The sequence below is a fragment of the Lissotriton vulgaris genome, chromosome 5 (assembly GCF_964263255.1).
Source record: "Lissotriton vulgaris chromosome 5, aLisVul1.2, whole genome shotgun sequence".
NCBI classification, from domain to species: Eukaryota; Metazoa; Chordata; class Amphibia; order Caudata; family Salamandridae; genus Lissotriton; species Lissotriton vulgaris.
Genome location: NC_141693.1, coordinates 1,512,089,289 through 1,513,242,721, shown reverse-complemented (window position 1 = coordinate 1,513,242,721; position 1,153,433 = coordinate 1,512,089,289). Strand labels below are relative to the sequence as shown.

At 47.2% G+C, this 1,153,433-nt stretch overlaps 3 protein-coding genes and 1 pseudogene across 4 annotated transcripts; 3 read left to right on the top strand and 1 right to left on the bottom strand.

Annotated features, from left to right (window-relative positions):
* Positions 1-111,393: 111,393 nt before the first annotated feature.
* On the bottom strand, positions 111,394-186,685 carry SYPL2 (synaptophysin like 2). The gene is made up of 6 exons (XM_086923561.1): positions 186,445-186,685; positions 185,727-185,798; positions 139,168-139,292; positions 132,993-133,191; positions 120,279-120,470; positions 111,394-114,029 (listed from the first exon to the last, which is right to left on the bottom strand). Exons 1-6 carry the CDS (start codon positions 186,511-186,513, stop codon positions 113,898-113,900), a joined length of 789 nt encoding a protein of 262 aa, XP_086779687.1. The 5' UTR covers positions 186,514-186,685; the 3' UTR covers positions 111,394-113,897.
* A 135,780-nt stretch (positions 186,686-322,465) lies between these two features.
* On the top strand, positions 322,466-386,676 carry PSMA5 (proteasome 20S subunit alpha 5). Its single transcript, XM_086923560.1, has 9 exons — positions 322,466-322,697; positions 327,029-327,095; positions 354,896-355,022; positions 359,789-359,856; positions 366,340-366,447; positions 366,879-366,937; positions 367,252-367,354; positions 385,630-385,716; positions 386,366-386,676. Exons 1-9 carry the CDS (start codon positions 322,669-322,671, stop codon positions 386,441-386,443), a joined length of 726 nt encoding a protein of 241 aa, XP_086779686.1. The 5' UTR covers positions 322,466-322,668; the 3' UTR covers positions 386,444-386,676.
* Positions 378,095-379,433, top strand: LOC147712889 (uncharacterized; annotated as a pseudogene).
* Positions 386,677-509,339: 122,663 nt separating the features above from the next.
* On the top strand, positions 509,340-1,086,535 carry SORT1 (sortilin 1). Of its 2 annotated transcripts, none has more exons than XM_086923559.1 (20): positions 509,340-509,572; positions 630,667-630,726; positions 756,507-756,580; positions 756,878-756,980; positions 860,720-860,884; positions 861,076-861,149; positions 912,714-912,763; positions 915,356-915,486; positions 923,473-923,617; positions 924,094-924,249; positions 925,037-925,143; positions 926,085-926,187; positions 926,402-926,570; positions 952,690-952,880; positions 953,295-953,484; positions 994,001-994,117; positions 1,043,427-1,043,535; positions 1,044,491-1,044,597; positions 1,080,427-1,080,547; positions 1,081,069-1,086,535. In XM_086923559.1, exons 1-20 carry the CDS (start codon positions 509,345-509,347, stop codon positions 1,081,081-1,081,083), a joined length of 2,415 nt encoding a protein of 804 aa, XP_086779685.1. In that variant the 5' UTR covers positions 509,340-509,344; the 3' UTR covers positions 1,081,084-1,086,535. The 2 variants fall into 2 exon arrangements, with proteins under 2 accessions (XP_086779685.1, XP_086779684.1); XM_086923558.1 differs by having other exon boundaries at positions 1,043,427-1,043,556.
* The last annotated feature ends 66,898 nt before the right edge of the window (positions 1,086,536-1,153,433 follow it).

Sequence of the window (1,153,433 nt, the reverse complement as noted above, 5' to 3'; positions counted from 1 at the left end):
GAAAATGGCAGTGGCACCGGCACAATCAGGCACAAATGAATAATTTAGGCAAAGGCAGCTCAGCACAATTGAAAGATCGTGAAAGCGCACTTTCGCAATATAGCGCTACGATACAAATATAATGAGCAATCTGGCACTAATTATTGTGTGAGCAATGCGAGCTCTAGCAGAGAGCAATCTGGCAGTATAGCACTACGATACCACAAGCGGCAAGCAGAGCAGGGAGCAGCGTGAGGAGCAACCGCTTCTGAAGGGATCAGGACGGTCACGTGGCATGTATGTGGCATAGAAAAGATGTAACCAAGTATAGCATTCAATTTAGAGGTGACATATATGAAGCATAGTAAAGTTACTGCAGAATAGAAAATTACTTATAGAGATGGCATGTATGCTATTGCTAGAGGTAGTGCTAAGTACACCACTAATGTTAAATATAGTTTGTATGGACTAGGACACAAGTATTACTAAGTATACAATTACACTTAGAGATAACATGTATAGTATATAGCAGGGATGGTACAGTTAGAGCATTTGTATTAGAGATGGGATGTATGAGGCATTGCAGAGCTGGTGCTAAGGAGAGCATTACCTTTAGAGGCCACATGTATGTGGCATAGCAAATGTACTGCCGAATACAACAAGACCCTTAGAGATAGCATGTATGGGGCATAGTAGAGGTATTGGTCACAAAGCAATGTACAAAGTTCCCGGGGTGGAATAGTGGAAAACTAGAGTATGTTGAGTGAAGCGTGAAAAGAGAGGGAGAGAAAAGCCAGAGAAGGGGAATACCCTCTCTTTTCACGCTTCACTCGAAATACTCTAGTTTTCCACTATTCCACCCCGGGAACTTTGTACATTGCTTTTTGACCATTCTCTCGGACACGTACACTGGACCCCGTTAAAAATTGTCCTTTTATGGTTCCTTTGTTGTCATAATAGTAGAGGTATTACCAAGTACACTATTACCCTTAGAGATGGCATGCATGAAAAATAGCAGAGGTAGTGCCAATTAGACAATTACTGTTACATATGACATATATGGGATATAGCAGAGGAAGTGTTCACACCATTGTTCTTGTAAATAGCATGTATGGAGCATAGCAGAGATGGTGGCGAGTACACCATTACCCTTACAGGTGGCATGTACGGAACATAGCCCAGTGAATTGTTGAGTAGCCTGTGAGTGTGTACAAGTATGCCTCTGTGTATGTTTCTTTGTCAAAGCCTGTGTCTCTGTCTTTGTGTCTGATTGTTTGTACCTGCCCCTGTATATGTCAGTACATTTTGTAGCGACTATACGTCCTTTTTTAGACTAGAGCATATACTCAGAAGAACATGCAAACACAGACCTTATGTAGTCGACATTAGAACAAATCTAACGAAAAGTAACCTCTGAATGCTTATATCGCACTCACATAGGCCCTCACAGCAACATTCTTTTCACACTGCAGTAATAACAAATGCAAAACACATAGTATTTCTCATAAAAAGTGCTCCCACGTCTCAGTGAGTCGCAGCACGCCCCGACCTGTAGCTAGAACGGGAAGACCCCAATGATGAAGCATGCCATCAAATGAATACTTGGTGTGTGAGGGGCATCCCACAAACACGCTGTGTCTTTTTGAACATTGCATTTCTGTGCCGGCCTCTGGTGCATTTATATTTCAGAGTCTGTGTTAGTGCTTGTGTTCCTTGGTTTGTAGCTTAACATTGTATATGTGAGTACGTCAGGGGCTTCAGTATACCTTCCTGTTTGTGTGTGTGTCTTTGTACATACATTTGTGTCAGTGTCTGCATCACTGTGTGTTCATCTATTTGTTGCAGTATACAACACAGGGCAGTGAATAGTGCACTGATAGGAAGAAAATTATTTAAAACACTGAGCACAAACACAGCTGAAGGTAATGACTGCAGGCAGTGCCAAGTAGACAATTCCACTTACAAATAGCATGTATGAAGCATAACAGAGATGGTGGTGAGTAGACCATTACCCTTACACGTGGCATGTATGGAACATAGCCCAGTGAATTTTTGAGTAGCCTGTGAGTGTGTACAAGTCTGCCTCTGTGCATGTTTGTTTGTCAAAGCCTGTGTCTCTGTCTTTGTGTCTGGTTGTTTGTACCTACCCCTGTATATGTCAGTACGTTTTGTAGCGACTATAAGTCCTTCTTTAGGCTAGAGCATATACTCAGAAGATCATGCAAACAAGGACCTAATGTAGTCGACATTAGAACAAATCTAACAAAAAGTAACCTCTGAATGCTTATATCGCACTCACATAGACCCTCACAGCAACATTCTTTTCACACTGCAGCAATAACAAATGTGAAACACATAGTATTCCTCATAAAAAGTGCTCCCACGTCTCAGTGAGTCGCAGCACGCCCCATCCTGTAGCTAGAACGGGAAGACCCCAATGATGAAGCATGACATCAAATGAATATTTGGTGTGTGAGGGGTATCCAACAAACACGCTGTGTCTTTTTGAACATTGCATTTCTGTGCCGGCCTCTGGGTACATTTATATTTCAGAGTCTGTGTTAGTGCTTGTGTTCCTTGGTTTGTAGCTTAACATTGTATATGTAAGTACGATGGGGGCTTCAGTATACCTTCCTGTTTGTGTGTGTGTCTTTGTACATACATTTGTGTCAGTGTCTGCATCACTCTGTGTTCATCTATTTGTTGCAGTATACATCACAGGGCAGTGAATAGTGCACTGATAGGAAGAGGGTATTTAAAACACTGAGCACAAGCACAGCTGACGTTAATGACTGCAGGTAGTGCCAAGTAGACAATTCCACTTACAATTAGCATGTATGGAGCATAGCAGAGATGGTGGCGAGTAGACCATTACCTTACAGGTGAAATGTATGGAACATAGCCCAGTGAATTGTTGAGTAGCCTGTGAGTGTGTACAAGTCTGCATCTGTGTATGTTTGTTTGTCAAAGCCTGTGTCTCTGTCTTTGTGTCTGTGTTACTACTTCTAGCTTTGTGCTTCTCAGTATATGCATGTTTGCATACCTTCGTTTCACTATTTTACATTTTTTTTATCTTACTTTATCTATATATGCATCTTTGTATGTTCATGTCTGGATGTTCTTCTGTGTATGCACATCTCTATTGCATTGTTTCCTTCAATGCATCATTATCAATGCATCATTCTTCCTGCATGTCTGTCACTGCTTCTAGCTTTCTGATTCTGTCTATGCGTGTTTGCATTCCTTCGCTTCACTCTTCATTTCGACTTCTAATGTCTATTATACATGTATCACATTACTTAAAACATAATGCCGAGCAAATACAACCAGTAAATAGCATTCCTTTGCTGTTGCTTAAAGCACGCCTTTATTTAACTTTCAATTGTTCAGAAATGAAAGCGATAGCTATTGTAGAAAAAAAACGTAATTGGTAAACGCGTGCATTCTTCCTGCATGTATGTTACTGCTCCTACCTTTGTAGTTCTCTGTGCAGGCAGGCAACTAGAGCCAAATTTCGAGGGGGGGAGGGAATTTTTTCGGGGGGGGGGGGGGGGGGCTAATTCTAACAACCATGTTTGTTTGTCAAAGCCTGTGTCTCTGTCTTTGTGTCTGGTTGTTTGCACCTACCCCTGGATATGTCAGTACGTTTTGTAGCGACTATACGTCCTTCTTTAGACTAGAGCATATACTCAGAAGAACATGCAAACACAGACCTAATGTAGTCGATATTGGAACAAATCTAACGAAAACTAACCTCTGAATGCTTATATCGCACTCACATAGGCCCTCACAGAAACATTCTTTTCACACTGCAGTAATAACAAATGCATAACACATAGTATTTCTCATAAAAAGTGCTCCCACGTCTCAGTGAGTCACAGCACGCCCCGTCCTGTAGCTAGAACGGGAAGACCCCAATGATGAAGCATGACATCAAGTGAATACTTGGTGTGTGAGGGGTATCCTACAAACACGCAGTGTATTTTTGAACATTGCACTTCTATGCTGGCCTCTGTGTACATTTATATTTCAGAGACTGTGTTGGTGCGTGTGTTCCTTGGTTTGTAGCTGTACATTGTATATGTGAGTACGCCGGGTGCTTCAGTATACCTTCCTGTTTGTGTGTGTGTATTTGTACATACATTTGTGTCAGTGTCTGCATCACTGTGTGTTCATCTATTTGTTGCAGTATACATCACAGGGCAGTGAATCGTGCACTGATAGGAAGAGGGTATTTAAAATACTGAGCACAAACACAGCTGAAGGTAATGACTGCAGGTAGTGCCAAATTGACAATTTCACTTACAAATAGCATGTATGGAGCATAGCAGAGATGGTGGCGAGTAGACCATTACCATTACAGGTGGCATGTATGGAACATAGCCCAGTGAATTGTTGAGTAGCCTGTGAGTGTGTACAAGTCTGCCTCTGTGTATGTTTGTTTGTCAAAGCCTGAATCTCTGTCTTTGTTTTTGGTTGTTTGTACCTGCCCCTGTATATGTCAGTACATTTTGTAGCGACTATACGTCCTTCTTTAGACTAGAGCATATACTCAGAAGAAAATGCAAACACAGACCTAATGTAGTCGACATTAGAACAAATCTAACAAAAAGTAACCTCTGAATGCTTATATCGCACTCACATAGACCCTCACAGCAACATTCTTTTCACACTGCAGTAATAACAAATGCGAAACACATAGTATTTCCCATAAAAAGTGCTCCCACGTCTCAGTGAGTCGCAGCACGCCCCGTCCTGTAGCTAGATCGGGAAGACCCCAATGATGAAGCATGACATCAAATGAATACTTGGTGTGTGAGGGGTATCCTACAAACACGCGGTGTCTTTTTGAACATTGCACTTCTCTGCTGGCTTCTGGGTACATTTATATTTCAGAGTCTGTGTTAGTGCTTGTGTTCCTTGGTTTGGAGCTGAACATTGTATATGTGAGTACGCCGGGGGCTTCAGTATACCTTCCTGTTTGTGTGTGTGTATTTGTACATACATTTGTGTCAGTGTCTGCTTCACTGTGTGTTCATCTATTTGTTGCAGTATACATCACAGGGCAGTGAATTGTGCACTGATAGGAAGAGGGTATTTAAAATACTATGCACAAGCACAGCAGAAGGTTATGACTGCAGGTAGTGCCAAGTAGACAATTCCACTTACAAATAGCATGTATGGAGCATAGCAGAGATGGTGGCGAGTAGACCATTACCCTTACAGGTGGCATGTATGGAACATAGCCCAGTGAATTGTTGAGTAGCCTGTGAGTGTGTACAAGTCTGCCTCTGTGCATGTTGGTTTGTCAAAGCCTGTGTCTCTGTCTTTGTGTCTGGTTGTTTGTACCTACCCCTGTATATGTCAGTACGTTTTGTAGCGACTATACGTCCTTCTTTAGACTAGAGCATATACTCAGAAGATCATGCAAACACAGACCTAATGTAGTCGACATTAGAAGAAATCTAACGAAAAGTAACCTCTGAATGCTTATATCGCACTCACATAGGCCCTCACAGCAACATTCTTTTCACACTGCAGTAATAACAAATGTGAAACACATAGTATTCCTCATAAAAGTGCTCCCACGTCTCAGTGAGTCGCAGCACGCCCCGTCCTGTAGCTAGAACGGGAAGACCCCAATGATGAAGCATGACATCAAATGAATATTTGGTGTGTGAGGGGTATCCTACAAACACGCTGTGTCTTTTTGAACATTGCATTTCTATGCCGGCCTCTGGGTACATTTATATTTCAGAGTCTGTGTTAGTGCTTGTGTTCCTTGGTTTGTAGCTTAACATTGTATATGTAAGTACGCCGGGGACTTCAGTATACCTTCCTGTTTGTGTGTGTGTATTTGTGCATACATTTGTGTCAGTGTATGCATCACTGTGTGTTCATCTATTTGTTGCAGTATACATCACAGGGCAGTGAATAGTGCACTGATAGGAAGAGGGTATTTAAAATACTATGCACAAGCACAGCTGAAGGTAATGACTGCAGGTAGTGCCAAGTAGACAATTCCACTTACAAATAGCATGTATGGAGCATAGCAGAGATGGTGGCGAGTAGACCATTAACCTTACAGGTGGCATGTATGGAACATACCCCAGTGAATTGTTGAGTAGCCTGTGAGTGTGTACAAGTCTGCCTCTGTGTATGTTTGTTTGTCAAAGCCTGTGTCTCTGTCTTTGTGTCTGTGTTACTACTTCTAGCTTTGTGCTTCTCAGTATATGCATGTTTGCATACCTTCGTTTCACTATTTTACATTTTTTTTATCTTACTTTATCTATATATGCATCTTTGTATGTCCATGTCTGGATGTTCTTCTGTGTATGCACATCTCTATTGCTTTGTTTCTTTCAATGCATCAATATCAATGCATCATTCTTCCTGCATGTCTGTTACTGCTTCTAGCTTTCTGATTCTGTCTATGCGAGTTTGCATACCTTCGCTTCACTCTTCATTTCGACTTCTAATGTCTATTATACATGTATCACATTACTTAAAACATAATGCCGAGCAAATACAACCAGTAAATAGCATTCCTTTGCTGTCGCTTAAAGCACGCCTTTATTTAACTTTCAATTGTTCAGAAATGAAAGCGCTATTGTAGAAAACAAAAACGTAATTGGTAAACGCGTGCATTCTTCCTGCATGTATGTTACTGCTCCTACCTTTGTAGTTCTCTGTGCAGGCAGGCAACTAGAGCCAAATGTCGAAGGGGGGAGGGAATTTTTTCGGGGGGGGGGGGCTAATTCTAACAACCATGTTTGTTTGTTAAAGCCTGTGTCTCTGTCTTTGTGTCTGGTTGTTTGCACCTACCCGTGGATATGTCAGTACGTTTTGTAGCAACTATACGTCCTTCTTTAGACTAGAGCATATACTCAGAAGAACATGCAAACACAGACCTAATGTAGTCGATATTGGAACAAATCCAACGAAAAGTAACCTCTGAATGCTTATTTCGCACTCACATAGGCCCTCACAGAAACATTCTTTTCACACTGCAGTAATAACAAATGCGAAACACATAGTATTTCTCATAAAAAGTGCTCCCACGTCTCAGTGAATCACAGCACTCCCCCTCCTGTAGCTAGAACGGGAAGACCCCAATGATGAAGCATGACATCAAATGAATACTTGGTGTGTGAGGGGTATCCTACAAACATGCGGTGTCTTTTTGAACATTGCACTTCTGTGCTGGCTTCTGGGTACATTTATATTTCAGAGTCTGTATTGGTGCGTGTGTTCCTTGGTTTGGAGCTGAACATTGTATATGTGAGTACGCTGGGGGCTTCAGTATACCTTCCTGTTTGTGTGTGTGTATTTGTACATACATTTGTGTCAGTGTCTGCATCACTGTGTGTTCATCTATTTGTTGCAGTATACATCACAGGGCAGTGAATAGTCCACTGATAGGAAGAGGGTATTTAAAATACTATGCACAAGCACATCTGAAGGTAATGACTGCAGGGGATGTATGACGTTACATCGCAAACTTTTACAACGCACACCGTTACAACGCATTTTTTACAACGCAGATGCATTTACAACGAATGCCTTTACAACGCATGACATTACATAGCAGATGCTATTACAACGCATGCCATTACAACGTAAGTATAAGTAGGTATATTATTTTATTAAAAAATGTAATTAATTAAAATGTATTTAATTTATTAAATTAAATTATTTTTCAATAATTATTTTGTACATATATATAAATATATATATATATTGAACTATTATTAATAAAGAACTATTATTAATAAAGAATAAAATTATTAAAATTAATTATTTTAATTAATTTAAATTATTTATTTTAAAACTGAACCCTAAAAATACCCCAGTTCCCCCAAACCCTAAAAATACCCCTGTACCCCAAAACCCAAACCCAACCCTGAACCCTAAAAATACCCCTGTACCCCAAAACCCAAACCCAACCCTGAACCCTAAAAATACCCCTGCACCCCAAAACCCAAACCCAACCCTGAACCCTAAAAATACCCCTGTACCCCAAAACCCAAACCCAACCCTGAACCCTAAAAATACCCCTGTACCCCAAAACCCAAACCCAACCCTGAAACCTAAAAATACCCCTGTACCCCAAAACCCAAACCCAGCCCTGAAACCTAAAAATACCCCTGTACCCCAAAACCCAAACCCAACCCTGAACCCTAAAAATACCCCTGTACCCCAAAACCCAAACCCAACCCTGAACCCTAAAAATACCCCTGTACCCCAAAACCCAAACCCAACCCTGAAACCTAAAAATACCCCTGTACCCCATAACCCAAACTCAGCCCTGAACCCTAAAAATACCCCTGTATCCCAAAACCGAAACCCAACACTGAACCCTAAAAATACCCCTGCACCCCAAAACCCAAACCCAACCCTGAAACCTAAAAATACCCCTGTACCCCGAAACCCAAACCCAGCCCTGAAACCTAAAAATACCCATGTACCCCAAAACCCAAACCCAACCCTGAACCCTAAAAATACCCCTGTACCCCAAAACCCAAACTCAACCCTGAAACCTAAAAACACCCCTGTACCCCAAAACCCAAACCCAGCCCTGAAACCTAAAAATACCCCTGTACCCCAAAACCCAAACCCAACCCTGAACCCTAAAAATACCCCTGTACCCCAAAACCCAAACCCAACCCTGAACCCTAAAAATACCCCTGTACCCCAAAACCCAAACCCAACCCTGAACCCTAAAAATACCCCTGCACCCCAAAACCCAAACCCAACCCTGAACCCTAAAAATACCCCTGTACCCCAAAACCCAAACCCAACCCTGAACCCTAAAAATACCCCTGTACCCCAAAACCCAAACCCAACCCTGAAACCTAAAAATACCCCTGTACCCCAAAACCCAAACCCAGCCCTGAAACCTAAAAATACCCCTGTATCCCAAAACCCAAACCCAACCCTGAACCCTAAAAATACCCCTGTACCCCAAAACCCAAACCCAACCCTGAACCCTAAAAATACCCCTGTACCCCAAAACCCAAACCCAACCCTGAAACCTAAAAATACCCCTGTACCCCAAAACCCAAACCCAACCCTGAAACCTAAAAACACCCCCGCGCCGCACGGCCACCAGCTGCTGCGTGTGTTTCCCTCTGCCTGCCCTCTGCCTCGCCGCCGGCCTTGCTGACGCTGTGGTCGCTCCACTCTGGTTTTCCAGTTGTTTTGCCCTAAATTTGTGCTTGTCTGTTTTTGCCGTCTGTTCGCGTATTTAGCTGTTTTTCTTTGTTTTGCCCGTAATTTGTGCTTGTTTGTTTTGGCCGTCTGTTCGTGTACTTAGCTGTTTTTCTTTGTTTTGCCCGTAATTTGTGCCTGTTAATTTCATTGTATCCCCTGTGCCGTGTCCAGTTTCCTTCCTGATTGCCCGCCTACCTCGCCGCCCTCCGCTCTCGCTTCCCGCCACCGCCATTGGCCCCGCCCCTTTTCTCTTCTGTTCCCTCCCCGCTCCCGCCTCCCAGCTGCTCCGCCCACCCGCGCACTTCGCCTTAAATGGCGACCGTGCGAATGCGCAGCGGTCACGCGCAGCGGGCGCGCCGATTGTGCGCCGAAGGCGCGCCAAAGGTAAGCCCGTCTGCGCCCGTCCGCGACCGGATCGCGACCAGCGCCAGGACCCCTGGCCCCCGAAGACCCCGGCCGACCCGCCTGACGTACTCCGCCGCCACCCTCATCGCACTCAACACCGGCCGACTCCCAGAATGCCATCAAGCCACTCCACGGCGCACCCACGGACCCTTCAGCTGCCACGCCTGCAAGTTCACCTGCATCCGGACCTGCCTCGCACCATCACCCGCCAAGTCGAACGCCAGCAGCACCCACCTCAAGTGCATCCTGCTCAACACCCACTCCGTCCACAGACACGCCATCGAACTCTGGAACCTTCTGGATGCCACAGCCCCTGACGTCGCCTTCCTCACGGAGACCTGGATGAACGCCTCTTCAGCTCCCGACATCGCCATCGCTATCCCAGAGGGCTACAAGATCGTCCGGAGGGACCGCAACGCCAACCAGATGGGAGGAGGCATCGTCATCATCCACAGGAACACCATCCGTCTCACGACCAGCACCGACAACACCCTGAACACCGCCGAACACCTGCATTTCCAGATCCACACCAGCCCGAACACCACCCTCAGAGGCACCCTGATCTACCGACCCCCGGGACCACGCACACAATTCAGCGAGGACATCGCCGACTTCGTCAGCCCACATGCCCTCCCCTCCGCTGACTACATCCTCCTGGGGGACCTCAACTTCCACCTGGAGAACAACAACGACCGCAACACCATCACCCTGCTCGACAACCTCGCCAATCTTGGACTCAAGCAACTGGTGTCCACCCCCACCCACCTCGCCGGACACACACTGGACGCAGTCTTCTCCTCCAGCCCAGACATCGACTTCAGCCACGCCACAGAGCTTCAATGGACGGACCACAGCTGCGTCCACTTCACCTTCAAAAGAACGACGACCCACCGCCACCAGCAACAGGCCGCCCGCAGAAGCTGGAACAAGATCACAGCAGACCAGCTCGCCACCTCCCTGAGCCAGCACCCTCCTGCCAGCTCAGCGAACCCCAGCCAGGCCGCCGACAACCTCACGAAGTGGATCAGCAACTGCGCGGACGAGCTCGCCCCGCTGAGGACCCCGCCCAGCAGACCCGGCAGCAAGAAAGCCCCGTGGTTCACCGACGAACTCAAGAGCTCCAAGAAGAACTGCCGAGCCCTCGAGAAAGTCTGGAGAAGGGAACCTACACCGGACAACAGGACCTCCCTCAAGCTTGCCACCCGGAAGCACCACCAGCTGATCCGCGCCGCCAAGAAAACAGCATTCAAGGACCGGTTGGACAACAACGCACACAACTGCAAGGAGCTCTTCAACATCGTGAAAGAGCTCTCCAACCCCAGCGCAGGAAACAACGACATCACCCCATCGCAAGACCTCTGCAACTCCCTCGCTTCATACTTCCACAACAAGATCGCGGACATACACAACAGCTTCAACAACCAACCAACGCACACCATGACCGAACAACCACCCCCCACGACCACCCTCCACGCCTGGACCCCGATCAGCACCGAAGACACCATACGCACAATGAACTCCATCCACTCCGGATCACCGACCGACCCCTGCCCTCACCACGTCTTCAACAAGGCCGACGCTGTCATCGCACCCCACCTGCGGGACATCATCAACACCTCCTTCGACACCGCCACCTTCCCTGAGAGCTGGAAACACGCCGAACTCAGCGCTCTCCTCAAGAAACCAACAGCGGACCCCACCGAACTCAAGAACTACCGCCCCATCTCGCTCCTCCCGTTTCCAGCCAAAGTCATCGAGAAGACCGTCAACAAGCAGATGGCCGCCTTCCTCGAGACGAACGGATCCCTCGACCCCTCACAGTCAGGCTTCCGAGCCAATCACAGCACCGAGACCGCCCTCATCGCCGCCACCGATGACATCCGAGCCCTGATGGACAATGGAGAAACAGCGGCCCTCATCCTCCTAGACCTCTCCGCGGCATTCGACACTGTCTGCCACCGCACCCTAGTACAGCGCCTCAGCAACGTCGGAATCCAGGACAAGGCGCTGGAATGGATCATCTCCTTCCTCGACGGAAGAACACAGAGAGTCCGCCTACCACCGTACAAGTCAGAGGCCTCCGAAGTCATCTGCGGCGTCCCTCAAGGGTCATCTCTGAGCCCCACCCTCTTCAACGTCTACATGAGCCCCCTCGCGGCCATCGTACGCAAACACAACCTCAGCATAATCTCCTACGCCGACGACACCCAGCTGATCCTCTCCCTGACCAACGACCCCGCCTCCGCCAGAGCCAACCTGCACGAAGGGATGAAAGAGGTAGCCGAGTGGATGACGACCAGCCGCCTGAAACTGAACTCTGACAAGACGGAGGTCCTCATCCTGGGCTCTTCACCCTCCGCCTGGAACGACTCCTGGTGGCCTCCCGCCCTGGGCACCGCACCCAAACCGACAGACCATGCACGCAACCTGGGCTTCATCCTGCACTCCTCCCTCTCCATGACCAGGCAAGTCAACAACGTCTCCTCGGCGTGCTTCAACATCCTACGCATGCTACGAAAGATCTTCTGGTGGATCCCCTCCGAGACCAGGAAGACCGTCACCCAGGCCCTCGTCACCAGCCGACTGGACTACGGCAACGCCCTCTACGCCGGTACCACCGCCAAGCTCCAGAAGAGACTCCAGCGGATCCAGAACGCCTCAGCCAGACTCATCCTCGACATCCCACGAACCAGCCACATCACCGGACATCTGAGAGACCTCCACTGGCTCCCCGTCAACAAAAGAATCACCTTCCGCCTCCTCACCCACGCACACAAAGCCCTACACGACCAGGGCCCGAGCTACCTCAACAGCCGAATCAACTTCTACGCTCCCAATCGCCACCTCCGATCAGCCAACCACGCCCTCGCCGCCGTCCCCCGCATCCGAAGAGCGACTACGGGAGGAAGGTCCTTCTCCTACCTGGCCGCCAAGACCTGGAACTCCCTCCCGACCGACCTGCGCCTGACCCAAGACCACCTCTCCTTCAGGAAGAAGCTGAAGACCTGGCTGTTCGAGCAGTAGCGCCCCCCCCCCCAGCGCCTTGAGACCCTAAGGGTAGTTAGCGCGCTATATAAGTGTCACTGATTGATACCCCAAAACCCAAACCCAGCCCTGAAACCTAAAAATACCCCTGTACCCCAAAACCCAAACCCAACCCTGAACCCTAAAATTACCCCTGTACCCCAAAACCCAAACCCAACCCCGAACCCTAAAAATACCCCTGTACCCCAAAACCCAAACTATATATATAATATTACTTTAATTAATTTATTTTAATTATTTTTAATATTTTTGAAATTAAAAAAAAGGTTAAATAAAATGATATACTTACCAATACTTACGTTGTAAAGGCATGCGTTGTAATAGCATCTGCTATGTAATATCATGCGTTGTAAAGGCATGCGTTGTAAAGTATCCTGCGTTGTAATGGTGTGCGTTGTAACGGTGTGCGTTGTAATAGTTGCGTTGTAACGGTGGTTTCCCACTGCAGGTAGTGCCAAGTAGACAATTCCACTTACAAATAGCATGTATGGAGCATAGCAGAGATGGTGGCGAGTAGACCATTACCCTTACAGGTGGCATGTATGGAACATAGCCCAGTGAATTGTTGAGTAGCCTGTGAGTGTGTACAAGTCTGCCGCTGTGCATGTTTGTTTGTCAAAGCCTGTGTCTCTGTCTTTGTGTCTGGTTGTTTGTACCTACCCCTGTATATGTCAGTACGTTTTGTAGCGACTATACGTCCTTCTTTAGACTAGAGCATATACTCAGAAGATCATGCAAACACAGACCTAATGTAGTCGACATTAAAACAAATCTAACGAAAAGTAACCTCTGAATGCTTATATTGCACTCACATAGGCCCTCACAGCAACATTCTTTTCACACTGCAGCAATAACAAATGTGAAACACATAGTATTTCTCATAAAAAGTGCTCCCACGTCTCAGTGAGTCGCAGCACGCCCCATCCTGTAGCAAGAATGGGAAGACCCCAATGATGAAGCATGACATCAAATGAATATTTGGTGTGTGAGGGGTATCCAACAAACACGCTGTGTCTTTTTGAACATTGCATTTCTGTGCCGGCCTCTGGGTACATTTATATTTCAGAGTCTGTGTTAGTGCTTGTGTTCCTTGGTTTGTAGCTTAATATTGTATATGTAAGTACGCCGGGGACTTCAGTATACCTTCCTGTTTGTGTGTGTATCTTTTTACATACATTTGTGTCAGTGTCTGCATCACTGTGTGTTCATCTTTTTTTTGCTGTATACATCACAGGGCAGTGAATAGTGCACTGATAGGAAGAGGGTATTTAAAATACTATGCACAAGCACAGCTGAAGGTAATGACTGCAGGTAGTGCCAAGTAGACAATTCCACTTACAAATAGCATGTATGGAGCATAGCAGAGATGGTGGCGAGTAGACCATTAACCTTACAGGTGGCATGTATGGAACATACCCCAGTGAATTGTTGAGTAGCCTGTGAGTGTGTACAAGTCTGCCTCTGTGTATGTTTGTTTGTCAAAGCCTGTGTCTCTGTCTTTGTGTCTGTGTTACTACTTCTAGCTTTGTGCTTCTCAGTATATGCATGTTTGCATACCTTCGTTTCACTATTTTACATTTTTTTAATCTTACTTTATCTATATATGCATCTTTATATGTCCATGTCTGGATGTTCTTCTGTGTATGCACATCTCTATTGCTTTGTTTCTTTCAATGCATCATTATCAATGCATCATTCTTCCTGCATGTCTGGTACTGCTTCTAGCTTTCTGATTCTGTCTATGCGAGTTTGCATACCTTCGCTTCACTCTTCATTTCGACTTCTAATGTCTATTATATATGTATCACATTACTTAAAACATAATGCCGAGCAAATACAGCCTGTAAATAGCATTCCTTTGCTGTTGCTTAAAGCACGCCTTTATTTAACTTTCAATTGTCCAGAAATGAAAGCGATAGCTATTGTAGAAACAAAAAACGTAATTGGTAAACGTGTCCATTCTTCCTGCATGTATGTTACTGCTCCTACCTTTGTAGTTCTCTGTACAGGCAGGCAACTAGAGCCGAATTTCGAGGGGGGGAGGGAATTTTTTCGGGGGGGGGGCTAATTCTAACAACCATAGACAGAGTGCCTGTAAGAAGGAGTGAAAACATAACAAAAGACTGAATTACAAGTAAATGGTGTTTTAAAGATTTGTTAAGTACTTTTGTGCGGCTGCAAGTACATTAGCGCCAACCCACAAAGCTGTGTCAGCCCGGCCTGACACACAGGACGGGGAGAACTGAAGCCCCGTGAGCCCTATGGGTTTTGCACTCATGTCTCTGTGTATGCGTGTTTGCATACCTTAGATTCGCTCTTTATTTCGACTTCTAATGCCTATTATATATGTATCACATTACTTTAAAAAAACAATAAATAATGCAGAGCAAATACAACCTGTAAATAGCATTCTGTTGCTGTTGCTTAAAGCACGCCTTTATTTAACTTTCAATTGTTCAGAAATAAAAGCGATAGCTATTGTAGAAAAAAAAACGTAATTGGTAAACGCGGGCATTCTTTCTGCATGTATGTTACTGCTCCTACCTCTGTAGTTCTCTGTGCAGGCAGGCAACTAGAGCCAAATTTCGAGGGGGGAGGGAATTTTTTTTTTGGGGGGGGGGGGCTAATTCTAACAACCATAGACAGAGTGCCTGTAAGAAGAAGTGAAAACATAACAAAAGCCTAATTTACAAGTAAATGGTGTTTTAAAGATCTGTCACTCGTGTGCGACTGCAAGTACATTAGCGCCAACACACACAGCTGCCTACCCTGAAACACAGGACGGGGAGAACTGAAGCCCCGTGAGCCCAATGGGTTTTGCGCGCATGTCTCTGTGTATGTGTGTTTGCATACCTTAGATTCGCTCTTTATTTCGAATTCTAATGCCTATTATATATGTATCACATTACTTTAAAAAAACGATAAATAATGCAGAGCAAATACAACCTGTAAATAGCATTCCTTTGCTGTTACTTAAAGCACGCCGTTCAGAAAAAAAAGCCCGTAATTGGTAAACGCGCGCCACAACAAAGCGTGTCATTTCTATTAGCATGCCCGTAGCTGTGTTGCTCCTCCGACGGCCTATTGGTGTCTGTTACGAGCTTAATGCGCGTAATAGACATCAATAGGCCATGGGAGGAGCAATGCGCCCGCCAAAAGCCAATAGTGTGCAGTCTTTTATTATCGAAAGAACACTAAGGCCAATGAGGTACCATAAAAGTAAAAGCACACGCACGAGCGTGTGCGATTCCTAGGTGACTGCTGAAACCCCGTTTTTCAATTACTAAATGCCTCGCGCCGCGTGATGCACTGCTGCGCAGTGTAACGCTAGGCGCGAGACCTAAGAATGAGAAATGAAAACAATTCTCCTCGTTGTGCCTTGCTACACCAACTCTAGGATGCTGCAGCATTCACACACATCTCCAGATTTACGATTTCTCATAAATCTGGAGATGTGTTTTGTTCTATGAGTGTTGCGTGGGAACACCCACAACAACACTTATGGAACGCCCCTTCAACGCAATGTGCTGTGTATGAAGGGGTTGTATTTACAAGAAGTAAAGCCACGCAGGGTGGCTTTTCCTCTCCTTGTAAATATGAAGGAGTTTGTGGCTCCATCACTACGTTACAAAAAGTGACGTACTGGTGGTGCAGGGTGCTTGTAAATCTGCCCCATAAGTGCTCAGATATTGGCAGACTAATACAATAACAACATAGTGCTGGATGGGTGATTGAAGAATTGCATAGGAGTGACAGGAGGTGTCCTATGCTGCATGGGTACTACTTTAGTATTTAATGGAGTGGACCAACAGTATGTATCTGCTTGGAGATTTGTAGGGATTACGAACATTATATTGTATGTGTACTTGTGTTGGTGCCCATGTCATTTTATAAGAATACCACTAGTAACTGGAATGATGACAGTGTTGCAAACACTGTGAACACTTAATTTATAAGTACTTACGTATTGGTGGAGTGATAGGATAAGTGGCCACTCGTGGAAACAGCCCGACTGCCAAGGACTTACTGCGTGATCCAGCTCCCGTTTCTCGCTACAGGAGTAGCGCTTTGCATTTTCAGAAGCCCGCAGCGCGACTGAGAGGAGGGGGCCGCAGAGGAGGACGAGGCGCCGGCCCCAGGACTGCGAGGACCAGCATTCACCACCTTCAGCTGGTCCTCTTCCTGGGAGAGCCGCGCCCCCTTCCAGTGCCCCGCCCCCAGTGAAGCGCAATAACTTCTCGCGGCACCCGCTGCGCGGGTGCCACTCGTGGAAACAGCCCGACTGCCAAGGACTTACTGCGTGATCCAGCTCCCGTTTCTCGCTACAGGAGTAGCGCTTTGCATTTTCAGAAGCCCGCAGCGCGACTGAGAGGAGGGGGCCGCAGAGGAGGACGAGGCGCCGGCCCCAGGACTGCGAGGACCAGCATTCACCACCTTCAGCTGGTCCTCTTCCTGGGAGAGCCGCGCCCCCTTCCAGTGCCCCGCCCCCAGTGAAGCGCAATAACTTCTCGCGGCACCCGCTGCGCGGGTGCCACTCGTGGAAACAGCCCGACTGCCAAGGACTTACTGCGTGATCCAGCTCCCGTTTCTCGCTACAGGAGTAGCGCTTTGCATTTTCAGAAGCCCGCAGCGCGACTGAGAGGAGGGGGCCGCAGAGGAGGACGAGGCGCCGGCCCCAGGACTGCGAGGACCAGCATTCACCACCTTCAGCTGGTCCTCTTCCTGGGAGAGCCGCGCCCCCTTCCAGTGCCCCGCCCCCAGTGAAGCGCAATAACTTCTCGCGGCACCCGCTGCGCGGGTGCCACTCGTGGAAACAGCCCGACTGCCAAGGACTTACTGCGTGATCCAGCTCCCGTTTCTCGCTACAGGAGTAGCGCTTTGCATTTTCAGAAGCCCGCAGCGCGACTGAGAGGAGGGGGCCGCAGAGGAGGACGAGGCGCCGGCCCCAGGACTGCGAGGACCAGCATTCACCACCTTCAGCTGGTCCTCTTCCTGGGAGAGCCGCGCCCCCTTCCAGTGCCCCGCCCCCAGTGAAGCGCAATAACTTCTCGCGGCACCCGCTGCGCGGGTGCCACTCGTGGAAACAGCCCGACTGCCAAGGACTTACTGCGTGATCCAGCTCCCGTTTCTCGCTACAGGAGTAGCGCTTTGCATTTTCAGAAGCCCGCAGCGCGACTGAGAGGAGGGGGCCGCAGAGGAGGACGAGGCGCCGGCCCCAGGACTGCGAGGACCAGCATTCACCACCTTCAGCTGGTCCTCTTCCTGGGAGAGCCGCGCCCCCTTCCAGTGCCCCGCCCCCAGTGAAGCGCAATAACTTCTCGCGGCACCCGCTGCGCGGGACGCGCGCGGGACGCAGCCCGGGGCGAAGCCCGGGCCAAGGGCGGGCCCGTTGTTGCCCGTTAGTGCCCGATAGAGACCGGACCGGGCCCCATCTCCAACCTCTTTAACATCAACGAACTGGCAACAAACAAAAACATGCCGACAAAAACCAGAAGCACCTCCAAGCCCAAACCAAAGTCCAAGCATGCGCAGGAGGTAGCTCAGGTAACAGGCCCCATTGACCTATTTATATCCCGGGTACACGAAACAATAGATCAAAGCATAGCCCTGATGGAAAAAAGAGTTTCCATGGATCTCATGAGTGCAAAAGCCAAACGCTCATCACTCGGTGCCATAGCGAACGCTGCATCCCCAATTAACCCAACCCCCCAAAACAGCTCTCTCTTAGTTCTCCTCCCAGCCGCTGAACTTAATACCGTACCATCTGTTGTAGATCTGTCAGTTACGCACTCGGAGTCAGATCCCTCATTGTCAACAGATGACTTGGAAGCAACCCCAGATTTAGCTGGTTGCCACACGCAAGAAGGTACCCAAATTTCCAACACATTATCACAATATGGTGAGAAAGAAAAGGGAACTTCGGAAACCCGACCTCTAATCAGAGATGAAACACAAAGTGCACCAACGACTAATTTAACCTCTTCATGCTCCAACAGCGTATTGCACATTCCCGACTGTACCCTCCCGCACAAGCCAATATCTAGCAGCAGTAACGCAACCGAGCAATGTAAGACGTGCAGAATTACATCCCAAGTGCTAACTACTACAAAAGACTTACTCTATCAGTACCTTAAACCCATCCAGTTGAGCGTAAGAAACCTCGAGGCCCAACTAACAATAATATCAGCTATCCTTCTGGATACAAATACAAGGATAGATGTAAAGGGCCAGCGTAACACCACACACCCACCAAAAAAGCAAATCCAAAAACCTACTCAGAAAGCAGCTAATCCCACAAACACTACAGGAACAATACAAAAGAATCCCAATTCACTCTCCGTAATACCCAACCCCACAGAAAATACACCTCACCCGCAGCAGGACAAATCACTGCAGCAGAAGACAACACAAAAAACACAGCAGGCAAATAACAAAGGGAAGACCAATGCACAAACCCCTTGTCTAGCACAACCCTTAGACCATAGTAGGGTCCACCTGGAAAAACCAGAATCTCAGCTTACGAATTTCCCACCCCCCCAAAAAACACCTAAGAACGTAACGGAAACAGCCCAGAAAAAATACCCAGTAGTGAGACGCCCTGCCCACTTGCCCCCTGAGGCTACTCCTTATACAATAGTTCTAACAGGAGTACCCGAGCTCGCAGATGATATCTCAGAAACCGCGTGGTCGCTTAAAAACAAGGCCATGCAGTGGCTTAGCACAAATAGACCCCTTGAGTCACATCTATCAGGAGGAATTACGTCAGCACGTAGAGTAACCTGGATAGGTAAAACCAGGAAGACAACACGCGGTGACTGCATTATTGTAACTTGCAAAGATCCCGCAACGGTTGACTATATATGTGCCTGGCCACAACTAGAGAAAAAAGGGGGAATAGACACCCGTCACCTTTCCTTTTTTTACCCCCCTACGAAACATCAACACAATCCCCCACCATGGGAATGGCATCACCTCCCTAAAGGCCCACGGAATCAGGACCCATGGCGTCAAACACCATGGATCAGAAGGGATTTCCAGTCTGAACTTCTTGACAGGGGGGGGCCAAGAGAAAGGTATGTCGACAGTCAAACTCCATACTGGCAGGACAGATTTTACCCAATGTACGAGGGGTGGGAGGGGTGGCAGGGTTTTCCGACCCGAAACCGCTACGAGTGTCTCGACATGATCGATTGACCACCTACCACTAACCCTGAACAACCCATAGCTGTCTCCCCACACTTAGCTGATGCTTTACATTTGACAGCGCCTGATACACATCAGATAGCTCCCGTTACATACCAGGTAACTCCTTTCAAACAGCCGGAAGTATCAGAGATCCGATCGACAAAATGTAACAATCCATGTACCCTCCCGGCTCCAATAAATCTGGCAGCGCACACAGGACCACCCACAGTACAAATCTCAACCACTGTAACCTTGAATAACAGTAAAACAGCAGGGGTAACCCCAACAGTAAACAAGGCCTCGACCATAGGCATAGTCTTTTGGAACGTAGCTGGTCTGATGGGCAAAATAACATGCCCTCAATGGTTGGAAACTGCACAAAGCTACCAAATCTTGTGCTTACAAGAGACTTGGCTTCTATCCCCCCTCCATCTAGCGGGATACAAAACCTTTTTCACGCGAGCAACACCAAGCACAATGGGGAGACCAAAAGGCGGCCTCCTGATCTACATTTCCAACACCTTGGCAGTAAAGGTAAAAATCATGAAAGAAACACCAACCTTTCAGGTCATCCAGATCACGCCTCACAACACCGCAACAAAGAGTGTCTACATACTCATAAATTATTACAACAACGTAGGCACACAGGATTGCTGTACAAATTTGGACGAAATGGTAGCCCACATATCACCACTTCAAAACCCGAAACTGAGCAACACAATAAAATATATTTGGGGTGGTGACTTTAACCATTACATATGTCCAAATCACAAAAGCGGGATCTGTGGCCTACAATCCGAAACTGGCAATCCGATCCCCCACTTCGCTCATACCCAAAGTGGAAATAAGCTGAACGAAATAGTATTCACTCTGGACCTTGACTTTGTAAACGAGCTAGTGCAACCATCCCGGGAATTTCAACCCACCTTCCACGGGCGTGGTAGCACATCCACTATTGATTTTATTTTAGCCTCCATCACTAGTAAGAACTCGCTATGTAACTACAAAGTAGGGTCTTGCCCGATCAGCGATCACTACCCTCTAAGTGTGGAGATCATCATGGAGAAACCAGATCCTCCCCTAACGAAAATCAGTCCTCTTGATCAACAATCATTATCACTGAGGAAAAGAAACGGGTTCGCAATCAAATGGGCCAAAGTTGATCCTGAGGAGACCTCACAAAGAATATTTGAAAAAGCCCATCCCTGGCTAAGGGACTGTCTCGCTGCAGAGGCTTCGCCTGAATCAATCGTCACTTCCTTCCTTAACGTCCAAGGGATAATAAGAGACGAGCTAACCAAACAAAGGTCAAACAAACCAATATCCCAAACCGAAAGATGGTTTAATTCAGACTGCAGAAAGGCCCTGTCGCTGCTAAAAGAAGCCCTCCGCAAGGAGCCAAGAGACGCTCAACTAATCTCATCCCGGAGGAAAACATACAACGAAGCCAGGAAAAATCGCAGGTCCCAGATAAAGAGAGATCTTTGGTGCCAATTGCATGAGAGCGCACTAAAAAAAGACAGCATAACTTTTTGGCAGACCATCAGATCACCCTTCTTCGATAAAGAAAATGATCCGAACCCACTTGACGTAGCAGTAACTGAATACGAATGGGTTCGCCACTTTTCGAAAATTTTTGATCCATTACCTGCCACGTCCCAACAAGATCACGCGGCCGAAGCAGAGCCCCACCTTTGCCCTAACAATTTACCTATTAACCTACGCTTCACTGTAACCGAGGTTAGAAAAGCAATTGCAGCATCCAAAACTGGCAAGGCTCCCGGCCCAGACGGGGTACCCATGGACCTGTTCCTGCACAACAGCGACTATTGGTCGCTAATAATAACCCGGGTAATGTCCGCAGTCGTTGAGATCGGTCTCCTACCATCATGGTCATCGTCTACACTCTTGCCAATCTTTAAGAAAGGGGACCGAAACGACCCGGCATGCTACCGGCCGATCTCCCTTCTGGATGCCACGGGAAAAATCGCAGGACGACTACTCCTGGACCGATTACAATCCTGGGCTCAGGAAAACAATATCTTTACGGACCTGCAATATGGCTTCCAGAAGGGGCTCGGTACAGTGGAGCAAGCCCTCAATTTGACCCTCTTGACCGATAAATATGTCCATGCAAAAGATGGGATAATTCATCTGGTCTACATCGACCTGAGCGCAGCTTTTGACTGCGTTCAGCACGCAAAGTTGTGGGAAATTATGTCGAACCTTGGAGTAGATCCTCCGATACTGGCCTTTCTCAGGGGCCTATACACTAATGCAGAAGGCCGAGTGCGGTACGGCATTGGCGGCGACCTGTCACGTCCTTTTAAAATCACGCGAGGAGTAAGGCAAGGGTGCGTACTGGCACCCTTCCTATTCAACCTGTACACCAACGGGATTGAAAAAGCAATGCTGGCAGGAAGCCAGGACCTCCCGCAAATTGATCGGCGGCCAATACCCATTCTACTCTACGCCGACGACTCGGTCATCCTGGCCCGAACAGCCAATCAACTCCAAAGGCAATTGAATAAATACGTGACGTTCATGGACTCCTTAGGATTGAAAGTAAATACGAAGAAAACGTTTACAATGTCCATAGGCCCCAAGTCTGGAAAAACAAAAATTATACATATAAATAACACTAAGCTGGAAAAAACGTCAACCTACCTGTATCTGGGTATACTCGTGGACGACTCTATGACCTGGCGAAAAGCCATCGAAGCCAGAAGCCTAAACTTTCGCCGAGCAACATCAGCACTTTGTGCTTTCTCCAGGAAATTAGGAAAACCAGCTCCATCCGAGCTATTAACACTATACTATGCAAAATGCCACAGTGTGGCGAGCTATGGAGCAGGCATCTGGGGCCACGGAAACATCCAGCAAATACAGGCAACTGAGAACGCTTTTATTAAGTATGTCCTGGCACTCCCACAAAGTTCACCGATTTTAGCGTCACATCGAGAGCTAGGGATGGAATATGTGACAGACACCATACGTTGCCAGCCTCTCATCTTATGGCATCGCATTTGGTGTAATCCTGAAAGCCACGTCACACGCTCCATCATTACAGACTGCCTGAGCCTAGCACATTGGAGAAAAATCCCCTGGCTTAATTATGTCTTCAAATTTTTTAAAGACCTTAACTGTGAACATTATTTCCATGATCCACCTTCAATTGAAGACATATCCAAGAAACGGCTGAAAGACCTGTGTTTAGGACATTTGAGAGAACTTCTTAACCAGGCGGAGATAGTGAAAACGCAAAATGGTAAAATCTCCCAAATACAAACAGGGAGACTGATACAGCCTTACCTTACGTTCTTCTTATCGAACTATGAAAAGTTTTTACTGACAAGATTCAGGTTCGATCTTTTTTTCCGCCTGGTCACATTCCCAGAACAGAAAACATGGTCACGGACTTTGATCTGTTGCCCATGTGATGGGGCCTCCACGCAAAATACGGTCCATGTCATTTTATTCTGCAAATATTACAGCATGGCTAGGAAAAAATGGATTCTCCCCCTCTTACGCTCAAGCGGCCTCAGGAATACGTATCCAGCGCTTGCCTACCTTCAGTCGCCGTTAAACCCCCATGAAGCCAAAATGACAGCGACTTTCTTAAAAAAAGTTATAAAAACACGGCAGGACATTGTTTTATAAAATGTATCATCTGAATTCTAGCTTAAAACTGACTGTTTTTTAAAATTGTTGTACTTTTTATGATTATGTAAAATTTTAATAATCGAATAAAAGTTTATGAAAAAAAAAAAAAAAAAAAGATAGGATAAGTAGATACTGGTAGATAAGTGATTAAAGAAGTGTGTGGGACAGATTGGACAATTCATACACTGTATAAGTACTAACTGGGTATTTATTTCAGTGTTGCAAAAAAAGTGCATGCTGAATTTTTAAGTACTTAGGTATTGGTGGAGTGATAGGATACGTAGATACTGCTGGATGGGTGAATGGAAAAGTGCATATGACAGATAGAAGAATTCCTAGTCTGCATAGGTACTGGGTATTTAGAAGAACGTATCAATAGTATATAGCTGGTTAGAGGTCTGCATGATTGTAGAACTTCATAATTGTGCACTGTGGTGGCAATGACCTATGCACTTTGAGTGGAGTAGGTCTGAAAATGCTAATGAAGGGAAGCTTTGCAGAATTGATGTTACTTTTCCCCAAAACTGCCTTTGTCTACTCTAACATATGCCAAAGACAGAAATGGAACTGGTCCAATCAATTTTGTCCACAGATTGAGAAAGCTAGGAAACATGTCAATAAAGCTGTTTCTGCTTATCTCAGAGATTATAGTATGGGGTCCATATACAACAACAATCTGCGTTTTAATATGGATGGCATCTACAGGAGAGATGGTGTACATTTCACAGATGAGGGTTGCATAGTCTTTCTCAACAACTTAAGACTCTGCAGTGGCACTTACTCGTAGGTACCAAAATCTCCCAATAAACACAAGGACTCTTTTTAGAGCCACCCTAGATCCAAACATATAACCTAGAGTTATATTTTTAAAAATTTTGCGTCGCGTACTCAGCATGCTTTGGAGTCACGCACCCAGCACGTTCACACCAGGGGTGGGGGCGCACTGAGAGCTGCGGTGGGGTCGCAACTCCAAATTTGTTCGTTAAAAAAAACCTGCCTCCTACCACTCATTTCTATTCGCCCCGGGGACCCCATCCCCTGGGTCCTATGCAGTTAGACGTGGGAGGAGCCCCAATGCCCCCACGGTCCTGCCGGCTCCCCGCGACCTCCGGGAGCCGGCATTGCTTTTCCAGATGGGGGGCTGCTAACATACAGCTCCCCGTGTGGAAGAGCAATTCTGCTTTGAATTTTGGAAGAGAGAGCAGGTTTCCCTGCTCTCTCTTCCAAAATCCAAAGTAGCGTTTGTTACTGTAGGGAGGGAGACATGCTCCCGCCCTACCGTAGCAAACAACAGTGTCCCCCACTCCCTCGTCACTTTTGGCCCCGGGCACCCCATCCACCGGGGCCTGGCCACTTCGTTGGGGACCGGGGGGGGGTCCCCAATTCCCCCACGGTCCCGCTGGCTCCTCACCTCCTGCAGAAGCCAGCAGTGCTCTTCCACACGGAGAGCTGCTAAGATGCAGCTCTCCGTGTGGAAAAGCAATCTGCTTTGGTTTTTGGAAGAGAGAGCAGGTTTCCCTGCTCTCTCTTCCAAAAACCAAAGCACAGTTTGCTATGACAGGGCAGGAGACTCACAGCTCCCGCCCTGCCATAGCAAACAGCAGTGGGCACCCCGGGACACTGCAGGAGTCGGCCCTGGGGGATGGCGGTCCCTAGTGCCATCACAGGGCTCTAGGAGGGGGGCTGCACAGCCCCCTCCCAACATTGTTAAAGCACCGGGAAGGTGGTTGTCCCCGGGGCTAGGTGGTCTGTAACGGACCCCCAAATTTGAATTCTTAGTGCCCCGGGGAGGTGGCGGTCCTCAGGGCTATATATATATGGACGAAAAAACTCTGCAGCAGCTAGAAGGTGAGGCCACACAGGGGAGTCTATGGAGGTATCCTTTATTGCAAAACGAACCAGAGTCCAAGCGAATGCATTTCGGCTCCATTTGAGCCTTCCTCAGCGCGATGTGGTTCAGGCAGCATCAGGACAAATTGACCGGTGAGTATCCCTGGTCCCGACCTGCCAGGTGAATAAGTACTCCCCGCCCCCAACAGCTCAGAATGTCATTGGCCGCAGATAACACGTGGTAGGACGCCCAGTGCGTCTGGACTACCACTACCGAGATGCAGTGCGCTGGGCCAGCACTGCATCAATGATGACAAATATTCACGGGTTACTTCCACCTCCCTTAATGCCTTGCAGGAACCACCTCCACTCCCCTATACTGCACCAACCACGCATATATATATATATATATATATATATATATATATATATATATATATATATATATATATATATATATATATATATATATATATGATCAACAGACGTCCGCCAATCTCCCAGCCTCACACGGCGGCGGGCTCGAGTGAGGAGGCGACCCTCGTAATTTTTCACGAAAACGACTTTACCATCAAAGAAGTTGACTCGAGCCCAGATCCTTTTAGCGTGTAGTTTATTTTTCACACAGAATGTCAATCAACACCCGACGCGTTTCGGTGCAGCCGCACCTTGGTCATGGGTAACGGTGTTTACTCACATCACAGTTTTTAAAGTAAAATAACATGTAAACATAAACGTAGGACTACTCGTCCTCACACCAGTGTTTGTTATACCACTATATGGCGGCCATATTTAAATGTGTTTCTGGCCACAGGCGTAATATACATCGCGTATATACATAAAACTGTTTAAGGACAACTCAAAAAATCATAAGTGAAATGTTGTAACATTTGAATCAATCTGTTACATGTGGGTGCCCAAAAGCATTCCGGATTTTACCAAGTCTCTGGTTCCCAAATTTAGCCCTAGTGGGCAAATGTACCTTACTCAGATACATATCACGTGACAATTCCGCCCCAGTGGGCATATTAATTCCGTACGCTAGATTTAGCCCCAATGGGCATGTGTGCCTCATTAAATTCTCATTACAGTGTCCTTAAACTCAAAGAGTTTTTCAAATCAACAAATGTATAGTCCTGTGATTCCATCCAATCAAATCAGCAGCAACCAGTGGTTTTACATCCTCCCTGTGCGGCGACATATGTGTCTCCTACAAACATAAAAAATATAATCACTTTAAAGTATACACAAATAATTTAAACACCCAAGACAGCTTCAAATTCATGTTTTAAGGGATTCCATCACTAGAGTATTTTCAGTACGGTAAATGCATTAAATAGGCTCCTAAATTAGGTGGACAGCTAGCTCCTCATCCTTGTTGAACCCCAGAGGTTGCACAGTATCATATTTGATTATGAACCTTGATTCAAGCTGTCGTAATTGTCTTAGTCTGTCACCACCTCGTTCTGATAGTGAGACCCTGTCCAAAGCACAAAACTTGAATACACTTAGATTCTTTCCATGAAAGTCTTTAAAATGTTTAGCTATAGGATAATTTTTGTCCTCATTATTTATAGCCCTCATGTGTTCTAGTACACGTTTTTTACATGGATGTTTCGTACTTCCAATATATGTCAATGGACATGGACACTGAAGTGCATAGACACAGTAGTCAGATTTGCACGTCAAATGTTTTTGGATCCTGAAAGGTTTGTTATTTTTGGACAGAGTTATTTCCTTCCTATTAACACTGTTCTTACAGGCTTTGCCTGAGCGACAGGTAAAGAAACCTTCTACCCTCCTGGTATCTTCTTTATCCTTTACCATGTTGCTGCAGAGCACATCTTTCAAGGCCGGACATTTCCTGTAGGTGATCATAGGTTGATGCCCCACAGCATTTTTAAGTGTCTCGTCCAACTGGAGTACGTGCCAAAATTTTTTCAGACTTTTTCTGACCTGCCATGTTTGGTCAGAATATGTGGTGATAAATCTAAGTGGTCCCACTTCACAGACTTGGTAAAATCCGGAACGCTTTTGGGCACCCACGTGTAACAGATTGATTCAAATGTTACAACATTTCACTTATGATTTTTTGAGTTTTCCTTAAACAGTTTTATGTATATACACGATGTATATTACGCCTGTGGCCAGAAACACATTTAAATATGGCCGCCATATAGTGGTATAACAAACACTGGTGTGAGGACGAGTAGTCCTACGTTTATGTTTACATGTTATTTTACTTTAAAAACTGTGATGTGAGTAAACACCGTTACCCGTGACCAAGGTGCGGCTGCACCGAAACGCGTCGGGTGTTGATTGGCATTCTGTGTGAAAAATAAACTGCACGCTAAAAGGATCTGGGCTCGAGTCAACTTTTTTGATGGTAAAGTCGTTTTCGTGAAAAAAAAATATATATATATATATATATATATTCCACTCCACTGTCAAAAAAAAGACCGGACCAGCACTCAGGTTAAATCAAACGATCCTCTGGTTTATTTGCGCAAAGTAACAAGACGTGTTTCAGCCTTAGCCTTCGTCAGTGTCAGCTGGCGTCGGCGAGGCAGAATTAAATATTGACATTAGATACATAAACATGAATAAAGGACTCCTTGTCCCATTTTGATCGCCATCTTGGAGTGGCTAAACAAAAGTATATACACAACTTTCTTGTTTCGCAGAAAGCTGATTTCAAATTTCATTTCCTACATTTCATAATTACATGGAGGTAGTTTAAAACTACATTACGTTTTTGCATAATTATTAAACCCTGTATGGGTATAGTTGAAAAAACGATATACAACCGCTATAACTCACATCAACATTATACCTCCATTGTCAAATTCACAAATGTGTAGGTAGAAATACAATTAGCCACTCATTTTAGCCTTATTCAAACTAATCGTTGCATGATCCGCATTGAACATAATTACATTGATTCGTGATTAAGCCCTAGATGGGCAAACAGTGACTAATTCTCGCATGTATTGTTCCCTCCTCTGTCACTGTTGGAACAACTATCAATGTATGTAAAGTGTGGATCATATGCTTCCAATTAGATAAAGATCTCATAGTCACTGATAGTCCCCAAGGGACATCACTCATGACATCACTGATGACAATCATGACAAAATCATGTGGTCAGACACAAAAAGATACATATTACGTACCTCACATAATCTGTCAAGACACAGGACTTAAATGTTAGTCTAAAATGATCGTTGCGATGCAATAATATGTTGTTTTGTATTCAATGACCAAATAGTGCAAAATTACGGAGAAACTACAAGACCCATAATTCCTTGGGGGGGTGTGGTACACACAAACAGCCAAACAAACGTTGAAGTGTTGGTAATGCCCCCTTTGGGGGAGTGACTTTCTATGTAACTTTATTGATTTTATATAAGTTGTGACAATGCACTTTACAAACTGACCGTGAACAAGACAGCGGAGGCTGTCGAAACGCATTGGTAATCGCTTTGTTTTATACCCCAATGGATTGAAGAATAAATTAACGAGAACACTCTTTCATGTGGATTGCAATTAATTAACTGCGACTGCAAGTTTCCTCTAGCTGGAGGAATCATTGTTGTGAGGTGTAGCGGTTGGGCTCAACCGCAGGAGTAACGCGGCCACGGCTTGCAGCACCTATCGGGAGAGGAAAGGGAGCCCTATGGTTGGTTGGATATATATATATATATATATATATATATATATATATATATATATATATATATATATATATATATATATATATATATATATATATATATATATATATATATATATATATATATATATATATATATATACTCACTTACAAAACCATAGGTTTCAGGCCTTATATAGTTAGGAATCAGCATTTAAAAAACCATTGAAATTGCTCCTATATAGTTAGTTGTACTAACTATATTTTGCGCACCCGCAATCCACTGCTGATGATGTCACATATTACATCATTCATGACATGGTCAGTGACATCCCTAATGACATCACTGATGACCTCTCAAATGACATCACTGATGACATCACTGATGACATCTCATTTGACATCACTGATGACATCACTGATGACATCATCCAGTGACTGTGTGTTTCTGTAAAGTTTAAATATGTTTTACATATTGAAGAATGAGTGGATGTATAAGTGTCTGGATGAAGGATTTAGTAGGTGCGTGACTGACTATGAGTGAGTGATTAAATGTGTCTTACTAAATGCTTGGGTTAGTGGTTAAACTGTCTGAATGTGGGCATCAGTATGTCTGTTGTTGTGTAAGCTGCTGCATGTGTTGATCAGTAGCTATCTGAGTGGCTATATGGGTTTTGATTGGTTGCCCAAGTATTTGAATGAAAGACGGAGTGTGTGTGTGGGTGGCTGGGAGGTGTGTGACTCTGTGCATAGATGTGTGAGCAGTTGATTCACTAGGTGTATGAGTTCAAGAGTGCATGTGGAAACAGCTATATGGGCGGTTGACTGTGTGCATGGGTGTGTTGGTGAGTGAATGGATATCTCAGTACTACATATCCAAGTAAGTACATATGTAAAACACAGTGCATGTGAGAGTTGGCATATATAAATGACTATTCATGAGAGCCAGTGAATGTGCGACTGGCTGTATGGATCATTGTGTACTTGTATCAGTGATTGTATAAGAGAATAAGTATGTGTTAGTATATGTTTGAATAAGTAAGGTGTTGTGTGTATAACTGTATAGTTGAGGAAATGGAAGTGTGATTGATTCTTTGCATGACTGACTAGGTGTGTGAGTAACTCCATGGATGAGTGGCAGTGTGTGAGTGTCTGTATAGGTGTATGAGTGCATATGATAGTGTTGTATTGATGAGTGACTGTATGTATGAGTGATTCTATGGGTGAATGAGTGAATGTGTGTGTAGACCTAGGAATCAGTGAGTGCGTATGTAGTAACTGGTATTGGTGTGTCAATGGTTTCAAGAATGGTAGTCTGTATTTAACACTGGGTGTATCAAAGGTTATATTAGAGTGTGAGGAGGTGCATCGTATTATCACATGAATGATATCATCAGTGATGTGATCAGTGATGTCAAATGAGATGTCATCAGTGATGTCATCAGTGATGTCATTTGAGATGTCATCAGTCATGTCATCAGTCATGTCACTGACCATGTCATGAATGATGTAATATGAGACATCATCAGCGCTGGATTGCGGGTGCGCGAAATATAGTTAGTACAACTAACTATATAGGAGCAATTTCAATGGTTTTTTAAATGCTAATTTCTAACTATATAAGGCCTGAAACCTATGGTTTTTTAAGTGAATTTGCAAGGTTTTTTAAATGCTAATTCCTAACTATAATACTATATAAAGCCTGAAATCTATGGTTTTTTAAGTGAATTTGCAAGGTTTTTTAAATGCTAATTCCTAACCATATAAGGCCTGAAACCTATGGTTTTTCAGTGAATTTGCAACGTTTTTTAAATGCTAATTCCTAACTATATCAGGCGTGAAACCTATATTTTTTTTTCAATAAATTTCAAAGGTTTTGTAAATGCTAATTCTATTAGCGGATAGCGTTTATATATGTTATTATCCTTCTGGGACCACCTGAGCAGCCATCTTGTTTCTCAGGAGAAGTGAGGCACAAGAGAGCACAAAACAAGAGTGGAAAACACGAAAAGGGGGCAGGATAGAGACCCTCTGACCCCCTAGTCAGGGGGTCTCTAAAAGTTTTTTTAACCCCTTCCATGCTCATGACGAACCCCAGCCGTCATGCACTACGGTGCTCGTGTGCTGATGATGGCTGGGGTTCGTCACGGCCCGCCCCTGTTCGTGCTGTTTACAGCACACCAGGGGAATCGCGGCCGCATCGAAGGGGTTAAATCGCGGGATAGGCACACGGTACGTGTACCGTATGCGTACGGTGTGCGTACCCCTCGATTTTTTCGATTTTTTATTTTTTTTTGCCTTTGGGGTCCTTCTGGGACCCCCTGAGAAGGGCTAGAAGGTTGGGGGGTCTCTACCCTGCCCCCTTTTCGTGTTTTCCACTCTTGTTTTGGGCTCTCTTGTGCCTCAGTTCTCCTGAAAAAGAAGATGGTGGCCAACACTTCCTGGTTTGGACAGTTTGGAATGTTGACAGTCGACTACCAGCCAATCAGAAACTCGCTCGCGCACGTAAGGGTGCGCGCACGTACGCGTACGGTACGCGTACGGTGCGCGTACGGTGAGCGTATATAGATATATAATTTGCTCAAATTCAATTTTCTCAACAGCTACTGGAGGGATTTTCACCAAATATAGAAAAGGCACTACTGCATACCTGTCCCTACCATTTTGCCAAGTTTGGTGTAATTCCGTTCAGCCGTTCGGGCTGTAGCCGTGTCTAAAGGTCCCGTAGAAAATGCCATTTGAAAAATTTCAAATTCAATTTTCTCAAGAACTACTGGAGGCATTTTCACCAAACACAGCAAAGGCACATGTGCATACCAGGTCCTACCATTTTGCCAAGTTTGGTGTAATTCCATTCAGCCGTTCGGGCTGTAGCTTTGTCTAAAGGTCCTATGGAAATTAACATGGGGAAAACACGTTATGGGAACCCCCTTTCGGCCCCCGCTTGACGAATCCCCCCGAAACTTTCAGGGAAGGAGCGCAGCTTGCCAAAATTCTGGAAAATTACACGCAGATTCCTCAATCAGCGCCAAAGTTATTCCCAATAGAATGTTGAGCGCATATAGAAATATAATTGGCTCAAATTCAATTTTCTCAACAACTACTGGAGGGATTTTCACCAAATAAAAAAAAGGCACTGCTGCATACCAGTCCCTACCATTTTGCCAAATCTGGTGTAATTCCGTTCAGCCGTTCGAGCTGTAGCCTTGTCAGAATGTCCCTATGGAAATTAACATGGGGAAATCACATTTTGGGACCCCCCCTTTTTTCTCAGTCCCCGCTTGACGAATCCCTCCGAAACTTTCAGGGAAGGAGCGGAGCGCAGCGAGGCGAATTTAAGGAAAATTACAGGCAGATCCCTCCATCGGCGCCAAAGTTATTCCCAATAGAATGTTCGGAATTTCCTATGGTAACTAGGTCCAAACTATATATACCTACTGGCGACCACCAGTAGGTAATATATATATACATAGTGTGGTGTATTCATTGTTTATTGCCTTTCACTCAGTGCCTAAGAATTTACTAGCTTCAGCGACTTATTGCCCCTGTCTACAATATTAATAAAGCTCATTTTACCTCCAGAGGAGTATTTGAGTTTCTGTGGTGTGCGTAAATTCAGATTACGCAAGTGGGCGAGGCAATACATATGCACATACTAACGTTTTTGTTCCACCAATATTAATCACATTGCAGTTCTGTTCTTTGTCAACTACATCATGCTATCCTTTTCTTTTATTCAATGTCAATGTAATTGCCACCAGGGTTCGTCATGCATTTCCCTACTTCTTGCAGTGATCTAATCAGTTAGTTATGCGCACAATTGTTCATTTTTACAGCAAGTAATAAAGAACTGTAACCAAACTATGCAGGTGGTTGTACCTTTGTTCCCTTAAAGATGTACATTACCACTAGCTGGAGGAGTTCAAGGATGTACTAGTGTGAGAATCATATCATTGGTGCTCATCATCGGCACTTGATTAGGTCACTTGTGTTTGGGGGCTGCTCATGCTTTAAATGGACAGGTACTGTCTGGTACCGAGTACCTGCACTTCTTTAATTTGAAAGGGAGAGTAGCAGCACTTCTTTAATTTGAAAGGGAGAGTACCTGTACTTCTTTAATTTGAAAGGGAGAGTACCTGCACTTCTCAGCACTATTGTAATATATTTAATAGGAGAGTGCCAGCCCTTCTTGGAAGCACACCTGCACTAAATTGGGAGTACCTGCACTTCTATATGTCCAAATAAAACACTGGGGCTGCACAATCTTTATGTTATTACATCTCTTGTATTTGTTCCTATTGCAGTCCTCGTGAGTGTTTATCATCTTTCCGGGAATTGATAAGAAATGACGATAAGGTGTATTTTTTAAGCTCGCTATTTTCCTCAGTGCGAAGCATTCTACTCGGTTTCAGTCTCTTTCACTGTTTTGTTTCTCCTCCTTGCCAGTAGGGGGCGAGGCGAGAAGGTTGGAGCTCAGTCTCCATGTCTTAGCTACTGCCCTCCTTACTAGCAGGACTGTGAGATCCAGACATTTAGTGCAGGCTTTTCTGCCCATCGACCAGGCCCTTAACAACCCATTATTTCATGGTTATTGATCGGCCCCACATTAAGGGCCTCAAGCAGCCAGCGGTCAGAGAGGGCAAGGTACAGTGGGTTCTCTTTAGAGTCATATATGCTCTGTGTAGGAAATTAAATAGTATATATTTACACCCAGCATTTGTATAAACTTTGTGGGGGTATGCCTGCATTCGAGACCACTCTGATCCATTAAGTGCTCTGCCAAGATCCGCGTCTCACGTATCCTGTGACCTTGTCAGAGATTTTGTTGTCTTGCCCAGTTATGCCTTATAGAGCCAGCAGAGTAGTCTTCCCCAGACTCCCATTGTATAGAGAAGATGGAGCATTTCCTGTGTCTTGGGAGTGTGTTTAACCTCCCACTTCCTGTGTAATGTTAAATCCCTCCCAGATGGGCGACTGCCCCCCAGGAGCTTCCAGGCCTTTGCCAGATGCACCTTATCCTCTTTATTTACCCACCGAGACCACTTGGTGGTGCAAAAACTGCTGAGGTTTATTCACATATTAAGCATCATTTGAGCAAATCATTGATCAACACAAATTTCGTGCACAACTGATTTTGTTAACACAAGGTTTGTTTTAGTCCATTGCCATGACAGCACCCTCTGACAGCACCACGAGCGATAGTGCCACAGAGTGCCCCTTTAACTATGACCTGCACAAAGGCCCTCCTTGTGACTGGGCTATTTAATGCCGCCTGACAATCACAGTGCCCACTTTTCGCGGACTTGCCGTCATTCCCGCCTCCGGGTGCCCACCCTCGGGATGCGTTCAACGCGGGTGCCTCTCCGGTCCGGCTGCGCCTCCCCAGCCCGCTGCTTTTCTCAGTTATTACCCTTCAGAGTGCCTATTCTGGCACCAGTGATTCGACTGGAATCAGAGAGCACCTCAAACAAATCTTCCAATGTGTTGATCCCCACTGACTCTCATTGTGTAATTTCCTTAGATGTATAGTACCCATTGCTTTTGGGTAGACCCAGAGGGGCTTCCTTCTTTAGGGTGGAGGAGCGTTGGTCCACCTGCTGGGGACACAGCAGCTTCATGAAACTAAAATTAAATAAAATGGTAATGGTGATTACCATTCTAGTGCACTTCAAAAATGAGTAAGGGTAGGGCCATTCCAACAAATAGTTGCCTAAAGTGTATCTGTCAGATTGGCCGGCTGTACTTCCACGGCCAGTCCAACATGTGCACTTCAGACTAGAGCAATCTATTAGCTGTATAACAGTCTTGTGGACTGCAGAAACAGGCCTCCTAGCCTGAAAAGGAGCACTGCCTTAGGCTGCTGCAATCAATTCTGGAGCTGCTCTCATACATGAGAGCAGCTCCAGGATTGGTTTTGTTCATTTGCTCCAGCCATGGTGGTTTCTGGGAACAGTTGCGGTGGAACTGCCTTCACGTTGTTATGCAGTGACCAGCACCTATAACTGCGTGTACTGTTTAGTTTCTTGCCATTTCCCACCTCTCACTGTGGCAACCTTCCTTTCAAGAGCATTGCTTTTGTTGTGTTCCTGAGAGGAGAAGTAAGCCTCCCCGATGTCTGTAAGTTCTTTTGTTATCATCCCATATGGTTTGTAATGTGGTACGTGCTCCGAAGTGCACCCTCTCTTCATCTCACTTGCTCTTTGTGGTTGCAAATTATGGTTCTTTGTTTCTGAATACAAACAAACTGGCTATGCTGTTTAATGAAGCGGAGCGGGCACACAGCCAGGGGCTTTACGAAGGCCGGGTCCTGCTAGTGCTCAGCACTGGCAGTTTTTAAAAGCTGGTGCTGAGACGGGTCCCTATCGGGCTCTCCATTTTTGCTCTCACCCTACGCTAAGGGGAGTGGGGGAATCAACTCTGCAGCAGTTTTTTAGGTCTCGGACTGTAGGCTGCGCTTGCGCAGTCTCGCTCCAAGACTTAATGTCTCCTAGAGTGGGGCTTGAACCTGCCCCTCTTCTCCTGGCTGGCTTCCTAAACGGAGGCCAGCCATTGGAGGAGAGTGGCATCACTCCGTTCAAGCCCCATCTTTTTAGGATTTGGCGGCGTGTTTTTTGCAGTTTTCTTGCCGTGACGTCATCCGTCACTCAACAGCAAAAACCAGGCCCCCGAATGCGAAAATGTTGGTGTTTTTCTGATGCCATTTCTGTCCGACCGCCACCGCAGGAAGTCCAGTAGCTGCCGAGTCCTCCGGTGAGTGCTTGCTGTCCTGCCCCCCCACATTGTCCGTGCTTGCAGTCCTGCCCCCCCTCTTTGCTCGTGCTTGCTATCCTGCCCCTCCTTGTTGCTTGTGTTTTCTGTCTTGCCCCCTCGTTGCTTGTGCTTGCTGTCCTGCCCGCTCATTGCTCGTGCTTGCTCTCCTGCCCCCTCGTTGCTTGTGCTTGCTCCCCTGCCCTCTCGTCGCTTGTGCTTGCTCCCCTGCCCCCTCGTTGATTGTGCTTGTTGTCCTGCCCCCCCTCGTTGCTTGTGCTTGCTCTCCTGCCCCCCGTTGCTTGTGCTTGCTGCCCTGCCCCCCCTCATTGCTCGTGCTTGCTGTCCTGCCCCCCCTTGTTGCTTGTGCTTGCTGTCCTGCCCCCTCGTTGCTGGTGCTTGCTCTCCTGCCCCCCACTCGTTGCTTGTGCTTGCTGTCCAGCCTCCTCCTCGCTTGTGCTTGCTGTCCTGCCCCCCCTCGTTGCTTGTGCTTGCTGTCCTGCCCCCTCGTTGCTCATGCTTGCTGTCCTGCCCCCCCTTATTGCTCGTGCTTGCTGTCCTGCCCCTCCTCGTTACTTGTGCTTGCTGTCTTGCCCCCTCGTTGTTCGTGCTTGCTCTCCTGCCCCCTCGTTGCTTGTGCTTGCTTCCCTGCCCCCTCGTCGCTTGTGCTTGCTCCCCTGCCCCCTCGTTGCTTGTGCTTACTGTCCTGCCCCCTCGTTGCTTGTGCTTGCTCTCCTGCCCCCTCGTGGGTTGTGCTTGCTGTCCTGCCCCCCTCGTTGCTTGTGCTTGCTGTCCTGCTACCTCGTTGCTTGTGCTTGCTGTCCTGCCCCCCCTCGTTGCTTGTGCTTGCTGTCCTGCCCCCTTGTTGCTTGTGCTTGCTCTCCTGCGCCCCCTCGTTGCTTGTGCTTGCTGTCCTGCACCCCTTGTTGCTCGTGCTTGCTGTCCTGCCCCCTCGTTGCTCGTGCTTGCTCTCCTGCCCCCCCTTGTTGCTTGTGCATGCTCTCCTGCCCCCCCCTCGTTGCTTGTGCTTGCTGTCCTGCCCCCTCATTGCTTGTGCTTGCTGTCCTGCCCCCTTGTTGCTTGTGCTTGCTCCCCTGCCCCCTCGTCGCTTGTGCTTGCTGTCCTGCCCCCCCTCGTTGGTTGTGCATGCTCTCCTGCCCCCCCTCGTTGCTTGTGCTTGCTGTCCTGCCCCCTCATTGCTTGTGCTTGCTGTCCTGCCCCCTCATTGCTTGTGCTTGCTGTCCTGCCCCCTTGTTGCTTGTGCTTGCTCCCCTGCCCCCTCGTCGCTTGTGCTTGCTGTCCTGCCCCCCCTCGTTGGTTGTGCTTGCTGTCCTGCCCCCCTCGTTGGTTGTGCTTGCTGTACTGCCCACTCCTCATTGCTTGTGCTTGCTGTCCTGTCCTCTCATTGCTTGTGCTTGCTGTCCTGTCCCCTTGTTGCTTGTGCTTGCTCTCCTGCCCCCTCGTTGCTTATGCTTGCTGTCCTGCCCCCTCGTTGCTTGTGCTTACTGTCCTGCCCCCTCGTTCGTTGTGCTTGCTCTCCTGCCCTGCTATTGGCATTGTAAATGACAATGCCATTTATTTATGTTTAAAAAACAAAAACATAAATAAAAATAATGTCATGAGTAATGCCAATAGCTCTAACTTTAAGAATGCCGAGACCATTGCATTGTAAATGCTTGTTTTTATCCCTCTTAAAGCCCTGCACACAGACTTGGACCCGCCCTTATCTGCATAGTTTTTAAGTAGCACGTGCGCTTGGCCACTGGGCAGCGGGCTTGAAACGGAGCCTTAATGAGACGTCGGATCTATCACGCTTTACACAGTGGCGACTAGTGACATATGAAAATGGTAGCCATGAGACCTGCTGCTGCTTTAGCTTCACCTCTTTCATAAGTCACTAGCCACCACTGAGAGACCCCTCAATGGAATCGAAGCTCACGTTATTTGGTTTATGGATCGAGGTTTATGTAACTGCTCGTTGCCCCTTTCGCCAGCCTAGAGAGACAGGATCCGATTTAAGGGGCAGATTTATGATGCCCTTGCGCCTCTTTGCGCCGCAATTGCGTCACTTTATTTGACGCAACGGCGGCGCAAACAATGCGCCCTATTTACAGCGTGACGCATCTAGGAGATACGTCACGTTGTAAAGCCTTGCGCCATAAGGAGGCGTTCCTGCGCAGGGGGGGGGGGCGTTCCTGCGCAGGAACGCCTCCTGAAAGTGGCTGAGTGAAATCTGAGATTTCACTCAGTCACTTTCTGGCCAATGCTGCGTCAAAACCCTGCGCCTGCTTGAAGCAGGCGTAGGTCTTGACGCAGCATTGTGAAGATGGGGCACCCCCGAGCCTTGCTGGAGCTGCGTTGTGCTTTCGACGCAACTCCAGCAATGCGCCACATTTCCGGCACAGATGCGTCCCGCATCTATGCTGTTTTTGCACCATGGTGCGCCGCATTGTAAATGCGGCGCACCATGGGTAGCGTAGCTGTGGCGCACTGTGGCGCACATTAACTGGCGCATCCCTGGGGATGCGCCAGTTAACATAAATCTGCCCCTAAGGGTTTTGTTTTGTGGTATATGTAATTTAACACAGCTGTCAGAGTCTAACTTTTGAGATGACCATTTTTGAGATATTCTAATAACTCAATAATTGCGCACCCCGCTGTAACTCGGAGAAACATTATAGCACAATTAAAAAGCTGGGACCCAGCCATCCTGTGGCAGTTTCATTGCCACTCTCCGCCTGCCTGCTTCAATATTAATAGCTTAACAGAGTGTCCAAGCTGAACTGTGAAACGTTGATTTGATCAGGGCCGGCTTTACACTGGTGGAGCCCGGTGCGAAAATAATTGTCGGCGCCCCTATATCCAATGACCACCTCCTCGGATTCTCTCAGTACCATCTTCTCTCCAATTATAAATTGTTGCGAAACATATTGCCCCCCCCCCCCCCCGAGGTCAGCACCCCCTCCACAGGTCAGCGCCCAGTGCGGCGGCACCAGTCGCACTGCCCTAAAGCCGGCCCCGGATTTGATCACTATCACCGGAAGGTTTGCAAAATGATTAACGAGACAATGAAGCACTTTAACAAGACAATTTAGCTTCCGCAGTACATTCAATCTCTGACAATGGTAGTGTTCTCCAGAAGGCCACCAGGGGGCGCAGTTTAGCTACAGCTGCAATCCTTGTTTGTCTTTTTCGTTTTTGCAATTTTATATAACCCGAACTCGACCCGAGGATATTGCAGCGCGTTACACGAGCACCAGTTATATTTCACAAGGACACTTTTTTTTTTTTTTTGCAGGCACGCTTAGATTAAGTGTTTTTTTTTCAATAACAGTATGTTGAGCGTGTAGCACACACTGAGACTCGAACCCCCCCCCCCCCACCTTCAAAAACTGTGCAGCTGTGGCCGGTACGCCACATCCTCTCCGCCGGTTACTGCCCCGAATGACATACACTGAATGACATACACTGACTCCCAAATATCGGAATGTGCGTGGGTCCAATTTTAAGCATGCATATTCTTGGATCAGACTATTTTCATCCAATCTGTTTAGTAAGGAAGGGGCAGGATTTTGAAGAATTCATTCACTTTAATCCCCGCCTTTCTCATATGGACCACGATTATCAGTGGCACATTGACTCGTATTTATGATGAAAATCAACATGGTGTGTGCAGAGCTAGAAACTGAGGGGGTGGTGCCAGGCGCGCAACACCCATTGGACTCACAGGCTTCAGGCCCCCCCAAAACCCCCCCCCCCCCCCTCCCCGCCACCCCCCCCCCCCCCCCGTCGTGTGTGGCAGCCCGGGAAGAGACAGATCCCGGGCACACACACAGCCGCACCCGAACGTTTCACAGGTCTTTAGAAGACCATTTGAATGTTAATTAGGCCTTGCATTTGTTTCACCCCCTTCTAAGAGCCCCTGCAGGTCGACTCTGCCTACTGATTGAAGGTTCAGCCCCCCCCCCCCCCTGAAATGTTTTCTTAGCCCCCAGCCCCCGAAATTCGGCTCTAGTTGCGCCTCTGGGTGGTGCCACTTAAGGGTCATGCATTGTTGGCCTCCCATTCATAATTTAGCATTGCCAGTGTGAGTATAAGCGAGAATAAGGGGCAAACCTGACTCATCCCTCTACCACTGGGTAAGAGTCAGTGATGATCTGACCTGTTTTGATCCCGGCCGTGAGTACCATCTTATCATGCCCTGCCTAGGCCAGATCTTCCCGGAAGAAGGCGCTGCCTACTCGCTGTGCGTAAGGCCTTTTTTGATCTCCATGGCCAGCAGTGCAGAGTAAGCATGCATCGCCCCCTCTAGTACCTGCACCAATGTCCTGATGTTTAGTGTAGTGCTTTGGACTGAGAACCTGTTTTGATCAGACTTGATCGGGCAGCTGGAGCGACAGACGTCCTGCCAGCACTTAGCCCGATATTTTCATTATTAAGAATGGAAAGGTGCCTGTATGGTGTTATTTTGAACTGGTCTCATAAGCTTTTGGTAAAGAGGCAATGCGTGCCTCCTAACAATTGTTATGTTATGCCGATTTGTAGAGCGCCCTATCACCCAAGAGTGTGTCCTGGCGCTGAGTAGGTGTGCGAGTCTAGACTCTAGTGGGACTACTTGAAAAGCCAAGTCTACATCTTCTTGTGGATTTCAAGAAGTGGGGAGGAGGCTCATATGTGTAGCAGCAGGTCATTCCATACTTTAGGAGCAACTTAGGAGAAGGCTCAGCTGCCGGATCAGGCTTTCCGTATCCGTGGGATTTGTGCAAATAAAAGTCTGGACGAGCAGAATTGACTGGAAGGTTTGTGAAAGCAAATGCAATTGTTGAGGTATGCCAGGCCAGTGTTATGTAGTGCCTTGAAAGTGTGGGTGAGCAGTTTGAATTGTGCTCGTTTGTGAATGGAGAGCCAGTGGAGCTCCTTCAGGTGTGGTACGATGTGAGTGTGGTGAGAGAAGTTGAGTGTTTTTCTAGCCATCGAGTTCTGAACTGTCTGTAGCCTTCTAGTGAGTTTTTGTTGATCTCGGAATAGAGGGTACCAGTAATCCAACTGTTGGATTTAAGCAGTCTGTCTCAAATTCTGCATTGTATGGCTTATCTTGTAGTGATACTAATTGATCCCCAAATGTGTGGTGAAATTCATATGGGAGCCTGTCTGTACCAGTAGTGTACACCAATCACTGTATGTTAGGCACACATGCAGGTCCTAATCCTCATCGCTGACCACCACTGTTAGAAAATGGTAGTCTCTAGTTGGCAATGGTTTGCAATTTGTCCATGTAGGGACCCTTGCTTCTAGTCAGGATAAGGGAGTTACACTCTTAGACAACCTCTGCTCACCCCCTTGGTAGCTTGGCACAAGCAGACAGGCTTATCTCAGAGGCAGTGTCTCAAGTTTTTGTGCACACATACAGTAACACAGTGAAAACATTACCAATGGACACTACACCAGTTTAGAAAAATAGGAAATCTTTATCTAAACCAAATAAGACCAAAATGACAAAATTCCACAATACATATATTCAGATTTCACCAAAAATAGGTTTTTCCCACAAATAAACGTGTAACAAGAGAACTTATCCTGAAGCTATTACGATGTCTTGACAGATGAAAATCCCAAAGTACGTCGCCGATCGGGAGGTGCATGGTGTCGGGCCAGAGTCACAAGGACCCCAAAGAACAGTACCTTGGTAAGTGATGAAAACAAAGATGGTGCACAGCGTTGGGGAGGTAAGGCTTCGTCGGTGCTGAGCAGCATTGGTTCCTTATGACCACAAGGGAGGTGAGGCGTCGGTTTCTTACTGCGATGCAGGCGTCGGTTCCTTACTGTTGCCTGAGAGGTGACATTGCAGTGGTGCTTTACGACGGTGCGGGGTCGATGAATTCGGAAAGTCACCCATGGCAGTTCGCGGCTCCATGAGTATGAAGCACCAGCGTCGGTGAAGTCAGGGCTGCGGTGTAAGTCAGGGCGATGCGTTGTGAGCGTCACGAACGGTGCCTTTGGCTCCTGTGCAGGCAGCGGCCTCGGTGTTGGCGTCAGAGTCGGTACAGTGCAGCGTCGACAGGCATCGGGCTGCGATGAAAGTCAGGATGGTGCGTCATGCACTTCACAGTTGCAGGTTGTGGCATTGCTTGCCGGCGTCAGTATTGCTTTTTCTCTTTGTGGTAGCTGAAACAGCAGGTGCAGGAGAACAGAAGGCGTGAAGTCTTTGTGTCCCTGAGACTTCAGAACAGGCAGCAAGCTCTACACCAAGCCCTTGGAGATCTTCTTCAAGGAGGATACACACAGAGTTCCTCTCCTTGGCAGAAGCAGCCACGACAGGCCAACCCCAGACACCACACAGCAAGGGGGCAGTACTTCTCCTTCAGCTTTCCAAGATTTTCTCCTTGGCAGAGGTTCTTCTTGAGTCCATAATTAATCTAAAGTTATGGGTTCTGGGCCCCAATATTTATACTGCATTTCTCTTTGTTCTCTTGTGGCAGAAAGGCTCTGTGCTCAGGCCAAACCAGTTCTGTTCTCTCTGGTCCAGCTTCCTGGCAGGAGGATCGCAGCGCTCGCCGTCGCAAAGGTGGAGGTGCATCAGGCACGCAGGAGTTTTGTAGCGGCGGTGTAGGTAGCAATAGTGAATGATGCGTAGTCTACTATTTCGTAGGAGGTTCCTGTGGGAAGCACGGTGTGAGAGTTCCAACGTCCTACTTCAATCGAATTTAGTAAAAGCATGCTAAGGGGGTGGGCGTGGTGGTTCCAAAGAATTCCTCACTGGTGAGCAATGTGCTGTTGGTGTATAGCTGACCCCATGTTTGAATCCCAAGCTTGCGTAGGAGCTGGCAGCATCCACCCTCCTGCATGACTTAAAGGTCCAGGTGGCCAAGGATAGGCAGCAAGGGTGAATATAGTGTGGTGATGTGAAGGCTGCGGGCTAGGCCATGCCAGGCACCAGTAATGCAATCCACCCTGGAGGAAGCGAGTCGGCGTGGAATAGCAGGAGCGCTTAAGTATGCGGAGTAAGGGGTTGGAGACATGTAACCGTCCTCAACTGCTTAGCGAGGCATGTGTAGGGGGTCCATCCAGTATACTGCAAAATGGGCCTGGGTACAGATGAAATACAGTTCCAGATCAGGGAACTCAAAACTGCCCTCGCTAAAGGGCCGTGTGAGAGTGTCCTAGCGCAGTCAGGCTTGTTTTCCTACCCAGGTGAGGCGAATGAGTTGGGTCTTGAGGGCTTTTAAAAAGTGTCTACTGGGGGCATAGGAGATGTTGATGAAGAGGTAAAGCAGTTTGGGCAGGATTACAATTTTTATGAGTGAGGCTTTTCCGGCCAAGGAGATGGGCATAGTGATCCATCTGTTGGTTTTATCGGTAAGGAGATCCAAGGCGTGCCCATAATTCGCCATCATCAAGGCCCTACGGTTGAGTGTGATGACAATACCCAGGTACTTATTTGTGTCCTCACACCATGCAAGGGGATAGTCCACAGTGAATTGCGGAGTTTCAGCAGTTAGAGGAAAGCTACCATTTTGTGGCCACCACAAAACACCATCTTTCTTCGTGTATCGGATCCATGCCTCATTAAAGGCAATGGGGCCAACACCATGTTTAGAATAGAGCTCATAAGAGTTCCAACCGGAGGAATCGAACATGAGTCCTCGAGCCGGGAATCTCTAGTACAGCAAAAACAACAAAGCTTCCTAAATCCGCTCAGACCAGGCATTTTAACCGCATTGTTGCGGCGGCTTTTCCCGCTGTGTGCGGCAAATTTGAAAAAGCCTCGTTACATGACGAGCTCAGCTCGTCATCCGCACACGACCACCGTGGCTGATGTTGAGCTGAGCTCGTCATCCGCAGCGAAGAGGTTAAGCACACCGATCCGTTTACTAACTTCAAGGAGTGAAAGCAAAGAACACAGTACAAATGCACTCACCCCTTGGCTTCGGCTATTGCAACAGTCGAATAACAAAATTTCAAAAACAAAACAAAGAAGTGGGCGATACCCACGAATACCTAACTAAATGGTCTTCTCACGCCAACAGAGGTCCGTATAACGTCTTGCGATACCAGTCATCACCAGAGGGTCCAAGGCAGGGCGGTAGTCAGGGCAGCAGTCGTCAGCAGCCGTCGGAAAGGAGTAGCCGCACTGCAAAAGACCTTCGGTCCACTTCGACATACAGGGGTCGCTTGACGTGGTTCATGAATCCTCCGGAATTTTCTTGCGGGGCTTCTCACGACCCTCGGGCTGAACCGCTACAACTGAAACCGCCCCACTTGGGCGCCAGTTGGAGAACCGGGCCTTATGGGCCAGGCGGCGCAGGGCACGCCTTAAATCCCCGAGTTCACCTGCCTTGTAAAACAGAGACACAAGACACTCCGTTGAGCGTGGAAGCCAGGTTTATTAGCTGCAGCTAAGCACAGTTATCCCAGAAGTTACACACAAGGTGGGTTCTGAGGAGACTGCCACTTCAATCCGTGGCGCACAATCTTTTATAGGAACATATTTACAACGTTTTACTCCTTACACATACAAAACGAACCAATGAGAAAAGCTGGAAAACAAGCTATCAGGTGTCTCAAATACGCCCCTCTCTCAGACCCTGTGTGTTACCACTCCAAACAAATTAATCAGTGATGGTATCAACAATCCAATTTGCAGGTGGCAGGACGTATTTGTGTGCCTCAAAGGATAGTTGTGTAATAGGAGAATACAAGGAGAGAATAGCGAAGGCCAGTCGGATAAGATAGTATACGGAAAGAATAGGAGAAGGCAAATAGACGGTCGAGACAGGGATCAATCAAGCCAGACATGGATTAACAAACTCAGCCAGACCCTGACATCGGGTTTCGTAAACAAGGGCAATGGAGTTACTCTTTAACTCCAAGGACACGCGGCAGCTGGGAAAAGCAAAAACACACCGTCCGCCGTGCTGCCTGAGTGAGGGCAACACAAAATGGCGGCAAAACACAAATAGGCGGCTAGATACGGGACGAAGTCAGAAATCGAAGAACCTCAAGTGGCAAAGTGAGCAAGGGACTCACGTCTGAGCATACCCTGCCAACTTATGGCGAACAAATCGGTACAAAAGGGGGTGGTGATGGACGGAGCATCTGAACCAATCAAACACTCACACCCAGACAACAAATCTGGGTTTAATCCATCACAGTTATTTATCCCACTCTGCCACCCCTGAATCATAGGGCTACCTATCCCTAGAGTATCAATATGGGATCACTGACATAATATCGAATACAAAAATATAGAATTACCAAAATATCGATGAAAAAATATAGGCTGCAAGAATATCGGATTCCTATCTACAAACAGGTAAGTACAAAAATATCGAATCAAAAATAGTGTTGTAAAAAATATAGTTAGTCAGAATATCGATTTTTTAAAATGCCTTAAGAGTAATTTAAAATTAATTAAATAATACATATAATTAACTAAAACATACTTAAATAACCTTAAAATAATTAAATAATTAATTTAAGTTAAAAAACATACCATTTTATTTTTTAATACACACACATATATATATATACATATATATATATATATATATATATATATATATATATATCCAATCTTGCCAAACTCATCCGATACGAAGAAGGCGCTGACACCATGAATCTCAATCCAAACTCGATTTATTTACTCACTGTCTGCTTAGACGCGTTTCGGCGTTGCCGCCTTGTTCACTACATCTGCATTCAAAATGAGCTCATACATATATACTGTGGAGATATGGGCGTGTCTAACAATTAGCACACAGGTTTAGACCAGGTATTACCATGGTTACATGATGGTAAATCTGGGATGTTACACAGAGTCTTTTCTCCATCCTTATTACCGAGTATTCATTGCAGAAAAGTTTTTTACACAACAGAATTTAAAAATTCCTAAATCACCTAAACAAGTGTTCAAAGTAATAGTGATAACAGCCTTTTCATCAAATAGCATGTTACATTTCACAGCTGTTGAAAAGGCAAATTAAAAACATTTGCTGCCATTTCTGCGTTTAAATAATAAGTTAACACTTTTTGCCGCTTTTTTACCCTGAGTGCCTGCCATGGATGTGCCCTTTATTAAGGTCCTAACTTAGTAGACCCTCTGGTTTGCCTGTGCATCCCAGTCTCCCATGTGTCATGCTGGTGTGTGTACCATTACAGCGTGTGTGTGTGGGGGTGGGCTTGTTCCCCATTCTATGATCCCCGTTATTGCCGCTTTGGACCTGAGCATCTCCCCGGGTGAGTTCTGCTGCACGTTATAGCCATTAGCTTCTTTCCTAATGCTAAAATGTTGCCAAAAGCTGTCACCGCTGCGGCTCTGAGGGTAGCCTAAAAGTTAGCAGGATTGCAACAAAGTTTCGCGCTGAAACAGGTTCAGGAAATAATGCGTGTTGTATCTATTGGCTTCTTTCTTAACGCTACAATGTTGCATATATATGTTATATATATATATATATATATATATATATATATATATATATATATATATATATAAATATATATATACATATATATATATACATACATATATATAGGTATATATAGTTAGGATTTTTTCTCTATGGGACTTTTGAAAATTCTATGTCTAATAACTTTGGCGTTTGTGGACGGAATCGGCTGAAATTTTCAGGAAAATGGCACATTTTGTTTCTGAGCAGCCCCTGAAATTTGGGGGGGTTTCTTCAAGGCGGGGCCGAGAAAAAAGGGGGGTCCCAAAACGCGTTTTTCCCATTCATTTTTCCATAGGGCGTTTGGCCTCACTTTTAGCTCGAACGGCTGAATGGATTTGCACGAAACTTGGCAAAATTGTAGGGACTGTTAGCCCGATGTGCCTTTGCTGGGTCTCAATATATGTGCTCCAGTGGATTTTGAGAAATTAACGTTTAAAAAAACAGATATATCTGTGACAGCGTCCCGGGTAGCGCTCCGGTTCGCGTACTTTTCGCGTAACGGAGCTTTGCGAAGCGAAGCTGATTGGCTCTCCGGTGTCTGTCAACATTCTAAACAGTCCGAAGCGGCCGCCATCTTGTCTCTCGGTAGGATCGAGAGACAAGAGGAGGCCAAAACGAAGGGGCAAATGACCATAATGGGGCTTAGTAGATCCTTCCTGACCCCCTAGGTTTGATGTGGAGGCTTTAAAAGGGCCCCGCGGGGCAAAACAAAATAAATAAAATAAAATCGTTTTTTTTCGTGGGGTGCGCCCGGTACGCGCACCGGAAATCGGTCCGGGGAGCGTACTATAAGGAAACAAGAATGATTGACTTTCAAAATATTGTATGTTTATTGATTGCTCGTTTTGTTGTTTTTTTTTGTTTATTTTTTTTCACGTAGCAACATGTAGGTACCAATGCAGAGTCTATAAATAAATAAACACCGTCTCCTTTGTAGATATCTTGCAAGTTGTTTCTGAAGTTTTTGTGGTATATGGAATTCATAGCATAGTCTGTCTGGAAAGCCGAAACAATATGGAGGTAGGAGATGATAAAGAGATGTTAAATACACATTGGAGATATAGTGGAAGAAAGGAAGTAACTATGAGCAAACTTACTATGTAACACAAAAAAGTTGCACAGTATATTTAAAGTCTGACTTTACATTATAATCAATTTGGTACTAGTTTACAAAATACATATAAAAATGAATAATGTCTCAAACAATTTTTGAATTATTAAATAAAAATTTATTTTTCTGATTCTTTTTCAAAATTAAAAAGAAATTCTAATAATTGATTATCAGTTTTTTTCTCATTTTCAAGTAGGAAATCTACTGCTTCCACACATTGCAGAAGTTCAAAGTCCCGTGAATTATCATAGAATTCAGAGTCAATTTCTGTATCTGTTTTGCTTCCTGCAACAATTTCCAAGTTATTTTTCTGTTGTCCTTCCATTTTGTATGCTGTAAAATGAATTTTAAAAAAATATATCAGTACAGATAGGGCACTGTTGGGTTTAAGTACAGACAGGTAGTTTGGTTTTTTAAACAGTGATTTTTTTCGTTGGGCAGTGTATGGTATCAAACTGGAAGTAGAAATATGAAAAAAATTATGAAATAAACTCTAAGTCAATTCTTAATTATACAAGACAAGTCTAACTCCATCCATAACTAAAACAGAGAAGTCTATTTTATTCTATAAGTATTACAGAGTGATAAAATATAACTATCAGAAAATGTTTTCCTAATTAGCTTACAGTACAGAACATACTTCAGTTTTTAAAATAATATCTTACCTTTCAAATAGAACTTGAAGTTATCAGTTGAAATGTAGTTGATATGTACTTCAAGAAGTAATAGTCAAAATGGCTGTGTTTCTCTCTCTTTCTTTATATATATTCAGGTACATAACCAATCAAATGTCATGATATAATAGTAGAAATTGAAAGTAATATTTTAATTGGTTGTCAATTCCAACACTTCAAATGTGTTTTGTGAAGTAATTTACCTCAGGGAATTTAGCGATTTCTACATGCTAAATGGCTAAATGGAATTCCAACCAAATTTGTGAAAATGGTAGGGATTGGTATGTAGTATGAGCTAATGTTTAATTGGTGAAAGTGTCTCCAGTGGTTTTTCTGTAAATTACTTTCCCACCTTTTTTGAGCGAGTGCTTGTCAGTGCGTGTCCCGGTACGCGAACCTGCAGCGTTACGGGAGTCCTCCATTTTGTGTTTCGGTAGAATTGAGATACAAGATGGAGGGTAAATAATGTTCAGAATGGGTAGAAGGGGGTACTTTAGACGTATCCTGACCCCCTAGGTTTTCTGAGGGTGGCTGAGGAGGCTCATATATGTCGGAAAAAAATTTGAATTTTTCGCGCGGTTAGCTGCCGGTACGCGAACCGGGAAGCGAACATAAGTGAAAATTAGTGAAAAAAGGTACATTCGAAATTTCAAAAGAGTAAATAAAGTTAAGGTAGCTCTGAAAAGAGCTTTTGTGTTCTGTGTAAGTTCTAGGTACTTATAAGTAGGAACCAATACACATTCTTAAATTTTGTATGAAAACTCTGTTCCCCTCATCTGAGAACTGCACGCCATCTCCTCTGTAGATATCTTGCATGTAGTAACGCAAGTTATTGTTGTAGATGGAGCCCATTCCATGGTCTCTCATGTAAGCTGAAACAGACTTATTTACATGCTTCCTCGATTTCTCAATTTGTGGACAAAATTGATTGGACCACCTCCATTTTTGTCTTTGGCATATATTGGAATATACCAAGGCAGTTTGAGGAAAAAGTGTCATCAATTGCTCAAAGGTGTCTTTTAAGAGCATTTCCAGACCTACCCCAGTCAAAGTGCCCAAATCATTTCCTCCACAGTGCACTATTATGAGGTCAGGGTTTGGCAAATGTAAAAAGGTTTTCACCAATGGTATCAATTGGTGACATTTCAATCCTCTTCGGCCAATCCATTTGATTTCCACATTTTGTAAATCGAGGTTGTGTAAATTTCTGTTATCAGCATACCTGTGTGCCCAGTGGATGTAGCTATGTCCAAGAATCCAGACTGAAAACATGGCTAGAGGAGTTTTTGCTGCAGTCAGATGAAGTGTGGGAATGAAATGGCAGTTGAAATAGTGAAGTTTGTAATGAAAAAAACTGTGGAGTTTGAGTGCAAATGATTCATAAGTAGTGATTGGTGTATTTCCATTGCTGAAAACAGAAAGTTAGGGTGCATGGATGTGTTCTTTGAAAGATGTAATTTGAATGGTTAATTAAAAATGATGTTATGAAAGATTGCAGTGGATTAGCAGGTGTACTGAGAGTTCAGAGTTCATTTGAAACATTGTTGTGTGAACTTGTAAACATGAGAAGTCTGGCAGGCGGTAGTTGCTATGGAAAAAGGGCAGAAAGGGCAGAGGGGGGAAGGGTGTTGATTTGAAAATAGTGAGGGAAGAGTTTTGATTGGCTGACATGAGAGATATGTGTGATGAATATCAGCATTTCAGTGCCTTTGTTGGTTGCAGACTCCGGAGTGCATACCTTTTATTCTGCTAAAGAAAAATTTGTGTGTTTCTGAGACTGTTTTGAAATTCAAAAAGCATTTGTAAAGGTGAGTTATCGTTTCTATATTTTAGATAAAGACTAGTATGCTTTTTTGCGTAAATAAGAAAGCCAGCTGTGTATTTAAAATGATGTTTTGAGTCAAGTGTTTGCATTATGCTTTCAAAGACGATTTTGCATTCTTTTACCAATTGTAATTGCAGATAATGTAAAGTATTAGTACTGGCAAGGTGTGGTTGTACATAGGAGCTGTGCTGTGTTTTCAAATTATGATCCGAAAATCGTTTTTAAGGAAAAGGAATGCTTTAAAAAATTATGAGAATTTATTTACTTGTGATGTAACTCCTGGAATGCGTCGTTTTTGCGGAACAGATGCATGATGCATCTGTGTTGTTATTGCCCCATGCTGCTCTACAGTGTACATGTAAAAAATGATGCATAAGTGTTGCACGGGCATTGTAAATACTCTCCTATGTGTGCTTAGCCATTTCAAGTCACTTCCCCCTGGTTCAAGGGCCTTGTAAATACGTCCCATGTGTGTCTGGTCATTTGTAGTCACTTTCCCCGTGGTGCAAGGTCCTTGTAAATACGCCCCCATGTGTGCTTGAAAATTTTTGATTTTGATTGTTTGAGTTACATAGCTATGTTAAATGTTATTGAAAAAAAGGTGCAAGGACCTTAAAAAAACGTTTTCATGTGTATTAGAGCATTTTAAGTCAGTTCCCTATGAATGTAGGTATATAAATGTTTTACACAAAAGGTTTAAAAACGTTTTTTGAAATCAATTAGGTTTCTTGATATGTACTGCTAGTGTTTCATAGGTTGTTTGGGGCATATTTACAAGGCCTTTGAGTCCCTTTGATGTAATTTTTCCAATTTTAATTTAAGACATTTCCCCTGGAGCAAGGTCCTTGTAAATACGCTCCCATGTGTGCTTGGGTAATTTAAATATTGATAGGGTGTGCTTCTACATAGGACGAAAACTACATCTGCATAATGAGATAAGTAAGCTGAAGAAATACAGGTGATGTGATTGTTAAATGTGCAAAAATATTTTCACATTTTTCAATTATATCACTTGTGTTTCCTAACATTAAGAATCACATTGTGCAGATGATATTTAGTCATGTTCAGGGAGATAGAGGAGGTCTGGCCTTTGTTCAAGAGTGCAGTGGACATGATTCACTTCTTTGGTAGGCCTGTACATGTCTTATCACCTCTGTACTCTTCAACAAGTCTAAATTTCATCTGCAACCCTGAGTAGGCCTCACCTCAAACAAACTTCTAGATAGTCCACACCTTATCGTCATCCTGAATCAATCATTTAAAGTGTAAGGGGCAGATTTATGATGGTTGTGCGCCTATTTTGTGCTGCTGTTGCGTCACTTTTATAATGCAGTAGTGATTTACAAGATGCACCATGTTGCAAGATAGCAGCCGCGGGTCGTGGAGGGAGTTACGGTGGGGCAGGGAGGGGGAGGGGCAGGGTGGAGGGACCTAAACACTGGCATATGTATTATTGCAGGTAAGTACACAATTTAAAGTGCGTAAAGTTTCATGTGGGCTTTTTGTTGCAGGGTGGGCAGTCATTTGCATGAAAGCCCTGTAATACTATCACTATCACAGTAAAATTAAGAACATTTCACTAAATCATCTTTATAGCATTGCTGAATCAAATCCTTACTGTTATTGATTTACTGTTTGGTAATAGTGGTTAATTACATTTTTTATTATATTTTACCACAGATTCAACTGCAGATTATTTAGAAATTAGACAATGCCGTCTAAGGATAGAATCCGAAAGGCTACGAAACGTCAAAGACAGCAGATTACTAAATGCTTGCAGCAGTCCTCTACATTAAAATCACCTCAACGCACGAAGAAAACTCCGGGTAAGAGAACGAAATCATTTTTTAGAAACATTTGTAGAAACAAAAGTATAACTACAGAACAAGTTTTAGTCCAGAAAAAGAGAGCCAATTTAAATGGAAAGGAAAGGCCCGTCAAAAAAGTTTCTGCTAGAGCAGGAGATAACTCTGTGCATGGCAGTAGAAGGGAAAATATATTCAGGGACATTCGTAGACGAATGTTCCGCAACAGGGTAATTGTCAATTTGCTAAAACAATTTAAGAAAGGCCAGCAGAAAGTGGCATTTTATAAGAAAAAGAAAAATGTAGAGAAAATTATTGATCAGGCTTTCGAAATTAAGCGAAAGTTATTTATTTTGGTAATTAATAGAATTAGGAAACTAAACAAGGTAATTTATGTTTTCAAATCAAATAGTAGATGGAAGAGAGTAGTTAATCGAAGTAATTTTTGTGAAGTTTTCTCAGGAGAATGGATGCATAGTTCAAATAGTGAGGTATTTTTTAATGAGGAGAGTTATTTTCAGGACAATGATTTGGTGCATGCAGTTGACAGCAGTGGTCGAGCATATGAGGTAAAAGATGGTCGTCCGGTTGAAAAAGAAAAACTTGTGTCTGCAGATGCAGAAGAGGTGTTAAGTGATGAGGTTTTAGGGAGACGTCCTAAGGGACCAGTGTACACCTGGAAGTGTAGTTCTATTTGCAGTGTGCAACAGGATTCCATCAATTTGCTTTGTGATTTTATACGGACATTTAATAAGAAAAGATTAAAACAAAAAATAAAGTTGTTGCAAGAATTAGATCCTTGCAGAGTGAGACAAGTGACAGGTTTGCATGGTCATTCACTGGCTTGTCTTTCCAGGAGAGTATGCCAGAGTGCTCTTCATCATTTCAGGATGCTAGCAGTGCATCATAATAAAGTGAGGAAATTAGTTAGAATGTTGTATTATGCTAAAAGTCCAGCAATGATGCTTAAACAATTAAGCAGTGCTCTTTTGCATGGTTCTGAAGTAGATGTGAAGAATATTTGTCAAGAAATTGAGTTCTGTTACTTTGCTGGTAAAGAGAACAATGTTGAAATTGACCCACTAGAAGAAGGTAATGTGGAAGAGAGTGTACAGAATTTCAGTACAGATAAGTTTCACAAGGAAATTTCCACGTTTATGGTGAAATCAAGTGAGAGGCCTAATTTCACTTGTGTGTGTTGTCGACGGACTTATTATAAGAATCAGACTAAGTTAGTGGATTTATATGCAAAAAGTGATTTGGAAAACAATAGTGAATGGAAGGATTTTGCCACATACTTGATGATAGAAAATTGTTTTGATTTGGGAGCGGACCAACGTATGTGTACTTATTGTTATAACAAATTAAACCAAAACCAGATGCCTGCTAGAGCGGTTTATAATAATCTGGAATTGGTTGACATTCCTTCTGAATTGAAGGATTTAAATACTTATGAATCTATTTTGATTCAAAGTGTCCATTCCTTCCAGGCTATTGTACGAATGGAGCCAAAGACAGGGAAATTGCCTCCATCAGATTTACAGAGAGGATTAAAGGGAAGAGTTGTTTATTTGCCTTTAGATTTGAAGAAAAACATTAATACAATTGGAGTAGAGAAAGTGGAAGAGGAACCTCTGGTTATCATAGTTAATGGTGTTCCGACAAAGAGTAAGAAAATCTGGCAAGATTTAGTGGATGTTAGGAAAGTCAAAAAGGCAACATTGTATTTGATAAAAAATAATGAGTACTACAAGAATGTATGTGTTGCAGAAGAGGAAGTAAGTGAAGAAGAGGACAGCGATTTGTGTGCTGGACAAATTGAGAAAGTAGAAGCCTCTAAAAAGGAAGAAATATATGAACATTATAGTGTTCATCCTTTGCATTCCAAGGAAGTCATGGGGAATGCTATTGAGTTGTTTCAAATGAAACAAGCCAAAGGGAGTCCCATTAGTGTTTGGGAGGAAAGTTTGGAAGCTCGAAGTTTCCCACAGTTAATTCCCACAGGTCGAGGAGGACGATATGATGAGCGACCTGTTCAAATTCCTGCTTCAGAATCCCGGACTGTACGATTGTATGCAGAAGATCCTAGGTTTCGTCAATGCATTCCCTATTTATTTCATCTACTGTTTGAAAGTGATCTCTCTGGATTGTCTTATGCAGTGAACCACATCTTGAAAAGTGGTGTACAACTGCGAAATATCTCGGCAAGGGACTTTATGGATAAAGTCAATGTGCAAGACAGTATTTTGGATTCTCACCTGATTAATCTCATGGCTTGTCAGTGTGGTACTAATGAGTATTGGTACCGCCGTCATGGTGACTTAAAATGTATGCTGAGGAACTTAGGAACTCCCACATGGTTCCTCACTCTCAGCTGTGCTGAGTATGGCTGGGAAGACTTACTTGAATTTCTATGTGAGGCAAATGGAAACATTGAAAATATCGAATTCAAGACACCCGGAGAACTGTGCTCTTTGGATCCAGTGAATGTATGCAGGTACTTCAATCATAGATTTGAAGCTATGATGTCTTTCATCATGAACAAGAAAAATCCACCTCTTGGAGAGGTGTTGGATTTCTTCTGGAGAAAGGAGTATCAAGCAAGAGGAGCTCCTCATATACATATGCTGCTATGGATCAAAGATGCACCCAAATTTGGAACAGATCCGGATGACTTAGTGATGAGTTTTATAGAACAGTATGCTACATGTGCTGTTCCAAAGACAAACGAAGACAAAAGTCTAAGAGAACAAGTTTTACGGTTTCAAAGCCATCGTTGTGGAAAGTACTGTCGTCGTAAATTCAGAAACAAGGACAAGTACTACACCAAATGTCGTTTTGCATTTCCACGGTCGGTGATATCAAAAGGAAGAGTTAACAATTTGATGTCTTCGCTGCGACATAATGTGACGAGGAAATCACCCAAAAACACATACAATTTGAAAAGAAACGAAGAGTCCAAGTACATTAACAACTACAACCCAGTGATTTTGTCCATGTGGAATACTAACATGGATATACAGTTTGTGGCTGCCAACTGTATGGCTGTGGCTCGGTATGTGACGTCTTATATCACCAAAAAAGAAAAGACAGAACTGAAGGATATGTGGGAGGATATTTCCCATGAAAAGAGCCTCAGTAAGAAGTTGTACAGTTTCAGTCTGAAGATGTTGTCGCATCGAGAAATCGGAGCTTACGAATGTTCTGACCGGTTATCTTCAGCAAGTCTCTATGCCAAATCTAGGAGTATCATTTGGGCGAGTCTTGGTCTTGCTGCAACGCGTAATCGAGTTCTGAAACCTGTACGGGAAATTGAGTATTTGGCGGAGAAGGAGCCAAGCAGTACAGATATTTTGAAGACCAACATGTTGGATACATATTATCCAAATAGAAGCAGTCACCTGGAGAATGTTTGTCTGTATGATGTTCTACAAAATTACGTTTTCAAGAGGAATATCAAAGAAGATATTGATAAAGGAGTGTATGCTGTAATTGGAAGTGAGGGATGTCTGGTCAAGCAAAGAAAATGTCAATTGGTAAATCATCAAAAATTGAATTGCGAATCTCTAGAAAGAAAAGAGTTTTTCTATTTAGCTCTTTTGCAACTTTTCAAGCCTTGGCGTGCAGAAGAGGAACTGCTTGGAGATTTCCTCTGTTACGAAGACTCTTTCAATGCAGCCAAGGAGTCCATAGAATGTCCTGTTTTTCCAAAATATCTAGAAATCTTGAATGCAGAAATCGAGCAGGAAGCAACAATTGCAGCTGAGATTGCTAGAGACAGTTCTCAGGATAGTCAGAGTTCTGTTTCATTAAGTCAGGATCCACTAGGAGAACCAGTTATCGAAAATGAAGCTGCCACTGCCATGATTGAAGTGGAAAGAGCCATGGCACATGCTCAGGAGGATGCGGTTAACTTAGAAGATTTGGAAAGACAACTCAACGTTGAGCAGAGGAAAATATATGACGAAGTTACCAACCAAATTGAGCATGGATTAAGTCATGAGAAGAAAGAGTGCTCATGTACGTCGTTGAAGCCTGTCCGACTATACGTGAGTGGAGAAGCAGGAACTGGAAAAAGTTTCCTCATTAAAGCAATTTCATGTTATCTGCAGAAAAGGACTGAGTCATCGCTGTCTTGTGTTGTGACCGCTCCAACTGGACTGGCAGCTCATAACATTAAAGGGATTACTTTGCATCGGCTACTGATGCTGCCAGTGGAGCATGATAACAAATTACAATACCACAAGTTATCTGGGGATGCTTGTTGTGAAGTATCTAGAGTGTTGAAGAAGATGAAACTTCTTATCATTGACGAAGTAAGCATGGTTTCCAATGTCATGCTTGCCTTTGTGCATTTGAGAATGCAGGAAGTTCTTAAAACAGAGTATGATGTGTTATTCGGTGGCAAACACATCATTGTTTTTGGTGATCTTCTGCAGCTGACACCAGTGAAAGGACAACCAGTGTTTAAACTGCTTACACATGAAGATACCAAGAAGTGCCTAGGGAGCATTGGCAACGTTAACATATGGTTAAACTTCAATTATGCTGAGCTGCGTGAAAATATGCGTCAGGCGAAGGACGAAGATTACAAGAATATTCTACAAGATGTTAGAATCGGGAAAGTGACTGAGCGTGGGAAGGAAGCTTTACATGCACGATTACTGTCAAATTTATATCCAGAAGAAGACGTTTTCCCAGAGGATATTTTTCAGAAAATTACTGAGAAGAAATCTGGAATATGTTTGATGCCAACTCTTGCAGAATGTTCCATCTTCAACAACAAAATGTTGAATTTAGAAAAACAAGAGATTGTGAAACTGGAAGCTATTGACAGAATAGAGCATATGGGAGCAACAATTATTTTGTCTGAGAATTTGAAATCTAAATTGGATTCATTAGAGAATACTATATCTAAAACTGCGGGTTTTGAAAAGACTCTGAATGTGTGCTTAAAATGCCGTATCATTTTGAGAAGAAATTTACATGTTGAAAGAGGTCTGGTAAATGGATCAATGGGTAATGTTGTTGATTTTGAGAAATACAGAAGTAGAGATGGAATTGAATTTTTAAAAATTAAATTTGATGGCATTGAGGAAGTACAGCTAATTGGTCGTTGCACAGCTAGGTTTTTGCTTGTAAAAGACCTATATGTTCGCCGTAAACAGTTTCCTGTTTGCTTGGCATATGCGGTGACAATTCATAAATCGCAAGGTTTAAGTGTAGACACTGCTTTAGTGAATATTGGCAGTTCTGTGTTCAAAGAGGGTATGGCTTATGTAGCATTGTCACGAGTCAGAACTTTATCGGGATTGTACTTGATTGACTGTGATGTCACAAACATTTGTGCGGATCTAGATTGTGTTAAGGAATACAATAGGTTAAGAAGAGAGTAGGCGCCACATTTGCCTCAATATCCTTTGTTTGAGAAACGTGTGGTAGGCCGGAAACGAAGAAATATCAGTAATAGTAGGGAGGTTGAAGCAAAAAGACCAAAAGTGGATGAACCAAAAATTGTAAGCAGGAATAAAATGAATTCTGTTGAAAATGTTGTTGGTTTTGAATTTGAAAATAGTTCTGGTGTCAACTGCTATGCTAATGTAGTTGTTAATGTTCTCTTTTCACTAGAGACTTTAAATGTAAATGTAAATGTGTTGTATTTGTATAGCGCGAACAGTAACCCGTAAGCATCCCGGCGCTTGTACTCCTACCACAAGGGAACCCCTCCTGGCTTTTCCTTGTGGGGTGTCCACTACTGGGCATCCCATGGTGAAACCAGGCATCCCTTGTGTATCGGGGGCCGTTGTGGAGACTAAGCAAGCTATTGCCCAGAGTTGCAGCGTGGGGCCCATGCTTAGATTCGGCACTGAGGCGAGAATATCCGGTCAGAGGAATTTAAGCCCGATCCCGCCGAGGCGGGAATCGAACCCTGGTCCCTGGCCAGCGCTCTGCATCAAGGTCTGCCACTCTAACCATTGAGCCACACTTCTCCACTCTAACCATTGAGCCACACTTCTCCACTCCAAAAGAACAGATTGTGATCAATTCGGAACAAAGTTTGTGCTGTTTGTTGAATTCTGTGTTAGAGAAATGTAGCGCTGATAGAACAAGAGTAGAAAGTGTGTCTGAAATTCGTTATCTGTTAGACGAATGTTCAGGTCAAACACAATTCTCTGAAAATATTCAGCAGGATTGTCAGGAGTTTTTAATGTATATGCTTGAAGTATTGCAAGATGAAGGTGTAGATGTAGATTATCTGTTTGGCCTTTCTTATCAATGGCAGCATGATTGCGAGAACTGTAGGCTATCAAGTACTACTAGTGTAGACTCAGAAAGATTTATATATTTAACTTTGCCTGGCAGTAAATCAGTATCCTTCAATAAGCTAGTAAAGGCAGCCGATCAAAACATGGAGTGTAGCCAATGTAAGTCTGCAATGCTGTCCACGTTAATTTTACGAAGTTATGGCCAGTATGTCATTTTAATGTTCCAACGATGTAGGCCTGATGGAACTAAATTGACAACTTTAATTAATAATTTTGTGGCTTCGCAGTTGTCAATATCAGGAAGGACTTTTGTAACTACTGCAATTATATATCATGACGGTCCTTCAACTACTTCAGGACATTACACAGCTTATTTAAAATCTGGAAACGGCTGGTCATTCTGCAATGATTCTGTTTTAACTTTCAAAAAAAGTTGCCTTTTCACCTTCAAAATTCTTACCTGGTGTTCTTACAACCAAAATTTTAGGAAAGGAATCTTGGGATTTGTTCAGAGGAATTTCAAGAGGTTCTAATGGCTCCTACTCTAAATGGCCTTGTGGATAATTGTAGTACAGAGTGAAAACTTTTTGTGTTTATGAGCTAAGTCAAGCAGCAGATCAAAATAAGGAGTAGAGGAAATATAAGTCTGCAATGCTGTCCATATTATTTATGGAAACTTATGGGTGAAATGTCATTTTACAATTTCAACTATATAAACTGGATGAAAAAAAGTTGTTAAGTCTAATTAAAAATGTTTTGGCTACACAGTCATCGATTTCAGGAAGAATATTTGCAACTGCAGCTATTATATATTATGATGTTCCTTTGATAACATCAGGATATTACACAGCTTATTTGAAATATAAAAAAGGCTAGTCTTTCGGCAATGGTTATCATTTTAGTATGAAGCAATGTTGCCTTTTGACTTGTTTTCTGAAGTGAGAATTTAGGGTAGGTAACTGGATTATAATGATTCGAGGTGTGGATGTAATTTAGTATGCTGTTTTAAATTGCTTTGTATGTCTCATTTTTCTTAAATCGATGGAGTTTATCTTTCAGAAAGTGGCGGGCAGAAAATAGTAACAGCACAACAGAGTATAAGCTGTTCATAGGACATCCTTTGACGTCATAGAAAGTAAGTTACTTTTGAGGAGTTCTGATTTCTGATTAGTTATATTATATGGGTTTTTTAAACACAATCATTTTGATTGTGTTTTTTCTCCCCGCTGTTATATGATGAATACCTTCAACTCACTGTTTTCAGTGAAATTTGATATATTCTGATAACAGCAAAAATAAACCATTAAATATGTATAATTAATTTTGTACTTTGAATTGTGATTTATAATATGTATTCATCTTGTCTCATGCTCACTCTTTTTTTACTACCTTCTATTAATTAAAACATTTTTGTTCTTTCTTACACAGTTTAAAAGTATAAAAATGACAATTGACTACGTTAATGACAATTATAAGATAAGTGTTTAGTACTCTTTACGTTACATCTCTATCACATTTAACTTTTATTAGTTCCACTGCTTCATTTCTTTAACCCTTAGTTTCCTGCCTTTGCTACTTCCTTCATTTCTTTTTCTATTACTTATTTATATTACTCTTTTCACTCCTTTTCTCAGTCCCTCTTTCAACAGTAACTGTGTGTTACTCCCTCTATTTGTCTTTCTTTTCACATTACTCTCTGTTTACTTACTCGTCTTTTTTTAGTTCGCTTCCGGTTCGCGTACCGGCGCGCGAACCGGGAAGCGAATCAAAAGAAATAGAGGATGCTAGAGTGCTAAACATTCTAGCAATTTTTCTTAAAGGGAAGGTAGTTCTGAAAAGAACTTTTTTTTATTATTTTTGTTGTTTTATATTTTTTTTTGTTTTTTTGGAGGGAGGGGAAACAAAAATGATTCATTACAAAGGGCTCAACAGGAGCAACAAAAAAAAAGAAAATTTAGTTTCTGGGACGTTTTGAACATTGATGATGTTCATAAGCTCTATTGATTAGAGTAACACTCCTCTCTCCACATGAAATTAATTTGCCGCAAGTTAAACATGTCATTTTCATTTGTCCAAAGTTCTTCTGAAGATTTGGGACCGTTTCCCTTGCCTCTGATTCTGTCACTGCCACTTCATTGGTGGATGTACTGGCAGGTCGGGGGTTATCCACCAAATCTCGAATTTGGGCAGCACTGTAATTAATCGGGTGTCACCTCTCCATATGACGATGCATGGTATAATTACCATAACTATATTTTTTTTCGGTTCCTCTGGAGAGTACATCGTGGCAGATGAGGCAGGTAACGTACATGCCATTTACTTTTTTTTCATGTGGAGGAAATGAAAAAAATTGCCAAATAAAATTTTCTTTAATATGGGACCTCCTTGGCTGTTCTTTTAAAAAAAACCTTGTCCCTTGCTCCTGTTCCTCGTCTTCCTCTTCTTCCTCCTCTTGTTGGAGGATGACCTGTGGAGTTGGTCCTCTCTTCCTTGGAGGTGGTGGTGGTGGTGGTGGGAATCCACCAGTTGCAGCTACTACGGATGCCATGACTGAACAAGCAGAAACAGGTCTTTCTCTCATAAAAATGAAAGTCAGAGTGAGGAAAAAAGGTGGGACTTTCATCATTTGGGAAAAAAAATGTTCTAAACCAATGAAAAGTGTTTATTTTACGTCATATGATCAAGCGTTCCATCATTAGGAAACTAAAAGTAAAATGAACCAATGAAAAGTTTTATGAACTAGTCACATGACCTGTTATGCTTACGTTACGCGCTCCGCGCCGCGGATCGTTTCCGGGGCTCTGCGTTTCGCGCCTTGGTTCACGTTCCAGAGCGCTTCCGGATGTGCTAACGCGGCGCATCATAAGGCTCATTACGCAGTAACACGATACGTTGCGATTACACGACGCATCACGATGTGGCTTTCTAACGCGGTACTTGCACTAACGGAACGTTTACCGGTTCGCGTACCGGCAGCGAAACAATAAAAAATTATTTAAATTATAATATAAATTAAATTAAAAAAATATAATACAAAAATATATAAAATATATTTTTGAATTAGAATAAGAATACATTTTACAGCTTTTGATATTTGCTATTAAAAAACCATTGAAATTCACTGAAAAAACCATAGGTTATAGACCATATATAGTTAGGGATTAGCATTTACAAAACCTTGAAAATTCACTGAAAAAACCATAGGTTATAGACCATATATAGTTAGGGATTAGCATTTACAAAACCTTAATTTACTCGCACAAAACCATTGAAATTCGCATATATAGTTAGTTGCACTAACTATATATCGCGCACCCGCAATCCACTGCTGATGATGTCACATATTACATAATTCATGACATGGTCAGTGACATCACTGATGACATCCCTGATGACATCTCAAATGACATCACTGATGACATCACTGATGACATCTCAAATGACATCACTGATGACATCTCATTTGACATTAGTGATCACATCACTGATGACATCATTCATGTGATAATACGATGAACCTCTTCAGACTCTAATATAACCTTAGATACACTCAGTGTAAACAGACACTCACAGACTGTCACTCATCCATGGAGTTACTCACACACCTAGTCAGTCATGCAAAGAATCAATCACACCTCCATTTCCTCAACTATACAGTTATACACACCTTACTTATTCAAACATATACTAACACATATTTACTCTCTTATAGAATCCCTTATACAAGTTCACAATGATCCATACATCCACTCACACATTCACTGGCTCTTATGCACAGTTATTTATATATGTCAACTCTCACATGTACTGTGTTTTACATATGTACTTACTTTGACATGTAGCACTGAGATATCCATTCACTCACCAATACACTCATGCACACAGTCAACCGCCCATACAGCTGTTTCCACATGCACTTTTGAACCCATACATCTAGTGAATCAACTGCTCACACATCTATGCACAGAGTCATACACCTCCCAGCCACCCACACACACACTCAGTCTCCCATACAAATACTTGGGCAACCAATCAATAACCCATATAGTTACTCATATAGCTACTGATCAACACATGCAGCAGTTTACAGAACAACAGACATAATGATGCACAAATTAAGACAGTTTAGTCACTAACCCATGCACTCAGTGAGACACATTAAATCACTCACTCATACAGTCAGTCATGCACCTACTAAATCCTTCATCCAGAGACTTATACATCCACTCATTATTCAATATGTAAGACATATTTTAATTTTACAGAAACATACAGTCACTGGATGTTGTCATCAGTGATGTCATCAGTGATGTCACTGACCATGTCATGAATGATGTAATATGTGACATCATCAGCAGTGGATTGCGGGTGCGCAATATATAGTTAGTGCAATTAACTATATATGCGAATTTCAATGGTTTTGTGCGAGTAAATTAAGGTTTTGTAAATGCTAATCCCTAACTATATATGGTCTATAACCTATGGTTTTTTCAGTGAATATATATATATATATATATATATATATATATATATATATATATATATATATATATATATATATATATATTAATAAACAAATATACAATATTTCTACCGTAGGATAGCGGGAGGGTAGAATTTACTATTACCTCTCCAGTGAGTGCAACAGTAGGGAAAACGTTGGATAGCGTAGGGGTAAAAATTACTATTCCCACTCCAGAGAGTGCAACAGTAGGGAAAGCGTTGGATAGCGTAGGGAAACAAATTACTATTCCCACTCCAGAGAGTGCAACAGTAGGGAAAGCGTTGGATAGCGTAGTGGTAAAAATTACTATTCCCACTCCAGAGAGTGCAACAGTACGGAAAGCGTTGGATAGCCTAGGGGTAAAAATTACTATTCCCACTGTAGTAAGTTTAACAGTAGGTAAAGTAATGATTTAATATATGAATTAAAAAAATATTTATCAATACCAATAAAAAATTAATTCACATTAATTACCAATTTAATATTATGTAATAATTAATCAATTAGAAATACAAATACATATTAGTTATTAAAATTAATTACCTATTTATAATTAATGAACAGCTAATTAATTTTCAATAACAAAAACTAATAAATAATAAACATTAAAACCAATTAATAATTAACAGTAAATTAATTATCAATACACAAAAAAATATTTTTAATATGTAATTAATTACAATTAAATTACTTCCCACCCTATTCCCCTATAAACCCACAATCCGCTACAGAAAATTAATTAATACAATTATCGTAATTATCAATTAATGAATTAATACAAATGAATCACCAATGAATAAAAATGAATTACCAATTAACAATAATTAACAATAAATTAAAAATCAATACCAATAAATAAATAAAAATATTTAATTATTACAATTAAATTACTTCCCACCCTATTCCCCTATAAACCCACAACCCGCTACAGAAAATAAATTAATAAAATTAACATAATTCTCATTTAATCAAATAATAGAAATTAATTACCAATTCAAAATTAAATAACAATTAATTCAAAATTAATACCAATAAATGAATAAAAATAATTACAATTGAATTACTTCCCACCCTATTCCCCTATAGACCCACAACCCACAACAGAACTAAACGCAAAATTAAATTAAAAATAATTAGTAATTTCTAAATATTAATATTTCATTTAATATAATTAAATTAATTCCCACGCTATTCCCCTATAAACCCACAACCCGCTACGGAACATAAATTAATAAAATTAACATAATTCTCATTTAATCAATTAATAAAAATGAATTACCAATTAAAATGTAATTAACAATTCATTCAAAATGAATACCAATAAATAATTAATTACAATTAAATTACTTCCCACCCTATTCCCCTATAAACCCACAACCCGCTACAGAACTAAAACGCAAAATTAAATGAAAAATAATTAGTAATTTCTAAAAATTTATATTTAATTTAATGTAATTAAATTACTTCCCACCCTGTTCCCCTATAAACCCACAACCCGCTACAGAATTAAATTACGCAAAAATTAAATAACATAAAATTCATTACTTAAAATAAATTACAAGAATAATATACACTTTTCACACATATACTAACATACAAAACACTTCAAAAAATTCTATATTATTAAAAGTTTGAAATATTTTAATACCTATATTATATACTTCGATATTTTGACTTTCTATATTTGAAAAAAATCGATATTATATTACTTACCTTCAATCCGATATTTTTTACTACTATATTCTGTCCATTCGATATTTTGTCCATTCTATATTTTGACTTCGATATTATGGCTATTCTATATTTTGTATTCGATATTATGTATAGTTACCATCAATATGACTTGTAGTGGGTACCAAGCAGACACTGTTGGGACCTGACTGAGAGCACAGCATGGGTTGATGTATTCAAACTAATGATTGTTTGCTGGTGTTTCACACTGAATAAACTACTATTTCTGAATGAAACATTTAGAAATAGTAGTTTTTTAGAATATATCACTAATCTTGGCCTATATTTATCATTTTCTCATGGTAATTTTTTAAGGACCACAGTTACAAATACAAACCACGTGGATGTAGAGCACAAAGAACAGAGGCATAGGGGGTCATTAGGATGGCGGGCGGACTTTGCCCGCCTGCCATCCTCGTGGTAATAGGGACCGCCTGTCATAAGGGATGGGGTCCCGTGGGGGGTATTAGGATGTGCCCGCCACGGTGGCGGGCACATCCTGCATGTTAAGCATTGTGGCAGGCGGTGCTCTCAGCAACGCCCGCTACAATGCGTAAAAAGCACTTTTGCATTTGCATAATCAAAGCTGCAGGCACCGCGCGGTGCCTACCGCTTTGATTATGCAAATGCAGGGGGGTATCATAGGTACCCCACCGTGTGCACCAGCGGCGGACGGTCTTTCCGTCCGCCGAGATCCCCCGCCATACTAATATGGCGGGGGGGGAAATCAAGAGTGGGTGTCGGGTGGATTGCCCCCGCCAGGCTGGTGGTGGCTGGCAATCTGCCTGACATCATAATGGGCCCCCTAATGTCCTAGTGGTCTGATTACGTCATCAACTGGTTCCATGGGGATACCTGTTTGGGAAAAACCCACTTTGGATATGTGACACTTAGGGTATGAGGCCAGAAACCCGTCCTTCCCCCTATCATGACACCGTGGTAGTTAGGAGAAAAGGGGAGCAGGGGCAGAGGGGTGGTGGTAAAACTAAAATAACATTTTGAGCAAAGAGTAAAAACGAAAGGGGATCTGTATATACCGAAAAGTGATGTGGTCTACTTGGATAGGGCCGGCATATGACAAATCTGATATGGAGAAAGCATGGGTCCACCACATCGCAAATGAACAGGACAAAGGAGCGCAGCAAGCTGGGTAGTGGGAGAAGAGGAGGGAGAAGCGTGCAAAGTGTGTTAGAAACCCCCGCGCCTCCATGTTTCCCCCATTGGCCGAAGCAGCAACAGGTTTTAGGGATATGCAAAGTAAAGAAAGAGTCTGCCTAGGCTGTGGCCTGTCGGATAACCGTGTGTGCTTCTGGACGGTGAGCAGCCTTTACAACGCGGGCATTACCACGCGCTGCCATTACTACGCTGCTATTACAACGCAAGTTGTTACAACGACTTGCGCTGGAGGGCGCTGTTGTATAGGGAATAGTTTAATTTTCGATTCCAACACCTTCCCTACTGTAACGTGGGCTGGAGTTGGAATAGAAAATTAAACTATTCCACTATCCAGCGCTTACAGCGCAAGTCGTTGTAACGACTTGCGTTGTAAAAACAGCGTTGTAATGGCAAGCGTGGTAATAGTCCGCGTTGTACTGACATACAACCTTCTGGACCACTAAAGAATGTGTACGGGCACATGGTGGTGGGAAACCCCGGCGGTGAAGTTAGATCATGGTGTGCAGTTAAAAAACTCACAGACTGGTGTGTTTAGTAGTATACAATAATATCCGCGTCAGAGGAGTGAGTTGATGATGTAATCAGACCGCTAGGACATTAGGACTCTGTTCTTTGTGCTCTACATCCACGTGGTGCCATATTCAATATCCCACTGTTGATGCAGTACTCATTGTGGTACCAAATCAAATTCATGCTACCACAACAGGGGTAGTGCACGTCCTGAATGTATCTAATATATAGACAGAAGCTATGGAGGTAGAGTAAGCTATGACTAGCACCTCACATAAATGTATTTCACACAAATGTCACATGTCACCATCTAACTTGGTAATTATTTAACCCCCAGTTACTTTTTCCTTTTTTATTCTGATTGTTGTCTGTTATTTCCTATCAAATGTACTATGCTTTTTTTGGGTTCCTGCCTAAACCCAACACACTTACCTCATCTTTTCGCCCTCCCCCCCCTTCACTTCTCCTCTCACCCTCCGACCATGCCATCTGGCACCCCTGTTTTCTACTGTATCACCACCCACTGCCTCCTCCTTCTCAATATCCACTTCTGTGTCACCCTAGTCCAGTGTCATGCCAAAATCAATGTGTTTTTTTTCTATTTTATGTTTTACACATATATTTATGTATTTCATATTGAAATTTACAGCCCTGAAGAAGTTCATTGTATATGAACGAAACGTGTTGGCTGGCAATTCTCTGTATTTGGATTCTGATGAAAATAAAGGGTTTATTGAGACAACCTAATCAAGAATTTATGCTTTATTGAAACAACTATCTTCACTTAACAGGTGGTGCACCACTCCATATCTTGGGCTCAGTTTAATAAAAGTACTAGATGATCATGTATAAAATTATCAATGACTATTAAGGGAAAATGTGGTAGCTGTGCACATCAGCGTGATGCGCAGGGATAGTTAATAACTCAAACTTGCACATGGTAGTATAAAAACATTCATCAATACCTGTTTTTTTAAAGCTGTGCGAATTGGCGCGATTAAAAGATGTCACAACGAGTACTACCGCGCGTGTGGATTTTCTTATTGCCGTATGATAAACAATTTGTTCTCAATGCACAGTCGTGCGCATCGGCGTTGACGTGAACTTCTTTAGCGCAGTCATGAGCATCGACGATGCGTAAGGGAATCCAAAATGGCAACTGGCAGCACGATGACGTAAACACGCCACGCTAGATGATGATGTTGTTGTGCGATGAGGAAGTGTGTTGAAGATGGCAGGAGCGTCTTACCGGTGCGTCTCTCCTTGGCAACTGTAGGTGGCTCAAGCGCGTCTTGTCCTTCCTAGGCAACGAACAGCCAGACAATCCTCGATGGCACTTTCTAGTTTCCTTGACAACCAGGTAACCAGCAACACGGTGGTTAAGACGCTCTGCTCGCGTGAGTAATGATGTAGGTCTAGCAATGGGGGTCCGCTTGAAAGATGCAGAAGGGTAAAGGAAACTCCAAAGATGTTAAAAATAAGTTTCTTGGCAATAGAAATGTCTGTAAAGACGTAGAAACAACAGTGGTGGATAATAAAACGATCCTATCCACATACAGTAGGAAAAACGAAATTCCAAGGTCTTGCTCCAGCATTCAAATTCAAAGTTTACAATCCCAAAAATTAGTTGTGCCTCTCCTGTGCCCTTAGAAGTAGCAAGTATGCTGTAACTCGTCCTCGTCGCCAGTGTAGAATTTCCTTGAAAAAAGAGGCATAAATCCAATAGAAGGTTGGTGATGTTTATTGAGTAAGGCACAGTACTGCTCAATCAAAGTCCAGGAGCAGAATTAAGTGGGATTCCAATTCTGAGTGGAATAACAACTAACTGCATGGCAGGTGCCAGGGTTAAAAGTATACAGGGAAATTAAATGGAAAGAAACAATAAAGAAAAAAGCTATACAGGCAGTGTAACAATATGGATAGGCGCCTATCTATAGGTTCTCAGGCATGAGCCATTAACCCAAAGTTGACATGATATGTAAATATATATCAACTTGTAGAAATAAGGTTTAATTTTTAACCATTATTATTTCTTATTTAATTATTGGTTCCAGTTCACATTTGCACAGCTATGTTCTCAAACCAGTGTGTAATACTAGAATATTACTAGAATGCTTTCCCGTTCCTATTCCATGTTTTTCCTTGAGCGGGTCTTGTGTTCCACAGCAGTTACATTCTGTATCCTGCTTGGAAGAGACCGCGCTCGCCTATCTCCTGTCTTGATTAAAAGGACTTCAGCTTTACCTCTACGTTTGGACTCAGTCATTTACTACATTTTGGCGACGCTTCAAGTATCGAGCCCAGAGGGCATTTGCTCTTCAAGGTACTGTTTGAATTCTCTATTGTGCAGCATATCCTCAGCGATAAACACGCTAAGTGCATCCACAGCGATATACATGCTAAGTGTATATTCTCACGTGAAAAAGTTGTCTTCTGCATATTCTCAGCAGCGATATACACGCTAGGAGTATATCTTCATGTGTCTTCATTTACAAAGTGACTCACATGCTAGTGCTATGGTGTAGTGTTCTAGTCTAGGTTTTTAAAAAATATATATTTTTTAAGTCATTTCCATGCTTCATTTAGCCTGCTAGTCTTGCTGTTTTCTGGGGCATTTACGTCTGTCATCACTGACTTGAACCATGAATCCATCCCAGGTTTCTGTTGTATTGCCTCCAACATTCCTAGCACAGCCAGGCCAGCCTAGCGTTTCTTGGGAGGATGGGATTCTCATGTTTGAAATTATTTAGACGCTCTAGATGGTCAAGAATTTTCAGCCAATTTTTGGTTAATTGTTTTTCTGGGTTATGGCAGGATACAATGATACACGCATGACAGGTCCATGACTGCACGGCAGAAGTATTGATGTCTTTACACAACAACGACTAAGCAGATCTCAGTAGGTCCTTCAGGGCGCGCAATTCGCAGGGCAGCGTTCATTGTGACATGGCACGAGAGACCCAAGTGCCACCCCTGCGGATATTAACGTGGAACGTAAGAGGTTTGGGAGATAAAATTAAGAGGGGTCTGGTACTGTAGGCTTTAAAAATACATAGCCCAACAGTCATCCTTCTGCAGGAGACACATCTCACCGGGAGGGCATGCCAAGCACTAGACAGAAGAGGGTACAAGATGGCAGCACACGCTGAGTTTACTTCGAGGGGAACAGGTATCCTGATAAAAAAACCTTGTTGTTTATACTGCTGCAGACTAAGACTGATGACCAGGGACATTTCGCAGCAATCCAAGGCCGATGGGAAGGCAAACTTCTGAACATAGTGTCTGTATATGTGCATCCGGCACTCCAATCGGTGGCATTGCCTGCACTGGGAGAGTTTATCTTAACCCTACCAGAGGGGGACCTCATTATAGGGGGGAACTTCAACACAACCATAGACACGACAGTGGATAGGTTTCCGGCACGGCCACAAACGTCGGGACCCTCCCGGTTCCAGGGATTCATAGAGGCAATGGGAATGGTAGACGTCTGGCGACACAAGCACCCAGCAGCCAACCAGTATACATACCACTCCACGGTACATAATAGTTTATCACGAATAGACTACTTTCTGATGGTTGGATCGAGACTACAGATTGTAGACGACGTGGATATCAGACCTAGGGGCATCTCAGACCACTCCCCGGTGTTATTGACTCTCTCATGCAGGGAAAAATCTCGCAAGAGAATATATCCGATTTACCCTAATTATCTTAAAATCCCCAGTATTAGAAAAGAACTTAAAAAAACTACCAAGCATTTCTTTGAAGAAGATACTACATCTGTGGAATCACCATCAATACTTTGGGAAGCTTACAAAACGGTCCTCCGGGGGCAGGCCATAGCCTCCATCACGGGGCATAAACGATCACAGAAAAAAGAACTGGCAGAATTAGAGCTCACCTTGCAAACAGCGAACATAGCACACATGGCAGATCCCTCCTCAAGCATGGCACACGCCTTACAGTTACATCAACAGCACTATAGGGATCACCTGAAACACCGAACCATAGACTACATCACTACAACGAAGCACAAAGTTTATGACGTGGGAGATAAAGCAGGGAAAATGTTGGCATGGTTGGATAAAAAGGGGGGAGGGCCCAGGGGGACACCACAGTTATACTAAAAGGAAGGCACACTGCAGACACATCCTGAGGAGATAGTCCGCACACTGGTGGAATATTTCAAGGGAGTCTACACTCCAGACCAGGAAGTATCACAATCATAAACACTCGACTCGCTTAGTCACATAGAAACCCGTACCCTCTCACCCAAAGCGGTTACGGAACTAGAGGCAGACCTCACGCCCGACGAACTGCAGATGGCCATAGGAGCGATACAATCGGGGAAATCACTGGGCCCCAACGGGATCCCCAGAGAATGGTACAAGCTCATGTTCCATACGATAAGCGCACCGCTATTGGCAATGTATACCGACAGCTTAGAGACTGCTACACTCCCACTGGATCCACGTACAGCGACAATTGTGGCAATTCCTAAACCAGGCAAACCCCCAACAGACTGCGCTTTTTATCGCCCGATATCACTGCTAAATGCGGAAGCCAAAATCTTAGCAAAAGTCTTAGCAAATAGACTGATGTCCCACCTCCCTCAGTTGATCCACCCGGACCAATTGGGTTTCATGCCACACAGAAACACTGCTCTCAACCTCAGGCGTGTTCACGGGGTCCTGGCACGGGCTCTGACACTGTCAGAACCAACAGTAATAATGTCGCTGGATGCGAAAATGGCATTCGAAATGGTTGAATGGCAGTACCTCTTTGCAGTTCTGTGTCATATGGGCTTTGGCCCTAAGTTTCAAGCCTGGATACGACTCTTGTACTCGGAACCAGTGGCGCAGGTGATAGCTAACGGTCACACATCGCATACGATACAACTGGCAAGGGGGACACGCCAGGGCTGTCCGCTGTCGCCATTATTGTTTGTGATGGCGCTGGAACCACTGGCGACCTTAATTAGGGCGACCCTGTTGCTAAGAGGCATTAACTGGAGGGAAGGATGGGAAGATCGCATCTCACTCTACGCCGGTGACATGCTGCTATATCTTACGGACCCTGACCGTAGTATACCAGAGCTTCTTGAGATTTGCAACACACACTGGAAAACATCGGGATACACGTTAAACTGGTCCAAATCAGTTCTATACATTTTGAAAGGTCCAGACCTGTCACTTCCCACCGACTGTCCGATCGTAATAGCGAGAGACTCCTTTAAGTATTTAGGTGTACACATCACCAGAGATACGGCAGATTTCTTTGCAAAAAACCTGCCGCCCCCTTTAGAAAGGCTGAAACGTGATGTTAAACACTGGGCGTCCTTGCCCCTAACACTTCTGGGAAGGGCAGCACTATACAAAATGATGGCCCTACAGAGATTTCTCTATGCCCTTGACAACACACCCTACTCGGTACCGCCACGATATTTTAGGCAAGTCGCAGCACAGGTCTCGACCCTTCTGTGGGGCAACCTACCGGCACGTATAACACAAATTAAACTGAATAGGAGCAGGTATGACGGTGGGATTGCATTGCCAAACTTACAGTTATACTACTGGGTGGCGCAAGTCAAAACTATCAATCACTGGATTCACGCACCCCAAGATGATCCAGCATACAGGGCCGACAGTTTGCAATTGGGCACGAACAACATGCTGGCGGTGTTATTTAACAGAAGTCTGGCCGCAAAACTAATAGGGCCCACAAAACAAACAGTCACGCTGTGGTATGCAGCACAGGCGAAATTGGGGTGGAAAAGGACTATCACTAAACTCACCCTGCTCTGGGACACCAAAGGATTAGGACAGTTGAGAAATAGTAAGGGCTTTACACAATGGGACAATATCGGAATCTCCACGGTGGGAGACTTGTGGGATAAAGGGACAGTGATTCCCTTTGCTCAACTACAACAACAATATGAATTGGGACCGACTGAAACATACAGATATGTGCAAATTAGACATGCTTTGCTAACGGCACGCCCAGCTGACACTGACACCCCAGAGGCCTCGCCATTAGAGGACCGTCTACTCACAGATTTCATGCAACAACTGTGTAACGGGGACGGGTGGCCTCTGCCCCCTGTACCCCCGTGCGAGCCTGTAACTTGTGACCCCTCCCTCTTGTTTCTACAGCCCTCACCTACCCCTACGTGGAACAGGTACGAGGAGCGGTACAGCTGTACGAGGAGGACGCAGGTATCGGGCCCTTTAACTGGTCCGGCGGGGGAGTTGCAGAGGAGGAGTCCGGCGCCGCCTTAAATGACGTCGGAGAGAACGTACAGGTGTGTCTTTACACCGGAGGAGCGGTCAGTGAGTGGAGAGGTGCGGCGTGGAGCAAGAGTGACGGAGAGATCGGAACGTGGAAACAGAAGGAAGAAGAGACACGGGAACCATCGGCAACTGAAGAGGAGACGCGGGGAACATCGGTAACGGAGGAGGAGACGCGAGGACTGGGAGTCTAGGAGGAGGAGAGACGAGAGTGCACGGAGGCAGAGACCCGACGGAGCCCAGCGATAAAACAGAAGCCAGGAGGCCAACGATTCTACGGGTCGCCCAGCCGCTCCCCTGGAGGGGCATGGCTAAGCGAGGTGCGTGAACGTATAGCGACTGGGTTGGAAGGAAAGGGAAGGGTAAAAGCACCCCCTGAGCCCTTTTTAATTCATGGTTTCCACATCACTCACTTTCACTAGTACTCTAGAGCACTGGGTTTTCCTCACTTCCCCATCCCCGAAACTGTCAGCACTGAAAGCATCTATCCTGATACTTCCCTCTCTTGTCTTTTCCCCTCCAGCGGAGACGGGGTCACAACGGAGCCAGACGAAGGAACCAGGAGAAGGAGTTCGACGAGGAGAAGAGAGGAAGGAGTGTTGAGAAAGAGTCGCCTGGAGAGGAGCCAATCCCCACGGAGAGCAGTTCCCAGGAAAACCTGTACCGACCTACTTTTACACCAAATAAAACCTGGTAGTACTTTAACAAAAACACATCTCCTGCCTTTCCCTGCCCCGCAAGTTACAAATGTGCAACGTCCCTCACATACAGAAAGCTGCTTAACAACATGCCTGATCCAGTAGGGGATATGGATGATACGGATTGGTTGGCGGCCCTGGCATCCCCTAGGGAGGTGGACATATCTGCCAAGTTCCGACTGGTGCAAAAATATTACATTGTGTGTACTATACCAGAACCACCTTACACAAGATGCAACGGGCGCCACATCCCTTCTGCCTTAGGGGGTGCGGGGAGGAAGGCACGCTTTTTCATACACTGTGGGAATGTCCAGCTATAGTAGAATACTGGCGACAGATCCTGCGCACTATTTCACAGACACTGGAGATTTCCCTCTTGCCTGAACCACGAAAATGTATTCTGAATATATGGGATCCCACTGATCTCACTCGCCATGGTCAAACCTGGGGAACACTGGGCCTCATGACTGAAAAGAGAGACATAGCGCAGAGATGCGGTGCGCCAGATCCCCCCACGCTAGCGTTATGGTGTAGGAATATGGACCTGAATATGGTAACAGAACGTACAGTATATGCGACCAGGGGAAGCCCGCGTAAATGGAATAAAATCTGGGCACCTTGGAATACTTTCAGAGGGGATATATGCGAATTGCTGCCGGAGGACGACATTGATAGTTCAGATGACGAAGATGAAGGGATCTAGCGATACAGTGCATAAATGGACTTGAACAGTCAATCGAGAAGTGTAATGTATAACTGATGTCTTGAGAATTGTTTACCTGTCTAAGTTTTGTTGATCGAAAGTAACATTAATGTATCATTATTGTCATAACTGCCACTGGTTTCTTTCAATAAAAATATATATTTTTTTAAAACTATTGCTATCATGGCAGTAACCAGGGATCAGGGTGGAGGAAATAAATAATGTGCTGATCCCTCAAAAAAAAAGAAAAAAAAGAATTTTCAGCCAAAAGAAAGAAAGCTCTTCTCTTAAGCACTTTAGGTAAGGAAGGTCAACGTGTATTTCGCTTTCTTCTACAAGCGCTCCAAGCTAACGGCCAACCCAAGCCGGATGAATACAAAGAGGCTGTTTGCAGACTAGAGGTCAGGTATGCTAAAGAAGAAAACTTAGTTATGACCAGATACAAATTCTACACACAACACCAAAAATTAGGTGAGTCCATCGATGAATGTGTCTCAAGAGTAAGAGAAATGTCAATAAAGTGGAACTTTGGAGTGATGACAGATGAACTGATTAGGGATCAGCTCATCGTACAATGCAATAATAAAAAAATTCAGGAGCGTCTTTGTTCAGCAAAAGACCCCAACCTCAAGACTGCTATTGATTTAGCCGAAGTAGTTAAGCAATCCGAGGGTTGCATGAAGGAACTAGAGAAAAAAAAAACAATTCTGAGGTTAATCAAATTTCATCACTAGAACATAACGACCCATTCCATGAGGAGGATGAATCTAGTAATATTGCAGCTATCAGGAATAAGACTAAGTTTGTGAAGAAAGTCTATGTCTCCAAGTCCACTGGAGTCGGACAAAAACTATTCAATACTAGAATGTGTAACAGGTGTGGCAGTAATGCACACACTGCGGACTCAATATTTTGTTTTGCTTCCAAACAGTAATGTCTCAAATGCGGCCGAATTGGTCATTATGCCCGTGTATGTAGAAGTAAGTCTAATTCCAGTGTTGCAACTGATCATGTTGATGATTCTGAACTCGAGGGTAACAAAATTCCAGTGGTTGAGTCTGAATGTGTTCAAATTGATAATGACAAGAGGAGGAAAAGACCCAAAGCAATTTTCTCTGTAGATGGTCGTGACATTTCTGTCATGGTTGATACTGGGTCAAACTTTACTCTCATACCAAAAGATCTCTTTAGAGAGAAGTAGAGTGAAAATACACTCCTTCCAAAAGACGTCTCTCCTGGTGGGTATCAGGGTGAGTCAATTGACATGTTTGGGTATTTTGAGGCTCATATCTCCTTTTCCCACAGGCACATTCAAGGTAAGGTGTATGTTTCTGACCACGGTCCTGCCATTTTGGGGTGGGTACATCAATATGATTTACACAGGGCTAAAACAGAAACATAAAACGTTAAATGTCTAAATATGAATACACATATTCTGATACACATCACCGGCATTTGAACCGTGCATCGAGCATTCTGAGCGGAACGTCTAACTTTGTTGTTATATGCGAGTCTGAACAAAGAAGACTTTTATTTCCCGCAGACCTTCATATGAGTCTGAGACTCCTCCTCCTGTGGCTGAGACTGACGTGCATACGTGACAACGTGGACGACGAGGACGTGAACGCAAGCGATCGATTAGGTGGAAGGCACGGAAGACGGGTGCTCCGCATTCGATCGCATACGAACTTGAAAGTGCCGCTATTAGTGCCTGAAGCAAGAGGGGGCTGATTTGGGGGTTGTGAGAGAATCGGCTGGCATGCTCGGCACCGTGAGGTGAGAGAAGTAACATCCGCGAATGTTAACGCTAGCGCTCTCACTCAGCTGTGAGCTCCCCCTCCCCGCATTCTCTGGTGGGTCTGTGTTGCTTGGCGCACCTGGAGAGGAGAGATTAGGACCCCGGTGAACAGTAGCTGTATGCAGGGGGGCAGTGAGGTCTGACCCACTTTTGTCAAAGTTCTCTGAGACAAAGACGTTTCTTTTTTAAAAATATTTACTCCTGCTTCTAGAAACTTTCAGCCTGTGGCAAAACCAGTGGCAAGAAGAAATTAGAACCACGGTCACAGTCAGCACACAGGGGAGGTAAGTGGTTGTTGAACTTTTAAACTATTAAAATTCTTAAATTGCTCTTATTCATATTCCAGACCTGAGCTGGAGCATAGAAAGCCCAGGAAGAGCAAGAAGTAAGCGCGCATAAAAGGCTAAATTGAGTGTGGGCAGCGAATGGTAGGGTGTAAGGAGACAGAATAATCTGTTTGGAGCTTACACTGTACCGTCTACGAAGCAGACGTAATATATAAACAGCACAGCCTATTTAAGGAAGATCTTTTGGAATGGCACCAAGAAAGGCAAAGTAAAGGAAATTATGCAAAGATGCATCAAAAGATTGTGATGAGTTGGAAGTGGTGTCAGTTGAAGAAGGGCCTGAAGGGGTGCCCAAGAAAACTCCTGTGAAAATTGACAAAAGGGGAGTGAGGACAATTACAAAGAAACCCACCTCAGTTAATAAAACACAAGGTTGTGGGAAAGAATGTGGTTTAGTGTCCAAGTCAATAAAAGACTTTGTGGTGAAGCACTTTAAGAGGACACTTACACCGGGAAGAGGTCAAGTCCAAGTCCAAGAAAGTAAAAATGAGCTACAAAGTGCAGAGGAGGCTATTGAGACTGTCGATGCCTCCATGACACAGAGTGACACAAGCCAGATTGACCCTTCCCTGGAACCAAGACTTTCATCTTTACCTCATATTTTTTCCTCGTTGGGGGTTGAGGATGAATTTGCAGGCAATGGGTCTAAAGATGTGGGGGTCCGCATTGATTTGTCAAACTATGTTATAAGATCTACATTGGAAAAAAGTACGGAGCCTGTAGGAAATGGTACATTGGGCTTGGATATCTCGACATCATCCTCTGCTTCTATGTTGGACATCATGTTGATGCTGAAGAAAATGTTACAAGTGTTGCTAGAAGTATCTGTGTTAAATAACACCCTGCTAAATAACCACGAAATACAGTTTAAAAAAATGTTACAAGAACTGCAGGGGATAAGGGGGCAGATGCCTACAATTGTTAGACCAGTACAGGACCTCCTAATAGAAGGTTGTAGTGAAGGGAACACAGGGGCAACTGGGGCCACCGGGGAGGGAAGTGTTCAGCATGATTTGTACATCTCCAGATGGCCGATGTTGGTAAGGAGGGGGGAAATGTGTCTTGGCCAAACCGCCAGAACCTTGGTTATTCTTCTCAAAGACCATCTCTTATACATGGAAGAAAGAAGGAAAGAAGGCCCCAAAAAAAGGGAAGGGTAAGACAGGGGCGTAACAAAACTTGAGGGGGCCCCCCTGCAAAGCACAATGAGGGGGCCACCCCTCAGCGGCCCGGCCCACCACCTACCACTTTGCCCCACCGACAAAAATAAGCAGTCACCTAAAGCCATATAATCATCACTTATCTGTGCATACTTCCAACAGCAAATATAAATGGAATCCACTTTAATTGTATCTAGGGCTGCCTCAATGATGAAATCCATGGCTGATAATTGAAGGGAACAAAGACAGAAAAGTCACATTACAAATGAATACATACTTTTTTTATTTATAACCCTATTTAGTGCCAAGGCGAGGGCTTTCCAGGTTCTTTAAACAGATGTCTGGCATTTTTCTTTTGACAACCCTACTTTACATTCCTTTTCATGGAATGCATTTTCACACTACAACAGTAAATGTTAATTTCAAATGCAAGGAAAGGCAGAGTGGGGGCCCAGGGGTTACTGGAACCAGAAAAAAACTAAGCCTCTGTAACCAGTTTACAAAGGTATGTAAATATGCAAATGGTCTCTGGCCTTGAGGCAGTTGCCTTCAATAACCCTTGTAACTGGGCCTGGAAGCTCAGGTCACCTGCACCCACAGCATGCGGCACGCACCATTTAATTTATAAGGTAGGACTGTTATGAGGCAACTCACTGGTACAACCAATGCCAGCAAGAGAGTGTAGTGCTGCCTGTGTGTGCTACAGCGCTGATGGGGCCCTTGGAGGCTGGAAAACGGGGGCTGCTGGGGGCATGGCGGCCAAGGATTTAGATTGCCATGTGTGACATTTTCATATTTTCAGTGTAATTATGAGTGACTTCAATGATTATGAGTGACATTTTTCGCGAGCAAAATAAAGCAACAAAGTGTATGGAAAGAAATATTAGAAATGACACTTGAGCAATGAGAAGCTTTAAAGAGATCTTGAAACTGCTACAAAACACCTGGAATGGATTGTCCCTAATAGACTCTCCTCGAAAATGCCTCTATACACTTGCACAATCTCTACACATCCTAAATTTTACACCTGCTCCACTGCACCTGCTTGCACTACTACGGATAAATCACAATGCCTGACCATGTTTGACTGTATATACTTTACCATAAGGCTGATAATTAACCTGTTAACCGCAGCGGTAATTCTGCCGCGGTGCGGGTGTTTCCATGCGCGGGCGGGGCCGCGTCGGCCATTGGCCGACGGCAGCACTGGGGAGGTAGTGCTGCCTTCGGCCAATGGCCGACGGCAGCAAGGAAAGGGTTAAATCCAAACTCTTCCTTTTCAGAGGTAAATACCAAATTACACCTCTGCAAAGAGACATCACTCTAACCAGTGGATGTCCCTTTTGACCTGGCTACTTACCCACTGATGGGGAATGTTGGATGCTACACTCCATGTGCCTCAATGCTGTGCTTGCTGTGCTCTGCTGTGACTCTTTGGCCCTGCTGGCATCGCACAGGAAGGCAGGGTCCAAGCCTCTTTCTCTGGGCTGTGGGGTGGCACAGATGGTGCTGCAGTCAACGGTGAGCTGAGTCTGTTATACTAGCCAGATATTTTTTTTTAAGACAGGGGCAGTGCAGCGCTCATCCCCAGACACAAGCCTGTGCCCCCGCTGCCCTCCAAAAACAGGTGGAGGGCAGATGAGTTGTTAAACGTGGGCCTGCCCGAGTGGCAGAGATTTCTGCATGGGGGCCATGGCTGCTGATCCAGGGGGCCAGGAGTGCCAAATCACAGAATATCTGGCAGAGAACTTGATTATTCTCTTCTGCTATTCAGTCTCAGGTAGCTCCTGCATTGACATTTAGGGTCACCTTTCCCTTAATGGTTGTACGCCTAAGACTATTCAGAATCCTGGAATCAGCTGAACATTACAACATGGACAACTACGTGCCCTCTCTCTCTCACTCTCCTTGTCTGGAAAGAGTACCTCCTATCACTGTGCTGTTTATTCCAAGACTGAGTCAGTCACACACAACTCTACAATTGCCCATCAGTTCTGAGTATTTCACACAACATTTACAAAGCACATTGACTTTTACCTGCAGGACCTGCTGCAATTACAATACCGGGGTCACGTCATGTATCTGCAAAGTAATCTCCATTGGGATGAGGGGGTACTGCTTTACACCGGAGGGAGATTGGAAGCAGAGGCTGCAGGCGCTGCGCCCCCTCCCGAAGATCTCCTACCACTGACGTACTCCTCCTTCTTCTGGGCTCACCCGAGGCCTCCACAGTTTACTGTGCTTACATCAGGGAACCATATCCAAAAGACACTGTGGCTTTACTGTCGCATGCCTGCCTTTGGTTCAAGGCTGAGTGCGTGGGTACAGAATACTGGGTTTTCTTTGCGCTGGGATGGTTCTCCTTCCGTGAGTATCACATGGTAGCTAGTTAGCTCAGATATTTAATGTTTTATGTCCATCCCACACCGAAACACCACCTTTCAAGTTCTTTGTTGACAGGGTACACGACTCACCAATTTAGATCGAGCAATTTTTAGAGAAGCCTCCTCAATGTTATTGGAGTTTTAGACAATTCATAAATGAGCAGGTGTGAAAACAGCACAATCACTTCTATGTCAGAGATGACTGCCTTGTCACCTCCCCCAATGCGAACAGGTTTATAAAACTGGGACACACAACTCCTTTTAGAGACATTTCCTCGAATACATGGGTACAACATGCTCCTTCATGACTTTAATGCTCAGAAACCATGTCAAACCTCCACTGAAAAGCCAACTCAAAGGCTTACGGAATGAAGGTTAATTTCTTTCAGTATGATTTAAAGGTGGATCAGATAAGGACCCACCTAAATATGGTTCACCCAGGTACATCCTTGGGCGCACAAGACATGTTGTCTCAGAGCTCTGCTCTAGACACCAACACTGCTCGGAGCATACTTGGGGGCAAAGCTGCAGTGCCCTGGCACCAGACTACCACTGCTGCCTCAATGAGCCAAAATACTTGAAAGTAGCTGACTAATGGCCGCCACGGCATAGAGCACCAGTGCAGGCCTTTATTCGGTAGAAGAGGCTGCGACTGCGCACGCACGCACACACAGTGCAGCAGCTGAGTGAGCCAGGGCGCTCCATAGGCGCACTGTGACGGGAATTCACTGTTGAATAAACATACTTACATTGCGAGGTGAGCACTTACTTTTTGTTGGGCCTGGAGAGCGGTGACATCCCCAGGCAGCTCTGCCGCGGTCCAGAAGACGACTTGACTCGAGGAACACATTAATCTCCAGCCCCACCCTGTACACTACCCGAAGACTGCACGGAGCGCGGCCGTGCACCATTTAAATATGAAGAGCCTCAGAGGCCCGGGCGGGGCCCAGGCCTGCGCACCAAGAGGCAGCCGGGCGGTGGCGCGCATGTACACCATTTACTTTAAGGGGACGCTGGGCATGCACAACTGCGCACCATTTAATTCTAGAAGCCTTGAATAGGCTTGCTGGCTCTCGTGAGTGAGGGGGGCCCCTGGAGAGTGGGGCCCCGAGGGGGGCCCCTGGAGCGTGGAGGCCCCCCGCACCACGGGGGCTGTGTGGGCCTGTGTTACGCCCCTGGGGTAAGGAATTGCAGTCCAGAGTACACAATTATGAAAATGGAATGCTGCAAAATAATAAAAGGGCTGGTAGAGTAGATGCAGAAGTAGAAGGGAGAAGGGTATGGCAAAATTGCATCTGCAAACGAAGGATAAGTTTTGCCGCATAGGCTGAGAATCATGGAACATTAATGGGTTGGGAGGACAAACAAAGGTGGACAGCTTAAAGCATGCTGCAAAGTATGTCGATATTATTTGTTTACAGGAAACATGGCTATGCGGCAACACCCCAGCAGTTGAAGGGTTTGTTCAGATCTCTAAGCCAGCCAGGAAAATGAAAATGTTTGGACGCCTGGGATCATGACTCCTATCTCAACTAGGCTAGTGAAAGAGGTTAGGTCAATTAGCACATTATGTAAATGGTTGTTGGTCTGTAAGGTATTTGATTCTGGCAGCAAGGGGAAGGATGATTACCTGATTCTCATTAATGTATATATTCAATGGGGTTCACAAAAAGAATATGATTCAGAAATGGGGCACTTTCAAAAGAATATATCTGATTTAAATGAAGTGTACGGAAAAGACACAATGGTGATAATGGGTGATTTTAACCACAAACTAAACTATGAAAAAATAGGTCACTGGTTTGAGAAGATTTTGAGCTCTTATAATTAGGGTTAGCAAAATTCCCCACATGTCTATACAATAAACAGGATGAAGCCTTAGGCAAGTTTCTGGGTTCTATGGGATTAATATGCTTAAATGGCATGTTAGACCCAAACCACCCAGCTACACAGACTTTTAGGGTTGGCAATCAACAGCGTCCTATAGATTATATCTTTATTCCGGCCTGTAACTATGTAATAGTAAAAGAATTCTGAGTAATCAAACGCAGGGATAGTGATCATAATGCGTTGTATTGTGAATGCTTAAGGGGGCCTACAAACCACTGTGAGAGAGTGATCCCACAAGATGTGGAATATCCAAAGCGCCTGACTACAAAATTGACGGAAGAATATATTGAGAAATTCGTAAGCTTCCAACAAAATTTAAAGGAGGATAGGGTTGAAGGTCAGCAGGTAGTATGGTACGTGGATAAAATAGCTCAGCAGTGCAATTCCTTAGAGTGCATCTAAAAGATAATAAACAGGTTAAGGTAAAATCACCAAATAGCGACGGGTAAACAACCTAAGTGGTTTAACCTTGCCTGCCAGAATAAAAAAAAGGGCCATTCGAAAATAGAGTGACCTCAAAGGATATGCTATAACCACGGTAACTTAGAGATCCTGCTAAATTTGAAGAAAGAGTATAAATCCTTAGTAAGGAAGCAGAAAAGGACCTTAAAAGGAAAATGTTGGGAAAATCTATTGAGACAATAGAAACTAAAAATATAAAAAGGTTCTGGAGGTTGATACAGGATGCCGCAGGTAGGACCTCTGGAAATAGTCCCAATAGAACAGGAAGGTTTTAAGGAAGGACATTCTACTATTGACCATTGCTTTGCCTTGTGGGCTGTGGCGCGGAAGTCCATAGAGCTGCAGGGCAAGTTGTACTGTTGCTTTGTGGACTTTCGAGCAGCTTTTAATTTGGTAGATAGGGAGTGTCTGTGGGAGACCATGATAAATTATGAGATTCCTGACTATCTACTGTTGGTAATCCAGGAGCTGCACAGACAAAACTGGGCAAAGTAATCAAAGATACATCAGGCGGGCTAACACCTGAAATAGCAATAAATAACGGACTCAGGCAAGGATGTGTTTTGGCTCCGCTTCTTTTTTGCAATATTCCTTGCCGATCTGCCCCTTATTTTGGGGTCAGCTATAGGTGCAAGCCCAAAATTAAATGGAAGGTGTTAGACCCGTCTGCTTCTGAGAGTCCCCTCACCACTATGATTTCTTTTGTTCCCCTGTACCTCCTAAAATTTGTCGCTTTTCTTTGTCTACCAGGACCTTTTTGTGTGCTGTTTCAATGGGGCTAGATGTTCCTTGACGCCCAGTTGTTCACAAGGTTTTTGGCACCTATTCACAAGACACCTGGCGAAACCTGTGACATTATAGACTGGGATTGGCAACCTGTATGAATGACCTCAAAATGGTGGCCATCCATTTTCCTCATGAGAGTGACTCCCTGTGGAGCCTCCATGAACCCTGACCTTTCAAGGTTTTGGCGCCCTTTTACTTGGTGCGCATTCCTGACAGGAATTACTTTATTTCCCTCAGGTACACAAAATGGCTGCTCTAGAACCCCAGTATGGTGGCTGTTAGAGACCCAAATACCCCAGTAGTGCCATGTCATTGGCCTAACCCAAAGAAGGTTCTAGAACCTACTGGCACGAGCCAGCACCTCAGGGCACTGGCTATATAAGGTCCAGTCCCTGGCGGCCATTTTAGATGACCAAAAGACTAGATAGGATAATGATGTTCCAGATCTAGGTGAAGAAGGAGATTCCAGACTTGACACCAGATTGACACCTGCCCTGTTGACCCCCTGAGGCAGCTGGTAGCGCGGGCAGTAGAGCAAGCAAGAGTCACTGGCGTGGATCCTGACTAGCGTTCCAGTCAGCTGTGTGTGCGGTGACCTCGCGCCTACAGCGCCTGCCCAGCGAGTGCCTCGTCACCCCCAAGAGACTGTGGCCGATTTTTCGTGTGCCTCCCCGCCACCCCCCCCCGGTGGCGAATTACGACTGACTCGGGTCGCGAGGCGAGAGCAAGTTCGCCGCACCCACGAGCGTCTTCTGTGCCCCTTGTGTGACAAGCGCCTCCAGCGAGGAGCTCGGACGTCTCCGAGATCCACCGGCGTAGAGTGCTTCCTGCGCAGACTGAGGTGAGGTGGTGCGCCGGGGCGGGGAAAGGCCGGCCTTCGTTGGGCAGGACTACTGTCTCTGCCCCTCCCCAGTGGATCGGCGGCTGTAGCTGTGGGCGGAAACCATCCCTGTTTGAGGAAGTCGGAGGGAGGTCCGTGGAGCCCCTGAGAACCCGTCGCTGGCGAGAGAAGTGCTGAACCCGACTGAATCGCTTTTCGATTGCAGCCGATGTGAGGTGGGCCCGTTTCTTCAGGTGGGAAGCGCTGTTATAAAGGAACTGTGAACCGGCATTTATTTGACTGAGCGCGAAGATTGTGTGACCTCTTCGGCAGCCTCGTTCGGCAGTCTAAAGACTTGGAACTGGTGCCACCTGAGTGCTAGCGGGGACAGAAACCCCTAGGCGCGCTTAGACCCCCACCGGCAAACAGAGATCTCAACCCGGTGGCAGCCGAGTGTAAATGAAGTGTTCACTGTCTTTCCTTGCCTTTTAGATATACGCGCATAACCCCCGTGTGATTCTTAAAGAGTCCCAGCACTCCCTGTTAAGCCCAGAGAAGCCTGTGTACACTAATGGTGAAATCGTCATAAACTGTAAGAGTAAACTTTCCAACCTGAAAAGTATTTGCAAATGTAGTGTTCCTGAAGTATTTAATTGGTGGCAGCGATACCAGAATGAATCTGTAGATGTTCTTGAACTGAACCAGTATTTACTCTGCTATACAGACAGTAATATTTATGCTATTTATTGAAGATATTTATTCCCGATATTTATTCTATTTATTGACAATATTTATTCCTGATATTTAATCTATTTATTGATGAACTGTACTCCTAAGCTTATTTATTGAATCTATTCCAAAATCGAAACCCAGCAAATTGTGACCCAAAAGAAATGTAATTGTGCTTTCCTAATTGATCCCCATTCACAACAGAGAATTTTTACATAAAGGAATCGTATTTTTCTACAACAGTGGTGTGGTGTCCTTCTTTTTGGTGGTTGTTCAAGGAGATATTATTGGGTCGAAGCCGGCTTAACACGATAGCCTTCACTTGCCTTGACACTTGAACCAAGCTACCCCCTTTGTGCTGGGCTTGCCCATCGCAGGTCCAACATAGAATTGGTGCTCAGCGGGTGGGATTACGAGCCGTGCTTGTTTTGGACCCCATAATAATTCCGTGTGCGCCACAGGTACACACCCGGAGTTTTCTCCCAGCGGCCCTCCAATTCCATATTTTGTTTTTTCCAAATTCTCTTCTGGAGGTGAATGGAGGTGACCCTCAGAGTTCCTATCCTTGTAACCTACTTCGAGGTGGTTGTCCCCACTTTTCACTGACAAGATGGAATTCGATATGTCAGAGCTGGAGACCTATACCGTGGCGCAGCTCAAAGAGTTCTGTCAGGAAAGGGGAGTGTTCGTTAGGCAAGGGGCCAAAAGAGAGGAGCTCCGCATTAGTCTGCGAGCCTGGGTGGAGGCGCATCCGGAGGGTATGGTAGAGGAGGAGGAGTCAGACAGGGGTACTGTCGTTGAGAGAGCTGCGGAATGTCCCCTGGGGGTGGGTGATATGATAATCAGCCCCAAGGTAGCCTCACGGGAGGGCAGCGGTGCATCAACAGGAGGGTTGTCAGAGACCGAGTTAGCTGATAGAAGAGAGGAAAGACAATTGAGGTGGGAGTTAGCTAAGCTGGAGATGGAAGGGAAGAGGATGGAACACGAGTTCAAGCTACGAGAACTCGACCTCAGAGCCAATAACATCACTCCGGAGGGTGTCAAGTCTAAGGAATTTGCCAGGGAGCTCAGGCCTCACTTACCCAAGGACGTGGCTGCTAGCTATACTGTCAGAGATGACATAGCTAAGTGGCTGGCAGCCTATGAGGTCTCCTTAAGAGCCCATGGGATCCATGAGCAGCATTGGGGTGGTGGATTGTATCGCTACATGCCTCCAACAGGTAGGGATGCCCTATTGGCCCTAGACCGGGAGGATCAGGTAGACTACCCCGCCATGAAGGTGGCGCTCATTAGAAAGTTTGGGTTGACCCCCGAGAAATACCGGCAGAGGTTTAGGGGCAGCCATAAACTGAGCTCACAGAATTGGGTTGACTTCCTGGGTTATGCCAAGAAAGCCCTGGATGGGTGGGTCCAAGGTAGTGAGGTGGAAGACTATCGAGGGTTGTACAATCTCATACTCAAGGAACATCTCCTCGAGAAATGTCTTCCCGAGCTGAGGCAGCACCTGGTAGACAGCAAACTTACTTGCCCCCGTAAGCTTGCTGAGGAGGCGGACATTTGGGTAAGTACCCGAGTGTCCACGAAGGGGACGGGAGGAGATTCTCAGAAGTCCGGACAGGGCGCTCCCCAGAAGAAAGAGGGGGGAGATAATAAGAAACAGGAGTTCTCCAAAGGCCCTCACAATAACTTTAAGGGGAAAGGTTTCTTCTCCAACTCTAAGGCTAGCCCGCAAAAGAACCCTAATCCTGGCCAGAGTCAGCAGCCAAGGGTTGTCCATTGCTTTGAGTGCGGTGGTATTGGACATTATAAGGGAGACGAGAAATGCCCAAAGAGACCACCTCCTCCCACTGGAGGAAAGGCCCCGGGAGTTGCTAGTGTAGCGCTCGGGGAGGAGATGCCCTTAGTTAAGGGGAAGGAGTGGGCGGATGTCACCTTAGTGTCCCTGGGTGATCGGGAGATGGTTCCAAAGATCCAGGTGCCCCCAAATACTACCAAGTATGGGCAATGGGTCACCATCAATGGCCATAGAGGGGAAGCTCTGAGAGATACAGGAGCCAGTATGACTATAGTTAGGAGTCATCTGGTGTCTTCAGAGCAGGTGATTCCAGGCGTACTTCATCCAGCCGCGATGGCTGACGGCAGAATGAGCCACTATCCCGTGGCTGAGGTTCCCTTTGAGTGGGAAGGGGTTGCAGGTTCACTTCGAGTTGCCGTAAGCCCCGCCGTGCCAGTCGATTGTCTGCTGGGCAATGATATGGAGCACAATGCTTGGAAGGAGGTGGAATACCGGACTCATTCTGAGATGCTGGGTACACCTGATTGGGCCTGTGTGAGTACCAGGTCGGCGGCTGCTCGGGAGGAGAAGTCGCATGGGTTGGAGCCTGGAACAATGGCCCACCCAGCTGCCGATGAGGGAGCATCTCGAGGACAGGAAGAGCCTGCCTCGATGTCCGTGCCCCGTGAGACGGATAGGCCATTGGAGGAGATGGACCCGGAGTCCGCGGAGGAGGACATGGTTCCATTGGAGGATCTGCCTATCCCCGCTGAGTGGCGAGTGGAGGGAGGACCATCCAGGGAGGAACTGAGCAAGGGACAGAGGGAATGTCCCACCCTCGAGGGTCTGAGGCAACAGGCTGAAGCCCAGGCAGCAGGTAATGAGTCTGGGAACTATCGTGTTTTCTGGGAGGATGGACTCCTCTACAGTGAGCCCAGGGCGCCAGTGCACGGACTGTCACGGGCCCTGGTAGTCCCACAGTGTTACTGAGCCTTCCTATTAGAGTTGGCTCACGAGATTCCCTTGGCAGGACACCTGGGACAGGACAAGACCTTTGCACGGCTTGTCCCCCACTTTTATTGGCCTCGAATGAGGGTGGCGTCCGATACATACTGTCGGTCGTGTGTGTCATGCCAAGCCAGTGGGAAAACAGGGATGAAGCTGAAGGCTCCCCTGGAACCACTTCCCGTCGTTGGCACCCCCTTTGAAAGGGTGGGCATCGACATTGCTGGGCCCTTAGATCCGCTGACAACATCCGGTCACAGGTTCATCCTGGTACTGGTGGATCATGCCACAAGGTATCCGGAGGCAATACCTCTGAGAACCATTACTACAGCGGTAGTGGCGAAGGCCCTGATGGGGATCTTTACCCGAGTGGGATTCCCCAAGGAAGTTGTGTCTGACAGGGGGACCAACTTCATGTCAGCGTACATGCGGGCAATGTGGAAGGAGTGTGGGGTGACCTACAGGTTTACCACTCCTTATCACCCACAGGCCAATGGGCTGGTGGAAAGGTTCAACAAAACCTTAAAGGGTATGATCAGAAGTCTACCCGAAAGCCTGCGGAGGAAATGGGATGTCCTCCTACCCTGTTTGCTCTTTTCTTACAGGGAAGTGCCGCAGAAGGGAGTGGGCTTTAGCCCCTTTGAGCTTTTGTACGGGCACCCTGTACGTGGACCTCTCAGCCTGGTGAGGAACTCCTGGGAAAAGTCTCCTTGGAAAGTTCCCCAGGACGTGGTGAGCTACATGCTGGCCTTCCGGAGCCAAATGGCTAAGTTGTGGAAGCAAGCTTCTGACAACTTGGAAGCCAGCCAGTCTGTGATGAAAGCGTGGTATGACCACAATGCTCACCCAGTGGAGCTGGAGCCTGGTCAGAAGGTGTGGGTGATGGAGCCTGGAGAGCTGAGTGCCCTCCAGGACCGTTGGACTGTGGTAAATATTTGATTTACCATCCTAATTTCTATGCAGGTAAGTACTTAAACAAAAATAACTCAATCGGAAAGAAAGACGCAGAGTCCGTGGTGTTAGAGTTCTTAGGGGTTTTATTCCTTAAAAAGGAATGGTTCTAGAACCGGATATCGGATTCCTGACACCACTGGGGTGCAGGAAGGGATAGAGCATACTTTATTGACAAGACATAACTTTTATACTTAAACCATATAATGAATTCCAATATAGTAGGCGTAGCAGCTGAGAGAAACAAGATAAGAGCATACACGTGTTAGCCATACGTAATCAGAAGGCGTGAACTGGGCGTGAACATAGAGGTGTGTGCTAGAAAACGTCACATGCAAGCGTCACAAGTAGGTGGGTACATAGCAGAATCTTGCAATGTCAGCAGAAATCTGAGGTCTGGATGCGCGCGCAGCTGCATGACGTGTGATTGACGTGAAGCTGGAGGGTGCAGGGGACTTGACATTTACGCTAACGGAAAGAGACAGAAGTCTGGCATGTCAGATCAACTTGTTCCTATATCATATCTAATATCTGATGTTTGGGAACCATATTATCTAGAAGGAAAGGTCTCTTGGGCAGAGGCTATTCTATACTGACTGTGAGTGCATGTATAAGCGTCTACATGTCTGCATGAGATGCGAGGGGGCATGGGCCTACCATGGTAACAGAGGCTATGAATTACTTGCACGGAGACAGCGAGGCCGGGCCCTTTGCTCTGCAGCTGGAAGGATGTTTACTTGAACTAGTAGGCAGGAATGTATGTTTGAGGAGCAGAACAGATAATTCGAAGGTTGAATACAGTCTTGGCAGGCAGCAAGCTGAGCTAAGCGCCGTGGTCCGCGCAGGGAGTAAGGCAGAGGTCACGGTTACAGAGGCAGCCCAGGCTGAGGCGTTCAGAGTCAGAAGGCAGGAAAAGGCTCGATGGCAGAATTCAGAGGCCTACTTCGCCAGAGCTGAAAAACGTGTAAAGTACACTACATAAAGACGTTGGCACGGCATACTTAGGAACGGAATATTCAACCCATTCAGGGTGGATCTGAAAGAGGACATGTTAACGGTGGACGCAAATGTATTTGCGTCTTCATAGCTGACACAGGAGGGAAGTTACATGCACTTTAAGCTTGTACATGGAGACGGTGGGGTACACGTTAGGGAACATTTCTTGACCATAAAATTTATATTTCCTCATTCCCTCCTTGTTCCCTACGGACCCTTCATGATATATCAATCCTCATGAACCGATCAGTCTGTTCATGTAACATCATTTGCTCTTCTTTCTTCTTTTCGCGTTTTGAGTGGGAACTGGAATGTGGAATACATGATGTGGCGCACAGACCACAAATCGCTGGCCCACACTGTAGGCACAGGCAGCAACTGAATACTATAACAAGGGCAATGCCTAGGAAGGATAGGATCTTCCATCCCCAAGCGGTCAACGTTGTCCAGAACCAACCGGACCAAGTCCAGGTGCCTGGATTCTGATGTATTAGACTTGCAATTTTATGAAGACGTGTGATAGCTTTATATACTGTTGCCGCGTTTTCTGGAATGAAAACACAGCAACTTGACCCGATGACCTTACAAGCTCCGCCCCGATCTGCTAGGATGACGTCAATAACAAGACGATTTTGGAGAACAACAACCCGCATGGCAGATTGCTCCTCTGTTAAGTTGCGTAGAGCGGAGGTAGTTTCATTCACTACTGCTTCGAGTGTTCTAGTTAATTTTCGTATCAGTTTACTATTAAAAACGGTACCTAAGTAGGGGAAGAAACCTTTATTGAAATCTGTGTATTGCTCCCATGCCGTTTCAGTATAGTCGACAATCGGGAGATCTCTTCGGAGTCTATTGTTTACTAGATTTGTATTTCTGTTATAATCAGGAGGGGCTAGGAAAACAGGTGGCAGAAGGAATGCAATGTAACAGGTACCATCCCAATCTGGAGGTAAACGTATATATGCGGTATGGCCACAAACAAAGTAGGAATGACGAGTAGCTCTAAAGGAAGATTTGCCTTGATCACTGAATTCGACCACAGTAGTACATTTACTATGACCTAAGTGTACTGAACCCTTCTTTCTGACACATAAGTCACCTGTGACTGGTAATACTGACATAGCAGGGAGAACTGGTGCAGCTTCGGATTCAACAGTAAGAATCATAAGGTTAATTGTGTAATTACCTAATCCATATACTTCATTTTCTAGATCAGTTCCTATTCTAGTGGGAAGTCCCTTCTTGTCAGGATAACAGGCGTTAAGCAGAACTAAGTTCAGGTTTCCCCAAACCCAATTTCCTTCGAAAACAGCAATATCAGGATCTAAGGAATTAATTATTCTAAACCATGCTCCACATGAGCCATTGTGAGTGAACGGGTATGGAAAAAGGGGCAGAACTCCCTGGTATTTCTGATAGGGAGGGAGTCGGCCACATATCCAACAGTTTGTAGCATTATTAGTCTGATGGGAGTGATGTAACATACTAATGAATGAGTTGTTGCGCAGCGCAAGTCTGTAAGATAATTCATGAGGGGGTAATTCGCTAAAAGAATGCTCGGCAGTGATATTGTAAGCAGATTGTTCACGCTTGAAGATAGGGTAGTATATAGGCAGCAATATACTAGCAACAATAATCAAAAGACTTAGAAAAAACATAATCAATAATGTCACTATACAGTGACTACGAAGTGATTTACAATATGCATGTTTCTTGAATTCTCTCTCTCTCTATCTTGGTCTAGGGGATACATGTCAGAAACTAATTTAACCGATTCACCTAGGGGAGGACTTAAACAATTAAACTGTCTGACTTGCTAGACCGTAATTTCTTTTTGTACTCCTCTTGGGGAGTTTTCTCTCTCTTGGGAACTTTAAAGTCACTAACATCGCGGCAGTCCTTTGAGGGGGTGGACGAGTCAGTTTCTGGCAACAGTTCATTACATTTTTTAATATGACTCGTGTGGATCCACCCTTTCCGGCCTTCAACTTTAATTGCCGTCCTCGTGGTCAGAAGGACGATCTTCGGCTCTTTCCAGCGGGGTTCCAGCGGGCTTTTCCTGTCGAAGTTGCGAATCAACACAGTGTCCCCGGGACGGACATCGTGTGGCTTTACATCAGTGTTTTCGGGAAAGGCTGCGGCAACCTGTGAACGACATGATTGGAGTGCAGACATCAAGGAGGCAAGGTAATCTGTCAGCATATTACAATCAACATCGGTTATTTTCTTAGGCATGGGCGTCCCCCACATATTTGGTGGTCTGCCAAAGACCACTTCATACGGGGATAGCCCTGATCTTGAATGGGGGACCATTCTCATGTAGAACAGTGCAACTGGCAGGGCGACTATCCAGTCGACCCCTTTCTCTTTACATATTTTCGCTAGACGTGTTTTCAGTGTCTGGTTATGCCTTTCTACAAGGCCAGCTGCCTCGGGATGTCGGACACAATGGAATCTCCATTGATATCCCAGCAGAAGTGAAACCTGCTTCATGAGCTCGAATGAGAATGGCTGTCCGTTATCTGAGTACACGATACGAGGCAAGCCGTACCGTGGGAAGAATTCTCGAACCAGCTGCCTGGCAGTGGTCGGGGCAGTGTAATCTGGGACTGGATATGCTTCGGTCCAACGGGAAAGTGCGCAAACAACTACAAGGACATACTTGAATCCTCGACAACGGTCCATCTGGATATAATCCATCTGGAGGACTTCATAAGGGTGATCAGGAGGATGAAATCCACCTTGCTCTACAGGGACGCTTTTACCTGGATTGAACTGACAACAGATCATGCAAGTACGCACTTTCTGTTTTGCGGCTGCTCGTAAATGTTTGTTGTACCATAGGTTCTGTAAACTGTCTAACATAGCTTTTTCTCCTAGGTGTGCTGGACTATGTGCTGTATTTATTATGACTTGAACCATAGAGTCGGGGAGAAACCATGTAGATTTTCCCTTCGTCATCCATCCCTGATCTGTCTGAATCCCTCCTAGTTCAGTCCATTTCTTTATTTCGTCTGGAGTAGCATGTGTCTGAATATCGATTACATCTAGTGTGGGATTCCTAACTGTCATACAATGTGTTGGCACTATTGTCTTTGTCACATCAGTTATCTGGGTGTGAGTCAATGCTGTATGTTTTGCTGTTTGGTCTGCCAGGTCGTTACCCTGGGAAATGGAATCTGTAACTTTAGTATGTGCTTTACACTTCATGATGGATATGCCTGAAGGCAGATGTATTGCTTCTAACAGTGCTTGAATGAGGGGACCATGTTGGATCTTGGCACTGTGAGAGGTCAAGAAACCTCGTTCTTGCCATAACACTCCGAAGTCGTGTACGACTCCGAAAGCATAACGTGAATCTGTGTATATGTTAACATTTCTGTTCTTGGCTAGTATACAGGCTCGGGTCAGAGCGATGAGCTCTGCTGCTTGAGCGGACAGTGTATCAATACGATATGTTTCTTTAACTTCAGTTTCAGTGGTCACTGCATACGCAGCTACTAATTCTCCTGTATTTGTTCTCATACATGAACCATCCACGTAAAGTGTCAGGTCTGGATTTGTCAGTGGAACATCTGTTAAGTCTCGTCGGGGCTTTGTTACTGCATTAATGATCTCTATACAGTCATGCGGAGCTGGATTTGTCATAATCGAGGGTAACAATGTTGCAGGATTTAGAATGTTACAGCGTCTGATTTCTATGTGTGGCTGGAATAGCGTCAATTCATAACCCGTCAGTCGTGCTATTGTCAAGTGTTGAGTCTGGGTTCGGTTTAAAAGAACCTCTACAGAATGTGGAACTTGTACTGTTAATGGATGTCCTAATACAATTGAATCGCTCTGTCTGATTGCTAGGGCTGTCGCTGCCACTGACTTTAAGCACGCAGGGAGTGCCTGGGCTACTGAATCCAATGTACTTGAAAAATAAGCACAAGGCTTATGTGAACCTGCTTGATCTTGAGTGAGGACAGACAACGCTGTACCATCACGCTCTGTAACAAAAAGTGTAAAAGGTTTGCTGTAACATGGTGTCGCTAAAACTGGTGCTTGACATAAAGCTTTTTTTAATTGCTCAAAAGCCTGTGTATGTTCCTGAGTCCACGGAAGGACAGTCGAAGTCGCTGCCTCCTGTGTTGTCAGCTGGATGAGTGGTTTAGCTAGAAATGCATATTGAGGAATCCATTGTCTGCAGTACGAGGTGAGGCCTATAAAGGCCCGCACTTCCTTTTGTGTCTGGGGTTGTGGCATATTTACAATTAACTGGATGCGGTCAGGTGTGGGCTGTCTCCCCACTTTGGACAGCAAGTGACCCAAGTACACAACTTGCTGAACACAGAATTGTAGCTTCGAAGGAGACACTTTGTGTCCCTTGTCGGCCAGGAAATGTAGAACTGTCAGTGATGCTTGTTCACATTCGGGTTCACTTCGTGCGGTGATCAGCAGATCATCGACGTATTGTAGTAAGGCGGTATTAACTGGCATTTGGATACAATCAAGTTGTCTTTTCAGTGCTTGACTATAGATGCTGGGGCTTTCTGTGAATCCTTGAGGTGCGCGTGAAAATTTGAAACTTCGTCCATTTAAACTGAATCCGAAGAGGTATTGGCTCTCTGGATCAATGGGGACACTGAAGAAGGCGTTCTTGAGATCAATTACAGTAAAGAACGCTGCTTCTGAATCAATAGCAGTCAACAGGGATGAGATGTCGGGAACCACAGGATACTGTGGAACAATGCATTTATTCAGTTCTCGTAAATCAATCACCAGCCGATATACTGGCGGTGCATTGGGATCAGTACGTTTAAGAATCGGAATGATAGGGGAATTACAGATATTGGAGTCGGTTTCTACGACCACTCCTTGAGCAATGAGCTCTTCAACGATTTCCAGTAAAGCCACTACAGCATCGGGTGGTAACTTGTATTGTCTGATTCGTGGTAAAACAATTCCTGGTTTGAGTGTAACACGGTATGGTGTAATGTGCATGCAGCCTACATCGGTTGGGCCTTGTGCCCACAGGTGTTTCGGTACATTTTTCAATCTGACATCAAATTCTCGTAATACATAGTGACCCTTAAAGTCACGCAGGAAAAGTCTAACTCCTTCCGGAGAACAACATATCACAGCTCCTAGAGCCTTCAACGTTTTGATACCTAACAAGTTTTCTGGACATGATTTCGTGAGCAACAAGTCTGTAACGCGTGATAATGGACCTACAGCTAGGGGGACTGGTTTCGATACCTCATTTACAATAGGCTGTCCTGAAAAACCAAGGGAAACATTCTGTGAGCCTGAGAGGGGTGCCCCTGGGACTTCATTATGGCTGATTGTTGTGCGGCTTGCTCCCGTGTCAATTAAAAACTTTCTGTCTTTTCCCAATACTTGACTGTGTACATAAGGACCCTCTTGATCTACAGGAATCTCAATGAGAGGCAAGCCAACCTCCCTCTCTAGGCTATTTCATGTGTATCGCTGATAATCGGGATAATCAGATTGGGCATACTGGTTCATCTGTCGTGAAACTTGCTGTGTCGAGGCAATTGGCTGAGGCTGTGATACCGCTGCGGTCTGTGCTGTATGTGGTGGAGCATGCATAGGCTGTGTATTCTGTGAAGTCTGTTGCTGACCCTGGTCTTGTCTAGGCGGATGCGGTCTTTCTTTAGTTTTGCCTGTTGCTATATTGTGTTTCAGGACCGAACATTCATGTACGTAGTGACCCGGCTGCTTGCAATAGTTGCATGTCCCTTTAACGGGAGCTGCTGAATTACCTGTCTGGGTCGCACCCTTTCTCTGGCCGTCGGCGGGAACCGACTGGGCCACTAACATTTTCATTTTCGTGTCTTTCATACGTCTCTGTTCGTGATCCTGTTCTTCTCTAATTCTGTTCTGGTGGTATTGTAACATTTGTAACATCTGGGATGGCGTATTTGCTTGCCATGTACTTTCAACTTTATATACACGGTTCTTAACTGATGTCAGGGAATTCTCGACTAATTTTGTTACAAAAAGATGCGGGTACGACTCGCTACCTGGTTTAAGGCCACTATTAATAATGAAACATTTCTCGAATCTTGAATAGAAGTCACTGGTATCTTCATCGTGTTTCTGTTTACATGCTGAGATTGCGTCCCAGTCTTCCTTTTTAGTTGTCAATAATCTTGGCAAGACCTGTACTATTAGACCTGGTAAGGCTTTTGCTTTGTCCCCAAGGCCTACCCCTGGGGTACGACCTTTTTCCTCGTCTTCTATTTCAGTCCATATAATCTTTTTATCTCCCACCTCCCATTCTTTTTCTTTGAGTTTCTCGTAAATGCCAGTGGGCAGCAGTACTTTTAACAATTTCATAATATCTGTATACGTGTAATCTCCCATGAGTAACATGTCTTTAAGTTCTCTGTGAAAACCTGCAGGGTCTTTATCATGACAGGGTACTAGTTTCTTCATTTCTAACAATTCTAACTTTGTTAAAGGTGTGTACACAAACACACGTTCCAAGGTATTATTAGTACCCATAACTGGGTGTACTTCTCGTAAAGGATTCTGTCTGTCGAAATGCTGAAAGTGACACATTTTTCTTTCTGGTGGCTGAGCTGAAACATATTGTGGGCCTAAGAAAGTGTTATATCTGCGGCGTTGTTCTAGAATTATTTGAATTAATCTGGTACTTAGGCCTCTCCATCTATTCATAAGCAGGGCTTCTAATGTATCAGGTAAGGGACCTGGATCAGAATGTTGTTGTCTGTATAACGTGATGAGATGCTGAATCATGTATATACCAGCTAATTTCTGCTCGTCTGGGGAAAGGTTCAGAAATGTCTGTGCTACTGTATCATCATTATACGTGTTAGTATTGTCAGCCCATAGTACTGCTGACCGGGCTAGTTCTTGTTCATCCATAGAATTGAGTACATGGTACCCCATTTGTTCTCGAAGCATTTTATCGGTAACTTGAAACAGATGTTCAGGGGAACTTGGTTTTGATATGTCAGAGAGAAAAATTCTTTTGCTCTCCGGACGAATGCCTTTCCTAAGGTAACTTCCCTTACCTACATACGCTATCCTGTCTGTAGTCGTTTCTGGTTCTTCAGGTCCTTCCTCCTCTGAGGAATTGTCATTTTCTTTCTCCTGTTCTTTTCTGTGTATTTCTATTACTTCCTTTCTAATTTTCTTATACATGCTTGATATACAATTCATTTTATCATGCTTTCCGTCGGCTATATTTTGACCCCACTTGTTTAGTGCTTCCATCTCTACCTGGTCTACCCCAGGCCTGTCTCGGTCTCTTATTAAGCAATTTATGAAAAAACTTAATACATATGCTTGAGTGTCAACTTTCTGGTGTGCCAGGGCCTCCTTAATACTTTCGGGATTTTCCCCAGTCTGGACAAAATGATATATTCTATCTAGGTGATCAGCCATCCCTGGGAATAACACTAGGTAATCTGTAGCTTGTCGCAAGCGTAGTGATGCTATCAACATTCTATCATCTTTATCGGGTACTGGATCGTATCTGCAAATTGGAAGGGGTTCTTTGAGTATGTCGAGACGGGGTGATTGCGGTGTATGTTGCTTCAGTAGGTCCCTAAGATTGAATCTGTGTGTTGTTGGCGGGGTCTGGAGACCCCCTGTCGCACCTCCTGAGCCAGAGGCTTGAGCATTATTTCTCTGTGGAGTCTGTATGTGTACCTGAACTTGTCTCTTACTGGGATCAGACGCAATCGGATTCGGTATATTAATCTTAGGTGTGGGAAGTGGTGGAGGTGGAGGAACAGGCGGAGCAGACTGTCGAACGGGTGAGCTTTGTTGTGGTAATGGCTGGACATTGTCTTGGAGTAGGTCGCCACTTCCGTCACCGTCAGTAGGCGGTACGTGGGCACGTGCGTTGGTGTAAGCGGGTGCTACATCGTCTAGATAGGAAGTAAGAAATATATCTTTGGTGGTCCTGTGATTTACTTTAGTCGGAACCAATGGTGGCGGCAGATTTTTCGGTATTTCTGAAGTGGCTTCAGGCGAACCCTCGGCCACTAAGTACATGCCATTTACAAGATTATTTCGCATACGGTCTACTTGTTCTGCTTTTACTCGGATTCCTTCACTAACTAATTCGTTTTCTCGGACTCTATCCGACTCTTCTCTATGTCTGTCTTCTTTACGGAGTGCTTTTTCGGCACGTTTATGTGATTCTTTACGTCAAAATTCTATGGCGTCTTTCTGAGATTGTCTGGCTTTCTTTTTCCATAGCGCTTCTTCTACCTTCACGATGCACTCGGCATCCCATGTTCCTGTAACGGGCCATCTGTGTCTCTCGTCTAGATGCTTGGTATAATCGGCCCATAAATCTAGATACAGTATGGCATCTAAGCCATGCTTATGATACATAAAATTTCCAGGAGTGTCCCTAGGGGGGATAGGAATTTCTTCCTCTAACATCCCTTTCCTAGTTCCTAACTGTCTTAACTTATTGAAAAACGGCATCTTGTTACTTAGTACTGGATACTTGATACTGTTTTTTTTTTTTTATTCTGAACACAGCTAGTTATACAAAAAACACAGTAATGTACATCAAACAGTCACTCATACCACGACATTAATCACATGAAAAACATTTTTAACATATATGACTACCCTTGATACTAGATGTACTGCTAAACAGCACAGATACACTGTCGAGGACAGTGCAAGAACTTGTATGCTTGATATACTGCTAAACAGTACAGATACACTGTCTAAAACAGTGCAGACCGCGTTTGTGTACCCAAACACGTCTTTACCGGATACATAATAATGCACCCGTCTTGATACGTCCCAGCAATGGTACTCACCGGGAAGCACGGAACAGAAGGCCTCGGAAAACTCGACTGGACTGGACCGGACTGGACTCGACTCGACTCGACACGTGGATACTTCGGAAACTGGTGGGCCTCTTGACACCTCGGACCTTGCTTCTTTCGGCTAGGCTCTGGTCGGGATCCTCCGCACTCCTCACCGCCTCGTCTGGGTGCTGATCGCAGTCTCCGTCACCTCCGTGGGCCAGAGGGAGATACAGGAAATCCTGCGGGTACGCGTAATTGTCCGTCTTGACTTATGGCAGGGGGCAAAGGTTGCAACGCACCAACCGGCGCGTGAGGTGGGGGAGGGGTCCCTGTTCGGGCGCCAAAATAATGTGGTAAATATTTGATTTACCGTCCTAATTTCTATGCAGGTAAGTACTTAAACAAAAATAACTCAATCGGAAAGAAAGACGCAGAGTCCGTGGTGTTAGAGTTCTTAGGGGTTTTATTCCTTAAAAAGGAATGGTTCTAGAACCGGATATCGGATTCCTGACACCACTGGGGTGCAGGAAGGGATAGAGCATACTTTATTGACAAGACATAACTTTTATACTTAAACCATATAATGAATTCCAATATAGTAGGCGTAGCAGCTGAGAGAAACAAGATAAGAGCATACATGTGTTAGCAATACGTAATCAGAAGGCGTGAACTGGGCGTGAACATAGAGGTGTGTGCTAGAAAACGTCACATGTAAGCGTCACAAGTAGGTGGGTACATAGCAGAATCTTGCAATGTCAGCAGAAATCTGAGGTCTGGATGCGCGCGCAGCTGCATGACGTGTGATTGACGTGAAGCTGGAGGGTGCAGGGGACTTGACATTTACGCTAACGGAAAGAGACAGAAGTCTGGCATGTCAGATCAACTTGTTCCTATATCATATCTAATATCTGATGTTTGGGAACCATATTATCTAGAAGGAAAGGTCTCTTGGGCAGAGGCTATTCTATACTGACTGTGAGTGCATGTATAAGCGTCTACATGTCTGCATGAGATGCGAGGGGGCATGGGCCTACCATGGTAACAGAGGCTATGAATTACTTGCACGGAGACAGCGAGGCCGGGCCCTTTGCTCTGCAGCTGGAAGGATGTTTACTTGAACTAGTAGGCAGGAATGTATGTTTGAGGAGCAGAACAGATAATTCGAAGGTTGAATACAGTCTTGGCAGGCAGCAAGCTGAGCTAAGCGCCGTGGTCCGCGCAGGGAGTAAGGCAGAGGTCACGGTTACAGAGGCAGCCCAGGCTGAGGCGTTCAGAGTCAGAAGGCAGGAAAAGGCTCGATGGCAGAATTCAGAGGCCTACTTCGCCAGAGCTGAAAAACGTGTAAAGTACACTACATAAAGACGTTGGCACGGCATACTTAGGAACGGAATATTCAACCCATTCAGGGTGGATCTGAAAGAGGACATGTTAACGGTGGACGCAAATGTATTTGCGTCTTCATAGCTGGCACAGGAGGGAAGTTACATGCACTTTAAGCTTGTACATGGAGACGGTGGGGTACACGTTAGGGAACATTTCTTGACCATAAAATTTATATTTCCTCAGGACAGGCCCCTATGAGGTGTTGGAGAAGATGGGCAAGGCTACCTACTTGGTGGACGTGAAGACCCCTCGGCACCCACATCGGGTGTTACATGCCAACCGCCTCAAGCCCCACTACGAGAGGCCCGAAGTCATGTTGGTTATGGTGACTGATGGATCAGAGGAAGAGGACACAGAGCCTCTCCCTGACCTTTTTGCGTCTCAAGAAAAGCCATCCCTGACTCCTGAGCAGCAGGAGGAATGTCGCCAGGTCTTGGGGTCATTCGCTCCTCTGTTCTCCCTTGTCCCGGGTAAGACCCACCTCTGTACCCATGACGTGGACACAGGAGACAGCCCACCTGTGAAGTCCAAGTCTTACCGGCTGTCTGACAAGGTGAAGGCCAGCATTTGAAGTGAAGTAGCTAAGATGCTGGAGCTAGGGGTCATTGAACCTTCAAGTAGCCTTTGGTCTAGCCCGGTGGTTTTGGTGCCCACAGCAGCTCCACCTGGCGCCACACCAGAATTACGATTCTGTGTGGATTACCGAGGACTAAATTCGGTAACCAAAACAGATGCTCATCCGATCCCACGGGCGGATGAACTGATTGACCTGTTGGGAGCTGCCCAATATCTCAGTACCATTGACCTCACTGCAGGGTACTGGCAGATTCCCATGACTGATGGGGCCAAGGAAAGGTCAGCCTTCTCCACACCTGATGGACACTACCAGTTCTGTGTCATGCCCTTCGGGCTCAAGAACGCTCCTGCCACTTTTCAGCGGCTGGTGAACACGATCCTCACCGGGATGGAGTCCTTCTCTGCTGCCTACTTAGATGACATAGCTGTCTTCAGTAGCAGTTGGGAGGATCACTTGCAGCACTTGCAGGCCGTTCTCCAAATCCTGGAAAGGGCTGGCTTGACAATCAAGGCCAGCAAATGTCAGATTGGACAGGCGACCGTGCGAACGCGCAGCGGTCAAGCGCAGCAGGCGCGCCGATTGTGCGCCGAAGGCGCGCCAAAGGTAAGCCCATCTGCGCCCGTCCGCGCCTGGACCGCGCCCAGCGCCCGAACCCCTGGCCCCCACCGACGGAAGACGACCCGCCGGACCTACGACGCCGCAACACTCATCGCACTCAACACCGGCGGGATCCCTGAATGCTACAGAGCCACTCCGAAGCACACCCACGGACCCTTCAGCTGCCTCGCCTGCAAGTTCACCTGCATCCGGACCTGCCGCGCACCAGCACCCGCCAAGCCAAACACCAGCAGCAACCACCTCAAGTGCATCCTGCTCAACACCCGCTCCGTCCACAGACACGCCATCGAACTCTGGAACCTCCTCGACACTACAGCTCCTGACGTTGCCTTCCTCACGGAAACCTGGATGAACGAATCCTCAGTGCCCGACATCGCCATTGCCATCCCAGAGGGCTACAAGATCACCCGGAGGGACCGCACCGCCAACCAGATGGGAGGAGGTATCGCCATCATCCACAGGGACACCATCCACATCTCGACCAACACCGACGACACCCTGACAACCGCCGAACACCTGCACTTCCAGATCCACATCAACCCGAACACCACCCTCAGAGGCACCCTGATCTACCGACCCCCGGGACCACGCACACAATTCAGCGAGGACATCGCCGACTTCATCAGCCCGCATGCCCTCCCCTCCGCTGACTACATCCTCCTGGGAGACCTCAACTTCCACCTGGAGAACAACAACGACCGCAACACCACCACCCTGCTCGACAACCTCGGACTCAAGCAGCTGGTGTCCACCCCCACCCACCTCGCAGGACACACACTCGACGCCGTCTTCTCGTCCAGCAAACACATCTCCTTCGGCCACGCCACTGGACTCCACTGGACGGACCACAGCTGCGTCCACTTCACCTTCAGAAAAACGACGATCCACCACCACCAGCAACAGGTTGCTCGAAGAAGCTGGAACAAGATCACAGCCGACCAGCTCGCCGCTTCCATGAGCCAGCTCCCTCCCGCCAGCTCAGCGAACCCCAGCCAGGCCGCCGACAACCTCACGAAGTGGATCAGCAGCTGCGCGGACGAACTCGCCCCACTAAGGACCCCGCCCAGCAGACCCGGCAGCAAGAAGGCCCCTTGGTTCACCGACGAACTCAAGAGCTCCAAGAAGAACTGCCAAGCCCTCGAGAAAGCCTGGAGAAGGGAACCAACACCGGACCACATGACCACCCTCAAGCTTGCCACCCGGAAGCACCACCAACTGATCCGCGCCACCAAGAAAACTGCATTCAAGGACCGGCTGGACAACAACGCACACAACTGCAAGGAACTCTTCAACATCGTGAAAGAGCTCTCCAACCCCAACGCCGGAAACAACGACATCACCCCATCGCAAGACCTCTGCAACTCCCTCGCCTCCTACTTCCACAACAAGATCGCGGACATACACAACAGCTTCAGCACGCAACCGACCCCAGCCTCACGACCGAACCACAGCCCCCCACCACCACCATCCGCGCCTGAACTCCGATCAGCACCGAAGACACCGTCCGCACGATGAACTCCATCCACTCCGGATCTCCAACCGACCCCTGCCCTCACCACGTCTTCAACAAGGCCGACGCTATCATCGCACCCCACCTCCGGGACATCATCAACACCTCCTTCGACACCGCTACCTTCCCGGAGAGCTGGAAGCACGCAGAACTCAGTGCCCTGCTAAAGAAACCTACAGCGGACCCCACCGAACTCAAGAATTACCGCCCCATCTCGCTCCTCCCGTTCCCAGCCAAAGTCATCGAGAAGACCGTCAACAAACAGCTGGCCGCCTTCCTCGAGACGAATGGATCCCTCGACCCCTCACAGTCTGGCTTCCGAGCCAACCACAGCACCGAGACCGCCCTCATCGCTTCCACCGATGACATCCGAGCCCTGATGGACAACGGAGAAACAGCGGCCCTCATCCTCCTAGACCTCCCCGCGGCATTCAACACTGTCTGCCACCGCACCCTAGTACAGCGCCTCAGCAACGTCGGAATCCAGGAGAAGGCTCTGGAATGGATCATCTCCTTCCTCGCTGGAAGAACACAGAGAGTCCGCCTACCACCGTACAAGTCAGAGGCCACCGAAGTCACCTGCGGCGTCCCTCAAGGATCGTCGCTGAGCCTCACCCTCTTCAACGTCTACATGAGCCCCCTCACGGCCATCGCACGCCAACACAACCTCAACATCATCTCCTACGCTGACGACACCCAGCTGATCCTCTCCCTGACCAACGACCCCGCCGCCGCCAGAGCCAACCTTCACGAAGGGATGAAAGACGTAGCCGAGTGGATGACAACCAGCCGCCTGAAACAGAACTCAGACAAGACGGAAGTCCTCATCCTTGGTTCCTCGCCCTCCGCCTGGGACGACTCCTGGTGGCCCCCCGCCCTGGGCACCGCACCCAAACCGACAGACCACGCACGCAACCTGGGCTTCATCCTGGACTCCTCCCTCTCCATGACCAGACAAGTCAACGCCGTCTCCTCGTCATGCTTCAACATCCTGCGCATGCTACGGAAGATCTTCCGGTGGATCCCCACCGAGACCAGGAAGACGGTCACCCAGGCCCTCGTCACCAGCCGACTGCACTACGGCAACGCCCTCTACGCCGGAACCACCGCGAAGCTGCAGAAGAGACTCCAGCGGATCCAGAACGCCTCAGCCAGACTCATCCTCGACATCCCACGACACAGCCACATCTCCGGACATCTGAGAGACCTGCATTGGCTCCCCGTCAACAAGAGAATCACCTTCCGTCTCCTCACCCACGCACACAAAGCCCTACACGATCAAGGCCCGAGCTACCTCAACAACCGCGTCAACTTCTACGCTCCCAAACGCCAACTCCGATCAGCCAGTCACGCCCTCCCCGCCGTCCCCCGCATCCGAAGAACGACAACAGGAGGAAGGTCCTTCTCCTACCTGGCTGCCAAGACCTGGAACTCCCTCCCGACCGACCTGCGCCTGACCCAAGACCACCTCTCCTTCAGGAAGAAGCTCAAGACCTGGCTCTTCGAGCAGTAGCAGCACAACCCCCCCCCCAAGCGCCTTGAGACCCTCCGGGTAAGTAGTGCGCTCTATAAATATCTCTGATTGATTGATTGATTGGGTCGGTAGTGTACTTAGGTCACTTGGTGGGCAGGGGAAAGGTGCAGCCCCTTCAGGCGAAGATTGAGGCAATCATGGCCTGGAAACCCCCCAAGACCCAGACTGAGGTCCGAGCCTTCCTGGGCCTCACAGGCTACTACAGACGGTTTGTGAAGGGGTATGGCACTATCGTGGCACCCCTTACTGAACTCACGGCCAAGAAGCAACCCAGGAGAGTCATCTGGACGGAGGCTTGTCAGCGAGTCTTCGACACTCTGAAACAAGCATTGTGTAACGCTCCCATCTTGAAGGCTCCAGACTTCACAAAGGAATTCATTGTCCAGACAGATGCATCCGACATTGGCATTGGGGCGGTGTTATCGCAACTCAATGAGGAGGGTCTGGATCAACCCGTGGTCTTTCTGTCACGGAGACTGCTTCCCCGGGAACAGAGGTGGAGTACCGTTGAGCGGGAAGCCTTTGCGGTGGTCTGGGCACTGAAGAAGCTGCGACCATACTTGTTTGGTTCGCACTTCCTTGTTCAGACAGACCACCGACCCCTTCGCTGGCTCATGCAGATGAAGGGGGAAAACCCCAAACTGTTGAGGTGGTCTATCTCCCTACAGGGAATGGACTTTCGGGTGGAACACCGGCCCAGAGTTGACCACGCCAATGAAGACGGTCTCTCCAGGTATTTCCGCCTTAGTGTTGAGAACTCCCAAGGGGTTGGGTGGCTCTCCCCACTTTCAGCTGGGGGGGACGCGTGCTAGACCCGTCTGCTTCTGAGAGTCCCCTCACCACTATGATTTCTTTTGTTCCCCTGTACCTCCCAAAATGTGTCGCTTTTCTTTGTCTACCAGGACCTTTTTGTGTGCTGTTTCAATGGGGCTAGATGTTCCTTGACGCCCAGTTGTTCACAAGGTTTTTGGCACCTATTCACAAGACACCTGGCGAAACCTGTGACATTATAGACTGGGATTGGCAACCTGTATGAATGACCTCAAAATGGTGGCCATCCATTTTCCTCATGAGAGTGACTCCCTGTGGGGCCTCCATGAACCCTGACCTTTCAAGGTTTTGGCGCCCTTTTACTTGGTACGCATTCCTGACAGGAAGTACTTTATTTCCCTCAGGTACACAAAATGGCTGCTCTAGAACCCCAGTATGGTGGCTGTTAGAGACCCAAATACCCCAGTAGTGCCATGTCATTGGCCTAACCCAAAGAAGGTTCTAGAACCTACTGGCACGAGCCAGCACCTCAGGGCACTGGCTATATAAGGTCCAGTCCCTGGCGGCCATTTTAGATGACCAAAAGACTAGATAGGATAATGATGTTCCAGATCTAGGTGAAGAAGGAGATTCCAGACTTGACACCAGATTGGCACCTGCCCTGTTGACCCCCTGAGGCAGCTGGTAGCGCGGGCAGTAGAGCAAGCAAGAGTCACTGGCGTGGATCCTGACTGGCGTTCCAGTCAGCTGTGTGTGCGGTGACCTCGCGCCTACAGCGCCTGCCCAGCGAGTGCCTCGTCACCCCCAAGAGACTGTGGCCGATTTTTCGTGTGCCTCCCCGCCCCCCTCGGTGGCGAATTACGACTGACTCGGGTCGCGAGGCGAGAGCAAGTTCGCCGCGACCACGAGCGTCTTCTGTGCCCCTTGTGTGACAGGCGCCTCCAGCGAGGAGCTCGGACGTCTCCGAGCTCCACCAGCGTAGAGTGCTTCCTGCGCAGACTGAGGTGAGGTGGTGCGCCGGGGCGGGGAAAGGCCGGCCTTCGTTGGGCGGGACTACTGTCTCTGCCCCTCCCCAGTGGATCGGCGGCTGTAGCTGTGGGCGGGAACCATCCCTGTTTGAGGAAGTCGGAGGGAGGTCCGTGAAGCCCCTGAGAACCCGTCGCTGGCGAGAGAAGTGCTGAACCCGACTGAATCGCTTTTCGATTGCAGCCGATGTGAGGTGGGCCCGTTTCTTCAGGTGGGAAGCGCTGTTATAAAGGAACTGTGAACCGGCATTTATTTGACTGAGCGCGAAGATTGTGTGACCTCTTCGGCAGCCCCGTTCAGCAGTCTAAAGACTTGGAACTGGTGCCGCCTGAGTGCTAGCGGGGACAGAAACCCCTAGGCGCGCTTAGACCCCCACCGGCAAACAGAGACCTCAACCCGGTGGCAGCCGAGTGTAAATGAAGTGTTCACTGTTGGGGGAGTAAAGCCTTTTCCATTCTGGCACCCCAGATGTGGAATACACTTCCCCTTGAGATCAAGTCACTGCCTTCTCTTGACCTTTTTAGGAAATCATTGAAAACTTGGCTTTTCATTAAAGCATACCAGTAAGCTCTGTTTCTGATTGCTGACAGCTAGTTATTTGAGTTAGGCGCCTTGACGCCCATTGGGCATAGTTGCGCATTACAAATGCCATTTCATTAATTCATTCACTGTCTTTCCTTGCCTTTTAGATATACGCGCATAACCCCCGTGTGATTCTTAAAGAGTCCCAGCACTCCCTGTTAAGCCCAGAGAAGCCTGTGTACACTAATGGTGAAATCGTCATAAACTGTAAGAGTAAACTTTCCAACCTGAAATGTATTTGCAAATGTAGTGTAGTGTATTTAATTGGTGGCCGCGATACCAGAATGAATCTGTAGATGTTCTTGAACTGAACCAGTATTTACTCTGCTATACAGACAGTGATATTTATGCTATTTATTGAAGATATTTATTCCCGATATTTAATCTATTTATTGATGAACTGTACTCCTAAGCTTATTTATTGAATCTATTCCAAAATCGAAACCCAGCAGATTGTGACCCAAAAGAAATGTAATTGTGCTTTTCTAATTGATCCCCATTCACAACAGAGAATTTTTACATAAAGGAATCGTATTTTTCTACAACAGTGGTGTGGTGTCCTTCTTTTTGGTGGTTGTTCAAGGAGATATTATTGGTTCGAAGCCGGCTTAACACGATAGCCTTCACTTGCCTTGACACTTGAGCCAAGCTACCCCCTTTGTGCTGGGCTTGCCCATCGCAGGTCCAACAGAAGGCATCTGTCCTGTTTACTGTATGCCGATGACCTAGTAATTCTGAATCAAACCGAGGTGGGTCTACAAAGAAATCTGAATACATTCAGCGCATACTGCTCAGTAAAACGACTAACAGTAAACATGGAGAAAACTAAAATGTTGTGCTTCGGGTAAAGGAATACAATGTGTAGTTGGTATTTGGGCCAAACCAAACTTGTAAATGAATACAAATACCTTGGAATATGGTTCACACACTCTTTGAAGTGGGGTTTTCCATTTGGAGGCACAGAAAATAAAAGCACATATGCCAGTATGTGGGCTGAAAAGACTTAATCAAAGTAATGGCGATATGTCCCATAAGCCATTATTGACGGCCTATAAAGCAATGATTCCCCCACAACTCTAATATAGCTCAGAAATGTTTTGCATTGATGGTAAAAACTCCTGGGATAAAGAAGAAGTGAAATGTTTAAAATCTTTACTGGCCCTCCCTATCTCGGCAATGGTCCAGGATATTAGATTGGAGCTAGTCCTGACTGCATGGAATGTTCAGGTGCAATTAAGTCTACTCAGATTTTGGAATTGCTTGGGTCTTGAGGAAGTTACAAAGGTGTCGCAATGGTGCATGAAAGAAATTCAATCTAGTGAGCTAAAATGGGCTAAAGCCACAAGGAGTAAACTTCAAACCATTTGCGATCACCTGAATGTGAAAATAGATCCGAAGACATTGCAATTTAAAATAGCAAAGAGTTTACGTAAAATGCAGGAAAAAGAATTGTCTAGAGCATTAGATCGGGAGTATTTAAGTAAAAAAGACTCTGTAAAATGGATGCGCAATAGCTGGGAGAAAGACATAAGCTATCCTTACCTAGACACATTAGCAAACCGTTGGCTAAGAATGGAAGTGCTTAGGATAAGAATTGGTATTAACCCGGATGCGACAAATAGTGCTATAAAATCCGGACTAATGCAACCAGATGGTAAATGTATAAGTAAGATAGGGATGAAATGTAATATTTGACATATTTTATTGGATTGTAAAAAAAATGTAAAAATACGTAAATTAATCCTTCGTCCGATCTTTTTACAGTATGATGTAAGGGCGCGCTTACAAGCATGGGAGCTTCTTGCCGAAATGGAAAATTTAGATATTGCGATAGCCATTGGGAAATATATGCAGGGTGTATATAAGTTCCCTGCTGCATTAGAGGCTTAAAGGTAAGGTGGGTCACAATCTAAAATGAAATGTATCTGTTTTTTAAAAAAAAATACGCATGAAGTTTTAAGGATATCATGATTTTATGACTATGATATTTTATGTGTAGATGCTTTTAAATGTTAATGTATGAGCTGTTGTTTAAACACCTAATGCTCTAAATAAACTTATTTTTTAACTGAAACTGAACTGATTTACACATCATAGTAAACCCTAGGGCGCCCATGCAAGTCATGGTAGTTTAGGATGCGAGTTTGGACAGCATTCTCAAGAAGCTCATGCTGTATTCAGAGAGGAGCTTGGACAGCACAAGGGTCTTTCTCCTCGCATTCTACTTAAAGAGAATTCAGTGCCAGTTCAACATAAAGTCAGGCGTATCCCCATTGTCGTCAAAGGTGAGGTCAAAAATCTCATCAAAGAAATGCTTGATACTGGTGTTATTGAGCCTGTAAAGGCTTCTCCATGAATTTCTTCGGTTGTTATCACTGAGAAGGCAGATGGAAAAATTGAGGTTTGCGCTCCTTAAACCAATGTGTAGTCGCTGATACTTTTCCGCTCCCCAAATTCCACAGAAGTAGTCTCTACTCTCAAGGGTGCCAAGGTCTTTTCCAAACTTGATCTCAAAAGTGCATATCACCAGATCAGACTTCATAGTGACTCCAAACACCTCACTGCCTTCATCACGCCAGAGGGCACTTTTCAATTCACATGATTACCCTTTGGTTTGATATCGGCTGCCAGTGTCTCTGATATATTCAAGGGTTGTGGAAAATACTATATACTTTCAGGATGACATACTCATTTATGGTCAATCAGTTGAGGAACGCAACGCCATTCTTAGAGTTGTTCTAGATAAATTGAATAAGGCAGGTCTAACACTCCGCAAGGAGAAATGTAAGTTTTTGGTTGATCAAATTGACTATTTAGGCTACAATATTAGCTCTTCTCGAGTCCAACCAAATGAAAACTTGTGTAATGCCATAAGTTCAGCTCCTTCTTCAGTTGATAAAGACCAACTTTATTTATTCATGGGTCTTATAGAGTATTACTCTAAATTTGTAAAAAAGAATTCAGACAAAATGATCTGTTTGCGTTCACTTTTGGAAAAAGGAGTATGTTTTGTTTGGTCTTGTCAGCATCAAGAATGTTTAGACCACTTAAAAAAAGAATTTTGTGAGGCTAATGTTCTCTCCCCTTTTGATGTCATCGCAACTCCATTTTGACTGTAGATGCCAGCTCAACAGGTTTGGGAGCAACTTTATCTCAAATAGTTTCTGGTTGCGGGAAGACTGTAGCATTTTCCTCAAGGACTTTAACCTATGCGGAAAAACATTCTTCTGTCATCGAAAGGGAGGCACTTGCTGCAGCCTGGGCTGTTGAATATTTTAGAACTTATCTGTGGGGCACCAAATTTGTTCTTCAAACTGATTACAAACCTTTAATTAAAATGTCATCTCCTACTGGTACCGGGAAAGGTTCTGCAAGACTGGTCAAACTAGCGCAGCCAAACTTCAATGTTTCCAATATCAAGTGGAACGCATTCAAGGGTGGAGGAACATTCAGGCCGGTTGTCTCTCCAGACTGTCTGTTGATTGGCGTCCTGTGTCTAACCCTGTTGGTGCTCAGTTTAATGAAGACATTGCAGTGGCTACCATTGATGATGCAATTTTTGTTGGTGAGGGTGTGTTTGATGCAAATGATTGGAAGCGTGAGATGTTAAGTGATCACACCTTACAAGAGGTAATTACTTTGTTCAAATCCAACCCTGGGAGGTAGAGTTGTCTCTCTGTGTCTGTACGACAGTATTTCACATTTTTGGATGAGCTGTCCTTATGTAGTGACTACATTCTTGAAAAGTTCATTCCCCTGTTTGGCATTAGGTGGAAAAATGTTGACCTTAGCACATGAAGGACATCTGTTTCAAAGTCTTACTCAAAGACGTCTCAAAGATCATTTCTGGTGGCCTGGTCTAGATGCACAAGTTGTGGATTGGGTGGTGATTTGTCCTGTTTGCAAAGAAGGGGACAGAGACTTAAAGTGGTTTGTAAATCTGATGATGCTCATGTTACCAATCCTGTCTTCTCCTGGCACACTATTTGTTTAGATTTCATCTGTCTTATGGAGAATTACATGAGTCTGATAGGTTTGGTATTGTTGTGGTGGATCTTTTCTCTAAATGGCTTGTGGTTCATTTTTCCAATGACATCACCACTGAGACTACCATAAAAGTTTTTAAGCAAATTGTTCAGAGACGAGGGTATACCCTCTGTTCTCATTACAGATAATGACACACAGTTAGTCTCTAATAACATGCAAACTTTCTTAAAAATTGTAGAATCTCTCATCATCGCATTTCTCTCTAGAACCCCTAAGGAAATGGTTTGTGTGAGAGAGCCAACAAAGTTGTTAAAGGAATTATTCAAATGGCCTCAGCCAATGGGTGTATTGTACGGAAATTGGTTGATGATAAGCGGAAAATCTCCTTTTGAGTTGAAGAGGGGCAGGTCCCCAGGAACAAAATTGTTTCCTTCTTGGATGAAACAGTTAGTTTCTCTACATGATCTTAAATTTGTACCACCCAAACCCATTATCAAAGCCAGTCGCTTTAGCATTGGTGATCAGGTTAAGATTAGAACTGGCAGAATAGGGAGAGGTCTTTCTAAATTTAAAGGTTCTTTCACTGTTAAGAAAGTCCTAAATCACTGTGTTATTCGGAATCACGGTGAGTGTTGGAATTTTCGACGTGTGGCACTGTATCAAAAAGATAATGATCGGCTGGTGCAGAACAAACATGACTGTATTTCCAGTAACAGTGGTTATATGATGGCCCAGGACCCTTTAGGCTGTACTAAACCCAGGGTCTTAGGCTCTACTCTTGGTGGTGGTGATTCTCTCATTCCAGCGGCTTCCAACCAGTCTACTATGCCCAACTTGGAGAGCATTGCTTCCTCACATTTGAATAGATGTCTCAAACCACCTGTGAATCTTAAGGACTTTGTCTGTTAAATCATATTGTGTCTGTTAAATCATAGCGTGATGTTTTTATTTTATTTCCTTTTTTGTTTTTTGTATTTTTTTTGTGCATTTTATACTACTGTTGTATACATGGTTTCACTTTCATTGTTTGGAAAGGAAGAAGATGTGTAATACTAGAATATTACTAGAATGCTTTCATGTTCCTATTCCATGTTTCTCCTTGAGCGGGTCTTGTGTACCAAAGCAGTTACATTCTGTATCCTGCCTGGAAGAGTCCGCTCTCGCCTATCTCCTGTATTGATTAAAAGGACTTCAGCTTTACCTCTACGTTTGGACTCATTTACTACATAAATATATATCAAATTGTAGAAATAAGGTTTTATTTTTAACCATTAACATTTCTTATTTAATTATTGGTTCCAGTTCACATTTGCACAGCTATGTTCTCAAACCAGCAGCTATTTCAAGAGGGTATACAAAATCCAGTCATCTAATAGGTATATCATGGGCACAGTTTTCAGTGGGGGTGTCTTGTCTTTGAAACAGGAGCTCAATCGAGCCTATTGGTATGACAACAAATTTACATGGTACCGACCACCAGAGGACATATATGGATAAGATGAAAAGATGGTCACATTTTAGTACACAAGTTTGTGTGCTTCTAAACGCAGCAGTGTATGTTCCCTACACAAAATATTCTAGACATTGTGACGTTATAGAATGGTGCTCCTTTACATCCATGAAAGTACACATTAATTGCTTCTGAATACTATTTGCTAAATGTGTATTGATGCCTCTCTTAAGAAGCATCTCTGAAGCACCAGTATGCATTTTGTATCAATGGGCTATGTATTTAAATGCCGTGCAAGCAAGATGTAAAATTATACAGTCTGTGCCGCACAATATGCCCTTAATTGTACAGCATGTTGAGGGTTTTTTTTCTTTTACTTGCTGCATAATTCTGTCACCGCTGTCTCATACTTTTTAGATGCATTACCAGACATTTCCAGTGTATCAGTAGCTATTGAAGGAGTAAACAGGGGAGGGATAATCCATCGCACGCACTGTCCGTAGTGCTCAAAGTGGAACCTTTGGCCTAACATCTGGGTGTTCTGCATTGAATAAGACAGCCGCAAAAATAAAGCACAAACATGTTTCATTTTTTTTCATTTTATTAACATTTTATAATGTATATTTGTTGTTTGAAAACTAAAAATTGAATCAACATACGTGTTGTTGAGGATGACATTTGTTTGATCCCTTCAGCCCCTTTTTACACGGTCAGTACATGCCCCCATCGCCCAGCACCCTCACACACACACCAGCACCCTCACACACACCTTCCTCATACTTCGCTCCTCGATCCTGAGAAGTGAGAACCCCCAACAATGTGGTCACTCTGCACTATGGGACAAAGGGTAAAATATTATGTCCTGGCCAAAACACCTATAGGAGAGAGGTGCGGGATGTCTGATTTCAGATGGGAAAACATGCCTTAGTACTGGAAACAGCCATGAAGGATTTCTGTGCACACTGGCCACCTAATGGAGGGCATGCTGTAATGGAGGGAAGTCTACACTGCCTCTTTTAGTACATACCTCTATAGGAATATACACTGCCAGTGCATTAAAATACCCAGGAGGGTGAGAACAGTACACATTGCCCTCTTTATTACATGGCTGTGACTTGTATACAAACCTCACCTTGGTGTGGTTATGCCAGTGTGCACTGATTTTTCCCATGGACTCTCAGGGAACCCAGGAGGTGTTTGGAGTGATCAGATCCACTGCGGATTCAAGGCCATCCACACCTGTAAACTCACGGTTTGGACATCAGGTATTCTTTTAACATAAAGGCCTAATTTGTTGTTAGGTTCAATTTCCTTCATTCAACTCTGGATTTGGCTCTTCCTCCAGAAATGAGCAGATTTTCCATTACAGCCCAACTCTGAATCAAGCCTGTACAGCCATCGAGCTCAGTGTATGGTGTGGTGGAGTGCTGGAGTCTGCCTTTCCTTTGATTCCTCATAACCTGAGAGAGGAGTTGGGGGGCTGGAGGTTGAGGGAGCCGAGAAGGGATCAGGCTTCAGTGCCCACCTGTTCAGCACAAGGAACCCCAATCTGTCCTTGAAGAAGGTGACTCTGATCCTACCGATTATATACATCCCCCTGCCTAGGAGCTGCCATGCCATCCCTCTGTTCACTCATGACAAAGAGAGTGTGACTTGCTGTTATGGGACACACTTCATGAGCATGAGATGTCATACCATAGGACCAACCCCAGGAACCATTATGAAAGTCTATAGATATCCAAGATGAATAAAAACTGATTTTTTATATTAAACCATGTAAATCAGACTGATGGCAGTCCAGCAACTGGAAGCACTGACACAATCTGATAGCTGTTGGTTGTGTTTGTGTGTTCACTGTTATGGTACATGGGTGTGATGAGGGACTAGGTGGATTCCTTCTTAAAAATAATTCAAATATTTAAATCATAGCAAAAAGACATTTTGTTTTTTGAAAACACTTTGAGGCAAGCATTGCTCTCCTTAATAACAGTGCCCCCCCCCCCACATCTGGGACTGGGCTCCAAATAAGGGCTTGCACTGGCTCTAACAATAGGGAGTAACATGGGTTATGATTGATTATAAAAAAATACAAATTTTAATGAAGGCTAGCATATTTTTGTTGTGATGCACATTTAACAAAGGTCTTAAAATACCCTGTTACGATAATGTGACTAAGTTCCGCCTTCTTGTGTAGGTGAGGGGTCTTGATGCTGATATGAGGAAATCAACAAAAAAACATAATTGTTATTCACTATCTTAGTTTAGCGATGAAGATATGAGTGTATAGGCCAGATTCCAGGAGTAAATCAGGGCGGTGCAACCCTTATCTGGAGACCTGATTCTACAGGTAATTGCATCTTCTTCTTCTGTCCTGCCAGTCCATCTCTGTCCTCACGTTGTCACTCTTCGTATTACCTCCCGGGCCAGTCATACTGGGAGGACAGCATCGGAAATTCTGATCGCAGGGCTTTAGCCATGCTATTGAGATCTCCACCCTTAGACAGGTCCAACTGGACAGCTAGGTGAAGTTTTGGAAAGTCATCCCAATAAGGGTCAGGTGCTTTGGAACAGGGGTAAGTGCCCCGGGATGCTGACAGGAGCCACGGAAGAGGAACACGTATTTCAGTATGGGTGCTAACCCCAGGATAGAACAGTACCCCTGGTATAGCTCATCAACCCTAGTGTGGAGCAGGAGCCACGTGCAGGACAGCAGCCTCTGTATGGGCCAGGCAACATTAGCAATTGAAGCATCAAGGCAGAGAACAAAGGTGTGGAGAATGAAACACAAAGCAGTTTTAGTTGCAGTAAGCCCGGTATTTGAATGATCCATGATGAGGAAATGGGTGTGCCAGACATTTCCATCCCATGATACTCGAGCAGGTCATGATGGCAACAAGGCCTAGTGGTTTATCATATATGGACAATGGATATTAGACCAGGCCTTGGAACGCTCTAGTAGTCAGTCTTAGCGTGGCATACCACAATGCTGATGCTTCTCTCCTGGGATGTAATTGAGAGTGTAGTGGGAGCTCAGGGATGGGCAGGGAAAGGAGAAGGTGCAGTCCAGTCTAGGGTAACATACAATTCTCATTGCCTCTCCTCCTCTTCACCACGCTCCAACGCATTCTCAGCATTTGGGGGCTGCTTGTGCCAAGCAGTCTCTTTGTAGATGAACCATAGGTTTCCAGCCCAGAGTAGGAAATTCAGGAACCCAAATAACTGTAAAGAAAAACCAAAGAGTGACTCTAGACAGCAATCTACAGTAAACATATTTCTGAGCATAAGCAGTATTTATAGTAAGAGCCAGGAGTCAAAATTCTTAGGTGTGCTTTTATTTGTATTTGTCTTTGTTTGGCCAAGAAACTAGCGTCAGTTAAGAATTCATTCTAGGCTGTGGTTGTGTGGATGACAGTCAGGCTGAGAAAGAAAAAACAACCAAAAAAAAGCAGCGATGGCTATAGTCCATGACACTGGTTGGTAGTTATTTCAAAGTTCACAACTGTGGTGCTCGCACTCCTGAGATCCCACTACCTATGAACCTCATACAAATACATAGTTACATATAAGCTCATTCAATAGTTAATGAAAGGCACAACTCAATTAATAACATCCATGTAGATACTACTGTATTCACAGTCCAAAAGCTAGTCCTTTCACATAGTCCATTGATTCAAGTAGACTGATATATGGTGCGGAAAGGGAAGAGTGTCACATAAAAGGCATACTATATAACAGGTTAAAGACTACTACCAAAATGGAACTTAGGTATGCCCCTAACAAGATTTTTGCCTCAAGCCGATAAAGTCAACTATATTTAAACATCAGTCATTAATTGAATTTAACCAAAGTTTTATTCCTGCTTTTAAACATTTGACTAGAGCCAAGAGAAAACTTTTTTATGAAGGAATGTATGTTTGAATGGAGTGATGAATATCAGTGGGGGTTGATAATATATCAGGTAACCCTAAAATGCCTCAAAACTGCTAGTGCTCAGTGCCTGTTATGTGTTTTGTATCTTACGAAGGGCACCAATTGTTGATATTTATTTATGAAACAGACAGCCCTAAATATATTTTAAGACACATTGGCAGGCATTCTCCATCAGGGTGACAATAAAAGGATCCCTCTTCCACACCCTACAGAGGTCTGGCTTGGCCGCACCAATTATAACAAGGTGGTTGCCCAACTAACATGAGTACAATTTTGCATTGAATACGTTGCAGGCAAAGAGTATTACTTGGTGGGCTGTTTGTCCAGGGTGATGATGGTGCCAGATGAGGAAGATTTGAAATAAAAGCTTGAAAATGATAGGAAATGTATGGAGATAAAATATATCTGATAAGGTTTGTGGGCGGTGGCGAGAGAAGATGGCCGCTCATTAGCATTCCTCCTGAAGCACAGAGGAACCTTTTGCCTGGAGGAACGCTTATTTCGAGTATGCGGCTCAACCAGACATGCCAGATTGCGTTGGAAGCTCTTGGGGGCTGCGGGGTAAGTTTTTACACCCTTAAACAGTCTGTTTGTTGTTTTGAAGTTAGTTCCCCGCCGCTCCCATCACACTCCAGAGTATGGACGTTATTTTATAAGCTTTTGGCTCATTTTTCCCTAAGGATTCAACGCGTCTACATTCCGACCTGCCTTCATGGGTCCATAGGTGCATGTCACTCTCCTAAACTGGAGACATCTTCATTGAGTTTGTTTTTCCTCTAATATAACGTGCTCATTATTCAGTGGGCAGGCTTGGTCTGTCATGGAGATTTTATAAAGGCACATTGGTTGATATTTTTAATTATCTGCACATTCCTAGCCATTGCTGTGACTCTACATAAGATTTTTAAATTACATGTTTTTTATATAGTGGGCCATTTTATTACAACTGCACAACTTGGCTTTTACTTCTTTTTTGTTGTCTTCGTGGTTGTTAGAAAGGCTACATAAGCCAATTCAATTCAACTCTATCTAAATCACAGGCTTATATCACCTCTAACACTAATGGTCGCAAAGAGTCTGATGGTAACGTTAATAAAAGGGTAAAAAAGATCCTTATTCTCTGAATAAATCACCATTGCCTTTGACACTGGAGGTTATTATGGCTGAAATGAGAAATATGAGACCATTTATGGCAGATAGCAATGCAGCGCTTCAAAGACTTGAGGAAAAATGGTCTTGTCTTGACTCAAGCCTTACAGAGGTTGAACAGAGAGTTAGTGATGCTCACGATGTGGTAGCTTAAGGTGATATATTATCTAAAGAGGTGATTCAGTTAAAGAAGTTAATGAAGGACCTTGAAAACAGTAACAGGCGCAACAATCTACGCATATATGGCATACCAGGTTCTGAAGGCCCCGATATGATCAATTTTTTGAAGCTTCATATTCCTAAATTGTCGGCCTAAAAAAATCCGTTGACGTCAATATTCAGAGGGCACGTAGGATTGGTCCTTCACAAGCCTCGACCTCAAATAGACCACGAGGGATCATTGCTTTTTTACTTCACTACTCTGATCAAATGATGGTTCTTAAAGCAGCTAAACAAATGCTTTGGTATGGTCAAAAGATTTTCTTAAGTCAGGATGTCTCCAGGGCTACTGCTAATCATCAGAAGGAATTTCTGGATCTCAGAGCAATGCTTCGATCCATGAATGCTCGTTATGGCCTTAATCAGCCTTGTTTCTTCAAGATTACATACAAAGACAAGTCAACAACTTTTGAAAACCCTGTTGAGCTTAAGGAAATCATACACACTCATAATCCAAAGAAACTGGAAGGGTTTATTTTCCTAATCGTAGACTGTATTCTTCTGCTTTCACACTGAAACACATTTGGACTTCCTTTTCAGTGAATTTACATGAAATGTTGACCATTTGGGGTCAATTGGAGCAGGCTCAATTCATACCATTTTCCTCTAGGGATTTAGTTCACATTTCCCAACCCCCATAGGTTTTTTTCTCTCCTAAACAAACTCATTATATAGCCATTGTTAGACCTTTAATTACTTCTAATTCCCATTTTGAAATGATATCACAAACTCCTATTTGGAACAATAAGCACATAAATCTAAATAATAGAGTTCTCTCATGGAAAGAGTGGATTATTAAAGGAATTATAACCACTGGTCTTATACTTTGTTAGATTTTTCCTAAATTTAGCAAAAATATGGCAAATCCTGTTATCATGCCACCTATTATCGACACTTCAAGACTCCTCTACTTCTATTTCTTTCCCAACACTCTACTTCTGTTTTACATAAACACACCTTCCCTCGTTTACATTGAATTTCTCCTCACAAATGAACGCTTCTGGCATATATAAGATTTCGATTGGTTCTTCTGATTTAAGAACATAACTAAACATTGAGTTAATGTTGGAAATGGATCTCCATCAAGAGTTTTCTTTCCAAACTTGGAATTCCATGAGGGCTAAGATTCACACTTCTTCTCATTCAGCAAGCATAGCTCAAACACTATATTATTTCTATAATAGATTATTTTTAACCCCTATGAGCCTCCACAAATTCAAGCTCTCTAACAATGCTAAGTATTGGTCTTGTGCTTATGATAAAAGTGAATTCCTACATATGTTTGTTGAATGGCCTTTGGTGAAAAAGCTTTGGTTACTCATAAGGGATAAATTGAACAAACATTTGTCCACGAATATTTCTTTTGATATTTTGCATATTTTTTAAGGAGGTTCTTCTCCCTTATGGCATTCTCAAGGTATGTGTGGGAAGTTTATTGATTTGATAATTGCTATTGCTTTACAAATAATCGCAACAAATTGGAAAGATACAACCAAATTTACTTGTATTGGTTGGTGGAATCTGTTCTATCACCATCACAGACAGGAGCAAGCTCATGTATCACTGTTCCTTTAATGATTCAAAAAGATTTATTATAGTTGCCACTCACCTCTTTTTTATCCAGGCAATCTGCTAAATCCACATCTAATGTTATTAATTTCGATCTCCCATAAAGAGCGGAGTGTGTGTTAGGTTTTTATTGGTATTACTAAATTGCTGATAATGTTTGCTCTAATATTATATACAGTACTATAGGTTTTTTTTCTTCTCTTCCCCTCTTTTCCTTTCCCCCTTCTTCCCTTCTCCTTCTGCTCTTTTCTTTCTTCTTTTCTTAAAATTGTTAAAATGATATGGATTAGTAATGAGTTTCTATCTTTTAATTCAAGTTTTTGGTTCCCAGTTCACTAGATTTGCTTTACTTATTTTGGCTGTTTTTTATTTTTATTTTTCTTCTTATTTTATAGAAATGTGAAGTTGTTTCATACTACATTATTTAATATGTATGCTTGGATTAATTTGATTGTGTACTTTATTCTTCTGTAATTGCTTTTTGGATTGTCCTTAATAAAGCATTTCTAAACTTAAAAAATATATATATTTGATTGAAACCAGGCTATGTGTGTGTGGTATGTTGGTATGTTAACATGTAGTCAAGGACGAGACATGCAGGGGCTATTTGGGGATTAATGAATGGTGACAAAGTGGTGCAACCCCACTTTACAGAGGCCAGCGTTGCTTGATGTTGCCCATGAGGGGCACAGGGGTTTTAATATTACAAAAATGGTCTGAGAGGTTTGTGCTGGTGGGTATAGTGAGACTCAGGCTTCGAGGTTGAGGTGGAAGAGGGTATTTTATGTGGCAGGACTGAGAAAGTGAAAAGAACATTCGCTCAGTCTTTAGGCAAACTCAGATGTGAGCTGAATCATTGACATAATGGGTCCTATTCAGATCTGTGAGGGCTGACCTTATGACTTAAGTGGTCATTAATTTCGCTCTAGGTGCCCAGGCATTAAATAGGCTGGACAAGTGACCAAAGTGATTACAATTTTATAGTGGGTCATTAGGCAAGGGGAGTTCCTGCAGAGACTGTGATGTACAATGTGGTTTGAGTACCATCAATCAATTATTTGTAAAGCGCACTACATACCCGCAAGGGTCTCAAGGCGCTGGGGGGGGAGAGGGGGCGCTACTGATCGAACAGCCAGGTCTTGAGTATTTTCCTGAAGGTCAGCAGGTCTTGGGTCCGTTGTAGGCTCAGTGGGAGAGTGTTCCATGTCTTGGCGGCGAGGTGGTAGAAGGATCTCCCATCGGTGGTTGTTCTTCGGATGCGCGGGACAGTGGCGAGTGAGAGGTCGGCAGAGCGTAGCTGGCGGTTGGGGATGTAGAAGGAGAGCCGTCTGTTGAGGTAGGCTGGGCCAGTCTTGGGGAGTGCCTTGTGTGCGTGGGTGAGGAACTTGAAGGATATCCTCTTGTTGACGGGGACCCAGTGCAGCTTTCTCAGGTGGGGGGTGATGTGGCTGTGGTGTGGTACACCGAGGATCAGTCGTGCCCAGGCATTTTGGATGCTTTATAGTCGTTTGATGAGCTTGGGAAGGGCTCCTGCATTGAGGGTGTTTCCGTAGTCGAGTCTGCTGCTGACGAGGACCTGGGTGACTATCTTTCTTGTATCTGTCGGGATCCATCTGTACATTTTGCGAAGCATGCAGAGGGTGTTGAAGCAGGAGGAGGAGACGACGTTGTCTTGCTTGGTCATTGAGAGCGCTGAGTCGAGGATGATTCCCAGGTCGCGTACGTGGTGGGTGGGTGTCGGGGTGGCTCACAGTGCTGTCGACCACCAGAAGTCGTCCCAGGCTGAAGGGTTGGAGCCGAGGATGAGGACCTCCGTCTTGTCCGAGTTCAGCTTCAGACGGCTGGTCTTCATCCAGTCGGCGACGGCCTTCATTCCTTCATGGAGGTTGGTTTTGGCGGTGATGGGTTCCTTGGTGAGGGAGAGGATCAGCTGAGTGTCGTTGGCAGTGATTAGAGGTCTTCTGATTCCACTCTTATCCCAGTGCAATTAGACTCCGGTTGTTTCTTTGAGACCTTTGATGCCATTGCACTATGCCAAATTTCCCTGTCAGAGGCACCAGGTGTCTAGAAAATCCATATACCCAATTTTCTATTACAGTCTTTACATTGTAATTTTTAAGCACCTATTGAGCACGAGGGGGTAACCTGGCTCCTCAATGATGAGATGACGCGCCATCGCAGGAATGACTTTCTTTATTTGTAATACCCTCCACCTTCTACGCATGGCCTAACGAATGAGGAGCTTCCCTCCACGACCCCACACTGTTTTGCTTCATCCTCAACACCCCTCTTTCCGGCCCTGCTTTCCCTTTCCTGTCACTCTTGGAAGTTTCTGTTGAACGGCAGACTGCTGACCTGAATTGTGTTCGGCTCATTATGGCCAACACTACACCTATAAAAACCTGCAAACCACAGGATGATGCCCCAATTTGTCCACTGACTGAGGATTTTGTTCATTCCCAGGAAGATCTGCTGGATGGTCTACAATATCTATGTTGGGACCCCTTAGAGCGCCTTGCATGAATGCTCTCTCTCCTAAGGTATGTTTATCTTCCGCCTTTTCATTCACCCTCTGCCCTCCTCCAATGAGGGAGTTCTTACCACAGATATGTTCGCAAGGCCCATCGAGGGAACTGTGCCGGCAGTGCACAGGGCTCCCTTGATCTGGCACGGCTGCAGGGCACCAATGAGCGTGGCTGGACGTGTGGCTGTTTTCACATCCATCAAACCTTTGCCCCAGGCAGATGCTGCCACTAGCCACAGAAAGGCAAAACCACCTGTAATAAAAAAGTCCTGAAGAGAAAAAGACACAGAAAACACAATGATCATTATGCACAGTTTCACTGAGATGTCACAGACATTTTCCTACAGACTGGATTTGAAGACAGATTCATAAAATACAAAATGATCACTTAGATGATAAAGCCATCACTTAAAATTCTTGCCATTAAGCGGCGTTGAAATACACGTATGTTCCTGATTCACAGAACAGATGTGAATGACGACATGCCTAGCTTCATCAAAGCATGTTCATAATTTACCATGTGAGACTTCTCAAGTTTCCATCACACCCATAGGAAATTACACATCTTTTAATCTGCTTGCATACCAACACAGTACTCGGAAATATAGGTGTTTCACACCTGTTTCCCAGATATAGATATTAAGTGTGTGTATTTGAATGCATTGCACACTTCTGTAGTTTGTATGGTGGATAATAGGGGTCAATCCTGTATCCCTATCTTGGAAGCATTGAGGTAAAGGCAACTCCTTCCAGTAGCCAAGCTGTCTCACACGATAGCAACTCTAGGCTACTAAAGGATGACTCTGGTAGAGTATGGCTATAGCACCCAAAGGAAAAGCTCAGGACACAATAAGCCCCCATTAAATGCAGCCACAGTGGTTTGTATGGGTGATATTGCCACGGTTCAACTCTGTAAGCACCAAACTACATTTTGAAAGAAAGGCAATGGGAATGAATTTTGAACTTGAAGATGCTGGGGCAATAAGACAAATGTGTTCTATGTCAGCGTGCAAGCCCAGGACGGCTCCATACACTTGTTTTGCTGAAGCCCATACTAGGAAATACAGAATAGTGGTTGCTTCTTCTTGTTTCTGATCTGTATTACATGTACACTAATATGAAGCTTTTCAGAATGAATATATGCAATGTAGAAAATGCAGTTTCAGCAAAACTGGTGCATGGACCTTTTCTGAGACTGTGCGTGGGCGCTGAATATGTTTGTGACATCCCCCAATCTTTCTGCAAACAGGATTTGACTACTACAGACATGTTTTTCTGACCATCATGATGTAACACTAAACAGTGCAGCATTTGAATGGGTGGGGGGCTTGATTCTGGAGTCATCCCGACTTTATTGCCACAATCCTGATACCTGAGCTTTCAGAAAGCAGAGATCTTTCCCACGCTCAGTGAAGGAGAATGACATTATAGTGATGCCACTTATCCTGCTCAGAGTTCAACTGCAAACCTATGGAACATGAAGAGAACAGTAAGCCAAATCCAAAGTGGGCGAGCCAAGCTCCCAAAATGGGAGAAGTTCATCCTTGGGTTTCAGGGACAATGTGGATGGTTTAATATGGCATATGACATACAATGCAATATAATACAAAACAATACAATGGCATTTGTAGATTGCACAACTACTCCTGAGGACGTGTCCCGGTGCTAACAGCTGGTCTGCCCTAGAAAACAAATAGAAACTAAGCACCAAGCCCGAGTCTAGGCACTAAACAGGTGGGTCTTTAAGCCTTTTCTGAAGATTCTTCCTGAGGGAGCAAGTCATAAGCTGGATGGAAGCAAATTGCACAGTTTTCCAGTCAAAGAGGTGAAGGATCTCCAATCGCGCCTAGCCCAAAGGAGTCTTGGGATGTGTAGGAACCTCTGTGAGTTAGACCTGAGGGATCTAATCTGGTGATAGGTCCTAAGTCTGCATCTCAGGTTCAGTGGTCTCTTGTTCCCCTAAGGCTCTGTAGGCGAAGACTATAGCGTTGAATCTGATGTGACTGGCTACAGGGAGCCTGTGTAGCTGGCGGAGGCGGGCAGACACTGAGTGACGCATTGGGACCTTGAGAATAAGGGGCGAGGCAGCAATTTGGATTATCTGTAGCAGTTGCAGAAGGTAAACTGGCAATCCCAGATAAAGACTGTTGGAATAGTCCAATTTGGCTGTAACAAGGGCATGGACAATAATCTTACGGGAGGCACAGGCACCAAATGTAGCATCCTTTCCAAAAGACTTCAATTTGGCAAAGCAGCTGGCCAAGACACCTTGACTTGGGGTTCAAATGACAGATCAGAGTCAAATTTGATGCCCAAGTTTCTGACACAAGATGATGGGGAGAGGGTGGCTTGCCACCAGCCAAGGGGATCAGGGATCATACATGTGCCAAAAAAGAGAATTTCTGTTTTATCGGAATTAAGCTTTAGGCTGGTTTTGCCCATGCAGTCGCCCACAGCTTTGATTCAGCCCTTAACACCTTCAGCGCGGCGCAAATTTTCGTGCTGTGCTGAAGGTTCGAAAACCGGGCGTGGTCATGACGGAACGGTTCCGTCATCAGCACAGCCCAACCGACGATGACGACGGAACCGTTCCGTCATAAGCGTCGAAGGGGTTAAAGGACTTATGGGCATCAAGAGGTTCATCCTGAAAAGAGAGCAGGAGCTGTGTGTCATCAGCATATGATACTACATTCAAACCCCAGGATTCCACCAGCTTAGCCAGGCGTTCGAGATAGAAATTTAAAGTTTAGGGCCCCGTACTTGAGAGATTTGGAATCTGAAACAAAGGGAGCCAGAAACACTGCCTGAGATCTATCCTCCAGATACGAACTGAACATGGCCAGTGCATTCCCTTGAATCCCAGTCCTCCCTAGTCGAGTCAGAAGGATGGGCTGCAAGACTGTGTCAAAAGCTGATGGCAGGTCTAAAAGAACGATCATTGTTGATGCACTCCCATCAAGGTTGAGCTTGATAATTTCCTAATTCCAGTAAGGAGGTCCTAGTGCTGTATCATGGCCAAAATCCAGACTGCTCGTCGTGCAGAAGGGTGCTGGATTCCAAAACCAGGCAGATCTGTCTGTTGGCCACCTTTTCCAGCATCTTAACTGCCGCAGGAAGGAGGAAGATTGATCTGAAAATGCAGTCGTTTAGGGTTTGCATTAGGCTTTTTTAGCAGTGGAAGAAGGAGGGCCTGTATCCACATCTTCGGGACAGTAGTGGACTCTAAGGAGGCGTTCACTAATTTATTAAATATCAGATTGTCAATAGGCGAGAGACACTACAAGATTCATGGGGGGGGGGGGGGCAGCAGTCCTCTGGTGAGACGGATTTGCAGTTAGCCAAAACCATGGCCGAGTCTCCCAGTGAGATAGGCTCGAAATCCCTCTTTCTCCAGCTTGGTCTTTGCTCTCGCACAGTGTTTGCTTTCCTTTGTCTCTCCAAGACCATTTGTGTAAGTTCACATACTGTTTGTTACCTAGAAAGTGAAAACTTCAATTCAGCTGATGATTTAAGAAGTGGACTAGGCCTAGGATTGTGGCTGTTGATGACGGACGCGCTTAGGCCTGAAATGCGAAGAAAAAGAAGCACTGGCAAAGTTGATTCATCTGGCCTTGAAATGGGCAATGTTTTTGCAAGCAAATGAAACGGAAATGAAAAATAAAAACTAACAAAAATATAAATAAAAAGAAAGATTGGCCCAAAGACCCTGGCACTGAAGTGCACTACTTTTTAAGTGGACGTGTACATGTGATGCATATGTGATTAAGATAAATGCTGTCACTCGCAGTGCAAGAGGAGAACCAATAGCTAAGGTTGGCTGGCAAATTGCACAATGTTGAAGGCAGTGGAGGGCAGAAGCAAAATATGAGTGACAATTTAACAGAACAATGCAAACTCCATTAACTCATAGCCCCTATATGTATACATATGTGTATTCATTTGTATTCATAAATGTGATTACATGAGGTTGTTAAGACACTAAAGCTGCCTCTGGGCCAGAACCTAAAATTAATGAAGTTAGAGCCGGGTTGTATCACAGAATGATACAGATATCAGTGAACTGCAGCAGGACAAGAAGAATTTGGTTTTCCACTACCAAACGAAAAAAACAAACAATACTTTACATTTCATAAACTTTGCATGCAGAAATAGCTACAGCCTGCAAACCTGTTACCGAAGCTGCAAACTAGGGGTCAAACAAACTGCAAACCTATGGCCCCTATTTATTGAAAAATCATACAAGCACTCACATAATGCAACACGGCAACCTGCAAATGCAAGTGCAACTTTAGTAAATGTGGGCCAAAGTTTATTTATAAGTATTTTAGAACTGACATGTAAAATAGTCTGGGGAAACCTGTTAAATATAGAAATCATACTGTAACCTCTAATCAGGTACATTAGCGTAGAAGTAATTGCAATGCATCTCCACCGCCTGTGCTGGATCTCCTTATATGTAATATATATTTTAGTGGTAAATGTGAGTAGAACCTCAGCGAGTAACTGTAAAATGCAATATACTTACTCCTAAATGGGAGGGATTTAGGAAAGATTAAGAAGAGGTTTAGAGAAAAATAAGGAAGGAAGGTGTCTCGGGAGAGACACACACCAACCCACAAGAAAGCAAGCCCATTGCTGGTCACAAACTGTACTTCTAAAGTTACAAGCAGGGCCAGACTGGCCATAGCGGGCACAGGGCATTCCCCCGGTGCGCCGCACAGGTGGGGGCCGGTTTTGGGACCCTGGGGGCTGTTTTTGTTACAGGGCTGTTTTTGCAGCATAGCTGCAAAATCGGCCCTGAACCAAAATCGTCCGAAAACCGGCCCGACAAAGAGCTCGGCGGCACCTCCAACCCCCGCCCCACCATCCCCCCGAGTGAGGAAGGGGGGCCGGCCGAGCACTTTACCAGGGCCGGTTGTGGTTCCCAGTCCGGCCCTGGTTACAAGCGAGAAAAAGGTCCCCAAATAGCCATAAATGTACTCCAGCTCACCCTTGTAGTAAGGGCAGCACCACACATGGCCACTCACAAGTACTGCAACACAATCCCATGGAAAACAATGGCAGAAGGAACTTAAAATAAAAGCCCATAGGAAACAATGTTTATTAATACAATTATTTCAGATGTTTTGATATATGATATATTAAATATATATTTGTTTAATCTTAAACATTTTAATATAAGTAATAATTCATTATTACATTATTTTCAAATGTATTGATAAACCTTTTTCTATTTAAAATAACATTAACTTTTCAACTTTGGTTAAAAAAAAATCATTCTGTACATACATTTTTATAATTGTCAATATATATGAAATAATTAGTCAATTTCTTTTTGACATGTGGGATTTAAAAAATATATATTATATATATATTTTTTTAATATATTTACTAAATATATTTAGATACATTGATTATTTAGTAAATTCGTAGGTCAGTGCTTCTTAACCTGTGGTCCAGGGACCCCTGTGAGCCTGTAAAGCCCACTGCTTAGAAAACTAAATAATATTAATAGATTAATAGAGTTCATCTAAATAAAGAAGCAGAATGTACAAGTAAACATTTTTAAACGTTCTGTAAATATGAAGAAATTTGAAATTGGAGGCTAAAAATTTAATTAGCATCCTCAGATTGATTCATTGAAGCAGTCCAAGTGCATTATAACAGAACATAGTATGGGATGATGAGTGGCCTTATTGAATTTAGAAAAGCTCCAACCTTCATATGAAAATAGAAATGTTTTTTTTTATATTTGCTTGCAAATAAAATAAAATGTTTCATCATTTGCGTATTTGTTTGATGAATGCTTGTTTCTGTATGTTTTATGTATTGGTTTGCGGTTTCTCCTGTGCCCTAGGCACCCAGTAATGACTCACTGTGGGTCTCAGGATTCCAATAATGATACAGTGGGGGGTCCCCTGGTTTCAGTAATGATTAAATGCAAGTCCACAGAAGTCAAAAGGATAAGAATCACTGGTGTATGTTATTGAGTGTAATATTTTTTTCCATTAGTTCTAGATTTAAAATAAAAAGGTTAAATTATTTTATATCAAAATAATAGTATTTTTTTTATGTTGAATAAACCTTTTACATTTTACATGTTCTTTTCTACGGATATAGCTCTATCTGAAGGAGGAGGACTTCGGCTACACGTGAAAAGTTACCAGTAGTGACTTTTTATTCCTAAATCATGCTGTAGTGGACTTTCCCTCCAGAATTCAAGGGATTGTGACATTCAAGTGTACACTTTGGAGTAACTTCACTCACTGAAATGGTGAAGAGCAAAAAGTGTACTACAAGTGTAGTAGTAGATTTGCACGAGTATTTTTACACGTAGAAATGTACCTTTGTGAATAGGGCCCAGAATGTTTTCTCAAATTTGTTACTACTGTACTGGTCCAAAGGACTTGCATCTGCAGACTGCCAATGAAAATCAAGTTCAATTTCAGGGTATGAAGCAATGGAATTCACACCATGAATCACGTGGGGGACGCAAATAGAGTTTCTCTATTATACTCCTCAGCAAGTTGCTTTCTTTTTGGATATGAAAAGCAACCATTGACTATACACTGTGGGGATAGAATGATTACGTTCTACCTTTATAGTTGGTCCTCCACCTTAGAAATTAGGGTGGTTTCATTCAATTATTTAAATATTTACAAATGGACTATTTTGTCCATAACCCATTCTTTACAGGGTAAATATTAAGTTACCAAAAACTTATAAGTTCAGTAAGTAGATGTAATGTCCTCTGCACATAATTCTGCAAAACGTTTGACTGTACTCCTAATAAAAAACATGCAGGATGCAGGAGGTCTCGTCCCTGCAGGGGTTCCGCAAGTGGGACCTCATTGGAGTTTCAGTGCTCGAAGATGTCTGGGGTGAGATCACATCCGCTGTTTCGCTGACCTACAGCAACGTCATGCTCTTCCTCACTCCCAATTCTATTAGTACTGACAACTAAGACACGCCCTCTACCTGCATGTCTTGCCTCCTGTTTCCCTTCCAGATTCAGCTCATTGGAGGCTCAGGTGAAGATGGGGAACCTAGGCAGAGGGGGGAGTGCCCCGCATCTATCTATCCCTGGTGAATAATGGTCCGCTTTGCTAGACCGGCTCAGGGCCTGCTGAGAGGGTTGGCTGGGCCCCCTAGAAGAGGCAGACTGGAGGGATGCCCTCATTGTGCCCAAAACCTTGACCACGTCCTCCAAGCTGCGCCTGGTTCAATTATACTACCTCCATGCGGCATACCCCACCCCGGCACGTCTATTACGGGCCCGGTTGAGCCCTCTTCAGCATGCCCGCGATGTGCCTCAGCCCCTGCCGATTTTTATCACATGGTATGGTGTTGTCCGGTGCTGGCGCCGTTCTGGAGGGAGGTGGAGCTGGAGCTTATGCAGGCCTTGGGATGGGAGGTTCCACACGATCCAATGCGTATGCTGTTGGGGGTCTTTGACGGCCTGGATGGTTCTAGGATGGACAAGCACCTCTTGGGAACAGCTGTGGCGGTGGCCAAGAGGGACATAGCAGCGCATTGATCACAGGCTAAGCCACCTACAGTGCAGAGATGGAGGAGGGGAGGTGACTGGTGTGGGATCCAGGAGGAGGCCCTATTTGAGGCGAGAGGATGTCCGGACTTATTTAACAAAGTGTGGGGTAAATGGTTTAATATACTGCCACCATGATAATCTGTCTTCCTTTACTCTATGTCACACTGTAACCACCGTACAAACTGCTGTGTTAAACTCTGACGGACGACCCTACTTGTATCATCAATCACCCCTGTCATGTTCCCTTTGATGCCTATTTATCTGCAACCATTGATTTTTCTCTGTTCTTATAAAACCAATAAAGTTGATTATCAAAAAAAATATATATATATATACTTCATGAGAATGGGAAATATGATTAACTAGTGCTAATTGTGTCTAGTGTTACTTGAAGCTGAGCAAGGTGTTCTCTTTTGAGATAGGCTATACATTTACCGAACCGTGGACCACTATGTGCAGAGTGCACTTGATCGTATGGATATTAAGAACACTCATGTACAAAGGACCTTCAACTGTATTTACTTGGATGTATGACAGAAACATATACAATAGTAAAGCTTCTGATTTGAAATATCATATAAGTGTCTAAAGCAATTGTGACAAGTTCTGCATGAATCATGCTAATGTAAACAAAGGTACTCTGTTCTGGTCTGGCTTTCCAAAAAACATATCGCCTGGCTCATTTAAAATTCAGTTAATGTTATTGAGGAAGTATCATTAAATTGTTGTATTAGGTGAGCTATTCACATATAACTCATTTTTAAAGCCCTTGGATATATTTGATCTACGTGATGGTTTCACTGTACAGTTGATTAGACTATGACGTTTTCTGTTATGTTGTCACCTAAGTGCCTGAAATAAGATACAGCTGAAAGCAAGCCACACTAGATATTTATTTATTTATTTGTTGGTTTATATAGCGCTTGAATCCACTCCATCTGGAGTATCTCTGCGCTTTTGGAACCGGTAAGACAGCGGGCGTGGTATAGAGATGGAATTAGATTTCATTTTTAAACAGGATGGTTTTTAAAAGTTTTCGGAATGTAAGATGTTCTTGACATTGTCTTAGAGACAGAGGGAGTTTGTTCCACAGCTTGGGATCAGTAGTGGACAGGGCTCTACCTCCGTGTCTGGACTTTTTGACACGAGGGACCACGTGGAGGAGATCGTTACTTGATCTGAGGGATCGTGCTGGAACATAAGGAACAAATTTCCGCTCAAGATAAACCGGCCCCTGTCCATTCAAACACTTATGGATCAGGCAGCATATTTTAAATTTGGCTCTTTGTCGAATTGGGAGTCAATGCAGCTGTTCAAGGAGGGGCTTGGAGGCAGTTCTCGGGGGAGCATTCAGAACAAGGCGGGCTGCCGTGTTCTGAATGACTTGTAACTTAGCCAACACTCCTTCGTTTGCAGAGAGCAGCAAGCCATTACAATAATCGATCCGACTAAGGATCAGTGCTTGGACAAGTGTTTTACTAACAGAGTCGGGTAGAAGTGGGAAGACTTTGCGGATCAGACTGATGGTATGGAAGTATATCCCTGAGATGTAGCTTGTATGTTGTTTTAATGACAGGTCGTGATCAAACCGAATTCCCAGATTCTTCACGACCTGTTTAGGCTCAGGGACTGCTCCTAATTCTGATGGCCACCATTCCGGAGTCCATAATATTTTAGCCTCCCCAAACAACATGACCTCCGTTTTGCTGACATTACATTGGAGATAGTTGGTAGACATCCATTTTGCCACTTCCTTCATGCCTGAAGAAAAGGAGTTCCTAACCTCAGCGGAGTTTTAAAAGGAAAGAGGAGCTGTGTATCATCTGCGTATGATACGGGGATGAAGCCGTACCTACGCAATACTCCTGCCAGGGGTGCCACATAGATATTAAAAAGAGTGGGGCTCAAACATGAGCCCTGTGGCACCCCCTTAGAAATCTCTATTTCCGCTGAGCGATACACACCCATGGTGACTCTCTGGGTGCGATCAGATAGGAAACTCTTCAACCAGTCAAGGGCTTTGTTCTTAATGCCAGCGTTCGACAACCATTGAGTCAGGATGGTATGGGACACGGTGTCGAACGCTGCCGACAGATCTAATAGAACCAAGATGACTGAGAGGCCCTTGTCCTGGTACACGTGGAGGTCATCAGTAACAGACAGGAGGGTGGATTCTGTACTGTATTTGGGGCGGAATCCTGACTGGGAGTCATCTAGAGTATTGGCAAGTTCAATATGTCCGGATAGGTGGCGATTCACATGCTTTTCTATAAGTTTCCCCAAGAATGGTAATAGGGAAATAGGTCTTAAGTTGGTTAGGTCAGACCAAGGTGTGGCGGTGTTTTTCCTTATAGGTCTGACAAGGGCTCGCTTCCATTCCTTAGGGACAATGCCTGAAATAAGTGAAAGGTTCACCAGTTCAGTGATCGTTGGGCATAATTGTTATCCAATGCAGGCATTAACCTGGCAGGGATGGTGTCCTCTGGACTCCCACTTTTAATCTGCTTTATTAAAATAGATGTTTCTTGTAGTGAGATAGGGGGAAGGATGTCTAAGATAGACATTCAACATCACCATTCCCTCTCTTATGCTGATTGTGGTCACAGTTGACCCAGGCCAGGTGGAAATATGATAGTTTAAGATGTAACTGGGCTTCTAGACTATAGCACAAATGGTGTCTATTAGTATGAAACCTCAGTACTTCAGCCAGAAGGAGAGTCACAATCTAGAAACCAGAATAAGGTCTTGTGGATAAATGTCACAAATTAGCTATTTTAAAATTTGCACTGACAGTTGAAGATCGTGTCAAGGTGTACTTTCTGAGACTGACTGTAGTGTGGTGGGCTTCAGTATTAGCATCAGTCTTCACATTTACAAATACTTAAAGTCTGTGGAGAATTAAGAACATGCTTGATTGATAAAGACAAGCACCACAAAGGACAGTACATGCAACCATAATTCACAAAATGAGAATATGGTCAGGTGAATTAGCAATACTGTTTGCATGAGGGCCTTTCCTGCACAGGAGCTAAAGAGAGCATAAGCAGGAACTGTCTTTTTAGCTTAGCATTTTAGAAAATAAACACATTTAGCACATTTTGAATTTCTAGAAAGAAATATTCCGAGAGTTAGATCTTTAAGTTTGTCAAAATGTCTCATAGGATTTACTTAAGCAATCTCCAATATCCAGAAGATAGCCAATAGCTACAATCCCCTAATCAGATTGGTTAAAAACCAAGAAAATGCCCAAAGAATTTCAGTAAAGGTGCCAATGCGAAGCAAAATCCAGCTTATTTTCATTATTACACATAACCATGAAATTATGAATTTGTGGTAACATATATAAGGCAAGATCTTATACTCAATGGACAGTATCTTTTGTGTACAAAGTCTTTGCTGTGCTCTCATTTATTGGGACATAGTTAGTACACATATATTCACAGAACACAAAATATAGGACCACCCACTCATCAAAATCACTGCAGACTAGTGTGTCCTTACCCTATGTACCATCTGTTACTCAAAAACAGTATATTTCATTATTTCTTTCAAAGGAAGTGTCATGTTACATACATTTCCACCTTTGTTCAGTCCCCCTTACTCCTCCTTGGCCAACCCATTCCCAATGAATGCCTTGGATTTAGGCATTTTTCTAGAAAGCCTCCATGGGGCTCAGAACATCACCAAAGCCTAGAGCCGCAAGAACACACCCGCATGTAGTAAAAAGTAGTTTTGCTGATACCAATACACTTGGGAAATTGACCTGTAGTCTATGTGCGCTTGGGGTACACAACCTGTTGGATCCTCGACTGTTTCAAGATCGTAGAACACAATCCAGAGGTTGGTCACTATGTGCAGGGCACCCACCCCTCACCCCTGCTGTCAGTACCACTCTGTTGTTGTAAACAAATCCCACTTCAGTCATCGCATCTGATCTCGACACCTTCCTCAGCCTGCAAATATCTCTGCATCCGGTCTGTATCTCACAATTCTGTTGTCTACTCTTCCTGGTGCTCACTGCGCCCTCGCTAGGGCAGACACCATTTAGGAATGTTTTGCTGTGAGTCTCCTGTTAGTTCTAAGTCTGTTAATTATGCCGGATTTCCTGCTTGATTGTGGTCGTAGCCTCTGGTCTAAGAAATAAAATGCGTTATCCTGCACTCACTGTGTGATCTGTTATATATTTGGGGGATAAATCCATATAGGGAGAGTAAGGGAGGTTCCCCCTCAAGTTTATCCTCTAAAAACTGTACAGCACAAGTAAGCGACTTGAGGGTATCAGAGGCCAATTGGGTCATATTAAGTTTATTTGGCTTCTCCTTGTTGTGGGTTATCAAAACATTTTTCACACTGTTTTAGGAGCAATGCCAACCTTGCAGACTCGACCGAGGGAAACTAAACTAGCCCTGGGAGTTCTTATAAATCTAGGTTCAGGACAGTTCAGTCGGTCCTGTTTTTTTATATATGTAGGATGGGTGTAAAATATACCTAGAGGTATACACAAAGCATTATTTCCTTCGGCGAATACCTCTGGTATGTTTAAAAATACTTTAAAAAGTAACAAAGTGTGATCTTCTAGCGAAATACATTGAATCACTTGACCTAAGAAATATTTATTACCAACATGTTTCGACCTCTAAATAAGCCCAAGAAGGTCTAGGGTCTTTTTCAGGGTAAATGATGATCAGGCAATGGTGTACATTCAGACCATGCAAGTAGGTGGTAATACCCTACCAGTCCCTTTGTTCATTCATTCAATATCCCAGTCATATTAAAATATAGGCTCCATGGCTAGGTGTACGAGGCACCTCCTTCATTGTCACACATTCGTCAGAAGGTAGGCAAAGGGAAATTACCTAGCGGGACCCCCACCTACTGCCATATTACTTGTGTTGTATATATTTGAGCGATTACTACACACCCCCTTTGAGTGGGAGGACCAATCACACTGCCCCTCGAAGTGGGGTGATCTTTGAGAGTTTGGCTTATCCTTATTTCTTTCCTTAGAGATCAGCAGCTGGTAAACAATGAATTCGATCCGATCTTAAAGTTGGGGCTACTACACCTGGAATGTATGCTTTACACCAGAGTGCCTCTCTGCCTGGTGTATCCCCTCAGGCCAAGGCTACATTATCAAACCTCACACATTGCCTCCACCCCCACATGGCCTGCAAAACCAAACTGGGAGCTGAAACCTACCCTGAGCTGTCTCTCCCCCTCCGCTCCCACGTGCAGTACTCACCACCAGGGCAGCCTTCCTGTTCTCAGTGTAGAAGCCGTGGAAGCGCAGGTACAGCACCAGGGCGGCCATGCTGTAGAGAAACGCGAACACCCCCATGGTGACAAAGAACTCAGCCGAGGAGGAGAAGTCTCCCATGAGGTGCCCAATCCGCTTCTCGCCCGCCGCCTCGCAAGGCATGTCGTAGCGCTGCTGGTACAACCTGCACAGGATGGAGGGCCATCAGTCAGTGTGAGTGCTGGGGGAGGGGAGGTGTCATTGGAGACAGAAAAATGAATATAAAGGGGAGGGAGAAGAGATAGATGGAGGGAGAGATGGAGTAGGGAGCACAGATTAGGACAGAGGAAAAGGGGGGCAAAGGAGATAGATAGTCGGGTGATGGTGGGGGAGAAGAGTAGGGTGAGTGGTGAGGAGAGGGTCATCAAAGAGGAAATGGGAAATCCTATTGAAGAATAATAAGAAAAGAGATGGGAAATGTACGTTAAAAAGGACAGAGCCCCATGAGAGGAGACATGAAGGAGAAATGTATAGCCAAATAGACAAGTGAGGAGACAGACAATCGGGGCAGGAGACCAGTACAGGTGGGGGAGGCAGATGAGGCGGGAACAAGCATGCAGGGAGGCCAGTCAGAGAGATCTGCAGAGAGGAGGGCCATTGGAGACAGGTGAGCGGACAAGGGACCGCCAAGGTCAGAGGCACATGGAGAAGAAACAGGTAAAAGGAAGAAAGATGATAAAGAGAAGAGCATAGGAGACAAACAGGGGATAGACTGGTACGGGAGGGTATGAGTCATAATATAGAGACAGGTAAAAGGAAAGAGATGAGCCAATGGAAAAAGGCACAATAAAAGGCAGGCTAACAAGGGAAAGGCAAAGAGAAGAGACCGGGCAGGTGAGGAAAGAGCAGGAGAGAGGTAGGAGGAAAAGACAAGAGAGGGCAGGGACAGATAAGATGGGAGAGAGACCAGTCACGGATGCATGTACACATGAATATATCCAGGATTACACCTAGCGTGAGAGCAGCGGATTGCTGTTGAACCTGGTAACAGAGGATGCGAGGTCACATAAAGTACTGTGCTAATCATGGGGGAATCTTATCTGAGTTTAGCATGGGTGGCTGATGTTAAGTGAATTGTTCTGAACAAAGATGCAGCTTCGTCGCTATTCTCAAGTGAAGGAGCACCGCGGATCTGTGCCGGAATGTTAATCCGTAAACCAGACATGTAACTCGTGAAGGCTTCCCTTTGCGTCTTTTTATTGTTTTTTGCACTTTTTCACTTCCAGTTTGACGATGTCCTAATGCCTTGTGCTGTTCTGGTAAATAACAGTTTTCCTGCCAGTTATGGGAGTGCACACTCCTTACCTGATGGGGGCCTGGCCGGCCAAGAGATGGAGCCTGTCAGAAAGGATGGGGCCGCCGTGACGTGCAGGTCACGCAGGGTGCTCTCCAGGGTGCTGGACTGGACCCAAAGAGCGGGGCGTTGTTCGTGTGAGACAAGACCAGCACTCATGTGCTCCTTCTGAAGTCAGCTTCGCTGAGAAATATTTGACATTTGTAGAACCGAGAGCTGATGTGAGGTGTCTGTCTATATCTTAGCAATATGGGCCAAAAAGACGAGCTCTTTATTGTTTGATTTGGGTTTCAGGTAGGCAATAGCTGGTTGTTTGGCGATTCTTGGGGCGCTTGATGTTGTTAACTGCAGAACGTTTCAGGCGTCACTAGTTGTCGTCGTAACGATATTTAAAGCGGCCCCTCTGCAAGGCGCAAGGAGGGGTCCCCGCTCCGGATTTTATCAGGAGCTCTCAGACGAGAGTACTGTGCTTAGGGGGCCCGCTGCAGCTCGGGGCCCCCAGCACCGCGGGAGCCTGTGTTACGCCCCTGGTTGTCATCTGCATAACACTTAATGCTGATGTTGTGGTTGCTTATATAGAACAACAAGGGCACCCATTCGAGTCAGCACATGACCTCGGGGAACATATTATTTGAGCAACAGTGGTCCCATGCATAAAGAATATACAGGCACAAAATAAATATAGACACAATGGAAGCTATATTAAATACTGACTTGTCCAGCCGGACAGAGGTCCAATTTTTACTTTAAAAGAAAATTTCACACACAGATACCTTCAAACGTTCTACGAAGTAGAGCACAAGCCTTTACCCAAACGTTTACAGATTGACATAGTGAAGAAAGTAGTCAGAAGATAGAACAGAGTTTTTTAGGCAGAAGCTATAGATTTCTGTAAGTTACACAATAACAGAAATTCAGTTAAACACCATTACTAGCCCAACATAGAAGTTTACATATCTTCACAGTATATGGTGTTTTAGGAAGTCAACGGCGTTTCGATCCCGTTAAAGAATCAAAGGGATCATCATCAGGACAAAATAATGCCGAAATGGTACAAGCTATAATGGCCAACGGAATCGCACAGGTGTGCAGCGGATACCGGCCAGGTAAATAGTGGGTATCAAGGGGATCCGTGTGGGGGAGCCTTGCAACCACGGAGCAACCAAGGTATTCAGTTCCGTGTATTATTAATTATCGGAGAACAACCTCCCGAAGTGGGGAAGAATGGGTGGAGTGTGCCGGTGGATCGCTAAGTAGCGTTCGGTTTATCAAAGATCAGCCTCCCGAAATAGGGAGAATTAGGCACAGCGCGCCGGCGGATCGCTCGGTCGCGTAGGGGGAAGGGGAGCATTGTCGGTGGACTGCAGTTACTTCCCTGGCCGTATTTCAGGAGGCTGATCTTTGATAAACCGAACGCTACTTAGCGATCCACCGGCACACTCCACCCATTCTTCCCCACTTTGGGAGGTTGTTCTCCGATAATTAATAATACACGGAACTGAATACCTTGGTTGCTCCGTGGTTGCAAGGCTCCCCCACACGGATCCTCTTGATACCCACAATTAACCTGGCCGGTATCCGCTGCGCACCTGTGCGATACCGTTGGCTATTATAGCTTGTACCATTTAGGCATTATTTTGTCCTGATGATGATCCCTTTGATTCTTTAACGGGATCGAAACGCCGTTGACTTCCTAAAACACCATATACTGTGAAATATGTAAACTTCTATGTTGTGCTAGTAATGGTGTTTAACTGAATTTCTGTTATTGTGTAACTTACAGAAATCTATAGCTTCTGCCTAAAAAACTCTGTTCTATCTTCTGACTACTTTCTTCACCATGTCAATCTGTAAACGTTTGGGTACAGGCTTGTGCCCTACTTCGTAGAACGGTTGCAGGTATCTGTGTGTGAAATTTTCTTTTAAAGTAAAAATTAGACCTCTGTCCGGCTGGACAAGTCAGTATTTAATATAGCTTCCATTGTGTCTATATTTATTTTGTGCCTGTATATTCTTTATGCATGGGACCACTGTTGCTCAAATAAGATGCTGTGGTTGCAACAAAGATGCAGAGAACTTCCTCGGACAGGAGAGATGAGTGGTGAAAGGACAGGGGAGATGACTGGTGAAAGGACAGGGGAGGTGAGCGGTGAAAGGGCAGGGGAGGTGAATGGTGAAAGGGCAGAGGAGATGAGTGGTGAAAGGGGAGGTGAGTGGTGAAAGGACAGGGAAGGTGAGCGGTGAAAGGGCAGGGGAGGTGAGGTGAGTGGTAAAAGGGCAGGGGAGGTGAGTGGTGGTGACAAGGCAGGGGAGGTGAGTGGTGAAAGGACAGGGGAGATGAGCGGTGAAAGGGCAGGGGAGGTGAGTGGTGAAAGGGCAGGGGAGGTGAGTGGTGAACGTGCAGGGGAGGTGAGTGGTGAAAGGGGATGTGATTGGTGAAAGGGGAGGTGAGTGGTGAAAGGGCAGGGGAGATGAGTGGTGAAAGGACAGGGAAGGTGAGTGGTGAAATGACAGGGGAGGTGAGTGGTGAAAATTGCAGGGGAGGTGAGTGGTGAAAAGACAGGGGAGGTGAGTGGTGTAAGGGGAGGTGAGTGGTGAAAGGACAGGGTAGGTGAGTGGTGAAAGGACAGGGGAGGTGAGTGGTGAAAGGAAAGGGGAGGTGAGTAGTGAGTGGTGAAGGGACAGGGGAGGTGAGTGGTGAAAGGACAGGGGTGGTGAGTGATGAAAGGACAGGGGAGGTGAGTGGTGAAAGGGTAGGGGATGTGAGTGGTGAAAAGGGAGGTAAGAGGTGAAAGGACAGTGGAGGTGAGTGTTGAGAGGACAGGGGAGTGAGTGGTGAGAGGTGAAAGGACAAGGTGAATGGTGAGTGGTGAATGAACAGGGGAGGTGAGTGGTGAAGGGACAGGGGAGGTGAGTGGTGAAAGGACAGGGGTGGTGAGTTGTGAAAGGAGAGGGGAGGTGAGTGGTGAAAGGGCAGGGGATGTGAGTGGTGAAAGGGAAGGGAAGGTGAGTGGTGAAAGGACAGGGGAGGTGAGTGGTGAAAGGGCAGGGGAGGTGAGTGGTGAAAGGGCAGGGGAGGTGAGTGGTGGAAGGACAGGGGAGGTGAGTGTTGAGAGGACAGGGGAGGTGAGTGGTGAGTGGTGAAAGGACGGGGAGGTGAGTGGTGAAAGGACAGGTGAGGTGAGTGGTGAAAGGACAGGGGATGTGAGTGGTGAAAGGACAGGGGAGGTGAGTGGTGAAAGGACAAGGGAGGTGAGTTGTGAAAGGACAGGGGAGGTAAGTGGTGAACGGGCAGGGGAGGTGAGTGGTAAAAGGACGGGGTGAGTGGTGAAAGGACAGGGGAGGTGAGTGGTGAAAGGACAGGGGAGGTGAGTGGTGAGTGGTGAAAGAACAGGGGAGGTGAGTGGTGAGTGGTGAAAGGACAGGGGAGGTGAGTGGTGAAAGGGCAGGGGAGGTGAGTGGTGAAAGGGCAGGGGAGGTGAGTGGTGAAAGGACAGGGGAGGGGAGTGGTGAAAGGGCATGGGAGGTGAGTGGTGAAAGGGCAGGGGAGGTGAGTGGTGGAAGGACAGGGGAGGGGAGTGGTGGAAGGACAGGCGAGATGAGTGTTGAGAGGACAGGGGAGGTGAGAGGTGAGTGGTGAAAGGACGGGGTGGTGAGTGGTGAGTGGTGAAAGGATGGGGAGGGGAGTGGTGAAAGGGCAGGGGGGTGAGTGGTGAAAGGACAGGAGAGGTGAGTGGTGAAAGGACAAGCGAGGTGAGTGGTGAAAGGACAGGGGAGGTGAGTGGTAAAAGGACAGGGGAGGTGAGTGGTGAAAGGACAGGGGAGGTGAGTGGTGAAAGGGCAGGGGAGGTGAGTGGTGAAAGGATGACAGCACCGCTCTCACAGGTGGCTGCTGGGAACGGGCTGAGCCAGTCTGAATGACTCCGAGCACCTAGTGACTTGCAAGAAGAACCAAAGAACTACTGCAAGGGGAAATCCAGGCTCTTTGAGAGGATATTTGGCTTATAAGGATTTGATAATCAGTGGGGACATAGGCTGCTGACACATCAAGTAGCACAGGGAGGATGGAGGTCACCTTAGGCTGCGAAGTAGGAAGCATCATACACAACTTGAATGGTGGCCGTCTCTTTGAGACGTTGGGGTCTAAAGCTTACTTGATAGTCTTGTAGGTTCATGGCAATATTCACGTTTTCGAATGACAGCAACTTTTTGAGTTTTTTTGTTTTTTTGATGAATGGGAGGTGGATGATAGGAGAGTATTTGGCTCATTATCTTCCTTAAGAGATGGGGAATGTGTCCTGTTTTGAGAATGTCATGGAAGGTGTGTTGTGAGTGTGAGGTATTGATTGTGTTGGGTAGCTGAGAGAGGGGTTAGCTGCTGATTTATTTCAAGAGTGAAGATTGTACCTATTATTGAGATAGCCATCAAGGCAGTGGTGATGCAAGGGAGTAATTAATTAGGATAATCCCCAAAACAGACCAGTCTGCCTAGTGCTGAGTGTGGGTTCAGGCTGTAAATCCCCAGGGTGTTTAGAGCCAGATATCTGTCCCTGAAACTAATGCATTAGGGAAGAGATAGGCTTCAGGATATAAAGCCCCACCTTTAGAGGAGTGAAGGCATCTGGCTATCTGGATTGGAGAGTACAGACATCTTGCTGTGAAGCTCCCTGGTTAGGGCAGAGACAGGCTTTGGCAATGAAGGCCAAGGAGATTCAGGCCACAGGCTCTATATACCTCATGTGGAGAGACAGCCGCCTACATTGGAGGGTAGAGACAGCCACCTTCATTGGAGGGTAGAGACAGGCTCCTCCCTGACTGCAGTCTTACCTGAATGGATATCCAAATTGGACAGAAATAGGAATTGAGTCTTTAGCCTCTGCCGAACATTTCACGTTCACTGATGTTTCTCCACTGTACGACCCACAGCTTCCAAAGGCAAAGATGGCAAAGAGCTGGTGAAGAGGAAACAGGGATATCATGAGAGGAGTACCGTACACCTGTGCCATCCCACAAAAAATATATTATATCTGTCACATCTGGCATACATGAAATCAAATATAGTCACTGGATATCAAGAAAATGCGGCATACATCTGGTTCTCTGGACCTATTGCTTAAAAGTACATCAAAACACACTATGTATCCCAAGTAGCCCATGAGAAAACATTTTGCCAACTCGCACAATTCATATACCATACGTGAACAGACTACTCACTCCCGGCATATATCATGCGAGGTAATCAGCAGCTTCACACCCGGCATACACCATAAATCAGGGTGTCTAAATGAGGTCCAGGAATGTAGGGTCCATGCCACAGTTTAATGATATCCACATAGAACAGCTCTGCATACTGTAAATGGAAATGTTAAATGTTAAATCTAGTATTCTCACTTCAGTCTGGGCAACAGTAGGGAAAGAGCTGGACTTCAGAGGGGTTAAATGAACTATTCCCACTCCTGTCTCTTCAACAGTAGAGAAAGCATTGGACTTCAGAGGGGTTACATTTACTATTCCAACTGTAGTCTGTGCAATGTTAGAGAACACATTCGACTTCAGAAAGGTTAAATTTACTACTACAACTCCAGTCTGTGCAACAGTAGGGATAGGGATGGACTCTGGAGGGGTTTAATTTACTATCCATACTCCATTCTGTGCACTATTAAGGAAATCATTGGACTTCAGGGGGGTTAATTTACTATTCCCACTCCATTCGGTTCAACTGTAGGTAAAGCGTTGGACATCATAGGGGTTAAATTACTATTCTCACTTCAGTCTATTCAACAGTAGGGAAAGTGTTGGACTTCAGAGGAGTTAGGTTTACTATTCCCATTCTAGTCTGTGCAACAGTAGGGATAGCGTTGGACCTCAGAGGGGTTGAATCTACTATTCTCACTCCAGTCCGGGCAACAGTAGGGAAAGCGCTGGACTTCAGAGGGGTTAAATGAACTATTCCCACACCTGTCTGTTCAACAGTAGGGAAAGTGTTGGACTTCAGAGGGTTAAATTCACTAATCCCACTCCAGTCTGTGCAATAGTAGGGAAAGTGTTGGACTTCGGAGATATAAAGTTTACGATTCTAACTCCAGTCTGTGCAACAGTAGGGAAAGCGTTGGACTTCAGAGAGGTAAAATTGACTACTTCAACTTCAATCTGTGCGTTGGAATCTGGAGAGGTTGAATTGGCTATTCCCATCTCCAGTCTGTGCAACAGTAAGGAAAGTATATGACTGAGGAGGGGTTAAATTGTCTATTCCCACTCCAGACTGTTTACCTGTATGGAAAGTGTTGAACTTTGGAGATGTTATATTTACTATTCCAACTCCAGTCTGTGCAACAGTAGGGGAAGCATTGGAGTTTGAATAGATTGAACTTACTATTCCCACTCCAGTCTGTGGAATAGTAAGGAAAGCATGGACTTCGAAGAGCTAAAATGTACTATTCCAACTCCAGTCTGTGCAACAGTAGGGAAAGTGTTGGACTATGGAGGGGTTAAACATGCAATACCCAATTCAGTCTGTGAAACAGTAAGTTAAGCTTTGGAATCTGGATGGGTTAAATTTACTATTCCAACCTCCAGTCTGTGCAACATTAGAGAAAGCATTCAACTTCGGAGGAGTTAAATTTACTATTCCCACTCCAGACTGAGCAACAGTAGAGAAAGCATTGAACTTTGGAGGGGTTAAATTTACTATTCCACTACCAATCTGAACAACAGTAGGGAAAGGGTTGGAAGGGTTACATATATTATTTGAACCTTCAGTCTATGCAACAGCAGGGAATGCGTTGGACTTCAAATGGGTTAAATTTACTATTTCCGCTCCAGACTGTGCAACAGTAGGGAAAGCGGTGGACTTCAAATAGGTTGAACTTACTATTCCCACTCCAGTCTGTGCAATAGTAAGCAAAAGCATTAGACTTCGGAGAGCTAAAATGTTCTATTCCAACTCCAGTCTGTGCAATAGTAGTGAAAGGGTTTGGCTACACAGGTGTTAAATTGACTATTCTGATTCCAGCCTGTGCAACAGTAGGGAAAGTGTTGGACTTTGGAGGGGTTAAATATACTATTCCCACTCCAGACTGTTCAACTGTATGGAAAACGATGGACTTCGGAGGGGTTACATTTAGCATTCCAACCTCCAGTCTGTCCAACAGTAGGGAAAGAGATGGACTTTGGCAGGGTTAAATATAGTATTACCACTCCAGACTGTACACCAGTAGGGTAAGAGTTGGACCTCAAATGGGTTGAACTTACTTTTCCCACTCCAGTCAGTGCAATAGTAGGGAACGTGTTGGACTTTTGAGGGGTCAAAAATACCATACTAAATTCCGTCTGTGAAACAGTAAGTTACATTTTGGACTTCATAAGGGTTAACTTTACTATTCCAACCCTTAGTCTGTGCAACAGTAGGGAAAGCATTGGACTTTAGATGGGTTAAATTAACTATTCCAACTCCAGTCTGTGCAACAGTAGGTAAAGTGTTGTACTTTGGCGGGGTTAAATATTCTAAACCCAATTAAGTCTGTGAAGCAGTAAGTTAAGTATTGGAATCTTGAGGGGTAGAATTGGCTATTCCCACTCCAGTCAGTGCAACAGTAGGTAAAGTGTTAGACTTTGGACATGTGAAATTTACTATTCCAACCTCAAGTCTGTGCAACAGTAGGGAAAGACTTGGACTTTGGAGGGGGTTAAATGGACTATTCCCACTCCAGACTGTGCAACAGAAGGGAAAGGGTTGGACTTTGGAAAGGTCAAATGTATTATTCCAACTCCAGTCTATGCAACAGTAGGGCAGGAGGGAGACTTTGGAGGGGTTATATTTACTATTCCCACTCCAGACTGTGCCACAGAAGAGAAAGCTTTGGACTTTGAATGGGTTGAACTTACTATTCCCACTCTAGTCTGTGCAATAGTATGGAAAGGGTTAGACTACGGAGGGCTTACATTTACTATTCCCACTTCACTCTGTGCAACAGTACTGAAAGTGTTGGACTTTGGAGGAGTTAAATATACTATTTCCGTTTCAGTCTGTGTAACGACTCTGGAGGGGTTAAATTGCCTATTACCACTACAGTCTGTTCAAATCTATGGAAAGTGTTGGACTTTGGATAGGTAATATTTAGTATTCCACCAGTATAACACCAGTCTGTGCAACAGTAGGGTGGACTTTGGCAGGGTTAAATCTACTATTAGCACTCCAGACTAAGCAACAGTAGGGAAAGCTTTGGACTTAGGAGAGCTAAAATGTACTATTCCAACTCCAGCCTGCGCAACAGAAGTGAAAGGGTTGGACTTTGAAGGGTTAAATATACTATACCCATTTCAGTCTGTGAAACCATAAGTTAAGTGTTGGAATCTGGAGGGGTTAACTTGGCTATTCCCACTCCAGTCTGCGCAACAGTAGGGAAGGGCTTGGACTTTGGAGGGGCTAACTTAACTATTCCTACCTCAGACTGTACAACCGTAGGGAAAGAATTGGACTTTGATGAGTTTTTAAATTTACTCTTCCCATTTCAGTCTGTGCAACAGTAAGAAAAGCACTGGACTCTGGAGGGGTTAAATTGCCTATTCCAACTCCAGTCTGTGCAACAGTAATGATAGGGTTGGACTACGAAGGAGTTACATTTACTATTCGACCCTCCAGTCTGTGCAACAAAAGGGGAATGGGGTGGACTTTCAGCAGGGTAAAATCTACTATTCCCACTCCGGTCTGTGCAGCAGTAAGTAAAGTGTTGGACTTCAAAGGGGTTAATTTCACTATTACCAATCCAGTCTGTGGTACAGTAGGGAAAGCCTTGGACTTCAGAGGGGTAAAACTAACTATTCCAACTCCAGTCTGTGCAACAGTAGGGAAAGCACTGGACTACAGAGAGGTAAAATGTACTGTTTCCACTCCAGTCTGTGCAACAGTAGCAAAAGCTTTGGACTTCAGAGGGGTTAAATTCTTCTATTCCCATTCCGTCTGTTCAACAGTAGAAAAAGCTTTGGGCTTCAGAGAGGTCAAATGTACTATTCCAACCTCCAGTCTGTGCAATAGTAGGGAACAGGTTGGACTTCGGAGTGGTTAAATTTACTATTCCCAACCTAGTTTGTGCAACAGTAGGAAGAGTTGGACTTCGGCAGGGTTACATTTACTATTCCCATTTTAGTCTGTGCAACAGTAGGGAAAGTGTTGGACTTCAGAGAGATACAATTTACTATTCCAACTCAAGACTGTACAACAGTAGGGAGACAGTCATTCACTATAAACACATAACATATTTTAATAACCGGTTTCAAAGCTTTATTCGAGCAATATACTCATAAAAGCACAACATACATTTAAAAAATACATTTAAAAAATACAAGACATAAAATTAACCATCTTATACATTCAGTGATAAAAACCGTTATGCAAGCTTTGACAAGAGGGAAATAAAAACAGTTAAGAACACATTTATTCAAAGATCAATGTACATTAGGGGAGATAGCCCTCCGTCTGATGGACCATGCCCACCCCAGGTATTTTGCTGTTCCCAAGACAATTGGCAAATCAGTGGAAGTACAAATAATTCTTAGCGCCTCAACACCACTAGATATCCCTAAGTTCCTGCAAACGGGAACTAGCCATACTCTTCAAGGGGTTGCGTATGCCTCACAAAGGAATAAGAAGTGGCCTACGCTTTCCTTGGCTGCACCACACACTGGGCAGCACGAGTTGGTCGTACTCCTCCACCTGCCCGTCAAAGATCTCAGGGGGAGGGAACCAGCTCTTAGCTGGAACATTAACTTCCTGTCTCCTGGGACGGTGATACTGTCCCAGTATAGTTCTAATAATGGACACTGTTTAATTTCCAAGAAGCGCCCCCCCATCGTGTCAGATCTCGTTCTGCTCCAGAGTCTGCCATCAACCCTTTCCCAATATAAACTTTGGATGGTATTTTTACTAGGAAAAGCTTCCCCAGAGGGATTATCCCAAAGTTTGGAGAGGCCAAGTTCTCCTAGAGCAGCCCTGAGGTGTTTGAGCCATGTTATTTTATGGAAAATATCTGCTTTAATTATTGCAAGGAATCCATCGGCATAGTGCCGTATCTCTGGGGTGGTCCAAAGGTGTCGCCAATAGAGGATTGGACGTAATCTTACTCGGTCACTGACTGATCTTCTCCCCAGATCAAGGCCAAGCGGGATTAGTGGGGTACTCTGGGGAAGTCCTGTTATACCCCTGATAAACCTATTCTCTGATGTCTGCAAGGGAAGAACCTTCTCAAAGCCCCATAGTTCCGCCCCATACAGGGCAGACCCAATGACCTTGGCGTCATAAACTGCCAGGACTGCTTTGATAGGTTTGGATTTTGATTTTTTGTGTTCAATCCTTAATGCTCCCACGACCTGTTGGTGTTTCAGGACCGCCTTTTCTATATGATAGGACCACTTTAGATTGTTAGTGATCTGGACCCCGAGGTAAGTAAATACACTAACCACCTCTAACTCGCAGTAATTCAAGAGTATTTTTGGGCGAGCTCTACGCCTAGGCGAGAAAGTCATCAGCTTGGTCTTGCCCACATTCACTTCCAAGCCGTGTTCCCCGCAAAAGTGGTCAAAGATATGTAGGGCACGCTGCAGGCCACCCGGTGTTTTGGACAAGATCAATGTGTCGTCGGCGAACATCAGGATCGGGACCCTGATGCCCGCCAACGAGGGTGCATCAACACAGGCATCCAACATCCGAGCCACAATTCCATTAATAAGTAAGGAAAAGAGCAAGGGTGCCATTGCACATCCCTGGCGAACACCACGCTCGACGGGAAAGTCGGCGGAAGATTCGCCGTTCGTGCCCCATTGAACCCTGGCAAAATTAGCCTCGTGCAGCCTCATAAATAGGGTAAGTAACTCGGCTGGGAGACCAATTTCACTCAGGACTGCCCAAAGCTTTCCCCTTGGGACCAGGTCGAAGGCAGCCCGCAAGTCGACAAAGGCGACATACAGGCTGCCTTCGCCAAGCACCACCGTCCCCCATTGAAGTAAGGCAAACCGAAACACCTGGTCAACCGTACTTATGGCCCGCCTAAAACCGGCCTGGTAAGGAGACAATGCACTATTCTCTTCAACCCAATCCATTAGCTTATTTACCACCATTCTCCCTACCACTTTTTGAATGGTGGCAATCAAGCTTATTGGCCTATAATTAGCCGGGAGGGACCTATCCCCCTTTTTGTAAATGGGTATAATGATCGCCCCCTTCCATACTTCTGGGACTTCAGCTCCTTTTGCGATAGAATTTCCCAAGAGGGAAACATACTTGGCCCACCGACCCATATCATTTTTAAAGACGTCAGAAGGTATCCCGTCAAGACCCGGGGCCTTTCCCCCTTGGGCAGCACATATTGCAGTCTCAGTTTCTTTAAGAGAAAACAGATTTCCAGTTGCAAAAACCACTGGAATCATTTTCACAACCCCAACCTCCTTGGACTCTGCATATTGGGGTTTAAAGTATTCCACCCAAGCACCCTCAGCGACGTTGTTATCGGGCTTGTTCGGAGTACCACCTCTACCCCACTTTAATAATCTCCAAAACAACCTGGAGTCCTTGACCCCTGACGCTTCCTTTAACTCTGCCCAATACTCTTCATAACATGTTTTTTTGCTAGTATATACTAGCCTTGTAGTGCTTCCTAGCCTTACCAATAGCTTCCCTATCCCTATTCCTGATAGCGCTACCTAAGGCTAACCTGGCTTCCCAGCACTGGTGGTTAAACCACCTAGCTGGTTTAGGTGATTGTTTCATGTTTTTCTTACGTGCTCTCATGAAATGTGGTCTTATGTGGGAGAAGAGCTTATTATGTATATCGGTTATTTCCCTAGACCCTGGGTTAACGGAATTTTCAAACTCCATTGCAGCGATCGCAGCATCCAACTCGGAGCTTATAAAGTCCATTGAATCCGCATTCACCAAGACACTTGGCCAATTAAGTCTACGCATATCGTTTGTCATTATGGGCATTTGGTCTTCATTCAATTGCTGACTATCTGGCATGATTGACCACCAATTGTGGTCCACACAGAGGGGATTGTGGTCACTTTCCAATCTACCCTCTACTTTCATGTCCCATGCCCACTGCCATAGACTAAGGCTGCAAATGACATAGTCTATCCTACTACGGCTAAGACCATTGTCAAAGGTACAAGCCCCTTCACTGTCACCTTTCGTTCTCCCATTGAGAGCCCTCAACCCATATTCCAGGCAGATGGCATTCATTAACAAGATATATTTAGACCGTTTAACAGGAGCCAGGTTTAGGATCGGGACACCCCATTGTGTGTCCTCGTCCTGTCCCAGAGGATCATCTATACTATCTAGTGGCTCAAAGGTCCTGTTCAGGTCGCCCGCTACTATGATTTTATTCCCCAATGACTGTGATTCTAATGAGGTGAACAGGGCCTCTAGAGTGGGGGAGCTTCCTGAGTTGGTACCCCTAGCATAGATATTATAAATATCTATCACTCCTCCCTTTTCCGAAGCCAATCTTAGCATTTGGATGTCCCTACAGCCCAGATCGACCACTTTTACTTCTATTTGTAAGGTTTGTTTCACCCAAGCTGTGAGGCCACCCATTGGTCGACCCCTAGGACCTTTACTTGCCGGGATTGAGAAGTTTAGATATCCTGAAATAGGCAGACTTCAAAACCATTAACAAAGTCTACCCAATCCTGGGACATTAGTTTGCCGGCCAACCCGGCGATATTCCATGAGAAGAACTTCCCTATACTTGGGCCGTCCCTGTGTACTGGTCCTACAGGAGACCTCATTGGCAGATTTATAGGGGTTACATCAGCTCCAGCCCTGTGCCTTGTTAAGTCTGTATTATTATGCTCAACCCCCTGGTTGCTTTGGATACTTGAAATACTTGGATCCTCACCCCCAGATATTTGGTTACATTCATCCCGTGATTTCTCCAAAGTCACAAACCCCAAGCCAGTATATATTCCAGTAGGTTCCACATTTTGGTTCTTGTGAAGTTTAACAAAATTCCCACATGTGTTCCGGCTAGTCATAACCTTTGCGTTATTCATACAATTGTCAAGCATCTGTCAATACCCCCACCCCTGCTCCCTCACTGCTCCAAAACAATTAGTATTTATGCCACCATAATAGCTATTCCGTTGAAACGGTACAGTAAAGGGGACAGACCCTAAAAACAGGACATTGGTCAAGGATCTTGGGTAAGTTGTCATGACAGATTCCACACCCGCTGGTCTCGGGTAAAAGAAAGTAAGAGCTACGACACCAATTCCCTCACAAGTTGTATCCCCATCATGCTTCGTTATCAAACTAGCCACCCTAGGATCTTGAAAATTGACAACTATACAATCACCCCCCACTTTCTTAGAAGTACAACCCATCCATTCCGTCCTTCTTACTCCTACAATCAAACCATCTACTTCCCCGGGGAGTGGTCTGTTTACCCTTAACCAATGGATTACCTTGTTTTTTAGCATTTGGAAGGATTCCCTTTGCCCAACCAATAGTGGTGGTACATTTATAAGGACAGCCACGAAGGGAAAAGAGTCTGGGGTAAGATTCATGTAAGGTATCCTGCGCGGTGCCTTCGATGGGGGTGGTTTAGGTAGACTATTGGCAGGAACCACGGATCCAGAGGAAGAGGTGTCGTGAGGTGGTTGGGAACTGTTTGATGGAATATTTTTGTTCCCAGAGGTGTTTCTGCTACTGCTGGCTGCAGTACCATTACAGGGTATTGGGTTGTTAAATGAAACTTGAGGGGCGTTAGATGGGGGGGCAACAGTCCTAGAACAATCTTTTGTACCCGTAACAACTGTGACAGGAGGCTTGGCTACTTTGTTGATCTTACTATTTGGATTATTTTTTGGCTCCAAATTGGTCTTTTTATTTTTCCCTTTACCCTGGAGCCCACTTGGGGTGCCGTCCACAGGTGGGGGGGGGGGGGTACAACAGCCGACACACCTTTCTCCTGCCCACTAAGTTGGTGAGGAATACTACACTCCCCTGTCCTTATGTGGGACTTTATTAATGATTTAGTGGTGAAAAAATTGTCCACGGTTGCCTGCTCAAAGTGGTCTAACCTATCCGCTAGTTTTTTGACTCGTTCCTCGAGCGGAGTCAAAAGAGACCTCATTAGCTTCTCCATCTCGAGTAGCAGGGTAGGGGTGACATGTAAGGACTCAACCACTCCCATTTCTGGGAGATCATTGGTCTTGGAGCTGGGACTAGCTGGCACTTTACCCCCCTCGAGAGACAGGGGGAGAACTACAGGAGGAAGCTCTGGCAACCCCATAGATAGTACATCAGTGCTATTCGCGCCATAACTAACCACCTCAGGAGCTGCCCCCACCTCACATATCTTTTCCCCGTTGGGACCAACCTCAATAGGTTCCTGGGAAGAGCGAGAACATGCTACAACCTTCCTTATTTTTTGGGGGGGTTTAGACAAGTAGCACTTCTTTGGGGCGGGACATCTCTTCCTTTTGGAACATGACTTTGCTCTAACCACTTGGTTTAACACACTCCGTTGGGCCGAATTCGGCTGCCCTATTGATGGATCAGTGGGTAAGGGAGGTGTACTTCCAAGGGGAGAGCGAATGTCAGAGTCCACTTGCGAGTCGGTCAACAACTCAATCGTAGGGGGGAAGGCATAGGGAGTTTCAACTACCGCTGGCAGAGTTAAGGAAGACCGAGGGGGAATCAATGCCGGGAAAACCTGCGGTTGTCTTTTTTCCAAGGGTATTTTAAGGAGTTCAATAGACTGCCTACGCTCAGCGCTTCTCTCCGCCAGTGCAATCTCTTTGTCGATATCGTTGGCTACCCGAGAAAAATATTTATCCAAAGGGCCTGAGATTGCTGGCCCCACCTCGGCCTGAGATAGAACGCCGATGGTGGAGGTTGTTGGTGATGTCATATCCAGTAACCTAAGTGTTTCAAGAGAGTACTAAGTTCTACAAATGACAATACCTACAATCGTTTTGAACACCAGCTCACGAAGACAATAACTCAATGTCACAAATACAAGATGACAGAGAGAGGGCCCAGCCCGGCCTCCCTCGGCCCCTGACGGCCACAGACGGTCCCGCCCTTGTCCCGGGCTTCTCCCGGGATGCTCCCGCGCACTCCCACGCAGCGAGGATAACAACTCCTATTATAGGAGGGAGGTGTTCGGGGGGGCGGGTCAAACAGGGAGAGCGTCCAGGTGCAGGTGATGACAACGCAGGGACTCCTGGGAAATGGAGTCCCTGTCTCTCACCTGGCGCTCGCAGCCCTGCAGGTCCCAAAGGTCACTGGTCCAAAGTTACTAGCCCCAACAAACAAAGTCAAGCGCCGAGGCAGACGGGCGATGCGGGACCCGCGCAGCGGGTACCGCGAGGTTCCAGCGAGGTTTCCAGAGAAGAAGCAGTCAGGAGCAAAGCAGCAAACTGGTAGGCGTGAGGCGTCTCCCAACAAGGTAGCAGCAAGCACACACCTTTTACTCGGTGCTCAGGGGGCGGGTCAAACAGGGAGAGCGTCCAGGTGCAGGTGATGACAACGCAGGGACTCCTGGGAAATGGAGTTCCTGTCTCTCACCTGGCGCTCGCAGCCCTGCAGGTCCCAAAGGTCACTGGTCCAAAGTTACTAGCCCCAAAAAACAAAGTCAAGCGCCGAGGCAGACGGGCGATGCGGGACCCGCGCAGCGGGTACCGCGAGGTTCCATCGAGGTTTCCAGAGAAGAAGCAGTCAGGAGCAAAGCAGCAAACTGGTAGGCGTGAGGCGTCTCCCAACAAGGCAGCAGCAAGCACACACCTTTTACTCGGTGCTCGGGGGGGCGGGTCAAACAGGGAGAGCGTCCAGGTGCAGGTGATGACAACGCAGGGACTCCTGGGAAATGGAGTCCCTGTCTCTCACCTGACGCTCGCAGCCCTGCAGGTCCCAAAGGTCACTGGTCTAAAGTTCCTAGCCCCAACAAACAAAGTCAAGCGCCGAGGCAGACGGACGATGCGGGACCCGCGCAGCGGGTCCAGCGAGGTTCCAGCGAGGTTTCCAGAGAAGAAGCAGTCAGGTGCAAAGCAGCAAACTGGTAGGCGTGAGGCGTCTCCCAACAAGGCAGCAGCAAGCACACACCTTTTACTCGGTGCTCGGGGGGCGGGTCAAACAGGGAGAGCGTCCAGGTGCAGGTGATGACAATACAGGGAATCCTGGGAAATGGAGTCCCTGTCTCTCACCTGGCGCTCGCAGCCCTGCAGGTCCCAAAGGTCACTGGTCCAAGGTTACTAGCCCCAACAAACAAAGTCAAGCGCCTAGGCAGACGGGCGATGCGGGACTCGCGCAGCGGGTACCGCGAGGTTCCAGCGAGGTTTCCAGAGAAGAAGCAGTCAAAAGCAAAGCAGCAAACTGGTAGGCGTGAGGCGTCTCCCAACAAGGCAGCAGCAAGCACACACCTTTTACTCGGTGCTCGGGGGCGGGTCAAACAGGGAGAGCGTCCAGGTGCAGGTGATGACAACGCAGGGACTCCTGAGAAATGGAGTCCCTGTCTCTCACCTGGCGCTCGCAGCCCTGCAGGTCCCAAAGGTCACTGGTCCAAAGTTACTAGCCCCAACAAACAAAGTCAAGCGCCGAGGCAGACGGGCGATGCGGGACCAGCGCAGCGGGTACCGCAAGGTTCCAGCGAGGTTTCCAGAGAAGAAGCAGTCAGGAGCAAAGCAGCAAACTGGTAGGCGTGATAGTAACCACTTGACCAGAAATATACAACTCTTAATATAAATATTATATATATAAACTTAAAAACACAATTGAAACTCTTTACATGATTATTTTAAAAAAAAGTATTATTAATTTTGAATTAGAAAAAAAAATGTTATCAACGTATTATACAGTTACGTTTCACACACTATACTCCCACAGATCCAGCAGCCCACACTTAAAATATAGCTAAAGTAAAGAAGTATAACACAAGTATTGAATGATCAATTAAATGTTTAATAATACAAGAATTATTAACCTTTAATTAATTATAGCCTAAAAAACTTTGCACCCTATCCTGCTACAAATACAACAGACCATACTAAACATGTAAAGTAAAAAAGATATCATTATTTAATAAAATACATAACTAATAATAAATTAAATAATGAATAATACATTAATAATCCATTGTTAATTAATTATTACTCAATCAACTTCTCACAGTATATACCCCTACAAACTCAGCAACCAACACCTAAAAGAAAACTTAAAAAATATAATATTTACATAATTTACGTATTTCCCAATCAATTAAATAATTACTAATACATTTATTATCAAGTATCAATCAATTATTATTTAATTACCTTCCCACCCTATAACCTTACAAATTCAACAACCCACACTTAAAATATGACTTAAAAATATAATAATTACACAATTTACTTAATTAATTATTAATTAAAACTAAATTAAAAATGTGTTATTAGTTAATTATACTTTATGAACTTCCCATCATGTACCCCTACAAACCTCACAACCCACCATGACAGTATAAATTACTATTACCAAATAAAAAATTATCACTTCAAATTACAAACTATATTTAAAAAATTTGTCATCAATTATACAAACAACATTCAACATATAAAATTCATATATATATATATATATATATATATATATATATATATATATATATATATATATATATATATATACACGAAAACATATCAATTTTAAACCCTATATCATTGAAAATGATATGATGCTCTTGAAAAAGATATTACTTGCCGAAAAAAAACGATATTCTTGTCAAAGATATTTCTGCATCACAATATTTATGTCACGATATTAAAAACTCAATATTTGTGTATCTTGATATTTATAATTTGAAATTTTGTCCAAATACCCACAAAACTACGGGCAACATGAGAAGGCTCGAAAACTACTAAGAAACACCTGCCACACCACTACCAATGCAGAACAGGCCATCCCTCTGCTTTTGGGGGGGGTTTAGACAAGTAGCACTTCTTTGGGGCGGGACATCTCTTCCTTTTGGAACATGACTTTGCTCTAACCACTTGGTTTAACACACTCCGTTGGGCCGAATTCGGCTGCCCTATTGATGGATCAGTGGGTAAGGGAGGTGTACTTCCAAGGGGAGAGCGAATGTCAGAGTCCACTTGCGAGTCGGTCAACAACTCAATCGTAGGGGGGAAGGCATAGGGAGTTTCAACTACCGCTGGCAGAGTTAAGGAAGACCGAGGGGGAATCAATGCTGGGAAAACCTGCGGTTGTCTTTTTTCCAAGGGTATTTTAAGGAGTTCAATAGACTGCCTACGCTCAGCGCTTCTCTCCGCCAGTGCAATCTCTTTGTCGATATCGTTGGCTACCCGAGAAAAATATTTATCCAAAGGGCCTGAGATTGCTGGCCCCACCTCGGCCTGAGATAGAACGCCGATGGTGGAGGTTGTTGGTGATGTCATATCCAGTAACCTAAGTGTTTCAAGAGAGTACTAAGTTCTACAAATGACAATACCTACAATCGTTTTGAACACCAGCTCACGAAGACAATAACTCAATGTCACAAATACAAGATGACAGAGAGAGGGCCCAGCCCGGCCTCCCTCGGCCCCTGACGGCCACAGACGGTCCCGCCCTTGTCCCGGGCTTCTCCCGGGATGCTCCCGCGCACTCCCACGCAGCGAGGATAACAACTCCTATTATAGGAGGGAGGTGTTCGGGGGGGCGGGTCAAACAGGGAGAGCGTCCAGGTGCAGGTGATGACAACGCAGGGACTCCTGGGAAATGGAGTCCCTGTCTCTCACCTGGCGCTCGCAGCCCTGCAGGTCCCAAAGGTCACTGGTCCAAAGTTACTAGCCCCAACAAACAAAGTCAAGCGCCGAGGCAGACGGGCGATGCGGGACCCGCGCAGCGGGTACCGCGAGGTTCCAGCGAGGTTTCCAGAGAAGAAGCAGTCAGGTGCAAAGCAGCAAACTGGTAGGCGTGAGGCGTCTCCCAACAAGGCAGCAGCAAGCACACACCTTTTACTCGGTGCTCAGGGGGCGGGTCAAACAGGGAGAGCGTCCAGGTGCAGGTGATGACAACGCAGGGACTCCTGGGAAATGGAGTTCCTGTCTCTCACCTGGCGCTCGCAGCCCTGCAGGTCCCAAAGGTCACTGGTCCAAAGTTACTAGCCCCAAAAAACAAAGTCAAGCGCCGAGGCAGACGGGCGATGCGGGACCCGCGCAGCGGGTACCGCGAGGTTCCATCGAGGTTTCCAGAGAAGAAGCAGTCAGGAGCAAAGCAGCAAACTGGTAGGCGTGAGGCGTCTCCCAACAAGGCAGCAGCAAGCACACACCTTTTACTCGGTGCTCGGGGGGGCGGGTCAAACAGGGAGAGCGTCCAGGTGCAGGTGATGACAACGCAGGGACTCCTGGGAAATGGAGTCCCTGTCTCTCACCTGACGCTCGCAGCCCTGCAGGTCCCAAAGGTCACTGGTCTAAAGTTCCTAGCCCCAACAAACAAAGTCAAGCGCCGAGGCAGACGGGCGATGCGGGACCCGCGCAGCGGGTACCGCGAGGTTCCAGCGAGGTTTCCAGAGAAGAAGCAGTCAGGTGCAAAGCAGCAAACTGGTAGGCGTGAGGCGTCTCCCAACAAGGCAGCAGCAAGCACACACCTTTTACTCGGTGCTCGGGGGGCGGGTCAAACAGGGAGAGCGTCCAGGTGCAGGTGATGACAATACAGGGAATCCTGGGAAATGGAGTCCCTGTCTCTCACCTGGCGCTCGCAGCCCTGCAGGTCCCAAAGGTCACTGGTCCAAGGTTACTAGCCCCAACAAACAAAGTCAAGCGCCTAGGCAGACGGGCGATGCGGGACTTGCGCAGCGGGTACCGCGAGGTTCCAGCGAGGTTTCCAGAGAAGAAGCAGTCAAAAGCAAAGCAGCAAACTGGTAGGCGTGAGGCGTCTCCCAACAAGGCAGCAGCAAGCACACACCTTTTACTCGGTGCTCGGGGGCGGGTCAAACAGGGAGAGCGTCCAGGTGCAGGTGATGACAACGCAGGGACTCCTGAGAAATGGAGTCCCTGTCTCTCACCTGGCGCTCGCAGCCCTGCAGGTCCCAAAGGTCACTGGTCCAAAGTTACTAGCCCCAACAAACAAAGTCAAGCGCCGAGGCAGACGGGCGATGCGGGACCAGCGCAGCGGGTACCGCAAGGTTCCAGCGAGGTTTCCAGAGAAGAAGCAGTCAGGAGCAAAGCAGCAAACTGGTAGGCGTGATAATAACCACTTGACCAGAAATATACAACTCTTAATATAAATATTATATATATAAACTTAAAAACACAATTGAAACTCTTTACATGATTATTTTAAAAAAAAGTATTATTAATTTTGAATTAGAAAAAAAAATGTTATCAACGTATTATACAGTTACGTTTCACACACTATACTCCCACAGATCCAGCAGCCCACACTTAAAATATAGCTAAAGTAAAGAAGTATAACACAAGTATTGAATGATCAATTAAATGTTTAATAATACAAGAATTATTAACCTTTAATTAATTATAGCCTAAAAAACTTTGCACCCTATCCTGCTACAAATACAACAGACCATACTAAACATGTAAAGTAAAAAAGATATCATTATTTAATAAAATACATAACTAATAATAAATTAAATAATGAATAATACATTAATAATCCATTGTCAATTAATTATTACTCAATCAACTTCTCACAGTATATACCCCTACAAACTCAGCAACCAACACCTAAAAGAAAACTTAAAAAATATAATATTTACATAATTTACGTATTTCCCAATCAATTAAATAATTACTAATACATTTATTATCAAGTATCAATCAATTATTATTTAATTACCTTCCCACCCTATAACCTTACAAATTCAACAACCCACACTTAAAATATGACTTAAAAATATAATAATTACACAATTTACTTAATTAATTATTAATTAAAACTAAATTAAAAATGTGTTATTAGTTAATTATACTTTATGAACTTCCCATCATGTACCCCTACAAACCTCACAACCCACCATGACAGTATAAATTACTATTACCAAATAAAAAATTATCACTTCAAATTACAAACTATATTTAAAAAATTTGTCATCAATTATACAAACAACATTCAACATATAAAATTCATATATATATATATATATATATATATATATATATATATATATACACTAAAACATATCAATTTTAAACCCTATATCATTGAAAATGATATGATGCTCTTGAAAAAGATATTACTTGCCGAAAAAAAACGATATTCTTGTCAAAGATATTTCTGCATCACAATATTTATGTCACGATATTAAAAACTCAATATTTGTGTATCTTGATATTTATAATTTGAAATTTTGTCCAAATACCCACAAAACATGAGAAGGCTCGAAAACTACTAAGAAACACCTGCCACACCACTACCAATGCAGAACAGGCCATCCCTCTGCTACAATTACAAATGCACAACTGATACCATCAACGCAGTTCCTTCTCCCAGTGCATCCAATGCATGGAGAAAACCACTTCAAGGACTACGCCGATGCAGAGAAACTCCTGGAAGACTCGTATTTATATAAAGGAAGATCTGCCTAGCATGCATACTCATATGAAAACCCAGGCAAAGGAGAACACTTCGGGTCTACAGTGACCAACAATGCGTTTAATGATTCCAACTCAAAAAAGCAAATGTCAAGGACTTGTATATTTCACCATGCCGCACCTAACACCATAACACCAGAGATAAGCATGCCTCGTGCCATGGCTGGGAGGCCAGGCTACTGTATCGACTACAGTGCAGTCCCACTGGTCACTGCAGGGAATTCTCAGAGACACCTCTAAAATGTCACAACCACCGGTATGCAGGCTGTGTGGCAAGACATCAATGCACTCTGTTGCATCCTTGGGCATGGTGGATGTGCCCTTGCTTCATCTCACATGCTTTTGGGGTTGCAGCAAAGATTGATCCTTCACTCATGTTAAATGCTTAACTTACATGGGGGGAAATGAGAATGACTGAAACAGTTTTGGGCAGATGTGGTTCACGTGACTGCCGAGAAGGGTTAGGGCTAATCAGAGCAATGGGTAGGAATGTGAGTTAAGCATGTGGTGACATCAAGCTGCAGGAGAAATTCAATTTCCGTATTGATGATTTATACTAACAAAGGAACAGCGCCACTAACAGAAATGTTAGACAGCAGTTGTTTAACCAGTGATAGCCAGACGCCTTCCACTTCAACGGGAATTACTCATGACCTCTTGTATATCCTAAATTTAGATCACACCAAAATCAAAAATAAACTTCATAGCAACTGCCTATTTGGACATCATATCCTCAACACCAATCTCACCAAGGAACAAAAGGCCAGAGGAAAAAACAATTACTTGCTGAAGCCTTCAAAATATTACACCTGAAAACTTTGTAAACGTCTTTTTCATAAATGGTGTATTTACAGAAGATAAGAAAGAAAAAAATGAAAGGCATGCGACCAAATACATTGAACTTAGAAACCCACTCTAATTATTCTTCCAACCGTTCAAACAAATCACAGTAAAAACTAAAACAAATAAGGTATGCAGTCGCATCATTGTTGATAAGCCCCTATAAGCAAGTATATTATACATTTAATTTTATTAAAATCAAAAGGTCTTGGCTAACACCAGACTTAATAGGCCAATGAATGAAGAGGGCTGGCCGAAAATCCCTATAAGTATTCTATACATATCATTTTATTAAAATCAAGAATTCTTGACCAAAGCAAGATTAAAAAGATTTGGGAATAAGTCTCAGTTTATGCATTTTGGGTACAACACTCCCCCTCCCCTTCTGCCTTAGAAGACGGGTATTCTGAGCTTAGGTGATATCAAGCTTTGATGGGTGTTTAACCATTGTGAGGTGAGCGCCCCCCAGCGACCACCAGTTTAAAAGCCGGATAGGAAAACTGATTCAAGGGCACGGCTTTTACCCGCATCGCTGCTGCGGTTATTTTTGCGCTGTGCGGCTGTTTTTGATTAACCGCGTTACATGACGAGCTCAGCTCGTCATCCGCACACGTCACCCGTGGCTGATGACGAGCTGAGCTCGTCATCAGCATCGATGGGGTTACACAGAAGGGTATCTCAGCTACAATGTAATGCGCCAGTTCATAGACAGCCATCGAGCTGGTAAACCCGCAGTTATAGTGGGGTGTTCTTGAACTCTAGCTTTTAATCAATTATAATATGCAGTTGCTTGTCTCTTCTCCTCAGACTTTAAGTGATGTGGTGTTTACTTTGTATTAAAGAGGAGCTGTGCGTCACCGGCCTAGGTGCATGCCAGTATTTCAAATCAGTGGTCAAAGTGTGTGTGGGGAGGGAGTGGGGGAACTGTGGGCGGAGAATAAGACAGTGTGAATAACCCGTGGATTTAGTTAGTGGACGGAGTCAGAGGTGTGGCCAGAAAGAGCAAACCATTCTATTTTTTTGTATTTGGCACTTCACTACCCAATTACAACTTAGTACGTTATTTACTTCAACCAATGGATAGACGTGTTTATTTAAGGTTTAACATGAGTTATTGACATTAAAATGCATTCACATAGTGGAATATGTTTCCAATCACAGAATAGCCCAAATACTCTTAAAATGGAAACACAAGACATTTGTCTCCGAGACACGGATTTTTTGTCATCAGCACTTCTCCTCCCTTTTTCCACAAGAGCAGTTCAAATATGAATGGGAAAATATCCTAGTTTGCAAATGTTTCTATATAATTATGTCTCTGCAATATTTGCCACATAATGCACCATCTGCTGCGTAAGTTGACGGTTTTAACTAATAATTGTTTGTAGCTCAAACGGATCAAAAGTTTTAAAATAATGGGACTTGTGTTTCTGGGAAGTGGACAGCCCTTTTCAGAGGTTAACTGATCACCTTTCTCAGTGCTGCATTTGTATGTTACACTAGTACTAATAAGTCAAAATCTTTGCAGATACTGTTAGCATGTGTAAAAATGTAAAAATAATAATGTATCAGGAAATATACCGCATTATACTTCAGCCTTTTTTTTTGCTGCATAATTTAGTCAACACTGCAACATCATTTTGTCCTCCATTGGTGTATAATTCCAGTGCCCCAAAGCCAGCAGCACATGTTAAAAGTGTTTGTGCATGAAGCAGAGATACAGTGAGGTTTGTGAACTTAGTTTGGTGTGCGTGCAAATCCTGCAATGTCGATACCTGGTGAGCTACAGCTACTACTGTTGAAACAAGGTCAAGGGAGGTACCGATGGGTGATGCAAAATGGCCTCAAGTGTAGGGCCGTCTATAGTGCTGATGGAGCTCTGTGTGACAATGTTTGTTGGTGCCCCCCACTGACTCCCTCCACCACGGATTCCCAAACTCCCACCCTTTAACAGTGCCCCTCAAGTCTCCATAACCACACTCTCGCTTAGATGCATTTAATTAGATTTACAGCGCCACTGATACCAGTGTAGGGCGTCCGAGCACTTTACATCACACACATTACACAGAGACAATCAAAAATACATGTGTAAATCACTGTATAGGAAATGTTACATAAAACAAAGCACCATAAGGTGGAGGTGTCACATGACAACTAGACTAGTAGGCAGTATATCTTAATAGTGATTAGTCTGTAGAAAAACAAACTCTGATTTCAAACTCTGATTTTAAGACATAATACCATGGATGGGGGTCCTCTGCAATAACCAGAATTGATTTCTATCCAAATGAACCCTTTTTGCAACATTAGGATAACCAAAGACTGGGGGTGGGGGGGGGGGGAGTGTAACATAACGTTTCACTTTATACCCTGCAGTTTGCATACAACTCTTAGGTGTCAGTTAATAACTCACTGTTCTATGCTAGAATTTTGACTTATAAATTGCAGGTTACAAAAGGATCTCACTGACAAAAGCAGTAACCCTCTGACCTATTTACATAATGCACACTTTGTGATGTGCATGGTACATTTTCCTTGCAGCAGGCAACCTGTCCATGAGTCAAAACTTCCACTTGACAAAACTTAATCTCTCTATAGGAAGAACATTGATCACCTGAGTCATCATTACATTTTTATAGTTGCTGAAAATTGCTGGAGGCCAGGAAGGAGGCAACAAATGCTTTTAGAAACATAATATACTTGCAAATATGACACTCCCACCCGAAGTCAGCTCCCGGCACGATAACACAGGTCGCACCTCCCTACTCTAAGGTCCTGTGACCTCAGTGACAGAGTCACTGTTGATCTATGGTGTACTGCGTCATAGGCCTGGTCGCAAAACTGGAGGTGAACTTCAGCATGGATTGTGGTGGACAGGCCTTCAAGGTTAACCCACACTTGCCACCTCTAGGGTCCACCTGCTGGTGCTAAGACACCAGGGATTCTTGTGGGTCCTTCTAAGGTCCTTCTAAGGTCTAGACAGGAATGTGCTCCCTCAGGAGAGTGGTCTGGTTGCCTGCCATGAAGGCTGAACCTGGTCTCCCCATTCCAAATTCAACAGCTCTGACCATAGTGCCACATCGTCTCCCCCACTGGACATCATACTGCCCACTGGGAGAAACTTGCATTGCCTCCAACTACAACCCAATTGTGCCCCGCTATAAACACCTGGATGTGACTCAATTCAAATTACACACTAGACAAGAGTAATCTGCTGCCTAAAAAAAGAAAAGTACCAACATGCTTGAAAAAGCAAACACTCAAGGGAATGCAGGATTAATTTAAGTAGGCAGGAACAACATAGCAACCTTAACACTTTTAGACTTATTATTCAAAAAGCAATGAGTATTTGTGCCTGAAAAGTTAAGGACAGTATTACAGAAGGGACCCAATTCAATATCTATTGCTTATATCCTTACAACACGTAACCAGTATGGTTTTAAATGACCACATCCCTGAACACAGAGCCGCAGTACACAATTTATTTTGCAATCCACCCATCAAGCATGTATTGCACAGTACCTCCAGGAATGGTGAACTTCCCCATCCAGGGAAAACAATGATGTTAAAAAATAAAACGAGAAAACAAAATTAGCCTTCACTGGCAAACTCTGTAAAGTGGCACTAATGTGTTTGAGTGTGAATAAAATCAAGCAACCACTTCATCTAGCTTTATTTAGTTGTCACATTTTGATCCTTGTATCTCTCTCTGTCCCAAGGTTGCACTTTGGAATAGAAAAATGTCCGGTAAAGATTACATTTCCAGCAAAGGTGTTTTTCTTTTTTGGATCCATTTCACGGAGGAACAAATAAAGGAAAGGAAAGAGGGAGTAATAACTGTTTCTTGAAGTCACAGTTTTCAGTAAGTGAGGAGGAGTGAAACAGAAAGAAAGGGAGTAAGAGTAAGAAAGGGGGGGGGGGCAGCTGCCAGCGGCAGAGCAGGAGAAGTGAACACTGTCCTTGTCTTCTCTGGGCACGAAGGAAAAGACAGAGTGATTTTCCTTCTCTGCCCGTCCCCGAACGGCTGAATCTTAGACCTTTGCTATTTCTGCTGTCCTGGGATGCTTGTTTAAAATAAGAAAGTAGAGGAACGCAATCTATTACATTAAAGAAGTAGGGGCACACTGTGCCCTACCGACCCTGCCCACTTCGACCACTGTTCCAAATAAACGAACAAGCGACTCAGTAAGCCCGGATGAAAAATGTCACAGCAAAAATAGCATTTGCGCTGGCTATATCCCAGGTTTGCACTTGGTTTATATATTGCTGGAAAGATATGGCAAAAAAACGCGCGCGCACACACACACACATCATTTGTGGTGATTTTGCAAACATGATCCCCTCATTGCTTTGATTTGTCCCTATCAGTCACCACCATGCAGGGGCTTCTAATAGCTGTAAGAGTGGCCACGAGCGGGTAAACTGGGAGCAACTCTCATTTAGCTGGCAGCACAATCACCAGAGTTTTGTTTACCACGCCCGAGGCATCAGGGCCTGAAGGCAGGAGTTTAATAATAGTGTCGACAGATGCTGACCCTTAAAAACACATTGTGCAGAGCATTTAAATATGGCAATCCGTCCAAGCCCAACTGAGAATTGGATGGCGCAGTATTCCATTCTACACAATTTTAAGAGGTCCAGCATTCCTGCATCTGTATTTACTGAGTGTGGGAACAACAAGCCTGACAAATCCAGCAGGTAAATTCACTCTGGGAAAAGGCTGCTCCTTGATCCTGCCTTGCAGCAGCCCTATGCACACCTTTAGCATCTGCTCAAGCAGGTGGCAAATGTGTGTGCGAAATCCCACACAAAAGGAGGAAATACTACGAGAAATACCGCCTGGTAAACCCAAGGTCCGCTCAGTAATTCCCCGGTTCATGGAGTTTACCTCACAATTGCACTGGTGAGTTTTTACCACAGACTACTAGTAATTACTGTATGGCATCTGCACTCCGCTAGGCCCGTGCAACTGGTAATCGGGCCATGGTGGGCTACTTAAACTGCCTGGGGATAGATTAACAAGGATGAAAGGTCCAACTGTCACATCCCACCAAATACAGAGTATGGGTACTTCACAATGCTTTATCTTCAACAAATGACAGAGAATGCAAGATTCCATCATAATAATCTAACAGAGCGAGGCAGTGATAATATGTTGCATTGATATTTGTATGGTACTTTCCTAGCTCCTGAGAGGCCTAACACGCATATCTGGCAGAAACATTGCATTGTTTCATTTTTCTAATACTTAGAACCCCTTGATACTATCAGGTAATATTTAAACAGAAACAAAAAAAATATATATATATATATATTCTGCCATCAGGTGTTAGCAACAATTCTAATGAATGCCCCTGTCCTCCAAAGCCTGTCAGCTTTCATGATCTCAGATAACTGTTGCTGTAAGCAAAGAGCATTGTGGGTGCTGTAAGCTCTGTTATACTACAAAGTTCATTTTGTATTGTATTGTAATTGCATTTATTATAGCGCTTACTACCCCGGACACGGCGTCAAAATGTTTTTTCGGCGAGTAGCACGCTACTCCAGGACCCACAAAGGATTAGTGTTGAATTCGTATAATGAAACATGCAAGTACATTTTAAGTGGTGGATAGGTTAGTCAGTTAATTGGATTTGGAATGATAGCAGAAGGATAGAGGAGGACAAAGGTTTGTATTTATATAGCGCTTGTTGACGCACGCTATTCAGAAAGCCTACAAAGGATTAGTGGTGTATTAATATGGTGAAATATGAAGTAATTTCAGTGGTGGATATTAGTCAGTTACTTGGAGTGAGAAGGATAGCGGAGGGATAAAAGGGGAAGAAAGATTTGCATTCATATAGCACTTGTTACCCCTGATGGGTGTTGGAGCGCTTTTTCTGGCGAGTAGCATGCCACTCCGGAACCCATAAAGGGTTACTGTTGAAAATTAGTATAGTAAAAAAATATGAAGTAATTTGAGTAGTGGATATGTTATTCAGTTATTTGGGTAGTATATTAGTACAGTTGAATATGGAATTTGAGAAGTGAACATGTTAGTCTGTTAATTTTGATTGAAAAGGATAGTGGAGGGATAAAAGATTGAAGGATTTTTTTTTAGGTATTAGCAGTAAGAGGAGGCTTTGGATGAGTAAAAAGGAGTTTTGGAGGGGAGGACTCAGAGGGAAGAGTTTAGAAAGGTTTGTTTTAGGGGATCGGTGTAGTAAAAGTGTGTCAGATGATGCAAGGATGGGTAAAGCAGGAGAGACTCTAGAAAGGGTTATTTTGGCAATCATAGTAGTGATATGGGGTTTGGGATAAATGAGAGAGTGGATGTAGAGGATATATTGATAGATGTATAGGATGAGAGATGGGGTAGTGCATTGGAAGGAGTAGTAGAATAAGTTTGAGTCAGAAGGTTGGGCTAGAAGATATATTGAGCGAAGTATAGGCTGAGAAATAGGGTAGTGCATTGGAAATGCTAAATTAGAAGAAAGTGATAAATATATAGATCCATAATTACATTGAAAGTATATAGATACATAAAGGAGGTAAGTATATGTAGATTAAAGATATTGATGGAGGCACAGGATGAGAAATAGGGTAGTGCATTGGATATGCTTTTTCAGGAGAAAAGTAACAGACACACAGATCCAAGAACATGGAAGGTACATAGATGCACAATGGAAGTATGTACATGTAGACCAAAGATGATTTTTATTTATTTACTATTATTATTTTTTTCTCTCAACAACAGAATTATTTTACATGGTTATACAAAGTAATACACAAAGATAGGTACATATCTATGGTGAAAAAAATGGTTGTATGCAGAGGGATATGCTGTAATTTTCTGTTTGCGTATGGTGCTTATGTGGGGAAGAGCCAAATCTTGAGTAGTTTTCTGAAGATAAGGTGGTTGTCGGTGGACCTTATGTTGGAGGTAAAGAGTTCCATAGTTTGAGGCGAGATGCTCCTTTAGAGCGGAGGTTCTTTTGTTGAATGTGTTTGGTGATTTTATTCCTGATGAAGAGTGGTCCCATTCCATGTATTGCTTTGTGGGTGATACAAAGCAGCCTGAACGTGGATCTTCTGGCAACCGGTAACCAATGCAGGGCTTTCAAGGCAGGGGAGATGTGGTCTCGCAGTTTGATATGCAAGAGTAGTCTGGCAGCTGAGTTCTGAATCCGTTGTAGTCTTTTCATGGTCGTTAAAGGTGATCCGTAGTAGATGTTATTGGCATAATCGAGTTTGGACAGAACAAGGGAGATGGTAGCTTTGACCTTGTGTGGAAATCCCAAATGAGGGAAAATTTGTTGCAGGGTCTTTATAGTAGCAAAGCTTGATCTTGCTAGTTTATCCACTTGGGCATTCATCGACAGCTTGGAGTCCATGGTCATTCCGAGGTTTCGTACTTCATTCAATACTTTAGGCAGTGGTTGATTTGGGGTTGATTGGATGCACTCTTGAGGTTCATATCTGACTGAATCCCACAGCTTGCGCCTCCCCATAGTCGCGTCTGTCATTTCTGTGCACATTCTTAGCCTTGTATTCTTTGTGTTTGAACTGTATATAGACAAATCACAGTAGAGATAGCAGGCATTGCCTTGTGCAGCCACGTCGCCCCTCACAGTCCACTCTTAAACGCTTGTGCAAGTGCAGCTACATGCTTGTTTATGGCAGTTTCAGTCTCATCCAGGCTTCAAAACACTTCAACCATAGGTCAAGCTGCACTCAAACACTTTTGTCCATCAGTTGAAATTGAATGCTTTAAAAACCTATCTTTCACTCGTTCCCCCTACTAATTCATGCAGAGGAATAGCAACAAAGTTTATTAAGTACCTAAATCCGGTCCTGATGACAGCAAAAACTTCTGCTTCTAGGCCGCAGAACAAACATACATTGTTCCATCTATGGCACTCCACGGAGTATCATGGTATCCCTCAGCAAAAGCACTCTGGTGCTTCTATAACAATATGAAGCTCTTCATAAATTCAACCGCAAAACACTCAAACCATGCAGCACGACAAGGCCACGGCAGTGACAATACAGAGCTGATAACCCATGTCTACCTTCTATAAACATACAGACTTTGTATCTATCAGGGTAAAAAGGGAAGACATACATGCAAAACGTGAAGTAATCAGTGTGGTGAAAGCTGATTAGAATTGATAGGCTTCATTCTGAGGTGGAGAATACAGGATAAGTTCATTATGTTACCCATTCAATACCCCACACCAGGGGAGCTCAGCTTATGTGTGCACTAAGTAGCACCCAAATTCTACATAGGTGGGAACCATGGCTTAATCTCTAAATGTATTTACACCTCTATTATTAGGATATCCACACTGGTACATAGATTACAATATATTAGTTTCAATCTGGGGTCACCAAGCCCATTTTTCTACCTGCTGTAACTTCAGATCCCTTAATGGCCCAGGTGATGTATGTCTCAACGTTTTATTTGTGGGTGTTACATCGGCTTTTAGTTTCATCCTTATAATCTGTTTTTATCTCGCACTGTCACTAGTGGGCAGACGAAAGAGATTGTCAAACTCCTTTTGAAGAAGTCAGACTTGGACCACAAGGCAGCAGCTAACTTTAGGCTCATCTTTCTTTTGCCAGCAATCACTAAAAGTGGTGAGATGTTCTGGCGCACCATCTTTTTAAACATCTTGAAGAGCACTAGATGCTAGCAGGATAAAGGTCTGATTGAAGCACTGACACTGCACCTGTGGCTGTAATTAATGACGTCAGACAAGATTACATTGATGGCATTTTCACCTGCCTCATCATGTTGTTGCAGTTCCCTTGTGCTGCTACCTCTGTACGAGGATCTTGGAGAAAATCATTTTTATGCTGTGCCATTTGAAAGCTTTTAATGATAATGGTACCATCATTTCTAGACTGAGCTATGTCAATGCTTGCTACGTTGGCTTCCTGAATCAGCCGATTAAAAGCTTCTAGGCTTGCAGAATATGGCGGCTTGACTTGTCATGAATTTCAGGAAATTCCACAGGTTCTCTGAGGTTTGCCATAAGGTGCACAAAGGGGCTGTTTCTAGAATGATCCAATATACAATGTTCGGCTGTGCCCACAGAGCCTATTACATAACTGGCTCTATGTTGTTTATGAGTTTGCTTCCACGTCTAAGGGATCCCTTCATTTTGGCGTTTCCCTCCTACTGTCAGTCCCCTGATTTTTCAATCACTCGGTTGTGGTGGGAGGGTCAGGGACATATTTCCTCTCTTTTGTTGCTTCTTCTATTTAGAATGCACACTGTCTTGGCATGTGCAAAATAAAGGATCATTTTATGCTTAGAAAAGCTCTTCAAATTAATCTATTTAACTGAATATTTCCATATCTTTTCTGATGCTGTTAGTCAGTTCAGTGCCAAGATGCCTTATGGTGTTGGTTCCACTTTGTAAGTAACACCTCAACTCACATATTGCACTTACATTTTTTAAATATGTTTATTGGACTCCCACAGGCAGGGTCAGTGGCAATTTTAGAAGAAATCAAGCAGAAAAACGGGTTGTGGCTCTTGTCCTTTGTTGATGGATCATTGGCACCACAGGTGTATGATGCCTACCCATGCGCAGACTGAGAGATATCTCAGCTATGTGAAGCCTGAACATATAATGTATGCCTAACCAGGGGCATGCCTGTTCCACCTTAAGCAACCATCTCTATGATTAGTTTCTCAGTGCATTTTAAGGCAGATTAAGTATTTACTTAACATATGCCTTGTGTTTTCCTTCTCCAGAATGGTGTCAATACAGAGGCAGTACTCCTGCACTCCCCTTGTGTTGCATCGCTGTGTCCTATCTCTTCAAACTTGTGAAGTTTGGTAGCAAAATGCTCGTGAAACCTTAGTCTGGTGCCAAGCTAAGCCCGAGACCGTCAAAAGCAGCGTACATAAGCATGGGCGGAAAATCCGTTTCGCTCGCGGATTTTGCGGATTTTCGGTAAATTCGCAATCCGCGAGATCCGCGAATCTCCCGCAAAATCCGCAAATCCGCGAGCAGCGGATTTTATGGCTTGCTCGCACTGTTCGCGTGAGTTCGCGGCTTGCCAGTACAACTTCGCACCCCGCGAGTAAGTGCTAAATTGCAGAAATACGATCTTAGCAAAACTGAAACTACTTACCAGGTTCAAAAGTTCAGGCTCATCATTAGTAGCCATTTCCTGTAGTGCTTCCTGAGGGGCCCCTCCAGAGTTCAGTTGCCAGTTGCAACTATTATGTGACCCTGCTCTGAACCTCAGAATAGTTACACATATGCCACAAAGGTCCTGAATTACAGCTAAGGGAGACAAGCAGGAGCCAGGCTAGAAGTTAAAATCCATTAATCAGCCCCTAATTCATTATTGTCAGTTGGGGCAGGGCAGGTGTTGTAACTAATTTTGCAACAATGAAAGCACTTAGCAAGTGCAAAAGATCACTAATCAGGAAGCACTAAGGAAGCAGGTGCCAGCTAAAAAAAATATTCTGTGACACATTAATCAGCCCCAAATTAATTCAGGTCACTTGAGGCAGGGAAGGTGTGCTTTGCTTTGCCGAAAATAATGTACACTGGACAACCAGAGGGTGTGGTGATGAAACAGAGGGTGGCATGGGTGGGCCAGAGGGTGGCATGAGTAGTCAGAGAGTGGCAGTGGTGACAGAGAGTGGCAGTGATGAAGAAGAGTGTCCCAAACAGGCTGGACACGTAGAAACAACAAGTTCGCAAAACTTGCGACCCGACAGGTAAGTTCGCAAATTGCGAAATTGTAAAAACCCTCGCGAACTGGCAGAAACACGCGCGAACACAAAAAAAAAAAATCCGCAAATTCGCGGGAATTCGCGGATTTTGCGGATTGCGAGTTCGCAAATCCGCAAAATTCGCGAACGCGAGATTCGCAAAATTCGCCCATGCTTGCGTTAGGCATGGGCGGAAAATCCGTTCCGCTCGCGGATTTTGCGGATTTTCGGGAAATCCGCAATCCGCGAGATTTGCGAATTTCCTGCAAAATCCGCAAATCCGCGAGCAGCGGATTTTGCTCGCACTGCTCGCACTGTTCGCGTGAGTTCGCGCCCCGCGAATAAGTGCGAAATTGCAGAAATACGATCTAAGCAAAACTGAAAGTAACTACTTACCAGGTTCAAAAGTTCAGGCACATCATTAGTAGCCATTTCCTGTAGTGCTTCCTGAGGGGCCCCTCCAGAGTTCAGTTGCCAGTTGAAACTATTATGTGACCCTGCTCTGAACCTCAGAATAGTTACACATATGCCACAAAGGTCATGAATTACAGCTAAGGGAGACAAGCAGGAGCCAGGCTGGAAGTTAAAATCCATTAATCAGCCTCTAATTCATTATTGTCAGTTGGGGCAGGGCAGGTGTTGTAACTAATTTTGCAACAATGAAAGCACTTAGCAAGTGCAAAAGATCACTAATCAGGGCGCACTAAGGAAGCAGGTGCCAGCTAAAAAAATATTCTGTGACACATTAATCAGCCCCAAATTAATTCAGGTCACTTGAGGCAGGGAAGGTGTGCTTTGCTTTGCCGAAAATAATGTACACTGGACAACCAGAGGGTGTGGTGATGAAACAGAGGGTGGCATGGGTGGGCCAGAGGGTGGCATGAGTAGTCAGAGAGTGGCAGTGGTGACAGAGAGTGGCAGTGATGAAGAAGAGTGTCCCAAACAGGTTGGACACGTAGAAACAACAAGTTCGCAAAACTTGCGACCCGACAGGTAAGTTCGCAAATTGCGAAATTGTAAAAACCCTCGCGAACTGGCAGAAACACGGGCGAACACAAAAAAAAAAAAAAATCCGCAAATTCGCGGGAATTCGCGGATTTTGCGGATTGCGAGTTCGCAAATCCGCAAATTCGCGGATTGCCAATCCGCAAAATCCGCTCATGCTTAGCTTGCGTACATCCGATATTTTGTTTAATGGGTTACTAATATAAAAGCACTTCACAACGGACACACTACTTTGTGCTCTACCTGTTGCTGTGTTACAAAGACAAACTGTTAACCATGTTTCTGCCTGGTGTCTCTCTTGTGTCCTTTTAAATGTTGTCCCTTTTTCTACATGTGTCGCAATGTCTTGATGAACAGACTGAAAACAACCCTTGGGTCAGCAGTCAAAAGGAAGCATCTTTCTGAAGATTGAAGTGAAAATATTTCATGAGGTCATTGTCATTTCATAGAAGGAATGTTTAGAGAATTATCAAAAAGTGCCATCTTCTTAAAGTACATTTCCAAAAACTGGTTTGAAAGTGATTTGTATTAAAATGGGCAGATAATGAGTAAGTTGATACCGAAAAAGCATAATCTTTTTGAAAGATCTCTGTCAGTAGCATTTAAAGTTTGTCAAATCCACTAAAATATGTTTGGTAGAGTTGTATTGGATTTGACCAATATGCACGACTTAGCACTCCACTTTCTCGTATTAGCTGTCTGCCCCATTGTTTGAAGTGTTAGCCACTCTTATTTGGTTGACTGGTTAGCCTCCCCCAAGCCCCAAAGTTCAGATCTAGTTTGTGCCTCTGGCACTTGACTCAGTACCAATGAGGGTGCTGTAGTAAACTACTATGTGCGACTGTATCGAAAACCGTGACAGTAAGTAGGATGAACGCCTACCAGTCTTACGTCTGAAATCATCCACCCCCACTATCAGCAGTGAATGTCTGCTTTGGGGTGAGTGGTATCCAACATTTGATGACATCAGCACATTCCTGCAGTTCCGTGGGTACTGCTCGATGACTTTGGCAGGGAATGTAAGTCTGACACTGGCCCATAGTTTCCCCGATTGTTGTGGTCTAGTGAAGGCTTCTTAAGCAGCAGGGTCCGCCCCACCTGTTTGGATATTTTTGGAAGGATTGCAGTAGCGCAGGAACTATTTCAAGTCCTTCGGCCAGCGGTCGGCTCCCTGCCAGTTGCTTGAGCTAGGATATGGCCCAGGGTGGAACCTGATAGGTTACACAAGTCCCTGAACTGCTCTGGAATGAGTGGAGTAAGTTTCCTGGGGCGTGCATTGCCCTCTTCTGTCTTCGGCCAGTTCTGATTTCTCTCCGGCTAGGCTTGGAATAGATGCGTCCACGTTGTCTGGAGTTTCATCCAGGACCCGAGGTTTGCCACAAGCCCTTGGAAGTCTAAGAGATGAAACTGTTCTCGTTATTGGTACAGGATCCCGGATCATTCTACCTGCAGAGGTTAACCAAGGCCTCTTCTGTCTCCTCTCTAACGCAGCTCTCAAAAGCTTCTATCTTAAACGGATTAAATCAAATGTGATCAAGAATGCTGCATGTGGAGTGCAAAGAGGCTCCTGACGCTATAAAAGTGGTCTGGCAGCCCTTGCCTCCTGATTGATGGATTCCGGCCCCGAAGAACCCAGAATGTCACTGAATGTCTTACTTTATATTTCACTGGACACAAAGGCGGGATGCAGAAAGGCTTTCATTGACAGCAGCAGCAAAAGACTACATATTTAAGAGCTTAAACCGCACAGAAATAATGATTCGTTATTTGTCAAATTAATGTTTATTTTACATGGCAGCATTCTCAGGGCAACAATTATTTCAAGAATGCACTAAGAATGGAGATGAGTTGCCCATGTTTCCATCTCTCCTTTTTAGTGGGTTTTACAGCGCTATGTGAGTCCCGCATGTAATATGTATGCAATGAGGCTCTTCTTTTTTTTATTTATTTTTTATTTCAAGCTATTTTATTCATTTCTTTGCATTCAAAAGCATTAGCATTTCTGATACAAGGTTAGCCATTCGTGGTTTGTACAACAGTGTTTACAGTCACTTCGAAACATATGCTTGGCTAACCCGCCTGACGTGGCTTAGTGAGAACAAGAAAGAAGGTGATAGAAAAATGCAGGAGAGAAAGGGGTGAAAGAAGGACACAAGAAAGGCTCTGTATTTGTGAGACTTATAATCGCCTGACCAAGCCGCCACATCACTGGCTTGCTTGTGGCGAGATAGAGAGGCAAGTCAGTCCGGGGCTGGTGCTCTCACAAACAAAATTCTGGTTACTCCATAAAGGCCTTCTAGACCCCAGCACGCTTATTCTCACTAGGTCTCAGGGACAATGCACTATGCTGGAACTGTAGCAAGGAAAAAGGGGACCTAGCACACCTTATCTACCAATGCCCAACTCTCAAAACATACTGGGAGAAAATCTTTGGTTTTATAAATAGGGTACTGGGCTGTACACTAAAACAACTGCATTATCCTCCCTCGCCACCGCATTTATGACCGCAGATCACAGCACGATAAGGATCTACTAGACCTGCTGCTGACCGCAAAGATGAAAATGGTCATAACAAACTGGAAAGACACAAGTAAGACCTCATACAAAGGCTGGTTCAACTCGATTACGCACCTCAGAGGTGCGGACAACATTTCACTACTCAACTCACCCTGGAGACCAGGAACCAGAGGGATGTGGAAGTCATTCGACACATACCTAGACTTTTACGGGCCCCCATGAAACCAATTCTTCCCGGCGGCACACACCCCTGACCCCCGTTAAGTGCGGTAAAAAGAACGTAACTGAGCGCAATGATGCTCTTATGTGGGGCTGTTTCTTCATGAGGAGCGGTGCTTGCAGAACACACGCATTCTGATCAGAAAATGAAGCTGCCACTGACCTCCCAGCATCACAAAATAAATTGATAGATGGAGTATTGAAACTTTTCAAACACTCACCCCAATCACAAATCTGGGTTTAATCCATTGGTATTTTGCACGCCATGTCATCCCAGTTTGGACTCAGGCATATGCAGATCAGTCTTGACCCTGTTCCTCATGGGAACAGTCCAGCCTGAACTGACAAGCCAGGTCCTCCCTGGACCGGAAACAGGCATCCCGGGACCGATTTCAGGGTATCACCCCTCATCAGCCAGGGTTGCTTGAATCCAGTTGCGCAGTGAGATCCACTTCTGGGCATACCCATAGCCACTTAGGGCACACATAGTACTATCACAAAATAAAATGATGGATGGAGTGTTGAAACTTTTCCAACACTCAACCCAGTCATAGATCTGGGTTTAATCCATTTTTATTTTTCTCACCATGTCATCCCAGATTGGACCCAGTCATATCCAAATCAGTCTTGGACCTCCTCCCCATGGGAACAGTCCAGCCTGAGCTTCCAAGCCAGGACCCACCTGGACTGGAAACAAGCATCTTGGGTCTGATTTTCGGTGTCACCCATCAGCCATATTAGCTTGAATACAGTGGTGCAGCGAGCAAGGGGCCCACATCTGGGCATATCCATAGCCACTTAGGGTGGAAATAGCATCATCACAAACTAAACTAATGCATGGAGTGTTGATACTTTTCAAACACTCAACCCCAGCCATAGATCAGGGTTCAATCCATCATCTTTTTGCTCACCATGTCTTCCCAGTTTGGAACCAAACATTTGCAAATCAGTCTTGACCCTGTTCCCAATGGGACCAGTCCAGCCCGAGCTGCCAAGCCAGGTCCTCCCTGGACCATTAACAATCAATCAATCAATCAATCAATCATATCATTTGTAAAGCGCACTACTCACCCGTGAGGGTCTCAAGGCTCTGGGGTGAGGAATGGTGCTACTGCTTAAAAAGTCAAGTCTTGAGACGTTTTCTGAAGGTCAGCAGGTCTTGGGTCTGCCGAAGGTGGATGGGGACGGTGTTCCAGGAATTGGCAGCGAGGTGGGAGAACAATCTGCCGCCAGAGGTCACTCTTCGGAAGCGGGGGACTGTTCCGAGGGCGAGGGCGGTGGGTGGGGGTGTAGAAGCTGAGTCGTCTGTTGAGGTACATTGGTACGGTGTTGTGGAGTGCCTTGTGTGCGTGGGTGAAGAGCTTGAAGGTTATCCTCTTGTTAACCGGGAGCCAGTGCAGGTCTCTCAGGTGAGGTGTGATGTGGCTGCGGCGAGGGATGTTGAGGATCAGGCGTGCAGAGGCGTTCTGGATGCGTTGGAGCCGTCACAGAAGTTTGGCTGAGGCTTCTGCATAGGGGAAGTTTCCGTAGTCCAACCTGCTGCTGACGAGGTGACCGTTCTTCTCGTTTCAGTGGGGATCCACTTGTAGATCCTGCGGAGCATGCGGAGGGTGTTGAAGCAGGAGGAGGGGATGGTGTTGACCTGTTTAGTGATGGAGAGGATGGAGTCGAGGATGACCCCTAGGTTTTGTGCGTGGTCGGTGGGTGTTGGGGCGGTTCCCATTGCGGTCGGCCACCGGCAGTCGTCCCAGGCCGAAGGGGTGGATCTGAGGATGAGGACCTCCATCTTGTCCGAGTTCAGCTTCAGTCGGATGTTCCTCATTCATTCAGCGACGGCCTTCATTTCTTCGTGAAGCGACGGCCTTCATTCCTTTGTGAAGGTTGGTTTTGGCGGTGTGGGGGTCCTTGGTGAGGGAGAGGATCAGCTGGGTGTCATCAGCGTAGGAGATGATGTTGAGGTCGTGCCGACGGGCAACGTGGGCGAGCGGTGCCATGTAATGTTAAACAGAGTTGGGCTGAGAGATGAGCCCTGGAGTAAGCCGCAGATGATCTTGGTGGCTTTTGAGTGGAAGGGGGAAGGCGGACGCTCTGTGTTCTACCAGTGAGGAAGGAGGTGGTCCAGTCCAGGGCCTTCTCTTGGATACCAGCATTGTGGAGGCGTGTTCGTAGTGTGTGTTGGCAGACCGTGTCGAAGGCGGCTGACAGGTCCAGGAGGATGAAGGCCGCCGTTTCTCCATTGTCCAGCAGGGACTTGACGTCATCGGTGGCGGCGATGAGGGCAGTCTCTGTGCTGTGGTTGCTGCGGAACCCGGACTGGGAAGGGTCCAGGATGTTGTTCTCCTCGAGGTAGCGGGTCAGTTGTTTGTTGACGGTCTTCTCGATGACCTTTGCCGGGAACGGGAGCAGGGAGATGGGCCGGAAGTTCTTGAGGTCCTTGGGGTTCGCCTTGGGTTTCTTGAGTAAGGCGTTGATCTCGGCGTGCTTCCAGCTCTCCGGGAAGGTTGCAGTCTCGAAGGAGGTGTTGATGACTTTCCGGAGATGGCGTGCGATGGCTGTCCTGGCTTTGTTGAAGATGTGGTGTGGGCATAGGTCTGACGCAGATTAGTGTGGATGGTGTTCATGATCTTGATGGTGTCGTCGTTGTTGTTATTGGTCCAGGAGAGCAGGCGGTTGGTGCAAATGGTGGTCGTGGAGGCAGAGGTCTCAGTGGTTGTCGGGGCGGTCGTAGCGTTGAAGATGTTGTGGTTGTCTGTGATCTTGCGGTGGAAGAAGGTGACCAGCGAGTCGCACAGGTCTTGCGAGGGTGGGACGTAGTTGGTGTTGGATCTGGGGTTGGAGGGTTCCTTCACGATGTTGAAGAGCTCTTTGCTGTTGTGCGCGTTGTTGTCTAGGCTGTCTTTGAAGGAGGCCCTTTTGGCGGATCTGATGAGGTGATGGTGTCTGCGGGTGGCGTTCTTGTGGGCTGCGTGGCTGTCCGGTGTTCGTTCACGGAGCCAGATCTTCTCCAGCTTTCGGCAGGTTTGCTTGGAGGCCCTTAAGTTTTCAGTAAACCAGCTGGCTTTCTTGTTGGTGTGACTGTTGGAGAGTTTCTTGATCGGGGCGAGGGTGTTGGCCCAGTCGTTGATCCACTGTCTGAGGTTGCGGGCGACGGTGTCGGGGTCAGTGGGGTCAGCGGTGGGCTCTGGGTGAGGGTGGTGGTTAGCTGGTCTTCGGTGACTTTGCTCCAGCAGCGGCGAAGCATCTGTTGGGTGCGTTGGTGCGTTTCTTGAAGGTGAAGTGGATGCAGGGATGGTCGGTCCAGTGGAGTTCGGTGGTGTGGTTGAATGAAACATGGGGGCTTGCAGAGAAGATGGGGTCAAGCGTGTGACCGGCAGAGTAGGTGGGTGTTGTGACGAGTTGTCTGAGTCCGAGGTTGGCTAGGTTGTCGATCAGGGTGGTGGAGTTGGTGTCATTGTTGTTCTTGAGGTGGAAGTTCAGGTCCCCGAGGAGGATGTAGTCTGTGGAGATGAGGGCTTGTGTACTGAAGAAGTCGGCGATGGAGTCGCTAAACTGTGGTCGGGGTCCAGGGGGTCGGTAGATGAGGGTTCCTCTGAGGGTGGTGTTGGGGTCAGTGTGGATCTGGAAGTGCAGATGTTCAGCGGTGCTGAGGGTGTCATTGGTGTTGGTCGAGACTCTGAGAGTGCTCCTGTGGCGATTCCTCCTCCTGCTCCATTGGTGCGGTCCCTGCGGGTGATCTTGTAGCCTTCTGGTTAACAAGCATCCTGGGACTAGTTTTGTGGTATCAGACCTCATCAGCCAGGGAAACTTGAATCCAGTGGCGCAGAGAGCAAGGGACCCATGTCTGTGCATAACCATAGCCACTTAGGGTGCAAATAGCAACATAACAAATTAAAACGATGGATGAAGTGTTAAAACTTTTCAAACACTCACCACCAGTCACATATCTGGATTTAATCCATCGTTATTTTGCTCGCCACGTCATCCCAGTTTGGACCCAGCTAAATACAAATCAGCCCAATGGGAACAGTCCAGCCGAACTGCCAATCCAGGTCCTCCCTGGACCGGAAACATGCATCCTGGGACGGGTTTCGGCGTATCATCACTCATCAGCCAGGGTAGTTTGAATCCAGTGGCACAGCGAGCAAGGGACCAACAGCTGGGCATACCCTTAGCTATTTACGGTGCACATATCATCATCACACAATAAAATGATGGAGTGTTGAAACTTTTCAAACACTCAAAACCCTCACAGATCTGGGTTTAATCCATCGTTATTTTTAGCATTACATCCATAATTTTTTTGTGCAGCATTTTTTGCCCTAAGTGGGATGGGCATGTCCAGATGTGGGTCTCTTGTTTGCTGTCCCACTGGATTTAAGCTAGCCTGGCGGATGGGGGGGGGGGGGGAAAGGGGGGGCGGAGGGATACCACGAACAAGGTTTCCAGGGTGCTTGTTGCCGGTCCAGGCAGGACCTGACTTGGCAGTTGGTTGGGACTGTGCCCATGAGTAGCAGGGTCAATTCTGATTTGCATATGGCTGGGTCCAAGCTGAGGTGGCATGGTGAGCAAATGTACGATGGATTTAACCCGTATCTCTTGACTGGGGGTGAATGTTTGATTTGTTCAGCATTGCGTACATCATTTGTTTGTGTGGCACTGACCTCAAGCACACAGCTGTAGAGCCACGGCTGGCATCAGCAATATTATAAGGTACCTACTTTATAAGAAGTGTTACCAAATGCAATATTGTAAATGTTTCACACAACCCATTGTACTCTGCAAGTTACCCCGAAAGTGATGTTGCTATGTTTTCAAACAAGACAAAACCATTCATTGTTGGCAAATAAAATTTCAAATAGTGTCTGATAATGTGTAAAAATTTTCTCTTAAGAATTCTCTAAAGCAGTGCGAAGCATTTTTTCCAGTACCCCTGTGACTTAAGCTATCACAACAGATAGATAATACCGCCTTATAGTGTGCTGATTTTTGTCTTTAATCACGTAAAATGCTGACAATTCTTGCTGGATAATTCAGCTAAGCTGAATGCATGATGTGTCCCTGCTTCACTATATAATTCTAGTGGCCATGGCTATAACACACGACATTATTTTTAATGGTGAGCAAAGTTAAGTCACAGTAAGGCAGCACTACTTAAATGTGAACCATTAGCGCACCTAACGAGAACCTAGCACTATGATGCAATTTGTTACTACTGGGGATAAATGGGGAGCAGGACTGCCCCAGGTGCACGGAGCTCGTGCTGAGATTGGCAGAGGAGTCGCTAAACATAATATAGCAGGAGCATGGGGGCCATGGCCCCGGCGGGGAGATTGAGTGGGAGCCTGACCTAGACTGGTGCCAGAGGCAAGAACAAGTGGTGTATAGGGCGAGAGGTTGCCCCAAGAAATGGAAAAAAGTTTGGGGGACATGGAGCGAGTATAGAGGACACAGGCGACTAGATGTTAAGGGAGGAACTCCAGGATGTGAGGGATTGTGAGGGCGATGCATGTAGGTAGTACTTGATTGGCCATATAAGCACCACTCCTGTAAAATTGAGCACTACAGATTGGCCTTCTGAATAGTCAAAGCTCACAGTGTATGTATTGCAGATTAACCGTATTGTTATCACATAATGTGTGAAGCCCTTGTTTTTGTTTTCAATAAAAATTATTTTTTTTAAAAGAACCCAGCACTATTGGTTTTAAAGTCATCACCGAAATATATTCTACATAGATTACTGAAGCATGAAACACAATGATGGCTACTGACTGTCTCTTTGATTGGCTACATGCTAGTCTGTGGGAAGGATTTGTGATCGCTTGGTACTTGGGCCAACCCCTGCGAGACAACCACACTTTTAAAAATAACTTCTGCTGTTTCGCAAACGCCTAGGTAGTCAGTAGGCAGGTTGTGCTGCAAGCAAACCTAGCACAAGAGTCCTTTGAGGTCCAGTTGACATTCTCAAGGCAGTTCAGTGACTTTTGCTGCTCCATAAGGGCTTTTGAAAAAAAGGGTGCAGTACGGCCCAGAGCAACTTAAATAAACTTTGGGGTATATTTACAAGGGGATGGTGCCACCAGAATGTCATTTTTAGTGCTATGCCCTACTCCATATTTACAACGGAGTGCTAAGCCACTTTGAGTAAATATGGTCCCTATACACAAATCACTTTGCGCAAAAGAGGGCTGCAATGGGTGTTGCTATGGGCGTTCCACCACAACACCCATTGCCTTTTGACATTGCCCTAGATTTAACAAGATGTGTAATTCTGAGTCAGCGCCAAAAATGAGCGCCATGCAATAGAGGACGTGAGAATAGGGCAACAAAATGAACTTTTTTTATTTCTCCTTGTTTTTGCTTTTTCTATGCGTGCAGCATTCTGCAGCACACGAAGAAAAAGAAAAATGCCATTAATGATTGCTTACATGCAGGAAGGTGTCCAATGGACACAAAGTGCAAATCCCTACAAACTTGCCTCAGCCCAGTTTAATGAATTGTTACTGGGCTTTTATCCCAAAAACGTCAAAAGAAGAAAACACGCTGAGCGCCTTCCTCTTCTACCAGACGGTTGTGCGAGACTTGGCTCCATCTAGAGATATTTCGAAGTCCCTATCTGATAATCCAGAAGTAAGCACTGTGGCAACCCTGAACACCCAAGCCTTTCTCATAGCACCTGAAGATGACCCTGTAGGATAATACGGTCTTCAGTATAGCACAGATGGTAACTACCATGTTACTACTAAAGAAATCAACCTGCCTTTATATAAGATATGTATAATGCCCAAATCGGGTCAAGCAATATTAGACAACACTGGGCTGACAATAAGACATAATCATAATAATTCCAAGGATAACATAACTACAAAATATATATTTTTATTGTTTTTGTCAGTCTTATGATACATTAAATTTGTTATCAAAGTCCACAAAGTAAAAGACATAAATACTTAAATAATACATAATAAGTATATACACAAAGGTCCCACACAAAACATTCAATCAGACAAACACGTATTCAATGTGCATGGACGAATGCGGTTTGGGAGCGTTCCTCCCCGTTTGCTACCAGAGGACCCCCATTTACGTCACTGTTGGATACATATCCGAGGAGTTTGAGCCCTATTGGATTTTTTTACGAGCACACAATAGCGAATTGATCAATGACCTACCCACTTACTTGCTACCTCCTGAGTCTGATATCGTATGAGACGTCTGGAGCCTGCCCTCTATACATGCTTTTGGATTTCTCCCTGTTGAGCTGGTCTCAACAGTATATGTTTCTTTAAAAAAAACCTATTGGACGACTTGAACGAAGGTCTTGCGTGTGTGTCTCACACTCTCTATATATTTACCGCCCTGATGAAGGTGTAGCCCCCCTGGGCCTGACACCGAAACGCGCGTTGGCGCTGAACTACCTCGTGTATTTGGATCCAGGCTCTATCTAACATTGGGAGGATACTCGAGAGTCTATGATATGCACATCATCTGGCTACATAGGACTTTTAATTGTTTTAGCAATAGGTATGATTGTTAGAATGCTGTTGACTGAGAGTGATGAATGAATGTGTATGTAACTTTGGAACTTTGAATGAGTGTTTGTCTGATGTTTTGTGTGGGACCTTTACTTATTATGTATTATTTAAAGTATGTATGTCTTTTACTTTATGGATTTTGATTTAAAAAAATGTAATGAACCATAAGACTGACAAAAACAATAAAAATATAAATTTTGTAGTTATGTTATCCTTGGAATTATTATGATGATGCCTTATTGTCAGGCCAATGCAGTCTAATATTGTTTGACCCGATACATATTTTATATATAGGCAGGTTGATTTCATTAGTAGTAGTTTGGTTGTTTTCCCTTGTTTCACCTGCCTATTATTCACCGTCAGGGGTCCCCCGTCGTATTGGTAACTAACATGTTGACTATGTTTTGCGATAATATGTAAAACTGGAGTCATATCTTATCAATTGTTAGTGTTGTCATGTCTGGTTTTCACTATTTTGTAGCAATATAACTGCTACGTTATTCTATTTGTATTGCAAACATATTCCTGATCTTTGAGTCTAATAGCTGCTGTATTGTTTTACATTGTGATGTGCCACCACCCACCACTCCTCTGAGTAAGCCTTGACCGCTCGACAACAGCTGCCAGTACAAAGTCCTGCAAACCAGGAGTCCTGGCTAGCCATCGCGCGCGCCAGCATCCAAGGCCTTGGGACGGAAGAAAAGACAGCACCTAACACTGACACTGACCATCCCTTTCCATCTGCTCAAGGACCTGGCGAAAAGATCTGGCAGCGGGTGCACAGAGTTCTGCTTTTACTGCTTTCTCTGCTCCAGTCTCCTTCTGGAAGACCTCAAGAAGAAGAAATGAGTCTGAGATACTCTTCACCCATCCATTTACTCTCCCCACGGCTTCTGATTCCCTCAGATCTTGGTTTTATAAACTGCAAATGTGCATCCATTGTTGCTGGCTTCCACAATAGTTTCATTGAAAGGGGCAGCAAATCTGAGGTGTGGTATTGGTTGCATGAGTTCAGGTGAGTCCACGTAGGATGGAGGCTCGGCCTGTCCATGCGCATTGGACAGGAGTGGCCCCTTTGTCTTGTCTGGTGTGCAGTGTGTGCATCAGCCGTGTTTACCAGCTGCCTCGTGTTCATGAGGGTCAAGAAAAACACACTTCACCTTGCAGAGCACATCCACCTCTCACTGCAAAACAGGGTTTGTTTGAGGCAATACAGGAGCATACGTGTCTGCTTGAAATGGTTACATCTGACGTTCTAAATATATACATAGTATACATGTGCATCTATATATACACTTATAGATAAAAAAAAGATATACACAGAGCATACAAGGTCCGATTGAATCATTTTATGTGTGTGCGCAAATTCTTTCCAATTGACTTGCATTTGCAGGTGGCTTCACCCATGTTATCTGTGGCCTCGTATGTGCCTCCGTTCCCTCAAAAAATCACTTTGGAGACGCCACTGACAGTTGGTGGTTTATACGAATAGAAGTTAGAACGGCATGTTGGGAAAGACTCTTACAGGTGTGTTTGACATATTCTGGGCGGAAGGAAGGGCCCTTTACTGTGGCTGTGACTGAGGAGCCGCGTTCCCGCGTCAGGAGGTGTGCGCGAGGAGTTTGACTGCTAGCTGGGCGTGTGCCGAGAGAGCGCCCACGTTAGCCAGTCCCTGTCAGAGGGCTCGTAGCGGGGCAGCAGCTGCGGCGGAGCCATCTGCCCCGCGCGACCGCCCCCTGCCGCCTCAGCATTTCTATAATAAAAACAGGAGATGCCGCACGAGCACTTCCTGCCTGCGCCTTGGGCAGCAGTGTCCCATCCCAGCACCCACTTCATGCCTACCCCTAGCTTCTACCATACGTCCACCCACACCTTCCTCGGCTACAATCTCGGTGCACACCCTGGTCGTACTCTCCAGACTAGCCACATCCAAACCACTTCTGTACCCACAGCTCGCTGCCTACACACGTACCCAGCCTTCTTCTAGCACACCCACACAGGGCCACACCTCATCATCCCTGCAGCTTGGTTACGTCACAGCCGGCAACCCCACGACTGACATTTGGACACGCCCTACACACACCTAGCACCTAATATCGCACCTTCACCAGAGCTTATACAGCCCCCATCACCCCCACACACCTCATCTGAACCTACACTCACAGATACACACGCACCGCACGCCAAAACATACCCCAACACACCCCTTTCTCCCAGCACCTACACATCACTCGTATCCCCTCACACACTCAACATCTCTGTACCACAGTTCAATGACCCTCTGCAAAAGCTTTAGCGCACACCCCATAGCACAGCACCTGCCGAATAGGCATGTTATAATTACATGTATATCACACACATCGTCCGTATTGGTACCACACATTAGACATCTAAACACCCTAAGATCTGCCCAACCGCATCAACCCTTTACACTCCAGCACCCCTAAATCACACTATATACCACCCACCACACACAACCCCCGCTGTATCATACCCACGCACGCCGCACCTTAACACCACCACCCCTCCCAGCACACACGGACAAGCCCCAATGACTCCATGAGCCTTAGTCTGACCAGGGCCGGTCCTAGGATTTGTGGGGCCCCGGGCAGAATAGGAACATGCGAGGCCCCTATAATTTGCATAAGATTTAACATGACAGGAAGTGACCTCATAGGCAGGGGCGGCTGGTGACATTTGAAAGTGGTGAGGCGTAAACTAATTTGCATATTGCACCGCAGCGATCGAGTGCAGTGAGCGAGCCCGAACCACCTTGCATCCACCCATACATCCACCCACCCACCCTGCATACATCATTCATTCATGCATCCACCCATCCATCCATCATGCATCCGCCCATCATGCATGCATGCATCCATACATCATTCATGCATCCACCCATCCATCCACCCAACCATCCTGCATCCACACATCATTCATGCACCCACCCATCCATCCACGCATCCATCCACCCATCATGCATGCATCCATCCATCCATACATCATTCATGCATCCATCCATCCATCCATCCACCCAACTATCTTGCATCCATACATCATCCATCCATCATGCATCCACCCATCATGCATGCATCCATCCATACATCATTCATGCATTCACCCATCCATCCACCCACCCATCCTGCATCCATACATCATTCATTCATGCACCCACCCATCCATCCATCCACCCATCCATCCATCCATCATGCACCCACCCATCATGCATGCATCCACCCACCCATCATGCATGCATCCACTCATCCATCCACCCATCCATCCTGCACCCATACATCATTCACTCATGCATCCACCCATCCACCCACCCATCCATCCTGCATCCATCATTCATGCATCCATCCACCCATCATGCATGCATCCATTCATCCATTCATGCACCCATCCACCGAACAATCATTAATGCACCCACCCTGCATCCATCCATCATTCATGTATTTACACATTTCTGCAGCAGATGCTTTAACACACTGAACTATTGCAAGTCATTTGTGCAAGCTAAACACCGAAAAACACACTCTTACCTTGCTGCCGGTCCCGCACACGTCACAGGCTCACAGCGCCCCTGGCCAATCCTGGGGCCAGGGGCACAGGTACCCTCTCGCCCGCAGCACGCCCATTAGGGCTCCTGATGGGCATGCGCAACGCCGCCAAAACACAAGTGCGCATGCGTGGGCACGGGTAAAAATTCACCCTCCGTCCCCACGCATGCGTACTTGTGTTGCCGTCTGTGCATTATCATGTCAATGAATCAACATGACGCCCGCCCGGCGGTCTGACGTCATGTTGATTCATTGACATGATTGTCATGAGGGAGCTGCGGGCGGCGTTGGGCAGGGGGGCTATGCCCCCACGCCCCAATGGACGAACCGCGCCTGCTCATAGGGTCAGGAAATAGGCCCAGCACCAAAATAAAAGTGGCCCCCATTAGTGAATTAGTTAGCTAGAAAAGTGTCAAAATTAGGGCAGTTTTTAACTTGTAAAGACATGCTGTTTACGTTTTTTGTAAGGTAGGAGAGATTGCATAATTTGATTTTGCTGCAGGCAAAGTTTGTTTTAATATGATGAGAATCAACATTAAAAACATGTTCATCTGACCATAAAGCAGGCAAACAAACAGCCCAAAAAACAGGTCAAATACTAACCTGGCAGATTGGACCATTACACACTGCCTGATTGCCCTAATGTCCAACCCGGCCACTGTGTTATACAATTATTGTGCTGATACAGGATCATTGTTTTGTAGGTAAAGTAAAGGACATGAATATAGGGTCCGGTAGGGGCCTGCTTCAATGTCGATTTTAATTTACCACCAGGTAAAGACTCGAGAGACCTAGCACCCTGAAAGCCCTAGTCCAGCCAATTTTACATTCTGATTGTGCTACTCTTCCTGCACCTCTTGTCTGGCTGCTATCACACCTATCTGCTCCCCCGCCCCCTCTCACTTGATTCCGTATTTCGCACCCCTTTCATTTACTCTGTGCTCCCTTTCCCTAGTCCTGGATGAGCCGAGCTGTTTTCAGTGTGAGGCGCCGTCATTCTATCTTTCTTTTAGCGCCCTGCAGGTTATCCTGCTTCTTATTCAACCAGGGGCAGGGCGCACTTCACAGGTGAGGGCTCTTGAATGACCTGTCTACTCGCTGCTATCCTCATGTAGATGCAGCGATTAGGCCAAGGCAGGCAGATATTGATTAAATCCCTTGGGCCTCCTGGGCCCCCTGGGCCTCCAAACTCTGAAGCATTTGAAAGCGCGAGGCCCCCTGACTGCGAGGCCCTGGGCCGCTGCCCACGCTGCCCATGCCTAGCGCCGGCCCTGAGTCTGACCCTACCGCACTAAAGGCTCGCCCCAACACCTCTCTACTGCCCATGACGCCCAGCACCACCATACCTCACTGGCACGACGTCACCGGGACACCATCATACCCAAAGCCAATCAGAGCCCACGGCCTGTACATACCCACAGCGAGCCCTCGGCGCCCTTTCACGCCGATATTAGACCTAAAGCCAATCTCGTTCGCCCCGTCCCTGCCACGGAGGGGCTTATTTACAAGCCCCTTGCGCCGCCGGTGCGCCACTTTTTACATGGAAAAAAAAGTGGTGCACCGGCGGCGCAAGGGGCTTGTAAATAAGCTCCAGGGTGCGTAACCTGGACCATGAGTGAGGGTTCGAGGTGAGATTGAGAACGGACGGGGAGGAAGGATTGAGCAGTAAGTGAGCATGGGGGAGTGTGCGTCACACTGCCGAGGAGAGTGCTCTGAGGGAGAGACCCCAGTGATGCCGGCTCATGGCAAGTCCTCTAATCAGCCCATGAGTGCTCACTTTGAATGCGAGAGTGCCCCGAGCGGGGAGTGAGCGCTTGGACAGTGAGGGGTTGGAGCGGATCCGATGGTATGAGGGCTCTGAGAGGACAGAGTTGTGAACTGCCGCCAGAGTCAGTGGTTTGGGAAAGAGCGAGCGAGGCCTCAGTCAGCCAGTGTGTGTTCCACGCGCGCGCGGCGGTTGCAGCTCGAAGACAGGGCCGGAGGGAGCGGCCTCTGTAATCCGCTGCAAAGGTTAAACCCGACACTAAATTCCCGTTCTTGCAATGTTGAAACCCGATGAGTGTCCGATGGACAGCATGCCCGATCCCCACTCCCTCCACCCTTAACTTTTAGGACCTCGGGGATGCGAGACGGGTGTACAAGCTCACTCCACTGCCAACCTTATGAGCATGGCGGAGGCCACACCTGTGCAAGCTGAGGCCCTCACTCGGCCTCAGGGGGACCCTCGCCCGTGATATTAGTACCCTAGAATCCCGTGGCGCTGCCTGCCCTGCAACCCTCCCTGCTCGGGCGTCTTCTGCCAGCGCGGCATTTCTCTTTCAAAGTGTCACTCAGTGGAAGACAGAAATAGCTCAACTCATCCGTTCCAGCTCCTTATTGAGACCAATGATGTCTGCGCGGCTTCACTAAGGCCCAGGACTCCTCTGCCATCCTACTCAAGTCCAGAGCTTCGATGGCACCTTTGTGAGGCCCAGGGCTCCCATGGCACCGCCCTAAAGACTTCGGGCTTCTGCAGCATCGCTTCAAGGCCCACAGGCTCCTCTGCCCTCCTACTGAAGACCAGAGCTCATATGGCACCTTTCTGTGGCCCATGGCACTTTTGTGAGGCCCAGGGATTCTCCACCGCCTTACTGTGACCTACGGCGCCTCCGCCATCTTACTAAGGCCCAGGGCTCCTCTACCGCCTTACTGTGACCTATGGCGCCTCCGCCATCTTACTAATGCCCAGGGCTCCTCTGCCACCGCCCTAAAGCCCTCGGGATTCTACAGCATGTCACTCGGTCTTACGGGCTCCTCTGCCACCTTACGGATCCCCGGGGCTCCCACAACATCTCACTGAGCCCCACAACTCCTCCACCACCACCATACTAAGGTCCATGGGCTTCTCCACCACCTTACTAAGGCTGAGGCTCAGGCCTCTTGTGCCACGTCAATAAAGCCCATGGGGCTCCTACAGAACCAAGGCACGGGGCTTATCCACCACCTTACTGAGGCTCTATGCCCCATCTAGCCCCTAGAGCTCATCTCCCCACCAACCTCGAGCCCAAGAGCTCCTCTAGGGCCCCACTCAGACCCAAGGCTAATCTAGTTCTTTGTGGTGGCCAATGCTTCCTACGGCATCCTGGGGGCCCAAGGGCTCATCAGTACCCAATCAAGGCCCAAGATTTCTCCTAGGGGCTGGCTCAGGCAGGGGGGGCTCGCCTAGCGCTTTACTGGCACCCAAAGGGTAGTCCTGTACCATGCCAGCTCCAGTGGCCCCTCCGACACCTTTCCGAAGTCCGTGGCTGTTTCAGCACCTTGCAACCCAAGCAAGACCATGTAGCCCGGAGGGGAGGGGGGGAGGGGGGGGGGGGGGGGGGAGAGAGATGCTCCGATACCTCAAAGGAGTCCTCAGGTCTCACTCACCCATTCCAGCACCTTGATGAATCCCAGGGGCTCCTCCAGGCGGCGCCATCGCAGGTCCAGGATGGGGTTAGTCTAAGGAGGGAACAAAGACAGTCAGAGGCGAAGAAGGGTTGATCGAGAAGGGGGGGGGGGGGGGGGGGGAGGGAGGGGGGGCTAAAACACAGAGTCAAAGAGAAGGGTGCACGTGTAAAATGGGAAGGCGCTGTAAATAAATGGAAGCGCATTGAACCAAGGACGTGCATCGCTCTAGACCGAAAAAGGTGCGTAAATATGAAGGAAGGGAGCGTTATGGCGAGGGAGGGGAGAAGATATGCAGGGCAGCGAAACTGAATTTCAAATGTGGGAAGAGGGCACGAGGGGTGTGCATCGACAGAGAAGAGGGTGCAAACGAGGGATCAAGTAACGTGAAAAGAAAATGAGGAGCAGGGATCGAGGATGAGGGAACGAGCATGAAGGGGTCACGACCATGGGCCAAATATAAGGCGAGGGGGAGTTAGTGCTTCGCGTGTCGCCCTTCTGGACCCTAGCGACGGTTTTTAGAATGTTAAAGCCCAATGACTTCTAGGCGCTGGCTGGAGCGATGGAAGGGGTTGCTGGGCGAGGAGTTGGCGGGGAGGAAGATTTTGGATCAGAATGTCCAGAGAGAACGTGAGCAGTGCCCTCCCCTCCCCCACAAGGTGAGGGAGGGGGCAGTCCCGAGGGTGGTGTGCCCCCGTACCTTCTTGGCGTCTGCAGAGACGGTCTGCTTGGCGGAGGCGTGTGCCCTGCCACTGGTTCCGGAGGGCATGGTGGTGGTCTGTCTGTCCTTCGGTGCCCTCTCTGTCCCTTCGTCACCGGCTGTCCTGGCCCTCTTACCCGCTCTCTCCGAATCCTCGCCCGCTCTCTGGACCACCCGCCTGCCCTCTCTGCCACCCTGCCTGCTCTCTCTGCGGCACCCACCACCCAAAAAAGAACTTCTCGACACTGCTGTCAAACTAGAGATGTGACGAGTCACGTGAGCTTCCGTCCCATACAGGGACAGCGGGGTGGGGGCCGGGTCCGGTTTCACTCGGGGCGACACATGCTAGCCCTCCGTCACCCCTCCATGCATGAAATGCCAGTCTCACAGTGCCCTCTAGACCGCCCTAAAACAGGTGGCACAGCCTCCAGCGGCCCTGCTCTCTGGCCCGTGGTGCCGAGGCTTCGCGGCCCGGCTGCCTCGCATGTGTAACCATTCATTACCCAACGAAAAAGAAAGTTCTCATTTTATCGTCCTCAAAAGGATGAAAGGTTGGAGGATTTGACCCTTTGAATTGCAAGCTGTACACGAACGACACTTATACACAACAGATGCATTAAACAACTCGATTGTACAATCGTCTGTACAGATATAGAGTATTTGCTTGAGCTTTAAATTCTTACTACATAGTTTTTTTTGGGTGGGGTAGTTTATTATCAGGAAAAACATAGAGCTATCAATAAGTAAAATTTGTCATAATGAAACCAAACAAAATACGGATTTGTTTTTAAAAATTTTGGATAGTCGGTGTTTACAATTGCTCTTCCATGTTCCAAATGAGAACACTTTGGTTGCTTTCTCTCCTTGCATAAAAGAGGACTGAGGGTGAAAATACACGAAAAAGGGAAAGATTCCACAAAGGACTCAAAACGCTTGCCACAGGACATGCACTTACCTTCGGCCTATTGACCAAAAGTTGCCATCGAGTCTTCAAGATGGGAGGAAGCACTGTCCCCTGTGCAGCAAGTCCATGATTCGCCTAAATGAGCCGACATTTTTCACCTGGTGGTATCCGAGTGAAGCTTGGCCCCATGATTCTGTATCTGACGGGGCAAGACACGAGTGGATGGCCAGGAAGGTACATGGGGTGGGCAAAACCCGACAAAATGTCCTGAGAGATCTGCAGTGTTGGACCCAGCCAAGTCATGTTCTGTTTGAGCATGTCTAAGAGGTCCAAGTTATATACTTTTAGTAAAGTTGCTTCTAGTGCATACCACGTTTTCTCGGCAGCCAGCCCGCCCCTCTCAACTTGTTGCTACAGAAGGGTACTGGGCAAACCAAATAACCCCTCAAGCCAATAACTTCTTCTTGGCCTGGACTTCAGCAGGCAACACCAGCAAACTGACGTTTCCCAGGGCACGGACAGGAAGGTGTGTGCTGCCCAGTACTTCAGGCTAACAGTATTATGGCCCTTAAGGAAGTCTACTTGCCCTGGACAGTGGTAACTGCACTGTCCGGTGTGGAGAGGCTTCTGACCAGATAGTCAGTAGAGTCTCTGCGAAGGTCTAGGAGTTGCGGAGGGAATTACGGAACTGCAAGTGTGTGCTCTCGGTGTAACACAACTGACGTCTGCGAATCAGTCCGTTTGAAACCTCCAAAAAGTTTTTGTACATATGGCCCATTGTTGTTTGAAGTCATTACCATAAATACGGGTTCCAGCGCCACTAATGGTTATGTATCGAGTCCAGATAGTGCCTCACCAACAGCAAATCTCAATCTAGCCATTTTTAGGTCGAGCCTAGCGCAGCGCTATTGTGCTGCTCTAGGAGACGGCATCTTGGAATCACTCCAGACCTCCCAGAAACTTCTCAGTGTTAATCGGACTCCTCCCACACATTCCATTGGCCTTTGGGTGTGGCTTTCAATAATGAAAGCATGCAAATGGCCAAAGACAGGTGCATGTCCCGCCTTTCCTCTAAACGTTCACTCCCATCGCCTTTGGGTCTCGGAAGCGAGCAGCGGCGTGCAGGCTGGCAGATGGTCATGGATCAGGTTACTAATTTATAGCGCGGTCGCTTTCACTTTCGCATCCGCACTTGAGTTGTGTTTGTTTTTACTTTCTGCCACCACTCAACGCAAAGCAGGTGAGGAAAACTGTGTTTTAATCATACAGAGCTCCTTATAATTTGAGTTGCATGTGAGCACAGTAGGTTGTGCGGTGGTTCCTCCCATACTTCTTTTATATTTACTTAGGATTAACTTTTACAGTCACATGTTGTTAAAGCTCAGCCATGAGGCGTTCAACGCAGGCAACATGCGAGGCAAGGCGACACAGTGCATAGCTCTTATTCTCCAGCCTCTTAGGGTGTTTTCACATAATACCACTCAGTGCCACACAATTACACGCCACATTTATACTCTACTCAATGCAACATAAACACTCCAACATAATACCACTCAGTGCCACATAATTAAGCGCCACATCATTACACTCCACTCAATGCAACACAAAACACTCCACATGATGCCACTCAGTGCCTCATAATTACACTCTAATCAATGCAACATAAAAACGCTCCACATAATATCACTCAGTGACACAATATTACATGCCACATAATTACACTCTACTCAATGCAACTTAAATACACTCCACATAATACCACTCAGTGCCACATAATTATATGCCACATAATTACACTGCACTCAATGCAACATGCACTCCACAGAATACGAATCAGGGCATATAATTACACACCACATAATTACACTCTACTAAATGCAACATAAATACATTCCACATAATACCACTCTGTGCCACATAATTACACTCTATTCAATGCAACATAAATAGACTCCACATAATACCACTCAGTGCCACATAGTTATATGCTACATAATTACACTGAATTCAATGACACATACACTCCAAAAAATACCACTCAGTGCCACATAATTACACACCACATAATTATACACTCTACTGAATGCAACATACACTCCACATAATACCACTCAGTACCACATAATTATACTCTACTCAATGCAACATACACTCCACATAATACCACTGACTGCCACATAATAACATTCCATATAATTACACTACTCAATGCAATTTTAATACACTCCACATAATACCACTCAGTACCACATAACTACACACCACATACTTACACTATTCGATGCAACATAATACACTCCACATAATACCACTGTGCCACATAATTACACTCTACTCAATGCAATATAAATACACTCCACATAATACCACTCAGTGTGACATAGTTACACGCTACATAATTACACACTGTCATGCCTGTCGGGTTCATGGAAGCAAGACGTGGTTGGCAGAAAGGAGTACACAGGCTTTGGAGCATGCGTAGGAGCCGCGCATGCGCGGTAGTGTAGTGTTTTAGCCTTAAGCCCGCCCCAATCCCACAGGAAACGCTTCACGTTTAGCCAGTGTGTTATCCTTGTCGTTCCGGGTCACGGGTTGGCGTCCGAGGAGCTAGTGGTTCGCGTTTGCTGCATCTTTCCGTTAGGCTTTTGAGAGCCTGTTTCGAGAGTCCGTAAGTCTGTAGGAGCGGCTTGCTTCTATTCGATTTGTTTTGTTCTCAATTTCCGTGTGTACATGTATTATCGCTGTGGACATTAGCGGTGGTCCTAGTTATTGATTTGTCTCTTGACTGAGCTTGTTCAAGAGCTAATTGCCACGTGGTCGTGTGGTGTCTTTGAGTTCATTTTACCTAAGCTAGGTATTAGGTTAAGGATATATGTTAAGGCGTTTTCAAGTTGTAGAACTGGTGAGTGACACAACAAACAGAGATACAATAATTGTATTATAATTGCGCACCATTCATTATGTTATTTCATATTTAGATCACAGTTACATTGGATAGACCCTACCAAGTCAAACATTCAATGTCCCAGAACATTTCCTATGTTTACTGTTTTATAAGCTTTCTCCACATTTCAAAAGGTACAGATATATTACATCACCCTCCATACTTTGGGAACATCAAGGGAAGGGATAGTTTTCACTGATTGTTCTTGTGTTTTACTGCAGTACCATTACCAGAGGAGAAAACATCATCTGAGTGGAAGAGGAGTGTGGAGCGCCATTTTCTTTCCCTTTCTTACCCTTGTTTTGTTCCCCTGTGTTCCCCTTGGTTACTTGTCGGGTGTTAGTGCCTCTTCCTGGCGCCCGGGGAGTGACGAGGGGGAGACAGGGTGTTAAGCATCGTGGATCCAGGACACTTTCGAGACAAAAAGGTGCGTGCATTACAGAACGCAAAGCCTATATAGATTTGTCTCCCAAGTGTCATGGATCTCACGTTACAGGATGTAGCGAACATGGTGGGGAATCTCCAACGGGAAACCCAAGCCATTGCAGATCGACTATTATGGGGCGTCGATATGGGATTATGGTCACGTGGGCAAAATTCAAGTGGTTGAAAACAAGTTCCTCCGATCTCTGTTGGCGGTACCTCAGTCGTCGTCGACCTTGGCGGTACACTGTGAACTAGGAGTGGGTTACATCTCAGACTATCTTAAAGCAGCCCCACTGATTTGTTGGGTAAAGACATGGCTCAACAAGGACACTACTCTTAATGACCTTATCCTTAAAGACTGCCTGGCCCTCGACAAGGCATACAGCATCCCATGGATGGCATACGTTAGAGCGGCGTGTGTCAGGCTGGGACGTCCTGAATTGTTTACCACCCCAGAGGGAATTAAGAAAGAGGATCTGGGAAGGATTAAATACAATTTCCGGTTTATGGCAGAGGCAGACAGGGAGGAGGTGGAGCTTAAAAAATCAGGAGTAAGAAGTATTTATGCTTTACAGACCTCGTCTTACATTGAACCCTACCTTAAGATTGTCACTAAGCCGTACCATCGCTTCCTGTTGATAAGGTTCAGATTCAATCTAATTCACCTTGTACTGGGAGACCACCAACAATGGGGCAAACCAGCCGATTCCCCACCATGTTCTTGTGATAACTTCTCGACACAAGACACCCTTCACCAAATTATGTTTTGTGAAAATGTTTCTGAGGCACGAAACAAATTCTTGTTACCCATATTACGTGAAGCGGGGTTTCTACAGGTGAGGCCTGCACTGCTATATTTGCAATTATTGAACAGTGTGCGGGTCATCTTTAGTGTAGCAAGTTTTCTGGTGGCTGCACCAAGAGTAAAGAACAAAAGAACACTATACATGAATTGAACTCCTGCCCCACAATCATGGAATTGATGACACCATAAAAATTTTAATTGTATCTTAATAGTAGATTTTAGGCCATTTGGAGACATTTTGTATTAACTGTTTTTCCATGAATTTTGTAATATAAATAGTGTATATACATGAAGGTCTGTAAATATATGCTTGTTTATTTTAATTGTACATATATTTTTATCTACTTTGTATGTATGTATTGCTGCTTCTTTTATGATTTTAATTATTTGAAATAAAGAGTTTTGACTGACTGACTGACTGACTGGCAGATCGACTAGAGGCTTTGAGCCAACATAGAGGAGAAGGAGCCAGTGCAAGTAATCAACCCCCTGTAGTTCAAGTGGTTACCCCCCCCATACTATTCCTCCGGCACCCCCTGAGAGGTTCTATGGGGATCCCTCGAAATGTGCAGCATTTTTGACCCAGTGTCAATTGCATTTTCTTTGTAAAGCTTCATGTTTTCCCAACGACCAGGCAAAGGTGGCCTTTGTTCTATCATATTTAGGGGGGTCGGCAGCCAATTGGACTATACCCTTGATAGATAAAGATGATCCCTTATTATTGGACTATGAGGCATTTCGTAGAGAGTTACGTAAAATGTTTGATAAACATTCATTCACTCATGCAGCTGATACAGAGCTCTTGAATTTAAAACAGGGGTCGAAAGATCTTATCACCTACATATCCACATTTAACAGACTGGTGGTGGAGGCTGATTGGCCTGCTAATAAACGCAGTGCCCTCTTTTATAGAGGACTGCGCGATGAATTGAAGGATGCATTGGCTCACGTAGTGGATCCTCTTGATACATGCCCTGAATTAATAGACTTAGTGGTGAAACTAGACCATCGGTTAGGAGAAAGACGTAAGGACAGAGTTAGATATGAATACCCAAAACTAAATTATAAAGAAAAAAAAACAGAGCCTGAAGCCAAGACTGAAGATCCTGAACCTATGCAAATAGGCAGTATTAAAGGGCCTTTGACTGAGGCAGAAAAACAACGACGTAGAGAAAAAAAGTTGTGCCTTTACTGTGGTAAGGCGGGACATTTTCTAAGGGAATGTCCCGTAAAACCCAAACAGTTTCGGAAGTCGGAAAACTAGCTGACCCGAGGGTAACAGAGACCTTACCGCCGGGTCCTTTGATTCATATGGTCTCATCCTTAATGACTAATGAAGGACATTTCTTCATCACAGCTAGTTTATCCTGGTTATCTTAGTCTGTCACACAATCTGTTATGATAGATTCTGGGGCTTCGGGTAATTTTATGGATTATCGCTGGGCCATTGCTCAGAAAATCCCAAAGGTGCAGAAAAAAGTCACAGAGGAAGTGTATACTATCGATGGGAGTCCTTTGAAATCTAGGCCTATCACACATTCTAGTATCCTTCTGGACTTACACATAGAACCTACACACTGGGAGACTCTTGCTTTTGATATAATTGAATCCCCTCAATTTCCAGTAGTTTTGGGTCTTCCATGGTTACGCCTCCACAATCCCCATATAGATTGGAGAAATAACAGCATCACCTTTGAAGAGAAAGGCAGACAAGACATATCCACTGATAATTCCAACCTTCCTGTTCCCTCAGTTCAGGTTAACGCCCTGTCCATACAAAACATGGTTTCTTTGGCTTCACATACCCCCGTAGAACCAGATTCGGTGGATAAGCCTGATAAAATCCTACCCCCTGTGTATCAAGATTACCAGACAGTCTTTGATAAAGAACGAGCAACCTGCCTGTCATATGATTGCCGGATTGAGTTGCAGCCAGGTGCTCGTATACCGACCAGTAGAGTATACTCCCTTACCGAAAAGGAAAACATATACTTAAGGGAATACCTTGATACTATGCTACCCTCTAGGTCCCCCGCTTCCTCATCGTTGTTTTTTATCCCTAAAAGGGAGGGGGGATTGCGTTGCTGCATTGATTATAGATCCCTGAACAACATCACCATTAAAAATAAGTATCCCTTACCCCTCATCTCCGCACTACTCGACCAGATTAAGGATGCCAAATGGTTCACGAAATTAGATCTACGTGGGGCCTATCACTTGGTACGGGTTGCTGATGGAGATGAGTGGAAGACGGCATTCTGCACCAAGTTTGGGCTATATGAATATATGGTGATGCCCTTCGGGCTTTGTAATGCTTCTTCAGCATTCCAGTATTTCATAAACGAAGTGCTGAAGGAGTATCTTGACAAAAGCGTGATTGCATATATATCGATGGCAAGGCTTTCAACATTCTGAAGAAGTCATTTACACAAGCCCCTATTCTCAAACATCCTGATCCAGCTAGTCCGTATGTGGTGGAGGTGGACGCCTTCGCAGGTAGCTGTAGGGGGTATCCTTTCTCAGGCAGATAGGGACACTGGTGAATTACATCCAGTGGCATACTATTCTCACAAGTTGACTCCAGCTGAGGCAAACTGTGCAGTGGGGGAAAGGGAGCTCCTAGCTATCAAAAAGGTATTGGAGGAATGGAGACAATACATATTGGGCACAAACCATACAGTTACTGTTCTGACAGACCACCGTAATTTACAGTATTTAAAGTCGGCTAGAGCCTTGTCTATGCGACAATTGAGGTGGACACAATTCTTCAATGAATATGATTTCACTATACATTTCAGAGCAGGTAGACAAAATGGTAAGGCAGATGCTTTATCTCGCCTGGGATTTGAGTCATTCCCACATGATGATAAACCTCCTTGTATCGTTGCACCTCAAAAAATCATAGGAGCACTTACTGCTGAAGAGGAATTCATCCTACAAGTGAAAAATGCCCAACAAGACTCCTCTTCACAAGAAATACTACATCAACACCAATCCATAGTCAAGACAGACCTCCATTATGTGCAGGGACGGTTGTTCATCCCCACTGTACCCCTTTCAAAATCAGGTTATGGAATGGTGTCATGCACATGGGGTAGCAGGGCATCCGGGATACAAGAGGACATTAGAATTGATACGGAGATACTGTTGGTGGCCTCATATAGCTAAAGATGTACAACAGTATGTTAGAACATGTCATATATGTGCACAAGGAAAACCATCACACGAAGGATTAGTGGGGTTATTACTTCCACTTCCCACGCCTTTAGCTCCCTGGCAGTCTGTCTCAATGGACTTTATCGTAGAGTTACCCATGACACAGAGAGGTAATAACACTCTTCTTGTTGTAGTGGACATGTTCACCAAGTCGGCTCATTTCATCCCTTTAAAAGGTCTACCCACCTCTTCTGTTCTTGCCGGTGTCTTCATGCAAAACATAGTCAGACTCCATGGTTTGCCCTCTGTCCTGATCACGGATAGAGGTTCACAGTTTATATCCAAGTTCTGGAAACAATTATGTAACTCTTTGCAAATGGAAGTCCGTCTGTCATCTAGCCATCATCCCCAGACGGATGGACAAACAGAGCGGGTAAATCAAAGTCTAGAGCAGTTTTTGCGGTGCCAACGACTGCAGGACCAAAAGGAGTGGGATGAGCTGATTTGGTTGGCCGAACTGTCATACAATAACAGTCATCACTTTTCTACTTTATTTTCCCCTTTTTATGCTTCTTATGGTTTCCATCCTAAAGTTTTACCCTTTTCTCCTTTGAGACCTTGTGCCATTCCTGCTGTACAAGATGTAGTCTCCCACTTGCAAACAGTACATTCCACTATCCACGACAATTTGGACAAAGCTAAGATGGAGTAAAAGAAGGCGGCAGATACACATAGACATGCAGAGCCCAAATACCAACTAAATGATAAGGTTTGGCTGTCTACCAAGCATTTGGCCTTGAAAGGTGCATGTAAATTTAAACCCAAATATATTGGTCCTTTTTCTGTTATCCAAATCATCAATCCAGTAGCCATGAAATTGAAACTACCGCCCTCAATGAAAATACACCCTGTTTTTCACGTTTCCTTGTTGAAACCGGTACTGCCTGATACCCGCCTGCCAACAATTCCCCTTCCTCTGCCCTCAGTGGTAGATGCTAGTGACGAATACGAGGTGGGTGCTATTATTGACTCCAGACGAGTTCGTCGCCGCCTCCAGTATCTGATACACTGGAAGGGTTTTGGAGTTGAGGAAAGATCGTGGGAACCTGCCAGCCACATACACGCACCACGTTTATTGCGAGTGTTTCACAGGCGATACCCCCACAAACCCAAACCAGTGGGGGGCGTTGTGGGAGGGGTATTCTGTCGTGCCTGTCGGGTTCATGGAAGCAAGACGTGGTTGGCTATGGTTGGCAGAAAGGAGTACACGGGCTTTGGAGCATGCGTAGTAGCCGCGCAACGTGGTAGTGTAGTGTTTTAGCCTTAAGCCCGCCCCAATCCCACAGGAAACGCTTCGCGTTTAGCCAGTGTGTTACCCTTGTCGTTCCGGGTCACGGGTTGGCGTCCGAGGAGCTAGTGGTTCGCATTTGCTGCATCTTTCTGTTAGGCTATTGAGAGCCCGTTTCGAGAGTCTGTAAGTCTGTAGGAGCGGCTTGCTTCTATTCGATTTGTTTTGTTCTCGATTTCCGTGTGTACATGTATTTACGCTGTGGACATTAGCGGTGGTCCTAGTTATTGATGTGTCTCTTGACTGAGCTTGTTCAAGAGCTAATTGCCACGTGGTCGTGTGGTGTCTTTGAGTTCATTTTACCTAAGCTAGGTATTAGGTTAAGGATATTGTTTAAGGCGTTTTCAAGTTGTAGAACTGGTGAGTGACACAACAAACAGAGATACAATAATTGCGCACCATTCATTATGTTATTTCATATTTGGATCACAGTTACATTGGATAGACCCTACCAAGTCAAACATGCAATGTCCCAGAACATTTCCTATGTTTCCTGTTTTATAAGCTTTCTCCACATTTCAAAAGGTACAGATATATTACATCACCCTCCATACTTTGGGAACATCAAGGGAGGGGATAGTTTTCACTGATTGTTCTTGTGTTTTACTGAAGTACCATTACCAGAGGAGAAAACATCATCTGAGTGGAAGAGGAGTGTGGAGCGCCATTTTCTTTCCCTTTCTTACCCTTGTTTTGTTCCCCTGTGTTCCCCTTGGTTACTTGTCAGGTGTTAGTGCCTCTTCCTGGCGCCCGGGGGGTGACGAGGAGGAGACAGGGTGTTAAGCATCGTGGATCCAGGACACTTCTGAGACAAAAAGGTGCGTGCATTACACACACTACTCAATGCAACATAAATACACCCCACATACCACTCAGTACCACATAATTACATGGCAAATAATTACACTCTACTCAATGTAACATAAATACAGTCCATATAATACAACTCAGTGCCTCATAATTACATGCCAAATATTTACACTCTACTAAATGCAACATAAATACAATCAACATAATACCACTCAGTACCACATATTTACGTCACATAATTACACTCTATTCAATCTAACATAAACATACTCCACATAATACCACTGTGCCACATAATTACACACCACATAATTACACTCTACTCAATGCAATATAAATACACTCCACATAATACCACTCAGCGTGACATAGTTACACACCACATAATTACACTCTACTCAATGCAACATAAATACACCCCACATACCACTCAGTACCACATAACTACAAGCCACATAATCACATTCTACTCAATGGAACATAAATACACTCCACATAATACCACTCAGTGCCACATAATTACATGGCAAATAATTACACTCTACTCTTTTTTTTAAATATATTTTTATTAAAATTTTTATCAGCAGACAGAAAGAACACAGACAAGAAATAAATAAAACTGGGCATCATAATGGTGCATCATCCATTTTGGTATCAACAAACAGAAATGTTATACAATTAACTAAGAGAAATCACAAAAGAGAAAAAGAAACAACCATAAAATAGCTCCGGGCAATACAACAAGGTAAACTTATATCCAATTGACAATAGGTGCCCACAATTTCAAGCCCAACATTCTCTTCTCTTACCCTTGGATTTATAAACCGCCATCTCAAGATGGTATATAGACAATAAACAATAATTTAGATTGCCAATTAATAAACGTTGGTGGTTCAGGATCCAGCCACTGGGTCGTTATGCAAAGTCGGAAAATAGACATACAAATAAAAATAAAACCTGCCTCAGCCTCCTTCCCTGGTCTAGCCAAATTTCCTTGAGAGCCAAAAATCACAAGATCCACAGATAATTGCAAATGGATATCTAAGCTGTTATTCAAAAAATATTCCACATCCCTAATAAAATGACAAAGTTTGGGACAGAGAAAAAACATATGAGGCGCATCCGCTGCGTATAGTCCGCAGCGATTACGCTTATTGCCCCGGGTAGAGTTCCACTTTGGCAATTTTTCAGGAGTATAGCATAATTTAAACATAGGCATGAAATGTTGGCTCTTTAGGGGACCATTAAATAAAACATTAACATATAATTCAATCATTCTCTCCAGATTAATTGAGGGTAACCCCAATTTATTTTTCCACTTGGTTTCCCAAAATGAAAGATCATCTTCAATCTTCTCTATAAGCAGCTGATATAAAGGCCCCATTTTAGATCTACGATTGATTGCCTCCAAAAATTCACTCTTTTTACATGTGATCAGCTTTTGAGTTATTTTCCGTTAAAAAAAAAATTACGGACCTGATGATATTTAAAAAAATCTGAACGGGATATATTATATTCTGCCTGCAAAAAAACAAAGGAAACTAACTGGTTCCCCTGAAACAGGTCTCCTATCTTAGAAATTCCAGCTCGATACCAACCGACAATAACCTGATCTCTGAATATTTCTGGAAGCAGCAAGCAATTATTAAGAGGCGTGTAAAAATTTAAGTTAGAAGATATACCAATTCTCCTCTTAACCTTCCTCCAGATTTTATATGCACTCAAAATAATTTTAAACTTTGTCTTTTTGTAGTAACTGGGTTCAATTATACGAACTAGACATTGTCACACCTCTACACCAAGCACCATCTCATATATCGATGGGGCGGCAAAGTCTTCTGTAGGATCATCCTTTAAAAATAAAACACCCATATGTTGCAAAAAAGCTATCCAATAATATAGACGGAAGTTAGGAACACCCCATCCACCTCTTAATCTGGGTAGCATACACCATTTAAGAGCTCTCCTTGATCGTCGATAACTCCATAAAAACCTAAAGCTCATTCTTTTGATTCGGGAAAAAAATATAGTTGGAATAGATAAAGGGATGGTTCGAAATGTGTATACGAATTTTGGAAAAATAAGCATTTTTAGAAAGTTACAGCGCCCAAAAAGTGATAAATGTAAATTATTGATCCTTTATAATGTCTTATTAGCCGAGGCTATTATTGGGTATAAATTTAAGCGTACGATATCCTCAAGCTTAGCTGAGATTTTGATACCTAAATAGAATGCCCACAATTCAAAATTAATTTCACTAGGGCGCCCAGCTTCCGAGTGTAACAATTGGGTCTTATTGACATTTAATTTGTACCCAGAATATCTCCCAAATACCTCAGCTCCTTCAATGATCTTAGGTAAGGCTGTATGGATATCAGATGTAGTGATTGCGATATCATCCGCGTAAGCCAATACCTTAAACGCTCTGCTACGTATCTCGACTGGTTTAATTTCAGAATTAATTTCTAGGTGATTTATAAAGGGTTCAATATAAAGAGCGACTAGCAAGGGGGAACAAGGACGACCTTGTCTTGTCCCCCTTGCTATTGCGATGTTCCCTGAGAGCTTACCCGATATACGTAAAGCAGCCTTTGGTTGGGTATATAATGCCTGTATAGATGTAATAAATTCTTGCGGAAATCCCTTCCATGCTAGAACTGCCCACAGGAACCTCCAGGAGACCCTGTCAAATGCTTTTTCTGCATCTAACAGGGCCACAGCAACAGGAGAGTTGGTAGCCTGTGACCAGTCCAGTATGGAAACAATCCGTTTGATGTGATCTGTCGTACCTCTGTGTTTGATGAACCCATGTTGTCTACTGGACACCAAACTAGGCATAAGATCATTAAGCCTATTAGCGAGTAGCTTCGAGTAGACCTTGCTATCCGCATTGAGCAGCGAAATTGGTCTATATGACCCCATTTCAATATCTTTCTTCCCTTTAAAAAAAAAAATCACAATAATTGCGTCTGGCCAAGATTCCGGGCATTTACCTAAAAAGGCTTGTTGGCACACCTCTAATAGTTCGTTTTTAAACCTATTCCTAAAGGTTTGGTAAAACTCGAGTGGGATATTGTCAGGACCCATAGCTTTGCCGGGGACAACCCTAATATAGCTGCCTCAACTTCTTCCAATACTATAGGGGCAGCCAACAGTTGTTTTGGTACATCTGAAATTTCATGGGACTCTAGATCCTTCAAGATTCTCCTTCGTCATGTACAGGCGACTTTGCCACAGTGACATTGTTCATAGATTGATAAAAACTTCTAAAGGCTTCTAAAACGCCGTCCTTACTTTTCTTGCAGCACTCCATTTCGATCATTAACCTTAACGATATCATTAAAAACTGACTTCTGTCTTAATCTTTTAGTCAAAGTTCTACCTGTTCTCTCACTAAATTCATATGCGTCTTCCTTATGCTGAAGAAATTTCAACGCTATTTGATCAGCAATGTTTGCATGAGCTGCCGCCCTCTTAATATTCAAATCCCTCTGGTCGTTAGCTGGATCCAAGCCTTGTCTAATTGGTTCTGCTAATTTCCGCTCCGCTGATATAAATAAATCAAAATCTTTTTTGTGTTTGGTCCAAATCTTTTTCCGTTTAGAATTCGAAAAACAAAGGGTTTCTCCCCTGACAACGGACTTAAAAGTATCCCAAATGATTTGATTTGATGCTGTTCCTTTATTAAATTCGAAAAATTCCCGAATTACCTTGGTCATAAATTGTAGCTACTCCTCATCTAATAATAAATTTCTTTCAAAAGACCAAGCTTGATGACCTGTTTTTTGCTAAGAGTGTAAAATAAGATTCATTGTTAGGGATTGTGCTCAGAAACAATTTTAGGATGTATCTCAATATCAATCATACCTAACAATGATGAGGAAACGAAAAAATAATCTAACCGGACAAACTTGGTGTGAGGGGAAGAAAAAAATGTAAAGCCTGAATCGCCCTCATGTAAAAAATTCCAGACATCGTGAAGACCATGGTCCAAGCACAATCCGCGTAATGATGAAAAAACCTGCTTCTTTCTACCAAAATATGCAATATTCTTCCTTATGTCCATCTGGGCATCCATATGAATATTAAAATCGCCACACACCACCAACGGTTGGGGCCACTGTGCCAACTCTATATTCAGATAATTCATAAGTTGAGCATCGTCCAAATTTGGACCATATACGTTACAGAGAGTGAATCTACAGGAACTAACCTTGAATTCACTTATTGCCCAGCGGCCCCATTTATCTTCTGAACTTTTTATACAAACGTCCAGACCCCGTTTCATGAAAACAGCTACCCCTCGTTTAATCCCGGTTTGTTTGGAGCAAACCACCAGTTCTAACCCTAGGCTTTTCATACACCTTCTATTTGCCCATGAGATATGGGTTTCCTGTACACATAATATATCGATATGTAATAACTGCACAATTCTGGCTAGTATATGCCTTTTTTTGGGGTCATTAAGTCCACAAACATTCAAAGTACAAATCTTTAATTTCCTATCCATTTTTTCTATAAAACATTAGACCACGGAAAATCAATACAAAGAAACAAAAAATATAATTTTTTGAGGTTTTGAGAATCCGACCATTGTTTGACATCTTCTGAGCAAAAGGAACTATTTCTGACTGTGTCTTGACTGCTGCTGACTTTTCACACCCCCCACCGATACCCTACCCCCACTACCGTGACCCTTCCCCCCACCCCTCAACCATAGCTCTTCCCATCCTCCCCACCCAGCCCACCCGTCCCACCACATGAGGCCCAGGGTCTATCAGTCCCTGTAAAATATGGAATGCCGTGTCCCCCCCTCCGGGGCAGGAAAGAGAATACCATTATTACAGATATATTTAGAACACACAACACACAGACCCCCTAAATGGAGGAAAAAGAAAAAAAAAGCCGAGTAAAGCAGAGAGTGCCATATACATAGAGCACGATCAACCACAACTTTTACCCGCACACATTCCATCTAAAGTTAATACTTTCTATAAGGACCCCAAGAAATCTTTGGCTTCAATCTCTGAGAAAAAAAATCTAGTCTGACCCTTTATAGTGATTTTAAGTTTTGCAGGGTTCTGCAGAAAGACAGTGGCCCCTTTACTGTGAAAACCTGGTATGAGCTGACGGAGATGCCAGCGTTTAGAAACTGTTGCCCAACAAAAATCTGGCCTAACAAAAAAATTACAGCCTTTGGCCAACCCCCTTTTGTCTGGTCTTGCTAGAGAGTATAACGCTTCTCTTGCTAAAAAATTGTTGAAGCACACTAGAATTGCACGCGGTCGATCTTTCTCCACTTGTCGAGGCTTCCTAACCATAAACGGAAACCTATGGGCTCTCTGGATTTCCTTTGACCAGTCCCAAAGAGTCAGATCTGGGAAGGCTTCAGTAAAAAGTTCACATAGAAATTTCCGAACATCGGACCCCTCTTTCTTCTCCGGGATGCCTAAAATCCGTAAGTTGTTTCTGCGTGCTTGATTCTCCAGGTCGGAAAGTTTATTGGCAATATCGTCACGATGTACTTTAATAGTGTCCAACTCCAATTTATAAGTGACTACTTCATCCTCTAATGCCAAAATTCTGGCCTCGGCTTCTGTCACTCTAACAGCTGTATCGGAGCAGATTTTTATCACCCGACGTACTGCATTTTTCACTTTGCTACATGTTGCCTGAGTACAGGTGTTTTCAGCCTTTCTTTCCGCCCTATGATTCATAATAGTGTTATAAATCATGGATAAAGTGATCTCCTGGGGTGGATTCGAATCATTTAGGCTCCTACCAACTTCCACCCTTGCTGATTCGGAGAGGACAGTTTCTGGTGCAGGCACCCCCTTGATGCTCTCTGCAATTACCTCTTCTGACTTAGATTTATTGCGATAAGGCCCTCTCTTCTTCACTCTTTTAACCGTGGACGCGCTAGCATCTAATGACGCCGGATTTAAAGTTATTTTGTTCTCTGTGCTGCTCCCCTCACCGTAATCCAACCAATCTTTGCTTAAATTGGTGCTCTCGTCTGAAGATGGATCTGATAGTGAGTAAAAATTGTCTCCAACTTCCTGCAGTCCTATCAGATCCTGTGAGGAGACTCCCTCAGTTAATACCAATGAGTCTATTTCCGATACTAGATTATCCAGGCTTCCAGTCATTTCTTCCTTAGTGGTGTTCAAAAAAACTCCATCTCCCATACTGCCATTCTCAGCGTTCTCAGCACTTGCAAAGATCTGAGCTGCCCTTCCCTGCGCGTTTGCATTTTCAGTATTAATTATTACAGCGTCTCCTGTGATATCAGGATCAATAATTAGTTGAGGGGGAGAAGTTTTGCCACTAGATAAGTCCACTACAACTGCTTTAAATGAAACAGATTCAGTACTTAATTCGGAATCCTCCACGGGCTGCAATGCTGCATTTTTAGATATTTGTCTCTCAAATAGTGCTGGCAGGGTATTTACCTGTTTTGCTGAACCAACACCTGGCTTTATCCTCTCCAAAGATTCTACCCCCAGTTTTGCATTCAAGGTAGCAGCAGATTGTTTAGTACTCTCGCCTCCATTAGTAACGTTTTCAGAGCCGTCCATCACCGCAGGCTGCTCCTTCGTTTTGCCGCTGCGTGGAGTAACCTTCGGTGGCATTTTTTTTCGCGCTGCAGCGCGGGGCCCACGCCCGGGGAGCACACCAAGCTGGACTCCGAACCAAAATGCGGGGAGCCGCCACAATGGAGCTCTTTGTCGGAGGAGGAAAAAACCCGCAGTCATCCGGACGAAACTCACAGAGCTGAACAGAGCGAGAGTAAACCAGGGGCAGATGTGCGGAGAAACAGGAACGCCTCAGGACGAATGAAAACAAATAAACTCCGGGGCTCCGTTCTCCGTTCTCGTATCCGGAAAGTGCTGGCGGTTTCCCAATGCACAGGTAACGGGGCATATATCAAATTTCTTTAAGCTGCTCCCTCCTCGTAAGCCTTTGTGCCTTTTCGAGGGTTTGTCGGGTCAAACGGGTATGAAACTCTCTCTCCTACAGCCCAGAGCAGGGACTGAGCTGCTCACACAGCCCACGCAACGGCCGCCATCTTGCCTCTAGCAGTAAACTAAATTGCTACACTCTACTCAATGTAACATAAATACACTCAACATAATACCACTCAGTACCACATGTAAATGTAAATGTAAATGTATAGGCATTTATATAGCGCACTACTTACCCGGAGGGTCCCAAGGCGCTTCGACCGCTGCGAAACCCTTCCTGGCTTCCCTGAGAGATGGTCCCTTAATGGGTATCTCCAGGGTGAGACCAGGCATCCCCGGCGGTCTGGTGGGGCCGTTAGTGAAGATGAGGCAAGCTAATGCCCAGAGTTGCCGAGTGTGATCGCTGATCAGAGTGGGCACCGAGGCGAGAGAATTATCGAGTCCGCTGACCCTGGTCCAGAAACCTGCCGCGCCGGGAATCGAACCCTGGTCCCGGGCCGTCCTCTGCTCTCGGGTCTGCCGCCTCTAACCAGTGAGCCACACTACTTCGTAACATAACACGTAACATAATTACGTCACATAATTATACTCTATTCAATCCAACATAAATACACTTCACATAATACCACTGTGCCACATAATTACACGCCACATAATTGAACTCTACTCAATGCAACATAAATACACTCTCCATAAATGCACTCTATACCACATACCACCAATCAACATACATGCACTCCACACCATGACACAATTTCACTAAGCATAATTTCACTCAACACCACAGTTCCAGGCAACACAATTCAACTCCACACATTTCCAATACACACCACATAATTACACACCAAACAACATATTTCAACTCCACAATCCACAACGTACCTTCAATCCACACCATATCGTGGTACCACCTGAGCACCAAACATCACTCGCCACCACCATTTTGCATGAACGCACCACCTAAGCATCACCTAAGATCACACAGGCATCACATCACCCAGGCATCACATCAGTCTTCCCGTGGAATCTGGCATCTGTGGATTTTCCCCTAGTGTCCGTCCGCTGCTAGTGTTCTAATTAAATTACTGTTTTCCAAACTCCACTCCCCCATTATTTATGTCCTGATCCCCTATAACAAAAAAATCATAATAAACAAGCATGAGAACAGGCAGGAAAAAATTGCCAGCAGTGCAAGTCTAAAAAAACTCGAAGAGATTATTTGTTAAAAAAATCTTTTTTTAATCAGGTTGTTCAGTTGTATATAATGACCTCTTGGTTTGTATAAAGGTAACAAAAATGCTTAACACTTTTTATTATAACTTTCCATCATGATGCACAGCAGCCACAATGCTCTACAACATAGCCAAAAGTTCTGGCTAAATTCATAAGGTCCCAAAGGCGAGACCTATTGGCTATGCCAATGCTTGTTTTAGATGCATCCTGCAGAGCTTCTGTATCCATCCTGCCATATTTTGGATGCTAACCTAACACTAGCACCAGTAGTCCTCCTGCATTTACTTTGACTTTGGGACAGTTTGACCGCATAACTGATCTCCCTCTGACCTGTATTCTGTTCTTTGGACACAAGACCCATCGATGTCCTATTACAACTCACGTCCATAGAAAATAATAGAGGCAGGCACTTAATATGAGACAGCAAAACACACAAGATGATGGATGGAATGTTGCACAATGGCAAAACATTCACCCCCAGTCACAGATCTGGGTTTAATCCATAATTATTTTGCTCATAAAGCCACCCCAGTTCAGACATGGCCATATGCAAATCGGTCTTGACCCTGTGCCTCATGGGAACAGTCCAGCCCGAACTGCCAAGCCATGTCTTGACCCTGGACTAGAATCAAGCATCCTAGGACCGGTTTCTGGCTATCAGTCGTCTTCAGCCAGGATAGCTTGACTCCAGTGGCTTAGTGAGCACGGGACCCACGCACTGTGCCACTGGATTCAAGCAAGCCGGGCTGAAGACGGCTGGAATGCCAGAAACCGGTCCTGGGAAGCTTGTTTCCGGTCCAGGGAAGGCATGGCTTGGCAGTTCGGGCTGGACTGTTCCCATGAGGCAGAGGGTCAGACTGATTTGCATATAGCCATGTCTGAACTGGGGTGGCAGAGTGGGCTAAAGAACAGTGATGGCTTAAACCCAGATCTTTTGACTGGGTGTGAGTGTTTGATTGGTTAAGTCAGTTGGTGGTCATCAGACTGGTGGCCAGCAGAACTTGGTCAGACCCCTGTTCCTACGGATTCAGCTAAGAATTTGGGAATGATACTAGACACCAAACTCTCGTATGCGAAGCATATCGAAAAGGTTACTGGTAAATGTTATGCAGTTCTCAAAATCCTGCGTAAGGTCCTGGACCTAGTTCCGATAAATACAAGGAAATCCCTTGTCCATGCCCTAGTCACCCCACATCTTGACTATGGCAATGCCCTACTTATAGGGCTGAGCCAAAAAGGTCTGAAACAACTTCAAAGAGTCCAGAATATGGCTGCCCGCCTAGTTCTCAACCTCCCACGCAGAGCTTCAGGAAAGGATGCTTTATGCAAATTGCACTGGCTTCCTATAAAGGAGCGTATACTTTTCAAGGCCATGTGCATTTCCCATCGAATTGCACAAGGGAAAGGACCCCCTTATCTAAACAAGCTCCTCAGTATCCACCGCCCAAAACGTCACTTAAGATCATCGGGCAGTATGTTGTTTTCAGTTCCTCGCATTTTTAAAGCCAAAATGGGCGGCCGCTCTTTTTGTTATTTAGCAGCCTCCCATTGGAATAAATTACCCCTTGAATTGCGGATGGAACCCTCCGAGAGGAGATTCCGCTTGAAACTTAAGACGCATCTTTTCCCTAAAGACTAGCGGTCTGTGTCTGGTTAGAGATTCTATTGATCTGGTTGGTCTGATGGTTTAATGATGGGGTTCGATAGCGCGGGGACACACTGTTCAGTGTAACCAGGCGCTCAATAAATGGCTTTATTATTATTTTATTATTATTATTATTAAGATGCTCCGTCCATTACCAACCCCTTTTGTACCACTTTTGCCGCCATAAGTGTGGCAGGATATGCTCAGACGTGAGTCCCTTGCTCACTTTGCCACTGGATTCAAGCAAGCCGGGCTGAAGACAGCTGGAATGCCAGAAACCGGTCCTCAGAAGCTTGTTTCCGGTCCAGGGAAGGCATGGCTTGGCAGTTCGGGCTGGAATGTTCCCATGAGGCACAGGGTCCATCTGATTTGCATATAGCCATGTCTGAACTGGGGTGGCAGAGTGGGCTAAAGAACGGTGATGGCTTAAACCCAGATCTTTTGACTGGGTGCGAGTGTTTGATTGGTTCAGATGCTCCGTCCATTACCACCCCCTTTTGTACCACTTAATATGAGACCCCATAGGAAATAGTAATAACTAAATTAGTTCACCTTTCAAATAAAAAACATATGAAGTTGTTTTTAGAGTAAAAAATTTAGACTAGATAAAACATTTATATTTTGTATATTTTAAAAAAATTATCTTGTGTTCAGATAGTTCAAAATGAAAATGATTTTACATTCATACAAAACACATAACTATTAAGTACAGTTAAAACATATTTATTAAATATTAAAATTCGAACAAAGGTGTTTTTTTAATTTTGAATAAAATAATATTAATACATTAATATATATTAAAAAATGCACTATGTAAAAACCTTTGATTTGATGTGTTAATGTGCTGCAACATTTTATTCATTTAGTCTTAGGTTATTTATAATTACTTTCACATAAATTTACATTTTTATTTTATATAATTTTTTTAAAGAATAAACTTTTTTATTTTTTCCTATATTTTTCTGAACTTACACCTAAATGCAAGAGTAAATTTACATGTGACTAGTTCTATACGTTTAAATTAACCTTTGTGAATGGGGCCCTGAGACTCTGTGACTTGGACAAGTAGTCCCGGCACCCTGAAACCATCCCATTTAGCGTAAGTGGAACTGGCAGAAATCAGTCCCCTCTATAGGACGTTTTGATTCCTGGTATTGGGGCATGCTGCACACCACAAGACCCCCAGTCGAAGTGTTAAGTATGCAGATAAAGACCATCTGAGCATGCAAGAGCTTTGCAGTCAGTGGGCACCTATGTGTAGCACAGAGAAAGTTAAGCAAGCCGTGTGCTTTTTTACATGCACGTTTACATACATACATGCTTGTTTCCTGCGAGAATATCACAAAAGTTCCATAATCGCCTATAGATTTGTAAGTGTGCCTTTTCTCATGTGACTTCCAGTCCACTGTGAAGAGAAACTTCATAATGCATAACACCTATAAATTCAACAAACCCCTTTGCAACTGCAATCAGCAGCGTTTACTTGGCGAAAGTTTCCGAAGCAGGTGTTCTATTCTTTGCCTTCAGCATTCTACATTATGGGTCGCGGTAGAAGAAATTAAGGATCAGCAAGGAAAACTAGACAAGCATCAAAGAGAGAAGATACTGTTAAGAAGTGCAAGGTGAGGGAGTGTACTGCACACGATGCATGCACAGTGGTACAATTTGGACGATAGCGCACTGTAGAGTACAGCGGTCGAAGTGGGAAAAAAAGTAGGGGAACTGAGGAAATAGAAATTTTACGTGGCCAATGTGTCCCCTGTATGTACCCTATGTATGTTCATGCCACCCCTGCACTTCCCCTCTCATGCCTGTAATAATAATGCTTCTGCATTTCCGTCCAACGTTAGAATGTCAGTTACCAAGCCTTCCATGAAAGAAACGTTAATACTGCACTGAGGCCTATGTTGCCAATGTATTTGCATGGTGCACGTTTAAAAGTCGAGATGAACCCGTTTTGTGGCTCAGCTGAGCCAGGACCCGAATTCAGGCTCCAAGCCTCCAGACACTCTGAAAGCTGCAGTTTAGTTATGTATCCCTGACCTCTCGCATACTTCCTGCTCAGCCGAGAAGTGCCCAGCCTGGCCTGCCAAGACAGTATTTTGCTTACAGTTATCTGCTCTGCTCCACAGAAACACATTCCTGCTTAACTAAGAAGGTAAACATAATCCGCCTGCAGAAGATAGGGCCTAGCCTTTCTGTCTCCATTCAAGTGATTTACAGAACTCGCATCCATAAAAGGCCCATGGCCCCATGCAATGCGCGAAGAAATATGCACACACTGGCTCTTAGTGATGAGCAACCTTTGCTCGAGCGACCTTTACTTCAGACCATACATCCTCCAAACTCAAGATATCAGATAATACCAGACGTACAGGTCGTCCTGACACTCAAGGCTTCCCTACTAGAACGAAAGTCAGCTCCCCCCAGCTTCCCCCAGTTATACGTCAATTCCACGTCATGACCAAGTGGCGCACACAAGTAGGGTAAAGGTTCCAGCTGATCACGCAGACCCCCTCCATGTATCCACCCACCTGTGACATACCTATGACTCTTCAAGTGAACGCCCACGTGTACGCCTTCTTACACGCCCATGTACTCTTATCTCTCTCTTTCACTTGCTCCGCCTGGAGCGCTCCGCCTTCTCTATGCAATGTAATGTATGTTTAAAGTATATATAATGTACTCTGTGAAATAAAGTTCAGATGACGATCCTTCCTGAACCTTAGTGGTGATGGAACCCGATTCTCCCTTAACTCGAGTTACTGAAATAAAGCCCTTTTGAATCGGACACCACGGACTCTGCCTCTCATTATATGCATGACCTTTGTTTAAGTATAGAAATTCCGACAGGGTAATATTTTTATTCACCACATAATCTGGCGCCCGAACAGTCACAAGTCCCCTTCCTCACGCGCCGGTGATGTAGGTCCAGCCCCTGCCCCCTTCTACAGCCGTGACGGACTTCAAAGTGTACAGGACAGCGGGACTTCCTGCCTACTCCCTCAGGCCCAGGGAGGAGACGGACTGTGACCAGGCATCCACACGAGGCGGTGAGGATTACGGACCATCCCAACCAGAGCCCAAGCCACGAGAGAGCAAGGTCCGAGGTTTCCAGAGACCCACCTGTTCCGAGGCGCATGCGCAGTGGCAGCAGCGGCACCACAGTCACGCAGTATCGAGTTTCCGAGGCCTTCAAGTTCTGCTTCCCGGTGAGTACCGTTATTGGGAACGCATCTGTTTCGAGACGGGTTCATTTAATTGAGCTCGGTAAAGACGTGTCTGGTCACACAGGCACGGTAAAGACGTGTCCATTTCGGTGGGCGCGATAAAGACGTGTCTCTTTATGAGACCGGTATGGTTGTACTGTATTACAGTGCATAAAGTTAACGGTTTTCAGTTTATGTTTTTCCCATGTATCAGTCAAACTGTATCTGTTTTCAATGTTCTAGTGTTGTAGTGTGAATGGTTGTTTCAGTCAGTCTATTTTAGTGTATTGTGTTTTCATTACGTAAGTTCCAACATGCCACTGTTTTCAAAATTACGTCAGATAGGGACCAGGAAAGGGATACTCAAAGAGGCAGTTCCCGTCCCGCCCAGAGACACACCTGGTCATTTTATGTACCAGAAACACGGGCTAGATGCCATATTGTTTTTAGACTTATGGGTAGATTACACGAAGGATCTAGAAGAGAAGTACAGATGGCCTGCCTCAGGAACATGGGATGCTGAATGCATTATGAAAGTAGAGGAAGCGCTATGGAAAAAGAAAGTAAGACCGTCCCAGAAAGATGCCATTGAGTTATGGCGTAAAGAAGCGCATAGGAGAGCAGAAAAAGAATTCCACCAAGCAGAGAGAAGTAAACAAGCAGCTGAAAAAGCCAGAGAAAAAGAAATGCGGGAGGAGGGGGAACGGGTCAAAGCAGAACAAGCAGATAGAGAAAGAAATGCCCTCGTTGCAGGTATTTATCCCGTCCTTACAGAAGAACTACCTAAGGTGACCCCCCCTTCAGACAAAACCCGTAGACCGCATACGCCGCCACCAGTACCCTTTAGAGTACGTAGACAGAAGCCGACAGCCTCCAAAGCTTTTATTTCCTCCTATCTAGAAGAGCCCGTACCAGACTATGTAAATGCAGAATTCCCTCCGCCCCCAGCCCAGGATCAGCTTCTACAGCTTCAGCTCCCGCAGGCTTCTCTTCCGCAGGTTTCTCTTCCGCAGGCCGTGGTCGTGAAAGACAACGTAGGACAAGGGGCAGTGGGAGGAGGGCCACCGACGGCGCCTCGAACACCGCCAATGTCACGAACACCGCTAGGGCTAGGGCAACCACGAACACCACAAATGACATCAACACCATTTAAGTATGTAGGTGTAACGATCCCACGTTGTATATATGATCCAGTACCAGGAGAGGGTGCAATGCTTGTGTTTCCACTAAGATTAAGACATGCCGTTGAATATTTGATCACATTACCAGGCATGAAGGACCACCTAGATAAAATATACGATTTCATTAGAACTGGTAGGGGACCCGAGAGTATAGAAGATGCTATGGAACAAAGGAAGGTGGATGTTAAGAATATGATTTTACGTTTTTTGATTAACTGTCTGATCAGGGAACAAGATCAACCAGGCAGAGAGGTAAAGAAAGTTTTGACGGATTGGAGTGACAACATATCGGCCGGTCGGCATGATAGACAGGGACAGACAGAAAGTATGTACAAGAAAATACGGAAGACGATTATAGAAATACACAAGGAAGATTCTGACGGGCAGTATGAGTCATCAACGGAAGATGTTGATCCAGAAACCGAGGAAGTGGATAAAATGAATTACGTAGGCAAAGCGCGACAGTTTGACAGGCCCAAGTGTCTCGACTACCGCAAACAGGGACATTCTGTAAAAGAAAGATATTCCCTTGAAAATCTATTCCAAGCTACTGAAAAAGCACTGAAAAGACGGGTAGAGTGCGAGAGACCGCACACCCCAAACGAACAGGAATTAGTCCGGTCAGCCGTCCAATGGGTGTCTAATTCTAACATATATAACAGTGATGTAGTGGCGCAGACCTTTTTGAGCCTTCCGCCGAACGAACAGCGTTTGGCCGGTATTTACATGGTTCAACATCTGATCACGTTATATGAGAGTCAATATTCTGATCCCGGTCCCTTGTATAAATTACTGGACGATATACTCCTGGAAAGATGGACAGGCCTAGGTACTGAATTAATTAATGTCATTCTGGACCAACGACATAAGTACTTGACTTCTCTGACCACATGCATGATTCCCGCCCCACACCACGACAGAAAGAACTTACACATAGACAGACAGAACCCCCTACGAGAGGTTCATCCCGTTAGAAATACAGCGTGTGAGCTTCAACGAGTATATGTATACACACCCTTGACGAAACTAGAAATATTGGAAATAAAAAAGATGTTGCCCTGCCATGATAAAGACCCGGGGGGGGGGGGGTTTCACCGTGAATTAAAAGACATTCTCCGTATAGGGGATTACACGTACGCTGACATTATTAAATTATTGAAAGTACTGTTGCTGGTATTTACGAAAAGCTTAAAGAAAAAGACTGGGAGGTGGGAGAGAAAAAGTTAAGTTGGGCAGAATTGGAAGAAGAGGATAAAGGCCGACACCCTGGTGTTGGTCTTGGGGACAAAGCTAAAGCACTACCTGAACTCCTGATACAAGTTCTGCCAAGACTATTGATTACTAAAAAGGAAGATTGGGATGCTATTTCAGCCTGTAAACAGAAACAAGACGAGGACACAAGTGATTTTTATTCTAGATTTGAGAAATGTTTTTCTATTAATAGTGGTCTTAAGCCCAGTAGCGAGTCATATCCACATCTTTTCGTGAGCAAATTAGTAGAGAATTCCTTACCCCCGATCAAGAATAGAGTACTGAAGGTTGAGAGTACCTGGCAAGCAAATAGCCCTTCCCAAATGTTGCAAATGTTACAATATCACCAGAACAGAATTAGAGAGGAACAGGATCATGAAAAGAGACGCATGAAAGATACAAAAATGAAAGTGCTGGTTGCACAATCGGTACCAGCTAATGCGAATAAAAAGGGCACGACACCTGTTAAAGGGAACTGTAATTATTGCAAGCAACCAGGTCACTATGTGAATGAATGTGCTGTCCTGAAACACAATATAGCTACAGGCAAGACAAAAGAACGACCGCATCCTCCTAGACAGAATAGCACCCCACAGAACACGCAACAGGCAGTAACGAATTTTCCACCCCCACCACCATCTGATACACAACAGGCCACACAACAAATGTATCAGTACACTCCGTCGGATTATCCAGAATACCAACAGTTCTCATGAAACAGCCTAGAGAGGGAAGTTGTCTTGCCCCTTATTGAGGTTCCTGTAGATCAAGAGGGTCCCTATGTACATAGTCGTGTATTGGGAAAAGACAGAAAATTTCTGATTGACACAGGGGCGAGCAGAACTACCATCAGCCATGACGAGGTTCCAGGGGCACCACTCTCAGGCTCAAAGAATGTTTCCCTGGGATTTTCAGGAAAGCCTATTGTTAACGAAGTGTCGAAACCAGTTTCCTTAGGGGTCGGTCCATTGTCCCGTACCCAGACTTGCTACTTACTAGGTCATGTCCAGAAAATTTGCTTGGTATAAAGACATTGAAAGAACTAGGGGCAGTTATATGTTGTTCTCCGGAAGGAGTACGACTGTTCTTACGTGATTTTAAAGGACATTATGTGTTGAAGGATTTTGACCACAGACTCCAGAATGTACCACAGCATTTATGGGCACAAGGTCCGACTGATGTAGGTTACATGCACATTACCCCACACCGTGTCGCTCTCAAAACAGGAGTAGTACTGCCACGTATCCGACAATACAAGTTACCACCTGATGCCGTAGTAGCCTTACTGAAAATTGTTGACGAACTCATTGCACAAGGAGTTGTAGTGGAGACTGACTCGAATGTATGTAATTCACCTGTCATCCCTATTCTTAAAAGAACAGACCCTAATGCACCACCAGTCTACAGACTAGTGGTTGACCTTCGAGAACTGAACAAATGTATAGTCCCTCAATACCCAGTGGTCCCAGACATTTCTTCATTATTGACTGCAATTGATTCTGAGGCAACGTTCTTTACTGTAATTGACCTTAAGAATGCCTTCTTCAGTGTCCCAATTCATCCAGAGAGCCAATACCTCTTCGGATTCAGTTTAAATGGACGCAGCTTTAAATTTACGAGAGCTCCTCAAGGTTTTACAGAGAGTCCCAGCATTTACAGCCAAGCATTAAAGAGACAACTGGACAGTATTCACATGCCTGCCAACACTGCACTGCTCCAGTATGTAGACGATATCCTGATCACAGCACGATCAGAACCAGACTGCGAACATGCATCACTGACAGTTTTACACTTCTTGGCGGACAAGGGGCACAAAGTGTCCCCTTCAAAGTTGCAATTCTGTGCACAGCAAGTGGTGTACCTTGGACACTTGCTGTCCAAGAGGGGTAGGCAGCTGACACAAGAATGTATACAGTTAATTGCTAACCTTTCACAGCCCAAGACACAAAAGGAAGTAGGGGCCTTCATTGCCTCACTTCTTACTGCAGACAATGGATTCCCCAGTATGCCTATCTAGCCAAACCACTCATACAGTTGACAACACAGGAGGCAGCGTCTTCGACTGTCCTCCCTTGGACACAAGAACATACCCTTGCATTTGAAGAATTGAAAAAAGCCTTATGTCGAGCACCAGTTTTAGCGACTCCTTGTTACAGCAAACCTTTTACACTTTTTGTCACTGAACGAGACGGAACAGCATTATCTGTCCTCACACAAGATCAAGCAGGAAAACACAAGCCTTGTGCTTATTTTTCTAGTACATTGGATCCAGTGGCCCAGGCTTTGCCTGCGTGCCTGAAGTCAGTTGCAGCAACAGCTCTAGCTATAAGACAGAGTGATTCCATAGTGTTAGGACACCCCCTGACAGTACAGGTTCCACATGCAGTGGAAGTTCTCTTGAACAGGACACAGACGCAGCATCTGACTGTAGCGAGATTGACAGGATATGAACTGACGTTATTTCAGCCACACATAGAGATCAGACGATGCAATATTCTCAACCTGCTACACTTTTGCCCTCAAGCACAGTAGACACTGCACCACATGACTGTGTGGAAGTAATTAATACAGTGACGAAACCAAGACAAGACCTGACTGACATTGCACTGCCAGACCCTGACCTGACACTTTATGTAGATGGTTCATGCATGAGAACAAGCACAGGAGAGTTAGTGGCCGCATATGCTGTGACCACTGATACTGAAATCATAGAGACACAAAGAATAGACACACTGTCAGCACAAGCAGCAGAGCTCATCGCTCTGACACAAGCCTGCATAAGAGCCAAGAACTTGAAAGTGAACATATATACAGATTCACAGTATGCCTTCGGGGTTGTTCATGACTTCGGAGTGTTATGGAGGGAGAGAGGTTTCCTGACCTCTCATGGGGCCAAAATTCAGCATGGTCCCCCTATTCAGGCTCGGTTAGAAGCAATACATGTGCCTACAGCCATAGCCATCCTGAAATGCAAAGCACATACCAAAGTTACAGACATCATTTCCTAGGGTAACGACCTGGCAGACCGAACAGCTAAACTTACAGCCCAGACACCAACAGACACGACAAAGACAGAAGTACCATTACTGACAAACAGCATGACAGTCAGGGATCCTTCACAAGATGTACTTGACATACAGACACATGCCACTCCAGACGAAATAAAGAAATGAACTGAACAAGGAGGGGTCCAGACTGACCAGGGTTGGATGACTAAAGGCAAAGCTACATGGTTTCTCCCAGACTCTATGGTACAAGTCATCATAAACACAGCACATAGTCCAGCACACTTAGGAGAAAAGGCAATGCTAGACAGTTTACAGAATATCTGGTTTAACAAGCACCTGCGTGCAGCAGCGAAACAGAAAGTACGTACCTGTATGATTTGTTGCCAATTCAATCCAGGCAAAGGCATTCCAGTGGAACAAGGTGGATTTCATCCTCCTGACCATCCTTTTGAAGTCCTCCAGATGGATTATATCCAGATGGACAGATGTAGAGGTTACAAGTACGTCCTAGTAGTTGTATGTGCACTATCTAGATGGACAGAAGCGTACCCAGTTCCAGATTACACTGCTGTGACCACCGCCAGGCAATTGGTACGAGAGTTTTTCCCACGGTATGGATTGCCCCGTGTTGTGTACTCAAATAATGGTCAGCCATTCTCCTCTGAATTAATGAAACAAGTGTCCCTTCTGTTAGGATATCAATGGAAATTTCATTGTGTACGACACCCAGAAGCAGCTGGACTCGTCGAGCGTCATAACCAGACACTTAAGACGAAATTAGCGAAAGTCTGTGCAGACAAAGGCGTGGATTGGATGGTAGCCTTGCCGGTTGCCCTCTTTTACATGCGTATGGTAGCTCATTCCAGAACAGGCCTATCTCCTTACGAAGTGGTTTTTGGTAGACCACCGAATATGTGGGGTACGCCTATGCCAAAGAAAATAACTGATGTTGACAGTAATATGCTGACAGATTACCTGGCTTCCTTGATGTCTGCACTACTCTCTTGTCGTTCACAGGTCGCCGCCACTTTCCCCGACAACACCCAAGTCAAAGAGCATACCATCGTCCCTGGAGATCTAGTCCACATCCGGAACTTTGATCGATCGAGCCCTCTTGAGCCGCGCTGGAAAACACCGAAGTTAGTTCTGCTAACAACGAGGACTGCCGTAAAGGTCGAGGGACGCAAAGGTTGGATTCATGCCCAGCACTGCAAGAAATTCTTTGGAGATTCCGGAACTTTGCCCAAGCCTAAAGACTGTCCCGACAATACTGACTCAAAGCCCCCTTTGTTAGAAAAGACTCCGCAACAAGAGTATAGGTCTAAATTACGGTCTAGTAAGTCAGACAGCGTTTAATTGTCCACTAGTTGGTGAATCAGTTAGACAGGTTCCTTACATGTATAAGATCGTAGACCAGAATAGTAGAAAGAGAGAAATGAAAGAAAAGTACTGCAAGATATTACGCAGTAGATGTATAGTAACTCTGATTTTAATGTTCCTTCTGAGCATCACTATAGTATGTATCAGTTTGACACTACATGTTTTCTTTCCTCCTATTGCCTCACGTATACAGTCTTCCTTCAATGACACTGTAGAGCACACATTCAGTGATCTGCCACCCCATGAATTGTCATATCGACTAGCCCTGCGCAACAATACTTTTATTCGAATGTTGCACCATTCTCATCGGACCAGCAATGTAACAAATTGCTGGGTATGTGGCCGACTCCCACCTTATCAGAAAACGAAGGGAGTTCTGCCCCTTTTTCCTTTTCCGTTCTCCCACAATGGTTCGTGCGGAGCATGGTTTGCTTTAATGTCCTCATTAGACAGAAAGTCTGCAGATTCTCAGGGTGTCTGGATATGGGGAAACTTGAATACCGTTATGAACGAGGCATGTTTTCCAGATAAAGACGGTCTTCCACAAAGGAAAGGGACCGATCTAGAAAATGAAGTGAACGAACAAGGAAATGCTTCCCTTAACTTTATGATTCTGAATGTCCAGTCCGAGAAAAATACAGGTCCACCGTTCATATCAGTCCTACCAGTAAAAGGTGAATTGTGCGTTAGAAAGAAAGGATCAGTGCAGTAAGGATACAGTGATTGTAATACTGTAGTCGAGTTCAATGATAAAGGAAAGTCTACTTTCAAAGCTTCCCGCCATTCCTATTTCATTTGCGGTCAGACAGCCTATGTACGTCTGCCCTTAGACTGGGGTGGGACATGTTATATAGCGTTCCTGCTGCCACCCGTCTTTCTAGCCCCATCCCATTATCAACGAGATTCACGACTAGTACATGTTAGACACAGGAGGGAGACCGATTCCCCAGTTGTTGATCAGACTGAGACAGCTTGGGAGCAATATACAGATTTCATTAAAGGATACTTCTGGCTCATAGGTCCCGTCCAAAACAGTAAACTCATACGCAGGTTAACAAGAACTTTAGAAGCAGTAGTGAATGAGACTACTTCTGCCCTGGCGAACTTGACCGAGGAGCAGTCTGCCATGAGACTTGTTGTTCTTCAGAATCGCCTTCTTCTTGATGTCATCCTGGCAGATAGGGGCGGGGCTTGTAGAGTGATCGGCTCCAGTTGTTGCGTGTTTATTCCTAATAACGCGCCTTCCGTGTATGCAGCAATAACAAGACTCCACAAGAAACCTCAATAAGGGGCAAGCCAACTTCCCTCTCTAGGCTGTTTCATGAGAACTGTTGGTATTCTGGATAATCCGACGGAGTGTACTGATACATTTGTTGTGTGGCCTGTTGTGTAGCAGATGGTGGTGGGGGTGGAAAATTCGTTACTGCCTGTTGCGTGTTCTGTGGGGTGCTATTCTGTCTAGGAGGATGCGGTCGTTCTTTTGTCTTGCCTGTAGCTATATTGTGTTTCAGGACAGCACATTCATTCACATAGTGACCTGGTTGCTCGCAATAATTACAGTTCCCTTTAACAGGTGTCGTGCCCTTTTTATTCCCATTAGCTGGTACCGATTGTGCAACCAGCACTTTCATTTTCGTATCTTTCATGCGTCTCTTTTCATGATCCTGTTCCTCTCTAATTCTGTTCTGGTAATATTGTAACATTTGCAACATTTGGGAAGGGCTATTTGCTTGCCAGGTACTCTCAACCTCCAGAACTCTATTCTTGATCGGGGGTAAGGAATTCTCTACTAATTTGCTCACGAAAAGATGTGGATATGACTCGCTACTGGGCTTAAGACCACTATTAATAGAAAAACATTTCTCAAATCTAGAATAAAAATCACTTGTGTCCTCGTCTTGTTTCTGTTTACAGGCTGAAATAGCATCCCAATCTTCCTTTTTAGTAATCAATAGTCTTGGCAGAACTTGTATCAGGAGTTCAGGTAGTGCTTTAGCTTTGTCCCCAAGACCAACACCAGGGTGTCGGCCTTTATCCTCTTCTTCCAATTCTGCCCAACTTAACTTTTTCTCTCCCACCTCCCAGTCTTTTTCTTTAAGCTTTTCGTAAATACCAGCAGGCAACAGTACTTTCAATAATTTAATAATGTCAGCGTACGTGTAATCCCCTATACGGACAATGTCTTTTAATTCACGGTGAAACCCCCCCGGGTCTTTATCATGGCAGGGCAACATCTTTTTCATTTCCAATATTTCTAGTTTCGTCAAGGGTCTGTATACATATACTCGTTGAAGCTCACCCGCTGTATTTCTAACGGGATGAACCTCTCGTAGTGGGTTCTGTCTGTCTATGTGTAAGTTCTTTCTGTCGTGGTGTAGGGCGATACTGGTCAGAGAAGTCAAGTACTTATGTCGTTGGCCCAGAATGACATTAATTAATTCAGTACCTAGGCCTGTCCATCTTTCCAGGAGTATATCGTCGTGTGGGGTGTGCGGTCTCTCGCACTCTACCCGTCTTTTCAGTGCTTTTTCAGTAGCTTGGAATAGATTTTCAAGGCAATATCTTTCTTTTACAGAATGTCCCTGTTTGCGGTAGTCGAGACACTTGGGCCTGTCAAACTGTCGCGCTTTGCCTACGTAAATCATTTTATCCACTTCCTCGGTTTCTGGATCAACATCTTCCGTTGATGACTCATACTGCCCGTCAGAATCTTCCTTGTGTATTTCTATAATCGTCTTCCGTATTTTCTTGTACATACTTTCTGTCTGTCCCTGTCTATCATGCCGACCGGCCGATATGTTGTCACTCCAATCCGTCAAAACTTTCTTTACCTCTCTGCCTTGTTGATCTTGTTCCCTGATCAGACAGTTAATCAAAAAACGTAAAATCATATTCTTAACATCCACCTTCCTTTGTTCCATAGCATCTTCTATACTCTCGGGTCCCCTACCAGTTCTAATGAAATCGTATATTTTATCTAGGTGGTCCTTCATGCCTGGTAATGTGATCAAATAATCAACGGCATGTCTTAATCTTAGTGAAAACACAAGCATTGCACCCACTCCTGGTACTGGATCATATATACAACACCTACATACTTAAATGGTGTTGATGTCATTTGTGGTGTTCGTGGTTGCCCTAGCCCTAGCGGTGTTCGTGACATTGGCGGTGTTCGAGGCGTCGTCGGTGGCCCTCCTCCCACTGCCCCTTGTCCTACGTCGTCTTTCACGACCACGACCTGCGGAAGAGAAACCTGCGGAAGAGAAGCCTGCGGGAGCTGAAGCTGTAGAAGCTGATCCTGGGCTGGGGCGGAGGGAATTCTGCATTTACATAGTCTGGTACGGGCTCTTCTAGATAGGAGGAAATAAAAGCTTCGGAGGCTGTCGGCTTCGGTCTACGTACTCTAAAGGTTACTGGTGGTGGCATATGCGGTCTACGGGTTTTGTCTGAAGGGGGGGTCACCTTAGCTAGTTCTTCTGTAAGGACGGGATAAATACCTGCAACGAGGGCATTTCTTTCTCTATCTGCTTGTTCTGCTTTGACCCGTTCCCCCTCCTCCCGCAGTTCTTTTTCTCTGGCTTTTTCAGCTGCTTGTTTACTTCTCTCTGCTTGGTGGAATTCTTTCTCTGCTCTCCTATGCGCTTCTTTACGCCATAACTCAATGGCATCTTTCTGGGACGGTGTTACTTTCTTTTTCCATAGCGCTTCCTCTACTTTCATAATGCATTCAGCATCCCATGTTCCTGAGGCAGGCCATCTATACTTCTCTTCTAGATCCTTTGTGTAATCTACCCATAATCTAAAAACAATATGGCATCTAGTCCGTGTTTCTGGTACATAAAATGACCAGGTGTGTCTCTGGGCGGGACAGGAACTGCCTCTTCGAGTATCCCTTTCCTGGTCCCTATCTGACGTAATTTCGAAAACAGTGGCATGTTGGAACTTACGTAATGAAAACACAATACACTAAAATAGACTGACTGAAACAACCATTCACACTACAACACAAGAACATTGAAAACAGATACAGTTTGACTGATACATGGGAAAAACATAAACTGAAAACCGTTAACTTTATGCACTGTAATACAGTACAACCATACCGGTCTCATAAAGAGACACGTCTTTACCGCGCCCACCGAAATGGACACGTCTTTACCGTGCCTGTGTGACCAGACACGTCTTTACCGAGCTCAATTAAATGAACCCGTCTCGAAACAGATGCGTTCCCAATAACGGTACTCACCGGGAAGCAGAACTTGAAGGCCTCGGAAACTCGATACTGCGTGACTGTGGTGCCGCTGCTGCTACTGCGCATGCGCCTCGGAACAGGTGGGTCTCTGGAAACCTCGGACCTTGCTCTCTCGTGGCTTGGGCTCTGGTTGGGATGGTCCGCAATCCTCACCGCCTCGTGTGGATGCCTGGTCACAGTCCGTCTCCTCCGTGGGCCTGAGGGAGTAGGCAGGAAGTCCCGCTGTCGTGTACACTTTGAAGTCCGTCACGGCTGCAGAAGGGGGCAGGGGCTGGACCTACATCACCGGCGCGTGGGGAAGGGGACTTGTCCCTGTATTGGTATGTTTTGCTATTTCTAGCCACACCCCTGACTCCGCCCACTGATTCAATCTTTGGTTATTCCCGCCCCTTTATTCTCCACCTTGTGTGAAATAGCAAAACATACCAATTTTTAGTACGTTTAGCATTTCACTGACCAGTTACAGCTTATAACGTTATTTAATTAAAACAATGGATAAACATGTTTATTCGAGGTTTAATTCAGGAAAAAGCAAACACTCCTAGGGAATTCAGGTTTATGTAATGCGTGTGAAATATAAGCAGGAACAACATATTACCTTAATGCTTTTACTCTCATTGTTCAGAAATCCATGATTATTTTTTGACTCAAACATTGAGGTCATGAATACAGGGCTCCTCCTGTACACATGTGTTTAGCAGGGCTCAGAAGAGAAAGGGACTCTTCAGGAGAATCTAGACTCACGGAAACCCACAAAGCCAGCTAGCTGCTCAATCATAATATAGCAAAAAGAACAACTGGTGGACAGAATGCAGAACAATGTCATACATTCACCCCAGTACAGAGATCTGGGCCTAAATCCATTGCTTCTTTGCTCACCATGCCATTCCAGTTTGGACCCAGACATATGCAAATCAGTCTTGATCCTGCACCCAATGGGAACAGTCCAGCCCGAACTGCCAGGCCAGGTTCTTCCCGGACTGGAAACAAGCATCCTAGGACTGGTTTCAGGCTTTCAGCCCTCATCAGCGAGGATAGCTTGATTCCAGTGGCATGGAGAGCACGGGACTCATGTCTGAGCATACCTGTCCCACTCGGGGTAACAGATGCAAAAAGAACAATTGATGAACAGAATGCAGAACAATGTCATACATTCACCCCAGTACAGAGCTCTGGGCTTAAATCCATAGTTTTTTGCTCACCATGCCATTCCAGTTTGGACCCAGCCATATGCAAATCAGTCTTGATCCTACGCCCAATGTGAACAGTCCAGCCCGAACTGCCAGGCCATATGCATTCAAGTGTCCTTTCATTCGGGAAGTGAACACAAAGCAGCACCCACTGAACTATGCACATAACATTTTGCTCTTTGATATGCATGGTACATGTTCTTTGCAGCAGGCATATTACCCCTCTGCGCTACCTTAGATGAGTAAAACAGCCACTAGACAAAACATGCTCCCATCTCTCTCCGGAAATACACTCATCATCCACATCAAGACAATTAATTCAAGATAGGGTATTGCTACTTAATGGCAGTTTTATTTCATAGAAATTCAATGGTCATAACACAGTTTATTTTTTTATAAAAAAGAGAAGCATTAGAAAAATCAAGGACACACTATACTGCATACAATAGAATCTACAATCATCCTAAAACCTCAATCATATCACAGTCATAAACATTCGGCACATTCATACTTGATTATCAACACACATACCACATACTGACACTACAGTAAAAATGAAGTACAAGCTGGATCTGCACAAATTATACACTACATCAGTACAAAGTAATTGAAAAACGGTACAATCCAATAAATTCTCGAATTCTGCACCATTAAATACACTGAATTCAATGATAGGTAATGTACAAAAGAATACCAAAAATTGTATACGGGATCCAAGAGTAGTAATATCTCCTAGATTCTCAAGCAGACCAGTTGAGACATGGCCTACCCGTTTCAAATCCCCATCTATTCGTGAGGGATTCTTGTCAGGGCCTCAAGCACTGCAAATGTGGAGAGAGAAAAACAAAAGGAAAGGTTTCAAAAACGTGGAATATTATCAAGTGAAGAGAAGTTGGTTAAAAAAGGACACATCAAGAGTCTCACTCAGCGAGATACCATCCGTCAAGGGAGGGAGTACCATCAGGTTTTAACTCTAAGGAGAACAGTTCGGGGGAGAAACATCACGACGTAATTTTCTCGAGTTTAGGGTCCCTTACCGGGAAATCACTTTATTCATCATCTTGTAAACGCGCATGCTCCGTGGAGTAGTACCAGACTGTCAAACTACCTTCCGCACGATGCGGGCCCAGCATACTCTCCCCGGCCCGTTTTCGTGGACCAATCCGGTTAGTTCTTTGCTCAACGACCGCTCACTGTACTGAGTTCCCGGCATGTCTGCCGTGTTATATGGGAGCGATGCAGTCGACAAGTTAACGCGCCTGCGCGAGAAGCTAGTGCGATAGGAGACGCCGTTGATTCACGCCGGCCGGTAAGATTCCTTGCTGTTGAACACCCTGGTTGCAGCCTTGCCCTGTTCTCCCCCCACCCCCTTGTTAAGTCCCGTTTGTAGACTCTACACGAGTAAGATCATAAATAATTTCCCTCATCTCTGTTCTAGCAGCCGAGTGCGAACAGGAATGTACTGACGCTGCGTATCCCGGTACGTCGACCGAGACAGCGTTCTGTCCACCCTTCCAGCTCTAACCCCCTTTTCAAAGGTGAATCCATTTGAAATGGTAACTTGCATTCTGTCTCTTTGGAGCCCAAAAGCGAACGGCTTACTAATTGGGTATTTTTCTTCCTCTCTTCTCTATCTTCACAGTAATACAGCACTCTTACAGAACAGCAAACAGATTTCGAAGACTCTTGCCAATTACCCGATGCGGTTTCATCGGTTTCCAACTAGGTATTCCCCCGGTCTGTACCATCGAGCTAGCATGAACCTTGTCAATGTCTATGACGAATAGGCCTCCCACTAAGGGTCTTTCCATTTTTTATCCAACATGCAGGTTCTTCCTACGTTGACCAACGTTCACTCAGCGCTTTGACCTGATTTCATCTAGCCACCAACGTCCACTTTCCGTCTCATAGTGGTAAGAGCGTGCAGTGATTCCCCTTGCAAATCGCCCTGCGTCCACCCTGGTTGTCTTAGTCAACCTTCTCCATTCTTCTTTCGCAGGCGCGTTACTCTAGAGAAGCCTGCGTATACCTGACCCCCCTGTTGACCTATTCATCGTCAGCCGGATGGTAAGTACCTTGAAAAAGTGTAGTGGTAATCATGATGCGTTCTCCATCTTTAGTACTTGTTATCTAGGATACTCGTCCTGTTAGACAATCGATATTTAAGGTCACTAGCAAGTTTTTCTCCCCTGAACTGTTCTCCTTAGAGTTAAAACCTGATGGTACTCCCTCCCTTGACGGATGGTATCTCGCTGAGTGAGACTCTTGATGTGTCCTTTTTTAACCAACTTTTCTTCACTTGATAATATTCCACGTTTTTGAAACCTTTCCTTTTGTTTTTCTCTCTCCACATTTGCAGTGCTTGAGGCCCTGACGAGAATCCCTCACGAATAGATGGGGATTTGAAACGCGTAGGCCATGTCTCAACTGGTCTGCTTGAGAATCTAGGAGATATTACTACTCTTGGATCCCGTATACAATTTTTTGTATTCTTTTGTACATTACCTATCATTGAATTCAGTGTATTTAATGGTGCAGAATTCGAAAATGTATTGGATTGTACCGTTTTTCAATTACTTTGTACTGATGTAGTGTATAATTTGTGCAGATCCAGCTTGTACTTCATTTTTACTGTAGTGTCAGTATGTGGTATGTGTGTTGATAATCAAGTATGAATGTGCCGAATGTTTATGACTGTGATATGATTGAGGTTTTAGGATGATTGTAGATTCTATTGTATGCAGTATAGTGTGTCCTTGATTTTTCTAATGCTTCTCTTTTTTATGAAAAAATAAACTGTGTTATGACCATTGAATTTCTATGAAATAAAACTGCGATTAAGTAGCAATACCCTATCTTGAATTAATTGTCTTGATGTGGATGATGAGTGTATTTCCTGAAATTATGTTATCAGCATTGGCAATTTCTTTTGTTATTTGATATGTAGGCTCAGCCTTGCTGATCAGAGCGAACCCTATTTTGTTTCCCATCTCTCTCCAGCAGATACATTGATCACCAAAGTTATCTTGGCCCTTGTATTGGTTTTTTTTGTATTACTCATATACCAGAGATGGGCATTCTAGATGAGGAAATCCCCCTCTTCCCTCCTTTGCCATGATGTTCCGACCTCCACAATTCGAACAAAGCAGAGGAAAAGGTATGGAAACCCCTCTAGTTCAGCTGTTTGCAGGCTCCACTCCAACTCTCAATAACTATACGGCCCTTGGATTGAATTGGAGAACCGACACCAACAGTGCCCAGGTGAAATCATCGAAATACAACCTAAGTAGTCTCATCGATTCCGCCAGGCCACTAGGGCCGCCCAGATCTTACCCTGGCTAGAGCTGTCACAGGTCATATCAGATTCACTTATATATATAATATATTTCAGACAATCAGAAAATATGGGGGGCAAAGGGTTCTTCCAAGCCTTACATATTTCCCGCCTTACTAAGACCATCACATAGAAAATAAATTTGGTTGCCAATTCATTAGGCTGATATTCTGAAACTAAACCAAATAAGTGTCAAGATCGCGACATCCTCGAACTACGTATCCCGGCATGTCCTGGGCCGGAACTACAATTCCCGAGATCCTTAGCGGCGCGTTGCGTTCTCACGATGACAACATTTAAGGAGAATGGGGGCCGGGGATCGGTGCCGGGTATTCCGGTCCGTGAGCTTGTTCTGGATAGTAGACTCAGCTGTCCTGGTGTGGTAAGGGTGCTTGCACCAGCCCTTCAAGGCGGGTCGCTGTTTTTTTTGTTGTTTTCCTAGATACTTTGGATTTCCGCGATAACGGCTGTTATTGTGGTACTGGTTTTGAGACTTGGTTACAATTGGAATTGACTCGGTTGGCATTTTCGGCCAACGGTGTATTCTCTGCTTAGTGCTAGCAGCCTTTTGGGTAGTTCTAAGTAAAGTCATGGTTGCTATTTTCGTACGTTTGGGATTCCGTCTTGTACCCAGCTAAGAGGCATTAGTTGGGTGTTTGGAATCACCAAGAGTTCCAGGAGTGTTCTTTGTTTTATGGCTTTTGAACTATACATTCATCTATAAATTGGCAACGTGTAATATAACATTCTAAGGTGTTAACTGTGTATGTACCTCTTCTATTTAACAGGGGATCTGGAGGTGTAGGTTACACTCTTCCCCTGTGATGTTAAGTAGAGAGATACTTGGGTATGTTCCTATTCATGTAAGGCAGGACATGTAGATATTACATTGTATGATATGTCATGTAGTATATCACGTTTTCCTGTCTTTTGCATTACTATAGTTTCACCGTATCAACCCCTACGTTGCCTCTACACATCTACAAGGTTTAAATATTCCTTTACAGGTATATCTCCTTACAGTAGTACCCAGAGTATTGTTGTGACTAAAGCATAAAAAGCTAGTCTTATGTGTGTGCTCTGTTTATGTCTTTCAGATCTCCCTCCCTGCTGTCCCCTTCCTTTCCTTCCCTGATTTGTTCTATTATCCCCTCGCTTGATCCTGTCAATGCTCTGTGCCATTACGGCAATTCAGGCGTTGGCTCGATCTAGAGGTGGGCATACCAATCAACAAACCGATCCTGAGGACTATATCATAACAATAAGATTATTATAGGAGTGATAAGAAATTGTATTCCCAATACATCAGTTATAAAGTCTTCTATTCTGGACCAGAAATTTGTGAGTCTGGGGCAATCCACAAACATGTGAAAGTCGTCGGCGTCGAGAGCTTTACATCTTGGACAACAATGTTCTAAATTGGTGATCTTAACCAAATTTTGGGGGGAGATGTAGACTCGATGTAGAGTAAATAGGTGATTTCTTTTAAGGGGTGCCGCTATAACTACAGTATTTAACATCGTAAAAGAATCGGCCCACATGATTTTTAGGTTGCCCTCTCCAGCAACTGTTGTCCCTACCCACAGCTTTAGAAGTTCTTGTTCAGTAATTCCATCTGAGTCTAACATGGCCTCATACCAAAAAGATACCTCTTTCTTCCATTTCCCCTTTCTGTTTACTAGATCTAACTTGGATTCAAGAGTTTCAGGGGCCCATGATATAGTAGCCCACCAGGCCCTTGTATTGTTGACAGAAACCTGCTGAATATACAAATAACTTTACAGTGTTTTTAAAACTCCTGCACTTGTACAAAACCGGTCCCCCCAAACTAAACTGGCCCCCTAGCCTTCCAGTCACCCTGGGAAATGCCTGCTCCTGCCCTTTTACTGCTCTTGTCCAGTCAGTACTCCTGCTCATGCTCGATCAACACTCCTGCTTCGTCAATTCCCCTGCCCCCTCCCTTCTCCTGGCCCATCACTTCTCCTGGCCAGTCACTTCTCCTGGCTCGTCACTTCTCCTGGCCCATCACTGCTCCTGCTCTGTTCACCGCTCCTGCCCTGTTCACCACTCCTGCCCTGTTCACCACTCCTGCCCTGTTCACCACGTGCGTACCCGGAACCATTCCACAGGAGCACTCGTCCTGCCGGCTTTTCCCCGCATTACGTGGATTCCAATATTGAGGAGCCTCCACACTCCTCGTGATTTTTCAAGTGGACGCCTACACCATTTAAAGTAATCCATTGCAGAAGTCAACCCTCTGTACCAATACCTAATTTGAAGCATCTCCCCATTCCCATTGGACAAGAGTAACATTGGACCAATATCAACGACGATTGGAAATCATTGAACCTGGTCTCGAGCGGGGCCGGGTCGGAATTATCACCGGCACTGCGACCTGCGGTGTACTACCCATTAACTACAGCCCTGAGGAGTCGCGGAATTATTGTATTCCTTTGCGACGAAACACGTGTCGGCTGGCCATTCATAATCAATAAAAGATGAGCCGAAATAGTGGTTGTCCCCTTTTTTCAACGGTGGAAACTCGAACTTTCAAGTGCCCATTGAGAGCAGTGAACGAGGCAGGAGCAGTGAACAGGGCAGGAGCAGTGAATGGGGCAGGACCAGTGAATGGGGCAGGAAAAGTGACGGGACAGGAGAAGTGACGGGACAGGAAACTGACGGGACACAAAACTGACGGGACAGGAAAGTGACGGGACAGGAAAGGGACGGGACAGGAAAGGGACGGGACAGGAAAGTTACGGGACAGGAAAAGTGACGGGACAGGACAAGTGACGGGACAGGACAAGTGACGGGACAGGACAAGTGACAGGACAGGACAAGTGACGGGGCAGGACAAGTGACAGGACAGGACAAGTGACAGGATAGGAAAAGTGACTGGGAAGGAGAAGTGACGGGGAAGGACTGGGAAGGAGAAGTGACGGGGAAGGAGAAGTGTCAGGGAAGGAGAGGCAACAGGGCAGGAGAGGCGACCGTGCAGGAGAATTGACCGGGCAGGAGAAGTGACAGGCAGGTGACGTGACGGGCAGGTGACGTGACAGGGCAGGTGACGTGACAGGGCAGGTGGTCACGTGACAGGGCAGGAGAGGAGAGGTGACGGGGCAGGAGAGGTGACTGGGCAGGAGAGGTGATGGGGCAGTGTGAGAGTGTTAGGTAGGGGATTAGACTAATCTATTAGGGGAAGTTTGGTTGTGTAATGTAAAATGCTTTGATTTTTCTAATGCTTATTTTGCTTCATATAAAATTGTTGAGATTACCATAATTGTTGTCATTGACAGGATAGGAAAAGTGACTGGGAAGGAGAAGTGACGGGGAAGGACTGGGAAGGAGAAGTGACGGGGAAGGAGAAGTGTCAGGGAAGGAGAGGCAACAGGGCAGGTGACGTGACGGGCAGGTGACGTGACAGGGCAGGTGACGTGACAGGGCAGGTGGTCACGTGACAGGGCAGGAGAGGAGAGGTGACGGGGCAGGAGAGGTGACTGGGCAGGAGAGGTGATGGGGCAGTGTGAGAGTGTTAGGTAGGGGATTAGACTAATCTATTAGGGGAAGTTTGGTTGTGTAATGTAAAATGCTTTGATTTTTCTAATGCTTATTTTGCTTCATATAAAATTGTTGAGATTACCATAATTGTTGTCATTCTGATACAGTATATTTATGTGCTGGCAGTATGTAATAAATAACCTCCTATTGTAAAATACCAACAGCTGTGTTTACCACCTGTTTCCATGGGCCAGGGCAAGGGTCCTTGGAACTGAAAGATCGGGTTGTTGGATGCACAGTAGAATATCAGCCACATATAGGGAGATGCAGTCTTTCACACCGCCCTACCACTGTGTGCCCAAAAGCTGCACATCCATCCATGTTCACTCCACCAGAGGTTCTATTATTAAGGCAAAAATGAGGGGGAAGAGGGAATAACCCTCGCTGTATTGAACATGTCCTGGAGAGTACCATTTATGCGTACTCTCAGGGCCGGCTTTAGGGCAGTGCGACTGGTGTGGTCGCATTGCGCTCTGACCTGTGGAGGGTGCGCTGACCTCGGGAGCGGGTGCTATGTTAAGCAATAACTTATGATTGGAGAGATGAGGGGCCTTATGCCCAGTGGTAGTGAGAGAAACAGAGGAGGAGGTCATGGGGTGGGGGATGCCAAAAATGATTGTCGCAACAAGCACAACCAGCGCTAAAGCCGGCCCTGCATACTCTCGCCCATGGGGAGCAGCACAACAGCTTTAGACAGTCTCAAAAATAGGGACCAAAGTTTATTCATTAAAGTACTTATTGAAGGAAGGGCCATTACACAGAGTCGATGGCGTTTTCAATATCTCCGTTTTTAACCCCTTCGATGCTGGTGACAAAGCCAGCTCGTCATGGGCGTTACCTGCGCTGCGCGAATGACGAGCTGGCTTTGTCACGTTACCCGCGATTTTTAAATTTCAGCGCACAGCGGGAAAACCCGCTAGCGCACATGCGGTTAAGTCCTGTCTGCTCTGTCACACCATCTAATGGTCAGGCTTTCGCCACTAGTTTTCATCTCTATATTAGAAAGAAATTATGAGAGGTACCCCTTAACAGAGATCAAGGGAAGTAGGGTTAACTGATGTGGGATGTTGACTTAGTTCCTACATACCGATGTTCTGTGGTCCCAGGAAAAATTTAGTTTTTAAGCAGAATCCCTGCAACAATAAATAAATAAATAAATAAATAAAGATGATTTGGAACTCCTGCTGTGCCTGTTTGGCCATTCATACATACCATTCCACTGCAAATGTAGATATCTAAGAAAATATAGTTATCTCCAAACTGAAATTGGCAAGATCGTCTGGCCTCAGTTGTGTTCCCGTCAAATACTTATGAGCTAAAATTCCCAGAAGAGGAATGGGGGGCGTCAGTTAGAGGTCACAAGACTAACCTTAAAATACCGCCTGCTAGACAACTCTAAAGTGGATTGGACAGGACAAACGAGTATGAGGAGAAAACGGGAAACTGATTTGCTGGTTGGCTAATAAGGAAGTAGAATCCATGATCCTATCCAACATAAATGGCCTGGAGGTAACAGTAATAAATAATGCACAAGTGATCGAAGATGCCTTTGCAAGCTACTAAGAGGCATTGTAGAAAACACGCCAAATTGAATCAGTCAAAAGGTAACAGCCAATAGTAATAGTATTTGCACTATCCTTATTGGATAAAACTGAAGTAGACTCCTAGCTTCTGGAAGAAGAGTTGATGAAGTATATGCAGAGTATGCCTATGGTGAAAGCTCCTTGTTGTAATTACTTCCCCATTGAACATACTGAAAAGTATGACACATACTTAATTCTACCTATGCTATCAATGTTCGAGGAAGCTCTTAAAAAAAAGGTACTGCCCACGGACATATGCGGTGCCACAGTGGCCGGTACGCCCAAGAGCAATAAATCCCCAGCAGAATGTGCCACTTACTGGCCGATATCCTTGGTTAATATAGCGATGAGAGTTAAATTCATAAACTTTGTGTGCAAAAACAATTACAAAATTCACATATAGAGCAAAAGACCACAATTTATTGATCATACAATAATTAAAAAAGTGGACAATAAAAACCACTTAACATAAATTAAAACAATTTGAACCATAAAAAAACTTTATTATTATTGTTGCAGGGATTCTGCTTAAAAACTAAATTTTGCCTGGGACCACAGAACATCGGTATGTAGGAACTAAGTCAACATCCCACATCAGTGCATATAGGCCCAAATCGAGACTAGCTCATAGTGCCTTACTTGCTCTCCTAACGTTTCCAGAGAAACAAGTAAATTGGCACCCAATAGCACAACACTTTAGACACTCTCAGGGATTACGGTAGTTTTTTTCATTCTCTTCCTCATACATATCCACAATAAACAGAAAAGAGACACAAAGAAAGCTTTCAATATATTTTGAAACTATTGTGCTCTATCTTATCTGTGCTGCAATTAAAAGACATATATAGGTCAAAAATGTGATTATCATAAGCAACAGACTGTACACAATGAAAAGCTCTGTCATAATGAAGTACAGATCTGCCTAAGCCTAACCTCACTACAGAAACACAGTGTTATATAATATATCCCTGGGATCAGTGGGGGACCCATACCTGGCAGACATAGGTAGCTGTTCTACATCTCAGGAAGAGTAGCTCTTTTGCGTTGTTGGACCGTTGCTCTGTGAGAATGTGTCCTTTCTGTGTCCCAGCTTACATGATAAGAATTCCATGTTCAAAGCAGCAGCTGGGTTTCTTTATTATGTCTATGAGTTAGTGCCCAACCACAGAGAAAAAAACAGAGCACAGTGTTATTTGACCTTGTATGAAATGTTAGGTATGAATTCCAGCTTAAGAACTACATAACAAAACATGTGCGGCCTATTTGAAAAATAAGTGTGTGGCACAAAACAAGCGTGTTCTTTTGTAACATGTGCAAATCAAATGCTGGCTATTACGTGTACTTAGGGAGAAAACACAGTGGGCATCAAGGAAATACACAACACTATCTCTTTGGTCAGGACAGTGCCGCAACAACTAAGCAAATAATAAAAAAATAAGCAAACTCAAAACATTGCTAATAAGCATATAATATAAAAGAATCATAATTTAAAAGAAATCCCACTGTGAAATGTCAATTTGGAAAAGTTGTCAAAATTAAGGTGTATCGAAGGAATCCATGATGTCACTCGCAAATTCAAAGGTCAGCGAATGCAAGACTGATTCAGTCCCCACCAACTACGATTGGTTTAAAGCCCAGTTCATAAGTTCCAGAGAATAGACATGATCCTCGGTCTTAACAAATGCTGAGAAAGTTGTTGAGCAATGTGCATCCGTGTTATTTGATCCAGTATTTACTGATCCATGTGCTGATTGATGCACACATCTCCTCAGGTAGGAGTGGCTCTTAACTTGCATAATAAAGAAGCCATAGGGCTAAGGAACAACTTTGAAATGGATCCCTAATAGACTCATCAGCAGGTCAACGTCCACAGGAGCCGGCGTCTGCAAAGCAAATATCGAGAGCCCATTCGAAGGGGCACCGGAGGCAGTAAAATTGGGTTGCACGCAGGTAATCCAGACAGGTTGGAATGACAGTGGCCAATCAAGGTCCTGTTCCATGAGAAATAAGATTCTGAAGAATCGAGGCATGAGCTCACGACACAGTGGAGCAGTGGAAGCTCCAGTGGGTTTGTAAACAGAACATCCATTTCGGAATAATCAAAATGCCGCAAATGATGTATAGCAGCAGCTGGATTCTGCCTAACACACTGGAAAAAAAGGAATGAATAAAAGTCAGTATTACTCCAAAGATTGTTTGGAACAAACTGACTAAGCCAGATGTTGATTGTTACCCACAATCTTAAGAAAGTGTGCAAGACTGGCAATATTAGATGCATTAAAAATACGATGCACTAATTTGCCAAAGGTAATGGGAGGTTTGTGTTTAACAAGAACTGAATCTCACCGGATTTCCTTGCAGCTTGCAATTCAAAAGTTTCTCGAGTAGATGTGAGAGCTACTTCTTTTTAAAACAATAGTGCCTTGAGTCTGCTTAGCTTGTTAAAATCTGCCTTCAAAGTTGGAATGGAAGGCCATAATGGGCTATCCATAACCCCTTGTGTGTGCGGGGATACATTATTGAAGAGGGTGATGTGCTTGGAGACGGACAAAAGTGGGGGGATCCCAGCTCGCATTCTCAGCAGTCTTGCTCGCAAAGCAATAAATAACTTCCATTTGAAAGGACAGTGATTAGTGGGAGCATTGCGGAGGCTGGTATTCCTTTTATGTAGCAGGCCCAATTTGCTACTGAAGCATTACACAGCCGTGGACGACAGTGGGAGTAACTGCAGGGCGGTGAGGTGGGGAGGGGCAGGGTGGGGGGTAGTAATGTATGGATTACGGAGCTTCCCAGGTAAGTAAACATTTAAATAAATAAAACTAATTTCATTGAGTGCACTGCAACCCAAAGTGCGATGCAGTGCGTGCAATGAAATTCGTTTTATTTATTTAAATGTTTACTTACCGGTAAAACTCCGTAATCCATACATTACTAAACCCCCACCCTTCCACCTCTACCCCTCCCCACGTCACCGCCCTGCAGGTACTCCCACTGCCGGCTGTGGCTGGCATTACATGCGCCGTGAATAGTCACATGCTTGCAAATGACTGAATGTCTGACAGAAGAGTCACATTCTTCTCCAGTAAGGAAAACTTCCTTATTGGTACTTTCACAATGATAGGAAAATGGGAGCGATTATAATTCATGAATGAAGCTGCCTCCTAGGGGTTCATATCTACTGACTGGAAAATGTTTCATGCAAGCTGTGAACTGAAATGTTGACATCGGTAAAGATATTACACTGTTTATTAACCATACAGCTAACAGTGGTAAATGGGAGCTGTTCTAGCTTCTCTAAGTGCAACATTGTTTAGGTGGCGCATTTCTTAACCATGAGTTGTTGTATATGTGTCAGTACATGCCTCTCTTAATAGTTTGCAGTGTCTAGCTAAATTGCATGATAGATCTAAGCTGATATAATGTAATATTGACATGTCACTTTCCGTAATATCAATAGCGGATGATACAATGTTATTCTGATTGTAAATACAAGAATACAGTATATTAATACTATTATCAAAAACAGCAAGCACTTTATACAAATTATCTTGATCAATTTGTATTAAGCATGCTGTAGCTTCCATTAGTGATCATTTCCAAATTTCACTATACGTTGCATAAAAAATCTTATAACGGGGAGATTTAGGGCCCAATAAAAAGTTTGATAAATCCAAGTCTTCAGACAGGAAAGAAAGATGTTGTTTCACTGCAGACAGTGTTGAATGTTCCAACCACTGTTGACACAGCTTCACCACAAATAGGTGGTAACTATATCTGAATGTTGTGAGCGGGAATTTCGGGGGTTGAGTCTGCTTGCCTTGAACCCCGGTGTGGGATTCAAAAAATGATCACAGCAACCATTTTCTTCACTGGCCACAAACACCACCTGTGAGGATATGAAAATGTGGAAATTAATGTATCATTCTGCAACATACTATTGAGGTGTTCTTCAGTGTAATTTGTTGAATTTGCCAACTTTCACAGTGGGCAATTGATGGAATAATGGGGCCATTCATTTCTTTGATTTTAGCCAGCTCCAGACATGTGGTCGGCTGGACAGATTCATTCTGGAAGATCATTTGTGTTGGGATTAAACATGCTCGAAACAAAGTTTCTGTCACCTGAAGTTGCCAAGGTTTGGTACTCCAAGTCAATTTAATTTCAATTGTGTCCTTCCAATAGTCATAGCCTTTAACAGCAAGTTCAGTAACAATGTAGCTGTATACATTAGCTTAGTTTATGTAAGCATATTTCTTCGGTGGTGTAGGGACTAATTTGAAATAATATGATACTGGGTCTCATCTATCATACCCTCAAAAATACGTGAATTTTTCTTTATACCATAACGTGTATTTTGTAAAGTGTACCCTCACCCGAAGGGTATCTTGATTCTGAATAATAGATGTTGATTGGTACCCACTTAATGGTACTCATTTTTGTGTTTTAGAACTCCCTTGCGTGGTAGTCAGGCAATGTTCCCATTGTGTATAATTAAAAATGGTGCATTGGACAGTGGCTCGATGTAGAAAATAATGTTTGAAATGATGTTAACCGAACATTTCCACATAACTAGCAGAATTCATGTACAGGTCCTCAGACTCAAAAACAGTTTAATACTCCAGCTCTAAGATCATGGAGTTTACAGTTTCCACATCTCAATCATCTGAATGTAACCCAGGTTCCATTATGTCACCCATAGAAACCCGAAACATATATAGGATCAAATATATCAATATATCCCAAACAAGTCCATCAGTTACTGGAATGACAGTAATGTTCACAAGGGACATGTCTTTTGCTAACTTATGTGAAGAACAGTGGGGGACAACACCCCATCAACCAGTTCTGTAACAGAGCATTCTGGAAGATAGTGGCCGTTAATCAGTAAGAATAAAACAGTCTCAAATCCAATCCACAGAAGTAAAAAAGCCAAGGTAAGTGTAAAACAAGCGTATATCCAAAGTGGGACCAGATAAGTGTGTTTCAGCCATGAAATGAAAACACAGATCCTTAATGGAGGGGTGTCAAACGCAGAATAAGGGTCAGAGGAAAAATCATCTTGATCCACATAATACCCAGAAGCAGTTAGTTGAAAAACTGGTAGCTCTGGTACTGCAATAGGACTCAAAAAATCCAAAAGAGGTGGCTTCACTGATGTTGGATCTGCATAAACAACATCAGTTGCAGAAGACGCAGTAGCAGCCGCAGTACTCAATTCAGTCATTTTGAAGGTTGCGGATGCAGGGATTAATTGCAGTGCATTCTCAGCCCCCAGTTAGGGAGAAGCAGCTGCAGTGTTGCTCACCAGCTGCAGAGGGGTTTCCTGTATGGTAGCAAGAGGACTTAGGGAACTACTAAGGACTCCTCGTGGTCTACTGTTCAGAAACAGGAACATAATGTAATTTGAAATGATTAACGGAGAAAAAAAGGACTATCTTTAGAACAAGGAAGCGGAGGCAAGATAACCGTTCTTGTTCCTTGAATGCCAAGGACTGCCAACAGTGCTCAGTACGATAGGCGAAAATCCTTTTTCACCGCCACCTTAACACAAACAAGATCCCCAATCTTTGGAATCCAACCTGAAGGTTCTGGTTTCTCCTCAAGTCTTGCAGAGGAAGATGTCTTCAAATGTTCATTAGATTGGGTGTCACAGAATTTTTGTAGATCCTGTAAGCTAGCACAATGGACCGTCAAGGTCTGGAACATACATTTTGATACCAAAAGAGTACTTTGTAAGGGGTCGAGCCACTAAGACATCTTTTAGGGAGGTTATTAAGAGCTCTCAGAACTCCGTAAAGGTGATGGATCCAACTATGCCCAGCGCCTAACACTCTAACTGTTAAGGACTGCTTTAAATCATGGTTCATTTTGTTCTTGTTTCATACAGGGGTCCAATATAGGCTCAGGTAGCAACCAGACCTTTCACCTATATTTCCCCTACAATTAAACTACATAACAGTTCTTGGTACTGACCTTTTACCTAGTTACGCTAATGCCTAAATGACATGGAGTTTCCTCTGAAAACTAGCCTCATTCATTATGCATGAGGATTCTTGTAATCACAGCAGGACACAACAGGACACCATCTCCTGCATAATAACTATGTACAGGGATAATTACTTCCGTCATCCTAGTCCTACATGACACAGCAAGGTATATCCCCTGGGGTACCACATTGGGTATATAAACACCATATCTCTGCTGAGGCGGGAGAGGAGAACAGGACTTCCATGCTGACACACTGACCCGAGACGCTGAGGTTACTGCATGCAGACACTCCAGCTCACAGTGGTCTGACATCCCTTGCAGGGTGTCCATCTCGAGACCAAGATGGAGTGCCACAGTCTCTTACTTCAGGTAATAGGGTTGACTTTATCCTAACGGGATTCTTGGCTTTTACGCCCACATACATGCTCGGTATACTTAGATACAACTAGTCAGGGTTGCATCGTAGGAGTACCCTTTTTATTGTCATGTATTTTTATACTTGCTTATATTCATGGTTTTAGCACTATGCTAGAAATCTACCATCCTTTTACTCTGTTGGTGCTTACGATCAATTATATCTGTTTCTGTCTAATGGTTGTTTCAGCACACCTATTTTACAATCAGAATGACGCTGATTCAATAAATGCTTATTGAAAAAAGTCCCCAACGTTTATTCTGTGTTTCTCTCTGAGATAAAGTGAGCACGAGTGACTGACCGAAAAGTATTGAACTGTTTCCACGATCCCGAGGGATCAGGGTTGTCATGTTTGATAGTTGTCAAGAACTATTCTCGCCTTGGTAAGAGGGGTTTCTAATGGCACTGTGAGCTAGCTGGTATACAGGCTAACATACCCGGTGGGGGTGTCTGGAATCAGTCTGGACACCAATCCTATAGTGTATGTTGTCTAAACCCATAGGTCCTGTATAGGTTTATAGGAACTCCATGACATGGCGCCGCCAACGTTGGTTTGGTACTTATTTAACAGTCAAATCTGAGTAGTTCAGTCGTGCTTTTCTCAAAGACCCCTACTCACATTTTCCCAGGGATGTCTGGAGGGGGAAGGGAACTATCTGCCATAGCTGAGTAGGCACATCCTATGTATTGGCTGTAGGTTTATCAAGCTTGAAGGACAAACAGTTCCTGTTGTGCACAAAACATTTATCTCAGTTCCCTTGAAACGTTTTCAACAATGGCTGAAGAAGGAGGAGATGCCCCAGCATTACGTGTGGGTGCAGGTGTTGAAGAAGAACTAGAAGAGGAAATTAACATTTCAGAAAATGTTAGAACTGCCCTTACTTAAAAACTAGCACACTATGGAGTCTCAGCTAGGGGTGGGACATTCGCATTTGTGATTGAGGCACACACATCATATAAAACAGAGGTATTCTATTCATGGGTTACATTCCCACCAGTAGATGCACTATCAAAAACATTTTACATTCTTGCACTGAAGATGAAACACCAGATGAATACTGTCCATATGAGGACTTGGAAGTTCCACCCACCTACCAGGAGCACATAAACTGGTTTAAAGGCGCTCTCCCCCACACAAAAGACAAAGTAAGACCAGGTCCACTCGGAAGAGACAGAGCCACTTGGCCAATCTTTTTGACTTACACACCTTATTCAGACATTGACTCAATACCAGTGGCAGACTTACATCCACTTCAAAAATAATTAATAAAACTTTACAGAGACCTGACACAGCTCATGATGAGAACACTCACACTTCAGCCATCAAGAGCTACACAAACAGGATAAATTCAGGGATCTTCAACTAAAATAACACCACAAACGCTACACGCAGTTATGGGTAAAATGCCCACTAAACATGAGCAAATGCCATTCTAGATAGCTCAAAAAATAACACAGCTAGATGCAGTATTCCCACACACCAGCCCTCAAGAAAAAGACAGAATGTTAACAATCTGCCTGCCAATAGGGATAGCTCCCCAAATGGAGGATTGTACCACTTGGGGTACCGTTTTCGCTGCAATATATATACCAGAACTCATGGTATCCCGTCATTAGCAGTTATACCAGATGTAATAAGACAAATACAGAATGAGTAGGGAGCAGAACCTGATCTGAATTTAGGCATGACATTGTTAGGAAATTTTACCCAGGTATCAGCCATTGTTAAAGGGGATACAGCAGTAGTGGCAATACGCCAACGCCTGAGGGATTTCACTCCTTTACAACAGGAACATGAATTACCAAAAATTATGAAAGACACCTATGCTGAATTAGGTAGAGATAGTTTGGGAGCTAGAGCAATAAAACCTCAACTCATGGGTGGTACTGAAAAGGATAACATCAAGCAAGCACCTGATTCTTCCAAGAAGAAATGGGATAATAACAATAAAAAATGAAAGTATAGAGAAAATAGATCTCAATCCAGGGGTGGGTCTCCTCAATAGGAGCCCTCCGAAAGGAGGTACAACCTTAGAATAGAGATAATATTAAAAAACCTGACAGGTATACACATTCCTCTCGTTCCTTCCAGGGTTCACCAAGAAACTCCAAGAGGGAAAGACGGTCGGAACACAGACAAGAAGAGCATACAAAGTCCAGAGACACGCCACGCAATTCAAATTATACTTCCAAAAAAGAAGAGAAGCCAAAATCTAAACCTCAATTTAAAAAGAAGAAAGTAGCAGGTCTTAAATTTAGACATGCGTAGAATTCTTTTATTTTTTTCATTTTTTTATTTTATAGCCACAGACAAAGAAAGTAAATAAGCTTACAACAAGTTGCATGGACAGAAACATTTCTAAAAGAGTATTCCATTTTACCAATAGCAATCGTAAACAACAGAGTAAGGGAAAAAATGACAAGAGGGAAAAGTAAAGATAAAAGAAACAAAAACAAACCAAAATAAAAGAACCCAAAAGAAGAAAAGAAAAGGAAAAAAAAAAACAGCGAGAAGACCATACCGGAGAGCATATACAGATGAAAACGAGAGAAACACAATAGAGCAAGGGCATGGCCATATTGTGCTTTACAATAATTCATTAATTATACTCTTAATCCCATTAAAGCCAAGACCATGTCCTTTCAAATTTACGCCAGGATCGAGGACCTCTAGCTTTAGCTAGTGCCATCTCCATTTCATAAATGTCTCTTACCAAACCCCAAAATTCGTTGACACATGGACCCCTGCTCTGAATCCAGGATCGTGCAACACAAAGATGAGCACAGGGAGATACGATAGAAACAAAAGATTTGGTAAGACCGCCTAGATCTGAAAACATTCTGAGAGCAAACTCTTTCTCAATGATAACTTTATCGTACCCAGCCCAGACTGCGAGAGAGGTGCCAGCCCAAAATTCCTTCAACTGAGGACACAAAAAAACATGTGACCTAAGTCTGCAGCAAATTCCGAGCATTTCAGACAATATGATTTTGGGTTGTTTCCGCTGGTAGCCCATTTAGATATTCGTTCGGGGTATAATACAGCATAAATATTATTCTAGTTTGCTAGAGTTTCAAGTTAACTGAGGTTACTGCTGCATCTATTGTTTCCAAAGATTCGTTAATCTCCTCCTTAGTTATATTCTTATTGAAAATCCCAGTTAGCTTGGCCACTATATGTATCCCATCGTCACTAGCCACCCCGATTAGTTCCTTTAACCCCAGTTCTGACATGCATAGGCCTCGAACTAGGTAATCCCTGATTTGCAGGTACTTAAAAAAATATCAAATATCTGTGTGGTTGGAGGAATTCATCTCTAAGAGACTGAAAGGATTGAAACCCCTGCCCATCATAAAGATGGCCCAACCGGGTCACACCCTTACATTGCCATCCTTTGCTAACGTAGTCATGAAAAATACTCGGCAATAGATGATTCCCCCATAATACAGTATAGGAATGGCAGTCAGGGAATTCAAATGCCTTAGAAATGTTATGCCATATATTAGCTATGTCCCTAACTATCTTGAATCGGACTCTCTTAAAATAATTCGGGTCGGATGTTTTATATAGCAAAAACCCGGAGTCAGATCCAGAGGCTAGCTGGTATGAAAGCCAAGTGGGGCCGATTTCAAGTCCTTTGACTAGGCTCTGTATTCGCCCCGTGAATGCGACCCAAAAGTAGAACTTAAAGTCTGGGAGTTTAAAGCCTCCCTGCTTAAATGATAGCTTTATGTAACGTATAGCTCTCCTGGCGCCCCAATAGCCCCAAATGAAACTACCTACAGCGCCGCCCAGGCGCTTAAAAAAAGTTTGAGGAACCTTCAATGGAATAGTACGAAAAAAATATAAGAATTTTGGAAGAACGTTCATTTTGACGATATTACATCTCCCATATATACTTAATTGGAGCCGGTGCCAACAGCGTAGGTTAGCAACTACTTTCCTCAAAAGAGGTTCATAGTTCAAATATATAATGTCCCTAACTTGGCCACATAAGGTTATTCCCAAATATACTGCGCTTTTTGTAGTGCCTAAAGCTGCTGGGAGAGTATCAGGTTCGAAATTAAGTAATGTCTGTGTTTTATTCAAGTTGAGCTTATAACCAGAAAAGAAGCCGAATCATTGTGCCTCAGTGGTTATGGCAACCAGAGCATTTATCGTCTGACTTAAGAAAACCGCAATATCATCCGCGTATGCCGTTAATTTGAGAGCTATCCCATTTAAAGTAACTGGTTTAATATCAGCACTGGATAGTAGGTGTTTAATAAAGGGCTAGATGTAAATGGTGAACAGCAGCGGGGATAGCGGACAACCCTGCCGCATACCTCAATGTTTTGAGAAACAGGCGGATGACTGACCGTTGAGTGTGATTGCAGCAGTTGGGCTTCTGTACATTTTTTGTATAGCCGAGATAGACCTTTGACCGAGGCCCATGAAAGTCATTGTTGTCCATAAGGCTCCCCAGCTAACTCGGTCAAAGGCTTTCTCGGCATCTAACATCAGCATCCTCAGCTGCTGACCTAGCTGCCCCAAAATGTCAATAGCCGCGATGGCAATATTAATATGGTCCACCGTATCTCTTCCAGGGATAAAGCCATGTTGTTGGTCAGAAACCAATAGATGAATAATGGAAGCCAGTCGCATAGCAAGAATTTTAGAGAACAGTTTTGTGTCAGCATTTATCAATGCTATTGGCCGATAGGAACCCATTTCATCTATAGGCTTCCCCTTTTTCGGAAAGACCACAATATTCGTGCTATTTCAAGATGTGGGGACCTTGCCACCTTCCATAATAGAGTTACAGAGCTCTATAAATAAAGGGCCTAATGTACTTTTGAAGACTTTGTAAAATTCAAGCGGAATCTTATCCTCCCAACTGCCTTGCCAGCAGGGAGAACTGCAATTGTATCCTCAACTTCCTGACCCCGAATGTTGTTTTGGAGAGGCCCAAGACAGAGAGGATCCAAAACCGGCATGGCACACTCCTGAATATAAGCCGAAGCAGCTTGCTGATCGAAGCAACCAGAATCACCATAAAGGGCGGCGTAGAATAGCCTGAATTGCTCTAAAATATCTGTGGATCTTGTATAGGTCAAACCATCTACCCCTTTAATTGTTTTGACAAATGATTTAGCCTTCTGATACGCAATTTGGTTAGCCAATAGTCAACCCACTTTCTCGCCATATTCATACTGGTTGGTTCGCATTTTGTGGTAGCTATGAGCGACTTTGTCCCGTAACCTTCTCAAAATTTTGCCTTTAGCCTCGATAACCTGCTGATAAATCTCTTATTTGGCAGGATCTTTGGAGACAATGGCTCTTGTATGTAGATGCTCAAGATCTACACAGCGCTTTTGGTCTTGCTCCAAATTGGAAAAATCCTGTCGATTTTGTTTGATAACATATTGAAGCGTGGCGCCTCTAACGCATGCTTTCAGACAATCCCAGACTATTGCGATGGTCGCCGTACCCCTGTTATTTTCTATATACTCTTCTAATATACTTTTTAGAAAATCAAGATAATCTGAATTATTAAGGAGATGCCTCGGGAAAGTGAATTCCCTAGTTGGTTCCTGGGAATAAGACTGCAACTGGATAGTTAACATGACCGGGTTGTGATCCGATGTTATTTTGGGACATACCGTAACAAGCACAATCTCTAAGATAACCCTATCTGCGAATACCATGCCTATCCTTGAATACTGTTTATGCGGCATGGAATAAAAAGTAAAACCCTGTATATTTGGAATTAACCATCTCCACGAGTCCTCTAATTGAAGAAAGTGGAGAAGCTCTAGAACTGAGGTCCTGGTTCTGCACATTCTGGACCGTGTAGTAGTATTAGTGGTATCAATTTTCCTATCTAGAATGCAGTTAAAGTCTCCCATCACAATCTTTTCACTAGGCCACTCAAGGAGCTCAGAAGTTAACTGAGAGATGACATCCGGGCAATCGACATTTGGACCATATACCATGCAGATTGTGAACATACGCCCCCGAAATTATCATCTGTGAAATAGCCCACCTCCCCCTAGAGTCAGCCATAGATCGAAGGATAGCAGCCCCACATCTCTTAGATTTCAGAAGAGCCAACCCCGAATAGAGATAGTTTGTGATGTGCAGACAATGGCATCGTACCCTAACTGCTTTAACAATGCTCTGTCTTTATAAGCAATATGTCTTTCTGCCAGTCCCAGTATATGTGGCTTAAAAACACGCAGCTTTTCTGCAACTAGCCGTCGCTTATTAGCTTGGTTAGGTCAAGTCAAGTCATAAAATTTGTATAGCGCACTACATACCCAGAGGGTTTCAAGGCGCTTAGGAAGGGGAGGAGGATTATTTGTCAAATATCCACGTTTTAAGCTGCTTTCTGAACGCTAGGTGGTTCTGGGTGAGGCGAAGGTAAGCGGGGAGTGAGTTCCATGTTTTAGCAGCCAGGTAAGAAAAGGATCTGCCTCCCATGGTGGTCTTGTTGATGCGAGGTACAGTGGCGAAGGCTTGGCTGGAAGAACGTAGTTGGCGGGAGGGGGTGTAGAAGGACAGTCGAGAGTTGAGGCAATCTGGTCCGATGTCGTAGAGTGATTTGTGTGCGTGGGTAAGCAGTCGGAAAGTGATCCTCTTATTGACGGGTAGCCAGTGGAGGTCTTTAAGGTGACCGGAGATGTGTTCGTTGCGTGGGATGTCTAATATGAGCCTGGCTGAGGCGTTTTGGATTCGTTGGAGTTTCTTCTGGAGTTTAGCGGTGGTACCTGCGTAGAGGGTGTTTCCGTAGTCCAGTCGGCTCGTGACCAGAGCGTGGGTGACTGTTTTCCTTGTTTCGGAGGGGATCCAGCGAAATGTTTTTCTGAGCATGCGAAGAATGTTGAAGCAGGAAGAGGATACGGCGTTGACTTGTCTGTTCATTGAGAGAGAAGAATCCAGGATGACGCCAAGGTTCCGTGCGTGGTCTGTCGGGATGGGTGCTTTTCCGAGGGCTTCCGGTCACCAGGAGTCGTCCCAAGCAGAGGGGGATGTGCCTAGGATGAGGACTTCTGTTTTATCTGAGTTCAGTTTCAGACGGCTTTGTTTCATCCATTCGGCGACTTCTTTCATTCCTTCGTGTAGGTTAGTTTTGGCGGTGCTGGGGTCCTTGGTGAGAGAAAGGATCAGTTGAGTGTCATCCGCGTAAGAGATGATGTTGAGGTTGTGTTGGCGGGCGATGTCCGCGAGGGGGCTCATGTATACGTTGAAGAGGGTGGGGCTGAGTGATGATCCTTGAGGTACGCCGCAGATGACTTCAGAGGCCTCGGACTTGAATGGAGGAAGGCGGACTCTCTGGGTTCTTCCGGTGAGGAACGAGGTGATCCATTCAAGTGCTTTTCCTTGGATTCCGATGTTATTGAGGCGTTGTAGAAGGGTGCTGTGGCAGACTGTGTCGAATGCTGCAGAGAGGTCGAGGAGGATGAGGGCGACTGTGTCTCCATTGTCCAGTAGAGTTCGAATGTCGTCTGTTGCTGCGATGAGGGCGGTCTCAGTGCTGTGTTTTGCTCGTAAGCCAGATTGTGAGGGGTCGAGTGATTTGTTGGCTTTGAGGAAGGCGGCGTGCTGGTTGTTGACGGCTTTCTCGATGACTTTGGCCGGGAATGGAAGAAGCGAGATGGGGCGGTAATTTTTGAGTTCGGTGGGGTCCGCTGTTGGTTTTTTCAGAAGGGCGGTGAGTTCAGCGTGTTTTCAGTCTTCTGGGAAGGTAGCGGAGTTGAAGGAGCAGTTGATGACGTCTCGGAGGTGCGGTGCTATGGCGGAGTCTGCTTTGTTGAAGATGTGGTGAGGGCATGGGTCTGTGGGGGATCCAGAGTGGATGGAATTCATCAGGCGGATGGTTTCCTCAGTGGAGATTGGGTTCCAGGCGTTAAGGGTGTTTACGGGGGGAAGATGGTCAACAGATGGTGGGGTGGGTTGGTTTCCGGGTTGGTTGTCAAAGCTGTTGTGGATGTCTGCAATCTTGTTGTGGAAAAAAGAGGCTAGGGAGTCGCAGAGGGTTTGAGAGGGGGTGATGTCGTTGGAGTTAGCCGAGGGGTTGGAAAATTCCTTGACGATGTTGAAAAGTTCCTTGCTGTTGTGGGCGTTGTTGTCAAGTCGATCCTTGAATGCTGTTTTCTTGGCTTTTCGGATCAGTTGGTGGTGAGTGCGGGTGGCGCTTTTGAAGGCGTCCTTGGTGCTGGTGGATGGGTCTTTTTTCCAGGCTTTTTCAAGGGAGCGGCAGAGTTTCTTGGATTTCTTAAGATCATCGTTGAACCATGAGGCCTTTTTGCTGCCAAGTTTGCTTTGACGTTTTTTCAGTGGTGCTAAGGTGTCAGCGGTGTTGGATAACCATAGGGTGAGGTTGGCTGCGGCTTCGTTGGCGTTAGAAGAGAGGGCTGGGGAGTTTCAAAGGAGCGATGCGGAGATTTGGTCCGTGGTGATTTTCTTCCAGTTTCTTTGCAGGGTAGGTTGGGAGTGGATGATGGGTTTCGGCTTGTTGTAGGTGAAGTGAACGCAGCTGTGGTCGGTCCATAGGAGATCCGTAGTGTGGCTGAAGGAGATGTGATTGCTGGAGGTGAAGATGGGGTCGAGTGTGTGACCTGCGATGTGGGTGGGGGAAGTGACTAGTTGTTTAAGTCCAAGGTTGGCGAGGTTGTCCACGAGGGTGGCGGTTTTGTGGTCGTTTATCTTTTCAAGGTGAAAGTTGAGGTCTCCCAGAAGAATATAGTCTTTGGAGGGGAGCGCGTGTGGAGAGATGAAGTCCGTGATGTCTTCACTGAATTTTGCGCGGGGTCCTGGTGGTCTGTAGAGGAGAGTGCCTCTGAGAGTGGTTTTGGGGTCGATGTGGATCTGGAAGTGAAGGTGTTCGGAGTTGGCGAGGTTGGTGTCAGAGCTGGTTGAGATGCGGATAGATTTCTTATGTACGATAGCGATTCCTCCTCCTGTCTGGCTGGTACGGTCTTTGCGAGTGATCTTATAGTCTTCAGGGATGGCAATGGTGATGTCTGGTGCGGAGGAATCATTCATCCATGTTTCCGTAAGGAAGGCGACGTCTGGAGAGAAGGTGTCTAGTAGGTTCCATAGGTCAATGGCGTGTCTGTGCACCGAGCGGGTGTTGAGAAGGATGCATTGTAGGTGGTTGGGGTCGGGAATCTGTGGTGTAGTCGTAGCGGAGATGTTGTCGGTGCCGCTGAATTTGCAGGAGTAGCAGGAGAAAGGTCCATGGGTGTGTCCAGGAGCGGCTTGGACGCAGTTAGGGGCGCGACCGGGGTTAAGGGCTAGGAGGGTGGCGGCATTGTAGGTAACGCGGGGGGCTGGGCAGCGCGAGGGGCAGGGGGTCTGGCGCTGGGCGCGGTCCAGGCGCGGACGGGCGTAGACGGGCTTACCTTTGGCGCACCTTCGGCGCGGGTTGGGCGCGGTCGCTGCGCGTGGACGCTGCGCGCGGGAGTAACTGTCATATATGGATGGTGGAGGGGGAGGGGCGAGGGCGCTTCAGCTGGGAGGCGGGGCGGGCTAAGGAGGACGACAACAACAACAAAATGGAGGTGGAGGGGTCAGGGCGACAAGAGAGCTTGGGGGGAAACGCAAATACTGCAACAGGGTCGCGCTATTGAACAAAATGCAAATGAGCAAAAGCGGCGAGATGTAAATAAATTATACTACAGAGTCACGCTGGCAGTATCACACTGCAAATGGGCAGATCGGCAAATTCAGCAATCAAAATGGGCAAAGCGGCAGTTCCAGCACGCAGCGGTAATTAGAGCGCACAGCAGGCTGTAGTTATTAATTACAGTCCAGAACAGAGCAAAAGCGCTGCACAAACGATACCTCAGCAGCAGGGGAGCGACCACTCAGCTCGGAAGCACAGAGCGAGTCACGGCGCTTCCAGGTGTGGGAGCGCTGTTTGTTGTCTGTGGGAGGGCGCTTCAGCTGGGAGGCGGGGCGGGCTAAGGAGGACGACAACAACAACAAAATGGAGGTGGAGGGGTCAGGGCGGCAAGAGAGCTTGGGGGGGAAACGCAAATACTGCAACAGGGTCGCGCTATTGAACAAAATGCAAATGAGCAAAAGCGGCGAGATGTAAATAAATTATACTACAGAGTCACGCTGGCAGTATCACACTGCAAATGGGCAGATCGGCAAATTCAGCAATCAAAATGGGCAAAGCGGCAGTTCCAGCACGCAGCGGTAATTAGAGCGCACAGCAGGCTGTAGTTATTAATTACAGTCCAGAACAGAGCAAAAGCGCTGCACAAACGATACCTCAGCAGCAGGGGAGCGACCACTCAGCTCGGAAGCACAGAGCGAGTCACGGCGCTTCCAGGTGTGGGAGCGCTGTTTGTTGTCTGTGGGAGGGCGCTTCAGCTGGGAGGCGGGGCGGGCTAAGGAGGACGACAACAACAACAAAATGGAGGTGGAGGGGTCAGGGCGGCAAGAGAGCTTGGGGGGGAAACGCAAATACTGCAACAGGGTCGCGCTATTGAACAAAATGCAAATGAGCAAAAGCGGCGAGATGTAAATAAATTATACTACAGAGTCACGCTGGCAGTATCACACTGCAAATGGGCAGATCGGCAAATTCAGCAATCAAAATGGGCAAAGCGGCAGTTCCAGCACGCAGCGGTAATTAGAGCGCACAGCAGGCTGTAGTTATTAATTACAGTCCAGAACAGAGCAAAAGCGCTGCACAAACGATACCTCAGCAGCAGGGGAGCGACCACTCAGCTCGGAAGCACAGAGCGACTACGTTCCAGCTCATACATTTAAATTCAGACATCAGTTAATAGAAGTGAGCCTGATCCCGTCGTCCCCCAGCCAGTTGCACGTCCTTCCCTCCTATATTCTGCCCATGTAAAATCTGCTAGTCTGTGGCTTTTTAAATCCCCCCTCCGCGACCTCCCTTATCCCCCTCTCCCCAAACCCCAGACCCCTTCCTCCTTCCCCTCTCCCCCTCCCCCCATCCCAGTAACTACGAGAAGGAATCGCCCCCTTCTTGGCTGTCCCATGACAACAGCATACTGAGGACGCCCTCATGACACCCCCAACCGACACCCCCATGCCCACCTCACCCTCAGCAGCCCAGTACAACCACTAATCTATTCAGGAATCGTATTCTAGAAAGACAGTGACCACTTTTCAGAGTTGCTACCCATTATAAACATTGTAAGCATTATAGATCCAAGACATTATATCCGGAAAAAAAAGAAAAGAGGGATTGGAAGTTTTCAAAGAAAAAAAAAAGAGGTTAGAAATGAAGGATGGGTCCCCCAACTCTCTTCTCATAGTCAGTCCTTGCCGTTTCCTTGCCATCTTGAAAGAGCTTGTTTAGTATCTTGCTCATTGAAGAAGAAATGCTGGCGTCCATCTTTTACAATCTTCAGGCGAGCGGGCTCTTGTAAGAACACTTGTGATCAGATATTTTTGAAGGGATCCATCAGCTGTTGAAGCTTCCATCATTTATCCATGGTTGCCTTGCAGATATCAGACCGTACAAAGATGGACATTGTGTCTATCCTGATTGGAGATGACGGGCGCGCTTTAAAGTATATAGCTTGGCGTAACAGGAAATTACCAAAGCAGACCAGGATAGGTCTAGCAAAGTTAGGATGAGCATGATTTCCTTGAGTAATTGATAATGGTAGTCGATGTGCACGTTGTATTTGCATATCCATGTCCCAATCCTCAAGGTCCGGAAAGGCCTCCTGCATGATTTTGACAATGTAGGTCCGTGGATCACTGCCTTCCCTCCCCTCTGGAATGCCAAAGACCCGTAGGTTCTGACGCCTCTGTCTGTTTTCGAGGTCCTCGATCTTTGACTGCATTAGTGACATTTGAGAGTCCCATGTCTTAACCTGATTGGATGTATATGAGTTGGATTACGCGACTTTGGCAACCCGCTGCTGTAAGTCTGTCACTTCAGAGGATAGCGAGCTGACTTTTGACGTTACCTCTGCCAAGGCCAACTTGATCTCCTTGCTATCGTCACTCGCCTGGTTGAAATATGTCTGAGCCTCTGCTCTCTGGGTGCTTAAGGCTTGCATTATACTTGAAAGTGATGGTTCTTCTCCTGCCTGTACCTGTACCGGATTGGAGACAACAGGAGCAGTTGAGCCAGGACCAGGCGCCGTTGCCGGTATTGATGAGGCTATAGAGTTAATTGCTGGTGAGAAAATTGGGGGCAACGGAGGACCTCCACTGCCGGGAGGCACATGTTTTATTCCTTCGCCATTTGATTGACTATTACCGGCGCTGGCCTCCTCCAGTCTTTCCATAGGAGTAGTTGCTGTACTGCTAGCGTTGGAAAGCCTAGATATGATGTTTTTAACTTCTCCTCTTGAGGATACCCACTTAAGCAGTGGGCTGACCCCAGGACCTGGTTTAGAAGTATTGATTGAAGCCTCCTTCAAACGCCTCATTGTATCTATAACTTGCTGCTTTACACCGCCGCCACGGCCCCCCCTCAAGTCTTCCCACTTTTGCCACCCTTACATATCTTGGTGGTTTTAGGACTGTTGGTTTTCGTTTTTCTAACTGCGCCCCTATTGGAATTACTGTTGCTGTTATCTCCAAAGTCCTCCCAGCTTTGGGCTGCATTAAACCATTCTGTATCCGGAGCTGTCAAAGTATCACAATGCTCGATTGCCTCACCATCAGAGACAGTATCAGTATTGTCAGGTAAGTTGCTACCATTAACGGTCAGTTGCCCTGCTTGATCAGATTGCTCTGACTGTAGTTCACTGATGACTCCGGAACTGCTATGATTCTTCCTGCGTTTTTATTTGCTGTATCCCTTCTGTGAGCTTTCCTCCACAATTGTCTGATCGAAAGTCTCAACAGGGCCCTTACATTCCTGCACAGTTAAATCCTCTATTACAGTAGGACGAGCCATAGTAACTACGGAACTATCCATCATTTTGCTCTGGAAGCTGTCTTTCTCTGACACAGAACGACTGACCAGGCCGGATGCTAAGCTGGTTGAGTTGAGGACTTTACCAGTTCCCTGCAATGAAGTTAGATGATACATAGCGGCCGGCGCGGTACTAGCACTGTCCAGACAGGCCTCGCTGCTTCTAACATCTAAAATTGCAGCCTTCAGAACTTCGGGCATGACAACACCTGGAATGGAGTTTTCAGTCTCACATGACCAAAGCAGTTCGGTTGCTCTCCCGGATTGAAGAAATTTCAAAATTGGCTTACCTAGCTGTGCTCCTATCCCAAGCTCAGCCCTGGCGTGAAGAACCGGGTTTTAGAACCCAACGGCGCCAGGGATAACACCCGATGTCTTTGAGTTCCCCTGCCTCGGGAAACAGAGACACGGGACACTTCTTGATGACGTCAAAGACCAAATTTATTGGCTGCAACCAGGAACAGAGGTCTACGAAGCACAACACGGGCGGTTCGCTAGAGACTGCACAAATTCATAGAGCGGAGCTTCGTCTTTTATGTCAAAAATCACATTCCTGGCTAGCATAAATTACTTACAAACTGACCAATGGAGAAACGACATTTCAAACATATCGCATGACGACAATCCCACTTTCTGTTGTCCAGCCCACCAGAAATGACCAAGCAAAATTCAACATTCCTATTCGAACGGGCCGGACCAACCCATCATAAAGACCTCAACCCAAATCAATGATTAAGCCATAAAGGAAGGAACAGAAGCAGATGAGAAGCAAGATAGAAGGGTGTGTGCATGTACCATAAACTCAGAAATGTCCGGCTCTTTGATCTCTATCTGACCAGCTGCTTAACAAGGAACTGGCTCAGCGAGGTCAGCCTCGGGCAAGGGAGTCAGTTCGGCCAGGTCACACAAAAGTCAGCGAAGGTGTACGTGTCCCAAGGACTCGTTCCGCCATAGTCATCGGCCTATGTGAGGGCAACCACACAAAACGGCTGCCGCACACAAAATGGAACCCGAGGGTTCAAACGAAATCCCTGAATATGTAGTGTTCTCATTGATCGATTATGACGAAAACACTCGTACACACCGCACTCGTCATTTGCGGTCCGCTGATACCAAAATCGTCTATATCCGACGACCTTCATTGAACGGGTTCAGAATCTCCGAACCACAGACCCTCAGAGTTACAGAACCACAGACCCTCCTTTTGCCCTTACATAGGCAATAAACCCAAACCCATGTCAGTCTGAATCCAGGTCTATATTCATCAGATCATCAAGATGTTGCTGTAGCATCATCCTAATACTTAGCAACTCTCTCTGGACAGGTCTCCTCACACACGAAGTAGCACAGAAGCCACATATTGCAGGAGCACACTGTACACAGAGACAGAACAGGAAAAGGATAGCTAAGATCATCCCAACGACCATCAGAATCTTCCATCCCCACGTGGCTATCAATCCCCCAAACCATCCCATCAATGACCAATCTCCCTCGTCTATATGTACAGACTCGGAGATCTTATGTAGCTTGGAAATGGCCTGGAAGACTGTCGGAGCATTGTCTGGAATGAAAACACAGCAGCTCGATTGAATCAGTTTACACACTCCACCTCTATCTGCAAGTATGACGTCAAGAGCAACTCTATTCTGAAGCGTCATAAGTCGATCCGACTGGAGCTCAGCAGTCAAGTTACTAAGGGCACCGGCAGTTTCGACTATGGTGGACTCAACCACTCTCGTCAACTGGCGAATGTTCCTGCTGTTTGCCATTGGTCCCCAGAACGGCAGAAAACCCTTAAAGAAATTTCCCAATTCTTGCCCTGCGGTATCTTCCTTACTGAAGACACCTCTAGCAACTCTCGTCTTATGGTAATCTGCCGCAGCTGTAAAAGTGGGAGGCAACAGGAACGAAACAAAACATGTGCCCGAGAAGTCAGGGGGCAACCATGTATATGCTTTATCGTAACAGATGAAATAGGTACCCTTAGCTGCTAAAAACACTGGGGAAGTCTGAGACGCAAATACATAAGTCTCAGTGCAGACACTCTTCCCTAACTGAGCTCTTGGATTCTTGCCATTACCTTGCAGACAATAATGACCCTGATGGGGCACTATCCAAATCGGTGGAGAACTTTTCGCTCGCTGGTTAACACTCAGACTAACTCCATATCCAGTAACGTTCCAACCAATGTATGCTTGTGTCTCATCTCTCGGGATAGTCTCATAGGAACTAATTCCTCTAATCATGTCGACTATTCCCTTGACTAGAGCACTAGTCTTCGGACTATCTTTCACGGAACGTTGGGGATAGACACTATGAGCATAAATGAACATCGTTCTGTATGCCCAAATAGAACCATTGTAGCTGAAAGGCAAAAGCAGGTACGGAATACCTTTATCGTCGTATGGGGCATAAGGCCACAAACCCAACAGTTTGTCGTGTTCATTACTAGCTGGTGTTGGTGCAGAAGCTGAACAAAAGAATTGTTAGCAAATTCCAGTCTTCTAACGATTTCATGTTCGGGCAGAGGGTGAAAAGAATGAGAAGAAATAGTAGGAGGAGGTATAGGTTGCGTAGTGGGCATAAACGTCACTTTAAAAGAGAATGTCACATATCCAATTAAAAACATCATCAAACTAAGCAACATAAATAAACAGAATATTAGAAATCTTTTCCGGGTCATCAATTTACAGATTTTGTTTTTAAAGCTTATTCTTTCAACAGGTCTCTCCATCTCGAAAAACTCCATCCTCTCTAATTGCTGCTCGCGGTGGTAGGGTGTTCTATGCTAAGGAATGCTTCTGTCAGCCCAGGGCAACTCCCTTAGGCCAACCAGAACCGTCGACCTAGCGTCTTCGGCTTGCACTCCAAAGACTTCGGCAACCACGACGCTACAGCTGAACCCGGATGGCGGTTCGAAAAACAAAAATCAAAGTAGTTCCTCGGAGGAGAGTTAACCTGCAAAAATCATAAAAAGAAAACTTTATATTTGTATTTGTCTCGCGACTCTCGGTCGCAAATTATAACGCTCTTTGCCAGGCAATGTCTGTTCTCGGAATAAGAGCTCAGGTTCAACAGTGTTCAAACGGTTCAATGGAGGCACAGCTTCTTGGAGAAGATCATCACTTTCTTGCTCAGTGTTCGTCTCAATCAAACGGGCATCGCTGAAAGGCAGAAAACGAGGCACGGTCTCAGTCTCAGAATCAGAAAGTCCTTTCTGGACCCACCGGTCGTACGGCAGAGGTAAAGGGGCCCTCTTACAATGTACACCGTGGATCCAGTTCTTTTTACCGTGCACTAGTACTGCAGAACGGGTAGATAACAACACCAGGTAAGGTCCGGTCCAGCGGGGCTGCTCGTTCTTAGTTCGCTGAAAAATGTTCACAAGCACCCACGCGCCAGGTTCAATGGCGTGCCCTGGATCTTCAGAAGCCTGTGGTAACGAATCGTGAACCTGTTGATGCAAAACACGCAATTTAGCCGTCAATTCATACAGGTAGTCAAGCAACACAGGATGTTCTATTTCACTAAATTCTGTCGGCCTCGGGACTCCCCAAATGTTTGCCGGGCGACCAAACATGACTTTGTATGGACTCAAACCCATTCGTGAATGCACAGTCATTCTAGTGGACAAAAGGGCTAGAGGCAAGGCATCTGGCCATTGTAAACCAGAGCTCGCTTGAATTTTGGCTAACTTCAATTTTAGAGTGCCATTATAGCACTCAACTAGACCAGCTGATTGGGGGTGATTTGCAGCGTGGAACTTCTGCCGAATACCTAACCCATCACATACTCTCTTCATCACTTGACCCACAAATTCACTCCCATTGTCACTCCAGATCATTCTCGGCAAACCGTACCTAGGACAGAACTCTTTAATAAGGGCTTTCGCTGTGGACAAGGTAGTATTGTCATTCAAAGGGTAGGCTTCCACCCATCTAGAAAAAGAGCAAACAACCACTAACACATACTTTAGGTTGTTGCACCTCTCCATGTGGATGAAATCTAGCTGCAATGCCTCAAACGGATACGTTGGAGGAGCAAAATGACCAGCTGGAGTTGGAATTCCCTTACCAGGATTGTACATCAGACACACCATACAGTTCTTAACCAGATTCTCTGCACACTTAGGAATTCCAGCATTCTGCCAAACCGGAGCCAACAACTTGCAAATCCCTTTCACACTAATATGAGCCAAACCATGAGCCATTGTAACCACTGGCAGCACATACGCATCAGGTAACAACCATCTCTGATGATCTGACAAATCAATCCAACAACCATTCCAATCCAATTTACCCTTACTTTCTCTCCATTCATTCAACTCTTTCTCTGTAGCTTCAGCTTGGATGGATTTCACACTCTCAATCGTATCTTCACACATACTTACATCTGGAACCCATCTCGCCGGACCTGCAACATACATTCGACTCATCACATTTCTCGCAGTTTCTTTCATGACTTCATCTACAAACGCATTACCACGACCAACATCATCCATAACTTTCTTATGCGCACTGCATTTTACAATCGCAACTCGCAACGGCAAAGTAAGTGATTCAAGAAGTTCATTCACCAACTGACCATGCTGGATTTTAGTCCCATGCGAAGTCAGGAACCCACGCTCTCTCCACAAACGTCCAAAACTATGAGCCACACCGAATGCATACTGGCTGTCAGTATACACAGTCACTCGTTTACCTTCCGCCAACACACACGCTCTTGTTAATGCAATCACCTCTGCTGCTTGCGCTGAATTATGTGGGATACGTGCAGCTTCAACAATCGTATGCAAAGTCGTAACAGCATATGCCGCAGTCGTATCACCATTCGGAAGCTTGAAGCACGAACCATCAACCCATAAAGTACCATCACACTCTGGAAGAGGAGTATCCCTAAGGTCTATCCTCCCTTTCGTTTCTTCCTCAGTCCTAAGGAAACAATCATGTTGTTCAGTATCGTCCATCTCAGTTGAAATCGGCAACAACGTGGCTGGATTCAACGCGTTGCATCTCTTTATATGCACATGACTCGCTAACAAGGTCAATTCGTAACCCGACAACCGAGCACTAGTTAAGTGCTGTGTCTTGGTACGATTCAACAAGGTATCCACTGCATGTGGAACCATCACAACTAGTGTATTGTCGAATACCAAACCAACAGACTGTTGAATCGAAACAGCCGCTGCCGCTGTAGCTCTCAAACAACTCGTCAACGCTCTAGCTACCGGATCCAAGGTCGACGAAAAATACGCACATGGACGTTGCTTATCGCCGAACTGATGTGTCAAACTGACAATGCACATCCCTCTCTCTCGTGGACATACAATGTGAAAGGCTTGCTGTAGTCGGTGGTACCCAACACAGGAGCCGAACACAACGCATCACGAAATTCTGAAAAGCTCTTCTGACATTCGTCAGTCCAAGGAATAGGATTTGGGGTATCCTTAACAGTAAGAGCTATCAAAGGCTTCGCAAGCAACGAAAAATTAGGGATCCACTGTCTACAGTACGACGTAATACCTAAGAAAGCACGTACTTCTCTCTGTGTCGTAGGCACACTCATTTTCGCAATCGCTTGAATTCTTTCTGGGGTCAGTTTCCTTCCCTCCTTCGATAAGAGGTGACCTAAATAGGTAACTTCTTGTTGACAATATTGCAACTTCGAAAGAGAAACCTTATGATGGAAATCAGACAAATGGCGTAACAACGACTAAGTAGCCTCTCTACAAATCTCTTCATTGTCAGCAGCAACTAACAGATCGTCGACGTACTGGATAAGAGAAGCACCATCAGGTAAAACCAACAAATCAAGTTGCATCTTCAAAGCTTGGCTATAGATCGATGGACTCTCACAATAGCCTTGAGGAGCGCGCTTAAAGCGGAAACTTCGTCCTCCTAAAGAGAAGCCAAAGATATCTCTACTTTCCACGGCAATCGGGATGCTGAAGAAAGCATTCTTCAAGTCAATCACCGAAAACCACGTGGCTGTAGCCGGGATCAAAGTCAGTAAAGCGGTGATATCAGGTACAACAGGAAATTGCGGAACTACAATCTTATTCACCTCGCGAAGATCAATCACGAACCTATATACAGGAGGCTGTGAAGAATCCGTTCTCTTCAGAACCGGCAAAACCGGACTATTGCACACATTACCTCTCGTTTCCTCAATCACACCTTTCTCAATCAGATCATAAATGATTGCCAAAAGTGCTCTTTCACCATCACTGGAGATGCGATATTGCGGAATGCGTGGTAATCTAGCATTCGCTTTTAACGTCACAACATATGGCGGAATCTCTAGCAGACCCACATCGTTCGGACCAGTAGATCAAAGAGAATCAGGGAGAGAAGACAATTCAGATGGAAGCCGATCTTTAGATAAGTACTTCAGAGAGATCACACTCTTACCCAATGTAAGGTGTACTCCTGACGGAGAACAATATAGCGTCGCATACAATCTCTTTAACAAATCCAATCCCAACAAGTTCTCACCACAACCAGTCGTCAGAATGAGGGCTGCTTCAAAGTCAAAAGGTCCAACAGAAATAGACAACGGACTAGAAATCGGACTCGTAACCGGGGCGCCAGAAAAACCTACTGAAACATTCTTTAAGCCAGACAAAGGTGCGCCAGGGAGTTTAGAGTGCTTAATAGAACTCTTCGCAGCACCGGTATCCAACAGAAAAGGCTCTGACACACCTGATGTATCACTTCAACATACGGTCCACTCTGATCTACTGGAACTGAAACAACTCCCTCTCTTTGTCTATGGCTGTCCTAGCCATCAGTACCATCTACATCCTCACCTTCAGCATAGTAATCATCCGCATAGTACTGTGGCGTCCTACCAGACGCACCATTCTGCTGATCAAAGCTATTCATAGAATTCTGTGGAGTCAAAGTACGTGCATTCTGACCACGACCTCTACCTCTAGGAGCTTGCTGAACACCTCGACCTCTCACACCAGAAGCACCGTTCGTGCGCTGTAACAGAACCGGACAACTACGCTTGAAATGGCCCTCTTCTTTGCAATACGCACATTGGTTAGGGCCTACGGGAAAACGCTGTTGAGAAGACTCGAACCTTTGCGAGTTTCTCTGATATTGCTGAGGTTGCTGATAATTGCGCTGATTATTACGAGGCGCATAAGCTTGCTGTAGAAGAACTTTAGTCTTCAATTCCTTAGTCTTCCTATCCGCTTTCTCTATCTCATCTTTATTTCTTTTTCATAGTACTGGGCAGTAGCTAAAATCTGCGCTGACGTAGAAACAGCCCAAGCACTCTCAGAAGCCTTCAACTTAGTGCGCAATTCTGGAAGCAAATTATGCACAAATTTGTCAACGAACAACCGTTGACCACCTTCGGTACTCATATCCTGACCACTGTGGTCTACAAATGTCTCTTCGAACCTAGTGAAAAAATCGGACACAGTTTTGTCTTTCTTCTGCTTGCATGCAGACAACTTGTCCCAATTAACACGCAAAGCAGGCATTAAAGTCTCCATATAATCAATAATTCTACCAGGGAGTTCAGCAATTATATCTTCAGGCTTAGCGCCACCTACTTGTCTATCATATGCAGCTCTAAGATTATTCCAGGTATCACCTAATTCCTGTGCATGATCCATATGACGAATCTTACCCCAGATAGGCTGTGGAACAACATTCCCAAACAACATATCTATATCAGCCAGATTCATAATACATGAATCTGCGGTTTGAGATAGCTCCTTATAGTACCCTGCTGGATTTTTGCGCGGATTAGGCAAAGTCTGCTTAAGAGCTAAAACTTCAGCACGCTTCCATGGAACATGTACCCAAACACGCTGAAAGTGTGGCGGAATAGCTGGATTAGCAGTGGCATCACCAGGCCTCCAAACTGGAGGAACCTCACGCATCGGATATTGACGCGCCTTCCTCCTAACCGACGGATCAGGCTCAAACAGTCGCTGAGAAGGAGATACACTCCTAAACGACAACAACGTCGCAACTGCTTTCTCAATCTCGAGACCCTCAACGGTCCCTTTCGCAAACTCAGAACGTATACGGTACAAATCAGGCGAAGTCTGTCCTACCTCACCATCTTCCCATTGTTCACGAAGGAAAGAACACATCATATCAAAAACATATCTTTGTTTTGGTGCTTCCCATTGATGGAAAACATCCATAACACCCTCAAGATCATAGTGCGAAGGATACGTAACCCATTTACGCGCTAAGTGGTCTAACACTGTCCGTTCATTAGCATCAGGCAACTGACTACGCAATTGCTTACGCTCGACAACAGGAGACATACCCAATGAACCCAACAGAGGAGAAAAGAGACTAGCAACCGCATCAGTCATTCTCTGTCGAGCAGAAGGAGAAGTTGACAAAAGAACAGGAGACGGAACAGAATGAGAAGAAACCGAAGTCGGAACAGTAACAGAAGGAACAGACAAGACAGGCGTAGGAGTAGCAGACGAAGGAGGTAGAAAAGTCGGCGGCCCTTGAGAAGGCTGCACCAGAGGAATAGGAGCCAGTGGAAGAGGAGCTGGCTGTTGAGGAATCACAGGTGGCAAAACAACCGGAGGTTGTGCAACCACAACTTGTGGCGGTGCCGTAGCACTCTGCACATAAGGGGGTGACGAACTCAATAGATGCGACATTAAAGGATCTTTCACAAGATCTTTCTTCTCTTCTTGTGGTTGAGGTGGCAAAGCTGGGTAGCACTTGTCTACCGCTAGTTTACGCTGCTTAAGCATCTGTTTGTTCTCTTGTTCTTCTTCATTATCCCTAAACTGTATAGCAGCTTGCACCATTCACATACCTCGTTCTCTTTTATTTTTCTTCGCTAACTTAATTTCTTTCAGTTTGGCTTCCTTTCGCCATATGCGGAAAGAGTCAAACATTGCCGGCCGGGCTTTCTTCTTGAACAGTTTAACTTGGAGATTGTCTAAAATCTCTGTTTCAAAGCTATCACAACGGGGCCACTGTAGGACACCGTCTTTCCTAGTATATTTAACCCATATTTCATTATACGCGATGGGGCTCACTCCATGTTTTAAGTAGAGCTCATAGGTCGGAGTTCCAATCGGAGGAACCGGACACGAATCCTCCAATCGGGAATCCCTAGTACAACCAAAACCAAATATATTTCCAAGTCTGTTAAGACCAGGCATCTTCACTCTCTAGTCTAGCTTCAAACTTCAAGGGAAATCTCAAAACGATAGTCTCGTGAATACACGAGTCCCTCGGCTTTGGGGCCTGCAGGTACCAAATCAAAGCGATCCCGAAGGATACCCAAACAAAACTAAGGACTGGGAGACACTCCACTCATACTTAACTGAAATGTCGATGGCGTCACCAGAAGACCTGTCTATTGTCTCGCTCTACAAATCGTCTAATGGCTCCAAGACAGGGCGACAGTCAGGGCAGCAGTCCTTCGTAGCCGTCGGAACGCGGGGAACCTCGCAGCAAAAGAATTTCGGACCACGACGCCATACAGGGGTCGATGAAGTGGCAGGCCTTCCTCCAGAATTTCCACACAAAGCTCCTCACAATCTTCAGGCTTGGACCGGTACCGCTGAAGTCGCCCCACGTTGGGCGCCAACTGAATAACCGGGTTTTAGAACCCAGCGGCGCCAGGGATAACACCCGATGTCTTCGAGTTCCCCTGCCTGACACGGGACACTTCTTGATGACGTCAAAGACCACATTTATTGGCTACAACCAGGAACAGAGGTCTACGAAGCACAACACGGGTGGTTCGCTAGAGACTGCACAAATTCATAGAGCGGAGCATCGTCTTTTATGCCAAAAATCACATTCCTGGCTAGCATCAATTACTTACAAACTGACCAATGGAGAAACGACATTTCAAACATATCGCATGACGACAATCCCACTTTCCGTTGTCCAGCCCACCAGAAATGACCAAGCAAAATTCAACATTCCTGTTCGAACGGGCCGGACCAACCCATCATATAGACATCAACCCAAATCAATGATTAAAACATAAAGGAAGGAACAGAAGCAGATGAGAAGCAAGATAGAAGGGTGTGTGCATGTACCATAAACTCAGAAATGTCCGGCTCTTTGATCTCTATCTGACTAGCTGCTTAACAAGGAACTGGCTCAGCGAGGTCAGCCTCGGGCAAGGGAGTCAGTTCGGCCAGGTTACACAAAAGTCAGCGAAGGTGTACGTGTCCCAAGGACTCGTTCGGCCATAGTCATCGGCCTATGTGAGGGCAACCACACAAAATGGCTGCCGCACACAAAAAGGAACCCGAGGGTTCAAACGAAATCCCTGAATACATAGTGTTCTCATTGATCGATTATGACGAAAACACTCGTACACACCGCACTCGTCATTTGCGGTCCGCTGATACCAAAATCGTCTATATCCGACGACCTTCATTGAACGGGTTCAGAATCTCCGAACCACAGACCCTCAGAGTTACAGAACCACAGGCGCTAGGACTGACAGTATCACAGTGAGTCAAAACAGCGTCAGGGGAGGAACAACAGAGGCTCTGCTCGCTGTTTCCTTCTTGATTGTCATTCTTCTCTTTATCTTTCTCCTTGCTGGCAGTTTAACCAGCCCTTCTTGCATTTGAGCTGATGTTCTCATTGTGGCGACCTTTAGTTAAACGTGGTGGCGCCATGACACTGCGCGGTCCCCCCTCCATAGCTGTAGCAGGTTGGAAGACAACCCCTGAAGGCCGTGGAAGGCGTCGGGCCAATGAGTGCAGTGCGCACGATGGGGAGAGCCGGAAAACCTGAAGCGGAGCTGACCGCGAGAACCACAATACAGCTTGGAGCACAAACGCCAAGTTGGCGGTTGAGCTCCAAGCTGAGCCTGAGATGCCAATCACTGCTGGCAAGGCGAAGGGAGGCGGGCAGGTAGAACGGTACCAGCGGCACTGGTAGATACGGGGCTCCAACCAGCGGTACCGGCAAAGAAAAATAATTGAGATGCTGGGCGCCGGGTATTAGGAGGGGGCGTGCAGGAGGCTCGGTGGGAGATGCATGAGGAGCATCCTCAGACCGGCGGCACTACTCCGCCATCTTCCTTCCCCACTTCCCAGAATTCTGAGGACTCAACTTCTGAACAAGGAATGGGGTCTGATAATGCTAGACAGCACAGCAGAAGTAACAATAGCGCACCAGAACCTGATGGAATTTCTGGTGACAGCGGAGTTGAATGAGCACATCACGGTGGAAACACCTGATACGAGGGTAAGTGTTACGCATAGGCTACATGAACTAATGCTCCAAATGGAGGGGACAAAAGCAGAAAAGTTAAAGGTCTCTTTTGGGAGAACCCGACTTATGCTATGACATCCTTTTTACTGAAAAAGATTGGCCGCCTGAAATTGTTATGGATTGCCCAAAGAGAGAAACTTTATTTTACCTGCTTTTTCCGACCTCGTTCCAATATACTTAAAACACACATACCTGCAGGAGTGGGCGGTAGCCCTTCCTCCAGCACTTTATCGTAAACATGTTGGGTGGGATGCAGAGTCAACTCACCATATAATCCCAGTAAAAACTACTCAAATTCTACAGAGACAGTACCCAATAAAACAAGAAGCGAAAAAGCAGGTCAGTGAGATCTAAGATCAACTTGAATACCAGGGTGTATTAGAAACTTGCACCTCCTCAATGAATAATCCTTTATTTCCCATAATGAAACCTGATAATTCACATCGTCTAGTTTTAGACTACAGGCTTCTGAACCCATGCACTAAAACATTTGCAGTAAAGATTGCACAGAGTACCGCATTAATGAAGAACATTGTGTGGAAAAAATACCAAACAACACTAGTTATCTCAAATGGATTTTATGCCAAAATATAGCGCCCAAAGCATATATTTGACAGCATTTTCAGAGCTGGGTTCTCAGCGTCAATTTTGTCGACTCCTCCAAGGGTATAGGAATAGCCCTGGGTTGTTCTCCACTAGAGTAACAGAGTTACTTCAGAATTTGGATGAAAGGGCAATGTCCTATGTAGATGATATTTATCTGACGGATGATGATTTAAAGGATCACTTGTCCACGGTGAGCAACATAATTTTGAGATTCGCTTCTGAGGGCTACAAATTCAACTTTAATAATTCAAAAATAGCCCACCTCAATGTCCTATTTTTGGGATACGAGCTATCAAGTGAAGGAAAAAGCCTGGCAGCTAACTTTTTAGAAATGTGTGCGCTGCTCCAACCTCCTAAATCGCTGAAAAACTTACAATCCATATGAGAATTTTTTAATTTTGGCAGAACATACATTTTAGATTACGCAGAAAAAGTAAAACCTTTCTACGACTTAATCAGGCCTGATTTTTCAGTTAGGCTTTGGACAAGAGGAACACATAGATATCCTTTGTTCCCTACAAGCTGATGTTGTAGCTTCAAAACACTTGCAGACATGCAGAAACTTCAACAACCTGGTTATCCGTGTTATAGCGGGTCAATCTGGGTACACTAACCTAACCTTCAATGAAGGAGAAATGGTACCCATAGCATACAAATCACACTTGTACACAAACTCTGAAATGCGTTTTGCTTCTACAGCAAAAATAGTGACAGCAGTACAGACCGCTGAAGTGACAGAAAGAGCACTAGCTCAGGGGAAACGAATAATTGTCATAACTCCGGTACCAGCCTTAGTGGCTGCTACAAAGGCAAGTGTTCCAAATGCTAAAGCCTTACCTTCAAGATGGATACAATGGGCTAATTCTCTCACTGCAACGGATGTAGAATACAGATATGACCCTAGTCTAAAAACACAGGCATTTCTGCAATATGAACAAGAATATCCTCTACCAAATGAAATAATGCCTCTAGATCAGTATGAATATATAATTTAAACTGACAGATCTGCTCAGCCCGGAATAGGAAGTAAATAGCAATAGAGCGCTGCATGTGCAATTGTAAAGGGTTGTATGCAGGTTAGCAAGTTCCATCCCAGCAGTACGAAGACACAGTCTCTAGGAGACTATATGGCACAGATAGCAGAACAAAAAGCCCTATCACTGGCAGTAATAAATATGGTTCAAGAATTCCCCAAAATTTATGTGCGCCAGTGGTGGGACTGGTCGAGAGGCAGCAGGAGCTACGGAGGTCATATGAGGAAAAAAAATAAAATAAACGTTAATCTGTTTTACAGGATCTGAATTAATCTGGGCACTTCTAAGTAACATGCTTTTTTATTAATAATAAAAAAGGAAGTACGAACACAATCTTGCATGTTGGATTGAAGCCCTGGTATCAGACGCTTCCATGAGACCCAAAGCTCCCCCCACACATTACCCAGCCTTAATCAACATCTCACGCAGCCCGTGGGGAGACTAGACCTACATAGGATTTGTGCAGTCAGACTGCATCCTCTCCCCTTAAAACAACTGTATCCAACGGTGAAAGCAAGGCCGGTCATTGCGGAGTGTTGTCTCTGCAATTATAAACAAGAGTCTCTGGCTCATATTCTACTTTGCTGTCTTGCCTTGCGGCTAGTTCGCCGAATCCCCCTTAAGCCCATTCTACTCGAACTGGGCACGCGCACAGGAAACGAGGCAGTCCTACAGCTTTACACGTTGGACACTGTGAAGCATATGGCCAACTTTGCCAAATGTATCTACTACACCCACACAGCATTGATGGATAAGTCCCTACAGGCTGCCTGTGGCAAACACCCGAGCGGTCCTTAAAGCTTGGGGAAGCCTACTCAGTCTAGCCACCATCGAAGGACTGATTTGTTGTGCCTAAAAGACTGTTATTATTCTCGTTGTTTTAACTAAAGACAGCAAAGGAGGTTTTATGAACATGTTGTTCATATATATTCAATTTCTTTTTTTTAAATTGCTAAACAAACAGTTTTCCCTCTATTATATATATATATATATATATATATATATATATATATATATATATATATATATATATATATATATATATATATATATATATATATATATATATATATATATATATATATATATATATATAAAAGTGAATATTCATTTAATTTTGAAAATGTATAAATATTATGGAACTGAATTATGAAATATCAAATAATGATACAAACATTTCTAAAATATCTCAATATACGAGCTCTGTATAAGAAGATAGCAATATTTTCATGGATTTGTATAACACTACAAAATGGCTGCTATTTTCACTGAACCATTGATGTGGTGTAGTAGTCCTATGTTTATGTTCAAAGTTTTTGGTGATGTCTTTCACTTACTTTTTTGTTTATATACTTTATTGAAACAAACGAAATTGACCCGTGACAAAGGAGCTGGGCTCCGAAACGCATCGGGCAAGATGCCTGCTGTTGAAGGAAGCCACACGAGAAGGTATTTGATTTGCCACGTTTATTGAAGGAAGACAGCAGCGTGTTGAAATACCGCTAACAGCCAGATAGGTCCTGCCTGATGCGTTTCGTGCCTGTAGCACTTCCTCAAAGGCACTGGACTCTGAAGGAGACGAGTCAGGCAGGACCTATCTGGCTGTTAGCGGTATTTCAACACGCTGCTGCCTTCCTTCAATAAACGTGGCAAATCAAATACCTTCTCGCGTGGCTTCCTTCAACAGCAGGCATCTTGTTGTGGATTGGATTGCGGCTTGCCTGAGCCGCGAAGAGGAGCCCCGGGGCTGGTGACAGCCCTCCAGCTGAGACGCCAACCGACGCCTCCGCAAATGGGAGAAGACACCGGTTGTTGAAATAACTATGCTAGCAGCGTACACACAAATGCTGCTGCACACCCCACTTGGGAAAATGTTTTAAATGAGGACATTACAAGACTGCTCAAACGAGAAAGACTGGCAACCACAAGTACCATCAGGCCACGGGAGTGGCCGAGCCCCTTAGGGGCGGGACTTCAGTGATCAAAATGGTGCTCAAACGAGAAAGACTGGCAACCACAAGTACCATCAGGCCACGGGAGTGGCCGAGCTCCTTAGGGGCGGAACTTCAGTGATCAAAATGGTGCCGCAAATTGCCTTGCAATCTCCTTCAGAGTCCAGTGCCTTTGAGGAAGTGCTACAGGCACGAAACGCGTCAGGCAGGACCTATCTGGCGGTTAGCAGTATTTCAACACTGTGCTGTCTTCCTTCAATAAACGTGTCAAATCAAATACCTTCTCGTGTGGCTTCCTTCAACAGCAGGCATCTTGTTGTGGATATATATATATATATATATATCCACAACAAGATGCCTGCTGTTGAAGGAAGCCACACGAGAAGGTATTTGATTTGACACGTTTATTGAAGGAAGACAGCACAGTGTTGAAATGGCTTCCTTCAACAGCAGGCATCTTGTTGTGGATATATATATATATATATCCACAACAAGATGCCTGCTGTTGAAGGAAGCCACACGAGAAGGTATTTGATTTGACACGTTTATTGAAGGAAGACAGCACAGTGTTGAAATACTGCTAACCGCCAGATAGGTCCTGCCTGACGCGCTTCGTGCCTGTAGCACTTCCTCAAAGGCACTGGACTCTATATATATATATATATACCACACAAATAAATAATTCATTCATTCATTCATCCATCCATTCATACTAAGTAGCGTGCAAGTAAAACACACTGCAACTGGGGAAGTCCATTCAGTCACGGCAAGACCTCTCTGGATCCCTAAAATCGGGGATCTGGTCAGAGAAAAGATCGAGGACAAGAAAGAATTTGGGCCATCATACAGAAAGTCTGTACCTGTTCTGGCTGTCTAACAGTACTTCTTCCGCCTCTTGTAGACAAAAAATATAGGAGATTTGTCTCCATTGATCTGATCAAACCAGACTATGTGGCCAATACTAAATAGTAGGCCTCTTGGGCTCCTGCGTAGTCAACGCTCTCCTCTCGATACCATACAGGAAGGTCAAACAGAAAAACTCATAACATTTGAAGAGTCGCCAGTGCAAAGTAATGGAATTACCAACAATGATGTGGAACTCTTTCCTCTGGAAAGAGAACTTCAAACTACAAGTGAAAGACAAGTATCAATTCAGCTTACATCAATATGACTGTACAAGAGATGTCTGCCTGTTCAACAAAACTGCTGAGCTACCAAAGATAGATCGAATTGCATCAGGCTACTTCATTGGTTTTGATACCTTCTCTCTTGATCCCAGTGAACCCGAGACAATGCCAGCTCCAGTTTCCCGTAAGCAAAGAATTCATGATTTTTGCACTTTTCTGAAAAAGTCTTACATAGTATCACCTTGGCTCCAGCTCTGGCTCATAACTGGAATATTATATTTTCTGTTCTGTATTGGCCTAGTAACTGTTTTTTGCTTACTCATAAACAGAAAATATCTCCTTGGATGCTCTGCAGGATCAAATGTGAACTTGATCTTGAAACCTCATACATCATCTCACCGTGAAAAAAGAGACTTGTTTTCAATGAACATTACAGCTGTTCCAATTCCTGATGGTATAGTTTAGGACAAGGCTGATTATGATGTATTTGGCCGCACTGAACATTTGAAAATACCACATTTATTTAAAGTTTCTCTAAATGATATCATTACCTCCAGTACATGTTCTGATGATTGGGATTTTGAAACTGTAAATATTATGCTGTCTGATTTAGAAAAATCCGCTGCATTTTCAAGCACTGAACTGTTAGAAGACACATTAGACTATAACACTATGTACTGTTACCATCATTATGGTCATCACTTTTTACACAAATACAGTATCCCACAAAATGTTTTCACATACCACCAATGGGAACATTGCCCAACACCACCAAAAGGTAGTTCGAAAACGTTTGCACAGAAATGTTCGTATTTTTCAGGGTTTAACAGTTCTGACCCGACCTCATATTACTATAAGGCTGCACCTACAACTGCACACCAAACAGATTTATTCTGCATCCTTTATTTCCCAACTGTCAGAACAGGGTTTCGACTTATGGAAGGACACTATAGACACAAAATCAGTCTGGGGTTCTAAGGAATGGCAAGTTTAGGGAACGGAAGCACTTTTTAGAGCGTGCCTCATTCTGCAGCAAATATTATTTCTGAATGACATTGTGCAATAGACTTCTTGTCTTGGATTCGCCAAAAACAAGGGTTTGAACACCTCGTGTTCCCACACCTTCACACATCAATTTTACATCACGTGGAGGAGATACAATAGATGACATCATGCAGTACAATACTTCAGACCCCAATTGGAACTGATGGGTAGTTTTGCCCACAGACACAAACAGATCTCAAACAAGTTTCAAGGATGAGGCCGAAGGGTTTAGTATCCATAGGCCGGACCAAAGCTATGTACAAAGAGAACATCCGGGGGTGGTGATATCATACAGTATTGGGGAGTTGTACCTCAATTGGCTAACAGCCACGACACTGTCCCAGGTGAAACAGCACTTATCCTTACTCTCAGATGAGGTGGCTCTAAGGGATTTTTTATTAGGTCCCCGAAAGCCACGTCAGAAATGTTTCTATTACGCTGTCTATAATTAAATATGGGCGATCTCTCAACAAGAAGCTGTGGAGAGACTTTGTGAAATATATAGAATTAACCTAAAAAAGGCATTAGCTGTAGTTGCCAATGGTATGACTACATAAACACCCAGGTTTTATTCACTGGGCAACATTGTATCTACTATTGATATACTAGAACAGGACTTGTCTATACTACAACATGGACAATCTCAACTACGTTCTATTATGTTATTAAGCTGGACGCTGCAACCCTTGCGTGCTGGTTATGCGCTGTGGTGATTTATCAGCAGTACGTCCCTATTTTCTGCATACAATCTAACTGAAAAGCACATAATGATGGCACAAAGGCGATCAAAATATTACAATGCTGCGCATTGAAAAACTGGACCAGTTACCTTTTACTGTGGCAAAGTCACCATACACAGAATGGTTAATCCATGGGCATATAACATTACCGGTCACAACTTTCCAGTTTCAGTCCTGCCTAGAACAACAACAGACAGGCAGATATGAAGCGCTGGGTGGGGAATTCAACAAGGAATCTTGGGAATTACCATACAGATTTTGATGCAGGAATGGGGACATGGAAGTGTTACTAAGCGGTACTAATGTGAGAATTCTTTAAGTGGATCTCTCATATGCCAGAATATCATGCTTCATGGGGCCTGTAATGGTTCAGTTGCTAATTTATCCTGTCACTTGAAAGGGTCCCCAGCTGCTGTGATTAATCAGTGTGTTCAAGTTGCTTTCAAATGGGAGTTACTTGATGCTGAGTGATCAAGGCTGTTATGGGATGCTCCAGAGCTTCACATATCTTGTCTCTGCAAGCTCCAGGGTTATTTGCTGTATGCAAGTTTTGTTTCCACCGACCCATACAGTCAGGGAGGCGCCGTTATGACCTTCGTTGAATGTTTACTTTTTATGGTTGATACTCTGAGCCGAATGAAAGCCATACTTTTACAGCAAACCGTGCCCTTAACCTCCACCCAAGAAACTTATGATATCCAGGTTACAAGGTTCTCGGCTGAGATACAGGCACTTGTATGAAAAACTGCCCTTTCCATTTCACGGAAATGGTACAACGTATCTTTTTCCATGTCTGATACGACTGGTGTAGTAGAGCTATTTAAGACCATAGGTTCTGGACTGTTAAGCACCTTTCAGACTATCCTCTGAGTTATTCCCAACTTCATACAAACCGTATTCTGAAGCATTTTTGGAGAGCTTCCGCTGATCTTGTTCCTAATAGCAAGTATCCTGGTTGTCATTATCTTGCTAATCAATGGAATTCCCAGTCACCAAGGAGGTGGAAAAAACGCACTCTTGGAGCCCCATTATCGCAATCACATGATACTCCATCTGGGCACACCTCGCCTTCGGGAACTGAGCGAGTCTTGGTTCCAATCATTTCGACCAGTCTGGATTGACTGTAAGCTGCCTGTCCTTCGCTGCCTATTCTGAAGACAAGAATGCGTGTTGGATCTCTGTCTAACACTTCCATTGGTTGCACCATCGGACGTGGATGCTTTACTGGACCCGTTAAAGGCCCATGTACTGCTGTGTCCTCAGCGTGTTTCTATGTTGTTGTTGGCATTCTTAGAGCCACCAGGGGATGCTTCAGCTCCTGTTGGAACGGAGACCAGCTCCTCTACAGGCACACCAGTCGGGGAGACTAAACAGGAATCCCCAGCATCAGCTGTGGGCACTGCAGGAGATCATCTGTGCTCAATTGACCTATCTTTGAAGTGTTGCAGGGATCGTTGCCTGCATTGGCAAGCAACAGTGATGTTGCGTCTCCCCGCCAGGACACATAAACATTTGGCTCATTGTGTGCTGGGAAAAATGTGGCCTTTTTTCAAAACAACCTAAATTTGGAAATCTTAAACAATAGACTCTTTTTTAGTATTGCATGGCTTTCAGGCACTCATAGTTGTTCGAACCATATATACGAAACAAAATGTGGAGCGACTTCTTTAAGAGACTTCTAGACCTTATACTAGCATTTTAGCATTTTTTCCGCTTTTATGCTGATTAAACTATCTGCGTCGATTAGAAGGACACATAGTATTTTTCATATGTCATCCAGTCAGATGAGGAGTGGGTGTTATGTTTCATACAGGTGCCCAATATGGGCTCAGGTAGCAACCCGACCTTTCACCTATATTTTCCCTGCCATTACTATACATAACGGTTCTTGGTACTGACCTTTTACCTAGTTACAGTAATGCCTAAATGACATTGGGTTTTCTCTGAAAACTAGCCTCATTCATAATGCATGAGGATTCTCGGAATCCCAGCAGGACACTATCTCCTGCATAATAATTATGTATAAGGGTAATTCCTTCCGTCATCCTAGTCCATTATGACACAGCATGGTATATCCCCTGGGGGTACCACATTGGGTATATCAACACCATATCTCTGCTAAGGCGGGAGAAGAGAAAAGGGCTTCCATGCCGACACACTGATGCGAGATGCCGAGCTTCCTGCACGCAGACATTCCAGCTCGCAGTGGTCTGACATTGCTTACGGAGTGTCCATCTTGAGACCAAGATGGGGTCACACAGTCTCTCACTTCAGGTAATGGGGTTGACTTTATTCTAGAGGGATTCTTGGCTTTCACACCCGCATACATGCTAGGTATACTTAGGTACAACTAGTCAGGGTCGCATCGCAGGAGTATGCATTTTATTGTCATGTATTTTTATACTTGTCTGTTGTCATGGTTTTAGCGCTATGGTAGAAAGCTACCATCCTTTTACTCTGTCGGTGCTTACGATCAATTATATCTGTTTCTGTCTTATGATTATTTCAGCACTCCTATTTTACACTAGAATGATGCTGGTTCAATAAATGCTTATTGAAAAATGTCCTCACCATTTATTCAGTGTATTTCACTGAGACAAAGTGAGCATGAGTAACTGAGCAAAAAATAATGCACTGTTGCCACGACTTTGAGGGATCAGGGTTTTCATGTTTGATAGCTGCCAATAACTATTCTCTCCTGGCTAAGAAGGGTTTCTAGTGGCCTGTGAGCTAGCTGGTATACAGGCTAACCTACCTGGTGGGGTGTCTAGAATCAGTCTGGACACCAATCCTACAGTATATTTTGTCTAAACACGCAGGTGCTGTATAGGTTTATAGGACCCAAACGACAATTTTTTCCACAACAGAATTGCCCCCTGCCTATATGGAGAAGAATAATCTACCTGTATACCTAGGGATCCCATAGTATCCCAGTACGCTTTTGAAGCACGTGCCAGGCCCAGGTCAAAGTGGATTATACAGCATGCATATGTCCCAATGAAGACTTGCATGCCTTTAATAAAAGTGTGAGCATCATCCAAGCGCTGTGCTCAAATTCAGAGGAATCTGGGGGAAAAATCAACTGTAACTAAGATCAATTTAAATGGTGTATCCGAAATAAGAGGACCACAGTGGTCCAAATAAATGCAGCAGAAAGGTTTGTTAGAAATTGACAGTTGTGTCTGCGGTGGACAATCCAAGGTGGAAGCTTTAATTTGTTGATAAATGTCACAACAAAGGACATATTTCTTGTACTGTTGATATAACCCATGCCACCAATATGGTTTCGGTAGCTGCGAAATTGTGGCCGCCACACCTGCATGTGCAGAAGCAACACCTTTGTGCGCAGCTATCACTAAAGCTAGGTTGCAGTCTTGTTTGGGAATCAAGCGATCACCAACTCCTGGAATAGTTACAAAAGGAATATTTTATTCAGTCAAATGTAGGTATATTTAGGTGGGAATTATTTTGGCAAGGGATTACCATCTTTATTAGCATTAATGGTAGCTAAAATATCAGAGTCTATCTTCTTTTAGAAGGAGTAATTGCAGCAACGTTAGCAGTCACAACTGCAGATGTGGTTGCTTCATCAGCCAGAGAATTCCCTACAACATGTGGTCCCACATGTTGATGACTCAAAAGTAAGAGTCAACTCCCTGAGCACAACCTTGGAGAAACAAACAATGTTTCTATATCATGTAATCCAAATGTCGCCAAAAAATTGAACCAAAATTGTTGTTATTTATCTCATGTTTAATTCACATGAATTTCATCAATATCCATGAAGTTCCATAGTGTATGTGTATCCAAAATCAATATATGGTGATAGTATCCCAATGCATTTCGGACACATGGTCCTTCGTCAGGGGAATCCTAAACAAAATGGAAATGAGGCAATCTAAGTATAATTCACCGGGTAGCAAGTTTCAACAAATCAAATCATGTTCTAGCGGTTATGCATGTATTTTATCTATGGTACTGATTAGTGAATGTGGCGTAAGCCCAAAAACGTGTACTAAATGAAGTAAATCCCACTGTCCACACTCGTGCAAAACAGATGAAACAAGCCCAGCTTGCAGTGTATATAAGACGCTAAACCAAATGAGTTCGATGAAGAGAGAAAGATAAAGCGGTCACCGTGAACGGAAGATAGTCTCAGTGATAAAAAAACTACGCGTTATAGCCCAAGTTAAAAACGCAAATAATAAAGTGTAGGCATTTACGAGAAATTGAAAACGAGAAAGAAACGCGTCTAAAGCGGTCACCGTGAATGAAAGATAGTCTCCGTGATAAAGAAGTCTACGTGTGATAGCCCAAGTAGAAAACGTAAATAATCAAGTATAGGCACTTACAAGAAATTCGAAACGAGATTGCGCGTCTAGCCAGTGCGCCCTTCGCCATGTAGTGTGCAACAAGCGTTCAATGTGTGCGGAAGTGGATAAAAAGCAAACGGTGTGCATAAAAAGAGGACTGTGTATAGGCGGCCATGTTAGAGTGGTGAAACGGAAACCCGAGGACAAATGCAAAAAATAAATAAACTAACAGTTAGTTGGCAATACAAAAGGTGAAAAACGGAATGTAGAAGTGCATAAGATTGGAGATAAGGAGATTTATAGTAATTGCCTGATGGAGTAACAATGAACGGATACAACAGATCTATACAACAAATAGTTGACAATAAGAGGACCTAAAAAACGGAATAAAGAAGTGCATAGAATTGGAAGAGAAGAAGATTAAAGTGATTGCATGATGGTGTACCAATAGACAGATAAAGAAAATCTATACATCTCATAACGATATTTCAACAGAAATAGAAGGAGACTCCTATAGGTAACATTGAAATTCCATCCGATCATTAAGACCAGAAGGTTTCATTGATTGAAGGAATTTGATCCAATGGTTTTCACGCTGTAATAAAAAATTGTTATTGTCTCTGTCGTCACGCTTATTGACCACCTCCACTGCAGCGAACCTAAGCTGACTGATGTTGTGTCTGCTGTCCTTGAAATGTATAGCCAGGTTAGATTTCATATTGACAGTCCTTATATTGCTCTTATGTTCATTTATTCTCTGTTTCAATTTGCGTGTGGTTTTTCCAGTATAAATCAGCCCGCAGGGGCATTTTACAATATATACCACATTCTCAGTGTCACAAGTAGCATTCAGTTTCAATTTGATATCAGTTCCTTTCATAGGATGTTTAATCACCGGACCTTTGATCATGTTGTTACAATTTTGACAGTTAAGGCAAGGTTGGTTGCCTTTGTATTTGATCATCGATGTAGGTTTGGGTTTCTTTATGAGTTCCTTGAGGTTGTTGCCTCTTTTGTAGGCAAACAGTGGTTGCTCACTGAAAATACCGTTGAAATCCTGTTCTCGACAGATAATGGGCCAATGTTTCAAAATGGCAGTTTTGTATGCCCTTGACGACTCAGAATATTTAGATACGACCACCGGTCTATTTTTGTTGTCCTTGGGTTTAGTGATTAGGGCTTCCTGCCGTGTGATACTGTCACAACGTTCTTTTGCATGAACCAAGATGGGTCGTGGATATCCTCTCTTTGCAAAGCGTTCCAACATATTGGTGGCTTGTTCCTCATACTTGGTGGTGTCAGATGTGATACGTTTCACACGTAATAATTGCGAAAATGGCAGATGATTTTTCAATGGTTTTTGGTGAAAAGAACTGTAGTACAAAATGTTGTTTTTGTCGGTTGTTTTTCTGTAAAGATCAGTCTCTAGGTGATCTTGAGACCTTGTCACTCTCACATCCAGGAAGGTGATTGATTGTTGACTCATTTCAGATGTAAATTGAATGCGGTTGTTAATCAGGTTGAGATCAGTGACTGCTTTGTGTAAGGAATTATAGTCTCCTCGCCATAGGACGAAAATATCGTCTATGTAACGTAGGAATGTCATGGCATGTGTGATCCAAGGTGTCTGGTTCAGGATGTTGTTGTTCTCAAAGTATATCATGAATGCGTTAGCATAGACAGGTGCCGCACAATTGCCCATGGAAGTCCCGGACAACTGTGCATAGAATTGGTCATCCCAAGAAAAATAACTCTGGTAAAGGGTGAAATGCGTGAGTTGCATTAGGAAAATTTGCAGGTCTTGTGAAAGGTCAGAGTGTACCAAAATGTTCTCGATTGCTTCCATGCCCAAGTCATGAGGGATGCTTGTGTATAAAGATTTCACATCTATTGAACACAACCAGATAGTTTCATCTTCTCCAAACCTGATCCCGTTGAGAATCTGTAAAAAGTGGGTGGTGTCCTTTATGTACGTGCAAGATTGTTGAATTAGCGGCTGAAGATATCTGTCAATGAATTTGCCCGTGTTTTCATGGATGCTTCCACGTGTAGACACAATAGGTCTAAATGGGGGCTGGGTAACGCTCTTATGAACCTTAGGTAGCATATACATGCTAGGTGTGCTAGGGTTGATCGGTGTCAAGAATCTCCTGGTTTTGGGTTCAATAGTTCCGTTCTCTTCTGCCATGGTTAAAATATTCATCAACACTTCTTTGTAGCTGTTGGTAGGGTTGGAATGAATTAAATCATAGGTGTTCTTATCTGAAAGGTGTTCTCGAACCTGTTCTTTGTAAAATGTAGTGTCCATGAGGACCAGTGCGCCCCCTTTGTCAGCGGTTTGGTATGTGATATCCACCTTTTTGGCTAAGTTGTTAAGCAATGAGTATTCTTTTTTGGTTAAATTCAGGTGTTTCTTCTTCCTGGTATAGTTGATGTTGTTGATATCATTCTTTACTAAGCTTTCAAATATATCAAAGGATTTGTGACTTGTGGGTGCCATGTATGTACTTCTAGCCCGTAATCCCCTCAATTGGTCTTCCTGTTCCTTGTTTTGTGGAGGAGAGATGTTCTCAAAAAAGTGCCTTAAACGTAGGTTACGCATGAATTTAAACAAGCTAATTTCCAGCTCAAGCTCGTTGGTATGGCTAGTGGGAATAAATGACGTACCTTTTTGTAGTACATTGACTTCTTGTTTTGTTAGGGTATATGAGGATATGTTGATGATTAAGTTGTCTTCTTCTTTGGTTTGTCCACTCTCTGATTCACTGTTGTGCTTCTCAACTCCCTCTCTCTCTCGCTCTCTTTCTCTTTTTCTTTTTCCTTTGACCTGGCTCCTCCTGGGTCGTCTCTTTCTCCCGGGCCTTCCCCTAAAAAAGGAACCGCGGAGAGAGTGGAGGATTCTGTGCTGGTTGAAGGTTTTTGTAAGTTGACTCTTCTTTGATCAGTGCGTAATTCTTCCTCTGAAGATGACGTCTCAGTCGTGGTGTTGGTGCTGGTTCTTGGTGGTTTGTTCTGTCGCCTTCTGGCATATACCTCAGCCCAAGAGTACACTTCCCCCAGTTTATAATCTATAGTATCTCTTCGATACTTGCGTAATTTCCGTTCGTTTATCTCCCTAGTGTGTTTGTCCAATTGGACGGTGATGTCCTCCAGTATCTTGGACCAGTCTTCCTTGGGCAACATGTCACTTAATTCTTGCTTACATTGTTGAATGTCCTTGTTGAGTTCCTCCAAGGCTCTGGAGAGTTCATCAACTATTAATAAAATTAAATCTAACGAGCATTTGTTTAAGATGGCATACCATCTTTCAACAAATTTCGAGCTGTTCCTGCATAGAAGTGGTTTTAGCGGGACTCGGAGCCCCCTTGGGATACGTTGAGCTCGATGGTATCGTATTAAAGTACTGGCATGAAGCCTTTGGCTTATCTCCTTCTTAGAAAAATAAAGTAACTGTTTTAAACAACTTTCTTTGTTTCTGATGGATCCTTGCGGACTTGCGACCTCGGGAATTAGGGCATAGATTTTGTCTACGTCGTCTGTGTTGAAAGCAAAAGTGTCTGCTTTGAGATCAGTTAACGCTGTGATGTCATCATATGCCATTTTGAAAAATCGACAATCGAGTAAGTTGGGGTGCCGTGACCCTGGTCAGGATCAAGATAATGTTCAGGTGTGGGTCACGCACTCCTCAGTGAAATTAAGGTAAGCAGGTTGTGGTGTGCATCAGAGATATCACCCCCTGACAAAGAAGGTGTGGGAATCCAATTCGTGGTTAGTGACACCTAGCGTAGATGTCAACTCCCTGAGCACAACCTTGGAGAAACAAACAATGTTTCTATATCATGTAATCCAAATGTCGCCAAAAAATTGAACCAAAATTGTTGTTATTTATCTCATGTTTAATTCACATGAATTTCATCAATATCCATGAAGTTCCATAGTGTATGTGTATCCAAAATCAATATATGGTGATAGTATCCCAATGCATTTCGGACACATGGTCCTTCGTCAGGGGAATCCTAAACAAAATGGAAATGAGGCAATCTAAGTATAATTCACCGGGTAGCAAGTTTCAACAAATCAAATCATGTTCTAGCGGTTATGCATGTATTTTATCTATGGTAGTTTTTTTATCACTGAGACTATCTTCCGTTCACGGTGACCGCTTTATCTTTCTCTCTTCATCGAACTCATTTGGTTTAGCGTCTTATATACACTGCAAGCTGGGCTTGTTTCATCTGTTTTGCACGAGTGTGGACAGTGGGATTTACTTCATTTAGTACACGTTTTTGGGCTTACGCCACATTCACTAATCAGTACCATAGATAAAATACATGCATAACCGCTAGAACATGATTTGATTTGTTGAAACTTGCTACCCGGTGAATTATACTTAGATTGCCTCATTTCCATTTTGTTTAGGATTCCCCTGACGAAGGACCATGTGTCCGAAATGCATTGGGATACTATCACCATATATTGATTTTGGATACACATACACTATGGAACTTCATGGATATTGATGAAATTCATGTGAATTAAACATGAGATAAATAACAACAATTTTGGTTCAATTTTTTGGCGACATTTGGATTACATGATATAGAAACATTGTTTGTTTCTCCAAGGTTGTGCTCAGGGAGTTGACATCTACGCTAGGTGTCACTAACCACGAATTGGATTCCCACACCTTCTTTGTCAGGGGGTGATATCTCTGATGCACACCACAACCTGCTTACCTTAATTTCACTGAGGAGTGCGTGACCCACACCTGAACATTATCTTGATCCTGACCAGGGTCACGGCACCCCAACTTACTCGATTGTCGATTTTTCAAAATGGCATATGATGACATCACAGCGTTAACTGATCTCAAAGCAGACACTTTTGCTTTCAACACAGACGACGTAGACAAAATCTATGCCCTAATTCCCGAGGTCGCAAGTCCGCAAGGATCCATCAGAAACAAAGAAAGTTGTTTAAAACAGTTACTTTATTTTTCTAAGAAGGAGATAAGCCAAAGGCTTCATGCCAGTACTTTAATACGATACCATCGAGCTCAACGTATCCCAAGGGGGCTCCGAGTCCCGCTAAAACCACTTCTATGCAGGAACAGCTCGAAATTTGTTGAAAGATGGTATGCCATCTTAAACAAATGCTCGTTAGATTTAATTTTATTAATAGTTGATGAACTCTCCAGAGCCTTGGAGGAACTCAACAAGGACATTCAACAATGTAAGCAAGAATTAAGTGACATGTTGCCCAAGGAAGACTGGTCCAAGATACTGGAGGACATCACCGTCCAATTGGACAAACACACTAGGGAGATAAACGAACGGAAATTACGCAAGTATCGAAGAGATACTATAGATTATAAACTGGGGGAAGTGTACTCTTGGGCTGAGGTATATGCCAGAAGGCGACAGAACAAACCACCAAGAACCAGCACCAACACCACGACTGAGACGTCATCTTCAGAGGAAGAATTACGCACTGATCAAAGAAGAGTCAACTTACAAAAACCTTCAACCAGCACAGAATCCTCCACTCTCTCCGCGGTTCCTTTTTTAGGGGAAGGCCCGGGAGAAAGAGACGACCCAGGAGGAGCCAGGTCAAAGGAAAAAGAAAAAGAGAAAGAGAGCGAGAGAGAGAGGGAGTTGAGAAGCACAACAGTGAATCAGAGAGTGGACAAACCAAAGAAGAAGACAACTTAATCATCAACATATCCTCATATACCCTAACAAAACAAGAAGTCAATGTACTACAAAAAGGTACGTCATTTATTCCCACTAGCCATACCAACGAGCTTGAGCTGGAAATTAGCTTGTTTAAATTCATGCGTAACCTACGTTTAAGGCACTTTTTTGAGAACATCTCTCCTCCACAAAAAAAGGAACAGGAAGACCAATTGAGGGGATTACGGGCTAGAAGTACACACATGGCACCCACAAGTCACAAATCCTTTGATATATTTGAAAGCTTAGTAAAGAATGATATCAACAACATCAACTATACCAGGAAGAAGAAACACCTGAATTTAACCAAAAAAGAATACTCATTGCTTAACAACTTAGCCAAAAAGGTGGATATCACATACCAAACCGCTGACAAAGGGGGCGCACTGGTCCTCATGGACACTACATTTTACAAAGAACAGGTTCGAGAACACCTTTCAGATAAGAACACCTATGATTTAATTCATTCCAACCCTACCAACAGCTACAAAGAAGTGTTGATGAATATTTTAACCATGGCAGAAGAGAACGGAACTATTGAACCCAAAACCAGGAGATTCTTGACACCGATCAACCCTAGCACACCTAGCATGTATATGCTACCTAAGGTTCATAAGAGCGTTACCCAGCCCCCATTTAGACCTATTGTGTCTACACGTGGAAGCATCCATGAAAACACGGGCAAATTCATTGACAGATATCTTCAGCCGCTAATTCAACAATCTTGCACGTACATAAAGGACACCACCCACTTTTTACAGATTCTCAACGGGATCAGGTTTGGAGAAGATGAAACTATCTGGTTGTGTTCAATAGATGTGAAATCTTTATACACAAGCATCCCTCATGACTTGGGCATGGAAGCAATCGAGAACATTTTGGTACACTCTGACCTTTCACAAGACCTGCAAATTTTCCTAATGCAACTCACGCATTTCACCCTTTACCAGAGTTATTTTTCTTGGGATGACCAATTCTATGCACAGTTGTCCGGGACTTCCATGGGCAATTGTGCGGCACCTGTCTATGCTAACGCATTCATGATATACTTTGAGAACAACAACATCCTGAACCAGACACCTTGGATCACACATGCCATGACATTCCTGCGTTACATAGACGATATTTTCGTCCTATGGCGAGGAGACTATAATTCCTTACACAAAGCAGTCACTGATCTCAACCTGATTAACAACCGCATTCAATTTACATCTGAAATGAGTCAACAATCAATCACCTTCCTGGATGTGAGAGTGACAAGGTCTCAAGATCACCTAGAGACTGATCTTTACAGAAAAACAACCGACAAAAACAACATTTTGTACTACAGTTCTTTTCACCAAAAACCATTGAAGAATCATCTGCCATTTTCGCAATTATTACGTGTGAAACGTATCACATCTGACACCACCAAGTATGAGGAACAAGCCACCAATATGTTGGAACGCTTTGCAAAGAGAGGATATCCACGACCCATCTTGGTTCATGCAAAAGAACGTTGTGACAGTATCACACGGCAGGAAGCCCTAATCACTAAACCCAAGGACAACAAAAATAGACCGGTGGTCGTATCTAAATATTCTGAGTCGTCAAGGGCATACAAAACTGCCATTTTGAAACATTGGCCCATTATCTGTCGAGAACAGGATTTCAACGGTATTTTCAGTGAGCAACCACTGTTTGCCTACAAAAGAGGCAACAACCTCAAGGAACTCATAAAGAAACCCAAACCTACATCGATGATCAAATACAAAGGCAACCAACCTTGCCTTAACTGTCAAAATTGTAACAACATGATCAAAGGTCCGGTGATTAAACATCCTATGAAAGGAACTGATATCAAATTGAAACTGAATGCTACTTGTGACACTGAGAATGTGGTATATATTGTAAAATGCCCCTGCGGGCTGATTTATACTGGAAAAACCACACGCAAATTGAAACAGAGAATAAATGAACATAAGAGCAATATAAGGACTGTCAATATGAAATCTAACCTGGCTATACATTTCAAGGACAGCAGACACAACATCAGTCAGCTTAGGTTCGCTGCAGTGGAGGTGGTCAATAAGCGTGACGACAGAGACAATAACAATTTTTTATTACAGCGTGAAAACCATTGGATCAAATTCCTTCAATCAATGAAACCTTCTGGTCTTAATGATCGGATGGAATTTCAATGTTACCTATAGGAGTCTCCTTCTATTTCTGTTGAAATATCGTTATGAGATGTATAGATTTTCTTTATCTGTCTATTGGTACACCATCATGCAATCACTTTAATCTTCTTCTCTTCCAATTCTATGCACTTCTTTATTCCGTTTTTTAGGTCCTCTTATTGTCAACTATTTGTTGTATAGATCTGTTGTATCCGTTCATTGTTACTCCATCAGGCAATTACTATAAATCTCCTTATCTCCAATCTTATGCACTTCTACATTCCGTTTTTCACCTTTTGTATTGCCAACTAACTGTTAGTTTATTTATTTTTTGCATTTGTCCTCGGGTTTCCGTTTCACCACTCTAACATGGCCGCCTATACACAGTCCTCTTTTTATGCACACCGTTTGCTTTTTATCCACTTCCGCACACATTGAACGCTTGTTGCACACTACATGGCGAAGGGCGCACTGGCTAGACGCGCAATCTCGTTTCGAATTTCTTGTAAGTGCCTATACTTGATTATTTACGTTTTCTACTTGGGCTATCACACGTAGACTTCTTTATCACGGAGACTATCTTTCATTCACGGTGACCGCTTTAGACGCGTTTCTTTCTCGTTTTCAATTTCTCGTAAATGCCTACACTTTATTATTTGCGTTTTTAACTTGGGCTATAACGCGTAGTTTTTTTTATCACTGAGACTATCTTCCGTTCATGGTGACCGCTTTATCTTTCTCTCTTCATCGAACTCATTTGGTTTAGCGTCTTATATACACTGCAAGCTGGGCTTGTTTCATCTGTTTTGCACGAGTGTGGACAGTGGGATTTACTTCATTTAGTACACGTTTTTGGGCTTACGCCACATTCACTAATCAGTACCATAGATAAAATACATGCATAACCGCTAGAACATGATTTGATTTGTTGAAACTTGCTACCCGGTGAATTATACTTAGATTGCCTCATTTCCATTTTGTTTAGGATTCCCCTGACGAAGGACCATGTGTCCGAAATGCATTGGGATACTATCACCATATATTGATTTTGGATACACATACACTATGGAACTTCATGGATATTGATGAAATTCATGTGAATTAAACATGAGATAAATAACAACAATTTTGGTTCAATTTTTTGGCGACATTTGGATTACATGATATAGAAACATTGTTTGTTTCTCCAAGGTTGTGCTCAGGGAGTTGACATCTACGCTAGGTGTCACTAACCACAAATTGGATTCCCACACCTTCTTTGTCAGGGGGTGATATCTCTGATGCACACCACAACCTGCTTACCTTAATTTCACTGAGGAGTGCGTGACCCACACCTGAACATCAAAAGTAAGAGTAACATGAGCCAATGGCAACCTATCTTTGAGGTCTACTACCTTAACCCAAAGTATTATATACTTGATAGTGTTGCCTTTAGAATCTTTAAATACATTCTGTCACCAATAATGTAAAGTATCCTTAAAGGACGTACATAGTAATACCAATCACACACTATAAGTGTGGGGAATTTGGGATCCATATGTTTGAGTTGAAGAAGTAAATGTTTAAGTTCATCCAGCTGCGCAGTACAGTCACCCAGGGACTGTGTGCAAGTTATTTTGTGGCTGGAATGTCCCATCCAACATCACACCAACAATAGCGGCACATGCTAACAAAAAATGTTGTTTGGACCTATAGCAGGTTGGGCTGAACCATCAGTGTAAATAATATATTTATACTGATCCAGAAATAAGACAGAAGTCGGCTTGGGATAAACATGCTCATACTGCAAGAATTCTTGTGTCTATAAAAGCGGGTCACATATGAAGTCTACATCAACAGCTGATAAGGGTGTTGCCCATTGGATCCATCTAGGGTGGAGGGCTTTAACACTAGGAATGCTTGCCTTTCTGACAGCCTCTTAGGCTGGAATGAGAGATTGTGAGTGACCCCAATGATGTGTTTCCCTTGTGCAAATGGCCTTTCTTAAAGGACGGTCATCAGCACAGGAGTCAGTATTTTTTCAGTGGAAGCAAAACACATTTATTTTATTTCTTTCTTTATTTATTTAGGAGTTTTATATAGCGCTAGCTGGACCCGAGGGTATCAGAGCGCTTCACAGCATGTACAATTATGAGCATTATCGGCATATAAACAATACACAGCAAGTACAATTATGAGCATTATAGGCATATATACAATACAGATATTGCGGTAGAACAAAAGAGCTAACGTGCTAGGAGCGAGTAGGGTGTCTATCAATCAAGACGAGCCTCCAAGATTTTTCTGTGTTCAAGCAAGACGGGTGACCCCGGCGTTTTCTAGTTCTGTGACGACTTTCCCACACAAAAAGCGAAACTGCGGTAAGGTGTCGAACCGTTTCAGGTGTATCCTGTGCTCCTATCGTTTCGCTCAAGAGCGATCTAGGAAGAGGGCTTTGAGTAGATTCTTGAATTTAGGGAATGAAGGGGTCGTTCTGATGTGGGGGGGGGATGGAGTTCCAGATTTGTGGGGCATTTCCAGCGAAAGATTTAGTTGCGGTTTTATGCTTCCGAGTTTTCAGTGGGATGAGTAGTAGAGTGTTGGAACTCCTGAGGTTCCTGGACTGGCCGGCCCTTTTGAGTTTGGCGGGCAGGTATTCTGGTGGGCCTGTGTGTAGGGCTTTATGCGCGAGGCAGGCCGTTCTGAAGCTGGCTCACAATTCAATTGGGAGCCATTTAAGTTCCCCGAGTGCGGGAGAGATGTGCTCGAATTTCTTAGTTCCTGTGGCCATTCTTGCTGCAGCATTGAAGGTTGTTTTCAGGGGGCCTAGTTGTGATCTTGCTGTCACGGTCAGGGCTGCAATTCCATAGTCAATTCTGGAGAGCACCAGTGCTTGAGTGGCCTGTTGAAGGTCTTTCGGGGGAAGGAAGGGTTTTATTTTGTATAGTAGTTTCAGGTTGAGAAAAGCGCTTTTGGCGGATCATGTAATGTGTTTTTTCATGTCCAGTTTGGGGTCCAGGGTAATACCTAGAGATTTCACCGAGTCCGCCGGGGTGAGGGTACCATTGAGGGCGTCAATGGCTTTGAGCCATTCTTCAATTTGGGGGTTTTCATCTCTGTTGGAGATGAGGAGTACTTCTGTTTTCTCTTGATTGAGTTTTAGTTGGTTAGTTGTGAGCCAGTGTTGAACCTCTTTGAGCCTGACATTTAGTCTATGTATGTTGTGAATGGAGGTGGTTTCCAGATATAGCTGTGTCATCCACATAGAGGTGGAAGGGGATGTTAGAATTCCTGAGTAGTGTGCAAAGGGGTTCCATGTAGATATTGAAAAGTTGAGGGGAGAGTACTGACCCTTGTGGGACACTTCTATTGAAGGGGTGGGAGTCGGACTCAAAGTTTTTAATTTTTATTCTTTGCGAGCGCTTGAGGAGAAAGGAAGAGAACCAGTGGAGGACCGTCTTTTCAAGACCAGCTCTTTCTTGAAGGACTTTTAGGAGCAGAGTGTGATCAACTGTATCGAAAGCGGCCGATAAGTCTAGGAGGATGAGAAGCATTGGTCTGAGTCAAGTGACTTGTGTAGATCGTCTATTACATTGAGGATTGCGGTTTCGGTGCTGCAGCCCTTTCTGAATCCCAACTGATGGGGGTCTAGGAGCTTGATGTTATCCAGGTGTTGGGTCAGCTGCGGGAGTACACATCTTTCCAGGATTTTGGATAGAAGAGGGAAGTTCGATACAAGTCTAAAGTTGTTCATATCCTCAGTGTCTAGCCCTGTTTTTTTAGTAGTGGCGTGACTTGGCCCACTTCGAGGCAGTCTGGTACGATTCCAGAGTTCAGTGAGCTATTAATGATCTTGCACTATAGTGGGGCTAAGATGAGTTTCAGGTTTTAGCCAGGCTCAGGGGAAGTTGATCTAGGGCGTGGGATGAGGGTTTAGCATTGGAGATTAGATCGACTATCTCTGTTTCCTGTATGGGGGCCAGTGTTTTGCGGATTCATGTAGGCGCTATCCTTAGTTGCTGGTGCCTTGATCTCGGTGGGGGGGGAGAGATTTTGGCCAAGAGAGAGATCGATCTTGAAAATGTTGTCGTTGAAAAAGATGGCGAAGTTGTCGCATTGTTCTTTGGATGCCAATATTGAGGATGTCGTCGGTTTGGAAGTTTGGTTCCTAATGATATTAAAGAGTTCTTCGGGTCCTTTTTTTGCGGTGTCTAAAGCGGAGCAGAAGAAAGCTGTCTTTTTGTTCTTAACGTGCTTTTTTTAATTCCTGTGGGCTGCCTTGAGTTGATCACGATGGAGGGTGGAAGGATTGTTCCTCCAGATTCTTTCTAAGGCTCTAAAAGATCTTCTTTCTTCGGGGGCGTGGCTTGGGAGCCACCGATGGCGGACACGTGAGCCTGGAGCTCCGTGTTAGCCTCACCATTTCTCTGCTCGGAACCGGAGATCCAGCCTGAACCCTGGGGTCGGTGTGAGGGGCTGAACCTTGTGCACGCTGGGGGCTCGGTTTTCCCTCCCCGCTCCCCTTGGACGCTCGCTGATCGGAGTCTTTTGCTGATTGGGCGCACCAGCCGCGGCGGCCTACGGATGCGGCAGGAGTGAGACCGTAGCCTCATGGTGGTGCCCGTTGGTCGAGCGGGGGTGCGGCGGCTGCTCCTTGGCGGGCTGCTATGCGGTGCATTCCCAGCCAGACCAGAGGTGACGCTGAAGCAAGTGAATCGAGCTGTCGGGGTCTACTGCGTGGTGACGTTGGTGGCCAGGGAGGTGCGGAGGCTGCTCCTTGGCGGGCGGCCGTGCGTCCACTTCCCAACTGTAGCGGAGACTGCGCTGAGGCAAGAGAGTAGAGGCGCTGACTGAGCACCGCCGGATTGGGCTGTCGGGACCTGCTGCTTGGGGACATTGGCTGTCTGCTCGCGGAGAGGTAGGGAGGCAGCTTGAGGGAGCCCTGGTCAGGTGGCATTTGCAGCACCTAGTGGTCGGTGGTGTTTCCTTGGCTGAGCGGAGACGGTGCTGGCCCCAGCAGGAGTGAGTACTGGCTGTATGTTACCGGTTAGGGCTGGTGGAGCCTGCTATGTGGTGACATTGGTGGTCCTCCTGTGTGGCAGTCTGGGGAGTGGCTGCAGTGCCTGGCGGGCAGAGGAGTCCACAGCAGTTGTGGGCACTGGAGCTCACCCATCGCACTGCCTGGTGATCTGGCTGTCAGGTCCAGGGGGCAGAGGAGAGGAATCCAGGACATGCCGGTTCCCCTCTGGCGCTAAGGAGTGAAGGTGAGGAGCCTATGAGAGCGGCTTTGGGCACCATCCAAGGCGGTATATTGCTGGGTGAGTGCTGGTGTTGATTGGTGTTAGGGTACATCCGAGGAGTCTCGGCGGTGCCAGTGGAGGCATGTCGGACCCTGGAGTGGTGGGCGCGGCAATGCTGGCAGCCGCGTCAAGCCTCCCCAGGGAGAGGAGGACACGGTCGAGGGCAGTGGATTCTGGGCCTCTAGCATGGATAAACCCAGGGGGAAGCAGGCCGGACCCCAGCAGGGCTTGGAATCTCTTCCACCGGAGATTGTGGAGAGAGAGATGGGGGACAATCCTGTGGAGGACCCTGTCCAGCAGCAACTGGCCAAAATCCTGGAGGCCATTGCGGACACCAAGGCGAAGCTGCACCAAGACATTAGCACTGTGGCGGTGGGTCTGGGCCTGCTGCACTCGGAGCATGCCAAGCTGGCGGACAGGGTGAAGCAGTCGGAGGCAGACCTGGCGGTGTTGGACCCGGACACCACAAGCTATCGGCTCAGGTCAGCGAGTTAGCGGGTAAAGTTTCCACCCTGGAAAAGAGAGCCGAAGACGTGGAAGGGCGTAATCGGCACAGCAATGTGCGGGTGGTGGGCCTCCCGGAGGGCGTGGAGGGGCAGGATATGGTTACTTACCTGGAATCTTGGCTGAGAGATGTTGTGGCGCCTCAGGGCCTCTCTCCTTTTTACACCTTGGAGAGGGCCCACCGAATGCCTGCCCGCCCTCCCACACCCGGTCGCCCCCCCCCCGCGCGCAGTGGTGGCAAGGCTGCTTCATTTTCGAGATCGTGACTTGTTGTTAAGTAAAGCTCGCTCGATGGACCCTTTGCCCTAGAGAACAGTAAAGTCTCCCTCTTTCCTGATTACACGCAGGAAGTGCAGCATCGTCGGTCTTGTATTTGGAGGTTAAGAAGACACTGCGTGAGAAAGGCATCCAGTATTCCTTGCTGTTCCCAGCCCGGCTTAACATCATGTTGGACGGGAAAACATTCTTTTGTGAGGACCTGCAGCACTCCTGGGACTGGATTGAGTCCTACAAATCAGAAGGTGCCCCCAAGTCGAATACTGAGCGACAGTTGGCCAGACCGGCCCGCTCGGAGAAAAGACAGAGAGGCCGGAGGGCTCGGAGGGCGTCCAAGCGGCCGAGTCCGTCCCAGACGGAGATGGAGAGGGCGGATGCGTTAGCAGCTGTGGCACACATGCTGCGGGGCAGGGGTTCCTCTTCGGAGAAGGATCTGAGGCCAAGTATGGAGAAGAGGAAGTTGACGCTGACTCATCGCAGGCCACGAATGAAGGACTGCCTCAGGTGACCCCACAGACGGCGGATGGCATTGTGGACTAAAAGTTGATATGGGGGGCCCTTGGACTCGCTTTTCTTCTCCTACTCCCTCTCCCCTACCCTCTTTGTTACTATGCTCCTTTTCCTTGGGTACTCTGGGCTGCGCTGTTTAGGATGCTGGTTCCTGAGTTTCATGTTGTGAGGGGCTCCTGGGTACAGGCTCCAGGGGGAGGGCTGGGGCGGCCCTTCGGGGCTGCGTTGGTCGGAAAATGGATCTCTGGTACCCCCGCTTTCCTTCTCTGCACGCTGCGCCCCCTCTGCAGGTTTTAGGGCTGTTTGCCTTGGACCTTTCCGATTTGGTGTAGGATACCACCAGGTCTGTGGCTTTTGGCATTGGCACATACGTTTGGGCAGCTGGCCGTTGTCAGACTGCTCTTGGGATGGGGAGTTTCTTTGTTGGGATTGTTGCAGTATGCCAGGGATTCCGGGGTAGCTACGAGTGTGGTGCTGGGATGGGGGGACTCATGTACTGACCTCTCATGGCGGGACCTGATGGTCGCCTTGGAGAGTATAAACTTATGACGTGGAATATCAGGGGGATGGGATCGCCTTCTAAGCAATACAACATATTGAATTATATTAAACACCGAGGGGCACATGTGGTTCTGCTGCAAGAAACACACCTTACTGTTCCCCAGCGGTACACAGCGCCAAGAAACCCCAGGGTGAACGTGCGCTCTACAAATTCATACTAACATAACATAACATAACTGTGGCGGAGGTTGCTCGCTTGTGGCATAGGTGGAGGGGTCAGTTATATGCAACCGAATAGTTGGCGTTTTCACAGGGGGCCTTGGTGTGGGTCAGACCAGGGGTACCCTTCCAGCTCACCCGGAAGGTGATTGACAGGGAGGGAGGGTATGTTTTAATTAATGGTATTTTGAAGGGCAGAGAGGTCACCATAAGTAGTATTTATGCCCCGAATAGGGACCAGTTATCCTTTTTGAATCAGCTCTCCGGGGCCCTGGTGCGCTTTCCCCATGAGAATTTGATTTTAGGGGGCGACTTCAATTGTGTGTATGATGTGCAGCAGGATAGGTCTACACCTCCGTTGAGAGGTGCCGCAGCGGCCTCCATAGCTACGGGACTCCGTGGCTAGGCCTCTGGTTGGGAGATTCATGATGTCTGGCGCCTCCAGCATGCTGCCGGAAGGGAGTACTCTTATTACTCTCCTCTGTACGATCTACACACCCGTCTTGACATGTTCTTTTGCTCCCCCACTTTGTCACCCTTGCTGTCTGGAGCTGAATATCTTGGCAGGGCCCTTTCTGAGCACAGCCCTTTACGCCTGGCTTTTACTCCCTGAGAGACCCCCGATACCGCGGTGGAGGTTGTACACTTCTTTGTTGGAGGATGATGGGTTCCGTCAGGTGCCTTCTAGGGCCTGTCGGTGACTATTTTCAGGCTAATCAGGGCACTGCTAGTTCGCCGCTAGTGGAGTGGGAGGCGTTTAAGGTGGTGACTAGGGGACTCTGTATGGGTCAGACTGTGGGCACCTGTCGTTTGGTGACCCAAGAGCTGGAGGAGTTGGAATCACAGATTTTGGCCCTGGACAGGGAGCATGCTGGGGGGGTTGGCCTCCACGGGCAGCTAGCTGAAGTCAAGAGCCTGTATAGTGCCACTTGGGATAGGTTGTGGTTAGTGGATCTTAATGTGTATCGGGTCACCCAGCACGCAGAGGGAGGTAGGGCTGGGAGGCTCTTGGTTTGGTTAATTAACTCTGATAGTAGAGGTGTGCCAATCGAGGGCGTTACGGATCTTGGTGATCACACGCTCTCCTCCCCGAGGGTGATCGACAACGCATTTAGAGAGTATTATGAACGGCTTTATGACTCTCCAGGGCTTCCCCAGGAGGAAGTCTTGCGTTTGTATCTGACTGCCCAGCCCGTGGTGTGCCTGGATGGGGCCGCTAGTGACCCGTTGGGCCTCCCAATTGGTATAGGCGAGATTCGAGCAGCGGTCCAGGATATGGCCCGAGGTAAAACACCTGGGCCTGACGGCTTACCGGACGAATTTTATAGCACCTATGTTGACATACTGGCCCCGCAGTTTGAACGCGTTTATGCCTTTGCCTTCCAGGCTAAACAGTTACCACCCACGCTACGTGAGACGTGCGTTATCCCTTTGCCCAAGACAAAGACTGATTAAGCAACAGGGGGTGGTGATGGACAGAGTTTCTGAATTAAACAGAATACTCTCACCCAGTCAAGAGATCATGGCTTGATCCAACACCGTTTTTTAGCTCACTGCACCATCCCAGCTCAGAACCTGGCTATATGCAAATTAGTCTGTCCCTGGCCCAGTGCATCATGGGAACAGGGCAGACCAAACTACCAAGCCAATTCTTTCACTGGGAAGGAAACAAGCTTCCGGGGACCGGTTTCTGGCATTACAGCCTTCTTCGGCCCGGCTTGCTTGAATCCTGATGGTGCAATGAGCAAGGGACTCACGTCTGAGTATACCCTTCCACGCTTATGGTGGACAAAATAATTAAACAACAGGGGGTGGTGATGGACAGAGTTTCTGAATTAAACAGAATACACTCACCCAGTCAAGAGATGAGGGCTTGATCCAACACCGTTTTTTAGCTCACTGCACCATCCCAGCTCAGAACCTGGCTATATGCAAATTAGTCTGTCCCTGGCCCAGTGCATCATGGGAACAGGGCAGACCAAACTACCAAGCCAATTCTTTCACTGGGAAGGAAACAAGCTTCCGGGGACCGGTTTCTGGCATTACAGCCTTCTTCGGCCCGGCTTGCTTGAATCCTGATGGTGCAATGAGCAAGGGACTCACGTCTGAGTATACCCTTCCACGCTTATGGTGGACAAAATAATTAAACAACAGGGGGTGGTGATGGACAGAGTTTCTGAATTAAACAGAATACTCTCACCCAGTCAAGAGATCAGGGCTTGATCCAACACCGTTTTTTAGCTCACTGCACCATCCCAGCTCAGAACCTGGCTATATACAAATTAGTCTGTCCCTGGCCCAGTGCATCATGGGAACAGGGCAGACCAAACTACCAAGCCAATTCTTTCACTGGGAAGGAAACAAGCTTCCGGGGACCGGTTTCTGGCATTACAGCCTTCTTCGGCCCGGCTTGCTTGAATCCTGATGGTGCAATGAGCAAGGGACTCACGTCTGAGTATACCCTTCCACGCTTATGGTGGACAAAATAATTAAACAACAGGGGGTGGTGATGGACAGAGTTTCTGAATTAAACAGAATACTCTCACCCAGTCAAGAGATCAGCTCTTGATCCAACACCGTTTTTTAGCTCACTGCACCATCCCAGCTCAGAACCTGGCTATATGCAAATTAGTCTGTCCCTGGCCCAGTGCATCATGGGAACAGGGCAGACCAAACTACCAAGCCAATTCTTTCACTGGGAAGGAAACAAGCTTCCGGGGACCGGTTTCTGGCATTACAGCCTTCTTCGGCCCGGCTTGCTTGAATCCTGATGGTGCAATGAGCAAGGGACTCACGTCTGAGTATACCCTTCCACGCTTATGGTGGACAAAATAATTAAACAACAGGGGGTGGTGATGGACAGAGTTTCTGAATTAAACAGAATACTCTCACCCAGTCAAGAGATCAGGGCTTGATCCAACACCGTTTTTTAGCTCACTGCACCATCCCAGCTCAGAACCTGGCTATATGCAAATTAGTCTGTCCCTGGCCCAGTGCATCATGGGAACAGGGCAGACCAAACTACCAAGCCAATTCTTTCACTGGGAAGGAAACAAGCTTCCGGGGACCGGTTTCTGGCATTACAGCCTTCTTCGGCCCGGCTTGCTTGAATCCTGATGGTGCAATGAGCAAGGGACTCTCGTCTGAGTATACCCTTCCACGCTTATGGTGGACAAAATAATTAAACAACAGGGGGTGGTGATGGACAGAGTTTCTGAATTAAACAGAATACTCTCACCCAGTCAAGAGATCGGGGCTTGATCCAACACCGTTTTTTAGCTCACTGCACCATCCCAGCTCAGAACCTGGCTATATGCAAATTAGTCTGTCCCTGGCCCAGTGCATCATGGGAACAGGGCAGACCAAACTACCAAGCCAATTCTTTCACTGGGAAGGAAACAAGCTTCCGGGGACCGGGTTCTGGCATTACAGCCTTCTTCGGCCCGGCTTGCTTGAAAAAAGAAAGCCTCAAGGAAAACAGCCTTTAAAGTCCTTCAATTTAATATATTCCATCGAACATATCTTACCCCGCACAGGCTGAATGTGGTTTATAGTAGAGTGGATAGGTCTTGCGCTAGGTGTCTGTTGGAAAATGCGGCTTTTGACCACATGATTTGGTCCTCCCCGGGGCTCTCTGCTTATTGGGTTGGGATTTTGGAGATTGTTAATAGGGTGCTGTCCCGTACGTTGGTGTGTGCTCCAGAGGTTTGCCTGTTGGGCCTTTTCCCGAGACCTAAAGCCCGTAAGTTAGGACATAGGTTTGTTGATCTGGCCTTCCTTTTAGCTAAAAGACAGATAGCGCTTGGTTGGAGATCTGCGGATCCCACTCTGGTGACCTTATGGGAGGCGGATGTCTCATGTTGAGCTAGAGCAGAGGAGCGGGCCCTGATTGCGGAAGACAGGATTACGAAAAGATGTCGACTGTATGCGGAACCATGGGGAGATATCCTTAGAGCGTGGGAGGCCCGACATGTATTAGACCGCTCTGAGGGGACCAACTCGCCAGAGTCTATGGTCTAGGTTGTTCTAGGCACTTGTCCCTGGGGGTTCCCACTTCCCCCACCTCCCGCTTAGGATGGGGCGTTATGCCCCCGCCCGCTCCCCTCCCACCCCCGCTTGGCTCCATCCCTCCACTCCCCCCCCCTGTTTCTTTCTCCCTCCCCCATCTCTACCTGGAGACTCGTTACAGATCTTATCTTTCATATAGGAGCGCGTGGATCCCTGGCAGTTGTTAGGTGTTTTGTTTAGTTTTTGCAAGTTTCATTTTTGACAGTTTTATAGACATGAGTCGCTTTTCAATTTATTTTTCTATTATTTGCTCTGGAAGTACATTGGAGGGCGAGGTGATCCGTTTGGGTATCTTTTTTTTTTTCCTTTTTTAATCCGTAGACAGTCGTGGGTGGATTAGCCCATAGAAGATCCATATGGAGTCTAGGAGGAGAATTTCTCGCAATCTTTCTCACATTTTTTGCACTCATTTGCTTCTCCCACTCTCAGATCCCACAACCTTTCTTGCTTCTGGGGCTGCGAATTGCCAAATAATGTGGGGGTATTCCTATGTCAAAGCATGTTAAAATGTCTATTATGTAATGGATTTTCTTTATTTTTGCTTCTGCATAAAAAGTCAATAAAACAGATTTAAAAAAAAATAAGATGTCTTCTTTCTTCATTAATGTCGGTGGTGAACCCTGACCTGGAGGGGGTGATCCTGGATTTTTTTTGTTTCAAGGGGACAAGGTGGTCCAGGGTGAGCATCATATTGAAGTGGTAGAGAGAGGTGAGTTCGGTGGTTGAGAGGTGATCAGTCGTGCTAGGGAGGAGCGAGCTTAATCCTTCTTCTCGGTCGGCCCAAGGGACTTGAGCTGTGTTCCTGACCCATTTAGGGGGGCCTATTTGGGGGGTTGAGTTAGGAACGATTGGTTGATATGGAAAATAATGATGTGGTGGTCTGACCAGTCCACGGGAATGATATGGTCAATAGTGATTGTGTTGCTTTCAGAAATCAGCATTGTTTCTTTTTCATTAAAAGTAAATCCAATTGCACCCGGTAGAACCTGGATGACTAGGTTTGTGGTATTCACATTCGAATGTAGATGTTGGGTAGCACATAAATCAAAATGTATTTGGAGGTTGCAATTGTGTACACTTCTCAAAAAAATGAGGTGTAAGACTCTTGCCCTCATGTGTAAGTTAATATCCTAGGAAAAGGACACTCAGAAAAGCTATATTAGATTTCTTGAAGTAGAACGTATAGCCAAATTCAGCCGATCCCAATATTATGTGATCTATTCCAGTCATGTGTGGATTTAGTTCATCATCCATAAGGTAGATAACATCTACATAGGACAACGTGTCTGGGTCAATGTCATATAGAATTGACATGATGCAAGCTGCAAATAGTCCTGGGCTATTCTTATAGCCCATTGAGAGCCTTGCATGGCTTCTTTGAAAGCCAAGCTTTGGAAACGCAGTCAAAACTCTGATTTCAAGCTATATATTGTGGCTAAAGAAAGCATTCAAGATATCCAAGGTTGTTTTGTATTTTTTACGGACTACATTGTTTATAAGTGCCGTACTGTGTGCATTTTGTATTGCAAAAGTGTGTGTATGACTGTTTAAATGTCTACAGCCTAAGTGCCTGATTTAGAACTCGGCGGACAGGTTACTCCATCACACCTATGACGGATATCCTGTCTGCCGAAAGAGAAATCCTATTACATACCATAGGATTTATATGTCAGCAGACAGGATACCCATCATCGTTATGATGGAGTAATCTGTCCACCGAGTTCTAAATCAGGCCCTAAAATTATACTATACGAATGATCCAGTTGCAAACCAGGAAAAAGTGTATTTTTCAACTTAGAGGCACATGGTTCGATTACTCTCTGGGTCGTCAATTGAGAGAATATTTCTGGTCCTCTGGCAGGCTCTCCAAGTTGCCAGCTACACAAGCCTCCTGCTTGATACCTTCGTCTCATGGTACCCCTTGTATCATCCTCATTCACGCTCAAATTAATCTGCTGTTAAACCTATTTTTTCCCTAAAATGTTGCTTCTCTCCTCTTGCGTCTCACTTAACTTCATTCTTCTTCCCAAAACCACCTTGTGTTAATCTTTTGTTCTCCTTTTAACTGCCTTCTTTTTCCACAAACCACTTAGCGTTAATCCTCATTTCTCCTCGGTCTACCTTCGTCTCATGGTATCCTCGTATTGTCTCACAGTACCCCTCGTATCCTCCTCATTTACACTTAAATCAACCTGCTGTTAAACCTGTTTTTTCCTATAATGTTGCCTCTCTACTCTTGCATCCCACTTAACTGCTTTTTTCTTCCCAAAACTAGCCTGTGTTCCTCTTTTTGTTCTCCTCTTAACTGCCTGCTTTTCCCAAAACACTTTGCGTTAATCCCCTTTTCTTCTTTTAACTGCCTTCTTTTTCCCAAAACCACTTTGCATTAATACTCATTTCTCCTCGGTCTACCTTCGTCTCATGGTACCCTCGTATCGTCTCATAGTACCCCTTGTATCCTCCTCATGTACACTTAAATCAACCTGCTGTTAAACCAGTTTTTTTCCTATAATGTTGCCTCTCTCCTCTTGCATCCCACTTAACAGCTTTTTTCTTCCCAAAACTAGCCTGTGTTCATCTTTTTGTTCTCCTCTTAACTGCCTGCTTTTTCCCAAAACCGCTTTGAGTCAATCCCCTTTTCTACTCTTAACTGCCGTCTTTTTTAAAACCGCTTTGTTTTAATCCTCTTTTCTCCCCTTAACTGCCTTATTCCCAAAACCACCTTGTGTTAATCCTTTTTAGGTCGAGCCTAGAGAAGCGCATGCGCTGTCTAAAAGTGATAAGAGGAGAAACAAGCATTGGCATAGCCAATAGGTCAACCCTTTGGGACCTTCTAAATATTTACTTATAAGGTCCCAAAGGCGAGACCTATTGGCTACGCCAATGCTTGTTTCTCCTCTTAACTGCCTTTTTTTCCCAAAACAGCTTTGTGTTTACTCTCTTTTCTCCTCTTAAATGCCTCTTTTCCAAAAACCACCTTGTGTTAATCCTTTGTTTTTCGTGGAGCGTGGGTTCCCCTCTCCACACAGACCACTACCACCATCATAAGCACCATCCACTCAGGAGCATCCAGAGATACCTACCTCCCACCATATGTTGAACCTAGGGAACAACTCCATCAGCAAAGAACTCTCCACCATCCTCAACACTTCCATCATCTCAGCTGTCTTTCCAGCAGGTTGGAAGCATGCAGAGGTCAAACTGCTCCTAAAAAAGCCTCCTCAGACCCAGCAGTACTCAAAAACTACTGGCAAATCTTCCTGCTCCCCTTTCCAGAAAAAAGTCCTGGAGAAAGCAATTAATATCCAACTCACCAATCACCTGGAAACCAACAAACTCCTGGAGCCCTCCCAATCAAGATACAATTCAAATCACAGCATGAAAACAACTCTGATCGCAGCCACAGATGGCATCAGGTCTCTCCTAGACAAGGGAGAGACCGCAGCCCTGTTCCTCCTAAACCTATCCACTGCCTTCAACACTGTGTCCCATTACACCGTCCTACAGGGTCTCCACCAGATGGTAATCCAAGGCAGAGCCCTTAAATGGATTGCATCCTTTATCACTGGTAGAACCCAGAGAATCCGTCTCCCACCTTTCTCCTCTGGCCCAAAGGACATCATCTGCGGTGTCCACAAGGGTCATCTCTCGGCCCCTCTTTTTTCCACATGCATGACCCCACTGGCCACCCTTTTTTAGAGCCCATGAGATACACATTATATCCTATGTGGACAACACTCAACTCATCCAATACCTGTCCTCTGACCCCACCACAACCAAATCAAACTTTCACAGGTGCATGACCAGTGTTGCCAGCTGGATGCAGAACAACTGCCTTAAAACTCAACACCGACAAAACTGAGGTACTTATCTTCGGGAGCAATACCTCCTCTTGGAATGACGCCAGGTGGCCAAATCAACTGAACCCTCCACCCACACCCACAGAAGGTACCTAGGCATCATACTCGACAGAAAGCAAATAAACATTGTCTCGTCATCATGTTTCCTCATCTCACGCATGTTGAAGAAAATATTTAAAGGATCCTCACCAACACCAGACGCACCGTCATCAAGGCACTCATTACCAGCCGCCTGGACTATGGCAATGCTCTCTACATGGGGATCACTGCAAAACTTCTAAACAGACTCAAGACCATTGAGAATCCACCTCTAAGCACTATACTAGCTCCCCATCAACAAATGGTTCCAGTTCAAACTACATACCCACGCCTACAATGCCCTCCACAACAAGGGACCAGCCTACCTCAACCACAGAGTCAACTTCCACCAGCCCATCAGACAGCTGCGCTCCGCATCTGTCTCCCTAGCTAACTCATCATTCATCCACAGAAGCAAGAGCAGCGGCTGCGCTTTCTCCCACCTAGCCACCAAGTCCTGGAACATCCCCCCACTCCAGCTCCGAACAACTTTGACCCTGCAGGAGTTCGGGAAGGGCCTGAAGATAGGGTTGTGCAACGGATATCCATTAGCAGCAGCCCTCCCTTTCACCCCAGCACCTGGAAACCATCACAGGTGATGTGATAAGCAGCGCTCTATAAATCCTGATTGATTGATTGATTAATTGATTTAACAGGTGCTTTAGCAGCCCGTTTAATAGGGTATTGCCCAGGCTAGATCTTATAGATATTGCATGATAAGGAGAGTCCATATCCCAGCCGATATGATTGGGAAATAATGCAGGGGCTTTTGCAAGAGCCCATTCTGCCGCATGAGCTTGTTTAATTTGGTCAGAATCAGGGACCAGAGCAGAAAGAGAATTAAGTATTACATCCTCACCAGCTGTCTATTGTTTTATAGATTTCTAGTTTTGCTCTTGGTAGAGTTTGGTTGGCTGTAAAATTGTACAGTAAAGTTGTTAATATGTCATCCCAGGTTCTTATCCTCTCCTCACTTGTCTCAGAGGTTTCTAATTTATTTGTAAACTGGATGCCTTGGCCAGTCTTTCACTTCTCCTATGTATGCTACAAGCAATATGTCTGGTTATGTCTTGGCATTTCTGTTTTCATCTAGTTTGCCATTAGTCTTAAATGATTCTAGTGGCTATGAATTCCACATTGTGAGATGAGGGGTGTTAGAAAGGAAATCTTAGGGTCGGCCGAGCAAGGGTGAGAGGCCTCCTGGCGAGGTGCCTCTCCTAGGATCGTACAGACGAGCAATCACCCCCCTACAGATGGACACCACACAAAGATAGGTTCTTTAACGTTTTTATCAGTACTTTTAGGCAGGTTATCGTAACGATACAGGAATATCTGGATCTAGAGATCCTCTCAAACTTAGTCTCTGAGGGAAAGGGGTAGCGGGACAGTCTTGGTACCAGCCTGGTACAGGGATATCCTGCGCTCAGCTCTCAATACTCGAGCTGGGGGTTCTTCGGTAGGGGCCGCGGCAGCGCCAGCAGGACTCCAGAGATGGTTTCACGAAGGTGGGCCGTGGCAGCGCCAGCAGGGCTCCAGAGATGGTTTCACGAAGATGGGCCGCGGCAGCGCCAGCAGGACTCCAAGGATGGTTTCACGAAGATGGGCCGCGCCAGCAGGACTCCAAGGATGGGTTCACGAAGATGGGCCGCGGCAGCGCCAGCAGGACTCCAAGGATGGTTTCACGAAGATGGGTGGCGGCAGCGCCAGCAGGACTCCAAGGTGGTACAGGTTCCACGCGGATGAGTTCGTCTCGGTGTCTCTCGACTACAGGATACAACTGCCGACCTGCTCCGGAGCTGCCCCAGTTATAGGTCTGGCATCCTTTGATGTCCGGACCCTCGCACTTGGAGGCCGGAGGGTCCGGGATGTGCGGGTCCAGACACCCAGCAGGGGGGTGGAGCCAGCACCCAGGGAGGCTGGGGGCGATCGAAACCAGCCATTGGGGGACGGATGGGAGGACCATCGAAACTCCTTACTCCATTGATCCGTCAAGTGGTCTCTTTACCCCCTGGTTGGATTGTGGTGCCTCGATGTCGGGGCTTCGCTGGGTCTGCGGCTGGGGTGGGGCCGTGGCCACGAGGCCTGGTCGTGGAGGGTCCCAGATGGAGTCTGGGCCTGAGACAGGGTCCCTGGGTAGGATTCGGGCCAGTCGAGTGTGTTGAGGAGAGGTCGTCGAGTTCCAACGGGGGTGAGCTGTGGGCTGCCCGGAGGAGCGGCACTCGTGGCGGGTGGATGGTGCTGCTCTCGGCCGGGGAACAGAGGTCGAGGTAGTCCGGGATCCGCCATGCGGGAGGAGTGGGGCCACGCCACGAGGCCAGGTCCAACACACGTCCCCCCCAGCTGAAGGCAGGGAGAGTCACCCATCTTCTTGGGTATTCTCCTCGCCGAGGAGGAAATCTTAGGGTCGGCCAAGCAAGGGTGAGAGGCCTACTGGTGAGGTACCTCTCCTAGGATCGTACAGACGAGCAATCACCCCCCTACAGATGGACACCACACAAAGATAGGTTCTTCAATATTTTTATCAGTACTTTTAGGCAGGTTATCGTAACGATACAGGAATATCTGGATCTAGATATCCTCTCAAACTTAGTCTCTGAGGGAAAGGGGTAGCGGGACAGTCTTGGTACCAGCCTGGTACAGGGATATCCTGCGCTCAGCTCTCAATCCTCGAGCTGGGGGTTCTTCGGTAGGGGCCGCGGCAGCGCCAGCAGGACTCCAGAGATGGTTTCACGAAGGTGGGCCGCGGCAGCGCCAGCAGGGCTCCAGAGATGGTTTCACGAAGATGGGCCGCGCCAGCAGGGCTCCAAGGATGGTTTCACGAAGATGGGCCGCGGCAGCGCCAGCAGGACTCCAAGGATGGTTTCACGAAGATGGGCCGCGGCAGCGCCAGCAGGACTCCAAGGATGGTTTCACGAAGATGGGCCGCGGCAGAGCCAGCAGGACTCCAAGGATGGTTTCACGAAGATGGGCCGCGGCAGCGCCAGCAGGACTCCAAGGATGGTTTCACAAAGATGGGCCGCGGCAGCGCCAGCAGGACTACAAGGTGGTACAGGTTCCACGTGGATGAGTTCGTCTCGGTGTCTCTCGACTCCAGGATACAACTGCCGACCTGCTCTGGAGCTGCCCCAGTTATAGGTCTGGCGTCCTTTGATGTCCGGACCCTCGCACTTGGAGGCCAGAGGGTCCGGGATGTGCGGGTCCAGACACCCAGCAGGGGGGTGGAGCCAGCGCCCAGGGAGGCTGAAGGCGATCGAAACCAGCCGTTGGGGGACGGATGGGAGGACCATCGAAACTCCTTCCTCCATTGATCCGTCAAGTGGTCTCTTTACCCCCTGGTTGGATTGTGGTGCCTCGATGTCGGGGCTTCGCTGGGTCTGCGGCTGGGGTCGGGCCGAGGCCACGAGGCCTGGTCGTGGAGGGTCCAAGATGGAGTCTGGGCCTGAGATGGGGGCCCTGGGTAGGATTCAGGTCAGTCGAGTGTGTTGAGGAGAGGTCGTCGAGTTCCAACGGGGGTGAGCTGGGGGCTGCCCGGAGGAGCTGCACTCGTGGAGGGTGGATGGTGCTGCTCTCGGCCGGGGAACAGAGGTCGAGGTAGTCCGGGACCCGCCATGCGGGAGGAGTGGGGCCACGCCACGAGGCCAGGTCCAACAAGGGGTAATGGTCACTTTCTTTTCACTCTATAGTTTGAAAGGAAAAGGCTTGCTGTAAAAGTGAGGGTGTAACAAAAGTGTAATCTAATATATTCCCTTTTGTTTTCACAAAATGTGTGATGTGACTAGGATGGAACCTACTATTTAGATGTATTAATGGAATAAAAAATTATACTTTTTTTAACAAATTTTATTTGCCAAGGTTCACATATATTGCAGGGCTCTGCACTAAAGAGACGACTGCATAATCAAACCATACATAATGCACTTACTTTGACAATTTTTCCCATAGATACGATAAAGCATAAGAAATAAAATAACAGGTTACCCCAACACCCTCCCCCCCGTAGCACTGAGTCCCTACACTTCTGAGCATATCTTATAAGTATAGCAGAAGGACCTACCCCCTCGGCCCCCCCGCCCTGAACCTCCATTCTCCAAGCATGTGCATGTAAGTCAGCCTAAAGGATGTGCCTCCGTTGTTGACGGTGGATCTAACAACAGGCCCCGATAATCTGGCCATCGTTTCCAGATCTTGTAATGGTTGTGGGGGCACCCCCTAGCAACAAAAAATGGGTAGTTCCAGCCCCATACAGAAATCCATGCCATTCTTCCAAACGGTCACCAGAGGGGCCTGTGCCGCCTTCCATGCCCTGGCAATGTCCCTTTTTGCAAGAGGGAAGCCCAATTGCAGCAGGTGTTGTTTGTATATATTGCCCCCTATGCAGGGCCAACCGAGGTGTGCGGGGGAGCTCCCACCTCAAAACCTCCGAGAGGCAGAGCCGGTCTAGAGAAGGGCAGTGCCAGACTGTGTGGATAAATGTACCCTCCGCATGGCTGCATCTAAGACACATAGGGGAGGCTATCAGCCTCGCTCTCCACAGACACACTTGTGTAAAGTAAACACTATGTAAGTATTTGAACTGAATGAGGCAGAGTCGTACGGCTATGGCTGCCCCTCGTGGAGCAGCCAAGGCCTCAGTCCAGTCCTTCCCCTCCAGTGAACCCACGTCTCCCTCCCAATCCCCCTGGAGTTTCTGGAGCGAAGGAGAACAGTGTATAACCAGGGACTGATATATCCGGGAGATTTTATGGTCCATGAGGTCCCCCATAAACACTTTTGCTTCCAGGGGCTAAATTCTGGCAGGGACTCCAACCCCTCTAGGCTGGGAGATAAGGTGTGTCTAAACTGAAGGTATCAATAGAACTGGGACCGCGGCATGTGGAATTCTTTCTGAAGGTCTTGGAAGGATTTGAGCGTCAGCCCCCTCATTACATTCCCCAGGACTGAGATGCCGATATTATCCCAGCCCCGGAACCCTTGTGGGGCCGCCATCTGTGGTAGGCGCCCATTATTCCAGAGGGGAGTCTCCTGGGTCAGCGTTTTCCACCACCCCATCCGACGCAGCGCCGGTCTCCAGTTCTGGAACACCACCCGTGTAACCAGCGGAAGTGAGCCCTGCAATAATGCTGAATAAAGTAATGTATGTAGCGAGTGGTGGCCCATAAGTTGCCGCTCCACCGCGTAACCTGGGTCCGCCCTGTCACCATACCACCACTCGTTAAGGACCAGCAGATGCGAGACCTGATAATACAACAAGATATCCGAGAACGCCAGACCCCCACAGTAAGTGGAAAAAAAAAAGGTTCTCAGGGCTACCCTCACCCTTCCCCCCCGCCCATAAAAATTGCCCAAGTGCTACATTTACCTGTTGAAACCATCGGGCTGGGATCTGATTGGTGGTTCTGAAGTTGATAAAGGAGCCGGGGGAACGCCACCATCTTAAAGATGGCCGATCTGCCATAGATTGATAGGGGCATTCGAGTCCAGAACTTAATGTCGTTGCAGATTCGTTCCCACACCGGAACCAAATTACGCTCCCAGTAGCACATCCGGCAAGAACACGCCAAGGTATTTCTGGCCTCCCGCCGCTAGCTGGACAGAGGAGATCCACTCACCCGCACACATCTGATCCCCGAGAATCCATAACGTGGACTTGCGGGGATTCATGTAATAATCCAGAGGTCTCCCCGAAGATTTGCATAATACGTAATAACCGCAGCCCCGTTCTGTCTACATCGTCCGCATATAAAGCGATTCTATCCGAAAGTCCCTCCCCCCATTCAAATCCCTGAACCTATTCATCAAGGCGCACCCATGCAGCCAATGGCTCCATTGCCAGAGCAAATAAATAGGGGGACAGGGGGCATCCCTGCCGCGTGCCCCGCCTGATGGAAAAGGTGGATGAGGTCGCACCAGCCACCTGCACTGAAGCCGTCAAATCAGTATATAAGAGCATCATATAAGAAAGGAAGTGCGATCCAATGTTGAGTCATCGCAGCAATGTGAACAAATACACCCAGCTCAGGGAGTCAAATGCTCTGTCCATGTCCGCCAATACAACGTCCCCGGTTCCCCCAGGTGCCGGATAGCCACCAACGCCACATGAGCCCACTTGATATAATGTCTAGTCGCCCTCTGGGGCATAAAGTCGGCCTGGTCCAGAGTAGTGATGTGCAGCAGAAGGCGATTGGCTAGGGCCTTGGCCAGAATTTTGCCTCCACGTTCAGGAGGGAGATCGGGCAGTAGGAAGCATGTTGCTTCAGGGGCCTGCCCGGCTTTTGAAACACCGGATGCCTCCAGTCTAGGGGAAGCGAGCCCCGCTCGCGGCCTCCTCCACAACGGATCGATAGTGGGGGGCCAGTTGCACAAAATACTTTTAAAAAATGTACTAGGGAAACCATTGGGTGCCGGCGTCTTTCCAGGATTCAGTTCCCACAGGGCCGTACCCAGCTCTTCATCTGTCAGCGGTAGCTCCAACTGCTCCCTTTTCTTGTCTGAGACAGTTTTAGGAGGAAGATCAGTTATGAATGTATCAACTGTAGCGTCTGGTAAGCATTCTTTGGGGGCATATAAATCTGCATAATATGCGGAAAAGCTTTCGGCCAGGGCCTGTGGGTCAGTAAGTAGGTCACCCGTTGGGCCCAGGACGCCTGGCAGGCTCTGAGAATGGAACGTCCCCTGACAGAGTCGGCGTAGCATCTTTCTAGACTTGTCCCCCCACTGATAACACTCTGTTACGTGTTGCCAACCAGACTTGGCAGGTCTCATCCATCAATAGGGCGGCATACGACTGTTGAGCCACTAACAACTGCCTCTGAGCCTGGTCTCCTTTTGCTTCCCAACTCCTGCGCTCTAACACCTCTATGTCCGCCTCCCCCTGCAGCAGCTTATCCCTGTGCTCCCTATGCGCTGCCGTACACCAGGAAATGACCGCCCCCCTCAGTGTTGGTTTTAGTGCCTTCCACAAGGTCTCAGCACCAGGGACGGATCCCACATTAATCGTCAGATATTGATCTATGGCTTCACTAATGTGCTCCCCATAACTCTCATTTTGCAAATGCCACCCCGAAAGGCGCCATCTAAATGGCTGTTTCTGTCCTCCTATTCGGAGCGTTAGGGCTGCCGGGGAGTGATCCGACAGGTCCCGTGGGAGAATCTCCAGTACCACCCTGCCAACTGCCATCTGGGTAACAAAGCGATAATCGATCCAGGAATATGAGTCATGAACGGTGGAGAGGTAAGTGAATTCCAGATTATCCCCATGGAGACACCGCCATACATCCACCCAATCAAGCGCCGTCACCAGGAAAAGCAATTTCGTGGGACGACCAGCTCCTGGACCACCCCCAGTCCTCCATCGATCTCTGACTAGGTCCATAACATCATTCCAGTCCCCACTAACAACGGATACGTCATCTGGTACGTCCGCCCAAAGGGTCATGAGCCGCTTCACCAGGGCCCATTGCAATGGGGGGGGCATAGACACTACCCAACACAAGCAGATCCTCCCCAATCTTACCCTGAAAAAACAAATAACGCCCTTGATTGTCTGCCCATTGTCTGATATGTGTATTCAGGACTCTACGGTGTATCAGTATCGCCACCCCCCGGGATCCCCTCGTAAATCCCGCATGGAAGACATGTTGGAAACCATACCACTATAGACATTAGGCCTTTGTACCCATAAGGTGAGTTTTCTGTAGCATAAGAATATGGCCCAAATTTATTGGGATGGGTCTTGAGGGTCTCGTAGGGGCGTGTCTGGGGGTGTGTGTTTCGGAGGCAGGTATTTAACAATGGTCTCATTTTCTTATTGAATGCAAAAGCGCTCTAGTGTCCTTCGGCCAAGTTTCTTCATGTGTGCATGTCGTATTGGTGTTTTCTGCAGTCTTATATTGTGTGAACCTGGCCAGAGGGCATTAAAGCTTTTTATTTGAGAAGCAGAAGTTTAACTTGAAAACATGTTTTTTTTGTTTTTACGGCACAGGGAGATCATCCAGAATAGCAGGATGTTGAGCAGAACCTGGAATTTCTGCTCTCTGTGCCATAAAAAGAAAATAAAGTATGCTTTTGTGTACAACTTGCACTACTCATTTAAAGTCCTTTAATACCCTCCTGCCAAGTGTGCACTATATATATTGCTAAAAAGTACTAATTGCGCACTGTACACATGAGCTGAACTTGGCCAAAGGCGTTAGGCGCTCTGACAGTGTATGCCAGCGCAGCAGCCTTACACTCTAACTGACAACGCAAAAGTTCTGATGTGGGGAGCTCTGTCCATCAGGCCACATCTCCTAATTCATGTCATGCTGTTAAAGAGTATAAGGCAGCAGCAGCAACCTAGCGCTTGAATAAACTCACTGTTGACTGTCAGAGCGCATCACAGACACTCTCCCCCTGAAGGTATTCAGCAGCACCATTGCTGCATGAAATCCCATACTCCAGAGCCCGACCCCAGCTTACCTCTAGGAGTACTGGTACTCTCTTGACATAAGGAAAAGTTCTGGTACTCTAGGAGAGAGAAGAATGATAAAAGCTAGTACTCAGTACCGGTGAGTACCGGCCCATTTAAAGCACTGGATGCAGGACATCATATAGGACTCCAGTCACTATCAGATCCAACTTTGTTAGTCTAGTAATTTGGCAATTGATTTGCTCTTGTTACATTACTTGGAGTAAACGTTTGTCAATTTTGTCTGGTGGTATGTTCACAATGTATAGTTGACAGTACTGCATGACAGCCTATCGTGCCTCCCTAAAAAGGACAATCAGAAATTACAAATGGTACAAAACACTCTTAAACCTAAGGAAACAGGACCAAGTGACTTAAAAGATTGGGACTGCAATGTCTGTCTACCGAAGAACAAATCGAGCACAGACGCCTGTCCCTCGACTAAAAGGCACCAAACTGCAAGCCCCAAGATAAATGTCCAAACTCTTCTCGTACCTCAACCAATCTGCTTTGCATTCTACATTCCAATCAAGAGCAATGGTTGACTGGACTACAATGACATCTAGAAAAATATTGAACCATTCCAGAGTCTCTCTATTTTTTTCTTCCCTGTTTTATATTTGTAATGGTTTTCATTATGTAATTTGATTTTAATTGCATAATGCGATTGTATTTTTTGTTTGTGTTCCGAATTACAACTCCTGACATAAGTTATGTTATGTTATAGTTTATAAGCAAGCAAATACCTAATAAGTGTCCTGGTGCTGAGAAATAGTGGTAGATCTACCTAACGAAAGATAGAGGAGATATAACCAAAACAAAGAGGCAGCCTATCAAAGTAGTCAAGGGAACTAGTCTGTAGGCGGATTGTGCAGTAGTTAATGCCTGTAAGGCATATCCAATCCTAGTGACTGACCTAAATCTATTAAAAGAAGAAAAATGGAGAGAAGACATGGGTGCTGAGGGACCGTCACCCGTGACAAGCTATAAAGCCAGGTTCTAAGTGTGTTTCTAAAGTGCAGGTGTGATGCAACTTTCCGCAGTGTAATAAGAAGAGTATTCCACATTTTTGCAGCAGCCACAGCGGAGGCCCTACCACTGGAGCTAACTGGATGAAATCTAGGAACTGATAGAAGGGCGACATTCTGCTAAAGAAGGAGCTGACTTGGAACATGGATGTTGAATTTCTTTCTCAGGTTATAAGGGCTTCAGTGGTATACAGCTCAGTGTACAATGCAGAGGGACTTAAAGGGGATCACCTTTGCCACAGCGAGCCAGAGGAGCGAATTCAAGGCAAATGAAGATGAGGCAAACTTTCAAAGGCTAAAGAAGAATATTACCTAGTGTCACGCATCTAGGGGTAAACTGGAAATTATCAGATGATTTTGCCCACAACGACAAGGTCTGTAATGATCCACACATATAAGGTGAGATCAGCTGACAGCGTTTTCATTTAACCGCTCTGTGCCCCCATGTAAGCTCATTATTCTTCCACATTTGGGCACTGGTGTGTACTATGCTCCCTCCTATTTTTTTTAATAAATGTTATTATTGCAGGGCTGGCCAATTTACAAACATTTAGGTGCAACAGAAGGATCCCCATACAGGGAATCCCGAGACCAGATACCTTTGCAAGATAAACAGTAGTATATGAACATTTCACGAATAGCACAGGATATTAAATCAGGACAATGCTTCCTCAGAATGCCTCATGCGGGCTGCTGCTCACACTGGGTTGTGTGCTGTGACTAGCGTTGCCAGTGCCAGCCATGGGATAGGGCCATGACTCACAGCCTGTACCGCACCATGCACTGCAGGAGCTAAGGTGACCCAGTGTGGATTCTCACTGAGAAGTATTGTGAGAAAGTGGCTCTATATATACTGGACCAGAATAAGGTACAGTGTGTATAGAGTCCACAAACCCCAGAGGTATAACAGAGGTTAAAGCCAGGTGTGACCTTACTCTCCCAAGTGGTAGCTTGGTCGAGCAGTCAGGCAAAACCAGAGGACAGTGTAAAGCATTTGTTGTACACACTCAGCCCGCAAAGGGTTTCACACACTCAAAGACTGAACTCCAGGCCAATTGTTTTTATATCAAAGATATAGTTGTTTTATTTTTAGAACCAACGGGTATCACAATATACTGTTCTCAATATGAGAGTTCTCAGATGAGTACTTTGCAAAAAGGCAATAAACTTTGTAAACACAGTAGGTACAGGTGTTGCAGTAGGCAACACAATTCTACACACAATTTAGCATTGAGCTCAATGGGTTTTTCTATATAAACACAGTTGATTACTTTGTAGATTACTTTGGTAGTTTCAGGACTGCATCCTATATTCAGTCCTGGGGTCTAAGCTGAAAACAATTTAGTAAAAACGTTTTAGTTATTGCAGTGATTTTTCTACTTTAAGAGTTCACACTTAGAAACTTTTCAACAGAAATCTGGCAATGTTATCCAATGGGGGGAATTCAGGTTGCAGGTAAAGGACGATCTCGTTACTTTTGTAATCCAGTACTGGGCACCTAGGTCCAGCACTGGGGTCTCAACTTAAAACAGGTAAGTAATTACGTTTCAGTATTTGGTATGTTTTAAAGAATATTTCAAGTTTTCAAAAGTAGACACTTAGAAGAAATTTCACAGAAAAGCACACAATGGATTCCTCTGAAGAAAATTCAAGTTATTGGAAAACCCAACTAGGATTACTTTTGCGGTTTAATACTGGGCTACAAGATGCAGTGCTGGCTTCTCTCCTGATCACAGGTGAGTACTTCGGAATTTGGTTGATTTTATGTGAATATTTTAAGTTTTCAAAAGTAGACAGAAGATTTTTCGAGTCAAACCAGTCAATGGCAGGTAAGTGAGTTACCGGTTTCTAGGTGAGTACTCGGCTGGGGAAGTTAAGGTTCTGGGCATAGACTCAGGGGTCCCCCAGGCTCAGGTAGGTACAGTTGGTTCACCCTCAGTGGCACAGGGGCGGCCGGGTGCAGAGGTAGTTAGGCCCAATGTTATCCAATGAGGGGCAGGGGGCCTCCTGTTGGTGGCTGCTGGCTAGCAAGCCACGCGGCTGTGGGAGCTTGGCTCCTGGTCACTTGCTCAGGGAAAATGGGGAAGTAGGATAGGGCACAGGTTGTGCTGCCAGGGGCGCTCGGGAGGCTGGGTGCAGGGTGCCTTTGAGCCGTCGGGCGCTCAATGTTATTCAATGGGAAAGGTAGAAAGGGAACAAAGGCTGCAGACTCGGGACGGTGATTCTTCAGGTGCGACCACCACTTCGAGAGGTAAGTTGGGATCCTGGAGAAGAGGTAGGTACCCCAAAGGGAGGCACAGGGGGTCGCAGGGCGCAGGGTGCAGGGGTGTCTTTGGGTGTCAGGAAATCTTACCCTCGGCTGGTCGCGGTTGGAGGGTTCTGAAGTTGCAGGTGTCGTCTGGTTCATCGAGGAGCGTCTTTGGGCACTGGACTTCAGGTCCCAGTCGCCGGGGGGACGTCCTCGTGGTCTTGGATCACTCGGGCGCAGGCCGAGCTCGGCGGGTGCAGAGTGGGCCGGTCTTGAGCTTCCTGGCTGGCACCAGGGTTTGGTTGTTGAAGCAGAGCCTCTGCTTATGGGAGTCCCAGTCTTTAAGAGGGTCAGGGAAGTCAGGTCCTCCAGGTGTCCCAAGGTTGCTATCCGCAGGAGTTGCCGGGATTAGGCAGGAGCAGGTTCCAGGATCGACAGGCCGGTAGGGCTGGGGCCAAGTCAGTGGGTGTCGTCCTGTTGTGAGCAGCTGAACGGCGGGTCTTCTGTTTCTTGATCTTCTTTCTTCTTTACTTATCTGGATCTGAGGAAGGAAGGTTCAGGGTGCCCCTAAATACTAAATTTAGGGGAGATACAGGTAGGGAAAGGGCAGGGACCAATAGGTCCCTGTCCTGGGGTGGGTACACCCCCTAGCCTGCTCCTCTCCTGTGGGAGGGGGGCAGGAGCCTAGCTGTGATTGGGAAGAGCTCCCCATCTTCAAGATGGCCGGAGCCCAGGGTTGTGCTTCACCTCGCCTCTTCCACCTGAGGGGTGTGGATGGCACAGGCTGGCACACCTCCCAGCACCATATACTCTTAATGGCATCACTGCACTTACAGTGCCCAGGAATGGCCCTGGTTACTGTAGGGGCACAGGGCTCATGCACCTGCGCCCACACCTCTGGCATAGGGCACCGAGCTAGAGGGGTGACTGAAGTATGCCAGGGCAGTGGGTTCTGTGGGCATGACACACAGGGATGTGTGCCATGTCAACTCTTTATTTAGATCTGTACATAGACACTCAGCCTGCAAGGCAGTGTGTAGGTATCAGGGTACAGGGCCCCTGAGGGTTGCACAATAAGTGCTGCAGCCCTCAGGGGTCTTCTCTGGTCACCATGCCCTGGGTACCTAGGGTACCATTTACTAGGGGCTGACAGGTGGCCAGAGATGCCAATTGGGTTTTAGTTTCAACACAGTTTTAGGGAAGGAACACAGGCCCTGGGTACCTGGTTGGCAGGAGCCCAGGGCACACTCAGTCAAAGCACATCAGCAGTTCAGAAAAAAGTGGGGGCATACCAATGCAAGAAAGATGGCACTTTCTCACAAGTATCTGGCAGCGTAGATGAGTCTTCATATTCTGGCTCCCATACGGTAAGATTCTGAGTCAGACTGTGAAGTCTCTGCCCTTTCACATTGGGGTGTTTTTCCCTCAGGACTCACTCTACAAATGACAAATCTACAGAAGGCTACTCTCTTGGCTCAGTATGACACCCCTGTACACCCACCTCTCTCCCTGCCAGCCTATGTGTCCAAAAAAGGTAATTTCTGAATGGGCACACCTAGCAGAGAGAAAAGCTGGTAAAATCAGTTTAGCTGAGAAAGAGGTCCAGCTGTACAGTCCATATAGGACTTTGATAATAGTGTGGTATGAAGAACTCGGGCTACATCACTAAAGACACTTCAATTATCATAGTTTCAAAATATGAGTGATCAAAGATCTCAACCGTGTTATATTTAACAACTTTACCCAATCCTGATTAAGGGTTTTTAGATAGCATCACTTGAAGTTTTGGGTATTTAAAATCAAATTCCTACTTTGAAAAGTCAAACTGCTGTGTGGACTGGAAGTCAGAACTGGCAAGAGTTGGCACACATAATAAATGGCCACTTGCCAGATGAACATTCATTCAGAATACATTCTCAAGACGAAAGGGATCAACATGAAATTCACTGGCTATTGCTGGAACAACAGAAAAACCATTAGCTACTGCTGAGCACCAGACATGCAAATTTATTTTCCAAATTTCGAAAACCAAAATCAGTGTCGCCTAAGTAAAGCAAAATATAGAGGCCTTTTGGAACAGACACCATGCATGTTTTCCTAGGCAGGTAGTGATCCGGCCTGCGCCCTTTAAAGCATATGTTATTGCCTGGGGAGACCTGAACATTGCACACCCGATCTGTCAACTCTTAAGGTGCCTCCATCTGTCACACAATATCAGCTCCCTACACATGGTCACCCAGTGAGGAGCCAATATCACAAGGCAGGAGGGGAAACTACTGAAAACCACTGAACAGAAAGGGTTTCTAGTTGTTTTTGGAAAATCTGAACTATTGATGTCCAGTAAGAGGTGTGAAAACACCCCACGATATCAGTCTGCAGCCTCAGCAAGTATCTGTACTTTCTTTTGTTTGTTTTTGGAAGAGGAAATTGTGGAGCGAGAGGTTAAAAGTACCTCTTAGCAGGTAGATCTTGGCAAATGGCTGTCCCCCCCAAGATCATGCCCCCTCCTCACACAGTGATTCTTTTTTTTTTAGTTGGCAGTTCTGGTGCTCACTGATGGCAATTTGTTTTAATTGGATAACTCCTGCTGGTGTTAAGGCAAGTCCTCTACTGTGTGGCAGTGATTAAATCATGCAGGCGTAATCAGGGTACTGGTGTATCACTTGTGTCACTGACTACATTTGCAATAGTGCTAATGTGTAGTGTCTTGTGATTTAGCAATGAGGGAAACCTTTTGGCTCCTGATGGACTCCACAGAGCTGTGACGTAAGTGTTAGAACGGAATGCAATGAAGTCTCATTCAGAATGTTCAGTTCACAGTTACACGCAGACGAATAAAGACGTGTAATAGTAAGCTCGATGTGTCACATCATCTTTGGCATGCACCCAGCCGAGGGAAGACGCTACACTAGGCTTGCCACTAGGCCGGTTTTATACCAGCATGACCAGTATTTTAATGTACCTGATGCATGCCTGTCAACATTTTATAAAAGAGATTCTGAAAAATATATTTGGGAGAATGTATTTCCCCCCTTGACTTCTATTGGAGGAGAGGCAATTCCAAGCAGGAAACAGCCAAAATAATGCAATTTTGGCTTTAGTAATCAGGAATCTCCCGCCTGAATCTGGTTTATTGGTATGTATGCTGCTAGTGAAAAAAAGTACAAAAATCATGTTTGCTGCTAGTACAAAAAGTACAAAAATCACTCAAAGCTATTTAAACATGTATAAGAAAACTGTTTAAAATGTATATAAGGTTCTACTTAAAAATTATGTCTGGCCCTTTACAGAATCTTAAAAAGTGAACAAAAACCTAGGGCCCGATGTAGGTAAATCTACATTTACCACTTCATAAATACCGAATCATACCGAATCGGTATTTATGAAGTGGTAAATTAGAGGGGGGGAGATGTAGGTATTTCAGATTCGGTAAATACCGAATCTGTAAGATTCGGTATATACCGATTCTGTAAATACCGATTCGGTATCCCCCATTGCTTCCTATGGGCCTTGAAGCCCATAGGAATCAATGGGCACTACCGAATCGGTAATTACCGATTCGGTAATTACCGATTTGTGCAAGGGTGCAGGGGGTGTCACTTTGACACCCTCTAGCACCCCCAAAACAAGCATGTGAGCCATGTGGCACACAGACATGCCCTAAGGGCATGTCTGTCTGTCACATGGCATAGGTGTGCATGCACACATGTGCATGCACACCTGGATTCGGTATTTTAACACCCAATTGGATTGGGTGTTAAAATACCGAATCTGAAGGGCCCGTGGGACAGAAAGTAGTCCCACCTACATCCCAAATTTAAAAATCGGTAAAATTACCGATTCGGTATTTTTGCGATTCGGTAATTTTACCGAATCGGTAAAATACCGAATCGGACAAAAAAAGGTCCCCTACATCTCAGTAGGCCAAATACCGGTCGGAAATGGACGAAATCGGCCGTTTCCGACCGGTATTTGGTACCTACATCGGGCCCCTAGTATTTTTATTTGGGAAAGGTGGTAACCCTAAACAGAGGAATGTGTTGTAATTAACGTATATTCATGTCACGCGCTTCTGCCAGCGCGTGACAGTAACTGCCTAACGGAAGCGTTCTCCCTGTGGGGCTGTATTAAATAAAACGTGGAACCTTATCACTGCGTACCTTTATTACCACAAGTGACGACGAGGATAGAGTTATAAAGTATATCTTGGTTGTCATGGATCGTTTTTCAGAATGGCCTGTAATCGAAATTGTATCTTGCACCGACAGTTCTCCAGTCATTTCATTTCTTGACAAGATATTTCTGAGTGACGGTTTATCCAAATTCTTGCTCACTGACAACGGCCCTCAGTTTTCATCTGTAACATTTAAATCATTCTTAGAAAGAAATTATATTACCCACCTCACCACTTCACTCTATCATCCTGAAGGTAATGGCCTTGTTGAACGTTTCAACCGAGTCATTAAAGGACATATACAACTATCCTGGAATGCAAATCTATTCTATTCTATTCTATTCTGGGTTTGGTAAAGCGCAACAGCTACCCCAGCAATGGGGCGTCCCGGCGCTGAGAGACAAACACACACCCTACCAGACGGGGGAGAGGGGGATCTGAGAGATACTCTAGGGGGCAGGGAAAAGGAGGGTCTTGATTGCCTTACGGAAGACAGAGAGGCACTCTATGGAACGTATGTGGAGAGAAAGATCGTTCCATAGCTTGGGACCAAGAACCTTGAAGGAGCGGCCTCCAGTACGACAGAGCTTTATTCTGGGTACTTTCAGAAGAAGTTGGTTGGAGGAGCGTAGCTCACGGCTAGGGACATAGGGGCAGGTCAGGTTTCGTAGCAGAGGGGGGTTTCCCTGTTTGACAATTTTAAAGATCGTAATGAGAGCTTTAAATTTAACTCTGTTTTCCACGGGCAGCCAGTGGAGTTTGCGGATGGTGGCTCTGGCTGAGCATCTGCGGGGAAGGCCGACCAGCGTTCTAGCCGCCGCATTCTGGACTCGTTGGAACCTAGCCGTTTCTGCTTTGTTTGCGCCTAGGAGGAGGGCGTTCGCATAGTCCAGGCGTGATAAGATGGTTGCCTGGACAATCAGCTGGCGAACCTTTGAATCGAAAAAGCTGAGTATAGGCCTGAGATTTCTTAGAAGACCTATACAGGTGGCTGCCACCTTTTTGGTGTGTGTCTGGAAGCTGATATTGGCATCCATCCAAACTCCCAGATTTTTAACGCTGGTTTTAGGGAGTGGGGTGGTACCAAGGGATGACGGCCACCAGTGCTCCTTCCATTGACTGGTGTTTCTGCCAAGGAGGAGCACCTCGGTTTTCCCGGCGTTCAGTTGGAGATAATTGTCCGTCATCCATTGTGCCACTGCTGCCAAGCCCTCTCTGAACTTGGACGCCGCGCTGGAAGGGCTTTCAGTGAGGGTGACGACCAGCTGGGTGTCGTCGGCGTACAATACCAGCGTGAGCCCCCACTCTTTGGCCACTTCCGCAAGAGGCTGAACATATAGGTTGAAGAGGGAGGGGCTCAGCGCTGAACCCTGGGGGACTCCCTGTGCTATCGGATGAGGTTTTGAGAGAAAAGGGGGGGCTGATACCCTGAAGGATCTGTCCTTAAGAAAGGAGCGGAACCAGGTTAGAGCAAGGCCAGACACACCGGCCATCTCCAGACGCTTCAGAAGAATGTCATGTGATACCGTATCAAAGGCTGCGCTGAGATCTAGAAGAATCAGCGCAGCACTTTGACCGGAGTCTAGAATCGTCCGGAGATATTCGGTGGTGGCCAATAGGGCAGATTCAGTGCTGTGGCCCGGTCTGAAGCCATTTTGGGATGGGTCCAGAATTCCATTTAGGTCCACATGTTTGGAGAGAATGCCGTTGACGTGGGCTTCTGTTATTTTAGATATCCAGGGGAGAAGGGATATGGGTCGGAAGTTTTCTGGCTTCGAAGGGTCCAGGGTGGGTTTTTTGATTATGGGTGATACCCAAGCTTGCTTCCAGGCTATAGGTACAGTAGCAGATGTGAAAGAAAGATTGAGGATGTCGATCATGGGGGGTAGGAAGAAGTCAAGCGAGTCTAGGAAGTGAGAAGGGCTCATAGGGTCCGCAGGGGAGCCAGATTTCACTTTCTTGCAAAGTTTAATCAGGTCAGTAGCCGTGATGTCAGGGATTTGGGTAAGAGGGGTGATGGTGGAGGTTGGGTTCTTGGGTTCCCCAGAGTGAGGAGAGTTCTGCGGAAAAGTTCTGTAGATGTTCTGGACTTTCTCTACAAAGTATGCAGCCAGCTGCTCGCATTGTTCATTGGATGCAATTTTGGGAGAGGGTGACCTGGGATTTTGTAGTTCTTTGACAAGTTTGAAAATCATTTTAGATGGGTTCGGGTTGGAACTGATTTTTTCAGCATAGAAAACTGCGCGGGCAGTGCTGATGGCTTTGTGATATATTTTAAGCTTGGATAGGTAGTTAGCTTTATCCTGACCGTCAAAGTTTTTTCTCCATTGACGCTCGGCTCTTTTGCAGTCCTTGCGCATGGCTTTCAGGGTGTCATCATACCAGGGATTAGAAGGTGTAGCTCGTCCTTTGGTTAGTTTGGCTGGAATGAGAGTATCAAGTCCACCTGTGATCCAGGTAGTGAAGGAGGTATAGGTCGTGTCTATATCCTGATTGGCTTCCCAATGGAATCCTCCTAGGGTTTCATGAAAAATAGGGGTGGAGAGTTTGTGCCATGGTCTTTTAAGGTGACGGTTGGATTCAGTTTTATACTGCCGTCCTGGAGCTGGGACAGTTAGCTTGATGAGGTTGTGGTCCGTCCATCCCATAGGAGAGGGGACTTCTGTGACTGCCTCTTGGATGTTGGTGAAAACCGGGTCTAGAGTATGGCCGGCTAAGTGGGTGGGAGCGTGAATGAGAGAGTTAAGCTGCAAAGCCGAGAGATCGGTGAGGAGACTAGCAATAGTGTGATCATTAGTTAGGTCAAAATGCAGGTTGAGGTCGCCCAGAATAGTGAAGTTGGCGGATTTGGTAATGAGCGCAGTAGACGTCTCGAGGAGGGCGTCAATGAACCTAGAAGCAGGGCCAGGTGGGCGGTAGATATATAGACCCGATATTGTGAATTGAGGGCTAGTGCTAATTTTAAATTGGGCGCATTCACAGTCAGGGAGAGTTTCTTTAGTAAAAGAGCAGGTGAAGTGCTTCTTATAAATTACTGCGATGCCACCGCCTCGAGTTTCGCGGTTTAGGGTGGCCAAGTGATACTCATCTGGGAGCGTAAGGTTGGGGATGGTAGATGCGCCATCTCGTAACCATGTTTCGCAGAGGAAGAGGATGTCTGGGTTTTCATCCAATATGAGCGAGTTTACCTCTAGATGGTGTTTGGAGAGTGAACTGACATTGAGTTGAAGCATCGTCAGGGGTGGGGTGGTGGTTATGCCACGGTATCCCCGCACGCGGGTTGGATTGTCGGTAGAAAAATGGCAGAAGTTGCATTGGAGTTGCGAGTGGCCAAGGACACCTGTAGCATCAGGACATCTTTGACTAAGATTCATGGCAAGGAGTTCCTCACGGTCGTACCGTATGAGCATGTGGGGCACGGTTAGACCAGGGGGACTGGCGACTGGCGATGTCGAGGCGATGACGGGCGCAGACGGGCTTGCCTTAGGCGCTCCCGCTGCGCTCGTTCGCTGCGCTTCCGGTGACAGCACATGATGTAGGGGGTAGGGGGGGTGTGGCCTTCAGGGGGCGTGGCCTCAGTCCTCGCCGAGTTGGCGTTTTTGTCAGAGATTTGTTCAACTACGAGTCAGCGCTAGTTCCGCCACTCGCTGTGCTTTTTGGTCAAGGTGAGTGCCCTGGCGCTTTGCTAGCGCGTGGTGAGTTAAAAACAACAAGTTATTCAGGTGACACAAATAGGTTTTAACAGTTCTAAAAGCTCCCGGCTTCCGCCTCAGGAGTGCGCGATAGTCTGACTTAGGCGCTTGTGATCAGCGCTTTAAGTACTGCGACAGGGGGGCGTGGCCTCAGTCCTCGCCGAGTTGGCGTTTTTGTCAGAGATTTGTTCGACTACGAGTCAGCGCTAGTTCCGCTACTCGCTGTGCTTTTTGGTCAAGGTGAGTGCCCTGGCGCTTTGCTCAACTGGGAAAAAGAAACCTTCAAACTCTTATGGGTGTTTAGAATTTCCCCATGTGCCTGCACCAACTTGGCACCCTTTGTCCTGATGAGAAGCAGACAACCCTTGAGCAAAAGTTTAAGCTGGATGCCAGCCTCCAAACAAATCGAATGGTCACCTGAAAACATCAGGAACAGCATAGAAAAAGCACAGATGAGCTACAAAGATTGGTATGACTCCAGGCATGCTGTCAAACAACATTCCTTCAAGATTGGTGACCTTGTCAAAGTTCGCCTGGAAAGGAAAACTAGGAAGGGAGAAAGCAGATTCACCCTGCACATCAGCATATTATACAACAACGCTGCCAGACTTAGCGATGGGAAAGTTTGGCACTTGAACAGATTAGCGAAATGTCATTCCACTAGGAGTGAGCTCAACCATTATCAGTCCTTTAGAACCACCAGAGATGATTCAGGCTTGAGCCAATCCAACAGTACAGGTAAAGATCTGTGGGTGGATTATGGTGATAATGTTGACGCCCATAGTTACATGCCAAGTAGCAATAGAGGCTGTTCCACTAGTGAAGATGTACTAAATCACACTCCACCATTCACCACTGACTCCACAGAGTGTCGCTCAGCGGACCATTTTGAGGATATCAACTCGCGCGCCCCTGACCTTGATCGGAGTGGCGAGGGTGATTCACATTCTGACTCCGGTGTTGCATGTGACAGTCAGCACCTTAGGGGCAGGTTTGGTAGGACCAATAGAGATCCCCATTCAGACACTGAGGTCGCATCAGATCACCACTGTCCTATAGGAAGGTTTGGTAGGATTATCAACAGACCCAAACGTTTAGATGACTTTGTTTGTGAATAATTGTTAAACATACAAGAGAGGAAGATGTGTTGTAATTCTATGTCAGGACGGAGGCGAGGATTATGCAGTCCTTTCTTCTCTTTATTGTAATCAGCACTTTAAAGAAAAACCAATCAAAGCGTTTTTATCGAACCACAACTCCCATGAGCACATGGGATACAGTGTCCATAGTAACCAACAGCCAATCATGGATCCGTCCGCTGCATAACTAGCCATGACGTCCTAACCTCTTCCTCTTTCTTCTCTGCTCGTCAGATAAGTCAAACCTTTTATCTTTCTGACGTTGTGTATATTTGGTGATTTATTGCTGTGTTTTTCTTGTGCAATAGCGCTTGCTTGGCGGTGCGCTTTATCTCTTGTCAGACCTTTCAGCAGCTCGACGTGCAACCGGCGCTGCTTGCGCCGTCTCAGCCGTTTCCAGCGCGGACTCTGTGGTGAGCGGCTTCGCTTCCCCTCAGCTCCGTGGGGCGCAACCGCTTGGGTTAAGGCTGCGTTCGCGGTGCTTTTTCCCTCGGGTCGGTGCGCTGAGGCAGGAGTTTTCTCCTGACTCACCAACCCTCGCCCTGACACCGGTCCGGTGTATTAGCACGCCCAGCGTGCGCGGCGCCATCTAGTGGCGGTTGTCAGTCACCGCACCCTAATTTTGACAGCAGTACTGTCGGAGCACCAGCGAGGGGGCTACCTTCTGGAAAATTGTACAAGGTGTGTAGTGCTCTCACCCTCGCAAAATGCAGACTGTTGAACAGTCAAACCCCCTCATTGAGGAGGCGGAGGAAACTGGCTGCTCCCAACCCCTGCCACCAGCGGTTGGTCGCGCGCTTTCGTAGGCGCTGGACTCGGTACTGGCACCTTTGCGGGAGAGAGTGTATGCCCTCACCCAAAGCATCCCCGGGGTGTTCAGTGGCGCGGTACCTGCGAACCGCGGAACCAAAGGCGCGCAGGGTGGGGGGAAGAAGTCGGCGAAGCGTCACGCGGGGCACTTGGAGGAGTTCGATCGCTTGAGGGACTCCTTCCGCAAGAGTGCGCGAACGCTTAAAAATGTACCCTGTCGGGAGGGATTCTACCCCGGAGAAGATGGCGACGAGGTCGCCCCGGACTCTGACCAGGAGGATGGTTTCCCCTTGGAGGGAGAGGGTGTTACAGAGGATGATACCTCCTCGGACGATGAGGATGGGTACTCAGGGCGTCCTTGGCGCCCTGCGTCTTATTCTTCGGGATCGATGGAAGGTGGCAACAAAACCCCGGATATGTTTGATCCGACAAAGATCTACCATCCAAGATCGTCGGAATGGATCCCGGACCCCGAAGTAGCGGCGTATGTGGCTGGCAAGGTACGCCAACCTCTAGAAAAAGAAGTTCGAACCCGCATGCGGGGTGAGTGCCCTCGCCCTAAACTGGAGGGCAGAGTGGCGGCCACTCCAGATATCGACGAAAAGCTCTATGGGTTTTTTGCTAAATTTATGAAGGATCGATCCTGGCGCAACTGCCAGGATAAACTCCTGGACGCCGTGGGTCCCGTGACCCAGATTATCCAGTTGGTCGAGAGGGTCAAGGAGTCGGGGACGGCGATGTCCACAGAGGTCGTGGCAGGTTGGGCACAGAGAGCCCTATGCTTCCTGGGCAACGCGAACTGTGCGTTGGCAGCAGAGCGGAGGAGATCTCTCCTCATTAAGATCGATCCAAAACTTGTAGATCTAGCCACGTCGGAGGCGGGCCCTATTGCACAAGGCAAACTCTTTGGGGAACCTTTTATAAAGGAATTAAATAAGTTTGTCACGACTTTCTCTGCTTTAGACAGAGCTCAAACTTCCATCAAGAAAATTTTCCCAGGACGGGTTTTTGCAGGGGCCGGACGAGGACGGGGTCGCTCCTCCGGCCGCCAATCCCAGCAAGGCCCTAACAACAAAGCCCAGCAACGCCGTAACAACGGCTGGACCAACGGTCGCCAGGAGAACTTCTACCTGAGTCGAGGCGCCGGCAGAGGGCGCGGCAGAGGCTATCACGGTGGTGCCAATGCACCGGGAGGCCCATCCCGTGAGTGTTACCCTTTTTTCCCCACCCGTTCTGGGGGGGAGGCTTCGGGATAATCTCCACAACTGGTGCAAAATCTCCTCAGACCCTTGGGTTCTCCAGACGGTCAGGGGCTTCCGAATAGAATTCTATGGCACTCCCCACCAGAGGGTTCGCCCTCGTCCCTAGGTTTTTTCCACAGAGGACAGACTTCTTATCGAAAACGAGATTGCAGAACTTCTCAAAAAAGGTCCGATTCGCAGAACACACCTTCACCCTGCGGGTTCTTGAGCAACATATTTCTGGTCCAGAAGAAGGACAAGGGGTTTCGCCCGGTCATCAATTTACGGGAGTTCAACGAGTGGCTGGTTTACCGCCATTTCAAGATGGAGGGAATCCATCTATTACGCGACATTCTCCTACAGGGGTATTGGATGGTTCGTCTGGACTTGAAGGACGCGTACCTCACGGTACCGATCTTTCCCCCTCACATGCGCTTCCTGCAGTTCCTGTGGAACGAGGAAGTCTTCGAATTTCAAGCCCTCCCATTCGGCCTCTCGTCGGCCCCTTGGTGCTTTACCAAGCTCCTTCGGCCGGTGGTGGAGGCGTGCGGATGATCATATATCTCGACGACATCCTGATCATGGATCAGTCGCCGGAACGACTTCGGTCACACTTGACCATGACTATTGCCCTACTCCAGGATTTGGGGTTCGTAGTGAATGCTCAGAAGTCGGAACTTCTTCCGAGGAGACAGATTACCTTTCTGGGCTTCCTCATAGATTCCGACACGGCCTGCCTCAGCCTCCCGCAGCAAAAGGAGAACAAGATCCGCAAGGAACTCTCCCAGACTCTGCGGAAGGACAAGATCTCCCATTGGCACCTGGCTCGTATAGTGGGCCTTCTATCATCCTCGATTCAGGCGATTTTTCCGGGCCCGTTGCATTACAGGGCACTTCAGCGCCTGAAGGTGCAACACCTTCGGAAGGGACTTACTTATTCCGAACTCATCTCCCTCACAGACGAAACGAGGACGGAGTTGCGATGGTGGGTAGAGCACATGAGTGCGTGGAACGGGAGAGCGATCTTTGGATCCAGCCCGGACCTGATCATCGAATCGGATGCCAGCAGAGCGGGCTGGGGAGCCCGTTGCGGCAATGTCACCATGGGGGGCCGGTGGTCGAAGGACGAGCTACAGCTTCATATCGACTGCCTGGAGCTTCTAGCGGGCTCCTTCGCGGTGAAGTCTCTGACACAAAACCAGGTGTCATGCTGCATCCTGCTGCGCATGGACAACATGTCGGCGGTACAGTATATCAATCGCCTGGGCGGGCCTCGGTCCAAGGCGCTAGCGAACCTGGCGAAGGACTTCTGGCACTATTGCCTAGAGAAACGGATTTCAGTCTCGGCAGAATATCTCCCGGGCATGCAGAACTCGATCGCGGACTGGCATTCCAGAAATTTCCTGGATTTCAGCGATTGGAGGCTGCACCCTGCGGTCTTCCAAGCTTTGATGGAGACCTGGGGTCCGTTTTCCCTGGACCTGTTTGGCTCAACCGTCAACTTTCGAGGTTCGTGAGCTAGAGGCCGGACCCGGAGGCGATCGCGGTCGATGCTTTCTTACAGAACTGGTCGACAGAACAGGCGTATGCCTTTCCCCCTTTCCTCATGATCCCTCGAGTAGCGGCACAAGTTCGCCGACAACGAGCCTCGCTGGTCCTGGTGACCCCCTTTCTGGCGGGCTCAGGCCTGGTTTCCCTCACTGCTAGAGCTGTTGTGGGATTGTCCGATTCGTCTGCCCTTGTTCCCGTCGCTGCTTTCGGGGCCCCTGGGAGAGGGGCACCCACTGGTGCTTCAGGAAACATTAATCCTCATGGCGTGGAGGATTTCCGGGGACGTTGGCAGGACGGGCGCCTTTCGGCGGGCGCTGAGGAACTCATCAGCAGAGTCTGGGCCCCAGGTACCGTCAAGAGGTACCGATCGGCTTGGCAACGGTGGCGTCGTTGGTGTCTGGGAAGACACGCCGATCCCGTGGGGGCTGACGTTACCCGCATTCTGAATTTTCTGGCTGAACTAGCCCAATCGGGTTTGGCCTATCGGTCCATCAACTCTTTCAGGTCCGCCATTTCGGCGGGACATTCTCACATCGACGGCAAGTCGGCGGGGGAGCACCCTTGGGTTTGCAAGCTCATGAAGGGTGTCAGACTTTCCACTCCTCCAGAGCCCAGGTATCGCAATCTCTGGGATGTCAACATTCTCCTCAGGTTCCTTAGCTCCTGATGTGACAACCGATATTTGAATAGGAAAGAACTGTCAGCTAAACTGGCGATCTTGCTGTGTCTAGTCTCATGTAAGCGAGTTTCGGACGTGCGTGCATTGGATATCACGGCACGTGTATTCACTCCGGAGGGAGTGACCTTCACGGTGGCTAGACGTACAAAAACTAGCATCAGGTCAGTGTCATACCCAACGTTTCCGGATCACCCGAAGTTGTGTGTGGTGCGTTGCCTCAAGGCGTACGAGGATTTGACAGTGGATTGCCGCCCTCCTGGGGAACGGCAACTCCTCATAGAACTGCAGAAGCCTTTTAAGGCGGTTTCGGCTCAGTCTATTGCTCGGTGGGTTCGTTGGATCATGACCGAAGCGGGAATAGATGTGACCAGATTTGGAGCTCACTCTGTAAGGGGAGCCATGGCCTCTAAGGCCATTCAGGTGGGCGGTAGGCTAGAGGACATCATGGCGGCAGCAGACTGGTCCTCGGAGTCTACATTCAAAAAGTTTTACTTCAAGCCCATCTATGGCGTGGCAGAGCTTGTAGTGGATAAGCTTTGAAACTGCATAATCCTCGCCTCCGTCCTGACATAGAATGAAAAATTTCCTAGCTAACGTAACGGAAAGTTTCAATTCTATTAAGGACAAGGAGGCGAGGATTATCCCTCCCGAGACGGGCCGGTCTCATCCCACCCGTACACCTTCGTACTTCAGTAAGTATTCATTTTACGATTTGCTTCAATGCTATGCTAATGCAATGAATTGTGTTGGAACAGTATGTCGTTTGGATTCATGTTTGAAACCCGGTAATGTTCAAATTGTCAAACTTTATTGTTTCTGGTGCATGCCGTGTACTGCCTTTTGCCTTCATTCTTGTAAGTAGAACTGGATAACGGTCTTCTTGTTTGGTTTAGGGCAAGACCAGAAGGAATGAAGAGTTTTCCTGGGGTTCTGCCTCACAGAGAAGACGAGGAAGAGGATAGGACGTCATGGCTAGTTATGCAGCGGACGGATCCATGATTGGCTGTTAGTTACTATGGACACTGTATCCCATGTGCTCATGGGAGTTGTGGTTCGATAAAAACGTTTTGATTGGTTTTTCTTTAAAGTGCTGATTACAATAAAGAGAAGAAAGGACTGCATAATCCTCGCCTCCTTGTCCTTAATAGAATTGAAACTTTCCGTTACGTTAGCTAGGAAATTTTTCATTAACGTATATTCATGTCACGTGCTTCTGCCAGCGCGTGACAGAGACTGCCTTTACTCTCCTGCGCGAGAGCATCCTTAGTGTATCCCCCCTCCCATTGGCTCTCCCAACATTCCAATGCCTCCTCTCCTCTTCTCCTGTTCCCAACTGTCCTCATTCTTCTCCTGAGCCTAACGGAAGCGTACTCCCTGTGGGGCTGTATTAAATAAAACTTGGAACCTTATCACCGCGTACCTTTATTACCACAGAAACTACCAATTTTTAAGCCAAAAAATGCTCTTTTTTCTAGCTGTCACCCCCCCCCCCCCCCCCCCCCCCGAAACATCCTCTACTTCAATAGAAGTCAAGGGGGGGGGAACTTTCTAGCTATCTTGCTATATAAAGTTGTCATGTATGATAGCGTTACTTCAAGTTGTACACTTGAGACAGGCTGAATAAATTCAACGGGGCTTACTTACAAGTTGCTTGTCACAAGTACGCCACTTTTTCCCATTTTTAAAGTGGCGCACCGGGGGCGCAAAAGTCTCGTAAAGCCCCTATTTACGTCCAACAGACTTGCGTGCCACACTGCTGTCATTGCGCCTTTAAAATACTGTCGTTCGTTGTGAGATACAACAAACTATAATCCCCATGATACCTAGCGCTTTGTCTTCGACAATTGCACATCTTCATCGCCAACGTGGAGCCATCTTGGAAAATAAATTTTCTTTATGGAATCGTTCAGGTTGCGCGGTGAAGCCCCCTCCTCTAGATTTATTTTAAATTATAAAAAAAATATTCATTCACTACAAATATTATAATTCTATTTATATAATGCTTACTTTTCCCTGGCGTGGCGCAATTTTCGATAATTTTTGTGTTTTACATAACCACCAGCGCAACAGCCACCTTTTCTTCGTAATGCTTTTTGAAAACGTATCTATCTCTTAGGACCTTGTTATTTCTCCTTTGCGTGCTCTGTTCCACTAATTTCGCTCTTTTCAGGTAAATCGGTTCTTTTTAATATGGCGACAGTACTCGCATCATTCCTAGCAGCTCCTGGGCAGTTTGCCTCGTCATTCTTGTCTTTCTTTAGTTTCTACTGAGGTTGCTGGCAGGACCAATGGTTTGTAGCGACTGTGGGACTCTGCACAGGCGTACCGTGTATCTTGTGGTTGGCGCACGCGTGTTGTGTCTTAAACCGGCAAGCGGGCCTTTGCGTGGTGTGAGAGGTTTACCAGAGAGTGACTGGTGATATATGAGCAAATCCTGCTGCAGCACTTAACAAAGTCGTCCAAGAGCCTGCAATGTTTCTCACCCGCTCCGAATATGACAGGTAATAATCTGAAAGTGCAAAGAGTTGGGATGGGGCACTGCCTCGAGCGATTGGTGCCATTAAGTGATGGAACAGGCGCGAGGGGGCAGAAGGGTCTTGTGACTGGAGGCTCTCTGTTCTGTTGGGTCTTGGGGTTCACCTCTCATAAGTCTTTCGGTGGTGGACTGTTCAGAGGAGAAACACTTCCAAGTCTCCCTAAGGGGGATCTTATTAGTATGCACATGTTTTTCAATCTTTGTTACAACTCCGGAAGTGACATTTCGTAATGGTGTCCCCATAAATGACGTTTCTGAGGGGCACAGTTACATTTCTGCGGTACCAAACAAGCTCGAGAGCTTTAGAATATGAAAGCAAATCAATTTCACAACCTGCTGCGTGCGAAATCGGCCACTAAACCTTTCTTACTGGCGTTAGAACTGAATCTGATATTGAGTAAATACACACAGATTGCTGTTGCAGACACCCACCTACGACATCTCATTGGGTTTAGAGCTTGTTACCGGCAGTTTCTCAGTTCGGTGCAGGTGCTTATTTAACCCACTACTATTTTATTGCCACTTTTCTCACATTGTGCCTGATACAACATTCAGAGACTTTGAAGCATGGATGCAATGAAACCGCTCAAAGCTAAATACAGCTCTGACACCAGTCCCCCCTTACCATGTGCACCCCTACTACTGCCCGAGTTACCAACAAATACCCTGAAAATTTGGGTGCAATTTCAGAACCAAGCTCAACCTATAACATAGTTTAACTAGCATTGAGAACTAAGCAGCTTTAGAGGGACATAAGTAATTTAAAGACTTTTGGTGAATTACCCTTTTAGCACAGCTAGGTTACTGCATTGAGTTCCTGCCGCAAGAACCCATCGTTTCCTGCCCTTTCCTTTTAAACATCATTACGTTAATCTGTTATAGTCTAATGGGTGCGAGTGATTTAAACCAAGAGTACAAATACCATAATGGCCTACTATGGCAAATGAGCACCAGCAACTGGAATCATGCTCCTTTGCAATATGGAGGTATATGTGTGGAGCCGCACCTCAATATTTCTCCGAGCCCCAATGTGTTATGCACCACGGTCTTTTACTTAATGTAATACGGCTCGGTTGTTCTCATTGATCTAGTGGAAAGAGACTCCCCAACATTAAACCCATTAATTAGCAGAGTAAAACTTCAAATAAGAACTGGGATCACTCGGAAATTAACTGTAAGACTTTATTACAGAATATTTCGATATAAATGATACAGAGAAATGTATAGCTTAACAGGAGTGTTCAGCTAAAGAATACAGAATAAAAAAAAATACCAAAAATCTCTAATTAAGCAATTACGTCTCTTCACATTCTAAGTGTCACACTCCTAAGAGCACTGACAGCATTATAAGGCAGAAGGAGAAAGTCTCAAAATAATTGGACAATCTCAGGAGAAAAAAAGAGAAGTCGCCCGAACCATCAAAACTAGGTTTTTTTTATACATATTTTATGCATTAACAATTAGCAAAACTGCAGACTTATCATGACATGTTCATGTTTAGATGACATTGGCAAATCCAAAGCCACTTAGTTCTAACTAAAACTCTTAGCATTAACCCATTTCTTCATGTAAAAGTAAATCTTCTGTTTGCGTCCTGAGCAACTGCACTCTGGGGATGTACAACACAATATGAAACATTTGTCAAACAAAAGCTCATAGAATTATTGATCTTCTGCAAGACTACACCAGAATGTCCTACAGAAGTCCTTCAAAATGACACACTGGGTAAACAGTGAAAAATGTCAATCACAATGCACGTTTTCTAGTGGAAATCAGTATTTGCGTCATAGTGCCCTGTGCACTGCAGAAACTGGCTTGCAGCAGGTCTTTACATTGGCAGGCGGAAAGATGAGCTGAACATCAAAACCTTCATTCATTCTATTAAATTGGAGTCTAACAAGAAAATAAGCCATAACTATATCGCGTTATTAATAATCCTTCCAACCAACCTAATTTAGATCTTGGCAGATGGAATATTTCTTCACAAGTGTGACAGATATCCCGTCTGCCATATGATATCCATAGGATATAATGGGATCGTAATACGGCGTACAAGATATCTGTCACGTTTATGATGGAGTAGTCCCTTCCGCCAAAGTCTTAATCGGGCTCTAGGTCGTTTCAAGTGCAACATAATGAGATCTTCAGTTGTGACCAATGCACCCTTAAAATCCCCATTTCGCACTAGTAATTTGTCTCCCATATTTGCACATAAGATACATCGTTAACCTACGGTAGCCCTAGTCATTGTTCAAGGTTATCCTGAACAACACAGAAGAAAGTGAGTTATAAAACGGTTACTCAAAACATCATGAGGATGCGCAAAAAGCCATTCAACTTTCAAAATCATATTTAGCAGACCAGTAAGAGAAGATGAACTATTCATGGAAATGTGGTACCTCAGACCTTTAGTTCAGCTGGTGTGAGCCAATGTTACAACTCCCAAAATACATTTGATTGTGGCAAGCACAGCCTGCAATGTAAAATACTTTACTTTAAATTCTAGTGCTATAGACAGGGTGAGCCTTCCTCTGTTTGCTATATTGCCATTTAAAAATACTGAGGTGTGATGTAAAATAGAAGAGTTCCAGTCTACATTTCGTGCGTCCATTTTTTAATTAACTTTTGCAAATACAGACGCTGGCAGAATTTCGTGATGTTAAACAGTGCTACATATTTTACATAGTGCTTGTCACCCTCGTTTTGTAGCATTGTAAGGTAGGCTGTATAGATTACAAATAATAAAACAATAATACATAGTCTGTGCTATTGTGGAATGCTTCTTGGATCCCTCCCTCTTTGTTCTGTTAAGCATGCCCAGAATAAAATGTTCACTTACCCAGAGGAGGGTGCAACTCTCCTTTGACTGTTTTAATGGGGTGGCTACAAGGGAACTTTTTGATCTTGTTTCCCCCTCCCAACTCAGCACCTGTGCCTGTGTTTATGACCAGACCTTCCAGATAGAGGGTTGTAAGTATGCTGTAAGGGAAAGCAAACCATATGGCGGTCAGTGAGGGACTGAAATGGGTGATCAGTTTTGTGTGAAAGGACTTTAGTGTGCAGTGATTTGGTAGACAGAGTGCTTGGGTACTGGTGGCAATGCCATGAGAGTGATAGGCTTGGGCACATAATGCCTGAGGTTGCTGGCCCCTTGAGTGAGAGGCTTGGTTGTTAAACAATAGGCGAGACAGTGTTGTTCAGAATAAATGGGCTGTAATTAGCGATGAACTGTGATGGTGTTAAAGCTGGAAGAGTAGAGTTCCTCGGGGGGTTTGGAGGATGGAGCACACCTCCACCGATTGCTAGAAATATTTTCGGCTGATCCTGTTGCAGAATTAGTTAATGTTTGGCAGATTGTCCGAGAGTATTTTGGCATGTGTAGCACTTGCTCATTGAAATGGGCATGTTCTATGAATCTTCCATATGTCTTGTGAGTAGTGATCTAAGTTGGCATGGACTAAGCATGGACTAGTTTAAAAACACACACGCACATACCCACCACCACCACCACCACCATCTCCTCCTCTGTTTCTGTCCATCGCCGTGTGAACCGAAAAATCCCACCTGCAATTCACTCTCAGGAACTGCAAGGCAACTTACTCGATGTCCTCTTTTGAGATGAGGGTTAAGAAACCTCCTGAATGCTGAAGTTACTATTTGTTTTCCAGAACCTAAGATACTGTCCTTTCAATTGAAAAATGTACTTCGAAGCCCTAACAAGAAGTCGCGGTTTAATTCTTTATATACCTTGTTGCTACGTGTTTATTGCTTATAGCAGAGTATAATGGTGCTTTGTAAACTGTTAACCAATTTGAGAAGGCAACAAAATTATTCTTTGTCCAGTAAGGCTGTATTTATAAATGAGTTCTACATAGTCCTACTGAACCGCAAGATTCCCTTTCATATGTATTTACCTCTTGCAGAAGTTTCTTGGATACACTTCTTGGACCACGTGCATGTTTTTATCCTTCTCAAAGCTGTGTCCAGCAGTGATGTTGTACAAAGTATGTTTGACAGGGTATCTCTTTGGCTTTTCTGTAATGTTTTGGCACAAGACTGGTGTGGTCTTCAGTCCATCTTTAACTGTTTATTTCGTGTTTGTATGTGGTCTGTGTAGTTCTTTCCTCATGTGGAATCAAAGAGTGCGACTCAAAACTACCATAGTATCATAACCATAGTAACATGACCCCCCTCAAATGTATGGGTAATGTAAGCATTAAAAACATGAAAAGAATACATTAAATCTGATTGCCCCTCGTCCGAGCTCAGCCAAACAATCTGTGTGTTTCTTGACAGGGGTGTCAATACCTTCTCTCCCGAAGGGCGGTTGTTTCAGGTGGAATACGCCATCGAGGCAATAAAGGTATTTACGGATTCTTCTAAATACAATCTTGCTATTTTCTTTCTCTCTTTGTTGTTCTGACTTTTGCTGATTTGAACTGTGGTTTATTGTGGTTTTACTTACATAGCAATTATGAGATGTTTAAATCAAATGTGCAGTTGCTAATCAGCTGCTGAGCTCTTCACAAATCCTGTCGTTCTCCAGTTTGCTGAGATTGAGAACTAGGCATTGTAAATTTGCCGAGTCATTTGGCCACCACTTGCTGTTGATCCGAAATTGAAAGCACGTTCCTGCTCTGGTGTAAGGACTTGATGTGCTTCCTTCCTACTGTCTACGAAGCCCATCCCATCTTCGTGCTCGAGCCTGTCTAAAAGAACCAGATGTAACCTTTCAAAGTACACATCTTTGAAAGAGCCTCTTTTCTGGTTAATGAAAAGCTGACAAACTACCCGGTGTGGAGAAAACCCCTAACTTTTGGTGTAATTACACAGTGTAGCGTTTATGGATATCTGAGGGAGGCCGGAATATTCCTCATTTTTGTGCTCTACCTAGACTCCCGAAGTAGCCGAGGTTGCGCTGTTCAAAGCCTGGTTTCAGAACACTGCATAATCGGGGTAGGGGTTGACTTGGCAAACAGATATACATACATTTGTTGCGGTATACAGAGTTGACAAGGAAATAACATGCCTGCAGTATGTATGACAGGACGAATTACAAGGTCTACATGCCAAAAAGGCGTTCAGATGTCATAGTGAGTGGCATGACAGAGTGTACAATAAGGTTAATGATGGTGCCAACCGAAGAAATGCTGAGACGAGTAGGCATGTAAGGCAAGCAGGGAGCTGAGAAAAGGGGTAACGCTACACTGTCAGATACTCAGTAGGGGAGAAACATTGAAACTGTACCGACATGGTGATGGATACTTTGGGGTGAAGTATGTGTATGGGTTAATAGAAAACTGGACGGAAGATTCACATAAGAAAAGAGGAGCACAGGCTCTGCACAGGTAGCAGGTGCCTGCGTTTGTAAAGAAACAGTTTTTTTAAGTGGTTTTAAAAATGAAAAGGAGGGGCATTCGCCATATATAAAGACACCTTTCACATTTTAGGACTATTGGCAGAGAAGCATTTGAAAAATATGGTAGAAATATTGAGCAGTGTCTTGGTGGAAAACACTTCGAAGCAATTATTATCTGTTGTGGGCATATAAAGAATTGTAATTTTAGTGCACAATTCTTCCTCCATGTTAGTTCTTCCATACTAGTTTTCTTGGGTCTTAACTGACATCATGGTCTTAACTGACATCATGGAGTTAATAAGAATCTTATCAAACTGGGAGTAAATGAGAAAAAAGAGGAGGGGCAGGGAGCTAAATGAAGGTCCAGCGACTCGCGCTACAAAATAATGAATAGCTCAATAAGGAGAGTTGCTGTTCCTAGGGGAAGGTGTGTAAATTGTCAGGTTTTTTTGAGTCCGAGAGACTTGTACTTGGTGCCCTTGCACACTCCGAAGGATGTCATGCTTCATCATAGAGCAGTGCTCCTCGTTGGGCCGGCGCTGCAATGCCCTATGGGTCCCTTGAAGGGTCACTTTGGCGGAGATCTTTTGTTTTTCAAGACAAGGTGTGTGCCAGTCGGTATTGATTCTGTGGGAGAGAGGTGGCGAGTGGTAGGTTAAAAATTACTAGGGGGTATCCAAAGTGAGTAGATTTAATAAAGGGGACCCCTCTGTCAAAATTAAAAAAACAATAGGTTAAGTGCTGCTCAAGGGTAGTTAGGGCCCTTAGTAGCTGAAATCAAGTTGTGTTATTAAAGTGAAAAGCAGTAGGTCCACATGTTTCGTGCTTCACATGGTCTCGGGAGAAGATCCCTAGCGCATCTTCAGGACCAAAAGGTGTGGAAAAGGTGATAGTGAGTGGAGTGGCCTCATCAGTTGGGGTAGTGCCACTGAGAGGACCTAAAACGGTCCAATCTAAAGTGACAAGAAGGTAGGGGTACACAGAAAAGACAATTAAGAAGTAACACAATTGGTTGTGTAGACGGTGTATTAGGCTATACACACCATATGCGATCCCTAGGTAGTGGGCTGTAGTCAAGAGTGCGGACTTTGGATCCAGGGTTGAACCTTGATACAGAGTCAAAAGTAAGACAAAACACAGTTTAAAAAAAAAGGATGTATATATGGACAAAGCTATTTGAATGTACTTGTGATATTGTTTTGCATGCAGTGCATTATAAGTAGGGTGGATTTACCATATCTTCTGCAGGGTGCAGTACCATCTGTGACCAAAGGCGGTCCCCTGGTACTTCTTTTGGCCACATATGGCACTGCAGCATGGCTAGGTAAACCAGCATTTGCAATGCAATAGGTCTCGCATTTACAATAGTTTGTGCTATTGGCATTGTAAATATCAATGCCTTTTAATTATATATTTTAAAAATCTGCAAGCGGGGCATAAACACGCCCTTTGTGCATAATTGTGCAGTCATTGCTTACGAAAAGCAACGCTGACCATAACAAGCCTCTTGTACTGCCAGTCTTTCTTTTCGTAAGCACAGACTATAAGTGCATGTTTATGCACCGCTTGCAGCTTTTCCGAACACATAAATAAAAGGCATTGTCATTACAATGCCAATAGCTCAAATTCTCGCAAATGCAAGACCTATTGCATTGCAAATGCTTGTTTGGAACCCAGAAAGTGCTGGTCACTGTTTTCCAACAAATCATTGATTTTTAAATGAATACTGAGTTATAGCTCAGCTTCACAGGGGAGCAGTTACAGCACTACCCCACCATGTAAATACACATGCACACGTAATACTTGTTTAGATTTAAAGAAAGCGCTGGAGAGTTAACGTTGCACCTGCTACCATGTGTATGCAACATAGCTCCCATAGTTTCAGATTGCTACGTGTCACATTTTTATAATTTCAGTGTAACATTCAACGACTATAAGTGAACATTTCCTGTTTCTGCAAGCAAATACATGGCTGCACATAACATTTTTCAAATTGTTTCCAATGCTCCATTGCAAAGGCCAAATGACATGTTTGAGATAGAACCATAGCAACAGAAGAAGAAAATGTAGTATTAGCAGGCATTCTATTTCAATCTGTTTTTAGTAGAGTACAATATGAAATGGACAGTGTTAAAATGTGCCCAAAAGGTAAAGAAATTATAATTGAGCACGTCTTACACATCCATGCCATTACATTTGTGTTATCCTAATACATTTAAGCCCATGCTGCTGATATTAAATAAGCACAGTGCACAGCGTGACTAACCTGCCTGCTCCCATTTCACAAGTGCCTGGGGGTCTCCAAGCTGAGCGCTTCGGGCAAGGTTTTTTTTTACACATCTTCAGCTGCCACATTTCTTTGGGATGGAGAGTCTGAGGCAAGTCTCCTCTCCTAAGGATGCCTCGCTCTGATTGGCAGCAGTTTCAAAGGTTTGGAAACCCTCTGCATGTTGTTTTCTGGCAGTATTTTGGAAAATTAAAAACCATGCTGTCCGGTATCAATCATGCGCCCTGAAAACCCTTTTAGTGGCTGGAAGCATACAGAGAGTGCAGAACCAATGAGGCGCAGCGTGGACAACATGATACCAGCTGCACACGCTCTCTGCCTGATGTGGGCGCCGAAACAAGAAAAATATTGTTTTAATTGATTTGCCAATCACCCAACACATTTTATCCAGCCAGTTTCAACTGGCTGTCTCCTACGGCATATGGCAGTAGCTCATCTATCGCAATGATTCCTCTGATGCGCTCCACAGCATTTCAACTCCTAAGACTGAATGGCGGTGCAGGAGGTCAGGCTGGCCCTTTTAAGCCAGTGAATGGTCCCTGCACTGCGCTTAGACAAGACTCCAACTCCATTGCACACACACATGTCTGTGAGTGCTAGGGGGTGGGAATCAAAGGGAGTGCCATAGGTTTCTGCTCTTCCTGCTAACTGATGCCACAAAAACATCCTGCACGGCACCCGTAGTGCCTCCTGCAGAGAAGCACACACAGGCAGCTGTGCCGTGGCCCCACCATGTCCTATCGGGTGCTGGCACAGAGGAGGAGAGTAATACTACTGCTGCCTGCTAAACACGGGATCCAAGTGAAGCGGGCCCGCCTCTCTGTGTTGTCAGTTTCACGCTGAATGCACATGGCACCGAGAGTCCGACCTGACATCCTCACAATGCCGATACTATAAACAAAGTATCAGGCTCTGACAGTCTGCAACAGCGATTTCTACGGCAGCGCAGACTCTAGCCTCTGCCCGACATAGTGCTGCCCTCCCTGCCTGCCCTGACACTGATGGTGTCTCACAAGGAGTCTCTGACTGCGCTGCTGCAGTTTTTCGCGGCGCCATGGTTGTAACTTTGTTTTATTTCACATAGACTTGGTGCGCAGCCAGTCAAGGGGCTGGAAATGCGTAATCAGTAAAAGCTAAAAATATTGGTGCTTCCGAAACAGGAGTCGGACCGGCTCGAATTAGCACTGGGATCCCACAGCCTTAAGCTGCAATGAGATACATGGCGTCTGTATGCAGCGACGGGTGCCATGCAAAGTAGCTCCTGCCAAAGTTGTGGTGCGCTTGGGAAGGCTCAGTGCAGCTGAGGGACTCACACCAAACCAATAAAATAAGCAGCAACGGGTGGGAAAGAACGCGCGGGTAGAAAGCTACAATTTAAAAAAAGTAGTCCCAAAAGGAAAACAGAAGCACAAAGCAGACGAAAACTGTAGTTAAGCCGTGCTGCTTCCGTAATAAACGGAAGTGACCTATCAGATCTACCGCCAATAATAAGGCAGCTAACACAAGCAATGCCAGAGATTACTAATGACCAGCAGCAGGCAATAGGCGGATTTTCACCCCTGATATCGATTACTTGATGCCTCGGAGAGACAGCGCATACACGCTGGCTAGGCGAGACCTAAAAACATTGGCGTTTATAATGCAATAGAACTTGCATTTGTTAAAGTTATGTTGGCATTGAAAATAACAATGTTTTTTACTTTTTTTTTTTCAATACCATTAGCAATAGCTCTATGCTAATATAATAACTCTGCTACAAAAATAAAAACTTTATTTTCAATGCCAACCCCTCTATTTGAACAAATGCTGGACCTATTGCAGTGCAAATGCTTGTTTTGGTATACTACAGGCCATGCTTCTGTTGAAATCAGAAGACTTTTAATAATGTCTGTTCTTAATGTACATCCAGAGTAAACGCCGGACAAATATGACAGTTCAGTTAACTTGCATCTTGCTATCAAGTTGGCTGGAGGTAACTTGTCTGCTATTACAATGGCCAAATATCTGCTTTCCTGAGGGCTTAATAATGAGCTCATATAATGGGTTATTAGAATGTTGCATGAAAACTTTTCCCAGTATTCTTTAAAGTGGTCCTGGTAGTGAGTCCCCTCTTCACATGGTACAGCACATTGCCTCTAACCAAAATACAACACAGGATGCTCAGATGCACATTTGTGTTGGCTGTCAGAAGCATATAGTTTAAATTGTTTTACACCCGTCTTGACGGAATTGCATAAGTATGGATGAAATGGGTTTTATTTCCAAACCCTGATTTTATTTATTTCCCTTCAAAAATACTGTATTTAAACCATTTTAATTGTAAGCATTTTTATGCCTTCCTTAGTTTTGAACGTAGCCCTGCAACCTACTACTCTGTTTAACAGACCTGGTCCAGTGTTAACCAGCTAACTTGATCTAGCAACTTATGTTACTCTATAACTCAACTATGTGGCTGTTGAAAGTTCGTACAGCTGGCTAGGATAGGGATTGTATCAAAGTTTACTAAATATGTGACTGTGGTAAAGAAATTAGTTCTTCCCTACAGTGGTAGCTGCTTCTTGGCAGGGAATTTTCTTTGTGCGTGCCTAACCATAGTCCTTTAGGGCCCGGCTTCTCCCATTCGTGCTCTATTGCAGAATAGGAATCACTCCAGGAAACAGATTGCATGACATTGGCTTCCCACGGTGCCCCTGACAAATACCACTGTATGCTGAGAATTTTTAGGTCTCGACCTATCAATGCGCGCAAGCGCATTGAGCGGAGCGTGAATTCATGTCGGCAAAATCCTCTTCAAACCAAGGGCTTTCAGCCCCGCGGTTTTCTTGCAGTTCACGTGAATCACGTGAGCAAACATGCACACGCATTCACGGCCAGGGCTTCTCCTCCCCTAATTATTCATGGCTGGCCGCAGGCCGGCCGTACTTTCAGTTTCCCGCTTCTCCTCCCCTAATCATTCATTCCCGTGCGCTCTGCGGCTTCTCCTCCCCTATGCCCCCAGGCCGTGTTCCCTCCCCTGCTACCCCATCCTCACTCATCCCTCACACCCCCTCCTCCTTCAGGCCCCCACCATTTGCTTTTGCTTGTTTACGTCGAGTTTATTCGAACCTTTTGCTGTCCTTTAAGTCTTCCCTGCAGGAGGGGCAGCCCAGCCTCGAGGCTGCTCATCTACGGAGTAATCTATCTCTGCTTGTGACTTTTCTCTTTTATTTCTAAGTCATATTAGGTCTTGTCTCGCACCCTGCACTTTTTTATTTCCCTCTTTTCTTCTCTCTATAGCTCTTCTCTTACTTGCTTCTTTATTTCCTGACGATGGCCCAGTTTGTTCTTGTTTTCTAATGCCCTTCTTTTCGTGCAGCCTTTTTTTTCTTTTCTCGCTATTCTTTCCAGTGTTTTCGAGTCTTCTCCTCTACCATTTCCTCCCTTCTTTTTTCTGCAGTCCATCTGTGGCTCCTCTTAATCTCGTCCATCTCCCCTTTCTTTCCCTTGCCTTCAATCCCTTCATGCCCTCTCTCCTTTTCCCACCACTTTGCCTCCCCTCCCTTCTTCTTCTCTCCTCCCTTCTCGCCTCCTTTTACAGCCCTGCTGTTCAGCTTGCTTCCTTCCGTACCCATGCAGTTTCCTTCTTTTCCCATGGCTCACTGCAGCTTTTCATTCGCACTTTTCGGCATCAATTTCTCGGTTCACTCTATTTGCTATGTTTCTTTGTTCCACTGCCCCCACCTTCCTTCCAACACACTGTGGCCCTGTGTAGTTTGTCGCTGGCATTCTTTAGTGAAATGTAGTGCACATTGCCCCTATAATTTCATCTTGTGTGTATAGCGTCTTCCCTGCTCGTATTAAGTCGTTCATGTTCTTGCTTTTCCTCTGCAGCCTCTTCTCGTTTGTTTCTATATTATACTGAGGCACATCTCTTTACCAGGCACATGCACTTTTGTCACTTAGGGAGTATGCAGTACCGAGCACGGCGTTTCCATTGCGTATGTTTGCTTGTTTGTTGCTGGGTTATAACTGCGTGTTAAAGAGCCAGAAACACGGGTGAGTGCACATGAGATTTGTGTGCGTCAGTGTTGCCGGCGAATGTAGAAGTGGCCATTAAAAGTAGAGACAAAGGAGCATCGGTGTGTGAGGGCTTACCTGCAATGTGTGTGTCTGTGTAGATTGCTTCTAAATGTACAATGTATGCGAGCCTTTGTATGACTGCTACGTCTGTAAAATGTGTATTTCTTTGTATTCTATATGTGTGCTTGCATAGAGGAGCATGTTTTTTTGTGTACCCCACTGCACGTTGCTTGTGCACGAGTCTTTGTGTATGTAAACGCTCGTGCGTGTTTGCTTGTGCAATAAATGTGTACAATGATGTGTGTATCACGTTTTATGGAATGTATGTGCTGAGCGAATGTTGTGCTTGTGCCTTTGTGCATGCCTGTGTGTTCGTGTAGATTGTGTGCGCCTTTGTACTTGGTATATAGCTCCGTAGTAGTGCTACTATGTGTAAAGTATGACTGTTACTTTGAGCTGTGCGTTTGTGCATGTATACAAAAGCTTCTCGAACGCTTTTGCATGGTGTGAATTTCTTTTTATTTTTATATAGGAATGACTGTGTTTATAGATAAGTATGTGTGTTTGTATTCCGTGCTTGGCTACGAACTCTGTTGTTTTGTGTGCCCTTCAGCGTATGTATGTCTTTTTTGCGAGTACGCCTGTGTGCATTTGTGTAATGTATGTGCCTTTTGTGTGGTGTATGACTGCTCCCATTTTTTTGTATGTGTATGATATGTGTGCTTTCTATATACTAGCCATACATGTATGTGGCAAATACATAGTGAAGAATAGCTCTGTTTTATGTAGGGGTTAGAAGCCACACAGAAGACAACAATTCAAAATGTACTCCATGTTCATTCATGAAGACATCGCTCACAGATACCATCCCATCTCAAGAACATATCCGAAACAAGCACTGGCGTTGCCAATAGGTCTCGCAGTAGGAAAGTTGGAGCTATTACAGTTGCAAATAACAATGCCTTTTATTTGTATTTTTCATTTTAAAAACATAAAGGGCTTTGTCATTTACAAAACCAATAGCTCCAACTTTCCTACTGCGAGACCTATTGGCAACGCCAGTGCTTGTTTTGACTGATGCTATCTCTGACCGTATGGTTACACCACTAGTATCTGAAGAGGGTTGGAATCGTAGAGGGAAGCACGTGATGCAGCTCCTAGCCCAGCAGCACGAATGAATTTATTAGGTTAAAAAATAAATTGATATCTTCACCCCTTAGTTCTTATTCACAACAGATTGGGGCATATCTTGGAAACTGGAAAAGAAATGTAGACCTTTTTAAGGTCTGGCTTGACAGCACAGCGGTCCCTTACCGTATGCGATCAACCAAAAGCTTGCAGGAGTCCCGCAGAGGTGCTTTGGCTCTGCGCACATGTTGGTGGCTAGAAGTACATGTTTTGATTGGTCAGAAATTGTTTGTTTTCTACTATGAGCAAAAGTGATTTAGAACTTATATTGGCTTCCAAAGGGTTTTCTTGCTTGCATGTATATTGGTTGAAATATAATACTAAAACAAGCACAAAATAAACTATTTTAATCATATATATATATATCCTTTCCGATGCATTTGCGCTCTTGGCTAATATAAATAAAAGTCAGTGTTTCCAGCAGTGGGAAAAAGTTATCAAGGAGTTCGTGTTTCTCTTCATGGTGGATGCACTCACCGGAGCGGTAATTGGATATATATATATTATAGATGTTCGGTTATTAAAAACCATTGCATACCAAATAGCTAAAATATATTCTCATAGTGCTAGTCATATAAAACTTCAAGTTTTTCCAATGCTTCATGAGTTCAGAATACTAGATTTTGAGTTTTTACATAAAAGACAAAAGATAAGAGATCAAGCTATATAGCATAACCATTTGCCAAATGATTGTCCAGTTGCAGGCTTAAATTGACTGTCATCCTTACATGAGACTTTCTAAGAGAGCTCAGCTGGGGAAGCATTACGTTTCTTTGCTGCACAAGTCAAACATTTCACGAAACAAGCAATTAGGCTGCAGTCCGTGTAAAAAGGAAACTGCCCCAAAGAGGAAGAAAAACACCTGCCTAAGAATGATTGAGTGCTTAGCGTCTCTAGTAGGCTGACAATAAATGCTGGGCATGGGGAGCAGAGTCCAAGGTGTGTCAGACAATAAACTAAAGAACATAATTAGGAAAAATATATATTAAATTTATTGAGTATATCAAAATTACGACAATCATGAATTATTTTTTATATATGTTTTACATGTGTACATAAATTGTCAAGCAATACAAATGATATCAAAGGAATAATCTGTAGTATTCTTAAAGTCCCAATAGGAATACAAGAGGATAAAATTCCCCCAACATAATAGGTCACAGTAATAACAAGAAATCAAGCTAATTGCATCCTAACCTTCTAAACAATCACTCGTATCCAATTCCCATTCATACTATCTTGTCAACACATACACACAATAAAAGATTGCATAAATGTGAGGACAGATGCCAGAAAATCACAAATACAGTGGTTTGAAGCTGATTAATACATTACATTGAACAAGAAATTATCTGTAGTACAGTCATGAACTCTAGAACAATTTACAACTAATATTGTTTAGCAGTGCATTGTTGGCAGTTGATGGTACATAAGGTAACATATACTGTGTACGGTAGTTATTGGGGCTGTTCGTATGTGTATACCACTCTATGGTATCTGTCCAGCGCAGTGCCGACGCACGTTTCGGTGTGGGCTAAGGTCTAGCCGTCACCACCTTCTGGGCACAAACTAAAGACAATCCAACCAATCAGCTGTGCGGTACGGGGAAGGAGAGCAAAAACTATAAATGTATGAAGTTCGGTCCACAGCTCCATTAAGGCATAGTCCACACTCTTAAGCCATGTGTATGAAAAGGGTCCAGTAGCAAAGGACAGGTTCAAAAGTGGTCACAGCTCTAGTATCCAGAATCTCGTAATGCGGCAACGTGATGGAGAAATAGAGGGTCCAAAGGTATCAAGGTCCAAGAAGGTCCCTTATAAAAGAAGAGCATATCCTCCAGAGCGTGTCTGGGGCAGGACACCCCTTCCCTCTCTTCGCGTACAGCCGGATTTCAGAGTCGGAGAGGAAAGTCGTTTGCGAGAGATTAAGCTATTGGCAATGTAAATGACTATGCCATTTATTTCTCGGTTTTCAAAACCTTCCCATAAATAAAAAAAATTGTCATTTACAATGCCAATAGCTCTAACTTTTTCGAAGGTGAGACCTATTGCATTGTAAATGCTTGTTTGATGATGCTGCTCATTATCTCTTTAGGCCTTTGGGAAAGTATGAGGTTTGGTTACGAGTTCTTATGGCATAATATTTTAATTTTGTGACTTTTTGCTACTTTCTTCACGGATACACAGTTTATCAGGATGAACAAACTGTTGCTATGTTAACACTGATGACAACCCTCTGCTGCCTGCCCCCATACACAGCTGAAAACAAAGAAAGCGAGGTCTGTAATAGTGCCTACACACTATAGAGCCACAGGTAAACCCTCCAGGTAATGAGCATTGCAGAATTCTGCGCAGCTCTAGTATTGGCTGTTTGGTATCCCCCAACCAGGAGAGCATGGCTGTAACAGTGCTTACATAGGCCAGGGTAGGCACAGACTCCACATCTAATGAGCACTTCAGAATTCAGTGCAGTGCTCTCTGATTGGCTGAAGTGCCAAACAATTGTCAATACGTATTAGACACACAAGCACAGAGAGCCGCGCGCGCAAGCACAGAGAGCCGCGCGCGCGCGATCTGGTCGTCATAGGAAGAACAAAGTATAGGATCCTGCCGTTTCCAGCTCCTGCCGCTCTCGCCCGCTTAATGCCCTACGATCCTCCAGCGCCACCAGTGCGGTTCCATGGCCGGTGAGGAATCCTGTTTCTTATAGGGGCGCCACCAGCCCGGCGCCCCTCCTGCGCCCTCCTAACAGCAACACTCAGGCCCTCGCGTTCCGTCGCCGGTATCCAGACTCCCACCCCTTCAGCTCGGTTGTGTTTGTAAACAACGTATGCAGCCCTATGATTCGAGCCAGCACAGTAGACCTCCGCCGGTAACAAGAGCCTGAGACCCCTTCTCCAGGTGAGAGTGGCATGATGAAGTGCTAAGGGTGGGGGCGGGGGGCTCGAGCCCTGTGCTCTGCCCCCCCCACCCACACCCCCTTGCAGTCCCCCAGAAGCCATTAATTCACCTTTCGGCAGCAAACAGTCTTCCCTCTAAGCCTCGCGCAGACAAAGTGAAGAGGTGAGCCTGTGTAAACTCTGCACATTAAGTTATCGACACTTATCAGAGTAGACTTGTGTAAAGTGTATTTCGATATGTTTGAGTTCAGTGGCCTCAGGGGGCCCGAGGCGCTTGTGTTGCGCGTACCGGAGCCACGGGCGGGAGCCTAATAACACAGGGGAACCCTGAGCCCTGGGATTGAAGGCAGCGTGAATCGTGGGGAGACAGTGGAACTTGCAGCGGGGAGGGACGTCTGGCCCATGGTGGAATTGAAAACACAGGAGCTGCAGAGGTAACAGCAATGCCTTCCTGTTTGGTATTTTTACAAGTTGACATATGAAGATACAATTACAAAACAAAGATTGATAACCACTATTAATCGAGAGGTTTGGCCAAAGCTACGTAACCAAACACACTTCAACGGAAACCAAAGGTGGGGGGGGGGGTTGTGCGTAAAGCACATTTTCAAAAAAGAAGGCGTCTGGGAGCAGATTGTAAGTACAAGGTTCCCCCACCCCCTCCCCCACACACAAAAAAAGTGATGTAGAAGTGAAAATGAAGTAGGTGGACAGAATGGGGGAAAGAATAAAAGTTGTGGCGCAAACTAGGAGAAACGAGTAGGAACGGAGCAGTTGAGACTTAAAAAAATTAAAGGCAAACCCCAGAAAACTATAATCCAAATAGGGTTGTGCTTACGTGTAGGTCTTGTTAACCCCTTCGAGGCTATTGACGAGCTGGGCTCGTCATCGCGCTTACCTGTCCTGCGCGGATGACAAGGCCAGCTCGTCACGTAACGCGGTAATTTTGAATTTGCCGCGCACAGCGGGAAAAGCCGCCGCAGCGATGCGGTTAAAGGGCATTTTTTTCTTTCCCGAAAGTCGATGCCAACTAGTTCTCCTCTTTGGAAAGACAGTTCATATTTCACCCCTACCCTCGTCCCTCATGAAGTTGAAACCCCGGAATGAGTCCGCTGCAGTGACTTTAAGGCTAGCAGCCCACCCCTCCCCCAAAAAAACTATGCATATGAAGAAACTTAAGCCGATCAAAAATGGTGACTCTTAGAGACATCCTAGAAGCCACAGTATAGCATTCCAAAAAACTATCAAAAATCTGCTCAACTAGCAGTGCGACGGAGCAGAAGGGTCCAGCCATGTGCACAAGGTCATGAGCGCGCTGGGACCGGGGTTCCTGCCGGATGTGGCGCAGTGGACCACGCATGGTTCTCACGAGGTCCCCTTCACAATAAAGTGTGTCACCTGGTGCCCCGGAAGCGCTCCCTAGAGAATGCGGGGGTTAGGCCACATCTGGCGGGCAGCAGGAACCATGAGGGAAACCGCAGGCCTAGTACATTTGATATTCGTACAGAGGGGGGGTTCAAAGGGCCTCTATGTGTGAAGCAATGAGGAACAGCCCCGCCCCTCCCCCCCACCCAAAGTATCAGGCAAAAGAGTTTTTCTGTTTTTTCAAGAACGAGCTGAGCATCTTGTGACTCTATTTTAACGAGATGGCCACTTCCGGCGCAACACTTTGTATTCACTGCATTAAGGCCCCTAGCCACTGTGACCGGATACACGCAATGAGTCGGACAAATACCTTCACTGCTCGGTTCAGCCTCCTTCTCTTTCCGCCATTGCTGCTACAGCTCCCGTTGCCATGTTCCTGCCGTGAGCCCTCTGGTCTGGCAGCCCAATGGCATCCATGCCTGTGAAACCCCGTCCTGTCGTAGAACCCTTTATCCAATGACAGAGCGAGGCTTGAAACGCAGCCGAAATTATATACTGTGCGACTGCCACTCACAACAAGTCCAAGTCAAGTCATAAAATTTGTATAGCGCACTACATACCCAGAGGGTTTCAAGGCGCTTATGAAGGGGAGGAGGATTATTTGTCAAATATCCACGTTTTAAGCTGCTTTCTGAACGCTAGGTGATTCTGGGTGAGGCGAAGGTAAGCGGGGAGTGAGTTCCATGTTTTGGCAGCCAGGTAAGAAAAGGATCTGCCTCCCATGGTGGTCTTGTTGATGCGAGGTACAGTGGCGAAGGCTTGGCTGGAAGAGCGAAGTTGGCGGGAGGGGGTGTAGAAGGACAGTCGAGAGTTGAGGCAATCTGGTCCGATGTCGTAGAGTGATTTGTGTGCGTGGGTAAGCAGTCGGAAAGTGATCCTCTTATTGACGGGTAGCCAGTGGAGGTCTTTAAGGTGACCAGAGATGTGTTCGTTGCGTGGGATGTCTAATATGAGCCTGGCTGAGGCGTTTTGGATTCGTTGTAGTTTCTTCTGGAGTTTAGCGGTGGTGCCTGCGTAAAGGGTGTTTCCGTAGTCCAGTCGGCTCGTGACTAGAGCGTGGGTGACTGTTTTCCTTGTTTCGGAGGGGATCCAGCGAAATGTTTTTCTGAGCATGCGAAGGATGTTAAAGCAGGAAGAGGATACGGCGCTGACTTGTCTGTTCATTGAGAGTGAAGAATCCAGGATGACGCCAAGGTTCCGTGCGTGGTCTGTCGGGATGGGTGCTTTTCCGAGGGGTTCCGGCCACCAGGAGTCGTCCCATGCAGAGGGGGATGTACCTAAGATGAGGACTTCTGTTTTGTCTGAGTTCAGTTTCAGACGGCTTTGTTTCATCCATTCGGCGACTTCTTTCATTCCTTCGTGTAGGTTAGTTTTGGCGGTGCTGGGGTCCTTGGTGAGAGAAAGGATTAGTTGGGTGTCGTCCGCGTAAGAGATGATGTTGAGGTTGTGTTGGCGGGCGATGGCCGCGAGGGGGCTCATGTATACGTTGAAGAGGGTGGGACTGAGTGAGGATCCATGAGGTACGCCGCAGATGATTTCAGAGGCCTCGGACTTGAATGGTGGGAGGCGGACTCTGTGTTCTTCCGGTGAGGAACGAGGTGATCCATTCCAGTGCTTTTCCTTGGATTCCGATGTTTCTGAGGCGTTGTAAAAGGGTGCTGTGGCAGACTGTGTCGAAGGCTGCAGAGAGGTCGAGGAGGATGAGGGCGACTGTGTCTCCATTGTCCAGTAGAGTTCGAATGTCGTCTGTTGCTGCGATGAGGGCGGTCTCAGTGCTGTGTTTGGCTCGAAGCCAGATTGTGAGGGGTCAAGTGATTTGTTGGCTTCGAGGAAGGCGGCGAGCTGGTTGTTGACGGCTTTCTCGATGACTTTGGCCGGAAATGGAAGAAGCGAGATGGGGCGGTAGTTTTTGAGTTCGGTGGGGTCTGCTGTTGGTTTTTTCAGAAGGGCGGTGAGTTCAGCGTGTTTCCAGTCTTCTGGGAAGGTAGCGGAGTTGAAGGAGCAGTTGATGACGTCTCGGAGGTGCGGAGCTATGACGGAGTCTGCTTTGTTGAAGATGTGGTGGGGGCATGGGTCTGTGGGGGATCCAGAGTGGATGGAATTCATCAGGCGGATGGTGTCCTCCGTGGAGATTGGGTTCCAGGCGTTAAGGGTGTTTACTGGAGGAAGATGGTCAGCAGATGGTAGGGTGGGTTGGCTTCCGGGTTGGTTGTCAAAGCTGTTGTGGATGTCAGCAATCTTGTTGTGGAAAAAAGAGGCTAGGGAGTCGCAGAGGGTTTGAGAGGGGGTGATGTCGTTGGAGTTGGCCGAGGGGTTGGAAAATTCCTTGACGATGTTGAAAAGTTCCTTGCTGTTGTGGGCGTTGTTGTCAAGTCGATCCTTGAATGCTGTTTTCTTGGCTTTTCGGATCAGTTGGTGGTGAGTACGGGTGGCGCTTTTGAAGGCGTCCTTGTTGCTGGTGGATGGGTCTTTTTTCCAGGCCTTTTCAAGGGAGTGGCACAGTTTCTTGGACTTCTTGAGATCATCGTTGAACCATGAGGCCTTCTTGTTGCCAAGTTTGTGTTGACGTTTTTTCAGTGGTGCTAAGGTGTCGGCGGTGTTGGATAACCAAAGGGTGAGGTTGGAGGCGGCTTCGTTGGCGTTAGAGGAGAGGGCTGGGGAGGTTCGAAGGAGCGATGTGGAGATCTGATCCGTGGTGATTTTGTTCCAGTTTCTTTGTAGAGTTGGTTGAAGGTGGTTGATGGGTTTCGGCTTGTTGTAGGTGAAGTGAACGCAGCTGTGGTCAGTCCAGAGGAGATCCGTAGTGTGGCTGAAGGAGACATGGTTGCTGGAGGTGAAGTGGGGTCGAGTGTGTGACCTGCGATGTGGGTGGGGGAAGTGACCAGTTGTTTAAGTCCGAGGTTGGCGAGGTTGTCTAAGAGGGTGGCGGTGTTGTGGTCGTTGATCTTTTCAAGGTGGAAGTTGAGGTCTCCCAGAAGGATGTAGTCTTTGGAGGGGAGCGCGTGTGGGGTGATGAAGTCTGTGATGTCTTCACTGAATTTTGCGCGGGGTCCTGGTGGTCTGTAGATGAGGGTGCCTCTGAGAGTTGTCTTTGGGTTGATGTGGATCTGGAAGTGAAGGTGTTCGGAGTTAGCGAGGTTGGCGTCGGAGCTGGTAGAGATGCGGATGGATTTCTTATGGACGATAGCGATTCCTCCTCCTGTATGGTCGGAGCGGTCCTTGCGTGTGATCTTATAGTCATCAGGGATAGCGATGGCGATGTCAGGGGCGGAGGAAGCGTTCATCCATGTTTCCGTTAGGAAGGCGACGTCAGGAGAGATGGTGTCAAGTAGGTTCCAAAGGTCAATGGCGTGCCTGTGGACCGAGCGGGTGTTGAGAAGGATGCATTGTAGGTGGGTGGGGTGGGGAATCTGTGGTGTGGTCGTAGCGGAGATGTTGTCCGTGCCGCGAAAATTGCAGGAGAAGCAGGAGAACGGTCCATGGGTGCGTCCAGGAGCGGCTTGGACGCAGTTGGGGGCGCGACCGGGGTTAAGGGCTAGGAGGGTGGCGGCATCGTAGGTAACGCGGGGGGGCTGGGCAGCGCGAGGGGCAGGGGGGCTGGCGCTGGGCGCGGTCCAGGCGCGGACGGGCGTAGACGGGCTTACCTTTGGCGCACCTTCGGCGTGTCCTTAGCGCGTGGACGCTGCGCGTGGGACCATCTGACATTAATGGATAGTGGAGGGGGCGGAGCGTGGGAGGGGCAGCAGGGAGGCGGTAGTGTGGCTGAGGGGCGGGCCTGGGGAGGTCAACAACAACAAAATGGAGGGTCCGAGTGGTAGGCAGACAGGGGTAAGAATAGCAGAAATACAGCGAGTAAGCACAATCTGTCCTAAAGCGCTATGTAAATACAGCACAGTCTGACCAAAAGCGCTTTTACAAATACAGCACAGTCTGACCAAAAGCGCTTTTACAAATATAGCACAATCTGACCAAAAGCGCTTTACAAATATAGCATAATCTGACCAAAAGCGCTTTTACAAATATAGCACAATCTGACCAAAAGTGCTTTACAAATATAGCACAATCTGACCAAAAGCGCTTTACAAATGCGGCAATAATGATTCCAAAAGCGCTGAGAGAGCCAGGTAATCAGCAGAGGCGCCAAAATACAAATGCAGCAGCAGTTTAGTTTTCAGTGCGTTACAGCGATACCAGGGATCGTCGCAGCTGAAGCTGAACTAGTAATAGTTCTTGGTAATAGCAAACAAGTGCTCGCCAGGCAGCCGCGGCACCTGTGCTTTACTGAAACATTGAAAGTAAAGCGCGGGTGCCGCGATTATCGCCGAAATCGCACGCATCGACGTGCTGTTTTCACTTTTAGAGCCCGACTTACTGCTGGAGTGAAAGGTTCCTTACCTTCTTTATGGGGCCATCTGTTTGGACCCATAAAGAAGATGAGAAAGCTTTTACGCCAGCAGTAAGTCAAGGAAGCTAGTCCATGTGGGATGGCTTCAAAAGAGAGAAGAGTACGTCACTAACACCTCTTTTCCAATGGCTGGCCACAGTTAGCATAAACGGTGACGCCAGCCAATGGAAATGAGGGGCGGGTCTTAACCTTGCTAGTGAAACTTACTCCATATCATTAAATCTCGCCAGCGAGACTGCGCAGCCTACGCTAGCCGAGACCTAAAAACACTTATAACCATAATGTAGAACCTCCTATTGAGCCGATTCTCCTATCGAGCCAGAGGAACACTCAGGGAGTGAACATGTAGTCAGAAGGCCCCATTGCATAGAGGGAGCAGGTGTCCATACTGGGGCGTGGGTGTTCCGATAGTCATGGAGAGTACCACCTCTGTTTATAGTGGGTAAGTTTCCAGGCTGCAGGAAAACTCAGTAAGCACCTGAAGGGTGGCTTGGATCCTCTTTCTCAGCCTCAGACAATACTGCACTCTCTGGTGGTAAGGTATCATTATTGGGCCTGGGGTTGTATATGTCCCACGACCCATCACCTGCCCTTGCAACCTGGACTTTGTGTCAGAACAGGACAATTACTGGGTACTTCCACATCTTATTAAGAAAAATCTGCCATCTTTGCTTGGAAGTGAGGACAGCAAACCACTCCATTGTGCTGTAGCATACCTATCATATGGGGGGCGGTGTAAGCCCTGTGTGTCTGATAGTATGGAAACTGTGTTGCCTAGCATTTCTAGAACCTTTCCTGAGATACTGAGTAAACTGCCCCAATACTTGTCACAAATGGCAGTGGCCTACGTCTGCCTTCACAGTAGATTTGAAGTCTGGTCAATGGAGTAGAGCATGTCTGCAAGGCACTGTACAGCCATATGAAAAGTAGTCTACGTGTGTCCATACTAAAAAAGGGCTGCATATAGCCATGGGGTTGAAGCTCCGGTCTAGTGATCCCCAGAGTGGGCACATTTGTGCTAGAAAAGTCTTATGAGCTGAAAAGTAAGTTGGGGAAAGCCAGTGTTAGTAGAGAATCTAAGGGTATTAAAATCCCGTTCTTGAAAAGTGGTAAGGTGCGCCCACTCCTAGTGGGTCACTGTTCTGTTATCGCAACCTGGCACACTTGCCAGCAACAAGTTAATTGGTAAATTTGGTTGAGTCTTTTGTCTGCTGTAGTGCCTTCAAACGGCAGTATTGTGCTGCTCTTTGGAGGCAGGGCGTAGAGTTGTGTGTTCACTTCGGCTGGAAGATCCAACCAGTGATTGTGTGTGGCCTTGAACTGTTTGTCTCAATTCTGAGCTTTCTAGGTTCCTCTGAGCTAGCGAGCGCGAAAGCCATTGTGTCTGAGCTGCCAGATAATACAACTTGGAATCCGGGGCACCCCTGCTTTACCTGCTTCTCGATTGTGTTCAAGGCCCCCCTGAGGCAGCTGCCATTTCAGATCAAGCCTGATAACAAGCTGTTCACTTCTTTGACATGTTGCCTACGGAGAATAGTTGATAAATTAGGATAATAATAAAGGAGAGGCAGCACCAGTATGATTTTAAAAAGTTGTATCCGCCCAGCAACTGTAAGGGAAAGAGAGCACCAGAATGTCGCTTGAGAATGGAGAGACCTCATGGCCTGTCCAATATTGCCCTCCGTGACCTCTGCCATCTCCTGGTAGAACTGTATTCCCAGGTTTTTGAAAAGGATGCCTCCCATTTTAAGGGAGTATAACTAATGGATCATCCCACAACAGGGGGTTGGGGAATCTGTCTTGATGGGAGCCAGCTAATCTTCACTCAGTTCACCTTCAGCCCAGATAGGCTGGCAAGAACATCTGTGATGTTATTGTCTGGCTCCTTAAGATACAACAGATCATCCTCATAGAGGGAAACTCGTTCATGCCACCATTGAAATTCCCCAGTTCCAAAGATCTGTCGAGTGTACCACAAATGGCTCAATTGGTGGCAAGGCCAGGAGAATGGCTGGATAGACGCATCTGCCGGAGTTTCGGCTGCCCATACACAATCTTGTTTAAATCCTGACATTCCAAACGCCAGTACATTCCCTAAATCTGTGTCGCTGACTCCATACTCGAGCCGGGCAAGTTTTGAGCAGACTAGCAGAAGCCTACGATGAGTGGTTGTAAAGTTATGTGAGGTAGCTGGTCTGAAGTGTCACTGAAGCGTGGTGGACCGAGAAGACGAAGCAGAGACGCTCACCCGATTGAGGGCAAGTAGGTGGAGCCCCACTCCTTGGGCTATACGTGGCAGCTCCCACCCAGCGAGAAATATTCCCGATCCCATAACGGAGGTGGAGACTACCGGCAGCTGTGATCACACGCTCCAAGACGACCAGCTGTGCAAATATCGGCCCGCGCACAGGTGAGAGAAGCCGTGGGGCAGAGCAATCTGTGACACTGGAAGAGCTGCTCGGGTTGGAGTGTAGGAACATCCACACAGCCTCCCTGACTCCCCCGGGGCAATAGTGATTGACGCAGCGGCACTCTCATGAGAGAAGGTGGGCCTGAGACCCCGGCACACTGGCTTTTCCCGATAGTGACCGGCAGCAAAGGTGAGCGGCCTAGGGTAGGAAATCCAAATATGGCCGACTGGGGCGGTGTCCCACCCACCTGATCCTTCACAACAGCAGCAGGAATGACCACTGTGAGGCCAAGCCCCTTCATATGTAAAGCTGGGAAAAAAACAAACTGAAACACTAGCTCTCCACCAATGCGGACCACAAAGGGGTGAAGTGAAATAGAGACAAGAGGCCTGGTAGAGGCGAATGAGTGACCTGCTCCTGGGAGGGTATACAGCGTGAAGCCGCCATACAAGTGAAGGGAGAGGTGTGCTGGGAGATATTGGCGTTGCGAGAGACTGGGCTCGGGCCTCCACTTGTGCTAAAAGGAGAACCTACCTAAGAGGTACGAAGGGGGAAGCAGGACCGCTCTTCCCCCCCCCCCCCACCCCTCCTCCCCCCGCCCCCAGATAGTGCTCTGGGCCACCTGGAACTAGACAAATGCTCCAATAGATATAGGTCCCACCTGACCAAGCTATGAATCCGGGCCACCCAGCAACAGAGGGGGCCCCCATAGCGGAAGGATTACACTGCGCCCTGGGGAGCAAAGCATGAGCCTCCCCCCCCCCCCCCAGTAGGAGAACTAGATGGGGCTGCCATCCTAGAGATAGCGGAGGGTAGCCTCCGATCATCATCCAAAAAGCAAACGGCAAACAGGACTAGTCTCTGACTAGTCGGCATGCGCTACTAAAGCACTAGAGCTGTATGAGAACCCTAGATTATGGACAATAAATGAATGTTTAAAGAAGAGGAGGGTTTGTCATAAGTGTCATATAAGGCTACGCTTCCGGCATACATTCTGAAACACGCAATCCACATGTGAGGAGAGTGGTAAACCGGCATCGCTGCACATGAATAGAGGAATCGATGTGAGGAAGTCTTGGGAGGTGCTTATACAACAACACGAGAGACTCCATCAAAGATAGGAATTGCTCTTTAATTAAGTGACTCTCTAGCCACGACTACCATATTGAAGACCTACCACTTGCGTCCTTAATCACTGTGCAGAACATGGCACAAGAGTGACACAGCAGATACCGAACACGAGAACTAGTCACATGAAAGTACCCAAAAGCAGTAACCCTGCTACAGAATTCTCTCGTCCAAGACCTCAAGCACCTATTGACAGTTGACAGCAATCAAAGTCAGAAAGAAAAAGGGGGAGAAGAAGTGTCAGGAATTCGAGTGGGTCCCCCTACCGCCTGATAGTATACGATGGTGAGAGACCAAGAACCAAAAATGCAAAAGCAGGGTAGAATGGACAGATATACCAAATCAAAGCCCCAGGTAGCGCCGGACAATGCGGCCGTGCTCCAGGCTATTCATTTCTCCAGGGAAGCCATTGAGGGGAGCTGAAATACGATCTGAAGTGAACCTATTGTGCCAAGACATGCGCAACATCTCAGACAGAGTAACATAAACTCTTGATCTCAGACGTAGAAGACCCATCACACACACCCTTAAGGCTGATGTCTCCAGCTTGCAGGCAGCGATAAAACAGGTTACATGGTGGATGACGCTGAATATAGGGCCAGGAGAAATAACTTGTGGTTCATGGGGCTACCTGAGGGAGCAGAGGGCTCGGATCCAGGAGCCTTCCTTTGGACATGGCTTAAAGACTGAGCCCATAGAATGCCAGCCACGAGACCACCTCCTGGGGCTCCCCAGAGGCCTCTGATAGCTCCGTTTCTGAACTTCAAGGGTCTGTACCGGATCCTCAGTCATGGCGAACAGGTGAACTTAAGCACGCAAATGCAAAAATCATGATCTTCCCCTACTACTCGCGCGCCGTTCTGAGGCAGAGGCGCACTTTCGATGCAGTCAAGGTAAAGCTCAGGGCCTTGAAACTCCAGTACATGCTGCGCGTCCCAACCAAACTAAAGATCCTTTTTCAGGGTAAATCCAATTTTTTGCAAACCCCAGCAGAGGCGTGTGCCTGGATCGAAGAGCGCCCCCCTCTGAGAAGAGAGAGGAACCGGCTCGATGTCTGAAGGCACCCAGAGTAGAGTGATGCCTAAACAACAAAGGGGGGGAAAAGGTGTATTCCTGCAGGTCTCCGTAGAACCGCCTGGGGACACAGATACCGAAGACTCCCTCCACAGTCACGAGAGGTCTGAGATCAGACTCAGTGAGCTCAACAGAAGCCAAAACCAGTGAACTATGCCCCAGCCAATGGGTCAGTCCCAACTCTGAGCTCTATGATAAAGAATACCTTGCCTATACGGATAGTGATCATCAACTTTTGAGTAACAATTACTTGCCTAGAAAAATCGGACACGGAGAAGAGAAAGTCAGAGATGCTACACCAGCAACAAGATGGACGAGGAAGGACGAGACACGGGCATGGCTGCAGTTGAAACAGCAGTGACCTGCTAAGATGCTTCCCCCCCACCCCCGACACCAATACGTTCTGCTCAGTTGAGCAAAAGACTCTTGAGAAACGTATATCTTTTTTGTTTGTTTGTGTGATATGAGATCGATTGGGCAAGGGGTGGGACTACAGACCTCCCAAGCTATATCTATGCCAGATTGTCACGTTGACTGTTTGGGAGATGGGCGTGGGGTGTGGGAGGCAGGAGTGATATGAGGGTATCGGGAATAATACGTAGATTAGTTGATAGGGTTTTCTTTTTTTATTCCGTCAGCAGTAGGGGAACAAAAGTCATAGATGGGATTAAGGCAGAAGAGATAGGAGAGCCCCCCCAACGTGAAGAGAAGGAAAGATCAAGTAGATAATGGGTGAAGACTAATATACGACCTTGACGTGGAATGTTAATGGATTGGGGAGCAAGATCAAGGGAGGGCTAGTATCCAAGTACCTTAAGAGACTCCAGCCTGACATTGTCTTCCAACAGGAGACCCACTTGATGGGAACACATTGCACTTTTTTAGGTAGAGGTATGTAGACTACGCTCGCACATGTGGTTTTTCTTCCGGAGCAAGAGGAAGGGAGATCTTAATCAAGAAAACGTCTCCATTTCGTATTACCAAAACCTAGAATGATCCAAACTGAACTTTTGTTGCAGTTCAGGGTACATGGGGACGGAAAGAGCTGACTCTTGTTAGTATATATGCTCAACCGCGGCTGCAACCCAGACATTAGATGCCATAGCCAAAATCTTGCTAGATTCTGACTCCTCCACACATATAACGGGGGGATTTCAATGATGTTTGTGACCCGTATTTAGACTGCATACGCACTGGAACCCACATTCCTACACCCCTGGCTGAATTCGCAAACTCCTTGGGTCTAACATCTCTGGTGCCGACATCAGCCAACTAATCACACCAATTTATACTTCTCTGGAGTGCACAAAGTCTTCTCTAGACTAGACTATTTCTTTGCGCCGGCAGGGGAGGTTAGGAACATAGCGAAGGTGGAATAGCTGACTTGAGGAATTTCAGACCACTCACCGCTCTGGCTAACAATAGGAGGGAGGCGTAATAGGCAGAACATTGAATGGAGATTAAATACGTGGGAGCTAAGTGACACAAATTTGCGGGGGTTACCTACCTTTACTTCAGTGAAAACAAGGGCACGGTGCCCTCTGCAACAACCTTATGGGAGGCTCATAAACCAGTGCTACGGGGTCAAATACAGGATACGATGGCACGAAAGAGGCATGAAGAGACCCAACAAGTAGAGGCACTGGAAAAAATGTCCTGCAACTTTAGTTCGATGTAGACACGGCCCAGATGCGTCTGATAGCGCTTATGCATAGGGAACTTAATGCATTGACAGAAAGAGAGGTACAAACGCAAATTCAGGCCTTGCGTCATCGACTTTATAAATCTGGGGACCGGGCAGGAAAACTACTGCCCTGGCTGGGCAAGAAGGATAGGAAGGCAAGATGGGTGAATGTGATGCATGAGAACAAAGAGGTGCACTCTACTGTGAACACTATAGCTGGGGCATTTGCCCACTTCTGTAAGGGACTTTATGATGCTAGGCCATTAACAGATGAGACCCAGTTAGCCGCCTTCCTTGAGGATATAGAGACCCCCTCCCCGACCCAAGCTGATCAAAATGGTTTAGAGGAGGATATTACCCTGAAAGAAGTACTAGATGCAATTAGCAGACAAAAATCAGGTAAAGCCCCAAGTCCAACTGGACTACCCGCAGAATATTTTAAGCAAAATGCTAACTGCCTAGGTCCATATCTGCTGGAGATATACAATGCGGCACAGGAAGAGGGATCACTTCCTGCAGACCTCTGCAATGCTACAATAGTAGTAATTCACGAGCCGGGGAAACCGCTTGAGAGTTGTGGGTGATATTGCCCAATCTCGCTGCTAAATGTTGAAACCAAAATCTTGGCCTCTATTCTTGCGGCCTGGTTGGTAACAGTAATAGCAGCCCTTATCCACCATGACCAATCGAGCCTTATGCCTTAACGAGCTAATTATCTTAACCTCTGACGCCTAGCCAACTGGCTGGACACGTGAAAGATAGATCCACTCCTCACCTATTCCTCTCACTGGATGCGCAAAAGGCCTTTGACAGTTCACTAGCTTTTATACATCAAGTCTTGTTAAAATTCGGATTCGGCTAAAGCTTTATATCATGGGTGGACTTACTATAAACCAGCCCGAGAGCCAGAGTTTGAGTCAACAGGATGCTATCCGTGGATTTTCCAATAAAAAGAGGAACCAGACAGGGCTGCCCCTTGTCTCCCATGTTTGCTCTGGTGCTGGAGCCACTGGCTTGCCTGATCAGATCTCACCCTGGGATAAGTGGTTTCCAGTACAATGAAAAATGTGGAAGAGCAGAACGGATCGCGCTCTGTGCGGACGGCATCTTACTATAGATTACTAACCCTGATGACCCAATCTCATTAATTCTATATCTATTTAAGAAATTTGGCGATCACACAGGCTATACTATTAACTGGGACAAATCAAGCCCATACCCTATAGGAGTTACCATTGAGAGATATATATATATATATATATATACATACACACACACACATATACAATACCAGGACACATCCCGGTTGTTTGAGGGGTTTAAATACCTGGGACTGTTCATTTCCAAGGAAACCTTAAGCTGGTCATTGCGGAATTTCAAGAAGACGTTGCTAGATGGCGGCAACTTACCCTTACATTGTTACAACTATGTATAAGATGATTACTCTCCCAAAACTGCTCTATATCTTATAAAACACATACCATAAAATTCCAGGAACAATCTCTTTTTACAGTTAATGATGACCTTCGAACGTTGCTGTGGGATGGGGGTCACCCTGGTGTGGCGCTACATACACTACAATGTAGTCCGTACAATGGAGGGATAGCACTCCCGGAAATTATGTCCCATTATAGGGCAACGCATCTCATTGTAATCAACAAATGGGGGCACTCGGCGGGTGACCACCCAACATATGCCCTGAACACGCTCCAATTCCAGAATCAAACCCACCTTCACTATGAATATGAAGTGACGGGCACCAGAGGCCTGCTGTGCGCAACACAGAGTAATGAGGCATTGAAGGGGGCTGAAAGACATATGGGATGGGACAGGAGACTCACAAAGGCGACACCACTATGGGAAGGCAGGACACTACCCAAAATAGACGGGATTTCAGGAAGTGGGACATGGTGGGAATTTCCATGCTGGGCAAAATCATGCAAGGAGGCGATCTAATCCCCTTTTCGGCGCTACAAGCCGAATTTCAACTGATGCACACACAAAAATACAAATACCCTCAAGTCCAGCATGCCTGGAGAGCAGAGAAAGTAGACACAACCACAAACCCTGAGTATGCGCCATTGGAAGGCAGGCTGCTACAGGAGGAAATACCCTCCAAAGCAGTCTCCTGGACTTATAAAACTCTAATCAATAAGTTTATACGCTAAAATCCCTACAGTACAAATTGGAAAACATCACTGGTCCATTAGAGGACATTGATTGGGAGGGGGCCTTAATGCACCCGAGGGGAGGTTGCAATTATGTGCTGCAATATATATATATATATATATATATATATATATATATATTTTTTTTTGGTATTGCCACAATGATTGATCTTCATAGATACAAACTGCTACCATGTAACTTAGGGCTCATAGTGGCCAAAAGGGACATTGCCAGGAACTGAGGAGCGCGACATACGTCCACTCTAAAAAAGTTGAGAGCTGGTATGGACCTATATATGGGACCAGAAAAGACAACTTATGCCGCCAGAGGATGCCCCAAAAAGTTAGTGGATCTGGGACCCATGGTTGAGCTGTTATGGGTTAGAAATAGAAGAAAGGGTAACAAATACTATGCTACTGCCTACTCGAGATGGAAATACAATCACTGACTCACTGAACCGTGCCTGCAACTTCACAGGAAAGAACCATTGCAAAGGGCAGGAAGGGGAAATATGAGATTTGATTTATTGAATTTACTTTTGCACCCTTTTCTCCTAGAAAATGATACTGTAAATATGGATGTAAAATGGTTATGTACAATGATTTCCTTCTAATGTTATGAATGCAACTTTTATTGTGATTGATAATAATAAAAAAGACAAATGGCTCAATTGCCAGTGTGGACAGAAGGGGATAATGGGGCAGTGTTGCCTGATGCCGCTGCCTATATAATATTGCTCTGATATTTTTTTTATTTATTTGTTTTATATAGCAACAGCTAGACCCGGGGGTTTCAGAGCGCTTAATATACACAGGGGAACACAAGTTGCATATCCTGTATGATCTCTCGCTGTTTGGAAGGTATAAAGGACCTTAACCCATCTGTGGAAGGTGCTTCCTATACCATAACGGTCTAACACCTCATGGAGGCAACTGCAACTTAGCGGAATCGTAGTCCTTCTGCATGTCAACTGATAAAACAGTTCACATCCGGCCACTGCTGGGAAGCCTACTCCAATATTTTAAAAAGACGCCATATATTTTGTGACATGCTACAACCTGAAATTAAGCCACTTTGGTCAACGTTGATACGGCATGGCATATAAGGAAGCAGCCTGTTGGCAAATAGCTTTCCAAGGAATTTATAGTCCTCATTTAATTTGGAGAGGGAGCAGTATGCTGATAACTCATCAGGGGGTTTCCTGGGTTAAAACAATGTGGTCACCAGTGCCTCACAAGTTGTGGGGGGAAACTCACGAGTTCCAACGCTTCATTGTAAAGCTTCACCAGCTTGGGCACCAGATGGTCCACAAAGAAGGCATTACATTCAAGAAGGAGGCCATCTGCACTAGGGATTTTCCCCATACAGTGTTTAACTGATGATTCGCAGCCCACTAGTTACTGTTGTCCGTGAGCTCAAAATCGCACATGAACTCTTAAATAGGACATCATTTAAACCATTAATTGCATGAGTAAGTTCACTTTACTAAATGCACCAACACAATGCAGTTTGTACATTTACATGATTATGAAATTTAAATTTCTCTGTTTTCTTTGTTTCATCCACAGTGGATGAATGTTATTATTCTTTGATGGCCTCTATCATTTTATTGATTTCACCATTACTGCCACTTGGTCCTGTCACACCCTCTCAAACCATCTTTCATCCTTACAGACAAACTGCCAGAACGTGATAGTCCTCTTTACACACAACGTGTAATCTGCAACACCAGCTTACATACACTTGTATTGGCCCCCATCACCCTTCAGTGTCCCCAAAACTGTCACATAAACACACTAACGCTGAGGGAAGCGTGCATTTTCTGTAACTAAACTGTTCATGTGTGTGGCAGTGTGCACTAATGACATCTGTGCTTAATACTGTTGTTCACCATGTTGTACGTGTGCTGTTCTTTAATGGAGTGTCTGTACCTTTGCCCTCATCCTTGAAATGACAGAGTTCTAGTTTCCTCGATTCTGTCGAGACGCATTTGCCTCTGTTTATCCTCTCTTTAGATTGCCCTTCATGATGGGAGTGATGCTTACAGTTACCCTCACTGTCTCCCCTCCTTCTAGCTCGGTTCCACTGCTATCGGGATCCAGACCGCCGAGGGGGTATGTTTGGCTGTGGAGAAGAGGATCACGTCGCCACTCATGGAACCCGCCAGCATAGAAAAGATTGTGGAAATAGATTCTCACATTGGTAAGCATGCCATCTGCTCACCCCTAGAACCGCCTGTGTGGGAGTAGTATGCCACTTTACATCGAACTGGTGGTGTACTTTACTGCCTGCTGGCTTCTTTGCATGTGATAACATTCCTCATTATTTGCATTAATATACATGTGTTTGCAGAGCTGTGCACCTGCTGTACCTCCTCTTGCCCCGTTTTTCATGTGAGCAGATACTGACAGCCACTTCTGCACGACTGGAATTCACAATGTGAGGGCTGTACATGAGCATAGGTCGGGCACAGTGTGCTCCTGTCTGGCATCTGTATCCGGGTGTAGGCCAGTGCCCTGAGCGGGATCCAGAAGTGAGGCTGTTTCAAGCCGGACGCAGCTGGCAGCGGTAGCAGACTGTCCGGCTGAGTCCAGCCTCTGGGTCAGTAGAGTGCAGTGTTCAGGGATGATTTTCAGCTGTTGTGTGACAAGCAGTGCTTTGGGAAACAATCGGCTTTGCACACTGACCAGAGGCAGCTGCTGCATGAGGTGCAAAACAGACGTTGACCAGGAGGCATGTTACTCATTTTAAATCTGAGAGTGATACAACTGTGTAAGTAGAAGATTGTGCAGAGCCTGAGTTTTACCTTTAATCCTGCCCTAGTGTTGCAGACAGGCGATTCTGGGGATGGAGGGATTAGCAAAAAAAAAAAGAAAAAAATGACACCCTTTTATCGGTCTCAATAGTTGAGTTTGCATTAATACTTTCTCCTTCAGTGTCTACTTAACTTACTTTACTTGAATACATAGCTAGTACCTCCTTCTGTTGGAACCACAGTCAATAATACCACTGACACAATATAGGGCTCAGAATTGGTCTTAGAAAAGTATTCCTATGCTCAATACTTGGTAGCTTGGCTGCGAGCAGGCAGTCTTAACTTCAAAGACAGGTATGTAAAGCATTTAAAAACACCAATTCAGTAGATAATTAAGGCACAACACACAATGAAAATCCAAAACCAAATTATAAACATAGGAAATATTTGTATCTTTTCAATGACACCAAAATGAAACAAAATCCACTGTAGGGAACAAGAGATATGAATGTTTAAAGATGAGTCACGTACTAGTGCTTAGAAACAAACCGTGCCACTACTGGTCATTTCGTGGCTTCTGACCGGGACACATTCACATTTTGCATTTGTTCTGGAGATTCTCTCACCAGTCTTGTGCAGCCCCCTCCAGCAGGCTGGATCCTTTTAGAACTCCTTCCTGAAGTTCTTCTTGCGGGTCCAAAGTGTCCCACACACAATCCAAGGGTCTGAAATCTCCAAAAGCGTATTGAAAGTGTGAGACTTCACTTCACACAATTCACTTGGACAAAATCCTTACAAATCAACTGGTAGAACTGCAGGCTGGGGATTCTTTCTGGTGATGGTCCAGGTGAGCTCTTTTAACCTGTAGCTTGCAGGGAGTCCTCTCTTTAGTCCTTTTGAAGCAGGTTTGAGCCACAGGGCTGTATTTTCAGATGGTGCATAAGGTGCAATCTTCAGAGTGCAAGCCTAGTGAAAGCACATCAAACTCTTCAGCGTGGGCCCTTCTGATGCTCTTAGGTTTCAAAAGCAGATCTGAGAAGCACTGCCCCTCTCAGATACTTATTCAGTTCTTTGGAATCAAGCAGGAGGGCACTCCTGTCCAATGTGGTGCAGGGCAACGTCCCAGAGCATGACCACTTCCTCCAAAGTGTGGCAAAATGGTAACCCATAAACCACTATTCTTCTAAAATTCTTTGTCAGAATTTTCAGCGGGAGAAGAGCTGGCTAAATACACCACTAGGATGGCTAATCTCCATAGACTCCCCCCCCCCCCCTTGTATCTGCTCATTCCTTTCTTAAGCCTAGCATCTGCCTTGGGTCAAAAAGGAGAGTTGTAAAGGAAACTGATGACTTAGCTTTCTCTCCCTTCCCTTGTAGAGTAGTATTTACTGCCCCTCCCTGGCATTCCTATGCCCAGCAACCTCTCCTCCCCGTGAGGCTTCCTAACCCCAGGCAAAATGTATCCCCTCTTCAAAGCAGTCTGGCTCACCCACTTCTTATCTCTGACCAATCGGGCAGAGCAGTACAGGGTTGAATTTTGGCTTACAGACAACAAAGTCTTATAACTTCTTGTCTATACTTTTTAGAAGAAATTCAACAATACCATATTGTGGGATTTAATCATTCTTCTGAGTCCTTTTATCCTAGTTTTAGGGCTTTTCTTTCTCCAGTTTTTAACTAATAACCTCTTCCAATGTTAACCTATGGGCTAGGGATCTGCAATGGAACAATGCACTGGGCAATTTCTCCAATACCAGGGCATATAAAGCAGGTTTTATAAGGACCCTGCTTATACCTACAGGACCCACCACCCCTGAAACACCTGGGAAAGACTTTAGGGGTTCTGAATATATCAAAATATTGCAGATCCTCAGTTCAGAGCTCCTAGCACAAAAGTCGATTTTGGGAAGCACTTTACAACAATTTGGCGAGTGAAATGTGCAATTTCACTAACCCCAGGGCATATTAAAACCTTTTTATAAGGGTTCTCCTTATAAGTACCTGACCCCGCCCTCCCACCTCACCCCTTGAATACCTAAGGGAGACCCTGGGGGTACCTACCATGCCCAAACACAGCAACACAGGGCTGCTTTTAGACTGACCTCAGGCACCAGCAGTGCACACATGCAAGTGCAGAAAAGGCTACCGACCTCTGAAGTGCCCTGGCCTGTTCTGTACTAAGGACTTAAAGGTAGTTTCAATCCCCCTGCCCTATATGTACTAGGACCTTGTAGGGGAGGTCATGCCAATCAGATGTGCACCTGAACCCGTAGTGTACCTGAGTATATAGGGGGTTTCACTGTATTCTACGTGTGTCTTCAGCATAGCACTAGCTCTGGGCCTGGTTAGGAAGAGCCCATGGTCAGTCAGTCTGTTGTCTCCAGTACCAGTCAGCAAAAAGTTGAGGGGTGCCCGGGGCACAGAATGACTTTGCAACACTGTATCGAAGTAGTGGTCTGTTATCCATTTAACCCCTTCCCTGCTCGGCACATTCCCCTGCTGTGCTGGGGGGAGGGGAGGGGGGCGCGCAGCGCTCCCATGCTCATGACTAGCTCAGCTTGTCATGAGCTACAGTGCTCCTGTGCTCATGACGAGCTGAGTTCGTCACGGCCGCACCCGTTTATTCAGAACGCTCCGCACAGCAGGGGAATTAGCCCAGCGTGCGAGCGTTCTAAAGGCCATGACGAGCTCAGCTCGTCATGAGCACCAGAGCACTGTAGCTCATGACGAGCTGAGCTCGTCATGAGCATGCAAGGGGTTAAGATTAGCAGATGTCAGTACACAGAAGCTGGGCAGCCAATGGCTATATGAACAAATGGATTGGAAGCCAGGAGTCAAACAGACATGGCTTAACGTAGATGTCCAGAGACCTGCCGTCCTTAATTCAGAATGGCCAGGCTTTTGGTTCATTGGAAGTCATGCTGGACTAGTTGAAGAAAGTGTAGGCAGGATCTTTCGGGCTATGAGGTAAGCCTAGATAGGCTTTTCGGATGCTGGGAGTTAAAGGGAGTTCTCTTGTTTAAATTGGGGCCAAAGTTCCAGTGTAATATAACCAGAAGTGAGAAGGCTCAGAACTAGGACCTGACTCGTGGCTGGTCAGGTGGTGTGTAGAAGCAGAACAAACGTGGGAGAGTAGATATCACTGTGGCTAATAAAGGTATATAGTCCTGAAAACCAGAATGACTGACTTGAGCTACTCGGTGAAAAGTCAACCCACTTGATGGAGTGACAGAACTGAAGATTGGAGACTGCTCGTATGGTACTACCATGTCTACTTCTTTAATCCTGTCTGTTATGCTAGCTAAGTTCCTCTGCACCCCACAGGCAACAACACACCTTTGCAGTGCTCCAGCACACATAGTGGGCTGAATTGTGCAATATGAAACTACAAATCTCGCATGAAATAAATTGTCCTCTGTCACACTCTTTCCACTGCTGACATAGGATTCTTAAACGTTCTGCTCATGCTGCTTAAAATAGTTGCGTATAGTTGAATTAACTTTGGTGGTATCTGTGATGTCCCATTTAACAAACCCCCAGATACGCTGTTGTTGCCTTATTGTATTATTTATATCTGCATACATTGATGTCATTATGCCACAATGAAACCCCGTCTATCCCCACACTTTCATTGAGTTGTGATAATTCCTAAATTGCCCCTAATCAATTCTTGTCCCTCAATGAAGGACCACCAAATTGAAGTCTGTCTGAAATGTCCAGTCAATGTATATTCACAGCTTACATTGATATTTCTTTTAAATAAGACATAAGCTACTTAAACTTGAATATTTTAAAGTGTTAAGTCATTGTTAATTTGCCAAATGTGCATTTTTAATTGCATGACCTATTTTTCTTGCAAATGCGTTGCACGCTTTACTTGGTGCTGTGTCTGCTTCCTGTCTTCGCAAATTACCACAAAAATTGTAAGTTTGAATAAACCATAGGCCCTTAAATGTATAATGTGTTCGTATTACAAGTGTTCGATTAAATGTAAATTGTAATTGTTCCAAAGATGCCTTCTCCCTTGACTCGGATGTCGTTGAAGCTTTAGAAAATATGAATAATATACATAGTTATCGCTGCTGTTTCACTTTTCTCCCAAGTCCCCTGTGAAAAGGGTTTCAAATACCTTTTTTCCTCCAGGGCACAATGTAGGATTTTTTACCTCTTTGAACCGGCTGATAGCAAACACTAACTTGCCCTTCTCTTTCAGGCTGTGCCATGAGTGGATTAATAGCTGACGCAAAGACTTTAATAGACAAGGCAAGAGTGGAGACCCAGGTACATTTCCCATCTTTCAATGAAATTGGAGGCACATTGAATCAGCACCCTGACAAAGAATGCGGCCACACGCAGCGTTGTTAGAAATAAAATGCCTGTCTCTGAATAACTGATAGCGTAAGTCACATATGGGGTGTGTGTTTAAGAACAAAACAGTTCTACGTCCGGTATAATGGGGTAACCCAGTGTCCCTCAGAACCTGGGTGTGAAGTTAAGAGGTAATGTTGATTCTGTCTGGAACCAAATTGCTTCCTTACTTAATGAATACAAAGTCAGTCTCTCTCTTTCTCCCTCTCTTCCTCCCCCTCTCTCCCCCTCTCTCTCCCCCTCTCCCCCCCCTCTCCCCCCTCTCCCCCCTCTCTCCCCCCCCCTATCCCCCCTCTCTTCCCCCTCTCCCCCTCTCTCCCCCTCTCCCCCCCTCTCTCCCTCCCTCTCCCTCCCTCTTGCACTCTTTTGCACTCTCCCTCTCTCCCTCTCTCTCTCCCCCTCTCTCCCCCCCTCTCTCTCCCCCTCAATAAATGGAGGGGAGAAAACAAGGAACACATAAATCAAGGAGTATATTGAAAGAAGAAACCTTTTTTTTGTTTTACAGTGTATAGATGACACTGGAAGGCTGTTGCGGGAAAAATGAAGTGACAAAGTGCTGGTTCTGACAAGATTATATACAGTGATGTATTGCTCGTTAAAAGCACTGATTTAAATGACATCCATCCCTATGTACATAAATCTGCGGTAAGAGTAAATTACGTGTCACAGCGGGTCATCTTCAGGACTTTAGGAAGCGGATATTTTTAGTGAAGAACCAATTCGTGAAGGGGTTACATGGCTGCCCAAATCTGTTTGTCGTGGTTCCTATAGGCCAGGCTACGAAGGACTGGGCCCTTCACTAATGGGTGCTTCACTTAAAATTTTACTCTTACCTTGGACCACACCTAAACCTATCCTAATTAATTTAATTAATTCATAGGCTGTCCATATCAGCTTCCTAAAGTCCTGAAGAAGACCCGCTGTGAGGCATAATTTGTGCTTACAGGTATCAAAAAACAAGGGAACCCGTAAAGGTGGCGAAGGACCCCGGGTAATACTATTTATAAGTTAACAAAGGTCCTAGGCTTCAAAAATACTTTAAGAAAATGATAAGCACAGGCTTAGAATAAGGACTGTGTGTTTTTTCTCTTCAGTGTCCAGCCGGACATGAAAGTATTTATTTAGAAGATTTGATAAAGTCATACATTTTTTAAGGTGAAGCAGGTCACACATTAATAACTGGGCACAAGCCTGTACTGAGTCAAGGGAGAACAATACATAGACAAAGAAACAGTGAGAGGAGAAAATAACAGGCAAACAAATTGGAGAAAGAGGTGGCTTACAATACAATAAAAACTTAAGTAAGCTCTGACCCACAGTAACTGCAACACAAATTACAAATTGCAAACGGAGCAGTACTGTACAAAGAGTCGACGAACGTTTCGATCCCTATCTCCAAGGTTATGTTGGGATCATCTTCAGGACTACAATAAAGAGCTTTGCCTGATTGATTGCAATTATATAAACCTGTGGGGATAAACTGGAGGGGGATCAAAAAGAAGAAAGAGGATTTATCTTATAGATTATTTATATTGGTAACAGCTAGTCAGTTGCAGTTCTATACATTAGGGGTGCAACAAGTGCACATGCAATTGTGCAGAGAGCCTTTGTTTTTATTTCCAAAGGGCACGGGGGGCAATGTGCTCATATTTGGAGAAGGTGCAAAGTCATGCTGGCGCACGGACACGCAATTGATTATTCGATTTATAACAGGTCTTTTAAAGGTGCCAAGTGAGAGTGACTGGAGCCAGGGCAGTGGTAAAAACGCTGTTTGTGAGCAATTGATGGCATGGTGAGAACGTAAAGTGATGAACAGTAACTACTGTGGCCGAATTAAGAGAGTGACAGTGAGAGGCTGCAAACTGACCGTCGCACGTGGAGTGCGTTCACGTCTTAGATAGCGGTGCAGCAATGTCACTTCTGTGATTGATACAAAAAATATATTAGACACATTAGTGATTAAAAAACGCAGAGTGCGTGGCGAACGGAAAGAACATGATGGTGAAATTACCAAGGGTGCCTGTCTTTATTGCGTAGGCATCGTCGCGGTTGTGACTGGAACCGCAAGCCTGTTTCCTGGAGTGTCAGAGAACCTGCGTAAAATTACAGTGAATTACCCATGAGCTACGGCATATAACCGTGTGGAAAAACTGCGAGTTCAAACCGAGTTTTACCTTAATCAGTGAATACTGGATGTTTAGGCAACGCGCTAAGTAGCGTGAGCCTCTTCAAGACGAACCTAAAGAAGTGGAGGAAACATACGACGGTCCATGAGTCTTGTGGACTAATTGTGGACCTGTACAGCAACCGAGTGTGCAGGGTGAACTGGAGTGAGACTTACCGCAATGTGAACGTGTTGGGACAGAAGGATGGGTCCCGTCTGGTCAGCGTGATGGCTGGTTGAATGGAGCCGGTGGGGGAAGGTGCATAATAATCTCCTCGGCCGTAGTGAGCGAAAGAGAAGAAGGACTATTAGTATGTGATAGACTCCGCTAGAGCATGCACGCCATCTTGGAGTGGTGGACTTGGGGGAGAATAGTGCCTAAAACCGGACATGGAAGGATTTAGTTCTTCACTGCAGGCATTAAGGAAACAATTTGTACAAATTAAAAGACGACAAGTGTTGGCGATACCCTAAACTCAGAACACATTTTTTTTTAATAACATATTTTAAACCAATCTATAGCAGTGAAATGAACGTAATAGTGCGCTGGGCTCAACTGCACTAAATTGTTTACATTTTTGGCTCACGCAGGCAGGAAAGTTCATGGACACCCAGTAGGGAAGATTTATATTAAACTGGTCCAATCCTCGGTTCTGTTTAGGCCATCCTGGATGGAGTTGAATTGTATGATGGACTTCAATTCTTCTTTGTTTAGCAGCTGTCCCATATTGCCGCCTCTGGGTTGAAGCTTCAGCATTTTCAGAACAGTCCATTTGATGTCATTTTCTGAGTGTTTCAGTGCTGTAAAGTGCTCAACCAAAGGTGCATTGGGGTTCCCGCACTGGATACGACTTCGGTGTTGTCCAATGCGGATCTAAACTTTCTGGCTGGTTTGCCCGATATACACTTTTTGGCAGGTACATTGGATTAGATAAATGACATTGGAAGTATTACAGTTCGAAAAAGAACGGCATTGTACAGTAACATTATTAAAGGTGAAACTTTTTCCTTCTATAGTGCAGTCACAATTGTTACAACAGCCGCATTTCGCATGCCCGACAATGGGGGACAGACCCCATACAGTTTCAAGAGTAGTAGCAGGTAATGCACTAGGTAGAGCTGCCCTAACCAGGTGGTCTCTAAGGTTTTTATTCTTTTTGAAGGCAAAAACTGGTTTTTCAATAGTGATGACACCTGAATTTAGAATTGGTCAGTGTTTAAGAATCGATTTTCTCAATTGGTTGGAAATTGGTGAGAAAGTGGACACACATGCAATACGTTTTGAGTCAGTTTTTGGTTTCGGTGTGACTATATGCCAATCCTCTCATTTTTAGACAAACGCGCTGCGCCCGAGAAGTATGCGATTATTTGATCAGGATACATGGATACGCCGGATGAGGTCACGTACTCGTGTTTACTTATCCCCATTAATACATCGGTCACTTACTTGTGATTTGCTCAACAGCGCGTTCGTCTAAAAATTAGAGGATTGGCATATAGTCACAATTGCGTATGAGCACTTCTGGTCCAAATTGAATTATAAAAATTAACACGTTCTAAATATTCAGAGATCTTGAATAAACTAGATACTGGCAACTCTTTGGAATACAACCCTTAAGCCCTGACGAAGTCGATTGGCACGAAAAGTGCATGACGAAACACGTGTTGGCTGCGTCGTTTTGCAAAGATGAAGAATTGATTCTCTATTTTGGATTAACACCTTAGATGCAGCGCAAATAACCCTCCCCAGTGCTGCGCTGTCCATTGGAACTAGTGCTGAATGGACGTCCAATGGACGTGCACAGCACTGGGGAGGTAGTGCTGCCGTCGGCCAACGCCCCGACGCAGCACTTAAGAGGCTTATATAATTCGTAATAAATACAAGTTGAAGACTTCTGAGTTGGATCAATGTGATACGAATGAACTGGATGGACTATGCCTTGGATTGTACTCTAATTTGACTGTTGAAATATGAGATATTATTTTGTGATATTTTCCTGGGAGAGATAGATGTTGGTTTTGGCTGTATCTACTTCCGAATATCTTTACAATTTGAAACCTATTCTTACCACTATTGTTATCTACTGTTTAGTGCTCAGGGAGGATCGTACTTACATCAGTCACCTGATATCTGCTACAGATTCCAAAATTGTTTAGTGGATTTCATTGATGCTGTCTGGTTGTATGCTAAAAGTCTGATAACGTTTAAATAAACTTGAATTTAAAAAGTTTGTTTATTAATTATGGACGTTTGAACTTTTGTTTGTTGGTACACAAAGTGTTTGGGGCTACCTTGTGACAAGAAATTACCGTTCACTTGTAACTGGCTGTAAACAGGTTCCTAGGGTCTTGGGGTCTTGGAGATGTCCTTGTTGGGGCTAATGAGAACCCTTAGGACCGTGGTCTTCAAACTTTTTAAGGCCGACCACCCCTCTCTCTAGTGGAGAACACCCCCCCCACACACACACACGCTCCTCAGAATATTTCACAATTATTCTATCAAAAGTGTCCACAGTGTGTGGATGGGAGTTTTGACGAGTATTTGGAATCCCTTCACCTTTGACACTCCCAGCTAGGATATATAAATTACAAGATTTTAGTGATGGCCTATTACAGAGCATAATGCTTCTTTTGGCCAGAGCCTGGAGCACCCACTCCCCCCCCCCTCCCCCTCCCACCCACCCCCTGGGATTACCTGAGGCCCGCCCCCCAGATTGAAGACCCATGCCTTACGATAGCCATATCTTGAGATCTACCAGTCGTAGTTGGATGATTACTTTGTTACTACCTCCCAAATAACCCAATGCGCCTTTGGGTACAGGATTTGAAGCGTCATACAGTGCCATCAAAACTGCAAATTGTGTGAAATGGGTTTCTTTCCATGTAGAAATTGCTGTTAGGCTGTGCTCAAGAGTCCAATCTATGTGAATGTGCGTAGATTATAGTATAGTGTGTATTAAACCAAGGAGAAATGAATGTGTGTAGGGTATACCACTGATGTGTATTAAACCAAGGAGAAATGAATGTGTAGGGTATACCACTGGTGTGTATTAAACCAAGGAGAAATGAATGTGTAGGGTATACCACTGGTGTGTATTAAACCAAGGAGAAATGAATGTGTGTAGGGTATACTACTAGTGTGTATTAAACCAAGGAGAAATGAATGTGTGTAGGGTATACCACTAGTGTGTATTAAACCAAGGAGAAATGAATGTGTGTAGGGTATACCACTAGTGTGTATCAATAAGTAGAAATGAATGTGTGTAGGGTATACCACTAGTGTGTATTAAACCAAGGAGAAATGAATGTGTGTAGGGTATACCACTAGTGTGTATTAAACCAAGGAGAAATGAATGTGTGTAGGGTATACCACTGGTGTGTATTAAACCAAGGAGAAATGAATGTGTGTAGGGTATAGTACTAGTGTGTATTAAACCAAGGAGAAATGAATGTGTTTAGGGTATAGTACTAGTGTGTGTTAAACCAAGGAGAAATGAATGTGTGTAGGGTATACCACTGGTGTGTATTAAACCAAGGAGAAATGAATGTGTGTAGGGTATACCACTGGTGCGTATTAAACCAAGGAGAAATGAATGTGTGTAGGGTATACCACTGGTGTGTATTAAACCAAGGAGAAATGAATGTGTGTAGGGTATACCACTGGTGTGTATTAAATCAAGGAGAAATGAATGTGTGTAGGGTATAGTACTAGTGTGTATTAAACCAAGGAGAAATGAATGTGTGTAGGGTATACCACTGGTGTGTATTAAACCAAGGAGAAATGAATGTGTGTAGGGTATACTACTAGTGTGTATTAAACCAAGGAGAAATGAATGTGTGTAGGGTATACCACTGGTGTGTATTAAACCAAGGAGAAATGAATGTGTGTAGGGTATACCACTAGTGTGTATTAAACCAAGGAGAAATGAATGTGTGTAGGGTATACCACTAGTGTGTATTAAACCAAGGAGAAATGAATGTGTGTAGGGTATACCACTAGTGTGTATTTAAACCAAGGAGAAAGGCCTGGGGTTGTACAATTCACGTCAATAAAGTTCTGTGTGTGAGAGGTCAGTTTACCTCGGATTATGTGACATTGGTCTCCAGACAAATTAGAGTTTGAGGGTTTTATTGGGGTGGTCCATGGTAATGCATTCCCTCGTGTAAGAAAGTTGTGGCTAAAGACTTGTGGTTTGGGCTGGTTCATTTCTCGCTCTGTCCTTTCTCTCCAGAACCACTGGTTCACGTACAACGAGACGATGACTGTGGAGAGCGTGACTCAGGCCGTCTCCAATCTGGCCCTGCAGTTTGGGGAGGAAGATGCGGATCCCGGAGCCATGGTGAGTGCGCCTACATGGGTGCGGAGCAGGTACCCACCCTGCTCTTCCGCAGCACGCCTTATTCTTCCAGACTCGTGTTGTCTCATCTGCACAGCACATCCAGCGCCTTTCTGTTCCCAGACGCCCTCTACTTGCCGACTGTTCTCCCGAGAATCCTTGCTACTATAGGCCGTCTCTCAGGTGGGTCCAAGCCTGTGAAACACTGAATCATCCTCCGCGGTGCCGTGCATTCAAAAACACCTGACGAGGACTCTTCCGGCTTGTAACATTTTTTGCAACTCTTGACACGGGCTGCTTAGAATACACGTCCGTGCAAACTGCAAGGGTAGTCTTGTCGCCTCCACGGTGGGTGGGTGTTCTCTCCTCGGCCCCTTCTGCAGTTGCTCCCGGAGTCTCTGGTGATGTTCTAGCTGTGTCTTTTGTCTTTGCAGAGCCGTCCCTTCGGAGTGGCCCTACTGTTCGGAGGAACGGACGAGAAAGGGCCCCAGCTGTAAGTACAGACTTCTCCTGCGTGTATTAAGGAGGGACGATTAACTTAATTTTGGAAACTTCACCCATTCTCGGGGCTTGCGAGGGTAGAGATGGGGACCTCGGAGCTTTGTCGGGGTAATTTGGGAGGGGGGGGGGGGGGGCGGCGGCGGGGCGTCTGCGTGATGGGCTTTCCCCAGCGCTGAATTTGAGGCGGTAGGTTCCGGTGCCCAGATCCGACGCTCGGTTGGAGAGAAGAGTAGTAAGTGACCTCGTGCTGGCGGGGCCGGCGCAACCCCCTTTAGATTCTCACCTCCTGCCCCATTTTCGTTTCAGCTTCCACATGGACCCTTCTGGGACCTTCGTCCAGTGTGACGCGCGAGCCATCGGCTCTGCCTCCGAGGGTGCGCAGAGCTCCTTACAGGAGGTGTACCACAAGGTAAGGAGAGCAGTCCTATTCAGCTTCTGTGCCAGTGTCTTCCCCCCCCCCCCCCCCCCCCCCCCCGACTTCATGAATCCAGATGGAAAAGTGTAGAGCACGCATCCCTTTGCCTGGTTTTTCACATTGATTTTTATTAGGATAAATGAATGCAGAGTCGCCCTGGTTTACACAGTAACGTGCTTGCCCACAAGGTGGCACTGCTGAGCTGTGATCGATTTTATGGGATCTTTTACAGGCTCATAAAGCTCCCCCACCACCTTACTTTCCGAGCAGTGGCTATGTGAGGCTCCAGTCAGGGCGACTGAAATTGTGCAAATTTGCGTCCGCTGGGTTTTCCGCATAATTATGGATTTGCTACATATATTAAATCCTATACTGCTTTATTTGCAGGTTTTTACAAAAAATGTCTTTCTAGCTCAAACGGATCAACAGTTACTAAAAACACAGTGACACGTTACTGCGCAGTGTAAGGCACTTTGCAAAGGTTGACCGGTCCCCTTTCTGCTGCTTATTGCTGGATTTCGGTGTTAAACTGGTAGTACGAGTTGAAAGCATTGCCCAGAGGGGGTTTACCTTGGTAAAAACGACAACACAATAAAGTAATACTATGATAAAACGTGTCACTCCGCGTTATTTGCCCATTCTAGCCTCATCATTAAGTCACCCTTGCCACATAATTTCAGTGTCCCTGGCTACAGGGGAGCACTTTAGCTGGCACAGGACTTAATGAACTCAGGGTGCCACGCTCCCTTGAACACATTCTGAGTGGGAATATTTCACTTGCTCCAGGGAAGAACAGCTATTGAGCGCTAGTAAATTCATCAGTGAAGAAGGAAATTGACGTTAAGGTAAAGGCAAGTGTGAATTTGTAGGCATGTAGTAAGTTGTTCTCTTAAAACGTTAAAATCGCAGCATGTGAGGTTAAAACTGACCACTGTCTCGGAGGACAAGGTGTCTGGATTTTGAATCTCTTGCATAATAACCAAATATTTGCCATTTGAAGAGGCTCAGTTTGATATAGTTTAGTAAAAATCAATTGTAAGAGTGGCTGTGCCCGTGCACCATCTGTTTCAGAAGGTGCATAGGTGAACGCAGCCAGTATCCCATGGGTTACACTTTCTTAACCGAAGTGTTCATTGAAAATCATCACAATTGATGGATTTAAACGTTTGGTGTAATGTGGTAGTGCCAGTGAGATTCAAGTATTTCTGCTTAGGTGGGTCAGTACGCATTAAATTTTAACATGACGTGAAAGATGGTACCCACTGAACATATGGCTGTTTGTTTTTTTATATGCAATTTGTATGATGCCATAATCTAAGTAGCCTCTTAGTGACGATTGAGCAACATTAGTACTAGCCTAGCCTGGTTTCTGAATCTGCTTTTGTTTCTTCTCAGAATTCAGATTTGGCTGTATACGCATCGCCAGTGGGAGTTTGTTCCTGGGGCCGATGGTCTATTATTGATTGATTCTTTTTCGTGACTGCTGCAGGGGTTCTGTCTTCTCGCAGGCACTCTGTAATCCAGATGTGCATTACTATTGCGGAGTGGTTCATGCAACCCGTAAACTCCTCCTCCTTCCAGTAACCCTATCCTGCCTGTCAACCCGCCTCCCCTGCCCCAGTCCCCCGTGGTGGCGCGGGTCCCCGAGCCAAGCCTGAAAAGCTGCCTTCCTTGACAAGCATTCCCTGCTCATTGGGCTTGCATGCTTTCACTAATGGGTCCCCTTGTTCTAGAGTGTGGTTATGTGACAGTTGTCCTTGCAGTGCTCCCTGCATCTGCACTGCTTTGCTGAGATGATGCCACTAGGGTTGCCTGATCGCTCCATGTAGGCTGTACAGTGCAGGTCCACTTCTGGGTGAAATCTCAGAATTGTTGTCGAGTGGGTGCGTTCAGTTGGAATGAATGAATTGTAAGAGGGGGGAGGTCTCTGGGGGACAGAGGTAAGTACTCCTGGCCACCCCGGGACCCCTCTCCTCCAGGAACGTTACCGAGCTCTAGAGTCAGGCCTCCATGAGAGGAGGGTTACGCATTTATGGTCATGTACACAGACACCAGCACACTACAAAGAGACACCACACCAATAAGTTATAGCCAAACAAGTTCTTTATATATGACTCTGCATCAGGTTAGGGGGTATGTACACTTGGGTTAGGGGTTCGCTTCTTGAATGACCTGGGCGTCTGGCTTGGATAGGCGGGAGACTTTGAGGACAGCTCTGGATACTCAGTCTCTAGTCCTGTCGGTTTGGGAGGGCTGTGGGATTCAGCACTCCTGGTCCGGGTGTTGGGGGCCACGGATCCGGCGCACGGCTCTCAATCCTTGAGCCGCGGGATACGGAGGGCCGCAATGTCGAGGTATTGGGCACACAACTCGCAATCCTTGAGTCGCGTGATACCGATGGTGTTTAGAGCGGCAAGTTTGAGGACAACCCGCCTCTTCGAGCGCTGATGGGTCTTGGCATACTACAGGGTCGGTGGGGGCACGGCGCAGTTCGTAATTCTGAGGGCCTCTAGTTTCCCAGCACTTTCCAGTTCGGTACGCCCTCTTCCTGGTGCGCGGCGTACCTGTGAGTGCGGCGGATCTGCAGGGGCACCACAGTACAGTGCGTACTCTCCTCGTGGCGCAGCGTCCCTGCGGACGGTCTCCAAGCGCTCCGCCGTACGGTGTGAGAGAGAGGTGTGGCTCACTGGTTAGAGGCGGCAGACCCGGAGGCTGAGAACGGCCCGGGACCAGGGTTCGATTCCCGACGCGGCAGGGTCGCGGACCAGGGTCAGCGGACTGATAATTCTCGCCTCGGTGCCCACTTTGGGCAGTGATCACACTCGGTAACTCTGGGCATTAAGCTTGCCTCATCTCTACAACGGCCCCCCACAGACGCCGGGGATGCCTGGCTTCACCTTGGAGATACCCAGCAAGGGACCATCTCACAGGGAAAGCCAGGACGGGTTCCCCAGCGGTCATTCGCGCCAGGATACTCCGGTAGTAATTGAGCGCGCTACAAAACACCTTACATTTACATTTACATTTACTCCTCTGGCTTCACAGTACGATGCGTATGCTGTTGGCTGTACAGTACGATGCGTACTCTGCTGATTTTACAGTACGAGCGTACTCTGCTGGACGTACTCCGCTGACTTCACAGTACAAGGCGTACTTTGCTGGCTTTATAGTTCGGCGCGTACTTTGCTGGCTTTATAGTTCGACGCGTACTCTGCTGGCTTTATAGTACGGCGCGTACTCTGCTGGCTTTATAGTACGGCGCGTACTCTGCTGGCTTTATAGTACGGCGCGTACTCTGCTGGCTTGATAGTACGGCGCGTACTCTGCTGGCTTGATAGTACGGCGCGTACTCTGCTGGCTTGATAGTACGGCGCGTACTCTGCTGGCTTGATAGTACCGCGCCTACTCTGCTGGGCTTTCCAGTATGATTCGCAGAGACTCGAGCCGCGACCACGTCAGCTGTGCTCCAGGAGTCCGAGTCGGGCCGTAGTATCCTTTACTCCCGGGATGAGCCGCGACCAGGTCTGCAGTGCTCTGGGAGACTAAGACGGGACACTGATGTTGTTTCTTCCCTCCGGGCGAGCTGCGACCAGGTTGTCCAGTATTCAACTGCCTCTTCCCGCCAGATCTCCTCATTATATCCTCCCTTCTTCCTTTCAAGTCTTGACCCGGCCAGCTGGTGCCTTGTGGCCTCGGGCTGATTGCTGGCGCCCCTAGACGCTCGTCCTCTTTGAAGTTGGGAGGCGGGGCTTTTCGGCTGCCCGGCAGGGAGTGGGCCGCTCCTGGCAGGAGGTGCGAGTGAAACTCCCCCACCCCATTCTGCTGGGGGAAGGATAGTTACCCATCGCTGGACAGGGGGGTGATGGGAGGGGGCGCAGGTTTTTTGGAGGTTGTGGCGTTGGCGGGCCTGTGTTTCTATTGTGGGTCCCTGGTGCTAGGCTGCCTGCTACTGGGGGGAATTTGGGGGCGCCCTGCTGATGGTGCTACTATTCTTCTGGGATCCGGGGGGGTTCTGGAAGTAGGAAGGCCCACGCCAAGGAGGATGGGTCTAAAACACGTCCCCACCCAAGCTGAAAGGCAGGGAGAACTACTCATCCCCTTGGGAGTTCTCCCCACTGAGGCGGAAAAACCTGGATAGACCATTCTCATTGGCGTGGTCAGTACCCGGGCGGTGTTCGACGGTGAAGTCATCCCCTGGTGGTCAATGGACCACCGCAACAGCTTGGGATTCTCTCCCCTCATCTGCATGAGCCACTTGAGGGGCCGGTGGTCGGTTTGGACCCGGAAGTGAGTTCCGAACAGGTAGGGCCTCAGTTTCTTCAGGGCCCAAACCACTGCAAAGGCCCCCCGCTCGATGGTGCTCCATCTTCGCTCCCTGGGTAGTAATCTCCTACTAAGGAAGGCGACTGGTTGGTCTTGGCCCTCCCTATTTAGCTGGGATAGAACTGCCCCAATGCCATGTTCGGAGGTGTCGGTCTGGACAACAAACTCCCAAGAGTAGTCAGGGACCTGGAGTATTGGGGCGGTGCACATGGCTGTCTTCAAGGTGTCAAACTCCTTCTGACAGGTGGGGGTCCAGTGCACCTTCTTGGGCTGTCTCTTGGAGGTCAATTCTGTCAAGCCCCACTATGCTGCCATACCCCTTAATAAATCTCCGGTAGTAGCCGTTGAGGTAGAGGAAGGCCCTCACTCCGGTCTGGGTCGTAGGGGGTTCCCAGGCCATTATGGCGTCGATTTTGGGTTAGAGGGGCGCCACCTGGCCGCTCCCTACCTGGTGCCCGAGGTAGACCACTGACCCCTGCCCACTGACCCTTGCCCTATCTGGCTCTTACTGGCCTTGATGGTGAGTCCGGCCCGGCGTAGGGCCAGTAACACCTCCCAGAGGTGTTGCAAGTGTTCTCCCCAGTCGGTGCTGAACACTGCAATAACGTCCAGGTATGCAGCGCTGAATTCTTCCAGCCCTGCCAGTACCCGGTTGACCAGTCTCTGGAAAGTGGCCGGGGTGTTCTTCATCCCGAAGGGCATCACCCGGAATTGGTAGTGCCCATCGGGGGTGGAGAAGGCAGATCTCTCTTTTGCTTCTTCAGTGAGGGCCATTTGTCAGTATCCTGATGTCGGGTCGAAAGTACTGAGGTAATGGGCTGCCCCTAGACGGTCAATGAGTTCGTCTGCCCGGGGAATGGGGTGGGCATCCGTTCGTGTGACGGCATTGAGTCCACGGTAATCCACGTAGAACCTTAGTTCGGGCCTGGTCCCTGGAGCGGCCGCTTTCGGGACTAGGACCACTGGGCTGGCTCACGGACTGTCAGAGGACTCCACTACCCCCAGGGCAAGCATTTTGGAGATCTCCTCCTTAATGCAGGATCGGACTTGGTCTGGGACACAATAGGCTTTGTGCCGCACAGGGGTGCTGTCCCCTGTGTCCACGTCCTGGACACACCTATCGGTGACACGGGGACCAGGGAAAAGAGGACCGAGAACTGTCCCAATAGCTGGCGAAAGTCCAAGTGCTGTTCAGGGGTCAGGGAGGGGGAGGGGCTCACTCCCTCCACAGAGCCATCCTTTTCCTTAGCACACAGGAGATCGGGTAGGGGCTCGGTCTCCTCCTCCTCCGCCCCGTCATCGGTGGCTCGGAGCATGCTCACCTCAGACCGCTCGAAGTGGGGTTTGAGGCGGTTCACGTGGAAGACCCTCAAAGGGTTCCTCGGGGACTGTACATCCACCAGGTAGGTGACCTGGCTCTTGCGCTCCACCACTTTAATGGGACCGGTCCCTTTGTCCTGGAGGGCGCAAGTTCCCACCGGGGCCTTCACCCAGACCTGCTGACCAGGCTGAAACTCGACCACAGTGGCATTCTGGTCATACCAGCGTTTCATTTCCTCCTGGCTAGCCTCAAGGTTGGCCTCTGCGAGTTCCCTGAATTTCTGAGTCTGATTCCTTAGGGCCAGGATGTAGCGGAATACGTCCTGGGGAGGGTTTCGGGGGGGGCGTCTCCCAGCCCTCTTTGACTAGGTTTAGCGGTCCGCGGATGGGGTGACCATAGAGTAGTTCAAAGGGGCTGAAGGGACTTCTGGGGACTTCCCGGTACGCGAACAAGAGGCAGGGTAGGAGGATGTCCCACTTCAACCTCAGGGGCTCCTCCAGGCCCATGATCATTCCCTTGAGGGTCCGGTTGAATCTCTCAACCAGACCATTGCCTTGAGGGTGTACAGGGTGGTAAACTTGTACGTCACCCCGCACTCCTGCCACAGGGACTTCATGTATTTTGAAATGAAGCTGGTCCCCAGGGGAATCCCACCCGGGAGAATATTCCCATCAGGGCCCGCCCCACCACGGGGAATGTCACTGTTCGGAGGGGGATGGCCTCAGGATACCTGGTGGCATGGTCCACCAGGATGAGGATGAACCTGTGGCCCATGGTGGTCCGGGGGTCCAGAGGTCCCACAATATCGATTCCGACCCGCTCAAAGGGTGTACTGACCACCGGAAAGGACTGGAGAGGGGCCTTGTGCCTTCCCCAATCTTCCCACTGGCCTGGCAGGTTTGGCAGGACTGACAGTGGGTCGCTACGTTGTGGCACATCCTGGGCCAGTAGAAATGGGTGACCAGCCGGTGATAGGTCTGATCTTGTCCCAAGTGCCCGGCTAGAAGCACTTCGTGAGCCAGGCCCAGTAGGAAGTCTCTGAAACATAGGGGTACCACCAGCACCCGGGCTGACCCTAGCTCAGCAGACTTAGGCTCGCTGTAAAGGAGACCATTCTCCCAGTAGATCCAGTGGGACCCGGACTGGTCTCCGGCCGCCTGGGCGGTGGCCTGTTGCCGTACGCCCAAGAGAGTGGGGCAGGTGGTCTGTTCCTGGCAGAACTCTTCCCGGGAAGGTCCACCCTCCTGTCGCCATTGGTTCAACCCCTGGAGGTCCCCCAGCTCTGCGATCTGCTCGCCGGTAGGGCCCCAGGCATCTCCTTCCGGGTTGGTGTCCCCTAGGGGGGTCGGGACTGGAGGGGTCAGGTTGGCCGCCCTCCCCTTCTCCCCCCTCTCAGGCGGGGCTCTGGGCCCTTCCTTCTGGTCCCACTCCTTCTGGAGCACTCATCCGTGCAGCCATGGCCCAAGTGGTGGCGCACACCCACTCGGGTAGGCCCATCATCCTCAGATGGGTTTTTCGCTCCACCTGTGTCCGCGGACAGGTCTCCAGGTTGTTGCCCAGTAAACCATCGACTGGCATGGAGGTTCGGATCGCTACCTGCCGGATGCCAGATACTCCCTCCCATTCAAAGGGAATTTGCAGAGGCTCTCAGAGTTGTTGGCCGCAATGACGGGACAGAGGACGTGAGGGACAATCTGTTCTTTGGATACCAAGTGACAGCGAACAGACGTGACACTGGCACGGTGTCGCGGAGGGCCTCTACCCGGTGTCCGTTGACGGTCACCCACTGCGCGTACTTCGTAGTGTTGGGTGGTAGCGGGGTTTTGGGGACCATTCCTCCATCCCCTAGGGAAACCAGGGACATCGCTACGGGTTCCCACTCCTCGGGAGCTTCTAACTCCTCCTCGAGGGTGATTGCTGTCAGGTGACAGGCGGGGTCGCCAGAGATGGTGGAGCTTTTTGAAGAGGGGACACTGGGGGTCACTGGCATAGTGGCCTGGTTGTTGGCATTTGTAACAAGCTGTGGAGGTCCTTAGCCCCGGTCTGCGGGGGTGGGGCCCAGGCCCTGGTAGGGGGGAAGATGGTGATTCTGGCGGCTGTTTTCCTTGGGTGCTACGTTGGGGCCCTGGCGGGAACTCCCGCAGCATACCTTGGCCTCCCCCACCCCCCCCCCCCCCCAACCCCCCCTCGCTTTCGGGGGCCCTTCTCATTTTTAGCATAGTCACCCACTGGGCCCCTGGGGACCCGGGTGTTCTCCCAGCGGTCTGCCTCCACAGCAAGCTTTCTAGGGTTAGTAAGCTTGCTGTCAAGGAGGTGCTGACGCAGTTCTACGAAGCAATTTAAGGAAAGGTGCTCCCAGGCTATCAGTTCAAATATTTCTTCGAAAGTGGTGACCTTGCTGCCCTTGATCCAACCTTCTAAGGCTCTACTGTAAAAGTTGACGTATTCTACCCAGGTGGTACCCGGGAGCTTCTTGCAAACCCGGAACCGCTGCCGGTACATCTCTGGGGTGAGCCCGTACCTCTCTAACAGGGCCTCATTCATATGGCTGTAGGAATTCAGTACTGTGGACGGTAGCTCTAGCAAGGTATCCCTCCCTTCGCTTAGGAACCGCCCCCACAACCCGGCCCCCAATTCTTCTCAGGGACCCAGCGGGAGGTCATCGCGACCCCATAGGCTTTTAGTCCATTGTTGGATATCATCATTCCTATAATACTCCTTGACTATGTCTTTGGGGATGTGGACCTTGGTTTCTACCGAGAAAGCGGGGTTCCTCTGTTCCCCGGGGGCCGGCTTCCTCACTCCTAGCCTTGAGCTCAAGCTCCTTCAGGCTCTGTTCGTGCTCTAATTGTAGTTTCCTGCCCTCATGCTCTCGCTGCAACTTCTTTTCTTCCAACTCCCCTTGTAACCTCACTTCCTCTATAGCTAACTTCCGTTGTGCTAATTTGAACTCCCCTTCAATTTTGAGCTTAGCTTATGGGCTCTGCTTCTCTCTCGGTCTGCTAGCTCCCCGGGGGACAGTCTTCTATCTGACTGGTTACTGCGCGCAGGGGAGGCTGCTCTCTCTTTCTCAGGGACCCTGGTTTCGTCCTGCCACGCATTCCCAACACCGTTCTCTTCTACTGGGGGAAGCTCGGCTCTGGACTCTACCCAGGCCCTCAGGGCCTTCTGGAGATCTTCCTTGGTACTCAGGCCAGTGGTAGGGATTTGAGCGTCTTTACAGAACTGTTTCAGTTCTTTGTGGGTGTAGGTGGCTAATTGTTCTTCTTGAAAGATTGGGTTCCCATTGGGTGCGGTAAGACTCATGGTGGTCGGGGGGGGGGGTAACCCTCCTTCAACTAGTTAGGTAGATATTTGGGCAAGAAGGTTCAGTTCAGCAATCTCAGGGCTCTGTTGGGCTTCGCCCTTGCTATGTAGTGTGTCAGCTGCTCCCCTATACAATGGCCACAAATGCTGATTCGGATCCTTCCGTTGCTTCCAGTGTAAGAGTGGGGAGGTATCTGGGGGACAGAGGTAAGTACTCCTGGCCACCCCGGGACCCCTCCTCCAGGAACGTTACCCAGCTCTAGAGACAGGCCTCCATGAGAGGAGGGTTACACATTTATGGTCATGTACACAGAGACACCAGCACACTACAAAGGGAAAGCCAAACAAGTTCTTTATATATGACTCTGCATCAGATCAGGGGTATGTACACTTTGGTTAGGGGGTTCAGGCTCTCTTCTTGAATGACCTGGGCGTCTGCCTTGGATAGGCGGGAGACTTTGAGGACAACTCTGGATACTCAGTCTCTAGTCCTGTCGGTTTGGAGCGGCTGTGGGATTCAGCACTCCTGGTCCGGGTGTTGGGGGCCACGTATCCGGCGCACGGCTCTCAATCCTCGAGCCGCGGGATACGGAGGGCTGCAATGTTGAGGTATCAGGTGTACGACTTTCAATCCCTAAGTCGCGTGATACCGATGGGATTCAGAGCGGCAAGTTTGAGGACCACCCGCCTCTTCGAGCGCTGATGGGTCTTGGCGTACTACAGGGTCAGTGGGGGCACGGCGCAGATCGTAATTCTGAGGGCCCCTAGCTGTGCATATTCTGCAATCTGGTGGTTGGGTCCGGAATCGTAGTCTTTTTTTCTCTCTTTTTTTTTTTTTTTCGTAGCCCAGGTGGGCGTCTACGTCCCACCATTTGGTGTACCTTCAGTGACGTCGGCATGCTTCCGGCGGAAGCTCCCACCCTTGGGCGCCATCTTCAGATTCTTTTTTCCGCCATTGGTTCTGGATCGTCGCGTGAAGCTCCTGAAGTTTTGGAGGAGAAAAGGAGAAAAATACGCGAATTTCTTCAGGAAAAAACTCGAAGACCAGGAGAAGATTATCATAAGAGCCGGGACGACGAAGAAGGAGAGGAACCTCGAGATCTTCGACGTCCAACGGTGAATGCGCACACAGGGGGCCCCCTGAGCGCAGTAATGGACAACACACCATTTAAATTCTGCCGTAATTGCCACCACAAGTACTCGCAGAGAGACCAGCACCCGGTCTGCAACCTCTGTCTGCCTAGCGACCAAGGGAGCAAGGACTGCAATGCCTGCTCATTCTTCACGCCGAAGACGCTGAGGATTTGGGAAAAAACAGAGGATAGCTCACCACACGATGCTGGGCAAGGGCAAGGCCCCGTCTATGTACGACCTGGGCCTCTCCACCGACGACTAGGACAACATCGCCGAAGGTCCAGATGTCTCCACGGTCCCAGAGACCGATAAGAAATCGACAGATAAGGTAGGAGAGTCTACGACCCCGAAACTCTCGACAGGGCCTCGAAAACCTGAGGCTGACTCTCGAAAATCAGAGTCTAGAACCTCGAAGGGAGCACCGGCGTCAATCTTCGACAACCGAAGCTGCGGTCCCCGAAAAACAGCCCAGCGGATCCTTCGAGAAGGACTCCCAGGCGGCAAAGACCAGCGAAAAACCAAGGTCGTCGAAGCAAGCTCCCGAAAAGGGATCCTCGACTTCGAAGGAGAAGGAGCTGAGAGCCTCTCCGACGTCGACGGAGCCGTCGAAGAGGGCGGCCGAAACGCTCGACGCCGAGCAGGCCGCACAGATGGAGAGAAAGAAAAGAAGGCTCGAGGCCGAGATGGAAAACATCATCCAGAGAAAGAACGACTTCGAAGACAAAATGAAAAGCTTCAGGATCCCCCTCGAAGCCCACAACGGTCCTTAAAGAGATAGAAGAACACGAGGAGTTCGACGCCGAAGAGCCGCCGAAAACTCCGGAGCCCTCTGAGCAGGGAGAAGAGGAGGACCTCTGTTACACAGAGGGTGATTATGGGGACCCGCATTCGAGCTACGGCTCTGGATCCTCGACGACTCAGGGCCAGGATTGGCAGGACATCGAGGCCGAAAACCCGGAGGAGCCTGTGGAGACATACCCCTCGAGGCCTTCGCCGCCAGATGACATTGGGGCCTACTATGAGGTCGTCAAGAAGGCTGAAGCAGCTCATGGAGTCAAATTGGAGGAGGAGAAGGCTAAGGCAGAATTCCTGCTGGAAACCTTGCTCCCCGCTCCGACATAAAGCCACTTCCTGCCCATGCTAAAGAGTATTATGGCACAGGGCAAAGAGGCGTTCAGAGAACCAGCTACCTGCAGGTCAGTCATGCCAAGGACCGAGAAAAAGTACAAGTTCTCCTCCCAGGACCCCCCCCCTTACATCCAGGGGACAGTTTCAGCAGACTCCATTATAGCCGCAACGGCCAGAAGGGCCAACGTCCCAACAACATCTGGGCCACCACCTGACCAGGAAAGCAGGAGGATGGACCTAACTACCAGAAAAATGTAGAGAAACGCAGCAATGCACTGGAGGATGGCAAACTCCAACGCCCTTCTCAACAGGCACCAGTACCAGCATTGGGACGAGATGAACCAATTGCTCAAGCACCTCCCAGAGGAACACCAGCAGAGAGCTGCTCACCTCGTGGAAGAGGGGAAAAGCATTGCAAACTTGTGCCTGAAGACAGCCTTGGACGGGGCAGAAACATCCAGCAGGCTGATGGCTATAGGAATCACAGAGAGAAGAGCCTGGCTCAGTATCTCAGGCTTCAAGACGGAGGTTCAAAACAACATCCTGAACACCCCTTTCAATGGAGAAACACTGTTCGGAGCCCCAGTTGATGAGCAACTCGCCCAACTAAAGAAAGACAACGTGACTGCAAGGTCCATGGGGTCTCTGCAATTCAGGGGGATGAGAAGAGGCACTCCTACGCGGAGGCCGAACAGAAGGGGTGGAAACCAGCAAGGACAACCACACCAATCGTTCCACCAGGATCAACAGAGTGACAACCAAGGTCACCAGGGCCAGCAGAAGCAAAACGAACTACCAGAACAGAAGCTAGTCCTTTCGCGGGAGAGGAAACTGACGGGGCCAGAGAAGGAGAGGCGGTGAACAACCCCCCTCTAAGTAACTTCACACAGGAAAAGGTGCTCACCCACTCAAACCCTCCGAGGGAAGAGCACGGAAAAGCAAAGAGGAGAGGGCTACACGGACAAGACACAAAAGAACATGTAACACCAGTAGGAGGCAGGCTGAGATTTTTCCTCCGAGAGTGGAGGAAAATAACCACCGACAAGTGGATATTCAACATCATACAGTTCGGATACTGCATAGAGTTGGAAAGGAGGCCACCAAATAGAAAGCCAAAGAAAAGAGAGCACTCTGGAAGGGAGCTGCAATTGCTCCAAGAGGAAGCTTAAGAACTCCTCCTCAAAGAGGCCATCAAACCGGCCCCTTTCAAAGAACGGAAAAGGGGAGTGTACTTAAACTCCTGGTGCCAAAAGTGGACGAAAGCCTAAGACCCATCCTGGATCTACGGTTCCTAAACAAATATGTAAAGAAATTCAAGATGACGTCCCTACAAGAGGTCATCCCACAGATAAAGGTCGGGGACTTCTTGTCCACCATAGACCTCAAAGATGCGTACCTGCACATCCCCATGAGCAGGCAGCAGGGAGAAACGTCACTACCAGAAGGGGGCGAGCTCTGACTGTGAGGACAGTGAGCAAGATCTTGGGAATGATGGCGTCATGCATACACCTGGTCCCCAATGTACGCCTGCAGATGAGACCACTCCAAGAGTGGCTGCAACAGCAATGGCCACAAGCTACAGGAAGTTGGGAGGATCTAGTGGTCGTAACGCACAAAGTGCAGGAAGAAATAAAGTGGTGGACCAAAGAAAGGATAACAATAGGGAAGCCTCTAACGCTACTGGACCCAACAGTGATCATCACCACAGACGCATCCCAGAACGGATGGGGCGCACACATGAACAAGCTCAGAGTGAAGGGTCTATGGAGCCCAGGGGATGCGGTCGAACACATCAATTACCTGGAGCTGAAAACAGTGTTGCTTGCCCTCAAGGCCTTTCAGAAACAACTGTACAACCAGAAGGTGCTGATACAGACAGACAAAACCACAACGATGTTTTACATCAACAAGCAGGGGGAACACAATCATTCCCTCTGTCAAGCTTGGCACAGGAGATCTGGAGATTGACAATACCACTCAAAATAGACCTGCTAGCCATACACCTGCCAGGGAAGGACAATGTAGAAGCAGATTGGCTCAGCAGGCAAACTTCAGCATCCCACGAGTGGGAACTCAACATACAGGAAACAGAGAGACTATTCTGGAGGTGGGGCACTCCGACAATAGACCTGTTTGCAACACGCCAGAATGCAAAATGCCAGTACTTTGCATCCAGACAACCAGAGGCACTGTCCCAAGGGAATGCCCTATGGATAAGCTGGTCAAAAACATTTGCCTACGCTTTTCCCCCGATACCACTGATTCCCAGGGTTCTCAACAAATGAATGAAGAGCAACATGACGCTCATCCTGGTGGCACCACAATGGGCCAGGCAGACCTGGTTCTCGCAGATAATGGAGATGGCACAGGGTCCACCCCACAAATTCTCAAAAAGAAAAGACCTACTCTCCATGGACTAGGGAGAAGTTCTACACCCAGAGCCGGAGGGCCTCAGCCTATCAGCTTGGTTCCTGAGGACTTAGAGTTCGCACATCTGAAACTACCAGATAGCACTCTATGGGTGCTGCGAGAGGCAAGGAGGCCCAGCACACACAAGTGCTATGGGGAAAAATGGAAAAGATTCCCTCAATGGTGCTGCAAGAAAAAACTCCAGAGAAAGCTGACCAAGGAATCAACGGTGCTAAGATACCTCACACACCTATTAAGAGCCAGTAAGAGAGTTGACACAAACCAGAAAGAAATAAGAAAACTCAGAGAAAATGAAAGAAGTATGAGCGAGAAAATGGAATCGCTTGAAAACCAGGCGAGAAGGAATAACCTAAGGGTCCTTAACGTGCCGGAGAATATGGAGGGTACGGACATTAAAAAATGTATTCTCTCTTTTTGAAAAACATTTCTTATGGTCCAAGGAAGTCAATCTTACAGACGACATACAGAGGGTACACCGCGACCCTTTCAGGAAAAACAAAGACAGGAAGACACCGAGAAAAATCCTGATAAACTTTAAAACATATACACTGAAAGAAAGACTACTTAGTGAAGGTCTAAAACAGGGTACTTTGAAAGAGGACAACTGGTCCTTCAGGATTCGCTCAGACATATCCAAGACTACCCAAGACAGACAGTGGGAGTTAGGACAACATATGCAGGAACTAAAATCTCTTGGAGCCAATGTCCAGATGAAATTCCCTGCCGCATTAAGGATAATGTGGAAAAATAAGATGCACAACATCAGAGACCCCAGAGAGGTAGAAACCTTTATTGAGCAAATAAAAGATCAACTACGAACTGAAACAGAACCCCAAGCAAGATGAATATCACAAAATCTAGGCGAAGCAACGAGCTCGAATAGGGCGAAGAATACCGCCCCAAAAGAAGAAGGGAGGCTTCCTCAGGGTGGGAAACAATGAACCCCACAAAAAAAGCAAATATCTCATAAAAAGAATGCACGGGTGGGGAGCAAAATAGGGAAAAAAAATTGAAAAAATGTCCTCAGCGCTCACAGTAAAAGGAATTATTGGGACCCACAGAACACGAAAAAAACAAGATGCTCATAACAGGAATGGCGACAAAATATAAACAATTCAAGGTACTCTCTTGGAATGTTAATGGACTCAGGACACCTAGCAGAAGGAGAAGGATTCTTGAATATCTGAAGGAAGTAGACAGCGAGATAATTATCCTACAAGAGACGCACCTCCTAAGTACGGAATGGGAACAAATAATGAAGAATCTGAAATGGGTTGACACCTATGTTTGCACAAATCAAGAATGCAATATCAAAGGCATAATAATAATTCTTAAAAAAACACTTAAAGCCAAAATTGAGCACAAATCAGTTGATAACAAGGGAAGATGGGCTTTTATTAAGGTAAGAATATACGAAAATTCATACACCTTGGCAGGGTATTATGGCCCAAATATAGATAGCCCACCCCCCCTACAAAAACTGTACACAGAACTACTGTCAACAACTGCCCCAATAATATTAGGTGGAGATAACAATATTTTAATAGATCCGAGCCTAGACAGACATCCCCCAGGGAAACAGTCAAATCTCCCAAAAATGAGAGAATGGCTAGGTAATTATAAAAATGACCTGGGTTTGCTGGATATGTGGAGAGAGAAAGGAGACAAAAAATATCCCTACACTTTTAACAATAAAAAAACTTGGTCATAGATCACGAATTGACTACTTCTTAATAAATGGTACATTGCAAGACAAAGTCAAGAACATAGAACATTTACCAGAACATCTATCTGATCACTCGGCGGTACAACTAACCATGCAAATAACGAAAAATAATGTACAATCAAGATGGACGGTAGACCGCACAATATTACTAGATCCACAGGCAGCAGAAGAACTGGAGACAACAGCCAATTTTTTTAAGGATAACCAAATTGGTACATCAAAACAAAATATCTGGGACACATATACAGCGGTTATTAGAGGCAAGTTATTAAGTTTGGGTTCACACAGAGCCAGGACTGCAAAATTGGAAATTGGAGGTATGGAAAGTGATATTAAAGAACTTGATCTCAAGATAATGGTGGACGCTACTCCAGATGTAAAAGAATCGATAGAGAAACAAAGGCAAGAACTAAAGGAAAGACTGGTAAATCTCCTGGAAAATAAAGTAAAGACTAGATGGGAAGCCAGTAAGTTATCTAATCATGAATATTGAGAAAAATGTGGAAAACTGTTGGCCTGGAAGACGAAAAAAGAGCAAACTAGAAACAAAATAATCTGCATTCAACGAAATAATATAAACAAAACTGAGGACTCCATAATAATGCAGGAATTTGTGAAGTTTTTCTCTAATTTATATAAGGAGGATGTAAATCCCACAGAGGAACAGATCCAGAAGTACCTAGAACATATACCCCTTCCACAACTAACCGAAATGGAAAAAGAAGAGCTAAATAAAGATATCACAGTAGAAGAGGTTAGAACCATCATAAAAGGCCTAAAAAAAGGTAAAGCAGCTGGCCCGGACACCTTACCAAATGAGTTCTACCAGATTTTAAGAGACTCTCTGGCGTCACCATTAACAGAATTACTAAATCTAACATATAAAAAAAGAGATAAAATCCCAGATTCCTGGAACGACGCAACAATTAGCATTATTTTAAAGCCAGGAAAAAACCCAGCAATATGTGAGTCATACAGACCCATCTCACTGCTTAATTGTGATTCCAAAATTTATATGCAGGTCATGGCGAAAAGACTAGCAGTGATAATGACTAAACTGATAAATCCTGATCAAAAAGGGTTCATAAAGGGTAGGCAAATACAAGAAATCACACACGAACTTTTTGCCGCAATAGATATAGCCATCGCAGAAAAAGTACCACTAACCATAATCGCTTTCGACGCTGCCAAAGCGTTTGACAGAGTAAACTGCTCATTCCTTAACAAAGTCATCAATAAATATAATCTAGGAGAAAATTTCGGCAACATGGTGGCAGAGATATATACCAAACCAAGGGCTAAAGTATTAGTCAATGGGAACCTCACAAAGAACATTGACATACAAAGAGGGACAAGGCAAGGATGCCCACTGTCACCCCTGCTTTTAATTTATATATTGAAGCCCTTGCAGTCTCACTAAGAAATCATGCCACAATAACCCCATTTCAGCATCCGGATTGGTCGAAAAAAGTGGCACTGTATGCCGACGACTTGATGATTTTTACAAATGACTATAATAGCTCTTCGGTTGCAATAGAGTCCACAATAACCAAGTTCGGAAGAGTATCAGGATACCTTACAAATCAAGAAAAAACCGAGGCTATGAGCTGGAACACAACCGTCAACAATCCATATACAAAAGAAAAAATAAAATACTTAGGTATCACATTAGTGAAAGACAGAGAAAAAATACCACAGATAAATCTGAATAGAATCGCCATTGAAACCACAAAATTACTCAAAGTATGGGATGGGCTACCTCTTAGTTTCCTGGGGAGATCAAATATAGTTAAAATGTCTATTGTGCCTAAATTCACCTATCTATTTAATACAATTCCACTGGAATTCAAGAGAGATGCCTTGAAGAAGATACACGGAAAAATCACAAGTTTTATTTGGTCATCGAAAGGAGCAAGGATATCTTGGAAAAAACTAAGGAGAGGAAAACATGAAGGGGGAATAGCAAGTCCTGATCTTATTGAATACTGTAAGGCAGTACGGCGCGTACGCTGCTGGCTTGATAGTACGGCGCGTACTCTGCTGGCTTGATAGTACGGCGCGTACCCTGCTGCCTTGATAGAACGGCGCGTACTCTGCTGGGCTTTCCAGTACGATTTGCAGCCACTCGAGCCACGACCACGTCAGCTGGGCTCCAGGAGTCCGAGTCGGGCCGTATATTTCCTTTACTCCCGGGATGAGCCGCGGCATGGTCTGCAGGGCTCTGGGAGACTCGGACGGGACACCGAAGTCGTTTCTTCCCTCCGGGCGAGCCGTGACCAGGTCTGCAGGGCTCTCGTCGTCCAGTATTCAACTGCCTCTTCCCGCCAGATCTCCTCGTTATATCCCCTCTTCTTCCTTTCAAGTCTTGACCCGGCCAGCTGGTGCCTTGTGGCCTCGGGCTGATTGCTGGCGCCCCTGGCCATCTGGCGCTCGTCCTCTTTAAAGTTGGGAGGTGGGGCTTTTCGGCTGCCCGGCAGGGAGCAGGGCCGCTCTTGGCAGGAGGTGCGAGTGAAACTCCCCCGCCCCATTCTGCTGGGGGGAAGGATAGGTGAGGTAATGGGGGGGGGGGGGGCAGGTTTCTCGGAGGTTGTGGCTCTGGGGGGGATGGCGCTGGCGGGCCTGTGTTTCTATCGTGGGTCCCTGGTGCTAGGCTGTCTGCTACTTGGGGGAATTTGGGGGCGCCCTGCTGATGGTGCTACTATTCTTCTGGGATCCTGGGGGGGGGGGGGGGGGTTCTGGAAGTAGGAAGGCCCACGCCAAGGAGGACGGGTTTAACATGAATGAATAAATGAATGGTCAGATTTGTTAAGTGAACGCCCATGGCTAGCAGCCTGGTGCTCTGTGTCGAGCTCCTTGCAGGCGCTGTGCTCGGATATTGATTCATATACTGTTTTGTTGCAGTCCATGACGCTGAAGGAGGCAATCAAGTCTGCCCTGACGATCCTGAAGCAAGTGATGGAGGAGAAGCTGAACGCCATCAACATTGAGGTAGCTGTGCTTGGATGTATTAACACTGCACAGATGCAGCGTGCGCTGCCACCATGGAGGGGCGCTGCACCCTTCTGGCTGAGGATCCTGGAATTGGGGAAACCTTATGTTTTTAGGGTCAACTGCTGCTGGGGCCCTACTAGTCTCTTACCCTTCAGCAGCGCAGAAGGGTACGAGACTAGACATGACCCTTAGCGTGGGAGTGTTCTCTGAAGCATCACTTGATACTCGCGTGGCTTCACTCGGAGATCACTCTGTATCTGAGCACCTGGTAAGCAATGCTTCCATCACATGTAATATGCATCCCAGTACTGTGCTGGTTATCACGTGGTACAGCTTGTCCTGCACAGGCTGTGATGCAGGCCCCTGGCACGAAGGAGACTTCACATAGAGAGAGTGCCCCTGCTGCACTGCCAGGTGCGGCTCTGCATGCTCCCGCGACAAGGTGCTCTCTGTCTGCTGGGACGGGTGGGGATCCTCCCCGAGTCCGGTTATTTCTGGAGCGGTGGTTTATTTTAAGATGTGGGCGAGTGTCTGGCCCTGAGCGAGGCGAGATTCCCCTATGACAGCATCCGTCAGCGGAGCCGCCGCAGCTGTTCAGCTCCTACTCTGCCCTGCTTCCTAACCTGCCTTCTCTTTCTCTTTGCAGCTTGCAACAGTGGAGCCCGGCAAACTGTTCCACATGTACTCCAAGGAGGAGCTGGAGGAAGTCATCAAAGACATATGAGCCCCTGCAGCTCACCCTTCCCTCCACGGCCCAGTGAGCTCATTCCGCCGGGGGTGGGGGGGCAAGGGCTGTTTTTTTCTATTTTTTGTTTTTCTATCCGTGATTTTTAGTGTCTGGTGTATGAGCAGATGCACCACACTGAACACAATTGTTTGTTTGGAGTTTGTTCTTACAGATTCTGTACATAATTATAATTCTGGACTGGAAAAAAATTAAAATGAAACCTTTTGTTAGTCTTGTTTTTTCCTCATTCTATTGCGTGTTTGAAAATTAGATCTGATGTGTAGTTCTGTGTTCCTACCGTGCTCTTTATTTTTTTTATTGTTTTTTTTACCATCTCTCCTGCGGCAGCGCATGCACCTTTGCTTGCGAGAGATATTGTACAACAAGGAGCTTGAGGCCACCATTGCTTACCATTCATTGGCTTCACTGTCTCTTATTTTCTGCCACCGAATTGGGCAGCATGTGCTGGCTTCAGTTCCTCTTTCCTCAGGATCATGGAACAAGTACAGATTGCTTTATCTTGATTAGGGTCCTCCCTCTTCTGGTGCTGTGACTAAGGTACTGTTTATTTTTCCTTCCTGTCGTGTTGCTCATATTATGTAAATACGTGCCCTCTCCCTCTTATTCATCTTATACATTTGTGTTCTCCGCTTACTGTAAATATTCTATACACCGAGCATTTGTGTATTGCGGATTGGTGTCAGTACAACGCGGATTTTTACAACGCATTCCGTTACAACGGAATTTTTACAACGCAGGATCCATTACATCGGATGCCATTACAACGCATGGCATTACATAGCAGATGCTATTACAACGCATACCATTACATCGTAAGTATAGGTAAGTATACCTTTTTAAAAAAAATGTTAAGTTAATTTAATTAATTTAATTAAAATACATTTTGAAATAGCCATTAATTTAATAAAATAATATCTATTTAATAAATGTAATTTTAATAAAAAAAGGAAATAATTTAATTTAATTAAAATAATGAAATTAATTTAATGTACATATTTTTATAATTGAAAATAAATTAAATTAATTGAAATAATTTATTTAATTTAATTAATTTAATTTAAAAATGTAATTAATGTAATAAAATTAATTTAATTTATTAAATATATTTTAATTAATTTAAAAATGGTAAATATAATTTAATTATCCCAAAACACAAACCCTGCCCTAAAACCTAAAAACACCCCTGTACCCCAAAACCCAAACCCTGCCCTAAAACCTAAAAACACCCCTGTACCCCAAAACCCAAACCCTACCCTAAAACCTAAAAACACCCCTGTACCCCAAAACCCAAACCCTACCCTAAAACCTAAAAACACCCCTGTACCCCAAAACCCAAACCCTGCCCTAAAACCTAAACACACCCCTGTACCCCAAAACCCAAACCCTGCCCTAAAACCTAAACACACCCCTGTACCCCAAAACCCAAACCCTGCCCTAAAACCTAAAAACACCCCTGTACCCCAAAACCCAAACCCTGCCCTAAAACCTAAAAACACCCCTGTACCCCAAAACCCAAACCCTGCCCTAAAACCTAAAAACACCCCTGTACCCCAAAACCCAAACCCTGCCCTAAAACCTAAAAACACCCCTGTACCCCAAAACGCAAACCCTACCCTAAAACCTAAAAACACCCCTATACCCCAAAACCCAAACCTTACCCTAAAACCTAAAAACACCCCTGTACCCCAAAACCCAAACCCTGCCCTAAAAACACCCCTGTACCCCAAAACCCAAACCCTACCCTAAAACCTAAAAACACCCCTGAACCCCAAAACGCAAACCCTTCCCTAAAACTTAAAAACACCCATGTACCCCAAAATTACTTAAATTAATATATTTAATTTATAATATTTAAAAACATAAATAAATATTTTTATTTATAATTAATAATAATTAAATCAATTAAATAAAATAAAAAAAATATATATACTTACCAATACTTACGATGTAATGGTATGCGTTGTAATACCATCTGCTATGTAATACCATGCGTTGTAATGGCATCCGATGTAATGGATCCTGCGTTGTAATAGCTGCGTTGTAACAGCATTACGACGTAAAAGTTGCGTTGTAAGTGTTACATACCGTGTATTGCGTAGATGCTGTATGAGTATGGACTATGTACTGCAAGGGCATGTGTTCTGCACAGTCTGTGTATACATGTGTGTTCTCTGAACTCGAGGCACTGTGTGAGTCGCTCGAGCTGTACATAAACATGACTGTGAAGGATTCTGGCTGTTGCTTGAGTGAGGGTTCACTCCTCTCAACCAACGACAGCATTTCTAACCCCTCTTTACTCGCTTAGGGAATTCTTGACCCTTGCCAGTTTTATCGGATTAAACTGAGATGAGGAAGAAATTAAAATACATTGAGAGGAAAAGTGAGTGAGGGAGAGGCACTGCATTATTATGCGTTGCTAGGAATTCTTTTCTCAGAGCAATGTTGAGGTTATCAATTTAGATAATAAACCTTGTATCCAAAGCTGTTGTTTTTTCTCCATTACAGGAACTTTGAAATGTGGTTATTAACTGCATGGAGTGACTAGGAAGAATGCCTTTGCCTTCACTCTGATTACATGGTCATTGTGGGCAAAGCTTGACTGGAAATATTATTTGGAAAGAACTTGTGAATAAGAGGAAGGGGTAAATTAGAGCAACCTGAGACAAAAAATAATGTGAACACAATAGGATACATGAAGTGTGATTACAGGGAATCTGAAAAGTTACTGATGGAGGTAACCCTTCTCCAAGTGCTACACTTGAACGCTGCACAGAAATTCAAAGATAAACCCACTATTTCGGAAGAATTCACAGGAACCTAATCGCTTATAAGTTAAACAGTTGCAAAAGATTCAGTCAAAATGAAACTGGATTGAAGGAAAACTAGGAAAAGGGTTTCCTTAGAGTAAGACCTGGGGATTAAAGAGGATTAACTAGAGAAGCAATTTCTTTAGCTAGCTGTGGAAGCGGTGGACCAGGTGAATAACGAGAGAACATACAGTAAAGGAGATCAATTTATCATGGAAGGTAGGTCAGTTAGCACATTCCCAACCCTTTCACTTGAGGATAGAGCCCATGGGTGAGGTCCTACGTGCTGGATTCTGATCTGCTAGTATCCTGAAGTTTAAATTGCCGGTCCCACGACATGTCATACCCCTTGGCACTGGTTGCCTTTTGTGCCCTCAGACTGTGATGGGGCTGGTGTGATTCCACAGTGTTTCAGGTGTAGCTGTTTGTGAGGTCAACGGTAGTTCTCTACAGGGAGAGACAACAAGTTGCGAGAATGCTTAAGTGTTCTAGCTAAACTCATCTGGGTCCATCCAAATCCTCATTTGTTTTCTCTCTCTCCTTTGGAACTTATGTTCTGTCCCAAGCCACGTGATCCATCTATCCATTGTCCTACCCAAATGACCCATGTATTATAAATTCATATAAATCATTTGCAGGTTGGTTAAAAGAAAGTTGATTTATCTGAGATGAGATACTTGTATGCTTTTCTAGGAAATATTGACATTTATTAGACAGGTGTTTATTTACAACTAAGTAAGCCATCTCAATCTGCAGTATGACACGATTGGCAAGCAGTATAACTTGGCGAGTTAAGCACGTGCTGCTGACATTGCTTAGCGGAATGTAACAAGTTTGAATCTCGACATAGCCAAGTCAGACTTTCACCTTGTTAACACGCCTCCCCTAACCCTTACATATGATCTCACTCTGGATGTTCTTATTGTGACGTCATAATGAGGATCTGGTATGTTTAAATATTTTGGTTATAAACCACTTTGATTATTTTTTCAATTCAATGCAAACACTCTTCTCGTAGGATTTATAGTTTAAAGGATCCTGTTATTATGTTAAAAATGGCTCTATCATTTTGCCAACAGTGACATAGGCCAGTCAGTAATGGAGGAGATGGGAAGAATTTGTGGGTAGGTGTGAACTTTAAATTTCCCAACAATCATACTGGTATATCTTGTGTAAATACATTATTTAAGAAGCAGGGCATGAGGGAATCTTAAGGGGCACTACATATTGTTGGGTTGGTCATTAATTGAGGAGAGGGGAAGAATTTGTGGGTAGGTATGAACTTGAAATTTCCGAACAATCCCACTCGTAAATCTTGTGTAAATACATTATTTGAGAAGCAGGGCACGAGGGGAGCTTAAGGGGCACTATGTATTGTTGGAAGCACCTAAAATGCAATATTTTTTTAAGACTTGCAGACCTAACGAGAGATTGAGTGTTTTTTAAAATCTTATTTGTAGTTAAAATTCCCAGGTGAAATCTGACATACACCTCACCATAACCAACTGAAAACACTTGTACAAAACTATTTACTACAGAATAAATTATTTCGGGGACGTAACACCCTGTTACCTAATTGTATTTTTTTTATTAAAGGCTTTATATAGCGCTGGCTAGACCCGGAGGCATCGGAGCGCTTTACATGAGCATCAGATCATAGTTACAGGTTACATAGTTACAAAGGTTACACAGTTATAAGAGCATGGCAACAAAGTTACTTGTAAGGTCAAGATAAACAATAAGCACAAATACGTTAGGGGTAAAGCAGCCAAGGGGAAAGATTCAGGGGAGGGGGGAAGGAGCTGAGGAAGTAGACAGGTAATGAAGGCGCGAAAGAGGTAGACGAGTCAAAGCAACGTCCAAAGTCCAGTAAGCTGTGATCCCAGGGGAAGTGATATCACTTCCCTATCTCTTGCGGGAGGCTCCCTTTATGCAGTGGACTCTCAGAAGGGTCTCTGAGACTCCAAGGCCTACATACTGGATCCTTTCTCAAAAAGGGGCGAGGGAGTGCTTTGGCAAGGGGTGCCATACCATACCTCAGCTGTGAGTGGCTCCCTTGGTGCAGTGGATCTCTCGGCGGGTACGCTGAGACTCAAGAGTATAAATATTGGATCTTTCCCCAACAAGGGAAGAAGGAGTGCCTAGTCAAAGGGCACAAAGGACATGGGGCTAGGCAGACTAGCAGGCCAGGTGAGAGATTCAGGGGAGAGTGGATAGGAGCTAGGGAGGTAGACAAAGAGAGAAAGAGTACTAAATGGGAACAAATTTAATTAACGAGTTATTATATAGCGCTGGCTAGACCCGATGGAATCAGAGCACTTTACATGAGGGACAATAATGTTGCAATTTACATCAGTTAAATGTTACATAAGTATCAAGAAAAGCATTTAAAGAACAAAGGGGACAAGGTGAATGGAGCAAGGAAGGGTAAGGGGATCGGGTAAAGGGGTAGGAGGAAGATAGGACGTAAAGACGAGGAGAAAATCTGCCCGAGGTCCGGCTGGGTAGGTGACTGCAGGGAGGGGGAGTCCACAACCCATCTCCTCTTTAGCTATATGGTAGCTCCACCGGGCATCAGCCAAATCGCTAGGTCTCCACAGTCTAGGGTAAGTTCTGCGGGATCCAAGTCCTGATGTGTAGGCAGGTTAGGGGATAGGTTCACGGTCTGGTCAATGTCCAATTGTTGTCCCAGGGAAGTAAAACAACGTGTAGGGGACCACTATGAAAGCCATCTTTGGGTCAGGCAGGGGACTGTACTGTACACCAGTGGCCATCGTAAGGTCAGGCATCAGGCAGTAAAAGTCAGCTTTGCTTGCTGGCCCGTGTCAGAATCTGCTGCATCATTCACAATGCAGAGAAGCTCACAACCTCTGGTGGACCTCGGCACACCTGCAACCAGGACACTCAGACTACAGATTACGAATTGTGAATAAAGAAAATACAAGACAGACTTTATTTGTTTTTTCCCATTTAAAACAGTACAAGGTCTGTAGTACAATAGGCTGGGAAAGAAAGCATAACTAATACAATTCCCTAAAAATAAAAACACAGATTCTTTGATACAGTAAGTTTGCATCAGTTTGCATTGCGAGAGGCAGTTAGGAGGACTGAACCAGCAGTCCCTGGAAGGGGAGAAGGGTGGGTGGGAGTTGCAGACAACACATTCACTCAGAAATTGATGAACCCATGTCTAACCAGCATGGGTATCCCAAATCAAAAGGGGAAGTTAAGGGACAGCTTCCAGTTTCCTGGTTGGCTTGCAGCTACGACAATGTATGAGCCGCAACGGTCGTGGCTCCGGGTAAGCTTGAGGCAGAACTAAGTCCTCACAGTGTCATCCTCTCCCAGAAGGTATACCATGGCACTCCAGAGCTCCAAATCACAGTCTGTATTTTGATCTGATCAGAATTTTCCATAGTCCGCACTCTTCTGCCACTGCCCCTCCAGGAAATCAGTCCGCCGTATAGTCTGCATCAGAGGTGCCTGGCTAGCCCAGTGGATGGCAATATGTTGTCTGGCCAGTACCAGTCTGGCAAGCATATTCTGCATTTTTCTCCCTTTCTTAGGGAGAGGTAGTAGACCCAATAGGCAATGCTATCTTGTTAACTCCGCCTTCAATTCTGTCGTTCTGCCCACCTCCTGTTGTATCTGTGTCCAAAAGGGACCGGGCATTAAAGATGATGCAGCCCAACTTGAACTGGGCACGTTCCTGTATGGGGAGCCAGTGTAGGGACTTGAGGAGGGGCGTGACGTGGTGTGATTTGGACAAATTGAATACCAGGCGGGCTGCCTGGTTCTGGACCAGCTGGAGACGTCTCACGTAGTACGCGGGCATGCCTCAGTAGAGGGCATTGCCGTAATCCAGGCGGGAAGTAACCATCGCCAGGACTATAAGTTTGAGTGCGGAGGGGGAAAAAAACGGGATACTTTGCGAATGGTACGGAGGGAGAGAAAGGATGAGGACACAACAGAGCTGACTTGGGAATGAAGGGAAAGTTGGTCATTAAGTTTGAATCCAAGAGTTTTTACAGAAGGAGAATGAGTCTGGGGGGAACCTAAGGAGGGGGGCCAGAAGAGAGAAGACCAAGGACTGGAGCAACCACCTGTCAGCAGCAACTCCGTTTTGTCGGGGTTTAGCTTCAGGTGGTTGTGATTCATCCAGTCCTGGATGAAGGTCTTAACAGAGTGAAAATTGGAAATTGACTCGGAGGAAGAAGATAAGGAAAAGATAAGCTGGAGGTCATCCGCATAGTTATAGACTGAGACCTCCAGCTGTTGAAGGGCGAAGATGAGAGGTGCGATATACAAATTAAATAGCAGAGGGGAAAAGGAGGAACCCTGGGGAACCCCGCATTGAACCGTGTGGAAGTCCGCAGAAAAGTCACCCAATCGCACTGCTTGGGTGCGGTCCCGGCGGAAGGAGGACAGCCAGACCAAGGCCGAGCCCTCGATTCCCGCTGCTCTGACACGGGAAAGTAAGATGGTATGATCAACCGTGTCAAAAGCGGCGGAGAGATCGAGGAGGACCAAGGCCTGAGGATGGTTAGTGTCCATACCCTCTCTGAGATTATCAAGGACCGAAAATACTACAGACTCCGTGGAGTGTGCGCGGCGGAACCCAGCCTACCTAGGGGCTAAGACCCCGTTCTCCTCCACGAAGGTACTCAATGTTCTGGTTACATGGCGTTCCAGTACCTTCGCCAGAAAAGGGTAAGAGTGAGATGGGGCGATAGTTAATGGGAACCGAGGGGTCAGCGCCAGGTTTTTTCAGGATGGGTAAAATAACAGCCGATTTAAGAGGTGGAATGACAATGCCCTGTGAAAGTGAACTGTTAAGAAGGGTGAGGGGTGGCAAGACACAAGCAGAGTAAAGCTGTTTCAGGATGTGTGCTGGGCAAGGATCTAGGGGGGGAGCCAGACTTAACCAAAGGCAAAAGAGAGAGGAAGGAATCTTCTGTAAAAAGAGGGATGGAATTGTGGTGTGCTGCGACTGGGGGACACTGGGGGCTAACGAAGGAGGGGGGGATGTTAGCTTTGATAATGGCAATTTTATCAAGAAAGAAAGAATTGAGGGAGTCACAAAGGTGCTGGGAGGGGGAGGGTTTGAGTGTGGCCCTGTCGGAGTACGCGAGGTCGTGCACAATTGCGAAGATTTCTCTGGGCCGATTTTCAGCGGTTTGGATTTTGGAAGAGAAGTAGGACTTCTTAGTTGCCAAGATAAATTTTTTGTACAAGGCCAAAAGGGTAATGTACTGGTTTCTAAGGATCGGGCAGTAGTCTCGCCGCCAGGAGCGTTCCGCCCTGCGGAGGTTAAGTTTTTGAACCTTCAGTTCCTCGTTAAACCAATGATTTGCGTTGTTAGAGCGCCTGGATGATATCCGCCTTAAAGGGGCGACTAAGTCGCAACCTGCTCGCAACCATGCATTGATGGAGTCCGCTTGTCCAAGAGATGACAGCCTGTAGAGATCCGGGCTGGATGCGGAGAGAGTGGCAGACAGGGAAGCCACGTCCACACGGTTCCATGTACGCGCCCAGATGTTTTTGGCAAGAGAGGGCTTAAGGGCTGGACTGAGGGATAGGGAAAAAGAGATGAGGAAGTGATCAGACCAAGTGCAGGGGGAGATAGACAACTAAGTTACCGGGCAGTTGAGGGACCAGATCTGATCAAGGATGTGGCCCTGGCTATGGGTTGGGGCGTGAACAGCGGGGACAAAGTTAAGGGAGTGGAGAGACTCCGAGAACTCTTTAGATGTTGAACATTCTGCCGGGTCAGAGGGCCAAAAGTTGAAATCCCCTAGTACCACATCGGAAGAGTTATTTACTACTAGGGTGGCCACCAGGTCTTGGAAGCTCGAAAGAAAGAATTGAGAAGAAGTGGGAGGACGGTACATAAAGGCACAAGTGAACGGGGTACTAAGAGAAAGTGAACGGGCCACTAAGAAGTCTGATGAACCAATGGAAGAGAAAGCTAGAGGTTGAAAAATGATTTCTCTGCGGGCAATCATGGCGACACCACCACCCGGTTTGCCGGGAGGACGATCGGCTCGAAGAGCATAATAAGAAGCAGGAAGCATGGCTAATAAGGAGGGGAGGCAGCTGTCACAGAACCAGGTCTCTGTGAGAAATAAATGGTCGGGTTGATGTAGGTCCAGTAGAGTGAAGAGTTCATGGTGATGCTTGACTGCTGATCTGGTATGAAGGTAAAATGCAGATAGGGCGGTGGGGGGAGGGGGGAACGGGCTGGTGGAACAAAGCCGGGGCGAATAGCGGGTGATGAGAATGAGGAGGAGCGTGTGGGGGGGACAGACCCAGCCTGTTAATTTGTGCTGTTGCAGTATACTCCAAAGGCCACGGGCCTTGGAGACTGGCCAGCTGCGCGGATGAATATTGTATGGAATGGGCAGAATGGCCAGCCCCTAGCCGCGGTCGGACGCGGACGAGCTTTCCTTTGGCGCGCAAACGTTGCGCCTGCTGTGCTCGTCCGCTGCGCCTTCTTGCACCTGATCTCACTTCCACTTCTGATCAGTGAGTGAGGACTCAAAATCCCAAGATCTATGTAGAGAAGATATATCCATCTGTCATTTATTTGGGCAGCATATAGTTGGGAGATGACACCCCTGGCGGAGCTGGACAGACCTTTTTCTTCTTCTGTCTATGCCCAAGAACTGGAACAACATCCCCATAACACTGGAACTGCTCCAATGCAGTTCCAATTTAGAAAAGAGTTGGACTCCCCTCTAAAGAAAACTACATCTATACATTAACTATTGTCAACCCAGCCCCATGTTTTTAGGGCTCGGGCCTACGTCACACTGTGTAGCAGTGTGGGCGGAGCCCTAGAGTCCTGTAGTTAGCGTCTCCGAAAAGCTACCTAACAAATTCCTGGCTGCTCGTGATTTTTAGTCCTTTTTTTTGCCTGCTACATTTCAATTGGCCTTCTGGTGTGTGTCTTTTTGGAAGAGAGCACGCAATAGGCCATAGGCGGTAGAGTAACTCCGCCTATGGCATAGTGCGTGCGGTCACGCGCACCAGAAGGCCATATTTCTGCAATTATCGCGGCTGTCAGAGCCCGTGGTAATTGAAGACAGATGCTGGGCGCGAGTGCACCACTCTCGTTAAATGCCATGAAGCTCCTTCAAAGCTGTCTTAGATCACAGCAAAACTATTCCTAAACCACTTATTTCTCTTACTTCAGACAGCCCTAAAAACGGATTTAATTCAGGGAACGACTTTATTTAACCAGACCCTATGCGCTTTTTTTTCTCGTTTTGAGCTTGAAAATGTGCCCCCTTTCTCGCGTAAAGGCCAAGCGCACTAGAGAAGCGCCTGCACCCCCATCGCCCCCCTGCACCTCACTCCCCAGGTGTCAGAGCACTGCTGTTAAAGTCAACACCTCGTGGACTCTCACTGAATGTTGTGTAGTGCCTAAACTCTAAAAAAGGCCTAACAAGTTACGCATTATTCCTTTTCTCTTATTAGGCACTTACAAGTTTAATACATTTAATCTAATTTACCAGGTTTATAGGTTTAGTTTCAAGCACTTGTTTACTCATTGACCTTATGCTTGTCTTTGGCAATGTATTGCGCCACTGCTGTCTTTAGGCAAGGTTTGTGCTATAGAAATTATCTATTTATCTATCTATCAAAAGAACATGTTCCAGCAGGAACCAATCACCTAAACCAAAACAAATACACCACTTAACGAGCATCTCCGCCCCAAAATAATCAAGAAATGCCAAATAAGACACACAAATGATTATACTCAACAGTAGTACATTCTACCAACCTTAAAAAATGTAAGCCCATCATCTCTTTACCCTCCAAGCCAACCGTAATATCTAATATATAAATCGCATTGCCTCTCCTAGCAACAATCAACATTTCCAAAGATCTTCGATATGTGCTGCTAATCGTGCTGATAATCTGTCTTGGTGGTCGCTGATGCCACTCCAAAAGGAAAGACTCAAAAACTAGGAACCACGGGGCAGTTGTGCCTCTTCAAAGTAGGGTCTTGAGCACTCCTGGCCGGCGCCCTGCTACTTCAAGTTTTGTTACTTAGCCAAGGGCAGAACAGTGCAGTGCATAGTTATTTACACCTACAATATGTATTTGTGTCTACGCTAGCTGGATGTCTTGCAGATCTTTGACTGTGTGGCACGCATGTCCTCTGCTGTTCTTTTCTCCCACTGAACATTCCTACATCCAGCAAGACACAGATCCCGCATCCAACAGGTAGTATTCGACAGAGGACCACATGAATCTGACACACTGAAGATACATAGTGTAGGTGGTTCACAGAGCACCCAGAGACGTACTCTCCTGCAGCAACATTGCACAAAACATCAAACAGAACAAATATAATAGTGTGCCGCACACCCATCTGACACAGATCACATATGCCATGTTCCCATGTAGCTGCTTATTAAGGAGCACACCACAAAACACGTGAAGACAAACTGCACGTGACTGCGATACTGCACTTGTGACTGGTGCACCTGCAAACCCCAATAGGAAATCATATCCAGCAGAAAACAGACAACTGTTATGTCTGTTTCAGTACGTGTTTCTTGGTGTGGATTTGGTGGTGTCTTATGGTAAAGAACGTTCTTGCTTGGTGTGCTCTTAGGAATGCTATGTTAGAACGAGAGAGAAGTAATTAGTGTTTCCCTGAGAAGAAACAGCGCAGTGCTGTTGGGTGTATCCCGGTGAAAGAATCTTTCTTCCAGTGTTGGACTGGCCTTTTGTGACGATCTGTACCAGAAGAGCCATCTTGAAAGGGGCGATGTGTATGAATGTTTTTTGTTTTTTTTTGTCCTCTGGGCCGTGACAGAATAAAAAATAAATCTCCCACAGACTAGCGCTTTCCACCTGGACAGAGTACTTGACAGGCGAGTCCAACAATGCTCTTTTCATTCCAGCCTGGATTCTTGCCTCATTTGGATTCATTGAGAGCACTGAACACGCATATCTCAGATATTCTATAAAGTTGGGCATTCCTTCGCTCACACCGCACCACCCATAATAAACACACCTGATCACAACCTCCAAAGTAAAACTTTACATTCAAACCAGCTTGGATGTACCGTATAATTTGGCCTCCCGTTTCCACAACAGCCCTTCACGCTTCATAAAAACAAGCTGCTGCTCCATGACAACTCTAAACCAATCCAAACACGACACCCGACGCCGAGTAGGCATTGTGAACCGTGGCCCTATTCTGCCAGAGATGCGCTTCAAGCTGGGCAGTGCGAATACAAATCCTTCCAGCACTGACTGGCACAAACGGCCGGGCATATTCATATCAAAGCAGCACATTAACCACCCTGAATTATTAGTTGGACGATTTAAGCAACCAGAAAACAGACTGGTCTGGGACGGAAACTTTGATCCAGTGTATGAACAGGGACAGTGGTGCAGGGTCCTAATGGCAGACCGCGTGATTTTCAAAACTGTAAAAACAACGTTTATCTAGTCTGAAGAAGTCCATACGATTTAACATCAATTTAAATTCATACAGTAATCTATCACCTAATATGTTTCTCCACATTGTTATTAAACACATATAGTCCAATAACTCATAAAGCATTTTTTAGTGCTCACTGGGCAGCCTGCCAACTTCTCTGGCGGAAGATCACCGGTCACATTTTCCAGATCCCTTCCAGGTAGGGGTGGATGTCTGTCCCACTTGGCTGAAGGCACTAAAGCTTTGCGACGCTGGTGCCATGTTAAATGTGCCCGCTTGCATAAAATGAGTTTGTTATGATAAAAAAAAACACAAATGTTCATGGCCTTCTCACAGGGCTTTAAGTGGGCCGGGTCTCAAGGGGTCTGAGCACCGGCAGTTTTTTTCTGGGAGCCTCGAAACGGGTCTCTTTCGGGCTCTGTTTTGAGGCCTGACACAGGAAGCCCGTTTTTTTCCTGGACTGCAATGACCGCTGTTTGCTGTCACTGCAGTCCAGAAAAATGTGCCATGGCTCAAAGCCCGATAGAGACCCGTTTCGAGACAGCACCAGGCACAAGGATGTGCGATGCTCACACTGCTCACTTCTCAGTAGTAGAGAAGTTACAGCATGACGTCATGCCAGGGGAGCGTTGTGGAGGAAGGGAAATCCTTTAAGAGTCATTTTCTTTCTGGATTTCCCTTCTCTTTCTGAAACTCAGGAGCAGCAACATTGTGGTAGGGTCAATTGGAAGCTTTGTCAATATTACATACAAGTTATAGTTGCAGCTTATTTATCTTGAAATGAAATTTGATTTGTAGAGCGCATGGCTGCCCGAAAGCGTCCCAGCGCTTGCTTAGGGAACCCGTCCTGGTATTCCCCTGCGAGATAACCCATTACTGGGCATCCCCAAGGTGAAAGCCAGGCATCCCGCTGCGCTGCGAGGGGCCTGCCGTTGTGGAGATTAAGCAAGCTATTGCCCAGAGTTACAGAGTGGGACTCCATGATTGGAATAGGCACCGAGGCGAGAATTGTCAGGTCCGGGGAAATTTGAGCCCAAGACCCGCCGAGGCGGGGAATTGAACCCTGGTCGGGCCAGACACCTGCATCTGGGTCTGCCGCTGAGCCACACTTCTCCACTCTACACATCTTCTGCAAGTAATAACCATTGACAAAGCCAATATTACTTACTTATTGTAGGTATGATGTTACTTGTATCAAATATCTGGATGCAATGACGGAAACAGCAAATTACAAGTCGGGCGGCACACTATGCTAAGCACAGATTTTTTTGCGTAAGTAATTTAAAGCCACGCCCCTAATTACACTGGCCACGCCCTTTTAAGGGACCCCCCAGTTTTTTCATCCCACTTAAAGCCCTAGCCTTCTGGGTTTGTCTCCCTTCATCTTGAGGGTCATTTCGAGTCGTAAATGATGCTGGAACTTCTGCCGTAATTTGGGCAGAAGGTCTGAGATCCCTAGACCGACAGGCCACTGGTCGAAGTTTCTGTTGGCGGAGAATTTAGCGAATGTCCTGCAACAGCCAAACTCTCACGCCCAAAGGTTTTTATTTTTTTTCTGCGACTCCTTGCGTTCCACAGGCCTGTTTAGAGGTTCAGGCAAGATTTTTTGACCGTTACCTACTATGGCCCTGATTCAGAGTTTTTGCGAAAGTGGGGTCTTTTAACTGGCCTTTGTCCTGTTTTACCTGGCGAAGTACAACGTAGTGAGGTGGGAGATATGCAGCGTAATTACCGCAACGCATAATAGTCGGACTAGATAGGGGTCTTAAACCCATTTTATTCTTTCTTGATGAGGGTCAGTATGTGTTTTTCTCCAGCAGGTGGCGTTACTCCCCTCATTTATGGCAGATGGGTGTTTTTAGGTCTCGCCTGTCGATGCGCATGCGCATCGAGCAAGCGAGACTATGGGGGCTTATCCACTCTTTATCCACTGCAAGGAATCGTGGCGATTCCTTGCAGTGCCCGTGACTTTTAAGCTCAATGCGCATGCGCATTGAGCTTAAAAGCGCGTGCACGTCTGTCTTGTTTTACCCGCTCCGCCCCCTCCCCTTCCCGCCGTGTCGCATTTCTCCTCCCCTCTCCCCTCTCTTCCCTCCGTCTTGTTTGTTTATTTTACCCGCTCCGCCCCCTCCCCTTCCCGCCGTGTCGCATTTCTCCTCCCCCCCTCCCCTCTCTTTCCTCCGTCTTGTTTGTTTATTTTACCCGCTCCGCCCCCTCCCCTGCCCGCCGTGTCTCCGATCCTTTCGCTTGAGGAGAAAATAACGGTAATTTACAAGCCAGTGTAATGACGCCACACATATAAACCAACAATTTCGCAAGAAAACGTCCAGCTCAGACTCCTGCAATCATAGAATAGACAACTAAATAGCACGGATCACAGACTCATTGAGGAAGTGGCCAGACCATCCTCAACTTAGTCACCAAACTGCAAACCCTACTCTCCTCCTCCTACTCTCCTCCACCCTCCCCTTATCTGGCCTTCCCTCCGTCTGTTCCCTCCCCCGCTGCGCCCCCTCCCCTGCCCTACCCCCCAGCAATTTGGCCTTCCACTGCGGCGTCAGGAATGGCAGGCGTTGTTTCGTCTTCCTGTGCCACTCGTGCTGCTATACCGGCCCATCGTCTGTCTCCCTCCTCGCCCCGTCGCTGTATCGCTCGTTACCCACGCTGCGTGGGGAGAAGGGGCAGGAGTTGCTTTTCGGAAACTCCCAGATCTCGCTACTTTTCTGTGGTCTTCGTTTCCGCTTGGGTTGGGAACGTACCTTGCTGGCATACACCTCTTGGGGCATGGATTTCTTTCACCCATACTCTGGGAACGGCCTGCCAGTAGTACTGCTCACCCCCTTCAGCAGGCATTTTCCTCCACGGCACACGCAGAGGTGCTGGCGCCGCTCCCGTCAGCCGCGGGCGGCATGCTTTGACTTTTTGCTCTGACCCCTACTGCAGCAAATTCTTTCAGTTCACTGCTGTGCTTGAAAAAAACCTTATCATCACCGGAATGCACATAATAAAAGAGGGGCACCTTTTATTATAAGTGTGCACATAGACTTTTTTGTGCTAAGTGCAAATTGCAACTTTTCAATAAATATTTTACTCTGAGTGATAGAAGGGGCTCTGTTAGTAAAAAGCTGTTACGTACTTTAGGATGCAATTTAATCACTTGTTGAGTAACATTTTAAACCCCTCACCCTCCCTCACCCTCACCCACACTCACCCTCACTCACCTTCAACACCTCACCCTCACTCACCCTCACTCACCCTCAACGCCTCACCCTCACTCACCCTCAACACCTCACACTCACTCACCCTCACCCTCTCTCACCCTCTACCCTCACTCACCCTCAATACCTCACCCACCCTCACCCACCCTCACCCACCCTCACCCACCCTCACCCACCCTCACCCACCCTCACCCACCCTCACTCACCCTCACTCACCCTCACTCACCCTCACTCACCCTCACTCACCCTCACTCACCCTCACTCACCCTCACTCACCCTCCCTCACTCACCCTCACTCACCCTCACTCACCCTCACTCACCCTCACTCACCCTCACTCACCCTCACTCTCACTCACTCACCCTCACTCTCACTCACCCTCAACCCCTCACCCACCCTCACCCTCACCCTCACTCACCCTCAACCCCTCACCCTCACTCACCCTCACACAGTGCAATAGGTCTCGGAGCATTTGAGTTAGAGCTTTTAGAAATGTTTATGGCTTTTTTTTTTTAATTCTTTAGCATTGGCTACAGGAAACAAAAATGCTAAAGATTTACAAAAAAACCCATAAACAATTCTAAAAGCACTAACTCTAATGCTGCGAGACCTATTGCATTTCCAATGCTTGTTCATTTCTGTGTTTTTCATGAGCACAAGAAATGGCTCAAAGTCGTGTTGACCTAGGCTGCATTCAGAGTTAATAGGGGAAAACTTCTGTAGAAACATGCCTTGGCAAAGCCAATCGGCTGTGTTATTTTTTTATGTAATGGTCTTGTCAATGCTTTGATTCTGATGCTATGCCTCACTAATGCACACACAAAAAAAACAAAAAGCACACATTGGCATAATAGCTTGAATAACTGAAGAGAACAGCTATATATGCGGATGTGCACCTTCTGGAAAAGCAGAATGCGGTCTCTTACAGTGAAGTCCTCCAATGGCTGAAGTGGGCTGCTCATTGCCTGATGCGGCATGCAGGAAGAAATATGTGAATGATAAAATAACAGACCAATGGCTGAAGACCGCTAACTAAAATACCTCATACTTAAATTATATAAAGTTTTAGTAAAATCAAGATTTTGGGGTAACCCCAGACCTACATAAAAGCCTAATAACGTAACCACTGCATGTCTTCCTAATGTGCGCTCATGCACCATCATGTGTGTGCTTACCTTTGACATGCTGCTGGAGAATTTCTATTTTGAGTATTTACCTATCCAAGCTGGTGGCTACCATGTAGATCGATATAAATCATTTTAATCAGGCAGAAATGCTTTTTGCACTACAGAGCGTCCGGCAGCTGCAGGGCCCTCCAAAGAAAAGAACAACAAATATGGAGTACTGAAAGGGGTTCGAAAAGCAATGGGAGACCTGGGTGGGAGGGGGTTTGGAGAGGGAATCGGGGGGCGAGGTAGCAGTGGAGGTGCTGGGCCCGAGGGGAGGCCAAAAAAGAAAGAATAAAGAAAAGTCAAGGAGGGTGTAAGATAAGCAATGGATGAACTTAGAGGCAGGGGCGGATGAAGTTGCAACGGGTTCGGGAGGAGCTCACTAGGAAGACATACGAAAAAGAAGAAACATTAGTTTCTTCAATGTGAGCAGAGACAGAATACAACTCATACAGTCAAAAGGATGCTCCAGGGGAGAGGCAAACCGAAGAAGGCACGAGTGCCATTAAACAACAATCAAGAAAACGAGTGATAATAAAGCTACCCGGTGTTAAACAGAGGGTGGACTCTAAGCCCTCTGTTTATTTTTAGTGTGGCCCACAGCTGTTCTTTTGCAAACAGGCATCTAAAAGTTATCTGACAGGGGAAACCTATACATGCTGCTGATAATCAGTACAGGGTGGCACCTTCTCTGCTATCAGAGGTATTCGGGCCTTGGCTACAGGCTACTTCAGTGAAAAGGAAGTCTTCCTTCTAAGCTAATTTACATTTTACAGATAATCACAATGCATCACGAGCTGTTCATCTTTGGTCTTGTGTCTGAGAAGTAAGCAGGCGTGTAAATGTTTGGGTGAGCGTGCATAAACAAGTGAATTAGCGTTCATACTAAGTGCACTAGTTCGTGCCTAGGTAAGATTAAAGGCGAGTGTCTTTTTGACTGAGAGTGTTAACTAGATTTGAATATACAGAACTGTCTGTATGCGAGTATAAATGAGTGAGCAGCAGTTCGGCTTGAGCAGTGTGCATGTTAGATTGGCTCTGTGAAGCAGTACTCCAACACAGTGAGGCAAGTTAGACTGTGTCTCATGGTGTCACGGTGTCCCACCTTGGTCCATCGAAATCGTCTCGCTGTGCCACAGAATACGACCACTGTTCACTTCAGTCAAGGCTTCCTGTGCAAAATACATTACTGGTGCAGGTGAGAGATTTCCCAGTGGTACAGCTCATCACGCCAGTACTGTTGAGTATCTCCATGCACCACATGCATGCAGAGCAAGGGCGTAGGCCAGACGGACTTGCAAAGGGAGCTGCTCCATTCTTGCAAAGACAATTCCTTCTTGCAGGAGGCACTGTGCTAGTGGTGCAAGCGATGGCAGGTCTTGGTTGACCATCCCTTCTTGCAGGAGGCACTCTAGCAGTGCGGCAGGTGTAGGTGGACCATTCCTTCGTGCAGGAGGCACTGCGCTAGTGTTGCAATGGATGGCAGATCTAGGTAGACCATTGCTTTTTGCAGGAGGCACTGCGCTAGTGGTGCAAGAGATGGCAAGTCTAGGTAGACCATTCCTTCGTGCAGGAAGGACTGCGCTAGTGTTGCAATGGATGGCATGTCTAGGTAGACCATTCCTTCTTGCTGGAGGCACTCCTCTAGCAGTACAACAGGTGGCAGGTGTAGGTGGACCATTCCTTCGTGCAGGAAGGACTGCGCTGTGTTGCAATGGATGGCATGTCTAGGTAAACCATTCCTTGTTGCTGGAGGCACTCCTCTAGCAGTGCAACAGGTGGCAGGTGTAGGTGGGCCATTCCTTCTTGCAGGAGGCACTGCGCTAGTGGTGCAAGAGATTGCAAGTCTTGGTTGACCATCCCTTCTTGCAGGAGGCACTCCTCTAGCAGTGCAACTGGTGGCAGGTCTAGGTGGACCATTCCTCATGCATGAGGTACTGCGCTAGTGTTGCAATGGATGGCAGGTTTAGGTAGACCATTCCTTCGTGCAGGAAGGACTGCGCTAGTGTTGCAATGGATGGCAGGTTTAGGTAGACCATTCCTTCGTGCACGAAGGACTGCGCTAGTGTTGCAATGGATGGAAGGTCTAGGTAGACAGTTCCTTCATGCAGGAGGCACTCTAGTAGTGCAACAGATGGCAAGTCTAGGTGGACCATTCTTGCTTTCACAGGATACTGCGGAAGCCTTGCAATGTGTGGCAGATCTAGATTTACCATTTCTTCTTGCATGAGACTGCTCTAGCCTTGCAAGTGCTATCAGGTCTAGGTGAGCCATTCCTTCTGTGACAAGGCCCTGCTCTGGCCTTGTAATGTGTGAGTTAACAATGCGTGGGCGGTGTAGGTGAACAATGCGTGGGCGGTGTAGGTGAACAATGCGTGGGCGGTGTAGGTGAACAATGCGTGGGCGGTGTAGGTGAACAATGCATGGGTGGTGTAGGTGAACAATGCGTGGGTGGTGTAGGTGAACAATGCGTGGGTGCTGTAGATGAACAATGCGTGGGTGCTGTAGATGAACAATGCGTGGGTGGTGTAGGTGAACAGTGAGTGGGTGCTGTAGATGAACAATGCGTGGGTGCTGTAGATGAACAATGCGTGGGTGGTGTAGGTGAACAATGCGTGGGTGGTGTAGGTGAACAATGCGTGGGTGCTGTAGATGAACAATGCGTGGGTGCTGTAGATGAACAATGTGTGGGTGGTGTAGGTGAACAATGAGTGGGTGCTGTAGATGAACAATGCGTGGGTGGTGTAGGTGAACAGTGAGTGGGTGCTGTAGATTAACAATGCATGGGTGCTGTAGATGAACAATGCGTGGGAGGTGTAGGTGAACAATGCGTGGGTGGTGTAGGTGAACAATGCGTGGGTGGTGTAGGTGAACAATGCGTGGGTGGTGTAGGTGAACAATGCGTGGGTGGTGTAGATGAACAATGCGTGGTTCCTCTAGATGAACAATGTGTGGGTGGTGTAAGTGAACAATGCGTGGGTGGTGTAGGTGAACAATGCGTGGGCGGTGTAGGTGAACAATGCATGGGTGGTGTAGGTGAACAATGCGTGGGTGGTGTAGGTGAACAATGCGTGGGTGCTGTAGATGAACAATGCGTGGGTGCTGTAGATGAACAATGCGTGGGTGGTGTAGGTGAACAGTGAGTGGGTGCTGTAGATGAACAATGCGTGGGTGCTGTAGATGAACAATGCGTGGGTGGTGTAGGTGAACAATGCGTGGGTGGTGTAGGTGAACAATGCGTGGGTGCTGTAGATGAACAATGCGTGGGTGCTGTAGATGAACAATGTGTGGGTGGTGTAGGTGAACAATGAGTGGGTGCTGTAGATGAACAATGCGTGGGTGGTGTAGGTGAACAGTGAGTGGGTGCTGTAGATTAACAATGCATGGGTGCTGTAGATGAACAATGCGTGGGAGGTGTAGGTGAACAATGCGTGGGTGGTGTAGGTGAACAATGCGTGGGTGGTGTAGGTGAACAATGCGTGGGTGGTGTAGGTGAACAATGCGTGGGTGGTGTAGATGAACAATGCGTGGTTCCTCTAGATGAACAATGTGTGGGTGGTGTAAGTGAACAATGCGTGGGTGGTGTAGGTGAACAATGCGTGGGTGGTGTAGGTGAACAATGCATGGTTGGCTTGGGTGAACCATTCCTTCCTTCCAGAGATGTTGCTTAGCCTTGCAAGGACTATCAAGGCGAGGTGGAATATTCTTGCAGGGGGAGTTGCTCTAGCCTTGCAGTGGTTGGCAGATCTAGGAGTATGATTCATTCTTATGTGGATAACAGTTTTGTCTACCTAGAGTGCAGCTCCAGTGTCCATGCTTTCTTGCACGAGCGGCCATTCTAGCATATGCACAGTGGCAGGTCTTTCTGGGCAACAATCCAAGAGTTCCATACCCCCATGCATGTACCACTGTGGGGTTGTGGTTCGTGCTCTCTTCTCGTTGACTCTGGTGTCAAGAGGTGGAACTCCTACGCCTTGGTGTGAAAGAGGTGCGCAATGACACTGGAATCCACGGCAGGTGTGTATTCGGACTCCACCCACAGTGCTAGTCTCTTCATTTTGGGACGAGTTAAAATAAAGGCTAGCTTTGGTCAGCAAACCGGAGCAGAGGGTCTTATTTTCAAGAGCCCGCTTTGGGGAGGCATGGCGAGAGAGGAGACGCTAGTCAGAAAGATGCCAGCCAATACAGCTGTCTTTGTTCTACTTCAGCCGAGGGTGAAACAAGCACAGAGTGTGGGCGATGTCATGAGTAAGCAGTGCAGGCGGCTTCAGAAGATTCCTTCTTTGCATGAGGCTTCCTTTCCGCGTTAGCCGTTTATTTTTCTTACGAGCACGTCTCATTCTGGACCAGTTGAACCTGTTTTTCTGCTCTGTACACACCTTTCCCTGAAGGTTATTTTTGTCCACCTGCCAGTCCCGTGATCTCACAAAGAGACGTGCGCTGGCTTCGGTATTCTTATAGTGCAGAAAACACCTGTGTAATCCTCTAAATTCGCATGAATCTGCATAAAACAGGTGCAGACACAACATCCACCATATGCAAAAGCGTAGGAGCTCCTACTGCCATCAACTCTACAAGTGATCCAGCCACACTACGTAGGTGAGTTTCACTCGAGACACCAATGCACCCACAACAGGCCGCACCAGGCTGTGCTTGGACTCCAAGAGGAAAGAGGCCTCACAATGAATTCACAAACTGACCAAACCACCAGATGTTCAAGTTTGAGGTGTTCAGAATAAATAAGCAAGAGCCCCTTTGATAACAGCCTGAATGCTGTCTCGTTACAATATGGTGTCGGTTGTAGTTCTCGTGCAATCTATACCTGGGCTTCGTTTATTTTCCTTACATTTGCGATGCACAGACCCTGATACTCTCTGAAATTTGTTCCTTGAGTCCGCTGACATTGGTACCGGGCACTGGCGCGTCACTCTCATATAATGGCATTTAGTTCTGGAGCCCTTCGGAACCTGGCACTGGTTCGCATCCCCCACAGCCTTGGTAATACCTCCTAGGCCACAAGCATTGGTCCAAGAGGCGGCGTGCTTCTCTCTGGATTATAACGTCGGGAAACGAAAACCTGGTTATTTGAACCGGGAAAGAAAATCAAAACAGTGGGAGCAGGAAAAAAGAAATGGGAAGGGATAAGTGGATTGAAAGCAGTAAACGTTTGGGATAAACCAAGGGCAGGGTATAATATAAGAGGAAGATAACAGTACAACGAAAACCAGGGAAACAAGAGGAAAGAGGGGCTCCCCCATAATGAAAAAAGTCAATATAAACATACCAAATTAAAGAAAATTAACGTAATTAATAGAACGCATTACTAGCTTCATTGAAATGTTAAAGCGGCGTGCCTCCCTTCTAGAAAAATACAGCATCTACTTCTAATAATAACACAGTAGTTAACATCATATATAATAATAATAAACAATATAATAATAACATAGTCCTTTTTAAATTGGTAAAGTCCTCCATATGGGAAGTAAACCTCCCAGACAGAGTTTCGAGGTCAAGGCCCCTTCTTGTTCCAATGGAGCAGAGGGGTTGAGGTCCTAAAGCTTTCAAAGGGTGACTTCAACCAACCGCTGCGCACCCCCAACTTTGGCAGAGGTCTGTCTCGTTATGACAGAGCTGGACCGGAAGTGGCCATCCACCCCTTGCAAATGCCTCCAGGATCACTTGTAAATGAAGATGGCCTGGAAGCGCAACGCTGTTTCTTTTTCTCCTTTCATTGCCTTCTTCATTTACAGGAAGCAGTTAAAGTGCATAAACAAGAATGGCAACTGTGATCCTGAGCCCTGGGCCGATCGATCAAAGACCTCCTTAAAACAACAAAATATCTATAAGTATTTTGCTGTTTTTTCATCTTCATAATAAATAATGCACAAACCTTGAATGAAAAATAAATGTTAAACTAATTGGTGGGAAATGCACCCTTTTATATTATGAAACATCATTTGAATAATGTGATCACTGCAGATGTGTTTGTGAGACAAAGAGACTCTTCAAGATACTGATCCACACATACAAAGCCCTGTACAATAAAGGCCGAGCATGCACCAACCACCGCCTAAACTTCACCAACATCCAGACCACTTTGCTCCACCTCCCTTCACCTCGCTCACACCCCTCGCATACGTTGAAGCCGCAGCGGAGGTCGTTCCTTCTCCTACCTTACGGGCAAGTCCTGGAATGACCGCCCTCTGTACATTTAGTCCTCACCCTCGCTATTGGAATTCAGGAAAGGACTCATGATCTGGCTGTTCGACTGAGCCTCCGCAGCAAGATCCTCAGTAGCAGGATACACTCACAGGTGATTAGCTGTGCTTTACAAGTCATGATTGACTGATTGACAGAATTGAACCCTCGTTGGCCATTGTGGAAAAAAATACTTGTGAATGTATTGTGCTACAAAGGCACAGTTCGTAGCATTAAGCACTGTGAATTTGTAAGTCATTATTTTAAAATTGTATTACACACAGTATAAAACATGCTGCCACACTAGGATTGCATGTATATGAAAATCCTTTCAATGGACACATATTAGTAATATCTAACCAGACTGCACCTAGTGCAGATATTTTTGAAGTCCATTAAAGGGGCCTTTTCCAAACTCGGCATCCTTACAGTACCTCTCAAAAATCAGTAGATGGTTGGCATTATGCTTCAAGTGACTCCATAAATAAAAGCACTTTAGATCACTCTCACATAGAGGTAGCTCCAGATCCCTAGTAACAATTCAGGGATGATTGTTTTTAACAAAAAGAAGTAAGGGCATGGGTTTTGTCAAATTAAAAACACATGAGCACCCCGTTTACAGACAACTGGCCAAGTTCGACCTCTATTTACATGCAGATTTCCTTTCAGGTGAGTCGAGGGGGTGCGAGGGAGGAGGCCATAAGGGTCATTTTCCGAGTCCAGATTGTTTGGACAGATGGGGCCTCAGAGTTATGGCCCAGGAGAAAGCAGCGAATTCTATGGACTACGTGAAAGAGATGGCCCAAAGAATGTGGCACTACATGAGGTCTAATTTGTTTGTTTGCAAATGGACAGATTCAGCTTCCTCAGAGAGATGCCCAGAAGGTGATGTTAAGAAATGCCAGCTCATTTTTTTAATGGTCATCACTTCCATTAATGCAGTAGGTAAATTGGCACTAGGGCATGGGTGTGGGGGATAGGCGGACACTGCACCCTAAAATGGGGTGGGACCTGTTTTCCTTGTTAGCATTGCGGTCCAGATCACCCCTGCTGCACACAGAACAGGCACCAAGCGACAACGCGGAAATATGTGGGCATTTTCCTATTTTTTTCTACATAAACGGGCAGGCACTCTTCTTTGAGCCCCAGGCCCATGAATAATGGCCCAGTTGAGTTTGCAGATGAGTAGATATCATTAATTTTACAGGCGCAGTGGCAGTGGGGCACATGGGTTTGAAGGCCCACCTAAACCCCTATTATGGCTGTTGTGCCATCACTCCTTGCTTGTATTAGGGCTCAGTGCATCGTTGGTGTGGCAGATTTGCTTTGGGCTTTGGACCAATGGTCCAAGAGGGGGAAACATTGAAGCAAAGGAGACATTTTAGTTTAGGCCTCAGAGAGGCAACAGGATGGAGGGGCAGAGACTGCCCACTTCACAAGACAACAGTTCATGTTAATAAGTCATGTGCAGTGACACTGCGGCCCAGGAGTATAACGGGCCCACTGCATCATAATTATGATGGTCTTACTTTACTATTGATGCATGGAGGAGAGCATAATGGCTGAGGGCACCCTTGCTTCAAAGAGGCGGACAACATAGACACTATTTTTTCTGAAAAGGCAGTCTCTGTTTCAAGATTGGAGTGTCTGCCAGGATTGGAGGTGAAGAACTGGGTTTTTAGAACCCAGCGGCGCCAGGGACACGCCCAAGTCTTCGGGTTCTCCTGTCTTGGCAAACAAAGACACAGAATACTTCTAGGTGGCGTCAGAGATCAGATTTATTAGCTGCAGCTAGTAACAGTAATCCCAGCAATACAACACGGTGTACAACTCAAGAAACTGTTCAATTTTCGTAGAGCAAGACATCACCTTTTATCCCAATTTTGCTCATTATGAATGCACACCTACTGGGACAAATTCTAACGAATCAAATACATTTTCCCATGCTTCGTCATATCATAAAAAGGTCACTTTACATTATACCAACCCACAAGTTAATTATTAGGAATGTCCCAAATTCAATTTCCACGAGCCAGACAAACCCATAATTGAAAGCACTACCCATTGTAACGAAAAGACATAAAGAAAGAAGTAATTCAGATATTGAGTAGGATAAGATATGTGCAAGCGAACTAAAAGTTAACGATATCCTAAACAGTGATTGCCAATTTCAGACAACGATCAGCCAGGGAAATTGGCCTCGCAAAGGGTCAGTTTCAGGTGACCGGGTCAGCGTCTTTGCAGTCCACTCGCAAGTCAGAAAAGGCCTAGTTAATATGTACATGAACAACGAAGCCCATTCAACTTTGTTCGTTCGGTTACCTCCACGGCCTACGTGAGGTCAACACAAAATGGCGTCTTTGGACAACGTAAACAAAATGGAGTCAGGTTCAGAAATCATGGAACCTCAGAGGGAAAGAGGGAAGGGAGGCAAAGGGGATAGCTTGCGACTCAGGACTGCAGCTATAATTAGTGCAGAAGGCATAATTGCACAGGAGCCTAGGAGAATGAAGGGATACAAGACCCCAAATAATGGGAGTTTTTTTTCTTTTTGTCTATTTTTGTTATTTTTGGATTCGTTTTTTTGATAAATCTCCCCTTTAGAGTGAACTTTGAGCTACTGAAAAAATGCTTCTGAAATGATCTCAAAAGCTGTACCCCCTCTGCTCATCTCTGCCTCTCACACTCCCCCATGCCATTTAACAAAGTTTTTCAGGTGGGTCCAGCTTCAAAACATTTTGGGTAGGGGGCTCAGACTAAAAAAGTTTCAAGACCGCTCCTGTAGAGAGATGTGCACACTTAAGGAGGGGACAGCAGCTGTGAAGCGATTTTTACACAAGTTTGGTAACCACGTTACTCATGGTCACGAAAAAGCAGCAATCAGAACCATTAGTTGACAAGTTAGACTGTGTGACACATTAAGGTAACATCGTGCTGATCACAGGAAGGGCATCTTACCATAAAGGACTGCCTGTTATTCACAAAACACAGTAGGTTTACCCAGCTAATTGAAAGCGGGTGTGAAACTCCTGCTGGAAATGCGTCACAGGTGCAGAAAAAATACATATATTCTTAAACATAGGTCTGACAACACCTCTGTTTTAAATCTCATAATGTTGTCAGTTCTGCAGTTCTATGTACCTGGGTTGCTAGAATAAAGAGTTAATTCCAAGAACTTCGGGGAGGCTGATAGGGGCTCTCCACAGACCGTGGTGCTGCTGGACCTCTCCACAGCATTTGACACGATCGACCATAATATACTGGTCGACCGTGTCAAGGAAGCAGAAATTCAAGACTCAGCCCTTGAGTGGATCCGCTCGTTTTTAGGAAACCGATCTCAGGCGTTCCGCTTGCGGTATTCCACAGGGCTCTTCACATTCCTCCTCAAGGAAAGTTTGCACTGTTAAGTCCGCGGATGATTTCCAACTTGTGTTTTCCATTTGTAACTCCCCTGAATCCATGCATGAATTTCAGACTACGATGCTGTTCATCCGTGACTGGATGAACAGCAATCATCTAAAGTTAAATCCAGACAAGACGGAAGTGATTTTAACAGGAGGTCCATTGAACTTTTGGAGTCCCCTTTTTCTGGCCTAAGGAGCTGGGACAGTCCCCTACCCCCTCAGTCTCTGCTAAAACATTGGGGGTCATAACTAATAGTGACCTCACAATGAAGACTCAAATTAGCTCTGTGATCTCAACGTGTTTTTTCCAGAAAAATGAGTAGGTTCCTGTTAGAAGGTGGTTCTGACACTATGGGCCGCCTGGATTTTTCGCTTTTTGAGCACCTAATTGTTGAGCTTTTACTGTGGGGGAGCCTCATAATCTGGGCCTCACCCACAGAGAACTCATAATGAAGGAGACTGCATGGAGATTTTACTGGTGTACCCCTGGCTTGACTAGGCCGCTGTGCAGCAGCTGGAGTATGGGACACCGTGCCGGTTACATGCAGATACGGGTGTACATGCGTGTGCACACGTGTAGGGGCTGTGCAGGGGAGATTCCTAGCGTGCGCAGTCCAGGAGAAGCTACAGAGTGAATGGTGTGGCAGGACTTATGCAGAATTGGGTGGTGACATGGAATAGGCTTTATACCGTGGGAAGGAACATGCCAGGGAAAGTCTGTGTGTTTTACTCTGTTTTCACTTCATTATTCCCCTATGGGGATGTGGGGCCCATGGCTAAAATGAGTTCCACAAAGCCTACAGATTCCAGACACGCACTAATGCCCAGTGTAGCAGATGTGAAAATGAGTATTCTGCAGAGTCCAAAGTCATATTTGTACTGCTTTTGGGTAGGCCAGAAATGTAATATTTCTCTGAGTCCCTGGCTGGGGTCTGGCCCTGGCAGGTTAGATTAATGACTTTTCTTCCCAGAGCAAAGATCTTCCATTCAAGGAGAAAAGATAGGTGGAGCTACAAGCCAATCCATCAACTGCTGTCGCTGGGTGCCAGGCACCAAGCTTAACCACAGTGAGGGCAGTGAGGGGGGAAGGAGTTGGGGTTCAGAAGCCATGTGGCCAGAGACACTGGACGATGCCATTTTGAATAAACCCAGGGGCTGGACAAGAAGGAGGGAGCAGGGGCAGGGAAATGATGTGTCGCTGTTTGAAAGGACACACAGAGACTTCCTGCCAGCTCCCTACTCAACTTTTAAATAGTACTTGCACAGGAAGAGAAGCTCTCTCTGGGGTGTGATCTGCTGAGGCGAAAGGTGCTGGAGCCTGGCGCAATGGGCAGTTGGAAGGAGGACACCCCTGACTTCCCCCCAGGCCCCTAACAGCGCCAAAAAGAGAGCCCAGGACCGTTGCGCAGAAGGAGAGGCCTCTGCGCAGGGAGAAGAGAGGCGCAGGAGCCAGGGAAGACCACTCCCTGCAAAATGCACCCTCTTGAAGACCCGGAGGATGAAGCAGAGTGCTCCCAGTGGCCGGGGGTCGCCACCAGGAGCGAGAAGACGCGAAAATGGGGCAGATCGGACCCCCAGGGGCTGAGATATGGCCCCCGGAAGGTTGGCGACCTTTGACCCCTAAGAATCAATCAATCAATACATTTGTAGAGCGTGCTACTCACCCGTGAGGGTCTCAAGGCGCTGGGGGGAAGCGGGGGGGGGAGTGCCGCTACTGCTCGAAGAGCCAGGTCTTGAGGTGTTTCCTGAATGTGAGATGGTCCTGGGTCAGTTGTAGGTGGGCAGGGAGGCAGTTCCATGTCTTGGCCGCCAGGTAGGAGAATGATCTTCCTCCGGCGATGGTTCTGCGGATCCGTGGGACGTGGCGAGGGCGAGCCTGCCGGAGCGGAGTTTGCGTGTTGGAGTGTAGAACGTGAGGCAGTTGTTGAGGTATTCGGGAACTTTGTCGTGGAGCGCTTTGTGTGCGTGGGTGAGGAGCCTGAACCAACGACGAAGCGCGTGGGGCTCCGCCACTGGTCTTAGAGATGCCACAGGGGCAGGTCAGGTCCCGGGGGCTGCCCCAGGAGGAAGCAAAGCCGGGGAGCACCATCGCGCTTCCCGTGAATATGCCAGCAGGGGGCCAGGAGCCCACCCTGGCCCCCAGTGATATCAAGGAGGGGGGTAGGGGAGCGCCGTCGTGCCACCCCCATGAAAATTGCCCCCAGGGTGCACCAGGAGCCCACCCTGGCCCCTCGCCATTGTGGGATGCGGAGGAGCGCCGTTGCGCCCCCCGAAGATGTCCGGGGGCCTGGGACCCAATTCCCGGGCCCCGACGATGAGGAGAAGGCTGGGGGAGTGCCGCCGCACTCCCCCGAGGTCCCAGAAGTGCTCGGCCGGCTCCCGCGGCAGCACAGAAGAGTGCTAACTGCACGGGGAGCCGGGTGGGGGCAGCCTCCCTGGGCTGCCCTCCAACCCTGGTGACACGCAAGGGTCCCGGGTGGGACCGGGACCCTCAGAAGAACAAAGTCGGCGTTGTGTGCCCGGGTGGGACCAGGCCCCCCAACAACGGGCAGAGTGGGCTCCCCGAGCCGCATCCTCTCATCTGGGGGTCCAGGTGGGACCAGGCCCCCCACCGAGGCCCAAGACGCAGCCGGAGCCCACAGCACGGCTTTCCCCGAAGCAGCGGGAGAGCCGCTCATCATTTATGCGGACACGCCCATAATGCCTTGCAGGCCGGGATCGATCTACAAGGGCAACCCAGCATTTTCTTGGCTTGTGCTGGCCCCAGGAGAACGGAGTCACCACCCTACATGTATAAAGGTGCTGGGGTGCTGCTGGAGAAGCACAGTCTCCCCACAGCACGAAGAGCAAAGTCCCAGCCCAAGTGTCTTGGGAATTCAAAGGAATCAAGCCCTCCAGGGCTCAACTTGCAGTTAACACCTTCAGGGATGGAACTTTTGTTCTTCAGCTGAGGGTGTTTTGATTATGGCAGCAAGGAGCGAAGGGCTGAGTAGGGGATGTCTGCAGAAGGGCATCTCCTGGAGATGAAGAGGTGTAATTAATGGTTATTTAATTAAGAGGGACTGATGTTCAAGTGAAGTATTGGTGTAAGGTGATGTCATAAGCTAAGTGGCTAGACACTCTTGCTAGGGTGTCTGGCAGTATTTACAACTTAATCCTGTGATCATCTGTGATGCCTTTAGGGGCTGTAATTGCAATGCATTTTTAATGATATACAAATGTGCCTAGTACTGTCATTCTAAAGTGTGTGTAAACATGTATTCTTGCTGTTGCGCTTAGGTGAAGACCCCAGACTATTAACCCTTAAGATGTAGAGGTGCATACTGTATGGTCAGTAGGAGATGCTCAGTCAGGGTCATGCATCACCAAGGCAGGTGTAGCCTGTTTAATGCTTGTTGAGGTAATTGGGGGGTGTGTCGCCACTGAGATGGTGCCAGTGCGCAGGGCCCTCGCTCCAGGTTAAGACCAATTCACTGCATTGGGGGCAAGATGATGTGCATACCTGGGAGTGGTGGTACTAGACCCCCCCACCCCCCGCGGGAGGGGTGGAGATGTTATGCAATGTCACAAATAATTCCATCAGCTTATGTATATTTGTAAATTGATGTATAGTATTGAGTGGTGTGTGTGTTTAATAAATGTACTCTTACTTTTATAAAGCAAATTACAGGCTGGACAATCAATTATTGAGTGTTATTTTTGCGCACCTACAAATGGCGATTACTAGCGCACACCATCTCTCTTGAGTAAGCCTCAGACTGCTCTGCAACACTACCTTCTGAGAATCAGGCGCTACAATGGGATGTTTGGTTCCCAGTGAAGGACAAATGTAGTCATGTTATTTGTGCAGGCCTCACAGATGCTGCCTCGTTTTCCAACAGTTCCTTACCCAGGAAGCTAAAATACAGGCAGTCCTTGCTATGGTGATATCTCTTTTTTTGTGTTGACATTTTTTATTAGAAATTTTGAGACAATAGTACAAATGCCAAATTAAAGCAAAATAACATCTTTGATAAATAAAAAAATTATCAATGAGGAAAAGTATTACACAAAATATAATAAATACGAGGACGTAGCGATATCATATATTCCATAATCCTAAAGAGATTAATAATGAGAAAAATGCAAAATAAGTACATTATAGAAGAAGAATAAAGGAAAGGAAAAGAGAAGAAAAATTAAGAAAAGAAAGAATAAGGAAAATGAAGAGAAAAAAGATAAGGAATAAATAAGGAAGGATCCCAGAGCAAAACGAGTAGGTATGAAAAGAAATAAGGGAAAAAGAATGTAAAGCTGAACAATACGAGGAAGAGCACCTAAAAGAATAGAATTTGGAAGGTAGAACAATCAGAGGAGAAGGAGGAGTGGAAACAGGGTCACTATGCACAGTGGCTTCCAGAAAAGGGGACCACACCTGGAGAAAAATGGAAGCTTGATCCTGCAAATTATAAATTGTACGTTCATGTAGAGCTGTCTGCATCATCGCCACCAACCACTCCTCCTGCGAAGGAGGCAGAGGAGATTTCCAGTGCCGCAGTATACAGATTTTGGCCGTGGCCAAAGCCGTATGAAGAAGATGAGTTTGTGGTCTAGAAAACTTCGGAAGGCTACGAAAATCATGCAAAATAATATTTAGAGAAGTAAGGGGCAGATGAAGTGACATCGTATTGGCCAACGTCTTCCGTACAAAAAGCCAGAAGGGAGTTGTACGAGGACATTCACAGATAACATGCGTAATATCATAGCCAGAAGCTGAACACCTCCAACACAAAGTATGTGATAATAACTTAGCATGATGCAATTTAACTGGAGACCAATGCCATTCATGTAAAATTTTAAAAATGCAAAATTTAAGACAGGCTTCTCGAAGTCCCTTATGTAATCCTTCCAATAATTGATCCCATTGAGTATTGGAATATACAACTGATAAACAAGATTGCCATTTCAACTGGAGAGCTTGCGAGAGAGGCTGCGAAAACAGAGGATGTAAAAAAGTTTTATAAAGACCAGAAGTCACACCTTTAAGATTCCCCCATAACTGAAGGTAGGACAAAATAGGAGATACAGATATCAAGTCAGGCGGAGGGCCTAAAAGTTTTGTGAGAGCTTGTTGAAGTTGAGTGTATTTACAGGATTGTGTGGATGGTAAATGAAATTCTTCACAAAGTTGAGAAAAGTATTTAAAAGCGTTATTGTGAAACAATTGATCTATAGTCTGAATACCAGCTTCCTGCCATACAGGCCAAGACAGAGTGTGACCCCAACACGAACAGCAGAATTAAGCCATTAAGGAGCTTTGATATGGATAAGTGAATTAGATTTGAGTATACGATTACTTCTCTGCCAGGATTTATACATTGCGGATAAAATGGGGTTTTTGGGATCAGAAGAACTGACCCCTTTGCCATATAGAAGGGACAAACCAAGACCAGAAGCTAATAAGTGACGTTCAAGGGGGACCCATTGAGGTATGTCTTTAGATTTAGATAGAAAAAAAGCAAGTTGCGAAAGATGAAGAGCAAGTGAGTAATGCTCGATAGAAGGGAGACCCAAACCCCCTTGTAACTGATGAGATTTTAATTTTGCAAAGGTAAGACGTGGTTTAGCCGTGCCCCTAACAAAAAGTTTTATTTTTGAGTCAATGGATCTCAGAGTGGTTAAGGGGATGTGTAAGGGAAGGGTAGGGTGTTTAAATATCGATTACAAAAATATAGTTGACAAAAATATAGTTGTATAAATATCGTTTACAAAAATATCGACACCCTATACCTAAACAGGTAAGTACATAAATATCTACTCAAAAATATCGATGTAATAAATATAGATGTTAAAAATATCGACCTTTTAAATTAATTAAAATTACATTAAATAATTAATGAATATAAGTACTATTAACAAAATACATTACATTACTTTTATATTTTAACTATTTATAACAAATTAACTACACTTATTCACTATAAACTTAATAATTGTGTACATATACATATATTTAACACATAAAATTATATAACAACAATAATACATACATTTAATTAAAATATAAAAAATATTATTAGTTAAAACATTTGATAGCGAAGGGGTAAAAATTACTATTCCCACTCCAAAGGATGCAACAGTAGGGAAAGCGCTGGACAGCGTAGGGGTAAAAATTACTATTCCCACTCCAGAGGGTGCAACAGTAGGGAAAGCGTTGGATAGCGTAGGGGTAAAAATTACAATTCCCACTCCAAAGGGTGCAACAGTAGGGAAAGCTTTGGATAGCGTAGGGGTAAAAATTACTATTCCCACTCTAGAGGTTGCAACAGTAGGGAAAGCGCTGGATAGCGTAGGGGTAAAAATTACTATTCCCACTCCAGAGGGTGCAACAGTAGGGAAAGCGTTGGAAAGCATAGGGGTAAAAATTACTATTCCCACTCCAAAGGGTGCAACAGTGGGGAAAGCGTTGGATAGCGTAAGGGTAAAAATTACTTTTCACACTCCAGCGGGTGCAACAGTGGGGAAAACGTTGGATAGCGTAGGGGTAAAAATTACTATTCCCAATCTAGAGGGTGCAACAGTAGGGAAAGCGTTGGATAGCGTAGTGGTAAAAATTACTATTCCCACTCCAAAGGGTGCAACAGTAGGGAAAGCGCTGGATAGCGTAGGGGTAAAAATTACTATTCCCGCTCCAGAGGGTGCAACAGTAGGGAAAGCGTTGGATAGTGTAGGGGTAAAAATTACTATTCCCACTCCAAAGGGTGCAACAGTAGGGAAAGCGCTGGATAGCATAGGGGTAAAAATTACTATTCCCACTCCAGCGGGTGCAACAGTGGGGAAAATGTTGGATAGCGTAGGGGTAAAAATTACTATTCCCACTCCATAGGGTGCAACATTGGGGAAAGCGTTGGATAGCGTAAGGGTAAAAATTACTATTCACACTCCAGCGGGTGCAACAGTAGGGAAAGCGCTGGATAGCATAGGGGTAAAAATTACTATTCCCACTCCAGCGGGTGCAACAGTGGGGAAAACGTTGGATAGCGTAGGGGTAAAAATTACTATTCCCAATCTAGAGGGTGCAACAGTAGGGAAAGCGTTGGATAGCGTAGTGGTAAAAATTACTATTCCCACTCCAAAGGGTGCAACAGTAGGGAAAGCGCTGGATAGCGTAGGGGTAAAAATTACTATTCCCACTCCAGAGGGTGCAACAGTAGGGAAAGCGTTGGATAGTGTAGGGGTAAAAATTACTATTCCCACTCCAAAGGGTGCAACAGTAGGGAAAGCGCTGGATAGCATAGGGGTAAAAATTACTATTCCCACTCCAGCGGGTGCAACAGTGGGGAAAATGTTGGATAGCGTAGGGGTAAAAATTACTATTCCCACTCCATAGGGTGCAACATTGGGGAAAGCGTTGGATAGCGTAAGGGTAAAAATTACTATTCCCACTCCAAAGGGTGCAACAGTAGGGAAAGCGCTGGATAGCATAGGGGTAAAAATTACTATTCCCACTCCAGCGGGTGCAACAGTGGGGAAAACGTTGGATAGCGTAGGGGTAAAAATTACTATTCCCAATCTAGAGGGTGCAACAGTAGGGAAAGCGTTGGATAGCGTAGTGGTAAAAATTACTATTCCCACTCCAAAGGGTGCAACAGTAGGGAAAGCGCTGGATAGCGTAGGGGTAAAAATTACTATTCCCACTCCAGAGGGTGCAACAGTAGGGAAAGCGTTGGATAGTGTAGGGGTAAAAATTACTATTCCCACTCCAAAGGGTGCAACAGTAGGGAAAGCGCTGGATAGCATAGGGGTAAAAATTACTATTCCCACTCCAGAGGGTGCAACAGTAGGGAAAGCGTTGGATAGCGTAGGGGTAAAAATTACTATTCCCACTCCAAAGGGTGCAACAGTAGGGAAAGCGTTGGATAGTGTAGGGGTAAAAATTACGATTCCCACTCCAGCGGGTGCAACAGTGGGGAAAATGTTGGATAGCGTAGGGGTAAAAATTACTATTCCCACTCCAGAGGGTGCAACAGTAGGGAAAGCGTTGGATAGCGTAATGGTAAAAATTACTATTCCCACTCCAGTGAGTACAACAGTAGGGAAAGCGCAGGAACTCCAAAAAAATAATAAACCATCTGTCAAATTTAGTATTAAATTTAATGTAGATTATAAACTCATTTAAATATACATTCAAATATAATATTATTAACAAACACCTACACACCTAAACATAATTACTCAATTACATTTAATATTTACTAATTAATTATTGATTTGTATTGTATTTTCAAAATATTTACATAATTAACTATTTGACAGCATTCACACCATATACACTTATAAACACCACAACACAAACTAATTTTTTTTTACTCGTTTAAAAATAAAAATTATTTAATTATAATTAATTAATCATTAATTAATTAATTATTCAATTAAAATGTAATTACTTCACTACATTTTCAATTTAAAATTCCAGTACACACACCTAAAATTAATTAAACAATTAACATAATTAATTACCATAATTAATTATCAATTAACTAATTGAAATTACTTCACTAATAATTATTAAAATATTTATATTAAATTAACACATTAATTAATCAATTATTTTATTATATTTAAATTACTTCCCACCCTATTCCCCTATAAACCCACAACCCGCTACGGAATTTTTAACACTAAATTCAACATAAAATACATTATTAACTAATAAAATGCTAAAAAATATACTATTTTGACAAACAATACTCATTAAAAACACTAAATTACTTATAATTATTTAAAAAACTATATTTTTGTAAACTATGTTTTTGTAAACGATATTTATTACAACTATATTATTGTTATCGATATTACTTACCTGTCTGTCGATATTCTTGTCAAACTATATTTTTGACATAGATATTTCTTCTTGTAGATATTTCTGCGGCGATATTAAGGTAACTCCATATTTTTCCGTCGATATTCCCGCTCTACACCGGAGGGAAGCATACCTAGGACATAAAGAAATCGAGGAAGAGTAACCATCTTGACCGCCTGGACCCGCCCCCATAAGGATAGACCCAAAGCCTTCCATTTATCAAAGTCTCTTTGCATTTGCGCGATTAAAGGAGTCAAATTGTCCGTAACTATATCGTCCAACCCTCTATTAATTAAGATTCCTAAATACTTAAGCCGGAATGGTTGCCAATGGAAAGGGAAACCCGAAATCACAGCTTTTGTAGTACCAATGGACATGGGTAATGCTTCACTTTTATCCCAATTTATCTTGTAATCAGAAAAGGAAGAGAAATCATTAATAATGCAGAGGAGAGCAGGAAGAGAGTGAGGAAGATAGGTGAGTGTGAGGAGAATATAGTCCGCGTATAAATACATTTTAGAGTGACCAATTGGAAGGGGGACACCTACCACAGCAGTAGATTGTCGTATCGCAGCAGCTAAAGGTTCCATAGCAAGAAGGAAAAGAAGAGGGGAGAGTGGACAACCTTGACGGGTACCTCGTCTAATTGGAAATGGGGTAGATAGGAAACCGCCGCAATTGACCTGAGCCGATGGGTCGTTATCAAGCAGCCGCACTTTATCGATAAACTGATCGCCCAGCCCAAACCTTTGCATGACAGTAAAAAGGTATTCCCACTCCATGCGATTGAATGCTTTTTCAGCATCCAAAGAAAGAAGTACCGTATCATCAGTAAGATGTTTAGCTGACCATAAAGTATGAGATAAAGTGCGTAAATGGTTCCAAGATGACCTACCCGGAACAAAACCTACCTGCGAATTATGAATTAAAGAAGGTAAAACTTTACGAAGACGTGATGCAAAAATGCTAGCAAGTATCTTAACATCAGAATTTAAAAGAGATATGGGCCTATAACTACTGCATAACAGAGGATCCTTACCAGGTTTCGGTAAGACAGCTATAACGGCCTTTTTGGAAAGAGGACCGAGAGAAGACTCCTCCACCGCCTCCCCAAATGTTGCATGTAAAGTGTCAATCATACTCTGACCGGTCCATTAAAAAAATTCAGGAGCAAAAACCATCATCTCCTGGGGCTTTGTGATAGAGCAAGGCAGCTATAGCTGAAGAAATTTCATCTTTGGTAATAACACCATCCAGTAGGGCTCTACCGTCATCAGAGAGTTTTGGAAGATGGACTTCATCTAGAAATTTAGACATCGCAAGTGTGTCTATATGAGTACTTGGAGAGTAAAGAGATCTATAACTCGGGGTTAGTCTCCATACTCGACAATCTAGCTCCTCTAAAGCTCAAAAGAAGCCGAGCCACTCCATCTAGAACCTGGTTCACTGCGGACCTCAACGCAGAAAGAAGAAACTTGAGAGCCAAAGAAAGAAAGTGGAGAAACAACCCAACCGCCATTCTCCGCCTCCAACTAAAATCTGCCCGTAGGAAGTACAATAACCATATCAAAAACAAAAAATCCAGCTTCTTCCGCGAGGCATTGGTCAAATCCAAAAACAGACCCAAAGAGCTCTACAACATAATCAGACAACAAATATCCAAGCCCCGTCCCTCATCCCTGCAGACATCCAAAGAACTCTGTGATAACTTCGCCAAGTTCTTCAACAATAAGGTCTTAAAAATCGAACTATCTCTAGACATCAACAACCTGCACCTCCAGAAGAGCAACTCGGCCTTCCCATTGGCAATCCCATCCGACTCCTTTCCCTTCCCCTGGCTAAGCTTTCGCCCTGTCCAGGAAACTGAGATAATCTCGCTGATCTCGACCTCCAAACCATCAGCACACGTTTCAGATCCCATTCCCCCCTCTTTAATCAAAAAAATGAAGCTTACCTTAGCGCCCATCTGGGGAAGAATCATAAACAGCTCCTTACAAAGCGGAGTGGTCCCCGATTGTCTAAAAATGGGGCAAGTCACTCCTCTGCTGACAAAACCCGGTCTTGACTCAACCGACTTGAACAATTTCAGACCGATACCCAACCTCCCTTTGCTTTCGAAAACACTTGAACTCTGCGTACTCCTGCAACTGACGCAACATCTGGACTACATCAATCTCCTGGACCCCCTCCAATCCGGCTTCAGACAAGGCCGCAGCACAGAAACCGCGATGCTGAACATCATAGACGACATACATGGATCTCTTGACGCAGACAAGTGCTGCCTCCTCATACTCCTTGATCTCTCCGCAGCGTTCGACACGGTGGACCACAAGCTCCTCATCAAGACTCTTCAAGAAAGAGCCGGCCTTGGCGAGGTAGTTCTCAAGTGGTTTTCCTCCTTCTTACATAACCGTACACAAATAATAAAAATGAAGAACTTCACCTCCGAAACCCAGCAAGTCAACAAGGGTGTCCCGCAAGAATCAGTGCTCTCTCTACATGGAACCGCTCGCCAAGTTACTCAGGAACGCCAACATCCACTTCCACCTCTACGCGGATGACACGCAGATTTACCTGGAAACCTCTTCTCTTAAAGACATCCACAGACTTAACGATGTCCTAAATGAAGTTCAAGATTGGCTGACAAAGAATCACCTGAAACTCAACCCCGACAAGACAGAAACACTCCTCATCTCAAACAAAGAAGACAACCCTCAAATCACCGAGTGGCTAAAGTCGATCGATGCCCTCAAAGGTAACCTCACGCAAGCCGACTCCGTTAAATCCCTGGGCTTCACCCTAGACCCCAAACTAACCCTGACAAACCACATTAAGAATTCGGCGAAAAGCGCATTTCTCAACCTCAGACTTCTGAACAAAATCAAACCTTACATTCCTAACAAGGACCTCAAACTAGCCAAGCAATCTCTAGTTCTTTCAAGACTGGACTATGGGAACTCAATCCTAACAGGCATCCCCAAATCGCACCTGGCCCCACTAAAAACAACACTTCACGCGGCAGCGAGAATGATTACAGACTGCAAAAAATCTGACCACATCTCCACGGCACTCAAAGAACTCGAATGGCTCCCTGCGGAAATGCGGAGTACCTTCAGAACGGCCTGCCTCACCCACAAAACCCTCCACACCGGCAAACCGGAATACTTGGCAAACAAGCTCAAAAAAGCAGGCCAAGCCAGAAATTTGAGAAGCTCCAACTCCCTGCTGCTCATCCTACCAAAAACCAGAAAGAAGAGAACTGCGGACTGCTCTTTCTCAGGAAATGCCCCCAAAATATGGAACGCCATCCCCCCGCACATCAGAACTATACCGTCCTATGCAGAATTCAAGAGCCAACATAAATCCTTATGCCTTATCCGTTCCCTTGGTTGCGGGTAACTTGGATCAGCAAGCGTCCCCGGAATCCATGCGGTAACATTGAATCCTGTTACCAAGAAGTCCTGCTGTCCGAACTTTTCCTCATTCCAAAATTGTCGCTCGCTGATCGCTTTTATTGGGTTTGTGTCATGTTGTTCTCTTTTTCATTCCCTCTACTGTAAAGCACTCTGATACCCTCGGGTCTTGTTAGCGCTATAGAAAACTTATAAATAAATATAGAATGAAGCAAATTCCTCAACTATTTCCTGTGGTCGAGTAAGAACGTCGCCACCACTTGATTTAATTGCTGGGATTGCCATAGCGGCCTCCCTCTGTCTCAATTGCGCAGCTAATAACCGACCAGCCTTTTCCCCCTGTTCATAATGACGTCCTTTCATCTTTTGCAAGGCGTATTCGGCTTTAGAAGTAAAGAGACTATTAAGAGACATTCGCGCTTGCTCCAGTAATTTACGAGCCTGGAGAGTTGGATTTGAGATATATGATTGAGAAAGTCGGTGAATGTCGTCTTCCAAAGCAGTCTGTTTAGCTGCGTTTTCCTTATTGCGAAAAGCAGCGTCCCGCATGAGTTGACTCCTAATTGTCGCCTTGGCCGCTGCCCAAACCATTCTCTTAGAAGAGACTGAGGTATCATTAAGAGCAAGGTATTCTTGGAGATGCGATTGTAAAAGGAGTTTACCTGCTGGAGCTCTATACCTGGCTATATTCAAGCGCCATGGTTTACGACCTGGTTTAGAGAGACCCAAATCAAGAGATAAGAGAACAGGGGAATGATCAGATATGGCTGCTTCCAAGATCTGAGACTGTGTAACCAATTGGACAGCCTGTTGTGAAAGAAGAAAATAATCGAGACACGAGAATGTACAGTGCGTAGAGGAAAAAAACGTATATTCTTTGTCCTGAGGGTGGCTCAGCCTCCAATGATCAACAAGACCAGTATCCGAAAGAATATCCCGTAAAATGGCTCTATATGGAGCTTTAACGGTGTCAAAACAACTTGTTCTATCCAGAGCGGGATCTGGTGCCATATTCCAGTCTCCTCCAATGAGAAACTGGGAGGCATTGATTTCCGTGAAAAGGCGATTGAGACGGAGAAAGAACTGTTTTTTGGAGCCTAATGGAGCTTAAATAGAACCAAGACAAATAAAAGAGTTTCCAATTTTCAACTTGACAAACACATAACGACCTTCCGGGTCAGACCAAGTTTTGAGAATTGTAAAGGGAAGTGACTTTCGAAAAAGTATGGCTACCCCACACTTGCAAACAGGATTAGGATAGGTGGGATCACGCTTGGAGACACTACTATGAATCACTTTACTGACCCAATCTCTACTGAGTTTCCTGGATTCAATATCATCTAAGTGTGTTTCCTGCAATAAAGCAACATCCACATGTTTAGAACACAAGTATGTTAGGACTTTTTTACGCTTGATATAATGAGTGAGGCCATGAACATTCCAGGAAATCACTGATAGCGAATTAGGAGAAGACATGATAAGAGAAGTCAAGAGGTAGATAAACAGGGAAAGGGAGAGATTGGCAGAAGATAGAGAGGAAAAAAGTTACTCTGGGAAGCAAGAGACAAAGTGTGTCAAAGAAGAAGAAAACTAATAAAGTGAAAGAGTGGAAGAAGAAAAAACAAAAGAAGGACAGAGAAAAGGAAAAGAGAATACAGGAGTAGTTTAAGAAAGCAAAGTGAGTATCTAAGAAACGGCAAAGCAGATAGAAATAAAAGAAAAACAAGTGTGAAAAATGGAGAAAAAGGTAAGAAAAGAAAAGAGAACCTAGACTGTTATCTACGGGTCTCGGCGCACTAAAAGCAGCGCCAAGGGGTAACCGGACCCCCTCCGAGGAGAGAAGAAGAGGGATCTGGAGAGTAAAGGATAATATGGAATATACGAGACACAATAGAACAGGATAACATTATCAAAAAAATGTGCAAAAACATGAAATAGCAACATAAAACATAACCAATGAATAAAGAGAATGATTAAATGCGTGGTGAAATTACCATACAATAAACAATAACTTGAGAAGAAAAGGTAAAGAAAATTAAAGAATGCGAAGTAAATGAAGGAGCCCTCATATTCTGCAATAAAAGAAATGGATAAGGTATAGTTAATGAAACATAGAAAATAATAGATGGAAAGGAGCAGAGCCAATAATGCCAAATAGAGAAAAGAGAAAGACGTAGTAAAGAAAAGAATAAAAGTATATATAAGGAAACATGGGAGTATAAGTAGAGACAGTGTAGATTAAATGAGTAGAACAATATAATTAAAATACATTATGTCAAAAACAGAGTATCTGATAAAGCAAGTGAACAGTGTGAAGCTGGATCACAGTAACCACAACATGAAGGAGGACATGAACAAGAAGAGAGCCCCACATGTAATAGGTAATACACATGCAGCATATAATGAGGAAGGCCTAAAATGCATACACATTCCTAAAAAAACAATTAAGAAATACTAAATGTTTAAAAGCTCACAAGATAACAAGAAGATATAGAGCGCAAAGTAAAACAGAATGCCACAGTGCTCATAGTTTCTAATACTAGAAATCCACAGGCAACTAAAGTAAACAGTTAAAGCATCACAAATAACAGGAATTATCCTAATCTAGAAAATAGCAAAAATACAATAAAGCAGAAAAATCAGTCAGCATCTGAAGGCTGCTTGAGAGGAGACCTAGATTGGTCCCTTTGTGGCATGTTAGTAAGGGAGGAAACTGAATGCAGTGCTGAGGCCTTATCATCCTGAGAACGAGGTAGACGTGTAATATCTCTGCCACGTTGCCGAGGGTCATTAGAGAATTTCAAAGGAGTCGCTGTAAGACTTGCAGATGACGCCTTGGACTGAGAAGTCTGAGCACAGGAGGAAGATTGGGTGTCCATATCATCAGATGTGATGGTATCCAAAAATTGCGGAAGAAGAGCAGGATCATAGAAGTCTTTGGATTCTCCATTCCTGGTTATACAAAACCGTGCAGGTTCGAATAATCCATACTTAATGTCCATTTGGCGCAGCTGAGGCTGGAAAGAGAGGAACGCCTTCCGTCTTTCATTAGTCTCTTTGGAGAAGTCTGCCGCCATATGGATAGTATGACCTTGAAATAAGAAGGAGCCACATGAACGAGCCATTGACAAGATCTGTTGAGTGTGCTCATGGCGAAAAAAGCAAGCAATAATTGGTCTAGGTCAGACAGAAGCACCAGAACGTGGAGGGCCCAGTCTATGAGCACGTTGTATTTCAAGAGGAGGAGTAAACGAAATACCAGTCAGCACAGGAAGAGTCTCATATAGCTTCATGTCTTGCTTTTCAATGTTTTCCCGAAATCCAAAAAATCGAATATTGTCTCTACGACTACGGTCCTCCAAATCAATAATTTTACTATGTAAAAGTAAAAGATCTTGATCTGAGCCTTGGACAGTATCCAGTCGAGTTTCCATATCCAATATCTTAGAGTCAATAGCATCAATCCGTGAGTGGAAGGTAGTAAGTTTAGCATGAATGGACTTAGTCTCTTTAGCCAAAGATGTCATGGTAATGTCCAGCCCCTTCAATCTGCGATTAACACCAGATAGTTCTAGCAGGATACGTTGCATAGTATCTGACAAATACTTGTCACTCTGAGATGACGCAGATTGCAATGAGGGGGGTGATGCGGAGCCATTTCCCTTCACTGGTGGGTTAGAATTGTGTTTCACCACTTCAGTAAAAAGTGGCGGTTTGGGACCACGACCCACATTTCTATTATTGGACATTGTAGCGCACCGTTGTAGAGATGTTCTACAAAAACGAATTGATAAGGTATTGGAATGTGAAGCAATGATGAAACCAAGGGTACATCAAATTATCAAATGCAAAAAAGGATATGCAATAAAGTAGTGACCAACAAAGCGAAAATGCATCAAATTGAGGAGTCACTATAACATTACCACAAAATAGCAAGCAGTACAATATGAAACAGGTTCAATGCAATAGTAACATGCCTTATGCGCCAAAAATCCCCTGATGAGGAAAAGCAGGTGAATAAGGTGAGGCAATATATCAACAGGCCATTCATCCAATGCTGCGCAAAACAAGAAAAAAAAAAAATCACATGAGCTCATAACATATTGCGGCAATTGTGAATGGAAATTCAGCCCTTTACCTTTTCCCTCCCTGCCTCCTGCGTAACTGGCAAAGTGTAAGAATAGGAGAGCAGGCTGAAGTATTAAAGAGAAGAGGTAAGCCTGATAGAGTCAAGTAACTCTGACCCAAATGACATATATGTCACATAAAGCGGCTAAAGAAAGATGCCAAAGCCAGTTAGTTAAAGTCAAGGAGAAAAATGAATCAGTACTCCTGCAAGTGAATCTGCCAGTACCGTTAGTATTGTCTTTTCATGTGACAGTCATATCCTGCTTTGGCATGTAATAGCAAATATTATGAAATGATAAGTCAAGCAACTTTAGCCCTGCCAGTATCAATATTTCATGTGAGCATGCATACACAGTTGACTAAAAAGAAGTGCACTTCTTTGGAGTGAGAGTGTGCAAGTTTTTCAGCTTTTCCTCTCCTGTCCTTTATGGTGCCTTTTCCAATAAAAATGTATTGCTAGCAACTGTGAGGAAAATCATCTTTATAAAAGCCTGAGGGGGGCGCTGCTCACTGCTAATAGAGGCAATGGTATGCAGAAAGGCAGTCTGTCGCCGTGGTGAAGCGCGCTTCCACTTTCTAAAGAGGCGCGGCCTAAAATTTGAGGAGGCGCGGCCCTGTGGTAGCGAGGGCGCCGCCTTCGCTAAGGAGAGGCACGGCTTCAGAAGCGCGCGAATGTCGTAGTGCGCACCGTAGGAGTCGGCCGCCCCACCGTCTCTCTGCTACGTCGGGAGCAGAAGCCGCCAGCTGAAAAAGGAGACCACCGCAGCAACCCCCATGTTCTCCTGAGTCCTGCAGGCTCCAAAGAGACGACCCACTCGAGCAGGTAAGGCAAGGAAGCTCGTCAGGGGTCCGTCCCTCGGTGGAGCTCTCCTAGCAGGCGGCCATCTTCCTGCGTGGCCAGACCACGCCCCCTATGGTGATATCTCATATAGATTACGTCAAATCTCTATACTTTGCATTCCAGCTTATCTCACCCACCATCTTCAATTGGTACAGAATCAGGCAGCAAGACTGATTCTTCAGGAAAATAGGTGTGAACATGTTATTCCCCTTATGAGGAAGATGCAATAGCTCCCCATAATTCAGAGATGCGCCTTCAAGGTGGGATACATTATCTTTAAGTCCCTGAATGGTAGGAGTCCTAAATTTGTTGACAGTCTTATTGAAAGGTACCCTCCGACGTGCAATTTACGACCTGCCCATATGCATTTTCTGACTTCACCTTCCTTCAAACTGAAGCGTTTTGGTGGAACAAGGTTCGCCATACTAGGCCCCAGATATTGGAATTCCCTGCCTCTAGAAATCAGATCCTGCACAGACCTCATGAGTTTTACAAGGCTCCTAAAGACATGGTTATTTAGACAGGCATACAAGTAACATCCCAGGACTAAAGCACCCCTTAAAGTAGCGCCATGAAACAATCTGGTGTATGTGCGCTTTACAAACAATTTATAACATAACATAACATAATAAGAAAGGGTGAAATGGTCACTCTTCGATTTAGCAATGGTTTTTGAAAGCAGAAACAGCCTAGGTAGAGACCGGAACAGTTGGAAGAAACAAAATTGAAATTAGATGCGCCGAATTGTGATGTGGAAGAAAACTAATTATCACAGCTTTGACTTCCGGCAAACAACAAAGTAATTACAAAAATCAACAATCTAGAGGAACACATACAAATAATTAAAAAGCATTGAGGTGATCTTCCCCAGGAGAACACCGTCCTTCCCCCTCTTTATTATCGTTTGAAGTGTACCACCAAGAAATTTCAACATCTGGGAATCTTTCTGACACTGCAGAAGGAAGAATGTCCTAAGCACAACTCAACAAGCATTGGCATAGCCAATAGGTCTCGCCTTTGGGATCTTATAAGTGTTTAGCCATGCAGCAGTTGATGTTGTTGCACCAAAGATATTGTGCTGCATAAGTAAATACTTATAAGGTCCCAAAAGCGAGACCTATTGGCTATGCCAATGCTTGTTTCTGATTGCAACCAGTGGTCAAAGTGGGAGGGATCAGAGGGGCACAATGTGCCCAGAAATATTTTATTTAAGCAAAACAGTTCCCCTACTTTACAAGAAAAAAGACAACTGTCCCAGGACGGTTAATGCAGAGTTTAAATGCGGAGCTGAAGTGTAAGGCAGAGAGTCACCTGCGCTGTGAAACCGGGGGAGGGTAAAATAGCTAAACAAGCCTTCAGGCTTTCTTACTCAGGTTCCCAATTTGGCAGAAGGGGCAACACATTTTAACACATTCATACTGTCTGTGAAGAGGTTTCACCTATTAAAACCTGAATAAGGGTATTAGCAACTGAAAGGCGGCGAGTTAAACCTTACAGGAGTGTCTGCTGCGTCACCTCATTGACACCTGGATATGGGTATTAGCAACTAAAAGGCGTCGAGTTAAACCTTACAGGAGTGTCTGCCGCAGCACGGAAGTACGTTTGGTGCTTTTTAAAGTCTCTTGATCCGTTTAAGCTACAAACATTTGGCTTGGAATCTGCAAATTATGAAGCAGTTGGTGAATTATGTGGCAAATATGGTAAATCTATAAATGCGAATACATGACTGCCGAAGAATCACAAAATCAGTTGCCCTGCTTATATCAAGCAACATGGTGAGGTACTCAAACCAGAGATTTGCTGCTCAAAGGAGATTAATACATAGTACTTTAGAGGGGAAACGTTAACAGAACTACTCACGCCATTGGAACCACTCTCAGTAACACATCAACCAAACACATCAGGAGCAACGTGAGCTATTACGGGCACCATCACACTACCTAACACACTAACGCATAGGTCAACCAGAAATATGGAATGAATGAATAAAAGCGACTCTCTTCTAGTTTTGGATCATCGGTGTAACCTGAAAAAGTTTCCAAGATGCACGTTTACAATTTGTTATTTTAGAGCCCTAATTGGTGTGAAGACAGCAAGTCCTTCAATGCAAGAAGTAAAGAACAGCACCCCGCGTCCCATGTCCCCTGAGTGGTGTGCCATGTGCATGCGCTGAAGGGGGAAACCAGCAAAAGCGAAAGCGGGGCACCTTGTGTGTAACCTGACACACGAGGAATGCAGCTGGCGCGTCCCACTGCTCGCTCCCGCAAGGCAAAGGCTGTGGGAGAGACTATTTGTTAAAAAGGTGGGACAAGCGCCCGCGTTTAGCCATTGGCAGGCTACAAAAACAAAATGATAGAGGCAACAGCCAACAGAATGCGTGGGGAAAGTCTTAGCCACACTAAAATGTTTAGATTGATTACATGAAGTCTCCCATAGAGCAGCGCATACGTGCTGTGCTAGGCTCGACCTAAAAACAGGCATGTGGGAAGGGATGTTTAACTACCACAGTGTTTGGGTGTTAAAAAAAAAAAGCTGCCCCCAAAACTAGCTGTACGAATACGACTAGGACATACCAGTTAGTAGCTTGCTAGATCTAAATTGGTGAGCCGGGATATATGGCTGCAGCTTTTTTTTAGACAACATGGACCATTCCCATGCTAAGATTTGAAAACCAAACAAAAACGTTTTAAAAAGAGCACACTTTTTTATAGGCAGTCAATGAAAGAAGTGTAATAAAGGTTCAGAAGAAGACAGAGGAGGAAGGTTGCTGACCAGGAGGGCCGCCATTTCCTGCACAGCCTGGAGTCTGGAGAAAAGGCCTTTTATTAATTGCGACCAAGAGGGAGTTCCCATAGTACAGGCGACTCACTATCAACGCCTGAACCAGTGTTTTCCTGGTTTACAAAAGAACCCAATGAAAGGCTTTTCTGAACATGCACATCACACCAAAATATGTCCCTGAGATAGAATTGACATGCTCATTCATGGAAAGATTGTCATCGCAGACTAGTAGATAATAAGAGCAGGTAAAAATGTGCTTGATGCGGTCAGATGTTTTTAGTCCAAATCTGCAGCTAGCTATATGATTTCTAGCATTTTGGCAGAGAGGCCAAGAATAAGACCACTGAAAGAGTCACTGTGGCAGAGGACACCTGCTAGGGCCCAGGCTATCTGGTGCAGTAGCATCAAAACCACACATCATCCCAGAAAGAGGTGGCTGCGTACTGCTGGAGCCAGGTTGTTCATATGTGCAGGGTGAGTGTGCAGGTAAAGAGGGGCGCCCAGAGAGGAAGGCCAGGTGAACAGGAGGCCCCCAAGGTGATTAACATATAAGAATGGATTGATCACTCTGGATACAATGTGCACAGGCATTAAAGCACTACCAGTTGTTCTACATCCAATGCAGCATGAGTGGAGCAATCCCTTTTCTGTCGGTATTTCTAAATATGCAGCACAGTATCATGAGCATATGTTTGGCACCTGATGCTGCTGTTATTTTTGTTATTTTCTGTTGTCGTACGAAAACAGCGTTTTGTCATTGTTGGCATATGGAGGTACAACAACAGCAGTGTATCACAGGTGTAAATTAAATACAACATACAAATATTAAAACACACATTCCTCCTAATCAGAATCATTCCCTGGTGTCTCCGTATTGATTTCACACACATCTACCTCCAGAAACCATGTGATAACTTTATAAAGTGAGTCCTGGCATGCCTCGCTCATCCCACTCTTGCAGCGTGTCCTATTTACTGGTAGGAAACTGGCCCTCACATGAAGAGACACAGAGTCTGAACCATTCCCAAAAAAACAAGTGGAAGAGGACAAGTCCTGGGGGAGATCCATGGGAGTCAAAAATTTAGAAAAAAGGTGGGACAAGCAGGAACCAATATACAATTATAAGCAATGTTTTTTAAAGAACAATGACAAAAACCAGTCAGAAGCTGGAGGCGGGCTGTAAGCCCCCAGACTGAATACAGCATGTCGAGAGACAGTCCATGCGCTGCTTAGACTCGACCTAAAAAACTAAATATGGTCACAAATACTGAACAAATGAGTCAGACTTGTGCTTAAGTAGCAATCCTTATTCCAAATTACTCAAAGACATGCACAGCAGAGGCACTGAGCAGTCACTTAGCTACAAATGATGCTCCTACCACTGTGTGAATGCCATTATCTAAAAGTTGTCCCTATAGAAGCTAATGGGGCAGTTCATCTGACACATATATATTAAATATTTATCTGCTGCCATTGGTACCTGTACCTTGTATACACTGGTAAGATTCACTCATGTTCCCATTCTAGAGAGGGGTTCCTAGTCATGCAGACAGGGTGCCATGGGTCCTAATGGAAGCAACGAAAGTGGGTGCTCTCCTCTGTGTAAATAGTGTGAGGCAGCCATAATTGGTTTGCAGCCTGCCCCTTAAAGCACGATCCACTGGTGCCCCTGGACTGGCAGCTCTAATTATAGCTGTACCCCTGTGAAGTTATTCCAACTAAGCTTGCCCATCTTTCTGGTTGATATAGAATGAATATGAAGAAAATCAGGGCCAGCCAATGTGCATCCAGTGCCTAATTCGAAAAAAATATATCGAAGTGCAAGTGCCCAATGATTTTAAAGAGGCAGCCACTGGCACTGTCGAATGCCAGGATTGTCAAATACCAAGGCTGCATAGTCTTGAGTCAACCTTGTGTCGCTTTCTTGCACTACCCTGCACTTCTTGTCTGTTTATATCAATCACTCTGCGTTCTTTTTCTTCCCTGCTCCCATCCTCAGTCACTGTTTTCCTATCTTTCTCGCCCACCTTCTTTCCACATTTACTGTTTTTCTCTTGCTCAAAGTATGATGTTGAAAAATATGCCTCAGCAAGTCCTCAAAAGTGAGTACCGGTGCCCACCTACTAAAAACACCGGTACAAACTAAGCAGTGTGTATTTTTGGTGATTGTTGAAGAAATCTGTATTTTGACCCCCTTTTAAGCCAGTCCTTTTAGTAGACGTACATTTGAAAGTCCTTCTCATGGGCGAGAGGGGAATAGAAGGTCTGGGAGCCAATGAAGACAGCAATGCTGCCCTCGCTGTTGGCGCTGGATCTCCGAGACAACAGCAATACACACATTCTCTCTCAACCAACATTCGAGATGGAGATGCCGTTGCTATGCTCGCTGTGCGAAAGGACATGCCACGAGACAGTGCTTTTGGGGGGCTTGTTTCTGCTGGGCGTGTCTTGTCTAGTCCGTGTGCCCCTGGTGCGGGCTCTCTCACCTCTCAGAGACCACCTAGGGGTAGCTAATGACTCCCTTAGCCGGGGAGAGTTCCCTCGGATTTTGCACCCGCCAATCATTAGAGATAAAAAATTACTATTTTCCATTAATTATTCAGACGATTGTCATAGCTGACAGAATTATTGGTGGGGAGGAAGGTGGGCGGTGCAATAAACAGATAGACACAAACAGCCATGCAGTAGATATACAGCAAAACAACCAGTGAGAAAACATTCATCATGTGATTACTGAAGGGGCGTGTTCCCTAATTTGAATGAGGTGTCTTCTGGCATTTGGGGAATTTTCCATAGGTCCCCTGGGGTTATAGGTCGGTGCACGAGAAACTTCAGATGTGGAATATAGGTCTTCCTAGGGGAGACTTCATTACCCCAAAATATTCCTCTATTTAACGTGGAGAACTTTAACCAGACAAGAGTCTATTCCCAAAACAGTGCACCATAGAGAAACAGAAATCGAGGGATTGAGCAAATCAAAGGGACCCAACTAGAGCAGTGGGACTGGACAGGCTTTCGGTCTGTCCGTTCCCACCGCTGGCCACAGCTACCAAGCGAAACATTGTAGTTTTATATTCTGCTCATCGAGGGACAAATCCGCTACTGCTATGAGAACGGCACATCTGATCCGATACATATGTGTGTTATAATAACCCTGATGCCCAGGCCCCGCAGCTGCGCCACTGCTCTTTGGACAGATGCCCGGAAGCCAGGAAAGAATGAGCCTGACGGGGGCAAGCACTGCAGTCTAGCAGTGGTTCATCTTCCAGTGAACAAGTGACTCCTTGAGATGAAATATGGGGCTGCGAGGAGCTGTGGCAGCACGCGCGCAGCAGGACGTTACTGAGGGCAGGGTCAGAAGACGGCACTGGTGGGTGCACTCAGGGTAGGGAGGTGAGAAGAGGAGGTGAGCAAGGTTAGCGGGACCCAGGTGGGAGATGGGGAATGTAGGCTGGATCCAGGAGCCTGGGGATAACAAGCACTGCCACGCTGATTATAAACAGATGGCCCCTGCGTTTGAAGTCCTGTGAAGTACTCGGGTGCGGTTTTAAACAAGCACGGCCACGCTAATGAGAACAGATGGACCCTGTGTGCTGCTGCTCGCTCCCGCAAGGTGGATGCCAGCACAAGCACGAGTGAATGAATGAATGAATGAATTAATTAATTAATGAATAGAATCTTATATCGCGCAACTTAGCCCAAGGGCATCAAGGCACCACAGCAGGTCATCCAACAGATAGTCCACCAGCATCAGCTTTACTGATACGCTTCAGAAAAGAGCCACGTTTTAGGGCCTTGCGGAACAGAGCAAGCGAAGGTTGCCCTAAGAGCTCAGGGGGGAGAGAGTTCCACAATCTGAGTACAATAGAGGAAAACGCTCTACCTCCCCATTTCGCTCTTACAAACCTGGGGACCTTAAGAAAATTGCTTGAAAAGGGCAGACCAATTCCAAAAGGTAATCTCCTAGAGCAGCGCATGCGCGTTGCCTAGGCGAGACCTAAAAAGGGTCATAGGCGCTTACCGTGAGGAGATGAAGAGATGACTGGACCTACCCCTTACGTTGCTTGGGAGGGCCTTCATGTTAAAAATTATATCACTCCCCACATTACTCTATGTTCTCCAGCACATGTATTACCTGATCCCTCCAGACACATTCTCCATGTTGGAAGGTGATTTACAGACCCTGTTGTGGGAGGGTAAACATCCCAGAAAAGACCTATCGCCTCTTCAGCTTAACCAGAAGAACGAGGCCATTGTCCTGCCCGACATAACGGCACATTATTGGGCATCCCACCTTATCGCCAACAAAAAAGGTAAGTGTGCACCACATTCCACTTTGAAAAATGCACTTTTGTGCATTTTTCATAGAATGCACAAATTACCATCAACTTGAAGTTGATGGTAATTAGCATTTCCTAAATGCACAGTTTGCATTTAGGTAAGGCTTGATGCATCGCTTTTAGGTTTTCGCAAAACATTGTGATTACCTAATTTGCAAATGGAAAGCCTTTGATGCATCAGAAAAGGCCTTTTTGCCCTTGTGGTTCGTTCTGTTTGCGAGGGAAAATGCTTGATGCATGTGGCCCTCGGGGTGCTACAGCAGGCTGGCCTCCAATGTGGACTATACATTTGGATTGAGTGCAGTGTCTTGTTTTTCAATAGTCAGTGGTATATATCACATGTACAGTTCCTTCTTGATCATCATCATAATCCATTTCATCCACCTTGGGGGTGATGGCTCGACCACAAATTCTGTACTGGATTGTGTCGGAGACCCTAGGCATGACAATCAAAGGCTGCTGGGCAACAAACTGTAGCAAAGTGGCTGGGTTTTTCATAGGATGAATATTTCTTCTTTTGGGAAGTGAAAATACCTGAGAGTGGAAATTTGCCTCTACCGAGGCTACATCGTGAGTTTCTTTATGGCTTTTGGGTTTGCTTCTCTCAGCCACAGTTATGGACACCTGTTTGCCAATTGGTCAATTGTGAGCTGTACAGTGACTCCAGCAGAGAACGCCATAGAATTAATACAATTAAAGCGAGCACCCGAACTTGCCTGGTTCACGCAGGATAAGTCACCTTAATCTCTCTTATATTAGCTTTGCCTTGTATTAGCTGGGTGTGTATGTCTTCATTCTCACTGTGGAGCATGCACATGGTGGCAAGTTCTTTAAGTCAGGCATAGAAGTTATCGCCACCTTCTTCGGCTCCTGCTTTGTTTAAAGCAGTACGAATCTTTCATAGTTTGGATTTGGTAATGGAGTTTAATGTGTATTCAGTGCTGCAATGGTAATGAAGTAAACATATGACAGGCCGCCTTCAGGTAAAGTCCTGTATAATTTGACTATGTCCTCACATGCTAGAATAATCCATGGCCATATAACATTACCAGTCACAACTTTCCAGTTTCAGTATTTCCTAGAACAACAAAAGGCAGGCAGATATGAAGCGATGGGTAGGGAATTGATTAAGAAATCTTGGGAATTGCCATACACATTTCGATGCAGGAATGGGGACACAGAAGTGTTTCTTAGCCGTACCAACTGCGGGAGCGCTTCAAGCGGATCTCTCATATGCCAGGATATCATGCTTCACGGGGCCTGTAAAGGTTCAGTTGCAAACTTATCCTGTCTCTTGAAAGGTACCCCAGCTGCCGTGAATAATTCGGTATTCAGGTTGCTTTCCTATGGGAGTTACTTGATGCTGAATGATCAAGGTTGTTGTGGGATGCTCCTGGGCATCGCATATCTTGTTACTGTAAGCTCCAGGAATACTTGCTGTACGCAAGTATTGTTTCCACCGACCCACACAATCAGGGAGGTGCTGTTATGGCCTTCGTTGAATTTTTCCTTTATACGGTTTTATACTCTGAGCTGAATGAAAGCCAAGCTTTTACAGCAAACCGTGCCCTTAACCTTCACCCGAGAAACTTATGATCGCCAGGTTGCAAGGTTCTTGGCTGAGATACAGGCACTAGTATGAACAAACTGCCCTTTCCGTTTCACAGAAAGGGTACAACATATGTTTAGCATGCCTTATACGATGGGTATTGTCCACCTATATAAGACCTTAGTTTCGGGACTGTTAAGCACCTTTCAGACAATCCACGGATTTGTTCCCAACTTTATACACTCCGTATTAGGAAGCATTTTAGGAGGGTTTCAGCTGATCCTGTTTCTAATAGCAGGTATCCTGATTGTCATTTTTCTGCTACTCAATGAACGTCCAAGTCACCAAAAAGATGGAACGAATGCTCTTGGAGCACCGATATCATGATCGCATGGTAATCAATTTGGGCACACCTCGTCTTTGAGAACTGAGCGAGTTTTGGTTCTTGTCATTTAGACCAGTCTGGATCAACTGTATTCTGCCTGTCCTCCGATGCCTGTTCTGTGGACAACAATGCGTGTTGGACCTCTGTCTAACACTTCCAACATTTGCGCCACCGGACATTGATGCTTTACGGGACCCAATAATGGCCCATGTTCTGCAGTATCCTCAGGGTACTCCAATGTTGATGTCTGCATTCTTAGAGCCATCACAGGATGCTTCAGCTCCTGTCGGAAAGGATACCTGCTCCTCAACAAATACTCAGGCCTCGAATTACACTAGTACCTCCCCAGCAACGTCTATTGTGAATACAGAGGAACATCTGTCCTCCATTGACCTGATCTGCGAGGTGTTGCAGGGACTGTTGTCTGCAATTGCAGACAGCAGTGATGTTGCATCTCCCAGCCAGGACACATAAACATTTGGCTCATCGTGTGCTGGGAAAATTTGTCCTTTTTCAAAACAACCAAATTTGGAATTTTAAACAAAACACTTTGTCTAAACTTCATGGCTTTCAGTTGCTTTATGTTCAAATTATATCCATGAACATAATTTAATACAGGCTTCTATCGTCTGCTATACATGTTGTTTAACATTTCTTAGACATTTTTAAGTACTATTTTTATGGACTTATTTGCGTACAACATGCTGTACGTTAGAATTTCTAGTTTTTCGTCCAGTCGGATGAGGAGTGGGTGTTATGTTCCATATAGCTACCCCAATATAGGCTTAGGTGGTCACCTAACCTTTCACCTATATTCGCCCTACCATTACACTACATAATGGTTCTTAGTACTGACCTTTTACCTAGTTATGGTAATGTCCAAAGATGACATGGGGTTTTCTTCAAAAAGCTTAAGCCTCATCCATTATGCATGAGTATTCTTGGAATCACAGCTGGACAGCAGGCCTACCATCTCCTGCATAATAACTATGTACAAGGGTCATTCCTTCCGTCATCCTAGTCTGACATGACACAGCAAGGTATATCCCCAGGGGGTACCACTTTGGGTATATATACACCATATCTTGCTGAGATACCTAGAGGGATTCTTGGCTTCTACACCTACACACATGCTAGGTACAATTAGGTACATCTAGTTAGGGTCTCATCGTAGGAGTACACATATTACTGTCATGTATTTTATATACTTGTCTGTATTCATTATTTTAGCACGATGGTAGAAATCTACCATCTTTTTACTCTGTTAGTACTTATAATCATTTATATCAGTTACTGTCTAATGGCTGTTTCAGCACACCTATTTTACACTAGATTGACGCTGGTTCAATAAATACTTATTGAGTAACGTCCCCACCATTTATTCTGTGTATCTCTCTGAGACAAAGTGAGCAAGAGTGACTGAGCGAACAGTAGCACTGTTTCCTCGATTATGAGGGATCAGGGTTGTCATGTTTGATAGTTGCCAAGAACTATTCTCTCCTTGGTAAGAGAAGTTTCTAATGGTATTGGGAGCTAGCTGGTATACAGGCTAACATATTCAGTAGGTGTGTCTAGAATCAGTCTGACTCCAATCCTGCAGTGTATGTTGTCTAAACGCACAGATCCTATATAGATTTGTACGAACTACACAACAGGGCCTCCCACAGTAAATATAACAATTATTTGTTTAACCCCTTCGCTGCGGCGGCAATTCCGCCGCAGCGCTAGGGGGGGCGGGGGGGCGAGCGGCGCTCGCATGCTCGTGACGGAGCCGCTCCGTCACGAGCCGCGGTTGAGCTGTGCTCGTGACGGAGCGGTTCGTCATGGCCCCGCACGCTCAATAGAACGCGCCGCGCAAGCGCGAAATTAGAGTCGCGCAGGAGCGGCTCCGTCATGAGCATGGGAGGGGTTAAACTGGCAATGATTAACCCCTTGCATGCTGATGACGGCCCCCATCCGTCATGCACTACGGCGCTCGTGTGCTGATGACGGCTGGGGGCCGTCATAAACCCACCCCACTCGCGATTTTGCCGCACAGGCGCAGAATCGCGGCAGCATACAAGGGGTTAAATATGTATAGACTTTTTAAATTAAACATTGCTGGTAAATTCTGTTACCGTTTTTAAAATGCAATCAAAAACATAATTGCCAAACATACTATTCTGTCCAGGCTGGACTTACAAGCTTGTAAAAGTATGCAAAATGTGCTCATTAGAAATGGGGGTAAGGTGATTGAAAAATATTTGAGTTCCTTCCCTTTTGACACCTACTCCCAGACAGGAAATAAATGAAAAAAAGATGTTAGTGATGGCCCTTAACAGAGCGGCTTACTGCCGCTAATTTTTTTGCTGATAGAAAGAACAGTTATTAGCATAATGCTATTTTTGGCCAGAGCCTGAGGTCACCAGTTTGAAGACTGTACGCCTATTAACTCTATGCCACTGTACTCTACCCCACCCCACTCCACTCTATGCCATTCCACTTTATGCCACTCAATTCTATGCCACTCCACTCAATGCAACTCCAGTCTACGCCACTTTACTGTACTCCACTCTACTATAAGCCACTCCACTCTATGGCAATACACAGTATGCTATTACACTGTATATCACTCCATTCTACGTCACTCGACTCTACACTATTCCAATCTACCCAACTACATTCTACCCTATTTCACTGTCTGACACTCCATTCTACACCACTCTGCGGTATGCTACTATAGGCCACTCCACTCTACGTCATCATGCTACATGGCAGTAACAATCAACGTTATTCCACTTGACACCACTCCACTGTATGCTTGTCCACTATATGCCACTACAGTCTACCCCACTGCACTGTTCCCCATTCCACTCTACAACACTCTACTCTATGGTATTCCACTCTACAACACTCCACTCTAAACATCTACAGTGTATGCCACTCCAGTTTATGCTATTCCACTGTATACCACTACACTGTACCTCACTCCACTCTATGCCACTCTACTCCACTATACGCCACTGCACTCCATACTACTTCACTCCATACCACTCCACACTATCCCACTCCAGTGTACACCATTCCACTGTCTGCCACTCCAGTGTATGTCGCTCCATTCTACACCACTCTGGTGTACTCTGTTCCTCCATTTGCTACTCTAGTATGCACCACTCTACTCTACGCTATTCCAATGTATGTCACAACACTGTGCCTCACTCCACTGTACGCCAGTACACTTTACAAAATTCCACTGGGGGTGCCAGCAGGAACGGAGGGGGTGACAAATGGGGAGCATTTCGCATCCGCTTTGATGGTCTCAGTGGCACGCGGCTCACTGAGAACATCAAAGCGGCAGAGAGGAGGGGCTGGGGGAGAGAAAGGGAACAGTGAGGTGAGAGGATGGAGGGAGCAAGATATTGGGAGGAAGGATGCCGAGGGAGGTGGGGCTGACAGAGTGAAGCCAAAAGGAGTGAGGAGCAGATTGGGGGCCAAGACATACGCGAAAGTTTGGCGGTGTGGGTACACACGCATCTATGCATCTACCAGGGGTGTGCCTGGAAGTATGTATTCATGCGTCCACCTTGTATGAATGGATGGATGAGGGAGAAGGTTGAATATGAGATGTGTATAAACCTTCTTGAAAGTGCAACAAAAACGCTGGCACGTTGTAAAACATATCTACTCTATGCAACATTTGGATGTGCATGCCTTTGAAGTAGACCGTATCAGACTGTTTCATAACACTCTTCTTTGAAGGTACACCTTGAATCTGCTAATGCAATCTGTTCAGCAAAGATACCCTACCCTACTTCCAGCCTCCATACTGTTTAGCCAAAAATGTTGCTTTTCTGAGATTTTCTTTCTAGGACAGTTGAGGGCAACACACACAAAGTGGTCCAAATATTACCAAATAATTCAGAGTGCAGATTCAGAGTCAGAGTGCAGATTCAGAGTCGGAGTGCAGATTCAGAGTGCAGATTCAGAGTGCAGAGGCAGAGTGCAGAGGCAGATTCAGAGTGCAGATTCAGAGTGCAGATTCAGAGTCAGAGTGCAGATTCAGAGTCAGAGTGCCGATTCAGAGTGCAGATTCAGAGTGCAGATTCAGAGTGCAGATTCCATTCAGAGTGCAGATTCAGAGTGCAGATTCAGAGTGCAGATTCAGAGTCAGAGTGCAAATTCAGAGTGCAGATTCAGAGTCAGAGTGCAGATTCAGAGTGCAGATTCCATTCAGAGTGCAGATTCAGAGTGGATTCAGAGTGCAGATTCAGAGTGCAGATTCAGAGTGGAGATTCAGAGTGCAGAGTGGAGATTCAGAGTGCAGAGTGCAGAATGCAGATTCAGAGTGCAGATTCAGAGTGCAGAGTGGAGATTCAGAGTGCAGAGTGCAGAATGCAGATTCAGAGTGCAGATTCAGAGTGCAGAGTGCAGATTCAGAGTGCAGAGTGCAGATTCAGAGTGCAGATTCAGAGTGCAGATTCAGAGTGCAGAGTGCAGATTCAGAGTGCAGATTCAGAGTGCAGAGTGCAGATTCAGAGTGCAGGTGCAGATTCAGAGTGCAGAGTGCAGATTCAGAGTGCAGATTCAGAGTGCAGAGTGCAGATTCAGAGTGCAGATTCAGAGTGCAGATTGAATTCAGAGTGCAGATTCCATTCAGAGTGCAGATTCAGAGTGCAGATTCAGAGTGCAGATTCAGAGTGCAGAGTGCAGATTCAGAGTGCAGATTCCATTCAGAGTGCAGATTCAGAGTGCAGAGTGCAGAATGCAGATTCAGAATGCAGATTCAGAGTGCAGATTCAGAGTGCAGAGTGCAGATTCAGAGTGCAGATTCAGAGTGCAGATTCAGAGTGCAGAGTGCAGATTCAGAGTGCAGATTCAGAGTGCAGATTCAGAGTGCAGATGCAGAGTGCAGATTCAGAGTGCAGATTCAGAGTGCAGAGTGGAGATTCAGAGTGCAGAGTGCAGAATGCAGATTCAGAGTGCAGATTCAGAGTGCAGATTCAGTGTGCAGAGTGCAGATTCAGAGTGCAGATTCAGAGTGCAGAGTGCAGATTCAGAGTGCAGGTGCAGAGTGCAGATTCAGAGTGCAGATTCAGAGTGCAGAGTGCAGATTCAGAGTGCTGAGTGCAGATTCAGAGTGCAGATTCAGAGTGCAGAGTGCAGAATGCAGATTCTGAGTGCAGATTCAGAGTGCAGAGTGCAGAATGCAGATTCAGAGTGCAGAGTGCAGAATGCAGATTCAGAGTGCAGATTCAGAGTGCAGATTCAGAGTGCAGAGTGCAGAATGCAGATTCAGAGTGCAGAATGCAGATTCAGAGTGCAGAGTGCAGAATGCAAATTCAGAGTGCAGATTCAGAGTGCAGAGTGCAGAATGCAGATTCAGAGTGCAGATTCCATTCAGAGTGCAGATTCAGAGTGCAGATTCAGAGTGCAGATTCAGAGTGCAGATTCAAAGTGCAGAGTGTAGATTCCGAGTGCAGATTCCATTCAGAGTGCAGATTCGGAGTGCAGATTCAGAGTGCAGAGTGCAGAATGCAGATTCAGAGTGGAGATTCAGAGTGCAGAGTGCAGAATGCAGATTCAGAGTGCAGATTCAGAGTGCAGAGTGCAGATTCAGAGTGCAGATTCAGAGTTTCAGAGTGCAGATTCAGAGTGCAGAGTGCAGATTCAGAGTGCAGAGTGCAGATTCAGAGTGCAGAGTGCTGATTCAGAGTGCAGATTCAGAGTGCAGATTCAGAGTGCAGATTCAGAGTGCAGAGTGCAGATTCAGAGTCAGAGTCAGAGTGCAGATTCAGAGTGAAGAGTGCAGATTCAGAGTGCAGATTCAGAGTGCCGATTCAGAGTGCAGATTCAGAGTGCAGATTCAGAGTGCAGAGTGCAGATTCAGAGTGCAGATTCAGAGTGCAGAGTGCATATTCAGAGTGCAGATTCAGCGTGCAGAGTGCTGATTCAGAGTGCAGATTCAGAGTGCAGAGTGCAGATTCAGAGTGCAGATTCAGAGTCAGAGTGCAGATTCAGAGTGCAGAGTGCAGATTCAGAGTGAAGATTCAGAGTGCAGAGTGCAGATTCAGAGTGCAGATTCAGAGTGCAGATTCAGAGTGCAGAGTGCAGATTCAGAGTGCAGATTCAGAGTGCAGATTCCATTCAGAGTGCAGATTCAGAGTGCAGATTCAGAGTGCAGATTCAGAGTGCAGAATGCAGATTCAGAGTGCAGATTCAGAGTGCAGAGTGCAGAATGCAGATTCAGAGTGCAGAGTGCAGAATGCAGATTCAGAGTGCAGATTCAGAGTGCAGAGTGCAGAATGCAGATTCAGAGTGCAGATTCCATTCAGAGTGCAGATTCAGAGTGCAGATTCAGAGTGCAGATTCAGAGTGCAGATTCAAAGTGCAGAGTGCAGATTCCGAGTGCAGATTCCATTCAGAGTGCAGATTCAGATGGCAGATTCAGAGTGCAGAGTGCAGAATGCAGATTCAGAGTGCAGATTCAGAGTGCAGAGTGCAGATTCAGAGTGCAGATTCAGAGTGCAGATTCAGAGTGCAGATTCAGAGTGCAGAGTGCAGATTCAGAGTGATTGATTTGATTTGATTTTAGGTTTTCTACAGCGCGCAGCTACCCTGGGGCATCCCGGCGCTAAAAAGACCACGGTACTGAGGTAAGGAAGGGTCAGGAAGACAAGCTCAGGGGAAAAGTAGGGTTTTTAGGCGTTTCCTAAACCTGAGGTGGTTATGTTCTTGCCTCAGGGAGAGAGGAAGGGCATTCCAAAGTCTGGGAGCATTATAGGAGAACAGGCGACCGCCTGTTCTGGCCTTCCTAATTCTAGGGACATTGGCGAGGGAAAGAGAGTTGGATCTTAATTGTCGACTTGAATGCTGTTGAGTCACGAGTGTCCTAAGAATGGGAGGGCCTTCGTTGTGCATAATTCTATGAGTAATGCACAGGGTCTTGAAATTGACCCTCTCTTTTACTGGCAACCAGTGCAGGCTTCTGAGAGCTGGTTTGGCCGAATTCCTCGCTGAGGTTCCTGTGAGGATTCTAGCCGCCGCATTCTGTGCGCATTGAAGTCTATGGACAACCGAGGCTGGGGCCCCCAGATACAGGACATTTCCATAGTCCAATCTGGAGTTCACAAGCCCCTGCATCAGGAGTTTCCTGGACTGGAGCGGGAGTAGATGTAAAATCTTTCGAGCCATCTTTATCCGGCCGAAACAGGTTCCCGCCATTTTCCTCGCCTGAGTTTTGAAACTTAGATCCTGGTCAAGCCATATCCCTAAGCTCTTGACTTCGGATTTGGGAAGATTCAGAGTCAGAGTCAGAGTGCAGATTCAGAGTGAAGAGTGCAGATTCAGAGTGCAGATTCAGAGTGCAGAGTGCAGAATGCAGATTCAGAGGGCAGATTCAGAGTGCAGAGTGCATATTCAGAGTGCAGAGTGCAGATTCAGAGTGCAGAGTGCAGATTCAGAGTGCAGAGAGCAGATTCAGAGTGCAGAGTGCAGATTCAGAGTGCAGATTCAGAGTGCAGAGTGCAGATTCAGAGTGCAGATTCAGAGTGCAGAGTGCAGATTCAGAGTGCTGATTCCATTCAGAGTGCAGATTCAGAGTGCAGATTCAGAGTGCAGATTCAGAGTGCAGAATGCAGATTCAGAGTGCAGATTCAGAGTGCAGAGTGCAGAATGCAGATTCAGAGTGCAGAGTGCAGAATGCAGATTCAGAGTGCAGATTCAGAGGGCAGAGTGCAGAATGCAGATTCAGAGTGCAGATTCAGAGTGCAGAGTGCAGAATGCAGATTCAGAGTGCAGATTCAGAGTGCAGAGTGCAGATTCAGAGTGCAGATTCAGAGTGCAGAGTGCAGATTCAGAGTGCAGATTCAGAGTGCAGAGTGCAGATTCAAAGTGCAGAGTGCAGATTCAGAGTGCAGATTCAGAGTGCAGAGTGCAGATTCAGAGTGCAGATTCAGAGTGCAGATTCAGAGTGCAGAGTGCAGATTCAGAGTGCAGATTGAATTCAGAGTGCAGATTCCATTCAGAGTGCAGATTCAGAGTGCAGATTCAGAGTGCAGAGTGCAGATTCAGAGTGCAGATTCCATTCAGAGTGCAGATTCAGAGTGCAGATTTAGAGTGCAGAGTTCAGATTCAGATGGCAGATTCAGAGTGCAGATTCAGAGTGCAGATTCAGAGTGCAGAGTGCAGATTCAGAGTGCAGAGTGCAGATTCAGAGTGCAGTGTGCAGATTCAGAGTGCAGAGTGGAGATTCAGAGTGCAGAATGCAGATTCAGAGTTCAGAGTGCAGATTCAGAGTGCAGAGTGCAGATTCAGAGTACAGAGTGCAGATTCAGAGTGCAGATTCAGAGAGCAGAGTGCAGATTCAGAGTGCAGATTCAGAGTGCAGAGTGCAGATTCAGAGTGCAGATTCAGAGTGCAGATTCAGAGTGCAGATTCAGAGTGCAGATTCAGAGTGCAGAGTGCAGATTCAGCGTGCAGAGTGCAGATTCAGAGTGCAGATTCAGAGTGCAGAGTGCAGATTCAGCGTGCAGAGTGCAGATTCAGAGTGCAGAGTGCAGATTCAGAGTGCAGATTCAGAGTGCAGAGTGCAGATTCAGAGTGCAGATTCAGAGTGCAGAGTGCAGATTCAGAGTGCAGATTCAGAGTGCAGAGTGCAGATTCAGAGTGCAGAGTGCAGATTCAGAGTGCAGATTCAGAGTGCAGAGTGCAGATTCAGAGTGCAGATTCAGAGTGCAGATTCAGAGTGCAGAGTGCAGATTCAGAGTGCAGATTCAGAGTGCAGAGTGCAGATTCAGAGTGCAGATTCAGAGTGCAGAGTGCAGATTCAGAGTGCAGATTCAGAGTGCAGATTCAGAGTGCAGAGTGCAGATTCAGAGTGCAGAGTGCAGATTCAGCGTGCAGGGTGCAGATTCAGAGTGCAGAGTGCAGATTCAGAGTGCAGATTCAGAGTGCAGAGTCAGAGTGCAGATTCAGAGTGCAAAGTGCAGATTCAGAGTGCAGATTCAGAGTGCAGAGTGCAGATTCAGAGTGCAGATTCCATTCAGAGTGCAGATTCCATTCAGAGTGCAGATTCTGAGTGCAGAGTGCAGATTCAGAGTGCAGATTCAGAGTGCAGAATGCAGATTCAGAGTGCAGATTCAGAGTGCAGAGTGCAGAATGCAGATTCAGAGTGCAGAGTGCAGAATGCGGATTCAGAGTGCAGATTCAGAGTGCAGAGTGCAGAATGCAGATTCAGAATGCAGATTCAGAGTGCAGAGTGCAGAATGCAGATTCAGAGTGCAGATTCAGAGTGCAGAGTGCAGAATGCAGATTCAGAGTGCAGATTCAGAGTGCAGAGTGCAGAATGCAGATTCAGAGTGCAGATTCAGAGTGCAGAGTGCAGAATGCAGATTCAGAGTGCAGATTCCATTCAGAGTGCAGATTCAGAGTGCAGATTCAGAGTGCAGATTCAGAGTGCAGATTCAAAGTGTAGAGTGCAGATTCCGAGTGCAGATTCCATTCAGAGTGCAGATTCAGAGTGCAGATTCAGAGTGCAGAGTTCAGAATGCAGATTCAGAGTGGAGATTCAGAGTGCAGAGTGCAGAATGCAGATTCAGAGTGCAGATTCAGAGTGCAGAGTGCAGATTCAGAGTGCAGATTCAGAGTGCAGAGTGCAGAATGCAGATTCAGAGTGCAGATTCAGAGTGCAGAGTGCAGAATGCAGATTCAGAGTGCAGAGTGCAGAATGCAGATTCAGAGTGCAGATTCAGAGTGCAGATTCAGAGTGCAGAGTGCAGAATGCAGATTCAGAGTGCAGAATGCAGATTCAGAGTGCAGAGTGCAGAATGCAGATTCAGAGTGCAGATTCCATTCAGAGTGCAGATTCAGAGTGCAGATTCAGAGTGCAGATTCAAAGTGCAGAGTGCAGATTCCGAGTGCAGATTCCATTCAGAGTGCAGATTCGGAGTGCAGATTCAGAGTGCAGAGTGCAGAATGCAGATTCAGAGTGGAGATTCAGAGTGCAGAGTGCAGAATGCAGATTCAGAGTGCAGATTCAGAGTGCAGAGTGCAGATTCAGAGTGCAGATTCAGAGTGCAGATTCAGAGTTTCAGAGTGCAGATTCAGAGTGCAGAGTGTAGATTCAGAGTGCAGAGTGCAGATTCAGAGTGCAGAGTGCTGATTCAGAGTGCAGATTCAGAGTGCAGATTCAGAGTGCAGATTCAGAGTGCAGAGTGCAGATTCAGAGTCAGAGTCAGAGTGCAGATTCAGAGTGAAGAGTGCAGATTCAGAGTGCAGATTCAGAGTGCCGATTCAGAGTGCAGATTCAGAGTGCAGATTCAGAGTGCAGAGTGCAGATTCAGAGTGCAGATTCAGAGTGCAGAGTGCATATTCAGAGTGCAGATTCAGCGTGCAGAGTGCAGATTCAGAGTGCAGATTCAGAGTGCAGAGTGCAGATTCAGAGTGCAGATTCAGAGTCAGAGTGCAGATTCAGAGTGCAGAGTGCAGAGTGCAGATTCAGAGTGAAGATTCAGAGTGCAGAGTGCAGATTCAGAGTGCAGATTCAGAGTGCAGATTCAGAGTGCAGAGTGCAGATTCAGAGTGCAGATTCAGAGTGCAGATTCCATTCAGAGTGCAGATTCAGAGTGCAGATTCAGAGTGCAGATTCAGAGTGCAGATTCAGAGTGCAGAATGCAGATTCAGAGTGCAGATTCAGAGTGCAGAGTGCAGAATGCAGATTCAGAGTGCAGAGTGCAGAATGCAGATTCAGAGTGCAGATTCAGAGTGCAGAGTGCAGAATGCAGATTCAGAGTGCAGATTCCATTCAGAGTGCAGATTCAGAGTGCAGATTCAGAGTGCAGATTCAGAGTGCAGATTCAAAGTGCAGAGTGCAGATTCCGAGTGCAGATTCCATTCAGAGTGCAGATTCAGATGGCAGATTCAGAGTGCAGAGTGCAGAATGCAGATTCAGAGTGCAGATTCAGAGTGCAGAGTGCAGATTCAGAGTGCAGATTCAGAGTGCAGATTCAGAGTGCAGAGTTCAGAATGCAGATTTGTTAGACGGACCGGGAGGGTCGGCCGAGAATAAGGGGAGAGGTCTCCGGGGAGAGCCGTCTCCAGCTATCGTACAGACAAGCAACTTCCCCCCCACAGACGGACACCACACAAGGATAAGGTTCAACGATACTTTATAAGCGATTCTTCAGTTACGGTAAAATGATACAAGGAGGTCTGGACTCAGGGGTCCCCTCGATTCTGGTCTCTGGGTTGGGAAAAGGGTAGCGGGACAGTCTTGTTACCAATTGAATGGAGGAAATAGCTCTCAATCCTCGAGCTCGGCGTTCTAGATGATCGGGCCGCGGCGGAGCCAGCAGGTCCCGAGATGGTTGACGGTAGCGACGGTCCGCGGCGGAGCCAGCAGGTCCCGATGAAGATGGTAGTTACAAACGGTCCGCGGCCACGCCAGCAGGTCCCGACGACGATGAAGGTTTAGGAAGGTTGCGGCAGCGCCAGCAGGCAGGACGATAGTTCGCAAGGCAGGGCTACGGCAGCGCCAGTAGTCCGTCAAGGATGAGTTCTTCTCTGCGTCTCTCGACTCCAGGATACAACTGCCTTCCTGCTCTGGAGCTACCCCAGTTATAGGTCTGGCGCCCTTTGATGTCCGGACCCTCGCACTTGGAGGTCGGGAGGTCCGGGATGAGGGAGTCCAGACACCCAGCAGGGGGGTGGAGCCAGCGCCCGGGGAGGCTGGGGGCGATCGGCACCTGGCGGGGGAGAGCCATCGACACCTCTTTCTCCCATTGACCTGCCAAGTAGTCCGCTCACCTCCTGGGTGGATGGTGGTGCCGGGATGTCGGGGCCTGGCCAGGCCCAGTGTTAGGGTCGATCGGAGGCCACGCGACCTCGTGGTGCAGTGTCCAAGATGGCGCCCAGGCCGGGCGCGAGGGCCGGTAGGGGATCGGGCCCACGAGGTTGAGATGTTCAGAGGCAGGGGTCCCAGAGGGGACGGAAAACGTGGAGTGGTGGTGTGTAGCACTTGAGGAGCTGGGCTCGGGCCCGGTCGTGCAGGGGGGGGAGCGGCCCTTTCAGGTGGCCTGTCCAACATGCGTCCCCCCCAGCTGAAGGCGGGGAGAGTCACCCATCCTCTTGGGGACTCTCGTCGTCGAGGCGGAAAAAGCGTGACAGGCCATCCGCGTTGGCGTGGTCTTGCCCAGGTCGATGTTCCACAGTGAAGTCCATCCCCTGTAGGGAGATAGACCAACGTAGTAGTTTCGGGTTTTCCCCCCGCATCTGCATCAGCCATTGCAGGGGTCGATGATCGGTCTGTACCCGGAAGTGTGTGCCGAAAAGATAGGGCCGGAGCTTTTTGAGGGCCCATACTACGGCGAAGGCCTCCCTCTCGATGGTGCTCCAGCGTTGTTCTCGGGCCAGGAGTCGCCGGCTGATGAAAGGTACTGGCTGGTCAAGGCCTTCGGGATTCACTTGAGACAGGACCGCCCCAATGCCATGGTCGGAGGCATCCGTCTGGACGATGAATTCCCGACTGTAGTCGGGGGCCTGGAGCACAGGGGCGGAGCACATGGCGGCCTTCAGTTGCTCGAAGGCTGTTTGACAATCTGGGGTCCAGTTGACCTTCTTTGGTTGGTTTTTGGATGTGAGTTCCGTGAGGGGCCCCACTATGCTACCATAGTCTTTCACGAACCGCCGGTAATAGCCTGTGAGTCCCAAAAAGGCGCGTACCTCGGTCTGGGTGATGGGGGGCTGCCAAGACTGGATGGCGGCGATCTTGAGCTGCAGAGGGGCCACCAGACCACTTCCCACCTGGTGTCCGAGGTAGGTCACGGACCCCTGACCAATTTGGCATTTGCTGGCCTTGATCGTGAGGCCGGCTCGCTGAAGGGCTTGTAGCACCTCTCGGAGGTGGTGGAGGTGGTCAGACCAGTGGTGGCTGTATACAGCGATGTCGTCTAGGTAGGCGGCACTGAATCCTTCAAGTCCTGCCAGGACCTGATTGACTAGCCGCTGAAACGTTGCTGGGGCATTCTTCATGCCGAAGGGCATGACCTTGAAATGATAATGGCCATCAGGAGTGGAAAACGCAGATCGTTCTTGGGCCCGGGGTGTGAGGCCGATCTGCCAGTAGCCCGCCGTCAGGTCGAAGATACTGAGGTAGCGGGCAGCTCCCATGCGGTCGATTAGTTCGTCTGCCCGGGGGATGGGATGTGCGTCTGTTCTGGTGACCCCATTCAAGCCCCGGTAGTCGACGCAGAACCGGAGTTCCGGTGTGGTGCCGGGGGCGGCCGCTTTGGGGACCAGTACTACTGGGCTGGCCCAGGGGCTATCTGAGGGCTCAATGACCCCGAGCGTGAGCATTTTGGCCACCTCCTCTTGGATGCAGGCCCGTACCCGATCTGGTACGCGGTAGGCCCGGTGGCGGATAGGGGGACTGTCCCCCGTGTCCACGTCGTGTACGCACCAGGAGGTGACCCCTGGGGTGAGGGAGAACAGGCTGGCGAACTGCAGCAGGAGGCCTCGACATTCTTGGCGTTGTTCCAGGGTAAGGGCCTCCGAGAGTCGGACCCCGTCCACGGAGCCGTCTTTCTCCTGAGTCCGTAGGAGGTCAGGGAGGGGTTCGGAGTCCTCCTCGGCTCCATTGTCTGTGGCCATCAGGAGGCTGAGTTCTGAACGCACGAAGTGGGGCTTCAGTCTATTGGCATGGAGAACCCGGAGGGGGTTCCGTGAAGATTCCATGTCGATGAGATAGGTGACAGGGCCCTTGCGCTCGATCACCTTGAAGGGCCCCGCCCACTTATCTTGCAGGGCACATGGTTCGGTGGGGGACATTACCCATACTTGTTGGCCGGGTTCAAATTCGATGGAGGAGGCATTTTGGTCGTACCACCTTTTCATGTCCTCTTGACTGGCCTCCAAGTTTGCTTTTGCCATCTCCCTGAATCGTCGAGTCTGGTTGCGGAGGGTTAGGAGGTATTTGAAGACATCTGGGGGGTTCTTTAGAGGGGGCATTTCCCAGCCTTCCTTGACTAGGCTGAGCGGCCCTCGCACCGGGTGTCCATACAAGAGTTCAAACGGGCTGAAGCCGAGGGATTTCTGGGGGACTTCTCGGTAGGCGAAGAGAAGGCACGGTAGTAGCACATCCCACTGGCGACGGAGGGGCTCTTCCAACCCCCCAATCATCCCTTTGAGTGTGCGGTTGAACCGCTCAACGAGTCCGTTTCCTTGAGGGTGATAGGGGGTCGTGAATCGGTAGGTGACCCCACACTGTTGCCAGAGGGACTTCATGTATTTTGAAATAAAGTTTGTGCCCCGGTCACTGACGACTTCCCGGGGGAAGCCCACACGGGAGAAGATCCCCATCAGGGCCCGGCCGACTACCGGGGCTGTCACAGTTCGCAGGGGAACAGCCTCAGGGTAGCGGGTGGCGTGGTCCACCAGTACTAGGATGAACCGATGTCCTTGTGCTGTACGGGGGTCGAGGGGCCCCACAATGTCTATCCCCACCCTCTCGAACGGGGTGGTGACCACTGGAAATGGTTGCAGGGGGGCTTTCAGTTTGCGGCCGCTCTTCCCACTGGCTTGGCACGTGGGGCAAGATCGGCAATGCTGGAGTACGTCGTTCCTCATTTTCGGCCAGAAGAAGTGGGTCACCAGGCGGCTGTAGGTTTTATCCTGGCCCAGGTGGCCAGCCAGGGGGACATCGTGGGCCAGGTTCAGCAAGAAGTCTCTAAAACGGAGGGGCACTACTAGCACTCGACTGGCCCCTAACTCCGCAATTCTTTGTTCACTGTATAGCAGATCATTGTCCCAATAGACCCAATGTGTTCCGGAAGTATCCCCGGCGCTCTGAGCGAGGGCTTGTTGGCGGAGTCCCTCGAGGGAGGGACAGGTCTTCTGTTCTTGGCGAAACTGTTCTTGGGTGGGCCCCCCCTCTTGGTGCCACTGATCCAGGCCGGAAAGGTCCGGAGGTTGAGCGAGTCCCTCGGGGGCTTGTTCTGGGGGGACGGCACGGTCGGTGTCTTCTACGGGAGCGACCGGTGGAGGAGGTGCCTGCCATTCAGGTTCTTCGGGTTGGGGATTGGCACGGGCGGCCATGGACCGGGTGGTGACGCACGCCCAGTCCGGGATGCCCAACATCCCCAGGTGTTCCCTTCGTTCGACGGCGGCCCACGGAGAGCTTTCAAGGTCATTCCCCAGGAGGCAGTCTACGGGAGCGTCGTCTCGGACCGTCACCTTCAACATGCCGGAGACTCCTCCCCATTCGAAGGGGACGCAGGCCATCCGACACAGACTCTCCGAATTATCGGCTGAACGGACAGGGCAGAGAATGTTTGGTAGGATCTGTTCTGGGGTCACCAGGTGACAGCGGACGGCTGTTACACTGGCCCCGGTGTCACGTAGGGCTTCGGCCCGGCGTCCATTGATGCTCACCCATTGGCTGTACTTCCGGGTGTTAGCGGGTAGGGGGACCCGCGGGACTATGTCTTTCCCCCCTAAGCATGCTAGAGCCATGGCGGCTGGCTCCCATTCTTGGTGTTCTTGCTCATATTCTTCCTGCTCCTCGGAGATCTGTTCTTCCCCCAGGGCAGCAGCAGCCACCTGGCGGGGTCTCGGGCTCTGGTTCTGTGGGCAATTTGGGTCGTTTGCGTAGTGGCCGACTCGCTGGCATCGGTGACACGTGACATTGGCTCTATATCCCGGTCGGGCCGGGGTGCTGCCCCGGTTGGCCGGGGGGGTGGTGCTGGTAGTGGGGGCGGCCGGAGCGTTGTCTCTTCCTCGTCCTTGGCCCCCTCCTCCTCCTCGGGGACGGTGCTGACCGTGGTGGTTTCGGTTCTGTTCATAGGACCCATTTCGGCCCACTCTGGTGATTTCCCACCGGTCAGCCTCGGCTGCGAGCTGCCGTGGATCAGTCAATTTGCTGTCGAGGAGGTGCTGCCGGAGCTCGATGAAGCAATTGTTCGATAGATGCTCCCACACCATGAGATTGAAGAGTTGTTCGTAAGTTGTGACATTGCTCCCTTTGATCCAACCCTCGAAGGCTCGGCTGAAATAGTTCACGTAGTCCACCCAAGTTGTACCCGGGATGCGGGTGCAGTCTCGGAACCTCTGACGGTACATCTCGGGTGTGAGCCCATAGCGGGTGAGGAGGGCAGCTTTCATGTGGTCATAGGAGGTCATCAGATGGTCCGGGAGCTGTAGCAGGGCATCGCGGCCCTCATTGAGGAATCTCCCCAATAGACCGGCTCCCCAGTCGCTTCGATCGATCCGGTGGGCGGTCATAGCGATTTCGTAGGCCTTGAACCATTGCTGGATGTCGTCCTCTCGGAAGTATTCTCGAACGACATCCTTGGGGATGTGTACCTTCTTATCTGTTGCCCCTGGGGTGCGGGGTTGCTCGGGCACCCCTAATTCTTTGTTCTGTTTGCGTAAGTCTATCTCAGCTAATTTGCGCTCGTGTTCATATGCCAGTCTTTTTTCCTCGAGCTCCCTTTGTCTCTGTTTTTCTTCTCTTTCTTCTCGGAGCCGCAGATGTTCTAAGCTCAGTTTCTGTTCGGCCAACTTGAGTTCACCATCCATTTTGAGCCGGGCCATTTCCAGTTCATGTAGTCGTGTTCTTTCTCGTTCCTGGATCTCGTCTTGCGAGAGACCCGTTCTTCGCTCCTCGGGAGCCGTGGTGTCTTTTTCTACTGCTGCGACATTTTGGTCCGGGGGTCTGACGGCCCCGGTTTCTGCCCAGGACTCCAGGGCATGCTTGAAATCGTCTTTGGTACTTAGACCGGTGGTAGCGATACCTAGTTCGATGCAGAATTGTTTTAATTCCCGATGGCTGTATTCTTCCAATTTCTCCATTTGAAATTTCTCGGTGGATCCGCTTTCTTTGGTTGTCATCGTGATTTCGTCGTGGGGTGAGCTACTCTCTGTACGATTATGCGGTGATTCGGATCGCGCCGCTGGCCACCAATGTTAGACGGACCGGGAGGGTCGGCCGAGAATAAGGGGAGAGGTCTCCGGGGAGAGCCGTCTCCAGCGATCGTACAGACAAGCAACTTCCCCCCCACAGACGGACACCACACAAGGATAAGGTTCAACGATACTTTATAAGCGATTCTTCAGTTACGGTAAAATGATACAAGGAGGTCTGGACTCAGGGGTCCCCTCGATTCTGGTCTCTGGGTTGGGAAAAGGGTAGCGGGACAGTCTTGTTACCAATTGAATGGAGGAAATAGCTCTCAATCCTCGAGCTCGGCGTTCTAGATGATCGGGCCGCGGCGGAGCCAGCAGGTCCCGAGATGGTTGACGGTAGCGACGGTCCGCGGCGGAGCCAGCAGGTCCCGATGAAGATGGTAGTTACAAACGGTCCGCGGCCACGCCAGCAGGTCCCGACGACGATGAAGGTTTAGGAAGGTTGCGGCAGCGCCAGCAGGCAGGACGATAGTTCGCAAGGCAGGGCTACGGCAGCGCCAGTAGTCCGTCAAGGATGAGTTCTTCTCTGTGTCTCTCGACTCCAGGATACAACTGCCTTCCTGCTCTGGAGCTACCCCAGTTATAGGTCTGGCGCCCTTTGATGTCCGGACCCTCGCACTTGGAGGTCGGGAGGTCCGGGATGAGGGAGTCCAGACACCCAGCAGGGGGGTGGAGCCAGCGCCCGGGGAGGCTGGGGGCGATCGGCACCTGGCGGGGGAGAGCCATCGACACCTCTTTCTCCCATTGACCTGCCAAGTAGTCCGCTCACCTCCTGGGTGGATGGTGGTGCCGGGATGTCGGGGCCTGGCCAGGCCCAGGGTTAGGGTCGATCGGAGGCCACGCGACCTCGTGGTGCAGTGTCCAAGATGGCGCCCAGGCCGGGCGCGAGGGCCGGTAGGGGATCGGGCCCACGAGGTTGAGATGTTCAGAGGCAGGGGTCCCAGAGGGGACGGAAAACGTGGAGTGGTGGTGTGTAGCACTTGAGGAGCTGGGCTCGGGCCCGGTCGTGCAGGGGGGGGAGCGGCCCTTTCAGGTGGCCTGTCCAACAAGATTCAGAGTGGAGATTCAGAGTGCAGAGTGCAGAATGCAGATTCAGAGTGCAGATTCAGAGTGCAGAGTGCAGATTCAGAGTGCAGAGTGCAGATTCAGAGTGCAGATTCAGAGTTTCAGAGTGCAGATTCAGAGTGCAGAGGGCAGATTCAGAGTGCAGAGTGCAGATTCAGAGTGCAGAGTGCTGATTCAGAGTGCAGATTCAGAGTGAAGAGTGCCGATTCAGAGTACAGATTCAGAGTGCCGATTCAGAGTGCAGAGTGCAGATTCAGAGTGCAGATTCAGAGTGCAGAGTGCAGATTCAGAGTGCAGATTCAGAGTGCAGAGTGCAGATTCAGAGTGCAGATTCAGCGTGCAGAGTGCAGATTCAGAGTGCAGATTCAGAGTGCAGATTCAGAGTGCAGATTCAGAGTCAGAGTGCAGATTCAGAGTGCAGAGTGCAGATTCAGAGTGAAGATTCAGAGTGCAGAGTGCAGATTCAGAGTGCAGATTCAGAGTGCAGATTCAGAGTGCAGAGTGCAGATTCAGAGTGCAGATTCCATTCAGAGTGCAGATTCAGAGTGCAGATTCAGAGTGCAGAGTGCAGAATGCAGATTCAGAGTGCAGAGTGCAGAATGCAGATTCAGAGTGCAGATTCAGAGTGCAGAGTGCAGAATGCAGATTCAGAGTGCAGATTCAGAGTGCAGAGTGCAGAATGCAGATTCAGAGTGCAGAGTGCAGAATGCAGATTCAGAGTGCAGATTCCATTCAGAGTGCAGATTCAGAGTGCAGATTCAGAGTGCAGATTCAGAGTGCAGATTAAAAGTGCAGAGTGCAGATTCCGAGTGCAGATTCCATTCAGAGTGCAGATTCAGAGTGCAGATTCAGAGTGCAGAGTGCAGAATGCAGATTCAGAGTGCAGATTCAGAGTGCAGAGTGCAGATTCAGAGTGCAGATTCAGAGTGCAGATTCAGAGTGCAGAGTGCAGATTCAGAGTGCAGATTCAGAGTGCAGAGTGTAGATTCAGAGTGCAGATTCAGAGAGCAGAGTGCAGATTCAGAGTGCAGATTCAGAGTGCAGAGTGCAGATTCAGAGTGCAGATTCAGAGTGCAGAGTGCAGATTCAGAGTGCAGATTCAGAGTGCAGATTCAGAGTGCAGAGTGCAGATTCAGCGTGCAGAGTGCAGATTCAGAGTGCAGATTCAGAGTGCAGAGTGCAGAGTGCAGATTCAGAGTGCAGAGTGCAGATTCAGCGTGCAGAGTGCAGATTCAGAGTGCAGAGTGCAGATTCAGAGTGCAGATTCAGAGTGCAGAGTCAGAGTGCAGATTCAGAGTGCAAAGTGCAGATTCAGAGTGCAGATTCAGAGTGCAGAGTGCAGATTCAGAGTGCAGATTCAGAGTGCAGATTCAGAGTGCAGAGTGCAGATTCAGAGTGCAGATTCCATTCAGAGTGCAGATTCCATTCAGAGTGCAGATTCTGAGTGCAGAGTGCAGATTCAGAGTGCAGATTCAGAGTGCAGAATGCAGATTCAGAGTGCAGATTCAGAGTGCAGAGTGCAGAATGCAGATTCAGAGTGCAGAGTGCAGAATGCGGATTCAGAGTGCAGATTCAGAGTGCAGATTCAGAGTGCAGAATGCAGATTCAGAGTGCAGATTCAGAGTGCAGATTCAGAGTGCAGATTCAGAGTGCAGAGTGCAGATTCAGAGTGCAGATTCCATTCAGAGTGCAGATTCCATTCAGAGTGCAGATTCTGAGTGCAGAGTGCAGATTCAGAGTGCAGATTCAGAGTGCAGAATGCAGATTCAGAGTGCAGATTCAGAGTGCAGAGTGCAGAATGCAGATTCAGAGTGCAGAGTGCAGAATGCGGATTCAGAGTGCAGATTCAGAGTGCAGAGTGCAGAATGCAGATTCAGAATGCAGATTCAGAGTGCAGAGTGCAGAATGCAGATTCAGAGTGCAGAGTGCAGAATGCAGATTCAGAGTGCAGATTCAGAGTGCAGAGTGCAGAATGCAGATTCAGAGTGCAGATTCCATTCAGAGTGCAGATTCAGAGTGCAGATTCAGAGTGCAGATTCAGAGTGCAGATTCAAAGTGTAGAGTGCAGATACCGAGTGCAGATTCCATTCAGAGTGCAGATTCAGAGTGCAGATTCAGAGTGCAGAGTTCAGAATGCAGATTCAGAGTGGAGATTCAGAGTGCAGAGTGCAGAATGCAGATTCAGAGTGCAGATTCAGAGTGCAGAGTGCAGATTCAGAGTGCAGAGTGCAGATTCAGAGTGCAGATTCAGAGTTTCAGAGTGCAGATTCAGAGTGCAGAGGGCAGATTCAGAGTGCAGAGTGCAGATTCAGAGTGCAGAGTGCTGATTCAGAGTGCAGATTCAGAGTGAAGAGTGCCGATTCAGAGTGCAGATTCAGAGTGCCGATTCAGAGTGCAGAGTGCAGATTCAGAGTGCAGATTCAGAGTGCAGAGTGCAGATTCAGAGTGCAGAGTGCAGATTCAGAGTGCAGATTCAGCGTGCAGAGTGCAGATTCAGAGTGCAGATTCAGAGTGCAGAGTGCAGATTCAGAGTGCAGATTCAGAGTCAGAGTGCAGATTCAGAGTGCAGAGTGCAGATTCAGAGTGAAGATTCAGAGTGCAGAGTGCAGATTCAGAGTGCAGATTCCATTCAGAGTGCAGATTCAGAGTGCAGAGTGCAGATTCAGAGTGCAGATTCAGAGTGCAGATTCCATTCAGAGTGCAGATTCAGAGTGCAGATTCAGAGTGCAGATTCAGAGTGCAGAGTGCAGAATGCAGATTCAGAGTGCAGATTGCAGAATGCAGATTCAGAGTGCAGAGTGCAGAATGCAGATTCAGAGTGCAGATTCAGAGTGCAGAGTGCAGAATGCAGATTCAGAGTGCAGATTCAGAGTGCAGAGTGCAGAATGCAGATTCAGAGTGCAGAGTGCAGAATGCAGATTCAGAGTGCAGATTCAGAGTGCAGAGTGCAGAATGCAGATTCAGAGTGCAGATTCCATTCAGAGTGCAGATTCAGAATGCAGATTCAGAGTGCAGATTCAGAGTGCAGATTCAAAGTGCAGAGTGCAGATTCCGAGTGCAGATTCCATTCAGAGTGCAGATTCAGAGTGCAGATTCAGAGTGCAGAGTGCAGAATGCAGATTCAGAGTGCAGATTCAGAGTGCAGAGTGCAGATTCAGAGTGCAGATTCAGAGTGCAGAGTGCAGATTCAGAGTGCAGATTCAGAGTGCAGATTCAGAGTGCAGAGTGCAGATTCAGAGTGATTGATTTGATTTGATTTTAGGTTTTCTACAGCGCGCAGCTACCCTGGGGCATCCCGGCGCTAAAAAGACCACGGTACTGAGGTAAGGAAGGGTCAGGAAGACAAGCTCAGGGGAAAAGTAGGGTTTTTAGGCGTTTCCTAAACCTGAGGTGGTTATGTTCTTGCCTCAGGGAGAGAGGAAGGGCATTCCAAAGTCTGGGAGCATTATAGGAGAACAGGCGACCGCCTGTTCTGGCCTTCCTAATTCTAGGGACATTGGCGAGGGAAAGAGAGTTGGATCTTAATTGTCGACTTGAATGCTGTTGAGTCACGAGTGTCCTAAGAATGGGAGGGCCTTCGTTGTGCATAATTCTATGAGTAATGCACAGGGTCTTGAAATTGACCCTCTCTTTTACTGGCAACCAGTGCAGGCTTCTGAGAGCTGGTTTGGCCGAATTCCTCGCTGAGGTTCCTGTGAGGATTCTAGCCGCCGCATTCTGTGCGCATTGAAGTCTATGGACAACCGAGGCTGGGGCCCCCAGATACAGGACATTTCCATAGTCCAATCTGGAGTTCACAAGCCCCTGCATCAGGAGTTTCCTGGACTGGAGCGGGAGTAGATGTAAAATCTTTCGAGCCATCTTTATCAGGCCGAAACAGGTTCCCGCCGTTTTCCTCGCCTGAGTTTTGAAACTTAGATCCTGGTCAAGCCATATCCCTAAGCTCTTGACTTCGGATTTGGGAATAGGTGGCGTTCCCATGCATGGTGGCCAAGGGAGGGATGTGGGGATTTTGTTGCGGGTTCCCAAGAGGAGTATTTCAGATTTCTCCCCATTACGTTTTAACCTGGATTCGCACATCCATTGATGCACCTTCTCCAGGCAACTGCTCAGATTGGACAAGGCGTTGTCTGGTTGGTTAAGGGAGACGACGAGCTGAGTGTCGTCAGCATACATTATTGATTTAATGCCAAATGGCTTGACAACATCCTCAAGGGGAGCCATGTAAACATTAAAAAGTGTGGGGCTCAGGGAAGAACCCTGAGGCACACCACACTTAAGAGACTGAGCATTAGAGACGGAATATCCGTCCGCAACTTGAAAGGACCTGTCTTTGAGAAAGGATGAGATCCAGAGTGCAGAGTGCAGATTCAGAGTGCAGAGTGCAGATTCAGAGTGCAGATTCAGAGTGCAGATTCAGAGTGCAGAGTGGAGATTCAGAGTGCAGAGTGCAGAATGCAGATTCAGAGGGCAGATTCAGAGTGCAGAGTGCAGATTCAGAGTGCAGAGTGCATATTCAGAGTGCAGAGTGCAGATTCAGAGTGCAGATTCAGAGTGCAGAGTGCAGATTCAGAGTGCAGATTCAGAGTGCAGAGTGCAGATTCAGAGTGCAGATTCAGAGTCAGAGTGCAGATTCAGAGTGCAGAGTGCAGATTCAGAGTGCAGAGTGCAGATTCAGAGTGCAGATTCAGAGTGCAGAGTGCAGATTCAGAGTGCTGATTCCATTCAGAGTGCAGATTCAGAGTGCAGATTCAGAGTGCAGATTCAGAGTGCAGAGTGCAGAATGCAGATTCAGAGTGCAGAGTGCAGAATGCAGATTCAGAGTGCAGATTCAGAGTGCAAAGTGCAGAATGCCGATTCAAAGTGCAGATTCAGAGTGCAGAGTGCAGAATGCAGATTCAGAGTGCAGATTCAGAGTGCAGAGTGCAGATTCAGAGTGCAGATTCAGAGTGCAGAGTGCAGAGTGCAGAGTGCAGAGTGCAGAGTGCAGAGTGCAGATTCAGAGTGCAGATTCAGAGTGCAGAGTGCAGATTCAGAGTGCAGATTCAGAGTGCAGAGTGCAGATTCAGAGTGCAGATTCAGCGTGCAGAGTGCAGATTCAGAGTGCAGATTCAGAGTGCAGATTCAGAGTGCAGATTCAGAGTCAGAGTGCAGATTCAGAGTGCAGAGTGCAGATTCAGAGTGAAGATTCAGAGTGCAGAGTGCAGATTCAGAGTGCAGATTCAGAGTGCAGATTCAGAGTGCAGAGTGCAGATTCAGAGTGCAGATTCCATTCAGAGTGCAGATTCAGAGTGCAGATTCAGAGTGCAGATTCAGAGTGCAGAGTGCAGAATGCAGATTCAGAGTGCAGAGTGCAGAATGCAGATTCAGAGTGCAGATTCAGAGTGCAGAGTGCAGAATGCAGATTCAGAGTGCAGATTCAGAGTGCAGAGTGCAGAATGCAGATTCAGAGTGCAGAGTGCAGAATGCAGATTCAGAGTGCAGATTCCATTCAGAGTGCAGATTCAGAGTGCAGATTCAGAGTGCAGATTCAGAGTGCAGATTAAAAGTGCAGAGTGCAGATTCCGAGTGCAGATTCCATTCAGAGTGCAGATTCAGAGTGCAGATTCAGAGTGCAGAGTGCAGAATGCAGATTCAGAGTGCAGATTCAGAGTGCAGAGTGCAGATTCAGAGTGCAGATTCAGAGTGCAGATTCAGAGTGCAGAGTGCAGATTCAGAGTGCAGATTCAGAGTGCAGAGTGTAGATTCAGAGTGCAGATTCAGAGAGCAGAGTGCAGATTCAGAGTGCAGATTCAGAGTGCAGAGTGCAGATTCAGAGTGCAGATTCAGAGTGCAGAGTGCAGATTCAGAGTGCAGATTCAGAGTGCAGATTCAGCGTGCAGAGTGCAGATTCAGCGTGCAGAGTGCAGATTCAGAGTGCAGATTCAGAGTGCAGAGTGCAGAGTGCAGATTCAGAGTGCAGAGTGCAGATTCAGCGTGCAGAGTGCAGATTCAGAGTGCAGAGTGCAGATTCAGAGTGCAGATTCAGAGTGCAGAGTCAGAGTGCAGATTCAGAGTGCAAAGTGCAGATTCAGAGTGCAGATTCAGAGTGCAGAGTGCAGATTCAGAGTGCAGATTCAGAGTGCAGATTCAGAGTGCAGAGTGCAGATTCAGAGTGCAGATTCCATTCAGAGTGCAGATTCCATTCAGAGTGCAGATTCTGAGTGCAGAGTGCAGATTCAGAGTGCAGATTCAGAGTGCAGAATGCAGATTCAGAGTGCAGATTCAGAGTGCAGAGTGCAGAATGCAGATTCAGAGTGCAGAATGCGGATTCAGAGTGCAGATTCAGAGTGCAGAGTGCAGAATGCAGATTCAGAATGCAGATTCAGAGTGCAGAGTGCAGAATGCAGATTCAGAGTGCAGAGTGCAGAATGCAGATTCAGAGTGCAGATTCAGAGTGCAGAGTGCAGAATGCAGATTCAGAGTGCAGATTCCATTCAGAGTGCAGATTCAGAGTGCAGATTCAGAGTGCAGATTCAGAGTGCAGATTCAAAGTGTAGAGTGCAGATACCGAGTGCAGATTCCATTCAGAGTGCAGATTCAGAGTGCAGATTCAGAGTGCAGAGTTCAGAATGCAGATTCAGAGTGGAGATTCAGAGTGCAGAGTGCAGAATGCAGATTCAGAGTGCAGATTCAGAGTGCAGAGTGCAGATTCAGAGTGCAGAGTGCAGATTCAGAGTGCAGATTCAGAGTTTCAGAGTGCAGATTCAGAGTGCAGAGGGCAGATTCAGAGTGCAGAGTGCAGATTCAGAGTGCAGAGTGCTGATTCAGAGTGCAGATTCAGAGTGAAGAGTGCCGATTCAGAGTGCAGATTCAGAGTGCCGATTCAGAGTGCAGAGTGCAGATTCAGAGTGCAGATTCAGAGTGCAGAGTGCAGATTCAGAGTGCAGAGTGCAGATTCAGAGTGCAGATTCAGCGTGCAGAGTGCAGATTCAGAGTGCAGATTCAGAGTGCAGAGTGCAGATTCAGAGTGCAGATTCAGAGTCAGAGTGCAGATTCAGAGTGCAGAGTGCAGATTCAGAGTGAAGATTCAGAGTGCAGAGTGCAGATTCAGAGTGCAGATTCCATTCAGAGTGCAGATTCAGAGTGCAGAGTGCAGATTCAGAGTGCAGATTCAGAGTGCAGATTCCATTCAGAGTGCAGATTCAGAGTGCAGATTCAGAGTGCAGATTCAGAGTGCAGAGTGCAGAATGCAGATTCAGAGTGCAGATTGCAGAATGCAGATTCAGAGTGCAGAGTGCAGAATGCAGATTCAGAGTGCAGATTCAGAGTGCAGAGTGCAGAATGCAGATTCAGAGTGCAGATTCAGAGTGCAGAGTGCAGAATGCAGATTCAGAGTGCAGAGTGCAGAATGCAGATTCAGAGTGCAGATTCAGAGTGCAGAGTGCAGAATGCAGATTCAGAGTGCAGATTCCATTCAGAGTGCAGATTCAGAATGCAGATTCAGAGTGCAGATTCAGAGTGCAGATTCAAAGTGCAGAGTGCAGATTCCGAGTGCAGATTCCATTCAGAGTGCAGATTCAGAGTGCAGATTCAGAGTGCAGAGTGCAGAATGCAGATTCAGAGTGCAGATTCAGAGTGCAGAGTGCAGATTCAGAGTGCAGATTCAGAGTGCAGAGTGCAGATTCAGAGTGCAGATTCAGAGTGCAGATTCAGAGTGCAGAGTGCAGATTCAGAGTGATTGATTTGATTTGATTTTAGGTTTTCTACAGCGCGCAGCTACCCTGGGGCATCCCGGCGCTAAAAAGACCACGGTACTGAGGTAAGGAAGGGTCAGGAAGACAAGCTCAGGGGAAAAGTAGGGTTTTTAGGCGTTTCCTAAACCTGAGGTGGTTATGTTCTTGCCTCAGGGAGAGAGGAAGGGCATTCCAAAGTCTGGGAGCATTATAGGAGAACAGGCGACCGCCTGTTCTGGCCTTCCTAATTCTAGGGACATTGGCGAGGGAAAGAGAGTTGGATCTTAATTGTCGACTTGAATGCTGTTGAGTCACGAGTGTCCTAAGAATGGGAGGGCCTTCGTTGTGCATAATTCTATGAGTAATGCACAGGGTCTTGAAATTGACCCTCTCTTTTACTGGCAACCAGTGCAGGCTTCTGAGAGCTGGTTTGGCCGAATTCCTCGCTGAGGTTCCTGTGAGGATTCTAGCCGCCGCATTCTGTGCGCATTGAAGTCTATGGACAACCGAGGCTGGGGCCCCCAGATACAGGACATTTCCATAGTCCAATCTGGAGTTCACAAGCCCCTGCATCAGGAGTTTCCTGGACTGGAGCGGGAGTAGATGTAAAATCTTTCGAGCCATCTTTATCAGGCCGAAACAGGTTCCCGCCGTTTTCCTCGCCTGAGTTTTGAAACTTAGATCCTGGTCAAGCCATATCCCTAAGCTCTTGACTTCGGATTTGGGAATAGGTGGCGTTCCCATGCATGGTGGCCAAGGGAGGGATGTGGGGATTTTGTTGCGGGTTCCCAAGAGGAGTATTTCAGATTTCTCCCCATTACGTTTTAACCTGGATTCGCACATCCATTGATGCACCTTCTCCAGGCAACTGCTCAGATTGGACAAGGCGTTGTCTGGTTGGTTAAGGGAGACGACGAGCTGAGTGTCGTCAGCATACATTATTGATTTAATGCCAAATGGCTTGACAACATCCTCAAGGGGAGCCATGTAAACATTAAAAAGTGTGGGGCTCAGGGAAGAACCCTGAGGCACACCACACTTAAGAGACTGAGCATTAGAGACGGAATATCCGTCCGCAACTTGAAAGGACCTGTCTTTGAGAAAGGATGAGATCCAGAGTGCAGAGTGCAGATTCAGAGTGCAGAGTGCAGATTCAGAGTGCAGATTCAGAGTGCAGATTCAGAGTGCAGAGTGGAGATTCAGAGTGCAGAGTGCAGAATGCAGATTCAGAGGGCAGATTCAGAGTGCAGAGTGCAGATTCAGAGTGCAGAGTGCATATTCAGAGTGCAGAGTGCAGATTCAGAGTGCAGATTCAGAGTGCAGAGTGCAGATTCAGAGTGCAGATTCAGAGTGCAGAGTGCAGATTCAGAGTGCAGATTCAGAGTCAGAGTGCAGATTCAGAGTGCAGAGTGCAGATTCAGAGTGCAGAGTGCAGATTCAGAGTGCAGATTCAGAGTGCAGAGTGCAGATTCAGAGTGCTGATTCCATTCAGAGTGCAGATTCAGAGTGCAGATTCAGAGTGCAGATTCAGAGTGCAGAGTGCAGAATGCAGATTCAGAGTGCAGAGTGCAGAATGCAGATTCAGAGTGCAGATTCAGAGTGCAAAGTGCAGAATGCCGATTCAAAGTGCAGATTCAGAGTGCAGAGTGCAGAATGCAGATTCAGAGTGCAGATTCAGAGTGCAGAGTGCAGATTCAGAGTGCAGATTCAGAGTGCAGAGTGCAGAGTGCAGAGTGCAGAGTGCAGAGTGCAGAGTGCAGAGTGCAGATTCAGAGTGCAGATTCAGAGTGCAGAGTGCAGATTCAGAGTGCAGAGTGCAGATTCAGAGTGCAGATTCAGAGTGCAGATTCAGAGTGCAGATTCAGAGTGCAGATTCAGAGTGCAGATTCAGAGTGCAGATTCAGAGTGCAGAGTGCAGATTCAGAGTGCAGATTCAGAGTGCAGATTGAATTCAGAGTGCAGATTCCATTCAGAGTGCCGATTCAGAGTGCAGATTCAGAGTGCAGATTCAGAGTGCAGATTCAGAGTGCAGAGTGCAGATTCAGAGTGCAGATTCCATTCAGAGTGCAGATTCAGAGTGCAGATTCAGAGTGCAGAGTTCAGATTCAGATGGCAGATTCAGAGTGCAGATTCAGAGTGCAGAGTGCAGATTCAGAGTGCAGAGTGCAGATTCAGAGTGCAGTGTGCAGATTCAGAGTGCAGAGTGGAGATTCAGAGTGCAGAGTGCAGAATGCAGATTCAGAGTTCAGAGTGCAGATTCAGAGTGCAGAGTGCAGATTCAGAGTACAGAGTGCAGATTCAGAGTGCAGATTCAGAGTGCAGATTCAGAGTGCAGAGTGCAGATTCAGAGTGCAGATTCAGAGTGCAGATTCAGAGTGCAGAGTGCAGATTCAGAGTGCAGATTAAGAGTGCAGATTCAGAGTGCAGATTCAGAGTGCAGAGTGCAGATTCAGCGTGCAGAGTGCAGATTCAGAGTGCAGATTCAGAGTGCAGAGTGCAGATTCAGAGTGCAGAGTGCAGATTCAGCGTGCAGAGTGCAGATTCAGAGTGCAGAGTGCAGATTCAGAGTGCAGAGTCAGAGTGCAGATTCAGAGTGCAGAGTGCAGATTCAGAGTGCAGATGCAGAGTGCAGATTCAGAGTGCAGATTCAGAGTGCAGAGTGCAGATTCAGAGTGCAGATTCAGAGTGCAGATTCCATTCAGAGTGCAGATTCCATTCAGAGTGCAGATTCTGAGTGCAGAGTGCAGATTCAGAGTGCAGATTCAGAGTGCAGAATGCAGATTCAGAGTGCAGATTCAGAGTGCAGAGTGCAGAATGCAGATTCAGAGTGCAGAGTGCAGAATGCGGATTCAGAGTGCAGATTCAGAGTGCAGAGTGCAGAATGCAGATTCAGAATGCAGATTCAGAGTGCAGAATGCAGATTCAGAGTGCAGATTCAGAGTGCAGAGTGCAGAATGCAGATTCAGAGTGCAGATTCAGAGTGCAGAATTCAGATTCAGAGTGCAGATTCAGAGTGCAGAGTGCAGAATGCAGATTCAGAGTGCAGATTCAGAGTGCAGAGTGCAGAATGCAGATTCAGAGTGCAGAGTGCAGATTCAGAGTGCAGATTCCATTCAGAGTGCAGATTCAGAGTGCAGATTCAGAGTGCAGAGTTCAGATTCAGATGGCAGATTCAGAGTGCAGATTCAGAGTGCAGAGTGCAGATTCAGAGTGCAGAGTGCAGATTCAGAGTGCAGTGTGCAGATTCAGAGTGCAGAGTGGAGATTCAGAGTGCAGAGTGCAGAATGCAGATTCAGAGTTCAGAGTGCATATTCAGAGTGCAGAGTGCAGATTCAGAGTACAGAGTGCAGATTCAGAGTGCAGATTCAGAGTGCAGATTCAGAGTGCAGAGTGCAGATTCAGAGTGCAGAGTGCAGATTCAGAGTGCAGATTCAGAGTGCAGATTCAGAGTGCAGAGTGCAGATTCAGAGTGCAGATTCAGAGTGCAGATTCAGAGTGCAGATTCAGAGTGCAGAGTGCAGATTCAGCGTGCAGAGTGCAGATTCAGAGTGCAGATTCAGAGTGCAGAATGCAGATTCAGAGTGCAGAGTGCAGATTCAGCGTGCAGAGTGCAGATTCAGAGTGCAGAGTGCAGATTCAGAGTGCAGAGTCAGAGTGCAGATTCAGAGTGCAGAGTGCAGATTCAGAGTGCAGAGTGCAGATTCAGAGTGCAGATGCAGAGTGCAGATTCAGAGTGCAGATTCAGAGTGCAGAGTGCAGATTCAGAGTGCAGATTCAGAGTGCAGATTCCATTCAGAGTGCAGATTCCATTCAGAGTGCAGATTCTGAGTGCAGAGTGCAGATTCAGAGTGCAGATTCAGAGTGCAGAATGCAGATTCAGAGTGCAGATTCAGAGTGCAGAGTGCAGAATGCAGATTCAGAGTGCAGAGTGCAGAATGCGGATTCAGAGTGCAGATTCAGAGTGCAGAGTGCAGAATGCAGATTCAGAATGCAGATTCAGAGTGCAGAGTGCAGAATGCAGATTCAGAGTGCAGATTCAGAGTGCAGAGTGCAGAATGCAGATTCAGAGTGCAGATTCAGAGTGCAGAATTCAGATTCAGAGTGCAGATTCAGAGTGCAGAGTGCAGAATGCAGATTCAGAGTGCAGATTCAGAGTGCAGAGTGCAGAATGCAGATTCAGAGTGCAGATTGTGTGGGTGACTCTATGTGTGTGTGGGTGGCTTTGCGTGTGTGGCTCTGTGTGGGTGTAAAATGCAATAGGTCATGCATTTGCGAGCGATTAAGCTATTGGCATTGTAAATGACAAGGCCATTTATTTAACGATTACGCTATTGGCAATGTAAATGACAATGCCATTTATTTATGATTTTTTTTAAAAAACACCCCAAAAAAGTCATGAGCAATGCCAATAGCTCTACCTTTAATATTGCCGAGACCATTGCATTGTAAATGCTTGTTTACACTGTCACCCTGCCTCGGAGACACACATTTCTCAGTCAGTCCCTTCAACGCTCAGTTGGAAGATGCCAAAACCCATTTTTGAACTTTAGACACGCAAATATCCGGTTGTATATTATTAGATATGTTGAGTAGCCCATCGAGTCTGTTTGTGTTTTTCCTTTTGCTTTTCATGTTAAAAATGCGAGCTCGAGCAGCGGAAAACCCAGAAAAAACGTGAGCAGGCGGACTACTCGCTTCTAAAAAGCTTTCTGAACTTCCTAGTCAACTGCTATTAAACGCGTAAAGTGTATACATGTTGTATGTGGTCGTTTTTAGGGTGTGCAGGCAAAAATGGGGGTAAAATTGGGGTCTGCAGTGCTACACGGTGAGCTCTCCTAGATATCAAGTGTGTATGTTACTGTTTTAAACACATTTGTGGTCTGGCAATAATTGTCAGTATGGAACTAATTAAGTTCTATCAAGCCCTGTGTGTGGTGAGGAGGGCCCCTCAGTGTTTCACATGCTTTTACGGAGGTTTGGGGACCTTGTTGCTTCACTGCTGATTGGGCATCCTGCCTAGTTGCCTGTTGTGAATGGGTATAAACAATAAACGTCCGATTATGGTGCCGGTTGGACCTATCCCCCGTCAAGAACACAAAGAACCTACTGACATTTTCTACCTGAAATAGACCATCTAATTTGGAAAGACCACCCTGTGTCCTTCCTGATTTTATTTTCACCCAGTCACTAATCTCAAACTTATACTCCTTTCTCTCCATGCTCACATTTGTCCGCTTGCCTCCTACTCCATTTCAACCTTTCAGCCATGCAGGGACCAATTTAGTACCAGGTAAGCATCACACATCTATTGAAATGGGGGTCGCAGTGTGTAGGGCTTGCAGTGTGTGGGGGGGGGGTCGCAGTGTGTGAGGGGGCTCTGTGTGGGTGTGTGTGGGGGGGGCTTTGTGTGGCTTTGTGTGTGGGGGGCTCTGTGTGGGTGTGTGTGTGGGGGGCTCTGTGTGTGTGTGTGTGGGGGGCTCTGTGTGTGTGTGGGGGGGCTCTCTGTGGGTGTTTGTGTGTGTCATTTGCGAGAGATAAAGCTAGTTGCATTGTAAATGACAATGCCATTTATTTATGTTTTTAAAAAAAACACATAAATAAAAATAATGTCAAGAGCAATGCCAATAGCTCTAACTTTAACAAAGGCAAAACCATTGCATTGTAAATGCTTGTTATTTATGTGTTGGTTTTGAAAATAGTGAAATTAAAAGCTTTGTCATTTACAAAGCCAATACTTTTAAGTTTTGCAAATGTGAAACCTATAGCATTTGTAATGCAACATGTTTTGTACTTACGTGACTTAGATGTATTGATATTACAAATAACAATGGTTTTAATTTTTTTAAAGTAATTAATACTTAAATAAAAGTTATTGTAATTTATAATGGCAATAGCTTTAACTTTAGTAAATAACTTTTGTGAAGATTATGTTCAGTGTGTTTTATTGTGGCGAAAATCCAAGAACAGAAGTGAAATATTAACATCTTTTTGTGACATTTGTAATAAAGCTTGAAACATTGAGAGAACATATTTGAACCAGTTGTTGTTGAATACTTGCACAGATTGATGCTGTGGTGGTGCTGAGTAATGTTGTGGTGGCGACGAGTGATGCTGTGGCATTCAGTGATGCTGTGGTAGCGCATAGTGATGTTGTGGTGCCCCTGAGTGATGCTGTGGTGCCCCCTGAGTGATGCTGTGGTGGTGCAATAGACAGATAGACTGAGGGCGATAGATAGCTAGAGGGAGGGCAAAAGATAGATAGAGTGAGGGCGAAAGATAGATAGATAAATAGAGTGAGGACGATAGATAGATAGATAAATAGAGTGAGGGCGATAGATAGCTAGATAGATAAATAGAGTGACGGCGATAGATAGATAGATAGAGTGAGGGCAATAGATAGATAGATAGAAAGAGTGAGGCAGATAGATAGATAGATTGATAAATAGAGAGTGAGGGCGATAGATAGATAGAGTGAGGGCGATAGATAGAGTGAGGTCGACAGACAGATAGATAGAGTGAGGGCGGCAGATAGATAGATAAAGTGAGGGCGACAGATAAATAGAGTGAGGGCGTTAGATAGATAGAGTGAGGTCAGGGCAGAGAGTTAGAGAAGGAGGTGGGTGGAAGAAAGGAACAGATCAGCACAGCAGAAGAGAACAGGGAGTTAAAGAAGGAGGTGGGTGGAAGAGAGCAGCAGATCATCAGAGGTTAACAGGGAGTTAAAGAAGGAGGCGGGGTGGAAGAGAGCAACAGATCAGCACAGGAGAAGAGAAGAGAACAGGGAGTTAGAGAAGGAGGTGAGGTGGAAGAGAGCAGCAGATTAGCACAGCAGAAGAGCACAGGGAGTTAAAGAAGGAGGTGGGGTGGAAAAGAGCAGCAGAACAGCACGGGAGAAGAGAACAGCGAGGTAGAGACGGAGGTGGGGTGGAAGAGAACAGCAGATCAGCACGAGAGAAGAGAACGGGGAGTCACAGAAGGAGGTGGTGGAAAAGAACAGCAGATCACTACAGGAGAAGAGAACAGGGAGTTAGAGAAGAAGGCGGGGTGAAAGAGAACAGCAGATCAGCACCGGAGAAGAGAAAAGGGAGTTAGAGAAGGAGGAGGATGGAAGAGAGCAAAAAGATCATCACAGGAGAAGGCAACAAGGAGTTAGAGAATGAGGCGGGTGTGAGCTAAGAGCAGATCAGCACAGGAGAAGAGAACAGGGAGTTAGAGAAGGGGGCGGGTGTGTTGGACGTGGCCCATCTGGCAGGTCCGCCCCTGAAGTTTTTATGGTATATGTAACCTGGGGATGGTGATTCCCCCTCTGAGTGAGTGTGAGGAGAGAGCGACCTACCCTTCCATAGGAATACATGGGGAATGGATGAGTCCTCTGTAGTTCCCGGTGCGTAGGGTGTGCAGGGTCAAGTCTGGTATGTATGAACTCGTGAGATTGAATGCTGCGCAACGGTATATGAGGTATGAGTGTGTCTAGTGTAGAAGTCCCCCTTTTGGAAGTTGGCATATTTGTGGAATATGTGCCTGGCGTATGATTGGCCGGGGCTGGCTGGTGAGCCTGGCTCCCAGGATCTGGGAGGGTCTGCCCCGGTGGTGAATGGAGTGTTTAGCATACTGATGTGAGGGGAGGAGTGAGCCTGGGTCTGCTTGTGGATTGACTGTCTGGTTTGAGTGTCATGAATGAGGCTGGGTTTTCCCCAGACAATGCTGGCTCCACCCCCTGGGGTGCGGCTGATGTTCCTAGCCTGGCCAGTGTAAAGAATCCCCCCATAACCAGTTCCAGCTGGTTCTCCCCCTGCCTGCCCCCTCAGACCAAGAATGTGTGTATAAAAAGGGTGCTGTGACACTCTGGACTTGTTCTTGTTCTCAACTTGAATCTACCAGGAGCTGCTGCTGCTTGGGCTCAGGGTTGGCTTGCCTCCCTGGGCCCTGCCCGACTCCTGGACTCCTGATGGTTTTCCCCCTTCTAGGAGCGGCTACGCTCCACCTGAGGTCCTAGACTCCCCATGGACTTTGCTACCTTTATCTGGCCTTTGGGGAGCGCTTTTCTTCTGATCCCTAGCGCTGGGAGCGCAGCATCTATACCCTAGCGCTTGGGAGCGCTGGATTCATCGAGCCGGTGCCACCCGGCATTTGCCCTGCTCCACGGAGTTGCCAGACGCCCAGCGAGTGCCTACCTCGCCTACCCCCTTGCGTGGCATATTTACGAGGGAGCCTACTCCTCGCTACCTCCCCGAGTTCACCGCTGCAGCCCGGAGTCGGCTGTGGAGGCGCTGTGCCCGCCTCCCTATCCAGGGCCGCGCTGCCATTGGCGGCCCCGGAGAAAGCATTGCCACCCCGCCATTGGTCCTGGCCGCCGGGACTCCTTCCGCGTCATTGCGGGGCCGCGCAGGGATTGGCCCGACCTTGGAGGGCTTCCCCAGGCGCACCCGGCAGTCTATGGTTCTCCCGGAGGAGGGAGCGCCGCCATCGCCACGCCGAGGAGCTGAGGCCCCGTGGAGCCGCCGCCTCTAACAACTGGTGAGTGCGGGCGGGCTACGGGACGCTCCTCTGCCTTGGGGAGTGCTGTGGGTCCGCGAGGCTTCCCCCCCCTTGGTCCCAGAGTCCGGGAAGGACTCCCACGATGCTCTACCTTTGACCCTTCATTTTCCAGAGCCCGGCGAGGCTCTACCTTGGGCCCCCTCATCTCTCGAGCCTGCGAGGCTCCACCTTTGGCCCTTCATTTTCCAGAGCCCGGCGAGGCTCTACCTTGGGCCCCCTCATCTCTCGAGCCTGCGAGGCTCCACCTTTGGCCCTTCATTTTCCAGAGCCCGGCGAGGCTCTACCTTGGGCCCCCTCATCTCTCGAGCCTGCGAGGCTCCACCTTTGGCCCTTCATTTTCCCGAGCCCGGCGAGGCTCCACCTCTGGCCCCTTCGTTCCTCGAGCCCGAGAGGCTCCACCTCTGGCCCCTTCGTACCTCGAGCCTGCGAGGCTCCACCTCTGGCCCCTTCGTTCCTCGAGCCCGAGAGGCTCCACCATTGTCCCTTGTCCTGCCGAGCCTGCAAGGCTCCAACGTGATGCCCCCAGCATCCACAGCTGCCCAGCACTTCGTGGGCCGCTGCCACGTTTAGGTTTATCGGTGGGTACCTGCAGTCCCCCCCACCCCTGACATTGAGACTATGGGCGTCCCAGCCCCCGAAGGTCGGTTGGCCTGTTGAGAGGACTAGCTAAATGTCAATTGTGCTCCTTGAGATTTATTCTATGTGTCTTTCCTACAGGTACCCCTGCAGGCTTATGTACTTTTGTCCTTTCCCCCCTGAAATGCCAGATGTCCCCTGTATGTGATTCCTGGCAGTGGTCCCTGGGCCCTGCACTGTACCTTCTCCCCTGTAGCCCCTGCCCCTGCCCGTGCCCCTGGCACCTTGTACAATGTGTGTTTATCTGTGTCATACTTAATACAAAGACTATTCTCATATACTTGGTGTGGAGTTCCTTTTGTGGGAGGCCCGGGATGTTGTTGTTGTTGGTGGGTGCATGCGCAAATGCTTCACATGTCCTCCGAGATAGGCCTGGCTGCCCGCGCCGCGTTACCTAGAGGGCGAGCAGGGGTCGACTTTTCATAGGAGTGGCGGTCTCTGACTGGCTGTGGCGCAAGCCCTGGCCGGCCGGGGGTCCCATTTCCTACACTGGTGGCTAGCGGTGGGATCCGGACTTGTGTTTGCGCAGTACCACAATGATAACTGGCCTCCCTACAAAACTCTGTATTGTAAATGGTCGCAAAGAAAAGAGATTATTGTTTTAAGAGTTTACGTAAAATATCCGTCCTATGAAAGATGTGTTCTGGTTAGATGGCCCTAGCTAGGGAGGGTAGATCAACTCCCTAGTACAATGTGTTTTCTGGACTCACCGGAAGGGTGGGATCCAGTGGTGGCAGCATAATTATGTTCAATGTATATGGTCCCTGTCCCTTCCTTGGAATAATGGTACCTGTGCCACATAGGGTCAGGTCAGGTTGCTAAAAATGTCTGTGAAAAATGTTAAAGATTGTTAGAAATACCCGTCCGGTGGAAAGTTTTAAGGGTTACTTAAATATCTGTTCTGTAGAAAAAAAAATGTACATGTATACTGAGAGTGAGGTGTCCCTAGCTTGGGAGGGTAAATCATCTCCCTAGTGTAATATGGTTTTCTGGATTCACCAGAAGGGTGGGATCCAGTGGTGGTTGCAAAATTGTGTTCAAATATGTATGGTCCTTGTCCCTGCCCTAGAGTAATGGTACCTGTGCCCCGAGGGTCAGGTTGAGGAATCAGGGGCGGTGGAAAACTGTCCTACCAGTCTAGGGAACGGTATGTGCATGAATGTTGAGGTATGCTGAGTAATGGAGTATAAGTTCTCTGGGATGGGGAGCTTGCTGAATCAACGTTAATCTTGTCCTTCCTTATCCCGATGAATGTGTTGGAGGCATCATGTGTTCCGTGCACCGCTGAGTGTGTTTGATGCGTCAGGTGTCCCCCCCCCTTTTTGCCCTGCTAATTGTGTTTGATGCATCATGCGTTCCGTACCCCGCTGAATGTGGTTTAGGCGTCAGGTGTCGCCCTGGCTGAATTTATGTTAAGTTGTATCCCGGACAAGGAAGACCTGCTGGCTCGGCCGCGGCTTGCCTTGGGGAGAGCTGAACCTTGAGACCGGCTGGCGCTGCTGCAGCTCGTTTTTGTTAAAGTTATGGTAGTTGTATCCCGGACAAGGAAGACCTGCTGGCTCGGCCGCGGCTTGCCTTGGGGAGAGCTGAACCTTGAGACCGGCTGGCGCTGCTGCAGCTCGTTTTGTTAAAGTTATGGTAGTTGTATCCCGGACAAGGAAGACCTGCTGGCTCGGCCGCGGCTTGCCTTGGGGAGAGCTGAACCTTGAGACCGGCTAGTACTGCCGCGGCTCGTTTTGTTGAATTCATGTTAGTTGTATCCCGGACAAGGAAGACCTGCTGGCGCGGCCGCGGCTTGCCTTGGGGAGAGCTAAAACGCTTAGTTCCCAGGTGGAAGACCAGTGGAGGGAAGAAGTTCCAAGACTGTTAGGAAAGTGTGTTCTGAGGGTGTTTCTCCTGGGAGAACGCGGAACCTCAGAAGTAGAGGTAGGGTGGGGCATTCTTGCCCGTGACCTCTGGCAAGCCTGAGGGTGTGGACCCTAGGTGGAAGAAACAGTGGTAGTCGTGGCTACCCTGAGAAAGGGAGTGGAGAAGGGCTATTGTGGGCCCGGGGTTACCACCCCCCACTTCGGATTCGCAGGGACCAGTGGTATCTGGGTGGCCTAGGGCCTGGTCCTAGTCACGGACAACTAAGGCGTGCCAGGGGGGTAGCCTGGTTGGACCTATGTCTTTATTATTTTTTTTTATTTTTTTATTTTTCTTAATTCTTAGCCTGTGTGTGTCTATCAGCCCAGGTAGGCGTCGAACTGGAGGGTGGCTCGGTAGCGCGAGCCACGTCCATGTTCTATCGCCCTGCAGCAGGGAAGTCCATCACGGTAGTGATTGGCCTACCCTGCGTTTGGGCTGGGAGGGGCATGTGTTGGACGTGGCCCATCTGGCAGGTCCGCCCCTGAAGTTTTTATGGTATATGTAACCTGGGGATGGTGATTCCCCCTCTGAGTGAGTGTGAGGAGAGAGCGACCTACCCTTCCATAGGAATACATGGGGAATGGATGAGTCCTCTGTAGTTCCCGGTGCGTAGGGTGTGCAGGGTCAAGTCTGGTATGTATGAACTCGTGAGATTGAATGCTGCGCAACGGTATATGAGGTATGAGTGTGTCTAGTGTAGAAGTCCCCCTTTTGGAAGTTGGCATATTTGTGGAATATGTGCCTGGCGTATGATTGGCCGGGGCTGGCTGGTGAGCCTGGCTCCCAGGATCTGGGAGGGTCTGCCCCGGTGGTGAATGGAGTGTTTAGCATACTGATGTGAGGGGAGGAGTGAGCCTGGGTCTGCTTGTGGATTGACTGTCTGGTTTGAGTGTCATGAATGAGGCTGGGTTTTCCCCAGACAATGCTGGCTCCACCCCCTGGGGTGCGGCTGATGTTCCTAGCCTGGCCAGTGTAAAGAATCCCCCCATAACCAGTTCCAGCTGGTTCTCCCCCTGCCTGCCCCCTCAGACCAAGAATGTGTGTATAAAAAGGGTGCTGTGACACTCTGGACTTGTTCTTGTTCTCAACTTGAATCTACCAGGAGCTGCTGCTGCTTGGGCTCAGGGTTGGCTTGCCTCCCTGGGCCCTGCCCGACTCCTGGACTCCTGATGGTTTTCCCCCTTCTAGGAGCGGCTACGCTCCACCTGAGGTCCTAGACTCCCCATGGACTTTGCTACCTTCATCTGGCCTTTGGGGAGCGCTTTTCTTCTGATCCCTAGCGCTGGGAGCGCAGCATCTATACCCTAGCGCTTGGGAGCGCTGGATTCATCGAGCCGGTGCCACCCGGCATTTGCCCTGCTCCACGGAGTTGCCAGACGCCCAGCGAGTGCCTACCTCGCCTACCCCCTTGCGTGGCATATTTACGAGGGAGCCTACTCCTCGCTACCTCCCCGAGTTCACCGCTGCAGCCCGGAGTCGGCTGTGGAGGCGCTGTGCCCGCCTCCCTATCCAGGGCCGCGCTGCCATTGGCGGCCCCGGAGAAAGCATTGCCACCCCGCCATTGGTCCTGGCCGCCGGGACTCCTTCTGCGTCATTGCGGGGCCGCGCAGGGATTGGCCCGACCTTGGAGGGCTTCCCCAGGCGCACCCGGCAGTCTATGGTTCTCCCGGAGGAGGGAGCGCCGCCATCGCCACGCCGAGGAGCTGAGGCCCCGTGGAGCCGCCGCCTCTAACAACTGGTGAGTGCGGGCGGGCTACGGGACGCTCCTCTGCCTTGGGGAGTGCTGTGGGTCCGCGAGGCTTCCCCCCCCTTGGTCCCAGAGTCCGGGAAGGACTCCCACGATGCTCTACCTTTGACCCTTCATTTTCCAGAGCCCGGCGAGGCTCTACCTTGGGCCCCCTCATCTCTCGAGCCTGCGAGGCTCCACCTTTGGCCCTTCATTTTCCAGAGCCCGGCGAGGCTCTACCTTGGGCCCCCTCATCTCTCGAGCCTGCGAGGCTCCACCTTTGGCCCTTCATTTTCCAGAGCCCGGCGAGGCTCTACCTTGGGCCCCCTCATCTCTCGAGCCTGCGAGGCTCCACCTTTGGCCCTTCATTTTCCCTAGCCCGGCGAGGCTCCACCTCTGGCCCCTTCGTTCCTCGAGCCCGAGAGGCTCCACCTCTGGCCCCTTCGTACCTCGAGCCTGCGAGGCTCCACCTCTGGCCCCTTCGTTCCTCGAGCCCGAGAGGCTCCACCATTGTCCCTTGTCCTGCCGAGCCTGCAAGGCTCCAACGTGATGCCCCCAGCATCCACAGCTGCCCAGCACTTCGTGGGCCGCTGCCACGTTTAGGTTTATCGGTGGGTACCTGCAGTCCCCCCCACCCCTGACATTGAGACTATGGGCGTCCCAGCCCCCGAAGGTCGGTTGGCCTGTTGAGAGGACTAGCTAAATGTCAATTGTGCTCCTTGAGATTTATTCTATGTGTCTTTCCTACAGGTACCCCTGCAGGCTTATGTACTTTTGTCCTTTCCCCCCTGAAATGCCAGATGTCCCCTGTATGTGATTCCTGGCAGTGGTCCCTGGGCCCTGCACTGTACCTTCTCCCCTGTAGCCCCTGCCCGTGCCCCTGGCACCTTGTACAATGTGTGTTTATCTGTGTCATACTTAATACAAAGACTATTCTCATATACTTGGTGTGGAGTTCCTTTTGTGGGAGGCCCGGGATGTTGTTGTTGGTGGGTGCATGCGCAAATGCTTCACATGTCCTCCGAGATAGGCCTGGCTGCCCGCGCCGCGTTACCTAGAGGGCGAGCAGGGGTCGACTTTTCATAGGAGTGGCGGTCTCTGACTGGCTGTGGCGCAAGCCCTGGCCGGCCGGGGGTCCCATTTCCTACAGGGTGGAAGAGAGCATCAGATCAGCCCGGGAGAACAGAACAGGGAGATAAAGAAGGAGGCGGGTGGAAGAGAGTAGCAGATCAGCACAGGAGAAGAGAAGAGAACAGGGAGTTAAAGTAGGAGGTCGGTGGAAGAGAGCAGCAGATCAGCACAGGAGAAGAGAACAGGGAGTTAAAGAAGGAGGTGGGTGGAAGAGAACAGCAGATCAACACAGGAGAAAAGAACAGAGTTAAAGAAGGAGGCGTGGTGGAAGAGAGAATCGGATCAGCACAGGTGAAGAGAACATGAAGTTAAAGAAGGAGGTGGTGTGGAAGAGAGCAGCAGATCAGCACAGGAGAAGAGAACAGGGAGTTAAGGAAGGAAACGGGTGGAAGAGAACAGCATATTAGCACAGGAGAAGAGAACAGGGAGTTAGTGAAGGAGGTGGATGGAAGATAGCAGAAAGATCATCACAGGAGAAGAGAACAGGGAGTTAGAGAATGAGGAGGGAGGAAGAGAACAGTAGATCAGCACAGGAGAAGAGAAAAGGGAGTTAGAGAAGGAGGCGGGTGAAAGAGAACAGCAGATCAGCACAGGAGAAGAGAACAGGGAGTTAGAGAAGGAGGCGGATGGAAGATAGCAGAAAGATCATCACAGGAGAAGAGAACAGGGAGTTAGAGAATGAGGCGGGAGGAAGAGAACAGCACATCAGCATGGGAGGAGAGAACAGGGAGTTAGAGAAGGAGGCGGATGGAAGATAGCAGAAAGATCAGCACAGGAGAAGAGAACAGGGAGTTAGAGAATGAGGCTGGAGGAAATTGAACAGCAGATCAGCATGGGAGAAGAGAACAGGGAGTTAGAGAATGAGGTGGTGGAAGGGAACAGCAGATCAGCACAGGAGAAAAAAACAGAGTTAAAGAAGGAGGCGGGTAGAAGAGATCAGCACGGGTGAGGAGAACATGGAGTTAAAGAAGGAGGAGGGTGGAAGAGAGCAGCAGATCAGCACAGGAGACGAGAACAGGGAGTTAAGGAAGGAAGCGGGTGGAAGAGAACAACATATTAGCACAGGAGAAGAGAACAGGCAGTTAGAGAAGGAGGCGGGGTGGAACAGAGCAGCAGATTATCACAGGAGAAGAGACCAGGGAGTTAAAGAAGGAGGTGGGTGGAAGAGAGCAGCAGATTATCACAGGAGAAGAGACCAGGGAGTTAAGGAAGGAGGTGAGTGGAAGAGAGCAACAGATTATCACAGGAGAAGAGAACAGGGAGTTGAAGGAGGCGGCATGGAAGAGAGCAGCAGATCAGCATATGAGAAGAGAACAGGGAGTTAAAGAAGGAGGTGGGGTGGAATAGAGCAGCAGATCAGCACAGGAGAAGAGAACAGGGATTTAAAAAGGAGGCTGGGTGGAAGAGAACAGCAGATCGGCACTGGAGAAGAGAACAGGGAGTTAGAGAAAGAGGCGGGTGGAAGAGAACAGCAGATTAGCACAGGAGAAGAAAACAGGGAGTTAAAGAAGGAAGCGGGTGGAAGAGAGGAGCAGATCACCACCGCGGGAGGGTGGGACTGCTCGGAAATGGAACGCCCTTGATTCCTCTGCTTTTCTCTCCTTCCTTGCGGAGACTCAGCCCCCACCCAGTAACAATTCAGGCGTCAACACTCTGGACGCCAATATCGCCCATTGGCTGACTACCGCTAGCGATAAGTTCGCTCCCCTGTCCCGCTTCCCCCGGTCTTGCCACAGTAATTCTCACAAATGGTTCAACTCAACACTGAAGTCTCAACACCTTGAGTTGCGCCAATTGGAGCGCAGGTGGAGGCGCAATTATCTTAGTACAGACAGGGAGGCGTATGTGCTCGCACGCAGAGCATATAAAAAAGCCATCATTACAACTAAGGCTGCCTATTTCTCGGACAGAATATCTACAGCTCCCAACAAATCCAAAGAGATATTCAAGGTCCTCGGCGAACTAACATCTGACACCAGGACACTCCCGAATCTGCCCCCTTCCGCAGAGTCTTGTAATGCCTTGAACACCTTTTTCATCGACAAGATTTTGGCAATTAAAAACTCCATCCCTCACTCCTCTCCCTCAGCAATAGCCGCAGCCCCTCCCCCCAACACTGTCACTCTGACCTGTTTCCCCGCACTCGATCCCGATTCCCTAGCCAAGTTGCCCATTCGGGTGAAATCTGGCTCCCCCAAGGACTGCTGCCCCCCTTCTGTGTTCCGCGACATCTGTCATACTTTCCCGCACTGCATTCTATCCCTTCTCAACACTTCCCTCAACTCCGGCACAGTTCCTAGATCTTTCAAGGAGGCTGTACTGGTGCCCTTGCTAAAAAAAACTGGCGCGGACCCTGCGGTCCTCGCCAATTACCGGCCCATCTCTCTTCTGCCCTACCTCTCTAAAATCTTGGAGGCACATGTGACCACTTGCCTCTCGCATTTCATCGAGGAATCCAACTTCCTGGAAACGAACCAGGCCGGCTTCAGACCAGCCCATTCCACCGAGGCTGTGCTCCTTGCCGTGTTGGACAACCTCAGATGTAATGCCGACAGAGGCCGTCCCCAGGCATTGGTCCTGCTGGATTTGTCGGCGGCATTCGACACGGTGGACCACAACATCCTACTCCACCGTGTCGAGTCCGCCGGAGTCCGTGGGTCTGCTTTGTCCTGGGTCAAATCCTTCCTGGAGGGTAGATTCCAAGCAGTCAGTTTGGGCCCCTTCAGCGCTACCAGTGCACCTTCATCTTGCGGGGTCCCTCAGGGTTCTTCTCTTTCCCCCCTCCTTTTTAATTTGTACCTTCAGCCTCTTATCCATTCCCTAGGCAGCTGGGACGTCACCGTATTCAATTACGCGGACAATTTACAAATTATTTTTCCCCTCTTCTCCCCTGACGCCGTCACCAACTTCAAGGCGGTCATGATACACATCCAGCATTGGATGAACCAAAATCAACTAAAGCTCAACCCTGGGAAAACTGAGCTCCTCCTCCCTGGGAGAAGCGCTTCCCATTGGGGCCCACAATTTTGGCCATCTGAGCTTGGTCCATCTCCTCCCCCTGCTGGCTGCGTAAAGAGTCTCGGCGTCATTATTGACTCTGTGCTCACTCTTAAGGCCCAGGTGAGCGCCGTAACATCCTCCTGCATGTTCCAACTATACAGGATACGGAAAGCCGCCCACCTCCTGACCCCTGAAGTTCTGCTACAAGTCTTAATAGCACTGGTGATGTCCCGTCTGGACTTTTCTAACTCTTTGTATCTTGGCCTTTCTAAATCCCTGCTGTCTATGCTACAGATCATTCAAAACCAGGCTGCCAGACTGGCATTTAAAATCCCCAGATGGCAGTCAGCCACTACATCAGTTACATTGGCTACCAGTCAGCGAAAGAATAGCCTTTAAGGTCGGCTGCCTGGTCTTCAAAGCCTTGACTGGTCCCTCTCCTATTTTCCTGAAGTCCCTGGTTACCCCCTCCTGTCCCCCCCGAACTCTGAGGTCTACTCACCTCCAGCTTCTAGTCACTCCCCGGTTCAAACTTACCAAATAGGTGGTCGCAGTTTCTCTCACCTGGCCCCCAAATTATGGAACTCTTTCCCACTCTCACTTAAATCCTCACACTCTTTGGTATCATTCAGGAAGTCCCTAAAAACTCTGCTTTTTTCACATCCCCACTAAAATCCCTCATGTTTAGTCTCAGTGTCCTATCAGCGCCAGGAAACTCACGGTGACAGTGCGCTCAACAAATGACCATTAACATAACATAACATAACAGATCAGCACAGGAGAAGAGGAGAGAACAGGGAGTTGGAGAAGGAGGCAGAGTGGAAGAGAGCAGCATATCAGCACGGGAGAAGAGAAGAGAACAGGTAGTTAGAAAAGGAGGTGGGTGGAAGAGAGGAGCAGATCAGCACAGCAGAAGAGAATAGGGAGTTAACCGCATGCGCGCTAGCGGTTTTCCCGCTGAGCGCTGCGATTTCAAAAATCCCGCGTTACGTGACAAGGTCAACTCGTCACACGCACAGCGCAGGTAACGCCCATGACGAGTTGACCTTGTCACACGCATCGAAGGGGTTAAAGAAGGAGGTGGGGTGGAAGAGAGCAGCAGATCAGGAGAAGAGAACAGGGAGTTATAGAAGGAGGCGGGCGGAAGAGAGCAGCAGATCAGCAGAGGGAGAAAAGAAGAATACAGGGAGTTAGAGAAGGACGTGGGTGGAAGAGAGCAGCAGATCAGCACAGCAGAAGAGAACCGGGAGTTAAAGAAGGAGGTGGGGTGAAAGAGAGCAGCAGGTTAGCATAGGAGATGAGAAGGGAACAGGGAGTTAGAGAAGGAGGTGGGTGGAAGAAAGAAGCATAACAGCACAGCAGAAGAAAACATGGAGTTAAAGAAGGAGGCGGTGGAAGAGAGCAGCAGGTCAGCACAGGAGAAGAGAACAGGGGGTTAGAGAAAGAGGCGGGTGGAAGAGAACAGCAGATTAGCACAGGAGAAGAAAACAGGGAGTAAAAGAAGGAGGCGGGGTGGAAGAGAGCAGTAGATCAGCACAGGAGAAGAGAAGAGAACAGGGAGCTAGAGAAGGAGGTGGGTGGAAGAGAGGGAGGGTGATAGATAGAGGGAGGGCGATAGATAGACAGAGGGAGGGTGATAGATAGACAGAGGGAGGGCGATAGATAGAGGGAGGGCGATAGATAGAGGGAGGGCGATAGAGGGAGGGCGATAGATAGAGGGCGATAGATAGATAGCGGGAGGGCGATAGATAGAGTGAGGGAGGGCGATAGATAGATAGAGTGAGGGAGGGCGATAGATAGAGTGAGTGAGGGCGATAGATAGAGTGAGGGTGGGCGATAGATAGAGTGAGGGTGGGCGATAGAGTGAGTGAGGGTGGTAGAGTGGTAGAGTGAGGGCGGTAGAGTGGTAGAGTGAGGGCGGTAGAGTGAGGGTGAGGGTGTGAGGGCAGTAGAGTGGTAGAGTGTGATCGGTAGAGTGGTAGAGTGAGAGTGGTAGAGTGGTAGAGTGAGGGCGGTAGAGTGAGGGCGTGAGGGCAGTAGAGGGAGGGCGTGAGGGCGGTAGAGTGAGGGCGGTAGAGTGAGGGCGGTAGAGTGAGGGTGGTAGAGTGAGGGTGGTAGAGTGGTAGAGTGATGGCAGTAGAATGAGGGCGGTAGAGAGGTAGAGTGAGGGCGGTAGTGTGAGGGTGATAGAGTGAGGGCGGTAGAGTGGTAGAGTGAGGGCGTTAGAGTGAGGGCGTGAGGGTGGTAGAGTGAGGGTGGTAGAGTGAGTGCGGTAGAGTGAGGGTGTGAGGGCGGTAGAATGAGGGTGGTAGAGTGAGGGCTTGAGGGCGGTAGAGTGGTAGAGTGAGTGCGGTAGAGTGAAGGCGTGAGGGCGGTAGAGTGAGGGCGGTAGAGGGAGGGCGTTAGAGTGGTAGAATGAGGGCGTGAGGGCAGTAGAGTGAGGGTGTGAGGGCAGTAGAGGGGTAGAGTGAGGGCGGTAGAGTGAGGGCGTGAGGGCGGTAGAGTGGTAGATGAGGGCGGTAGAGTGAGAATGGTAGAGTGAGGGCGGTAGTTTTTGGGGGACGGCGGTGCGCAGGAGCAAGGGAGCCGAATGTCACAACCATTGGTGCTGACAATTAAGTGCTCGAAAACCACGGGCTCAAATTAAGCTCTGCACGTCTTCCTCATAAATACACACTAACTGTTTTCCTCTCAAATGGCTCACTAAGGTAAAAGCTTTCAGATGCCACCTGCAGATCACCAGCTTAAATTCTGACATGACCAACTCAAACTAACATTTTTCTGAGGTCGGTAAACCGAGTCCTATTTCGATATGATCAACACATTTTATTTACAACTGATAGGGACAGGTGGTGACAAAGTTGGAATATCACTAACTCTTTCACAGAAACCACACAGGTGTGCTGTAAAATGTAGTAAAGGGTGGGCTTTGTTATTAAAGAGCCAAAACCGAAGCTTTTTTCAAGTGTTTACCGCAACAGCGCTCGACTATTTTTGGAATGTACAAACCAGGACGCCCAATATAATACATTGGTTTTCACATAGTCAAAGTGGGGGAAGCAAGGTCTGAGGAAGGTAAAACCACAAGGGAGTACAACTACGAGTAAAACTTTGAAAGGAATCAATCAATCAATCAAGGACATTTATAGAGCGCACTACTTACCCGGAGGGTCTCAAGGCGCTTGGGGGGGGGGGGGGGTGCTGCTACTGCTCGAACAGCCAGGTCTTGAGCTTCTTCCTGAAGGAGAGGTGGTCTTGGGTCAGGCGCAGGTCGGCCGGCAGGGAGTTCCAGGTCTTGGCGGCCAGGTAGGAGAAGGACCTTCCTCCTGTGGTCGTTTCTTCGGATGCGGGACACGGCGGCGAGGGCGTGACTGGCTGTTCGGAGGTGGCGTTTGGGAGCGTAGAAGTTGATGCGGTTGTTGAGGTAGCTCGGGCCTTGATCGTGTAGGGCTTTGTGTGCGTGGGTGAGGAGACGGAAGGTGATTCTTTTGTTGACTGGGAGCCAATGCAGGTCTCTCAGATGTCCGGAGATGTGGCTGTGTCGTGGGATGTCGAGGATGAGTCTGGCTGAGGCGTTCTGGATCCGCTGGAGTCTTTTCTGAAGCTTGGCGGTGGTTCCGGCGTAGAGGGCGTTGGCCTAGTCCAGTCGGCTGGTGACGAGGGCCTGGGTGACCGTCTTCCTGGTCTCGGTGGGGATCCACGGAAGATCTTCCGTAGCATGCGCAGGATGTTGAAGCACGATGAGGAGACGGCGTTGACCTGTCTGGTCATGGAGAGGGAGGAGTCCAGGATGAAGCCCAGGTTGCGTGCGTGGTCTGTCGGTTTGGGTGCGGTGCCCAGGGCGGGGGGCCACCAGGAGTCGTCCCAGGCGGAGGGCGAGAAGCCCAGGATGAGGACTTCCGTCTTGTCCGAGTTCAGTTTCAGGCGGCTGGTCGTCATCCACTCGGCTACGTCTTTCATCCCTTCGTGAAGGTTGGCTCTGGCGGCGGCGGGGTCGTTGGTCAGGGAGAGGATCAGCTGGGTGTCGTCGGCGTAGGAGATGATGTTGAGGTTGTGTTGGCGTGCGATGGCCGCGAGGGGGCTCATGTAGACGTTGAAGAGGGTGGGGCTCAGCGAGGATCCTTGAGGGACGCCGCAGATGATTTCGGTGGCCTCTGACTTGTACGGTGGTAGGCGGACTCTCTGTATTCTTCCGTTGAGTAAGGAGATGATCCATTCCAGTGCCTTCTCCTGGATTCCGACGTTGCTGAGGCGCTGCACTAGGCTTTTTTCTGCTTATATAACCTCATGACCTCTGACCCGCAAGAAAATAGACTTTTTAAAACGTTTTATCATCACCACAGCTGGCTTTAGCATGCAGAATACTCCACGGCGTCACGCTCTTGCACTGCTATTTATAAGTTGAAAGGTAACCATTTTACCGGCCTCGGAATGTTGTAAAGCAAACTCAGTCCTGCTTGGGAGACAACCCGGGACATCGAGACTGCACAAGCACCTGAAACATATTGTTGTATTTTAATTGCATTTATATAGCGCTTACTATAGCGGACTGACGAGGCGCCAAAGCGCTTGCATGCATTAATAAACTAACCTATCTTGCACAATAGTGCTATATTAACCAGCACAATTAGTTTAAAATAAAAGCCCGGGTTCATTGTTGCACAAACTGTCATAGATCAGACTTGACTTGAAAGTCCTCTCGAATCTATACTTTAAAAAAAAACCTAAGCCTTCACCTCATCTAGGTGCCCTGCCCCTAACTACATCTCACCCCTGGCAGATGACCAGCTGCTGGAAGGTACGTCATGTGTTTAGTGCTATGTATGTGTGTAATGGGTGTGCAGCGGAACGCTTCCCGGCCTTTTTAGAAGACAGGAACTGCTTGCTTATTCTATATGCTAGTTTAGTGCACTTCATGGTTAAAAGTCCACCAAAAAATAACCAGACTGATTTCCAATCTAAAAGAACATTAATCTCCTAAATTTAAATGACAAAATCCAATGACTGTTCAAAAACTGTGGTGCAGCAGCTTTAGGGTATCCTGTAATCCAGAAGGGATAGGTGTTCGATATCAATATATTGTTGGGTCACACAAATCCATCCGTTCTCCTGTATATCCTGAACCCAGTTACAACTTGTCAAGGTCCACCAGTGACCTAGCCGTTAGAAAACAAATGGCATCGGTTGCAAAAGCAAGCATTCCACTGTCGTTATCAGGTGAATAGATTGATACGGCTGTTAAACAAAACAGCGAGCACTGGTAGTTACAAAGTTCCCCTTGGACAGGTGCTCTGAAAATAGTGAATCACGGCCCGTGTCTATCTGTAAAACCTAAATCTGCTAACCTCAAGAACGAAAAAGCATTGACAAAGTCAATAGATCCTGCCAATGTGAAAGTAATTAGCTTTACTTAGGTGTTTTGCCATGTTGTACGGGAGCGTGGTTGTGCAGCATGACAAAAGGTCAAGGTTTCGTTTCCTGGCCGCTCTGCTGGGCAGCTCTGTATAACGAGTTGTCTGTTTGCCCAGGTGAATACACGAGGAAGACATCTTGCTATAGTGACCTGTGTCAGTACCTACTTCACTGCTGCTAATGTTGAGGTCTACTACCCGTGTCCGTAACCTGTACCTATCAGAGGTTGTTCAAATAAAATGCACAACAGCTATTTTACGGAGCCTTGAGTGATGGTGGACTGGAAGAGGAGCAACCACACGCTCTGTGCTCACGTGCCAAGATGGGCATAACTGTACATCTATATGGGACAAACTGAGTTGCAAGCAGGGGCGGTGGGTGACATTTGAAAGTGGTCGGGCGCAAAGTGATTTGCAGACAGCACCGTAGCGAGTGAGCTCAGCGAGCGAGCCCGAACCCCAAAAGGGGGGTTTTGGGGGATTACACCCCCCCAAGAAAATTTTGAAAAAAAAGAAGAAAAATCGTGCATTTTCAAGCAACTTTGAGAAAGCAGGAAGGTTAATAAAGCAATTGTGAAAGTGCAGTTATTACATTAATAGATGGCATATCATAGGTAGCTGCTTATTCAGTATAACCACAGAGCTTCATACATTCACTACCCATGGATGTGGCCTGCAGAGTGTCACGTGAAGTCCAGCGTACCCTCGTTCAAATGGAGTCCAATCTGCCCAGCCAATGTCACTTGGTTCACAGCCTGCTTGATAAAGCATGCATCAGTCTTCTGATGCTCACTCTACTTGTTGGAATCTACATGAGATCGTGTTGAGTCCAGTCAGTGGCGAAGACCAGATCCCCATAGGGTTTTGACTCTTACACAGTGTTACCTCATATCCACGCCACAGAATGAGACTCATGCAAGGTGTCCCCTCATGGCCACTCCTTGGGATGTCAATCAATCAATCAAAGATTTATAAAGCATGGTTCATACACTGCCACCTCATGCCCACTTCAAAGGGTGAGACTCCTACACAGTCTCAAGAGCGACAATCTGAGGAGAGGACTTGGGGTGGTCCAGGGCAGGAGTAACATCCCATGGAGAGTTCACTGAGAGTCTCAGTGACCTCTCCATGGGATGTTACTCCTGCCCTGGACCACCCCATGTCCTCTCCTCAGATTGTCGCTCCTGCCCTGTACTAGCTCATGTCCACTCCTCACATTGTGCCTTCAACCCTGTGCTATCTCATATCCACTCCCCAAGATGGGTTTCCTGCACCGCAAGACCTCATGACCCATCCTATGTGAAACTATTTTTTTTTTGCAGTTTTATATAGAACGAACTCGACCCGATGGTACTGGAGCAAAAGAATAGAGAGCAGCTGAAGCGTCTGGCGCCATCTAGTAGCATAATTGTGTTGGTTGTGTCATCATTAATAAACAGACCAGACTTGCTCCAAAATTCATAAATTCATTTTGCAGTATGGGCGTTGGGCCCTGGAAAAGCATGGGGCCTTGGGAATAATGACCACCTGTACCCACCCCATGCCCCCTGTCCACCTTCCGATCACCCTGTCCTTTCATCTTTCTTCATAAAATATCAGAGTAGCATTGTACAGCCTTCATGGCTTGCCTCACATCTGTCTTCAATCTGCATTATTTATCTTTTTGGAGCAGTGGCACCGGACACAATACTCTAGATGTTCTCTCCATTAGCAGACAATGTTCTTACTTACGGATTCAACCTGCAGGTGCGACCTCCACAACCAGGGCTGGATACACAGCATACAAGACAGGACATAAAAACACTATCCAATTCTACAGTTACAGGACTGCATGACTAAACTATTAAACCTGTTGGCAACATACTTGGTTAATTTTATAGTGGCTGGTTAACAATTTGGGAGCACAGGGACTTGCTGCATATTAAATAGGCACAGCTTCCATCCACTTGGCCAATGGCTAGACTGATAAACAGGGAACTTGAGACCTCCATAAGGGGAGGATTTCTGCTCAAGGGCAACACCCATACAGCACTATCCTATATATTTAATGTTTATGCATCTTCCAGATTCCTCGACCCACAGCATTGTGGCGTCTCCATCAGTAGCTGGGAGGTTAATCTTGCAACCGACATCCTCCACAGGGAGCATTAAAAGACTAAATACTTCGAATATAAAAAAATAATTTTAAAACCATGTCAAATAATTACATGTGTACAAAATATTACTTATAAAAACAACAGCCTCACTGACATGAAAGTCAACATCTGTTTCAAGAATAACGACCTTGACCTCAGCTAAAATTGGTAGAGACTATTGCGACCTGCCGAGAAATTCCGGACTCTCGTATCTTACTTTAATTGCTCTATGCTTAAGAATCACATTTTCTTGAGAAAATTCACTGCCATAAAAATGCATGTTCAAGTACTATTTGTGAAGGACATCAAACATCACTGTGCGACACAGGAGATTTCAACGTAGCTTCTGTCCAGTGTAGCACCCCAATTACTATGAGCGCCATTAGCGCTTTCAAAAACTGGAGGTGATGCACATCTTCAAAGTATTAACACTGGAGTTAAAAAGCAATCCGGTGAAAGATGTCAGAATACATCTCAAAATCCAAGCTGACATTAAACAAAGTAACATTCTAGAATGCCTATAGCTAGTAGGTATTAGCGTTGCAAGCCTAGATAAAGAGATCTGATTTTCTTCTCCACACTGGACTGGCCACTTTAAGTGTGTGTAGTTCACCATTCTGAAACTCATGGTGTAAGGACACAGCCCACTGGATACGGAGCACTTCAACAGAAACCCAGATACATTTAACACACCTTTATAATATAATAATTCCAGATGACAAACTTTTTGTAACAGACTTAAAAATATAAACTGCCACAATATTGATGTTACATAAAAAACGACGTAACATTTCTTCGACTTTTATTTAATTCCCATTTCAGATAAACACACATCACAAAACTCATTAGGACATGGTTAACTTTTTTTCCTCTAATTCCAGCCTAGTCACACAATGCAGAACCCCAGTTCAATGCCATGTTTGCATCTTAACAGACAACACAATGAGACCAGCTCTCTATTACTTGCCTAGGGACTCTGGGATCAGCCATTCACAGATGCCAACGATTGTTTTCCTGTCCAGTAAACCTACCCCCAAACTATACATTAAACCTCAAAAGTAGTCAAAGATTGAGATCACAGTGAAAATTCTGAGTGTCCTGCTGATGATAGCCACCCAATAGCTGCCAATAGGCTATATGCCACATAATATGCCGTCATCAAGAGCAACATTTATAGCTATAGACACTTTGTAACTTGATACATGTAGTTTTGTTTTTCTTTTTTAGAAGTGTTGTCAGGTAGCACCCGCATTGGCAGTGATGTTGGCAGAACTGGGTGAAAGTGTTCCAAACTAGGAAGCCACTTAGCAGGTATGAAACCTTGCCTAATCCTTGAAATTCTAAATCCATCAACGTCAATTGGTGATACGTGTTAAGGGTTACTTTTAATCTGACCTGTTTATGTTCAGACTACATGTAAAGTAGTGCAATGAATCCCTTGCCTACAAATGGAATCAAGTAGCTTGCAGGCTCTGACAGTTTTACTCCAGAGCTCTGACGTTTTCTAGGTCCACGTGGGAATAGCTTACTCCAGCCACTGTTTTTCATTAAATCTGGGACTTTCAGTCATGTGTATGCCTTTATAAAGCCGGGACAACAAGCACCAGAATGCAAAGAAAAGCATGGACTGGATCAGCTACTCGGTCATACAAAAACGTTCCACATAATTGCTGAACAACTTTCTTTGCTATAACATTCAGGTCACTTGGAAAATGACACATTCTTATTTTTAAGTTTATCCCAAGCATAGATGAGGTACATGCTTATCCAGTGTCTGATGCCTCATTTGTAGTTCGTCCCATCAGACCACTTAGCACCCAGTTCATCAATTTCCCTTCAACTGAGCTTTTTAAGCTATTAGACAGGGACTCACTCAACCTTTGTATATACTTCACAATATATATTTAATTTATATAAATGTAAGTCAAACCAAATGCTGTGCGACTCAAGATGGGCAAGCCAGCGCTGAGCAAATGGAAAATCCTGCTTGTAGTAGGTAAATCATCATGTCTAGGCTGTAAGTTAATCGAATTAAACCTGCCAGCAGGTGACAGTGAATACCCAGAGGTAATGCCGTTGAAACCCGGCAGCAGGTGACGTAAAACACACAGAGCATAGAGACACGGCTGAGCAATACTTGGCAGCAGGTGACATTATAAAACACAAGGAAATCCGCGGCAGGATACCTGTCTGCAGCTGCTACTATAAAACACCCAAAGCTGAGAGTTAAAGCCAAAACCTCTGAAAAATACTTGGCTGCAGGTGACAGTTTAGAACAAACAGCTTTGAGGCACCAATGAAGAATACCCGGCGACATGTGACAGAGTAAAACACACAGAGCTCAGAAACACAGAGGAATACCTGCCAGCAGGCGAGACTATAAAACACCTCAGAGATACCACCGAAGAAAACATTGCAGCAGCCAGGTAGCAGTGTAAAACACACAGAGCTTGCAGACACTGCGGAAGCCTGTTTAGTACAGGTAACTGTGTAAAACACACTCAGAGAAGCAAGACACTCCCAAAGACTACTCTGCAGCAGGTAATAATGTAAAACGCACACAGATACACCGCTGAAGAATACCTGGCAGATTGTGAGACTGTAGAACAGCGGGAGCCCAGAGACACAGTCAAACGCTTGTGGCAGCACATGACAGTGTACAACACACAGGGAGCAGAGCCACTGCTGAAGACTATGTGGCACTGCAGCAGGTGACAGTGTAAAAACACACAGACCACAAAGACACCGCCGTCCGCCGAAGACTTCCTGGCCGCAGATGGCAGTGTAAAACACACAGGGCTCAGCCTCAGAGACACTGCTGAATACTACCTGGCATCATGCGAACGCATATAATGCACTAACTGTGGCTTTACCTGTACCGTGACGACGGTGAGGCGGGAGTCACACACACGGTCTGCTGCCTGCACACGAGGCGAGCTCCAGCTCCAGGCTACACATCACAGCGGCGGGCGTCCCGAAATCACACAGTGATTGGCCTGCACTGGACCAGCCAATCCTGGCGCTGCATGCAGTGCTAGGATTGGCTAGGGGGGCACATTTGATGCTCGCCCTGTCGCCCCTTGAAACCCGGGCTAGGCAGGCTAAGAAGTACCCCTGGGTCCCGCTGGGGAACTTTCAGTGCGCATGCTTGGGAAAGTTGGATCCCAACTTGCACTTGCGTACTACGGTCTGTCTGCTGCAGCCTGAGTATACAGTCACTCAAGCTGCAGCAGGCCACCCCCCCTGCACATTCTGAAATCGCCGGGTGTGTCCCGGCGGCTGACTCGTAATGTTGTAAACACTTCTGTTCTGTGAGTAATTTTATTGTAAGAGGATTGTGGCTGCGATGCGGGTCCATGTGGCTGGTGGGGCTACGCCCCTACCCCCAATGGACGCACCGCGGCTGGTTGCAAGTATATCTCCTATATGCGTGGTGCTGAAAGCGAGCACTATGGGCCTGTGACTTCCGTTTTCAATTCGGACTGATGAGCTTTGTAGTTGAGATGGAGCTTGGGGTCGACATTCTCTGCAGCAGTGACTTAGGCAGAGTCCAAGCTTGTTAAAGATATAAGAGTCATTTTTAACTGCTGGACAAGCCCTTCAAATGCCTCATACATGCCACTCACGGTTGAGCCTGTATAGCTTTGTTTGAAAAGCGATATGACCTGGCCAACACAGGCCGCGACATAGAGCTATTTTTTCTTTACATCTGGTGGGGGTCGGCTACATGAAAACAGGATGGAGGGTGGTAAGGCGCAACAGGACGGTAAAAAAAGTGCTGTGACATTTCCAGAAATGGCCATGTAATAGCGCTATTTTTTTTTCTTATGGCGGTGGATGGGATCAAAACAGACAACGGGTGGTGGGAGGGAAGAAGCCACACGACATTGGGAGGTGGATGGCCTCAATTCAAGACACTAGAGCCACTTCTTTTTCTGGATGATTACCTCTCTGTTTTTTAACTGTAGCAAAACAAGCTCTCAGCATTGCTGTAGCGAGGGGGGCGGGGGAGCGGCAGCGCATTCATTTGAAGTCTGATGCGGGGGCGGTGGAGCGGCAGCCTTTGAAGTCTGATGCGAGGCACAGACAAATGGTGGTGTGTCACGTGTCTGGCGTTGTGCACGCGCCTGTCTCACATGAACTGTGTCTAAACCGCCGTTTTTGTAACTTTTCCTTCCCCTTACTATAATATCGCCAGCAAAGCACAAGCGCATTGGCAGGCGAGACCTAATAAAAACCTTTTCAGTCCAGTAAATCCAGTTTCTAGGACTCGATTAAGTCTATGATTTCCAGGTTGTGTTTAGGTAGAGAGCGAGCAATGATGAGTGTGCAGCGCATGAGCTGGTCACTTTTATTTTTAGGATACTGCTGCTTTGCAACATAGGAAGTAAGAGGAGAGAGCTGCTGGCGAATGGCGGGGGATGAAAGATTATAGCCACAGTTAAAACAGATAGGATGTACAGTGAAGTGGCACAGCTGCTAGTGTTATGGCCTGGCCCTCTCCAAGGGAGGGCTACTTAAATCAGTTGAAAGCACACCTGCGTAGCTCCTCCTGAGCAAACACAAGCCTGAAATAATTAGCCCTCCCTTGGAGAAGGCGTGGCCATAACGAGAGCCGCTAACTCCGAGTAAAACCGATGGGCATTGGGCAACTGAAACAGGGCTTGAAACGAGGGTCCAGAAACCCCGACTGCTTTCACAGGCTCCCCTGTCAAAAGCAATATGCTGGTAAAGTAAACACAACAGAAATCAAAAGTGATAAAGGTAAAATCAAAAACTGTGTAAAACTGGGAGTATTACTACCACTAATATGGCGCCCAGCTAACCGGGATCCAGGCAACTCCCAACTGCAGAGGTGCTTACAAGGAAACAAAAGCGGGCTGGTGTTTGATCAGGAGTAGCTGCGTGGACTTGCTTTCAGCTGAATTAAGTAGCCTTCCTTTGGAGGAGGTGTGAGCTTAATGCGAGCAGCTAGCTCTGAGTAAAAGTGAAAAGGGGCTTAAAACCAGGGTCCAGCAACCCCTACTGCTTTCATAGGCTCCCCAGTGCAAAGCAGTATACTGGTAAAGTAAAAACAACAGAAATCAACAGTGATAGAGACATAATCAAAAACTGTGTAAAACCAGGAGGATTACTCCCACTAATATGGCGCCAGTTATCTGGCATCCAAGCAACTCTCAATGGCACAGGTGCCTACACGGAAACAAAACCGGGCTTGTGTTTGCTCAGGAGGAGCTGCGCGGGTGCGATTTCAGCTGAATTAAGAAGCCCTTCCTTGGAGGGATCATGGAAATTACACGAGTAGCTATGCCAGTCCACTGTACATCACTCCATTCTGTTCTATTCCACTGTATGCCACTCCACTGTATGCTATTACACTCTAACACACTTTACTGCATGCTGCTGCACTGTTTGCCAATCCACTCTACACTATTCCACTGTATGCAACTTCACTGTACAGCACTACACTCTAATCTATTTCACTTTATCCCACTCCACTGTACGCCACTGTAACATACAGTATTCCATTGCATGCCACTCCAATGTACGCCACTACACTGTTTGTCACTCTAGTTAACCCCACTGCACTTTACACTACTCTTCTCTATCCCAGTCTACTTTATACCACTGCATTCTACGCTAGTCCCTTCTACGCTAGTACGCTCTACTTCCACTGTATGCAGCTCCAATCTCGCCACTACACTTTACACTATTCCACTCTTCGCCACTCCACTCGATGCCACCCCACTGTACGCCACTCCACTCTATGTCACTTCACTCTATGACACTCCCCCCTACACTATAGTACTATATACCAATACATTGTACCTCTCTCTACTGTACACCCCTCCACTCTATGCCACTGCACTCTATGCTACACCACTATACACTATTACTTTCTACCACACTGCGCTCTACGCCACTCCACTCTTCGCAACTTTGCTGTATGCTATTCTTTTGTACGTTATTCCACTAAACAACACTCCAATCTTTGCCACTCCAATCTGCACCACTCCACCTTAATCTATGCCACTGTATGCTACTCCACTATACCAAATTCCATTCTCCTCCACACCACTCTACAACTCTATATTGTATAACAGAACACTTTACAACACTCTCCTCCACTCTATTGTACAACAAGCCACTTAATGACAATCCACTCAACGATAGAAACAACATTTTACTAGAAATAAAAAAAACATTGACATTTTATAGTAACAACACAAAAGTGAAACCTTTGTTATACTTAGGAAAATTGTATTTATTCTTTCTTTACAAACCAAACTTGAAATACACAAACAACAAACAGTGGAAATTCTTCAGTTGTAGTTATGCCTTACCTTTATAATTTATGCACCACCTTTCAATTAACATAACTTTATTTATTCTTGTGCTACAAACAAATGTTAAAGTACATAGGAATGTAAATTTGTAAATGTATACCTTTAATTTATAATTTATGCAACTCCTCCAAATTATTATAAGTCGTGCATCTCCACAGTACATTAACTATAACTCGCCACTCTACCATGCACTGTGTCCGCACAAAAAATGTGATTTGCAATGTTATAACTGTTCTTGTCAATACTATTATTTGACATGGTATAAGTGCCATAATATGAAATGATATAAGCAGCGCATGAAGAAAGCACAAGTTATAGTTAATGTAGCGTGGCTACTGAGTTGAATATACTGTGTATATTCCCCCTCCTTAAGCCGTTTATGGCCCCGGGGAGTCCATTCCTCTGGGCCGGCTCACTTCCTGAGTTCCCGGGAGCCACGCCTGGGAGAAGGCAGTTTCCCTGCCTGCAACAGCATGGATAGGGAAACTTGTGTGTGCTCCCACCTGCAGGTGCATTTTCAAATCTCCTGCCAAAAGGGAGAACACACAAAGTCTGCTCCCAGTGGGCGTGAGCTTTAAAAATGCTCCATTCAGCGTGGAGCAGACTTGTATTCTGTTTCCCTGCCCGCACTGATGCAGGCAGGGAAACAGAACAAGATATTGCTCCCGTCAGGAGGGAGCAGCATAAATAGCTGCTCTCTGCGGGCAGGAGTCATGCCAGCTCCTGCACCATCCGGGGAACCGGCTAGGACTGAAGCATCCCCTTGGGCTGCCCCCAACATGTTGTTTGTGGGTACTTTATTATTATTATTATTTAAACTTATATACCACAACAAATCTTCCCCCAGGGGGATCTCTCGGCACCTTGGCAGCACACTTCAGGTGAGCAATGGGACACCTACCTACATAAAAAGTGAGGCCTCTGTGGATGGGGTCCCTGAAACCATAATAGGCTCAGGGCAGGCTGCACGGCTCCCCTCCCCTTTAAAATAAACACTGAGCTGGGGATGGGATCCCCAGGACCTAATGAGGCATGAGGAGGTTGGCCATGCAGCCCCCTCCCCATTAAAATAAAAACAGCCTAATGGGATGTGGTCCCCAGGGCCTAATTAGACTCAAGGAGGGGGGCGCGCATAGCCGTCCTCCCCTTTGAAATATATACAGCCCTGGGGAATGGGGTCCCAATCGCCTCATAAGGCTCAGGGAAGGGGGCTCCTTTTATAATGTAATGTGGGCCCGGAGAAAGGGGTCCCGCTGCCTATTAAGGTTCGGGGAGGGGATCTATGCATCCTCCCTCCCCCTTTATCAAAAGGACAGCCTTGGGGGATGGGTTCCCCATGTCCAAAAAGGATTGGGGAAGTGGGGGGCCGCAAGGCCCCCTCCCCGTTTAAAAAATGTCCATCCCCAGGGTCGGGTCCCAGAGGTCTGAGAAGGCTCAGAGAGGGGAGGTGCGTGGCCCTCCCCCTTTTAAAAAATGAATGTCCCCAGGGGATAGGGTCCTCAGGGCCTAATAAGGATTGGGAAGGAAGACCCTTGTGTGCGTGGGGGTGTGGCTGCCCGGAATACCAAGCGCGGAGGCCGTATATAGTGGGCAATGTTTGATTTATTTCGATACTTCGGTTCACAACAGGGTGTTTATCGAGCGTCAATGTTCCACAAATTAAAGGTACAGCTCCTCGGGTGGAAGAAGGGTCCGGGTTCGGTAACGTTTTCAGCGGGCTCTCCGGGTCTTCAAGTCTTGGGGATGTCCTCGGAGGTACCGGGAGGGGAAACAAAGAAAAGAAAGGAGCCGTTAGTCCTGCCGGACTTCTCTCGTCGGATCCCTGTTACCAGCACCTGGGAGTGTGAGGGGTATGAAGACGAAAGTGAGGAGGGGACGGTAGGGTCGGGGAAGGTACAGACACAAGCGAGGTATCGAGAAGCAGAAGGGGTGTTGGGTGGTGGGACGTGAGGGTTCGAGGGTTTATTTACAAAGTGGAGGAGTGCTTCACAATATTTACACAGTGCTACGGGTGACGACGTGAGCCTAAAGGGGTTTAAACTATACAGAAGGAGTTATTTACACTGCACCTAACGTGCTATCAGGGTGGTTCCGTTTCACTCACCCGCTCCGCCGCAACTCTCCAGGTTGAGTTGCGGCCGCTCCCCAGCAACCTCCGGTGGACTCCACCAATCTTCGGACCAGTCTTCTTCCTCTTCGCTCGTCCTCTCCTTCGCCGCTCCGGTCGGGGTCTCCTGCCACAAGCTCAATCCGACGCTGGACTGTTTCCTGGTTCCGGTCTTTCTAGTGTCCGGATCACGTGAGGGGGAGGTACTTCCGGGGTCGGGAGGTAGTGCTTCCGTGTTTTCGCCGTTCCGGAATGGGTCCTGGAACAGAGGACAGAGGGTTGGACATTTGGTGGGTTGGGCTGTTACTATGGACGCTCTGGCTGGGATCTCTGTCGTACGCGAAGGACTGCAGTAACGTGGAGCAAGCCGGGTATGTGAGGACGCCGCATCACATCCCCTTCCCCTAGCTGTCTTTCTAGTACGGGTTTGGGCCATGGGATATCGGGAGAGGTAATCGGCATTGCCTTGTTCGGTCCCTTTACGGTGCAATGTCCGAAATCGGTATGGTTGTAGGGCTAAGAACCAACGGAGGACCCGATCATTATGTCCTTTATTACGGGCCATCCACTCCAAAGGGGCGTGGTCAGTATAGATGATAAACTCTCTTCCTTCGAGATAATATCTTAGGCTTTCCACCGCCCATTTAATGGCCAATGCTTCTTTCTCAACAACAGCATAACTGGTTTCACGTGGATACAGTTTACGGCTCAGGTACAATATGGGGTTCTCGTTCCCATGTTCGTCTTTCTGTGAAAGGACTGCCCCTAGACCCTGTTCTGAGGCGTCTGTCTGTAGGAGGAAGGTCCATGAATAATCCGGACTGACCAACACAGGTTTGGAGGTTAAGGCTGCTTTGAGTCGAGAGAAGGCTAACTGTAGAACGGGAGTGGGATTCTTTAGGAGGGTTTCTGTTTTGGCGGACTTCTTTAAGAGGTCAGTGAGGGGGGCTGCAGTCTGGGAAAAGTTGGGTATAAACCTACGGTAATAACCAAGTAGGCCTAGGAAAGCCCGGAGGTCCTTTCGTGACTGGGGGAATGGAATGGACTGAATGGCCTCAACCTTCTTGGCCTGTGGACGTATTACACCCTCACCTAAGAGGTAACCCAAGTACTTCACCGATTGGGCTGCTAGAGTGGTCTTTGCAGGATTGATGGTGAACCCAAAAGAGCCCAATGACACAACAACTTTACTGAGATGATCGAGGTGTTCTGCCCAGTTATTGCTATAGATAACTATATCGTCGAGGTAGGCCCCGGCATACCCTGAATGTGGTCTTAACACATGGTTCATCGCCCTTTGGAAGGTGGCTGGTGCTCTGTGTAACCCGAAAGGTAACACCGTGAATTGGAATAAGCCGTCTGGGGTGGAAAAGGCAGTTTTCTTTCGGTCCTGTGCTCTTAGTGGGATCTGCCAGTAGCCTTTGCAGAGGTCTAATGTGGATATGTATCGGGCTTTCCCTATACTTTCGACCATCTCATCGACCCGTGGAAGGGGATAGGTGTCGAAGGTTGATATTTTGTTTACCTCTCGGAAATCTATGCAAAACCTGACGGACCCGTCAGGTTTAGGCACTAGAACTATGGGGGAATTCCATTCACTGATGGAAGGTTCAATGATCCCCATACCCAGCATCTGTTCGGTTTCTTGTCTTATCACGTTCCTGCGGGCTTCAGGGACCCTGTAGGGTCGTAGCCGTACAATCTTTCTGGGTTCTGTGTGTATGCTATGTTCTGTGATAGTCGTGTGACCTGGTGAGGAGGAAAACACTCTCTGTAAGGGTTGTAATGCCTCTCAGAGACTCTGTCTCTGCTCTCTGGTCATCTCGGGGTCGAAACACGATTCAAATGAGAGAGAGGGTGGTATATCAGTGGTAGATAGGACGGGTCGGGGTCCTTCCCATTTTTTTAGAAGGTTGATATGGTACACCTGTGTGGTGCCCCGAGTAGGGTCGAGTTCCAACTCGTAGGTGACAGGAGTCACTTGGCGAAGGATCACATAGGGTCCTTGCCATTGCCCCAATAGTTTGTGGTCAGATGACGGCCTCATCAGTAGAACTAGATCCCCATTGCTAAAGGAGCGGGGCTTGGTACCCTTATCATATTGCCGTTTCTGGCTGGCTTGTGCGTTCTCCATATTCTGGCGGACAATATCGCGCAGCTGGGAGAGATGGGTTTTTAGGTTTTCGACATATTCTGGCAGGGGTCGGGTTCTGTCAGGTTCGGCCTCCCGCGGGGTGGTCGACCATACAGCAATTCATATGGAGAATATCCTGTGCTACTCTGAGTTTTGCAGCGTATGGCAAACAAGGCCAACGACAACATCTCCTCCCACCTCTTTGCCTCCAAGGCCAACATTTTCTTCAGAGTCAACTTAAGGGTAGCGTTGTATCGCTCTACCAGCCCGTCCGTCTGGGGGTGGTAGGCGGAAGTGCGAATCTGCTTTATCCCTAGGTTTGAACACACTTGTTTCATTAGGGATGAAATGAATGGGGTGCCTTGATCCGTAAGGATTTCCCTGGGAAACCCTACTCTCGAGAATATGGAGATGAGGGCTTTAGCTATGGTCTGTGTCGTAGGTTGGCGTAAGGGCACTGCCTCAGGGAAGCGGGTGGCGTAGTCCACCAAAACCAGGGCGTATCGGCAGCCACTGCGGGAAGGGAGTAGGGGGCCTATAATGTCCATTCCCACCCGGGTGAAGGGAATGTCAATGAGGGGTAGAGGGAGTAAGGGAGCCCTGGGAGGACGGTATCTGCTGTTCCTCTGACATACCGGGCACTCTCTACAGTATTGTCTGACTTGTTGATGTACTACCGGCCAATAAAACTTCTCCAGGATGGACAGACTGGTTTTTTCATCGCTGAAGTGACCCCCTAGGAGATGGCTGTGGGCAAGGAAGAGTACCTTCTCTCTAAAGGGTCCGGGGATCAATAACTGGGGCGGTTGGTTTGGGTTCCCTTTTCTATACAGTAGTCCGTTCTTTTTAAAAAAATAGGGACATACGTGAAGGGGGTCTTCCTGATCTAAGGCCCTTCCCCAGGCCTCTTGCAGGATAGGATCTTCTTGCTGTGACGCCCGGAATTCCCTATCCGTTTGCCAGGGATGGACATCAGGAACCACCGGGTAGGCGGTGGTGTGGTTTCGCTTCTCTTTTCTCTTCTGGTTACGGGATTTCCGGGTTCTGGTCGGATCTTCAGCAACCGGTTGTTCCCTAGAAAAGGGTGCTTCTTCCCACCATTGGTGCAGGGAGTCTGTAGTGTCTTGCACTAGTTTAGGAAGGCCAGCATAGTCACTCCCTAAGATCACTTGCTCGGGAAGGTTCGGTATCAGTCCCACAGTGAGTTCAGTTCCGGGATCAGCTGGGTGCCGTACTCGCACCTGGGTGGTTGGGTACTTTTTAGTGTCTCCGTGTACACACTGGATGGCGACCATGCCTGTGGGTGGTCTCGGTGGGGTCGGTAGGTCCTGGGGACGTAGAACACTCTGGCGACAGCCCGTGTCAGCCAAAGCCAGGAGGGGATGTCCGTCTACATATACGGGACAGCGGAACGGTGGGTGCCTCTTTCCGGGTGTTGCACACACATAGTTCTGTACCAGGCCTACCTCCATGGGCTCGTCTTTCTGTGGACATACACGCGCTATGTGTCCATAGCCGCCGCAGTTGTAACACTGTGGACCCGGATTGGGTGGTCTGTATAAGAGCGGCGGTGGCAGCAGGGGCGGCGGCTCTGCTTTCCGTGGAGGGGGGGGTCGGTGGAGTCGGACTGTATTTATATGTGCTCTGTGGGGATGTTCATCTCTGCCCCTGGGTGTTTCTTGGGCTCGACTGTATGCACTCGCGATCTCCACCGCGCTGTCGAGGGTGAGACGTGCGTGTTGTCGTACCCATCTTTGGGTGGCCGGATGTAGGGATGCCAGGAATTGTTCCAAATATACCTTAGCAAGGATATCGTCTTTGGTGGAGGTGTCCGGGCGTAACCAGCGATTAGCGAGATCTTTAATGCGGAAGGACAGGGCCCTGGGGGTTTCTTGTGGCCCTTCCTTGGCTTGGCGCAGCTTCACTCTATAGGTCTCATCATCTATGCCCAGTGTCTCGAGTATACACTTCTTGATGTCATCATAGGGTGTGTTGCCCTGTATATTGGCTTGCTGATACGCAGCTTGGAGGTCTCCGGTCAGTAGCGGTCCCAAATATTGCCCTCATCGGTCTGCTGGCCATGAGGCGGCCTGGGCTAGTCTTTCAAAGTTTGTAAAAAAGTAGTCCGGATCGTCCCCAGGAACATACTTTTGTAGGACCACTGATGGTAGGGAGGTTATGGGTCGTTGTTGCTGCTGGCCGAGGACGTCCGTTAATTTACCCATGGCCTGGTCGTGGGCATCCCCTTGCCCTTTGAGGACGTCATGCAGTTGCCCCCTGTCTTCCTCTGCGGTCTTCAAAAACCGCTCCATCAGCTTTCCCAACATCTCTTGGGACTCGGCCATTTTCTGTACGACGGCCTCCATGCTTCCGGATCCCACTTCTGACACCAACTGTGTGCGTGGGGGTGTGGTCCCCTGGTCAATTAGGGATTGGGGGGGGGGTTGCATGCCCCCTCCCCACAATATATATGCTTTGCCTCAGTGGATGGGGTCCCTGGTGCCAAAAGTCCACTGCACACGCCAAAGGCTGTGAGGGGTGTGGGGTTAGCATCCTGCTGGGGGTTTCGCCACAGGTACTTGCGGCAGGCCAAACCCTGTGGAAAACACCTGCTGTGCATGACCAAAGGCTGTGTGAAGCATGGGGTTGATTGCCTGCATGGAGTTGGAAGCAGGGGCGGTTGCAAGACAGGCCCTGCGACTAACTGCACATCGAGCATGACTCAAGACCATGTGTGGTGGTGTGGGTTTGGCTGCCTCTGGGCCTGTTGGTGTTTGAAAGAAAGCCTGGCTGCAAGAAAGGGCCAGAGGCCAGCCCAACACTGTGTGTATTGAAAGGCATGCCCCCCACCCCTTTCAAATGCATGAGGTCCCAGAGGATGGGGTCCCCAGGACCAAATACAGCTCAGGGAGGGGAGGTGCACGCCCCTCCCCTTAAATATAAACCAAGCCACAGTGTAAGGGGTCTCCTGGGGCTAAAATGGACAAGGGGAGTGGTGCCATACTCACTCCCATATAGTTTTTTTTAATGTTTTTGCTGTGATCTTGTGGGAGTCCCAAAAGGAGCTTGGATGATGTCTTAAGTGATGTCATTTAAGATGTCATCAGTGATGTCATAAATTATGTCATAGAACATGTCCTGATGGATGTAAATGTGAGGTCATAAGCAGTGCCTAGTGGAGGTTCAAGTTAGCTCTGCTACTATAACTGGTGAATTTCTGTGGTTTTTTTTTTTGTTCAAAACAATAATGTTGCCACTGCCACGATTTTTAAAGTAAACATTGCTTTAATTTAGCTTTCTCCAGGCTGAAATTGTCCCCACTTCTATACAAGTCAATGGGAAGATAAATTACCCACAATTTGTTTTAATCACCCTCCTGCTTTCCAAATGTTGGCATGTATACAATCTTTTAGCATGTACTGAAAACCTTCCTATTCTCGTCTCCCTACAACACTCTCGGACGTATCTTTCATGTTAATTTGTGATTCTTATGCAATCTCTAGTTCAAGGCGCTCTACCACCACTGGGTAATGTCCCCACGATATAGAACTAAGTAAATAAATAAAATACCTCAATAAATATGTAAATTAAATTAAGATAAAGAAAGATAAGTGCTTCTGGAGACTTAGTTGTTGGCTCCACTGGATCCTTGATCTGTGCCTTTTTGTTGTTTCTGGGAGCCATTGCATAGTATTAGGGCATCTCTGTTATGTTGTTCTTTTCACATGTTTCTTTAAGGCTCGTGCTATGTATCTTAGAATACATGATGTCAGGTTTGGAATGTGGTATTGCTGTATTCTGATGTTGGTGTCAGTTATGCTGGAGTGGTCCTTGGATTAGCTGCTTCCCTGGCACTCACCTGTATTGTTTTGCTTTATATCAAATAAAGCTATTCATTGTATCCTGCCTACATTCCTTCTTTACAATTGGCGACGATGGAAAACGGATTTGAACCCTAACAAGAAGACATTCACGTGTTTTTATTATTTATGGTAATTGAAGCCTTCTACCATAAAACGACGGGAAATCCTAAGAGCTTTGTTTATTTAAAAAAAATTGCGGTTAGAAATGCCGGTGCACCGTTTATGAAGGTAATTGTGGACTTACTTCATCATTTAAAAACTGGCCCGGTCGCTTGGTGTCCGTTGAAGTTTCCCTTCTGTGGCATTTTTCAAGTCGAGAGCGTGATTCTGCATGGGCTGCGCTTAGTGATAGCGCGAGAAGCAGAAGTTGGCTTACATCACCGGAGGATCCTGCAATTAAAGGAAAGAACCTTACTGTGCGAGGTCACGCAACGTGACCTTACGTGGAAGACATTTTGTGTTTACATTTCCACCGGAGCAATGCACTTGGGGAGAAGCTTCGTGAGGATTGAATGTGACCGGAGCAACCTGTTGAGGAGATATATTGCGGTGATTTAAAAGCATTATTTTATTTTTCTTCTTTCTTTACTTCCTATATCGTATTTGGGGATTTATCAACAGGAAGTGACTTTGTAAAAAAAAAATATATATCTTTAAGACTTTTGAGCTTATTATCTTTACAGGTGAGATAGTCGGGGAGGAGCATATATACATTTTAATATATATATATTTTCTACTTAAAGAGAGAAGTACTATGTTCTATTTTCGAAAAGGAGTTGTGGTGTTATGGACCAGGGTGACACCAGTGAAGCCAGTGAAAATACTAGTGTAGTAATGGCTCAACAAAACTTTACTATAAATGCTCCTGAACCTTTTTGGGCAACTGGTACCAAGCCAGTTATTAAGTGGATCGAGTGGAAAGAGTATTTTATTAACTATATTGAAGCAATTGATGAGAGTAAAAAGATGAAACCTGACCAAAAGAAAAGAATTTTGTTACATTCATTGGGCCCAATTGGTTTAAAAACGTATTCACGCATGAGCAAAGTTGAAGACTCAAATTTGGATGTTTTTGAGAACTGCGTTAAAGATATGGATAAATATTTTGCACCCAAAGTATGTATTGGTGTGACGAGACATAAGTTCTTTCAGAGGAAGCAAACAAAACAAGAGACTGTTGAAGACTGGGTGGACGACTTGAAAAAACTGGCTATAGACTGTAATTTCAGAGATTTACATGATGAATTAATAAGAGACCAACTGGTTATGCATAACAATAATTCTACTTTACAGGATAGATTGTGGGTAAACGGCGATGCGCCTTTGGCCGATGTTTTGACTATTATGAGGAAGGCAGAAATGTCTGGCAGATGTTCTTCTGTGGTAAAAGAAACAGAAGAAGATAAGAGTTCTAGTGCAGTTTGTAAAATACAATCTGCGAACAAACCACAGATTAAATTTCAACAAGGCCCACAAGGGAAGGGGTTGAATCCACCTTCTAGATATCAAAAATTTGATGTTAAAAGAGAAGAACGAAGATGCTATCGCTGTGATAGTAAGGAGCACTTGGCGTTCAGCAGGAATTGTCCTGCTTTGAGAAAGAAATGTTCAATTTGCGGATTATTAGGCCATTTTAGCAAAATGTGTCGTAGGAGAAGCAATGTTAAATATATTTGGGATGAGGAAGAAATTGAACAGGTTGAAGATGAAACTGAGTATGTGAAGAGTGTGAGGGGTAATTATGTAATTAATATATCGGAAGAGTTGTTAAAAGGAAAACCTTTATGTAATATTTCTTTAGGAGGAGTGATTGTAGAAGTGTATGCTGACTCTGGATCTCCCTACACTATAGTCAATGAGGATGTGTGGAAAAAGAGTTTTGTGGAAAAAATTGGAGGTCAATTGTGCGAACCTGATATTAATCCAGTTGGTTATACAGGCAAAAGAATCGAAATGCTGGGTTACAGATGGCTTACTTTCCTATTTAAGGGGAGAAACACAAGAGGAAAATTGTATGTATCTAAGATCGGACCGTCAGTATTGGGGTGGTTTGACCAAAAAAATTTGAACATCATCCTAGACCCCAATAGTGAGGAAAAAGTGTTGGTTATGGATGATCAAAGTAAATTGAGTGATGTTTTATGCAAAGAATTTCCAGGAGTGTTTGGTGAGGTGTTAGGAAAACTGCAGGGTTTTGAGCATAAAATCCAACTTAAGGCTGATGCGGTGCCTAAAGTTCACAAGGTGAGACCCATTCCGATGTTAATCAGGGATGAAGTTAAAAAAGTGTTACAGGGCTTGTTAACTAAAGGGATCATTGAAGAGGTGGAAGCGTCAGAGAGGATTAGTCCCATTGTAGTCGCACGCAAACCAAATGGCAAGATTCGGCTTTGCATTGATTTACGCCATCTTAATAATAACATAGTTGTGGAAAAATTTCCGTTGCCAAAGATTAATGAGATGGTTTCTTTGTTAAAGGGTGCCTCATGGTTCTCGACCATAGATCTTTCAGCAGCATACCACCAGGTAGAATTAGAACCTGAGTCGAGATGCCTTACGGCTTTCATCACGCCGTTCGGTTGCTATCAGTTCAAAAGTATGCCATTCGGGCTAGCGTCAGCTGCTGCTGTATTCCAGCTACTGATGTACAGATTGTTAGGGGACATGGAAATGATTTCATTCTTCCAGGACGATATTTTAATTGCTGCCAAAAACCAGGTGGAACATGATGTTAAGTTGAGGCAAGTTTTAAAAGTGTTGGAAAGTGCAGGACTAACGGTTGAGTTGTCCAAGTGTAAATTCAGCCAAAGGAACGTGTCTTACTTAGGTCACATCATAAGTGAAGAAGGGGTTAAGCCTAAGCCCGCACTGATTGTGAATATTGTGAATTCTGGGGTGCCTTGTACCAAAGAGGAAGTGAGAGCATTCCTTGGGATGGCGGAGTATTGTGCGAAATTTATAAGCAATTTTGCATCTAAAACGTTTAACATAAGGAACTTACTCAAAAAGAATGTGAAGTTTGACTGGACAAAGATTTGTCAAGATGAATTTGACAGAATCAAAGATGATTTACAACATGTCAATGCCCTAGCCAGTTTTGACCCTAATGCAGAGTGTTTGTTGACAACGGATGCTAGTGACAAGGGTCTGGGGGCTGTGTTATCGCAAGTGGATAAGCATGGGAAAGAAAAAATTATTTTATTCGCTTCAAGAGCGCTTTCACCTGCGGAAGTAAGGTACCCCATCATTGAGAGGGAGGCGCTGGCGTGTGCATGGGCGTTGGAACACTTCAGAGCTTTTGTGTGGGGCAAGCCTGTGATCATTCAGACGGATCATCGTCCTTTGGTGAAGATTTTGTCATCTGATGGAATTTCTGGAGCTTCAGCGAGGATGGCTAGATTGTCCATGCGCATGAGGGAGTATATATACAAGATGGTTTATTTACCTGGCAGGGTTAATCTTGTCGCGGACTGTTTGTCTAGGTTGCCTTCTCCACTTGAAGAGTGTGTAGATGACCCTTGGGGTTCTTTTAGTGTAGCCTTGGTGCATGATTCTGGAGCTCCTGCCATTAGTAATCAAGATTGGTTAGTAGAACAGGAGAAGAATGTGGTACTTAAGAAAGTTTTGGAGTATATCTGTAGTGGGTGGCCTAAGAAGTGTTTCATGGAAGATGGTTTAAAAGCCTTTTGGGAGGTGAGGATGGAGTTATCTCTTGAGAAAAATATACTTTTCAGGGGTGATAGAGTCATTCCCCCTGTCTCTTTGAGACAAAAGATTTTGGAGCTATGCCATGAAGGGCATTTCGGTATTGGAAGGAACAAAGTTGTGGTTAAGAATATGTTTTGGTGGCCAGGGGTTGATAGTGATACGGAGAAATTTGTCAGAAGTTGTAAGGTTTGTTGTTCGGCAGATAAGACTCTCAGAACTTTGAAACCTAGCATGAATGAAGGATTGATTCCTGATCTCCCTTGGGACACCATTGCTGTTGATATTAGTGGACCTTTGGGTGCAATGAGTGAGTTTGGTTTAGTTGCTATAGACTTATTTACGAAGTGGCCTATTGTGAGGTTTGCAGACTAGGCGGATACTTTTTCTGTTTTGAAATTCTTAGATAAGATTTTTATTATGGAGGGTCTGCCAAATCGTATTCTCACGGACAATGGTGTTCAGTTTCTGTCACATATGGCTAAGGATTACTTTCAAAGGTGTGGGGTAAAGCATAAAACTTCTTCTTTGTACAATCCTAATGGGAATGGCACAGTTGAAAGCTTTAATAGGGTGATCAAGGGGGTGATTCAGGCAGCTGTCAATAAAGGTTTGGATTAGAAAGTTCAGGTGCAGAAAGCTGTATGGTCTTACAGAACTACGTCACAGTCTGGTGTTGGTCTCTCCCCATTTGTCATGATGAGAGGAAGATTGCCAAGAAGTAAAGTTAACCCTGGTTGGTTGATGGAAGGGAAGGTAACTCAGAGGTCTCCTACCAAAGTCAAAAGGGACCTGGATATGCTCCATGCTAAGAGTAAAAGTTTTTACGATGTTCATCATGGCACTAAGGATGTACAGATTGCTGTGGGAGACTGGGTGCGTGTGAGAAAGCCTTGGAAAGTACCGAAGGGTGAAAGTTGTTTTTATCCACCTAAACAAGTGAAGGAAGTTTTGAGGAATGCTGTAAAGCTCAGTGATGGTAAAGTGTGGAACTTGAAAAGCGTTGCTATTAATCCGGTACAGGACAACGTGGTGTGTTCTGAGGAGAGTTGTGAACGGAATTGTTATGATTGGATTGAAGATCATTTTGAAAATAGTTGTTTGCAATCCCAGTTGGCGGAGGTAGAAAACAACAGTAATAATGTTATGGAGAGCTCTTCTGTTGTCAATTCACCTGTGTGTGAGAAGGGGGGAAGGGTTGCTGGTGGTGATGCCATTTCTGATTTGAATCTTAATAATGGCATTGGTGTTTCTGTTGCTGTGGGAAGAGAGCATGGTAAAAGAGCTTGTGTTCTACCTTCATGGCTTAAGGATTATGTTACTTAATGTATCCTTATGGTTGTTTCTTTTCGTTTTTTTTTCTTTTTGTTTTCCTTATTTATTCTTTGGTTAAGGGGGGGTGTGTTATGTTGTTCTTTTCACATGTTTCTTTAAGGCTCGTGCTATGTATCTTAGAATACATGATGTCAGGTTTGGAATGTGGTATTGCTGTATTCTGATGTTGGTGTCAGTTATGCTGGAGTGGTCCTTGGATTAGCTGCTTCCCTGGCACTCACCTGTATTGTTTTGCTTTATATCAAATAAAGCGATTCATTGTATCCTGCCTACGTTCCTTCTTTACAATCTCACAATGTGATTTCTACCGGGCACTTGTCCTGTTTAGGTGTCTAATCAATTTCCGGGTTGGACGGATGAGCAGGTGCTATGGGCAGGTATTTAATTTGAAGTCTATTTTGGATTGGTCTTTTGCGAGGACGTAATATGTAAAACCTAAAGTTTAATCCAATCAGTAAGGAGCATCTCTTAGAGATGGCCAATGAGAAGGCAGAGCGTCTGATATGACTCCTAATTCTAGTGATGCCATACGCCACGCCTCCCGTTCCACCACTGTGAGGAAGGGCGCATTAACCAATAGCACGAAAGAAACTGGATGAGTGACCGACGATTGCTCTAATCAACATACGCATTCTCACGGCGTGTTGCCAATGGTAGCAGCAGGGGGTGGGCGCGCTCTGTGTTGTGTCAGGGAAGCAGAGATGCGGTCGGCTGCGATAAGTCTGTTACCGGACCCCCAGAAACTATGTGTCTGGGGGGTATTTCTGCTTGTGCTGCAGTTAGGAGTCGCCACGGCTGAAGACACCGGTGATTTCTGCAATGAGGAATCGGATGTTCAGGAAGACGAGGTGGAAAAATTGAAGAACAACACCCACACGGTGAGGGTGTGAGGAAGGCTTCCAGGGGGTGGGGGGGTAGTGTGTTTGAGCAACTTAAGAACCATGACCGTGTTGCCAATTTGCGTCACGTTCCCCAGCTTCCCCCAGTGCTGCAAGCGGAGTTGCATTAAAACGTAACTGCACGTTTTAGGATGTAAAGTGATGCCCTCAGTCTGAACTGACTCAGGATGGTCACGTGTAAGCGGTCTAAATGACAGCCTAAAGGTTGGACTCGGGGCCCTCGTCCACTGGAGCAGGGACATCTTAAGAGTTTGGGGGGCCTAGGCCAAACCTATTTTGGGGGACCCTGTGGGGAACAGTTTTGAATTCATGTTTCCATTTCTGCTCTTTCATTTAGTCTTTGGCCAAATCACGAACGGGCACACTCGTCTAAATTCTACATTTGTTTACATCAAATATTCAGGGATAGTGTTGTATGCTTTCAATATTTTAACACTGCACCAGTTCACTAATATTGCTGCAAATAATCTCATTGACCCCCCTCCCATAGCTTATATGTGAGGTCCTGTTTTGATCTAAAAGAAAGTATTTTTGTATGGATGTTGCATGAAACACAAACAGAACATTTCTCTGCAAAATGTCTGTAATAGACTCTCACATTTCGCCCACAATACAACTAAATTAAAGGAAAAATGGTATATTAAAAATATGTTTAAGAATTATTCAAGGTCATCAGAGCAAGACTCTCTGCTGAACAGAGCTGGGTCTATCAGGGGCCCTCTGAAATGCTGTTGCCCTGGGCCAGAGCCCACTTTGCCAATGCCTTAAAACGTCGCTACCCTGGAGGGTGTTGCGCAGGTGGGCTACAGATTTAACAACAAACAACTGTAACCAGAAGTGAACATGGGGGTACATGGAAGAGGCGGAAAACCAATACTTAGCAGGGTAGAGTGTCAGTGGAGCTGTTTTGAGAGAGGCATGTCTTTTAGCAGTGTTGGACAGGCCTATAAGGAAGCCAAGCAGTGGTCTGACAGGTCAGCTTGTGGGCCTGTTTAATGACCTTCTTGGCAGGTTTTTACCGTTGTTATCTGATATTAAAACAAACCATGCCTGCAGCAACTCGAATCCATACTGCCTTATGTACCTCCCAAAACACTTGTACAACGTGTCTTTACAAGTTCAGATTTCCCCCTAATTTTCAAACGCGGGTGTTAGATGGGGACCGGGAGGGTCGGCCGAGGACAAGGGGAGAGGCCTCCGGTGAGGGCCGTCTCCAGCGATCGTACAGACAAGTAACTTCCCCCCCACAGATGGACACCACACAAGAATAAGGTGAACGTTCTTTATAAGCAATTCTTGAAGTACGGTGATACGATACAATGGAAGCAGGACACGATGATCCTCTTAATTCTAGTCTCTTGAAAGGGAAAGGGGTAGCGGGACAGTCTTGGTTACCAATCTGGTACTGCGATGCGATGATGGTAGCTCACAATCCTCGAGCTCGGCGTTCGAGAGGGACGGGCCGCGGCAGTGCCAGCAGGTCCCGAGGTGGTCGTAGATAGGAACGGGCCGCGGCAGCGCCAGCAGGTCCCGGCGAGGACTAAGGTTGCAAGAAGGCCGCGGCAGCGCCAGCAGGTCCAACGAGGATGAAGGTTGCAGAAGGCTGCGGCAGCGCCAGCAGGCAGGACGATAGTTCACAAGGCAGGGCTGCGGCAGCGCCAGCAGTCCGTCAAGGATGAGTTCTTCACGGTGTCTCTCGACTCCAAGATACAACTGCCTTCCTGCTCTGGAGCTGCCTCAGTTATAGGTCTGGCCCCCTTTGATGTCCGGACCCTCGCACTTGGAGGTCGGGAGGTCCGGGATGAGGGAATCCAGACACCCAGCAGGGGGGTGGAGCCAGCGCCCGGGGAGGCTGGGGTGATCGGCACCTGGCGGGGGAGAGCCATCGACACTTCTTCCTCCCATTGACCTGCCAAGTGGTCCGTTCACCTCCTGGGTGGATGGTGGTGCCGGGATGTCGGGGCCTGGCCAGGCCCAGGGTTGGGGTCGTGCTGAGGCCATGCGGCCTCGTGGTGCAGTGTCTAAGATGGCGGCTGGGCCGGGCAATGGTGCTGACGGTGGCCCGGGCCAGTGATCCAGAGATGTCCGGGAGCAGGAGTCCCGTAGGGGACGGTTTGCGGGTTGCTTCTGTGGGTAGCACCTGGAGAGCCGGTGTCCGGGCCCTGTCATGCGGGGAGGGAGCGAGCCCTTCATGTGGCCTGTCCAACAGCGGGCCACAATTTTTAGCCTTGCAATTCACTAAAGGGGTGCACAGGCTTATTTTCTGTCGTAATCCGACTCTTTAGGTCTGACTATGGGGCTTGATCCGATGCAACTATCTTTTTTATGTCTGGCTAGGCTCCGTAACTGTAATTCTCCAAACTCTCCAATAAATCTTCTGCGTATGCTGTCATTGGGAGACTTCACCATCTTCTTCCAGTGATTTGCATATGTCTTTCTGTTAATTTCCTCGCAGACCCCGAGTACAGATGCTGTAGAATTTACATCTGAACTGTGGAGACGAATTGGCCACAACTTTGAAAATATGTAAATTTCAGCGTTATTCTGCATTTACAGAATGACAAGTGCTTGTTTGTATGTCAGGCATGTAAATATTTACTGGCTTACATCGAATTTTAAGTAGTGCTCTATCCAAGGCTTCCAGTGACAATCAACCCTTGAGTTCTGGGACTTTAAACTTTTGTTCGTTTGAACATTAACGGTTAACTTGATTCCGATGTTTTAATCGAATAGGTACTGTCACGTACTAATTCTCTGCACCTCCTTAATGTTGAATGCAGTGTACCAACACTTCAATGGAAGGGTATTGTACTAGTGCTTCTTAGTAGCGAATAGTTTGTGGCAGTTAGCAGCCGCACTTTCGTTTCCCCCTTTCAAGAACTTTTAATTATATTTTTGCATCCGATCTCTTGTCTGTGTTAGTGACATATTATCTTTTAATAGTGGTGGGTGAGCCAATAAATTAACAAGGAGATCCAAGAACAAGCATCAGCTCTGACTGTAATAGACTGTGCACGAGCCGAACCTTGAAGATATTTGGTATGTAATTCATGCACCAAACATATTAGAATATTGCACAAGATGACCCTGCACACCCGACGACCGCACGAACGATGAGACGCCGGTATCCTATGTACGGCACTTACTTTTCTTTACTCTCATTGAAAATATTGGACCTTTGGCACATCTCGAACAAAGAATTATCTTTGAAAACACAAGTTTGAAGACCGATCTGAAGCTGTGCCATACAGATATATTTAAATTAAGCCCTGAAGAAGTCCGGTCACGGAGGAAACGCGTTGGCTATTGGCTTTTATCTTCAATTGTGAATAAAAGGATTGCTTAAAAAAGAAATCTGACTTTGGATATTCTTGGGAGAACAATTGGATCTTTTGTGAATATATGCATATTAAGCATTTATATTGTATTAACTAATTGTTGGGGTGTGCAGGGTCATCTTGTGCAATTTGATGTGTAAAACAAAAAGGATTTTTTTTGTTTTTCTAATTTTGAGATCTAGGGGATTGTATCCCAGACCATCTGCACCCACACATGTATACATTAGGAACTTGGTCACCGGTGCGGGCATAATAGCCTTAATCCCCTCTGCTGGCTTGAACCAAACATATTAGAATATGATAACATTTTATAATGAGGTGAATGTTGATTCTGTCGGGTACAGAATTGATTCTTGGTTTACAGAAAAATAGAAAACAATGCTCAGACCTTTCAGTAATAATCAATGAAACGTAAAGAGAAAACAGAACAAAAACCCCCCACAAAATTGAATAAATCTACAGTAGTATTGAGGGATAAATCTGTATACTCTTTTACATTTAGAAGGATGTCACAGTTCATGAACCTACAAATTGTTCAAACGACGCAAGTGATCAGGTGAAGAAAGTGCGAAAAAAGTGCTAAATGTGAACAGAATATATACAGTGTTGTATGAAACACGAGGTATTTTTTGCAGAGGGTATATCCTGGACTCTAGTATTTTAAGGTGCTCTCATGTGTGATAAGGAACAGAGTAAGATCACTAAAATAAATAATTTGCTTAGTATTGCAAATGTGCTCAAGCAGGAAAGCCAGGATTGGCCCCATATTCTGCAGTTTCACTGTGCAATTCAGCCACTTGATGGGTATCTCTTTCTGACATGAAATTTTAATACTTTGGAAAATAGACTAGTTCATGGTGACAGACTAAATACATGTTTCAATTTTGTCAGTTTATCGTAGAGTAAAGCTTTTCCATGGACTTAAGCATGTTCACAACAGACACAGACTATATTGCACCTTTTTCTCAGCAAAGGTAGATTTACTGGGATTCACAAGATGCCAAGCTGAGGCCGGATCTGAACCAGGTTCCCCATGTTGTATGATCAGCAGCTGCAGTCGTAGGACCACAACGTTTTGCTTATTTTTGGATTGCGGGTCCAAAAGGACTTCGAGCTGCGGCAGTCCGGCTTGAGCATTCATTGCCTAGGCCGATTCTATCCTTTCAATGATAGCCCACTCATATTTGCTTGTGGGGTGAATCTCATTGTCGTTCCTCCTATATAGTTTTTTTTTTCTCCAGTTTAGGTCCAAGTCAATGTCTCCTGTTGTTCTTTACATATCCACCCAGTAGGGCAATTGGTTAAGAACAGCCTACTATTTTTTCATATTCTAATGGAAAATGACTGCCATACAATGGAGACAACCAGGGCCTGTCATTCTTATAGACATGGCTGTTGATCAGCTCATTTCAGAGAGACTGACAGGTAGTGCTGAGAAAAGAAACTGCTGTCCGATATTAATGTGGGAAATCTGTTCTAATTGCCTGAGAGGAATGGACATGCTCTGATGTAATTGATTACAGAGCATTATAGTAAAAAATATTAATGTTAACTGATGTCTACGCCCATAACAAATGTCTTGTTCTAGTCTTGGCAATTGTTGAATTAGAAACCTGGTGATAGGCTGTACTTTAAATGTTGAGGCACTGTGCAGCTCATTCCTGCCATTCATAATTTTATCAATCATGTGAAGGAACATGGTGTCGAATATGTATGTAGGGCTTGAAGTTCTCTCCAAATTTATTATTCATAAGAAATGGAGACCGCAGGTCCGCTCTATTTCTTATGGAAAGAATCTAACTTCACTCCGACACAACACCTATACGAAGGCACTGGACGAATATTACACTCTGGGGAAAGTCCAACAATACCTAATGGAAGCATTAGGGTCCGAGGCCCGTAAGAAAATCCTTTTTACGAGGCTAACGGCCCTAAGAATTTGGTACTTCAATCTAGCATGGGCACGAACAGATGGAGCCGTTTCATGTTGCCTATGCAACTACCAACGGGAATCTTGGCTTCATTTACTGTGCTGTTGTCCAAAACTCATCAACGAACGACAGAGGCTGCTTTGTCCTATTTTTAGAGCCCTTGGCATTAGAACTTGCGAGCAGGCATCAGATTGGTGCTTCTCGGAAACAAAAACACACCACCTTGCAAGAGCGGCAACATTTATTTACCAGATTGGTCAAGCTCTAGACACTAGAGGATAAAAGACTCTCCATAAGCTCTCAAAATAAGAGTTGATAAACGCACCAACAAATGGTTTCCGCAAACACCAATGGGCAAGGAAGACCTCGCCTGCTACCTCAAGTGCTCTGTCAGGAACCCTGCTGCAATAAAATTAAGTACCAGGATAGAAAGCCGAAAGGTTCCTGCAATACAAGATTGGCTGTTGGAACTGGTTTTTTTAATCTCACAGGAGGCCTCAAGAGGGGGGTGGAAAGGGTGGGTGGGTAAGGGGGTTGGGGTTCTAATTTGAGCTTTTTACTGTAATGATTTTAACAAATCGAATGGTTAATAATAAATCAATCAATCAATTCTCTCCAAATTGTAACAAATATGAGCCAGCAAAAGAGTATGGTGTTTTTAGCAGTCATTCTGTATTCCACAGTTTCCCTTCCTGTTTGCACTGTGTAAATCCACAGTACATTTTTTAGGTTTTGTGGTCGATTTTATATTTCACTATCCAGAATTTATGATGGTTACATAACTAGAGAAGCACTTAAAGATAATGGCCCTGTTGCTCGCCAAGAGACTTTAAGTTTTCATGAAAGATTGAGATAAATTATAGCAAGCAAGCAATGCATGACTGGCAATATATCTTTTGGCTAATTGTGACGTCCGATGTTTCCTGTTGTCTGACCTACAGCTGCAAGTGTATTGGAATGTACATCGTGTATATTTGCTGCTATGAGAAATATGGTGCCTCTGAGTGATAACTCGAGTCTCACACACTCGTGCCATTCATCAGTGCTTTTCATGAGAGGAAGCTTGAACCACCCACGGGACTCTGAAACAAAATGAGCTGTGGGTAAAGTTAAGTGTTCACCATTAGTAGGTCCGATATCGTTATTTGTAACAATTTGTATTGTGAAGGAAACAATGACCCAGTAGCATGACCCAAGGTAATGGAGGGAAACCACATATGCCTTGTTGTAATAGAAGTGTGATTGCCTCAATCCAGCCTTCTGTCATCCCGTATCCCTCCTTGTGCCTCATGAAGAGCCGCATGCAAGGGTAGTCTGGACTCGGGGAGTAGGATGATGGTTCTGTTCTTATGATCACATTTTCGGCAGGAGTTAGGAATTGTGTGGTAACTGCGCTGAGATATTGTTGCAACGTCTCATAGAAAATGTTATTTTGAGCATTGGTTTGTAAGTTGGCACAGTAATTTTCTGTGCAGGAAAGCATGTGTCCTGGTTTGCACTGTTTTTCAGATGTAGCTTAATGAAGTCCCTAATGTGCTGTCTGTAGCCATGTTTATTTTTATCGTGAAATTGTATTTTTGGTGGATGATGCAGTACTCCTTTAATAAATTCCCACTCTGTGGGGGGATCAAGCAGCTGGAAGCAGGCAATAAAAATTATTTTGCAATGCTGTCGGAATGTGGACGGAAAGAGATGAGAAGGCTTTCTTCTTATGGCAGTTGTCGGGTTTAAGTCTAGTGGAAGTTAAGACCTGAAACTACCTGTTTGGGAATATATGAATGTTACAGGTTTGCAAGATCAGTAATTGAAGAGAGCCTTGAGGCATATACAATGCTGGCAGCCTCTGCTATATTGTACGCTGCATAGCTCCAGAGTTCTGAGCGCAATAAATGGAGCAAAAGTATTCCAGACAGCTTGAAATGATCCTCATTGAAGCGTGAATTATTTTCCAACACACAAACTTCATTTACAGACTACGTGTATCAAGACGTAAAGTACGTTCCATTAACTGACACCACCAACCACCAGCCCCACACAGATATACACAACACCCCGCTTTGAATCTACACAAAACACACAGCGGTTAAGCGTAACAATAGATACAGGAACATGAAGTAGACATTAGCGCAAGACCCCGTGTTATGCTCGTGCATTATAACAACAGTGTGACATTTGAAAATGAGTTTGATGTGCACCCACAAATTCCTACAGAGCTGAGTGACTCCAGTTCATGAAAAGCAGCTTAAAATAATTCGTTTGTTGGCTAGGACTCCGGCTCAACATGAATAGTTTTTAGATTTCGCCTACGCAGCACGTATGCGCTGCATAGGAGAAAGACCTTTAGCCATCGATGCGTTTTTTCAGCCAAAAAACGTGCACGCATTGCATTGCTTCTAAAGGCAACGCGTGCATGTCTGGCAATTCCCTTACGGGAGCGAGCTTTGACATCATATGTTTGTAATTAACTTGCAAACATATGGTTTCCCTGCTTGTTCCCGGAAGGGAAACAGGCGCAGGCCCCCTGCTGCCTCCTTCTTTAGTGCGACTCGCGTCCTGTCCCACAAACCAGTCCTTCTAGGTAATGGCAGCACATCTTTCACCACTCGCCCAAAGTGCATTCGGCCTCCAGAGAAATAAACATGGTCATCTCTTGCAGGGCATTCACAGGGAAAGTCTCCTTGCACAAAATTGGTCACTCTGCTTTTTCACCTCCCTTGCCACAAGGCCTATTGATTACTTCTTCAACAAAAGCAAGCCATTAATCAGGATTTTCTCCACATTTATGGCTGCAAAACACTCTGACACGAGTGAGCAGGTCCTTATCACGGGACGGCCCACATGAATAATACAGGGGGGTCAGCTGTGTCAAAGGCTGGAGGGCATTTTGGGTCAGCAGTTGCCAGCCAGAGTTACAGCGAGGGGCTCTGTGGGGTCTGTTTCTGGGCATGGGAGCCTGCAGAAGACTCACATCTCGCAGTCGTGAATTGTCACCGATGCCCGAAACTGCAGGCCGCAGTGCCTGGTCCTATGATTATGCACGCGGAAAGAGAGTCCACACACATCTTTATCCTGTTCCATCAGTAATGATGTGGGAGGCACAGGCCGGCGTCTTCAGTGCGGGTTTATTAGATTCCATTCGAGAGCCTGCACAGAAAGTGTTTTTGAGTTTTCACACGCAGTGCCTGGGAAAATACATGCAGAGTAGACCCCCTGCCTAACCCTCTGTTCCCGCATGCATGGAAGGGGTACAAGTGTTTGCATGCCTTCACAGATTGATTTTCAGGAGGCTTCAGCACACCGTCTGTCCATGCACCAAAAGGGAGCCATTTGTCTCAGCAGCGGAGTGTGGGTTTCTTATTGGTGATGCTGCAACGCAAACTAAAGTCCATGCAGTATTGCGCCCAGGACAGAGGAATAAATGAAGTACTGTGAGAAAAATGCTGAAACAGTTTGATGAATTTCTTGTTGACAAATGTGATTGGCAGCAGGGCTGAAGCGACCTTTCATCCTGCCAAAGATGAGGGAAAAAAGCTGAGCACCACTGTTAACAAGCATTGGCATAGCCAATAGGTCTCGCCTTTGGGACCTCATAAGTGTTTAGCCATGCAACAGTTGTTGTTGAACCAATGATATTGTGCTGCATAACTAAATACTTATAAGGTCCCAAACACGAGACCTATTGGCTATGCCAATGCTTGTTCTAAATAGCGCTGTTTGGGGTATGTAGCACGGAACAATTGTGAACTACTCTGTAACTTTTTGCTGTAAATTAGGTATTGACCCAATCAGTGTTTAGAGATGCCCACTTTTTAATTTGGTTGGAAGGGATTAAATGCCCTTTACAAGAAACTGGCCATTCCTTAGACTTCTTTTTTAGCTCTTCCTTAAGACTGCAAGTCGACTTTCTATTACTCTCGCTATGGTCTGACTAGTTTTATATCCCACTTAAAGTTATGGGAATAATTAACAACTTTAAAATTAGGTCTGCCAAGTGTAAGTCAAAAGTTGTCCTCAAACAGAAACGCCTTTACTGATTTAGCACATCAAATTTCTTTGATTTTCCTCTGGTAAAAGTAAAAAAAACAAATGACTAATCGTTCTTTGTTCTTAAAAACCTTAAAGAGCATCTAGACCACAGCTCTGATGCTGTTATTATGCAGAACATTCCGAGTGAGTCTAAATTCGACCAGTGTATTTGGCCAAACCTGCTTTGAAAAATAACGCTCTCCGTTTCATGGAAATCAGATGGAGGAAAAGCTATTAAGCCTCAGTAAAATTATTTACATGAACGTCAAATAAGGCAATAACGCAAAAACAACAATTGATGGACAGAATGCAGAACAAGGTCATACATTCACCCCAGTACAGAGATCTGGGCCTAAATCCATCGTTGCTTTGCACTCCACACCACCCCGGTTCAGACATGGCCATATGCAAATCAGCTTTGACCCTGTGCCTCATGGGAACAGTCCAGCCCGAACTGCCAAACCATGTCTTTCCTGGACTGGAATCAAGCATCCTAGGACCGGTTTCTGGCTATCAACCATCTTCAGCCAGGATAGCTTGACTCCAGTGGTGTGGATAATAAGGCAATAAACCATTACGATTAGAGTGACAGGAAAAAATATCTTTCTGTGAAGAAAAGTTAGCTGTAAAAAAACAAATACATTAATTTTCAGCAAATGGACAAGAGAACCTAACCAGTGAAACAGTGTACTGCAGGATCAGCAAGAACTGAGAGCTCAATTGCAGGGCAGAGAAACTCAACCACAAACTGCCTACCGTAAAGCCAACCACGTCTGAATTTATCATCATGGGCTGGGTGAGAGGAAGTACGTAGATTTGTTTACAGATTTAGTTTTCGGCTACAGGTGTAAGGTTATGTGTATGTGTAAAACGCCCTGTTACCTGAGAGGGTGTACTGGTGCTGAACAGGTGCCTGTTGGCATATGACTAAATCAGGAAAAGCAGAGTTTTATTGATCCATGATATGAACTAATCCTCACATTTAAGTGAGACGATATGTTGTTGCACTTTAAATAAAATAAACTGTTTTTATAACTCTTTGTAACCCCATTCTACTCACTTTTTTACGCTGTAAAATAACAGATGTAACTATTACCTAGTGTAATCTTACTCGTTTTTCCGAGCTCGGAAGGATGAAAAGCTGAGAATGTATTGGTGTTATTCGAACGTGCGTCCTTTAAATGGCTGAGGTCGGCCCTAACCATTTAACTCTAGGAGTCATCTGGCTCCTGTGTTGAACTGTTTGTTTTTATGTGTGATATACAGTGCCTGGTAGATACATATGTCTTGTATGCTTTATTGCCATTGAGGGATGTATGACTGACCAACAACAGCATTTACCACGAATGCCTTCACGACGACACTGGAACCACAACAGCATGTCTTTACAATAAAAGTCTTAACAACCACAAGTATGCCCTTTCCTCAAAAATATAAGTATTTTACAGGCAAGTAGGAACCTAAATATAAATATATATATATATATATATATATATATATATATATTTTCTCCAATCCTGACGATCACATTAGCAATCAGGCGCTGACTCCGTGGGGTCTTTTTCAGAAACAAGTATTTATTTTTCTTAGTGCTTTAGGATTGACGCGTTTCGACGGTCACAGCCGCCTTGCTCACAACACAGAGCAAACAATGAGTCATTGCTTTTAACATGTCAACATATATATCCAATATATATATCCAATTGCAATGGCGGTTGAGGCTGGAGCGCTCTCCGGCGGGTGCATGCATGGGACCAACCACAGGTCCAGTTAATCTTTTACAACAAAAAGGAAAATGCCACACTCAGGAACTGTAGTCATTAGTTTATTTGGCAAACTCCACGGCAAGATTAGTTGCCACACCGACGCGTTTCGGAAACACGCCCTTTCTCACGGTGGGCGGAACTACTTTTTTCTTTATTTAAAAAGGCTTTGCATCACCGCCCAGTTTTACAGGATTTCTGGGACTTGTAGTTCCTATATGTGTATGTAACACAGTGACACCTATTGTGACAATTACGCGTCTTCGTTACAATAATGCATTTATATAATACGTTACTTTGTATTGTTTTTTATACTAGTAATGCGATTGTATGCATAATTAATTGCAATCATGTTGTATTTTGATGGTATAGTACCTTATACAACCACAATCTTTGCTTATTGGTCACATGACATTGGATACAAAAATATAATCAAAAAATTATTATTATAATAGTATTTCCAATCATGAGGTATAGTACCTTATATTTCTTGTAATTTCCAACACTATGTGACCTACGTTTGTCCCGTATAGATTCTGTCCCCCATTGCTTTCTACATCAATGTTATAATTTGTCATCACATTCTTTTGTTCCCCAAAATCAAGAAATCAAATTTTAGATTCTCAATCAGTTCCAGTTTCTAAGTTCTTATTTACAGGTGTACAAAAAGTTCCTCATCGAGGTTCATGCCCCTCGGGATTTTGCTTTTGATCCGAATTATGTATTTTGATTCAAGTTGTCTCAATTTCAATTTACGATCGCCCAATCTCTCATTTTCACTGACAGTGTCAATCCCAAAAAAACACATTTTCTGCCAATATCCACCTTGGCATTCAAGCATGTGTTTGGCGGTGGCATACGTCATGTCCCTTTTTTTCACCGCACACGTGTTCTAATATTCTTTTTTTTTTTTTTTTTTTTTTTTTTTTTTTTTTTTTCAATGTGCAAATTGTGCTACCTATGTACATTTGGGCACAGTCACATTGTATCAACTACACAACTAATTGGGTGGTACAGGAAATTTTTGTATGTATTTCGATTAGCCGACCTTCTGGATCTCTGAATGATTTTTTTGTTCCTCCCGATTTTACATGCTTTACATCTTCCACACTTATTAAATCCACTTTTTTGATTTTCTAGCCAGTTGGAAGAGATTTGTGTCCTTGTTTCAAAGTAGCTTTTTACCAGCATATCTTTTAATGAGGGGACTTTTCTGAAAGTTAGATTTGGTTCCTTTCCTAGGATTTTTTTGAGATCGGGTTCTTGGTGTAATAGTGGCCAGTATTTTTGTACACATCCCCTAATCTTTTGTGCCTCTTTGCTGTAATTCAGAATAGGTCTCGGTATTTCATGAGTAAATGTTTTTGTTTCAGGTTGTTTCATTAAAATTTCAGATCTTATTTTTTTTCTTGATCTTCTCCATATTTCGGTGTAAATCTCTCTTTTTATAACCCCTTGATTTGAGTCTGGATGCACAGTTGATAATCTCAATGTTTGCCTCCTCTTCCTTGGAGCAATTCCTTTTCATCCTTGTGAATTCTCCAAACGGAATGTTTCTGATTACTGATTTCGGATGAAAACTTTCAGCATGTAGGATGCTATTGGTGGCCGTACTTTTTCTATACAGTGTAGTATGGATTTGATCATTCTCAACATATACTGTAATATCCAGATAGTCAATTTAACTTTTACTTGTATTGCAAGTAAACGACAATCCTCCTTGGTTGGGTTTAATTTTGAGAAATATTTCATGAAATCCTGTTTTGTACCATTCCATATTAGGAAGAGGCCGTCAATATATGTTGACCAGAGCATTATTTTTTCCAAATCTTCATTGTTTTCTGGTCCCCATGCAATCTCCTTCTCCCACCAACCCATAGTCAGGTTTGCATAGTGGGGGAGAAGGAGATGCCCATTGCACATCCACATAGTTGTTGATAGACATCGTGATTAGAAAGGAAAACATTATTATTGAGGCACGTACTTATCAACGTTAGTAGCATGGCCGAATGTTCCAATTGAGATAGGTTTCTTTGTTTCAAGAAATAGGCACAGGCATCCAGTCCCACTTTGTGTTCGATTGATGTATACAGAGATACAACATCCATTGTTACCAATAAATATGTTGGATTTCAGGTGATATTGGAAAGTATCCGTAAAAAATCGCCAGTATCTTGTACATATGAGGTTAGATTTTTTACTATTGGGGCTAAGTATTGGTCCACATAAAATGAGATGTTCTCATATATGGAATCACATGAGGACACTATTGGTCTGCCCGGTGGGTCAATCAGAGTCTTATGCACCTTGGGCAGGAAGTAAATTGTTGGCATGGTTGGATTTTCTTTCAATAAATATTTTAGTTCCTCAGTGTCCAATAATTTTTGTTCATGCCATTCATCCAACATATCTTTAATTTCTTTCTTCATTTTGTTGATTGGATTAGATGTTAGTTTCCTGTATTTCATCTCATCGTCTGGTTGGCGATGTGCCTCCTTGATGTAATCATTGGTGTTCTGAATGACGATATTACCGCCCTTGTCTGCGGGCTTTATTATTATCGCAGTATTCCTTGCCAATGATTGGATTGCTAGATTTTCTTTAATTGAGATGTTTTCAGATTTTGTATTTCGTTGTTTGTCAATTTTTTCAAGTTCCGTCATCACCGCTTCTGAAAATAAGTCTATTTTATTCCCAGGGGACAATTGTGGGCAGTACTTTGATTTTAATCATAGGCCACTTTTTTGGTGTATTTTTGTGTCCAAACCTAATTCCTGTAACATTGTGAATTCAGACACTTCATCATTTTCGTAGTCATTCGCTAGGTCATATAGGACTTTGAGATGCGGTATCAATTCTATTGTCAGTTCTTGTTCTGGTTCTGTTCCGTCCAATGAGATTATAGTTTCATCTCTGTTTATTGATGTTTGACATTCTGTATTATATTCGTTAGCATGTGATTTCGCCAGTTTGATTTTTCGAACGAATTTGTAGATGTCAATTTTAGTATTCGTGTAATTAAAATGTTTTTGACGGCAAAAGCTTAATCCTTTGTTTAAAACTTGACTTTCCATTTGTGTTAGAGTGTGGTTTGACAAGTTTATTATTAAACTTTCCTTTTTTATTGGTTTTTGTTTCTGTTCCTCAACGGATATTGTCTCCTTGTGGCAGCTGCAGTTGTTTTTGGTTCTTCTGCGGCTTCTGAAGACCTTGTAGTATTTTTTCCATATCGTCTGCCTCTTCCCCTCCCTTGACCTTGTGTTCTTGATATGTTCTGTCGAGGTTCACTAGGCACATTTCCTCTAAAAAAGATAGTGTGGTTTGATGTTTATATCCAGTTGCTGCGTCTCCTTCGCCACTCCCCAATTCACTTGGTGTCTTATGTGTCTTCTTGGCGAAATTGATCTTTAAGTCATCGAAGCGTTTGGCAAACGTTAGTATGCGCCCTTGTTTATAATCAGCTTCATCCCTTAGAAACTTTCTGTGTTTTCTTTGTTGTACTTCGTCCTCGTATTTTTCAAGGCGTTTCTCCCATTTCTTTTCGCAATTTGTCTGCTTCTTTTTTGTCTTTTGATGAATTCTTAGTTTCCAGGTCTTTTATTGCCTCATGGATTTCCTCTAAGTCTTTCTCAGCATACTTTATCAGAATGCGCATCATATTCTTGCTGCATTGCATGTTGTTTTCACCCCATTCCAGAAACATTTCAGTTTTTGTGTCTGGGTAGGTAGGCATTGTGAAGATACATAATCCGCGAGGAACTCTGTCTGTTTGCCAAATAAACTAATGACTACAGTTCCTGAGTGCGGCGTTTTCCTTTTTTTTAATAATGTATACACAAGGAGACAACGGAAATGAAAGTATGCAGCTAGAAATAAAAACTTTCTTTTAAAAGCATCACCCACCAGAGGGGAATAATTGACGAACTCTGCACCACAAGGACCAGCATGCTTTACAGGAAGGCTCAATAGGGGCCGCCCACCAGGGGGTTAAAAAAGTAAATTGGGAGCAATCATCTTGTTGGCTGGGAGTTTGGTGGATGCTGTGGCTTACCTTTTGAAAAAGGTCGGGAGACCGAAACGCATCAGGACTGCCAGAGCTGTAAATAAAGACACCATCAGCAATTCCGTTGTGAGTGCGGCTCGTTTCTTCCTGCGGGGAGAGTCTGAACATATATATGTGTTCATTTTATGAACTAGTGTATATGATATGCACCTCAACTTTATCAGGGTAAATGCCCATCTATGGGCTCGATCTCACTTAATGCTAATAATGAGGTCATTTAAAGATGGTGCGCCTTTTCATGGTTGTGGCGACAGTCCCTTGTCTATGTTCATGTCCGAAATAATGTTTGCGGCTTTAAAAACATGTTGACACTGTATTCAGTGTAACACACACTGACGAAGGCAGAACGCCGTAACGCGTCTGTGTGTGCCCCTTCCGCGATAATAAAACCAGCGTGATTGACAGTATTGCCTTCTGAGTGCTGTTTGTCTTCTTGTAACCACCAAGGGGAATTGGAGCGTCATGTGAAGCGGCGTCCACGAGCCGCCTACAGCACCCGTCTAAGAGTGAGCAGCCGTTTTCGTGGAGGAGCGTTTTTTTAAATTGGCAAGGCTGCGAACCGCCGTATCCAACAATGGGGGATTGCAACTGACCTGAGAGACGAAGTACGGAGGATGTCATACGGCCAGCGCCGAGGGCTTCCTGAGGAAGACGTCTCTGGGTGAGCAATTTCTGGATTTACTTATCCCCATTCCTGCATGTCAGTGACATTTCGGAATATTTCGGCAAGACGATAGGAAGGCAACAGTCAACACGCGACGAAACGCGGGGGGGCCACACGAGTCACACGAGTCCCAGATGCACATTGAGACGATGCGGGACATCTGACATTTCGGCATGTTTTCCGTTGCAGAACGGCAGGCGGCGGCTAAAGGCATGTTTAGGCGGCAAGAGAAAATGCCTGCAAAAACAACCACGCCGGCAGTAGAAACATCAAACAATCCACTTATGATCACCATGACGAAACTTGAAAGACTCCATGAAAGGGAGATTCGAAAATGGTGGGAAGCAACTAGTCTTACCAACTACATTGAGGAGGAGAGGGTACCACGAGGATTAAGGGTTCATACAGTCCCTTCATATGAAAATCCGGACCCCCAACTACTGACAGATTGGTTTGAGCATACCGCATCCTACTGTGAAGGGACTTTAAAGATACTTGTTAAGTATGCATGGAGTGACAGAGAAAGAGCACTGGCAGAAATCGCACTAATCAACACGGAATTAGACAGCGAAACAGAACTGAGCTTAACAACTACTATTGGGCAGATGAAAGATCAAATGAAAGCCCGGCTCGTTAAATATGAAGCCAAAATTCGACTTCGCAAGCAAGAAAAATATGAACGTGACGCGAATGATTATCAAACAGGACGCGTACTCACATATGCGAAGAAATATGACGCTCCTCACAAAGCCCTACAAAAAACAAGAGGTGGTGATGCTGGATCAACGAATGCAACTGGTGAAGTGACCTCAGAATCCGATGTTACCGAGAACGAATCCTCAATCGGATCCCGAGGAACGAAGTGGCAATAGAACATCAAAAGGAACTGAACTCAGAAGAAATAGGAGAACCCCTTTTCAGGAGGAATTTGAGGTAATAAAGAAATCCTGGCTCCGGGGGGGGGAAAAACAAACCACCGGACACAGTAACCTCGGGAACAGGAAAAGGAGAACAAGGAGGGCAGGTGGCGGCAAGAAGAGGCAGAGGCGGCGCAGGAGTATCCCGCTGGTCGAACCGCTACCGCACCAACAAGAAATAACACCATTCACCTATAATGTCCCTGAGGATCAGGCCAACCTTACAGTACTCAACGTAACAAAAAGAGAGCTTACGACTGATGAAGAACAAGTCCTAAGCCTCGGATTAACATTTTGTCCCAACAATGAGTTGGAATATACACAGACTAAGATCGATTTGTTCCGCTTTAAACGCAAACTAAAACTGCACAAATATTTTAAATTACGTCCACATTTACAGGACAAGGGGAATAAAGGATCTAGGACAACTGCAACAGATACCTTAAGTAGTAGGGATCTACATACTGTAGAAATCCTGGATAATCTAGAATTAGAACAGACACAGAATATTGAAGAACTAGATATGGCGCAGAGAGCAGAACTGCAAGGAGTGGAACAGGATAGAGAAGATAGTGGATTCAAACCAGTCTCCATCTTTGTTCCTCAGTCCCCTTGGGATGCAGTGGACGTATTCATTGAAGCAATGAACAACGATCTGACGAAATATCGTAAAGCGGACCACCACAAATTTGAATAGAACATTACAGAACCACAAAAGTATGCACTGAAAACCTTAATGGCAGACACGAACATTGTAGTGAAACCCTCGGACAAGGGGGGGAATGTGGTTTTAATGACCAGGGATTACTACAAACAAGAAGCTCTGAAGCAGCTCTCGGATGAGAAATTTTATAACAATGTACCAGTGAAATCTATCAACAGAGCATCAGAGAATACGATGAACTGATCAAAAAATGGTACGATCTTCAGATGCTCAGTAGAGACGAACATTTATTCCTGCGAACTAACTGTCCCATGACCCCAACATTCTACCATCTCCCTAAATTACATAAGCATCGTGACTGTCCTCCTGGCCGTCCAATTATTTCCTCTATTGGGAGTCTAACAGAAAATATGTCCCGATTCGTCGATAATACCCTGTTTCCTTTGGTGTCTAATTTCGAATCATATGTCAGGAAAACGAAGGACTTCTTGATGAAAATACAGGACTTGGAGCGGGAATCGGGGTACCTGTTGATGGTACTGGACATTACTAGTTTATATACTAGGATAGAACATCAACATGGTTTAGAAGCAGTTAAACACGCTTTAGAACAGCGTCAGCTACGTTTCGCCAGACATAACACCAGGATTCTCGAGTTCGTAAAATTTTGCCTGACCCATAATATCTTCCTATTCGAGGATCAATTGTACATACAGAGGTCAGGGACGGCGATGGGCACCTGCTTTGCCCCCAGCTACGCAAATTTATTCGTGGTCTGGTGGGAGGAGCAGGTGCCCAGGAGCTGTAAAGTTGGGGAACAAGAGGGGAAGGTAATATGCTGGCATTGTTACATCGATGACCTGTTCATCGTATGGAATGGTGGATGTGATACAGCATATGAGTACATAAACATGTTGAATAAAAACAATGTAAACCTTCTTTTCTCAGGTTGTCAGTCCGGTGGCAGCGGATTACCTGGATTTGAGAATATTTATAGAAGGACATCTCCATACCGCCCTATTTAGGAAAGAGACTGCTGGCACTTCTACACTCTTTGCCAGCAGCAGCCATCCCCCCCAACTGATCAATAGTATCCCCTACGGGGAGCTACTTAGGCTCCGCAGAAACTGTTCTAGAGAGTCTGACTTCGAGATGGCTGCCTCGGAGAGTGTATCCCGCTTTAAAATCAGGGGATACGGTGAAAAACTGCTGAGAGACTGAATAAAGTAAGGAAAATAGAAAGACGCACTCTCCTAATGACTAACCCTATACGGGGAAGACGTACGGAGAAAGAAACTAATGACAAAGGTAAATTCAGGTTAATCACTCTATACTCGTCAGGGGCTAAAGACCTAAGAGTGATGCTAAATAAAAACTGGCACATTCTACTGACCGATAACGTGCTTAAGGAAGACTTACCAACCCATCCACTTCTTACGTTTAGCAAAGCAAGATCAGTGGGCGATATGTTAGTGACTAGCCACTTTGAAAAATTGACCCAGAGAGTTAACACCTTAAGAGATCAAAAAGGCTTTTACCCCTGCGGCCGCTGTAAAGCGTGCGCAGGCAGTAAACGGGTCCTGTCGTACATAATAACAGATACAGGGAGAAAAATGACTATCAATAAGTTTATCACCTGTAGTCCGCAATATGCCGTCTATTGCTTACAGTGCCCATGTGGCCTTCGCTATATTGGGAGCACTATTAAGGAGCTCAAGCTGAGAATACTTGAGCACCTTAGAGCCATAGACAAGGCGGACCAGGCCTATCCAGTGGCCCGCCACTTTGCTGAGGCCCATAGACAGGATCGTAATAAACTCCAATATTTCGGTCTTGATACTGTGCCCCCCAATGTAAGAGGTGGTGACCGCTTAAGAAGATTGCGAAGGTTGGAATCGAGATACATTATAGACCTTTCAACGAAACATCCGAAAGGCCTCAACAGTGGGGAAGAGATGGCATTCCATCTGGGGAAATGAGACACATTAACCTCCGTACTGTATTGAGAACTTGAACCTGAACATTGTCAGACTATAATGCTGTTATGAGACCCAGTCTGAATTGTAATGTATCTCCTATGACTCAGTATTCCATAACACATATGATGGTTCCGTATATTGAATATCTGAATATTTGACCGTCGTCAGGTGAACTGGAATTTTAGACAGATCTATATGATTTGATCTGTTTTTTATGATGACGTTTTGAAATTATGAAATTATGTTTGCAGTAATGTAAGTCATTCTCTGTATTTGAGAAAAAAAGAAAAAAACTCTCTAGTGCAGAGGAGATAAGTTGAGACTATTTTAACTTTGCAACCTATGATGAAATAAATTGTTATGTAAGATTGTTTGGCGTTACCGCCTTAATTTGAGACATAGATTGAATCTAGTGTGACTAACTAGCTGTGCTCATGGTAATATGTAGTTTTCATGCCATATTCTACCCGCCGTTATACCAACTGCATTTAGCCGTATTCTAATTCTATTTTATTTATAAGTAACTTTTCAAATATATGAAACAAAATGTGAACTTGTATAACATGATGGACAGTACTGGCTTGTACGATAAGGGACATTAGCCGATCCACGGCTTGATCTTTGTTCATTTTATGAACTAGTGTATATCATATGCACCACGACTTTATCCGGGTAAATGCCCATCTATGGGCTCGATCTCACTTAATGCTAATAATGAGTTCAATATATGACATTGAGGTCATTTAAAGATGGCGCGCCCTTTCATGGTTGTGGCGACAGTCCCTTGTCTATGTTCATGTCCGAAATAATGTTTGCGGCTTTAAAAACATGTCGACACTGTATTCAGTGTAACACACACTGACGAAGGCAGCACGCCGAAACGCGTCTGTGTGTGCCCCTTCCGCGATAATAAAACCAGCGTGATTGACAGTATTGCCTTCCGAGTGCTGTTTGTCTTCTTGTAACCACCAAGGGGAATTGAAGCGTCATATATATATATATATATATATATAATATATATATTTTTTTTTTTACGGCGAAACGCGTTTGTCTTTCTTTGGGGTAGGGGGTCTGCCAATAAATCAAGAAAACATCTGCCAGCTTGGAGTGCCGTCTGCTTTCTTGGAACGAAGTGAGTGTGTGTGTGTGTGTGTGTGTGTGTGTGTGTGTGTGTATATATATATATATATATATATATATATATATATATATATATATATATAATCACGTTTTTGTTGTAAAGGCATGCATGGTAAAGGCATATGCATGGTACAAAATCAACAGGTAAATCTCACCCCAATTCCCACAATCCCTAAAAATTTCACGTTCTAGCTAAAAACCTATTCCCACCCTAAAAATACCCTTGCCACTCAAAAACCCTCCTTAAACACACCCAAAAACCCTAACTTCACCCTTTCCCATCCAAAAACCCATACCACCCTAATTACCCTTGCCACCCAAAAACCCATACCAATCCTAAAATTACCCTTGCCTCCCTAAAACCCATCCCCACACTAAACCCTAAAAATAACCTTATAAACCAAATCCAACGTTTAAAAAATATAAAAATAATAATAAACACGTGTGTATGTGTATATATGTGTGTGTGTGTATATGTATATATGTATATATGTATATGTATATGTATATATATATATATATATATATATATATATATATATATATATATATATATATCCTACTGGCGGTCGCCAGTAGGTATATATAGTTAGGACCTAGTTACCATAGGAAATTTCGAACATTCTATTGGGAATAACTTTGCCGCCGATTGAGGGATCTGCCTATAGTTTTCCTTAAATTTGCCTCGCTGCGCTCTGCTCCTTCCCTGAAAGTTTCGGGGGGATTCGTCAAGAGGGGGCCGAGAAAAAAGGGGGGGGTCCCAAAACGTGTTTTCCCCATGTTAATTTCCATAGGACATTCTGACAAGGCTACAGCTCGAACAGCTGAACGGAAGTATAGCAGATTTGGCAAAATGGTAGGGACTGGTATGCAGCAGTGACTTTTGTATGTTTGGTGTAAATCCCTCCAGTAGTTCTTGAGAAAATTGAATTTGAAATTTTTCAAATGGCAAAAGGACCCCCAAAGGCAAAAAAAAAAAATTTGAAAAAATCGAGGGGTACGCGTACGGTACTCCGCGATTTAAAAATATATATAATTTTTTTTGCACTTGGTGCTCCTTCTGGGGCCCCCTGAGAATACCGTGCCCCCTTTTCGCGTTTTCCACTCTTGTTTTGTGCTCTCTTGTGCCTCACTTCTCCTGAGAAACAAGATGGCTGCTCAGGTGGTCCCAGAAGGATAATAACCTATATAAACGTTATCCGCTAATAGAATTAGCATTTACAAAACCTTTGAAATTTATTGAAAAAAAATATAGGTTTCACGCCTGATCTAGTTAGGAATTAGCATTTAAAAAAACTTGCAAATTCACTGAAAAAAACATAGGTATCAGGCCTTATATAGTTAGGAATTAGCATTTAAAAAACCTTGCAAATTAACTTAAAAATCCATAGGTTTCAGGCCTTATATAGTTAGGAATTAGCATTTAAAAAACCATTGAAATTGCTCCTATATAGTTGTACTAACTATATTTCGCGCACCCGCAATCCACTGCTGATGATGTCACATATTACATCATTCATGACATGGTCAGTGACATCACTGATGACATCTCAGATGACATCACTGATGACATCACAGATGATATCATTCATGTGATAATACGATGCACCTCCTCACACTCGAATATAACCTTTGATACACCCAGTGTTAAATATAGACTACCATTCTTGAAACCATTGACACACCAATACCAGTTACTACATAAGCACTCACTCCTAGGTCTACACACACATTCACTCATTCACCCATAGAATGACTCATACATACAGTCACTCATCAATACAACACTATCATATGCACTCATACACCTATACAGACACTCACACACTGCCACTCATCCATGGAGTTACTCACACACCTAGTCAGTCATGCAAAGAATCAATCACACTTCCATTTCCTCAACTATACAGTTATACATACAACACCTTACTTATTCAAACATATACTAACACATACTTACTCTCATACAATCACTGGTACAAGTACACAATGATCCATATAGCCACTCGCACATTCACTGGCTCTTATGTATAGTCATTTATATATGCCAACTCTCACATGCACTGTGCTTTACATATGTACTTACTTGCACATGTAGCACTGAGATATCCATTCACTCATCAACACACCCATGCACACAGTCAACCGCCCATATAGCTGTTTCCACATGCACTCTTGAACTCATACACCTAGTGAATCAACAGCTCACACATCTATGCACAGTCACACACCTCCCAGCCACCCACACACACACAACACTCAGTCTCCCATTCAAATACTTGGGCAACCAATCAATAACCCATATAGCTACTCATATAGCTACTGATCAACACATGCAGCAGCTTACACAACAACAGACATACTGATGCACACATTCAGACCGTTTAGTCACTAACCCATGCATTTAGTAAGACACATTTAATCACTCACTCATACAGTCAGTCTCACACCTACTAAATCCTTCATCCAGACACTTATACATCCACTCATTCTTCAATATGTAAAACATATTTAAACTTTACAGAAACACAGTCACTGGATGATGTCATCAGTGATGTCATCAGTGATGTCACTGACCATGTCATGAATGATGTAATATGTGACATCAGCAGTGGATTGCGGGTGCGCGAAATATAGTTAGTACAACTAACTATATAGGAGCAATTTCAATGGTTTTTTAAATGCTAATTCCTAACTATATAAGGCCTGAAACCTATGGTTTTTTTAAGTGAATATATGTATATATTCCAACACAGACAGCTCGTATTGCTGAAAAAAGGAAAGCACACAAGTATCCTCTTAACCGATGTTTATTTGCAGATCCTTCACCCCCCGACAGACGCGTTTCGCCTTCCGGCTTCGTCCGTGTCGATTTTTTTGTGACCACAACCACCATTTCTACTTTCCAAACAGTATTAGACACAAAAGAAGGATTTTAGCAAGCAATTACGAATGCAGCAGCCATCTTATAACATGTAATTCATACACATTCAAATTGGAGAATACATGTTTTTGGTTGTTAAAACATATAAAGTTCTATGTGTCAATAACAAAAAAAATATATGTGTGTAACAAACAATATTGTGCAGAAGTCAAGGGGGGGAACGTGTCATTTTTGAGACAGTGTATCAAACTCATTAAGGTCTTTCATTATCGTTCATAATATAATATGTACAGTAAAAGATTATATTAAGAATGCACATGGCATGAGAAATTCATATATATGTACACATAATATTCATATTGTGTACTTGGTATAAAAATAAGTTCTATTTTAGTTGGATATCTTATTTGGTCTCAGTCTCTACAGGAGTTCCCTTCCCTGTTGTGCGGCCCTGTATGGGCAGTTTCAAACTTGGTGACATAAAGATCGCCGTATTGGAGGGTACAGTATTCTGGTTACATAACCTGACTGTATATACAATATTCTTTTTTGCAATTTATAATGCTGTCATGTACCCCTGAGACTTTAAGAGAGCACAGTTTTGCCAAGGTAATTACTTCTTAAGTACATGATCCCATGTCCTAAAGGTGTACCCACAGTTCTTCATCATTGTTTAACCCCCATGGGGCTCTCGTCTGAAGGTCTATAATATACTTGGATTCTAAGATCCTGAGGGCCTTCACTCTGTCCCCTCCCCTTGCTTTATGTTCCACCTGGTCTATGCAATAAAAGCTCAATAGCTCCCTGTTGCTCTGATGGAATTCTGCAAAGTGGCGAGCAACAGGGTAGGTCTTATTGTTATTGGCGATTGCATGCACGTGCTCTAAGACTCGTTTTTTCGCAGTGTGGATCGTGCTGCCTATGTATCGTTTCGTATATGGGCATTGTAGGCAATATATCGTATATTCAGAATTACAATTCAGAAGTTTCTTTATTTCTCTAGTGGGTTTGGTGACATCTTGTCTCCCTGGGTAATTTAGTACCTTTGTACTGCTTTTACAGGCTTTGCAGCGGAGACATGGGAAAAACCCCTTTGTGTTTCCTATTCTCTGGGGTTGTGGGAGCAATGGCTGCGGACCTCTTTAAAGAAAAGCCCTCTGGTTGGCTCGCTCCTGTGCAGGACCGGAAAGACATGCTGGAACTTGAAGTTGAACAGCAGAGTGACAAGTTGCCACAGCGTGTATTTTATCAGATCCTTTCCAAATCGACCCACTGGAGGGTAAATAAATTACTGCATGAATGCACTATTGATGGCACAACTCACCGAAGGGGGAACGCACACAAGGTTAACTTCAAGTTCCAGCATATCTTTCCCGTCCTGCACAGGAGCGAGCCAACCAGAGGGCAGGAAATTGTTAATTAAATGAGCTGACTTGGCGCCTGAAATTAGTGAACCAGCCCGTGACCAAGGTGCAGGAGCACTGAAACGCGTAGGGCTTTTCTTTAAAGAGGTTTAAAAAAGAAATGCCGGTTTGCTTAATAAAGAACTTTGTCATGAATGATGGGGTCCTGTTTAGTCACTGAGTCGCGTCTCCAAGCAAGGGATAAAACTTGAATACCTATCTCTATATCTCTATATCTCTATATCAATATTTATCTACAAAATACTTGTATTTACATGTACATTTTTTTTGCCACGAGTATGCCTTTACAATACAATCTCGTTGTAAAAACAACTGTGGTAAAGACTATTTCGTTGTAAAGGCATTTATGGTAAGACTCTCTGTTAAGGATGTTTCCTGCCATTGAATAGCAGCGAAGGACTCTTCCCGCAGTCAACACAATGGACTTATTTAGCCCTCATTTTTTTGTGCAGAAACAGCAAGCGTCTGTAAACAGACATGGTTTATTATGGTTCAGAATGTATGGCAAGTGATAAAGATCTTGTGAGTGAATAGATTTCATTCATGTATTCATTCCTGTATGCTGCATAGGTCCTATTAGTGGTATCTTCAGCACACACACACACACACACACACACACACTTAATGCTCCATGTAGCCAGGTTCATACCCAAGTAGAGCTCTTCTGGCTTGCAGGTGGTTGGTACGGTTACCAGTGTGAGCTGAAGCTTTGGAACTCCCCTGCCTCCCCCCGTCGAATACCTCCCCTAGCCATGTTTTGTGTTCCCGTACGTGAGGTTAACCGAGTGCTGGAGCCCTGTTACTGTGGAACCCTCTAAGAGCCCGAGGGCTTCTTTGCCCTAGCTCCCTTAACTGCACAGCACTATTACAACCAAACCTTTAAAGACCGTTTCCCTTAGTATGATACAAGAATGCTGTGCTATTTACTTTTTACGCTGCGCCTTGAACACTGTGCCTTGAACACTGTGTGAGCGAGCATTAAAGACAACTGCAATAGTTGTACATTGATATTTTGCAGGTTCGGTAGAATACAGGTATTTATAAGTGAATTGTTTAGGAGGAGGGTGACATTTGTGCTAATTAGCATTAGTAGAAACTATTATATACTAGATCTGTTGCCAGGTAAGTATTCTAAATCTAATCGAAATATGTCGTACAATAGCCAACATATAGCTAAAACAAGCCTGACCTATTGGCTTTGCCAGTGATTGTTGTCTGTATCACATAAATGAACACCAGTAATATTGTTGTGAATAACTAGAATTGAAAATGTTTCAATTCCTGAAATGCGAGACTGTGAATTAATAAAAATAACTACGGTCTGTGAAAGGCCATTTCCTTCTGCCTCAACTTCGGAGCTCTTAATATTGCCCCGTCATAAACTCAACTGGAGGGGACACTGTTCAAGGTATGCATTATACAAGAGTCAATTGTTGCATGAAGGAAGAAAACTGCAGAAACAGCACATTGAAAAAAGCCCATGCTTTCAGGGAATGCGAGGTGAAGTAAAACAAGTGAAATGTAAATAGGGATTGCATCGCTGACATATAGTACCTTAAGAGTTTCACCAGGCTTCGTTGATCAATAGATCAGTAATTTTGCCAGTTAACAACCTGAATGTAGAGTCCTACAGGAACATGTTTCAAAGTGTGGTTTTAATTATACCCGAATCCGAGACCCATCAGGACCCTGCCCACTTAAAAGCCCTGGCTTCTACTATAGATGAGCTAAGTAGTGTTCGTCACACAGTTTCCAGGTGTGCAGTGGGTGCATGGTGAATCGTGATTGGCTCTAGAGTTGCTCCTTGCCTACTAGCAAAGTATATAGAAAAACCTCACATGAGATGTGGGGCTTTTCAAGTTAAAAGCCGATAAAGGGAGAGGTGGACATAAGGCATTCTTGGCTAGGATCACAGAGCTCATCGAGTGCATGACATGGACCATTGCTCGAAGCATTCTATCCAACATAGTAAAATAGGTGATTGGGTATACTCTTCAGGAGGACCTCTAGCACATCAGATGCATGCAGTCCACCACTGATTAGCACTTTGATAACACACAGTCACTTGAAAATAACTAGCCAGTGAGTTGTCCTTCATCCAACAGATAACACTGGCCATACACTGGTTGCATTTTCTAGCGGCAAATTGCAAATAATTTGAGATGGAAACAATGATTTGTGTATCTTTCGCATAGGAAAACACCTGGAACCCAAATGATCTCTCCCGCTCTGCCAAAGGGGTCACCTAGAGAATAAAGAGGGTGGGGCTCGAGGAAGAGCACTGGAGGACCCCACAAGGAAGACTAAAGGCCCTTGCTCTGAAGCCTTCTGCAGCTGACAATCTTTGTTCTCCCAGACATGAAATAGTCGAGAAGCTGCAGAGCCTTGCCCGTAACTCCCACCTCCTGCAAACGCTGGACCATCCGCACCGGGGAGACTGTGTCCCAGATCATGGGGATGCTTATCCTCTTGTCTTAAACACACTAGCCTCATCAACCACGATCCAAGGAAACCCACTCAAAAGAGAACGTTTAAGGGAGCTCGCTCTCTTCTCTGAAAGCCTCAAGTCTTCTGCATTTTCCCTCTAGTTGCAGATACGGGTACTTATTATTCGTAAGGCTCAGCTTGTGTAGCTGGCACATAAAATAAATGTGCATGCAGTGACTCTGCATAGAACTAATTTCAAGTTACTGTTCCTTTAAATTCTGCCTTGTCTTCTACCGCCCTAGACCCACCCTCGACACCCGTGTGTTAAAGTTATGACACGGTTTTAAGAAAGGTGTCCGGTGCTGATGACAACCTTGATTTCCACACCTTCATTCTTTTAATGGAAGCCTCCAACTTCATGTTTGTAAATTTCACCCAGAGCCTTGAACAGACACTGTACAGTTGTACATCCCAGTAAAGAAAGAAAATGACTTTGGTTTTCACTTTAAAACGGTGTCATTTCCTTGTTGTACATGTAAAAGAGAAACAAATATTGCTAACCGCGGAATTTGAAGCACCAGGAAACTGGTCTCCAAGTAAACATGCACCCTTTATCTAGAAGAGGGAGAGCGGACGTGACTGGTACATTTGTTCCAGAGAACTTGTAGGTATTTCATAATGCACGGCGAATCGATCTGCCCTTAGATATAAACTGGGAACTTTTTTTTTGTTGTTGACAATTTTAGAGTACCTTTGAGAGAGTCTGCCTTAGCGGGTACCTGGTTTCATAACTGTGGCAACTCCACGGATCAACTAGAATGTTTGTAAAATAGGTATTTACACCACAACTAGAGTCCACAGTTTTGCATCTTCCATCTTCCATCCATGAGTGTTCTCTCTTTTACCTTATGCTGCAATTTGCCTCACCTTCCCCAATGTTCGAAGACATACTGTAACCATAGGCTGCCTCAACTTGTCTATCGTGTGTGATTTTCAAATGGGCATCTAGAGGATGCATTTTGCTTAAAGGAGTATCAGCTAGGTTACTATCTGCTTTAGGGAACTTTAATGTAAGTATGCCCCTCCAACTCCCTCCATGCTGAACTCAAACATTCCAGTAGTGATCCCAACTTGAACTATCTCCATAAGTCCAAATTCACCCCAAACTCAATTTTCCCCCATTTTAACTGCAAACATGCCAGGGGGCGACAAAACGAGTATCTGGATAATACAATATCATTATCAAATTGTTCACTTATCATGGCTATTCTCCATCCTCTTATTAGTCTGCTGGCACCAGTGTGGACTGGCAGGGCTGCCGAATGGCCATCCACCAACACCACTCACAGCTGCACATACTGATCCACAGTAGCATGATGATAGCTGCATTTATGGTATTTAACCATTGTGTCATCTGAAAGTCCCTTGAGGTCCTCAACTTCTGCTCCCAAAGAATGACCAGTACTATTTTACTGCCTCCCGCATTCCCATCTCGGGAGAGTTGTCACCCAACGAGGATGTCCTACATAATGTTGGGCACAACATGCTAGTTGTTATCACTGAGCCGATTGCTCACAACTTTTGTTAAAAAATGCGGCCACTAGCTGGTGGTCAGAGAATACATGCGCTTTCCCATCAAACTTGAACCACAATCTAGGGGGATTCATCAAGGCATAAGTGAAGCTATGTTTCCTATTAACCAACATGAATTTACATCTGGCATCCAGAACAGCTTGTGTGTGTCGTCTGGGTAGGTTATCCGAGAACCTTCGTACATGAGTTCACTCTGTTTGCATGAGAGGGCCAGGATCTTGTCACGGTCTCTATAATTTAAGAGTGCGGCCCCCAGGATGCGCTGTGCTCTTTTGACTATGAATATAGGCAGCAGGTTTTCTTGCTCAAAGATTATGAACAAGCTTTCCACAAAGTCATCCATTTTTGATATTGCAAATTTATTGTGCATTATACCCACACTACTTCTGTGAGATCGGGCTTCCTGGTCTGCACCTCTGTGGCTTTTTTCATCAGTTCTGCCAAATGTAGCTGTTTTTTAGTGACTTGGACTATTGTCTTCCTCCTCTGTTATGCAGATTTCTGTTTGAGTTATGCGTGAATCATGTCTCTCCAGCTTTGCATTCATGGCATCCAGTCTCTGCTTCAGTATATCAATTTGGTTGTCTGTTTGCCGTTCATTTGTAGTAGCTGTGTGCCCATCTCCGCCTTGGGGGAGGGGGTGGAGGCGGGGTCCTCCACATGCCCCTCCACCCCCTCTGTGGGTGCAGACTCAGTGCCCAGTGTGTGCACTCAGGCTGCTGCCATCTTGATTAGGCTTTTGGGGGCTCCCACCCCGATGACCTCACATACAAACTCCATAGTTGGCTCAATGTTTGGGTCGTATTGTATGCCTAGATTCCAGACATGATCCCCCTTCATAGTAAAGGATAGTAAAGTGTCACTGCCCTAGTGTCCTCAGTCAGTCGTACTATGACGGATTTGTCCTAGTTTATTGTAAGCCCAGATCACCTTCCAAATGTTATGATTTCTGTGAGAAAAGGGTTGAGTCATTGGAGTTCCTAACCAGTAGCATAATACCATTGGCATAAAGCAATATTAATGTCCTACACCTCCCAAACTTCCTTCCATGCCATTAAATTACCTCAAGACACTTACCAGAGGCTCCACCGCTACAGCTAACAAAATCTGCGACAGAAGGCAGCACTCTCATATACATCTTTGAATGGGTATTGTTTCAGAAAAATGTATTCACCCATCCCTTGGCTGTCGTTGATTATATAATTCCTGGACCCACTGCACCAGGTCTTACCCTAGCCCCATTCTTTGGAACATTATGTAGAGGGATGGCCAGGCAATGTCAGCACCGCCCACCTCCACTAAGATGAGTGAAGAGCACAAAGTCTCTCACTTAGTACCCTCTACCCACTCCAAGGTTGCTCTCTCTAAGTATTGATTAATATCTACAGTACTATGGGCCACTCCCGGTTCATAGAGCTTAGTATCTATTTTGTAAACTCCTGTACAATTTTCTGTGGCTTATAATTTGATGGTGCCATATTCAGACTCTGTGGAGGCCACAGTTGAATCAACCCAACGCGGTCTAAGAAGTTTTGCCAATGTGTGTTCCTGTCTATTCCCCCCCTCGCCATACATCCGCGCTACAGCGTGTTTTCAAATAAATTTTTATTTTCCTATCTGCCTCGTCTATATACTCTTGTAGTTGGAAGTGAAGGGCATGCAGCATTTCTGTGGTGTCCTGCTCATAATGTGAGGCCTCCAAGTTTTGGAGGATCTGTTTCTAAATTTGTTGGCGTGTACCGTATTGATTTATGTATACCGTAAACTTTTGCTATGCATTCCCCCACCCCCTGTATTACTGCTTTGAATACTTCCCACTGTGTCACATAAGAGTCTTCTGAACCTGTATTTGTCTCGAAATAGTGGACAATAACCTGCCTAATCTCTACTTGAAATGCACGGTCTGGTAGCATGTTAGAATGAAGGCATCACAATTTGTGTGTTTATCCAGTCTGGTGGAAGCGGTATCCGTGTTATGGGGGAATGGTCCGAGAAATATGTTGAATGGCGGCTGCCCCGCTGGCTTCGTCTCTCCGGCCCAGCCATTTCTTTATTTCTGAAACAAGCCTAAATAATAATTCTTCAAAAACTCATATCTCCGTCCCATCACTTTATACTCAAATGGCTTGAAACAATCAAAAATGTCTCCACCAGACATTAGCTTAACCATCAATATAGAAAACTGCGACAGTCTTGAAAACCATTCCTTTTATCGGTCCTCCATCTCTGGCTTTAAGTATTGTGATAGAATTGCTAGATATGATAGCATCATCTATTTATTGTATTTCCCTAACCAAAAGCTCTGCAAGAGTGGCTCAACAGTAAATACTCAAGGACACCGAGGGACTCGAATGCTCCGTAGGCCACCGTAGAGCACTTTCAAAGGACACTGGAGTGGTGGACTTCACGGATATAGGAAAATCCTTTCTTAGGCAGTGTATTTGGTGGATTTAATGTAACTAGACAATCGGACGCCATGCAGAAAGCTAGATGTTTTGTCCATAAAGTATGCTTTTTATGATTTGGTGTAAATCAGTTCAGCAGTTTTTGAGATATCTAACTTAAAAAATAAAGGTATCTGGGGTCATGAGTCCTTGCAGTGGACTCGCGGATACTACTAAAATTTGATTGGCTGCCAACACTTCAGCCATTAGGTACTGGCAGCTATCTTGCGACTCGCTTGAAGCAAGAAAAAAGTTAAAAATAAAGATATTTTGGGGGTAGGGTCTCTCAGGGACCCTGCCGGGGGTAAAAAGCCTTTTTTTAGTCATTTCATGCAGACTTTGCAGACTTGCGGATTTTGCCTCGGAACCTGCGCCAATGTTTAAAAAAAAAATTAAAGCCAGCATGGGCTTTCGCGTTTGCTTTAGAATAACCCCCGGGTGGCTCTGGTCCCGGGGCATATGGTAGATAGAGGAAGGGGCGCACGGGGCCCCGCTCCTAGGGCTTATCAAAGCCCCGGTGAACGCTACTTCCCCGGGGCATTTTTAATTATGAATGTGGGCGGCCCTTGGGACTGTCACCTCCCCGGGGCTAATTCCAGTTATGTGGGGTGGTGGGAGCATTGAGGACCTCCGCTGTCCAAGGGACCTCTAAATCTCTGGGGCTAATTTCAATAATATGGGGGGGGTCTTGCGGACACCTCCCCTGCCCCAGGAACTGACAACTCTGCGAGGTACATACTTTACTGAAAAAAAAGGGGGGCACAAATGGAATAATGAAGGGGGTCGATTGCAGGCCATGGGGACCTCCACCTCCCCGGGTCTTACTTAACAAAGGGAGGGGGGTCTGCGGCCCCCTCGTGGAGTCCTTCATGGCCTTGGGGACAGCCACCCCCTAGGGCCGGCTCTCGCCATGTCCCGGGGAGCCCACCCCAGTACATTACACCCCAGTACATTACAGGTTGCTATGGCATGCTCCCGCCATGCCATAGCACACTCCGCTCCACTTTCAACAAGCGATAGCAGAAACTGCTCTCGCTTGCTGAAAGCAGAGCATGCTGGTTTCCCGGCCTGCTGTCAAGTGAGTAGGAAAATAGACATTGCTTTTGGATCTAGAGATCTGCATATTCAGCAGCTCCCTGGGTCTCAAAGCCAAATCTGATTCAGCAGGAAGCAGGGAGCCGGCAAGGACCGCGGGGCCTTCATGCTCCCCCGGGGCCCCTACGAAGTGGCCAGGCCCGGGGCAATATGGGACCAGGGAGTGGGTCCCTGGGGCCGAAATCGTCCCCAGGAGGCGGGGAGCACGCATCACCTACCTTTAAAAAAAAAAAAACCCCCAAAAAAACCTGGTACCTCCAGTATGAACTACAGACTTGCGTTGCAGATAGGTATAAAAAGGGACATGGCTTGGACCACCTCTCTGCAATGCAGCTCTGTGGCGCTTACTGGAGGTAGCTGGTGGGGTCGTTGGCCCCCAGGGACCCTCAGGATTCAAGGGGACTTAATCCCCCAACTTAAAGTGCACCACGGGGCGCGCTTGCACACTTGTTACATCAGGCCTCACCCCCTCCCTTCACCACTGTGCAAATGGGCCCTCTAGTGCGTTGTAAGTTGGGGGATTAAGTCTCCTTGAATCCAGAGGGTCCCTGGGGTCCAACTAGCCCACCAGGTACTTCCAGTAAGCGCCACAGAGCTGCGTTGCAGAGGTGTAAAAAGGGGCGTGGCCTTGGACCACCTCTCTGCAAAGCAGCTCTGTGGCGCTTACTGGAGGTACATGGTGGGATAGTTGGCCCCCAGAGACCCTCAGGATTCAAGGGAACTTAATCCACCAACTTACAACGTGCTAGGGGGGGCGTTTTCACAGTGGTGCAGGGAGGGCGCGGGGCCTGATATAAGAAGTTAGCAATCCTGCTGTGTGGGACTTACTGGTAGTAGTTGGCCCCCAAAGTTGACGTTGGGGGCTAACTACTCCTCCTGTTACCTCCAGTAAATCCCACATAGTAGGATTGCTAAGAGGTGTTTCAGAGGACACGCTCACTTTTCTCCACCACTCTGGAAACGCGACTGGTATGTTATAGTTAGAAATTAGCATTTAAAAAAACCTTTGAAATTCACTGAATTAACCATAGGTTTCAGGGACGTTATAGTTAGTTGGACATTTTACTCGTACAAAACCAGAGGTTCTCTTCCAGGGGATCCTCATCAATAGTCATAAGCATTAAGAATATTCCCGCCCATGCGCGGGACCCCGGCAACACTATATTATATGTGCCCCATATATATATATATATATATATATATATATATATATATGTATATGTGACGCGGGGGACCCCGACGAGGGCCCCCCTGGTCTGCCTAGTAATGTGTCTACTTTCTCTTCACAGAACACCGAGGCCTGGAATACACCTGACATCGTCCGGAGACACCCTGCAGCCGTGAGCCTACAGGACTACACCTTTAAGGGGGCGGAGACGGATTGGCGCCACGCCCGTCCCGACGACGTAAAACCCATTCCGGAGTCCAGCCAGGTGTGCGAGACACCCGGAGGCGGAGTTGGAGGTTGGTGGAGCGAGTGGAGAGAGAGCGGAGTCGAGTGGACGGAGGAGGAGGAAGATCGAGAGCGGAGGTCGGAGGAAGATCAAGAGCGGAGGTCGGAGGAAGATCAAGAGCGGAGGTCGGAGGAAGATCAAGAGCGGAGGTCGGAGGAAGATCAAGAGCGGAGGTCGGAGGAAGATCAAGATCAGAGGTCGGAGGACAAGGAGAGCGGAGAGAAAGCAGGAAGGTGGAGCCGGACGGAGTCGGAGACGAGTCTGAGTTACGGGACGATTCCAAGGAGGAAGCCGGCGGCGGGACCAGTCTACAGACCTGAGGTGGAGTACCGCGAGAAGCCAGGGGGCTCTGCGGGACGCGCATCGCCCAGCCACACTAACACGGAAGTGTGGCTCACCCAGGTACGGTCCGACACCAGAGCGTGGGAAACGGGTAGCCGAGGGAAACCCGCATAAAGTAAAACCCCCCCTACACACCCTTGGGGTTTTCTCAAGGGTTCACGTCCCACAGTCAGATTTGGGTCTTGCACGTGTGATTCCCCTCACTCCCTTACCCGTGGAACGTTTGGCTCAGCACTAGTACTGAAGCGTACTTTGTTTTCTTTCTTTCCTTTCTGGGATACCGGAGCCCAAAGGCCAGCAGGACGGCAGGGAAAAGGCCTACAACGCCCAGAAGACCTTGGGACTGGCGAGGAATAGGAGGTCGGGCCAGAACGGAGGAGGCGGACTCACCCCTACCCTTTTACAGAGTGCCTATTCGTAAACGACGCCTGTATAAAGCAATAAAACCTGCACTACCCAGTACCCCAGTGTGTGCGAATCTTTTTGAGAACCCCGCAATACTGTCGCAACCCCGGTCCGAAGTCCCACAAGTGGTGGAGAATGCGGGCACTGTAACCGGGAGCAGCATCGAGGACACAACGATGGATGCGATCCTGCAAGCCCTCGTGAAGGGCCAAGAACAGCTGGCATGGGCAGTGGAGCAACAGCTAGCGGCAGCCCAATTAGACCGGGATACGTTCCGGAGTTCAGTAGTACAACAATTGGAAGGAATGAGAGTAACGGGAGACCCGGCCACGGTCACCGTACGTGAGACCAGGGCTAACCCCACGCCCGCAGGCATATCCCTGCAAAAATATGTCCCGGGGGAGGACCCAGACGCATTTCTGACTAATTTTGAAAGGGTGGCCCTTGCTTGTGGATGGACTGTGGACAAGTGGCCGTTTTTCCTGGCCCCGCTGTTGAGTGGAGAGGCCCAAGCAGCCTATCAGGTCGCGAACAACAACGGTACTACCCCGTATGCCCAAATCAAAACTGTGATTTTGGATCACCTAGGCTTAGATGCCGAAGCCTATAGGGTCAGGTTCCGTAAGGAGAGGGGACAAGCTGGTGACAACCCCAAGACCTTGTTCTTTCGTTTAAAAACCGCGGCCGACAAGTGGCTCACCCCATCCACAAGCACCAAGGAGCAAATCATGGACAGAATCTACCTTGAACAGTATTTAGAAGCCCTTCCATATGGGACACAGCGGTGGCTACGCCAGCACTCTAATTTGAACACGGCTCAAGCCATGGAGATGGCCACCACCTACGCCCGGGCCCAACCCCGTCTACATAATGCGGAACCAGAGAAGCCAAGCAAAGGACCGACAAGACCCGAGCGAAGACCAAGGGCATCGTCGGGACCCCTCCCTCCTCCACCCCGACCCCCGGCTGGCGATCATCCCCCTTTCCGGGGCCCACAGTGTTTCGATTGTGGCCAGTGGGGCCACATAGCCCGTCTGTGCCCCCTGAAAAGAGCGCATGAAGAACCAATGGACGTTAACTATCTGCCAAAGTCAGTGTTGTACTCGGCTGAGCTAGGAGGATCCTTTCATGTGAGTGTTTCTGTTAATGGGGTGATGGTTAGGGCCCTTCTTGATTCGGGCTGCAAGCAATCCGTCATACAAGGGATATATGTGACTCCAGAACAGTTAGTACCAGAGAACAGTGTGTACATCAAATGCGTACATGGGGACGTAAAGGAGTATCCAGTGGCTAACATTCCGCTAGGTCTAGAGGGGATGGAACAGATGGTAGTGAAAGTGGGGGTCATGGATGCCCTACCCGAACCGTTGATCTTGGGCACCGATAACCCGAACTTCCTGAACCTCTTCAAACGCCGGCTGGGCCGAGACAAGGAACAGGGAGAGTCTCTACCCAACTTGCTGTCCACGGGTCCCTGGGAAGGAGATAGATCTTTCCGGTTTGCCCAGGCCAATGACGAGACCCTCATCAATGCTTGGGAACAGGCCCATGCTAGCTTAACTAATCCTAGTCTCTCCTACCCCCACTTTCTGATAAAAGATGAACTTTTGTATAGAGTACCCTCTAAGGATGACCCGATGCAACTGCTGGTACCGGTCTGTTTCCGCGACCAAATAATGTACTATGCCCATACCCACCTACTGGCGGGACACATCGGGAGTGAAAAAACGACCCAGAATGTCCTCCGGAACTTCTACTGGCCGGGTATCTACAGCGACATAAAAAAACATTGTCAAACCTGTGACCTATGTCAACGGAAGAATGCCCAACGTCCGGTGGCGGTGCCCTTACAACCTCTGCCAGTCATTGGGACCCCATTCGAGAGAGTGGGGATGGATCTAATAGGCCCTTTGACAACCACAAAAAAAGGGTTTAGATATGCACTCGTTATCGTGGACTACGCCACTAGATTTCCTGAGGCATTTCCTCTAAAGTCCCCCACCTCCAGGAACATTGCCGACAAATTCCTCGAGTTGTTTTCTCGAGTTGGGTTCCCTAAAGAAATCCTCACGGACCAGGGGACCCCATTCATGTCCAAGGTTATGCAGGAGGTTTGCCAATTGTTGGGCTTACACCAGATCAAGACGTCCGTGTACCACCCACAAACGGATGGGCTGGTTGAACGTTACAACAGGACCTTGAAAACGGTCCTGAAGAAAATGGTCGAGGTAAACCACTCCGACTGGGACTCCCTGTTGCCCTTAGCCCTATATGTGATCAGGGGCCAGCGACAAAGCAGCTTGGGGTGTTCCTCTTTCGAGATGCTGTATGGGAGACAGCCGCGGAGCCTGCTGGATATGACAAAGGATATGTGGGAAAAGGAACAAGGCGGTGAAATAAGAAGTCTTCTCGAATACAGCTCGAATCTGAGGAACAAATTAGGAAAGATCAGGGAACTCGCGTTTACACACTTGGAGGACAGTCAGAAGCACCAACAGACCCATTATAACAAGGGGAAAAAGTGGAGGTCGCTAAAAGTAGGTGACTGGGCCCTGGTGTTGCTGCCATCAATGTCCAAAAAGTTTAGTAACGAGTGGCAGGGCCCCTATGAGGTCATTGAGACGATCGGTAAAACGACATATCGTCTCCGTCTCACCAGCAGAAAGACTCAGATTTTTCACATAAATCTCCTAAAAAAATGGCTGGGAACCCCACCCAGGGCGGCCCATCTGGTCCTGAATCCCGCCAAGCCCCTCAGCTCCACGATGGAGGACTTGGTTGTCAGCGAGGAATTGTTTGAGGCTGAGCAGAAGGGCCTCCGTCCGGTACTGAGGAAACACGCATCCATCTTCTCGGACCTTCCGGGAAAAACCTCTTTGGCTGAGCACCGAATTGAGACGCCGCCTGGTACCGTGGTCAAGCAACGACCGTATAGAATCCCTGAGGCTAAGCGGGAGGCCATAGCAAAAGAGGTGGCAGAAATGCTCAGGTTAGGGGTGATACGGCCTTCCCGGAGTGAGTGGTCGTCGCCCATAGTCATGGTGCCCAAACCAGACGGCAGCAGCCGTTTTTGCATGGACTTCCGGGCATTAAACGAAGTGTCGGCTTGTGATTCCTACCCCATACCCCGGATCGATGAGCTCATCGAGAAACTCGGGGAGGCAAAATATATCAGTACTCTGGACCTGACGAAGGGGTACTGGCAGGTGCCCCTGCGCGAAGAGGACAGGAAAAAGACGGCCTTTTCCACCTCGGAGGGGCTGTTCGAGTTTACGGTTTTGCCCTTCGGTCTACATGGGGCGCCCGCCACGTTCCAGAGACTCATGAACACGGTTCTAAGGGGGCATCATCAATATTGCTCCGCTTATCTTGATGACATCATCATCTTCAGTCCCTCTTGGGAGACACACTTGCAACATCTGGATACCGTGTTCAGTTTGCTCGAATCGGCAGGTCTACATGTCAATTCCAGGAAGTCCAGGATCGGGTACCATAAAGTGAAATATTTGGGGTACCTTCTAGGTCACGGACTCATTGAACCTCAGGTAGAAAAGGTTCGGGCTATCGCGGAAACCCCGTTTCCGAAGTCTCTTAAGGACATGCGTGCCTTTTTGGGTTTGGTTGGGTATTACCGGCGTTTTATTCCCTCCTTTTCTGAGGTCGCGGCGCCCCTGACCAATACCCTCAGGAAAACCAAGGCCCGCCTGGACTTCCACAACCCGTCGCCGGCCATGTGGACTGCCTTCCAGACCCTAAAAAAAGCCATCACCACCAGGCCGGTTCTTACTTCGCCCAACTTTAACAAGCCTTTTGTATTGCATACGGATGCCTCTGACTTTGGTATCGGGGCGGTGTTGTCCCAGGACTCTGGGGAGGGCGGTCTCCGCCCCATTCTCTACATCAGTCGGAAGCTGTTTCCGAGGGAGGTTAGGTACCCGACTATTGAAAAGGAGTGCCTGGCCATCAGGTGGGCGGTGGACAAGCTACGCTACTACCTTGAAGGGCGCTCTTTCCTGTTGTACACGGACCATGCCCCTCTCATATGGATGGCTCGGAACATTTCGAACAACCCTCGCGTCATGCGCTGGTTCCTGGCCTTGCAGCCCTTTCGGTTTCAGGTCCGGCACCAGAAGGGGGCCGAGAACGTCCATGCGGACTTCCTGTCTCGTTACCCTCTCCCCGATCGGGAGAATCCTAGGGGGGGGATGTGTGACGCGGGGGACCCCGACGAGGGCCCCCCTGGTCTGCCTAGTAATGTGTCTACTTTCTCTTCACAGAACACCGAGGCCTGGAATACACCTGACATCGTCCGGAGACACCCTGCAGCCGTGAGCCTACAGGACTACACCTTTAAGGGGGCGGAGACGGATTGGCGCCACGCCCGTCCCGACGACGTAAAACCCATTCCGGAGTCCAGCCAGGTGTGCGAGACACCCGGAGGCGGAGTTGGAGGTTGGTGGAGCGAGTGGAGAGAGAGCGGAGTCGAGTGGACGGAGGAGGAGGAAGATCGAGAGCGGAGGTCGGAGGAAGATCAAGAGCGGAGGTCGGAGGAAGATCAAGAGCGGAGGTCGGAGGAAGATCAAGAGCGGAGGTCGGAGGAAGATCAAGAGCGGAGGTCGGAGGAAGATCAAGATCAGAGGTCGGAGGACAAGGAGAGCGGAGAGAAAGCAGGAAGGTGGAGCCGGACGGAGTCGGAGACGAGTCTGAGTTACGGGACGATTCCAAGGAGGAAGCCGGCGGCGGGACCAGTCTACAGACCTGAGGTGGAGTACCGCGAGAAGCCAGGGGGCTCTGCGGGACGCGCATCGCCCAGCCACACTAACACGGAAGTGTGGCTCACCCAGGTACGGTCCGACACCAGAGCGTGGGAAACGGGTAGCCGAGGGAAACCCGCATAAAGTAAAACCCCCCCTACACACCCTTGGGGTTTTCTCAAGGGTTCACGTCCCACAGTCAGATTTGGGTCTTGCACGTGTGATTCCCCTCACTCCCTTACCCGTGGAACGTTTGGCTCAGCACTAGTACTGAAGCGTACTTTGTTTTCTTTCTTTCCTTTCTGGGATACCGGAGCCCAAAGGCCAGCAGGACGGCAGGGAAAAGGCCTACAACGCCCAGAAGACCTTGGGACTGGCGAGGAATAGGAGGTCGGGCCAGAACGGAGGAGGCGGACTCACCCCTACCCTTTTACAGAGTGCCTATTCGTAAACGACGCCTGTATAAAGCAATAAAACCTGCACTACCCAGTACCCCAGTGTGTGCGAATCTTTTTGAGAACCCCGCAATACTGTCGCAACCCCGGTCCGAAGTCCCACAGTATATATAATAGCAGCCAAATAACATCAGAGCTGAAATATGCTGTGAAGAATTTCCACCATACATGAGAAACAACACCGAAGATTGTTTAAAAACTGTTTTAATTCTCAGAAAGCAGCAGAAATTCCATAACTCACTGGCAGCATAGAAAGCTCCCAGGCTGCATTGCAAACACACAGTCTAAAAAGACTGAAAAGCTAACCTGTAGCTGCATAGCAATAAACTGACACCGTGCCTTTAAGGCACCCATGACCCCCAGTATCCCATCATACCTCAGGGGTGACAGTTAGGTCAGTTGTTCTTTCCAGCTACTTCAGGAAGGATCCTGGTTACACAGCTCCACTAATTTCTGTTTTCTGACAGAAAATTACTTCACTTTTAACAACTTTTTGACTTACTTTGACATTTTACACCTAGTGAAGTAAGAAACTGTCTTTTTCAGTCAGTTTAGTGAGCATTGTCAACTGAGAATGCCTTCACTTTTTGACAAATGTCCTTCTTGTGGCAACAAAAAGGCAAAATAGACAACCACGACGTTTGTATCCTGTCTGCCTGAGGAAAATGATCCAGGCACCTGTCCTTATTGTGAGCACATGTCAGGAAGAACTCTCAAAGACAGGGAGAGGATTCACATTTATGGCCTGGCTCACAGGTCATCCAGAGGAAGGTCTCCGGTGAAGAAGGGCTCCAAGAAGACTAAAACATCTTCAAAAGAGAAGTCTTCACACCCTTCAGCTTCAGCGTCGGGCTCGGCGCTGAGGAAAGATCCACCGGTGGGTCATTTATCTTCAAAACTGTCGACGGCGGGCTCGCCATCGAAGAGAAGACCAGGTACGTCGTTGATGTCGAGGAATCCAGTTCAGTCGTCGAAATCCCCTCCGCCGTCGTCAACCGGGCGACGTCCGGTGTCAAGGAATGTGACTCCGCCACCGTCAGCCAGGTGACGGTCGGCGTCGAGGGAGGTCGTTCCTCCTCCGTCGACATCCAGGCGACGACCGGCGTCAAAGTGTGGCCCCTCCGCCGTCGTCTAAGAAACGACGTTCGGCGTCGAGGACCAAGACCCCTCCGCCGTCGACAGCTAAACATCGATCGGCGTCAAAGAGGCAGTCTCGTCGACGCTCGGCGTCGAGGGTGACCAATACCCCTCCGCCTTCGTCGCACAGGCATTCGGTGTTGAGAGAAAGGACTCAGTTGACGGCTGGTCATCGCCGTTTGGCGTCGAGAGAGGCTCCGCCGTCGGCGGTTTATCGCCGTTCGGCGTCGAGAGATCGTAGATCCTTGCATCGATTGCCATCGAAGCATTCGACGTCGAAATTGTTGCTCCTGAAGAAGCATTCGGCGTCGAGAGAAAGACATTTGACGCCGGAACGCTCGACATCGAGACATTCAGAAAGAGCTCGATCTTCATCGATGAACTCTGTAATCATGGTTACGGAGTCAGTTTCTCGCCATTCCACGTCAGTCTTCTGGATCCTCGACAGCATCTTCAAGATCCAGAAGCCCTGTCCGCAGATCTCCTGTGCGGCAGCCAGATCCCTCGGCTGCGGAGGTCAGACTTTCACCTAGATGGTACAGGTCATTGGATCATTTGTAAGAGTCAGAGGCTACCAGACGACTGCAAGAGTATGTCGGTCCTCAGCACGGATCTCCTCTCCAGAGGCTGGTAGAGGAAGTAGACAGACTCAGTCCTCCCAGGTGCCAGGCAAGCAAGTCGCCTGTGAGAAGGCCAACCAGATCCCGTTCTCCCAGAAGAGAAGATCCGGTTAGATCTCATTCTCCCAGAAGAGAGGATCCGGTCAGGTCGCGTTCACCCAAAAGGAGAGATCTGGTCAGATCTCGCTCTCGCTCTCCTAGAAGAGAGGAACACCCAAGAAGATCACGGGAGAGGAGGCACGGTGCGCACCGTAGACATCGAAGAACTCTGTCTACTTCATCTACCTCTTCTACCAGGTCTTCCAAGAGGAATTACTCTCCTACGCTAACGGATAGCCCTGTTTCTAGATCCTCTCCAGTGGATGACATCGGCAGTTACCTAGATGTCCTACAAAGTGGAGCACAGAAACTGAACATTGAGATGTCTGTCCCCCAGGTGGCTACGACAGTAATTTTTGAAACTTTGCACAAAAAATCTGTCTCTCGCCCGCTGCTGCCTTTGGTTCCGGGGATTATGGATCCGGTCAAGGACGTTTTCCTTACCCCAGCAGCCATTAGAGAGGTGCCGGCCCGCATACAGAAGAAGTACAAACCAGCTTCATCAGACCCAGTTTTTGTACAATCTGACCCTCCAGCGGACTCTGTGATAGTGGCAGCTGCAAGGAAGACTCATGCAGTTTCTGCTTCCTCTTCTGCACCTCCAGATAAGGAGAGCAAATCGCAGGACTCGTGGGGTCGCAAAGTGTGCAATTCAACTGCCTCCACACTGAAGGTCTCGAGCGCGGCCGCACTGTTGGGCAGATACGATAGAGCCTTATGGGACTCAATGGAGAGGTTTAAGTCAAAGCTTCCAAAAGAAGACCAGAAGGACATCGAAGAAACTATGACAGAAGGATGTCTGGTGGCGAACCAGTTGATAAGCACAGCAGCGGACGGAGCAATTCTTGCGGCACACTCCTACTCACATGGGGTTTGTGCCAGGAGGTCAGCTTGGTTGCGTCTCACAGGTTTGAAGCCGGATGTTCAACATCGCATCCTAAATCTTCCATTTTCAGGGTCCTCTCTCTTCAGACAACATGCTGACGAGGAGATGACTCGTATGAAGACAGAGCTGGATACAGTAACGGCGGTGGGTTTGGAAAAGAAAAAAGAGTTCAAACGCCCTTTCAAGACCAGCAAGGGAAGAGGGGCTCAACAGAGGGTTCAAACCCCTCAGTGGTCCCAAAATAAGAACCAGGGGCAATCCCAGTTTCGAGGAAAATCCAACAGAGGTAGACGAGGTCACCAGCAGTCCTCTACCACAACAAGAGGAGGAAAGGCCTGAGCATTGGCTTTCTCTGGCGCCGGTGCCCACTCCAGTGGGAGGAAGTGCTTCACAACACCTGGCAGAGTGGGTCAGCATCACAAAAGATCGGTGGGTGCTGAATATACTGCGCAATGGATACATGCTACGTTTCCGTGCGCTTCCAAGGAGCATTCCTCCAAAGAGCTCTTGCCCTCACCAACTAAGCTTGCTCAGGAGAGAGGTGGCAATCCTGCTACAAAAAAGAGCTATAGAGGAAGTTCCCCCCTCTCAAAGGGGAAAGGGGGTTTACTCCAGATACTTTCTTGTTCCCAAAAGAGATCAGGAGGACAAGTTCAGGCCCATACTCTATCTTCGTCTCTTGAACAAGGTCATCGTCAAAGAAAAGTTCCGCATGTTAGCTCTTCACCAAATATGCCCACATCTTCAAACCGGAGATTGGATGTGTTCGATGCATCTGCAAGATGCATACTTTCACATTCCGATTGCACTGCGGCATCGCAAGTACTTGAAGTTTGTCGTAGGAAATAAACACTACCAGTACACTGTGCTACCCTTCGGACTCAAGTCCGCACCACGAGTCTTCACCAAATGCATGGCAGTGGTGGCGGCTTTTCTTCACAAAAAGGGACTCTTCATCTATCCGTACCTGGATGACTGGCTCCTAAAGGGTCCATCTCCTGTACGGGTAGCACACGATCTGCAACTTTGCCTGCACCAGTTGCACAGGCTCGGTCTCCATGTAAACCTGGAGAAGTCAGTCCAGCGCCCGACACAGTCCATCCACTACCTAGGCTCCGTTCTGGACACAAAATTGGGAAAAGCGTTTCCTTCGGAGGAGAGACTTTTTTCCATGAGACAGAAATATGGGATTCTGCTAGAGTCTCGGTTTCCAACAGCCCGACAAGTTGCATCCCTGGTGGGTTCCATGGCGTCCTGCATTTTTCTCATCCCAAATGCCAGGCTGAGAATTCGGCCTCTGCAACAGGCTCTCGAAGACCAGTGGGACCAAGCGATAGGGCGTTGGGATGATTGTATTACTCTTTCCCAAGCAACGAAGATGCCATCAAATGGTGGACTCGGATGAGGAATGTGCTGGTGGGAGTGCCTTTTCACCAACCTCTTCCATCCCAGTTGATAGTGACAGATGCCTCTCTGCAAGGTTGGGGAGCGCACATGGGTCCACTTATAATTCAAGGTCAGTGGTCTGCGCAAGAGCAGACCTACCACATCAACATGCTGGAACTCAGAGCGGTATTTCTAGCTCTCAAAGCTTTCTTTCCAGCGATAGAGTCCAACTCAGTCCTAATTCAGACGGACAATACGACCACCATGTTCTATCTGAACAAACAAGGAGGCACGCGGTCTCGCCCACTCTCCAGAGAGGCTCAAACCATCTGGCACTGGCTTCTCTCTCGAGGCCTCTCATTAGTGGCGGTGCACCTTCCAGGCGAGTTGAACGTAAAAGCAGACACTTCGAAGACCAGCCAGACTGGGTGCTAAACGACGAAGTGGTAGAAGAGCTTTTTCGTTGCTGGGGTCGTCCAGCCATAGACTTGTTTGCAGACGACGAAAACGCCAAATGCCATGCCTTCGCATCCAGGTTCCTCCGGCCAGGGACGCAGGGGAATGCTCTCCTGATGGATTGGTCGGGAACATTCGCTTACGCGTTCCCTCCCCTGGCTCTGATTCCGAAGGTAGTGTCCAAGCTCCTCAGGTCGGACATGGAGATGATCTTGATAGCTCCGGATTGGCCACGGCAGTGGTGGTACCCGGACCTTCTGCATCTGTCTGTGTGTCCACACAGACGACTTCCTTGCAGGCCGGACCTGTTGAGCAAGATGAATGGGAGGATACTGCACCCCAACCTCCCATCACTGAACCTAACAGCATGGCACCTGAGGTCCTGCAATATGGACATCTGAACTTGCCTCCCGAATGCATGAACATTTTAAAGGAGGCTAAGAGGCCTTCCACGAGAGCGTCCTATGCGTTCAAGTGGACAAGGTTTTAGTTATGGTGTAGGGATCATCACCTGGATCCTACTAAAGGGCAGGATGAGGTAATTCTGCCATACCTCCTTTCCTTGGCAACTTCTGGATTGAAATATGCTTCCATTAGAGTGCATCTGTCAGCTATAGTAGCATACAGGAAATCGCCTAATCAGATTTCTTTCTTTCAGGTTCCAGTGGTTAAGGATGTGAGAAATTGGCCTGATATATGATGCTCACTAGTTCTAGTGATCACCTTGTATCAGTCCAAACAACTCTTATGGTGATTGGTTGTAAGTCAACCTTATAGACCAGCTATCCTAATGGTAGCATGGACAACGCAGTCTTAGGCTAAACTCTTTTGGCATGTGAAGCCAGCTGTTTTACCACTTATAACCCCTTGAATACCAAGTGAAGGGACACCACACAGGTTGTTATGAAAATAAACAAGTATTTATTAACTAACATACACCTCTGAACTCTTTATGAGATCAGAGGGCTAAGCACATGACAATCTCTTAGGAAAAATACGTTTAAGTTGCACAAATGACAATGGTGCCCTAGGGGCACGACAAACCATATACTAAGTAAGTGGAATGTGAAAGTCGATAAAAGGAATGGAGCTGTCCAGAGGCTGTAGGATCGCTGGGACCACGCTATACTAACTCTAGGTAGGTATTAGGAGGCCCACGGAACGCGTGTGTAGAGTGTGAACTCACACGCGAGATGCGTAACCGTGTCTATGGACAGTACAGTTCAAGAAAAAGGTGAGTACGGATAATCCTGACTAGGTAGAACTAAAACGACTGTGGAACTGGACACTAGGAGAGTCAAGCTACCCTTGAGCACCGAAATGCTCGTGTTACCTCACCCACAGGCTGCGGGTGCATAGGTGCCAAGTCGTGTCGGGTTCTGGCGTTGAAGTCTATGGAGCCTGGAAGGAAAGATGCTGCAGGCGATCAGGAGGAAGATGTCCGGTGTGATCCAAGGGTGGATCAGTGAAGAGCAGAACCTGAAAGCAAAGGGGACAATGTTCAAAGTCACTAGCCATTGACTGGAGTGGAATCAGGAGTGGAACCAGATGTCGTCGTCGCGATCAGGTGAGGGTGGACGCTTGTCTCTGCAGCCACGTGGACCAGGTGGTGTCTTTGATGACCAGGATGGAGGCACGAGCTGTCCCACGCAGGCTCTCGCTGTCGGCTTCGGAGTCAACAGGCCTTGGCAAAGGCAACCCACGCGGTGAGTGGAAACGGCGTCTGGAGTGGACCAGGAGGGTCCAGGGTGCCCCTCTTTTGGGAGGGAGCAAGGGCCAGTCTGGAGCAACCAGACCAGCAGTGAAGATTTCGGAGTTTGTCGTCTAGGAGGTCACTAGCCAGCCGACAAGTGACCAGACAACGCGTCGAGCAGCAAACAGGCAGAAGGGTCCCACGCAGATCGCGTGGATGCTGAAAGGCTGGTCTTCGGTGCAGGAGCTGCTCGGGGTCGGGGCTTCTCAGTCCCCAAAGCACTTGGACGAGGATACCTCTGAAGTCTTGCTGGAGCGTAGTGCTGCTTCTTTCAAGATGGCCGGTCTCGCGTGTCTCGTCGCACCCACGGATCTCAGCTGAGCTGCAGATGTAGGTAGAGGTCGAAGAGGTCTGGGAATCCGGGTCTCGTCTGGCTCTGAAGTCTGGATCCTTGCAGGAAGACGACAAAGGGAAGCCGCTGGACGCTGATGGTGCCTGCTTGTGCAGGGTGGACACTCCTTGCCCACAAGGGTGATTTCTTCAGTCTTCTGTGGAGCAGAACGTCGAAGTCCAGAGTTTCGTCTTGTAAAGTTGTTCAGGATAATCTAATTTGGAATGGGACCAGCTCCTACCTTTATCCGGCTAAAGGGGGCTGTACTACGACTAGGTCCCTCCTCTTGGTGGGACCAGGAAGGGGGGTGGTTACACCCCCTATCCTTTGTCCGGTCTTGCGCCAGCTCTATGGCTGGAGTGCCCCAGGAACTGGTTTAGACCGGAGTATGCACAGGGACACCTTGCGTGCCCCAGGCATGTCTCTTTCTTTTCAGCCCTGTCCTACCTAATACACAAAATCCTGTCTGGGGTGGTGCTAGCACCTCCCAAGGCAGGAAACCCTTTGTCCGAGCCTCCCTCGCTGGAAGGATCCCAGCAGCAGGAGGTCAGACTTGTGTCTGTGGTGGCAGCATCCATTTTGTGCTGCTGAGGCTCGAGTTAACTTTAACCGGGGTTCACAGTTACATACATGTTGTGTCCCTCTAGAAGGGTGGAATGCTACCCCCGTCGCCGGAATTGGCGAGGGGGTAGTATTCCAATTCGTATGACACCTTACTCGACATGTTTTGATAATGTTATACCAAAGTTGGCAATAACCGCGAGGATTATAATGCACTTAAGAGTATATGGGATAGCGTTATCATGGAAACAGCTAAAGGGCTTGGTTCCGAAAGCTGCAGACCGGCTCAGCTCATGCTAGAACACCATCTCACATAATTCCAAGCACTCTGCCTTCAGGATTGATGAGGCCTGCCATAGGAGTGACTGATAGGAGGATATGTGTCCATTTTAGGGTTAGATATAGGGATACTATATCTAAAGCAAAGGGTGATTACACCACCTTGCCCCAGCTGATTGATCAGCCAGTTGTGTCAGATTTGGATGGCCAGCCAGGGGTGGCATAATACATGCTGCAGCCCCTGGTAGGCCCTGGGTGCACCTATGCCCTGGGTACCTAAGGTACACTGTACAGAGACTGATAAGGTGACTCACTATCCAATTAGATATGTACCTAAGGTACATGGAGTCCATTTTACAGCGAGAGCAGGAAGCCTGGGGTCCTGGATAGCAGGATCCCAGGCCAACTAAGTTGAAAACCAGCAAAACACCAGGCAAAAGGTTGGGGGCAACCATAGTCAGATATCCACCTTCCTACAAAGGACTTCCTCCAGGGGTTGAAAAAAGTCTATCCCCCTGTGCGAAATCCTTCTCCTCCTTGGAAATTGAACCTGGTTCTATCCAGGTTAATGTCAGCTCCTTTCAAACCTATCCACAAGGCTTCTTTGCAACATCTATCTTGGAGAGCAGCCTTTTTAGTGGCAATCACATCAGCGCGCAGAGTAAGCGAAATACAAGCGCTCTGTGCGAAGGAACCATATACTGTTTTCCATCACAATAGGGGGGTCCTGAGGGTCACCCATCCTTCTTGCCTAAGGTGGTTTCTGATTTTCATATAAATCGGTCCATCTCCTTCCCTTCTTTTTTTCCAAATCCAGCGACCCCAGCAGAGCGGTCATTGCACTCCTTGGATTTAAAGAGAGTGCTCAAGTTCTATTTGGAAAAAAACAAGGGAATCAGGAAGTCGGATCAGCTGTTCGTGAACTATGGTTCAATGAGAACAGGCTTTCCAGCGGCCAAGAGGTCCATCTCTAGATGGATTGTCTCCTGCATGAAATTGGCCTACCAGCTTGCAGGCAAGCCTTTATTGGTGTCGCCCAAAGCCCATTCTACCAGAGGGAAAGTGGCCACAGTGGCTTTCTTGCACGACATTCCAATGTCAGAAATATGCAAGGCTGCAACCTGGAAATCAGTTCATACCTTTACGAGGCATTACTGTCTAGAATCTGATTCCAGGGCCGATACTCAAGTAGGACAAGCCTCTTTAAGGAATCTATTTGGGTAGCCTGCGGCCTGTACGAGCTTAGTTCTTACTAGGCTTAGTATGGTTATTACTGTATTGTTACTCCTTTGCCCGCAGGGAGATGAGGTGAGGCTCGCTATTCTATTCTAATGCTTATGACTATTGATGAGGATCCCCTGGAAGAGAAGATTAGTTACTTACCTGTAATCCTAGTTCTCTTCCAGGGGTATCCTCATCAGTCATAAGTAACCCTCCGCCTCCCCGGGCAAAGGACATTCTTTAATAAGGAGATATTGTCAACCTATTTGTTACTGGGTTTTTTCAGTCTCCGAAAAGAACTGACCTAACTGTCACCCCTGAGGCATGATGGGATACTGGGGGTCATGGGTGCCTTAAAGGCACGGTGTCAGTTTATTGCTATGCAGCTACAGGTTAGCTTTTCAGTCTTTTTAGACTGTGTGTTTGCAATGCAGCCTGGGAGCTTTCTATGCTTCCAGTGAGTTATGAGAATTTCTGCTGCTTTCTGAGCATTAAAACAGTTTCTAAACAATCTTTGGTGGTGTTTCTCATGTTTCTAATGCTTATTATTCATGTATGGTGGAAATTCTTCATAGCATATTTCAGCTCTGATGTTATTTGGCTGCTATTGCATGTTTTTATATTATGTATATATTATATGTGGGGCACATATAATGTAGTGTTTCCGGGGTCCCGCGCATGGGCAGGAATATTCTAATGCTTATGACTTTGAGGATACCCCTGGAAGAGAACTAGGATTACAGGTAAGTAACTAATCCAAATGCACCGTTATCGTTAGTTCAGCTAACTAGAACTCGTGCCCCCGCAATGCTCTGCTGATGACATCACATATTACATTATTCATGACCTGGTCAGTGACATCACTGATGACATCTCAAATGACATCACTAATGACATCATCCACATGAAAATCTGATGCACCTCCTCACACCCTAATAAATTCTTTGATACACCCACTCGAAAATGCAGACTACCATTTTCGAAACCATAGACCCACCAATACCAGTTACTACATACGCACTAACTGATTCCTAGGTTCACACACATCCCCTCATTCACCCATGTGGTCACTCATACATGCTGTCACTCATCAATTCAACACTATCGTATGCACTCATACACCTATACAGACACACACCTCACCACTCATCCAGAGTTACTCACACACCTAGTCAGTCATGCAAAGAATCAATCACACTTCAATTTACTCACCTATATAGTTATACACACACCACCTCACTTAATCATACAGATGCTAAGGCATACTTACTCTTATGCAATCGCTGATACAAGTACACACTCATCCACACAGCCACTCTCACAATCACTCACTCACATATAGTTATTTATATACCCCATCACTCACATATACTGCCTTTTAAATATGTAGTTACTCGCACATGTACCAATGAGACAACCATTCACTCACCAATGCACCCATACACACACACCCACCCATACAGCTATTTCCACATACACTCTTGAACCCATACACAGAGTGAATCAACCACTCACACATGTATGCAGAGTCCCACACCTCCCACCCACCCAAACACACACACACACACACACTCTAACACCTATACAAATACTCAGGCAACCAATCAGTAACCCGTATAGACACTCCTGTAGCTACTTACCAACCCATGCAGCAGCTTACACAACAACAAAACGCAGAATGATACAGACATTCACACAGTTTAGACACTAACCCATGCATTCAGTAACACACATTTAATCACTCACTTATACAGTCAGTCCCACACCAACTAAATCCTCCATCCAGACACTTATACACCCACTCATTCTTCTATACACCTTGGCATATATTTATAAAACGTATTTAAACTTTATAGAAACACACAGCCACTGGATCATGTCATCAGTGATGACACTGACCCTGTCATGAATGATGTAGTATGTGACGTCATCAGCAGTGCATTGTGGGGGCGCGAGTTATAGTTAGCTGAACTAACTATAGTGGTGAAATTTCTATGGTTTTTTACGAGTGAAATGTCCAACTAACTAGAACGTCCCTGAAACCTATGGTTTTTTTCAGTGATAGATAGATAGATATATATATATATATATATATCTATCTATCTGTGTATATGTACATTTGTATGTGTACATGTGTATATGTATGTGTATATGCATGTGTATGTGTACATGTGCATACTGTATGTGTACATGTGTATACTGTATGTGCATATGAGTGTATGTGTATATATATATATATATATATATATATATATTCATTCCAATTGCCCTTGAGCTCACAGAGGTCACACAATGCAGCTCCTACCATCCGGTCTGAACACCTCCACTCCCGACGGCAATTGGTATGAACATTAAACGCACTGCAGCCTTGGCCATGGCAGAGGAGCACCATTTCCTACGAACTGAGACTTGGAAAGGCTTGGAGAGAAACCTTTCTTTCCTTGAAGCATGCAGTTCCACAGCATAATCAGCTTGCAGTTCTGGAATCCAACCTACTAAAGGATTAAATATGCTTCTAATTTTAACACAGAGACAATGAACCTACTCAAGGTTTTTATACAATGCTCGCCTTTGGGACCACAATTACCAGCATGCCATCGGGCATTTGTTGTGTGCCACGCCCACTGTGGGTGGTGTTTTCAATAAAGCAATCATGAAGACAACACAGGTGAGCCATTCATTATCCCTGTGTAGCAGCCCATGAGGAAGAGGCGTTCTGCCTCGAAACGCGTTGGGAGTGGAGAAATGAAATGGATGCAAAGAATTGCAAGCAGCCTCGAGGTGTTCAGACCGGATGGTAGGAGCTGCATTGTGTGACCTCTGTGAGCTCAAGGGCAATTGGTATGAATACCTAATATATATATATATATATATATGTATGTATGTATGTGTGTGTATATAATATATATTATCTCCTACTGGCAGAAGCCAGGAGGTAGTTACAGTTAGAACATAGTTTCCATAGGAAGTGCAGTTTTTGATTTGCTAATATCTTTGGTGCCGTTTGACGAATCTCCTCGAAATTTTAAAAACTAATGGGTCGGCCCTCTCAGTTTCTCTGTTGAAAGTTTCGGGGTGATTCGTGAAGCGGGAGCTGAGGGGAAAAAAGGGGTTCCCAAAGCGCGTTTTCGCCATGTTAATTTCCATAAGAAATTTTGGAACAGGCTACAGTCCGAACTGCTGAACGGAATTACACCAAATTAGGCAACAAGGTAGCTCTTGGTTCAGAACGCCCTTTTTTAAATGGTGTAAATCTGTCTTTTTGAAATATCAAAATATATGGGTGGAGCCTACCCACACATCTCCTCCCGAGCATGAGCTTCATTCTAATAGGCTGCCAACACGCCAAACCAGGAAGTGTTGGCAGCCATCTTGTTCCTCGCATCGAGTGAAAATCAAAAAGGTCAGACATACATTGCAAACAAGAAAAGGGGGCATGGTAAAAACAACCTGATCCCCCAGGCCTGCTCGGGGGGGTCCCACAGGGACCGCCAGGCCCCAAAAAAGCTTTTTTATGTTGCGGGTGGTCCCCTTGATGTCCCTGGGGACCGTCACCCCCCAGGGCCGGCTCCTGCTATCGCCCACCCCCGGGACATTGCCGTTTGCGATGACCGGGCGGGAGCACAGCTCCTGCCCTGTCATAGCAAACTCTGTTTCAGTTTTTAGAAGCAAGAGCAGGAAACCTGCTCTTGTGTCCAAAAACCGAAGGAGAATTGCTTTTGCACAAGGGGAGCTGCATGTCAGCAGGTCCCTGTGTGCAAAAGCAATGCCGGCTCCCGCAGGAGGCGGGGAGCTGGCTGGGACCGTCGGGCACCGGGGCTCCCCCCAGGGTCCCAACAGTGAGGCCAGGCCCCGGCGGATGGAGTCCCCGGGGCCAGAGGTCGCCCGGGAGGGGGCCACGCGGCCCCCTCCCCTTAATTATTTTTTTAGATGGCCTGGCCCCAGGAGATGCTTTCCTGGGGCCAATAGTGGCCTGAGGAGGGGGGCCACGCAGCCAACCACTAAAATTAAATATAAAAGGTGGCCTGGCCCCGCAGGATGTGGTCCCTGGGCCAGAAGTGGCCTAGGGAAATGGGGCCACGTGGCCCCCATTCTCGTAATTAAATAAAAAAGACCACCTGTTCTAACGCTCAGCCTTTCATCTTTTAGGAGCAGGCAACCATGCTGCCACATCAGTTTGGCAATTGTAGACTTTCAACTACTGCTTAATTTTTGCCGGGGTCTACCATTGCGCACATGGGCACTTAATCATTAGCACTTGCTCTTTGGGCGTGCTGTGTAACAGACTTGTTAGGGAATATGCTGTTTCTGTTTTATAGCACACAACACACAAACCAGCGAGTGTAATGATGCTAGGGCACAAGCTCACATGGACGGACAGCTCAGTGTGAAGAGAGCTTGCTGCAAAGAACACGTGTTCTAGCACGCTGGCAACCATGCTGCTACATCAGTTTAGCAATTTTAGACTTTAAACTACTGCTTAATTTGTGCCGGGGTCTATCAGTGCACACATGGGCCCTTAATTATTAGCACTTGCTCTTTGGAAGTGCTGTGTAACAGACTTGTTAGGGAATATGCTGTTTCCGTTTTATAACACACAAACCGGCAAGTGTAATGATATTAAGGGTCAAGCCCACAAGGACGGACAGCTCAGTATGAAGATAGCCTGCTGCAGAGACCACGTTTTCTAGTGCTCAGCTATCAATCAATAGCTATGCACTTATCCAATCACTCTATGAATACTCATACAGTTATAAAATCACCATGCACTATCCTTGTACTCCTCCAATGACCCAGGCAGTACTCATGCACTCCTACCATCACCCAGATACTAACCATGCACTCATACGATAATCCAGGCATTACCCATAAACTAGTGCAATCAGTCAAGCATTAGCTATGTAGTCTTCCAATCACCCAGACATTACCCACACACTCATGCAATCACCCATTCAGTATCCATGCAATCCTCCAATCACCTAGTTACTATCCAAGCCCTCATGCAATCAATCTGCCACTACCAAAGCACTTATAAAATCACCCAGGCTGTACCCATGCATTTATGCAATCACCAGGCACTACTTATACACTCATGCAATCACCCAAGCATTACACATGCACTTACAAAATTAACGAGGCATTACGAAACACTCTTCCAATCACCCAGGCACTACTCATCCACTGATAAAATTTTGCAGGCACTACCTATGCACTGCTGCAATAACCCATGCACTACCCACACACTCCTGCAATCAACCAGCTAGTACCCATAGACTTATCCAAGCATTCCACCAATACCCAAGCACTTATAAAATCACCATACCACTCTTCCACTCTTGCAATCAACTTGTCACAACTCATGCACTCATGCAATCATTCAGACATTACCCATAAACTAATGCATTCAGTCAAGCATTACTCATGTACTCTTCCAATCTTCTATACATTACCTCCATACTTATGCAATCACCAAGACATTAACCACGCAGTTACAAAATCACCCAAGCACTACCCATGCACTCCTTCGATCACTCAGGCACTACTCATCCACTCATGCAATAACTCAGGCACTACTCATACACTGCTCCAATCAACCAGGCACTGCCCATGTATTCTTATAATCACCCAGACGCTACTCATTCACTCCTTCAATTAACTTGCCAGTAGACATGCCCTCCTCCAATCACCCTGGCACTAGTCATGCACTTATGCTATCACCGAGGCATTACCTATGCACTCATACAATCACTCGGGCATTACCCATGCACTCATGCAATCCCCCAGGCACTACTCGTACACTCATGCAATCATCCAGGTATTACCCATAAACTCATGCAATCACCCAGGCATTACCCATGCACTTACAAAAACACCCAGGCATTACAAAAGCACTCTTCCAATCAGCCAGGCACTATTCATGCACTGATGTAATATCTCAGGGACTACCTATACAGTGCTCTGTTCACCTATGGACTACCCACGCACTCCTCTGATCACCCAGCTACTAACCATACAGTTATCCAAGCACTCCACCAATACTGAAGCACTTATAAAATCGTGTTGTGTGAGAGGGCGAGAGGTTGGGGGATTAGTTTTGCCCATGATGCTACACTTATAAAATCACCATACACTACCCTTGCTCTCTTACAATCATCCAAGCGCTATCCATTCACTCATGCAATCATCCAGGCATTACTCATAAACTAATACAATGAATCCAGCATTACCCATGCAGTCTTCCAATCACGTATACATTACCTCTGCACTCATGCAATCACCCAACCAGTAACTAAGCATTTATTAAAGCACCCAGGCACGACTCATGCACTCTTCCATTCATCCATTACTCATCGACTCATGGAATAACCCAGGCTCTATCCATTCACTGCTCCAATCCCCCATGTACTACCCATGCACTCCTGCAATCACTCAGTCACTAGCATGCACTTATAAAATCCCCATACACTATGCTTGTACTCCTCCAATCATCCAGGCTCTACTCATGCACTTCTCCAATCACTCGGTCAGTATCCATGCACTCATGCATTCCCCCAGGCATTACCCATGCACTCATGCAAACATTCCGCCAATATCCAAGCACTTAAAAAAAATCACCACGGACTACCTTTGTACTCATGCAATCACCTAGGCACCACGCATGCAGTTACAAAATTACCCAGGCATTACCCATGCATTCATGCAATCACCCAGGTATTACACATGCACTTACAAAATTAATGAGGCATTACGAGAACACTCTTCCAATCACTCAGGCACTACCCATGCACTCATGCAATGAACCAGGCATTACCCACACTCTCGTCCAGTACCAGTCAGCAAAAATCTTGACTTTGTAACAAGGCCTCTTTCTGCACCTCTGATGGTTCTTTCTGCATCTTTCTTCCTCTTTCTGCACATGCCCTACCTATGTAGGCATAGTTAGAAATTAGCATTTAAAAAACCTTAGAAATTCACTGATAAAAACAGGTTTCAGGGACACTATAGTTTGAAATTATTATTTAAAAAACCTTTGAAATTCACTGAAAAAAACATAGGTTTCAGGGACGGTATAGTTAGAAATTATCATTTAAAAAACCATAGAAATTCGCTGATAACCATACATTTCAGGGACGTTATATTTAGTTGGACATTTCACTCAAAACCAGAGAAATTTGCCCGTTCTAGTTAGTTGAGCGAACAGTAACTCACGCCCCCGCAATGCACTGCTGATGAGTTCACACATTAATTCATTCATGACATGGTCAGTGACATCACTGACATCTCAAATGACATCATCCACGTGATAATCTGATGCACCTCCCCACATCCTAATATAACCTTTGATACACCCACACTAAAATGCAGATTACCGTTTTCGAAACCATAGACACACCAATACCAGTTACTACATACCCTCTCACCGATTTCTAGTGGAGAAGTGTGGCTCACTGGTTGGAGCGGCAGACCCTGATGCAGAGATCTGACCCGGGACCAGGATTCAATTCCTGTCGCAGCAGGGTCTTGGGCTCAATGACTGCGGACCCGATAATTCTCGCCATGGTGCCTACTCTAATCATGGATCCCACTCTGCAACTCTGGGCTTAATCTCCACACTGGCCCTAATCGCTAAGGATGCCTGGCTTCACCTTTGGGTGCCCAGGAGTGGGTTCCTCACAGGAACTGGCCAGGATGGGTTCCTCAGCGGTACAGCGCGGGGACACACTGGCTAGTGTAACCAGGCGCTTTATAAGCTCAGTTACTTTACTTTACTACACACATGTCCACTCATTCATCCATACAGTTACTCATGTATGCAGTCACTCATCAATACAGCACTATCATATGCACTCATACACCTATACAGACACTCCCTCACCCATAGAGTTACTTACGCACTTAGTCTGTCATGCAAAAAATCAATTACACTCCCATTTACTCACCTATACAGTTATACACTCACCACTTCACTTATGAATACAGATACTAACACATACTTACTCTCTTCTAAATCACGGACTCAAGCACACACTCATCCATACAGCCACTCTCACAATCACTAACTCTCACATAGTCATTTATATACTCCAACACTGACTTCTACTGCCTTTCACATATATAGTTACTCACACATGTACCACTTAGACATCCATTCACTCACCAACAACACACCCATGCACACACTCACTCACCCACCCATACAGCCCTTCACAGATGCTTTCTTGAAGCCATACACCCAGTGAATCACCTACTCCCACATCTATGCACAGTCACACCCCCACCCACCCACAGACATACTCAGGCACCCATACAGCTACTCAGACAACCAATCAATAACCCATTAAGACACTTCTGTAGCTACTCACCAACCCATACAGCTGTTTATACAACAACTGACAGACTAATACAGATATTCACACAGTTTATTCACTAACCCATGCATTCAGTTAGACACTATTAATCTCTCACTTATACAGTCCGTCACTCACCTACTAAATCATCCATTCAGACTTGTACACTCACTCATTCGTCAATATACCTTGGCATATATATAAAACATATTTAAACTTTACAGAAACACATAGTCACTAGATGATGTCCTCAATGATGTCATCAGTGATGTCATTTGAGATGTCGTCACTGTCATCAGTGATGTCACTGACAATGTCATGAATGATGTAATATGTGACGTCATCAGCAGTGCATTGCGGCGGCGCGAGTTATAGTTAGCTCAACTAACTATAACGGGTGAGTTTCTCTGGTTTTGTACGAGTGAAATGTTCAACTAACTATAACGTCCCTAAAACCCATGTTTTTTATAGTTGAATATAGATATACTATGACTAAAGTATATAGACCACTACCTCCATCAATGTCCGTATTAGTACCGGGACACCCCATCCGGGGTAGCTGTGCGCTTTATAAGCTTCTTTATTATTATTAATATTATATAGATATATGCCTAGCCCCCGGGGATGAATTTCCCGGGGCAGAAAAAGGGCCCCCTCCATATGAATTATATTAAAAAAAAAGTCTTGTGGCCCTGTTTTTTTATTTATACATTTTTTTTAAAAGGGGTCAGTCCCTGTGGGATAGCGTCAACTAATAATGTGCCAGGAGGTGCGTTTGTAGGGTGGTAGAGAAAGGGGGCGTGGCAACCGAAAATCTTAGCAAACCTACTGTGTGGGACTTGCAGGGAGGGTTAGTTGGCCCCCAATGACCCTCAATAGCCAAGGGGACTTCATCCCCCGCTAGTAGTGCGCCAAGAGGCGCGTTTGCAGAGTGGTGGAGAAAGAGAGCTTGGCATGCTACAAGTCCCACACAGCGGATTTGCTAAGAGGTCTTCAGAGGCCATGCCCCTATACTGAGCTAACTACAACCCCTCCTCTTCAATGCACTGCTTATGACCTCACATATTACATCACTCATGACCTGGTTAGTGACCTCACTAATGACATCGTCCCCAGAATCTGATGCACCCACTCACACCCCCAGTATAACCTTTCATACGCCCACTCCAACACTACCATTCTCAAAACCATTGACACACCCATACCAGTGCTTACACACCAACTCACTGATTCATAGGTCTACACACACATCCGCTCATCACCCCTACACCAGCTCACTGACTAATACAGTCACTGATATATCCATTCATACACCCGTACAGCCACTAACACACTGTCCGTCACCCATAGAGCTATTCACACACCTACTCACTCCCTTGTAGTCAATCACACAGCCACTTCTCACCTATACAGTTACACATGCATCCACTTACTCAAACAGATACTAACACATACTCACCCACCTATACACTGACACAAGCACACACTCACCCATACAGCCATTCTCACAATCACTCACTCACACATACAGTCACCCATATACAACTGACCCATCCATTCACTCACTGACACAGCCGTACACATTCATTCAACGCCTTGAGACCCTCATGGGTGAGTAGCCACTCTTAACAAACCCGGATTGATTGATTCAGCCTCTCACAGACCCACTCGCTAACCCATACAGCCACTGACTCACCCACTTGCTCATCCATGCAAGCAGTCAAGCACCCCGCTCACCCACACACACACTCATACAGGTCCTCCGACAGCCAATCACCCATGCAGCCACTCGCGTACCCACTCACCAACCCATACATCCACTTAGACACCAACTGACAGATTGATACAGACAGTCACAAAACCTAGTCACTCACCCATACATTCACTGAGACACCTAATCTCTCGCTTCACCAGTTAGTCACGCACCCACTGAATCATCCATACCAGCACTCCTACACCCACTGATTCACCAATATATTGTAGTAGATATATTTAACATTCATTCACTTTTTTAAAACACTCAGCCAATGGAAGATTTCATCAGTAATGTCATTTGAGATGTCATCAGTGATGTCATTGACTCTAGAGTGTTGTAATATGTGAGGTCATAAGCAGTTGATTGTGGGGACAGGAATTATAGTTCGCTCAGCTAACTATAACTGTTGAAATTTCTCTGGTTTTGTACGAGTGAATCCTGTGCGTAACTATAATGTCTCTGTAACCTTTGATTATTTCAGCGAATTTCTAAGGTTTTCGTTTTCCATTTCCTAACTATGATGTCCCTGTAAACTTTGGTTTTTTTCAGTGAATAAAAAAAAAAATTACATTTGGTTTTTTTCAATGTGTCCAGTAGTCTTCTACCACCAAGGCAGTCACACCAGAGCAGATATTTCCAAAATATCAGGCTGGCACAGAGGGAAACAGATAGTTGTTCTTTTGTTTTTATTATCAAAGACTGTGTCCAATACACAAACAGGGCGCCAATGCTTTTCAGCTTGCTCCTTCAAATATATATATAATTATTGCAACTTGAGCATCTTATGCCAGCCAGCTCCAGATCCGGTGGTAGCTGCCTTGGAACGGGGGCGGGGGAAGGATGGATAAAATGTATTTAAAAAAATTAACTTGCCTTCGCCGCTGCGCAGCCTCTCCTCCTTCCTCTTAGATGAAGAGCAACAGATTGCTGGTACCACCGTAAGCACTCAGGCTCCAGTACTATCTCAGCCTCTCAAGATGCTGTCTATACAGCCTGGTTTGCCGCTCAGGCAGTACCTGGGTGCCTGGGCATGTTCTCCACAGGGCTGTGCAACACAGCCCCATTGAGAACATGCTAAGTGTGCATGACTGTTTGGCCATCCCAAGGTACCTGGCCAAACTATCATGTGCACTCAGAGGAGTGCAAACCACTCCTCACTCTGCTTTACGTCACAGACTCCAGCCCTGCCCCAGCTCAGAGTCCAGCATTGAAAAAAAAATAACGTCCTGTTATTATCATTTAAATTTTTTTTTTTTGCACTGCTGAAATGGCAGTGGGGCTTCGCTCTTTAGCGGAGGTGCAGCCACTGTCCAGATCACTGGGGGTGCCAGTGTAAAGCACTTGTGTGCCTAATCAATGCTCTCCTCTACTTCTGTACAAGACACACAGCACTCCTGGGCAGTTTGAAGCTGGGTTTATTTTATAAATGCAGATTATGAAACATGCGCGTCAACAATTTCGGCGAAACTATTCAACTACATCATTGAACAATAAAATGTTTTCACATAATTCTACATTCATGATCATACACTTATTAAAATGAAAGTTTAAGCTTGTTAGTGCCATTTTTTGGTGTTTTCTGCAACTCCATCTCATTCCCAACAATAGGCACTGTCAAATTAAATTCATGAACTTCAGTTTTCGTTTTAAGAAATATTTCATCATGAATGAAGAATTATTTGAAAAAATGTTATTGTTAAAACATTACAATCTGCAGAGTTTTGCGTGAGAACATTTTTGTATCTTTTAGAGGAAAAAGTCACAACGTATTTACCAGAATCCTTTATTTTAGATTTTCAGCACCGTGGGTCATAAATAGGTTTGTTAAGAATATATTTTTCATGTATTTACAGTTTGTCTGTTTTGCACATACATTTTCACTGATTATGAATGAGATGATTTTCCTGTTTGAGCAGCTTATATAGTACTTATGGAGTTTGCCTTATTTTGATTGTTTGTTATTTGTTCATTACTTATGTACTTCATCGGTACAGTAATTGCATAGAAATCTTGTCAGATACTGCATTTTGATTTATCCCATTATGGACTGGCGACTGGTCCTGTAGTGTAGTTCCTATATTCCCAATAGACTCTGCGCATTGGAATAATATATACCATAGATTTGACGTAGGACTGAGGTCTACTAGGTCTCTATCGAATATATTAGACTTAATTGTGAGTGCCAGCTAGCTCAGAGGTCACTAGAAACTTTCTCGAATAAACAAGAAGGGATTAGTTTCTGACAACCGCATAAACATGACCACTTTGTTTCCCAAGAATAAGAAATGTATCTCTAGAGTCGCGGAAACAATAGATAGATATTTCACTCAGTCAATCGGGCATGCTTAGTTTCACCAGAGGTGAAGAGAAATAGAGAGACGGGCGTTTTCAATAAAAAGTATTTATTGAACAGTCTTCTTTCTCATGCAGAGCAAATAAACTGCTACAATCTTAATACTGGTTGCGAAGTACAATGCGTACAGTACGAAGAGTATTCTAAAATAATACTGTAAAAGCATGATATGGTTTCTAAGCCATAAAATACATGGAATACATAAATTAATACATAAAGACTGAAAGTACTCAACTGGTGCTTCTAAAATACACCTGACCCAGTGTACCTAACCTAGGTCTTGTACAAGGGAAGAAATAAGTGAGGTGTACCTTAGTTTCAGTATTCTTTTGCCAAGAACCTATCCAAGAATTCTCTAAGGGTCTAATCGGCTCCGTACCTTGGTTTAGAATGAAGGAGGTCTGGTATCTCTCTCTCGGGACTCGATTTCCCAACACCTCGCAAGGGTAGTTTGGAAACACTGGAGCTGGATTTCTCGGCAAGAGAAAAGACAGCGTCTCTCTCACTGCGTCTGCTGGAGGGTCGGCTTCCTTCGCCGCTTGCTACGTCGAGCTGTGTCGTATAGGTAGATAGTCGTACTGCTCCAAACCACTGTGTGTTTACCTTGGCAAGTGTGGGCATATTTATACCTTGAAGGTGCCGGGTTTGACGTAAGGTTGGACATAATAACGTCATCAAAGACTCAGTTCTTTGAAAACTCCATGAGTTCTTGGTTAAATCAATATTCAAGCAGTGGTAAATCCCTGACTGCTGAAGACGGGTTTTTCCAAGAAATCGTTGTGGATTTTCAGAACTAGTGGAAGTAGACTTAGACTTAGCCTATGCAGTATTTGGACTGCATAGGCTAAGTCTAAATATGGTAATGATTTCTATGCCTATATAAGGATAGGGTGATTTATACCTATATATGGCATGAATCGGGAAAATTACACTAGTGTCCTAAATTCATATACTGTAGTGTAGTTCCTATATTCCCAATAGGCTCTGCGAATTGGAATAACATAAACGGTAGTTTAGACATAGGACTGAGGTCGACTAGGTCTCTACTGAATATGTTAGACTTAATTATGAATGCCAGCTAGCTCAGAGGTCACTGGAAACTTTCTCGAATGAACAGGAAGGAGTTAACTTTCCTGATTAGACAAGAAGGGATACGTTTCTGACAACCGCATAAACATGACAACTTTGCTCCCTCCAGAATAAGGAGTATATCTCCAGAGTCGTGTGAAAACAATAGATAGCTATTTCACTCAGTCAATCGTGCATGCCTAGTTCCACCAGAGTGCAGAGAAATAGATGGACGGGCGTTTTCAATAAAAGGGGTTATTTATTGGGCAGTTTTCATTCTCATGCAAGAGAAGTGAATTGCCACAATTGCAATACTTGTCATAAAGTAAAGTGCGTACAGTAAAAGGAGTATTATGAAATAATACTGAAAAAGCATTTATATGGTTTCTGAGCCATATGATACTTAAAACCGGATAAAATATATACAATACATACAATGATAGAAGTTGACTAAACATACTCAACTGGTGCTTCTAAATACGCCTACCCCGGTGTACCTAACCTAAGCCTAGTACGTGGGAAGGAGTAAATGAGCTGCAGTTTAAGTTAAGTTAGTTTTGCCAAGAATCTGAATCAAGAATTCTCGAAGGATCTAATCAGCTCCGTACCTTGGTTATAGAATGAAGGAGGTCTTGTATCTCGTTCTCAGGACTCGATCTCCCAGCAACCCGCAACGGTGACTGGAAACACTGGAGCTGGATTTCTCAGCAGGAGAAAAGACCACGTCTCTCTCAGTGCGTCAACTGGGAGGGTCGGCTTCCTTCGGCACTCGCATCAGCTGGGCTTTGGGTAAGTAGATAGCCGCTCTGCTCCAAACCACCGTGTGTTGCTTAAGGCAAATGCTGGTATATTTTATGCCTGGAAGGGGCCGTGTTTGACGTAAGGTTGGACATAAGACGTCACTAAACTGGCAGTTCTTTCAGGACTCTCAGGGGTTCTAGGATAAATCAAAAGAAGCAGAGGGAATTCCCGGGCTGCTGGAGGTTTGTTTTGTTTAAAGAACGCATTGTACTTTCTAGGAGTCTAGGGAAGTAGCCTTGCCGTATTTGGACTGCATTGGCTATGACTAAATATGGATATGATTCTTATGCCTTTATAAGGATATGATTTGTTATAACCACATAAGAGCATAAATCGGGAATATTTAATTAGGGTCCTAGATACGTTCACAACAATACAACAGTCCACGGGTAACAATGTGGTGACAACATTCAGATATTCAACAATGTTATGTGCTAAGCACTCCTGTTTTAACTCCTTAATCTAAGTTTGATCAAATTATAAATGGTACTAACCCATATCTTGACTAGCCCCTAGCCAAGTTGGTACAAATTACAATGAATTCACAGAAACCTGTGGTATGGGGTGCACTGTTCACATATACACAATTATGTGTTGAGTTTTATCCTTTGTTTTGTCTACTCATCTTTCATCAATATTAAATCAAAAAGCAATTAATCAACATTTACTGTTCAGAAAGTTGTATCAACATTTATACACGTTGGGCTGAAAACATGAAAAAACACCAAAATAAATTATCTTCAAACAATGCTTTGTGTTTACTTTCTTCAAAATAGATTTATTCTTCTTTTTTCATCAAAGAAAATATGGATTCCTCAAACAACTCATGAAGCCATGTCCCAATGCATTTCGGTATGCACCTTCGTCAGGGGAATGCGCTACAAATAACATAAAAATCTATCACAATTGTATAAAAGAAAATGTTTTCAATATTCATACAACCTTTAGTTTTCATGAATAGAAACCAGAAGATCTTATAAAGTGAAACTGCATTACTTATACAGTAAAAAACCATGCTCAACAAAGTTCACCTGCCACCTGTTAATCCAAAACATGGTGTACAACCAATACTGCCACCACCTACTAATCACTACATGCAAGTGCAAATTGCCAACTAGAACCATGTGTGTTACCTAATTGTGTATATGTGAACAGTGCACCCCATACCACAGACAACATTCAGATAGTAATAGGGATATCTTGTGTTGTTCAGTTGTCAGGCCACCAGGCAATCTACCTTTGTTTTGTTGCTTTGGTGTCTGCTGAAATTAGCACCAAATTTGAGTATTTATTTATGTTGAATTTCCAAACTCACTGTGATACTGACAAACTGGATTATACTTTTAAACCTGTTTTTAGGTGTTTTCTCGGTTCTCACATATGTATAAATGAAAAGTATTTTTCATATGTTTTTGCTTTGAGAGTTTTCTGTAATTGTGATTGCACTCTTGAATTTTGTTGGCTTTGACAATGACCATAAGGTTGAAAAACGTTCCACACTGATTTAATAAACTTTTTGAAACCAATCCCTGGAGTGAGAGTATTCTTCTGTAAATACGGATCGACACAAGGGCTTTGTGACATGCATACACACGAACACACATACTATAGTTAGGCACAGATTTCACATGTATAAAACCAGTAAAATTCAGCAGTGATATTTACCTGAGCTAACTATAACTTACGCCCCCACAATGCACTGCTTACGACCTCGCATATTAAATCATTCATGACCTGGTCAGTGACATCGCTTGTGAAATCTCAAATGACATAACTGATAACATAATCCAGTAAGTGTGCATGTTTTCTACAAGTGTGAGTGTTAAACATATGTACCAAGGTACTACTGAAGTCAAAATAGTATACTTTCTGTACTACTGAGTGATACTATTTCTAACATATGTGAATCCCTGTGAGACTGTGTGTATCCGTGTCTGAGTGGGTGTCTGAGTGCCAGTATGGGTGGGTGTGTGAGTGGCTCTATAGGTGTATAAGTAGATATGTGGGTAGCTGTGTAGGTGAGTAAGTGGCTGTGTGAGTGACTATGTTGGTGGGTGAGTGGGTTTGTTAGTGTATGTTTGTGAGTGGGTGTTTGGTTAAATGAGTTGGCGGGTGAGTGGCTGTATTGTAGAGTAAGTGTCTGAATGGATGTGTGAGTGCTTGTATGGATGTGTGAATGGGTATGTTAGCGGTTGTTTTGGTGTGAAAGTTGCTCTATGGGTGAGTGAGTGGCTGTATAGGTGAATAAGTGGGTGTGTGAGTAGCTGTTTGGGTGAGTGTGTTGCTCTGAGTGACTATATGTGTAGGTGACTGGTTGATGAGTAGTTTTGAGAGTGTGGTTGTTTGAGTACTTGTATGGCTCTCTGAATGGAAATATGAGTGGCTGTGTGGGTGTGAGTGGGTGCATGACTGGTTGTATAGGGTTGAGTGGTTCTGTGGGTGATGGAATCGGTGGTCACTGACCATGTTCTGCATTGCGGGGGCGTAAGCTATAGTTAGCTCAGATAACTATAACTGCTGAATTTCATTGGATTTGTGCGAGTGAAATCTGAGCCTAAATGTACCTTCTCTGTAACCTTTTGTTTTTTTCAGTGAATTCCTAAGTTTTTTCCCATCTATTTCCTAATTAAAATGTCCCTCCAACCTTTAGATTTTTAGGTGAATTTCTAAGGATTTTTAATTTGAACTGAAACTTCTAACCTTTGGGAGAGAGTGAGTGAATGAGAGTACATGAGTGTCTCAGTGGGTGTATGACTGGGTGCATGAATCTTAGTGGTTGTGTGAGTGTCTGAGTGGGTCAGTGTGTGAGAGTGTGGTCTGTGAGTAGGCATGTGACGTAAGTGGTTTTGTGAGTGGGTGCTTGAGTGTCTATGTGGATCTGTGAGTAGGTAAGTGGGTGTGTGAGTGGCCAGGCCACATTTGAATGGGGGTGGGGAATGCACAGCCCCACTTCCTGGGCAGATTTTGGCCACGGGAACCCTATTCCCCCTAGGCCCAACCAGAATTCAATAGAACGGGGACTGCATGGCACCTCTCCCTGGGCTGTTTTCGGTGCTTAAGATCCCTTTATCCGTGGCCCGCCATATACAAATGGTGGAGAGGAGCCACATGCCCCCCCCTTCCTGGGCAGATTTATGGGCCCAGGGACCCCATCCCTGGGACTGGCCATTAACAAATGGACAAATGGGGGGGCATGACCTCCGTTGGGTACAGTGGCCTCCACGGTACTTGCTTACTCCCCACCGGTATTGCTCTGAAAGACGGTGAGCTACTGAACATGCAGCTCCCAGTCTGTCAGAGCAATCTTTTCGTCTGGTTCTCTGTCTGCTGACAGACGAAAGCTCTGCTTCAAGCAAGTGAGAGCATTATGTCCACTCCCGCTTGCTGGAAGCGGAGTGCTTTGTCTGACTTGGCGGGAGCTGTTAAAGCTCCCTCTAAGTCACAGCAAACAGCTATGTCCCGGGATTGGGCATTGCAGGAGCTTGCCCTCGGGGTGGCGGTTCACTGGGCCATAATTGGCTCCAGGAGGGAGTCGTGCGACTCCCTTCCTTGATTTAGGTGTGCCCGGGGCTGAGAACAGCCCGGTGGCTAAACATTAGAGAAACACGGGAGTCTGAGTTTCTTTTTTTTTTTTGGGCCAGAACCATGGATCCAGCCAACTCCCGCTGAAAAATTTAAAAAATAAAATACTTTTTTTTGCCCCAGGTGATGTCCCTGTCTGACCCCCAAGAGGTCTAGGGCGAATCAGAGTATTCTACTGTGCACCCTTATTACTTTTTTTTTTTACGTGTTTTTGTGGAACATGGGTGAAGTAGAGTCTTAAGATGGTTGCCAAGACTTTCTGGCTGCATTGTTCGCAGCCAATCACATTTTAGCACGGGGACTGTAGGATCCTCGTAGCATCTACATCTATATATATATATATATATATATGAGAGTGCAATTTGATATACTCTGGATGTATTCTCTTGGCATATCCTATTGGAAGGATTAATGAGTTGAACTATAAATTGTAAAAATTGTAAATAACGAAAAACGATGTTACAAAGGTGATGGCCTGTTTGGACTGCGATCTTGCCGATGTTGCTCCAGTCGGTGATGGGCCGATACACGGCGAAATTACATTAATTCTCACCGACTTGGGATTAAGTCATATGTTAATTAACAATGATAGAAAAATTCCCTGTGCCACTAGATGACGATCGCATTGTCCAAAATGGTGTTCGAATCTTCTGTAATATATTGTAAATATTTGTAAATAGGGCTATTGAGATGCCATGATATGCTGATACACAGCAAGATTAAATTCACTTTAATTTAGTGAAACCGGCATAAGTATAACACAGGGGTTATAATGCAGTGCGAATATGTCACTGTGTGAAGAATTTAACCCACTTAGTAATGGCTGCCCTTTTGTATTCATTTACATGATTTGTCCTTCATTCCTTTTCATCTAACAGTAAGTGAATTGTATATATTGTGTTGGGTAACGCGGCACATGTGAACACTGACGAAGGACTTGAGGTCTGAAACGCGTCTGTTTGTCTTGTCAGAAAAGCCGTAATAAAGAACTGCAAACATAGCCCCCGTGAGTGCGTTATCGTTTCTGGAGAAAGGGACGATTGGAGCCTATATATATATATATATATATATATATATATATATATATATATATCTATCCTACTGGTAGGTAGTTATAGTTAGGATTTTTTTCAATGTTAATTCTCAAAATTCTATTTGGAATAACTTTGGCGCCGGTTGACGAATCTGCCTGAAAATTTCCTCAAAATGGCCTCGCGGCGCATCGGTCCTTCCCTGAAAGTTTGGGGGGGATATGTCAAGCGGGGGCCGAGATAAAAGGGGGGTCCCAAAACGCGTTTTCACAATGTTAATTTCCATAGGGCGGTCGATTTCACTTTTAGCCCGAACGGTTGAATGGATTTACACCAAACTTGGCAAAATTGTAGGGACTAATAGCCCGATGTGCCTTTGCTATGTCTCAAGATATGTGCTCCAGTGGATTTTGAGTAATTTAGGTTCAAATAAATATATATATCTATAGCCGCGCCCCGGTACGCGCACCGGGGAGCGCCCCGGGCGCTACACGCGAGGTGCGCACGGAAAGCTGATTGGCTCTCGGTTGTCTGTAAACATTCGAAACAGTCCGGAGCGGCCGCCATCTTGTGTCTCGGTAAAATCGAGACACAAGAGGTGGCTAAAACAAAGGGGGAAATGACCATAAGGCGACAGGGATAGACCCCCTTTGACCCCCTAGGTTTGATGTGGGGGCTCAAAAAGGGCCCCGGAGGGCATTTAATATATATTTTTTTTTTCGTTTTGTGCGGGGGGAGCGCTCGGTGCCCTCCCCGGTGCGCGTACCGGGGAGCGTACTGTGAGGAAACAAGAATGACAGAGTTTTTTAAAAAGGAAGCCTTTTTTTAGAAATTGGAGGTAGTTCTAAAAAGAACTTTTTTTTTTCTTCTTTTTGTTGTTTTATATTTTTTTGTGTTTTTTGAACATTATGTACTTTTTTTGGCTTTTCAAAACAATTTTATATTTTTTTTGTATTTTTTTAGGGGGAGAAACAAAAAAAAGGGAATTGAAACTGGCTCAACTGGAGCAAAAAAACAAACCCCCAAAATTACTTCTTTTTGGGGCACTTGTGATTATCACCTGCAAGGACGATGAGCTTTACGCTTTTTTCACCATAGGCGATAAGTTTGGCACATGCAGAACAAGTGATTTTAAAATCAGCAAATCTTGGCTGAGTACAAGGCATCATCTCTGATGTTTCTGGTCCCGATGAAGTGGGTTTGTTTCTTTGGGAGGTGGTCCTTGAAGAATGGGGAAGGTTACTGGCCAGTTCCCTGAACTCTGCACGTGAATAGTTGTTTTGGTATTTCTGGTCATATGAGGAATCATGGTATAGTTACCAAATGAATATTTTTTGTTTGGGTTGCCCCTTGAGAGTTCTTCATTGCAGATTAGGCAAGTTACCTTGGCCGCATTCACTTTTTTCTTCCCCTCTGGGATTGAAAAAAACTCCCATACAATGTGTGGCTTGGGCTTGTATGGGGTATTTTCTTCAGGCAGCCATCTTCTCCTCCCCTCCTCCTCTTCCTCTTCCTCCTCCTCCTCTTCTTGACCACCAATATAATCTGGAGCTTGTCCTGTTGGTGGTGGTGATGGGGCAGATGCACCAGCTGCTGCTGCTACTGAAGCCATTATTAAGATCCAAAAGGTACAGAGATGTACAAACAGGTCTTTCTCAGTCAAAGGACAAAGTCAGAATAAGGAAAAAAGGTGGGGTCTTTCATCATTTGGAAATAAAAACTGTCCTGAACCAATGAGAAGTGTTATTTTCAGGTCACAAGACCAGGGGCTTCATCATTATGAAACCAAAACTGTTATGAACCAATGAAAAGTGTTATTTATAGGTCACATGACCCGACGCGCTTACGCTAAGCGCCCCGGGGCGCGCCCGGGTGCGCGCCCCGGGTCGCGTAGCGTAAGCGCGTCGGATGTTTACGTTGCGCGATCGTATTTGCTCAAGTACTTCCGGGTGCGCTTACGCCGTGCGTATCACGCGGACGCGGCTACGCGATACGTCACGAACATGTTTTCGTTCGCGACATTCGCGCTAACGGGACGCTCCCCGGTTCGCGCACCGGGGCGCTTCATATAATTACGCTTTCCGGGACGCTCCCCGGGGCGCGCACCAGGAGCGCTCCCGCCCCCCCCGCCCCCCCCGCCCCCCCCTCAAAAAAAGTAAATAAATAAATAAATAAAAAATGGGAAAAAATGTATGGACTGGTAGCCCTATTCTTAAGTGGTTTTTACGAAAATTAACTTTGAAAAAATATATATTGGGATACATTGGGCTATATATATGTTAGAGCCCAAATGTAGCCCAATGTAGCCCAATGTAGCCCAAAGATGGCCACCAGAGACAAAAAGAAAAATTGCCCAAATATCAGCCAGATGTAGCACAACTGTAGCCCAATGACAGAATGTACCAGAGTGTTCTAAACAACTAGAGCGCTAACAGTCTTACTTATAAAGTGAGACTTATAGTTGGGAATTAGCATTAAAAAAACCTATGAAATTCACTGAAAAAACCATAGGTTTCACTCCAGTTATATTTAGGAATTAGCATTTAAAAAACCTTTGAAATTCACTGAAAAAACCATAGGTTTCACACCAGTTATAGTTAGGAATTAGCATTTTAAAAACCTATTAAATTCACTGAAAAAACCATAGGTTTCACATCAGTTATAGTTACCTGGAAATTTTACTGTCATAAAACCATTGAAATTCCACGTTATAGTTAGTTGGACTCACTATAACTTGTGCGTGTAATGCACTGCTGATGACGTCACATATTACATCACTCATGACATGGTCAGTGACATCACTCATTGAGGAAGGGAGCAAGAACTCTCGAAACGCGTCTGGCTTTGGGAAGACTGATGTCCCATGTTTATTTCCTGCCTGCTTGCAGTACGCCAATAAATTGAGAAGCTCACACCATGTCTGCGGTCACACTCCTTTGGGGCTACCTGCTTGTGTGGATATAATTTTATATATATATATATATATATATGATTAACTTTCTGGAATTTGAAAATTGTCCCAGTAATTAATGAGATTCAGCACCCTGCTGCTGAAGTAATGATACAAGGTTCTTTAATGGTTGAGGCAAGATGCATCTATATGTATTAACTGTTTGAACTCTGTGTGCTATGATTGACTATTGGGACATGTCGTTCGACGGTATTTGATTATGTTTTGAAGCCTCATAAGACACTGTGTACATTAGTGATCATTAATTGTTTAGTATTGCTCTATGATGAATTTTAGGTTCAAAGGGCTCTTTGATTCCTAATAGGAGAATACTATGAGAGATCGCACATCTGACATTGCTTAAGTGTGATAGAGATTTGCACTGATTTCCTGTTGGTTCTCTTTTTAGTTTGTCTATGCTTTTACAGACATCCTTTTCTTTAATTTCGGGCATATATCCCGTTTCGTGTTTGGGTTGGATTCACTCATTATTATCTTCTAAGAATGTGTAGCCATAATTGGCTCTTGTGGGCTGCAATATATTAGAGGACAAACACCGATCCACAGCTGTATGTTATGTGCATTTCTTGCATGGTGATAAATTATACCTTCCACCATAGCGTCTGTACCTATTTGTAGGTTGCATAATTTCACACTGCATAGTGTTTTGAGTTTTGTGTATATGGTCTATAATAACCACTACAAAATGGAGCACGCATTTGTTGGAAGAGTTATAGTCCTCTTTCTATGCCCACTATTGTGATATCACCCTTATACGAACCATATGTATATATATGCACCTGGGTTGTGCGTGTGGACACACACACACACACACTGAAGAAGGCAGACCGCCGAAACGCGTCTGTGGTGTAGCTCCTGAAATAAACAAACTCTGTGATGAGGAACCTCCCGAGTGCGGTTTTCATTCCTGGGGACAAGCTAGGAATTGATGAGCGCAATATATAATATATATATATATATATATATATATATATATATATATATATATATATATATATATATATATATATACACACACACACAAAGCGGCAAGAGGGGTGCAGAAATATATAGTCACTGAAAAAACCACAGGTTTCAGGGATGTTATAGTTAGTTGGACATTTCACTCGTACAAAACCAGAGAAATTCGGCTATTATAGTTAGGTGAACTAACTATAACTCGCGCCCCGCAATACACTGCTGATGACGTCTCGGATTACATCCCTAAAACCTATGGTTTTTCAGTGAATTTCAATGGTTTTTTAAATGTTAATTTCTAACTATGCCTATATAGGTAGGACATGTGCAGAAAGAGGAGGAAAAGCGCATAAAGAAGCAAGAGAAATTGAGAAAGAGGCAACAGAAGTCCAGAAAGACGAAGAAAGGTGCAGAAAGAAGCCAGAGATATGCAGAAAGAACCAACAGAGGTGCAGAAAGAGGTCTTGTTGCAAAGTCATCCTGTGCCCCTAACTTTTTGCTGACTGGTACTGGTGGTAACTGACTCTGACTAACCAGGCCCGGAGCCAGGGTTATGCTGAAAGACAGTCAAAATACATACATACACTAGGGTACTGTGGGTTGGGGTACCACTATGATTGACATGACCTCCCCTGCAAGGCCCTAGTACATAATAGGGCAGAAGGATTAAAACTACCAAGTCAGAGGTACCGAAAGAGGCAAAAGGAATGGCAAGAGGAGTACCGAAAGAGGCAAGAGGAGAGGCAGGAGGGGTGCCGAAAGAGGCAGGAGGGGTGCCGAAAGAAGGAAGAGAAGTGCTGAAAGAAGCAACAGATGTGTTGAAAGAGGAAAGATGGGTGCAGAAAGAGGCATGAGAATTGCTGAAAGCAGCAACAGAGGTGCTGAAAGAGGGGTGCAGAAAGAGGCAAGAGGGGTGCAGAAAGAAGCAAAAACTGTGCAGAATGATCCAACAGAGGTGCAAAAAGAGGCAAGTTAGTTGGACATTTCACTCGTTCAAAACCAGAGAAATTCGGCTATTATAGTTAGGTGACTAACTAGAACTCGCGCCCCGCAATACACTGCTGATGACGTCTCGGATTACATCCCTAAAACCTATGGTTTTTCAGTGAATTTCAATGGTTTTTTAAATGTTAATTTCTAACTATGCCTATATAGGTAGGACATGTGCAGAAAGAGGAGGAAAAGCGCATAAAGAAGCAAGAGAAATTGAGAAAGAGGCAACAGAAGTCCAGAAAGACGAAGAAAGGTGCAGAAAGAAGCCAGAGATATGCAGAAAGAACCAACAGAGGTGCAGAAAGAGGTCTTGTTGCAAAGTCATCCTGTGCCCCTAACTTTTTGCTGACTGGTACTGGTGGTAACTGACTCTGACTAACCAGGCCCGGAGCCAGGGTTATGCTGAAAGACAGTCAAAATACATACATACACTAGGGTACTGTGGGTTGGGGTACCACTATGATTGGCATGACCTCCCCTGCAAGGCCCTAGTACATAATAGGGCAGAAGGATTAAAACTACCAAGTCAGAGGTACCGAAAGAGGCAAAAGGAATGGCAAGAGGAGTACCGAAAGAGGCAAGAGGAGAGGCAGGAGGGGTGCCGAAAGAGGCAGGAGGGGTGCCGAAAGAAGGAAGAGAAGTGCTGAAAGAAGCAACAGATGTGTTGAAAGAGGAAAGATGGGTGCAGAAAGAGGCAAGAGAATTGCTGAAAGCAGCAACAGAGGTGCTGAAAGAGGGGTGCAGAAAGAGGCAAGAGGGGTGCAGAAAGAAGCAAAAACTGTGCAGAATGATCCAACAGAGGTGCAAAAAGAGGCAAGAGTGCAGAAAGATTTAAGAGGTGCACAGAGGCAAGAGAGGTACAGAAAGAGGCAGGAGGGGTGCAGAAGGAAGAGAATTGCAGAAAGAGGGTAAAGAATTGCTGAAAGAAGCAACAGAGGTGTAGTAAGTAGCAAGTGAAGTGCAGAAAGAGGCAAATGAGGTGCAGAAAGAAGCAAGAGTGGTTCAGAAAGGACCAATAGAGGTGCAACAGAGGGGCAAAAAGAAGAGCGGTACAGAAAAAGGTAGAAGAGGTGCACAAAGAGACTAGAGGTAAGAAAGAGGCAGGAGGGGTGCAGAAAGAAGGAAGAGAAGTGCAGAATGAAGCAACAGAGGTGCTGAAAGAGGCGCAAAAGGTACAGAAAGACCAAGAGAAGTGCAGAAAGACCTAACCGAGGTACAGAAAGAGGCAAGAGAGTTGCTGAAACAGGCAGGAACGGTGCAGAAAGAGGGAAGAGGTATGCTGAAGAGTGCAGAAAGAAGCCAGTGAGGTGTAGAAAGGAGCAACAGAGGTGTGGAAAAAAGCAAGAGAAGTGACAAAAGAGGCAAGTGACATGCAGAAAGAGGCAAGAGAGGTGCAGAAAATGGCAAGAAAACAGCAGAAAGAGGCAAGAGGGATGCAAAAAAGGAAAGAAGGGTGTAGAAAGTGGCAAGAGAGGTCTAGAAAGTGGCAAGAGAGGTCCAGAAAGTGGCAGGAGAGGTCCAGAAAGTGGTAGGAGCCGAGCAGATCGAGGCAAGAGCCGAGCAGATCGAGAAAGAGCCGAGCAGATCGAGAAAGAGCCGAGCAGATCGAGGCAAGAGCCGAGCAGATCGAGGCAAGAGCCGAGCAGAAAGAGGTAGGAATGGTGCGGAAAGAGGCAGGAACAGTGCATAAAGAACCAACAGAGGTGCAAAAAGAGGCAAGATTGGTGCAGAAAGAGGTAGGAGAGGTGCACAAAGAAGCAGGAGGGGTGCAGAAAGAGCAAGAGAAGTGCAGAAAAAAGCAACGGGTAGTGAAAGAGGCAAGAGAGGTGCAGAAACAGGCAGGAAAGGTGCAAAAAGAGGGAACAGGGGTGCAGAAAGGGGTGCCAAAAGATGCAAGTGAGGTGCAAAAAGAGGCAAGAGAATTGCAGAAAGAAGAAACGGGTATAGAAAGAAGCAAGAGAAGTGCAGAAGGAAGCAAGAGCAGTGCAGAAGGAACCAACAGTGGTGCAAATAGAGGCAAGAGGGGTGCAGAAAGAGGCACTTGATGCGCAGAAGGAGGCAAGAGAGGTGCAGAAAGAGGCTTGAGGTGCAGAAAGAGGCTTGAGGTGCAGAAAGAGGCTTGAGGTGCAGAAAGAGGCTTGAGGTGCAGAAAGAGGCTCTCGAGGTGCAGAAGCGCGACGAGAGTGAGGTGCAGAAGCGCGACGAGAGTGAGGTGCAGAAGCGCGACGAGAGTGAGGTGCAGAAGCGCGACGAGAGTGAGGTGCAGAAGCGCGACGAGAGTGAGGTGCAGAAGCGCGACGAGAGTGAGGTGCAGAAGCGCGACGAGAGATGTGCAGAAGAAGGACGAGAGATGTGCAGAAGGAGGACGAGAGATGTGCAGAAGGAGGACGAGAGATGTGCAGAAGAAGGACGAGAGATGTGCAGAAGGAGGACGAGAGATGTGCAGAAGGAGGACGAGAGATGTGCAGAAGGAGGACGAGAGATGTGCAGAAGGAGGACGAGAGATGTGCAGAAGGAGGACGAGAGATGTGCAGAAGGAGGACGAGAGATGTGCAGAAGGAGGACGAGAGATGTGCAGAAGGAGGACGAGAGATGTGCAGAAGGAGGACGAGAGTGATGGCAGAAGGACGAGAGTGATGGCAGAAGGACGAGAGTGATGGCAGAAGGACGAGAGTGATGGCAGAAGGACGAGAGTGATGGCAGAAGGACGAGAGTGATGTGCAGAAGGACGAGAGTGATGTGCAGAAGGACGAGAGTGATGTGCAGAAGGACGAGAGTGATGTGCAGAAGGACGAGAGTGATGTGCAGAAGGACGAGGCAAGAGAGAAGCAGAAAGACGAGGCAAGAGAGGAGCAGAAAGAGGCAAGAAAGGAGCTTTTTCTTATGCCTCTTTCTGCTCCGCTCTTGCCTCTTTCTGCTTTCTATTTCTTTTGTTTTTGAATCGGGGGCTGTGTGGTCCCCCTTCCCTTAATTATTGTTGGGCCCTGGGGACCCCAGCCCACCGGGCCTCAGCATTTTATCTGCTTATTTAAAAAAAAAAGGAAAGGGGCCGTGTGGCCCTCCTTCGCTGGCCCACTTCTGGCCCCGGTGACCCTATCCCCCTGGGTCTGGCCAGCATGGAGCTTTTTGGGTGTAGGGGGCGGGTGGCCCCCCTCCTGAGGACAATTATGGCACAGGGACCCTATCCACTCCATGGCCTGCCTTATTTTTTTTTAAAAATGGGAAGGAGGCCGTGTGTCCCCCCTTCCCTGAGCCACTATTGGCCCCGGAGACCATATCCCCCGGGGTCTGGCCTTTTTTTTTTTTTTTTTTATTCACGGGAGGGGGTTCCATGGCCCCCTTCCCTGGGCCCCCTCTGGGCCCTGGGACCCATCCCCCAGGGCCTGGCCTCTCTGTTGGGGACCGTGGGGAGAGCCCAAATGCCCCCACCGTCCCAGCCAGCTCCCCTCCTCATGCGGGAGCCAGCATTGCTTTTGGACAAGGGGAGCTGCTGACATGCAGCTCCCCTTGCCCAAAAGCAATTCTGCTTTGCTTCTGGGAAGCGAGAGTAAGTTTCCTGCTCTCGCTTCCAAGAAGCAAAGCAGTGTTTGCTATGGCAGGGCTGGAACCGTGCTCCCGCCCCGCCCTGCCATAGCAAATGGCAATGTCCCAGGGGTGGGCCCCCACGGGAAATTGCAGGTGCCGGCCCTGGGGGTGGCGGTCCTAGGGTCATCAAGGGCTCCAGGAGGGGTGCCTCGCAGCCCCCCTCCCAACTGAAATAAACCCCTGGGAGGTGGTGGTGCCCGGGGGTCCCCAACGGACCCCTTATTTAAATAGTTAGTGCCCCTGGGAGGTGGTGGTCCTCGGGACAGTCTTGGGGGGCAGGAGCTCGACCCCGCACACTTACATTACGTAATTAAAGCCCCGGAGAGGTGGCAGTCCACGGGGGTGCATGGGGCCGCATGGCCCCGCACTTCATGATCAATGCCCTGGGGAGGTGGTGGTCCCCGGGGCAGTGTGGGGAGGGGCAGGAGCCCCCCCACACTTTATAATTTTAATTTAAGCCCCGGGGAGGGGGCGGTCCCCAGGGCTTGGGGGGGGCCAGCGAGGCCTCGCCACCCATAATGATCAATGCCCCGGGGAGGTGGCGGATCCCGGGTAGTGTGTGGGGGGTCTGGTAGCCCACCGCACCTAATGAATGAAGCCCAGGGGAGGTGGCAGGCTGTGGGGGCCCGCAAGCCCCCTGTAATTTATTGCGCATTGCCCCCGGGACCTGGCCCACCTGTGGGCTTATTGAAAATGAAGCGCGGGAGGCCGTGCATTGTTTTTTTTTGTTTTTTTCTGGGCTGGGTTCGCGCACCCAGCACGAATTGGGGCGATTTTTTTTTTTTTTTTAATTTTTTTTTTTTTTGTAATGCTTTTTTTGGTACTGGGGGTCCTTGTGGGATCCCCTGAGCAGGCTTACGGGGTAAGGGTGTTTTTACCCTGCCCCCTTTTCTTGTTTTTTATCATTTTTTTACTGTTGGCTGCCAACACTTCCTGGTTTGGAATGTTGGCAGCCAATCAGAATGAAGCTTGAAGCTTCTCCTCCTTGGAGCTCAGGTATCGATACCTTTAATGTCTCTAAAACTATTAAATAGATTTACACCAAATAACAAAGTGTGATCTGCGTAACCAAATCTAGCTTTCTGCCAAATCTTGTGCAAGTCTGTTCATCAATTTGGACTGTAATTGCGTTTCAAAAAAGAAAAAAGTGAAATCCCTATTGACATAAAGTGGGGAAAAAAGTGTTTTTGTACCCCCCCCTCCCACCCCCCCCCCCACCTTTTTCTCACCCTCCACTTGTCAGATCACCCCAAAACTTTCAACACAGTAGCTAAACCCACTGTATACGTTTTGAAAATGTCATTATGATTCATCAAGCGGTGCCAAACTTATTGTCAAAACAAAAAATACTCTTCCTATGTAAACTTTAGTCCTAACTATAACTACCTACTGTCAGTAGGTAATGTACATATATAGCTATATATGTAGACCTATAGATCTTACCCCTAAATTTACCATCTGGTTTTTAAACTTAGCCAGGGGCATCACTTTTGTTGGACACTTGTCACAACTTATTTCTGTGTGGAGCGCTTTTAATGAGTCCTGAAGTCTGCTATACATTAACAGTTGTTAGAGTCTGAATTTCATTTAAACTTTCTCCCACCGCTCACCCGAATTCACCTAGGCTTCTGCTTCGATTTCCAGATGGTGTACAAGTTCAGTCAGGCCAGTATTTGTACAGCTTTGGTTGGCTTGGATTTTGAGCCCTTGCTGCAAGCTCTTCTATATTCAAGTTGTTTTTTCATTTACATATTTCTTCTTAGCGTCTGGAGCAGGGAGTCCAAAGTAATGCAAGTTTGGTCTCCGTGTGGAAGTAAGTCAGTCCTAGAAAGAGCCCAAGAAAAGGCCTCCAGTGCTAGGTGACAGCCAGAAACATTATAAGAGCGGTAAAGGTGAGCTGTACTGATCCAGGGGAAAACAATACTTAAAGGATGAGATGGCAATTCCTTGCCATTACTCCGCCTACTCCCACCTCACTCGTTTCAAAGTGAGAACTTGAGCACTGATATTTCATATAGATAATAGGTGGCCTGCAGAGGAACCAACATCAGGAGCAGCCATACATGTTGTCCAAAGTGAAGATTACAGTTTACTCGATTACACAGAGAAACATGACCACCTAGCATGACTACCAGCTGCACATGAGTATAGGAAGGGCACTCCGCTTATAAAGTACTTGGGGGCTGTTTAACAGGTGGAGCTTCTAGGCAGCCTCCCAGAAGGATGCACGTCAAAGGACTGTGCTTATAAACTATGATCACTGCTATTCACCTCATGGCCTGAGATGAGTGGACAATGGCAACCCTCACTCAGAGTGTAACTGCTGATGCACACGTTTGTTAAAAACCTTGAAGGTGAAACTTTGGCTTATTATGCCTGCCGATTTTGCCCCATTGGCAGTCTGTTTACAAACCTAGTATATTCCTTTGAATGAGGACCCCAAAGCCTTGAGCCATTATGTTGTGGTGAACTATCTTTTTTCCATACCCTTTTTTAATTGTAACATGTTACATATCAGGCCATTTTACTATAGTGACCTATTTAGAGTTCTCTATTTAGACACTCTCTTTCTTATACAAGCTTGTTCAGTATGTTTTACTTTCATATTCTTTCATGTCTGTGTTGTTCTTTTGTGCATTTTGTTTTTGTCTCATGATCCACTGTAATCTGCTGGGAATGTTTTAAGGTATGAATTTACATTTTACTTTAGTTTGCTGGTTTTCATCGCACTGTACTTATCGCTGTCACTAGTTTTGCTTCTGTGGGTTCTTACAGGATTATCCGCGGTAGTGTCATTTCCTACTTTATGTGCTGTATCTCTTTGAAATAGATTGTCTTCCCTTCCTTGTTTTTCATGTTATTGAGAGTTAGTTCCCTCTTTATTTCTCTGTGTCTATGTTTCTATGTCTCTAGGGTTCGTTATCCTTTTCATACTGTGTTCATGTTATGGTATTTGGTGGGAAGATGAGATTTTGGAGCATTTTTTCCCAAGTAATCGCCCAGATTTTTGTTGTATTTTACGTTTTTTCACTTAGCAGTCTTCTTTTTTTTTTTGTAAGTTTAAAGTTTATTAACGGAAAAATTGAAACAGACAGAGGAAAAAACATCATATATAAGAAATTGCAATCTAAGAATATTAAAAAATGTAAACAAAAAGAAATACCTATTTCTGAAATTTGGAAAAGGAAATAAAGGGAAAGAGTAAAGGGAGGGGGGAAGAAAGCAAAATATCTACTACAATATTTGAAAACATTGAGGATAAAGGTGATATCTGAATCTTAATCTCTATTTCACATACAAAAACATTAGTAAGTACATTATAATCATAAGCTTTAAAACACAATACTGTAAAGAAAAAGGAGGAATAGCAAAATGTATATTTAGAACTAGATGATAAAGACAACAAAAGGTTTATGGAGGCTTTCTGACTTCATCAGGAGAATTAACTATAGTAGCAGAAGTTGAAGCTATATCAGTTAAGTGAGTGGATAACGGGAGCCATAAGAGGTCTCTTTTAATGGATAAGGGAGTAACATTGTTTGTGTCAAGTCTATGGTGAAAACAAACAGCATTCCACCATGCTCTAAAAGTAACTTTGTCAGCTTGTTTCCAATTGGAAGTTAATAAATGGAGGGCTATTGCTAATAACAAGTCAATTAATGAGAGGCTGAGGGACACTTAGCTGTCTTCTACCACTGATCATTTGTATCCGGTCCTCTATCCAGCTTTGTCAAAGTGGGTGTCGGCTTAGACAATGAATTCCAATATGCCTTTTAGCTAATAGTGTCCTTGGATTTGTGAATTTCTTTTCTCATTGTGACTGTAGTTTATTTTTTCTGGAAGCAGTCCAAATAGACTTGTTAATTTGGTCCTCCCATACAGTGTACGTGTTAATCTAATCTTGGATCGCTGGGCAGCACCATGTCAAATGTAGAAAGTCTGCTGAATCCTCCAAACATCTTGAACAGTTAGGCATGCGCCCTGGGTAGATCCTACTTGGCTTCAGTGGTGTTAAGTTAGTTGCGTCAAGATAATTGTACTGTACTAGTTTACAACTGATATTCCTAGATACTTTTTAGGTCTCGCCTAGCGTTGCTGCGCACATGCGCAGCTCGCTCAGTGAGATGTATTGCTAATGAGGAGTTTCAGTAGAGGGCTTGAAGCCCCGCCCCTCATTTCCATTGGCCGGCGTGGCCTGCCATTGGAAATGAGGGTTTTTGGTTGCCGCCCTTTGGCCTGCGATCCGGACTGGGATACCTGCTTCACGGCTGTCGTGAAGCACTTTCTTATCTTTATGGGGCCATGTGTTTAAACAGACAAGAGATTGATGCTTGGTTTTAAGAATAGCCTTCACATACATGGCTGCACAGTAATGGACGTTAGCGCCTCTTGAAGGAGACAATGTGGTAAACAAGAGTACCCTTTAAACTATATCCTGTGTGTGGGACTAGAGGGTACAGAGAGAGTCCCGGCCGACTCTGATACCATATGCTCTTTTCTCAGTCAAAGGTTCCATTTAAGAGCCAAATGTTCACATTACATTGGTTACAAAGCATAGATTATTAATAACACAGTAATCAAACCGGTAGTTACGAAGGGATTTCAAACAAAAAGCTTGGCATATGCCGATGATTTGGCTGTCATTACCACCGATCCCGGCGTGGCTATACGTGAAGTGGTGGGCACTACGAGCGAATTTGGTGGACAATCAGGGTATCGCTTAAATGTGGGTAAGACGCAGGTGCTCTGCTCCAATTGCTCCAAGTGCTCTAATTCAATCAGACTCCAGATTCGTGGATTCCGTGGTATATATCTGGGGATAACGATCAACGCACAGCCGGAGTTGATAATCGGAGATAATTTCATTCCTCTTATGAAATCTATGAGGGAGAATCTGAAAAGAATGGATACATTACAACTTTCAATAATAAGTCGTGCCAGTGTCATCAAAATGACTATGTTCCCCAAGGTATTATATAAATTCCGGTCGATCCCCTTTAAAATAGAGGGGAAAATTATTAAAGAAATAGAATCCATCTTTATGAATTTCTTGTGGCAATATGGAAAGGTTAGAAGATCTATGAAATATATGTATTTGCCTCAGGAAAGGGGGGGCTTGGGACTGCCAAACCTCAGATACTATCACTGGTCTTGTCTTCTTACGCAGATGGCTATATTATTCGATCCCGTGGGAAATAGTGTAAACTCCCTGAGCAGACAAGATGTTATCCCATCTATTTTTGAACTGCTTCTTGGCAGTGAGGCTACCGGGGTATTATTAAGGAGAACAGAAAGAAGCTATTACAATAAATCGAGATACAAGACACTTGAAGGGATATGGGCGGTCTGGGCAGCAGCTCAGAAAGCTCTGGCAATTTCTAAATATCATCCCCACACCCCACTTTGGAACTCGGGCCTCTTTCCTAACCTAAGTAATGATGGGTCTTGGAGACACTGGGAGCGACAGGGTATCCTGACACTGGGGCAAGTTATGGTCAGGGATGAGTGTAGAACTCTGGAAGACCTGAGACAAAGGCACTCCCTCCAGGGTAGCCAAGGTCACAAATATGCTCAGGTGGTCAGTACAATCAGATCAACAAGGCCTCGTATCATCTTAAGGGAGAGGTGTAACATACTGGATTATCTGAAGGGGGGTGAACCTAGAAGCAACGGAGTGTGCAGGCTGTTTGTGGAGGAATCCCAGGACGATATGGGCAAAATTGAGGCAGCCTGGGCTTCAAAATTGGAGGATCCGGACATTGACTTGGACAGAGCCCTTATAATGGATGGAAGATTCCTATGCTCCTCCAATTTAAGAGCTCAGCACTTCAAAACATTATTTAACTTGTATTATACCCCCTCCAAGCTCTATAATTGGGGTAAGAGGGAGAACAGCAACTGTCCCAGATGCTGTAAAGGTCCGGCTGATATTATCCATATGTTTTATCAGTGCGAGAAACTTGGATCAATTAAAAAAGAGATTGAAGCATTCTGGGCGGGGTTGCTGGATGCGAAGATAACTTTGTCTCCAACACTCATGATCATAGGATGCGAAAGCAAATTGAAATTAAATATGGAGACTGAAGCTTTAGTCTTTATCCCTACAGCTGTACTTAGAATATTAATTTCAGCAGCCTGGAAAGACACTGAGGCCCCAACCTTCCAAATGTGGATGTCCAGATTATTAGGAATACATAATGTGGAGGCGGCTCTGTATGAACTCAAGGGTAAAAAATTAAGAGAAGTGGGGATGAAGATCTGGGCACCAGTGGCTGCCTGGCGGGCTAGCAGATTGTAGTAAGCTCATTGGGTCCTCAGGACTATGGTAATGTTCTTAACTGTCACTCCCTTTTTTCATCTCCTTTTTGTTTGTGGCAGCCGGCTTAATATTTATAATATTCATATTAATAACATTAACTATTTGATTATTTAAAAGAATCAATTCAATTCGATACTAAGCTATGTAATCCGATAATCGATCGGTGTAGCACCTCTGTATTGTTAATTTAGGCGGATTGTTTATATTGTATCTTGTCTCTTTCATTTAAATCATGTATATTGTTTTCTCATTATGCCTCATGAATTCTCAATAAAAATGTATTAAAAGGTCACAAAACATAGAGGCACAGGACTTGTAAATAAGCCCCAGAATTCGGAGGCAATTTCTGCGCAGAAACTCCACACCTACGCACATTCGTTTGGTCTGCGAGAATGCACCATCCAGACCGTTTGCACGAATTATCTGCAGTGGCTCATCTCAGAGGGAAGCTGGGCAGCGCGTTGTTGTCACCGGCCTCAGAGTGTCACGAGCCGTCACGAAATAGGAAAAAAGTTTGTGAGTGGCTGCAGTGTTTCGGACCCCATCCCTCCGATGTGGTGAGGCAGCTCCTCCCTGGGGCAGGGCTGGCACCAGCGTCGGGGCACCTTTCCTGCACAGTCACCCAGAGGAGGGCGGTAGGCCATCGGCAGCCTGCCTTGGATGCTTATCAAGCAGGAAGGGGCGTGGAAGACAGTGCCCGGGGGCCCTTCACCGCCCGCACAATAAGTGGGGTGGCCTAGCTCATGCTGCTTGCACATCCGTGCACGCCATGGAGCCCTGGGCGCCGCTGATGTCGCTCCAGAACGGTAAGTGCCCCCCTTCCCCCCCCCTGCACACACACATACATACTTGTGTGCCGGAGGTACCTGGCTCCATTGAGGCGCTTCAACCATACATCGGCGAGCGCACCGGGGTGAGGGTCAAACCGAAGGATGAGAGAGTAAATGGGTGTAGGAGGAAGGTTCGCTCTGAGGGAGAGGGATTCGTATCAATTGTGCATCCGGTGCAGTTGCACTGGGATCTCAGTGTGTGCGCAATGTATCTCAAATATGACCAAATAAGAGGATGTGGGGGCCCATTCCCTGGGTTGCACTAGGACGTGCGGCATATTTGCTTCGTCAATTTGGCGAGGGTTTTACTGGTAGGAATAAGTAGTGCCTGGTGAGGGAATTGCCCTCTGTGAACTGTATCCTCCTCTGATAAATGAGGGCACAGGGTAAAGTGGGGGACACTCCTATTGGGGAGAATCTTGTTTAGGTAAGCTGTACACCTAGGCAGAGGAGCATGCTAGGGGGCTTGGGCTACCGCTAGGGGGCCAGGGCTACCGCTAGGGCTCCAATAGTTTATTTTTTCACTGGTGCTATTTTATGAATAATTCTCGAATTCCGCGGGAAGCCCGAAGGAACTCTCCGGTAATAGCACTAGCAGTTATCACACCTTTTGGCACGTCGAGGCCGAGACCGGTGTTTGGCAGATCCTTAACCCTTTCCTCACCTGGGAGTCTGAGGGCGGCTGGACACCGGTTTCGTGGACAGGCCATGGCCCGTTGAACAGAGTGGGGCCCTGCCTAAGAAGACATCCAACAAGGCTTTGCACAGCTGCCAACAGGTTTGCAACTGGAATCCTGAAGCAGCTGCACCAGCAGATTTTGATTGAACCCTACTGAAAGGGCTGGAGTGGTACGGAGGCCGGCGAGGGACAGCACACCCTGCAGTCTCAGTCTAAATTCAAGGCCTGTGATACACTAGGCTTTAATGCGGAGTTAATGCCCTACTCTGACTCTCTGATGAGAGGCTGGACATGGGGCGGGATGAGAAGGCCCGAAAGGGAGACGCTGACACACCTCACACCTTCAACCGTGGGGCCGTGAGGCGCACTGAGCGTAACCGAGGCACTCAGTTATGGGGTCTTTCTCAATATCGCTCCTCTCTGCCACCCCATCCGTTCCATCTTTTCTTTCTCACTCTGTCACTCTCTCTCTCTTCCCTTCTTTCCCGCTCTCTCCAGTGTCCACCTCATGAGTCTCTCACTCTCCCTTCCCCCCTCTTCAGCCCAGCGTCCACCCTCTGTCTCCTCCTCTCGTGTTCACCCCTCCTCACCCCCATCTCTACTCCGTCTGTCTGCTTCTCGTTCGTCGACTCTCTTCCTTTCACGCTCTCTCACTCTCATCCTCCTCTTCCTCCCGTTCAAACCACTTCCCTCCCCGACCCTCCTCAATTCCCTCCCGCCATCCATTCCCGCCAGCTCATTCTTACTCCACGAGCAGTAAAAATGTGCCAGAGAAAAATACCGGAATAGAAACAAGCATTGGCATTGCCAATAGGTTTCGCCTATGGGACCTTAAGAGTGTGCTTTTTTGTTGGGCACGGGGAAATTAAGTGATTTGCCCAGAATCCCAGGATGCAAGGTTGTCCAAGGGAAAGTTATTTGTGGGTTGGTAATAAGTTTTTATTATAGAGTGCTGCCAGGCCCAGGCGATGAATACAGACGTGTAACATCGGCAGTGCGGACACAGGCCGCCAGACAGTTACCAGTAAATCGCACTCTGTACAAAGTCGCAGGCTCCCCCGCCCCCTCCCCTCCAGGGCAGACTCTATGAGGTTTTTCCTCTCTTAGTCACTGTACCTGGGGCCTGGCGGCACCACACTTCTCCCAGCTGCACCGCACACTGCTGCTGGCTCACCTGACAGGGAGACCAGATAGCGCCTTGCACAGAGGGAACCCTCCGGTTTCTGGGAGCTAGCGCACTCCTGTGCATATGGCCGGGATGCCCGTCACCCCCTCCCAACACAATCCCCAAGGATGGGAAGTCGGACGCAGTTCTGAACTTTTGGAAGGCGGGAGGGAGTCACCCTCCCGGCCGTATTTATTAAAATATGAAACAAAATTTAAAACATTAAATAAAAGTTTCATAATCATGTACAATTTTACATTTATTACATTTCGATGAAAACGTGTTCTTTGGCTAACCTTAACAAATCTCTAATACAAAGGTTTCCTAGCCGAGTCTAACATCCTGCAAATGCATACATTCTAAATTAAAATTGTACATCCTAGCATTAAGGGCCAACGGCAAGGTCTTAACCGGTGTCCGATCCCTACTACCAAAACTGTCGCCCTCACGGTGTGAATGACGCATGCGCAGAGGACTGTACCCTCTTGTCTTGTTGGGGGCCCCCCTTTCCGCTCGACGCCATCTTAAAGGTCGTCCGAGCTCCCGTGTGAGATATCTGTAGGACGGACAGCGTGGACTCCCCCCCCCCCCCCCCCCCCCCCCCCCCCCCCCGCATCCCCACACTCTCTATCTGCCGTCGCGGATATCCGGGCCCCGGGAAATTCGTAGGCGGGGCATATAGCCGCCTCCTCCCCTGGAAGGGGCCTATGGCCGTCTCCCCTTAGGAGACCCATCCTTAGTGGGTTCCGCCTCTCAGTGGGAGGGGCCAATGGCCGCCTCCCCCCGGGCGCTCCCATCCATAGTGGGTGGCGCCCCTCTCTAGGGACCTTGAAATTACTGCTCACCGATCATGACCTTACCGCCACAGGCCGGATAGTTGACCGGCTATCCGGCCCCCCCAGACTCCTCCTAAAGGTCATGCTTCCTCAAACCCCTTAGCCATGCTATGAAGTCTCCTATGAGTAAAACATTCCCCTCCCGGGACAGGTGAACCCCATCATTCAGATACATGTGATCACCCCGAATACACCCATGAGGAATACTGTGCAACCGCGCGGAGCGAAACAATCTACCAATTTTATTGTTAACCTTCTTCACCGAATGGTTCAGTGCTGACACCGAAAGGCCCCCCCGCCATACTTTCCTGGGAATCATGTGGGACCAGGCAATCGTGCACCCCGGGATTCTTTTTGCCAACCAGCTAACGGCAGACAAAACTTGCTCGAACAGTACTAGTCTACCCAGAGTCACCAAGTCATTGCCCCCCAGGTGTACTATGACTACAGATGGCGGTGACCTCTGCCGCCCTAAGAGACCCTCAATAAAAGATTCGAATTGGTCAATACAGAGCCCGCCCCTTCCGTGGAAGGCCACTCTGTACCCGTATTCCCCAGCTGCGCGAGTCGCGTCACCTGCTTTGAATACGTCCCCGGCCCGCCTCACGTATGAGTGGCCCACGACCCACACCACTCTCTCCTCAGACGGTGATCCGTGACCGCTGGTCTCCTGGTACTGGGTCGACTGCAAATTCCGCCCCGCATGATATGCTCGCGAAACTGTAATTCAAACAAAAGACAAGAAGCGTGAGTGCATGTCAATTGACCTACAACATGTGCAATCGCACATACCTTTTGAAGCAATTCCAGGACCATCGTCCCAACTGTTTCACTTCTTCCGCACTCTGACCCCTGGCTGTAGCCTCAGTGGCAGCCCCTATCCTAAAGGAGTGGGTCCCAAAATCGCACGGGTCCATGCCCGCAGCAGCGATTGTCAGTGCTAGCACCCTCTGAAACTGAGCCTCGTCAGTGGGGTGCCGTCCCTGTGCCTCAGCAAACTTCCCCCCCACGTAGCAGTCCTCAGTGCCAAGTATTCCTCTATACACAGTATTGGGCACGTGGGGGACCCTCGCATGCGCTGCACAATGACACTGTATCCCGTAGCCCCCTGGTCGGTTTTGGACCTGGCTATTGTCACTACCATCGAATCAGCCCTAATTAGGAGGTGACTCCTGCACAGGCCTCCCTCAACGTCTTTTTTATTCCTAGCAACCAGTTCGCTCACCCGCATCGCCCCATGGAACGCTAATGCGAAAGCTGCCCGGAACAAAACCACCTTGAATTGGGAGGAGCATGTCTCGACTAGTTTCGCCATAAGTAGGGACAACCTTTCTAAGCCAATCGGGCGCCTCTCATCCTGCTTGCGACCTTCAAGGCGCTGCCAGCCGCCAAGGGCTTTCCTCGCCAAAAAGGAACTTGTTGGGTCTTTTACGCCATGCACCTGCGCCATAAACGAAATGGCCGCCCTGTGCCTACTGGCCGTCGCCGCTGATCGGCCTTCTCGGTGTAGAGCTACCAAGAACCCCAGGAAGGACTCCTCCTGACCCCAGTTCTGACTCCCTGTCGGACCCAAAAATGTGCAATAGGAACGAAACGCTCCTTCGTATGCTTTCCTTGTCCTGGGGGCTAAACTTGCTGCCACGAGGTCTTGTAATCCGGGGCACCGATTAGCCAAAGCGCCTCGGGGAATGGTGCCGCCACTAGGTCCGCTGTAGGTAGATAACCCCTGAACGCCTGCATATGTGAACGAGAGAGTGCATCAGCTGCATGAGTCAGTACGCCCGGCACATGTTTCGCCCTGAACTGTACATTCAGTCTCATGCAAAGCAGCACAACTTCCTTCAACAATCTCAAGATCCATTTGCAGCGTGCTGCCTGATTGTTAATGCATTCGACAACAGTCATATTATCAGACCAAAATACCACAGAGCGGTCTCTGAACTCGTCCGGCCATGCCATCAGAGCAACAAAAATAGGGAATAGCTCCAGGAACCCAATGTTACTTGTGAGACCGCAGGAGTGCCACCACGCCGGACATGTTTGCGCCGACCATCGGTTACCAAAGATGGCGCAAAATCCCACGCTCCCCGCCGAGCCATTCCACAAACCCAGCTCGCCCGAAGACGCTGGCGGCTTGTTCCACACTACTCGACCGTTGAAGTCCGCCAGAAATGCCAACCAAATGCGCATATCCTGGCGAACCTCTGCAGACAGTCTCGTGCGGTGGTGTCCTTCTTTGAGACCAACCATAGCTTGAGCAATAGAGCGTGAAAAGGGGCGGGCCATTGGTATAACTCTCAAGGCAAAGTTAAGCTGACCCACTGTTTGCTGTAACTGGTGCAGGGTCACTTTCTCCTTACTAAGGCAAAGTTCCAGGGAAGCCCTAAATTTAGCTACCTTTCCCACTGGCAAACGGAAACATCCCTCCACAGAATCGAGCTCAATTCCCAGAAACTCCAGTGAAGTAGATGGTCCAACCGTCTTACCAGGTGCCAATGGCACTCCAAACTCCCTCATGAGGATGCAAAAGTCCTGTAGCGCCTGCGCACATTCCGTGTCGCCGGCTGCTCCCAAGAACAGAAAGTCATCTAGATAATGCATAACATGCCTATGCCCTGTCGCCTCGGTGAATGCCCACTCTAAAAAACAGCTGAATTTTTCAAAATAGGCACAAGAAATGGAGCAACCCATCGGCATGCACTTATCCATGTAATAACTCCCTTGGAATGCAAAACCTAGCAAACGCTGATCCTGTGGGTGTACCGGGAGCAACCGGAACGCTGATTCGATATCTGATTTCGCCATCAGCGCCCCGGGGCCCAGGCGATTTAACATGGTGACGGCATCATCGAATGATGCGTACCGCACCGAACCAACTTCTGGGTCAATAGCATCGTTCACCGAGAAACCCCTTGGAGCAGACAGGTTATGGATCAGCCTAAACTCCCCCGGGTCCTTCTTCGGGACCACCCCTAATGGGGAACAGATGAAATCCGCCACTGGCGGGCGCTGAAAAGGCCCTGCCACTCGCCCTAGACTCACTTGTTTTGCAATTTTTCTCTCTACCACACTTGTATTATGCTGTGCTGATAGCTGGTTTTTACAAAAAGGTTCCCCACGAAAATCCCCCGCCGGGATGTGGAAGCCGTATAAGAATCCCTTCCTCAACACCCCAGCGGAGACATGATCAGGGTATTTGTTTAACCAAGGAGTCATAGCCATGAGGTCAACGGGAGTAGGCAATTGTTCACAATGATCCACCTCAGTCCTGCTTGGACCCTCCTTTACCTCCCGCCCCGTTATTTTTCGATCTACATGAACTCTCCCGGTGTGAGGAATTCCCACAGCCCGCACACACATGCTTGAACCTACATGTTCCCTGTGGTCTGTTACAGTTGCCTCGATTGAAGCCCCAACAGACCACCCGCTTTCCCCCATTCCCGCCGGTTTTCGGCTGGTGATCACCACCGGCGCCTGCTCGGAAGGGCACCGCGGGCTTTTGGCGGGAAACCCTCGACCCACTCCCGCCTGGCGAGGATGTCCCTGCCGTCCCAGGCAGGAGCTGCTTATGCCAAGAAATTGAGTCGAGGCAGTCCCATGTCAGAGAGAAATCATACTCTTTTGCTTTACGGAATTTCATGTCGTAACCTTTCCATTCGTCCCCCTCATACATCTCATAAAAATCCATTATACGAGTTTGATAACAAGACAGTTCAGTCAATACCTCGGGCTTACTTTCACCAATAATCGCAGTAAACATTGCAAAGGCCTTCGCCCAATTCGTTATTGTCTCCTCCACCCTGAACTCCGCCATCCTGGCGCGCCAGACGCTCGGGTGCCACAAATCTTTCTGTGTTTTAGCATATTCCATCTTGCGATGGTCAGTTAATAACGAAAACATATTGACATACTTGTCTGCCCATATCAACTCTTTTGTGGCAATCGGGATATGTTGTACCACCCTCTCCCTTCGTGAGGGTAATGAGCCCTCCCCCGCCAGCGGGCCTATTACCTTCTTCGGGTTACCAGGCTTGTTCATTGCGGCCAGTTGCTTCTTGACGACCGCCAAATCTCGACCAAGCGCTGGGACTTGTCCGACTTTTCGTGCCATGCCCGCTATTCTGTTCACCAACATGCGCAGCACCTTGTCTGTCTCGGAACCCTTTCCTGCCTTCTTGCCAGACATGGTTTCGGTTATCCGCTCCGAGTCGATCAACACGGTCCTGGATCCTTCGCTTTAAAGTCACTGAAAGAGAAACACAAGAATTAAAAGTTCTCAAAATTGCTCCTTGTTCCGTCGAGGGCTCACGAGCAACGAGTGGGTGCAGCCTTCAGAGCACAGGAACAAGAGGACGCTTCTTCGGATTCCCGCTCTATTTATTCTTCTTCGGGAGGGCGTGTACCCTCCTCCGGTACGCCTACTGGGCGTGGTCATCGGTGTAGGTGTCTAGGACAACCCCTCTTGGGCGGGAAAAGGCGCGCCCCGGCTACGCCGCTTCGGGCATACCAGCCGAGACACGCCCCCCCGCCCAAAATGGTTTCCCGGGAGGATCGGGGCACCCAACCATACGTTCGGGGGGACCGAGTGGTAGCCCCTTTCCATTCTAGGTGGGCTCACGTAAGGCGCGGGGCGCCGGACTGCAGGAACGGGCCTGAATCTTTCACACCAAGGGCTTGGATTAATTTATCTCTTCCTCATAGTTCCTGGGAGGATGGGCCGGGCTGCTGACTCACCTGAGACCACTCCTTTCACAGGTAAACTGCACGTTTCCTGTCTTTTTTGTAAAGTTTGTATTCATTGCTCTAGTCATGCATACACCGGAGACGAACGGTGCACTTGAAGGGGTGCCCTAAAGACGTTCTATATCACCATCACCTTTGATTAGGTGTTTTGACCAACAGGCTGTGCTGTATGCTGTGTTGTATACCGGTGACAGAACAGCTAATACGAGCCAGCCAGCCAAAGGATGGATGGCACATAACTGTCCAAACTAAATGTGCTTGGAGAAAGTTCCTGGTCCAAGGACAAGAAACTGCGTGCTGGGACCACAAGGTCTGGCCGACCGTCCTAGGTTATTTTCTGTTTCTGGTGGCTAAATAAAAACAAGCATTTGCAATGCAATATGTCTCTCATTCACGCAAGTTTGAGGTATTGACATTGCAAATAACAATGCATTTTATTTTTGTTTTCGTTTTAAAAACATAAATAGAAGGCATTGCTATTTACAGTGCCAATAGCTCAAATTCGCGTAAATGCGAGACCTATTGCACTGCAAATGCTTGTTTAACATATTGGCATGCTTTATCCACTTCCCTTTAATGAGTGAGTGGTGGTCTATTACAATTGCTTGTCTTATGCTGGTGTTTCCTCCTGGACCAAGGCCACTCCGCAGCCCTGATCCTACTCGACCTACCAGCAGCCTTTGATACAGTTTTCCACCGCACACTCGTTGCCAGACTACACGATGCAGGCATACAAGGAAACCCCATAGACTGTATCCGATCATTCCTCACCGGAACAATCCAAAGGATTAGACTGCCACCCTTCCTCTCCGATCCCATGGAAACCACCTGCGGAGTTCACAGGGGTCATCACTAAGCCTGACCCTCTTCAACATCTAAATTGCTTCCCTCGCCGCCATCGTCCAACAATACGACCTTAACATCGTATCCTACGCTGACGACACCCAGCTCATCCTCTCCCTCACCAAAGACTCCACCACAGCCAGACTCAACTTCCAGAAAGGAATGCAGGAAGTCTCAGTCTGACAAACTGCTGCCTAAAGCTCAACGCTGAGAAGTCAGAAGACCTTGTCCTTGGAACCACCCTTTCAGCATGGGACAACACCTGGTGGCTCCCGCCCTGGGCAGCCCACCGACCCCCTCCGACCATGCCAGAAACCTTGGCATTGTATTGGACTCATCCCTCACCATGAACCGACAGGTCAACGCCGTTGCCTCCAGCTGTTTCAACACCCTCCGCATCCTCCGAAAAACGTTCAAATGGATCCGCCCCCCCCCCCCCCCCCCCCTCCCCGAGTCAAGGAAGAAAGTCACCCACGCACTCATCATCAGCAGATTGGACTATGGAAACACACTCTTCGCCGGCATAAACAAGTCCCTACTCACAAACTCCAGACAATACAGAACACCGCCGCCAGACTCGTCCTTGGCATCCCTCGGTATGAGCACATCAGCCAACACCTACGAAAGCTCCCCTGGCTCCCACTGGAAAAAAAAGTCCCTTTCAAAATCATCACCCACGCCTACAAATGCCTACACAACACCGGACCCAAATACCTCAACAACAGAATCACCTGTGTACCCAAAAGAAACCTCCAATCAGCCGACCTCGCACTGTCCGAAACCTTGTGCATCCACAGAGCCAGAGCAGGTGGAATATCCTTCTCTTACATTGCGGCCAAGACCTGGCACGAGCTCCCGGCAGACATCAGACTTGCCCCCTCCCATAACACCTTCAGGAAGACCCTCAAGACCTGGCTTTTCGGCTAAACTCATCTGCTGAAACCCCTCCCCCCAGCACCTTGAGACCCTCATGGGTGACTAGCACGCTTAAAATTCCCCTGATTTCCACCTTTGTTCGGTCTGAGTGCTCTATATGCCTTTAAAACCAGTCTCTTAACACATGGCCATTATCAACATCGTTTTCATGGTTTCTGTTGTTCCAGGCCCTTTTGGGAAGGTCTGTCTCTCTGGCTAATTATGCCATACGTGCATACTGCAGAAATTGGCTCTGTCCCGTCGTGGTGAACTGCCTTGAGGGTTGGCAAATTGGATAGCATTGACCATAAGACCCCAATATTATTTGTTTGCAGTGGTGTGTAGAGCTTAAATGTTTTAAACACAATTGTTATGTTGGCACTTTCTAGTCTTTTTTGTATATTTCATATTTTAACGTTTATATTTTATTTATCTGTTAATAAAAGTCCCATTATTCTTTGAATGTATAACAAAGACTATAGACATTAGCTTTACTGTGTCATGATGAGTGCGAGTCTCTGATCTCTAGTACCTCTTGAAGCAAACATTGATTGCTTTGCTGCCCCCGATGAGTAAAGTGCACAAGGAATTAAGTTGTTTATTGTTAGACGGACCGGGAGGGTCGGCCGAGGTTACGGGGAGAGGTCTCCAGGGAGAGCCGTCTCCAACGACTGCACAGATAAGTAACTTCCCCCCCACAGACGGACACCACACAAGGTTGAAGGTTAACGAGACTTTATATGCAATTCTTAGGTTACGATGATGGATACAAGGAGGTCTGGACTCAGGGGTCCCCTCGGTTCTAGTCTCTGGTTTAGGAAAGGGGTAGCGGGACAGTCTTAGTTACCAATGAGTACAAAATAGCTCTCAATCCTCGAGCTCGGCGTTCTAGATGATCGGGCCGTGGAGGAGCCAAGCAGGTCCCGAGATGGATGAAGGAAGGACGACGGTCCGCGGCGGAGCCTGCAGGTCCCGGTAGAAGATGACGGTTACAACGGTCCGCGGCCACGCCAGCAGATCCCGACGACGATGAAGGATGAAGGTTACGACGGCTGTGGCAGCGCCAACAGGCAGGACGATGGTGCACAGGACAGAGCTATGGCAGCGCCAGTAGTCCGTCCAGGATGAGTTCCTCTTTACGTCTCTCGACTCCAAGATACAACTGCCTTCCTGCTCTGGAGCTGCCCCAGTTATAGGGCTGGTGTTCTTTGATGTCCGGACCCTCGCACTTGGAGGTCGGGAGGTCCGGGATGGGGGAGTCCAGACACCCAGCAGGGGGGTAGAGCCAGCGCCCGGGGAGGCGATGGGCGAGCGGCACTTGGTGGGGGAGAGCCATCGGCACCTCTTTCTCCCATTGACTTGCCAAGTAGCCCGCTCACCTCCTGGGTGGAGGGTGGTGCCGGAATGTCTGAGGCCGGGCCAGGCCCAGGGTGGAGGTCGATCGGGGGCCAGGCGGCCTCGTGGTGGAGTGTCCAAGATGGCGCCCCAGGCTGGGCGCGTGGGCCGGCAGTGGATCGGACCCACGAGGTCGGCAGGCTCGAGGGCAGGGGTCCCTGAGGGGACGGAGGACGTGCAATGGTGGTGTGTGGTACTTGCGGGACTGGGCTCAGGCCTGGTTGGGCCGGGGGAGAGCGGCCCTTCATGTGGCCTGTCCAACATGCGTCCCCCCCAGCTGAAGGCGGGGAGAGTTACCCATCCTCTTGGGGACTCTCCTCGTCGAGGCGGAAAAACCGGGACAGGCCATCCGCGTTGGCGTGATCTGGCCCAGGCCGGTGTTCGACTGTGAAGTCCATACCTTGCAAGGAGATGGACCAGCGTAGCAACTTTGGGTTCTCCCCCCGCATATGCATCAGCCATTGCAGGGGTCGGTGGTCGGTCTGCACCCGAAAGTGGGTGCCGAAAAGGTAGGGCCGGAGCTTCTTGAGGGCCCATACCACAGCGAAGGCTTCCCTCTCTATGGTGCTCCAGCGTTGCTCCCGTGGTAGGAGTCTCCGGCTGATGAAGGCCACCGGTTGATCAAGGCCTTCGGTGTTCACTTGAGACAGGACTGCCCCAATGCCCTGGTCGGAGGCGTCCGTCTGGACGACGAACTCCCGGCTGTAGTCTGGGGCCTGGAGCACAGGGGCGGAACACATGGCGGCCTTTAATTGTTCAAATGCAGTTTGACACTCTGGGGTCCAGGTGACTTTCTTGGGCTGGTTCTTTGACGTGAGTTCTGTGAGGGGCCCCACTATGGTACCATAGTCTTTTACGAACCTTCGGTAGTAGCCCGTGAGGCCCAGGAAGGCTCGTACCTCGGTTTGGGTGATGGGGGGCTGCCAGGCCTGGATGGCGGCAATTTTCAGCTGTAGCGGGGCCACTAGGCCGCTTCCCACCTGGTGTCCGAGGTAGGTTACAGACCCTTGCCCAATTTGACACTTGCTGGCCTTGATCGTGAGGCCAGCTCGCTGAAGGGCTTGCAGCACTGCTCGGAGGTGGTGGAGGTGCTCGGTCCAATGGTGGCTGTATACAGCGATGTCGTCTAGGTAGGCGGCGCTGAATCCTTCGAGCCCCGCCAGGACCTGATTGACGAGCCGTTGGAATGTTGCTGGGGCATTCTTCATGCCGAAGGGCATGACCGTGAAATGGTAATGGCCATCGGGGGTGGAGAAGGCAGAACGTTCTTGCGCCCGGGGTGTGAGGCCGATCTGCCAATAGCCTGCTGTCAGGTCGAAGATGCTGAGGTAGCGGGCAGCTCCCATTCGGTCGACTAGTTCATCTGCCCGGGGGATGGGATGCGCGTCTGTTCTGGTGACCGCATTCAAGCCCCGGTAGTCGACGCAGAACCGGAGTTCTGGGGTGGTGCCGGGGGCCGCTGCCTTGGGGACCAGTACGACAGGGCTGGCCCAGGGACTGTCTGAGGGCTCGATGACCCCGATCGTGAGCATCTTGGCTATTTCTTCCTGGATGCAGGCCCGTACCCGGTCTGGCACGCGGTAGGCCCGGTGGCGGATAGGGGGGCTGTCCCCGGTATCCACATCGTGCACACACCAGGAAGTGACACCCGGGGTGAGGGAGAACAGGCTGGCGAACTGTGATAGGAGGGCTTGACACTCCTGGCGTTGTTCTCTGGTGAGGGCCTCTGAGAGCCGGACCCCATCCACGGAGCCGTCTTGCTCTTGAGTCCGTAGGAGGTCAGGGAGAGGCTCGGAGTCTTCTTCAACCCCAGTGTCTGTGGCCATCAGGAGGCTGAGCTCTGTTCGCACAAAGTGGGGCTTTAGTCTGTTAGCGTGGAGGACCCGGAGAGGGTTCCGGGAGGATTCCATGTCGATGAGATAAGTGGCAGGACCCTTGCGCTCTATTACTTTGAAGGGCCCCGTCCATTTGTCTTGCAGGGCGCATGGCTCAGTGGGGGACATCACCCATACCTGTTGGCCAGGTTCGAATTCAATGGATGAGGCATTCTGGTCATACCATTTTTTCATGTCCTCTTGACTGGCCTCTAGGTTGGCCTTCGCTAGTTCTCTGAACCGCCGGGTCTGGTTGCGGAGGGTGAGGAGGTACCGGAAGACATCTGGAGGGTTCTTTAGCGGAGGCATCTCCCAGCCTTCTTTGACGAGACTGAGCGGCCCTCGCACTGGGTGTCCATATAGCAGTTCAAATGGGCTGAAGCCCAGGGATTTCTGGGGGACTTCTCGATACGCGAAGAGGAGGCACGGCAGCAGCACATCCCACTGGCGACGGAGGGGCTCTTCCAACCCCCCGATCATTCCCTTTAGCGTGCGGTTGAACCGCTCAACGAGTCCGTTCCCTTGAGGGTGATAGGGGGTTGTGAATCTGTAGGTGACCCCGCACTGTTGCCAGAGGGACTTCATGTATTTGGAAATAAAGTTCGTGCCTCTGTCGCTGACGACTTCTCGGGGGAAGCCCACACGGGAGAAGATCCCCATCAGGGCCCGGCCGACCACCGGGGCTGTCACAGTTCGCAGAGGAACAGCCTCAGGGTAGCGGGTGGCGTGGTCCACTAGCACCAGGATGAATCGATGGCCTTGTTTTGTGCGTGGGTCCAAGGGCCCCACAATGTCTATTCCGACTCTCTCAAACGGGGTAGTGACCACGGGAAAAGGTTGCAGGGGAGCCTTTAGTTTGCGGCCGCTCTTCCCACTGGCTTGGCACGTGGGGCAAGATCGGCAATGCTGGTGCACATCGTTTCTCATTTTGGGCCAGAAGAAGTGGGTCACTAGGCGACTGTAGGTTTTATCTTGTCCCAGATGTCCTGCCAGGGGGACATCGTGGGCCAGGTTTAACAGGAAGTCTCTGAAACGGAGGGGTACCACTAGTACTCGGTTGCTCCCCAGCTCGGCGATTCTTTGCTCGCTGTACAGCAGATCATTGTCCCAGTAGACCCAATGAGTTCCGGGGGTATCCCCTGCGCTTTGGGCGAGCGCTTGCTGGCGGAGTCCCTCGAGGGAGGGACAGGTCTTCTGTTCTTTGCGAAATTGTTCTTGCGTGGGCCCCCCTTCTTGAGGCCACTGGTCGAGGTTAGCGAGGTCGGTAGGTTGAGCTGGTTCGGCGGGAATGTTACGGTCGGTGTTTTCGGCCGGGGCGACCGGAGGCGGTGGCGCCGGCCATTCGGGTTCTTCTGGCTGGTGGTTGGCACGGGCGGCCATGGAACGGGTGGTGACGCACGCCCAGTCTGGGACGCCCAACATCCCCAGGTGTTCCTTTCGCTCCACGGCGGCCCACGGAGAGCTTTCCAGGTCATTGCCCAGGAGGCAGTCTACGGGGGCATCGTCTCGGACCGTCACTTTCAACATGCCGGAGACCCCCCCCCCATTCGAAGGGGACGCAGGCCATCCGACACAGGCTCTCCGAGTTATCGGCTGATCGTACAGGGCAGAGAATGTTCGGTAGATACTGTTCTGGGGCCACCAGGTGACAGCGGACGGCTGTTACACTGGCCCCGGTGTCACGAAGGGCTTCGGCCTGGTGTCCATTGATGCTCACCCATTGGCTGTACTTCTGGGTGTTAGCGGGTAGGGGGACCCGCGGGACCATGTCTTTCCCCCCTAAGCAGGCTAGAGTCATGGCGGCTGGCTCCCACTCTTGATGCTCTTGTTCGTACTCTTCCTGTTCCTCGGAGATCTGTTCTTCCCCTAGGGCTGCAGCGGCCACTTGGCGGGGTCTTGGGCTCTGGTACTGCGGGCAGTTTGGGTCGTTCGCATAGTGGCCGACTCGTTGACATCGGTGACACGTGACATTGGCTCTGTACCCCGGTCGCGCTGGGGTGCTGCCCCGGTTGGCCGGGGGGGTGGTGTTGGTAGCGGGGGCGACCGGGGCGTTGTCTCTTCCTCGCCCTTGGCCCCCTCCTCCTCCTCTGGGTCGGTGCTGACCATTGTTGTTCCGGTTCTGTTCGTAGGACCCATTCCGGCCCACTCTGGTGATCTCCCACCGGTCAGCTTCAGCTGCGAGCTGCCGGGGATCCGTTAACTTGCTGTCGAGGAGGTGTTGGCGGAGTTCAATGAAGCAATTGTTCGACAGATGCTCCCATACCATCAGGTTAAATAGTTGCTCGTAGGTCGTGACGTTGCTTCCTCGGATCCAGCCCTCGAAGGCTCGGCTAAAGTATGTTACATAGTCCACCCAAGTTGTACCCGGGATGCGGGTGCAGTCTCGGAACCTCTGACGGTACATCTCGGGTGTGAGACCATAGCGGGTGAGGAGGGCCGCTTTCATATGGTCGTAGGAGGTCATCTGGTGGTCCGGGAGCTGTAGTAGGGTGTCGCGGCCCTCATTGAGGAATCTTCCCCAGAGACCGGCTCCCCAGTCGCTTCTATCGATCCGGTGTGCAGTCATAGCGATTTCATAGGCTTTAAACCATTGCTGGATGTCGTCCTCTCTGAAGTATTCTCGGACAACATCCTTGGGGATGTGTACCTTTTTGTCTGTGGCCCCTGAGGTGGGGGGTCGCTCGGGCACCCCTGCTTCTTTATCCTGCTTGCGTAGGTTGATCTCGGCTAGGTTTCGTTCGTGTTCGTATGCTAGTTTCTTTTCCTCGAGCTCCCTTTGTCTCTGTTTCTCCTCTCTTTCTTCTCGGAGACGCAGGTGCTCTAAGTTGATTTTTTGTTCGGCCAACTTAAGTTCAACGTCCATTTTAAGTCGGGCCATTTCTAGTTCGTGTAGTCGGGTCCTTTCTCTTTCCTGGATCTCGTCTTGCGAGAGACCCGTTCTTTGCCCTTCCGGGGCCGTGGTCGTTTTTTCTACGGTGCTTTGATCAGGGGTTCCGGCAGCCCCGGTTTCTGCCCAAGATTCTAGGGCATGCTTAAAATCGTCCTTGGTACTCAGTCCGGTGGTAGCGATACCCAGTTCGATGCAGAATTGTTTAAGTTCACGATGGTTGTACTCCTCCAATTTCTCCATTTGGAATTTCTCGGTTGATCCGCTCTCTTTCGTGGTCATTGTGACTTCGTCGTGGGGTGAGCTACTCTCTGTACGTTTATGCGGTGATTCGGATCGCGCCGCTGGCCACCAATGTTAGACGGACCGGGAGGGTCGGCCGAGGTTACGGGGAGAGGTCTCCAGGGAGAGCCGTCTCCAACGACTGTACAGATAAGTAACTTCCCCCCCACAGACGGACACCACACAAGGTTGAAGGTTAACGAGACTTTATATGCAATTCTTAGGTTACGATGATGGATACAAGGAGGTCTGGACTCAGGGGTCCCCTCGGTTCTAGTCTCTGGTTTAGGAAAGGGGTAGCGGGACAGTCTTAGTTACCAATGAGTACAAAATAGCTCTCAATCCTCGAGCTCGGCGTTCTAGATGATCGGGCCGTGGAGGAGCCAAGCAGGTCCCGAGATGGATGAAGGAAGGACGACGGTCCGCGGCGGAGCCTGCAGGTCCCGGTAGAAGATGACGGTTACAACGGTCCGCGGCCACGCCAGCAGATCCCGACGACGATGAAGGATGAAGGTTACGACGGCTGTGGCAGCGCCAACAGGCAGGACGATGGTGCACAGGACAGAGCTATGGCAGCGCCAGTAGTCCGTCCAGGATGAGTTCCTCTTTACGTCTCTCGACTCCAAGATACAACTGCCTTCCTGCTCTGGAGCTGCCCCAGTTATAGGGCTGGTGTTCTTTGATGTCCGGACCCTCGCACTTGGAGGTCGGGAGGTCCGGGATGGGGGAGTCCAGACACCCAGCAGGGGGGTGGAGCCAGCGCCCGGGGAGGCGATGGGCGAGCGGCACTTGGTGGGGGAGAGCCATCGGCACCTCTTTCTCCCATTGACTTGCCAAGTAGCCCGCTCACCTCCTGGGTGGAGGGTGGTGCCGGAATGTCTGAGGCCGGGCCAGGCCCAGGGTTGAGGTCGATCGGGGGCCAGGCGGCCTCGTGGTGGAGTGTCCAAGATGGCGCCCCAGGCTGGGCGCGTGGGCCGGCAGTGGATCGGACCCACGAGGTCGGCAGGCTCGAGGGCAGGGGTCCCTGAGGGGACGGAGGACGTGCAATGGTGGTGTGTGGTACTTGCGGGACTGGGCTCAGGCCTGGTTGGGCCGGGGGAGAGCGGCCCTTCATGTGGCCTGTCCAACATTTATCCTGTGGGCGTACTTCAGTGTTAGTGGTTCCTGAGCATCTAAAGTAAAGGGCTGTACCCACCACCGCTTTTTCTGTCCAGTAACTACTCATTGCTGCAGGGATCCCTAGAATAGACATCACACAGCTTACCTACTGACTCCAATGTCATCTTCTGCACTAGTCACTCCCACTCCCCTAGACCGGACTATACCTTGTGTTATGTGCCAAGTGGTTTACGTGACTCACTAAAGGACACATTCTCAGCCAAAAATGATATCTTATGTCCTTCTTCATTGGATGTTCCTTCATCATTGCAACAATTGCAAGCTTTCTGTAGTGTGATCAAGCTGTATTTGCATCCCATCCTTGCCTGCACTTCCTTCCCATGGACTACAGATTTTGTAATGTTTTTATTGCGTTATACTAAGACGCAATGAGTCCTTAGTCTTCAGATAGCCCTTGACTAACCCCCCTGCCTCCATAGGATAACATTGGTCATGGGGTTAATATTTATTTTAAAAACGAACATGTACAGTTTTGACTACGTTTAGTGTCATACCTTTATGGTAGATGGTTCAGCCATCTTCTGTCCTCGTCCTTGTGGATCATAGTTTGATTTTTTAAAAATGTGTAACGTGGGTGTTCAATAAATAGCCATAGTCTTCTTTCAAGTTAAAAAAAAACATTGCTTCACCTATGCGGTTTGTATTTAGTTACAGGTGGCAGACGCAGCCCATCCACAAGAGCGGAGGGGCCACACCTACACACCTTTTTGCAGATGTAATGAGTGTCTGTCTGACTGTGCAAAGGTCAGCCTGACAGACACTCTTTATTTTCAAGTTCGGTGCTATACATGCCCTAAATAAACAGGCTCTTGGCTGCCTCAGCTGAACTTTGCCAGGCTGTGGATTTTATAGCCCTGTGGGTATGACCTCCTTAGCCTGACAAAGTGTCTTGAGGCCCTCCTTTCATGATGGTAGACTCGGACCTGGGCGCTTCGGGTTTAAGCCCTGAAGTGCCCAGATTAGAGTGCCCTTCAGTGACGCCATGTCACAGAGAGGGGTGGGCTCTCAATGACCCCATCCCACTCTGTGACAAGTAAAGGACTGGATCCTCCTCTCACTGGCTGAGTGAGAGTGGACAGCAGTCCCATCATCCATGAACCTGAGAGGCTCCGCAGTACCAACATCCAGGAACCTGAGAGGCTTCCTCCCACCACCCGAGATCTCTGCTATGGGCCGAGAAGGTTTTTTTTATTTTTTTATTGAATGTGTGAATGTATGTGTATTAATGCATGCATGCAGGCTGGGAATGGGTGTGTGCATGTGTATTTGCCTGTTAATTGTGGGTGTATGTGTCCGTGCCTGTGAATATATGGGTGTGAGTGAGTGTCCATGTATATGGGTGAGTTTGTGTGTGTGTACGTGTGTAGCTCGACCGCGGCCCGCCTCCTTAAATTACTGGCCGCCACTACCTGGCTGTGTCTGAGTTTAACCCCTCGTGCATCGCTACCTCTGAAGAATCAAGTGCCCAGAACTAAATCCTGACTATTCTATCGGACCACATTAGTATTGATGGTCTAGATCTAGTGCTTCTTAAAAGCAGTTGTTGATTGCAGCCCTAAAGTGTATCCACAAGCGGACTCCAGTTTTGCAACAGAAATGGACTAAAATGCTTTGTTGCTAGTGTAAAAAAAAGAAAATGCACAAAATGCAACATTTGTATAATGCTGGAACTTAAAAAGAACAGGTGGAGAAATTCTTGGCTGCATGGAACAGTTTTGGAGTGCTAAACTAATATATGGCCGCCTCCTTATTGCGAGTATTGAGAACTTCATTGAATGCCATTGCACAGCTGTTATGGAGAAAACGTTGCCACTTATGTGAACCCACCTGATTTGGGTTTTTTTTGGGGGGGGGGGGGGGGGGGGGGGGGAACTGGTTTCATGAAATTGCTTAGATCTCTGTTTTCATACTGGACTGTATCAGTTAATGTATTGCATAATGCTCTGTTTAACTCACTCGGGACCTGGAAAGCAAAGGAGAGCAACACGAGCAAGAGAAATATGGTTATTTTTCCAGAGTTTCAGCCTGAGCAAACCTTGCCATAGAATTCTTAATAATTTGCATCCTATGCACAGCTGTCTTGGCTAGATCAATGTGTACTGCGTTGCAGTAGTAAACACATGAAAAGTCATTTAGTCTGGCTCCCATAAACCCTTAATTTCTCCAGTACTGGCAAGAAAAAGCATTAAAGAAGGCTTTGGGAATTGGTCAGCTGTAATTCGAAGCAAAAGGCAATGAGATCTAGAGAGCAGACTGTAATAATGTGCGGGTCTCTACATATCAAATGATAGTCCTGTAGGATCTCTATAAATATCCTTAAAGGGGTAGAAAAAATAATGTAGTAAGTAAAGAGGAGATCGAGGTATTCAAAGCTGAATGCTTAAACGTAAACTTGGTGGGGGTAGAATGCCACCAGCGAGCCATTGTTCGTAAGCTAGCAATACTAGAGCGAAGCACCTGTATACTATTAAATAGCATAATTCCACTAGTAATTCAACTTCTAATACCAAGCATATCAAGAAATTAATCTCCATTATTGAGGCACAGCACTTTTGTACTTGCCCAATATAATACTTGGACCTGACCCGTAACAGTGAAAGGTATGATTGCCTATGCCAGTTGTTTTCTCATAGGAATGAAAACTTTGTAGTGCAATTCAGTGTATCCAGGGAAAAGCTGAGCAGCAATTGTTACTAAAAGCTCATGTTCCAACACACACAGGGCTGTCTCATTGATACATTTTGTTAAATGCTTGCATATAAATCAGTTGAGATTGTTTAGGAGAAAGAGAAGGAGTTATAGAAAAACAGTGCCTTTGAGCCTTTAGTGGAAACGGACCAATCAGGATATCCTGTTTTAAGTGCGATAGAATTTGGTGCGGTCCATTGAGTTATGAGTCATGAGAAGCTCCAGTTTTTAAGTGGAAGTGATAGTTTAATAGTTTAGTCTGGTCCAGAGTATGTTGTTTTCAGTAGATGGCTGGTGCACCTTATTTGTTGTTTTTAGTTACTTTTGTGGGGTTGAAGGATTACTTAATTAAGAATATGGTATAGGATACCAGTGCTTCGACACATTGCCTTACTAGCTCCTGGAGGAGTTTTTGGCTGCTAAAGGATTAACTTTCTTGTTGTTGACGGTCTGTGGCTTTATATGTAAGATGGTGGGCTAGGAAGCCCAACAACAAGAAAGCAAGAATACTCGAAACACAAAAACAGAGTTAAAAGAGGTATTTAAGTTGTTTGGAAGATTAGAGCACACATATTTCTGGATCTTAAGTGACTTGTACCTACATATAAAGGCAACAATAGAGGTCTTTTTGAATTAGTCAAACACTACACCCAGGTTACTGACTAAAGATGTGTTGCAGACAAGTGAGAAAGCCCAATAGAAAAAGTGGAAAAGGGTATGAGTAGAAGGCTTATGGAAAAACAATGTTTTTCTAGATTTAAGGAGGAGGTAATGTGAGATCATATAGGATTGGTTTACTAAACGATAACGGGGACTCCTGTGAAGGTGAGCACTTTAACAAAAGAGAAATAAATTAAAACTGGAAATTAAACAATATAGAAGGGACACATTTTGAAGGGTAAGTAGCAAGGGAGTTGTATGAGTGGAGAAAAGCAGAGGTCTAAGGACAGTCTCTTAGCGGGTGCTTTAGTTGAGAGGGATATATAGGTGGCAGGGTGAAGTGGACTTCACTAAACAACTGCAAAGGTGTGATAGATGGGCTGATAGCCAAGTATATGGATTGTCAAATTCCGAAAGATGAGAGAGTGGATCTGAGAACAATGATAGCCCATAACCGAAAAGACTCTAAGACAGGCAGATTAAGAAAAAATAGACACTAAGAGTGACGCGTGGAATGTAGCCAGTATGTCATAAGAATGTAGTGCTGTGGTTCCAGCGGTCAAAACCAGACTGGAATAGAGCATTGAGAAAAAAGAGCATTGAGAAAATTAAGGTCAACACAGTTGGAGTATTGGTCTTAGGCAAAATAAGCAAGTTAAATTTAGCAAGTTAAAGGAGAATGCCTGAAAAAATGGTCGGCGGCAGGATGATTCATGGCATTCTTCCACGAGTTGGGAAAGATGCCACTAGAAACAGATAAAAACCATGTTGGTATGTAGAAGAAATACAGAGAGCTTTGAGAATCACAAGGGGCTGAAATCTGATTTACACTTCGAATACAGCGAAGGAACTCAGTCTTAGAAAGTGGGGAAGATGGCAAGAGCAGGACAGTGGTGGGATTCTAAGGAATCAAGGTCTGGAGTTTTTTTTTAAAGTTTTAGATTTGAAGAAAATTGCAAAATCAGCAGCTGTGGTAGAGGACTGGAACACAGTGGTCGATTAAGCAGAGAATGTAAAGAAAATGAGGCGAGAAGGTGTAATATAATGCTTGACTTAAATACGTCTCATTGGTAGGAAGAGTGAAGGAAGAAAGGAGTGCAACTGAGAAGATTATGAAACTTCCAAGTTCGTTATGCCTGTCAGAGAGCAGATTGAGACAATTTGTGGGTTGGAGTATGTTATGGCTAGGGTTTATGGAAAGCAATATGGTGATGGAGTGTAGAACACGTTTAATGCTCACTGAAGGAAGATGAGAAAACGTCCACTAGCTTTGGGGGCAGAGAGGCGGAAAGGAGTCTGGGAAGATGCCAAGATATCACAGATGTTTTGAGTGAAAAATAGTGCAACGTTCATGACCAATAAAAGTAGAGGAGGTCAGTGGGTAGGAGGACAGCTTAGATGGGGTGGCTGCAGAGAAATGTAAAAACATGGTGGTCTCTACAGGAAAGAAAAAAAACAAGTTGGTGTTTCAGTTTGGCTGTTGAGACACGTCCAAGTAACATGAATTTGAAAAAGGATAGGTTGGGCTTTTGAGTGAGAGTAGTTTTGGTATGTGGAAGGAGGCGAGGAGTGTCCTCCGTAGAATAAAGGCAAAGATTGAAGTTGGTTGAGAAGAAAATGGCAGAGCAGTAATGAAAAAAATGTTTTTGTGAGAATTCGAAGTGATCTCAGACAGCGATAAAGAGACCTGGAGAGTTTTGTCAAGGGCTGCATTAAGTTAATAGATCTTTTCAGTTTCTGTGTCTACAGTGATATGTTTAAGGGTATGGGTGTTCTGGATCCTTGAATTTCCCTACAGTAGTGTAGAGAATGAGGTGCTCTGCCATGGTCATTCCAGGGTGAGGATGATATTTCGATTTGTAGCTTCCTATATGCAAAGCTACATTGAAGAGTGGGTTCGGACTCCAGAGTTTTCCCTGAGAAGGAGCTGATTCAGATGCTTGCACAAAGCTGGGTCTATTCGTATGATACTTTTAACGCTATCCAGTCCAAGGAAGAGTTTTTTTTCTTTCCATTTTCCATTTGATCGTGGGAAAGTCGGACTTATGCTGACAGAGGAAGACCTTAGTTCTCAGTCGATCGTATACACTGATAAAGTCCTCCCATTAGGGCACATGCAGGCACTGTTACTTGAGCCTTATCTTGTTAGACAAGGAGGGTATTGCCAAGTCTGCGTGGTATGTGTTCTCTCTGTTTGCGAAAGAGGTCGTGCTGTTGGCCTGCCACTGCGCCCAACACGCGCAGGTACTGTTATATCAGGGGCGGGCTTGACGTGATACCATTTCGTTTCTTTGCCGATGTCTATCACATACCTGTCCATGTTTTAAAGATGGTGTTTTTTCATCAAAATGCACGGGTGCTGGCGGTCCAAATTTTATACTGGGAGGGGTCGGGGGAGGGGGGGGGAGGAATCGAAATATATATTCACAAAAAGAAGTTGCGCTCCAGGAAAATGCACACACACAAGGCTACTTCATTTATTGGAAACAACAGCGTAAGCAGGAACTTCCACAGAATTGAAATCCTTAAGCCCTGAAGTGTTTTGGACAGATCAGTCCTTGATCACAGGCACGAAGCAGAAACCTAATGGCAGACACGTAATTAACTTTTTCTATAGTGGTTGCTTGCTTGAGTTTGCTCATACTACAGAAGGTGGGAGAAAGTAATGTCGAAACAACAAGCAAAAGATTTATCCTTGATGGAAGAAGTATATCCTTAAGCATTAAAGTTACTTTCTGACATCTATCTCAAGGTGAGGGGGCAAAGGTTTGTAAGTGTTTTGAATGAAACGTTCTCCTTTACCAGCAGCCGGCGACATAAAAAGAGATGTCATACCTTTTTAAGCTGACAATGATGCTGATGGGAAGCTGTAATGCTGTTAAGAACGCAACAGTTTTTTTTGTTTTTTTTTTTAGCAATGGAACCCGAAAGGCTCCATTACTCTAATTGATGCTTGACAGATTCGCTGTTGGGGAGAGGGCTGGAGAAATAAGAAGATTCCAGTGAGGTACCTTAGCTGGTGGAACAGTGTTCATATTGCTTGAGAGACAAATACGTTTATGTATTTAATATGACCCCCAAGTTTCAGACCAAACTAGTTAAAGGCACTTATGACAGTAGGCCAGTGGAACTTCAGACCTGCATACATTATCTCTGCATGGTTACATTGAGAAAGAACTAAGTACATCTCATCCGTTGTTGAACGTGGTTAAGATATACCTTAACTGAAATGTTGTTATCTAGATCTTTAGGTGTCCTGAAATGGCGGTTAGGATCTTTAGTGTGCCTGTGTTGGCCAACATTGTGGATATAGACTGGACAGACAGTATGCCCAGGCCCCAAGGTAAATGGTCATTTACAAATTGGCTAGTGTATTAAAAATAACATTTTTTAAAGGCACTCTTTTGCAAATTGGGGCACCTAGAAACTTTGTGACATTGTGTCAGGGTATTCTTTTAGTGATGAAAGGTGCACATATTTCATTCAGGTGGTTTTTGTGAGGAGTGGGGCCGCTCCACATACAATTGTTCTTGATGCAAGAATTACTGCGCACAAATGAGCCATTTTTTTTGGGCCATTTTTTTGCTCTTTAGGCTAATTCCATTAAAATATCTTTAAAGGATTTACTTTCACCCAACTGGATTATGGCAGATAGGTAGAACTTCATCCCACCCAGTGACACCAGTCCCTAAAGTAGCAATATTGGGAATTATGGATAACTGGGAGGGTGCAGTGAGCTCCTGGATTCTTGTACGAGTGGGGCTCCTAGTGGCTAAGCGAGAGCGCAGAAGTGGAGGAGTACTGTTTCTCCCACGCTGACAGAGTGGTATAGAGAAACGGACAATTGTGCAACGGCAGAGAAAACTGTTTACTAAGCCCGCAGATGCAGGAGTAACTACAGGAAACCTAAGCTCTCTGTTGATGGGTGGCAGGCCTTAGTTGGGAGAGACATGAGGGAATTCATGATGATGTTGTATGTCAATACCTTAGGTTGTAACCTGGATTTAGAACCATACTGAGGAGGGCGGGAAAAGTGGGAGTGAGTTACGTTTTATGTTCAATTGCAAGTGATACAACATGTGTGACTACGTGAATCGAAGTAGATGAAAAAAGTCTCAATAGTTGGCAACCTATTGGCAAAAGTGATTTATACGCTGAAAATACTTATAAGCTTAAAAGGTCTTTGTAACAATGTGCTTACTTACAATTCATTTAGTTCTTAAATATAAATATTGTACTGATTTATGTATTTTTGGTACTGCTTCTCCTTTAAGCATTGGCTCATGCTACTACTTGTTGTTGTATGAGAAGCTCCATGGTGACGGAACGCTCTGTGGAGATGTGAGAGGCAGTTGCAGCTGACAATCTTACCTGATGGATGGGATCTTACATCTCTTCTTAATAGACCTAATCATCTCCTTTTTTAACTTCAATCAAAACTTCTCCATTATTTATGATAATCTTGAATTCAAACTGGCGACTCTGGTGGGTTGGGAAGCTCGTGAGTCAAACAAAATTGTGAAACGTAAAGTTAAGTTTGACAAAACTAAGGCAGTCAAAAGCACTCGGGTAAATGTTGGCGCTCTAGTCATGATTAGAGCTCCAGTTGGACGCAAATCTTCTGAATTGTTCAAAAGGGTTCATAAAGTTGTAAAAATGTTTACCAATGCCATCAAAACTGATGATTCAAGAAACTGGCACTTAAACAGAGTTGTGGTTATTAAGAGCCCCATTGGGGATGGTCAGGATGCTAAGACCTGTTCAACTTCAGCTTTTGACTCTTCTTTAGGTTCTAAAAAGTTTTCTCATGATGCTGTGAGAGCTAAAAGTGCAAGATTTTTTAAATTTCCCTCAAGGTTTAAAGACCATGTTACAAGCTGATCATTTTTTAGTGTGTTTAGCATTTTTCTTCATTTTTTTTAAATAATATATAGGGGAAAGGTGTGTAACAATGTGCTTACTTACAATTCATTTAGTTCTTGAATATAAATATTGTACTGCTTTATGTATTTTGTACTGCTTTTCCTTTAAGCATTGGCTCATGATACTACTTGTTGTTGTGTGAGAAGCTCCATGGTGATGAAACGCTCTGTGGAGATGAGAGGCAGTTGCAGCTGACCATCTTACCTGATGGATGGGATCTTACTTCTCTTCTTAATAAACCTAACCTCCTTTTTTAACTTCAATCAAGACTTCTCCATTATTTATGATAATCTTGATTTTACACTCTGCTACATGGTCCTGGCAAGTGCAGGGGTTTTCTGTTGTGTAAAATGGTAGCTGTGAGTCACTGCCCCCATTTTAGAAGATCGAAAGAAGAGGTAGAGCATGTGAACTATTGGGCCTGGCATACTTACTCCCACCTCTTATGTCTAGAATGAGACCCGTGATTATCTTTAAAGCAAGTTAATTAAAACAAAAATACAACTCCATTGGAAAAGGTGGCCACAATAACCAGCAGCATTTGCATCTAGTGGCATTTTATGGATTCATTATTTAGACTGACTGACTCCCTGCCTGTCTTGACTGAAAACAGCGTGGATGGCGTCATTGCTTTTTGATTGTGAGACTCCTGGAAAATGGCCTGATGGGACCAAGTAGGCAACCTAACCCAAACACTGGATTGGATGGCAGGCTCTGGGGTTGTTTGAACCTGACAAGATATTGAACAGGCTAGAGGGGAGGGTACGTGGAAGTAAGTGGAATGGTCTGTGGTCACCCTACCTCTTAAAATTGGTATCTATCTTTGGTGTGGGCTGGGCTGGATGTTCACTGGTCAGTGACCCTTTGAAAATTAGAAGTAGTGTGGTAGAAGTTAGAGCAGGGTTATCTGAGACTGGGCAAGTGTCACCAGCAAGGGGCTGCAGACAGCCATATGATTGTCCCATGTTTACCGTCCATTTACAGTGTCTAGCTAATGTATTCTAACAGCAGGTATTTAAGAGGGGAGATTGGAGACAAGACTGTAATGGTTAGAATGTATCGCGCGGTGGTTGCGCGATGTCATTCTTTAAATGGTTCACATGCATGTTGCGCATGTGTTGTGTTATGCTTTAAATGTGCACTCACGCGTGGCGGTTCCGTTTGATGAAAGTTTCAACGATGCTTCTCAGTCACCGTTTGGCTTCTCATCGGAGGGACGCTTCGTGCTTGGGTGGAGTTGTTTATCAATAAACTCACACTCAAAATATTCAACGCTTCTCTGGATTAATTCACTGCTACATCTGGCGACGATCGGGGAAACTCCACCCACGCAGAAAGATTCATCATTTTCCACCAGTTTTACCAACGTAGAAGATCCATAAATCCGGCTCTAACAAGAGGCTCCTTCACGAGTTCTCCGGTTGGATTTGAATCCTACTAGTAAAGGGTTTTCTCCGAAAAAAGATACATGGAAATTGACTTTAAAAGCTCCCATTGGCCAGCACTTATACGTCGAGTGCGTATTGGAAGCCATTTACGCCTTTTATTAAGAGAGACGATTTTCTATTGGCCAACGTTAATTTCGTCTCTTCCTGCATGTGACTCATGATTTTGAAGCCCCGCCTCTGTCTTTGAGGATACATTGTTGCCGTGGGCATGATTATTGATGACAGCGCGCATGATTTCAAAATAGTCGTTGTGCGTCTTGTTAACTGCAGCGACGCGCACGCTTTGTTCTCCCTGTGTGCATTGTTTGTCAGCGATTCACACTCTTTAGTCCGCTGTTACATCCCACAGTGCGTCTCGTTGCTCATCAGCGATACGCACGCTTGAAATACATTGCAATTACCTGCCTGTGCGGCCCGCTTCCACAACAGCGATACGCACACTTAATCTTAACAAGTTTTATTTCATTTAAATATCCTGCCAGTGCGCATCGCTCTTCACCAGCGATACGCATGCTTGAAGCCCACTTTAATTTCCTGCATATGTGTTTCGCTTTCTCAACAAAGATACGCATGCTTAATCGTTATGGATTGTACATCATTTAAATAACCCACCCGTGCGTTTCACTTTTCATCAGCGATACGCACGCTTGTAGCCTTTTATTCACCTGCTGTGCGTTCCGTTTTCCCAGCAGCGATACGAACGCTTATTCAAAACTTGTTGTGCTTCAATTAAGTGACCTGTCAGTGCACATCGTTTTCTAGCATTTCACAAGTTTGGAATTTGCTTAGTTACCGGCCAATATTTTCCACTTTTACAACAGTGATGCACACGCTTATTTTTTTTTTATTGTTATTCCTTTAATGGCTAACGTTCAAGTTCAAAAAATTACTCAACCTCCACCTTTTCTCAGTAAGCCTGGTAGCTCTGAAATTATTTGGTCCGAATGGTTTTGATTATTTGAGAACCATCTAGTTGCTATTGACGCTGTAAATTATCCTTCTGCTCGAGTTTGCATTACTTTTTGGATGTCTTGGTCAAGCTGCACAAAGAATTTTTCACAGTATTGTTCAAATTCCTCCGCCTGCTTCACATGCTGGTGATGGCCAATGGAACGGATATTTGGAAGCAGTCGCTCGTTTAAAAAAACAGTTCTCTGAAGAACCAAACATTATGTTTGAGAGACATGATTTTTATTCAAGGAAACAAAAGGAAGAGGAGAAAGTTAAGGAATACATATCTGCGCTCAGAGTTTTGGCAACCACATGTTATTTTGGTCCCTTATCTGATAACTACATCAGGGACCAATTTGTTTTCAATTGTGCTTCACGCAAAATCAAACAGAGGATTTTAGGATGCAAAAACACTTCCTTATCTGAGGTAATTGACTTGTCTTTGAGCATAGAGCATTCCACTTTGTCAAGCAAAGCAATGCTACATACATCTAAAAGTGGAGTTAACATTGTCTCTTCTTCCGAGGTTGATAATGAAGGTTCTATATGTGCAGTAAATGTTAAAAACAAGAGTTCTAAATTTTGTCAAAAGAAATAGTTATTTGTTTGTTATAGATGCGGTGCTAAAAACCATATAGGGAATTTTCCTAATTGTCCTGCTATCAACAAACGATGCGTTATTTGTAAGAAAATAGGACATTTTCAAGGAGTATGCAGAAATGCTAAAAGATCAGTTAATGTGAACTGTATTGATCCAGATGTTGATTCCTGTAGTAACTCGTTCAACAAAATAGTTGTTACAGTTGATTGTATTGATGATAAGGATTCCATAAAAGGGCCTTTATGTTCTGCCATTATTGACAATGTTCCTTTACAGGTGATGGCTGATTCTTGCTCTCCTTTTACAATCCTTAGAGGTACTACTTTTTATGTGCTTTGGACTAGGAAAGTTGATCTCATTCAATCTGATGTAAACCCGAAGGCATTCGGGGAAAAGGATATAAATATGATTGGTTATTTCCCTGGTTTGGTACAATGTCTTGGAAGAGGAACCATAACGAAGATGTATGTTGCAGAGAAAGGGAAAAACATTATCGGCTGGAAGGATCTTGCTCGTATGGGTCTTTTATTTAGTCCCTGGAGATTAAAATCCAATTAAGGTTGGGGATCTTCCTGTATGTAACATTGAATGCAGCATGTCTGAATCAGATTCTAAGGTGTTAGGTGAGGTTATTTCCGATTTTAAACCAGTTTTCTGCAACTCTGTAGGATCTGTTAAAGGTTTCGAACATCGTATCAGACTAGTTCCTGGAGCTCAACCCATTGTACACAAGTTTCGCTCTGTACCTTTGAGTGTAAGGAATTAATTGAAAATCACATTAGGGAATTTGTGTAAACAAGGCATTATAGAACCTACTAATTCTTCACAATGGGTCGCCCCCATCGTAGTCGCACGCAAAAGGTCTGACGAGATTAGACTTTGTGCGGATTTGCGTTCTTTGACTAAAAACATCACTGTAGACTGCCACCTGCTACCTAAGATCCACAAATTATTAGCAAATTTGGGTGGGGCTAAATGGTTCTCTTTATACGACTTCAGATCAGCTTATCATCAGGTTCCCCTTTCTAAGGATTCACAAGAGTTAACAACTTTTGTTACTCCTTTTGGGGCGTACACATTTTCACGTCTCTCTTTCGGACTAGCATCAGCTGGGAGCGTCTTCTAGAAACTTATGGATTCACTTTTTCATGAGGTTAAGGGTGTACAGGCCTATTTAGACGATATTTTGATTTATGCAAAGACATTTGAGGAGCATAACATGGTCTTGAAGCAAGTATTGGCAATTTTGATGTCTAAAAATATGACGTGCGTGATGACAAATGCAAAATCGCAGTTCAGGAGTTGGAGTATTTGGGTCACACAGTATCTAGTCAAGGGTTTAGCCAAAATTTTCGGTCATTCGAGCAATTGAAGATGCCAAACATCCTACGGATAAGGATTTGTTGTGATCTTTCTTAGGATTGGCTGAATATTACACCAGGTTTGTCCTTTCATATGGTTGAACCTCTACGCATGCTATTAAGAAAGGGTATGAGTTGTTTTAATTGGTCTCCTGATCTGAAAAATGTTTTCTGCCAAGTTAAAAATTTGATTTTCTGCTCAAACCTTGTATGTGTTTAGGGATGATTGTACTTCCATTATAACAGTTGATGCTAGCATCTCTGGTCTTGGGGCAGTCCTGACTCAAAGGGTAGGTGGTCGCGAACAAACAGTGGCTTTTGCGTCTAGATCACTCATGCCTTTTGAACAACTGTATAGTACCATTGAAAGGGAAGCATTGGCATGCGTATGGGCTGTCCTAAAGTTTAAAATGTACATTTCGGGTCGGAAGTTCGAACTGGTTACTGATCATAAACCTCTGATCTATATTTTCGATAAGGTTAACACTTCTTGTTTGTCAGCCAGACTAATGAGGCTACTGTCTAAATTACAGGAATTTCATTTTAAAGTGAAGCATATTCAAGGCGGAAAGAATTTCGGGCCGACTGTCTTTCCAGGTTATCTATGATTAGAGATGATGATGAGTATATGGTTCCTGATGACGTCGAATGTGTTACATTGGTGGATGCCGTTTGCGAGTATGATTCTGTTTTATCAGAAAAGGAGTGGTGTGCGGCTTGTGAGAAGGATGTTGTTCTACAGAAGGTTATTGATTACTCCATGAATAGTTGGCCTGAGACTAGCTGCTTAGTAGGGGAGTTGCGTTTATTTTACTCAGATTTCAGAAGAACTTTCAGTTGAGAACTGTATTCATAGAGGTGATAAATTCATGCCCCCAGCTGGTTTGCGTCCTATAATTATAAATGAAGCACATCAGGGTCATTTGGGGGTTACGAAAACGATTATGAAAATAAAGCAACACTATTGGTGGCCCTCTTTAGATACTCCTGTGAGGAAAGTCGTGAATGATTGTCCTGAGTTTGTCCTTTTGGATAAACACTGGCAAACTATGAAGGTTCCTTTACCTTCCACTGAATTTCCTCATACTCCTTGGGAAAAAGTTGGTGTTGATTTTCCGGTCCATATTCTATGTTAGACCAAGATAAGTAATTTGTTATCTTATTGATTGATTATTATTCTAAATGGATGTTTCACGATTTTGTGGAGGCGCCTGATACTGAGTCTACAATTGCATTTTTGAGTAAAATTTTTCATTTAGAAGGGTTTTCCAAAGTTATCGTTACTGATAATGTTACTCATTTTGTATCGAAGAAGATGTGTACGTTTTTGAGCGTACTAGACATTAAACAGTTTGAGATCGCTTTATATTCTCCTTCATCGAACAGTTTGGTGGAGAGAGTAAATAAGGTGATAAAAGAGGGGATTCAAACAGCTTTATCTTCCAACCTAAACGTTCAAGATTTTGTCAAACAAAAGGTTTGGAGTTATAACACTGCTCCGCACTGTACCACTGGGGTTTCCCCTTATTCTTTATTAAGAGGCAGAGAAGCTCATTCTGTTTTGTTTCCATCCAGCTTACAAAGTATTGTCGGAGAAAAATAAGTTAATTTGGAGATGGTCCAGGAGAATGTCAGTGAGAAACAAAGACAAATGAAAGCAAACTTTGATAAGAAACACAATTCATTTTGTACCGACTTAGTGGTAGGTGATTGGGTATTGATTAAGAAACCATGCAAAGTCAGAAAAGGTGAATCAAAATTTTTAGATCTAGCTCAAGTGGTGAAGGTCAGTAGAGGAGCCGTTTTTATTGACGGGAAAGGTTGGTGGAACAAAAGACAAGGTTATGGTATCTTCCAACCAGGTGAAGATAATGCGGAATAAATGTAGGAGGGGGGGAAGAGGACTTAGATTGGAGTCATTAGCTGGATTCATCATGTAAGGTCAACAACATCCCTTCCCAGTCATTTTCAGTTTCAGCTCCTTCTCCTTCCTCTTCTCATTCAAATGTCCAAAATGTTTTTGCATATTCTTCCTGTGGTCGTGCAATTAAAACACCCAACAAATTTGATGGGTTTGTAAGATATTAGAAGATGTGCATTGATACAGAATTTGTAGTTTTGTAAGATGTTAGGTTGTATGTATTTATATTTTATTTATGCTCATTTTCATTTAGTTCGTTTTGTTGTAAGAGGGAAGGTGGTGTAATGGTTAGAATGCATCGCGTGGTGGTGGGCGATGTCATTCTTTAAAGGGTTCACGTGCATGTTGCGCGTGTGTTGTGTTATGCTTTAACCTCATCAGAGCTTCGAACGTTCAGCGCCCAGTGCTGAACGTTCGAAGAACGAATGCTGGCCCGACGGCCAGCGGTCGTGCGCAGCACTGGGGAGGTAGTGCTTGTGACGACCGTTGGCCGTCGGCAGCAGTTAAGGGGTTAAATGTACACTCACGCGTGGTGGGTCCGTTCGATGAAAGTTCAAACGATGCTTCTCAGTCACCGTTTGGCTTCTCATCAGAGGGACGCTTCGCGCTTGGGTGGAGTTGTTTATCAATAAACTCACACTCGAAATATTCAACGCTTCTCTGGATTAATTCTCTGCTACAGAGAAGTAGAAAGAGAGGCACAGTAGTAAGCAGTAATATGGATAGAGAAAATGTCAATGGGGAAACGGATGATGTGAGGCAGTGCATTGGACAAATATCTAAAGTAATGTGCTGCTCCGTCATTGATGCTTGAGGATTGTTCCATTAGTTTCACCAGGACCCCTAGCCCTTTTGCTATGCCACGGTGTATTTTCTAGCAAGTGTACCAATAATAGCATGTGTCTTATTTATAGCACTCTGCTGTTAAATGCACGCTCTGTCTATTACTGGCACGCACTGTCCTGGTGCCGTTATTGTGAAACTACTACTCATCCTGCCTCGATGCTAGATGTGAACGCCCTAACAAAAGTGTGTGCATTCTGCACATGATATAAGCATTATAAAAATGATATGGAGGTGAGCGTATACAAAAATAACATAGCTAGCTAGTGCCTCAAGTAAATGCAAGAAATACCTGTAATCTCGTGCCACTGGATCCTCATTGCCGTAATGCACAAACCAGAAAACGAGTGGTAGGTGATCTGGCGCAGACCTTTCACTTGCAGTTTAAGTGTGCTATTCTAAGTAGGTTGACCCTTTGCTGGCACAGTGTTTCACCACAGAACAGACTAAGTTTCCAATATTGGATATTGAGTCGATATTACAATCGCTATGAAGTGCTTGGATTATAATAATGTACCCTTGTGTACCAAGGGTACCCAATGATCTTATTATCTGCCCATAATTCAAAGGGTCAGCTGCTGAAGTAATTTGAAGGTGGTATTTGTACTACATGCAGCCCCAGTATGAAGTATGTTTTAGGGCTTGTTGTGCCCTAAATGCTAAGCCTAAAGGGCGATTCATTCCACAAAGGTTATACAAAATGTATACACACAAGTATGCCCAACAACTACCAGGCAGAGCATGGAGGATTCTGCTGTATCTTTTCTCATCATGGTAAGAGCGGGGCAGATTAACTTCTGTGCATAATACCGAGAATATCAGATCACAGCTATGCAGAGAAAGTATGCACATGGGTCTCTTGCTGACTGGCTGTGAGAAGGGGCTACATTGGATGGGAAAATTAAAATATGAATGCAAAATTTTTTGTTTACGGGTTCACTCAGTGTAGTCAGAAGGAACTACAGCACTGACATGTGGCCCTCATAACAAATCTGCAGACACATTTCATTGTATGGACAAGCAGAGCACCTTTGAGCAAAGAAGAACCTCCCATGCAATGCTGTCTGATAAAGAAATAAACACCGACCCATAGGTTATTAAAAGTGTATTACCTTGTTGATGATCGTGATAATGCTGTCCCTGAGACTAGAAAGAACCTGACTAGGATGGGAAGAGCTGGATACATGAGGACCTGTTGTCCTGCCATGGTCTGGCACAGGATTGGCTTGGAGTGAAGCAGTTAGGTCGCTAATTACTTCAGGTCAAGCATAGTTGTTGCAGTTGTGTTCCATGTGGTGCTGCAGGAGGTGAGGCTATTTCTTGATGGACCAGGAACAGTTTATTAGGTGACTATCCGTTTTGACACTGAATCATTGAAAATAAGCAGTTTCTTTTATCCTGATGAGAGCTAATTTATAGCAGTGGCCACGGACAGACCATGCAGTTCCGTCACCTGGAAGCAGCAACTCATTTGCCAGCTTTTCACGTCTCTCAGATTTCGTTTCATTAAGCCTAGCTCTTTAGAAAAACATTTGCTGTTCCATCCTTTTGCTTTTTTCGATTTTCGTTTTATGACGTTCAAACCCCCGAGGGTGATAATCATAGCTAGTGTAGGTCTCAAGGTTTCTAACCGTTTTTAGAGATCAGAGTTGTAGTATTTGGGAGCGCATGCAGATCACGGAGGTTTCTCTCGCTCCTCGTAGATTGCGTTGCAGATTTAGCAATCGCTGCTAAATGTAGTTAATCAGCCAGAGAGGAGTGAATACATTCTCTCGGCATAGCTGATCCCTAAATAAATCCATGATATAAAACATAGCAACGCGAACCAAAGACACAGAAGGTGGCCAAACGTCCTACACCTATCTACTGTCTTTCCAGGGTTCATTTCACTGAACGATCGATATGCAACTAGCGATCTGCACCTGCATGCAGCTGCCATCTCGACTGGGCCCTTCCAGACGCCAGGGTTCCTGTCCTCTTTGTACCTAGAATGTAGACAAATTATGCTGGTCTCTTAGAGACCTACCATTTGTTCTGCCACTTAGGGTCGAAAAGTCCACTGTTCTAGGGAGGGGCGAGTAAAGAGAATACACCGGAAGTCTTGGAGACACCACAATCCATGCTCTTACAGGCTGAATAGGATTCAGCCTGCAACAAATTTTCTGTTCTTGTGCAACTTTTCACGTGTACAGCGTTTCCCCGTGCTCTGTGCCATCCACGTATAGCGCACTACAACAGAGATTTTAAAGGGTTATTGTATATAAACGCATGAAATTACAATCCATAATTTTCACTGAGTGTTTTGATGCATTCATTTGCTCATGTTTGTACTTGGGTTGCCAATGTCAAGATACTTATATAATCATTTCTCTGGATGACAGATCGCATCATGAGTCTAAAAATTTGAGAAATATTCTCTATAAATGAGTACTTAGGTACCACTGTTAAACATTTACCATGGAGCCTTGAGGGTCATCAGTCCAGATGTTAAGGTAGTTTAGACTTATCGTACGACATAAGTATTGTCAGGTTAAGGGGAAGCAGGGGAAAATGGAGTTTGTTTGTCAGTTAGTTTTGGCAGTGGCGTGCCCGTCACCGCAGTGCTGTTGCATTTACATGTGTGTATGTTGTTTTTGCTTGGTCGGGACGCCACGCTTCCTGATTTAATTTACAGTGTTTCTTGCATACTGGAAAAATGAGCGGCTTGTTTTCAGGCAGCGCTTCTTTTCTTGGTGTATATTGTTTGTGCGTTGCTGTGCTTATGTCAGCTATGTTCTGGCCTGCTCCATTAATTTACCTGCATGACAGAGCCTGGCCGGCGCCTCAGACTTGTTTTTGTGGTGTGTCCGCTTTCAGGCCGGTCATGAAGCTTGGCTCGTCCCTGCCATGCCTCCGGGAGGCCTTGGTTAGGAACATGTCTCAACAGCCCTTCGTTTCACACACTTGGTCAGGTGGTTGCAGGCCACGCTGTTCACCCGTTGTTCGACCTCCGCATCAGGCAAACGCATTCAAGTCTGCTCCAGTGACAGTACCTACACATCTATTACACTGTTACAATTGTGCCAATTATGACAGTTCGAGGCCCCCAAAGCTATAAGAATGGCCTGGGCGGTAGTATTCGTTTTTAATGTATAATACATTAATAAACAACTGTTGTTCTGCTTATCGCTAAATTACACAAGCAGTACCAGCATGTTGCAGCTGTCAAATGTGCTGGTATTGACATTTAAGTGCTGGTGCCGATCACTGGAAAACAGCGTCTCAAATTAAGCACTGGTCTCACCACAGCTAGTGGTAGTGTGCCAGCAGACACCATGTGTACTAGAACTGAGCTGGTGTTTAACAACTTTATGCGATCTGGTAGTTGGACCCTCGGCTTGCTTCAGTGGAATCAACTAGAATAGCCAACCTGAAAATAATGAATTGTAAAAACTCCCTTCCTTAATATTTTGTCGTTCATGACATGAAATAAGTGTAATCTTATTTGTGGCTCAGCCTGGGCGGCACACCCTGCCTTACCACCAAACTTGGTCACCTGCCCCACAGGCCTGGCAAATAACTGCTTTATTTGCCCATACCTGCCCTGTGCTCTGTATTTGGTTAATTGATTGCACCTCTAGGAGGGCTATGTTATACCCAGTATGCAGCTGGGTTACGCCTGGTATACAGCTGAGAAAGATACGGCTGATGAGGACACGCTTGAGTAAAGGGACATTCGGTGAGGCTTATGAATAAACGCCTATGAGTCGTGGTTTCTGGTTATCTGGTCCGGTCGCATGTGGTCTCTGAAACCCCAGCTGCCAGGCCAACGTATTTATTAGATCTGCCCCACGTGACTTGGAACGTTACCAAAAGACACCCGCGGAGCAGGTGACAACATACGAACACCCGCCTTTTACAATACGCGGCCACAACCGTTGCACACCAGTTAAGTCACTGGTGCAACATTACATTCTTCCTTTATTATAAACAACATGCAAAACACAATATTAAATCGAATGACACAAGGACACAATGTCACATTGGTAATATTGAGATCAATGGGGTGACCCTGTGTCCCACAGAACCTGGGTAATAGTACTGTGTGCTACAAATGGTTCCGTTGAGTAGAACCAAGAGGTTTTCTTTAATAAACAAAATAACTTTTAAAAAAACGATTATGAGGTGTACTATAATTTACCCTAAAACTCACAACTGGAATCAATGTATGTCCGTTATTTTCTTTTAATCCGGAAATAATTTTTATCTCAAAAGATTTTATAGAAATGTTTAAATATTAAATGTGCTGACAAATAAAATACAATGACAACAATACCAACAGCATGAAAATAGTGACTGATGTGACAAATAGTGAGAAAAAAAACCTCATCCATACACCAGCCAAATAACAAAAGAACTCTAAAAGGTCTCTGTCCCCTTTTAAATTTCAGCAGTAACCTACAGTGTCTTTAATTATATGGGTACAGAGAGTCCGGATATGAGAAACATATATTATGTATACTGGATTGCAGGTGCACTCAAATTACTTTTACAACTACAGGCCTCAAAGTCGGTGCCTAATACCATAGGTTATGGATTCGGTCTGTGAGGGATGCATTTGACCCCAGAGCGTCATTTGTATTGCAACATGGTATGCTGGTATCTTTCTCTACCAGTTCTTATCTCTGCACCCCCTTCTCTCTCCTCTTTCGCTGCTGCCCTGTCTCGTTGTCTCTCTCATTCCCCCCCCCCCCCCCCCCCCCCCCCCCGAAAAAAAAATGCTAAACTGCCTTCAAATCCTTGTTTATTTATTTATTTTGAAGGTTTTAAATAGCGCGAACAAGACTCTTGCGAGTATCAGAGCGCTTTACAGGTCATAATTAGAAGGCAAGAACAACACAATAAAAATTAACAATTAATAGACATAGAGTTCAAGTGAATTTAGCCATGAGGATAGCTTTCACTTCTCTTTTGAAGGAGGCAGTGGGAAGGGTTCATTCGTGTTGCTCTGGGTGGGTAAGGCGTTCCATATCCTCGGAGCCATACCAGAAAAGGACCGGTTCTAAGTTTTTTTTCTTGGCAAATCGTTGAGGTTGTAGGAGAAGAGTCTTGGTACTCCTGGAGGCTCTGCTGCCGGCGGAGAGCACCAGTAGGACATATTTTCCAAACGTGTGCTCTTATTCTTCATACCTATCAAACTGCGGCATGGGGAGGGTGTGGGAGCACGGGTGCGTGCTGTACAAGTAGCCAAACTCCGCCCACCTCAGCTACGAGAGGTCCAGGCACCCAGCCCAGGTTATGCTCTGTCAAGCTCGCCCTTCTTTATTCAGAGTGCAGATTGTGTGACTGCCTGAAGAGTGACTAACGCTGTGCAGACAGGCCTCTTTCCCAGAAGAGAGCGCTGCGTGGCACCGACTCCCACCTGCTGAAACTGATGCCAAGTCTAACACGTGATACGTGTCTCGGTTGCAAATTAACTCGCTATCCAAGGCCCGGAGATTCGACAATGCGCTCGCCCTGTAAATAGGCCGCGCCACTGTTAGTGGACCAGGGCAATTGACTGACCCTACAAAAACGTGTCATTACAGTGAATACCGGTGGGATCACAGGTCTGCCAATGCGCTGCACCGTAATCCTGTCCTGCAGAGCTCACGCCTGTGTCCGCACTGGGCAGGGGGGCAGACACGCATGCTTTGTCAGTGTACTTTATTTCATAGCTGCAATACCCCAGCCATTCTAGCACTGATTTCCCTGCCTTTGTGCCAATATAAACTCTATTTGTTTTAATGCGATTTGCTTTTTTGTGTTTTTACAGTGCACCTTTGAAGATTTGAGTGGCTCAGTCTCGCTGTCGTGGGTTGGAGATGGCAGAGGGGTGAGTATGTGGCATATTGTTGACGGGGGGGAGAAAGGTATTAGTAGGCACTCACTCAGTTTGGATCTTACAACTGATACCGACCAAAACATTTTATGCTGTCGTTTAGGGGCTCTGTTGAGGTAGTCCACCTGCCCCACTCTCAAGGGATGAGTGTATAAGCATAACCAACGAGCAAGTGTATTAAAAAAAGTGTGCAATATTGCGTTTCTTAGCCCAGCCACTCATGTACTCTGCTCCTTCCACTGGACTGAGTCAGTGCTGCAGCACTTTGTTTCTAAATTTGAGCAAGCCGGGCTGAACATGGCTGGAATGCCAGAAACCGGTCCTCGGAAGCTTGTTTCCGGTCTAGGGAAGGCATGGCTTGGCAGTTCGTGCTGGACTGTTCCCATGAGGCACAGGGTCAGACTGATTTGCATATGGCCATGTCTGAACTGGGGTGATGTGGAGTGCAAAAAAACGATGGATTTAGGCCCAGATCTCTGTACTGGGGTGAATGTATGACATTGTTCTGCATTCTGCCCATCAACTGTGGTTTTTAAATTTGAGTTTCCTACACTTGCCAAGGATGAAGTAGTGTCCAGCAGATTGCATCAAAAAGTGTTTCCTGTTTTCAAATGATAAAACAAAAAAAAAATGCTGCATATGAATGAAATGCAGTGACAGACACTTTTCCAGAAGTAACTGGCCATTTCAGTACCAGGGCATTAGGTGGTTACTAGACACTTTCCATGGTGAACAGTATGGGTTGCCATTGCTGTTTCAGGGCATTAGACCCCTTTTCCTTCTAGCTGTATGAGTTTTTGACCCTGTGCACCTGTCTCTTTAAAGGCGGCAAAAGCTAAAAGACTAGGCTTATTTCAGGAGGTGGGTAAGCGATTGGAAAACAGATATAGTATGACATTATAATCTCAATCAAAAAGGTTAATATCCATCCAAGATATATTTTAAGAGGGACTTCTTTAAAAAAAAAAGGGTTGAGGCATCATGGAGTGAAACCTCAAAAATGTTCCACAACTCATTGTCCTCCGCCCCTCAAAATAAAGGCCTTCTGAGGTCTCTCCAGTTACAGAGAGACACACACATACACTCACACATTCACTCTCGCACTCTCACTTCACACTCACTCCTCTCTCACACACATACTCTCTCACACTCACTCTCTCTCATACACACACTAGTTCAGACACACACACACACTCTCACTCTCTCATTCTCTCACACTCGCACACACCAACTCACTTTCTCTCACACACACTCACTCTTTCTCTCCCACTCTCACACACTCTCACACTCCCTCCCACTCTCTCACTCACACTCTCACACACACTCTCTCGCTCTCCCTCTCTCTCCCTCTCTCTCCCTCTCTCTCCCTCTCTCCCTCTCTCTCCCTCTCTCTCCCTCCCTCTCTCCCTCCCTCTCTCCCTCCCTCTCTCCCCTCTCCCTCCCTCACTCACTCACACTCTCTCTTACACGCAAACTCTCTCTCCCTCACACACTCACTGACTGTTGGACAGGCCACACGAAGGGCCGCTCCCCCTCTACCCGACCAGGCCCGAGCCCGGTCCCTCAAGTGTCACACACCACCACTTCACGTTTTCCGTCCCCTCCGGGACCCTTGCCTCTGAACATATCGACCTCGTGGGCCCGATGCACTACTGGCCCGCGCGCCCAGCCTGGGCGCCATCTTGGACACTCCGCCACGAGGCCGCATGGCCCCCGATCGACCCCAACCCTGGGCCTGGCCAGGCCTCAGACATCCCGGCACCACCATCCACCCAGGAGGTGAGCGGACTACTTGGCAGGTCAATGGGAGAAAGAGGTGTCGATGGTTCTCCCCCGCCAGGTGCCGCTCGCCCACAACCTCCCCGGGCGCTGGCTCCACCCCCCTGCTGGGTGTCTGGACTCCCTCATCCCGGACCTCCCGACCTCCAAGTGCGAGGGTCCGGACATCAAAGGGCACCAGCCCTATAACTGGGGCAGCTCCAGAGCAGGAAGGCAGTTGTATCTTGGAGTCGAGAGACGCAGAGAAGAACTCATCCTTGACGGACTACTGGCGCTGCCGTAGCTCTGCCTTGTGCACCATCGACCTGCCTGCTGGCGCTGCCGCAACCTTCGTAATCCTTCATCGTCGTCGGGACCTGCTGGCGTGGCCGCGGACCGTTTGTAACTACCATCTCCATCGGGACCGGCTGGCTCCGCCGCGGACCGTCGCTTCCTTCGTCCATCTCGGGACCTGCTGGCTCCGCCGCGGCCCGATCATCTAGAACGCCGAGCTCGAGGATTGAGAGCTATTTCCATCCATTGGTAACAAGACTGTCCCGCTACCCTTTTCCCAATCCAGAGACCAGAATCGAGGGGACCCCTGAGTCCAGACCTCCTTGTACCATTCTACCGTACTTAAAGAATTGCTTATAAAGTATCGTTGAACCTTATCCTTGTGTGGTGTACGTCTGTGGGGGGGAAGTTACTTGTCTGTACGATCGCTGGAGACGGCTCTCCCCGGAGACCTCTCCCCTTATCCTCGGCCGACCCTCCCGGTCCGTCTAACATTGGTGGCCAGCGGCGCGATCCGAATCACCGCATAATCGTACAGAAAGTAGCTCACCCCCCGACGAAATCACGATGACAACCAAAGAAAGCGGATCCACCGAGAAATTTCAGATGGAGAAATTGGACGAGTACAACCATCGTGAATTAAAACAATTCTGCATCGAACTAGGTATCGCTACCACCGGTCTAAGTACCAAAGACGATTTCAAGCATGCCCTAGAGTCCTGGGCAGAAACCGGGGCCGTCGGAACCACCAACCAAAACATCGCAGCAGTAGAAAAAAACACCACGGCCCCCGAGGAGCGAAGAACGGGTCTCTCGCAGGACGAGATCCAGGAACGAGAAAGCACACGACTACATGAACTAGAAATGGCCCGGCTCAAAATGGATGTTGAACTTAAGTTGGCCGAACAAAAACTGAGCTTAGAGCACCTGCGTCTCCGAGAGGAAAGAGAGGAAAAACAGAGACAAAGGGAGCTCGAGGAAAAGAGACTGGCATATGAACACGAGCGCAAATTAGCTGAGATAGACTTACGCAAGCAGAACAAAGAATTAGGGGTGCCCGAGCAACCCCACACCTCAGGGGCAACGGAGAAAAAAGTACACATCCCCAAGGATGTCGTTCGAGAATACTTCCGAGAGGACGACATCCAGCAATGGTTCAAGGCCTACGAAATCGCTATGACCGCCCACCGGATCGATCGAAGTGACTGGGGAGCCGGTCTATGGGGGAGATTCCTCAATGAGGGCCGCGATGCCCTGCTACAGCTCCCGGACCACCAGATGACCTCCTATGACCACATGAAAGCTGCCCTCCTCACCCGCTATGGGCTCACACCCGAGATGTACCGTCAGAGGTTCCGAGACTGCACCCGCATCCCGGGTACAACTTGGGTAGATTACGTGAACTATTTTAGCCGAGCCTTCGAGGGCTGGATCAAAGGAAGCAATGTCACAACTTACGAACAGCTCTTCAATCTCATGGTGTGGGAGCATCTATCAAACAATTGCTTCATTGAGCTCCGCCAGCATCTCCTCGACAGCAAATTGACTGATCCACGGCAGCTCGCAGCCGAGGCTGACCGGTGGGAAATCACCAGAGTGGGCCGAAATGGGTCCTATGAACAGAACCGGAACAACAACGGTCAGCACCGTCCCCGAGGAGGAGGAGGGGGCCAAGGACGCGGAAGAGACAACGCTCCGGTCGCCCCCGCTACCAGCACCACCCCCCCGGCCAACCGGGGCAGCACCCCGGCGCGACCGGGATACCGAGCCAATGTCACGTGTCATCGATGCCAACGAGTCGGCCACTATGCAAACGACCCAAATTGCCCACAGTACCAGAGCCCAAGATCCCGCCAAGTGGCCGCTGCTGCTCTGGGGGAAGAACAGATCTCAGAGGAGCAAGAAGAATACGAGCAAGAGCATCAAGAATGGGAGCCAGCCGCCATGGCTCTAGCATGCTTAGGGGGGAAAGACATGGTCCCGCGGGTCCCCCTACCCGCTAACACCCGGAAGTACAGCCAATGGGTGAGCATCAATGGACGCCAGGCCGAAGCCCTCCGTGACACCGGGGCCAGTGTAACAGCCGTCCGCTGTCACCTGGTGACCCCAGAACAGTTCCTACCAAACATTCTCTGCCCTGTCCGTTCAGCCGATAACTCGGAAAGTCTGTGTCGGATGGCCTGCGTCCCTTTCGAGTGGGGAGGGGTCTCCGGCATGTTGAAAGTGACGGTCCGAGATGATGCCCCCGTAGACTGCCTCCTGGGAAATGACCTTGAAAGCTCTCCGTGGGCAGCCGTAGAACGAAGAGAACACCTGGGGATGTTAGGCATCCCGGACTGGGCGTGCGTCACCACCCGGTCCATGGCCGCCCGTGCCAAACCCCGACCCGAGGAACCCGAATGGCCGGCGCCTCCTCCCCCGGTCGCCCCAGTCGAAGACACCGACCGTGCCGTCCCCCCAGAACCAGCTCAACCTCCAGACCTCGCTGGCCTCGACCAGTGGCATCAAGAGGGGGGGCCCACACAAGAGCAGTTTCGCCAAGAGCAGAAGACCTGTCCCTCCCTCGAGGGACTCCGCCAACAAGCCCTCGCCCAAAGCGCAGGGGATACCTCCGGAACACATTGGATCTACTGGGACAATGATCTGCTATACAGTGAACAAAGGATCGCGGAGTTGGGGGCCAGCCGAGTGCTAGTGGTGCCCCTCCGTTTTAGAGACTTCTTGCTAAATCTGGCCCACGATGTCCCCCTGGCTGGACACCTGGGTCAGGATAAAACCTACAGCCGCCTGGTGACCCACTTCTTCTGGCCCAAAATGAGGAACGATGTACTCCAGCATTGCCGATCTTGCCCCACGTGCCAAGCCAGTGGAAAGAGCGGCCGCAAACTAAAAGCCCCCCTGCAACCATTTCCCGTGGTCACCACCCCGTTCGAGAGGGTCGGGATAGACATTGTGGGGCCCCTGGACCCTCGTACAAAACAAGGACATCGGTTCATCCTGGTGCTAGTGGACCACGCCACCCGCTACCCCGAGGCTGTTCCCCTGCGAACTGTGACAGCCCCGGTAGTCGGCCGGGCCCTGATGGGGATTTTCTCCCGTGTGGGCTTCCCCCGAGAAGTCGTCAGCGACAGAGGCACGAACTTTATTTCCAAATATATGAAGTCCCTCTGGCAACAGTGTGGGGTCACCTACTGATTCACGACCCCCTATCACCCTCAAGGAAACGGACTCGTTGAGCGGTTCAACCGCACGCTCAAAGGGATGATTGGGGGGTTGGAAGAGCCCCTCCGTCGCCAGTGGGATGTGCTGCTGCCGTGCCTCCTCTTCGCATATCGAGAGGTCCCCCAGAAGTCCCTCGGCTTCAGCCCGTTTGAACTGTTGTATGGACATCCCGTATGGGGGCCTCTCAGTCTAGTCAAGGAAGGCTGGGAGATGCCCCCTCTAAAGAACCCTCCAGATGTCTTCAAATACCTCCTAACCCTCCGCAACCAGACCCGGCGGTTCAGAGAGCTGGCAAAAGCAAACTTGGAGGCCAGTCAAGAGGACATGAAAAAGTGGTATGACCAGAATGCCTCCTCCATCGAGTTTGAACCTGGGCAACAGGTATGGGTGATGTCCCCCACCGAACCCTGCGCCCTGCAAGACAAATGGACGGGACCCTTCAAAGTAGTCGAGCGCAAGGGTCCTGTCACCTATCTCATCGACATGGAATCTTCACGGAACCCCCTCCGGGTCCTCCACGCTAATAGACTGAAACCCCACTTTGTGCGTTCAGAACTCAGCCTCCTGATGGCCACAGACAATGGAGCCGAAGAAGACTCCGAACCCCTCCCTGACCTCCTACGGACTCAGGAGAAAGATGGCTCGGTGGATGGGGTCCGACTCTCGGAGGCCCTCACCCGGGAACAACGCCAAGAGTGTCGAGACCTTCTGTGGCAGTTCGCCAGCCTGTTTTCCCTCATCCCAGGTGTCACTTCCTGGTGTGTGCACGACGTGGACACGGGGGACAGCCCCCCTATCCGCCACCGGGCCTACCGCGTACCAGATCGGGTACAGGCCTGCATCCAGGAAGAAGTAACCAAAATGCTCACGCTCGGGGTCATCGAGCCCTCAGACAGCCCCTGGGCCAGCCCAGTAGTACTGGTCCCCAAAGCAGCCACTCCCGGCACCACACCGGAACTCCGGTTCTGCGTCGACTACCGGGGCTTGAATGCGGTCACCAGAACAGACGCACACCCCATCCCCCGGGCAGACGAACTAATCGACCGCATGGGAGCTGCCCGCTACCTCAGTATTTTCGACCTGACGGCGGGCTACTGGCAAATCGGCCTCACACCCCGGGCCCAAGAACGATCTGCATTTTCCACTCCTGATGGCCATTATCATTTCAAGGTCATGCCCTTCGGCATGAAGAATGCTCCAGCAACATTTCAGCGGCTCGTCAATCAGGTCTTGGCCGGGCTCGAAGGATTCAGCGCCGCCTACCTAGACGACATCGCTGTGTACAGCCACCATTGGTCCGAGCACCTCCACCACCTCCAAGCGGTGCTACAGGCCCTTCAGCGGGCTGGCCTCACGATCAAGGCCAGCAAATGTCAAATTGGTCAGGGGTCCGTAACCTACCTCGGACACCAGGTGGGAAGCGGCCTGGTGGCCCCTCTGCAGCTCAAGATTGCCGCCATCCAGTCCTGGCAGCCCCCCATCACCCAGACCGAGGTACGCGCCTTTCTGGGACTCACGGGCTATTACAGACGGTTCGTGAAAGACTATGGTACCATAGTGGGGCCCCTCACAGAACTCACGTCCAAAAATCAACCCAAGAAGGTCAACTGGACCACAGATTGTCACCCCCACTCACTCTCACTCTCACTCTCACCCCCACTCACTCTCACTCTCTCACACTCTCCCTTACACACACACACACTCTCCCTCACACACACACTCTCCCTCACACACCCTCTTTCACTCGCACTCTCCCTCACAAACCCTCTCACTCGCACTCTCCCTCACATACACACACACACTCTCACTCACTCTCACGTTCTCACTCTCACTCACTCACACATCACTCTCACACACACCACTCTCCCTCACTCACACTCACTTTCTCACTCACTCAATCTCTCCCTCTCCCATACTCTCTCTCACACACACACTCTTTCTCTCTCTCACTCTTACACACACTCACTCACACACACTCACTCTCTCACACTCTCACTGTCAGTCACTGTCACTCTTACTCTCTCAATCTCTCTCCCCCTCACACACACACTCGCACTCTTTCACTCTCTCTCCCTCACACACACACACACTGTCACTCACTCTCACTCACACTCCCTCACACACTCACTCTTTCTCACTCACTTTCCCACTCACTCTTTCTCACTCCCTCTCTCTCACTCTCACACACTCACTATCCTTCGCTGTCTCCCTCACACACACACACACTCTCACACTCTCCCTCCCACACTCTCACACTCACTCCTTCTCACTCCCCACTCTCCCTCTCTCACACACTCCCTCTCGCACACTCACTCACTCTCACACACACTCACATGCACTCTCTCACTCCCTCTCTCTCACTCGCTCTCTCACTCCCTCCCTCTCTCTCACTCCCTCTCTCTCACTCCCTCTCTCTCACTCCCTCTCTCTCTCTCACTCCCTCTCTCTCACTCCCTCTCTCTCACTCCCTCTCTCTCACTCCCTCTCTCTCTCTCTCTCTCTCTCACTCGCTCTCTCACTCGCTCTCACTCACTCGCTCTCTCACTCGCTCTCACTCGCTCTCTCACTTGCTCTCTCACTCGCTCTCACTTGCTCTCTCACTTGCTCTCTCACTTGCTCTCTCTCTCACACTCTCTCACACACACTCACTTGCTCTCTCACTTTCACTCACTCACTCACTCACTCGCTCTCACTCACTCACTCACTCACTCACTCACCCTCACTCACTCACTCACCCTCACTCACTCACCCTCACTCACTCACCCTCACTCACTCACCCTCACTCACTCACCCTCACTCACTCACCCTCACTCACTCACCCTCACTCACTCACCCTCACTCACTCACCCTCACTCACTCACCCTCACTCACTCACCCTCACTCACTCACCCTCACTCACTCACCCTCACTCACTCACCCACCCTAACTCACTCACCCTAACTCACTCACCCTCACTCACTCTCTCCCACTCTCTCCCACTCTCTCCCACTCTCTCCCACTCTCTCCCACTCGCTCCTATGCACCCTCTCTCCCTCTCCCTCTCTCATGCACCCTCTCCCTCTCCCATGCACCCTCACTCCCTCTCCCTCTCTCATGCACCCTCTCCCTCTCCCATGCACCCTCACTCCCTCACTCTCTCTCACACTCCCTTACACACACACTCACACTCTCCCTCACACACACACTCACACTCTCCCTCACACACACACTCACACTCTCCCTCACACACACACTCACACTCTCCCTCACACACACACTCACACTCTCCCTCACACACACACACTCACACTCACTCTCTCACACTCTCCCTTACACACACACACACACACTCTCCCTCACACACACACTCTCCCTCACACACACTCACACTCTCCCTCACACACACACTCACACTCTCCCTCACACGCTCATTCACTCACTCTAACTCTAACACACCCTCACTCATTCCCTCTCACATGCACCCTCATTCACTCTCCCTATCACTCTCTCACTCACACACACACACACACACACACACACACACACACACGCTAGCATGCTGGCTCTCTCGCATGCTGGCTCTCTCGCATGCTGGCTCTCTCGCATGCTCGCTTGCATTCTCACATGCTCGCTCTCACATGCTCTCACATGCTCGCTTGCTCTCTCACATGCTCTCACACGCTCGCTTGCTCTCTCACATGCTCTCACACGCTCGCTTGCTCTCTCACATGCTTGCTTGCTCTCACACGCTCTCTCACACGCTCTCTCACACGCTCTCTCACACGCTCTCTCACACGCTCTCACACGCTCTCTCACACGCTCTCACACGCTCTCTCACACGCTCTCTCACACGCTCTCTCACACGCTCTCTCGCGCTCTCACATGCTCGCTTGCGCTCTCACATGCTCGCTCGCGCTCACATGCTCGCGCTCTCACATGCTCGCTCGCGCTCACATGCTCGCTCGCGCTCACATGCTCGCTCGCGCTCACATGCTCGCTCGCTCTCTCACATGCTCGCTCTCTCACATGCTCTCACGCTCGCTCGCACACGCTCACGCTCGCTCTCACTCGCTGACGCTCGCTCTCACTCGCTGACGCTCGCTCTCACACGCTCACTCTCGCTCTCACACGCTCACTCTCGCTCTATCACACGCTCACTCTCGCTCTATCACACGCTCGCTCTCACACGCTCGCTCTCACACGCTCGCTCTCACACGCTCGCTCTCTCACGCTTGTTTGCTCTCTCACACGCTCGCTTTCTCTCACGCTTGCTCGCTTTCTCTCACGCTTGCTCGCTTTCTCTCACACGCCCGCTCGATTTCTCTCACACGCTCGCTCGATTTCTCTCACACGCTCGCTCGATTTCTCACACGCTCGCTCGATTTCTCACACGCTCACTCGATTTCTCTCACACGCTTGCTTTCTCATGCTCGCTCTCACACGCTCGCTCGCTCACGTTCGCTCTCGCACGCTCGCTCTCACACGCTCGCTCGCTCTCACATGCTTGCTCGCTCGCTGTCTCACTCGCTTGTTTGCTCTCACATGCTTGCTCGCTCGCTGTCTCACTCGCTTGTTTGCTCTCACACGCTCGCTTTCTCTCACACACTCGCTCGCTTTCTCACACGCTCGCTCGCTTTCTCTCACACGCTCGCTCGCTTTCTCTCACACGCTCGCTCGCTTTCTCTCACACGCTCGCTCGCTTTCTCACACGCTCGCTCGCTTTCTCTCACACGCTCGCTCGCTTTCTCTCACACGCTCGCTCGCTTTCTCTCACACGCTCGCTCGCTTTCTCTCACACGCTCGCTCGCTTTCTCTCACACGCTCGCTCGATTTTCTCACAAGCTCGCTCGATTTTTCTCACACGCTCGCTTTCTTTCATGCTTGCTCTCACACGCTTGCTCGCTTACACGCTTGCTCGCTCTCGCTCACACACTTGTTCATTCCCTCTCACGCGCTCGCTCACTCTCACGCGCTCGCTCACTCTCGAGCGCTTGCTCACTCTCGAGCGCTTGCTCACGCGCTTGCTCACAGACTCTCACGCGCTCACTCACTCTCACGCGCTCACTCACTCTCACGCGCTTGGTCTCTCACTCGCTTTCTCACTCACTCGCTTGCTCACTCACGCGCTTGCTCACTCACTCTCACGCGCTTGCTCACTCACTCTCATGCACTTGCTCACTAACTCGCGCTTGCTCACTCACTCTCACGCGCTTGCTCACTCACTCTCACGTGCTTGCTCACTCACTCTCACGCGCTTGCTCACTCACTCTCACGCGCTTCTCTCACGCGCTTGCTCACTCACTCTCACGCGCTTGCTCACTCACTCTCACGCGCTTGCTCACTCACTCTCACGCTCTTGCTCACTCACACTCACGCTCTTGCTCACTCACACGCGCTTGCTCACTCACTCTCACGCGCTTGCTCACTCACTCTCACGCGCTTGCTCACTCACTCTCACGCGCTTGCTCACTCACTCTCACGCGCTTGCTCACTCACTCTCACGCGCTTGCTCACTCACTCTCACGCGCTTGCTCACTCACTCTCACGTGCTTGCTCACTCACACGCTTGCTCACTCACTCTCACGCGCTTGCTCACTCACTCTCACGCGCTTGCTCACTCACTCTCACGCGCTTGCTCACTCACTCTCACGCGCTTGCTCACTCACTCTCTCGCGCTTGCTCACTCACTCTCTCGCGCTTGCTCACTCACACACGCGCGCTTGCTCACTCACACACGCGCGCTTGCTCGCTCACTCACACACGCGCGCTTGCTCACTCACACTCATGCGCTTGCTCACTCACACTCGCGCGCTTGCTCACTCACACTCACGCGCTTGCTCACTCACACTCACGCGCTTGCTCACTCACACTCGCGCGCTTGCTCACTCACACTCGCGCGCTTGCTCACTCACCCTCACACGCTTGCTCACTCACGCGCTTGCTCACTCACACTCACGCGCTTGCTCACTCACACTCACGCGCTTGCTCACTCACACTCATGCGCTTGCTCACTCACACTCACGCGCTTGCTCACTCACACTCACGCGCTTGCTCACTCACACTCACGCGCTTGCTCACTCACACTCACGCGCTTGCTCACTCACACTCACGCGCTTGCTCACTCACACTCACGCGCTTGCTCACTCACACTCACGCGCTTGCTCACTCACACTCACGCGCTTGCTCACTCACACTCACACGCTTGCTCACTCACACTCACGTGCTTGCTCACTCACACGCTTGCTCACTCACATTCACGCGCTTGCTCACTCACGCGCTTGCTCACTCACACCCGCTTGCTCACTCACACCCGCTTGCTCACTCACTCTCACGCGCTTGCTCACTCACTCTCACGCGCTTGCTCACTCACTCTCACGCGCTTGCTCACTCACTCTCACGCGCTTGCTCACTCACTCTCACGCGCTTGCTCACTCACTCTCACGCGCTTGCTCACTCACTCTCACGCGCTTGCTCACTCACTCTCACGCGCTTGCTCACTCACTCTCACGCGCTTGCTCACTCACTCTCACGCGCTTGCTTGCTCACTCACTCTCACGCGCTTGCTTACTCACTCACTCTCACGCGCTTGCTTACTCACTCACTCTCACGCGCTTGCTTACTCACTCACTCTCACGCGCTTGCTCACTCACTCACTCTCACGCGCTTGCTCACTCACTCACTCTCACGCGCTTGCTCACTCACTCACTCTCACGCGCTTGCTCACTCACTCACTCTCACGCGCTTGCTCACTCACTCTCGCTTGCTCACTCACTCTCACGCGCTTGCTCACTCACTCTCACGCGCTTGCTTGCTCACTCACTCTCACGCGCTTGCTTACTCACTCACTCTCACGCGCTTGCTCACTCACTCACTCTCACGCGCTTGCTCACTCACTCTCACGTGCTTACTCACTCACTCTCACGTGCTTACTCACTCACACGTGCTTACTCACTCACTCTCACGCGCTTACTCACTCACTCTCACGCGCTTACTCACTCACTCTCACGCGCTTGCTCACTCACTCTCACGCGCTTGCTCACTCACTCTCACGCGCTTGCTCACTCACTCTCACGCGCTTGCTCACTCACTCTCACGCGCTTGCTCACTCACTCTCACGCGCTTGCTCACTCACTCGCGCTTGCTCACTCACTCTCACGCGCTTGCTCACTCACTCTCACGCGCTTGCTTACTCACTCACTCTCTCTCACGCGCTTGCTTGCTCACTCACTCTCACGCGCTTGCTTACTCACTCACTCTCACGCGCTTGCTCACTCACTCACTTTCACGCGCTTGCTCACTCACTTTCACGCGCTTGCTCACTCACTCTCACGTGCTTACTCACTCACTCTCACGTGCTTACTCACTCACTCTCACGTGCTTACTCACTCACTCTCACGTGCTTACTCACTCACTCTCACGTGCTTACTCACTCACTCTCACGTGCTTACTCACTCTCACGTGCTTACTCACTCACTCTCACGCGCTTGCTCACTCTCACGTGCTCACTCACTCGCGCGCTCACTCACTCACGTGCTCACTCACTCACGCGCTTGCTCACTCACTCTCACGCGCTTGCTCACTCACTCTCACGCGCTTGCTCACTCACTCACTCTCACGCGCTTGCTCACTCACTCTCACGCGCTTGCTCACTCACTCTCACGCGCTTGCTCACTCACTCTCACGCGCTTACTCTCACGCGCTCACTCACTCTCACGCGCTTGCCCACTCTCTCACGCACTTGCCCACTCTCTCACGCACTTGCCCACTCACTCTCACTCGCTTGCCCACTCACTCTCACTCGCTTGCCCACTCACTCTCACGCGCTTGCCCACTCACTCTCACGCGCTCGCTCACTCACTCTCACGCTGAAGTAATCAGGGTTCCCAAGGCCTACATGCTCCGAAGATAACCCACTTACACTCAAGAACTGTTGGCACGGAAACTGTAAAAGGCAAAGAACAAGTTTATTAAAACCCCATGGGGTGGTGGTACACTCAAACAGCACCCTTCGGTAATGCAAGAGGTATCACACCGAACACCGGTGTGACCCCGATTTATATACAGTTTTGGGGCAATAAAAGATAGGCGGCACAAGTTAGAACACATTTTAAGGACATATATGGTCATGTTTTGGAATACTGCCAGCTCATTGGAGGGGGCACAACTCCGCTGGTCAGTTTGGCGCACATTCCTAAGGGCTTACTGGTCAGCTGGAACTGCGCATGTGCGGCTTGACCAGTACTAAAAATAGCCTGTTGCTGGGCAGACTGAAGTGGTCAGTGGAACGGACAACGGACTAAAGGGCACGCCGGCCACGAGGCCGCTTATGGTCTAAGATGGCCGCCGCAACATTCAAAATGGCGTTTTCATATATAGCCAAGTTAAGGAGGACAACGTGTAGGTTCAGCTAATCGCTAACGCGACCATGCCAATTACGACAGACGACCCTTTTAGCGTTTAGCTGAATCTACCTCATAGTGAACATAATCAGGATGCTCGTCCTCGATGTCTATTAACATGATTTGTGTTACCTCTTTATGAAGCATCATTTTGTCATGAGCAAGAGCTCGTCTTGATGGTATGCAAGCTGATAGGCACATAGAACATAAGGCTGGGCCACATTGAATACATAGGCATATAAAAAACATTGCTCCCACAATGATACATAGAATCGTCAACAGTTTCCAGCCCCAGGTAGAAAGCATGGACCAGAACCATCCCGAAAGTGTCCAAGTTCCATTGTCCGGGTGTATCTCAGCTGCAATCTTGTGAAGCTTGGATATGGCATCATAAACAGATCGAGAATTGTCCGGAATGTATATACAGCAGCTGCTTCCGATAATTCTACATGCCCCCCCCACGATCAGCCAAAACTACGTCAAACACCATCCTGTTTTGGAGCGTAACAATTCTAGAAATCTGTAGTTCCTCAGTGATGTTTCCCAGGGCGATGGCAGTGTCATTTGCTACAGCCTCGACAACACGTGTCAGTCGTCTTATTTTCCGACTGTTCAGTGCAGCCCCCACAAAGGAGAATAGTCCCAAATTAAAGTCCACATACTGTTGCAAAGCAGTATCGGTCTGGTCGATGTCATCCAGAACAACAGTTCGCTTAACCCTATTCAAGACGAAATCGTGGTACAAAGTATAATCATTGTGATACCTTGGTGGGGCAATGAATACAGGAGGTAACACAAACGATACGTAGCACGTGCCCAACCACCCCAAGGGAAGCTGATGGTAAACCTTCGTTCCACAAATAAAATACGTATTCCGTGATGCAACAAATGAGATGCCATTCGGGCTATCAAAAGTGAGAGTAATATTACATTCGCTTTTCCCCACTGCAATCGAACCCTTATTTCTGATACATAAATCGGCTTTTGTAGCAATGACATTAATGACATGTGCGCTGGATACATTAATATTCCTCTGGTTGCTGTACACACATGGGGCACATTATCAGGCCTGTACTCTTCCCATTCAAATCGAGTACCCTCAGCCCGTGGAAACCCATCCTTGTCGTGGGAGCATACTTTATTCAAACGGAAAAGCACCCCCCCTTTGGTTGGCCATCTCAAAGTAAAGTGGAGGGTGTACCAGGCGTTGCATGATCCATTATGTGAAAACGGGAGTGGAATAAGTGGGGTGCCCCCTCTCTTCTGGTGCCCTGGCAACATCCCACACACCCAGCAATTTGAGGTATTGGTCATGTTATGTGTGTGGTGAAGAATCTGAATGAAGCTGTTATTTAGATACGTTTGCCGATGTCGTTCTTCATGAAAGGGTAATGTAAAGTGAAAATGCTCAGACGGAGCCGGGGTAGTCGGCAGCAAATGTTCACGTACAGGCACCACAAGTTCGACTACCCAGGCTATGACAGCCATCACCACAATAGTCAAGACAAAGAGAAAGGCACCCAATACTTTTTTATCTTGTGATGCCGTTGATGCCATAGTTCAGAAATGTTCGTGCAAAGTCTCAAATAGCACAAATTGTTCACAGAGTCTCAGATACACGTGCGTGTATACCTAAAAAAGAAAAATGCGGTGCTGAACTCCGAGGTAGCCGTTGTTTTCTTCTCCGGGCCAAGACGGGTGTCGCTACACTGGCAGAACTGATCCCCCCCCTTGGAATTCCCGGTTTCCGTTTCACAAACCTGGAGCGGTAACCAACCAGTCATAAAAATACAAAAAATCTTCTTATCGAGGGCGCAAGTTGTAGCGCTCTCGTCCGGCAACAGCGTGGTCCGGGAAGGCTCCCTCAACTTCGGCCGACGTCACAGCTGGGCTCTTTTCTTTCTCCAAGATCTCTTTGTAGTCGGTCAGCACAGCAGGAGTCACCAGATCCGGAGAGACACGGCGGCAGTGTGTCGAATGCACCCACCGCTTCCTGTTGGTCACTCGTTCAGCGGTTCGGGTTGCAAGGAGGACCTGTTCGGGACCCTTCCACCTGGGCTCCAAACTGCTTGCTCTCTCGAACGAGCGAATCATCACGTGGTCACCAGGGCGGAGATCATGGCCCTCTCCAGTAGAGTTGTCAGGGAGCGCTTCTCGAACCTGTTGATGAATAGAGAGTAAATCATTTGTTAATCGTGCCAAATAGTCGTTCATCATAACACAAGGCACATCATGTATTAGTCGCGGCTTAGGCACCCCCCAGATGTTCATGGGGCGCCCAAACACCACCTCATAGGGCGTAAGGCCAGTTCGTGAATGGGGTACTGATCTAAGAGAGAGTAGTGCTAGCGGCAAAGCGTCTGGCCACTTCAACGATGTAGACGCCACAATTTTGGCCAGTTTAAGCTTCAACGTAGCATTGTACCGCTCGACCAGACCTGCCGACTGAGGGTGGAATACAGCGTGGAACTTCTGCTGAATCCCTAACCCCTTCAGTACATATTCCACAATCTTCCCAACAAAATGAGGCCCATTGTCGCTCCACAGAAATTTACAAACTCCAAAGCGAGGAAAGAATTCCTTAAGCAACACCTTAGCTGTTGTCAAAGCCGTATTGTCTTTCGTGGGGAAGGCCTCAACCCATTTGCTAAAAGCACATACCACCACTAGGACGTACTTCAGGTTGTTGCAGCGCTCGAGTTGGATGTAATCCATTTGGAGTACCTCAAATGGCGCAGAAGGTGGAACGAACCCTCCTTTCGGAGTATGGGTCCCCTTTCCAGGATTGTGTTGTAAACATACCAGGCAGGTCTGCACTACTCTCTTTGCAGTATTAGCAATCTCGGGATGTTCCCAAACTCGTGTTAAAAACCGAGTGATTGCAAGAGCTCCGACATGCGCCAGTCCATGTGTCATCTGGACCATCGCCTGCAAGTAAGCCGCAGGCAATTTCCACTTCTCCATGTCTTTGCTTCTCCAACAACCCTCGTCATCTAGTACCCCATCTGCTGCCCATGCCGCAAGTTCAGACTCAGTAGCTGATTTTTGAATATCCAATATTTCTGCTCTAGCATCACTCCATCGCTCAGCCTGCGATTGTATCACGTACATGGGGGAGCTAGTTCGGGACATAGCCGTTTGTCTTGCTATGCTGTCTGCAAAGGCATTTCCTTGACCCACTTTATCCGTAATCTTTTTGTGGGCACTGCACTTCACTATCGCTACTTTCTTTGGGCCAAGCAGCGCATTTAGGAGATCACGCACTAGCTCTCCGTGCATAATGTGCTCTCCGTGAGATGTCAAAAACCCACGTTCTCTCCAGAGTAGCCCGAAGTCATGTGCCACTCCGAAGGCGTACCGGCTGTCCGTGTATATGTTCACACTTAGACCAGTACTCAATTCGCAGGCTCTTGTTAAGGCTATCAGCTCTGCTGCCTGAGCCGACTTTTGTGGTATCCTAGCTGTTTCTACCACTGTCTTAAGTGTCGTGATCGCATAGGCTGCGGAAGTCGTACCATCTGGCAGCCTTAAACACGATCCATCAACCCACAGTTCCCCATCCACATCTGGAAGTGGGACATCCTGTAAATCGACACGACCCTTTGTCTGTTCCTCGGTCAGGAAAACACAATCATGATGTTTTTCTTCCTGACCCTCCTCGGCCGGATAGGGCAATAAAGTGGCAGGGTTCAAAGTAGCACATCTTTTCAGTGTAATATGTGGCGCCAAAAGTGTCAGCTCCTATCCTGTTAGCCGTGCACTCGTAAGGTATTGGGTCTTTGTTTGGTTTAGCAGGGCATCTACTGCGTGAGGAACTAACACCAACAGTTTGTGTGATAACACTATTCCCTCACTCTGTCGTATGGCCACTGCTGTTGCTGCTACCGCTCGAAAACACCCAGGCAACCCTCGCGCTACAGGATCCAGAATGGCAGAGAAGTATGCACATGGTCTCTGCTTATCCCCGAGTAATTGCACTAACACTGACAACGCGCACCCATCATTCTCGTGCACGTACAATGTGAAAAGTTTCGTGTAGTCTGGTGTGCCTAACACGGGTGCGGAACAAAGGGCCTGCCTCAACTGCTCAAAAGCCTTCTGACATTCATCTGTCCACTCAAGGGGCATTGGTGTAGCTTTGGACAGTAACGCTAGCAAAGGTTTTATGATATGTGAAAACCCCATGATCCATTGTCTACAGAAGGACGTCAACCCTATGAAGGCACGTACATCTCTCTGCGTGCGGGGGACTGGTGTGTCTAAAATTGCTTGAATTCGATCAGATGTTAATGCACGCCCCTCCTTAGACAACAGATGACCGAGGTAGGTCACCTGGGGTCTACAGTATTGGAGCTTTTTCTTGGAAACCTTATGATTGTTCTGTGCCAAAAAGGAAAGCAACGCAAGTGTACTCTGTTCACATTGTGCATAAGAGTCAGCGGCAAGCAGAAGGTCATCCACGTACTGGATGAGAGCAACGCCAGACTGCAATTTAAAGGAATCCAGCTGCCTTTTCAAAGCCTGGCTGTAGATGCTAGGACTTTCAGTATAACCTTGGGGAACACGACAAAATCTATACGATTTATTATTGAGCGTAAAGCCAAACAGGTATCTGCTATCAGGATGAACAGGGATGGAAAAGAACGCATTCTTTAAATCAATGACGCTAAACGTGGTGGCCGTTGGTGGGACCAAGGTAAGCAAGGTCGTAATATCGGACACCACCGGGTATTGGGGAATGACAATTTTGTTGATCTCTCGCAAATCAATAATAAATCGATAGACTTTGCCGTCAGTGTCTCTCTTAAGAATCGGAAGAATAGGACTGTTGCAAACATTATAAGGGACCTCCTCCACAACCCCTGCAGAAATCAAATCCTGAACAATATGTGTCAATGCAATTTCACCTTCTCTCGAGATCTTATATTGTGGCACTCGTGGTAGAGGGGCCCCCTCCTTAACAGTAATATGTATCGGTGGAATACGCATCTCTCCCACATCCGTGTCTGAGGTCGCCCATAACGTGTGCGGGAGAGAGGCCAAAGCTGAAATATCTGAGATGGCGTAAAACCTGTCGGGGTCAGGATAATTATCATTCAGGATAACCCGCACTCCCTCTGGAGCGCAACGTATTGTTGCTCGAAAATATTTAAGCAAGTCAATACCCAGGATATTGTCTGGGGTATGGGGTGATAACAAAAATTGACCAAAACTAAAGTATTCATCAAGACATAATGCAAGGGGCTTGGACAATGGGCTGGGGGAGGGTGTGCCATCAAACCCTACACATGTAATCATTTCGCCAGACAGGGGAGCCCTCGGAACCAAATTTTTCGACAAAGCGCTACGTGTAGCTCCTGTGTCGACTAGAAATTGATCAGTAGAACCCAGAATACCCGCTGTTACATATGGACCCTGCTGATCTACCGGCACTTCAACTGATTCCTTACCCCATCCTACGCAGTCCTATGCATGCACATAATCCTGGTGTTCCACATTCTCTCCCTCCGAAATCTGATATTGATTCCGCCTATCAAACGTATTTCGTTCATCCTGGCCACGGCCCCTCTCCTCAACCTTTCCACGATCACTTCCGCCACCTCTCGCTCCCGTATAACCTCCTCTTGACCTTCCACCTCCTCGACCACGCTGACTACGCTGTTCACGAAGTACCGGACAATCTTCGGCCCAATGCCCAAACTCCTTACAATAAGCACACTGATCCTCCGCTATGTCCGTACGACCATACGACGTATTTCCTCCACCCCGTCTACCTCTATCATTCCCTCTACCCTGTGTTCCCCGAACCTGCGCCAACATCACCTTCGTTTTCAATTCCTTCGCCTTTTTCTCTACACTTTCTTTAGCCTCCAATTCCTGCCGCTCATAATACTGAGCCATAGTTAACAAGGACGCAGGGGTCGCCGTGGCCTAGGAACTTTCACTCGACTTCAATCGCTTTGCAATCTCCGGTAGGAGATTAGCCACATACTTATCTACAAACAAATGCCGACCCGTATCGTCTGTTAAAGATTGACCACTATAATCATGGAATGCCTCCTCGAAACGTGTAAAGAAATCTGAGACTGTTTCATCGGGTTTCTGTTTGCACGACGTTAACATGGTCCAATCAATCTTTTTAGAGGGAACAAGCGTTTTTAATTTAATCAAGATAGCTGCCGGAAGATCTAGAATTAACTGACAAGGCTTACATGCTGGTTCCCTATCTAAATCTGCAGCATTTATTTCCATGTGGCCCCCAAAATCGCTTCATCATTATTTTTACGAATTTGCCTCCACATATCAGGTGGTAGAATTAGCCCAAAAAACAAATCTATATCCACAAGAGTCATCACACAAGACGATATAGCCCCTTCCACCCCTTCATTAAATGCCGCCGGGTTTTTTCGAAGATCAGGTAAAGAATTTTTCAATGCCATAACATCTGCTCTATTCCAAGGCGTATATACCCAGTTATACACAAAATACCCTTTCGCATCCTTTGACGATTTATCATCATCCGTACCTTCCCCTTTAGGTGGAACATACAAAGGCGCGGCTTCACGCATAGGCATAACATGCAATGCAGAACTCTTATCTGAACCACGGAGAGAACACTCCTTAATCTGCCCATTATTTCCCGAGTCGGACTCCTTTTGCCTCCTTTTCCGCTCCTCCCGCAATCCGGTTGTCTCGTCCCGCAGCTTGATCAGTTGCTTGAATAGGTCGTCAACATCTGAAAGATCAAAATCACCTTTATCCAAATTCTCACGATACACTGACAACGATTTAGGCTCTAACGTGTCTGAAAGTTCACGATACGCGCCTACAACTTCATCCGCCAAACTAGACAGAAAATACATTAATTCAAGATCCGACCACGCTTTCTTTTCCGTAAGCAACTGCTCCTGAGAAACACAATTCTTATTCACTTTACGAGCCCAACTACGTAAATGAGCGGACCTCGCCGTAGTAAACCTGAGAGCGGATACACCCTTCTGGTCCAACTTATCCTGTCCATCGTCCTCTGAATCCGCAGCTGGAGCCGTCGGCGAAACATACGGAGGCGGTGACCGATCTAACAAAGAAAAATCATCAATCTCATTATTAAGGACAGGATAGAGTGGTAGGCGGATAGGAAATTGACCAGTCGTCTGTAATTTACGTTCTCGTTCCTCCCTTTCTTTCTTCTCCTGAGCCTCCTTTTCCTCAAGCTGTAAAGCCTTATCCCGAGCAGCCTTGCGCTGCTCTTTGTCCGCCAAGGCAACCTCACGCTTCATTCGCTCGCGCACCGCTTTCTCCCACATTCTCAAACATGTTTTGTCTAGACCTGCGTTGAAACAAACATTGCTCTACAAACTGTACTTTACGTAAATCGAACGACCCATGTAGAGGCCATTGCAATTCAGGATCGGCCTTTGTATACTTATGCCATAATTTACTGTACATAATAGGGGGAAGGCCATGTTTGATGTACATCTCGCGATTTGGTGTTCCCTCTGGGGGAGCCGGCTGTGCTTCCGCTAACCTAATTGTGGTACCTTCTCCAAGACAGCACATCCCTCGGAGTGTGCTGAAAACAGGCATGTTCAAAAAGTATCACGAAAGCGTGACACCGTACAAAATGGCACTTACAGTACTTCACACAACTGTGCCGCTCAGAGGAAAAAAACAAAGTTAGAGAAACATCTCTACATGCCTGCCTATGTGAAGTGCACTACACATATAAGCTCAAAGATCACAAAATCACAATGTTAGCTAACTCAAATCAAAAACGTAGATCGTAGGACTTCGGCAAGCGTCCGAGGACTACCTTACCGATCACAAATCACAGAACTTCAGTAAGCGTCCGAAGACTACCTTACCGAACACAAATCATAGAACTTCAGTAAGCGTCCGAAGACTACCTTACCGAACACAAGTCTTACCCAAATTCTCAAATGTCCAGATTCCAACTGCCAAGGTCTTGTAAGCCAAATCAGCCAAACGGCACTTTCTCAGCAATGCAGACACTCGAAAACTCAGTCGGAGACCGGCGCCACCTGGAAGGTCAGATCGGAAGGAAAGGAAAAAACACCGTGGCAGCCAAGACTCGGGTCACTCGTGGCAGCGCGCGTCCATGGCGAGTTTCCAAGCCTTCGTCACGACCTCTCCTTCGGGCATCCGAGTCGCCGATGAGTCCCTGGTCGTGGTCGCCAATTTGAAGTAATCAGGGTTCCCAAGGCCTACATGCTCCGAAGATAACCCACTTACACTCAAGAACTGTTGGCACGGAAACTGTAAAAGGCAAAGAACAAGTTTATTAAAACCCCATGGGGTGGTGGTACACTTGAGTGTACCACCACCCCATGGGGTTTTAATAAACTTCGGTAATGCAAGAGGTATCACACCGAACACCGGTGTGACCCCGATTTATATACAGTTTTGGGGCAATAAAAGATAGGCGGCACAAGTTAGAACACATTTTAAGGACATATATGGTCATGTTTTGGAATACTGCCAGCTCATTGGAGGGGGCACAACTCCGCTGGTCAGTTTGGCGCACATTCCTAAGGGCTTACTGGTCAGCTGGAACTGCGCATGTGCGGCTTGACCAGTACTAAAAATAGCCTGTTGCTGGGCAGACTGAAGTGGTCAGTGGAACGGACAACGGACTAAAGGGCACGCCGGCCACGAGGCCGCTTATGGTCTAAGATGGCCGCCGCAACATTCAAAATGGCGTTTTCATATATAGCCAAGTTAAGGAGGACAACGTGTAGGTTCAGCTAATCGCTAACGCGACCATGCCAATTACGACAACGCGCTCACTCACTCTCACTCTCACGCGCTCACTCACGCGCTCACTCACTCACTCTCACGCGCTCACCCACTCTCACGCGCTCACTCACTCACTCTCACTCTCACGCGCTCACTCACTCACTCACTCTCACGCGCTCACTCACTCTCACGCTCGCTCGCTCACTCTCACGCGCTCGCTCACTCTCACGCGCTCGCTCACTCTCACGCGCTCACTCACTCTCACGCGCTTGCTCACTCACTCACTCTCACGCGCTTGCTCACTCACTCACTCTCACGCGCTTGCTCACTCATGCGCTTGCTCACTCACTCTCACGCGCTCACTCACTCACTCTCACGCGCTTGCTCACTCACTCTCACGCGCTTGCTCACTCACTCACTCTCACGCGCTTGCTCACTCACGCGCTTGCTCACTCACTCTCACGCGCTCACTCACTCACTCTCACGCGCTCACTCACTCACTCTCACGCGCTCACTCACTCACTCACGCGCTCACTCACTCACTCTCACGTGCTCACTCACTCACACGCTCGCTCACTCACTCTCACGCGCTCACTCACTCACTCGCGCTCACTCACACGCGCTCACTCACTCTCACGCGCTCACTCACTCACTCTCACGCGCTCACTCACTCACTCTCACGCGCTCACTCACTCACTCTCACGCGCTCACTCACTCACTCTCACGCGCTCACTCACTCTCACGCGCTCACTCACTCTCACGCGCTCACTCACTCTCACGCGCTCACTCACTCTCACGCGCTCACTCACTCTCACGCGCTCACTCACTCTCACGCGCTCACTCACTCTCACGCGCTCACTCACTCTCACGCGCTCACTCACTCACTCTCACGCGCTCACTCACTCGCGCTCACGCGCTCACTCACTCTCACGCGCTCACGCACTCACTCACTCTCACGCGCTCACGCACTCACTCACTCACTCTCACGCGCTCACGCACTCACTCACTCACACGCGCTCACTCACTCACTCACACGCGCTCACTCACTCGCGCTCACTCACTCGCGCTCACTCACACGCGCTCACTCACTCACTCACACGCGCTCACTCACTCACTCACACGCGCTCACTCACTCACTCTCACGCGCTCACTCACTCACTCTCACGCGCTCACTCACTCTCACGCGCTCGCTCACACACTCTCACGCGCTCACCCACTCACTCTCACGCACTCACTCACTCTCACGCACTCACTCACTCACACGCGCTCACTCGCTCACTCACACGCGCTCACTCACTCGCGCTCACTCACTCGCGCTCACTCACACGCGCTCACTCACTCACTCACACGCGCTCACTCACTCACTCTCGCGCGCTCGCTCACTCACTCTCACGCGCTCGCTCACACACTCTCACGCGCTCACCCACTCACTCTCACGCGCTCACTCACTCTCGCGCGCTCACCCACTCACTCTCGCGCGCTCACCCACTCACTCTCGCGCGCTCACCCACTCACTCTCGCGCGCTCACCCACTCACTCTCACGCGCTCACCCACTCACTCTCACCCGCTCACTCTCACGCGCTCACTCTCACGCGCTCACTCTCACGCGCTCACTCTCACGCGCTCACTCTCACGCGCTCACTCTCACGCGCTCACTCTCACGCGCTCACTCTCACGCGCTCACTCTCACGCGCTCACTCTCACGCGCTCACTCTCACGCGCTCACTCTCACGCGCTCACTCTCACGCGCTCACTCTCACGCGCTCACTCTCGCGCTCGCTCACTCTCACGCGCTCGCTCACTCTCACGCGCTCGCTCACTCTCACGCGCTCGCTCACTCTCACGCGCTCGCTCACTCTCACGCGCTCGCTCACTCTCACGCGCTCGCTCGCTCTCACACGCTCGCTTGCTCTCACACGCTCGCTTGCTCTCTCACACGCTCGCTCTTGCTCGCACTCACTCGCTCACTCGCTCTCTCGCTCACTCGCTCTCTCGCTCTCTCGCTCTCTCGCTCTCTCGCTCTCTCGCTCTCTCGCTCTCTCGCTCTCTCGCTCTCTCGCTCTCTCGCTCTCTCGCTCTCTCGCTCTCTCGCTCTCTCGCTCTCTCGCTCTCTCGCTCTCTCGCTCTCTCGCTCTCTCGCTCTCTCGCTCTCTCGCTCTCTCGCTCTCTCGCTCTCTCACTCACTCGCTCACTCGCTCACTCGCTCTCTCTCACTCTCTCGCTCACTCACTCGCTCTCTCACTCACTCGCTCGCTCACTCACATGCTCACTCACTCACTCGCTCGCTCACTCGCTCACTCGCTCGCTCGCTCGCTCGCTCACTCACTCACTCACTCACTCACTCACTCACTCACTCACTCTCTCGCTCTCTCACTCACTCTCTCGCTCTCTCACTCACTCACATGCTCACTCACTCACTCTCTCGCTCACTCACATGCTCGCTCACTCACATGCTCACTCACGCTCGCTGGCGCTCGCTCGCTCGCTCACTCGCTCACTCGCTCTCTCACTCACTCACATGCTCACTCACTCACATGCTCACTCACTCACATGCTCACTCGCTCACTCACATGCTCGCTCGCTCACTCACTCACTCACTCACATGCTCACTCGCTCACTCACATGCTCACACACACACACACACACACTCACACTCACACTCTCTCTCCAGCAAAGTGATAATGGGAACGTTGACCACCCCACACAGACAGTGGCTCCACGGCACATACTGGAGAGAGGTTGTCTGTGTAAGGTGACCAATCTGCTGGGTAACATGATGTGCAGAAGGAGGTAGCTTGCCTTTAAACTTACTCCACCAATCCCCTCAAATACACAGAGCAGTAGGAATGTTGTACAGTACACAGTTTAAAAACAGGGTCTGGACTTGTTACTTCAAGAGTCTGACCAATAATACCAAACTCCAGCTTGGACTTCCTCATAACATCAAGCTCTACATACACACAAATTTCAAGCAAACCCTCCATGAACATGATCCTTTCAGCTGAAAAAAAGTGCCAACATTTACAGTAGCCCCTTTAATGGCACCCATGTAAACTCAGAAGCATTACCCCAGTCCAAAATGTCCTCAAATAGCTCTTTTGAAAGCTTTCCTAGGTACAAGGCAGTCCATCACAGCAGCCCCAAACTCCTCGGTCAAATGTTCATCATCTTAGTTGGCTCAGTCAGAAGCATAGACCTGAAAGTTCTCCTATTAGTAAAAAGGCTCTTTAGAAAACATGCCTAGCGTTAGAAGCCACCAGAAATCCAGCTGTGCCCTTTGTTCGCTCCCTCCACATAAACTCCCAAATCTCTTTGCTTGAGAAGTATCTTGGATGTGACAACTGCTTGTTACTCTACTCCCATTACTACCACTCTTCCGCCTCCCTGCCCGATGAACCGTCATGAACCTACATTGCTTATCATACTCTCCAGATCCTTCAAACCCAGCCCCACCTGACATATGGGTGGCAAGTTCTTCCAAAGGGAACACAATTACTCTGACTTGAAGCCTTGTTCACATCATCTGAACTCTGTACAGTCTGTAAGCATCTGTACCTGTTCATCCTAGCTGTAGGCCATCTACGGTATCTCATTGTGTTGCAAATCTATTTGAATATTATTCACCTATTCATGTGAATGTTAGTCTGATGCCGTCCACCCACCTTTTATTTTTTTAATATGATGATCTAAGAGTAAAGGGTGCCCAGACATGTGTCCCGTGCTTTCTGTGCCATATCATTCAAGCTGCACCTCACTCATGAAGCGCAACAAGGCTAAAACTGCCTGGGGTTGGTTGTTTTCCCTTTTAGGTGGAATGCAGGCTGGCAGTTCTCCTGAGCTCGCCCTACTGGAGGAGGACCACAACAGATTTCCATGGGGTTGCTCCTTGTTGGAGATGCCCTCTGGGAAAAAAACAGTGGACTGGAAGGCTCCAACAAGATCTTGTCAGTGGTTGAGACTTTTAAAAGTATTCCACAAGTCACCTCCTTTTGCTATTGTGCTCTCCATACATTCTCTACAAAACTTTGTCACTTATGCTCCTTCATGGATACTCAACCACACCTTAGTTTGCATCCAGTGCATGCCTCCTGTTTTTCTGCAGAGCCTACTCTAAATCTCATGCCTTAACCCCCATTATTTTGATTCTGCAAATTGCCGACCCCATTCCAAAAATCATAGCCTCTTCTTTAAAAGCCATACCCCAGCAAACTAATACCTAATCTCCTGTAGTTCATACCACTATCCATTTGTCTAAATTCATAGAGCTCCTCCGTCCTCCCCCACTCCCAGTTTGAAAATGGCCCTTTCTGCAGGGTCATCCCCCCTTTGCCTTTACCCTCCACTTTTTGCTGAATTCTTTTTTGACGGCGTTGGGAATCTGAGCACTTTACCACTGCTAACCAGTGCTAAAGTGCATTGCTTTCTCCCCTAATCATAGTAATATTGGTTCTTACTCAATCTGTATATTTAATTTACTTATTAACCTAGTAAAGTGTACTACATGTGCCCAGGTCCTGTAAAGTAAGTGCCCCCACCAGTGCTGGGCCTGCAGCACCGGAGGGGGCCACCCACCTAGGTAGATCTTTAACATTGTCTCAGGGCTGTCAATACAGAGCCTGTGTGTGCAGGCTGAGCTGCCATTTTGGCCTGGCAAAATAAACCTTTTACCATGCCCAATGTATCTCTAAGGTAGGCCATGTACTTTTAAGTTTTATATGTCCTGGTACTGAAAAACTCTTAAATTAGTTTTTCTCTACTGCAAAGCCTATCTCTCCAGTAGTATAACATTGGTATTGCCTTATTATATGTTATTCGTGTAATTCCCAATACTGAAGTGATAGACTTTTAAAGTTTGTTGTCTCTGGAATCACAATTTAAAATCCAAACTTATGGTGAAGTCTATTTTCAAAATGCCACTTTTATAACATTGCTAAGGAAAACAATGGTCCCATACAATTTAAATAAGTACAATACCACAATTAAGCAATCAAAATTGGGTTTAAGAATGTATCCATGAAAAATAAGGAGTTTAATAAACAGTAAAGTTCAACGCAGGGGTAATATACAAAAGGTAAGTGAGCCAAACGTGAAGAGGTGGTGGGAAATCAGATGATTTCCTTACCAAAGGCAAGTGACTTAAAAGGTGACTTTTGCAATTTGTGAAACAGATACAGATTACAGTATAGAGTTCAAGATGTATCTGCGTCGACACATACATCTTCAACTCTATATTGTAATCGGTATCTAATTGTGGAGTATGAGATGTAACCCTGATTGTGACTTTTTTTTATTTACATTTTCACAAATTGAAAAGTTACCTTTTAAGTCACATGCCTTTGGTAAGGAAATCGTCTGATTTCCCACTACCCCTTCACGGTTAAACTTTACCATTTATTAAACTCCTTATTTTTCATTGATACATTTGTAAACCCAATTTTGGTTGCTTAATTAGGTCTCGACCTCTGCCAATGCGCTTGCGCATTGCAGATGTCGAGACTTATAGAGTTGGATCCAAGAAAGCTAAACCAGGCGGAATGCGCAGAGTGCATGTGCCCGTGCACTCGCTTGCCATTTGCTCCTGCATCATTGCATCAGACCCGCCACAGCATTTGAAGCTTCCCCAGCGCGTGCTCGGCCTCAGGCATTCAAGAAGTGACGCTTCCCCAGCGCGCGCTGGGCCTCACCTCTCCTCACACCCCATATGCCTGCTCCCCCTCCCCCGCCCCCACGACTTGCACCAGACTCCCCCGCCGCTCGCCACCATATGCTCGTTCCCTCCCACTGGTTTTATCTTGGCGGCGCAACGTTACTTTTACGGCCGCGCGCCCAATGCTCTTTTAAATGTAACTATTTCTTATCTGCAATAAATCCTCGTCGTCGGGGCTGCCGCGCGGCTGTGTGCCTTTCACGCCAATGCTTGTTGCCTCTGTTGGCTCCAGTAACAGGATGCATTCTTATGATCTCGGTAGAGATTCTTTTTTATTTAATTATTTCTTATCGGCAATAAATCCTCGTCGTCGGGGCAGCCGTGTGCCTTTCACGCCAATGCTTGTTGGCTCCAGTAACAGGATGCTTTCTTGTGATCATGGCAGAGATTCCTTCGCAGAAACGTTGTCAGGGGATTTCGCCCCAAGAGAAGGAGAAGTTTTTGATCACGTTTTCACCAGGGGGCTCGAGCACGCGCTCAGAATGTTACTTCATACGCATCGGTAATCAGGCTGACTTATTTATCCGAGATGTGCAGGAATCGCAACCAGGCATTTTCACTTTGTTTGCATGTTCACCTTTTATCTAGCTCCTTGGTTTGTGGTTTTTCCCCTCTCGCCATCCGTTCCTGTTGTCACGGTTTGCGTCCGTACCCTAATCCTCTATCACTTTACTACAACGGAAGTAACTTTATTGTAGCCGTTTTTCTCGAAATTATTTTGCACCTTTTCGGTCTACCCTCTTTACTCCCAACAGTCAACTGTTTCCCCATTTTACGCCTTCATTTTGTTTTGACCTAGCTTACGCCAGCCCTCTACATCCATTGGGCTAGTTCAAGTGCTGTTCTCATTTTACTTCTCCTAACCACAGTATGGGGCCCTTGTATAGCTCACTCCAGTAATGCAGGGGACACCTAGTTCAGCGTTTTACAGGCAGCACCTTGTCTGAGGCAGCGGAATTGACCCTTTCTTCCTTTGTTCGAGCCTGCACCTAGCGGTACCCGCTGCGCGGGTCCCGCGTCGCCTGGAAAGCTGTTTTTGATCTCTTCTAAAAGCAGACTGGAAACTTCATAATCAATACCTGCAGGGCTGCGAGCAGGTGGAGGCGCAGGACTACCTGTCCCAGGAGCGCCCGCCCGCCCGCCCACATTGAAGCCACCTGGGCAGCTCTCCCTGCAGGCTCCTCCCCCACTGGACCGTTGTTAAGACAGCAGAACTGGGCTACTAGTGGGACACCTCGTTCAGCGGTTTACAGGCAGCACCTTGTCTGAGGCAGCGGAATTGACCCTTTCTTCCTTTGTTCGAGCCTGCACCTAGCGGTACCCGCTGCGCGGGTCCCGCATCGCCTGGAAAGCTGTTTTTGATCTCTTCTAAAAGCAGACTGGAAACTTCATAATCAATACCTGCAGGGCTGCGAGCAGGCGGAGGCACAGGACTACCTGTCCCAGGAGCGACCGCCCGCCCACATTGAGGCCACCTGGGCAGCTCTCCCTGCAGGCTCCTCCCTCTCCTTCCTATCAGACCATACAAAACAAACAGCTGAGCCCCGCTGCGCGGGAGCGACCGGGAGAAGCCCAGGACAAGGGCGGGACCGTCTGTGGCCGTCCGGGGACGTACAAGGACGGGACGGGCCACCTTATTTACATCCTTATCTTCGACCTACTAGTACTTGGCATCCTGGGGTCGAGTAATACATCTACACGCCAGTGTGGTAAGTGCAAGATTTGAGTTATTGATTCTGAGGTTGGGGAGACGGTGATCCGAGCTGAAGTCTCAAGAAAATTTTCTAATATAACATCGGAGAAGGAATTATCACTTACACCCTCCAGGCCTATCCCAGGAAAGTATAATGGCATACAAAAAGTTAAGATCTCGCACAATATTCATGAAGCGAATGGACACCGAGGTAGCAGTCAGGAAATCCTCTGACAAAGCAGTAAAACATGGCCGGATAACTAGGACCCTGGCAATAAGCAATTATTTTTCTGCCTTATCACCAAAAAGGCAATCTCTCACTCATGTTCTGGAAATAGGAAAAAACCTTGATCCACTAGAAAGTATGGAGGAAAAACAGCTCTCTCCTTTGAACCATCAATCTACCCAAAACTCAAGTGAACAAGATCTTGAACCTAATCAAAAGATATTATTCTCAACACAGGAACTACAATCCCTGGATCACGAGGTGTTACATTCAACATCCCTAACTCCAATAAAACGTTCCGGTAGCCCAGATCGCATTGAGGATCATCTTGGAAACAACACGAAGTCGGTGGAAAATAAATTAGAATTACAGTCAAGCCCAGATAAGTTACTTACTAGTTCTCTGGAAAAATCATTAGAACACGATCCAGCACTTGAATTTTCTCTGGACCCTTTTTCTCTGAAAAATATCAATTCTACAAATTCCGTAACACCAATGTCAAAGGCTCTTTATTCTCTACAGGAAATCTTGGAATCGGTCCTTTCTTTTTTAGGACATATTCTGGAAAACTCGGATCAAACTCTAGACGTACAAATTGGTATACTAAAGTTTCTAGTAAAGGAAAAAAGAATCCGCTGACGTAACAAAAAAACAACAAACATCTGATGTGATGCAAGTACAAAATAGTAACTCAACAAATATCACCAAAAGTATACAGTCTCAAACAAAATGTGACATTAGTACACAAACATCAGACATAGTCATACTAGAAAAACAAATAAAAGAAACTTGGAAAAACCATAAGGATGCCAAAATATATTCCCTGAAGAAACTCTTCAGAGAAGAGCCTTCAAATACCATCAAACAGTACTCTATCTTTTCGAATCCCAACAAAAAAATAGATTCACATAAAACTGGGTGTGACAAGGAAGATCAGGGAAACATCACCAAATTTACACCTGATGAAGATCAAGGAGAAAAGATTTCACAAATAAAAAACATCCAAGGGGGAAAAAAAGGAGAAGAAAGCCACTAAGAAGAATCAATAAAAAGAAAACTCGCAAGCTCAAATTTAAAAATCTAATCACCCCTCTAAAAAACCGAGAGGGACAAGATGACACTACAATCCCTAATACTACCACAATAGAGGCAACCAGTGACAGAAAAAACACAGTCTGTAAAATCATTGAATCCAAGAGCGGATGAATATCTCCCGTCCATACTCTCCGCAAAAATAGGGCAGAGAAACAAAGGGCTAAGAGAAAATGATGATAAGATATATCTGTGCGGAGAAGGAACACCGTCTAAATACCTACTATTTGAAGAACTTTTTCCTATCAACAACATGCCACTCAATCGAGGAAGGATAATCAATCTTCTACAGCAAATACTGCCTCTACAATCTTTGACCAGCAAAGAAATAGACCTGGTGATCTTCCCCAAAAAAGAAAATTGCAAAATAGCGATGGTATCATTTTGGTCATCAGTACTTCCTGGGATTATTCTTAGAGAAAAAGAGAATACATAAATGTGGCTACGATGTAATCGAAAGACCTGAACCAAATGAAAATAAATCTAATAAAAGGACCAATGGTCTCTCTGGCCTAAATTCGGACATGCAAAACAATAATCTTTACAAAAATACTCTTATCTCAGATGATTCAGGTTCAATTCGCTCAGGAAAGGATACCCTGAAAATTCATGTGAATAATGGTGAAAGGATAGTCTGGAGCCTAGACTTAGAAGTAAAGGAGGATAAAAAAACAATAAAGTCTTGGGCTTGGATTTCGGAGACACTAAACAGTAATAAAATTACCAACCACCAACAACTTACTGTTTAACAATGGTTTGGAAATCACTTCATGGAATATGGCTGGAAAAACAACTAACAAAATGATCGAAGCTACCAAAAATCAACCCGATATCCTGGCTTTACAGGAAACTTGGGCAACAAAATCTTTCTGTCAGAAAGGCTATTAGGTCTATGATATTCCTGCTAAAGCAACTAACCAGGGCCATGCAAAGGGTGGATTGGCAATCTTGTTAAGTGAGGAATACTTATGGGCTCAAGAGATCGTCGAGACTAATTCCGAAAATTTTCAGTGTATTAAGGTATCGCTGAAAACACACATCTCAGCCCCACAAAAGGCTATTCTACTCTTCAATATTTATGCCCCACCTGGCACTAACCAAGACGCCATATTCGAGGATATCATGGAAGCAATCACTCAGATAATAGAAGACCGATCATATATGTCTTATTTAATCATGGGAGATCTGAATGGAAAAATCTCAAACACCGAAATCAGAAAGTGGGTAAACCTTTATGAAGAAGAAACATTGGAAATGTCCATCCCAAAATTTCCTAAAGGAAAAAACTCGGACAAGAGAGGTAAATTATTATTAGCATTTTTGCCAAGTTTAAATGGGACAATCTTGAATGGCAATGTGGAAGGAGATATACCAGCATCTTATACTAGACGAGGAAATGGAGCTCTCTCAATTATCGACTATATAATCTGCGGTATGGAGTTATTGGAGACAGTTACACATTTGCATACCAACTTCACAGATGAGAGTGATCACACTCTTTTACACCTAAATACTCATTGGACGGTCAATCCTTCCCCTACAAGCCAAATCACATTTTATAAAAGCACAATTGAAGTCCACACTAATCAGAGGCGGATTTTTTGGAACTCAGCAACCTTGGACAATATTACCGCACTGATTACACATACTCAACTTTTAACTAATATACATTTGGATGATCCAATAACAAATTTCGAATGCATAATCAATGAACTTAAGTGTGCTCTTTTAGATAAGTTACGACAGGTCACAACTGGTAACAACAAGAAGAACAATAAAAATAAAACCTGGAATACACCCACTGCGAAAATGCTCAATAAACTCATTCGAGCACAATACCTGAAATTTTCTCCTTCAATTCAGCGAGAAATTAATAAACTAAAAAACCAATTAAGAAGAGAGAAGCACAGCCACAAAAACACGCTGCAGGACAATAACTGGGTCGATATTCAAATAGCCGCTAATAAATATAATCAGCGAAAATATTGGTCCCTAATCGCTAAAATAACCGGAACAAAAAAGAAACTCCAAGCCATTCCAGTCCCACCTCAGGACTGGGAAATCTATTTGAGCGATCTATATAAGGAAAACCCAATCAAATCAGATAGAAAGGACGCCGATACTACTATGGAAAAGAATACTACACCGATTGCAAATACCTCAGCATTCTCGATAGCAACGCATATTCGAAAAGCAAGAAGCACTGGTGCTTCAGGTCCTGACCAAATACCAATCAAGGTCCTACAAGCAGACCCCAAGGAGTGGAGCCAGATGCTATCACCCCTCTTCAATCACATCTTTAAAACCGAGAAAATACCAAAGTCATGGCAGGGGAGTATCATTATTCCCATTTATAAAAAGGGGAACAAAAACATAGCTGGCAACTATCGCCAAATAGCGTTGATGGATGCTACAGGGAAAATCTTTGCCGCAGAAGTATTGGATCGACTAAAAAACTGGGCTTTCTCGCAGGGTTTTATACCCATGTTTCAAGCAGGCTTTAGGCCTAACCACTCTGTCACCGACAATATTTCAATTCTCCAGACCATTCTTGATAAATACACCGTACGGAAATCACAGCCAGTATACGCTGCATTTATTGACTATTCTACTGCTTTTGATCGTGTCGACAGACCGACATTATGGAAAAAGTTAAGGAGACTAGGAATTCCAGAACAACTGCTGCAGATCATTGTTAATCTCCATACCAACACATGGTGTCGGGTGCAAATGGGGTGTGAAAAAGGTTTGACTAAAACAATTAAAACGGCTAACGGGCTCAAACAAGGGTGCCTTCTAGCACCGATATTATTTTCATTATACCTCAGTGATTTGCCAGACCATCTGCAACAAGGTTCAAGTTTGCCTCCCAAGATCGCTGCACAAAGTATACACGCCCTGCTATACGCAGATGACATTGTAATGTTGGACCTAACGCCCTTTGGTTTGCAAAAGCTCCTAGATATTTTACATATATATTCAAAGGATCACTTCCTAATTCCAAACTTAACGAAAACAAAAGTTGTTTCCTTTTCTGGTAGGAAACAAAGTGCTAAGTACTGCTGGAGGCTCGGCGGAGAAAAAGTAGAAGAGGTGGATGAATACACCTATCTCGGCAGGATCTTCTCAAAGAGTCTGCAAAATATAAAGCAGATAAACAACTTAAAGAGGAAATCAGAACTACATGCCGGGTCTCTTTCCAGACTGTACTCTGCTACAGGAAATAGGCATTTCTCCTCATTTCTAAAAGTATACAGAGTAAAGATTCCCCCTGTTTTATCCTATGCTAATGAACATATTCCAATAAAGCAGTGGTCTTATATGGATCAAAAAGAAGGGAACATTTTGAAAAAAGTCTTGAAGGTCTCAAAATCTACACCTGTTCAAGCCTTAAGACTTGAATTCTCTATAACAAGTTCCTATGCTACAGCCGTTGCTAACGTTATCAGGTGGGCTTACAATCTCCTTCACGCAAAAGAAGGATCACTGCGTTCCTTGCTAAAAATTGAGACATTTGAACTAGATGCTACAAAGCAAATATTCTTCAGGAATATTACCGTGGTATTCCAAATCGCTAAAATCAGTACGGACATCTTGCTCACTTGGTCAGCCTCGCAATTGAAACTTTTCTTAAAATGTTTTACCCCTAAACTGAGTTTCGAACTCGATTTTGCACACTGTAGCAAATTATCTTTGTATAAGCATTATGTTGAGACATTGGAGTACAAGCAAGTACAGTTATACATAGGGTTCTCCCTCACACATGGTGCAAGAAGGGCAATTACAATGTTGCGATTAGGTATTTTACCAGTGCTAACTTTCACCTCAAGATGGACACCAGGTGGATCCCCAGTATGTACTCTTTGTCAAGGGGATGATCAGAACATCAAGCACCTTTTTATTTGTATGCCCTCACTCAAATGTAGTAACAGCACGGTCAAGATACCTTGATCCCATATACCGTAAATGTAGAATTTCATCAGTAAAAGAACTGTTATTTTTGTGCAAACAACCACCTAATGAATTTGTATGTTATAATTTCTATAAATTTTTAAAATCTTTTTCAACATTATATAAATTTGTAACGAATTTCTTTTCTTGAAAACTGTTTTTATATAATATTTGTGGTCCTCAGTTGAGTACCAAAACAAATAAAAATCTTTTGGCTTTGTCAACATTTTGCTCTTCCGCATGTGGAAACCTCTTTCACATCTGAGGGGTAGTTGCCTCATTTCTGCTTTCATTTGCTATGATTGATTTTGTACTTGCTGTTTTTACTTTTTTTTTTTGCGAACATGCATTGCACTTTTAGTTGGCAATCGGATTACTTTTTACTACGTTTACACTGGTAATATATATTGCATATGCTTGCAGAATAAGCATGTTTAAAAAATGGCAAGTTTTTTCAATGCCGGACTTAAAGGCTTTACTAATGCCTTTTTATTGTGGTTTTCTTGTCTTATATTGGTGTCTGACTCAAGTTAGCAAAGCGCTATAACATAAACTGAGGGGGAAAAATCAATTCTTTTAACACTTCTGCATTCTGGGCTGCCTTTAAATTAGTTCAAATCTTATTTCTACATCTTAAAAGTAAGTAACATATACACCCCCACATCAAAGCTCTCTCTCTCTCTCTCTCTCTCTCTCTCTCTCTCTCTCTCTCTCTCTCTCTCTCTCTCTCTCTCTCTCTCTCTCTCTCTCTCTCTCTCTCACCACTCTACCCTCCAACTCTACCCTATCCACCACTCTACCCTATCCACCACTCTACCCTATCCACCACTCTACCCTATCCACCACTCTACCCTCCAACTCTACCCTCCAACTCTACCCTCCAACTCTACCCTATCCACCACTCTACCCTATCCACCACTCTACCCTATCCACCACTCTACCCTATCCACCACTCTACCCTCCAACTCTACCCTCCAACTACTCTACCCTCCAACTCTACCCTATCCACCACTCTACCCTCCAACTCTACCCTATCCACCACTCTACCCTCCAACTCTACCCTATCCACCACTCTACCGTCCAAATCTACCCTATCCACCACTCTACCCCCCAACCCTACCCTATCCACCACTCTACCCTCCAACCCTACCCTATCCACCACTCTACCCTCCAACTCTACCCTATCCACCACTCTACCCTCCAACTCTACCCTATCCACCACTCTACCCTCCAACTCTACCCTATCCACCACTCTACCCTCCAACTCCACCCTCCAACTACAACTCCAGCCTCCAAATCCACCCTCCAACTGCAACTCCAGCCTCCAAATCCACCCTCCAACTACAACTCCAGCCTCCAAATCCACCCTCCAACTACAACTCCAGCCTCCAAATCCACCCTCCAACTACAACTCCAGCCTCCAAATCCACCGTCCGAATCCACAATCCAAATCCACCCGCAAACTACAACTACGGACTCCAACTCCACCCTCAAAATCCAACGCCACCCTCCAACGCCACAGCATCACTCGGCACCCCTGATGGCCACAGCATCACTCGGCACCGCTGAAGGCCACAGCATCACTCGGCACCCCTGAAGGCCTCAGCATCACTCTGTGCAACCATTCAATAACAACTGGTTCTAATATGTTCTCTCAATGTTTCAAGCTTTATTACAAATGTAACAAAAAGATGTTAATATTTCACTTCTGCTCTTGGATTTTCATCACAATAAAATACACTGAACATAATCTTCCCAAGTTATTTACAAAAGTTTAAGCTATTGCCATTATGAATTACAATAACTTTTATTTAAGTATTAATTATTAAAAAAAAAGCCATTGTTGTTTGTAATATTAATACATCTAAGTCATGTAAATACAACACATAATGCATTACGAATGCTATAGGTGTCACGTTTGCGAAAGTTAAAACTATTGACATTGTAAATGACAAAGCTATTATTTTCAAAACCAACACATAAATAAAAAAATTGTCATTTACAATACCAATACCTCAAACTTTCCTAATGCAAGACCTATTGCATTGCAAATGCTTGTTGTGGTATTGTACTTATTTAAATTGTATGGGACCATTGTTTTCCTTAGCATACGTCTACCCTTGGTCCCTTCAGACTTTAGGGGTCTCCTTGTTCTTTTTTCAAACTTTTAGAACATTGACATTTTCTTACTTTAGCCATTTGGTGTCTGCTGCCGGTCTCTGATCACGTTTGGGTTAGGCGACAGTTGGGCTTGGTGTATTCCCCTAGACAGCCACACACAATGGGAGCTGATCTGTGACTTGATGGGCTATCAAGGCAGAATGGGAGAGAGGAGCTGGGCCCAGCCTTACACCTGAATATGCTGTGTCCTGTCACCACACAAAGGGCTGAATACCTCCCTGTAGTAAGTCTGGAGCCAGGGTAGGAAGGTAGTAACTATGTGCACTTTAAAGGTATGTCTTTGAAGTCTCCCTCACTTCAAAGGCACAACCGGGTATAATAGTGGACCTCTGACACCACCACTTTAGTACACCTCTGGAACTGTGGGTACTCTACCAGGAAAGATGCCTGCTGTGCTTCTTAAAGGACCACCACTCTGATGGTGCTACTGCCTTGCTGTGCTGACCTGACCTGCTGCCTCTTGCCTGGAGAAGAACTGGAACCCATCTTGAACCCAGGGCTACAGAGGGTTTCAAAGGCGTAGTCTGCTAGCCTCCTGTTCCGAGCCTCAGGGACATAGCAGGCCCCTTACAGCTCCTGGACTAGTTTTTAACAAACTCCTGGCCCTCAAGAGGTGCCTCTCAGTTCCTCGGCCCCTGGAAGTTTGTTTTAAGCTCTTAAGGTCAAGCTTTTGGGCTCTTCGCAAACAGGCTTGTTCACTTCCGAACTACACAGCTGGCACTGGGAATAGACAAAGGCCACCACAAGTTTGTCTCTTCGCACAGCAAGCATTGTCTGCCGGTGTGGACAGTCACCGTGAGGCCCATCTGCGATCTCCGGACTGCTCTTCACGCCCATTGACCATCGCCGGCGATGCTCTCCTTGCGAACTTCTCTCCTGCGAATGGGACTCTTGGCACAAAACTTGAGAAGGTAAAACTTGAGTGGGACTAACCTGGGGCTTTATCTGACCTGTGCTCCATTGTCACCAGAACTTTTGGATTTAACCCAGTCCAGTTATACCCGGTTGGTGCTTTATGCTTCTAAGAGCTATTTCACAGTTTATTCTTAAAAAATTAATAATTCTAGTTTTACTGATTGGATGTTTATCATTTTGGTCTTGTTTTATTAATTAAATTAATCCCTAGTTTTCTCATCTTGCGTGGAATCTTTTTGGGTGGTGTTTTCACTGTTTTGCAGTTCGAAGTGCTGCATGAATACTTTACCTATTGCCTTAAAGTTAAGCATGACTGCTCTGTGCCAAGCTACCAGAGCATGAGCACATTTTAATTTAGGGCTTGCCTGCTTCGACCAGGACTAGGACTGTGGATGCTGCTTAACTAGGACTCCTATCCCAGTCAACTTGATACCCAGTTTCTAACACCCTCCTACTAAAAATCCCACCTAACTTCTTTTAATTTAGTCTGCCACATAGAAACTGGAGTGTTGTGCTTCCTGGAGGTCTTTCTTTGTCCGTATTCTCACCCCAAAAGGCACTCTGCGGTTGGGGTGGGTCTATGTCCCTCAGCTTGCTGATGGAGAGAGGCAGAGCTAACCGGCTCAAAGGAGCCAGAGTTGTTCTGCAGCATGGGTGTGTTGTGCTGTCTAGAGCAGGGGCAGCACCTTTGTATTTGCTGAGGAGCACCGCCCACAGCCCGTGCCAGCAGACATTAAATAAAATGATAACCCAATGCTTTTATCATTTTATTTACGCTGTCTGAGCCTCGCAATGCAAAAGTAAGGGCAGGGCTGGGCATGTCAGGGAGGAGCAAAGTTTTCCTATAAGTGCTCATGTGTTTTTGGCTAGCCATCCGCAGCCGGCCAAACACATGGGCACTTATGTTTCCCCAACCTGGCTGTGTTACACAGCCGGGCTGGAGAAACAGCACAGACTCCAATGCACCTTTTGAGCGGCAAACAAGGCCACTCAGACCAATCATGGTGCTGCATTGGGTGCGACCCATGGAAGTGGCTGGCTCAATTAGCAATTACCTCACCAAAGCTATGTCAGTCATTAACTCTGAGAGTAAAACTGTGGAGAATGGGTTGGGGGCTTCTACAAGACCTTGACAATTTTAACAACGAATGAGCATACTGTTACCCAAACAAAAGCAGACATAGAAGGTACCATAGGAGCTAGCGAGGGGAGAACCGCTATTGCAACTAATGTATCCGCTTTGGACCCATCCATTCCATCTACCTGCTGTGTGCAACTGGGGGATTTAGTATTAAATCTTTTTATTGAAAAAAGAAAGGCTCTTTCACAATGCAGAAAAGTTGCGTTGTACAAAGCATGTAAAACACTGCCAGCTTCCATAGCGATATCAATTTTTCGGGGATTATTGGACTGTGTGGGTGTACCCTAAAGCTGTGTTTCACAGCTTTAGGGTACACCCCCACAGTCCAATAATCCCCGAAAATTGCGGGGCCAACTGGGGATTTAGACATCATAACGAGGTTGCAGGAACAGCAACCTCATAGTGAAGAAAAAGAATCTATAGGTGCTCTAGATACCACAGCGTTCCCGCCAAACAAAAGGAAGAAGGGTAACTTTCGATCGGCGAGGGCGCCCTGGTCCAGTGGGAAAAAGTGCTCCGAAGTCGATAACAATCTGGATGCAGGGATGGGTCGTTTCTTGACATAGAGTGAAGATAAGAAGAGCATGTTGGGGCAGGGAACGATGCAAATATGCTCCACAATAGGGGTTACAGAGTGAAGATATGAAGAGCATGTTGGGGCAGGGAACTATGCGAATATGCTCCACAATAGGGGGTACAAAGTGAAGATAAGAAGAGCATGTTGGGGCAGGGAACGATGCGAATATGCTCCACAATAGGGGGTACTTTGGCCATACAGAGCGTGTCTGTCCTCGAAAGTCTTTTGGCCCCAATGACAGTGGCATTGCAGAGTATTGATAGATACTGAAAGATTTGCTGGTACAAGTTCAAATCAAGCCACCTGGCCCGCCTGTGGAGATAGGATCTCAAGCCTGCCTTCAGAGCCTGCTGCTTCGATTTTAATTACTAAGGGGACTAGCAGTGATGGCAGAAGTTCCAACCAGACTAATATCTCTGCTTTGGGCTCCACATCACACACTGCCATGGATGTTTTTGCCCGAGGTCTCAATTGAAATTCGGCCCCACCACCTGCTAATAATACTGCCTCAATCGACACTGCTGGAAGCTGTAAACTTCATACTCTACAGGTCTCTCCGGAGTGCTCTCCAGAAGTAGTAGTTTTGAATAAAGTACCACCCTTGTGCCCAACTCAATTTGAAACGACTAACCAGCTGAAGAACAAGGCGATTCACTGGCCACTGGCTGAGCTCGATTCTCAGATGTATCAAAGACAACACATTTGCAATGAAATAAATGGCGCCCGAAGAGTTCATTGGGTGGGCAAATCCCCAAGATGGAAGCAGGCGATTGTGCCTTCGTTCATTTTTGTGACACAAAACTGGTTGGGTTTATTTTGAATAAATTAGGTAACCTACAGCGACTTCCTAAAAGGATATGCCCGGTTCTTCTGGGCTCTTCTTTTTTTTTTTTTTTTTTTATAAGCCAAGGTTTCGTGGCTTCTATATTCAATCCACAACGCAGAAAATATGAGGTCCTTCCCTGTGCCCACACAGAATTGTTTTGCTGTTCTTGAAGAAATTGATTGACTGGTTGGTGGGTCTGTTGTCACTTTCGTTAGTGGTGCTTCCATGACCCTGAAGAGGCAGTAAACATCTTAGCTAATCATGATATCTTAACTCTTTGTCCTACTCTAAGAAATATGACACATGGGCATACCTACCAAATATCACCGTCTGAGAACACCGGTTATAGCCACTTTTACCTAGTTTACTTCAGCTGACTCCTCTACCGACATACCAGCCGATATCGCGACCACTTGCACCATAGTTACAGCATTTAATGAGCCTGATAACCTTATACAGCTACCAGATCAAGACCTAGTTATCAAGGATCCAACTAGAATAGACCACTTAGCATGTGACCTGACCCTCTTTATTGGAACATCGTGGGAATGAGTAGCAATTTGAAAATATTTGTGTATTTAATATTTAAATAGCAGATTGTTTGTAGGACACCTGGTTATTATCCACCATGCACAGGAATGGTTTCTATTCGGTCTTCTCGTCTGCAGTTGTGGCATCGTCTGGGCACCATAGTGAAGGTCTTTTAACTCAAATAAGTGTCACCTTGGCAGCCAAGATAATGAAGACTTACTAAGAGACTCCTTTTTTCAGATAATTTGCTTGTCTCTGATGGGGGCACCAGTAGTGTGGTACTCATTCACTTTTACAATAGCAACTTTGCCACTGGAAATGTACAATTCATTTGTTCCCTTGCATGTGTTTTAGACACAATGTTAATGGGCATAGCGGAGGATTATGTTATACTATGGGGATGGGATTTTAACCTACAACTGTGTCCCATCGCTGATGGTAGAGTTTGTGGTATAGTGGATAACCATTTTTGTAACCTCTCACTCTTTAACCACGACCCCTGTGGTAATAGTGTTAATAGAGTCTTGAAGCTATACTCTGCAACGACCTAGCTCCCAAGGGGGTTCTGAATCAGTTAACATTCATGGGTCAAGGGAAGGGGTCTCTGACCTTATTACAATTTCCAACGCGTGTGTTGGGAAGGCACCAAGTTCCAGCTTTTAAAGAGTCATACGAGTGACCATAGCTCACTTGTTTTAGGTCTTAGCCTAGGGCTTCCTTCGGTTTCTACAAAAAAGATGGTCTGCCCAATTGAGTTCACAAGAAATAGGAGTGTATGTTGCAAGGGGAGGAATATTAATCCACAGGCCTTCCTAGCTCTGCTCGTGAAGAATCAAATGGAGCAATCCGAGCACTGTCTTGGTGGGGAACCCGACCCGGGATTGGTACTGGCGGCCTTTGATGAAATTTGTAATAGGGCTTCTCCGCTACTAACACGCACTAAGCATTATCATGTGCCAAGACATAACAAATGGTTTGACAAGACGTGCGCATGGGCACTTAGTTCCCTTAAACAAGCCCTAAACTGCTCGCCAAAGGCACCAATCGAAATGAGGAATTGTAGGAAGCTTTACAAAGAAGATATCAAGCTAAGGAAAGAAGACATTAGGAGGGAGGCTTGGGAGCAGCCATCTGACGCCTGTGCAACAAAGGATGGGTCACCATTTTGGAAGGTAGTTAATGCATCCTTCTTTTCAAACAGATCCACTACCAGCAATATCCATGAGCATCTCTGGGTCAAGCATTTAAAAAACCTGTATAACTCAAATGAAGCGGAACCTGCTGAGCATGATGCCACAGGGATTCATTAAACCCAGCGTCCAAAGAAGAATTCAAATTCTCCCTTGGAATATCACTTATGATTTGAAAAAAATGCCCCAGTAATAAAGCACAGGGACCGGATAGGTTGACACTGGAACTCTGGGCCCCAGTACTGGTGAACGTGATTTAAAGTGCAGTTTGCTTTGTACCCCTCTCCCCCCATCTTGGTCTAGGGTAATAATTGTAACAATCTTTAAGACGGGAATAGACGTGATCCCCAATGCTACCAGCCAATATAGTCAAGTCAAAAAGTGCTTTATTCGAGTATTACTCATAAAAGCATGGTAAACACAGTGTTATTAAAAACAGATTAAATTTTTCTGTCAAACACAATGACACAGCACTTAAAATACATGCAGAAATACATTGAATTAAAAAGATTTTTCCATTACAAAAATTGATAAATGTTAGGAAAGGATTAATACAGTACAAAAACTTTTCAAGATATAGAATGCTGGTAAGCTAAAATCATTGATACATATACAGAAATCACACTTTATAGCAGACAGAGAATAGTTATCCAACTAGCAGTCTCTGTATTTATGCAAGATCACTTGTAATAGAAAAAAATCAGTAATTACAGCAACAGGGGGACCAATTTTTTCAGACAGAGAATAGTTATTTAACTAGCAGTCTCTGCCTGATTGCCCACGCCCAACCGAGATATTTTGCCGTGGCTATCATAATCCAGGTAACTTGGGCCGTACATATAATTCGCATGGCTACCAAGCTACATGTTGTCCCAAGGTTCCTGCACATCGGTGCTAGCCAGACACGTCTTGGCACAGCATAGGCCTTACAAGAGAATAATAAATGGCCCAATGACTCCTTCCCCGTCCCACAGACTGGGCAGATGTTATTGCTTCCTTGACCCCATTTTGCAGTCAATGTTCTTATAGGAAGTGCACCAGCTCTCAATTGAAATAGAAGCTTCCTATCACCTGGCTTCAAGATGGTGTCCCAGTATGTTTCCAAGGTTGGGTACATTTTAGCCTCAAGATAGTACATAGACATTGACCCAATACTATGAGTACTTAAGGCTTTCTTAGCAGCATTTTCCCAAGAAATGTTTTTTAAGACGAGCTTTGAGGGGAATAATGCGCCAGCAGGGTCCGACCATAAAGCACTCAGCCCAAGCTCAGATAATATTGCTTTCAAAGAATTAAGCCAACTTATTTTATGGAAGCCATCAGCCTTGATGATGTCCAAAAAACCCGTGGCGTAATGTGAGAGCTCGGGAGTAGTCCAGAGTCTACGCCAATACAGGATTGGACGCAGTCTGGCTAAATCCTTAATCTGTTTCCTTCCGAGGTCATATCTCAGGGGTAGCAGCGGAGTGCTTTTAGGTGTACCAGTCAATGCACGTAAAAATTTGTTCTCTGAGCATTAAGATTTTCGAATCCCCACATTTCTGCACCGTACAATGCAGACCCAATAGCCTTTGCTTCGTACACCAATAGGGCTGGTTTAACAGGTTTGGTTAGGGATTTCCTGTGCTCTGAATTGATGGCACCCGATATTTGCTTATGCCGCAATGTAGCGATGTTTAAGTGCTGGCTCCACCTGTTGTTATTAGAGATTTGGATACCCAAGTATGTAATTGAGTTGACTACCTCTAATGGCCGGCCGCTCATCATAATTTTAGATTTGAAGCTGCGATGCGGGTTAAAGTCCATGAGTTTAGTTTTGGTGGTATTCACCTCAAGTCCATGTTCCCCACAGAAATTTTCAAAGATCGATAGAGCACGCTGCAACCCACTAGGGGTTTTTGATAAAATTAGCGTGTCATCCGCAAACATTAGTATGGGGATTTTTCGGCCTGAGAGGGAAGGAGCGTCAACAGTTGCGGGTACCAATCGGGAGACTACACCATTTATAAACAATGTAAACAAAGTGGGGGCCATTAAACACCCTTGTCTGACTCCTCGTTCAACACTGAAATCAGCTGTAACCATCCCATGGCCTCCCCATTGGATTTTGGCAAAATTAGATTCGTGGAGACGCAATATCATTGTTAGTAGTTCTTTTGGAACCCCCAAACTATGCAGGACTTGCCACAGTTTGGACCGTGGGACCAGGTCGAAGGCAGCCCGCAGATCGACAAATGCCGCATACAGGCTGCCCCCCCCCTTGCACCACGGTCTTCCACTGTAGCAACTGGAAGCGGAACACTTGGTCAACCGTACTGGTTGCCCTTCTAAATCCAGCTTGGAAAGGAGATAGAATGTTATTATCTTCTGCCCAATCAAGAAGCCTATTAACCACTACACACCCCACTAGTTTTTGGACAGTGTCAATAAGGCTAATAGGCCTATAGTTACAGGGCTGGGAACGGTCCCCCTTTTTGTATACAGGGATGATAACTGCGCCTCTCCATGAATCAGGAACATCCGCTCCCTGTGCAATAAAATTGATAAATAAATATATTTGCACCAGCGATCTCTATCATTTAAAAAGATGTCAGCAGGTACACCATCTGAGCCAGGGGCTCGCCCTCGCTTTACTACGCTTATAGCAGACTTTATCTCTTTAAGAGTAAAGACAAAGTCTTTTGAAAACGTTCTGATAAAACAATCCTCATCTACGCCTAATGTGTTAAGGGTATATTGTGAGCTAAAGAATTCAACCCATGCCTCTTGTGATACATTATTGTTTGGAGACTCTTCAGTTTTCTCAGAACCCCATTTTACAATATTCCAAAATGCTCTGGAGTCCTTCCTGTCGCTGGCCTTCTTCAGTTTGCACCAGTGCTGCTCATCCCACTCCCTCTTAGCTTTAGCTATACATGCTTTATATGCCTTTCTGGCAAGACTAATGAGTACACAGTCCCTCCTCTTAATTGCCTGCCCAAGGGCGAGCCTTGCCTTCCTACAGTCAATGTTGTACCATCTTGCGTCCTTACAGGTCTTAGCCCCCTTTCTCTTGTCAGGTTTAAGAAAGTGTTCCTTGATCTTGGCGAAAAGTGTTTCATGAATTTTAACCACATCCCCCAGATCGGAAGAAGAGGCACTAATCAGTTCCATGGCTAGTATGGCTTGGTCAGTATCTTTGTTGATAGTATCTATAGCCTGCTGATTGTTAGCTACAGTATCCCATCTTAACCTACGCATATTATTCTCAGGGATGACACTGGAACTCTGGGCCCCAGTACTGGTGAACGTGATTTAAAGTGCAGTTTGCTTTGTACCCCTCTCCCCCCATCTTGGTCTAGGGTAATAATTGTAACAATCTTTAAGACGGGAATAGACGTGATCCCCAATGCTACCAGCCAATATAGTTAATTGACTCCCCAGCGAAGGTACAGGTTAGAGTCTTGCTGTACCAACTTGAAACATCTGCACATGGGAAGTGCTTATTAACATCCACACAATAAGGCTTCAGATGGAGCTTAGGAACTTGACCAGTGCTTAAATTTGCATTTAATCATGATACATATGTGGCTGCTAAAGCGGGATGGCTCTTTCTGGCATTTATGGATCTAAGCACAGCTTTTGACAATGTTTCTATGGCAAAGCTGTTGAAAATGATAAAGGTGCCAATTTAAAAACGGCCTACCTTCTCTCCCAATTACATGTAGATGTAGAAGGTAGTATCAGGTGTGGGTCAAGTGGGGCGTGCATCCTATATATAGAGATTAGAAAGGGATTCAGGTAAGGCTGTGTGCTGGCCCCTTTCTTTTCAGTCTCTACATTAATGACTTCGATGGCTTCCTGATAGATGCTGCAGCTGAACGCTCCCCTAGGATGGGGTCTAGACAGTTACCTGTACTAATGTATGGTTTTAGCTTTTATGTTTGATTTAGGTCTCTCTACAAATAAAACAAAATCCTTTGCCATGATTTGTGGCTGGTCCGAGCAGACGAACTCCATTTTAAATTGGTGGTACTGCCTTCAAATGTGTGTGCACATTTACTTAGTTTGGGGTTTCTATTTGACAGTTTGTTTATGTGGAAGCACTTGAGGAGTGTGAGGTTAACCCAGTTTAAATTTGCTGCTAAGGTAGGTTCTATGCCCTTAGACACCGCCACTACTATATACAAAGCCATACTTTTATCGCTTGCCACCTATGGTGCAGGGGTGTGGGGATGCACTGATCATTCTCAACTTCAAACTAGTGAAAACTATTTTTTTTAAAGACTTTTATTATACAGTTCTGAATGTGCACAGCATACAGCCTACAACCCTTGGGGCCGGCAGCATAAAATACAATTTTCGTGCATTATCAACGGAATAACACAGCCCATTTGCCGACAACGCATGGTCCGGCGGCGTTGTGGATTAGTGTGTGTGCAGAACCTGCGTTGTACCTCGGATAACAGTTAGGTCCATTTTCTTGTTTTTAAGAAACATTCTAACTAAATGAACATATCAACAAAATATAAAGCAAAAGGCAGACACATCGGTTCGAGCACTTCACCCATCTAGTCCTGTGTGTGACACTTAATGTCTCATGGTAAACAAGGGTTTCTCACAACAGTTCGGTTGGCTCATAGCATGCTCACATGTGGCCACGCCGCTCGGGTGCCACAGTGGATTAGGCCTACAGACCCCCCTCCTACCCCCATTGTGTTGAATGTCTGAGTTTTAGGTCGGGGTCGCTGTGCCAGCCCACTCCACCCACTCACGTCTCACTCCCTCTCCTCCTCCTCATCCGACGTTAATGGCTCGTCCTCCTGGAGCGGTTCGCAGATCTCCCCCCGAAATACATTCCAGTGGGTCCATATTTTGTTCCATTTGCGTGGGCATGCCCTTGCTATGTATGCCGCCCTCTCCGCAATCATCGCCCTATCCATATTCGAGCACCATTGTGTCAACGTGGGGGCCTCTGCTATATCTCGTTTCGCTATGAGCATTCCTATCGTGGACCATATTTGGCCATGCCTGGTGAGATCATTCGGTTCCCACACATTCAGCAGGCATTTGCGTGGTTCAGGGATAATGGACAACCCTAATGTCTGTGAAATGGTGCGCATTATTTGTCTCCAGTATTCCATTATTCGAGGACATTCCCAAATGGTATGCAGAAATGTACCCTCCTCCCCACAACCTCGTAGACAATAAGGATGTTGCGCCCGCTGTATCTTGTGCAGGGTCGTTCTTGTGTAGTACACCCTATGTAGGATCTTAAGCTGCACTAAACGGAATCTGGCTGATATGCCCACCTCCTTCGGGGAAGCCAGTGCCTCATTCCACTCGGTTTCATCCATGTCCCCTACCTCCGCCATCCATTTCTCTCTCAATTTCAATGCAGGGTCTAGTAAATTGTTAAGCAACTTACGATAAGTGAGAGAGCCCCTTGTTGTATGTAGTCCGTAGGAGGCGGTCCTCAAGGGGAGACGCCTCCGGGATCTCTGAGTCGGGTGGTACGACTGCTAGCAGGGCGTGTCGAATCTGCACGTATCTATACAATTCTGTTTCCCCTAACTCATATTGCTGTCGCAGCTGAGTAAAAGGTATCACTGTGTCTTTGTCCCACATGTCTCCCACTGTTGATATCCCAATGTTGTCCCACTGTGTGAAGCCCTTACAGTGTCGTAGGCTCCCCAGTGCTTTTGTGTCCCACAGCGGGGTGAGTTTGGTGATACGTCCGGTCCACCCAAGTTTAGTCTGTGCTGTATGCCACAGAGTAGCCGTAAGCCTTGTCGGCCCCACCAACTTACACACGAGACTCTTGTTGTATAGGGGAGCTAACATACTGTTGATGCCCAGCTGCGCCCTGTCTGCCCTATATGCTGGGTCATCCTATGGAGCGTGCAGCCACTGATTTATGGGTCTTAATTGAGCTGCCCAGTAGTACAATTGGAGGTTCGGCAACGCGATTCCCCCTTCGTACCAACTCCTGTTCATTTTGGCCTGCGCAATGCGTGCTGGGCGGTTACTACAGAGCAGATTGGATACCAGCGCTGCTACCTGCCCAAAATATCTGGGTGTGACCAGGAATGGTGTGTTATCTAGAACGTAGAGAGCGCGGCAGGGACATCATTTTGTAGAGCGCCGCCCTGCCCAGCAGTGTCACAGGCAAGGTCGCCCAAAATTTAACATCTTGCTTCAACCGGTCTAACGGTGGCTTCAGGTTTTTTTTTTCAGAACAAGATTTTATTGTGTTGTTGAAAAATTGCATAACAAGCACAGCGCCCCGGGAACCGGAGAAGCTGTGAGCAGTAGAGTAATAATCCCATTTAGGCAATTCAAACAACAGTTTAAAAGAAAATAACGGTCCTACGTCCCCCCTCCCCTCTCCCTCCCACTCCCCCCCCACCCGGAACCCCCCTCCCGCCCCCTGCACAGCGTCTAGGTAGTCTACAAACAAAAAGCATGTCAAACATTCAGTGTGTACTCCTCATTGCCCGGGATCAGTGTCCAAATGTCTTTCTTCAGATTCATCATGTGCTGGCGGTTCCAGCCACAGGCCTCTATAATCTGCCCATCTCTTCCAAATCTTATAATGCTTCCGGGGGCAGCCCCTGGTTTCAAAGATCGGGCGCTCCAGTCCCATATAAAAGTCTAGTCCCCTCTTCCACACTCCCACTAGGGGGGCCCTGGGGTCCTTCCAGGCTCGGGCCACATCTCTCTTGGCCACAGTGAGGCCCAACAGCAGCAAATGTCGTTTATAGATATTTCCCCTTACTTGTTCCAGGACCTGGAGAAGACCCAGCTGCGGCGAGCGGGGAAGCTCCCAGCCCAACACCTCAGACAGGCAGTCCCACACCCGACCAAAACCTCCGTAGCCCGTCACATGACCATACTGTATGTATAAAAGTGCCCACCTCTCTGCCACATCTCAAACAATCAGGGGACACAATCATGCCCGCCCTCCACAGTCGTTCCCTGGTATAATAGGCTCTATGTAGATATTTGAACTGAATGAATCGCAGGCGTATCGCAATGGCCGCTCCTCTTGGAGCCTCAAGCGCTTCTCTCCAGTCTTCCTCCTCAAATGCACCCAAATCACTCTCCCATTTAGTCCGCAGAGTGTCTAGGGAAGATGAACAATGTGTGACTAGCGTTTGGTAAATATTAGATATCTTTTTACTTTCCAATTCCCCCATAAAGACCTTAGCCTCCAGTGGGCTAAACTCGGGCAATGAGTCCCGGCCTTTCAGGGTGGGTGTGATAGCATGGCGGAACTGTAAATATGTAAAGAACTGGGTCTGGGGCATGTCATATTCCTCCCGTAGCTCCTGGACGACTTGAGGGTCGTGCCCTTAACAACGTGGCCTAAGGCTGAAATGCCAATCTCGTCCCAGCCACGAAACCCCTGTAGGGACGTCAACGCCGGCAGTAGCCTATTCTGCCACAATGGGGTTTCCCTCGTTAGCCTATTCCACCACCCCATGCGGCGGAGTGCTCCGCGCCATATATGAAACACTATTTGAGTGACCACTGGGAGCCTCTTTCTCTTAATAGCCGAGTAAAGTATAGTATGTTACGTGTCAGGGTCCATCAGGTACCTCTCCAGGTCGGATCACCCCGGTCCCCATACCACCACTCATTCAGTATCAACAGGTGGGAAGCTTGATAATAGGACAGGATGACCGACGTTGCTAGATCGCCACAATACGTGGAGAGGAAACATGTGCGGAGTGCTACTCTCGCCACTCCCCCGGCCCAAATAAATTGACTGAGTGACTAATTTACTTGCTTGAACCACTGTGGTGAAATAGGATACGGGTGATTTTGTAGTTGGTATAATAGACGCGGGAGGGCTACCATTTTAAATATGGCTGAGCGGCCGTACACATTTAGGGGCATGCAGCACCATGTAGTCATGTCTGATCGGACACGTTCCCATACGGGCACAACATTGCGCGTCCAGGAGACTCCACGCAAGTCTGTCAGGAACACACCCAGATATTTAAGGCCTCCCGCCGCTTCCTGCAATGCTGCCGCCCAGGACCCCAGGCCACAGCGCTCCCCCAGTACCCACAGCACAGACTTACGTAAGTTCAAGCGGAGGCCCGACACCTCCTCAAATATCCGCATGATGTCAAGGACCCGCGGCCCAGATCTATTCAGATCTGTGAGTAAAAATAGGACGTCATCCGCATAGTGCGATTCTATCGGAGGGTCCCGCCCTCCACTGAATGCCTCGCATCTGTGCGTCCACCCGGACCCACGCCGCCAACGGTTCCATAGCCAGGGCAAATAAATATGGCGATAGGGGGCATCCTTGCCTGGTGCCCCGACCTATGGAGAAGGAATCGGACACTGCCCCAGCCACTCTCACCGAAGCTGTCAGATCCGTGTATAATAACTGCAGGTATGATAGGAATTGGGGCCCAAGATTCAAACGGGACAGAAGTGCGCGGAGGTAAACCCAACTTACTGAGTCTAAGGCCCTATCTATGTCGGCCAGCAGGAGCGCCGCCGGGATCCCCGCTGCTCGGGCCGCCTCCACGACCACCTGCGCGCGTCTAATATTGTGTCTTGCTGCTCTATGGGGCATAAACCCGGCTTGGTCCGGGTGGACAAGATCAGTAATGTATGGGAGGAGGCGATTGGCCAGCGCTTTCGCCAATATTTTCGCTTCGGTATTCAATAACGATATTGGTCTATAGGATTCGGGTTGTTCGGGGGGCCTCCCTGGTTTGCAGAAGACCACAATTTCAGCGTGACGCCAGTCCTTCGGGAGTCGGCCACATTCTTTGGCTGCCTCCAGTGCCCTACCATAGTACGTTCCTAGTTGGAGGTGAAATTTCTTTAAAAATTCACATGGGAACCCATTGGGTCCAGGGGCCTTGCCCACGTTTAATTCTCCGAGGGCTGTATCCAGCTCTTCCGCTGATAAAGGGAGTTCAAGTCGAGCACGCCCTTCATCCGAGATTGCTCGTGGCGGGAGGTCAGCAAGGAACTTGTCGATGTCTTCCGCCTGGAGGAGCTCCCGGGGGGCGTATTGGGCCGCATAATACCGTGCAAAGCTGGCTGCTAGGTCTGCTGGGGCCGTCGTGGGCGTCCCCGCCTCATCAAGAAGACACGGTAGGGACTGTGCATGGAAAGTGCTCTGGCAGAGCCTATATAGCATCGAGCTGGATTTATCGCCCCACTGGTAGATCCTACTCCGAGTCGCCAGCCACAGCTGTCTAGCCTCATTTAACAGCAAGGAGGCGTACGACTGCTGCGTCAGTAGTAGTTGTCCCACATCTTCCTCACCCCCACCAGCGTGGCATCTTTCTTCCTGGTCTCTGACCCGGTCTGCAGCTTTTACTATATCCTCCCTGCGTGTCTTACGGGCAGCTGTACACCAAGCAATGTCTACCCCACGAAGCGTGAGTTTCAGAGCCTCCCAGAGGGTCATGTCATCCGTGTCAGATTTATCATTATCGCTCCAGTAGTGAGCAATAGCCTCCCTCATATGTGTCTGATAGCTTTCCTGTTGCAAATGCCACGTGGAAAGGGGCCATCTGAACGGCTGTCTTCTTCTATCGAGAAGTAAGTTAATCACTATCGGGGAGTGATCCGACAGACCGCGTGGCATCCACCCTCCCAACCCAGGCGTGGGGGACAAACAAGTAATCAATCCTGGTGAAGGACTTATGCACTGCTGAGACGTATGTGTATTCATGACTTTGAATGTGTTGGTGTCGCCATGCGTCCATCCATCTCATCCCTCTCACCATGCCATTCAATTTAATAGGTGTGTCCGATGGCACATCTCCCCCCCCATCCTGTGTCGATCCATCCGTGTATTCATCACATCATTCCAGTCACCGCCCACCACTGCCATCACATCTGGTACCTCGGCCCATACACCAAACAACTTTTTCTATAAGAGCACCTTGCAGTGGAGGCGGGGCATACACACTCCCGAAGACTACCTGCTCAGTGCCTATCTTGCCCTGGACAAACACATACCTGCCCTGCGCATCTACCCACTGAGTCTCATGAACATAGGACAACCTGCGGTGTACCAAGATAGCTACCCCTCGAGATCCCCTCGCAAACCCAGCATGATATACCTGCTGAAATCCGTAACGCTGCAAACTAAGGGTCTTGGTACCCATGAGGTGAGTCTCCTGCAGCAGTAACACATCAGCCTTGTCTCTCTTCCCCTGCCGCAGGGCTGCCCCTCTCTTTATCCTGTCCAGCATCCCCCGTACATTCCAGCTCACAACACGCATCAACGCCCTCTGTAGGCCTGATTCGGCAGTATCAACCGCCATCCATGGACAGTAAGATGAATGGCCCGAGCGTCTGAGGCCACACACACACACATCTTGCCTCAATAGGACTCGATAGAACACTGTGCAGATTAACGCATCCCTCCCTCTCCTACCCCCTTTCAACTCGCACCCAACAAGCCCCCCAACCCCCCCCGTCCCAAGACACTCCTACAACTTCCCCACCACCCCCCACAACTCAGTAACATTGAAGTACCTGTCGCTGTATAGATTATCTCCGGCCCCCAACGGGAGGTCGGAGACCCACTATCCCAATGGATCCCCATGAACTACCCACTCAGTCCCAACTCACCCCCCACTTAACAAACTCCTCTAAACTGAGGAGTTATGACCGCCCTCTCTTCGTCGTCCCCCAACCCACGTCCCATGGCTACCAAATTACTTGTTCATCAGGAGTCATAGTCGATAGATTACTAGAGTTTTCTTCGCCCAAGAGATAAGCTCAAACCTCCGGCCACTCCCCAGGGCTCATGTCCGAAATCTGCCAAGTGTCTTTGGGTCTCATGCTTCCGGATTCCGAGAGTCTGTAGCCTCTGTCACCTCCCCCGCACCATCATTGGGAGGAGGGTTCTTCTTGGAGCGCGACCTCCCGTTACTCCTGCTCCGCAATCGCCGGGGGGTCCTCTGGGGGCCCCGCCGTGGATGATGAATCAGAGTCTCGACCGGAGGGGTATGTACTCTGATCCGGACCGTCTCATCCGTCCAGGTGAAGACTGCTTCCGGAGTGTTAAAGAATTGAGTCCGGGACTGGAAGACCACACGCAGGTGGGCCGGGTAGAGCAAGGCATATTGGATATTGAGGGCCCTCAACTGCGCCTTAGCTGCGGTAAAGGACTGACGTTTTTGCTGTACCAGTCTGGTGTAGTCCGGGAATATTAGGATTTTGTGATTTTCAAATAATAGAGGCTCCTTCACTCACGCTTGTCGCAGGATCGTGTCGCGATCGTGGTAATTGAGCAGCTTGGCTATCACAGGTCGCGGGCGAGCTCCCACCGGCGGCTTCTGGACCAGCGCTCGGTGCGCGCTCAATTATAAAACAGCGCGAAAGGGACTCCGGAGGGAGCCACCCATCCAACCATTGGGTCAGAAAGGCTTCCATGTCGCCCTTCTCACAGCCCTCCGGAAATCCCACGAACCGCAGGTTGTTTCGCCAAGCACGCCCTTCCGCGTCCTCCGCTCGCAGTGCAAGGCCCTTCTGAATCCCTTCCATGTTGGCCACTTTCTTCTTCAGGGTCGCCACGTCGTCCTCTACTCCTGTTATTCTGGTCTCAGTCTTAGTGATGCGGGCCACGGCATTGCGCAAGTCCTGGCGCAGCAAAGTAACATCTGCCCCAACTGCCCCTATTTTTGCGTGTAGCATATCCCTGGATTGCGTTATCGCTGCCATGAGGGCTGCATTGTCCGGGCCAGACGCCTGGGGGCCCCCGGAGGCCCCGGCACCCCCAGTTGGCCCAGTAAATTTGTCGATCATGCCCTGTTTCGAGGTGCCTCCACTGTTGCCACCCCTCGTCATGGCAGCCAACGGATATGCGCACAGTCCAGAGCACTGTGGGGGGTGCAGATCAGCCACCCCAGCCTCCTAGGTCGCAGAACTGTGTCCGGGCCTTCCCCGCTTTCTGGGACGTTGGGGAGGATATTGTCCGCTCTCAAACCAATCTGCGCAGTCGCCCGTGGTATCGCGCCTCCTTACCCCAATGTTGCGGTGCCCCCATCCATTCTCGCCATAAGTGAATACTCCATGGCTGATGTGAGGGGCATAGGGGGTCCCAGCTTAGATCAGGAGCCACTCCGGGGGCACAGTCACTGCTCTCCGCGAGCCCGGGGCCCCCAAAATGTGCAGGCAATCACAGGGTCCGTGCAGGGTTGTCCGCCTTCGCCTCTGGGCCCCCCGGCGCCGCCGCCAGCTCTTCTCCACTCAGGGCCTAGGTTTTAGTACCCCGGCACCTCGCCCTCGGAGGCTGCCCCCCACGGCCCGATCTTGCCGCCGCGCAGGTGGTACGCAGTGGCGCGCTGCGTGTGGAACTCAAGTAGGTCTGGGCCCAGCCGGGCCCGGTACGTGACACCCGCCTCTTTGCAGTGAGCGCTGCCACTGCCGTCCAAGATCCGCCGGAGGGCAGGGAGGGGAAGACACAGGAGAGACCCCCAGTAGCGCCCGTAGCTCAATAGTCCCCCTCGGTCCGATGCGACCGCCGAGCGAGGCCAGTCCGGCCCCTCCCGCACTCCCCCGGCTCGTAGTCGGCGTAGCCTCCAATATGCAGTTGTGGCCGCGGTGGTACCAAGTGCTCTGCCCCCTCCGTGTCACACAGTTTACTCACTGCGGGCCTCCGCTCGACGGAAATGCGAGCCCGTCCACTGCTCCTCTCTGGTCCCAGTCGCACCGCACTTCCGCCCGGGTTCACCCGGACTCGGGGTCCCGGCTTCCGTGTGTTCGGAAGGCCTCGCCACCTCAGGGCTCGGATCACCGATGGGCGGGCGTCTGTGGTCGCGCAAATCGCCGTCTGGGCTTCCCCGCCGCTTCCGATGCCTATATATCCTTTTTCAGACATCTCAGGGTTGGGGAGACGTAGGATATTTGTCGGATAATTCATCGGCGGGACGGAGCTTTCTTAGGCTGCGTCCGCCATGTTCGCCGCCTCGGCCAGGCCCCCCGCTTCAGGTTTTTAACGAAGAATTACAGTGGGTCTGCTGTGACATGTGTGCCTAAATATTTGAAAGAAGACCCTGCAAAGCGCAGGGGGCAATCAGTGGCAAGAACGGGCGGTGGACCCCGCAACACATACAGTTCGGACTTTGCCCAGTTTATTGTGTACCCCGAGACCTTTCCATGTGCATCACACAGGGTCAGAAGTTTCGGTATACTACGCTCCGGGTCCGAGAGGTATACAAGCATGTCATCAGCGTAGAGCGAGAGGCGGTCCTCCCACCCTTCCGCCCAGGAGATTCCTTTCAGCAGTGGAGTGGAGCGAATTAGCGTCGCCAGCGGTTCCAGTGCTAGCGCAAAAAGTAGTGGAGACAAGGGGCATCCCTGCCTCGTGCCTCGCGCTAAGGGGAATACCGGGGAAAGATGTCCGTTTGCCACGACCTGTGCTACGGGGTTGATATACAGCAACCTCACCCATGCTATGAAGTTGGGACCAAACCCCATATGCGACTGCACCTCGAAGAGGTACTGCCATTCCACCAAATCAAAAGCCATTTTCGCGTCAAGTGCCAATATGACCGCTGGGGCAGAGTGTGATGTGACTTTGGCCAGCACTCCATGTACTCTCCTCAGATTGAGGGCCGTGTTCCTGTGTGGCATGAAGCCCGACTGGTCTGGGTGTATCAGTTGTGGGACGTGAGGGAGCAGCCTGGCGGCCAAGAGTTTTGCCAAAATTTTAGTTTCCGCATTAAGAAGGGAGATGGGGCGATACGACGTGCACTACGCAGGAGGTTTACCGGGCTTGGGGATGGCCACTATCGTGGCAGTCCGCTGGTCCAGCGGAAGTTCAGCCATAGACAGACTCTCGGTATACATATCCAGTAAGGGCCCACAGAGCTGTTCAGACATGGTTTGATACCATTCTATCGGGATACCGTTAGGTCCCGGTGCCTTCCCTGCTTTGTCACACCAGTTTGTCACGGAAGCAGGAAGCAAAATTACGAGCCTTCTGAAATACCTAAAGAGACACGCGAGCTACATGAAAACAAACCCGTAGGCGGCATCGCGCGTTGTCCATGAAAAAAGCGGCGGCGCTTAGCGGACTAAACCCACAAACCCTGATCTAGCAGCCCAGAATAATGTGACCCCGAAAAACAAAGCTCAAAAAAATAACAGATTCCCATCTTCAACATAAACAACGAAAGGCTAAAAACACTCATTGAATGCCCTACAGTTCCCACTACGATAGACTCAACTGATCACCCATTAAGGTACCCAACTAACAAAAGCCCTGAAGAAGAGTCTGGCGAGCAACACACAGACTTGGAAACGCGTCGGCTTGTCCATTACTTGATTTATTCTTGAACACTTGATGTGCCAAGGGCTCTCAGTTAAACATGGTGAATTTATACACAAAGGTGTATAAAAAGTAACACACCCTGGCACAACCAGTCCTCGATTAGATAGAAGTCATTTATTCATGGCCTGGTAGTAAAAATTGTTAGTAGGGTTCAACAAAAACCTGTTGCATATTTTGTGTAAATGTATGTAAATATGTATAGTAATGTATAGTGTCTTTGTTTAAACTGTTCGTTTGAATGTTTCTTCTACAATGTATTTTGAATACTAGCCTCTGGTGTTTGACAAAAAAAACCCTCGGACTATACATTGGTTGATCCAAGTGAAATAACTTGTAATTGTGATTATGAATTAAATGGTTCACAACACCCACGAAAATAAAAAAAAACTTGGGTGTAATCTGCTCCAAATCAAATAAAGCAGCAGAAAGAAATAGCGACTGGTTCTCTCCCCCTTTTTTTGCATACATTACGTTGTCCTACCCAGCGCTAATTTGGACACGACCTCTCCACTTAGTATAAATTCCCTGCTTTTAGTGCATGTATGGCATGTCGGATTCCCTCAGTCGTAATGTCAGCCTCCAGCTCCGTAACTGCCTCCGGCGTCCGTGTTTATGTAACTGTGTGGCTAAGTGAGGTTCGTGCCATGTCTGCTGACACCTCCACGTCCGGAGTGTATACATCTGCGAAAGGCTCTGCAAGGGCCCACACTATCTCCTCGGGATGCGTTTGCGCCACTCCCTCCGAGTCGTGTACTTCATGTATCCCGCGAGTGCTGCCCCCTCTTTCATCCAGCCAGGCCAACATTTTCCCTGCCTTATCCCCAACATCATACACTTGATGCGCAGTCGCTGTAATCTGCTCAGCCGTCAGGTGTTGTAAGTGAGCTTTATACTGCTACTGACGCAGGAGTACTGTGTGCGATGTTTCTGGCGTCTGGTCCGCCATATGTGCCTCGTTCGCGTCATGCACTGCTAACCCTAACTGCGACAATTCTAGTTGACGCTCGCGCTTATGTCCCGTGGTGAACGTTATCACCTGTCCCCTCAAAACCGTCTTATACGCCTCCCACAAAATAACGGGGGACTGTACTGAATTTGTATTTTCTTCAAAATAGTGTTTAGTGGCTTTCCTAAGTGCCTTGCGAATCTCTGGGACCTTGAGATACGATGCGTGTATAGGGTAGATCCTTTTACGTGACTTCTCCTGAGTGGATAGGGTCAAAACGACTGGAGAATGATCTGATATCCCCCTAGGTAGGATGTCGACCTTCTCGACTTGCTGCAAACCATTTCCTAACGCCAGAAAGTAATCTATCCGTGACAAACTGTTGTGTACTGTAGAGTGATAGGTGTATTGTTTTGCATTCGGATGCGTGTGTCTCCATACATCTACTAAACCCATGGCTGCCAAGAAGCTGTGAAAGCGAGAAGGCCCAGGGGCCCGAGCCATGACCGGGAATCTATCCACCGAGGCGTCCGCTGTAGCATTAAAGTCCCCTCCGATAATTGTATCCCCCGCTGGTAGCGACAAGAGAAAAGCACCCAATGCTGGTAGTGTGACGGAGTGAAGTGCCGGGTGGGCATATACTAAGACAACGTTCAGGAGCTACCCCTCCCACTGCCCCTGGATTGCTGCGAAACAGCCCTGTTCGTCGGTTTTTGTACTCAATATGATAAAGGGGAATGATTTCTTAACTAGAATACCCGTCGCCCTGGAGCCTGAGGTGAAGTCTGAGTGCACCGCCATTGCGTAGCCCCTTCTGTCCAGCGCTTTGAAAGCCCCCCCCCCCCCCCCCCAGTGAGGTGTGTTTCCTGCAGGAGTACTAAGGTGGGGCCCTGCCGCTTCACTGCGTGCAGTACTAATCCTCTCTTGATTTTGTCGCCCAGCCCCCGTACATTCCAGGTCATAATGTGAAGGGGGGCAACTGTTGACCTCGGTACCTCCCCCTCAGGAGGGTTGGATTGGGAGCCGTGCACGTTCGCCATCGTAACCGTCTAGATGCCCACTGCGTCCCAGCATCTGAGTGTATCGTCTGTCCCAGAAACCTGCCTTGAGTGTGTGCCTAACTGTGTGTCTAGCCCTAACCTGCAGTACCTGCATAACAACAAAACAACCCCGTGCCACCCCCCTCCCTGCCTCCCTGCTCAACGGACCCGGAACTGCCCGCCCCCCCCAACTTAGAGTGCTTCACCCATCCTATGAACAGTGTACTTGCTTGCTGGGGTGAAGTGTCCCCCGGAGCAGGCCGCTCCCCTGCCCTCTTCGGTGTCTCCCGGGTCAGTGTCCAAGCTCGATCCCACCATTTAAGTCGCTTTGAGGTATCACCCTGTGGTGTGCCGGGAACTCACGACTCCACACCTTCTACTGCTTTAAAGTGTTGCCTGTACAGGCGACCGAGCCGTGCCGTCTCTGCCAGATGTCTGCGACCCCGCTTGGCTGTCTCCTCGTTGGCTCTGGTTAGTCCTGTTGGAGCGGCGGGGCAACTTTACTTGTCTCCATCCCTCCATCCAGTCTCGGGCCGCGTCCGGCGTGTCAAAAAACCAGACTTTGTCTGCCACCACTCTTAGTCTTGCCGGAAACAGCATAGAATACAACAGTTCCTTTGCTCTCAGCTCCTTCTTAACTTCTAAGAAAGTCCTCCTCCGACGTGAGACCTCTGCAGTGTAATCCCGGAAGAAGGCGAGTGTGGAGTTTTGAATCTGTGTCGGCGCGGCCACCCTCGCCGCTTGCAGGATGGCGTCCCGATCACGAAAGTTAAAGAGCCTCTCCAATATTGGTCTCGGAGGGGCCCCAGGTTTGAGCTTCCCCCGGGGACTCTGTGCTCGTTCCACGGAGAAGAATTGCGAGAGCCCCTTTGGTTTGAGTTGCGTCTTGATCAGTTCTTCCACATAAAGGTCCATGGCGCAGGTGCCTTCCGATTTCGGAACCCCAATAATCCTGACGTTGTTGCTTCTCGAGCGCCCTTCCTGATCGTCCAGCTTCCCCCTTAGTGCCCTATTCTCGGCCTCAACACGCTCCATCGCTACTTGTAGTTCCGATACGTCCTCCACTATGGATTTTGTGACCACCTCGACCTGCTTCACTCGCTCGCCCATTTTGTGGAAGTCTGCACGCAGTAGGGTGACCTCCGTGGCCGTGGACCACACCGTCGCTTGAACCGGTGCCAGCGTTCTCATTACGTCTTCAAGCGTCGCTTTCTTGGGCCCCTCACCCTCCGTTGTCTTCCTCGTGGACGTACAGGGTTCTGCTTGAGAGGGGGAGTGCTTGTCGTAGGCGAATTTTTCCAATCAGGATTGCGATGGGTTATTTTTCGTGCCTCTGCCTGCCATGGTGCCTTCCGGTGGTGCCCGTTTATCGCTGCCCCTCTGTTTTGTCTCCAGGAACGCCTCTCACAGGCCGGTCACGGGCCGTTCTGCAGTCCTGACGTCCCCCCGCCTCCCAGGCTCTCAGAAATCCGGGCCTCTGGTAATGTGGCGTGGCACTGTCGGTGTCCGGTGCCGCAGGTCTTGACCAGCCGTGTATCATGGTCTATGTCTGCAGCCCCCTCCTCACAAGGGGTGTCTAGGGCCTCCTCCCCTGTAAACGCTGGTGGTGGCGCACACAGCGCGTGGGATCTCCTCACCGCTAACTCGTTCCGGCCGCTGGATAACACTGCAGTTCAGCTTGCCGTCCTTGAGCCCCTGCCATGTCGTTTGGGGCCCTCACCTCGTGTTACCACAATCTCAGCGTCTTCCTACGTACAGGCACCAGCCGGGCGCGAGCCAGTATTAATACCAGGGCGGGATATTGCTGCTTGAGTTTTCCAGGGGGTACTCCTACGGTACTGCGGTGTGCTTCGTCACCGGCCCCAGGCTATTATGTGCAGAGGCGGGGCCAATTCCTAACGGAGTCAACTTAAGTCCCCTTCCTCCGGCGTCAGGGGCAATAATGTGTGCTGTATAGACTGCCGTTGTAGTTAGCGGTAATATTTAAAAAATAAAATAAAAATTGCTGCTGGCCTCTCACCGGGTCGGGTGTTTGCTGATCACATTCCCGCCGCTGCTGCGAGTCGCGCTAGGCTGCGCGTTCTCGAGTGGCCCGTTCGGCGTTGTTGGGCGCTCCTCCGCTGCTCCTCCGTCGATACTGCCTGCGCTGATGTCAGCAGGTAGTGTAAGGCACTCGGGGGGGGGGGGGGAGGGGGGAGTGAGGGGAGGGGAGGATTCCCGTCTTCGCCCCCGCCAAGGTGTAGCGAGAGTTCTCCGCCAGCGCGGACTTCGGCGTCCCTCTGCCACGTCTCCTGCACTTACGCCCGGCCTCAAGGGGTACTGGTGCTCGGTGTTTCACTCGTTTTAGGCCCACTTCCGTCGGAGCCCTTTGCGTCGTGTCCCGGCTTGCGATTTTAACCAGAGTTTCGCCGGTTGGACTCCGTCTGAGGCTACAAAAGTTCGGATTATTGTACGGATTTTAGTGGGGAAGCCTCCTCACCCTCGGAGCCTCACAGCTATGCTGCCGCCATGATCGGCTGCTAGCCACGCCCCCTTGTGAAAACTATTTTTTGTGCAGACACTTATCTCTTCTACGCAGTGTTTGTTCAATAATAGAGCATGAGGAATTAGGGCTAGGGTATCTGGGAGATGCCATAAGGCTAGCACCCATTATGTTTTGGCTTTCAGTCTGGTCCAGGCCTGAAGAAACATTGACACAAACGGGTATTACCGATAGTATAAACACATAAATTCAAATGGCTGATGCATATAAAAAATAAGCTTCGAGCTATCAATAGAATCGAATTGTTTGAGAATCCACTGTGCATTACCCATTCTGACAAATCACTGGTGAAAAAGGAATTCTTAGGACAGGAATGTGAATTGAGGAAGAGGTTGGTGTCATCATACCTCCCATTATGTATAACACCTGGCTTTGAGCCATATTTACCGAAGTTGTCACACCATCAAAGAATTTATTCATTAAGATTCAGGCTTGGTTTGGCTAATTTTTTGGTTTCCTATCCATTTAATGTATATACAGAAAAAGACCGGATATTGTGTCCATGCAATTCAATAGATCTCCAGTCCCACTTACATATATTGTTTTTGTGTGAGCTGTATAAAGACCAAGGAACCCGGATACTCAAACCTCTACTGAGGAAATTAAACATTGGGAAATGGAAGGAGGGTATGGAATATTTGCAGTTGCTCCAAACTGGTGAGGTATGCGTAACTATTTATTGATTTATGTCCTCTGTGGAAAAACATATAAGTGTAACCGGGAAATGGAGTAAACTTAAAGGCAGGCTCCATTCTTTTTGTAATCCTTTTATAATATGGCCTAGATGAATAGTATTAAAATGTTTATGCACTAAGGCACTTTATTCCTTGATTGCACTGTAATTTGTTTGCACGATTGATTCTATTTTAAACAAAATTTTAACTGTCTGTATTTTATGAGGTTCTTTTATGGTTTATTTTAAACCAAATGTCTTAAAAGAATAAAAAAAAAACAAGAGTTAATGCATGGATTGGTTTCCTTAAGAACACCAGTAATTCCAATAACCAACAAGAAACTCTGGAAAAAACACTAATCTCTGGTTCCGTAGCAGCGTGCTGCCCAGCATATAGAGCTTCAGCGCCTCATTATAGGTGTAACGTGCAATACTAGTCAGTATGTCTGTTATGTAATAGATAGAGGTCCTTATTTTTGCCAAAGCCGGGTGAACTGAAAACTGAAGAAAAGTTTTAGACCATGTCTGGTATGAGTAGAGTAAGAAGCACACCTTGTTACATGAAGTATGCACACACAATATTGTTAAAGATGAACAGTGCGCTGACCAAGGTTCAGCACCTCAAATTCAAAGTACATATGAGTCCTTAATCTGTGCAAACCCGTCCAGAGCTTGCCGCACTTTCGCTCCACTGAGGATCAGAAACCCAAATTTATGAAGGAAAGGACGGTGCACCAAAGAATAGAATCAAAAAGAACTTCCAATTTGTCCAAATAAATTATTTTTCTTTTTTCAATCTTTTAAAAATCAACCACAGCCAACACGTTTTGTTTCATTGGAACTTTGTCAGGGCAAAATAGACACAAATTAAGTCTAAAGTGGTCCTGAACCAGAGGGTCCAAATCTTGTGAGGCCTCTATAAACAACAGTAACTGTGAAGTTGCAGCAATAGATCCCCTGGACAGAAGTGTATCCAATGGTCTAGAGTACCGGCCCACAGACCTCCCCCAAAAGTAAACAATACTCAGATCAAAAGTGTAGTTGAAATTAGACGAGCTAGTACGTATGGCACGTGGCGTCCAGTTCTATAAGGTACCGGCCCACAATCCTCCGTATTCGACAGGTAATATTTGCCTAACAAAATATGCTCCCACACTGTTATTTCTCTCCCTTTCAGCCTCCCCTTCAGTAACTGAAATCTCCCATGTGTGTCAATTTTGTGTGTTGCGTGGAAGGGGGTGCCTGGCTTGATCCATATAAAGGCCCCTCTAGCATATGCTAAGTAAGTTGTCGCTAGCAACTGGCCTCGCCATCAACACTTAAGTCTAGCAACTTCTTCCGTTGTCAGGTGTGTTTCCTGGAGCATCAATATCTGCGCGCCACTGTGTCTAATATAATTTATGATACTGTAATGTTTGGATGGAGAGCCCATGCCCGAATGTTCCAGGATATCAGTTTAAACTCCTCTACTCTGCTTGTGGAGGTAGCCATAGGTTACGTTATATGACCCCACCCCACCCTCGAGAACACGCTTCGACCTGTGTCATTTTTTGTGGGCCACATAGTAGCAAACAAAAATTCCAATACTACAACTCCCAATCCCAAGAGCATGTCGGCAATGGCCAGCTGCCCAAACCTGCAAACAAACATCAGTTCAGATAGAATGCCGCCTTCAGCTCCTCAGTCGGTACACTCTGGTGGGGGGTGGGAAAGTCAAGGAACCTTGCAAGGGTGTTGTTACCATACCGGTACCACAGTTCATGGGGGAGAACAACCAGGGCTCCTCTCGGGAAATCGTGATGTGTGAAGCCTCTGGTTTCCGAGCCCTCTTGCAAGCGAAGTAGTCCAGGTTTCACCCACGCCAAATGAGTTTTTCTGCAGTGTGCGGAGTAACTTTTGGTAAATCCAACTCATTTCCTGTGTTGTCTTCTGAGTCAGTCGATTGCGCTAATTGTTCAGAGGATGAACCTTTCAGTTTGTTTGGCTTTTGTGGCGAACAACAGCAATGCCACCGCTTGCAGTGCAGCTTCTCTGTCCTGTTGCGTCTGAGAGGTTGTGTGCTTCTGGAGTGAACTTGCTATCTTGGAGCGATGTCGTGGTTTGGGCAGGGGTGTGCCTTTTTCATACGCCTCCAGCCAAGAACATTGTCCCTTCTGGCGTATTACAGAAATGCGTAGTGCCATCCAGGATAATCCTGAGTTTCGCCGGAAAAATCAAAGAGTACTGCAATCAGGCCTCCCGGAGGGCCTTCTTGGCCTTGATATAGGATGCTTACTGTGCCTGCACTAGGGCTGTGAAGTCTGGGAACATCAAGAGTTTTGCTGTTTACCAGGATGTAAGACCCGTGGGCGCTCGCTTGTTATAGGATCAAATCCCTGTCCCAATAGTGTAGTAATTTGGCCACCACCGATCTCTGAGGTCTCCCCAGGGCAGGCGCACACCCAGGTACTCGATGTACCCTTTCTAAGGCGAAGAACCTAGAGAGGGAGTCTGGGGGCAATTCTTCTCTTTGCCACTTCTCTAGAAACATTAACATATCTGAGCCCGCTGTGCCCTCTGCAATGCCCACTATCCTGATGTTATTTCTTCTGTTCTGCCCTTCGGCGGCGTCCGCCCGTTGTTCCATCTGTCACTCTTGTGGTGAAGCTATCTAGGTGCGAGGCCCCTTGTTTGTGTTCTGGTAGATGTTCAGCGACTGTGGATTCAACTTCTTTGACCCTGTCGGACAGCTTATGGTGCTCGGCCTGTAATAGCCCCAGCGACACTGCCCCTATATCTTGTTGTGGTACCGCCTTAGTGTCTGCTGTCGCCACTAGTACTTTATCTAGGGGGAGGTGTAGTGAGGTTCCTGGGTCCGCAGGTTCCCCATCATCTTTGTCGGGCGGTGGGGAGGGCTTGTGTGTGCTTGGCTGGGTGTTCCCTGTCTTGCTCTTCGGTTTTGGCATTGTGACACTCTTTATTGAGGGTGAGGCGTAGGAGGAAAATCCAGTTTCTCACTAGTCTCTCCTTTCTATATCCTAGTCAGCCAGAGGATTTCTAGGGGCTTATATCACTAGTTTCTCCGTTGATTCAGGAGTCCTCCGAGATTGAGGTGTCCAGTGATCCACATTATCATGTGCATATCTCCCCTTTCACCTGCTGGCTAGTGTAAATAGCAAAGCTTTCAGTTTTGCAGGCCTCGTTATCCCTTCCCGGGCTGGCTTTTACTCCCTTGCCGCCAGCGCTGCTCTAAATAGTTCCCACTCCCTCTTTGCGTGCTTCCAGGTACCCTCCCCTTCCTCTATACCGAACTTTCCTTTGTCAGTGCTCTAGAATCGGGGGAATGCTTATGCCGCCTGTTGGGCCCAGGTCTTTCCTCCTTCTGGCCCAGTAATAGTCAGGCCTTGTTTCCTGGTACTTTAGGCCACTGCCACGCACCCAGGCCTGTTGTCACTTTTACTTGTGTTCCTGGCCGCCTGCAGGGCCCTAGGTTCTTGTTTGTTTTTCCCCTGCAGCGTCTGTTTTATCTTTGCCACCTTTGTTTCCTACGGGTCTCTCCTGTTCACCAGGCTGCTGTCTTCTCTTGAGCTGCATGCCTATTTGCAGCCGCCAGACTCACCCAGGTGGGAACCTCCTAGGACTTGGGGTTCCGATCTTCGCCTCTCGGCCGTTTAATGTCTCTGCTGCAGCCGCCCGGCCTCTCCGGTCTCACCGGGTCGTGCACATGTCTGCCGAGTGCTTGGGGGCTGGGCTCTTCACTCCTCGTCGGTTCCGGTGTTGTGCTATGTAGCGGACTCGCCCGGGTGGGTGCCTATTAGAATTCGAGGATCCAATCCTTGCCTCTCAACTGCCCCCTACCTATGCTGCAGTCACCCGGTCTCTCCGGTCTTGCTGGATCAGGTTTTTCTCCACCGGATCCCTGAGGGCCGCGCTCCATGTCTACTTCAATGCTGTGTCTTGGTCCGAAGGTATGCCCATCCCGTAGCCTTCCTCACTCGGTCGCTCCATCCCCTCCAGGGCCCTACAATCTCAGCACTTCTGTGTTTGGGGTTAGTGCCCCTCACCTGGTTCACAGCCATGAGGCCTGCGTCTACATCATGCCGAGTGGAGACTCCCAGGAGGTTTCTCTCGCATGCGGGATGTTAGAAATGGGAGTCTGTAGTTGGCATTATTTGCACATTTGTCCAAATAGGCAGGTAGCTGAAAGGAAATCTCCTCCCCCTACTCTATTCTATGAAGGCTTAGGCAAGTGAAAGGAAATCTCCTCCCTCTACTCTCTAATCAATGCAGGTCCTATTCCGCCCAGCCCAGCCCTGACTCATCAGACTGCTGGAGCCGCAGCCCTCTCCCAGCTCCTGTCACTCACAAGCCAGACATGCAATACACAAACCTAGCAGAGGCACACTGGATAGTTAGGCAAGAAAATACCTACTTTCTAAAAGTGGTATTTTCAAACAAAGAATGTTATAATCGCCCACACTAAAAGCTGCACTTTAACATTCTGAGTTCAGGCGTACTAAACTTTATTTTCCTAATCTTGTTCCCTGGGTCAGTTATATTTATAAGATGTTATAAAAGAACTGCTCATTCTGGCCTATGGGAACAGGTAGCCTTGCAATAGTTAGAAACTAATTTGGCAGTAAATCACTATTCCAACATGCTACACACATCAGAGCATGTCCTACCTTTCACATACAATGCTCCCTGCCCACAGGGGTACATTGGGCCTACCTTAGGGGTGACTAACCTGCAGAAAAGGGAAGGTTTAGAGACTGGCAAGTGTGTGCACATGCCAATTCGACATGGCAGTCGCAGACTGCACACAGGCTCTGCAATGGCAGGCCTGAGCCACATTTTACAAGCTGCTTTTGTGGGTGGCACGATCAGTGCTGTAAACCCACCAGCAAACAAAACAGGTGATGGACAGAATGTGGATCAATGTCACACATTCACCCCAGTCCAAAGATCTGGGCCCAAATCCATCGTTTTTTTGCACTCCACACCACCCTGGGTTAGACAATGGCGATATGCAAATCAGCTCTGACCCTGTGCCCCAAGGGAACAGTCCAGTCCGAACTACAAAAGCCATGTCCTTCCCAGAACGGAATCAAGCATCCGAGTAAACCCACCAGCAGCATTTGATTAAAAGGCCCTGGGCACACATTGTGCACTGTACTAGGGTCTGACAAGTAAATCAAATAACCAAACATGGAATCACTAATCCATTACATCACTTTACAATAGGGAGCGATTGTACTTTGGCACTGAACAGCATTTGCAAAGTGCCCAAAGCATTTAGACCAACAAAAACAGATGAGGCAACAGCAAAAAGTGGAAGGGAGACTCACGCCAATGGCACCAAATCTTAACAAGTGTCCCCTCCAGCTGAAATGTGGGGAGAACTACCCACCCTCTTGGGAGATCTCTTCACTAAGGCGGAAAAATCTGGACAGACCATCAGCATTGGCGTGTTCTGTACCAGGGCGGTGTTCCACCGTAAAGTCTATCCCCTGTAGGGAAATGGACCACCTTAACAACTTTGGATTCCCACCCCTCATCTGCATCAACAATCTGAGGGACCTGTGGTCTGTCTGAACCCGGAAGTGAGTCCCAAACAAGTATGGTCTCGACTTCTTCAGTGCCCATACCACAGCAAAGGCCTCACGTTTAATTGCACTCCACCTCAGTTCCCGTTGAAGTAACCTCCTACTAATGAAGGCTACTAATGTAGTCCCTCCTCGTCCATCTGTGAAAGCACAGCCCCCTCGCCATGCTCTGAAGCATCTGTCTGCACAATTAATTCCCTTGAGAAATTGGGCACCTGAAGCACGGGCGCCATGCACATGGCAGATTTCAGGGCATCAAAAGCTTTCTGGCAGGCATCAGTCCAGTTCACTTTCTTTGGCTGCTTCCTGGAAAACGGCTCGGTCAAGGGTACAACAATGCTGCCATACACTTTGACAAACCTCATGTAATATCCTATGAGTTCTAAAAAGGCTCTCACCTCTGTCTGGGTCTTCGGGGGTTCCCAAGCCAGAATTGTATCAATTTTGGGCTGTAGGGGCGCCACCGGGCCTCTCCCAACCTGGTGTCCCAGGTACACCACAGAACCCTGCCCGATCTGGCACTTACTCGCCTTGATCGTGAGGCCTGCCCTCTGCAGCACCTTCAACACTTCCCAGAGGTGGTGCAGATGTTCCTCCCAAGTGGAACTAAACACTGCAATGTCATCCAGGTAGGTGTCACTGAAATCCTCCTTTCCTGCCAACACCTGGTTGACCAACCTCTGAAAGGTGGCAGGGGCGTTCTTCATCCCAAAGGGCATAACCCGGAATTGGTAGTGCCCATCTAGTGTGGAGAATGCTCCATCAGTTAAGGCAGTGGTTCCCAATCTGTGCGCCGCGGCAACCTGGTGCGCCCTCCAAACTAGCCTGGGGCGCAATGCTCAAAAGGTTTCAGATTTTTGATTTCAAGTCTTAAATTGCCAGTAACATCACAGAAATGTGTTATTTAGTAAAATCATAAAACCTCTTTTTCCACCAGATGGCAGCATAGCGCTCTTTATTAAGAGCGCATAACTGAATGTTACTAGTGGAGATGGGTTACTCATATTTCTTTCTTAAGAAGCCAGCAACGAAGAAGAGCATCTTCATGGCAAGAGGTCACCCGGCTGCCAATCACAACCTGAGTGACAGTGGTCATGGTAGCAGGCTGCTGTAGAAAACAAGAAGGAAAAGTGATTTGTAATGAAGCTACCCTAGTACATTTAGGGCACATTTTGAATATATGTAGCTGGAGCCCAACTAGGATTGGTCCGGATATAAGCGGCACCCTTCGGGCTTAAACAGTCTTAAAATACATATGGAAGAGTTCTTACTCCAGTCTGGGGAACACAGTGCTGCTTTGAAATTAAAAAGAGAAAGAAGAAACACTACCTACCCCAGCATGGATCAAATTTGCCCATCATGGCCTGCGTAACTCACCACCACCCACTCCAACAGTTTTCCTATGATGATGGGCCAGAGAGTGATTCATACCCGCCTATGCACCTTTGTTCTGACGAGCAGCAATAAACCTCAGTTTGTCCCTCATACCAGTATAGCACTTTCGACCTCTACATTGGCAGTTCTGACAGTGCCAGTGTTAGTTGCTTCTGCTGAGTCTGCAGCATTGTAGAACAGATCTGCGCATCAGAAGCTCTCACCTTGAGCTAAAACATATTGAGATAGGAAGAAAGCACAATCGACCTCCAGCATGGATGGTGCTCGAGCAGCGCAGTTCCACCAATGATGCCAAAAAAGAATAGTGTATTTATCTGCAAAACCAAGTTAGATATAGCCTTGTAAAAGTATGACCTGATTTTGCGCTTTGACTGCAAAGATAAACTTACCATTAAAGCTGTATTTCTGTCTTAGATTTGGGAGTCACTAGTTGGCATAGGTAGGTACTTGTGACAAATAGGGACCCTTGCCTCTAGTCAGGGTAAGGGGGTACACTCCATAAACAACCCCTGCTCACCCCCTTGGTAGCTTGGCATGAGCAGACAGGCTTATCTCAGAGGTAGTGTGTAAAGCATTTGTGAACACATACAGTAATCAAATGACAACACTACAGATTGACACCACACCGGTTTTATATAAAAAATAAGTATTCTTTATATAGACTTGACACAAGACCACAAACAACAAAAACCCACAATATTGTACTTAAAATGGTAGAATTAGCTTAGTTCTTCTTAGATCTTAAAATGCGACACTTTGAGTCAATGTACCTTAAGATGCGACAGACAGGGCAACAACAGTGTTACAGGAAAGGTGATGCGGTAGTCCCTTACACGCAAGGACGGTGATGCTTTGAAGATCTGGTGCCAAGAAATAAAGATAGCGCTTTCTCCTTGATGCGACACGCTTCCGGGTGATGCAGCGGCGTCTGCTGTGATGTCGATCCTCTTATCCGGTGATGCGAGATGTTTTACATGATGAGAGCCGCGACAGGCTCTTTGACACGCTTCCCCGTGATGCGGCGGCGTCTGTTGCAACGTCGATCCTCTTTCCTGGCAATGCGAGTTGCTTCCACACCGATGCGAGCCGCGACAGGCCCTGCGGCACTCTTCCCGGTGATGCGGCACCGTCTGCTACAACGTCGATCCTCTTCTCTTGCGATGAGCCACGACAGGCCCTGCGACACGCTTCTCGGCGATGCAGCGGCGTCTGATGCGACCTCAATTCTCTTCGGCGATGCGAGGTGCTTCGCGGCAGCGGCAGTTCGGCGACACGCTTCCTGTTGTTGAGTCGCTCTTCCAGCTCATTGCAAAACGCAAGTCCTCAAAAAGTCCAGCACAACTGCAGGCACTTCAAGAAAACTCTTGGGGAGCTGGTGGGTGAAGTCTGTTGTTCCTGAGACTTCAGCAGAAGGCAAGCTCTGTTCCAAGCCCTTGGAGATCCTTACCAGTTGATGAAAAATACACAACGTTCCTCTTTCCTTTCTTTGGCAGTCAGGCAACTACTGCAGGCCAATCCCCCAAGCAGCACTTCAGCTAAGGGATAGTCTCTCCTCAGTCTCTCTGGTTTCACTCCTCAGCAAAGGTTTTTCTTGTTGTCCAAAAGTGATCTAATTTCTTGGGATCAGGGTCCCAATAATTATACCCCAACATCCTTTGTCCTCTGAGGGGTAGGGCAAAGACATCAGACCCACCACAGGAGGTGGAGCCAGCGTTGTGGAGGGAAGGCACAGTCCTATTCAGGTCCCAGGTACAACTCCTCCCTCCCATCTCGATGCAGATCTCTATTCACCACTGGGCTGACTCACCCAGTCTCCTGGAATCCCCCAGCCCTCTCACTCAAACTCCAGTCAAGGAATACACAACTTAGCAGAGGCAGGCTTGGATAGTTAGACAAGAAAATACCTACTTTCTAAAAGTGGTATTTTCAAATACACAGAATGTTAAAATCAACTTCACTAAAAGATGTATTTTATCATTCTGAGTTCAGGCATATTAAACTTTAATTTCTACCATGTTACCTGAGTCAGGATTATAAAATGTAATAATCTAACTGCCCATTCTGGCCTATGGAGAACAAGTAGCCTTGCAATAGTGAAAAACGAAAATGGGTGTAATTCACTATTAGCATGGAGATACTTCCGCTACTGGCCAGCTCTCTTACCAACATCTTTAATACTTCCTTTGAGCTAGCTCTCATACCTAGAAGTTGGAAGCATGCTCAGGTCAAACTTATTCTAAAAAAGCCTTCCAGTGACCCTACTATCCCAACTAACTACCGACCTATTTCTTTGCTGCCCTACTTTGGGAAGGTACTGGAATATTTGGTGAATAAGCGTCTCCCTACCTACATTGAAATGCATGAGCTCCTGGACCCCTCTCAGTCGGGGTTCCGCGCCGCTCATGGCACTGAGACAGCTGTAATGGAGATCGTAGACAACATCAGACTTACACTAGATAAAGGCGATTCTGCAATTCTTGTTCTATTGGATTTGTAGGCTGCCTTTGATACCATCTCCCACAGCATTCTGAAACATCGGCTGTGGGAGATAGGTGTCAGAGGCAAGGCCCTATCCTGGTTTGAAAATTATCTTGCGGATCGCCTCCCCTCTATTAAGGTTGACACTCTCGTATCTAGCAGTCTGCCTCTCCCCGTAGGAGTCCCGCAGGGGTCAATCCTCTGCCCCATGTTATTCAATCTTTACCTAACTCTGTTGGCAAATATTATAAAATCCCACAACAGTGTCGTATGCCGACGACACACAGGTGCTCATCACCTGTAACTCTGATTTTCTTGAAACCTGTGCTAGATTTAAAAAATGTATGATTGACATCAGCAAATGGATGTGTGACAACAAACTCCAATTGAACTACAGCAAAACGGAAATCATTCTGTTTGGTAAGGCTAATGAAGTCTGGTCACAGGACTGGTGGCCCCAAAAACTGGGACCTTGCCCTGTACCTAAGGAGGTGGTACGTGACCTGGGAATCATGATTGATTGTTCTCTTTCCATGAAAACCCGTATTAACCAAGTATCCGGTGTCTGCTACGGGATCTTGCACAAATTGCGTAACATTTTTAAATGGCTACCTCTTGAAACCAGAAAGCCACTGGTGCAAGGTTTAATTATAAGCCGCTGGGACTACGGAAACGCTCTGTTTGCTACTATCAATGAGTGTTTACTCTCTAAATTACAAACTCTGCAGAATGTTGCGGCGAGACTGGTGCTAGGCTTACCCCCTAGGTCAGCCACTATTCCTAGCCTTAAGCAACTGCACTGGCTGCCAATCCGCCAGAGAAGCCAGTTTAAAATACTAAGTCTGACCCATAAACTTCTTTACAGCACTGGGCCCGCATATCTTGCAAAAAAATTGGTCTGGTATGGTCCCACTAGATCATTAAGATTCAGCTCAAAATCTCTCCTAGTTCAGCCACGGGCTAGGACATCGCGAAATGGATGTCGGTCCTTTTCCTATGCAGCTCCTCAACTCTGGAATTAATTACCCCCTCATCTTTTGTCAATTATCAACCACCAGTTGTTTCGAAAAATCCTAAAAACCTGGCTTTTCCCCAAAACAACGCTGCTATATCAGTCCCTAGCTGCAGTCAAAGTTGTTGTTCTTTACTGCATAGCGCCCTGAGACCTATCAGTGAATTGTGCGCTTTACAAAAGCATCTGACTTATGACATGCCACACATGCCAGGGCTTGTCCTACCTTATACTTACAATGCACCCTGCCATTGGGCTTACCGTAGAGGTGCCTGATATGAAGAAAAGGGGAGGTTTAGGGATTGGCAAGTGGGTGCACTTGCCCAGTCAGCATGGCAGTACCAGACTGTACACAGGCTCTGCAATGGCAGGCCTAAGACACACTTTTACAGGCTGCTTCTGTGGGTCTCACAACCAGTGCTGCAAGCCCACTAGCAGCATTTCGATTACCAGCCCTGGGCACTCCTGGTGCACTGTACTAGGGTCTGACAGGTAAACCAAACCAGCCAATCATGGAATCACTAATCCATACTTTAATTTACAATAGGGAGCACTTGCACTGAATAGCAGTGGCACAGTGTCCAAAGCATCCAACAGCAGCAAAAACACATGAGGCAACCACAAAAATGGAAGGGAGACCCACACCAAGGTGCCAGGTCTAACTCGTGCCCCCTCCAGCTAAAATGTAGGGAGAACTACCCTACCTCTAGGGAGTTCTCATCACTAAGGCGGAAAAAATCTGGACAGACCATCAGCGTTGGCGTGTTCTGTACCAGGGCGGTGTTCCACCGTGAAATCCATCCCCTGTAGGGAAACGGACCACCTCAACAGCTTTGAATTCTCACCCCTCATCTGCATTAACCATCTGAGGGTGCTTATGCAGATGAACCCGGAAGTGAGTTCCAAACCGGTATGGTCTCAGCTTTTTCAGTACCCAGACCACAGCATATGCCTCACGTTCAATAGCACTCCACCTCTGTTCCTGTGGAAGTAACCTCCTACTGATGAAGGCTACAGGTTGATCTAGGCCCTCCTTATTCATCTGTGACAAAACCGCCCCCACACAATGCTCTGAAGCGTCTGTCTGAAAGATAAACTCTCTGGAGATGTTGAGTGCCAGGAGCACGGGCGCCATGCACATGGCAGCTTTCAGGGCCTCAAGGTGTCATTCCAAATCGGTTTCCTGGGCTGCTTCGTGAAAGTCAGCTCTGTCAAGGGTGCAACAATGTTGCCATACCGCTTGTCAAACCTCCTGTAATCCCCAGTGAGTCCTAAAAAGTCTCTCAACTCTGTCTGCATTTGTGGGAGCTCTCAAGCCAGGGTGGTTTCAATCTTGGGCAGTGGGGGCGCCCCCTCGCCGCTCCCAACCTGGTGTCCCAAGTACACCATGGAACCCAGCCCGATCTGGCACTCACTCGTCTTGATCGTGAGGCCTGCCTTCCGCAGTGTCAACAACACTTCCCGGAGGTGGTGCAGATGTTCTTCCCAACTGGCGCTGAACACTGCAATGTCATCCAGGTAGGCAGCACTGAACTCATCCAGTCCAGCCAACACCTGGTTTGACCAACCTCAGAAAGGTGGTAGGGGCATTCTTCATCCCAAAGGGCATAACCCGGAACTGGAAATGCCCATCTGGTGTGGAGAATGCTAACCTCTCTTTTGCCCCATCAGTCAAGGCGATCTGCCAGTACCCAGACGTTAGGTCAAACGTGCTGAGGTACCGTGCAGCCCCTAACCGATCTATGAGCTCATCAGCTCTGGGGATGGCGTGCGCGTCAGTCCTCGTGACTGAATTGAGCCCTCGGTAGTCCACACAGAACTGGAGTTCTGGTGTGGCACCTGGTGCGGCAGCCTTTGGGACCAAGACCACTGGGCTGTCCCAAGGACTGTGAGAGGACTCAATCACCCCTAACGCAAGCATCTTTGAGACCTCCTCTTTGAAGCAAGCTCTCATCCTGTCAGTCACCCTGTAAGATTTGTGCTTCACAGGAAGACTATCCCCAGTGTCTACATCATGGTTGCACCAATCAGTGACACCAGGAACCAGGGAAAAAAGGTCAGAAAACTTTCCCAGCAACTGGTGGCAGTCATTCTGTTGCTCCGGGGTCAGGGTGGAAGAGAAGTTAACACCATCCACTGACCTATCTTGCTCTGTCACCGACAGGAGATCAGGAAGAGGCTCGTTCTACTCCTCCATTCCAGCATCTGTCGCTAGGAGCATGCCCGCTTCGGACCTCTCCAAATGGGGCTTCAGGCGGTTGACATGCAGGACCTTCAATGGGTTCCTGGGAAGACCTCAAGTCCACCAAGTATGTATCAGGACTTTTGCACTCCACAACCTCAAATGGTTCAGTCCACTTATCCTGGAGCGCACAGGGCTCCACTGGGGCCCTGACCCACACTTTCTGACCTGGCTGAAGCTCTACCATAGTGACATTCTGGTCGTACCACTGCTTCATCTCCTCCTGGCTGGCTTCCAGAGTCACCTCAGCAAGTTGTCTGAAACGCCTAGTCTGGTTCCTGAAGACCAGCATGTAGCTATATACATCCTGGGGAGGTTTCCTGGGAGATTGCTCCATCCCTCCTTGACCAGACTCAGAGGTCCTCTCACTGGGTGACCATAGAGAAGCTCAAAGGGGCTGAACCCTATAGATTTCTGTGTTACCTCACGGTATGCAAACAGCAGGCATGGTAAGAGGACGTCCCACTTACACCTCAAAGGTTCCTCAAGACCCATAATCATGCCTTTCAGGGTTCGGTTGAATCTCTCAACCAACCCATTACCTTGGGGGTGATCAGGAGTGGTGGACTTGCACGTTACACCGCACTCCTGCCACAGTGACTCCATATACTTGTAAATGAAGTTGGTTCCCCGGTCAGACACTACCTCTCTAGGGAATACCACTCGGGAGAAAATTCCCATCAGTGCTCGTCCCACCACGAGGGCGTCACTGTCATCAGAGGTATTGCTTCCGGGTACCGGGTAACATGGTCCACCAAGACCTGGATGAACCAGTTGCCCATGGCTGTCTTGGGTTCCAGTGGCCCCACAATATCAATACCCAACTGCTCAAAGGGGGTGCTGAACACAGAGAATGGCTGGAGAGGAGCCTTTTGCTTCCTCCCACTGTTTCCACTTGCCTGGCAAGTCTGACATGTCCTGGAATGAGTGTCTGAACTATTGCGCATTTGGGGCCAATGAAAGTGGGTGACAAGCCTCTCAAATGTCTTGTCCTGCCCCAAATGTCCTGCCAATGGCACATCATGAGCCAGCACCAGTAGGAAGGCTCTGAAGCGCTGGGGTACCACCAGCACACAGGCTGACCCAGGCTCAGCAACCTTAGGCTCACTATACAGGAGACCATTTTCCCAGTAGATCCAATGTGATCCAGACTGATCACTGGCTTGCAGCTTGTTGCCGCAAACACTTGAGAGAAGGGCATTTTTTTTTTCTTTTTTTTTATTGTTTAGTTCATAGCATATACAAAAGGCACAGAAGAAAAAACAGAACACAAAAACAAAAAAGACAAAAAGCAGGGCAAGGAATTAAATTAACATGATTTCAAAGCGACATTTCCATATGTTGCAACATAGGTTGCCAAATCTTCAACCCTAGTTGCTTTTTCTTCAAAGATTTAATACGATACAAATTAAATTCCAAATGAAATACATTATAAAACTTAGCTCGCCACATTTCGTAAGCTGGCTCCTCTGGTTTCAACCACATCGTGGCGATGCATAGTCGAGCAACAGCCATCGCCATAAAGATAAAATAACAATAAGGATAAAAAATCTCTATAGTTTCTTATCATTACACACCCCAAAAAGTAACATCTCACGGTTTATAGAACAGTGCACCTTAGTTGTTTCGAGCAGAAATTGTTCAAGACTTAAAATAAATTGTCTAAGCACGTTGCAATCAAAAAATACATGTAAAATGACTGCTTCCTCAGTTTGGCACCTAAAGCATTTTCCATCATGGACATCGCCCCACTTCATAATTTTGACTGGCGTATGGTATAAATTAAAAACAGTTTTATAGTGTTGGGTGCGTAAATTTGCAGTCAAAAGCACTTCGCTCGCCATCTCAATCGAATCTTGCAAGGATAAGCCAGAGTTGCCCAGTCTAATCGGCCATTTCGCATCTTGAGCTGCTATATCGTCGCTTTGCTTTGAAAGTAGTATTTCGTACAAAATCCCAATCTTTGCCCCTTTAAACACAGCTTCTAGAAATTCATTACTAAGAATAGTCTGCGATCTGCAATGTTTATATAAGAAATCACGTAGCTGTAAATATTTAATGAAATCATTCTTAGATATTGTATATTTTCCCATTAATTCCGAAAAGGAAACCAATGCTCCATCTTTAAATATATCCTCTAAACGGTGGACCCCCTTATGTCTCCATGTTTTCATTTTGGCATCCCAGAATATCAACGGAAATATTTCCACTGAGTCGAGGGGAGTATAGAAATTAATCTGTTTTATAGACCGAATCTTGCACAGCCATTTCCATCCCTTATAAGCTGCGATCATAACTTTAAATCTTGTGCGTTTGAAAGAACTTGGCTCATTGAATTTAAACAAAGCTTCACACACCTGGTTCCCTAGTAACATCTGATAGATGTTGGGCGATTCGAACTGCCTTGTTTCCCTTCCTCCCCCCTATTACCAAATACTTCATATTTTGCATAAGACATACTAAATAATAAAAAACGAAATTCGGGACCCCCCAGCCTCCACGTGCCTATGGTAACATCCTATATTTAGAAGCACAGCAGGCTTTCTTTCACCCCCAGATTAACCTGTCCGTAATAGATTGAAGCTGCATTAATTGTACCCATGTCAACTCGAGAGGCACCGTCCGGAAGTAATAAAGCACTTTGGGGAGTATACACATCTTTAACACATTCCGACGTCCAACCATTGTTAAATGCAAGCATTCTACTTTTTCTAGCTGTCTTTTAACTGACCCTAATATATCAGCCCAGTTTACCTCAATTATCTCCTGAAGTGAAATCCTGATTTTAATCCCCAGGTATTTAGCCTCTGGTGTTACTCGTGGCTCACCTGGGCACAACCCCGCAGTGCAAAGAACCTGAGTTTTTGACACATTCAATTTGTATCCAGCAACCTGCCCAAACTCTTGAGTCAACCATTCAATCTCTCTTAATGCTTGCACAGGATCCGATGTCACAACCACAATGTCGTCTGCATAAGCAAGGACTCGCACCTCATACACACCCACTGCCAATGATTTTATAGAGTTAGTAAACTCCAATAGTTGCAATAATGACTTGATATATATGGCAAACAGCAAGGGGGAGCATGGGCATCCCTGGCGTGTACCCCTAGTAATATTGACAAAAGATGATTCGTGCCCCATGGTACAAATCTTAGCCTGAGGGCGCCGATACATAGTGTGTAGTGCCTGCAAAAATTTGGGTCCAAACCCCATCTTATGCATGATAGACCATAAAAAAAACCATGTGACACGATCGAATGCTTTTACAGCATCTAAAAAAATAATTCCAATATCCTTTAGGAGTACGGTTGCATAATCAATTCTTAGATATTGCATATTTTCCCATTAATGCAGGTGATTTACCATGCTTCTGCCTGGAAGAAACCCATGCTGATGCCGAGATACAAGCGGCGGAAGAACTTGAACAAGCCGAGTTGCCAACATTTTCGAGTAAACTTTTGCATCGGCATTGATTAATGATATGGGACGGTATGACCCCGGGGATCGGGGGGCTTGTCTTTATTTTTTAAAACCAAAATATTTGCGTCATCCCAGGACTCTGGAGGGTTTCCACATTGAGCAGCCATAAAAGTAATAAGTATATCCTCCTTTATAATGGAGAATAACAACTGATAAACCTCCAAAGGAAGTCTATCCGGGCCTGCTGCTTTCCCCTGTGCTAAACCTTCGAATCCTGTCTGTAGTTCTTGCATGGTAATTGGGGCTTCCAATGCTTCCCTCTCAAAAGACCCCAACTTAGAAAAATCAAAATCCCAGAGATATTGTACAATTTGATCCTGAGCTACGTGGTCTTGAGGGTATAGGTCTTTATAGTACTTACGAAAGACCTCCATGATACCATCCATAGTTTCAACCGTATCCCCTCTGTCATTCTCTAGAATTGCAATACGTTGAGACGCCTGTCTACCCCGCATTCTTTGTGCGAGGCATCTACCCGTTGCTTCCTCATACTCGTATCTTTGAGCCTTATGTATTTTAAACTGGGTAGCTATATCCTGATTCCAGACCCCATTAATCCTAGCTTTACAGCAAGCGACCTTAGTTTGTGCAGCTTGACAATCTACATTAGAACGAGTTGCAAAAACAAGTTGGCACTCTGCCTGTCTATGTTCCTCAAGCAAGCCCGCTCTCCAACCTTTCTGCTTCTTTTGTTTGACCCACCGATAGATGCAAGTTTCGCCCCTAAGACCAGCTTTGAAGGAGTCCCAAACCATAGATTGAATAGCAGTGCCTCTATTGTATTCTAAAAACTGCTTGGCCCATAACTTAATATGGCTTATATATTCCTAGTCACTGATGAGCTTTTGACTAAATGTAAACACTCGCGCTTCCCACACAGTATTAAGGCAAGTGAAGTCCAAAACCACCGGACTGTAATCGGAAGTAATACGAGACATTACTTGCATCCTTGCACCAACAGTTAAAAACCGGGGTAACAAAATATAGTCTAGCCTAACAAACTTAGAATGTGGAAAAGAAAAGAAAGTGCCCCCTGGATTCCCAGGATTTAACGTCGACCACCCGTCAACTAACCCATGTTGAAGTATCAGCTGATGCAAGGCCCTAAATACCTTTTGGTTTACGCCCTTTATAATCCTTAAAATGGACGTCCCATGTTTGAGATCTCCATGTATGTTAAAATCCCCAAGTAATACCAAAAGGGTTGCCCACTGAGCTAATTTTACATTCAAGAGCTCCAAAATTTCTGCCTCATCTAAATTGGAGCCGTATACTGTGCATATTGTTAGCTTGGTGGCACCTATAATACATTCCGTAATTGCCCACCGCCCAAGATTATCAGCCTGCACCCTGCCCGTATCGGTTACTGTACGGCTGCCCATAATAGCCACCTCTCTATTCATTGTAGATTGTCTGGATGCAGATAACAAAGTAAATCCTAACTCTCTTAATATCCTATTATTAGACCAAGGTATATGTGATTCCTGTAGACGCAACACATCAGGATTGATTAAACACAGCTCGTTAATCACACGTTTCCTTTTCAAAATATTATTCAGCCCACAAACATTAAAGGAGCAAATATGAAGACTCCTAACAGGCATTTAAACTTATGGATTCCTGGTTGTTAACATATAAACAGAAAGATATATCTAGCCACAAATGCTTAAGACGGATGCTATGATCTGCCATTTTCCCTTTTCTCCCCCTTACCCAACCCCCCACCTTTCCCGATAACCCACCAGTGTCCCCTGAACCAACCCCGCCCCATCGCCCCCCTCCCACCCAATGTGAGTCCCCCCCCCTTAACTAAGGCAATAGGGCTAGACGCCCTTGTGATGCTCGGTGAGTGGCTCTCTAAATACTCTGCTCACCCGCAATCTAACAAAGAAACAAAAATAATTACCAATTGTTCCCCCCCCAAACTTGTAAGAAAAAAAAGAGAGAATCAGCATTTTAAATGATAGTAATACACAATCAGAGTGTCTCTTGAAGAATTAACAACGTCCAGTTTAGGTTACCAGTCCATCAATCCAAGGTTAACAGATAGTCTTTTGCAGCAGCCTCAGATGTAAAAAAGCGAGTCTGTCCCTTGTTAGCAATTTTTAAGGTTGCTGGCTGCAACAGAAAAACTTGCAGGCCCTTTCCTTGAAAAGGAGCTATTAACTGTCGTAACTTCCATCGCATTTCAACTGTGAAATGGCAATAGTCAGGCCGAACAAAAAACTGTATGCCTTTTCCGGTTGTTTTCCTGTCAGGTCTGGCCATATCATATAGTACCTGCCTTGCCAAAAAATTATTTAAGGAAATTAATATAGCCCTTGCTTGCTGGGGCCCTACTTGCCCGCTTCTTACCGGTCGTTGTCGAAATGGAAACCTATGGGCGCATTGAATCTCGCGGGCCCAATTCCATTCGTTTACTTTAGGAAGTGCTTCCTCGAACAATTCCGCTACAAATATACATATATCCTGTCCCTTAAGGCCCTCTGGGACTCCAAGGATACGTAAATTATTGCGACGAAGACGATTTTCTAGGTCGACAATCTTGTCATGAACATCGTCTTTATGTGCCTTTATTTCAGCAACATCAGCCTTTTGAGTCACCATCTGGTCTTCTAATGGCGATATCCGGGCCTCAGCCTCCACCATCCGATCAGTAAAATCATTACATGTTTTAGCCAAGCGTTGAACGGTGTTTTGCAGTTTCCTACATGCAGTGTGTGTTTTTAAATGCTCAGCTCGAGCCTCCAACCTATGCTTGTTAATAGATCTATATATTTCCTCCAGCGACACTGGACTAGATGTCTCCACCAAGATGCCCCCACTAGCTTGGCCTGATAAGTCCTGTCTTTCCAGTAATTGTGTACTATTAGAAAGGTCCCAGTCATCCATTTCAGCAGCGGCCGATCCCACACTGCCTAACCTGTCTTTCTTCCGAATAGTAGAGGCCTGACCAAAGGTACCCCCAGAAGAACCATTTTTATGTTGACTATCTTCCAGCATAATAGGGGTATTATCACCATGACCATCTTCCTGTAGCGAAAGATCGCCTTCTAGATCTGATCCTTCTGAATGCTCCGAAAGTGAGTAGAACTCACCATCCTTGCTACTTAACGGCTCATGGGCTTCTTCTTCACAAGCTACACCGTCACCTTCCTCCAATTCTTTCATATTTTTAGCCCCTACTACAGTCTGATCCGGAATTTGAGGTGTATCAATAGGCAGTATAGATACATCCAAAGATGTTTGAGATGGATGATGCTGTTCCATGATATCTCTTGCACTTCTTTCCTCGATTCCTACTTCAAAAGCTTTTTTCCCTACAGCAGACTGAAACATTTGTGGTATCCTGGGGGCACCCAGAGCTGTACTACCAATATCTTCACTGCCCGATACCTCCTTAGATCTTGCAGCGAGTGCAGCACCTGTACCAACTGCGCCTTCCCCAGCAGATCTTGTTTTCCCACCGCGAGCCACCTTAGGCGCCATGGTATGGCCAATGGTGAAGGAAAGAAAAGTAAGGATTTTTTTTTTTTAATTCTTTTTTTTATTTTTAACTAGTGTCACGCAAAGCAGTCGCCTGCGAGCAGTAGCCTGGTTTAATAAACTGCCACAATAGTCTTCGAATTCTCCCCGTCCAAGGTCGACACTCCTGCATCGAGCTGCGGCGCCTCCCAACTCCAGCCACCATACCTGAAAGTCGCCGTCCAAAAGTCATCACTCCTCCATCAAGCCGCGGCGCCTCCCAGCTCCAACAGCCACACCTGAGAACCACTCACAGGGCTGTCGAAACCATGCACCATGCACAGAGGGGATATCCAGCGTTACAGCGTTTCTCCAGCCGAGTTCCAATGGTTCGCGTCAATTCCTGCAGCAGTACACACCGCGGCAACACTCCCCCTCGTCGGTCTCCCAGCACCGGGCCGGCTCACAGCAGCATTCCGCGGCTCTTCCTCCAAGCCCAAGGGGCTGCAACCTCTGCCCCAGAAACGGGCCACAGGTGAGCGGGTACCGCCGCGGTACCAACAACAAGCAACGGCAAGGGGATACAGCAAACGCGGCAAAACCGGTACTGGGCTCTCGGTAAGGCTCTCGGTAAGGGGAAACAGCGTCGCTCTGCAGGTGGGTCGTGTATCAAACACGGAGCTCCTCACACACGCGTCCGCTGTGCGGACGCCATCTTGCCTCGAGAGCAGGGCATTCTTTCTGCTCCTGGCAAAATTTGTCCCTGGAGGGGCCTCCTTCCTGCTCCCAATGGGTCAGCTCAGGCAGGTCCCCAAGTTCAGCTACCTCTTCCCCTGTAGGGTCCAGGGCATCCCCCTCAGGGTCCACCTCCCCCTGGACCGTGGGAACTTCGAGGGCTGGTTTCCCACGCCCCCTGCCTCCTCTCTCTAAGGCAGGTTCCTGGGCCTCCCTCTCAGGCTCCAGGTCCTCTTGAGCACCCCTATGGGCTGCCAATGACCCAGTGGTCACACACGCCCAGTCAGGCAGACCCAACATCTCCAAGTGAGTACTGCGCTCCACTTTTCCCCAAGGTGAGCTCTCTAAATCATTCCCCAACAAACAGTCAACAGGCATAGAGGGCCTCACAGCTACCTGAAGAGTACCATAGATCCCCTCCCCCCCTCAAAGGGAGCCTGAGCCATTGGACAATGGCTCTCTGTGTTGTCGGCTGCGACAACTCTGCAAAATGCATGAGGGACAATCTGCTCTTGAGACACCAGGTGACACTTGACAGCTGTCACACTGGCTCCTGTATCGCTAAGAGCCTCCACCTTATGGCCATTGATGGTCACCCACTGCTCATATTTCTTAGTGTTTTTGGGCAGTTGGGTCCCAGGGACCACCTCAGTCTTCTAAAGAGACGAGTGAAATCTCTGCGGTACCCCACCCACCTTGGACACCAATCTCATCCCCAAGGCTACACTCGCCATCTGCCGGGGTGGAGCACAAGGGGGTGCTGCTTTTCCAAATAGGCGACACCTGGGGTCATTCGCCTAAAATACCCAGGTCCCCACAATTGTAACATTTCAGGGGGTCCCCCTTGAACAGGTGGACCTGTCTGGCCCCTGGCGGTTTCTGGGGGAAGGGGGGGCTGAGAACCTTTCCCTTGGTTCCCTTGGGGACTACTTTGGGGCCTTCTTTGGAACTCCCTCTGTTTACCCTTGTCCCTCCCACTCTTCTACTGGGGACCCTGCCCACTCTCGGCTGAATCTCCCATGTGACCCTTGTAAAACCGGGTGTTCACCCAGCGGCCCGCTTCTTCAGCAGGCTTCCTAGGGTTGGTCAGCTTATCAATCAGGTGTTGGCGCAGCTCTGGAAAACAATTACTAAACAAGTGCTCCCATGCAATCAAATCAAAGAGCGCCTGAAAATCATTAACTTTGCTGCCCTTTACCCAACCATCCAATGCTCTGCAAAAGAAAGTGATATATGCCACCCAGGTACTGCCCTCTATCTTCTTGCAATTCCTGAACCTCTGCCTATACAGTTCAGGGGTCAAACCATACCTGGACATCAATGCATTTTTCATGTGGCGATAAGAATTATGGATTTCAGAAGGCAAGTCTGTGTCCCCCCCCCTCACTAAGGAACCACCCCCACAACCCCGCTCCCCAATCTATTTCAGGGACCCGGTGGGAAGACAAGGCTACCTCATAGGCTCTGAACCACTGCCCAATATCATCATTCTTATGAAATTCTTTCACCACATCTTTAGGAATATACACCCTAGCCTCTACAGGCATTGACGGTGTGCTGCCACCAGAGGGAGAACTTGCTAAGCTCTTGGCCTTCAATTCCAAGTCCCTCAATACATTTTCATGTTCAAACTGCAATTTCTTTTCTTTTCTTCCAGGGGTAATTTCCTAGTTTGCGTTTCAAATTTCAACTGCCCATTTAACTTGAGCTTGGTCAGTTCCATTTCATGCATCCTACTCTCTTTCCTGTCCTCCAGCTCTTCTGGAGAGAATCCTCTGGCAGAAACACTGCAACTTGCTGGGGAGACCATTCTCCTCCCTCCTGGACCCACTGGCACTCCCAGCTGCCCATCTGCATTATAATTCCCTTCCTCATTCTCAGGGGTATTCCTAACTTCCATCCAGGCCCTCAGTGCCTTTTGGAAATCCTCCTTTCTGGAAATACCGGTCATAGAAACTTTGAACCTCCTGCAGAAGTGCTTGAGCTGGTTAACCATGTAGCATTCCAATTTCTTCTCTTCCCAATCATTATCAAATGATGCTATGGATGCTGTTTTATCCATGGTAGTTAAACTTGGCAGTTCTTTGCAAAAATATAAAGTCCCAGAAAAAACAATCTACCAAAAGTATGTGGTTGTGTTTTGTTCTGCACTCACTAGTAGTGTTCACCAATCACTGTGCATGAGTCACAAATGCAAGTCCAGAATCCTCACAGCTGACCACCAATGTTAGATTTGGGGGTCTCTAGTTGGCACAGGTAGGTACTTGTGACAAATAGGGACCCTTGCTTCTAGTCAGGAAAAGGGGGATAGGCTCCTACAATAACCCCTGATCACCCCCTTGGTAGCTTGGCACGAGCAGACCGGCTTATCTCAGAGGCAATGTGTAAAGCATTTGTGAACACCTACAGTAACACAGTGAAAAACTACAAATGGACACCACACCAGTTTAGAAAAAGACCAAATGACAAAAATCCACAATACAGTACTAAAATAGGTTCTTCAATGGTAGAAATAGTTCAATTCAGTTCAAGGCAAGTTGTAAATGCGACAATTTTCCAACAAAGTACCTCCGATGCGTCACGCAAAATAAACAAAAGGGTCGCAGGGAAGGTGATGCATCGGTTCCATGCTTCGGGGGAGGTGATGCGTTGATTCCTTATTGCAGCGCAGGCGAGGTGATGCGTTGGTTACTTACAGGAGAGGAGGTCATACGTCTGTTTCTTACTGCGTTCCGGTTACGATGCGACAAGATGGATCCTCAATGCGACGAGACGATCCGGTGCCATGCAACAAAATGGCCGCTCCTTGCGATGTGACGATCCGGTCCGATGCATGTCCTTTTGCAGCCGCACCGCAGACGCTGCGACGATCTTGGCGATTCGTCGGGACTCTGTGTAGAGGCTGCACACTTCTTCTCGTGGCTCAGTGATGCGTTGGGTCTCGGTGCAGATGGGGAATGCTTCTTCGTCGTTGCGTCGCGCTTCCATCGACAAACCATCTCTAGAGGTCCTAAACGGCTGCAGGCACCTCTGTAGGTTAGAATTCCCAGCAAGGAAACTCAGGGGGAGCTGGTGGTGAAGTCTTTGTTTCCCTGAGACTTCAGACAGGAGGCAAGCTCAGTTCAAGCCCTTGGAGATCTTCCTCAAGATGGCAAAGTAAACAGCAAAGTCTTTTTCTCCTTGCCTTGGCAACAAGTAACCACCGCAGGCCAACCCCTGACAGCAAACAGCACTGGGGTAGTTATCTTCCTTCAGCTTCTCCATTTTTTTCTCCTTGGCAAAGGTTCCTCTTGATTTCCCAGAATTGTTCTAAAGGTCTTGGTCCCCCTTTTTAAACACACAAATCCTTTGTTTCCGAAGGCAGAGTGTGTCTGTACCCATCCAAAACCAGTTCTGCCCTCTCTGGTGCAACTTCCTGGCATGAGGTGGAGACAGCATTGTTGAAAGCAGACCTGGCCCATGTAGCTGAAATGAAATCTAATTCCCCTACTCTCAATGCAGGTCCTATTGAGCCCAGCCCTGACTCATCAGACTGCTGGAGCCGCAGCCCTCTCCCAGCTCCTGTCACTCACAATCCAGACATACAATACACAAATTTAGCTGAGGCACATTGGATAGTTAGGCAAGAAAATACCTACTTTGTAAAAGTGGTATTTTCAAACACAGAATGTTAAAATCACCCACACTAAAAGATGCACTGTAACATTCTGAGTTTAGACGTACTAAACTTTATTTTCCTAATCTTGTTCCCTGGGTCCGTTATATTTATAAGATGTTATAAACTTAACTGCCCATTCTGGCCTATGGGAACAGGTAGCCTTGCAATAGTGAAAAACGAAATTAGCAGTAATTCACGATCAGGACATGCTACACACATACAATGCTCCCTGCCCACAGGGGTACATTGGGCCTACCTTAGGGGTGACTAACATGCAGAAAAGGGAAGGTTTAGGGACTGGCAAGTGTGTGCACATGCCAATTCGACATGGCAGTCGTAGACTGCACACAGGCTCTGCAATGGCAGGCCTGAGCCACATTTTTACAAGCTGCTTTTGTGGGTGGCACGATCAGTGCTGTAAACCCACCAAATTTATTGAATACACAATAAAACTGCGATTAAAAAGCAATCCCTTTTCTGAATTTGACTTTCAGTTAGTGGAGGATTTACCTCATTTTACATTCACTTTTATCAGCACTGGCATCTTTGTTTTGTTTATGTAAACCCACCAGCAGCATTTGATTTAAAGGCCCTGGGCACACATTGTGCACTGTACTACGGTCTGACAAGTAAATCAAATAACCAAACATGGAATCACTAATCCATTACATCACTTTACAATAGGGAGCGATTGTATTTTGGCACTCAACAGCAGTGGCAAAGTGCCCAAAGCATCTAGACCAACAAAAAAAGATGAGACAACAGCAAAAAGTGGAAGGGAGTCTCACGCCAATGGTGCCAAGTCTAACATCGGGTATCCAGCGTAAGCATGGGCGAATTTTGCGAATCTCGCGTTCGCGAATTTTGCGGATTTGCGAACTCGCAATCCGCAAAATCCGCGAATTCTCGCGAATTTGCGGATTTTTTTTTTTTTGTGTTTGAGCGGGTTTCTGCCAGTTCGCGAGGGTTTTGTACAATGTCGCAAATTGCGAACTTACCTGTCGGGTCGCAAGTTTCGCGAACTTGTTGTTTCTACGTGTCCAGCCTGTTTGGGACACTCTTCTTCATCACTGCCACTCTCTGTCACCACTGCCACTCTCTGACTACTCATGCCACCCTCTGGCCCACCCATGCCACCCTCTGTTTCATCACAGCACCCTCTGGTTGTCCAGTCAGTGTACATTATTGTGGCAACGCAAGCACACCTTCCCTGCCTCAAGTGACCTGAATTAATTTGGGGCTGATTAATGTGTCACAGAATATTTTTTTAGCTGGCACCTGCTTCCTTAGTGCTTCCTGATTAGTGAACTTTTGCACTTGCTAAGTGCTTTCATTGTTGCAAAATTAGTTACAACACCTGCCCTGCCCCAACTGACAATAATGAATTAGGGGCTGATTAATGGATTTGAACTGCCAGCCTGGCTCCTGCTTGTCTCCCTTAGCTGTAATTCAGGACCTTTGTGGCATATGTGTAACTATTCTGAGGTTCAGAGCAGGGTCACATAATAGTTGCAACTGGCAACTGAACTCTGGAGGGGCCCCTCAGCAAGCACTACAGGAAATGGCTAATGATGAGCCTGAACTTTTGAACCTGGTAAGTAGTTTCAGTTTTGATTAGATCGTATTTCTGATATTTTGCACTTATTCGCGGGGCGCGAAGTTGTACTGGGAAGCCGCGAACTCACGCGAGCAGTGCAAGCAAAATCCGCTGCTCGCGGATTTGCGGATTTTGCGGGAGATTCGCGAATCTCGCGGATTGCGAATTTCCCGAAAATCCGCAAAATCCGCGAGCGAAACGGATTTTCCGCCCATGCTTAATCCAGCGTCTCGGATCTGCGGTGGGCATTTAGATCTTCGGTTGCATCTCTGTGCCTCCACAAACTCGGTAATTCTCTTTGATGCTGTTCTCGCTGCCGTTCAATAATTACTGTATTTTTTTCCCCTTGGGGACGGGGTTGCCTCCTTGCCCAGAAATGGAGAAATGAAGGATTATTCGATCGGGCCGGAGCTTCGCACTTATGCGACCACAATGTTGATGCTCCCGGCTGTTAGAAAGGCGATCTTAGTGGGGAGGCAGAGGCTATCTGGCCGACCACCCCGAGACCCACCTCTCCTTATGAACTGGCCGAGCGTTGTCGAGAGGCCTCCTGGCGAGGTTCCTCTCCTAGGATCATACAGGCGAGCAATTACACCACTACAGAAGGACACCACACAAGGATAGATTCTTAACGTCTTTATCGGTAATCAAGGCAGGTTATCTCAGCGATTTATGTACAAAGGGATCGAGGGATTCTTAAGGTCTCGGAAGTTGTGGGAAGGGGGTAGCGGGACATTCTCTGTACCAGTCTGGTACAGGGATACCCTGCGCTCAGCTCTCAATCCTCGAGCTGGGGGGTTCCTCTGGGTCGGGCCGCGGCAGCGCCAGCAGGGCTCCAAAGATGGTTCACCGAAGTCGGGCACGGCAGCGCCAGCAAGGCTCCGAGGATAGTTCAGCGAGGTCGAGCCGCGGCAGCGCCAGCAGGGCTCCGAAGATGGTTTCAGCGAGGTCGGGCCGCGGCAACGCCAGCAGGGCTCGGAAGATGGTTTCAGCGAGGTCGGGCCGCGGCAGCGCCAGCAGGGCTCCGAAGATGGGTTCAAGGTTCCGTAGTGAGTTCGTCTCAGGGTCAGCCGCGGTTCAACCTGCAGGGCTCTCAACTCCAGGATTCAACTCCCTACCCATTCCAGAGCTGCCCCTGATATAGGTCTGGAGTCCTTTGAAGTCCGGACCCTCGCACCTGGGGGTCAGAGGGGCTGAGATGAGAGTGTCCAGACACCCAGCAGGAGGGTGGAGCCAGCGCCCAGGGAGGCCGGAGGGCGATCTAAACCAGGCGTCCGGGGACGGCTGAAGGGCCATCGAAACTCCCCTCCTCCTTGATGTGTCAAGTGGCCGTTCTACCACCTGGTCGGATCTTGGTGCCTCGATGTCGGGGCTTCGCTGGGGCTGCGGCCGAGGTCGGGCCACGGGGCCCGGACATGGAAGGCCCAAGATGGAGTCAGGCCCTGAGAGGGTGGGCCGGGATAGGGGTCAGACCAGCAGCGTGGGGCGAGTAGGGGTCGCCATGTTCTGGAGGGGGAGAGCCGGGGGTCGCCATGAGTGGTGGCTCTCGTGAAGGTTGGCGGGGGTAGCTTCAGGCCGGAGGACAGGGGTCGAAGTCGTCCAGGGCCCGCCATGCGGGAGGAGTGGGACCACGCCACGAGGCCGGATCCAACACCGGCCATGCCCCAACTCCTTCTGTCTGGATGACAAGCCCACCACCACTAATAGCTATTGTCAAACCTGCAGCCAGGACATTATCAGACTGGAGACAAAGTGCAACAGTTAAAAACAAGGCAACAGTCCAACACCATCTATGCACCTGCTATATCAAACCTCCCGGTGTCATTCAGAACCCCTCTAAACCACCCCAAAAGCCATGCTCCAATTATGTAGAGGTCTGAAGATGCACATCTCATGAAACTAGAGCTATGCACAGGGGACCACTTACACCATAGATTCATCAATAGTTTCCTAAAGCTGCTTTTTTACTTCGTGCCTATCAATACCAAATTTACTGAAAATCGTATTTATTCTCCGTCCCCCATCTTGTATCATTCAACACAAAACGAAAAATCACATAAATGACGTACATGTAAAGGGAAACTTAAAACCACATGAATAGACGCGCTTATAAATGACATAACCATTCTATACATATATAAATGCAAATATTTTTTCGTTTGACAAAAACAAGGAAAAAACGTACATACGTGTCCAACATTTATAACTCTTAATTGGTGAAGGAAAAGACAAATGACAAGTATTCCGTATGCAGTGTATAGAATGGTGGGAGTTTATTCATGTGGTCTTAAGTTATTATTTACATTTACGTTATTCGTGTGATTTTTACATTTTCTGTTGAGTAATAGAAGACTGGGGGTTGAGAAGTCCACAAAGAAAAGTATTGTTTTGTGTTCTTGAGTGTATCATATTTATGGTGAGAATTTAATTTGCTTTCCTGGGTGTGGGCACTGTTTTGTGGGCATTTATGTGTTATCTCAACTTATGTGTTATAACAGTGAGAGAATACATATGAATGTTAAGTGAAATAAGATTTCCAATATATGTTGGTATTGATAGGTGCAAAATAAACACACTGCCTTAGGAAATTATTGATGAATCTATGGTGTAAGGGGTTCCTGGTGTATAGTTATAGTTTGATTGATCTAGCCCCTTACTACCTCTAAGATGGCTCCCCTTAATGTTTCACACACATCTAATAAACAATGCACCAAAACACATCCATCTACCTATCTCTCAAAAGCCAGTTACCCCTCCAATCACTCATTGACTGCATTGTTGCCGTTCACTCTGTACAGTGCTCTGTCTTTCAGCTAGGGTTTGTGCTTTAAAAATGTTAAACGTGTATATGTAGATAATAAAGTTGTCTGGGGACAAATCGGTGCATAGACCAGCTGCCTGCAGCTTGGGTATTAGTGTATTAGTGAGGATGCCATGGCGGCGCAGCTATTCAGTCCTCATTATCCCACTTGGCAGTCCCAAACAGGGATTCAACTTTAAATCATTAGATGATGGAGGGAACCTTTCGGGGCATCAACACCCTTCTTTCTTCACACCAACCCCACAGAATGTGTAGCAACGCCTCTGATGCAGTATATGTTATGTAATAGAAGTACATCTATACATGTAAGGCGACTGTGTCTGGTGGCTTAGGAGACTTCTATTTCCCCACCTTCAATCATGAATTATAAGCGCATTACTCACCCGTGAAGGTCTCAAGGTGCTGAGGGGGGGGAGGGGAACTGCAGTTCCGTTTAGTCGAAGAGCCAGGTCTTGAGCGCCTTCCTGATGGAGTACAGGGAGGAGGCGTGTCTGATATCGATAGGGAGCTCGTTCCAGGTCCTGGCTGCGATGTAGAAGGCCCTTCCCCCTATTCTGGCTCTGCTGATGCGCGGGATTTCGGCGAGAGCGAGATTGGTGGAGCTGAGGTTCAGGCAGCTGTTTCTCCTCCAGGATGCAACGTCCTGCAGCATTCCTTCCTGGAAGTTGAGACTGGTGGTGGCGGGGTCCTTGGTGATGGAGAGGATAAGCTGGGTGTCGTAGGCGTAGGATACTATGCTGAGGTAGTGCTGTCTGACGAAGGCCGCAAGGGGGGCATGCAGATGTTGAAGAGGGTTGGGCTGAGTAATGATCCCTGGGGTACTCTGAAGTTGATTTTCGGGGAGGAAGGGTGGCAGTCTTATTCTTTGGCTTCTGCCAGTGAGGAACGAGCGGATGCAGTAGAGGGGAGATCCTTGTATGCCAGCATTGTGTAGTCTGGTGGTGAGTGTGCGGTGGGAGACCATGTTGAAAGCTGCTGACAGGTCGTGTAGGTTCAGGGCTGCGGTGTGGCCTTGGTCGAGGAGGGTGCGGATGTTGTCTGTGGCGGCGAGTAGGGCGGTCTCGGTGCTGTGGCTGCTGCGAATCTGATTGGGAGGGGTCGAGAATGGAGTTGGCTTCGATTAACTTTGTTAGCTGTGCGTTGACTGTCTTCTCTGCAACTTTTGCTGTGAAGGAGAGGAGAGAGATGGGCCGGTAGTTTTGGAGGTCCGTGGGATCTGCTGAGGGTTTATTAAGCAGGGGTCGGACTTCTGCACGTTTCCAGTCATCGGGGAATGTGCGGGTCATGAAGGTGGCATTGATGGTGTGTCGTTATTCTGATGCGATGGCGGCTCTGTGGTAGATGTGCGGTGGGCAGGGGTCTGTGGGGTCTCCCGTGTGGATGCCTTTCATGATGGAGGCGGTCTCTTCGGTCGTGACTGGTGTCCAGGAGGTGATGATGGGCTGGCTGGTGGTGCTGGAGTGCACGGTGGTTGTGGAGTCAGGTGTTTGGCAGTTAAAATTGATGTAGAGGTTCTTGATTTTCAGGTGGAAGTATGATCCTAGCTTGTCGCAGAGGTCCTGGGAGGAGGTGATGTCTGTGGTTTTGCTGGGGGGGTTTGGTGACACTGAAGAGCTCCTTCGAGTTGCTGGTATTGGCGAGGATTTTGATGTGGATGAAGGTGCTTTTGGTGGTTCTGTTGTGTTGGTGGTATTCTGTCATGGCGTCTTTGTAGATGGTGTGGTTTTTGGACTTCTTGTTGTTCTGCCAGTACTTTTCGAAGCATCTGCAAGTGCGTCTGGCTTCTTGGAAGTTGGCGGTGAACCAGGTGGCTTTCCTGTGGCACTGTCTGTCTGAGTTGCATAGCTGGGTGAGCTTGTCTCCGCAGCTGGAGATCCAGGTGTGGAGTCCCCGGGCTGCGAGGGTGGTGGCGGTGTGGTTGTGGTTGAGGGTGGAGTTGAGCTGCTCCTCTTAGACACTGCTCCAGTTTCTTGGTGGAGGGCGTGGAGCAGGCTTGGGCGGCTTGGGTTTGTTGATTAAGAAGTGTAGGCAGTGGTGGTCAGTCCATGGGGGTTACATGGTGCGGCTGAAGTGGGTTCTGTTGCCCCCTGCGAAGATGGGGTTGAGGGTGTGTCCTGCCTTGTGGGTTGGTGTGGTGACTAGTTGTTTCAGTCCAATGTTGGCGAAGTTGTCGAGTAGGGTGGTGGAGTTGTGGTCGCTGGGGTTGTCGAGGTGCAAGTTCAGGTCTCCGATGAGTATGTACTCCATGGAGGCGATGGCGTGGGGTGTGATGAGGTTGGGGATGGTGGAGGCGAAGCGGGTGCGGGTTGGAGGGTCTGTAGGCGAGGATGCAGCGAAGTGTGAAGTTGGGGCTGTTCTGGACCTGAAAGTGCAGGTGTTCGTGGCAGAGAAGGCGTCACTCGAGGTGGAGAGGCTAAGGAAGTTTTTGTGCGCAATAGCGAGTCCTTCTCCCGGGTGGATGGGGTGGTCGTTCCTCTGGATCTTGTATCTGTCCGGGATGGCGGTGGCGATGTCGGGGGCAGTGGAAGCGTTGGTCCAGGTTTCTGTAAAGAAGGTGACATCTGGTGAGAGGGTTATTACAGAGAACAAGGGTCCTAAGGAGTTACGGTATGGCGAGAGGATAATAATATAGACTACAATCAGTACTATATAGTTTCAACGCCCAGCCGGGCGTGAGTTTATTTAAGGAATAATATAGAATATTGTTGCTCCAAGGAGGATCAAAATAAAAGGTGAGATAGGGTACAGTCCTGTACCTATCCCAAAGGGTTAGAGAGAATAGATCAAAGCAAGGGGGATAGAAGGAGGAAACCGGTTTTTCAGGCAGGAAAAAATTCTTGAGCCAAGGGGTGACTTGCAAATACAATAAATAGTTCCAACAAATTCACCTTGCAGTATAAACAATTTTAAATATACATGTTATATCATATGCTATACTGCATAGCGTGTCGACGTTTCGATCCCTAAAGGCTCATGATAAACTGGGATCATCATCAGGACAGTTTTATAATTAATACCTGCATTACAATTTGAAAGCCTGTAAAAAAAGGGGGGAAAAAATAGAAACAGGTTTTGAGGCATACGCCAGGAACATTGAAATATACATAAGGGTGAACACTCCGTCAAAGCACAGGTGCAGGTGTTCAGGCAGACCACTCTCACATGTTTACTCGCTGGTCTCTGACTAGTATGAAAGGTGATTTTTAAGAAAGATTATTTTAAGTTAAAAGGACTAGAGTGAGAATTTCGGCGCAGTGAAAAACGGAAAAATTGTGTCATTCACATCCGTGTCGGTGATAGTCTAAAGTGAGAATAAAACGCAGTGACTTGAACAACATTTTTATATATAAACAGACATTTGTGGAAGTGCTGGCGCTGTGTCCGAAAGGTTCCAGAAGATTGGCATTACGGCGCGTGTTGCGTGGTGAATGTGCAGTGAATTAGTGATTTAAGGTTGGGAAATTTCAGGGCAAGGAGGTCATGCTTTACCTTCCAGAATGTCTAACCCCGAGTTTAAGGGACAAATGGCTTGCGACTTTATTATTGGTACAGATGCCTTGATGCTGTTTAATAGAGAAGGGTGGGTAGCAGTTAATAAAACAGCCATCCGAGGGCAGGTGGGGCTTGATAGGGTATAATAATGTGGGCTTACCTTGCGTTGCAAATTGCAAGCGCATGTGGTTGGGATTGTTCTAGTTGGTCGGGAAAGTTTTCCGGCCGGTGCGGGTACCAGGATACTAAATTAAGAGGGAGTCATAACGTTAGTGCACCACGCACGGTAGGGGTCTTACCAGGTATAAATGGTGGGAGTAGTGCTTACCCAGCGTCCTACTATGCAGACGCATTCAGTTGAAGAGTGTTCAGACCGGAGGGGAGATAATTCCAGCCGGTTCTGATTTCAGGAAGCTGCATGATAAAAGCATTTCCATTACCGTTAGCGCGTTCTACGGGGCAGAGGGCTTTTGGAAAATTCCGGCGGGAATGGCAAGGCTTACCTAGCTACATCTGGAGTAGCCGTTCAGGGGGGGAGATTTTCGTAAATCCGGGATGCGCCGTATTGAGGTTGGCTCACTCGGGATTACTGGGAAATATAAGTGTTGCAAGGGTTAGCGGAAGGCTCCATTTAATCCGGAGTTCTTAGCTGGGTTAGTTTAGCAGATTAGCCTTACCTGAATGCTGGATCAGAGATACGGCGGGTTGGGGTGAAGCTCAATGGACTTCTACCCCTTCCTGGCAGCGCGAGTCCGCTGTGTTGCTGTGGCTCGTGGGTTGGGCTTTTGGGCCAGTGGGGATAACAATGGAGAAAGGACTAATTCCAAGTGAAACTATTTGGCGGACATCTTGGAAGGGAGAAAATTGTCGAACCACAAATGGGTGGTGTAAACCTCTAATATCACGGCAAACATCTTAGGCATTGTTTTGAATGAAGGCAGTGGTTTTTGCAAGGGAAGCGTCGCAATTATTATAAATGTAACAAAGTCATATTAAATTGCGTGGTGATTGCCAACGTGGTACACCATTAATTCCATGATGTCGATTTAATAAACGTGAATAGTGAACGGTGACTAGGGTGAATTACTATTGTGCACATGCAGCGAGTGGGAAGGAGCCAAGCATGCCCTCAATTAACACATATTTGACCTGACAGTGTTATTAAAACATTTGTTGGACTGACAGTGTTATTAAAACATTGGTTGGTTCAGTACTTCACATTATTAACTCATATTATTAAAAATGGACACTGCGATGATTGAGAAACAGACATTTAGAATGATTGATTGTTGGAGCCACTACCATGATCTCGGAGTAGTGAAGTCCAATCTTCTGTGCGGTTCAGTCCTTTGCGGATAGAGTCCAGCAGTATTATGCATTTGAGCTCCTCCCTATTCAGTAGATTGGACATGCTTCCTCCTCTTGGTGGGAGTTTCAGTGACTTCAATACAGTCCAGCGCATATCATCCACACTGTGATTGAGTTCCTGGAAATGTTCCACCAATGGGGCGTTAGGCGTCAGACATCTGATGCGACTCCTGTGTTGGCATATCCTGGTTTTGATCTTTTGGGATGTCTGTCCAACATAGTTTTTCTTACAAGGACATTGGATCAGGTAAATTACGTTGGTTGTATTACAGTTTGTGAGTGAATTGCATTTAAAGGTGACATTATCAAATACAAAGCTTTTACCCTCAATTGTAAGGTTACATACTGTACAACCTCCACATTTCACGTGTCCAACTACGGGGGACAGACCCCAAGCTGATTCAAGAGTAGAAGAAAACAAAACCAATACACACTGTGTTGGGAGTAAAAGGCCGCGGTTTAATAAATAATTAGATTCTCATGGCCCCCTCGCAGGTGGCATGGCAAAGGGATTAGATTTATTCACGTGAGTTGCTAGCGATGAAGTAAGTAATGTTTTTTTAGTCCAAGTTCCCGAACCCTGTAATGGGCGGATGCAGCTACTGCCCCTTTAAACATCAATTGCCCCTTGCCTTTTTACCCTCAACTGCACATCCACAGCCCCACCCCCACAAACCATTTAGAGCAAGGCGAATAAACATGCCACGTCGCCACCCACACAACATCGCATGCAGCTGCGTAATTGGTAATAATGCGGCTAAATGAGGCAGCCTTATTAGCCCGGGCAACAGAGCAGAATGCAATAAACAGTAAGTGATTTTGCGCTACATTAATACAGATAATGCGCTAAACTGATATATTCCACCCAGCAGCTGTGCAGCGCCAACTATGACTGTGCAGCGCACTGCAGACATTTTGTAGCAGTTTTATAAAGCGCGAACTCGATACGAAGGTATCAGAGCGTTTTCCATGAGCACCAGTTGCAGACTGACGCATTCATTTTTAGGCGCGGGGAGATTACGTTATTTGTCCAGAATCACGGGATGTTTTGAGTCTCCAGCCAAACTCGAACCTGGTCCCCAGCTTAAAAGTCGGCCGCTCTAGCTGTTAAGCCACACATTTCCAATATGTGGGCAAGTTGACTCCTCTCAGCGCCTGCCCCACATTCATGTTGGCACCCATCCCCTGAGAGTAAGATTGAAAGCAGTTTGCTGTACAAATGTTGGGAACGAGGCATGACACCCTGTCACCTAGGATATAACGTTTTGGGTTGAAATGCTGCTGAAATTTATGTTTACTGTTGCCCAGGATAAATACAACAGTCTGTAATCCTAACATCAAATAGCAAGCAGAAAGAGCATTCCGATTTGAGGGCAATCCAGACGTAGCACGTGGTATAAAGGCAGTAGGCTGTCAGCAGTGCGGCTGCTGTTTACAGTGGTGCTGTGCCCCCAGATCGTGAGGTGGCAGTGCACCCTGATTCTTTCTGTCCTTTACTATCCAACTGGCGGGAGAGCAGCCTTTTCCTTGTGTACGAGCTATTGGCGTCCTTGCTACTCCCTGTTGGGGTTAAGGTCACAGGGTACTTAGAATCGGACTAGAAGGCCATGCCCTCTCATTAGCAGACATAGATATGACGTGCTTCTTGTTTTTGCTTTTAAAATCAACAAAAAAAATTCTAACTCAGCAAAAAGGAAGGAGAAGGAATGTCTGGAGCAAAGTAGGCCTGGTGTTAGTGGCAATGCAGTGATAAACCCATGGCAGTAGGAAGCACAGACTATGTGTCACATATACGAGCCACACACTTTGAAACCATTACGCCGGCCCGCAGTTAGTTAAATAAGCGGAGGAAAGAGCAAGACACAGCTAAGAGAACGCATAATGTCAGCTGAGCTCAAACAAAGCACACATGTTTTTAGCAAAATCACGTACACAGTTTTAAGACCAAGGAGAGAGGATGTGAGCAGATATAAACAAACATACAACAGCTCATGCCAAGAGAAAAACAAACCAGCGTGGCTGTGCTAATTAGAAACATGATCCCGAACAGATAGTGCCCCTGCTCGTAACCGCAAGCCGTAGGCGGATACATTTACTGGGAAAGGTGGGACATGCAGCTGCCTTTGCCCAATTGTGTGCTGTCTTTTTGGAAAGGCGCACGCAAAGCCTAATAGCAGTAATACTGGAAAAAAACACACGCACGATCGTGTGAAAAGTCCAAAGTGATTCCAAGAGGTCGTTTTCCCAGAGCAGCGCATGTGCGCTGCGCTAGGCTGGACCTAAAAAGCGGGTACAGGAATTACAATATAATAAAGTACAAGCATTTGCAATGCAATAGGTCTCGCATTAATAATGAAAGTTTGAGCTATTGGGGTTGCTAATAATAATGCAACACCAATATGTCAAATTTTCAGTAATGTGAGACCTACTATATTGTAAAGGCTTGTTTTTGAGGTGGATTGAAAGCACATTTTATGTGCGTTCTTAATGTTCTTGGCATGCTCTAAACGCAACGCCACCTCTGATTTGGTCTGAAGAGTGCCCTTTTTTTATTTATAGAACTGCACCGAACCCGAGTGTATCCTCACTATGTCCTCAAACTACATTGGGCCCCCTTGGCTCCAAATGTGCACAAAACTTGGATTACTCACTTCCATTTTCTTCGTAAAGCGTCCGTCTAAAGTTTATGAGCGCCACCACCTTATGCTGCTTTTCAAGCTTTTAGACTGCTTTCTTTACATTACCAATCACATGCTCCACTCATGCTAAAGTACCCCTGATTCTCAGATACCCCATATTGCTTGACCTCTGAGGTCTCTTGCACCCCCTACATGCCTCCAATTTTAAATGCATCATCTCCTGGGAACGTCGCTGTGCTTAATTTGCAATGCACTGTGCTCGTTCCCGATATCTGAGCCATGCGCGCGCCCCTTGAACTCTCTCCCCACTGCTGCAGCCTGCGCTGCCCTGGGCCTGTGTAAGCCCAGCACAGTTGCACCAAGTTCCAGTGCAGCTAAGGAAGGGGGACATGACGTGGGTCGGACGAGGCTGGCTGCTTAGAAGCAACATTAACCATGCGGGGTACCTGCTTGCTCCCCACGTCTGTAGCGCACACGAAGCTCCCGCTTCGGCTCCCACCGTAGCTGTATCCCTCCGCAGGCTGGAAGAGCTCTAGGCGGTCGGGTTTATTTTTCTCGCTCCTTCAGCCACTTCTTGGCCCGGGAGAGCTGAACCTGCTGGGTTTGGTCTGTTTGTTTCTCATTCCCCCCTCTGCCCCCCCGCCCTTTGTCTGAACAGACTCCGGGCTGCGTCTCAGCTAATCACAGCGTGAACCATCCAGCTCCATTCTCATCTTTCTGCTCATATTTGCATCGGGCCGAATAAAACACAGCTAATCACAGCTTGAACCCGCCAGTTCCATTCACAGCTTTCTCCTCATTTATATTTAAGCCAAATGAAGAAAAAAAAGAGCGCTTACGGACTGATAAAGGAGAGACAGTGTTATGCTGCAAGTAAATGATCCAGTCCTTATGGGCCATCCAAAAAAAAAGACAGGGCGGTAACAAGGAGGGACTAAGAAGCCTTTTAATCAGAAGCCAGCGTTTAGCATTGATGATGACGCAAACCAATGGAAACAAGGGGAGGGGCTTCCACTCCACTTCTAAAACCTACCCTACAACAATATGCTTCGCAGAGCGTGCAGCGCATGTGTGCTGCAACCCTAGGTGAGACCTAAAAAGCAAGTCTAACAAGATCGAGAAGACCCAAATACAAAACGGGCACAACGAGGCAGTGATGAGGCGCAGGCAGGAGCCTGCGGGTGGAGGAAGGCCTCCAACACCTACCAGGGAGAGAGGTGTCTGGGGCAGCGGCGGGCAAGACTATAGCGGAGATGCTTGGGACAAGAGCGGGACCCTGCCCAGGGGGTCAGAGGTCCTGCTCATACACCCGAGCAGTGGCCACCATTAAATAGGAAAGGGGGGAGGGAAACTCAGCTGGGAGGCTGAGCGAGAGTGGCAGGGGAGAGCAGAGGGAAAAAGGGCGGCGAGGAGCAGGCAAGCAGGAAAAACAGGGGCACGGAAAAAAGAAAAGGGCAGCGAACAGGGGAGAATAAAACAGGCATAGGAGACAATACAATAAGCAAACAAGGCTAAAAAGGTCGAGTAGACCCAAAGACACCTTGAGTCAGAGTTGACATAATAGCCACAGGCTGAATCCTGATGGGTCCACTCAGCCTTTCATTGCTCTGCAGTCGATAAAATGAGTATGATTGAGTTGGGTAACAATAAAAGCTGTTTCTACACTGCAGTTCATGCTTTACTCCTCAAGTCCTCATTTCTCATTTATGATTGCCTGTATCTCAAGAGAGTTCAAAATTATTTGAAGGATGGACCGAAAGTGATGAAAGGTTAGATGGTTGTTCCAAAGGTAGGACTATAATAGTAGCCTGACGATAGAAGCACCTTTCGGGACTTCTTTGCCAGTATTCATTTCCCCAGTAAGGCCAAAATGTTTCCTTGAAGTTTGTGTGCATGAAGGTGCGATTGATTGAAAGTACTCCCTCCTTTAGCAAATTGCCAAGCCCCTAATGCTATACACTAGCTGGTCTTAAAACCTTGCTCGTAACCTCAGCCCTCGTGGTGTCTGACTAGTTGCATCTTCTGAAATTGCAAGTAATGCTGATTTGTGCAGGGGAGCAGATGGATTATCATCACATTCCCCAACACTTTTACTATTAGATTGGTAACCAAGCTACTCTGAATCCTTCCCTATCACCTGTGCCAAAACCTACTATCCTTCAAAGAAAGTGCATATAATGTTCCACTAACTGTAGTGACTGATATTTACTAACCATCTAAAAACGTGTGCTTCTTTTTATTTCACTCAAACATTTAGGTACATGGACCTTTCTAGGTCCGATTTTTCAATGGGTGGTTCATGACAGAAGTCCCTCAAGTTTATCAAATGTGTCAATCTCATTCATGCTGTCATTAATAGCCTGTCTCTCCTTCATGAAATCATAATGAACATTCATATATTTTGAATAGCTCAGGCTGTGTAAGATTCTGCAATACCTTTTTGAAAGAGCAGTATCGTTTTACAGTCACTGTTACAGATCCATGCCTTCTGATGGTCGTGATATTCATCTTGCTGCTTGGTCTTGCCTGTTGGGTGGTAATGTTTGTGGGCCCTGCACAACTCTTTCCTCCACATACATTCCTCCTCAGCAGAGTCTTGGCTAGGTTCTTCAGGCAGTCATCGGTCACCTCTGCTCCTCACAGGTTAGTACAGCTCTTCAGAGTAACAAGATGATTCCAGAATGTCTGTCTTGGCTCCAGCCTGATAGGAGAACAACCACAAGTAAAAGCTCGGTCCCTCCTAAAGCATCTGACCAACACTGATGTATAGCATCTCCTCATTGTCATGACATGACGCTAGTGTTTGCCCATTGTGAGAGACTCCAACAGCAAGACTCGGGTAACCCAAGATCCGCTTTGTTTAAATTGTGAAATTCTCACACAGTTGCACAGAAGTGCATCTTGTCCCCTTCTCCTTGATTTACAGATGCAGGCCATGCTACGTCAAAGTGTGTATGTATATGAGTTGCAGACTGAAACAAGCATAAAGCCATTGGTGCTAGATGAAAGCCAGCGATGCACTGAAAAGTTGGGTGGGAGTGTTCAGGGTGCTAACCTCCATGCACACCAACTTGATGAAAAACATGTACACCACACACCGCCCATACTTGCCCCTGCAGTCTGTCTAAACATGAGCCTAGCCAAAATATCACATTAAGGGGAAATTGGGTGGATCATTATGTGGGAGACAACTTATGTTGATAAATAAGCATCCACATAGCGAAAGTTTGGATTGTAACAAGAAGTCCAGCGGAAAGTACTTTTGTATTCATTAAGAGTGTGAGCCAGTAGGCTATCTTCACATAGGTGGTGTATAAACACTGCATGCCAGTACTATGAATTATGCTGCTATATCACTGCCAGTCATCTCATAGCTTGGAACAAGAAAGTGGCATCCATTCACGCCCAACCTAGGGGCAATATTTGGGCATATCTCTTATCAGCAGATAGTAGCTCTTCTAAGCAAGAACAGTGATAACTTGTTAAGTATCTCCAATCGACTTGAATGTTTTCAAGCTTAGTTGAGGAAAAAGTTGGGACTGGTTAAAAAGAAACTGTATAGGATGGCACAATATTTCCTAACCACACATTCTGAATATCTTTCTTGGCTCCGTGTGTGAATTGTTCTTGAAGAGCATCATGTTGAAGATAGCTTTGTTACAGAAACTGTTTTCCATATAGGAGATTGTGCAGACTTGATCATGCTGTCTTGGATAGCTCGCGTGGTCCATCTGACAGTTCACAAAGCTTTGGAATATAAAAAATGTCATCAAAATTCTGAAATGGAGGCCCATCAATGTCTTTTATGTTATTCATCTTGTTGGATACATTCATGATACAGACTTCATTGTAACAGTGCACTATCTCAACAAGCTGTTATAAATAAGGTCCAGAATCTTCTCTGGAGAAGCTCAAACAATTTGGTACAGGCAACTGGCACAGAAAACTAACAGCAGTACATCTTGCATGTGGAAAAATGTGAAAACCAATTAGATAGACGTGACTGCGTCATCAACCGAAACCAGCTCCCAGAACCTCTTTGACCAATGTGGACCCTGCTTTTTGACCTTGTGTTTACAAGAGAAAGCACCACATGCCAAGAGTTTACATCCAAGTGTTTACATCCAGCATTAATGCCAATGCCCTTTTTATTATATGGTTAGATTATTATTAATTAATTCTTAATAAAGCGCATGGCTACCCTTAGGCATCCCAGCGCTGGTTAAAACCACTAAAAGATTCCAGTCTCACAGCAGTTTCTGGAAGAGCGACGTTTTTAATAGCTTCCTGAATGCTAAGTGGTGAGTCGTTGATTGAAGCTGGATCAGAAGCGTGTTCCATAGAGGGGACGCATTGTATGAGAACATACGCCTGCCCGAACGTACTCAAGATTTTAGGAACATGCGCTTGGAATAGGTTGGCCGATCGCGGGCTACGAGAGGGTTGATGAAAGGACATCATTCACTTTACAATCAGATCCGCTGCGTGGGTCAGCCGATTTGTAGTCCTAGAAGAATCAAGGGCCACCCTGTTCCCTTGCCAACTAAAGCCGCCGCGTAGGTCAGCCAACTTCTGAGAGCGCAGTCGATGCCGCCGTCTTGCAGGGAGTCTGTTCAGTTCTATCAGGCAAAAGAGAAAGACTGATAGAACTGGTGGCCCTTGATTCTTCTAGGAATACAATTCGGCTGACCCATGCAGCTGCTCTGTGTGTAAAGTGAGCAGAGTGTTTTCTGATTCTTCTTGGTTCACATTTTATCGCTCACTCTGGAGTAGAGCCGGTTGGCCCAACTATCCATACATTTCTTTTCCCCATGATAACCCTGCCCCACCACACCACCCCAGTCCTGATGAAGACCCCCTCGAAGGTCTATGGATACCTAGCATTGCATATGGAATTGCATTGCGAATTATCAGAAGTGCAGTGTTTGCACCAGCTCAAGCAGCTCATACACCTAGTCTATAACTATTTGTCCCTCTTACTGGAAAAAACAAATGCATTTGCTAGGATATTGACACAGGATTTCTAACTGACCTCAGTGAGGTATTTTGGTCACCTCTGCAACACCCTTTTGACCCCTCTTCCAAAAGAAGAGAGTAAAGTAACTTTTTAACTAGTTATGACTGCAAGAAGGAATTTATAAGCTTGCAAAAAGGAAACTAACATCCCTTGGTATATGTACTCTGTTGACACAGACAAAGTTGACAGACTCGTAAAAGCTCTAAACCTTGCCTATGTTTACCAAGATATTATTCCTGCCGGTATGATGAAAAAACAACAAAGCAGTCAAGGCTCTGAAGAGCTTGGTGCACAATAATAAACTACTGTGTAACACAAGGCCCTTTCTCTGACCTGTTAATCACTCCAGTGCTGAAGAAACACAACCTGAATCCTAGTGTTCTTAACTAAAGAGCCCCTCCCCAATCTAACCTGGCTCCGGAATGCCAAAGCAAGAGGAGCCACCAACCAACTGGCAGCCAATATCAACTGCGAAAACAAACACATACTGGCAGAATGCATAGAAGGTGTCTGCTCTGGATTTAGCTCTGAAAAGGGAACCTTAAAGATCGTAGATGTGCACAGCATAATGGCAGGGGTAGCTTCTCCGCAATGGCTCAGAGCCAGAAGGCGAAAAATAAAACTATTATACTATCATTTTATTTTTCCTTTGCCGGCTCTGTGCAGGAAAGAGCAGGCCAGAGTAATGGGGGCGGGGGGGGGGGGGGGCGGTGGGGGGAGGAGTGGTAGGTGCACTTCAAAGTGTGCATGTGTGTTTGGCTGGCCATTTCAGGCCAGCCAAACACACATGCACACTTAGGTTTCTCCAACCGGGCTGTATTAAACAGCTGGGCTTAAAAAATAGTACTGACTCCCTGTCCCTGTCTTTTCAGCCCGCTCAGGCCAATCCCTGCACTGCTCTCATAGTATGAGATCAGCGTGTGGTTGCACAGGGAGTCTGATGCTGCCCCAGTGCCTGCTGGGACAAGGTAGACCTAAATGCAACCGGGAGGTTCTGAAACTCCCTCTGTGTTTGGCTGCGAGACCCAGAAACCTCATGTGACAGTGCCTCAACAACATTTGGGGCCTTCTTCACCCCCCTCTCGTTGTCCGTGTCTCCCCCTTCCCCTCCCTCCCTCCCCTCCCTCCGTTGTCCGTGATGCCTACCATTTTGCAATGCATTAGGTCTCGCATTTAGACAAGTTTGATCTATTGGCATTGTAAATGACTATGCCTTTTATTTATGTTTTGGTTTTTAAAACTTAAATAAAACTCTGTCATTTACAATGCCAATAGCTTAAACTTGCGTAAATGTGAGACCTATTGCATTCCAAATGCTTGTTTAATGGTACCTGTTTATATGCTTTGAATAAAGCTTGTGAACAGTGAATGGGCGCCACATAACGGACTGCAAGTAGAACGTTGTGTAGAAGCTTGCACGAAGGGTCCACTCTAAGCCTTATTTAGAAGTTCTCTTGATGAAAACTGCACATACAACCTCTAAAAGCAAGCTATGTATGTAAGATTACTTGTGGGCAAGTGTTTGGATGTGAAGAAAGTGCTACTTCACAAGCAGAAAGGTGTCTAATCACAAGAAGGAAACTGTCTGTCGTTAAGAAAGCTGGGTGTAAATTTGCAGTAAAGAAGCTGTATATATAAACTGTACCGTAAGCTTGCATAATGGAAGCTGCGCCTGTAAGCCATAAGTTGCATCGCATCTGTAAGTTTTGAAGAACCAGGCCTAGAAGGGCCTGGCGGCGCAGGGTTCGCCTGAAATCTCCGAGTTCACCTGCCTTGTTGTACAGAGACATGGAATACTCTGTTAGCGTAGAAAACCAAATTTATTAGCTGCAGCTATGCACAGTTGTCCCAGAAGTACACCAATAGTAGGTTCTCAGGAGACTGCCCCCCACTCCGTGGCTCACAGTCTTTTATAACCATATACATCCACAGAAAAACACTCCCCATGCACCAAATATTAGCCAATAGGAAAACATTCAAAACAAGGCACCATGTAACCAAAACGTCCCCCTTGAGTCGTGTTCTTGCCAAACCCCATAAGTCAATCAATGACCGCACCCATAGGTCAATCAGTAATGGCAGGACGTGTTTGTGTGCTTCACAGGACAACTTGAGAAATAGGATAATGCAGGGAAAGAATACCGAAGGCCAACAGATAAGATAAGGCAGGGAAAGAATACTGAAGGCCAACAGATAGTTGGGACAAGGATTAGTCAGTCTAGACAAGAATTAGTTTGTTTGGCTAGTTCCTGGAATTGGCTTCACAACAAGGAGGGGGGGGGGGTGTTATTTGACACGTAGCAGTACAAAGGGCAAAAACACTTGGTTTGCCAAGCTGCCTGAGTGAGGGCAACACAAAATGGCGACGGAATACAAAATGGAGTCGAAACTGAATTACCTCAGACCTTCCTTTTGCCATTACGCAGGCAAAACACAGACTCACGTTAATCTGAGTCAATGTCAATAGCCATGAGGTCATCAAGCTGTTGCTGCAACATCATTTTCATATTTTCTGCTTTCTGTTAGACAGGCCTTGGGACACACATGGTGGCACAAAGGCTGCAGATAGCGGGACCACATTGTAGACAGAGGCAACATGAAAAGATAATGGCCAAAGTTATTCCAATGAAAGTCAGTACCTTCCATCCCCATGTGGACAGTAATCCCCAGAACCATCCTGTCAAAGACCAGGTTCCTTTGTCCTGGTGGATGGACTCAGGTGCAATTTAGAGATGGCCTGGTATACTGTAGGGGCGTTGTCAGGTATGTAAATGCAACAGCTGGATCCAATCAATTTACATACTCCTCCACGGTCCGCAAGAATGAGATCTAAAACCATCCTGTTTTGTAATGTCATAAGGCGGTCCGCCTGAAGCTTGGCTGTGAGGTTGCTCAGTGCCCCTACAGTTTCATCTATCGTTGCCTCAACAACTCGAATGAGGTGCCTTATGTTTCTGCTATTAGCCATAGGGCCCCAAAATGGGAGGAATCCTTTGAAAAAGTCGCCTCCATCCTGTCCTGCTGTATCTTCTGAATCAATGACTCCTCTACTGTACCTATTTCTGTGATGTCCTGAAGGGACGGTATATGTCGGAGGAAGGAGAAAAGCCACGTAACATGACCCTGAGAAATTAGTTGGTAACCTTGTATAGGCCCTGTCATGGCAAACTAAATACGTTCCCTGAGATGACACTAACGGTGGAGAAGTCTGAGATGCATAGGTATATGTATGTGCACAAGAGCTCGTTCCCAATTGGGCCTTAGCATTTTGACCAATTCCTTGGAGACACAGGTGGCCTCGGTGGGGTACTGTCCATATGGGTGGGATCTCTTTAGTCTGGCCCTATCTGTAAGGCTAGTAACGGAACGGGTCACATTCCAGCCAATGCCCATCGTTCGTCGGCGGGGAACTCATTAATTTTACTATAATATTTGGACATAGCCCATATTCCTTTCACCAGAGGGTCATGACTAACATCAACCCCACCCCCATATGGACCAATAGGGTGCCGGGGTTGGTTCTCGTAAGCATTAGAGAACATAGATGTATAAGCCCAAGCAGACCCCTTCAGGGAAAAAGGTAAAACTAAATATGGCATCCCTTTATCCGTAGTATGGGGCAAGAGTCCACAAACCCAACAATCAGTGGTGTTGACCACCAATTGATGCTGGTGCAACAATTGAATGAATGAACTATTGAAATATTCCATTCTCCAACTTTGCTCATGTTCTGGTAGTGTATGTAACTGTTGCGGGGAGGCAGTGGCGCGAAAAGGCATGGGATGGGAGGTAGGTGTAGGTGTGTGCTGTATAGTGTAAGTAACCCAGCCCACACAAGCTAATATAATACATAAAAAGATTAAAATACACAATGTTATACCACATCTATTATACAATAATTTGCAATATTTCTTCTTCATTTTATCCTTCTTATCATTTCTCTTTAGTATAGCAGAATCCATCCTCTAAATGTTGCTCGTGGCAGTCTTCCTTCTTCACTCCGCTATGATTATCAGCAGTCCTATGACACTGCAAGTCCCGCAGGCCTATTACCACTACTCGGGTCACAAACTAAGACTCTTACCATGACCCTGCAACCTAATTGGAGGGTCAGTGTCACTGAAAAGTGCAATCAAAAGAAAAATTCTCAATTGTCTCTAGCCACTCTAGGCCTCAAATTGTATCTCGTCTGATTTGGCACTGTCTGGTCCTGAAAAAGTGTCTCTTGATTGGTCATGTTCAACCTGAGATGTGGTGGTGGTACAGCTTCCTGTAAAACGTCATCATCCTCTTTCTCAGATCGAGTCCAATCTAGGTGTACATTGCTGAAAGGTACGAATCGGGGGACCCTTTCACCTTCAAAATCGCCAATACCTTCACCTACCCACTGGTCGTAAGGCAAAGGCAAGGGTACCTTCTTACAATGCATACCGTGGATCCAATTTTTCTTTCCGACCACCTTCACAGCTGTGCGTGTTGTCAACAATACTTGACGAGGCTTACTCCAGCGAGGTTCCAATTTCTTTGATCTCTGGAAATTCTTGATGCAAACCCAATCACCGGGTTGTATGGTATGGCCAGGATCAGTGGAAGCCTGAGGCAAGGCGTCTTGTACCTGTTGATGAAGGACACGCAATTTAGTGGTGAGGTCATGCAAATAATCAATCAACAATGGATGCTCTATTTCGGAATACTTCTTTGGCCTTGGGACTCCCCAGACATTTGCTGGGCGTCCAAACACAACCTCGTAGGGACTGAGTCCCATACGGGAATGGACAGTTGTTCGAGTAGACAAAAGGGCCAAGGGTAAAGCATCGGGCCAGGCAAGACCCGTGCTGGCCTGTATCTTCGCGAGCTTGAGCTTAAGAGTACCATTATAGCATTCCACCAAACCTGCTGACTGAGGGTGGTTTGCCGCATGGAATTTCTGTCTGATACCAAGACCTGCACACACTTTCTGCATTATCTGACCCACGAATTCACTTCCGTTGTCACTCCAAACAATTCGAGGTAAACCAAACCTCGGGAAAAACTCCTTCAAAAGGACTTTAGCCGTAGGCAGAGCAGTGGTATACTTTAGGGGGTAGGCCTCTATCCATCTAGAAAAGGCACACACCACCACAAGGACATAATTCAGATTATTACATCGCTCCATGTGAATGTAGTCTATTTGCAACACCTCAAAAGGATACCTTGTGGGACCAAAATGACCTGCTCGGGTTGGTGTTCCCTTCCCAGGATTGTGCATCAAGCAAACAATACAGTGCTTAACCAGATTATCTGCGCATTTAGGGATCCCCACATTCGGCCATACAGGGGCCAGAAGTTTGCATATCGCTTTCGCGCTAATGTGGGGTGGACCATGTGCCATAGTAACTACTGGAAGCACATAGGCATCTGGTAACAGCCAGCGCTGATGTTCCGACAATTCTGTCCAACGCCCTGTCGCGTCCAACATCCCTGTACCCTCTCTCCACTTACACAGTTCTTTCTCTGTAGCCTCTACCTGGATCATTTTCACACTTTCTATTGTGTCCTCACACATCCCTCCTTGTCTGACCCATCTAACAGGGCCCGCAACATACATGCGGCTGTTTCTTTCGCTATATGATTCGCAAAAACATTTCCTCGACCCACATCATCAGTGATCCTCTTATGCGCACTACTACATTTAACAATTGCTATCTGAGTGGGCAAGGTAAGTGATTCGAGAAGGTCATTTACCAACTGGCCGTGCTGTATCTTAGTGCCGTGGGAGGTGAAAAACCCTCTTTCCCTCCACAGATGGCCAAAACTGTGGGCCACTCCAAACGCATACTGGCTATCAGTGTACACATATTTACAAAAAGGGGTGGTGAGGGACAGAGTCTCTGAATTAAGCAGAAAGCTCTCACCCCGTCAAAAGATCAGGGCTAGATCCAACACCGTTTTTTAGCTCACTGCACCATCCCAGTTTCAGAACCTGGCTGTATGCAAATTAGTCTGTTCCTGTCCCAGTGCATGATGGGAACAGGACAAACCAAACTACAGAAGCCAATTCTTACACTGGGAAGGAAACGAGCTCCCGGGGACCGGTTTCTGGCATTCCAGCCGTCTTCGGCCCGGTTTGCTTGAATCCTGATGGTGCAATGAGCAAGGGTCTCACATCTGAGAATACCCTTCCACGCTTAGGGTGGACAAAAATATTTACAAAAAGGGGTGGTGAGGGACAGAGTCTCTGAATTAAGCAGAAAGCTCTCACCCCGTCAAAAGATCAGGGCTAGATCCAACACCGTTTTTTAGCTCACTGCACCATCCCAGTTTCAGAACCTGGCTGTATGCAAATTAGTCTGTTCCTGTCCCAGTGCATGATGGGAACAGGACAAACCAAACTACAGAAGCCAATTCTTACACTGGGAAGGAAACAAGCTCCCGGGGACCGGTTTCTGGCATTACAGCCGTCTTCGGCCCGGTTTGCTTGAATCCTGATGGTGCAATGAGCAAGGGTCTCACATCTGAGAATACCCTTCCACGCTTAGGGTGGACAAAAATATTTACAAAAAGGGGTGGTGAGGGACAGAGTCTCTGAATTAAGCAGAAAGCTCTCACCCCGTCAAAAGATCAGGGCTAGATCCAACACCGTTTTTTAGCTCACTGCACCATCCCAGTTTCAGAACCTGGCTGTATGCAAATTAGTCTGTTCCTGTCCCAGTGCATGATGGGAACAGGACAAACCAAACTACAGAAGCCAATTCTTACACTGGGAAGGAAACAAGCTCCCGGGGACCGGTTTCTGGCATTACAGCCGTCTTCGGCCCGGTTTGCTTGAATCCTGATGGTGCAATGAGCAAGGGTCTCACATCTGAGAATACCCTTCCACGCTTAGGGTGGACAAAAATATTTACAAAAAGGGGTGGTGAGGGACAGAGTCTCTGAATTAAGCAGAAAGCTCTCACCCCGTCAAAAGATCAGGGCTAGATCCAACACCGTTTTTTAGCTCACTGCACCATCCCAGTTTCAGAACCTGGCTGTATGCAAATTAGTCTGTTCCTGTCCCAGTGCATGATGGGAACAGGACAAACCAAACTACAGAAGCCAACTCAGACACTCTGTTCATCACCACCCCCTTTTTGTAAATCGTTTTTGGCCACTATAGGTGTGGCAGGGTATACTCAGACATGAGTCCCTTTCTCACTGCTCCATCAGGATTCAAGCAAGCCGGGCCGAAGAAGGCTGAAATGCCTGAAACCGGTCCCCGGTAGCTTGTCTCCTTTCTGGTGAAGAATTGGCTTGGTAGTTTAGTCTGCCCTGTTCCCATGATGCACTGGGCCAGGGACAGACTGATTTGCATATAGCCAGGTTCTGAGCTGGGATGGGGCAGTGAGATAAATAACGGTGATGCATCAAGCCCTGATCTTTGGACTGGGTAAGAGTGGTCTGTTTAACTCAGACACTCTGTTCATCACCACCCCCTTTTTGTAAATCGTTTTTGGCCACTATAGGTGTGGCAGGGTATACTCCGACATGAGTCCCTTTCTCACTGCTCCATCAGGATTCAAGCAAGCCGGGCCGAAGAAGGCTGAAATGCCAGAAACCGGTCCCCGGTAGCTTGTCTCCTTTCTGGTGAAGAATTGGCTTGGTAGTTTAGTCTGCCCTGTTCCCATGATGCACTGGGCCAGGGACAGACTGATTTGCATATAGCCAGGTTCTGAGCTGGGATGGGGCAGTGAGATAAATAACGGTGATGGATCAAGCCCTGATCTTTGGACTGGGTAAGAGTGGTCTGTTTAACTCAGACACTCTGTTCATCACCACCCCCTTTTTGTAAATCGTTTTTGGCCACTATAGGTGTGGCAGGGTATACTCAGACATGAGTCCCTTTCTCACTGCTCCATCAGGATTCAAGCAAGCCGGGCCGAAGAAGGCTGAAATGCCAGAAACCGGTCCCCGGTAGCTTGTCTCCTTTCTGGTGAAGAATTGGCTTGGTAGTTTAGTCTGCCCTGTTCCCATGATGCACTGGGCCAGGGACAGACTGATTTGCATATAGCCAGGTTCTGAGCTGGGATGGGGCAGTGAGATAAATAACGGTGATGGATCAAGCCCTGATCTTTGGACTGGGTAAGAGTGGTCTGTTTAACTCAGACACTCTGTTCATCACCACCCCCTTTTTGTAAATCGTATCAGTGTACACATTCACTCTTTTTCCTTCAGCCAATACACAAGCTCTATTCATAGCTATCAATTCAGCTGCCTGGGCTGAATTGTGCCTAATGCGTGCTGTTTCCACAATTGTGTACAAAGTAGTGACTGCATAGGCCGTAGTCGTCTCACCATTGGGGAGCTTGAAACAAGAACCATCCACCCATAGGATCCCATCCGGGTCGAGGAGTGGAGTGTCCTTTAGATCCACCCTTTCTTTTGTCTCCTCCTCTGTGCGGAGGAAACAATCATGCTGCTCCTGAGTACCTTTTTCTACTGGGATCAGTAACAGTGTGGCTAGGTTTAGGGTATTGCATTGTTTAATATGTACATGGCTGGCCAAGAGCGTCAGCTCGTACCCTGACAAGCGGGCGCTCGTAAAGTGCTGAGTCTTTGTTCTATTTAGGAGGGTATTTACTGCATGCAGCACCATGACAATAAGAGTATTATCCAGTACCAATCCAGCAGACTGGCGAATGGAAACTGCTGCGGCTGCGGCTTTCAGACAACTGGACAACGCCTTGGCCACTGGGTCTAGTGTGGCCGAAAAATAGGCACATGGGCGTTGCTTGTCCCCAAATTGTTGCGTTAAAACTGACAATGCGCAACATTCTCTCTCATGAACGTAGAGTGTGAAAGGCTTACTGTAATCAGGAGGACCTAACACAGGAGCAGAGCACAAGGAAGTACGTAAAACAGTAAAACTTTTCTGACATTCCGCAGTCCAAGGAAGAGGTTGGAGTGTATCTTTGAGAGTGAGTGCCAACAGAGGTTTCGCTAGCAAAGAAAAATTTGGAATCCACTGCCTACAATAAGAGGTAATGCCCAAAAAGACCCGCACATCCCTTTGTGTACATGGTACAGACATTTGAGCAATTGCTTGGATACATTCTGGGGTCAATCGCCGTCCCTCGTTCGACAAGAGATGACCTAGATAGGTAACCTCTTGGCGACAATATTGCAATTTAGAGGGTGAAACCTTGTGATGAAGATCAGACAAGTGACGTAACAGTGAAATAGTAACCTGTTTACAAATGTCATCAGAATCAGCAACAACCAACAGGTCAGCTACGTATTGAATAAGGGTGGCACCTGGGGGCAAAGAGAAAGCATCAAGCGGAGTTTTCAAAGCTTGACTATAAATGGAGGGACTCTCACAATAGCCTTGAGGTGCATGCTTGAACCGGAAGCTTCGGCCTCCTAAAGAGAAGCCGAAAATATCCCTACTTTCCTCAGCAATGGGAATGCTGAAGAAAGCATTCTTAAGGTCGATGACAGAAAACCAAGCAGCTGAAGCAGGTATCATTGTCAATAGGGCAGTGATATCTGGGACGACAGGGAATTGGGGTACAACAATCTTGTTGTCCTCCCGGAGGTCGATCACAAAACCATAAACGGGTGGCTGGGAAGAGTCAGTACGTTTAAGAACAGGTAAAACAGGACTACTGCATACATTTCCCCTAGTCTCTTCAACCACACCTTTCTGAACCAAATCATAAATAATAGCCGAGAGAGCTCTTTCACCATCACTGGAAATCTTGTACTGGGGAATGCGGGGTAACTTAACATTGGATTTGAGGGTGACGATGTAGGGCGGAATCCACAGAAGACCAACATCCTTGGGACCTGTATCCCAGAGGGTGGCAGGAAGAGAGCGCAATTCAGGGGGAAGTTGGTCTTTAGACAAATACGCCGGGGAAATCAATTTCTTACCTAAAGTGAGGTGTACACCAGAAGGGGAACAATGCAACGTTGCGTACAGTCTTTTTAATAAGTCCAAACCTAACAAATTTTCACCACAACCAGTTGTTAAAATAAGCGGAGCCTCCAAATCATAAGGACCTATTGAGATGGGCAGAGGACAAGAACCTGGGTTATGAACTGGGGCGCCAGAAAATCCTACAGAAACATTTGTTAAGCCAGACAAAGGTGCCCCAGGGAGTTTATAGTGGATGATAGAACTCTTCGTTGCACCAGTGTCCAATAGAAATGGCTCTGAAACACCTAGTGCAACGACTTCAACATAAGGCCCATTTTGGTCCACTGGACTGATATGACTCCCTCACTTTGTCTACGGCTGTCCTAGCTAGTATGAAAATCTTGACTCATCCTCGGTATAGTAAGCATCATTGTAATAATGGGCAGACTGAGCTCTGCTGATCAAAATAATTCATGGAGTTTTGAGGGGGAAAGGAACTCTGGTCTTGAGATGATGTACCTCGCCCCCTACCCCTGGGTGTTGACTGGTAGGCACCTCGGCCTCGCGGCACAGGCATACCACCAGCACGCTGCAATAAAACCGGGCAACTATTCTTGAAGTGACCTTACTCCTTAAAATAAGCGCATTGATTTGGACCCAGTGGGGGCCGGGGAACAAAGGGCTCAGGTTTTTGCAACAGCTTCTGGAATTGGGGAGGCGGCTGAAACTGGCGCTGAGCAGGGCGAGGGGGATAAGCCTGTTGCAAAAGCACTTTTGTTTTTAATTCCCTAGTCTTCTTATCAAGTTTGTCCTTTTCCTCTTTATCCCTATTTTCATAATACTGAGCAGTAGCCAATATCTGAGCAGAAGAAGAAACGGCCCATGAACTTTCGGAATCCTTCAGTTTATTAGAAAGTTCGGGGACCAAATTAAACACAAATTTATCTACAAACAATCGTTGGCCACCTTCCGTGCTCATATCCTGACCACTGTGATCAAGAAACGTCTCCTCAAATCGAGTAAAAAAGTCTGAAACTCTTTCATCTTTCTTTTGCGTACAGGCAGCTAGCTTATCCCAATTAACTCGCAAAGCGGGCATCATAGTTTTCATCAAGGCAATGATCCTGGTGGGAAGGTCTGCAATTAAAGCATCAGGTTTAGCACCACCCACTTGGAGTCCATCTGCGGCAAGTATAGCAGTCCAATACCCTCCCAATTCTTGGACATGGTCCTCTTTCCGAATCCTAGCCCATAATGGTTGTGGGACCACATTTTCCATCAGCATGTCTATATCGGCTAAATTCAGTCAACAGTCTGGGACAGCTCTTTATAATAACCAGCAGGATTTTTACGGGGGTCTGGTAAGGATTGTTTAAGGGCCGGAACCTCAGACCTTTTCCAAGGAACATGTACCCATACACGTTGAAAGTGAGCGGGTATACCAAGATTAGCGCCCTGGGGTGCAACCGCTTCTCTCCACACCGGGGGAACCTCTCTCATAGGATAGTGTTTCAGTTTCCTTTTAACAGAAGGATCGAGTTCAGGCAGAGACCGGTAGGTGAACATTGTTGTAAAGGTGACAAGTGTCCTTACAGCATCCTCAACCTCAGCACCCACAATTATCCCTTTGTTAAAGTCCTCCTGAACATCTAGCAGACCCTGGGGATCTAATCTTAATCCCATGTCCTCCCACTCTTGTCCAAGAATGACACACATGGTATCAAAAACATGTCTTTGCGTTGGCACATCCCACTGCTGGAAAGTGTCCATGATATCTTGTATACCATACTGGGAACCATTCATGATCCACTTGTGGGCAAGGAGATCTAACGCATCTCGCTCTTCGGGACCTGAGAGCTGACTACGGGTCTGCCTACGTGGAAGTACAGGAGCTATGTTTAACGACCCAAAGAAAGGGGACAAAAGGCTAGAAACGGTGTCAACCATCCGCTTACGAACTGAGGGGGAATTTGACTTAAGGACAGGGGACAAGGTATTAGGCGGGGCAGAAGAGGGGGTGACAGGCATGGTCTGAGGCAAAGGAGGTGGCTGGATTGGCATTACCGGAAGGGGCTGTGGCAGAGGTGCAGGGACTGGTTGGGGAACTACAGGTGGCTGAGCGGGTGGCAATAGTAGGGGTGCATTGGCACTCTGTGCATAAGGCGGGGGCAATCTCAACAGATGGGACATCAAAGGATCCTTTTCAGGGTCAACATCCTTGTCTGGAGGGGAAGCCGGCAACACCGGATAACACTTATCTTCTGCCATACGATGTTGTCTATCTGAAACCTCAATTGCATAATCAGTCTCATTGTCTTTAAACTGCTGGGCAGCCTGTATAACAGTCATACCCTTTTCCTTCCTAACTATTTTTGCTTGTTTAATTTCTTTCTGTTTGGTTTTCTTGCGCCAAAGGCGAAAAGAGTCAAACATAGCCTGCCGGGCTTTTCTCTTAAACAATGTAGCTTCCAAATTATCTAATATATCAGGCTCAAAACTACCATTCTGTGGCCACTGCAAAACACCATCTTTGTTCGTATAGCGGACCCACACTTCATTAAAGGTGATGGGGCCTACACCATGTTTAGAATTGAGCTCATAGGTGGGAGTTCCAGCCGGAGGAATTGGACAAGAGTCCTCCAGTCGGGAATCCCTATCATCACAACAACAACAACACCATCTTCTGAACTTACTGAAACCAGGCATCGTTATTTCCCTGGACTCTTTACAAACAACAAGGGGTTAATCAAGCAACACAGCACAAATGTACTCACCCCTCAGCTTCGGCTTTTGCAAGAGCCGAATCAAAAATCAAGAAGTGGGAGCTACCCAGTGTTACTTAACCAAATGTTCTCTCACGCCAACAGAGGTCCGTCTAACGTCTCGCAATACCAGTCATCACCAAAGGGACCAAGGCAGGGCGGCAGTCAGGGCAGCAGTCACAAGCAGCTGTTGGAAAGGAGAAGCTGCGCTGCAAAGTCCTTCGGTCCACTTTCGACATGCAGGGGTCAATCATGTGGTGCGCTTCCTCCAGAATTTCCCTGCGGGGCTCCTCACAACCCTCGGGCTCGACCGCTACCTCTGAAGCCGCCCCACGTTGGGCTGCCAGTTGAAGAACCAGGCCTAGAAGGGCCTGGCGGCGCAGGGCGAGACTGAAATCTCCGAGTTCACCTGCCTTGTTGTACAGAGACACAGAATACTCTGTTAGCGTAGAAAAACGAATTTATTAGCTGCAGCTATGCACAGTTGTCCCAGAAGTACACCAATAGTAGGTTCTCAGGAGACTGCCCCCCCCCCCACCCCCCCACTACGTGGCTCAGTCTTTTATAACCGTATACAAACACATAAAAACACTCCCCATGCACCAAATATTAGCCAATAGGAAAACATTCAAAACAAGGCACCATGTAACCAGAACGTCCCCCTTGAGTCGTGTTCTTGCCCAACCCTATAAGTCAATCAATGACAGCACCTATAGATCAATCAGTAATGGCAGGACGTGTTTGTGTGCTTCAAAGGACAACTTGAGAAATGGGATAATGCAGGGAAAGAATACCAAAGGCCAACAGATAGTTGGAACAAGGATTAGTCAGTCTAGACAAGGATTAGTTAGTTTGGCTAGTTCCTGAAATTGGCTTCACAACAAGGAAGGGGGGGTTATTTGACACGTAGCAGTACAAAGGGCAAAAACACTTGGTTTGCCAAGCTGCCGGAGTGAGGGCAACACAAAATGGCGACGGAATACAAAATGGAGTCGAAACTGATTTACCTTAGTTTGACGATTTAATAATTCTGTTTAAGCTCACATGATGACTCCTTTAGCTCAAGGACACTTTTGTTCTAAGGATATTTGGGAGAAGCCAGAGAGAGCCAAAGGTATAGCACAGAAAGAGAGTAGGTACAAGTGCATATCATATGGTCACCTGCCCTTGGGTTACCTACGGAGGGGGCACAGAAATGTGAACGAAAGATGAAGGTTCTGATGCAGCATGGGCAGGCACAGATGTATACAAGGGAGCATCAATGGAATCCCAGCCAAAAGTTACAGCAGCACAAAGATTGGATCGACATTTCATCATGCAAGATTCATGTCAGAGTAAGCGTGGCTCCTTCTTCCTCTTAATCATCACATGCAATAAGGAAATCTAGGAATTGACACAACTGCTAGGGAGGAGGAGCAACCTCATGGGAAATAAATTCAGGCTGGGGAAATGTGGAAGAGAAAGCAAAAGTGCTGAGTTTTTGTCAATTCATTCAGAAAGTATTCTACAAAAAGGGAAGCTTAAAGTCTTCAAACCTCTGCTGAGAAAGCAGAAAAGAAAACTATCTTGGCCTTATAAGAAATTCGGGTGTGAGCTCTGACTTTCTGAAGGAGATTGCACTGCTCTTGGTGAAGTGCCTTGCACTAATCCATAAGCTGGGACAACATAACACCGATCTGTAGAGTACCATCTAGAGTGCATACATGTGCAGAGCCTGCCCAGACCGTGGATGAACAATTCAGGGGTGAGGTGGCTATAGATGCTGAAGGCAAAACTCTTGGGGGACATGTGAGTGTTTGGTTCCCTCCAGAGAGGATGTTCCCCCATAAAGTATGATATTGAGGACCTGGTGGGGCATACCCAGTCTGAAAAGATACTTTTAGCTGAGGACTTTGTCCAAAAAGGTAGTATAAGAACCCATAAAAAAAACATTATGAATAATGCCTGTTCCAACTACAGAGACAAGTAATGATCCAGCGCTGATCTTTTACTCTTTCCCAACGGGAAATGAAGCAGTAACAGTTAAAAGGTTGGCACTTGTAATGTCAGTCTTCGACCTACAGCTACGTGTCCCAATTTACACATGATTTGGACCACCTGTATTAGGCAATCTTGTAGTATGTTTAAGAAAGCTGTTCCTGGAAGTTCTCCCCTAGGTGAAGAGTTAAGTAAGAATAGCTTGCTGCAGATTGTGCCCAGCCACCCAGTGCCCCGAAGTGACTCGGTGACATGTTATGCCTTTTACAGAGTGAAGGCATTTCAACCCTGGTGGTAGCATACTGGCACTTGTAGACCGGGAGCAAGGAATTGGTCAGCCTGATGAACTGGTCACTCCCATCTGGAACCTTTGTGACTGTGTAAAGGAAGAAGTCTTATTGCAGCATACCAGTTCCAACCTGCCTAATGAAGATTGGTTTGATGATGAGAAGCTTCATACAGGGCACCGGAATCTGCAAATGTCTACTGTAAAATACAGGTCTTGAACAGAGGCTCAGCGAACCTTACGACTTGACAACCCTCTGAAATTTACGTGCTTGAAGTGTAGGGATATAGTCCTTGCAAACATGAGCTGCTGCTACCTAAAAGTCTGGAGAAAGGCAGTAGTGGCACCATGCAACTGCAGTCATCTCAAGCTACAGTAAACTCTGGGTTTGATGAGCAAAGATCTCAAACACAGCATGTTATCTTTAAAAGAACTGATCCAACAACGTTGATCCAAGTAGTTTGTTTGCCAGTCATGCTACCATTTGACAGTAGCTTAAACTTCCATCTTTCTAAAGTAGCCATCTGGTATATAAACTTTATTAATCTGTTCCCATGGTGTATGTTGGATGGAAGAGACTGCAGTTGGAGCCTTCCAAGTAAGTAAATAAATGTATTTATTCAAGTGTGCAAAATGGGGCAGTGCCAGCAATAAGAAAGCTGTTGACCCCACCGTGTCGTATCTCCAAATTGTCGTCCCTGCCAGTGGACCATTCCAGAACTCATATTGCCACACATCCTGGTTCTGGAATGCTCAGCATGCGAAGGAAGGATATGTCAATAAAAGAAGGTAGTAGTGGTCCCAAAATGGGAGAGGACCGCACATCAAAAGAGAGACCGGTATCTAAGAAACAAGTAAATGGTGTGATAGATAAACAATAGCTCTGAGTACAGCGGGGTGCTATGTAGGCTGTAAGCTCTTACTACCAAAAAGTGCCGTAAGCGGATTGAGACAACAATCCACTGGAAAATTCACAAGAGAGTCCGCAAATTCAGCAAACCCATAGACACTATATTAGGTCCCAAATACAGCGAAATCTTCAAGGACCCATGTCAGTAATGAATAAATATACAATCCAAAGGTTCCAACAGATGGGATGAACAGTCCACAAAGCTTCCGTAAATGATGTTCCTTTTATTATTCTTCCAATATATATATTCAAAAAAAGTGAGAACAGCCAACACGTGTTTCGTCTGTACCTGGTACGTACAATGACTTTCTCAAGGCTAATGGCAGTTTCTTTAACAAATTTCCAAAATTCACTAGATACAACCGAAAAACTGTAAAATCAGTACAAAATGTCCACACTGTGCGCTATAATCCGGTTAATCTGTAAAGAACTACTCCTCACTGTAAAGCAAGTGTAGACGTAGTGAGTGTGGTCCACGTGAAGATACGTGCTCCAATAACTGAGGTTCTATGTAGAAACCACTCCGTAACCGTGTCAGTAAACAGCGGTAGAAAGTATCGATTCAACAATGTCCGTCGTTATGAAGTCCAGAAAAAGTAATCCAGTAAAATTTGACCGGCTCTCAAAATACCCCTTGATACCTGATGGTATCAAGAGGTCACACAGTGATAAGCAAACCAGTCATTGTGATACACGAACCGTGTGTATACGTGGGCTCACAATCCCCGATCCACCGTGCATGATAACCTGCCTTTGGTGTTCCTAAGGACATCATATCTGCTCTAACTTTTAGAATGACTATACTTGATTGTTTCTTGCTCTAGCAAAGATCTGTGCACAACCTTCTTCAGGCAACACACTTATTGCTCCCTTAAACATGGTGAGCCACTTGGCAAACAGTATATCACGCACATTACGCCTCAAGGCTATAAAAGGCGTAACACCAGTGACACTGTGTGGTGTATTGGATATCTCAAACATTGCTCTCATGGCATCTTGAATACACTACCCTGAATTGACAGCACCTTTGATGCATTCACTGACTAATCTGTTCATCCTTTCCTCATGGCAATTGCTTTGGGAATGATACAGACAGATCTTCTTGTGCTTAATACCAGCATCGCACAAACAATTATTCATCTCACTGGATATAAATTGCACTCAGTTGTTTGAGACAATTTCTAAAGGAAAGCCTTCCCTAGAAAAAATATCTGTAGTAAACTCAATCACGCTCTTAGTGTTGGGTTCCCTAAAAAAACTTCCTCGCAAACACTTGGAGGCATAGTCTACAAGAAAATGGCATACATTTGAAGCAATGGCAGTAACTGGAAAGGTCCAAGAAATGAAACGCTTAGTCTTTCCCATGCATCACTGGGGCACTCTACCTTCTCCATTGGAGGAGTCCTGCATTGCAGACCCTTGTCATTAGCTTTACACTCCACATATCGCTTAACTTAATCCAACACTCAACATCCCTGTCCATTGCAGGCCACCAAAGGTTTTCTCTCAACAGCTTCTTACTAGCTGTCATGCCAAGATGTCCCTCATAAGATAGCTACAACAACCTGTTACTAATATTCAATTATCAACCAGTTTGACATTGTGAAGTAATAAACACTTTTCTAATGTAAGCTCACTCTGCACCTTGCTGTAAGTTTGATACTGAGAAGGAAGAGAATTCAGAGTGGTGTCTCAAGAATAATCTTTTTCTATTCCAGCAGCATACTTACAAACAGATTCAAGGAACTGCTATGGGTAGCTGCTTTGCCCCTGTAGGAGAGTAGGGTCTGCTTCCTATGGTCACCCCCACTTTTTGCTGGGATTCTCTGGTTTTTCGACTTAGGTGTGGCTGTGGGCCTGCAAATCAGACCCACAGCCCAGCTGTTCTCTCTCTAAATTGATACCATGTACTTTAGGTACATGCCAGATTGGTTACTGGGTGACTCTTGTGAACCCCTGTATAGTGTACCATAGGTACCCAGGGCATAGGTGCACCCTAGGCCTACCAGGGGCTGCAGCATGTATTGTGCCACCCCTGGTTTGCCTTCCAAACTGACACCACAGGTCTGTTCACACAGCCTGGGTAAGGTGGTTTAATCACCCCTTACTTAGATATAGTATACCTATATTTACCTTTTATATAGTCACATATGCACCTATATGTCACTCCTGTGGTAGGCCTCAACAATCCTGGAGGCAGAGTGCTTGGTTTTATGTGAGAGGGTGCTCTGGCATGAGCTGAGCCCCTCTGCAGCTTTCGGAACCATCTCCTTAAAGCTGTTCTATGATAGCCATACCATATACTCTTAAGTGCATTATAATCCAAGCGGTTAATGCTAACTTTGGTGTGGCTTTATCAAAACGTCGAGTAAGGTGTCAAACACTTTGGAATACTACCCCCCGCCCCCCCCCCCCCCCCCCCCCCTCCACCAATTCTGGCGGCGGGGGTAGCATTCCACCCTTCTAGAGGGAAAAGACATGTATGGTACTGCTTTTCCCGGTTAAAGTTAAACAGAGCCTCAGCATCACAAAATGGATGCTCATGCCACAGACACGAGTCAGACCTCCTGTTGCTGTGGGAGACTCCAGCAAGGGTGGCCTGGACAATAGGTTTCCAGGTGCCAGCACCTCCCCAGACAGGGGTTTTGTGTATTGGGGCAGGGAGGGCTGCATTCAGTGAATGCATCTAGACACTGCCTGGGGCACACAAGGTGCTCCATGCATAGCCCGGTTCAAACCAGTTGCTGGGGTACTCCAGCCCCAGCTCTGGCGCGAAACTGGACAAAGGGAAAGGGGTGTAACCACCCCCTTCTCAGGTCCAGCCATAGGAGGGACCTAGGCAGGTAATCCAGCCCCCATCCTTAGTATAAGTATAGGAGCTGTGTCCCCAGGACTTTAGATTATCCTGGAAATAAACTTTGATAAAGAACTCTTGGACCTTCGACATTCTATTCTGACTAGAAGATGGAAGACAACTCCCTTGTGGTCAAGGAGTGACCACCCTGTTCAAACAGGCACCATCAGCAACTTTGAAAAAAAAGGGGGGTCTCCTTTCTGTGTTATTTTATTTTAGACTAAACCATTTGGCTAATGACAGATAAACTAAATCAATTTGCACATCAGCAACTTTGCCGTCTGCAGTTTCAAGGCTCCCGCCGGAACCCGAAGACTCTGCGACTCAAGAACTGGACTTCCAGACTTCTCTGACCCGACCCACATCCACAGCAAAGCTGAGACCCGTGGCGGACACGGACATCTTGAACATCCTGCATTTTGCTACCTGCACTCCTTTTCTGAAGCCTGAGTAAGTTGTGCATTGGGGTAAGAGAAGCCCCAGCCCCGAGCATCATTTGAACCGAAGCTCTGGCCCCACACTCTGCGAGTGTCCCTTGATCCCGCCTTTACATTTGTGTTTAACACGTCTACCCGGTTCCTGGCCCGTTGGCTATTGAGCCCCCTGAAGACGCCATCTTGAATCTAACTTGCGATCCTGGTTGCTCCAGGCTTGCTCCAGCTTCCCTGAAAAGTAGAAGCGCCACAGACCTTGCTGGTCTGCAACAGAGCCAGTCTCGACATCCTGCGTGGGTTGCGGTTGTCAAGGCTTGTTGGTTCAAATCCGTATACCGACAATGCAGTCAACTAGATCCTTCATGGGACAGCTTGAATCCAGCGCCTGGTCATAGTCGATGCCTCCTGGACCTCGTGGCTGAAGAGAGAAACTCACCTTCAAGCACGCGACATCGCCTGGTTCCTTCCTGGTCACTGGCTAGTGACTCAGACTCTGTCCCCTCTGCTTTCAGGTTCTTCACATCACCGAATCACCCTTGGATCCACCCGGACCCTTTTCCTCTGGTCGCCTGCAGCACTTCTTTGCAGATCTCCATAGAAAATGACGACGAAACTCGACACGAAAAGACACCTTCCCTGGGTGAGGTAACACGAGTACTCCGGTGCTCCCGTGGGTCTTGACTCTCGAAGTGTCCTAGTTTAAAAGGGTTCCATCCTAGTCCATCCGGAAGTGTCCTTAAACTGTAACTTTGTAACTTCATCGTTTCCCATTAAAAGTCAATGGTAACTTCCGACTGTGTTTAGACACTGCACGCGTCTCCCGTGGGCCTCCTACTTCCTAACCTTTGGTTGTTTCGTGTAGCCCCAGCGATTCTACAGGCTCTAGGCCTGCTTTCTAACTCTCACGTGGTTCTTATACCACTTTCCTAGTATATGGCTCGTGAGGCCCCTAGGGCATAACTGTATATGTGCAACTTATAGTATCCTAATTGAGTAACTTGTGATGTACTTTTACCTCTGACCTCATAAAGAGTGCAGAGGGGTTGTGTTTAGAATAAATACATATATATTTGATATATACCTTGTGTGGTATCCTTTCATTTGGTATTCAAGGGATTATAATTGGTAAAACAACTGGCTTCACATGCTCTCTGAAGTTTTAGCCTACTGACTGCTGGTCCATGCTACCACTAGGATAGCTTTCTATAAGGTTGACTTTACAACCACCATCAATAAGGGTTGATTAGACTGGTGCAAGGTGCCCACTAGAATTAGTGGACATCATATGCCAGGCTAACTTCTCACAGCCCCCAACTATGCAAATTTGCATATGGGCTGGTGGGAGGAGCAAGTACTAGCAGTCGACTGTGCGGATGAATGGGCAGAAAATATTGTCCTTAGGATTAGATTTATTGACGGCCTTTTCATTCTTTGGAAGGGGTCGCCTGAGTCTGCAAAAATGTTTGCACAGAAACTAAACATAAATTACCTTAACCGCACATTCACACATGTCATTAGCAAAAATTAGGTACTCTTCCTTGATCTAGTGGTGAAGGGAACAGATTGCACACCAGGACGTACTGAAAACCTACCTCTGACAATTCTATACTACAAGCCAGTAGCTTCCATCCAGCGAAACTCAAAAATAGCATCCCTTATGCAGAAAATCTGAGCATGAAGTGTAACTGCAGAATTGAGGGCACACTGAGGGCGGCCCAGAGTGATCTGTCTAAACGACTCTTGATACAGCCAAAGAGAATGTAAAAACACATAAGAGAAGATCTGTTATTTGGTACACACAAGAGAAAGCAACAACCCACTGACGACAGCAAGATTCGCCTGATCACGGGGTACTCAACCTATCATGCCAGATTATGTAATATCTTGCACAGACACTGGAGACTTATTAAAAGTGATCCGGTGATCAGGCATGACATGCCTTCAATCCCACTCATATCGTTTCGGAGGGCAAAATTGATGCAGAATTAATTAGTGCAGATCCTCTCCCAGACTAGGAGCAGTTCTGAGTGGTTGAGAATAAGCAGGGATTTCCAGAAATGCTCCAGGTGCAAAGCCTGCCAACATGGTCGTAATATGAAGACCCTTCAGTCACCCCTAAGAAAGAAACCAAGACCATTCGGGGGATGTTTAAATGCAAGACAGAATTTGCAGTTTATGTGCTAGGGTGTTCTTGTCCTAAACAGTACATAGGTAGTACTATTCATATGGTGCACGTTAGGATCTTGCAACATTTTAGGGCCATAACCAATGATGATCAGAGCTACCCATTGGCGAAGCACATCCATGAATACCACCAAGGAACAGCTAAAGATCTGGTATATTATGTGATAGACGCCATTCCCAAAAAGCCAAGGGGTTGCAATAGGGAGCTGCAACTGGGAAGGTTGAAATCCCGTTATATGCTCCTGTTGAAAAGCAACATCCCATATGGCCTAAGCTAGGATGAAGTTACAATTGCATCTTTAGTTATATTCAACACCCACTCTCAAGTAGCCTTTGAGGTGAAATGAAATTAAATGAAAAAGATATTTATAAAGCGCAATACAATTACCCGAAGGTGTCAAGGCGGTAGCTCATCAGGGAAACATATGATATAAGGTCTTAATTCAAAGTCCTAGATTAAACAGCCATGTCTTTAGCGATTTCTTGAAAAACAACAGGTGAGTTTCGTAGTTTAACTTCACACAGTTGGTGGCCATCCAGTCACCAACTTGACGTAGGCAGGTATAGAACTGTGATGCCGTGTCCGAGGGCAAGCCTGTCACTGATACCACAATTTGTGTATCGTCGGCATAGGAAATTGCTGAGGAGCGCAGGCATCTGATCAACTGCGCCAGGGGGCAACATAGATGTTAAAAAGAGTGCCCTGCCAAACAGGTGCTACCGATTACTTGCTGAGTAAGTCCTAGCCTATTGATGATATCGATAAAATGTACAGCATGGCGTCTGGCTGTTCAAGAGATAAAAGCCATCTCTGTGATCATGCTGCGGCCATGCTTTTACCTCCCCCAATGCTCGGCATCAAGACTGCCAACCAATTACCCTCCTCTATTGGAGTTTCCGGGACTACCGAAAGTGTAGCAATCCCAGTAGCCCCCGTTACTTGCCCTGAGGGAAAGTGCAACTGCTGCTGAAGTAGCTTTAATGTAATTTATTTTCACGTTTTGTCATGGTTAATAGGCATTATGTCCCAATTTGGTGTGCTTTTGTTATTTTTAAGGAACTCCGATATGGAGGGGAACTGAGGGCTGCAGGTGTGAGTAAGCCCAATATTCTATGTACAATAAATTATTGGGGATATGGGCCTGATCTAGTAGATGTGTATGTATATGTGCCCTTGTCCTTCTACTAAGACATATATTGCTTCAATTCAGCAGCTAATTTAGCAGACTGATGCATCAGTAGAGAGAAGGCATAGGACCGTGCAACCATTGTTATAACTTTGCATCCCCTGTGTTGTAGGAGAGTCGTAGCCACTACCCGCTCCACTCAAACATTATTCTATATATCTCCCCCGCCACCATTTTACAGGCAAGTTTTATTGGATATTTTGAGTTCAAGTGCCTCAAAACAGCTTATGTTCGCAAAGTAACATTGTTTGCATAAAGGAGTCCCTGAACGTTTTACTTACTGGTTCACTGTGGTGTCTTGAATGCTAAGTTACTTCATGCATGCTTTATTGCCTCACATTGTCTTCTGTCATTTTTTGTTCTTCAGGTAATCCTTGTATTGACCACATACCAAGTGCCGTTCTTTATTACGAGCTTCGGTCAATCCAAACTCTACCGCAGGTAAGAGAGAGGCGTCTTCGATTTGAGACATGCAGATTTTAGTGGTTAATAAGTTACAGTGCTGTTTTGGAGTGCATTGTGCAAAGAGAAAAGTTGTTCATATGAATTGTGTTCAAAACCTGTTTTGGGTGGCCATTCAGGCACTCGTTTGCCCATATGGATGTTGTGGGTTAAGGCTGGTTTGGGATATGTATTGGTTATGGTGCATGGAGAGAGATTAGTGCTACTAGTTGTTATGGGCAGGATAATTGTGGCATTAAAAATTCATAAATATGCTTTCATTTGTTTAATTCCTAGCGATGATTTTGGGAAGACTTTTGTGGAAATCACCCCCCTTATCAATAAGACTTTTATCCGCACTGAGTTTGGAATTGCTGTTGGCCCTGAGAACTTCGGCACGGTAGGAAACAACCTTTACCTAAGGGAATGAATAGGGAGGGTATGGTAGGGTGGTAAAAAGCTTAAAACACAAAGTGCTTTCTCCCCTCTCTCCCCACACCTTCCTTCTCCTCCCTGTTGACTAACTTAATTATTTTTTAATTCTGGTTGCCAGATGATGTTTTCTTCTCTTTCAAATCTGCTGCAAATTTTCTCTTAAACATTGATTTCACTCGCATATTTTGACTATGGAACTTAATGTTACTGTTTTGGAGGTATTCTCCAAATGTAAGTTGAGAAAAAGTGTCCTGGTTGATTTGAGTGCTATTAGTAAGTTCACGTCAAAGGAACTGTGGACAACTATTTTGAATAATGACACCACTCACAAAGGTCCTCTGCTGGTACTTTTCCTCAAGTTTTGAGATTTCATCGGGCTCTTATTGGAAGGGGCTCATTTGACTTAGTGCTGCCTTAGAATTGAACTTCATGTTATTCTGCAACAATTGTGAAATCTGTTGGTTTTCAGTAGACAGTTCAGAACTTTTGCAAAATAAGTGGTAACACAGCCAATATTCCCTTAGACTACCTAGCACAAAGACACCCGGTTTCTAATAACATTATGTCCCAAAATTAGAACCAAACACAAGACTGGAGTCATCATACCCATCAAAGTATTTTAAAATCGTATTTGACCTGCAATGCAAAGTAAAACAGTGGAAATTTACAACCCTTTCATCAATTGGCTTCATCTAAAATATTGCCTTCAATGGCAATAAGAACTACCCCAATCCTCTGCAAATGCAATCTTAAAGTAGTTGAGATAAGGTACGGTGCTCCTTGTACAACGTTATTCCAGTTGTTAAAATCTCAGGTTATATAACACAGTTTTTGTATAGTGAAGTATTCGCTACCTATTTTGCTGTGCGGGTGGGTGAGATTGTAGATTTATTCTCCAATTGGTTGGTTGGACTATTGGAGCATATTTATGTTAATTAATGTTTCTCCGTTCTTCTTTTGGGTGCCTATTGTGGGTTGCCTGATAGTAGGTTGCTCCAAAAGGGTGTGTGGTGGCCTTTCGATTTTCTGCTCAATCCTAGTGAATGGCAGTTGAAAGGATTCTGGGAGGGCTGCATCTATCATCGGTTAGCCTCTGTATATGTGATCTGTGAGTTAATATCTTGCAAGGGGCGGGAGATAGTTTTGAAACTGGTGCGTCTGTTTAACATTTAATATTGTGCCTTGGAAAATAAGTCTTGAGGGAAATGTTTACCATGGAAGACCGCTCTATAGAGAGCAAGGAATAACCTGGAGGAGTGAACGATGTACAGTGGCAAATATGTGCTGGAGCAAGCTGTAAGAACTGAATTTTGTCCCATGGAATGCATCTTGGGGTAGTGTATATGGGCCCTCGGAGAGAGTTCTGTTTGGATGAGATAAGCTGTGGGGGTTAGATTTGCTGTTGATAAGATACTTTCTGGGAGACAGATTTGCAGAGAGATGGTGGAAGTAAACTGGCTATCTTGAAGTGTCTGAAGAGGATGAGATATGACATAAAACTGAAATCTGTAGGTTTGGGAAGTGCCACTGCCTCCCATTCTATCCTAATTGATATAAACTGTGTTTTAGCAGTCTACCCTACTCCCTCAATATTTTGGTGTGACAGCTTGTCCTAATCACAAAAACACAACTGATAATGCAACTGCCCTAGACATTAACCAGTACTGTGTAGACGTCTGCCGTTCTCACTAGACACTAATGTGCATCAGCCTGCCCTCATAAATGATATGATGGTACTGCAGTCTGTTTGTATCCCTTGCTCCATGGAAGGACAGCATGTAAATACCACTAAATATCTTGGCATGGCTTAACTGTTGTTTCTGATGGATACTTCTTCCAGCAAGTTCCTCGCTTTAAGAATATTCTCCAGTCAGAAGCTTGGATCTGGGTATACTTTTCCAGCAATAGCTCTCCAGCACTGCCAAAGGCCTGAGCAAGGACTTCCAGAATTTGATGACATCAGCATATTTAAGAGGCAAATCGACATGCTTTTATAAGTTTCTCTACGCCTTAGAAACCCTGTTCTGGAACTCTTCTCAATTCTCAACCAGCACAAAATGCAGGGGGGGGGGGGGCTGGGGGGAGGGGGGGCTTGGAAAATGTAATGCAAGAACAATGTGTTCTGAATTATGTCATTTCAAATACCCAGGCTGTACCTGGTGTGCCACAGGTAATAATGACATTTCCTCAGCCCCTTGTAGACTCGGAAAGTTGAAAAAGTTGCAGGTCCCTGATACTTAAGGGGCTTACATCTGCTACCAACTGTTTGTATGAACCAATTCTAGTAATAATGTTTGATTACCAAAAGGAATTCAACTTCTCACAAGTTTATCTAGAGAGCTTCATGCTCTCCGAGCCGCCTGCAACTACACTGAGGGACCTGTAGTCCATGCAACCTAGTCCAGAATACTCAGCCCTTTTGTAATGGTTTTTGAAAACATTGAGGTGGTGGATATTTAAGGACTGACTCTGCTGATGAATTCTAAGTTCCAGTGAGTATACAGATGGTGCTTCCTATCGGTGAATTGACAGTTGGAACGCCACCAACCATTGAAACTGCTTTAAACGTCCTGGATGTCTTTAACCATGGCAGACTTTCAGTTGGAAATTTTTAGGTCTCGCCTGGCGTTAGCAGCGCGCATGCGTTGCTCTCTCCATGCGAGGGCTTTTTGGAATCACAACGATTCCAGAAGCTTGCTTTCTGCTCCGCCCGTGCTTTGCATTGGTGTTTGTCATTTTACTAAACCAATTATGCAAAACCAGGTGTAACGGTTGTCCAGGAGGCTTTTTAGTCCCTCCAGGCTACCACCCTGTCCACTTTTGGCCCTGGCGATCGGGATTGGATCTTTTACTTGCGGCGGGAGACAGTGTCTCTCAATTAGCCGCTAAGCACTTTTTAAATTTCTTTGTGAGCCACTCTCACTGCAGGCACAATGTTTTTTTAATTTTTTTTATTAACAGAGCATTGTGCTTTAATGCGCTTTACATTTTAAATGCTGTACTGGGCTGTACAGAGCCCTCATTGCTGTGTGTGCCCTACATGAACGGATATTTGTTTGTTGTGTAGTGTGCAGTACTAGGCTGTACAGAGCCCTCATTGGTGTGCGTGCGCTACATGAACTGATATAATAGGCTCTAGCTCTACAAGGTCTGCTGCCTGTTTGTTTAGCAAATTCATACAGCGCAAACTGAACTCCAGAGTAGTAGAGATTTTACAAGACACCCAGTTACATTACATGAGCCACTCTCACTGGAGGCACAACGTGTTTTTTTTTTATTAACGGAGCAATGAGCTTTAATGCACTTTAAATTCTAAATGCAGCACTAGGCTGTACAGAGCTATCATGTGTGATTAATCAATTAATCTCCCCACAGTCCCCCTGTTTACTAAAAATGGGGTGCTAAGGAACATTCACATGCGCTATAAGAAGGGACCACCCCGTTAAATCTGCTTAGTGTTGGATCTACTCTCCGTTTTTTGTTTCTAATATTCGTTATCTTTCTGCTCTCCAATGTGCCACCTTCGAGATCTTCCTCTCAATTCCGCATTCTGCCAGCACCTTCCTACCCAAAAATCGTCCACCACCACGTCCACCTTTACCACCACGTCCACCACCACTTCCACCATCATGTCCTCCTCCACCACCACCACCACGTCCACCACCACCACCTCCACCACCACCACCTCTATGTCCGCGTCCATCACCACGTCCATCACCACGTCCATCACCACGTCCAGATCCACATCCACCACCACGTCCACCACCACATCCACCACATCCACCACATAATCCACCACCACATCCACCACATCATCCACCACATCATCCACCATAACTACTTCCACCCAATATGTCCACCACCACGTCCAACACCACCACGTCCAACACCACCACGTCCAACACCACCACGTCCAACACCACCATGTCAACCACATCCACCACCACCACGTCCACTAGGACGTCCATCACCACGTCCTCCATCACCACGTCCTCCATCACCACGTCCTCCATCACCACGTCCTCCATCACCACGTCCTCCATCACCACGTCCTCCACCACCACGTCCTCCACCACCACGTCCTCCACCACCAATCAATCAGTCATAGTACTTGTAGAGTGCGCAACATACCTGTGAGGGTCTCAAGGCGCTGAGGGGTGGGGGGGTGCTGCTACTGCTCGAAGAGCCAGGTCTTGAGGAGTCTTCTGAAGGTGAGTAGGTCTTGGGTCTGCCGTATGTGGGTAGGGAGGGTGTTCCAGTTCTTGGCGGCGAGGTGGGAGAAGGATCTGCCGCCGGAGGTCGTTCGTTGGATGCGAGGGACAGTGGCGAGGGCAAGGCTGGTGGAGCGGAGCTGGCGGGTGGGGGTGTAGAAGCGGAGTCTGCTGTTCAGGTAGGCTGGTCCGGCGTTGTGGAGTGCTTTGTGTGCGTGGGTGAGGAGCTTGAAGGTGATCCTCTTGTTGACGGGGAGCCAGTGTAGGTCTCAGGTGGGGGGTGATGTGGCTGCGTGGGGGACGTTGACGATCAGTCGGGCGGAGGGGTTTTGGATGCATTGTAGTCGACGTAGGTGTTTGGCTGGGATTCCTGCATAGAGTACGTTGCCGTAGTCCAGTCTGCTGCTGACGAGGACCTGTGTCACCAATCTTCTTGTTTCGGTCGGTATCCACTTGTAGATCATGCGGAGGGTGTTGTAGCAGGAGGAGACGGCATTGACCTGTTTAGACATGGAGAGGGAGGAATAGAGGATGAATCCTAGGTTGCGTGCATGGTCGGTGGGTGTTGGTCACCAGGAGTCGTCCCAGGCTGAGGGGTTGGGTCCGAGGAGGAGTACCTCCATCTTGTCAGAGTTCAGCTTCAGACGGCTGCTCCTCATCCAGTCCGCGATGGCCTTCATTCCCTCGTGGAGGTTGTTTTTGGCGGTGTGTGGGTCCTTGGTGAGGGAGAGGATGAGCTGGGTGTCGTCGGCGTAAGAGATGATGTTGAGGTCGTGATGGCCGGCCACTTGTGCGAGGGGGGCCATGTAGATGTTGACCACCACGTCCATCACCACCACCATGTCCACCACCACCACGTCCACCACTACCACGTCCACCACTACCACGTCCACCACCACCACGTCCACCACCACAACGTCCACCACCACCACCACGACCACCACATCTACCACCACGTCCTCCACCACCACCACCACGCCCACTACCACCACGCCCACCACCATGTCATCCACCACCACCACGTCCACCACTACCACGTCCACCACCACCGCGTCCACCACCACCGCGTCCACCACTACCGCGTCCACCACTACCGTGTCCACCATCGCCACGTCCACCAATACCACATCCACCACGTCCACCTCATCCACCACCACGTCCACCACATCCACCACCACATCCACCACACCCACCACCACGTCCACCACACCCACCACCACGTCCACCACACCCACCACCACGTCCACCACACCCACCACCACGTCCACCACACCCACCACACCCACCACCACGTCCACCACACCCGCCACACCCACCACCACGTCCACCACTCACCACCACAACCACCACCACATCCACCACCACCACATCCACCATCACCATGTCCTCCACCATCACCATGTCCTCCACCATCACCATGTCCTCCACCATCACCATGTCCTCCACCACCACCACGTCCTCCACCACCACCACGTCCTCCACCACCACCGCGTCCACCACCACCACGTCCTCCACCACCACCACGTCCTCCACCACCACCACGTCCTCCACCACCACCACGTCCTCCACCACCACCACGTCCTCCACCACCACCACGTCCTCCACCACCACCACGTCCTCCACCACCACCACCACGTCCTCCACCCCACCACCACGTCCACCACCCCACCACCACGTCCACTACAACCACCACGTCCACTACAACCACCACGTCCACTACAACCACCACGTCCACTACAACCACCACGTCCACCACGTCCACCACGTCCACCACGTCCACCACAACCACCACGTCCACCACAACCACCACGTCCACCACAACCGCCACGTCCACCACAACCACCACGTCCACCACAACCGCCACGTCCTCCACCGCCACGTCCTCCACCGCCACGTCCTCCACCGCCACGTCCTCCACCGCCACGTCCACCACAACCACTACGTCCACCACAACCACCATGTCCACCGCCACGTCCTCCACCGCCACGTCCTCCACCGCCACGTCCTCCACCACCACGTCCTCCACCACCACGTCCTCCACCACCACGTCCTCCACCACCATGTCCTCCACCACCACGTCCTCCACCACCACGTCCACCACCACCACGTCCACCACCACCACGTCCACCACCACCACATCCACAACCACCACAACCACCACAACCACCACGTCCACCACAACCACCACGTCCACCACAACCACCACGTCCACCACAACCACCACGTCCACCACAACCACCACGTCCACCACAACCACCACGTCCACCACAACCACCACGTCCACCACAACCACCATGTCCACCGCCACGTCCTCCACCGCCACGTCCTCCACAACCACCACGTCCACCGCCACGTCCTCCACCGCCACGTCCTCCACCGCCACGTCCTCCACCACCACGTCCTCCACCACCACGTCCACCACCACCACCACCACGTCCACCACCACCACATCCACAACCACCACGTCCACCACAACCACCACGTCCACCACGTCCACCACGTCCACCACAACCACCACGTCCACCACAACCACCACGTCCACCACAACCACCACGTCCACCACAACCACCACGTCCACCACAACCACCACGTCCACCACAACCACCACGTCCACCACAACCACCATGTCCACCGCCACGTCCTCCACCGCCACGTCCTCCACAACCACCGCGTCCACCGCCACGTCCTCCACCGCCACGTCCTCCACCGCCACGTCCTCCACCACCACGTCCTCCACCACCACGTCCACCACCACCACCACCACGTCCACCACCACCACATCCACAACCACCACGTCCACCACAACCACCACGTCCACCACGTCCACCACGTCCACCACAACCACCACGTCCACCACGTCCTCCACCGCCACGTCCTCCACCGCCACGTCCTCCACCGCCACGTCCACCACGTCCACCACAACCACCATGTCCACCGCCACGTCCTCCACCGCCACGTCCTCCACCGCCACGTCCTCCACCGCCACGTCCTCCACCGCCATGTCCTCCACCACCACGTCCACCACCACCACCACCACCACCACGTCCACCACCACCACATCCACGACCACCACCACCACATCCACGACCACCACCTCCTCCACCACCACCACGTCCTCCACCACCACCACGTCCTCCACCACCACCCCGTCCTCCACCACCACCCCGTCCTCCACCACCACCCCGTCCTCCACCACCACCCCGTCCTCCACCACCACGTCCTCCACCGCCATGTCCTCCACCACCACGTCCACCACCACCACCACCACCACCACGTCCACCACCACCACCACGTCCACCACCACCACATCCACGACCACCACCCCGTCCTCCACCACCACGTCCTCCACCGCCATGTCCTCCACCACCACGTCCACCACCACCACCACCACGTCCACCACAACCACCATGTCCACCGCCACGTCCTCCACCGCCACGTCCTCCACCGCCACGTCCTCCACCGCCACGTCCTCCACCGCCACGTCCTCCACCGCCATGTCCTCCACCACCACGTCCACCACCACCACCACCACCACCACGTCCACCACCACCACCACGTCCACCACCACCACATCCACGACCACCACCACCACATCCACGACCACCACATCCTCCACCACCACGTCCTCCACCACCACGTCCTCCACCACCACGTCCACCACCACCACCACCACGTCCACCACCACCACATCCACAACCACCACGTCCACCACAACCACCACGTCCACCACGTCCACCACGTCCACCACAACCACCACGTCCACCACGTCCTCCACCGCCACGTCCTCCACCGCCACGTCCTCCACCGCCACGTCCACCACGTCCACCACAACCACCATGTCCACCGCCACGTCCTCCACCGCCACGTCCTCCACCGCCACGTCCTCCACCGCCACGTCCTCCACCGCCATGTCCTCCACCGCCATGTCCTCCACCACCACCACCACGTCCACCACCACCACCACGTCCACCACCACCACATCCACGACCACCACCACCACATCCACGACCACCACATCCTCCACCACCACCATGTCCTCCACCACCACCCCGTCCTCCACCACCACCCCGTCCTCCACCACCACCCCGTCCTCCACCACCACCCCGTCCTCCACCACCACCACGTCCTCCACCACCACCACGTCCTCCACCACCACCACGTCCTCCACCACCACCACGTCCTCCACCACCACCACGTCCACCACCACCACCATCACGTCCACCACCATCACGTCCACCACCACCCGTGACAGGTAAAGTGTCATTGGAGGGCAAAGGTAATAGGTGTGTCAACCCTGGCTGTACATGGGACATATAAGGATGCATTGGGTGCGAGAAGACTGGAATAGGGGCTAGAAGTATTACACCAGACCCAAGATACATTTTGAAGAGGCACAATGTCGCAGGGGTTCCTGTAAAAGCACTCGCAGCATTTCTACCTCACAGTGGCATACCTGCACGAGCCACTCACTCAAAACAAGCATTAGCATAGCCAAGAGGTCTCGCCTTTGGGACCTTTTAAGTGTTTAGCCATGCAACACTTGATGTTGTTGCACCAAGGATATTGTGCTGGATAACTAAACACTTCTAAGGTCCCAAAGGCGAGACATATTGGCTATGCCAATGCTTGTTGACCACTGACCTCCGCACTGGTTACATTTTTGCTCCCGTTTTGGCACATACATTGCTGTATACTTGCCTCTATTTCAAACTTTGGCAATAGGAATGCAGGAACTCTTAAGACACAAGGTCCATAGAACACCCCACTGCAGTTAAGGAATTGAGATAATGTGCCACAGATGGAACTCATTAGGATCTTAATTGGTTACTTCTAACAATGTGTTGAATGTGAAAATTAGAAGCACATTCTGCCGATGACTTCGTATTGTATGTACATATAATTGTGAATCACACCTTAACGTAGGAATGCTACAGTGAGGGATTTAAGAAATATTGAGTGGTTGTACAAGTGGTTTATTTGGATAAATGTAAAGTCAAATATTTGCGGTTGCCCTATTGAGCTGCATGAGATGAGAAGTTATAAAGGGGGCCATCACTTTATCACTTTAAGAATTGTTTAGAGATCTTCAGACCAAGGCAAGAAACATTAGTAAAGGCTGATTTCCTGTATAATGTAGGTACTTTATTCCTCATAGTACTTGGCCACATTATTGCTCCCTCTCCAAGCCAGGTCAGTGGACTAATGCATTCACTGCAGGCAGCTGTTTTACCACATGGTCTGAATGATTTGAATCCCAACATGCTCATCCACTATTTCACTTTTCTGCTGTCAGAAAAATGAGTACTCGTGATTTTGTAAAACAGAAATTCAATGGATGTAAAGCACTGAATGTAAAATGGTGTTAATAACTACAAATGATATATTGCAGACCCACCCCAGGAGTGGGTGCATAAGAAAAGTTTAGAAAAACACAAGACCTAATGGAAAATAACTTTATGGAATGGTTTTAAATGTGAGAAGAGATTGAGCAAGAAGTACCAATGTTGGTATAAATGGGAGCATGAAGGATGTTTCGATTGAACGAATATCATTATTTTAGAGATGGGCAGTCATGATGTATAGGATATTGTATATGCATAATGAAGAAAAATGATTGTTAATAAGTTGTATGCTAAGAATTTAATTGTTAATAAAATTACAAATGTAAAGTAAAAGTTGTCCTCTCTGAGCCATACATTTTGCAAATGAGCATCAGTATCTGTTAAAAATAACTACAATATTGTGGTTCCAGGGGATATATTTAGCAATACTAGTATTTTTCCCTGCCCTGGGAACCTCATTGAAGCAGGGGGGGTCCCTTCTTTCAAAGCCATTGCGGTATCCCCATCAAAAGGTTGTAACTGTAAAGGAGTCACAAGAATTACTTTAAGATGTTAACGGTCTTGCCACAGCTACAATCATGTAAGGAAATTGTGTATTCCTGTATTGCAGACTTTCATTTACTATTCGTTATACCCGAGCATTGTAAATGCAAGGAGCAGTCAATATAGCCATTTTGGATACTTAAGTAACGTTAAAGATTTAAGAACTCCAGTGTTATGAATAAAACAAAGACAGTAAGCGTGATTCAAAACAGGTCTGGCTTTGAGAAGAAAGTCTTCTGCATGCCTCAGAACAGTTGACACCCTGCCCAGTTAGCTTTTATTCATGGCCTGTCTTGATTTCGAAAGTCTCCAAGTACAGAGCAGGTGTTCCATGTTTTTGATGTATTGTTCATTAGCAGATACCAGCTCAGCTGGTGGGAAAGGCGAAGGTAGGGGGGGGGCGGGTTTAAGATGAGTTTTTAATCCAGATTGAATCCCCTATTAAAGGGAGGTTCACTCCGCCAATGTGATTATAGTTCACAGGCACAGGACTTTTTGCCTGTACCCTAGAAGGAGACTGCTTGATGGCTCTTCCCTGTAAAGATTCCTCCAGACACCCATATATATGGGGATCTGAAAAAAACACGTTAGTGTTAGATTCCTTACCTTATAATATCCTCAGGCATCAGACTGGATCTGGAAAGTTTTCGTCAGCAGTACCCCTGCGCGTCGGTAGGCGTCGTCTGCAGCTCCGCGTCCGTCGCCGGTGTCGTGACCGCAGGGATGACATCGGCGGAGTACTTAGGTGCCGCCCTCGCGTGCTGACTACAGTTCTTCTTCTTTTTTCCGCACCAGCAAGCGCAGATCCGGAAAGAGCTGTACTCTAGTAATGTTTTGACTAACTTTTTTGATCGCTGTTGATCACTTTGAGTCGACCTTCGACTCGTGGTTCCGTAGGGATGCCTGGTTTTAAACCTTGCGAGGCCTGTCACCGCCTGATGTCGGCGACCGACCCCCACTGTTGGTGCCTTTACTGCCTCGGGGCCAACCACGATCACAAGTCGTGCCCCGACTGCGGGGCCTTGACCTCGAAGGCTAGATGGCTGCGGTCCTGCTCGAGCTCCAGCAGTCGGCTCCGTGCCGCTCGAGGTCCCGGTTGAGGAACCGGTCGCGAAGCCGCAGTCATCGCCGCTCGACGAGGCACCACCTCTCGTCGGGTTCCAAGTCCTCCGGTAGGTCGAGGCATTCAAAAAAGAAGTCGAAGAGACGTCATCGCTCTTCCGACTCCCCGCGACGCGGCCGGGGGTTCGAGCGACACCGCCCGCGTCGTGACTGGAGTAGACGACGGCACTGAAGCACCAGCCGCAGGCACAGTGTCCAGCTCCATACCCGCCGGTCCCTGGGCTGCACGCGATGCCGGAGGAGATAAGTGCTATCCTCACGCCATGAGGTCGCACTTCCCTCTGTCGGAACCTGCTGGTCCAACTGGGAGACCTAGCGGGCCGGCGCTGGCGCCGTCTGGTGCTTCGGCCCCTGCGCCGTCTGGTGCTTCAGTGCCGTCGTCTACTCCAGTCACGACGCTGCAGGGACCCGCAGGATCCAGGCCTGGGTCCGGGTCATCGCCATTCGACCTCACGACTCCTCCGCTGGCGCCAACCCCGAGGCTGTGTACCCCGGTCCGGGTCCGGCGTCGGATCGGCGCCGCCCGGCGCCATCTCCGGCGTCGATGGGTGAGGCCTTCACCTACGACCCAGCTCCATCATTTTTGCCTGTTTATCAGGAAATGGATGACGAGGAAGACGGGTCTGAGGACCCTCTGGCACAGCAGTGCCAGTTGAGCCAGGACTGGGGGAGGCCAGTGGTCTGGTACTTAGCCCAACACTGGATTCGTCTCTCCTCCCTCCCTGACTTGGGAGGAGGGGGCTGCTTACAGTGTGGTGTGGAACAGGGTGGCCAAGGTCTTGGCTCTTGAGCTCCCTGTAGCGACTGTGAGGACTAACCTTCTCACAGAGGTGCTCAAACCGCGGGCAAGCTCCTCTGAGCCTCTACTGCCGTTTAACGAAGCCCTCACAGATATCCTGATGGGCACCTGGTCCAAGCTTTCCACAGGCCTCCCTATGGATCGGAACGTGGCCTGACGCCACCGCCCGGCTCCGGGCTACCCCTGCTTTCTGTCCGTTCACCCCACCCCCGAGAGCCTGGTGATCCAGGCCTCTACATCCCAGACCGCGCCTCCGGATCGGGAAACCAAAAGGTATGATCAGCTTGGGAAGAAACTGTTCTCCTCCCTGAGTTTGTGGCTGCGGTCTGTCAACACCGCCTGCCTTTTGAGCTGTTACACCTACTCACTGTGGGATACGGTTGCGGAAGTGCTGCCACAGTGCCCGGAGGAGGCCCGGACACGATTTGCCCAAGCCCTGGCGGAAGTGCAGGATGCAGCACGCTACTCGATCCGGTGTGGACTTGACACCACGGACTCGCTGGGTAGAGCGATTGCAATGACAGTGACGGTTCGCCGCCACAACTAGCTGAGGTCCGCCAACTTTTCGGGGGATGTCCAGGCCACGCTCATGCACATGCCCTTCGATGGCAGTCGCCTCTTTGGCGACAAAGCGGATAGTGCGCTGGAGCATTTTTAGACTCTAGGGCTACGGCCAAGTCCTTGGGCCTAGGCCAATACCAGCAAACTTCCGCTTTTCGCCTCTTTCGTGGCCAAGGAAGGGGTGCCCCCACACGTCCAGCAAGCCACAGGCTGCAGACCCAGTCTCAGCACGGTCGCGGACGTGGTTACCGCTGTGGCGGTTCCGGGGGACACCGGTAGGGTCAGTCCACACCCGCCCCCGTAGCATCTGCCTCTAAGCCTTCTTAGTCCGGCATTTCAGGCCCATTCGTTGACAGTGGGGGGCAGGGTTCGCCATCACCTCCTTCACTGGCGTACCATCACGTCAGACAGGTGGGTGCTGCAAATCGTCCGAAAGGGCTACTCCCTCACCTTCGAGGCGACCCCTCCAGCCATGCCACCGCAGTGCCACCGCATGTCGGGGGATCACTTGCAACTTCTACAGGAGGAAGTTATGGCCCTCTTGACCAAGGGGGCCATTGAGCGCGTTCCTGGGCCAGAACTAGGACGTGCTTGCTATTCCCACTACTTTCTGATGCCCAAGAAGGGCAAAGGAGGCCTACACCCTATCTTGGACCTACGGAGCGTCAACGACTTCCTCCGGAAGGAGAAGTTCAAGATGCTGACTTTGGCTCAGGTCCTAGCTGCCCTGGACCCAGGAGACTGGATGATAGGGTTGGACTTGCAGGACACTTATCTCTACATCCCCGTCCTGCCGGCTCACCGGCGCTACCTGCGGTTCACGGTAGGCCACGAGCACTTTCAGTTTACCGTGCTCCCCTTCGGCCTTACCAGCGCCCCTCGAGTGTTCACGAAAGTGATGGCGGTGGTCGCAGCTAATCTGCGCAGATCAGGGATTTCAGTCTTCCCCTATCTCGACGATTGGTTGTTGAAGACGGGCTCGCCCCAAATAGTTGTCTCCCACCTCCAGATTACAGCCGACCTCCTGCACTCGCTGGGGTTCTCCATCAACGTGCCAAGGTCACACCTTCGCCCCTCTCAGAAGCTCCTTTTCATCGGAGCGGTTCTGGACTCGGCGCAGTTTCGGGTTTATCCCCCCGAACAGCGGGTTCAGGATATTCAGGCTCTGCTTTTATCCCGAGTCTCGGTCAGGTTGACGCTGCTGCTGCTGGGGCTGATGTCCTCCTGCATCCTTCTGGTGCATCACGCCAGGTGGCGGATGCGGGCTCTGCAGTGGGACCTGAAGTGGGCACAGCATCCTGTCCAACCACGTCCTGATCTCTGAGGGCACTGCGAGTCAGTTGCAGTGGTGGCTCACAAACTGCGATTGAGTCAGCAGCAGATCTCTCTCCCTACCCTAACCAGAGCACGTAGTGGTGACAGATGCGTCCCTCCTGGATAGGCGGCGATCTATGCACAGATATGAATGTCAGCAGCCCTACATGCCAAGAACAGATGCATACTGGTAAGTAGCATATTCGTCTCTGGTGGAGTCCCGGCTCCATATCAACCTTCTGGAGCTGCGGGCGATCCAACTTGCACTGAAAGCATTCCTTCCCTCTGTCCGGGAAGGTGTAGTGCAGGTGTTCACGGACAACACCACCGCCATGTGGTACTGCAACAAACAGGGCGGGTGGGGTCGTGGAACCTTTGTCCGGAGGCTCTGCGCCTCTGGACATGGCGGAAACACCAGGGCGTCACCCTGGTGGTTCAACACCTGGCAGGTTCCCTGAACGCCAGGGCAGACGAACTCAGCCGCCGGTGCATGATAGATCACAAATGGCGTCTGAAATCGGACGTGGCGCAAGGCCTCTTTCTGCAGTGGGGAGAGCCTTGGTTAGATCTATTCGCCACTGAAGAGAACGCGCAATGTCATCAGTTTTGGGCATTGGAATTTCCAAGGCGTCATTCGCTCGGCGACGCTTTTCGTCGCGAGTGGAGCTGCGGTCTGTTGTATGCCTTTGCGCCTATACCACTTCTGCCCAGAGTGCTGAAGAAGATCAGTCGAGACCGGGCCCAAGTCATCCTTGTGGCTCCGGACTGGGCACGAAGATACTGGTATCCCGAGCTACTCAGCATGTCAGTCGATCCCCCGATTCGTCCGCGTCTTCAGGAGGACCTTCTGTCGCAGCAGCAGGGGATGGTCCTCCACCCGAACCTGTCCAGTCTCCACTTACATGCGTGGAGATTGAGCGTCAGCAGTTGAGGCCATTTGACTTGCCTCCTGAAGTGTGTGATGTGATTCTGGCAGCCAGGCTTCCCTCCGCAAAAACGGTATACGCCTGCAGGTGGAACACATTTGTTGCATGGTGTACAGCAAAGGCTATGGATCCCCTCTCTGCCCCCCTTTCATAGGTTCTCCTCTTCCTCCTTTCTCTTGTCCAGCAGGGCTCTGCTCTGGGCAGTATCAAGGGCTACCTCTCGGCCATTTCAGCCTTCTTAAGACTTCCTGATCACCCTTCTATTTTCAAGTCCCCTGTTGTAAATAGATTCTTGAAAGGCATCACTCACATGTTTCCTCCTGTTCCTTTCATGATGCCTCAATGGGACTTGAGTCTTGTTCTGACGTACCTGATGTGCGCTCCCTTTGAGCCACTTCATAACTGTCCTCTTAGTCTTCTGACTCTTAAAACTGCATTCCTGGTTGCCATCACCTCTACCAGGAGTGTGAGTGAGGTCCAGACTCTATCTTCTAAACCTCCTTTCCTTCTGGGGTTGCTGGAAAGGCTGCCACAGTCTTTCAGGTCTCAGTACCTCTCTGGCACACAGGTGCATCTCCAAGAGCTCGTCAGCTCAGTGGCTCAAGGGAGCCTTTTCAAACAGAAGGGGGATGGGAGCACACTGCCTCACCTCCCAGCACAGTTCGGAATTTTCGTTTTTTATCTTTACTGATGAAGGATAAAATCCAGAAACACATGTGTCTAGAGAATTACAGAACTAACCTGCACCAACTTTGGTGAACCACTACAGCTATTATTCAAGTAAGAAATCACTGTGAACTGCATTTACCACAATGCTAAGGGGCGAATTGTGCTGGGAGGTGAGGCAGTGTGCTCCCATCCCCCTTCTGTAAGACACATTAGTTAGTGTTAGATTCCTTACCGCCCCACCCATCCTCCCCGTTCTGCGAACCAATATCTAGGGTTAAGGACATCTCTTTCAGGGTCCTAGTTTCAATGCACCAGTGTCAGTTTCTGTCATGGCTCTGTGTTACTGGCGCGGAAAGCTAGGTACAGAACTGACGTCAGCGCGTGAGGGCGGCATCTAAGTACTCCGTCATCCCGGCGATCACAACGCCGATGACTGACGCGGAGACGCAGACGACACCTACCTATGCGCAGGGGTACTGCTGACGAAAGATTTACAGGATCCAGTCTGACGCCTGGGGATATTCTAAGGTAAGGAATCGAACACTAACTAATGTTTCTTACAGATATATCGTTACTGAAGGCAAGTAACTTGTGCTTCATTGCCTATCTCTGCTGGTTTGTTTTTCACCAGGTAAAATTGGATGATTGTGCATTTGGGACTCCGTGTCCATGGTGATATGAGATGGTGAAAAATATAGCCAGCCTGTTAGGGTGCTCTGGTCTCCCACTCTGAAACAAGTCATACCAAAGGAAAGGGTTGAAAAAAGCCTTCCTGCCCAACAGTTAGGGAAGGGTCTGATGAAGGAGAAACCTATGCCTATGTTACTAACTATTGCCTAGCAATCGTGGTCTTCCTAAGGTCTTCGTCGGAGTCCATTCCATATTACACCTTGACCAGTGCCAACTAGTCTGACCTGTCTGCTCTTGAAACATGCAAAATGAAAAATGTCCTAGTAGACATGAAGGAAAGTTATAATTCTATTAACGACACGGAGGCGAGGATTATGCTCTACTTTCTTTATTTACCATCACCAGCAGTATTTAACTTAACAGAAAAAACTCCCATAAAAAACCGGGAAAGGTCAGTCCCAGAGGTCAACCAATAGGCAGCTGTACATGTCCATGAAAGGTCCGGGCTGCTGGGATACAACTCTTTCTTGACTGCGACCATCCAACCTTCATCAAATTCCACTAGTCCATTTTAGCAAGCTCGGATCCTACTAGAAGCCAAAGGATACCGAGATGAACCAGAACTTAACAACAACAAATGTTACAGATCGAATATAGTTCATGAAGATTAGAATACTTAATAAAAACACAGTGCCAACTAAACTGCAACTATTGTCTGGAACAATATCATGCTTTATGAGGATAACTGATTCTTACTTATACCATACGGAGTGCTGATCCATAGTCAGGGGTGGTTAAAGACTGAATTCTCAGGAAACTCTGGGCTGGAATAATCCTCACCTTTGTGTCCTTAATAGAATTGAAACTTTCCTTCGTATCTACTATGACATTTTTCATTCTATTTTTTTTTTAAATATTTTTTATTGCAGATTTGTATAGTACATAATCTTTCTTTTCAACAGTCCTGCTTCCGACAGTAGCAATGCACAGGTCATTAAACAAAACATTACACAGCCAGTGAACCCACATCCCGGAGGTCGGGTGGCGTTAACCGGAAAAGTGCTAGAAGCATAAAAACAAAAGACAATTGCAACTGTTCAGCAGGAAGTTCTTGCATCTGCTTTTCTTTTTCCCCCTTCCACCCCTTCCCCAACGTATAAACTGTTATAACCCCAAGAGGCAATAGCAAATTGTCAGTACAATCATAACTCGATAACCCTTATCTAGCCTCTCTTGCTCCCCTCTATGAATCTCCTCGTGTGCTAATCTCAGTGTGCCTTACCCAAGTGGCTAACAGGTTATCCCTTGTCCCTCCCTCCTCCCCGGGTCCTCATCCTCTAATTACAGGTGGTATCATCTCAGACAATGTGAGTGAGCAGGAGTCGCTGGAAAGTATGTCAAGTGATGCAATGTCACTGGCGTGTTACGGGGAAACCCCGCCTCCTGAGTGCTGCCCTGCCTGGTCATCCTGCATACCATAGTCGCGCAACGCTTGTGCCAGGGCGTCCCATACTTGAGCTGATTCTAATGCCTTTTCGTTATGTTGTCGCTGCACGGTTTGGAATCTGGTTGAACTCTCTCCATTAGCCCATTTGAGAAACTCATTCTTCCATCTCATGCTATTCGGACCTATCGCCGCCTTCCAGTGTCGTGTAATTTCTCGCTTAGCTAATACGAGCCCCATGTCTATATATTTACTGGTAATCTTATTTTTTGGGGTGTGGGGGAACCAGTGCAGCACACCTACTGCTATGTCGAACACTAAACTTCATTCTGTGATCGCGTTCAGGGTGTCTCCCACCTCCTTCCAATATAGCTCCAGTGCCGGACACGTCCACAGCATATGGCCCAGCTCCGCTCAACTAGTGCACATCTGGGACAGGCCGCCCCGTCTGCATTGAAGTATTTTTGAATCCTTCCCGGCGTAAGGTACGGGCAGTGGAGGATAAAGTGCACTAGCTGAAATCTGGCGTTGCGTGTGCTCTTCTGGGCCCTCCGCACAATCTGCGCCCAAGTTGTCTCAGGTATTGGTCTTCCTATCTCTGTTTCCCACTTCCCCTTCAATTAAAGGAGGCAAATCCTCATTAACCATTCTGGAGTAAAGACAGGTGACTGCCTTGTAGGTTCCAGCAGAACTCATGGCATATTGGCACGCCATTGTCGTTTTCGGTTCAGTCAGGCCTTCTTTCCAGTGTTTCTGTATCGCTTGTGTTAACGCGGTGTGGAGCAGGAAGTCCCCCCTAGGTAAGTCGTACCATTCTAGTAGCTTCAGGCAGGGCACCAGGACCCCATCCTCATATAAGTCTCCTACCATCTGTATTCCCGCCTCCTCCCAAACCTGCATTCTCGACCAGTCGCCACCATGCGGGAGCGCGTCAGCATTCCCAAAGGCATCTCAGGGGCGTATGGATGCATCACCCCCGCCTTACGTTGAGCGTGGTTCCAGCATAGCCTTATCGTATTTTCTTCAAGAGATAAGACTCGTATTACTAGTTTTTGCTGTAGTGCTATGAAGGAAAGAACATGACGTGGGATGCCTTGATCTCTTGTTTGTTCCGGGCCTCTAAATTCCCGAGCCACCTCTTGAGTGTAAATCTGTAACTGTGCTGCTAAGTAATATAGTTCCAAATCGGGGACCGCCATCCCCCCCTCTGATTTGGGTCTTAACAGAGTCGTCAGAGCCACTCTTCGCCGACCCGTCCCCCAAAGGAAGGACACTATCATGGATCTCTGGAGTCGGAAGGTGGCAGCTGGAATCCACACAGGGAGTGTCCTAAAGTAGTATAGAAATCGTGGTAGTGCCACCATTTTTAGTAGTGCCACTCGACCTGCTATGGATAGTGGAAGCGTGGCCCAAAAGGCCATGCTACTCTTCAGTGCTCTCATTCCGCGCCCTATATTCCATTCCAGCACGTCGGCCGGTGTGTGGTATATGTGCACGCCCAAATATTTTAAGCAGGTGGGCTCCCAGCGCACTGGTCTGGCCGTAGGCGGATGTGGCTCGCCGTGGTTTACCGGGAATAAGCATGTCTTGTCCCAATTTACTTTGAGGCCCGAGACCATACCAAACCGCTGTAGCAGGCTGTCAGCGCCTTTCAGCGCCCCATCTGCATCCTCAAGGAAGAGCAGGAGGTCGTCCGCGTATAACAATATATTGGGACGTCCTGTCGCTCATCCCAGTGTAATGAACTCCCCATCGGATCGATATTGCCAAAGGCTCTATCGCTAGAGCGAATAACAGTGGTGATAACGAGCACCCCTGTCTCGTACCTCTCTCTGCCGGGTATTGCTGTGATATTATCACGCCCGTTTTTACCCTAGCTACCGCTGATGTGTATAGCACTGAGGTCCACTTCAGGTATTCTTCGCCAACGCCGAAGCGCCGTAGTACTGCGTAGAGGTATTCCCACTCGAGGCTGTCAAACGCCTTCTCGATGTCTACTGACAATACCACCGGGTGACGGGCTTCAGGGTGGCTCTCCTCCAGCAGTCGGATCAGTCGGCGTACGTTTGAGGTCGTATTTCGAGTCGGGATAAATCCAGCCTGGTCTACATGCACTAGTGTGGTCATATGGCTCAGTAGGCGAGATGCTAACATACCGCTCAGTATTTTATAGTCAGTGGTGAGCATCGAGAGCGGTCTGCAAGAGGCCGTATCCTCACTATCCCTTCCTGGTTTCAGTAGGGGTATGATTAGTGCTTCCCGCATGGAAGACGGTAGCCGTCCCAACCGCTTCGCCTCCCTGTAGACCTCCAGCAATCTTGGCGCCAGGAGGTCAACGTGCTTGCTATAAAATTCTATTGGTATGCCATCCAACCCTGGGGTTTTGTTCCACGCCATACTTTTAATGGCGCCCCGAATTTCCTCCACTGTTATATCTCTGCCCAGCGCCTCGGCCTGGTCCCGGTCTAACTCCGGAAAGCAGAGTCCCTCCAGGAAGGCTTCCACAGCCGGGGTCCCCACCTCCAGCCTGCTTCTATATAGGAACGCATAATAGCTCTCGAAGCACTGCAGAACCTCGGTCTGGGTGTAGACCTCCCTCCCGTCAGAGGTATGCATAGATACTATAGGGGTGCTCCTTTTAGTGGGGTTAGCAAGCCAAGCCAACAAGGTCCCAGCCCGATCACCCTCTGCATGTGTCCTGGCCGTGTATTCCTTATAGTCGTAACTACGCAAGCGCTCAGTTTACACGCCATTAGTTCCTTGGCCTTAGTGACCGTGTCTTGTAGCTCCGGGTGGCCGGGCCTCAAAAGTTCCGCTTCTCGAAGCGCCCTGTCTACTCTGTCCAGGTCATCTAGGAGAACCCTACGCACTCCTACCTGTGCTCCTATGCAGAACCCTCTCAAGACTAACTTGAAGGCATCCCATTCCGTCGCCATCGCCTCGGTCGTGCCGGCATTATCTTCGTGTGATCCTTTCTTCTAACGCCCCCTTAAACACAGGATCATCGAGCAATTCCGGACAAAGTTTCCAAGTGGGAACTCATGATACACTAGGGAGCCATCGCAAGGGCAATAGCATAGGGTAATGATCCGACACCGTTCGTGTTAAATATTCAGTTCGCACCACTACCGGTACTAGGTCTGGGGAACAAAGTATCGCGACCAGCCGCACATGGAGCTCGTGCATCCCTGAATAATAAGAGCAGTCCCGGTCGTGCGGGTGCTGTGCGCGCCATATGTCCGTCAGGCCCCACCTCTCCTGCCATTCTAATCTACCCTTAGTGGTACAGTGTATCGGGGAGTCCCTTAATGGTGGGTTCGATCTATCTATTGAGGTATCTAATACCGAGTTAAAGTCCCCCCCATTAACAGTGGTCCTGTCAGTAAGTGTGCTAGGGACCCAGACAGCCTCGCTAGGAAAGCCATCTGTTCAACATTGGGTGCATAAACACTGCAAATAGTTATATCTTTACCTCCCAGTCTGCCACTCACCGCCACAAACCTGCCCTCTGGTCAACAACCTGTTGGGTCACCTGAAATGGAACTCCAGCTATGATCCAAACCAATGCACCTCTTGCGAATGCTGAATATGTCGTATTAAAAACTTGTCCCCTCCACCTACGCTGCAGCGCTATACCCTCGTGTTAGGTGTGTCTCTTGCAGCAACGCTTCCTGCACTCCTCTACGCACCAGATAGGCATGGATTTTATGGCACCTTATCATGCTGTGGAGACCTCGCACATTCTATGTGATGCATCTTGGATTAGTCCGATCACCCATTATCTCTCAGCGCACCACACACTCCACCATCGTTACAATCTGATTCCCCAGAACATGGAAAGTGTTAGTATCGAGGAGGAGTCCCACCGCCCAAATCCCAAAACTAGAACTAAACAGCACCCCCTCCCCCCGCAGAACAGGACCTAGTGATCTCCATCTAGCACCCGTCCAAACAATCCCTTTGAAAACCATGGAATTAACCCAACAGGAGTCGCTGTGGGTATGCCTTAAGGGCTCACTGGGGGGGTTGGTCGCCAACGGGCAGCCGCCCGAACCCCAGGTTCGTCGTCGAGCGATTGAGCCTCGAACAGTGTAGTGCCCTACCGGCAATCTCCCTCCCCAACCGCATTCAAGTCCCCTCCCTCACCCACTTCAGCCAAATGTCCCCTGTAGGCCACGTCCGGAACCCATACAGCTCACCAGTTGTCTTTAGCCTTCGTCCATCATTTCGTCCGCCGTGACCAGGGTGACCACTGGTAGCGGCATGCTGTCCGTTTCAGAACGTTCAGTGTCCGAGTGTCCATCGCCTTTCTCGGATTCTTCTTCTTCCTGCGATGGCGTGTCTTGTGTACCCGAGATGACAGATACAAGGTCCAGGACCTCCTTCCGCTCCGCTGTGGTTACGGATTGCTTGGGCTTCCTCTGTCCCCTTTGTCTGATCCGAATAAGTCACGATTTCCGTTGCGGCAGGCCTTCGGGGTCACTGCCGGGTCAATGTCCGAGGACGTCTTTGCCGGACTTGTATAACTCCAGCCAGGTGCAGGCTTCCTCTGGAGTGTCGAAGAACTTGGTGGAGTCGTCAACAATTACTCGGAGCCGGGCCGGAAAGAGCTGGGAGTATTGTAAGCCCTCAGATCTTAGTTCCCCTTTGACTGCTAGGAAGGAGGTCCGCCGTCTCTGTGTTTCGTATGTGTAATCCGGGAAGATGTTATCTCCGCAACTCTCCACCTGGAAGGGGCCGTTTGTTCTCGCTTTTTAAAGCAACAGGTCTCTGTCCCGATAGTGCAGCAGTCGGGCGACCACCGGAAGCGGCGGCTTCCCCTGCTGAGGAAGCCTGGCCGGGACTCTGTGAGCTCTCTCTAGCGTGTAGAAGGTGGATAATCCTTCCGGTGCCACCGTTTGCCTGAGCCAGTCCTCAAGGTATTGCACCATGTCCCTCCCTTCCACTTTCTCCGGCAGTCCCACTATCCGGATGTTATTTCGCCGATTGCGCCCTTCTGCCTCCTCCGCTCTTCTCTCCAGCATGTCCATACGGTCCATCATATTAGTCATGGTTGCTCGAATGTCCTTTTGTGCCGGTTCTAGGGTGTGGACCACATCTTCCACCAATTTAACTCTATCGGCCAATTTGCCGTGATCAGCTCGGAGCAGCCCCAGGCTCGTGGTCACCTGTGCGATATCTTGCTGGAGCGCTGATCGTGTATCAGTCAGCGCCGCCAAGATTTAGTCTAGATGAAGCTGCAATTGGGGATCCTGCAGCTGTTCGGGGCCCGTCTGATCCCAGTGTCCGTTGGCTCAGTATCCCCCAGGTGCGGAGTGCCACTTTTAGCTCCTTTGGGTTTCCCCATTGCCGGGGTGTGTGGGTAGCCTCCTCAGTGATATCTGGTTATAATGTCTCGAAATTGGGGGTCGTTTGCAATATCTGCCCTCAGGCCTGGTCACCAGGGAACCGCTAAACCGTTCCGCAAGCCTAAGGGGCTCAAGGGCCTCCACCTGCAGCACCGCAGTATCTGGCTATAAGAGGCGTTCTTGCCACAGGGTTAGGAACTTCAGATTCAGGGAAGTGTGAGAGTGTAGGGTTCTTATCGGTGACGCCAGCCGGCGCGAACCTCGGGCCCAAAGCAGCAGGTCCCGGTGATCTTCCGAGGAGCAGCCGTGTGGTTCAGCCACAAAACCCCACCTGTACCTTGTCAGCGAGTGGGTGTCGCCGCGATGGTCCAACCTGTGGCCGTACCGCACCCCACCCCAGCCGTGCTCCCGCGCTCGTTGCAGTTCGTAAGATAGTCCCCCTCCGTGGCTGAGCCACGCGTTCGCCCTCTGGGTGCAAATGTGGTGCTCACTCCGCCAAGGTCTCAGACACCCAGAGGGAAGGTGGGCTTGTGTATGGGCTGCCCTTGTGGGGTTTGAGTGTCCGTGGTGTCCCCTCTGTACCTCGACCCAATGGACACCTCTCTTTCCACCTTGAGGTTTCCAACAGCCGCTCCTGTGATCCGTGGCAACGGGGGGGAAGGAGGGGTGGAGGCATTGTGCCCTCCAGTTAACGATCGGGTAATCCTCGTGCCAGAGTCCACCAGAGGGTCCCCCGTTATGGCACCTCTTTCCTTTCCAATCCCCGCCAGAACGGTGTGTGCTGGCCGCCCGTCCCCCTCACCTTTGTCAAACTTGTGCCCAGCAGTGTAGGTCGCAGGAGCGGGATCGTCCTGCGCGGGAGCCGTTCCGCCGGCACGGTCTCCTCAGGTCACGTACTCACCGCTGGGTCTCATTGCGGGGTCGGGGCTGGATGTTGCCGACCCGCAGGCCGGTAGTGCTTTTCCCTGCTCCTGGTTCGTCGTAGATTAAGCCAGTCCCGTGGCCACCATTTTACGCGTTGCCCAGGGGCCTGCAAGTTGGGTGGTTGAACGTTTATGCCCCGCAGCGGCCAGCAAGTCGGGTCAGTTCCGTCCGATCTCCATTTAGGGGGCGTTTCACTCCCTATGGGTCCGCCGGGTCGTAGGCCAGAGCCACATGTGACCTCCGTGCAATACAATAGCTTCTTCCCCGCTAGTTCTTAGCCGGATGTATAGCCGCCGATCCAATCTGCATGGCAAGCGTGTGTGGGAGCCGCCGCGCGGGTTTCTCCGCACGCCGATTGTGGTCTGGGCAGCCACCTCACTCCCCGTCGGCGGTCAGGGGGGGTCCTGTCCAGGACTCAGGTCCCGTGTGTTCGCCGCTTGCTTGGTGATCATCACTCCCGCATGGCCGCCATCTTGGCCGCAGCTCCGTCCGGGGCAGCCGAGCTACGTTCAGCTCAGTTAGTCAGCAGCTGGCTTTGCAGGGACGGCCATCTGTGGGTCCGCCGGCTGAGAGACCCTTCCACGCGATCTCAAGTGGGTTAGGGGTCGGCAGTGTCGATTTGTCAGGATTATTGGAGGCTCAATCGCGGAGCTGAGCGCTCAGGCGACCTCCTCCATCGGCGCTCAAGCCACACCCCCATTTTTCATTCTATGGCAGGACCGGAGGTGAGGATTATGCTAGTTCAAAGCTTGTCCACCACCGAGGAAGCTATGTCAACGATTGGTTTGAAATAGAACCTTTTAAACATAGAATCTGAAGACCAGTCAGCAACATTGATAATATCTTTGAGGCGTGCTCCGAAAAAAAGGCCCCTCTAACCGAGTGAGCGCTTAAGTGCGAAATGTCGATGCCTGCTTCCCGCATGACCAATCTGATCCATCTTGCTATGGTGGGAGAAGAGACCGCCTTGAAGGGTTTCCGAAGAGATATCAGAGGCTGGTTCTGTCCATGGGGTGCGATATTCATCTGTCATACACTCGTAAGCCTTTTGGCAACGCACCACACACAGCTTAGGGTGTTTATCAAAAGCTGGGTACGAGATCACCCTGGAGTCCGACTTCGTGCGCGGGAAACATGGATGGTGACTCATTGAGGAGTAAAAACCACACCGTGGAGGTCCATGGCTCTCACGTCAGAAACTCTCCGACAAGAAACCATGCATAGAAACATGGCCAGCTTCTCCGAAAGTTCCTTGCGGAAAAGGTACTTCTTAAATTGCCAGGACTTAAAAAGTGATAACACTTTGTTGACGTCCTATAACTTAGAACATTGAGGCAGAGGCGGCAGGGATAAGCGAATGCCTCTCAACAGTTTGCTGACAAACGGATGATTGCCTACTGCGTTACCCTGCACCTGGTCGTGGCCCACCGAGATTGCCGATCTGTAAGAATTAATTGTGCGATCCGCCAAATCCTCTAAGCCCAGGGAGGCTAGGAAGTTCAAAATGTTGACCACCTCGCACCCTACGGGATCCTGATTACTCCCAAGGCACCAACACACCCATCTGGACCATGCTGATCTGCATCGCTTGTTGGTGCCGTCTTCCCATGCTGCTGCCAGGATGTTTTGAGCTTCTCCTGATAAGCCCCGGAGTCTCCAAAGTTGCCGGAACTCCGCCAGGCCATGAGGGACATCCGGTTCTGCAGGACCAGGGGATGAGGCTCCCCTGGGGTTCTCGGAGAATCATATGATCGCGGGGTAGAAGGACGGGAGAATCCCAGGAAAGTTCCAGAAGAACTGGAAACCATACTTGCGACCTCCAATAAGGCGTGATCAACAATACCTTCACTCGCTGTCTGTGGATCTGAGCCGAATCGCATTATCATGGCGAACGGGGGAAAGGCTTAGCCCACCTCCGTCGACCAATCCTGAAGGAAGGCGTCCGTGGCCGCCGCCAGAGTGTCCGCGGTCCAACTGAAAAATCTAGGAAGCTGGTGATCCAGGCGAGAGGCGAAAAGATCCACCAAGAAGGGACCCCAAAGGGTGTGTAACCTCAGGAAAACTCTGGGTTCCAGTTTCCAGAGGCTCATATCTGACCAAACCCGGGTATACCAGTCCTCTACCACATTGGACACCCCCAGAAGGTACTGCGCTGTAACAGACGTTGTTCTCTAGGCAAAAGGTCCAGGACTCCTTGGCTGTATCCACTAGCACCTTGGATTTTGTGCCACCCAGGTGGTTTATGTAGCGGACAGCAGAGACATTATCCATCTTGAAGAGGACATTGCAGCTGACCTTGTCCTTCGTCCAACCCTTGATGGCGAAGGAGCCTGCCAACAGTTCTAGGCAGTTGATGTGAAGCTGTTGCTGGTCCGACAACCACTTTCCTCCTGTAAAGGATTTGCTGGTATCTGTCTCTATGACGATGTCCGGAACCGAGCTGAAAATGGCCCACCAGTTCCAGGCCTCCATATGGTCCAGCCACAACCGCATCTCCAACCTCACGTCGTCCGTGAGAGGAACCTGCTCCGCATACTGCAGGCCCTTCCTGAGATTGGTGGCTTTGAGCCTTTGAAGGGCTCTGTAATGGAGAGGCCCCGGAAAGATGGCCTGTATGGAGGACGATAGAAGGCCCACAATCCTGGCAACCTGTTGGAGGGAGATGGTGGATCTGGCCAGGGTTCGTCTGAGCTCCGACAAATCTTGGAAACCTTCCTGGTGGGGAGACTAAATGTCTTATTGACGAAGTCGATGACAAAACCCAGAAACATAGTTTGTCAGGCAGCAGTGAGAAGAGACTTTTTCTCGTTGATAATAAATCAGAGGTTCTGCAACAGAGCTACAGTCGTCTAGAGTTTGTCCGCGAGCAAAGTTGGGGACTGAGCCAGAAGGAGATCGTCCAAGTATATAATGAGGCGGAAGCCCCATGCTCTGAGGTACTCTTATGACGGGCTTGAGCACCTTGGTGACACACCAAGGTGTGGAGAATAGGCCGAAAGGTAGTGTTGTGAACTCGTAAACCTGCCCTCTCCACTTCAACTGAAGGAACCTGCGGAGCGGAGACCAAATCAGGACGGACAAGTATGCTTCCTATAAGTCGAGTGGCACCATCCAGTCATCTGGGCGTAGGAGGTTGCGCAGAAGGTGGATCCCCTCCATTTTTAAATGGCGTTACACCAACCAGCTGTTGAACTCCTTGAGGTTGATTACCGGGCGTTTACCCCGGTCTGTTTTGTCCACTAAAAGTGTTGCTCCGAAAACTCCTTGGTTGGAGGGAGGAGTAAACAATGTCCCCTTTGTGTGAGAGATCCTGTACCTTTTTGTCTACCAGGGCATTCTGGGCTGCCGTAAAGCTCAAGGGATTGGGCGGGACTCCTGTACTGAACAGGAATCTTTGTGGGGCTTACCGCCGGTTGAAGGACATTTTCCATGTGGGATGTGCGCTGCCTGCTCACAAACCAAACACATAACTGAAATAGACATAGGCACAGGCAGACCTTGGGTCTTATCGAAACACACAAACTGTAACTGTGATAAGCTAATCTCCTTGGTCTGCTGCCCATGTGACCTATGCTACGTGGGGATGACCACTCACAAAATCAAGACAAGAATACTTGAACATAAAAGCACCATTCGGAGTAAGAAGAGGTTGACCAAAATGACTAATAATTTTTTGGACTTGAATCACACTCCTGAAGACCTCTACTGGACGGTCCTGGAGCAACCTTGGATTCCGGCACACATCACAGATATATCGAAATTTCTGTTTAGACGTGAACAACCAACGTTAGGTATACAGAATAAAAAGTGATACCACAGGACTCCACAATCAGATTCCATGGTTGGCTTTATAGAATCCCTGAGGCATAATCATCTATGTTGCTGCAAACTTTACTGATCCACACTTATTACGCCACCAAGAGTTGGTGAGTTTGATTCCCACACGGACAGCTGCTATCATGTTATGAGTAACATTCCATTCCATATTGTAATCCTTGCCATGTAATGATCATGACATTGAATCTGACGCCGTTAATATACACATCCACACTTACTTGTGTCCAGCTTTCATCAAGGTATCTGCAACATGCACATTTCGCTGTTAACGTATCCAGAGATGTCCATTAAGCAAACCCCTTTTAGAAAACATAATTGAACAGAGCACTGACATAACATGTTTTTTTAAAAACGGATATGTTTTTATGCTTAATGGCAAGGTATATACTTTGGGGTCACACATAGAATTCTAAATCATGAAACAAATGCATGCAATACTACCTAAAATGTGATTGTCTGTAGCAATGTTGACACGTGCAATGAAGTTACCGAAGTCAAAGTTTCCTTGGTTAAGTATAGTGGAGCAAATGCACACATGCGCACTGGATCAGTTTTTCGGTGCACCTTGACTACAGTGCCCAGGCATTACATAGAGACACCTACGGGTCCTGACACCGAGACGCGTGGAGGCGACGTGATACAGAATCACTATATATATGGCAGTTCTGCCCTCCGGTCGGTACCTCCAGTCGCAGCTCGTGTATCACGAAGGGGTACCAACGGAGAGGTAAGTGTGGGGCTGCGTAGTTTGGGGCTCTGCCACGTTAATTGGATGAAAGTAATCAGTATTTCATTCTTTTTGTAGACACCAGTAGTCCACAGTAGTCCACGCAGAACTGAACTTCTGGTGTGGTGCCTGGTGGGGCCGCTTTCGTCATCCAACCCCACCGGACTAGCCCAAGGGCTTCTGGAAAGGCTCAATCACCTCCAGCTCCATTATCTTGGCCACCTCACTCCGAATGCTGGTCGTGATCTGGTCGGACAGCCGGTAAGATGGGCTGTGTCCACGTCATGGGTACACAGATGCGTGATTCCAGGAGTGAGGGAGAACAACGAGGCGTACTGCTCCAATACCTGGCGGCAGTCCCTCTGTTGTTCAGGGGTCAAGGATGGGAAGAGGACCACACCCTCCAACGATCCATTCTTTCCTTGGGCCGCCAGAAGGTCCGGAAGAGGCTCGCTCTCTTCCTCTTTGCTCCCATCCGTCACCATAAGGAGAGCAAGCTCTGATCGCTCATGGTGCGGCTTCAGGTGGTTTACGTGGAACACCCTATGGGGCTGTCGGGGGTCTTGAGGTCTACTACATAGGTGGTCTGGCCTCGTTTCTCCATTATCTCATATGGTCCAGTCCACCGGTCCTGGAGGGAGCTAAGCTCTCCGGGCTCTGTTAGAAATGGGGATTTTTGGTTGGCTTAGGCTTGCACCAAAGCCAGGCAGAAACCACAACTCTAGTCAGGGCAAGGAAGTCACCCTTCAAAGGTAACCCCTGCTCACCCCCTTGGTAGCTTGGCACAAGCAGTCAGGCTTATCCCGGAGGCAATGTGTAAAGCGTTTGCACATGCACCCAGCAACAACACCCAAGGCCCACCACAAAGGAAACTCTACACAAGGTTATGTATGAAAATAGCCTTTGTATTATACCAACACATTAGATAATAAACACACAATTTACCCTGTGCCACTAGCACGGGCGGGATTTACAGGGGATTATATACACAGGACAGGGCCACATGGACCACTGTCAGGAATAAGCACTTGGTAGAACTAGCACTTTGTAGAAATAGCTCTTTGTAGTAATAGCACTTAGAACATAGAATAATTGTAGCACCAAATAGCAAATGTAGAACACACCCAGTAACCACTGGTAAAAGGTAAGTACACCCTACGCAATCCTAAACACCTTAGGCATATCTCACGCAGGGAACCATGAACTCACTAGCATAACCTATACTAGGAAAATAACCTCCTAAGCCTACAAATACATTTAGGGGTTTAGGCATAAAGCATTGCATAAATCACATTAGGCAAGTAATCACATTTGTGCAAAAGATCACAGAACTGACCCCAGGCCAAATTGGCCTCTCAGGGGCTCACAGGCCCAATGTCCAAAAGGTCTGGGCTGGCTGCGCCGGCAGCCAAAGAAGATTGTGCAAGGCCTGAACGATGCAGCTGCCCACTAAGTGCTGGGCAGCTGGGAAACTGAGCCTGGCACCAGCGTGCCTCCTGGCTCTTCTTCTGGGGCTCTCAAAATACACAGTAGTGCCCAAAACAAAGTGGGAGCCACGTGGGCGCTTAACAAAGATGGGCCCTTTGAACCTCGTGGGCTCGAAAGAACAATGCTGCCACCACTGGGGGAGCGGCCCGCTGCCAGCTGGGGCCGCTCTACCACCAGAAATGCCCGGTATCGCTGGAGCCTTGTGGGGTCTGAATAACTATACTGCGTGCTGGAGCCTCGTGGGCTCGAAATACAAAGGCCCCCACACGGAGTCCCGCTCGGGGGACTCGTGATACAAAATGCCCCCTGGAGCCTCTCGGGCTCGAAATAACAAACTGCCCCTGTCTTTGGTGGGGCCTCGTGGGCTCTAAACAAATGCCCCCTTTAGCAGAGGAGCGACCCGCAGAGACGCCCGCACTCACCGGCTGTTGGGAGGCGGCGACTCTGCTGGGCTTCCCTCCTCCTTTCTGCGGCGGTTCTGCGGTGCGGCGGGGCTTGGGAGAGACTCCCGGTCTTCGAGGGGGCTCTCGGTCTCTTGGGTTCCGCCGCGGGTCTCAGGTGGCGCAGCCTCACCTCGGGAAAGCTCCCCCCGGCTCGAGGTGCAGGCTGGCGAGGCAGCCAATCCTAGCGCGGCCCTCCAGGCGAGCCTCCAGACTCGTGGTCGCCTAATCCAATGGCAGCGTGGCTCCCCTCTGACGTCAGCGGGGAGCCAGCACGGTGCTCTGGGGACTCCTGGGCTGATCGGCAGGTGATTTAGAGGGGTAGGCTCCCTCTTTCAGGAAAATATAAAGCGAGGTAGGCTCTCGATTAAAATGCGAAGTCCCTGGCGGGGTGGGCACCCGCTAGGGATAGATATATCCCTAGCGGGCACAAGGGTCCTGGCAACTCAACTGGCCCGAGACCCCTCCCCACTCCTAGAGAACCTGAGCCACAGGGTAGTGACCCACACTGCCGTCCGCCAACACGGCCGGGTGTAGTACGTCTGGGATCACTTGCTCCGGGGACACCAGCTGTCTCAGTACCATCGTCATGCTGGCACCCGTGTCCCTCAGAGCTTCCACCTCCTACCTGTTAACCCATACCCTCTGCCGGTACTTGGCAGTATTCGAGGGTAACTGCGTCACTGGGACCATCTCTCTATCCCCCATTGAAACCAGGGTCAAGCCTGTCCACTCACCCCCCTCATCTAGGGACAACTCCTCCCCCAGCGCTACACTAGCCACCCCAGGGCTCTTACCTCCTGTGGGAACTGGGGTCCTCTTGTGACACTGGGGATCCCCCTTGTAGTGTCCAACCTCCCCACACTCTTAGCACCGGACATTTCTGGACTGCTGACTCTTGTCAGGGTAAGTGGGTTTCTGGAATCCAGATTGGGGTGGGGAACCTACCCCTTTACCAGGCTGTCTATTTTGTGGGCCTTTAAAGAACTCCTTCCTTTTAACTCCCACGCCCCCCCCCCACACCTCTCTTCTGGGGAAAACCCTGTCCACCTTTCAGGGTGTCTCCCCCGGGTCCCTTGTGTGACACCCGAGTGCTAACCCAGGTATCTGCCTCCGAGGGCCGGTCAGATTGCGGTCCACCAGGTGTTGGCGCAGCTCTGGAAAACATTTATCGAGAAGGTGCTCCCTTAAAAACAAATTGTACAGCCCTTCATAGTCGCTCACTTCGCTGCCACACACCCAACCATCTAAGGCCTTACGTGCATAGTCAAAGAAATCCACCCAGTTCTGTGTGTGAAGCTGTTGCGGAACATCTGGCGATACTTCTCTGGGGTGAGGCTAATCTTTCTAAGCAGCGCCTCCTTCATGACAGGGTAATTGGTTTGATCCGCTTTCTCTAAAGTCAAGAGTGTGTCACTTACCACTGGAGGTATGTACCGATACAGGCCACCCCCCCCCAGTAACTCTCAGGCTCCCCATGGGCTACCAAGGACACCTCATATGCCGCCAACCACTTATCAATGTCATCCCCTACACTGAAACCGGCTATCACCTCCTTAGGTGGATAAAACTTAAGCTCTTGTGGAACCTCAGCGGTTACGCTGCCACCATTCGTATTGCCTTGCGCCCCCATTTGCAATGCTCGTAGCTCCAACTCCTTTAATCTAAACTCATGCGCAAGCTTCCTCTCTTCCATGGGTAGCCTCTTTTCCTCGCTCTCCTTCTCCATTTTAGCAAGCTCTAATCTCAATTGCCTCTCCTCCCTCCTGTCCTCGTACTCCTCCAGCGTCGCAATCCTCAATGACACACTACTGCCTGCCCTGGAACGTCTTCCTGGCAACACATTATCACTAGTATCTATTTGCAGTAGGTCTAGCTCTCCTGAAGCGCCCCCCTCCCCCTGTGCGCCCAGCACTCCCTGCCCCTCGTCCATTCTCCCCTCCGGGTGGGCCATTACCCATGCCCTCAAGGCTTTCTGAAGCTCCTCTCTCCTGGTGCCTCGCTTGACAGACACCTCCATCCCCTGACAGAAGTCCTTCAGCTGCGCCACTGTATACACCTCTAGGTTGGTCAGCTCAAACTCCATCCTGACGGGTGGGGCCCCAGACAACTTAAGGGAAAACACTTGGACGTAGGCAACAGGGTTAACACAGGAACCTGTGCACTCAATCAGGCAGTGAAGGGAAAATTGTTAGGCTTGCATACTATAGGTGTCCAATTGCGGCGTACACTGAATCTCTGGAGCTTGCTGCACAACCACAGGTCCTTATCCCGCCGCTGAACACCAATATTAGAACTGGGGTCACCAATTCCACCACGGTAGCTTGGCGCGAGGCAGGAAGGCACCCGAAGGCAATCTGTAATGCAGTGGTGCAGCACACAACCGCACTAAGGCAGGGAGGCACACGCAATAAAATGACACCAGATTGTTGTTTCAAACAAGACTCTTTATCTAGACTTCTTTAGTGCAGGTAAGTAACTCACTGTTATTTAGGCAAATGGGGTCAACATCTTTCCAGTACTAGTATCTCGCTATTCTTTAGGGGCAATCCAGGCAATCACATTCCTCATAAGCAGGTTCATCAAATGTAGCATCTCATAGGTCTGGTTTCAACATTAAAACATCCCTTGTGCATGGGGATCATTGGAATAACTAAACATCTGCATAAATGGCACATCAGAAACATCTACAGCGTTTCCTGAATGCGGGCACGCTGAAAAGAACAGTCCCCTGGCAAGGGGTTAACTCGGGCAGAGCACAACAAGGTGCAAAGCAGTTCTTAAGCCCAGTTCAGAAGGCCTTTAATCCCTTTCACTCCCACTTACTTCTGACCTTCAGGGCCAACAAGGACTTTGTAGAGTTAACTAGGGCCAACGGGCCCAGCCGCAGTCTCAGGAGGGGAGGGGCGGACACGGGGCTGCCTCACTAATTCCACGAGGCTCCTCGGCAGCCCCCGCTGTCTCCGCCGACTCTTGCCCTCCCCCGGGGGGTGTTAGCTTTGTTATAGGCTTCCGAGAGGCCTTCGCTTTTCCGCCCTGGTCAGAGGCAGTTCGGGGGCTTCTTCCTCGCCTCTGTGCTCGACCATGTTCCCAGAGTCGGGCGCACAGCAGCACTCTCCTCTACTCCAAGCAGGTAGTCTCCAGCAGGTACTGGGCTACTGCGGTGATCAGCGGGGCAGTCGCGCTTAGTGGCCCCAGTAGCAAGTGATAGTTCGGGCGCGGCACAGCGCTCGGAGATTACAGCGCTTAAGGGGCAGACAGTTCTTCCAGGCACAGTTCAGGCAGATAGCACTTAGGGATTACGGCACTTTGCAGGCAGAGCCCAGTATGACCTTGGGGCATCCAGCAGCAGCAGCCTTTAGCAGACCAGCGCTAGGTGGTACACAGCGCTTTAGGAGCACAGCACAGGGGGCACAGTGCTTGGAGATTACAGCCCCAGCAGCACAGTTCTATCAGTAAAGCTCTTAGGTGGTACAGCGCTGTTTACCTAGTTGATCCCCCAGCAGTGCTCACAGCAGGCAGTCCACTCCTTCCTGACAGCGCTTGATGAGCACAGCGCCTTTCTTGGGGGGATGGATGGCAGGTCTCAGTGTAGGTTCTTGTGGGTAGGAAGGGGGGTTGAGTTGGCAGGCTTCAGAGGCAGGATGGTTCCCTGCAGCACACTGGAGATGGTTCCCTGGTTTCCCCCTCGCTGAACTAGATAAGCAGGCTGGCACAGTCCCTCATCTAACTTAGGAACAGCAGGGCCTAAGCTCAGTCAGTCCCAGTAGTGTAGGTTCCTCCCCTAGGCCCAACCGCCTATACTCCTGCAGAGGTTCCCCCAAGTCCAGTGGTGCCTCAACTGACAGACAGGTTTCCCACCATTACTCTTATACCCCTGGGTCAGGTGACCCTTCTCTAAAGGCAGCAAAGTGTAACCCCTCCCAGGGCTGGAAGGTTCCAGGAGCCACCACATATTAGGCTATGGAACAAAAAGGCGGGGAGCAGTGATACTGTAACAGGATGTCCCAGCCTGCTCCTGTAGCGTAGTTCCTATTTTCCCAATAGGCCCTGCGCATTGGAATAACATAAACAGTAGTATCGACGTAGAAGTGCGGATCTTCCAGGCCTCTACTGACTATGCTAAACTTAATTGGGTTTGTTACCAACTAGCTCAGAGGTCACTGGAAACTTTCTTGACTGAAATAGGAAGTGATCAGCTTCCCTGGCACAGACAAGAAGGGATTCAGTTTTCCAACAACCGTGCAACATGACAACTTTGCTCCTCAGATCAAGAGTCAATCTCTAGGGTCGTGTGAAACAATAGACAGTTATTTTACTCAGTCAGGTTGGTGCAGATTACTTTCACAATACGTAGAGAATAGAGAGACGGGCGTTTGTCAATAAAAGGTTAACATTTATTGAACAGTCTTTCTTCTCGTACAAGAGAAATGAATTGCCACAATTGCAAGACTTGTTATGATAAAAAGTACGTACAGTAAGATAAGTATTGCGAAATAATACTGTAAAAGCATTGATATGGTTTCTTAGCCATACAATGGTTTAAAAGTAATAAAACATATGTACAGTCATATATACATTAGGCTAAAATACTCAACTGGTGCGTCTAACTACGCCTACCCCAGTGTACCTGACCTAAGCCTAATACTTGGGAGGGGAGTAAGTAAGTAGCTTTAAGATAAGTTGGTTTTGCCAAGGTTTGCTTCAAGAATTCTCTCTCAAGGGTTTAGTCAACACCATACCTCTGGAATAGAATGACGGAGGTCTGGTATCTCCCTCAGGGCTCGATATCCCAGTCACCCGCAAGGGTAGACTAGAAACGCTGGAGCTGGATTTCTCGGCAGGAGAAAGGCAGCGTCTCTTCTTCAGCGCGTCGAGGAGGAGAAGGAGGGGGGACAGCGTCCGGGGGCAGCTTGCATCTGCTGGGCCCTTGCAGGGGACGGCTGTTCAGCTCCTAAGTTCACCACACCATCGTTCGCTAGTTAGCAGCGATAGCAGTAGCGATAGCAGCTATGATATCTTCAGCATAACAGCAGCTTCAGGCGACGGGCAACAGGGGACTTGCTTAAGGCCATGTTGGTAGTATTTATACCTGAAAGGTGCCTTGTTTGACGTAAGTTTGCTGGACATAAGACGTCAATAAGATGTCACTAGGAAGTGATCGTCTATCAGTGCTCATTAGAGTTCTATTACTAATCAAAACACAGCAAGCGGGGATTTCCAGGTTTGCTGAGTTTTTATCTTGTTTAAGAACTCAGAGTGTTAATCTAGGAATCTCAGATAGTGACTTCTGCTCTGTCATTGCACTAATTGGTTGCAAAGGAAGTGGCAGAGAAAGCTATTCTGGAATGTGGCTCTGTTCGTGTGAGGCAAGAGATGAGTTTCTGAATATTGCACTTGAACGGTTATGCCAATATAGGGAATAAATGGATTTATAGCCGAATAGGGGCATAAGGTCACAGTATCGATCAGGATCCTAGATAAGCACGCAACACCCACTCCACGAATTCATGTCCATCAAATTACTAAAACTAGAGCAATAAGATGCATATGTAAGATTGCCCACCCCAAAATACATATATGCATTTGAAATAGGCGTATATTGTAATACGTGAAAATATAGGTACTGTACGTTTTTGAAGCATAGAAACCATTCAAAAATTATTGCATATGAAATCAATGAACGATTATGCCAAAAGAATTACACATGAAATATCTCTGAAACAGAAGAAGGGCGAGATAAATCATCACATATAAATGCATTGCAATAAATGTGCTAGAGGCTGGTGTAAAGTTATTATGTCTCTAGATGTGTTTAGAAATAGAAGTTGAAGCTTCTGTTCTCTATGAATAGTTTTTACCTTAAGCAAAGAATTTTTCGTGTCAAAAAGGGTGAATATTAAAAAGTGTTCAATTCAAAAGAATTATTGCTTGAACGGGGAAATTAGAGTTCCAACGCTTTTAGCAGTTTTTGTTGTTCAAAACTGAAGGCCGAATTCAGAGTTCATGGGAACGCTGTGTGTCGGAAAGCTTCTCCAAAGTTATCATTTCTGTTCGGGTGAGAACATCATATCAGACAGGCTCTCAAAGAATTGGTCCACAAAATCAGGTGACAGTTCGACCAAATTCGATAGTGCTGTAACTTGGCAAGTGTGAGAATGATTGCTGTCATCATAGTCGGGATCAGCAATGCTCACAGAAGGTCGTACCTGGGTGATGTTGCTTTTGTCACTCGCTCCACTGTTACCACCTAGTCGTAGCACAGGAGTCTCAACGAATGCCGTCATCAGGATTGGTAGCCGCTGGGGACAACACAATGCGCGAGCCGTTATCGGACTGAGCAAAGTATCGACGTCCATTGGTACTGCTGATGGAAGTGAAAGACAGATGTCCAACACGCACTCATCTCCGCATAGCATACATCGAAGTACCGTTAAGATACAGGTCTGCCATATAGGTCTGAATGAAAGGAACCAGGTCATGTTTAGATCTCTCTGCCTGGCCAATCCAAGGACTCTAGTTATTATGTCCCGGTAGCGGATTGCTAGTATTGTCTCTTCCATTCCCATAGGAGTCATGTCTGAGCTTTGGCTTGCCATAACGAAGCAGGAGGATCAAAAATAAAATCCCTGCTACAAGTCCCAAAAATAGGGGTATGCCGCCAAAAACAGAGTGGACAAAATTTGGAACGATTCCCAGAATTGCTTTAAATGGTGTTAGCAGTCCCGTAAAAATCGTCTTAAATATGCCTGGGATGCCTGTGGCACTAGACATGTTAAAGGAGTTGGCTAAGCATTTCTACGAAATGCACGGGGCAATTTGTTGATAAAAGGTCATGAACCTCCGTAGCTGTCCTTGCAACTAGAAGATCATACGTCTCTTTAGATGACGTTATGGGCACCGTTGTCTGTAAAAGCACAGACTTCATTTTGCTTAAAGTATCAATTCGTATAGAATAGAGATTCAGACAAGGCCAAATGGGAGTCTCTGTGTCTACAGGCCCGTTCGGGAACAATGCTTGCATACAGCATTTGACCATGGATGTTACGCTTACTAGATAACTTTTCCCTGGCACAAGGCCACAACATCTGTGATCCGTTCTAAGAATGTAACTCCCGTTAGCAAGTTGCATAAAGAAGGGCTCTATCTGAGTTGCAGGTGTGACTAGCTGGTGGCATGAAAGGTTGTTAGAATTACCTTCACAGGCTCCGTGTAAATTAATACCCTGGCACAAAAGTATACCGCTTAGTGAATGTTTACAATTTTCACCACTTAGAAATACATTTTTGTCGCTGTCACTGTAGCATGAATGTGTGTATGGTAATTTCCATTCTGATTTTACATAACCTTTACCCAATCGTTCATACTGGCCAGTAGGTATGTATTCAAGGCACTTTTTAAATCGGAAAGTTGTTATCGGAATTGTGATAATTCCGTGTATTATCCATTCAATGACAGGGCTTTCTGACATTGTCAATGATAATCTCTCAAGTTTTTCGATGCTCAGGATTGTATAGTCTGCTCCTTTCTGTGCCAAACTGATTAGTTTATCAGTAAGGTTAAAAATGGAAAATAATGACGTTGTGTTGATTAAACGCCAAGGCACATAGCCTGAACGAAGATTTTGCAGCGTCCAGCCTAATTGTACAATAGAACGTAATTGAGATTGGCCATGCTGTAACATTAGCAAGTCTCTGTCTATTATGTCAAAGGCAGAAGATACAATATTGTCCAACGAATATATTCTGGAGGACAGAGTCATTAACCCATTGTCCACTACAGAAAGTGATTTTTCCAAATTAATACGATCAATTTCTCGTATTTTTTCTGCTGTTTTAATTTGTGTGACTTTCCAAGCCTCGTTGTACGCAGCATAGATACTGGTCGCTATGAAACGCTTTTGACGCAGTTTGCGTGGTCCAAGAATGAAATTGCGCAAATCAGCACCATCTTTTAGTAAAGATAAATGTTGCTTAATTTCAGCCAGTGTGGATGTTCCTAGCCATTCAAGGCAGAGTTTCCTTACACTGTATGTTGTTACTATCCCTGGATGTTGTCTCTGGGAGTATCTAGGGTCTTGTCTGGTCATTTTTAACCCCTGTGTTTTGTTCAGGAATCTATCTTGACAGCTGTTTGTGTCAGTAGGCCAGATTAACCAGTTTTTCCAATCAGGATGTGTACTGTTAAAATGTAAAATTTGTGATACGTCTATCTCAATATCTGTTGTTGCATTCTCAGGTATTGGTTTTGGAATAGACGGTTTGTTAAGGCCTTTGATCTTAGCTAAGCCAAGACAGGATGTTTGGTGTATTGTGTCATTTAAAAACATCATTTGTTCTGGTATCATGCAGGTTCTGAATAGTGCTTCAAGGCCTTGTAACTGCCAATCTTTTTTATCCCAAATGGTTTTTGTTTCAATGTTATTTTTCCAATAATCAAAACCAAATGTCATCATTTTGTCATAAAATGCTTCTGAATATATCAATTTAGAATTTGTTAGCATTGTTTTCATTCCTGTTTTATCTAACAGTTTGTAATAAAACGTTTCTGCATCACTGGTGTTAAACCCTGAGAAGTATTTGAATTTCTCAAAAAATGCTTTAGAACTGCTTTTAGGTGGTGTAGAACAATGTTCCCATTGATTATACTTAAAAACATTTCTAGGCTGTGCAGATTTATGCAAATAATGATCGCCATAATGTGTGTAGCAGAATGTTTGCTCATAACTAGATGAACCTTGTAAATCATGTTCTGTGAATCTAGCGGACATTACTAAATCAGACATCATGTCATTTATACTGTTAAAGTCCCAATCATCAGAGAATGTGCTAGCTTTTACAAAGTCACTTAAGGAAACCTTCAGTTGATGAGGATACTTCAGGATTTCGACAGGACCATAGATCTCATAGTCAGTTTTCTCCCATACTACCCCACCAGGTATTGGAATTGCTGTGACATTTACTGTTGACAGTTCTCTTTTCTTCACGTGGGATGATCTGTGTGGTTTGAGGACTAGGTTGATGTTCTGACTTGCTGTGTCCATTGTACTATATTTTCCCTCAATGAATTTTCCCAAACAAAGTACCATGATGAGCCAAAGGAGGAGGAAAAATACACCTAGACCGAACCAGAACTCTAACCAAGGTGAAATAAGGTAGATTTCCTTTAGTTGATGAAAGAGTTCCGTTGCTTTTTCTTTAAAAGTCATTTTTGTTTCTGGCATCACTTCGGGGTCGTTTTGATCTTCAGAGAAGTTGTCGAAGTTGAAGAAATAACCAGAGGCAGTTCTGTCAATTGTTGGGATTGTTCTTTCAATCTGTCTCTCGGTAGCACTTTCTGATGCCACATTATTGTAGACTGGTGTTTCTTGACGAACTGTTTCAATCTGTGTCTCAAGAGGCACGAGTTCCATGGCATTATTGCATAGTCCTTCTCTGTGCACTGCAGGCTGATCGAATGTGATTAGTCTTTCAGTTTGAACCTCTTGGATTGTTGCAAGTTTGGGTATTCTGTTGTTTCTTGGGAGTCCACTGGGCCTACTGTTGATTATAGGCCACATGGTTGTGGTTTTACCAGGTCGATAGACACGACTCTGTTCTCCTTTTTACCAGCAAGTGGCGGTAGTACAACTGATCTTGTTCCGGTGACTGCCAAGACAGGTACTGCTTTTCTGTAAGAAGGCCCAAATTCCTTCTTCACCGCGATTTTTTCTCTGACTAGATCCCCAATCTTTGGAATCCAGACAGGCCTTGCTGGGGCTGTTGCTTGTGGTGCCTCGTCAGTGGTATCTGGCTGTTGCTTTAACTTTATGTTGCTTAAGGATTTTCTTGTTTCATTCAGTTCCTGTAAAACAGCCAAACGGTCTTTGATGTCAGAGTCTGTTTTCTTATCTTGTACCACTGATACCTGACTATCTAAGTCCTGAATTCTCATTCTAATTCCGAACAATAGTTCGTATGGGCTGAAACCTTTTAGAGATTTTCTTGGCAAGTTGTTAAGACTGGACTGGACACTTATTAAATGTTTGACCCACCCAGCGCCTGAACCTAATACCTTCGCTGTTATAGATCGCTTTATGTCCCGGTTTTTTCTTTCAACCACACTATTCCCTTCGGGGTGCGACGGACAAGAATACCGCAACCCAATTCCCATGCTGGCCATGGCCTCCTTATAAGCTCGAGAGCTGAAAGCAGGACCCTGGTCAGAATGGAACGTGGTAATTGTGTATGTGCCGATAAAGACTCGCAGATCTTTTATAACCGTTCTAGCGTCAGCCGAGCGCGGGGGCCTCATTTTTTAAGTGTGTTTAGTCTTAACTGATTAATAGGACGCAGGATGGGGTGTAGACAGCGTTACGCTGTTTCTGATTGGTAGCCGGTAACATGGTTCACTACTGCGATCCCTATTGCAGTTTTCACAGTTGTTTGCATATATTTGGTGTTGTTCACTCATTCCCGGCCACCAGTATACTGATTGTAATTCAGTCAGAGATTCCTTGATCTGTCTATGCCTAGGACCCAAACCCATGTGTGCGTCTGCTATTAAAAATATTCCCCTGTTCGTGTTTGGAATGACCCTATCCCCCACTCCAGGGATTCGAGCAAAAGGAACGGAGTTTGCATCGATTACGTATGCATAATTGAGTGGATAGTTCACGGGTAGTGCTGCACAGTCGCCTTTTACGGTCGTTTTTACTGCCAGCATGGTTTCCCCGTCTATGTATTTTTCTGTACGCTTTTTTGTGGCTACGGAAGCCGGTTTCGTTGCTTCCGCTGTGGCTGTATTAGCCAATGAATTCCCTGCAACGTGAACGCCATCACGTTGAAGACTCTGTGCGTGAATCACATGAGTCTTTTGTAGTTCTTTATGTAAAAGAGCTACCTGTTTCCAGAGCAATTTATGCTTTATTGTAGCACCTGTGTCAACTTTGTAATCGTTTTCAATCCAGTTCTGCAGTTTATTATTGTAAGAGTTGACGCAAAAATGAAAATCGCACACGATAAGTGTCGGGAATTCACGTTCTGCATTTTTGAGCGCCATCTTCAAACATCTGATTTCAGCTCTCTGAGCCGAACAGTTTCTCAATGATTCAGTTTTTGTTACTTTCGGTCTGAATTTACCGCACAGCCAACGACCTTTAACAATCGCACAGGCTGCATCGTAGGATTTGCTCTCTACGTTGAAATGCTGTACAAACCTATCTGTATAGATTATACAGGCGTACTGTGGGAGAGGCAGAAGTTCGATTGGCAGAGGATATTCTTCTTCATATTCTAAATCATTCAGTTCTTCAAATTGCGGAGCGAAATAGTATCTCACATCTTCCGCTCCTAGAGAATCTACACACTGCATCCATTTCGGATCCAGTGACACTGTAGGCAGGTTTACTGGGCTGAATAGCGCCTCGAAGGCGGATTCCGCTGTGAGGATATTAATCTGTTTGCCGTGTGCTAGTTCTCTTTCATTTGCTAATGCAATTTGCACTGCTTTCACAGTTCTTTCTGTGAGACTGAATGTTTTTTCTGCTTGTGTGTACAAGTGAGATTTAATTGAAATTGGTACCTTTTCTCCTTCATTAGAGGTTAGGTACGTGAATCCGCATCTTCCTGGGATGACTCGGATTACAAGACCGCGTGTGTTGTCACGTGTATCTAATTTAGTTTTAGCTAACATGTCTGTTTGCAGTGATCTCAAAATTTCTGTGTGTTTTTGAGTCCAATTGATTTGTTTAAAATCAGGTTTAATTAGTTCGTAGAGAGGTTTAACCCTCTCCGCGTAATTTAGAATGTAAGTTCTTCCGAAATTCAGAAAACCTAGTATGGATTGTAAATTCTTCAGCGTTTTTGGAGCTTGGAGTACAGCGCACTTCTCTAAGAAGTTGTCCGCTAGGCTTTTTCCTTCACTTGATAATTCGTACCCTAAGAATAGTACTGTCAGATGGGCAATTCGAGACTTTTTAAAGTTGAATTTGTAACCCTCTGCTGCGAACCCAAGTATAATGGTGTTCACTCTTTTCAAGTGAGTATCCAAGTCGTCGTCTGTGAGATAGATATCAGCTACGTAAGATAATGCCTCATCATCATATATTTGTAGTAACTCTGTTACCCTAGCTGAGAATAGTCCTGGGCTGTTCTTGAACCCTTGTGGGAGTCGACAGAATTTTTTCTGTGACCCAAATGCTGAAAAAGCGGTCAAATATCTGCTTTCTGGTGCAATGTTTTGACAAAAGAATCCATTAGATATGTCTAATGTTGTTTTATATTTTTTCCTAACTATGTTATTCATTAGGGCTGCACTATGCGAGTTTTGTACTGCAAATGTTTTGCAACATGCATTAAGGTGTCTGTAATCCAAAACTAGACGATATGAATTGTCTGGCTTGGAGACAGGAAACAAAGGATTGTTCATTTGAGAGGTGCTTGTTTCAATCACCCCCTGATATTCAAGTTGATCTAAGATCTCCCTGACTTGTTTTTTAGCTTCTTGCTTAATGGGATACTGCCGTTGGGCAGTTGGTTCACTTTTTAATTGGATTTTGTGAGGAGGTGAGTCCTCATCCCATCCTACATGATTTTTATATAATGCCGGTGCCTGGGCTACTGCCCATTTCCTTGCATAAGTATATTTTTTGTGAATCGGAATGTGATTCGAGAAGGCAGGCATAATCATTTCTTCGCCACGAGGGCACTCCATGACAAACTCTGGGGGCCAATCTTTTTCAGCTAACAGAATATCATAGCCTTTTGAGAGTTTATACCAAAATAGACCTCTTATTTCCTAGTCTTATCACCCTCTGTTATTTCGTATATTTTATGGGGCTCGCTAAGTCTGGTGTCTGCAGTTTCAACCTGAATGTATTCATTCGTGTCCACGGTCTCCAGATGACTCATCAGGATCTTGCGGGCTATACTGATTTCTGCTGCACTGTCCAACATTGTCAATGCCCACTCCCCGTTTTTCAACTGTGTCCTCAGTATTCTCTGCATGGTTGATTACTCTAATACTGGCTACCTTCTTTTTTGGAAATTGAGATTTTTTACTCTGAGCAGGTTCCTTGTCTTTGGACTTGGTGTGCTCTCCTGGGTCTGACCGTCCTCTTCTTTCCGATTTCTGCGAAAAAGATCGAGAGGGACGTGTATCAATATTTTGATATCTATCAGGTTTTTTCAAATTATCCCTATTTCTAAGGTTATATCTGTTCTCAGAGGGCTCCCTCTGGGGAGACTGGTGTTCTCGAGTCGGAGTTCTTTCCCTCCGTCGAGGAGACCTTCCTCTGGACTGGAAAACTTTTTCCTTGGGAGTGGATTGTTTATTTCCTTCCCAGCTCTTTTTAGGAGTGTTTGAATTATTTTTAATAAATCATTTTTCAGGGTTTTCGAGCAGTTGGGGCTTTACTGGTTTTCCACCCAAGCTGTCTCTACCTTATTCTTCATAGCATTTTTCTATGATTCTGGCAAGCTCAATTGGCTGATCTGTTATATCTGTTTCCTTCAACTTCTGGCGGATCGCCACAGATGCTGCTTCTCCCTTTATGTTGACTAATAATATAGCCGAGACCTGCTTAAAGTCTTTCAGTAATTTCATACCAAGATTTAAAGCGGGCTCTGGACTGTATTCATTTTGAATCTGTTTTAGCACTTCTGGTATTACCGCCATAGACGGAACACTGTGTGTTTTTGTGTAAATGGAAGCAAAGACTGTACCCCAAGTGTCACAGTCCTCCACGTGTGGTGCGATTCCCATAGGAAGGCAGATGGTCAAGATTCTGTGTTTCTCTATAGAGGTAGTATCAGGAAATACTGCCTCTATTTGAGTGATTTTCTGTGCTAACCAGAAGGGAATTTGTTCCCGTTTTATGGGTGTTTTACCAAGACATGACTGTATGTTCTGTAGTGTAATTTTATTAGTGTTCCCCTGATGAGGGGTCAGCTGTGGTACATTAACAGCTGGTTGGACTGTTGCAGTCCGCATTACATATTGCACTAATTGCCTATGTATTTTAATTAATGTTTTTAGCTGTACTAACAGCTCTTCTTTTGACATTTTTACAATGTCCGGGTGTGGTGTGTAGCTGGCTAGAACCGGCCACGTTGCTCCTGGTCTACCTAGTGGACCGAGCCTGGTAATATGATCATTATGTTTTAGGGCGCCATTAAACCAGAGCAGGTGCTCTTGGAATTTTAGTGGGATTTCAGTCTCCTCGAAAGGAGCGTACTCTTCCGGAGGTTTCTCTATTTTGTAATAGTGAAACTCTTTTGTTCTAGCGTTTGCTGCTGGAAAGTTTATCCATGAATAGAATACCTCTGTCTGCCGATATTTGTGAGCCTCTATCACGAAAATTACTGTACCACCTTGTGGTGTCAGTCCGTTCTCTATAAGTTTTAACGTTATAGACTTTCTTAAGTGGACCGGGATGATAATTGCATCCAGGTCTGTGTCTTCGGGACCCTGCTGAGTCGCATCTGCTGCGCCCCCAGTGGTTCCGTTTTCTAAGTCTGACATTTTATAAATGCAGGTTTTGCAGAGTAGGTCTCCAAGGAGACAAAGATTAGGTGCACAATATTTTGGAACACTGTATCCTTCAACGTTGAATAAACCAGAGCTTTACATAGGAATCTCTTCCTACTGAGTTCGGGCGGATTTTAACCTTTCACCCACTTCAGACGTCTATTGGAGTATTTACGGGAGAAAGGGGTCTGTGTGAAATATGCACGACTGAGTTACTCTAACGTCTTGCGTTAGTTTATCGCCTTACCAAACGTTGGGCGCCATGTAGCGTAGTTCCTATTTTCCCAATAGGCCCTGCGCATTGGAGTAACATAAACAGTAGTATCGACGTAGAAGTGCGGATCTTCCAGGCCTCTACTGACTATGCTAAACTTAATTGGGTTTGTTACCAACTAGCTCAGAGGTCACTGGAAACTTTCTTGACTGAAATAGGAAGTGATCAGCTTCCCTGGCACAGACAAGAAGGGATTCAGTTTTCCAACAACCGTGCAACATGACAACTTTGCTCCTCAGATCAAGAGTCAATCTCTAGGGTCGTGTGAAACAATAGACAGTTATTTTACTCAGTCAGGTTGGTGCAGATTACTTTCACAATATGTAGAGAATAGAGAGACGGGCGTTTGTCAATAAAAGGTTAACATTTATTGAACAATCTTTCTTCTCGTACAAGAGAAATGGATTGCCACAATTGCAAGACTTGTTATGATAAAAAGTACGTACAGTAAGATAAGTATTGCGAAATAATACTGTAAAAGCATTGATATGGTTTCTTAGCCATACAATGGTTTAAAAGTAATAAAACCTATATACAGTCATATATACATTAGGCTAAAATACTCAACTGGTGCTTCTAACTAAGCCTACCCCAGTGAACCTGACCTAAGCCTAATACTTGGGAGGGGAGTAAGTAAGTAGCTTTAAGATAAGTTGGTTTTGCCAAGGTTTGCTTCAAGAATTCTCTCTCAAGGGTTTAGTCAACACCATACCTCTGAAATAGAATGATGGAGGTCTGGTATCTCCCTCAGGGCTCGATATCCCAGTCACCCGCAAGGGTAGACTAGAAACGCTGGAGCTGGATTTCTCGGCAGGAGAAAGGCAGCGTCTCTTCTTCAGCGCGTCGAGGAGGAGAAGGAGGGGGGACAGCGTCCGCGGGCAGCTTGCATCTGCTGGGCTCTTCCAGGGGACGGCTGTTCAGCTCCTAAGTTCACCACACCATCGTTCGCTAGTTAGCAGCGATAGCAGTAGCGATAGCAGCTATGATATCTTCAGCATAACAGCAGCTTCAGGCGACGGGCAACAGGGGACTTGCTTAAGGCCATGTTGGTAGTATTTATACCTGAAAGGTGCCTTGTTTGACGTAAGTTTGCTGGACATAAGACGTCAATAAGATGTCACTAGGAAGTTATCGTCTATCAGTGCTCATTAGAGTTCTATTACTAATCAAAACACAGCAAGCGGGGATTTCCAGGTTTGCTGAGTTTTTATCTTGTTTAAGAACTCAGAGTGTTAATCTAGGAATCTCAGATAGTGACTTCTGCTCTGTCATTGCACTAATTGGTTGCAAAGGAAGTGGCAGAGAAAGCTATTCTGAAATGTGGCTCTGTTCGTGTGAGGCCAGAGATGAGTTACTGAATATTGCACTCGAACGGTTATGCCAATTAGGGAATAAATGGATTTATAGCCGAATAGGGGCATAAGGTCACAGTATCGATCAGGATCCTAGATAAGCACGCAACACTCCTAACTACTAGTGCGTGTCATCGATGGCCACTCCGCAGGGGCCTGTGGCAGCCATGTTGTTGGGAGAGATCACCTGCACCTCAGCTCTGTTTGGCAGTGGTAAGGCACCCAGAGACCTAGTTCCAACAAAAAGATGGTGGTAAAAATAAGGTAAAAAGGACAAAAAAACGGGGTAAGACCACCCTAGGGCTGACAGATTTAACACCCACTAAATCCCGATTGCCCTGCACTAGCAGCCATAGTGGACAGACCTAAAGTCTGCTGGGAAAGTTCGACTTTGCTCTATCTGGTTATTGGCATCTATCACAATAATAAACCTCTTCTAGATGGCAATTTGATGCGAGTAGTCTCCAGCCTAAGGGCCAAAATAACTTTTGGGAGGTTACTACGTCTGACGGACCAGGGCAGGGTAGCCCTCACTAAGATGGTGATTCTGCTGCAGTTTTTTTTCTTCATAGATACTTTATTACATTCTCACAAGACAGAACAATCAAAGGGTTCACCAGTTTGCAATAATTTGCATAAACAAATGTAATCAACCGACAAGGAATATTTTTCAAAAAACCCTTAAAGCTTCTCCCCTCCTGCCCCCCCGCTTAAAGGTTACGCAGAAGAAATGAACATCTTGTGCAACAGATGTCAATGTTACAATGGTAGATTATCTTTCACTTTTAAGAGAGCCGCATTAGACTTAAAAGTGATACTCTGTCATTAAGCTGTCAATTTGTGCGATCTTAAAGACTTAGGACAACTGGGCCCGCCCCATTGTCCTTCAACCAGAACTTACCATTGGCTATCAAACATGAAGCCTATATCATGGAGCCCCCTTGTTAGCTTCTCCATGGCAGACAGGTCTATAGCTTGCACCCCCTTTCTTGGACTGATGGAACAATTGGGTCCTTTTCTCAGCACTAATAACTGCTTTGCGTCTAGGATCATTTTGATGAGTCTCCAGTTCCACTAAGACGTGTGATCATAGCCGATGAGCCAGGATGATAATTGCAGGGTCAAGCCGTAATGGGTATCCGGTTATCCCCCTAATGTGACTATGGGTTTCTTTCCAGAAAAGTGTTATCCTGGGGCCTGACCATCACACTTGCAGTACGTCTTCATCTTGACCATAACCCCTCCAACGCAGCCCATTTGCTGTTTCATGCATTTGTTTTATTAAGGACAGGTGACATGCCACAACATCATAATCTTATACAGTGGTTCTCTCTGTTGCACACCTTTACAGATGTAGGAATGTCAACCCAAAGATTTTGCCACTGCACCAAGAGAATAGATGAGAAGTTGGTCCCAGACTGTGAGTTATTTTATGTCCATTCCACTCCAGTGCTGCTTCTGATAAGACACCATAGATGTTGGAAATGAGGCCTCTTGGAGTGGCATAGGCGATAAACAATTTTTCCCAACCTGTTAGAGATGTATTCGTCGCCAATTTGTTGTCAGGTGAGATAACCCAGTGAGGTAACTGGAAGCACCGCCTACTATTGGCTTCAAGGACCCCAAAGTCTTGTTTACATTGTTAAAATTCTCTAATGGCGCCCTCCCTCCACCCCCCTCCCCCATACCCCCCTCAAAGAGGTCGTGCAACATCCTACAGCCGGCTGCAGCCCACTGCAAAGACTCATCCTTTATGGTGCCCAGAGAGAAATCCATGTTTTCCTGTAAAACTAGGATGGGAAACCGGCAAGCTTGTGATTTCTGGTGTGGTAGTCCTAGGCGTCTAAAGTTAATTTGAAAATTTCACATAAGTAAGAAACCGAGGGCCTCACATACTTTGGGAGCCACGGTATCCCTGGGGTGCCCGGCCTATCACTGCATCATCCTTATGTACCTAGTGACTCTCGGTTGCAAAGCGAATTCTGAGCTGAGCTTCCTGATAATATTTTTGAAAGTTATATTTTTGAATGTTAGGACAAGCCATCACCCTGACCTCTTAGAAGCCCTCAGTATGTTCTCTATATCTCTAGACTTCTGTATGACCTTTATTTCAGTCAATGGAAACTTGACATGGATCGCCTGGAAAAAGACAGAGTAGTCTAGGTAATATATTTGGTTTAATTACCACCACCCTCCCCAACCATGAAATGTATAAAGGTGTACACCTATGGAGGTCATTTTTGATAGCGTTAAGTAGGCGAGGCTAATTTGCCACGCAAAGCGAGTGATGCTTCGGAGTGATGTACACCTCCAGGTATTTGTGTGTTTTTTTTTATCCGCGGCCTAGAAGAGTGAAACCATAGTGGCCAGCTTCTTCCTGGTCTCAGGAGGCAAACCCACATTGATCATTATCAATTTTTCCATGTTCACCTTAAACCCTGATACCCTGTTATAGGCCTCCAGGCATTCCATCACCATAGGGATTGAGCGCAGTGGGCCTGTCATTGTAAGAAGGATATATTCACCTCCAAAAGGCAAACCCACTATGCTGTCTGATAGCGCTGCCGCCGGTTCACCAGCGAATACAAATAGCAACAGAGGCAGTGGACAGCCCTGTCTCGTTACCCTAAACAGAGAAATCACTCTAGACCTTTACCCGTTGACACGTGCCATTGGTATTTTATAACTAGGTGTTATCCAGGACCGTATACGGGGGCCAAGGTCTATTGCCTCCAACACCTTGATGAAGAAAATCCAGTTAACTCTGTTGAAGGCTTTTTTTCATTATTTAATAGACCTTCTCTACAAGATGCAGCACTCTTCTGATATCCAATGCCTACTTTTTTGAGACAAAACTGGATTGTATGGATCAATTATGTACAGTAAGTGGGGCATAAATCCATTCGCTGGGACCTTTGTAAAGATTTTTGCATCAAAGTTTAACAGAGCAAAGGCCCAGTAAGAGCCATATTCCTAAGGTCTACATGGTTTGTGTATCTGAGTACTAATTGCTTCCGCCATCAAAGGGGAACTGTGTGGGAGGATAGAAAAAAGATAAATTTGGAAACGAAATGCAGAACCAATGCATCCTTAAACACTTAACAAAATCGATTTTTTAAGTCTATCTGAACCATGGAGTCTAGAATTGCAGCTGAGACCACCGCCACCATTATTCATTTCTCTAGTTTGTCTCCAGTAGTTTGTGAGTATCAGTAGGCCTGCCCCATTGATATGAGACTAACCTTTGTCCGGAAAAACAGGTTCCTCCTGATACAAGGCCACAAAGATCTCTCGGAAGGCCCTCATTTTATCTTTGTTCTCACCAAGGGTGATGCCCCCGCTTTTCCGCAAGTAGCGAATTCGCCTAGAGGCTGCCGGCACCCGGAGTCTTCCCTCCAGGAGAGAGCAGTACTTGTTGACTTGTTTTTAATATTTCCCCCGTATGCAGAGTAGAGATTCCGACGATTTCTCTGTGATGAGATCCTCAATCTTCTCTTTAAGGCAAATAGTCTAACTCGGGTCCTCCAAGAGTCACTTTCTCTGTAACAGTGCCTCACTGGCATTGCCTCGCTCTTTCAATAATACACGGCAATCTGACTGCCTTGCATGCATCCCACAGTACATTAGGGCCGTCCTCAACCGTATTGTTAGTGCATGACCATGTCTCTCAGTGTGTAACGGGGATGCAATATCTTTGAGTAGAGATTTGTTACATTTACAGTAGGGCATCCTATCGGGGCGTACCTGCCTCTTGCCCTACCATATAACCATAACATGATATGATATTGTTATCGCATTGTGTGTGACCACCTCTGGTTTCTAAGATATCTGAGGTACCCCATAGAAGGTCTGCTGAGAGTAGCATCGGTGTCCCATCAAGAAAAAGGTAATGTCATGTTTATCTATGTGCTTATTTCTCCACAGATCTTCTATCTCAAAATCCCTCATTCAATCAGTCAATCGATCAGCGAATTGTAAGTGCGCTACTCACCTGTGAGGGTCTCAAAGCACTGTGGGGGCAGGGGGGGGGGGTCGTGTACAGATCAGTTCAGGCGAATAGCCTGGTCTTGAGAGTCTTCCTGAAGGGTTTCAGGGAGGGGGCGCGTCTGATGTCTGCCGGTAGCTCGTTCCAGGTATTGGCTGCAATGTGAGAGAACGATCTTCCGCCTGCTCAGGCTCTGTGAATGCGCTGGACTTCAGCCAGTGCGAGGTTGGAAGATCGGAGGTTTCTTTTGGGTATGTATGGGAGCTTATTCTGTTGTTGATGTATTTGTGTCCGTTGTTGTGTAGGCATGTGTAGGTGTGGGTGAGGATTTTGAAGGTGACTCTCTTGTCGAGTGGAGTCTCTGCAGGTGTTGGCTGATGTGTTCGAGCCGGGCATGCCGAGGATGAGTCTGGCCGTGGTGTTATTTATTGTCTGGAGTTTGCGGAGTAGGGATTTGTTGATGCCGGCATAGAGTGCGTTTCCATCGGCCACTCTGCTGGTGATGAGTGCGTGGGTGACTGTCTTCCTTGACTCAGTGGGGATCCATTTGAAGGTCTTGCGGAGGGTGTCAAAGCAGCTGGAGGTGACGGCGTTGACCTGCAACAAGCTTCAGGGCTTGCATAAGCGTGGTTATCGTATTCGAATGTTTATTGTGGAAGTCACCTAGGTGAGATTGCAAATACTCTTTCGTTAGTAGGGATCTCACGTCTCCCTTTTAAGAGGACATCTTTATTGTTGCTTTCAGGGACAACAATCACCAGTTTTCCACAGGTTTTTAAACCTCCTGCTTATAGACTGGCCTAAAAGATGTTATTTGGATAGCACTGCTCACATCCAGCGAAAGAAGGAAAAGGTGGCCCAGTGTAACAAAGGTCATACATTATCCCACAGTCAGCAGGTATCTGTTGCATTGGGTAATCCGTGCAGTCCGGTCATGCTCCTCTATCATGCAAAATGAAGAGAGAAAATCTGGCTCAAGTAAGGTGGTACTCGGCCCTGCTGAGCCACCCTTTTACCCACTGCCCAAAGCGCTGTTCACCTTCGACCTGGCCTTAGATTGCTGTCATGACTTGATTAGGTGACCCCGTTATGCACTGCAGCTCCTCTAACGGATATCTGCACCAAATGGGATACTTACATAGGTTGTCTCCTCACTCGGAAAGAATTGGAAAACCGCTCTCCCTCCCGTGTAAGATTTCATGGAATGTCATCCAGTTCAATAAATTACACTGGACATACTTGATGACTACACGTCTCCAGAAAATGTACACCACTGCCTCCGCTGATTGCCCTTGCTGCCTTGCTCCCAATGCAGACATAAAATATGTTTAGGGCCTACTGTGTTGTGTCTAGTGTTAGTAATGCACCATATTGACCTCCGTTACAGGGGCTATTTACCCTGGAAAGCTGTCTCCCGGGCGTATGTAAGCACACCAGAACGGGCAAGATTGTGAGTCGGTTTATAGACCTTGCCTTCTTCTAGGCCAGAAGCTCTATCACCTTGAAATGGAAATTTTCTTCTCTAGTCCATGTCTTCCACTGGTGCCCAAGAGTCCTCCAATGGGTGAAGGTAGTCTCTGCGCAGTTAGGACATGGGAGTTTGTAAGTATTCCATCACCAAGCTATGGTAAAAACTGAAAATTCTCTTTCTAGGAATACGCCAAAGAAGACACTAGTCTAGACCCTCTTTAATAGCTGGTCTTGAGTAAATCCTCCTTTTTCCTATTATGTTAGAATTTACAACCACCGTAACATTTATCTTCCCTTTTTACCCCTCAGTCACATACACAGCCTTTTATATACGCCACGCTGAGCCCTATATGCACATTACGGGCTGGCTGTGTGGAGTTTGAAACATGACACAGTAAATAGCATTCTCATACGCTCTCCCGCTGTTTGCCTTCATAAAGCTACTTTTACCAGACTTGTCTCTATTGTTTTAAGCTTTTCCTTTTCTTTTCTTCTACTTAGGTTATTTGTTATCTGTTTAACTTTCGAGACATTTAACAACGTGGAGTGCTGTCAAAAGCGATGCTGGTTTTGATTAATGCACTGGCTACACAATTTGTTAAATACCCACCTTTGTCGCTGCATATGCTGATTGAATCTATACTGTGACATATGTATGATACTGACGGTACTGTAATGTATGTTTTGAAATCTATTCACCAAAAACGTGCAAAAAATTTGTAAAAAATCAAACTTTAGAAGAATCCAAAAAACATCTGATCTAGGCCCATCCGAAGCACCTGGCTGGACTCAAGCTATTATATTTTCAGGAATCTTGCCTGGTGGTTTCTTGTTTTTTGTTACAGCGCTGTGAAATGCCCTAGGGGACATGTAGCACATATAAAACAGCTTAAAAAATAAATAACAAAGTAACTTGGCTGTTCATTTGGAGTGCAGTACTTTTGGAGAGCATGGGATATCTGTGGTGAACAACCGTGCCACAACAGGTTGCTGCTTAGTCTGGTTCAGGAACAAGATAGCATAAGGCCAACCTTTTCAGCTTTGAATTGGGATTATAGGTTTTTCACAAGCCGGGTGGTCCATGTGATGCCATGCTTGTTTGCGGTCCAGGGAAGACATGGCTTGGCAGTTCGGGCTGGGCTGTTCCCATGAGGCACAGGATCAGACTGATTTGCATATAGCCATGTCTGAACTGGGGTGGTGGAGTGAGCTAAAGAATGATGATGGATTAAACCCAGATCAGTTGACTGGGGATGAGTGTTTGATTTGCTCAAACACTCCGTCCATCGTCCCCTTTGATATCGGGTGGTCCATGTGGGCAGCAGTTTCGTATATCAGTTGGCAGACACAGATGAACAGCATTTTAAAAACATTAATTGGGCATTGGAGCAATGGTTCAGAAGAAGTAAGCAGGTGGGCAGGGAAATTGGTTGGCTTTCTTGATCATAAACTAATTAAACTATTTTTATGTACTCAACAAGTCGATCTGTTTTTTTGGATGTGCCATTACAAGACACACGCATTTAGTATTGATCAAGCTTAATAGAATATGTCATTGCACTTTTTTCAGATATCTTCAAATTAAATGTCACTGGAAAACTGAACACATTAGACAACAGAACCCTTACATTGAACCAAAAAGTAGTTTTCATAATTTGAACTGTGGTTTGGCATTTTCTGAAACTGCATTGTAAAGACCTTGCGATCTCTATAGTACATTATTGTTGTTACTGATGAAGTGTGAGCATAATCATAGGTGGAAGCTTCTGAATTGGCCAGATTTACAGATATGTGTCAGTTTATGGAAATTCTGTTTTTTTTTTGTCATGCGTTGAGCGTTGTCTACCATTTGTTAGGCCTCCATTAAGGGTGTTGGATTCTAGTTAAAAGTAAAGATGGTCTTTGGATATTATATTTGGTATAGTTTAGTGTGGGGTTTTGTTATTGGCATTTTCTAGATTTATTGTGAAACTTGGAACAGTCACTCATGGATGTTCCAAGGATGTCCGTTGAACTGGCCTGCGATGAGTTGTTGGTGATTGCGTCTTGGTGACTTGAATAAAGTACATAATTCTTACCATTTGTACTGGTTGTTTCCTTAAATCCACATTTGGCGATAAGGATAGTATGTGTTTAGAAGGGAAGGATGTCTCAACAAACTTGTTACTGACAATGAAACTGAATTAAAATCCTGAGGCATGAGGAATTTTCCGGAGGAGCATGTCATTAAAAGTATAAACTAGCTTATATCAATCTAGAAGCAATGGTAGTGTGGCATAGTTTAACTGTACTGTTACAGGACATTTGCAATTGGCCTTTATCAACAGACTCAACTAGAAGAAAGTGAGCGTGATATGGTGGGGGTGATAAAGACCATTCCCATTGATAGCACTAGAGTTTCACCATTTGTTTTGTTCAGTGGGCGTGTTCTGGGCATCAAGTTAGAGAATGGATGTGTTTGTCATCCATTGACCCTGCATGTTTGCAGGGGTTGAAGATGATAAGAAAAAAGTACAAGGAGATATGGTGGGAATGTAGGTAGTTGCAGTGTGCTAAAAGATTAAATCAATGAGGGTAGTTGGATTTGAATCAAGAAACAAGGTCACTTTGAATCTTGATAATCCAAGTTCATGTCGCCTGTACAAGTTAAGGTGTTGCCCGATGGTGTGCGTTCGAGTGATGGCCGATTGTGAAAAAAGCGTGTAACTCTTGTCCCCTAAAATTAAATCTGTTCTGTAAGACAGGGTGTGATGAGGGCGTGAATGTCCGTCGTTGACATCACAAGCGATGCGCACCGGAACACCTTAAAGATTATGTAGTACTTATTTTTCTCTCTCTATCCCCCCCAACCCCCACCCATGCTTTGCGTACTCCTGCCATAAAGGGTCATTACACTCGTGGCGAAGACCCTGCAGTCGTGGTGAGACCACCGTACTGCAGTTACCTATTCCTTGGCCCCTTCCACATCTGCGCCCTACCCGTCACAACTGCAGGCCCTCCGCCATGAGTGCGGAGGCCCATTGTGAATCAGCTCCTACTGTGTAGATGTACTAGCCCACCAAAAATGCAGTGCTGGTCAGGCTTTTCTACTTACCCATTTTCAGTCCTCTGCAATATCCGCAGGCTAGCCACTGTTTAAAGAAGGACTACTTTATAGTCTATGCACAGCATCTATATCTACAGCCACACCTGCTTCGAACTGAAAAATGTTACTTACCCTGTAAGCATCAGTTAATGGCATGTAGTTCTGTAGATTCACATGTGCCACCCTCCTCCCTGGATATGTGTGTGTATATATATATATATATATATATATATATATATATATATATATATATTTTTTTTTTACAAATGCTGCTAGTCAAAAATGCACTAATTTTCTCCTCAATATTTATCGTTTTGACACTTGTCTTAACTTTATCGCTATATATATATTTTATGTGGTTTAATGTATAGTAATTGGCCAAGCTTGACATCTTGATGGTCCAAGTCTCATTCAACATTATGTTGTTTATTTGTAAGCGGTGTTTTTGGATAGTCTGTCTTTCATTTTTTCACTTTAGGTGTGTGTTTATTTTTTTGCCTACTTTTGTGTTTACTATAAAATTGCAATGCACTCTGGGGCGCATCATGTGACCAAGCTCCTTCGTGGAGCGAAACGCGTCATGGATTGACATTAAGTCCCTATATTCTTTGTGAATAAATGTTAACTCTGCTCTTCACTTGAAAATTGATTATCGTGTCCTGATTGCTGCAAGTGTTGGAGGTGATTCTGAGGTCTTCACCTGGTTATTCCTCGCCGTGTACTGGCGAACAGGAACATTGTTCAATTTGCTTACCGGGATTTGCTGCTTCCGGGTTGTGGACCCTCCCGCAATTTGAGGCACAGCGTTGGCGCAGCTGAATAAGTTTCACGTACTGGACTTCGACTGGGAAGAGTATTGCTTTTGCTGTGCCCCCCGCCGAGGTTGAATTTCTACATCGCCATTTCTGGAGTTCGGTCGTACGGCATGGTTGCGGAGGGGCCGGTCGGTCGGCTGCTGGACAGGCAGCCCGACACCGATTCCGGTAAGACACTCCTCCTGTGGGCATGTATTCTCTTTCCCTCATGTTGTAAATAGCGGGCTGCGCGATCCACCTCCATACAATATTTGTGGCCAGCACACAACCTTTTTTGAGCAGAGTATCGGCTGCATTCCTTTGAACGCCGTAAATTTATCTAAATCACATAAGATGATATCCAGTGACGCGCTCCGGAATCCCGAAACAGCAGCAGAGGAGCTGTTTGAGAACCTTCTAGTTGTTGTGAATGAACAACCAAATGTGGCAACTACCAGTATAAACAGCGATGCTAAATCTTTAATTAAGACCTTGGAGAAGCTGCTGCGTAGTGAGCTGTCAAAGTGGTGGGAGAAGAAAACGTTAGAAAAATATTGTGATGCCAATCGAGTACCGCGTGGTTTGCGTGTACTAATTGTGCCAACATATGAAAATCCCAATCCACAGATGTTGCAGGAATGGGCTGAAAACAATCTTAAAAGCTCCATGAACATGATTTATATCCTGATTAAATACGCGGAGTCTGACCTCGATGCACTTCTAGTGGAAATAGACTGGATCAATACTCTTTTGGAAGCCACTGGAGAGACTGAGTTCATCAATAAAAGTAAGGCTGAAATAGAAATACGCATCAAATAGCTTGAGGAAACTATCATAGAGCGTAAAATATTTAAGTTCGCTCGCGACATAAATGATTATGCCACGGGCAACATTTTTACGTTTGCCCGGAAGTACGATAATTATAAACGGAAGGCATTAACCAACAACAGAAAACAAACCCCTAATCAAGCAGCAGGGCCAAGCGAAATGTCCTCCATGCAAGGTGAAATGGATGCAGTGTCTCTGAATTCATTAACATCAAACAGTGACTCTGATGATAATAGACCAGGAATACCACCGCCAGGTCTAGCGGGTTTAGCCAACTTTTCATTGATTGATGAACTAAATTTTGTCAGCGAGGACCGGCGGTACTCCCTGCGCCCCCGCAAACCTCAGTCCAAGCAAGGAAATCCAGCAGCCAATGTAGGCGTTCAAGGAAACGCAAACACAAACAAAAATTCTACACAAGGCAAGGCAATAAAGAGTTGGAGAAATTAACGTCGGCTATGGAAAATACAGTTGTGAATCTGACTGACATAACACTTTCTAAAGCGGAAGAGCAATTATTATAGCTAGGCTTAACTTTTTGTCCTAGTAACAGGTTCTCGTACAGCCAAACTTGCATTGATTTTTTTAAATTCATTCGTAAAATTAAACTTATTAAGTATTTCCAACTTAATTCTTCATGCAAGAAAGCTTCCAATGATACTGCAGTTGAAGACACTACAACATCTATGCGAGTGAGTGATATTACTGGTCTTCAGAATCTTTATGATCTTGCTTGTGAAGATGATTCACGACCCGCTCCTACAGTTAGTCAGATCATCATATCTCAACACACCAGCTCCTAGCCCATTTCGTCCTAAGTCACAGGGATGTGGAATTCCTATAGCCCGACGCCCAGGACATATTGTTTGGAGTCAAGGGCAACAAGTTTTAATGTGTATTTTGTCCTTGGGACAAGTAGGCCCAACCCCCGGCAGCACAAACCCTTTGGCTGCCAGTTTGAAATACCACATTAAAGGTAAGGGAAGGGCACTGCCTGCAGTTAAGTTAATATTTGTGTGCATATGTTAATGCTGTTCAAATTTTGTATTTATGGTTCATTAATTTAAAGCCATTATTATTAGGGCGAACGCTCTAAATAAATGTAAATTCTGACTGCACTACTGACAGTGGTTCCAGTATAAAAATGTATACACACGGTTTCAAAGTTTAGTAATATGAGGCTATGCATAATGCTCCCAGAATGCTCTATGATTAGATGCAAATATTTGCAAAAGCTTGAAAGCAAGATTAATGATTCTTAGCTTTCAATATACAATGTTCCTAAATGAAAGTAGGGGAAAAAACATTTTGCTAAACTACTGTAAAATTTCAGGTACCATTTCTTTGAAGCATCATTTAGTAAAATATGTTGATGCATGCTAGTATTTCCCAAAGATATTCATATTGGAAAATCAGAGTAACCAGTATCCATAAGATTATGGAAAACATAAGAAAACAAGCATTGGCAAAGTCAGTAGGTCTGAAATTGCTGGTCAGTGTTTTAGTTTTAGAAATATGTGACTTGTTTTGACATTGTTTTTGTAAAACCTTATTGGTGTGAGAGCTGCCGTGCCCTCACCATTACAACAAACATTGCCAAAAGCAACAATTGTTTTTGGTTTCAAAAAGCACACACTGCCAAATCAGTTATTGGCACTGAACACAACTGTTGTGTGCCGATATGCTCCTTGTGAAAGAGCAGAATGCTGTCACTCACAGTGAAGCCAGCCAATACAGAGAGAGAGAGAATTTCAGTAAACCCAAAAGGTCATGATTCAGGCTAGACAAAATTAGGGGCCCAATTATTAAAGAAAGTCTCAAAAGTGCACCCTTGGTATATGTACTTGCATTAAGTTTAGCTATATGGTTTTTGTGAATTCACAAGAATTTACAGAAGTCGGACAAGATATTGTAGTCCTAGAAAATATTTGTGAACTGCATTTTAGCATGAGCAATATGTGCATGTATAAATTTGCTCTTGCGATAACCTGAGGGTTTGCAAGTTCATTTTCCCTCCAACCACTTTTTTCCTAACTCTGGAAGAAGGTTTGTGTCTGCCATTATTATCAGGAGTACATTTCCAACATTTCTCAGTATGGGACAATTTTAGAGAAGAGTTGTTGAAAATCCTTAAACATGCAGGTTAGTTGGTTTGCACAGACTCAAAAGGGCATTCCAACCCTGAAACTATTGCTTACCACTACCTTCAGTCCCAGTATGTAGATCTGCCGAAACATGGCAAGATAAAGGGACTGCTAGTATTCAAACACTACCATGATATGAGCCCTGGCATAATCAGAGAGGCTATATAAGAGCTCTTATATAATGAGATTGCTGCCATAATTTGTCGCCGCACTACATGGCACCAAAGGGACAAGTGGATTTTGTTACAGGACAAGTAGATTTATGAAGCAACCTGCCCCATGGACAAGTAGATATTTAAATAAATTCCACACCCCTGAAGTCAACTTTCTTTCCACTCATGCCCCGGGATGCGGTGGACGTTTTCAGCGACAGGGTCATTGTAGAACTGAACAGATAAGTTCTAAATAACACCAAGCAGGGGTGTGGCCAAGATGGCGGCGTGATCAGACGCGCCTTCCCAGGGCTCCCGCCGACAGCGAATTTTAGCACGGGCCCACGGCCGATATAGCGATGGTCGGTGTCCGGCGGTGGTGACCCTGACCCCTGCGAGAGTTGGGAGTGTCCGGTTATCGAATTGGGCTGTCTGACAGCGGACCGAGACTGCGAGACGGTCGCCGGGCGGGAGCAGCGGCTGGCGGGAAGTGGTGTACGGCGAGGCGGCTGAGCTGAAGAGGCCGCGCTGAAGAGGCTGCGCTGTCCAGCCCCGGTTGATGTGCCATCCCCTCGGGGGCACCGGAGGTGGTGTATAGCCGTGAGGGAGTGCTCGGCAGAGTGACGAGCGGTGTTCAGCACCGAGAGTGCGGAGACGGAGACAGTGACCCGGCGGCCTGCCATTTTGCGGAGGTTCGTCGGGGGCAACCTACTGGGGTCCTTACCGGTGCGGAGTGGTGAGCGTCCCGGCAACAGGAGCAGAGAGGCCACAGGTGGCGCGGCAGAGGACTGGACGGCCAGGGCCAGCAGTGGACTGCGGGGATCCCCTGGCCGACTAGCGAGGGCGGCGAGGGATACCGCCATTTTGTGGACAGGCCTGCACGCCATGGTAGCAGCGGCTCCCCGGAGGGGTATATTACAGGGGGTGCAAGCGGAGCCAGCGAGGGAGATTGCGGGTGGGATCGCCCTGCACCGTGACCACGGAGGAGCGTCCCCAGCAAAGGACGAAGTGAGCGGGTCCCGCACTCTTATGCACACAGTGGCTGGCGCGGAGATTGAGACTTACGGCGCCATTTAGGCCCAGCCGGGGGGAGCCCAGAGCGCAGCGAGACAGGAGGCCGGCCTGGTGATGGTGGTGGGGGCCCCAGTTTGATCGGGACAGCAGCGGCGGCGTGTGGCGTTGACATCTGGCTGTTCCCCGGGACGTTGGGGTGCCCTGAAGCATATCACAGACAAGCGAGGTGTCCATTGGAGAGCGGCTGCTCGACACGCTATTGGAGGGGTAAACGGAGCTCGACGGCCAGCAGGGAGTGGCAGTCGTGACTGCCAGTGACAGAGGGCCTCTTCTCCCTGGGTGAGGCACGGCGGCCATAGGCGTTGGAGAGTCGCGGAGGTAGTCCCAGGGGTGTCTGGAGAGCCGGAGGAGCCTGGTCCATAGTGCACACAACGAGGGGACCCTTTACGGCACATGATGTCCACGGTTAGAGTCCGGAAGGAGACGACTGTCAAAGACCTTTTCGCGTCTACCCAGGCGAAGCAAAAGACCAAGGATAAGCGACCAAGTCCCCACAATCCGCGTCTGAGACAACGGAAGGCAAAGACTTGATAAAGAAGGCCTTCCTGGAATCCCTCTTCTCCGCCTTACGTGAGGACATCCAATCCCTGAAGAAGGAGTTCACGGACGAGATTAAGGAGGTTCGTAGGGACATGGACGGTATTGGGGAAAGGGTTGCGGACCTCGAAACTAAGAGCGACTCAAGGGACTTGAAGATAGAGGGACTGCGCCAAGAGGTGGTCCGCCTTCATGACCAGCATGTAGATTTGCGGGCCCACGTGGAAGACCTGGAGAACCCCTCCCGGTGCCTTAATGTCCGCATTCGGGGCGTGACCATGGCAGACGATACCAAAGATCTCCTGAGCTTTACTAATGGTCTCTTCAATCACATTTTGGGTCGCTAGCCGGAGGAAGAGATACGCATTGACCGAGTGCACAGAGTGGGCCCGCCGCGCTCTCCCTCGGCTCCCCCGCCTGATATACTGGCGTGTGTGCAGGACTTTCGCACCAAGGAGGAGATCTTGCTAAAAGCTCGACATCTGCACCCTCTTTCCTACAAGGGACAAGCCCCAGTCTTGTATCAAGACCTGTCCGCCATTACCCTGCAGAAGCGGCGACTCTTCAGGCCGGTCACAGCCTTCCTGCAACAGCACAAAATCCCCTATAGCTGGGGTCATCCCTTTCGCTTGATGTTCAAGAAGGATATTAAGTTGTTTCAGTTGAGATCACTGACAGAGGCCTGCCGATTGCTGGGAATTGACCCACCTGAGGAGTCGGACGGAGCGACGGATCCCACACCGGACTGCGACAATGGGAGGCCCCGATGGCAGCAGCAACACAGACGACGCCGGTTTCATAGGCTTCCAGCAGAGGCGATCGAGGAAGGACAGCGTCCCGCGGTGGCGGTGGTGTCCTCCAACCCGGAGGCGGCCCAACCCAGCTGAGGGCCGGACCGTGCCCTACATTGATGGGGCGGGATCAGTGGTGAGGGCCCCCGCTGTCGGCGGGAGACCGGGGAATCGTGAGTGTGGTGCAGTCGATCTTACCTGAGGTGACATTTTACCATTCATCTTTGGATGATGGACATTGACTGTGGGTTCTTGGGGTGGGGGATAGTTGTAACTGTTTTCTTTCATAGTTGGGCGGGTAGTTCTGGTGGGATGGGGGGGTTCCGGATACGAGTGCGGCTGGTGACGTGTGAATGTGTTGGGGTCTGGGATGTTGGTGAGGGGTCGGAGAGGAGAGGTTGCTGGTGGTCTGAACGACGGCTGAGAACGATACGGCCTGCGGTAAGGCCGGCGGACTATGCGCCTGACAGACACATCTTAGTGGGGGGGACGGGGACCTTAATCTAGTATTCGACAACCTCTTGGACAGATCTGCTTAGCGGTCCACGCGGGCGGGCACTCTCTCAGGGGGGGGGGGGGGGGCGGAGCAGATTGGAAGAACTGGGGATGGTTGACCTGTGGCGAAGCTTTCACCCGGGAGTCTGGGACTTTACATATTACTCCAACGCTCACAAGACCTATGCGCGCCTAGATTATTTCCTAGCATCTCCCTCGCTTCGGGCGCTAGTGTCAAGTGTAGAAATAGGGGCTGCGGCGCTCTGACCATGCACAACTCTCTGTAGTGTTCTCCCCCCCCCCCCCCCCCCCCCCCCCCTCTGGCGCGGCGCACGTATTACACAGGGGGTGACAGGTGCGGGCAATGTGAGCTACAGCAGCGACACACTGTGCAGGAGGTCCACACACAGGGAGGGGATAGAGTGACCGAAGATGGAGCCATAGCAAAAGCCTTTAGCGACTTTTACACCTCGTTATATGCTGGGGCTCGGCTTGATCCTGCGGACAGCTCAGCCTTTCTGGACTCTGTGTCCCTCCCGTCCTGAATGTCAGACCAGTCGGAGCTGTTAGAGAGGGCGATCCGTCCTGAAGAGGTCATATCGGCAATTTCACTCCTCAAGCTAGCTAAGGCGCCGTGCCCGGACGGTTTCACCGCTATCTTTTACAAGACATTCTGTGCCCAGAGAGCCCCGTTATTGACCACCCTTTTTAACTCCTTTTTCGATTCCGGCAAATCCCAAAGGATCTGATGGGTGCCACTATATCGGTCATCCCTAAATCTGGGAAGGACCGAACGCAATGTGGAACTTATCGGCCTATATCACTCCTTTACAGTTATTGCAGACCCCCAGGATTATGTTCCATGTTGCTAGTTTTCTAGTGGGGGCTGTTGGATCAAGAAAATGAAGTTGTCCAATAATCCAACTAATATGGTTCTATAATGGTTGAATTTTAATATTGTTCATATGAAATGCTTACTTCATGAAATTAATATACATAAATGTAACATGTAAGTGATGTGAATAGATTCTTTTATCTAACTGACCTCTTTTTAATACATTTTAATAATTGAGTTTTTAAAAAGAACATACTTCTTTTATATCTTTTTTTGTAAATAGATATAGTATGTAAATTTATTATGATTTGATTTTGTATTAATTATGTATTGATGATTGTGTGAAATTGTATTGTTCCTATGTCTTTTTATGATATTAATTTATCGAAAATAAAGTATTTTGACTGACTGACACTCCTTAATGTAGATCTCAAACTCTATACTAGTATTCTGGCGGCGCGGCTAGGTCCATTCATGCAGGGATTGGTTGACCCGGATCAGGCTGGCTTTATCCCGGAGCGCCAGACCGTCGACAACATGAAGAGGGCACTCCACTTACTCGAGCGGGCCACAAGACTGCCAGGTGAATACATGATGATGGCAATAGACGCAGAGAAGTTGTTTGATCGTGTTCACTGGCCATACTTGGAGCAAGTGCTTATTAGGGCAGGGCTGGGGGTTAAATTTTGCACGTGGGTCCTGAGTTGCTACACCTTTCCCACAGCGTCAGTGCGAGTCAACGGCTGTTCGTCGCCCACTTTTCCCGTCGAGCGCGGAACCCGGCAGGGGTGTCCGCTTTCCCCGTTACTCTTCAAGCTGTACATGGAATCTCTGGCACATGCTATGCGAATGAACTCGAAGGTGCGAGGAATCAAATTCGGGGCGTATGTCCACACGATCAGCTTATACGCCGATGACGTCCTTCTTTCCCTAGCCTCCCCTGCAACATCGTTGCCGGCTAGCGTGGCGGTTCTGGAGGCGTTGGCGAAAGCTTCCGGCATTACAGTAATATGGCAAAATCATTGGCCCTGGATCTTTCTCTGGAGACACAGACACGTGCCTCATTGGAGGCGCAGTTTCCCTTCCGCTGGGCGGACGGTACAGTCCCCTACCTGGGGATACAGCTGGCAGCCACATTGCAGGACACGGTGCATATTAACTACGCTACCCTCAGTCGCACCATCCGCACGAAATTGGGACGATGGCGACATCTCCCGCTTTCCTGGCTGGGGCGGGTGGCGGCGGTAAATATGACGGCCCTCCCACAGATCTTGTACATCTTTCGGGCTATCCCGCTCCGCCCCCCAACCCCCGAGGGCTGGATCCGTCGCACGCAGTCGGAGCTGGCGCAGTTTGTCTGGAATGGAAAACGGCTCAGGATAAAGCTGAGGTTGGCAATGCTTCCCCCGGAGAGGGGTGACTTGGGATTGCCGGACTTACAGCTCTATTATCAAGCGACTCAACTCCGGACCCTTGTGGAATGGAGCAAATGGGAATCGGAACTGCATTGGCTTTTTCAGGATCAGGCGGTGGCGGGGCGCCCACTGCAGGAGGTGCCCTTCCTCCGTCGACACCACCGACCTCCCAACCTATACGCTTCTTTCATCACGCGGGTCCCGCTTGAGGTGTGGGATCAAACTTGTGTCCGACACGGCTTGACGACGTTCCCCCCCCCCCCCCCTCACGCCCTTGTTGGAGAACCCTGATTTTGGCCCGGGTAGAGATGTTTGAGCTTTTGCACTCTGGCGTCCCGCAGGCTGTTGATGTCTTTTTCACATCTATTCGGGTGAGGGGGTGACACCCTTCGAGGATCTACGGAGGGTCTATGTCTTACCGGAAACAGAGCGCCTTCGCTATCTCCAGGTGCGACACTAGGCGCTTCACCCCCTGGTCCGCGGGGAGGCGGACCGCAAGCTTAGTCAATACGAATATTGGCTTATCACTCGCACGGCAGACAAAAGTCTCATTTCAGACATCTATCGGCTACTCTTGGACAGGTACACACACGTTTATAACGCAGGACGGGTGAGGTGGGAGAGAGAACTGGGGCGGGACCTGAGTAACAAGGAATGGGCAGACATTTGCTATCGCGCCCGACACTCTGCTTACCACCTGGGGTTGACAGACACCTTTACTAAGCTGGTAACCTACTGGTGCTATACGCCTGAATGGCTGCATGGAATGGATCGTACTAGGGACGCTTCCTGCTGACGTGGTTGCGGGGAGAGGGGTACGTTAACACACCTCTTGTGGGATTGTAAGCATATCCAGGGCTACTGGAAAGCGGTCCTAGACGAGGTGGACGCACACTTTGATACGGAGATCCCCCGATTCCTGGCATGTGTCCTTTCAGGGCTTCCCAATGCCATTACCTTCCCTTTGAGAGCGCGCAGGGGCCGACTGATTGCGATAGCGCTGGGTTCTGCTGTTCAGACTCTTTTGGCTCTGTGGCGCACCGCGCATGTCCCTACATTCCAAAGTTGGCTGGGTCGGCTCTGGTCTGTCCTGGGTATGGAAAAACTATCCCTGGTGAAGGCGGGGGAGGGGGCAAAATATGTGGAACTGTGGCAACCCTTCCTATCCCTGTTGGCCACTGAATTCAGAGAGGTGACCTGCCCCCGGTATCTCTGATTACTCTGTTTATCACACACGGATGGTTGAATTGTGTTGGTATGTATGGCTGTATGCTTGGTGCGGGACTTTGGATCCGGAACGAGGGTGGGGGGTGGGTAGGCCGGGGGGTAGTTCTGGGAGGGGCGGGATGGGGGTGGGGTTGTTCCATGTTGTGGCTCTGTGGGCAAAGGGCCTGCTCCGACTGATGGTCCCTCAAGTTCCGGGGATTATTGGACTGTGTGGGTGTACCCTAAAGCTGAGTATCGTTGGTACCACTATGGAAGTCAGCAGTTTTTTATATGCTTTGTACAACTAAACTTTTCTGCTTTGTGAAAGAGCCTTTCTTTTTTCAATAAAAATACTTAATACTAAATAACACCAAGCAAACCGACTACAACAACAGCCAATACCATCGGTTGGTTAGAAAATTGCAAAGTAACCATGATGTGATAATTACAAATTTGGACAAAGGAGGAAAAACGGTACTGTGGGCCCTGTCTGATTATGTGGTTGAGGCCGAAAGACATTTGTCTGACTCATCCTGCTATGCCTTATCAACACAATTTGCGATGCATAAGAGTGATGAAATCACACGCAAAAAGATCCACAACTGGCACAAAACGGGCTTACTTTCTAAAGATGAATCGAAATTCCTAAATGTAGAACATCAAATAATTCCTATCCTGTATTTCCTCCCTAAAGTTCATGAGTTGGTTACCCCTGTCCCTGGTCGTCCAATCATTTCTGCCATAGGCAGCATGAACGAAAACATCTCAAAATATGTGGATTTCTACCTTCAGCCACACATGACAGATTTACCATCTTTTTTGAAGGATACAACTGATTTTTTAGTTAAGATCAAACATTTTAATTGGTGTTCAAACTATTTATTTTTGGTGATGGACATAGAATCTTTGTATACTTCCATCAACCATCACCATGGTATTAGAGCTGTTAATCACTATCTGAGCAGGCGTGATGTACTTTTTCGGGGTCACAATGAGATTTTGATTGAAATGATCAGGATTTGTCTCACCTCAAACTTCTTCAGATTTCAAAACAACATCTACCAGCAGTTGCGTGGGGTGGCAATGGGTTCGTGCTTCTCCCCCAGTTATTCATGCCTGCACGTTGGCTGGTGGGAGGAGCACGTGCTCAGTGTCGCACACAAACACTGGCAGCAATATATTGTTCACTACTGGCGTTACATTGATGATGTTTGCATAATCTGGAGAGGGTCTACTGATGACGTGTTGGCATTTGTAAATGATATCAACACTAATGAACTCAATCTTAGATTTACTGCCACTATTAACAACAAGTTGGCTGAGTTCTTGGATGTACAGCTCTATGTGGACAACGATGAGCTTAAGACCAGGCTTCATCGTAAATCCACAGCGGGCAATTCAATCCTTCATGCCCGGAGTGCCCATCCCATTCACACAATCAATAGTATTCCGTATGGGGAGTTCATCTGAATTTGTCAGATATGTAGTGACAGGGCAACAGCTGATATCTGTTTAGCTGAATCAGTAGAGTGATTCCGCAATAGGCGTTACACCAAGAGAATCCTGGATCAAGCCTTAATTAAAGCAAAGTCACTTGATCGGGAAGTTCTACTTGCTCCTAAAGATACCACCTCCAATACCACTGAATGCTCAGTAAGATTAATTACCACCTTTTGTGCCCAAGTTCATTTCAGATCTCAGTTCAAACTAGCTTGCCTGGCCTTTCGAGCGCATGCTCGTTCTGCCCCGCTCTTCATTAACTCCCTAATTTCTTCTCATGCCCCCAGTCGTACTCTCCGCTCTTCTTTTCTTTCTCTTCTTCACGTCCCCCGCTTCCGCAAATCCCGCACCGGGGGCACCCGATTCTCTGTGTTGGCCCCCCAGATTTGGAACAACCTCCCTCTTTCCATTCGTTCTATCCCTATCTTTTCCCACTTTCGTAAAGCCCTTAAAACTTTTCTTTTCCTTCAGGCATTTCCCGGCTAAATCTCTTTGGGCCCCTTTGTAGATTCTGTTGTGCTCCTCAGCGCCAGGAAGCCGCTTGGCCACAGTGCGCTTTAGAAATTTCTTCTTCATTTCATTTCATTTTCATTTCAAGAAAGGACCATCCGCCGCATCATCTGTGCGGAGTGGCCCATTATTTTAACTGACAATATCTTGGGACCAATCATGCCTAGTTTACCAGCAATTACATTCAGGAGGGCACCTTCCATGTGTGATGCCCTGATGCCCTAGATAGACCTATGCCTGAGGTTTTACCTAAAAAGTCCTGGCTCAGTAAAATGGGATTCTTCAAATGTACATCTTGCCGTGCCTGCACTTTTGCGAAAAATAGCACCCACTATATAACAGCTTCTAGTTAGGTTAAAATCCCCATTCAGGAATATTTAACATGCAAGTTGGAGTTTGTTATCTATAAACTAAAGTGCACCTGCAATCTTGAATACATAGGGAGCACTAAACTCCCCGTGCATTAACGCATTTTGTAGCACATAAGGGTCATTGTGAACTCCGACACCAATTATCCGGTGGCGAGACATTTCAGGGCTGTTCACAATAACCAACTGAAGGACCTTGAATATACTGTCTTATGTTCTGTTCCACATCCCGGACGGGGTTGGAACCGTGAAAGATTGTTAAGACAGAAAGGATCCCACTTTATTTTATCTCTTGATACCAGGGCTCCCAATGGATTGAATCTAACGGAGGATTTACATAACTTCCTCTAAATACAATGTATACGTCTTCACTGTATCCCTCTAATTTAGCTTTAAGCCATACAGAAATGATGAATAAGAATTATTGCGATCGTTTAATAGATGAATGATTTTTGGCTTGAATAATTGATGTATTTCTCTCATTGCACGGCAGTTTCTCCATTTTAGATTAATGTGTCAATATTAATCTGTATATTGACTGAGATTTTTCCCTCATGTCCCCCCTTTTGTTAATGATTAGCTGAGGAATAGTTAAGTAATTTTTTACAGATATAATCATGTTGCCACTCATTATGAAATGGTTTGTGTTTTCTTTTCAGTTGTTTCTCAAGCTGCAGACACATATTTAAACTTTTGTATATTTCTACCATGTTAGAACCATGAGATTATTCTATGTATATAGCACTCATGCACTTTTTTCGGACAACACCCACGCCGCCTCATTTATGTAGACTTGGTTGTTTATGGCCGAGAAATTTTACTGACCACATGTGCTCGATTGTTTAGCAATTGAAATTTGGAGAATGAATTAGAAACTATTTAATAATGGTTATTTAATTATGAAATGTGCAGCTACTGTAGGACACTTGTCGTCATTATATGTATATTTCTTTACAAATGCTGATAGTCAAAAATGCACTAATTTTCTCCTCAATATTTATCGTTTTGACGTTTTGACTCTTGTCTTAACTTTATTGCTATATATATATATTTTATGTGGTTTAATTATAGTAATTGGCCAAGCTTGACATCTTGATGGGCCAAGTCTCATTCAACATTATGTTGTTTATTTGTAAGCAGTGTTTTTGGATAGTCTGTCTTTCATATTTTCACTTTATGTGTTTGTTTATTTTTTTGCCTACTTTTGTGTTTACTATAAAATTGCAATGCACTCTGGGGCGCATCATGTGACCAAGCTCCTTCGTGGAGCGAAACGTGTCATGGATTGACATTAAGTCCCTATATTCTTTGTGAATAAATTTTCACTCTGCTCTTTAGTTGAAAATTGATTATCGTGTCCTGATTACTGCGAGTGTTGGAGGCGATTCTGAGGTCTTCACCTGCTTTTCCCTCGCCGTGTACTGGCGAACAGGAACATTGTTCAATATATAGATATATATAGATATATATATATAGATATATATATATATATATATATATATATATATATATATATATATATATATATTTTACAAATCCCTTTCCTCAAGGGAATGAGTAAGCACTCACGATTTAGACTTTCCCAAAGTGCTTTTATTTCTTAGTCAAATCTCCAACAGCATTAGCACACACCAACGCGTTTCGCAACTGCCCGTTGCTTGATCACGGTCATTGTGTACAAAGTTAACTCCTCCTATATTGCGAGGGAACCCGCTTGGATTTTGAACTCACTTCCTGTTAACAACAGGAAATGAGTTGGGAAATTAGTTTTTGCATGGACTTTAGGACCACATTATACTCACGATAATTTATACAAAATGCGTTAATAAGGAAGTGAGAATTATTAACATATCAGGAGTTCTATTTGCTCATTCTTGCACTTTGGCTGAACAAATTGTAATTGAAATACATTTTTTGTATGACATGGAGAGAAACCCGTAAAGATATATATGCTTTGAACATCAAACACGGGAAACGAAAACAAACTGCCCTCTAGTGTATTATCCGTGTACCAAGCCTAAGTTTTCGAGTGGTCTATGTAATTAAGCCCTCCAGTGGGCATAAGCGCCATAATGGCTAAACATTGATCCAATTTAGATAACAAGGATTATAAATATAACAACAGGTACGTTTCTCATGCAATTGTTCCATAAATCCAATTGATGTCTCAAACATGTCCATATTAATTCATGTTCCTCCTTATTTACCATCATGTGGTACCTATCACCAACCAATATTGCAAGTATAATTGTCCATTCATTTGTCAGTATAAAGCATAATTTGAATTTTCGCAAAAACTATTATTGTAAAAACCTTTTGTAATTTGTTAGAAGATGTCCTCATCTTTCCTCTGAAAACAAAGGACCCACAAATAATATTCCATCAGTCTATTTATAAATGCACATACAGTTCTTCGCTCTGATTCAAGCCCCAAGGGGTCATTGTTCGGAAATTTAAGATTTGTCTTGATTCCCTTCGTCTTAATTGTTTTTCCTGGTCTCCACCCTTTTCATGTGGCAATATGCATTCTAAGGCATTAGTTTTTAGTAATTTCCAATCGCTGTTGTGTGCAATCTACATGTGTTTCGCAATTGCGTTACTGCGATCCTTGTTTGTGGTATCTCTTATATGTTCAAGAATCCGTTTTTTGAAATCTTTCTTTGTGCTTCCAATATATTTAAGCAAACATGGGCACTCAATTACGTACACAACATGTGTGGTAGTACAGTCGATAAGTTGTTTTATTTGCCACATTCTTTTGTTGGGTAACATCACTTCTCTGGTATTGACTGCAATTTGACAGACCTTGCAGTGTTGGCACTTTATAAATCCTTTCGTATTCAACCACTGAATGCCTTTTTTCTTTTTTGTGTGGTCTTTGTGGTGACTCTGAATCAATCTGTCTTTTAAATTATTTGCTCTTCTGAACGTGACTAATGGGTGTTTACCCATTATTTTTCCTGTGGTCTGGTCAAGATGTAATAATTTCCAGTTTTTTCTTATGATCTCCATGATTTGTTTGGATTCCCTACTGTAATTCAGGATTAATCTTATTTCTCTTTCATCCTTTGGGTCCTCCCCAGTATTTTTGGTTGCACTTTTGGGAATCAAGGTATCTCTTCTCTTTTTCATATTGGCTCTTTGCCAACCCTTCAATATTACTTTGTTGTGATATCCTCTGTTTTTAAATCTCTGGGCCATAGCTTTGCTGTTTTTTTCCCATTCTTCTTCCTCCGAACAAATTCTCCTCAATCTGAGGAATTCCCCATATGGAATGTTCTCCTTTACTGTCGGTTTGTGAAAGCTTTCAAAATGTAAAGTTGAATTGGTTGCAGTATCTTTTCTATGCAAAGTAGTTTCAATTTTGTTATTGCAAATATAAATTTCAGTGTCAAGGAAAGTTGCTTTGTTATTGCTGATGTTGTACGTGAATTTAATGTTGGCAGTGGAAGAGTTGAGGATTTGAAAGTAACTTTCAAATTCTTGGGTTGTGCCCTCCCATATGATCAGAAGGTCATCTATGTACCTTGTCCATTTGGCAATTTTATTTACATAGAAGTCATTATCGGGGTGCCACGCCACTTGTTGTTCCCACCACCCCATTGTGAGGCAGGCGTAAGCAGGACTAAATGAGAAACCCATTGCACATCCATGGATTTGATGAAAGATTTCCTCACCAAATAAGAAGATATTTTGAGTCAAACACATCTCAACCATGTCCATCAGCATTTGATTATGTTTGTTAAACTGAATGCCACGTTCTTTTAGAAAAAATGCCACCGCATTTAAACCCATCTCATTGTCAATATTGGTATACAAGGATACCACATCCATTGTCACCAAAAAATAAGTTGGTTGCCATGATAGATCCTCCAGGTGTTTCAAAAGGTCTATTGTATCTCTTAAGTAGGAACTTAAGTTGGTCATAAACGGCATAAGAAAAAAGTCAAGAAAGTTAGCCACTGGTTCCATCCGAGAACCCTTCGATGACACTATCGGTCTCCCTGGTGGTCTAAGTGGGTTTTTATGCACCTTCGGTAAGAAATAGATGGTAGCTGTTACCGGGTGCTCTGTTGTGAGGAATTTCATTTCATCTAGATCAATGAGATCTTGATTGTTCCAGGATTTTAGTTTTTGATCTAGTTTTTCCTTGAACAAATTGGTGGGGTTGGTTTGTAATTTGTTGTAATATTTTTTGTTGTTTAACTGTGAATGTGCTTCCATTACATAGTCTTTGGTATTAAGATTAGCGATGTTACCACCCTTATCCGCTGTTTTTATCGTAATGTTTTTATCCTCCATCAGATTTTTTAGGGCATTTCTCTCATCATTCGTTAAGTTGTCTCTGTAATTGGTTTTACGTATATTGTAGATGTCTTTTATTACAGCTTCTTGGAATATATCAATTTTATTCCCTTGAGGTAGTTGTGGATAGTATTTTGATGGTGCTTTCTTTCCGCTTAGGCCTGCTCCTTTCTGCGGAATCACTCCTGAGGCTGTAACTGGTTCATTCTCGTTGTTTGTATCCAGGTTAGTCAAAGCCACTAACCCTGGTAAGTCCACTGTTGTTAAACCATCTATTGTTTTCATAGCTTCCATGCGGATATCCTTTTTGTTCTTTACAAAAGTAGCCATTTTTACATTGTCTTCAAAGGTTTTTGCTAGTTTTATCTTTCTGATATATTTGTATATAACAATACGAGTTTGAGCCAAATCCATGCATTCTGTAGGGCAGAAGTTTATTCCCTTTTCTAATAGGGATATTTCGTTAGTATTCATTTCTCTATTGGAAAGGTTCATGATTACCAGATTTCCTTCCATACTTGTGATCATTTCTGTTTCTTTTGGCGCATTGCTCTCGTTTCCGTTCCCACTTTTTCTGAGCCATCCTTTTCTTTTTCCTCTCCTTGTTGTTTTTTTGAGGGTATACCTGATCTGGGAACCCATCTGCGTCCTCGTCCTCTTCCCCTTGTTGTTTGATTTTGGCTGAACTCCCATGATCTTTGTTGGAGGACTAGCCTCATATCCCCTAAAAAATCTTTGCTGGTTTGGTTAATAGTTTCTGCTCCCTCTTCGCTTGTTCCAGTTGAGGTTAGAGATGTAACACTTGATGCACTCTGATAATTCAAACCCTTTGTTCCTTTATTCTTGAAGATATCGTATTTTCTGGCATGTGAAAATACACCCTTGTGTATAATCCTCCTCATCTCGCTGGAATTTGGCATGTTTGCGGTTTCTTACCACCTCCTCATGTTTGCTCACATATTTCTCTAAATCCTCCTTTAATTTAATTTGTTCCGGAGTTAAATCCAATGCTGCTAGTTCTTTCTCCAATTCGCCCAATTCTTCTTTGATTTTTGCCAATGCAATTTCCAAGTGTTTGATTAGAATTTTTATCAAGCCCAATGATGATTCCAAAACGTATTCTCCCCATTCATGTAATAACTCATCAGATACATCTTGTTGACTAGGCATTAGGGAGATTCGCAAACCCCTGGGGACTCGTTGCACTTCCACATATTTTTTTAAAGTTATCAGCTCCCACCATTTATTGATTTCCTTCTTACTTAGTTTCTCCCAAAGCTTAAGTTTACTTTTTGTGTCTGTTTTGTGGTTGTCTTCTTTATTTTTATTTTTCACATTTGAAGTTGTCCTCTGTTCAAAGAAACAAGAGTCTAACAGTTCGGTTCTCTCTGCATCTCTTTTGTCCATTATATAAACAAATATTGTGTTGGTCGGTTGGAGACTAAATTTCCTTTGTTCCAGAAAAATGATAAGATATATATATATATTCTCCCTCTCCCTCTCCCTCCCACAGTACTGCATATCTCTTACAGGGTGATATTTTCCATATTTTGATGAAGGAAAACAAAGTGAAATTTCATCAGTGATGCCACTGGCAATGTCATGAGTGATGTAATATGTGAGGTCATAAGCAGTGCATTGCAGGGGCGTAAGTTATAATTAGCTCAGGTAACTATAACTGCTGAATTTCACTGGTTTTGTACAAGTGAGTCTGTGAGTGTGTGAGTCACTCTGTGAGTGAGTGCATGAGTCTCTGAGTGGGTCTTGGAGTGAGTGCATTAATTTCTCTGGGTCTGTGACTGAGTGGGTCTGTGAGTGAGTGCACGAGTCTCTGAGTGGGTATGTGAGTCTCAATGGGTGAATGGCCAGGCCAGATTTGAAAAGGGGTGTGGGGGCTGATTTCGGCCTCGGGGACCCCATCCCCAGGGCCTGGCCTCATTTGAATGGGGGAGGGAAGACACACAGCCCCCTTCCTGGGCTTCCCATCCCATGAGGCCTGCTCCTAACTGAATGGAAAAGGGGGCCGCCCTCCCACCCCGGACGATTCGGACCACGGGGACCCCATTCCTCAGGGCCTGACGTTAATTCAATGAGAAAGGAGGGCTGTGCTGCCCTCCTCCCGGGCCAATTTGGGCCCGGGAAGCCCATCCCTCTGGACCAGGCCATGCGTCTCTGAGTACCCTCGTCAAAGCCAGGGCACCCAGTGTGCACGTTTGGGACTGCGGGGGGAGCCTCAAGGCCCCTGCAGTCCAAGCCGCTTCCCACCTTTTGCAGGAGTCAGCATTGCTGTTGCATGGAGAGAGCTTCTGGAAAGTAGATCCCTCAGTGCAGTAGCAATAGTTTCCTTCACACTGCCTGCATGCCTGCAGGCAGGGAAAGAGATAAACTCCACTTCCAGCGGGCGGGAGGGAGCACTTTGACAGCTTCCACCCACTGCAACCGGAGTGCTTGCTTTTGCTTGGCAGGGACTATTTGCTTACGCTAAGCAAAAGCAACCAACTATGTCCTGGTTTGGGGACCCCGGGACATAGCAGGAGCCATCCCTGACGGGTGGCGGACCCCAGGGCCATGTATGGCTCCAGGAGGGGGGCCCACGTAGCCCCCCTCTAATTTGCACAGGCACCCCGAGGAGGTGGTGGTCCCTGGGGCCGATATGGGCATTGGAGGAAAGGCAATGCGGCCCCCCCTCCTTCTTAGGAAAAAATAGAAAGCCCCGGCGAGGTGGTAGCCCCTGGGGTGTCCGCACGGCCCCTGTTTCATATTAACTTATGCCCCGGCGAGATGGTGGGCTGTGGGTGGTGTTGGGGGAGTCGATCCAGCCACCCATTACTTTTTTATTTTAATTTTATTTTAATTAAATCTCCTGGGAGGGAGTGGTCCCAAGATGGCTGCCATCACTTCCTGGTTGAAGTGCTGGTGCTCTTCAGATCTCTGCACGAGATTGTCATTATTCGAATTTGCCACTATGTCTGGTAGAAACATTTTGATTTCCTTAAATTTGTCAACAACTTCTGTACGGATGTACAGCAAATAACAAAAAGTGTAACCTGTGACTATAAAGCTACCTTTCTGCCAAATTTGGTTTAATTCCATCCAGCGGTTCGTTCTGCGGGTGTGTCTAAAGCCCATTAAGGATGAACATGGGAAAAACACTTTGTTTGGCACCCCCTTTTTCTTAGCCCCCTCTTGACGGATCACCCAAAAACTTTCTGTGCGCAACAAGATCACTGCACACTATTTTTGGGAAATGTTCGTTAAGATTTGTCAACGGGTTCCAAAAATATAGGCAAGTCAAAAAACTTTTTCCTATGGAAACATGGTCAGGACCATGCCTTGCCTATATTACTCTCTCTCCCTCTCTCTCCCCCCCCCTCTCCCTCCCTCTCTACCCCCCTCTCCCTCTCTCTCTCCTGCCCCCCTCTGTCTCTTCCCCCGGATAGTTCCCAACTTATAGGCAGAGAGCAGTCCATTTAACACCATACAACGACAGTTCAGATCTGCTCATCTCAAATACCTGTTTTTATAACCGTTTGTAAACATACAATTGTGCCAATCCCATGCTTAAAAACTGCTAGAAAAACAGACAACTGAGGTGAGCAGATTTAGAGTGTTCTTAATGTTGTAGGAGTATTCCTTTTATAAGAAATTTACTCTTCCTAAAGCTTGGTAAATATCCAGGGTTTCCTGCAATCTTTTGCATAATTTATGCATCGTTCTAATCGTTGTTTTTTGTTACATTAGCATATTTTTATTCATTTTGTTACCATTGTTAGAGTGTTAGTTGTAGGGATATGTGAGTGGTTTGTTCTGGTTATTTTCCTTATTTATTGTTGAACTTTGAACAATCACTCACGGATGTTCCTGGGACGTCAGTTGGCCTGGCCTGCAGTGAGGTGTTTGTGGTTGTTTGGTGACTTGAATAAAGTACACAGATTTTACCATTTGTAGGGGTTGTTTAGTTAACTCCACAGTTAGGGTGTTTAGGTCTCTCCTTCCAGAAAGCGTGTATCTGTCTCATTGTGAAAGACCTTTTACCGGCTGTACCAGGAACATGCAGTGGGCTTGAAGCTTGCCCACTTCTTCCGTTGATAGGCTTTGTTGTGACTCTCATAGGCTTCTTATTCAATGACTTTCCTTCCTCTTCTTGTGTTTGTTTCACCTCTGGAGCTTAGTCTTTTTACCATCCTTTAAATTGGCTGATTTGTAGCCTTCCAATGCTTTTTAGGTCTTGCCTATTCCCTCCCGAAGGGATGATAGTCAAGATTTATAGTAAACAGACCTAAAAAGTCTACCCACTGCGGATCGCGTACAGTTAATGTGAGCCAGGCGCGTGCACATCACACACCATTTGTTATCAGCTTGTGATGCTCAGCATCAGACATCAAAGGATCCGGTCCCCCCCCCCCCATCAGACTTCAAAGGAATCCGCTCCGCTCCCCCCTCCTCCCCACCACGCAATGCCGAGAGCTTGTTTTTCAATGCTCCAAGAGGCTTCTTTGTATCAGCCTGACTGCATGCTTGTTTAATGTGGTGGATACTCGCTGCCTTCTAGTGGCCATGTTTTATTGTGAAAAGCTTCAGCCTACTGCCTATCCCCGAGCCTCGTCCTCCCCGTGCGGCCTCAAGCGCCATCGCTCCAGGGCTTCCATCCAAAGTACGTCAACAAAAAAAGGGGCATATGTTTGTTTAAGCCGCTCAAAATAGTAGTTTTAAGCGACAAAAAGACTAAGTCCGGATGAAGAAAAAAATGCACACACACCAAACGTTTAAACATGCATGGGTCGGAAATGCTACGCTCATGCGCAAAAGTGAACGGTTAATCACAGTGGGAAGGAGCCGCTCTCTTCCGTGCCCTCAGAGCTCAGCAGAAAGGCACCCACGGGCTCCAACTGGGCGATCTCCATCAAAACAGTTTTTAACAATAAACTAATCTCCACATCAACCACAACTGGACCACAAGTATTAAAAACGCCTGTCTGCATCCGCATTCGAAGAGTGTACATAACACTAAACAATGCCGGGCAAAAAAGATGCCCACCCGGCTTTTTTACAGCACACAATGATCACAACACCAAACGACTGCAAAACGCTCCTGCAACATCGAGTATGACTTACGCTCTTAACGCCCCCCAAAACACAGCCATGCACAAAGGCACCCTCTTCTCCGACCGCCCGCTTAACTAGAAACGAGGGCTTGAAAGGCTACCACCCACTGACCTTGTAAGGTCCTTAGGGAGTACTTAGGTCGATGGCACAAAGAACGGCCACCCAAACACGTGTACCCAGGGAACAAGTCTACAACGCCGCACAACACGGGCATATATTTAGACAGTACAGAAAAAACACCCTCACATCCCCTCACCCACACATCCCCTCACCCTCCCTCACACCCCTCACTCCCCCTCATCCTCACACCCCCTACACCCACCCTCACCCCCCTCATCCTCACACCCCCTCACTCATACACCCTCACACCCCCCTCACCCTCACACCCTCTCACACTCACCCCTTCACACACCGACACCTCCTCACCCTCACATACCCTCGTCCTCACACCCCCCTCACCCTCTCACTCTTTCACCCTCACAACCCTACCCCCACACCCCCTCACCCTCACACACCCCCTCACCCTCACACTCCCTCACCCTCACATTCCCTCGCCCTCACACCCCCTCGCCCTCACACCCCCTCACCCTCACACCCCCTCACCCTCACACCCCCTCACCCTCACACCCCGTCACCCTCACACACACCCTCACACACCCTCACACACACACCCTCACACACCCTCACCCTCACACCCCCTCACACCCCACACACCCTCACACCCCCTCACACCCTGACACCCCCTCACACCCCACACACCCTCACACCCCCTCACACCCTTACCCTCACACCCCCTCACCCTCACTCACCCTCACACACCCTCACCCTCACACACTCCTACCCTCACACCCCCTCATCCTCACACCCCCTCACCCCCCCTCACCCTCCCACACCCCCTCACCCTCCCACACCCCCTCACCCTCCCACACCCCCTCACCCTCCCACACCCCCTCACACCCCCTCACCCTCACACCCCCTCACCCTCACACCCCCTCACACCCCCTCACACACCCTCACCCTCACACACCCTCACACCCCCCTCACCCTCACACCCTCTCACACTCACCCCTTCACACACCGACACCTCCTCACCCTCACATACCCTCGTCCTCACACCCCCCTCACCCTCTCACTCTTTCACCCTCACAACCCTACCCCCACACCCCCTCACCCTCACACACCCCCTCACCCTCACACCCCCTCACCTCCCCTCACCCCCTCACACCCCCTCACACACCCCCTCACCCTCACACTCCCTCACCCTCACATTCCCTCGCCCTCACACCCCCTCGCCCTCACACCCCCTCACCCTCACACCCCCTCACCCTCACACCCCCTCACCCTCACACCCCGTCACCCTCACACACACCCTCACACACCCTCACACACACACCCTCACACACCCTCACCCTCACACCCCACACACCCTCACACCCCCTCACACCCCACACACCCTCACACCCCCTCACACCCTTACCCTCACACCCCCTCACCCTCACTCACCCTCACACACCCTCACCCTCACACACTCCTACCCTCACATCCCCTCATCCTCACACCCCCTCACCCCCCTCACCCTCCCACACCCCCTCACCCTCCCACACCCCCTCACCCTCCCACACCCCCTCACACCCCCTCACCCTCACACCCCCTCACCCTCACACCCCCTCACACCCCCTCACACACCCTCACCCTCACCCACCCTCACACCTCCTCACCCCAACACCCTCCCCCTCACACACACCCTCACACACACCCTCACACACACCCTCACACACACCCTCACCCTCACACCCCCTCACCCTCACACCCCCTCACCCTCAAACCCTCTCACCCTCACACCCCCTCACACATCCCTCACCCTCACCCCCCTCACCCTCACACACCCTCACACACTCCTCACCCTCACACCCCTACCTTCACACCCCTCACCCTCACACACCCCTACCTTCACACCCCCTCACCCTCACACACCCTTACCTTCACCCCCTCACCCACCCCTCACCCTCACACCCGCTCACCCAACCTCACTCACCCTCACACCCTCACAACCCCTCACACCCCCTCACACCCCCTCACCCTCACTCACCCTCTCACCATCACTCACCCCCTCACCTCCCTAACCTCACACCCCTCACCCTCACACCCACTCACCCTCACACCCCCTCACACCCCACACACCCTCACACCCCCTCACACCCTGACACCCCCTCACACCCCACACACCCTCACACCCCCTCACACCCTTACCCTCACACCCCCTCACCCTCACTCACCCTCACACACCCTCACCCTCACACACTCCTACCCTCACACCCCCTCATCCTCACACCCCCTCACCCCCCCTCACCCTCCCACACCCCCTCACCCTCCCACACCCCCTCACCCTCCCACACCCCCTCACCCTCCCACACCCCCTCACCCTCACACCCCCTCACCCTCACACCCCCTCACCCTCACACCCCCTCACACCCCCTCACACACCCTCACCCTCACACACCCTCACACCCCCCTCACCCTCACACCCTCTCACACTCACCCCTTCACACATCGACACCTCCTCACCCTCACATACCCTCGTCCTCACACCCCCCTCACCCTCTCACTCTTTCACCCTCACAACCCTACCCCCACACCCCCTCACCCTCACACACCCCCTCACCCTCACACCCCCTCACCTCCCCTCACCCCCTCACACCCCCTCACACACCCCCTCACCCTCACACTCCCTCACCCTCACATTCCCTCGCCCTCACACCCCCTCGCCCTCACACCCCCTCACCCTCACACCCCCTCACCCTCACACCCCGTCACCCTCACACCCCGTCACCCTCACACACACCCTCACACACCCTCACACACACACCCTCACACACCCTCACCCTCACACCCCCTCACACCCCACACACCCTCACACCCCCTCACACCCTGACACCCCCTCACACCCCACACCCCCTCACACCCCCTCACACCCTTACCCTCACACCCCCTCACCCTCACTCACCCTCACACACCCTCACCCTCACACACTCCTACCCTCACACCCCCTCATCCTCACACCCCCTCACCCCCCCTCACCCTCCCACACCCCCTCACCCTCCCACACCCCCTCACACCCCCTCACCCTCACACCCCCTCACCCTCACACCCCCTCACACCCCCTCACACACCCTCACCCTCACACACCCTCACACCCCCCTCACCCTCACACCCTCTCACACTCACCCCTTCACACACCGACACCTCCTCACCCTCACATACCCTCGTCCTCACACCCCCCTCACCCTCTCACTCTTTCACCCTCACAACCCTACCCCCACACCCCCTCACCCTCACACACCCCCTCACCCTCACACCCCCTCACCTCCCCTCACCCCCTCACACCCCCTCACACACCCCCTCACCCTCACACTCCCTCACCCTCACATTCCCTCGCCCTCACACCCCCTCGCCCTCACACCCCCTCACCCTCACACCCCCTCACCCTCACACCCCCTCACCCTCACACCCCGTCACCCTCACACACACCCTCACACACCCTCACACACACACCCTCACACACCCTCACCCTCACACCCCACACACCCTCACACCCCCTCACACCCCACACACCCTCACACCCCCTCACACCCCCTCACACCCTTACCCTCACACCCCCTTACCCTCACTCACCCTCACACACCCTCACCCTCACACACTCCTACCCTCACACCCCCTCATCCTCACACCCCCTCACCCCCCTCACCCTCCCACACCCCCTCACCCTCCCACACCCCCTCACCCTCCCACACCCCCTCACACCCCCTCACCCTCACACCCCTCACCCTCACACCCCCTCACACCCCCTCACACACCCTCACCCTCACCCACCCTCACACCTCCTCACCCTAACACCCTCCCCCTCACACACACCCTCACACACACCCTCACACACACCCTCACCCTCACACCCCCTCACCCTCACACCCCCTCACCCTCAAACCCTCTCACCCTAACACCCCCTCACACATCCCTCACCCTCACCCCCCTCACCCTCACACACCCTCACACACTCCTCACCCTCACACCCCTACCTTCACACCCCTCACCCTCACACACCCCTACCTTCACACCCCCTCACCCTCACACACCCTTACCTTCACCCCCTCACCCACCCCTCACCCTCACACCCGCTCACCCAACCTCACTCACCCTCACACCCTCACAACCCCTCACACCCCCTCACACCCCCTCACCCTCACTCACCCTCTCACCATCACTCACCCCCTCACCTCCCTAACCTCACACCCCTCACCACCCTCACCCCCTCACTCACACCCCCTCACCCTCACTCTCACACCCCCTCACCCCATACCCTCACCCACCCTCCCCCTCAACCACCCTCCCCCTCACCCACCCCCACCCCCTCACCCTCCCCCTTACCCTCACTCACCCTCTCACCCTCACTAACCCTCTCACCCTCACTAACCCTCTCACCCTAACTCACCTTCTCACCTTCACTCACCCTCACCCTCCCTCTCACTCACCCTCTCACCCTCACTCACCCTCTCACCCTCACTCACCCTCTCACCCTCACTCACCCTCTCACCCTCACTCACCCTCTCTCACCCCCTCTCCCCCTCACCCCCTCACATCCCCTCACCCCCTCACACCCCTCACCATCCTCACCCCCCTAACCCCCCTCACCCTCACACCCCCTCACCGTCACACAGCCTCACCCTCACACCCCCTCACCCTCACCCCATCACCCTCACCCCATCACCCTCACCCCATCACCCTCACACCCCCTCACCCTCACACCCTCCCCCTCCCCCTTACACCCTCACCCTCACCCCCCTCACCCTCACATCCCCTCACCCCCACCCCCCCTCACCCCCTCACCCTCACCCCCTAACCCCCCTCACTCTCACACCCCCTCACTCTCACACCCCCTCACTCTCACACCCCCTCACTCTCACACCCCCTCACTCTCACACCCCCTCACTCTCACACCCCCTCACTCTCACACCCCCTCACCCTCACACCCCATCACCCTCACACTCCCTCACCCTCACAACCCCTCACCCTCTCACCCTAACACCCTCACCTCCCCCCTCGCCCTCACACCCCCTCGCCCTCACACCCCCTCGCCCTCACACCCCCTCACCCTCACACCCCCTCACCCTCACCCCCCTCACCCCCTCCCCCTCCCCCTCCCCCTCTCACCCTAACACCCTCACCACCTCACCTCCCCCCTCACCCCCACACCCCCTAACCCCCACACCCCCAAACCCCCACACCCCCTCACCCTTACACACCCTCACCCCTACAGCCCCTCACCCCCTCACCTTTGCACCCCCTCACCCCCTCACCCCCTCCCCCTCTCACCCTAACACCCTCACCACCTCACCTCCCCCCTCACCCCCACACCCCCTAACCCCCACACCCCCAAACCCCCACACCCTTACACACCCTCACCCCTACAGCCCCTCACCCCCTCACCTTTGCACCCCCTCACACCCCCTCACCCTCACACCCCCTCACCCTCACACCCCCTCACCATCACACCCCCTCACACCCCCTCACCCTCACACCCCTTCACCCTGCCAACCTCACCCTCACACCCCCTGCCCCTCACACCCCCTGCCCCTCACACCCCCTGCCCCTCACACCCCCTCACCCTCACACACCCCCTCACCCTCACACACCCCCTCACCCTCACACACCCCCTCACCCTCACACACCCCCTCACCCTCACACACCCCCTCACCCTCACACACCCCCTCACCCTCACACCCCCTCACACCCCCTCACCCTCACACACCCTCACCCTCACACACCCTCACACCTCCTCACCCTAACACCCTCCCCTCACACACACCCTCACACACACCCTCACACACACCCTCACACAAACCCTCACCCTCCCTCACCCTCACACCCCCTCACCCTCACACCCCCTCACCCTCACACCCCCTCACCCTCAAACCCTCTCACCCTCACACCCCCTCACACATCCCTAACCCTCACCCCCCTCACCCTCACACACCCTCACACACTCCTCATCCTCACACCCCTACCTTCACACCCCTCACCCTCACACACCCCTACCTTCACACCCCCTCACCCTCACACACCCTTACCTTCACCCCCTCACCCACCCCTCACCCTCACACCCGCTCACCCAACCTCACTCACCCTCACACCCTCACAACCCCTCACACCCCCTCACCCTCACTCACCCTCTCACCATCACTCACCCCCTCACCTCCCTACCCTCACACCCCTCACCACCCCTCACCACCCTCACCCCCTCACTCACACCCCCTCACCCTCACTCTCACACCCCCTCACCCCATCACCCTCACCCACCCTCTCCCTCACCCACCCCCTCACCCACCCCCTCACTCACCCCAACCCCCCTCACTCACCCTCTCACCCTCACTAACCCTCTCACCCTCACTAACCCTCTCACCCTCACTAACCCTCTCACCCTCACTCACCTTCTCACCTTCACTCACCCTCACCCTCCCTCTCACTCACCCTCTCACCCTCACTCACCCTCTCACCCTCACTCACCCTCTCACCCTCACTCACCCTCTCACCCTCACTCACCCTCTCTCACCCCCTCACCCCCTCACATCCCCTCACCCCCTCACATCCCCTCACCCCCTCACACCCCTCACCATCCTCACCCCCCTAACCCCCCTCACCCTCACACCCCCTCACCGTCACACAGCCTCACCCTCACACCCCCTCACCCTCACCCCATCACCCTCACCCCATCACCCTCACACCCCCTCCCCCTTACACCCTCACCCCCTCCCCCTTACACCCTCACCCCCTCACCCTCACACCCCCTCACCCCCTCACCCCCTAACCCCCCTCACTCTCACACCCCCTCACTCTCACACCCCCTCACTCTCACACACCCTCACTCTCACACCCCTCACCCTCACACCCCCTCACCCTCACACCCCCTCACCCTCACACCCCATCAACCTCACACTCCCTCACCCTCACACCCCCTCACCCTCACCCCCCTCCCCCTCTCACCCTAACACCCTCACCCCCTCACCTCCCCCTCGCCCTCACACCCCCTCGCCCTCACACCCCCTCACCCTCACACCCCCTCACCCTCACACCCCCTCACCCTCACACCCCCTCACCCTCACCCCCCTCACCCCCTCCCCCTCCCCCTCTCACCCTAACACCCTCACCACCTCACCTCCCCCCTCACCCCCACACCCCCTAACCCCCACACCCCCTAACCCCCACACCCCCAAACGCCCACACCCCCTCACCCTTACACACCCTCACCCCTACAGCCCCTCACCTTTGCACCCCCTCACCCTCACCCCCCTCACCCCCTCCCCCTCTCACCCTAACACCCTCACCACCTCACCTCCCCCCTCACCCCCTAACCCCCACACCCCAAACCCCCACACCCCCTCACCCTTACACACCCTCACCCCTACAGCCCCTCACCCCCTCACCTTTGCACCCCCTCACACCCCCTCACCCCCCCTCACCCTCACACCCCCTCACCATCACACCCCCTCACCCTCACACCCCTTCACCCTGCCAACCTCACCCTCACACCCCCTGCCCCTCACACCCCCTGCCCCTCACACCCCCTGCCCCTCACTCCCCCTGCCCCTCACTCCCCCTCACCCTCACACACCCCCTCACCCTCACACACCCCCTCACCCTCACACACCCCCTCACCCTCACACACACCCTCACACACACCCTCACCCACCCCCTCACCCACCCCCTCACCCTCACACACCCACACCCCCTCACCCTCGCACACCCCCTCACCCTCGCACACCCCCTCACACCTCCTCACCCTCACACCTCCTCACCCTCACACCTCCTCACCCTCACACCTCTTCACCCTCACACACCCTCACCCTCACACACTCACACACCCTCACACACCCTCACACACCCACACACACCCACACACCCCCTCATCCCCCCTCACACCCCCTCATCCCCCCTCACACCCCCTCACACCCCCTCACACCCCCTCATCCCCCCTCATCCCCCTCACACCCCCTCATCCCCCCTCACACCCCCTCATCCCCCCTCACACCCCCTCATCCCCCCTCACACCCCCTCATCCCCCTCACACCCCCTCATCCCCCCTCGCACCCCCTCATGCCCCCTCGCACCCCCTCACACACCCTCATCCTCACACCCACTTACCCTCACACCACCTCACCCTCAAACCCTCACACCCCCTCACCCTCACACCCCCTCACCCTCACACCCCCTCACCCTCACCCCCTCACCCTCACACCCCCTCACCCTCACACCCCCTCACCCTCACACCCTCTCACCCTCACACCCCCTCACACTTCTCACCCCCACACCCTTACACCCCACACCCTCACACCCTCACACATCCTCACCCTCACACACCCTCACCCTCACATCCCCTCACACCCCCTCACCCCCCTCACCCTCACACCCTCACACCCCCTCACCCTCACACACCCTCACCCACCCTCACCCCCATCACCCTCACCCCATCACCCTCACCCCATCACCCTCACACCCCCTCACCCTCACGCCCCCTCACCCTCACACCCCCTCACCCTCACACCCTCCCCCTCTTACCCTAACACCCTCACTCCCCCTCACCCTACCCCCTCACACTCAAAACCCCACACCCTCCCCCTCACCCTCAAAACTCCACACGCTCACCCTCACACCCTCACACCCCCCCACCCTCACACCCCCCACCCTCACACCCGCTCACCCTCACACCCCCTCACCCCCACACCCTCACCCCCCTCACCCCCTCACCCTCCCACCCTGACCCTCACACCCCCTCACCCTCACACACCCCCTCACTCCCCCTCACCCTCACACACCCCCTCACCCTCACACACACCCTCACTCCCCCTCACACACCCCCTCACCCTCACACACACCCTCACCCTCACACACACCCTCACCCACCCCCACACCCTCACCCACCCCCTCACCCTCACACACACCCTCACCCACCCCCTCACCCTCACACACCCCCTCACCTCACCATCCCACCCCCTCACCCTCACACACCCTCACTCACACACCCTCACACCCCCTCACCCCCCCTCAAAAACCCTCACCCCCTCACCCGCACACCCCCTCACACACCCTCCCCCTCACACACCCTCACCCTCACACCCCTTACCCCCTCACACCCCCTCACCCTCACACACCCCCTCACCCCCTCACCCTCACACCCCCTCACCCTCACACCCCCTGTTGGACAGGCCACATGAAAGGCCGCTCGCCCCCGGCCTGACCAGGCCTGAGCCCGGTCACGCAGGTACTACACACCACCCTTGCACGTCCTCCGTCCCCTCAGGGACCCCTGCCCTCGAGCATGTCCACCTCGTGGGTCCGACCCACTGCCAGCCTACGCGCCCATCCTGGGGCGCCATCTTGGACACTCCCCCACGTGGCCGCCTGGCCCCCGGCCGACCTCAACCCTGGGCCTGGCCAGGCCTCAGACATCCCGGCACCACCATCCACCCAGGAGGTGAGCGGGCTACTTGGCAAGTCAATGGGAGAAGGAGGTGTCGATGGCTCTCCACCACCAAGTGCCGCTCGCCCATCGCCTCCCCGGGCGTTGGCTCCACCCCCCTGCTGGGTGTCTGGACTCCCTCATCCCGGACCTCCCGACCTCCAAGTGCGAGGGTCCGGACATCAAAGCACACCAGCCCTATAACTGGGGCAGCTCCAGAGCAGGAAGGCAGTTGTATCTTGGAGTCGAGAGACGTAAAGAGGAACTCATCCTAGGCCGACTACTGGCGCTGCCGTAGCTCTGTCTTGTGCACCATCGTCCTGCCTGTTGGCGCTGCCACAGCCTTCGCAACCTTCATCTCCTTCATCGTCGTCGGGACCTGCTGGCGTGGCCGCGGACCGTTGTAACCGTCATCTTCACCGGGACCTGCAGGCTCCGCCGCGGACCGTCGTTTTTCCTTCGTCCATCTCGGGACCGGCTGGCTCCGCCGCGGCCCGATCATCTAGAACGCCGAGCTCGAGGATTGAGAGCTATTTTCCACTCATTGGTAACAAGACTGTCCCGCTACCCCTTTTCCTAAACCAGAGACCAGAACCGAGGGGACCCCTGAGTCCAGACCTCCTTGTATCATATCATCGTAACCTAAGAATTGCATATAAAGCCTCGTTAAACTTCAACCTTGTGTGGTGTCCGTCTGTGGGGGGGGAAGTTACTTGTCTGTACAGTCGTTGGAGACGGCTCTCCCCGGAGACCTCTCCCCGTAGTCTCGTCCGACCCTCCCGGTCCGTCTAACATTGGTGGCCAGCGGCGCGATCCGAATCACCGCATAACGTACAGAGAGTAGCTCACCCCACGACGAAATCACAATGACAACTAAAGAAAGCGGATCAACCGAGAAGTTCCAAATGGAGAAATTGGAGGAATACAGCCATCGTGAACTAAAACAATTCTGCATCGAACTGGGTATCGCTACCACCGGACTAAGCACCAAAGACGATTTTAAGCATGCCCTAGAATCTTGGGCAGAGACCGGGGCTGCCGGAACCCCCGATCAAAGCACCGCAGAAAAAACTACCACGGCCCCTGAAGGGCAAAGAACGGGTCTCTCGCAAGACGAGATCCAGGAAAGAGAAAGAACCCGACTACACGAGCTAGAAATGGCCCGGCTCAAAATGGACGTTGAACTTAAGTTGGCCGAACAAAAAATCAACTTAGAGCACCTGCGTCTCCGAGAAGAAAGAGAGGAGAAACAGAGACAAAGGGAGCTCGAGGAAAAGAAACTGGCGTACGAACACGAACGGAACCTAGCCGAGATCAACCTGCGCAAGCAGAATAAAGAAGTAGGGGTGCCCGAGCGACCCCACACCTCAGCGGCCACAGAGAAAAAGGTACACATCCCCAAGGATGTTGTCCGAGAATATTTCCGAGAGGACGACATCCAGCAATGGTTTAAGGCCTATGAAATCGCTATGACTGCACACCGGATCGATAGAAGCGATTGGGGAGCCGGTCTATGGGGGAGATTCCTCAATGAGGGCCGCGATACCCTGCTACAGCTCCCGGACCACCAGATGACCTCCTATGACCATATGAAAGCGGCACTCCTCACCCGCTATGGCCTCACACCCGAGATGTACCGTCAGAGGTTCCGAGACTGCACCCGCATCCCGGGTACAACTTGGGTGGACTATGTAACCTACTTTAGCCGAGCCTTCGAGGGCTGGATCAGAGGAAGCAACGTCACGACCTACGAACAACTGTTCAATCTGATGGTATGGGAGCATCTGTCGAACAATTGCTTCATTGAACTCCGCCAGCACCTCCTCGACAGCAAGTTAACGGATCCCCGGCAGCTCGCAGCCGAAGCTGACCGGTGGGAGATCACCAGAGTGGGCCGGAATGGGTCCTACGAACAGAACCGGAACAACAATGGTCAGCACCGACCCAGAGGAGGAGGAGGGGGCCAAGGACGAGGAAGAGACAACGCTCCGGTCGCCCCCGCTACCGGCACCACCCCCCCGGCCAACCGGGGCGGCACCCCGGCGCGACCGGGGTACAGAGCCAATGTCACGTGTCACCGATGCCAACGGGTCGGCCACTATGCAAACGACCCAAATTGCCCGCAGTACCAGAGCCCAAGACCCCGCCAAGTGGCCGCTGCGGCCCTAGGGGAAGAACAGATCTCCGAGGAGCAGGAAGAATCCGAACAAGAGCATCAAGAGTGGGAGCCAGCCGCCATGGCTCTAGCATGCTTAGGGGGGAAAGACATGGTCCCGCGGGTCCCCCTACCCGCTAACACCCAGAAGTACAGCCAATGGGTGAGCATCAATGGACGCCGGGCCGAAGCCCTTCGTGACACCGGGGCCAGTGTAACAGCCGTCCGCTGTCACCTGGTGACCCCAGAACAGTATTTACCGAACATTCTCTGCCCTGTACGATCAGCCGATAACTCGGAAAGTCTGTGTCGGATGGCCTGCGTCCCTTTCGAATGGGGAGGGGTCTCCGGCATGTTGAAAGTAACGGTCCGAGACGATGCCCCCGTAGACTGCCTCCTGGGGAATGACCTTGAAAGCTCTCCATGGGCAGCCGTGGAGCGAAGAGAACACCTGGGGATGTTAGGCGTCCCGGACTGGGCGTGCGTCACCACCCGGTCCATGGCCGCCCGTGCCAACCACCGCCCAGAAGAACCCGAATGGCCGGCACCACCGCCCCCGGTCGCCCCAGCCGAAACCACCGACCGTGACGTTCCCCCCGAACCAGCTCAACCTTCCGACCTTGCTAACCTCGACCAGTGGCCTCAAGAGGGGGGGCCCACGCAAGAACAATTTCGCCAAGAACAGAAGACCTGTCCCTCCCTCGAGGGACTCCGCCAGCAAGCGCTCGCCCAAAGCGCAGGGGATACCTCCGGTACTCATTGGGTCTACTGGGACAATGATCTACTGTACAGCGAGCAAAGAATCGCCGAGCTGGGGGCCAACCGAGTATTAGTGGTGCCCCTCCGTTTTAGAGACTTTCTGCTCAACCTGGCCCACGATGTCCCCCTGGCAGGACACCTGGGACAAGATAAAACCTACAGTCGCCTAGTGACCCACTTCTTCTGGCCCAAAATGAGGAACGATGTGCACCAGCATTGCCGATCTTGCCCCACGTGCCAAGCCAGTGGAAAGAGCGGCCGCAAACTAAAGGCTCCCCTGCAACCTTTTCCTGTGGTCACTACCCCGTTTGAGAGGGTCGGAATAGACATTGTGGGGCCCCTGGACCCGCGCACCAAACAAGGCCATCGATTCATCTTGGTACTAGTGGACCACGCCACCCGCTACCCTGAGGCTGTCCCTCTGCGGACTGTGACAGCCCCGGTAGTCGGCCGGGCTCTGATGGGGATCTTCTCCCGTGTGGGCTTCCCCCGAGAAGTCGTCAGCGACAGAGGCACGAACTTTATTTCTAAATACATGAAATCCCTCTGGCAACAGTGCGGGGTCACCTACCGATTCACGACCCCCTATCACCCTCAAGGGAACGGACTCGTTGAGCGGTTCAACCGCACGCTAAAGGGGATGATCGGGGGGTTGGAAGAGCCCCTCCGTCGCCAGTGGGATGTGCTGCTGCCGTGCCTCCTCTTCGCTTATCGAGAGGTCCCCCAGAAATCCCTGGGCTTCAGCCCATTTGAACTGCTATATGGACACCCAGTGCGGGGGCCGCTCAGCCTAGTCAAAGAAGGCTGGGAGATGCCCCCGTTAAAGAACCCTCCAGATGTCTTCCGGTATCTCTTAACCCTCCGCAACCAGACCCGGCGGTTCCGGGAACTGGCAAAAACCAACCTAGAGGCCAGTCAAGAGGACATGAAAAAGTGGTATGACCGGAATGCCTCATCCATTGAATTTGAACCTGGCCAACAGGTATGGGTGATGTCCCCCACCGAACCATGCGCCCTACAAGACAAATGGACGGGGCCCTTCAAAGTAATCGAGCGCAAGGGCCCTGCCACCTATCTCATCGACATGGAATCCTCCCGGAACCCACTCCGGGTCCTCCACGCTAACAGACTAAAGCCCCACTTTGTGCGCACAGAACTCAGCCTCCTGATGGCCACAGACACTGGGGCTGAAGAAGACTCCGAGCCCCTCCCTGACCTCCTACGGACTCGGGAGCAAGACGGCTCCGTGGATGGGGTCCGACTCTCGGAGGCCCTCACCGGAGAGCAACGCCAGGACTGTCAAGCCCTCCTATCACAGTTCGCCAGCCTGTTTTCCCTCACCCCAGGTGTCACTTCCTGGTGTGTGCACGATGTGGACACGGGGGACAGCCTCCCTATCCGCCACCGGGCCTACCGCGTGCCAGATCGGGTACGGGCCTGCATCCAGGACGAAGTAGCCAAGATGCTCACACTCGGGGTCATCGAAGCCTCAGACAGCCCCTGGGCCAGCCCTGTAGTACTGGTTCCCAAAGCAGCTGTCCCCCGCACCACACCAGAACTCCGGTTCTGCGTCGACTACCGGGGCTTGAATGCGGTCACCCGAACAGACGCACATCCCATCCCCCGGGCAGATGAACTGATCGACCGCATGGGAGCTGCCCGCTACCTCAGTATCTTCGACCTGACGGCGGGCTACTGGCAGATCGGCCTCACACCCAGGGCGCAAGAACGTTCTGCCTTTTCCACACCCGATGGCCATTACCATTTCACCGTCATGCCCTTCGGCATGAAGAACGCCCCAGCGACCTTCCAACGGCTCGTCAATCAGGTCTTGGCGGGGCTCGAAGGATTCAGCGCCGCCTACCTAGACGACATCGCTGTGTACAGCCACCATTGGTCCGAGCACCTCCTCCACCTCCGAGCAGTGCTGCAAGCCCTACAGCGGGCTGGCCTCACGATCAAGGCCAGCAAATGTCAAATTGGGCAAGGGTCTGTAACCTACCTCGGGCACCAGGTGGGAAGCGGCCTGGTGGCCCCTCTGCAGCTAAAAATTGCCGCCATCCAGTCCTGGCAGTCCCCCATCACCCAGACCGAGGTACGAGCCTTCCTGGGCCTCACAGGCTACTACCGAAGGTTCGTGAAAGACTATGGGACTATAGTGGGGCCCCTCACAGAACTCACGTCGAAAAACCAGCCCAAAAAAGTCAACTGGACCCCAGAGTGTCAAGCTGCCTTTGAACAATTGAAAGCCGCCATGTGTTCCGCCCCTGTGCTCCAGGCCCCCGACTACAGCCGAGAGTTCGTCGTTCAGACGGATGCCTCCGACCATGGCATTGGGGCAGTCCTGTCGCAAGTGAACACCGACGGCCTTGATCAACCGGTGGCCTTCATTAGCCGGCGACTCCTACCACGGGAACAGCGCTGGAGCACCATAGAGAGGGAGGCCTTCGCTGTGGTATGGGCCCTCAAGAAGCTCCGGCCCTACCTTTTTGGCACACACTTTCGGGTACAGACCGACCACCGACCCCTGCAATGGCTGATGCAGATGCGGGGGGAGAACCCGAAGTTACTACGCTGGTCCATCTCCCTACAAGGTATGGACTTCACAGTCGAACACCGGCCTGGGCCAGATCACGCTAACGCGGATGGCCTGTCCCGGTTCTTCCGCCTCGACGAGGAGAGTCCCCAAGAGGATGGGTAACTCTCCCCGCCTTCAGCTGGGGGGGACGCATGTTGGACAGGCCACATGAAAGGCCGCTCGCCCCCGGCCTGACCAGGCCTGAGCCCGGTCACGCAGGTACTACACACCACCCTTGCACGTCCTCCGTCCCCTCAGGGACCCCTGCCCTCGAGCATGTCCACCTCGTGGGTCCGACCCACTGCCAGCCTACGCGCCCATCCTGGGGCGCCATCTTGGACACTCCCCCACGTGGCCGCCTGGCCCCCGGCCGACCTCAACCCTGGGCCTGGCCAGGCCTCAGACATCCCGGCACCACCATCCACCCAGGAGGTGAGCGGGCTACTTGGCAAGTCAATGGGAGAAGGAGGTGTCGATGGCTCTCCACCACCAAGTGCCGCTCGCCCATCGCCTCCCCGGGCGTTGGCTCCACCCCCCTGCTGGGTGTCTGGACTCCCTCATCCCGGACCTCCCGACCTCCAAGTGCGAGGGTCCGGACATCAAAGCACACCAGCCCTATAACTGGGGCAGCTCCAGAGCAGGAAGGCAGTTGTATCTTGGAGTCGAGAGACGTAAAGAGGAACTCATCCTAGGCCGACTACTGGCGCTGCCGTAGCTCTGTCTTGTGCACCATCGTCCTGCCTGTTGGCGCTGCCACAGCCTTCGCAACCTTCATCTCCTTCATCGTCGTCGGGACCTGCTGGCGTGGCCGCGGACCGTTGTAACCGTCATCTTCACCGGGACCTGCAGGCTCCGCCGCGGACCGTCGTTTTTCCTTCGTCCATCTCGGGACCGGCTGGCTCCGCCGCGGCCCGATCATCTAGAACGCCGAGCTCGAGGATTGAGAGCTATTTTCCACTCATTGGTAACAAGACTGTCCCGCTACCCCTTTTCCTAAACCAGAGACCAGAACCGAGGGGACCCCTGAGTCCAGACCTCCTTGTATCATATCATCGTAACCTAAGAATTGCATATAAAGCCTCGTTAAACTTCAACCTTGTGTGGTGTCCGTCTGTGGGGGGGGAAGTTACTTGTCTGTACAGTCGTTGGAGACGGCTCTCCCCGGAGACCTCTCCCCGTAGTCTCGGCCGACCCTCCCGGTCCGTCTAACACCCCCTCACCCTCACACCCCCTCACCCTCACACCCCCTCACCCCCCCTCACCCTCACACCCCCTCACCTTCACACCCCCTCACCTTCACACCCCCTCGTACCCCCTCACACCCCCTCGTACCCCCTCACTCACCCTCACAACCCTCTCAACCTCCCTCACCTTCACACCCCCTCACCCTCACACCCCCTCATCCTCACACACACCCTCACTCCCCCTCATCCTCACACACCCCCTTACCCTCACACACACCCTCACACACCCCCTCACCCTCACACACACCCTGACACGCACCCTCACACACACCCTCACCCACCCCCTCACCCACCCCCTCACCTCACCCTCCCACCCCCTCACCCTCACACACACTCACACTCACACACCCTCACACACCCTCATCCCCCCTCAAAAACCCTCACCCCCTCACACACCCTCACACACCCTCTCACCCCCTCACCCTCACACCCCCTCTCACCCCCTCACCCTCACACCCCCTCACCCTCACACCCCCTCACCCTCACACCCCCTCACCCTCACACCCCCTCACCCTCACACCCCCTCACCCTCACACCCCCTCACCTTCACACCCCCTCATATCCCCTCTCACCCTCACAACCCCCTCACCCCCCTCACCCTCACCCCCCCTCACCCTCACCCCCCCTCACCCTCACCCCCCCTCACCCTCCCTCACCCTCACCCTCCCTCACCCTCACCCTCCCTCACCCTCACACCCCCTCACCCTCACAACCCTCTCACCCTCATCCACCCTCACCCACCCTCACCCTCACAACCCCTCACCCTAACACGCCCTCACATACCCTCACCAGCATAGCATAAGAAAACATAGCATAACAAAACACAGCATAGCTTAACAAAGAAAAGCATAGGATAGCAAAACATATCATAACAAAACAAATCATAGGATAGCAAAACAAAACATAGCATAGCAAAACACAACAAAGCATAGCATAGCATAACAAAACACAACACAACAAAACATAGCATAACAAAACATAGCATAACAAAACCAAGCATAGCATAACATAACAAAGCACAGCAAAACATACCATAGTATAACAAAACATAGCATAGCATAACAAAACACAACAAAACATAGCATAAGATAACAAAACATAGCATAACATAACAAAACAAAGCATAGCATAACAAAGCATAGCTTAACACCTTAGCAGCTATGGAACGTCCAGCTCCAGTGCCTAACGTTCCATTGCGCAGGTGCAGTTGGAACGTCCAACGGCCGACGGCAGCACCCCCGAGGTAGTGGTGCCGTCGGCCGTTGGAATAGGCGCAGCACCTAAGAGGATAACAAAACATAGCATAACAAAACATAGCAAAACACACCAAAAAAGCATAGCATAACAAAACACAACAAAAGATAGCATACATAACAAAACATAGCATAACATAACATAACATATCATAGCATAACAAAACACAACACAGCATAGCATAGCATAACCAAACAAAGCTTAGCATAGCATAACAAAACATAACATAGCAAAACACAACAAAAAATAGCATAACAACACACAACACAACAAAACATAGCAAAGCATAACAAACCAAAGCATAGGATAGCAAAACAAAACATAGCATAACAAAACATGGCATAACATAACAAAACATAGCATAACAAAACATAGCAAAACATAGCATAGCTTAACAAAACACAACAAAAGATAGCATAGCAAAACAAAACATATTATAGCATAGCAAAACATAGCATACCAAACACAACACAACTTAGCATAGCATAACAAAACTTAGCATAGCAAAACAAAGCATAGCATAATAAAACAAAAGATAGCATATCATAACAAAACATAGCATAGCATAACAAAGCATAGCCTAGCAAAGCATAGCATAGCATAACAAAACACAGCATAACATAACAAATCAAAGCATAGGATAGCAAAACATAGCATAGCATAACAAAATAAAACATAGGATAGCAAAACAAAACATAGCATAGCATACTCAGCACCACCACAGCATCACTCAGGGGCACCGCAACATCACTGTGCGCTACCACAGCATCACTGAACGCCACAGTATCATTCGTTCGCCATCACAACATCACTCAGCGCCACCACAGCATCAATCTGTGCAACCATTCAACAACAACTGGTTCAAATATGTTCTCTCAATGTTTCAAGCTTTATTACAAATGTAACAAAAAGATGTTAATATTTCACTTCTGTTATTGGATTTTCGTCACAATAAAATACACTGAACATAATCTTCACAAAAGTTACTTACAAAAGTTTAAGCTATTGCCATTATAAATTACAATAACTTTTATTTAAGTATTAATTATTAAAAAAATTAAAAGCCATTGTTATTTGTAATATCAATACATCTAAGTCACGTGAATACAACACATATTGCATTACAAATGCTATAGGTGTCACAAGTTATAACTATTGGCACTGTAAATGACAAAGCTATTTTCAAAACCAACACATAAATAAAAAATGTGTCATTTACAATACCAATAGCTCAAACTTTCCTAATGCGAGACCTTATGCATTGCAAATGCTTGTTTTTTGTTGGGGTGGGGATCTCACTTAACAGCTGCCATTTATTGCCCGGTGCTCTGCTACAATAAAAGCTTTCACATACTACATCTTTTTATTTTTAAAACTACCTATCTAAATTGCCTCAATCATTTTAGATCATTGTATAAAAATAAAAAAATGGTGCCCAAGCCATTCCATACGCATATGCACGCCTACAGAATGACAAGATGAGAATGGGTCATTGTCCCCTTTTTGCCGAATGTATGCAAAAAGAACAAAAATCATTAACATAGCAAATAGATCTACATGGCTAGACCCTTCGTCTTTGCCAGTGCTCATTATTGGGTGTCGATCAGCTAGGGAGAAGTACCTAATTTGTAAAATTGTGAACGCCAGGCTCAGTTTTCCACTTCAGCTGGCACAACCACAGTTCTTGCCAATGCTGCTAAATGCTAGTGCCAAACTTACTTACTAATCCTCACATTTAAACAAGCGTAACATTTGGGACATTTCCAGGTCATCCCAAGTTTTTTAGTTTATTAAATTGTTAAACACTTTGAGTATTGCTCAAAAATAGGCAGAGAATCTCATAACTTCGGGTGTTTAAAAATAAGTGCTTGTTCTGAGTAGCAGCATACACAAGCTTAGATTAAGCACTGTGGTTATTCTTTGGTCTGTAATAGTTAGTTTTGTTAATTGCCTCATAGAGCCTATCCTGAGTCTGTATTAGTGAATTATCTATGTGTATGATTGTGCTGAATGACTGTTTATCCATCTACATGGGTGCATATTTGTTCGTTGCTTGGCCTATGCAGGTTTTCTGCTACATTGCATCTTTATATGGCTTTAATGCAGTGTTGTGCTCACATGGGTGTTGTATTTTTAAGTTGGCTTGTTTTGAATGATTCATGTTTACGTTAGCCACAGTTTATGGAAGTGCTGTCCAACTATATGTATTTGGAGGTGTCTTATGTTTTCTGTTGGTGTAGGATGAAGTATACGTATGTCTGGTATGGATATGCTGTTGATGTGGAAATTCCCAACTATCTATGTGGCTTTGGTGTTGTGCTGTTTGCATGGTTTTGCAAGGAGGTGTTTATTGTAAACTATTGCTTTCGTGTATAGAGGAATTAGTTCTCGAAGTTCTCAGTGACCAGAGTCAAGGCAGACCAGGCTGCTGTCAGTGTTCTGTTAGGTGTGTCTCTTCATTCTTTGATGAACCTGAGCTCTATCTTGTATGATCTAGGGAAGAGTCAGTGGTGCATCTGAAAGAAACAGGTTAGTATTAGATTTCTTACCTTCGATTCCTTACCTTAGAATATCCCCAGGCGTCAGACTGGATTCGGAAATGTTTGTGTAGCAATACCCTTGCGCGTCGGTAGGCGTCGTTTGCGGCTCCGCGTCCGTCGTGGGCGCCGTGATAACATCGTCGGAGTACTTGGACGCCGCCTCCGCGTGCTGACGTCAGTTCTTCTTTTTTCCGCGACAGCAGCGCAGATCCGGAAAAAGTGGCACCTTAGTCATTTTTTGACTAAACTTTTTATGATCCCTTTTGATCATTTTTCTTGAGTCTTCGACTCCGGACGGTGCCGATAGGATGCCAGGTTTCAAGCCTTGTGAGGATTGCGACCGACTGATCTCAGTCACCGACCCTCACCGTCGGTGTCTCCACTGTCTCGGCGTTGACCACGACGACGAGACCTGCTCCGACTGCCGGGCCCTGACTTCGAAAGCTAGGCGGGAGCGGTCCCGCAAGCGGCTCGAACTCCGGCAGTCGGCCCCGCGCCGCGAGAGGTCCCGGTCCGGACGGAGGTCGAGGGACCGGTCGCGGGGTCAGAGCCATCAGAGCTCCGGCAGTCGACATCACTCCTCCGGGTCCAAGTCGTCAGGTAAGCACAAGAAGTCGAAGAGACGTCATCGCTAAGCATGGGCGGAAAATCCGTTCCGCTCGCGGATTTTGCGGATTTTCGGTAAATTCGCAATCCGCGAACTCTCGTGAATTTACCGAAAATCCGCAAAATCGCACGCAGCGGATTTTTTTGCTTGGTGATACAATATTGCGGCGTGCGGTGTTCACTTACCGTCATTCAGTGTTTGCCGAGTTGTTTTTGTCGATATTTTGCGAGTGCTGCGCCATTTTGGATCTTGCTGCGGGATCCCGCGGGAGTTTGGCGACGCATCGCGAGAGTTCGAAATTGCGAACATGTAGATGCAACAATCTTGCACTCGCGAAATTACAAAATTTGCAATTCTGCACAAGAAATCCACCAGCAAGCAGCATAAACCTTCTGAAAATGATGATTTTTATCAGAATAACTCCTCAGGTTGACATTTGCCTGCACTTTTTTGGATTTGAGACCTTTTTGACTTTCTTTGGATCACTTTTGGATTAGAAATCAACTTTCACAAGTAAGTTTGTTTGGGGCATTACAGTTGCTGTTCTGCAGAAAAACAAGTTTTGCAAAACTGAAAGCACTCAGCAGGTGCAAAAGATCACTCATCATTAGTAACCATTCCCTGTAGTGCTTCCTGAGGGGCCCCTCCAGAGTTCAGTTGCCTACATTTCTTTGGGGCATTACAGTTGCTGTTCTGCAGAAAAACAAGTTTTGCAAAACTGAAAGCACTCAGCAGGTGCAAAAGTTCAAACTCATCATTAGTAACCATTCCCTGTAGTGCTTCCTGAGGGGCCCCTCCAGAGTTCAGTTGCCTAATTGCAACTATTCTATGACCCTGCTCTGACCCTCACAGCAGGCTCATAGAATAGCTACAAGTAGGCCACAAAGGTCCTTGGAAAAAAAATTGCACTGCAACAGAAAGCAAATTACAGATAAGGAAGCAGGTGCCAGACAGGAAGTTTAAATTAAGTGACACATTAATCAACCCCAAATTAATTCATGTCAGTTGAAGCAGGGCAGGTGTGCTTGCTTTCCCCCCCCCCCTAATCTACAGTGATGTACCAGAGGGTGGCAGTGATGTACCAGAGGGTGGCATGGTGAATCAGAGGGTGGCAGTGGTGAAACAGAGGGTGCTGTGAACCTGTGATGATGAAACAGACGTAGAAACAAGAAAGTCGCGACTGTTGCGAGCCGACAAGTAAGTTCGCAATTGCGAACTGGCACAAAACCCTCGCGAACTGGCAGAAACCCTTGCGAACACAAAAAAAAAGAAAAAAATGAGCAAATTTGCGAACGCCAGGTTCGCAAAATTCGCCCATGCTTATCGCTCTTCCGGCTCCCCCTGACGCTTGCGCGACGCGGCCGGGGGTTCGGGTGACACCGCCCACGCGGCTCCGTCGGAGTCGCGGGCGTCGCGACCTGCCCCATACCCTCCGGTCCCTGGGCAGCACGCGACGCCGGAGGAGATCGAGCGCTTCCCCATGGCCATGAGGTCCCTCGCTCCTTCGACGGGATCTGCTGCGCCTTCGGGCCCAGCGGACCCGTCTGGGGGCCCTAGCGGGTCGGGTGCTTCGGCCCGACGCCGTCTGGTGCTTCGGCCCGACACCGTCTGGTGCTTCGGCCCGACACCGTCTGGTGCTTCGGCCCGACACCGTCTGGTGCTTCGGCCCGACGCAGTCTGGTGCTTCGGCCCGACGCAGTCTGGTGCTTCGGCCCGACGCAGTCTGGTGCTTCGGCCCGACGCCTGGCGCCGCTGGGCTCCACTGGATCCGCTTCTGGATCCGGGTCGTCACCGGTTGACCTCACTGGCGCCGGTCCCCCAGGTGTCACCCCCGGTGCCGTCCTCGGGCGGCGCCGTCCCCGATACCTCCCTCGATCCTGTTCCGGCGTCGGAACGGCGCCGCTGGGTGCCGCTTTCGACGCCGCTTGGGGAGTTTTACTTCAACGAGCCGGGCCCATCTTTTGACAACCCTGATGATCAGGGGATGGGTGATGAAGACTATTGGGAGGGGTCTGAAGACCCTCTGACACGTGAGTGTCAGTCGCAGGAGGACTGGACAGGTGGACTTGGGGATGCCAGTGGTCTGGACACCTCGCCAGACACTGGTTGTGTCTCGCCTCCTACCGTGGCTTCGGAGGAGGGGGCAACCTACAGTGTGGTGTTGACGCGGGCGGCCAAAGCCTTGGGCCTTGAACTCCCCGTCGCGGCAGTGAGGACTAACCTCCTCATCCAGGCCTCCAATTCCCAGACCCCATTCCCGTTGGCTCCGCCTGACAGGGAATCAAAGAGGTATGAGCAGTACGGCAAGAAGGTATTCTCCTCCCTGAGTCTGGGACTGCGGTCTTACAACACTGCATGCCTCTTAGGCCGCTACACTCACTCTCTGTGGGACACGGTCGCGGAAGTGCTGCCAGAGTGCCCGTTGGAGGTACGGGCCAAACTCGGCCAAGCCCTTTTGGAAGGCCTGGATGCGGCACGGTATTCTATCCGGTGTGGGCTGGATACCACCGACTCACTGGGCAGAGCGATGGCAACGACGGTGGCGCTTCGTCGCCACGCCTGGTTGAGGTCCGCCAACTTTTCGGCCGATGTCCAGAATACACTCATGGACATGCCGTTTGATGGCCGTTGCCTTTTTGGCGACAAGGCAGACCATGCGCTTGAGCGCTTTAAGGACTCCAGGGCTACGGCCAGGTCCTTGGGCCTCTCGGCCCGCGCCAGCAAACGGGTGCCTTTCGCTCCTTTCGTGGCCAAGGAAGGGGCGCCCCCACACGTGCTGCCAGCCACGCACTGCAGACTAACATCCAACGCGGTGGCGGCCGTGGTAACCGCTGTGGCGGCAGTCAGGGACAACGGCGAGGTCAGTCCACACCTTCCCCCGCAGCATCCCCCTCAAAACCCTCCTAGTCCGTGCTTTCAGGCCCATGTGACGCCAGTGGGGGGCAGGGTTCGCCATCACCTCCACCACTGGCGCACTGTCACATCAGACAGGTGGGTGCTGCAAATCGTCCGAAGGGTTTACTCCCTCCCCTTGGAGGCTACCCCTCAAGCCATGCCAATGCAATACCACTGCGTATCGGGGGATCATTTGCGACTTCTGCAGGAGGAAGTTACGGCCCTCTGGCCAAGGGGGCCATCGAGCGCGTTCCTGGGCCAGAAGTAGGGTGTGGTTGCTACTCCCACTACTTTCTGGTACCCAAGAAGGGCAAAGGGGGCCTACGCCCTATCTTGGACCTAAGGAACATCAACGGCTTCCTCCAGAAGGAGAAGTTAAAAATGCTGACACTGGCTCAGGTCCTAGCTGCCCTGGACCCAGGAGACTGGATGGTAGCGTTGGACTTGCAGGACTCTTATTTCCACATCCCCGTCCTGCCGGCCCACCGGCGCTACCTGCGGTTCACGGTAGACCACGAGCACTTTCAGTTTGCCGTGCTCCCCTTCGCCCTTACCAGCGCCCCACGGGTGTTCACGAAAGTGATGGCGGTGGTCGCTGCTCATCTGCGCAGGTTAGGGTTTTCAGTCTTCCCCATTAGATAGATTGACAGTCGAGAAGAAAACCGAAGGAGCGATTACGAATCGAAAGCACAGCTTAAAAAAAAAAACTGAGACCGAAATGGGAGTCACGAGTCTCACTGTTTCCTCAATGCGAGATCACGAGCCGCACTCTCTGCCACTACTACTGCTCATAATAATAAAACTTGAATACGAAATAATAAGGAAGGCTTGCATGGCACACACCATAATCCTTGCTCGGCCGGAGCCGGTCAGGCGCTGTTCTGCGGAGGAGGCTCTGGTGGCATCAGGGCGCCACCACGTCTCCGGTGGTTCCCGGGGTCCCCTTGCAGCGTCAGCGCTTCCATGCGAGGGTGGCACTTCCGGGACGGTACACGCTTCCGTTGCACTGAGACCTCGTCGCCGCTGTACTGCTCACACAAAAAGTTTGCAGATCCAGCTTGACGCCTGGGAAATTCAAAGGTAAGTAATCTACAGCTAGATATTCTCTCTACCAGATAATGCTTTACCTAAGTTAAGTAACTTGTTCTAAGGGAATAACAACATGCTCATTATGGCTTGATTATCACCACATACATGGGAAATATTGCAGAAGGTTCCCCACACCAAGGCCAGTCATACCCATTGTTGGAGGTGGTAGGACAAAGAAATCCAGGTACAGAATCATACAATAAATAACATGCAAACTGAATGACAAGTCAAGGCTGTATGAAGATTAGGACTTTTTCAGTTGTGTATAATTGAGCTGTTCAAACTATACAAGGAGATAACCAGAAGGTTCTAGCACCTTCTAGGGTGGAGATTGAAGACAACACAAATGTACAACTTGTAAGTACTAGACACTATTAAAACAAATAACTTGAGATTTCTGTCCCCTATTAATGAATGAATGACTTCTTAAACTGTAATGGTACATTCTATAGCTGTTGCCTTGAGGTCTCATTTGAGGGATATTACTACATTGTTTAGGAAATCTCAGAGTGGGGCACAAGGAATCTGGCTGGGATTTAGGTATTCCCTCTTCTGTAGTACTTTTGCTCCTGTTGGTCCATCAGGCTGAGAACATACAGCTGATATTTTCCACAGAAACAAGGCAGAATTCTCACAACCCCAAAATGCCTCACATAAGTATGAACTCTAGACCAAAGATGTACCTAGCCCAGCTATACTTTGTTTTGCTGACCTAGATTAACAGGGATGCCTCAGGTTTACCGTCATTTAAATTTGAAGTGGAGTAGCAGTTGCAAAGACTGCCCACAAGTGTGTTTCTCTGAACCATCTCGACAGCTCCTCAACAAGAGGTGATGCTTGGCAATTGTTTAGTTGTTATCTGCTGCATTTGGTCTGCTGGGATGCATTGTTCTCATGATTCCATGGCAGATCACTTCCATGTGGGTGCCTCAATACTCCACTTTAGTCGTCTGGGCTTTATACAGGATTTTCTTCTAGTCGTGGTCCTGATTGTGTTCTCCTTCTGTAATTAAGCTTCTCTTCTGATTAGGTGACCACTACAAAGATTTGTCATAAGTCCAGGACTAAGTCCCTGCTCTCTTCATTGGAGGTGAATGAAGGCCAGAGTCCTTGCCCTGGAGGGCCAGTGTTTTTACTGTGGGAGCAAAGAACACTTAGCTAATAAAAATTCCACTTTTTCTTCAAATTCTTGCTCCAGTCATGAGAAAGAAAATGCTTTGCATAGTTCAAAAAAAGCACAAGACAGTTCTAAGATCACTCTAGTTAGACCATGTCATAGTCTGACGTAGATTCAAGGCAGGCTGTGATCAACAGCACTCTGACTGCCAGGTGATGGCTTGTATGCATGTATAAGTAGTTGTAGAGTGTAACCTAGCTAGAGAGGAGAGGAGAGGAGAGGAGAGGAGTGGTGTGGTGTGGAGCACTGAACAAAGCGGTAGCCCTGAGTTACGATTTAGTGTATTTTACAATAGAGCAGTCAGTTTTGTGAATGGACGAATTATATTTTGTGGACATGTGATCTCTGTAGAGATCGTCCTCTGGCTCCTTTCTGAATTGCAGAAGGGTTAGTGCACTTCTTTATGGCTACATAGGACAGCACCCGAATAGATGTGTGTTTGCATTGCCTTAAGTGGCCAAGTGTATACACAGATCTAATTTCCTTGCTCACTGTGCCACAAGAACCAAGCTATATCTCACTGACGAGGCCTTACAATGTAACTGTTCTGGTATTGCTTGTGTTAACCTTATGAAGGGGCCCTCACCAGGCATTAAAACGTTGTTAGAACTCTCTGAGATGGCAAATTGTGGTCTGTGAGCTCTTTATAAAGTAGTTACTTGAACAAGCTGTGGGGATTTCAGATCACCCAATAGCTTTAGAGGTTGAGTGACTGCATCTGTTGACTTCATGTCGTTTTGATACATGCTACGTAAAATCCACTATTAAGTTGTGATTACTATTGTGTTGTATGTATTAGGCAATCCTTTCATACTCTGCTGCCCTCTTCTCCCTCACAGGTGATCCTAACAGCAGATGTCTCTGGAGAGAGTCTCAACGGGCGGATCTTCAGATCCAACAATTTTGCAAAAACATTTATCTCAACCAACCTCCCTTTTTACCCTCTAACACAGATCATGTTTCATCACTCGAAAAAAGATTACCTGCTTGTCCTAAGCACCACTGTAAGAAAGTTTCCTTACTTCTGAATAGTTTTGTATTGATGTGATGTTCACTCTTGAAGTGTTTAAAATTGTTTCTATTGGTACTTTTCAAGGAATTGGGGCTGTATTAATTGGAAAAAGACTGAGATTTATTTTCTGCAACCAACAAACTCAAACCTGATCTTGATAATCATATTTTTATCCCTTTTCAGTACAGTCTCTGGATATCCCAGGACTTTGGGGCGGTGTGGAAAGAAATCTACAAGAATGTCTGTCTGGCAAAATGGTGAGACCCTAAAGCAAGTGTCTGTGTGCTTGGGCTGGCATATTAGTTTCTCTTGCTGAACGAAGAGGAATGTACACTATTGATAATCACAAAAGGCAATACATCCTGGATAATTGATTATGGGTGGAACTGATTAGGTGCTTGATTGGATTCGCGTGAAGGGTGTGAGTTTTCAGGAGCCTTTAGGGGCTTCTGGTGTTTGTGGTGGAATTCTGGCATACAATGCGTGGTTTACCATATTCTTCATCTTTCTTTGTGAGGTAAGTGTTCCTCTGAGTGCTTGAACTTAATCTTGCATTGAAACATAAGTCATAGGTGTGAAGGAAAGCCCCTAAAATTCGTTATGAAGTTAGAAATCACAAAATACAAGAATTGAAATAGACCTACGCTAGAGCATACACTTTACCCATAGTCAGTAAGCTAGGTCTAATTGTTCAAAATGTTAATGATGTTCAATAAGAGCTTCTATAGCATTCTCTTTAAACCAAATCATACAGATCTCTTTATATGTTTGCCAAGATAATTTTCCAAGAAAAGCTAAAGATAAAAACTGAATTGGTGCAGCACAAAAACCAATGAATAGAACACGATGGTCACAATTTAAGGTTCACTGTCCTAAGTGAACTTTCCCTACAGTCTTCGCCAGCACTTGTTAAAATGAGTTGTGATTGTGGGATGGGGATTACTCTGATGATTACATAAAAGTTTGTATGATTTTGGATTGTATGACTTGGAGTTGAAATTATGCTTGTGCAGTTTTATTTTGTGAGAATGTACTTGTATTTTGCAAAACAATGTCTGACATTAAGGACATAGTTGATTGGTTTATTAGCAGCTTTATGTAGCTTGTACTATTCTAAGGGGGAGTCGTTATTGAATAGGATACGTTTCACTTTTACCATTAAGTTCAATCAGTAAACCTATGTTTGTAGCATGTGCCTTGCCATCTAATGCTTGGCTCTAACAGTTCAGTAGTTTTTCTTTGAAGAAGGAGTTTTGGTTTTGAAGTTACTCTTGATCACTCCCATGTAAACCACAATGCACCAGAATGCAGATTCCACTTTTGGTCGTTTCTTTCCACTGTCCTGTTTGGACGTGTTTCCATAGGTTTGCGACTGCTATTCACCACATGCAGTACTCTCAGCACCAGATAACAGATCCATTGTAATTTAAACAGATTGAGAAAAAAAGTCAAGATAGAATCCTTTCTTTGACTGCCAAGTCAAAGAATTTAACACGCCTGGTGCCAGATTGCACAAAAATGATTGATGTTGGTTGGAGAGTATGGAGGATAAAAATGTTGCCCTTCCTTTATTAGTGAATTTCTGTGGTCCGATTAGCTTTGGGTTAGTAAAGTTTGCTTTCCGAAGGACTACAGTGAGGCTGCCTGTTCAGCATGTAATGCTTTTAGATCAAATGGATAGCATTTAGAGAAAGGTGCTGCAGGCATTATTCCACAGTTTAGCACCAGAACTCCGAGTCTATATCTACTGTGTTCACCAAAAACATTGAAGAGCTCCATTCTGATGACAAAAAGAATGGTGCATGTGTGCATTCGGGATACTGGACCATCTCCAGAGGTTATAATTGTCTCAAGAGTATTCACAACAGTCACATATGTGTTTTCGTACTAGAACTCGCTAGTAAAGGAAGTTCCATGGACATTGCCTAGCACACATGAGAAATAATGTGCCTCCTTCATAACTTCGAGATAGATAAGGGTGAAAAAATCCTATCTCTGCCCACAACAAACTCGTACGTTCTTAGAAGCTACCTCAAATCTAGTAATAGGCAAATCATACCCATTCATCTAGAGAGCGACCGTGAGCAAAATAATGAAACTGTTGGGGATGATGGCAACATGTACTGCACTGTCATCAAACACAAGTTTACACATGTTCCTACTACCGGGGTTTCTTTTAAGACACTGGTCACAGGTGACTAGGAATGGAAAGATCCAGTGTGGGTGAAGGCTAGTGTTCAGCATGAGCTTAAGTCATGACATCAAACTAACATGTTAGTCAGCAGGCAGTGGCGGTTCCACCACGTGGGCATTGGGGCGTTGCCCCACTGCTTTCTCGCAGTGCGAGAAGCAGAAACGTAAAATGGTATGAATACCATTTTACGTTTCTGCTTCTCACACTGCGAGAAAGCAGAAGGATATGCCTGATTGCCGGGTTGTGGGCGGGCAGGTGGGCGGTTCAGGGAGGAGTGGCTAGCCCAATGTTATGGGCGCTGACTCTTTGTCCGGCCCCAGGGCCGGCCAAACCAGTCATAGCACTCTCCACTTTCTTCATGTAGGCTTTGTTCGCCCTAAGTTGGCAGGGTATGCTCAGACGGGAGTCCCTTGCTCACTTTGCCACTGGATTCAAGCAAGCCGGGCTGAAGAAGGCTGAAATGCCAGAAACCGGTCCTCGGTAGCTTGTTTCCGAACCAGGGAAGGCATGGCTTGGCAGTTTGGGCTGGACTGTTCCCATGAGACACAGGGTCAGACTGATTTGCATATGGCCATGTCTGAACTGGGGTGGCAGAGTGGGCTAAAGAACGGTGATGGATTAAACCCAGATCAGTTGACTGGGGGTGAGTGCTTGTATTGTCAACGCTCCGTCCATCATTTCCTTTGGTTTTCTTTGTTTGCCCTAAGTTGGCAGGGTATGCTCAGACGTGAGTCCCTTGCTCACTTTGCCACTGGATTCAAGCAAGCCGGGCTGAAGAAGGCTGAAATGCCAGAAACCGGTCCTCCATATCTTGTTTCCGGTCCAGGGAAGGCATGGCTTGGCAGTTTGGGCTGGACTGTTCCTATAAGGCACAGGGTCAGACTGATTTGCATATGGCCATGTCTGAACTGGGGTGGCAGAGTGGGCTAAAGAACGGTGATGGATTAAACCCAGATCAGTTGACTGGGGGTAAGTGCTTGTATTGTCAACGCTCCGTCCATCATTTCCTTTGGTGTTTCTTTGCATGAAAAAAACGGCCTCCCCTAAGACGCCTGTAAGGACGGCGGCCTATCGAATCACAACGCTGCCATTGCAGCGTTGTTATTGGTCTGGGGGAAGGAGGGAGGTTGCCTGTTACTGCTTGCTGTTTTCAGAGAGCGGGAGGCGCATCACAGGAGTCCGGCCCGGGGGCAAGGTAAGTTTTTCTTTTTTTAAATTTATTTAAATTAAATTAAACCCCCGCGAACCGCTCCCATCATGCTGGCCGTGACAGTCGCGGGCACATGCTAGTCCCCGCTCGGGTCAGTGCAGTGCTAATTTCAGGTAATGGGAGCCGACCGTGGGGCCAGGGCCCGACGGAGGGGGCATGAGTAACTGCTTCAGTTAATCCATAGTTTCCTAAGCGCAGAACCATCTCTGGAACACGTGAATCATTCACGTATTCCAGAGATGGTTCTGCTCTGATTAGGAACCACCACAGTAGTAGAAGCACTTGACACTGGTCAATTTGCCATCAAGTATAGCTTTTGGCGGAGCACCTTTCATTGCCTGGACAACTAATTTGTAGTTCTTCTCACCAGTAATTGGCAAACCCATGAGTGGGAAATAAACCCATCATTACTTCCAAACTTGGAGCACCCTTTTCTTCACATATGAGAATTCAAATTGGCAAATTTTTGTGTCAAGGGGTACCTTGACTTGACTTGATCCGCTCATACAGCACTGCAAGTTCAGAGAACTCCTAGATGAAGAAGCCATGCATCTTCTGACACCGCATGGTGCAGGAAACGCTCAGTTTGGAGAAAGTACTCATGGTTTCAAGAGCTGAGGAATGTGCTGATCGACTGGCTGCTGATATGGAAGCTGGAACAACACAAAATGAATAAGCCTAGAGGATGAAAAGTATTTGTAAACCGAAGGCAGAGGCTCACAAAGTGATGTCTCCGAAAAACAGGAAATGATGTATCTGCTGTGGATTCTCCTTTCCACATGAATGTAAATGTCCTGCTATCAGACAGGTATGTGTGGGAAAGAAAACCATTTCATAACAGTTTGTAAAGAGAAACTAAGTGTGTCACAGAGAGACGAGAAGATGGATACCATAAAGTTCCAGAATCACTCTAGCCACTCCCAGAAGGCCAAACTGCAACACTGACTGAGGTAAGTGGAAACTAAACAAAGTCAATTGTCCTCAAATTCATCTTCCAAAGGTACGTTAACATCATTGGTGGCAGCCACAGACCAATGTGCGCAACAGTGGCGTAACACAGGCCTGGCAGGTCCCTCAGTGTGAGTGGCCCCCTCAGCACGATACTATGGCTGGATAGCTCCTGATTGAGTCTGGAGGGGGCCCCTCCACTGTAGTGTAGTTCCTATATTCCCAATAGGCTCTGCGCATTGGAATAATATATCCTATAGATTTGACGTAGGACTTGGGTCAATAGGTCTCCATCGAATATACTTAACTTAATTGTGAGTGCCAGCTAGCTCAGAGGTCACTAGAAACTTTCTCGAATTCACAAGAAGGGATTAGTTCTGACAACCTCATAAACATGACAACTTTGTTTCCCAAGAATAAGAATATATCCCTCAGAGTCGTGGAAACATTAATTAGTATTTCACTCAGTCAATCATGCATACTTAGTTTCTCAGAGTTGCAGAGAAATAGTGAGACAGGCGTTTTCAATAAAAGGTTTATTGAACAGTCTTTTCTTTCTCATGCAAGAGATATGAACTGCTACAATCGTTAGACAGAATGCAAAGTATAATGCGTACAGCAGGAATAGTATTATGAAATAATACTGTAACAGCATGGTATGGATTCTAAGCCATAAAATACATACATAAATAACATAGACTAAAATACTCAACTGGTGCTTCTAAAATACGCCTACCCCAGTTTACCTAACCTAGGTCTTGTACGAGGGAAGAAGTAATTATTGTTTAGCATAGGTTTTTTAGTTCTTTGCCAATAATCTACCAAATGTTTCTCTATGTTATAATGAGCTCCATACCTTAGAGTGAAGGAGGTTGGTATCTCTTTCTCTGGACTTGATTTCCCAACAACCCGCAAGGGGAGTCAAACACTGGAGTTCAATTTCTCAGCAGAGGATGGCAGCTTCCTGATCAGTGGGTCAACTGGAGAGTTGCTTCCTTCGGCACTTGCTGTAGCGAGCTGTGTCTGGCAAGTAGGTCGTCTAACTGCTCCGAACCACTGTGCTTTGCCATAGCAAGTGAAGGTATATTTATACTTTGAAGGTGTTTAGGAATGCCATGTTTGATGTAAAGTTGGGCATATGAACGTCATGAATGAACCCCTAAGGAATAGGTGTTCATTGTAAAACTAACTGAGTTCTTGGAGAAATCAATATTCAAGCACGGGGAAGTCCCTGACGGCTTAAGCTTATTTTCCAAGAAATCGTTGTGACGTTTGATGAACGGATGGAAGTAGCCATGCCTGTATTTGGGTAGCATGGGCTATACCTAAATAAGGGCTTGATTTCTATCCCTATATAAGGGCAGTGTGAATTGTACCTATATAAGGGCATGAATCGGAAAAATTCAATCGGAACCTAAAACGCCACACAACACCCACTCCACTTTCTTATGTACGACTTCTACTAAATACTAAGTTCTAAACATGTATAAAAACTATCTATACAACAAGTGTTTAAAAACCCACCCAAAAACATAAAAATGCATTGGTACTGGTTGTACACTAAAAGAGCATTTGTGCTGTACGCATTTAGAGCAATGTTTCATTCAAAGCATATAGTTTGACGTTTGAAAAATGCTATCCGAATGAATCACGAAAATACATTTTATTAAATGGCTCGTAAATACAGAAAAGAAAAAACTGAATCCATTTCATGTCATATTACATAAAACCGTTTGTATGTGGACAAGGTCAAATATTGTCTCTGGAAGTTATCAAAGAATTCTAGTTCTCTATGAATAGTTCTACTTTAAGCAGATTACTTTGTGCCAAAAAATGAAAAATACAAATTTGGAAAAATTAATAATCATAGAAAAAATAGAGTTCCAAAGTTAGATCTTTGTTTTGAAAAATGAAGGTTGAATTCAGAGTCTCTCAGATCACTGTGTGCCAATTTCAAAAGTCAGTGTTATTGGTTGGAGAAAACATCAAATCTTCTAAGTCTGTAAAGAATTTGTCTACTATTGTAGGTGAAAGTTGGATTATCTTGTTAAGAAGATCAACCGCACATAGATGTGAAGCTTCGCCGTCAGCATTGGTCGTATTAGCAATGTTCGAAGTGGATGATACCTGTGTGCCTGTTTCCTCTCGTACTTCACCGCCAGCATTTTGCTTCTGTGAGATGTCAATGAATGCCGTTATCAGAATTTGTAGACGCTGGGGACAACACAGTGCATGAGCCGTCACTGGTCCAAGCAAAGTATCAACATCCGTTGCCTGACTCGTGGGAGTGTCAGACATATGAACGCTATCTCCTCCGCATAGCAGGCAGCGTAGAACAGGTAAGATGCAATCTTGCCAAATTGGTCTGAATGACAGAAACCATGTGGTATTAACTTCTCTTAAACAAGTTAATCCCAAAATTTGGAAGATGCGCTCACGACACTTCATCGCCAGTAGAGTTGTCTCCACGGTGAACTGGGTGTCACTTGTGGATTGGCTTGCCATATCGAAGCAGTAGGAGCAAAAATAGTATCCCTGCAGCGAGTCCCAAAATGAGAGGCACTCCGGCAAACACAGAGTGCACGAAGTTTGGAAAGATTCCTAGGACTGCTTCAAAGGTGCCAACAGTCTCGAAAACACGGTCTTAAATAAATGTACAATACCACTCGTATCAGACATGTTTAAGATACGACCTAACATTACTTAGAAATGTTTAGGGCAATTTGTAGTTAAGAGGGCATGTGTCTCTGCAGAAGTCCTTGCGACTTGCAGATCATAGGTCTCTTTGGCCGACGTCAGTGGCACAGTTTTCTGTAAAAGAATGGCTTTCATTCTGCTTAAAGTATCAATTTGGTAGAAGAGATGTTCAGTGAAGGCCAAAAAGGCGACTCCCGGTCTGCCTTAGTTTTTGGAATCAATACTTGCATACAGCAAGTGACCCTGGCTGACACAGTTACTAGATAGGGTAAACCTGGCTACATGCCACAACAGCTGTGATCGTTCAACATAATGTAACTTCCATTTGCAAGTTGTTAAAAAATTGGATCAATCACCGCAGCTGGTAAACCTTGCAGGTGGCAGGATACGTTTTTGGAGGAACCATCGCAATCCCCGTGTAAATTAATACCCCGACAAATGAGAGAACCGCTTAGTGCGTTTCACAATTTTTACCACAAAGAAATACTTACTTTCCCCCACTCCAACATTTGTGTGTGTATGGTAATTCCCAGGATGTCTTGGTCTATTCTTTACCCAACCTTTCATATATGCCCGCTGGTTTATATTTTAAGCAATACTGAAAATGGAAAATTGTAACAGGCAGAGTGATTGTTCCATGTATAATCCATTCCGTTACTGGCTTTTCAGCGACAGTAAATGGCAATCTTTCCAGTTTTTCAATGCTCATCACTGTATAGTCTGCTCCCCTCTGTGCCAGTTTTGATCTGTTTATCAGTGAGATCGAATTCTGAAAACAGCGACATAGTATTGATTAAACGCCAAGGCACATAGCCTGAACGAAGGCTTAGTAACATCCATAATAGCATGATAGAACGTAATTGCGACTGACCATGTTGCAACATGACCAAGTCCTGTTCCATGATGTCAATGGCAGAGGATACTATGCTGTCCAAAGAATATATTCTGGACAACACAGTTGTTAACTCATTGTCAACTACAGAGAGAGATTTCTCTAAGTTAGTACGATCAATTTCTCGTATTCTTTCTGCAGTCATAATCTTCCATGCTTCATTATACAATGCATAGATACCGACGTGTATAAAACGTTTACGACGCGGTGTTCTTGGTCCTAGCAAGAATTCCCTAAGATCAGCGCCATCTTTAAGTAAAGATAAGTGTTGTTTTACATCCTTAAATGTAGATTTATTCAGCCATTCAAGGCACAGTTTCCCTACACTGTATGTTGTTACTATTCCTGGATGCTGTCTCTGAGCATATCTTGGATCTGGCCTAGTGAATGTGAACCCCCGTGTTTTATTTAGGAATCTATCTTGACAGTTGTTTGTGTCTGTGGGATAGATTAACCAATTTTTCCAATCTGGATCTGTTCTGTTGTGATGCAAAATAGTATGTACGTCGACCTCCCCCTCTAAAGTGTTACTATCAGGTGTAGGTATGGACTGGTTGTTTAAGTCTTTTATCCTGGCTAACCCAAGACAAGAAGTCTGTTGGACAGTGTCATTCAAAAACATAATTTGCTCTGGGATGATACAGGCTCGAAATAAAGCTTCTATCCCCTGCACTTGCCAATCCTTTGTACCCCCGACAGTTTTTTTTGTCTCAATGTTTTCTTTCCAAAAGTCAAAACCTAGGCTAGACACTTGGGCATAAAAGTCTACAGAATAAATCTGTTTGGTATTTGTCAACATATTTTTCATTCCTGTCTTATTAACATTTTTAAAGTAATATGATTCTGGATTGGAAGTATTAAACCCTGAAAAGTACGGACATTTACCATTGAATGTTTTTGAGCTACCCTTTGGTGGGATAGGACAATGTTCCCATTGGTTATACATTAAAACGTTTCTAGGATTTGCAGAATTGTGCAAGAAATGATAACCACAATGATTATAATAATACATTTGTTCATAATCTGATGAACCTTGTATGTATTCATGATTTGTAAATTTTGCCGACATTTCTAAGTCTGACATGATATTATTAACAGTCTCGGAGTCCCAAACATCAGAAAATGTACTAGATGAAACCAAATCATTCAAGGAAATCTAGAACTGGTGTGGAATCTTCAACAGCTCTGCAGGGCCAAAAATGTCATCAGTTCTGCCCCAAGCTATACCCCTAGGTATAGGAACGGCTGTGATGTTCACTGATGACAAGTCTCTTTGTTCACAATGAGATGATTTGTGTGGCTTGAGGAGTAAGTTGAAGTTCTTACTTGCTGTGTCCTTTTTAACATATCTTCCATTTATCAGCATTCCCAACGTTATTACCAGAGTCAACCAAAGTAGAAGAAAAAGCACACCCAACACAATCTAAAGTTCAATCCATGGTGAAACCAGATAAGTCTTTTCTAGGTGATGAAAAAGTTCTGTTGCTTGTTCTTTGAAAGTTTTTTTTGCTGGCGTTGTTTCAGGTTCACTGGGATCCTCGGAAAACGTATCAAAGGTAATGAAATAGCCAGAGGCAGTTCTGTCATTTGCAGGGATTGCATCAGGATTCGTTTAAATCGCTGGAACCACTTGATACATTTGTGTAGTGAGATGCTACATCGTTGTAGACAGGTGTTTCTTGACAAACTGTTATTTGGGTTTGAAGAGGTACAAGTTCCATAGCTTTGTTGCATAGTCCTTCATTTTGCACTGCAGATTCTTCAAAGTTGATTATTCTCTCAGTTTGAACCTCTTGGATAGTAGCCAGATTAGGGTGTCTACTACATTGGTGGAGTCCACTTGGCCTACTCCTTATGATCGGCCACATGATGTGGTTTGACCAGGTCGATTGACACAAACCTGTTCTCCTTTTTACCAGCAAGGGGCAGCAGTAATACTGTTCTTGATCCGTGGATGGCTAGGACAGGTACTGGTTGTCTGTAAGATGGCCCATATTCCTTCTTGTCCGCGCTCTTTTCTCTGACTAGACCCCCAATCTTTGGAATCCAGACAGGCCTTGCTGGGACGGTCGGTTTCTCTTCAGTGGTTGTTGGCTTCAGGAACACGTTACTTTGTTTCGTTCTTATTTCATTAAAGTCCTGCAAAAAAGGCTAATGGTCTTTGATATCAAAGGGTTTTTGTTCTACCACTAAAGACTGACAATCGAGGTCCGATGTTAACATTCTGGTCCCAAAAAGGACTTCATATGGCATGATACCCCCTAGAGAACTTCTTGGCAGATTGTTAAGACGACGTTGGACACTTATTAGATGTTTGACCAACCCGTCACCCGAGCCTAATACCCTAGCTGTCATAGATTGCTTTATGTCCCGTTTTTTTCTGCTCCACTACCGAATTTCCCTCAGGATGGAATGGACTAGAGTACCGCAAGGCAACGGCCAGATTGGCCATGGCCTCCTTGTAAGCTCGAGAGCTAAACGCAGGACCCTGGTCAGAATGTAGCATGCCGACTGCGTATGTGCCGATAAAGACACGCAAATCTTTTACCACAGTTTGAGCGTCAGCCGAGCGCTGAGGCGACATCCAAATGATCCTTGAGCACGAATCCACTGCGACCAAGTTATATTTATAGTTACCATCTCTCTGTAAGGGACCGCAGTGATCTAGGTAAACGCAAGCTAATGGTTGATCTGAAATCAACAGGGGTGTCTGCACAGGACGTTTCACAGTAGAGACTTTCATCTTTTGGAAGATTTCACATTCCAAAACATAGTTTCTGTTCTGTTTCCTCATGCGTGGCCACCAGTATCGCTGTTTTAAGAAGGACACTGTGGCTGATACACCTGCATGTGCAGAGGCAAGCCCTTCATGTGCTGCTAAAATTAGCCCTAATCTATGTTCCATATTTGGAATTATTCTATCCCCCACTCCAGGGATTTGAGCAAGCTGGACATTATTTGCACCAGTTATGTATGAGTATTTGAGTGGAAAGCCTTTTGGTAATGTTTTACCACTGTCTTTGCTGAAAGCATTGACAGCTAGCATTATTTCTCCGTCTATTTTCGTTTTTGAACGAGTGATTGCAGCTACGGAAGCCATTTGCACAGCTGCCTTCGCGGCTTCATCAGCCAATGAATTCCCTGCAACGTGAACGCCATCATGTTGATGATTCAGCGTATGTATCATGTGAGTGTTTTGTAGTTCTTGTCGTAACTGAATTACTTCTTCCCAAAGCAACTTATGCTTGATTGTGCCACCTTTTGCATCTTTGTAACCGTTTTGAATCCAGTTTTGCAAGTATTCATTGTAAGATTGAACACAATATTACGAATCGCACACTGAGTGTGGGAAATTCACGATCTGTATTTTCAAGCGCCATCTTGAATGCTTGTAGTTCAGCTTGCTGAGCTGTACAATCTCTCAGAGATTTAGTTTTAGTGACCATAGGTCTGAATTTGCCATCGCGCCAATGACCTTTAACGATCGCGCACGCTGCACTATAGGCTTGTTTACCCCCCGTAGCGAGTTGATCTAATCCGTCAGTATAAATTATACATTCATACTGCTATAGAGGCAGAATTTCATTAGGCAGACGACATTCTTGTTCGTATTGTAAAAATGCTTGTGTTTTCAAATAAGGATCAAAAACGTATTCAACGTCTGTTGCAGCAAGGGAATTAACCCACTGTATCCATCTCGGATGTAATGCTTTAGCATTCGGAATGCTCGCTTTGTCACTGCTTCTAAGGCAGGTACAGGTGTAACGACCATAATGCGCTTACCCTGTGCGAGGGATCTCTTTTCCTACTGCAGTTTGAACCGCTGTCAGAGTTTTTTCTGTTGAAGTGAATTTCATTTCTGCTTGTGTGTACAAGTGTGATTTGTAAGCTATTGGTACTTTTTCACCTTTTTTAAAAGTTAAGTACGTGAATCCGCATTGTCCTGGAATGATTCGGATCACTAAGTTGCGTATGTTTATGCGAGTTTGTAAATGTTTTGTCGCTAACGTCTGTTTGCAGTGAACGCAAGATTTCTGTGCGTTTTTGTGTCCAATTAACGGTTTTAAAATCAGGTTTGATTAATTCCTAGCGGGGTTTCACCCTTTCTGCGTAGTTTAGAATGTAAGTTGTTCCGAAATTTTGAAAACCTAGAATCTACTAAGTTTTTCAGCGTTTTTGGAGGTTTGAGTAGTGCACATTTTTCTAGAAAGTTTGCTGCCAGGCTTTTGCCTTCAATTGATAACTCGTATCCTAGAAAAAGGACGTTGAGGTGGGCAATTCTCGATTTCTTAAAATTTTATTTATACCCTTCAGAGGCAAAGCCCATTATAATGGTGTTCACCCTGTTCAAGTGCCTATCCAGGTCATTGTCTGTTAGAGTTACTACAAATATATGATGACGAAGCTCTATCATATGTAGATGACATCTGTTACTCTCGTTGAAAATAACCCAGGACTGTTCTTGAATCTCTAAGGGAGACGACAGAAGTGACTCTGTGTCCCCATAATTGAGAAAGCGGTCAAATACCTACTTTCTGGTGCAATGTTTTGACAGAAGAAACCGTTAGAAATATCTAATGTGGTTTTATATTTTTTACGCACAATGTTATTCATTAATGCGGCACTTTGTGCATTTTGTACTGCAAAAGTTTTGCAACAAGAGTTTAAATGTCTGTAATCCAATACTAGACGATATGTATTGTCTGGTTTGGAGACAGGAAACAAAGGATTGTTCATGGACGAGGTGCATGTTTCAAACACTTCTTGGTATTCAAGTTGATCTAATATCTCCCTGACCTCTTTTTTAGCTTCTTGCTTAACTGGGTACTGCCTTTGTGCAGTTGGTTGAGTTTTCATATGGATTTTATGTTGAGGAGAATCCTCATCCCATCCTACATGATTTTTGTATAATGCTGGAGCCTGGGCAACTACCCATTTCCTGGCATATGTATACTTTAAGTGAATTGGAATATGATTGGAGAAGGCTGGCATAATGATGTCTTTGCCATGTGGGCACTCCCTGACAAATTGTGGTGGCCAGTCTTGTTCAGCGTGAAGAATGCCATAACCCTTAGAAAGTCGCTCACAAAAGAGTGCTCTCACTTTTCTTGGTATGTCCCCCTCCATCCGGAGTGTTATTTCATATAACCTATGTGGGGAACTAACCCTGGTATCTGCAGTTTCAACTTGGATGAATTCGTTCAAGTCCACTGTGTCCAGATGATCCTTCAAGTTCTTGCGAGCTATGGTGACTTCTGTTGCGCTGTCCAACATTGTCTGAGCCCACTCCCCTTTCTTGAGTTGTGTCCTTAAGATCCTCTGCATGTCTGATTTTTAGACCTGCTGCCTTCTTTTTGGTGAATTGAGTTTTTTTTATTTTTCTGAAAGTGTTGATAGTCTTTGGACTTCACACGTTCTTCCTTATGTTCTGACCGTCCTCTTCTTTCAGATTTCTGTGAGGAAGTCTGAAAGGTACGAGAGGAAAGTGTATCAGTATCTTGATATCAATCAGGTTTTCTCAAATTATCCCTATTCCTGAGGTTATACCTCCTTTCAGAGGGCTCGTTTTGAGGAGACCTACCTCTGGAATGAGAATGCTTCTCTTTATAAGTTTGTTTAGTGTTCTCCCACTTCTTTTTAAGAGGAGTAGGAGTGTTTTTCATAAAGACCTTTAACTGTGTAATTCTATTACACTTTGTATATTACTAAGTATTTGTCCATCCAATATTGCTTCAATGTCAGGGTCAGGTCTGTAGTTGGCTAAAGCTAGCCATGTTGCTCCTGGTCTACCTAGTGGACCGAGCCTGGTAATGTGATTTATATGTTTTAGGGCGCCTTCAAACCAGAGCGCATGCTCTTGGTATGTTAGTGGAATTTCAATATCCTCGAAAGGAATGTATTCCGTTGGTGGTTTATCTTCCTTGTAGAAGTGAAACACATGTGTTACTGGATTTGCTTCAGGGAAGACTATCCATGAATAGAATACCTCTGTCTGGTGATATTCATGTGCCTCTATCACAAAATCTACCCTACCACCTCTCGATGTTAGGCCATTTTTTATAAGTTTTATAGTGATGGTTTTCCTTAAATTCAAAGGAATGCTTATAGCATCCTAGTCTGTTTCTTGGAAACCGGTTGTATCAAAAGCTCCTGGATCAGCCGCAGCTCCACCAATCTCAGTGGTGTTGCCGTTATTCGACATTTTGTTGACTGAAAGTTTGCAGAACAAGTTTCAAGGAAACAAAGATAAGGTGCACAATATTTTGGAACACTGTATCCTTCAACGTTGAACAAACCAAAAAACGAATACATAGGATTTTCGTCCTACTCTGTTATGGCGGATATTTTATCCTTTTACCCACTCCAGACGTCTATTGGAGTATTTACGGAAAAAGGGGTCTCTGAGTAAAGCACGACTGAGTTACTTTAGTATCTAGCGTTAAATTAGTGCCTTACCAAACGTTGGGCGCCATGTAGTGTAGTTCCTATATTCCCAATAGGCTCAGTGCATTGGAATAATATATCCTATAGATTTGACATAGGACTTCATATCTCTAGTCACCTGAAAAACCTCCACTGGCTTCCCGTCAATAAGAGGATCACCTTCCGGCTCCTAACCCACGCACACAAAGCACTCTACGAAATCGGACCAGAATGCCTCAACACACGGCTGTCCTTCTACACCCCCTCCTGCCAACTACGATCATCCAACCAAGCCCTTGCCACTGTACCTCGCATCAACAAAACCACCATGGGAGGTAGATCCTTCTCCTACCTGGCAGCTAAAACCTGGAACTCACTTCCCACTTACCTTCGCCTTACCCAGAACCACCTAGCATTCAGAAAGCAACTTAAAACGTGGATATTTGACAAGTAATTCCCCACCCCTCCTCAAGCGCCTTGAGACCCTCTGGGTATGTAGTGCGCTATATAAATTCTCTGGCTTGACTTGACTTGACTTAACCTAATTGTGAGTGCCAGCTAGCTCAGAGGTCACTAGAAACGTTCACGTATTCACAAGAAGGGATTAGTTTCTGACAACCGCATAAACATGACAACTTTGTTTCCCAGGAATAAGAATATATCTCTGAGTCGTGGAAACAATAGATAAGTATCTCGCTCAATCGTGCATGCTTCGTTTCTACAGAGTTGCAGAGAAATAGTGTTTTCAATAAAAGGTTTATTGAACAGTCTTCTTTCTCATGCAAGAGATATGAACTGCTACAATTGTTAGACAGAATGCAAAGTATAATGCTTACAGCGAGAATATTATTATGAAATAATACTGTAACAGCATGGTATGGTTTCTAGGCCATAAAATACATACATACATAAAAACATAGACTAAAATACTCAACTGGTGCTTCTAAAATACGCCTACCCCAGTGTACCTAACCTAGGTCTAGTACGAGGAAAGAAGTAATATTGTTTAGCATAGGTTTTTAGTTCTTTGCCAAGAATCTACCAAAGGTTTCTCTAGGTTCTAATCAGCTCCATACCTTAGAATGAAGGAGGTTGGTATCTTTCTCGGGACTCGATTTCCCAACACCCTGCAAGTGGAGTCAGAAACAATGGAGCTGGATTTCTCAGCAGAGGAGGGCAGCTTCCTGATCGGTGCTTCAGCTGGAGAGTCAGCATCCTTCGGCACTTGCTGTAGCGATCTGAGTAGGCCAAGTAGGTCGTTGAACTGCTCCGAACCACTGTTCTTTGCCATAGCAAGTGAAGGTATATTTATACCTTGAAGATGTTTAGGAATGCCATGTTTGACGTAAAGTCAGGCATATAAAAGTCATGAATGAACCCCTAAGGAATAGATGTTCATTGTAAAACTAACTGAGTTCTTGGAGAAATCAATATTCAAGCAAGGGGAAGTCCCTGACAACTTAAGCTGGTTTTCCAAGAAATCGTTGTGACGTTTGGTGAACGGATGAAAGTAGCTATGCCTGTATTTGGGTAGCTTGGGCTGTGCCTAAATAAGGGCTTGATTTATATGCCTATATAAGGGCAATGTGAATTGTACCTATATAAGGGCATGAATCGGGAAAATTCAATCGGAACCTAAAACACCACATACCTTGCAGGGGGTCCCCTCAAGTTTCATTACGCCAGTGGTGCACATGCAGGATTGGCCTCTTGCAAAGAACATAAATATAAAAAGAATCTCCACATGAAGCAACCTAGATCACTTGGACACTATTCTTAAAATCAAGCTGAAGATGAATAGTTGTCCTTTAATATTGACAGTGGCGCGTCGATAAACATCATGCTGGCAGAAAAGTACAAAGAACTGTTGCTGGTACCACTTCTCTCACCATCAAGAACCAATGTGTACGCCTGGCAGCCCCTACGCCTTTTCAGAGTCAAGGATCCTTTGTAGCAATCATTCAGCAGAAGAAATTGACAGTGCAAGTGCCAATTCATGTCCTCCAGGGTATATCCTTCTCTGCATGCTTGTTAAGCTTCGATACTGCTGTTGACATGCGACTGATCTCTATTAACTACAACTTCAATGCTCATTTCTGAAATAGTGAGTCAATTCCTGATATTGCTTCATGGACTTGGGAAACTTAAGACAATAAAGGCACAGCTTCACATTAATGAACACATTTTCTCTGTTGCCGAGCGACATGGTTGAATTGCTTTTCACTTACAGGAAGCCATTGAGAAAGAACTAGAGGCACTGTTAAAGCATGACATCATCGAACGCGCTATTGGACACTGGAGGTTCAGTGCTCATTTGTGTTAAGCGACAGGCCATCAAAGCCATTGAAAGCGAAAGACATCTACCTCCACAGGTTGCGGGTATGCTCACGCAACTGAATGGCGCTAAAGTTTTTTCCCGCCTTGATTTGAACAAAGGGTACCATCAACTTGAACTGGATGAAAACTGTTGGCACACTACTAATTTTTTAACTCTTATTGGTTTATTCAGATATAAGACTCAGTTTTGGTGTGTTGCCACCTGAGGAATTGTTTCAAGAAGTCATTTGTCGAATAATTCAACCGGTTACTCTTGCCTTTAACTACAGTGATGATGTATTGGTGTTTGGGGCTACACATAAGGCACTCACACAAGTATGGCGTCTGCTTGCTGATACAGGATCCACACTAAATGCAGAAAAGAGTGAGTTTCACAAAAACTGACTTAAATTCTTTGGGCATATTTTCTCTGGAAAGGGAATGACTCTTGGCCCCTTAAAGATACAAGCATTGATGTCTACTTGCCTTTCGTAAGATGTGACCATGCTGCGATATTTCCTAGGCATTGCTAGCTATTGCTTCAGGTACCTTTATGAGTTTGCTACTGTGAGTGCCACTCTAAGAGAACTAACAAAGTGAGGTGTGCCATTTGAATGGCTATCTGAATGTTAACGAAAGTTAAAACAAATAAAGCATGCCATTGAAAATATAACTAAAATAGCTTACTTTGATCTTACCTAAATTGCATACTGAAATTGTGGTGGATGCAAGCCTGGTGCGATCTTTGCCCAACACAATGAACAACACGTTTCTCAGAGACCCATTGTGGCATATGCTAGCCGGAGTCCATCTCAGACCGAACATGCTTATTCTCTACCTGAGAAAGAAAGCTTATCTGTAATATGGGCGTGTGAAAACTTCAATGTGTTTCTGTACGGAAAACATTTCACCCTCGTCACAGATCATCAGGCGTTGCTCACTATTTTCGAAAATCCGAAAGCTAAGATGTCCCCTCACATTGAGGGATAAGGGTTGCAGCTGCAGAGGTATGATTACACCATTGTGCACAAGCCGGGGAAGGATGAAAACCCTGCAGACTACTTTTCCAGAGTGCCACTACCGCGTCATTGCACAGCATCCAAAGCAGTTGAGGCCTGCATCAATTTCTTAGTGAAGTCCAGTGCAACTGTAGCTCTTTTTATTGAACAGATTCTAGCAGGTACTAGTACTAACGGTGAGATGCTCAAACTCAAAGAAATCATTGCGACACCATCCTGGAGGAAACCGGTTCGACCTCTTACTGAGGGCATTGAGTACCAGAAATTCAAATATGTTCAGGAAGAACTTTGTTACAGATGATGGTGTCCCCCTGAGAGAGGCAAGAATAGTTGTTCCTGAAAGCCTGAGGCAACAACTTATTAAACTGGCACACGAAGGACATCGTGGCATTGCAGTCAGTAAAAGAGCCCTCAGGGATCAAGTGTGGTTCCAGCTCTAAGATGAACGAGTTAAAAGAGAACTAGAAGTTTGTCATAGGTGCAACTGTCTCCCAAAATGACTTTGTACCCGCTGAATAGGTCCGATCTTCCTAAACATGTCTGGGAGAGAATTGCGGTTGACTTCTTCAGATCCCTCAATAATGCACATCATCTCAATGTAATTGTTGATGAGTATTCATATTTTGCTCTAGTGGAAGACTTTTTATCAACCACACATGACAAAGTAATTTAGAGGCTGCATGACATTTTTTCCAGCATGGGCTTTTCCTTCTATTCTGAATGGTCCACCTTTCAACAGCAGAGAGTTCAAGGACGTTTTTTAATCTTTTGAACATCAAACACAAGAAAAGTACACCTCTCTGGCCACAGGCAAATTATGTTGTTGAAGGATTTAGGAGTACATTGAAAAGGGTGGTTCAGCTTGCTGCTCTGGAAGGAATCGACCAAGTCAGCTTTACGCCCAGCCCGTCTTGCCTACTGTTGCACTCCTCATTCCACGACCAGAGAAAGTCTGCCTACCTTGCTGTTCGGTAGAGCTCTTGAAACAAGATACCACAGCATCTGCATCTTCCTATCCTTTGGTCTGTGGCTCAACATCACATTTCTGCATCCTTGTCCTGGTGCCTAAGTTTACCTGATCCAGTGTCAGTTTCTTCCTCCACTCGAGTCTGTGACTGCTATGCTACTATTTGTTTTACTGTGCCTACATTTCCTATCCATGTGCTCATGTCTCTGACTCCTGTTTCAATGACTCCCTGTCTTCGTGTCTGTTTCCCAGTGACAGTGACCATGTCACCATGCTCAAATGTCTCCGTGACCTAATGTGCATCTGTGGCTCTCTCTAAAGGCGTTTAACCCATGTGAAAGAATGGACTACAGTTTTATTGTATAATGAATTAAAATCATTACAATCGCTGTACAAAAATAGCAGTTGCATAAAATCTATAAAATTACAGCTACTGAAGATTGGTTTCTGTGGACCAAACAGCTTACTCACATGTGCCGGAGGCAGCTTCAATTTTATTACAAGTAATCAACATACTTTTCAAAAAGACACCCGTCATGGGGAGATGGGGGAGCGGGGTCGTGTCAGATAAGCAGATTTTAACAACTTCCTCACATGAACAAATGATTAAAAGTTGGAACTTGGTTTTTAATAAAATCTTCTGCGATCAAGGATTTAAACAGACTTAAGATATGAATCTGGGACTCCTTTTGCTAATTGCACATCTGGCATTTAGTATTCGTATCACAATTTAAATTGCGATGTCGATAGCCTTTAAAGGGAATCTCAAATAATCTGCATCTAATTATCATGCACTTTCGGAATAAAGTAAACAGATGATTAAAGAATAGATGTCATTCATTAAATTTGCACGTGCTGCTGTCCAGGCATTGAAGATTTATTTTCCTCAGTCTATATAAATCTTAATTGGAGAGGTGTGGCTCACTGGTTAGAGGCGGCAGACCCGAGTGCAGAGAACGGCCCGGGACCAGGGTTCGATTCCCGACGCGGCAGGGTCTTGGACCAGGATCAGCGGACTGATAATTCTCGCATCGGTGCCTACTCCGACCAGGGAGCACACTCGGCAACTCTGGGCATTAGCTTGCCTCATCTCCATTGTGCACAAGCCGGGGAAGGATGAAAACCCTGCAGACTACTTTTCCAGAGTGCCACTACCGCGTCATTGCACAGCATCCAAAGCAGTTGAGGCCTGCATCAATTTCTTAGTGAAGTCCAGTGCAACTGTAGCTCTTTTTATTGAACAGATTCTAGCAGGTACTAGTACTAACGGTGAGATGCTCAAACTCAAAGAAATCATTGCGACACCATCCTGGAGGAAACCGGTTCGACCTCTTACTGAGGGCATTGAGTACCAGAAATTCAAATATGTTCAGGAAGAACTTTGTTACAGATGATGGTGTCCCCCTGAGAGAGGCAAGAATAGTTGTTCCTGAAAGCCTGAGGCAACAACTTATTAAACTGGCACACGAAGGACATCGTGGCATTGCAGTCAGTAAAAGAGCCCTCAGGGATCAAGTGTGGTTCCAGCTCTAAGATGAACGAGTTAAAAGAGAACTAGAAGTTTGTCATAGGTGCAACTGTCTCCCAAAATGACTTTGTACCCGCTGAATAGGTCCGATCTTCCTAAACATGTCTGGGAGAGAATTGCGGTTGACTTCTTCAGATCCCTCAATAATGCACATCATCTCAATGTAATTGTTGATGAGTATTCATATTTTGCTCTAGTGGAAGACTTTTTATCAACCACACATGACAAAGTAATTTAGAGGCTGCATGACATTTTTTCCAGCATGGGCTTTTCCTTCTATTCTGAATGGTCCACCTTTCAACAGCAGAGAGTTCAAGGACGTTTTTTAATCTTTTGAACATCAAACACAAGAAAAGTACACCTCTCTGGCCACAGGCAAATTATGTTGTTGAAGGATTTAGGAGTACATTGAAAAGGGTGGTTCAGCTTGCTGCTCTGGAAGGAATCGACCAAGTCAGCTTTACGCCCAGCCCGTCTTGCCTACTGTTGCACTCCTCATTCCACGACCAGAGAAAGTCTGCCTACCTTGCTGTTCGGTAGAGCTCTTGAAACAAGATACCACAGCATCTGCATCTTCCTATCCTTTGGTCTGTGGCTCAACATCACATTTCTGCATCCTTGTCCTGGTGCCTAAGTTTACCTGATCCAGTGTCAGTTTCTTCCTCCACTCGAGTCTGTGACTGCTATGCTACTATTTGTTTTACTGTGCCTACATTTCCTATCCATGTGCTCATGTCTCTGACTCCTGTTTCAATGACTCCCTGTCTTCGTGTCTGTTTCCCAGTGACAGTGACCATGTCACCATGCTCAAATGTCTCCGTGACCTAATGTGCATCTGTGGCTCTCTCTAAAGGCGTTTAACCCATGTGAAAGAATGGACTACAGTTTTATTGTATAATGAATTAAAATCATTACAATCGCTGTACAAAAATAGCAGTTGCATAAAATCTATAAAATTACAGCTACTGAAGATTGGTTTCTGTGGACCAAACAGCTTACTCACATGTGCCGGAGGCAGCTTCAATTTTATTACAAGTAATCAACATACTTTTCAAAAAGACACCCGTCATGGGGAGATGGGGGAGCGGGGTCGTGTCAGATAAGCAGATTTTAACAACTTCCTCACATGAACAAATGATTAAAAGTTGGAACTTGGTTTTTAATAAAATCTTCTGCGATCAAGGATTTAAACAGACTTAAGATATGAATCTGGGACTCCTTTTGCTAATTGCACATCTGGCATTTAGTATTCGTATCACAATTTAAATTGCGATGTCGATAGCCTTTAAAGGGAATCTCAAATAATCTGCATCTAATTATCATGCACTTTCGGAATAAAGTAAACAGATGATTAAAGAATAGATGTCATTCATTAAATTTGCACGTGCTGCTGTCCAGGCATTGAAGATTTATTTTCCTCAGTCTATATAAATCTTAATTGGAGAGGTGTGGCTCACTGGTTAGAGGCGGCAGACCCGAGTGCAGAGAACGGCCCGGGACCAGGGTTCGATTCCCGACGCGGCAGGGTCTTGGACCAGGATCAGCGGACTGATAATTCTCGCATCGGTGCCTACTCCGACCAGGGAGCACACTCGGCAACTCTGGGCATTAGCTTGCCTCATCTCCACAACGGCCCCACACAAACGCCGGGGATGCCTGGTTTCACCTTGGAGACCCCCAGGAGGGACTATCTCACAGGGAAAGCCAGGACGGGTTCCCCAGCGGTCTATAGCGCTACGAGGCCTCCGGGTAGCAGTGCGCTTTACAAGACACAACAATTTACAATTTAATTGAAAGAGAGAAGTCTGGCTTGTTTCATATATAGTTGCCTAACCTGTGGGGCTGACCACGTTTTCTCCCAAATTTCTCCAAATGGTAGATTTTGTAAAGCTGAATACAAAGAGTTGCGCCATGAATTTTTCTCCTTAATAAAGTTTTTCCTCAGAATTCCCTTCATGGATTGAGGTAGAGTTGCTTTCATGTAGGACAGATAATTTGTCTGAAGAAGGGAAACATGGTCTCAAAGGTTGAATTACAGTTGCACTTGTGCTTTTGATGTGGAGTCTGGAAGATGGGAAAGATTCTGTACACCTGGCATTGTGCTAAATCTGTCCGTCCGATTAACTTCTAATGAAACACAATCATGGCAAACATGCCTGCCACTGCACGAAGCATTGGTAGAATAGGATCAGAGATTGTTAAATAACTGTATGTGTCCAACTTTTAAGGCAAGGGCCTTTGCTTTCAAAATCTAACTCCATTGTCAATCCATCCCTTTCTTCAAGCCACATTCCCAAATATTATCTTTTAAATCGTTTGAGGGGGATATTGCCTAACTGCCAATGGCCTTTTTTAAAAGCTTTTCCTAATACGTGACTATTTTTATTTTTTCTTTATTAATGCTTAGGCTATTTTCAGGGCAGCATTTATGTAGAGAGAGTTCAGCATTATGTAGACACGTAGTGTTTTTCACAACTGGTGGAATCAGTGGCAGGAGGAAAGCAGACCGAGAAAGAAGTGCCTGTGGCTGCCTGTCCCTGACCCGGCTCTGCACAGTAGGCTGATGCTAGGCGTGAGCGATGAAACCTTGGCCAGCTGATGCGTTTTATTGCAGCCCGGCTTTATGATGTGTAAGCACTGCTGTGTTTTTCACAACTGGAGGCAGCAGGGTCAGGAGGAAAGCAGACTAACATGAAGAACTGCCTGTGGCAGCCTGTCCCTGCACAGCTGGGCCTAATTCAAGAGGTGCAACTTGGCAGCAACCAGCCATCCGTAAGGTGGGAGTCTTGGTACAGATTCTAACTGCCCAAAACCCCACAAGAAGCAGCGTCCCACTCAGACCTGGAAAATATATACTTAAACTTTAGCCCTTTCACGAGACGTCCTTCGGAGGTTAAATCTGAAAGAAACAGGTTAGTATTAGATTCCTTACCTTAGAATATCCCCAGGCGTCAGACTGCATCCGGAAATTTTTGCGTAGCAGTACCCTTGCGCGTCGGTAGGCGTCGTCTGCGACTCAGCGTCCGTCGTCGGCGTCGTGGGCGCCGTGATAACATCGTCGGAGTACTTGGACGCCGCCTCCGCGTGCTGACGTCAGTTCTTCTTTTTTCCGCGCCAGCAGCGCAGATCCGGAAAAAGTGGTACCTTAGTCATTTTTTGACTAAACTTTTTACGATCCCTTTTGATCATTTTTCTTGAGTCTTCGACTCCGGACGGTGCCGATAGGGATGCCAGGTTTCAAGCCTTGTGAGGATTGCGACCGACTGATGTCAGTCACCGACCCTCACCGTCGTTGTCTCCACTGTCGCGGCGTCGACCACGACGACAAGACTTGCTCCGACTGCCGAACCCTGACTTTGAAAGCTAGGCGGGAGCAGTCCCGCAAGCGGCTCGAACTCCGGCAGTCTGCCCCGCACCGCGAGAGGTCCCGGTCCGGTCGGAGGTCGAGGGACTGGTCGCGGGGTCGGAGCCATCAGAGCTCCGGGAGTCGACATCACTCCTCCGGGTCCAAGTCGTCAGGTAAGCACAAGAAGTCGAAGAGACTTCATCGCTCTTCCGACACCCCCGACGCTCGCGCGACGCGGCCGGGGTTTCGGGTGACACCGCCTGTGCGGCTCCGTCGGAGTCGTGGGCGTCGCGGCCTGCCCCACACCCTCCGGTACCTGGGCAGCACGCGACGCCGGAGGAGATCGAGCGCTTTCTCATGGCCATGAGGTCCCTCGCTCCTCCGACCGGCTCCGCTGCGCCTTTGGGCCCAGCGGACCCGTCTAGGGGCCCTAGCGGGTCGGATGCTTCGGCCCCGACGCCGTCAGGTGCTTCGGGACCTACGCCGCCGGCGCCGCAGGGCCCCACTGGATCTACTTCTGGATCCGGGTCATCGCCGGTTGACCTCACGACCTCACCTGGCGCCGTCCTCGGGCGGCACCATCCCCGATACCTCCCTCGATCCGGCTCCGGCGTCGGAACGGCGCCGCTGGGCGCCGCTTTCTACGCCGTTTGGGGAGTTTTACTTAAACGAGCCGGGCCCATCTTTTGACAACCCTGATTGTCAGGGAATGGGTGATGAGGAGTATTGGGAGGGGTCTGAAGACCCTCTGACACGTGAGTTTCAATCCCAAGAGGACTGGACAGATGGACTTGGGGATGCCAGTGGTCTGGACACCTCGCCAGACACTGCTTTTGTCTCGCCTCCTACCGTAGCTTCAGAGGAGGGGGCAACCTACAGTGTGGTGTTGACGCGGGCGGCCAAAGCCTTGGGCCTTGAGCTCCCAGTGGCGGCCGTGAGGACTAACCTCCCCACTGAGGTCCTTAAACCGCAGTCAAGCTCGGCTGAGCCTCTGCTGCCGTTTAATGAGGCCTTGACTGACGTTCTTTTTGGCACTTGGTCCAGGCCCGCTACAGGTTCGCCAGACGCCACTGCCCAGCCCCGGGCGACCCATGTTTCCTGTCCACCCACCACACCCCCGAGAGCCTAGTCATCCAGGCCTCCAATTCCCAGACCGCATTCCCGTCGGCTCCGCCGGACAGGGAATCCAAGAGGTATGAGCAGTACGGCAAGAAGGTATTCTCCTCCCTGAGTCTGGGACTGCGGTCTTCCAACACCGCATGCCTCTTGGGTCGCTACACCCATTCTCTGTGGGACACGGTTGCGGAACTGCTGCCAGAGTGCCCGTTGGAGGTACGGGCCAAACTCGGCCAAGCCCTTGTGGAAGGCCGAGATGCGGCACGGTATTCTATCCGGTTTGGGCTGGATACCACCGACTCACTGAGCAGAGCGATGGCAATGACGGTGGCGATTCGTCGCCACGCCTGGTTGAGGTCCGCCAACTTTTCGGCCGATGTCCAGAATACACTCCTGGACATGCCGTTTCATGGCCGTCGCCTTTTTGGCGACAAGGCAGACCATGCGCTTGAGCGCTTTAAGGACTCCAGGGCTACGGCCAGTTCCTTGGGCCTCTCGGCCCCGCGCCAGCAAACGGGTGCCTTTCGCTCCTTTCGTGGCCAAGGAAGGGGCGCCCCCACACGTGCTGCCAGCCACGCACCGCAGACTAACATCCAACGCGGTGGCGGCCGTGGTAAACGCCGTGGCGGCAGTCGGGGACAACCGTGAGGTCAGTCCACACCTTCCCCCTGCAGCATCTGCCTCAAAACCCTACTAGTCCGTGCTTTCAGGCCCATGTGACGCCAGTGGGGGGCAGGGTTCGCCATCACCTCCACCACTGGCACACTGTCACATCGGACAGGTGGGTGCTGCAAATCGTCCAAAGGGGCTACTCTCTCCCCTTCGAGGCGACCCCTCAGGCCATGCCACCGCAATACCACCGCGTATCGGGGGATCATTTGCGACTTCTGCAGGAGGAAGTTACGGCCCTCTTGGCCAAGGGGGCCATCAAGCGCGTTCCTGGGCCAGAAGTAGGGTGTGGCTGCTACTACCACTACTTTCTGGTACCCAAGAAGGGCAAAGGGGGCCTACGCCCTATCTTGGACCTAAGGAACGTAAACGGCTTCCTCTGGAAGGAGAAGTTCAAAATGCTTACACTGGCTCAGGTCCTAGCTGCCCTGGACCCAGGAGACTGGATGGTAGCGTTGGACTTGCAGGACGCTTATATCCACATCCCCGTCCTGCCGGCCCACCGGAGCTACCTGCGGTTCACGGTAGGCCACGAGCACTTTCAGTTTACCGTGCTCCCCTTCGGCCTTACCAGCGCCCCACGGGTGTTCACGAAGGTGATGGCGGTGGTTGCAGCTCATCTGCGCAGGTTAGGGGTTTCAGTCTTCCCCTACCTCGACGACTGGTTGTTTAAGGCGGGCTCGCCCCAGACAGTCATCAGCCACCTCCAGACAACGGCAGACCTCCTGCACCAGCTGGGGTTTTCCATCAATGTGCCAAAGTCACACCTGTGCCCCTCTCAGAAGCTCCTCTTCATCAGAGCGGTTCTCGACTCGGCGCAGTTTCGGGTTTATCCACTCGAACAGCGGGTCCAGGATATTCAGGCTCTGATTCCACTCTTTCAGCCTTTATCCCGGGTTTCGGTCAGGTTGACGCTGCGGCTTCTGGGGCTGATGGCCTACTGCATCCTTCTGGTGCATCACGCCAGGTGGCGGATGCGGGCTTTGCAGTGGGACCTGAAGTTTCAGTGGGCCCAGCATCAGGGCAACCTGTCCGACCATGTTCTGATCTCGGAGGGCACTGCGAGACAGCTGCAGTGGTGGCTCACGAACCGCGATTGGGTCAGCGGCAGATCCCTCTCCCTTCTCCAACCGGAGCACGTGGTTGTGACGGACGCGTCCCTCCAGGGCTGGGGAGGCCACATGGGAGAGGCGGAGATCAGATGCCTCTGGTCTCCGGCGGAGTCCCGGCTCCATATCAATCTTTTGGAGCTGCGGGCGATTCATCTAGCACTGAAGGCATTTCTCATATCTGTCAGGGGGAGTGTAGTGCAGGTGTTCACGGACAACACCACCGCCATGTGGTACTGCAACAAACAGGGCGGGGTGGGGTTGTGGACTCTATGCCAGGAGGCTCTGCGCCTCTGGCAGTGGCTGGAACATCAGGGCGTGACCCTGGTGGTTCAACACCTGGCAGGTTCTCCGATCGCCAGGGCGGACTAACTCAGCCGCCGGTGCATGATGGATCACGAATGGCGTCTGAACTCTGATGTGGTGCAAGGCCTCTTCCTGCAGTGGGGAGAGCCTTGGTTAGATCTATTCGCCACAGAAGAAAACGCGCAATGTCATCAGTTCTGCGCGTTGGAATTTCCAAGGTGGTACTCGCTCGGGGACGCTTTTCGTCGCAAGTGGAGTTGTGGTCTGTTGTACGCTTTTCCGCCTATACCACTTCTGCCCAGAGTGCTGAAGAAGATCAAACGCGACCAGGCCCAAGTCATCCTTGTGGCTCCGGACTGGGCACGAAGGTACTGGTATCCCGAGCTACTCAGTATGTCAGTCGATCTCCCGGTTCGTCTGCCTCTTCAGGAGGACCTTCTGTCGCAGCAGCAGAGGACGGTCCTCCACCCAAACCTGTCCAGTCTCCACCTCCATGCTTGGAGATTGAGCGGCGACAGTTGAGGCCATTTGACTTGCCTCCTGAAGTCTGTAATATCATTCTGGCAGCCAGGCGTCCCTCCACAAAGTCGGTATACGCCTGCAGGTGGAACAGATTTGTGGCATGGTGCACAGCAAAGGCTGTGGACCCTCTTTCTGAGGTTCTTCTCTTCCTTCTCTTCCTTCTATATCTTGCCCAGCAGGGCTCTGCTCTGGGCACTATCAAGGGCTACCTTTCTGCCTTTCAGCCTTTCTAAGGCCTGTCTAAATTTGATGCCACTCTACTTGACATGCTGAATCACCTGGCCCCACAAAAAACAATTAAACAACCTTCTGCGGCCAAGAGAGAGGTATGGTATACAGAATCTTTAAAATTAGAAAAGCAAGGGTGTAGGAAGCTGGAAACTTTGGAGGAAAACTCATACCAATGAAAATAAGATCAATTACCAAAAAGCCATGTCTGCCTATTATAAAAACATTAAGCAGGCAAGAAAGAACAGCATTATTGCACAGTTAGCTGAAGCTGGAAATTCCTCCAGAGAGCTTTATAAAATCCTGGATACCTTCACTAAACCAACTGCATGTGAAAGTCCAGACGAATTTACACAAACTTTGTGTAATAACATCTCTCAATTTTTCGAGGATAAAATTGAGATTATTTATAAAAAAATCATCACTGCTCAATGCCCCGGGGATCTGGAGCATTCCAGCATGACCCACCCCGATACCTCTAGAGGCACCCTACTTACCTTCCCTGACATTAGTTATAGTGATACCCAGACACTCATAAATAATATGAAAACAGGATCCCCTCTTGATTTGATACCAGCTAAGCTAATTGTATCTCTGAATAATATACTTTGTACTACAATCCAAAAGATTCTAAACCTCTCCTTTAAAGAAGGTCAGCTCCCTCAGCAGTGGAAGGAAGCAGTTGTGAACCCAATACGGAAGAACACGGCCTTACCATGGACAGAACTTTCCAACCTCCGCCCCATCTCTCTCTTGCCCTTCTTAAGTAAATTAGCCTAGAAGCATGTAAACATCCATGTTTCCAGGTTCATAGAGGCGACAGGGGGCCTGGACCCATCACAATCTGGGTTCAGACCCAACTACAGCACAGAATCGGCACTCCTCTCCGTGACCGATAACATCAAAATGTCACAGGATAGAGGAGGATCGATGATTCTGGTGCTGTTAGACCTGTCGGCCGCTTTTGATACTGTGTCTCATGAGATTCTTCTCGGCCGATTACAGAGAGTGGGTATTGGAGGATTGGCACTGTCCTGGTTGGAGAGTTTTCTCTCCGGCCGCTCACAATCTGTCAGTGTGGGACCCTATCGTTCCATCTCGAGGGTACTCACTAAGGGGGTGCCACAGGGCTCATGCCTAAGCCCCACATTGTTTAATGTGTATGTGGCCCCCCTTGCAGAGATTGTGAGAAGGTTTGGGTTCACTCCAGTGTCATACGCTGATGACACCCAGCTGCTTTTTCCTTTCAACTCTCTTACGCCTGAAGTGAAGAACAATTTTGCCGAGGGCATGAGAGCAGTATCCAACTGGATGGCTACTAATTGCCTCCAGTGTAATGTCGGGAAGACCGAATTAATGCTTTTTGGGAAAGCCAGCATGCTCTGGTGCCCCGACTGGTGGCCTTTAGAACTAGGCCCTGTCCCATGCCCAAAGCTAGTTGTTAAGAACTTGGGGGTGAAACTTGATCAGAATTTGAGTTTAAAGGAGCATGCTAACTTCGTCACAGGAGCTTGTTTTAGAACAATTGGCCAGTTAAGACGAGTCTTCCCTCTGCTGCCTGACATCCACAGGAAGACTCTTGTGCAAACCCTGGTGATAAGCCGTTTGGACTACTGCAACGGCCTCCTCATATCAGCAAATGAGGAGGCGCTTAATCGTTTGCAGGTAGTCCAAAATACGGCCTACAGATTGATTCTAAATGCTCCTGCAAGAACCCTGTCCAAACCCCTGCTAAGACATCTCCACTGGTTGCCAATACGACAACGTGTTAAATTTAAAATCTGCTGCTTAGTGCACAAATGCCTTTATGGGCAAGGCCCCAGATATCTGGCACAAAAACTTCAGATATACAAACCTGAACGCCTTTTACGTTCCAGCAACCAATGTCTACTGGAAATCCCCACCATTAAAAAAGTCAGACAAGGTGGACGTGCTCTATCCTTTATAGGCCCTACCATCTGGAACAAGCTTCCATCCAACCTGAGACACAATGATAATCATCTGTGTTTCAGGAAAACATTAAAAACTTTTCTGTTTCAGGAAGCATAACCCACCCTGTGGTACCACACGAAGCCTACATTACCCTCAGTACTGATGCGAGCAAAGCGCGGAGATACCTCATGGGTCGATTCTGGCGCGATATAAGCAATTAAATAAAATAAATAAATAAAGGCTGCCTGATCAACCTTCTTTGTTCAAGTCCCCTATTGTAACTCGTTTTCTGAAAGGCATCACACACACGTTTCCACCTGTTCCGTGTGTGATGCCTCAGTGGGACTTGAACCTGGTTCTTACATATCTGATGTGCGCTCCCTTTGAGCCACTTCACAACTGTCCTCTCCGCCTTCTTACTCTGAAGACTGCTTTCCTGGTTGCCATCACCTCTGCCAGGAGAGTGAGTGAGCTCCAGGCTCTTTCTTCCAAACCTCCTTTCCTTTCTGTCCATCCGGACAAGGTTGTGTTGCGGACAAGACCCTCTTTCCTGCCCAAGGTTGTCATGGCCTTTCACAAAACCCAAAACGTGCGCTCTCATTCTATCTGGGTCGCACACGCCAGTTCCGGGTGGATGACCAACTCTTTGTTGGTTACGTGGGCGCTAAAAAGGGTAGGGCGGTACACAAGTGGACCATCTCTCGGTTGGTCGTCTTGTGTATCAAGGCTTGTTACTCCTTGGCGAAGAAGGAGCCTCCTGTTGGGCGGAGGGCCCATTCCACTCAGGCCACGGCGGCTACTACTGCCCTGGGTCGGGGAGTCCCCTTGCAGGACATTTGTCAGGCAGCTACGTGGGCCTTGCTGCACACGTCTGCAAGACACTACTGCTTGGACAGCCAAGTCTGGAGGGATGGTTTCTTTGGCCGTTCCGTCCTCCAGGACGTTCTGGTGTGATTATTCGTTCGCAGACCCACCACTGGGGTTGGAATTGCTGGGGTATCAATTCTAAGGTAAGAAATTTAATACTAACCTCTTTCTTTCAGATGAACAAGTTACTTACCTTCGGTAACGATATATCTGTAAGAAACAGTAGTTAGTATAAGATTCCTTACCGCCCCACCCATCCTCCACGTTCTGCGAACTGATATCTAGGGTTAAGGTCATCCCCGTTCTGCGAACTGATATCTAGGGTTAAGGTCATCCCCTTTCAGGGCCCTAGTTTCAATGGCACCAGTGTTGGTTTTTAACATGGCTCTGCGTTTCTGGCGCGGAAAAGCTATGTCTAAGAACTGACGTCAGCACGCAGAGGCGGCGTCTAAGAACTCCGGCGACGTCATCACGGCGTCGTCGACGGAGGCGGAGCCGCAGACGACGCCTACCGATGCGCAAGGGTACTGCTACGCAAACATTTCCGGATCCAGTCTGATGCCTGGGGATATTCTAAGGTAAGGAATCTAATACTTACTACTGTTTCTTACAGATATATCGTTACCGAAGGTAAGTAACTTGTTCATCAGGGCTCCTCTCACGAGGTTAGTGTTGGAGCTGTTCCTTCGTAGAGCTGCAGACACTTAAAACATGTGTAATTCCATGTGGAATACTCTGCTTAAACAGTTTTTGTAGATTTAAGGCTGAAAATGAATGATGACGATTAAAATAAAGTGCCGCAATAATGCCGCAGAATTTCAATTTTTGTGCTGCAAAATTTGCAAATCTATGCTGCAATATCCTAGGGGTTTGACTATACAAGACAGCGGGTCCAGGATATTCAGGCTCTGATTCCACTCTTTCAGCCTTTATCCCGGGTCTCGGTCAGGTTGACGCTGCGGCTTCTGGGGCTGATGGCCTACTGCATCCTTCTGGTGCATCACGCCAGGTGGCGGATGCCGGCTTTGCAGTGGGACCTGAAGTTTCAGTGGGCCCAGCATCAGGGCAACCTGTCCGACCATGTTCTGATCTCGGAGGGCACTGCGAGACAGCTGCAGTGGTGGCTCACGGACCGCGATTGGGTCAGCGGCAGATCCCTCTCCCTTCTCCAACCGGAGCACGTGGTTGTGACGGACGCGTCCCTCCAGGGCTGGGGAGGCCACATGGGAGAGGCGGAGATCAGATGCCTCTGGTCTCCGGCGGAGTCCCGGCTCCATATCAATCTTTTGGAGCTGCGGGCGATTCATCTAGCACTGAAGGCATTTCTCATATCTGTCAGGGGGAGTGTAGTGCAGGTGTTCACGGACAACACCACCGCCATGTGGTACTGCAACAAACAGGGCGGGGTGGGGTTGTGGACTCTATGCCAGGAGGCTCTGCGCCTCTGGCAGTGGCTGGAACATCAGGGCGTGACCCTGGTGGTTCAACACCTGGCAGGTTCTCCGATCGCCAGGGCGGACTAACTCAGCCGCCGGTGCATGATGGATCACGAATGGCGTCTGAACTCTGATGTGGCGCAAGGCCTCTTCCTGCAGTGGGGAGAGCCTTGGTTAGATCTTTTCGCCACAGAAGAAAACGCGCAATGTCATCAGTTCTGCGCGTTGGAATTTCCAAGGTGGTACTCGCTCGGGGACGCTTTTCGTCGCAAGTGGAGTTGTGGTCTGTTGTACGCTTTTCCGCCTATACCACTTCTGCCCAGAGTGCTGAAGAAGATCAAACGCGACCAGGCCCAAGTCATCCTTGTGGCTCCGGACTGGGCACGAAGGTACTGGTATCCCGAGCTACTCAGTATGTCAGTCGATCTCCCGGTTCGTCTGCCTCTTCAGGAGGACCTTCTGTCGCAGCAGCAGAGGACGGTCCTCCACCCAAACCTGTCCAGTCTCCACCTCCATGCTTGGAGATTGAGCGGCGACAGTTGAGGCCATTTGACTTGCCTCCTGAAGTCTGTAATATCATTCTGGCAGCCAGGCGTCCCTCCACAAAGTCGGTATACGCCTGCAGGTGGAACAGATTTGTGGCATGGTGCACAGCAAAGGCTGTGGACCCTCTTTCTGAGGTTCTTCTCTTCCTTCTCTTCCTTCTTTCTCTTGCCCAGCAGGGCTCTGCTCTGGGCACTATCAAGGGCTACCTTTCTGCCTTTCAGCCTTTCTAAGGCTGCCTGATCAACCTTCTTTGTTCAAGTCCCCTATTGTAACTCGTTTTCTGAAAGGCATCACTCACACGTTTTCACCTGTTCCGTGTGTGATGCCTCAGTGGGACTTGAACCTGGTTCTTACATATCTGATGTGCGCTCCCTTTGAGCCACTTCACAACTGTCCTCTCCGCCTTCTTACTCTGAAGACTGCTTTCCTGGTTGCCATCACCTCTGCCAGGAGAGTGAGTGAGCTCCAGGCTCTTTCTTCCAAACCTCCTTTCCTTTCTGTCCATCCGGACAAGGTTGTGTTGCGGACAAGACCCTCTTTCCTGCCCAAGGTTGTCATAGCCTTTCACAAAACCCAAAACGTGCGCTCTCATTCTATCTGGGTCGCACACGCCAGTTCCGGGTGGATGACCAACTCTTTGTTGGTTACGTGGGCGCTAAAAAGGGTAGGGCGGTACACAAGCGGACCATCTCTCGGTTGGTCGTCTTGTGTATCAAGGCTTGTTACTCCTAGGCGAAGAAGGAGCCTCCTGTTGGGCGGAGGGCCCATTCCACTCAGGCCACGGCGGCTACTACTGCCCTGGGTCGGGGAGTCCCCTTGCAGGACATTTGTCAGGCAGCTACGTGGGCCTTTCTGCACACGTCTGCAAGACACTACTAAAACTCTAATTGAGTGAAACATTCAGCAAACAATGTGAAATCAAAACGGAAACTAAATGGCTGCCATGGATCACCTGAATATTTATTACAATAATTGCTCAGAAATTGTCAGTGTTGTTCCCAGTAATGTTAAGTGAATGAATATAGGGCTTGATGGGGACCTGTTTTATTGTCTGTTCTAAAATATTTTCTGGGTCTGAGACACAGAAGGACCCGGCCCAATCAAAGCCCTGCCTATGAAGGATCTTAAACTGTTTCAACTGCAGGCTCTCAAAGATAGCCAGCTTCCTTGGTGCCATTTTCACCACAAGCCATTTGTTATCTTCAAGTGGTCTAGTGTCCTCTTCCCATTATGCTACAAATGTCACTAAAAGGCTAGGAGGGTGAATCACTAGTGCTCTGTAAATCCTCACCTTTTTAGGGTTCGCCTAGCGACGCAGCGCATGCGCTGCTCGCCTTGGTGAGATATATTGTTGTTGGTTTCTTGCTGAAGGGGGACAGGACATATGCAGGCGTCGGACAGGCCATGTGCACGCGAGGGCTCGTGCATTCAGCCCAACGCGCATTTCAACGCTTTCACTTCACCTCCTTTCCCCCGTCTGCTCCAGATACACAGGGCTCGCACATTCTGTAGCTGTTGTGCGCTCGCCCCTCCGCCAAGATGCTGCAGACAGTCCATGACTGGTTCCTTTTTCTTTCAGCAAACCACTGGAGTACCTATTTTCTTCCTCTACCCCATGGAAGTCTTCTCAGTCACATCCATGCTGCCTTGCTCTCCGTGTTGCGCAGTACCCTAGCTAGTTTTAATGGGGTTGCAGCGGGTGGGTGTCATACTAGTTTAATGTTACATTGAGCTGAGGATACCCTTAAGGTACATCAGAGGGTTAACGTATCGGCTTCCTTGCATCCTTCAAAGGTTGATAAACTTGTACCATTAAGTAATTAAACACTTTTTGGATTCCGGAGTAGCATGCTACTCGCCGAAATGTGATTCGATTCCTCGTCATGGGTACTACATACTATATAAATGCAATTATAATTACAATATGGATAGTAGAAACTTTTTGCTACCTTACAGCAAAAACAGTACAAGAGTGTAAAACCCAAAAAAGTTAATGTGAGCGTTCTAATGCAGAGATCAGGTTTGGTTTGGGGGTCTCATTGGAAAGCTTTAGGGTGAAACTGAGTCAGATAAATAATCACATATTGTCCTGCTACCTCCTGTTGGGCTTTTGGCTAGCATGTGTTTTTTTCAGGCATCTTAAGCCAAACTTGTGTGCAGGTCTACAGCAGACTACCCACAGCTCTTAGGCGCACGCACTCAACCTACCGAGCAGACTTGAAAAGGAGCGCGAAGGGCCCACTGTCACTTTACTCCGCGTTGTAAGGACAGAGAGGCAGGAGCAGCGACCGGTACCCTCGCCCTTCCTTCCTGCGCAGACACAGGCTCAGCTTCTGAATGGAGTAAATGAAGCGCGGTGGTTCCTGCTGTGGCTTGCTCCAGCAGGCCGGGCGCTGAGGCCTCCGCGCGCATATTGTCCTCCCGGTGAGTCGCACTGCACGGGCCCGGCCTCAAGGCCTTCTGCAGGGCATCGGCTCGAGTTCTGGACATGCAGTTCCTGTGCGTTCTCCATGTCTATCTACCTCTGCCGTCTGTACCTCTCCCTCAGCTCTACTTTGTCTCTTTCTCCGTTTTCCCGCTCTGTCAACTTTTTACACACACAGCGTCTCTTTGCCAATGGTTCTCCCTCCCCAAACCAGAGGTTGAAGTGCATGAAAAATGTCTGGGAACTGTGATCCTGAGTGCAACCCGTGCTCCAGAGCACCACACTAGAGTAGCAGATAATTACCCCCCCCCAGACTTACCCTAACAACATCACCCACACACCGTGACTCAATCAATCAAGAACTTGTAGAGCATATTACTTACCCGTGAGGGTCTCAAGGCACTGGGGAAAGTGGGGGGTGCGCCACTGGTCGAACAGCCAGGTCTTGAGTAGCCTCCTGAAGGTCAGCAGGTCTTGGGTCTGTCGTAGGCTCAGTGGGAGGGTGTTCCAGGTCTTGGTGGCGAGGAGGGAGAAGGATCTGCTGCTGGTGGCTGTTCTTCGGATGCGAGGGACGAGGGCGAGGTCGGCGGAGCAGTGCTGGCGGTTGGGAATGTAGAAGAAAAGTTGTCTGTTGAGGCATGTTGGGCCGGTATTGTGGAGTGCCTTGTGTGTGTGTGGATGAGGAGTTTGAAGGAAATCCTCTTGTTGACGGGGAGCCAGTGCAGGTTTCTCAGGTGGTTGGTTATGTGGCTGTGGCGTGGTACGTAGAGGATCAGGCGTGCAGAGGCGTTTTGAATGTGTTGCAGTCATTTGAGCTTGGCCGGGGCTCCCGCGTAGAGGGCGTTTCCATAGTCGAGTCTGCTACTGACGAGGGCCTGGGTGACTGTTCTTCTTGTATCTGTGGGGATGCACTTGTAGATCTTGCGGAGCATGCGGAGGGTGTTTAAACAGCAGGAGGAGGAGACTGCGTTGACTTGCTTGGTCATGGAGAGTGTTGAGTCGAGGATGACTCCCTGGTTGCGTGCGTGGTCGGTGGGTGTCGGGGCTGTCCCCAGTGCCATTGGCCACCAGGAGTCGTCCCAGGCTGAATGGTTGGAGCCGAGGATGAGGACCTCCATCTTGTCCGTGTTCAGTTTCAGTCTGCTGATCTTCATCCAGTTGGCGACCGCCTTTATTCCTTCATGGAGGTTTGATTTGGCAGTGAGGGGATCCTTGGTGAGGGAGAGGATCAGTTGAGTGTCGTCGGTGTAGGAGATTATGTTTAGGTCGTGCTGTCGGGCGACGTGTGCGAGCAGGGCCATGTAGATGTTGAACAGTGTTGGGCTAAGGGATGATCCCTGGGGTACGCCACAGATGATCTTGGAGGCTTCTGATCGGAATGGGGGGAGGAGGACGCTCTGGATTCTGCCGGAGAGGAAGTAGGTGTTCCATTCCAGGGCCTTGTCTCGGATCCATGCGTCGTGGAGGCGTGTGCGTAGTGTGCGGTGGCATACAGTGTCTAAGGCGGCTGAGATGTCCAGGAGGATGAGGGCCGCGGTCTCACCCTTGTCCAGCAGGGTCTTGATGGCGTCAGTGGCGGCGATGAGGGCAGTCTTTGTGCTGTGGTTGCTGCAGAACCCTGACTGGGATGGGTCCAGGATGCTGTTTTCTTCAAGGTATCGGGTTAGCTGTCTGACGGTCTTCTCGATTACCTTGGCTGGTAACGTAAGCAGGGAGATGGGCCGGACGTTCTTGAGGTCTCTCCGGTCCGCTTTGGGTTTTTTGAGTAGGGCATTGATCTCAGCGTGTTTCCAGCTCTCTGGGAAGGTCGCGGTCTTGAAGGAGAAATTGATGATGTAGGTGGGGTGCAATGGAGCTGCTGGCTTTCTTGAAGATGTGATGCGGGAATGGGTCTGATGGGGAGCCGGAGTGGATTGTGCTCATGGTCCTGATGGTGTCATCGATGTTCACATTGGCTCAGGCTGGCAGGGGCTCGTGGTCGATGGTGTGCGTTGAGTCTGGAGTGTCGATGTCTGTTGGGGCTGTCTGGGTGTAGAAGCTGTCGTGGATGTCGGCGATCTTGTGGTGGAGGAAGGTGGCGAGGGAATTGCACAGGGCTTGGGATGTCGTTGTTGTTGGAGCTGGAGTTGGAGAGTTCCTTTACGATGTTGAAGAGCGCCTTGCTGTTGTGTGCGTTGTTGTAGAGGCGGTCTTTGAAGGAGGTCCTCTTGGCAGACCTGATGAGGTGATGGTGTTTGCGTATGATGTCTTTTGTGGGCTGCGAGGCTGTCCGGTGTCTTTTCTTTGTGCCGTTTCTTCTCTAGTTTCCGGCAGGTTCGCTTGGAGGCTAGGAGTTCTGGGGTGAACCAGCTAGCTCTATTGCTGGTGTCTCTGTGGGTGGGTTTCTTCCGCGAGGCAAGGGTGTTGGCGCAGTCATCTATCCAGTGTCTTGAGGTTGCGGGCAGCGCCGTCGGTGATGGAGGGGTCGGTAGGTGGGCTGAGAGCGAGGTTTGCATGTAGTTAGTCTTCGGTGATTTTGCTCCAGCAGCGGAGGGGGATTTGTTGGGTGCAGTGGTGTCTGTTTGGTTTTTGGAAGGTGAAGTGGATGCAGCTGTGGTCGGTCCAGAGGAGTTCGGTGGTGTGGCTGAAGGCGACGTGGGAGCTTGAGGAGAAGACTGGGTCGAGCTTGTGGCCGGTGGAATGGGTAGGCATTGTGACAAGCTGCCTCAGTCGGAGGTTGTCGAGGTTGTCGATCAGGGTAGTGGAGTTGCTGTCGTTGTTGTTCTCCAGGTGAAAGTTCAGGTCTCCGAGGAGGATGTAGTCGGTGGAGGTCAGGGCTGGCGTGCTGATGAAGTCTGTGATGGAGTCGCTGAACTGGTGTCTGGGTCCGGGGGGTCTGTAGACGAGGGTGCCTCTGAGGGTGGTGTTTGGGTCTGGGTGGATCTTGAAATGCATATGTTTGGCGGTGCTGTGTCGCTGGTGCTGGTCGTGACCCTGATGCTGTTCTTGTGGACGATGGCGATTCCTCCTCCGACTCCGTTGGTGCGGTCTCTGCAGGTGATCTTGTAGCCGTCTGGGATGGCTATGGCGATGTCGGGTGCGGAGGAGTCGTTCATCCAGGTCTGTCAGGAAGGCGACGTCTGGGGATGATGTGTCGAGCAGGTCCCAGAGCTCAACGGCGTGTTTGCGTGTGTTCAGTAGGATGCTTCGGAGTTGGTTGAGGTCTTTCTTGGGTGGTTCGGCGGCTCTGAGGCTGGTGTAGCTGCAGTTCCGGCAGGTGAAGGGAGCATGTGTGCGTTTCGGGGCGGCCATGAAGCAGGAGTGGGTCTGTCCGGACTTGAGAGCGTGCAGTGTGCTGCCATCGTAGCGGCGGTCGTCGTCGTGGCGGGTGCAGGGACCTGGGGTTCTGGCGCTGGGCGCGGTCCGACTGGCGCAGACTAGCTTGCCTTAGGCACGCCAGTGGCGCGGCCGCAAAGCGGCCGTCATATATGGGAAGGTGGGAGGGAGGACCAGCTGGGAGGCAGGGGTAGCAAATGGGACCGGAGCGGTGAAGGGAACGGAAGGCAAGGGCACAGAATCACGTGGTAGCGATGGGAACAGAAGGAAAAAAGGGCACAGAATCACAAGGACAACTATGGGAGAAAATACAGGCACAGGCGTAAGACAGACAACAGCAGTCACAGACATCAAAAACAATAAGGGCAAAACAATGAATGACACAGACAATAGAACAAACCTAAGGCCTACCACTGGCCACCAGGGATGAGGAGCAGGTGGTAGCCTGGCGGTGGAGGACGGCCTCAATGTTCCTCAGCAGCGGCAGCTGGGGCAGGGTCAGGACGCACAGGCGGTACTGTGCGGAGGGGGAGCGACCTACCTAACAAGGTCAAGGGCCTTTCTCCTTACTGTGCAGCGGTTGCCATATAGTGGGAGGGAGGAGCAGCTGGGAGGCGGGAGCCAGGGGCAGGGAATGGGCAGTCAGGGGGGTGGGCTGCAGGGGACGCAGCGGCGGGAGCGATGAAGGGAACGGAAGGCAAGGGCTCAGAATCACTGGGGCAACTATGGGAACCGAAGTAAAAAAGGGTGCAGAATCACGGGGGCAACTATGGGAACAGAAGGAAAAAAGGGCACTGTGTCACAGGGCAACAATGAGAGCAGAAGGAAAAAAGAGCACAATCACTGGGGCAACGATGGGAACAGAAGGTAAAGGGTGCAGGAGAAAATACAGGCACAGGGGAAAGACCGACAACGGCATTCACAGAGACCAAAAACAATAAGGGCAAAACAATGAATGACACAGACAATAGAACAAACCTAAGGCCTACCACTAGCCACCAGGGATGAGGCGCAGGTGGTAGCCTGAGGGTGGAGGAGGGGCTCAACTTTCCACAGCAGCAGTTCTACCTATCTATTAAAAGGACTCATTGAGTGGCCGGGCCTTTCCCTCATTTACAGCTACGCAGCAAATAGTGGCAGCTGCACCGTTTAGGCAATTTAATCCTTGGGGGCAGGTCTGATTGAGTTAGGAGTGAGATGCACTCCTTTGCCCCATCCCTTCACAGCTGTGCAGCACTTAGTGCCAGCTGCAAGGCTTAGTTTTGCGCAAGTGCCCACCCTTGACCTTCGCTGTATTGGCAGCAGCCCTGACATTCTGGATACAGGGTATTTGAGCCCCCCTCTGAGATGGCCAGTTGGCCTGGGGGACTAGGAGGTTTGTTGGGCGCCAGGCCCTATTGTGATTATGTGGTGCTAGGAAATGTCTTTCATGTAGTATGATTTACGCACTCTGTTCTGATTACCTCTAAATGTGGTTTCTATGATTATGAGGTTGTCTTGCTTATTATGGTTTATGCTAGTGAGATTTTGTTCCACCCTGTGCGTTATACCCCTAATGTTAGTGATACTTCGGAGGCTAGGGCCCAATATTATTCTGTTAAGATTATGGGCAGACATTGCGTTTGGCGCCTAATGTGATGCTGTGCATAATGTGGTTTTTGTTACAGGCTGATGCTAGGTACAGTGTTTACCAGTGGTTACTGGTTGTACGTTTATGATCTGTTTTACTTTTACTAAGTTTGCTTTGTGATGGTTCTGACAGTGGTCCAGTTGGCCCTGTCATGTGTAAACCATTCCCTTGAAAATATGATCTAGTGCCAGGTGGCACCATGTATATTATGTGATTACCTAGGTAAAGGGCCCATCAAAATACTAAAGGAATCCTAGAGACTTCCAAGCAATAAAGCTTTCTCAACTACTGGAATCTGTGCCCCCATCTTCTCCTGCTCTGAAGTAACAACCTGTTCATAACTGCCTCACTTCCGGTACTGCACACTAGTTCAGATATCTTCAACCGACGTCTGGAATATGTGCCCCCTTTTTGTCCTTATACTTCTCCTCACCACCGCCTTCCTGATAACACCCCTCTCTTATCCCCATCACCCTCCTCCTCCTCATTTTCCCAACATGGCCACCTCTCGAGTTAAGTCTGAAATTAATTGCTACAAAATTATTTATCCTCCTTACCTGACTAAAGCTGCAGCAAAACGATTCAAGCATAACACCATGGAATGTTTCCCTGATTCCATTTTTGTCGATCAATTTTACAATGGTCGTTATAGGAAGATCAAAAACAATTTCATTTTCTTCACTCAAGACATCCCCTCTTGGTCCACCAGCTTACATAACTCCCTTAACGTCACCTCCTCCTCTATCCCTCATGGGAAACAGCTAAAAATCTTCCCCTCTGAGTGTGTCAACGGCTCCCTCACTAACTCACTCTATAACGGTACAGTCATGATCTAAGCCGAAGACACCTGTCTGTCACTCTTTGACCACCTCTTCCCTTCCCTACTCCCCTCCCTTGCAATCAGGATGTCCCTTGACTCTTCATCTAGCTCCACCCATTACTCCCTCTCTCCGCCCCTAACCCCCCTACACTCCAATAGGCTGCACCCTCAGGAGGCACAAGTCGACCCTCTTCCCTCCCCCTCCCCTGTGCGCTCCTCTCCCATTCTTCCCCCCTCACAATATACCCCCTCTTCATCACTTTAGCCGGACCTCTAACTAATCCGCTCCTCTGCCAATCTGCACCATCCAATCTCATCTCCTCCCCCCTGTCCCTACCTGCCACCCCCTTTTTACTCCACCGCTCCTCCAACTTTCCCCCCTAGTTAACTTTCCTTACGTCCCCCTTATTCCCTCCTCTTCGCCTCTTCTATTCCCCCTCCTCCCCTCGCTATGTACCCCGATTTCTCCACAAACCCATTGCATCTCTCTCCTTCCCCCAATACTGTGCTACCCCCTTTCCCCCTTGGTAACCCTTTCCCTCCCTCTGGCCTAGCAGAACCACTTCCTTTATTCAACTTCCCTATCTCCCAGCCCCCCTCACTCCGCCAGATGCCCGTTCCCTCACAGCCACCTCACCTAGCATACATGACCTCTCCAACTCCCTCCCCTCGCTTCCTCCCAAACCTCCTTCATTCCTATGTCTCCACACATTCCTCCCCTCTCCCTCTGCCCCACCGCCTTGCTCCTAACCTACCTCCCGCTAATTATGTCCTTAATTCCTATCCTTCTTGCAACGCCAATAAAGACAACTCTCCATTTACCTCTGATGCACCAACGCCCGCTCTCAACCACCACCTTTCGCCACCTCTGAACCCTATACCCCAACTCCCCTCCCGTGCACCGACTTCCCCCTGCCTTCCACCACCAATTGCATCCCCTCCTGTTTCCATCGAGCCACCCAACATGCCGTGCTCTGCCCTGCTCTCTCTGGAAAATAAGCTAGGCTCTTATCTTCATCTCCCAACTTGAAGCTACCATTTCACTTTTAAGCTCCAAGATTTCCACTTTTCCATACACCTCAAATCCTTTGGAAAACACTCCCCTTCCCACGAGATGCACATCGCCCCGCACCCTATAATAGCCAAGCATAACCTGTCTGCAAACATCGCAAACTCACACAAGCCCTCGAACGCCACCCTTCTTCCACTTTCAATAGTAGCCCTACTATTTACACTATTCCGACCATCTCCTCTGTCAGAACCACTTATCAACCTAAACCCTCCCGAGCACCCTCTTGTAAGTACAACATCCCCATCACCCCTTGTTAGAATTGGAGGTCTCTGGTTGGCACAGGTAGGTACTTGTGGCAAGCAGGGACCCTCTCCTCTAATCCAGGCAAGGGAACTATCCTTTAGAATAACCCCTTCTCACCCTTTAGGTTGCGTGGCGCGAGCAGTTAAGGCTAAACTTCAGGGCGATGTCAGTTAAGCATTTGTAATCTGATTCCCCCACAAATAGACACCAGGCGGTAATTCTATAAAAATACGTATTCTTTATGTAAAAATATATGCAGGCAGGTAAAATTATCACAAGACCTTCTATAACGTTTTAAAATTGGGGCCACAAGATTTCAAAATGGCATGTGTTTCTTTAGATTTCAGAAGAATGCTTAGGCTGCTTCCGTCTGGTTCCAATCACCTTAAAAATAGTTCCACCACTCTCAGGGCACTATTTCCAGGCGCTGGTACAAGGTTTGTGAGGGTTGTGCACTTCATAGCTCCTCGGTATGCGTCGTTTCTACTGAGGGGTACGAGTCGTACCAATCTTGTGCGACTCGTACTCTGGGACGAATTTGAAGGCTCCGGCCAGGGTACGCGCCTCACGCAGGCGGCGTACAGGACTGGCAGGCAGAAGCGTATCGAAACAAATACAGGCGCACAAGGTTCACGGGGAAATCGGAACGTTGCGGGCCCGAGCCCGTTGCAGCAAGTTGGTAAAGTACGGTACCTGGAAGTGCGCCACGTATAGTCTTTAGTCGTCCTTCTTGGCAGGCGACGAGTCGTACGCTGTCAGTGCGCTTCGTGGCACCAGCGTATCTCCGGGTCTCTCTGATCAGCGGGCGGGTTCCAACAAGCAGGCGCGGCCCACGACCTCAAGTACGGACTGTACTGGGGGTCACGTCAGAGGGGCGGCGCGGCCTGTATTACTACTTGGAGGCAAAGCGGGGCGGCCGGGTACGTCCAGGCGTACGGGCGGCCGTCCAGACGTAGATCGCACTCACGAGTGATTCCGGCGGGAGGGGCGAGAGAGCACTCTGGCGCGCTCCATTAGCGGGCGGGGTGGCAGAGGAGCAGGCAGCCTGACCAGAGGGGCAGAGAGCGGCTCTACTCGAGCGGGGCTCTCAACGGGCAGAAAGGCAGGCCAGCTCCCGAGTGCCACGGACCTAGGAGGGGGCGAGGGGCTGCAGTCTCAGCTCCGGCGGGAGGAACACACAGCTTAATCCACAAGACGAGCGAAGACACAAGGAACCCACTGGTCCTGGGGTTCCGTTCAGGGGGCAAGCTCAGTCAAGCCCTTGGAGATGATTTTCAGCACAGCAAAACAAAGTCCTCTTTGGTCTTCTCCTCTCCTTCCTCAGCAAGGCACACTGTAGGCCAGTCCTTCAGCTTCTTCTTGGCCCTTCTAGTTGGGCAAAGGTTCGTTGTGGGAAAACTGGTTCTGATTTGTTAGGAGCTGGGCTCCTTCATTTATAGTCAGTTTCTTTTGTTCTTTCAGGCCAGGGGGGCCTTTGCATAGTTCATTTCATTCTCTGAGCACTTTGTTTTGCTGTTCCTGGCTTCTTCTTTGAATGTGAGGGGCAGGGACAGCAGACGCTCCGCAGGAGGTGGAGCCAGCATTGAGATGACAAGTACAGTCAGGAGCACTCTGTTGACAGTCCTCCCTCTTCCTGGGCCAGGTGTCAGGCAGAGTCATCAGTCGCTCCCCAGGAGGTGGAGCCAGCATTGTGGTGGCAGAGCATAGCCCGATTCAGAGTCAAGGGGCACTCCCACCACCCACTCTGGTGTAATCCCTCTATTCACCACCTGTCATCCCCAGCCCTGTCACTCGCACAACCCAGACAGCAGATACACATCCTGGCAGAGGCGGGCTGAAATGGTTAGGCAAGCAAATGCTAACTTTCTAAAAGTAGCATTTGCAAACACAAGATTTTAAAATAAACTTTACTAAAAGAGGTATTTTATTATTCCGAGTTCAGGCATACTAAACTTGACTTTCTACCATGCTCCCTGAGTCTGTTCGGATTATGTAGTGTGATAATTCCAGCAGCCCATTCTGGCCTATGGAGCCTTATAATAGTGAAAAACGAAAATGGCTGTAATTCACTATTAGGACATGCCACACACATCAGGGCTTGTCCTACCTTATGCTTACAATGCACTCTGCCCTAGGGCCTACCATAGGGGTGACTCACATGAAGTAAAGGGAAGGTTTAGAGGCTGGCAAGTGTGTGCACTTGCCCAGCCAGCATGACAGTACCAGACTGCACGCAGGTTCTGCAATGGCAGACCTTAGACACATAAAAGACTGCTTCTGTGGGTGGCGCAACCAGCGCTGCTGGCCCACTAGCAGTATTTGTATTTACAAGCCCTGGCACTCCTGGTGCACTTTACTGGGGACTCACAGTAAATCAAATTAGCCAATCATGGAAGTCAATCACAGGTATACTTTACATTGGGAGCACTTGCACTGCGGCACGGATTGGCCGTGGCGCAGTGCCCTGAGTAGCTAACACCAGCAAAACATCTGAGGCACATCAATAAAAAGGGGAAGGGAGACTCACGCCAAGGTGCCAGGTCTAACACCCCTCATAGCCCAAGTGCCCCTGTCACCAAAACAGTCTCAACAGAGCTGCGCTGTCTGCTCCACAACTGCAGATCTGCAATAAAACACAAACTTAAAATCTCAGAAGCCATCATACTTCACAATATTGGCATGCTCTTCCTCACAGAGACCTTGTTCAATGATGCCTCTCACTCTGTTTGATCTCCTAGTACCCACAGGCTATTCTATATTTAGAAACGACAGAATTGACAAAGTGGGGGGAGGTGTTGCAGTCATCTATAGAAACTCCCTTCAACTTAAGGCTTTTCCTAACCGTTCCTTCCGCACTTTTGAATGCCTATCCCTTGAACTTCAATTGCACCACCACTCACCCCTCAGATCCCATGCCAGTTACCGCCCGCCTTGTAGCGGACCCTCGTTTATGGAGGAACTCACTGACTTCATTAGCGACCAATACTCGCAAAGTGACAATCAGATCTTCGTGGGTGACTTCAATCTCCACTGGGGCTCGTCTCAAGACTACTCTGCGAATTTGCTGGCCACCTTCCTCTCTGCAAACGATCTTATCCAGCACTGCACAAAAACTACACACTCTAAGGGCTCTTGTTATTTTGAAAACAGGCATGCTTACTATTGTAATGTAGACTGGTCTGACCACCTCCTCATCCCATTCTCTCTTCACCTATCACACTCTTTAACTCTTGGCCAACCTAAGAGGGCCTCCTCCTGGTTCTGTGACACTAAAAATATTGACCTCAGTACCCTCTGTGAATCAGCTTTGATATCACTTCCAAGGCTTGACCCGAACCTAGATGTTAACAAACTCACCTCCCAATACCTCACAGTCCTTGCAGTCGAAATCAATAACGTTGGTCCTCTCCAAAGCAAAAAGAAAAGGCCTACTCCCTCAGCACCTTGGTTCAACAAATCACTCTATGCAGAAAGGAAGTACCTAAGATTCCTGGATAAACAATGGAGAGAAGCTCCCTCCACCGATAATTTGGCCACGCTTCATTCAGCAAGCTCAGAGTACCACAAGCACATCTTCCTTGGAAAAGTGACGCACTTCAGAACCCTCCTCGACTCATTCAAAAATAGACCCAAACAACTATTTGATCTCATCAAAAATCCAAACTGCTCTCCCCCAACCTCCAAGTTGGAGGATTCTACAAAGAAAGCAGCGGAATTCGCTATATTCTTTGACGAAAAATTGAAATCACTTGTGGATCTGGTCAGTCCTCCTACCCCTCCAGAGGAGCGCAAATCCTTAGCCATTTGGCAGAACTTTGACCCCATCTCCGAAGATGCCCTCAAATGCATCCTCGAAACAAAGCCCTCAAATCATTCTCTTGACCCCATCCCTAGTGCCATTGCCATTGACTTCTATACCCATTCTCTGTCCTATTGGATCACTTTGGTTAACCTCTCCCTCTGTCAAGGCTCCCTTCCTGTTTCCTTCAAAACTGGGCAGGTCACCCCTCTGCTTAAAAAACCCACTGCTGATGCGAACGACCTCAACAACTTCTGCCCCATCACAAACCTACCTTTTCTTGCAAAAATCACAGAAAGATGTGTAGCAAAACAACTCTCTCGTCATATCAAGGACAATGATCTTCTTGACAAATTCCAGTCCGGCTTCATTCAAAACTGCAGCACTGAAACAGCCCTGCTGCAAGTGATTGATGACGCGCTGTGAATACTCAATTCTGGAGAGTCTTGTCTTCTTATTCTCCTTGACCTCTCTGCAGCCTTCGACACTGTCAATCACAACACTCTCCTTAACACTCTTCAATAGAGAATGGGCATGGAGGGCACTGTGCTTAAGTGGTTTGCTTCCTTCCTCTCTGGTAGATCCCAAATGATCAAAATAGTGAATAGTCTTTCATCTCCTTTGGCTGTAGGTCAGGGTGTTCCTCAAGGCTCTATACTTGCACCCACATTGTTCAATCTCTATTTAGAACCCTTGGGGAATCTCCGAAGTAAATCTGGGATCCACTATCATCTCTATGCGAACGACACTCAAATCTACCTCAAGGTTGCCTCCACTCACGATCTCTCCATCCTAAGCTCTACTCTCGACTCCATTCAAAACTGGTTGTTAACTCATCAACTGATTCTGAATCCCTCTAAAACTGAATTCCTCCTCCTCTCCTCCTCAGTTTCTCCTCTCCCGGGTCAATCATGGATGGATCAGATGAATCTACTTAACAATAAACCCATCATTGTTGTTGGACCAGGCCTCGTGGCGTGGTCCCACTCCTCCCGCATGGCGGGCCCTGGATGACATTGACCCCGGCCCTCCGGCCTGAAGCTACCCCCTCCAACCTTCACTAGAGCCGCCACTCATGGCGACCCCCGGCTCTCCCCCCTCCAGAGCATGGCGACCCCTACTCGCCCCACGCTGCTGGTCCGACCCCTATTCCGGGCCACCCCCTCAGGCCCCGACTCCATCTTGGGCCTTCCATGTCCGGGCCCCGTGGCCTCGGCCCGACTTCGGCCGCGGCCCCAGTGAAGCCCAGACATCTAGGCACCAAGATCTGACCAGGTGGTAAAACGGCCACTTGATGGATCAAGGAGGAAGAGAGTTTCGATGGCCCTCCAGCCGTCCCCGGACGCCTGGTTTCGATCGCCCTGCGGCCTCCCTGGGCGCTGGCTCCACCCCCCCTGCTGGGTGTCTGGACACTCTCATCCCGGCCCCTCTGACCCCCAGGTGCGAGGGTCCGGACATCAAAGGACTCCAGACCTATATCTGGGGCAGCTCTGAAATGGGTCGGCAGTTCTATCCTGGAGTCAAGAGACCCTGAGAAGAACACGCCTACTTCAAACCCTGTAACCATCTTTGGAGCCCTGCTGGCGCTGCCGCGGTAAAACCTCGCTGAAACCATCTTCGGAGCCCTGCTGGCGCTGCCGCGGCCCAACCTCGCTGAAACCATCTTCGGAGCCCTGCTGGCGCTGCCGCGGCCCAACCTCGCTGAAACCATCTTCGGAGCCCTGCTGGCGCTGCCGCGGCCCGACGCCGAGGAACCCCCCCAGCTCGAGGATTGAGAGCTGAGCGTAGGGTATCCCTGTACCAGGCTGGTACCAAGACTGTCCCGCTACCCCCTTCCCACAGTTACTAAGACCATAAAGATCCCTCGATCTATTTGTACATATATTGCTGAGATAACCTGCCTTGATTGCTGATAAAGACGTTAAAGATCTATCCTTGTGTGGTATCCATCTGTAGTGGTGTGATTGTTCGCCTGTACGATCCTAGGAGAGGAACCTCGCCAGGAGGCCTCTCGAAGGCGCTCGGCCAGTTCCATAAGGAGAGCTGGGTCTCGGGGTGGTCGGCCAGATAGCCTCTGCCTCCCCCCTAAGATCGCCTTTCTAACAATTGTCGACAGCGTAAAATCCCTTGGTGTCATACTCAACACAAACTTAATCTACTCTCCCACATAAATTCCATTGCAAAGTCTGCTCGCTACCAGCTGTGCATTCTTTGGAGGATTCGTCGCTTCTTCCCGGAGCATGACCTTAAAACTCCGGTCCAATTGCTGGTTCTCTCCAGACTGGACTACTGCAACTCTCTTCTTACTGGCCTCTCCAAATCCCACCTGTCCCCCCTTAAATCGGTTCTCCATTCAGCAGCTCGTTTCATATATGGGGCCAAAAGAAGCGACCACATCACACCCATTTTATCCACCCTCTGTTGTCTTCCCATTGAGGCAAGCTCTATCTACAAGACTGCCTGTATCGCCCACAAAGCCTTGCACTCATCCTCTCCTCGCTACCTGGCGAATAAACAAACTCTCTGGGGGCTCTACACCATCACATAATACGGAAAATCTATTGCTTGAACCTCCCACTTCAAGAAGGAAAGGTCGATGGCCCAATCCTTTTCAGGCAACGCTGTGAAAATCTGTAACTCACTTCCTCCTCAGCTCCGGACCACCACCTCTTCCCAGGCCTTCAAAACTGACCTCAAACCTCTCCTCCTTCAAAGACACTTTCCAAATTTAATTCACGCTCTCTCTATTATCTGAAGGATATAATAGGGAATTATAGGGAATTCTGTTCTACATGACTATAGAATTGCCTTCCCAATGTGTTCTTGTGGTTTGTGAGTCTGCCATTTATTGCAGTATTATACTTCTGCTTGTATTGTGTACTCCTTTGTAACATGCACACGCCACTTTCCCTCTTGTAATGTATCGTTTGCTACCTCTTGTATTTTGTTTGCTTTTGATACATGCACAATTACCACCATTGCCTCATGTAAGACAGCGTTTGTTCTTGTGTTTTGAGTATCTGCCATTTAGTGCAGTTGTATACCTCTATTTGTACGCTTTTGTAACATACACACGTCACTTTTTTCCTCTTGTAACGTATCGTTTGCTACCTCTTGTATTTTGTTTGCTCTTGATACATGCACAATTGTCACTATTGCCTTATGTAACGTAACGTTTGCTTTTGTAACATGCTGACTTGTAATTTTTCCTCATGTTTCACTAATGTTCCTATTGTGAAGCGCTCTGACACCTTCGGGTAAAGTCCGCGCTATATGAAACCCATAAAATAAATAAATAAATGAAAGGATGCGCTGGCGGTGCTGTGCGGAGGGGGCGCGAGCTACCTAACAAGGTCAAGGGTCCTCCTGACATTTTATAAACAGAAACCTGGGCACACAAATAAATATCAACAGTTATTGTCAGTTAATACAGCAATTAGTAGTGAATGATGTCGACACCGGTAGTTCTCTTTGAAGGTTTTTTTATATGCAGATGTTCTTTAGAAAAAACAACCACGCCAGCCGACACGTGTTTCGTCAACAGGTCAATGCCTGTGACTTTTCAGTGCTTAGGGGCGTGAGGATGGTATCGATGATCCGGAGTGCGGGTAAAACAGGTAATAGAGGGTATATTTGTAAGATGAGTTGTCAGACGGGTGAGTGCGTCAGTGACAACGGAAGAGCCTGATAAAGCAGAACTTCCTTGTGCTCGTCTTGTCGGAAGAGTGAATCCGAGAGGCTTGGTATTTCTGGTTCGGTGTAGTATTACCACAGTAGGACAACTTATGTAATTGCTGGAAGTTAGGGCGGGGATACAGGCCGGAATCAGAGATTCTGGGTTCGGGTACCCCCGCACCAAATTCCAGTAAACTAGTATTCTGTTGCCTTTATAGGAATTACCATTATAAAAAAAGTGCTTTAAATACCAAAAGTGTTTTCCACGTGAAACCTGTTCATTATATAACTTTAATGCTTAAGGGGCTGCTTAACGCAAATCAAACAACTGAAACTCAAGTTATAGAAATTATTACACTACAAATACATGTGTTTTTTAAAGGGCGACGTCGTGCTAAAACCAATAGATGGATGTTCGCACATGGCCCCTTCAGGTGGCAGGCCTGAAGAAGAATATTCCGCTATTGCTTTTTAATTCTGAAATTGTTTATTTACCCTTTAAATTGATTTAAGGTTTCTGAGCGCATCAAACATTACTCCTTATGCCTGGCTTAGACAGAGTGGGAGATGTGGGTTAGCGTCTCGAGCTGTCACCTTCAGAATATGGGCACCCCAAGTTTGAATCCTGGCCTCCGCGCTACACTGAACCTGGTGCAATTCTGGGCAAAAATCACTTAATGTCCCTGTGTTTAAATGTGTTTAAATGTAGTTGTGTAATCCCAACATGATGAACATGATCTAGAGCGTCTCCCAACCCATATCTAACGTACAGCACCATACGTACATACGGAAATACGTACGTGCATACTGAAACCCATGATAGCAGACATATCTTTACAGTTTAAATTATTATTACAGTTGTCAGAACTTTCACACAGCAAAAATAGCCGCCTTCTGTATTCCAACTTTTAAAAAAGCACTTCTCTGGAGGTAGAGTGTGTTGCTCCCTGAGTGGTTGATGGTGCTAATTGGCCTTACTCTTGCACCCCACACTAATGCCTCGTTTATGTGTGCCCATGATGCAGAAGATTCTCCCATCCTTACAAACAGACCAACACCAACAAGAATGCTGGTGAAGCCACCCGAGGATTACTGCAATAGAATCTAGATCAGCTCACCAAAAAATACTGATAGGCTGCTGATACTCCAGGCCTAGTTAGCCAAGTAGCGAACACAAGCCCATGTGAAACTTACAGTGAAAGCACTCTAATGGTTTCTTGCGGAATCCGGGATCAAGATCAGAACTCTCTGCACCAGAACTCACAAGGAGCTTTCAAGTACCAGAAGTATAGAGAGAGAGACCCGTAGGAGGTCGGAACCCGAGAATCTATAGCGCCTTCAACCTGATCTATGATGGAAGAACACTATGACCTTCAGTTCGTAGCACTACTGAAAATTGAGTAATTTAGACTGGATCTTGATGGACATCATGCTAAAACTAGCATGGCACTTGATGTCTGCCGGATACAGGTGTCGGGTTGCATTCAATTTGTGTCTGAAGTGGCCAGCCAGTGACAATCAAAGCTTCTCAAAACTCTGACATAACAAGCATTGGCATTTTCATTCCTGATGCTGTGCAGCTTGACTAAAGAATTAGAAAAAAGCCTTTGTTATATCTGGCCACATCATTTTATAATAGTGCACGCCACACATGCCTACAAAATGATGTGGCTCCTTTTTAGGTCGAGTCTGGGCAGTGCATGAGCTCCTCTGCGAAGCATGCTGCTCTTCAGGTATGGACTTGAAGCTCCGCCCAATCCCAGCCCATATTTTTCATTGACTTGTGTCATAGGCCACTGTAAGCTGTGGCTTTTCATTAGTCAACATTCTTAGTATTCCCTCCTTAGTACCGCCTTGTCTCATTTTGCAACCTCCCATTAAGACACTCGCTGTTACGTGTGTTGGTCCTCGGTAGGCTTTAATTACAGCCTCCGAGCACTATTTTCGCAAATAGCTTTGTCCTGCCTGCTGTTGCAGGCAGAACACACTCTCTCCTAATGCTTAGAATAAAAAAAATCTTTATAGCATGGGCACCGAACGCATTTAGGATGCAATAGGTCTCGAATTTGCTAGAGTTTAAACTGTTGGCTTTGTAAATGACAATGTATTTGATTTATCCGTTTTAAAAACAACACATTAATAAAAGTAATTGTTATTTACAATCCCAATAGATCCAACTTATAAATGCAAGACCTGTTGCATTGCAAATGCTTGTTACCATTGGGGCTCAACAGCAATCTCCACATCCAGGGGGTTGTATTCAGGAAGTGTCCCTAATTTCAAACTGTACAAGTGCTTAAGGGTTGCCTGACTTTAAACATCTAACAAATTGAATTCTGTGAAGAACATATTAATGCGTTAATTTAAAATGTGGGACCTTCAGGTTGTCTACTAACTTTGTTATACCAATTATATCCCAACATTCAAATCCCACAGTTTTTATGTTCAATATAATGTAATTCGGTTGTGCTAATTAACAAAAAAACTCTGATCTTGTGCATCTTTATTCTGTATACTGTGCGCACATCTGACATCAGTATTTAAAGTGTTTTGCGCTAAATTTCTTTTTAGGGGACATGACGATAACATTTTCTTTACAACATCAGTGAACAGTACCTGCAGTAAGTTGGTGTTTTCTTATATCCAGTTCTCTTTTATACAAAATATATATTAGTTTTTTGCTTTTCGCTTTTAGTACTGTAGTTGTTGCAATTCACTGTAGGTGACAATTTTTGATTATTTGTATTAAAGTGATGTGTTTTGCTTTAAGCTTATTGTACATGTGATGAGGAGTGCTCAAGAAATTCTGATAAAATTCTCTTCATAAAAAATACTAGGGTAATTTGCATGCAAGTAGCCCTTTTCTCTGAAGCAGATGCTCTGTTATGTTATTTATATTTGTAAAGTGCCAAATTACCAACGGTCTCTATGTGCTACAACAAAGACCATGAACCCAGAAATCCCCTACTACCTGCTGATCGAGCAGAATTGGGGTAAGCTTATCCAAACACCTCCGTGAACAGGATGGTTTAAGTTTCCTCCTAAATGGGAGTAACATGGCTTCCCCACGTAAGCTTTCGGTAACCTATTTCAGAGCTGGAGGATCACCACTGAAAAAGCATATCCCCCCCCCCCCCCCCCCCCCCAAGGTAGCTCTGTTAAAGCGTTGACAGGCCAACAGGTTGTTCCCAGATGAACGGAGACATCGGCTGGGCGCATAAAGCTTCAAACGGTCTTTTATATAGCTAGGTGCTGCTCCATACTGAGCTTTGTGTGCAATACACAAGCCCTTAAACCTGACCCTCTGCTTAATAGGGAGCCATTGTAGTTGTTGTAGCAAGGGTGTGGTCCCAGTTCTTTGCAGCAACTTAAAAATCAGTCTTGCCGCATCGTTTAAAGTCACCTCAAGTTTGCCCAGGAGTTTCTCGGGGAGCCCTATATATACTGCGTTGCCATAATCCAGGCGTGACCGAATTAATGCCGACACAATGGTACGCATGGTGGCAAACGACAGCAGGGGTGCGAGTTTCCGAAATTACCTCAAGCCCACGCAGCTCCCCACTACCGTAGCTACCTGATTGTTCATGGTTAACTTGGCATCTAACTGATACCCAAGCTCTTCACAACAGGCACCGGTGTCGGAGTGGTGCTGAGGTCTTATGGCCAGAAGAGACTTGACCAGGGGTTAGCCCTTTTGATGAGAGCAAGCACTTCTGTCTTGTCTGGGTTTACCTTGAGCGAATTGGAGGTCATCCTGTTCCTAGTGAACCGGAGGATGTTGTATACTTCAAGCTGTGCCTGAGTAGAATTGTCAATACACACAATTAGCTGAGTGTCATCGGCATAGTTAAACACCTGACATTCCAATTTTGCCAATGCTTTTACCAATGGCTGAAGGTAGATCTTAAAAAGCAAAGGGGACAACGCAGAGCCCTGCGGCACCTCGTACGGCAAAGAACCCTGCTAAGATGTACAATCCGCTAGTTGAACTTTTTGGGACGGATGTATGAGGGTACAACGCGTACCGTTACAACGCGTCCCTTTACGACGCAGTTTTAACAACGCAAGTCGTTACAACGACTTGCGTTGGGGGGGCGCTGATAGTGAATAGTTTAATTTACTATTCCAACACCAGTCCCCGTGGATAGTAGGGAAGGTGTTGGATAGTAAATTAAACTATCCCCTATCCTAGAGCGCCCTCCAACGAAAGTCGTAACGACTTTCGTTGTTAAAGCTGCGTCATAACGGTACCGCATTGTACCAGTTACGTTGTAAAGGATGTTTTTCCTTTTGGGACCAATCCTCCAAAAAAGGAAACAATCCATTGGAGAACTGTCGCAGTAACTCCCAACCGTCGAACACGGGCCACCAGCTGTGCGTGGTTCACCGTGTCGAACGCGGCTTAGAGGTCCTATAAAATCAATGCAGAGGGGTTTTTCTTCTCAGCTGTGAGCCTTAGATCATCCGACACTGTGAGCATCGCCAACTCAGTGCTGTTTGGGTCCCTTTTCATACTAGATGGAGGACTGTGCGCTGTGGAATTATATTGGGTACTGATGACTTAAAGGAAGCTCTTTTTGTTTATTGCAAAGATAATTCACTTGCCATCCACCAAACTTTCTCTTCAAGAACTAGTTAAAGGGTAATCTCAGTATGCCTGCCAGATCTTGGAGGAGTTTGATTTTTTGTTCCGCCCTTTTGCATCTTAAGACAATGTTTTGGAAATATGTCCACTCCAGTGCATTCATCTTTTGCTATCATGGGTCTGGTCTGTTTTAACGCAATAGTCATTCAACCCACACCCACGTGTGTTGTATGTGATCGAATGGGTTGGATTCAGAGCCTTTGCTTACCAAGTGAAGGTTGTTTGGATACTCTAATGTAAGATTTAATGACCAACGATTGAAAGGTTAGCATTGTTACAGGGCGTTTCTGAGGTAGCTCAGGGACGCAAGAGCATCAGTGTGGCATGGAGAGCAGAGGTGGTGTAGAGTTGAGAAGGGGTCAGTGGCAATGGGGTATTGAAGATGCAGGATGGAGTGGTGTGGAGAGGCCACTGGAAGGAGTGGCATTAGGAATGTCTGAGCAGTCCAGCAATCTAGAAGGCAGGATGCATAGGTGGAAATAAGACCATATGTGTGAAGAAACTTCGTGGAGAGAAGGCTAGGCTTTTAGGGAAGACTGAAATAATATACCTCTGTTCTTTCTTGTAGAAGCAGACCTTGGCACTCTTGAATTGAAACGAACCAAGGACTTGGGTAAAACCTTCAAGTCTATTCGATCGCAGGTGTACTCCTTTGGTCTAGGTGGCCGCTTCCTCTTTGCATCAGTGATGACAGAACAGGTATTTCCCATGGTGGTGTGAAATTCCTCTTGTGCATGGGTAGAAATTTGTAGACCAAAAACAGTCCTGTGGGATAGGCTTGGAAGGAAAGAATCGAACAAGGAGAACAAGGTAGTCTCTCAAATAAGCAGGATTCCAGATGGGTACATGCCTAAAAAGACTAAATGCGATAGTTAGCAAGACAAGGTGAAAGTAATATGGGAGATAGCTATTACCTTGGTCAGCCCCCTTTCCACCTGCACATACCCTCTCACACAGTCCTATGAGCACACGCACACACACACACCCAGACAACCCCCACACCCCCCCCCACACACACACACACACACCAACACACACACCAACACACTCACCAACACACTCTTGGACACACACACTCTCACTCCAATTTACTCCGATACGGTTAACACGCCATATGATCTTGCTGGCTTGGGTTGAGTGAGCAGAGAAGCCCAAAGATAAACACGAAGTAAAACCTGAAGCTCTGGGCAGTGCTGCGTTTGTGATGCTATTTAAGCTAGCTTTGATATATAAGATTTCTTAAATTTTTCTTTTTGCTTTTCTTCTTACTTGTGTATTTATGTTCTTTCCCTTGGTGTAGCCGCAAGGGTAATTCTTTCTTTGAAGTTGACTTTTTAATCTTTAATTTAAAGATTTGTATTATTTATTATGTTAGTCGACATTGTTTTTTATAGTTATTGTACATGTGCTGCCTTAAAATTCCTGTAAAATTGTATACATGAAGTAAAAACACCAGGCAGATTTGTTTATGGTTGTTCTTTTCTGTAATCTCTCCGGTGAGCAAATATTCACTGGGAAGGTACCCAAAGTAGCGATCAGTGATACAGTGGTTGTTTTTCTCAGTGACTAATGCCAAGGTGTAGACGCCATTCAAATAGTGTATTTTAGAAATAGCAGTACAATGTGGTCTCATCTATGAACATGCACAGAGTATCTGGCCATACTTTTTTTTTAAAATCCCACTCTTCCAGTACTTGGTGGATTTTTTTCTCTTTTCTTGATTGCTAGTCCAATGCAACCACTTCTTATTTCCCTTGCCTCCCAAAAGTCTTCATTCCCATCCTATTCCACAAAGCAATGGCGTATGCATGGGCAAAAATGAAATTTCAGTCCCTCTCAACTGCTCTTTCATTTTGTTTTATTATGTGCTGCTTTTTTCCCCAAGGTTGCTCCTTTGTGCAGCAGGTACCACTTTCGGATGCATTGTGTTAGTTGTTGCAATTATGGTCGGATATTATGGTTGGATATTTGCCATGCTTACCGGTAGGTAGGATTAGAGTTTGGCTGTATGGATTGGCAAAAGCTGTTCCTGGTCTTTTTGAATTTTTCGAACCTTCTCTTAAATTAATTAAGCTGGTAAAAATATATTTGAGGTTTGTGTGGCTGTAGGTACACATGCTGTGCATACTCCTGCCATCAAGTGTTGGGCTGTGATGTGTGCAAGATGTTTTTCTTCGAAGAAGTCTTTTGGGTCATGAGGTATTGTGACTCCTCCTGTTGGTAATGTGCGTGGTTATAAGCCGGATTATTAGATTGTTTTCTTTCCACTGTCAGGTTCAGATGTGTGCTCCGTTTTGACATCATTGTGGTGCTCTTTTTCGGTTCACACGGTTTTCTTCCCTTTATTGGTAATGTATTTTGACCATGTTTCCCTGAATCTCTGGACAATGTTTGGTTACTATGCTCGAGTGGGGTCTGGGTCGACCGTGGCCCCTCCTGGCCTCTACCTTCAGGGCCTACTTCCTTCTCTCAGTGGCATCTCTCAACTATGATTCGACTAAGATGGAATGGACGTCATTCCGATATTGTCGTTGCCGCCATGTGAAATATCCTCTGGCAAATCTCCATCCAGTCTGCCACTTGTTCCTGTCCCCCGAACACAATGCCTACCACTCCTTCCGTTCCAAGAAGATTGTTTGATGTCTCCGAGCAAGTCAGCTCGAGATGAAGTGTAGGAGCAGTGACAGCAACACAGACTCTTCGGTCCCCAGGATATCAAGGGGAAATATCATCCACAACTGTCGGCTGTAGATGAATAGGCTTTGTCTCTTGAAGAATGCTCCAGCTCTGATCTAGATATTGAGGACCTTCTGCCAGCCCAGCACTCTGTGAGTACAGCAACCCCTACTTCTCAGCACCGCTCTCAAGCTGAGTACCTGTCTTCTAAAAGGCACTCAGACACTCTTAAGCACCAGCGACATGCTTGAGGGCCACCACTGCCTTCAGGCGATGGTCGGCACCGGCAGGCCACTTAATCGCTCCTCCCAGCTGCGGCTATGTGCCAAAGAAGCCTTTGAGACCTGTTTCTTCGTCACCTGCTACTCCCACGACAACCTTCACTGCTGATGAGAACCTTGGTTCTCTGAAGCCACCCTCTGAGCCGAAGACTTTGGCAGCGACCAACAAAACTGGCATCTGATCAGCATGTTCAAACGTATTCTCCACAAACTACAGGAGGAGGTAGATTCGAGGCAAAACCATCTGGTCATCCACCCCCATATGGGCCAAATCCTTGCCTGTCTGATCCTGCTGTTCTACCCTTGAAAACACAGCTGTCCTTCAAGGAAGCCTTGGACATTTTGATTCGACCAAAGCAGCGTAAGAAAGCCGATGAGACTACCAGCCTCTTACTCCATGCACAACCACTCCCTCACCGTGTTCCTTAACCTTCACCTTCCCTGCCTACTTCCCCCTTGACATCACACTTAAGTGGTCTCCTCACACTGACACGGGTGGGAATGGGGAAAGGAACTACCTATCTGACACCCCTCTGCAGGGTCACCCATGGAACTCCTATGATGCATACCCACTGGGGGACACAGACCCTTATCTGTACCCTGCCTGTCCCTCCCCTCTGGTTGATTCCATGTCTTACCAGTAACTCATTGGTAGGGCTGCCTTATTTCATAATGTGGCTCTTCATACAGTACCTCTAGAGGAGGACTTCCTTTTTTAAACCCACTCACCGCTCTGCTCAGTACCTTCCCATGCTTAAGTACATGCTATGACACAAACTCAACATCTTCATGAGCCGTGGTCATAACGCCTAGGGTGAATAAAAATATAAAGCCTCTCCTACCAGCCCTATTTTAATTTGTGGGCAGCTCGCGCGCGACTCTATGGTAGTCACCACTGCTTGTAAACAAGCCAACGCCCAGGCCAGTGGAGATGTCCCGTCACCTGAGAAGGAGAGTAAGCTATAGATGCGGTGTGCAACAGGGTGGTCGCGCAATCAGCCAACCAATGGCATATCGCCAATTCTATCAGCCTTTTTTCAAGGTATGATCGTGCTCACTGGGACGAGTTGGAGGAGCACCTCCAATAACTCCCAGAGGAGCACAGAAAGAGTGGGCATGAAGTAGGGTAAGCAGATTTGAACACCTCTATTCGCTGTGCACTAGATGAGGCAGACACTGCTACCAGGAAGGTCAATCCAGTGAATTTCTACGTAGACACGCCTGGCTCCGTATCTCCAGCTACAAGCTTGAAATTCAGCAGAACCTCTTTAACATGCCTTTTGTTGGTGGTCCAAATGTTAAAAAAGATCAAGAAATATATAGAGGCAATGTGTGCAGTTCAGACATTTGCTCCCCAAGCTCCTTTCCCTGCACACCCTATTGTGGAGGCTCGAAGATCACCTGAAGCCGCGACATCCTAGCAGCGCACCCAGAGACAGCAATCCTCTCCTAGGGTTTACTTTAGAGGGTCCTAGAGGGGCAACAACTGTGGAGGTAGAGGTAAAACTGGCTCACCTGAAGGAGCTGCAACCATCACCAAACATTGACTTCGGGTACTTACCAGAGTTCCACTCCATGCCACCAAACCTATCACCTTCTCACCACTTAATAAGTTGAGACTATCTATGACTGTTAAAGCTGGAGGTACAATTGGTCCTCCACAAAGGTGCCATTGAGCTGGTGCCCCCTCACCAGCAGGGCCAAGGAGTCGATTCCCTGTATTTCCTCATCCCCAAAAAAGATGGAAATGTACCCTCTATCCTTGAGCTTTTTAATTGCTATACCCTGTTGGATCACTTCCACATGGCTTTCCTGGAGGACATCATTCTGCTGCTATGTACAGGTGATCATATGCTAACCCTCGAAGGATACTTCTACTTTCATGCGGTGCACCAATTCAAAGTTCTACCCATTGGAGCACTTCAACCCCATGGATATTTACCAAATGTCCAGAAGTGATAGCTGCACACTTGTGCGGAAACACCCTACGCATCTTTTCTTACCTAGACGATTAGCTGATGAAGAGCAGCACACACTCGGACGTCAGTGTCTCTATTACAAAGGATAGGATTCACAGTCAATGGTATAAAGTTGGAGTTTGCCACAGCAGATCCAACTTTTTCTACGGGAGGTGTAAAATTTGATAATGGAAAAAGCCTACCGAAACTAACGGAGGGCACTAACCTCTTTTTCAGACACTACGTTCCCTTTCATAGTGTGGATGTCAAAGAAATCGTTGCCTTTTTTTAGTGCAATAGTGCTGCACATACTCCCACTGGAAGAGTTTCTGGCGATGCAATGATCACAGGCTGAGGGGTCAATAGGAACGTCAAGTGTTGGTACCGCCAACACGCTCTTTTTGGGTGAACAACAAAAACATGTTGCTGGTTATGCCTTTTCTAGACCCTCAACTGCAAGGGACCGTTACAACAGACTCCTCACTCATAAGGTGGGTAGCACATCTCAACCTTGAATTGTTCAGGGTTCCTGGGCGCAGGCACAACCTGGTTGTTACATCTGGCATCTGTAACTCATGGCAGTTAGATTGCCTCTCAGAACATTTTATAGACTTATCGGCGTCGAGAATGTCTTGGTAAAGACAGACACTATGACAACCATGTATTACATACAGAAGCAAAAAGGGACTAACTCATCCCATCTGCCAGCTCTAGTCCAAAAGAGTTTGGCATTGCGCCACTCTGAAGCCGGATGCCTAAAGTCCACTAATGGGAGATAAATCACCACATACTTCAGGGGTACTTTCCCAGATGGGGCACTCTCAAAGTTGATCTATTTGCCACTTCCCTAGAGGCAAAATGCCAGAACTAATTCTTTTCCTCCATTTCTTCTGATCCCTTACTGTGCGAGTAAAAGGAGACGCATATCGATGACCCTCATTCTGGTGGCACCAGTATGGGTGAGACAGCCATGTTTTTCAATGGTACTGGAAATGTCTCTACATTCTCATGAAAAGTTTCAGCTAAAACCAGATTCACTTACTTAGCACCATCATCAGCTCAGACACCCAGACATCAGGCTCTTAAATCTAGCAATCTGGTCCCTGAGGTCTTAGCGTTCATTTACCTTAAGCTTCCAGAGGCGTGTACACTAATCCTGAGCGAGGCTCAAAAACCCACCACGAGTTTGTTATGCAGCAACGTGGAGAAGATTTTTTCATTGCTATATGTGAAAACAGATGGACCCCGCCCACTCCCCCAAAAAAGGATCTCTGTAGGACATTACCTGATATCTTTTACATGTGCAAAAAGCGGGATTGATGTACTGCTCCGTTCTTTTACATTTTGATGCATTATCGGCCTATGTGCTAAACAGCGAGCATTTGTCTCTCTGAGATAACTGTAGCCAAGACCTTAATGAAGTGCCTTAAATGTGATTACGATTTTCTCCAGTGCCAATCTGGAATTTGTACATAGGCCTAACAAGATTGAAGAGTTCTCCTTTTGAACCACTATATTCATGTGACGTGCAATTCTAGTCATGTCCTTCCAATAGTGGAACGTTTTATTCTGATGCAAAGCAATGGTGGTTTCGAAAACAAACCCAAATATCTTTCTGTAAGTTGTTGAACCTTTTCATGTAAACCAGGTGACTGAATTGTTCATTGTCTTCCCATACCCAGAGACTGTGGTACAAAAGGGAGTTACACACACACACATACACGTTGTCAAGAGAGCACTGATATACTACATTAACGAAACTAAATCAATCCATAAGAAAAAAAACAACTCATTGTTGCTTCTGCAAGCCTCACACAGGCAGCCCTATCTCCAACGGTGGTCTTGCTAGACTGATTGCTAAATGTATACAAACTTACTGTGCTTAGGATGAGTGTATGTAACATGTGGTGCCCACAGCACAGTCCACTAGCAAGAAGGCAGCTAGCAAGGCCTTCGTACGAACATACCCATGGCAGACTTATGTAGGGCTACTACCTGGTCAACACCCACATGTTTACTAAACATCAGAAGGCTTTAGTTGGCAAAACAGTTTGTACAACTTTATTCCAAAAATCTACATCATCCACTCTCTGGGCGCTGCTTAGGGGAGGCTCTGTTTTATAATCTATTAAGAGCATGTCTATCTATAGCAACATATTCTGTGAACTAAAAATCTTAAATCTTAAACTGTAATCATGTGTTCGTAGCTTGTAGAGCTGTAGATACACATGCTATTCCCAATGATCCAAAATGTTTTATTCTGACTTGGTCATTCCACTCCACTGACATTACTGAGGGAAAACACTCTTCGAATACTGATTGTTAAGGTTTTTAAAGCAACCTTTGGAATTGACAGGTCAGTGTGTCAAGCAGCAATTAAACTGGAATTCGGTCTCCAAAGACAGTGCCTGGTATCAAAAGGAACCTTCATAAAATGCATGGATGTTTTATCAACATCCGCCCCAGTATCATTAGGGAATATTTGCTGGCAAGCAATTGATAAATCTGCTTACACTGCAAAATGGAGAGCCTATATTTTAGCATCCATACATGATATCGGCCTGGAAATTGAACTGTCCGCTTTAAAAATGCCTAACTATAAACTCATTTTTAAAAAGCATATTAAATTGGAATCAGTTAAATTGGATAAATTTGCTTTAGCAAAAAAAAACTATGCATGGTACGTGATTAATTCATATCAATCCCTGCGTGTTCAGCCATATTTAAATGTCTTCTTCTCTGTAAAGTTTAAAAAAAAAATTCTAAGGCTAAGTATGGGTATAAACCCAACAAAGGAGGGCACTCGTTCTTGGATTAAACAGTGGCCGGACTCTAATTGTAGATTCTGTGGTTGGCCACAGGAAACTCTAGTACATATAGTTATGTGTATGCCCGAGGTTGACTAATCTTAGACGTTTTTTTCTGAGACCTTATTTTCTGATGAGTGGTGTGAGATCTGCTAGTCAGGCATTAATCATGCCATTGTCCGGTGAATCGGTTCCACTATGTCAATTGGTAAAATTTTTAATGGCAGTAGATAAATGTTTAATATAGGGTGGATCCCCTCTGATTTTATGACCTTGGTACTATAGATTTTAATGATTTATAATCTTGATTAAATTAATAAATTTTTGTTACGATGGTATTAATTTGAAATGTAATATCAGCGGGGTTTCAATCGCAGAAAACTGATGCACTTTTTGCAAATTAGATCATCCGAAAGTATGGCAAATTAATGTTTATTGGTCGATAATATTTCCTTATGGAAAATTATGTAAAGCACACCGTCACTTTAACCTGTATTATGTATATCAAGACTTAAGGTGGCTAGATTTGGGCCTATCAACAAGGTTTTAAACTGTATATATGGGATTGTTTTTTTGAATTATGTGAAGAGAAGTTCTCTTGTTTTAAAATGTAATTGTGTTTTTTTGTTGGTTAATTATGATGCTGTGACTGCAATGATTTTAAGTAATCAAGCAATAAAGATGATATATATATATATACACTCTTCGAAGAAAAACAACTTGCAAACATCCACACTCCGCACTAGATGGCAGGGGTATTCAGAGCATGCAAATCTACAGCACTGCAAGTCACGAATAGAAGGTTGCAAGATAAGTAACATTTTTCTTCCTCTGCAGCATACAATAGGCTTTGATTCTGCTTCTGTTGTCGGAGTTAGAGTTCTGTGAGCAGTTTGTACATGCAAAACAAGATTCTTAGTAGGCAGAGGTGCATTGAATTAAGACTTTTTATTTTCTTTGTAGGGAAATACCCGGAGGATTCACGTCTCACAGGATCAGGGTGACACATGGAACATGGCACAGTTACCAGCGGTGGGGCATGAACAGTTCTACTCCATCCTTGCGGCTAATGATGACATTGTGTTTATGCATGTTGATGAGCAAGGGGGTAAGGTGTTCATGCATGTGGCTAAGAGTCTTTGCAATGTGTTCATGAATTGGGATTTGCAGGTGGGTGAATCGGATATGGTGAATGGATAAAGTTTTGCATGCACACCTATTCGACCAGTACATGGTTTTCAAGAATGTGATTGTAAAAAGGGTGGTGTATGCATTTGGATTTGAAGGAAATAAAGACCATGAAAGCATTACAGGGCAGACTGGCTGCTGCAAGGTGTAGAATGGAGATAATAGGCTTCTGTTGTAATATTAAAGGGCAACCTAAGACTGGTACCAGTTGATCAGGATATACAGGCTAGAGATGTAGGAGCATACAGCCATGTGAAACATCATAGGGATTGTAGGTTGGATGCTGTGATGGGCACCTTTCATTAACTTGTGTATTTCGGTCTTTAAGTATTTTTATAGGTGACTAGTCAGCCTTTGCATATTATTGTAAGGTTTTGTACATTTCATTTGCTTTAGAGTCTGGTTATGGTACAATCTACACTTCGGATGAAAGAGGAGTTCTCTACTCGAAGTCTCTGGAGCGTCACCTGTATACATCCACTGGAGGAGATACTGATTTCACCAATGTGACGTCTTTGCGTGGGGTCTTTATCACCAGTGTGCTGTCAGAAGGTATCTTTCTCTGGCCTTGTTATGACCTAGGCATAGTTTTCCAGGAGTTAATCGGTTCATGGTGTATGTTGTTCAGTACTGTGATCTCACACCTCTGCCTGAAGGTTATGAAACCTGCTGGAACCTCCTTTTGTCAGCAACAAACTTGATACTACCTTTCGTGATTTGCATGGCTCTCCAACTACTGCAAGAAGGGAGTGTCCAGCAGGAGCTTTTCTGAGTGCCTGTATGTTCTTCCTTTCGGTGCCCTCTGTATGCTACAGGAGTCATCAAACGTTGCCTGCAGTGGGACTTAAATGGTTTTCCTAATGAGACCTCTACCGGTGCTAGTGTCATTTTTCTATATTTTAACCCACTGATCCTTTCATTTACGTTTCTCCTAATCAAAACATTTGTGTATCAAATTCTTTATTTTTGCCCCTCCTGTCTTCCTACATATTCCTCTATCATATCTTCTGCCTTACTTTTTGCCATCCAATGCCCTGCCTGGTCTTTTTCCGCCTCTTGGGGCTCTTCTTTGCAAACTCTTTCCCTTCATCTGCTAGTGCTATACGTTTTCCTAGGAGGTTCGTTCTTATTCAATACCGTACCCATTGCCTGCCTTAAAATGTCTTTGTACTGTCTGCGTATATTGGGAGCCATGTGGTCATTGCTAGTGCTAAAGCTGTATTTGTGCTGTAAGATGTCTCTGTCCTGCTTGGCTGTGCTGCAAACGTTGACTGTATCTGTAGTAAGCTGTGTCCAGCATAACTTACTCAGCAAATTCCTTTCCCCCCTATAACGACAGATAGCTCCATCCAGTCTGTGATCACGTTTGACCAGGGTGGGGAGTGGAGCCCACTCAGGAAGCCCGAGCGCAGCACGTGCGATTCCACCGCAAAGAATAAGGATGAGGTGAGTATCAGTTATGGTCCTGGCAGGTGGCGCTGGCTCTGCGATGGCCCTGTAGGGTGATGGTGGTAGTGCAATGTTTTTATGCTGGTAATTGTGATTGGTATATTGTCATTGCAAGTGGTGTGCTATGGTGGTCCTTGATGTCTGGGAGGGCTGTGATAATCCTTATTGGTGGTGTGATTGTGATTCTCCTAGCCTGTGTGGTTGTGGCAAGGTGGCAATAGTTGAATGTTGGTCCTCACACATGATTGTGTTTGTAGGCAGTGCATTTGTGGTTCGATACTCCGATTCTTGGATGGTCCTGCAGCTTATGGTAGTCGTGGCATGATCCTAACCAGAAATGCTGGTGACTTGCAGCGGTGTGTGGTTGTGGGATACTCCTTACAGGTGAAGTAGTTATGGAGAGGTCTTTTTCAGGCATTTTGCCGTTTGATAGTCATTGCAGATGGTAGGGCGGTATGTTGGTTTTCAAAAGGGAAGTTAGTGGAGTGCTGCCTGCAAGTGTTTTGCGGTTGTGGAAGGTCCCAAATATCTAGGAGGTTTGTGATGGTGCACTGACAGACCCAGTATTGAGTAGCTGGAAACATTTTTCCACACAAGTCTGTATTTTGTACCCTCTCTCCCTAAGCTGCCACTTCTGGGTACATTGGTGACTAAACATATATTTTTAATTTTGCAGGTTTCTCCATACTCTTCTATCAAGGCTCCCTCGCAATAAATACTTCCATTGTGTTTCCTTTGCTCTTTGCTTGTCCGGCCATGTTCTCGATCATCATCCTTCTACTATCTTAAGTCCCTGCTTACAGTGCTTCTCTGTTTTAACAGTGTTCTTTTCCTTCAGATATTGACTTTCTATTTTCAGAATTGTTTTTATGCGTTCTTAGGCTTAATATTCTGTGACCACTCGGCTTCAATAACTTCTGTGATCTATTCTTTTGCAGTGCTCTCTTCACATTCACGCTTCGTACAGCATCTCCCAGAAGGTGAATGTCCCGATGCTTCCTCTCTCTGAACCTAAAGCTGTCGGGATTGTCATCGCTCATGGTAATTATTTCTTCTTCTTCCTTTGAGTAAATTATTTTGATGCAAGAGTGAACTTAAAGCAAGCTATTGTGTTTCTTTAGTGCTGTTATTTTTTTTTATTCTCCTGTGCTTAACAGGGTAGGATTCAAGAACTATACCAGGAAACAGGAGTTAAGCTTTAAGTCTCGTAAGCATGGTTCGGTTTGTGCTGCAGAGGTCTTGCTTTGTCTTACAGGTAGTGTTGGTGATGCCATCTCTGTATTGAACCCAGATGTGTACATATCTGATGATGGAGGCTATACGTGGATCAAGACTCTAAAGGGACCCCATCACTACGCCATCTTGGACTCTGGTGGGATCATTGTGGCTATTGAGCAGAGCGATAATCCCATCAGTGTGATAAAGTATGTGTGCAATTCCTACCTCTGTGTGTGTACAACATGTGACAATAGTACTGTTGGTCTTATGGGTGATTTTGCTGTATTGAAGTTTTTGTTTCACAAATTACATTTTGTTTAATAGAGCTGCAGAAAAAGCTTATTTCACTATCATTTGATTCACTAAAATCTTATATGAAATCTTATATGTGATTTCTAGCCGCAGATTCCCTGCCATATTCCATAGTGTCAAACTGGATCTAGAAATTTTTAAGCAAATTTTCGTGCAATCCCTTGTGCGTGCTGGTAGGTGGCATCGGTCGGTTCTGCATGGCTTTGTCCATGCCGGAAGTGACGTGCTCTGTGCCTACACACTGCATACTGACCTCAGTTCCTTCTTTTCCACACCATCAGCATGGATCCGTCTCACCTCTTCCGGAGTCTGTTGCATCAGTCTTTATCTCACTCCAGGACTTATTCTTGTAAATCTTGCAAGAAGTCGTCCAATAAGTCGAAGCACTCTTTGACTTTTCCACTCTTCTCCCATTCTTAGGATAATGTGAGGGAAGGAAGCCATGAATATCGACCTTGCTCGCAGATGGTCCCTGAGCAGCCTGCGGCGGAAGCTGGCTCAGCTCTGCACTTCCCTGAATTTCTGGAGCCAGAGCAACCCCCACCCAGCTCCAAGAGTTTTGAGGCTTTGGGCCTCAAAACTCCAGGTCGCTCCACCTACTGCACGGCCCCCGTGTGTTCTAGGTCTCCACTGCTGCTCCTGTTCCTTGCCGCCGCTGCCTCCAGGGACTCCGCCCTCAACTTCCCCCTACCCGCCACCTCCGCTCTTCTTGCTGCCGTTTCTGTTTTTCCGCGTTTCTATTTTCCCGCCCTCGCCGCTGCTCCCCTGCGGCCCAGACCCCTTCCTCGTACCCGATCCCCATTCGCCGCCCCGCTCCCGCCTCCCAGCTGCTCCTCCCTCCTCCCGCCCCCCTCAATCTCCATTTATGGCAGAGCGCATGCGTTCGCGCAGCGGGTGCGCCGATTTTGCGCCGAAGGAGTGCCAAAGGCAAGCCCGTCCGCGCCTGGACTGCGCCCAGCGCCAGACCCCCTGGCCCCCGCAGATGCCAGCCCACCCGCCGGACTTACGACGCCGCCACCCTCAACGCACTCAACACCGGCCGGATCCCCGGCTGCCACCACGCTACCCCAAGATGCAGCCACGGACCATTCACCTGCCAATCCTGCAAGTTCTCCTGCATCCGGACCTGCACCGCACCCGCCAAGCCGAGCACCAGCAGCAACCACCTGAAGTGCATCCTGCTCAACACCCGCTGCGTCCACAGACACGCCGTTGAACTCTGGAACCTGCTCGACACCACATCTCCAGACGTCGCCTTCCTCACGGAAACCTGGATGAACGCCTCCTCAGCGCCAGACATCGCCATCTCGGACGGATACAAGATCACCCAGAGGGACCGCGTCAACCAAACAGGAGGAGGCATCGCCATCGTCCACAAGAACACCATCCGCGTCACGACCAACTCTGACGACACCCTCACAGCCGCCGAACATCTTTACTTCCAGATACACACCGACCCCAAGACCACACTCAGAGGCACCCTCATCTACAGACCCTCAGGACCCCGCACACAATTCAGCGAAGACATCACAGACTTCATCAGCCCACCCGCTCTCCCCTCCGCTGACTACATCCTCCTAGGGGACCTCAGCTTCCACCTGGAGAACAACAACGACAACACCACCACCTCCTACTGGACAACCTCGCCAACCTCGGACTCAAGCAACTAGTGAACACCCCCACCCACTACGCCGGACACACGCTTGACCCAATCTTCTCCTCCAGCAAGTACATCTCCTTCAGCCACTCCACCGGACTCCACTGGACAGACCACAGCTGCGTCCACTTCACCTTCAGAAGGACCACGACTCGCCACCACCCGCAGCAGGTTCCCCGCAGGAGCTGGAACAGGATCACCACCGACCAGCTCACCACATCACTGAGCCAGAACCCTCCCGCCAGCTCTTCGGACCCCAACCAAGCAGCCAACAACCTCACACAGTGGATCACCAACTGCGCGGACGGCCTCGCACCTCTGAAAAACCATCCCAGCAGGCCCGGCAGCAAGAAAGCCTCCTGGTTCAACGACGACCTAAAGAACTCCAAGAAGAACTGCCGCACCGCCGTGAACGCCTGGCGAAAAAACCCGACTACAGACAACATGACCGCCCTCAAGCACGCAACCTGCAAACACCACCAGCTGATCCACACCACCAAGAAGACAGCATTCAAGGAACGACTAGACAACGCACATAACAGCAAGGAACTCTTCAGCATCGTGAAAGAGCTCTCCAACCCCAGCAACAGAACCAACCTACACGAAGGGATGAAAGACGTTGCCGAGTGGATGACCAACAGCAGCCTGAAACTGAACTCGGACAAGACGGAGGTCCTCATCCTTGGATCTGCACCCTCTGCCTGGGACGACTCCTGGTGGCCCCCTGCCCTGGGCATCGCACCCACACCAACGGACCACGCACGCAACCTGGGCTTCATCCTGGACTCCTCCCTTTCGATGACCAGACAAGTCAACGCCGTCTCATCATCATGTTTCAACATCCTACGCATGCTCCGAAAGATTTTCCGACGGATCCCCACGGAAAAAAGGAAGACGGTCACCCAGGCACTCGTCCCCAGCCGACTGGACTACGGAAACTCCCTCTACACCGCAACCACAACCAAACTACAGAAAAGACTCCAACGCATCCAGAACGTCTCCGCACGACTCATCCTGGACATCCCCCGACACAGCCACATCTCCGGACACCTGAGAGACCTGCACTGGCTACACGTCAGCAAGAGAATCACGTTCCGACTCCTCACCCACGCACACAAAGCCCTCCACGACCTGGGCCCCAGGTACCTCAACAACCGCCTGACCTTCTACACTGCCACCCGCCAGCTACGATCGACCAGCCACGCCCTTGCCACCGTTCCACGCATTCGAAGAGCCACCATGGGAGGAAGATCCTTCTCCTACCTGGCAGCCAAGACTTGGAACTCCCTCCCCATCCAACTCCGCCTGATCCAAGACCACCTCTCCTTAAGGAAGCAACTCAAGACCTGGCTGTTCGAGCAGTAGCAGACACCCCCCCCCCTCCACCCCCCCCCCCAAGCGCCTTGAGACCCTCCGGGTGAGTAGCGCGCTATACAAATATCTTGATTGATTGATTGATTGATTGATTGATTTTTGTGTGGTCGAACCCCTCTGGAGTACCTTTGCGTCCTACAGCTTCAGGAGGGTCTTCGACTGGAGCTCTTCCGCTGCGTTTTCACTCTGTGCCAGTCGACCTTTAGGATCCGCTGGTGGATCTGGATTAGCCCCGGCTGCAACTTCGCAACTTCCTATGAGGACCATTGCAATTGGTGCCATTCCGGGTACCGCCGACACCCATCAGCACTGCTGAACCCATTGTGATTCCCATCTCCGATACAGAGCCAGACCAGCGTTACGTGATGTTGGTACTTGCATCGACCAGATCCACTCTGCCTGAATTGGAGACAGAGCCCTATTTCACTGTAGGGCTCACTGAGAGGATCTCTATTTTTACACTGACCCCCTAGCAGGGTCCATGGCAACTTGTATGAGAACCTGCTGCTTAGTGGTCTGGATACCTCACCAGACACTAGCCTCTTCTCTTCTCCCAAAGTGGGTACAGAGGAATTGCTTCCTTTGTGATGGTGGTACAAAGGGTGGCCAAGGTCCTGAACATACAGTTGCCTACGGTGCAAGTCAAAATGAACGTTTTGACAGGGATGCTTCAACTGGAGGTATCCTCATCAGAACCCCTACTACCCTTCAAAACCACCTCCTGCACCCCTCCAATCCGGATTTTGAGCCAACCACAGCACCAGGACAGCCTTGATCTCAGCCACCGAATTCAGGGCCCATCTTGACGTTGATGAAACGGCAGCCCTCATCCTCCTGGATCTATCATCTGCCTCTGACACCGTCTTCCATCACATCCTGGTTCCTAATCAGCAGACTCCACCACATCGGAATCCAGGGAGACGCCTTCAAATTGATCGCTACTTATCTCCTGAAAAAACTCCTAGAATCCAGCTTCCACCGTTCACCTCGGAGCCCAAGAAGATAATTTGCAGTGTCCTCCAAGGATCGTCCCTTAGCCTCACCCTATTCACACCACATGACACTCCGCAGATTTGCCAAACCAACAGTGGAGGACATTCATTCCCGCACCTGGCGGCCAAGGCATGGAACAACTTCCCCCTGCACCTTAGGACTGCCCAATCGATCCAGCAGTTCAGTAAAGAACTCAAGATCTTGATATACGAATGAACAAGCCACCACACAGCAGCCAGCATCTCAAGCGCCCCGAGACCCTCACTGGTTATTTGCCAGGCAATGTAAAAGTTTGATTGAACAAAGCACTCACTATATCCTCATCTCAAAGAGACACGTTAGTGATAGATTCCCTACCTTAGAATATCCCCAGGAGTCAGGCTAGATCCGGAAAAGTTTTTCTGCTTAGCAGTACCTCTGCGTGCCAGTAGGTGGCTTCCTGCGGCTCCACGTCAGTCACTGGCGTCGTAGGCACAGAGATGACGTCAAGGAGAGTACTTGGGCGCCACCCATGCGTGCTCACGTTGGTTCTTTTTTTTTTTCCGCGCAGATCCGGATTGAGCACGTACCTCAGTATTTTTTTACCACTTTTTTGAGACTTTTTGTCTCCTTTTCTTGTCTCCTGGTGCACGTAGGGATGCCCGGCTTTAAGTCTTGTGGGTCGTGCCACCGTAATGTGTAGGTGGCGGACCCTCATGATGTCTGGCTCTACTGCCTAGAGCATGACCATGACTCCCGGGATTGTCGGGACTGCCGTGCCATGGCCCGAAGGCATTACGGGAGCGGCGGCGGAAGTTGCTGGAGGTCCGGCACTCCTCTCACCGCCGCTCCGGGTTTAGGGGCAGTTTGCGGGACTGTTTGCAGGACCGGAGTCGTCGCTCCTTGGACTCTTAAGTCTTCACCTTCAGATTCCGGTAAGCGACGCCATAAAAAGAAGTTGAAGAAGCGTGTTCGCTCTCAGACGTCCCCCCGTCGCTCCCCGGAGGCGGACGTGGGGGACAGGGGCTCCTCCGGAGCCTGGGAGTGCCGTGGCGGAACCGCTATACCCGGGTCCGTTGGCGACTCCCGAACAGGTGCAAGAGTTTCTTGCTGTCATGGACCGCCTGTTAAGGCCTCGGGCACTTGCAGGCGCGCCTGTGGGCCCCGCGGTCCTGTGTCCAGATCCTATTGGCCCGGCACCACCACCTCTGGCGCTTGCCCCAGAGCCAGTGGGTTCAGCGCCCTCGGCTCCGGTGCCACAAGGTGCAGCACCGCTGGCTCCGGCTCCTGCGCAGCCCTTGGCTCCGGCCCCAGCGCCGCCGCAGGCACCGTACTGGGTGGCCTTTATTCCTCCCCTGCCCCGGTTCCCGGACCATTTTGTTCCGGCCTGGGATCCACGTTGGGATGCGGCTCCAGCACAGCCCTGGCTGGCGCTGCTCCTGGCGCCGCTTCCGGTGCCGCTGACCCCACTCTCCGGCTCGGCCGCTGCTGCCCTCTCCTTCTATCCCTTAGCCAGACGAAGACTGGGACGGCTCCGAGGACCCACTTGCGTGGCAGTGTGACTCGAGCAGAATTGGGTGGATGACCTTCAAGAGGCGGGTGAACTTGATGTGTCTTCTGGCCCGGGGTTTGCCTCACCTCCGCCTACTATGGAGGAAGGCGCTTCCTATAATATGTTGCTGCGTCGAGCAGCGGAGGCTCTCCATCTTGACCTCCCTACGGTGACCCTTAAGACCAACCTCCTTACGTAGGAGCTCCAGACGGCGTCTACGTCATCTGAGCCGCTGCTCCCTTTCAATGAGGCCCTTACCGAAGGCCTCCTGGGTACTTGGTTGCGGCCGACCTCTGGGGCACCGGTGGATAAGAACGTCGCTAGGCGTCATCACCCGGCGCCTGGTGATCCCGCCTTCTTGACCACTCACCCACGCCTGATAGCCTGGTCATTCAGGCCTCGACATCGCAGAGTGCCTTTCCCTCGGCTCCGCCGGATAAGGACTCTAAGAGGCTGGACCAATATGGCAAGAGGTTGTTCTCCTCAGCCAGTTTGGGGATGAGGTTGGTTAATACCGCCTGCTTATTGGGCCGTTACTCCCACGCAGTGTGGGATTCGGTGGCAGAGGTTCTGCCTCAGTGTTCTGAGGAGGTCCAGGCTGTCCTTTCCCAAGCGATAGCAGAGGGCTAGGATGCAGCAAAGTTTGCCATCAGGTGTTGTTTGGACACCGCTGATTCGTTGGGCAGGGCGATTTCCATGACTGTGTTGTTTCGGCGCCACGCCTGGTTGCGTTCCACTGGGTTCTCCCCCGATGTCCAGAGCTCGCTCATAGACATGCCCTTTGATGGCTCCCGTCTCTTTGGCGACAAGGTGGATAATGCCATCGAACGCTTTAAAGACTCGCGGGCCACGACCAAGTCTTTAGGTCTTTCTACAAAGGCCCCTGCCAATTCTGGGTTTTGTTCTTTTCGTGGCCAGGGTAAGAGCACCCAAGCACACTCCTCCACTAAGCCTGTGCAGAACCAGTCCCAGCGTGACCGCGGCTTCCGCAGGGGCGGGTCAGTCCACCTCTACCCTCGCTGCTGCTGCATCTAAGCCTTCCTAATCCGGAGTTCAGGGAGCGCCCCACGCCGGTGGTTGGCAGGGTACGTTTCCACTTCCACCACTGACGCGAAATTACCTCGGACAAGAGGGTGCTGCAGATAATCTGTCACAGTTACTCGCTCCCCTTTCAGTCCTCCCCTCCGGCCATACCACCTCAGTACCACCGCATGTCGTGGGATCATTTGGCTCTTCTCCCCCAGGAAGTCACGGCCCTCTTGGCCAAGGGGGCTATCGAGCGCGTTCCCCGTCAGGAAGTAGGGAGTGGTTGTTATTCCCACTACTTCCTGGTCCGCAAGAAGGACAAGGGGGGCCTATGGCCCACCTTGAACCTCTGGGCCGTCCGTTGCTTCCTCCGGAAGGAGAAGGTCAAGATGCTAACTGTGGCTCAGGTCCTGGCTGACCTGGACCCTGGAGGCTGGAAGGTGGCGTTGGACTTGCAGGACGCCTATTGACACATCCCCGTCCTGCCGGCCCACCGGCGCTACCTGCAGTATACAGTAGGCCAGGAGCATTTTCAGTTTGCCATGCTCCTCTTCGGCCTTACCAGTGCCCTTTGGGTGTTCACAAAGGTGATGGCAGTGGTCGCAGCTCATCTGCGCAGGTCAGGTGTGTCAGTCTTCCCCTACCTCAACGACTGGCTGTTGAAGGCGGGCTCGCCCCAGGCAGTCGTCGCCCACCTCCAGACTATGGCCGACCTCCTGCACTTGCTGGGGTTCTCCATCATTGTGCCGAAGTCGCACTTGAGTCCCTCTCAGAAGTTCCCCTTCATCGGAGCGGTTCTGGATTCGACACTTTTTCGGGTTTATCCTCCCGAGCAGCGAGTCCGGGATATTCAGGCTATGATTCTGCTATTTCAGCCTCTATCCTGGATTTCAGTCAGGAAGACCCTCCGGCTTCTGGGCCTGGTGGCCTCCTGCATCCTGCTGGTGACGCATGCCAGATGGCATATGCAGGCTCTGCAGTGGGACCTGAAGTTCTAGTGGGCACAGCATCAGGGCAACCTGTCAGATCACATCCAGATCTCGGAGGACGCTTCACGACAGTTGCAGTAGTGGCTCACCAATCCCGATTCGGTCAGTGGCAGTTCCCTCTCCCTTCCCCAACCGGAGCAGAGGGTGGTGACGGATGCGTCCCTCCTGGGATGGGGAGGCCACATGGGAGAGGCGGAGATCAGAGGCCTCTGGTCTCTGGCGGAGTCCCGGCTCCATATCAACCTTCTGGAGCTGCGGGTGATCTGGCTTGCACTGAAGGCATTCCTTACCTCTGTCCGGGGAAGTGTAGTGAAGGTGTTAACGGACAACACCAGTACGTTTCCACCAGTACCCTTCATAATGCCTCAGTGGGACTTGAATCTTGTCTTGACTATTCTGATGTGCGCTCCCTTTGAGCCCCTTCATAACTGTCCCTTACGTCTTCTTACTCTGAAGACGGCTTTCCTGGTAGCTATTACCTCTGCCAGATGAGTGAGTGAGCTCCAGGCTCTTTCTTCAAACCTCCTTTCCTTTCTGTTCATCCGGACAAGCTGGTACACAGGACCCCTCCTTTTTTCTTGCCAAAGGTTGTCACGCCCTTCCACATCGGGCAGACCTTTGCCCCCCTTCTTTCTGCCTCTGCATCCTTCAAGGGTAGAGGAGAGGCTCCACCGCCTGGACCCAAAACGTGCGCTCGCATTCTATCTGCAGCGTACACAGCAGTTCCGGGTGGATGATCAACTCTTTGTTGGCTACGTGGGCGCCAAAAAAGGTTGTGCCGTTCTGAGCATCAAAGCATGTTACTCCTTGGCCAAGAAGGAGCCTCCTGTGGAATTGCGTGCACATTCGACCAGGGCAACAGCACCCACTACTGCCTTGGGATGCTGTGTCCCCCTGCAGGATATTTGTCAGGGAGCTACGTGGGCCTTGCTGCACACGTTTACCAAGCACTACTGCCTTGACAGTCTGGTCCGGAGAGACTGCTTCTTTGGCCTTTCTGTGCTCCGTGACTTTCTGGTGTAATCCTGTTCGCAGACCCACCACCGGGGTTGGTATTGCTGGGGTATCTATTCTAAGGTAGGGAATTAATCCCTTACATGTCTCTTTCAGATGCCAAAGTTACTTACTTGTGTAACGATATATCTGTAAGAGACATAAGTTAGTGATAGATTCCTTACCGCCCTGCCCATCCTCCCAGTTCCGCGAACTGGTTAGTAGGGTTAAGGTCATCCCGCATTTTAGGGCCCTAGTTTTATACACCAATTGTCAGTCTCTTGCATGGCTCTGCGTTTCGGCACGGAATAGTTGTGTACAGAACTGACGCCAGCGCACATGGGTGGCCCCTAAGTACTCTCCGTGATGTCTTCTCGGCTCCTACGACGCCAGTGACGGACGCGGAGCCGCAGGACGCTAACTACTGGCGCGAAGGGGTACTGCTAAGCAGAAAACTTTTCCGTATCCAGCCTGACGCCTGGGGATATTCTAAGGTAGGGAATATATCACTAACTAACGTCTCTTACAGATATATCATTACTCAAGTAAGTAACTTGTGCATTGGGGTCTGTACCAAGCCCTCCAACAGCACTCCTGTACACAGGACGATTGCTCACTACCAATGTCCTGCTCCTGGGGGTCCAGCCTTCCTCTCCTAACACCGTATCCCAGATACTCTGGTAGTCCAAGCCTCAATTTACAGAATCCATTGCAGCTTGTTCCCTACAACACCACTGGATACCTACAACACCATCGGATAGGGAATCCAATAAGCTGGAAGCCTTTGGAACGAGGATCTGCTAGCCTGCCAATGTGGTCTCCTTGAACACTGCAGGCTTATTGGGCTATTCGTCCCATACTGTGTGGGATACGTTTGTGCAAGTGCTGCCTATGGGCTCAGATGAGGCTTGGGCCCTTTCCAAAGCTATTGCTGATGGGCGAGATGCAGCAAAGTTCACAATCTGATTCCGGTTGGATACGATGGATTCACTGGCAAGAGCCAGTCCTCCTCTGGTGACGCTTCGACGTCACAACTGGTTGAGGACACTTTGCTTATGTTCATGCATTTCTCAGGAACTTGTCTCTTTGAAGCCACAACAGATCTGGCTTTGGAGAGATCTAGCCTCTTAGCAGCTATGGAACGTCCAGCTCCAGTGCTGAACGTTCCATTGCGCAGGTGAGGTTCGAACGTCCAACGGCCGACGGCAGCACTCCTGAGGTAGTGGTGCAGTCGGCCGTTGGAATAGGCGCAGCACCTAAGAGGTTAAGGACAATAGGGCCACTGCTAGATTGTTGGGGCTCATTGTGGCCCCATGGCAGCCACATTTTACATTTCGCCCCTCTGTGTCTACTTTATCAGCAGCCACCTCCTTTTCCCTCTAGCCACCATGACCAGCAGGCTCAACCCTTTCGTGGCTGCTGCTCCCACCAGCTTCGTGGACCCCAAAGCCAGAGGTCAACCCAATTTACCCCCCTGCCAGCTGCACAGTCAAAGCCTCTTTAGTTTGCCCTCAAACAAACATTCAAACGTGCGCAGACCGTTGAAGGCAGAATCTGATGCCATCTGCACCATGCAGAAAGATTACTATAGACAAATGGATGCTCCAGATTGTCCAACATGGTTAAACTCCTGTTTCAACAAAGCCCACCACCACTCCCTCCACCCCCAGAGTGGATGACCGAGGACTACCTTGTGCTCTTGCAACAGGAAGTACTGGCCCTTGTGGCCCAAAGAGCCATTGAGACAGTGGCAGCCTCAGAAGTAGGTTGTGGTTGCAATTTCCCCTACTTTCTGGTGCCAAAAAAGAATGGAGGCGTCCGTCCTGTCATAGATCTGCACCCTCGATTATTGCTTGAAGAAGAAAAAATTCAAGATACTCACCCTTGCTCAGGTCTTATCTGCCCTCGACCCTAGAGACTGGATGGTAGCGTTGGACTTGCAGGACACCGATTTCCACATTCCTATCCTGCTTGCCCACAAACTGGCCCTGCGGTACACGAGCATGATCATTTTGCTTTTCTCCCCTTTAGCTTACCAGTGTCCCTCGAGTGTTCACCAATGTGATGACCGAGGTTGGAGCACTTCTGCGGTGGTCAGGGGCACCTAGACAATTGACTGTTAAAGTTGGGCTTGCCCCAGACCGTCATTTCCCACCTCCGGACTACAGTGGACCACCTGCATTCGCTGGGGTTCACTATCAGCGTGTCGAAGTCACTCCTCTCAGATTCTCCCTTTCATCAGAGCCATTCGGGACACAGTGAAGTTTCAGGCATATCCCCATGATTGGCATTGAAAGTCTTTATTCCTTCGATCAAGGGAAGGCTAGCTCGAGTGCTCACAGTCAACACCACAGGCCATGCGATCCTTCAACAAAAGGGCGGGGTGGGTAGTGGACACTTTGTCCAGAGGCCCTTCATCTCTGGACATGGCTTGAACGATGGGGCATTTCACTGGTGGTTCAACATCTGGGGGCTTCTAGTGCAGACAAACTCAACTGTCAATACCTAGCCATTCACGCATGGCGTCTTCATCTGCAGGTGGTGCAAGGTCTCTTCTGAGATTGGGGATAGCCTTGATTAGATCTATTTGTCCCCACTGAGAACTCATAATGTGAGTACTTCTGCATGCTGAAGTGTGCAAGGCGGCTCTCACTAGGAGACTCGTTTCTTCTTCTAGTGGAGCTCAGGACTCGCACACTGCTTTCTTGCAATACCGCTCCTTTGCAGATTTCTCAAGAAGATCAAAAATGACCTGGCCCAAGTCATCTGATCAATGGTATCAATGCTCTCAACTTGCTCCCTCTCTACCTCTAACTCTGTCAAATCCTTGGGCATCAGCATTGATAAGAATCTTACACTCATCCCTCACATTAAAAATGCTGCTATAGGTGCTCTCTTCTCCCTTCTCCACCTTAAAAAAATCAAACCTTTCATTCCAGCGGATGATTTCAATATTGTTATCCAATCTCTTGTACTTTCCAGAATTGACTGTGGCAACGCCACCCATGTAGGCATCCCATAAGTCCACCTTGCACCAATCAAATCGGTCCTCAACCTGGCTGCTGGGCTCATCTCGGATTGTAACGATTTGATCACATTTCTCCTATCCTCAAAAACCTTAACTGGCTCCCAATTGAAGGTAGATCCACCTTCAAGATGGCTCGTATTACTCACAAAGCCCTTCACCAAAACACCCCCTCTTACCTCTCTGACAAACTACAAAAAGCTGGTTGCTCCAGGTCCTTGAGAAGCACTAACGCCCTTGTCCTCATCCCCCCGAGACTCAAATGTACAAAGACACAATCATGTACATTCTCTGGTAATGCTCCAACGATTTGGAACTCTCTTCCCTAAAGATCTTCGCTGCAACCCCTTCTACCCTCTCTTCAAAAAAAGACTCCAGGTGCTTCTTATCAACAAATATTGGGGCACCTAACGTCTCTCAATTTCCTCCTTTTCCATCTCCCTTACCCATTCCTTAATTACTCTCTTTCCTCAATTACCTCGTCTAACTGAAATGCCTTATCCCATGCTAGTTTTTATTCACTCTGTAATTTTGTTTTATTTTGTTGCAAAATGTTTATCTTGTTTATCTGCCTGTAAAGCGCTCTGATACTCCTGGGTCCAGTAGCGCTAAATAAATAAAATAAATAAAGTGGCTCTGGACTGGGCACGGAGAGTATGGCATCCTGAACTGCTGAGGATGAGCATCAGTCCTCCAGTCAGGTTGCCCATTCAGGAGGATTGTCTGCTGCAGCAGTAAGGCAGGCTACTGCCGCCAAGCGTGTCCACTCTCTTCCTTCGTGCTTGAAGATTGAGTAGCAACAGTTGAATGTTTTTCACCTCCCTCCTAACTATGTAATGTCATTCTGGCAGCCAGGCATTTTTCAACCAAAACCGTCTATGCCTGCGGATGGGACATGTTTTTGGCCTGGTGTACATCTAAATCTGTTGATCCTCTGTCTGAACCCTTGTCCGAGGTTCTCTTTTTGGCTCTATCCCTGGCCTGGAAAATCTTGGCTTTGGGCACAGTGAAAGGGTGTCTAACTGCCAATTCTACCTTTCTACTGTTGCTGGATCGAGCTTCCCAGTTTAAGTCACTTGTTTTAACTAGATTCCTTAAAGGTTTGCAGCATATGCCTCCTCCCACACCCATCATTATGCCTTGATGGAACTTGAGTTTAGTTCTCACCTTTCCTGTGTGCTCCCCTATTGAGTCTAGGCACAGCTACCCTGTACAGCTCCTAATGATCAAAACTGTCTTCCTTGTGGTGATGGCTGGTTGAGTGCGTTACGGGGTATGTAAACGCATCCTTGTAATTGGGCACACCGTCTGGTTTGTCATAAACACAACAGACTCCTTTGAGTTTCAAGATAGATTGCTTTTATTTTCAATTCAAGTTTTTCATTGTTCACTTGTTTAGGTTTTGCAAGTTCATTTTATCCATAGTGATGCATATGATAAAGTTGATTCAAGACTGTTATGTTTCACACAAAACAAATGCTCCAATGCATTTCGGGCAAGAGAAGCCCTTTTTCAAGGAGCGCTGAAAACATAATGGTAAACGCCTTTAGAATGTAGAACTAACTAAAAAAAAAAAACACATGTATGCTCAAACATTACGTTTTGGTATTTCTTTTGGTGTACAACCCATAAGTAAACATGCTGACTTGGTTACCTGGTGGCGTGTGAAAAATGTACCTTATAAACCATAGGGACTGTTTTTTTAGGGGTGCGTTTTTTAAAAAAAAGGAAGGTAATGAACTACGTGAGGGTTGTGCAGGGGGATGTGAAAGAACACTTACGTCCGGGTCGTTGGTTTGTTTGGTGAAAACCTAAGCGAAAAAGTAAATGAGAGGTATCATCAATATTTGTTTCAAGCCAGACACGGCGAAACAGCATTTTGATACCCATCGGGCCCGACTTACTTGTGGGTTAGCTGAGTGCGTACGAGACGTTACAGATGAATCGTCGGCAGCTAGGATGACAGGAATCTGGTGCTAAAAACAGTCCCCTTGTTAGACACCTTCTTTATTGGCAGGTTCGCAGGAGCAAACGGCATCACCTTCACAGCCTCAATCGTAACCAAACATGTTTCGGGCTCCCAAACATGTTTGGTTACGGTTGAGGCTGTGAAGGTGATGCTGTTTGCTCCTGCGAATCTGCCAATAAAGAAGGTGTCTAACACGTTTTGTGTGGTGCTTCGACTTTGGGTGCTTTTCGTATGGATGGATATATTTTTATATATATAGCCGCTGACAGCACCCGCCCACGAGTGCACAGGATCTTCGAAGAGAAAGGAGCGGCTAACTCATCTGTTTCCTGTGCACCGCCTAACCGCCAGCAGGAAGGTCTATCGCGGATTGGCCCACGCCCACTTCGGATAGTACGAGCCGATTCTCGGAGGACACCGGCGTGTCTTGGATTCTCATCGGGAGTCTATCGGAACACCGAGAAGGGTAAGCGGACCATCGCCTGACTTAATTTTCCCTGCCCATCCCGTTGGAATCACACAACGAGGGAGCGGACATTTAGGTAGGGCGCCTGGGGGGTTACCTTTTCACAAAGCCACCACAAGCCAAGCCCATTATCCAATGCGCCTGCACTACACCAAGCAAGAAGCGCATTTGAAACTGGACAAATGTTCTCAGAAACGGAACGCCGCACGGCGGCAAAAGACCTGTTTAAACACCGTGAAAGGCGTGAGAGGACCAGTGAAGATGTGCCAGTGGTAGATCCACAGAATGTAAAAATAAAAGAAATGATGGTAAAGCTGGAAAGGCTGCACGAACGCGAGACACGCAAATGGTGGGAAGCCACAAGCCTCACTAGCTATGTTGAGGTTAAAAGAGTACCGCGTGGTTTAAGGGTTCACACTGTGCCATCATACGAGAACCCTGACCCCCAGCTGCTCACGGACTGGGAATTGCATACAGCTGCATATACGGAAGGGACCCTCAAGATACTAATCAAGTATGCTTGGAGTGACCGCGAAAAGGCGCTGGTAGAAATAAAGAATTTAGAGGAAAAATTGGAGGAGGAACCTGATCAAGAGCTAGTGCTCCAGCTTAAAACCGACATGAAATCACGCCTCACCAAATACGAACAAAAAATACGTACTAGGAAACAAGAGAAGTACGAAAGAGATGAGGATGATTACCAACAGGGGCGCATCTTAACATATGCAGGAAAATATGACGCTTCACGCCAAGCACTCCAATCCAGAACGACCTCAACACCTGAAATTCTCACGTCTGAATCCGAAGTGACGGAAAACGAATCCGGAGATGAGCAACAAAATACAAGGGTGCCAGCCAAAACACGACAAAAACCACGACCAACGGAGGCAAAGGACAGCGAAAAGACCCCTTTTCACCAGGAATACGATGTCATCAAGGGGACCTGGCTACGAGTCGGCAAGACAAAACCACCGGACATGGCAGAACAACAACAAAAAACAAAAAAACAAGGCGGACAAGGAGAGGGGGCGGCGGCAAGCAGCGGCGGAAAGGGGAGAGGCAGAGCGAAGCCCAACAACTGGGGCAATCGGACACGAGGCAACAAAAAGTGATTCCGGCATTGGAAACCACCAGCCAAAATCTAACGGTGGTCAATCTGACTGAAAGAACTTTAACGGACACAGAGACAAATCTACTCAGCCTCGGACTCACCTTCTGCCCTAGCACCCCACTTGAATATACCCAAACGAGAATAGACCTCTTCAGATTTACACGTAAGCTCAAGTTGCATAAATATTTCAAACTACGGCCCCACCTAAAAGAAAGTGGAGAGAAAGGCACCAGAATAACAGCAACCGATGCCCTTACGGGCAGGGAAATTGAAGCTCTTGAAACCCTTGAGGAGTTGCGAGAAGAAATTCCTATACAGGACTCATCTGAAATCCTCAACAGAGGACAAAGCGCTCTAGCCTTGGGTATTGAACAAGACCGTGAAGAGAGTGGATACAAACCCCCATCAATATTCATCCCACAGATGCCCTGGGATGCAATCGACGCCTTTTCTGAAGCCATGACCCAAGAACTCATGCAGTATAGAAAAGCAAACCATCCAATAAAGTACAACATCACAGAGCAACAAACTGGCTCTACACGACCTCATGAGGGATGAAAAAATTATAATCAAACCTTCGGACAAAAGGAGGGAATGTTGTACTACTCACTAGAGAATACTATAGATATGCAGCATTACGCCAGCTTTCTGATACAAAGTTCTATGTCAAATGCACCAACGATGTATACTTAGAAAGCATCCGGAGCTATGATAAACTGATAGGGAAATGGCACAACTGTAACATGCTCAGTAAGGATGAATTTCTCTTCCTCCGGACAACCCAACCCCTTACACCAACATTTTACCATCTGCCAAAATTACATAAGGACAGTCTACATCCTCCGGGCCGTCCGATTGTGTCATCGATTGGCAGTCTTACTGAAAACATGTCCCGGTTTATAGACAAATTCCTATTCCCCTTGGTACTTACTTTACCATCATATGTACGGGACACCAAGGATTTTTTGAACCAAATAAGGAATGTGAAATGGGACAAAGACTGCCTACTGATTGTGCTAGATATTACAAGCCTGTACACAGTCATTGACCATCAACAGGGCCTAGAGGCTATCCAGCACTTTCTGAACCTGAGACAACTGAGATGTTCGAGGCATATGGGCTGCAGATGGTACATTATGAATAGATCGCCATCTGGTGTTGGGCTCGGATGATTGCACTTTGTTTTTCTCTTGGAGAGTCTTTTGTATCTTGGTGACTCCTCCCTTGGTTGGTAGTGCGCATGGGCATCGGCTCCATCCTTAGATTGTTTTTTTCCGCCATCGGGTTCGGGTGAGGATCGAGACGCTCCAGATCAACTTCAGGAAAAAGTGATTTATCGGCGCGTATTCCCTTTCCAATTCGACGGTATTGTTATCGAACGCGTTTCATTTCCATTCCGGAGCGTTACGAATTCAACATCGAAGAAAAAACTCTGATCTACGTCAACGAACAGAAGACCTTTCTCGACGTAGTCAAGCCCGGAGTCCATGGAAAGGACTCCATTCAAAAAATGTCGACCGTGTGGTGCTAAGTTCCCACACAAGGACCTACACGAGGTGTGCAACCTCTGTCTATCGCCTGAACACGAATCCAGGGACTGCGAAGCCTGCGCAGCATTCTCCTCCAAGCTAACGATTAGAAATCGTCGGGCTAGAAGACACGAGGTTTCCAGAATGCAGTCGGAGGCGATCCCGGAGCTGTTCGGAGACTAGCAGCTTGAGGAAGAAGAGGATCATGAGGATCAGTCGGGGTCGGAAGGGGACCAGTCGGAGGTCGAAGAACTCGACGTGCAACAAACCGTGAGTGACGACGTCCCCTTAACGAAAAACCGACCCCGTGCGGTAACGACCCCGCCTTCGGGCCCGGTCAAACCGCATAAAAAAGTTTCCGACGCCCCGCCCTCGGGCCCGGCAACGAAACCAAAACTGAAACCGAAACACTCGGAATCCCACCATGTGGGATCCGAGAAAGGGTCGACATAGACTTCGACACCGAAGCTTCATACAAGGGAAAGCTCGGCATCGAAACATTCCATGTCGAAACAGAAACATGATTCGTCGTCCAAGACTCACTCGATACCCAGGAAGTCGGAATCGAGTAGACACTCGGTGCCGAAAACACCGAACATTGACGATCGAAAACATAAGCACCTTTCGGAACCAAGGCCTTCGGTACCGATTCAGGAGCAACAGACAGATCCCAAACAAAAGATTTTGTTTATCGATCCGCAAACTGGCAAAGTAGTGACGAAGAAGAGAAAGAATGAACAGACAGAAGACAAATCTCTTCCTTCAAAAAAGAGAACACTGGGGACAAATACAACTCCTCCTGCTTCTCCTCGACCTAAAGTCACACCCTCTTCTCCTATTCCTCACACTATGCCAAATATTCCTACACCTTCCACACCAAGACCATCTACACCTCAGTCTGATGTAGACAGTGATCCAGGGGAGGGAGAACCTCAAGGGGATAATGAAACCATCCCAGATGAGGATGACCCATGGGAAAATTATGACGGAGTCAGATGAGGACAACGACCCACAGTTATATCCCTCAAAGCCTTCACCACCTGATGATAACACAGGGTTTGTACAGCTCATTAATAGGGCAGCAAAATATCATAAAGTAGATATACATACAGAACCTCTAATAGAGGATTTCCTGTTAGAGACGCTACCTAATGCACAAAGAACATCAGGTACTCTTCCTATGTTGAAGGGTCTTCTCAGCCACACAGAAGAAATATTCAAAGACCCAGTGAGCACTAGGGTGTTAAACCCAAGAATTGATAAAAAATATAAGGCGGCTCCAAAGGATCCAATATTTATCAAAGGGCATGTACCTCTGGACTCGCTTGTAGTTTCAAACGCTCGTAAAAGAGCAAACTCATTATCTACAGGAGAGGCTCCTCCACCTGATAGAGTCAAAATTAATAGATGCATCAGGCAAGAGAGTAGCATCACAAGCGGCAAATAGCTGGCGTAGAGCCAATACACAGACACTACTTGCACGTTATGACAGGGCACATTATGATGAATTAGAAAAACTCATCACACATCTCCCCAAAGAGCATCAGAAAAAGGCAGATCAGTTAATACAGGAAGGTAAAATAATAACTAATACTTCCATTAAGTGCGCCCTAGACGCAGCAGACACTGCAGCAAGATCCATCAACACCAGTGTCATGTTAAGGAGACATGCATGGCTTAGAGTCTCAGGATTCAAACAGGAAGTACAAACGTCCTTATTGAACCAACCATTTGATCAAAAGACACTTTTTGGTTCAAGCACATATGAGACCTTAGAAAAATTGAAAAAAGATACAGAAACGGCTAAGTCAATGGGAGCATTGCAACAGCCAACACAAAGAGGTTCCTTTCGTAGATCCACCTATAGAGGGGGCTCAAAAAATACAGGAACAAATCAGCAATCCACCTCTTTCACACCTACATCACCCAAAAGCAATTCAAGAGGTAATTACAGGGGTAACAACAACAAAGGTAGAGGCAGCGGAAATAATAACAACCGCACCGCCTCAACCCAAAAACAGTGACTTCATAGAACTCCCCCCAGACCACATAACACCGGTCGGGGGACGTCTATCACAGTTCCTACCTGTCTGGGAAAACATCACATCAGACAAGTGGGTGAGACAGATTATCCAACATGGTTATTGCCTGGAACTCACAGCTACCCCATCAAACATCCCCCCCAAACAGCGTCCAATGAGTCAAGATCATCTGACATTGTTAAAAGAAGAAGTACTAGCACTTCTACAAAAGCATGTAATAGAGAAGGTCCCAAAAAATCAACAAGGGACAGGAGTATACTCTCTATACTTCCTAATCCCCAAAAAAAGACGGGTCCCTAAGACCAATCTTGGACCTCAGACCTCTCAATGCTTACATAAATTCGGAACATTTCCACATGGTCACGCTCCAACAGGTACGCCCTTTACTGAAGAAAGGGGACTTTCTTTCTACACTGGATCTAAAAGACGCTTACTTTCATATCCCAATTCACAAAGCCCACAGAAAATACCTAAGGTTTGTAGTGGAAGGACAACACTATCAGTTCAAAGTCCTTCCGTTCGGGGTCACAACGGCACCAAGAGTGTTCACAAAATGCCTAGCTGTGGTGGCAGCACACCTAAGAAGACAACAAATACATGTCTTCCCCTACTTGGACGATTGGCTAATAAAGGCCAAGTCACAAGAAGAATGTCTTCACAACACACAGAAGACAATTCAATTGCTGCACCACCTAGGGTTTACGGTGAACTACAAAAAATCACACCTGCAACCAAACAAAATTCAACAATACCTGGGGGCTACTATAGACACAGAAAAGGCAATAGCATACCCCAATCCGACCAGGATACAAACAATGGTCGGGTTAATACAAAGGTTTCAACCACAACACTCACTACCAGCACGAGTGTTTATGCAACTGTTAGGCATGATGTCCTCCTGCATACTGCTAATACCACATGCCAGGCTACAAATGCGTCCACTACAGGAGTGTCTAGCGACACAGTGGAATCAGGCTCAAGGTCAGATTACAGATCTGGTGTTGGTAAACGACCGGACGTATCGCTCTCTGAAGTGGTGGAACACAGAAAACATTTCCAAGGGACGGTCGTTCCTAGAACCAATTCCACAAGTGATAATAACAGCGGACGCATCGCTCTCCGGATGGGGAGCGCATATGGACAAATACACAGTGCAGGGGAAGTGGAGTGTGCAGCAAAAGAAACTGCACATCAACTACCTGGAACTATTAGCAGTATTTCTAGCACTAAAGGCTTTTCAAATGCAAATAACAAGCAAGGCAGTCCTGATCAGAACAGACAACATGACTGCAATGTATTATATTCAAAAACAGGGGGGGACACACTCTCCAACTATCCAAACTAGCACAGGACATTTGGAGATGGGCCATTCCTCAAAAGATTTATCTGTTAGCAGAACACCTACCAGGAGTTCAAAATCAGATAGCAGACATCCTAAGCAGACAGTCAGAACAAGTACACGAATGGGAGCTGCACGACCAAATACTGCAGCCATTCTTCCAGAGATGGGGGCAACCAGAGATAGATCTGTTTGCCAATCATCAGAACGCAAAATGCAAAAACTTCGCATCCAGGTACCCACACCAACGGTCCCAGGGCAATGCACTATGGATAAATTGGTCCAACAGATTTGCTTACGCTTTCCCTCCTCTCCCACTAATTCCGTTACTGGTTCGGAAACTGCAGCAACACTCAATGACAATGATACTAGTGGCACCCACGTGGGCAAGACAGCCGTGGTTCACCACGCTACTACAACTCTCACAGGTGCCACATCAAAAACTAAGATTATTACCCATGCATCTTACACAGAACCATGGAGAAATAATGCACCCAGATCCCAAACAACTGAACCTAGCGATCTGGCTCCTGAGGTCATAGAGTTTGGATATTTAGATTTACCACCAGAATGTATGGAAATCATTAAACAAGCAAGACGTCCTACCACCAGAGCATGCTATGCAGCAAAATGGAAGAGGTTTGCTATACACTGTAACAGTAAGCACATCAACCCTCTGGACGCATCCACTAAAGAAATCATTTGCTATTTACTACACTTGCAGCAATGTAACTTAGCATATACCTCTATCAGAGTTCATCTCGCAGCCATAGCGGCGTACCTGCAAAACAGGCAACATCTTTCCCTGTTTAAAGTACCAGCAATTAAAGTTTCATGGAGGGACTCAGAAGAGTCATTCCACCAAGACGACCACCTTCCCCAGTCTGGAATCTCAACATAGTACTTACCAGACCAATGGGGCCACCCTTTGAACCTATGCATAGGTGTGAAATACAATTCCTCACATGGAAGGTGGCCTTCCTCATAGCTATCACGTCACTTAGAAGAGTAAGTGAGTTGCAGGCTTTTACGATTCAAGAACCATTCATGCAGTTACACCAAAATAAAGTGGTTCTTAGAACAAACCCAAAATTCTTACCAAAGGTGATTTCGGCATTCCACATCAATCAGTCAGTGGAATTACCGGTTTTCTTTCCAAAACCACAAACAGTAGCGGAAAGAGCCCTACATACATTGGATGTTAGAAGGGCAATATTGTACTATATAGAAAGAACACAAACTTTCAGAAAGACAAAACAGCTATTTGTTGCGTTTTCTCCTACACACAAAGGCAATCCCATCTCTAAAGCGGGCATTGCCAGATGGATTGTTAAATGCATTCAAATATGCTACTTAAAAGCAAAGAGAACATTAACTGTTCCTCCTAGAGCTCACTCTACACGTAAACTAGGAGCATCTATGGCATTTTTGGGAAACATTCCACTAGATGACATATGCAAAGCAGCTACCTGGGTTACACCGCACACCTTCACAAAACACTATTGTGTAGATGTGCACACAACACAACAAGCTAGAGTGGGACAAGCTGTATTAAAAACTTTATTTCAGAGAGTTGCAACAGACACGGGCAACCACCGCTAGGGAGAGAACTGCTGTATAGTCTATTCATAATGTACCATCTGCAGCCCATATGCCTCGAACGGAATATGCTACTTACCAGTATGCATCTGTTCTTGGCATAGAGGGCTGCAGAGTGGTACATGCCCTCCCAGCCTCCCCGGAAACCTGTGTCTGTTCCAACATTATCTTATTTAGATACACTTACATGGGCATTCTTATCTGTATTCTATCATACTACTCCATCTAACCCTACTATGGCAAAACAATCTAAGGATGGAGCCGATGCCCATGCGCACTACCAACCAGGGGAGGAGTCACCAAGATACAAAAGACTCTCCAAGAGAAAAACAAAGTGCAATCATCTGAGCCCAACACCAGATGGCGATCTATTCATAATGTACCACTCTGCAGCCCTCTATGCCAAGAACAGATGCATACTGGTAAGTAGCATATTCCTTACCACACATAATACCATGATCCTCGAGTTCATTGAATTTTGTTTGAACAATAATATATTTTTATTAGAGGATCAATTGTTCAGACAGGTGTCTGGAACGGCGATGGGTACCTGCTTCGCTCCCAGCTATGCGAATCTTTTCGTTGGCTGGTGGGAGGAGCAGGTACCCAGGAGCTGTATGGTAGATGGTGTAGAAGGAAAGACGGAGGGTTGGTTCAGGTACATTGACGACCTGTTTATCGTCTGGCGGGGCTCATCGGTAACAGCACAAGCCTTCATTAACCAATTGAATGAGAATGTTTACAACTTACACTTTTCAGGGACGGTAAGTCCGGTTTCAACAGACTATCTGGACCTGAAAGTGTTCTCAGAAGATCAGCAGATTCACACAGCTCTACATAGAAAAACGACTGCTGGCAACTCCACTCTTTTTGCCAGCAGCAGTCATCCCCCTCAACTTATCAAGAGCATTCCGTACGGAGAATTACTCCGACTCCGTAGGAATTGTTCAAGATTAGAGGACTTTGATGTGGCAGCTAATGAGTGTGTGAACCGATTTAAGGCCAGGGGGTATGGAGAGTCTCTTCTAAAAAACACCTTGAGGAGAGTAAGGGCCATCCCTAGAAATACCTTGCTTACAACTAAACCTGTCACAGAGAAACCTAATGATGGTATAGGCAAGTTTAGGTTAATAACCCCTTTTTCTGCTGGAGCTAATGACTTAAGATCTATGCTCCGTAAGAACTGGCACATTCTCAAAACGGACAATATCCTTAAAGACGACCTACCTGCTCACCCACTTATAACCTTCAACAAAACTAGATCCCTAAGAGATTATCTGGTTACCAGCCATTTAGAAAAACCACTCCCAAAAAGCAATACCCTAAAATCCATGAGTGGGTTTTTCCCTTGTGGAAAATGCAAAGCGTGTGCCGGAAGTAAAAGGGTTCTCTCTGTAGAAATTCCCGACACTGGCAAGAAACTGCAAATAAAACAGTTTATTACATGCAGCACTCCCCTAGCAGTTTATTGTTTGATCTGCCCTTGTGGCCTCCGCTATATAGGGAGCACGATCAATATGCTGAAGCTACGGATTTTAGAACACCTCAGGGCTATCGACAAGGCCGATCAATCCTACCCAGTTGCCCGGCATTTTGCCGAAAAACACAACAGGGACCGCAGCCAGCTCCAATATTTTGGCCTTGATACCATCAGAAATAATGCTAGGGGAGGCGACCGTCTGCGACGACTACGCAGACTTGAATCGCGCTACATTATAGATCTTTCCACCAAATGGCCGAAGGGGATGAACAGTGGGGAAGAAATGGTCTTCCATCTAGGCAAATAGGAATGTTGCTGTTATTGTATCTAATTGTACTCTGTATCTGTTGAAACTATGTGGATCATTGTATGTACAATATGTTTCTGTGTGGTTACAAGGGTGGCTAACCAAGATGAATTTAGAAACTGACCCTCCAGTATACTACACACAGAACTAGATTTATTGTTCATACACACATTATTCTCATTAAGATGTATTTGGTAGGTTCAAAGGGCTCTTTGATTCCTAAAGTCATATGTTATATGAACAGTAATGAGAGAAAAACGCACTTTTGTCACGTTTTCCTTTGGCACTTCTTAGTCTCTACACGATGTATGACATGTTTACGTTCATTTTCACAATGTGTATAATTTTGTGCAAAGGTTGTAAATAGTGTCACCTCTCCTCATCTTAGAGGACTGTTGCCGATCCACGGCTATATCAAACAGTGTATAAATATCACAAGTAATGTTTATATACCTCCCACTTAAGCATACTTACCTATCCGTAGGTGTAAAAACGCTGAGTATATTCACTATGGGCATTGAATAATGTAATGTGTATTGCACCGTTACAAGATGGCGCTTGCGAAAGATGGGAGAGTTGTAGTCCTCTGTCGATGTCGACTGAGAGGTGTAACCTTTGCACGCTGTCAAGATCAATAAATGTACCGGTTGAAATGTGTGGACACACACACTGACGAAGGCCAAGTGCCGAAACGCGTCTGTGGCAAGCTTGTAGTTGAATAAACTACTTTGTGACTGAAGGTACCCCCCCGAGTGCTGTCATTTCATTCCTGGGAATTCACTTGGTTGTGATGAGCGCAATATATATATATATATATATATACAGTTTCATTTTTTTTATAACTCCTGAACAGATTTACACCAAAGTACAAAAAGGACTTTTTCTGGACCAAGAGCTAGCTTTCTTCCAAATTTGGTGTAAATCCGTTGAGCGGTTTGGTCGGTAGCCGTGTCTAAAAGTTGCAACATCCCTTTTTACGATTTGATGTAAATCCGTTCTGTAGTTTTTGAGAAATATAGGGTTAAAAAACTGTTTATTTTGGCAGTTGGTTCTGCAAGAGTCTCTAGAGACTCTCGCATGAGCGCCAATTAAAAAATAGAGCATTCTAATTGGCCCAGGGAGCTTTATTCCCTTGTGCCATCCTGCTTCCACAGGAGTCGGGTTCCCACGAAAGCAAGTGCTCTGATTGGCTGCCTGCAACATGAGAAAAATGTTGTTGGCAGCCGTTAAAGGACACAGGGATTTAGTTCCCTGTCCTGAAGTTATTTAAAAATGAAAATATATGGGGTCAGGGTAGGGATACCCTGACCCATCTGGCCATAGGGCTGAAAAAGAAAAAAAAGGCCAAAAAATTCAGCAATTCTGCTGGAAAATGGCTGCCAGACCACATTTATTTATCATAAGTCCTGGTGAGCCTACCCCTGAGACTGTGTTTATAAAGGGGAGGGGCTGCATGGTTCCCTATCCCTGAGTCTCCAGAGGCTTTGAGTAGCCCACCCCTGGACCAAAAATAATGCTTATGGGGAGGGGGAACGCACTGCACCATCCAAACCCATCAGAGGCCCGGGGAGAGCCCACCCCGAACATATTCTCCATGGAGAAGGGGGGGTACAAGCCACCCCTCTCCCAGAGTCATCAGACACTGGGGAGCCAAACCCCCTGGGCCGAAATCATTAAAGAAGGAGAGGATACCCTCCCCAAGCCTCAAACATTCCCAGAGAGCCCACCCCCAGGGCCAACATTTTGTAAAATGGGGAGGAGGCATGCAGCCCCCCCTCTCCAAGCCTCTAAAGGCCCCGGGAAGCCCACTCCCAGGGCTGAAAAGGTTCAAAATGGGGGTGGGGGCTGCATGCCTGCCCCCCCCATGAGCCTCTAAAGGCTTTATTTTTTAAACTGGCCCTGTGAGATAGGGTCCCAGGGCCTAACAAGACTCTGGGAGGGGAGCCATGGGGCCTCCCCTTTGCTTTATTTAAAGAAGTGGCCCTGAGTAATGAGGTACCCACGGCGAGGTGCTGCAGCCAATCTCAAAGCAAAAAGATGAGCACGGTGGGGGTTGCATTTATATGTGGTAAGTATGTATTACTTTTCATTTAAAAACAAAGGTTGAAGTAACGTTATAGTTAGGTGAATTTGTCAATGACAACATTAATGTTTTGAACTAAAAAACTCCAACAGAAATTTACCAGTTATAGTTAGCAGCACTAACTATAACTTGTGCACCTGCCATGCACTGCTTAAGACCTCACATACGACACCACTCATGACATGTTCTATGATATAATTTGACATCACTGATGACATCTCAAATAACAGGAGAGTGGCAGATCATATATTCATTGTAAGGTTTAATTTGGATTGATACTGAGAGTTTGTAGTTTGTTCTGTCCAATTTGAAGAACACTGCTTTGAAACTTACTGTAAATGAAATAGGTCTGTGTAGGATCTGCAGTAGCTGCCCAGCCATGTGGGGAACCTGCCTCTGGAGGTGTGTCTTGCTGAGCTGTGGTACGACTGCATTGAAGTTCTTTAGATTATATTTCAGTATAACTGTTCACTGTCATCATGATATTGTGTCACCCTTAGGTTCTCTACCGACGAGGGTCAGTGCTGGTCTACCTACACATTCTCTAAGGAGCCCATCCACTTCACAGGACTAGCGACAGAGCCTGGAGCAAAAGCAATGATTGTCAGCGTCTGGGGCTACAGCCAGTCCATTTTCTATCGCAAGTGGGTTTCCTACACCATCGACTTCAAAGATCTTGTGACCAGACCTTGTGAGTGTCTGTTCCTCCTGCCTTCTTTCATAGTACTTCTCTTTGCCAGTGCATCTCATGCTTAACCTGATGCACCTTGTTAATTTTCTAGTACTTGAATAAACCCACAGATCTGTTAATGCAGCTCAGCTCAGATCCCCAACATCTTTGCGCCACAACCCTGCCTTGTATTGCTTTGCAGATGCTTTTTAGTTCTGCCCAACTACTCTGCTAGTAACTCAGTGCTTACAGTTTGTATGGCTCGTTCGGGGCACATGAACTTTACTGCTGCATCAAAACCTTTCCTTCAGAAGTTTGGCTCAATGTCTGCGCCACTGGTCTGTTTACTGCTGGGATTGACTGCACAATAATTATTTTCCTCCCACTTCTGTTTTGCTGCCCTTTATTGATTCTTTTTGTTCCCTTACATTTTAGGTGACAAGGCTGACTATATCCCCTGGTTGGCTCACTCCAGTAACCATGACGATCCCTCAGATGGCTGCCTTCTGGGCTACAAAGAGCAATACCTGCGACTCCGTAAGACTTCTTATTGTCAGAACGGCCGGGACTACACTGTTTCTAGAAATCCCTCTACATGTAACTGCACTTTGGAAGACTATCTCTGGTATGTGTCTTATTACTGTCTGGTTTAAATTTACTTTGTAACTGGTTTCTGATCATGGAAGCTATCAGCTGGGGGCACACTGCACCAGTCACAGTGAGAAAGAAGCTGCCAATGTAAACCCAATCTGTATTGTGGCTCCAGCCTGCTTTCTGTTTTACAGCAACACGGAAACCGAATTAATGATCAGCGACCTTGGCTATCAATGATTTTCAAAGAACAATGGTTTCTTACACTTAAAAAATATAATTCTTGTAATTTTCATAGAAAAACACAGATATCTGTTTTGACTGTCCAACTGGACATAATCATTTTAATGTAAACAATTAGGTAGAACAACATGTAAGTGGGACATTTAACAAGATAAATAAAGACTCAATCATTGAAGTATTGAGGCCTATAGCATAATTCAGTAGTTGGACCTGTTTTATGTTTGTTGGTTTGCAGCCCTTTTCTTGAAGGCAAATCCAATCTCTCTTATAGGATAACATTGGAGTTAGCTTATTACAGTTTATACGTGTAATTTTCAAATGGGTAGATATAACAAGTTCATGTTTGATGTCTCTGGAACCCGAATTTAAAATCCTAACGTATGGTGAAGTTTGATTTCAAATTGCAATTCTGAAATGCCACTTTTAAGAAAGTTGGCATTTTCTTGCCTTAGCCATTTGGTGCCTGCAGCCTGACTCTGGTCACATGACTGGGTGTAGTTCCAGCTTGGCTTTGTGTATTCCTCCTAGACAGCCACACACAGTGGGAGCTTAGGTGTGACTGGATGGACCATCTATAGCAAGGTGGGGGGGAGGAGCTGGGCTCTGCTTTACTTACAACTGAATAGGCTGTGTCATGCCTGCACACAAAGGGCTGCATACTCCCCTGTATTGAGTCTGCAGCCTTGGCCTGGAAGGCAGGCCATCGGTGCAAGTCAAAGGCATGCCTCTAGAAGCTTATCCCCACTTCAAAGGCACAAATGTATATAAAAGAAGGGCCTCAGACACCACCACTTCGCTACACTTCTGGACCTGTGGATACTCTGCCAAGAAGGACTGCTGTGCTACTATGAGGACGGCTATTCTGAAGGAGCTGCTACCTTGCTTTGCTGCCCTCTTGCCTGGGGAAGAACTGGACGTGCAACTCCATCAGGAACCCAGATTGACTTAAAGGGCTAGTGTGCTAGCCTCCTGATCTGAACCTCATGGACATAACCGGCTCCCCCACAGCTCCTGGACCCATCTTCAGTCAGTTCCTGACCCCTAAGAGGCGCCTCTCAGGTTGTTGGCCGCGTGTGGCTTAAATTCAAGCTTTTGAGCTCTTTGCAGCTGCGAATAGCCCTATACGCACCAGAACTGCACCGATCACACTGAAAATTGGCCCGAACCGCTGCAAGTTTATCTCTTCGCACAGCAAGCATCGATCGTCCACCGGGTCGATACTCCAGAATACCCGTCTGTGATACCAGGCCTGCTCATCGCTGCCCACCGTCAGCAACACTATCCTTGATCTCGGCGACCTTCTTCCACACGAACAGGACTCTTGGCACAAAACTTGAGAATATAAACCTTCAGCAGGACTAATCTGACTGTATCTGACCCATGCTCCATCGGAGTTGGCTTGAACTTTTGAATTTAACCCGGGCCAGCGTGACCAGATATCCCCGCTTGGTGCTCTGTGCTTTTAGGTGCTGTTTTACTGTTCATTCTTTAAAAATTCTTGACTTTGGTTCTACTATTTGGATTTTTGTCTTTTTGGTCTGGTTTTGTTTTTTAAATCTGAAAGAAACAGGTTAGTATTAGATTCCTTACCTTAGAATATCCCCAGGCGTCAGACTGGATCCGGAAATTTTTACGTAGCAGTACCTTTGTGCGTCGGTAGTCGTCGTCTGCGGCTCTGCGTCCGTCGTCGGCGTTGTGGGTGCCGTGATGACGTCGTCTGAGTACTTAGACGCCGCCTCCGCGCGCTGACTGTCAGTTATTCTTTTTTCCGCGCCAGCAGCGCAGATCCGGAAAAAGTGGTACCTTAGTAATTTTTTTACTAAACTTTTTACGATCTCTTTGATCATTTTTTCGAGTCTTCGACTCCGAACGGTGCCGGTAGGGATGCCAGGTTTTAAGCCCTGTGAGGACTGCGACCGACTGATGTCGGTAACCGACCCTCACCGCCGGTGTCTTCACTGTCTCGGCGTCGACCACGACGACAAGGCCTTCCCCGACTGCCGAGCCCTGACTTCCAAAGCTAGGCGGGAGCAGTCCCGCAAGCAGCTCAATCTCCGGCAGTCGGCCCGCGCCGCGAGAGGTCCCGGTCCGGACGGAGGTCGAGGGACCGGTCGCGGGGTCGGAGCCTTCATAGCTCCGGGAGTCGACATCCCTCTTCAGGCTCGAAGTCGTCTGGTAAGCACAAGAAGTCTAAGAGACGTCATCGCTCTTCCGACTCCCCCCGACGCGACCGGGGTGACACCGCCCACGCGGCTCCGCCGGAGTCGCGGGCGTCGCGACCAGTCCCATACCCTCCAGTCCCTGGGCAGCAAGCGACGCCGGAGGAGATCGAGCGCTTCCTCATGACCATGAGGTCCCTGGGGGCCCTAGCGGGTCGGGTGCTTCGGCCCCGACGCCGGCGGGTGCTTCGCCGCCGACGCCTTCGGGCCCGGCGCCGCGGGACCCCGCTGGATCCGGATCCGGGTCGTCGCCGGTTGACCTAACGACCTCACCGGCGCCAGTCCCTAGGGTGTCACCTCCGGCGCAGCCTTCGGGCGACGCCGTCCCCGATGCTTCCCTCAAACTGGTTCCGGCGTCGGAACGGCGCCGCTGGGCGCCGCTTTCGACATCGCTTGGAGAGTTTTACTTCAATGAACCGGCCCCATCATTTGACAACCTTGATTATCAGGAAATGGGTGATGAGGAGTATAGGAGGGGTCTGAGGACCCTCTGACACGTGAGTGTCAGTCCCAGCAGTACTGGACAGGTGAACTTGGGGATGCCAGTGATCTGGACACTTCGCCAGACACTGGTTTTGTCTCACCCCCTACCATGGCTACGGAGGAGGGGGCAGCCTTCAGTGTGGTGTTGACGCGGGCGGCCAAGGCCTTGGGCCTTGAGCTCCCCGTCGTGGCCGTGAGGACTAACCACCTCCTCACTGAGGTCCTTAAACCGCAGTCAAGCTCGGCCGAGCCTCTGCTGCCGTTTAATGAGGCCTTGACTGACGTTCTTGGGGGAACTTGGTCCAGGCCCGCTACAGTCCGCCTGTAGATAGGAACGTGACCAGACGCCACCGCCCGGCCCTGGGCGACCCTTGTTTCCTGTCCACCCATCCCACCCCGAGAGCCTGGTCATCCAGGCCTCCAACTCCCACACTGCATTCCCGTTGGCTCCACCTGATCAGCAATCCAAGAGGTATGAGCAATACGGCCAGAGGGTATTCTCCTCTCGGAGTTTGGGACTGCGGTCTTCCAACACCGCATGCCTCTTGGGCCGTTACACCCACTCTCTGTGGGACACGGTCGCGGACGTGCTGCCACAATGCCCGACGGAGGTCAAGGCTAAACTCGCCCAAGCCCTTGCGCAGGGTCGAGATGCAGCACGCTATTCTATCCGGTGTGGGCTGGATACCACCGACTCACTGGGCAGAGCGATGACAATGGCGATTCGTCGCCACGCCTGGTTGAGGTCCACCAACTTTTCGGCCGATGTCCATAATACTCTCATGGACATGCCGTTTGATGGCCGTCGCCTTTTTGGCGACAAGGCAGACCATGCGCTTGAGCGCTTTGAGGACTCCAGGGTTACAGCCAAGTCCTTGGGCCTCTCAGCCCTGCGACAGCAAACGGGTGCCTTTTGCTCCTTTCGTGGCCAAGGAAGGGGCGCCCCCACACGTGCTGCCTGCCACGCACCGCAAACTAATTTCCAACGCGGTGGCGGCCGTGGAAACCGCCGTGGCGGTCAGGGACAACGGCGATGCCAGTCCACACCTGCCCCCGCAGCATCCACCTCAAAACCCTCCTAGTCCGTGCTTTCAGGCCCATGTGGCGCCAGTGGGGGGCAGGGTTCGCCATCATCTCCTCCACTGGCGCACTGTCACGTCGGACAGGTGGGTGCTGCAAATCGTCCGAAGGGGCTACTCCCTCTCCTTCGAGGCTACCCCTCCAGCCCCTTCGAGGCGACCCCTACAGCCCTGCCACCGCAATACCACTGCATGTCGGGGGATCACTTGCGACTTCTGCGGGAGGAAGTTACGGCACTCTTGGCCAAGGGGGCCATCGAGCGCGTTCCTGGGCCAGAAGTAGGGTTTGGTTGTTACTCCGACTACTTTCTGGTACCCAAGAAGGGCATAGGGGGCCTACGCCCTATCTTGGACCTACGGAACGTCAACAGCTTCCTCCGGAAGGAGAAGTTCAAAATGCTGACACTGGCTTAGGTCTTAGCTGCCCTGTACCCAGGAGACTGGATGGTAGCGTTGGACTTGCAGGACGGGTATTTCCACATCACCGTCCTGCCGGCCCACCAGCGCTACCTGCGGTTCACGGTAGGCCACGAGCACTTTCAGTTTACCGTGCTCCCCTTCGGCCTTACCAGCGCCCCACGGGTGTTCATGAAGGTGATGGCGGTGGTCGCAGCTCATCTGCGCAGGTTAGGGGTTTGAGTCTTCTCCTTCCTCGACGACTGGCTGTTGAAGGCAAGCTCACTGCAGACAGTCGTCAGCCACCTCCAGACGACGGCAGACCTCCTGCATCAGCTGGGGTTCTCCATCAGTGTGCCGAAGTCACACCTGTGCCCCTCCCAGAAGCTCCTCTTCATCAGAGCGGTTCTCGATTCAGCGCAGTTTCGGGTTTATCCTCCCGAACAGCGGGTTCGGGATATTCAGGCTCTGATTCCAATCTTTCAGCCTTTATCCTGAGTCTCGGTCAGGTTGACGCTGCGGATTCTAGGGCTGATGGCCTCCTGCATCCTTCTGGTGCATCACGCCCGATGGCGGATGCGGGCTCTGCAGTGGGACCTGAAGTTTGTGGGCCCAGCATCAGGGCAACCTGTCCGACCATGTCCTGATCTCGGAGGGCACTGCGAGACCGCTGCAGTGGTGGCTCACGGACCGCGATTGAGTCAGCGGCAGATCCCTCTCCCTTCCCCAAACGGAGCACGTGGTTGTGACGGACGCGTCCCTCCAGGCTTGGGAGGCCACATGGGAGAGGCGGCGATCAGAGGCCTCTGGTCTCCGGCGGAGTCCCGGCTCCATATCAACCTTTTGGAACTACCGGCGATTCGTCTAGCACTGAAGGCATTCCTCCCCTCTGTCCGGGGGAGTGTAGTGCAGGTGTTCACGGACAACACCACCGCCATGTGGTACTGCAACAAACAGGGCGGGGTGGGGTCGTGGACCCTCTGCCAGGAGGCTCTGCGCCTCTGGCAATGGCTGGAACATCAGGGCGTGACCCTAGTGGTTCAACACCTGGCAGGCTCTCTGAACGCCAGGGCGGACGAACTCAGCCACCGGTGCATGATGGATTATGACTGGCGTCTGAACTCTGACGTGGCGCAAGGTCTCTTTCTGCAGTGGGGAGAGCCTTGGTTAGATCTATTCGCCACCAAAGAGAACGCGCAATGTCATCAGTTCTGCGCGTTGGAATTTCCAAGGCGGCACTCGCTCAGAGACGCTTTTCGACGCGAGTGGAGTTGCGGTCGGTTGTACGCCTTTCCGCCTATACCACTTCTGCCCAGAGTGCTGAAGAAGATCAAACGCGACCGGGCCCAAGTCATCCATGTGGCTTTGGACTGGGCACAAAGGTACTGGTATCCCGAGCTACTCAGTATGTCAGTCGATCCCCCGGTTTATCTGCCTCTTCAGGAGGACCTTCTGTCGCAGCAGCAGGGGACGGTCCTCCACCTGAACCTGTCCAGTCTCCACCTCCATGCTTGGAGATTGAGCAGCGACAGTTGAGGCCATTTGACTTGCCTCCTGAAGTCTGTAATATCATTCTGGCAGCCAGGCGTCCCTCCACAAAGTCGGTATACGCCTGCAGGTGGAACAGATTTGTGGCATGGTGCACAGCAAAGGCTGTGGATCCTCTCTCTGCCCCTCTTTCTGGGGTTCTTCTCTTCCTTCTTTCTCTTGCCCAGCAGGGCTACCTTTCTGCCCTTTCAGCCTTTCTAAGGCTGCCTGATCAACCTTCTTTGTTCAAGTCCCCTATTGTAACTCGTTTTCTGAAAGGCATCACACCCTCGATTCCACCTGTTCTGTTTTTGATGCCTCAGTGGGATTTGAACCTGGTTCTTACCTATCTGATGTGCGCTCCCTTTGAGCCACTTCACAACTGTCCTCTCCGCCTTCTTACTCTGAAGACTGCTTTCCTGGTTGCCATCACCTCTGCCAGGAGAGTGAGTGAGCTCCAGGCTCTTTCCTCCAAACCTCCCTTCCTTTCTGTCCATCCGGACAAGGTTGTGTTGTGGACTAGACCCTCTTTCCTACCCAAGGTTGTCACAGCCTTCCACATCGGGCAGTCTGATCACCTTGCCCACATTCTTTCCGCCTCCACAGCCCTCAAAGGAGGAAGAGCGGCTCCACCGCCTGGACCCAAAACGTGCATTCTCGTTTTATCTCAATCGCACTTGCCAGTTCCGGGTGGATGACCAACTCTTTGTTGGTTACGTGGGCGCTAAGAAGGGAAGGGCGGTGCACAAGGGGACCATCTCCCGGTGGGTCGTCTTGTGTATCAAGGTTTGTTACTCGTAGGCGAAGAAGGGCCCATTCCACTCTGGTCACGGCGGCTACCGCTGCCCTGGGCCGGGGAGTATCCTTGCAGGACATCTGTCAGGCGGCTACGTGGGCATCGCTGCACACGTTTGCAAGAAACTACTGCCTGACAGCCAAGTCCGGAGGGATGGCTTCTTTGGCCGTTCCGTCCTCCAGGACTTTCTGGTGTGATTATTCGTTCGCAGACCCACCACCAGGGTTGGTATTGCTGGGTATCTATTCTAAGGTAAGGAATCTAATACTAACCTGTTTCTTTCAGATGAACAAGTTACTTACCTTCGGTAACGATATATCTGTAAGAAACAGTAGTTAGTATTAGATTCCTTACCGCCCCACCCATCCTCCCTATTCTGCGAACCGATATCTAGGGTTAAGGTCATCCCCTTTCAGGGCCCTAGTTTCAATGGCACCAGTGTTGGTTTTTAACATGGCTCTGCGTTTCTGGCGCGGAAAAGCTGTGTCTTAAGAACTGACGTCAGCGCGCAGAGGCGGCGTTTAAGTACTCCGACGACGTCATCATGGCGCCCACGACGCCGACGATGGACGCGGAGCCGCAGACGACACCTACCGACGGGCAAGGGTACTGCTACGCAAAAATTTCCGGATCCAGTCTGACGCCTGGGGATATTCTAAGTTAAGGAATGTAATACTAACTACTGTTACTTACAGATATATCGTTACCGAAGGTAAGTAACTTTTTCATTAAGCTCTATTTTCTAACCTGGTGTGTGGGATCCTTTTGGGTGGCGTTTTTACTGTTTTACTGTTGGAATTGTTGCACAAATACTTTCTACATTGCCTCAAAATAAGCCTGACTGCTCTGTGCCAAGCTACCAGGAGATTGAGCACAGATTAAAATGGGGTCTGCTTGTGCCTTACCCTGACTAAGCTGCTTGACCAGGCCTCAAACCCCAGTCAACCAGCAACCCAATTTCTAACACCGCTCTCAACCTCAAAGATGGATACATGCATATTCCAATCCATCCTGCCCACTGCAAATTCTTGCGGTACGTGGTAAGTTGCCATCATTATCAATTTCAAGTACTACCATTTGGAGTACCAAGGGTATTCAGAAAATGTCTTACAGTAGCAGGGGTTCACCTACGGAGACATGTTCTAATTGGCCAGCTGATAAAGAGTGCAACAAAAACACAAAAGGTGATGAGAGAAATGCTTGCAATATGTCTAACTCCTGGCAATCACTCGGGTAACATTACAACCCATCTTTATTTTGACCACCATGACACCTCAGTTTGGACTCAGCCATATGCAAATCAGCCTTAACCCTACTCATCATGGGAACAGTCCAGCCCGAACTGCCAGGCCAGGTCAGGCTAGGTCCTCACCGAACTCGAACACAAGCAACCTGGGACCAGTTTCATGCTGATAAGGGCTCGTCAGCTAGGTAAAGCTTGTTTTCAGTGGCATAAAGAGCAAGAAATCCAGGTATGGGCATACCCTTGCCACTTAGAGCGGTACATCAAAAACGCAAAAGGTGATTGGAGTAATGATTGCAGTTTGTTTAACCACGGGCAATCGCTCAGGGTAGTATCCTAACCCATCTTTCTTTTGTCCAAATTACCACCTCAGTTTGTACCCAGCTTGGAGTGTATCAGCCTGATCCCTGCTTCTCATGGAACAGTCCATCCCTAATTGCCAGGTCTGATCCTTGCTGAACTGGAACACAAGCAACCTAGGACCAGTTTCCTTCTGATAAGGACTCGTCAGCCATGTATAGCTTGTTTGCAGTGGCACAGTGAGCAAGGGACTCATGACTGGGCATACCCTTGCAACTTAGGGTTGTACATCAAAAAAGCTATACTCTACTTAAACACCCAATCAGGGTGAAACCGGTCTTGGGTTACTTGTGTTCCGGTTCAGAGAGGACCTGGCTTGACTGTTCATGTTGGATTGTTCCTATTGGAGCAGGTTTTAGACTGATTTGCATATAGCTGGGTCTCATCTGAGGTGGCATGGTGAGCACAAGAAAGATGGGTTGAAATGCTACCTCAAGCGATTGAGTGGTTGGACTTATTGCAAGCATCCTCACTTCACCTGTTGTGTGTTGGCTGTAGAGTGCAGACAAAGTCAAATGTGGAAAGGATACACAAGCCACCATCACCCTGCTCCATTGCGATTCACGATAAATGCAACAAAATCTCAGATTCGGTAAGGACGGGCGCTGCTGCTAATATTTTTTAATTTTACTTCTAATCTCTGCATTGGTACTCTATCACGCTCAGTTTTATCTGTGTTTTAACTTGTATGCATATGGTGCTCATTTGCCCAGCCTAGCTATTGCACTTTGCAGTCTTTGAAAGGGGGATCGCATGCTGCTCCCGCATTTGCTATTTCCCGCCGTTACCTGGGTTTATGACCAGGATTTCCTTGTAGAGGTGTCCTGGGAGATATGTGGCCTGACTTTCCGCCATGGTGCGTTTGTGTGGAGGCCTTTGACTTTCCCTCACATTCGGGGCGGACAGGCACTTCCGGTCGCGCTGGGTGGGCTAGTCTTCCCGCTGCTCACCCTTCATAGCCTGATGCCAGAGCGAACATGCAGCGGGCGTGCTAAAAGCAAGCCCGTTCTCGCCTGGACCGCACCAAGTGCTGAAACCCTTGCACGTTTCCCCGTGAGCCAAGCGCTATAGCTAACTACTCCTGGGATGAACTACTTAGGCTAAATAAAGCTCATATAAACACTTGCTGCCCGCCACGAGATCTCCAGAGTGAGCCTAAGCAGTGTCAGCACTGTAATCTGCATCTTAGCTTCACCAAAGTCAAGGTATTAACACCTCAGCACAAACAATCACAAGAAATATCCGCTAAGGTATTCCAAGCCATGCTGATCAACACATGGTCACTAACAAAACACAACACCGAGGTTGCAGAGATGGTGGGTGCATATAAGCTTGACATGGCATTCATTGCAGAAACTTTTGCAGATGAGTATTCAGACCCCGATCTTGCCTTTGCTTTGCCAGCAGGATGTTCTGTTATCAGAGCAGACAGAGTGAACAAGAGGGGAGGGGGACTAGCAATTATCTTCAGAGATGATCTGCAAGTGACTGAAACCTCAGCTGGAAGCTCCCCCGATTGTGAAACGCTCTCCTTTCAGATCTCACTTAGTAATAACTACACACTACAAGGCCTTCTCCTATACAGGCCTCCGAGGGCACAAACCTCCTTTCAGAATGCTATTAGCCCCCTCTTAGAATCCAGTCTGGACGCATCTGATTTCTCTATATTAGGAGACTTCAATTATCACTTGAAAAAACAGATGGATCATGATACAGCCTCACTAGTCAGTACAATGGCTAGTTTCTCACAGACCCAGATCGTCAAACACGACACTCATGTCGCCGGGCATACCCTAGATGGTATTTTTACCTCAAACCCATCACTTATAGTCAGAAGTAATACCTGTCCCATGGTCACAACATGAAGCCATAATGTTTACTTTAAGCACTGATCAGCACCTTCCAAGACCTGCAAACCCACCAGTTTTAGTCACCTCTTGGGATTGGGCCAATATTATTCCCCTCATACTACAGGCATCCCTATTCTGCACAATACCAGATCTCACTACATATATCAACTCCTTTGTTCAAAGGCTCTCCACATGGATCAATACTGCAGTGTATCTCTTAGCACCTGTGAAAAGCTTCCTCTAGGTGGAAAAACCCATCAGAACCATGGTTCTCTGATAAACTCAGAGCTAAAAAAACATCCTGTAGAAGGGCAGAAAGACAGTGGAGAGCAAAGTACGACCCTATAGAAAAAATTAAGTACGATCTATAAGAAACTGATCTTAGAAGAAAAAAATAAATACTTCTCAGCGAAAATCCTCCAGCCATGGAACTCCTGTAGGGAGCTCTTCTCAACATTAAAAAAACTAGTGGAACTACCAGTTACACCTTGGATGGAAAGCAGTGCTGAATTCTGCAATATTCTGGGACAATCATTCAAGGACAAAGTTGAGAAGGTGTATAAATCCTTTAGGGATAGTGCTGACTCTGTCACTAAGTACACTACGGCAGCGTCTGATCCTATTTTTGCTAATTAGGCTTTCGGTTTTTTTCCCCCCCGACATCAGAACAGATTATTCTGGTGGTGAAAACATCTTAATCAGGGGTCCCAGCGGTCCCCTGTCCTCCTAAAGTACTGCACCCGTTTCCCGAAATATTAAGCGAACAACTAGGGTTAGTTTTCAATGAGGTAATTCACTCGGGCATTTTCCCAGAGGCCTGGAAAACAGCCTCAATCCTTCCTTTCCTAAAAAACACCGAATCTTGACCGTAAGGATCCCAGCAGTTATCGGCCTATCTCCAGACCTCCCTTTCCGGCCAAAGTGCTGGAGAAAATTCTAAATGCACAGCTTACTGCATTTATTACCTCCAGGTACATCCTTGATCCCTCATAATACGGGTCCTGGGAGGGACATGGAACGGAGACAGCTTTGGTCATGGCTGCAGAGGATCTAAGGGCAATACTAGATTTGGGGCTTTAGGCTGCTTTGATTTTGCTAGACCTATCGGCGGTCTTTGCCACGGTGAACTACAAAATACTAGCCAGTAGGTAATCTGAGTTAGGGATCAGAGAGACTGCTCTTACACTATTACCAACGAAATAGAAGGAGGCTCCCCCAGGGATTCTTATAATCGGCAGGACAAAAGGGGTAAGAAACAGACAAAAGAAAAAGTACCCTGCCGGGTTTTTTTTTTTGATGAGGTCCTATACGAGGATCCTCGTATAGGACCTCATAAAAAAAAAACCCCGTCAGGGTACTTTTTCTTTTTTCTTTTGTCTGCTCTTACACTATTGTCATCTTGTTTAGCCGATAGGACCTTTTCCGTTGAACTTGGAGCCTTTTCATCCGAGCCTTTTAGACTTCCTTGTGGTGTGCCACAGGGCTCGTCTATGAGCCCCACACTCTTCAATGTATATGTGGCCCCTTTGGCTTCAATTATCAGGCAGTTTGGGTTCTCAATTGTCTCTTATGCTGACGACACCCTGTTGTAGGTGTCAGTCTCAAGCAACATGGAGGAGACAGCTGACCGTTTCAACTGCTGCATATGACACAGGTTAACCAGTGGATGCAGTCCAACTGCCTACAATTGAACGGCGGAAAGACTGAAGTCCTACGGCTGGGCTCTGAGTCCTCTTTCTGGTCACCCAGATGGTGGCCCACCAGTCTGGGTGACTGCACAGCTCCAGTGCCTAAGGTTAAAAACTTAGGATTCATCTTTGATGATAAACTGACATTTAATAGACAGATCAACACCCTCTCCTCAACCATTTTGTTCATCCTCTAAATGATCTGGAAGATTCGGGTTTTGTCTCTCCTGGTGCTCTAAAAATACTGATTACATCATTAGCCTTGTCCAGATTGGAATATGGTAACGCCAGCTATATGGGGATCCAATCTCCGTATCTGCTAAGGCTGCGGCGCCTTAAAAATGCGGCAGCCAGATTAGTATTCCCATGGTTTAAGAGCCCTCCACTGGATCCCAGTGGACAAGAGGACCACATAAAATCCCAGTGCGAGGCCTTTATAGCACTTCATGGCATAGGGCCTCGATTTCTGACGACTCATTTGAAATGGTATGTGCTGTCTAGAAGTCTAAGATCCGCACACACTAAACTTCTGCAAACACCCTGGTTCAAGAAGGCTCGCTGGGACGGCAGAGGATTCCTGCTAGGAACAGTCAAGACTTGGAAGCTACTTCCGATCGATAGCACTCACTTCTTTCTTTCAGAAAGGTGCTGAAAACCTGGCTCTTTTATAACTAATTTCCTAGTACACCAGTGCAGCATCTGCCCTACCCATTGGTCCTAGTGCCAAGACTTCCCCGGTAATTTGTGTGCTGTACAAATTCACTAATCATACCTGAAACCCCTCCAGATCAACCCTATGTGGGGGCAATTTTCAACTCTATCACGGCCAAAGCCTACCTCAATCCCTACAGGGTTCTCAATCTACAGACCCAACTGGCCCTTTTTCAGCCACATTGTCACCTGCCAGTCAGAACAGTAATGTGTCTCCTAGGCATGATGGTCTCTTGCATAGCCATTGTATCCATACAAGGCTACACATGCACACCTTACAGGAGTGCTTGGTGTCAGTGGTCACAGGCAAAGGACACTCTAGAAGTTTCAGTGTTGATTCAGCCCGCAGTTCATCATTCTCTACAGTGGTGGAACAGTACCAACCTTTTAAAGGGAAAGGCTTTTATGGAATCACTCCTGCAAATGGCTATTACCACAGACTCATCACTCAAGTATTGGTGTTACGCACATGTTGGAGATGACAGTTCATGTATGAACTGCTCAACAAAAGACTCTTTACATCACTTTTTCAGAGCTCCTAGCAATACAACTGACACTGAAGGCATTCCTTTTTTACATTCACCACAAATAATTCCTCCTAAATATGGACAACATGACAGCAATGTATTACATACAGAAACAAGGAGTCACCCACTCATCTGTTATTTCACTGATCACGTAGCATGTGGAAATGGGCTATACAGCATTGCATTAACCTGGCAGAATATCTACCAGTAGTAGACAACAACTTTGTGGATTTCCTAAGCAGGACGCAGCAACCAGCCCACAAGTGGGAACTCCACCCAGAAGTCCTTCAGCTGTACTTCCTTGTTTGTAGCACACCAGACATACATCTCTTTGCGACAGCAGAAAACACAAAATGCTAACACTTTGAGATTTTATCACCTACAGTCACAGGTCAATGCACTATGGATGAATTGGTCAGATATTTCCCTACACGTTTTAGCCCCTCCCACTGCTTACACTTGTGGTGAGGGAGCTCAGGCAAACCTCTCTCAGCCTAATTCTAGTAGCTCCCACATGGGCACGGCAACCATGGTACACCACCTTACTCAAGGTGTCAGTAGCCTTCACAGGAAGCTCCCCAACAGGCAGGAACTTCTCACACAAAATCTCGGGATAATCCGACATCCAGAGCACAGATAATTCAGTCTAGCTAAATGAATCCTGAAGTCCTAGAGTTTGGGTACCTAAACCTGCCCTCAGAGTGTATGGACATCCTTAAAGAGGCGAGGTGACCTATCAGTAGGTCTTGCTAGGCAGCTAAGTGGAAAAGATTTGTTTACTATTGACCTGCATGGCATGTTGATCCTATTAAACCTGCAGTAAAGAAATCTACTATGTTACTTACTATACCTGCAAAGATCATGTCTAGTCTATACATCATCAACTTGCAGCCATACCTTCAAAAGAGGGAACACATTAACAGTTTAAAATTCCAGTTGTCAAAGCATTCATGGACTGCGTAAAAAGAGTCCTACTTCTAAGAACAGCACTTGCTATAGTGTGGAATCTCAGTGTGGTACTAGCTAGACTCATGAGTTCCACTTTTGAGTCTTTACATTCCTGTCCGCTTCAGTACCTTTCATGGAAGACTGCTTTTCTATAGATTATTACCTCGTTGATGAGAATAAGGGAAAAACAAGTGCTCACTCTACAGGAGCCTTTCTTAAAAATACATCAAGAAAGAGTAGTCCCAAGATACAATCCAAATGTTTTGACTAAAAGTCCAGTCATTCTTTCATCTGTCAGACAGTTGAGCTGCCAGTTTTCTTTCCCAACCCAGACTCTGTAGGAGAAAGAGCTCTTAACACTTTAGAGGTCCAATGAACCTTTTCGAAAAACACAAAAATTGTTTGTAGCGTTTATTGACCCTAGACAGAGTTGAGCAATATCGAAAGCAAGGGTTGCTAGGTAGAAACAACCCCTAAGGCTCGTCATGGACTATAATGAAATGAGCATATATGTCAAAAAGAGCATCAACAAACATTTGAATGTCCTTCTCGCTGACAGATCCCTAAAAGAGGTCATCACAACAAGACCCCAGATTACCTATAGTTGTGGCAAGAACCTGAAAAACAGATTGAGCCCCACAGTACCGCATGTCACAAGAACTAACACATGGCTCGCGTATCGGTCCAAAGGTTTCTTCAAATGCGGTTGCTGTGGAATGTGTAAATGGGCCAAACATGGAACCAAAAACTTCTCAGGTTTTAACAAACATAATTTCACCATCAGTCAAAATATAAACTGTAACACTAGATACGTAGTCTACATCATAGAATGTACGTGCAAAAGCCAGTACGTGGGCAGCACCATCAGGCCCCTCAGAGAACGGATTAGAGAACATGTCAGAAACATTCCTCAGCAGGATGCACCCTAACCGATGGCACTACACATGGCCACATGCCCATCACAAGGCCAACACAAGAGATTTCAATTTTTTGGGATTGACGTCACTGAGCCCAACATCGGACGGGGGAATCGTGAGTTGAAACTCAGATGTCAAGAAGCTAACTGGATCATGTGCCTACATACGGTGAAGCATGGCCAGAACTCAGATCATGAGCTTCATTATTTTTTGGGTCCATGATTGCCCAAGTTAACTGATTTATTGTCTCCAGAACTGATGTTTTCCGCACCAATTATGCTATTGTTCCAAAGATTTTCACCCTTTCCTGGTTGTGGTCTTTTACCTCAACCCATGCCATTTTTCCTTTCCGAAGAACTCTGGCAGTCATCCTTAACTGATTAATAATCAGGACATGTTTTAATATGTAGTATAGCCAGTTAGGAATGCTAGTATACACAGACTGCAATTTTTACTCCTACTTCAGATACAGATACGCTAAACAGGTTTAGCTTTGTTTCTTATCTTTAGTACCTACTCTCTCAACTTGTTCGTTCTAAATCTGTGAACCGCTCATCAATTTCAAATATGTACAACGTCAATGTTTTTTCTTACAGGTTATTCATGTGAATTGTCTTTTCATATACATCATTCTTCATTGTGTTAGGTGTCTACAGGATGTGCATTCATTCTAATTTTCTCAGCATCGGTATATGTGTGTTACTGTTATTTGAACCCGATCATTTGTGTTCTCCTGATGTCTTCACCCACGCACACGTGACCCACTTATCTCTTTCTCTCATGAAACATTAACCATTATTTTCAGATCTCTTCGGAATTCATTGTTTTTTTACCCATTTTTGTCACGTATAAATTTTCTCTCCTTACTTTTCCTACCCACCTTCTCATTTTCTTTCCTTTTTCATCCCTCTTAATCCCCCTTTTCAGTGTCATTTTTTACAGAGTTAATTCAAGTGTTTTTCACACACACTACGGGGACTATCTGTTGCTGTTTTGTTGTCACACATTTATTGTTCTGTCCACATTCTTTTAGGGTTTACACTCACCTGGAGGTGTTTTCCTCGCCACAAATGTTTTTTAAATCGTTCTGTGGTTAAGTTTATCTTCATTGCTTAAACCATACAGTGTACCATATCTTTTGTTTGTATCACCCCCAGCCCTGAAGAGTCACGGGTTACTACCCTTTGACGAAACACGTGTCGGCTGGTTTCTTCTGGGGATCTCCTTTTGAAGGAGGGCCGTAATCACAGAAACGAAAGAAAATAATCAACTGCTGTCATGTCGATCTTGTTTTCCTATTTGTTATTTATGCTGAGACTTGAAAATTGCACTGTACATGTGCGTTGAAAAGACTAACTTGACGTGTGCTCTGGACATTGTGTATACATTATATAGAGTTGGGCTTGCCTACTCTTTTTCAGGGTTTTTTTTGGGTTCCCCCTGACCTAGTAGCACGTCCTCATTTCTCTACCCTCTTTTACTGACACCGCTACTTGTTGTGCGCCAATTTTTCTGAATACTTAATACCCTCACGCAGAAACACTGTTTCTAGGTAGATTGTCAAATGTATCCAAACAAGTGTTCTGCCAAGGGCAAGAGAACCATAACCGTTCCCCTAAAAGCACATTCTACTAGGAAAACAGATACTTCTGTGGCTTTCTTGGAGAAACATTCCAATAGCTGACATTTGCAAGGCAGCTACTTGGTCTACTCCACACTCATTTAACAAACTCTATTGTGTGGATGAACAAACTATACTCAACTTTGTTTCAAACATCTGAAACACCCAGTCATTAGCCACCACTGGGGGACAACTGCTTAACAGTCTATGCAGAGTATGTGTATCTACAGCCAAACAGTTACAAATGGATTATGTTACTTACCCTGTAAGCATCTAATCGTTGCATGTAGTGCTGTAGATTCACATGCACCCACACAACTCCCCGGGGCCATTGTTTGGTAGAGATACTAGTCACATAAGTCACATGTTCACTTTCCTTACATTCACTTTGCATGGTCATCAATATGGACTATTTTAAACTGCTCCACTACACCTATACCTGATGTGCGGAAAACAATCTGAAAATGAAGCCAATGAGCATGCGCATTACCTCATAGGAGTCATCACAAGATCTTGCGACTTAAAAATGTCTTTAAACAAAAACAAGTTATAAACATCCTAGCCCAACACAAGGTGGCAGGAGTATGCAGAGCATGTGACTCTACAGCACTTAATGCAACAAATAGGTGCTTACATGGCAATTAAAATATGTTTTCGCCCTGGTGCACAGTAGCTGTGATGCTGTGCAACATAGCTAAATTCATCAACAAAGCCAATAGGTCTCATAGGTTAGACCTATTGGCGTTGGCAATTCTTGTTGTATATTGCATCGAGAAAGCATTGGCTTATGCTATTTCTGTTCGAAATGCAAAAAAAGTTGGACAGAATGCAGAACAATGTCATACATTCACCCCAGTACAGAGATCTGGGACTAAATCCATCGTTTTTTTGCTCACCATGCCTTTCCAGTTTGAATCCAGCCATATGCAAATCAGCCTTGACCCTGTGCCCCATGGATTCAAGCTAGCCTGGCTGATGACTGCTGATTAGCCAGAAACCGGTACCAGGATGCTTGTTTCCGGTCCAGGGAAGACATGGCTTGGTTGTTCGGCCTGGACTGTTCCCATGAGGCACAGGGTCAGATTGATTTGCATATGGCCATGTCTGAACTGGGGTGGTGGAGTGAGCTAAAGAATGATGATGGATTATGGATGATGGATTAAACCCAGATCGTTCGTGTGTGTGTGTGTGTGTGTGTGTGTGTGTGTGTGTATTGCTCCACTTTGGTACCCATTTCTGTTCGAAAAGGAATGATGCATTTGTTCTTTGCAAACCTCCACACAGTGTTAAAATCATGTTTTGTACAGATAATTATCCTTGGAATTCACTGGGTTCTTTTACCCCCTTTAACACTTGGTCGTATGCTTATGAATAAGAAATACCTTGCATTAATGGGGGGTCATTCTCTGATCTTCCGATTGTTTAAGTTAAGTAATGCTCAAACTGTAATTACACTTTGTTCAATGTTACTTTGTAAAGTCTTTTTATGTGGCTGTTACTGTTACTGCATTATTTAAAGCTGATGTGTTACCTTTGAGTTTTATGTTTTTTATATTGTATGCATTGGGACGTTTGATAATTTTAAGTATTTTTTTTTTTTAATGAGCTATATTTTTGTTGAAAATGGCAAAGTAAATAGGATAACCTTTTGTGGAGTGTAAGCACACCAGCCCACATTGGCATAGCCCAGGGGGAACACCACTTAAGCAATTTGCACACTTCAGGCAGTCCTTATTAGAGACACCCAAAACTTGTCCAGTGCCCTTAATTCTGATGGATACATCTGCCAGTGGATTCCTCACCTTGTGAATATCCCCCTGCGTCAGCAACATTCGGAAATTCTTTTTGTAGCTTCACGCCGACGTGGAATGACGTCACAGAAGCACGGCATCGCGCGCGGCTCCGCTGGCGTCACCGACACCATAATAGGCCCACGTCGGCGTGATGACATCAGTTCCCTTTTTTCTGCGTCGTCGCCGCTAACGGTTTTCGAGGGATCCTCTGTAGCTTGTTAGTAACTTTGTTACTGTTCGTTGGTTATCGTGTTTCTTGTTCTTTCCAATCGACATGTCTTCGAAAAAGACTGGGTTCAAGCCGTGTGGTGAATGCGGTAAGATGATGTTGATTACGGACCCGCACGAGGACTGCGTTTGGTGCCTGAGCTTGGACCATGATGTTCAGGGGTGTTCTTCCTGTAAGAAGATGAATCCCAAGGCCCTTCGTGAGAGATAGGCGAAGCTCCTTGTTGCCAAGTTGAAAAGCAAGAAGGACAGTAAGAGGTCGAGGTCTCGACGATCAAGGTCTCATTCGAAGTCGCAGTCAAGCTCGTCTTCGGGGCATGCTTCCAGATCAGCTAAGAAGAAGCACAAGAAGAGAAAGCATGGGTCACAACATCATTCTGGGAAGGATTCGGACTCAAGACCGAAGTCGCCGGTGAGAAGACATCGTAAAGATAAGATTTCTCCTTCTCCAGAAGTTCAGGACCCGGAGGGTGAGGCTTCGCCTGTGGAGTCGCCGTTGCATTCACCGGTTCCGGTGTCAAATCCTTCTCCGGTTTATTCTCAATCACTTGCTCGGGAGGAAGATGAGGCTCCTTTGCCAGAGGGTTCGACGATCCCGGTGCACCAACCCGAGGTAGAGGTCGAGATGACTCCGGTTACTCTAGAGCAGCCTGTGCGTTCTTTTCCTCCTTTTCCGGCTCCATGTCAAGACCCTATTCATTTTTTGAACGCAATGTATGGAGTCTATTCCAGAGCCATGTACCCCTCTGGAGCACCGGTTGGTCCCATAGGTCCAATGGCTTTTAATCTGGGGGTTCCCCAGACGTATGCTGCTGCGCCCTTCATGCTATTTATGCCGGCTCCGACACTGCCTTGGCATTTCTCGGTGCCTTTGACGCCGATGCCCTCTTAACCGATGCCGAATCCGGCCCGACCTCGAGAACGGCCTGGTCCTCCGGCTCCGAGCTTTACGCCTGCTCCGGCTCCGTCTGAGTCGATTACAGATCCGTCGACACCATTCCCGAAGGAGAGGTCGAGGCATGAAGCCCAGCGAATCCTGGAGGAGCAAAGGTACAGAGAAGCAGAAATGGATGAGGGTGAGCTGCAGGATTCAGAGGATTTTCTCGACGATCTAAGGGAGGCTAGTGGACAGGAGCTGTCTCCTGATTGGGATTTAGCCTCGGTTTCTGATGCCCCTTCTAAGGATGTGACACCATACCACATTGTCATCAGGAAGGTGGCGGATTTACTGAACTTAACTCTTCCAACTGCAGAGTTCAAATCAAACTTTTTAACAGAAGTCCTCCATTCGCCAACCTCTGTTGTGGAGCCCATGCTTCCTTTCAATGATGCTTTGACGGAGCCAATTTTAGAAGTGTGGAAAAGACCTCTTACAGCTCCTGCTGTTTCAAAAGCTGTTGCGAGAAGGTACAGGGTGGCTCCTGGTGACCCAGACTTTTTATCTTCGCACCCTTTGCCGGAGAGCTTGGTTGTGAAGGCTGCCTGCTCCAAAAAATCTGCAGGTGCTTTTCCACAGGTGCCTGGGGACGAGGAGTCTAAAAAGCAGGACCAAGCTGCGAAGAAAGTCTTCATCGGCGAGTATGGCTCTCAAATCGACAAATGCTACATGTCTTTTGGGACGCTATATCCATGATTTGATGGAGTCTGTCAAACAGCTGGCTCCTAAGATTCCAGAGGAGGATAGAAAAAATGTCAATGAGGTGCTGGTTGACATTCAGGCTGCTGCTCGGCAGGTTATCCAGAGTGGGTTAGACACTGCTGACTCGTTGGCAAGAGTGATGAGATCTTCGGTTGCCACCAGAAGAGCGGCTTGGATGAATGAAGTCCTCCGAATTTTCAGCAGATGTCCAGGCGGCCTTAGTGGATCTACCGTTCGATGGTTCGGGCCTTTTTGGTAAAAAGGCTCATGCTGAGTTGGAGAGATTCAAGGACAGCAGAGCTACGGCCAGATCCTTGGGTTTGCAATCCAGGGGAACTGTAGGCAAGAGGTATAGGGGATTTGAAAGGTCCTCCTTTCGTGCCTACAAACAGCCACAACAGCAGCAGCAACAGCAAAATCCACTATACAAATCCTACAGGGGTAGACAGAGAGCTCGTCCTCGAGGACGTCAAGCTTCCTCCTCCTCATCTTCCCACCCCCCCTCCAACATCAGCAAAGCAGCCCTAGATCCACCATTCCGGATCATGCAGGTCCTGTGGGGGGTCGGCATACCTATTTTCTACGAGATTGGGAATCGGTCACATCAGATCTTTGGGTTCTCAATCTCGTGGAGAATGGGTATGCGCTTCCCTTTCGGGAATTTCCCCAAAATTATCCTCCTTGCCAAGTTTTTGCTCAGAGGACCACCTGCTTCTCCTGCAGGAGGAATTCTTGGCGTTGCTGAGAAAAGGCGCGATAGAGGTGGTCCCGGAGCAGGAAAGGGGTCAGGGATGGTACTCCCGGTATTTCCTGATACCCAAGAAGGATGGCAGACTTCGTCCAATCTTGGACCTCAGGATCTTGAACTTGTATCTGAAACAGGAGAAGTTCAAGATGCTCACCCTTGTGCAGGTTCTTCAGGCGCTGCTGGAAGAAGATTGGATGGTGTCGATCGATTTGTAGGATGCTTATTTCCACAGCCCCATCCTGAAGTCGCACAGGAAGTATCTCCGTTTCACGGTGGGTTCGCAACATTACCAGTTTGCGGTCGTTCCGTTTGGTCTTACTACTGCGCCTCGAGTCTTCACCAAGGTGATGGCGGTGGTGGTGGCCCATCTCAGAAGGTCAGGGATTCCAGTATTCCCTTATCTGGACAATTGGCTGATAAAAGCGGAATCTCCAGAGAAAGGTGCTCCACCATCTGCATTGCACAACTCAATTGTTGTACAGATTGGGCTTTTCGATAAATGTGCCCAAATCTCACCTGGTGCCCTCTCAGCGCAACCTGTTCATAGGTGCCGTACTGGATACAACTGTGTGTCGGGCATTCCCTCCTCCTCAAAGGATTCGCGACATACAGGAAATGATTCCTTTATTTTACAATGGAGTGGTCGTTCCAGTCCTGAAGGTCCTACGCCTGCTCGGTCTGTTGGCTTCTTGCATTCTGTTGGTCAACCATGCACGCTGGCATATGAGGGCACTCCAGTGGTGCCTACGCAGGCAGTGGTATCAACACAACGGAGATCTCAGGGAGTCAGTGAGGATCTCCAGAGAAGCTGCAGCAGATCTGATTTGGTGGAGTGTGAAGGGCAATCTGTCACAAGGAAATCCCTTTCAATTGCCTCCATTGGTGGCCACAGTATTGGCAATTGTATAGTTTTCTAGTTAGTCAGTGGCTTGGCCTTACTGTGGGGAGCCCACACCCAGTGTTGTTTTCCACTAGAGAAGAAACTAAGGCAGGGCTTCAGGGCAATGACCCTCTCACATAACAAATTTTCCATTAACAAGTGAGTAGGCCAGTGCACCTGAACCTCCGGAAGTTGATTCGACTGCCATAATGGGAGATGGGCCCTTCTGGTAAGAGCACACCTTTATAAAGAGAAGCAGTATGGCTGTGCCTGACCTAAGGCCTTGAAAGCAACTAGGCAGGGAATGAAACATCCAAAACAGAGGGCCTCACTGATCAAATACATTTGCTCGCGGCATAACATACATCAATGTAAAAATGTCCGGAGCACATAATTGCTGTACACGGCTGAACTATTTGAGCCACTCAAAGCCCTTACTAAGACCATACACTTATTCTGTATAAAAATTACTCAATCCTGGAGAGCCTCATACTCCACCCAAGAGAAGGGCTTTCACCGCAGACATAGGGTGCATAAAGAATGGACAAGTATATCACAATCTGAAAGACACACGTTAGTGATAGATTCCTTACCTTAGAATATCCCCAGGCGTCAGACTGGATCCGGAAATGTTTGCGTAGCAGTACCCTTGCGCGTGAGTAGGCGTCGTCTGCGGCTCCGCGTCCGTCGGCGTCGTGGGCGCTGTGATGATGTCGTCGGAGTACTTAAACGCTGCCTCCGCGTGCTGACGTCAGTTATTCTTTTTTCCGCGCCAGCAAGCGCAGATCTGGAAAAAGCAGTACTTTAGTCACTTTTTAACTAGACTTTTTTGATCCCTTTTGATCATTTTTCTTGAGTCTTGCGACTCCGGACGGTGCCGATAGGGATGCCAGGTTTCAAGCCTTGTGAGGATTGCGACCGACTGATGTCGGTCACCGACCCTCACCGGGTGTCTCCACTGTCTCGGCGTCGACCACGACGACAAGACCTGCTCCGACTGCTGGTCCCCGACTTCGAAAGCTAGGCGGGAGCAGTCCCGCAAGCGACTCAAACTCCGGCAGTCGGCCCCACGCCGCAAGAGGTCCCGGTCCCAATGGAGGTCGAGGGACAGGTCGCGGGGTAGGAGCCATCACAGCTCCGAGAGTCGACATCACTCCTCCGGGTCGAAGTCGTCGTCAGGTAAGCACAAGAAGTCGAAGAGACGCCATCGCTCTTCCGACTCCCCCGACGCTTGCGCGACGCGGCCGGGGGTTCGGGTGACACCGCCCACGCGGCTCCGTCGGAGTCGCGGGCGTCGCGGCCTGCTCCACACCCTACGGTCCCTGGGCAGAACGCGACGCCGGGGGAGATCGAGCGCTTCCTCATGGCCATGAGGTCCCTCACTTCCCCGATGGGGTCCGCGGCGCCTTCGGGCCATCGGACCCGTCTGGAGGTCCTAGCGGGTCAGGGGTTTCGGCCCTGACGCCGTCGGGTGCTTCGGCCCCGACGCCGCCGGCGCCTTCGGGCCCGGCGCTGCAGGGCCCCACTGGATCCGCTTCGGGATCCGGGTCGTCGGCGGTTGACCTGACGACCTCACCGGCGCCGATCCCTCAGGTGTCCCCTCCGACGCCGTCCCCGATGCCTCCCTCGCTCCGGTTCCGGCGTCGGAACGGCGCCGCTGGGCGCCGCTTTCAACGCCGCTTGGGGAGTTTACCTTCTATGAACCGGCCCCATCGTTTGACAACCCTGATTATCAGGAGATGGGTGATGAGGAGTATTGGGAGGGGTCTGAGGACCCTCTGACAAGGGAGTGTCAGTCTCCAGAGGACTGGACAGGTGGACTTGGGGATGCCAGTGGTCTGGACACCTCACCAGACACTGGCTTTGTTTCGCCTCCTACCGTGGCTACGGAGGAGGGGGCAACCTACAGTGTGGTGTTGATGAGGGCGGCCAAGGCCTTGGGCCTTGAGCTCCCCGTCGCGGCCGTGAGGACTAACCTCCTCACTGAGGTCCTTAAACCGCAGTCAAGCTCGGCCGAGCCTCTGCTGCCGTTTAATGAGGCCTTGACCGGCGTTCTTTTGGGCACTTGGTCCAGGCCCGCTACGGGTTCGCCCGTAGATAGGAACGTGGCCAGACGCCACCGCCTGGCCCCGGGCGACCCATGTTTCCTGTCGACCCACTCCACCCCTGAGAGCCTGGTAATCCAGGCTTCGAATTCCCAGACCGCATTCCCGTCTGCTCTGCCGGACAGGGAATCCAAGAGGTATGAGCAGTACGGCAAAAAGGTATTCTCCTCCCTTAGTCTGGGACTGTGGTCTTCCAACACCGCATGCCTCTTGGGCCGTTACACCCACTCTCTGTGGGACACGGTCGCGGAATTGCTGCCAGAGTGTCCGTTGGAGGTACGGGCCAAACTCGGCCAAGCCCTTGTGGAGGGCCGGGATGCAGCAAAATATTCTATCCGGTGTGGGCTGGATACCCCCGACTCACTGGGCAGAGCGATGGCAACGACTGTGGTGATTTGTCGCCACGCCTGGTTGAGGTCCGCCAACTTTTCGGCCGATGTCCAGAATATACTCATGGACATGCCGTTTGATGGCCGTCGCCATTTTGGCGACAAGGCAGACCATGCGCTTGAGCGCTTTAAGGACTCCAGGGCTACGGCCAAGTCCTTGGCCCTCTCGGGCCGCGCCAGCAAACGGGTGCCTTTCGCTCCTTTCGTGGCCAAGGAAGGGGCGCCCCCACACGTGCTGCCAGCCACGCACCGCAGACTAACATCCAACGCAGTGGCGACAGTGGAAATCACCGTGGAGGCGGTCGGGGACAACGGCGAGGCCAGTCAACGCCTTCCCCCGCAGCATCCGCCTGAAAACCCTCCTAGTCTGTGCTTTCAGGCCCATGTGACGCCAGTGGGGGGCAGGGTTCGCCATCACCACTCCCACTGGCGCACTGTCACATCGGACAGGTGGGTGCTGCAAATCATCCGAAGGGGCTACTCCCTCGAGATGACCCCTCCAGCCATGCCTCCGCAATACCACCACGTATCTGGGGATCACTTGCAGCTTCTACAGGAGGAAGTTACGGCCCTCTTGGCCAAGGGTGCCATCGAGCGCGTTCCTGGGCCAGAAGTAGGGTGTGATTGCTACTCCCACTACTTTCTGGTACCCAAGAAGGGCAAAGGGGGCCTACGCCCTATCTTGGACCTAAGGAACGTCAACGGCTTCCTCCGGAAGGAGAAGTTCAAAATGCTGACACTGGCTCAGGTCTTAGCTGCCCTGGACCCAGGAGACTGGATGGCAGCGTTGGGCTTGCAGGACGCTTATTTCCACATCCCCGTCCTGCCGGCCCACCGGCGCTACCTGCGGTTCACGGTAGGCACTTTCAGTTTACCTTGCTCCCCTTCGGCCGTACCAGCGCCCCACGGGTGTTCACGAAAGTGATGGCGGTGGTCGCAGCTCATCTGCGCAGGTTAGGGGTTTCAGTCTTCCCCTACCTCGACGACTGGTTGTTGAAGGCGGGCTCGCCCCAGACAGTCGTCAGCCACCTCCAGACAACGGCGGATCTCCTGCACCTGCTGGGGTTCTCCATCAACGTGCCGAAGTCACACCTGTGTCCCTCTCAAAAGCTCCTCTTCATCGGAGCGGTTCTCGACTCGGCGCAGTTTTGGGTTTATCCCCCCGAGCAGCGGGTTCGGGATATTCAGGCTCTGATTCAGAGTCTCGGTCAGGTTGACGCTGCGGCTTCTGGGGCTGATGGCTTCCTGCATTCTTCTGGTGCATCACGCCCGTTGCCGGATGCGGGTTCTGCAGTGGGATCTGAAGTTTCAGTGGGCCCAGCATCAGGGCAACTTGTCCGACCATGTCTTGATCTCGGAGGGCACTGCAAGACAGTTGTGTGGTGGCTCACGGACCGCGATTGGGTCAGCGGCAGATCCCTCTCCCTTCCCCAACCGAAGCACGTAGTTGTGACGGACGTGTCCCTCCAGGGCTGGGGAGGCCACATGGGAGAGGTGGAGATCAGAGGCCTCTGGTCTCTGGCGAAGTCCTGGCTCCATATCAACCTTTTGGAGCTGCGGGCGATTCGTCTGGCACTGAAGGCATTCCTCCCCTCTGTCCGGGGGAGTGTAGTGCAGGTGTTCACGGACAACGCCACCGCCATGTGGTACTGCAACAAACAGGGCAGGGTGGGTTTGTGGACCCTATGCCAGGAGGCTCTGCGCCTCTGGCAGTGGCTGAAACATCAGGGCGTGACCCTGGTGGTTCAACACCTGGCAGTTCCCTGAACGCCATGGCGGACAAACTCAGCCGTCGGTGCATGATGGATCACGAATGGCGTCTGAACTCGGACATGGCGCAAGGCCTCTTTCAGCAGTGGGGAGAGCCTTGGTTAGATCTATTCGCCACAGAAGAGAACGTGCAATGTCATCAGTTCTGCGTGTTGGAATTCCCAAGAAGGCACTCGCTTGGAGACGATTTTCGTCGCGAGTGGAGCTGCGGTCTGTTGTACGCCTTTCCGCCTATACCACTTCTGCCCAGAGTGCTGAAGAAGATCAGACTCGACCGGGCCCAAGTCATCCTTGTGGCTCCGGACTGGGCACGGAGATACTGGTGTCCCGAGCTACTCAGCATGTCAGTCGATCTCCCGGTTCGTCTGCCTCTTCAGGAGAACCTTCTGTCGCAGCAGCAGGGGACGGTCCTCCACCCAAACCTGTCCAGTCTCCACCTCCATGCTTGGAGATTGAGCGGCGACAGTTGAGGCCATTTGACTTGCCTCCTGAAGTTTGTAATGTGATTCTGGCAGCCAGGCGTCCCTCCACAAAGTCGGTATACGCCTGCAGGTGGAACAGATTTGTGGCATGGTGCACAGCAAAGTCTGTGGATCCACGCTCTGCCCCTCTTTCTGAGGTTTTCCTCTTCCTCCTTTCTCTTGCCCAGCAGGGCTCTGCTCTGGGCACTATCAAGGGCTACTTTCTGCCCTAATCCGCCTTCTTAAGGCTACCTGATCAGCTTTCTTTGTTCAAGTCCCCGATTGTAAATAGATTCTTGAAGGGCATCACTCATGTTTCCCCTTGTTCCTTTCGTGATGCCCCAGTGGGACTTGAACCTGGTTCTCACTTACCTGATGTGCGCTCCCTTTGAGCCGCTTCATAACTGTCCTCTCCGTCTTCTTACGCTTAAGACTGCTTGCCTGGTTGCCATCACCTCTGCCAGGAGAGTGAGTGAGCTCCAGGCTCTTTCCTCTAAACCTCCTTTCCCTTCCGTCCATCCGGACAAGGTTGTGCTGCGGACAAGACCCTCTTTCCTGCCCAAGGTAGTCACAGCCTTCCACATCGGGCAGTCCATCACGTTGCCCACCTTCTTTCCGCCTCTGCATTCCTCTAAAGAGGAAGTGCGTCTCCACCGTCTGGACCCAAAACGTGCGCTCTCATTCTGTCTGGATCGCATACGCCAGTTCTGAGTGGATGACCAACTCTTTGTTGGTTACGTGGATGCTAAGAAGGGACGGGCGGTGCACAAACGGACCATCTCTCGGTGGGTTGTGTTATGCATCACGGCATGCTACTCTTTGGCTAGAAAGGAGCCTCCACTCGGGCCTCGGCGGCTACTACTGCCCTGGGGCGGGGAGTCCCCTTGCAGGACATCTGTCAGGCAGTTACGTGGGCCTCGCTGCACACGTACGCAAGACACTACTGTCTGGGCAGCCAAGTCCGGAGGGATGGCTTCTTTGGCCGTTCCGTCCTATAGGACTTTCTGGAGTGATTATTGGTTCGCAGACCCACCACCGGGGTTGGTATTGCTGGGGTATCTATTCTAAGGTAAGGAATGTAATGCTAACCTGTTTCTTACGATATATCCGTAAGAAACAGTAGTTGGTATTAGATTCCTTTCCGCCCCACCCATCCTCCCCGTTCTGCAAACCGATATCTAGGGTTAAGGTCATCCCCTTTCAGGGCCCTAGTTTCATGGCAACAGTGTTGGTTTTTATCATGGCTCTGTGTTTCTGGCGCGGAAAAGCTGTGTATAAGAACTGACGTCAGCGCGCAAGGGCGGCGTCTAAGTACTCCGGCGATGTCATCACGGCGCAGACGACGGACGCGGAGCCGCAGACGACGCCTACCGACGGGCAAGGGTACTGCTACTCAAAAGTTTCCGGATCCAGTCTGACGCCTGGGGATATTCTAAGGTAAGGAATCTAATACTAACTACTGTTTCTTACACATATATCGTTACCGAAGGTAAGTAACTTGTGCAACAGGACAAGTTCAAAATGCAGTCTCTGAGCCAGGTTCTGCTGTCCCTCAATGCGGGATATGGGTTGGTGTCCCTGGATCTCCAGTACACCTATTCTACTGATCCTTCCCAGTCCACTGCCATTAGCCCTAGTTTACTGTAGGATCTCAACACTGCTGGTTGGTTTGACCACCACTTCTCAAATGTTAAGCAAAGTGTTGGCGGTGGTGGTAGAGGTAGCGGTAGCATTGCTTAGGTCAGGAGTCCATGCATTTCAATACCAGGATATTTGGTCCGTGTAGACCGGGTCACTGCTCTGCTCATGGTACATCTTCAGTCCTCCATGAACCTTCTGCACGACATGACCCTTTCCATCAATGCATTTTTGTTCCACCTCCTCCTCAGGCAGAGGCTAATCTTCTTAGGTGCAGTGTCAGACTTCTGGTTTGAAAGCTTTTCCTCCTCAGAGGATTGAAACTCTTTAGGAAATAATTCAGATTTTTCTGAATCATTCTTTGATTTTGGATCCACAAGTTTTCCACTTGCTGGGCCTGATGGCCTTGTTCTTTCTATTGATGCCAGGGGCTGTATGAACGCGCGTCAGTTGTGCTTAAGACAAGTGTGGCTCCAGCATCAGCTTGCACCCTCTTAGCTTTGGTGCAGGTTTTCAACTGTTCTCACAGACCTCCATTGTTGGATGTGCCCCTCCATTGTCACAGGGGGTTTTCCCTCCACCCTCTTCAGCTGCAAGCCACCTTGATTATGGACGCCTCATCTCTGGGCAGGGACACTTCTGGGTGCAGCGACGGTATGAGGCTTTTGCTTCGTATAAGAGCAACACTTGCATATTGTGCTCCAGTTGCAAGCAGTTCACCCTGCTCAAAAGGCCTTTCTCATTTTTATCTGCGGCGGTTTCATTCCAGTGATATGAACACAACGGCCATCCATTACATAGATTGGGTGGTGGCGGACTTGGACCCTATTTTGGGAGACTCAACGGCTGTGGGAGTTGGCTAACTTTGGCCCATAGTATCAGCAAAATACTGATACACCCACGTTTTCTGGTTTTCTATCCAGAGAAGCTGGTACTTAACACGTGCCCTCCTTTCTTATCCGTCTGCTTTCAGTTGGACCAGTGCAATGCTCTTGTGTCCTCCCTTCTTACTCTTCGTCCCACCAGGGAAGAGGTGAGGTCACGTAAACTGGACCCAAGGTGCGAAGTATCCTCCAACATTGACATTACAACACAAGAACAAAGGAACAATTAATTCTTAGTGAGGTGTGTAGAAGCAGGCAATGGCTGTCCCTAATCCTACAATTTCAAGTTGAGTGCATAAAGATCTGCTACACCTTGGTTTTTCTTGCTCCTACTTGTGGTGTTCTGATGCCTGTTTGCCAGGCAGTCCTTTGGTCTGTTTCACATACTCTTGCTAAGCGTTACTGCCTCACAGTGAAAGAGACTTTGTCAATGCTGTTCTGCATGACTTGCGTGATTAAGTAAGATGGCACTGCTGAATACCACCTACTGGAGATTATTGCTTTGGGACTCATTTGTAAGGTGAAGAATCTGCTGGAATTGGTATGCTGTAGTGGAAAAGTGTAAAAAGCAACAATATCTCAATTGGATTCACTTTTGCAACAGATATATTCGCATGTACAAGACATTACAAACGATCTGGACAAAAAAGAAAGAGAGACTCCGAATTTTTGATTTCTTAATAGTTCATATAGTAACATATATTTAAGGAAAAGGATTTTTTGCATAATAATCAAACAAGTCAGTTAGGAGAAAACATCACAGGAGGCATAAAATGCAGTAGCAACCCAAGGGTGCTTTGTGCACTTCGTGATAGTGAGACAAACGGTGACGGCGCGAGTGACATATGGGTGAAATACAGCGAAGGACACAAAATGACAAAATGAAAACAATATATACAAGATTGGTGGTTCCTTCTTGGCGAATGAATAATTGCGATTATTTTGGGAACCAAAGACAGTACTGCGCCATGAGTTGCGCTGTTAATGGGGTCATAATGAGCGATGTCCAGGTCACTTTTGCAATAAATCAGCGTGAATTTATTTAGATATACGCTTAATCACTCGACGCGTTTCGGAGGGAAACCTCCTTGCTCACGAGTACGAGTGTATGTATATATATATATATATATATACATATATTCTCCACCTCTTTGTTTTGCAAAGAAACCCCGGCCACTTGCAGCGGTGGGCCCAGACGGGGTCGCAACTCCCAGTAATCCACAACAATCGTCTCAGCACATAAAAATGAGCGATGTCCAGGCCACTTTTGCAATAAATCAGCGTGAATTTATTTCAATACACACTTAATCACTCAACGCGTTTCGGAGGGAAACCTCCTTGCTCACGAGTACGAGTGTATGCATTTCAAACGTCTTTATACATATCATGTGACACACCTCACCATTTGTGTAAACATAGAAGGCAGACTCCTTGAACTTGCGTTCATAGTCTGAGCTAGAAGGCATACTAACACCAGTGCATTTTTAAGATTTGTGGGATCGTATTGTCACAAATCACATTACAATTGGCATTTTACACGTGTACTTTTGTCAATGGGAAAATAAATTAAACAGTAGAATAAACAAACATACACTGGTGCACCGCATCCAGTGTTGACTTCCTCAAACGGCGTCAGCTGTTCAATGTCCTTGTTTATATTTCAAAATACAATGCATTGTTTTAAGCCCCAGTGGGCTAGCGCCAAAATCCAAACACGCGTCCATTTCTAAACTTGTCATTCAATCAGGGAAACTGCTAAAAATGATGTACAATTCAGTCAAACGCTGGTGCCACGCATCCAAACACCATTGACTCTCCTTGGTATCAAAGGCTGAAATATATCCTAGGTATTATTTCAAAATAAGTCAATCCCTTACTTTCTTAAGCCCCAGTAGGCTAATGCCAACAGTCAAACATACGCCCAATGGGCAATCCAGTTGAACCCCAGTGGGTAAAGTCCTCAATCATGCTTTAGTGATTAATCCTCATTCGTCTCTCCACCATTTCTGCTTATGGTCTAGCATCTTGCCTTAAACTCTCCTTAATGGACTCACCAGGGACCTGCAATATAAAGTGAATAAAAGATAAACGTGAGAAGGTGTCTCATTCATTCGTGACTCCTAACATACACTACGAAGATATTTAAAACCAAAGGAGGCAACGTTGCAGGCATTTAAAATAGTATGTCATTAGACTTACCATAGATCAGGGTCTAGACTAAAAATGCAGACATCAACTAAATACTCCTAACCCAGGTGTATAGCTAGTGCCTCATCGCAGTTATGTCCATCAGGTTCCATCGTGTGGTACTTAATGATCAATCTTGATTCTAACCTTCTCAGCTCTTGTACTTTGTTCCCCCCCTCTTTCCCTCATCGGGACATAATCAAGGACACAGAATGAGATGACTGTTGTTGCTCATATGGTAGGTGGCAATATGCCTTGCTACAGGGTACTGTCTGTCAAGGTTTTTTATAGCCCTTAGGTGCTCTAGCACCCGTTTTTTTTGCTGGATGGATCGTGCTGCCTGTGTAATATTTGTTACACGGGCATTTGAGTGATCAAGCTCCTTTACGGAGTGAAACGTGTCTGGGAGACATTTGTCTAAGAAATGCTTAAATAAAAAAGAACACTGCTTGCACGAACCTTTTGTGTAGTGGCTCGTTACTGAACGAAGGACTCTTGGGAAGTGGTCCACCCCTGCACAGATCCGCCTCGCAATTGGCGGTCAGGAACAGTACTTGGGCATCTGAGTGCATACACCGTATGGCATGAGAAATGCTTAAGAATTTTATGGAGAGTTTGACCTCCTTGACATTGTTGCTAAATTTACACGCCTTACACCTGCTGTATGTGTAAAATCCTTGTACCATGTTCTTTTTGGTTTCTGCAGGGATCCGTGTCTTGCATACCATGTCTTTTAATGATTTCGGTCAGCGATAGGTTATCTGGGGATAATCATGAATGCCTTTGGCCATATCCTTGTTTTTAACACATCCCAGAACTTGCTAAGGGCTTTCCTGACTTCCCATCATTGTTGTTTAAAATTAGTGATGAATAGTGCTGTCTCAGCCACTTTCGAATCATCCTTTTTAGATTTCTCGAGAAGTAACTTACCTCTCTCTCTCTCTTATTGACTGCCTCAAAAGGGCATTGTCTACACATTTCTTACTATATCCTCTTTGTATGAACCTCTCACATTACCATCTTTTGACTTTCAAAATCTTCTATTCTGCTACAATTCCGTGTGGCGCGGAGTAGTTCGCCCACGGGAATAGAACTAATGAGGCTGCTGGGATGACAATTCTGAGCGTGCAACAGGCTGTTACCAGCAGTTTCTTTCCTGTAAAGTGCGGTCTTCAGCCCGTCATTTCACCTTAACTTTTAAGTCCGGAAAGTCAATTGTATCTTTCTCAATGTGACTTGTAAATGAGAGGTTAAAGGTATTCATGTTCAGTATGTTCACAACTTCCCTAGCTGCTTCTTCATTGCCTTCCCATATACAAAAAATGTCATCTATATACCGTACCCACGTTTTAACCCTCATTTGGTATTGGGGAAGGGGTCTGACCACTTGCTCCTCCCACCAGTCTTGGTACAGTCCCGCAAAGCGGGGGCAAAGCAAGTGCCCATCGCAGTTCCAAGGGTTTGATGATAAATGGTTTCCATTGAACAACAAGAAGTTTTGCGTTAGGCATGTCACGTATCACCTCTGTGTGAAACAAAAAGAAAACAGATCTGTTTCTCAGAAAATATCTACAAGCCTTAATCCCCATTTCATGTGGGTACTCGTATAAAGGCTGTTGACATCTAATGTCATCAATAAACAGCCTGGACTCCAGTCCACCTCTTCTATTCTGTGCAAAAAATCACCGAGTCTTTAAGGTACGAGACTAGTTCCTGTACTAAAGGCTGTAGAAAAAAATCCACGTACCTGGACGTGTTCTCCAGGCAGCTACCCCAGGAGGATACAATAGGCTTTCCAGGAGGATTGGTCATGTTTTTAGATAGCTTCGGCAGTAGGTACAGGGCTGGTATTTTAGGGTATTCACATTTTAAGAAATTGTGCTCTTCTATTTCTAGTAACCCTCGGTCTTTCAAATCGCTAAGCTGTTATTATTGCTTGCTTCATACACCTATTTAGTGCTTTTCTCATATCTGCTCGTGTCACCCAGCTGTGTGAGGCCTTCATTAATGTACTTCTCTCTGGAGAGTACTACGATGTTGCCCCTCTTATCGGACTTTTTAATAACAATTTGATTATCATTCTTTTCCCATATTTTGCTTTTTTTTGACAATTTGTCTAGTTCATTCACAACCCCCTTCTCAAATACATCAATCGCCTCATTGGCAATCTGAGGAAGGAAAATCGACTTGGGTCTAAACCCCCTATTGAAGTTCAGGTCCAGTCTTATGTTCTCGTTAATCAGGTTCAAAGTGGGGCTATCAACATCCCCTATCTGAATGCTGTTGGTTTCATCTCGATATCCTGTTTGTTGTTGGGTAACTTTGGTAGCAAACCACTTTTTCAACCTCAGTTTGCATGTGCATTGGAATAAGTCAATTCTACTCTGTGTGTACTCAAAGTTAGCAGAGGGGCAAAAAGACAGACTATATATATATATATTTCACTGATCCAGGGATCCAGAGACTCGATAGGCAGACTAAAATCGGAAGAGGGATCCCCATTATTTACAATTAAAGAGTGAAAATCACAATCCTAGAACAGCGCAGTAATGTGCAGACCGAAATCCTGATTTTTAGGATGGGTCTATCATCACAATACAGCTGGAGAGGGGCGCCTGTATATCGCCCACCGGGTCCTATTGCGGAATTCTCCCTGCAGCTCATGAAGTGGATAGCTCCCCATGTAATCTCGTCCAGCAATTGTATGCTGCTGGAGACTTTAACATACATAGTGAATGCCTTGACATAGCTTAAACAGCATCTTTTTTCGCAGACGAGCTACACTGAATCTCACTAAAATTAATGATGGCCCTACACACTCAGCAGGACATACTCTTGACATTGTCTTTTCTAACTCTACTTCTCTTACATGTTAAGCCCCAAAACCAGTGTGCTGGTCGGACCATGCACTTATCGATTTTCAAGTACAGGGACCCCTAGAACTCCAGATGCCTATCCCCACACTCAGTACTCATATAGACAATGGTATAAAATCAACCCAGAGACTTTCTCACAGGCCTTCACACCTCCTAGGTATTTTCCACCAAGTAACATTGAAGAGAGCTTAACCCGCTTCAACAAAATGGCCTTAGCTGCCATCGATTCTGTTGCCCCTCTGAAAACTTGCTCGAAAGCACCCAGACAATCCCAGGCAGTGTGGTTTACTCCCGAACTTTATGAGGATAAAAGCCACTGCAAAAACTTAGAAAGGAAATGGCGACGAACCCATCTTGAAGTTGTTAAACAGAATTACAGGTCTGCCCTCGCCTTTTATCACAAAAACAGGACCCCAAAGCCCACATAGCCCAACAACTAAGCCAAGCGGATAACACCCACAAAGCCTTGTACCAGATCTTGAAAGCTTTCACCTGCCCCAAAACCTGCAAACTAGAAGAACATTTCTCCCAGTCTCTCTGTGACGAAATTAGTGCTTTCTTCATACATAAAATAGACACCATCTATAATAAAATCACTAAGACAAGTTATTATCCGCAGTTAGATACCACATTAGTACCCCCCCTTAACATCAGGCCAAAAACACTGCTGACCTTTCCTCCCTTATCGTGAGAAGAGACTGCAACGTTATGTGCAAGGTAAAGTCAGGGTTGCCTCTTGATGTCTTACCTGCTAGAATTTCAGCCTCTTGCCAATTTGCTATCTGATCCCATATGCTCTTTATTGAACTTATCTCTGAAGGAAGGCCACCTACCTTTAACATGGAAAGCTGCTCAGATCATTAATACAGAAAAACACCAAAGCTTCCATGGAAGAACTTTCAAACCTTCGCCCTATTTCACTCTTACCTTATCTGACCAAAATTCTGTAAAAACTTGTTAACAAACACTTATCTGACCATATCGAATCAGCCGGCTACCTAGATCCATCTCAATCAGGCTTCCACCCCAATTACAGTATGGAAATTGCATTGGTGGCCATAACAGACAACATCAGGCTTGCGTCAGATCAGGGCCATTCAACCCTCCTGGTGCTTTTAGATCTCTCCGCTGCATTCAATATGGTCGACCACCAGACTCTGCTCAGAAGAATGAAGGAAGCAGGGATTGGGGGAGCGGCACTACAATGGATGTTTAGCTTTCTTTCTGATCGCACCCATATCGGTCCAAGACGAAAGAACTAACCTCAAGACTCCTGTTTAAGCCCAACTATGCTCAACATCTACATTGCCCCCTTGGCCGCACTTTTAAGGAACTACGGGTGTGGCCGATATCCTATGCTGAAGACACCCAACTTACCTTCTCCTTTAACAAGTCATTCCAGAAAGCTCAAGCCTCCTTCTCTTCCGCCATGCTGGCCGTCTCACAATGGATGAGAAATAACGTTTTACAGCTGAATGCCAGAAAGACGGAAATTATGCTTTTTGGAGAGGCCCTGCTATTATGGGCACCAAGCTGGTGGCCCAAAGAGTTGGGAACTGTTCCAGCCACAAAAACAAAAGCAAATAATTTAGGGGTTCGTCTTGATCAGACTCTTAACAATGAAAGAGCATATAGCCCACACTGTTGGCGCTTGCTTTCATATGTTGGGCCTTTTGAGAAGATCGTTCCCCTATCTCCCTGACCCCCTGCAAAAGACTCTTATTCAGACTCTGGTGCTGAGTAAACTAGATTATTGTAATGCTTTACTGATTGCGGCTAACGGGTCCGCTCTAAATCACCTTCAGGTGGTAAAAACACTGCCGCACGTTTAGTTTTAAATGCACCTTACAGATCAGCGTTGCTTTCTCTCCTACAACAACTACACTTGTTACCTGTATGGAAACAGGTGAAGTTTAAGATCTGTTGCCTGAGACACAAGGCAATATGGGGAAAAGGACCCTCCAATTTGGTGGAGAGGCTCCATCAATATATCCCCCAAAGGACTTGCGTTAACGGTCGAAATCCCTGCTCAAAATCCCCAGGATAAAAAAACACGAACAGGAGGAAAGACCTTTTCATACTGGGCACCTTTCATGTGGAAGTGTACATTTTGATCCTATGGAAAGGAGAACGCGCTAAATGTGAGGAGTTCTGTGCATGGATCAATACATTCCTGAAATTTACCAACACGATTTCAGAAACAGAGATCCCTTTCCTTGACCTACTGATTAAATCAGATGGAGACAGGATCACTACTACTCTATATTGGAAACCCACCAACAAGAATAGCCTCTTGCTATTTACTAGTCCTCATCCAAGGGCTTTGAGACAGAATTTACCCTTTGGGCAATTCCTTCGTATAAGAAGAAATTGCAGTACAACGGTAGACTACCAGAGAGAGTTGAGCACCCTGATGAGAGATCTTGTCAAGCATGGGTACCCTAAACAAGTGGTTGCCCTCGCTAGAAAATGAGCAAGACCGAACAACTGTGAAAACCTGCTGGAAAATGTGACCAGAGAGCCAGACCTCGCAAACACATGTGTAACCACTTTCACCCCTGACTCCAACCGAATTAGAAACATCATTCAGAAACATTGGGACATTCTTAATACAGGGACCCTGAGCTTTCCAACACCAAGGTTTGCATTCAAACGGACAAGCAACTGTAAGGATCTTTCCCTAATAAGCAACACAACAGTTCACAGAGAACATTATGGGATCTTCCACCTATTAAGGGACATTAGCCCTGTGGCTTCTGCTCAGTGTGCCCCCATACCAAGGTCATTAAAGAGTTGACGTTCCCCAACAGAGTCACCTGAAAAATCATGACACACACCAATTGCAACTCATCAAACAGTATCTGAGTTGCCCATGCGGACTCCTATACATAGGAATGACCACAAGGCTGGTTAAAGTCCGAATGATGGAACATAAAAGTAACTTCAGAGGCCACAAAACCAACACTAAGATGACTGCACACTTCCATCAGGCATGGCACGCCACTCATTTCAGTGGGGCATACTTGAAACACACCAGGGCATGCCAAAGAAGTCGCTGTTCTGCCTTGAACAACGTTGGGTCCTGCAATTAGCCACTGACAAGGGCGGGTTAAATGAAGATATCCCTTGGAGTCTCCTCACTTAAACATATTCATTGAGCGGACAGAACATCTTCACCCTAATGTCACCAGATCCATTTCCCTCAATGGGATGTCCCCCTACACTGTTATTATCAGCACGGACACCCAATCATGGACATTTTACTTTTTGGTCATGACCCAACTTGACATCCAGTTTTCCAGAATCTCTCGCAATCTTTCTTATGTTACCTATATGATAACAAATCATCCCGAGTTATTGACGTTTTATTTAACTTAGACTCTGTAACCTGGTAACCCCGCATGTGGCTGTCTCAGGCGGTGTGATCGCTATCACCCAGGGCCTGTCCAACATGGCGCCCGTGGGACGGGGTTAGCGTTCCAGCCCCGCATACAGTTCCTTCCAGAAGTTCCGAAAGTACCGCCCCCCTCTACTTGACCGGCCGGGTATAATTGTACGAACTTCTACTCACCCTGAGTAACCCAGACCGGTAGAGGGAGGGGTAGGAATACTGCTGGTTCTTAATGACAAACTGTAAGTAATTGGGAGCACATGCTGCTCTCCTGTGGCACTCAGTACATGGGAAGTGTTGGGGCGGTTCTGACTGACTCCTTCACCTCCGCAGATAATTGCAGCCAGGTCTGTGGTGATTTTGCTTAGCGAGAGCTTGACCCAGCGCATCGGACTGATTGCTGATGTTTGTGGAATCTGGCATCTGCTTTTTAATTATTCACTTTTGGACTTTGGAGCAATGCTCTGTGTGCTGATGTTGTGTATAATACTGCACGGATTAGTAGATGGGGGTGCGGGAGCTGCCCAACGCGGTGTACGCCAGGAGTTTTTCTGATACTGACTTCGGTTGGTATTGGGGTACAACTGACCGTCGCCTGTGGGGGTTGCTCGACGCTATCAACATGCTTGTCATATCAGTACATTTACTCGAAGTATCTCTCTGAGGCTAACACACCACCACGTTGAGACACAGGCTAGGGCCTCCATACGCTGGACACTGGTCCTAGCGCTGCCAACTGAGCACCAGATCTGGGACCTGGTGTTCAAACGCTGTCTTTTCTTGTTCACTAGGACACTACACCTTAGTGTCTGCCTCTGCCGGTAAACAATGATGTTAGCCTTTGACCCGATTAGGGTGAGTTCAACAACCATGCCACCAACTGTTTGGTGACCATGGCGATTCTTTGTTGTATTGTCTGCTGCCTTTTTGTGTTTTTATCATACCCAGATCGCAGATGATGCATGTCACAGCTCACCTGTGTTCTGCATGCATGTGAGGCACCATGGATGTTTAATGGTGCACCCAAAACATTGCAATGGCTTTGATATGATATTATAATGTTGTCATATTGTGTTTTTGTTGCAGGTTTTGGTATAGATCTACAGGTACCACTTTTTAGGGTGCTGTATGGGTGGTCTTTTTTACACTTCACTTAGTTCCTGACCACTACCTAAAAGTGTAGGTAGATCTAATTTTGGTCCTCAAGAATTGCCATTAATAGATCACAGGCAAGAAACATGTTGACCTATTTCACTAGCATGTATCCGCACATACCTTAGAGTGAGAGAATGCACCTTTTTGGTTTTAGTTAGGGTAGAGACCACAACTCATTAAAATTGTTCTGAGTGGACCACTATTCCCTGTTTTAATCTCACATCCCTACACATCATCGTCCCCTACACTATTTTTTAGGGCCCTCACACGCACTGCACCCAAAGGCATTAGGAATCAAGATCTCCGCCAAGAAGGACCCATCAGCGCCGACCCAATCAGGAGCAGACCCAATGATATAGCAAGACACCCAGCCTGCTGGGTGTGTGAGGGTCTTTTTCCGGAAGGAGGAAACTCTTCTCCTGCTCATTGAGTGTACACATACTTGTTAAACCCTACGATCACATACCATTACCTGCACTACGTGTTAGATTGGCATACTACTTCTGTTTACACTTAGGGCATGTATGCTGGACCTGAGTAATAAATAATTTAAAAGCCCTTAGTTCCCCTCCTTGGACGAGACCTTCATATGGAACCAACTTCCATTGGCCTTAAGACAGTGCCCTGACCACTTGAAATTCAGAAAGGCTCTGAAAACCGCCCTTTTTTAGATCAGTCCACTGCCACAACTTCTTTTGCAAATCTGCATGTGCCGAGATACCTCTCAGGGGGTGATTCATGCGCTATATAAGCTAATAAATATAAACAGACTGAAAAAACCATAGGTTTCAGGGACGTTATAGTTAGTTGGACATTTCACTCGTACAAAACCATAGAAATTCGGCCGTTCTAGTTAGTTCAGCTAACTAGAACTCGCTCCCCCGCAATGCACTGCTGATGACGTCACAGATTACATCACTCATGACCTGGTCAGGGACATCACTGATGACATCTCAAATGACATCACTGATGACATCATCCAGCGACTGCGCGTTTCTATAAAGTTTAAATATGTTTTACATATATATGCCAAGGTGTATTGAAGAATGAGTTGGTGTATAAGTGTCTGGATGGTGGATTTAGTATGTGCTTGACTGACTGTGTAAGTGAGTGATTAAATGTGACTTACTGAATGCATGGGTTAGTGACTAAACTGGGTGAATGAGTGGATGTGTGTGTAGACCTAGGAATCGGTGAGTGTGTATGTAGGAGCTGGTAATGGTGTGTTGATGGTTTCAAAAATGGTAGTCTGTATGTTACAGTTGGTGTGTCATAGGTTATTATAGAGTGTGAGGAGGTGCATCAGATTTTCATGTGGATGATGTCATCAGTGATGTCATTTGAGATGTCATGAATGATGTAATATGTGACGTCATCAGCAGTGCATTGCGGGGGCGCGAGTTATAGTTAACTGAAATATGTTTTCATATCCAGTCTGATGCCTTGAAAATATTCATAAGTATAAGAATCTGCATGAAGGTATAGTATCCATCAGAAGTACCTTTTGCAAAGGCATGTTGCTTTTTCTTCTTTTTGCACCCTCGTTTCTCTGCAGAGTGTTGCGCCACTCCCAGTTGTCTTGCTCTTGAGTCTGTCGCCCTACTATGTGCAAGACCGGAAAACCCTACCTCTTGGTCATGTCAGTACTCCCTTACCATGTGGACATTAGTCTCGATCATGCAGGACTGTGGGAAGATCAGGCCATGCCGGGATTTGTTGTTAGTTCCATGTATCTTGCACTCGCTAGGTTTATGTTTATGGAGAAGGCCATTCAGTGGTTGATATTTTGTGCTTTCAGTGATTTTGGCTTTTTCCGTGTGGAGGACCAGTCTGAGTGCATCGAGCAACCGGAGCTTAAAGGTCACGATTTGGAGTTCTGCCTCTTTGGTCGAGAAGAGCTTCTGATAACCAAGGGGTAAAGAAATCTCTTCTGCTTGCTTTTTCTGAAATTCATGCATGCTTACTGTTCTTGCTGTTTTCCTTTGGTTCTCTCATTTTTAAGATCTTGTTCCCTGGCGATGCAGGAACTAGTTCACTCTCCAGGATGTGCTTTTACAGCTGACGTGACCGGCTAAGCCAAAGCTGACTATGTGGTGTCTGACAGTTGTCCGGATCAGATCTTCTCCTCTTGAGGAGACATGCGTGGAGCAGTTCACACTGATTCAGCCACAACAAGCACAAGTTTCTATGCAGCATCTTTTAAAAACCCAAAGATGTCAAAACCTGTACCTGGAATCCTTAACTACACTATTGTTTGCAGTTTTACTTTCCATGTTTGAAGTCCGCTTCATTGTGACCGTTTGAATGCCACTTTCTGTGCGTAAATAACATTCATTTGACAAATTCCGAAATGTAATGGTCTAGAAAACACTTTGATGTTCTACAACCTTCCTAGAAGTGCTTATGAAAAGTACAGAATTGCCTGTGCACAGAAGAAGCAGAGCGCCACCCCAGACGGCGTATAGCCTTTCCATCCGGGGACTTCTACTTCCAGGTTATCAGTGTAACCACTTATCAAGACTGCAGGCCCAGACGCCTGGCTCGTCTGCGTGGAGTCTGAGTCGAAACCTGCAGTTAATTGTGCACTTGCCCCTGTGCTCTTTCTTGATGGACTTGGCGTAACTGGGACAGGTCTGAGCAGCAGGGCTGGACCGAATGTGGGTATGCTGGTTTTGATAGCTGCCTAAAAGCATCCTAATCACCTCAATACAAGTACATAATGTAAATTCATTTTTATTTGCATACCTCTCTCAGCTAATACGCTCTAAGTATTGCAGAAGACTAGCTCCAACAGTTTTATAGTCTGTAATTATTGGCCTGTAGGGGTCAGTTACAGTGCTTTGGCTGAAAAGTTGGCTGACTTTTATTACCAGACATACACTTACTTCATATTGAAATTGGCATAGTAATATAGAAGGTTACACTGCACCCATCAGCGAATACATCTTAAATGGAGTACAGGTTACTCCTTTGTGATGGACCTGAGCTCATCGGCGTGACGCAGTGAAATACCAACCAGCTCTTCAAGGCGTAAGTTTAGATAATTAGGTTTTTGTCTTGCTTGTCTTATAAAAGTGTCACCAGGCATACATAATCCACTGGCTAAAGTGTGCTAATATTTTGTAAGAATCCTAACGACTAAAGGGATCTACACGTAAAAGCAAGGGGTGAAAAAGGGTCAAGTGTTGATAGTGAAGGCTGCTATAATTCTGGTAAAGGAACAGGCTAGACTAGGATCATCATACTACATTTGGGAGCAGAGACTGCTAATTGGAGCACGTGTAAAGTCGGTCCTCGCAACTGTTAAGAATGAATGTAATAAAGGGCCTAACTATTTCTTTTGTAAAGATAAGAACCCCATACAGTCAAAATATGACAAAGATCAGCTTTTACATTCAATCCCAAATATTTGTTCCCTTGGGATTTGATATAAAAGACTAAATCAGACCTGTATTAAATAGGGTTGATGTCCAAATACATAAAATAATCATGTCTTATTTTTTGTTTAGCTAATTTTATTTAAGAATCTTTACTCCCCAAACAGTGGAAAGATAAACAGATGGAAGGACAGGATTGTAGATGGATCCTGTCTATTGCCAAACTTTGGGAACTGGCCGAAGCCTGGTCAACGTTTTTCATTAGAGACCATGAAATACCAATCTCATTTAGGTCGACTAAAAAAAACTCCCCCAACCCCACCATCCCCCCCGCCCTGTTTTTGAACCAGCAGTTTTATTGACTACTGCCCCTAAGAAAAGCCTTTAAGAAGTGCAGAGAGGTTTTCACTTTTTGGGGGAGGGGGGAGGGGCAAAGGGGGTGTGGGTGTATTACTAAGAGTAAACGTATCTTAAAGTTAACTGTTGCTACCTGGAAGGGTCGCTTTTGACAGAATAGTGTTTAAGAGACTTATAAGGCAACCCACTACATTTTAAATCAAAATCTAAAAGGCCATTCGTTGTAGCCTATAAGGTTAATTTAGAGGCTGATATATCATATTCCAGTTCAGATCAGAAGAAAATACAATGGCAAGATATTTGTAATAATAGACCTACTAAAGGTTTGGCGCATGGAGCCAATACGAAGGTTTTATATACTTGGAGACAACGACCATGGTATTAGTCTTGTCAATATTAACAATAAGTTTAAAGAACAGTAATTTTCTGATGCCACTAGGTTGCACTGAAGCCCAACCTGGGTATAGGCCCTTGAAGTTATTATAAAACGCTTGTATGTGTTAAATATGATATCAAGTGTGAGGCCTTTATGATTAAAAACAAATGTTCCACTTTTTAAAATAATGTTTTAGTCTGTATTTCTGATGGATAATTCTGCAGATGTCTCACCTTAAAATACTCTCCAGGCATCAGACTAGATCCACAACACTTTCTCCATAGCTGTGCTCCTGCATGCTGCTAGGTGACTCAGAGCATCTCCGTGCTGACTCCACATCGCCCCAGAAGTGATGGAGCAAAATACCACATATGCACGCTGGCCTCCGTTTCTTTATTTCCTAATCTTCTAACCCTTATCTAGATCACCTCTCAAAACTTTATCTGTTTTCTGGAGACATCAAATAATTTCACCAGTGTGCAAGGAAACAATGTCCACACCCAAAATTACAGGTTTCAAGCCATGCTGCGATTGCATTTAGCAGATGCTGGTCATGGACCCCTATGGGGTGCTTCTGTAGAGTCGTCCTGAAAACAAGTGGGGTTGGCCCTGAATCAGCAAGGCTGGGCCGATATGTATCCAACAAAGAACAAACGCCTATACTGATACTTATTACAAGAGGGAATTACCACCAGAGAGTCGTGGCACAAGCCCAGCCACCAGTTCGTGCAATAAGTGGCTGCCTCATGCACCGGAAGGCGATCTGAAACTGGGAGGCACAGCTGTAATTAGTCAACCACAAATTTTGACCTTCGCTTACGTCCTGTTTCCAATCCATGTCACTCACGCTGGACTGGGTTTTTAACTGGTCAGCTTTGTTCTCAAAGTACTCCGGTAAGTGCAAGTGAAAGGCAGCTAAGCGGGGCTCAACCTCATTCCTACACTCTGACTCCAAAGAGAAGGTGCATGGGATTCTCCGTTGATGTGCTGGCCTCCCTCATAGATATGCCCCTTGATGGGTTCCACCTTTCATGTGAAGAGACACCCACTGCGTTGGAGTGATTTAAGGACAGCAGAGTGAACTTGTGTGCTTTGGGACTGCTGACCTCTGCCAAACAGTTTCCGCATCAATTCAGAAAGTTTAAAAGTTTTTCTTTAGGAAGGGGTGGTGTACAAGACCGAGACAGCCTTCTCAACCAGTACAGTAGTCGCCATAGTCCATTGAAGGCAATGGATGTGGGTCTAACAGCTTGCAGATTAACAAGGGCATCAGTCTTCAAATTCCCCTTCCCCTGTTACAGTGGACACCAAACCACTTTAGTTTGCCCTTAGTGGTGCTTGCTCAACCGGTGGGGACCAGGTTTGACATATCCTCCTAGGTTGGCAAGAGACGTATCACAGATTTTTCAAAATGAATATGCCCTATGTTTTCTTTCTGCTCAGCCCACTATTCTTCACATGCCAGAGGGGACTTCAGACAAGCACCAGTCCGTTCTGTTACAGTAGCTGCTGTTGTTCCTCCAAACTCTGAAGAGGATAGAAACCGCTATTTCCTTCTTCCAAATGCCTTCCTACAGAATGACAAATGCAAAATGCTCACACTGGCCCAGATCCTGTCTCTTCTGGACCCTGGCAACTAGATGATGTCCTTGGGCCTGCAGGACAAATATTTTCTTTTACCCTCTTGCTATTCTACAGATGTTCTCTGTGGTTGAAGGTAGGCCCCTCGGGCGTTCACAAAAGTGATTGCAATGGTTTCTGCCCATCGTTGGAGGTCAGGGATAGCAATATTACTGCACCTTAACCAGTGACTGAACGTTAGCTCACCACAGTCAGTCGTGGACCACCTCCTGAAGACTGCAAAAATCTGATCATTGGCGCTCCCTATCAGTGCGCCAAAGTTCTACATGACTTCTTTGCAGGGCTTGCATTCATTAGATCAATCCTGGACATGTGGAGTTCTGAGCTTTCCTTTTGCTGTAACAAATCTAGGTTATTCAGGCTATGATTTAAATGTTTCGGGTTTGATCCAGGATCACTGTGATAGTAGTTCTGTGGCTCCTTGGCCTCTTGCATCCTACTTGTCAGCTATGGCAGTTGTCACATGTGGGTTCTGCAAAAGAGTTTGAAGTTCCAATGCACCCAGCATCAAGGCAATCTGTCCAGTGCTAGCCAGGTGTGAAAGGAGATGGCTCAATGTATGGTGGCTGCGTGAAAGCAATTGCTTCAGCAGTAGGTCCCTCTCCCTTTCTCACTCAACGCTGAAGGTGGTGACAGATATATCCCTGCTGGACTAGAGTGGTCATCTGGGGGGAGGTATAACAAGCAGGACCCAATGGCCTCTCTTTTGGGAGCCTATGTGCTTCTGAAGGTGGTTTGGAGCACCAGACCATTATCTTGATGGGGAACCACGTGCAGAGTCCCTGAATGCCAGAACAGACGAACTGAGCAGGCGGGGTCTGGCAGATCACGAGTGGCGCCTTCATTCTGAGGTGGTGCAGGGTTTCTTCCAGCAGTGGGCAAAACCATGGCGACATTTTTTCACCAGTCGAACACGCAGTGTCAAACTTATTGTGTGTTGAGTTTCCTCAAGCACACTCATTAAGAGATGTTTTTCTGCTACAAAAACACATGACTCCTGCTTAGAGGTCTGAAAAAGAGCAGGAACCACTTGGCCAAAGTAATTATAGTGGTTTTGAATTGGGCCAGGAGAGTGTGGTACCCAAACCTTCTAGGCAGGAGCATTGATACTCCAATCATGGTATCATTTCGCTGTGACTTCCTGTCTCAGCAACAGGGCACCCCCTCCAACTATAACTTATTTCTTCCTCTTATTAAATAGACCACCACACATCACTGCTCAATCAATCATCGCATTTATATAGCGCACTACTTACCCAGTGGGTCTCAAGGCGCTGGGGGAGGGGGATCTGCTACTGCTCGAACAGCCAGGTCTTGAGTTGCTTCCTGAAGGCGAGGTGGTCCTGGGTCAGGTGGAGGTGGGTGGGGAGGGAGTTCCATGTCTTGGCGGCGAGTTAGGAGAAGGACCGTCCCCCTGCGGTGGCTCTACGGATGCGGGGGACGGCGGCGAGGGCGTGGCTGGTCGATCGAAGCTGGCGTTTGGGAGCGTAGAAGTTGAGGCGGCTGTTGAGGTATCCTTGGCCTTGGCTGTGTAGGGCTTTGTGTGCGTGGGTGAGGAGACGGAAGGTGATTCTCTTGTTGACCGGGAGCCAGTGCAGGTCTCTCAGGTGTCCGGAGATGTGGCTGCGGTGGGGGATGTCCAGGATGAGTCGTGCTGAGGCGTTCTGGATCCGCTGGAGTCTCTTCTGGAGTTTGGCGGTGGTTCCGGCGTAGAGGGTGTTGCCGTAGTCCAGACGGCTGGTGACGAGGGCCTGGGTGACCGTCTTCCTGGTCTCGGTGGGGATCCACCGGAAGATCTTACGTAGCATGCGCAGGATGTTGAAGCACGACGAGGAGACGGCGTTGACTTGTCTGGTCATGGAGAGGGAGGAGTCCAGGATGAAACCCAGGTTGCGTGCGTGGTCTGTTGGTTTGGGTGCGCTGCCTAGGGCGGGGGGCCACCAGGAGTCGTCCCAAGCGGCGGGTGAGGATCCTAAGATGAGGACTTCCGTCTTATCTGAGTTCAGTTTCAGGCGGCTGTTCTTCATCCATTCGGCTACCTCTTTCATCCCTTTGTGAAGGTTGGCTCTGGCGGTGGCGGGGTTGTTGGTAAGGGAGAGGATCAGCTGGGTGTCGTCGGCGTAGGAGATGACTGCTAACTTTAAAGATGTCCTACTTGAAACAGTAACCAACACCCATCTGGACCACCCAAACCCATGCATTCTATGAGACTTCAACATATGGTTTAACAGGAAGAATCTAACCACAACTATTACAACCAACCCTGAATACTTCAACCTACAATAAATCATTTCTGGCCCAACTCATTGAGCACGACATATTCTAGATGTCATATTTGCACCCTTAGGATAAGCAGTAGTTAGAGACAACTCCCCTGTAAGTTGGAGCGCCCACATCATCACTTTCAGGATTCATACATCAATTGCAACACCTCGAAGAACACACAATCACCAGCAACAAACGGTCGCACAGACACCCAGCAGCTCAACCCCAACCTTGAAAGAATCCTAATAAACATGCGTCTGAAAGACATACGCAAACTTATTAACTGAGTGTCCAGTGCACTGGACAAACATACAAACAACAACCACATCCTGAGTTGACCACAAAAAGAACACCACAAAGTTAATGACGAGACCAAAAGAATGAAAATACAACTCCACATACTACTAAACTAATGGAGGAAATCAGGAGATGAAACAGACAAAAGCATGCTATGCCACTATAACAGAGCTTACAAAAGTCATCAGAACCACAAAATGACTACTACTCAACTTGCAAACTGAAACAGCCAGCCCTTCTAAAGCACTCCATAAAATTCTAACAGAAGTCAGCAATCCAGTGTGCTTAAACACAAACACCACTTCTGCAACAAAATCTCCAATAAATTGACTCAAAAATTAAAATCATTAAAAATTAATGCTGATAGAGCCCTCTAGCCACAGATTAATTTCCTTTGAATTCCCTGGCATCAGACTGAATCCAGAAGAATTTACTTCAAGCAAGATCCTTGTGTGCTGGTAGGTGGCGTTGATCGGCTCTGTGGGACGTCCCTAGCGGCTTCTCCGCCGTTGTGACGTCTGCGTCCCCTATATAGGCGCCATTTCACCACGCTGATGTCAGTTCTTTTCTTTCTGTGCCAGTTAGCGAAGATCTGTGAAGAGAGCCACCCTCTGCAATTGTTTGATAGTCTTTTTTTCGACCTTTTGTTTACCATTTTTGGTATGTAGGATGTCCAAGAAGACTTCTGGATTTAAGCCGTGCATCGCCTGTCACCGTGCCATGTCAGTAACGGATCTACACCTGGTTTGTCGTTGGTGCCTGGAGCACGACCATGGCTCAAAGTTGTGTTCTGGCTGTTGGGCGATGGCTCCGAAGGCTTTGAGGGAGCGGTACCTACTTGGCACAGTGTTGTCTGCCCCAGAGGTCTCGTTCTTGGTTCCTTTAGAGAGAAAGGTTTGGGCACCACTCCGGGAGTCATACGTTTTTGTCCTCCTTCTCGAAGTCTGAGTCAGTCAGATAAGAAGCATAAAAACACAAGAAGTCGAAGCATGCTTTGACTTCTCCCCCTCAGTTTGCTGACGCGATGGAGGAGTCTCTGCTTTCTAGGCCTCATTCGACTGCAGTTGAGATTGGGTCTGCTCCGCGCTGCCCTGCCTTCCCGGAATCCAGAGCGACCCCTGCCCAGCTCAGAGTTTTATGACACTATGTGGCTCATATTTGGGTGGCCTGACCCTCCCGGCGTGCCTGCGGACCCTGGAGACTCAGGGGGCTCTATCAGGTTCAGCACCAGTGGCTCAGGCCCCGGTGCCCCACACCCCCCCCATGGATTCGGTAATGGATCTAGACCAATGCCAGTCGTACCACTGCGGCCTTCCCTGGCTGAGACTCATGACTCCGGCGGTGCTAGCCCTATTCTCATCCCTGATGTCCCAGAGCCGGATTGGTGCCTGCATACGCTTATTCCAGTGCTGACAGAACCCTTTGGTCCTAAGTCGGTTCCTCAGCCTTATTCTGAAGGGCTAGGAATGGAGGAAGATTGGGAGGGGTCGCTGGACACTTTACCAGACCATCCAGAGCAAGAAATGGACTGGTATGAAGAATTGGGTGAGGCCGTTGAATTGGACATCTCTCCACATTCTAGTCTGCTTTCTCCCCCTACCGTGGTTACAGAGGAGGAAGCTACATATGCTATGGTTCTATGAAGGGCCTGGACCTGGACCTAAAGCTCCCTTCTGTGGCAGTCAAGACGACATCTTGAAGGAAGACCTGCAGCCAGGTGTTTCCTCCTCTGAACCTCTCCTGCCTTTCAGTGAGGCCTTGACTGACATTGTACTGGGAACCTGGTCCAAGCCCAACACAGGGGCTTCTGTGACTAGGACAATCACCCACCGCCATCGCCCTGCACTGAACGACACACATTTCCTCACAAACCACCCCACCTCCCTCTCCCCAAGAGCTTGGTGGTCCAAGCCTCTACATCTCAGGGCACATTCCCTTCCACATCTTCAGAGAGGAAATCCAAGAGGCTAGATAGTTGGGGCAAGGAAAGCTTTTCTTCCTTCAGCCTTGCATTGCGGTTGGAGAACACTGCGTTCCTATTGGGTGGTTACTCCCACTTCCTGTGGGAAACAGTTGCACAAGTGCTGCCACAGGTCCCAGAGGAGGCCTGGGTCATCCTCTGCCTAGCAGTATCAGACTGGGTAGATGTGGCAAAGTTTGCCATTCGTTGTGGGCTTGAAACAACCGACTCGCTGGGCATAGCAATTTCATCGATGATGGTTATTTGATGCCATGCCTGGCTGAGAACTTCTAGCTTTTCTTGGGATGTCCATGCTTGCCTCATGGACATGCCCTTTGATGGTACCCATCTCTTCTGGGACAAATCCTACATGGCCCTATAGGGCTTTAAGTACTCTCAGGCTGCGCCAAGTCCATGGGCCGCTCAGTTGCCGTACGTCCCCCTTCTGCTTTTCGCCCCTTTTGTTGCTATGGAAGGGGCTTTCAGCCACATCAGCCCATCCCCTACCACAAGACCTCACAAGTTCAGCAGCCTCTGTGCGCTGTGGGCGCGGCTCGTTCCAACCCCATGAGTCGGGCAGCCAGTAGTCTGGTCAGTACTCCCCCCCCCCCCCCCCCGCCCCCCCTCTCCCTCCATGCACCCTCCGCCTCAAAACCCTCCTAGTCCGGCCCTTCAAGATGATGGGTGGCCAGTTGGTGGCAGGATCAGCCATCATCTCCACCAACGGCAAAATATATCAAACAGGTGGATTCTTCTTAAAGTCTGAAGGGGCTACTCCCTCCACTTTGAGACTACCTCTCTCTCCATGCCTCCAACTTATGACTGGCTGATGGAGGATCACCTGACTTAGGAGGAAACATGACTCTCTTGGCCAAGGGAGCCATAGAGAGGGTTCGGGCGCCAGAAGTAGACTGTGGTTTCTATTCACGCTACTTTCTTTTTCTGAAGAAGGAATAGGACCTGCGCACTATCCTAGATCTGCAAGCCTTTAACTGCTTCTGCAAAATGAAAAGTTCAAGCTCTCACTCTGGCTCAGGACTTGTGTGCCCTAGACCCAGGAGACTGGATGGTAGCATTGGACTTGCAGGATGCTCATTTTCACATTCCTGTCTTACCTGCTCATCGGCGTTACCTGTGGTAGGCCACGAGCACTTTCAGGTTCGATGCTCCCCTGTGGGCACAATGCTCCCCTTTGGCCTAACCAGGGACCCTAGGTTGTTTCCCAAGGTGATGGTGGTGTTCTCAGCTCATCTGCACAGATCATGGGTATTTCCTTATCTCGACGAATGGCTGTTGAAGGCGAGCTCACCCCAGGCTGTTTTCTCCCACCTCCAGACTGCGGCAAACCTGCATTTGCTGAGGTTCTCTATCAATGTGCCGAAGTCACACCTGACTTCCTCTCTGACGCTCCTTGTCATCGAGTTGTTCTGGATGCAGTCTTGTTATGGAGCTATCCTCCCGAATGGCAAGTCCAGGATATTCAGGCTATGATACAGATTTTTAGTCTCTATCCTGGAATTTGGTGAGAATGACACTGAAGCTGCTAGGCCTCCTGCATCCTGCTAGTGACACGCCAGATGGCATATGCAGGCTCTGCAGTGTGACCTAAAGTTCCAGAGGGTGCAGCATCAGGAGAATCTCTCCGACATGTTCCGTTTCTCTACAGGGAACTGCAGTGGTGGCTGACCAACCGCAATTTGGTCTGAAGCAGTCCCATCTCCCTTCCACAACCAGATCACACAGTAGTGACAGATGCACCACTCTTGGGATGGGGTGGCCATCTGGGAGAAGTGGAGATCAGAGGCGCTGGTCTCCAGTGGAATCTGGACTCCACATAAACTTGCTGGCACACCAAGCTATTCGCTTGACATTGAAACCCTTTCATACTTCAGTCAAGGGAAAGCTGGTTCAAGTGTTCACAGACAACACCACCGCCATGTGGTACTGCAACAAACAGGGTGGGGTAGAATTGTAGACTTTGTCAAGAGGCCCTGGTAGTTCAACACCTGGCAGGTTCCCTGAATGCCAGTGTGGACTACCTCAGTCGTGGATGCCTAGCGGATCAGGCATGGCATCTCCATCCAGGGGTGGTGCATCGTCTCTTTAAGTAGTGGGGAAAGCCTTGGTAAGACCTGTTTGCCTCGGCAGAGAATGCGCAATGTCAGCAGTTTTGCACGCTCGAGTCTCCAAGGCGGCTCTCGCTCAGAGATGCTTTTCGTCTTGAGTGGAGCTCAGCCCTCCTATATGCCTTTCCGCCTGTACCACTCCTGCCCAGAGTGCTCAAGAAGATCAGGAGTGACCGGGTCCAAGTCATTCTTGTGGCTCTGGACTGGGCACGGAGAGTCTGGTATCCTGAGTTTCTCTAATTGAGCATCGATCCGCCAATCAAGCTGCCCCTTCAGAAGGATCTTCTGTTGCAGCAGCAGGGGAGGGTCCTCAACCTGAACCTGTAAACTTTACACCTTCTTGCATGGAGATTGAGTGGCTGCATTTTATAGCCTTCGACCTTTCTCCCAAAGTCCTTAGTTATCTTGGCAGCCAAGCGTCCCTCTACCAAAACTGTGTATGCCTTCCAGTGGCACACATTTTTTTTTTTTTAAAGTGTACAGAAAGATTATTGGTTCTCCTTCTGCTTCCATGTCCTCTGGTCTTTTTATTTGTACCCTTGCCCAGCAGAGCTCTGCTCTGGGCAATCTCAAATGGTACCTTTTGGCCCTGTCTGCCTTTTATGAGGCTGAAAGACCAACCCTCTTTATTTAAATCCCTTACTGTAATAGATTTCTCAAGGGGATTGTATATATGTTTCCACCTGCCCCTTTCACCATGCCTCAGTGGGACCTTCATTTGGTTCTCATCTTCCTAATGTTTTCCCTCGTTGAACCTTTGCACACCTGCCCCCTCTGCCTGTTTATCATCAAAACAGCCTTTTTAGTGGCAATCGCATCTGCCAGGAGGGTGAACGAATTGCAGTCATTGTCATGTAAGCCTCCTTACCGGACCATCATCCCTGATAAGGTGGTGCTTCGCATTAGCACCTCTTTCTTACCAAAAGTAGTGACACATTTTCACATCGGGCAATTGGTCACCCTGCCCATTTTCTACACTCCTCCTCATCCCTCCAAAGAAGAGGAGCTACTCCACCCCCTGGACCCAAACAGACAGTCGTTCTTCTGCCTTGACTGCACAAAAGCATGCTGGGTGGAAGACCAACTCTTTATGGGGTATGAGTGAACGAAAAAGAGTTGTGTGGTGCAGAAAAGGACAATCTCTCAATGGGTCATCCTTTGCATCAAAATGTACTATGCTCTGGCCAAAATGCATGCTCTTGAAGGCTGACATGCCCATTCTACCAAATCAAAGGCTGCTACCACAGCGTTGCAATGTGGAGTCTCAGTCCTCGATATTTGTCAGGCTGCAAAGTGGACATCCATGCGCACATTCACCAATCACTACTGCCTGGACAGTCATGTCCGCAGGGATGGCCTTTCTGGTCGCTCTGTTCTGCAGGACTTCGGATCTAAGCTAGTCTGTAGTCCCTCCTTCAGGGTTGGTATTGCTTGGGTATCTATTCAAAGGTAAGCAATATGCAGTGTTGCGACCCCTCCATTAATGCCGCGGAGCCTCCCCCCACCACGCCCAAAAAAACCGATAATAGAACGAGTTTTAAACCCGTTTTATTATAGTTTTATATTAATCCCCCTGGACCCGCCCCCAGGACTCTAAAGAGTGTTGGGGGTATGTCCAGGGGCTGACACTGTGGTGGGGGAGTGGTAGTGCACTCCCTTCTCTGCTCATGAGGGTTTGGCCCCTCCCTCCCCCCAAACTCCCTCCTTCGGCCTGCCACTTTTTGCAGGGGACTTGCCGCTACTGGGAATCTGCGGCTAGATATGTCTATCAGATGGACAAGTTACTTGCCTTCAGTAATGCCTTCTCCGTGTAGAAACATGATCTAGCAGTAGATTCCCTACCGACCTACCAATCCTCCTCGCACTGAAGACAGGTTTATAGTGTCAGGGTTGTTACCTTTCCTGGGCCCTAGTTGTTGAGAAACACACTAATGTCCGTGTACTTCATGGTTCCGAGCTCCTGGCGTGGAAATTTAAGAAAAGTAACTGACGTCAGTGTGCCTAGGTGGTGCTTATATATAGGTGACATGGATGTCACAACGGTGAAGACTGCCAGCGACGTCACATTGAGACGACTGATGCCACCTACTAGCTCGCAAGGATATTGCTCGTAGAAAAATCTTCTGGATCCAGTCTAATGCCTGGGAAATGCACAGGTAAGGAATATGCGGCTAGATCATGTCTCTACCAGATAATGTGTTATAGAAAGTAAGTAACTTGTCCCTTAAGGAGAATGCTGACAACACTACAACAACACATGACCTAACCACCATAGAAATAGACCACTGTAATTATCGAACATTTTGTACTTTAAATAACCTATCGTTATCATTGCAGCCAGACAATCCGGATCGCCTTCAGACCCAGCACCAACAAATATACTTTCAAAGATATCCTTCACTCAACCTTTGCAGGGGAGGTAGCCAGGAGCTTGCTCAATAACTCCTCGGAACTAGGTTAATTCCTGCCTGAGCCGAAAACCTACATTAGACCTCTCCATCTGACCCAGTAAACTAGAGGCCCATATCAAATTGATGATTCTTTGGAAACCTTTTTGAGAGGAGTGTATACTCCACTCTCTAACTTTACCAAACATTATGGTTTATTTCCAGACCAACAGTCCGATTTCAGGCGATGGTAGAGGCACGGTCAGCTATGATATCCTTCTGGGACGATCTAAAACTTGCAGTGGACAAAAACGGAGTAGCTGCCTTTACTCTTGGATTTGTCAGCTGCATTTGACACGGTCTACCACATGCTGCTGCAAAGACTCCACAATCTTGAAATCCATAAAAAGGGCTTAAAATGGGTAGTTTATCTCACAGACAAGGTGTGGTTGACCTACTATCTTTTTTGGAAAAGGTGATGGACAGAGTTTCTGAATGATGCAGGATACTCCTACTCAGTCAAGAGATCAGGGCTTGATCCATCACCGTTTTTTAGCTCACTGCACCATCCCAGCTCAGAACCTGGCTACATGCAAATTAGTCTGTTCCTGTCCCATTGCATGATGGGAACAGGGCAGACCAAACTACCAAGCCAATTCTTCATCAGAAAGGAGACAAGCTACCGGGGACTGGTTTCTGGCATTACCTACTATCTTTGCCATCACCTCCTCGGACACAACACAGTGGTGTCAAAAAATGCTGCTGCAAGGCTTGTCTGCATTCCACCAAGAGAATGCAGAGAAGTGTCCTGTAATCACTCCACTAGCTATGGCAATGTTCAAGGCACTTTGCATTGTCCACAGAGCCTCCCAAAGGAAAAGGACTGCCATACCTACAAGTTACATTCAAGCAATACAAACCAAACCAAACACTGCGCTCTAACCTTACACCAGGTATCATACCACCTTAAAATTAGAAATCCTTAGGAGTCACTGCATTCTTAATACAAGTCGCCAAGCCCTGGAACTTGCTACCAGCCAATATTAAAAACACCTAGGAGCATATACACTCCCACAAACAGTTGAAAACGTGGCTGTTACTTAGATAGCTACTCCACCGACATCCAGGCAACAGAGCCCTGGAAACAGTCACACCCTCAAGCCCAATTCCAAGTTTACAACCCACAAATTGCAAACAACTCCACCAGCAACTACTTTTGATATGCGGATTAGCAACGAGCTAACTAGACTATATTGTAAGAAATACTGTAAAGGGATCTACAGAGCTGTTCAACGCCACCTGTGTACTGAAAACCATAAATCTGCGCATCTGTTTCTCACACTTCACCATCCACCACACAGCTACGCGCAGTGTCCCATAACACGATGACCACACCTCAGCGGTCAACATGCATGACATGTGAACTCTTCCCTCATAGAATCTAAACAGACAACTTACTTCTATCACACATCCTACAGGTGTAGCATGCTACCCATTTAGGCAAGCACTTCAGCCCCCACATAGAATTTGTAAGCACTATATGAATGCTGCAATTTGTACAATACAGTCATTGACAGAAGAAGCGTTTTCGATCAAGTCACCGAATACTACATATTCACTACTACTGGTCCATAATTCTCTCTGAGGACTAGTTCTGCATTTCTGTGCACGTTCTCGCTTGTATAGCTAACCGGATGCTCACACTGCTCTGGAATACAAGTCAGTGTTTTGGCAGTGTTGGGAGCGATGGAGATAGCCTGCAACTTTCTCCAATTGGAATCGGCCACATTGTATGAACTTCTTCACTATTTGGGTAAGATTGCCAGAAGGACCTTTTACATAAAGAATCTCATCCGCATACAAGAATAATAGATATCTTTTCTCTGCAATCGAAGTCCCTCTGTAAGAGTGCTGCTCCTTTAGTATACTGATCAGAGGCTCTCTGGCAATTGAAAAAAAGAGCCAGGTCAGGGGAATTCCTTCCCGTAGTCCTCTCAATTTGAATTGAGGGGGATAAAAAAACCATTTGTTGTGTCAAAGTGCTAGGTGACTAACGTAATAATAAAATCCAAGGGGGTTAGATCTGATGCCTGCCCTTTGTTACCAGCCATGAGTGCTAATGGTGTGGTTGGACATAGTGTAATTTCTGATTTCTATTGCGAATTCCTTTTTTACAGGTTTTGTATGGTTTTATCTTTTCTTTCACCATCCTACACTTCTCTCTTCACCTTTGAATTATTTCCGCATCAAGGCCTAATGTAAAATCAAGATTGTTGAATAATGGCATGAAAGGGGAGGGAAAGAAAGATATGTACTGGCCTTTCATCAACCCATACCAGACCTTCGTTGTGGGGCATAAAACTTCTCTTCCATGGGATCCTCGTGAATTTGGCATACATAGCGAACAGATTCGCCCTGTGCAGAGGTCCCAGAGCTCTTTAAAAATATATATATAAGCAAATATTTGCAACCAATAAAGATTTTTTTTTCCCAAAGCCACATTTCATTTTAAAACCTATGAAGTCTCTGAAAAAGAGAAGTAACCATAGAAAATGTTTCACATACTTTATTCAAAAGAAAAATGAAAAAGGGAATGAAGGACTACATTAGCCAATAGGGTGCATGGGGCAACTTGGGGATCAATACTGGCTTTGTGACTTTAAGAACCTCGCAACACACCCGACATCCAATCATGCACCACAGGTGACAGTTTGGTCCCTTCATTTTTCTAGCTCTTGCATACAGAATCCCGGGGCACTGAGTTCTGTTGTTTTTTTTTGGTTTTTTTTTTGTCAGAGTAAATGTTTCCAAAACCTTATTCTCAGTGGTTCACACAACGTCTTTATAGACTTAGAGCAGGATTGTCCAACCTTTTCTATTAGATCTGCTTTCGATCTGTGAAAATTATTGTGAACTACTGAAGGCTAAACAACTCACCAGACACCCCCACACCCAGCATTATTGACTTGAAGCCTGATGTCCATAGAGTCAGATTCTATGGTTTGAACCAAATACTTTGACTAGGAGCACTATGCCTGGGCTGCCATGTATGTCTGTGAGAGTGTGGTCTTTGGGGAAGTATAGACATGTGTGCGTATGAATGGAATATGTGTATGAGTGGCTGAGAACTTGTGGCACATAAAATATATTTTGCCATGTGTGGCACCTTTACATGTATAATACAAACATACAACCATTTTTTTGTAACTGACTTTATTGGGTTTTACAGATTAAGTAAAAATAAAATATTGAATACATATATCACATAAAGGCCAACTTACATAATGCTTGATGATATCACACATTGCAGTTAATTTGTTACAATAAGCAGGTATAAGTCCGTATCGGGTGCATCAGCAACATGATATTGCAAATAACATGTCTATTCGTTGTTGATTGAGTCGGAGTGTCTAACCTGGTTTAAAAAACAGAACTATGAGTACAGTCCCCCTTCCCCCAGTTGATGGGTTTAGCGTTGAATCATTGAACCGAGAAAACACCTGCTCTAACATCATGCTTCAAGTGCAGGTGTTTTGTGTGGATACCCATATTTTCACAAAATGGGAGGGCGTACATCCTGTCAGTTAAAAGTATCCATGTCAGTCTAGCATTCACGTGTATTAGTAGTGTCGGTATGTATAGCATGGGAACTTGTGGTAACTCCTATCCTCGTCAGCCTCGGTCGTCTGAGAATTGGTTGCGTTGAATTATGGGACTGTGAACATATCTAAAGCTTTGAAGGACTCTGAAGAGATCCAAGCTCATTGCTATAGGATATTCTTCTCTGCGCAGTGCACCACTTTCTGCCAATCCCCAGTGCTCCACCTCCTCTTTCCAGGGGAGTACAGCAGGCGGATTTACCGATTCCCACATCCTGGTAATATTTAGTTTTGCGAGGATGAGCTTCAAGTCCACAAACCTTGCCTTTACTTAATAACCCTTCAACCACGGGTAGAAACCTAAGAGGCAGCTTTCAGCTCTATCCCATGTGTTCCCCTGACTACTTCACTCAGTGCATTGGTGATCTACACCCAGTAGGTGGATAGGGCGTGGCAGGCCCACAGCATATGTAACAAATCAGCATCCTGTTCAGGCATCTCTGACATGCCACTGCGATATTGGGGAATAGTGAGTGTAGCCTATGCAGTGTAAGATAAGCTCGCTGAACTGTGTGGTGTTCGTGCAGTTCGAGCGTTTCGCACAGCTCTCAGATCGCCAGAGATTCATTCTTCCTGCACCGATCACTGTTGGATCAGTCGATGGATTCTTCCTATCGGGGCTCTGCTTCATAAGCTGATTAACCCACAGTCCCAGACCACACGCGACTTCCTAGAATCTAATGATTCCGGACCCCGCAATTCTGCACACGCTGCCAGCACTGTTATCAACCCAACCCAGTCCTGATGAAGATCCCGATTTATGAGGATCGAAACTCCGTCGACCATTCAGCGCGATCATAGGCGCTACATACAAAGTGGTTCACAAATAACTACAACAAGCAAAAAGTAGAAACAAACTCTTCAAGTCTCCTGGAACCACATTGTGTCGTCCATTCACTGTATATATTTATGCACCAGTCACCATGCGCCGCTTACGCTGATCACATTGTTACCTGCATCGCCTCCGTGTTTTTCACTCACACTCTTTGAGCACCAAGTACAATTTGGGTTGTTTCATTTGTTTTATTTGTTTACTGCAGTGCTGTTACAACCGCTGTTAGATCTGGGGGTCTCTAATTGGCAGAGGTAAGTACCTTAGACCAAGTAGGGACCCTTGCTTCTAGTCAGGGTGAAGGAATACACACGGTAGATAACACCTGCTCCCCCTCTAGGTAGCTTGGCGCGAGCAGGCAGGCTTATCCCCAAGGCAATGTGTATAATAAATGCACTTAACACAGCAGTAATCCCCAATCCACCACAAACTGAGACCACACAGGTAAGTATATTTATAAAAAATATATCTTTATCTAGTTTCAGCAAAGAGAATAAAACAGTTGCATAATATTCATCACATTAGAAGAATATAGCACTTAATCTTAATGGTTGTACTTAATTTCAGGAAGTTCGTATATCAAAAATTGTCTCCAGTCACTTAAATCAGCCTTTAAAAATAAGGTCACTGATTTATGTCCATTGGGCTCTAAAAACGAGCACACCAAGCTATGCCAGCGGTGAATTATCAGAAAAGAATCAACCCACTAAGCCAGGGGCCCCAAGCGCGGCAAGCGCGTCTCACCGATATGCTGGGGGCTCTTTTCTTCCGATCGGCACTTCCTTATGGCCTCGGGCGCACCGCGCCAAGTAGAGCACACTCGCTCTCAGCCCTGGCCGGTCCTCTCTGCTCTCCCACCCGCTCTCGACAATCCAACGAGCGGCGGGGGAGTTGGCGTAGCACACCTCTGGGGACGACCAGCCAGGGATGCGGGACACACTTGGGCTCCCTCAGCGAGGACAGGTCGGACGGCTGACTCGGCTGTTGGCTCCTCGCTGGGGTTTGCTTCGGTCACGTCTCTCGGCGGCTCCTCCAGAGGTCCCGATGACGGGGACCAATCCTGTCGCGGCGTTTGGCGCGAGCCTCCTTGCACACCCGGGAGTCAGCCAATGGCAGTGCGGCTCCCGGGACAGGCCTGCGATGACGCTCCTCTCTTCAGCCAACCACAGCACGGCAACAATAATGATGCTGCGGCGCGCGGGCCAATCCCGTCGCGGCGTTAGTGAGGGTGCTTGGCTCCTTCAGCCAATAGAAGCGCGGCGGCTCCGATCTTCGCCACGGCAGCCTCCGCTTACGAACGGCAACATCCCAGGGTATTCCTGGCCCCGGGCAGCGGCGGTGAACAGGCGGCAGATGGTTTTTGAGGGCGCAGGTCATGGACAGACCGCCCTCTCGGCCTCACAACCGCTCTGGAGCAGAATTCACGAGCGGAGGCACCACAGACCTCCGACCCTCGCTAGGAATGTGCCGATGAGCACACCGATCTTCCTCCACGGCCACAATTGCAAGCCACGCTCTCAGCAGTAATCAGAGCACGATCTTTCTGGCGTAGTTCAGTTACAGGGGAACCTTTTGACCTTGGGTTCCCAGACAGGAGGCCAGCTCTTCTCAGGCCCTTGGAGATTCAGTAAGCAGACAAAGCACACAGCAAAGTCTTTGTAGGTCAAGCAGGCAGGGTCACAGCACACAGCAAAGTCCCTTTCTCCTCCTCAGCTTTCAGTTGAAACAGCAGAACAGGTCAGCCCTTAGAGCACACAGCAAGGCAATCTTCCTTCAGTTCTCCAGCAGTCCTTCTTCCAGCAGAGGTTCCTCTTGATTGTAGAATCTGATTTTCTGTTGTCAGGGGCCCTTCTCTTATACCCCAAAAAGTCTTTGAAGTCTTTGTGCAAGTGGGCCCTGAGCCCAGTCCAAACCAGTTCTGGGTGTTGCTGGGGCTCTGGGGGTTTCTTGGCTTCCTTCTTTCTTTCAGTATCAGGGACAGAGGTGACAGTCGCCCAGCGGGAGGTGGAGCCAGCATTGTGGTCAGGCAGGCACAGCCCTAGTCACTCCCAGGTGCTATCTCCTCCCACTTCCTTGGCAGCAGATACAGCCTTTCATCCACGGGCTGGCTCAGATAACCCCCTGGGGGCTCTGCAGCCCCTGTCACCCTCAACCCAGACAGTCAATCCACAAACAGTCCCAGGCACACAGAAAGGTTAGACAAGTGAACAGCCACTTTCTAAAAGTACTATTCTCAAACACAGAATGTAAAAACAACCTTTCCTAAAAGATGTGTTATGAAATTCTGAGTTCAGGGATATCAATCACTTATGTCCCATCTTGTTCCTATGGGAAAATAGGCTGGGATCCAATGGGACCAGCCTCCCCCATGTTACTCTATGGAGCAAGATAACCTTGCAGCAGTGAGCACACAAAATGGCTGCTGCTCACTACCAGAGCATGTTACCTGCACTAGTACATGCTCTACCTTACCCATGCACTGCACCCTGCCCAGGGGGGTACCTTGAGCCTTCCATAGGGGTGACTGATGTGCACAGACAGGGACGGGTTAGGCCCAGCCAGTGGGGACACTGGCCAGGCGGACATGGTAGTCCACTGACTGCACACAGGCCCTGCGCTGGCAGGCCTGAGACACCATTTTAGGGCTACTCATGTGGGTGGCACAATCACTGCTGCTGGCCCACTAGTAGCATCTGTCATCACCAGCCCTGGCACACACAGTGCACTTTACTAGGGACTTCATGGTGATACAAATATGCCAATCAGGTATACCCAATCAATATGACAATTTACATAGGGAGCACTTACACTCTGGCACTGATCAGCAGTGGCAGAGTGTCCAAAGCATCTAAACCAGCAAAAACGAAATCCAGCACAGCATCAAAAATACAGGAGGCAGAGGCAAAAAGATGGGGGAAAACCACGCCAAGGGTGTCAGGTCTAACAACCGCTAATTGCCCTTTCTTATTTCTCTATATATAAATGATGCCATGAGCACATGCAATAATCTAATAGTCTCTTTGTTTACTTTCTGATAATGATGTACACATATCCTCTCTAACTGCCTTTAAATAACACCAGTTGGGATATCACATGTCTATATTATATTCTCTACCCCAATCCCAACACAGTTGACGGGTTCTTGCTCCTCTGGTTTATACTGGAGTTAAGTTGGCGTGCTTCTTGAGCCATCTTTGAGTGGGGTAGGGTGGGGCCTCTATGAATTGCTCTAGGTAAATGGCATTCATTACCTCTTCCATGCAATGCTCGGTTGGTTTTAGCCACTTATTGGCTGCGAACTTAAGTTTAAAGAAGAGGGTCTTTGGGTTATTCCCCGGAGCCCCTTTCTCTTTTGGGAACTTAATCCTATAGGTCTCGGCTTCCATTCCTAAATGGTCAAGTATGATTGTCTTGACTCCTCATACGAGATGACTCCACCAGAATTCGCTACCTGGTAAACCGCTTTGTCCCCCCAGAAAAGTAATGGAGCGAGGAAGAACGGCCATTTGGCTACCGGCCATCCCGATGCTCTGGCAGCTCGTTCAAAGTTTAATAGAAATGCATCGGGGTCTTCCCCAGGAACGTACTGTCTTTCGACCGCCCACTCCAGTTTTTTTTTACCCTCAGCCAAGTGTTGAATCAGAGCCTCCATTTTAGACTCACAATGGACGGTTCAGATCCCACTTCTGACACCATATGTTAATGGCGGCAGGGATTACGCGGAACACAAAGGTATTGTTTTGCAAAGGTGTTTGTTTATTACAAACAGTCAGTCACACCGTAAGAAAAAGAAAAACAAAAGAGCAAATGCCCCATGTGGTGTCTTCTTCAGGGAAATAAGTCTGCTTCTCCTTGGCACTGTCTGGGCGATGTCTTCTCGTCTGGGTTAAGGATGTGGGAGGACAAAGGGAAACAAAAAAACACAGGCACTTTCGTTGGTGCGGGCTACTCTGGGGTTAAGTAAGGGGTAGTAAGGGATCAATGCACCGAGAGAACTTGGCGTTTGGGGTTGGGAACCGTCACCAGAGAGGGAAGAAGAAAAGAGCACTATGCTGACTCAAACAAAAGATCCTGTAAGTTAGCCTAACTCTGTTTGTTTCTCGGTCTGGCTGGCTGGGGTTGAGTTCCCGCCCCACTCCCAAGTCCCCATAGTCGTGCACGAACCTGTTTGAGCCACGTCCGTCCTGGGCAGTGGCAGGGTGCAGCATCCTCTCGTTGGTCTCCTGGGGTCTCAAACTGGGGCTCATCAGGGCTCCACGTCTGCTTCGCTCTTTGCTATGATGGTCCTCCGTTCTTTACGACCTCGGCTCAGGGCCTGACTGGTGAGTCCGGGCACTGGGCAATCCACCGGGTGGCTGGATGAGGTGGGGGCCGGTTTTTTCACAGGGGGCCGGTTTTGTTGCAGGGGACGATTGTTGGTCCGTGACGGAGTCGTAGTCAGACAGTCTCTCTGCATTAGTTGTCTCTGACCTCCTCTCTGTGCGGGGACAAAGCAGTTCTGCTATTAATGGGGTCAGGTGCATCCGGGGTAGGCGATGATCGTGAGGCGATGATCGTGATGCTTACTGGCCTGACTGTGTGCAGGTCTGACTGTGTGTATGGGTGTATTATTCACTAGTGCGTGTGTGCAGGGTGCTGCGTGCGTGCACTAGTAAAGTAATTCACTTGGCACCACTGGGCAGGCACTTTCACTTTCGACCCCACAACAACTCGTGACCCTACCAGGCCGGTCACAGGAGTGATGGATGACTGTTACGTCACCAGATAGACCCCTTATCATCCCCTCCCTAGGGCGTGGCCGCACGACTTTCCCAATTCATAATTTGATAGGTAAATTCTTGTGAAATGTAAATGTGGGAAAGAGCCCAGCATGTAAAGGTTGATGCACCCACATTGATTGCTCTGGATATTTCCTATACCAAACATAACAACTGGCGATTGGAATGGACTCCTACGCCTGGGGATTACTGATTCACAACATATCTTTAATGTTCTTTCTGTGTGCAAGGCTGTGCATGCCTATCTGAAGATTAGTTGTACAAACACCTTGAGGAGTCGTTCCCTATGCGGCAGCTGTGTGCAAAAAACAAAGCTCAGGTGACATTGGCAAAATCATTTATAATGGGTATATATATGAGGAGACATGATCTATGAAAATAAGCATAGTAGTGATTTTCCCCAGCGTTTTTAGGTATTGAGTGAGTGGAAGTTAAAAAGGCAATTTACAACGCACATCTTCTTTAAATCCTTATGAGCTAATAAACAGCTGTTATGTGTAAATCTTAAAATGAGTCTCTTATCATGCCAGTTGGTCAGAGAGGTGTATTATTTTCTGGATATTGGCATGTGTTTACTCTATTGTCCTATTAAAATATTTAAAGATTTGGATACTTTACAAACAAGAAGTAGGGTCTAATAAATTTGACTTTGTGGTTGACGAGCCAGGCGGGCGAACTTGGGGAGGGGGCGCAGAACATTGGTCCAACTCAGCGCGACACGCATTTCTGACCAATGATCTGCGCTCCCTCCCCAAGTTTGCCAGCCTGCTGCATTATGCATAGGTGCGCCCTTTGCATGTTACTTCTGCCTATAGCTTTTTACACGCACATGCAGCCAGGGCACCACAGACCGGCCGCAGACAGAGTAGAAGGGAAAGGCAGCTGACAGCCATCCAGGCAGCAAGCAGTGGTAGAGTGCAGAGTGAATAGGCCGGCAGCCGCCGCCTGAGCCTTCCTCCACTTCATAAATGCAAAGTAAGTGTGTCGCCCTCTTTCCTGGCTGAACCCTCGTTTTACCCCTGAGTAGAATGACACCTCTAACCCCAATGGAAGTGCCTTGTGTGCCTACAGAGATCTCTGGCAGAGCACAAGGCTGGGTATACTCGTCCCAAAGTATACAGTAGAGGGGATTGACAGCTACAGTGAAACTTGCGGGTTGAAGGGGGTCCAAATAATGATTGTTCCATTTTTTGCACATACCTTCAGATTGCCCTTAAAGCACGTTACACGATTGCTATAGCAACATCCGGGTCTGGGAATATTCGAGCCACAAAGTAGTTTGGAGGAACACATGATAGTAGTTCAAGGTTAAAAAAACGAATGTTCAACTCATTTAATTTGCGATTGTTTCTACCCAGATGTCAGCCATTTATTTTGGGCTGGGGAACCATGGGCAGGACGGGTCAGGCAGCACCCCTCTGCTCTTTTTATGCAGGCTATCAAATTAGTGACCGCTCTACGTTTCGATATGAATTCATTGTTCTTGCTGCATTCGTTGTTGGGCAATTTCACATGACGTCATCCGCAACCCCAGCTAGTAGTTCTCACTGCAGGTTATGGTTCTTTCTGCTCATTATCTCATTTGGTACTTCGAAATCCCTTCCATAGGCCCTGCGTCTTTGGTCCCCATTTACGATTGCCCTCCACATTATGTTGAAGGTAAGTTTTTTCCTCTCTGGTCCCTCACAGCAGTTAATCCTTGTATCTATTTATGAGATAGTGCTTGTTGGGGTGGTCCCACGGCCTAGTGCATCATACCTTAGAATTATCAGCAGGCATAAGCATGTTCATTTGGCGCTATCAGCTGTATTTTTATGGTACACCCACAGTGGTCATTTATTTGTTTGTACTGGTCAGGCCTTTAGTCACAGCCTGAGACAGTTTGCCCACGCAACCTTCTCACTTGCTTAGGAATGGAACAGTATTTGAGGTGGCCATGGCAGGCAACACAGTCACAAAATACATGTGCTCTCAACACGGGGGTAGATGTCTTCAATGGCCATAAGAAGTAGTTGCTGAGGGCCACGCGCATGCCACCTCCCGACAGTCAAGGCGGTCTTATTATGGGGTTTACCTGTTCACTCCCATGCCAACATCTGACCATTAACGGAACTCCACATGGGCTATTTCAAATGGACGGTCAACTTGTTGACCTTTTTTTATTGTTTTGGTGTTGCAGGCATCCCATGTCCCTACGGGAGATGGTCACAGATCAATCTTTCCGGATATTGAGTCTGGGATGCGATGCAACATGGGTTCACGTCCCACCCCTGCTAGTGTGCGACTTGCAGGGCCAGAAAGGGATGAAGCGGGGAGCTACTAAGCACCACCAGAGGGCACATCTGGGCTGTTGAAGCCTTGTCAAAATCTAAACACAAGTTTTGGCAGAACACTGCTAGATGGAGTTACCATATGATATAACAGGCAATATTAAATCAGCCCAATAAGGTGTGGAGCAATGTGGCCTGTGCCAGAGGTGCTAGCACTCTTAATCCCAGTGGAAATAGCTATGCTCAGAAAAGTGTGACAATGAATAGTGAAACACTAGCCATACACTTTCAAAAGTAGTTGCACTCGCAGCGCTTTAAAAAATATGCATCTGTAAACTCTCTCTCCTGTGTTAACCATTCAAACTGATACTGGGATTCATGGGGCGATGCTCTCCAAGGATGGTGAGCTGTAGCACTAGTCTTCCACAGGCCGCCCTGGTGAAGTGTTTCTTAGATATATATTGTTCATACTGATTTCTGAGACCTGGTTAGCTAAGTCCTTGTCAGCCTCCGATTCCTCCAAATTAATTTCAGATTTGATCTGCTTTATTAAATCAAAAGGCCTTTTTTGTTGGATCTTATGGCTCAGTGCACTTTACCACCACTAATTGGAAAATAGAATTTAATTGTAAGTATCTAGAAATGTGGTTCTACATGTACCCAGGGACTGTAAATTAATTGCTGCTAGTGGGCCTGTAACACTTATTGTGCCACCCACTTGAGTAGCCAATTTAAACATGTCAAGGCCAGGGCCTGCTATTGCAGTCTGCCTGTGCAGTTGTAAAACTACCATTTTGACCTAGCAAAAGGAACTTTTGCCAGGCCTAAAAATGTTCCCTTTTAATACACGTCACCAGTATGTCATCACTAGCGCAAGCCCTGTCCCTAAGGCAGGGTGCAGTATGCAGAGTGCATTGTATTTAAATGGGTTGGCATATACTTTTAAGTTTTATATGTCCCGGAATAGACGAGGCTCAATTGCTACCCTTGTTCTTTGTGTGATTCTTAAATTTTTCACAATCCCATGACTTCAGTGATGTAACATTGTTGGGAGCACCCACACCCTGAAAAATGTTCCAGTGCCACTGGTCTGTGTGCCTTTGTGTGAATTTTTCATGCTTCCTTGCCAGGGTGCCATGTGTGACGTATCGATGCTTTCTGGCCAGGGTGCCATGTGTGACGTTTCCATGCATTCTGGCTGCCTGGGCGCTTATATGTGATGTTTCCTTGACTTCTAACCCGGGGGCTTATGTGTAATATTTCCACAGTTTCTGGCCTCAGTGATCTGGATGCTCATGTGTGACATCTTCATGCTTTCTGGTCTGGTGTGACCAGGCCTGGGTGTAACTTTTCCATAGTTCCCAGCCTCTTTGCCCTAGGTGCTAGTTATCAGATGCTTATGTGTGACATTTCCACAGTTTCTGCCCTCGGTGGCCTAGGTGCTTATGCGTGACATTTCCACAGTTTCTGACCTCAGTGGCCTGTGTGCTCATGTGTGACATCACATGTCAATGCTAAATGTGTGACAATTTATTGAAAATACAATGAAAGAATATCAGAATGTCGGTTTTAAGCTGTAAAGTTATGATGTTAAATTAAATATGTGATGGAAAATGTGCTGTAAAATGCACCATTTTGGTCTGTCTTTTTCCACAATTTTCGTGGGGGGAGAACCCCCCACCCCCCTCCAAAACCCCCCTAATAGTGGTCAGGCTCACTCACTACGCTCACTCGCTACACGCTGGGCGGGGGCTGGTCTGGCAAAATTTGCCAGGACTGCTTTCAATTCCCAGTCTGGCCCTGCCTCGGCTTCCTCCTTCCGGATCTCCGCGTCTTCTTCCGGCCGCTGAGTTATATCTGAATTGAGGAACGAAAGATCCGACCCCCACGGAGCGGGGGCGGCAGAACTTGAGCTGGAGTTAAAGGGCCAGCTGTAGGGCTCCTCAAGCCGGTCCTGCGTTCTGATGCGGACATCAGCGTCCGAGATCTGAAAGGGAGAAAGAGTGCAGCTTTCAGGAGGGTGTAGGGGAGAGTCCTTGACTGGTGGAGGCAGCGTCTGCCACATATATTGCATGAATTTAAATCGTGAGTTACGGGTTACCTGTTTAGGGTATTCAAGAATAGTGTTCCATTCTTTGTCCAGAAGTACTCAATCTACGTCTCCCTCCCACTTATACCGTAATGGCATCACAGTCGAGAATTGGAGTGTACGAATGCCTCGGTATAACAGCGTATTAAATGTCTGCCAGTACCAATGAAATTCATTGAGTGGACTAGTTTGTGTGTTGCGGTTTCAGACCTGTCGATGCCCAATACCATTTGATATACCGTACAAGACTTGCATTGTTTTATAAAATCTGCATGACTGAGTAATGTCCCGTCCCCGAACAGTGTGCCCACATTGGTCACACCTACCTGTGCTCATGTAATCCACCATTCCCTTGGCGGGGTCGGCCATGCCGGGGGGGTATAGCAGCTCCGCAGCAGTGTGTCCGCTCCTAAGTGAGGATTCTCAATGCCCACGATGTCTGGATTAATTTACAGTGTGGTACCTGGGCAGATGGCCCGGTAAAAGTGGTGATGCAACGGGCCAGGTAGGCCCCGTCCCAGGAGCTCTCCTTTCTGCGACCACCATCTTCGGCAGTTGGCAGCCCCTTGTTTTCTAAATTGCCTTCTTTTTTTAAATGAAATGTGGCTTTCTTTAGCCTTTATATAGACTGCAAAAATGTCCTTATATGACTGTATGTATTTAAAGTGGTTTGTGTGCATGGTTGGGACAATTCAGTGCTTAGGACTATGATGAGGATTCTCCTGGTCGAGAACTATTATTGCGTATAAGCAACATTTCCTTCTGACACAAAACCTACTAGGGTCCTCAACCTTTTAGGCAACCAGATTATATCCTATGGGGTTGTTCTAAATGGGTGGCTTCCACGTGGCTCCAGTGCTTCTCTGTCTCACAAAGGGACACATTCAAAGAAAATATATAGTTGTGCTGCTTAATGATATTGAATTAATATAGGGAGGTCAACATTACCCAACTCTGACAAGATCGATTTAGAGACTTTAGGTTTTCTTCCTGCCTATATAAATGCATTGATGCTGTCTGCAGCAATGTATTTCTTTTGCAGGTAGAATTACAGGTAGTGCTTAAAATAGGTACCAGAAGCAGGTAGTATGTGCATCTTTAGTGAAGCAACTGTATCCAGTCAGTCAAAAATGGGTCACTATTGTTTAATGCAGGTGCTATGCACACTCCCATGTATTTTATTTTGTCTCTTTTCCAATTTCCAGCTACACACTCCTAATCTCCGATTTATCAAGGTTTAGTTTGAGACCGGAAACTCTAAAGAGTTTCAAAATTACAGGATTCCAAGTAAGTAGAATATTTTCTAATAAGAAATTAATCTTGTGGTGTTGCCCACCACCCCCTATAAATCAGTCTTAGCCTAGGTTTTTAAGCTTTGATTCTAGGGGTGCTACTACCATGGCAAATAAGACTGAGGATACCCCGGCCAAGACCAAAAGCATTTGAGTTTATTCAATTGACTGTTAATCTAGCCATGGGTGCTGCCTGTTTTAATGTCCTCATTTTTAGCTATAATCCTAATTTCTTTAGAATACTTCACCCTATCCAGTGGTTTTTGAGCATCTGGGATAGAATGGCCAGGGCCACTTTCCTTTTGTTAGACTTGTCAAACCAGTAAGGACATGTCTGATATTTGATATTATCAAATGTTTGCCTTTTGGAAATAAATTCAGATTGATCATGATGTATCAGGAATTGAATATCTGGCATTATAGTTCGTCAGGACATTTGTGAAAATCCTGGAGTCTGTATTAAGTATACAGACTGCCCTTTAAAAGATCCACAGCTCCAGGGATTAATTGATCAGTGCTATTTCCGGTCCTGCCCTCGGTCTGTGGCAAAGTGTTTGTAGAATGTATTCGTTAAGCCGTTTAAGCTAAGGCTTTATTGGGTTTTCAATGCAAAAAGCAGACTGGGGGTGAGTGTCTGAAAAGTTCAGCGCTCCGTCCATCATCTCCTTGTGTTTGCATGGTTCGCCCTAAGTTGTCAGGGTATTCCCAGACATGGGTCCCTTGCTCACTGTGCCACTGGATTCAAGCGAGTCTGGCTTTTGAGAGGTGTTACCCCGAAACCGGCCCCAGGATGTCTATTTCCGGTACAGGGAAGACCTGGCTTTGGAGTTCTAGCTGGACTGTCCCATAAGGAACAGGGTCAAGACTGATTGGCATATGGCTGGGTCTGAACTGGGGTGGTGAAGTGAGCTAAAAAACAATGATGGATTCAGTCCACATTTGTGACTCGGGGAGTCCCTGAAAAGTTTCAGCGCTGCGTCCATCATCTCCTTGTGTTTGCTTTATTGGGATTTAATTCATTCTTTGATATTACTTTAGCTACTACTTCAGTAAAAAGGCAACTCCAGTGCTTTCTTCACAGGAGTCTTTAATTTTGGGAAGTAGAAATAATTTTTAGTTTTAGCAAAACAGCTATTATCAATTGGCTCTCCCTACATAACGTATTGGAGAAGTCATGGAATATTTATCTCTTTGCCTTTTCTCTCTGCATCAGTCTACCTTTTGAGTCTTCCACAATGGCGACTCTTGGTTTAATTGAGGCCATTCCAAGGTGTCTCACCAGGAATCTGATGTGTTTGCTGCTCATCAAAGTTCTGTTTGAGATAAAAGGGTGCGTTCTTTGATTCCCACCATAGCAAGGAGGTTTAAACTGCTTTTGAGGGAGTTAATTTCCTTTTAAAACCTGGAGGTCACGTGTTTTTATATTTAGCCTCTGTTGCTTTAAGTTCAGATACCTATTTTTTTTGTGTAAAAACTCAAATTCGGTTTTTGTTCAGCTCTAACAGCTACTCATCGCCCACATTTTACTCTGTTAAAGGCATACCATTCTGTTTTGTGGGATTTAATTAATCTAATTGAATTTCAGATATTCTCTAATCCCCTCCAATATCTCCTGACCATACATTCCTTCTTTCAAATATCTTAGGCTTTTTTTTTTTTTGCATGGAGTATCCCTAGTTTCATATCCCAAAACACTATTATGTCTCAGATAATGGTATTACACTTATATTTACTCTGATTGTGGCTTGCTTTATATGATGTGTATGTTAGTTCAAATCAGTCCTTGAGTACGAACTGTGAACATGTTAGTATTATGTGCACTCTTGTCCTGAGAGTAACATTCTCTTTACATCAAAGAGGCCCTTTTCTCTGAACTGGGACTAGGAAATCACTTAGCAAGATAGTCTTCCCCCCTTGGGCAATTCCTCCATTTGCTTTCAAAGAGAGTGGAAAGGATTCCTGGCACGCATATCACATTGATGGAAAGCCCCTCCATACTACCTGTTAGAATAACGTATCTACCCTCCTGGATGTCACACATTACTTTAGGAATTGTGAATGCTAATTATTTATGCAATGCAGTCATGGTGATTCCCTTTGATACCGGTGACTGTGACATACTGGTTGGGAAATCTTTTGTGCTTAATTAATTTAAAATGCTTTTTAGGAGACGCTAATTCAGCTATGATCGCATACCACACATTGTCTCTTGAATGGAGTATTTACCGGACTATTCATGTAAATATTCTGATCATCTATTCAACTGATAGGAATGATTCTCAAGTACAAGTATATTCTCTAAAGCTCTATAGTTAGCCTGTAATTCTGTGGTATCCCTCAGCATGATATCTCTTGGTTTGCCTTACTCTCCCCCAATCCCAATGTATCCCCACTTCCATCCAGTTAAACTCTTCTTATTGAACTCAACTCCTTTGTGGCCTAATCAGGACGGGAATAGAAACACCCCTATCTTGGTGGGGTAAGTGCGCCATGGTCAACTACCTACCCCTTTCTCAGTATTTGCATTACCTAGTCGAACAAGAACAACCACCAACCCACTCTTGGGGGCTTATTAAAAGAAAATCGATTCCAGCCCACCATGCGGAGTTACCCACTCCAGGAATGTACCTTTCACAAAACACTTAGTTCATTCTTGAGTTTCCAATTTAGGCTTATTGTGAGAAAGTGGCTCTATATGTACTGGACTAGAAAGAAGTACAGTGTGTATAGCGTCCACCAACCCCAGAGGTATAGCAGAGGTTAAAGTCAGAACTGACCTTACTCTCCAAAGTGGTAGCTTGGTCCAGCAGTAAGTCAGAACCAGAGGACAGTGTAAAGCATTTGTTGTACACACTCAGTCAGCAAAAGGTTTCACACACTCAAGGACTGAACTCCAGGCCAATTGTTTTTATATCCACAGATATAGGTGTTTAATTTTTAGAACCAACAGGTATAAAAATTTACTTTTCTTGTTACAAGTTCTCTCATCTAATTACTTTGCAAAGGAGCAATAAAGTTTGTGCACACAATGAATACAGTATTGACAGTAAGCAACACAATCCTAAAACACACTATAGCATTGAGCTCAATGGGTTTTCCACATGTAAGTACAGTTGATTACTATATAGATTACTTTAGTAGTCCCAGGACTAGATCTGAGATTCAGTCCTGGGATCTAAGCTGAAACCAGGTTAGCAAAAACGTTTTAGTTACTGTAAAGAATTTTCATGAATATAAAGCTGTTATAAAAGTTCACACTTAGAAACTTTTCAAAGGAAATCTGACAATGTTATTCAATGGGAGAAAATTCATATTGCAGGTAAGTACGATTGCGTTACTTTTGTAACCAGTACTGGTCTCCTAGGGCCAGCACTGGGGTCTTAACTCAAAACAGGTAGGTAATTTTGTTTTTTATAACATTTTATTGTCATTTTTCAGTAGTACAATCACCAACATTTGGAATATTATTAAACCGCAAATCTCTCCCATTCTGTTTGAATGAGCAGTTTACATCAACACTTCAAATATTACAGGTTAATATAGGCAATTCAACAGTTCCCCATGTCTGTAATACCGTTCTCTACTGTGTCTACCCCCCTGTGGCCTTTCATGGATACCTACCACCCTGACCTTTGAATCAGATCTCGATCATGGGCTACCTTCCGGGGTGGAAGTCACCTGTGGCAGATCACAGATATTCCCCCTTGATGCGTTCCATTTCCCCCATATTCTGGACCATTTCCTGGGACAGCCCCTGTGAGTGTATACCGCTTTTTCGGCCATCATGGCTATGTCCATGTCTGTGCCCCACTGACTTAATGTTGGCGGTGGCCCTGCGACCCAGTGTTTGGCAATGTTCCGCTTGGCGATTGTTATGCCCAGTGTAGCCCAATTCTGTAGTGCCAGGTTTAGGTCAGTAGGTGGCCAGATGTTTGAGGCAACACCGAGGGTCTCGCTGGACCTCATCCCCCCACCTCTGAGATTTCTGTTGTCACTTGGTCCCAGTATGATTGTATTTGGGGGCAGTTTCAGATGATATGATAGAATGTCCCGACTTTCCCACAACCTCTAAGGCAGAAAGGATCCGGAGCGCGCCCTAACTTATGTAAGAGGGTTCGGGAGTAGTACACCTGGTGCAGTACCTTGAGTTGTATCCGCTTGAGTCGTGACTGAATCGCCAACGCCATTGCGGCCAACCAGTCTGTGTTGTCCATGTCTCCCAGATCCGCTTCCCATTTGGCCCGATGAAGCAGTGTGTGGTAGGGTTGATTATTAACTAACTTTCTATAGGTTTGTGAAATAGCTTTTTTGTCCATGTAGTCTGTTAGAATTCTGTCCTCTAGGGGTGAGGAATCAGCCAGTGTGGCGTCCTGGGGGATTGCGTCCTGGAGGGCGTGCCTAATTTGTAGATATCGATAATGTTCTGTGTCCCCCATATTATACTTGGCTTGTAATGTAGCGAAAGGGAGGATTTCTCCTCGCGCTCAGATGTCGCCAATCTTTGATATACCAATGAGGTCCCATTGTCTGAATCCCTTGGTGTTCGCTAGGGTGCCGAGCCGTCTAGTCTACCAAAGTGGCGTGGCTAGTGTTAGCACTCCCTCCCATCCCAGCGCCCTCTGAGCAGTGTGCCATATTTTAATTGTGTGTGCGGTGGGACCCCTGAGCGCATGTTTCCTTTTATTAGTGTATAGAGCTTTCATCAGGTTCTGTGCAGGAAGGATGTCTCTATCTAGCCGGAATGCTGGTTCGTCATGGTGGACATGCAGCCATTGATTTATGATCGTCAGTTGTGAGGCCCAGTAGTAAAGCTTCACATCCGGTAGGGCAATGCCACCGTCATACCAGCTTTGTACCAGCTTGCGTTGCGCAATACAGGGAGGTCTTCCGTCCCACAACAGCAAGGTGACTTCTGCTTCAATGGCCTTAAATTTGGAAAGGGGGACCAGGAAGGGGGAGTTTTGGAGGGCGTAGAGAAACCTGGGCAGTGCCAGCATTTTAAATAACGCCGCCCGTCCCAGCAGTGTCAACGGCAGAGTCCTCCAATGCCCGACGTTAGCCTTAAGCCGCGTAAGGGGTTTCATTAGGTTTTGTGTCATGAATACATCGTTCTTCGGGGTGATATATATCCCCAGATATTTTAACCCGTTACTCGCAATTTGTAGTGTACAACCCGGTGGTAGTTCGTGTGTAGGCCCGTGTAGGACGTACAAGAGTGATTTTGACCAATTGATGGTATATCCGGTCACTAACCCGAACTGCGCAAGAATGTACATTAGGGCCCTCAGGGAGTCTGCCGGGGATGTTAGGTATATTAATGCATCATCTGCATATAGGGAGACCCGGTCTTCCCAATCTGCCTCCCATCGTAACCCCCGAATTTGCGGCTCCTGTCTCAACCATGCGGCCAGAGGAACCAGCACGAGGGCGAAGAGGAGTGAGGACAGCAGGCAACCCTGCCACATTCTCCTCCCAAGCCGGAATTCCCGTGAAAGATGGCCATTCGCCACCACCTGCGCCAACGGCGCCGTATATAGCAGTTCGATCCATCCGCAGAATTTGGGACCGAATCCCAATCTCCGAAGTACCGCGAAAAGGAATGGCCATTCTACCAGGTTGAACGCCATTGTGGCGTCTAGTGAGAGTCTGGCCGCGTTCTCTTTTATCAGGGGTATGCGGGCCATCACCCCATGTAGGCGCCGTAGGTTGAGTGCGGTGTTCCTGCCGGTCATAAAACCAGACTAGTCTAAGTGGACCAAGGTGGTAAGGTTTGGCTGTTTCCGGAGCGCCAGCGCCTTCGCCAGTGTTTTAGCTTCTGCATTTAGCAGTGAGATCGGGCGGTAGGACGACGGCTGTGTCACAGGTTTGCCAGGTTTGTGAATTGCCACAATCATCGCTAGTCTCTGATCTTTGGGCAAGATACCCTGTTCTCGGCAGTCGTTATACATAGCGAGCAAGTGCGGTGCGACTGTGCCTGACATCTTTTTATAAAGTTCGACTGGTAAACCATTGGGTCCCATGGCCTTTCCCGTGTGAAGGGCCTTTAGTGCTGATCCCAATTCTTCGGTCGTAAGGTCTGCTTCTAACGTTTGCATATCTTCCGGTGGCAACGCCGGTAGGTCTATATTTTATAAGAGGCTTGTAATGTCATCTACCGCGGCCATGGTTCTCGGTGTACACCCGTCCGTAATAGGTTGCTAATTCCTCTACAATAAGCTGGGGGTCAGTGGTGACGGTGCCATCGTCTAGTGTCAGCTGTGCGATGCATCTGTTTGCTCTCTCCTTTTTTTTTTCCAGCCAAGCCAGCATCTTCCCTGTCTTGTCCCCAAGTTCATATACTCTGTGTAAGGTGTGTAGTTGCCTAGTTTTCGCCTGTTCCCGTGCGTATCCTCTGTATTCCTGAGTCGCCAGTGCTAGGGTTTGCGCTGTCATGTTAGTGGGCTATTCTGCGTGCGCTACTTCCACTCTTTGTAATGTCGTCTCTAGTTTATCTAAGTGTTCCCTACGTTCTCGATTGTGTCGGGTAATGGTGGAGATGGCATGTCCGCGGATCACCGTCTTGTAGGCCTCCCACAGTATGCTCGGCGAGTCTACAGTGTGTGTGTTTTCTGCGAAGTAGTGTTCGGTGGAGTGCCTCAAGAGTTTTGCTATGCTGGGGGTTTAGAGATATCCTGGGTATGGTGGGTAGATCCGTCGCTGAGTGGGCGTTGTATAGGTGAGGTGTATCGGGGAGTGGTCTGAAATACTACGTGACAGATGTTCCACCATACTCACTTTTTCGGGGGGGGGGGGGGAGGGGGGTGGGTGGGCTAGTGTAAATAAATATTCTATTCGTGACAGACTATTGTGTGCCCCTGAGTTGAAGGTATATTGGCAATCTGTAGGGTGTTTAAGCCTCCATACATCAGTCAGTCCCATCGCTTCTAAAAAGGCCCTCAGGGTGTTGTTGTGTCCAGGGGGCGTCTCTGGGAGGTTTGTGATCAACGGAGGCGTCAACCACATTGTTGAAATCCCCACCCAGGATCAGTTCTCCCTCTGGTAGATCCAGTAGGAATTTACCCAGGTCTCTGAAAGCGGTCCGGTGCAGTGCCGGGGGTATGTACACGGAGAACATATTGTAATTACGGCCTTCCCATTTGCAAGTCATGGCAGTGAAGTGACCCTAGTCATCTGAACAGGTGTTTCGTATTACCAGTGGGGAGCTCTTGTGGACTAGTATACCAACCCAGCGGGATCCCGATGTGAACTCAGCGTGCGTGACCATCTTGAACCCCCATCTGTCCAGGGCCTTACAGGCTCCGCCCGTTAAGTGTGTCTCCTGAAGCAGTGCAACTGTGGGGCCCTTCCGCTTAAGGTATTGTAGAACTAGGCCTCACTTTATCTTGTGCCCTAGACCATTCACATTCCAGGATATCACTGATAGTGTCGGGCATGGTATTTTCGCAGTCTGGAAGCCAGGTACCCCACTATCAGAGTGGGCTTGTGTGAAGTCCTTAAAGCCTTAATGTAGCGAATATTTCTCTGAACTGCGTGGTCAAAGTGTTGGAATTATGTGCCCCTACAGTTTGTCATTATGTCCCGGAAACCTGTGTGTGTTCACATGGTCCGCACAAGTAATCGTAAACCTTCATGGAGTGATTGTGAACTAAATAACCTATCATAATGCAAAAGGAAGCCAAGAACAAGTAAACCCCCAACCCCCCACCCTGCCTCCCTGCCCGGCGTACCCCAAACTGTCCACCACTCCAACTGAGCAGAGTGCTTGTTACCCCGAAACAACTGCAACATTTTGGAGGGTGAGACTTCTGTGACTTGAAGAACCTTTGTCCCCTTGCAGTGTTCATGTGGTGCTGTGCCAACATAATCGATCCTACCTGCGGTAGTGCGGCAGTCCTCGGTTTGAGTCCAACATCACGCCTCATAGCGTCACATCCATAGTGCAATTAGGAACGGCTCCCACCTCCCCGCTTGCAATGTCATTCCCCGGGCCATATACTTATAATGGCGCCATAGTGTGGTTACATTGTACATGTGGTCAGTTCCGAATTGAAATTCGTCAGTGGTCGCGATGCAAGGGTCCGTCTTGGAGTCCGTCCATTGTGGCTACTGGTCGCCCCTTCATCTGTTGTGTCGCTGCGTGCCTCGATTCTTGGGTCCTCCCGCTGGTCTCCATCCGTCCAGCCAGTTTTGCGCGTCTCCGGGGGATTCGAAAAACCACGCTTTCCCCTCCACTTCAATGCGCAGCTTCGCTGGGAAGACCATAGAGTTTTTCAGCTCCCGGGCTCTGAGTTAGTTTTTGATTTCTGTGAAACCGCGCCATTGTTGCGCCACCGCCGCGGTGTAATCGGGATAGAAAGTGACCTCTGAGTTGTCAATTTTTAGTTGAGGGGCAACTCGTGCGGCCTGCAAGATGGCGTCGCGGTCTCAGAAATTAAAGATCCTCGCCAATATCGGTCGCGGTGGCGCTCCCAGGCGCGGCTTCCCTCCGGGCACTCGGTGGGCACCAAGAAGTAATTGGACAGGCCTTTCGGTTGAAGGTGGTTTTGGATGAGGTCTTCCACATAAAGGTCTAGTGCTGGGCCCCCCAGAGGATTCCGGCACAGCTACCAGGCGGCCGTTGTTTCGCCGGGAGCGGCCTTCCTGGTCATCGAGTTTGGCTTTAAGGAGACGGTTGTCATCTTCCAACTGTTGCATTTTTTGTTTAAGTTCGGCTGTGTCTCCCGTAAGTCCTGACGTTGCCTTTTCGACTTCTATTAAGCGATGTGATAGTTTCGCAAAGTCTGCTCTGATTAGGGAGACATCAGTGGATATGGAGCCCATTGAAGTTTGCATCGTTTTCAATGCTGCCATGACATCCTGGAGGGTGATCTGGTCTGCGCCCGCTACCTGGGTGTCAGTCCCGGCCCGACTGCTGGGGCGAGGTGCGCGGTGTTGTCCCGTGGTGCATCTGGGTTTCTTTGGTGTATGCGTATTTATCTAGCCTAGGGGGCGGCTGCCCTCTAGACCCTCTGCCGCTCATTTTCTAGGGCACTGGTCGTCGCCCTGCTAGGTGTTCTCGTCCGGCCCACGATTGACTTATGGTTGTTCCGGGGCCCTTTCTGGGATCCCAGCGTCTTTCTCCTGTGGAGTGTTAGGGCAATTGCAGCGCAAGGATCGCTTGACGTCGGGCCCCACACAAAGGCCCTTAATGCGCCGCGATGGCCAGTTTGTCGGAGGTACTGAGCATGCACCAGTAATTACTGTACTGCGATGAGTGATGCCAAATACCGCCTCTACTGCGGGTACGCCCGGTTATGACTATATCTGCCAAGGGGGGCGTGGCTTAGCACGCGAAGCAAATGGTCGCCTGCGGGTAGAGCTCCGTGCCGAGTTCCCCTTCCCGGCGCTGTTCTCCGGGACAGTTCTGCCCTGAGACTGCCGAAAACCACCGGCGAGTGCCCCACTAGACCCGACGCGGCGCCTGTCCAACTTTGGCGCGGATCGGACTTACGAAACCGCACCGGGAGGTGCCGGCCGCCCGCGGCCGCGAAAGTTGCCACCAGCCCGGGCGCGGACCCAGGAAACACCGGGGATCCGGCAGTCGCGGTAGGCCCAAAAACGAGGCCGACGCCAAACACCAGCGGACCACGCACCAATGCACCGGAGGCCGCCCACCCCCCACGACGGTGAGGAACTGGGGTGAGATGACCGCACAAACTCGGCCGGACATCCCGCGCACACACTAAGGCGGATCGGCGGGAGTGCCCTGGAACTGGCGGTGGCCGCTAGGCCTGGACGCGTCTCCCCTGCATCGGGAGCTACACTGACCCAAACGCACAGCGGTGCGGAGAGGTGAGCGGCTGGACCTCGGACGCCTGGGGAGCTGGAGGTCAGTGGAGGTTGGGGCACGCAACTCGGCACTCGCCGGCAGCCACGCGAACCACGACACACGGGACCCCGGTCACAGGCAGCACCCACTGGCTCCACAACGCAGCACGGCCTGCGACCCACTGGCGCTACCCCAGGCACACACCGTGGGAATAGCGACGGCCTGAGGGAACGAAGACCTACACCACCTGCGACCCGAGCGAAGCTAGACACCGAGCGGCTGCCACACGAGCGGAACCAGTCACCACGCCGGCACAGCATACAGCCCGCATGGATCCACACAGACCCTGAGCCCCTTGCCACAAACAGGCTCGTGACTCACAAGGGGCACATCGTGGAACCGCGCCGTACACCCGGCGACGCCCAGATATACCACGCAGCGCCGAGGTGCGAGGCGCCCAACAGCTGTCCACCCTCCCAGGAGCGAACGAGTGCCACGCAAACACCACACAGGCAGAGCCTACCGATACCAGCAGCCGAGTCCCAACCGGCAGCCGACGACCCTCATCCACCCACCCGCCATTGGCCAGGCCAGACTGAACCGAGCCGGGACAAGGAAAGCGGACTCCCCATCGGACGCCGATGTCTGGCGGGACCAGGGCGCGGACCGGCACTGGGGGCGCGAGGCCTAAAGGCGAAATGAACAAAACTGGCAAAACTACGGACCAGGACCAGACGGCAGCGAAACTCGACATCATGCTAGCAGCCATGGAGCGGCTGGAAGAATCAATTCAACTCACACGCACCTCCCTGGCCACTAAGATCGACAGTGTGGCCATAGACCTCACGCATCTCCGCGAAGACCACAAAAAGCTTGCTGACCGCACCTCGACGCTGGAGGGAACCGTGAAAGAGCTCCAACCCCAAGCCAGCCAGACGCATACCCAAATACAGGACTTGCTGAACCGAGTGGAGTTCCTTGAAGACCGGGCCGAGGATGCAGAAGGCAGGGCGCGGAGGAACAACGTACGCCTGGTCGGCGTTCCGGAGAAATGGGAAGGGAGAAAACCGGAGGAACACATGGAAAAATGGCTGACATCCATCCTGCCTGAGGGCTCACTCTCGCCTCAATTCGTGGTGGAGCGCGCCCACAGAGTCCCGACCACACCCCCTGGCTACGGGCTCCAACCCAAGACCCATGCTCCTCCGCATCCTGAATTATAGAGACCGGGACTCCATACTGAGAGAAACGCGCAAACTTGAAGAGGTGAGAATCGAAAACACCAAAGTAATGTTCTTCCCGGACTACACCATACATGTACAGAGGCAGAGACAATCCTTTCTAGCGGCGAAGAAACGCCTGCGCCAGCAGGGCCTACAGTACTCCTTACTATTCCCCGCGAAACTCAGAGTGATAGCCGGGGAGAAAACCCATTTCTTTACAGACCCAGATGAAGTGGAAGCATGGCTGGACAGTGGCACAGACACAGCCCCCAGGACCCCGGCAGCCCACGCGAATGGACACCAATCTGGCGGGAATAGAAGACGACGGCGCCCGAAGCAGCGGGCGCAGGGGCGCACGAACGGGCCAAGGAAGATGTCTCCCCCTGCCGACGCTACGCAGCAGGAAAAACAAGAAGCCCTCCGACTTGTGCGGGAACTCAGCCACTCCCCAACGCCTAGCGACCCAACTGGCAGCGGCACACAAGACCCCCCAAGCGACGACGAAGCAATCTACGGAATGTCGGACTCTCCTGTGACAGATCCTGGACCGGATGTCACCCCCCAAACCTCGGAATACATCGGCTAACTGTCTCCCAGAACATATCCACCAAGACTCCCACAAGAACACTCGAAGGGCCATCCGCGTGGAGATCGCGGACTCAGACTGAATACGCCTGGCCCGACGAGACCTCCGGAAAGCTGAGAGCCACGTTTTGCCCTGGTGATGACCCGGCGGACGCTGAGCGGCCGGCCCCCCACTCCTGTGGCCAGCCATCCTGCTACACGCTAATCAAGACACGTAATGTATGGCATTAAATGTTGGTTTTGCACCTATAACTCTTAAAGTTGAGGCTGACTCGGGCCTTCACATACCCCCCGGGAAGGGGAACAACCCCTATACGATGATTCTACAAACACTTGGCCAGCTGCTACTGCTAGCACTGCACGGCCGCCCCCAGAACTGAACTAAACTTTGTTACTCTCCTTGAGAGCATGGACGGGAGCACGTTTGCCCACCGACCTTTTGGTATTTCGCATGTTTGCGATGTTCATTGGCTAACTGTTCTATTGGCCACGTTAACTGCCTGTTTTCCCCCTTCACAATACTGCAATGGCGTGCGGGCCAATCAATATTCCTTACGAACTGCGGGCGGGCGGGGGGTGGGACGGGGAGGCCGCTCTGGGGAGACCGTCAATACAAAGCAATGTCTGTGATCAACATATGCACATGGAATGTGAGAGGGATGCACACACCGTCCAGACGGTATCAAATATTCTCATACCTCAAACGCCACAACGTACATATTGCTCTCTTACAAGAGACGCACCTCTGTGCAAAGGAAGTCACTACCTTACGCCGCAGATGGCGTGGCCACCTATATGCCACGCACCACTCTTCCTACGCTAAGGGGGCGCTGGTATGGATACGTCCGGGCACCCCATGGATAATGCAGGACGCCTTGGTGGACCCCGGGGGGAGACATGTAGCGGTCAGGGGCAAGATAGACGGGAACCCGATAGTACTAGCCTCGATATATGCACCCAACACAGGGATACAGGATTTCTTAACACAACTGTCCAACACCCTGGCGCCATGGCATGGCATACAGTGGATACTGGGCGGGGACTATAACTGCACGCTGGACCCTTCCCTAGACCGCTCCCGTCCTCCACTCCCTAATTCCCCAGCTCTTCACGCAGCGCGAGCCCTCCTAGATTGGTCCGTGCAATGGGACCTACTAGACGCATGGCGCAGCCACAACCCAGACACCAGGGCCTACTCCTTCCACTCAGGGGCACACAATCTGCATGTACGCCTAGATAGGTACATGGTATCCAGAGACCTACTACCGGCGATACGAGACACGCAATACATGGGCCGCACGCACTCGGACCATAATCCACACTTCATGACGCTCACCTGGGAACAGCCGCGACCACCAATCCCCACCTGGCGACTACAACCAGACCTCTTGCTTGACGGCACATTCAGAACCTCGATAGGGGCACAAACAGCACAACACTTCGAGGATAACAACAACACTGCCTCCACACCCCAGATAGAGTGGGACGCGTTCAAAGTGGTCCTGAGGGGGCTATGCCTCGGAACCCAGGCACACACCCGCCGACAGCTGGAAGCAGACCTGAAACGGCTAGAAAGGGAATTGCTGCACAAAGAACAAGAGGCGACGGGAGGGGACGATGCAGAGCTGCTTGAGGCTAGGACGGAACACGACAGACTGATAGGCAGACTAAAACAAGTCAATTTCACTGCACACTCAGCACGCACACACCGCTACGGCGACAAGCCGGGCAAATTACTGGCCTGGCTGATAAGGCGAGAAGACCGCTCCGCCCCAGTAACGGCCATAAGCCCTACTGCGGACACCGTGGTATACACCCAGGCGGGCATACATGCAGCCTTCGTGGCACATTACAAGACACTATACCAGTCACAAATGGCCAATCCGCAACCGGACATCCAGGCATACCTGGAGAAACTCACACTTCCCGCCCCGACTGATGACCAACGAGATGAGCTCGGAGCACCGTTGGTAGCGGAGGAATTACGTGAGGCCATATTCGCCCTCTCCAACGGGAAGACCCCTGGTCCGGACGGACTGCCTGCAGAATACTACAAAGCATATTCTGACATCCTAATTCCCGAACTGCTCAGAACATACTCTGCAGCTCTAGACGACTCATCCTTACCAACATCCATGAACGAAGCCATACTGGTATCGCTTCTCAAACCAAACGGGGAAGGGACGCTCCTCGGGTCATATAGGCCGTTAGCCCTGCTCAATACGGACTACAAAATCCTGGCATCAGCACTGGCTCGTAGACTAGCGGCCCTGGTACCGGCCCTGGTACACAAGGACCAGAACGGGTTTGTCCCAACGAGATGCACCTCCCAGAATATCCGGAGGTGCAGGAATACGCAGCCCAGACGTGGCCAAGATCGGGTTGCCTGGTGTTGGACCTGGAGAAGGCGTTCGACTCTGTCGAATGGCCCTATTTATCGGCAGTGCTACGTAAGTTTGACCTGGGTGATGACTTTCTAGAACTGGTCGGCCTGCTATATGGGAAACCTGAGGTGAGAGTACGCACTGGGAAGCTGGTCTCAGAGTCCATAAAGGTCAGAAGAGGCACCAGACAAGGTTGCCCACTTTCCCCATTACTATTCTCCCTGGCGATCGAACCACTGGCTGAACGGCTGCGCACCAGCGGAGCACGATGGGGTATCCCGCTAGCAGATGGCACGCATGCAGTGTCACTATACGCAGACGACTTACTCTTGTATATCAAAGACCTTGATAATGTGCCGTCGGAACTGTCGGACATATTCCGCACGTTCGAATCGATGTCAGGCCTCAAAGTTAACTGGGCCAAGTCGGGGGCATATTCGTTCACCCCCGACGCTCCGGACCCGGCACTTCACATTAATAATGAACGACTGCCATGGTACCGAACCACGTTCAAGTACCTGGGCATTCATATATACAGGACGCCCCCAGACATTTTAGACGGCAACCTGACACGGGCCATAACGTCTGTTCGAACACAGGTCGCCTTCTGGAAAACTCTCCCCATCAATGTGCCAAGCAGGGTAACCTTAACGAAAATGATAATACTCCCCAGGCTCCTGTACTACTTTGCCAACCTCCCACTCTATATCCCTGTCCGCATATTCAGGGAGCTGGAATCCATGCTCAGAGATCTGATCTGGAACACAGGCAGGCCAAGAGTAGCACTGACGAAACTCTACAACCCGGTCACTGAAGGCGGCGCAGCGGTCCCGAACCTAGAGCTCTATTACCTAGCAGCACAGGTGCAATGGGCGGTAGCCTGGATTTCGGGCAGGAATCTCGAGGACACGGCTACGGCCACAGACATCCTTTCCCAACTGCAGATACTTACCCTATTTCACCCGCTGACGAGCCCTAGGAAGCACTCGCAACTACATGTGGCTGTGGCCACGAAATGTTACGACAGATGCTTACGCCTCACTAGAACCACCATACCGTACGCGCCAGCGTTACCACTCCTGGGCACCCCCAAGGCCACGTCAGTCGTGACAGAGGCGGCACTGGCACAGTGGACCCACGCAGGCATAGAAACCATGGCAGATTTGTACGCAGATGGCGCTTTACTTTCCTTCGAGGCACTGACTGCTGACACGGGACTGCCCGCGGGACAATTCCTGCAACATGCCTCAATACTGCGGACACTCACGCTGAAATGGGGGAACATCGCTGACGAACCGCCCACACACCAGCTAGTACAGTGCATGCACGTGATGGGCAACGGGACGCATGTGGTGCACTGGCTGACACAGGCGCTACTCTCGCACACTCAACACACATTGCAACCTCTCCGGGACAAATGGGCGGTGGACAGAGGGAAGGCATGGACGGACAAGGAGTGGGCGGCGATACTCTCAGGCCCCCGCAACATTCCCCGTAATGCACGCTTCAAACAGATCCAATTTTATGTTCTACACCGCGCATATCTATCCCCGGACAAGATAAACTTGTACTTCCCGGGCACGGGAGCCAAATGCCCGAGGTGTGGCACGGAGGGAGCAGATCTCCTCCACATGCTGTGGCAATGTCCCCAGCTTCGGGCATACTGGCACTCGATACTCACGCTACTGAAACGATGCACGGCAATGCCGATCCCGTTCTCGTGGGAGGCGTGCCTCCTGGGCCTCTTCCATAGGACCAAACTGAACAAAAAAAATGACTATATCTGCCAAGGCTCCTCAGGGGGGTTCACACCCTCTTTAAGTATCTCCTCTTTTCATTAACCGGGGCCCCCAACTCGTACCTGACAGTCAACCTCTGCGGAGTGAAGGCAGCCCCCCCAGTCGCTTTGGCGCGAACGTTCCCGTCGACCGGCTCCGGGCGCGCTTTAGTGCACAGTCTCTCCGGGCCGGATTTCAGCAGCACCGTAGGTGGGGGTCTCTCTTGACTCTCCCCTGTCAGTATTATGTAGGGCAGGCCCAGACTCCTCACCTTCGCGCCAACTGTAATCCCCGTCGTGCAGGGCTCCGCACCGTCGGGTTGCTAGTGTAATTTAGTCCCCGGCTCTGGCTTGGTAGTTTGGCCGCAATATTTGCCACCGTCTAGCTTCGCGGGGCCGAGGGGTACCGATTTAAAAGTTAGTGCGGCGTGTGTCGGAAGTTCGCCCGCTTCAGATTCGCGGGCACAGCTCCAATTTCTCCCCGGATTAATAAGCGGATTTCGCAGGGATGGGCTCTCTCGTCACAGAGCTCTGTTAGTGTGCGGCCATCTTGTCCTGCCGCTAGCCACGCCCCCCAAAACAGGTAGATAATTGAGTTTCAGTATTTCGTGTGATTTTTAAAATATTTCAAGTTTTCAAAAGTAGACACTTAAAAGAAATATCACAGAAAAGCAGACAGTGGGTTCCTATGGACAAAATACAGATTACTAGTAACCCCGCTAGGGATTACTTTTGCGGTTCAGTACTGGGCTGAAGGGTCCAGCACTGGCCTCTCCCCTGATCACAGCAAGGTGAGTACTTCGGAATTGGGATTTTGGCTGATTTTATGTGATTATTTTCAGGTTTCAAAACTTCACACTGAAAAAAATTTCGAGTCAAAATGAGTCAATGTTATACAATGGCAGGTAAGTAAATTACCGGTTTCCAGGTGAGTACTAGGTTGGTGGAGTGAAGGTTCTGGGCATAGACTCAGGAGTCCTCAGGGTCAGCTAAGTACAGTTAGTTCACTCCCAGCGGCACAGGGTTGGCCGGGTGCAGAGGTAGGTAGGCCCAATGATATCTAATTAGGGAAGGGGGGCCTTCGGTTGGTGGCGGCTGGCCAGCAGGCCACGTGGCTGTGGGAGCTTGGCTCCTGGTCACTTGCTTCAGGGCAAGGGGGGGGAAGTAGGATAGGACACAGGGGTCACAGCCAGCGGCACCGGGCGGCTGGGTGCAGGGTGCTTTTGAGCCGTCAGGCGCTCAATGTTATCCAATGAGAAAGGTACAAAAAAGGAACAAAGGCTGCAGGCTCGGGGACGGAGACTCTCCAGGGGCGACCAGCCCTTTGAGAGGTAAGTTGGGATCTTGGAGCACAGGTATGTACCCCAAAGGGCAGCACAGGAGGCTATAGGGCGCCGGGTGCAGGAGTGTCTTTGGGTGTCGGAAAAGCTAACCCTCTGCTGGTCGCGGTTGGGTTGGCCCCTGGTTCGGCGTCGGCTGGTTCGTCGAGGAGGGTCTTTGGACACTGGACTTCGATTTCCAGTCGCCGGGGGGAGGTCCTCCTGGTCTTGGTTCGGGTTGGCCCTGCCCGGGCTCGGCTGGTGGTAGGTACCAGGTGGGTTGTTGCAGCAGAGCCTCTGCTGATGGAAGTTCTAATCTTCAAGAGGGTCAAGGCAGGCAGGTCCTCTGGGTGTCCCAAGGTTGCTGTCAGCGGCGGTCGCCGGGTTTAGGCAGGAGCAGGTTCCACGATCAACAGGCCGGTAGGGCTGGGGTCAAGTCAGTTGTTGTCCTGTTGTTAGCAGCTGCACAGCGGGACTTCTTCTTCTTGATCTTCTTTCTTCTTTTTGGTATCGGGATCTGAGGAAGGAAGGTTCAGAGAGCCCCTAAATACTGAATTTAGGGGCATTACAGGTAGGTCAAGGACAGGGACCAATGGGTCCCTGCCTTGGGGTGGGTACACCCCCTAGCCTGCTCCTCTCCTGTGGGAGGGGGGCAGGAGCCTAGCTGTGATAGGGCAGGGCTCCCCATCTTCAAGATGGCCGGAGCCCGGGGTCGTGCTTCACCTAGTCTCCCCCACCTGAGGGGTGGGGTTGCCACAGGCTGGCACCCCCCCCCTTCCTGACGTAGTTTTTCCCGCCAGTCTTCCCGTAAGAGTGGGGGGCAGGATTGGTGGGGGCTGGTTAATGGGTACAGCAAATGGTCTGGAGAAGCTCACAGAGGCGGTATGCCTTTGAAGCTTCCCCCTAGCACCTCACCCAGGATGTGCATTGTTGCAGGCCCAGGAGAGCGGGGGCTCTCCTACCCAGGGGTCCAGTAACATGTCTGTTGTGTGGCAGCCTCTGCAGCCACTCAGCCAGACGTGGATTAGGGTTTCAGAGGGCATCTCTATGACGCGGAACCTGCTTCCAACGCGGCCTGGGACTAATTGTCCATACCCTCTGAGGGAGTACATTGATACAAATTCAAGGTTCATGATACATCCACCCTACCTAGAGGTGGAGAATTCTGAACCACAGTGGGTAAGACTATTAAGTTTAAAAAAAAACCATCTACTTCACAAATAGTGCAAGTATTTTTAGTTTTTGTATGTGTTTTTTCTGTCCTGACGAAGGCTCCATAGACCTACGGGCCAAGCGAGCTGAAACATGTTGACGTATTCAATTAAAGAGATATGCTAGGGCCCCTTTACTCAGTCCCTAGAGCATACCCACTTAACTTTTTACTATAGTTGTCCAATGACGTGAATAAAGATTAGTTTGTTGATTGGTGACTATTTTTACCTTCTCTGACAACTTACCAGTGGGGTAACTTTTGAAGATCTCTGGATACTGCCACGATACACCAGAGATTGCCTCGGGCGAGGCTGGCATGGTACAAGTTGTCAAACCCTATGACTATTGCCACAACGCTAGTGTGGGGCGGAGAATAAGATTAACCGCTACTCGAGAAACACGGCGTTTATGAGGGTTTTTCAACATATATCTCCTGGCAAAGGGGTTACAAGTGTCCTATCCTATTTTGATTAAAATTGATACGTTCTGGGGAACCGATAGGACAATTATTCCTCTTCCCTCCCTTTTGATGAACACACAACATATAGAATTAAACAGAGGGCGAGATTTCGTATTGAAGCTTGGGTAGCTAAAGATGTGCCCGTATGCTAAAGTTTTTCATGTGATTGAACTCTTTTCTATATACAGCTGCTTAGCACACTAAAAGCCCTACAAACTTTAAGTGTAACTGTACATCATTTTAATAAATGAATGTGTAAATGGACTATCAACTTCTATTTTTCACCCACCAAAAATTTATAAAATCCAAATTTGACTGACATAAATATAGTATTTTCTAGATTAAAATGAAATCAAAAATATTTTATCTTCCTTTTCCACCTCAAAGTATCTAGATCTAAAGTAGTATTTGGCTATTGTCTAACTGAAGCGTCACATGAAGATTATCTTGATGAGCCGCTGCAAGTTGAATGTGATCTTTGAGGAGTCTTCACTAGTGAACAAGGTCAAAATGTTTTTATAAAATTGTTATATAAAGTTATGCTTAGTGTAGCCATGTCGTGTAGTCCTATAAATCTATATAGGTTCTGCGCATTTAGACAACATAAACTGTGGGATTGGTGTCCAGACTGATTCCAGACACCCCCACCAGATATGTTCGCCTGTATACCTGCGAACTCACAGTGCCACTATAATCCCCTCTTTCCAAGGAGAGAATAGTTTCTGGCAACTATCAAACATGACAACCCTGTCCCCTCAGGGATCATGGAAACAGTCCAGTACTTTTCTCTCAGCCATTCATGCTCACTTTGTCTCAGACAGATACAAAGAATAAACAATGGGGACGTTTTCAATAATCATTTATTGAACCAGCGTCGTTCTAGTTTAAAATACTTATGCTGCAACAATCATAAGACAGAAATAGATATATACGGTTATAAGCACCAACAGAGGTAAGCAGATGGTAAAATTCTACCTTAGTGCTAAAACAATGGATATATACCAACATATAAATGCATGACAGTAATAATGCGTACTCCTATGATGCAAACCTAACTAGATGTACCTAGCATGTTTGTAGGTGAATCGCCAAGAATCCCCATAGGATAAAGCCAACTCCATAACCTGAACCTCGTCTTGGTCTTGAGATGAACACCATGCAAAGGGATGTCAGACCACTGCGTACTGGAGTGTCTGCGTGCAGAAACCTCAGCATGGAAGTCTTTCTCCTCTGCCCATCCCAGCAAAGATCTGGTGTTTATATACCCCAAAGGTACCCTCTGGGTTCTACCTTGCTGTGCCATGTTGGCCAAGGATGACAATAGTGATGAACCTTATACATAGTTATTATGCAGAAGATGGTAATTCTGCCGTGATTCTGAGAATCCTCATTAATAATGAAGGAGACTCGGTTTTGGAGAAAACCCCACATTTATGCAGCACCTAACTAGGTAAAAAGGTCCGCACCAAAACCGTTATGTAGTACAATGGCTCGGAAAATGTAGGTGAAACGTTAAGTGACTACACAGGCCTATCTTGGGGTACATTACGAACCATAACAGTAAGGCTTTTTATTAGTTTACATATCGAGATAATGTTCGAGAAGTTGAATCTTAATACATTTGGTGTCTCAAATTGATTTGTGTTAATTTTTATTCCCTATTTCTCTCCATTTGTATGGAACTGAGAAAGCTGAATAAACAGTGTAGAACACTTAAAATAGATGGAAAGCCTCAACCTGATACACGAGTAAAACTACACATTGCAAGGAACTGTCTTGCAGGAGCTCTACCTCTGAGGGACTCCCTTTTACCATTAGCTTTTAGATGCCTGTCATATTTCAACAGACTCCCAAAAAACAAAAATTTGGGTTACTATTGAATTTGAAAATTCAATAGTAACCCATCCACATTATATGTATCCTAATAGCCTTATGAGGGGTAGATGGAGCCCAGTCACATTATGGAAGGCTGTCATTTCTTAACGCTCCCTAGTGCTAGGCTTTTACTCCTACTGATAAATTGATCGGACCATCAGCCAACCGGTGTGAGGCTGGATTCATGTACTCTGGTTCTGTCTCACTTTTAAAGCTTATTGGTCAGGAGTCTGGACCAAAGTGAAGAACATAAACAATTATGGCTTTCAGATAAACGTTTTTTACACTATTTTATAACTTATCTGTGGTAGGAACAGATGCAGTGTGTTGAAGTCAAAGTGGCAAAGTCTTGCATTTTTAGGCACTGGAAGATGACAATGATAAATGGGGTTACCAGAGTCGTATAAGTAACCTCCTACGAAGGGACTATCTACAAACTGCAAGGTCAGCTGCAAATTTGTAAATACGTCTGGGAAAGCTTACTGCCCTATGGTTACCGTCCTACACTAATATCCAAAGCAGGTGCACTCATGTTACTCACAGAGACTGCAATATGTTTGAATTTGGCTTTTGGTACACAGCGGCTTCTGCCCCTTTCTCCCCCTCTTGCAGTATTATAAAAGCAACGTACACAGCATATGATAAGTGTTTCAGCTCCATGGCTTCTCAAAGTGCTTCTTTCCTCTGTGTCGAACATCCAATTATTTGCAGTAGTCATTGGTAAATGCTTTTCCCCAAAGTAGTTCTTGCTTTGTATTTTCCTTGCGATTTCCTGTATTGTGGTTGGAGGATTCCATAGTCAAACATGTTTCCTCTTCGAAGGTTCACACACAAATGAATCACTTTTTTCTCCATGTGTTTGTTTGAAATTTCAGATATCGTAAAATACCTGGTGATCAATGCACAAGTGGCATCAACCCAAGCAGAGCAGAGAAGAATCTGAAAGGGAAATGCACCAGTGATCTTCTGCAGCCCAAGGCCGTGGTAACTAATGTGCAGTCCCAGGTCTCTGCTCATAACACTCCGCATAAGGCATTGATATGTACTTATGCTGCACAAAAGATATTAAATCGCTTGCAGGCCAAGACTCGAGTTCTGAATGTTTAGGAAAAAGCCACGATTTGTCTCGTGGGCACTGGGTTACAGCAGCCTTTATACATTTATTTATGGTGCACCTGCTCAGTACTTGTGCATGTTGCGTTATTTCCATCACTTGTTACTTCTATGAATTTATTTTGCCATTGACTACTGCCAGTGTCTGATAATGGTTTTGATTGGCTGTTCCTCCTTTTGGTTTTAATTCCCTGAACCTGAACTGTGACGAGGAGGCTTCAACGGGCACAGAATGCTGCTGCCCGCATGATCTTTGCACTACCTAAAAACTGTTATGCCGCTGACCCCCTCAGACGGCTCCATTGGTTACCTATAGAAGGGTCCGCAAATTCTAACCGATCTTTACTTAGTGTACACCCCGGCTCGGCCCTGCGCTCATCGGACCTACACCTGGCCTATGTCCCACGAGTCCAGAGCCGGGGGGCGCTCATTCAGGGTACTGGACCCCGCCCTGTGGAATATCATCCTCCCTGCTACCCGCGGAATGCAGGACCACTGGGTGTTCAGGAAGCTGATCAAGACATGGCTTTTTTCCAATCTCTAGTCTACTCCCTTTCTGCCCTCCTCTATTTATGCTTCGCGCTGGGTCACCCCGATGTGGGGGCAGCCATGCGCTCTACAAATACGGATAACATAACCTAATGTTTGTTATTGACTGGTTCTGCGAGCACTCAACACTGTTTCTTCTCTTTTGCGAGTGTCTTCAGTTGCTCGTTATTGCCCATTCCTTCTTTTGCTTTACATTGCGTTTTGCCGCTGTCACTTTTGATTACTGGTGCCTGCTATTCCCTTCTTTGTATTAATCCTTTGTTTTCCGCTGTTCAAGGTTTCCCAGTATAACAACATCCCGGTCATCCTCGCTGTGGTCGCTGTGCTGCTGGTCGCAGTCATTGCTGCTGTCCTGATCGTGAAGAAGTATGTCTGTGGTGGCAGGTGAGGCATAAGGGAGGGGACGAATTGAAGGGAGGGCATAGGTGGAGAATGGGAGAGTTGTGTGTTACAAGACAGAGGAATGTGAGTCACAATGATTAAGGTCAAGATATTTGCTCTTACACTATTAGCCCCTCGCCTTTTCCATGCCTCAGTGTGCATGTCACTTGAAGAACCCCAGCACTGTTTCTTTTGGCTTTGAATATTCTCTGTTCCATGATAATAAAATCTGGAATCGCTCTGCTTAAACATTGTACTATTTTCTTTTCTGTAGTAGGGGATCTCTGTGTATAGTCATAATCTAGTGAATAGTCCATGGGCGGGACTATTCACTAGATTAGGACTATAACAGAGATACCCCTACTACAGAACTGGAGTTACAGGACAGAAACTACTCCTTCTGGAGCACTGGACAAATACCAATGTGACTGTTGGGTCGTGGGTTCATGGCAGAGTGTCCTTGTGCTGTCCTGTTCCTTATTTTACTGGCCTGACTCGTGCATGTGTTTTACAGCTTTCTTCTTTGTGTACATCCTCCCCCCCTCCAAATATCTGCCCTCACCCGCGCTCCGTGTTATCCTTTACTTTTTGTTCTGCCTGCAGATTCATGTTTCTGCATTGCTCTGTCCCTCCTGCAATGCTTTTCCCCATACGATCCATGTTGCTTACAACCGCCCATTCATCCCCCATTGCTTCCCCATTGCTTCCACCTACCCTCTACTCCCTGTTGCTTGACAATTTCTATTCCTTAGTTGTGCCAAATCTATATACATTTTTTTAAAGTTTCCGACAGCTGCTATTTGGTGCTGAACCTCTACACCAGGGGTCCCCAAACTGGTCCTGGAGGGCCGGATCCATGCCAGATTTTTTGGATATCCCCATTGAGATACATGTAGTTATTTTAAAAATCTGGCATGGATCCGACCCTCCAGGACCGGTTTGGAGACCCCTGCTCTACACAATGCAAAAAAGCTCTTTTGCTCTAACAAATATTGATTTCTTTTTATTTTTAATTAATAGATTCAAGTGACTTCTGCCATCATGGATCGGTAATTAAAAAATGAGAGAAAATTGTGCCTGCTTCATTATGCTGGCACGTGCTTGCATGATGATGTATGTGCGAGATGTCATGTCATCACTCATGTGTGCACCAGCACAATGTTTCAGGCTGCTTTTTCTCTGTATCAGTCTCTTTTTATCATTTATTTTCGCTGCACAGCAGCAGCAAAGAATCTTTGCAAAGTCAGTAGGTCAACAAGGAAACACCTTTCCGATGGACACTTCCAACCATTGATTCCTCACCGTAGAATACATACCCACAATCTATGCCGGTTCCTGTAACCCCTAATCTGTTTGTGATGCCACTGGGGCCCGAGGATGATCCTGTGCTGACGTCCATGTTGGGTCCCAAACAAACATCTGCTCAAATTCGGCCGATGTTGCACTATGAGATTAAAAAGCGGCACCTGTTGTCTTCCACCATAATCCTTTACAGTGTCACATCAATCAGCGGGGCTCCATTATCTTTTTTGGCTCTCATTCTAATCGTGTGCCAGAGCAGGGTGCATCCTAGGATATTGATCATGATGATGATGATGGTGTTGGTGAGGAGTATAGCGAGTGTGCTTTATTCCTTCCTTGAGACAGAGATTGATTCGCCACATGTGCCACCAACAGAAGAGCAATGGAGAACAGCCAAACTAAAAGAATCCCCGCTGCCCTCCATGGAGACTTATACAAATATTTGACAGAAATTATAAGGCCCTGGTCAGCATCATCTGAGCCCTTACTTCCATTTACTGATTACCATACCGATACCTTGAGGGGTATCTATTTGGTTAAAACCATGGTCTTCCCTGTCTCTTAGACGGCAGGTATCCTGGTGTCCTAGACCGGTACTTGGTGATCTGTACTTTCTCATCAAGAAATCTTCTCCGAGAGCCTTCATGTACAGGCCTTGACTAGTAAGGTGGACACTAACTTGTTTCCAATCAATCCTCCAAATCTAAATTACAAAGGTTAGATTCCTTTTTCAAACACATTTTTTCCTCTGCCAGTTTGGCACTGTGATCCATAGTCTGACTATTATGCCGCTACAAACTTTCCCTTTGGGGCATGGCTTGCAAGATACTGCCATAATTCCCAGAGGACCTTTGACTTAACCAATACATGATAGACCGGATGCAGCCAAGTATTTTATTCAAGCCTGTCTGGATTTATGTATTTATTTATTTGCAAAGTTTTATATAGCGCTGGCTAGACCCGGAGGTATCAGAGCGCTTTACATGAGGATCAGCAAGTTACAGGATACATAGGTATATCAGTTCAATCAGCGAGTTACAAAGAATCACAGAGGGAGGGGGAGTGAAGGAGACCCGAATGGGGAGAAGAGGAAAACAATGTCAGATGACTGGCTGGGTAGGTGACTGCCAAGACGCCAGACTCCTCTATTGCTGTGTAGGACAGCTCCACCGGGCATGGGCCAAGGTTGCTTGGGCTCCGTGGTAGTTAAGAACAGTTTTGGTATCGTTCCATCGAAGGGGAAGGGAAAGAGACATAGACGGGGAGACAAAGAAAAAAACAATCTCAGATGACCGGCTGGGTAGGTGACGGCCAAGGGGCCAGGCTCCTCTATAGCTGCATAGGACAGCTCCACCGGGCATCGGCCAAGGTTGCTCGGTCTCCGCGGTAGGTACAAACAGATTTGGTATCCGTCCAGAGGGCGTCGTCATTGTTCTTACACCGCCTCCATTTTAGAGTCAGGACTGCTTTGCCTAAGCAGTTGGTACTAGAGTTGTCCTCCACAGGTATGCCTGAATCAGGCCCCTGGTTTTTTCAGCCATATAAAGGCTTTGCCTAATTGATATGCGCTTTGATTTGTCTCGCCTCCTAGAAGAGAAGGCAGACTTTAATATGAAATGCTTTTAAGACAGTAGATCCGCAGCACATTTCTTGGGGCTGTTGACCCTCGCTATACAATTTCCACACTAATTCAGAAATTTAGGGGCAACGCCAGAGGGCTGACATATAGGCTGAGAATGCCTTCTCAGCCAGTGATGCAACAGACAACTCAGTTCTTTCAGGGACACAGAACTGGAAAGCATTGTACAGACCAGTAGGGTCATGCATTATTTTTCAAAAAGGATATGCCTTACTTTTTTCCTATCCTTACCACCAAGTATTCCTCTCGCAACAGATGGGGTTTCAGCAGACCATTTGTCTATCCTGCTGTAGGAGGAATCCTATTGCTCTACAAGGGTGTCTAGAGAGGGAACTGGACTCTCTGAAAGGCAGGATGTATTTCCTCTCCAGAGGTAAGACTGGGGGCCTCAGGCCGATCCTTGACCTTCGACATCTGAAAGCCTTCTGGTGGAAAGGCCAATTCAAAATGCTCGCAATGGCCCAGTTCCTATATTCTGTGGCCCGGGTGGGAAAATGGATCCTTGGATGATATATTTCCATAGCCATATCCTTCAGTCCCAGAGGAGTTCCCACGGTTTAAGTTGAGCCAGGAACATTATTTTGCCATGCTCCCCTTCGGCCTCACAAGAGTCCCTTAGTTGTTAAAAGAAGTCATGGCTGTAATCTCTCTCCATCTTCAGAGGTCTGGAGTTCCCTATATTCCCATACCCCAATGACTGACTGCTGAAGGGGAGCTTGATGCAGTCATTCGTGGACCACCTACAACTGAGGAACTTTTGACATCTTGGGTTTCACCATAAACGTGCTGAAGTCCCATCCAATTTATTTGCAGATCATTTGGGGCATTTTTTGACATGGTGCTTCTCAGGGCTTTTCCTAGCAACAGTGAGTCCAGGACATTCAGGTTATGACCTGATATTTCAGACTCTATCCTGGATAACTGCAAGTGTTGCTCCTAAGCTTCTTGGTCTATTATCTGTGTATTCACCTTGTCAACAATGCAGGTTGGCACATGGGACCCCTGTAGTGGAACCCAAACTTCCAACAGGCCCAGCATAAAGGCCGCCTTTCTGACACCATCCAGGTCTCGAAACAGACAGCTCGAGATATGCAATGTTGGCTCACTGACTATAATTTGTCAAGCAGCATGTCCCTCTCCCTCCGTTACTCAGCTCTGACAGTAGTGAGAGAGCTGCTGGAGCTGCAGGCCATTCATTCATTAGGCCCTGAAGCTTTCCTGCCATATATCAAGGGGATGTGGGTGCAGGATATCATGGAAAACAGCCCCACCATGTTGTACTGCAACAAGCAGAAATGCTTGGTGTCCGGAGTCCTGCACCAGGAGGCTTTGCTATGTCAGGGCATCATGCATGCTCAGCCGCTGCCCCGGATTGAGACCCCGGAGACCACGGAGGGGAACCCATACTTGAACCTGCGGCGATAGCGGAGAGCTTTGCCGGGTACTACGAGGGGTTGTACATGCCCAAGGAGTGTCTGAAGGCCGAAACGGTCCAGCGCTTCATAGATGATCGTCCCCCGAGAGCCGTCACAGATGAGGTACGGGAACTCCTAGATCGGCCCTGACGGATGAGGAGCTGGGTGAGGCCTTGGGTGAATTGAATCCGGGTAAGGCGCCAGGTCCTAACGGATTCCCGAGCAAATCTTTCTGCCGGTTTTTGGTCCAGCTAGGCCCGCATTTTCGGCCGGTACTGGAGGAGGCATGCGAGAGTGGGGCGCTCCCACCGGACTGGCGACATGCTGAAGTCGTGGTCTTCTTGAAGCCCGGGTGACCCCCGGAAAACCATGCGTCCTATCGCTCCATCTCTCTACTGAACACGGAGGCGAAGATCCTTGCGAAGGCCTTGGCCACTAGGCTCAAACCCTATATCACTGACCTGGTCCATCCGGATCAGGCGGGATTCATGCCGTGGAGGGCCACTCGACACAACATTAGGAGGGCCCAGGTCGCGATATCTGCCTGGAGGCACCTCGGGGAGCCGGCGGCACTGTTCCTGGCGGACATGGACAGGGCATTTGACTCCCTGAGCTGGACATATTTGTTTGCACTGCTGAGGTGCCTTAATCTTGGTCCGAGACTCTTGAAGTATGTTCAACTACTTTACACCGGCCTTACGGCTACGGTGCGCGTTTGAGGGGCGGTCTCCCGATCGTTTCCGGTTCAGCGGGGGACGCGGCAGGGCTGTCCTCTTTCCCCATATCAATTTGCGCTCGCAATGGAGCCTCTCGCGGCGTGGGTGCGCATCGACGCCCAACTTGAAGGTTTCCGGTGGTCGTCAGACCATACTGATAGAATTGCGCTATGCGCAGATGATGTGGTGTTCTTTCTTACGGACTTGAAACGTTCTGGCCCGCGATTTATGCGTATACTTCAGATCTTCGGCGAAACATCTGGCCTTTACATTAATCCGAGCAAGTCCACGCTCTGGACCCCATGGTATATTGTACTCCTTGATTATATTCGTGATGATGTCGAGTAAGATGACGACTTTATATACATTACTCTGATTCTTGTTTTTAAATTTTCACAGAAAGAATTGCCCCTGCCATCCCCCTTCCCTTCTCCTGCACACGTCCTGATGAAGACCCCGTATAAGGATTTAACATAGCCTACGGCTAGGGGTCGAAACGTCGACGGCCTTTTCTTTTTAGACCTCCAGCACATGCCCCTGATTAATTGCAACTGTGTATGTGTCCGTTGAATGTCCACATTATAATAGTTTTCAAGTGATGCCCAAAATTTGGGTTGTTGTATTAGATTTGTTTTGATTTTGAATTGCAAACTGTTACAATGTGTTAACTTTTTTGAATGTGTGTATCTCTTTTTGACTTGACACTGCCCTGAGCACTGCCCTTCCCTTTCCTTTCCTTTCCTCCCCCTTTGGGGCTCTTAATTAGACATGAACCTTTTTATATGGACTATAATTCGGTATTGTAAAATAAAGGACAATACTCGTCATTAACTTGATTTATATCTCCTGATTAATGGTTGTGCTAGTCAATGTTAGTGTGTGTTCACACATGACACTTTCTCCTTGTGGGGACCCCTCTCTACACTTACCACTTAAGCGCCCAGGTCCCCGCGACTGCATGGGTAAAACCCCTCTTTTGTAACGTGGGGTAGAGGTGGGCACCCTACTGCACACAGCCTGGGAATGCACAGCACTGCGAAGGTTCTGGGATGGGGTGCATCGTTGCCTGGCAGAGGTTCTGGCCTGGGAGGTGCAGAGGGGCCCTAAGCTAGCACTATTGCATGTCATGGCAGGGGTAGGGGGTAACCGCTACAAGCGCCACCTATTGTTACTGGGCCTCACGCTGGCGAAGCGCGATATTGCTAGGGAGTGGAAGGCGCCTCGGGCCCCGTCACTTGCCGCCTGGAGAAATGGTATGGACTATCGCATGGGGCTGGAGCAGCCTGTATTTGTGGCCAGGGGGTGCCCTAGAAAGCACTTCAAAATTTGGAAGAAGTGGGCAGACTACCGGGGGCTGGACCTGGACCCGCCGCATGAGGAGGTCACCCTCTCAACCCTCTGATATGTTGGACAGTGAAAAGACACTGTTGGGGTATGTTACACATGACAAGCGATCTAGTACTGTATTATGGTTAAGGGGAGCGAGCAGCTACGCAAAGGGGGGGTTGTTGGGGGGAGGGGGGGTGTTTAATCCTATTGTTTCTGATATTCTGAATGGGGGAGTTTTCATGTTCCCAATACACATTGTGGAAGACTATGCAGATTAATTGATGATGGCAGTAGCTTCTGGATGATGGAGCTTTGCATATTATGTGTGTTTCAACAATAAAATATGTTTAAAAAAAAAAAAAAGAACGATGGATTTAACCCAGATCTCTTGACTGGGGGTGGATGTATGATTTATTCAGCATTCAGACCATCAGTTGTTGTTTTTGCATTTGTCACCCCGAGTGGGAAGGGTATGCCAGACGTTGTTCCTGTGCTCTCCATGCCTCTGGAGTCAAGCTATCCTGGGTGATGAGGGCTGAAAATCCAAAACCGGTCCTAGGATGCTTGTTTACAGTCCAGGGAGGACCTAGCCTGGCAGTTCAGGCTGGACTGTTCCCATTGGGCGCAGGGTCAAGACTGATTTGCATTTGGCTGGGTCCAAACTGGAATGGGATGGTGAGCAAAAAACTATGGATTTAGGCCCAGGTCTCTGTACTGGGGTGAATGCATAACATTGATCTGCATTCTGTCCATCATTTGTTCTTTTAGTATATGGACTTACGGCAGTACTGGCAGTACTTACACTACTGAAACTACCAGGGGTAACTGTGATGAACTAACACAAGAACATAACAGTAAATGTCAATTTGTCTTCCTTCCCACTTTTCATCCATCTTTTAATTAATTCATTGCAACAAAATGGAGGCTTCAAGATTAAATGGGGCATGTGACAGATAAGAATTGAGGAGATCGCAAGATAAGCAGATTGTTCCAGAATCGTCTGTCGCAATCAATTTTGGCAGAATATAGAAAAAAAGTATGACTCTACAAAAAATACTTCCACCGCTTCTAGTGTCCAGTATGGTGTCTCCTCCCGTCCGCCCCCCAAAGCCCATGTCCCTACCAACTCCTCTCACAGGACCAGAACAGAGTAGCACCTGCCTTCTAAGCAAACTCGGTCCCAGTCGGGGGCAGCTCCACAATGTTGACCTCAAACTGCCACATGTCTGCAGAAACAGAACTTGTCTTCCCTGATAAAGAACCTGTGTAATTTCATAATAAACGTGACTAAGGCCACCGGACGAGTGGTGTGACTGAGTAAATAGAGCAGGCTAGACGTGGATAAAGTGAATGAAATAAATAGTTAGGAGGAGAAACAAACCCAAAGAGTAGCATCAAACCAATGGCTAAATCATTGTCTGGTGTCGTGAAAGGAATTTGGGATATGTTTTATGACTTAACCAAGATGTGAGGAGAAGAGCTTAAATTCCAAGATTGTGTTTTGTTCCACTTATCTGCTGTCCAGAGTTTAGTAGCAAAACTTCTCAGTCTATATCGTATTTGCACAAGTGTTAACAATTAACTCGTTTTTAACATAAAAATGTTTAATCTGAATCTTTCAATTTTACTTTTCATACCTGCCCAATTCAGGTTGCCAGACATTTTACGGGCAAATGTGGTTTCCCTTCTACTCTCTCATACCCGCTGAAACAGGTGCCTGTCAATCAAAGTATTCCTTTTAATATTTTTTTTATGAATATCTGAATCTGTGTACATTTTACACCAAAGGACATCAAGCAAAAGTGAGTTTAATAAACGCACCTCTGTGTCAACAATTGCAGGCCTGTATAACAACCAGAGGAGCTGCGCCTGACCTTCAAGAGCATAGGAGACTAAAATAGATACATAACCTTCTCAAAGGATCAGTTTTCTCTGTCGCCCTTTTTACTCCTGTTCAACTGTTTGAGAAGAGTGAGCGTGTCCCCAGTTTGGGGTGAAACATTTAACTGTGGGCTGCAGTTGAGCCTTAAAGTGAATACAATTATGTATTCTTATTTTAAAGGCATAACGCTGACTGGGCATTTAATTTATTGTGTATTAGTAATGCCCCTGTCTTGAGTTTCTAAACGCACAGCATCCTGCAGAATTAAGGCTTTATGTTTCATGCTTACCATCCCCTAAGAGTCAAAACCCAAAAAGGTGAGTTTTTGTTATGGAGCGCGCTCGCTGTAGTAACTACTTCTAATAGATATTTTAACCACAGATTCCTTAACTTTATAATATTACCCAGGTGTATTATAATAATAATAACTCCTATTTATAAAGTGCAAATATATCACCCCATTAAGGGTTTCAAGGCTCTGGGGGCCATCGGGGAGATTAAGTGAGCTAGTGGCCAGATTCAGGATACGTGATGTGGCAGGGAAACTCCCTCCTACAAATGAGTGCGCTGTTTTTCAATGAAACACAACGGTTTCTTCTCCACTTTTTCAAAATTTCATTTTCAAATTATTCCAGATATAGTTGATCAATAATCCATACTAGATCTGTATTTGATTTGCAATTTTATTTCACCATTTCATGTAAGATAATGTGCCAATCATCCAAACGTTTTATATTCCCAATGCATTTCGGGTCTCATACATTGGACCCTTCATCAGGGGGCTAAGGAATGAAACGAAACAGGACCAATTAATTCACTGTCCACAATATACACAATCAATATATCGATACATGTGCTAACTTTGATTGTCAACTTGAAATCTGTATCTGACTTCTCAATATACATAAAAGAAAAGAAAGCAATGCAGTTGCGTTTTCCTAGATACGGACTCGTTGGTAAATCGCTATGTTATACAAACACATGAGCTAATAGTGCAGAATCTCTTAACTATGTCAGATATCAAACATCATACACTCATTTTTTGATTCGACTTACATTCGACCGTCCGGTCTGAAGCGCAGAGTATACTGGCGTCTCAGCGTTCACGATTTTACACGCCAAAAGTTAAGAGCTAGCTATCGGGTAAAGTATCACGCACGTGATCGGAAGGCCTTCCAATCACGGCAGAGCTTTACTCAGATCATGTGACAGGGTCCGTGCTGGCTTCACGGAAATAACAACGAAATTCCTTCTGCGTGTTACAGTCGGAATAGAATCAATACTAGTTGCTTCCAAATGCTAAACATAACAATATGAATATGCTAAACAATAAACGGTAATCAACAAAATATAATGAATCTTAAAATTCAAAAAACACTTCAAGGTTACTGGATATAGTTCAAGCCCATAGCTGCAAATTTTACAAAAAACACGAATATTCAATTCTGTCATTGAGCCCAATGGGGTGGGCCGTATTAAGTTTTTTGATCCAGTGGTATTCACATCTAAGTCTTTGCTTAGAAGGATCCAGGTCGCTGCGTGGAAGGATTCTCTCTAAGACCATGTATCTGAGTTGGGAAATTTGATGTCGTGCTTCAAGCCAGTGGCATGCAATGGTAGATTTAGAGTTCATGAGTCTGATGTTACTCTTATGTTCAGTTATGCGTGTTTTAACTTTTCTTTCAGTTTGTCCTACATAGGTTTTGCCACACGGGCATTTGATGGCATACACGCAGTTCATCGTATCACATGTACTATTATGTTTCAATTCAATTAGATGCCCTTTGGTGGGGTGAGTGAATTGGTTCCCAGTAATCACATTTCCACAATGGATGCAATTATGGCATTTTTGCATGCCTTTGAAGGTTATGGTGGTTTTCTTCGGAGTATTTAACATTTCTTTTATGTTTTTCGATCTTTGAAATGCAAATTATACAACTCATGCAATTCGCATTGTTTTGTAGCTATTTCGAATGGGATGGAAAATACTACAACCAAAGTAGCGGAACATCTATGGGTTTTGGGGGGGCGCCCTCATACGCGAATATCTTTATGAACAAATTTGAAACCGACCATATTTTGACAAACCCGCTATGGACAGAACATTTGATTATGTACAAAAGGTACATTGATGATCTATTTATAATATGGAAAGGTGCAAAAGAAGACCTAGAAAACAACATCATTGCACTTAATGCGTGTAATGCACGAATAAAATTCACCCATACTATAGATGAACAGAGCATTGCATTTCTTGACGTAAAAGTGACAATTACCAACAACAGAATCGAGACTAATGTACACATTAAGAAAACAGACAAAAATTCATCTCTACTGTTTCAAAGTTTTCATTCTATGGCATTGAAAAAGCACTTACCTACTTCTCAATTCATAAGAATGAAAAGAATAACCTCAAATGAAGAAGAGCTGTCAAAAACTTTGCAAGAACAAATGAAGAAATATCAAGCAAGAGGATATCCTAATGATGTACTGCAAACATCATTGAATAGAGTGGCTAATCAATCTCGAACCAGCATGTTAAAGGAAACAGTTAAAACTCAAGAAACCAAAACTGTTTGTGTACTAAAATTCTCTACAGATGCACCAAAAATTAAAAAAATCGTGAACAGACATTGGAGACTCATCCTGCAAGAGCCTGATTTAAAAGATCTATACAATGAAAGAATAACTTTTGCATTTCAAAGATCGAAAAACATAAAAGAAATGTTAAATACTCCGAAGAAAACCACCATAACCTTCAAAGGCATGCAAAAATGCCATAATTGCATCCATTGTGGAAATGTGATTACTGGGAACCAATTCACTCACCCCACCAAAGGGCATCTAATTGAATTGAAACATAATAGTACATGTGATACGATGAACTGCGTGTATGCCATCAAATGCCCGTGTGGCAAAACCTATGTAGGACAAACTGAAAGAAAAGTTAAAACACGCATAACTGAACATAAGAGTAACATCAGACTCATGAACTCTAAATCTACCATTGCATGCCACTGGCTTGAAGCACGACATCAAATTTCCCAACTCAGATACATGGTCTTAGAGAGAATCCTTCCACGCAGCGACCTGGATCCTTCTAAGCAAAGACTTAGATGTGAATACCACTGGATCAAAAAACTTAATACGGCCCACCCCATTGGGCTCAATGACAGAATTGAATATTCGTGTTTTTTGTAAAATTTGCAGCTATGGGCTTGAACTATATCCAGTAACCTTGAAGTGTTTTTTGAATTTTAAGATTCATTATATTTTGTTGATTACCGTTTATTGTTTAGCATATTCATATTGTTATGTTTAGCATTTGGAAGCAACTAGTATTGATTCTATTCCGACTGTAACACGCAGAAGGAATTTCGTTGTTATTTCCGTGAAGCCAGCACGGACCCTGTCACATGATCTGAGTAAAGCTCTGCCGTGATTGGAAGGCCTTCCGATCACGTGCGTGATACTTTACCCGATAGCTAGCTCTTAACTTTTGGCGCGTAAAATCGTGAATGCTGAGACGCCAGTATACTCTGCGCTTCAGACCGGACGGTCGAATGTAAGTCGAATCAAAAAATGAGTGTATGATGTTTGATATCTGACATAGTTAAGAGATTGTGCACTATTAGCTCATGTGTTTGTATAACATAGCGATTTACCAACGAGTCCGTATCTAGGAAAACGCAACTGCATTGCTTTCTTTTCTTTTATGTATATTGAGAAGTCAGATACAGATTTCAAGTTGACAATCAAAGTTAGCACATGTATCGATATATTGATTGTGTATATTGTGGACAGTGAATTAATTGGTCCTGTTTCGTTTCATTCCTTAGCCCCCTGATGAAGGGTCCAATGTATGAGACCCGAAATGCATTGGGAATATAAAACGTTTGGATGATTGGCACATTATTTTACATGAAATGGTGAAATAAAATTGCAAATCAAATACAGATCTAGTATGGATTATTGATCAACTATATCTGGAATAATTTGAAAATGAAATTTTGAAAAAGTGGAGAAGAAACCGTTGTGTTTCATTGAAAAACAGCGCACTCATTTGTAGGAGGGAGTTTCCCTGCCACATCACGTATCCTGTTATTGTAAGACAAGGGCTAGGACGCCTTGTGACATGAGTTGCGCTAAATAAGAACTACCTAAATACATGCAGATAAAACTTCATCACTACAGAGTGCACCAGGATAACAAGCTTTCAGTTCTAGTGGCCAGATTCACATGATGCTGATCTGCCTCCGGGAACCCTGGATTAAACCGTGAGCCCCCCAGTCTGAAGTCAGCCGCTCTGGCCGCTGCACCACACCTCTCCCTCAGGTGTCACAACTGGATCAGGAAAATCTTGAGCAGCAGCTCTGCATGCCGTCAGGTGGTCGTGTTCAGCTCCACATTGGCGTCAGCTGCATTGAAAGTGACGTTGCAGTGTGTATAGAGGTGCCACCTAAGCACACTGATATCAGTTCCTTGTGTTCTGCACCAACAGCGTTGATCTAGACAGCTACTTCGGTCATTTTTTGACCAACTTTACTCAACTTTGTCTACTTTTTTGTACTTTGCTCTGTGTGCTAGGACATCATGTCCCCTGTACAACCCTCAGGGTTCAAGCCATGCGGAGACTGTCAATGGCAGATGTCTGTGTCAGATCCTCACTTGATCTGTCTCTGATTCCTGTGGCCATGATACGATCCCAAGGTCTCATCAAGTGCAAGTCGATGCACCCGGAGGTGATAAGAGGGCGGGCGATGAAGCTCCTGGTAGCGCAGCAAAAGAAGGCGCCATGCCGCTCCTGTGGAAGATCGCAGGACCGTTCCTGTGGTAGATTGTCTTTCTGCTTCAAGACCTCTTGTCAAAGTCTCATGAGACCTAAAAGCCCAAGAAGTTGTCAAAAGCTTCTCTTTCTTGATATCATGCTTCCACGCCCAGCTCCTGCCCTCCACCTGCGGATGTGGCGTCGGGCCCCGCTCCGCGCTACCCAGAGTTTTCTTTGCGCCAGAATGCCAAACACAGCATCTTTGGGCCATCGACTCTCTCTGGAGCTCCTTCTGGGTTACCAGCAGCAGGTTCTCCCTCAACATTAGCTGGGACCTCTGTATCTGTCTCTGGATCTGGATCGATGCCGCCAAGGGTGCCTCCTTCCACCCAGGCTCTGTCCCTTTCAGCGCCATTCCAGACACTGGCCTTGCGCAGCTCGATGGCGCTGTTCAGGCCTCAACATACCCTGGACTTTACAATCCTTGACAGGCCCTGCCCTCCTGAAGGGGGCTTGAGTAGGAGTTTGTGGTCCTTTGGACTACCCTGATGACTAAGACAACTGGTATGAGGAGCTGGGTGATGCTAGAGGTCTGGATACCTCCCAAATCTCTGGCATGATTTCATCAGAAAGGTGTATATTTTGCCATCATGAAGTGCAGGGAAGCAGAGGTTGATCTCCATCTGTTAAGGTCAAGACCAAAGTCTTCACAGAAGTGCTTCACACTAGTGTGGGCGTGTCTGAACCCATGATCCCCTTTAATAAAGCCCTCAGTAACGTGCTCCTGGGGGCTTGGGTGAAACCTTGCACAGGGGCTACTGTGCACTGACCGATTACCCATTGACTCCGTCCTTTCCGAGAGACACAGCCTTCTTTTCCTAGCACCCCTCGAGAGCCTGGGGGTGCAGGCCTCAACCGCGAACGTTACGCCAAGTACTTTTCCTATCAAAACACCTGATAGGGAATCCCAGAGGCTGCATACCTTTGGGAAACACATCTTTTCTTTCACCAGCATTGCCATATGGATGGTGAACACCGCATGTCTCTTGGACTGATATTCCCACACATTGTAGGATTCGGTTGCACAGGTGCTTCCCATGCATCGTATTTGGTGGACCGCAGTGATGTGACAAAGTTCATTATTCTGTGCAGACTGGACACCACAGAGTCCCTGGGTAGAGCCATGGCTTCTACAGTGGCTCTGCGCCGCCATGCATGTTATAGTCCAGTGGGATCTAGAGTGATGTCTATTCTTCCCTGATTGACTTGCCCTTTGCTGGCTCCACCTATACAGAGACAAGACTGATGCAGCACTTGAGCACTGTCATAAGAGCAGAGTCACTTCCAGATCCCGTAGACTTACTCTCTTGACTTGGCTGCAACAACAGTCCTTTCACCCTATCTGTGGACGTGGAATGGGCATCGCTGGGGATCTGCAGTATTAGCCATGCTAGTCCTTTTGAGGACAGGTATGCAGTGCTCAAAAAGGACAGAGGAGCCAGTCTTGGCATGCTGCCCTGTCCCCTTTGTTTCCTTCCAGACGCATCCAGGAGAGCACTCCGATTTAATCTCCCTCTATGCATTCGATTGATTCGGGCCCATACGCTCTTTAAACTTTGGGATAAGTTCCATTCGGAAAGTATTAACTTGTAAAATAGGAACCTTGCGCACCACGCATCCAAATGCAGTGACGCCTCATTCCTGCCAACATATTTTCTCCACAACTGACCTGTGAGAGACACCTCCCCCCGTTGCTACAGTCTTGGTGTCTGGGTCCCCCCCCCCCCCCCCCCCCAACTCACTACTTGTCCTGAGGAAGATTCCGGCAGTAAGGTTCAAGACACCTACAGACATAGGGGTCGAAACGTCGACTTCACAGCATTTGCCAATACAGAATTGACAGTGATTCATAAACTGTGTTCCGATTTGTTATATGGCGAATATGTATATAAACTGTGGACTTAGACTCTCTGGTATATGATGTATACATACCATAATTGTATGTGATTTCTTGTCACTTTCACCCAACCTCCCTTTAACTATTTAACAACCTTCCTCCACTCCCCTTCTCCCTTTGACACCACACATTTTAATGTGATACCTGGTTAAGGTGTTATTTGCAAATTTGTTCAAAAAATGCATTTCCCAATGTGATTAACAACATTGGTGAATCCTTTTTCTTTCCCCTTCACTTCTAAGCCAGTAGCACACTGGGACCACTATTACACATACTGCCCTGTCCCCTGCGGCTGCTGCAGCCTCCAAGCCCCTTTACGTGTCCTCCATCCAGCACATTCTGTTGGCAATCAGGCACCACCTGCCCCAATGGTTGGCAATTACATCAGACTAATGTGTGCTTCCGATCGCGCCGACAAATTGGTGCTTCAGATTGTGCAGAAGGGGTACACCCTATCATTTATGCTTACACCTTAGCCTCGCCCACCATCCCAGGTACGGCTGATTGAGGAACATCTCTCCTTGCTCGGTCAGAAAGTGCAGGAGAGGGTGCCTGCACTAGCAGTAGAGCATGGTGGTTGTTCCCGCTACTTTCTGGTACCAACAGAAAATGGAGGCCTCCGCCCTATACTATATCTGTGCCCTTTAAACACATTCCTGAAAAAAGAGAATTCAACATACTTTCGTTGGCTCAGGTTCTGTCTGCACTGGATCCTGGAGACCGGATGGTAGCGATGGACCTGCAGAATGTGTCTTTGCACATCCTTGTCCTGCCCTCTCTCAGGATTTGCCTGCAATTCACTGTTGGCCACTAGCCTTTCCAATTTGCTGTGCTCCCCTTTAGCCTCACCAGGGCCCTTTGGGTGTTCACAAAAGTGATGGGTGTAGTTACAGCCCATCTGCAGAGGTTAGGGCTGCTAGTCTTCCCCCTACCTCGATGACTGGCCGCTAAAGGCTGGTTTGACCCAGGTTATCTTCGCCCACCTCCAGACTACGGCTAGCCTTTTGCATTCGCTGCTCAGATGCTCTGTTTCATCTGAGCCATTCTGAACAGCGTGCAGTTCCTGCGCTTGTTCTCCAGAGCAGCAAATCCGGGATATTCAGGCTATGATTTCAATGTTTTGGCCTCTATCCTGGATTTTGATGGGACTAAGTCTGAGGCTGCTGGGTCTCATGGCCTCCTACATCCTCCTGGTACAACACGCCCGATGGGATCTGCAGTGGGACCTTAATGACCTATGGGCACAGCACAGGGAAATCTTTCTGACCTTGTCCGGATCAGAGGGAACTGCAAAAGATCTGCAGTGAAGGATGATAAACTGTGATTGACTCAACAGCAGACCCCTTTCCCTTCCCCACCCAGAGCACATAGTGGTGACAGTTGAGTCACTCCTGAGTTGCAGCTGCCATCTGGGGGAGGTGGCGATCAGAGGACTCTGGTCTCCGGCTGACTCACATCTCTGCATCAGAAGGTGCCCTAATGGCTAGAGCGGTCGACCTCAAAGCTGGGGAACCGGGTTCGAGTTTCGGGAGAGACTCTCAACATCCTGTGATTCTGGTCAAATCACTTACTCTCCCTGTGCCTAACAAAAATTAATGTGTCAGTCTGTAACGAAAATGGGGCTAGTTTGCGCTGTATAAATCTTCACACAAAAAAAGTGTCTCAGTTGAAAGCTATCCGCTTGGCATTGAAAGCCTTCCATCCATCAAATTAAGTCCTGTTCAGGTGTTCACGGACACCTTCACCATTTGGTATTGCAACAAACCGAGCGGGTGGGTCGTTGACCCTGTGCCAGGAGACTCTGCTCCTCCGGACTTGGCTGGAACGTCAGGACATTTTAATGGTCCTACAACACCTGGCGGAATCTCTGAATGCACGGGCAGACAACTGGTCAGTGCCTCACGGATTACAAAGGTAGTCTAGGTTCGAGGCATGTGGGCTGCTGAATTCATATCTGTGCATAGATCGCCGCCTAGTGTTGGGTCCGGATGATTGCACATTGTTGTCCTGGAAGAGTCTTCGAAGTATCACGAGATAGGTGGCTCCTCCCCTGGACTACAGTGCGCATGGGCATCCTCTCCATCCTCAGATTGTTTTTCTCCGCCATTGGGTTCGGATGTACTTTCCTTACTCGAAGTTCGGAATCGGAAAAAAACTTTTCTAAAAGGCCTTTGGACTAGTCGGTATTGTTTCGATCGGTGCCGACAGCTTTATCTACAGTTCACTCAACTCAGGACGTCGAATCGGGCCGTAGGCCTTCTCGACACCAAGAAGATCGGTCGTCGATGGAACGAAGTCCTTTCAAAAGATGCCCTCTTTGTAATTCTAAATACCCACAAATAGATAAACACCCTTTATGTAACAAGTGTTTATCTCCAGAACATAATGAAACAGACTGCCTAGCCTGTGCGCAGTTTCGATCTAAAAAGACACTTCGGGTTCGATGGGCCGTAAGGCAAATCATACAGAAACCAGCGCCGGAGCCCGAAAATATCTTCGACGATGAACAAGATCTCATTGAGGCCGAAGATTCAGATCAACAGTCAGATCAAGATTCAGACCATGACTCCAACTACTACACAGACGACGACGAAGACATTGTCGAGGTAGGAGACGACGAACAAGGGATCGGGGCCGTCGAAGACTACTCCAGTGATGAAACGGGGCCAACAGTGAGTACAACGGCCCAAACATATACTTCTGAGGTTCCACAGGCTTGGGTCGAGGCATCGCCAGAAGGCCTTAGCTAAGATCTTCAAACACATTCTATAGCCCAGCGACACAGCTCGGCTAAGAATATTACAAAAGAACCATCGAATCAACGTAACCCAAAGTTGTTGATATCGAAACCAAAAGTGATGGAACCAAAAACGAAACCGAAACTTATCGACAACAGTCTTCAGACCTAACTACGTCGATCCATCTGAATCGATCCCAAAGAAAATCGTCGACAATACGGTCTTCGGACCGAACTATGTCGATCCATCGGAGTCAAACACAAGGGTCGTCGAGCCGAAAGCCGGCGCACCTACATCCACTCCAAAACAAAAGGCTGTCGAACCGAAGAAATCTGCGTCAACAGTCGACAACACAAAGAAGGGACTCGATCCAAAAAAGGTTGTCGAACCGAAGCAGAGAGTCGACAAACCAATGGATGTGCAACAAAAACATATCGAGCCGAAGAAAATCGACCCGAAAAAAAGCATTGAGCCGAGACAGCAAAGCATCGTTCCGAAAACACCAGTTCTGAAGGTGCTACAAAGTCATAAGGGGACTATCGACTCAACAAAAATTGTCGATACTATAAAAACTTCGGCTCGAAAGAAGCTGGCACAGCCTAAAATGACTGTTGAAACACAAAAATCTCTCGGACCGATCAAATTTGGTCTACCAATTTCCTCTAAAACTAAGGCAGTCGAACCAATAACCAGCATCGAGCCAAAACAAACTAAACCAAAGACATTGGCAAAACAAACAGGAACTACTTTGCAGGAGATCTTATATCAAGACCCCTCAACAGAAGAACAGTCAAAACTTTACATTGACCCTAATTCTGGCAAAGTCACTCTCTACAAAAGGAAAATGAGACCAGAAACTGAAAAAGAGACTTATGTCATCGCACTCAAAAAGAAAAGAGACACTGCATCCTCACCTATTCTATTTGAGCCTATAAAATAAACTATACCACACACATACTCATATACACCCACACATTCAGATGAAGAGGTGGATTATGAGGGGAATGAGGAATACAATTACACAGTGGACCCTGACCAAGACAGTCAAGCTCAACCATGGGCAGACCCAATACATCCTGGTGATTCTCAGCCCATTCCAGACGCACCTGCATACCCTGCTAAGGCTTCTCCTACAGAAGATACAGCTGCTTTTAATGCACTTATATATAGGGCAGCCCTCCTTCACAATGTTGAGATGCATGCAGACCCCATTGAGGAGGATTTCCTCTTTGACACTTTTGCCACATCAGAAAGATCTGTCAAAACACTACCAATGTTAAAAGGGGTGTTTAAACAAGCAGGTGACATATTTAAAGAGACAACTAGGGCACGGGTCATTAACCCCAGAATAGAGAGGAAGTACATGCCAGCACCAGTAGACCCCACATATATTAAGGGACAACTGCCTTTGGATTCCTTAGTGGTATCCAATGCACATAAACGTGCAAACTCACAAACCACTGGAAAAGCTCCACCTCCTGACAAAGAATCAAAGATCTTGGAGGCCTCCGGAAAGAGGGTAGCTGCTCAAGCAGCTAATATATGGTAAATAGCTAATACACAAGCCCTGTTAGCTAAGTACGACAAGGCACATTATGACACCCTAGAGACACTTCTCCAACATTTACCTGAACCTTACAAGGAACAGGCTGAAACCTAGTACAGGAGGGAAAGCTAATAACTAAGGCCTCCATTAAATGTGCCCTAGACGTGGCAGACACAGCGGCCAGATCAATTAACACCAGTCTTATGCTCAGGAGACATGCTTGGCTTCGCATCTCAGGTTTCAAGAACGAAGTCCAGTCTACTTTATTAAATCAGCCAATAAATCCTGACTAGTTGTTTGGTCCAGCTGTAGATACAATCCTAGACAAAATGAACAAGCATTTGCAATGCAATAGGTCTCGCATTAGGAAAGTTTGAGCTATTGGTATTGTAAATAACACATTTTTTATTTATGTGTTGGTTTTGAAAATAGCAAAAATAATAGCTTTGTCATTTACAGTGCCAATAGTTATAACTTGTGACACCTATAGCATTTGTAATGCAATATGTGTTGTATTCACGTGACTTAGATGTATTGATATTACAAATAACAATGGCTTTTAATTTTTTTAATAATTAATACTTAAATAAAAGTTATTGTAATTTATAATGGCAGTAGCTTAAACTTTTGTAAATAACTTTTGTGAAGAATATGTTCAGTGTATTTTATTGTGACGAAAATCCAAGAACAGAAGTGAAATATTAATATCTTTTTGTGACATTTGTAATAAAGCTTGAAACATTGAGAGAACATATTTGAACCACTTGTTGAATGGTTGCACAGATTGATGCTGTGGTGGAGCTGAGTGATGTTGTGGTGGCGACGAGTGATGCTGTGGCGTTCAGTGATACTGTGGTAGCGCATAGTGATGTTGTGGTGCCCCTGAGTGATGCTGTGGTGCCCCTGAGTGATGCTGTGGTGGTGGTGAGTGATGCTGTGATCGATAGAGTGAGTGTGATAGATAGAGTGAGTGTAATAGATATAGGGAGTGAGAGCAATAGATAGATAGTTAGGGCGATAGATAGATAGAGATAGAGTCAGGCCGAGAGATAGATAGTCAGGGCAATAGATAGAGAGATAGACAGACCGAGTGCGGGCGATAGACCGAGTGCGGGCGATAGACCGAGTGCGGGCGATAGACAGACAGACAGATGGTTGTGTGTGTGGTGTGTGTTTATGGTTGTGGTTGTGTGTGTGGATGTGTGTGCGGTGTGTGTTTATGGTTGTGGTTGTGTGTTTGTGGATGTGGTTGTGTGTGTGTGTGTGTGGTTGTGGTTGTGTGTTTGTGGATGTGGTTTTGTGTGTGGGGTTGTGTGTGTTGTGTTTGAGGTTGTATGTGGTTGTGTGTTGTGTTTGGGGTTGTGTGTTGTGTTTGGGGTTGTGTGTGTGGTGTGTGGGGGGTTGTGTGCGTGGTTGTATGTGTGGTTGTGGTTGGGTGTGGGGGGTTGTGTGTGTGGAGGGTTGTGTGTGTGTGTGTGGGGTTGTGTGTGTGGTATGTGTGTGTGTGGGGGGGGGTGTCTGTGTGGGGGTGTGTGGGAGGGTGGGGTTGTGTCTGTGTGGGGTTGTCTGTGTGGGGTATGTATGTGTGGGATGTGTGTGTGTGCGGGGTTGTGCATGTGGAGGTTTGTGGGGGGGTTGTGTGTGTGGGGGGAGTGTCTGTGTGTGGGGGGTTGTGTGTGTGTGGGGGCTTGTGTGTGGGGGGTTGTGTGTGTGGTATGTGTGTGTGTTTGTGTGTGTGTGGTGAGTGTGTGTGTGAGTGTGTGTGAGTGTGTGTGTGGGGTGTGTCGGTGTGGGTGTTGGGGGTGGGATTGTGTGTGGGGTTGTGTGTGTGTGGGGTTGTGTGTGTGCGGGGTTGTGTGTGTGCGAGGTTTGTGTGGGCAGTGTTTGTGTGTGGGGGCAGTGTTTGTGTGTGGGGGGAGTGTCTGTGTGTGGGGGGGTGTGTGGTTGTGTTTGTGTGGGGTTGTGTTTGTGTGGGGTTGTGTTTGTGTGGAGTTTGTGTGTGGGTGTGTGTGTGGGAGGGGTTTTGTGTGTGGGGGTTGTGTGGGTGTGTGTGGGGGGATTTGTGTGTGGGGGTGATGTGTGGGGGGGTGTGTGTGTGGGGTTGTTTGTGTGGGGGGAGTGTGTGGGGGAGGTGTTTGTGTGTGGGGGGAGTGAGCTTGGCTAGCACAGGGCACAAGATGCAAACAGTCGGAAACTGTCCTAACACATTTCCTAGAGCAACAAGACTGGTGACGGGACAGTCGTCGTCACGCACGAAGTAACCCCCATCCTGCCTCTGTGCGAGCCAAGTATTTTCATGGAATGACTCCCTCTTAATATGCCATCAGTTATTCAGTTAAAACCAAATGTTTATATGCATGTGTTTATGGTAATTGCATAGCGCGAACCTCGCCAAAAGGCAGCATAGCAATTAGCAGAATAGCTTGTGAAACTATTGTGGTATCAGCATAAAACTTTTGAAGGAATTACAAAGAAACGGGAGGGGTAGGGATCCCCGCGGCAGTCTGCTCCGGTGATTGGCTGGACCTTGCCACAGTGCAATCCAACCCGGCGATAAGCACCTGCAGAGAGCAATTTTGCGTGCAGCCCATCAGCGAGAAAAAAAAAAGGTCTCCAGCATTGGCGCTATTGGAGGAGGAATTCTATCAGCATTACCGCGCGAGAGCAGCAAAGGCATCCATCGCACCTGTAAAGATAACTTTTTTTGAGAGAAAAATACTAAGTAGTATTTTGGATTCCAGATTTATTCACGCTCAACTTGTATGTTGCCATGAGCAGAAATATTTTTTTCGTGGTTCGGAACTGTGTTAGTTAGCCACACGAGCAGGAAAGATCCGGAAATGCGCGTAGGCTGACAAACAGATACCAGGACGTACAGGCCCGATGTGGAAGTAAATAGGATGTCCTTCATTATGCCACCTGCAATAACAATATCGCCGGAGCCCTCGTGGGACCAGATCACAGGGCTCAAAGTGATCATTTAAACGGAGCGTTTCCCAACACCATGGAAAAGATAAACAGCGTGTTCGCTCCATTTTAGAGTAACCACTAGGTGGCGTGCCCCCCCTTGGTAATGAAGACAACAACGAATTGCGGTCTGGATTTCGTGCAGTCTGTGAGGTGACTTTGTGGTGTAAGAGGCTATTGTATTAGTGCTCAAACTGTACCTCTGAGTTTTTTAAATACACCAAGTTCCTTCCGTCTAAGACTTCAGCAGTGCCCAGACTCCGGAATTAGAACAGGCTGCTGGTGAAATCTTGCAGCAGACAGCAGAACGCCAACCGGAAGTTCGCCAGCGTGAAGCCGGTCGTGGGGCGGGACATCCGCCTTCTACGTGAAGCCCGCTTCCACAGAGTGCCAAAGAGCAGCATTGGTGACGCGGGCGGGGCTCCCATGCCTGAGGGAGAGCCCCGCGGTGGCTGCCGAAGTCAGGAGTGGCGGCAATGCGGTGAGTGGGGTTTAGTTGTAAGGGGGGGGCGGGGGTGTGTGTGTGTGCAGAGGGGGTAGGGGGCTGCGGCGGGTGTGTGCGTGTCTGTGTGCGTGTCTGTGTGTGTGTGTGTGTGTGTGTGTGTGCATGCAGGGCGGGTGGGGGGGCGGCAGCGTGTGTATGTGTGCGCGCGCCTGTGTGTGTGTGTGTGTGTGTGTGTGCGCGTGCATGCAGAGGTGTGGGGGCTGGCTGTGTCTGTGTGTGTGCGCCGTTAATGCATGCGAGGGAAGCGAAAGCAGGGGCTGTGAGTTAGTCTGCGCAAGCGCGACTCAGAAGCGCGCTCCCGCGGTCAAAACTGAGACTGCAAAAGCGCGCGTCTGAGTCGTGTCTTCATTCCCAAATACGGCTGACAATAAATAGGTCTGAAGCAGACAGCAATCAATGCTTACGCATTGAATGCAGGTCTGCTCGACCTAAAAAGGACACTGAAACAGCTAAGTCTATGGGAGCCTTACAATCCCAACAGCATAGAGGCTCCTTTCGTCGCTCCAATTACAGAGGTGCTGCAAGAGGTAGCTCTTGACATAAAGATAGAAGGGTATAATAATTATAGGCCACAATGTGCGCTATAATAGCAAAAAAGTTCAGCCGGACTTGCAAATTTATTCAATAATTCAAATAACCAGTTGGAGAAGAGCGATAAAACAGTGGAACACAGTCCTGTATCCACAAAGCTTACACAGACTAAGAGACAATACAAACATATAAAAATACATCAGGCATGTAAACGAAAAATGGAGCAAGAAAAGGAACTCTGTAATACGCTTGCTTCACATATGTGGGGAACAAAACATATTATGCACATAATAGTGAACTAGTGTTAAGCCCTCATATCATGTTGACGGCGTTTCGATCCTTTCACGGATAGTGGATCATCATCAGGACTACCATTGTTTGCCTGAGAAAAGCATCAAGACGGTGGATTTGACGCGATAATGCCAAGGTGCTGGGGCGGACTGGGTCACAGCTAATTAGCCGGGGTGCGTCAGGGCGCTTGTACCTGAGACAACAATTTAAGGCAGCTGTGCATCGAACATGGAATTGCTACAACTGGAGACGAGGTATCTCGAAGGTTGCTGCGTGGGTCTTGGGGTGACCTAAGACATCAAGGATTCGAGCAACTGTGCTTAGATCATAGATTACTATCGTTGGAAGCGAGGCGTCCTGCGGTCTGCAGCATGGGTCTTGTGGTAACCGGAGTGGCAGCGCTAGAAGGGATAATACATTGTCGCTTCTAACCAATTACAAGGTAGCGCTTGTGGAGTTAATGTGAGGTCGTTAGTAGGAAATCCAAGAGAAAGGTGGACCCGTAACTTCAGCAAGAGAATGCGCTGAGTCGGTACCTTCGTCCGTAGTAGAACGACATGGAAACGTCCCGGTCCACGGCGCGATTGTGCACCGGGACGTTTCCATGTCGTTCTACTACGGACGAAGGTACCGACTCAGCGCATTCTCTTGCTGAAGTTACGGGTCCACCTTTCTCTTGGATTTCCCACTAACGACCTCACATTAACTCCACAAGCGCTACCTTGTAATTGGTTAGAAGCGACAATGTATTATCCCTTCTAGCGCTGCCACTCCGGTTACCACAAGACCCATGCTGCAGACCGCAGGACGCCTCGCTTCCAACGATAGTAATCTATGATCTAAGCACAGTTGCTCGAATCCTTGATGTCTTAGGTCACCCCAAGACCCACGCAGCAACCTTCGAGATACCTCGTCTCCAGTTGTAGCAATTCCATGTTTGATGCACAGCTGCCTTAAATTGTTGTCTCAGGTACAAGCGCCCTGACGCACCCCGGCTAATTAGCTGTGACCCAGTCCGCCCCAGCACCTTGGAATTATCGCGTCAAATCCACCGTCTTGATGCTTTTCTCAGGCAAACAATGGTAGTCCTGATGATGATCCACTATCCGTGAAAGGATCGAAACGCCGTCGACATGATATGTGGGCTTAACACTAGTTCACTATTATGTGCATAATATGTTTTGTTCCCCACATATGTGAAGCAAGTGTATTACAGAGTTCCTTTTCTTGCTCCATTTTTCGTTTACATGCCTGATGTATTTTTATATGTTTGCATTGTCTCTTAGTCTGTGTAAGCTTTGTGGATACAGGACTGTGTCCCACTGTTTTATCGCTCTTCTCCAACTGGTTATTTGAATTATTGAATACATTTGCAAGTCCGGCTGGACTTTTTTGCTATTATAGCGCACATTGTGGCCTATAATTATTATACCCTTCTATCTTTATGTCAAGGGCCATTGTTTTTCGTCAAACTGATACCCCAGGTCCTTGCCTACCTAGCGGGTTCCCTTGTTCTTTATAGTAGCAAGAGGTAGCTCATCACAGCAAACCTCTGTCTACAAAGCAAATACGCAAACCACATATAATAAAAACAATAGAGGTGGATACCGCGGCAATAACAACAAAGGCAGAGGATGAGGGAATAATACCACCAGATCCTCTACCAACACAAAACAGTGACTTCAAAGCGCTACCCCCAGACCATACAACACCAGTCGGGGGACGATTACAGCAGTTCCTACCAGTCTGGTAAAACATCACTACAGACAAGTGGGTAAGGCAAATCATCCAGGGTGGCTATTGCCTAGAGCTAACCTCCACACCACCCAACATACCACCAAGACACCGTCCTATGTCTGCAGAACACCTGAACTTATTGCAGCAAGAAGTCATCAGCAGCTGCAAAAATGGGCCATAGAACTAGTACCATTAGAACATCAGGGTACAGGGGTATACTCACTTCCTCATCCCCCAAAATGACGGGTCTCTCAGACCCATATTGGACCTCAGGCCCCTAAATCAATACATTTTATCAGAGCATTTCCATATGCTGACTCTACAACAAGTCTTACCACTGTTGCAACAAGGAGACTTCCTCGCAACTTTGGACCTCAAGGATGCATACTTCCATATACCAATACATCCAGCGCACAGGAATTATCTACGGTTCACAATGCAAAATCAACATTACCAATTCAAAGTCCTTCCATTTGGTGTAACTACAGCCCCAAGGGTGTTCACAAAATGCCTAGCGACAGTAGCTGCACATTTAAGAAGACAACATATTCACGTCTATCCGTACCTGGACGACTGGCTAATACAAGCAAAGTCAGCCCAGCAATGTGCCAGCCACATGTCAAAGACCATTCACCTCCTGCACAGTCTAGGCTTCACGTTGAACTACCCAAAAATCTCATCTCCAGCCGTCACACGTACAGCAGTACCTGGGCGCAACAATAAATACTCTGGAGGCAAAAGCATACCCAAACACTGCAAGGATAAACAGTATGCAACTGCTCATCCAAAAGTTCAAGCCCCAACACTCGCTCTCTGCCCGAGTGTTTATGCAACTCATAGGCATGATGGCTTCGTGCATCTTCATAGTCCCTCACGCAAGACTGCACATGCGTCCGCTACAACAGTGCTTAGCACAGCAGTGGAACCAGGCTCAAGGACAATTAGAAGACCTAGTGTTGGTGACCAGTCGTGCATACAACTCTCTGCATTGGTGGAATCCACAAAACCTTTGCAAGGGACGACTGTTCCAAGAGCCTGTACCACAGATAGTGTTGACAACATACGCATCCCTGACAGGATGGGGAGCCCATGTCCTTCAGTACACAGTGTAGGGCCTATGGACGACACAACAAAAGAAAATGCACATCAACTTGTTAGAGATTATGGCAATTTTCTTGTCAATGAAAGCGTTTAAAGTACATTTATGCAACAAAACTGTGTTGATCCGGACGGACAACATGACAGCAATGTACTACATGCAGAAACAGGGAGGAACACACTCTCTATAGCTATCAAATGTAGCCCAAAGCATGTGGAAGTGGGCCATTCAAAGAAACATTTTTCTCATGGCGGAACACCTCCCAGGCAAGGACAACCAAATAGCGGATTTGCTCAGCAGACACAGCCAACAAATGCACGAGTGGGAGATTCATCCCACAGTGCTACAACCGTACTTCCAGCAGTGGGGTCAACCAGAGATAGACCTGTTTGCCACAAAAGAAAACACAAAATGCCAGTACTTTGCCGCCAGGTTTCCACATCTGCAGTCGCAGGGCAATGCGATATGGATGAACTGGTCAGGCAAATTTGCGTACGCTTTTCCCCCAGCACCATTAATACCGCTAGTGGCACTCAAACTACGCCAACACTCATTGACACTAATTCTGGTTGCTCCAACATGGGCGAGGCAACCATGGTACACAACTTTTCTAGAACTTTCCGTGGTGCCTCATCAAAGACTACGGCTAACACCCACTCTTCTCACTCAGCCATGGAGACATACAGCACCCAGATCCGCAACAACTGAACCTTGCAATCTGGCCCCTGAAATCTTAGAGTTTGGGTACCTAAACTTATCTCCAGGCTGTATGAACATTATCAAGGAGGCAAGAAAACCTACTACAAGAGCTTGTTACGCAGCTAAGTGGAAGCGTTTTGTCATTTACTGTAATACAATAACAATGACATAAACCCACTAGATGCTTCAACGCAAAATATCATTTGCTACCTTTTGCACCTACATCGTTGCAATCTAGCTTATTCCTCTATAAGAATACACTTAGCTGCCATTGCAGCTTATCTTCAAAACAGGCAGCATCTTTCGCTGTTTAGAGTGCCTGCAATTAAAGCATTCATGGAGGGACTCAAACGAATAATCCTCCCAAAACACCCACCTTCACCTGTCTGGAACCTAAACGTCGTTTTAACCAGACTAATGGGACCACCATTTGAACCGTTGCATTCATGTGAATTACAGTTCCTAACATGGAAGGTAGCTTTTCTGGTAGCGATTACTTCGCTTAGAAGAGTTAGTGAGCTGCAAGCCCTAACTATTGAAATTAAATGAAAAGTGAATTTATAAAAGCACGATTGCTGCCCGGGGGCCCATTCATCCAAATGCATGCAAAAAGGGTAGTTCTTAGAACAAACCCTAAATGTATGCCAAAAGTGGTATCCCATTTTCATATAAATCAAACAATAGAACTGCCAGTGGTCTTTCCAAATCCACAGTCAGTACCTGAAAGGGCGCTACACACACTAGATGTCAAAAGAGCTCTTCTATACTACATTGATAGAACTAAGGATTTTAGGAAAACTAAACAGTTGTTTGTTGCATTTTCACCACAACATAAAGGCAACCCCATTTAAAAATCTGGGTTAGCCAGATGGATAGTTAAGTGCATTCAGATATGTTATCTTAAAGCAAAACGCACTTTAACAGTTCCCCCAAGAGCGCATTCCACACGCAAACTAGGGGCATCCATGGCTTTCCTAGGAAACATTCCTCTATAGGAAATATGTAAAGCAGCCACATGGTCCACCATACATACTTTCACAAAACACTATTGTGTAGATGTACATTCCAAACAGCAAGCTGCTGTAGGACAGGCTGTTCTAAAAACTCGATTTCAAACTGCTGCAGCTGGCACAGGTAGCCACCGCTAGGGAGAGGAACTACCATACATTCTATGCACAGATATGAATTCAGCAGCCCACATGCCTCGAACGGAATGTGCTACTTACCAGTATGCATCTGTTCTTGGCATGTAGGGCTGCTGACATTCATATCGCCCACCCTCCTCCCCGGTGCCTGTCGTAGCTGTAGCATTCATTCTTACTCTTACTTTCTTCCATGGACATCTCTTACTGTACCACACTCCATCTCTGCCACAATGGCGAAAAACAATCTGAGGATGGAAAGGATGTCCATGCGCACTGTAGTCAAGGGGAGGAGCTACCTATCTCGTGATACTTCGAAGACTCTTCCAGGACAACAATGTGCAATCATCCGGACCCAACACTAGGCTGCGATCTATGCACAGATATGAATGTCAGCAGCCCTACATGCCAAGAACAGATGCATACTGGTAGGTAGCATATTCCTTCCAGAGCTGGTGCAAGGTCTTTTCCGAGAATGGGGAAAACCTTGGCTCGATCTATTCTCTAGCACCGACAATGCACCAAGCCTGCACTTGTGCACACTGGGGTTTCCAAACCGTCTGTTGCTCAGCGACACATTCCACTTAGAGTGGAACTCTGGACTCCTGTATGCCTTTTTGCTGATATTTTTCCCGCTCTGATTTCTCAAGAGGATCGAGACCGACTGGGCCAAGTCTTCCTAGTAACTCTGTATTGGGCACAGAAAGTATGGTTTCCTGAACTCCTGAGAATCTGTCCTCTGGTCATTCTGCCCCTACAGGAGGATCTCCTAACACAGAAGCATAGCTGAACTTGCTTATTCTCCACCGTCATGTATGCAGATTGAGCAAGAGGAGTTGAGACTTTTTGATTTCTCTACCAAACTTTGTTATGTCATCTTGGCAGCCAGATGTCTTTCCACTAAATCTGCTGTTGGGATAAGTTTGTGACTTGGTGTTCCTTACGCCATGTGAACCCGTTTTCTGCACCTCTTGTGGAGGTTGTGGTATTTGTTCTTTCTTTAGCCTGACATGGTCTTGCTCTGGGCACAGTTAAAGGTAATATGTCAGCCATTTAGGCTTTCTTGCAGCTGCTGGATCAAAGCTGCCTGTTTGTCACCTATGACTCTGTTATTGAAAGGTTTAAAACATTAGTTCCAGCCTACTCCCTACATTCGCCGTGACTCGCTCCTCGCCTACAAGCTGAGTGGTCGCTCCCAGTGTCTCTTGCAGGCATCTGGTTTTATCGCGCTGCATTGCTAGAAGTTTGAGTTTAAAAAGCGCCTTTCATTTGCTTTCATATCGCCTGCTGTATTAATTATTTATTAGCGCTGCCTGTTTGAACTGCTTTGTGACATTCCGCCTGCTATATTAACTATTACGTAGCACTGACTTGCCTGTACTGCTTTAATTGTGTAATTTATTTGGACACTTCATCTGCTGTGTTGAATATTGCCGCTTTGATTCATTAGCGCTTTACTGGTTATTTCCACAGTGCTTTCAGTCCTGTTAGCGCGCTAGACTGTAGCGCTACGCTGTGCCCCCCCTCCGCCTCCATTTTGTTTGTTGTTGTCCTCGTGTGCCCGCCCCGCCTCCCAGCTGTGACGCCCTCCCACAGAATAGTAAGAGCGCTCCACTCCCTACATTCGCCGTGACTCGCTCCTCGCCTACAAGCTGAGTGGTCGCTCCCAGTGTCTCTTGCAGGCATCTGGTTTTATCGCGCTGCATTGCTAGAAGTTTGAGTTTAAAAAGCGCCTTTCATTTGCTTTCATATCGCCTGCTGTATTAATTATTTATTAGCGCTGCCTGTTTGAACTGCTTTGTGACATTCCGCCTGCTATATTAACTATTACGTAGCGCTGACTTGCCTGTACTGCTTTAATTGTGTAATTTATTTGGACACTTCATCTGCTGTGTTGAATATTGCCGCTTTGATTCATTAGCGCTTTACTGGTTATTTCCACAGTGCTTTCAGTCCTGTTAGCGCGCTAGACTGTAGCGCTACGCTGTGCCCCCCCCTCCGCCTCCATTTTGTTTGTTGTTGTCCTCGTGTGCCCGCCCCGCCTCCCAGCTGTGACGCCCTCCCACAGAATAGTAAGAGCGCTCCACTCCCTACATTCGCCGTGACTCGCTCCTCGCCTACAAGCTGAGTGGTCGCTCCCAGTATCTCTTGCAGGCATCTGGTTTTATCGCGCTGCATTGCTAGAAGTTTGAGTTTAAAAAGCGCCTTTCATTTGCTTTCATATCGCCTGCTGTATTAATTATTTATTAGCGCTGCCTGTTTGTACTGCTTTGTGACATTCCGCCTGCTATATTAACTATTACGTAGCGCTGACTTGCCTGTACTGCTTTAATTGTGTAATTTATTTGGACACTTCATCTGCTGTGTTGAATATTGCCGCTTTGATTCATTAGCGCTTTACTGGTTATTTCCACAGTGCTTTCAGTCCTGTTAGCGCGCTAGACTGTAGCGCTACGCTGTGCCCCCCCCTCCGCCTCCATTTTGTTTGTTGTTGTCCTCGTGTGCCCGCCCCGCCTCCCAGCTGTGACGCCCTCCCACAGAATAGTAAGAGCGCTCCACTCTCTACATTCGCCGTGACTCGCTCCTCGCCTACAAGCTGAGTGGTCGCTCTCAGTATCTCTTGCAGGCATCTGGTTTTATCGCGCTGCATTGCTAGAAGTTTGAGTTTAAAAAGCGCCTTTCATTTGCTTTCATATCGCCTGCTGTATTAATTATTTATTAGCGCTGCCTGTTTGTACTGCTTTGTGACATTCCGCCTGCTATATTAACTATTACGTAGCGCTGACTTGCCTGTACTGCTTTAATTGTGTAATTTATTTGGACACTTCATCTGCTGTGTTGAATATTGCCGCTTTGATTCATTAGCGCTTTACTGGTTATTTCCACAGTGCTTTCAGTCCTGTTAGCGCGCTAGACTGTAGCGCTACGCTGTGCCCCCCCCTCCGCCTCCATTTTGTTTGTTGTTGTCCTCGTGTGCCCGCCCCGCCTCCCAGCTGTGACGCCCTCCCCCTCCACCATCCATATATGACAGGAGTTCCCACGCGCAGCGTCTACGCGCAGCGTCCGCGCCCAACCCGCGCCGAAGGTGCGCCAAAGGTAAGCCCGTCTACGCCCGTCCGCGCCTGGCCCGCGCCCAGCGCCAGACCCCCTGTTCCTCGCGCTGCCCAGCCCTCCCGCATTACCTATGATGCCGCCTCCCTCCTAGCCCTTAACCCCGGCCGCGCCCCCAACTGCGTCCAAGCCGCTCCTGGACACACCCATGGACCATTCTCCTGCTACTCCTGCAAATTCATCGGCACCGACAACACCTCCGCTACGACCACTCCACAGATTCCCGACCCCAACCACCTTCAATGCATCCTTCTCAACACCCGATCGGTGCACAGGCACGCCATTGACCTTTGGAACTTACTAGACTCCTTCTCTCCAGACGTCGCCTTCCTAACAGAAACATGGATGAACGCTTCCTCCGCACCAGACATCACCATTGCCATCCCTGAAGACTACAAGATCACCCGCAAAGACCGTACCACCCACACAGGAGGAGGAATCGCTATCGTTCATAAGAAATCTATCCGCATCTCAACCAGCTCTGACGCCAACCTCGCCAACTCCGAACACCTCCACTTCCAAATCCACATCGACCCCAAAACTACACTCAGAGGCACTCTCCTCTACAGACCACCAGGACCCCGCGCAAAATTCAGTGAAGACATCACGGACTTCATCACCCCACACGCGCTCCCCTCCAAAGACTACATCCTCCTGGGAGACCTCAACTTTCACCTCGAAAAGATCAACGACCGCAACACCGCCACCCTCTTAGACAACCTCGCCAACCTCGGAACTTAAACAACTAGTCACTTCCCCCACCCACATCGCAGGTCACACACTCGACCCCATCTTCACATCCAGCAATCATGTCTCTTTCAGCCACACTACGGATCTCCTATGGACCGACCACAGCTGCGTTCACTTCACCTACAACAAGCCGAAACCCATCAACCACTCCCAACCTACCCTTCAAAGAAACTGGAACAAAATCACCACGGACCAAATCTCCACATCGCTCCTTCGAAACTCCCCAGCCTTCTCTTCTAACGCCAACGAAGCCGCCGCCAACTTCTCCCTATGGTTATCCAACACCGCCGACACATTAGCCCCACTGAAAAAACGTCAAAGCAAACCTGGCAGCAAGAAAGCCTCTTGGTTCAACGATGATCTCAAGAAGTCCAAGAAACTCTGCCGCTCCCTTGAAAAGGCCTGGAAAAAAGACCCAACCACCTGCACCAAGGACGCCTTCAAAAGCGCCACCCGCACTCACCACCAACTGATCCGAAAAGCCAAGAAAACAGCATTCAAGAATCGACTTGACAACAACGCCCACAACAGCAAGGAACTTTTCAACATCGTCAAGGAATTTTCCAATCCCTCGGCCAACTCCAACGACATCACCCCTTCTCAAACCCTCTGCGACTCCCTAGCCTCATTCTTCCACAACAAGATTGCAGACATCCACAACAGCTTTGACAACCAACCCGGAAACCAACCCACCCCACCATCTGCTGACCATCTTCCCCCTGCGAACACCCTTAACGCCTGGAACCCAATCTCCACTGAGGACACCATCCGCCTGATGAACTCCATCCATTCAGGATCCCCCACAGACCCATGCCCTCACCACATCTTCAACAAAGCAGACTCCGTCATAGCACCGCACCTCAGAGACGTCATCAACTCTTCCTTCAACTCCGCTACCTTCCCAGAAGGCTGGAAACACGCTGAACTCACCGCCCTTCTGAAAAAACCAACAGCCGACCCCACCGAACTCAAAAATTACCGCCCCATCTCGCTTCTTCCATTCCCGGCCAAAGTCATCGAGAAAGCCGTCAACAACCAGCTCGCCGCCTTCCTCGAAGCCAACAAATCCCTCGACCCCTCACAATCTGGCTTCCGAGCAAAACACAGCACTGAGACCGCCCTCATCGCAGCAACAGACGACATTCGAACTCTACTGGACAATGGAGACACAGTCGCCCTCATCCTCCTCGACCTCTCTGCAGCATTCGATACAGTCTGCCACAGCACCCTTCTACAACGCCTCAATAACATCGGAATCCAAGGAAAAGCACTTGAATGGATCACCTCATTCCTCACCGGAAGAACCCAGAGAGTCCGCCTTCCTCCATTCAAGTCAGAAGCCTCTGAACTCATATGCGGAGTACCTCAAGGATCCTCACTCAGCCCCACCCTCTTCAACGTATACATGAGCCCCCTCGCGGCCATCGCACGCCAACACAACCTCAACATCATCTCCTACGCGGACGACACTCAACTGATCCTCTCTCTCACCAACGACCCCAGCACCGCCAAAACTAACCTACACGAAGGAATGAAAGAAGTTGCCGAATGGATGAAACAAAGCCGTCTAAAACTGAACTCAGTCAAAACAGAAGTCCTCATCTTAGGTACATCCCCCTCTGCTTGGGACGACTCCTGGTGGCCGGAAGCCCTCGGAAAAGCACCCATCCCGACAGACCACGCACAAGACCTTGGCGTCATCCTGGACTCTTCACTCTCAATGAACAGACAAGTCAGCGCCGTATCCTCTTCCTGCTTCAACATTCTTCGCATGCTCAGAAAAACATTTTGCTGGATCCCCTCCGAAACAAGGAAAACAGTCACCCACGCTCTGGTCACGAGCCGACTGGACTACGGTAACACCCTCTACGCAGGTACCACCGCCAAACTCCAGAAGAAACTCCAACGAATCCAAAACGCCTCAGCCAGGCTCATATTAGACATCCCACGCAACGAACACATTTCTGGTCACCTTAAAGACCTCCACTGGCTACCCGTCAATAAAAGGATCACTTTCCGACTGCTTACCCACGCACACAAATCACTCTACGACATCGGACCAGATTGCCTCAACTCTCGACTATCCTTCTACACCCCCTCCCGCCAACTACGCTCTTCCAGCCAAGCCCTCGCCACTGTACCCCGCATCAGCAAGACCACCATGGGAGGCAGATCCTTTTCTTACCTGGCTGCTAAAACATGGAACTCACTCCCCGCTTACCTTCGCCTCACCCAGAACCACCTAGCGTTCAGAAAGCAGCTTAAAACATGGATATTTGACAAATAATCTTCCTCCCCTTCCGAAGCGCCTTGAAACCCTCTGGGTATGTAGTGCGCTATACAAATTTCATGACTTGACTTGACTCTTTTTGTGATGCCTCAATGGAGACCTTATTTTCCTTGTTTTCTCATGTGTTCGCCATTTGAGCCCTGCATAGGGGCCCTTTGCGTCTCTTGACTCCGAAAAACAGTGTTCCTGGTTGCCATTACCTTGGCCAGGAGGGTCATAGAGTTTCAGACTTTGCCAACTTCTTTCCAGAAAAACTGATGCCAAGTTCACATGCCTATTTTCTTTCGAATGTGGTCACTCCTTTTCACATTGGCCAGACCATTACTCTGCTGGTGTGCTATATGCGACCTCATCCGCACAAAAAGTAGAAGCAGCTCGATTATTTGGACCCAAAAAAAAGCACTATAATTCTTTATTCATTACACCAAAGATCATCGGGTGGACAATGAGCTCCTCTTTGCATTCACAGGAATAAAGGCCAGAGCTGTGGATAGTACTCTGCATAAAAATCTGCTAGGCACCGGCGAAGAAGCAACCTCCCAGGCCTTGTAGGCTCATTCCACCACGGCCAAAGTCACTACTACTGTGTTAGCATGCGGGGTGTCTGTCATGGACATCTGGCGCATGGACGTACCTCCATACATTTATGAAGCACTACTGCTTGGACTGTCAGGTCCGTCGTGATGATGAATTTGGCCGTTCACTCCTCCATGACTTTTGTCTAAGCTTCTTTGCAGACCGAGTTCAAGATAGTTATGGTTGGGTATCTATTTTAAGGTAAGGAATCTGCGATTAGAAGTCTCTATCAGAGGAACAAGTTACTTACCTTCTGGTGGATACTCTGTGACTGCAGATTCTCCACTGCCCCCTTCCCCCTCCACCCTGTTCTGTGAAATGGTCTGCTTTCCACTCTTAAAATGCCCCAACCTGGAAATCTGTACATTGGTATCTCTGAATATTGATGGGCTTGTCAATAAAGATACTGATGTACACACGCAGGGGTGGTGTTTTAATGTGGCTCTATTTGTCACTTCTGGGGGTACAACAAAGTCGGAGTGGAGTTGCACAATGCCAACTACCGACGTGAGGGAGCAATGTTGCTCAAATCTCTTCTGGATCCTGTCCAGAGCATGAGGGTATTATAAAGATGTGAAATCTGCAGTTAGAGTACCCACCAGAAAGAGCGATACCGAAGGTAAGTAACTTGTTGTTTTGACCTATCCGGATGTCAGTTGATAACCTGTCAAATCATGAAATATGCAAATTCTAGACTACTTATTTTACAAATAAATTACTCATTCAAATAGCGCTCGTTTTCCTGCTGTCTAGTTGATTGGGCAAGCCTTTCTATATTGATCTGCATCTAATGCACTAGGAGCAGAATACACTCATGCATGTGTGGTTTGTTTGTGTTCTAGATTTTTAGTCCATCGATACTCTATTCTCCAGCAACACGCAGAGGCAAATGGAACAGACTCTCTGGACACAAGTATTGTTGATGTAAATAAACGGACTGGTTACCACGACGACTCAGATGAGGTACACTAAACCCATTCATGTGTGATGAGGGCTCAGTATTTGGTTTATTTGAGGATGTTTCTGCCACTGTTTTGTGCCTTAAGAGGGCTAATAGGCTGTCTTGTATTGAAGAGAATATATAAAACCTGTCTTCGTCTTGGAGTTGGTTTGGCACCTTGAGCACAAGGTTATAAACATTACTCTTGCCCCATTTGTAGTAATTGACAAGTTGGGTCGTGGGAGGGCAATGATAGCAGGACGTTAAGCAGTAACATTAAATGACAGCATAGTGTGCTTGGGATGCATGACGAGTGAGTTCACAATCTTGTTGCATGGGTTGGTAGGGTAGTGTGTCTGTGCATGAATTTGTATTTAGTAGTGTGGGACAATTAAAGATGAGGAATTTAGGGTCTGATAGTCTGATCCCGAGTGCGCTTTCAGCTTACACCCCCCCCCCTTTCCTGTCCAAAGATTAGTTGGTGATTAGTGCATCACTCACAGCTACTTTTTCTTTCTCTCTCGCCCTCTCTGCTGTCCCACAGGACCTCCTTGAATAGCATTGTCTGGAAGCTTGCAAGACCTGAAGACTACTCCGGTGGACACAACTTGGAAGCAAATGGAGCATTGCATTCCAATATTTTTTTATTTTAAACCTCTGAAATTAAATGCTTATCTAATCCAGTGCCCTTCGTTTTTGAGGGACATTAAATGGGAACCTGTTTCTCCCTCGGAGATGCCTTCTAGCTTAGCTGCCCCTGGCAGCAGAAGAACAGGCGTAGGTGAAGGGTGAAGTACTTGGAGTGTGTGATTCAAGTACCACCTCCAAAAAATAATTTTAAAAAACGAGTCATCCAGAAACACTTGAAAGAAAGTAAGGTGACTCACTAATGAAGAGGCAACCATCTGTGGGACTTGGCCCTACAGAGAGGGAAATATTGGAGTTTTACTTTTTGATATTTAATGTTTTCTTAACTTACTTACATTCATTTTATGAATTCATGAGTGTAATTGAATCAAGGAAAAGGGTAGAGTTGAAATGATGGTGATGTAGAGTGACTTGTGACATTGGTGCTGCTTTAATACCCCAGACCTGCAGTGGCCCTTCAGACGGAGCTCTGTAGTATTCATGACTGCGTTATTCAGACACTGAGCAATTGAGCAGCATTTGTTGCTCGATAGTCTCTTGATGTCCTCAGAGTGCCTCCACATAGACTTGTATGGTAGGCTCAGGCACTGAGCCCCCATTATAAGTTTACTCACGTCCACCTAATAGTCAGTAATGATCTTCATGTTACTTGCAGTTGGAAGTTCTTATCTGTACGGTTATGATACACAGAAGCTTTTATTAACTGATGAAGATGGAATGTTAGGTCTGTGTGTTAGGTTAGTGGGTGTGTGAGAGAGAGAGAGAAAGCTTTGGGGTATTAATTGGTAGGTGGTGATTTGAGGTTTGCCAATACAATGCTGTTTTTCTTTTTCTTCTACACTTAGTAGCCATATTTATTTAATGTTCAATCACTTAAGAAAACGAAGTCTATCCAAAATTACCTGGGTTTTTTTTGGGGGGGGGGGAAGGGGGTGGAATGGGGTTTGAAGGTTTAATATGAGCTACTGATGCAAATAAAACACCTTCTTGAAACATGCTGATTAATGGGAAAGATTTAATTTGATTTTCATTGTATCTGTGGTATGTAACTCCCCTCACATAAGTGGTAAGAAAGTTTCTGGGTGTAGGGAGCACCCTAACTGACCAAAGTGGGACAGCAAACTATTTATAAACAAAACAATATGGGTTGAGAAATTGAGGCAATAAGCATGAATTATAAAAGCTATGGTAATGATACACTGTTAAGAAATAGATCCATAGACTGGTACGCAATGCAAATAAGCTGTGTGTTAGTTGAAGATTGATTATTCTGCACTTACATAAGACACTGCATTAATAGAACTTTCAGCCTTATAGCAGCTGTCTTCTTTGCCTTTGAACCTTACCCTGTTTTCAACAGGTTCTCTTGATTATTGAAATGAGAAGTGCATGGACAGTTACTTAATGTTACTATTGACCATGGAAGAGTACCTGGAAAGCAGTAAGCATTGAATATTCGGTCATCTGTACTGCCCAAATAGATCGTTCAATTAAGGTAAACAAAATGGTTACAAACGGAAAGGTGGATGTGGAACTTGACATGGAGAACTAATACATAAATTGGATCCTCCCTACATACGATCTTGCCAGTTCACCTCTGTGGTTGAGTTATGCAGGTCTCTTCGCCTGACTCTCTGTGTGTAGGTATTTAATTCTGTATGTCTCCTCGCCTGTCTCTTTTGGTCTTACTGTGTAGGTACTGTGTGCCTTAGTTCACAACCTATTTTTTTATAGCCGTATTCAGTCATGTAGGTCTCAACCTACCTCCTCATTTGACTACATCAGAATCTGTCTTTGTTCCTGTAGATCAGTCCTCTCATCTGTTTATCCATAATATTTTAATCGGGATAGAATCCATTTCCTTACTACTTATTGCAAACTCCAGCTTACTACCATCTTGTTTCCTTTTTTTTAAATTGTTATTTCATTTGACCTGCCTGGTTCATTTAATATACTGATCTACTTTCAATTGTTTTATTTTTGACGTGCAAGATTTCCAACTATTGGAGCTTCAAGAGTTACCATGGTACAATCTCACGACTTAGAATAATAATTAAAATCAGTTAAACGATTAGTATATAATCCATAACATTTGTCCTTAATAGTTGAGGTGGAAGACCCTACATACAACATATGTGCCAATTTCCACAGATGGTAAGGAGGTTATTTGTTTAACTGATGTTCTTCAGTGGCTCTAAAAAGTGTCTTTTGGGGATTCTGTTGCACTAAAACTTTTTTCTTTCATTCTCAAAGTGTTTTCACTTCCTAACGAGTGTGAGTTGAGTAGCATCAGTTTATGTGAAGGGCATTTGCCTAACTCTTGTCCCTTCGGGAATATTTATATCATCCTTTTGTGTAGAATTTTTACCTGTCTTGCTCCATTGGAAGACACAATGTAATGCCCCCTATATGGTCTGCGGTGGAACAAGACTGAATATTCTTTATCAACCCCGAAAGATCAAAGGTTTTGTTACAGATAGGAGAATCTTATCACGAGCATGAGCTGTGCTTGAGATGTCCCCAGCTACTTGGGAGCAGGATCTGAGATAGTTAAACTTCTGCGATGCTGAATATTTTATAAAAGCTACAGACCTACTCTTCCTCCTCCCTTTTTCTTCCCACCTATGAAGGGTCTTTAGACACCAAACGGATGTTCATGAGCACTTTTAGTTTTCAGGACACATTTTTTTTACTAACCTCTTAACATCTCCATTAATACATGTTTTCAATTCAAGTCATATTGAATTTTACATCAGAGAATCTGCTTTTGATGATTTTAGTTCTAATGAAATACCTTTTGGTTTTTACTTTTCCTCATCCAGTTCAGGTGATCTGTGCTTTATTTCTACTGGGTTGCTCAATAAAATTGGCACTGGTGGATAGACCAATGCCAAATTGCCAGTTTTCTAAGTTGGTGTAGGTGAAATACAAATGCAAGTATAAACAGACTTTAAAATGTCGATGGAAAGGTAAAAGCTGCCTCTGTGTAATTAAAACAACCCTTATGTTATGATTTTACTTTCTTCTGAAGATGTTTTTTTGTTTTCCACTTCTGCGTCTGGATTTGTAGATGGCTTACTCAGCCAAATGAACAGTTTTAATTGATTGCTTTCAAACAAGATGTTACCTGGCCTCAGAAGCTGGTGGCCTCTGCCCCAAAACCTTTAAGCTAGACGCATTTTGAAATTGAACCTGTTAAGTAACAGTTGTGCCGTCTCAACTAACGTCAATGCTTGGTCTCAAGTTGCGTTTTAGGCTTTGCAAACCTGTAGATTTTCTTTCTCTGTAATTCATTTTGAAGAAAAGTATGATGCTCAATGCCACTTTTTTCTGGTGGCAGTGAAAGTCTCAACACAGAGATTATTTGACACTGGCACCTCCCCTCACATACCTGTGGATTGAACAGTCCAAAGAGGATCATACCCAGCTCAGCAGACATACCCAACCCTTTCATACAAGTGCGGGATAGCTACAGATCTCCTTATAATCCTTATAAAATAGTTCCTTTCTTAACCAATTCAGTCACATAAGTCTGTACTCGATCCTAAGGAAAAGGAAAGATGAGAGGTTCAACATTTTTTTTTTTGGAAGCAGTAGAATCTAAATTTCTTTTTTTCATATTTTGAAAATCCGTCCTATTCCTCTGTAGCACTTCTGATGCAGAACACTTTACCTGAGGCCACTATGGAGATCTTTCTTACTTCATTAATACTCTACAATTTTCTGTTTGTGGCAAGAGAGAATGCACTGATCCTAAAGTTAATCGCCTGTCTATGCTGAAGGACATCCTTTGGTGAATTTGTTACTATATCTCCAGTAAGATGTTTTAGCGTGTCACTACAGCGTTCCCCTATGTCTGTTCATAAGGGCATCGGATCAGTTTAATTGCTTTTGAGAGTTAGGGTTATTGAATGTTGCTAATGGTTCTTTAGCTTTGAGAACTTAAACTAAGCAGATATGTTTCCTGAGATTATGAACATGGTTGGAAAGTCATACCTGTTTGTTATAAATTCATTTTTATATCCTCCCTCTTCAAAAGCAGAAAGACAGGATTCTTGTGCAGGCCCTTTATAGATAAACGTAAGAGGCCTAAATAAAATGATGTCCAAAGTCTTAAGCTTTTACAAATGTTTTCAGTAATCCTTTCGCACTAGTGGAGTTTAATTCTAAGCACAATCTACTGAAAGCTTGATGCAAAACTGTTGACCGTGGCATTTCACCTCATTTTCTTGGTAAAATAAAAAGCATTGCTTTTGATTACTGTAATGTCTCCACCCAGTGTCCTCTCAGGAGGTTTGCACTCTGCTGCAGTGGAGGTCACTTGTCTACATTTGGCAAATGCTGGTACTACAGAGGATGGAAACAGTGGGTGCACTTTTGTACAGTATGTTTAGATGGCCTGTTATTTGTACATACAAATTAAATGGTAAATAGCATTATGTTGCACTTAATTCAGTATATCCTTTCCTTCTGTCCCAACCTAAAATCCTTTCCTTCTCTTGTCCCTTACTGAGGGACAAACACTTGTTCTATCATGCCCCTCCAGAGTAGGCCGATCTCAAATAGCAGTGGTGAGAGAACAGATTACCGTGGCTCATCCACCACTGCAAATGAGTTAGTACTTTATCTGTGGGTATGCACCTTAAGGTGAAGGACTTGCCTGTGGGATGTCTGTAAATGGGGTATCTGCTCATTCATGGTATAAAATGTAGCAAATATTGCATACGAGAGGGTGTGTGTATCACAATGTAATTGTGGGTTGGATGTCATGGGTCCATGTCAACACGCACATTCTGCACTCATTTATGCCGTTCTTTAGTTAGTTGTGTTGCAGCTGTAAAGGAGGCACTGTTGGACATGTTGTGAAGAAAGTCTTTAAAAAAGCAGGCACTCTCATGTCAAACACTATTTCACCATCAAATGAAAGCTGCTTTAGGGATCCCTGTCTGTAGCCATGTAAGAGCAGCTGTTTTGGGAGTTTGCTCTGTGTGGATGTAACACAAGTGTTGGGGTCGAAGGATAGGTTTTTGGGGATTTTACCAGTGAAAGACAAGGAGTTCTCTGAGAAAGCAGTTTTGGTTTAGGCAGTAGAGACTGCTCCCCATCTTAGTTGAGGCATAGGAAGAGAATGGTCCTAATAATTCGTTATTATACCCCCAGCAAGAAGCTTGTTTGGGTGTGTGTCAGAAGCATCTCACTGTCTCCCGAAAGGTACAAGCTGAAACGGATACTTACCAGAAAATGATATCAGTTTGTAAATAATCCTGGATCTTGTGTGAAAAAAAGAAGTGTAATAACTTTGTACCATTACTATTTTCTGTATATTTGCAATATTTAATTTACAATAAACAAAATTAACTTTTTGTGCTGTGCTAGTTTTATTATTTTTTTTGTTGAAAATTCTCTTGTTAAAATATGAGCCCAGTGAAGTGGAGTGAAGGACACATTAATAAGCGCTGGCATTGATGGTGAAACATGCAAGTCGAAGTATGAGCTCAGTGGAAGAGGGAAATAACTGAATCTGTATTGCTCATCATCAGCTTTCCTCTTGGCACTGAACCAAACAATTTCTCAGGGATAGCAACAATTATTTGTAGTAAGGGGGTGTGGCCAAGCGGACCAAGATGGTGGATCCATAGTTTGCTCACTCAGACACTAGGGCCCTTTATCCTGTTTGCTTTGCGGCGGCCAGGCTCCATCAGGCTGCTCAGTGGCATTCCAGAGAAGGGATGCCATCCTGTTAATTGTTTGGGCCGATGCCAGAGTCTCCACGCCATAGGACCTTTCCAGCCTGGATGGCACCTTGTGGGCCGGGCCTTCCTCTGCATTTTGTTGCACGTCATGGCCCCGCTCGCCTCCTGGCGGCCTACCTGGGGGCAGTGCTGCTTCTGTGGGGATCCTCCACGGGCTGGTGGTGCCTTTGTGGGGCCTGCTCCTCCCATCACCCCATCCGACCCCCTCCCAACCACCTGGAACTAGATAACGGCCCAGGCTCTCCTCCATTATTGATTCTCTCCTCTGCACATTTTGGTTCTGGACTCCTGGCTAACCCCTATGCGTTCTTCAAGTGGACTGTGCATCGCTGCCCTACCTACTCTTTCTCCGTTCTTCCTCAATGAGGGTGATGGGGGGGCCACAGGGAGATAGTTTGAAAGGGTCTGCTCTTCTCTGCCTTCGAGGCCTGAGCTGCCTCCCTCCCCCTACATCACTGTCCTTAACGGATGGACTCTTCCCTGTGGAGAGACGAAGCCGATTCCTCAGCTCTTTCAAGCAGGGCTGCAGATCGGCAGCGCAGCTTGGACTCTCCTTTAGGGGCTATCACAGGGAGTTGCCCCCTATACTGGGACGGCCACCCGTTTGACCCCTCTGCCTTGATGCCCCTTAGGAGTGGAGCCCCGCATGCCAACTCCTTCCTCTCTCGGACCCAAGGATAATGCTGCTGACAAGCTGGATTCCACCCTGGCTGTCATAGCAGGCACTTGGTCCTCGCTGGATACCAAAATTGATGCAGTTTCTTTAGAGCTTAATCCTCTTTGTGACAACCACTGCAAACTGTCAAAATGTGTTTCCTGCAGTTTGGTCCCCTCTCTTTTTTGCAGAGTTGTTCAATGTTGCGACTGTCATGAGGGTGTTTGACAATTTCTCTTCCAGGGGAAACTCATCAATAGTCATTAGCACTGAATAATCCCCACCCATGTGTGGGACCCCGGAGCATATACAAAAATACATATATATATATGTGTGTATGTTTAGAACTACAAGTACATAGTACTTCCAAAAAACATACCTATATACATGTATACACATACAAATATGCAGCCTATAATATGTCCAATAGACTGAAAAGCCAAAATTACATGGATTTCTACTATAAGAAAATATCATATGTAAATAATGTAACATAGAACATATACTGCAGTATTGTTCAACAATAACCCTTTATTTTCCTAAAGAAAAACATAATTGCAGGCAATTTGTTCTTAGGCTGCACAGATGAATAATCATCACGGTATAACATAAAATTGGCACCTTGCTTTTAAGCTTTTAGAGAACCTGGACACCGTGCCTTTAAGACCTCCAGGAGCCCCCTGCTCCCACCATGCATCACAGGTGACAGTTAGGTCAGTTCTTCTGTGAGGATCCTAGAGCTTGAGCTCGGTCTTTTTTGACTTTTTTTCAGTCAGAAATGTATTTTCTACTACTTAATTCAACAATTTTCTTTGCTGGTATTAGTTTCTATTTTCTGGCCCTCTTACTCTGTGTCAGAAAGGCCAGCTTTGTTTAACAAATGCCCTTCCTGTGGGAAGAAGATGGTGAAATCAGACCCTCATTTTGTGTGTATTGTGTGTTTGCCATCCTCACACAATCCACAGAAGTGTTCCTATTGCCAACAATTCTCTAAAAGAACTCTGCGTGACAGAGAAAAGATCAGACTTCATGCGTCGATGGAGAGAGGAGATACCAAAAGTGGCCTTGAGTCTCATTCCAAGAAGCCCTCCTCTCATGGACAACACAAAAAGTGTCGATCTGCTTCCCCAGCTTCCAGAAGAAAGCAGATTCCAGACTGCTCGCCGTCCGTGTCGAAATCGGCGTCAGGAAAACGAGTAAGTCATTCTACGACGTCAAGGGACAGATCGTCGTCGAAGAAAGACGAGAACCAGCGTCGACAAAAAGTAAGTCGACTTAGAGGCATACTTCTGGCTCGAAGTATGAGTGAAGACAGATCTTAGTCGACGTAAAAACATCCATCGACGACGAGTCACCGGTCGACGTCGAGATCTCCACCTCCTTCTCGAAGGTCTTCGACGAGAGGATCGACAATGAAAAATCCCTCTCAGACCCACAGACTGTCGACGTCGAGGACACGATCGACGACTAGGAAGTCGAAGGCACCAGATACTTGCCGACGTTCGATGTCGAGAAGACGGTCCCGAATGCCGTCGTGAAGACAGACGTCGAGAGTATCATCGCAGAGACATGAATCTTGAAGTTTGTCTCCACAGCGGTCGACGTTGGTGGTGGCGTTATCTGAGTCGACGGCGAGGCAGAGTTCGACGTTGAGGGAGAGGATTGTTGCCAGTTTAGTAGACACACCAGAAAAACCAAGATCGACGTCAAGAACGCAGCGGTCGACATTGAGAGAAGTATCATCTTCTCCTGGAATCAACATTATACAAGTCATACCGGAGGGATCTCCGTCTCCAAGAGAAAAGTCTCCTACTAACTTAGCGCCACAATAGCTAGAGAGTATTCAACACTGAAAAGTGCCACCTAGAGTTCCAGGCGCGAAATCCTCCAAGTCTCTATCACCACCCAGAGTCTCTGGGGGATCCCTTCCGAGCAGGTCCCCAAGAAAATCTCAATCACCTGTGAGAAGGCGATCAAGATCAAGAGGGCGTTCAAGATCTCGCCACTCTCTGACTCCTAAAAGAAGACGTAGATCAACAACTACTACGTCAACAAGATCTTCTATTAGAGATTACTCTCCTACTCTATCCACTACACCCCCGTCTAGGGTATCCCTGATAGACGATATCAGAACTTTTAATGAAGTCCTTTGCAGGGGTGCCAACAAGCTCAATATCACTATGTATACACCTACAGTTTCAACTTCAGTCATCTTTGAAACTCTACATCACAGGTCTTCTGCAAAGCCTCTGCTACCTTTGGTGCCAGGTCTGCTCAACCCAGCAAGGCAGACCTTCCTTACCCCGGCCACAGTGGGTTTAGTTCCCACACGGATATCCAAGAAATATAAGGCCCCAGAGCAGGACACGTTTTTTCTTCGCGCAGTCCCACATCCAGACTCCGTGATAGTGACTGCAGCCAGGAAAGCACATTCAGCTACATCTTTTTCTACTGCCCCGCCAGAGAAGGACAGTAAAAATATGGATTCTCTGGCCAAACGAATGTGCAATACATCGGCTTCTGTTATAAATGTGGCTAGTGCTTCCGCCCTGCTGGGTCGGTACGATAGATCGCTCTGGGATTCTTTCTCAAGATTTTCAGAGAAGCTGCTGAAGGAAGACCAACCGGACTTCCAGGAGATATTACAAGAAGGCGGACTGGTAGCTAATCAGATTATCAGTGCAGCCACAGATGCATCTGACTTGGCGGCCCATGGATACTCGCATGGCATCTGCTCAAGGAGATCGGCATGACTTCGTCTTACGGGGCTAAAATCTGGTGCACAAAGGAGGATCACGGACCTCCCATTCAACAGATCCTCTCTGTTTGGTTCCCATGCGGACGACGAAATGTCCAAGATGAAGAACGACTTGGACACTCTGAAAGCTGTTGGCTTAGAAAAGCGGACAGAGTTTATGCATAGATTCCGTCCCTATGATCAACGCTCCTCTCAACAGAGGGTTCAAACCCCTCTTGGAGCATGCAAAATCAGGGTCAAGGTCAATCCAGGTCCCATTACCAACAAAGAAGACCTGGACAAGGGAGAGGATCTACAAAACAGCAACCTAACGTTACTAAACAATCTGCAAAACAATGAGGGATGGCTTCCTCCATGCCCATTGACCACTCCAGTGGGAGGAAGTGTTATGTTATACCTGGAGGAGTGGGAGAAGTTAACAAAGGACAAGTGGGTTTTAAATATTGTGCAGAATGGCTATCTGCTCAGGTTCAAATCCTCACCACCATCAGTTCCTCCACAGCAAAGGCCTCTTCAAAGATACCACTTGTTACAAGCAGAAGTAAACGTGCTCCTGCAAAAACATGCCATAGAAAAGGTCCCTATTCCACAAAGAAAGCAAGGGATTTATTCTCGTTATTTTCTGGTTCAGAAAAGAGGTCCTACTATTCCAAGTGTCTGCCCAACACTTTGAGTTCAAAGTTTTCCCGTTCGGGCTCAGATCAGCCCCCGGACGTTTTCCAAGTGCATGGCAGTGGTGGCAGCTTTTCTTCGCAAGCAAGGAATATTCATATACCCCTATCTGGTCGACTGGCTTCTGAAGAGCTTGCCACCTGCTCTGCTTCAGTGTCATCTCTTATAATGTCTGCAACTGCTAAACAGGTTGGGCCTTCATGTAAACTACAAGAAATCAATATTCAAACCATCTCAGAAGATCCACTATCTGGGTGCCTTACTGAATACCGCAGAAGCAAGTGTGTGTCCTTCGGAGGAGAGGTTATCCTCAATTCAAGAGATATGCTGCAACCTTCGCACACACAGTATCTCACAGTCAGGCAGGTGTCATCACTACTGGGATTGATGGCATCCTGAATCTTCAACGTACCAAATGCCAGGCTGAACATGCGTTCGTTGCTGCAATCTCTGGAAGACCAATGGATGCAAGTGTCAGGGTGCTGGGAGGATAAGCTGCTTCTCTCCCAATCTGCTGAGGATTCCATCAAATAGTGGATGAAGAGATCCAATCTGATTAAAGGAGTTCCATTCCACCTGGACCCTCCTACACAAACAATAGTTACTGATGCTTCACTCCAGGAATAGGGGTTCTTCAAGTTCAAGGCCTGTGGTCAGAGACGGAACAAACTTACCATATCAATCTCTTAGAGTTGAGAGAACTGCACTTGGCTCTCAAATCATTGTACCCGTCACTTCAATCTCAGTACCTTCTGATCCAAACGGACAACTGGACCACCATGCATTACTTAAACAAACGGGGAGGTACCGGATCGAGGCCTCTTTCTCTAGAGTCCCGAAGCATCTGGAAGTGGCTTCTTGCAAGAGACTTGAACATTCTGGAAATGCATCTCCCAGGGACTCTCAACAACCAGACGGACACCTTGAGCAGAGAATACGTCAAAGCGCACAACTGGGTGCTCAAAGCATCTTCCAAAACTGTGGAACGCCAGGCATCGACCTGTTTGCAGATGCAGTAAATGCAAAACGCCCCGTCTTCGTATCCAGGTTCCCCAACCAGGATCTCTGGGCAATGCCCTTTTGATAAATTGGTCTCAGACATTACTGTACGCCTTTCAGCCAATTCCGTTGATTGCCACAGTGAACAACAAGTTTTACAGGACCAATTCAAGGATGATTTTGATAGCTTCGGAATGGCCACGTCAGTGGTGGTATTCAGATCTCCTTCAGCTATCAGAAGTCCCACACAAGAGGTTACCATGCCGGCCAGATCTACTATCCAAGAATGAAGGGAAGGTATTCCACCCCAATCTATCATCCCTGAGGTTGACGACATGGCTCCTGAAGTCCTTCAATACGGACATCTAGACTTACCTCCAGAATGTATGAACATTCTTAAAGAGGCCTTCCACAAGACGGTCCTATGCTTTTAAGTGGAAGAGGTTTTACTTATGGTGCACGGACAATGGGCATGATCCCGTCCGGTGTCAGAAAAAGGTGTTTTTACCATATTTACTGCATTTGGCCAAATCTGGTTTGAAATTTTCCTCTATTAAGGTGCATCTTGCAGCTATTATAGGGTATAGAAACTCACCTAATCAAATTTCCTTCTTTAAAATCCCTGTGATCAAAGATTTTCTCGAGGGATTAAGAAAGGTTTACCCTCTAGTTGGCGCTCCTTCGCAAACTTGGGAGCTCAACTGTCACGTTCACGGCGCCTTGCAGTTTCGGGTGTCCTCCAATCACATGCAGAAGACTAGGACACTCACTTCCGTGCGGAAGTACAGTCCCGGTCTAGTGTTTCTGTGGACCGCCTTCCGCTCTGTAGTGCTTCCGGGGGTTTCGCTTAAACTCAGCGTTTTCGCGGTTCAGCGCTTTGGATTCTACGATATCCTGGTCCGCATGCTAGCGAACGATTCCAGTGCCGTCAGAGAGCCGAGGGCACTTTCTCCTCTGCGTCCATTCATGGGTTCCGGTCCTGCCAGAATTGTTTCCTGTTCCTTCCCGCGCCGGTGAACATCGGAGTACTTTTCTTTCAGCGCGGGGGTGCTGGAGAACCTGTTTTTCACCTACGCACAGGAGCGATTTCAGTTGCAGAGTGTTCCGCGCTGGAGCGCATATATGTTATAGCTCTTGCCGCGCCGGAGCGCTTATTATTTATTTGAGGAGCGCTGGAGCGCTACTGATTCTTTGATGGTAGCATTGCACAGGAGCGCAGTTTCAGGACACACCGTACAGCGCTGGGGCGCTGCTTATCCTTATTTTACAATAAGCACTGGAGAGTTATTCTATATTCTTTGATTACATCCACACAGGAGTGTTTGTACTTACAGGATTTTATATCGTTGAGACGCCAGTGTTTACACAAGTACACGCGCAGGAGCGCTTGCATTATTTTCGTATCCTTATGGGAGCACCTTCATTTCCTTTGGTGTACTGAACATCATATCCTTGGTGAGTTGCTCTTAGTCATTCTCTTCTGTATGTGATTGGGAAGTTGTCTTAGGAAGCGCAGGTGTGGGGTTTCTTCCTAATTAGGTCTCTCTTGTTTCCCCAGTTGGTGTCCACGGTATTACCCAAGATCTGCTGCCACAACGCCTTCTTCTGTTCTTTTTTGGCTCCCTTCCCTGGGTCCATCTACTCCCTGTCGGGTATATCTTTCTGCACTGGGTCAGGTGGGTACAGGGGCGGTGGCTCTTGTCGTCTCTGCGGAATTTACTTCACAAGCAAAGGTAAGCCTTGTGGGGTCCTAACAAAATCCAAAGCCCACATGTCTTATTCTGCCCAGACGACATGAGCGACCCGGAGGTTTCCCTGTAGGATATAGCCGCCCTGTTGGCTAGCATGCAGGCAGAGAATCTCAGCCTACGCCATGATATGACGGCCTTACAAGGTCAGATGGCGGCAGTGTCAGCCGGACCTTGGGGACCCACCCCGAGCCCCAGAGTCAGACAAGAAGGGTTGTTACGGCCACCTATGTTCACGTTTGGTGGACCCTCCTCTACATACAATCAGGACACTGAAATACAAGTCATCACACCCCATCCGGTGCAGCTGGCACCACCCGAACGCTTCTTTGGTGATAGCACTAAGTACATTGTCTTCTTTCACCAGTGTCATCTACACTTCATGGCCAGAGCATCAGCATTCCCGGACGACGCATCAAAAATCGCGTTTATCCCTGCGTCTATCTACTCCCTGCCGGGTATATCTTTCTGCACGGGGTCAGGTGGGTACAGGGGCGGTGGCTATTGTCTCTGTGGAATTTACTTCACAAGCAAAGGTAAGCCTTGTGGGGTCCTGACATCAACAATGTATTAACAAAATTGATGAGTGCTGCTTTCGAGCCTATTCATAGAGCTTCTCTACAAAATTTGACATGGAAAGCTGCTTTTCTAGTGGCTATCACTTCTGATCGCAGAGTAAGTGAGATCCATGCACTATGCTGTAAAGAGCCCTATACTGTTTTTCATGCAAACGGAGTGGTTTTAAGAACAAATCAGAGTTTTTACCCAAAGTAGTCTCGGATTTCCATATTAACCAGACAATCAATCTCTCCACTTTGTTTCAGAATCCTTCAAATTCTCTGGAAAGGTCCCTCCACTCGTTGTATTCTTAAGAGGGCGATGAAGTTTTACTTAGACAAAACAAAAAGCTTGAGAAAAATGGACCGATTGTTTATAAATACTGGTTCTGCCGCTTCGAAAAGGTCCATCTCTAGGTGGATAGTATCTTGTATATCCTTATCCTATCAATTGGCCAATGGAGTCCTTCCTGCCAAGCCTAAGGCCCATTTCACCAGGGGAAAGGCTTCTACCGCGGCTCTTCTTAGAAACCTTCTTATGGCAGTGATTTGTAATGCAACCACATGGCGCTCAGTGCATTCTTTCACGAACCATTACTGTTTGGACTCTGATACACGGGCGGATGCTCAATTCGGGCAAGCCTCACTCAGAAATCTGTTTGGATAATTACTTGTTAGATGCTACGTTGGAAATTATTATGACTTTCTGCTCATCCGTGAGGAAGTGGGGATGGGCATCTATTCAATGCTTATGACTATTGATGAGTATTCCCTGGAAGAGAAGGATAAGTTACTTACCTGTTATCCTAGTTCTCTTCCAGGGGCATACTTATCAAAGTCATAAGCAACCCTCCTGCCTCCCTGGATGAACATTAACAGTATGATAATGTGTTATTTGCAGCTTTGCATCTAATATCCTGGTTACTACATGTTAGTACGCCGTATGAAAAGAACTGACCTAACTGTCACCTGTGGTGCATGATGGGAGCAGGGGGCTCCTAGAGGTCTTAAAGGAACGGTGTCCAGGTTCTCTGAAACCCTAAAGGCAAGGTGCCAGTTTTTTGTTATACCGTGATGATTATTCATCTATGCAGCCGAAGAACACATTGCCTGCAATTACCTGTTTTTCTTTATGAAAATAAAGGGTTGTTGTTGAACACTACTGCAGTATATATTCTACTGCTACATTATTTACATGTGATATTATTTTCTTGTAGTAGAAATCTATGTAATTTTGGCTTTTCAGTCTATTGGACATATTATAGGCTTTATATGTGTATACATGAATATATGTATGTTTTTTGGAAGTACTATGTACTTGTGGTTCTAAACATACACATTGTTAGACCTGGCACCATTGCCGTGGGTCTCCCTTCCATTTTTTCTGTTGCCTTGTGTTTTTGCTGGTGTTAGATGCTTTGGGCACTGTGCCACTGCTGTCCAGTGCCACAGTGCAAGTGCTCCCTACTGTAAATGAATGTATTAATTGGTGATTCCATGATTAACTATTTGGTTTACTTGTCAGACCCGAGTGCAGTGCACTAGGATTGCCCAGGGCTTGTAAATCCAAATGCTGCTAGTGGGCTTGCAGCACTGGTCTTCCACCCACAGAAGCAGCCTGTAAAAGTATTTCTAAGGCCTGCCATTGCAGAGTCTGTGTGCAGTCTGGAACTGCCATGCTGACTGGGCAAGTGCACCCACTTGCCAGTCCCTAAACCTGCCCTTTTCTTCATATCAGACACCTCTATGGTAGGCCCACGGGCAGAGTGCATTGTAAGTAAGTATAAGGTAGGACATGCACTGGTGTGTGAGGCATGTCCTAATAGTGAATTACAGCCATTTTCGTTTTTCACATCTTTGATGTCGCTGCTGTAGTTGTCGCATTGTGCAGAAGCCTCTTGCAACGTCGGAGAAGAGTTTCGCAGCCGAGGCTGTTGCCATCGCATCACTGAACAAGAGTGTCGCCGCTGCAGTAGACGCATCGAACCGAGACTTCTTGCATCCTCGGAGAAACGTGCCGCATCTGGAAGATCTGTTACTGGGGGGGTTTTGTCCGATAGTGTGGCCGGGTAGGACAAGATTCAATTGGAGATAAAAAAGGAAGACCCGGTCACTCGTTTTTTTGTTCTGCTATCTTTTTTATTTAGAGCAGAATCATACACTAAGGTATTTAATCCTTAAGTGTAAACATTATGTTTCTAGAAATCAGAAAAGAGAATTGCAACGATTCTGAAAAACAAAGCCTTATGCGCAACAAGAAGACATTCGGATTTAAGACAAATGAGGGGTCATAAGCCTGTAAGCCTTGGCTTACAGGCTTACGACCCCTCATTCGTCTTAAATCCGAATGTCAGAATTAAATCGAATGTTTATTGTATTATTTGCCCCATGCGCAATCAGGCCAAAAGAAAGAGAAAAATATTCATCCTAGTGGCCTGACATTGAAAACGTGGACAGGGTACTCTTAACCAAATGAGTAATTTATGTTTAAATGTCCTCTGTGTAGAATTGTATAAATGTGTAATTCTTTTCGTTTTTCTAAGTAATGTATGTTTGTAGTTACTGTAAATACATGTGTCTTTGTGTAGGACAGTAAGTAATTCTTCGGACTGTCACAGAATCTGTAAAAATCGTTGCAATTCTCTTTTCTAATTTCTAAAACATAATGTTTACACTTAAGGATTAAATACCTTAGTGTATGATTCTGCTCTAAATAAAAAAGATAGCAGAACAAAAAAACGAGTGACCGCATCTGGAAGATCTTCACGTTTTTATTTCTTTGTACCGGAACTTTGCCGCATTTCCATCTCTGCAACATTGCTTGTTGTGGAAGCGTCCCGCATCGAAAGGTACATTAACTTAAAGTGTTGCATCTTAAGAACAGAACTGAACTAAGCTAAAACTACCATCTTAAGAATATTATTGTGGATTTTTGTTGTGTGTGGTCTTGTGTTAAGTCTATATAAAGAATACTTATTTTTAATATACAACTGTGTGGTGTCCATCTGTTGTGTTGTCACTGACTTACTGTATGTGGTCAGAAATGCTTTACACACTTATTTTATTTATTTACGGGTTTATACCGCGCTTGAATCGACTCCCGAAGGAGTATCTCTGCGCACAAACACCAGTAGCAGATGGAGGGGAGCGATCAGTTCATGAATAATAGTAGAGTGCTAGTTCTGGAACAGAAAGGTTTTCGACCTTTTTCTAAAAGTGAGATGGTCCGAACACTGCCTAAGCTGGAGAGGAAGTTTATTCCATAGTACCAGACCAACCTCTGACAGGGCTTTGCCACCCATTCTTGTCTTCTTTACAGTGGGCACTCGGAGGAGGAGTTGGTTGCAGGACCTGAGGGTATGGATGGGATTTAATGGCATACATTTTTCTGCCAAATATGAGGGTCCTAGTCCATGTAAGCCCTTATGGATTACACAACAGGTCTTGAATTTGTCCCTTTGGCGAACTGACAGCCAGTGCAGTTTGTCTAGGAGGGGTTTAGAGGGAGATCTAGGAGGGGCATTTAGGACCAACCTGGCGGCGGTGCTCTGTACCACCTGCAATTTGTCTAATACTCCGTCGTTGGCCGATGCCAGCAACCCGTTGCACTAGTTGAGACGACTAAGCACCAAGGCCTGCACCAAGGTTTTTCTGGTGAAATCAGGGAGTAGGGGGAACACTTTACGGAGGTGACCTATGACATGGAAGCACGATCCCACTATATTGTTTCCATGCTGTTGAAGGGATAGCTACTGGTCCAGTCGCACCCCCAGGTTCTTTACCACCTGTTTGGGTTCGGGAACTGGGCCCAAAACTGACGGCCACCAATCAGGGGTCCATAACATTTTGGCCTCCCCGAAAAGCATGACCTCTGTCTTACCCACATTACATTGTAGGAAGTTCGAGGACATCCACTGGGAGACTGCCTTCATGCCTTCAGAGAAGGAGGTTAGAACCTCAGGTGTAAGAGATCTAAACGGAAAGAGGAGCTGTGTATCATCCGTGTATGACACAGGGATGAAGCCAAAAGCTCTCATAATCCTAGCCAGGGGGCCACATAGATATTAAAAATTGTGGGGCTCAAACATGAGCCCTGTGGCACCCCCTTAGTGATCTCTACCTCCGCTGGTCGGAACCACCCATGGTGATACACTGTGTGCGATCCGATAGGAAGCTCCTCATCCAGTGCCATACTCTCAAGGCCAATCGCTGCAAGACGTCCAAGCAAGATGTTGTGAGATATGGTATCGAACGCTGCCGATAAATCCAGCAGCACCAGGACCACCAAATAACCCTTGTCCTGGTACATGTGGAGATCGTCCATTACCAACAGCAGGGCCGACTCTGTGCTGTAATTCGGCCTGAAACCGGACTGCGAATAGTCCAGACTGCCTGATTGTTCGATAAAATTCAAAAGGTGTTTATTTACATGCTTCTCTGTAAGTTTGCTCAGGTACGGGAGCAGAGATATTGTCTGAGGTTAGACAAATCTGTCCATGCAATGGAGGTGTTTTTCCGAATAGGCCTCACCAGTGCCTTCTTCCACTCCAGTGGGACATGGCATTCGGCAAGCGAGAGGTTGACCAGGCACTGGATCCCAGGACCGAGCGCCTTGCCAACCACTGGCATAATTCTGGCCGGAATAAGGTCAGATGGAGTGCCACTCTTAATTTGGCTCACCAAATCTTCCACCTCCTTCAAAGCGATGGCGGGAAACATAGTAAGCACTCCAGAGTCTGCTCCCCTCATGACCTGAGGCGAAGCTATAGGTCGACTTATGGATAGATTCGAGTCAGTGATTTTCTCGTAAATCCTGTATATTTTGCATGAGAAATAGAGGGAGATATTGTCACATAATTGCTGTGACGATACGTCCAGACTCTCACAGGCTACTGGTTTTTTAAATGTCTGCAAGATCTGATACTGAACCTTAGGAGCATTGCCAGCTGCCATAAGTTGGGAGGCAATGTGATTCTTGCGGGCTACTCTAATAGCTTAGTGATAAGATGTCAAGGCCTCACAGTAGCAGCTCCTATCAGCCTCTATATGAGATGATCTCCAAGCCTTTTCAAGCTTCCTGCAAGCTCGCTTAAGGGACCGTAGATGCTCGGAGAACCATACTTCCTGCTTATGCGCAGGTCGAGGCTTAAAAAGTTTCAGAAGGGCAATAGTTTCTACTGCTGTGTGGATAGCCAGCTTAAATTTGGATAGAGCCACCTCGATCATGTCTGTGGGAGCGATGTGAGGCTCTACAAACCTGTCCTTAAAAACCTCCTGAGACATTTTGTGCATTGTCTCCGCCTCGTAGGTAGCGGCAGTAGTTGGTTCAGAGGCTTAGCAAAAGTAGGCATTGTAAATTCTAAAATAAAATGGTCAGTCCAATTAACCCTCTTGGGAGGGACACATACGATCTTAGAGGAGTTGGAAAGGATTAAGTCTAATGTGTGCCCTGCCTGATGGGTGGGGCCAGAGTTGTGCTGCATTAGGCCTAATAATGAAAGATCTGTCAGTACGGACTGAGCCTCCATACAATCCTGCAACTCACTGTAAATATTAAAATCTCCAAGGAGTACAAAATCACTGCCTGCGTTAACATGTGGGGCCAGTGCCTCCACTAGGGAAATAGAGAAATTGGCGCCAGAGCCCCTTTCCAGCTATTCTTTGCTGAAATAGTAATTTTAAAAATCAACAATTCTAGATCCAGGGTACAGCATTGATCCACTATGGAGATAGCTATGCCACTTCTATGGACTATGGCTATACCATCTCCTGTCTTAATGGGGCGATCTAGTCTGATTACTTTATAACCCTCAGGGATCCCTAGAGTGATAGCGGGAACCGAATGCGGTTTAAGCCACGTCTGTTAGGAAACACAGGTCGGGTTGTGAGGATGAAATAAGGTCCCACACCTCCGTATGGTGCTTGGGCAGTGATCTAATATTGCAAAGCAAGTTTCTCCATCCTGGTTGCGTGTACGGGCCCGCGCCCGGAGTTGTCTGGTGATGGTGAGATACATCCTCATCGTATTGACCCTGAAACTGACAATGGCGGCATGAGAACGGCCCCTCTGGGAGAGATCCCACCTCCCTCACACAACCCGCTTGAGGGCCTCTCCGTAGATCTAAAAGAGCTTGCGGAGAATAACTCACCCGTTGAATGGGATGACAGCCTATGTTTGGTGAAGTTAGAGCCATGGCCCCTGGCCGCGGACGGGCGCAGACGGGCTTCTCTTTGGCTTGTCTTGGGCGCGTCCTTAGGCGCTCCCCAGCGCGCGACCGCTGCGCGCTCAGAGCGATGAGAGGGTTAAATAGCCCTTCCTGTCGGAGAGCTAGGGCGCTAACCGCTCGTGTAGGTGGAAGTGCCTGGCTCTTCCTGTCCCGCCCTCCGCTCAACGGTACTGGTTACCGAGTCGGACCGGGGCCGGCAGGCTGCAATATCGAGCGCAGGCTTCCCTGAGTGAATATGAGCCCCCCCAAATTCCCTTTGTAGCACCAGGAATGTTAAGTGGCCAGAGAAAAAGATGCCGTGAGTATAATTCAAATTAAAATTAGGATCGACAATAGAGTTAAAATGCAGCAGTTTGTTTAAAACTCTTCTGGGTTCAAAAGCATCCAAAATGCATAAATGAACTAATTTGCGCTCACAGATTAGCTTACAGGCGCCAAGCGGGTCGGGGAGACTCTGCCACCGTCCTCCCTACCACAATCTGCCCGCAGCTCCTCGCCGTCTAAATAGCCCTTCCTGTCTGAGAGCTAGAGCCCTAACCGCTAAAACTGCCTCTGAGATAAGCCTGTCTGCTCGTGCCAAGCTATCAAGCGGTGAGCAGGGGGTACTCCCTTATCCTGACTAGAGGCATGGTTCCCTATTTGTCACAAGTACCTACCCATGCCAACTATAGACCCCCAAATCTATCATTGGTGGTCAGCGACGAGGATTCTGGACTTGCATTTTGGGATTTGTGTACAGTGATTGGTGAACACTACTTAGTGAGTGCGGACCATAACGCAACCACATACTTTTTGGTAGATTCCTTTTTGGGATTTTCTATTTTTGAAAGATGCCAGATTCAGTTGTCATGGAGCGAGCAGAATCCATAGCCTCTATTGATTGTGAATGGGAAGAGGAAAGGCTGGAAAGCTACAAAGTAAGACACCTGAAATACCTCTGCAAGCAATTCAATGTTTCCACTGTTGGGCTCAACAAGAAGGAATAGCTCTACAAGGCGCGGAGGACCTGGGAGGAAGCAAGGAAAGCCCCTGAGAATGAGGAGGGAGATGACAATGCAGATGTTCAGCTGGAAGGGCCAGGGTGTCAAGGAGGAAGGAAAGCACCTTCCCCCGCAGGTAGCAGTGCTTCTGGCAAAAGTCAGTCTCCAGAAGAGCTGGAGGACAAAGAAAGATCTAGGAGGCACGAAATGGAGTTGACCAAGTTCAAGGTGAATAGGCAACTGGAGATAGAAAATGGGAGATTAGATATAGAGGAAAAGAAATTACAGTTTGAGCATGAAAAGATTTTGAGGGAGTTGGAATTTAAAACCAAGAGTTTAGAGAGTACTCCTTCTGGTGGCAGCATACCGTCAGTGCCTGTGGAAGCTGGAGTGCATATTCCCAAAGATGTGGTTGGGGAGCGGGGTTGTGGGGAAGGTTGCTTAGTGAGGGGCGGGACACACTGTTAGACTTGCCTTCTGAAGTCTACAATTCATACAGCCACATGAAGGACGCATTAATGTCTAGGTATGGTTTGACCCCTGAATAGGCAGAGGTTCAGGTCTTGTAAGAAGATAGAGAACAGTACATGGGTGGAATATGTCACTTTCTTTTGCAGAGCATTGGATGGTTGAGTGAAGGGCAGCAAAGCGAATGATTTTCAGGGGCTTCTTGATTTGTTTGCATGGGAGCACTTGCCTAGTAATTGTTTTTCAGAGCTGTGCCAGCATCTGATTGATTGAAAGCGGACTAACCCTAGGAAGCTTGCTGAGGAGGCGAACCGCTGGGTGAGTACCCGGGTCCACAAGGGTCACATGGGAGACTCAGCCAAAGGTGGGCAGGGTCCCCAGCAGAAGAGTGGGGGTGGGACAAGGATAAACAAAAGGAGTTCCGCAAAGGGCCCCAAAGTAGTCCCCAAGGGAAGGTTCCCAGCCTCCCCCTGAGAGAAAGCAAGGGGTCCCGACAGGTAGTCCTGTTCCACAGGGACCCCTGAAATGTAACAAATGTGGGGACCTGGGTCACAAGGCGAGTGGCACCAGGTGCTGCCTGTTTGGAAAAGCAGCACCCACTGGTGCTCCACCCTGGCAGATGGCGAGTGTAGCCTTGGGGGAGGAGATTGATGTCCAAGGTGGGTGGGGTCCCGCACAGATGCCCCTTGTCTCTTTAGGAGACTGTGGTGGTCCCAGAGACTCAGCTGCCCAGGAACACTAAGCAGCTGCACTGGGTGACCATCAATGGCCAAAGGGTGGAGGCTCTTAGAGATACAGGACAGCTGTCAGTTGTCACCTGGTGTCTCGAGCAGATTGTCCCTCATGCATATTGCCGAGTTGTTGCCGCCGACAACACCGAGAGCCATTGTCCAATGGCTCAGGTTCCCTTTGAATGGGGGGGTCTCTGGTACTCTTCAGGTAGCTGTGAGGTTCGCCATGCCTGTTGACGGTTTGTTGGGATACGATTTAGAGAGCTCACCTTGGGAGAAGGTGGAGAAGAGTACTCACTTGAAGATGGTGGGTCTGCCTGACTGGGCATGCGGGACTACCCGGTCAATGGCAGCCAGTAGGGGTGCTCAAGAGGACCTTGAGCCTGAGAGGGAGGCCCAGGAACCTGCCTTAGAGAGAAGAGGCAGGGGGCGTGGGAAACCTGCCCCTGAAGTTCCCACGGCACAGGAGGAGGTGGACCCTGAGGGGGATGCACTGGAGCCTACCGGGGTACAGCTAGCTGAACGGGGAGACCTGCCTGAGCAGACTCATTGGCACTGGAACTGCTGCTGTCGCATCTTGGATGTTGTCGCTGTAGTTGTCGCATTGTGCGGAAGCCTCTTGCAACGTCTGAGAAGAGTGTCGCAGCCGAGGTTGTTGCCGTCGCATCGCTGAACAAGGGTGTCGCCGCTGCAGTCGATGCATCGAACCTAGAATTCTTGCATCCTCAGAGAAGCATGCCGCATCTGGAAGATCTTCACGTCTTTATTTCTTTGCACCAGGACTTTGCCGCATTTCCATCGCTGCAACATTGCTTGTTGTGGAAGCGTCCCGCATCGAAAGGTACATTGACTTAAAGTGTTGCATCTTAAGAACTGAAATGAACTAAGCTAAAACTACCATCTTAAGTATAGTATTGTTGGATTTTTGTGGTCTTGTGTTAAGTCTATATCAAGAATACTTATTTTTAATATACAAATGTGTGGTGTCCATCTGTAGTGTTGTCACTGGGTTACTGTATGTGGTCACAAATGCTTTACACACTGCCTCTGAGATAAGCCTGTCTGCTCGTGCCAAGCTACCAAGGGGGTGAGCAGGGGTTATTTTAGGAGTGTATCCCCTTACTCTGACTAGAGGCAAGGGTCCCTATTTGTCACAAGTACCTACCTGTACCAACTAGAGACCCCCAAATCTAACACTTGATATGTATTTTTGTATATGCTCCGGGGTCCCGCACATGGGTGGGGATTATTCAGTGCTTATGACTTTGCTGAGTATACCCCTGGAAGAGACCTAGGATTACAGGTAAGTAACACCATACTTCCTTTCATTACCGCTCGCACTGAGGGGGAGGTATGGGGCCGCTCAATTTCCCTTGGACATGCGCCTCCACTGCGCTAGCGTGGATTCATGTCTCATGAGGGCAGGGCTTTAAGTAGGATGAAAAAACTGGGAGCTCTCTCATAGGGGCATGGCCAATGTAATTAAGGGTGTGGCTTAAAAACACAAGCTAAAAATCTGTGCTTAACATAGTGTGTCGCCTAACTTGTATTTAGCTGTGTCTGTCATTTCAACCAGATATATGATACAACAAGTAACATCATACCTACAAGTTAGGACTATTGGCTTTGCCAATAGTTGTTAGTTGCATACGATAAATAAGCAGCAACTCTAGCTTCTTGTATTTAGTTTGAAAAAGCCTCCACTTAAAGCCCTGGTGACACCACAGACGATGAGTTTCAAAAAGGGAAGGGAAATCCAGAGAGAAAATGCCTCTTTAAAGGATTTCCCTCCCCCTACAACGCTCACCTAGCATGACGTATGCCGTAATTTCTCCACTGGTTAGAATTGAGCAGCGCACATCGATGTCCCTGCTGTCACCGCAGTCCGGAAAAAAACGCACTGCCTGTGCCAGGGCACAAAACAGAGCCCTATAGAGACCTGTTTCGAGGACCCCTTTAAAAAAAACTGCCGGTGCTCAGACCCGTTGAGACCCAGCCCACGTAAAGCCCTGCATGAGAGCACCCTACTCACAAGTGTTAGGGGTGTGTGCACAGCAGCCAAACAATAGACAGTCTTTGCCGATCTTAAATGCTGCAATACACATATTGCAATGCTCCAAGAGAGGCACTTTATGCATCCAGAAGTACAGAGATTACAAATGCATCGGAATGGACAGTTTCTTGTGACTGGCTATTCCCCCTTCTCTTGGGGGCACCGTTTGGCTGTAAGTGAGCAGTGGCGTAGCACGGTCAGGTGGTACCCGGTGTGGAAAATTTCTTGTTCCGTCCCCCCCCCCCCCCCCCCCCCCCGCCCCGCCCACATTGAAATTATTAAAATAAGGAAAAAGATAGTTACACACTTCACCCTCCTTCCTACACCTCTGTAAACGGGATCCTAGTCCCGGCCTGAGCCTTCCCCCCTCAATCCTGAGGGTTGATATCTTCTGGTGTGCTGCAGATTGGGCGGAGCCGTGGTGGTTCTTGGTTGTTTCTATGCCCCTAACACTGAACAGCCTGCTTTATTTGATTCTCTCTCGGCTCACCTAGCACACTGAGCTAATGTCCCTCCGGTTCTGGGGGCAGACTACAACTGCGTGCTGGGCGTTTCTTTTGACAGATTCTTTCTCCCTTTGCCACATGAACTGGTGGTGACATTTCTATGCGCGTTGTTCCGTCTGCACATTGCGCAGCGTTCACACATATACTTTATCTGGGCCAAACGACCTAGGGTCATAATCCTCTCCTGGGGGGGCCTGGATCTAACCAGGCCTCCTGACCCTATACTGACTTGGCATATGCAACCGTCTCTTCTTGAGGACACTCCTTTTCGCTCCCTGCTGCATGAGACGCTGGTAGATTTTGTTGTCCTACTCCTAGATACTGACAGCGTCCTCCAACCCGGAGGCATTCAAAGTGGTGATAGTGTGCTTTGTATTGCTGCAACAGTGGGTGTGCAGAGGGCCATCGACACCAAACTGCATTCCAGTGAGGGCTCCTTGCTCTGCCTTGAAACGGAGGCAACCAGTGCGGGTGACAATGTTTGCGCTCTAGACACTGCTTGTACACGCCATGCCGAATTACTTGATGGATTGCATTGCTTTAACTACGCAGTGCATGCCACGAAAACTGACTGAGTGAGATGAACCCTGTTGGCTTGGTTTATCAGGCTGGCTGACCCATGCAACCGTATTACCTTTATTGGTTCTGCTCCTAATATCTTCATCTACATCCAGAATGACATTCATGAGGCCTTTTTTGCCCATTACTGTGCATTGTATGCCCCCTCGCGGCAGTGCAACCATGGGGAAATTGTTTTCCTTTCTGAGTGATAGCATCCTGCTTTGCATATCTTGAGAGTAACCGCTCCCGTGTGACTCTCCTGTCACCCAAGAGGAGGTATGAGGGGCCTAGTTCCCGTTGTTGACAAGGAAGGTGCTGGGCCTGGACGTCCTTCCTCAAGATTAATCCGTCACATTCTAACCTCCTTATCCTGAAACGAGAACAAGCATTTGCAATGCAATAGGTCTCGCATTAGGAAAGTTTGAGGTATTGGTATTGCAAATGACAAATATTTTATTTATGTGTTGGTATTGAAAGTAGGAAAATTGCTAGCTTTGTCATTTACAATGCCAATATTTTTAACTTTTGCAAACGTGACACCTATAGCATTCTAATGCAATATGTGTTGTATTTACATGACTTTGAAGTATTAATATTACAAATAACAATGGCTTTTATTTGTTTTAATAATTAATACTTAAATAAAAGTTATTGTAATGTATAATGGCAATAGCTTAAACTTTTGTAAATAACTTATGGGAAGATTATGTTCAGTGTATTTTACTGTGATGAAAATCCAAGAACAGAAGTGAAATATTAACATTATTTTGTAACATTTCTAATAAAGCTTAAAACATTGAGAGAACATATTAGAACCAGTTGTTGTTGATTGGTTGCAAAGAGTGATGCTGTGGCGTTCAGTGATGCTGTGGCCTTCAGTGATGCTGTGGCCTTCAGTGGTGCTGAGTGATGCTGTGGCCTTTAGTGGTGCTGAGTGATGCTGTGGCCTTTAGTGGTGCTGAGTGATGCTGTGGCCTTCAGTGGTGCTGAGTGATGCTATGTCCTTCAGTGGTGCTGAGTGATGCTGTTGCATTAAGTGGTGCTGTTGCATTAAGTGGTGCTGTTGCGTTGAGTGATGCGGTGGCGTTGAGTGTTGCTGTGGTATTGAATGGTGCTGTGGCATTGAGTGGTGCTGTGGCGTTGAGTGGTGCTGTGGCGTTGAGTGGTGCTGTGGCGTTGAGTGGTGCTGTGGCGTTGAGTGGTGCTGTGGCGTTGAGTGGTGCCGTGGCATTGATTGGTGAAGTGGCAATGAGGGGTGCCGTTGGAGGGTGCCGTTGGAGGGTGCCGTTGGAGGGTGCCGTTGGAGGGCGCCGTTGGAGGGTGCCGTTGGAGGGCGCCGTTGGAGGGCGGAGTTGGAGGGCGGAGTTGGAGGGCGGAGGTGTAGGGCGGAGGTGTAGGGCGGAGTTGGAGTATTGTGAGGGTGAGTGAGGGCGTGTAAGGATGAGGGTGTGACGGTGTGGGGATGTGTGGGTGAGGGGGAGGGGGGAGGGGTTGTGAGGGGGTGTGAAGGTGACTGAGGGTGTGAGTGTTGTGAGAGGGGTAAGGGTGAGGTGAGGGTAAGTGAGGGTGTGTGAGGGTAAGTGAGGGGGTGTGAGGGTGAGTGTTGTGAGAGGGGTAAGGGTGTGAGGGTGATTGAGGGTAAGTGAGGGTAAGTGAGGGGGTGTGAGGGTGAGTGTTGTGAGAGGGGTAAGGGTGTGAGGGTGATTGAGGGTGTGTGAGGATGTGGGTGTGAGGGTGATGGGGTCAGTGTGAGGGTGAGGGTGTGTGATGGTGAAAGGGTGAGGGTGTTTGAGGGTGAGGGGGTGTGACGGTGAAAGGGTGAGGGTGTGTGAGGGTGAGGGGGTGTGAGGGTGAAAGGGTGAGGGTGTGTGAGGGTGAGTGGGTGTGAGGGTGAAAGGGTGAGGGTGTGTGAGGGTGAGGGTGTGTGAGGGTGAGGGGATGTGAGGGTGTGACGGTGAAAGGGTGAGGGTGAGGGGGTGTGAGGGTGAAAGGGTGAGGGTGTGTGAGGGTGAGAGGGTGTGAGGGTGAAAGGGTGAGGGTGTGTGAGGGTGAGGGGGTGTGAGGGTGTGACGGTGAAAGGGTGAGGGTGTGTGAGGGTGAGGGGTGTGATGGTGTGACGGTGAAAGGGTGAGGGTGTGTGAGGGTGAGGGGGTGTGATGGTGTGACGGTGAAAGGGTGAGGGGGAGGGGGGATGAGGGGGTGTGAAGGTGACTGAGGGGGAGGGTGTGAGTGTTGAGAGGGGTAAGGGTGTGAGGGTGATTGAGGGTGTGTGAGGATGTGGAGGTGAGGGTGATAGGGTGAGGTGAGGGGGTGTGAGGGTGATGGTGAGTGTGAGGGTGAGGGGGTGTGAGGGTGAGTGAGAGGGTGAGGGTGTGTGAGGGTGAGGGGGTGTGATGGTGAAAGGGTGAGGGTTAGGGGGTGTGATGGTGAAAGGGGGAGGGTGAGGGGGTGTGATGGTGAAAGGGTGAGGGTGAAGGGGTGTGACGGTGTGGGGATGTGTGGGTGAGGGGGAGGGGGGGTGAGGGTGTGTGAAGGTGACTGAGGGTGAGGGTGTGAGTGTTGTGAGAGGGGTAAGGGTGTGAGGGTGTGTGAGGATGTGGGTGTGAGGGTGATAGGGTGAGGTGAGGGGGTGTGAGGGTGTGTGAGGGTAAGTGAGGGTGTGTGAGGGTAAGTGAGGGTGTGTGAGGGTAAGTGAGGGTGTGTGAGGGTGAGGGGGTGTGATGGTGAAAGGGTGAGGGTGTGTGAGGGGTGTGATGGTGAAAGGGTGAGGGTATGTGAGGGGGTGTGATGGTGAAAGGGTGAGGGTGTGTGAGTGTGACGGTGTGGGGATGTGTGGGTGAGGGGGAGGGGGTGTGAGGGTGAGTGAGAGGGTGAGGGGGTGTGAGGGTGAGGGGGTGTGATGGTGAAAGGGTGAGGGTGAGGGGGTGTGATGGTGAAAGGGTGAGGGTGAGGGGGTGTGATGGTGAAAGGGTGAGGGTGAAGGGGTGTGACGGTGTGGGGATGTGTGGGTGAGGGGGAGGGGGGGTGAGGGTGTGTGAAGGTGACTGAGGGTGAGGGTGTGAGTGTTGTGAGAGGGGTAAGGGTGTGAGGGTGATTGAGGGTGTGTGAGGATGTGGGTGTGAGGGTGATAGGGTGAGGTGAGGGGGTGTGAGGATGAGGTGAGGGTGTGTGAGGGTAAGTGAGGGTGTGTGAGGGGGTGTGAGGGTGAGAGGGTGAGGGTGAGAGGGTGTGTGAGGGTGAGGGGGTGTGAGGGTGAAAGGGTGAGGGTGTGTGAGGGTGTGATGGTGAAAGGGTGAGGGGGAGGGGGTGTGATGGTGAAAGGGTGAGGGTGTGTGAGGGTGAGGGGGTGTGAGGGTGAGGGGGTGTGATGGTGAAAGGGTGAGGGGGTGTGAGGGTGTGACGGTGTGGGGATGTGTGGGTGAGGAGGAGCGGGTGAAGGTGTGTGAAGGTGACAGAGGGTGAGGGTGTGAGTGTTGTGAGAGGGGTAAGGGTGTGAGGGTGATTGAGGGTGTGTGAGGATGTGGGTGTGAGGGTGATAGGGTGAGGTGAGGGTGTGTGAGGGTAAGTGAGGGTGGGTGAGGGTGAGTGTGAGGGGGTGTGAGGGTGAGAGGGTGAGGGTGTTTGGGGGTGAGGGGGTTTGAGGGTGAGGGGGTGTGATGGTGAAAGGGTGAGGGTGTGTGAGGGTGAAGGGGTGTGAGGGTGTGATGGTGTGGGGATGTGTGGGTGTGGGTGAGGGGGATGGGGGGTGAGGGTGTGTGAAGGTGACTGAGGGTGAGGGTGTGTGAGGGTGAGGGGGTGTTATGGTGAAAGGGTGAGGGTGAGGGGGTGAGAGGGTGAGTGAGGGTGTGTGAGAGTGGGATGTGCGGGTGGGTGAGGGAGTGAGGGTGAGTGTGAGGGTGAGGGTGAGAGGGTGAGGGTGTGTGAGGGTGAGGGGGTTTGAGGGTGAAAGGGTGAGGGTGTGTGAGGGTGAGGGGGTGTGATGGTGAAAGGGTGAGGGTGTGCGAGGGTGAGGAGGTGTGATGGTGAAAGGGTCAGGGTGTGTGAGGGTGAAGGGGTGTGAGGGTGTGATGGTGTGGGGATGTGTGGGGGAGAGGGGGTGAGGGTGTGTGAAGGTGACTGAGGGTGAGGGTGTGTGAGGGTGAGGGGGTGTGATGGTGAAAGGGTGAGGGGGAGTGAGGGTGAGAGGGTGAGTGAGGGTGTGTGAGAGTGGGATGTGCAGGTGTGTGGGCGAGTGAGGGTGTTTGAGGGTGAGTGAGGGTTGTGCACAGAGGAGACGAGTAGGGTGAAAAACGGAGCCATTGCTGGGACTTTTCTGGTAAAATACTTGATGAGAACCCAGGCCAGTATAATGCTGTCTTCTGCGTGCAAGTCTGGGAAGTCGTGGTGCAAGTACGGTGAAAAACGGAGCAATTGCTGGGACTTTTCTGCTCGTAACTAAAAAAAAAAAAAAAAAAGCTCTTGCCATTGCTGTGGCGGGGGGGAGGCGGGGGAGCTACAGCCTTTGAAGACTGATGCCTAGGGCTAGGCAAACAAATGGTGGTGCACGATATGCACGGGGGGGGATACCAGAAACTAACCACTGAAATCTGCAAGACTAGTGTGACCAACTAAGCCCAGAGAGAGTGCAGCCACAACTAGTAACAATCCAAAAACATAACATTGTGCACGCAGATACAATCGATGCCTGTGACACTAACAGCTCTGAATATTTGTGACAGCGTTACAGGTGGATGAGAGAAGGGGCAGAGGAAACAGACTAAGAAGTGTGGAAATCTAAAGCCGAGCTGGAGAGTGAGAGCGGACGCACTAAGGCTGGTCTGTCTGTGAGAGAAAGGCAGGCTGCAGTATTAAGTTATATCAAGAGAGGAGCTGGGAAAGAAACTGCAGACAGAAGGTTTAACAGAAGTGCACAGAGCCACTTCACAGAGAAGGAATCGCAGAGGAGGTATTGGTAGCAGAAATGAATACCAACTGGTGACACTGAGGCAGATAGCAAAGAGTAAAGCTAGGAGAGAAAGAGTCCTGAAACAAGGAAAGCGAAAGTAAATGGGAAATCTAAAGCGGAGCTGGAGAGTGAGAGCGCACGCACTAAGGCTGGGTTATCTGTGAGAGAAAGGCAGGCTGCAGTATTAAGTTATATCAAGAGAGGAAAACTGAAAGCAGAGCGCAAAGCAGAGAGCGGCCGTGAAAGAAGTGAAAACAATGGAGGAAGTGTGACGAGACGCATGGGGAGCAGCAGCCTTTGATGTGCCGGCCGGCTATGCAGTGAATAATTAGGGGAGGAGAAATGCCGGCCAGAGGGCGAGCGCAAAGCAACAGATGGCTTTGATGTGGAGGCAGGCATCTGAAAGAGACACGTTAGTGATAGATTCCTTACCTTAGAATATCCCCAGGCGTCAGACTGGATCCGGAAACTTTTGCGTAGCAATACCCCTGCGCGCCGGTAGGCGTCGTCTGCGGCTCCGCGTCCGTCGTTGGCGTCGTGAGCGCCGGGATGACGTCGTCGGAGTACTTAGACGGCGCCCATGCGCGCTGACGTCAGTTCTTCTTTTTTCCGCGCCAGCTAGCGCAGATCCGGAAGAAGCTCTACCCCCAGTCACTTTTTGACTGAAAAATTTTGATCCTTTTTGATCTTCTTAGTCGACTGTCTCGACTATCGGTGCCAGGGATGCCCGGGTTCAAACCTTGTTCGAAGTGCGGCCGACTCATGTCGGTCACGGACCCCCATCGCCGGTGCCTGAAGTGCTTAGGCCTCGACCACGACGATCAAACCTGCGCCGACTGCCGGGCCCTGACGTCGAAGGCTAGGCGGGAGCGGTCCCGCAAGCGTCTCGAGCTGAGGCACTCGGCCCCGCGCCGCTCCAGGTCCCGGTCCCGGTCCCACGGGAGGTCGAGGGACAGGTCGCGAGGTCGGAGTCATCGACGTTCCGGGAGTGACCACCGATCGTCTGGTTCCAAGTCCTCAGGTAAGAGGCATGAGAGGTCGGAGCGACACCATCGGTCCTCCGACCCGCCCCGACGCTCGCTCGATGCGGCCGGGGACTCGGGCGACACCGCCCACGCGGCTCCGCGTGAGTCGCAAGCGTTGCCGCCTGCCCCACACCTTCGGGTCCCTGGGCACGGCGCGTCGCAGGAGGAGGTCGAGAGGTACCTCATGGCCATGAGGGCCCTCCCTCCTCAGTCGGTTCCCGTGGCGCCTTCGGGCCGATCGGCTCCGTCTGGAGGTCCTTCCGGGTCGGGCGCTTCGGCCCCGACGACGTCGGGTGCTTCGGCCCCGGCGCCGCCGGCGACTTCGGTCCCGGTGCCGCGCGACCTCGCTGGATCCGGCTCCGGATCCGGATCCGGGACCTCGCCGGTCGACCTTACGACCTCACCGGCGCCGTCCCTTCAGGTGTCGTCCCCGGCAGCCGATGTGGTTGCCGCCCCCAATGTTTCCTACGGTCCTACTCAGGAGTCGGAAGGGCGCCGCTGGGCGCCGATTCCGACGGCCTTTGGAGAATTCTATCTCCACGAGGAGGCCCTGGCTGTTGATCCTGGTCTCCAGGAGCCAGGTGACGAGGAGCAGTGGGAGGGGTCCGAGGACCCTCTGGCACGTGATTGCCAGTCAAACCAGGACTGGACATATGAGCTTGGGGAGGCCAGTGGTATTGACACCTCGCCAGACACTGGATTTACGTCGCCCCCGACTGTGGCTTCGGAGGCGGGTTCTGCTTACAGCGTAGTGTTGACGAAGGCAGCTAAGGCCCTGAGCCTTCAGCTCCCCGTCGCGGCCGTGAGGACTAATCTCCTCACCGAGGTCCTCAAACCGCAGTCCGGCTCCGCGGAGCCCCTCCTGCCGTTCAATGAGGCCTTGTGTGACGTTCTTCTGGGCACTTGGTCCAAGCCCGCCACAGGCCCCCCTGAGGACAGGAACGTGGCCAGACGCTACCGCCCGGCACCGGGCGACCCATGCTTTTTGTCCACCCATCCCACCCCCGAGAGCCTGGTCATCCAGGCCTCTAACTCCCAAACCGCATTCCCGTCGGCCCCGCCCGACAGGGAATCCAAGAGATATGAACAGTTCGGGGAGAAGGTCTTCTCGTCTGTGAGCCTAGGGCTACGGTCTGTGAACACCAACTGTCTCTTGGGCCGCTACACCCACACTCTGTGGGACACGGTTGCGGAGGTGCTGCCACAATGCCCTGAGGAGGTCAGGGCTAGGCATGGGCGGAAAATCCGTTCCGCTCGCGGATTTTGCGGATTTTCGGGAAATCCGCAATCCGCGAGATTTGCGAATCTCCCGCAAAATCCGCAAATCCGCGAGCAGCGGATTTTGCTCGCACTGCTCGCACTGTTCGCGTGAGTTCGCGCCCCGCGAATAAGTGCAAAATTGCAGAAATACGATTTTAGCAAAACTGAAAGTAACTACTTACCAGGTTCAAAAGTTCAGGCTCATCATTAGTAGCCATTTCCTGTAGTGCTTCCTGAGGGGCCCCTCCAGAGTTCAGTTGCCAGTTGAAACTATTATGTGACCCTGCTCTGAACCTCAGAATAGTTACACATATGCCACAAAGGTCCTGAATTACAGCTAAGGGAGACAAGCAGGAGCCAGGCTGGAAGTTAAAATCCATTAATCAGCCCCTAATTCATTATTGTCAGTTGGGGCAGGGCAGGTGTTGTAACTAATTTTGCAACAATGAAAGCACTTAGCAAGTGCAAAAGATCACTAATCAGGGCGCACTAAGGAAGCAGGTGCCAGCTAAAAAAATATTCTGTGACACATTAATCAGCCCCAAATTAATTCAGGTCACTTGAGGCAGGGAAGGTGTGCTTTGCTTTGCCGAAAATAATGTACACTGGACAACCAGAGGGTGTGGTGATGAAACAGAGGGTGGCATGGGTGGGCCAGAGGGTGGCATGAGTAGTCAGAGAGTGGCAGTGGTGACAGAGAGTGGCAGTGATGAAGAAGAGTGTCCCAAACAGGCTGGACACGTAGAAACAACAAGTTCGCAAAACTTGCGACCCGACAGGTAAGTTCGCAATTTGCGAAAGTGTACAAAACCCTCGCGAACTGGCAGAAACACGGGCGAACACAAAAAAAAAAAATCCGCAAATTCGCAGGAATTCGCGGATTTTGCGGATTGCGAATCCGCAAATCCGCAAAATTCGCGAACGCGAGATCCGCAAAATTCGCTCATGCTTAGTCAGGGCTAAACTCAGCCAAACCCTTGCGGACGGGCCGAGATGCGGCACGCTTTTCTATCCGGTGTGGGCTGGATACTACGGACTCACTGGGCAGGGCGATGGCAACGACGGTGGCGGTTCGACGCCACGCCTGGTTGAGGTCCGCCAACTTCTCGGCCGATGTCCAGGCCACCCTCCTGGACATGCCGTTTGATGGCCGTCGCCTCTTCGGCGACAAGGCAGACCATGCGCTGGAACGTTTCAAGGACTCCAGGGCCACGGCCAAGTCCTTGGGCCTTACGGCCCCGCGCCAGCAATCGGGTGCCTTTCGCTCCTTTCGTGGCCACGGAAGGGGCGCCCCACCACGTACCGTCAGCCACGCGCCGCAGAATGTTCAGCAACGCGGTGGCGGACGTGGGAACCGCCGTGGCGGTGGTCGGGGCCAGCGGCGAGGCCAGTCCACACCTCCCCCAGCAGCCCCTGCCTCAAAACCTTCCTAGTCCGAGTTTTCAGGCCCATGTGACGCCTGTGGGAGGCAGGGTTCGCCATCACCTCTCCCACTGGCATACAGTCACTTCGGACAGGTGGGTGCTGCAAATTGTCCGAAGGGGCTTCTCCCTCCCCTTCGAGTCATACCCTCCATCCATGCCACCTCAATACCACCGTGTGTCGAGGGATCACTTGCAACTTCTGCAAGAGGAGGTTTCGGCCCTCTTGGCCAAGAGGGCCATCGAGCGCGTTCCTGGGCCAGAAGTAGGACGTGGTTGTTACTCCCACTACTTTCTGGTACCCAAGAAGGGCAAAGGGGGCCTACGCCCTATCTTGGATCTGCGGAACGTCAACGGCTTCCTCCGGACGGAGAAGTTCAAGATGCTCACTTTGGCTCAGGTCCTGGCTGCCCTGGACCCAGGAGACTGGATGGTAGCGTTGGACTTGCAGGACGCCTATTTCCACATCCCCGTCCTGCCGGCCCACCGGCGTTACCTACGGTTCATGGTAGGCCAAAAGCACTTTCAGTTTACCGTGCTCCCCTTCGGCCTTGCCAGCGCCCCACGGGTGTTCACGAAGGTGATGGCGGTGGTCGCAGCCCATCTGCGCAGGCAGGGGGTATCAGTCTTCCCCTACCTCGACGACTGGTTGTTGAAGGCGGGCTCGCCCCAGACAGTCGTCAGCCACCTCCAGACTACGGCCGATCTCCTGCACTTGCTGGGGTTCTCCATCAATGTGCCGAAGTCACACCTGTGTCCCTCTCAAAAGCTCCTCTTCATCGGAGCGGTTCTCGACTCGGCGCAGTTTCGGGTTTACCCACCCGAACAGCGGGTTCGGGATATTCAGGCTCTGATTCCTGTCTTCAGGCCGTTATCCCGGGTCTCGGTCAGGTTGACGCTGCGGCTTCTGGGGCTGATGGCCTCCTGCATCCTTCTGGTGCGTCACGCCAGGTGGCGGATGCGGGCTCTGCAGTGGGACCGGAAGTTTCAGTGGGCCCAGCATCAGGGCAACCTGTCCGATCATGTCCTGATCTCAGAGGGCACTGCGAAGCAACTGCAGTGGTGGCTCACAGACCGCGACTGGGTCAGTGGCAGACCCCTCTCCCTACCCCAGCCGGAGCACGTAGCTGTGACGGACGCGTCCCTCCAGGGCTGGGGAGGCCACATGGGAGAGGCGGAGATCAGAGGCCTCTGGCCTCTGGTCTCCGGCGGAGTCCCGGCTCCACATCAACCTTCTGGAGCTGAGGGCGATTCGTCTTGCACTGAAGGCATTCCTCCCCTCTGTCAGGGGGAGCGTAGTGCAAGTGTTCACCGACAACACCACCGCCATGTGGTACTGCAACAAACAGGGCGGTGTGGGGTCGTGGACCCTCTGCCAGGAGGCTCTGCGCCTCTGGCAGTGGCTGGAACATCAGGGCGTGTCCCTGGTGGTTCAACACCTGGCAGGCTCTCTGAATGCCAGGGCGGACGAACTCAGCCGCCGGTGCATGATGGATCACGAATGGCGTCTGAACTCGGACGTGGCGCAAGGTCTCTTTCGACAGTGGGGAGAGCCTTGGTTAGATCTATTCGCCACAGAAGAGAACGCGCAATGTCAGCAGTTCTGCGCGTTGGAATTTCCAAGGCGGCACTCGCTCGGAGACGCTTTTCGTCGCGAGTGGAGCTGCGGTCTGTTGTACGCCTTTCCGCCTATACCACTTCTGCCCAGAGTGCTGAAGAAGATCAGGCGCGACCGGGCCCAGGTCGTCCTTGTGGCTCCGGACTGGGCACGAAGATACTGGTATCCCGAGCTACTCAGCATGTCAGTCGATCCCCCGATTCGTCTGCCTCTTCGGGAGGACCTTCTGTCGCAGCAGCAGGGGACGGTCCTGCACCCGAACCTGTCCAGTCTCCACCTACAAGCTTGGAGATTGAGCGGCGGCAGTTGAGGCCATTTGACTTGCCTCCCGAAGTCTGTGATCTCATTCTGGCAGCCAGGCGTCCCTCCACAAAGTCGGTATACGCCTGCCGGTGGAACAGATTTGTGGCATGGTGCACAGCAAAGGCTGTGGATCCTCTCTCTGCACCCCTTTCGGAAGTGCTGCTCTTTCTTCTTTCCCTTGCCCAGCAGGGCTCTGCTCTGGGCACTCTTAAAGGGTACCTTTCTGCTCTATCAGCCTTCTTGAGGCTACCAGATCAGCCTTCTTTATTCAAGTCCCCTATTGTGAGTAGATTTCTGAAGGGCATCACGCACATGTTCCCTCCTGTTCCCTTTGTGATGCCCCAGTGGACTTGAATCTGGTTCTCACCTATCTGATGTGTGCTCCCTTTGAGCCGCTTCATAACTGCCCTCTTCGTCTCCTTACTCTAAAGACGGCCTTCCTGGTTGCCATCACCTCTGCCAGGAGGGTGAGTGAGCTCCAGGCTCTTTCTTCTTCTCCACCTTTCCTGTCTGTTCATCCTGATAAGGTGGTGTTACGTACACGACCTTCCTTTCTGCCCAAGGTTGTCACGGCCTTCCACATCGGGCAGTCCATCACTTTGCCCACCTTCTTTCCGCCTCCGCATCCCTCGAAAGAGGAGGAGAGGCTCCACCGTCTGGATCCAAAACGTGCGCTCTCCTACTACCTAGATCGCACGCGCCAATTCCGGGTGGATGACCAACTCTTCGTTGGTTACGTGGGCGCGAAGAAGGGAAAGGCTGTGCACAAGAGGACCATCTCTAGGTGGATCATCTTGTGTATCCAAGCATGTTACTCCATGGCGAGGAAGGAGCCCCCAGCTGGATTGCGGGCTCACTCCACTCGGGCAACGACAACTGCCCTGGGCCGCGGTGTCCCCCTGCAGGACATTTGCCAGGCAGCTACGTGGGCCTCGCTGCACACGTTCGCAAGACATTACTGCCTGGACAGTCAAGTCCGGAGGGATGGCTTCTTTGGCCGTTCCGTCCTCCAGGACTTTCTGGTGTGATATTGGTTCGCAGACCCACCACCGGGGTTGGTATTGCTAGGGTATCTATTCTAAGGTAAGGAATCTATCACTAACGTGTCTCTTTCAGATGCACAAGTTACTACTTGTGTAACGATATATCTGTAAGAGACATTAGTTAGTGATAGATTCCTTACCGACCCACCCATCCTCCCCGTTCTGCGAACCGATCTCTAGGGTTAAGGTCATCCCCTTTCAGGGCCCTAGTTTCATGGCACCAGTGTTAGTTCTATCATGGCTCTGCGTATCTGGCGCGGAAAAGCTGTGTTATCAGAACTGACGTCAGCGCGCATGGGCGCCGTCTAAGTACTCCGACGACGTCATCCCGGCGCTCACGACGCCGACGACGGACGCGGAGCCGCAGACGACGCCTACCGGCGCGCAGGGGTATTGCTACGCAAAAGTTTCCGGATCCAGTCTGACGCCTGGGGATATTCTAAGGTAAGGAATCTATCACTAACTAATGTCTCTTACAGATATATCGTTACACAAGTAGTAACTTGTGCGGCAAGCTCGTGCACGAGGCGTGCACTTCTCAAAATCCGCTGGAGAGCCCTTGGCAGAAAGTATGGTTTGGCTGCATCAGGACACTGCTTGTACACGCCATGCCGAATTACTTGATGGACTGCATTGCTTTAACTACGCAGTGCATGCCACGAAAACTGACTGAGTGAGATGAATCCTGCTGGCTTGGTTTATCAGGCTGGCTGACCCATGCAACCGTATTACCTTCATTGGTTCTGCTCCTAATATCTTCATCTACATCCAGAATGACATTCATGAGGCCTTTTTTGCCCATTACTGTGCATTGTATGCCCCCGCGCGACAGTGCAACCATGGGGAAATTGTTTTCCTTTCTGAGTGATAGCATCCTGCTTTGCATATCTTGAGAGTAACCGCTCCCGTGTGACTCTCCTGTCACCCAAGAGGAGGTATGAGGGGCCTAGTTCCCGTTGTTGACAAGGAAGGTGCTGGGCCTGGACGTCCTTCCTCAAGATTAATCCGTCACATTCTAACCTCCTTATCCTGAAACGAGAACAAGCATTTGCAATGCAATAGGTCTCGCATTAGGAAAGTTTGAGATATTGGTATTGCAAATGACAAATATTTTATTTATGTGTTGGTATTGAAAGTAGGAAAATTGCTAGCTTTGTCATTTACAATGCCAATATTTTTAACTTTTGCAAACGTGACACCTATAGCATTAATGCAATATGGGTTGTATTTACATGACTTTGAAGTATTAATATTGCAAATAACAATGGCTTTTATTTGTGTTAATAATTAATACTTAAATAAGTTATTGTAATGTATAATTGCAATAGCTTAAACTTTTGGAAATAACTTATGGGAAGATTATGTTCAGTGTATTTTACTGTGATGAAAATCCAAGAACAGAAGTGAAATATTAACATTATTTTGTAACATTTCTAATAAAGCTTAAACCATTGAGAGAACATATTAGAACCAGTTGTTGATTGGTTGCAAAGAGTGATGCTGTGGCGTTCAGTGATGCTGTGGCCTTAGTGGTGCTGAGTGATGCTGTGGCCTTTAGTGGTGCTGAGTGATGCTGTGGCCTTTAGTGGTGCTGAGTGATGCTGTGGCCTTCAGTGGTGCTGAGTGATGCTATGTCCTTCAGTGGTGCTGAGTGATGCTGTTGCGTTGAGTGATGCTGTTGCGTTGAGTGGTGCTGTTGCGTTGAGTGGTGCTGTGGCGTTGAGTGATGCGGTGGCGTTGAGTGTTGCTGTGGTGTTGTGTTGCTGTGGTGTTGAGTGGTGCTGTGGCATTGAGCGGTGCTGTGGCGTTGAGTGGTGCTGTGGTGCTGTGGCGTTGAGTGGTGCTGTGGCGTTGAGTGGCGCTGTGGCGTTGAGTGGTGCTGTGGCGTTGAGTGGTGCTGTGGCGTTGAGTGGTGCTGTGGCGTTGAGTGGTGCTGTGGCGTTGAGTGGTGCTGTGGCGTTGAGTGGTGCTGTGGCGTTGAGTGGTGCTGTGGCTTTAAGTGGTGTTGTGGCATTGATTGGTGAAGTGGCAATGAGGGGTGGCGTTGGAGGGTGGCGTTGGAGGGTGGCGTTGGAGGGTGGCGTTGGAGGGTGGAGTTGGAGGGTGGAGTTGGAGGGTGGAGTTGGAGTATTGTTGAGGGTGAGTGAGGGCGTGTAAGGATGAGGGTGTGACTGTGTGGGTGAGGGGGTGTGAGGTGGACTGAGGGTGTGAGTGTTGTGAGAGGGGTAAGGGTGAGGTGAGAGTGTGTGAGGGTAAGTGAGGGTGTGTGAGGGTAAGTGAGGGGGTGTGAGGGTGAGTGTGTGAGTGTTGTGAGAGGGGTAAGGGTGTGAGGGTGATTGAGGGTGTGTGAGGATGTGGATGTGAGGGTGATAGGGTGAGGTGAGGGGTGTGAGGGTAAGTGAGGGTGTGTGAGGGTAAGTGAGGGGGTGTGAGGGTAAGTGAGGGGGTGTGAGGGTGAGTGTGAGGGTGTGTGAGGGTGAGGGGGTGTGATGGTGAAAGGGTGAGGGTGTGTTAGGGGGAGGGGGTGTGATGGTGAAAGGGTGAGGGGGTGTGACGGTGTGGGGATGTGTGGGTGAGGGTGAGGGGGTGTGAGGGTGTGTGAAGGTGACTGAGGGTGAGGGTGTGAGTGTTGTGAGAGGGGTAAGGGTGTGAGGGTGATTGAGGGTGTGTGAGGATGTGGGTGTGAGGGTGATAGGGTGAGGTGAGGGGGTGTGAGGGTGAGGGGGGTGAGTGTGAGGGTGAGGGGGTGTGAGGGTGAGTGAGGGTAAGTGAGGGTGAGAGGGTGAGGGTGTGTGAGGGTGAGGAGGTGTGATGGTGAAAGGGTGAGGGTGTGTGAGGGTGAGGGGGTGTGATGGTGAAAGGGTGAGGGTGTGTGAGGGTGAGGGGGTGTGATGGTGAAAGGGTGAGGGTGTGTGAGGGTGAGGGGGTGTGATGGTGAAAGGGTGAGGGTGTGTGAGGGTGAGGGGGTGACGGTGTGGAGATGTGTGGGTGAGGGGTAGGGGGGGTGAGGGGGGGTGAAGGTTACTGAGGGTGTGAGTGTTGTGAGAGGGTGATTGAGGGTGTGTGAGGATGTGGGTGTGAGGGTGATAGGGTGAGGTGAGGGTGTGTGAGGTTAAGTGAGGGTGTGTGAGGGTAAGTGAGGGTGTGTGAGGGTGAGGGGGTGTGAGGGTGAGGGTGTGTGATGGTAAAAGGGTGAGGGTGTGACGGTGTGGGGATGTGTGGGTGAGGGGGAGGAGGGGTGAGGGTGTGAGTGTTGTGAGAGGAGTATGGGTATGGGTGTGAGGGTGATTGAGGGTGTGTGAGGATGTGGGTGTGAGGGTGATGCGGTGAGGTGAGGGGTGTGAGGGTGAGGTGAGGGTGTGTGAGGGTGAGGGTGAGGTGAGGGTGTGTGAGGGTAAGTGAGGGTGTGTGAGGGTGAGGGGGTGTGAGTGTGAGGGTGAGAGGGTGAGGGTGTGTGAGGGTGAGGGGGTGTGAGGGTGAAAGGGTGAGGGTGTGTGAGGGTGAGGGTGTGATGGTGAAAGAGTGATGGTGGGTGAGGGTTGTGTGTTGGTGAAAGGGTGAGGGTGTGTGAGGGTGAGGGGGTGTGATGGTGAGAGGGTGAGGGTGTGTGAGGGTGAGGGGGTGTGATGGTGAAAGGGTGAGGGTGTGATGGTGTGGGGATGTGTGGGTGAGGGGGAGGGGGGTGAGGGTGTGTGAAGGTGACTGAGGGTGGGGGTGTGAGTGTTGTGAGAGGGGTAAGGGTGTGAGGGTGATTGAGGATGTGGTTGTGAGGGTGATAGGGTGAGGTGAGGGGGTGTGAGGGTAAGTGAGGGTAATTGAGGGTGTGAGAGGGTGAGGGGGTGTGAGGGTGAGTGTGAGGCGTGAGGGTGAGGGGGTGTGAGGGTGAATGGGTGAGGGTGTGTGAGGGTGAGGGGGTGTGATGGTGAAAGGGCGAGGGGGTGTAAGGGTGAGGGGGTGTGAGGGTGAGTGAGGGTGTGTAAGTGGGATGTGAGGGTGAGTGAGGGTTGTGCACAGAGGAGACGAGTAGGGTGAAAAACTGAGCCATTGCTGGGACTTTTCTGGTAAAATACTTGATGAGAACCCAGGCCAGTATAATGCTGTCTTCTGCGTGCAAGTCTGGGAAGTCGTGGTGCAAGTACGGTGAAAAACGGAGCAATTGCTGGGACTTTTCTGCTCGTAACTAAAAAAAAAGAAAAAAAAAGGCTCTTGCCATTGCTGTGGCGGGGGGGAGGCGGGGGAGCTACAGCCTTTGAAGACTGATGCCTAGGGCTAGGCAAACAAATGGTGGTGCACGATATGCACGGGGGGGGATACCAGAAACTAACCACTGAAATCTGCAAGACTAGTGTGACCAACTAAGTCCAGAGAGAGTGCAGCCACAACTAGTAACAATCCAAAAACATAACATTGTGCACGCAGATACAATCGATGCCTGTGACACTAACAGCTCTGAATATCTGTGACAGCGTTACAGGGGGATGAGAGAAGGGGCAGAGGAAACAGACTAAGAAGTGTGGAAATCTAAAGCCGAGCTGGAGAGTGAGAGCGGACGCACTAAGGCTGGTCTGTCTGTGAGAGAAAGGCAGGCTGCAGTATTAAGTTATATCAAGAGAGGAGCTGGGAAAGAAACTGCAGACAGAAGGTTTAACAGAAGTGCACAGAGCCACTTCACAGAGAAGGAATCGCAGAGGAGGTATTGGTAGCAGAAATGAATACCAACTGGTGACACTGAGGCAGATAGCAAAGAGTAAAGCTAGGAGAGAAAGAGTCCTGAAACAAGGAAAGTGAAAGTAAATGGGAAATCTAAAGCCGAGCTGGAGAGTGAGAGCGCACGCACTAAGGCTGGGTTATCTGTGAGAGAAAGGCAGGCTGCAGTATTAAGTTATATCAAGAGAGGAAAACTGAAAGCAGAGCGCAAAGCAGAGAGCGGCCGTGAAAGAAGTGAAAACAATGGAGGAAGTGTGACGAGACGCATGGGGAGCAGCAGCCTTTGATGTGCCGGCCGGCTATGCAGTGAATAATTAGGGGAGGAGAAATGCTGGGCTGAGGCCGAGCGCAAAGCAACAGATGGCTTTGATGTGGAGGCAGGCGGCAAGCTCGTGCACGAGGCGTGCACTTCTCAAAATCCGCTGGAGAGCCCTTGGCAGAAAGTATGGTTTGGCTGCATCAGGACACTGCTTGTACACGCCATGCCGAATTACTTGATGGACTGCATTGCTTTAACTACGCAGTGCATGCCACGAAAACTGACTGAGTGAGATGAATCCTGTTGGCTTGGTTTATCAGGCTGGCTGACCCATGCAACCGTATTACCTTCATTGGTTCTGCTCCTAATATCTTCATCTACATCCAGAATGACATTCATGAGGCCTTTTTTGCCCATTACTGTGCATTGTATGCCCCCTCGCGGCAGTGCAACCATGGGGAAATTGTTTTCCTTTCTGAGTGATAGCATCCTGCTTTGCATATCTTGAGAGTAACCGCTCCCGTGTGACTCTCCTGTCACCCAAGAGGAGGTATGAGGGGCCTAGTTCCCGTTGTTGACAAGGAAGGTGCTGGGCCTGGACGTCCTTCCTCAAGATTAATCCGTCACATTCTAACCTCCTTATCCTGAAACGAGAACAAGCATTTGCAATGCAATAGGTCTCGCATTAGGAAAGTTTGAGATATTGGTATTGCAAATGACAAATATTTTATTTATGTGTTGGTATTGAAAGTAGGAAAATTGCTAGCTTTGTCATTTACAATGCCAATATTTTTAACTTTTGCAAACGTGACACCTATAGCATTCTAATGCAATATTTGTTGTATTTACATGACTTTGAAGTATTAATATTACAAATAACAATGGCTTTTATTTGTTTTAATAATTAATACTTAAATAAAAGTTATTGTAATGTATAATTGCAATAGCTTAAACTTTTGTAAATAACTTATGGGAAGATTATGTTCAGTGTATTTTACTGTGATGAAAATCCAAGAACAGAAGTGAAATATTAACATTATTTTGTAACATTTCTAATAAAGCTTAAACCATTGAGAGAACATATTAGAACCAGTTGTTGTTGATTGGTTGCAAAGAGTGATGCTGTGGCGTTCAGTGATGCTGTGGCCTTCAGTGGTGCTGAGTGATGCTGTGGCCTTTAGTGGTGCTGAGTGATGCTGTGGCCTTTAGTGGTGCTGAGTGATGCTGTGGCCTTCAGTGGTGCTGAGTGATGCTATGTCCTTCAGTGGTGCTGAGTGATGCTGTGGCATTAAGTGGTGCTGTTGCGTTGAGTGGTGCTGTGGCGGTGAGTGGCGTTGAGTGTTGCTGTGGCGTTGAGTGTTGCTGTGGCGTTGAGTGGTGCTGTGGCGTTGAGTGGTGCTGTGGCGTTGAGTGGTGCTGTGGCGTTGAGTGGTGCTGTGGCATTGAGTGGTGCTTTCGCGTTGAGTGGTGCTGTGGCGTTGAGTGGTGCTGTGGCACTAAGTGGTGCTGTGGTGCGGTGGCGTTGAGTGGTGCGGTGGCGTTGAGTGGTGCTGTGGCGTTGAGTGGTGCTGTGGCGTTGAGTGGTGCTGTGGCGTTGAGTGGTGCTGTGGCGTTGAGTGGTGCTGTGGTGCTGTGGCGTTGAGTGGTGCTGTGGCGTTGAGTAGTGCTGTGGCGTTGAGTGGTGCTGTGGCGTTGAGTAGTGCTGTGGCATTGAGTGGTGCTGTGGCATTGAGTGGTGCTGTGGCGTTGAGTGGTGCTGTGGCATTGAGTGGTGCTGTGGCGTTGAGTGGTGCTGTGGCGTTGAGTGGTGCTGTGGCTTTAAGTGGTGTTGTGGCATTGATTGGTGAAGTGGCAATGAGGGGTGCCGTTGGAGGGTGGCGTTGGAGGGTGGCGTTGGAGGGTGGCGTTTGATTTTGAGGGTGGACTTGGGTTCTGTAATTGTCTTGCGTGTGGAGTTGGAGGGTGGAGTTGGAGTATTGTGAGGGTGAGTGAGGGCGTGTAAGGATGAGGGTGTGACTGTGTGGGTGAGGAGGGGTGAGGGGGTGTGAGGGTGACTGAGGGTGAGGGTGTGAGTGTTGTGAGAGGGGTAAGGGTGAGGTGAGAGTGTGTGAGTGTAAGTGAGGGTGTGTGAGGGTGAGTGAGGGGGTGTGAAGGTGAGTGTGTGAGTGTTGTGAGAGGGGTAAGGGTGTGAGGGTGATTGAGGGTGTGTGAGGATGTGGATGTGAGGGTGATAGGGTGAGGTGAGGGGGTGTGAAGGTAAGTGAGGGTGTGTGAGGGTGTGTGAGGGTAAGTGAGGGGGTGTGAGGGTGAGTGTGAGGGTGAGGGGGTGTGATGGTGAAAGGGTGAGGGTGTGTGAGGGTGAGGGGGTGTGATGGTGAAAGGGTGAGGGTGTGAGGGTGAGGGGGTGTGAGGGTGAGGGGGTGTGACGGTGTGGGGATGTGTGGGTGAGGGTGAGGGGGGTGAGGGTGTGTGAAGGTGACTGAGGGTGAGGGTGTGAGTGTTGTGAGAGGGGTAAGGGTGTGAGGGTGATTGAGGGTGTGTGAGGATGTGGGTGTGAGGGTGATAGGGTGAGGTGAGGGGGTGTGAGGGTGAGGTGGGTGAGTGTGAGGGTGAGGGTGAGGGTGAGTGAGGGTGAGTGAGGGTGAGAGGGTGAGGGTGTGTGAGGGTGAGGAGGTGTGATGGTGAAAGGGTGAGGGTGTGTGAGGGTGAGGGGGTGTGATGGTGAAAGGGTGAGGGTGAGGGGGTGTGATGGTGAAAGGGTGAGGGTGTGTGAGGGTGAGGGGTGTGATGGTGAAAGGGTGAGCGTGTGTGAGGGTGAGGGGGTGACGGTGTGGGGATGTGTGGGTGAGGGGTAGGGGGGGTGAGGGTGTGTGAAGGTTACTGAGGGTGTGAGTGTTGTGAGAGGGTGATTGAGGGTGTGTGAGGATGTGGGTGTGAGGGTGAGGTGAGGGTGTGTGAGGGTAAGTGAGGGTAATTGAGGGTGTGAGATGGTGAGGGTGAGGGGGTGTGAGGGTGAGTGTGAGGCGTTGAGGGTGAGGGGGTGTGAGGGTGAATGGGTGAGGGTGTGTGAGGGTGAGGGGGTGTGATGGTGAAAGGGCGAGGGGGTGTAAGGGTGAGGGGGTGTAAGGGTGAGGGGGTGTGAGGGTGAGTGGGGGTGTGTGAGTGGGGGTGTGTGAGTGGGATGTGAGGGTGGGATGTGAGGGTTGGTGAGGGTGTTTGAGGGTGAGTGAGGGTTGTGCACAGAGGAGACGAGTAGGGTGAAAAACTGAGCCATTGCTGGGACTTTTCTGGTTAAATACTTGATGAGAACCCAGGCCAGTATAATGCTGTCTTCTGCGTGCAAGTCTGGGAAGTCATGGTGTATTCGGCAGTGGTGCAAGTACGGTGAAAAACGGAGCAATTGCTGGGACTTTCCTGCTTGTAACTAAAAAAAAAAAAAAGCTCTCGCCATTGCTTTGGCGGGGGCGGGGGAGCTACAGCCTCTGAAGACTGATGCCTAGGGCTAGGCAGACAAATGGTGGTGCGCAATATGCACGGGGGGATACCAGAAACTAACCACTGAAATCTGCAAGACTAGTGTGACCAACTAAGTCCAGAGAGAGTGCAGCCACAACTAGTAACACTCCAAAAACATAACATTGTGCACGCAGATACAATCGATGCCTGTGACACCAACAGCTCTGAATATCTGTGACAGCGTTACAGGGGGATGAGAGAAGGGGCAGAGGAAACAGACTAAGAAGTGTGGAAATCTAAAGCCGAGCTGGAGAGTGAGAGCGGACGCACTAAGGCTGGTCTGTCTGTGAGAGAAAGGCAGGCTGCAGTATTAAGTTATATCAAGAGAGGAGCTGGGAAAGAAACTGCAGACTGAAGGTTTAACAGAAGTGCACAGAGCCACTTCACAGAGAAGGAATCGCAGAGGAGGTATTGGTAGCAGAAATGAATACCAACTGGTGACACTGAGGCAGATAGCAAAGAGTAAAGCTAGGAGAGAAAGAGTCCTGAAACAAGGAAAGTGAAAGTAAATGGGAAATCTAAAGCCGAGCTGGAGAGTGAGAGCGCACGCACTAAGGCTGGGTTATCTGTGAGAGAAAGGCAGGCTGCAGTATTAAGTTATATCAAGAGAGGAAAACTGAAAGCAGAGCGCAAAGCAGAGAGCGGCCGTGAAAGAAGTGAAAACAATGGAGGAAGTGTGACGAGACGCATGGGGAGCAGCAGCCTTTGATGTGCCGGCCGGCCATGCAGTGAATAATTAGGGGAGGAGAAATGCCGGCCTGAGGCCGAGCGCAAAGCAACAGGTGGCTTTGATGTGGAGGCAGGCGGCAAGCTCGTGCACGAGGCGTGCACTTCTCAAAATCCGCTGGAAAGCCCTTGGCAGAAAGTATGGTTTGGCTGCATTAGGGCTCTTTTCCTATTCCTGCGGAATATGAAAGGGGCGAGCCCTAAAAAGGGTGGGAGGGGCATCACTAAATCTTCAAAGGCTCTACAAGATTCTGGAATTTGCACTTTGACTTTACCCTCGAGCAGCCTGTCTGGCCTTAAATATTGAGAAGTCATTCGACTCTCGGCTGGCAGTATCTGTTCGAAGTGCCTAGTAGATTTGGCTTAAGGAACAGTCTACTGTGTTGGATTCACCTACTGTAGACACCTCCCACCCTCCGTGATGGTCCAAACCGGACGTCTTATCTCTGCCCCTGTGGCTGCTCAGCATGGCTAGACAGGGTTGTCCCCTTATGCACTGAGTGGTGGCCCTGGGGCATACCCTTAGCAGATGGACTGACAATTGCGCAAGTCCTAGTGTCATTCCTTTATGCATCTGGCCTGAGTGACCACTAGCACACATCCTGCGTGTTCCTGCTCTCACCCCATCAGCATTAAACTGCTGTGGACTTCGAGGACGGACCTCTCTTGTTCCAAGCTACAATGTTCCCTTATTAAGGGTTTAGAATCTATCATGAAGAGAAATACCTGCTAGACTGCAATATAACCAGAACTGTCATGGCGCATAGGGGCCAGGCTGCCTTTTGGCAGCCTCTTCTGCTATCATTTATTGGCAAGGTTGCCATTTTGTAAATGGTCATGGGGCCCGGTCTTTTAGACTGTTTTGCTAGCTTATCTGGAATACTCCCCTGGTCATTCTTTTGCACGGGCTGCTGGGCAGAATACTTTGAGTTCAATGGCCACCGGGTGGCGCTGGCAAAGCTGTGGGGTCCACCTGATCATGGGGCAACTTTTGAGCATTATTATCTAGCAACCCAGCACACATGAACACACTGCAACCACCGCTGCTCCTTTAAATGATACAGGTAAACTTCGCACACTGCCACTCCTATTAAAACGCTGGACGCATGAAGGTGTTAGGAAGGTATAGGCCGCAGCTTTATTTAACTTTGCACCAAACCACCCTGTAACGCTTTAATGGCAGGGGGTCATCCTGTACGTACATATCTGGACATCATAGACACAATTTACCTGAGAGCATGTTATGAATCAGACAGCCTGGATGACACCAGGTCATAAATTAAAGCATAAATCGATCACCTGAAAGATGTACTCCATTGTCTGAAAAGTATTTGGGGCATTTCAGATTGATTAGGACATGCCGAATATCCTCCCAGCTGTTGGCCCTGCTAAATTTAGCCACCGCCACATTAAGCTTCTTCCTTGACCATTCTAGTGCGCTTGTGGACCAAGCCCCTCTTCAATTTTTTCTGGGCTCTATTTTGGACCTCAACAAGCTGGTGCTGCCTAGCCGCCTGTAAGCTCTAATCAGCCCCTGCCTGATATTATTCAGGCGCACCAGGTAGATCCCCCTAGGTGTACAACCACAACATCTGGCTCGTTTGGGTATTCCTTGTGTAATCTGCCCACTGTCTCCTCCAGCTGCCCCATCACATGCCCGCTGTTCCCACCCACCCCAATCTCGTGTTATTTGGCTTGGAGAGCCATCCCTTTGGGACCACCATTGCTACGTTCTCTGGATGAAAGAGTGTCATACCACCCAGACCGTCTTCATCTTTATACCCGCTAAGACAAATGGAGAGATCTTGGCACAAGTTTGGATTGAGTTCTTGGAAGGGGGAGGGGATTTGGGGAGGTGTGAGTGGATGTTTTATGGACTCCCTTAGGGGTTGAATTACTAACAGTTATGCTAAACCTGTATAGATTGCAAAATGAAGGATTGGTAATGAGCAAATTCGGGACAAATAATGATCGTAATGTAGATGCTAATAAAAGTTAAGGAATGTACCACAATGCTGAAAAATATGACATGCCTCATCAACGCTTGATTCCATTGCATGGATAATCCTACCGAATGTTTAATAAAAATCAATAAAGTTTATTATAATAAAAAAAAGCTAAGGACTCCCCGGATTCTGGTGTGACTGCACACCGATGCGCAACAAATGAGTGCTAAACTCTGCCGAAGGTAGGCCTGCCCTTGTGAGTGCCATTTTTAGCACTGCTCGAAACTATCCTACGCCTGCTGCCTCAATCTTAGCTGGCGCCACCAGCTCGCTCAACCTACAGGCTCCAAAGAACACTAGATTGAAGGCTGACTTCAATAGAGTTACTTCGGTTACACTTGTGCACATTTCTGGCAAAACACTTGCATGCTGAACTCAATGGGCTTCCTCTTGTCCTCCTTTGCCCCCTCAAGGCGACGCCAACTTTTCATTGCCGCTTTGAGATAAGGAGTTATGGTGGCAACCTCCCTTTTGGCGATCCTGGCGAAGTGGACTATCACTGTCAAGTGTACATGTGTCCAAGATTTTGTTTTGCTGTGGTCAAAAACCCATTTAGCAAATTGCTGTGCTAAATGTGTCCTTGAAAGATTCCAGCCCTGTCACCTTTGAATCTGTGTCTAGTATGTAGAATACCTCTGCGCTGTATTGGGTGCCAAGGCGTGCTCTACCAGCAGGAACAGGTCATGTCTGCCAGGGACCACAGTTCTTCTGGGAAGGGAGTCATGGCCCACTTTAACTAGCTCCCTGATTTTCCCCATATGGAAACAAGAGAGCGCATCCACTTTAGCATTACGTATCCCTTGGATCGCCTGTCAGTTGCAGCCTTAACAGGCTTCTTAGCAGCCAGAACTAATGGGCATCTTGCTGCCCCTATATTGATCTAGTAAACTACAGCTTGGTTATCTGACCATAGCGTCAGCTTCATGTTGGTTAGCCTCGCTCTTCAATTTGACAGTGCCACAATGATTGGGAGCAATTCTAGTAATGAATTGGTCTTAGTCATCCCTGCCCAGTTGGGGGGCACCGCTGCGCGTGCCTCTTGTCCCCCAGTACAGCTCAAAAACCATATGCTGCCTGCTGTGTTTGTGTACAGGGCTAACTCCCTGTCAGAGACCTAACCTGCTCTCCATATGAGTACCCCGTTGAAATCCTGAAGGAAGGATAGCCAGGTTTTTAAGTCCTGCTTTGCCCTGGAGCTTTATCTGACATGATGGTGATTCTTTCGCAATCCTGTTGTCAATTGGATCAGCCTTCTTGCAAATACCCTTCCCTCTTGGGTAACCAGGCCTGCAAAGTTCAGTTAACCAGTCGGCTCCCGCAGCTCGCCGAGGATAGCTTATTTCTTCTTTCTTAATAACGTGAACCTTTCTCTGATATCCTGGACTTTATGTAAGGGAATTCATGAGGTGCCAGCCTCAGAGTCCAGCTCAATCCCAAGGAAAAGGATTATTTGTGGCTGGTCCCAACATTTTGTCTTGCGCCAGTGGAATGCCTAACTCTGGCGCTAGCTGTTGGAAAGCTGTCAAGAGGTCCCTGCACTCTCCACCCCCTGGTTTGCCCACACAGAGGAAGTCGTCCAGGTAGTGAAGTTTGCCTCCCTCGAGGTGTCTTCTATGGAGTCCCCATTCTAGGAAGGTGTTGAATTTTTCAAAATAAGCACAAGATATGGAGAAACTCCTGGGCAGCATCTTGTCAGAGTACAGCACCCCCTCAAATTAAAAATTCAGTGGGTGGTAGTGGTCACGGTAGACTGGCTGGAGCCTAAAGGCGGATTCTATATCTGCCTTTGCCATTAAAGCCAACCGCATCTTCTACTGACTCATATACCACTGTGCAGTCCCCAGGGTTGATCCTATTGTTAAATGACTCTAGCTCTGGGAATGACAAGTGTTGAATGAGCCATTATTGCCCCTGCTCCTTCTTGGGCACCACTCCCAGTGGGGAGACCAACAGATAAGCTGGCCTCCCTGTGCCGAACAGACCTATCCTGCCCAACTCTTTTTCCTTCACTATTTTCTAGCACACTATTTCTGGGTGTAGGAGCGCAGAGCCTGTCTTGGCTCATCCCATTACCAGAATCCTGAAGCCTTTCTCACATTCCTTCGCATAATAACGATGTCTGCTTATTATCATAGTGGTTAGCTAGCAGCCTCACCCGATCTATGGGCTGCCCCAGCTGGTCTAGACACTTGGTTTGAATCGCTTGTTAACCAGGCTGTCCCCACTTGTCTCTTTCCCTTCAGAGGATTGCTCGATGTCCCACGGGTCACGTCACCTTCTTAGGCTGTCCCCGCATGCTTGTGTTGAAGGGAGGGTGGGGGGGGGGCAGGAGTAGAGTCTTCGTGAGTCCTTGGGACAGAGACAGCGCTAGTTATGGCAGCTGAGGAACTCGGGATAATCCTTGATGCAGGGGGAAAGGCCGCCTTGATCTTGTTAGATCTTTCGGTGGCCTTCGACACTGTTAATCATGAGTTTTAGCCAATAGACTAGCAGAGATGGGGCTTTATGATTCCTCATGAAAGCTTCTGTCGTCCTATCTAGCAGACAGAACCTTTTCGGTGGAATTGGGAGATGCTGTCTCCAAATTATTCAAACTGCCATGTGGGGTACCTCAGGGGTCCTCACTCAGCCCCACCCTTTTTAATCTATATGTGGCCCCATTGGCCTCTATTATTAGACAGTGTGGGTTCTCCGCTATCTCGTATGCTGAGGACACACCGGTGGTGGTGTCGGTCTCAAATAATTTGGAAGAGACAGCTGACTGTTTCAATCACTGCATGACACAGGTGAATGAATGGATGCAGGCCAACTGTCTAAAGTTAAACAGGGAAAAGACAGAAGTTATGCTGTTAGGACCCAACCCTTCCTTCTGGTGGCGGAGATGGTAGCCTGATAGTCTGGGCAACTGTCCAATCCCAGTCTCTAAGGCTAAGAATTTGGGGTTTGTCTTTGACGATAAGCTTACATTTAACGCCCAGATCAATAAGCTAACTTCTACTTTTTGGCTTATCATAAAAATGATTAGGAAAATTCGTCCTGTTATCCCTCGCGAGGCATGGAAGACACTAGTCACAGCTCTTGCTTTGTCCAGACTGGACTACGGCAATGCTCTCTATGTAGGGTTGCAATCACAACTGCTACTGAAACTGCAGAGATTGCAGAATGCAGCAGCTACATTGATACTGGACATCCTCTGACATGAGCCAGTCGCCCATAGATTAGAAGGGTTACATTGGCTTCCAGTGGCCCAAATAATTATTTTTAAATCTCAATGCCTGGCCTTTAAAGCATTAAAAGGCATCGGCCCGCAGTTTTTGAAGACTCGTTTGAAATGGTATACACCAGGTAGGAGCCTAAGATCTGCTCACTCTAAACTGCTACAAACACCCAAGTTTAAGCAGGTCCTTTGGGTAGGAAGAAGTTTCCTAGTGGGAACAATTAAAATCTGGAACCTCCTCACAATCCTTATCAAGAGCAGTGTGTCACTTATGTCATTCAGAAGAGCTTTGAAGACCTGGCTCTTCCCAAATAGACATGGCGCATAACTGGCACTATAACGATACGGTCCTACTGTCCCTAGCGCCAAGACGCTCCCGGGCATTCGTGCGCTGTATAAGTTATAAAATCAAACCAAATCTTTTGTTGCACTGCCAGATATTAACTTTTGTCCACAGGCCCACAATTATCAAGGACAATATCAAACCGACTGGAAGCAGCTTACCTTGATAATAGGCCACTTTCCCCTTGCTGCCGCTTGTACAATTACTGCTGTGCCAGTTCACTCCATGTACCCCTGTGGTCTCTCCCATCATTCTAAAACACACTCCCTTGGTGGGCTATTGCATGCTGCCCGAGGCCACCACTTGTGGCCTTTGGGCAGCCGAGCAGAGTCGTATTGCCGCGATATGCAGCTGTCCTCTGCCATCAGCTGGGTACATTGGGGCTTTGTCTCAAGGCCCGGGTTCAGCTACCGTCCTACAGCCGCCTGATGCTGTCTGTTCCTTTAAGGGGGCAGGCTGAGATTCCGCTTGCCTCCTCCCCAGTGGCCATTCGAAGCAGCTCATGTTGATGCCAGCTTCACTTGGGGAAAGACTCCACTGGGCCCACCGCAGCAGGACCCACACGCTGGCTCGGAAAGGATCTGCCCAGTGTATTGTTGTCAGGACAGTCTCGCAATGCCGCACCAGTCCTCTCCCGGCACTGGACTGGTCCGATGAGTCCGAACACCCCGCTCTTACTGTGGCAAAGTGGCTGGCTTCCAAACCGCACATGAGGACCTGCAGAATGAAACCAGCCCCAGCTGAAGAAAAATGCAGTCTCCAACCACACTTGATCGCCGCTGCCTACTATGAGTTCGAATGGTGAGTGATCGTCCTGCTGGTCCCTCTACGCCATTATCCCAGCACAAAACAGTGTCTCTGTATGGGCGCTTTACCTTTTAATAGGGCCTTGATGCTCCGCGGGTACATTTAAAACCCTGCAAGCCATGGGCGTGGTCTGGCCACGCAACAAGATGGCTGTTTTACATCAAGGCTCCGTGCCATGGGGAGCCACGAATGGCGACGGTGAGCGGAGGAAGCAGAGATTCCGGCACGATAACCCTGTTATTATTTAATGTTCCTAATTTATAGGAATCTAAACGGAGGGGGACCTGGTGACGGACGAAGCACTGCAGCACCGCTGATGAGAATCCGCTAGACTGGAGTCTTCTTACTAGGAGGCGTCAGACGACTTCGCAAAATTTATTTCTGCCTTTTCCCATGAGCAGTGTTGTATCTTATTTCTTCCTGCTGCTCAGCTAGAATGCATGTGATGTGGAATGTTGGATGAATGGAATGTTAGAGGTTTGTGAATGTCAGTTGGGTGAGGGCTGAGCAGCAGGACAGCTTCTCCTGATGGGGTTATAGTCTTATGTTATCGTTTTATCTTATTAACATCTTAACTTAAATAAAGTAACTTACATGGAAGTACCGGCATCTTTCTGATTACATCATTTGGTGATTGTTGAGAAGAAGAATCCATGCGTGCAACTATAAAGAAGCTAATTAGCAGTCGTGAAATGGACTGAAACTTAGAAGAGTACTCCAAGCGGATAGACTGGAAGCGGAGAAGTATTAAAAAAAAAAAAGAACTAGTAGAGAAATATGAAGGTAAATGACTTTTAACGCAATCTAAGAGTATTTTTTTAACACTGACTGGCTATCAAACCCCATCAGTGACCATGCCATCGGTCGCAAGTAAACCCAGGTGTGCCGGATTCAACAGCGTGAAAGATTAGCGTTCATTAAGTGTGGCTCGGGGGCAAGGAATCGAGCTTCAGTGACTAGTTCGAGCATATTACCTGCCATTGTGTTGTTTGATGTTTGGGAGCAAAGATCGAGCCACAGAGTAAATTTGGAGTGATATTATCATTAGCGTTAAACAAGCGCTAATTACAAGCCGGTTTGGTTTGGTTGCGGTTCAGGGGCAAAAATCGAGCCTCAGTGTTAGCTAAAATGTGATAGCAGTTATCCTTTGTACATTGGAAGGGACGATATTCCCTGTGAATTGTACACGACGGATTGATGAAAGGCGGAGAACGGGACTTTGTGCTGCTTATTCATTGTTGAAAATTGATGAAGTACTCTGAGACTTTAAGTAAGAATGAAAGAATCGGAATTTAAAGGATAAATAAAAGCATGTTGGAAGTGCGTGGAGAACTGAATCTCTGAAAGGAAAATAAAAGTTAAACAAACATTTTGTTATAATTCGCTCATGGCGAGCAAACGGTTACAGTTTATTTTTGAGAATGGTTTGCACGAGACAGCCGAAACATGAAATGGCTTACCTTTGGCGTCTTCCTCTGTGATGACACGTCACTCTATACATGTAAGACTGTTCTGCAGCGTTTTTTGGTGCAAGTTCGTGCCGTGAACCAGCCGGCACGACGTCGATTTGCGTGCATCCATTTTGGGTATGGAAAACGTACTATTGACAACAGTGTGCTATTAAGATGAGTTTTGAAGAGAATGCTGCGGCTCTTTGATGTATATCAGGTACTGGAATTAAGATTCCCAGAGATGTCATCTTTAAAAAAACGATTTACGCTGAGTATTTAAAAATGCCAAAGGATGTCACCAACATGTCTTACATATGTGTGGAACATTGTTCAGTGTATATCGGCAGTGCAAAGGTTAAGAGCCCGGATGAAAATTAAAAAAAAGAAAAGCAAATGGTATTTTCAAGCTGGTTTTTAGTCCCGCTAATGGAAGCTGGACAACGTCACAGGACTTGGAACACAACGGAAAGCCAAAATACGGGGTTGAAGAGCTCATGTTTGGGACACAGGTCCCAGAACTTTACTACAACAGGGTCTAGGATCCCTAAAGTGTTGTGTATGAGTGGTGTCGGGTTGTTAGGCCACTCATTGGTTTGAGTGTGTATGAGGTGACTGCAGTATAGTCTCTCAGTATTGTTGTTGTTTGGTACTAGGTTGTAAGGTCACTCATTGGTTTGTGTGTGTATGAGATGACTGCAGTATAGTTTCTCAGTATTGGTGTAGTTTGGTAGCTGGTGCAGAATCACCAAGAGCTGTCCCACAACAGGTGTTGTGTGTAATTGAGATTTTCTATAAAATGCCTATGGGGTATGTACCATGTTTGTCCAGGCATGTTTTGTGGGTCATGTACCTTGTGTTATTTTCTTTTTTTTTGCTTTCCCCTCGCACATCAGGGTTGCGAAGGGAATGTTTTTGCCTCGCACGTCAAGGTTGCATTGGCAGTGTCCCTCGCACGTCATTATTGCGTTGGGAGTGTCCCTCGCACGTCAGGGTTGCGATGGGAATGTCTTTTGCCTCGCACGTCAAGGTTGTGTTGGCAGTGTCCCTCGCACGTCATGGTTGCGTTGGGAGTGTCCCTCGCACGTCAGGGTTGCGATGGGAATGTCTTTTCCCTCGCACGTCAGGGTTGCGAAGGGAATGTTTTTGCCTCGCACGTCAAGGTTGCGTTGGCAGTGTCCCTCGCATGTCATTTTTACGTTGGGGGTGTCCCTCGCACGTCAGGGTTGCGATGGGAATGTCTTTTGCCTCGCACATCAAGGTTGTGTTGGCAGTGTCCCTCGCACGTCATGGTTGCGTTGGGAGTGTCCCTCGCCCGTCAGGGTTGCGATGTGAATGTCTTTTCCCTCGCACATCAAGGTTGTGTTGGCAGTGTCCCTCGCACGTCATGGTTGCGTTGGGAGTGTCCCTCGCACGTCAGGGTTGCGATGGGAATGTCTTTTCCCTCGCACGTCAAGGTTGCGTTGACAGTGTCCCTCGTACGTCAGGGTTGCGATGGGAATGTCTTTTGTGACGTCTTTTGCCTCGCATGTCAAGGTTGCGTTGGCAGTGTCCCTTGAATGTCATGCTTGCGTTGGGAGTGTCCCTCACACATCAGGGTTGTGTTGGGTTGTGTGGTGTATGAATGAGTTTTGTGGATGCTTGTTCATTTGTCTGAAGTGTATAAGTAGTTTCCTGATTTATATGATGTTAAAGTATGTTCCTGTGTGTGTTGCTCGTTGTACTGGTCTGGCCAACTGGTATGATTTGTGGCATATGGGTTTGTTGGTGTAAGATGTAGGATACTGGTTTATTTCAGGAGGTTACGTGATACTCTGCTCAGATTATAGCGTGGTGTGTAATCCTTAGCATAGTTGTGTGCGAGAGGAGATATAATATAAGGTATCAGGATGTATCTTCTTTGTCAGTTTGAGGAGTTGTGGTATGGTGTGTGACAGGATGTTTCTTTTATGTCAGTTTGTGACTGGTTGGGATGCGAGGTGTGTGGAATTGTATTGCATATTCATTATATTGCATATCTATTATTTGTGATGTATTTAAAATTTGTTGAGTGCATTGTTTTCAACTTATTGACAATATGTACTCTTCATATTGTCATTATCTTAATTGTTTCATCTATTATATTTCACAGTGCAATTGTTCCCTAACGAAGGGAGATATGTTGTATCTTATGTCTTCCTGCTGCTCAGCTAGAATGCATGTGATGTGGAATGTTGGATGAATGGAATATTAGAGGTTTGTGAATGTCAGTTGGGTGAGGGCTGAGCAGCAGGACAGCTGCTCCTGATGGGGTTATCGTCTTATGTTATCATTTTATCTTATTAACATCTTAACTTAAATAAAGTAACTTACTTAATCTACATGGAAGTACCGGCATCTTTCTGATTACATCAAGCAGCCTGGTAACTTGAGATGTTTTCCTTTGTATCACCCCTCAAGTAGAATAAACGGAGCCTGCGCTTTCTTCATGCTATCGGAGCGCGTGGCTCTAATGTGAAAAGGAATGCCTGAAGCCGTTTGACATTCTAATGAACCGCGAATGTTGGATTCTTTGTTACGCGACAGCACCTGCCTCTTCAGCTAACCCTTTCATTAGTGACTCTGAGCTGATTTCTCCTGCCAGATAAGTGATTTTTTTTACCGCTGAGGACACATTGCAACTAAGTACTTCACAAAATCCTGGCCAGTGATCTTCAAGCAAATCTCACCGTTCCCGTACCGCCCTGGAGTTGATTTGAGGCGAGTGGTGTATGCTGCTGTCAAGTGACTGGAGCGCCTGAGGTGGCCCATTCTTTGTTAGTAGGTAGCGGAATACTGTAATATTGATTAGTTAAATTCACCGGTCTTGGCTTTTGCTGCTCTTCTGTTAGGTGAGAGGACTGAGCCTGCCTTATAAACTGTATTTTTCAAGCAGAATTTACTGGACCTGTGCTGCTTGTAGGCTAGTGGTGTGCGTCGCTATCAAATAACTGGTGCGGTTGAGACGGCCTCACTCTAGGATAAAAGGCTTCAGTTAGGAGAATTACTTACCTGCTATGCAATTAGTTACCTGTTAGAAGACCTTCAACAGCAACAGCCGGAAAAGCGACTGGTAAATCTGCAAAACAACCCTCTTATTCTGAAATCCTAAGCCAGAGCCGCTCCGCCTCAGAAGTTTGGAATACTACCCCCTCGGCTCAAAAATCATCTAACCTAATGATGACATCAGCATCAGATTCTACTAAGGAGGGGATCCTCCAGGAAATCACTGCTGTAGGACAACACTTTGAGGGAATTTAGACGACTATCTCTGCTCTTGCGACTGAGACAAAATCCATACGTGCTGACATTGCTGTTTTCCAAAGTCGGTTTGATGGTCTCACTGAATGGGCAGTTGCAGTTGAGAATCTGAAAGAAACAGTTAGTTATAGATTCCTTACCTTAGAATTACCACCGGCGTCAGAGACCTTGTCCTGGTGTCACAGAGGCTGGATTTAGCGGAGGTTGAAGAGCCATGTCTTTACTGATTTCCTAAATGACATCAGGGAGGTACAGTTCTTGATAGCAAGGGGAAGACGATTCCAATCTTTAGCAGCATGCAGTATAAAGCTTCTGCCCCCCATCTTGTCTGTTTGAACCTAGGAACTTGTACCAGTTTTGCCTGGCTTGATCTTAGTTCTCTTGTGGGGGTATATGACTTTAGGTGAGTTCTGGAGTGCCTTATATGTTAGACATAGTGATTTAAACCTTATTTGTTTTGTCAGTGGGAGCCAATGTAAGGTATCCAGATGGTGTGATATGTATTCTGTTCTGGGGATGTCTAGGATTAGGCGTGCTACCGAGTTCTGCAGGCGTTGTAGTTTGTTCAAATGTTGTGCCTGCATCCTAGCATATAAAGCGTTCCCGTAATCAAGTCTTGACAGGGCTAAGGTGGCCACTACAGTTTTATGAGAATCCAGAGGAATATATGGCACTAGTTTCCTGATCATTTTGAGGATGAACCACATATGTTATGTTATGTTATTCGGGATTTGTAAAGCGCACGGGCACCCAGAGGTTTCATGGCGCTAGAGGAGAGAAAAGATGGTATGCAGTGTCCTAACCGTGCGCTTGCTTGAACAACCAGGTCTTCAGTGCGCCCCTGAATTCCATTAGATTAGTGCAACTCTGAAGTGACAAGGGAAGCGAGTTCCAGCTCTTTGGGGTCAAGTATGCAAATCGACATCCACCGAGGCGTTTCTTTTTGAAGAGGGGCAAGGTAAGGAGGGACAGATGGGCAGAGCGGAGATTACGAGTCGGTTCGTGTTTGTTTATGAGATGGTTAATAAACTTGGGGCTTTTTCCATGAAGAGCCTCAAAGGCCAAGCAGCCTACCTTGAAGGTTACCCGTTGGGCTATAGGTAGCCAATGAAAAGTGGCTAGCAGTGGTTTCGCCGAACTCCAGCCGTTGCATTTAAATATTAGTCTGGCCGCCTGGTTTTGCACAATCATAGTGGATGCTAATTTGCTGGTTTGGGCATCAAAGGTGAGCCTGTTATCTAGCATGATGCCTAAGTTTTTGACTTTAGTTACGGGTGACGGACAGTTTCCCAAATCCGCCGGCCACCAATCTGGTGACCAAATTTCTGCATTTGTTCCCAGTAACATGACCTCACTCTTGTCCCCATTCAGTTTTAAGCAGTTCTGCTCCATCCACTGGCAGGTAAGGGCAGTGAAGCTATTAAATCAGCTCACAAGTAAAGTGCATGTAGTACAGGAATCTAAAAGCAATTTATAATACACAAGAGTTTATAAACAATATTTTTAAAACACAGACACCACAAGGGTACAACTCGCACCAGCGTGGACTTACGTCTATTTCTCTCGCGCCTGGGGAAGTTACTGGCCTTAAGTAGTGGTTTCGAGGTGTGTCAGGGGGTGTGTCTCGCTTAGCCCGGTCCGCCCTCCACTCAAACAGCCTCAGCTGCGGTGGACCGGGGTCGGAGGGGAGGCGTGCGTTGAAAGGTGGCGTCGATCGGCTCTGCATTTGTCGTTGGCTTCGTGGTAGCCGGGATGACGTCGCAGTAGCTACTTAGACGCAGCCCTCAAACGCTGAGTCAGTTCTTTCTTTTTCCACCCCAGCAAGCGCAGATCCAGAGATGGCAGTACCCCAGTCACATTTTGACTGAATTGTTTGCTTGCTTGTAGTAGCTATCAACCCATTTATTTAATAAATGGTGATGTTAAAATTCTTTCAAGTATTCTAGTGGCGCGACTTCGTAAAGTTATTCCTTCTCTTATACATCATTCACAGGTTGGTTTTGTCCCAGGTCGGTCTTCTAGGAATCACCGTCGAACACTGGCTCACACTTTATGGACTGCAAATGAGTTGTCGGAAGATGCTGTTGCCCTCTCATTGGATGCAGAAAAAGCTTTCGACCGTATTGACTGGAGATATCTTTTTGCAACCATGAAAAGCTTTGGCCTATGCAATCAGTTGATCTCTAAAGTTTGTCTTTTATATGACAACCCGGTAGCTCAGGTCAATTGTGGTGGATTTCTTTCAGACCCTTTTCCAATCCAACGGGGCACCCGCCAAGGCTGCCCTCTTTCCCCCCTCTTATTCTTACTAGCGATAGAACCTCTCGCCTCACTTATTTGTCATTAACCACAAATTCAAGGTATATATAGCAGGAGGTGATTCTAAACTATACTTCTATGCTGATGACATTCTCCTCACTTGGAAATATCTTCCTCTCTTTACCAGCTGTACTTGAGATTATTGATGGCTTTGCAGTCCATTCTGGTTACAAAGTGAACTGGGAAAAAAGCGAGGCTCTTCGCCTCTCTTCTGGCATCAAAAAAGCATCAATTTGATGGATATCCCTTCTGCTGGAAAATATTCACAATTAAAATATCTGGAAATTCTGGACAATAGAGTTTTGACAATTATGATCTCAGACAACCTCTCACCCCTTATAAAACAGATGGAAACTGATTTTGCTAAATGGTCTCTTTTAGGTTTTTCCATGTGGAGAAGGGTTTAGGCCGTTAGGATGGTCACCATGCCTCGCTTTACTTATCACTTGGAATGCTTCCGAATGTTGTTCCTTTATCTACACTAGGTAAGGTGGATGCCCGTATTCGTTTTTTTGTTTGAGGGTCCACACGCCCTCGTTTAGCTGCTACCAAATTAATGGCTCGCTGCTCCTATGGTGGTTGAGGTCTACCATCTTTAGAACATTACTCTTTAGCCTTGCACCTCTCGCAATGAGTTTACTTCCAGCTGCGACTGATCCTCCACAGTGGGTCAAAACAGAACATTCTCTACTTAATCGAAAATGATGGCCTTGATTTTCTTCATGGAACTCAAAATCCACGTTCTTCCCCTCCTCACCCGGTGATGCAAGCCACATATCAATGATGGCAATGAGCACATTATCTTAGACGAGTTGCTCAATGTTTACACTATAAAGCGCCACTTTGGAGTAATGAGAGTATTCCAATAAATGGTCAAGCGCTTCAATGGTCCAGTTGGAAATCAAGAGGCATTCCGACACTTGATCAGGTCAAATGGAGAGCTAAAATCCTTTGATTCGCTTTGTGAAGGGTTTCGTCTTCCATTACACCAGATTTCAAGACACTTGGAGCCACAGCACTGTCTGAGATGATGTCCAGACTCTCCTCCCTGGGGATTAAACTCCTCGTCAATATTAGATTATCTCCTCATTTAGGGACGACATCAAGGAGTGATGTCCGGTCTGTATAGTGTTTTAACTCATCACTTATATTCACAACCACTTCTGGAAGGATACAAATGACTGACATGGCTGTCATGGGGAGGGACTAACAAGCTTAAAACCAATCGGAAGGCAGCATTTAAACCTAAGCCAATAAAGAAGATGGTCCGGAGAGTGCCTCTCATGCCTTCATACCTCGCAAAGCGATGGCAGCGCATTCACGCTGCAACGCTAGGTGAGACCTAAAAAGGGCTTGCGCATCACTAAGTGAGTCACAGTAACGCTTTCTCTGCTCATTTTGAGCAACATGGCTAGAGTTCCTATGGACTCTTTACAACAAGGAGCTATAGAGGGAAATCACCAGGCCACCCTCCTCTCAAAAATCACCAATACACAAAATGCCTGGCTAGAAGAGAGTTTATTAAATGTTAGTCTTAGGACCTGCTCCTTTCGTGGGGATACCTAGATCTGCCCACTCTTTGGCACCCTGTCCAATGTATTGCAGTCCCAGAACTCTCAAATCAATCTTTATATTTATCTTATTTATCTTTTTCTAAAATTTAAAAGAAGAACTGCTGTCAGTCAATCCGCCCAGATGTATATACCCTCCCCCACAATGTGTGAGTGAAGAACACTTACTGAAGATAGGTGAAAGAGTTAGAGGGCACCTCATGTATGCAACACCAGGGAGGCTACCAGCAGGTTCTCGCCAGTATGCCCACGTATACCATCATCGGTTACCCACTCACAGAAATGAAGCAAATAGTGTCCAATAGAGAGACAAGAGGAGCAGAAAGATAGAATTAACTGTCCCAAAACAAAAACCCAGTATCTGCAGAAAACCGTGTGTTCTATGCAATTAAAAATCGAGGTTAAAAGCACCTCATGTCACTAACCTTTTCCAAGAAGGCCAACATGTTTCATTGCCATTTACTTATTTTGTGGCAAATTCGTCGGGGCGTGGGGTTCAATCACTCGCCTCACTGGACAATACTTTGTTTGATGCGGATAGGCCGGTGTAGGCAGAGGGCTCTCATACCAGCCTGCACCAGACTGAAGGGGATAGTGTTAGTCATTGATACCCCTCGTTTAGAAAGCACTATCCTTGCTTATCGTTGCACCGCACTCGCATCCACACCGAGCAGCGTCTCATCCCCTGCTTGGTGTAGATGTGGGTGCAGATTCCTTACCTTTGAATTATCCCAAAGCACCAGACTGGATCCGGAAAATGTTCTACTGCAGCACCTCTGTAGGTCGGTAGAGGTCGTCGAGTAACTCTGTAACGAGGTTGCCCGTCCATACAATCCTTCCCCTGACATGCTGACGTCAGTTTCTTGCGGGGATCATCTAAAGGAGTAAAATTATAATAGAGATTTTCATCACTGTAATCTTTTCATTGTGTCTAGTCCATTTTTTTAGGTTATGAGAAAATAAGATTCTGAATCATTGAGAAGGGCGATTGCAAAGAAAAGCCTGTATTGCTGATTATCTGTGATTTACATAGTCTATTTAGGGGCAGTATTTCTGTCTTGTCCTTGTTCACAGTACCCAGAGACAATGGATTATTTCTTGACGTAGAAGAGCAGGTATGGATTAGTGAGAATCAGAAGGATATCATCAGCAAAAGTTGCTACTTTATAGGTCTCAGCATTAAATGGAACTCCAGTGATGTCAGGGTCATCTCCGATTACATTCAACAAGGGCTTGGTGGATAAAAGTAAATGTGGGTGGGGGAGGGAGGGTTCAACCACCCTGACAGAATTCCATTCACCTTAACTCTGGTCAATGGTTTGTCATAAAGTATCTGACCTTTCGAATATAGAAGTCTTCCAGTGCGAACCTGATCACAGAAACGTCATATTATCTCAGAAGCCATCTCTGCATCCAGCTCCACATCCATCCGTTGACTCGACTAAATTGGTCTTCTTGATGGTATAGCAAAATAGATGTGTAGTAGCATGCTAACCTGCCATTTAAAAAACCTGTTAAGAGGCGCAACTACACTTCTCATCTGCACTTAGATAAAATTAGGGTAGTTTTGTGTACACCTTTTGTTCACTTTCTATACTAATACATCATAGCGTGTATTTGTAAAGTGCACTTTCACCCAAGGGGGTCTTGGCACTGAAAATCAGATGTTTATTGTTACCCAATTCATTTTATCGACCTAAGAAGGATGAAAGGTTGAGTGGACTCAATGGGATCTGAACCTGTGACCAGGAGGTCTAACACAAGCCCCTACAGTGGACGCATTAATCCACCAAGCTACTAGACCCAGCTTAATGCACAGTCCTGAGCTGAATACTTCTTACGAACCCTGGATATCAGAACAACTTTCAATATACCACATTGATCATACAACTCTACGCAACAAACCAACTTTTTTGCTTATGCCTTGTCTGTTTAGAGGCGGATTGTTTTAAACTAGGTCTGCAAAATGCACTGAAGGTTGCACACAAATGTTACCCACATGCCAGTCTTTAACTTCAGACTTCCACTCTTAAAATGGATGGCGCAATGGTCTTTTTAGGAAACTTTTCTGTTCACATTTTCTGTGTCTCCACAGTCGCTAACAGCTTGTTCTGTTTGTTTTCTCAGGGGATAGGCTTTGTTGAGTCAAAATTCTCAAAAACGTGTTTGGTTCTTCCTCTCCCACTACAAGCCCTCCTCCATTTTATGGACAGTGAAGTACTGCTCTACAGTCTGTGGGTGGCACTGAATCCACAGTACAGGAATGCTGTGATGGGGACATGTTACTTGTAGTGCGGTTAGCACTCTAGCGGACGCACGCACGCACTCATGCATCCGCAGGCCAGGCGTGGCCTGCGGGGTCCAATAAAAGGTGGACGCGCGCTCGGGCACGTCACTTCCGACTAAGACGAGTGTGTGGTTTACTGGCTGACGCTGCGCGCTAACACCCCTGCGCACGAGGCCTTGCCTGCCTGGCTAGGCCTGCACACACCCGCACAACATTGGCGACGAGGCGGTAACGCAATACCACGCGTGCCGCAGCTGAACAATCCCCAGAAAGAAGGGTGCCACACCTCGCGCGGTTGAGGTGCGAAGACGACGACTCCTCCGAGGGGAAGGCCACCCCTTACCCTGACCCGTCGGGGCTCCGCGTGTGGACTGGCTGCTGCTGGTGCCTACCTGAGAGCCGCTCCCTGAGGCCTTGTGGCACGTGCATCCGGCCTTCGGGTCGAACGACGCCTCTGCCGAGGCACACCCTGGGACGAGCCTGGGTCCGCGTGGGAGCTGAGATAACTCAGATTATCACTTCAACCATCCCCGTGCACCACCACCATGGGGGACGAAAACGCAGTGGCCCCGGTCATCAACATCCCGTTTCAGCATGCTGCCGCCGGGGTGTTGCCGCCGTTCAGTGAAGCGAGCGACCCCTCTACTGCCTCACCTCGCTGGAAAATTTGGTTAGAAAGACTCGAGAACTACTTCGTAGTCACAAGAGAAACGGATGACGCAGTAAAAAGATCACTGCTCCTTCACTATGCGGGGGATGAGGTCTTCCGGCTCTTCAAACACCTGCCCAACTCGGCAGGAGTGACCACGTACGCTGCCGCAGTCACCGCCCTGAACAATCACTTTGACCCTCAACTGAATGTGGACTTTGAGGTCTTCAAGCTAGGGCAAGCCCATCAACGTGAGGGTGAGTCCATGGACCAATTCCACACCCGGGTCCGGGAGCTGGCCAGCTCCACAGATGAAGACCAGCCAAAAGCCATACGACGCCAGCTAATACAGGGGTGCCGAGACAAAACTCTGAGGGGCCACATCCTGAGAAAGCCTGGAATCTCACTAGAGGACATCCTCATTCTGGCCAGAGCTCATGAGCTCTCAGACGCCAGGGCAACAGCCATGGAGCAGGCCTTACATAAAGCTCCCGCCAAACCGGAAACAGTCAAGGTTGAGCAGGCTGACGCGGTACGCCCACGAGAACGTGGCCAAGGGAAAAAGGGATTCCGAAGAGATGCGCCACAGAGCCGATGCGGATATTGTGGACATGAACCGCATGCAGCCAAAGATTGCCCCGCCCAAGGTCAAACGTGCGGGAACTGCGGAATCCCCAATCATTTTGCATCAGTCTGCCGCAGAAAGAACCAACCCCGGAATACCAAGAAGTCATGGACACCCACCAAAGCGGTCCGCCAACTGTCCATAGCAGACCCACCCCCGGAGAGAACGGACAAGTTTCTGCCAACGACCTATGACGAATTAGATTCGGAGGACGAGGAGGCATACGTAATTTCTTTTGCCAGGGAACTCAAGATCAGACGCCGACCGCAACCAACGTGCGTGGTTCAAGTAGGGGAGAACGAGGTGAAAGCCGTCATTGACACTGGTGCCACCGTCAATGTCATGGGGCTGCAAGAATTTAACAAACTACGCCCTCGCCCGGAGGTCCTACACTCCAAGACCAGAATTTTTGCATACGGAGCAGACACTCCCCTCCCTCTAAAAGGGAAAATCGTAATACCCATGCGAGCCGACGAGGCCGAAGTAACCGCAACGATACACATTATTGATCGAGAAGCCGACACGCTATTAAGCAGCCACACGGCGGAGGATTTAAAGTTGATTGCCTTTGCCAACCGCATCCGAAACCACCAGGTAGAGGAGCTCCTGGAGCGTTTCCCCGAACTGTTCAAGGGCCTGGGGTGCATCAAATGTGACCCTATAAAGCTCCATATCGACAAATCTGTCATGCCCACAGCTCTACGCCATCGGCGGATACCATTCCACCTGCGGCCGCTGGTGGAAAAGGAACTCGAAAAACTAGAAAACATGGGGGTCATTGAAAAAGTAACGGGGCCCACCCCCTGGGTCTCTCCCATGGTTATTGTCGAAAAACCCAAGCAACCGGGCGAGATCCGGCTATGTATCGACATGAGGTTGCCGAACACCGCAATCAAGAGGGAGAGGCACCTAACGCCTACGATGGACGACATAATAGCTGATGTGAATGGATCGAGGTGGTTCTCGAAGATTGACCTCAATGCGGGCTATCACCAACTGCCCCTTGCCGAAGAAAGCCGCTTCATTACTACCTTCAGTACCCACCTCGGCCTCCGGCGGTACAAACGCCTCAACTTCGGAATATCCTCGGCAGCGGAGGTATTCCAGAATACCATCAGGGAGTTACTGTCAGGACTGCCGGGGGTCATCAACGTAAGCGACGATATCCTCATCCATTCCGCCACTGCATCTGAGCACTACAAACAGCTGCGCGATGTATTGAAGAGACTAAGCACATATGGAGCAACCCTCCACAAGGAAAAATGCCAGTTTTTCCAATCCTCGATCGAGTTCTTCGGTTACGTGTTCAACCAGGAAGGGGTCCAAATCGATCCACGGAAGTCAAAATCCATCAAAGACGCCCCGGCACCGAAATCTCCAACGGAGGTGAGAAGCTTCCTCGGAATGGCCACGTACTGTGGCCGCTTCATTCCGGGACTAGCCACCCGCAGTGAACCCCTCCGAGCATTGACGAAGACAGATGCCGCATGGACCTGGGGCCCAAAGGAGCACGACGCGTTCCAGAGCATAAAAGACGCACTCTTGGAGAACGCAACGCTCTCATACTTCGACCCAACCAAGCGGACTGAGGTCATCGTGGACGCGAGCCCAGTAGGACTAGGGGCGGTCCTGACACAAGAACATGAACCAGGGAAATGGACGGCCCTAGCATTTGCTAGCAAGGCGCTAACTCCAACCGAGACAAGATATGCACAAATAGAGCGCGAGGCCCTAGCCATCAAATGGGCCTGCAGCCATTTCCACCTCTATCTACATGGACAGCCATTTGTAATGGTCACGGATCATCAGCCTTTAGTGCCGCTCTTCAAGGGCACCGCTCCCCATCCGCCACCACGCATTGAGAGGTGGGTGATCCAGCTGCAAACCTACGACATGGAAGTGGTCTACAGACCGGGAGCCAAAAACCCCGCCGATTACTTGTCACGCCACCCACTACCCCGAGAGCCAGTAACTACCGATGAAGACTGCGAGGGATATGTCCAATGGGTGGCACTCACATCTTGCCCCCAGTGCATGACCATAGGAGAGATTAAGGAGGCGGCAGTGGACGACAACCCGTACATGCGGTCACTGCAGGCGGTGCAAGAGGGATCCTGGGCTGACTACCTACATCCCCCCAACACCTGGGCGGCATCAGACAAGGCAGCCCTCACAAAATTTTGGCACATTCGTCATGAGCTCAGCGCCACAGAAGAAGGCATACTACTGAGAGGGACGCGCCTCGTGATACCAAGCCTCCTCAGACACCGGGCTACCCAACTCGCCCACGGAGGCCACCAGGGTGCCACCAAAATGAAGGCGCGCATGCGCGAGAAGGTGTGGTTCCCTGAACTAGAAAACACTGTGGCAGAATATGTCAAGAACTGCATGTCCTGTCAACTGACCAGCGACCCTGAGAGGCCGGTCCCCATAATAACGGAAGAGGCATGCACGACCCCGTGGTCGAAAGTTAGTGTGGACTTCGGAAGTTTCCCCGGAGAAGGACACACTCTGGTGGTCATTGACTCATACTCCAAGTACCCCATTGTGGAAAGGGTACCATCCACGGCATTCACACATGTGGGGCCAGCGTTAGAAAAAATATTTTCCCTGTTTGGACTGCCTGGCGAAATCAAAAGCGATAATGGACCACCCTTTCAGGGAACGGACTTTGCAACATTCTTGAAAACCAGAGGCATCACCCATCGGCGCATCACTCCCCAATGGCCACAAGCCAACGGGGAGGCAGAGAGGTTCATGCGAACCCTCAATAAAATGTTCAGGATCGCGGTGGTTGAGGAGGCCGACCCGGAGCAGAGGCTGCATGAATTTCTGAGAGAATATCGCGGGACGCCCCACTGCACCACCCAGAAAAGTCCGTGGTCCCTGATGTTTCAAGGTCAACGCAGAGACCTCCTCCCCATGTCCCCGAGACCAACAGCGGAAAGAGATGACATGAGGGAAGTTCAGGAACGTCGGCGCAGGAACAACATGCGAACGAGCCACCGACGCAGAGCGACACCAAAACAACTACACCAAGGAGACCGGGTCGTCATCAGGACCTGACGCCCAGGAGGAAAATTCCAAACATTCTATGAACCGGGACCGTGGACTGTCACCAACACAAAGGGAACCATGGTGACCGCCAGCAAGGGGGGAGAAGAAGTTTCGAGAAACTCGTCCTGGTTCAAGGTGATCCCCCCCAGTTCAAGCGCAGACGCTGAGGCCACAGAGGGAGCTAATGAGCCGCCCCGAGCAGCGACACTAGAAGAGGCGGGCAGCCCGCCAACAGACATCAGGGGCCCAGTGCCAGAACAGGGAACATCGACCACATCCACTCCTGTCCGGAACCAGTCACGAAACGGGGATCGAGGGCCAGGTTGCACCCCCCGATATAGTCTGCGGCCCAATCCCCGCCCAAACCAAAGACTCAACGACTACGCCTGTCAGCTGAGACCCTGAAGCCGTCATCTAAGGGACACGCAAGTACAGAGCATTCGATTTGAATCCTTATGAACAATTTTGTTTGAACATTCTCGAACTTGTGCATAGTTGGATAGAGATGTAGTGCGGTTAGCACTCTAGCGGACGCACGCACGCATTCATGCATCCGCAGGCCAGGCGTGGCCTGCGGGGTCCAATAAAAGGAGGACGCACGCTCGGGCACGTCACTTCCGACTAAGACGAGTGTGTGGTTTACTGGCTGACGCTGCGCGCTAACACCCCTGCGCACGAGGCCTTGCCTGCCTGGCTAGGCCTGCACACACCCGCACAACATTACTTACCTTTAGCCATCAGTTTTCAGCGGGTTCTTTTGTAAATTCACATGTTTCTCCAACCTCCCCATAAGCATTATAACTAGAGAATAACTTTTAGTGTGTGTTTTCAGGAACATATAGCATTTACAAAGGGTCACATAAACACAATTGTGTTGCTAAAACCTTTACTATAAGGTTCAGTCTGTGTCCCACTGCATTGTGGGCTTCAGAGTGATGTGGGAACGAGTCGAGTTGTGGTGGACCTCAGTCAAGGAAATTGCAACAAAATATTTTGTGAAAATAATTTCCAATTATCCAGGCCCAGCAGTAGATGGCAGGAATGCGCTTAGCATTTCAAGCTACAAGACCATAAGATTCAAATTGAGGTAAACGCTTCCCTACCATCTTCGTTTATAGTGCCAAACGGACAATACAATTATTGTGATAAAAAAGAAGTCCATACATGTAATTTTTCACGAAGCTGCCATTAACCCATAGAGTGTTGAAGAGAGAAGATAGTTGCCCATAGCTGTGAAGGTAACATTTGTGAAACAATTCAGCATTATTTACATAACTAGAGCAAAGAGGAAGATAATTAGACATTACCACGGATTAAGTATAACTGAGTTTTAAATGTTAAGCAATCCCACACGAAAAATAGAAAGCTGTGAGAAACATGCTGAGTAGGGCAGTAAAACAGAGGGTAAGAGATGTTAGGGACTCAAACGTCAAGTAGAAGAATGATAGGGGCACGTAAGACATTCAAATAAAAGGGTAAATAGGCATGAGACTTACACTGAATAGCAGAATTAGCATATTTTTTTAAAGAGTTTTATATAGCGCTGGCAAGACCTGTGGGTATCAGAGCGCTTTACAACATATACACAGGCAATACTATTAGACAGCAGTAAGTAAAGGTAAATAAGAGTTGAGCGTTACACCTGGATTGGTGGTGAGAGAAAACAAACAATCGATGTCTTGAGCATTGTGGCGGTTGCTAAAATGCGCTATGCATTATTATCCAGAGGGTAAAGGTGGTGATTGAGGAGATCCTTAAGTTTTCTCATAAAGATCATGAAGGAGGAGTTGGCTCTCTGATCTAGTGGTAGGGAGTTGTTTTGGGGTTATTGCCCGAGAAAGAGAAAGGCAGGGCTTTTTGTATGTGTTTCTTGGGGGGATGGGGGGTGTATGAGAAGTAGGGTGTTGGTGCTTCTCAGGTTTCTTGACTGTCATGCCTTGGTGAGTTTGGCTGCCAAGTATGCTGATTTACCAGTGTGAAGGACTTTGTGGGTTCAGACACGCAGTTTTGAATGACCGCAAGCTTCAATTGGGAGCCCCTTTAGATCTTTCAAGGAGGTGGAGAGGTGATAATGCCTTTTAGCTCCGGTGACCATCCATGCTGCTGCATTTAGAGTGGTTCTCAGGGGAGCTAAGTGGCATTTCGCTGCACCTGTGAAGGTAGTAGTCTGTGACCCGTAGTCTAGTCTGGACAGAACCAGGGCTTGTGCTGCAGTTTTGAGGTCATTCATGGGGAGAAAAGGTTTGATTTTATTAAGGAGTTTTAGGTTGTTGAAGGCATTCCTCGCTGTATTCTTTATATGTGAGCTCATGTTCAGGCTTGGGTCCAGTGTGATCCCTAGAGATTTGGCTGAACCAGCCATGGATAGGTTGCACTTGAGAGAGTTGATAAGCTTTAGCCACTCTAGAACTTGTGGGGTCTGTACGTTGTTTGAGAGGAGAATTTTTGTCTTCTCTTGGTTGTTTCAAGTGGTTTTAAGATAGCCAGTTTGTGATTGTTAGTGTATCATTCAGTCGGCGTATGTCATCAAGAGAAGACATTTCCTGGTAAAGCTGCATGTCGTCCGCATAGAGGTGAAAGGGGATGTTTGCTTGTTTGATGTTGGTTGTAAGAGGCTCCATGTAGATATTGAGGAGACTAGGTGAGAGAACTGAACCCTGAAGTACACTTCTGGTGATAGCAGAGGTATTTGAAGTTGCGTTTATTTGTTGAGAGCGGTTGTGAAGAAATTATGTGAACCGTTGCAGAACCAGGCCGTCCACTCAAATCCGTTGTTTGAGGGTGTTTAGAAGAAACTTATGGTCGACCGTGTCAAAAGCCGCTAAGAGGTCTAGGAGGATGAGCAGGCAGCATCGACCAACATCCATGGATTTGTGGATGTCATCCACTATGTTTAGTGTGAGAAGTTGGCCTAATATATGATGTTCACTAGTTCTAGTGATCATCTGTATCAGTCCAAACAACCCTTATGGTGATTGGTTGTAAGTCAACCTTAAAGACCAGCTATCCTAATGGTAGCATGGACAAAGCAGTCTTAGGCTAAACTCTTTTGGCATGTGAAGCCAGCTGTTTTACCACATATAACCTCTTGAATACCAAATGAAAGGACACCACACAGGTAGTTATGAAAATAAACAAGATATTTATTAACTAACAAACACCTCTGAACTCTTTATGAGATCAGAGGGCTAAGCACATGACCAGACTCTTAGGAAAAATACGTTTAAGTTGCACAATTACAATGTTGCCCTAGGGGCACAACAAACCATATACAAAGTAAGTGGAATGTGAAAGTCGATAGAAGGATTGGAGCTGTCCAGAGGCTGTAGGATCGCTGGGACTACACTATCCTAACTTTAGGTAAGTAATAGGAGGCCCACGGAACGCGTGTGCAGAGTGTGAACTCACACGGGAGATGCGTAACAACGTCTATGGACAGTACAGTTCAAGAAAAAGGTGAGTACGGACAAGCCTGACTAGTTAGGACTAAAACGACTGTGGAACTGGACACTAGGAGAGTCAATCTACCCTTGAGCACCGAAATGCTCGTGATACCTCACCCACGGGCTGCGGGTGCATAGGTGCGAAGTTGTGTCGGGTTTCTGCGTTGAAGTCTATGGAGCCTGAAAGAAAAGATGCTGCAGGCGACCAGGAGGAAGATGTCTGGTGCGACCCAAGGGTGGATCGAGGAAGAGGAGAACCTGAAAGCAGAGGGGACAATGTTCAAAGTCACTAGCCAGTGACTGGAGTGGAACCAGGAGTGGAACCAGATGTCGTTGTCGCGATCAGGTGAAGAGTGGACGCTTGACTCTGCAGCCACGTGGACCAGGTGGTGTCTTCGATGACCAGGGTGGAAGCACGAGCTGTCCTACGCAGGCTCTCGCTGTCTGCGGTGTCGGATCCGGAGTCAACAGGCCTTGGCAAAGGCAACCCACGCAGTGAGTGGAAAAGTCGTCTAGTGCGGACCAGGAGGGTCCGGGATGCCTCTCTTTTGGAAGGAAGCAAGGCCAGTCTGGAGCAACCAGACCAGCGGTGGTGTTGTCGTGGATCGTCGTCTAGGAGGCCACTAGCCAGCCGGCAAGTGACCAGACAACACGTCGAGCAGCAACCATGCAGAAGGGCCCCACGCAGATCTCGTGGATGCTGGAGGGCTGGTCTTCGGTGCAGGAAAAGCTCGGGTCGGGGCTTCTCAGTCCCCAAAGCACTTCGTCGAGGTTACCTCAGAAGTCGTGCTGGAAGCGAAGTGCAAATTTTCCAAGATGGCCGGTCCCACGTGTCTCGTCGCACCCACGGATCTCAGCTGTGCTGCAGATGTAGGTAGAGGTCGGAGAGGTCTGGGAATCAGGGTCTCGTCGGGCTCTGAAGTCTGGATCCTCGAGGGAAGACGAGAAAGTGAAGCTGCTGGACGCTTGATGGTGCCTGCTTGTGCAGGGTGGACACTCCTTGCCCACAAGGGAGATTTCTTCAGTCTTCTGTGTAGAAAGTCGAAGTCCAGAGTTTCTTCTTGTAGAGTTTCAGTTCAGGATTAATCTAACTTGGAATAGGACCAGGTCCTACCTTTATCCTGCTAAAGGGGGCTGTACTATTACTAGGTCCCTCCTATGGTTGGGACAAGGAAGGGGGGTGGTTACACCCCCTATCTTGTGTCCGGTCTTGCGCCAGAGCTGGGGCTGGAGAGCCCCAGGAACTGGTTTGGACCGGTGTATGCACAGGGACACCTTGTGTGCCCCAGGAATGTCTCATTCCTTTCAGCCCTGTCCTACCCAATACACAAAATCCAGTCTGGGGTGGTGCTAGCACCTCCCAAGGCAGGAAACCCTTTGTCCAAGCCTCCCTCACTGGAAGGACTCCCAGCAGCAGGAGGTCAGACTTGTGTCTGTGGTGGCAGCATCCATTTTGTGATGCTGAGGCTCGGGTTAACTTTAACCAGGGTTCACAGTTAGGTACATGTTGTGTCCCTCTAAAAGGGTGGAATGCTACCCCTGTCGCCAGAACTGGCGTGGGGGTAGTATTCCAATTCGTATGACACCTTACTCGACATGTTTTGATAATGCTATGCCAAAGTTAGCAATAACCGCGAGGATTATAATGCACTTAAGAGTATATGGTATAGCGTTATCATGGAAACAGCTAAAGGACTTGGTTCCGAAAGCTGCAGACAG

Coding starts and splice junctions, on each gene's coding strand:
- PSMA5 (XM_086923560.1), top strand. CDS start 322,669: ATGTTTCTCACCCGCTCCGAATATGACAG. Junction 322,698..327,028: donor ACCCGCTCCGAATATGACAG/GTAATAATCTGA, acceptor GTTTCTTGACAG/GGGTGTCAATACCTTCTCTC. Junction 359,857..366,339: donor AGGCAAGAGTGGAGACCCAG/GTACATTTCCCA, acceptor CTTTCTCTCCAG/AACCACTGGTTCACGTACAA.
- SYPL2 (XM_086923561.1), bottom strand. CDS start 186,513: ATGCCCTCCGGAACCAGTGGCAGGGCACACGCCTCCGCCAAGCAGACC. Junction 139,293..185,726: donor TCATCAAGGTGCTGGAATGG/GTGAGTGAGACC, acceptor CCTCTTCACCAG/CTCTTTGCCATCTTTGCCTT. Junction 114,030..120,278: donor GCCTTGCGAACATATCTGTG/GTAAGAACTCCC, acceptor TTTTCTTTACAG/TTATTTGGGTTCCTGAATTT.
- SORT1 (XM_086923558.1), top strand. CDS start 509,345: ATGGTAGCAGCAGGGGGTGGGCGCGCTCTGTGTTGTGTCAGGGAAGCA. Junction 925,144..926,084: donor CCGCAAAGAATAAGGATGAG/GTGAGTATCAGT, acceptor ATTCTTTTGCAG/TGCTCTCTTCACATTCACGC. Junction 1,044,598..1,080,426: donor AAGTATGTCTGTGGTGGCAG/GTGAGGCATAAG, acceptor TTTGTGTTCTAG/ATTTTTAGTCCATCGATACT.